This window comes from Panthera pardus, unplaced genomic scaffold (assembly GCF_024362965.1).
Source record: "Panthera pardus isolate Hobbes unplaced genomic scaffold, ASM2436296v1 HiC_scaffold_4, whole genome shotgun sequence".
NCBI classification, from domain to species: Eukaryota; Metazoa; Chordata; class Mammalia; order Carnivora; family Felidae; genus Panthera; species Panthera pardus.
Window position 1 is genome coordinate 14,064,069 of NW_026526969.1, and position 1,107,214 is coordinate 15,171,282.

General features: G+C 59.5%; 21 protein-coding genes, 7 long non-coding RNA genes and 1 other non-coding gene across 82 annotated transcripts in view; 16 read left to right on the forward strand and 13 right to left on the reverse strand.

Annotated features, from left to right (window-relative positions):
• The first annotated feature begins 267 nt into the window (after window positions 1-267).
• On the forward strand, window positions 268-111,180 carry GNA12 (G protein subunit alpha 12). 2 transcript variants are annotated; one of them, XM_019422507.2, is made up of 4 exons: window positions 268-701; window positions 44,363-44,578; window positions 107,767-107,817; window positions 109,105-111,180. In XM_019422507.2, the coding sequence occupies exons 1-4, from the start codon at window positions 390-392 to the stop codon at window positions 109,672-109,674; spliced, it is 1,149 nt and encodes a 382-aa protein (XP_019278052.1). In that variant the 5' UTR covers window positions 268-389; the 3' UTR covers window positions 109,675-111,180. The 2 variants fall into 2 exon arrangements, with proteins under 2 accessions (XP_019278052.1, XP_053750157.1); XM_053894182.1 differs by lacking the exon at window positions 44,363-44,578.
• LOC109251143 (uncharacterized) lies at window positions 87,602-89,474 on the reverse strand. Its single transcript, XR_008419220.1, has 2 exons — window positions 89,003-89,474; window positions 87,602-87,854 (listed from the first exon to the last, which is right to left on the reverse strand). It is a non-coding gene; the product is annotated as an uncharacterized LOC109251143 (long non-coding RNA).
• A 3,698-nt stretch (window positions 111,181-114,878) lies between the features above and the next one.
• LOC109251144 (uncharacterized) lies at window positions 114,879-121,027 on the forward strand. 3 transcript variants are annotated; one of them, XR_008419109.1, is made up of 3 exons: window positions 114,879-118,459; window positions 119,158-120,379; window positions 120,915-121,027. It is a non-coding gene; the product is annotated as an uncharacterized LOC109251144 (long non-coding RNA). The 3 variants fall into 3 exon arrangements; XR_008419108.1 differs by having other exon boundaries at window positions 114,879-117,102; window positions 117,744-120,379; XR_002073375.2 differs by having other exon boundaries at window positions 114,879-115,413; window positions 115,644-120,379.
• Window positions 119,903-144,215, reverse strand: AMZ1 (archaelysin family metallopeptidase 1). Of its 6 annotated transcripts, XM_053893866.1 has the most exons (8): window positions 143,840-144,215; window positions 127,860-128,371; window positions 126,590-126,757; window positions 124,581-124,709; window positions 124,139-124,308; window positions 123,552-123,728; window positions 121,625-121,948; window positions 121,024-121,193 (listed from the first exon to the last, which is right to left on the reverse strand). In XM_053893866.1, exons 2-8 carry the CDS (start codon window positions 128,161-128,163, stop codon window positions 121,143-121,145), a joined length of 1,323 nt encoding a protein of 440 aa, XP_053749841.1. In that variant the 5' UTR covers window positions 128,164-128,371; window positions 143,840-144,215; the 3' UTR covers window positions 121,024-121,142. The 6 variants fall into 6 exon arrangements, with proteins under 6 accessions (XP_053749843.1, XP_053749841.1, XP_019278047.1 ...); XM_053893868.1 differs by lacking the exon at window positions 124,139-124,308 and having other exon boundaries at window positions 119,903-121,193; XM_019422502.2 differs by lacking the exon at window positions 121,024-121,193 and having other exon boundaries at window positions 121,301-121,948; window positions 143,840-144,214.
• Window positions 144,216-150,284: 6,069 nt separating this feature from the next.
• Window positions 150,285-167,673, reverse strand: BRAT1 (BRCA1 associated ATM activator 1). Of its 5 annotated transcripts, none has more exons than XM_019422491.2 (14): window positions 167,416-167,673; window positions 166,499-166,642; window positions 158,980-159,134; window positions 156,536-156,683; window positions 155,683-156,055; window positions 155,300-155,419; window positions 154,151-154,242; window positions 153,341-153,459; window positions 153,081-153,267; window positions 152,801-152,874; window positions 152,067-152,169; window positions 151,862-151,960; window positions 151,510-151,685; window positions 150,285-151,199 (listed from the first exon to the last, which is right to left on the reverse strand). In XM_019422491.2, exons 2-14 carry the CDS (start codon window positions 166,623-166,625, stop codon window positions 150,501-150,503), a joined length of 2,472 nt encoding a protein of 823 aa, XP_019278036.2. In that variant the 5' UTR covers window positions 166,626-166,642; window positions 167,416-167,673; the 3' UTR covers window positions 150,285-150,500. The 5 variants fall into 5 exon arrangements, with proteins under 5 accessions (XP_019278036.2, XP_019278041.2, XP_019278040.2 ...); XM_019422496.2 differs by lacking the exon at window positions 167,416-167,673 and adding an exon at window positions 166,921-167,409; XM_019422495.2 differs by lacking the exon at window positions 167,416-167,673 and adding an exon at window positions 166,921-167,409 and having other exon boundaries at window positions 166,499-166,829.
• A 2,684-nt stretch (window positions 167,674-170,357) lies between these two features.
• IQCE (IQ motif containing E) lies at window positions 170,358-210,825 on the forward strand. Of its 10 annotated transcripts, XM_053893739.1 has the most exons (24): window positions 170,358-170,573; window positions 170,700-170,899; window positions 176,060-176,107; window positions 177,435-177,480; window positions 180,636-180,764; window positions 181,550-181,684; window positions 182,540-182,610; window positions 186,354-186,467; window positions 186,592-186,642; window positions 189,877-189,947; window positions 190,899-190,971; window positions 191,175-191,224; window positions 192,664-192,827; window positions 194,167-194,222; window positions 195,370-195,569; window positions 197,538-197,642; window positions 199,040-199,130; window positions 200,469-200,639; window positions 204,186-204,209; window positions 206,784-206,885; window positions 207,306-207,427; window positions 208,329-208,432; window positions 209,346-209,444; window positions 210,570-210,825. In XM_053893739.1, exons 5-24 carry the CDS (start codon window positions 180,701-180,703, stop codon window positions 210,680-210,682), a joined length of 1,980 nt encoding a protein of 659 aa, XP_053749714.1. In that variant the 5' UTR covers window positions 170,358-170,573; window positions 170,700-170,899; window positions 176,060-176,107; window positions 177,435-177,480; window positions 180,636-180,700; the 3' UTR covers window positions 210,683-210,825. The 10 variants fall into 10 exon arrangements, with proteins under 10 accessions (XP_053749714.1, XP_019278031.2, XP_053749715.1 ...); XM_019422486.2 differs by lacking the exon at window positions 170,700-170,899 and having other exon boundaries at window positions 170,423-170,573; XM_019422488.2 differs by lacking the exons at window positions 170,358-170,573; window positions 170,700-170,899 and adding an exon at window positions 175,046-175,742.
• Window positions 210,826-223,777: 12,952 nt separating this feature from the next.
• Window positions 223,778-226,501, reverse strand: LOC109251135 (uncharacterized). Of its 2 annotated transcripts, none has more exons than XR_002073369.2 (2): window positions 226,072-226,501; window positions 223,778-225,739 (listed from the first exon to the last, which is right to left on the reverse strand). It is a non-coding gene; the product is annotated as an uncharacterized LOC109251135 (long non-coding RNA). The 2 variants fall into 2 exon arrangements; XR_008419152.1 differs by having other exon boundaries at window positions 223,778-225,744.
• A 3,277-nt stretch (window positions 226,502-229,778) lies between these two features.
• Window positions 229,779-261,787, forward strand: TTYH3 (tweety family member 3). Of its 2 annotated transcripts, XM_019422480.2 has the most exons (15): window positions 229,779-230,129; window positions 244,062-244,231; window positions 244,379-244,490; window positions 244,631-244,851; window positions 245,121-245,216; window positions 246,368-246,440; window positions 246,729-246,804; window positions 248,894-248,949; window positions 249,599-249,691; window positions 251,753-251,845; window positions 253,773-253,909; window positions 255,657-255,830; window positions 256,347-256,422; window positions 257,093-257,169; window positions 258,602-261,787. In XM_019422480.2, the coding sequence occupies exons 1-14, from the start codon at window positions 230,007-230,009 to the stop codon at window positions 257,135-257,137; spliced, it is 1,545 nt and encodes a 514-aa protein (XP_019278025.2). In that variant the 5' UTR covers window positions 229,779-230,006; the 3' UTR covers window positions 257,138-257,169; window positions 258,602-261,787. The 2 variants fall into 2 exon arrangements, with proteins under 2 accessions (XP_019278025.2, XP_019278024.2); XM_019422479.2 differs by lacking the exon at window positions 257,093-257,169 and having other exon boundaries at window positions 229,781-230,129.
• Window positions 240,147-530,102, forward strand: MRM2 (mitochondrial rRNA methyltransferase 2). Of its 3 annotated transcripts, none has more exons than XM_053893970.1 (3): window positions 240,147-240,155; window positions 525,604-525,893; window positions 528,765-530,102. In XM_053893970.1, the coding sequence occupies exons 1-3, from the start codon at window positions 240,148-240,150 to the stop codon at window positions 529,205-529,207; spliced, it is 741 nt and encodes a 246-aa protein (XP_053749945.1). In that variant the 5' UTR covers window position 240,147; the 3' UTR covers window positions 529,208-530,102. The 3 variants fall into 3 exon arrangements, with proteins under 3 accessions (XP_053749945.1, XP_019278013.2, XP_019278012.2); XM_019422468.2 differs by lacking the exon at window positions 240,147-240,155 and adding an exon at window positions 523,787-523,893; XM_019422467.2 differs by lacking the exon at window positions 240,147-240,155 and adding an exon at window positions 523,902-524,004.
• On the reverse strand, window positions 268,205-277,021 carry LFNG (LFNG O-fucosylpeptide 3-beta-N-acetylglucosaminyltransferase). The gene is made up of 8 exons (XM_019422478.2): window positions 276,465-277,021; window positions 271,821-271,869; window positions 271,237-271,336; window positions 270,986-271,139; window positions 270,782-270,867; window positions 270,152-270,317; window positions 269,626-269,711; window positions 268,205-269,412 (listed from the first exon to the last, which is right to left on the reverse strand). The coding sequence occupies exons 1-8, from the start codon at window positions 276,903-276,905 to the stop codon at window positions 269,346-269,348; spliced, it is 1,149 nt and encodes a 382-aa protein (XP_019278023.2). The 5' UTR covers window positions 276,906-277,021; the 3' UTR covers window positions 268,205-269,345.
• Window positions 311,421-312,901, forward strand: GRIFIN (galectin-related inter-fiber protein). The gene is made up of 5 exons (XM_053894031.1): window positions 311,421-311,455; window positions 311,543-311,761; window positions 311,859-312,018; window positions 312,314-312,480; window positions 312,735-312,901. The coding sequence occupies exons 1-5, from the start codon at window positions 311,421-311,423 to the stop codon at window positions 312,748-312,750; spliced, it is 597 nt and encodes a 198-aa protein (XP_053750006.1). The 3' UTR covers window positions 312,751-312,901.
• CHST12 (carbohydrate sulfotransferase 12) lies at window positions 344,676-365,770 on the reverse strand. 3 transcript variants are annotated; one of them, XM_019422470.2, is made up of 2 exons: window positions 365,632-365,770; window positions 344,676-346,362 (listed from the first exon to the last, which is right to left on the reverse strand). In XM_019422470.2, the coding sequence occupies exon 2, from the start codon at window positions 346,277-346,279 to the stop codon at window positions 345,035-345,037; it is 1,245 nt and encodes a 414-aa protein (XP_019278015.1). In that variant the 5' UTR covers window positions 346,280-346,362; window positions 365,632-365,770; the 3' UTR covers window positions 344,676-345,034. The 3 variants fall into 3 exon arrangements, with proteins under 3 accessions (XP_019278015.1, XP_019278016.1, XP_019278017.1); XM_019422471.2 differs by having other exon boundaries at window positions 365,647-365,677; XM_019422472.2 differs by lacking the exon at window positions 365,632-365,770 and adding an exon at window positions 361,969-362,191.
• Window positions 365,987-366,646, forward strand: LOC109251128 (uncharacterized). The gene is made up of 2 exons (XR_002073367.2): window positions 365,987-366,193; window positions 366,297-366,646. It is a non-coding gene; the product is annotated as an uncharacterized LOC109251128 (long non-coding RNA).
• Window positions 374,368-418,766, reverse strand: LOC109251057 (kinesin-like protein KIF19). 2 transcript variants are annotated; one of them, XM_053893963.1, is made up of 20 exons: window positions 418,651-418,766; window positions 418,139-418,219; window positions 414,579-414,689; window positions 412,451-412,538; window positions 411,466-411,599; window positions 411,137-411,262; window positions 409,987-410,181; window positions 407,002-407,154; window positions 406,275-406,397; window positions 404,005-404,155; window positions 398,315-398,492; window positions 396,964-397,141; window positions 394,733-395,003; window positions 394,196-394,317; window positions 392,484-392,575; window positions 388,589-388,697; window positions 387,623-387,985; window positions 383,318-383,471; window positions 378,705-378,812; window positions 374,368-377,526 (listed from the first exon to the last, which is right to left on the reverse strand). In XM_053893963.1, exons 1-20 carry the CDS (start codon window positions 418,675-418,677, stop codon window positions 377,429-377,431), a joined length of 2,862 nt encoding a protein of 953 aa, XP_053749938.1. In that variant the 5' UTR covers window positions 418,678-418,766; the 3' UTR covers window positions 374,368-377,428. The 2 variants fall into 2 exon arrangements, with proteins under 2 accessions (XP_053749938.1, XP_053749937.1); XM_053893962.1 differs by having other exon boundaries at window positions 392,484-392,611.
• Window positions 419,952-442,094, reverse strand: EIF3B (eukaryotic translation initiation factor 3 subunit B). Its single transcript, XM_019422445.2, is given in 20 exon segments — window positions 419,952-421,206; window positions 421,812-421,928; window positions 422,180-422,288; window positions 422,584-422,661; window positions 423,384-423,509; window positions 425,244-425,382; window positions 426,075-426,153; window positions 427,593-427,715; window positions 428,583-428,655; window positions 429,889-430,099; window positions 431,090-431,136; window positions 431,516-431,582; window positions 431,667-431,798; window positions 434,349-434,506; window positions 434,774-434,902; window positions 435,052-435,109; window positions 435,367-435,486; window positions 437,411-437,517; window positions 437,519-437,604; window positions 441,601-442,094. Coding segments are annotated over 19 exon segments (2,361 nt in total). The 5' UTR covers window positions 442,016-442,094; the 3' UTR covers window positions 419,952-421,206; window positions 421,812-421,824.
• On the forward strand, window positions 463,676-511,961 carry SNX8 (sorting nexin 8). 4 transcript variants are annotated; one of them, XM_019422459.2, is made up of 11 exons: window positions 463,676-463,808; window positions 498,258-498,448; window positions 501,105-501,222; window positions 501,486-501,607; window positions 503,437-503,517; window positions 504,728-504,888; window positions 505,390-505,522; window positions 508,265-508,333; window positions 509,731-509,880; window positions 510,248-510,397; window positions 511,796-511,961. In XM_019422459.2, exons 1-11 carry the CDS (start codon window positions 463,691-463,693, stop codon window positions 511,904-511,906), a joined length of 1,404 nt encoding a protein of 467 aa, XP_019278004.1. In that variant the 5' UTR covers window positions 463,676-463,690; the 3' UTR covers window positions 511,907-511,961. The 4 variants fall into 4 exon arrangements, with proteins under 4 accessions (XP_019278004.1, XP_019278006.1, XP_019278007.1 ...); XM_019422461.2 differs by lacking the exon at window positions 463,676-463,808 and adding an exon at window positions 472,385-472,524; XM_019422462.2 differs by lacking the exon at window positions 463,676-463,808 and adding an exon at window positions 497,868-497,985.
• NUDT1 (nudix hydrolase 1) lies at window positions 514,528-523,843 on the reverse strand. Its single transcript, XM_019422469.2, has 4 exons — window positions 523,725-523,843; window positions 521,987-522,154; window positions 515,491-515,636; window positions 514,528-515,256 (listed from the first exon to the last, which is right to left on the reverse strand). Exons 2-4 carry the CDS (start codon window positions 522,136-522,138, stop codon window positions 515,084-515,086), a joined length of 471 nt encoding a protein of 156 aa, XP_019278014.2. The 5' UTR covers window positions 522,139-522,154; window positions 523,725-523,843; the 3' UTR covers window positions 514,528-515,083.
• Window positions 530,103-530,983: 881 nt separating the features above from the next.
• MAD1L1 (mitotic arrest deficient 1 like 1) lies at window positions 530,984-848,325 on the forward strand. Of its 8 annotated transcripts, XM_053893964.1 has the most exons (18): window positions 530,984-531,106; window positions 533,222-533,384; window positions 536,414-536,554; window positions 538,808-538,987; window positions 541,264-541,388; window positions 542,219-542,300; window positions 543,201-543,331; window positions 543,457-543,571; window positions 545,464-545,525; window positions 589,048-589,134; window positions 653,721-653,865; window positions 698,968-699,108; window positions 712,068-712,124; window positions 734,901-734,989; window positions 756,694-756,784; window positions 781,762-781,969; window positions 809,188-809,378; window positions 847,876-848,325. In XM_053893964.1, exons 2-18 carry the CDS (start codon window positions 533,235-533,237, stop codon window positions 848,032-848,034), a joined length of 2,154 nt encoding a protein of 717 aa, XP_053749939.1. In that variant the 5' UTR covers window positions 530,984-531,106; window positions 533,222-533,234; the 3' UTR covers window positions 848,035-848,325. The 8 variants fall into 8 exon arrangements, with proteins under 8 accessions (XP_053749939.1, XP_053749940.1, XP_053749942.1 ...); XM_053893965.1 differs by lacking the exon at window positions 712,068-712,124; XM_053893967.1 differs by lacking the exon at window positions 698,968-699,108.
• A 9,217-nt stretch (window positions 848,326-857,542) lies between these two features.
• On the forward strand, window positions 857,543-893,773 carry LOC109251119 (basic proline-rich protein-like). Of its 3 annotated transcripts, none has more exons than XR_008419118.1 (4): window positions 857,543-857,748; window positions 857,963-858,157; window positions 892,516-892,599; window positions 893,354-893,773. XR_008419118.1 is itself a non-coding variant. In XM_053893898.1 (4 exons), exons 1-4 carry the CDS (start codon window positions 857,566-857,568, stop codon window positions 893,351-893,353), a joined length of 444 nt encoding a protein of 147 aa, XP_053749873.1. In that variant the 5' UTR covers window positions 857,543-857,565; the 3' UTR covers window positions 893,354-893,773. The 3 variants fall into 3 exon arrangements, 2 of the variants coding, with proteins under 2 accessions (XP_053749873.1, XP_053749872.1); XM_053893898.1 differs by having other exon boundaries at window positions 858,012-858,157; window positions 893,323-893,773; XM_053893897.1 differs by having other exon boundaries at window positions 858,012-858,157.
• On the reverse strand, window positions 887,476-890,087 carry ELFN1 (extracellular leucine rich repeat and fibronectin type III domain containing 1). The gene has a single exon (XM_053893896.1). The coding sequence runs from the start codon at window positions 890,061-890,063 to the stop codon at window positions 887,592-887,594; it is 2,472 nt and encodes an 823-aa protein (XP_053749871.1). The 5' UTR covers window positions 890,064-890,087; the 3' UTR covers window positions 887,476-887,591.
• Window positions 890,121-948,491, reverse strand: LOC109251056 (uncharacterized). Its single transcript, XR_008419119.1, has 3 exons — window positions 948,199-948,491; window positions 913,854-914,007; window positions 890,121-890,308 (listed from the first exon to the last, which is right to left on the reverse strand). It is a non-coding gene; the product is annotated as an uncharacterized LOC109251056 (transcript).
• Window positions 948,492-970,033: 21,542 nt separating this feature from the next.
• LOC109251118 (uncharacterized) lies at window positions 970,034-970,812 on the forward strand. 2 transcript variants are annotated; one of them, XR_002073359.2, is made up of 2 exons: window positions 970,034-970,243; window positions 970,466-970,812. It is a non-coding gene; the product is annotated as an uncharacterized LOC109251118 (long non-coding RNA). The 2 variants fall into 2 exon arrangements; XR_002073360.2 differs by having other exon boundaries at window positions 970,771-970,812.
• A 39,059-nt stretch (window positions 970,813-1,009,871) lies between these two features.
• Window positions 1,009,872-1,012,354, forward strand: PSMG3 (proteasome assembly chaperone 3). Of its 2 annotated transcripts, none has more exons than XM_019422443.2 (3): window positions 1,009,872-1,009,945; window positions 1,011,017-1,011,256; window positions 1,011,841-1,012,354. In XM_019422443.2, exons 1-3 carry the CDS (start codon window positions 1,009,910-1,009,912, stop codon window positions 1,011,991-1,011,993), a joined length of 429 nt encoding a protein of 142 aa, XP_019277988.1. In that variant the 5' UTR covers window positions 1,009,872-1,009,909; the 3' UTR covers window positions 1,011,994-1,012,354. The 2 variants fall into 2 exon arrangements, with proteins under 2 accessions (XP_019277988.1, XP_019277989.1); XM_019422444.2 differs by lacking the exon at window positions 1,009,872-1,009,945 and adding an exon at window positions 1,010,720-1,010,783.
• A 1,335-nt stretch (window positions 1,012,355-1,013,689) lies between these two features.
• Window positions 1,013,690-1,027,010, forward strand: TMEM184A (transmembrane protein 184A). Of its 4 annotated transcripts, XM_053893900.1 has the most exons (10): window positions 1,013,690-1,014,789; window positions 1,015,732-1,015,919; window positions 1,020,491-1,020,691; window positions 1,022,842-1,023,007; window positions 1,023,391-1,023,481; window positions 1,023,591-1,023,666; window positions 1,023,748-1,023,839; window positions 1,024,646-1,024,815; window positions 1,025,368-1,025,562; window positions 1,026,205-1,027,010. In XM_053893900.1, exons 2-10 carry the CDS (start codon window positions 1,015,914-1,015,916, stop codon window positions 1,026,438-1,026,440), a joined length of 1,233 nt encoding a protein of 410 aa, XP_053749875.1. In that variant the 5' UTR covers window positions 1,013,690-1,014,789; window positions 1,015,732-1,015,913; the 3' UTR covers window positions 1,026,441-1,027,010. The 4 variants fall into 4 exon arrangements, with proteins under 4 accessions (XP_053749875.1, XP_053749876.1, XP_053749877.1 ...); XM_053893901.1 differs by lacking the exon at window positions 1,015,732-1,015,919; XM_053893902.1 differs by lacking the exons at window positions 1,013,690-1,014,789; window positions 1,015,732-1,015,919 and adding an exon at window positions 1,019,457-1,019,575.
• Window positions 1,027,011-1,031,603: 4,593 nt separating this feature from the next.
• MAFK (MAF bZIP transcription factor K) lies at window positions 1,031,604-1,041,903 on the reverse strand. 9 transcript variants are annotated; one of them, XM_019422425.2, is made up of 5 exons: window positions 1,035,874-1,036,075; window positions 1,035,320-1,035,464; window positions 1,033,576-1,033,655; window positions 1,032,334-1,032,408; window positions 1,031,604-1,032,070 (listed from the first exon to the last, which is right to left on the reverse strand). In XM_019422425.2, the coding sequence occupies exons 2-5, from the start codon at window positions 1,035,399-1,035,401 to the stop codon at window positions 1,031,636-1,031,638; spliced, it is 672 nt and encodes a 223-aa protein (XP_019277970.1). In that variant the 5' UTR covers window positions 1,035,402-1,035,464; window positions 1,035,874-1,036,075; the 3' UTR covers window positions 1,031,604-1,031,635. The 9 variants fall into 9 exon arrangements, with proteins under 9 accessions (XP_019277970.1, XP_053749889.1, XP_019277973.1 ...); XM_053893914.1 differs by lacking the exons at window positions 1,035,320-1,035,464; window positions 1,035,874-1,036,075 and adding an exon at window positions 1,041,702-1,041,903; XM_019422428.2 differs by lacking the exons at window positions 1,035,320-1,035,464; window positions 1,035,874-1,036,075 and adding an exon at window positions 1,036,105-1,037,159.
• Window positions 1,041,904-1,042,019: 116 nt separating this feature from the next.
• Window positions 1,042,020-1,045,767, forward strand: LOC109251115 (uncharacterized). The gene is made up of 2 exons (XR_002073358.2): window positions 1,042,020-1,043,408; window positions 1,045,575-1,045,767. It is a non-coding gene; the product is annotated as an uncharacterized LOC109251115 (long non-coding RNA).
• An 8,238-nt stretch (window positions 1,045,768-1,054,005) lies between these two features.
• Window positions 1,054,006-1,058,296, reverse strand: LOC128774697 (uncharacterized). The gene is made up of 3 exons (XR_008419093.1): window positions 1,058,128-1,058,296; window positions 1,057,429-1,057,741; window positions 1,054,006-1,054,952 (listed from the first exon to the last, which is right to left on the reverse strand). It is a non-coding gene; the product is annotated as an uncharacterized LOC128774697 (long non-coding RNA).
• A 4,353-nt stretch (window positions 1,058,297-1,062,649) lies between these two features.
• Window positions 1,062,650-1,092,365, forward strand: INTS1 (integrator complex subunit 1). Its single transcript, XM_053893794.1, is given in 62 exon segments — window positions 1,062,650-1,063,012; window positions 1,063,542-1,063,780; window positions 1,063,782-1,063,833; window positions 1,066,153-1,066,349; window positions 1,066,436-1,066,573; window positions 1,066,836-1,066,995; window positions 1,067,152-1,067,257; window positions 1,067,370-1,067,556; window positions 1,067,650-1,067,795; window positions 1,067,891-1,068,032; window positions 1,068,924-1,069,100; window positions 1,069,628-1,069,736; window positions 1,070,344-1,070,464; window positions 1,070,808-1,070,885; window positions 1,071,443-1,071,600; window positions 1,072,140-1,072,236; window positions 1,075,000-1,075,091; window positions 1,075,266-1,075,326; window positions 1,076,257-1,076,417; window positions 1,076,420-1,076,453; window positions 1,076,705-1,076,721; window positions 1,076,724-1,076,756; window positions 1,076,759-1,076,832; window positions 1,077,095-1,077,205; window positions 1,077,207-1,077,275; window positions 1,077,364-1,077,513; window positions 1,077,946-1,078,125; window positions 1,078,219-1,078,323; window positions 1,079,328-1,079,393; window positions 1,079,395-1,079,457; window positions 1,079,460-1,079,498; window positions 1,079,594-1,079,711; window positions 1,080,608-1,080,770; window positions 1,081,430-1,081,499; window positions 1,081,502-1,081,607; window positions 1,081,938-1,082,036; window positions 1,082,286-1,082,410; window positions 1,083,070-1,083,129; window positions 1,083,131-1,083,229; window positions 1,083,231-1,083,326; window positions 1,083,831-1,083,912; window positions 1,083,915-1,083,977; window positions 1,084,241-1,084,381; window positions 1,084,613-1,084,778; window positions 1,084,897-1,085,020; window positions 1,085,686-1,085,816; window positions 1,086,330-1,086,417; window positions 1,086,495-1,086,721; window positions 1,086,813-1,086,936; window positions 1,087,674-1,087,807; window positions 1,088,201-1,088,393; window positions 1,089,023-1,089,059; window positions 1,089,062-1,089,158; window positions 1,089,516-1,089,612; window positions 1,089,614-1,089,629; window positions 1,090,232-1,090,326; window positions 1,090,328-1,090,346; window positions 1,091,257-1,091,327; window positions 1,091,621-1,091,635; window positions 1,091,637-1,091,713; window positions 1,091,866-1,091,975; window positions 1,092,070-1,092,365. Coding segments are annotated over 62 exon segments (6,579 nt in total). The 5' UTR covers window positions 1,062,650-1,062,954; the 3' UTR covers window positions 1,092,186-1,092,365.
• Window positions 1,092,366-1,101,752: 9,387 nt separating this feature from the next.
• The window catches only part of MICALL2 (MICAL like 2), a 20,134-nt gene continuing 14,672 nt past the window's right edge, over window positions 1,101,753-1,107,214 (forward strand). The window contains exon 1 of the mRNA XM_019422419.2: window positions 1,101,753-1,102,096. Within this exon, the coding sequence (XP_019277964.2) occupies window positions 1,101,954-1,102,096 (143 nt within the window). The 5' untranslated portion in view covers window positions 1,101,753-1,101,953. The remainder of the gene's footprint in view (window positions 1,102,097-1,107,214) is intronic.

Below are 1,107,214 nucleotides of genomic sequence, written 5' to 3' on the forward strand. Positions count from 1 at the left end.
GGCGGACGGCCGCTCCGCCTCCCCGGCAGCCCCGCCTCCCTTTCATTCTGAAAGAAAGAACCTCATCCCAGATGCCCAATGAGAAGCGCCCCCACCCCAAAGATCCCGCCTCTTTCGGCGCCGACCCCGCCCCGAGGGCCAGAGGGACGGCCGCCTCCCGGCGCCACACGGCCCAATCGGAGGGCGCGTTCGTCCGGATGGACGGCGGCCGGCCCAATCGCCGGGCCCCGGCCGCGCCGCCCCGCCCCTCCGCCGGGGCCGAGCGGCGGGCGAGAGCGGGCCTCGGGGCGGCGGCGGCGGCGGCGGACGGACGGACGCGGCCTGAGGGAGCGGCCGGCTGCCGCGCGGGGCTCGCCTCGCCCGCGGCGGGGTCCATGGCCTGAGCGGCCATGTCCGGCGTGGTGCGGACCCTCAGCCGCTGCCTGCTGCCGGCCGAGGCCGGCGGGGCCCGCGAGCGCAGGGCGGGCGGCAGCGGGGCCCGCGACGCGGAGCGCGAGGCGCGGCGGCGCAGCCGGGACATCGACGCGGGGCTGGCCCGCGAGCGGCGCGCCGTGCGGCGCCTCGTCAAGATCCTGCTGCTGGGCGCGGGCGAGAGCGGCAAGTCCACCTTCCTCAAGCAGATGCGCATCATCCACGGCCGCGAGTTCGACCAGAAGGCGCTGCTCGAGTTCCGCGACACCATCTTCGACAACATCCTCAAGGTGCGCGCGCCTCGGCGTCCCCGCCCGCGCACCTGCGCCCAGGTGCGCGCAGGTGCGGCCAGGTGCGGGCCGCTTGACCCCGGCTTTGGGCGGGGAGGGTGTCCGGCCGGGGATGCTCACCCCTTCGGCGCCGGGGCGCGATCATGGCCTGCGCCCCTGCCCGTCTTGCGGGGGGTGGGGGCTGGGGGCCGAGACGCGGAAAAGCTGGCCAACTTCGGGGGATGGGGACGGTGGGCGGGCCCCTCCTGGACGCCGCGCCGGGGACGCGCCCTTACAGGACGGCTTCTGCGCGCTTCCCACAGCCGGCCTCCCGGGGTCAGGGAGCCGTCCTCGCCCTGCCCTCCCCGTAAGTGCCGGAGAGCGGTGTAGACCGGAGAGGAGGCCGGCCGCACGGCTCCGCTTGGGAACTGAGAACTTGCCGCCCGCACAACGTGCAGGGAGTAGAGCGAAGTGCGCGTACCCACGCCCCCTCCCCCAGCCTCAGCGCTCGGGTCACCCACACGCCTGCCCTGGGGCTGGAAGCCAACCCCAGACCGCGGAGAACTTCGTTAGGAAGGGTCTTAGCGTTTGTCGCTGAAAGAGAAGGCCTCGCTTTAGAAACCACCGCGGTCCGCCTACCGAAGCCGCGAATCAGTAACTGCTTGCTTGACACCCTCGGATAACCCAGCCTGTGCTCACAGCCCCCCGCGTTGCCCCGTCGCCGTTGTGTGTGTGCGCGCGTGACGGTGCAAGGGAATTCCTTGCTCTGCACCCTTTAGTGGATGTCCTGCGTGCTGTGCACAATCGACTGGCTCTCCTATTCCCTGCTCGTCTTATCCTTGGCGGTTTTGGGGAAAACAAAACAAAACAAAAAAGCTGTGGGGTTGACCAAGTCTGGATTCTGGTCTCTCTCTGCTGGGAGTCTGTGCTGAAGGGCTCCCCGGAAAGGAAATCTGGAGAAAACGGACCGCGAGCAGCCCAGCGTAGATTCTCTCCTGCCCTTAGAGTCATTTGGGAGCTTTGTTTATGATTTTTTATGTGCTCGTTTTTACTGGATCGCTACCCCCTCTCACTGCCCTCTCACCTACTCCTTCCCAGGCTCATTGTGGGGAAAGCAGGTATGTCTCAAGCAGAGGAGAGTTTGTCCTACCAGACGGCTGTCTGGACACGAGAGTTTACGGTGCCCCCAGGGACTTTAAACGTAGCAGAGGGCTGTAGAAACCCATCCGGTGCCTCTCACTTCACCCACGAGGAAGAAGTTCCAGGCCCGGGGGGGTAAGTGAGTCCACCCCCTGGAAGCCGAAACCCCGCGTCTAAGCCTCCAGGCCCGGCCTGGTATCCCCGCTTTCTGTATTTGTTATGAAAATCTCTCATTTTAGTAGAAAAAGCTCTTTTAGGATCTTGAGGGGAATGACGGGAAGAGAATCATTTGAATGACAAAACACTCCTTCCTTTTCACCTCTTTCAAAAGCCTCTGTGGGTCTGCTCTGGGCAGTCTTCACCAACGTTAAAGGCCAGGAGCCCAGTGTGATTCCCGGGGATACACTGTGTGTTTAAAATTCCCCTCATCTTCTGGGGTAAAGTGCATTTCATTGTCTTCCTCTATCTCGGAGCCAGATTGCGTTTCGGCTGCTTTTCCGAACCTCCACGCCCGGCAGGTGTAGAAAGGATCACAAGGATTTGACTGACTTTCTCCCACTTTTAACTCGGGAGGTAGACAAAATGTTGAGCAACGTAGAGTCTTAAATGACTGTGCTGAGTGCGTTTTAGGAAACTCATTCCTAACCTTCTCCCAGTGCACGCAAACGTTAACCTCTACTGACTTCCTGATCAACAGAAATATTAGGTTTGTTAGCCGGTCTCCTCTTTTCCTTCCCAGCTTTTAACTCACCGTAACTCCATTTTAAACTCACTTTGTCTGTGACTAGTTCAGTGGCTAGTTAGGAATTCTTTTTTAAGGTTTTTTTTTTTTTTTTTTTTTTTGAAAAAAAAAATTTTTTTAACGTTTATTTATTTTTGGGACAGAGAGAAACAGAGCATGAACGGGGGAGGGGCAGAGAGAGAGGGAGACACAGAACCGGAAACAGGCTCCAGGCTCTGAGCCATCAGCCCAGAGCCCGACGCGGGGCTCGAACTCACGGACCGTGAGATCGTGACCTGAGCTGAAGTCGGCCGCTTAACCGACTGAGCCACCCAGGCGCCCCCTCTTTTTTCAGTTTAAAACCACAAATTCTTCCCCACCCCCCCCTCCCCCCCACGCCATGTTTAGACTGATCACTTTGGGAGGAGACCTTTCAAATTAATTGCTCTGCAGCGGCTGCAGTAGTGGGCATTTGAATGGTACGATTTAGAATACTTCTTGTGTCTACGCGGAGATTCAGCGTTCACAGGCTCTTGTTGAAGTACTGTGTGCCGTGCGCGTTGCCACATCCTTCATAAGTGGCATTTAGTTTTTCTCATGTTTCAGGAGGTATTGTCCCATTTAGCCGTGAGAACACTGAGGACAGGGAGTTCAGAGTCTGTTCAAGGTCAGCTACCTACGTAGCAGGTGGCAGAGCTGGGAACAAATTTTTGTTTTTTTAACTTTAACTTTGGGGATAATTGTGGAGTCCCATCCTGTTGTGAGAAATAATATGGAGGGCCCACGTACCCTCTATCCTGTTACCTTCTGTGATGACATCTTGCAAAACTGTGATGCAGCGTCACGACCAGGATACCGACGCCACGCAAGTCAAGATACAGAATATTCCCGTCACCGTCAAGGGTCCCTTAGGTCGCCTTTCCTGGCCGCTCCCTCCCGCCCCTCCCTGACCCTGGCAAGAACTGATCATTTCTCCAATTCTACAAGTTTTACTCTTTCGAGAATATTGTACCAACGGAGCCATGCGGAACATGACCTCTTTTTATCATTCCACCTCATTCCCTGGAGAATCACCCAAGTTGTGCGTGTTGGAAATAGTTTGCGCCTTCCGTTTGCCGGGTAGGATCCGCGGTGTGGATTTACCACAGGCCACCACGTAACCGTTCACCTGTCGAAGGCCTCTGGGTTCCAGTTCTCTGCCTGTTGTGAGGAAATGTGCTCTGCACGTTCACGTACACGTTTGTACGCACATCTTCACGTGTCTGGGATAAGTGCCCAGGAGCCCAGTTGCTCGGTCGTGTGGCAATGGTGTGGTTAACGTGATAAGAAACGGCAAACTTGTCGGAGCGCCTGTCCCCTTTCGCATTCCCACCGGCGGTGTCTGCGTGACCCGGGTTCTCCGTATCCTCGCCAGCATCTGATGTCCTTTTGCTGTGTCAGCCATCCTGATAGGTGGGCAAGAGCTGTCTCCTCGCTGTCTTAATTTTCCTTTCCCTAATAGCTCATGGTGTAGAACATCTTTTCACGTGTTTATTTGCCGCCCCTATATCCTCTTTGGTGTGGTGCCTCTTGGTGTTTTTTTTTTACCTATTTTCTATTTCTAGAGGTTGCTTGTTTTTATGGTTTGTTATTTATTGTGGTTTATTGCTAGTGAATGCTTGGAGAGTTTTTTTATGCATTCTAGATACTGGTCGTTTGCCACGTTTTATGGTTTGCAACTGTTTCCTCCCCGTCTGTAGCTTTGCTTTTCATCCTCTTAACAAGGGCTTTCATAGAGCAGAACTTTTTCTGATGAAGCAAGCTTATCAGTTTTTCCCTTTATAGGTAACACTTTGGGTACCAAAGCTATGAACTCTTTGCCTAGCTCCAGATCCCAATCCATTTTTTTCCCGTAAATTTTGGTAGTTTTACATTCTACATTTGAGTCCCTGATCCATTTTGAGTTAATTATCCCATGAAAATGTGTGAGTTTTGGATGGAAGTTTTTTGTTTTTTGTTGTTTTTTTTGCTTTGAATGCTTAATCGTTCCAACACCATCTGGTGACAAGACTGTCCTTCCTTTGAATTGCTTTTGCAATTTCGTCAGAAACCAGTTGGGCATATTTGTGTGGACCTAGTTCTGAGTTCTCTATTCTGTTCCACTGATCTGTATGTCTCTCCTTCTGCCGTTATCACGCTCTGTTGATTACTATACCTATGCGGAAGACCTTAACATCAGATAGAGTGGTTTCTCCCACTTCATTTCCCTTTTTGAAGATTGTTTTAGGTATTGAAGGGCCTGCGGCTTTCTAGATGTGTCTTAGAATACGCTCGTCTGTGTCTATAAAAAAAAATCTTGCTGGGATTTTGATAGCAATTGCATCAAACCTATAGATCATTTGGGGGAGAATTGACCTCTCAACTATGTTGAGTCTTCCAGTCCATGAACATGGTATGTCTTTTTTTCAGCCTTTGATTTCTTATTTTTTTTATTTAAAAAAAAATTTTTTTTAATGTTTATTTATTCTTGAGACAGAGACAGAGCATGAGCAGGGGAGGGGCAGATAGAGAGGGAGACACAGAATCCGAAGCAGGCTCCAGGCTCTGAGCTGTCAGCACAGAGCCCAACGCGGGGCTCAAACTCACAGACCGTGAGATCATGACCTGAGCCGAAGTCGGACGATCAACCAGCCAAGCCACCCAGGTGCCCCCAGCCTTTGATTTTCTTTATTAGCATTTTGCGATTATTAGCATGCAGATCTGGTATGTGTTTTAAGTGTGTATTAAGTATCTTGTTTTCCTTAGAGCAACTGGAAATGATACAGTGCTTTTATTGTCAGTTTCCACATGCTCTTTGTTCTTATACAGCAATGCAATTGATATTTGTGTCTTGATTTTGTGTCCTATGAGCTTAGCGAATATACTCAATCGTTCTAAGGGCTTTTCTATAGATTCCTTGGGATTTTCTCTGTGGATCATCCTGTTATCTGCAAATGAACAGCTTTATTTCTTCTTTCCCAATAGCTATGCTTTCTTTCTTTTTCTTGGCCTTACTGCAGTGGCTAGAACTCCCAGTATTTTGTTGAATGAGAATGGTGAGAGGCCTGTCTTGTGTTTCTTTTCTGGTGTTGGTGATTTCTGTCTTTTATTTTTGTCAGTCTTCTTAGAGGCTTATCACTTTTAATGATTTTTTTTTTTTCCCCTGAAGAACCAGCTTTTTATTTCATTAACTTTTCTTTATGGCTTTCCTGTTTTCAATATCCTGTATTTCTCTCCTTATTTCCTTCTACTTCCTTCGGGTTTATTTGCTCTTTTTTTTTTTTCTTTGTTTTTTGAGGTAGAGATTTGGATATTTATTTGGGACCTTTCCTCGTTTCTCATATGTGCCATAGATTTCCCACTCAGCACTGCTTTAGCTGTGTTCACATGTTTTGATATGTTGTGTTAGAACTTTTGTTCATGTTCATGTGTGTATTTCTTTTTCAGATTCTTTGACCCACAGATTATTTAGAAGCGTTATTGTAGAATCTAGGAGTTTAGAGTTTTTCCTGTTATCCTTATTGATTTCTATGAGTTTATTACGGTCAGAGAACATACTTGGTATGATTTCAATTCTTTGAAATATTTAAGGTTTGTTTTATGACCCAGTATATGGTCTATCATGGTATATATTCTGTGGGCGGCCTTTGTTGGTGAATGTTCATGGACACTTGAAAAAAAATGCATATGTCTTGTTGGGTGGAGTTTTCTACTTATGTCCGTTAGGTAGTGCCGTTGATGGGGGTGTCACGTTCTGTATCCTTGCTGATTGTTCACTCTTTCTGTCGGTTCCTGAAAGGGAGGTGTGAAAGTCTCCCAAATACAATTGTGGATATTTCTCCTTTAGCTCTCAGTTTTTGCTTCATGCGTTTTGAGACTGTTGTGTGGTGTATAAACATTTAGGATTATTAGGACTTCCTGGTGGATTGATCCTTTTGTCATTATGTAATCTCCCTCTTTGTCTCTAGTAATTTCCTCTGCCCTACCTTATCAGATATTTTAATATAGCGACTCTTTTTTTTTTTTTAATGAATGCTTTCCTGCTGTATTTTTTTCCATCCCTTTGACCTACCCACATTGTTGTTTCGAAGTGAGTATCTTATAGACAGAATATTGTTACGTCCTATTATCTTCACTCTGTCCATCTTTGTTAATTTGTGTATTTTGGCCATTTACATTTAAGGTAAAGTGATTAATCTGTTAAAGCATAAGCCTCCCATTTTGTTAATTTTTTGTTTGTTTCTGTTTTTTATTTTCCTGTGGGTTAAACATGTTTTAGGATTCCATCTTGATCATTTGGTAATTATATATCAATTAAAGCTTTGTTTGCTTTCTTGTTGGTTGCTTGGGCTTACCGTGTACGTGCATAGCTTAGGGTGCCAGCATCCGTGTTTTACAACCGTCGGTGAAGTGTGGGACCTTTACTCTAGATCCCTTTACCCTCCTCACTTTTTAAATATCAACGTTTTAAGTCTTGTTATACTTGGAGCACCACATCACAGGGCTTTCTGTCAGTCATCAAATAAGATTTAAGAAACTTGTGAAAAGTGGGATGGTTTGTTAGATTCACCCCTATTTTTACCTACTCTGATGGTCTTTTCTTCCTGCAGTTCTGAGCTTTGTGTTTGGAAAACTTCCTTTAGCCATTCTTAAGGGTGGGCTAGTGGACAACAAATTCAGGTCTCCTGCATCCGAGAATGTCTCTATTCCCCCTTCGTCCTTGAGATCTCGGTGCCAGCTATGGAATTCACAGTTGACACATTCTTTTAGTACTTGAAAAAGGTGCCTTACTCTTCTGGCCTCCCCTGTTGCAGATGAGAAATCTGCTGCCCCTCGAATTGCTCTTTCTAAGTAAAGGTGTCCTATGTCTCCGGTTGCTTTTAAGATTGCTCATCTGTCTCAGTTTCCAGAGTTGAACTATGATTTGTCTTGACATAGGTTCTTTTGACTTATTATATTTAGGGTTTGCTCGGCTTCCTGAATCTGTGCGTTTGTGTCTTTCGCCAAACTTGGGAGGTTTCCAGCCATTATTTCTAAAAATACTTTTTCGGCCCCACTCTTTGTCCCTTCCTTCTGAGACTCTGGTGATAGGAGTGTCACTTGGCTCTTAACTGCTGACCTCCGGGTCCCTGAGCCTCTGTTGCCTTGTTGAGTGGGATGTGACATCAGCTACTCCTGGCCTGGCTGATACCGGGAGTATTAGGAGCAGCGGAGTGGTGACCCGCCCAGCCTCCCCCCTCCTTTTCCTGCCCGCCTGTGCCTGGGTCGGGGTAGAGGCTCAGCGCCCCACTGACGCCGCCCTGGTCGGGGAGTTGAGCACGTCCTGCATCTCTAGGCAGGGGACAGGAGAGGAGATCTTGCTTGGCCACTTGGAAGCTGCTCCCTGGTTGTGCAGGGCCCCACAGGGAAGCGGGAGATGAGCCTGCTGAAACCCAGGGGGTGACAGATGCGGATTTTCTGTTGTGGGACCACCCTTTTCCCAGGCCTTCTGCCGGGAGGAACAGCTTTTCTGGGAGCTGTTTCCATCTGTGCCATTTGGCTGCTCGAGCTTGGAGGCTGTGCAGCACCCTGTCCCAGACAGGTAGGCGGCAAGGACACCTGGCGAGCTCCCTGCCAAGTGGCTCCTCGGGCCCGAAGTCCCGGGCCGCCTGCCGCCTTGTCTCCGCCGGCTTTCCAGCGCGTGCTCGCTGTGTTCCGTCCTGAGTGTCCTTCGTTGTAAGGAGGGGACCCGGGAGGAATGGGGCTACTGCATCTGTGGAACCAGAAGTTTCTGTCATCCTGGTCTTCTGACTCCAGGTCCAGGCCTCCTCCTTCATGATCACAGTTGTGGCTGCATGTGAGCCTCTCATTTCCTTAACTTCATCCCCTCACACTACCCTCTGCAGTGTATTATTTGAATCTGTTAGTTGCTTGGGCTTCCTGTAAATATTCCCGGTAAGACTTCGTATTCATTCTTTTTATCTTTATAATCTTAAAGATGTTAGTGTCTCACTTCCTGGGCGGGCTGTCCCTAAAGTTTGTGTATGTGCTGCCTCAGAACTTCGTTAGTAACCCCTCCGGTGACGGCAGGTGCCTGGGCCTTTGTGGAGAAGGCTTCAGACCAGCTTGGCCTTCTCTCCCAGTGGCTCTAGCCCCCCTCATCTGTGCTTTCAGGAGCGACTTGTGACGACTGAATCCCACATCGAGTTAGAAGTTAATACAACGCGAGGCACCCAGGTGGCGCAGTTAAATATCTGACTCTTGATTTCTGCTCAGGTCATGGTCTCCTGGTTTGCTAGTTCGAGCCCTGTGTCGTCGGGCCCTGTGCTGTCAGTGCAGAGCCTGCTTGGGGTTCTCTCTACCCCTCCCTGCCCCCCTCAAAATAAGTTAATAAACTTAAAAAAAAAAAAAAGTGAATACAACGTAAGCCACTTGACGTGCATTAGCCTTTGTTTTGTGAACTAGAAATCCCAATACTCACACAATTGCGTGAGTAGCATTTAACCACCCAGAGGTGGGGCTTCCTAGAGTGTCGTCGTGTGGCTGATTTAGAAACCTTGTGAAGAATGAGATTGTTAGAACTGGTGGTCACTGAAACAAACACTCCACACACACTTTTTGACCATACACCCACGTTGGTGTGCTCGGTGCCAGTGGGGAAAGGGCCAGTTATGACGAATCCGGCCTCGTCTCTACCCTTCGGGTGCTCCGACCAGCTGGGGAGACAGGTGCACCCTTTAACATCGAGTCTGAACGCACGCCGTGCTGAATGCCAGCGTAAAAGGCGGCAGGTGGCTCAGTGAGAGTAGGAAAGGTGGATTCTGGCTGAGGCGTCTGGAAAAGCCTCTGGAGGAAGAGTGATTTGAGCTGGTCTCTGAGGGCGCCCTGGAGTTCGAGCAGGTGGAGAGGGACATACAGATGAGCCCATCTCCATGCGGCACATGTCTGCCAGTTAGGACAGAGAATTCTCGTGGTTTGGAGTGTTAAGAAGGAGAGTAGGAGCTGGACGGAACTTTCTAGCGCAGGGAGCTGGTCATACGTAACGCAGTGGCTTGCCAGAGACCTTGGTCACGATGTTCTTTATGTGAAAACCCCAGACCTTCTCTCTAGAAAATTCATATGCGCACATGTAGTCCCTTCAAGGAGTCCCTCACCGTCCTGAGCCTCGAAGGGGGCCTCTGGATGCTCTGTGGGCTGCAGGGTAAGATATTTTGTGGTAGAATATCGAAAATTACGTTAAATTTTTGTAAATTAAAATCTTTTTTAGGATCGTTGGCTGTGGCATTATCTTCTGCAAAGGCCAGTAGGACGTTGAGGGAGCCTCTACTGCTCTTCTGTATTTTTAGGCACTTGGAAACTCCTGGGCTGCGGGGTCTTTGTTTCTTGGGTTCAGAATCCGTTTGTGCTTGACCCCACTGTGGGTTTCCGTGAGAACAGGAGCGAAAACGCACTTCCAGGTCTGGGAGAACAGTCCGGGTTCTACTGGCTCGTTGGCTGATTGCATTTATACAAATTTACTTTTACACTGGACACGCATGGTTACTGCTTTGATAAGGGCAAAAAAACCAAAGACATCTTTTTCCATCCAGAGACCCCTCTGGCCCTTATTGGGGATTCATAGCATGTGGACGATTGGTCTTACCCTCCCCTTTCAGGTTGACAGCTTGGTCATTTTAACCAAACCGATTTTAGGGGAGCAGTTTTGACCCGAAGTCATCTGTCACGTGAGATTTGTAATACAGCCGTGCTCGATGCTAGATCGTGTTTTGTTGACCGTAGGTAATTCTTCTCTGCTATTATGTAGTTGAGAGCGGGGACCTGGACCCCATCGGTAGTAACTGGAACTGAAGGTTTACACTTGAGGCTTATCTAGAGATGTGATCATAGGGCGAGCTGCGAGCACAGGACGCTGACGTGTGGCGGAGCTGGCGCTAGACCCGCGTCAGCCCTCGAAGGGCCGCGCCCGCCCTCTCTTCAAGACGGGCTGCGGGATTTTGGGTTCTAACTATTCTCGTTTGTTTGCATTTCACCAAAAGCAGCAGTCTCCGTGCCTTCCGTCCGGTGGGCTGGAGCGGCCGCCCGGTGGCCCTTAGGGTGAGCGGAACGCAGACCACGTGATGAGTTGTCTTGAGTGATTCTTTTGTACGTTCGGACGTTCGTCTGACATCAGGGTACGTGTTCACGTGGGTCCCGGACACTGGTTCACGGCAGGAGAACAGCCTCTGTGTTGTGTGAGTGTGTCGGCCGGCCAGAACTCTGTCCCGACGCGGTGGCCCGCGTCCTTTGGGAACTTGTGCTCTGGAAGGTGCTTCGTCCGTAGGACAGAAAAGGAACAGTTGTTGACTCTTGGGCGTCTCTGCGAGTGGATGGAAAGGAGCTGGAGAGTGTGGCAAGAAAGCGTCCCCACCCCTGCTGTCATAAGCAGAGGCCAAGCAGACAGCAGCGCTCTCTGAACTCGGGCCTGTCTTCCCGTCTGGCCTGAAGCCCACGGCACCAACTTTGCCCGACGGCCGTGTTACGTGAAGAGTCAGCAGTGAAGACTGATGCTCACGAACACTGACTGGTGTAAGCCAGTGAACCCAGGCCTCAGGGACTCCAGTAACTACTTCAGCTGAGTGGAGCAGAAACTAAGCCACGGGAACAGAACACTCAGACTCGGCATCTGTGCCCTGTGCAGTATTAATATTGTCCTTGCCTTGCTGGAATGTTCTGCTGATGGTACATGGCGTGGGTGCCCCACGGCCCTCGCGTGCACGTCTGGGGCAGAAGGAGGCTCCCCGCTGTACCCGGGGAAGGCCAGGATAGGTGTCAGGGCCGCAGCAAGACGTGCTCCCGAGGTTCACAGCCGTCCCTTTGCTGTGCTGTGTGCACGGTGGTGAGTCCTTTTATGGTGCTTGCCTGCCTGCTTGACTCGTGTGGGGACCGGAAGGACCGGGGAGGACCGGGCAGGAGAGGAGGGCGGGGGCCCCGGCCTCGCTGCAGGGGCCATCAGGACCGTCTTCGGGATGTGCGGTGAGATTCACCTGGACTCGTGTTACACGTGAATCCCCTGGGGCACGGGTGCTCCCGCCGCTGAGACGCCAGCAGTTCAGGGTCCGGAGGAGCACGCCCCACGGTCGCTGGCGGAGCACCGTGGCACGCGGAGTGCATTCGTTCTCCTCTCTGCGGACACGTCACACGGCGTCCCGGCGAAGGACTGGACACTTACGGGGAAGGGAAGGGAGCGATTACTCAGTCTCCCCTTACTGCTCGGCTCCCTTAACTGCTCGGTGAACGGGAGGGGCCGCTTCTGAGTTTGCTTTGGGAATTTCTGTCACACGCGACGGTTCTTCTGTGTTTCCCACTGGTGCCAGCTCTGCCCTGCGGTCGTTGGCACCCCCGGGACGGCCCAAGGCTGCATCTTTGGGGCCACCCGAGTGTTTTCCCGAGGATTCTGACGCCTGGATCAGAGGCCTGTGGGTGCGAAAGTCTAAGTGGGGAGTGATGTGGGAGAGGAGGAGACGCCCCCCGCGAGGCTGGCCGTCACAATTGGGACGTGGGAGACGGGCGGTTGACCGTCTTGTCGGTACATGGTGGATTCGGTTCCGAAGCAGTCGGGTTGTGTCCTTAAACAAACCGGCACCCCTGGAACCTCCTAGTTAAAGCAGGTGTCTCATTAAAAGCGATCCTCTCGGGAAGCCGAGTCAGCCAACACTTATCAAGTGTGTGTTGATGCGCGAGATGCCGCGAGGACGCGGCTGCAGAGAAGGAAGAAAACCTTTGCATGGGGCGCTTTGGTGTTTGTGCGGAAGGCAGGTGCTCCGGGCCCAGTGACCCTGTGAGGCTATAGGTTCGGGGCTTTACTCTGTTGGGGAGGGACTTCAGCTCCAGTACTTTCTTAACTTCCCTTCCCTCCCCACCCCACCCCCGTGCGGGGGGGGGGGGGGGGGGGGGGAGGAGGAGCGAGCCGCTGGCCAGGTGACTTTCGAGAAGGAAGCAGGCGCCGGGCTCTGGCCCTCCGGCCTCCCTCCTCCGGAGCCCCTGCCCGCAGGGCGTGGCCATTCCGGTTTCATCCTGCCTGTGTCTGTCTGTCCAGCCACGCCTGCGAGCACACCCACACCTCGCTGGCTGCAAGTCTAAAACCAGCTCTCCCATCTGGCGTCTATTAGGACGAAAGCCGGTGTCTTCACCTCCGTCTATCGAGCTGGTTCCCGTTGTGATTTCCACATTGATTGCAGACTCTGAAGCAGAGGGAGAAAAGTGGAGGCTCGCTGAGGGTGAATTTGCCTGGGGCCACCTGCGAAGCTAGAAGCCCCTTGGTGACGTCTCAGCCCCGTCTGGGACTTTTTCTGTGACGAGCGGAAATAGCAAGCTGATCGCTCTTTTAGGAATAAATGTAGTTGTCCCTGAAGGAAGCCATCAAGAATGCTAGCTGCTCACCAGTTTGTGGGAACATCAGGGGTCCAACAGAACGCCGGAGTCCCTAAGTTCCTCCTTTCCCCCCAGTGTCCCAGCCCCTCACGTCCCCACGGTGTCCCTCGTCGGGGCTGCTCCTCACGTCCCCACTGTATCCCTGCCCCTCACGTCCCCGCGGTGTCCCTCACCGGGGCCGCCCCTCACGTCCTCCAGTGTCCCTGCCCCTCAGGTCCCCGCGGTGTCCCTCACTGGGGCTGCCCCACACATCTCTGGACATGCTTCTTCGACACTGAGTTGTTACAGGTAACCCAGAAACACCTGGGCCCATTTGACGTCCTGTTGCGTGAAGCTCCCCGTGATAGCTTTCGACTTCTTTATTAATTCCGCAGATTACGTACGTACTGCAGAAATAACCCCAGACACGAGGCTCCCCTCCCTCTGGGCAGAGCTGCCATTGGCCCCACACGCTAGTCCCTGTAGCCCCCGATCCCTGAACTTGGAGGTGGGTGTTGTGTGGCCCGAGGCTGAGAGCACACCGAACCCGAAGCCGGGAACCCCCTTTCTGCGGTGAGCCAGGCCGAGGGGTTAAGAGCACGGGAGCAGTGAGGCTGAAAGAAGCTGGCTTTTAAGGAACGGAAAGAGAGCTGTGTTGGAATGCCGGGTGGCAGGTGGAGGAGGGAACCTGAGCAGGTCCGGCAGGGCCTCCTTGAGCAAGACAACTCTGGTGGTGCTGGGAGGCGAGTGCGGAGTTCGGGGCAGAGGACTGACCCGTCTGGGGCAGTGCATTGGGATGCGAGGTTCACACAACCTGCTCATTACCTGATGGGATGCTCGTGTGTGTGTGTGTGTGTGTGTGTGTGTGTGTGTGTGTGTGTTTACATATTTGTGCGTATGTGTTGAAAAATCATCCGACACACGAGTATGAAAACGTTCAGAAGTAATCAAGGAACAAAAAGAGGCATTCTTACACATGGAGTTGAACTGCATGAAATTCTGATTTTTGACCCACAAAAACGGCAGTTTTGTATTATGGTTCTAATATTTCAAACACACTGTGGCCAAAGGCAGAGAGATGATTCTAGGGCCGTGTAGTGTGTCTCTTGGCCTCCGCCCCACCTCCGAACAGTAACATTGAGGAGCAGGTGAGTCGGCACGGGCCTGAACGTCCCCACTAGTCCCCCCGACTTCGGCCCTGGGACAAGTTAGGGAAAGCACTCAGAAGCAGAGGGACCTTGGCCAAGGCAGAATCCGTGCTGAGCCAGTGCTCACCAGACGGAGTAGTGAGCTCGAAGGGGGGACGTTTGGTAGGATTTCAGAAGCAAGCCCGCTGTGACCCAGACAGGGTTTCGGCTTCATCCCCTTAGACCTGGATCAGCCACGTCAGCCTTCGGCTCTGGTCTGGGAGGACCAGAGGGATAGAAATGCCGTCAGGGAAGCTGACCCAGAGTGCTTCTGCGAAGATCGGGTTGGTAGAGAGCCGCCCGTGGGAGACGTGGAGACCCGGCTTGGCCGCTCTCCCCGCCGTATCCAAAGGGGCCGGGGGAGCCCACACAGGGCGGAAGAAAAGCCGAGCCTGGAAGAGAAGGTGCACCGTGAAAGCGTATATTCTGTAAAACCAGACCCAAGGGTCTGCTGAAACCGTAGCGTGAGAAAAACAGGATGACCTCAGAGTCGGCGAGACACTGAAATGTCACTCACTGTTCGAGGTCCCCTGAGTAAGTCCAGCCCAGGAAGGGCCCGGGCGGAGACGCCATCGGGACGCGGGGACGGGCCCAGTCCCCCTCGCCCCTGAGTGCCCCCATTGGGGAAGAGAGTCGGGGAGACAGCGGAGCGCCGTGTGGGGACACACACCTGACGGCCGCGGCCGAGGAGGCCCGACTGACGCCTCCCCTGTGCCCGCAGCGGGGACGGAGCCCGTGTTGTCTCCCGCTCGGACCGTGAGCCGTTCCTGGCCGGACCGCGAGCAGGCTGTGTGGCCTGGCCCAGCTCCGTGTCCCCCGTGAGCCCTTCAGGCTCCGTGGCAGGGAACGGGCCGTCCAGGCGTGGGTCTGTCCACCGCAAACGGATCTGTCCGAGCAGAGGGAAGCCCGTTTCTCTGGGCGCCTGCTAAGCTGAGGTCCTCAGGACAGGAGCAGCTGCTCTGTTCTCCTTCCTGGTGTCTCACCCGGTGCCCGCACGTGGCAGGAGCGGGGGGACCCGGGGCCAGGTTCTCCCAGCTGCCCGCTCGGGACCACGAACCAGCGACGACCACGTCTGCCTGCGCGTGGCTCGGCAGTCTCCAGGCCTCCTTTCGCGTACTGCGCTCGTGTGTCCTTGTGGCAGCGCCCCAGTAAGTGGCGAAAGGCAGGGTGGGGGCTCCGCTTGGGTGGAGGAGACTGACGTCCGGCCCTTGGGACGCACGACGTTGCCCGGTGTGAGCGGGTGACGGTGGGCTGTGTTGATGTCCTCGGGCTCCACTTTTTAAAAACTGGGAGTGGCGCCTAATTGGCGACAGCCTTCCCAGTGGTGGCTCACACTCCCCGTTTGGCGACCTCAGGGGTGGCATCGGCGGGGTTAACCGTTGTCCCCGGTGAGCACAAGCATGACCGGAGCTCCCGGAGGACACGGCACACGCCCCGGGCACACACGGCCTCCTCGGGAGTGATGCACTGTGAGCCCTTGTGAAAGGAAAGGAAAGTTTTCTTAGGAAAACTGGCGGACTAGCAAAATGCCGAGTGTTGACTCCTGAGAAGCAGGAATTTGTGAATTTATTTTTTAAAATAGGTTTTCTACCAGGGCGCCTGGTGGCTCAGTCGGTTAAGCTACTGACTCTTGGTTTCAGCTCAGGTCACGATCTCATGGTCTGTGAGATCGAGCCCCACGTCAGGCTGCACGCTGACGGTGTAGAGCCTGCTTGGGACTCTCTCTCTCCCTCTCTCTCTGCCCCTCCCCTGCTCGCTCACTCTCATTCTCTCTCTCTCTCAAAAATAAATTTAAAAAAAATTTAAAAAAATAGGTTTTCTACAGAAAACATTACTTTAGAGAGTGCCTTGGCAATAGTAATTTTATAGTATGAGTCCTGAGGAATATATTCAATATTATTGACATAGTGTAATTAAAGAACATAATTTATATGACTAAGCAATCCAGTTTTGATTAAACCCTTGCCTCTCTCTGTCCGCTCTCGACAGTTACAAGGACGTTTTCATTTTTAATTGCAGGTGTTTTGACTTAATGTGTGGTTTGAATTTCCCTTTAGAATTTTTGTAATCTTGAATATTTTCAGAATGTGTAAATATTTACCAAGGAGACCACAGCATCTTCAGCATTTTTTTTTTAATTGGAAACTTGTCTTGTTCCTTATTTCTTGGTAACTTTAAGAAAAGAGCCACCATGCGGCCTGAGCTTTCCTTCCTATATCTGGTACAAAGTAAAATTCTTCTGACGGTGTAAATGCCTTTTTCTAGTCTTCCATTAGTTCTTAAAGTTAATAATATTCTTTTTTTTAATGTGTATTTATTTTTAAATGTTTATTTTTGAGAGAGAGCGAGCGCAGGGGAGGGGCAGAGAGAGAGAGGGAGACACAGAACCTGAAGCAGGCTGTCATCATGGAGCCTGAGGCGGGGCTCGAACCCACAAACCACGGTCATGACCTGAGCCGAAGTTGGACACTTTACTGACTGGGCCACCCAGGTGCCCCAGACTCAGTAATACTCTTAAAAAGTATTGGGTATAAGTTTTAAATGTAAGTGTTTTTGAAGTAGATTAAAAGACAGGTCTTGAGCCTTCTAAAAGAGACTGCGTCCACTTTTTTTTTTTTGAGTAATTGGCGATATACACGGGTACTTGTTTTCTTTTGTATTGTTTCCATAATTAGTACTCAGGTGATTGTTTCCTCGGTTATGGCTTTTTTCCCCAAATAGTTTTGGCGCTGATCCATCATCTGACTTATTTTATATAAACAACGTGATCCGAGAGCAAACCATTGAGTACTCGATAACAGAATGACAGATAGGGTTAGGGTCAGAGAGGCTGCAGGTGTGTTGTCTTGAGGAGGGACTGTCCCTTGCACAGAGACCTTCTTCGAGACTGGAAAAGTCAAGGATGCCAGGTGCCAATCTAATTCAGTGATGTTGTGGAGATTCTAGTCAGGTAAAAGAAAAAAGAAATTAGGTGTATCTGCTAGAAAGGAAGGGACAAAATTAACATCATAAGTGGTAGGTATCATCCAAAGTGTCGTTGGAATGAAACACAGCTCCAGAAATGGCTGGCTACAAAGTAAATGGGTGTGTTTGAACACGTGTGTGTATGCACTTTCGTGTAATAGAAAAACATCCCATTCGTAACCGCACCGTGGGACAACATACCAGGAATAAGCAAGAACTGAGTGAAGCCTATAGGATGAGATCTGTAAAACTTGAGTGCAGAACATAAAAAGACTGCGAAAAATTGATCATTTTTTGTGAGTAGGAATCGCTGATGGTGTAATAATGCCAGTTTATGAATGGAACATAATACCAGTCAAACAGACCCCAGTTTATTATTCTTGGAGCTTGACGGAACGATACTGAGATCTGCATGATGAATAAATGCGTGGTCTTACCTAATACAGTCTGGGGGAAAGGCAGCGTGTTTGGGGCCATTTTCCTGCGCAATATTCTACCAAAGTGTGGTGAAGTCGCCATCATTAGAGCAGGGTCGCGCTGGCTCAGGAACGGGCAGTGGCTTGGTGAGGCAGACAGGGATCCCAGGCCGACCCACGTGTACCTGGGCCGTCGGGATACCATGAAGGGAGGCTTTCAGAACAGCGGGGAGCGAGGGATGGTTGAACACAGGGTGCTGTGAAGGTGGCTAATCGTTGAGGAGAACGATAGAGTTAGTCCTTTCTGATACAGGAATGATTTCCATATGAGTGTAGACAAAAATACTAAAAGTGGATCAGAATTCTAGAATAAGATGTAGATGAGTACTTCTGTGATCCCAGGCTGAGGAAAGTCTTTCAGGTTATGACATCAAGGACAAATGGTCGAGAGGGCAGGGATGGACCTTTTAAACTCTCTAACAGCGTTTCAATTCTGCTTGGCCAAAAAGAGCACGAAGTTGAACGAACCGGTAAGTAGTATTTCCGGGATACGATAGAAGGTGATGTCCTTAGTCCTCTGACACTCTCCCATCTTCCAGTAGTCTCCGTGTTTACACGTTCGGTCCTGACTGTACCCTTGTGGCTCCTGGACTCTTTTACACCACGGCCCCCTCGCCGTCTCCACCTGTGCCTCCTAGGAGCATCTGGAACATGACGCACGGGACCGAACCCCTGACCCCTCGTCCGCTGTCCTCCCCGCCTCGTAAAGTGGTCCCATCATCTGCCAGCGCGTGCAGTCTGGAAACCTAATCATCTTTGAGTCCTGTTTTTCCCACGTCCGATCCACCCAGCGTGTCGCGAGTCCTGTTGACTGTCCGTATCCTGAGCCCTCGTCTCCCCGTGCCATTGACCGCCTGGCTCTGCAGTAGCTCCACGGGTGGCCTCTGACGGAGTGTTTGCTGGCTTTTCTCTGTTCGGGTGCTTTAAATCAGGACGACAGCGTTTGAACTTCTGTGGGACGTCAAAAGTTGACCGAAGTTGCTTCAATGTGACCTTTTTATTTTTCCTCTGCTTTTTTCATAATTGAGGTCAAATTCACTTAACATAAAATCAGCCATTTTGAGGTGAACAGTTCAGTGGCATTTCGTACACTCACGGTGTTGTGAAACCGTCCTCTCTGTCTAGTTCCAGAACGCTTCCACCCCCCAAAGGGAAACCCAGACTCCTTAAGCAGTCTCTCCGCTAATCTGTCCTCTGTCTCTGTGAATCTACCTGGGTATTTCCTATAAATGTGTAACTTTTACGTCTAGCTTTTTTCACTCAACACTTTTTTTTTTTAAGTTAATAAGCTTTGTTTTTTAAGAACAGTTTTAGGTTTCCAGAATGGAGTGGAAGGTACAGACTTCCCGTACGCCCCCTCCCTCCCCCCCTCAGAGTCTCCCTGCCGCCAGCATCTTGCATCTAATGGTATTTTGTTATTACCGGTGAGCCTGTATCGATACATTATTATTAACTGAAGTCCATACTTTACACTGGGGCTCACTCTTTTAAATTTTTTTTTTTTTTAACATTTATTTATTTTTGAGAGAGACAGAGACAGAATGAGAGTGGGTTCGGGACAGAGAGAGAGGGAGACACAGAATCCGAAGCAGGCTCCAGGCTCCAGGCTCCGAGCTGTCGGCACAGAGCCCGACGCAGGGCCCCAACTCACAAGCTGTGAGATCATGACCTGAGCCGAAGTCGGACGCTCAACCGACTGAGCCCCCCAGGCGGCCCAGACTCGGGCTCACTCCTGATGGTGTAGTTTTATGGGTTTTGAGAAATGTATCCACCATTACAGAATCCCACAGAATAGTCTGACTACCCTAAAAACCCCCTGAGTCCTAACTATCTGTCCCTCACTCCTTTTCTTCCAACCCTTGATTACCACTGGTCCTTCTTCCTCTTCCTCCTCCAGAAAGAGAGGCAGATAAAGAACGCAGGAGCAGGGGAGGGGCAGAGGGAGAGGGAAAGAGTGTCCCTAGCCGGCTCCACATTGTCAGTACAGAGCCCGACATGGGGCTTGATCCCACGAACCGTGAGATCATGACCTGAGCCAAAATCAAGAGTTGGACACTTCACTGACTGAGCCACCCAGGCGCCCCCACTGATATTTCACTGTCTCCATAGTTTGCCTTTTCCGGAAAATCAGGTACTGGGAATCCTATATCACGAAGCCTTTTTAGGTTGGCTTCTGTCACTTAGCAACATACATTTAATGTTCCCCCACGTCTTGTCATGGCTTGAGAGCTCCTTTCTCTTTAGTGCCGAATAATATTCCAGTGTCTGGGTGGACCACGGTATGTTTATCCTTTTACCTGTTGGAGGATGTCCTTGTTGCTTCCAGGTTCTGGCGCTTATGAATGGAGCTGCTGTAAACACTTGACTGCAGGTTTTTGTGTAGATAAAAGCTTTCGACTCATTTGCACGAATGCCAAGGGGTGCAGTTGCCGGTAGGAGTTTAATTTTATAAAAAACCTAAGAGCTCTTTGTGTGTTTTGAATACCAGACCGTCACCGGAGGTGTGTTGTGGTGATTTTCCTCCCGGTCTCTGACTCCTTGTCGTCCCGTTGAGCGTGACGTTGTGGGTCCATCCACACCGTTGCGCGGCCCGGCCCGGCACTCGTGTGAGCGGACGCGTTCGGCTCGTGCGTTGACCGGCCGGTGGCCGTTTGGGTCCTTCCCCGCTTTTGGCTCCCGTGATGCCGCTGCCGTGGACGTTCACGTGCGGACACGGGTTTCGTGTGAGTGACTTTTGGCCTGAGGTAGACCGCGAGGCGCGGAGTCGCGGGAGCTCAGGTGCCGAGCCCTCGCGGGGACCGCCGGACCGTCTTCCCCAGCGGCTGCACCGTTCTCCGTTCCCACCGGCGGGCACGAAGGCTGCAGGGTGTCCACGTCCTGCCGACGCTCGCCGTTGTCCGCCTTCTGCGTTACGGCCGTCCTGGTCGTCACTGGCGTCTCTCGGCGGCCTTGAGGGTCTTCTCGCGTGTTGACTTGTTTCGCTCTGCTTTCGAGACTCTTCTTGTAGCTTCTCGACTTTCACCCGTGTTTATTCAACCCCACGTGCGCGCTCTCCGGACTTTCACAGCCGTCGCCATATACGTCATTGAGAACCGACGGCCATTTTTGCCATTCGGGTGCCAAAGAGTCGGAAACGGGAGGAGACGCTACAGGGTCGCTGTTATTTGTAAAGAGAACGTTGCGAATGTAAACACCGGATGAGAATCCTTCGCGGGCCTGCTCCTCCCCGCCGCCTCGATGGCGGTGCGCCCGCATCGCCACCGCAGCCGTTGTGCCCGCCCTCGTTGACCTGTTCTTTGCGCGTCCTTCACGTGAGCGTCGCGAGCTTCCCCAAACATCGGTATCGGCTGTGATTCCGCTTGAGAAGTCGCCCTTTAGACCCAGGAACTCCCACCGGGACCGACGGCCAGGGTGGGCTCCCGGCCCTCCGGTGCCTTCTTTACGCCACGCTTTCCTTCCCCCGTGGCGGCTCGGCTTTCCCGTGTCAAATGAGAACGCACCCGTTGCGGGCAAGGGAAAAGCCCCCTCCGGACCGCGGTGGGAGTTCAGGTGAGCCGGCCTCTCTCGGCCCCTCTGCCCTGGCGGCTGGCGGGCCAGGAGCCGTCCTCGCGCGGACCGCCCGGTGGTCCGTGACATCTCGAGCCGAGACGGTGGTTTACGGTGACGTGGCTGCAGAGGACGGGTGGGGAGGGAAGGACACGAGATCAGGGCGTCGGTTCCCCCCACGTGCATTTCCAGCGCCCCTCTCACCTTCGTCGTTAACCCCTCGTCTGAGCGTGCTGTTGGCTTCCTGTCGGTAAGCGGGTTGTTTTAGGGTGCACGCCCGCGTAACCTCTCTTCTGAGTGCGGTTCCACGAGTAAACGCTCACGAGGGCTTGTCCGCCACCCAGGGCCAGGGCGTCCCGTGTTGTGACCTGAGACAGGAGGCTCCCCCAGGGCTGTGCCCTGGCCGCTTCCGCCTCCCCGGGTCCGGGGCCCCACGTGGGCCTGGAACCACCGTCGTCTTGTGAGCACACAGACTCTGACTCCGTAGGCCGGGAGGGAGAGCGCCTGGGACTCAGCGTTTCTAGGTCCCGGCTGCTGCTGGTCCTCGGCACGCTTGGATGGCGCGGACGTGCTCCGCAGTGTGACTCACGATGCGAACAGCCCTGGACCTCCTATCCGCCAGCCGTGGGGGTACTCCGTTAAATGATGGCGTGTGGCGGGCACCGCGAGGCCGCTGAGAAGTCACTTACCTCATGTTTACTGAACGCCTCTTATGTGTTGGGTGCTTGGGATGCATCAGTGTGTGTGTGACGGGGGGGGCGGGGAGCCCCGTTCTCTAAAGCCTATACGCTAGTGTGGGAAATAGGCGACCAATGTAATAAATGTTCACTCGTCTAGAATGTTAGAAGGTGTGAGGTGCCATGGGAAAAAGTGAGCGGGGGGGGGGGGGGGGGAGGAGAGGGCCCAGAGAGCCTGCTGTCAGAGGTGACACTGGTGGGGCAGGGGACACGGGGAGGGCGCTTCCCGCAGAGAAAGTACCGGGGGACTGGAGCCTGGAAACTGGTGGGGGGGGGGAGGGGGCTTGGAACCAGGAAGAGCCCCGCCCCTCCAGAAAGGGGAAGGCGGGCCGAGGAGGGGTGCCGATGCACTGGGGCCTTACAGGCCATCGGAGGGAACCTGGCTTTATGTCTGAGTGACACGGGCTGCGTGTGCGGGTTTCCCCAGACGAGGGACACGATCGGCGTTGGACGTTCAAGGGTTACCGGCTGTCGCCTCTGTCGGAGGTCAGGGCATCAGGAGCAGAGACGGTGAGGAGTGACCAGGTCTGGCAGTGTTTCCAAGGTACTGCTGATACTGAAAATGATGTGTTCGAGATGTGGGAACGTGGTTGTGATGTGTTGAACCGAAGAAGGGGGTGAGCTGTTCTTCTTCAAGGTCCAGATCGTGAGCGTCAAAAATAAATTGTGGGGGCGGGGGGACGTGATTACATTTACAAAAATGTAGCAAATCGTTCTCTTTAAAGGGGACTTATTTTTATTTTTTGCCTACTTACGTAAGCACATACAATACTTTCGTTGAAACTTCAGGGGCGCCTGGATGGCTCAGTCGGTTGAGTGTCGGACTCTTGATTTTGGCTCAGGTTCAGCTCAGATCATGATCCAGGGGTGTGGGATCGAGCCCGTGTGAGGATCCACTCTGGGCTTGGAGCCTGCTTGGAATTCTGTCTCCTCCTACCCCTGTCCCCTGCTTGTGTGCTCTCTCTCTCTCAAGGACAAAAAGAAAAACTTGAAGTGTCTTTGTTTACGTACTTTTATTGCAAGCCCAAGTCCTTAAGATCGTTCATTTGCCGTGCACTTTATAGATATTAACCTACATTTTGTACTCTCTTGCCTCTACGGCCTGCTTTTTAAATTCTTTATTGTTTTAGTTCATTCTGTGTCCAACTAGGATCAAGACCATTGGAAGTTCACGTTGTCGTTCTGATCTTGTCTCTACTCCCCCTTGTCACGGGTGCTTCCTAAGTGCTTACTGGATGAATTGTTCTAGGTCTTCGGAGGAAGCCCTGGGCCCCTTCCAGAAGGGTTTGGTTTCTCTACATCTGCAAAGGTTTGTGGTCCGTGTGATGGAATGACAGAGAATGTCCCATTCTCCGTCCTGCCACCCGCCCCAGGCCCCCATCCTGTGCCGTCTGCATCGGAGCTCCTGGAAATCGTAGGCCCGGGACGCAGTTGGCCCCTAACCGCTATCGATACTGGGGTTAGCTAAGTAGCCTGTTCTATAAATAGTCTTGTCTCTGCACAGTCACAGAAACGCAGGCCCCCACCGTTTTACGGTGGGTGTGGTGTATGTAGTGGGGAGCAGGGCCTGTCCGTGCTCTGGGATGGTTCTGGACTGTATAGACCAGGCGGTATGGAAAGCCCACCACGGATGCCTCAGACCTGACTTTTTATTGTTGCAGACAATGTGTGAATAGTCAGTAAGAACTCAAGCGGCTTTTCCAGGCCATGGTAGTGGTTGGTAACCGTAGTGCTCCTGAAAACCTTGGTGTTGCTAATCTCTTCAACCACATCGAATTCCAGTAAGCGTGAGGTCAGGGGTAGGTGGGCGCGAGGGCCTCTGGTGATAAGTGCTTTTAGGAGTGGTTTCGGCAGACCGTCTTGGGGTGGGAGGGTCAGGGACGTTAATTTTGTCCAGCTCCTTTGCAAGGCACTGTGTTTATGTTGAGTAGGGCTCGAGAGAGGGACGTTTGGGAGGTAGGGGGTGCCAGGTCTAAGATCCCCGTTATTCGGAATTCCCGCTTCTGCTTATGGGACACTACCGATGCTGGTTCACACGAGCAGATGGCCTTGGAATTCTGACGATAGCGTCCCAGTGACATCTGGGAGGGGAGACAAAAACCCTACAGAATAGAACCTCTCTTTTCAAAGGAAAAGCAGCATCCAGCAGCAGCTTCAGAATTTGCACATTTAAGCGAAAAGTTCTAAAAACACAAAATAGGAGAGCTGAGTAGATAACATTATAACATTTTTAAGCTACATTTACGAAGAAATGTCGGTGTCAGCCTGAATCTTAGCAGCTCACATGCATACCTTACATTTGCACACAGCTCTGGCGTGTGCGTCCAGGAGTGCCGGTCATGGGTGCGTGCGTGGGCACCTGGTCTCGTGCGCCTCGGACCCCTGAGGCCCGGCCTGGTTCGTGCCTGTGGTGGGCATTCGGAGTGTTTGTTGGATATACGAATAAGTACTTCTAGAGGAAAGAAGTCTGAAAGAACTGGAAAGGCAAATTTTAATTTTGATGATCTCGTAAGATACTTCTCACGATGTGAGTAACATGACGGTGAGGGTGCTGTGGAACTGGAGGTGGCAGCTAGCCCTCTGCTGGTCGACGGGCCGAGGGAAGAAAGATCGCTTCCCTGGTCTTGCGTGGAGCGCTCCTTCCAAGGCAGAGTGGGCGTGTTAACAGAGGGCTGGGGGGACCAGAGGGGCCACTGTCACCCCCCGGGGAGCGTTCAGGGGTGAGCTGCTTTGCCTTGGGCCACCCAGTGAGTCGGCGGGGAGTTGCAAGCCTGGTTTCCTTCCGTAGAGTCATCCACACCGTTGGGGAGTGTCAGGAGTAGCCATTAAAGGCAGCTCTCTGCCCGCCGCCCCGTGTAACTGAAAACACGTGGCACTGGTTTCTCTCTGCCGTCAGGGCACGTCTGACATCCGTTTTGTCACAGTTGTGTTTGCTTAGGAAGAGCCGCTGGTGGCTTGGCTCGTTCGCGTGATCTGTCTGGAGTGGGGCAGCCTCTGGGCACCTGACCGCAGCCAACAGCTGGTTTCCCACTGTCGAAAGGTGGCGTCTCCACCCCGAGATAGAGCCGGAGCGTTTCCCCCGCTCTCACTTCTCCGGCCGTGTGTGTGCAGAACGTCCGTGACCCGGGAGTCCTCGTCAGCGTGAGCGGAACCCCGACGGGAAGATCAGTGATGCGCATCTGCCACTCTTGTCGAGCGTGCGTGGCTCTCGGGGAGCTTCGTCTGGTTCATTGCAGCGTGGCTGCGGCTTCCTCTTCGCGAGGTTCCGGGCAGAAGCCACGGTGGGTGGTCAACCAGGGAGCATCGCTGATTGGTGGGAGCAGGCCCGGAGGTCCCACAGCTGGCAGAGACTGCCAGAGGAAGCCAGCCCCGCGGGTGTCTGGGGGCGGGGAGTGTGCTCTGGGCGAGGGCACGGTGACCGCGACGCCCACGGGCTGGGTGTGGCCAGGGACTGGAGGGCCCGGGGAAGGTCAGCGTGCGTGGAGCACAGGTAGCAAGGGAGAGTGAGCCGGGGAGGACGGTGCCTCGTCTTGTGGGCCACAGTAAGGGTGTCCCCTTTATTTTATTTTATTTTATTTTATTTTATTTTATTTTATTTTATTTTATTTTTTATTTATTTATTTTTTTTTAATGTTTATTTATTTTTGAGACAGAGAGAGACAGAGCATGAGTGGGGGCAGGTCAGAGAGAGAGGGAGACACAGAATCTGAAACAAGCTCCAGGCTCCGAGCTGTCAGCACAGAGCCCGATGTGGGGCTCGAACCCACGAACCGTGAGATCAAGACCTGAGCCGAAGTCGGAAGCTCAACCCACTGAGCCACCCAGGCGCCCCAGGGTGTCCCCTTTAAAACACAGCGTAGTGGCGGGCTGCCGGGGGGGTGGCGAGGGGCTCGGTCAGTTACAGCAGCCGGCTCTTGATTTTGGCTCAGGTCGTGATCTCAGGGCTCAGGACATGGAGCCCCGTGTGGGGCTCTGTGCCGACAGCGCGGAGCCTGCTTGGGGTCCTCTCTCTCGGCCCCTCCCCTGCACTCGCTGGCTCTCAAATAAATAAACTTTAAAAAATATAAATAGAACAGTAAACCCAGGTGTCGTGGGAAGCCCCTGGAAAGTTTTCAGTAGAGAAGTGAAATGGTGCGGCTTCATTTTACAAGGACCCTCCCGGTGCACCGGGTGGGGAATGGAGACGGGGCTGGGGAGGCGGGTGAGCGTGGGCCAGAGCAGGAGCAGGGGGTCACTTGGAGCACCTCAGGAGGCCTGCACCCTCCGTTGTGAGTTCACTTAGGTCTGGAGCAAGGGACGTGGGTATCTTGTCCCCTTGCCAGCCTCAGTTTTTCCGCCTGTGAAATAGGAATGGTGATTGGAGCTGTCTCCTGGTTGCCCTAAGAGTCGAGTGTGTGAATGCCTGCTGGACTGGTCCCTGGACGTAGTAAGGGTTCAGTTCACGCTGGCTTCGTTCTTAGTGTCGCCGCTGCTGCTTCCTTTCTCCCAGACGCAGCCACTAGCATGCATTTGATTGTATTCGGTCTGTGTTTTGATACTTCTAGTAACTATGTGTATATCCATACTGTGTGTGTATATAAATATATATTTCGTGTGTTTTTAAGAATTTGTACACGTGGCATTTTGAATATATGGTTTTAAAAATTGGTTTGCTCAGCAGTATGTTTGCATCTGTCCATGTTGGCGCGTACGGGTCTAGTTTGTTACTGTAACCGTCACCCTAATTAGCGAGATTTGTAGTCCCTTCCCTCCTAACTTGTCGTGAGCCGGTTTTCCGTCCCCCTGCGGCCGACGGTGCTGCACTCTGCGTCCTCATCCACGTCCGCCATACACCGTGAGCACGGTGTCTCCAGAGCATGAACTTAGACATGGACTCGTACGTGCAGTTTGCAGCCTGACCGAGTGTTGGTCAAATACCGCTTCTCGTGGAAAGTCTTACTAGCAAAGCTATCAGATGAGCGGGAAAACTGTGTTCTTTGTTTCAGGCGAGTGAAACGCTCGCCGGGTATGGTTTGAGTAGACGTGGTGTTGGGGCTTGGTTGAGTACAGCCGTAGGGGCCACAGGAGACGCACCCAGGATTTGTTCTAATCAGGAATGGCAGGACACGCAGGCGCAGAGATGGCCATGCTCATGAGGGAAGAGGCTCGCGTGGACAGGTCTTCAGAGAAGGGGCACGGGCCCGCCGTGTGGGGCCACCCAGGGAGGCGCCAGAGTCAGTCGGGAGACAGGCGGGACAGAAGGAAAGGCGTGTGGCTAGGAGCCTTGGTGGTGGGAAGGAGTGGGCAGGGCAAAGGGGGGCGGCAAGGAGTCAGGTGGGCTCCTGGCTGTGGGGGTGGTCCCTGCTTGTCTAGGGCCGGCCCTGGTGATTAGGGCAGAGGGGTCCTGCCTCCCGGGATCTGTGTTGGTTGTTTCGCCTAGAAAGGGAGTTGGCTGTCCCTGGGAGGAGCCGTCTCCAGGATTACAGGGCCCCTGGGATGTCAGAGCATCATAAATAGAAGAGGAAACATTAATAGAAGGAGAAATCATTCAAAGATAGTTACGACCTAGACTAGGAGTGCCCAGAACATGAAATCGTTCTTTCTTTCCCTGCAAGCCTGTTTCCTCTCCTAGTTGGGGTCCGCAGCGGTCAGGCTGGTGGTCCCTTGAGGTGGCTCCGGAAGTGCCCGGCTGAGGCTCCACCCCCAGAGATTCCGGTGCTTGGGTCTAGAGTGCAGCCCGGGCGTCAGGAGGGTTCAAAGTCCCCCAGCTGTGGGGCGCCGGGGTGGCTCTGGGCTGAGTGTCTGACTCTTGATTTTGGGTCCTGTCATGATCCCAGGGCTGTGGGATCGAGCCCCACAGCATGCTCAGCATGGAGCCTGCTGAAGGTTTTCTCTCTCCGCCTCTGCCTGTCCCCCACCCCGCTCATGCATCTTTCCAAAACAAAACAAAACAAAAACTCCCCCAGGTCACTTTCACAGCAGCCAGGACTGAGAAGTACTGGTCTGCAGAGAGAGGACCCCTGGTCAGCTGTTCCTGAGGGTTCTCAGCATCAGAGAAGCTCGCCTTGGGGCCAAGAAGCAAAAGTCGTAGGAGTCGGCAAAGCTCTGTGAAGGCCAGACGGTAAGTATTTTAGGTTTTGTGGGCCAGGAGTCCATATAGAAGGTACTATGTAGATACCCGTGTAATAAAAAAGAAACTGAATTTCTGCAATGTTTTTTAATACTTATTTTTGAGAGAGGCAGAATGTGAGCGGGGGAGGACAGAGAGAGAGGGCGACACGGAATCCGAAGCAGGCTCCAGGCTCCGAGCTGTCAGCACAGAGCCCCACGCGGGGCTCGAACCCACAAACCGCGAGATCGTGACCTGAGCCGAAGTCGGAGTCGCTCAACCAGTTGAGCCACCCAGGCGCCCCTCTACTAATTTTTCATAGATAAAATTCAAAATATAACAATGAGAATTATCATATTGAGTACAGTTTGTAATACATGCGTCCTCTCGAGGAGACTAGAATTCTTTGGGAGGAATACCATTGCGTTTAATTGGGGTGTAAAGTTAGTGTTCCTGTCATCAAATTCAATGCAAACACCGGGTCTCTAAGAACTATTCTTAGCTCACAGGCCAGACAAGGTCAGAACACAGGATGGGTTTGGCCTGCAAGCCTCAGGCTTCCAGCCTGTGCCTCACCTGACAGGAGTGGGTTGATGTGGTTCTACAGTAGGACTGGGGGTCCCTGCCGCTCCCCATTTCTGCTCTGCAGGCAGGACAGCGGTCCCTCTGTTCCGGGCGGTGCTCAGACTAGGGTGGCGTGGGGAATAACGTTCCTCCTATTCTTGGATCCTGTGATAGTGCTGTTCACACCCACCCTTGGTGCCTCGAGGTTTGTGTTTTCCTCAGACGCAGGCTGAGCTCCAGGCTGCTTACGGAAGGTCGGCTCTGAAGAATGCAGAGTCTCAGGGCCCCTCGGGGTACAGGGGGTGCCTGAGCTCTCAGCTTGCTGGCAAAGGCGAGGACCCCGTCCCCTGAGCCTCTGCGCCCCCCCCACATCTGTTGCCGTGGGACGAGGGCCTCCCCGTTCTGTTGTCATCTCGACCGTACGTGGAAAAGTCTCAACGCACCTCCGTGCATGTGGATAAACTGGTAACGCCAAGCTCCCAGCTGGGCCAGCTCTAAATCCACGTTGGCCAGCTTCTAAGATCGTGTGGTGACATGACACTAACACTCTGCTTCTTCGCGTCCTGCGTCACGGCTTGTAGTGTGTTCAAGGTTTGCACTGTTTTCAAACCATAGTCCAGGAAAACTCCACATGCCCCGCGCCGAGCTCTCCCACTCCCCACCCCCCCTCCCCCCAACCTGCCATGCTCCAGCCCTTCCACGAAGCTCAGGGCCTTGCTTCCCTCCCACTAGGCAAGCTTTTACCGCGTGGCCAGCTCCTTCCTGTCCTCGAGGTCAGCTTGGCACCTTAGCGGCCTTCCCCGATGCCCCTGTCGACCGCGGCCCCCCTCCACCCTCCACCCCATAGGCCCGTCATTGCCTGTAGGGCACAGTCCCGGGTCTGGGCTGCGGTGACATCTGTGTCTGTCCACCTGCGATTTGTGTCCCCCTTCCCTCACACAGAAGCTTCCAGAGGCCAGGGGCCCGTGTGTCTCGTCTCTGCGGTAGTCTGGGTACCTGCCATGGGCTGGCACCTGGCGACCGATGGATGACCTTCATTGGCCCGAAGGACAGAGATGATTCCTTGTCACCCATGTGACTGTGAGTTCAGCACTAGGAACACAGTGTAGATGCATCCGGGTACCGTGATGAGGAGCATGTGCCCTAGTGGGCTCGCGCATGGAGGGGTGAGGGGGAGCAGGGGCAGGTGGGCTGGGGAGAGCACAGGAAGGTGCCTTTGGGGTTCGCGGGATAACTTGGAGAGCCCTTTTTCTAAAGCATCCAACATAGACTGATAAGCATGTAAGGCTAGAAAGCGGGTGTTTGTAAGGAATTGCTGTCTGGGGGGTGATTCGGCAGAGCACCCTCTAGACGCCTTCCAGCGCTGGAACTCTGTGCCGTGTAGAAAGCAGGAAAAGGAACTCAAAAGTTAGCAGTGGGGCCGTGGCTTTAAATACAGTGGTCGGGTCAGGCCTCACTGAGAAGGTGACTCTCGAGGAGAGACTTTGTTTGCCCAGGAAATCCCCCGAGAGCCTTGTGCTGTGACCCTGACTTGATCTGGGAGCCGGACGAAGTTGAGAGGGTGGGTCTTCAGTCGTCTTGAGTTCAGGTTAGTGGATTCAGAGAGACAGAGGCCCACGTACAGACGGACACACCGTGTGCAGCCCACAGCCCAGGGCAGCGTTCCATGTCCTTCCTGGTCCTTCCTGGTCCTTCCTGGTCCCTTCTGGTCCCTGCTCCCGGCTTGTCTGGCGGCCCTGCGGACGGGGCCGTCCGATTCCAGCCTCGTGACTGCATTCCATGTCCTTCCTGGTCCCTTCTGGTCCCTGCTCCCGGCTTGTCTGGCGGCCCTGTGGACAGGGCCGTCCAGTTCCAGCCTCGTGACTAATGCCGGTGCCTCCTGATTTTCCACTTTTGCTCCTACGCTTCACAGGGCCTGCCGCCTGCATTTTCTCGGGTTTTCCCTCACATCCTGCTCCACCCCGCCTTCCAGGCCTGGCTGCCTTTCCCTCTTCGAGCTCTTCTTGCATGCTGTCCTGTCTTCCCCGGCGTCTTTGTCACAGCCGGCAGCAGGTACAGTAGGTCTCTTGGCACGAGTCATGCTTCATGCTTCACTCGCAGGGACGGTGGGGCCACTCCAGCATGCGGCCCCCGCCGGGCCCCTGATGACGTGTGTACTCTGAGCATTTGTCCTTGTCTACTTGTTAAATAATTTAAAAAGTAAAAGAACCATCCTGCTGAGAAAGAACATTCTATTTTATCAAAGCTGATAAAATAATTTTTATCAGTAAAAAATTAGTAAAAAAAATTTACACTTTTGAAACTGTTTTAGTTTTTTGAATGTTTATTTTTGAGATAGAGAGGGGGTGGGGCAAAGAGAGAGGGACAGAGGATCCAAAGCCGGCTCTGCCCTGTCAGGGGCTCAAACTCACAAACCTTAAGATCATGACCTGAGCCAAAGTCAGAGTCACACGCTTAACCAATTGAGCCACCCAGGCCCCCCCTGAAGTAATTACATTTTAAAAGTCACTGCGTTCTTTCGATTTTGTGTGCGTGCAGTTGACCCTTGAATGACACGGGTTTAGGCAGCACGGGTCCATTTATACGTGGATCTGGGGTTTTTTGTTGTTGTTTTTATAAATAGAGCACTGTAAATGTGTCTTCCTTTCTTTATGATTTTCTCAATATTTCCTTTTCTACAGCTCACTGCATTGTAAGAATACAGTATAAAATAAATAGAACTTGCAAAATATATGTTAATTGGCTGCTCATGTTCTCCCTAAGGCTTCCGGTCAACAGTAGGCTGTTAGCAGTCAAGTTTTGGGGGAGTCAAAATTTTCAGCTGCGAGGGGGATGGAGTCCGTAAGAGCCACGTGCATGTGTCCTTAAGTCTGTAAATGCTGAGTAAATATCCTCTGTTGACCAATTTTGTCCTTAAAAGTACAGGTTTTGTGGTGGGTTGTTGGTCTTGTTCTGTGCTTCCCCCCCCCCCCCCCCCGCCAGTTATCTAGATGGACTTTGAAGTTCACCATAAACGTTGGGGGGTTCAAGTGGTCGTGTCCGAACCAGAGCATGAAGTCGCCACGTTTTAGCTGAGGTCTAAAGACTGTGAAGTCGCCACGTTTTAGCTGAGGTCTAAAGACTGTGTTAGTGTCTCAGTAGCTTTAAAAGAAAAAGAAAGCGAAGGAAAACACTGCCCGAGGGAGTTATCGTAATTTTGAGGAAAAGCAGATGTGTGTCCTTAAGGAATTATTCTTACTTACTTGAAAACTAAAAATAGTTTTTTCATAGAATTAGTAACCCAGGGATTAACTCAGTCTGCAGGTTTCTAACACTTGAAGACCTTTTTGACTCCCTCCCCCATGGCTGCAGGGTTGCAGTGGGAGGAAGCTGCGGGAGGTTCCCTCCAGCTTCTAAATAACGAATGCTTTCTGCGCTAAATGTCGCTAAATGTCCTCTTTTCTTTGTTTTTGTGGTTTTATATGGAAACAAGTTGTGACTTTCACCTGGTCCCTTACGGAAGGTGCTTTTGCAGAAGTGGACCTTGGTGTTGGTGCCGCCTGCCGGACTGTGTGTAAAGGGTCAGCGCCCCCCGGGAGGGAGCCCTTGCCCCCAGCTCACCGCGCCCAGTGCTGCCTGCAAACCCCGCCAGGGCTTGCTTGCGGGGGAGCTCGGATGCACTGGAAATCCTTCTCATTTCAGTTTTACTAGTTTGCAAACTGCTGAGCGTGGGCAGCGTACTTACAGCTACACTGATTTTACTGCGAGGCTTCTTCAAAGATTTTTAAAAATTGTTTTTAATGTTTATTTACTTTTGAGACGGAGCCAGACAGAGCGTGAGCAGGGGAGGGCCAGAGAGAGAGTGGGAGACACAGAATCGGAAGCAGGCTCCAGGCTCTGAGCTGTCAGCACGGGGCCCGACGCGGGGCTTGAACGCACGAATCCTGAGAACGTGACCTGAGCCGAAGTCAGACCCTCAACCGACTGAGCCACCCGAGTGCCCCTCTTCTCCAGTGATTTTTTAAGAAGTCTGTACGGTAGACAAACATTTGGTAGAAGGTACTTTAACAGCCCATCTGAGTAATAAGCCGCAAGTGTATTCTCCCCGTCCCTCTTACACACCCTAATGCCTTTGGCTGCCTCGGGGCTCCCTGGGCCGTGGAGAAAGCGGCTGCACCCCGAGGCCCGGGCTGCGGGCCTGGTGCGGAAGGCTCACTGCAAGGCGCCCACCCGGGGCACCGGTCCCTGCCTGGAGCTGAGGCTTCCTGTCTGGATCCGGCCTTGCCGCCCAGGGATTTGGGGCCGGGGCGTCTGCGTTTTCTCCCGCATTCTAATCTCCTTTTGCTGTTCGATGAAGTCTCCTCACGTCACCATCAGAAGACTTCATTTCTTCAGATCGTCTGCACGTACCGTCTGGAAAGGCCGAGCTGCTGGCCTCGGTACCCCTGCTGAGGGGGATACACCTTCCCGTTTGTTGCTGCCGTCTTGCCAGGGACTGCGGGTGGGTCTGCTGTCGGGAGTGGGTACAACACTGGGAGACTGTTCGTTATGCTTTCAAATAAAGATTTATTTGTATCTTACTGATCACAAAAGCATTTGTATACTGGAAAGAAGCAAGACACAGATGTGGGGCATCTCTTTGATTTAAACTCGATCGCACTGCAGTTTTAATCTACTCGCTATGGTAAATTAAGCTGTCTCTTCGGTTGAACTTTTCCTGTAATCGGGCTTCTTATCTCTGACATACGGAAGGGAGATAGTTTTTAGAGGAATTTCCAGACCCGTTATACAACTAAATTACTCTCAAGTAATACATGAGCCAGTATTAACTTATTAGTCTGCGTGATGATTCCTCGTGTGGTAAGGTTTCCAGTGAGAAGTAAATTGAAATGATTGGTGATACTTGGTTGGTGTACTATCTGATCACTTTGGGTACGAGACAGATCTACTTGTTAGTGTACAGATATCTGCCCCCTGCAGTATCCGTGCTGCAGCCTTGGGTCTAGAAAGGAACGTTATCCTTGTCTAGCAGATGAGGAACCTGAAATCCAGGCATTTATTCTTTCAGCAAGTAGACCACCCGCTGTGTGCCAGGCCCCGGGAATATGGGACTGAACAGACCAAGGGTCCCACCCTCAGGGGCCTTGCTGTCCACTGGGGAGGAGAGAGAGAATCCACAAGATGAATGATTAACCGTAGGGTCCATTAGCCAGCTAGTGGGAAGTGCTAAAGAGAGCCAGAAAGCGGGGAAGGGACAGGAGAGGTGGGCTTGTGGGGGGTGGAGGGGCGGGGGGGGGGGGGGAGAAGGTCTCAGCCGTGGATAAGATGGCCCAGGGAAGGCCTTGCTGATCTTTGAATGTAGAATCAAAGGAGCTGAGGGAGTGCGTTATCTAAGGCAGTCTAGAGCTATCTAGGCCAAAAGGGTTTCAGCCATCAGGATCCAGGAGTGCAAAGGCCCAGAGGCAGAAGCAGCAAAGCCATGTGATGGTACTGAAGCCAGCAGGGAGGGGAGAGGAGGAGGAGGAGGAGGAGGAGGAGGAGGAAGTGAGGTCGGACAGACAACAGGGTCAGGTCACGTGGCACCTTCTGGGCCCCTTCCAGGACCTGGGCTCTTGTGCTGGGGAGGGAGGCTCTTGTACGGCTTGAGCAGGAACTGCCATGAACCTGCTTCCTTGGTGGTTTTTTTGTCTGTCTTTTTTCGAGTATTTATTTATTTTGAGAGAGAGAAAGTGAGAACAGGGGAGGGGCAGAGAGAGAGGGAGAGAGAGAATCCCAAGGGTCAGCGCCGGGCCCTCTCGCAAGCTACGGTTTTCCGCCATCGGCACTATTCTTGGTCCAGTCCACGAGGCCGGACGCCCAAACAGCGGTGCCTCCTAGAGCAGCTGGAGTCCCACAAGGAAGGGGACGGCGCAAGTAATGACAGGGCTTGTGGCTCCTCCGTGGGGCCGGGACGCCGGGTGTGTGACGTTCCACAGCTCCTTCTAGGGAGCCCAGCACCGCCTCTCCTGTCCTGTCACGCCCGCCTGTATTTATGCCTGAGACTTGACTTGAAAGGCTGCGGTGTCTTAACAGTTCGGTGTGAGCCTCACGCCGAAGGTGGACTTACTGACATGTGCAGATGCCTCTGGGGTGCTGTTTATTTTCTGCAAGAGTTAAGTTTGCCGGCTTTTAACTTTTCTCCGGTTAGTCTTGTCGCCAGCCTCCACCTTCCCATCGCATGGTTTCAGAGGGAGTGAGAGCAGTCGCACGCCTGTGTGTCGTCCGAGCGAGTTTTCTCCTCTTACGCTTCATCTCAATGCCGCCCTGTTTCGAGGGACTTCTGTCCCTGCAGATAAGAAGTGATGTTAATTCTCCCGTCAAATTCAAGGTCTCCTGATGGGGAACCTTCTAGGAATTCAGGCTAACACGTTTACATCTTCTGTCTGCTTTGATTCGAGCTGCTTTACTGGAAGGACCGACACATCTTTGTTCTGATTGGAAGCAAAGGACTTGAGAAAACCAAGCATTTTTACTAACAATTACTCTATTACTTTATCTATTTTTAATTCATTTTCATTGGTTATTTGATTTATTTGGTTTATTCATGTTTTATCATTAGGACTTAGAGGAAAGAGAATGCTTATATAAAAATATATTAGAAGTAGAAGAGCGAAATGTCTGTTAATTTTCTGTTTCTTTCTGACTTTGGGGTGTCAGTGTGTATATGTGTGTGTCCTAAATTTGCTTCATTTTCACAGTTGCTAATTACTGTGATTACCTTGCCGCCATGATTTAAAGATGGGACTGGTTACATATCATTGGAGGATAATTTTAGAAAAACCAAAGAGACCAATTTAAAAAAAGAGTCAATTTTAGGAAAATGAAAAATTACCAGATATAAATGATTACATTGGCACAGCCGTTCTGGAGAGAAGTTCAGTAATATTTATCAAAAGCCTCAGAAATAACTGTGCATACTTTTTGACCCAGGAGTCCCATAATGCGGCTTAGAGGAATCTGTCACGGGAGAATAGTGAGATGTGTGTGGACGTTGCCCGACCGGCCAGCTCCACGCTTGCCATGCTCTGGAAGCCGCTCAGATGTTCAGCAACAGGGGATCAGTCTAATTATAGCCCATCCCATAGGTTGGATTACCACGCAGCAGTTACAAATCCTGAAGTTTTGAAATGGTTAATGACACAGGGAAATGTTCGAGATGCTGCTAGAAATGTTGAAGATTTCTAAAATGTTTATACACACAAAGGGAATGTCTGTAAAGAATGAGACTGGTAACACTCTGCATTAACAACAGTCATTTCTAAATAGTAGTATTCTTGAGGATTTCATTTTCTTTTTTTAAACTTTTTTTAATGTTCGTTTATTTTTGAGAGAGACAGGGACAGAATGCGAGTGGGTTAGGGGCAGAGAGATGAGGGAGACACAGAATCCGAAGCAGGCTCCAGGCTCCGAGCTGTCAGCACAGAGCCCGACGTGGGGCTCGAACTCACGAAATGTGAGATCGTGACCTGAGCTGAAGTCCGTCGCTCAACCGACTGAGCCACCCAGCGTACCCCAAGGATTTCATTTTCTTCTTAATACATTTCTATGTTTCCTCCCTCTCCTTTCTGCACTAAAAATATTTTTATGATCAGAAAGAAACAAATTCCATTTTAAGAAACGTATAGCGATTCAGTCCAACAGAAATGTACATGAGCCGCAAATTCATACTTTGACTTAGCCACATTAAGAGAGGTAAATGGAAGAAAATTAATACATTTTGATAACCCAAGATATCAAAATGTTACTTCAACATGTAAACAGAATTAAAAAGTAAAAGATATTTATGTATATTTTTCATGCTAAGTCTTTGAAATCTGGTATGTATTTATAACACCTCAATTCAGACTGGCCACTCTTGTACCGTTCAGTGGCCATGGTGGCTCAGGGTGTCTCTCTTGGACAGAAAGCGGTCGAATGTTCGAATTCTGTGCTGCTAAGGTAGTTCGCATGAATGAAAGGTTTTTACTCTTTGAAGATTAAGGTACCATCTGAACTCACTAACTTCTGTGTAACTGAGCCAGGCATAAGCATATCCCATACTTGTAGATTTTAATTACTGGGTTTTTTTTTTTAATCTTCTAGAGAATACCAGCCAATGTCAGGTCCCCAAAGGTCAGTTCAGGCGTAGTCTTGGGGCCTGCTGCCAGCTGTGTGAACATCTGCCTCCTGCCTGTCTTCCTTCCCTCATTCCCCTGATAGACGCGTAGGCATAAAGAATATAGATAGAAGACACCAGCTTTAGAATCACAGAATCACACTTCACTGGCTGTGATGGAGCTTTAGTTTTTCTCATCTGTAAAATGGGCATAGTAACTCTTCCCCTCACAGGGTTAAAAAGCGGAAGGAGCTGAATGGGTGTTGAGCACTTAACACAGTGTTGGTCACACGGCAAATACTCAGCCAACTAGCCACCCAGGCGCCCTGCATATATACAGATCTTCCTTTAACTAAAACAGAATTTCCATGAAACACTTGCTGTTATCATTTATAAGTTATTTACCGTTATGTTCTATTGAGTTGTTTAAAAGCCTGCTACGTTCTTTCATGCTGAATTTTGTACTGCACTGAAATTTGAATTGTGAAAGCACCGAATTAGTGCATTAAGCCGTGTTACCTGTTTGTGGTGTTTGTGGGACGTTTTCCCCCTTGGAATCATATTTAGTATTATTCTCAGATTGCTTTCTTATTTTCTGTACTTGACCAGGAAGGCTCTGCTCCCCCTGGTGCTAGAGCTTGTCCGTGTAACGTTTAGTGAATGTTTAGTCCAAGTGGGTTCCAGGCTTGGGGCCTCCACCTTGAACAGGAAGAGGAGAGACTGCTCTCTGTGTGGCTCTGGGAGGTGACCTCACAAGTCCCCGGCCTGCTGGCTCTTGAGCTGTGAGATGCGGCGTGGCTTTTCACATTCCACCGGAGGAGATGTGAGGAATTCTGAGCTGATGCTGAATTCCTTGTTTGTTTCTGGATGTGTTTTTTAGCTTCCAGGAGCACCAGCCTTCCCCGGGTGCCGGAGACCCCTCCAGACGACAGTTTGCATTTGCCTCAACCCAGGGTTTCTCTGACCGTTCCGTTTCCTGGAAGCGTTGCCTCGGGTTTCCCGTCCCGTTAAATCTAGTTTGCCTTCCGCTTACCCAGGCCCCCCCCCCCCACCCCACCCCCCGGGCCGAGCCAGACCCTCCTCTGGACTCCACGTGGAGAGCTGCTTGGTGGTGTGGTTGCGGCCCTCCGCGTTTGGGGGCTGCTCCCCTCTTCCTTGGGGGTGGCCTTCCGACCGCCCCCCTGCACCTGAACCTGCACCCGCCCCGCCCACCGCACCTGCCGCAGCCGCTCCTTCCGGACCTTTCCTGGTTTCCTGCTTCTGCGAGTAAATCCTCCACACGCACGAGCCTTCTCCTGCCTCTGTGCCGCTTCTCCCTCTAGAAGGCCCTCGGGCAGGTGCCACACTTACCACCTCTTTGGCTCTTGACCCCTTCCCTGGTGCCTGTCTCTGCCTGAAGGGCGAGCTCTGCGGGTGGGAGGAACGTCTGTTAGTGCGTTTGTTCCCAAAGCGCACGCGCACGGTGGGGGGGGGGGGGGCACCGTGGGGGCGGGGGCTGGACGAGGGGGGTGCTGTCGTGTCTGCCCCGGAAGTACCGGTGCTCCCCGTCCCTCCCTCGCGGCTGCTCTGACCTCTGACTTCGGAGCTCTCCTCCCCTTCATTCCAGAGAGAGTCTGCGAGGAGCCCTCGGCCCCTCCTTGCTGGACTCGTGCAGTTGAAGTGTATCCTGTTTACATTTCTGGCAGCGTTTCTTTTATTTGGACGGTGGCCAAAGGCGCACAACCCGGCCCTGGTGGGTTTCAAAAAAAGCAGCAGCCGCTTTCCGAGGAGATGGGCTGTTGCTGGTGGGGAGCACCTTCGGGCCTCGCCGGGTTCCTCGCGCACCTGCGGCCTTCCTTCTGCAGGAACAGCTCGTTTGATCTGCCAGCGTTTTAGGCGTGTCTGGGCTCTGGAATTTGCTGTGGGAAGAGCTTAGTGAGGAGTGAGAAGTAGCCGAAAAGATTCGCTTTGATTGGGGGCTAAACTCAGCACACGTAGTTTGAAATGAGATGACAGGATTTGCCGTCTTGGGTCTCCATCCAATAAAGCTGAACCCCCCCCCCCCCACCCAGTTGTACATCCCCAGCAGACCGGGACTCTGTTCTTTGACCAGAAGTTTCAGTGGCTGGATTTCGAAGTCGTCTTAAAACTGTGCTTTGAGCAGTTTGAAGTGTTACATAGTATTGAGATGAAGTCACCGAACAGCTTCAGACTTTTAACTGTTCGCCTTAGGTAACTGAATAAAATGTATGGTTATCAAAAAGTGAATACTTGGGTAACATTGTCACTGAGAGAACGATGAATGACACAAGCAGACTGCCTGCTCCCTTCACTTCTCCTCTTTTTCTTACTGAGTACATATGGATTTTAGGATTTTCTCGGCTTTGCGTTTCAGGAAGTAGGTCTTTGGTGGGAAAAAATGAGGCAAGGTGCTAATTGCAGCCTGCCTCCTATATTCTGGTGTCTTGGAAGCACTGCAGCTCCAAACAATGGTGGTGACACCTGTAACGATCCGATCCGTTCTGCAAAAGCACAGCAGGCAGAACATTCCCAAGACTTGATACTCTGTCTAAAAAGGAAGAAAACGTGGGCCCCGATTTTAGGCAGATGCCCCAAAGGGGAAACCTCTCCGTGATCTCCATTTTGGGTGTTCAGAATAAAGGTGGCAGAGAATGGTTCTTCACTGGGACAAACTTAAAAAGGCAAAAGAGACCTCTCTTTTCTCGGTACTTTTCTCCTCCATATGTAGAGACGTCGATACAGAAAACGACTCTAGCTAACCAGAGTAATTCAAAGTTCGTCAGCAGTTTTCTCACTTTCCCTGGGTTTTTAAAGAGAGAGAAATAAGGAGCCTTTTCTTCGTGTCTGGGTGAAGCTCATTTGGCCCGTGTCCAAGCTTGCCTGGGTGGTAGTGTGTGGTGGGAACACAGGCTGCTTTTGGATAGACCAGGGTGTTTTAAGCCAAACTTGTGTTCACCCCAGTAATTAGGCAAGGCCTGGTTGGTGCGGTGTTGAAAGCAGTCTTGGAAACGATCGCTCGGGCCTCCAAGTCCGTTTTGATTCCTTGCCTTCATCTCCGACACATGAAAATGAAACCCCCCGGGAGCAGAGGTTCAGTTTACCGTGTGAGTGAGGATGCGCTCCTTGTCAAGCCGGACTTTTTGATGTGTCAGAAGGGCACTGTGTGTCAGACCGCGTTTCCTGAGTTGAACTTGAGCGGGCTGGATTTTCAGGAGAGGTAGTTGGGTTGGTCACCTGACCTGGGGCTGGGGCTGGGCCTGGGGGAGGGCTCAAATCCCGACCCAGCCCCTCTGCCGGAAGAGGGGCCTTGTGTGCGAGGACGGTGGGAGCCTTTGTCTGGTTTCCACAAGGGTGCTGTGACCCTGTGCCAAGAACCTCACCAGAGAGGTCTCCTCTGCCTTCTCTGTACTCAGATATTCCTTGTCCCGCGTAATGTGGAAAATGTGAAACATCTTTGTTCTCTTGGGTTCTTGAAGCTTTTCGAGACTGTCCTTTTGGGCAGGCGGGAGCTTGGTGTGACGTTGTCAGAAAATGGGGAGACGGGAAGGACCCAGAGGGAGGAATGGGGTGGTTGGAACCCAGAGGAAGGAGAGCTGAGGATTTATTCAAGTCCGGTTTTCCTCTGGGTGGGTGCTAGTCCATTGGTGCCAGGTTGAAGTTAACCTGCGCTTCAGGCTCTGCTGAGACCCATCCATCTCATTTTCCTGCTGATCTCCACCCTCCTCCCCCTCCCCTGGTGAACCTTACCTTTCCACACCACGAAATCGGAACATTTACTGTCATGGCTGCTAGTTAGCTTTTGAAACAACGTTTTGGGGGCGCTTGGGTGGCTCAGTTGGTTAAGTGTCTGACTCTGGATTTCAGCTCAGGTCATGACCTCACAGTTCGTGAGATCGAGCCCCCCCCCGCCCCCCCACCCCGGTCGGGCTCCATGCTGACAGCGCAAAGCCTGCTTGGGATTCTCTCTCCCTCTCGCCCTGCCCCTCCCTCGCTCGTGCTCGCTCTCTCAAAAATAAATAATAAACTTAAAAAATAATAAGATAAAAATATATTTTGAGGTAATTCTAGGTTCCCAGGCACTTGCAAAGATAGCAGGGGAGACGTATCACAGTTTTCCCCAGTGGTTACATTTTCTAGAACTCCAGTGCACTATCACGATCAGGAAATTGACATTGTTACTGTGTGTGGGTGTGGGTGTGTGTGTAGATCTCCAGCTACCCTGGGACCGTCCCCCCCGCCCCCGTCCTGCTTCCTCTGCCGTTCCCAGTCCCTGGCAGCCACTAATTTGTGTTCTGTCTTTATAATTTTGTCACTTCAAGAATAGTCTCTACACAGAATCACATAGCATGTGATCTTCTGAGACTGGCTTTTTTTTTACTCAGCATAATTTTTTTTTGAGCCCCGTCCAGGTTGTCCCATGAATCAAGTGCTCATTCCCTTTTACTGCCATGTCCTTTTTCCTGGTACGGGGGCCCCACAGCGTGTGACCATTTGTCTATTGAAGGACTTTGGGGCTGTTTCCAGCTCTAGGCTGTTATGAATAAAGCTGCTATGAACATTCTTGCACATGTTTCTGTGCGGACGTAAATTCTCATTTCTCTGAGGTCAGTGCCCAGGAGTGAGATGGCTGGATTGTTTGATAAATACAGGTTTAATTTTTTAAGAAACCGGAAAACGGTTTCCAGAGTGGCTGTGCCGCCTCAGATCCCATCAACAATGTATGAGAGATTAAATATCTCTGCGCCCTCACCACCCTCTGGTGTTGTCACTGGTTTTGTTTGTTCGTTTCAGCTGTTTGAATACTGTGTAACGGTACCTTCTCTGGTCTTAACCTGCTTTGCCCTGATGGCTGGTGGCCTTGAACATCTGGTCTCTCACCTGCTTGCGTGCTCTCTGTGTGTGCTCCCTGGCGAAACGTCTCATCATGTCTTCTGCCCATTTCCTAACTGGATTGTGTTTCTAACTGTTGAGTTTTGAGTGTTCTGTATAAATTCTAGACTCACGTCCTTTGTCGGGTGTGTGGTGGGTATTGCCTCCTAGTCCATAGAGCATCTTTTCAGCCTCTGCAGAGAGTCTTCTGCAGAGCGCAGTTTTAATTTTGATGAAGTCCAGTTTCTTGGTGTTTTCTTTTATAAATTATGCATTGCGTCACCTAGGAACTATTCACCGAGCTGTAGATCCGGAAGATTTTCTCCTATGTTCTAGTTTTGCCTTTTGAGTGGATTCTGTATAAAATGTGAGGTTGGAGGTCAGGGTTCTTTTTTCCTTTGCCTGTGGATGCCCAGTTACTCCCGCACCATTTGTTGAAAAGGCTGTTCTCCCTCTCTGTAATTGGATCTTTATAAAACTCAGTGGGCCACACTTATGTGGGGCCATCTCTGGGTTCTCAGTTATGTTCAGTTGATCTTTGTGTCTGTTCCTGTCCTGTCACCAGTACCGCACAATCTTGATTACCATAGCTGTATAGTAAGTGTTGAAATTGAGTGATTCCTTTCCCTGAGTTTCTTTTTCTAAATTGTTGCAGCTAATCTAGTACCTTCCCAAAAATTTTAGGATAGCTATACACACACACACACACACACACGACACACACAAACACACACACACGTCTATATACAACACTCATATATCCATATTCGTGCCCCTAAAAGATCTTGCTGGGATTTATAGAAATTGTGTTAGACTTGTATATCAATTTAGAGAGAATATTTACTATTTTCAAACTCCCAATCCATGAACATGGTATGTCTCTCCATTTGTTAGGTTCACTTTGGTTTCTTTCGTCAACATTTTGTAGTTTTCAACATACAGGTCCTGGACATGTTTTATACGATTTCTACTTTCTTAGTGATTGTTGATACGGCATTTTAAATTACAGTTTCCACACGTTCATTGCTAGTAAGTAGAAAGACAGTTGATTTCTATAGGTTAATTTTACATCCGGCGGCCTTGCTGAATGAATTCACGAGGAAGTTTTTTTGGTAGATTCCTTGGAATTTTCCACATAGACCATCATTTCATTTTATCTGCAAATAGACTCAGTTTTATTTTTCCCTCTTGCTGATCCCTGTACCTTGTATGTCTTCACCTTGCCATCACTGGCTAGAACTACCAGTACTGTATTCATTGGCACCTCCACAAGTGGGCGCCTTCTCTTGTTCCTGATTTTAGAGAAAAGGATTCAGTCCTTCACTGTTAATTATGACATTAGCTGTCAGTTTTTGTGAGTCTTCTCAAAGTTAAGGAAGTTCTCCTCTATTCCTAGTTTTCTGAGTATTTTTATGGTGAATGGTTATCAATTGTTTTAATTCGTAGGTCTGTTTCCCTAGCTAGATTCCGAGTTTCTACAGATCAGACTCTGCTTCATAAACCTGTTTACCCATGGTGCCTGTGAGCCTTGGACATGTGTTTGTGGATCAGTAGAAATGGGCCTGGTTACGGATGGCAGACGAGTGTGGGCCCCGAGGAGGGAACTCGCAGGAACATCGGTCACCAGACAGTCCTGGTCTAGACCTGGAGGACAAATTGCACTACTCTTTTTGGTCCCCGTTACCATTCGGCTCAGTGTTTCAATGCAGAAACGAAAGTTGTAGGCACCACACATGCTACAGCAGGGATACAAGGAAGCCACAATCGATGATGAATGAATCCGCTCTGACCCAAGTTGTTGGACGTGAAACTTCCACTGAGTTGTACAGTTTAAATGGGGGGATTGTATGTGACATATATCCTATAAAGCCGTTACTATTATTATTTTTTAATGTTTATTTATTTTTGAGACAGAGCACGAGCAGGGGAGGGGTGGAGGAGAGACAGTGGGAGACACAGAATCCGAGGCAGGCTCCAGGCTCCGAGCTGTCAGCACAGAGCCTGATGCGGGGCTCGAACTCGTCAATGGCGAGATCGTGACCTGAGCTCAACCGACTAAGCCTCCCAGGTGCCCTGATTGTTTTTTTAAAACAAGTGCCCAGTAGCAGTGAGGTCCTGGTGTTCTCTGTGCCAGGAGACGAGTTACTGCCCCCTGTCGTTCCAGGCCCCACCAGACCACCCTGAGCCTGTGAAGGCTTTTCCAGACAGGCCCCCCGCTGGTCTTTGCCCCCCGCAGGATTCACGGTGCCAGAGAGCGTTCATTGGGTCCCCTCAGAAGAACTCAGAAACTTGCTTCCATACGGTGTTGCTAATTTGGAAGCACTGGGGTGAGAATGATGAACTGGACCTCGTTACTGCCCAGTGGGGCCGTTATCCCCAGGACAGTGTCCCCCGCAGACTGGACACCTACCTGGGTTGGGGCTGTTTCTCCATCCCCTTTCTTAACCTGTCTGTGAGGTAAGAAAGGGGTCAAGAATACTCTATTTCTAACAGTGAGGAAGTAAGCCAAATAATGAAAAACAGCCTCTCCTCATCACTAACAGTGGCGGCATTCAATCCAGGATGTGCCCACGGGCCCCTGTTTCGGGGGGGGCAGGCCGCTCGGCTTGTGCATCTCGGTTTTGTCCCGTCTGGTGGTTACTGGCCACCTGTTGGTGGCTCGCCCATTCGCTCCAGGCTTTCAGACCGTCGTGTCCTCCTGGTGTCGAGGAGCTGCCAGGTTTCAGCGAGTTGAGACACGGGTGACTTGACCAAACGAAGCAGGACACAGACCCTGGTTGATAGCCTGTGAGTTTGCTGCCGCGTGACGGTCAAGGCCTGTGCCGCGGCTCTCTGTCGTGGTGCGGTCTTGGGAGTGTAATTAAACCCTCTCTGTCTCCTTTATCTCCTAGGGCTCAAGGGTCCTCGTGGATGCGCGAGACAAGCTGGGCATCCCGTGGCAGCATTCGGAAAATGAGAAGCACGGCATGTTTCTCCTGGCCTTTGAGAACAAGGCGGGGCTGCCCGTGGAGCCTGCCACCTTCCAGCTGTACGTCCCCGCCCTGAGCGCTCTCTGGAGGGACTCCGGCATCAGGGAGGCTTTTAGCCGGAGGAGCGAGTTCCAGCTGGTGAGTGAGCCCTCCCCCAGGCTACACGATCGTGATTTTCATGACCGGTCTTGGCCTTCAGAAGTTCCTTAAAAACTGTCAAAGTACAGGCAAGCTGCAAATTGCTGTACATCCTAATATTCAACACCACCAACAGCAAACACGCTGGAGGCAAATGAAGCTATCTAAATGGTTCAGCAGGGGCAATTTTCATTCATTCTGGCTAAGTAAGTACAAGGAGTACAACGTACTGTTAAAGCTCCGTGTAACTCTCGGGGCTTAGAATGTTCAGGCCTTGTTCATGGTGGGAAGTTACCGTCTCCTTGAAACCGCTTTCCGGCTCGTACGGTGCAGCTCCCGGCTGGCAGGTGGTGACCGTCTCCTTCCAGATCAGCTCCTTGGTTGCTAATCCGAACCGTCTGCTTGCTTTCTGTGGGTTCTTTCCTTCCGTTTTAATGTCCAAAAGTTTTGAAACATGCCTGGTCGTCTTTGTCATTTAGATTCATTGAAGACACGCCTGTTTGCGTTTGGCTTTTCCCTAACGACCCTTCATTCGCTCTAGACAGGGCTTCAGACTTCCCGGTAACAGGAGCAGCTGTGCCCGCCGTCCGTCCGTCTGTCCACACCCCGGGGGGCCAGAAGCACCTGTGACTCTCACTCCCTTTGCCCCTGTGAGCTGGGACCCCACGTTTTGAACCATCAGTCCCTTTCTTGACAGTTTTGCTACAAGATGTATTTTTAAAGCGTCTTGTCTACTTTCAAAGTTGATGTAAATGGTTTCATAGTGAATATGCTCTCCTGTGACTTGCGATTTCGGAATTCATTCGCGTTGCTGGTGTGGCTGTGGTTCCTTCATTTTCTCTGCGGCCGTCTGTCCACGGCGGGAATAAACAGGATCCGTCCGTTCTCTCAAAGCTGTGCTTGGGAACTGTTTTCCGTGTTTTGCCACTCCACACACAACTGCTGTGGTCTCTCTTGTGTGTCTCCAGACGCATGTGTTCGGGGTTTCCTCGCGACACGGACCGGGTGAGGAGGGCTGCCCAGTCCGCGGACGCCTATGCCTCCAAATGGACCAGATGCAGCAGGTCATGTTCCAGGGTGGTCGTCCCTGTAACACGTCTGCCAGCAGCAGAAAAGGGTCCCCGTTAGCTCTCGTCCTCGCTGATACTAGCGTTACCTGGCTTTAAAATTGTGATAGTAGCTTCTCGTGGTGTCATTGAAATTCCCCTGATGATGCTTATCGGCTGTGTGCCTTCTGGGATATGCCTTTGGTGCTCTTGCCGCTTTTTTCTAATGAGTTATTTGTATTTTTGTCATGTATTTATGCGGCCTGCCTGGTCGTTTTTTCCGTTCAGTTTCCATATGCTGTTCACCCCGTCTCCCCTAAGGCCGACCTGTCCCACAGCCGTAGCACGGCCGCCGTGACCGGAAGACTCGTGTTGGTTCCGTATCGTGAATGAAACAACAGACCTTTTTCCGGTTGCAGTGTTTTCCACTGGGGACTTCCCTGTGTGCCAGGATCCGGCTCAGGACCCCACATTGCCGTAGTCTGCAGTCAGTGACAGTCCCCCGTCAGTGGCGGTCCTCCGTCTTTCCTTAGTTTCTGTGACCTTGACACCATTAAAGAGCACCGATCAGTTATTTTGTGGAATGTCCCTACTTGGGTTTGTCTGGTATTTCCTCCTTGTTAGGACGAGATTGTCCGTTTTTGGCCAAAAGACTGCGGAAGTGATGGTGTGCCCCCTCGTAGCGACGCGAGCCTTCGTGGCTCAGTGAAGGCCGTGGCTGCTGGGTTTCTCAGCTCCCGGGTACTGTCGGGAGCTTTCTCAAGCTCCCGGGTACTGTCATATACGCGGGCGGGGGGCGGGGGGGGGGTGCTTTGAGGCGATGCAGGTGTCCTGTTGCCCCTGAAGCTTTTGCCCACTCGCCTTAATACCCATCGCTGGATCCAACCGGGGACATTTCTCACCTTGACATGCTTTTTCAAGTTAACTTCAAGAATTACGGTGGAAGGGCACCTGGGTGGCTCCGTTGGTAAGCGGCCGACTTCGGCTCAGGTCATGATCTCGCGGTCCGTGAGTTCAAGTCCCGCGTCGGGCTCTGGGCTGACGGCTCAGAGCCTGGAGCTGGTTTCGGATTCTGTGTCTCCCTCTCTCTCGCTGACCCTCCCCCATTCATGCTCTGTCTCTCTCTGTCTCAAAAATAAATAAAGGTTAAAAAAAAAAATTAAAAAATAAAAACAAAAATTACGGTGGAACAGTCGACAGAACTGGAAGATGCAGTCGTCACAGAAAGAAATCTTAATCTTCTAAGGGGCAGGAACATCCGGAACGGCTGGGGAACACAGCATCTCCGTGTAACACTGGGGTTTGAGTCTTTGTCCCTGTAAAGGACGTGGAATCACTACTACCCGTCGAGAACTGACCGGAGAGGCACATGTAGGCATCCACGGCCGATTACTCAGAGCTCTCGCTTGGTCAGCCTTCCGTCAGGGAGGGTGGTGTGGGGGTGGTTTTGCCAGACTCCTGTCTGCCTTGTTCCACAGTCATGTGGGGGGCAGTCATGTCGAGCTAGGGGCCTCCCAGCTGAGGTCGGGGCCTCGTGCAGGGAAGGACGTGGAAATACGCCGCAGAGGTTATGGCTTCCACAGCCCGTCTTCGTAGTAATCCCTGCGAGCGACTTGGGCCTCAGAAGCCAGTCTGCGTCTTTCTAACTCCATTCATTCATCCAACGCTTAAGGAGCACCTTCTGTGCTGGCCACGGGTGTGATAGGCTGGGGTATGGCAGTCATAAGGCCAACAATAGTCTGTCCCTGAGAGCCTTTAGTCTAGACCTCACCTCGGCGTGGGGTCAGGTGAAACTGGTGCAAGGTGGGTCCTGGCCTCTGTTTCCGACTTGTGCGCCCAGCAGCCGGGCTCCCCGAAGACGCAGTGCCCGAGGGGCGTACTGTTCCCGGCAGTCCTGTAGGCTTCACGGCCGCCGTAACCGGGAGCAGCTGCCCCTGGGTTTGGTTCACTGGGTGGTAGGGACGTATTTGTTATTTGTTCGTTCGTTTGTCTGTTTCTGAGCGGGAGAGAGAGCACGAGCGGGTGAGGGACAGAGAGAGAGGATCGAACCGAAGCGGGCTCTGTGCTGACGGCACGGACCCCACCGCGGGGCTCAGACTCACGAACCGTGGGATCATGACCTGAGCCCAAGCCGGTTGCCCCACCAACTGAGCCACCCAGGCGCCCCAGGTGTTTGTTTGGGTTTTTTTCTTCAGTTTTTTGAACATTTATTTATTTGACAGAGACGGCACGGAGGCGGGGCAGAGAGAGGGAGACAGAGGATCCAAAGCAGGCTCCAGACAGTGAACATAGAGCCCGACACGGGGCTCAAACCCACACACTGTGAGATTGTGACCTGAGCTGAAATCAGGAGTCGGCTGCTTAACCGACTGAGCCGCCCAGTATTTGTTATTCTTCTACTTTGTACTTTTCTGTGTGTTTTTTTTATAAAAATTAGGGCAACTGGGTAGCTTCGTCGGGTGAGCATCTGAGTCTTGATTTCAGCTCCCGTCATGATGCCACGGTCACGGGATTGAGCCCTGCGTCGGGCCCCACACTGAGCTTGGAGCCTGCCTGGCATTTTCTCCCTTCCCCCTGCCCCCCTAAAGTTAAAAAATAAGTTAAAAATCAGAGCATCTGATTGAAATGGGGGACAGTAGGCCTTCGTGGTCATTATTGCCGAGGCGTGCAGGCAGGGCCCGCCGTGGGGAACAGAAGCATCTCCGTGCAGCATGACCAGGCCCTTCCCTTCCCCATCTGCAGTCCGACCTTGCTCTCTCTCCTCTGGGGACCTTTCTTAAGCGTCACATCCTTTCCAGGGTGATGCTTCATCAACTTGGTTTTCTTTTTTTTTTTTTTTTTTCTTTTTTCCTCCCCAGGTGACAGGCCCTTGACAGTCTCTCACTGGAGAGATCCAGCTGCTTTGAGAATTGCTGTCCACCAGGTGTTAGACTGTTCCTGTCCCCTCTGCCCTCTGGGTTTACTTGCCAGTCCAGGGAGAGGGAGGAGAAAGGCCTAGTCTGGTGACGGCCGTGTGAGGGCCCTTCCTCCTCGGCGGAGAGCAGGGTGGGTGTGCAGGCCGGGGCTCTTCCCGCTCCAAAGAGGAGGCCGCCTGGCCCTTCTGTGTGGTCCCTGAGGCTGACTGCCAGTCACACGCGGAATTTGATAAGCTCTGCAGCTCAGAAACAAAGCGCACGACCACACTACGTTAGATCTTACCTTTCACAGCGCTTCTGAGACGTAGCAAGGCACACCAGAGGTTTCCTCGTAGGTAGACGAACGTAAGTATCGTCTCTGCCTGTGACCTTGTGCTAGCTAAAGACAGTTTTGGGTCTTTAAATGAATTTTGCGATTTACGCGCTAATTCACATGCCTGTAATATAGAATATGGATAATGTATTCACCACTTACCTGCTTTCTGTGATACCTTTGAAATTAGGGTCTCGTTCGTTACTACAGTACAGCGGAGGTGGGCACGTTGTCCTTTGTGTACAAGTTCCGCCCCGATAGTGACCGTGAGTTTGCACATCGTGGTCCTTGCTGGGCCATGTGGCAGGCGGGTGCTCACTTAGCCCTCTCTGCGTGCCGGGCGCTGTGCTGAGGTCGAGTCCCATTTGTTCTGAAAGCTGGTGAGACAGACACACTTACAAACAAATAATTGCAGTGAAATGTGCCAAGAAATATAATTGAGGAAGATACAGGCTACGTTAGGCCTAAACGGAGAAAACAGGCACTTCCAGCCGGGCAGGGAGGGATGAGGGGAGGTGTTCATGGGGGAGCTGTGTGAAGATGGGAGTGAGGGGCAGCCGGGTGGGGGGGGAGGGCATTCGGCAGACGTGCAGGACCGTGAGGCCACCGGGGAGCCCCTCTGGGCCTTCCTTGGCACCGTCCCCCTTCTCCTGCTCAGGCCGGTTCGCCTCCCCTGTGGTCACGAGGCGGCGGCGACACAACAGGGTCTCACCAGCGTAGCCACTGCGGGAGCAGGGAGGAGCCCGGGCTCGGTGGCGGGGGGAGGCCGCCGGTCTGGCCTGGGTGCCCTGTCCACCCCGTTCCGGCCTGAGGACGAGGGGCGGTGCGGAGCAGCGCAGGACCCCCATGAGCCGCAGAACCGCTGTGTGCTTGCAGCCGCTCTCGGGTTTCCAGAAGTGGCTCGGTGGTGGGCAGGCGGAGGCCGGCTGCTGGGCTCCCTCGGAAGGCCCGGTGACAGACTGAGAACCGCGGCCTGAGCACCAGTGGTTCTGACACTCGGTCCCACCTCTTCGGATTTACCGCTGCTGGGGCGTTTGCTTCTGCACGACTGCTCGTTATGTAGTCTACCTCGTGTTCGTCACCAGCTCCCCCGACCCTGACCCGTGTGAGCAGCCAGGGGCTCACCGGGTGCCGACCTGCCTGCCTGAAGGCAGCCAGTGTGCTCTCGAGACTGTGGCCCAACGGCTCCGGAAACGGCTTGGTGTGACCCTAGGTCAGGCGCACCGTCTCGCGCTCAGAGGACCGGACAGTCCCCTGAGTCTCCACATGACCTCCCGTCGTCCGATTGTGAGCCCAGCATCCGTGCACATGGCAGGGAGGCCGCGCGGGCGGACGTGTGGCACGCACACAGGACGATTCACGTCGACCGTGGACACTCGGTGCATCCTTTCCGTTCCTCTTTCAAAGGGGTGGGACGGTGTGTTGGCTTGACGATGTCGTCTGTCTGTCTCCTGCTTTGAAGACGGCATCGAAGGCTCCGCTCAGAGGAGCACGTTTACGCTGACGGCCCCGGGTTTCTTGATTCCTGGAAATGAAAGGCTTCTGCTTAGTACAGAGACTTATTTTCCCCCCGTCACGTTTAAAGGAATCGAGTCTTCCCGACCTCAGCAGAGGAGCTCGGAGAGGCTGAGTGCACCGGCTGAACTGCAGATGGACAGGACAGCTGTTGGTCACGGGCGTGTGCGGGTGCTGCCCCCTGACAGTCCTCCGAGTGTGACAGTTTAACAGGGAAATGACCTGTGGCCTCGGGTAACTTTATACTACCTACTGGCTCATGATTTATGATTTTATACTTTACGCCATCAAGAGAATCTCTGGACGCGGCAGCCTGGCGCCTGACGGAAAACCCACCCGTGTCGTGCTCACCTTCTGTGGCCCCCAGGGCTTGACTTCCTGCACGGCCACGATCCGTGTCGGCCCTGCCTCGTCGCCTGCTCTGCCAGGCCCTCACCCCATGGACGCTAGAGCCGTGGAAGGGCTGTAGAGACGCGGCTCGCGAGCCCTCGGGCTGGGAACACCCCTCCGTCGGGCCCTGGGAGAGTAGGGCCCCACGTCCTCCTCTGCCTCCTGCGGCAAACATCGGTTAGGCCGCGTGCCCCTTCCTCCATCTCAGAAAAGATCGGACCGGCCCCCTTTCAAAAAGGCCGGACGCCCTGGTTCACGTTCGCGAGCTTTCTCAGGAAGGCTCTGAGACGGCAGAGAGCCAGGCCAAACGGAGGACGAGGCGCCTTGTGGCCACAGTAACTTCCGTGGCTTCGAGCGCGCCGGAGACCAGGGGCCCGGCCGTGATGGGCGCGGGCCCCTGCAGCCGGCCCTTCCTGCTAGGGAGGACCTGTGCCCTCACGGCTTGGCGGCTCCCTGGTGGCTGGCCAGTGAGCGAGGCCTGGGGTGGCGGCGTGCCTGGGAAACGACAGGTCGCGTCCGCGGGCTGTCTGGGGGGAACACGGTGCTCGCCGCCGGTCTCTGAAGGCTCCGTGGCTGGTCTGCCTGCGCTCCGCCCGGCCCGCCCGACGTCCCCGGAATCCTTTGGCCTTTTCCTCTTCGCTCTGCTCTCAAGATGCCCTGTGGTCGTGCTTCTTTAAAGAGCTGTCCCGGGAGGTGTCAGGCCAGAGGGGGACGGGGGGCCCCCAGCAGGTGGGCGAGCACAGAGCCTTCAGCGCCTGATGCTCCTTGCGGTGCAACTTGGGGCATTCCGGACAACCTTTCTGCTTTGGGGATGCGGGTCTCCTGCTGTTGGCAGAGGCTCAGTGCTCCTGGGTGTCCGCTCCTCCGTGACCTCTGGCTGCACGTGGCAGGAAGCCCCGGACGGGGGCGCCATCTTCTCCCCTCGTGTCACAAGTGGCAGGACGGCCAGTCCAGGGAGGGCGGCGAGGGCCTGTGTCCGGGCCCTCGCGGTGACCTTCCGCGGGGCTCCTTGCCCGGACGTGCGCCCCAGACGGCGACGGGGGGAGGGCCAGGGGAGCAGGGCGACGTGCTCGTGAGTGTGGCGGGAGCGGAGTCCCCTGCTGCGTGCGGGCCCTCAGCGGCCCGGAGTTCCTGACGGAGACGCGCGGCTGCCGGTGCCAGAGGCCCGTTGGGACCTTTCCGCCTCCCACACGATGGGGGTGGGGGTCGGTGCTCCGTGCGGGGCCCCCGCGAGGGAGAGTTGGGTCCGTAAGTTCCTTTGGCCCCCGTGTTGAGCGAGGAGACCGTCGGGAGAGCACGTGATGTGGTGGCTCCTCCGAGTATACGGGCTGCTGGAGATACCTCACGGCCGGGCTTTGAGGCTCGTGTGTCCTTTCTAATTGTGTGGAGCGCGTTCGCTCAGCAAGTGTTTGTGGAGCAGCCACCGTGTGTCCCCGGGAAATAGCAGCAAACAGGCACCGCGTGGAGCTGACTTCCTGATAAGAAGAGACGGTCGTGCGTGCCCCCGCCTGCCCGGGCACGTGTGCTGTGTGTGTTAGAGGAGAACGAGCAGGGAGCTGGGATAGAGAATGCGGGGGCGGGGGGAGAGCCTCGGTGGATAAGCAGAGTGGGGGGGCCTGGGATAGAGAATGGGGGGGCTACCTGGGTAAACAGGGCGGCGGTTAGCATATTCCTGGTTCTTCCCCAGTTGCGTTCCCTTCTGTCACGGGAGTCGAGTTGAGAACGTGTCCGCAGAGCCAGGCTACGTTTTCCGCTCTCTCTCTGGTTGAATGTAGCCCTGGGACTCACTTCTCAGTCTTGCTCTTAAAATGACTGGCCACGTCTGCCCCAGCCTGTCCTCCTTCGCTCAGGCTGCTGACCGGTGCCCAGAACCTGGGTGGTCAGCGCACACCCACAGTGGAAGCGGCACGGGGCACAGTGGGGACACCCTGGGCCATACTGTTAAAGCCTCCGTAGCTGGGCTTGGAGCCCTAACTGAGGTAGCTTCCCTGAGTGGCATTTGAGAAAGCCCTGAGGGAGGTGGGAAAGCAGGTCTTGTGGTTGTCCGGGGGAGGGGGATGTGTTCTAGCCAGGAGACTAACCGGTGCAAAGGCCCTGGGGCAGGGTCACGCTTTGTGTTCCAGAGCCACGTGAGCGGGTGGGGTGAGAGGGGACGGGGGCGTGATGAGGGGCCACTTGGAAGGACTTGGGCTTCGGGGGGAAGTGTGGTGTGATTTGATGTACATCTCAACAGGATCGCTCTGGCGGCCCTTTCCGTCATAGAAACAAGGAGGCCTGCTTAGAGGCTTTTGCAGTAATCTAGGTGACAGGGCTGTGGCTCAAATCAGGATGATCTTGGTGGAGGGGATAAGTGGTCAGGGCTGTATGTCTTAGAACTGAAGAGGAATTTGGAGGTCCTCTGGTCTCACTGCCCATCCAAGCTTAAGGATTCCCTAGGCGTCAGCCCTGTGGCTGATATGGAGCCTGATACTTTAATATTCTTTTAATTTATTTGGAGAGAGAGAGAGCAGGGGAGAGGCAGAGAGAGAGAGAGACAGACAGAGAGAGAATCTCTAGCAGACTCCACACGGTCAGTGCAGAGCCTGACACAGAGCCCAGACTCATAAACTGAGATCATGATCTGAGCTGAAATCAGGAGTCAGACACTTAAGCGACTGAGCCACTTGGGCGCCCCTTACTTTGTATTTTAAAACGATGCTGTCGGAGAGTCCGTTTCTCTTCTTTGCGAGTGGCTCCTGGGCCGCCTGTGTGTCTGGAACCGGCCCCTGGAGCCACGGAAGTAAACCCTGTGCTCACGGTGTCTGTGACCAGAGGTGGCTCTGCCGGGAGACACGGGTCAGACCGCACGTCCCAGTCTTTCTGGGAAGCTCGGTCACCCTTCATTTCCTTCAGGTTTCGAGAGCAGGAGGGCGGGAGCAAAGATCTGGAGCAGAGGCGGGCAGGCCACAGCAGTTCACAGGCCCGCACGTCCCCCCCCCACCCGCCACCCCCACCCCGGGAAAGCGCCAGGCCAGCCCTCCTGTGCTGCAGGGGGACCAGCAGAGCTCTGCTCGGTCACTGTTGACCCGGGCTTTGCTGAGTGAGAACTGCGGTCGGTGCACCGCCCCCCTGCACGCTCCCACTGGCTGTGCCTCCCCCTGCAGTGCAGCGCGGGCTCCCAGCCCCAGCCGCTCTCTTCCTGCTCTCCACGCGCTCGCTTCGTTCTTCTTACATGTTACCAGTGGATCAGTGAAAAGAGCTCCGTGACCGTCAGTTCGTTCCGTATGTTTATCAGCCATTGACCGTTACCTTGTGTGAGTTGCTAGTGATGCCCTTTACTTCCTGTGGGAACGAGTTTCTGTTGGTTTCTATTAGTCTCTTATCAGGTGCTTGTTTTCCCTAATGCTTTTTTTTTTAACTTTTTCTTCTGAAAAAATCATAAATTCACAGGAAGTTGCAGCGATAGTACATCCTTCACCCATTTTCCCCCAACAGATGCGACTCTAGCGTAAGAAGAAAACAACACAGTTGCCGTTGGTGCAGTGTGTGTGCCTACGTGTGTCACACTGTTACGCGTGTGGATTCGTGTAATCGGCCCTGGGGTCAGGACACTGACCTGGAGCTCCTCCGTCACCCAGAGACGTCCCTGGTGCAGTCACACGCCAGCCGTGCCTCCGGCGGCCCTCACCCCTGCCGTGCACCAGATTGCACAAATGCAGTCGTACAACGTGTGCACTTTTGAGGCTGATGATGCCCTTGAGAGCCAGCCAGCCAGCTGCGTTTATCGTTTATCAGTAGTATGCCTGATTATTCCTTCTCTTTTTTTTTTTGTAGAGAAAGTGTGCATGTGGGGGAGGGAGAGAGAGAGAGAATCCCAAGCAGGCTCCGGGCCGTCCGCACAGAGCCTGACGTGGGCCTCGATCCCATGAACCCTGCGATCATGACCCGAGCCGAAATTAAGAGTCGGGAGGAGTCAGGACGCTCAACCTACTGAGCCCCCAGGCGACCTGCCTGTTTATTTCTGAGCAGTACTCCCCAGTCTGGAGGCCCCACGCTTTTGTCTAATTGCAAATAGAGCTAAATACACATGTACAGATACAGAGGTATGTGCGTCGTTTTTTATCTTAAAAGAATAGCTCAGAAGTGTTAGAAACTAGTGAATAATTTCTACAGACAGTGGAGTTCTCTTTGACGTGCTGGACGACCAGAGGTTACTTTCCTCATCCTGGTTTGGTACCGTGTATGTGTGTGTGTGTGAGTCAGTCACCTTTCTAACTAAGTTAACTTTCATAGTGTGATTCGTAGGAGAAAACTCAGCCTTCTTAAAACTGTTGAAGTCAGAGGACTTGAGAATTTCTCTAACCAAATCCTCCTATTCGATACTGAGAGGGTGTGAGGCTTGGGAGTTGAAGAAATGTATCTGCAGTAACACGGCTGATGAGCGGCCTGGCCGGGATTAGAACGCAGAGAACTCCGTGGAGCCCAAGCCTTTGAGGGCCTGTCTGGGTCCCGATCCGAGCACCGTGGGGGCGGGCGCACCGAGTTTTCCTCTGGGTGGCTCTTGCCTGAGGACACAGAAGCAGGAAGCCAAGTTATGCTATTCTTGGATCGCGGGCCGGTGAGAACTTACGTGTTCCTGCTCATGATGTCGGCCTTTCTTCCCCCCGTTTCATTAATCATGAATAGTGTTATGTACTCACAGACCTCTAAAATCTACTCCTTCGGGGGACGAAAAAATGAAGTGTTAAGCATTTTAACGTAGATCCCCGTGAATAATGTGCTGTAAAGTTCTGCCTCTGGAGGGTTTGTGAGCTGGAGCCACGGTGGTCCGGGTGGAAACGGACCTCCTACAGGCACACGTCGTTTTACTGCGCTTCGCACATACCGCTTCCTTGACACGTTGAAGGTCCGTGGAAACCGCAGAACCAGAGGTGGAGCCTGCGGGGGGGGCCGGACGGCTTCCGTCTCACGCTTCGCCAGACGAGGCCGCGCTCCTTCCGGGTGAGCAAGCGAGGAGGTTTCTGGAGCTGGAACCCACTCCTGGTGAAGGCGCCGCGCGGACGGGCGAAATGACCCCAGAGGGTTGAGAACGGCGCGTAAACCGAGTCGCTAAAGCCACAGGAGGGTGAGCGGCTGGACCCCAGGCGTCAAGGAAGTTCTCCCGTGGGTACGATGCTCTCGAACAGCCTCGCACGCTACGGAGAGGCCTTTCGGGAAAGAGTCAGCACAGCAGACTTGGTCGTCTCACCTCAGAACTTGCCAGAACCACCCCAGCCTCCAGCAACCTCCACCCTGACGGTCAGCAGCCGGCGGCCTCCAGGAAAACCTTCCACCGGCAGAAAGGTTACAGCCCGCTGCAGGCTCGTATCTTGTTTTCCTAGACCTGATGGCGTCGCACACTTAATACACTCCCGCGTAAACACAGTTTTTAGGCACAGTGGGAAACCAAAAAATTCATTTGACTGGCTTTACTCTGACCCTCGCCTTACTGCGGTGATCTGGCCGCGAACCTGCAATGTCTCTGGGGCGTGACGGGGGTAGAATTAATGACGGACTGTCGTTCGTTGTGTGCGATGACAAGGCCAGGAACCCCAAGGGAGAGGATAATGTATTTGAATGTATGTATTTAACTTCTGTACGGCAGACGTCAGCCTAAAGAAAGTTAAAAGGGAGACGACAAATTGGGGAAAAAATTGCAGTGTGTAACAAAGGTGTTTGTCCCCCCTGTGAAGAGGGTATAGACAACTGCAGCTTGAGACGTTCTCGTGAATCGTACGTGACGAATCCACGAAGGATGGAAAGTCACCATCCTTGCTGCTAACCGTGGGACTGCCGATTAAAGCAACAGCGACGTCCGCACTCGTCCGCCGGACTGGTCGTGACTGTGGCGGCCAATACCCTGGTCTGATTGGGGTCCCGGGAGGGAGGTACTGATACACAGAGGTGGCAGGGGTGTGACGTCAGTCACTCTCCAGCAGTAACTATAAGATTTCCGGCTTCTAATTACAGTGGAACCAGTTACCCAGAGACTCCTGCCAAAGGGAACTTAGAACTCTAGTGTTGGAAAACCACCGTGGGAAAGCCTCTAAGTGCGGACGGGGGAGGCGGCGAGGACGCACCAGGCCACACCTGAGGGTGAGACCCGGGGAGGTAGGCGCAGCCCCGGCAGCCGTGTCCCTGAGACGTTCGGTGATGTGAACCCGAACCACGATGTTTCCTAAGTTTTCAGGGTCTCAAAAGGAGGTCGACCTTTAAGATTGCCAAAGTTGACGACTCTGATCCAAAGTGCCTCTGTAGTGAGCTGAGGCCCCTGAGGGTGAGGTTGAGCCGCAAGTGGACCCCCAGACGGGGGGGGGGGGGGGGGGGGGGGGAGGGGGGGGGAGTGGAGAGCACTGCCTGGCTGCCGAGCCAGGGCCCGGCTTGGAGGAGGCACAAGGAAACCCACCGTAGACAGGCTCCCTGGGGGCTTGGTTCTCCGTGTCGTAAGAGCCGTCCGAGAAACCCCCTTGCTGTGAATTTACCTCACAGTGAGACACCAGATGGTGTGCCTGAGTGCCTGATAGAAGCAAGCGGAAACCTCTCTGGAAAAGACTCTTTAGGCCTGAAGCCTGGAGACTCCCCAGAAATGATGTTTTTAAGGATGGGGTTGGGATAGCCAGAGCCACAAGGAAACAAAGCATAATATCTAGAATCAGAAGAAAGGACAGCAGAATCTGACCCGTAGTGTTTAGGTAGTGGACTTACCAGACACAGATTTTAGAACAGCTGATCTTAGTGTGTTTAAAAAAATAGATGTTAGAAAATCTCTTTAAGAAAAAAACTGGAAACTATTAAAAGCAACTTAACATTTTTTAAAAACGTTTATTTATCTTTGAGAGACAGAGCATGAGCAGAGGAGGGGCAGAGAGAGGGAGACACAGAATCCAAAGCAGACTCTGGACTCTGAGCTGTCAGCACAGGGCCCGACAAGGGGCTCGAACCTGTGAGCCACGAGATCATGACCTGAGCCGAAGTCGGACATTAACCAGCTGAGTTACCCAGGCACGCCAAAAGTGACTTAACATATTTCAAAAGAATAAACTAGAACTTACTGAATTGAAAAATACAAAACCAAAATTGAAACTCTGTGGATGTGTTAGGCAGTAGCGTGAACCCAATAAAAGAGAATGTTAATAAAGAAGAAGAAATAAGGGAAGCAGATTTCAAGCATGTAGGACAAAAGACGGAAACGGGGAGAACACGTAAGCGGGTTGAGGGGGCATGGGGTGTGGTGGGAGAAGGTCTGACGAGCGTGCAGGCACGAGTTCCAGAAAGAAGGCTGGAGCAGACACAGTCACTGAAGAGAAAAACACCCGATCACAGTCGGGAGGCCCGTGAGTCCGCAGCAGGTGTAATTTAAAAGGAGGGACGGTTGGGCAGCTTTCTTCCCAGATGCTACAGCAGAAGCCACAAAGAGCGAATGACGCTCTGCGGTGGGAGTCTGGGAGGGTAGAACCACTACTCTAGGACTGTGTACGGTTAAGGGCAGAATGGAGACCTCTTGAGGCAGAGAAAGTTTATCATCCACAAATACTGAAGGAACCCTGAAGACTCCACTTGAAGCAAAACAGAAGTGATTCCAGAGGGAGGGTTTGAGACGTAAGTAGGAATGAGGAGGAGGGGCGCCGGGGGGCTCAGTCGGTTCAGCACCCGACTTCGCCTCAGGTCGTGATCTCACAGTTCGTGAGGTTGAGCCCCCGTCGGGCTCTGTGCTGACAGCCCAGGTCCCGCTTCGGATCCTCTGCCCCTCCCCCCACTCACGTTCGCTCTCTCAAAAGTAAACGTTAAAAAAAATGAAGACCAGTTATCTATTTTTTTCTTTTGTTGGTCATGCTTTTGGTGTCGAATCTAAGAATTCATTGCCAGATGCAAGCCTGAAAGATCTGCCCCTTTGTTTCCTTCTTATGTTTAGCTTGTCCTGTTACGTTTCGGTGGTCGATCCGTTTTTGAGTTAACTTTTGTCAGTGGAGTGAGGCAGGTGGGCGTTCGGTCATTCTAGCCCCATTTGTTGGACCCGTGTTCTCTCCCCACTGAGCGGTCTTGGCACCCTGGGTGAACATCCGTTGGTCATACACGTTGGGTTTATTTCCAGGTTCTCCATTCGGTCCTCTTGGCCTGTGTGTGTACCCTCTTGTCAGTCACACGCTATTTTGATTACCGTAGCTTTGTAGTAAGTTTGGAAGTTAGGAAGTGTAAGCCTTCCAACTTTCTTCTGTTTCTCTCATTGTGGTTTTGATTTACATTCCTCTGAAGACGAATGATGTCAAGCGACTTTTGAAGGAAAATGAAGTAGGAGGGCTTGCTCTTCTGAGAGGTCAGCAAAGTGTGGCCTGCGGCCTCTCATGTGGCTTGGTTTTGTTTGGACCCCCAGCTAAGAATGTGTTTTACATTTTTGAAGGCTTAGGAAAAACACAACAGGCAGTAGAGGTGACACTGTGACACTGTGGGTTCGCGAAGCCTTAAATAGTTACCATCTGGACCCCTACAGAGAAAAGGAAAACCTTTAATAACCGATACAGTGGGGGATTGAGTGACGCAGCAGAACAAGGTAAGTAAATTGGTGGCACCCCACGGCGAACCATGAAATCGGACCCTGAACACACCCAGTTTCAAGTGGATTGGGGACCTAAGTATGAAACGCTCCAGTATTCTTTAGGATGTAGTCCAGAACTATCAGTATGGTCTTGGTATAGGGGAGGATTTGAGTGATAGGAGCACCAGTGCAAAAGGAAAGGTCCAGAATCTGCCTGCCATCAAATGAAGAACTTGTGCTCATCCAGAGACCCCACCAGCTGTGAGAGTGGAGAACACACTCATCATCTACAACCGACAAAGGAAAAGTGTCCAGAATGTTTAAAGAACTTCCACAAATCCACAAGAAATAGGCAGGTCAATAGAAAAAATGGGTTAGAGGCTTAACGGACGTTTCTGGGACAATGAAATGATCTTCCACACTCAGCAGATTTGCCAAATTAAAACATTTGACAGTTGCGGGAATTGGTAGACTAGAGGAACGGGAACTTCCATAAACGCTGCTGCTGGTGGTCATTTAAATCGTACACCCAGTTCAGAAAAGCAGATGGGTGTTACTTACTCAGGTTTAAGATGTGTATTCTCTGTGGCTCCGTCGTCCCAACCCTGGCCGTATAGAAAGGTGTGTGTGTCAGTGTGCATGGCGTCACTCACAACTGGAAACAATCCAAATGCTCGTCAGCAGTAAAATGAGTGAGTAAACGGTGTGTGATTCCGAGCACTGCAGTGAAAACGGGCAGAGGACAGCTCCCATCAACAAGTATGGCGGCGTCTTGCCAGAGGAGGCGGACGTGGAGCAGGAGTACCGCGTGAGTGTGTAAAAATTCAGCCACGTTGTTGAGTACATACGCAGGGGATAAAACTACCAGGAGAAGTTAAGAAATACCATCACGGCGTCAGGACGGTGGTGAATTTGACACGTCACAGTGGACGTTTGACGAGGGCGCTGCTGTTCACGGTTCCCTGTTGACCTCAGTGGTGGCTGCTTTATCAGAGCGGTTATACGTTTCTCTCTGACACACTTGTTTCATATTATCCAATAGCTTACAGTAATAACGATATGAATTTGAAAGGGAAAATCCAATTAGACGAGTGTGCGGAGACTGTTTGTAAAGAACGTTGAATGTATTGCTCATAAAAGCTAAAACCTCAGTACTCTCCAGTGAGGATTGGCTGACCAGATTCGAAGCTGGCGCGGGTCAGATGCCGGACAGCTCCTAGAGAAGCTGAGAGACAGCCACGTTCGTTGACCCGTGAGGACGTCTGTGACACACAGTGAACAGATCAAGAAGCAGGACATAGTACATATAGGGGCACCTGGGTGGCCCAGTTGGCTGAGCATCTACCTCTTGATTTTGGCTCAGGTCACGGTCATGATCTTGCATTTCGTTGCGTTCAAGCCCCGCGTCAGGTTCTGCGGGGCCGCGTGATGGCCGAGTGGAGCCCCGCTTGGGATTCATCCCCCTCTCTGCCCTCCCCCCCTGCCCCACTGGCACTCTCTTTGTCTCTCTTCAAATAAATAAATAAACTTAAAAAAAAAAGGCAGTGTGTGTGTGGATATATATATATATATTGACATACATATATATAAGAAAAAGTATATACGCCACACACTTAATACTGTATATGTATACATATTAATGCGTAGAAAACAAAAACCTCATCCATCCACTGACCTACTCCACCTGTTACCTTTTTAATTTTGTATGTGTCTATAATTGCAAAAAATGTGGGTTTCAAAGATTATTTTTAGTCATGGCAGAATTATTTTTATAAAAAATCAGGAAAAAACATGAAAACATTTTTAAATGAATTGTAAAAATTAACGTCCACAGAAAACAATTTGCTAAATCTTTAAGGTTTGAATAATTGTGGTTAGCTAAAATGTGCTATTAATCTGAACCTTTCAAAGGATGGTAGTGTCACCTCCCCTCCTCACCGCCACCTGCTTTGCCCAGACTTTGTGACACGTGGTCCCCTCGAGCGACTGCTCAGTGAGCCTGAGGACGGGGAGGAGCCCTGGACTCAGGCCCATCTGGCTGCGTTTTGTGGGAGCTTCAGTCCCTCGGCTGTCCAACGGGCAGTCCGCCTCCTTTTACGGGAGACGCGGAAACACCCGGCACCAGGCTGGTGGGCGGCGTCTGTCCGCTGAACTAGTTTGCCGATGTAGAATTTCTTCTGTACCAGCGTTGGGCCATGGGCTTCCCCGAGCGCCGGGGTTCAGATGCCCGAAGTAGGCACCTGCGTCCCCCTGTGCGTGAAGGTCCAATTGAGCGTGACTGTCGGTCAGTGTCCTAGAGAACGTTAGACCTTAACCAAGCGGGTCTCTAAGGAAAGGCAGGGTAAAAGGGCACGGGAGGAAGGAGGGTGCTATTGGGCTGATACGACGGGTAAGTGGTCATCAGACCGAAAAAGAGACTGCGTCTAGTGAAGGAGGCATCTAGAGAAAGGGAAGATCGCTCTGTTCTGGCCGTCCCTAGGGAAATGCTGAGACTTTTGCATTAAAGCCAAATGAAATGGCGGATTTATTCACCTTGTTATGCCTTTTTTCTTTCTTCCTTTTTTCTCTTAGATGGTGGTAAAACATGCCTTTTCTTTGGTGAGTCATTAAGCCTTCTCTAGCATCAGTATTAACGACTGAGCAGGTGTATCCCAGCGAGTCTTGGGAACGGCTAGTTGGTGTATGAGCCTCTCCTCACTGATTCCTTGTGGGTGTGGGGCGGCTGACCATTTAGTAACTAGGTCAGGAGACTGGGAGGGCCCTCCTCCCTGCCTCCTCCCCGCACCCCCAGAGAGCACGCTCCGGACTCTCCCCTTCCTCTCTGGAGGGAGGCCACTAATCCCATATGGGCCCCCCCCCCCCAGGGCGTCCTGTAAAGCCGGTCACTCCCCAAAGGCCCCGCCTCCTGGCCCAGCACGCTGGGGGTTAGGGCTGGGGGCACGCATGCTCAGTCCAGGGCAGCGTCCCCGTCCTCGATCCCTCTTCCTGCTTCCTTTCCCAGAGGCGGTTAACCAGCCTCTTCCTCTGCTCCCTTCAGCCCTCCGTGCGTCTTCATTGGTACAAGAAGACAAGTTTTATGTGTTTGGCTGCGTGGCCAGATGTGTGACACTTTTACGTGTTAGAGGACGCCTTTCTAATGAAGATAGGATTGTCCTCCTCCCCGTTCCAGGAATTCTGAACCCAGAGTATTAGGAGGCTTAAAATTGTTGTTTAATTTTTTTTAACGTTTATTTTTGTGACAGAGAGAGAGTGTGAGCGGGGAGGGGCACACAGAGAGGGAGACACAGAATCCGAAGCAGGCTGCAGGCTCTGAGCTGTCAGCACACAGCCTGACGCGGGGCTCGAACTCACCAACCCTGAGATCATGACCTGAGCTGAAGTTGGACTCTCGACCGAGTCACCCAGGCACCCCCAAAATTGCTATTTTAAAGGAGATCCCAGCCCCATGAATGTTGAGAAAAGCAGAATTCAGTGAGAGAATGGAGGGACCAAGGTTCGCGTGTGCCCGGGGAATCAGGCGTAGGCAAGGCGGAGCGCCGCCATATCACCGGTAGGAGGCTCCGGGAGGCTCTCAGCCCCGAGGAGCCACAGGACCAGGAATCTCTGCGTTTTGGCCCCTCCTCTGCCATCATGTTACAGAAACCCATGCTAAGGGGAACGGTGCTTTGGTCCTTGAAACCCTAGGGGATTTTCCTTCCCAGGTTGGCATATGCTGTCTGTGACCCAGCGTCACTGAACTTTCTGAAGACCAGGCTAGTGATGGGAACAGGGTGCTGTGGACACAGTACCCCGGGGTGGCCAGTTCTGGTTGGAGCTTGTTTAATGAGGCTCTGATCCCATCCCGTCAGCGATATTCGATACAGAAGGAGCTCGGTGTGGCCGAGGTCCCCTGCGTGGGTGTTTTGCATCATTCTGGGGCATTTCAGCGAATTCTCCAGAGCCTGTCTGTGCGCTCGTATTTCCCAAGCGGTCTAATGGGACAGGTCACGTCTCCTGCCAAAGGTGACTGTCCTTGGAGCGCTGGCGTCAGTCCTGGTTGGCCTGAGCACAGGAGGTCGGTGACTCCACAGCAGCCCGTGATCCTGAAGTACTGAGTGCCCCACGGCCCCCTCTTCTCCCACCTAGTTTTGCTCCCGGTGGGAGTCGTGGGTACTGGTGTCTGACCCAGGCCTGTTGTCAGCTTGCTGAGCTTGCTCGTCATCGGCCGCCTTCCTCTCCTCTGTCTTTCACGCTGTCCCTGAGTCGCCCCTGTCAGGCGTCTCCTCTTTAGCTTCTTTACGGGATGAACAGCCTTGTGCGCCCAGCTTGAGTTCACGGATGACGCGTTCCTTCCCTTTGCTGGTGTCATGGCCGCTGCAGAACTGCAGACGATGCTGTAGCCGGGGGAGGGCCGGCGGTGAGCCGGTGCCGCCCCAGGGGAGTTGTCCGGGATAGGGACGCAGAGGGCGGCCGAAGGAAGGTGCTTTGCGGGGGGTGGGCACAGAGGGGAAGCCAGAGGCCTGGTCTCTTCCTGGCCTCTTCCTGGCCACTGACTTCCACCTGCCTCAGGGCCCTCGTTCTTTATCAGCGAGGGGAAGTTCGTCCGACCCGTCTCACAGGTGTGCTCTTCGGGGAGCCCGTGCCTGTGGACACACTCTCAAAGCCTAAGCCCCAGGTAAAGGAGGGCACGTATCCAAACTATGTGGTTTGGGAAGTATGTGAATGGCACAAGATCCTTACCACAATCCCGATCGTATAAGCGTGGAGTGGTAGGGTGTGTGTGTGTTATAACCTTGTGTGTGTGTGCGTCTGCGTGTGTTCGTTTAGTGCTGTTTTAGATTTTTGAAGTTCCCACAGAAGTGGGGGTGTTAGAGTGTTACTGCTGTCTTTCTTGAAAAGAACCGTCCCCAACAGGAATCCCAGGGAGGGCATGTGAATGAGTCCCGTGAAAGCCACGGTTGCCCCACCTGCAAATGCGGTGTTGCACTAGAAAACTGAGCTGCGATCTCCATGCGCAAAGCCCCTTCTGGTGTTTCTGATGCCCAGCCCGGGCTGACTGGCCTGAGGCCCCTTCCCCTCCTGACATGAAAGCCTGGTACCTTCCTCTTGATTCACAGACAGGATTTGGTGGTTGGTGCCCTTCGCTAAGGTCCCTACCCCTCGAGAAGAAGCTGTTTGGGTGGATACAGGGCGCTGGGTCTTGCTTTTCTGCCGCACTTGTCAGTGGTGCTGGTGGAGAGCTTCGCCTCCCAGCTCCCTCGCCTCCCAGCTCCTTCTTAGGCACGGGCCCCACGGGGCACCGCAGTCCTCCTGAGTTCTGCCACGACGGGAGCGGGAACCAGGCTCGATTCCCAGGTGATCTTTCCTTCTCTGTTATTGCCGACCTGCTCTTTTTTGTCCAGAACTTCTTACTTAGATCCTAGTCTCCCGGGACTGTTCTGGCTGGCTGATAGCTCGTTCCAGCCAACCTCTGTCATGGTATTTAACCCAAAACCAGGCGGTGAGATCAAGAAAAGGCAGAAAGGGGATAACTCGTGCAAGCCTATTAGAATAAGACCTGAAGGCCCAGGAAGCAAGTTACGGTGGTTGCCCGTGGAGAGACCGCAGTAGCTGGGGCACCTGTTTCCCGTACGCACCTCCTTTTTGTGAATTTTGTACCATATGCGTGTATCATCTGTTGAGAAGCTTTAATCTAAAAATGTGCGCAACTTGTAATACGGTGAAGAGCTGAAATTCTCTAAGGCAAGTATGTTACCCCACCAGCTTGAGAGAGGGACGTCAGTAAACGGAGCTGCACGATTCACACTGTTTTTAGAATACGATTAGTGGTCACTGTGATGCTAACAGCAGTTCCCGCATATCGGGTGCCTGACTGCCATGAACCATGAACTAAACCCCAAGGAAGAAGTTGGCTCTTGAAACACAGATTTCACTTCCGAAGTAGGTGCAACCTTGTCTTTTTTTTTTTTTTAAGGGAACAATTAATAGATACGACTTGTTTGGTCCTATTCATCTTTTGAAAGGGGCTTATGTAGAAAGGAAGACCAGTGTAAGTAAAGGCGTATTCAGTAACAGGTGCTGACTTCGCTCTTAAAGTTGCTAAACTTTGTGCGTTAGCTGCACTCGATACAGTTAAGACATTTGGTGATTTAACGAGCCGACTCCCACCTCCTGCCCCTGCATCTCCACTCTCCTCACTCGGGCCTTCTTGCAACGCCATCAACGTTCAGAGCACAATCTGGCCTCAGGGCCTTTGCACTTGGTGTTCTCTTTGCCTGGCATAGGCTTCCTCCTACATCTTACAGAGGTTGACTCAAATGTTACCTTCTCAGGGAAGTTTTCCCTGACCTGTTTTTCAAGTTTATTTATTTTGAGAGAGCGAGCGCACACAAGTGGAGAAGGGGCTGGGCGGGGGAGACAGAGGGAGAGGGAGAGGGAGAGAGAGAGAATGAGAATGAATGAGAATGAATACCAAGCAGGCTCCACGCCGTCAGCACAGAGCCTGATGCAGGGCTTGGACTCATGAATCATGCGATCACGACCTGAGCTGAAATCAAGACAGACGGTTAGCTGACTGAGCCACGCGGGTGTTCCTTCCCTGACTTTCTTGACTAACATCACAGTCTCACCTACCACTGCCTGTTACTTTTCCCTGTTTCATTTTTTAAATATTTTTATTGGAGATTTTGTTACACACGTGTATATGTGCATGCGTGTTTGCATACACACATCTGTGCAGTTGTGTTACATATAAAAAAGAAGTATGTATGTGTTAACTCATTTAGTTGCCACAAACTGAACACATCCGTGTGATTAACACAAATCAGGATACAAAATTACCGGTACCCCAGGACCCCTTTTCTTGGGTCGCTACCTCCCACTCTCCAGATGTAACCAGTGCCGACCTCTGACGGCACAGAGGAGTACTCACCATATGTGGCATCACAGAGTATTTCCTCTTTTGTAACTGTCTTGTCTCCTTTAGCATCGTGTTTCGTGAGGTGGCTTCATGTCGTGGCAGGTGGTTGTGCATCCCCCATTCTCAGTAGTGTATGGTGTTCCAGTATGTGAAGGTAGCACACTTAATATACACTCTCCTGTTGATGCGCATCGGGATTTGTACTGAACGTGTCGCTGTGAATATCCAAGCACGTGTCTTGATGAAGAGACGTAAGCATCTCTGCCAGGAGTATCCGGAATCGGACAGAGGATGGGCACGTATCCCGTCTTACGAGCCCTTTCACAGCGTTTGTATCCATTTCTGCTCCATCAGCAGAGTTCAAGCTCAGCCACTCCACCTCCTTGCGTGGTATTTGTCCTTTTCGTGTAGTTACTCTGTGGACCGTGTAGAGAGGTATCTCATTTTCTTACTAACTGAAAAATAAATTAAATACATAAAATGAAATCTTAAGTGTATACACCTCAGTGAATTTTACCTGGGTATATATATTCCTATAACCACCACCTAGACTAAGATAAAAAACATTTTCAGCAGGGGCGCCTGGGTGGCTAAGTCGGTTAAGCGTCCGACTTCGGCTCAGGTCATGATCTCACGGTCCGTGATTTCAAGCCCTGCGTCGGGCTCTATGCTGACCACTCAGAGCCTAGAGCCTGTTTCAGATTCTGTGTCTTCCTCTCTCTCTGACCCTCCCCCGTTCATGCTCTGTCTCAAAAATAAATAAACGTTAAAAAAAATTTTAAAAAAAACAAAACATTTTCAGCAGCTCAGAAAGTTCCTCCTGCTTCTTCCCAGGTGATACCACTGTGTAGATTTTTAGCACTATAGATGAGTCTTTGATCTGTTTTTGAAGTTCATTTAACTGGAATAATTTATTTTGTGCCCTTAAATCTGGCTTACTTGCTCGACATAAGGACTATGAGATTGATCTATGTTGTTACATTATCGGTAGTTCATTCTCTTTTATACACAGAGAGAAATGAGAAAGCAAGAAACGTTTGACTACTTTCAACTAAACACAACTAAACACTAAAGATAGTAATGCAGGAAATGAACAAAAACTCCAAGGTGTATAGAAAACAAATCGCAAAGTGACAGTAGGGATGTTCTTACCAGTAATTATTTTAAGTCTACGTTGATTAAACTCCCATCAAACGACAGAGACTGGCAGAATGGGTGAAATGGTCCAACTATCTCCTGTCTGCAAGAGACTCACCTTAAACCCAAAGGCACGGGTAGATTAGAAGCGAAAGGTTGGAAAAGGATAACATTCCGTGTAGATAGTTAGCAGAAGAGAGTAAGATGGCTATACTGATAACCCACAAAAAAGACTTAGAAACATTTTTTTTACATTTATTTGTTTTTGAGAGACCGAGCACAAGTGGGGGAGGGGCTGAAAGAGAGGGAGACACAGAATCCGAAGCAGGCTTCAGGCTCTGAGCCGTCAGCACAGAGCCCGACGCGGGGCTCGAACCCTCAGACCGCGAGATCGTGACCTGAACCGAAGTCGGACGCTCAACCAATTGAGCCGCCCCTAAGTCTCAGTAGTTTTAAAAAGATATATCATACAGGGACATCTGGGTGGCCCAGTCAGTTAAGTAGCCAACTTCGGCTTTGAGCCCCACATCAGGCTGTCTTCTGTTAGCACAGAGCCCGCTTTGCATCCTCTGGCCCCCTCTCTCTCTGCCCCTCTTCTGCTCACGCGCGCTCTCTCTCTAAAATAAATAGCATTTAAAAAAAACATCAGGTCACCTGGGGGACTCAGTTGATTAAGAAGCATCTGACTTTAGCTCAGGTCATGATCTCACAGTTCATGAGTTTGAGCCCCACGTTTGGCTCTGTGGTGACAACTCAGAGCCTGGAGCCTGCTTCGCCTCTGTGTCCCCCCTCTCTCTCTTCACCTCCCCTGCTCATTCTCTGTCTCCCTCTCTCTCAAAAATAAATAGACATTAAAAAAACTTTTTTTAACATTAAAAAAATATATCCTACAAATTACCTTCTCCAGTCACCACAGGATGAAGTTAGAAATCAGTAATAGAAGTGAAACTGGAAAATTCGTAAATCTGTAGCTATTAAACAACACACTCTGAACCAATGGATCAAAGAAGTCACATGGGAAATCCTAAAATACTTAGAAATGAATGAAAACAAAAACAACATACCAAGACTTCCAGAGCTCAGTAAAAACAGTGTGCTAAAGGGGAAATTTTTGGCTATAAATGCTGACATTAAAAGACAAAGACCTCAAATCAACCTAATTTTACAACCGAAGGAAATAGAAGAATGAACTAAATCCAAAGCTAGTTAGCAGAAGGGGAGAAGTAAAAGATTAGAGAAGAGGTAAATGAAATAGAGAATAGAAAGACAATAAAGAAAATCAGTAAAAGCAAAGTTGGTTCTTCAGAAGATCAACACATCAACAAACTTTTAGCTAGATGGACGAAGACAAAAAGAAGATTCAGGTTCTGAAATCAGAAATGAAAATGGGGACTTATTACTGATTCTACAGAAATAGAAAGGATTGTAAGAGAGACAGTTGTACACCAACAACTTCGATACCTGGATGAAATGAGACTCCTAGAAACACACAACCTACCAAGACTAAATTATGTAGAAATGGGAAATCTAAATGGACCTGGTAAGGATGTTGAAGCAGTAACGAGAAATGTGGCAGAGAATAGCCCTGGTCCTGATGCCTTATGGCCTCCCATGGTGAATTCTACCGAACATTTTACAAAGAACTAATGCCAGAGCGCCCAGGGGGCTCAGTCAGTGGAGCGTCTGCCTCCTGATTGCCGCTCAAGTCATGATCTTGTGGTTCATGGGATTGAGCCCCACATTGGACTCTGTTTGGGACTCTCTCTCTGCCCCTCCCCCCACTCACTTTGTGTGTGTGCTCTTGCTCTCTCTCCCCCCCCCCCCCCCGCTAAATGATACCAGTGCTTCTAAAACTTTTCCAAAAATTTCAGGGAAGGGGAGGGGAGTACTTCCTAACTCACTCCATGAGGCCATCATGACCCTGATACTGAAGCCAAAGACTATAAGAAAACTACAGACCAGGGGCACCTGGGTGGCTCAGTCGGTTGAGCGTCCGACTTTAGCTCAGCTCATGATCTCATGGTTCGTGGGTTTGAGCCCCGCATCGGACTCTGTGCTGACACCCGGGAGCCCGGAGCCTGCTTCAGATTCTGTGTCTCCCTCTGTCTCTCTCTGCCCCTCCCCTGCTCGTGCTTCCTTGCTCACTCTCTCTCTCAAAAATAAATAAACGTTGAAAAACAACTTAAAAAAAAAAAAAAAAAACTACAGACCAGTATCCCTTATAAACACAAATGCAGAAATTTTCAACAAAATACTAATAAACCAAATTCAGCAGCCTATTAGAAGGACTGTACACCACGACCAAGTGCAATTTATTTTGACGATGCAAGCATGGTCCCAACACATGCAGGTCGGTGATTGTAACATACCACATTAACAGAGCGAAGGAGAAAAGAACACATGATATTCTTGATGCAGAAAAAACATTTGACAGAATTCAATACCCTCTGATAAACACAGTCAACACACTACGAATAAATGGAAATTACTTCCACATAATTAAATCTAACAGCATCCTAAGTGGTGAGAGACTTGAAAGGTTTTCCTCTAAGACCAACAAGACAAGGCCACCTTCGAGCACCGTCCTAGTCAGTGAAATACCAGAAGTTCTAGCCAGAGCGGTAGCCAAGGAAAAGAAACAGAAGCCTCCAAATGGGAAAGGAAGAAGTAAAGTCATCTCTGCTCGTAGATAATACGATTTTATAGGAGGAAAACCCTAACGATTCCACAAAAATTTTGTTTGAACTAATTAATGTTAACTCAGCAAAGTAGCGAGATACAAAGTAAGCGTGTAGAAATCATTTGCATTTTTATACACTAATAGTGAATGATCTGAAAAGGAAATTATGAAAATAATTCCATTTACAGTAGCATCAAAAAAAAATTTACTTGGAATTAACCAAGGAAGTAAAAGACATGTGACTGCAAAACAGTGCTGAAAGAAATTAAAGAAGATATAAATAAATGGAAACACATCTCATGTCCATGTATTAGAAAATTTAATATTTTAAAATGTCAGTACTACCCAAAGCGAACTACAGTTTCAGTGCAATCCCTGTCAAAATCTTAATGATCTTTTTTCTATTAATAATAAAAAAAGAGGGGGTGCCTGGCTGGCTGCGTTAGTATAGCATACATCTCAGTCTCAGGTCATGAGTTCAAGCCCTATGTTGGGCACGGAGCTTACTTAAAATAAGAAATAATAAATAAATAAGTAAATAATAAAAGAGAAATTCTCCTTGTGAAACTCCTATGAAATCTCAAGGGACCCCAAATAGCTAAAACAATCTTGGAAAAGAAGAATAAAGTGGAGTACTCCCTTCCTGATTTCACAACTTACTATAAAACCACAGTAACCAAAATAGTGTGGTACTTGCATAAAGACAGACACATCGATCAATGGAATACAATAGAAAACCCAGAATTAAATCCTTGTGCTGCATTCAAATGAGTTTTGACAAGGGTGCCAGGAACACTCATCAGGGACAGAATGGTCTTTTCAACCAATGGTACTGGGAAAACTGGAAACCCACATGTAAAAGAGTAAAGTTGGACCATTATCTAGCACTGTATACAAAAGTTAACTCAAAGTGTATCTTAGGCCTGAATGTAAGACCTAACACTATAAAACTTTGAAGAAAACATAGGGCAAAACTTCATGACATGGGATTTGGAAGTCATTTCTTGGATAGGACACCAAAGATAGAGGCAGCAAAAGAAAAACACAGACAAATTCGATTCTACGTGAAAAATTTTAAATTCTGCACATCAGAAGACACTAATCGGCCGAGTAAGAGAGCTGCCCAGAGAATGGGAGAAAATATTTGCAAGTTAGGTATGTGATGAGAGGTTAATATCCAGACTGTACTGAGAATTCTCAAAACTGAACAACAAAAAAGCTATCCAGTTCAAAAGTGGACATTAGACTTGAATAGACTTTTCTCCAGAGAAGATAGTCAATAAGCATAAGAAGATGCTCAACACCACTGATTATTACAGAAGGGCGAATCAAAACCACAATGGAATAATGTTTCCTGCCCACTAGGATCACCACAATAAAAATAACAGAAAAGAACAACTTCTGGCAAGGATGTGGAGAAATCAGGATCCTGTGCAATGCTGGTGTTGGGATATTAAATGGTGTGGCTGCTGTGGGAAACAGTATGATAATTCATCAAAATATTAAAAATAGGATTACTGGGGGTGCCTGGGTGGCTCACTTGGTTAAGCATCTGGCTCAGGTCATGATCTCACAACTCATGAGTTGGAGCCCCGCGTCAGACTCTGTGCTGACAGCTCAGAGCCTGGAGCCTGCTTTGGATTCTGTGTCTCCCTCTGTCTCTCTGCCCCTCTCCCGCTTGCATTCTGTCTCTCTCCAAAAAAAGTGCATAAACAGTAGTAAAAACAAAACAAAACAAAAAGTTAAAAATAATAGGGTTACTGGATGATCCAGCAAATCCACTTCTGGGTGTACAAAGAAGAATTAAGAGCAGGGTCTTGAAGAGATACTGGCACACCTGTGTTTGTAGCAGCATCATTCACAATAGCTGCAACATGAAAACAGCCTGGGTGTCTGTCAAGGACAAGTGAGTACGCAAAATGCAGCATAAACATACAGTGGAATATTACTGAGCCTGGGAAAGGAAGGAAGCCCTGTCACATGCTATAGCATGGACGTACCTTGAAGATACTGTGCCAAGTGAAATTAGCGAATTGACAAGAAGAGAAGCACCGTATGATTCTATTTATACGGGATACTTACGGTCACAGAGTCACAGAGTCTATTTATACGGGATACTCACAGTCACAGAGTCACAAAGGAAATGCTGGTTTCCAGGACTGGGAGCAGGAAGAATGGGGAGTTATTGTTTAATGGACCTAGAGTTTCTGCTTTATAAGATTAAAAGTTATTGAGAATAGTGGTGATGGTTGCATGACATGATGAATTTATTTAATACTCCTGAACCATATCCTTAAAAATGGTAAAGATGGTTAATTTTTTTTTTTTTTAATTTTTTTTTTTCAACGTTTATTTTATTTTTGGGACAGAGAGAGACAGAGCATGAACGGGGGAGGGACAGAGAGAGAGGGAGACACAGAATCGGAAACAGGCTCCAGGCTCCGAGCCATCAGCCCAGAGCCCGACGCGGGGCTCGAACTCACGGACCGCGAGATCGTGACCTGGCTGAAGTCGGACGCTTAACTGACTGCGCCACCCAGGCGCCCCAAAGATGGTTAATTTTATGTATATTTCACTACAACAAAAATTGAAGGAAAAAACCCCAATTATATACAAAAGGCAGAAAAAGAGTGGTAGGCAAACATAGGAATGATGAACGGAGGTAAATTGTAAAAAACAGTAACAAGTACAGTAGATATTAATCCATCTGTATCGATGATAACTGTTAGTGCCCTTAGTGCCAGTTAAACCAATTAAAAGAGATTGTCAGAGTGAATCAAAAACACAACCCAACTGTAGTCTACCCACCCCTAAAAAACTACTTTTTAAAAAAAATTTTTTTTAACATTTATTTATTTTTGAGAGAGAGATAGAGTGTGAGCAGGGGAAGGGCAGAGAGGGAGGGCAACACAGAATCCAAAGCACACTCCAGGCTCTGAGCTGTCAGTACAGAGCCTTATATGGGGCTCGAACCCACAAACCATGGGATCGTGACCTGAGCTCAAGTCGGATGCTTAACCGACTGAGCTACCCAGGCACCTCAAAACCCACTTTAAATATACAGACACGTGGTGATTAAAAGTAAATAGATGAATGGGGCACCTAGGTGGCTCAGTTAGTTAAGCATCCGGCTCTTGATTTCAGCTCAGCTCATGATCTCAAGGTCATGGGATTCACGCCCAGCACGGAGCCTGCTTCAAGCTTCTCTCCCTCCCTCCGCTGCTCATGCTCTCTTTAAAAAAAGTAAATAGATGGAGAAAAATTCACCATACCAACATTAGTCAAAAGAAAGCAGGAATAGCTGTATTAATTTCAACAGAGCAGACCTCAAAGTAAAGAAAGTTTCCAGGAAAGAAAAGCATTACATTTTGATAAAAGTGTCGGTTTTCCATAATTCTTACCATGATGCACCTAACAGCATAGCATCAAACCACGAGAGACAAAAACTGGCAGAACTGCAAGGAGAGATAGATGATGAATCTGTTATCATAGTAGAAGACTTCAACACGCCTTCTCAGAAATGGACCGATCCAGCCAGCAGAAAATCGGTAAGGACACCGTTGAACTTAACCCTGTCAATCAACTAGCTACCACGGACATCTGTAGACTACCTCATCCAAAACAGCAGAATTCACATACTTCTCAAGAATTCACTTTGTTCTCACATGGAATATTAACCAAGATAGACTGCGTTCTGAACCATAAAACACACTTTTGCAAGTTTAAAAGAACAAAAATCATATAATGTCTGCCGTCAGAGCCCAGTGGAATTAAACTAGAAGTCAATAACAGAAAAATAGCTGGGAAATCTCAAAATATTTGGAGATTAAATAACATGCTTCTACATAACACATGAGTCAAAGAAGAAATTTCAAGGTAAATTTTTTAAAATTTTGAACGAAATGAAAACAAAATGTGTGAGATGCAGCAAAAGCAGTGCTTATAGGGAAATTTATAGCATCAGATGCATATATTAGAAAAGAAGAAAGATGTAAAATCAGTACTCTAAATTTCAACCTTAAACTGGAAAAAGAAAAGCAAAATAAGGCCAAAGTGATCAGAAGAAAATAATTACAGCAAAAATCAATGAAATCAGGAAGTCAATAGACAAAATCACAAAACGAAAAGCTGGTTTTTTGAAAAGGTCAGTAAAATTGATAATGTTCTAACCAGGCCATGTAAGAAAAAAGAAGACACAAGTTACTAATATCAGAAATGGGGGCACCTGGGTGGCTCAGTCTGTTGGGTGTCTGACTTTGGCTCAGATCATGGCCTCACAGTCTTTGAGTTTGAGCCCTGCATTAGGCTCTGTGCTGACATCTCAGAGCCTGGAGCCTGCTTTGGATTCTGTGTCTCCCTCTTTCTCTATTCCTCCCCCACTTGTGCTCTGTGTCTCTCTGTCTCTCAAAAACGAATAAATGTTTAGGAAAATAAATAAATAAAATAAATGAAAGAGGGGACATCACTACAGATCCCATGGAAATTGAATAGATAATAAAAGAATACTGCAAACGACTCTTATTTCCACAAATTTGATAACCTAGATAAAATGAACCAATTTCTTGAAAAATAAAATCTGCCAAAACTAGCACAAGAAGAGATAGATGATATGAATAGGCTTATATCTATTAAAGAAATTGAGTCAATAACCTTTCCAAACCAAAAGCACCAGGCCCAGATGGGTTGACTGGTGAATTCTGCCAAACCTTTAAGGAGGAAAGTTAGCAGTTCTCCACAATTTCTTTGAGAGGATAGAAGCAGAGGGAATACTTCATAATTCATTTCATTAGGCCAGCATTACTCTAATACCAAAACCAAAAACATTCCAAGAAAAGAAAACTAGAGAACAATATCTCTCATGAATATAAATGCAAACATCTTCAACAAAATAGCAAAGCAAATCCAGAAAAAGTATAAAAAGCTGACCAAGTGGGATTTATACCAAGTGTGCAAGGCCAGTTCACCATTCACAAGTCAATTAATGTAATCTACCATGTCAACAGACTAAAAAAATAAAAATTACATGATCCTGTAAATAGCTACAGAAAAGAGATCTGGCAAAATCAATACTCATTCATAATAATAATAATAAACCCCTCATTAAACTAGGAATAGAAGGGAACTTTTTCAACTTGATAAGGACTATCTTTCAAAAGAACCTACAGCTAGTAGCACACTTCATGGTGACAAACGAAGCTTTCCCATAAAGATCAAGGATGAGGCATGGGGACCCCTTCACCACTCCTTACCAACATCATACTGTAAGTCCATGCTGTTGCAGTAGGCAAGGAAGGGAGGTAAAAAGTATACATACTAGAGAAGAAGACCTAAAACTGTCTTTGTTTGCAGATGACGTGATCACCTATGTAGAAAATCCAAAAGAATTAACAAAAAAAAAAAAAAAAAAAAAAAATCCTGGAACTACTAAGCTACGATAGCATGGTTGCTAGATGCAAGGTTAATATGCAAAAGTCAGTTGCTTTCACATGTGCCAATAATGGAACAAGTGGCTTACATTTAAAACAATTTAATTTACGTTAACACCCTTAGAGTAAAATACTAAGGTATAATTCTAATTACAAAATATGTACAAGATCTATATGAGGAAAACTGCAAAGTTTAGGTGAACAGAATTTAAGAGCTAAATCATATTCCGTGTCTGTGGATAGGAAGCCTTAATATTTTCAAGATGTTACTTTCTCCCAGTTTGATCTATAGATTCAATTCGATCCCAGTCAAAATCCCAGCACATTATTTTATGGATATTGACAAACTGATTCTAATGTCTCTATGGAGAGGCAAGAGACCCAGAACAGCCAGCACACTATCGAAGGGGAAAGACACATTTGGAGGAGTGATGCTACCCAACTTTAAGACTCACTGTAAAGCCACGTTAATCAAGACAGTGTGACCTTGACAGAAGAACAGAGAAACAGATGGGGCGCCCGGAGGGTCAGTTGGTTAAGTGTCTGACTTCAGATCAGGTTGTAATCTCACGGTTCCTGAGTTCAAGCCCCGCATCAGGCTGTCCGCACAGAGCCTGGTTTAGATCCTCTGTCCCCTTCTCCCTCTTCCCTTCCCCGACTCATGCACGTGCGCTCGCTCTCTCAAAAATAAACATTAAAAAAATTTTTTGAAAACATTTGCAGGATCTGTTAAAGGTATGGTATCCTTAATACAAAGAACTCTTGAAACTCAGTAATAAAAAAAACAACCTGATTAAAAGGTGGGCTGAAGACCTTAACAGACACCACACCAGGGAAGATACACAGATGGCAAATAGACACATGGAAGGATGCTCAAGGGTGTATAACAACGGGAATTGTCAAACATGGCTGGTGGGAATGCGAGATGACACGGCCACTCTGGAGGCCACCGTGGTGCTTCTTACAAAGTTAAACATGCTCTGAGCATATGATTCGGTAGTCCTGCTCTGAGGCATTTACCCAAAGGAATCGAAACACATATTCGCACAAAAACAAAATAAAATAAATAAAAATAACGTGGATATTTATAGCAGCTTTATTTGTGACTGCCAAAACTTACAACTAAGTGTAACAACTAAGATGTCTTTCAGTAGGTGAATGAATTACTAACCTCTAGTCCATCCAGACAGTGCAGTATTCTTCAGCTCGAACAAGAAAGGAGCTTTGGAGCCTTTGAGGAGAGAAGAAGGGAGGAAAAGTGCCTGGTGTCCAAGGCGAGCTGGGCACACCCTGTCCCCACAGTGGGCACAAAAAGAACGTTTTTTAATAAAAGAAATGAGCTGTGGAGCCATGAGCAGACATGAGGCACCTTAGATACATATTGCTAAGTGAAAGAAACCGTGTGGAAAGGCTCCGTACTGTAGGGTTGCGTCCACGTGACATTCTGGAAGAGGCGGAAATAGGAGACGATAAACGTCGCAGCTGGCACGCGGTAAGGGCGATGAGTAGATAGGCACAAGGATTTCCTAAAACGGTAGAAATGTTCCGTGTGCAGTTATATTATAGAAAGATGTTATTAGACTTCTGTCCCAACACATACAAGGTGCACCACCGAAAGTGAGCCCGAAGGTAAACCATGGACTTTGGGTGATCATGTGTCGGTGTAGGTTCATCCTTGGTTTAAAAATAAAAGGTCCATTCTCGTGAATGATGTTGATCAGGGAGATTGTGGGTGTTTGGGGGCACCAGGTGTAAGGGCAAACCGTACCTTCTTCTCAATTTAAGTCTTTTAAAAAAAATTGTATTTTAACGTATTAGCAGTGAATAATCACAAATTGGCATAAACATAGCCTTTACAATAGCATCAAAAATCTGACTACTTGGGGTTAAATGTAATAAAAGATGTGCAAAATCTTGAAATTTACTGAAAACAAAAACATAGTTGAGATCTAAAGAAATAGATGTGTGAATGCTAGGTAAATAGAAGACCTAAATAAACAGAAGGATATACCATGTACAGGAGTCAGAAGACTCGATATGTCAATATGTCTGTTCTCCCCTAATTGATCTAAAGGTTAAATAGAATCCCTGTCAGAATCCTAGCAGGCTTTTTGTAGAAATTGACTATTTGATTCTGAAACGTATATGGAAATGCAAAGAATCAAGAGTAGCCACAATAACTTTGTAAAAGAATAACAAAGAATACACCACTACCTGATTTCAGGACTTACTATATATCTGTAGTAATTAAGACAGCATATGGGGCGCCTGGGTGGCTCGGTCAGTTAAGCACCCGACTTCGGCTCAGGTCATGATCTCACGGTCTGTGAGTTCGAGCTTCACATCGGGCTCTGTGCTGACAGCTTGGAGCCTGGAGCCTGCTTCGGATTCTGTGTCTCTTTCTCTCTCTGCTGCTCCCCTGCTCATATTCGTGCTCTGTCTCTCGCTCAAGAATAAACAAACAATTAAAAAAAAGCAAGACAGCATAGGATTGGCATAATGACAGACAAATGGCTCCGTGAGATGTAAGAGAGAATCCAGAATTTAAATTTTATTTTTTTTACTTTAACTTACTTAAATCAAGGTCCAAACATTAAAATTTTGAAAGACACCTCTACAAGAATGAAAATTAAATATTTGCGATTACGTAAAAGGATTTGTATCTAGAATATACAAAGAACTCTTTTTTTGTTTAATGTTTATTCATTTTGGGGGGGGGGGCGTGAGTAGGGGAGGGGCAGAGAGAGGGAGACACAGAATCCGAAGCAGGCTCCAGGCTCCCAGCTATCAGCGCAGACCCGATGCCGGGGTTTGAACCCAAACCATAAGATAATGACCTGAGCCGAAGTCGGACGCTTAACTGACTGGGCCACCCAGGCACCCCAAGAACTCATAAAACTCAGTAGTAAGAGAACACGTTACTTACCCCAAATTTTTTAATGAGCAAAAGACGTGAAGGGGCGAAAATGGTGGATCAAGTGCATGAAAGATTCGGTCCGTACGTCGTCTGTACCTGAATGGAAATGGAAACCGCAGCAAGGGGTCCCTGCACCCTCCTACAGGCTACACTTGGGAGGGCTGAGCCGACAGAGTGGTGACGTGGGGTGGGGGGGGGGATGTGGTATTTGTCGAACAGAGGTGCAAATACGTGTCCCGGCAAAGACTTGCACACGGGTGTTCGGAGAAGCTTTATTTGTCGTGGCTGCCGACTGCTAACTTGTCCCTCGACGGATGACTGGTGACCAATTCGGGCATATCCATCCAGGGGACTGCCCCTCTGCGGCGAGGGGAGCAGAGTACTGACGCGGACAACCGCGTGGACAAACGTAAGCGGGGTTGTGCCGCGCGAGGGAGACACACAGTCCACGCTGCATGGTTTATTTATGTAAAACTCCGGAAACGTAGAGGGAGAGTGACAGAAGCGGATCGGTGTTGGCCGGGACAGGAGGAGAGCGTAGGAGAAAGGGGACACGCGGAGACCTTGGGGGGGTGGACGTACCTTCCTTGATTTGCCGCTCTGGTCCCCCAGGGACGTGCCCGTCACAGGTTATCAGATTGTCCCCTTGAGTACGTGTCCTTTCGCACATGCCAGTTAGGCCTCAAGCTCTTTCTTTCACAAAAAGATAATGCTCTTAATTCCTGATGCCCTGTGAAAGTAACTCATTGAACAGAGGCTGTTTTGAATGTCACTGTCTTTGTTTAATGTTCACTTTCACGAGGCCTGGGATCTGCCTGCCTTGACGGTTGAGAGGGGAAGGAAAAGACCAGCTTTCCTAAAGAGCTCCCAGGGAAAAGCAATCTTCTTAGTCTCCGCTGCCATTCCGGAAGTTTCTTCCCTTTACCGCAGGGCCAGGGTCTTCGGAGGCCTCCGAGTGCCCCACTCCGCCACCGTCTCCTCCCTACACTGGATTGATCCTGATAACGTCCCCGAAGGCAGCTGCGTTGTGCTCTGTGACTTAAATAGGACGTTTAAGTGTAATTGTTTGAAGACTGAGATTTATTTAGCACTTTCCGAGTTTCCGTCTGCTGTGTAAAACGTGCCAGCAGGATTAGCCTGTAGAGTGTTTACCGAGCTAGCTGCTTGGTTCTCCTCCTGGACTGATGTCATGACGACTGCCATAGGACTGTGTCCTTGGAGTGGACAGTGCGGCACAGAAGTCCTATTGGCACCGTTAGAAAAACTTAATTATCTGGGCTTTTTTTTTTTTTTTTTTTTTGGCCTTTTATGGAAAGGAGAGGCAGACCATGTCTCCCAAACGTAGAAGGCAGAAAAATTTTATTAGAGGAGATGACAGGATAAGGGAGGGATAGAGAAATAGGTCATCCAGCAGTGTGCCTACCTCGTGCAGTGTAGTTTACCCCCAGCCTACCATGGACTTGGTTGTCCCTTTGCAACTTCAGACGCATGGGATGTCGGTGTTCGCTTGTCTGGAAGGCTGAATGAAATGCAGGGTACGTGCTGAGGGTTCTGAGCTCTGTACCTCAGGCTCTTTCCTTTGATTTTAATCACTTGATTCCCTAATCGTATTCCTCGTGCATTTGCCGTGGCAGGAAATACCGGAGCCAAGTGCTTACAAGGTCCACGTTCATACGGTCTTTTTTTTTTTATTATTATTTTTTTCTCACGTTTGTTTATTTTTGAGAGAGACAGAGACAGAATGCATGTGGGTTAGGGTCAGAGAGAGAGGGAGACCCGGAATCCGAAGCAGGCTCCAGGCTCTGAGCTGTCAGCACAGAGCCCGACACGGGGCTCGAACTCATGAGCTGTGAGATCATGACCTGAGCCAAAGTCGGACGCTTAACCGACTGAGCCACCTGGGCGCCCCAGCGTTCACACAGTCTTAAAACACTGCCAAAATGCTGCTGATAGCTTGGCGTGGAAGCACTCAACAGCCAGGGAACAAATTATGGCTGCCATAACTCTGACTTGTAATAATCCTGCTGGAAAAACGGAGTTGCGGACACACGATCCCGTTAGCTGTCAGTACTTGGTGAGGTCTCGCAGTGACACGTGATGCCAGTTCCAGGGGACCTGCTGGGCCCCGTGCCTGTTGAGCCACAGTGTGTGTAAGTGTGCAGTTTGTGTAACTTGATGACACCAATCAGGGCATTTGGGGGGGCGGGGGGCTGCTAATAATTTTACCAGGGCACTAAGCTTGAAAGGGGGCTCTCTGGAGCAGACTGGGGCAAATGGCTTTCCTGTGTAGGATATGGCAGTGAACTTGAGTAAAGTCCTGCATTTTAGGTGTGGCTGTCTGTGCAGCGTACTCATGTCCACCACATAGTTCATTCTCCTCAAAACGCTGAGCCGATCTGTGGTTGATGTTGAATCTCATCTCATCTCTGCATGTTATCATGATCTGTTTTTGTCATGACTTCTTCTTATAAAGTTTTTGGCTTTTCTACAAGGATGAAAAAGTGCCTAATGCTCACGCCCCCAGTGATCAGGACAAAACTCGGACGTAAAAAGTAACAAATACCACTTTTCACCCATCACACGGGGGGGGGGGGGGGGCGGGCGGGGAGAAGAAGAAAAGGAAATTGCATTGCTGCTAATATCCAGTGTGGTGAGGCCATGGGAAAATAGATACCTTCCGCCTTTGTTCGTTGGGGTATATATTGGTAGAACCCTTCGGCGAGGCCATTTGCCAGAGCTCTTAGAATTGCACACGTGTATACTCTGGCCCGGCAGTTCTGTCTGTAGGAACACCGCTAACAGACACAGTGTTCCAGGAGCCGCGTGTGTGCGGACGGTTCCCGTGGCGGCGGTGGTGGTAGCAGAAATTGTAAGTATGTAAACATCCACGGGTAGCCCTCTGTAACACGTCTTACTCGAGAATCCGGGGTGGTTGTGAGGAGGGACGAAGCTCCGTGTAACTCTGAGACCTGGTAGAATCCGACTTGAAAAACGATACGCAGCGTTCGATTCCGTTCATGTAAAGGCAAACCAGTCCTGAAACTTTAAGTTTCTACCCCGACATCTGTGCCCTGAATAGAGACAAAGGTCTGGAAGGATATGGGCCTGAGTGATAGACGTGGATAACTGTTGTGGGACGAATGTGACCCTCCTTCGGCTGCGTCGTAATGTTTTTGTACCCTGACAATGTATTCATTGGCTAGCTAGTTTTATAAATGAAGGAAATTTTTTTTTTATTTTTTTATAATTGCATTGTAACAGTTGTGGAAGAGGAAAGGAATGATCACTATTCACATTTGGTGTGATTCTTATCTTTTTTTCCCTGTGTCTTCTATCCATGATTTTTAAGGACAGATCTCAGGAGACTCGCAGATATTTCCATTTTGAGCCGCCCTCAGGAGCCTACCTCCCCACTGGTCTTAAATATTCGTGTGTGTGCGCGCGTGTGTGTGTGTGTGTGTGTTACTTATATCTGTGTGTTACTACACACGTATTAGCATATTTGATTATAAGTTCCCTATAATATACCCTATATTGTGGATATATTATGTATATTAGGGTATACGTATATACCCATTGTTCCCAACTGGGGATATCCTGTAACGGTACCATATTACTTCCCCAAATGTGAAAATTTCTGAGTTCCAAAATACATTTGTCTGGTCCTGAGGATTCCAAAGTAAGGGTTGTCATACACAACGTGAAGGGGTAAAATGCAAAATTTGAAGCGAGCCAGTCAAAAGTTAATTTTGGCTCCTCGGAAACTGCCAAGTATCGCCTCTCATGTCTGTGAGGGGCTTCTGTAAAGGATATTTGTGTCATCATGGGGAACAACAGCAAAACGCTGGAAATATCCCAAACGGCTATTGACAGGGTCACGCAGAAAAGTTTTATACCTGTGTTCAGTGGAATGCTATTATTAGAGCTGTTTTTTTAATGCAGGCCCTTATACCGCCTACGAAACTTAGCTCCAGATGGGCTCCAGGCCTACCCTAACCCTAAGACTCAGGACTGTACAACCCTTAGAAGAAAGCTGGGGGAAAAGCTTCATGACCCCGGACTTGGCGATGATTTTGTGACTAGGACCCTGAAAGCATACAGGAAGAGAACTACATCCTTGTCATCAGAGGACCCACGGCCAAGAGAATGAAAAGGCAGCCTGTGGAATGGGAGAAAATGTTTGCAAGTCCTGTATCCGATGAGGAGTTATATCCCGAATGTGGTTTTTAAACACTCCTACAGGGGCGCCTGGGTGGCTCAGTCGGTTGAGCGTCCGAGTTCAGCCCAGGTCACGATCTCGCGGTCCGTGGGTTCGAGCCCCACGTCGGGCTCTGGGCTGATGGCTCGGAGCCTGGAGCCTGCTTCCGATTCTGTGTCTCCCTCTCTCTCTGCCCCTCCCCCATTCGTGCTCTGTCTCTCTGTCTCAAAAATAAATAAACGTAAAAAAAAAATTTTTTTTTAAATAAAAAAAAATAAACACTCCTACAACTCAGCAACAAGAAAATCACCCTGTTGAAAAAAGGACAAAGGATCCAAATAAATCTGGCTCCCAAGATGATACACGAAAGCGGTCAACACTGTGGGAAAAGGTGCTCAGCATCGGTAATGCTCACAGACCTAGAAATCAGAACCACGTGGAGATACCCCCTCGCACCTCGCAGGATGGCCGCTGTCACAAAGCCAGCCGACAACACGTGTGGGCGAGGACGCGAAGAAATGGAGACCTGGTGCCCTGTTGGAGGTTGTAAAACAGCGCAGCTGCTACCGGAAAAGAGGCGCCTCAGAAAACGTAAACAACTAGCACGGGATCCAGCGATCTCCACTTAAGTGGAAGAGAGCCGAGCCCTGGGGCACAGACAGGTGCTCGCACACCCGTGTTCACGGCTGCGTGGTCCCCAGTAGCCAAGAGGTGGAGACCGCCCAGTGCCCACAGACGGATGGATAAATAAACGTGCTGTCTGCACACAGCGGAGTAGGACTCCGCCTTCAAAAGGAAGGAATCGCCGTCCCCACGCTACAGCATGGGTGAACCCTGAAGACATTATGTCAGGTCAGGTAAGCCGGGCACAGAGACCAGTGTGGTGTAACTACGCTTACGTGCGGTGTCTCAGGTGGCTTCATCAAGCCAGAAAGTGGGATCGTGCTCCCTGGGGGGCCGGGCAGCGGCTGTGTAATAGTTCAACTTGCACATTTTCAAGATGAAAAAATTCTGGAGATCGTTTCATGACTGTGTGACTACACTTAACCCTGCTGAACTGTACCCTTAAAAATCTTTGCGATGGTAAATTTTTCACAATTATAAAAAAAAAAAGTAGGTGCGTGTGGTAGTCAGAGCGAACAATACTTTGCAGGGGAGACACACAGGATACGGGCCTGCCTGCTGGTTGTCGCTGATTTTCCCCACCTTTAATTGAATCTTTGGGTCCCAACATTCACAAGTGAGTTCTCAGATTTAGAGGGTCCCCGCTACCCCCTGCCCATTCATTCGACAGAACCTCCTCTTGTTGACCAAATTGTGACTCTCCCCTTACCTTCAACAAAAGTGATTATAAACGTCAAGGGTGAAAATCTGGGGGAAAGTTAGTTGGGGTCCCGGGGGTTGTGCGCCCTTTCCCTTCAGGAAGGGTCCTCATTTTCCTCAGGATACAGATGGTTATTTTGTATACAGAATGCAGTAGGCCCACCTCAACACTTTGTGCACCCAGCCTCAGCAGAGGCATTTGTTTTTTTAAGTTGATTTACTCTTGAGAGATGGAGACAGAGCATGAGCAGGGGAGGGGCAGAGAGAGAGAGGGAGGCACAGAATCCGAAGGAGGCTTCAGGCTCTGAGCTGTCAGCACAGAGCCCGACGCGGGGCTGGAACCCACGAACCGCGAGATCACGACCTGAGCCAAAGCCGGATGCTCAACCGACTGAGCCACCCAGGCGCCCCAACAGAAGCATTTTAAATAACGAATGCTTCCTTAAGTCTCCAAGGCCTTCTTGCGCTAAGAGGATTGAGAAGAGCAAGTCCAGCTGAAATTAATCTCTGCATTCCCTTCAGGATCCCCTGGCACATGCTGGGGGGACCGGAGGCCCTCCAGACGCTGCGTAGCACCCAGCTGGGGCGAAAACTGCTGGGGGGGGGGGGGGTGCCAGTATTCAGCTCCCCTCCGCTTGCAGAGAAGCCTGGAAATGCAAACGTGTTCTGGTGCAGCCCCGGCTCGGAGGAGGACCGTGGCCTTGATTAAACCAGCCGCTTGGCGCTGGGTTAGAAATGGTTTTGGTTTCTTTCCCTCTGCTAAGAATATTAGAATTGAAGTCTTATGAATGTTTTTAAGTTAAGATTTTAGCAAAATATTTGAATGAGAGGAAACACTGTAGCATTAAGTCAAGTGAAAGTATGATTGTGGATCCTTAAGCTGTGGTAGAGGAAATAATTAATTTATATGTTAGAAACAAAGTAACCCTTGCTACCCAGACGAGACCTAGAGAAGCCTGGATTCTGAGGACAAGCTGAGCTCCACCTTGGTTCGGAGGTTTCAAATAATCGAACAGATACGCTTCACACAGAATCTCGACCGAAAGCTGGTCAGCTGATCCCCAGGAACAGAAGACTCACATCTCCGTGAATACTAAACCGGAGGAGATCCTGGCGCGGCAGCCTCCGGAGACTTCTAGAAAAGGCACAGAGCCCTGCACTCCTCCCGGGGCATCTCTGTAGGACCGTTGAGTATGCGTACGTAGACGCGATGTGTTCTATGGGGAGTCCCTGAGGCAGCCCTTCTGCAGAGGGGGCAGCGTCCCCCCTTCATATCTGTGAAGGAATTTCTCGACACCTCCGAGTAGGCATCTGCTGGGCCGGCTTTTTCAAGTCTTGTCACCCACCGTCCTCGGGTAGCAATTGTGCCATCTTCTTCACAAGTGCGAAGCGTCTCCCATTATGAGCTTTTTAAACTCCTGTTTTCAGATCATTTCCAACTTGTAGAAAAGTCTCGGGAGGCGTTGCGAGAACTGCAGTCGGCCTGGCCAGGGCTCCTTTGCCGAACAGGTCCCTCCCTTCACCTCTCCCCCTCCCTGCCCTGCCTTCTTTCTCACTCTTTGTCATACGTTTGTTTTCTGAATGCTTTTTTTCTTTTTTTTAATCCTTCCCATCTCTCTGCCTCAACCTTGTAAGACACACGCGTCCTGATATAGCTCCAGCAGGTGCCGCAACGTTTTTAGTGAATTATGAAGCTAATGATTTGCCCCCTTCTTTCATAAGGACATGTGGTAAAGAGGGCGTTTTCCCCCCAATACCTAAAAGAGGATAGACTTTTAGCCTCACATGAGAACGGATTTTGGTGGTAAATAAACGAGAAGGACGTGCAAACCACACAGCTCGCCTGGCAGTGCGTGTCCATGCCCGTCCTGCACGAGGATGGCTTGTGGTTGGCTCCCCCCCCCCGCCCCCGCCGCCCCGGCGCTCCTCAGTGAGGTGGGTGCCGTTGGAGACGATGCACTTTGCAAATGAACCCCCAGATGAGAAGCTACACCGAACCAAAAAACTGGCTTCTGCCTTGCTTTTCTAGGGGCTTCTAAGAGGCCAGAACTCTCTATCAGCACGGGGAGCCCGCAGTGTCCCCGAGCTCCTGCCACCTGCTGTCCCTGTGTGCCCGGCTCAGACGAGGGCCGGGCGTGGCCCTGTGAGGGGAACTTGCCGAAGCCTGTAGGGTTATTAACTTGGGATCCTTTTAATTGGTACCCGGGGTCTGTTGAACTTCCTGCTGCTGTTTTGTTAAATGATGGTGGTTTAATAAAGATGAAAACAGCCCCATAAGCAGCTATAATTGGAGCTTTACCCGCCGTGAAAATTCTGAGCGTCTGAAACAGCTCCTGAAATAGACCTGAACTACTTAGGAGTTATTAAATGGAGATGATTAATTCTCAGTGTGAGCAACACAGGAGCATTCTTGAGTAAATAACTTGGTTTTATGGAAACTTTTTTCTCTCGGGGCAGCTTCTTCTCAGCGGTACTTTTCGGTGACTTGTAGTGAATTCGCCAAGTTGCGCGGTGGCCACCGCGAACCAGTTTTAGGGCCCTCCCGTCGTTCCAGTAAGGCCCCTCGTGCCCGTGCGTGCCCAACCCCAGTCCTCGGCCCCAGGCAGCCCCTCTTCCTCCTCCTGCTTCTGTAGGTTTTCCGGTTATTTCCTAGAAATGGAATCACGCAGTACGTGGCCTTGGTGTCTGGCTTCTTTCATTCCACAGGAAGCGTCTGAGGTTCACTCGCACTGCAGTCTGGGCCAGCACTGTCTTCACTTTCATCGCTGCCTAGTGTTCTGTGGATGAACCACGTCTTGTCTCCTCACCCATCGTGTGGTGAGCATTTGGGCAGTTTTCGCCCGTTGGGCTCTTAAGCGTGGTGCTGCTGTGGACGTTGTTTTGCAGCTTTTTAAAAGAAAACCGGTGTGAAAGGTGCCTACAAGAGAACTGAAGTTTGCTCTTTGGATGTGATTTTTTTTTTCATTTTTTTTAATGTTCATTTATTTTTGAGAGAGGCGGAGTGTGGGGAGGGGAGGGGCAGAGAGAGAGGGAGACGCAGAATCGGAAGCAGGCTCCGGGCTCCGAGCTGTCAGCACAGAGCCCGACCAGGGGCTCAAACTCCCGAACCGTGAGATCATGACCTGAGCCGAAGTCGAAAGCTCAACTGCCTGAGCCACCCAGGCGCCCCTGGATGTGATTTTTTACAATAAGCAGTATTTAATTTTTTTCCCCCTTCTTATCTGACCGTAGGTAAGAATTCAGGATCTCTTGAAGAGGGTGAATTTGATGATCCTTTGAGTGAGAGCAAGGTGTGAGTTAGCCTTTCCAAGGAAACCCAGTGGAACGCGGGATCAGCAGCAGAGAACCAGACAGACAAGTTTCCCCTTAAGGCCTCCCCGCCCCCCACCCCTGCCGGCCGCCAATGCTCACCTCAGCCTCCACTCAGGCTGATCACCAGGAACAGCTTTCTGGTTTGGAGCAGGGGGTCCTTTTTTTTTTTTTTTTTTTTTTTTTTAAATACATCTTTTTTTCTTTAATAAATCTATATTTTGTCTTCTCAGTGAATGTTCCTAAAAGGAACTTCGTGTACTAGTTCCAGTGCAGAATGTGATAAAATATGTGTGAAGCAAGATTTGGTGAAATATCCCTACAATTCCCTCTTTTATTTACTGGGTTTAAAAACATGTTTTTGGAACTGTCAAGCAAAATTCTCCGTTTGAGGTGGAAAACATGTTGCTTGGAGAAGCACTTTATTGACACCTTTCAAATGTCCCCTTTGTCCAGGAGGCGCTCAGGCTGTGGGTGGCTTACGTTTCCCCTGGCCCTGTTCCTGAGCAAACCCCCGTTGTTGTTCTAAGGAGGTCCCCCAAAAGTAGCCTGAATTGGGGTTTATGCGCATCCGTGGGCGTTCCGTGAAGAGAACGCTCTGGTAGGTGGCACTTGGCTGGTGAGGTCCCAGTTCTCGCCCTGATTCTTGAAGGCACAGCTAGTTCACAGCCTATGTTCCAACGCAGAGGAAAAAAAAGGGAATCGATCAGAACCTTTAGTTACCGACTGAGGTCTGATCTCTGTATTGCTTAGCAGATCAGTTTCACAAAAGTAATTACATAAACTTTCATCTTTTGCCTTGACCTAAATGTTTTACAGATCGTTTTGACAGGCTCTTTTTGTTTTGATTTATCTCCCTTAGTGACAAACCAGAAACAAAAGAAAGATCATTTCACTCAGCCTGGTGTGTTTTACAAGGTCATCTTTTCTTTTAAGTAGAGCTCCCTCTCCTCTCTCTCTCTCTCTCTCTCTCTCTCTCTCTCTCTCTCTCCCTCCCTCCCTCTCTCTCAAGGTTTACTAACGTGATTTTTTTTTTAAGTTAAATTTAAGAGCAGTTAGTGAGGGTTCCAGAATTTTAAGTACTGTGGCACAATCCAATAGTAAATAAGACACCAGTGGTTGCCATTTCCAGAATATTCTTTATGGTGCTTATCTGGAAAATGTAAATCTTTGTATGGCTCTCTCCAGGTATTTCAGACTTCGGAATACTTCCTGTTTGTTTTGAGCTAGCTTTATTTATTTATTTATTTATTTATTTATTTATTTATTTTAACTTTTTTTTTTTTTTTTTTTTTTTTGAGAGAGAGAGTGAGACAGAGCATGAGTCGGGGAGGGGCAGAGACAGAGGGAGACACAGAACTGGAAACAGGCTCCAGGCTCCGAGCTTGTCAGCACAGGGCCCAACACGGGGCTCAAACCCATGAACCATGAGATCACGACCTGAGTCGAAGTCGGATGCTTAACCGACTGAGCCACCCAGGCGCCCCAAGCCAGCTTTAGATCATAGGGCCATGCAGAGTCGAAAATCAAGTTCACGCACGGGTGTCAGAACTCCATCCCGGCGGACAGAACTGCACTGTGGCCAGGGTGAGGGAGTTCGGGGAGCTTTTCCAGGCGAAGCATTGAGTCAGACGGCTGGCACGGCCGAGGGAAGAAACCCTTGGTGGGCTCCCTGTGCCGGAGCCCGGCCCGGTCCCTGCCAGATGCGGTGCGTGCCGACGTGCCTGCCGCAGCCAAGGAATTCCATCCGGGTCTCCCCCAGCTCGGCTCTCGCGCTGTGGGGCGTCCGTTCCTCCGGGGAATTACCTTTGGCATTTCTGCCACGCTGTGTTGTGTTGGGCTTTTGGTGGTGGAGGTGGGGCCTCGTGAAATCCTGCAAATGTTGTCAGCGGAGACTTTTCCAGCGATTCTGGAAGGAGAGAGGCTTTCGGAGGCGGTGGTCCGTCTCCTCAGAGCTGTCTGGTCTCTCGTGGGACAGGGTCAGAGTTCGTGTGGAGCGTGGATGCCCAGTCAGTGCTCCAGCGGCCCCAGAGCCCCCGGACCCCAGGCCTACAGGGCCTGGCGGCCCGGGCCTAACGCACAAGGGCCCTTTATGAGGAGCCAGATCCCTGGCTCGCCGGCCCGAGCGTCTGGGGCGTCCCTGCCTTTGGCCTCCTGCCCTGCTTCCCTCTCCTCCGGGCCAGCCCCGGCTCTGGTTGGCTCCACGAGCAGAGCCGGCCTTTCGCTCGGAGAGCCAAGCTGGAGCACAGCCGATGAGTCAGGCTTTGGCAGGAGGAAGGCTGCTTTTGAGCACTCCTCTTTCCCTTTTGTTGAGCCCGAGGCGGGCTTTGTTGAGCCGAGGGGGTGGGGAGGCCGGCAAACATCCCGCCGAAGGGCACCCTGACCCCTTGGCCCCGGCTCCCCTCCGCCGTCCAGGGGGAGGCAGTTGGCCTCAGAGTGCTGCCCGGTCCAGATGGTCTGTCCCCTCGTCGTCTGGCTGCTCTGAGCCCTGTCTCCTTGACAGTCAGGTCATATGACAAATGAGACTACTGTCCTTGTTCCGATTTTTTAATTTCATTTTTCGCAAGCACGTTGGAACTTAACTCTTAAATACAAAGCTTGGCTCGCAGTCTCTGGTCAGGGCCCTGCGTGTGGCTTAAGAGCTCGGCCTTCTGAGCTGAGCGGCGGTTTCGACCGCTTGGGCAAGTGAACCTGTGAGCTTTGGTCTCTTCCAGCAGGAGAATGGGGACAACTGCGTTTGCATTAAGTGAGATAATGCGCGGCAAGCGAGTGGCGCAGCGCCTGGCACCGCAGGGCCGGTTCGGTGCCGTCATCCGGCCAAGGGAGCAGCCTCTGTGAGCCGGCCGCACACCCCACTTGTGATCCTCCATCCGGTGCCGGTGGGGCACCTGGCCGGGCGCCTGCTCGGCCCGTCTAACTCCTCCTGGAAATGAAACCTGTCAGCCTCCTCAGCCCCAGAGCCAGAGCTTTTGGCGTCTTGGGTCGGTATTGGGGGCACGTTCACAGATTTCTCCGCCTGCCAAGCTCCGTGCGAGGGGACTGACGGGAGAGGCGGCCCTTGGGGTGCAGGACGGGGCTCGGGCCGTGGTCAGCTCCGCCGTGGCCGGACTGCCGGGCAGCCGGACGGGCCGCCTTGGTCCGGGCTCTGGCGTTTGTCGGTATGACTGGTGGGGAAGCGCGGCTGGGAGCAGGGTCGGAAGCAGCGCTGTCCCGAGATCGGAAGGCGCGTGCGAAGGCGTGAATGCAAAACAGGTAGCGGCTGTGTGTCCGCCTTGTATCACAACAACGCTGATCGCCCGTGCTGGCAACTGTTCCTGAGATTGGTTTTTTGTTTGTTTTTTATCACATTCAAGTGTGTGTGTGTGTGCGCGTGTGTGCGTGTGTGTGTACACACATACATGACAGGACAATCACTAGGTGCCAAACTGCAAATCAAGTGAAGATACACTGAGTGTCGGGTGAGAGGCTGGTTTTGGAAGCAAGTCCGCTGTGGAGCGGGTGTTGTTTCTGTCCGTAGAGATCACCTGGGTTAGCCGGTACTGGTTCCGGAAGAGGGTGCGGGCCGCTCCAGTGGCTGCAGGGGAGCTCTTGCCACGCGGCCTGGGTCACGCCGGCTTACAAGCGCTGCCTGCGTTTTCCCTCTGTAGTCCCTCAGATCCTGTCCCAGATTCTGTCCGCCATCCTTAGGACCGTGTGTGGCCAGAGGCCTGGCTTCAGGGAGACCATAGCTCCCGTTTGAGGGCCTGCTCTGTGTGCGTCTGACCCGGCCTGGAGACGGCTCCGGGTCAGGTTCTGGTCCCGAGTGGAGGGGACATCCCGTCAGCTCAGGTGCACACAGGCTTTCTCCGAAGGACCCCGACCTGAGGTCCAGGTGGCAGAGGGAGCCGATCGGTGAGGTGCGTGGCTCCGTTTAAAGGTTCTTGTTTTGGGCCCAAAACAACAAGCTGTCCCCAGATGAGTCACGGACCGTGGGGGACTGACGGGGCCACCCTTGTCCCGACTGTGAGGCCAGACTGTGCTGGGGCGAGGAAGAGTCCGGTCAGAGGGGTGCCGTCCCCCTTCCCCAAAAACCTCTGTGTGCAGGATCCCCCCCCTCCGGGGAGTGGACCGCTGATCCAGGTCAGGCCCTCCGTGCTACGAAGCAAGCCTCTGGTGGCTTCAGAGAGCCTTGCGGGCCCCACCAGCACAGGCTGTCCCTGGAGGCAAGACTGGAAGTGGAGGGAGCTAAACTTAGCTCCCTGGATGAGCTGCTGGTGCGGTGTGAGGAGGGGCGAGGGGTGTGGGGGAGGCTTAAAGGGACAGCCACGGGCTTGTGTGACGGCCCTGCGCCAGCTCCGTCACCAGCTCCAGTGTGGCATCTGGCATCGGGGGAACTTAGCTGGTCTGGCACGTGGCGCTATGTGTGCCTGGGGGTCCTGCATGCAGTGGGGTGGGGGGAAGGTGGCCACGGGTGCATTGAGGCGGGGGGCGTGCCCAAAGGTACTGAGCACCTTGGGGGCTGTGGTGCATTGGGGGGGCAGGGCCCCAGGGATCCTGTGTGCAGAGGGGGGGCTGTGGGTGCATTGCCGGGGGGCGGGGCCCCAGGGGTCCTGCGTGCCGGGTTGGGCGGGGGGCTGTGCCCAGCAGTGAGGAGAACGTGGTCTGGGCGGTTGGAAGGGCACCGTGGGCTCTGGCATGCTCACCCGCTGGGTCCAGAGAGCAGCAGCATTGACGGCCCAGAGGGGAAGGGGGCTGAGCGCCACCTGGGTGTTCCAGGGCTGACTCGGGCACAGAAGGAACATGTGACATGGGCCCACAGGTGCATCGCTACGTAGAAGTGAGCCTGCGTAACTGGTTTGGCAAAAGCGATCTCTCTCCCACTTGGAAGTCCTCGATAATTCACCATTTTCTACCTATCTAGTCCTCTCTCAACATCTCCCACCTGTTCCCCGGACAGGGGTGGAAGGGAAGGACAGGGCGCACGGTCGTCCAGCGCTAACAGACGCCTCTCTGTTCGACTCCAGCTCCCCAGCCTTCAGGTGCTAGGTGTTCCTCTGCTTTGTTGAGTGTTTGTGTCGTTTTTTTGTGTTCGTAGCCCCGGGACCAGGCTGCCAGCGGCAGGGAGCAGCCTCGATCCCGGGCTCTGAAAGCCAGGCCGGCAGGGCCGGTGCCACGTGCGGGGTGTGCACTTCCCGAACTAGAGGCCGCCGGCCGTGAGCGTGGTCCGTACCGCCTTCGCTGTGTCTCTGTCCCAGTCCTGTACCTGCGCAGGAAACATGGACACACGGTCAACAGTAGTAGGGGACGCATCTGCACACACCCCCACCGTGCAGATCAAGAGCATCAGCGGCGGGGCGCGTCCGACTTCGGCTCGGGTCATGATCTCACGGTTCCTGGGTTGGAGCCCCGCGTCGGGCTCTGTGCTGGCAGCTCAGGGCCTGGAGCTGCTTCGGATTCTGTGTCTCCCTCTCTCTCTGCTCCTCCTGCACTCACACTCTGTCTTTCTCAGTCTCTCAAAAATGAATAAATGCTGAAAAAGAATTTTTTAAAAAGCGGGGGGCATCAGTGGTAATGTGTCACCCACTGTTGGCTCTCCTGCTCCTGGATACACCCCCCGCCCAGCCGTAGCCGCCCTTCTGATGTTGGCTAACGTTCTTTTTATTTGTAGTTTTACCACCCATGTATCCCTGAGCCGTTCTTTGCCTCAGTTTTGTCCGTAAAGTGGGGATGACCGTAATACGGGCCTCAAGCATCATTTTGAGGATTAACTGAGTTAATATGTGTAAAGCACTTAGATCGGCACGGGGCACCTAGTAAACTTTGTATGCGTGTTAGCTACTGTAACTGTTGTTGTGTTTAATTTTTCCAGTTTTTAAACATCATGTAAGTCAAGAATAGTGTAAATATTGTACTGCCGCTTGTTTTTTTCATTCACCGATTTATTTTGTGATTCATCGTATTGATGCACATGGTAATGGTTCCCTCTTGTTCATTCTCCTGTGCGGTTCCAGAATACGCTGCCATTTATTTATCCGGTGAAGTCAGGGTTGACTGGGTTTTTCCAGCCTGGGCTTTGATGATCCTGCCGCCAGGAGCATTCTGGCTCACGTTCAGTGTCCTCTCGGGCAGTGCTTCCCCAAGTGTGGTCTGGGGATCCCTGAGGTCCTGTCGAGGGCTCCTCAAGACCGACACTGTTTTCAGAATAAGACTGAGACGCCATTTGCCTTTTGCACTGTTATTTACTCGAGAGCGGACACTGGAGTTTTCCAGAGGCCACATGGTGTGTGATGATATCATCGTTCTGGTGGCTGCCTAGATACATGCCTGTTATAACTGTATTTCTAAATTACTTCAGTTCTCTAATACGGTAAATATTGATAGTTTGGGAGGTGTTGTGTCCCGGGGAGAGGCTTCCCTGGTTTTATTTGAGTAAGGCAGTGAAAGCACAGGGGCTTTCCGTAACGAACCTGAAGAAACAGACTCTGACTCATCCCCTTTGTTGTGAGTTAGCTAATGACTAACGCCATAGCAGGAGATTTTTCAGACACTCACTGGGTTTTTAGTCCTGTATTATGTGACTCGAGCAGCTCCGTTATAAGGAGGAGGAAGAATTCCTTATTATCTGCCATTCTGATGCGGGGGCAAGTTTTTCTAGACAGGTCCTCGACAGCAAACTCAAGCCAGCAATCCGCTGAGTTATCAGAGGAAATAATGCCTAGGCTAGCACTAGAAAGGTCTGCTTTGAAAAAATCGTATCTGGGGCACCTGGGAGGCTCAGTCGGTTAAGCATCCAACTTCAGCTCAGGTCACGATCTCACAGTTAGTGAGTTCAAGCCCCACGTCGGGCTCTCCACTGTCGGTGCAGAGCCCGCTTCAGATCCTCTGCCCCTCCCCTGCTCTCTCCCTCTCTCAAAAATAGACATTAAAAAAAAGAAGAAAAAAATCCGTATCTTCATTCACCAACAAGCATTTGGTACCTAAGGGTCAAGACGCTATTGGAGCTGAGGGCACACAGTGAAGGTGGCCTTTTCTTCCGCGGTGAACGGTTGTGTTGCAGGTACCTGGTACAATGGAGGAAGTTAAAGCAACCACACAAATGCGCTGTCTCACAGCAGGGGCAGGTCAGGAGTCCTGGTGTCTGGACCTCACTGGGTCATCTGCTCTCAGGATCTCATCAGGCTGAGATCAAGGTGTCGGTGGGCCTGTGGTCTCACCTAATGTCCCTTGCCAGCTGCCTGTCATTGGCAGAGTTCATTTCCTTGCAGTTGTGTGACAGAGATCTCCGTTGTTTTGTGGGTTTCTGGCCAGCTTCCAGGGGCTGCCCTAGGTTCCCTGCCATGGGGCCCCTCCTCTTACAACATGACGCTTCTTTGAAAAGGCTCACCAGATTAGGTCAGGCCCACCCCCGATCATCTCTCTTGATCGGCTCAGAGTAGCCCAGTGAAGGTGTGCTGTCTCTTGCTCTCCACGGGCCCCTCCCGTGCTCCAGAGAAGGAGATTGTACACGGACACAAGTCACTGAGGCCCATCTTCAAATCCTGCCAGCACAGACCTCTTTTCCTAACCCCAGATTACAAAGATTTTCACCTGTGTTTTTTTCAAGTCTGTGGTTTTAGTTTTAGCTTTCACATTTAGGTCTGTGGACACACTTTAATTTTCGTGTATGATATGGGTAAGGGTCTATGTCCCTTTTGTCCCCCGTACAGATCACCAGTGTCTCCGGCACCATTTTTTGAAACAATGCCCGTTTCTCCATCTTGATTTGCCTTGACAACTGTCAAAATGCACTTGGCCGTCTCTGTGAGGTCCTGCGCCCAGACTCTGGTTTCTGCTCAGTTGTCTGCCTTTTCTCGCACCAACCCCCTCTTTCAAAGAAAGTCTGGAAATCAGGCATCGAAAAAATGCTTTCCTTTTATAAAATCGATTTATTCGAGGTCACTTTTTAAAACTGTTTTTAAAATGAGCTTGTTATTTTCTACCAAAAAAAAAAAAAAAAAAAAGCTGCTGGGACTTTGGTTGGCATTTTACGGCATCCGTAGGTCAATCTGGGGAGAACTGGCATCTTAACAGTATTGAGGCTCCTAAAATTGATGAACATGGCATATCTCTCCAATTATGTAGGTTCTTTTGTCCTGGTGCTCTGCGTTTTCCAAAGAAGAGGTTTTAAACATTTTGATAAAAGTCTGTTTCATGGGGCACCTGGGTGGCTCAGTGAGTTCAGCGTCCAACTTTGGCTCAGGTCGTGATCTCGCAGTTCGTGAGTTCAAGCCCCACGTCGGGCTCACTTCTATCAGCCCGTCACTGCAGAGCCCACTTTGGATGCTCTGTCCCCCTCACTCCGCCCCTCCCCCACTTTTCTTTTCGCCAAAAAAAGTAAATATTTGAAAAATAATGAACGTCTGTTTCAGCTATTGGAATAAGGCAGGAAATATAAGAAAGAATAGGGGCATATAAGTCAGAAAAGTTCCTATTGGCAGATGACATATAAAATGTAAAGGAACCCACCCAAAAAGTCACAGAACTAAGTAAATTAAGCAAGTCGACAGGATACAAGCTCAATAAATACAAAAATCAATTTTATTTCTGTATACTAGCAATGAACACAGGCAAACAAATGTGCCATTACTTTTAACAATTGCTCACAAAAAAGGGGGAAATACTTTCATGTAAATTTAGCATAATGTAGATGGGATGGGACTTGTATGATTAAAAATGACAAGATGCTCATTAAAAAAATCAGAGGGTCTCGGGGCGCCTGGGTGGCTCAGTCGGTTGAGCGTCCGACTGCGGCTCAGGTCACGATCTCACGATCCGGGAGTTCGAGCCCCGCGTCGGGCTCTGGGCTGATGGCTCAGAGCCTGGAGCCTGCTTCCGATTCTGTGTCTCCCTCTCTCTCTGCCCCTCCCCCGTTCATGCTCTGTCTCTCTATGTCTCAAAAATAAATAAAACGTTGGGGCGCCTGGGTGGCTCAGTCGGTTGAGCGTCCGACTTCGGCTCAGGTCACGGTCTCACGATCTGGGAGTTCGAGCCCCGCGTCGGGCTCTGGGCTGATGGCTCAGAGCCTGGAGCCTGCTTCCGATTCTGTGTCTCCCTCTCTGCCCCTCCCCCATTCATGCTCTGTCTCTCTCTGTCTCAAAAATAAATTAAAAAACATTAAAAAAATTAAAAAAAAAAAAATCAGAGGGTCTGAACAGATGGAGAGTTGGTTTGAGCTCCTGGATTAGGAGGCTCAACATAGAACAGTGTGAGTTCTCCCCAAATGTATATACAGGTTTCTGTTCCTACTAAACACAGAGTTCCTGCTAAAATGTCAGCCAGACCTTTTGTAAATATAAATATGATCCTTCCAAAATTTGGAGAGGCACAAGAATAGCCCAAACCATTTAGAAAATGAAGAATAAAGTACAAGTTATCAGTGTCTCATGTCGAGACCTTAGATGCAGCCGCATTAATCAAGACAGTGATATCGACAGAGGGACAGACACAGGTCAGTGGGACAGACCCAGAGGTTAGCTCCGCACAAGTATGCAGAGATGCAAAACCGGTTCAGTAAAGGAAGGCCAGCCTTCCACGTATGCTGCTGAAGCAATTGGATAGCCGTAGACTGGAAAAGAAAGAAAAAGAACCATGACCTGAATCTCACAACCTTACGTACAACTTAGACCGGCATGTAGATTTAAATGAGAGATATAGAATTTTGAGCAGGTGACATGATAGAAACTCTGGGACCTAAGGCTGGATGAAGTATTCTTAGATAAGACCCCAAAAGCAAAACCCATAAAAGAAAAAAATCATTTTTGAAAAAACATCAATTTTGACTTCATCAAAATTAAAACTTGCTCTGCAAAAGACCCTCTTAAGAGGCCGCAGACATAAAATATTTGCCAACCACACATCTATCAAAGGACTCATCTCAAAAAAACATAAAGAATTCTTGAGACTCAATGGTAATAAAACAGTCCAACTAGAAAATGGGCAAAAGATCTGAAGAGATTTCCCCCAAGAGGATGTGCACATGGCAGGTAAGTACATGGGAGGTGGTCGACATCACTGGCCATTGGGTCTTTGCAGATTAAGGGAAACGCAAAACCATGTTGAGATACATGTTAGAAGTTAGAAAAGAAGACCAGCGGCCACCGGTGCCCGGGCGGCTCAGTCTTCAACTCTTGATCTCAGCTCAGATCTTGATCTTGGGGTCATGAGTTCAAGCCCTGTGTTGGGTTTGAAGCCTACTTTTAAAAAAAGGAAAGGAAAGAAAGGAAAACACAGCACCCATAGCAAAGGCTGGCCAGGATACAGAGAAGCCAGGTCCCCTCCGCATGGCCGGCAGGAATGTGGATGATGCTGCTGTCCTGGATTATAGTCTGGGAGTTTCTTCTGAACACTAAATTTGTACTTAACCATGTGACCCAGCAATCTCACTCCTGAGCACTTACCCAGAGAAATGGAAACTGTCCACACAGAACCTGTTCATGAATGTTGACGGCAGGTTTCCTTTGGGGGAACATTTTTTATAATAAATTCAGGTGCTTTTTGTTTTTTTTTTTTAAGTAAATAATAGGTTTGTTCAGATTTTCACTGTTAGTAAATTAAATCTTTAAAACATTTTGTCCATTTCTTCTAAGAAATCCAGTTTGGTAGCATCAAGTTGTTCAGAATGTCCTCTCCATATTTTTTTAACGTCTGTAGGATCCATAGTGTGACTCCTCTTTAATTGCCGGTACTAGCAATTTCCCTTTTTCTTGCTGGATCACTCTGGCTAGGACGTTACCCGTTTCGTTGGCCTTTCTGAAGACACTTTTGGCCCTGTTAATTTTTTTTGTTGTTTGTCCATTTTCTATTTCGGTGATATGCGGTCTTTATTTCCTTCCCTCTACTCACCTGGGGTTTTCTTTACTCTTCCTTTTTAGGCCCTTTGAGAAGGAACTTCAGTCAATGATTTTGGATCCATTTTCTTTTCTAGTATAAACATTTATTTTTAAATTTTAATTGCAGTACAGTGAAAGTGTTGTATTTCACATATACAATGTAGTGATTCAATACGTATCATACATACATTGCTGACATAGGCATTTAGAGCTACAGATTTCTTCCCTAGATAATACATTAAATACATCCCAAAATATTTAAAAAAAAATTTTTTTTAACTTCATTTATTTATTGTGAGAGAGGGGCGCCTGGATGGCGCAGTCGGTTAAGCGTCCGACTTCAGCCAGGTCACGATCTCGCGGTCCGTGGGTTCGAGCCCCGCGTCAGGCTCTGGGCTGATGGCTCGGAGCCTGGAGCCTGTTTCCGATTCTGTGTCTCCCTCTCTCTCTGCCCCTCCCCCGTTCATGCTCTGTCTCTCTCTGTCCCAAAAATAAATAAAAAAATGTTGAAAAAAAAAAAATTATTTATTGTGAGAGAAAGAGAGCAAGCCAGGAGAAGGGCAGAGAGATTGGGGAGACAGAATCCCAGCAGGCTGTACACTGTCAGCATGGAACCTGATGTGGGGCTTGAACTCACAAACCATGAGATCGTGACCTGAGCTGAAACCAAGACTCGGATGCTTAACCGACTGAGCCACCCGGGCACCACCGAAAATATTTTCTAATGTGCTTTGTGATTTCCTTTTGGTACTTCCATTTGATCCATGGAGTTTCCATCTCCCTGCTTAAATTTCCCATTTGTTCTTTCACGTCGTCTACTTTTTCCATCAGAGTGCTTAGCTTATTAATCATAATTGTTTTAAATTCCTGATGTGTTAATCGCAGACCCTCTGCCACATCTGAGTCTGGCTCCAGGGCTTGCTCAGTCTCTTCAGACTGTGATTTTTGCCTTTTATAGAGCGGACGTTGTCATTTTCCGTTGAAAGCTGGATGCATTGCTGGCTCCAGCCACGTTCCTGTCCCTCATATTCACCTGCCTCTCCAGATTGGGGGGCAGCAACCCTTGAACATCCAGTCTCGTGTGGCTCTAAAAAGAGTCGTTGGTTTTCAGCTTGTTCAGCTTGTGTGGGGACTGGAGTGACAACTTGCAGGTTCCTTAAGTGCCAGAGCAGGAGGGTGTGACTCTGCATCTGGAACCTCTAAGAACTGGCCAAGCCCCCCCCCCCGCCCCTCCCCTCTCTGCCCCCCCACCTGCCCCTCCCTCACCCCATGGTGTGCGTGCTTTCTCGTATGGAGAAAAAGAAGATCTAAAATCATGCCCTGGTTTCTTTCTAGTTCATTTTTCTGTGGTGGTCCCTGTGACACAAATGAAGGATTAGATCTGTCGTTTCCAAGGCTGGGTCTGTAACCCGTGCTACTCAACTTCCAGAACCGTTTGAGGAATGAGCCTGACAGCTGTTCATTGTGCACAGACCGCCTTGGATCCCACACAAGATCACAGTGAGGTGCGGCAGCTGCAATTAAACACCCGGAAAACAAGTGTCCTGACGATGGGGAACCTTCTTACCTTTGCTGATACAGGTGCAAACCGTGCGGCCGCTGAGGAACACACTTGGGTGATTGCTCAAAAAATTAAACACATGGGGCGCCTGGGTGGCTTAGTCGGTTAAGCGTCCAACTTCGGCTCAGGTCATGATCTCACGGTCCGTGGGTTCGGAGCCTGGAGCCTGCTTCGGATTCTGTGTCTCCCTCTCTCTCTGCCCCTCCCCTGCTCGCATTCTGTCTCTCTCTCTCTCTCTCTCTCTCTCTCTTAAAAATAAATAAGCATTTAAAAAATTTTTTAAAAATTAAACATAGTTGCCATGTGACCCAGAAACTCCACCGCTAGGTGGAATGTCTGCCCCAAAGGACCAGAGACCGGCATTCGAATGGAAACTTGTACGAGAACGGTCACAGCAGCAGCCAGACGCTGGAAGCAGCCCAAGTGCCCATCAGCTGACCAGCGGATAAACACTGTGAGGGTCCACGCAGGGGGGCGCTATCCAGCCGTAGAAAGGAACAGAGTGCTCACCCCGCCATGACGGTGAAACACGATGCCCAGTGGAGTAGGTCAGACCGTTGCTACGAAATACCCCAGATTGGCAAACCCAGAGAGACAGAGAGCTGATGGGTGGTTGTCCGGGAGTGGGGGGTAACTGCTGGTGGGCGCGATTGTCTTTGGGGGTGATGACAGTGTTTTCCAACAAGGTAGTAGAGGTGGTGGTTGTATGTCACCTTGAACGTGCTACATGCCACCGTGTTACGTATGCTTTATTTCTTAAAGATTTTATTACATTTATTTAAGTAATCTCTACAGCCAGTGTGGGGCTTGAACTCACGACCCTGACGTCAAGAGTCACGTGCTCTACCGACTGAACCACCCAGGCGCCCCTATATACACTTTAAAGTGGTTAGTTTTCTGTCACGTTACTTTTACCTGAGCTGAAGAAAAAGACAAATCTCAGAGGGGCCTGGCATATTACAGCGCCACCCTGGGCCTTTCCCTGGGGCCTTAGTCACAGCTGGGAAGGAGCAGCTGTCCCCAGGAACCGGGGTGGGGGACTCAGAGCCTGGATATGGGACGCCAGCCTTGGCACGGCCGGGTGGCCGAGCAGGACCGCCAGCGTGGGCGCGCCTTGGGCCGGCTTCCCGTGCACCTGCTCGTGCTGGGGCAGAAGGGCGAGGCCGCCGGAGTCCAGGGGCCCTGCCCCCACCTGACATACTGTTAGGCTCATGTGTCTTAGTTTGGTTTCCATTCTGAGGGGTGGATTTTTTAAATAAATTTCGTTTTTAATTATGTAAGATCTCCACATGGTTCCAAAGCCAGAATGCATTGAGACGTCCCGCTCCTGCCCTGTTCCCCCCTCCCCGTACCTCATCGTTTCTATCTGTTGCTGGTTTCTCTTGCTACGTTTCCTTTTTTAAATATGAGCAAATAGTCAGTGTTTCAATTTCCGCACCATTCCTCACACGCAAGGAGACACACATCGTACTTGGTGTCTTGCACCTCTTCTCACCAGCCATGGACCACCGTCCACCCCCCACAGCCGTGTCCGACCCCTGTGTAGGTCGCCTGCGTTACCCGATCAGCCTCCTGTCCGTGGACGTTTGCGGTCTTCCCAGGCTTTCGATGCTGTGCCAGCGCCACGGTGAATCTTTTCCCTGATACAGTAGGATCATAAATTAGCAACAGACAGGTCCTAGGCACCCAGATTAAAATGGGAGAACCTCTGTTTTGACGACGCGTAGGAATATGGGGTTTTATCTTTGTCCAGAATGCTTTCACGGCTGTGAGATCATTTACTCTCACAAGACCCCGGTGAAGCGTCACAGGCATTCAACTTAGTTAGCAAAGCCGGAATTCAAGATGACATTTCCTTTGGGGAATTCATGTTTTTTTTAAGTATTTGTAAAAACCCTCTATTCACACATGTTGTTTGGTCAGCATCTCTATTAAGCCAAAGTTAAGACTTAAATTGGATATTTGTTAAGTAATGGAAATGAAAATCTGACCCTTGAAATAACTTGTTGTTTTTAACATACAGCAGTTTTAAAATTTGTCCTTGTAATCTGGAGGCACCTGGGTGGCTCAGTAGGTTAAGTGTCCGACTCTTGATCTCGACTAAGGTCACGATCTTGTGGTTCACGAGGTCGAGCCCCACATCAGGCTCTGTGCTGACCGTGTTGAACCTGCCTGGGAATTTCTCTCCCCCTCTCTGCCCCTCCCCTGCTCACTCACTTTCTCTGAAAAATAGACATTAAAAAAAATTGTGTCTTTGTAATTTGTTATGTTTAAATGAGTAAACTAATCTCCGGGTCGTCTGGCTCACCGTTGTCAAGTCCTGGATCTCCCAGCACAGTCGATCCCCTGTTAGAACCTAAAAACCAGCTTCCCTGGTTCCGGAACTATAGGAGGGGCTTACGAGTGCCCAGACAGGATTTCAGACTAAAAAGCCACTGGCCCCAAGTGAAGATCTGTGTTTTCCTTCCTCCACCCACCTCACACCTCCTTTGTCCTTTCTCACACCCCAGCCCCAGGGAACCCCCTCCATGCACTCACCTCCACCTCAGGAAGTACCTCCAGTGGAAGGGTGTGGGTCACGTTGCTGGCAGAGAAACAGGTGTGACCAGTCAACCTGGAATACCGATCTTGTGTTGAAAGAGCTGAGTCCGTTCTCTGGAGATCTTGACTTAGCCGATGGAGGCGGGTGGGGCCAGCCGACGTCCGCCGACGGGACCGCCAGAGCGCGGGCAGGCAGGGGTGCAGGAGGCTGGGTCTGGGTCTGATGATGCCAACAGAAGCACATGGGATTCTCGTGCGGCCGGTGTGGGTGATGGGTGCTCCCAGGGAAGACGGTGCAGGAGACCGTCCATCTGCCGAAAATGATCCTTCTCTCTGCGAGGGTGACGCGCCCAGGCCTGCGCACTTTTCCGGCCACATCCGCCTGTCTGCGGCGCGGATGCGAGTGTCCCAGCGCGGTTCCTTGACACTGATCGCCCCCTCTGCCCGCTCGATCACCAGCACCGCCCCCCAGACTCGTCCAGCGGCTGCTAATAAAAGTGCACATTTCGGGGCGCCCGGGTGGTTCGGTTGGTTGAGCGTCCACCTCTCGACTTTGGCTCAGGTGGTGATCCCAGGGTTGTGGGATGCAGCCCCGAGTTGGGCTCTGTGCTGACTGTGGAGCCGCCTGGGGATTGTCTCTCCCTCCCTTGCCCCTCTCCCCTGCTCATATTCTGTCCCTCCCTCTGCCCCTCTCCCCTGCTCATACTCTCTCCCTCCCTCTGCCCCTCTCCCCTGCTCATACTCTGTCCCTCCCTCTGCCCCTCTCCCCTGCTCATACTCTCTCCCTCCCTCTGCCCCTTTCCCCTGCTCATACTCTTTACCTCCCTTGCCCCTCTCCCCTGCTCATACTCTCTCCCTCCCTTGCCCCTCTCCCCAGCTCATACTCTCTCCCTCCCTCTGCCCCTCTCCCCAGCTCATACTCTCTCCCTCCCTCTGCCCCTCTCCCCTGCTCATACTCTGTCCCTCCCTCTGCCCCTCTCCCCTGCTCATACTCTCTCTCTTTCCCCTGCTCATACTCTCTCCCTCTCCCCTGCTCATACTCTCTCCCTCCCTCTCCCCTGCTCATACTCTCTCCCTCCCTCTGCCCCTCTCCCCTGCTCATACTCTGTCCCTCCCTCTGCCCCTCTCCCCTGCTCATACTCTGTCCCTCCCTCTGCCCCTCTCCCCTGCTCATACTCTCTCCCTCCCTCTGCCCCTTTCCCCTGCTCATACTCTTTACCTCCCTTGCCCCTCTCCCCTGCTCATACTCTCTCCCTCCCTTGCCCCTCTCCCCAGCTCATACTCTCTCCCTCCCTCTGCCCCTCTCCCCTGCTCATACTCTCTCCCTCCCTCTGCCCCTCTCCCCTGCTCATACTCTCTCCCTCCCTCTGCCCCTCTCCCCTGCTCATACTCTCTCTCTTTCCCCTGCTCATACTCTCTCCCTCTCCCCTGCTCATACTCTCTCCCTCTCCCCTGCTCATACTCTCTCCCTCCCTCTCCCCTGCTCATACTCTCTCCCTCCCTCTCCCCTGCTCATACTCTCTCCCTCCCTCTCCCCTGCTCATACTCTCTCTCTCCCTCTGCCCCTCTCCCCTGCTCATACTCTCTCTCCCTCTGCCCCTCTCCCCTGCTCATACTCTGTCCCTCCCTCTTTCCCTCTCCCCTGCTCATACTCCCTCCCTCTGCCCCTCTCCCCTGCTCATACTCTGTCCCTCCCTCTGCCCCTCTCCCCTGCTCATACTCTCTCTCCCTCTGCCCCTCTCCCCTGCTCATACTCTGTCCCTCCCTCTGCCCCTCTCCCCTGCTCATACTCTCTCCCTCCCTCTGCCCCTCTCCCCTGCTCATACTCTCTCTCCCTCTGCCCCTCTCCCCTGCTCATACTCTGTCCCTCCCTCTGCCCCCTCCCCTGCTCATACTCTCTCTCCCTCTGCCCCTCTCCCCTGCTCATACTCTGTCCCTCCCTCTGCCCCTCTCCCCTGCTCATACTCTCTCCCTCCCTCTGCCCCTCTCCCCTGCTCATACTCCCTCCCTCCCTCCCTCTGCCCCTCTCCCCTGCTCCTACTCTCTCCCTCCCTCTGCCCCTCTCCCCTGCTCCTACTCTCTCCCTCCCTCTGCCCCTCTCCCCTGCTCCTACTCCCTCCCTCCCTCCCTCTGCCCCTCTCCCCTGCTCCTACTCCCTCCCTCCCTCTGCCCCTCTCCCCTGCTCCTACTCCCTCCCTCTGCCCCCTCCCCTGCTCATACTCTCCCTCCCTCTGCCCCTCTCCCCTGCTCATACTCCCTCCCTCTGCCCCTCTCCCCTGCTCATACTCCCTCCCTCTGCCCCTCTCCCCTGCTCATACTCCCTCCCTCTGCCCCTCTCCCCTGCTCATACTCTCTCCCTCCCTCTGCCCCTCTCCCCTGCTCATACTCTCTCTCCCTCTGCCCCTCTCCCCTGCTCATACTCCCTCCCTCCCTCTGCCCCCTCCCCTGCTCATACTCTCTCTCCCTCTGCCCCTCTCCCCTGCTCATACTCTGTCCCTCCCTCTGCCCCTCTCCCCTGCTCATACTCTCTCCCTCCCTCTGCCCCTCTCCCCTGCTCATACTCTCTCTCTCTCTTCCCTGCTCATTCTCTCTCGCTCTCTCTGTGAGATTTAAAAAAAACTTTTTTAATGCACATTTTGCTGGGAGTTGGGTCAGGAAGGCAGGCTGATGTCAGGTGTATACCTGGTTGCCTCTGAGCACGACTAATTTATGTTGTTGTATCGAATCCGTGAATCTGTGCCGTCACTAACGAAGGGACTCAGATTTGCAGACCATGAAGAGTTACGGAAAGCCCGTAAGTTGTCGTGTTCTTTTCTTGCCTGACCGTGTTACTGCAGCGGCCGTCGAGAGGACCCCAGCACCGTTTTGCCTTGCGTGATGCTCTCTTTTTGTAAAGGCATCGTCTGTGCCCGTCTAGGCTTTGGTAGCAAGTATACGTAGCCTTGGGTCTGTGAGAAATAATCCAGAGGCTGGAAAGCCCAAGATCAAGGCACCAGCAGATTCGGTATGTGGGGAGATCCCCCCCTCCCCGCCCCCGGTTCGTGGACGGCATCTTCTCATGTGTCCCCACAAGGCAGGAGCATGTGCTCCAGGGGCTCCACCCTGACCACGCACCGGGACCAACGCACCCACGAAACCCCACCGCCCGACACCTTGACACTGGGGTGTAGATTTCTGCATACGAATGGTGGGGTGGGGGGCACAGTCTGAGGTTCTGGGCGGCTAAGTCCACGGTAGCACCTCCGCTCCCACCGCGTGCCGCTTCTCCGAAGGCCTGACTGCTTCCCCACAGTGTTGGAAATCTGTCAGAATTTAAACCTGGGCGTCTTCCTGAGCTGGTGCTCTGGGAGCCGCGAGGCCCGTGCAGACGACTGTTCTGTGGCCTGCGTGTTGAGTCCCGTGGCGCACACGTCAGTCTCTGTCGGTAAAACCCCAGGGTCCACACCTGGGCTCCCGCTCAGCCTGGCGGAGTGGCTCCTTGCCGGTTCGGACGAGCCGATTCTCCCGTTCCCTGCTGGCCTCTCGGCCCCCGACAGAGCTCTGTGGACCCTCCAGCCCCCACTGAGACGAGGCGGGTCCACCTGACCCCGACTCCCCCTCTCGCATGCGGCCCTCCCCCGAAAGCGTGCGGGTGCCCGACCCTGCGGAGCGGCAGAGCCCCAGATACACCTTGCGTCTTGGAAGGAGTAGGAGGAGGGAGGCACGCGGCAGAGGGAGAAGCGGTGATGGTCTGCGTCCCTTAACGTTGGAGTGCAGGTGGCGTGGCCCTGAGTTCAAGCTCACGGACGATTTCTCCACCCAGACGTGGGAGACACACCTTCTCAGGTTTTAAATATACTGACCCATTCTTGTGTCCCCTGGGGCCTCTTCCTTTCCCTCCTGTGCCGTCGGGCTGATCACCTATGTCCCAGGGTCTCCCCAGGACACTTGTGCCGCGACGACAGAATGTTGGCCGGGACATCTGCATTGCCGTGACCCTCTGCCCAACCACCCCAGGACCCCCGCTCCCGGTGCAAAGTCACGGTGGCAGGCGGGTGCAGACACGGTCCTGAGTCTTCATAGGCTCTCCTTGCACCTTTGGCAACCCTGAGTCGGGGGGCAGCGGGGGTAAGACACACGGGTTTGGGGTGAACGAAGGAGCGGTCATGAATCAGGTGCGTTTACGGTCTGTGGCCGCGGCCCCTTCACTGACCAGGTGCTTCCCGTCCCGCAGGGGAGGCGGCGGGATGTGCGGACCGGCCACCCCACACTGCGGTGACAGCTGTCCCCACACCCAGGCTGGAGTCGACGGGGGACAGAGGCCTGAGGCCGGGGTGTCGGGGAGTGAGTCTCCTTCCTGGAGCTCCAGGTGTATATGTCCCTAGAGCAGAGAGCAGACTGCGGTCCAGCCGCACCCTAACCTGAGGAGGAAAACTGCGAATGCTGACCCTAACCTGTGTGCTATGTGTAACGCGTGCTCCCGTCCCCTTACAGCACGCACTCTTCTGCATTCTCTGAGAGGCCGCTGCTGTGCAACGGGAAGGCTGGTTCCCCCTAAAAGAAACTGAGTCCTCGGTGCCCTCCCTGGGGAGACAGTGGGGAGAGGCTCAGATCAGGAGCTGGCTGCTCCTGTCATTTTCGTCTTCTTTCTTTTCTTTCTTCCATAAAGTCACAGGCTCAAGCCGTGGTGCCAGCCTTTCTGGTGGTCTTTCCTGGATCGGCCACCTGCTGCGTGGGTGTGGCCATCCACTTTCACACGTCTGTGCAGAACGTAGGCTGAGCTGGGCTTCCCCAGGTGACCCTCCCCGGGCCCGTGTGAGGCAGCGTGTGTGACCCAGCACTGTCCTGGTGGCCTGTCCACCGTGGGGAGGCTGTAGCCGAAGCCCGTGGAAAGCCATGCCCCTCGAGTGTATGGGACATGATGCGTTTCCTACATCCCGCTTCCTGGGGGAAAACTGCCCTTCCTCTGCTCGGCACGGCCTCTAAACACTTCTGAAACAGAGCACGGGAGGCCCCAGGGTATGCCGGGAGCTGGAGAACGGTGTCCGTCTGTCTGCACTGGCCTCCGGTCCGCAGCACGTCCAGGGGAGTGAAGGGGTCCCCGCTCCTCCACGGACATCCAGACTGAAGGTCCTCCTCATCCTAGGCTGTGTGTCAGGTCGTACGAGCATGGCGAGTAGCAGTGGAGTTTTAGGCCTCTTTCCGGAAGCTGGAAAGCAGTTTGTGCCGCACCTGTTCTCTTCAAGAGTCACCCTGTCTGAAGACGTCTGGGGCGCCTCAGGCCACCTCTGTCAGCACAGACTGCTCCCGGGAACTTAGGCTCTGGCTCTGGAGCATCCAGTGTTCGTCTGTGGCAAGGAAGGGATTGGCTGGTCAGAGGGGCCAGCACGCCGCCCGTCCCCAGAGTCCCGCGGGAGTGATTTGAAAACAGTCTGAATTTGAATGTTGGGGTCTCGGCGAGAGAAACCGCACTTAAGTTCAGTTGTGTTTTGAATGTGTAAAGACGCCCGTGCACTCGGGGTCTCTCCGCCTTCCTATTCGTACAGGGGAAGTAACGCTCATGTGACTCTGTCTTGACCGTCTAGTTGCCAAATCAGGGTTCGCAACCGTGCTGACTCGTGTGTGTTCTTCCTCCGCGACAGGGTGAATCCGTGAAGTACTTTCTGGATAACTTGGACCGGATCGGCCAGCTGGTGAGTACAGTCCCCACCCGAGAACCTGCGACCCAGAGTTGGGGAGCACGTGGTGAGCCCCGTGACGAGCGGGACTGCCGGGCTCTTAGATCCGCGCTCGGTGTCAGGGCCGACGGCCAGCGAGCGCGTGGCAGTGAGCACTCCCCCTGCCGGTGGAGGACACGCTCACGTTCCCGCCTGCGGACCGTGCTCCCTGCTAGATTTCTGTAAGAAATCCTTCGCTCTGCTCGCCACAAGGGGCGTGGCAGTTCTTCGGTAAAACGGAGGGTTTCCTTTAACTTTTTATCAGGGGAGCCTCAGACGTACATAAACACAAATCGTGCGATGCGCCCCCAGGCCCCCGCACCTCCCAGGAAGCCATCTCATCGGAATAGGGCTCCGGAAGTCCTAACCACAGTGCCGCCACTGCTCCCAAGGCATTGGCAGCGTTCCGTAATCTCAGCCGATGGCCGGTGAGCGCTGAGACCTGCCCGGGTGTCGTCGTGTGTTCCCGTGGGCGCCGCTTGCTTTAGCGGTTTGAGTCCGCGTCCTCATAAGGCCCGTCCTTCACAGGAGGGCCACGTCACTCCAGTGTCTGTGAAGGTTTCTCCCTCGTCTTTCCTTGTCGCCGTTTATTCGTGAGGTCGTTGGATCGTTCCTCCTGCGGCTGCCCCACGTGCGGCTTTGCTGTCCCCTCCCGGCGATGCTACCGAAGACGCCCCTCTGTCCCCCGCACCCCGTGAGCCGGTCTCCGGACTGAGAGGCCTCGGCGGCCCTGTTTGGTCTCTGGCCGGGCCGCCGCCTCAGTGCTTGTGCGGCCGCTGGAGGGTTCAGCGGTGCCGCATTGCGGTGACCGGAGAGTCACCGTACTTGCTAAAGACTTCCGAGAATAACATATTAAGTATATCGCGGGCGAGATCTGAACAGCATCGCGAAACCTAGATTAAATCGGTTGGCGGTAAGGTCTGGGAACGCGTACGCTCTGGAAGTCCGCAGTCGGAAGGTGGTTGTGGGGCAGAAACCGAAGCCGCGGTCGGTTTCCCGTGGGCACGAGCACGGGGGCGATTGTCGGCTGCAGCTGACGGGGAGGATTCCGGTCACCTGCCTCGGGCCGGGAGCCTCCGCTCACGGGAGACAAGCCGCTCGATGCCTTCGCTTCCCTTGCCGTGGCCAACGTTGATCCTACCGCCGAAAGTCACTCTGGTGCCTGGTTCGAGTTCTCACGGAAGTCCCTGGGGCTCTTCTGGCCCTCGGGTCCTCGCGTTCTGTCTCTCCTGCTAAACCTCTCCCTTCTCCCGTGTTTTACAGAATTACTTTCCCAGCAAGCAGGACATCCTGCTGGCGCGGAAAGCCACCAAGGGCATTGTGGAACACGACTTTGTCATTAAAAAAATCCCTTTTAAGATGGTGGACGTGGGCGGCCAGAGGTCCCAGCGCCAGAAGTGGTTCCAGTGCTTCGACGGCATCACGTCCATCCTGTTCATGGTGTCGTCCAGCGAGTACGACCAGGTGCTCATGGAGGACAGGCGCACCAACCGGCTGCTGGAGGCCATGAGCATCTTCGAGACCATAGTCAACAACAAACTCTTCTTCAACGTCTCCATAATCCTTTTCCTCAACAAGACGGACCTCCTGGTGGAGAAGGTCAAGACCGTCAGCATCAAGAAGCACTTCCCGGACTTCAAGGGCGACCCCCACAGGCTGGAGGACGTCCAGCGCTACCTGGTCCAGTGCTTCGACCGCAAGAGACGCAACCGCACCAAGCCCCTGTTTCACCACTTCACCACCGCCATAGACACGGAGAACATCCGCTTTGTGTTTCACGCCGTGAAGGACACCATCCTGCAGGAGAACCTGAAGGACATCATGCTGCAGTGAGCGAGGGCGCCCCCCGCCCCCCGCCGCCTTCCGCCGCCGCCTCCGCGGCCACCGGCCAGCCCTCCCTGGGCCCGGGGTGGGCCTCCCGGACCTGTGCCGCCGCGCCCGCCACGCCGCCACGCCCCAGGCCCGGGGCCACGGACACCCGGACGTTAGCTACTGAAGCCGGGGCGTAGTCAAACTACTGAGAATCCAAGGGGTCACTCTGCCCTCGGTTCCCGACACCTGGTAACACCGCTCCCTCTCCCTTCACAGAAGCCGTATTCCCCTCCTGACGCAGTTTCATGAGGACCCTGCGCGTGTGCGCGGGGAGGGGGTGGGGCGTGCACACGCCGCGCACGCTCGGGAATGACCAGGACACAAACCGGCCAGCCTCGCAGGTGGCTCTTCTCTCTCCCCCGCCAGTCTTCCGCGAGAGACGCTAACCCGAGAGCTTTGCCTGACGGCGGTTTGCGGGACATCGGGGGTCTCCGCGCCCCCTCCTAGAGCGAGCACGTTGCCTTTTAAAACCCCGGTGCCGGCTCGAGGGGCCCTGGTCCAGGCACCCTAGCTGAGGCCGGGGGCCCCGCGTTGGAGGGTGGGAGCGGGCTCGCCTTAACGCCACACGGCCGGTGCTGGTGATCCGCCCCGCCCTGCTCTGCCCGGGACCTCTGTCCTCCGGTCACCTTCCGAGACCTGCACGCAGCCGCACCCGGGCTCCCTTCCCTCGGAAGGTGGGAGAGCGCTTCCTGCTCCCCTCGGGACTCCTGAACACCGGTAGGATTCCTGGAGGAGCCTGTGTGAACGCCACGGCTGCCTGGTGAGTCCACCTGCTGACCTTCCACGAAGCCCAGACTCTGGAGCCGGAGTCCGAGTTTCTGCCAACTGCTGCCACCTCGATGCCTTTGGGCCGGGACCTGCTCCCGGCTCCGCTCGGACCTTCACGCTCACCGGGGTCTCCTCGTCGATGTGCACATGCCACAAGTGATCGCTACCGGACGTGGCTCTCTTCCGGGAGAAGCCAGGGAGGTCTGTCCAGGCCCGCGAGCTTGGACATGGCAGATCTCCTCCCCACCCCACCCCCCCGCCGTGCCCCTACCCACTCACCTTTGCACCGGTGTCTCCCGCTGGCTGTCAGATACACTGCGTCCCAAGCTGGTCCCGCTGTGCGTTCCTCTGATAGAAACGTCTGGTGTGTCAGGACTTTTCCTAGTATTTGGAAGGAAACAGGAAGCTTCCTCTGACTGGCACCAGACGGTCACTGTGGCTGAGTAGCACCCGTGAGGCCCCCGTCCCGAGGCTGCCCTGCTCCCGATGCTGTGTCCCTTTTGCGTCAATCCTGGCTCGTTTCCGGCGATCTTGTGGCCTGTGCTGACCCAGGAGGAAGGACAGCAGGACCTGCTCCTGACTCGTCCTTGTCATCAGTGTTCTCAGTGAGGAGACCACGGGAAACTCCCTCTGTCTCTCTCCCTCCCTCTCCCTCCCTCTCCCTCCCTCCCTCTCCCTCCCCCCCTCTCCCTCCCTCCCTCTCCCTCCCTCTCCCTCCCTCTCCCTCTCCCTCCCTCTCCCTCCCTCTCCCTCTCCCTCCCTCTCCCTCCCTCTCCCTCCCTCTCCCTCCCTCTCCCTCTCTCTCTCCCTCTCTCCCTCCCTCTCTCCCTCCCTCCCTCCCTCCCTCCCTCTCTCTCTCCCTCTCTCTCTCCCTCTCTCTCTCCCTCTCTCCCTCCCTCTCTCCCTCCCTCTCTCCCTCTCTCTCTCCCTCTCTCCCTCCCTCTCTCCCTCCCTCTCTCCCTCCCTCTCTCCCTCCCTCTCTCCCTCCCTCTCTCCCTCTCTCCCTCCCTCTCTCCCTCTCTCTCTCTCTCTCTCTCTCTCTCTCTCTCTCTCTCGGTGCTCAAGGCTTTGTGTCCATGTTTGTTAGGGTTTGTGACTTTTTTGGCTGGAAAAAAAAATTGCTGTTTTTGCACTGCTTCCTGGGGCTCCTCATGAACTGAAGGATGTGACCCAGGGTCAGTGCCGATGACCGTGGCTTAAAGGAAAAGGAGCAGTCTTGGCAGGCTCCCCGGGGAGGTCTGGGGTCCTTTCACGTGGCTGCAGGGACCCACCGCCCGGTTCCCAGTGTGGTGGGCTCTCCTCGCCCGTCACTGGGGGACCTCCCCAGCGGCTGCTCGCCAGTGTGGGAGCCACCCCGGCCCCTGGCACCAGCTGGGCGTGCACAGGGTGCTCCCGCCCCTTTACCCGGCTGACCGGAAGCGCAGGGGGTGGGGCTGTGCAGAGCTGCCTGGAAGTCAGGGAGGGCGCCAGGCCTGGGTCCCCGACCCGCAGGGCCCCAGCCTCCCATGTCTTCCCGGGCCCGGGCTTCCGCTCTTGCTGACCTCGGGGCACGTGGGGAGGTCTCTAAAGGCCCCGGTTCCAAGTTCAGGGCTTCGAGGGGGATCGGAGAAGAAACTATTTGCAAGGCTCAACTAAAACCATTCACGGCTTTCCTACACATAGACTAGTCGTTTTTGTCTCCAAAACCTTCGGCTTTTGTATTTTTTTAATTACACTGTTATCCTTGATTATTGTCTTTTTTATTGAGTTGTTGGAGAAGCAGGAGATAGTCGTGCCTCATTCTGTTATTGCAAAAATGTAACAATAAACTTCCTCAAAATAAGGTCTTTTCTTCGTGGTTACGCTGTTTACCTAGAAGGACACGTGTAGGTTTTTCCCTGAAACACTCCTCTGTCTGTAGAGAAAGGGTCTTAAAAGATAATGTGTTCTAACCTATGTAATTTATAGAGATGTCTAGTGTTCCTGTTCTTGTAACTTTAGTTACTTCTGGGAAAAAGACAAATAAATCCAAGATCCAAAATCATCTCAAAACACAATGATTAGTTACGGTCATGACCGCCTCACTTGGGCGTCCCGAGGCCAGGCCGACCCGGGCTGGGCGGGACTCCCCTGATGCACGTGCCTACGGGACAGGGACAGCCGGGCAACGGCTCGCATTCACGCGTGGCCCCGTTAGCCTGGGCCGGAGGGTCTGGTGTGAGGACGACCACCTTCGCCCTCCGGGCGTTCGTTAAGGCTGTCCTCCGCATGCAGAGCCCAGAGCGCAGCAACGCCAAGGCTAATTGTACTTGAAGTTTCATTATTTGATAAGCGGCTTTTATTTCCAAGACACAACTTCAAAGCCAACCAAAGTGGCTTGTGCACAGAGACGTGTGCGTGTGTGCGCGCAGGGACCTCACATGGTGTGAGTGAGGCCCTGAGTGCCTGTCTGAGAACCCCAGGACCACCTAGAGGTGGACGCTTGGCGCGGCCTGAGCCCTGTAACCAGAGGGCGCCAGGGGGACGGGCAGGAGGGTGTTGGTTCCGCGGCCACGACCCCCACGGTTCTGGTCCCAGCCACAGAATGAAGAAACCTCCCGCCGGCGTGATGAGTGATGCCCAGTCGTGGGCACGCTTTGTCACAGGACTGTCCTCCGGAAGGAGGAACCGGGTGCTGTCCAGCGGCCGTGGCCTGGGTAGGCACCACAGCACCCGGTTACGCCGGAAGGTGGGAGCCCCTCTGCCGAAATGCTGGCTGGGAGCCTGCCACGTGGTTAGTCACCCGCGGCGGTGGGTCAAGCTCTTTGCGTCCCAGTGTCAACCCTTGTAACCGGGGAGGAAGCAGTGATTCTCCGCGCTGGCGCCACGGTCAGAAGCCCCGGCCCAGCCCTCCCCGCGGGGCCTGCCCGGCAGGGACCCCGTCTGTGCAGAGTCCCGAGCTCCTGGCCATCTCCCGTGCATCCGGGGCTCCGGGCCACCGGATAGATCAGCCGCACTGGAGGCCTTCTCCTGGGCTGTGTCCTGTGTCCCCGTGCGGCTAACCTCGCTGTGACCAGCAGCCCACCTCTAGAGGAAGCCACAGCAGTGGGCGGGCTTCTCTGGAGAGCGACGGTGGCTGCGCCTTTCCCTCGGTGGACAACCTCCCCCGCCCTGCGGCCCGTCTTCTCCACGAGGTACGTCACGTGCGCTCGGCAGCCTCCTTCTGGAACAATCCGTGGGGCTCGTGTGTGTGGTGCCATGTTTCTCTGGGCATCAGGGCTGCCGGTCCCGCCGGTCCCAGTCGGGAGGCGGTGCCGGGTCCACAGCTTGGGGGTGCCGACAGCCCCCGTGTGGGGCCGTTCCTGAGGCGGTGCCGGGCCCTGACGAGAAAGCCGTCGGGTCCCCCGAGGAAGGAGCTGTCTCTCGCCGTCTTCTGCTGGGGAAGGACTTCAGGGCTCTCGAAGCTCGGAGACTGGTAAGCTCAGTAGGGTGTGTTAGAACAGGTGGGTGTGATCTCTGCCCCTTGCTGTCCTCTCCAGGTGGAAACGTGCTAGAGACAGTAACAGGTTACCCAGGGGCCCTTCTGTCGCCCGCTTCCCTCTGCTTCACACCCACGCAGCTCCTTGGAGGCGCCTGCCCAGCCCTGACCATGGTGACCTCGCCTGGGAGCCGCACCCGAAGCCCCCGGGGCTGTTAGAGCTGCGTTTTGCAAGCTCGGGGCTTTGCCTAATGCAAGATTGCTGAACTGGTTCCGGGAGGGCTGAGCTTTCCCAAGGCTGTAATCCCAGATCAGGAACAGACAGCTTCTCAGATATCCCGGCAGGTGGACCTTCCCAGAGATTGGTGTCCGTTGGGTTGGGGGGTGGGAATGGGGTGGCACTCAGGCCCTGGGGTTCCCGCCCAGAAAGAGACCACAGAGGGCAGTGGGCTGTCCTAGCCGATGGGAGTAGGGGACAGCTAGGACGGGGAGGGGTGTTCTCGGGTCTGACCCTGACCTGCGGCGGCTCCTCCCCCTTGGATCTTCCCAGTTTTCAGCAGAACGTCCTAAAATGTCATCGTGGGAGTCTTAGCAGGGACCTGTAGACTTCACACCTGGCTCTCAATGAACGCAGCTCAACCAGAAAATGAGGTTATTTTCAAGTCGGTTATAGACGTAGTTGTTTCTTTTCAGAGGGTTTTCTTTTTTATGTGCGTGTAACGTAAACCCAAGTGAAACACTAGAGCAGCTGCCCTGGGGTGTCTGAAGGAGCCCGAGTTTCCTCTCAGGCCCGTGGATAAGTGAGTACCACCCCGCAGGTGAGGCGGGACCAGCCGTGCCACGGGGCGACCCTGAGCCACAGCGATCGGAGGGCCTCCGTTCTCTAGCCGGGTCACCTTGTCATTAACCGTGAATTCACTTGACGTTTTGTTTGTGAAAGCTGATGTGTTTCCTCCGAGGGCCTGGGTCCACACGGCCCCCGTGTCGTCTTGTAAGGTGGCGCTCAAGTCAACTGCAGGGCGATGAAGACCTTGACCCCCTCAGATGGGAACGCGCCCTCCGAGCCCAGTTCTGGCACTTTCTGGCACCAGTGCAGGCGGTTTGCCTCTCCCGGCTGACGTCAGAGTGACCGGCAGGAAGAAAGAGGGACAGCGGGGGTGCGGGCAGACCCTGCTTTGTGACCTATAGTCTCTGTCCTGAAGCCCCGGCGAGAGACCGTCTGTCCTGCCACCGATGGTCCGGGAGCACTTGGGGGTGGCACATACACCCGGCTGTGCCCCCCGCTCCATCCAGGAAGTGACCCCTGCGGAAGCCCCCACAGCACCACCCGTCACGGTGCCCTGGGAAACAGGTCGGTGCCAGCTGTCGACAGGAAGCTCTCGGTCACTGGGAGCCTTCAGACCAGCCCGAGGGTCTCTGGGGCTCCCCGACTGGGCCACGCCGTCAGGGGGACGCCTGGGGGAGCCGCACACCTTTCCCGGACCCACCTGCAGCAGGTGGGTGGAGGTCTCGCTGGCCGGTCTGTGGGTGGCAGGTGGAGGCATGGGGGGGGGACCTCCCGCGGGCAGTCAGTGGCAGCTTTGGCCGTGTTCTCCATCATCTGTCCTGTTCGGGGTTGAGATCTTATTGGACTCTCAACCGAGCCCGCTTACAAAGAAATTTAAAACGGCTCTCTGGAGGCTGTCCGTCTCTAGAACCTTCGCGAATACCTTTGGACCTTGTTCAGATTGGCAGGTTGTCCCGTGACACAGTACAGCGTTACGTGGCCAGCCGCCCCATGGTTGACCCTGTGCCCGCAAGTGCCCTACCAGTGTCTTCCCCGTGGCCCCCTTGCTGCGGCTGCTCCCGCCGCTGAGCCAGCGCAGAGGACGCTACAGGAGGCCGGGGCTGCCGTGACATTCTCGCTGCAGCGTTCGCTTGAAGACACCAGCTCTGAGCCCTTCCGGGGTCGTTACACACTGAAGGAAGCCCCAGGATGACAGCCACGGGCTCCGTCACGGGCACCGCCGTGAGAGGGCCACGCCAAGCCTGCCCACGGAGGTCCTGGGACAGGCCTCCGTCTGTGAAGACGTGCACCGGGTTAAAATCCTTACCGTGAGGTGTGAAAACGCCCTGTGCGGCTCCGGTGGTGGGCGTAGCACGTTCAGCGTATGTGGCTTTTCTGAGTGTGTTCACGTTTGCCTCGAATGACGTTTGTTTTCCTGGCATGTTGCATCCTACCCCCCCCCCACCACCGCCAGCTCCTGCGGCCACCGCGTGTGACCTGTTTAGGATGGAGGGGGCCGTGTGGCCGGGGAACCCGCAGTGCGTGTTTAGCGGGGCATCCACAGGCCACCTGGGCCAAACTGTACTTTCCAGAACCCCGGGCCCCCTTGTGGTTTTGCTGTGGATGAAGCGTGCCTGTCTCGTGCCCGTCCTTCGCCTCCGTAACCCCGGCCTGTCCCCGCTGCCCTTTGGTCCTGCGGGGTGCTGGCTCCCCTGGCAGGAAGGCCTCGTACGGCCGGGGCTCCCCCCACGGCACACCGCCATCTTCACCCCTGCCCTTCCACGGGCAGACTTGCTGCCTGGATGGGAGGTGAGCGGGCAGCTGGGTGACCGCATTGAACCTCTGGTGTCCAGGCAGAAAAGGCGATGTGGGTCACATTAGTGCGAAAGAAATAATGACCCCACCCCCCACCCCAAAAAACGAAACTAGCCTTTTGTTTTCATTCTGTGATTTCATAAAGCATCAACCTTGACCCCAGAAAGCTTGGAAACAGGTACTGTGCATTTAGGAACTGAGTCGGTTTGGTAAGTCGGATTTTTAAACCCCGCCGGCAGGGATATTACGAACGTAGAGGTTCCTTGAGGGCGTGTGTGTGGCCAAGGGGACCAGACCCTCCAGGCCTGCCCACGTGGGCGAGGGCCAGAGCCCCTCGGACACCCAGGGCCGTGCGCGCCTGCCGCCCTCACGGCCGGGCGGGCCTCCCGCCTCCTAGCAGGAGGGCACGGCTCCCGGATTCCAAGGGTGGGTGTCAGGTGGACTTCACCCTCTGCCCGCAAGGCCTTTTCTTCGTTCAGGTTGACAGCATTTATTTGAGAACAATAACGTAACATAGAAGTGCTTCAGAAAATTTGAACTACGTGGAATTTTCCCCGCATGGCACAGTTGTCCGGAGCCTCGGCACAGAGATGCCCACGTTCAGGTTGTATGTTTCCCCTTGGCTTCGGGGCTTTTAAAAATAGGAATGATGGCACCCGGCTGGCTTAGTCGAGAACACGACTCTTGACTTGGGGGTTGGGAGTTCCAGGCCCACGCTGGGCAAGGAGACTGCTTAAACAGAAAATCTTTTAAAAACAAATACAAACAGTGCCCATCAAGCAGTTTAATCTGGTTGTGACTGGAGCGGATGTAACCTGGACGAATTTGGTGCCATTGAGAGAGGGCTCCTGGGGACGAGGCCATGGGCTGCAGGGCTCGGGACCCATGACAAGCTGGTGCCGGACCGACAGAGCTCCACCTCCCGAGCCCTGCAGGGAGAAGCCGGAGCAGGGGAGGGCAGGCCCGAGGGCAGAGTGAACGAGAGGTAGCGCTGTGGGGCCTCCGCCTCCGGTCCCACTAGGGCTGCCGCATGCCAGCCAGGATGCCACTGTCCCACCTTTGGTGCAGTGTCTCCAGTGGGGTGTTCGGGGGGAGCACCCAGGTCACTCCCAAGGGATGCAGGTAGAACGTGGCTGAGGCCCGTGTGTCCCTCCCTGTATTTTTCCTGCTTGCACACTTAGGCCAAGTGGACGGAAGATGGTGTGTGTGTTCCTGCCTTTGACATTAGGCGGCTCCTTTCTGCAGGCTCAGGACCCCACACGGTGCTTTCGCTCTCTTCCTGCGACCCTGTGCGTCCCAGCTCTGGCCCCCCGGCTTCCGTGACTCGCCTGCCACATGCAGCTCCCAGGAGCGTCCCCACGGGCAGGCCGAGGGACGAAGGCAGCACTCCCACCGACGGGCCCCTGGTGGGAGGCCGCATCCACGAGGAAAGGTCACGAACAGTCCAGCTGACACCTCTTACCCTGACCCGGTGTGGCGAGAACCAGGAGGTCAGCTTCTGTGGCTGCAAGGCTGAAGGTGGGAAATCAAAGCGATGTCGGCCTCAGACGGAATCAAGCGCCCCGGGAGCCCTCTGCTTTGTCGGCCAGCTGTGGTGGCCGGTGAGCGTGTGCCCCCTTGTGCTGCGGCGGCTTCGAGCTGGCGGGCAACGCGCAGCTCCGTGGCCGGCCCCGCTGACCTCAGGCCAGTGAGACACCCCTTACTCGGACTCACAGACATGGGGGAGCAGTGCCGTGAAGCATGTCCCGGGCACCCGGGAGGAAGCCGTGTCGGCCGTGGCCAGCCAAGGAGGTGGCCGGAGGGAGGGGACAGCGCCCGAGAAGCAGGAGCAGTCAGCGTGGCAGGAGCCCCCGGGGACAGGTGACGCACGGCCACAAAAGGGTCCCGATGGAGATGCGTGGGCAGCAGCCCCGTGGAGTCCCTCACGTGGAACCCGGCCGACGGCGTTTCCAGGGAATTTGGTGGGCGCCCGGGGTCCCAGCAGAGGCAGCGTCACCGATCCCCCCGGGACCATGCCCGTGGCAGGCGTGTGGCCCCGGCCGTGAGTCGAGGGTCTCCCTGGTCATCACCAGGCGGGATAGCTGGGGCTGGACGGAACGCTAGCGACCCCAGGACCTTTCTTGGAAATTGTTTTAAACAGAGCCCTGACAGGTTTGTTTCCCTTTGCGTCTGTAGCCACTAGCGAGTTCAAACCTAAACCTGGGTTATCCCGGCTCCTGCATCACGGTGCTGCGTGCTGTGCTGGGATCGGGTGGCTGCGTGAGCTGTGCTCCAGCTGACCCTGAGGGTCCGCCTTCTCTGCCGGGCTCTCTGAGGGCTGGAAGTTTGCTCTTTCCCTGGGCGTCCTTGAACCCGGTTGCCTGTACGTGGGTAGCCGCCCCACCGTGATCAGGAGTCTCCGGGCTTGGTTGGGCCTCTCCCGGCAGAGGTGACCTCTGAGGCCCGGCCCGGAAGGGTTTCCAGCTCCAGTTTGGGAGCTGCCTGGTGAGGCCCGGACCCTCCTGGCTTTCCCGGGGACGCTCCCGTTCAGCTGGGGACGACTCACCCCAGAGTGTTGGTCACCTACCCAGGCCGCTGCCCAGACCTCCAGGGAGTCAGCCCAATGAGTTGCGGCTGCTGACCCCCGCCCCGCCCTTCGGACTCACCTGTGTGCTCCTAGGAAAGAGCCAGAATACAGAAGGTCTGCTGCCTTGCAGTCTCCGGCCGACCCCCAAGCCCAGGTCTCCGGAGGAGGGCAGCATTCTTGCCAGGGTTGTCAAGAATCGAGGGGGATGGAGGTAAGAAAGTCCCGGGGGGCTTGGGAGGACTCGTTCGATTGCACAGTTTATTTGTAGGGAGGTTGGCGGGTCCTTTCCCAGGTGGATTTGACTCCAGCCGACCCCACCCCCCCACTGTCTGTTGGGGCTCTATGCTCGGACCTTGGATGTGGGTGCACGCACCCCTGGAAGGGTGTGGCCTCTCTTGAACTTGATGGGATCTAAATTTGGACTCAGCTTTAACATTAGCTGCTTGGCTAAGCCATGGCATGTTTGGGGGTTATTTTTAAGCCCTTCTGGAAATTTTGTTCTTCCCAGAAAGGTCTGAACCAGCCGTCCCAGGAGAACCTACGAACAGGCCCCCAAGTCCTCTCTTGGACCCTGGCAGCGTGTGGGTGGCAGGCACTCGGGTGGAGAGGCCCAGAAACGGCCAGGCCTTTCCTCCAGCTTCATTAGAACAGTTTTGATGTGTTAATGCTGCTTCGGAAGGTGCGGGAAGCGTTCCTGGCCCCGTCTCACACAGATACCACAATGCAGATGATGTCGTGACCCCAGAGTATTTTTAGCTCCCTTCTCGCTCTTGGCCTGGGCCTGCGGGGATGTTGGGGACTCACGGGGACCTGGGACTGATACGGACCTTCCAGGCAGTACAGTCCACTTTATGTGTTTATTTAAAAGAAACAACAACAAAAAACAGCCCAGGCCCTGCCTTCTCAGAAGCCTGATGTGTAGCTCCTGCGGGTCAGCTCGGGTGAGGTGCTCAGCCGTGCCAGGGCTCGTGACCCGCGACTCTGCCCGAGCAGATGGCGTTCATTATGACCTCCGCCGGAGCCGCCTCCCCTGGGGACCGTCCCCAACTGCTCTCCACCCCCCTCTGCAGTGGTACTTGATGTAGGAAGGAACCTCTGGTCTCGGTGCCTCCAAGTTTTATTCTTCCCACGTTCCCGCCCGCAGCCATCACCCCCATGGCACATGCTGAGCCCCTGAGGCCCCCAGCTCCCCGAGTCCATCGGTCTGGAGACAGACCTTTGGCAGAAGACGGAAGGGAACGGGAAGCTAGGTCAGACGCAGAGAAGGTGATGCCATCCCCCATGGTCTTCCGGACCTTGCCACCACCCTTCAAAGGTAGGACCCAGGGCCCCTCCCCAGGAGCTGGGGTACAGTGAGGGTGATGCTCTGGGGGCCTCCCGGCAGACCCCGCAGCCAGGCCCAGGGACCTGCCTTCCCCCAGGCTCTGTCCCCACTGCAAAGTCCTGAGCTCTAAGCAGAGGGCTGGGGCTTTAAGGCACTAAAGTTGGGGGGGGGGCGTGCTCACAGCAACAGCCCCGGACTGGTCTCCCTCAGGTCCTGGGCCCCCCTCTGCCCCCCTGGCTGTTCGTCTTCTCCTCGCTTTCCGTCAGTTCCCTCCAGGTCCCAGCGATGCCTCCCAGAAGCCACAACCAAGGCCTGGGGCCATATCTATGCTGGGCCTTTTGGGGTCTGGGATCCCACAGCCCAGCCTGGTGTCCAATTACAAGGAACCTTCCACCCTGTTTGCTTGGGGCGGGGCGGGGCGGGGCGGGGGGGTGAATACTCTGCAACCTGCACTGTGTTTCGTTTTTTACACAGTTTTTGTAGCCCCCCCCGTTTCAGAGCCACCCCCTTGCTTGCCTGCTTCCAGGTGACCATGCTCCTCGGCTGTTGCAACCAGAGGTTTCTCTCCCCGCAGGCCCAGGGGCCCCCTGCTAGTGAAGCCGGCACCGGCCAACATGGGAGCACGCGGAAGGATGTCAGAGGCGGGAAGCAAAGTCTGACAGAAGTAAGCGGGGACAGTTGACCCCCGGGCAGCCGGCCCCCCACGGCCTCAACACTTGTTGGAACGAGTTGTCAACACCCCAGGCCCCTTGTGTCAGAACACCAAGGGTGACAGCAGGCAGAGGTGGGGACACAGCGTGAAGGCCTGAGGACAGGAAAGCTGTGAGTGTGAGAAGGCCCCACTCTGGGGGTGAGTGGGGGGTGGCGGTGGGGAGATGGGCACAGGGGTGGGGCCCCAGGAAGCCGCCAGCCGCCGTCCAGGCTGGGCCCGAGGACCCCCCGCAGGGGCCGGGGTGAGGGGGCAGGACGCAGGGCCCCACGCGATATTCCGCGCCGGGCCGACAGCGCCGGGCTGTGGGCCCCCGTCTAATTCCCCTCCTCCCGCCAGCGGCCTGGGGACGAGCCCGCCTTGGACGGCTTGCGCGCGCTCAGCTTCCTCCTCAGCGAGGAGAACGTGTCGCCCAGGACCCGGCGCAGCCCCGAGCCGTCTCGGCCGCAGCGCGGGTCCTGCCTGGGGGCCGGGAGCCGCCCCGTGAACATCTCCCACCCCGCCAGGGCCTCCACGGCGCCGTCCACCTGCGCCAGCTCCTCCTCCGTCACCTCCCGCTCCAGGGCCCGGATGCAGCGCTCCAGCCACCGTCCGTGCTCCCTGATGGCGTCCACGGCGGGGCCGCACCCAGGCGGGCTGTCCGGGACGGCCGGGGAGCCCAGCCCCTCCTCGGGCTCCGGCTCGGGGCCCGCGGAGAAGGTGTGGCTCCACGTGTCGGGGGTCAGGGGCTCCGACCCGCTGTCGCAGCTCAGGCCCGAGTCGGCGCTGCAGGGCGGAGTCTCGTCCGAGGCGGACGGGGCCCCTGCATCCACATCGGGCCGCGTCCCGGCTCGAGTCCAGGCGTAAAGTCTCTGTGAGGGAGAGACACGGGCTGGAGGGAGAGACACGGGCTGGGTGTCCTGGGCCCCGTCCCTTACCTCGTCCACGCGCTGCCGGCCCCCGTGCCCTCCAGGCGCCGTGTGGGGCCAGCTCCGGGGCAGTTAAATTCTACCGAGTGTGCACTTGACCTCAGGCTGCCTTCACACCAATAAATACCCAAAACTCCTCACCTTGTCCGTTTCTACTTCGTTGTACCCTGGCTTCCGCGCTGGCGGACGCGCCCCCCCCCCCCCCCCCCCCCCCGGCCGTGTACTAGGACGGGAGACACCACCACTACGGACCACGCCTCTGTCCCCAGCAGGCATGCACCGGCACAGAGCGCTCCCGCTCCCGGCCGGCCCCTCTCCCACCCCCAGGTCACCTCCCAGAGAGTCCCCAGGAGCTGTCCCCGTGGCCCCGTCCTCCTCCACCAACTCGCAGGGGAGGCGCCACCCAGAGCCACAGCAGCTCCGGGGCGGAAGGTTGTGCCCAAAGACCAAGCCCCGGAAGGACGCGTGTGCCGAGCGCCCAGCTACCGCCAGAGCCGAGTCTCCCTTCGCCTGGCCGTCGCCGCCCCGGCAGCACGCTCGCCCCGCCCCACCCCACCCCACCGCCGTGAGGACCCTCAGCGGGGCTGCCTGTGGGCTCCCCGCTCCAGGCGGGCAGGCCACTTCCTGGGGGCAGCTTGGGGGGGTCCTCCAAAACGTGGTCCCCGAGCCGCAGCACCCCTGGGAGCCTGTGACACAAGCAGGCCCTCCCCGTCCAGGGGCTGCCTGGCCAAGAAGCACACACCCCCTCCCCCCCACCCACGTCCCCGGAGCGTTTGCACCCCCCTCCCCCGCCAGCCACCCCGTCGCGGCCCGGGCTGCCTGCCTCCGGGGTTTTTCCCAGAACCGCAAACAGCTTCTGGCTTAAAACTTTGGTTTTCAAATTAGGCCAAAGCTCTTCGGTGGAGAGGCCTTGATAAACACCACGGGCCTCTGGAGGCTGAACTCAGAATCAAGTTGGAGTCCGCCGAGCGGGCTTCCCGCCGCGGAGGCTCCGCCCACAGGGCCCGCGCCGCGCCCCCGGCAGCTCCTCCAGCCGACAGCAGAGGGCAGCAGCGCCCGCGGCTCGCCCCAAACCCGGCAGGGCAGGACAGGACCGAGTCCAGAGCGTGGCTGCCCCCTGCCAGGCCCGCTCGGGTCTCCTCCCGCGTGGACCCCAACCACCGGAGCCGGACCCCAACCACCGGAGCCGGCGACCCCGGCCGACGCAGGGGTGGCGTGGGTGGGCGCGCCCAGCACCCACCCACCGTTCAGAGCCGGTATTTACCATCCTTGCCTGAGAGGAGCCGTCCACCCCTTGTCCCCCCTGCGCCCCGACGGCCACGGCCACCGTTGCTGGGTGCGCGCCACGGGCCAGGCTCGGGCGCCACACGCTGCCCAGCAGAGCAGGAAGGTGCCTACCGGCAGGCACGCGGGTCTGTCTGCTCCCCTGGGGCTCTCACACCCGGGACCCAACTATCCTCTGCTCTCGGACTCCCGCGCGGGCCCCCAGACCAGGCGCTGGCCTGCTGCGGCCCCTGTCCCGGGGCCCCCCCTCAGAGCCGCTCACCTTGTACCTGTCGATGAGCTTGAAGCCCAGGACGTGCTGCAGCTTCCGCAGACAGATGGGACAGAGGTCCAGGGGCCGCCGCAGGGCCTCCTCCAGGCTGAGCGCCCCCTGCATGATGCAGCCCAGCCAGCGGCAGCTCCCCAGGCCCAGCAGGTGACAGAGCTCGTGGCAGGTGACCTGCGGGGGAAGGCCCGCCACTGACCTCGCAGCCGATCCCCGGGACGCCCCAGGCAGCCCCAGAGGGGCCTAAGGCCACCGGGAAGCGGTCCATCAGCCCTCCGCGTCCCGGTCCTGACTGCACAGGGCACAGGGGCATCAGACACCGGTTCAAATCTCTGCCGCTGCCCAGCCGAGTGACCTTAGGCAAAGGTCTTGGCAGCTCGGCCTTGGTTCCTACGCTCTCTACAGGGAAGCAGGGTCGTCCCGGTGAGGGCGGGACAGGGGACTCAGCGGCTGCCTGCTCACACCCCCGTGTCTGATCGCACATCCTTGGCACATTCCCCGAAGTGGCCAGAGCCCCCAGTGCTTCTGCCCCCTTCCTCCCTCCACCTGTGCGGTGACCCCCGCACCCTGGTCTCCACGCCCACCTTGCAGCACTGGGCCAGCCCCAGGGCGCTGAAGCACAGTGTCTGGCCTGGGTCCTGCACTGGTGTCTCAGGGCCGTCAGCTGCCGCCTGGACCGGGGCTGCCTCCGAGGCGCCAGGCCCCGGCTGCAGGAGCTCCCCCGAGAAACGGGCAAAGCTGCAAACGCCCACTTCTGGGGAGAGGTGGAGACACACGGGCTCGCGGGTCACCTCACCCGGGGGGCGCAGGAGCAGAGCCCCCCCCCACCCCCCCCACCCCTCAGGACGCACGGCTCCTGCAGGCCGGCCCCCCGGCAGCAGCCCAGGGCTGAGCAGGAAGGGCACGGCCGCACATTCGGGGGCAGCGGTTTCTCTCCGCGTGCGTGCATCGTCTTCCCCGGGACGGGCCCCGCAAGCTCGGCCGAGGCAAGGACCCCGGGCGGGGGCTGCCGGGGCGGGGGCTCACCGTGCCCTGGCAGGAACTTGCCGAACGTGAAGCTCCAGGCCTCGCAGGGGTACAGGTCAGACAGCGTGAGGCCCAGCACACACAGCGCGTCGCCCGGCTTGCTGCTCTTCAGGAAAGACAGGATCCCGTCTGTGGGGACAGAGGAGCCACAGGGCTCAGTGCAATCCTGAGGGTCCCCAGAAAGAAGAGGCAGAGGGTCAGAGAGGTCTGAAGGTGCTGTGGTGGGTGGACAGAGACACGGGGCTCAGGGACCACGCCTGCAGCAGGACAGTGTCCTGAAGGCAGGGGACAAAGGCAGGGCCAGGAAGGTCCATGGCCAGGAGAGGGTCTCAGAGTGACAAACCTGCAGCCTGGGACACAGAAAGGGACATGCTACCGTTAGAAGGACACCTTGTCCCAGCCAAGAGCTCCCTGTCAACCCTGAAACCTCAGTGCCAGCAGCTCCTGTCACACGCGTTGGGGATGGAGACCAGCCCTCCCGCCGAAGATAAACCAGATAAGCTGAGTGAAATACAAAACACGGCTTCTTAAAGCATCCAAGGTGGGAGTGGAGTTGGCCACAGGGGACCAAGCGCGTCTTGGGAGGCAAAGCAAGCTCTTCTACGTCTGATGACAATGGCAACTGGGTCACGGGGGTGCTCGTCCAGGCTCACGGGACCATTACACGCAAAACAGAGAATGTCAGTGCATGTGAATTATGCCTCGGTAAACAGGATTTAACAACAACAAAAAAAAATCCGAAACCTGATGGCAACTTAGATCCAGGGAGAGAACTGAAGCAGACTAGCTGAGACTGAGCCCCTTCAGAGACGAGGGAGGGTGGCAGACCCCGCTCCCAGGACCACGGACGGCCCAGAAAAGCTGTGTACCCACAGGGGCCTGGCAGAGGAAAAGCAGAGCCCCGCCCCCGGCACGAACCCAGCACGAATCACATCACCCCAGGCCACTAGATCTCCAAAGAGGTAAACTAAGCTTCCAAGTAGTGTGTCCAGCTAACGAGAAAAAACACCAAGACAGAAAGAACGGAAAGACCACGAGTTGGCCACCAGCACGCGCCAGACGGCGGAACCAAAAAGCACCTGCGTTTGTGGCTATCGACACTGAACTTAAATCTTAGCGGGAAACTGGTATTTTTAAGAAGTGACACTGCTGGGGGCACCTGGGTGGCTCCCTCGGTTGAGCGCCTGACGTCGGCTCAGGTCATGATCTCACGGTTCGTGAGTTCGAGCCCCGCGTGGGGCTCGGCGTGGGCAGCCTGTCAGTGTAGAGCCCACTTCACATCCTCTGTCCCCCTCTCTCTGCCCCTCCCCCACTGGTGCGCACGTGTTCTCTCAAAAAATAAAAATAAGAAACGTTAAAAAAAAATAGATTGCCGATTTGAGAAAGAACCCACCAGAAACGACAGAAATAGAAAGGGGAGAACTAAAATTAGGAACTCGATGTACCGGCTTCACAGCCCAAGGAGAGAAAAAGCACAGAGGTGGAGCAGGGGGGCCCTGCGTGGGGCTGGAGGAGGGGCCGGAGGGGTTTCCGCCAGCCACGGCTGGGCCACGGGGGCCCTCCAGCCCCAGCGCCATCCAAAGTGCCCAGTCCACTCCTGGGGCCTCCCTCGACCGGAGTCCGGGTGCCCCGCACATCGGAGCGCCTAAGGCCCATCTGTGCCCCGCGACCCGGCCGCTCTCCAGCTGCCAGTGACCTGGGGGCTGGTGGGGGCTGGACACGTGCAGGACAAAAGTCTAGAGGGGTGCCTTACAAGGCGGCAGGCGCCCGAGAAGGGCTTGCCTCCCCCACCCGTCATGCCCTGGGGTCCCCAGCGCACGCTGGGAGGGTCGTCTGGCCTCCAGACGGGGAAGGAGGCTGGTTTTAGCCTTGCTCTTCAAAAGCCTGGGGAATAGAGGTCCTCCCCCCGCAAAGAAACGGGGCAAGGATTCCTTCCTCCCGCCTTCTGCCTCGTGGAAAGGGCCCGCGCCCTCCCCCCCCCCCCCCCCCCCCCCGCGCCCATCACCCACCCGTGTGGAGCTGGAGCCTGTCGGAGTCCTGGCTGGGACGTGAGGAGCAGTGTATGGACGCGGCCGCCACCGAGGGCAGGCACCGGACCTGCAAGCCCAGGAAGAAGGCCTCCGTGCAGTCGCGCAGGTACTCCAGCAGAGCGCCACCCGCCGGGCCCTCGCTCAGATCTGGGGGCGGGACGGCCCGTCAGCCGCCCCGCCCCCACCTGCGCCCCGCCCCCCCGCCGGCCGCGGCGGCCACCGGGCGCAGGAGGCCACCGTGGACCCGCCTTCACGGAAAGGAGAAAGCCGCAAGAAAGGGCAACGCCCCGATGAGAGAGGTCTGGAAGGTGGGGAGCCCCTCAGGGAGGGGCAGGGGGGGCCCGGCCGGCGCCCAGAGTCCCCGAGGCTGAGGCTGGCCGGATGGCAGGAGCAGAGCGGGACACCGGAGGCGTGCGGGCGAGACGCCCCCGGGGCAGCCACACCAGACTGCTGCAGGAGGACAGCCCGGGGCGGGCAGCTGGCTGGCAAGGCAGAGCCCCAGGCCGCCTCAGGCCCCAAAACGCACATTAACAAGCGCCCACGCGTCTGCTCGTGAGGGCCTCGCAAGCGCCCGCGTGAGCTGCCGGCAGGGGACAGAACGAAGCAGAGGGCTTGGGCGCTGTTTGCCGGACACAGCTCGAGCCAGGGGCGGCGGACGGGCCGCAAGGGGTTGGAGAACGAGGGTGGCCGCAGGCCTCTGGCCCCCTCAGCTCTGCTCGGGCCTGGTGGTCCTCCGCAAAGCCAGGCGCCACCCTCCCTGCCCTCACCGCGCGGACAGCCGGCCAGGCCCCTCGTCCGCCCCAGCCCTGGCCCAGCAGGCCTCGCGGAGAACCCTTACCCTCGCCAGGCCCGACCGGCCTCCCCAGCACGGCCTCGGGCTCAACTAGGCCTGAGTTCAAACCCCACCTGTGCCCATGGCCAGCTCGGCGTCCGGGGCAGGTCAGGGCTGGGAGGAACGCAGTCTCTGGAGGGCCCCCGGCACAGCGCCTGGGGCGGCACACCCCACGCGCAACAGGGGAGGGGTGACGCGGCCGCAAAGGCCCCACGGCCCCTGGCTTCCGGAGCGGTGTCTGAGCTGGGCGGGCGGAGAGCCGGGTCCCAGCGGGGGCCTCCCCGCCCGGCCCGGAGCCCAGACACCCTGCCTTGTGCGAGACTCAGACTCCGGCTCCCCAGCGGGGCGCGGCTGGCCCCACGATGCCCACCCGCTGCGGGCCCGGCGCCCCAGGGTACGCGGCCCCCCACCTCGTACCGATGGGCTGCAGGTAGATGTGCTTCCGGGCAGGGCTCTGCCTCCGGGGCGGCAGGGAGGCGTGGAAGGTCTGGAAGTCCTCGGGGGCCTCGGGACGGCTGAGGAGCCAGTCGAAGGCCGTGTGGATGAGCAGCGTGCAGAAGAGGGTCCTCTGGGGGTTGTAGGCCTCGGCCAGGAACAGCCTCTCCGCAGGGGTGAAGGCAGACGCGTAGAGACGCCGCAGGGCCGGGTCGCTGGACACCAGCGCCTCCTTCAGGGCCCGCGGGCCGAAGCTGAACTCCTGGGCCGGCCTGCACTGCAGCATGGCGGGCCCGGCCGCTCCGGGGAGCCCCCGCTGTTGCCCATGAACCCCACAGGGGACAGCCACGATCTCTTCCGGAGCCTTCCTGCGGGCCGATCAGAACCGCCGAAGGCTCCCCACAGCCGGACGCTGAGCCAAGGGCCCCTCCCGGTGTCGGGCCTCCTCGGTGACCGCAGGGGGTGGCTCGGACGCCTCCAGGCCTGGCAGCGCCCTGGGGAGGGGGACACGCACACTGAGAACAGGGGCCGGGTCTCTGAGGCAGGAGGAGCAGAAGGACATTTTCTCTGGCCGCTGCACAGGCACCAGCGCCCAGCTCGGGGAAGGGTCCTACTCCCCCACCCCCAGTGGGGAGCTTGTTTCCATGGAGCCCCGGTGCCCACTCCCACGGACTCGCCCTCAGATGGGAGGGGGCACCCGGGAAGGACAGCTATGCCACTGTTGTGGGAGCCCCTGCAGAGCCCGAGGGGGCACCCCCAAGAAGGCAACCAGCTGTTCCTGTCCTTTTGTGATGGCCAAGTGCAGCCCATCGCCAGGGGCCCCACAGCGCCTCCTTGTCCCACCTATAAGCCCTCCTCGCGGGGCCCCGCCTGCCTGAGGACGAGCACCAGACCCCTGACTCGCCAGGCCAGCTGGAAGCAGGCGAGAGCACGTGGGAGACAGGCAGCCCCCAGATCCAGAAGGTTCCCAGCACACGTGCCAACCACAGAAGGCTATAAATAGGGAGATGTGACCATGCAACAAAGAGCGCTTTGAGGGCTGGGACAGACCGGCAGGAGAGGACACGCCTGGGGGGTGGGGGGGGGGGGGACAGACGGGTCCAGAGAACCGGACAAAGTCAGTTCACAAAGTGGAGTTTTCCTTCCGCATTACAGGGAAGACTAAGAGGTCCGTGCCCCTCAGAGACGACGCCCCCTCGGCCACCATACGCACCCCAAAAAGCTAGGCCGCCACCGGCAGATGAGTAGAGCAGGGAGGTCACGAGGAAAGAAGCCAGAAGCCGGAGAAAAGGCACACAAGTAAGAGAACAAGGCGAACCAGAAGCACAGAGAATGGTAGCATCTTCATTTAGAGCCAAGCCTGCTCTTCGGGGTGGGGGTGGGGTGGGGTGGGGGTGGGGCGGGGCGAGGAGAGACCGGCCCTGCCGCGGGGTGGGGGTCCTAGCTGCAAACACAGCACCGCGGGCAGAGTGAGGACCTGAGCCCCACTCCCTGCAGCTGACCCCGAGTTGAAACGTGAAAGTTCGGAGCGCTCACACGGACACATACGTGTGTGTGTGTGTGCATCTGTGTAAATACACATGCGCAGGGGCGCCTGAGTGGCTCAGTCGGTTAAGCGGCCGACTTCGGCTCCGGTCGTGATCTCGCGGTCCGTGAGTTCGAGCCCCGCGTCGGGCTCTGTGCTGACAGCTCAGAGCCTGGAGCCTGCTTCCGATTCTGTGTCTCCCTCTCTCTCTGACCCTCCCCTGTTCATGCTCTGTCTCTCTCTGTCTCAAAAATAAATAAACGTTAAAAAAAAAAAATTTAAATATACATGCGCACGTACATATACATGCATCCAAATTCCGTCATCCATACGTTTTCCTCTGGAAAATTATATCGAGTTTTTCCAGAGGAAATTACGTACACACAGGCGGATGTATACACAGATATATTCCCCAGAGTTACGAGGGAGGGTGGGGGCTGGGCCTGAATGCCCGCAGAGAGCTCTGGGTTTTCCTTTCTGCAGATCCTTCTCACAAATCTAAGCTGCCGGTGCGGTGCAATCCTACCTCCTCCAGACTTAGTATATTACCAGCATCTTCCCAAATCCTTACACATTCTATTGTAAAAATGCCGTTTTTAACGGCTTCCCAAAAACACCATGATGAACATCTTCCTACCAAAGTCTGAGTTTCTCTTTCCCCAGGACAGATGCCCAGAAGAAAAGATACCACGTGGGGGTGGTTAAGGGGGTCCCGATCTGCACCGCCCACCTGCTTTCCAGAAAGGTCATGACAACTTACAACCCCAACAGCCGCTGACGTTCTAACTAGTCAGCAGCAAATAAAAACCACCAAAGGTGGGGGCGCCTGGGTCGCTCATTCGGTTGAGCGTCTGACTCTCGATTTGGGCTCAGGTCGTGGTCCCGGGGTCGCGAGATCGAGCCTCACGTCGGGCTCTGGGCCCGGTCCCCATCACGCGGAGCCCCGCCTCTCAGGAGCCCCTGTCCAGGCCCCAGTCCGTACCACCAGACTCCAGGGCAACACCGGGAGTTTGCACCAGGATGAAGAATGGGGCCTGGTCTGTAGGGGGAAAAAACATCCGATGCAAACCCATGGGCCAACTCTTGGCGGGGGGACGGGGCCACGGCGGGAGGGGGGCAGGTTCTCCAAGAGGCCAGAAAACGTGTGGAGGACCTAGCGAGGACAGACCCTGTGCACCACAGGGACCCAGGAGAGAACATCTGCACTTCCGAATGGGGCCCGGGAGGGGCACATACACCGGCAAGTTCCTTCTGTCCTTGGCTCCCTCGTTCCCTCGGCAGTCCCCGAGCACCTGCTCATCCGTGGTGCTTGGCCGACCCCCCTGGACTAAACAGGCACAGGTCTCTGACCTTAGGGAGCTTCGATTCTAGAAATGTGTAACAGACAATAAGAGGCGATAAAAATAAAAGTACATACTGTCTACACAGTGTGAGAAGGGGATCAAGGGCCTGGAAGAAAAGGCTAATCCTAACCCTAACCCTAACCCTGACATGGTGAGGTCCGAGCAGCCTGGAAGGTCTGGGGCGAGTGTCCCAAGCAGAGAAGCAGGTGCAAAGGACCCGTGGGTGGCTTCAGGGGCAGTGAGGAGACAGCATGGCAGGAGTGGGGGCGGGAAGACCGGCCACATCACGCAGCACAGGGAAGGCTGTGTCTACAACTCTGGCCTCATCCCGAGGGGGGGCCGGGGGGCCCGTGTGCGTACCACCCGTCTCGTCCCAGAGGCCAGGCGTCCAGCCTTCAGAGCGGGCTGTGAGCTCCTGGCGGTCCAGGCCCCCGGGGGCAGAGAGCCATTCAGGGAACCTTGACTCGGGAGTGCCCTCAATGCCAGCCCGGGCTGCGCGATAAACTTGGCCCTCTGCCCTCCCACCCCGTCGTGCCGCAGTGTCCTCCCCGGCACGGCGGGCCTGGCGGCAGCTGCCCGCCTCACCCAGAGCACGGCTGCACGTAGCGGGAGGAGGAGAACCGCCGGGTCCCGCCCGGCTGCCGCCCTGAGCACCTGACCCCGTGGGCACCTCGCGGCCTATTTCTGGGCGGGGCTCCCGTGGCTCTGCGTCTGCGCCCTCGGCTCTCTCAGACCCGCGCGCGGCGCCCCCAGCTTGAGCAAGAGGCTTTCCCGCCAGCAGCCACCCCCAGACGGTCCCCTGAGCGGCCCAGCCGCATCGGGCTCACCAGGCCGAGAGCTGCCTAGAAACGGGTTCGGGACGCGCGGGAAGGTCTGTGTCACGGCCTTCACGGGTAGCCCCCACCGGCCCCGGTCAACACCCGCCCCCCACGCCCGCTCCCCTGCCCCCCAGCGCCTCAGTCCCGCAAACCCAAGATCGCTTTTGACCCAACACCTCGTCTGAACCCACGGCTGCCGGCCTTCACCCATCCCAGAAGCCAAGGACACGGGCTCAGAGAGGGGAAGCCACCTGCCCAGGGACACACAGCTACACGGACTCAGAGGAGGCGCTCCTGACCTCGGGTACACCGCCCCTCGCTCTGGGCCTCATCCACAGGGCCTCCTCCGCCCTCAAAGGGGCCTCCGGCAGTGTCGCTCCCGTGTCACCGTGTCACCCGTCGACTCCTCAGGGCCTCGAGCCGACACGCCCCCAGCCCGCCTCTCTGTGCCAGAAATTCCAGGGCCCTGCCGCTCCTTCCCACGTGGAACCGGGAACCTCGGGCTCCCCTCACCATCCCAAGAGAACCCAGTCACGCGGCACACGAGGGCCCCGGGGGCCAGAGGACTGGGACACACGGCCACTGTCTCCCAAGGAGACTGGGGGGGCCCGGGGCGCAGCCCGTGCAGGCTCACCCCTGTGGCCCCTGCACCGGAAGGGTGGCAGGGACCCCGGGAGCTTTCGCTCACGTCGGCACAGCTCTCAAGGCGCCCCAGTCCTGAAGTTAAAACTCAGACGCGTGCGACACGAGGACAGAATCCTGCCCCCAAACAACCCTCCACACCCACACCTCTATGCCCCCACCCACAACACAACCCCGTTACAAACCCCACACCCACACCCCTATGCCCCTACTCACAACACAACCCCATAACAAACCCCCACACCCACCCCCCACACCCCTACACCTCCCCGCACCCACACCCTCCCATAAAACCCCCACACACCCACCCCCCACTCAACCCCCACACACCCTCCCATACAACCACCCCACACCCACCCCCAACACCCCTACACCCCCCCGCACCCACACCCTCCCGTAAAAACCCCCCATACCACCCTCCACACCCCTACATCCCCCCACACACACATCACACCACTATCTAGGGACAAACCCCCCACAAACACACGCCAACACACCCCCACACACCCTCCCATACAACCCCCCCATACCACCCCCCACACCCTCCAATACAAACCCCCATACCCTTACACCCCCCCCACAAACCCACATCCTCCCAAAAAACTCCTCCATACACCCCCCACACCCCTACATCCCCCCCCCCACACCACACCACTACCCAGGGACAAACCCCCCCACACCCACACTCCCGTAAAACCCCCGCACACCCCCCACACACACACCCTCCCATACAACACCCCTACACCCACCCCCCCCACCCCTACACCCCCCCACACCCACACCCTCCCATACAACCCCCCACACACCCAACACACACACACCCCAGTACAAACCCCCCCACCCCTACACCCCCCCACCCCCACCCCCACACCCCTACACCCCCCCCACACACCCATACCCTCCCATAAAACCCCCCATTCCACCCCCCACACCCCTACATCCCCCACACACACCATACCCACACCCCTACACCCCCCCCCACACACACCTTCCCATACAACCCCCCCACACCCACCCCCCACCCCTACACCCCCCCCACACCCACACCCTCCCATACAACCCCCCACACCCCTACACCCCCCCACACACACCACACCCCCAGTACAAACCCCCCACACCTACACCCCTACTCCCCCCACACCCTCCCATACAACCCCCCACACACCCAACACACACACACCCCAGTACAAACCCTCACACCCCATACCCCCAACCCCCCCTCCCACACACACCCACAGCCCACCCCACCCTACCCCCACACGCCCCTCCACACACCCACACCGTCATGTGGTCTCTGGAAAAGCCACCTACTCGAGGAAACAGCAAATCACAGGTCAACAGTGTTGTGAGAACAATCTTAACCTCATGGGTTCCCCATAGGGCCCCAGGATACACTTTGAGAACCAGTTTTCTCTGATTCCTCCTGCCTGAGACACGTCACACCCACCGTGGTGCTCAGAGCACCCACGGGGGATACGGGTCCAGTGACAGTCAGCAGAGCCCCATGTGCCCTGCCCTGAGCAGGGCCCCTGGCCCAGCAGCCACCCGGGGCCCAAAGAGCCTGGGAGACAGGGCCACACCGGCCCGGCCCGACCCGGCTCCAGCTGGGGTGCGAGGGTGTTTAAGTCTCTGCGGGGCCCGGACGCGGACACATGTCTGCCCAGACAGCATTTCCTCTCGAGACCCCCGTGTGGCCGCATCCACCTTCCTGGGTCCCTGGGGGAAGCCCCTCCCTCCCTCCCCCACAGGGTCCCATCCGAGCCGCACTGGCCTGTGAGGTGTCCGATGGGGCCACACGGCTGGACGGCGGCCAGCTCTGGGTTCAAAGCCAGCCCTCGAGATGCAGCCCGAACTCTTAGGCACCGACAGTTCCCGAAGCAGAGGGGGGTGGGACCGTAGACACAGGGTGGGACCCGTCCCCTCCCAAAGGCTGTTAGCACTGAGGCCTTGCCCGACCTTTCAGGCCGCTTCCCCCACCACCGGGGCGCCCAATGACCCCCTCGCCTGGCGTCAGTGTCGCCCAGAGGCTGGGAAAGGGCCTGGTACAAGCCAATTCCTCCCGCGGGTGGGGGGGTAGGTCTGCCAGCCGGAAGGGCAGGCTCACGGCCGGGGAGGGAGGGCAGGCTGCCCAACCCCAGGGTCCCGGCACCTGCTCCCGCGTCTGCCTGGACAGACGCCCCGTCTCCGGGCAAGAAAGCACGCTCTGATTCTTGTCATTCTGAGGGCGCTTTGCAAAACCTCCGGCAGCTGCACGAGCTGCGGGCCCCAACCTTCAGTGCAGGCGGAGCGGCCCGCAGAGACACGTGTCAGGGGTCGGCTCCCGCTTCTCAGAAGGCTTGGGTTTGGGGGGGGGAGCAGGGCTTAGACGGGGTGGGGGGGGAGGGGGGGGGGGCTGTGTCTGCGCCTGGCTTCCTGTTACATGGGCCCTCCCCGGAGGGCCCTAACTTGGACTCCAGACCCCCTTCCCTTCGCGTGACCCAGGCAGGCGGGGATCCCCGCCCCCCGCCCGGATCCGGGCCGCACGCTTAACTTTGGCGTCTCTAAGTAACCCTCCCCTCCCCCTTCTCTCCTCTGAACGCGCTGCCTCGTCTCCCGGGTGTGCGCAGCCGGCCAGCCTCCTTCTCCACCAGCCCTGCCCCGCCCGAGGAGCAGGAGCGCGGTCCTCCCGGAGGAGGGGAGGTTCTCCGGGCCGGCGCGCTCCCTTTCCACCCTCGACCCCCGCCTTCCCGTTGCATGTTTGCTTGCACCGGTGAAGGCCGGCGGCCCAGAGTCCGGGCCACCCTGCCGCGGGGCGCGGAAGGCCGGGAAGGGTCTCCCGGACCCTTCCCTCCCCAGACCCGCCGCGCGGCAGGGCGTCCCCTCTGCGGGGCTGGCGCGGAGCACGGAGTACGACCTGCACCAGGCCCTCCGGGAGCGCTGCGCCCACACCCCCGCTCCTGGCCCGGGGGACCTTTGGTTCCCCCCCCTCCGCACCCCCTCCACCCCCTGCCGAGCGGGAGCGCGCCCGCCACCGCGGCGTCCTCCGGGCTTGCGCGACCCGACCGGCGCCGCAGCGCGGCCGGGGCATTCCCACCCGACACTGCACCCTGGGCTCCCGGCCACCCGGCACGGCGGTCCCCTCCCGGTCCCCGCGTCCCGGCCTCCCCACCGCGCCTCCGTGCCCCCTAAGCGCCGCCCCCCTACCTCGCAGCCCCGCGCCCTCGGGAGCCGGCGCACGCAGCCGGCCGAGGGCAGCGTGGGCACTTGTCGTGGGCCACGGAAATCAAGGAGGTCCCAGCATGACGTCAGCACGGGGGCCGGGACCGAGGTGGGACCGGGGGCCGGGCCGGGCCGGGAGGAAGCCGCTCCCGCCGCGGGCACCACACACGCACCCGCCACCCCCCCCCCCCCCCCGCGCCTCGCCGCCGTCTTACCCTCCGCGGGGGCCACCAGGGGGCGGGAGGCTGGCAGCGGCGAACGACTCCCGGGCACGGCCACCGACCTGCCGCCGAGTTCTGCCGAGCACGCGTGGGACGCCCGCGCTCCCAGAAATACCCGGGGGCGGCGGGGGAGGAGCGGCACAGGTGAGGGAGGTGAGGCGGCGGGCCAGGTGGGGCCCAGGTGGGGCCCAGGTGGGGCGGCCGGCGCTCTCGGGCAGGCCAGTTCCGTCGCCGCGGCCCCAGGAGCTTCCCCTTCACGCGGCAGGTCCGCCTGGAGGGACCTAACGAGTCTTCAGGACTTTCCTGGGCGGGGGAGCGGTTCCCTGGATGCTCGGCCTTTATTCTCTCTTGCCGACCTCTTCACGAGCCTGACAGGTAACGCTTCTTTTTGCGCCCATTTTATGGACGGAAAACCGAGGCGTGGGCAGGGGAGGCGACTGGCCCAGGCGGCAGAGCCGGGCCGAGTCAACCCCGAGCGGCCGGGGCCCCGGCGCCCGGCGCCCGGCTCCCGGCTCAGGGCGCTCGGTCGGGAGTGGGGGCGCCGGGATCCCTCGAGTCCCGGGAGAATGCGGGTGGCCGGCGCCCCGGGAGACGAAAGGGAGACGAAAGGGAGGGCGGCCGGGGCCCCGCTGCTCCCCGGGAGAACGGCATCCTCGGCGCTGTGGTCCCGCCAGTCCGGCCACCACGGCCCGAGCAGTTGCCACGCGTCCTCCCCGGGGAACTGGCTTGCGGCGCGCAGCTCCCGGGAGGCCACGGCCACGGGCCGTCCCCACCCGGCAGGCGGCCCCCGCGAAGCTGGAGGAGAGGTCCCTCAGCCGTCGCCGGATCGTCCTTGCCCCAGCCTCGCCGGGCCTCCCCCGAGCCCGTCACCCTGCTGGGCTGCAGAGAAGCCTTCAGGAGACGCGGCAGGCGGGGCTCACCGGCCTCTGCACTTTTTCGGCACGCTTCTCGGGCCACTGCTAACGGTTTGCTCTGCCTTCTCTTCTGTAGCTCAGCATGGGGACCCAAAGTGGCACAGGACCCTGTCCTGAGTGGCCCCCACTCCTTTTTTTTTTTTTTTAATTTTCTTAATGTTTATTTTTGAAACAGAGAGAGTGCAGCGGGGGGACGGACGGACGGCGGGGGCGGGGGGGGCGGGGGACACAGGATCCGAAGCAGGCTCGAGGCTCTGAGCTGTCAGCACAGAGCCCGACGCGGGGCTCGAACTCACAAACCGCGAGATCATGACCTGAGCCGAATTCGGACGGTTAACCGACCGAGCCACCCAGGCGCCCCAAGTTGTCCCCACTCCTGATAGAGAATACAGCTCAGGTCACAGGCTCCGTAGCCTTTCCTGCACCCCCGACACAGCTCCTCTTCCAAGCCCAGCCCCGGGACTCGGGTGCAGAAGGGGGCATGGTCTGGACACGCGGCAGGGCCGGCCCTGAGTGGGCCTTAGGGGACTTCCACCATCCGCCCCCCAAGAGCTTTGACGGAGGATGGGTCCTGTCTGGAGGATTCTGTAATAAAACTCCCAAAAAGGCCAGCGAGGTGTAAGGACCGTGTGCGGGACTGGCGGCCACCCGAGCACAGAGCCAGTGGTCAAACGTCTGGACTCCCTGCTGGGGCTGCCGGACCGAACTTTCTCCTCACCTGCGGGACGGAGAGGCCAGGGACCCGGTCTGCATAGGGCAGGGCGTGGGGGTTATGTCACCTGCAGAGTGCTGGTCGGATGGGGCCACTGGGACGGTCATTTGAACCTCCGCATGTGCAGCCCCTGCGGGGGACGAAACACGCTGAATGTCCACCTGGGGGCGTGGGCCCTCAGGTGCCAGACCAGGGGCTGGATTGTGCGGTCACCTCATGTAATGCTTATGCCAACCCAGGGGGGGAAGGAAGTACTGTCGTCCCATCCTACAGATGGGAAAACGGAGGCTCGGGAGCCCGGAAGTGGTCCCCAAGACAGAAACGGAGGTCCGTGTGGCTCCAAAGACGCACCATATCATGTTCACGTGGCAACAGATGCCGCCTGGCGTGGCCACTGTGGTGCTGCTTCCTCCTGAGCCTCTGTTTTCTCATCTGGAACGTTCTCCCCCACATGGCCCCCCACCCACTCTGCTGCTCGGATGGCCCTAGAGAGCTGACCCCACCCCCATGCAGGGACCCCTCACGCTCTCCCCTCCTCGCCTGACTTGCGTCACACGACTGTGGGAGGCTGAACCCCGGTTCCCTTGCCCTTCCCTCATCGTGTGTCATAAACCCGTGTGCAGGGACCTGATGGCTCTGTCCCTGGCGCCTGAAAACAGTGCCTGGAAAACAGCAGGTGTCCGTATTTGCTGGATGGAAACACACGTCGTGCGGTCAAATGAGAGGGTGTCACCTTCTCGGGCTCTCTCGTTAGTGTCCAGCTGAGGTCACTCGTTCCCTCAGACGTGTCCCCACCACCTCTGAGCCGGGGCTGGAAGTTGCCTCCGGATGCCGTTGGCACCGACACGACCCGTGTTTTGGGGGCCATGTTACTGGGTCGACCCTCAGCTGCTCTCAGGCCGCCCGGCCAGGAAGTGTCGGGCTGGGCGCCCTAAGATAGCCCCAGAACGGGGGCTATACCACGGAAGCTTCCCAGGCTGCCCACCCCCAAGGGAACTGGGCCTTGTTCTGGCCAGAGTCACCTGGTCCCCTCCCAGTCACCTGGAGTGGCCTCCCGGCAGAGAGCACCTGGACCCCAGCACCCCAACCCTCAGTGCCGCTGTGAGCTGGGCGCCCCCGCCACGTGTCCGGGAAGGGCCAGGGAGGCACTGTGGAGGGGCAGGGTAGTGCTGTGGTGGCCCGGAGAGGAAGGGCATGCGGAAGGGGCAGGATGGGGAGGAGGCCTTCGGACTCGGCTTTCAGGAGGTTTCTGGGGTCTCCTGGGGACGAAGCTGTCCTATAGAGTAGCCGGCAAAGTCACATGGTGAGTGTCGAGGGGTAACTGGCAGGCGGGCAGATGGGAGGGAGGCTACTGTTCTCTCGGGATATGTGGTGTGACGGGAGAAACAGGCGACGGCGGTAGCTGAGGAGTGCAGAAGAATGTTCTAGAATGGGGTCTGGGAGAGGCCCACAGGAGGTTCCCTTCTGGCGTCGGGGCCTCCTGAGCCCCCACACGGCTGGTGCGCCAGGACCCCACCACTGGCTGCCCAGCCCCAGCCCCCCAGCCCCCTAGCCCCCCAGCCCCGGGTTATCAGGCCTCCCTCCTGCCGTGCACTGACTTCCCAGACCTGAGTGTGGTCGTGTGCCCTTTTGTGGGCTGGCCCCCCCAGGGATCCACGGGCAGCACCACGGAGAGAGCCACAGGGAGCACCACAGGGAGCTCCACGGGGAGCACCCCAGGGGGAACTATGGGGGGAACCATGGGGAGCATCATGGGGAGCTCTCCACGCAGGGTAAACTGGGCAAGCAGCACAATCCGTCCTCCCATCTGTGGGAGCCAGCCAGCCTCTATTCTGAGTCCTGACCCTGCACCGGGCTCTGGGTTAGGACCCAGAAGGCACAGTGAACAGGTGGGGAACAGGCACCCCAGGCTCCCAGAGGTCACTCTCCCGCCTCCTGGCCCCTCCGGTTGGGGGAGAAGCTTCTGCACCACACTTTTGGGAGGAGAGGTGCTCGTCCGTGGAGGCCTGCCCAGCTGACCGCTGCCGTGAGGTCTCTGTCCCCTCCCCAAGGGTCCCGTCTGGGTCTGGTGGGCAAGGGGAGCCGGCCAGAGGGAGGGAAGGGCTCCCTGAGTAAGGGCCACCTTTTCTCCCGAGTCTAGGTCGTGACGGCTCCTGCTGGGTCCCCACAGCCACCTGCCCAGAGCCAGCTGTGGCCCCGGCCCCGGCCACGCCCACGAGGCGAGAGAGGTTCCTAGGGCAGAGAGGAGCCCCTGTCTGAAGGCCAGCATTATTGTTCCGGCCCCAATTTGTCCCCAAGCTGCCCTTTTCCCCTCTGGAAACCTTTATGATAAGGGGCCCCTTTGAGCCAAGTGTCGCCTCTGCTCTGGGCCGCCAGCCTCCCAGGCCGCCCGCCCACCCCCGTCTGCCCGGCCTCGTTCCGGAGAAGCAAGTGCCCCCACGGATGGCTGAGGGATGTGTCATCGTGGTCCCCAACAAAGCAAGGGAATTTTCCCTCTAAACCTTAAGAGATGACGTGGCAACAACTGTCCATTGTAGGAGATCGAGAAAAACAGAAAACCCTGTCATCCAGCCGCCGAGAGGTCAGACGTCCTCCAGGTACGTTTGGGGGCTCACACCCCACGTTCTGTCCTGCGGGCGGCTGTGTCACGTGGCACCTCCCCGCCAACAGCCAGAAAGTGCGTCCCCACCTTCTCTGTGTTGTGTTTTGATTCGTGGGTGATTCACCTGCTTTGGGACGTTCTGTCTTCTCCCCCGGTTTCCTTGCTAGTTTACATATAATCTGTGCTAATCTCATTTCCGTACATCTTTGCCGCACAGACATGCCATTTTCTCCCCCTCAGCACAAACCTCTACCAATACATCCTGGCTCACGGCGCCGCACTCTGACACACAGAGCCGCGGGCATTTGCGATTCTCACTGGGGCGGGGGGGGGGGGGGTCAGAGAACCGGGGACCCGAGGAACGCCCCCTGGATACCCGCCGCCCCAGCCGCCCCTCGGCCGGGCAGCCGGACTAGGATACTGCCTCCTTCCAGCTGCCCAGTGAGTGCGGCCAACTGGAAATCCAGGTGAGGGAGGACCAGCTCATTCGGAAGGATCCTCACTCCGCGTGGGGCGGGGGGTACCGAGTGCCGGGCCCCCCAGAACACAGAGGCAGCCTGCTGACATCCAGCCCCGGGCTGGCTGACGCTTCGGGCCACCGCCCCACCCCTGCACGCTGGGACACATTCGTCTCGGAGTCCAGACCTCTCCTGTGAAGTCACCTCGTTAGAGCCAATTCTAGAAACGGACACCGACGTGGGGTCCCCTGTCTTTTCAGCCAGACGGTCAAAGGGTACCGTCCCCACCTCCGTGCTCACTGCCGTCCTCCGGCCTGGGCAGATCTGGGGTAACAGCTGTGTGGTCTGGGGACGCTCCCTCACCTCACCGCGTTTCCTGGGAGTGGCTTGAATAGCGGCCCACCTGCGGCCTCAGGATGGGACCTTATTGGGAATAAAGATCTTTGAAGATGTAATTAAGGTAAAAAGCCTCAAGATGAGATCATCCTGGATCCGAGTGGCCCTAAATCCATTGGCACGTGTCCTTAAAAGTGGGAGAAGAGTAGAAGACACAGGAGGAGGCCAGGTGACCTCGGAAGTTGAGACGGCAGGTGTGGCCACCAGGAGCTGGAAGAGGCCAGAAGGACCCTCCCCTAGAGCCTCTGGAGAGAGCATGGCCCTGTGGCACTTTGATCCAGATTTCTGGCCTCCAGAGTTGGGAGACTCAATCGCTGCTGTTCTCGAACCCCCGCGCCTCCCGCGTTTCCTGGGGTTGCTTGTCAGCATTCGAAAGCTACACGGTACTTCTCGGCACTCGGGAGGCCCTTACAACATTCATTCAGCAGATGCTCAGACACCTGCTGTGTGCCCCATGCTGGGCCACGGGGACAGGATGCTAGGCCTCTCTGTGCTCTCCTTCTGTCCACTGGCAGCAGACCAGGGGAGACAGGATGGAGGGAGGGGCCACACGTGGCATGGACAAGGGGGCCCGGGGCAGAGAAGCGGGTCCTGCCAGCCAGAGGGACGGTGTGAACACAGACCTGGAAGGCAGAACGGGCGGGGGTCAAGGGCTCAAGAGGGGAAGCAGGGTTACGTTGGGGGGGGTGGGGGGTGGTCAAGGCCCTTGTAACGAAGGCGAGGGGGCCAATGGCCCAGGCAGGGGCTCTCGCGTCTCTTACTAGGTCACCTGGGAGCAGTAGGGGGAGGCAGGTGACATCCAGGTGGGAGGCCTGAGCCCAGGCCCAGGCAGTGGGGGCTGCTCGATTTGGGCAGGGACATAGATTCAAGGCCTCCCCTGGGGCTCAGGGCTCCCTGCCCGTGCCTCAGTTTCCCCAGGCCTCCTGTCTCAATGATGCTCCTGGAGCTGCTCTGTGTCTCGCCAGAGGGATGGGGGGAAAGCGAGGACCTGGAACCGCCTGACCGGATGCCCACCCTGTACCGGCTGGCGCTGCGCGCCCAGGGACCCCCATCCCCTCATCTCCTGTCCGGGGCTGAGGGCCCTCTCGGGCATGGGGGGCACAGAAGACCCTGGCATGAGAGGCAGGACGGGGGGCAGGGCAGAGCAAGGCTGGGTTGCCAGAAGGGTCCGCCCTCTGCGCTCCTGATCAGTATTCACCCCAGAGAACAGCTGGTCTGGCTGGGGCCCAGGGGAGGGGCTCAGCTCAGTCACCGCCCCCCCCCCCCCCCCCCCACACCGAGGGCCCTGCCTCTGCTGCTGGGGGCAGGGGCCCCTCCCCACGAATGGGGGTCCCAGGAGCCCGTGAGGACCGCCCTGTGTCTTGTCTCTCTCTGGCACACCCCCCTCCTCTCCTGGTCTTGTGAGGTCAGGGGACCAGACGGCACGCACGCCCTCTCCTGGGGAAGCAGCCCATGTGCCCTGGCAACATGCAGACTCTGGAGGTGGCCCACCTGGGCTCCAGGTAGCCACAGCCCCGCACCCGGACCCCAGCAGTGGCAGGCACAGCCCACTCTCGGGGGCCCAGAGCAGGGCAGCGGGGCGGGGGTGGTTCTGGGACCGAGCCTGCCCCGTGCTTAGCCATGACAGTGGGTGGCTCCGGACAGAGGGGCTGCTTCCCTCCGGATGTCCAAGTTCGGGTGGTCACGAGGGCTGATGGCGCTCCAGAGACCCCAAGGCAGCCCACGCTCATGGACCACTCATCTTTGGCGGACACGGTATCCCAAAGGTTTAGGGTTTGGTGATTCGCCAGGGGGCCCACCAAGGCCACACCATCAGGATCTGGGACGTCCTCACTCCCAGAGAGGACCTGCCGGCCCTTCCTGCACCCTACTGTCGGGTGTGTGCCTGGCCCCGCTTGCCCTATGGGGGGGGACCCGGGGAGGCCCAGAGTCCAGTGGGGGCAGACCCCAGGTGTGTGGGCGGCTCTGGGCAGGCCTGTGGGAGGCCTACCTGAGGGGTCCCGGCTTTGTGGCCGGTTCGAGTCCTCGGAACCCATGGTCCAGAAGCTTCTCCAAGGAGGCACAAGAGGATGGGGTCAGTCTGGGAAGGTGGCTGGGGGAGAGTCCCAGGCGGGGCCAGAATTAGCCTGGCACGACTAAGCCTCGGGGGACGCAGTGAGCCGGTGTCACAGGGCCTTCCTGACCCATCAGGTCTGCCTCTCCCGCCCCCGAGCAGGGAGGGCTGTGGGGCGAGGCGGTTACACTGCAGGGCCCTCCTTGCTTCCTAGGCTGGGGCACCCCTGCTGCATCCACACCTGCAACCCAGCCCCAGAGCCCACAGGCGGCCGAGGGTGGGGTGCGGGCTGCTGGAGGTGTCCGGGAAGCCCCACCGCAGCTGGGGTCTTCTAGGCGGGTCTGCCGGGTGGGCTGCACACCCAGCCCACCCTGGAGGGTGCGGGAGCCCGCAGGAGCTGGAGGCCCAAGGAGCCGTGGGGTTCGGCCCGTCCCAGTGCAGAGAACAGAGCGTATACTGGGCGGGGGGGGGGGAGGGGGGGATTCCTGGTGCAGCAGCCCCGGGGCCGCGGTCACCTCACCTTTAGGCGAGCACCCAGCCGCCCTGTGGCCTCTTCCCAGCCACACACCCAGAGCCGGACGAAGCCATGCGCCCCACAGAAGCTTTTCAAGGACCCCCCTTGTTCTTAAAGCCCAGCCTTCCCCCTGCAGCCCGTGAGGCCGTGGGCCACTTCGCCCACCCTGTGCCACACTCAGCAGCTGCCAGCCCACCCCTGGCCTGTCTGTCCCAGACACACACCCTCCTTCTACCTCTGGCGTCCCTTTGCCTAGCAGGCACGCTGCACCCCTCAACAGGGTTCCCCCAGTGGGGCTGGAGCCCCCACCCCATGCAGGGCACGAGCTCTGGCCGCCATCCCGGCTGTCCTCTGCACCTGCTCCTGCCTGCCTCCTTTCCTCCCGCTCCCGGCTCCAGTGCCTTCCACTGCACGCCCCCGCCCGCCCCCGCCCGCCCCTGTCCGCACCCCCATGCGCCCCCGTCTGCCCCCCATCCGCCCCCGTCTGCTGGGAGACACCTGCTCCGCACTTAGCTCTCACACCCAACAACTACTTCTCCCCACAAGCCCTCCTCACGCGCACTCACCTGGGCAGCGGCTGTCTTCCGCCCGGAAAGACGCTACGGGCTGGGGAGCTGCGGCCACCTCTGTCTCGCTCCCGTCAGTGTCCAGCGCGATGTTCAGCTCCTAGCGAGCGCCCGGCCGGGGTGGCTGTGATGCCACGCACCACATGGCAGTGTGGAAACCCTGTCCCTGCACACACCCCGCCCGTGCCTAGTACCCCGAGCACCCCCACGTGGACACGCCCGCCTGCATTCGCACACACGCACGGTGCCCGCCGGGGCCCAGGGCCCTCCCCGCCCGCTGCCCGGAGCCCTCGCTCCCCCCCGCCACTCACGGGTCACACACACAGAGCCAGGCGTGCGCGCTCTCTCCTGCCATCCCCGCCACCCTCGCTGCAACAGGCGCCCGGGCTGCTCTTGGCCGCCTCTGCCCGCCGGCGTGTTTGCCAAGCAGTTTCCATGGCGACACATCTCGGCTCTGCCGGAAACAGACAAGTGCAGCGAAGACAGTCTCCATGGAGGGGACGAGGCTCGAGGTCTCCGCCCTCGGGCTCCAGGCAGGCACGGAGGGTGTGCTCCCGTGAGCCTCCGTCCCGAGTGGGGCTTGCGCCCTGAGGAGGAGGTTCGGGACTTCCTCTTGGAACGTGCTACCAGAGCTGACTTAGGGCGTTCGGTCATTCAACAAACCTTCCATGCTGGCTGCCTCAGGCAGGGGCCTGGCTCACCAAGGGCTCGCGGGCCGTGTCCTGAGACCGGACCGTCGTCCCCACTGGCCTGCTGAAGGCCCATCCTAGGCAGCTCAGTAGCTCCCTGGGCACCAAGGCCCAGCCTCCCACCCTCCTGGAGCCTGGCCCCACAGGGCAAGTGTTCTGGGGCCCCCTCTGTGGAAGAGCAACTGCAAACCCCAATTCCCCACCCCCCTCCGAACCACCCGTGCGCTTTGTAGAATCTCCTGTCAAGAGGCGAAGCCTGGAGCCCATCCTCGGATCTGAGCCTGTCTCATGACTTGCGTTGGCCAATAGGAGGTGGCACAAGTGAGGCGCCTGGGGGGCTCAGTTGGCTAAGCGTCCGACCCTTAATTTCAGCCCAGGTCATGATGTCATGGTTGTGGGATCGAGCCCCGTGTGGGGGCTCTGCGCTGGGCGAGGAGTCTGCTTGGGGATCTCCCTCTGCCCCTCCCCTGCTCGTGCTCACTCTGTGTCTCAAAAGAAAAAGAGAAAAGGTGACAGATGTGACACCATGCCAGTTCTGGTCTCAGGCCCGAGGGAGGTGTGGGCTTCTGCCTGTTCTCTTGGCCTGTGGCGGCAGCAGGAAGGTGAGCCAGGGCCGGCCTTCTAGAGGGTGAGAGAACAAAGGGGGCCTGTGCCATCCCAGTGGAGACCACCCTAGAACAACAAGCCCCCAGCCAACTCACTTGCTGACCCCAGATGCAGGACAGCAAGCCCAGAGAAGCAGCACTGCCTGGCTGCCGGCACCCCCAGACTTTAGACGCTGTGAAACGCTGTTGTGTGAAGTCACTGGCCTGAGACGATCTGTTACAGAGCAGAAGCTGATACGCCCTCTTCCCAGGGCCCTGGCCAATAGTCATCCAATCTCACGCGGTCAGCAGGTGCTGAGCGCCCAGAAGCTCACCCGGGGTGTGCAGGCTCCACACAGACCTACTGTGTGCCAGCACCCCACTGGAACCTAGGGATGGAGACACAGTATGGGGCCCATCTCTGTTCCAGGAGCCCACAGCACACAGAGGGCAGCGTTATCGGTCCCAGCTTACAGGCCAGAGGGTGGGTGACCCGTGGCTGCGGCAGCAGGGGACATGGCCACAGAACCTGGCGGGATCAGAGCTTCCACGCTCTGCTTTTCTCCCCGTGGACCCCCGTTTGGAGACATTTCACTTCCTGGGTAAGTGCATGTTAGTGGGTCACAGTTGGTGAGAGATCTCAGTCTGTCCAGTGAGGACTGTGGTTCAGAGCTCCTGCCCTGTGGGGTATCTGCCCTCCCTCCCTGAGCAAGGCCCCTCTGGGATGGCTGGTCAGCACTTCCGTGCTCCTACAGAGAGTGATAAGTACACTGTCCCGCACCTCTCCTTGTCTGAAGTGAGATGGGCGGCCCAGATAAGCTAGCCTGCTCCCACCGGGAAGAGAAATCTGCCCAGCAACAGTGCTGACGGTCAGCTGTTGCACTTTGATTGGACGTACCAGCCAATGTCCATTCCGATTGGCTGGCATCCTTTTGTTCAGCCGGCATTTGTCAATACCCGCCAATACCTGTTTGGTGGCCGCATGGGGATCAGAGGGCAGGAGTCAGGGCCAGTTCTGACCACAGTCGGGTGTATCACAGAGGACCCACCTCAGCTTCAGCTGAAAATCTGAAGAGCTGCACTCCTTAGGAATGAATCTGAACTAGGCCGGCCCCTCTATCCTGCTGCAAACCCCAGGGAAGCAGAGACAAGAGTGGCCTGGTGCTAAGCGACGCAGTCTCAAAACGAGAAATTTCCTGAGAAGTCAGAGCACCGATTCAAGGCCAGGGACGCATCACCTGGGTGAGGCTCCCTGGTTCAACCAGGGAACTTGGGTTGAGGGGGGTCCCCACCGAACTCCTCCCTAGGAGAGCTCCCTTTCATCCTCGGCCTCCAAGAATCCCCACATACAAGTGTTCGAGAGCCAGTGATCAGCACAGTGAATGACCAAGAACAGGCAGAAGCGATATGCCACAGGCACCCGGATAGGCTTGGGTGCCGGAACTGTTAACATCGTGGAAGATGGCGGCTGGCTGGTCCCTTCACCCTCAGCCTTCCTACAATCCCAAGTCCTGCATTGTTGGGCTCGGCCACATGACTCCAGATGACTGAAGCCCCGACCACGGAACATGCATAATAACATGTGCCTTCCGGGCCCCACCTGTACAATCCTCCTGTTTGACCCTTCATGCTCTCATGTGCATGCCTGGCATGGACCCAAAGCCACAGGAGCCTTAGGAGCCATGGGCTGATGGGCAGAAGGCACCAGAACAAGGGGCCCAGGTCCCATTTCACCTCTTGGAGGGAGCTGCCAGGAGAGAAATGCGTGCAGGGCACCACTCCGTGGGCAATGAACGAGCTTGTAGGAGTTTCGGCCAGGACGTCTGGAGGTGCGTGATCAGTGGCTAGTGTTACCGCAGACACAGACTATAAAACAACTAAGCTTGCTGTGTTTGAAGAAGCAAAAGCTTGAAAATATCAGCACACAGCAGGAAGCTATATAAAACGATGACGAATTTTCAAAAAGCAGACAGAATGGAACATAGAGAAACCAATACAACACAGGATATGTGAAGGAAACCGTGAGATCTGGTATTTGCTGGAGCTCTAGGGTAAGTGACAGAGTGAGACGGAGTCAAGATCAAGGACCGTATCTGAAAGTCTGAAAGGACAGGGGCTGAGAACCTGCCAGAACTGATGGGAAAAAAAATCAGATTCAACAATCCCAGTGAGTCCCAAGAAAAAAAAACAAAAAAACCTCACCTACACACGATAGTAAAATTGCAGAAAACTGGAGGAGAGAAATTTTAAGAGCAGCCAGAGAGGAAAGATGGGTTACCTCCAGCAACAGCAACGAGGCTGACAGTGACCGCTTGGCCACAGAAGGCAGGGAACAGTGGGACGTGCTCCGTGGACAACAGCTGCAAGAAAGTAACTGCCAGATCAGAGTCTACGCTTGGCATCCGTGTATTCCGAGATACGGCATCTTAAGACTAACCAAAACTGGGGCGCCTGGGGGGCTCAGTCGGTTGAGCGTCAGACTTCGGCTCAGGTCATGATCTCACACCTCGTGAGTTCGAGCCCCCTGTCGGGCTCTGTGCCGACAGCTCAGAGCCCGGGGCCTGCTTCGGATTCTGTGTCTCCCTTTCTCCCTCTGACCCTCCCCCGCTCATGTTCTCTCTTTCAAAAATAAACATTAAAAACAAAGAAAAAGACTAATCAAAACTGCTATTCGTATCACCAGACTCTCCTGCGGTGTCAAGATGCAGGCTCGTGGGCCCTGCTGCAGACCGCCTGCCGAAGCGGAAACGGACGGAGGGCCCTGAGACCTAGCCACGGCCAGGTGACCCTTAGAGCCTCCTGTTGGTGACGTTAGAGGGTGTGGAATAAGGTAGGGCTTTGCAAGACGTTGTGCTGGACAGGCTGATGGGCGCCAAAGGCTCTGGTGTGCAGCCTGCTGGCAATGGGGAGCCACGGCAGCTTCTAGGCAGGGAAGGGACAATGACCAGGTTTAGACAGATCACTCTGGCAGGCAAAGAGAACAGACTGGAGGCAGGGAAGGTGGGTGGAAGGAAACCCATTAAAAACTGGCTGCAGGAGCCCACAAGACAGGCAGTGGACGCAACGAAGCGTCATGATGTCACAAGTGCAGTGTCCTTGCCCCATCACGACACAGCCGACCCGCTGGCAGTGGACGTGCAGGTTCAGGAATCAGAGAGAAGTCTGGGCAGAAGTCCTGAGCTTGTCAGCGGGAGGGTGCTGTGTGAAGCCAGGGGAAGGACGTGGGCAGAGCAGGGGGAGAGCAGGCCGATCCACAGAACCGCGGGGACACAGCAGGTCAAGAACATGGAGTAAAGCAAGAAGCTAACACGTCAACCACCTTCTTGGTGAACGACACACCATGTCTCTGTCAGCTCTCAACAGCCTGGTGGAGCCCATCTATAACCCAGTGGGGTCCCAGGACCCACCCGGGGTGCAGCGGCCTGTAGTGGTGGGGCCAGGACCTGGCCAGTGCCCCTCGGTGAAGGAGGGGAAAGGTGGAATCCATCAGGGCCGAACCATGAATGTAAAGTCTGCCCAAGACAGCACCGGCTGCTCTCCGCGGAACTGCCCAGAACAGGTCGCCCTGCCGTCCACACACGTTTCTCTCCCTCCACCAGTGTCTCTGAAAGGCACAGGCTTTCCAGAGGCCGTGGGGCCTTCACCTCTGGGGTGAACACTGGGTGTGACAAGTTTTACCAAATGCTTTTCCTGCACCTGTCGACACGAGGATGAGATTTTTCTCCATTCGCCTGTGGGTGTGACGGCTTGCACGAACGGACGTCCAAATGCTGAGCCGGCCTTGCGCGCCTGGGACGAATCCCACTGCTTGTGGTGCACAACTCTTCTACGTTGTTGGGTTCGATTTGCTCACATTTTGACGACGCCTACCATCTATGTTCATGAGACATTGGTCTCCAGCGTTTTCTTGGAATATGTCTGGTCTGGGTGTCAGGGTGATGCTGGCCTCGTAGAACTAGCAGGAAGCGTTCCCTCTGCTCCGCCCTCTGGAAGAGATGGCAGGGAAGGACTTCTTCAAGTGTCTGGTAGAGCTCACCAGCGCACGCATCTGGGCCTGGTGCTGTCTGGGAAAGTTACGAATTACTGACTTCATTTCCTTAACTAAAGGCTTACTTATTTCTTCTTGTGTGACTTTTGGCAACTTGTTTCTTTCAAGGAATTGGTCTCATCTAGGTCACCCAACCTGTGGGCCCAAAGCTGTTCACGGTATTCCTTCACTATTCCTTTATTTTTTCAATTTCCATGGGACCTGCAGTGAGGGGCCTTTTCATTGCTGCTATTAGTGATTTGTATCCCCTCTCTTTAAGTCAGACTGGCTGGAGGCTTATCAATTTTATTGATCTCTTCAAATAATCAGTTTTTGGTTTGGATGATTTTTTCTTTTGACTTCATTCTCAATTTTAACTGATTTTCGTTCTAATTTTTATTTTCCTGCTTTAGACTTAATTGGATCTTCTTCTTCTAATCACCTAAGTAGAAACCTCTTGATTTTAGATGTTCCCTCTTTCCTAATCTCTGCATTCGATGCTGTAAACTCAGAGGGCTGAGCACTGCTTCATCCCACAAACCTTGATAAGCTGTATTTTCACTTTCATTTCGTCGGAAATATTTCTCAATTCCACCTGCAATGTCTTCTTTGACCACGCCGGCTGCTTTAGAACACCAGGACACTTACCACTGGGAGGCCAACGGGAGAATCTCTATCTTACAGATGACAAAACAGGTTCTAAGAGGAAGTGACGAGCCCAGGGTCACCCAGCCCAGAGACGGCAGAGCTAGGACTGGTGCAGCCGTGTGGCCCCCTGGGTACTGGCCTGGTGTCGCCACCGGCAGCTCTCCCTGCCTGCTCAGTAGAGACAGCAGACTCTGAATCACTACAACCCGACAGTGATCCCGGGGGTTCAGAGGCTGGGAACCTGGCCTCGATCCGACCCGGGGTCACTATCACGAGGGGCCGGAACCCAGGGCTGAATGCTCTCCCGCCCAAGCCATTGTCTCTCTGACGCCCGGGCACCCCTGGGGCACAGTGGGGTCCAAGTGGAGACCCCCAACACGTACTCCCATGAAGCACACGCCTGTCCGGCCAAGAAATCCCTCCTCAGTCGCTTCTCCAAAGCCCCCTGGGTCTGGCACTCGCACCTACCCCGGGGCAGCCTCCAAACACAGGCCGGCTCAGCGGCGGGACCAAACGCCGTTTATTTTGAGTAAAAAATAAGCCTCTTCCTTAATAGTACATCAAAAGGGACTCTTCAGCTTTGATGGTCTCACCTGGTCCTGGCCTCCCCAAGAGGTCCCTCGTGCAGCCAGGCCAGGCTAGAGCTCTCTGGGTGACAGGGTCGCGAAGAAGGGCCGTAAGGGGAGGCCCGGGGAGGCTGCTGCTGGGCTGCCTCAGTAGCAGTCCGCCTCGTCCTCCCCCAGAGCGCCCACCGTGGCCAGCATGTCCTGCAGGAGCGACTGAGGGCTCTTTTCTACGCGGTCGCTGCTCTCGGCCAATGCGCCCCGAAGGCCCTCCAGGTCCATAGACCTCAGCACAGCCACCACGACCTCGGGCTCCAGGTACCCCAGTGGCTGGCCCTGATCACCTGCCTGCCACCTCTGCAGGGCGGCCTCCACAGAGGCCACCTCAGGGACACTCCCGGACCCCTGCGGGCCGCTGTAGGAAGCAGTCTGGGCCCTCAGGAAGAGGAGAAGGTCACAGGACTTCTGAGCCACGGGTCGGTCACAGTCAAACAAGGCACGAAAGGCAAACTCGAAGAGCTGCACTCGGCAGAGTGGCCGCAGGGCCTGGGCCAGTGGGCTCGGCGGGGCCGCCACGGGTGGGGTCACGGCATAGGGACAATGGGAGCTGGGTCGGCCCAGCGTCTGCTCCAGGAACACCAGTGCCAGCTCAAGGCCCTGAGCCCGGACCTCCCAGTCCAGATCCTGGCTCGCCACCTGGAGCACCCTGGCCACAAACCGTTCCGTGTCCGCCGCCACGTCGGCGTGCCCGTCCCTCAGCCACTGGGTGAAGACGTGCATGACAGCCCTCCGGGGGAATCCCTCCGAGTCTGTGGACAGGATGTGTAGGAGCTCCGCGAGCAGGCTCTTCTGAAGGACAGAGCGAGAGACGGTGGGAGGGGAGCGCAGAAGCCAGAGCTCCTGCTGACGAGCACCTCCGGCGCATCTGGGGGCTAGTGCTGCTTTTCCCGCGGCCCTCCATTCGCTCACGTATTGAAGAGGGAGGTGACCACGCCCGAGTGACAGGGGTACTTAGAAGCAGAGCCAGAGATTCAGGCGATGCGGCTGACTGGCCCCTGGCCCCAGACCACCCGTGACTGGGTGGCGACCCACTGGACCCTGGGGGTGAAGACAACGGCCGGACGTGAACTAGCCGGCCTCGGGACCCACCACCTCCTACCTGCTGGCCCCCTGGGTGTTCGGGGCTGGCGGGGGTGACGCGCAGCCCCTGGCTGGAGAGCTGTCCCATGGCGGCCACTGCACTCGCACGGACGTAACTCTCAGGGTCTCGCAGGAGCTGCTCGGTGAGCTCGGGCACCTCGGAAGCGAGGAGCGCGCGTCTGAAGCCGGCCTGCCCTAGGGGTCCAAGCGACCACGACCAGCTGTGACCAAGGGCTGAACTTGTACCTTCCTTCCTTCCTTCCTTCCCCAAGGGCAGCTTAGGCGGTTGGGTTCCCAAAGCCAACAGGAAACAACCAGTGTGCTCAGGCCGAGCCCGCCCTCCCGCAGCCACCCGAGCGCCCTGCACTCACCTCCCCAGCGTCCGATCATCTGGGTCAGGAACTCGAGGCCAGAGTCCCTCACCTCCCAGCAGGGGCTGCACAGGCGCTTAGGCAGCACGGGGAGAAGTTCTGCAGCGGGAGGGGCAGCTCAGGGCGGCCCAGGCCAGACCCGCCTTGCCCCGGGCTGCCCCACACCCACGACCCGGTCTGGCGTCCCCGGGCAGGGCCAGGCTACCTCTTAGGAACAGCTGGGCGTGGGGATCCAAATCACTGCAGCCAGGGGTCTCAGGTGAACTCTGGAGCCACCGGAACGTGGCCTGGAAGGCCTTCTTCAGAACCTGGAGCAGGGAAAGCAGGGCTGCAGGGCCAGGACCGGTGAGGGGCGAGCTGGCCTGCCTGCCTGCCCCCATCTGCCCCCGCTGTGCTCCTTCCCCTGCTCAGGGGTACAAGGAGGGACCCCAGGCTCAGGAAGAAGGAAGCACTGCGTTTCATTTTTCCAAGGCAGAAGCACCGGGCAGCGGCTGAACGGGCATCCTGGGTCACGAGACAGGACGTGGCAGCTCTCAGCAGGATGCCCCACTACCGGGGACACAGGGTTTCCGCACCAAGACCCAGAAACTCTCCAAGGCCCCCTCTCCTCAGAGGCCCAGGAACCCACCGGGCCTCTTGTCCCAGTCTCTAACTGGCCCAGCCTCTAACTGATGGAGTTTAGATCCCAAGTGCAGGGCTGCCCGGCTCTAGAGTCCTTCCGTCACAGAGAATTCTCTGCTTTCCATGGCCCATGGTCCTCACCAGCCCCGGACAGTCCCCGTGCCGCTGCCCGCCCCTCCAACCTCACTTTAAGGAGCGACTCTGGCCCCACAGAAGGCCCTGTCCCGAGCGGCCTGCAGAGGTTCTCCCCACGCGCTTCCCCCTCCTCCCCACGCTCCTCCCCCTCCCAGCCCTCCCCGCCACACCCTGTGCCTGTACCGTGGGGCTGGAGTCTGGGCTTGTGAGATATTCCAGAAGGACAGCGAACACCTGTGTCACCAGCTCTCGGGGACCTGAGACAGACAGATGAAGCACCCGACCTTCCCTTCCAGGGGCCTCCCCAGCAGAGTGTGTCAACCCAAGGAGAGCAGGGGAAAGAACCCACCGGCCAGCTGAACCCGCTGTGCCCTAGAGAAGACACAGAGGACGGCAGCCCCAGGTGCAGCTAGCGGCAGGCAAGCGGGGCCCGGTGGGGGGCGGGGGGGACCCTCTTGCTCACCTGTCCCCCGAGACAGCGTCCCCAGGAAATCGAGGGCCGCTCGCTGGACCCGCACACAGCCCACCAGGAACGCACAGAGGTGGCCCCCCGCGTCAGAGGCGGGGGTCGCCGAACCACTGCAGAGCCGCAGTATCGTCACCGTGGCGCCAAGCAGGGGCGCCTGAGGCCAGGGTGAGGGGCGCTGGGGCCGGGAGAGAGGGCAGGTCAGTGCAGGCCCGGGTCCCGCTGCTGCCGCGGACGCAGGCCGGGGCCACACTTACCAGTGGCTGCAGCAGCTCCAGGTGGGCCAGCGTCCGGCACAGGAGACCCACACAGGCCGCCTTGGAGGCGAGGAGCGTGTCCACCGTCACCGAAGCGCCCCCGGTACCGTCCCACGAGTCTGGAAGCCAAGCCAGAAGCGGCTCTCCATCAGCGGCGCCTCCCGTGTGGCCACTGCAGGCCTGGCTGCCGGCCACGGGCCCTGTGGCCGTCACCCCACGCTGAAGACCAGGACCACAGCTTCTAGGCAGGTGACGTGCCCAGGGTGACACGGGCTGGCCAGACCTGGGCTCTGAGCCTGTCTGCCGGGCGCCTGAGCCGTAGAGCCCAGCTCTGCCCACAGCCCGTGCTCGGGCCGATCCCGCTGCTCAGGACATTCGTCTCTGCGCTCGGCACGGGGCCACCAGGCACCCCTGGGTCCCCTTCGCTAGTCCTCAACACACTGTGCGGCTGAAGCAAGACAAGTACAGCAGGAGCGGTCGCCCTGCCCCGGTCACAGAGTCTAGATGCACCCAGTCGAGATGCCAGCGTGTGCCTGTCCTGGGTCGGGAACCAGCATGTGGTGCAGGCCCGCGTAACCACCCAGCTGTTCTGGGGCCACGTGAGATGACGCCCGCGGGGGGCGAGGCTGCCCCGCTAATTCCAGGGTAGGGACACGAGAGGAGCAGCAGCCATGCGTGTGACAACAGGCTCCCCTCCACCACTTGCACAGTCAGTGGGGGCAGCGAGCCGCCTGCCCCCACACCAAGGACGTGCCCAGGACCCTCGGGGGCTGCCCTCCTGCACCCGCCCGCCCTCAGGAAGCAGCATACCTAGGAGTCCGGGGGCCTGAGCGGTGGCTTCAAGGACACAGGTCAGGGGCTGGAGGAGGACAGCAAAGGCCTGGGCCCTCAACGCCTGTGGACTGAGCACAGAGGACACGGTGAGTGCCGCTTCCCGACCCTGGGGTGAGGTGGCTACTACCCCTCTAACATCCCCAGCAAGTCTGGGGCAAAGACGCCAGTGCCGGGACTCTGGACGCTCCCTTGAGAAACAGCTTCTTTTCAAGCACTGTGACCGGCACTCAGGCCACCGGTATGCAGGCCACCAACGTGGGACCCCACAGGAGCACCTCCCCAGGCCCCAGGAACAGCCCTAGGAAGGAAGGCCTCATCACACGTGCTCCAGGGGACAGTGCCCGCTCAGGACCAAGGGACAGGAGGCCCCACCTCCCGGGAGAGTCCCTGCTGCTCTGTCTCCCAAGTCCTCGGGCTCAGGGTGGGGTGGGGGACTCAGCCAGCACACAACTCTGCCCCGGGGGCTGCCCGGTCCTCCCCTTTCAGCCACTACCTCCTCATGAACACCCGGAGAGCCTGGAGTTCAGAGCCAGGCCCACGTCAGACACACAGCCCCTCTGGCGAGTGGGTCCTGTGGTGACTTTCACCCCCAACCTGGGCCAACACGACCACCTTTCATCTGCCCACAACCCTGCAATGACCTCCTCGTTCTTCCCATCTCTGGACCCAGGCATCCTTCCCTTACCTGCAGGAAGCTGGCCAGCCGCTCCTGCCTACTGGGTCCCCCCTACTGTCCCAGGGCCCCAGTGACATGCACACCATGGCGGCCCAGGATCTACAAGCTAAGACTGCTGGGGAGGGGAGGGAAGCAGGGGCGGCGGAGAGAGCGGACCCTGGGTACGAACCTATCCCTGCTCTGAGCAGAGCAGCTCAGAAAGTCTGCTCTATCTCCGGGGAGCCTCTAAAGCTCGTGTCTGAAGTAGTTATTCTGTCGCTACAGCGTGCAGGAAGCCACAGCATACGGCAATGCCTCTGTAGTAACTGAAATCCCACCAGGCCACACTGCCGACGGCCACCTCTGACTCTTCTCTAGTTTCAGGAGCTCCCTGAAAGCCCCCCGGCCCCCAGGCAGGGGCCGAGACCTCTCTCTGCCGGTCCTTGCGCAAAATAAACCCCAATCCTTACCACTCCTGCAGTTTCAGGATCCCCAAAGCCAACGGCCCTGCTTGGGTGGGGCTCAGATGGCTCAGAGTCTGTGCTAAAGTCTCCCACAGGCCACAGCTGGACGAACTCAGCACCGGAGAACTGCAGAGAACCCCAGAAAGGAAGTTACTTCTCTGTCCTGTCCCCCAAAGCCCGCGCAGTGTCCAGTGGGACTGCCACAGCCCCGGGGCCACGCACGCCCAGCTGAGACGGAGCCTTTCTAGGTGTGCGGGCTTTCAGACCCCCTCTGGCATTCCCTCTGCCGCCGGCGGTGACCCCAGGTGTAACAGCCACTCTAAGGCTTCCCAAGGGAAACGAGCGCCCCTAACTCCTGCCCACTCCCAGCTGCACCCCAGGGGACTGACCGGGCCACGCTGAGGAGGAGATCCACGAGCGAGTGTGCAGCGGGGACGGGGTCTTTCTCGAGCAGACGGGCCACAAGGGGACTCAGCCGCACCCACAGGACTTGCGTCCAAGGGTTGTGGCAGTGCCCGAAAGTGGTGGTCAGCACGTTTAGAGCCTGTGTGATCTGCGGGGTGGCTGCGGAGCGCAGGGACTCCTCAATGTGACTCACTATCTTCTGGGCACACACTGGCCAATCACCAGTCTGCAGGCCAGGGTGTCCCTCAGCTGGACCTTGCAGAGACAAGCCCAGGACGTGCACCAGGAGCTGCCCAGCTGCCGAGGCCACAAACAGGCTGGAATCTCCCTGCAGGGAGAAGATGGTGTCAACGGCACCTGGGGTTGGGGACAGGGGCAGGGAGAGAAGAAAACGGGGTTCAGCTGGAACAGAATCCAAAGCGGCTTTAACTTCAGAGCCTCAGGGAAACAGCACAAACGCCGCAAGCCCCAGGAGGCACCGCGAGGGCCCCGCCTCCCCTCTGCTCAGAGGCAGAGGAACAGGAATGGAGATTTCCAGACCCTTGGAAGGAAGCTTTTGATTCTAATGAGTCTCAAAACCACCCGACCTGCTGGGTCTGACCTCCGAGCTGAAGCACGCTGCAGCGACCTCGAAGGGCCCCTAACCGCCCCTTCTCTGCCCACCCCCCACCCCCCCCCGCCACCCGGCTACCTCACACGCTCCTCACAACAGCTCCGCGATAGCACAGCCGCTTTCACAGAAGAGGAGACGAGGCCCAGCACGTTGCAATGATCTCCCTGGGGCCGCAGAGGCGCGGCCAGGCCACAGGCAGGAAGCGGACCGGGCAGGGCACTCACCGCAGTCGGCCAGGAAGCACAGGGCACTGGGGTGACGCGCCAGGGAGCGCAGGCCCTGTATCCAGCCGCTGCGCACGCTGGGGGCGGTCCAGGCGGCGCCTCCGAGGGGTCCTGCCTCCCCAAAGAGCCTGGGCAGCAACTCCCCCTGCTGGGAAGCGGAGAAGGAAGCGGTGACCTGGGCGGGTTCCCGGGAGACGGGCACTTCAGAGGTGGCTTTTCTACCATTCAGGGCTGGTCGAGGCACTTCCTCGGGGAAGCTCTCTCAATCACTGCCACACGAAAAGCCCCCAGGCAGCCGTGCCTCCGGGAAGTGGCAGTGGCCACCGGCACAGCCACACCAGCCCCGGCAATGCCAGGTCTGCCTTGCAGGACACAGCTTTTGGGGCAGAACGGGGTCGTAAACAAAGGTCCATCACTCCTGTCGGTTTACTTCAGAAATCCTCGCCCTGAAAACAGAACCGCGAGCTCCATCTCCAAACGTCCACCTGTGACCGTGACATTGTGCTCACGGAGTCTCAACGGTCTCCACAGACCACCGAACTCCTGAGCTTGGCATGCGGGTCCACCAAGGCGGCCACCCTCCTCCAGGTGTCCCCCCACCCCGATGCCCCGCACACCTGCGTCAGGCCCCGCTCCCTGCACCTGTTCAAACCTTTACAACCCAGCTGCGAGCCCACTGCCCCCACAAAGCTGACACCCACCCCCGCAAGCCGGCAGTGGCTAACTCCCCACTCAAGCTCCACTGGCTTAGGGACACGTACGGTACAATCACACACCGTCCTACACTTCCTACCACGGGCATCACATCCTCGTTCACTCCTGGGTTTCCACACGACACGACGGAAGCCTGATGCTGCCTCTTACGAACAGAGCTGCTCGCTGGAGCAGTTATTCACTCTGAGCCTCTCCTACCCCCGCAGAAGAAATGTGGTCAAGGCCTGCGCCCTGCCTGGGCCACAGGGCGTCCTGCTCAACGATGGCCGACCCTCAAGGTACAGGAACCGTCCAATCACCTCAGACTCCAGGATAAGGGACAAGACTCAGAGACAGATTCCAATCCCCTAAGGCTAAGAGTCTAATTCTATGATGGCCGCGGGCCCCAGAGGGGCGCCACTGACGGCGGACCTGCGGTCACCCAAGGGGGACCCTCCTACAGGTACAGCCCCTCCCCAGGGCGGATCGTAGCCAACGGGCGGCACAAAGACTCTGCCACCCCCTTCCATGCATCGTCGGTCTGTAGGTTCCCCGCCTAGACGCTGGCCCCCGCTGAGCAGGTGGCTGACCAGGAGCCCGTGGGGCTGTGAAGGGGCAGCTGACAAAGGGACAGGAGGCCAGCCCAGTGCTGCGGGCCCGGCAGACAGGAGGGCAGCCTTTCGCTGCCGACTGAGAGCCCGCACCCGGCCTGGGCCCCTCGTCCCTGCTTACAGCCAGCAGCAGACTCTCTAGGGTCTAGTGTGAGTTCTGCCCCTTCTGTGGGGTTCTCGCACTAAGCCCCCCGGCATTCCCTTGTCTAGGAAATAGAGATAAAGGGTGCTGATCTGCTGACTGGCCAGGGCTCCTCGGATGAAATGAAAGTGACCTCGCAAACCCTGAAGGGCTGTCTAAGCTTCAAGCCCTGCGGGCACGTGAGGGTTACCGTACGATCCCACGAGAACAGCAGAGGCGCGCCCCGGAACACTGTGGTGGGTCCCACGGCGGGCCGGTCGGTGCCGGGCTGTGCCTCTCGGGAGACCGCATCGCCCAAGTGAGCAGCGTCCGAGAACGGCACCCAGAGTTACTGACAGGACACATCCCTCCCCGCTACTGTCCCCTCTTCGAGCGACTCCATCCCGGCATGGCCTCCCCGGGGCCCTTCACACACTGCGCCACAGGAAGCTGGTGAGCCTTCAGGTGAGCCGTGAGGCTCCGAGGAGCCAGGGGTGCCGGCACAGGGCCAGACAGGCGAATGGCAGGCATCGCCTCACAAACCCCACTGTGCCCACCCGGGACTGTGAAGAGCTGTTGGACGCACAGCTGGGGCGGCGGCTCTCCAAGCCCCCTGCCTTATTACTCAGTAGAAATCCTCACTAGGCCCTCATTCATCCGTCCCACAGGACTAAGTGCTGGACAGATGCTCTCGGTTAAGCCTCGTGACGGTCTACGTGACACGCACAGCTCTCCTTCCGTCACAGGAAGACACTGAGGCTCGGAGGGCAGGTGTCAGAGCTGAGTAAACCCCAGCTCTGTGTTACTTCAAAAACTCTACCCCTTCACCCCGTCATTCCCGGTCAGTTTTTCAAAGAAGGATTACGCTCAGGAAAAAAATCCCGTGGTACACGTCAAAACACGGGGCAAGCCACGTCTCAGAGACCCAAGGGTCACGACAGCCGCCGCTGCTCTGTGCGCCTGCAGAAGAAAGCCGTGTACTTCCCGGCGGGCCTCTCGGTGGGAGGGCCCAGGCTCACCTGAAGGTACTGGAAGCAATCTTCCTGGGCTGCAAGCATGCCCGCGAGGCGGAGCGAGAAGGCGAGGACTCTGGGACTCAGGTCCTGGGGCTTCAGCACGTGGCAGAGCAGCCCCAGCAGGCAGGGGTGTTCCTGTAACAACAGCAGGCTGGACCCTGCGGGCGGGCCCGGCCGGGCAGAGTGTCACTGAGGCCTAGTGATCAACTCTCCCTCGAGGCCGGTTCTTCGGGCGACCCCCAGACCTCCTCTCCCGCGGCCGGATTTAATAATCGCACTGGGCGAAAGTATTCGCAATGACCGCAACAAAGGAGTCGGCGCTTCAACGCGGCGAGAGGGCACAGACCAGGCGGCCGTCACCTCTGACACAGGGGAGGGGCGAGGACCAGCAAACCCGAAGGCGATCTATCTTGCTGATTACAAAAAGGAATGCAAGTTAAAGCAGAAGACCGTCTCTACCTCTCGAATGGATACTTTTTTCTTAAACCAAAAGCACTCAATGTGAGGAAGGACAACGAAGACATCTGAGACGTCTACTCGGCCACGCTGCTGTCCAGAAGCGCCGAGACGGGGAAAGGGAACTGTGGGGCAAAGGCGGGCAGTTTCCGGTTGGGAGGCCCTGGCTGAAATAACTACCAGAGAATGTGATTCAGTAAGAACGAAAGAGAACAGCGTGAAGATTAGAGAAGCACGAATCAAAGAAACCAGTAAACACGTGGGCAAATCTAAAAAGCGCCGATTTAAAGGGGATGGAGAACCATCTATCATGCTAATGGTCAAAAGAAAGCTGGAGTAGCCATACTCATATCAGACAACCAAGATTTCACAATAAACACGCAACAAGAAATGAAGGGCATCATATTGTAATGAAGGAGTCTATCCACCAAGAAGATCTAACAACTGTGAATATTTACAACATGAAGCACCCAAATATGTAAATCAATTAATCACAAACATAAAGAAACTTGTTGATAATAGTACCATAACAGTAGGGGACTTCAACACCCCACTTCCAGCAATGGACAGATCATCTAAACAGAAAATCAACAAGGGAACAATGGCTTTGAATGACATACTGGACCAGATGGACTTAACAGATATATTCAGAACATTTCATCCTAAAGCAGCAGAATATACATTCTTCTCCAGTGCACATGGAACGTTCTCCAGAATAGATCACATACTGGGACACAAATCAGCCCTTAAGTAAAAAAAGATCGAGATCATACCTTGCCTATTTTCAGACCACAGCGCTATGAAACTCGAAATCAACCACAAGAAAAAATTTGGAAAGACCATGAATACTTGGAGAGTAACGAACATCCTACTAATGAATGAATGGGTTAAACAAGAAATTAAAGAGGAAATTAAAAATTACATGGAAGCCAATGAAAATGAAAACACGACAGCCCAAAACCTTTGGGATGCGGCAAACGCGGTCATGAGGGTAGTATATAGCAATCCAGGCCTTCCTAAAGAAGGAAGAAAGGTCTCAAAGACACAACATGACCTTACATATAAAAGAGGTGCAAACAAAGCCCCAAACCAGCAGAAGAAGGGAAATAATTAGAGCAGAAATCAATGATACAGAAATAAAAAACGAAACAAAACAAAACAAAAACAGAACGGACTGATGAAACCAGGAGCTGGCTCTTTGAAAGAATTGACAAAATTGATAAAACCCCCTAGCCAGATTGATCAAAAAGAAAAAGGAAAGGACCCAAATAAATAAAATCATGAATGAAAGAGGAGAGATCACAACCAATACAGCAGAAATAAAAACAGTAATAAGAGAATACTATGAACAATTATACGCCAACAAACTGGGCAATCTGGACAAATTGGACAAATTCCTAGAAACATATACACTACCTAGAAACAGGAAGAAATAGAAAATTTGAACAGACCCATAACCAGTAAAGAAATTGAATCAATAATCAAAAATCCCCCAACAGACAAGAGTCCAGGGCCGGATGGCTTCCCAGGGGAATTCTACCAAACGCTTAAAGAAGAGTTAACACCTATTCTCTTGAAGCTGTTCCAAAAATAGAAATGCAAGGGAAACTTCCAAACTCATTCTATGAAGCCAGCATTACCTTGATTCCAAAACCAAAGACCCTACTAAAAAGGAGAACTACAGACCAATTTCCCTGATGAATATAGATGCAAAAATTCTCAACAAGATACTAGCAAACCGGATTCAACAATACATTAAAAGAATTATTCATCACGATCAAGTAGGATTTATTCCTGGAATGCAGGGCTGGTTCAATATCTGCAAACCAATCAATGTGACACATCACATTAGTAAAAGAAAGGATAAGAACCACATGATCCTCTCAACAGATGCGGAAAAAGCTTTTGACAAATTACAGCATCCTTTTTTATAAAAACCCTCAAGAAAATAGGGATAGAAGAATCATACCTCCAGATCATAAAGGTCATATACGAAACACCCACCACTAACATCATCCTCAATGAGGAAAAATGGAGAGCCTTCCCACTAAGGTCAGGAACACGACACGGATGTCCACTCTCACCACAGTTATTCAACACAGTGTTGGAAGTCCTAGCCTCAGCAATCAGACAACACAAAGAAATAAAAGGCATCCAAATCGGCCAGGAGGAAGTCAGACTTTCACTCTTTGCAGACATCATGATACCCTCTATGGAAAGCCCAAAAGTTTCCACCTAAAAACGGCTAGAACTGATCCATGAATTCAGCAAAGTCGCAGAATATAAAACGAATGCACAGAAATCGGTGGTATTTCTATACACCAATAATGAAGGAGCAGAAAGAAATCAAGAATCGATCCCATTTACAATTGCACCAAAACCCATAAAATACCTAGGAATAACCTAACCAAAGAGATGAAAAATCTATACACCGAAAACTACAGAAAGCCTATGAAAGAAACTGAGGAAGACACAAAACAATGGAAAAACACCCCATACTCATGGATTAGAACAATATTGTTAAAATGTAAATACTACCCAAAGCAATCTACATATTCAATGCAATCCCTATCAAAATAATACTAGCATTCTTCTCAAAGCTAGAACAAACAATTCTAAAATTTGTATGGAACCAGAAAAGACCCCAAATAGCCAAAGCAATCCCGAAAAAGAAAACCAAAGCTGGAGGCATCACAATTCTGGACTTCACTCTGTGTTACAAAGCTGTAAGCATCAAGACAGTATGGTACTGGCACAAAAACAGACACACAGATAAATGGAACAGAATAGAGAACCCAGAAATGGACCCACAAACATATGGCTAACTTATCTTTGACAAAGCAGGAAAGAGTATCCAGTGGAAAAAAGTCTCTTCAGCAAATGGTGCTGGGAAAACTGGACAGCGACATACAGAAGAAAGAACGTGGACCACATGAGACACAAACTCAAAATGGGTAGAAGACCTGAACAGAAGACAGGAAGCCATGAGAATCCTCGAGGAGAACACAGGCAACAACCTCTCCGACCTCAGCCATAGCAACTTCTTACTCAACACGTCTCCGGAGGCAAGGGAAACAAAAACAAAATGAACTACTGGGACCTCATCAAGATAAAGAGCTTCTGCACAGCAAAGGAAACAATCAGCAAAACTAAAAGGCAGGAACCGACAGAATGGGAGAAGATATTTGCAAATGACGTATCAGACAAAGGGTTACTATCCAAAATCGAAAAAGAACTTATCAAACTCAACACCCAAAAAACAAATAATCCGGTGAAGAAATGGGCAAAAGGCATGAATAGACACTTCTCCAAAGAAGACGTCCAGATGGCCAACCAACACATGAAAAAATGCTCAACATCACTCAGCATCAGGGAAATACAAATCAAAACCACAATGAGATACCACCTCACACCTGTCAGAATGGCTAAAATTAACAACTCAGGAAACAACAGATGCTGACGATGATGTGGAAAATGGGAACCCTCTTGCACTGTTGGTGGGAATGCAAACTGGTGCAGCCACTCTGGAAAACAGTGTGGAGGTTCCTCAAAAAATTAAAAACAGAACTACCCTATGACCCAGAAATGGCATTACTAGGTATTTATCCAAAGGATACAGGAGTGCTGATTCAAAGGGGCAAAGGTACCCATGTTTATAGCAGTGCTATTGACAAGAACCGTATGGAAAAAGCCCAAATGTGCGTCGACTGATGAATGGATAGAGAAGATGTGGTTTATACATACAGTGGAATATTACTCGGCAGCGATCAAAAAGAATGAAATCTTGCCATTTGCAACAACGTGGATAGAACTAGAGTGTATTATGCTAAGCAAATTAAGTCAGAGAAAGATAAATACCATATGGTCCTACACATGTGGAATTTAAGATACAAACCAGATGAACGTTAGGAAAGGGAAGTAAAAATAATATAAAAACAAAGAGGGAAACAAACTACAAGAAGTTCTTAAATATAGAGAACAAACTGAGGGTTGCTGGAGGGGAGGTGGGTGGGTGATGGGCTAAATGGGAGAAGGACATTACGGAGGACCCTTGCTGGGATAAGCACTGGGTGTTGTATGTAACTGATGAATCACTAAATTCTATTCCTGAAATTATTATTACGCTATATGTTAACTTGGATTTAAATTTTAAAAAATAAAATGTATATGCTTTAGAATATCAGAAAAAAAGCACCAACTGTAAAAATTTTAAATAAATAACTTTTGACAGGGGTTACAACAAGGTGGAATCAGAATACCAGACAACAATAAAAAAGAGGCTTGTGCTTGGCTGGCATTCAAGTGCCCTGAAATCCTTGTGTTGTTGGAACAGAAGATGGAGATTCTAGTTAACTTTTGACTTTTTACATCCAGTTTGTGGGGGAGGTAACTGCAAACGAACAAAAGTGGAATGCATAACTTCCAAACCAAAAAAAGAAAAACTTAAAAACGAAAGCTTTATTAATCCAATGGAGAGGAAAAAAGGAGGAAAAAAGAAACAAAGACAAGGCCTCGTAATTAATGAAAAATACGAGAGAAGATAGTCCCAACGTAACAATAAGCTAAACAAACGAAGCAGACTGTCTGTTAAAAGAGCTGCTCATCTTCAGTTAAGAACCAGGCCGGCAGCATGGTGCTTACGAGAAGCAAGGAAGCGGCACACAAAGGATGGGCTTACGGCGTCGCAGGTGCTGCCAGTTCCCGCTTTCGAAGAGTTGCCGCGGCAAGAGAACATCTGACAAACCTGACTTTGAAACGAAAAGCATTATCGGTGCTTCAGGGAAAACGTCATTGGTCAAAGGGGGAACAGGCTAAGGCTGCGCGTACCTAGGCTAACTTCACAGTGTGCAAAGGGAAAAACAGGACGTCGAAGACAAATGGTTGAACCCACCATCTCAGGGTAGGGTCTTCACCTCTGTCCGGAAACAAGCAAACATACCGATTGGCAGGAAGACAGCAGGCTTGAACAACGTAGATGTGACTAAGGAGCCAGCGTGGGGCCAGTTCTCTGATCGTGTGGAGCAACAAGGACCACAGAGCACAGGCCGGGGGGCCAGGGCAGGGGGGGCGGGTGAACTGAGAGGGGTGGCGGGGGCAAGTGAACTGCTACTGGGCACCAAGTTTCTCTTAAGGAGACGACAATGCTGCAGAATTACACCATGGCAATGAGTGCACCGCCCTGTGCGTGATTTCACTAAAAACCAATCAATTACACAGGTTGAGTCAATTCCATGGTACGTAAATTGTATCTCAAAGAAACCTGTCCAGGGGCTCAGTCAGTTGAGCGTCCCACTCAGGTCACGATCCCGGGGTTGTGGGGTTGAGCCCCACATTGGGCTCCCTCGCCGAGTGTGGATCCTGCTTAAGATTCTCTCTCTCTAAAAAAAAAATTTTTTTAATAACAAATAAAGAAACCTGTCTAAAAGTAACTTGCAGGGGCGCCTGGGTGGCGCAGTCGGTTAAGCGTCCGACTTCAGCCAGGTCACGATCTTGCGGTCCGTGAGTTCGAGCCCCGCGTCAGGCTCTGGGCTGATGGCTCGGAGCCTGGAGCCTGTTTCCGATTCTGTGTCTCCCTCTCTCTCTGACCCTCCCCCGCTCATGCTGTGTCTCTCTCTGTCCCAAAAATAAATAAAAAATGTTGAAAAAAAATAAAAAATAAAAGTAACTTGCAAACTCTGACTACAAACAAGGTCACAACTGAGGACTCTACAAATACCAGAAACAGCAGCATATAGGGAAATCTACAGAACGTCTGGGAAAACTGTGTACTCTGCCGTGCTAAGAGCCTCCATACAAAGGAATCAAAACATAAATATTTTCTAAGTCCAATGAAATAAATTAGAAATCAATAATAAAAACACTGAAAAAAGTCCATATTGTAAATCTAAAAAATGACCCTTTTAAATGATTTGTGCATGAAGAATAAATATCTCAGTACAAAGTATTACATATTTGGAAATAAATTACAGCAAAAGTAATTTTGAAGGACGCAGCTAAAATGATGCCTTCAGAAAAGTGTGTAGCCTCAGGTGCATATATTAAAAAACAAGAAAGGCTTAGATATTCAACTCAAAAGAGAGTAAAAGTGCAGGATAAACCAAAGGAACAAATAGAAATTAATGGTGTGGGATCTACTCTAAGGCAACGACCAGCCAAGAGATCAAACATCTGCGTGAAAAGACGTGCATGCGAAGAAGCCATTACGGCATTATTTATGATAAGGAGCCTGAGAAACACAACCACCTAATAGCAGTGGTGTGATTATACCCATTATGGTCCATGCACACAGGGAATGCCACATGGTCAATAAAATCAACGTGTTCCACAGAGAAAATGCCCTCTGCAATGGTTAACAGAGAAAAAGCACGACACTGAATTGTATTTACAGCGTGACTTCATTTTTGTAAGAAAAATGCAGCTGGGGGCACCTGCGTGTCTCAGTCAGTTAGCATCCGCCTTCAGCTCAGGTCATGACCTCGAGGTTCATGGGTTCAAGCCCCACGTCAGGCTCTGTGCTGACAGCTCAGAGCCTGGCACCTGCTTCTGACCCTGTGCCTCCCTCTCTCTGCCCCTCTCCCGCTTGCTCTCTCTCAAAAATAAACATTAAAAAATTAAAAAAAGAAAAAAGAAAAATACAGCTGTATGACGTCAGGAAAAAAGGCTGGAAGGAAATTAACCAAGTTGCCGGTGGTTTAATTTTCCCATTGACGGCTTTGTGTTGCTCAAGGTTTAAAGCATATGTATTCATTTCATAATAAGAAAAGATTTCTTCAAACAAGTAAGTGCAATGACAACAAAGTAAGTTTGTCTATGCCCTCTGCAGCCCTCTAGTGTGAAATGGACAAGAGGAGGCCTGAATCAGGGCTGGAAGCAGCCTAACAACGTCAAGATCAAGTTCTCCTGCTCATTCACTCAAGCTTCAACTGGACTATTCCCAACCAGCCAGGTGGAATCCCCAGGATGGGAAGGAAGGGAGCCAGATGGACACCCCTTCCCCTGGACAGGGGAGTCCCATGCACCATCTGGCCTCTAGGCAAAAAGACAACAGCACCACCCTCCACCTTACCGGCTTCAGTGATGGTTTTAAACCAGTCCAGCAGCTTCTCCAAACAGGTGTCATCTGTCACGGGCTGCCTGGGGTCTGCCAGAACGGAACAGAGAGCCGGGAGGAGTTGGGAGCACTCTGGGTCCATGATAAGGCTGGAGAGTCCTGCAAAGAAAAGGTCAGGGCCAGGTCCCGCCCACCCTAATCACAGGCAGCCCCGGTGTCCGCTCAGGCCCCAGAACTTTCACAGCAGGCCAGGCGCTGCAGGACCACAATCCTCCGAGGGAGCTGCCAGGGTGGTACTGGGAGGTGTTCCAGAGCAGGCAGGGGCCCTGAGTTCCGGCCGCCCTGGCTGGAAAGGAGTCTGGTGTAAACCACGAGGTCTCAGGTGCTGAGTCTGCCAACCCTGGACTCTGGTGGGAGGGGAACGGCTGGATGCTCACCCAAACTGCCCGTGGGCCAGTCTGGGGTGCGTGCCTCCTGGCGCTAGCCGCGCGGACAGGGGAAGAGCGTCTCTCCCGGGGTCAGCGAGTCTGTAACCGACACCCCCGCAGCCAGCAGTGTGCAGAGAGGAAGGCGCTCCGTCCCGGGTCCGTCTCTCCCGGGCCGGGGTGTGCACCTGCGTGTCCCGTCTGGGAGGGGACGGGGAGCCCGGCGGTCATGCGGTCAGGGAGGGTTCTCTCGGGAGCTGGGGGCGGTCAGGGGCTCGGTCGCAGCCGGAAGTGGGTCTGTCTGTCCGTCCCCGGTGAGGCTAGGTCCCTGAGAAGGGAGCCCTCCCTGCGGACCCAGCTGCCGCGCCGGGCACCGGCCTCCCGAAGGGCCCGGAGGGAACACGAGGCGGCGGCCGCGGCCCGGCTGGCCCCAGGATGCTCCAGGGCCCCCAGCCCCTCTTCCCGACTCTGCCGGGTCCGCCACCCCTCCCCGGTAGCGCCCCTCACCAGCTCCGCGTCCCTCCGCCGCCTCAGGCCCCGCCCCGGGCCGCGCCACTTGCCGGATCTGGAGGGGGCGACCGCAGAGTCGGCGGCCGGGGAGAGGGTGAAAGTCCCCGAAAGGCCACCCGGGAGCCCCGGGAGAAAAGAGCTCAAGCTGAGAAGCCCTCAGACAGGCCGGCGCCAATCCGGTGACCCCCGACCCATCACCTTCGCAGGAACGCTCGGTGGTACGCGCCCTAGCGCCCGGCGGGCATCGCGCCAGAAGGCGGGACTTCCGGCGGAAGGAGCGAGGCTATGGCCGGAAGAGGCGTGGCCTCGCCCGCCTGGATACTCTGGGCGTGCAGGAGGCGTGCAGGTGCCGGAAGGGGCATCCTCATCCTTAAGGCGAAGACAGTGTCCTTTGGCCTCACAACTGAGCCCTCAGGGCCCATTAGCTGTGTGCCAGAGGTTCTCAAAGCCAATGGATAAAACCCATTTTCATCTTCCCTTAGCGTCAGTGTTTCAGCACGATTTGGGGGGAAACACCAGGTATGTGTTAGAATATAGAGAGCAAAATTCCTACGGGTACTGAAATAAAAAGGAATTTTAAAAACATCGACTTCTATGGGTAATCACTTCGGACACCCCGCCCCTTAGAAGCACTTGGGTGAAAAGGTTTGAACTACACAGTTTTCCCCGAATTGTGATTCCTCATTGTAAAAAAGGGGATACTCCTATTTGCACGATCGAGCAGTTGTTGGGGAAAAGCATCTTAACAGTAGCACTGTGCTCAGTGGTTCACTTAATATAAGCTCGGATGGAAAGAGCCCAAATGATCATCCACGGATGAATGGTAAAGAAGATGTGCCATATATATATATATATATATATATATATATATATATATATATATACACACATACATACATACACACAATGGGGTATTACTTGGCAATCAGAATGAAATATTGCCATTTGCAACTACGTGGATGGAACTAGAGGGTATTATACTAAGCGAAAGTAGTCAGCCAGAGAAAGACAAATACATGACTTCATTCATATGAGGACTTTAAGACACAGGACAGATGAACATAAGAGAGGAAGCAAAAATAATATAAAAACAGGGAGGGGGACAAAACAAGAGACTCTTAAATATGGAGAACAAACAGAGGGTTACCGGAGGGGTTGTGGGAGGGAGAATGGGCTAAGTGGGTAAGGGGCACTGAGGAATCTACTCCTGAAATCATTGTTGCACTATATGCTAATTTGAAAGTAAATTTAAAAAAATAAAATTAAATGCACCCACTAAAAAAAAAAAATAAGCTCGCATGATTCTGCCCTAACCTCAGGAGGGTGGGTACTGTCACCATCCGCCCAGATGAGGAAACTGAGGTGCATAGAGGCAAACTCCTAAGGTCTTATAGCCAGTGGGCTGGCACGGCTGACATCTGAACCTAGGCATTCTGACTCCAGAGCTGAATACCAGATTATACAGGCCCACAATTTCTTACCTGAAACTTCTGGGGACACATGGGTCAGAATTCATAATTGTTCACACTTAAAGAGAACCTATGTGGTGCATGTACAGTGTGTGAGATTACAATCCCAGCAGGGTTTGATGCAGTACACCGTATAATGTGTTAAAAGTTCCGCGGTCACATTAATATACACTCCAGGTGGAATAAACAACCATAAATAGTCTCAGCTCAGACTTTTGTCGACAAATGAGTTCAGGTCAGAACAGTTTTGCCAACCAATGAATTCTGAAAGGCTTTCAAAAGTTTTCCGAATTCAGAACAGCAGATAAAAAGCCGTGGACATGTACTGTCTCTGTAACTAAATGAGAGGAGGTAAGTGAAAAACAGAATCAGGAAGGGCAGGGGGACTGTGGAGCTCCAGGAGTGGAGCGGGGGGTACAGGGGTATAGGTAGTTAAGGTAGCAAAAGCTTTTGTCCTCCATGTGGGCAATACCTGGAAATAAATGGAAGTTGTTAAGCAGTTCAGGTTCTCTGTGCCGGTGGGGGGCCACACCCCCTTTGTGTACAAGTGAGGACACTGACGAGAAGAGAGCCATGAACCTGTACTACATGTTGGTGCCAGAACTAGACCAGTAATAATCTGCCAGCATTTCGGCTACAACACGCTACAGTGGGTGAGGACTCATTCATCTGTTCACCCCACCAAGAGAAGTGTCACACTGCACTCATTCTGGAAGGGGCAACCGTTCTCTGAGCACTTTACAGATATCGACTCAGTTGATTCTCACAACAACCCATTTATCAACATTTGTGGAAACAGCAGCACAGAAAAGTTATAAGGACTCCCCGGACACCACATACATAGTGAGCACCTGCTCTGTGCCAGCCCCTGTTCCAAGGGATGGAAAAAAGGCCGTGAACAAAACCAAGCCCCTGCCCCAGAGAGCTTACATTCTGGACATGGAACGCTCTTGTAGATGATAGATGTCAGGTGGCTGGAAAAAGAAAGCAGGGTGAGGGGACAGAGTAGGTGCCCTTGGACACCTGTATAAAGGAGCAAGAAAAAGCATACTTGCTAATAATAATTTCAATAAACTCTGGAGCCCAGTGTTCCTAAAGATCTTCATGATGCCCACTGAGTTGCAGCGCAAACGCAGTATTTTTATTGTCGTGGGGCTACTACATCAGAACCCTGGAGCTTAAGATAGAGATCAGGGAGGATAATTTTCTGAACGCCGGGTGTCCAGAACTAGCAGCCTGCACAAGCTCCTTGTCCCTTTTAGCGTTAACCTAATAAACAGCAGCATCCTGCTCTGTGACTGGCGCACAGGCTTGTCGCGGAGCCTCCACGAGAGAAGGCGGGGGACGCACTCCGGGAACCGTTAAGCGCGTTCCCGGGGCTTCAGCCCCGCGGGGCTCTGAGCCTCGCCCCTCTGGGCGCGCTGCGGGTCGGCCCTCGGGCTTCCCGGCGCACGCGCAAGGTCGGCCGGGCTCTCGGGCGCCGGCCACATCCGGGGCTGTGCGGGCCGCGCGGTTACCGTGGCAGCGGGGTCGCGGCAGGCGCGCGGGCAGGGAGGTCCGGAGGCTGCGGGCGGCTGGGCCGCCGGCGGAGCCGCACAGCCGGACAATCGCGCCCGCAGCGCCGAGGGGCGGCCGGGCGGCGCCGCAGCCATGTCACTGGGCACCGCGGATCCGGCCTCGGAGACGGTAAGCGCGGGCGGGCCTCCTCGCTCCCTCCAGCTCGCCGGCTCTCGGGGCCAGGCGCGGTCCGGAGGAAGGGGCACACGGCCGGAGGCCGCCGGGTGACAGCTGCCATTATTGTTACCGCATAAGACCGACCCTTGGGCCCCCGCCCGCGTGCAGCCGGCCGGGCGTCGCCGCCCCTCACCCAGCCTCCAGCCGCCCCTAGACCCCGCCAGCCCGTGCACAGGCCGCCGCTTCCAGGAAGCCCTCCCGGACGCCGCGCCCTCCTTCGAGGCCCCGGCCCGTGCCGAGCCTGCTACCGCGGTCCGCGGGGCGACGGAGCTTACTGTGTAAGTGCTGGCCCACCCGTGCCTCCGGGGCAGGGGGCAGCGGCCGGCCTGGGTGTGCAGGGGGAAACCCCCCCCCCCCGGCCCGGACAACAGTGCCCTGCCCGGCGCTGATGGGAGAAGGCTTCCCCGGGGGAGGCGTCCCCAGGTTTACTCCTTTGGGTGAGGGCAAACGTGCTGTCCGCTCGTGCCTTTTCCAAGTGTTTTGGGTGCGCCCACTACCCGCTGGAGGGGAGGCATCCACGTGGGTAAGTGGCATTCCCGTTGGGGGAGAAGAAGGCAGGAAACAGAGCGTCAAGATCACTTCAGAGAGTGAGCTGTGCAGAAAATAAAACAGGCCCCATGTGATGGAGGTGTTGCAGAGGGCTGCTTTAGACGGGGTGCCCGGAGCAGCCGCTCTGAGGACGCCGTGGATGAGGACGAGAAGGAGACAGGCTGGTAAAGACCTGAGAGCAGTGGGGCAGCAGCATGTACTAAGCATGTACCAGCATGGACTAAGGTCCTGAGAGGGGAGAGTGGGGTGTGGCGCAGCGCCTGCACGAAAGCTTGCTGGGACCTCCTGGGGGAAAGGGGTGTGCATGGAAGGTGGGCACCCGCCTGGCCACGGGAGCCGTGCAGGCCATGCAGGGAGCGTGGATTTTACTGCAGGCGGGGTGAGAAGCCTTGGGAGGGCTCCAGACAGAGGGAAATTTGCTCACTTTGCTTCCTTCTCACTGAGAGGGCAGCACTCAGCCGGGCTGGACAGCCAGGGCCCAGGCTCAGTGCTGCTGGCCCCTGGGAGCGACTGAACTTGTCCCTCAAGGCAGCGAGTCTTGCCTCATCTGGGAGGCCCGCCCACCTACAGGCGACTCAGTTACCGCTAAGGCTCCTTCATCTTTAGAAAGTGACGTTTTATGTCGTGATTGTAAAACTCATGACCGTTAGAGAAAACTTAGAAAGTCCGTTTACCTGCACAAGACCTGGTCAGTATCTGGCGGACTTCCTTCCGCTCTTTTTGCAATGCATCTTTTTCCACGCACCTTTGAAAAAAGTTGAGAGCGTATTTGACTCGTTTTGTAACCTTTACTGTTTAATTTGTTGTTAGCGTTTTCCCACAGCCGCACGTTTTCACGAGCATGATATGAAAAAGTCTAACCTGTGGATGCCCTTATTGTATTCACCCATTTCCCTGCTCTTTACTCTTTTGTTTTCGCTGTTCAGCTATTAGAAACAGTGCTACTATAAACATCCTTACGCACATAAACATTTGCTAAGCCCCTTACGTGTGAGGCTCTGAGGACACAGAACAAGTTAAGCCATGTTGCCTTGGTCTCAAGGAGAAACTGTTGCAAAGCTCTCTCCACGTCTAGGAGACGCCCTTGGTCCAGGCTAACGTGCGGCTTTTCTGCTAGCTTGCATCTGTGCTCAGTTAGACAAGAACCTCTTGAGAGCAGGCACTGTCCAGGCTGTCCATTCTCTCAAGTCCCTTGGAATAGAGCTGCCTCTAGGCTTGCTCGTGAACTTTCGCAGAGCGCTTACTGTGTGCCAGGGGCCTCACTGTGCGGCGGCCGTAAGCGGCTCTGCTGACCGCAGTACAGAGCCACGGGGGTGACGTAGAGGCTGAGTGGGGCCACTGGTGATTTAAGGGCCAACATTCGTAAAAAGGCTCACAGTTTCTAGAACGAGACAAGAAGAGCATTTATTAGACATTTACTATGTGTCAGGTTCTATGTCGCGTGCTTTATTAGCCCCCTGGCCCAGACCTCAGGTCTCCTCTCCCCCCAGCCCTGCCCCCGACCTTTTGCTCACAATCTCCTGTGCTCTCCTGCCTCCCAGATCATCCTGCAGCCTCACAGCACCACGGCTTGAACATATTTATAATGGCTGCTCTGAAGTCTTTGCTAAGTCCCTCATCCGGGCTCCTTCAGAAGTTTCTATTTCTGCTCTTTCCCCCTTCTAACGCTCACACTTTCCTGTTTCTCTGGGTATCTCATGGTTTCCTGTCGGAAGCTAGACATTTAGATGGAATGTGACAGCGACCCTGGGTCGCCACCCCTCCTCCCCATGGGCTTGGTGTTTGCTTGGTGGTCCGTGTTTGGTGAGTGACTTAGCTGGACTAACTCTGAGGTCCTTCTGCCCGCGCTGTGCAGCCTCTGGTTCCCTGCAGGTTTTGTCTTGTTTGCATCTCTCTTAACTTCACTACCTAGGGGTCACCCTTGGGTCAACAGAAGCCATTTTTTGATCAACGGCTGTGGCTAAGCCCCTTGGCCTGTCACACTGCGTGTGCCTGTGTGCGTGTGCGTGCGTGCATGTGTGCACCTGTGTGCGTGTGGCTTGGAGGCTGCTGTCACAGTGTGCGACTTTACGGTTTTGCCCACCCGCAGCCAGGGACTAGAACTTGGGTTGCCCCTCTCCGTCTCCCCTGCACGGGCAGCCTTAGACGCGCACGTGCCCTCCGGACCTCCAGATATTGTACCTGTAGGCCTGGCTCCTGGGAGCGGCTCTTGTGGCGGGGTGGTTTCTTGTGCAGCCAGTGTTTGCTTCGAGGTTGTGCTAAGGCCCCTCAGCCAGGGTTGGTCTAGGTGTGTGGGGAGTGTTTCCAAGCCCTCCTCAAGCCCACGGCCACGTGCGCGCGGTCTAGCACTTGGAGGCAGCCTCCCTGACCCTCGAGGTCGACTGTGACCCCAGGGAGGCTCTTCTGGGCTCTGTTAAGCTTCTGGTTGTTCTTCAGATGGGCTTCCTGCTGCTGCCGTCACAGAGCTAGGAGGCCCCTGTCATGGCTCCCCACCACGTCCCCATTGTCTTCAACTTGGCATTGGAATCGGGGAGCCATTGGGATCCTCCACCATGCACTACAAATACAGCCAGGCCCCCGTGCTACCGCCCGGGGCCAACAGCAGGGACGGCCTCCTCGAGTGACAGTCCTGTTGTGGTGTGGGGAGGTGGGGGCCTGACCCTCCCTGAGCGGAACCTCTGCCCCGCGAGCAAGCTGGGGACCTAGAATTCCTAGTCGGCTGCTCCTGGGGTAGGGCTTACACCCTCCTTCTGGGCGCAGGGAATCTCCCCCACCGCTCACCACCGTCTTGCCTGCACCCACCTAGAGCCTATCTCCCTGGAGGAGTTCCCGTGGGACAGGGCTGGGGGTGGGGGGGCAAGGGATGCCCCGGACTGTTCTCTCCCAGATTTAGTAGATTTTCTTGAGTGAATCTCCTCCGTTGCTCTCTGCCCTTAGGCCAGTTTCCAGAAACCCAAATGATTGTTTGTTTGATGGCTTTCTGTATTAAACGGCTGTCTGTTGAGGAGACAGTCGTCCGAGCTCCTCACCCCATCATTCTGGAAGACCACTCCTAGGGAACGTGTTGTATTCCTTTTTCGCCGACACCGTGTACTGAATCCCCGCAGGCTCCCCCGTCTCCTTCGAGACCCGCTCTTTTTTCCCAGTGTCTGCTTAGTACACATATACTTCTAGTGCTTTTTGAACGCTAGAGGAACGTGTTCTCCTTTGTTGAGGAAGCTGGGATGCACAGGGTCAGTGGTGTGGCCAACGTCACACAGCCGGCGGGGAGGCACGATGCTGCTCTGGGCCCCGTCGGGCTCTCCGCCCGCCTGCCCCGAGGCCGCCCCGGCTCCCGACGCCCAGGGAACGGGTGCGGCAGCTCAGACTCTGCTCAGAGACATCAACGCGTTCATTGTCTTTAACGCAGCCCCTGGTCTGTCTGCTGCAGCCTGACTGGCGGGCAGAGGGAGGGAAGGCGGGGAGGATCCGCCGGGGGGGAAGGCGTGGTGGGTGAGCGCACCTGTGGGAGACAGATCCCTTGGTTTTGTCCGCCACACGGTAGCCTCGTTTCCCTGTTGAGCCTTCAGGCCATTAAACAAGTAATGATGACCGGCGTCCACAGAGAAAGTCGGCGCTCCTCCTCTGTGCGGTTTCCAGCGGGTCCACGCCCGCCGTCGGCAGGCATGTCCTTTGCGATGCCAGGGCACGGTCGCCACCGTGTCTCCCCAGATCTGGCACGGGATCTGCACGTTGAACCTGCTGCCTTCCCTTCCTAAACGTTGGGCGTCATTTTCACATGCTGTGCTCAAGGAAGACGCTCTGTGATCGTCATGTGCTAGTTGTGCCTTAAAACATCACTTGTGAAATGCCGCAGAAAATCCGTCAGTGATTCTGTTTATTTGGGGCACACGACCTTCCCCCCGTCCCACATCAGGTCACGCCACACCTTTAGTCCGGACCCTGTGTTTAAGATCGCTGGGCTGGAGGGCTGCCCCGTCCCGACAGCGACACCTTACCCACCCCGCACCCTTCTGGCACGGCCATATGTTTCCAGTGGAACATCTGCTGGAAGAATTGTTCCTTAAGGTACTGATACTATGGCCATATGGCTTAGTCCGTACTTGTGCTTTTCAGAAGGCAGCAAAGTCCCACGACGACACCGTGTGGGTTCAGCCGCACCCACACGGCTTGCTGAGACACGCTCACCAGCAGACACAGGCTTCTCGGCTCCCAGGACGGGTGTCAGTTCCTAACTCCTGGCAACCGCACCGCGAATCAACAGCACGGCGATCAGAGGGGATTTACGGGTTTATGTGTGTTCCTCCTTTCCCTTTTTTTAGGATTTAAAACTGAGTAAGTGAGTTAGCACAGAAACAGTCTTCTCTTGGGAAATGACATCCTCGTACTGAAATTAGGTGGTACAGGTTTTCTTCTACCCTCCACGGCCGGGCAGGAAGGTTTCTACGGCCAAATAAGGCATGTATTAATGCGCGTTGTGTTTTTAAATGACTTTGACTTGTTCTTGTCAGGATCCAGTCCCAGGTCCCTTGTGCCTTGATGTGAAGATGAATAAGAGAGCATTTAAACGATGTGAGACACGTTCCTTTTCCCCAAAACCGTTTCTTTATCGACAGTACATAGCGGATCCTTGGATGTGGTGCCGCTAGATGGACAGACGTGGAGCAGCCCGAGTGGGTGGAGCTTTGTGTCACGTCCGCCACCGTTCTTTGGGCTGCAACCGAGCGGGCTGGCCGCTGCCCACTTTGCATGTTCTGAGCTAACTCGGAGTGGGTTTCTTGAGTCACTGTCTCAGCAGCCGTGGATGGGCTGTTTTCACTTTGTACTTGTGACCGTGGGGGGGCCAGGCAGGTTCCCTAAAATTTCACTGTTTCCATCTCTTCTTCCAGGGAGATGACAGTCTGTCCGCAATTACCTTTGACTCTGACTTTGAGACGGTGAGTGTGATCGGGGCACAGCCGCTTGTCCCACTGCTGGTTATCTGGCCCCTACACGTTACCCAAACACGCCCCCGGCTCTTTCCCCGCAAACGTGACGTTTAGAGCCGGAAAACACACTCCAGGGGCTACTCTGCACTTGAGGAGTTTTGAGCCCTTGGTTGGTATAGGTAACCGTGATTATAATTTTAAAACTTGTATCCGGGTGTTAGTTGTGAGTAAAGTATATTTGAGGCACATTCTAAGCTCCTATCCTGCTTCTGGTTTTGGTGTAACATGAAGGGGGGAGAGGGCTCTAGGCTGGAGAAGGGATTCGCTTTGGCAGCCGCGGCTCTGGCGGTGTGTGATGTCCTGGCACGATGGCCCCAGGGTCCCCTGGATGCCAGGAGTGGCCTGAAGGGAGAGTGGCCAGCAGGGGTCCCAAGGCAGAGCAGCCCCCAGCCTGGCCGGTCAGGGTTTGTCTGGGGAGCCGTGCTGGGTAGAACATGCAGCCTGCCGGCTTCGCGGTCACAAAAAAAGAGCACAAGGCACGTGTCCAGCAGGCAGAGTCACAGACGAGCCTCAGCGCATGGCTCTGAGGGCACGTGGCACCAGTAGGTCTCCGTTCCACCTCGGCTCTGTGCACTCGAAGGGGAACATCACGCGCCCGTTGTCTGCAGTGAGGGACCTCTGCAGATTAGGGGGTGTTCCCTCAACACCACTGAGGCCGTGGACCCAAGATGCTCCCCGGAGGAGGAGGGATCCAGCTCATGTCCAGGGAAAATTCAGATGGCAGGGCTCGTGGTTTCTGCTGGAAGGGAGGGAGGAGGGATTCTCTGTCCAAGAGGAAGCCGATGAGGTTTGTCCTTTTCCTGGGCACGCGGCAGGGCCCAGTTCTGCACTTGGCATCAGGGTTGCCCTGGGAGACGGTGTTCCGACAGGGCCCCTCCCGTGCGGGACCGTCCCTCCCCAGTGGGGTTTGTACTTGCCGTATTCCTGCCGAGTCCATCCTGGTGGACGGTCACACCTTGGTGCTGCAGGCGCTGGCCTGAGGACAGTCAGGGGGGCCGAAGATAGTTGTTCGCGTGGCATCTTCAGTGTGCTTCTAGGTAGTGTCCCGAGAGCTCCCGGGAACCCAGTGCAGCCAGAACACCGCACGGATCACGTTTTCCTGGGTCACCTCGCTGTGCTGTGTGTTTCTTCCTGGGCTCAGCCTTCACTCATGTCTCTGCTGTTAACCTCTTCTCTCGCTGCCCTTGCACCTGCTCTGACCCGTCCTGAACATGCCTGTGCTTCACTTTTGGGGCCATCGGGCTCAACGTGCTTTACATCGTTTCTTTTCTTTCAGAAAGCAGAGAGGAAAAGTTTCCACAAACCTCCACCCACATCACTGAGTAAGTATGACCAGGCCCTTCATCCCTCCAATTTCTGCACTTTAACCCAGAGAAAGGGTTTTAGAAGCTGTCCTTCCCTGATGTCTTGGGAGAAAGATCAAGAATGTCTTCTTCAAACACCTGGGGTTATCAAGAAGTGACACTCCCACCACTTGGCTCCATTTTGTGTTGGGGTCTCGGGAGTCGGCACTCTCGGGGTCCCCGCCTTCCCTGTGGCCCTTGTGGTGGGGTCTCGGGAGCCAGCACTCTGGGGCCTCCACCTTCCCTGTGGCCCTTGTGGTGGGGTCTCGGGAGCTGGCACTCTGGGGTCCCCGCCTTCCCCCGTGGCCCTTGTGTTGGGGTCTCGGGAGCCGGCACTCTCGGGGTCCCCGCCTTCCCTGTGGCCCTTGTGGTGGGGTCTCGGGAGCCAGCACTCTGGGGCCTCCACCTTCCCTGTGGCCCTTGTGGTGGGGTCTCGGGAGCTGGCACTCTGGGGTCCCCGCCTTCCCCCGTGGCCCTTGTGTTGGGGTCTCGGGAGCCGGCACTCTCGGGGTCCCCGCCTTCCCTGTGGCCCTTGTGGTGGGATCTCGGGAGCCGGCACTCTCGGGGTCCCCGCCTTCCCCTGTGGCCCTTGTGGTGGGGTCTTGGGAGCCGGCACTCTTGGGGTCCCTGCCTTCCCCCATGGCCCCCGTGGGAGGAGGCCCAGCAGGGGGCTGAAGCTCCCAGGGGCCGCTGTCCCAGGAGCCTCCTGCAGACGCAGTGCTCTGGCCTCTTGGGTTCTTTCCCCGCCCTCTGAACCCGCTTGTGTCTTCCGAACGCTGCCTCGGCCAGAAGGCCTCATCCCCTCGGGATTGAGTCAGAGCTGCTGTGGACGCCGTGCTGAGCGGGTGTAGTGGTTTCCCGGTGGGCTTGCCCTGCGGCATCTGTGGGCAGGTTCTGTGTTCCCCATCCTCTGCGGGGAGACACCATCCTTGGCCGTGGTCACGTGGGTGGCTGCCTGCTAGGGACGATGTTGCGGGGATGGGTGTTGCTCTGCCCCGACAGCCGGCGGAAGGCCGGGCAACTTCTGAATAACAGCCATTTACTTCTGACAGTCCTGGAGGCCCAAGTCCAAGACTCGGGTGGGCGTCCGCACGGTGGCTGTGATGAGGCGTCTTCCAGGTTGTGGGCGGCCGCGGCCTGGTTGTACCTCACGTGGGGGAAGGGGTGAGGGAGCTCTGGGACCTAATCGTGACCTAATCATCTCCCCCAGGCCTCACCCCGACACCAGCACGTTAGGGTTCACGTTAGCGTTCAGCGTACGACTGGGGGGGCACAAGCGTTCAGTCGTGGCAGATGGGGTTTTAGTCCAGACGGCCAGCCAGGCCTCTCTTCGTCCGGGCCGTTCCGACACTGCTCTAGTGCACAGAGAACCACGTGTGAATTTGATGCTTAGGAACACCTTTCCGAGAGAGCTTAAATCCCGGCGGACCTCCCTGCCCTCCGTGCTCGCGCACTCCCTCCAAAAAATAAAAAAGGAAGAAAGAATCTATCAGTTTGGGGTTTTGATGTCCTTCCTCTCCTTCCATGGAGGAATTGAGAATTGATGTGAAGGGCGGGTGTGTGTGTTTTAAACCTTCTTGTTTTAGAACCATTTTGTTTTAAGTTCTCTTTGGTTACAAGGTAAATGTTAGAACATCTTTAATTGTTTTTACTGAATATCAGCGTTTCAAGTGTTTCAAATAGTAATCGTCCAATTGTTTGTATCTTGATTTCTGTAAACGTCAGAGTCGTGCTTCACATAACTTAGAACGGTGAAAGCCCCAGAAGTATCCAGAAGTCGAGGGGTGCTGAACTTCAGCACCCTGCTTTCCCCCGTGCTTTCTCCCCGCAGCCCACGCTGGGAGTCCCGTATGGCCCAGCCCTGGTCCTCAGAGCCTTTTTCCACCCCCCGACCTTCAGGGTCCTCTCCCCAGCACCCCGGCGCCCCCTTCCCTGGGCTGGCTCAGCCCTCTCACACGGGGTGAGCCATCTCCACTCAGATGCCCACTCCTGTAGCGGCCTTTGGGACACCAGCCCAGCAGGTGTGCTTCTGTCTGGTTTCCTGGGCCGGGACAGCGGCAACCACGTGTCCTGTTCACTTAGCCAGTGTTGTTCTTTAAGGCCCGACTGGATTCCGGGGCCCAGGGCTCTGCTGCTCACAGCCCCGCTCGCCCAAGTATCTCGTATCTCCCGACTCCTGTTTCCTTCTGCCTTCCCACTTTTGTCCACGTGCGTGCGTGTTTCCTGAGGGATCCTTACCGGTCGCTGATAGCTCACGTGGGCCAGGGAGGGAAATGTTACTGGTGGAGCTTGCCCCTGACGGCCAGCTTACTTTATAAGTGAGCACTTAAATGGACGGGGTTGGGGAGGCCTTCAAGCATGCCCCCAAGCCGGGGCGCCGTGGTCCCGCTGAGGGAAAATGCGTCCATGTCTAACGAGTCTGTTCTCTCGTCCCAAATTATAATGAGAAATCTCCCCTAAATTTTGAAGCCATGGAGAAAACTTAGAGATTTTTTTTAGGTTTTTCAGGACTTACCATAGACAGGAATTTCTTTGCTACTTATAAACATGGTTTATGAACAACTGAGTTATTGCATAAATGTGTCCGATTTTACATAATGAAAGAGATGAAATCCCAGATTAAAAAGTAACTTTAACATGTTTCCCTTGTATGAATAACATCATCAAAAATGCCCAGAAAGGTAATTTTTTTCTCATTTCTTCTACATTTTTTGTTTTACATAGTAAGTTCTAGATAGTATTACTTGTGTCCCTAGGTAGCAAAGTGAAAAATATTTATACTGTTAAGCGCAAAGGACAAAATTGTGTGTTCACTGTTCTGTGACTGTAATACACCTGTATCTGAGAACATCAAATACTGGTAGAATTATGACTGGATTTTTAGATAAATTTCCTTTTATGTTATGTCTTTATAATAAAATTCCAAAAACAAACATAAGTATGTATATACTACATATATATATATAACTATGTGATATAGCTATATAATATGTAGTATATAACCATACGCTGTGTTTTTTACTTTTGTCGGAATGTTCTTATGAATGTTCTGGTACCATTTTTGTGTCACTAAAGCACAAATGTTGAGAGGCATCGATACCTTGCCCCTCTGAAACCATGTATTGGCTTTTTAGAGTCACCTTATCACTCTAAACCGAGGAAAGTGGCATCCTGGAGATCTCTGAGGACAGCAGCAAGCATGCCTCTTGGTAACAGAATGTCCTTAACCCCACAGAAGCTGTGGCTGGGAAGCTCGAAGCCAGGTATGCGGGACGTGGTTGGTCCGACAGAGAGGCCCTTCCCGCTCCAGAGGAGGGTTTGACGAGTGGCGGGTGGTGATTTAAGATCGAGTTCGTGGGGCGCCTGGGTGGCTCAGTCGGTTAAGTGTCCGACTTCAGCCCAGGTCACGATCTCACGGTCCGTGAGTTCGAGCCCCGCGTCGGGCTCTGGGCTGACGGCTCAGAGCCTGGAGCCTGCTTCCGATTCTGTGTCTCCCTCTCTCTCTGCTCCTCCCCCATTCATGCTCTGTCTCTCTCTCTATCTCAAAAATAAATAAACGTTAAAAAAAAAATTTTTTTAAAGATCGAGTTCGTAATAGGACTTATTTGCATGACGTTGCTTTTCAACTTCTCAAAGACGTTGAGCCTCATAATCCTTACGTAATCTTTACGTAAGTGTGGTTTCTGACGGTTTGCGGGTGTGACACCCTATCCTTGGAGTCTTGTGACGTCCCAGCACTGCTGGCCCAGCTCCCACCCACTCGCAAGAGCCAGTTGTTAAATTTTTAAGAATTTGGTGAGCTGGTCGATGTCACGCTGGCCGCCTGAAATTGGACATCATAGGACTATTTATACCGTGGAAATAGACAAACGCTCCGGATCTGGGCTTTATTTTCTGAGAGCCAAAAAATTTTATCAGCATCCCACTGATGGCCACCATCTGCTGGTTGTCTTAAGCTTTCTTCAGCCCATGAGCATTGATTAGTAGAGGCAAAACCTTCCGTTGTTTGTCTTACCTGTCATATTAAATCCATGCACGTTCAAAGCAGGAAGTCTGACCCAGCCCCTGAAGTCAGACCTGACCTTGGAGCAGGCATGGGCCAGCCCCCCCAGCACTACTCCCGACTATCTGAGAGCAGCCTTAAGAGTGAAGAGGTCCAATCTCAGGCGTTCTGCCAGCAATGGTGAGCATGTTGACGGTGACGAGGCCACAAGTAAGGGAAAGCTCGGGATCTGTCCTTTGACAAAGTGAGATTTTGGGCTTCCTGTATTGGCTGTGTCCCTACGAGACCGTGGAGAGAGGACGGGAACCCCGCAAGTCCGCTCTGCCCTCCTAACGTGACAGTGACGTGTCCCCAGGCTCCAGTCGGGCCTGCCCCTGTAACTCGGAGGCTTGCTGAAATTTATCGGATGGACAGTACTAGAAATAACAGTTGCACATAGTGAAAACCCTAAATCTCACCAGAAAGCCTGGGTCTGTTGTCCTGTCTCCGTCCTTCTGTCTGGTCTCTCCCCATGTCTCCTCCCCGGCTCTCACGGCTGTCCTCGTGGGCCTCCACAGGGATCGTGGTGAGCCCCTGTCACCCTGACTCCCTGCCGACCCCTTCCTGCTGGCTCTGAGTTCTACTTTGGGCTTAAATGTTGTAGAGTCTCAGTCTATCAGGTGCATTACGGAGACCCGAGTCTGCTTCTCTGCCTCACTCTGTCAGCGCTGGAAGGGCTGCCGTTTGTCTGTCTTTGTCTTTTTGTTTTGTTTGCGATTTAGAATCTAAATGTATCCCTTCTCCTTCTGTCCCCCTTCTTTCCTTTTCCTGCAGGCAAGCCCTGTGTTCACACCTTTCCGTTCTCTCCTGCTTCACCCTTCTACTCACTGTCGGTGTTGGTTTCCTTATGTTCCGGGAATGATCACGGTCCAGCTAAACCGGTGAAATGCTTTGGTCTTCTTTTTTATCAAACGTCCGGGATTTTCTTAAGGCACAGCCAAGAATTCCGTCTACTCTTCAGATGATCTTTTCAGACGTTTGCGTGTCCCCCTCCAGGTCACGTTCCCGGGACCCCTGTCTACAGAGAGAAGGAAGACATGTACGACGAGATCATTGAGCTGAAGAAGGTAGTATTTCTGTCCGTCCTTTGTTGGTTTTAGACCACAAGAGCCTTCCGTAACCACGGGTGGGAAAGTCAGGATCAGTGCCGAGATGTGTGCATATGGAAAGAACATGAGCTTTGCAGGGACGCCCGAGTTTTGTTTTGTTTTAAGTTTATTTACTTTTAGAGAGAGAACATGCGCACGTGCGATGGGGGAGGGACAGAGAGAGGGAGAGAGAGAATCCCAAGCAGGCTCCGCACCGTCAGCACGGAGCCCGACTTGGGGCTCAAACTCACAAACCTCAAGATTGTGACGTGAGCTAAAATCAAGAGTTGCACGCTTAACCTACTGAGCCCCCGGGCGCCTCGAGGAGCACCTGAGTTTAAACCCTGCCCCCGTGCCTTGGAAGCTGGGAGACCCACCTAGAGCCTGCTGCAGGAGAGGCCTCCACTGTTGAGATTCATGTGTGCTCTGCTTCAGCAGCACGGCACGGAAAATGGGAAAGACGGGATTGATACCACAGGCCCTCTGCACGGAGATCTGGCGTCAGATGAGGCCACTGGCATCATCGTTATCAGTAGCCTTCCACGTGTGGACTCTTCGGTGGTAACCAGACGGTCCCCACTCCCTAGCTCAATGGGTCTCTACGGGAGTCTGAGGGAGCTCACGGCTCTTAGCCGGTGATGACCTCGAGATTCAGACCAGGTAGTAGCCTGTCCCAGGTCAACCAGTAGCAGAATGAGGACTTCCCCCAAGGCCACCTGCCTCCCAAGGCCGAGGCTCTTTTTGCTGCCCCGTGCTACCTCCCACTCCTTATGGTGTAAATTGCACTGGAATAAATTATCGCCACCCTCATCGCCTTCGACGGAACCCCTGCTGCCACCCCGCTCTTAGCATCCACGTGCATACTCGTGCCCCTGGACAAGCGGCCAGGGTTCACTTCCTCCGCATCCGGAGGGCCATGGCCCGTCTGGGCACCAGAGGTTAGGTGGGGCGTGGGCGGCCAGCACGCCCAGGGGCACGGCCACGGCGAGGAGTCTTCGAGCCATCTTACCCGAGGAGCCCCCGCTCTGGGCCCCCCGTGCGTGAGACGCAGCCCTTCTGTGGCGGCCCAGACAAGATGCTCCGATGTCAGGGGCCGTCCAGAGACTGCTCCCCCATGGGAGCTGCCCAGCAGTGAAGGTGCTGCTGAAGCATCGCACTCCCTGTCCTGAGGACAGCTGTGTGTCAGAGTTGTTGTGGGGAGAGCCCTCATTTGGAACTCCGAATAATCACTGCAGTAGCAGTCTTGAAAGGAATCTTCTGGAGCTGGAAGTGGTCTCCGGGTAAAATGATACTGACTTTATTCAAACTTCCCGTCACGGACTTATGGGAAAAATCAGTCTAGGCTTCTAAACGCAGGGGGAGGAGAATTTCACTTCCAGGACTCTGAGCTTCAGAGTTGTTTTTCTGTGGCGAGTGGTGCCTCAGTTTCCTGTTGAAAAATGGGGATAATCCAGGAACGGTTTCACAGTCGCGACGCGGGTGCGCCCATCGGCGCAGGGCCCCAGGGAGTACTCTGTGCCACGGCCGGCACCCCGCAAGAGGCCACGAGTGCAGACCATCCCAGGGAGTGGCGGGGATGGCACAGAGGCCCCCCCGCACCCGTCTCCCCCGGCAGTCCACGCAGTGTCAAAGCCAGGCCGCAGACGTGGACTTGGTGCACGTGTCCGGTTCCGTGCCGTGTTGCCGCGTGTGTGCACCCGTGTCCCTGCATGCACGCTGCCCCACGCCACCGGGCATGCTGTCCCTCCAGCTGCCCCTTGGTGGTCGCACCTGCCTCCCACCCCATTCCCCATCCCTGACTCCTGGCGGCCACTGGCTTTTCTCCCCATCTCTATAATTCTGGCATCCTGGTAATGTTCTCTATGTGGACTGATGCAGTATGTGATACTGTGGGGGGAGCTCTGCCTCCTCTTTAGTCACACGTCTTACCTCTTTCGTTGACGAGGGCGCATTTATGGTCGCTTGTCTTGTCTGTGGATTGGCCTGTAGAGTCGCCGTGTCGTTTCTGTTCTCCGAATTCTGCTTTGTCTGATGCTAACATGGCTGCTCCTGCCTTTGTTGGTTAATGCTTCGCTGGCATCTCTCTTTCCATCCTTTTACTTTCGATCTCCTTTCACATTATGTTAAAATGAGGTTCTTGTAGAAAACATGTAGTTGGGCGTGTTTTTTAATCTACGTTGCCACTTCCTGTCTCCTAGTTGGTTTGTTTGGGTCATTTATATTTAATGTAATTATTGGTAGGTTAGGATTTAAGTCTTCCACTTTATTTTGTGTATGTGGCCTCATTACCCCTGGACAGTGAGAGTCCTGATGCTCTAGCAGGCCTCCCCCCCACCCCCCTCCCCCCCGCAAGGAGGCAGGGTGCCTCACTACAGCCTGGCAGGGGTGGGGGGCTTGGCTCCCGGCTCAGCCTTCGCTGGCAGGGGTGAGGCCTGCAGGTTCTGCTGTGTTTGCCTGAGGGTGGGGCGGTTATCACCCGTGCCTTCTCTGCCTGGCCAGGCTGCCCCTTTCCTGTCTGTGCCCGTGGGCTTGTCCAGGCTGTTGGCTTCCCCAGCACTCCCGTCTAGAACACGTCAGGCAGCAGGAAAACTGGGGGGCCCTGCAGTCCCTGCTTGGGTCCTGAGCCCCAGCCTAGTCTGTCTTCTGTCCACCCTTCTGAGCCTTCTTACGTCTGTCTTACATACAGTGTCCACGGCTGCAGGAGTAGGGAACACCGAGTGTACCCCGTTTCCGGAAGCAGAATTCCCATTATTAGATTTCTTCTCCTTCCCGATGGCTGTGCACGAACTGACCTATTCATTAAACACTCACTGAGTGCCAGGGTCCCCTCGTCTCCTGGAGCGCTATGGCGGTCCGGCCAGTGGCAGGCCTGCAGCTGACCTGTCCGGCCTCTCTCTCTGCAGTGCACACTGGGAGTCCGCTTGCCAGTGGTGGGGGCTGGGTTCGTTCGGGCACTGTCTCTCTTCTACGCCTCATGAGTCCTGGAGGGAGAAGGGTGTTTCCAGGTTAACTGGCTAGTTCGGATGCAGGCTGATGCCGGAAGCTGGTTGAGTGCCCTGGCTGTCCCCGTGCGGGCTGTGGGCACGTCTGAACCTCATGTTCTCCAGGCCTCGCGGTTTCATGCCCTGGGAGAAGGCCTTTGCAAGTGAGGACGTGGAAAACAAAAATTAAAAATCCCCTACCATCACCATTTCCTAAAAGGACGACAGAAGCCCAAAGTAGGAGGGAGGAGAGTTTTCTAAAGAGGGCGGTTGTGGAATTGAATCACTTTAGTCCCGTGAAAAATCAGCTGCTCAGGCTTTTTCCCTCCGTTCACCGCAGACTGGTAACAACTGGCAGGGGCCCCCATCTGACCCCCCAAGCCCGAGCTGAGGCCAAGAGTTTTAAGTGGACGTTAGCCTCGGATGAGTTTTGGTGACACGTGCTGTGACACGTGTGGGCTCCCTCAGGTGGGCGTGGGAGAGAGCGGCGTGCCTGCGTGGGGCTGCCTTTAGGGAGGGGGCGTTCCTACTCACGTCGGGTGGTCCTGCACCTGACGGCATCCCCCCTGGTTCCCAGGCACCAGGTGCCTCCTTCCCCCCCAGCGCCACGCACGCGCCCTGACCGGGAACCGGGCCGCCTCGCGAGTTCTGCTCCGACTTGTGTTTCACCTGGGTGTTGGGGTGCGCGTGTGCACGAGTGTGTGTGTGTGTGTGTGTGTGTGTGGTTCTGTCTCCTCTCAGTCCCTGCACGTGCAGAAAAGTGACGTGGACCTCATGAGAACAAGGCTGCGGCGCCTGGAGGAGGAAAACAGCAGGAAGGACCGGCAGATACAGCAGCTCTTGGACCCGTCCCGAGTAAGTCGCGGCCCCGCAGCGGTGGCGCCCGGCCGCGGCAGGGGAGGCGCAGGCTCCGCTCTTCGGGCTGCAGGGGGGAGAGGCCGCCCGCCAGTGTCTTCATCTCTCCGTCTGCTTGCCGCAGGACCCGGATTTTGTTCGGACTCTGGCAGAGAAAAGGCCCGATGCTGGCTGGGTGAGTACCGACTCCAGCAGGACCGATAACCTTCCCGCCGAAGTCTGAATCTCAAAACAGCCCAGAGTTGAGGGACGCCTTTCCTCTAACGCAGTCATGCAAGAGGGGTGACAGGGAGCCAGGGCCCAGGAGCCCCTAAAGCACCGCCCAGGAGCCGGAGAGCTCACGACAAGACGCTGCGGGCGCTGCTGGGGGCGTGAGGGGAGACCGAGAGGCCGCGCAGGGCAGAAGGTGCACAGCAGAGGACAGCGGTCGCGGTGGTGACGTCCCCCGTCACCACACTGAACTAGAGATGCTGAGGAAACAAAGCGGGATAGGATAAAGCCTTTAACACTTTAACACACACACCAGCTCTGCCACGGGGCCGCGTAACGCACAGCACAGCGAGTGAAGCAAGGTGACGGCACCGGCGCCATTCCGTGATGAGGGCTGCGGCGGCGGAGAAGAAGGACCACAAGAAACCTGCTGAGTCAAGGAAGCACACTTCTCGAGAAGAGTGAGATGCAGACAGACCTGGAAGGGATCCAATTCTGAGAGCACTGAGCCCAAGGAATCAAATAACATTAACGATGTGACTTTCGGGTGTGATGATGCAACATTTGCAACAAAGCCCCGTGGGACTACAGGGGAAACTGAGTCAACATGATGGGGGAGCAGGGAGGACGCTGACCAGTGCGACACACAGAATCCATGCGGACCTGTACGGAAAGCGTGCAGTCGGCTCTGTACAGGTGGTTAACACCGGCCCCGTTCCCAGGACGCACGAAGGAAGTACTTTCAGGGCGTGAGCACAGATCGGAGTGTTTCCACAAGAAAATCGTTTTCAGCTTAACAGCAACTCCTAGACAGCGAACAGTTGAGCATAATCTCATTGGATTTTGTGATAGGGACTCAATCCCTATTTTTAAAAAATTGCTTTTAACGTTTACTTATTTTTGAGAGAAGGCGAGACAGAGTGTGAGCGGGAGAGGGACAGAGAGACAGGGAGACAGAGGATCCAAAGCAGGCGCTGTGCTGACAGCAGAGACCCCAATACAGGGCTGGAACCCAGGAACCACGAGACCGTGATCTGAACCAAAGTCAGACGCTTAACCGACTGAGCCGCCCAGGTGCCCCTCGATCCCCACTTTGAAACTCGGGAAACTGAGGTTAAGAGATTTGGCCATGGTGCGCCTGGATGGCTCAGTCGGTTAAGCATCCGACTTCGGCTCAGGTCGTGATCTCGCAGTTTGTGGGTTTGAGCCCCGTGTCAGGCTCTGTGCTGACAGCTCGGAGCCTGGATCCTGCTTCAGATTCTGTGTCTCCCTCTCTCTCTGCCCCTCCCCACTCACTCTCTGTCTCTCTCTCAAAAATAAATAAACATTAATTTTTTTTTTTTTTTTTTTTTTTTTTTTTTTTTAAAGAGAGAGAGATTTGCCCAGGTTGGGTTTATAGTGAATCCACAAGCACCATGCCTTGGTCCCCACTGTTCCTCCGGTAGTTCATATTGGAGAAAAGACGTCTTAAGCTACTCTGAGTAAAACCTCACGCCTTAAACCAGCAGAATAAACACAAATGATCAAAACCAGCGTCAGCAGGACTGAGAACACCGGGCATGCTCAGAGCTGAGACACTGTGTTTTAGGTTGGCGTGACCGAGCAGAGGAATGGCCGTGAAGTTGTGCTTTCCGTTTGCCGGGTACTGCTCTCTTTCAGGCGTGTCTCAGGGAAAAACTCCAGTGTAAAAACCCTTTTACACAAGGAAATTTATAGCTGCCCGATTTGGGGGGGAACATTGAGGAGAAGCCATTACAATTTGAATGATGCCACATGGAAACATTTTCAGAACAAAAAAAATTTTAAGAATATAAATGAGTACAGCTATGTTCAGAAATGGCTGCGTGATTGAGGATTTAGAATTTTGTAAATAATGCATACTTTTAGAGAAAGGGCTCTGCATTTCTGTTCTGATGCTGTGGGTTTTCTGGGTCTTTTTGAGAGAGAGCGTGAGTGGGGGAGGAGCAGAGGGAGAGAGGGAGAGAGAGAGAGAGAGAGAGAGAATCAGAGAGAGAGAGAATCCCAAGCAGGCTCTGTGCTGAGCACAGAGCCCAACCCCGGGCTCAATCCCACGACCTCGGAATCACGACCAGAGCTGATGTCGAGAGTCGGATGCTCCACTGACTGAGCCAACCCCGGCGCCCCGGCTTTTTTAAAATTAAAGTTGATTGAAAGTAGAAATTCTAGATCCTTGGGTGTGTGCAGTTTCCACCTTAACACCCGCTGCCAAATCGCCCTTCGGAGTTGCCGTGTCTTGTGACTGAACGCTATGCTGGTGAGCAAGGTGCCGGTGAGCACTGGGCTGGTGAGCATCGCCCTTCAAGAAACGTCTGCACGTATGCATAAGAAGGGTGATTTCTACTGAAGTCTTGGTCGTAAATAGCAATTTAAGCCTCATCGATCGAGGAATGGGTGTCCACACTGTATGACTGTATCGGGCAGAAGTCACGTAGGGGTGCGGCCCCACAGGGATGGTCCACCAGGACCATTCGTGCCATGAGAAAACCACGTGGCCGCCTGTGCGGTAGGATGCTGTAATGTCAGTGGGTACACATGCACGACACAAGGTCTAGAGGACACAAATTCGCTTGATGACAGTATTCGGTGAGGGGGGTTAAGGTCAAGGGCCATAGTCTGATACATGTTCTCATTTTTCCCCAAGAAGATGTATTCATGTATTACCAAACATAATTGAAAATTAGTTTAAAATCCAACCGGAAAGGCGTTTGGGTAGCCAGAAAGAAAGAAGGGGATATTCTTTCAGGAGCGCAAGCGTGCTGTCTCCCACAGTGACGGGTTGGCAGAGAGAAGGAACAACGAGACGCACGCGGTCTTCCGTGCCCCAGAGTGAAGCTCAGGGTCGTGGGGGGGTCGGCTCTGCTCACTCCCAAGGGGATACCGTGGACACAGTTGTCCTTTGAATCTGGTGATGGCGGTGCATCCGTGCGTTCCTAGTGTGGAACGTGGGGGTTGGGGGGAGGCTCTGCACCTGTCCCACCCTGCCCCCCCCCCGCCCAGCGCCGAGAGCCGGACAGTCGGGCCCTTTCTTTGCTGCGCTAGGGACTACGGGAGAAGCCGGCGACCAAGTGGGGCGGGATCAGCGGGCAGGGGACGCCTAGCCCAGCCTGGGGACAGGAGGGAGGGGGAGCTCGTGGACTGCGGAAGCAGTCGACTTGACGTGCGCGTGTTCAACTGGCAGGTTGTTAACGGGCTAAAGCAGAGGATTCTGAGGCTGGAGCAGCAGTGCAAGGAGAAGGACAACACGATCAAGTACGGGCACGCGCGGGCAGGCAGGGGGTGGGCCGGGGGGGGGAGCGGGCTCCGCAGGGTCTCCTCGGCCGGGCCCTGGCGAGGCTGGCTACAGCCAGCCCACGTGCCCGCTCGCCTCCCCTCGCACCCGGCGGCGGTGTCTGCTCCGTCTGCTGGGACTGCACCCCCAGTCCCCACCCGCCACCCTCCGTCCCACATCCCTTGTCCCAGCATCCTCTTTGTGCCAAAACTACGAAAGGAAGTGTTAGCTGCCTCTTCAAACATCACCCGAACAGCGTCTCCCTCTCATCTTTTCCTGTTCCCGTTGCATCTGAGCCCTGCTCTCTGTCCTCGGTCTGGTGTGGGCCGCGTGCCATCTCCCTGTGGGCCCGTGGGCGCCGGCACCCCAGCGGCCTGCCCTGGTCCCGTGTGGTCCCGGTGGTGCCGTGCGGAGCAGAGTCCTGCCCGGTGGCGCCCGAGTCCCCTTCCGCTTTCTCTCCCTGCGTCCCTTCTCTGTTCCTCTGCTGAAATCGTCCCCTGTAAAAATCTGTGTTATTTGCTGATTTCTTCTGTATTTCGGCACCCTGAACTCCGCACCTTGATTTGCTAGAGCTTTTTATCTGAAGTCTGTTGGATGCTGAGTGGGGGGTGCTGGCAATACGGGTCGGGGGTGACGCTCCTTCCTCACAGAAGGAGCCTCCCACCGCCCCCAGAGGCGGCTGTCCTCGCCCCAGGCTTCACGGGTACCCCGCTTCTTCCACGACAGCCCCCCGCTTAGTGAGGAATAGCTTTAGGGAGTCTGCTTCTGCACAGAAGGGGGCCCGTGGCCGTGAGGACTCTCCGTGGGTCTGCGCCCAGCCCGCTTCTCTTCTGCCAAGCCCTTCCTCCGCTCACGTCCTGGGAGGCGCTCTTGCCCTTGCTCTGCCCCGGGGGGGCCGGCGCTGCCCTACTAACTGTGAACTGGGTTTCTAGCAAACTGCAGACTGATATGAAGACCACTAACTTGGAGGAGATGAGAATCGCCATGGAGACGTACTACGAGGAGGTGCGTGCCCTTCAGGGAGGGGAAGTCAGTGACCTGGGCAGTCGCCCGCCACGCCTGGCACCCTGCGCTTCCGTTCCGTCTCAGCTTGAACGTGAATCCCAGCAACGTAGGCAGAAATCAGGAGCCCGATCACAACTTTTTCAGAGCACGTTCTCCTTCGTGCTCGTTTTGTACCGTAACGTATTTTAATTTGGCGTTTGCAGATTCATCGTCTCCAGACTCTCTTGGCGAGCTCCGAGACCGCGGGAAAGAAGTATGATCATCTCCTCGGGAAGCGTGTTTCATGTTTGGTCCCGAAAGCGCAGGGAACTGCGTGCACTGCCCTTCTCTTTGGAGCAGTGCACGCACCTGCATCAGTCTGTTAACGGTTTCCATCTGGGACGGTGACGCACAGCCACGTGCTGGCTCCTAACCGCATGTTCACCTCCCCATGCTCTGAGTCCTTAATTCCTGCTATGTAACATCCTCCAGCTTAGAATTAGAAAGCGCTGTTGTTCCAAGCAGGGCTTCCTTATTAAGAAGGCGTTTAATGCCAAGTACAAGTCCATCTCCCCCCAAGAAGTTTATTAGAGACATCAGGGCTTCCCCGTCTCGAAGATTCCCTTTTCACAGATTTGGCCACATCACTGCCTCGGCACTGAGCTGTGAACTCAAATCAGGCATTCGCCCTGAGCCAGGCACGGCCTTCCCTTCCTTCTTTTCGGGGTTGGCAGACTTTCTCCGTACAGGACAGCCGCTGCTTTGCTCTTTGAAGCAGGCGAGCCCCGCAAAGCGTCCGCAGACACGGAATGGGCGCATCTGCTAAGCCATCGCCCCCGGGGCGCGTGCCGCGTAGGCTCCTGCAGCGGGTGCCTTGGGCCGTAGGACCGTCACCCACTGGTCAGCACACAACCTGTTTCCGCTAGCGTGTCTGTGCATTCACTTGTCAGCCAGCACCTCACACACGGGCTTCCTCACGAGGCCCATCAGCCTTCTCCCGAGCCCCGGCAGGAACATGGGGCAGCCCCTGAGCGCTGTGAAGGGGACTGCTTTAAACCCTGAACTCACCAACGAAAGCACCCAGGTGTGAAAAGCATGTACTCAACAGGCTGTGAAGGTGCCGCCTGTGGACAGCCCGAGGGTGGCAGTGAAAGCCAAGCCGGGTGCCTGCCCCCCCCAACCCCCCCCCCCGCCCCTGCCTCCCACTCCTGCCCCCCACCCCCCGCCACCGGGAACTTGTCCCTCAGGCTGTCCACCACCCAGCCCGTGGCCCTGTACTGTGAAGGGGTCACACGGTAAGCGTTAGCAAGAATGCAAATTTGCAAATACGGAATCTGAACAATGAGGACCGACTGTATTTTAGACTTTGTAGGATAAGAGGCAAATCAAGCTATTGTACGGCTATTTACGTAACGAGAGAGAACGTAAGTTCCCACAAACGTTTTCGTGATACGATTTAAAATATATTACTACTATCGAATACAGTGTTTTGTTCTGCAAGTTGACGGATGAGCACAGATTTCTGTTTGGGGGACAGCACTTTGCTTCCTTGTAGTTAAGTGTCAGGGTTCCCTGTTCCACTGCAGATATCTGCAGAGAGCACTCTGAGCCACAGACAGGCACCCACAGGTGCCGTGTGGCTGCCCCCCCTTGAAGGCATTTATCCAGCCGGTTTAGAAACCCAAACCTAGCCCTTGGCTTTGCTGTTCCCAGGTCTCCGGGGGAGAAGAGACTGGGCGTCAAGAGGCCGAAGAAAGTGAGCAGCGCCCTCCTGAGCTTGTCCCGGAGCGTCCAGGAGCTCACGGAGGAGAACCAAAGCCTGAAGGAAGACCTGGACCGTGTGCTGAGCAACTCCCCCACCGTCTCCACCACGAAGGGTACTGGCCCGGGAGCCACCCGCGGAGGGGCACTCGAGGAGAGGCCGTGTCTCGGGTTCTTTGAGGAAGGACGCAGGTGGCAAAACACGGGAGAGTCTGACCCTCCCGCTCAACCCCACGCCCCTATTTCAGTTGCCAGAAATGCAGATGCGTACTGCTGGGCAACACCAAAATTGACTCTGAGATCTAAGGAGCACCTGCTGTGAGCCAAGCACCCTTGCAGGTAGTTGGGGAGGGCACTAGACAAAAGCAGACATCCCTCGTGGAGGCCACATCGTACTGGGAGGGAGAAGCCAGCAGGTCAGTCATGGGTCTGGCGGCAGGAAGTGCCACGGAGCGAAATAGGAAGGACAGCAGGTGTCGGGGGCAGTGGCGTGCACCTGTGAGTAGGGTCTTCGGGGACAGCCATGCCCACGGCCAGTGTGCCCAGCATACGTAGGCAGTGGGAGGGTCGTGGCGATGATGGCGGAAGGAAGTCGTGGGGCCAGGCTGTGAAGGCCACACCCGGGCCCTGGGGGCTGGGGCAGAGGTGAGAAGTGCTGAATGGACCGTGTGCAGAAGAGAGGGCGGGAAGACCAGGGCTTCTGTGGCGTCCCCATGGGGGCTGCTGGCGGCCCCGGGCACGGTGGCACCACAGGGATGACAGGTGGCCAGGTTCCGGATGCCTCAGAGAAGGGAGGAGCCGGCTTCCCGAGCTCTTATCTGAGCTGCTGGAAGGACAGGGTGTCCTTGTGAGGTGGAGGTGACGGAGACAGGAGCAGGTCTGGGGATGGGGACGTGTCAAGTCTGCGGTGTGCAAAAGGTGTCCAAGTGGAGGTGGGTGCATCCGGGAGTTCAGGGCAGAGGCCTCAGCAGGAGATGCCCACGTGGGGGGCAACAGCAGAGGGCCGGGCTGGGACTGAGCGCCCCAGTGAGTGAGGAGAGCAGAGTAGGGCCTGGGGTCCAGCCCCTGGTGCGACGCAGCAGGGTGCAGAGGGTGAGCGGTGGCGGTGACGGTGACGGAGCTCAGAGCGCTGGGGAAGGAAGCGCCGGGAGGAGGGAGGAAGGCGGAGCATCCAGCGCGGACTCGTGTGTGGCCTTGAGAAGTTCTGTCTCGGACCGGCACGCACGATCAGGTGTGGATGTCACACTGAGGCCTTAGGAGGCCATCGGCATGGCCAGCTCCACAGTGTGGGCACGGACTCCCTCATTGGGAGGCACCCTTCCTGCACGAATCTGCCAGGCGCCGCGCGGCGGAAGGGGACACGCACAGGCTGTGCTAGAGGTGGGCGGTCGGGGCTGACGGGGCCACCGGGATGGCTGTGCCAAGTTCACCTCTCAAAGCCATTGCTTCCATCAGGTTACACGGAGTGGAGTAAGCCCCGGCTGCTGAGACGGATCGCCGAGCTGGAAAAAGTGAGTGGTGCGCCTCTCAGCTGCCCGTCCTTGAGGACCCGCCTGAGCGCCAGGAGCCGGCGCCCTGTAAAGTGGGGACGCAGATGAGCCCTTTGCTCACAGAATGCTCTCAGCACATGCATGGTGGCTGTCCCCCGCATGGCACGCGATGCAGACGGGAATGAGCAGACTCCGTGCAGGTCTGGACGAGACCCACGGGTCGTGTCGTTCCTGTCCCTGGTGTCACAGGTGGCAAAGCCACGGTCACACGGCCCACGGTTTTGGACTCCTTGTGTCACCAGGGATGGAGGCAGGTGGTCCTAGGGCCTTCCAGAAACCCAGGCGGCCTGAATATCTGAGTCGTCCTAGGGCCTTCCAGAAACCAGGCGGCCTGAATACTTGAGTCGGAAAACTCTGTTTATCATCAGAAAGTTGGGGAGATTAATACTTCCTCATACCTGTCGTGGGTTTGCAGATTTGATTTCACTCCTGTGGTCAGTACTCAGTCCGCTTGTTTGGAGTGGGTCAGAAGGGCCCGCGTCTGCTGCCTGGTCTGGTAAAACGGTGAGAGCTGTCCCCTGGTTTGGCTGAGCGGAGTAAACCTAGAAGGAAGCATCAAGTAACTACAGATCTACACAGCAGAAAACCTGAGTTTTATGCACTGTGGGTATTTTGAGAAGAAAGCTCGTTAGGAAAGAAGGTCACCCAGAGGTGGTGCGGAAGCCCAGGGGGTGGTGCTTTCTCGGCTGAGACACCCACCATCACCGGGGAGCTGGGGCCGCTCAGTCAGTCCCTCTCAGCTGGCAAAACCGGGCTATCATGTGAGATTAAAAGCACAGAGGCTGAAAATTTCAGAAATCCTAAAGAAATGGTAGGGTCAGTGAGCCCAAAGAAAAGCGTATGAGCTCGCCTCCCATGTGCCCTCCGTTCCGTCTTGTTAACGGTGCCTTGCCCCCACCGTGCCAGGCCGGGCCCTGCGGGTAGGGTGCTCTTCACCTCCCCACCGGGCTCCGGTGACGTGGTGCCATCCCGGCTTGTGAGGTCACACGCAGAGCTTGGCCCACACCCGCGCCTGGGACCAGTTTCCATTGGTCACGCTCTTCCTTGGGTTTCACAACCGTAAAGGGAAATGAGAAAGAAAATCTAACAAATGCCTTTTTGCCCCCAGAAAATAAGTTCGATGGAAAGCCCCACATCACAGGCTTCAGAAGAGGTCAAGTCAAGTGCCCCGGTGCAGTCTGCGTCCAGCTCCACCGTGCCCCGGCAGCCGAGATGTGACCGGCACCAGGAGAGCGAGCGTCTCCGGGGGACGGTGCGGAGCCTGAGAGACGAGCGGGACGCGCTGCAGACGCAGCTTCAGGAGAAAGAGTAGGTCGCAAGGCTCGGCCAGCACCTTCCGCCCTGGAAGGGGGTCGCGGCGGGAGTCCAGCCGTGCTGGCGCACTCGGGAGACATGCTCAGCTCCTCGTAGTAACTGCTGGCCTGGTTTCGTGTGCTTGAAAAGTCCTGTATCTTGTTTGTGAGAGAAGAGCCACTTCAGTGGTAAAAACAAGATAGCAATTGACCACATTACGTTACTGAAAGAAGGGGAGGTGTCATTCAAATCTCTTGACTCCATTCCAGAGCCATTCCCAAATTCTTCACTAGAGAATAATCTACTTTCATTGATTTGTGAGGTAGATAGGCCATCAGTTAGATTTTCTTTAAGGTTTAGAATCAGCGGTATGTTTAAGGGATCTTGTCTAAGTACCAAATAAGACAGACATGCTGTGAAGCGTTCAGTGTGACCCTGAGAGTTTGAAAGGAAAAGCCTGCAGAGTTTGCTTATTCGCTGTTGGTTCTCTAGTGTCTTGAGTTGTAGCCTCCTAAAAATGTTCCTGTCTCCTCCGCTGTCCGCTAGTGGCTTCTCTGGTCAAAGTTGTGTTATGAGTAAGCCAAACCCGTGCATCTTCTGAGATGAGGGTTTTCTCTCAGAGTGTGGCCTGGGCAACCAGCAGCCTCAGCATCACCTGGGAGCTGGTTAGCCATGCAGAACCTTGGCCCCGCCCACCTGGGAAGCTGGTTAGAGATGCAGCACTTGGCCCCGCCTACCTGGGAGCTGGTTAGAGATGTAGAACCTCGGCCCCGCCCACCTGGGAGCTGGTTAGAGATGCAGCACTCGGCCCCACCCACCTGGGAGCTGGTTAGAGATGCAGAACCTCGGCCCCGCCCACCTGGGGGCTGGTTAGAGATGTAGAACCTCGACCCCGCCCACCTGGGAGCTAGTTAGAGATGCAGCACTCAGCCCCGCCCACCTGGGGGCTGGTTAGGGATGCAGAACCTCAGCCCCGCCCACCTGGGAGCTGGTTAGGGATGCGGCACTCGCCCCACCCACCTGGGGGCTGGTTGGAGACGCAGAACCTTGTCAGACCCAGATCTCCTGAATCTGACTCTGTGTCTAGCGACGCCCCCTGGTGATCGTGAGCATGTTTAGGTCTGAGAAGGCCTCCCTAAGCTGACTAAGTTCTCTGGTGCCTATTTATGGCAGAGGAAAACCCCTTCACACTCCCCTTGTTCTCCTCCAATCCAAGCGCATCTATGCCAATTGGCAGGTCCTTTGTAAAAATTAGTGTTTCATGAGAGGTTTCAAAAATGGGGCTAGTCATCTTGAAAGATAAATAACATCTGCGATTTTCTCTTCAGCCGTCACACGGCATGATAATAGCTTCCGCTTGCTGAGCCCTTACTATGTGACAGAGGCTCTGCTAAACAGTCAGGGTGTCTCGGATTCCCGTGGAGATTAAACGAACCTTGGAACCAGTGGAGCTGAGGTCAGGCAAAGGTCTTGTCTTGGAGCCACGTGCCACCTGTGGGGCCCAGGAAAGCCCATCGGGCAGCAGTTTTGTTGGAGGTGACGGGGTAACCCCCCTCGTCCTCAGGGCCCCAGTTCAGGCGGCAGCCCCGTGTGGCGCGGGCAGGACCCTCAGCAGTCCTCTCAGATAGGGGTGACATACCCGATTGGGTGACTGTTGGGATAACGCCCGTCTCCATGAGACAGCGAGGCCCGCGCGAGCAGGGCCCGCGGCTCGTGTGATGGTGCTCACCTCGGTATCCCGGGCACGTAACAGCCGCTGGCACACAGCAGGCGCCCAGTAAATACCTGGATGAACCACCACCGGGCCAGCGGGCCTCTCGGGTCTGTTCCTGGCTCTGTGTAGCTATGATCGAGTGCCCCTGCCGTCCATCCACCGTCACGGGGACGGAGGTCAGGCTGCGCGATGTTTTCTGAAAGCCCTTCCCGCTGGGTGAGAATCGGTGTTCCTGTGACGCTGAAACGTCTCTGCTTCTGTGTGTTCAGTTTGGAAGTGAGACAGCTGCTACAGACAAACGCCACCTTGCAGAAGGAGCTGGAGGGCGCGAGGGAAGGGGAGGAGGAGAGAAGAGGAAGAGAGGAGGCTCTGAGGTGAGCACACCAGAGGCGGAGGCTGTGGAGGTCACACGACTCCCAGCCTTTCCTGCCTTTCCTCCTGCCTTTCCTCAGCGCGGCTCTCTGAGTGGCTCTTCTACAACCCCAGCCCGATCCCCACACCCCGCGCCCTGACATCTTGCAGTGGCTCTTCCTTTCCTTCGGAGGAAAAATCCTGACTCCGGGGAAGGGCTCTTCGCGATCAGGCCGGCGTTTGCCTCCCTGGCGTGACGCCCGGTCCTCGGCACGCACCTTTCACTGCGGTGCGGCCACCGTGGGGGGCCGCCCCATCAGGACTCCCAGGACAGAGCCTCCTGCTCCTTCAGGGTCACTACTCACAGTCTCCAGAAAGCGGAAACAGCCCCAAAGCCCGTCTCTGAGGAATAGATAGCAAACAAGTACGTCTGTAGGAAAGAATACAAAGGAGTGGGTTCTGACACGTGCGACAGCAGGGACGGACCTCGTGGCACGCGGGGGAAGCAGACAGGAAGGCCCCCTGGTGCAGGATTCCAAAATACAGGGAGACGGGCTGGGGGACGGGGGTGCGGGAAGGGGCTGCCGACGGGCGCGGGTGGTGGGAGCATTCTTAGCCGCGGCGGCACCATGCTGCGGATGTGCTCAAACCCGCTTCATCGCAGACTTGGCCACGGTGAATTTTAGGTTGTACGAAATTCACCTCAAAAAAAAATGCCCCCCCAAACGTAGGTGAGAACCCTGAGCAGAAATACCTAGCACTCAGAATAATAAGTAAGACACAGACTACTGGAATGAACGAAAATATTTTGTAGGAGAACTGACTAGGCGGGATCAAAGGAGACCGGAAAGGGCAGGTACACGGGGAAGAGTTGTTCTTGCTTGGCCTCAGACACCTGTAGTGAAGGCACACATCGTATTTTCCTCCAGTCACATTGTTTGTCAAAAGCCCCCAATAGGAGGCGCCTGGGTGGCTCAGTCACGTCTGACCAGCTCAGGTCACGATCTCGCGGTTTGTGAGTTTGAGCCCCGCGTCGGGCTCCGTGCTGACAGCTCAGAGCCTGCCTGGGATTCCCCGCCCTAAACCCATTTAAAATAAAGAAATTAAAACAACACATAATTCCTGCCCATTTGTCCCTCGTGGCCTCAGAACTCTTACCATGTTCCAGAAGTGCTGTTGGCCCCAGACGTCCTCTGTCCCCGCCCTCTCTGGGCCCCAGATCTAGGTGACCCACAGACCGCAGAGCGCAGTCCTGTGCACCGGACCGGCCTGAGGTGTAGGAGGGGTGGTAGCCAGAGACCCCATGTCGCCCTGGGACAGGTGGCCTTGCCAGCTCCACAGGCGGCCATCGCTGCTGTCACACAGACACGTGTCACAGCACGATGACCAGTAAGATGGCGTCTTTTCCCTCCCACGTTAGAGAGGAAATTCAAACACTTACCAAGAAGTTTCAAGAACTGGGAGAAATTAAGAGAGAAGAAAAAGACGACCCCGTGGAAATGACCCCGGAGGTATGGCTCAGCTGGGCCCAGCTTCCTGTCCGGGCATGGTGGGGCTCTGGGCGGACGCGTGACGGCTCTGCTGTCTCTGTCCCCAGGATTTTCCTGGCTCCGACGTTGGCCATCCACTTCCCTTTTATCGTCACCACTGACTTCCATAAATTGTGTGTGTTGAGTCCAGAGTTCTGAACTAATTAACCGTCAGTTAAGTGACTTTTTGAACTAGCATCCGAGTCTTAGCTAAGCTGACGAGTGAAGTCCTTCCCAGATTTCACATACACCGAAGGGTTGTCTGTTAGCAGGTGAGGAGTATGAGGAGGCCCTACAGGGGAAGGAGGGATATCTGGTGAGGACATCCTGTCCCCAGCCCTGCGTGTTTAGTGTGAGCTTCAGGCTAAGACAGAGAGCAGGCCTGACCCAGGGCTGGTGGGGGGGGGGGGGGGTGCCAGGTGCCTGCCACCAAATGTCACACATGTCCAGGTGTCGAAGGTGTGTGAGGCAAACGGCAGGTTGGAGGTCAGAGGTACGTGTAAGCAGCACAGGCAGGGACAGATCACACGATGACAGATGTTATCTGGCCCCAGGAGAGCAGAGATGTGGGGTGCGTTAGCACTGGGCAAGGAGACAAGCCCCCCTGAGGTGAGGTAGCAGGAGGACCCGGGCTAGCCGGGAGGCGCTGGTGACAGTGGCCGACGGGCTCGGGGGCACTGGTGCTTGCACGGCGGGCCGGGCGCCTTGGACCCAGGGCAGTTTCAGTTTTTAAGTTCCAGCCTCTGCGAGAGCATTCTCCAGCAATGGGTGTCTCCATCGGTGAGAACAGGCCAGTATGTTGATTTTTATTGCAGACCATGAATCCGGACCCTGCAGTGTGGCAGGTACCAGGTTTATTTCAATGATCAAAGCAGCAATTCTTTTCGTCTCCAAAACCAAGTGAGAAATCGAGAAATCGAGAAATCGGTTTCCTTGAATCAGAGTCCCGTTGCTGTCAGTGTCTTAGGCCAGAAAACCAAGGAAAGGAAAAGCCGGTGAACCTGGCGGTAACGCACACGTGTTACTGAGCTCAGGAAGTGCGGCCTAGGTTGAAGGGGCCGCCTCCCAGGGGAGCTCCCCAGGGGAGCACTGCCCCCGCCCCAGGTTTAGGGGGGTGGATGAAGACCTACCTGAAATCTGTTTATTAGCAACACGTTTCTGCAGACATGAAAGATGTCACAAGGCTGGACGTGTGGCTACGGATTTTTCCTCTAAACTGAAAGCCCGTTCTGACGAGCTTTGCCTGTATCGTGCCGCCTTACCTGATCCCCGTCCTCCCTGCCCGGCTTAATCATCCTTTGCACCTTGAATTTCCTGCAGACCCCGGAAGAACCCCGACCTTCCCTTCCCACCAGCAGGCCCTCTCAGCAGGACTCTGAGCCAGATACAAGCGAGGAGGGCTTCTCCCGGCCCCCCTCCACCTGCTCCGAGGGGCGAAGAGACACGGCAGCCAGGATCCTGCAGAGCCGGTGGAGGGTATACAGACACCAGGTGAGAGCCCACGAAGGCCCTGCCGTGGTCTGTGCCCCTGGGGCCCCTTCGACGCGCGGGCTCTGTGCTGTGTGCAGCTGGCATGTGGCAACGTGCGGGAGGGACAGCGTGGATACGGCTGAGGACAATGTCTCGGGGGTGAGGGAGGCACCAGCACCTGGCCCCACGGTGGAGGGAGCGGGTCCTGCGGGGAAGGAAGTGACCCGGTGCACACGGCGGCCGCATTCTGGAATCACCGCCCCGTCCCTCTGAGCATGGGCCGGAGCATGGGATCCACAGTGAAGCGGATCCATCTCGGAAGCAACTGGAATTGAAACCCCCGGAGGAGCCCCTTTTCTGCGGCCGCCTGGGAGGAAGCAGCTTGGGCTGTGGGCCATTTTACTGTGACTGAAAAACCTGCCTCCGAGCGCGTGCGTCTCAGCCGGAGGGAGGAGGGAGGCAGGGGCTGTGTATCTGCCGAGCGCCTTTGTGCTTGGGGAGAGTGGGGCGAGGGGCCCAGGGAGCCCCCGTCTCATGGCGCCGTCTCATGGCCGTGGTGGGGGGGGGGAGACTGGGGCCCTCTCCTAAGCTCCTGGGACGAGGGGGCCGTCTCCTTGCGCCAGCCACATGGCACGCCCCGAGAGAGCTCCCGGTTTTTGGTTTTGTAGAACACGGCAGGGTGCTTTCTCCCGAGGGAACCAACAAACCCCGGTGAGGCCCCTCCTTGCCTGAATATCAGAAGGCTGCCAGGAGGGCTTTTTAAGTTGCTGTTTCTTCCAAACTTGCATCACGAAAACTCACAGGACATTTAGAAGGGCCGGAAGACTTTCGGGCATTCCAGGAATTCTTGCCACCAACCCGACCCGCCCGTAGTCGACACGCAGGCACGTTTGCTTTCTATTCCGACCATTCCTCCCCAGCGCCACGTGGACGTGAGGCTCAGACGTTACGAGGGTCCGGCTTGCATCGTGTAAGCACGAGGACATGTCCTAGCGGACCGCAGCACGTGCCGTCAGATGCCCCAGGGACGCAGCAGTGACTCTGACGTCACCTGGCGTGGCCTCCATATTCAGACCTCTCCAGGTGTCCCAGGATGCCCCTTCACTTGTTGTTGGTCCCCTCTATTTCCTGGAAGGGGCAGGTTAGGTCCACAGGCTTGACTCGCTTCAGGTTGAACATTTTTGGCCAGAGCACCCCCCAGGTGGTTCCGGGCGCACGGTCTCCCTTCCCACAGGTGACACCGGGCGGTCCCGCCACATCTAGCCGCAGGCACTGGGTGGTGCGGCTGCCGGCGTTTGCCGCTGTAAAGAAACGCCTTTCCCCGCTGATGAACCCGTGACGTGCCTTTCACCGGTGGCCCCAGCAGCCTCACGCGCCTTAGCTCAGCCCTTCGTTTCGCACGGTTGCGGGATGACTTCAGATCCCCCCCTGCTTAGTGGCCGGCACTCTTCCGTAAAGCAGTTTTCCTGATCAGCTGGTCCGCAGAGCACAGCCCCGGGGCCTTCTGTTAAGGCAGGGTCAAGGCTTTGCTGTCCTCCGAGTACTAGGTAAGCACTGATGGCAGGACAGGGAACTGTGTGGTGGCGGCTGCGGCGGCCAGAATTCCTCCCCCCACGCTCTGCGGGGCGGCGGCATCACTGCGTCTAAGAGGAATTACTGTTACTCTTGGTAGCGTTCAGCCCGTCCCACGTTCGGTCAGTGGGAGTGCTCCGTCTGGCTCCGTCCGTCGTGCCTCTGGTCTTGCTGGCACACCCTCGCTTTCTGGCACAAGGAGGCGTCGCGGGCTCCCGGTCCTCCTCACCCCAGACCGGATGGAGCTCGCCGTTTCCGAGGCACCTGCCGTGTCCACCTCGCTCCCTGCTCCCACCCACCAGGCACTGGCTTCCTCCCCCTGCTCGCCCCCCCAGGAGCTGGGGCACGGCCGGCTTCGAGACTCATGAGTTAAATCCTTCCTTCCTTGAGGATTCTGCTTTAAAAGAACTCAGAATAAACGGAAATGCGCGTACCGACATGTAGGAACAAAGCATTTGAAAGGCCACTCGGTCGGAAACCAGAGTCCTGGGACCTCCCTCTGGGGTCCGCTTGGTCTGCACGTCTCCGGCTCACGCTGGGGTTCGAGGGTGTCTGAGGCCGTGAGCAGGAAGGCCCTGGACTCGCCTGGAGCCCTCCCAGCCAGTGTGGTTGTGCCCCACACCCAGCTAAGCTTTTTTCTCAAGTTTATCATTTTGAGAGAGAGAGCGGGGAAGGGGCAGAGACAGAGGGAGAGAGAATCCCCAGCAGGCTGCACACTGTCAGCGCAGAGCCCGACGTGGGGCTCGATCCCACGAACAGTGAGATCACGACCCGAGATCAAGAGTCGGACGCTTAACCCATCGAGCCACCCAGGTGCCCCGCGAGCTTTGGGGTGAGCCGCAGGCTGCCCTGGCCAGGGCCTGCGGCCGGCCGCGGACCGGCACGTCTCCTGAGTCAGAGGCCATTTCCGCGGGCAACACGATTCCATCGTCTCCGTGTGTCACGGCACAGTCCCACGCCTCCACTTTGCTCTCTCCAGGTTTCACGTGAGACGTCCTCACTCCCCACCCCGTGTCCCTGCCAGTACTTTCCCGTCCTCGTCTGCTGCTTGAGATTTTCTTTGCCGGTCTCGACCACTACTGTTATCAAACGTGTTTTTTTCCTTCCTTCCTTCCTTCCTTCCTTCCTTCCTCCCTCCCTCCCTCCCCCCTTTCTTTCTTTCTCTCTCTCTCCCCACTCTGCTGGTCCTCATACTCCATTTCCCTCCATCTGTCAAGGGATAAATCCTTTTCTGTAACGGCTGTGGGCTGTGCACTCTGATTAATACTGAAAACGAGCTGGTTAATGCATGTTTTATCGACGGTGGCCACGGTCCACCACAGGCACATGTATCATCCTGGGGTTCCCACCCCGGAAGGACCTGGGCTATAAAAATACGTATTCGTGGGTCTCATCTGTGCTGACTCTGGATCAGCCTGTCTTGGGTGTAGCTGATTTTTCTCAAGTCCCTGGATGCTTCTCACGACGGATCAGATTTGGGGGCCAGTGACCCAGACCCGTGGACGGGGTCCCCTTTGTAATTTCTCCGGCAGGCAGTGCCCAGCCCCTGTGTGAGCACCCGGAGAGGGCACCCGTGTCAAGACAGCTCCAGCCGTGGGGAGGGGCTTCCCCACCTGGAGCCGAGGACACGCACACGTGTTGATGCTCGTGAGACGCTGTCTCACAGAGCTCGCTGCCACGGGCTGGCCAAGAGTCGCAGGCGACACCAAGGTGTCTCGTCTTTAACCGTGACCCGCCCTGAGAAAGCCGGCCGTCTAGTTATGGCTGCTGGCCCCTCAGCACTGTCGGCCAGGCCGAGGAGGAACAGAGATGCATGGAGCCTCCTGGGGTGTGGGTGGCAAGGAGGGGGCTCTCTGTGAGGGGCGTGCCCTGGTACCCCGACTCTGCTCTTCCACCCATGGCGACTGGGGCTGGGGCAGGGGCAGGATCAGGAAATGAATACTCCTGTAAAAAATTCATCCTTGTGTTAATTCATGATCTATCTCTTTATTTCAGAAAAAAAAGGCCGTCCTGGACGAGGTAAGCAAATTTATTTCACCCGTTTCAAAATATGTATTTCTGCACCGGAGCAAAGTCCCAGTGGGATGTCCCAGGAAGCGTCACGGGCACTTGGTTTCGTGAAATCAGACCAGCCCCAAGTGATATCAACATCACATGAATATTTGGGTAGCTTCACACCTTCAAATTCATTCATTCGTTCGTTCATTCAATCATTCCTTCTTTCAACACACTTTTCTCGGTCATCAGTTCGGAGTCAGGCAACCTGGCGGGCCCTCGGGACTCAAAAAAGATGTTGACTCAAACAGCAGATGGGTCGTCGCAGGTCAAGGTGGCAGGTGTGGTTTAGGGCTCGTGTCCAGGTGTGCCGTGGGGTCTGGGGAATGTGAGGGCTCCCGGGCCGAGAGGAAGGGCTCCAGGCAGAAGACGGGTGTGCAAAGGAGCACAGCCTGCCCGGGAGGAGAGCAGGTGTGTGTGAGCGGCTGGACGCGGGCCGGGAGGTGCCGGGACTGACGGAGTCTGGGACCCGCACGGCCCCTTGCTGCTGCTGTTGCCTTCCCCACGAGCCTGTTCCCCACGCAGCCTCCGGGGTGACATGTCTTACTTGTTAAATAACACCCACCACCGCACAAGACCTGCTCTAAACTTGGAGCAAATTCCAAAGCTGTTGCCCGAACACCCTCCGTGCCACATGCCCTGGCGACCCCTCCAGCCCTGCTGATTCTTCTTTAGCCAGTCTGGAGGCTTCTTTAACACTCCTCGAAAACACCAGCATATTCCTGCCACGGGGCCTTTGCACTTGCTGCCCCTCTGCCTAGAAGGCTCTTCCTCCAGATACTTGCACATTTTGCCCCCTCGCTTTACACAGGTCCGTATCGAAACATTACCTCCTCAATGACACCCTCTCCGAATACCCCGTGCCAGCCATCACTCCGGCCTCGTGTCCTGCTTTATTTCTCCTTGTGGCTTTTATCCCTGTTTGATATTTTGGTAGCTTACTTCTTCGTAAACTGCTTGTCTCACACTGCAGTGGAGGTTCCGCGGAGGCAAAGGCTGACTCTGCCTTTGGGCCACTGTGTCCATAGTTCCCAGGACGCAGCCTGCCACATGGTAGGCATTCGGCAAATCTGTGCAACGAGTGGGTGAATGGGTGAGCTTGGGACTCCTCCAGGGACCCTGGAGCGCGTCTACCAGCCGGCCGGCCCGTGCTGTCGTGCTCCACTGAGGTCTTCGGTGCCGCCCCAGGCCCGAGCATCCTCGCCTCTCCAGGCAGGTGCGGTGCGGCCGAGCTGTGGTTGGTGTAAGTCAGCAGCCAGCACCCTCAGCCCGTGTCGCCCGTAAGGAGCCCTAGGTCCCTGTTGTCCGCGTGTAGCGAGCCCCCTGGGTCGGTCTACATGTGCGTTTGCCTGTTTGATTTTGCCTTAATGAAGGTCCCCTTACCGCACTTTGTTGGACCTGCTTATTTTTTTTAATGCTTGTTTACTTTTGAGAGAGTGTCATTGCAAGTGGGGGAGGGGCAGAGAGAGAGGGAAACACAATCCGAAGCAGGCTCCAGGCTCCCAGCTGGCAGCACAGAGCCCGTTGCGGGGCTCAAACTCACGAACCTCGAGATCATGACCTGAGTCGAAGTCGGACGCTTAACCCACTGAGCCCCCCCAGGTGCCCTTTGTGGGGCCTGTTTCTTAACCCTAGTTCAGGACGTCTGCTTTACCTTGCCCTCCATAGGGACAGAGCAAAGGTGTTAGGGTGTTTTTTTTTTGTGACTGATTCTGGAAGCCTCTAGGTATCTAAACACACGATGTGTCAGGACTCAACAAACTAAGCGTGTTGTTCCCCTAAAATGCCGTGATAGCCGAAATCCTCTGTCACGCTGTGACGTTTTCACCCAGGGCTGGTGGCTGCTGCCCCCGAGACCCACGACCCTGACTGCAGAACTCAGCAGAGCGTCCACATGTGCGTCTGAAGAAATTATTTAAGTTCAAAGGATAAATAATTCCTTTGCAGCAGTATGAGATCGTGCTCTACCCTGCTTGATTTTGTGTTTTCTTCATGCTTGCTTGTTTTTGAGAGAGAACGAAAACACGGGTGGGGGAGGGGTAGAGAGAAGGAGACAGAGGATCCCAAGCAGGCTCTGTGCTGACAGCAGTGAGCCCGACGTGGGGCTCAAACTCACACACCGTGTCATGAGCTGAGCTGAAGTCGGACGCTCAACCGACAGAGCCACCCAGGCGCCCCTGCCCTGCCCGCTTTTGGAAGATGTGTACGGAAAGCATGTGGTGTGGCACAGACTACCCAACGTGGAAACCTAACTACTGTAAAATATGGACACACACTGGCAGCTAAGTTTATTAGCATCTAACAGATGATGTGATTTCCCGCGAGATCGGGCGACTGTGCCTCTCTCTGCCCAGACGATGGGTCTGTTTCTCCCTGGGGGAGACGCTAGGTGAGTGACGGAGAGGCCGTGGTTACACAATAGCGAGAGAAGTCACTTCTCTGCTGCTGGGGCTTCTCCCTCTGGATCCCCCTTCCTCCGCAGCTGCCACCTTGCAGGGGAATTAACGTCTACTTCCCTCTCTCCCCGTTCCCTGCCAGGCGGCTGTGGTGCTTCAGGCAGCGTTCAGGGGACATCTAGCGCGGGTGAAGCTGTTGTCAAGCCAGGCGTGTGCTTCAGAACCCCCCAGCCCGCCCAGACAGGTAAGCCCCGGGGCCGGACACAGCGGCCCGCTAGCCGCCCTCTCCCCGTCTCCGCGTCTGGTGCCTCACCCACCGAGGCAGCACGGCATCTTCTGGTCGCGGTCTCCTACCTTGCACCTTACTGTCCGTCGCGGGGCGCATCGGGCCAGGCAGGCTCCAGGTGGATGTGACGTCTGGTGCCTACGTACTAGGTACACGTCCATCTCACGATTAAGGTATAATCTTAACGCAGTAAAGATATGCGTCGTCCTACTCTGTGAAAACAAAGACATCCGTTTTAAGAATCTCCAGAGTCTGAGAGTCAGGAAGTGCTAAGCACACAGTACCCAGACGAGCCACCCCGAACGGGGCCATGCTCGCACCTGGCTCTCTGAGGGCCAGGCGGGGGCCCCTGCCACGCTCACTGTCATTTTGCCGCAGGACCCTCCGTCACCACGTGTTCCAAGCCCCACCGCCCAGGCCCAGGGCAGCCCGGGACAGGAGGAGGCCATCACCGCCATCCAGTCCGTCCTCCGGGCGCACCTGGCACGGGTCAGGCGCAGGTAAGTCCAACCGGCGGGCCCCACTCTGTTCTGTATCCCCGGGAAACGCCGGCCACAGACACGGTGCGGGGAGCTGCCCGTCCAGGTGGTGCCCGGGCACGGGGTGTAGGAGCTGGGACCTTGGTTTGTCACCCGAACAGAAACACCCCGTGAGGAGTTCCTCCTGCCTGTGCAGTTGGGGTAACCCGTGAGTTCTGGCCTTCCCGGAACGGCCCCCCCGGGTGGGGGAAACCGGAAGAAGGGGCCAGACACCGTGGGGTTCTGGTACCCGCCACTTTGTAGGCTGGTCGGCTCGTCCTAACGCATCGTCCTTGTTAGAAGAAAATGTGACGTAACCCCAGCATTCAGGAAGGCGCGGGCGTCGTCAGAACCCCCCCAGGGCAGCGCTCCTTCTCTCCTTCTCAGTGGCACTGTGGCGCCAGACCCGCGGGGGCACCGGCTGCAGAAAGTCACAGCCCCTCCTAGCTGTTGTGGGGCGAGGGGGGGGGTTCTGCACCGAGGCGGGGGAGTGTCCCTCAGGAGGGGGCTGGGGCTGTTCTGCTGCAGGGCTCAGGCTCCCTGCCCCTCCTCACTCTGCCCTTCCTCTCCGGTGTCGGTTTTGGTTCCTCTCTGCCACAGGAGAGCCAGGTGGAGCCCGAATCTCATGGTTCTGGTTCCCCGTGAACGGAGACGGCCGGGGGCTCCACGCGGGTCAGGGTCCATCCCGGCACGGCCACCACGGCCGGTGACCGTGTCCGCTGGGACGGAAAGGCACGGGAGACGGTGGGAAAGGAAGGCGTCTGGCCCTGACCCTGGCCGTGCACCAGCCCTGCCGGCCTCCCGCACGTCCGTGAGCCCCGCCGTGGGCCTCAGCCCACGGGGGCGTTCCGTGAAGTCCAAGCGGCTGGCCTCTCTCTTGCAGCGCCGCCAGTCAGAGAGCCGTCACCGCAGCCCCCAGAAGGAGGCAGCCCGCTCCGGCCACACACAGCCAGCTCTCCTCGCCACCCTGCCCGGCCCCTTCTCCTGGTAACGTCACTTCAGTTTCAATTTCCCCGGCCCTCTGAGCTTCCAGCAAAGAGCTGCCACTGCCCGGAAGCGTGGGGTGTGTGGGCCCGTGTGGGGGCTTGTCCACTGTGACCGCCTACCAGCAGGGAGGCTGCATCGGGGAGATCCTGGATCTGGAGGCGGCCCCGGGGTCAGGGACGGTGGCTTCCGGGCACCTGCGGGCTACAGACTTGGAGCTTCGTGGCTCGTGTGTCTTTGGTCTTTATCCTTGGCTCTAACCGGAGCTGGTGGTTTCCCTCCTTTGGACCCATGCTTTTCCTGTTTGTTGGTTTTAAGTTGAGCTTTGCGTGTATCTGCTTTTCGGCCTCATCAAGGCCCCCAGACAGTGCAGAGATCCCTGGGACTGACAGGGGCGCCGCACCCCAGCAGTGAGGCCCGGTCAGCTCTGCCCGGCGGCGGACGTGGGGTCCCGGGCAGGGCCCGTCTCCTCGCATGTGAGGCGGACGCCCGGCGAGAGCCTGGACGTTGCTTTCAGGCCCCGCGATTCCGGCCTCCCCTCCCCCTTCCTCTGCTGTGACCTGCTCGCACTCGTACTATGACGCTGCTGATGAGCAAGAAGGCGGTGCTGGGAGGTTTGGGACGGTCACCGGAGCAAGAAACGCAGTCTTGAGGTCCTGTTAGTGAGGGCCGTACGCGGTCACCACGTGGCGCTCACGTGGGAACGTTTCCAGCGACTTTTCTGTCCTGAGCTCGTAGGTCACAAAGATGGAGTCTGAGGACAGGCAGGGAGCGGGGCTTCGTGTCAGGAAACCTCAGCAAAGGAGGCCAAAACCCGGGTGTTGGGGTGGAAAGACGGGGGGAGGGGACGAGTCCTGCCCGTGTCCCACGCCGGCCGCGTGCAGGGCCGGCACTTCTGGTCTGCGTGTCGTTTCAGGTCAAGAGGACAGTGAGGCGAGCGGCGGGGAGACCGCGGAGGGGCCGGCGGCCGAGGACGAGGCTCCGGGGCATCCAGCAGCCCTGCAGCCCCGCTGCGGTGAGTGGGGGCGACGCGGCCTTTGGGGGGCTGGGTCTCGGAGAATGTCCTGAGGAGCCAAAGGCTTGCCACCGTGTCCGCCCGGGAAGTCACCACACGGGAGAGCGGGCTGCGTCCCTTGCAGTCGCTCAGCCCGGGCTGTCGGGGCTCGCGGACGTCGAACTCTGGTGCCCCACAGGCCCCGCGTGTCAAGAGCCAAGGGCAGCAGCACCGGGATGCCCTAGGAAGACGCGGAGCCGGGCGGGCCGTTGAGAACCCCCGGCCCCCTGAAGCCCCTCCTCCTGCGGACGGTGTCGTCTCCCGCCGAGGGGCGTTACCCCACACGCGGCCCTCAGTTCCCGGCAGGGCCGTGCGGCCCTGTTTGGTCCGATCGTGACCGTGTTTTTGAAGATAACCTTGGAAACGGATGTTTGAGCGTCCTGAGGCTCTCCTCTCAGATGTTCTCTGGAAAGCGCCAGAGGCCAGCTGTGCAGCCACACGCCTCGGTGCGGCCGAGCCTGGCTTCCTTCCCGCTTTCCCCCCGACCGGCCACCGGCGACCAGCGACCGGCCGTCCCCTTGCCCCTCACCGGGCAGAGTGCGGGCCTCCCTCCCATCCCTCGCCCGCGTCAGGCCCCTCCTCAGGCCCCTCGGGCGCAGGCTGTCTGCAGCTGGCGCCCCCTTCCAGCAGAGACGGGATTCTGGAAGGCTGCTGTGAGTGAAGAGTGTGGGGGAGGGGCCACCGGGCGCCACGTGCCCGTCTCCCCAGGTGGACGTGCCACCAGGAAGCGGGCTCTTACACACGCAGCTGGCGGCCAGCCTCGCCAGCGCTGGGTCGCAGCTCCCGCCCAGGCCGCGGGCTCGGGGCGCCACGGTGGGGGCGGCCCTCAGAGGCCCCCCAGTCGTGCTCCAGCTTGCTCGCTGTCGGCCAGCCTCACCTTTTGCGGGTGTCTGCCTTTTGGCAACGGCCCGGGTGTCCAGAGCTGAGCACGGAGGCTGAGGTGGTTTGTGGCCGTGTGACGCTGACGCCGAAGGTCGTTCCCGCCCGGCAGGGAGCAGGCGCTGTGCCAAGTGTCCCAGACTGGCGGCCGGGGCGCGCCCCGGCCCCGAGCAGCTGCGGTGACAACCCCGCTCCGGTTCCTTGCAGGGCCGTCCTCTCCCTCGGGACCGGGACCCGCGGACGACGGCAGCTCTGACGACTCCGACGAGATCGTGGTGGCCCCGGCTGTGGCCCCGAGGAAGGCCGCCTCCCCGCCCTAGGCTCCGGGCCTGCCCCTCACGCGGCGACGGCCCTGCAGGGAAGCTCGGGGTTTGGAGGACGAAGCGTGTCCTAGAGGACGTGGGGACTACAGTTACGACTGCAGAGTATTTTACCTTGTTGGCAAAGAGCTCCGTGCTCCGCACGCACCTCAGCAGCCTGGTCGGTGCTCCTCTTCCGTTGGTCTGGTCGCCTGTTGGGTTGCTTGTTCAGGGAATCCTGAATGACCTCGTCTCCGGGAAGGGCCGGCGGCGCAGTTTTCGGTGTCAGACGGACAGATGCTTCTGCCCGGGACGGGCCAGCCGGGGGCCCTGCAAAGACGCGGTCTCAGCAGCCGCTTCCTGGCCTCCGGCCGTGAGCTGGGAACGCCCGCCTCGTCTGGAGCCGCGCTGACGGCACCCTGTTCCTCTCCCGCCACCGCCTTCTCTGGCACCACGTGCTCTGATCTCCACCCGGCAAGTAGGCGAAGTACTTTCTGGAAGAGGCAGATGTGACAGACCCCTGTGGCAGGATACGGCGTCTCCAAGTCTCGTGAGACACGAGGACATCGGGGCCCCAAGAGGGGCTCGTGTTCCTCAGGCTCCTCCTCCTGCCCCTCTCCACGCAGACCTTCCCCCACCATCGACCCCACCGCCGGGGCCCTGTGCCCAAGAGGTGCTGTGCCCAGGAAGGAGTCTGGCGAGACCCTGTCACTGGGTAGGCCAAGCCTTAAAAGGCACCAAACCCTAACCAGGAAGTACCATCAGGTTTGCCTTTGAGAAGTGCAGCGGCACAGCTGTCCCCAGGCCCCGGGCAGGGCAGGGGTGCTGGGCTCACCCGCGGGCCGCAGGTGACGAGGGTGCCCCAGGCCCTTGCTGCGTGCGGGCCCCGGCTCCCACCCAGCCTGTGCCACACAAACACAGAGCCCCCCCTTTGTCTGCAAGGTCAGCCTTTGTTGATGAGAACGAGAAGAGCCTCAGGCTCGCGGTGGGGGGGGGGACATCAAGGGCGTCTTAAGAGCCCCATGTCCCCAGGCCAGGCGTCCAACTCTCCACAGGTCCACAGGCCACACAGCTGCGTGAGGAAGCTCACTCTTGCCTGGACTGAGTGTGCCGGCTGGAGCCCTTCTGAGGTCAAACCTTGGGGAGTAGGATGTGTTCTTCTTTGGGGAAACCCTTGGCCCTCCTCACCGTGGCCAGGAAGCTTCTGGCGCCACAACCAGCTAGAGCCCGTCCATGGTCGTCCACCCCGAGCCGCCAGGACCACCCGGTCAGGCTCCGTCCACACAACAGCTTGAGAAAAAAAAGCCCAGCCAGAAAGCTAGGCCGATTTAGTCTTTTGTTGGTTTGGTCTGTGGGCTGCGAAGACCATTTTCTTGTTTCTCGTCTTTCCCACTGGACCGACTGGTAACTGGACCGAATCTGTTGCCGCCCCTGGCTTGTTTCACGCGTGGGGTCTGTTCCCCAGTGACCCGACCACCCTCCCCTGGGTCCCGGGCTCGGAGACAAGGGTCTGTAGGGGCTGGGCGAGCGCTGGGGGCCTGCCCGCTCCTGGGGCGAGGCTCCTCCCACCCGTCACTCAAACAACGGGCATTTCCCACCCACTCGTCATTCGGGCCCTGGAGAACAAGGCCCCGCGTGGCGTCCGGGCTGGCCGGTGTGCCGTGACCGGAGGGGCCTGGCCAGCGGGCAGGGCCACGAAGGCAAGATCGGTCTGTGTGCTTGTGTTTTCCAAGGAGACGACCCCAAGAACCGTAAATATGTACACGCGTCCGCCTGTGTGCCTTCGGGGCAGCATTGTTGATTAAACGCAAACATTCTCGAAGCCGCCTCGGTCACTGATGCACCTCTAGGCCACCGTGAGTTCAGCCAGAGTCCAGTGTGCACGCCCTCTGGCGGATGGCCTGCCCTGTGGCCCTGTGGCCCTGCAGGCGCCGAGGAGAACCCCAGGCAGCAGCCTGCTTGTGGGGCCCGGCCGTGGGGCTGGCTTTCCCCGCCTGCAGAGCCAGGAGGGCCTGGAGCGCCGACTCCCGGTGCCTGCTCAGCTGGGGGCCGCTGCCCACATGGGGCCTCGGGGCCCACTCCAGGGAGGCAGGGGAGGGGAAAGGGATCCAGCAGAAAGCAGACAGGCACTGCGACCTCAGGCATCAAGCGCCCCAAAGGCACAGGTCCGTGCCCTCCCGTGGGGAGTCCGGGGCATGTGCGGCTCGCCGCGCCCTGGTTGTCACCACAGCACCCGCACACCGGCTGGGGGCTGACAGAGAAATGTGCCCTGCCCCCACCCCGGCCACCCTCACAGTGCAGAAGCGGAAGCCGCATCTCCCGGTCCTGACCCAGCTGACCCGGTGCTGCCACAGCCGGGCCTCCTGACCGCGGGGAGGCGAGGCTTCCAGGCTGCCGCCACCCCCCCCGGCCCCTCCCTCCCGAAGCGGCGCCGTCCCCCACCGGGACGCACGGGGGCTGACCCGGCCTGGCCACGGAGATGCTGCTCCTGCCGCCCGGGATGCCGGAGAGACCCCAGCCCGGGAGCCGGGGACAGGCTGTCCTGTGGCATTCCTGAAGGTGCCGGGTGATGACGACAGAGGAGTCTGGGCAGTGTCACGGCCCCCGGCGGCCCTCGGTTCGCACCCACCCAGCGGGCACGCTCCGGGGAGAAAGAGGGCAGGGAGGGCAGTGCTAGTGGGAACAGCATGGGGCGGGACCGGGCGGCTGCCCAGACAGACGCGTGAGGGCTGTGCCGAGGGGCGAGCCGAGTGGCAGGCAGCTTCCAGGGAGCTCAGCTGCGGGTCTCCGTGCCCAGGGGCCCAGGAGGAGTGCGGGCTGGGAGGTCCCCGCCAGGGTGGACAGGCAAGGGTCCGGAGAGGGAGACCGCCAAGACCAGGAGCCCCGCAGGCCTCCCAGTGGGGAGGTCGCTGACTGGGCAGCTCAATGGCTTTTTTTAAGTTTATTTTGAGAGAGGCAGAGAGGGCACAGGTGGGGGAGGAGCAGAGAGGAGGGGGGAGAGAGAATCCCAAGCAGCTTCCACACCATCAGCACAGAGCCTGATGCGGGGCTCGATCCCACGAACTGGGAGATCACGACCGGAGCCAAAACCAAGAGTCGGGAGCTTCACTGTCTGAGACACCCGGGCGCCCCTCGATGGGGTTTTTAGGGGGTTTTGTTTGCTCGCTCCTCTCTGTGTGAGGGAGGGACTCTGAGAGACAGACCCATGGCCCCGACGGCACGTGCTGGCTGTGCCCTGTCCCATGAACGTCCACTGTCGTCCTGACAAGTGCTCTTGGCCCTTCAGACAGACCAGAAACCTCCGTCCTGGCAAAAATACCCACAGCATTAGGAAAAGGGAGACCGGCCTAGCTCGTCTGCCAGGGTGAGCACAGCACGCCTTTGTCTCTGATTTCGAGAAATAAATACCCTCTGCAGAAAGCCCGCTACCCTTCGAGATCCGAACACAATTTAAAGTGAGCTTAAATGACAGCCCTGCTGTGGCTCCGGCAAGAGCACCTGCTGTCACGTGGCTCAGAGATTCTCTGAGGACCGGAGGTCCGGCGGGCTGCCCCTCCAGGGTCCCACCTTGCCACGTTCCCAAGGGCCCGCTAGCCCCACTTCCCCGCCGGCTAAGCGTCCTTAAAAACGAGAAGTCCCACCTGGGAGTTAAAACGTGAAACCAGCAGGTGGCTCAGGGGAGGAAGCGGTGGACCCACTGGCCTTCGGCACGTGTATTTAGATGGTTGTAACTTTATGCGTCGTTTATACAGGAGTCTTCGGAAGGGATGAGGTTTTCACCCTGCGCTGCAAAGAACAGCTGTCTCGCAGGGTATTTGTCTTGTTTGCCGAGTAAATCCTGTCACTTTGAATTGCCCCCAGGGGTGCGACGCTGTAGCCCAGGCTGTGTGCTTCAGAAACCTCACTCTCCGGGGCCGCTGGGCCTCTGCTTCGCACCGGCTGGGGTGCAGAGGGCCGGCCGGAGGGAAGAGGCCCTGCCGCCCGCCCGCGGCTCCCTCCTCTCCCGCCTCCCCTCCTCCCTTCTCCTTGCTGGCCCAAGAGGACTCGAGCGTCAAGAAACGAAGACGTGAGGGGCGCCTGGGTGGCTCAGTCGCTTGAGCGTCCGACTCTGGATTTTGGTGGTCACGGTCCCACTGGGATCGAGGAGCCTGCTTGAGATTCTCTAGCTGCTCTTCCCCTGCTCCTGTGCTTGCACTCGCTCTCAAAAATAAAAACATTAAAAATTAAAAAGGAACTGAAAATGTGTTTTCATCTGGGGGTGTTTCCCCAAATTCTACTCGGCTTTTGCTTTAGGAGCAGGGAAGGAATCTTTGACAGGAATCCACGAATCCGGAGGCAGAAGACAGCTGATGTCTGGGGAATAAATCTTCCCCAAGATTTTGCTTGCGTGCGGCTGCTTGCCAGGCCCTTAGATCCTGCTGGAATCTGCCCGGAGCCCCTCCAGGGGCTCGTTGGCCGGCTCTGGCCTTGCCCGAGCCCACCTCGCGCCCCATCACCACGTGTCTGGGCAAACGGCTTGTCTGGAAGGCTTCACGCTTTGTGCAGGAGCTGCTTGGGCCTTAAGGAGTCTGTGACGGCAGAGAGCAGAGCGCATCAGACACCTTCCCCGGCCACACGCCTGCCCCTGTGTGTCCTCGGAGAGGCTGGGGTCCACCCGCAGAGAGCAGCCTCCGGGGGAGACCCTCCCGGGGAGTTCCTTAGCTGGAGCTGGCAAGGGAACGGAGTACGGCCCGGCCTCGGGCCCCGGCCAGCAGGGGTAGACAGACATGTGAATCCGTGAGCAGGCGCAGAGATACACACGTGCACACGCCCCGCTCCCTGTTCTGCCACTGGTTGGTTTGTGACCCTCGGGAATTTGAAAGTAGTGCCCAGCCTGGCCCGCAAGGAGCACGTGGGCCTCCTTATAGACTCTTAACTGAGAGTTACCCGCAGGCCCTTGCCAAGATGATTTTCTTGACGAGATTCTTCAAAAGTCACCAGGGAATATGGAAAAAAATGTCAGAATCCGAATCCCCGGTTCCTTTTAGCACCTGCTACTGGGCTGAGGGCACGAGCGACGAGGAGGAACCGCTCCACGTTCCGGGCTCGGGTACCAGCCAATGGCCTTTGGCCAGCGCCTTCCACTCACATCCTGGGAACCCAGCCGGGCTGCGGACAGCGCAGAGGGGTGGCCCCATTAGCCAGAGCCTGCCTGAAGAGCCTCTGGAGTTTCCATGGAGTCCTTTCTGAATAGGGAGCGGGGTGCCCCGGAGCTCACCGTTAATTAAGCCCCAGAACAGCCTGGGATTCAAAGGAGAGGGTGCGATCTGTGCCAAGGCCCCCGGGGCTGCCATTCAGGCTCCCAGCCTGGCCGCTTGCTTCCTCAGCCCTCCCCTTCCCGGCCGGCGGCTCAGAAGGAATAAAAGCCCGGAAGGGGGGTGGCTGGGGTCGGGGCCCCGGCGCGGCCGCCCCTGCTGATGGTGGCCTCGTCCCCGCCCTCCGTCTAGGCCCAGTTCAGCGCCAAGGGCTCTCCCCCTTGGCAGCACTGGTGTGATGGCCCTACCCCCGCATCTGGTCCCTCCCTCACACGGTATTTCTCCTGCCCGCCCCCCCCCCCCCCCAGCCTGTAACCAGGCTGGGCACCACCCCTGTTTGTCTGTCTGTTAGACGCGGGCATCCCCAGGGCTCCGTCCCCAATGCCCACACTCCCCAAATACCGACACGGACGTCTGTACCTACGTGTCTCAGAGGACTCAAGCTCAGCTTGGCCCGGCTTTCAGTGACCTTTGCCCCCTAACCTGCCCCCCGTCCAGCGATCTAGCGATGCCGTCTCCATGGGCATCGTCACAAGCCACTCGGTTTTCCAAGCCAGAAGCCTGGGCCTGGGCCCGTCTCTCTTCATCGTCCTCACCCCACAGTCAGCCACCAGGCCCGGGGCTACTGTGCAGAACCCCCAGCCAGCCGTCCCCACCCCGGACGTGCTGTGCACCCATGGGCAGACACACGCGGACAGACATGCACGTGCGTGCACACACACGCACACACAAACATGCTCTCATACGAACGCAGGCAAACGCACAAACGCACGCTCATGTGAAATACGTACTTGCACATACGAACACACACCCAAAGACACAAAAGCTCACGCACACTGTACACGCACACTGTAAACTCAAGCCATGCTAAGTTATGTGGTTTCCATGGAGAAGACCCCAAAATGGAAAACGTGTGACCAATGTGAAAACAGGGACTTCTGACAGGGGTGGATGGGATCGTCCAATCTCAGCTCCTCGGTAAGTGGTTCGTTAGTGGACCATACACACGTAATTAGGGTCACGTATGCCACTCGCGGGTTCCACGAGCTCCCACCGGCATCTACACCACTCCGTGTGAGCCGCTTGACGCGCTTCTCCAACGCACATCCTCCTCACTTGTGCCCCAGCTGTTTGAGAGTCCTTGGCCGTGTCAAGATCCGAATGGGATATGCGGTCTTTGTTCCCGAGCGCCGAGGACTCACATGAACACGCCGGTCTCCAGGGGTGCTGGCCTCTGCCCGGCCGCGGGGGTCCCTCTCCGCACGGCGTGGCCACGGCTATGTGTGCGAAGTGATTTTCTGAAGGCCGGTTCACAGGGACCCCCGGTGTTCGCGGTGGGAGGCTCTCCTCCTGCAGCGGTGCCCAAGCAGGAGTGACATCAGATAAATGGAGGGATCCTTTCACCTGGCCGGGTCCGGCGGCCTCAGCTGCTGGCGTTCAAGCTGCTTTCGCACCAGGCTGTCGTCACCGAGAGCGCAGTGGGATGGGACACCCTGTGAGTGCTGAGGTGGAGGGCAGAGTCCTCTCTCCCCTAGGGTGTGTCTGGGGGAAATCCTCCTCTTACACGGGAGCCGTCCGTCCGGCCCCCGCCGCCCCACCTGGGTCCTGCCCACCTCTGCCTCCCGCCCGGCTCTCTGGCCACTCCCTTCACATCAAACACGACACATCGTCCACAGACCTTCTCCCTAGAAACAGCCGCTGTCGGTACTCGGTAAATATCATGGGTGGGCGTCCTCGAGCTGCAGTGGAGGGTTGAGGCCGCTCTCGGGCTCATCCCGCATCTGACGCCGTTCCTCTGCCCAGAGCCACTTGGAGGTTTTCTGACTGTCCCCCAGCAGGGCACTCAGGGCTCCAGGAAAGTGCATCCTGTAGCTGTGGCGGGGGCGGGGGGGGGGACAGGTCTCAGGGCCCCCCGGAACATTCTGGAATATTTCTCTCACTGCCCCCTCTCCATTTACCCCCATAGTGAGTTCTTTACAAATCGGGAGAGGCCCTGACAAAGTCTCGCAGAATTCTGTGGACTTCCTTCTTTGCTTCCGGAGGCCTGGGGTAGGGGTAAGCTCTGCGTGTATGCTTCCAGAATCTTCCGCGCTTTAGTTTGTGGCCAACGACTGCACCCCTGTCCTTATTTGGTTACTGCTGGTGGAATTTTGACTTCTCTGTCATGGGTCTGACCTTCCCTCCCCCTGTTGGGTACTGAGAGGAGGCTCTCTGCTCCAGCCTCAGTCCCTGTCTTCACCCCACGGGTGTTTCTACAGCAGGTGACACTGCTGACCCCCTCCCCTTCCTCGGCTGCCCCGAAACCCCACATCCCTGCTCTGCAGACCTCTGGGAAACCCTGTCCTCTGCTCCCACAAGCCCACACACACCACAGCCTTCATCTTTCCTGCTGCGTGGATGACGGCACCCGTACCTCCCCGGCCACCCAGTCACCCCCTCCTTGGCGCCTTGGGGACATCCCCAAGACATCCACCTCAGCTTGCCCAAAATGATGCTCACCAACCCTGCCCCCACTGGGATGGCCACTACAAAAAGAAATCAAAGCCACAGGTGCCAGGTGAGGACGTGGAGGGACAGGAGCCCGTATGCACGGTCGGTGGGAACGTAAGGCGGTTTCGCTGCTCTGGAGAACGGTCTGGCGGCGCCTCAAGTAGGTAAACAGAACCACCACGGGATCCAGCAAAGAATTCAACCCAGGGACGCAGGGCACGAGGTGTCTGCACACTCACATCCACAGCAGCAGCGCCCGCAACGCAGAAGGCGGAAGGAGCCAGGTGTCTGTTGTCAGGTAAAGGAGTCGCGGTCTACGCACACAGCGGGCTCCTCTCCAGCCTGACGGAGGAGGGGAGCCCTGACACACGCTAGCACACGGGCGCCTCTGGAGGACATCGTGCTCACCGAAACGAGGCAGGGACGGGAACACAAACACGGCTGGGGGGCGGTGCCCCGGCTGGGAGGGGATGAGGGTTAGCGTGCGATGGGGAGAGAGTCTCCTGCGGGGAGATGGAATGTTCTGGAACCGGACGGCGGTGGTGGTGACCGCACAACAGGGTGAATGTGCTTGATGTCCCCGAACCGGGCGTTTGAAAATGGTTAAGATGATAAATTCTTTGTTATATATAGTCTACCCCAATTCAAAAATCTTTGTAAAAGCGGGGCACCTGGGTGGCTCGGTCAGTTCAGCGTCTGACTTCAGCTCAGGTCACGAACTTGTGGCTCATGAGTTCCAGCCCCACGTGGGGCTCTGGGAGGAGCCTGAAGCCTGCTTCGGATTCTATGTCTCCCTCTCTCTCTGTTCCTCCCCCACTCGTGCTCTCTTTCAAAAATAAATCAAGGCTAAAAAAGTTTAAAAAAATCTTTGTAAAGAACACAGATCTCTCCTCCCATGCAGGCACACCCTTGGGGACCCCTCCTGCACCCCACCGTCCACACACAGGCCAGAAGCCTGGAGGGGGTGCCCTCTGAGCCTCTCCCTCTCCCCTATCACCATCTCCAAAGTGTCAACAAAACCCCCTGAGGCTTTCTCCTCCTAAAGATGGCCCACGTCTGTCCTCTCCTCCCCACGTCCGTCCCTGCCCGTGACAGCTCAAGCCACCATCTCAGTCGGACCTGCGTGGCCTTGCCCCCTTGTCCTGTGGGCCCAGACTCGATTCGGCCAGGGGTACCCGCCGTCAGCCACGGCCAAGGTCAGGGGCAGCCAGGAACAAGCGGGAGATTCGCTGGGGAAGTGGCTTTGCTCCGAGAGAGCCCTTGAGACGTCTACCCCGTGGGGAGGGGTGTCACAAGGTCCTGCAGAGCCTCCTTTGGCCCCTGGCATGATACCCTCACGGCACAGGATTCACCCTGTGTGGCACTGTGGCACTTGGCCACTTCCACTGCCCTGTCACTCAACGCTGAGATCATTTGATGGCCGTGTGACTCCCCTGTCAGACTCCCTTGGTTCCAGACCGTGTTCGCAAGGCTCACTGCCGCTCCCAAGACCTAACACGGCATCTGGTGCACAGGAGGTGCTCAGTAACTGTGCGGAACGAACACAAGAAGCGCTTAGCAACTCCTGGGCGAGGGGCTCCCCTTCCTCCAGCAGAGCCCTTCCGGCGCGCGTCTGTCCCGCCGGACCGTGAGCCGCCCGCACAGAGCAGGCCATTCACCTGTACACCCTCGCAGCAGACACGGAAGGGGCCCAACGCATGCAGAGTGAAGTATCCCGCCGCTTCCCACAGGACCTCGGAGGCGGCCTTGGCTCTCTCTTCTCACTGCCCTGTCCCCGCTAAGACTCAGGAGAGTCCTCAGAACCTGAGACCTCCCCTCCATCCTTCCATTCATTGGCTTTAGATCCGGCTGGAGACTGAGAACACCCAAAATATCAGTAACCCAAACACTTTCGAAGTTTCCAAAGCCCCCAGGGAAACAGGGCAGGTGAGAGATGGCGGCTGTGTGATTTTCAAAGACCCACACTCTTCTCACTGCTTCACTCTCCCAAACACAAGGCTTCACGGCCCAAAAAGGCTGCTCGGGCTCCGGCCGTAACACAAACTCGAGCCACGGGAAGGAAGGAGGAAGGGGGTGTCCCCTCACTTGAGGACACTCCCACTGGTATTCCATTGGTCAGAAGGTGTTCACTAGCCTACCCAGCTGCCAAGGAGCTTGGGAAACGTTAGTCTATTCTCGGTGGTCTTAGACGCGATAAAAACGGGAAGTTCCGTTGCTAAGGGGGGAAGAGAAGGACAGATCCAGGGGAGGCCAGCACTCATCCGTCCTGTTCCTCGTCTCCATCCCGGCTCTATGAATCCAACGTCAGGCACCGTGGCCCGTCCTCCCCATGCTGCCCTGTGATCCTCGGTTAAAAGCCAGTGTAAACACACACCTTCTCTCCCCAAGAGACTCACGTGGATTCCCTCCATGCCCCAGCTTGGCACACCCCCCCCCCCCACCTCTGGCCCTGACCCCTGCCCTCCCCTCTAGACGCACGCACACAGCCTGCCCAGAGCATGCCCTTCCCCCCATCCAGCTGACCGCCTTACACAAGCTGTTTCCCGCCAGCAGTGTCCCGTCCCCCAGGCCTGCCCGCCTGGCCCTGCTGAGACGCTCCCTGGGGTCAGCCCCTCCTTTCTCTGCGCTCTCACGAACTGAGTTCATCCCGCCTGCTTTAGTATTTGCTGCACGTCTGCTGTGTGCCAGGCACTGAGAGAGGAAGGCACCGTGGACCTTCAAGGATCAAGGTTTATTTGATCTGTTTGCAAGTCTGTCGGCTAGGCCGGGCGCCACGCAGCCTGGAGTAAACTCCTTCACCCACCAAACACCCACCCGCCAGGGTGCCAGGACCCAGGCGGGCAGACCTCCCTACCAGGCTGGCGAGGGTCCAGGCGAGAGGCCCAGCAGCACAAAGTGCAGACCGGGCAGTGGGCGGGGTCGGGGGGGGGGGCAGGAACACGCGGCCCTCGCCTCCGGAGGAGGGAATGGGGGTCTTCCTGCCTAGGGAACCCTTGGCCCTCCCCCTGGAGCCAGAAGTGGTCCAGCGTGGCTGGGGCCGGCAGGTTGGGGCGGAAGCAGGGGCTGGGGCTGGGGCAGGGGGCAGGGAGGGGGGAACTGCACGTTCTGCGGAGGAGTTTGGCCCTCACCCCGGGAACCCTGGGAACCGTGGGAGCAGGGAAGGGCTGCTGGCAGCAGGATGCCAGGTCCAATTTGCCTTTCAGAAGGTGAAGGATCCCTGGCAGCTGGGAGGGCTGCCGATGATTCAGGGGCTGGTGAGGAACTGTGTGAAGGCTCTCCCCCTCAGTGCCCACCAGATAAAGCCAGTCCCTCTTAGCCACCCCCAAAGACAGGAGAGGGCTGGGCATCCCACGTGTGCCAGGCGGGGAGCGGCCTCAGACTGGGACACATTTCCAGCACATTCCCTCCTCACTGATCTCGGTGAGTGGGGGAAGGGCAGAGGGAGGGAGACACAGAATCCGGGAGCAGAAAGTGAGGCCAGGCAGGGAGGCGAGCCCAGTGGGGCTGCCCACTCACCCACCGCCCCCTGTCCGTGCTGCTGAGCAGCTGGGATATCTGGGGAGGAAAGGGTTCCTGGGCCCGCAGGCAACAAAATCCAGGCCGAGGGATCTAGCCAGACCATCCTGGCCGGTGACCCGGGGCGAACTGACCCTCGGTTTGGGAGTGACCGGAGCCATGTCTCTGGGTGACTGTGAGCACGTGGCCGGAGCAGGCCTGTGCCAGCCTGGGCAGCTCCTGGAGAGCATGATGACGTCTGTTCCAGAAACATGCATGGAGCACCCGTCAAGGGCCCAGCCCTGATAATGCCATCATCTTGGCCACAGTTCCAGAAGCCTCCACCTTGCTCCTGCCCCGACCCCTGCCTCCCTGAGCCTCCGGGAGAGATGAGGAGGACAGGGACAGTGGGGGGTTGGCACGGTCAGCGTCCTTCACACAGACGGGGGCGGGGAGGAGAAGCTCAGGCCATGAGCACAGCCCTCCCTGTCTGCCCCACGTTCCTGGCAGCCTGCTGGAGACATTTCCTTCCACCAGCCCTGTGGGGCTAACATTTCCTTCCAGGGCTTCCCAGAAGAGGCGGCCCACCCTGGGGAGGGAGACCCTGACTCCCTGGGCCCCACCCCGGCCAGGGAAACAGTGTGTGAGGGAATGAGAACTGTCTGACCCCAGTTTGAACCTGGGCCCCTAGGACCCCCACGTGGGGATGCAGTGGCTGGCCTCTACTCAGGCAAAGCACAGTCGGAGTGGCTGGGGGGTGAGTGACAGGCCCCCAAAGGCACTTGGGCACATCGCATGGGGAAACAGCTTACAGTGAGGGAAGGAAGCTGGGTTTCAGCTGTGAACATCCCCTTTCTAGCGTAACCCTGGCACCCGCCCAGGGAGGGAAGCAAGATCGTCCTCTGTTTGCAGACGGGGAGACTGAGGCTTGGAAGGCTGCCCGGCTGAAGGGTCTCAGCTCTTGGAAGGGGAACGGTGTCACCAGACAGCCCAAGCCTGGGAGCAGCTGGCAGGGCTCAGGAGGGGGCAGGGAGAGCCTGCCTCTCCCACGGCCCCCGGCGAGAGGCCGTGATCCCTCCCCACACTTGCTGGCCTGCTTCCGAAGGTCCAAGGTCCGAGAAAGGAGCCTTCTCTCCCCAAGCACAGGGACAGTGTGATTGACAGTCCATCCTTCCAACAGCTGCCCGGCCAGCCTTCGTCACCAGCTTGAAGCCAGAGACCAAGCCAGAGTCCCCTTCCCGCTGCTCCTGGAGACAGAGGCGAGGTTCCCGAGCTGTGGGGAGGAACCCTCTCAGACCCTCTCATCCCAGCTGCTCACATCCATTTCCTCCTCTGCGCCTGCCAGGGAGGAAGGGACTGCACAGGACTTTAAGAATCTCTTCCCCTTTTGGAAGTCCGCTCAATCTTGACTGACGTAGCCCCAGCCCGTGTCCACACTCCCCTGTGTCCGTGCCTTGTTCAGTCCTGCCCATTGTCTCTGTGCTTGGCCATGACTGGCTTTGGCCAATGGGACCCATTATTAAATGGGACACGAGCAGGCAAGTGTTCACGCTTCAGGGCTTAAAAGCTCTCTTTCCCACCGGGGAAGAAGCCGACCCAACTCAGCTGAGTGTGGCCCCGGCTCAGCACCAAGCACCAGCCATCTGAGACTGTCCAGATGGCCCAGTGGGTCTGCCGTGTGACCGCAGGTACATGTACAACCCTGCCAGCCACCAAAGGACCACCCAGCTGAGCCCACGCTGCTCAGCCCCAGAGCCACGAACAGATACGGCATAGGTGGTCTTAAGCCACTGAGTTTTGGGGGAGGTTAACTATTCAGCAACAAATGCGTCACCCGTTGGTCTTTTAAAAATACGTTATTTGGGGGGGTTGCACGGCAGAGAGAATCAAACCAGAAATTTTGAGAGACAGGGGTTTACACCTTGCGTCTATACCTAACCCTCTGAGCCTTTTTCCCTCCTGACGCGGGGATGGTGGTCATCTGTCTCGTGTGGGGATTAGCAAGACCCAAGTGTGAAAGGGGAGTCGGCATCGGCCCCGAGACGGTCTCACGCCTCACTTCACCAGTTGCAAGGTGGGAGAGTTCCGCAAACCACGCGGAGATTCCAAAACCGGCTAGGAGAACTCACGGAAGTCACGAAAGCAGATACGTCACAGGAGACGGCGGCCCGGGGTGGGGATGGGGGTGGTCCACGGGGAAAGTTTCTGTTGCGCTCAGGACGCGTGGCCCTCCGGCACTGACGTGTGACAAAATGCACAGAGTGTTGCCAAGCAGGGGCACCCACCCCAGCCCCGGTGCCCAGTTTTTTTGGGTTCCACGATGTAGGCTTAATTGGTCGGTCCATTGCCGACATGGTTACCAGGTGGACTGATGCGGCGTGGTCCAAAGCCCCAACCTAAATCACGTGGCTGGACTTTCTGATGTGACTGGTCCCCGCACTAAACAAAGACACGTCTATCGGACATGATGCAGATCTCCCCGAAGCCGAAGGCAAAGGCTGGACCTCAATTTTGGCCAGGATGACTTGTTCACCACACAGTGGCCCCGTGGTGCCTGCCACGAGGGCGACACTGTCTCCAGCTCCCTGGCTCGGGACTCAGGGCGAGCGGTTTCGTCTTCTGGGTTTTAGATTCCTTGTCTGTGAAATGAAGGAGCCACAGTTCTCTCGTGAGCTGCGAAGATCGGCCGTCTGGCTCAGGTCGGGTGTGTTAGTGCTAACACTTGTGCTTGTGCACAGTCTCTTCCCTGCCACGAGGAGAGCTACCGGACACAGCTTCCCACTTTCTGATGTGCCGGGGTTGTGGCACGGAGCCTCAGTTTTCCCAGCTGTAAAATGGGGAAGCAGGGCTTGGCGGGCATAAAGCCCCCGTAGGTGACACGACTTTCCCAAGGGCTCGTAGTTGGCGGGAGAAGCCTGGCATGAGCCCTGGGTCCCGCGACACTCTCTCTGCACAACGCTCGCCAGGTGACACATCGCTGGGCAGACGGGCAGGGCTGAGGGGCCCCGCCCGGGGAGGAGAGTGTCCGTGATTGCTTTCCAGGCTCCTCTCATATGAGCCCTGGGGCCCGGACACCAGCCCTGTCAGTGCCGCGTGTCAGGCAAGGAGTAAGGAGGCTCTGAGCGAGACGAGGCTTGCAGGCTGGGACTTGGGGCGGGATCCCCGGCTGCCACGGCCCATCCCTGCTGACTTATTGGTTCCAGGGGCTCTCTGGACAGGCAAGGCTGCCAGCGAGGTGGTTCCAGACAAGCGAGGGGTGCTCACGTGGTCAGTCTGGCTGGGTCAGTGTTTGGCTCGCCCTGTGGACCTCTCGGGGAGCACGCTGGATGGCATCTCTCCCAGCCTCCGAGCCACACGGCCAACGCCACCGGGCCAACCTGAAAGCAGGGCTCCTGAGGCTTTCCCGCGGCCAGGACCCACGAGCCAGGTGCCTGTGGGGAGCGGGCGGTGGGCTGGCGGCACAGCACACATCACAGCTGGGAAACCCGGCCTCTGGCTTTCTCTTCTCCCTTCCAGTTGTGGTGAGTGCTCTCTCCGTGGAAAACGTGAACCTCTTTGGAAGGGGTCCAAACGCAGGGGATGCCATTGTTCTGGCTTCCGCCCCAGCATCTGGGAGGCTGGCCCTGCCTGGCCTTTCTCCTGGCGCCCACAGGTCTTGGGACGGCCTTTCAGGAGGCTCAACCCAGCCACCTTCCTGGCCTGGGACACAGATCCTGGGGAGTTCCTGGCCTGGCTTGCCCTCCCACTCCCTTCCAGATGCTTCCAAGCAGGTTTCTTGTCCTTGTCCTCCACTCACAAACTGTACTTCACCGGAAGGAAGGAAAGAAGGAAGGAAGGAAGGGAGGGTGGAGGAAGGATTGTAATCCTATTTTGTGTGTGTGCGTGTGTTGGTGTGTGTGGTAAGATACACGTAACTATTCTGACCGTTTTTAAGCGAACGATTCAGAGGCATTTGGTACACTCACGATGTTGTGCGACCATCACCTCTATCATTTCCGAAATATTTCCACCACCCTGATCAGAAACCCCAGACCCATTCACCAGTCACTCCCCATTCTTCCTCCTACCCCGCCCCCAACCCCAGCCCCTGGCAACCACTAATCCACTTTCTGTTCCGATGGGTTTACTTACTGTGGGTCTAATAAACGGTAGCACACGAGATGTGGCCCTTTGTGTCTGGCTTCCGTCACTCGGTGTCACGTTTTCGACGTCCATCCACGTGGCAGCGTGAGCCGGGGCTGCGTTCCTTTCCGCGGCTGGCTAACGCCCCTGGCGTGGCCGTACCACCTGTCGTTCAGCCACTGAAGGACCCTCGGGCGGTTCCCGCCTCCTGGCTGTCGGTGCGACTGCGTCCCGTCATTTCATAGACTTCTCACCGTGAGAGGCTGAGGCTCACAGAGCATCGGAGACCGCGTGCAAAACCTGACTCAGAAACACAGGATAGAAAAAAATCCGGCCTTCGAGGCGGAGCAGTCGTGGGTAAGCCCGACAATGGCTTCCACGCACACAACGTGAACGGAGCGCGCCCGGCGCGGGGGGCGGAGCGTGGAGCGGGGGCGGAGCGTGGAGCGGGGGCGGAGCGTGAACGGAGCGCGCCCGGCGTAGGGGCGGAGCGTGAATGGAGCGCGCCCGGAAGATGGACTCACGCTGCGCTTTCCACGCGTGGCCTCCACCACGCAACCTCCCCAGGTCGTGGGGCTGGTTTTAGCCCCATTTCACATACAGGAAACCGAGGCCCATATGTCTGCCGTCTGACTGTGTGGATTAGGAACAAGTGTCCTCATTTCTGAGCCTCGAAGCACCCCCTCCCACCCCCTCTGTGATGTGGGCACCTGGTGGGGCGGGTTGCTCCGGGGGCTCGTGGCTCAGGGCTGCCCAGCTGGGGACCGCCAGGCTGTCCTTCCTGCCTTCACAGAACGGCTGTGCGGAGGCCTTCTGGGTTCCCGGCTCTGGGTCCTCCCGGATAGAGGGGCTCGGATGCCCCAGCTGCTTATCACCACCCGGGGCTGCTTCCCTAGCTGGCAGAGGACTAGCGGTTTCCGCATCTGCTGCCTCCTCCTGAGTCACCGCTGAGTCACTGGAGTGTGTTCCTGGGCGCCCTGGTCAGGGGCCAGCACGGCCGACTGAGTCCTCTTTGACTTCTTGGACCACTAGTGCCCTATTTCAGGCCATTCGGTCGGTGGCCAACAGTACAAGACTGAATCTTGGTTCCCTGGTTCTGTGGTGATTCCCATGCCTCCAGAGCAATGGTGAGAGCTCGGCCTCAGTTTCTGCATCTGTAGAGTGGGGCCAGAGTCTGGCCACAGTCATTCAGGACAGGAAAAACCACCATAGGTCCAGCCAGTGCCACCAGTCACCCGGAGGGTGGGGTGGGGACAGGGCTTCCTTGTGCCCCTCCCCCTCTACCCAGTGTTCTCCCTTTACCCCTTGCCTTTCTAGGGACTGGGCAGCAGGAACCCCAGTTTACGTATCAGGGACAGGAGCAAGTGTCAGACTCCAGAGCCCCTGGATCCTTCCTGTGCACCCTCCCCCTCCAGGCCACAAGAAAGTGTTGTTTCCTGGATGCCCTTCAGTACCAGGGGGATTTTCTCTCCAATACCCAGGCCCCCAGGAGCAGTAAGCGTGGGGCTCTGGCAGTGCTTTTCCAGGACCATATGTTATGGGTCCCTCCTTTTCTCCACCCTGGACCCCTTTAGTATTCTTTCTCCAGGGACCGCCCCCACCACCTTAGGAAAAGGTTTCACAGATCACACTGTGTTGCAAGCATTAATCAGTGATGACCTCCCTTGCCGTTGCGTGCCAATCAGAGGCAGAGAACGCCTGCCCACCAGAAGCTCTGAACGGCCTGATGTATGGGTTTCTTGCGGCTGCTGTAACACAGCACCACAAACCAGGCAGCCTGAACAACAGGCAGTTACCATCTCTCAGTTCTGGAAATCCAAGACTCGGCTCAAGCGGTCCGCAGGGTCGATCCCTTCTGAGGGTCTGAGGGAGACTCTAATCCACCTCTCTCTCCCGGCTGCTGGTGGCTCTGGTGACCCTCAGGTTCCTTGGCTGTAGACACATCACCTCCATCTATGCATCCGTCTTCATATGTTGTTTTCCCCTGTGTCTGTCTCCTAGTTGACGTATCCAAATTCTCTCTTCTCATGAAGATACACTGTCATCGGATTGGGGCCCCTCCATAATCTAGGATGACTTCCTCTTCACCTGATCACATTTGCAATGACCCTGTTTCCAGATAAAATCATACAAGCACCAGGAGTTAGAACACGGACATATCTTTTGAGGGGGACACAAGTCAACTCAGTACAGCCGAGTTGTCATTTTATGTTTGAGTCAGGCTTTCTGGCCTTATTGGAGGAAAATGCACAATATTTCGAGGCTTCTGGAAACCTGGAAAAGAGCTGATAGTCCCCATGCATCTACATGGGACCCTGGTGGGCCTGCCACCCCGGTGCCGGGGCATGGGAGTCGGGGGGAAGCAGGGCATCTGTGACTGTGTGTCCCACTGCCAGTGACAGGAACCAGAAAACTATGCCCTTTAGGGATGGAGAATGTGACCTCTCTCTTCCTGCCCCACCATTATTCTCCAACTGGGTGGTATGTAAATTATCCCAAGGGTGGAAACCAGTTTCCAAAAGGCCTCTCCTGTGCCCACAGGCCTTTGCAGGAGGCTGAGTGAGCCACCCAGCCTTATTACAAGAAAACAGACGAGTCAGGGCAATCAGGTGAACAGATGGACAGGCCTCTTGGGAAGCCGCTGCCCAGAGCTGTCCCTGTCCACAAAAGCCCAGCCCGGCCTGCCAGAAGGGGCCTGTCTGCCCACAGAGCATAGCAGACGGCAGAATCCCAGGCGTAGGAACCTCTCTCTCAGAACGCAAGGAGTCCAGAAATAATGCCCCCGGGTGCTGACAAGCCGGAGCCAAGAGGATGCACCTTGTGCCCTAGGGTGCAGAGAGGGGCGAGTCTGCCATGCACTTACAGCATTTCCAGCCTCCTCTGTTCTTGGGGTTCCCACCTCCACTTTAATACAGCATGATAATGCCTATTAGGAAATGTGGCTAGGAGACTCCAAAGTCCACGCTGGGCCCTCCGTGGCAGTTGCCTTAATTTCCAGACTCAAGGAGGCCAGGACGGAGCACTGTCTTTGTCATAAAAGACACAAGCTTCCCCAAAGGAGTGGCCAGGCAGGGACGGGATCTACCTGCCCATCCCCTCACAAGCACGTACTGGGTTGCACTTTGCTGTCCTTAGCACTTTCAATTCACTCTACTTCCCTTTCACGGACGAGGACACTGATGAACAGAGAGGGTGAGTAACTTGTCCAAGATCACACAGCTGTGGGTGACCACGCCAGGCTCTGAGTCCACATCATCTTCATTTGACAGACAGACTCGGGCTGCGTGCAGGGGAGGCCAGCCCAGCTCCTCCAGGCCGACAGCCACAGAAGCTCAAGGAACGTGCAACGGTCGAGCCCACGAGCGAGCGCCCGGGGGAAGGGCGGCCAGACGTGTGGACGTGAGGACAGGGTTTTGGCCCCCGCCACGACCCGCTGGTGGAGACACCACCGCCCGGCGCCCTTCGGCGCGGGAAGGGGGCCCTGCTGGGCGGAGCCTCGTCCCGCGTGCCAATGGCGGCGCGGGGGCGGGGCCGGCGGGCGGGAGCGCGCGGATGGGCGGGGCCAGAGGGCCAAGGGCGGCGGACGGGCGGGTGGGGGCGGGGCCGGCGAGCTACGGACCAATGGCGGCAGGGGGCGGGGCCGGCTACCGGGGCGGGGGCGGCGGGCTGTGGGCCAATGGCGGCGCGGGGGCGGGGCGTCGGGCCGCGGGCGGGGGGCGCGCGGAGGCGGCGGCGGCGGCGGCGGCGGCGAACAAAGAGGCGGCGGGCGCGGGCGGCCGAGCAGAGCCGAGCGCAGCCGAGCCGGGCCGAGCCGGGCCGGGCCGGGCCCAGGAGCGAGCGGGCGATGAGGGCGGCCGGGCGGGGGTTAGCCGGCCCCTGAACCCCGCGCCCCACGGGCCAACGAGGGAGCCCCGCGGCGGCGCGCCCGAGGCAGCCGGCCCGCCATGGCCGGGGTCAGCTACGCGGCGCCCTGGTGGGTGAACCTCCTGCACCGGCTGCCCCACTTCGACCTGAGCTGGGAGACCACCAGCAGCCAGTTCCGGCCCGAGGATACCGACTACCAGCAGGTGAGGCGGCCCCCCTGGGTCGAGGGTCAGGGCCCTGGGTCACGGCCCCTCCATGCCGAGGGTCAGGGTCCCGTCCTTTCGAAGATCTGAAGATTCCCGAACCGCCCATCGAGGGTCTGGCTGGGGGGGGGGGGGGGATGTCTCCCTCCCCGAGGGTCGCTGCCCCCGTCCTCCTCGAGGGTCACGGCCTCCACCTTTTCGTGAGTCACAGCCCCTTTCTTCTCTAGGGTCTCCCCTCTGCGTCCTGGGGGCTCCCCTCCTTGAGCGTCTAAAGACCCCCATCCTGCATGGAGGGTCCGCGGCCCTCCTGCAGATTCTAGCTTTTTTCCCTGGTGTCGCTTAGGCCCACCTTTTTAGGGTCATGTGGAGCCTTCACGCGTTTCTCCCTGGAGCCCCCTCTGCCAGCTGTCAGCTCCAACCCAGGCCCTTGTCCATCTCCTGGGGCAGCCCTGAACTGTGGCCCTGCAGAGCCCCCTACCCAGAGGATCCCAAGCCCATACCTGAGAGCACTGGGTCCAGCCAGGAGGGGGGGATTCCTCGCCCCCCTCACCCCCAGCTGGGGAATCCCACTCACTGCCAAGATTTTGGTAGGTGAGTGAGCTGGGCGGATGCCAGCCCTCTCTGGCCGGCAGTGACTCCCTGTCGGGTGGCCAGGCTGTGGGATGCACACAGTGCGGTGTGTGCTGTGGTGACGCCTGGACTGCCCGGAGACCCGGCTGCCCCTGAGGGAGGGAGGCCTGGCCACAGACACTCAAGGTGGGCCTCAGTCTGGGAGGCTGGAAAGGGGCTGAGCCTGGGCAGAATGGGGGGCAGTGGAGGTCTGCAGCCTTCTCCCCAAGGGATCAGCCTCTCCCGGTAGAACCCTAGTCCTCGGGTCATGCCGAGCCCAAGCACCACCCCCAGCACTGATCCACTGTCATTTGAGTGCAGGGCAGGGGACTGGGCCGTGGGCATTTCCTTCCTGCTTGGGGATCCGGATTCCAGAAGCCCCATGACCCGGATGCCTGGTCACCCGGAACTCCTCTGGGGTTCTCTCCAGTGGTCATTGCAGAGCCCCGGGTGGAGTGGAACAGCGTTCCTTGTCAAGATGGCCTGGGAGTCCGGTATTCCGTGGACATTATCGCACCTGGCCTGTGTAGAACTGTCTCCTGTGGGCACCCTCAGCTAGAGGATGAGACCGGAAGCAGAGAGCGAGGGCACCGCGGGCCTCTCAGCTCTGCGGGGCAGCCCACCACTCCTGGCCTCAGTGGTCACCTTGGGCCTGCTGATCTGCTTCTAAGCAGATTAGAAAGGGGGCCGGGGATTGGTCCAGGCATGCCCAGAGACAGCAAGGTTTTTATAAAACTCAACGCCCACGTTTCAGAAGCCCAGCCGTGGGGTGCCGACCGGTGTGGGAGCAGCACCCTTCTCTGCTCCCCAGGGGCTTCCACGTGTCACGGCTCCGTCACATCAGGCCCCTGGCTGTCCCCGGCCAGGAACCGTGCTTTACTTTAGGAAGTTCTCTGCCAGTTATCGGTTCGGAAGCTCCTGGACTGCCCCTGGGGCTCCTGGGGCAGCTGGACCCGCGCAGAGCTTGCCTGCGGGCTGCACCTGCCATCCCACCACCCTCGGTTGGACTGGCTGTGTCCCCTCGCCCCCTGGGGCTCTCGGGACACATCGTGGGGTGTGAGTGAGGGCCCGACGTCTGCAGCCTGTGGAGGTCTCCAGAGCGGGGGCCGGCGCCCCTGGCTCAGCCCGACCTCCTGCGGGGCCCTGTGCCCCTGCGGGTGTGTGCCCCCAGCTTCTGTGAGCACTGCCCCCTCCTCCGCTGTGGGAGGGCTCTGACTCACTCTCCTGCCTCCTCTCTGCGGAGCAGAATTAGCCACTGAATAATTCACGGCGTGGAAACCAGCCTGTCTCCATCCCCTGCCACCTCCGCTCCTGGCTGGGGGCTAGTAGAATGAGCCAGACCCGGACATGCGTCCTGCCCCTGCCCTCCCGGGGTTGGTGCTTTTGGGTGAACACTGGACCTCTCTGATCCTTCAGTGCCACATCCTGAAATCCGGGCTGGCGCACTTCTGCGGGGCCACAGTGGGGGATGCAGAGGCCCCGTGCTTTTGCTTCGTGCTCGGTGGCAGCAGACAGAGCTCCCTTCCTGGGTGGCTGGGCAGTGGGTCAGCGTGGACCCCGTGGCCTAGGGCCCCTTCCTGCCTCCCCTGGTTTAGTACTCCTGGCTGTGGAGGGGGCAGCTAGCGGGCGGGGGTCCCCTCGTCCTCTTGCCCCAGGCGCCCCCTCTTGGCCGGCTTCTGCCTGAGCTGCAGGGTCTGGAGATGCCCCCACCCCCATGTGGCCTGGGCCCAGCGTGGGAGGAGGGCTTCTGCCTCCTGGACTGTCCAGGGGACGAGTGGGGCCTGGGTCGGGGGAGTAGGGGACGTGTATGGTGTGAGGAGACCAGGCTTCGTCCTTTGCCGTTTCCGGCCCCCGCCTTCCACTGCCGGGTGCCCTGGTGAAACCCGCTGGAAACCCCCATGGCCCGGCCCTGTTTTGGGGCACGGTACAGGGCTGTCCGTCACTGGCCCTTTCTCTCACAGACCGGGAAATGAGGATGATTGCCTCCCTTGTACAGATTAGCAAACCGAGGCTCAGAGAGGGAAGTGGCTCAGAGTCACATGATGACGAGGTGGTGGGAGCCAGAGTCAGCCTCCCGGGCCCCCCTCTGCTGGCCCCCTGCAGGGGTCAGGAGCAGATGCGGGGCACTTCCGAGGGCTCCCAGAGCCCTGGCCGGCCCTACTTGGGGCTTTGGAGCCCCTGCAGGAGCAGGGCTGGCATTTCTCTTGGGGCGGAAGGTCTCGGGTTTCCGTGTTCCCGAGGCCTCCATTCTGAGGGGAGGGGCTCCCTGGCCATTGATGCGTCTCTTGGGGGCCCGGGCTGTTTGCCGGATGGACAGATCATAGGGAGGGTGCCAGTGGGGTCTGTGGGGACGGATGGGGTCTGTGGGTGGACGGGGACTGGAAGGAGGCAGAGAAGCTTCTGGAGTTTGCTCTGTGCTACTCCACCCCACACCTGCCTGCCAGGAGGGGCTGCTGGTCTGACTCCCCTGGGGCTGGGCCCAGAGTTCCCCACACAAGGGGCAGCTGGATGGGTGGGGACCGTCATTTTAGGGGAGCTGCCCGGAGGATCGCAGGCCCAGAGAAAGGAGGAGACTCTGGGGGTCGCACTGCTGAGCTGGCGGGCTGGGCCCAATGTCTGGGGGCCTGACGTGCTCTGGGGTGATGGTAGGGCCTGCCCTGGCTTCGGGCAGGGGTCCCACAGCCTTTTCAGGCTGGAGAATAGGGGCCTGGGCCCCAGCTCTGTTGTTTCCTATCTGTGTGACCTTGGGGGGGGATCATCTCCCTCTCTGGGCTGCCCCTTGGGGAGTGTGCCCCATCCATCCCTACCCACCCTAATGACTCCCCTGCCAAGCCTTTTCACACCGCCGTGCCCGGAGGCCGAGGCCAAATTCACTCTCTTTGTTCATTATCTCTGCTAGTTCAGGGCGGCGGGAAGCTGTGAGGTGTCAGGACAGGGCCTGCAGGAGCGCAGTGGTCAGGGAAGTCTTCCTGGAAGAGGTGCTTCCTGGCCTGCCACGAAGGGCGCCAGCCAGGCTGCGAACTCCCGGAGGGCTGGGACTTGCCTGGAACCTGGCATTAAGCGGGCACACTGGCTTCTCTTCCGGTCAGATGGTAGCATTTGGCTCAGGCTTGCGCAACCTGTGAGGCCTGTTTCTTGTTCGAACCCTGAGTGCTGGGATGGTTCATTCGAGACCCTAAAGATAGGACAGAGGTAGCCATGCACAGACCTTGGCGGAGATGGTTCCTGGCCGCTGGAATGGCACATGCAAAGGCCCTGAGACAGAGAGAAGCCCGAGCCTCAGCCCAAAATAAGGGAGTCCTTCTGGTCTGAATGTGCTGCCTCTGTGCTCGGAGATGTGTGAACCCTGACTGGGTGGCCCCTTAGAGGGCGTTTGAGGTCTAGGTTGTATGACTGTCAGGGCCCAGGGGTCTCCTAGCTAAGACCGCAGCGCCTTGGCTAAAAGCTATGACTCAAGAAAGGTGTGCCGAGTACCTGACTGCAGGCTGGTGTTGGCCGAGCCCCCGGGTCTTGTGGGCCCCCGGCCGAGCCCCCGGGCCCCGTTGTCATCTTCCTTCCATCACTGATCGGCAGATTAAAACCTGGGGTGATCGCCTGGCTTCTCATCTACAAAAATAACAGATGTTGGCGGAACATTTGGAAAATAGGAAAAAGCATGAAGAAAAAACCAAAAAGCGCCTCTGGCTGGATTTCATCCCCGCACGCAGACCCGTGGGGTGTGCGTCACTCGGAACCAGAATCACGCCGCACGCCCTTATTGTCACCGACTTCTGTTGGTGGCCCTGGGTTCTTGATGTGTGGCCATCGTCCCATGGTAACAGTCAGGATGCTGGGGTGCAAGTGACAGAAACGTACCGAACGTGACAAAGCTCACTGAGGAGTGGGCGGGAGCTTCTAGAGTACCCCCTGCACGGACAGAGCCGATGAGCTGGATTTGGGGGACGTAGTGGTGGGTGAACAGGGAAGTGCCTGCTGGGACAGATCGACCGGCTCTTTCCTTTCCGACGGGGGGGCAGGGTGAAGCCTCTGGTTGCCTCGGCCACAAGGTCTACACTGCGGCGGTCATGGGGGTGGTTAATGGGAAACCTGGCACATCCCCTGCTTGGCATTGGTGTGGGGTCTCTGTCACCAGGCCCCATTGTTCTGCCTTTCGGCGGCCCCTGGTTTTCAAGGGTCTGTGGATGTGGTGACGAGCCGTGTCCCCGACACTCTACTCCTCTGCCCAGAGGATATGCAGGAAGGGACATCGGCTTTTCCGGCCCTGGCCAGGGGGTCTTGGTCAGGCTCTGGGCAGGGTGTGCTGTGGCTCTCACCCCAGGCCACAGCCGCTGTACCAGAGAGGCTCATAAACATTTCCCCAGGCAGCCACACAGTGGCCCTCGGGGGTGGGCATTGTCACTGCTCTAGAAGCAGAATTGAGGCCACTGGCCGGCCAGCATCGGTGGGCTGGAAATGTGGGCAGGCTCCTGCTCCAGCGCGGTACTCCCCTTCGGTGGACACAGTCCCCGTGCAGAGGCTCCCTGGTCCCCTAGCGGGGCCTGGTTCAGGGAAGCTCAGCGGGTGTGGGGACCGGGTCCTCTCCCCCCCACGGGCAGTTCTGCTTTGGCTGCACGGGAGGAACGGAATCTGCAGCCCAGGGACCGGGTCACAGATATGGGAAGTGGCCCCCTGTGGCCCCACAGGAATTGGGGCATGTGACAGGGCTGGTGGTGGGTGTGGCAGGACCTGGCTGTGCCCGTGCCTGCCTCCTGGGGTCTGCCCTCAGCTTGGCGCTGGGCCAGGACACACACATGGCTCTCCCATGGCTCTGAGGGGCTCCTCGTGCTCTTGGGGAGGGTCTGATGGGCACACACTGGGCACCGTTGCCCAGAACAGGGGGCTGCTTTCCAGAGGGTACCCCTGAGCTGGGGTCCCTGCCCGAGGTGGGACGGCACGTGCCCAGAATGGGGTCTGCTGCCTGTCCAGCAGGACCCCTGGGGGCCACACAGCAGACGTGCTGAGGCAGCGAGGATGCTTCGGGCCGTGGAGGGGGCCGTGGAGGGGGCTGTGAGGGCTCTGGCGGGCCTCGGTCAAGGCCAGGCCTCCAGGCCAATAGCAGGCGCAGGATGGGGGCTGCAGAGGAGGGGCCTGGGTGTGGGGTGTGCCCGCAGAACCGGGCTGAGGACCCAGGCTGTGGCCGGGTGGGCTGTGGGAGGGGGGATGTGCGGGGCCCCTCCGGAGCCTCCCTGTCCCCTGCCCCCTGCCCGAGGCCTGGGTTGGGCTCACGCACACCCACCGGCCTGCGCGTGTGGCCCTCCCGCGGGCCTCAGTCGGCGTGCTGCTTCTGCTCCCCAGAGGAGCCTGGCTGAGGCCTGGGTCCCCACAGGAGGGGCGGGTGGGCTACGAGACGTAGGGGTCTCAGAGAGGGCTCTGTTTTGTACCACAGGCACCCACTGTGGTCGGGCCTCTCCTGTATTGGCTGAGGGCGTGGGGCGAGGCCGGCCTGCCCAAAACCTGAGCGACCGCTTCCTTCTCGCTCCGAGGAGGGTCCCGGCCTGGGGTGCCGCCCGCTCCGGCCGCGTGCACTCCAGCTGGGCTCCCGACTGTCGTGAGGGTCACCGCAGAAGTTGTGGTGTCTCGTCCAGCCCGGTCCTGGAGGCTGGTTAGGCTGCCCTCCCCGGGCCACATCCCCCCTTGAGTCCTGGGACAGGGCTCCGGCTGGCCTGATGATGTGACCGGGCCCGTCGGCTGGCTCCTGGCTGCATCCGAGGCCTGTGGCCTGGGTCCCTAGGGGTGGCCAGTGGAGAGGTGTGTGCGGTCAAGCCTGGGGAAGAGCGGAGGGCTGTTCTGGGCGCCGTGCTGGGAAATGCGTTAGGGCACTGGGGCCGGATAGACACCCTCGCCGCGGGGAGGGCAGCTCCTGTGCCGTGTCCTCCGGGGTCCGTTCCCTCCGCGAGCGGGTGTGACGTGGGCAGCAGGACAGCGGGCTGGCCCCCAGACCCGGAGGGCGGCGGGGTGGGGGCTGCCTTGGGGGGTGAGCCACCAGAGCTCATCCCGGGGCCCTGAGCCCAAGTCCAGCCTCGCCAGGCCTCCATCCCGCTGGTTCCTGGAGGGCAAGGGCGAGTAGGGTGCACACGCCGTGAGGGCATCAGCCTGCAGCCGGTGTGTGTCCACGTGCGGCCTGGTGCTCTGGGTCTCAGACCTCCGGTGGGAGGACGTGGACTGACAGCCGGGCCCCTCCTGGGCTCCTGCTCGGCCGGCCGCTGGCTGTGCTTTCTCCAGGATGGCCACGAGCTCACCGTCATGGAATTCGTGAAACCCAAGCCCAGCTCAGTGGAAAATCTGTTTTTAATTTCTGGTCGGCATGTGGGAGCCGCAGCCAAGTGTGTTAGGGGGGTGGGGGGCTGTGGGCCGAACAGCCAGCTAGGCGCCCAACTCTGCTCCACGGCCAGGGCCCTCGGCACCCGCTCAGCCTGGCCCGGGGGGTGAGGGGGCCTTTTCCGGAGCTTTCCTCAGGAGGCCCGTGTGGGCTCAGACCCCCGCTTCCTCTGTACTTCAGTGTGTGGGGCTCCAGCGTCCCTTCTGGCCTCAGGCCCCCGGCCTGGAAGGTGGGTGCCACCCCTTTCCCAGGTGGTCTGGGGACCCGCGAAGCCCAGTGTGAGGCTGGGTGGGTGCCGAGGCCAAGAGCCAGCCCCAGGGGAGCGGGCAGCGCCGTGCGGCGTGAGCCCTTCCCAGTGAGGGGCCCCGGGCACAGGAGCTTCGACAGCGGCCCAGCCCTCAGTCCAGGCCCAGGGCTCCGGCCGAGACGCGTGTGGGTTCCCAGATGGTGCTTTGGGGGTTGGGATCCCGCCAGCCTCCTGGAAGACCCGACCTGGTCTCTTCCTGTGGAGAAAGACCCTCGGCAGTTCTGGGGCTGGGGTGGGACTTCCCCATTGGGAAGCGGCGGAGGGTCCTGCCTGCCCCCACCCCACCCTCCAGAGCCCCTCGGGACACGGGTGTGCAGCCTGGACCTCGTGCCGGGCCTTCGCCCGGGCCATCCCTCTCTGGGAACGTGCCCTCCTCTCACGGTGCCCTGCTGGCACCCTCTGACACCTGTCGTCACGCCCCCCAGTCTTCCGAGGCTCCGGGTGTGCGCTGCTGGGGTCCCGGAGACGCGTGCCCCGTGGCCCCCGTGTCAGGCCTGGTGCTGATGTGCCTCCGTCTCGGGCTGGCCCTGGGCCGAGGGGCCCTTTGTGTAGTGACTCGGGCCTCCCCGCTCCAGTGAGGCAGGTGTGACCACCTCAAGGATGGTGGGGTGCAGGGCAGGGAGGGCCCAGGCCCCTGGAGGAATTTGGACTCGCCTTCTGTTTGGAGCCTCGCCCTTGAAAGCTGGTGGAGCTGCCTCGAAGGGACGGCTGGTGCAGGGAGGGGTGAGGACGAGCTGAAGGGACAGGCCTGCCAGGGATGGGATGGCCTTCTCCAGGGACGCCCACCTCCGCAGGCCGTGGGCCTCACGCCACGGGCAGTGGCGGGACCTCAGTTACGGCAGCTGGGCCTGGGGGCCTGGCCCCGCACCTCCTGCCGTGTGACCGGGCGGAAGTCCCCGATGCCCCGAGAATAGCGGCGTCGGCCCTGGACGTCTGGCCCCCACGTCCTCCTCGCCCGTGAGCGCCGGGGCCTGGGTGTCCATGACTTCTGCCAGGAGGCTGGCCCAGGGGGTGTGCCGCTGTGGCCTTTGGGGCTGGGGTTGGGGTGGGCAGCTTCGGAGCCCCCGTGAGGGACTCCGGCGGGGCAGGGGCTCCCCAGCCTGGCTGAAGGCTGTGGTGGCCCACAGAGGGGTTGAGCGTGTGGGCGGCGCTCAGGGGCAGTTGCTGAGGGCACGGAGGCCCCCCTGTGGGGCCGCGTGTCCGAGGAGACGGTCCGTCGGGGGTTCTGACCTGTGCTGCACGTGCGGTGTGCTCCTGGGTGCAGCGGTGTGCACGGATGGGCCGTCCCAGGGTCCCGTGTGGCCACCCTGGCCGGGTGGCCTCGGGCGCATCAGCGTGGCCTGTGCTGAAACTGAGCCCGGCGTCACGCAGGGGTGGGGTGCACGTGCCCGTGCGCTGACTGGCCGTGGTGGGACGCTGGAGCCTCGAGCCCTCACACCGTGGTCTCTGTCTCTGGACGGGGCCAAGCCTCCTGCTGCAAAGCTCTTCCGTAAGGCTTCGTGGCACGCTGTGGGCCCTCCCCTTACGGGGCTGGCTTGGGGCCCCCTGTACTCTGACTGCCGGCAAGCCTGGGGCTGAGCCAGGGACCCCCGCCCCCGCCCCGCCCTGTGCAGGGAGCTTGGGCTCACATGGAGGACGGCTGGGGTCCTGGGTCCCTCAGCAGGCCTCCTGCCTGGGCCGGGGCCTGAACGGGGACAGGGAAAAGCTTTAGACTCCAAGCTCTGGCTCATCGGGTATTTCCAGAGCGGATAGGGGCTTTGGGGGACCATGAGGCGTGGAAGAGAGTGTGTGGGCACAGGCCAGGGCTGCAGGGGCCTCGAGAAGGAGGGGGTGGTCCGGGGCCGAGAGATGAGGTGAGCCGTGGGGCCAGGAGCGGGGGGTGGGCCCCGCCGAGGCCTCACTGCGGGCGCCCGCACGGAGCCCGGTGCGTTCTTAGCGCCTCAGGTGGCTGGCAGCCAGCACTGTGGCCAACGGTCAGGACACGGGCCCAAGCATCTCGCCTCGCCTGACCGACTGCTGACATCACTTCCATCACAGACGGAAAATTCCATTTGGTCGGAGCCCAGATGCTGATCAGGCATTTCCCATTCTCTTTCTGAATGGAGAATGGGCCCCGGGGCGGTGAAGGGGACGGCAGCCCACTCAGCGGCCGCGGGGGGGGGGGGGGGGGGGGGGGGGGGCGGGGCTGTCCCCTGGAATCTGGCATCGGGAGGCGGGGGCAGAGGGCACGCCAGGCACCCCCATGCCTGGCTCGTGCACCCAGATGGCGACGGGCTCTGCATGTTCACCGTGATGGGCTGCGCCCTGCCCAGCTCCGGTGCCCTCCTGTGTGAACCGGGAGGGTGCTGGCACCTTCCACGGGGGCTGTGGGAAGCTGCTGTGGTACAGGCCCCGTAGCCTGATGTCCTGCCAGAGAGAGAGCTCCCCAGCTTCTCAGACCTTGGGGTGGGGAGCCGGGGGGCCATGTTTCTGCACACCCACTGTGTGCCAGGCCTCAGTGCCAGAGGGGGCACTGCCCCAGCTAAATCGATGAGCTCAGCAAGGCCTTGCCTTCCTGGGGGAGGTGTGGGCAGACAGACCCAGCACAGAGATGGTAGAAATAGGGTCCCTTCCTCATAGGAAGGAGGCTTCCTGGAGCCGGGCAGACAGACCAGACAGACCAGGAGGGGATGAGGTGGAACCTTGGATGCCTGGCTCTCAGCATGTAGGGTTACAGGGGTGAGGTGGGAGTGAGGTGGGCACCCATGCTTCTGTCTGCCATTGCCTCCAGAGAAGCTTCTGGAAAGTAACTCACCCCTTTGGTACCCAGGACACACGATCACCATCAAGCCTGGCCCTGGGGTTCCTGGGGCAGTGAGTGGTCCTCCCCTAGCCCCTGCCCTGCGAGAGGCAGGGATGGGACGGGAGCATCCTCCGCCCCCAGGCAGGCGGCCCTACCTGTGTTCGAGGCTGCCCCTGGCTGGCTGGCTGCCCTCCCCGCTTCCCAGTCTGCTCCAGCAGCCAGGTGCTTGGGACGCCCTCCCCTGCCCACGGCCCCTGGGAGCTTCCAGCCACGGGCTGCTGTGATCACAGGGTGACACCTTCATGTACACGTAGGCGAGCATGTGTGTGAATATACGGGTGTAGGCGTGTGTGTGCACGAGGACGTGCTTGTGCGTGTGCGCGTAGGGGCACAGACGTGTACGTGCTCACCTTGTGCGTGAGCAGCCCTGGAACTCTGCCGCCCCCCCCCCCCCCCAGCAGCCAAGGTGCCCACTCTCTGCCCCCAGCCCACCAGGCTGTGTGGTGACAGAGAGAGCCCTGGGGGTAGCAACCCCTGGGGACCCTCACCTTTCCTGGGGGACCCCCACGGGGATGCTCTTCTGAGCGTTTACAGGGATTCGCTTGTGTAGTCCTCAGTCACCCAGTCAGGACAGCGACGCACCCATCTCCACTTTATAGGTGGGGAAACTGAGGCATGGGGGTGCGGTCCCTGACTCAAGGTCACATCTCTGAGCCAGGCTGGGCAGCATTTGAACCTTGCTGCTTTGGCTCCCTGGGCTGTCCCGCTTGGGCAGCGGTTTCAGGGTGGCTGTGGGGGAAGGGCAGAACACGCCTCCCTCGCACCTCGGTCCAGGTTCTCGGCCTCCCGGGGCCCATGTGACCCAGTCATCAACTGAGAGGGGTCTGGCACGGCTGCCGGGGACCCCGCTCCCACAGGGGGGTTGGGGAAGGCTCACACCCTGCACAAAGGCAGAAATGGGGTGCGGAGAGCAGCAGGGCCTGACCGGAGACCGCACGGGGCCTCTTACGTGGTGGCAGAGCCGGGCTCAGACCAGGGGCCTCCCACGCTCAGCTGAAAGGAGCGACTAACAGGATTCTGGTTCTGTTTTAATTACAACGTTGGTACAACTTGGTGGTTTTAAAAAAAAAAAGAAAAAACCCGAAAAAGACACACAACAACAAACAAAACAAACCAAATCAAAGCCGTGGGAGGACACCCAAGAAAGGTACAGCGTGACTCCCGCCCACAGGGGCACAGCACCTTCCAGACTCAGCCTGTGGTGGCCTCTGCCCATGCTGCTCTTCCCTGACCTTCTGGACAAGGACGGCCCCCCGCCAGGGAGGCGGCCCGGGTGCTCCCACCTGTCCGGCTCTTTCTGGCCTCCGTGGCCCAGCTGGGGTCCAGCAGCTCCAGGCACCCTGGGGCCCTGGCATGCCTCCCCCTGCCCCCAGGCTCCCCCCAGGCGCTAGGGCCCCCCCCCCCCCCGATTGGCCGGCAGTGCGGATTTTACCTTGGGTTTCTCATCTGGCAAACGGGAGTGGGTGGTCCCGGCACCACTGAGGCAGCGATCTGGGCCTGTGAGCACTTTGATGAGTCGTGATGTCCCCTTGGCCAGGCTGGGTGGGCTCAGGGCCCCCAGCTGGGGGCCTGTTTGGGTTCCGCCTGCCCTGGTCCCAACTGCCCTGCCTCGGGGCAGGGGTTCCTCAAGAGAATGTGTGTTGGTGCATGTATTTAAACACCAGCACCGAGCCATCCACGTCCTGGGCTTTCCTGGATTGTGTCCAATTGGGGGAGGGGGGAATCAGGCAGGAGAGGAGGTGGCACCGTGGGAGGGGTGGGGCTACTCCAGCCAAGGCCAAGGGAGGTCAGTCAGAGCAGAGGGTGGCCTCCAGGGGGACCATCTGCACAGGATGGGGATGGGCAGGGGCTCATTCTGGGTGAAGGCTTCCAGGTGGGGGTGTGGTGGGCCTCTGGGGGTTTGGGGGAGGGGAGGAACCTGCAGGCAGGACCGGTGACAGGGGCTGGAGGGTGGCCTTTGTTATGGAAGCACAGAGGTCCCAGGGGTGGTGCTGTGTTCTGCCCTTTGCCTGTGAGGAGGGGATGGGCAGGGCCTGTGGCACCCGGGCCAATGTCCGGCCTGTGCCTGTGAGGGCAGACCCGGGGAGCCCGGAAGAGTGCTGTTGCAAGCACTGGGATGTGTATTGACACGCAGGGCGGGGTGGGGCGGGTCGAGGGCGGTGCCGGGTTCCAGGACCCTTAAGGTGAGCCCCCTCCGTGGCGGCCCCCGGCCTGCGACATGCCCTGATTCCTGCCCGGACGCCCCTGGCCGCGGCCCGGGTCTTGGGAACACCCTCTGTGACTTGAGCGCGGCTGACGAGGTGGCCCTGGTACCGGCCCCCCGGGGGCCTGCTTCCCTCCCACCCGCAGCTTGTGAGCAGGAGCGGTTGGGACCCAACGGGCCGTCCTGCCAGGGCAGAGATGGTAGGCACCCTCAGCCTGGAGGAGCACCGGAGGGTGCCAGCCCCCAACGCCCGTGGCGCCCCGGCAGGGCAAGGCCGCGGCCTGTGACTCCAGCTTCATGGCGTCACCCCGGTCTGCCCCTGGATGGTGCCTCCCTCCTGTGCCTCGTGGGGGAGGCCCGAGGCCCAGCCTCCAAACAGCTCCTGGCTCCCTGGGCCCCGGTGTTGCTCTGAAGTGTGGCTGCTCGGTGCCTCCCTGGTCAGGCGGGAGGGGCCCCCCCCAGGTGTGGGGGTGGCCAGGGATGGTGAGCCTGGTGGGAGACCTTCGGGGCCAGCGGGCTCCTGCGAGGGCAGGGAGACAGCCGCTGGGCGCCAGGGCGTCTGCGGCTCAGCCTCTCTTCCCAAGGGGGCCCTGACGGGGGCAGGTGGGCATTCTCCCCCAGCAGCACCCCAGTGTTCAGGACTGGGGAGCGAGGGTGTTTCCAGGCCCCCCGGGGCCCAGCGTCTCTATGGCACTTCCAGTGTGGACTGAGAGCCAGTGTGCAGTGGTGAACCTTCTGTGTGGGACTTACTTGTCCCCCCCCCCATGAGGTGCACGTGGTCAGGCCCGGCCTACAGCGCTAACAGGCCACGACTCCCACCCCAACAAGGGGCGTGTGCTGAGGCCCCAGAGGTGCCATGACGCCGGTCCTTCCTCCGTATCTTCTCTGAAGCCGGTTTCTTTACCAGTAAAATGGGGGGGGGGGGGGGCGCTGCGCCAGGTAGAATGACGAGTGTGGCACCCAGGGGAGGCAGCTCTGGGCCTACGGCATGTGTCCCTGCTTCCCGTGGGGGATGCTGACCTCGGTGCCGGGAGAGGGCCCGAGGGGGCACTTCCTCCTCCCCTGGTGACTCCCGGACATGGCTGGATAATTCTGGGCCCCTCGGGCTGCCCCGGCCCCAGGGGCTTGCGAAGGTGGCCAGGTCCAACTCAGTCTCTTGCGGGCCTTCACCGAGACCCTCCGCCAGCCTCTTCTGGGGAGAGCACTGCCCCCTTTTACGAAAGAGAAGACCGAGGCTCTGGGAGATGAGGGGCCTTCCTCGGCGACATGGCCATCAGCAGCTGTGCTGGCCCTTCCCAGGGGCCCCTGCCCACCCAGCACCTCCTTACTGGACTTGGTCAGGGACCCCTGTTTGGACCTGTCCTATGTCCTGCCTTGGGCCCTGGGGCCCAGGAGGTGAGGGGCCCCCGCAGGGAGGGGCACAGGGCCTGGGAGGACCCCACGGCCGTGCCCGTCTGGCTTCTCCGAATGTGGCTTGGGTCCCGGACAGGGCTAAGGACGGGGGTCACTCGAGTGTTGGGAGCCTCCGTCCCCCGAGCTGGAGGACGGGCGGGTGGGAGCGAGCCCGGGTGCCGGCGTCCGCACCTCCAGCGCCGCCTCCCGGCCTCCCACAGGCGCTGCTGCTGCTGGGGGCCGCCGCGCTGGCCTGCCTCGCCCTGGACCTCCTCTTCCTGCTCTTCTACTCTTTCTGGCTGTGCTGCCGGCGGCGCAAGAGCGAGGAGCACCTGGACGCCGACTGCTGCTGCACCGCCTGGTGCGTCATCATCGCCACGCTGGTCTGCAGGTGAGCGCGGGGCGGGGCCGGGCTGGGGGGGGGGGGGGCAGCAGGGAGGGGCGGCCCGATGGAGGCGGGGCCTGACCGGGAGGGGCGGGGCCGGGGCGGGCCAGCGAGGGGCCCGGCCGCGCCCTCAAGAGCCCCGCCCCGTCCCAGCGCCGGCATCGCCGTGGGGTTCTACGGCAACGGGGAGACCAGCGACGGCATCCATCGGGCCACCTACTCGCTCCGCCACGCCAACCGCACGGTGGCAGGGGTCCAGGACCGCGTGAGTGGCCGTCCGACGGGGAGGGGGGCTCTGTGCCTGCGCCCCGTGTCTGCGTGCGTGCCCGAGGGTGTGGGCGTGTGCGCGGAGCGTGCCGGGAGCGGGTCTGCGCCCGGGCTCACCGGCCCCCCGGCCCGGCGCAGGTGTGGGACACCGCGGCCGCGTTGAACCGCACGGCAGAGCCCAGCCTGCAGAGCCTGGAGCGGCAGCTGGCCGCGCGCCCAGAGCCCCTGCGCGCAGTCCAGCGGCTGCAGGGCCTTCTCGAGACGCTGCTGGGCCACACCGCGGCCATCCCCTTCTGGAGGAACCCGGCTGTGTCCCTGGAGGTGCTGGCCGAGCAGGTGGATCTCTACGACTGGTACAGGTGCGGCTGGCCCTCTTTTCTGTCCGCCCCGCCTGGCCCCTAGTGCCTGGGTGCTAGTCACCCTCCACGGCCCGGTGTCTGAGTTGTTACGGGTGGGGCCGCCGTGTTCCCCGGGACTTTTTACCAGAACTGATGCCAGCCCCATATCCCGGAGCTGCCTGCGGATGCCCCTCTGGGCCCCAGGCCGTTCCCTCAGCTCTGCCAGGCCCCCCGAGCAACGCCCCCGTCCCTGCGCCCCACGCACACCCACACCCACCGTGTGCCCACAGGTGGCTGGGCTACTTGGGCTTACTGCTGCTCGACGTGGCCATCTGCCTGCTGGCGCTGGTCGGCCTCATCCGCAGCTCCAAGGGCATTCTCGTCGGGTGAGTCTGTGGGGTGGAGGGGCGGAGGGCAGGGGTGAGGCGCCCGCAGCACCTTCTTCCCTGAGGCGGCCCTTCCCTCCCCACCCCCATCTGTGGGTCTGGCCACGGGTTTCCCACCTCGGAAGCCCGCTCCGGCAGTTCTCCTGGGGCCCTTGACCCGTGCCCCTGTGGTGGGCACATCTGCCCTGTCCGTCCTTGGTTCCTGCTGGGCTCCCTCCCCACTGAGCCTGCGTATCGTAACCCAGACACCTGAAGACCTGTCAGGTCACCAAGTCATGGGGACACCGGAAAGTCAAGCTGGCCACGTCCCCGGCCTGGAGGCAGTCTGGGCTCGTCGCCCTGCTGTGCCGCCCACTCACCTGGCCACCTTGGGCCGGTGGCTTTTTGGCACTGATAACTCTGTCTCGTCCTCCGAAAGATGCGACAGTGCTAGCTGTCTGCGGGTAGCAGCTGTCGCTTCCTCACTGAACAGTTGAACAGCCGTGTCCTGCGCCCTCCCCGGGCCGGGCACGGGGAGAGACCAGTGAACAGGCGGGCCCCTGTAGCGCCTTGTGTCCGGGGCGGCGGGGGCGGGGGGGGGGGGGGGGGCGCTGCTGTGGAGGAGAGGAGAGCAGGTGGGGGTGGGGGGACGTGCAGGCGGGCAGGCCAGTCTGTGGCACGCGTGCTCCGCGAGGAGCCCTGGCAGGGAGGGGACTGGACGTCTGACCACCAGCACGTGGGCCTGCAGCGAGGGGTGTGAGCAGCAGCAGGGAGGCCTGAGTGCATGGACCGCAGGGACCGGGGAGGCAGGTGAGGCTGGGCCTTGGGCGAGGCAGGTGTGAGCCCCGTGGGTCTGGCCCAGGCTAACGGGCCCCTCCGGCCACGCTGTGGAGAGCAGGGTGAGGGCTGAGACGCGTCACCTGCTGGCGGGAGGGGAAGCAGGGAGACCTTCCTTCCTGGCCCTCCCCTGAGCCCCACCCCAGCCCGCCCCAGGTGGGAGGGAGACGCATCTGTGCCCAGTCTTCAGGTGGCTCTGGCTAAGGCCAGACCACGGAGGAGCCACAGCCCCCGTGAGGGCAGACCCCCCCCAGATGTTCCCTGGGGACCCGGCCCTCTGGCCTGCAGCCACCCCAGCAGCCTGGGGGTCGCTGATTGGCGTCCTTTGCCCCAAGGGTCTGCCTGCTGGGGGTCCTGGCCCTGGTCATCAGCTGGGGCGCACTGGGTTTGGAGCTGGCCGTGTCCGTGGTGAGTGGCGGAGGGGAAGCGTGATCCCTCTGTGCTGGGCCTCAGCATGAGGGGGGGGGCTGGGGAAAGTCATACTCTTCTCCCTTCCCGCCCTACCCTGGGGTATCGAGGTTCCGCGAGGAGTGGGGACCTTCCCATGGGCACACAGCAAGTCAGTGCCTCCCCACATCCCTATTTTACCTTCTGGAGCTAAAAGTGAACCTGGGAGTCAGGCTGTATCCCTGAGAGCTGAAGGCTGGGGGGGGCTTAGCCTGGTCACCCCATCTGCCTTGCCTGCACCCGTCCCAGGGCTCCAGCGACTTCTGTGTGGACCCCGACACCTATGTGACCAGGATGGTGGAGGAACACTCCGTGCTGAGTGGGGGTGAGTCTGAAGCTGGCACCCCAGCGGCCAGGCTGGGGAGACCCAACTGAGCGAGGACAAGGCATCCTCTCCCTCATGGGTCCTTGGTCTAGGGGAGGCAGGACCCACACACATCGGGAAGCTAGTGAGTGAACAGGAACACTTGTGAGTGGCGGGGGGTGGGGGGCTCTGAGAATGAGGACAGGTGCTGTGTGAGGCCAGATGACGGGAGGGGTGATGGTGGAGGTGGGTGACAAGGGTGCAGCAAGTGACGACAGGCTACTTCAGAGCAGACAGTGTGGCCTACCAAAGAGGTAGCATTTAAATTGAGCCAGGGAAGGCTGTGTGTCTCGTGCAAAGGCACCGGGGCAGAGACAAACCCAATGTGTTTGTAAGGCAGAAAATAGATCCACTGTGAGAGGAGAGGGTGGGGAGGCCAGCAGGGACAGGTCGAGGAAAGGAACTTGGGCTTAATTCTCGGGAGTCCGTTGGAGGTGGGAAGCCTGGAAAGACATGGCCCATGATTCAGTTTCTTTTTCAAAGTTTCTTTGGGCTGTGGGAGCAACACGGAAGGCAGGGAGGTTGTTGAAGTTCTCCAGGCAGGGGGCAGGTGCCTTGAGCCAGCGGGGCGAGAGGTGAATGGGGACGTGCCGTGAGGGAGCGTGATGGGGCTTCTGAAGAAGCAGGATGTAGGGAGGGAGGAACTGATGCCCTGTTCTCTGCCTGAGCAGCTGTCCTCACAGGAGCCACGGACTGAGCTGGGGGCAGAGAGCGTGTCTGGGGCTGGGTGCGTGTTGACCATCTCAGGAGGCAGGTGCATGTGGGACTGGGCTCGGGCACGGCCAGAGCTGGACGGTGCTAAGCTCCTTGTTTGCCCTTGCTGTGAATGCCGTGTGCTCCTTGGGAGAAGAGTCAAGGGACCGTCCCCCCAGGGATAGGAGTTCTGCGTGGCCTTGAAACACTGGCCCTCACGGGACCGTCTTCTTCTCTTTGCCCGAGAAAGCCACAGAGAGGAGCCTGTGGTCAGGTTTTTAGCTTATTTGGTTGAAGGAACCGTTTCCATCTAAGCCAGAGGAGCCCCCACAGTGGGGGAGGGTGGATGTGCCCAGCTGAGAGCTGGCAGGACTGGTGACAGCTGTTACCACCGCTGTCCCTGGCCCCGGTGCCATCAGCCTTTCGGGTCCTCGCTGCTCAGGGCTCTGGGGCCATTGGCAAGTGCGAGCAGCCCCCAGCCTCACATGAGTACAGGCTCCTGCCTGCGAGCCACAGGCCGCCCCTCGCGGGCCAGGCAGAGCCAGGTGGCCCACGTGAAGTGGGTTTTCACTTAGGGTTGGTGGGAGCCCAGGCCCGAGGAGTCAAGCGTAGGAGCCCCGTGGGAAGCTGCCCCAGACTGCGGCCAGCCCTGCGCCTAAGCCCGTGCTCCTGGTCCCTCCCCATCTTGCACTGGGCCCCGGAGGGACCCCAGAAGGGAGGCACCTGGAACTCCAAAGCCAGTGTCCACTGCTTCAGGGAAGGGTCCTGAGGGGCCAGAGAGCGTTGTGGGGGGCGCGGGGGCAGGCAGAGTCCAGGGCTCCTCCCTCAGCCGCAGCCAGGCTCAGGTCTCCTAGGGTTTTTTGCATCCGAACCGTAAGTGAATCCCCACCTTCGGACATCGGACGCTGAATCGACACCTGTTTGAAGGGCGATGAGACAGGCAGGCCCCCCGAGTCCTGGGTGCTCCAGGCTGCAACGTATGGGCTGTGTCACCTCCTCTTTCGGGCGATGCTCTGGCCTAAGAACTATTATTCTGCCCAAGTGACCCCCGAGCAGATGCATCCCCGGGCGTCTTCTGACCCCTTGCCTACCTCCGGTGCCCTGTCTGCTGCTCCAGAGGGAGGGGAGGGACAAGGGCTGCACCCAAGAGACCGCTGTGCGTGCTGCAGGGACACTGCCCGGGGCGGAGGGTCTGGGCGCCGGCCCCGGGCTCTCGGAGGCCACATCCCCTCTCACGTGTGCTCGAACGCACCCAGGCACCCCGTGCAGACACACGCACGCACGGGCGCGCGCACGTAGGCACACAAGGCACACGCAGGCGGCCGGCCTCACTCGGCCACCCGACCTCTCTCCGCAGACATCTTGCAATACTACTTGGCCTGCTCGCCCCGTGCCTCCAACCCCTTCCAGCAGGTGAGTGCCGGGGGTGCTCCTGCCCCGGTGCGGGCGGGAGGGGGCCACACGGGCCCTGAGCCCCACAGCCCCCAACCCCTCCCAGACGTGAGTGGACCCTGGGACCCGAGGAGCAGCCGGATGAAGGCCACGCTGACATCACTAACTGCCCCTGGGGTCAGCGCCCTGATGCCCTCGGCGCAAGCCTTTTGGGGTGGACGGCCTACCGCCCCGAAATACCTGGGATTCCTTTCGTTTCTTGGGTTCCCCTGGGTGGCCCTGCAGAGCGAAGGCAAGCGTCGCCCTGCGGGAGGGGTCCCGTGCCCACCTCTGGAATGACGGGACAGGTGTCGTCAGGGTGGAGTTTGGAGGGAAACCCTTCGGCCCCCTGCCTGGCACTCCACGTGACTACCTGGCCCTCTGGGGTCCCGAAAACCACCTGTTTCAGAGACACCATGTTTTTGGTGATCTGTCTTATCTCTGCGTACGTGGGCAGGCTCGCGGGGAGCCAGGGAGGGGTGTCCCGCGGGCCCACGGAGCAGAGTGCCCACAGGCTGGCGCAGGCCCGGGGCAGGGGGCCTGGCAGACCCGTGTCGGTGGGGGGCGGCCCTGGGGTGGGAGAGACGGGCTGCCCCTGCCCCTGCCCATCAGCTGCCTGTCTGTGGAGCAGAAGCTGTCTGGCAGCCACAAGGCGCTGGTGGAGATGCAGGGCGTCGTGGCCGAGCTGCTGAAGACCGTCCCCCGGGAGTACCCGGCCACCAAGGTGAGTGGGTGGGCGGCGGGCCAGCTGGCCAGCTAGAGGGCTAGATGCTGCGAGGGGCAGTGCCCCCTGCCGGGCTCCTGCGGAGGTCCCTGCCTCTTCCACACCCTTCCCGGCGGTGCCCTCCCTTCTCCCCTGCGTCCACCCTTCATCTCCCTGGACAGTTGTGGGAGACTTTTAAAAATAGGTCTGTTTCTTACTTCTTTGTAACGTATGTACGTGTATACGTATTTCTCGACGTTTATTTTTGAGAGAGAGAGAGAGAAAGAGCGCGCGCGTGCAGGGGAGGGGCAGAGAGAGAGAGAGGGAGTCACAGAATCCGAGGCGGGCTCCAGGCTCCGAGCCGTCAGCACAGAGCCCGACGCGGGGCTCCAACCCACGAGCTGTGAGATCATGACCTGAGCCGAAGTCGGACGCTCGACCAACTGAGCCCCCCAGGCGCCCCTCTGTTTTTTATTTTTAAAGTAATGCGTGCTGTTTGAGTTAAAAGAAATAAGGAATAATAAGGAAAATAGGGACAGATGTGGGAACAAAGGAAGGTCCACCCCCCAGCCCGTAGGGGTGTTCCGGGACTTGGAGGGCTGATGTTCTGGGGCCTGAGCACTTCACCCCACACCTTTGCTACCAAGCTCCTGGCAAATCCCAGGCTCCCCGAAGGTGCCGGTCAGCCCGTGGGAACCCTGCCCGGCCCGTGCGCACCACTGCAGAGTGGACACGGCTCGGCCCTCAGCCTTTTTTGTGTGACCGGCTGGGTCTTCTGTAGCAAACTCGCGAAGTTTAAGTTAAAAGAGCGCACGCACGTTACAGTTACTTCCTATTTCTGGTATAGCCGGGGCGTCCCCTGGGTGTTTCGCAATTGAGCCGATAGGTAGGTACGTCCTTGTGCCGGGGCCGCCAGAGCAGACCGCACGCCGGGGGCTTAGGCAGCAGAGACGGATTTCCCGACACTTCTGGAGGCTGGAGGTCAGGGGCACGGGCCAGGGCACGGGCAGGGCTGCGACCTCCCGAGGCCTCTCTCCATGGTGTATCGACACCACGTTCTCGCGTCCTCACGCCCGCGTCCCTCTGCGCGTGTCTGTGCCCCGACCTCTTACAAAGACGTCAGTCTTAGTGGATTGGGGCCCACCCTCGTGACCTCTGCTTACCCTAACTACCTCCTTAAAGGCTCCGTCTCCAAATACGCGTTTTGAGGTATTGAGGGTTAGTAACGCATATGCAACGTGAATTTGGGGAGCGGGGACACAATTCAGCCCCTAATAAATAGTGAGTTTTGTCATCCTGAAATCCGTTTCCGACTCACAGAGCGTTCCTCGCATGTGTTATAAAAGGCAGTGCTGGGGGGCGCCGGGGTGGCTCAGTCGGTTGAGCGTCTGACTTTGGCTCAGGTCATGATCTCGCAGATTGTGAGTTCAAGCCCCGCGTCGGGCTCTGTGCTGACAGCTGGGAGCCCGGAGCCTGTTTCAGATTCTATGTCCCTCTCTCTGCCCCTCCCCTGCTCGCGCTCTGTCTCTGGCTCAAAAATAAATAAACATTAAAAAAGAAAAAGGCAGTGCCAGGTCCAGTGGTCGATGTAGAGGAGTTGCTGTCGACCCTGAAATGTGTCTGTGAGGTCATCTCTCCACGGAGATGTGGCTGGAGGTGCCCGCGTAACACACAGACACACGCGTGCACGCACAGACATGCACACACATGCTACAGGATCCGGCTCGTTCTGTACAGAGGGTTCGGGTGACGTTTTGTCATTTAAAATGCCATGAACACTTTCCCTTTCGCCGTTCTGTAAACTGAGATTTGTAAAAGAACCAGACCCCCGTCAGAAGACACGTGGGTGTTTGCCGCCTCTCCTGTTTTGACAGGCATCGGTGGGTCCTACTTTCCCCACTCCACTCGAATCCTCAACAGTCCCCCTGAGGCCAGGGCACAGACTCGGGTCATCGTTTCTAGAAGCCCGGGGTCCTCAGCGCCTGTTCCAAGACCACGGGTGTGGGTGGACAGATACATGGGGGCTCCCAAGGGCCTGTCCTCCTGACTGGTGCTGACCTTGTGTGGCACGTTTCCCCCCAGGACCCCCTGCTCCGTGTCCAGGAGGTGCTGAACGGCACAGAGGTGAATCTGCAGCACCTCACCGCCCTGGTGGACTGTCGCAGCCTGCACCTGGTGAGGGCCGGCCTGGGGGGGAGGCCCCCCGGGGGCCACAACAGGGGTGGGGGGGTTGGGGGGATAGGAGGGAGCAGCTGGGGATATGGAGCAGGAAGGAGCAGCTGGGGGCAGGAGGGAGCAGCTGGGGGGCAGAAGGGAGCAGCTGGGGTTATGGAGCAGGAGGGAGCAGGTTGGTGCAGGAGGGAGCAGCTGGGGGGCAGGAGGGAGCAGCTGGGGTTAGGGAGCAGCTGGGGGCAGGAGGGAGCAGCTGGGGGCAGGAGGGAGCAGCTGGGGTTATGAAGCAGCAAGAAGCAGCTGGGGGCAGGAGGGAGCAGCTGGGGGGCAGGAGGGAGCAGCTGGGGTTATGGAGCAGGAAGGAGCAGCTGGGGGCAGGAGGGAGCAGCTGGGGTTAGGGAGCAGGAGGGAGCAGGTTGGTGCAGGAGGGAGCAGCTGGGGGCAGGAGGGAGCAGCTGGGGTTAGGGAGCAGCTGGGGGCAGGAGGGAGCAGCTGGGGTTATGAAGCAGGAAGAAGCAGCTGGGGGCAGGAAGGAGCAGCTGGGGGGCAGGAGGGAGCAGCTGGGGTTATGAAGCAGGAAGAAGCAGCTGGGGGCAGGAGGGAGCAGCTGGGGGGCAGGAGGGAGCAGCTGGGGGCAGGAGGGAGCAGCTGGGGGGCAGGAGGGAGCAGCTGGGGGCAGGAGGGAGCAGCTGGGGGGCAGGAGGGAGCAGCTGGGGGGCAGAAGGGAGCAGCTGGGTTTATGGAGCAGGAGGGAGCAGCTGGGGGGCAGGAGGGAGCAGCTGGGCTTATGGAGCAGCAGGGAGCAGCTGGGGGGCAGGAGGGAGCAGCTGGGGTTATGAAGCAGGAAGAAGCAGCTGGGGGCAGGAGGGAGCAGCTGGGGGCAGGAGGGAGCAGCTGGGGGGCAGGAGGGAGCAGCTGGGGGCAGGAGGGAGCAGCTGGGGGGCAGGAGGGAGCAGCTGGGTTTATGGAGCAGGAGGGAGCAGCTGGGGGGCAGGAGGGAGCAGCTGGGGGGCAGAAGGGAGCAGCTGGGTTTATGGAGCAGGAGGGAGCAGCTGGGGGGCAGGAGGGAGCAGCTGGGCTTATGGAGCAGCAGGGAGCAGCTGGGGGGCAGAAGGGAGCAGCTGGGGGGCAGGAGGGAGCAGCTGGGGTTATGAAGCAGGAAGAAGCAGCTGGGGGCAGGAGGGAGCAGCTGGGGGCAGGAGGGAGCAGCTGGGGGGCAGGAGGGAGCAGCTGGGGGGCAGGAGGGAGCAGCTGGGGGCAGGAGGGAGCAGCTGGGGGGCAGGAGGGAGCAGCTGGGGTTATGGAGCAGCAGGGAGCAGCTGGGGGGCAGGAGGGAGCAGCTGGGGGCAGGAGGGAGCAGCTGGGGTTATGAAGCAGGAAGAAGCAGCTGGGGGCAGGAGGGAGCAGCTGGGGAGCAGGAGGGAGCAGCTGGGGTTATGGAGCAGGAAGGAGCAGCTGGGGGCAGGAGGGAGCAGCTGGGGTTAGGGAGCAGGAGGGAGCAGGTTGGTGCAGGAGGGAGCAGCTGGGGGCAGGAGGGAGCAGCTGGGGTTAGGGAGCAGCTGGGGGGCAGGAGGGAGCAGCTGGGGGTATGAAGCAGGAAGGAGCAGCTAGGGGGCAGGAGGGAGCAGCTGGGGGGCAGGAGGGAGCAGCTGGGGGTATGAAGCAGGAGGGAGCATCCGGGGGCAGGAGGGAGCACCTGGAAGGGCAGCGGGAACAGTGGGTAGTAGCTTGCGGGTCAGGGGAACAGACGGGAGCAGCCGGGGGTGTGGGGCCTCAGGAGAACGGGAGCTCACCGGAGGGTGGTGAAGTCCAGGGCGGTCCGGGCTGCCGCGTGCCGGGCCGAGGCTCTGGCGCGTCCCGGCTCAGCCCGCCCTCCCTGTCTCCCTCCCGGTCCGTGTGGCCTTGCTGTTGCCGGGCCGTCTGGCCTCAGGACTACGTGCAGGCCCTGACGGGCTTCTGCTATGACGGCGTCGAGGGCCTCATCTACCTGGCCCTCTTCTCCTTCGTCACAGCCCTCATGTTCAGCTCCGTTGTCTGCAGTGTGCCACACACCTGGCAGCAGAAAAGGTGAGGGGCTCAGAGCTGGCCTCAGGCCATCCCGCGTGCAGGGTGTTTTAGGGACGCGCCTCTGGACACCCGTGTTCTGGCGCCCGGAGACAGGAGCAAACGCCCCCTCTGCTGCGGACACTCTGCAAGCCTCCGCGGTGCTCTGAGAGTAGAGAGGAGCTCCCGGCCCAGGTGACGTGCGAGTCCAGAGCAGGCGGGGAGAGCCGGGGCGTCCTTGCTGCCGCTGCTGGCTCCGTGCCCCGCACCCTTCCCCGCCTCTGACCGGCTGGCCTCGGGGCATCTTGTCCGTCTCCCCCGCCCCGGGGCGTAGATGTGCGGGGCTCGCGTGTGGAAAGAGCAGCTGGTTGGCCGTGGGGACTCGGAGCTTCTACGAGGGAAGGCCCCAGGTGGCCACGGCCTCCGTGGCCCGTTTAGCCGGGCGACCGGGATGGCCGCTGCTCCCCACAGGGCCGTGACGCTCTTGTCTTTGAAGTGGGGTTCCCGGGAGCCCCTGCCTTAGTCTCCCTGATCAGTACTAGCTTGAGTGGTCTCCGGAGGAACCGGGCCCATCGCCTTGCCTGGGCCCCACACGTCATCGCCCAGACTCCCCGCCTCCCTTCCCACTTACTTGGGCCGTGGCTGCTTCTTGGTGGCCTGGCTCAGAGGACAGGCAGCTTAGCTCAGATCTCTTCCCTCTGTCTGGATTTCTACTCTGTTGTTTTCTGTGGTGATCCTGCCAGTAGTGGTGTTGGTGACGATGGTGGTGGTGGGGACAACGGGGGTGGTGATGATGGTGGTGGTGGTGGTGGTGGCAGTGGTGACAGAGGTGGCAGCTGTAGGGAAGTGGCTGAGAGACAGACCTGGAATCACATTCCGTGGATCCAGATCCCGGTTCTGCCTTTGCTTATAGGATGACCCCGGGCAAGTCACTTGAGCACTCTGGGCCCCCAGCGCCCTGACTGTAAACGCGGGTTGTAAAGAGCCCGCCTCTCGGGGTCGGGTAGGCACTAGAGGAACCGCTACGTGTAAGGGCTTAGCCCCGGGCACGGCTGGGAATGGACACATTCGCCAGCTGCTACCACTGTCCTACTCCTCTGGCTGCAAGGGGTCAGAGAGGACGCCGTACGCTCGCGGTCACCCGGCTGGTGGGCAGGAGGCGGGACAGGAGCGCAGGCCTGGCTGCGCCAGGCCTGGCCTAGGCCAACACCACCAGGCAGCCCCGCCTCGAGTCCAGTCTGGGAGCGTACAGGACGCGCTGGGCCTGCGGGTGCGTCAGAGGCCTGGCCCCGGCTGCCCGCCTTGCCTCACCTCGCCCCGCCCCGCCCCGCCCCGCCTCGCCTCGCCCTACAGCTCCCTGGGCACAGTGGGTAGGAAACATGCAGCAGAGCAAGAGGGCTGGGCTCAGGCCTCCCGGGGACGCACAGTCCCCGTGGGCTCAGGCCACCCAGAGATGCGGGCAGAGACCTGCAGGGCCAAGAGAGGCCACCCCCACTTCCGGGCACCCCACTCTCTGCCCTGCGGGAGGGACCGTGGCCCCTCGTGCTCATAGGCAGACCGCATCCGGGTGTACGGGCTGAGGCACGGGGCCCTCGGCGCCCCCGTCTCAGAGGATGAAGCCAGGGTGACCTGCCCACAGTCCCGTAGTCCATACCTGACCAAGCCGGGGTCGGAACGAGGTGTGTCTGCATCCGAGCCGACCCCACACGGGCCTGGCGGCTGGCCACCTCGGGTCCGGGTCTGAACCCGCGCCGGGTGTCCTTCCCTGCAGAGGCCCCGACGAAGATGGGGAGGAGGAGGCGGCCCCGGGGCCCAGGCAGGCACACGACAGCCTCTACCGCGTGCACATGCCCAGCCTGTACAGCTGCGGGAGCAGCTACGGCAGCGAGACCAGCATCCCAGCTGCGGCCCACACCGTCAGCAACGCCCCGGTCACCGAGTACATGTGAGTTGCGCCGGGAGCCGGAGGGCGGTGGGTAGGCGGGGACGGGGGCGCAGGCCGTGCGGAGCTCCGTGTGCCCCGCTGCGGGAGAAGCTGGGAGGGCCGGAGCAGGGGCCGGCCGGGCAGTCAGAAGGGGCCTCCCTGGGCGCTGCCCGGGCTCTGGGCGGGGTCGCCCAGGCACACCAGGCTCGCGGCCACGATGAGGCTACTCGGTTAGGTGGAGGCTGTGTGCGAAGGGTGCGGGGATGCCGTGGCCGACAGCCCGGGGCCGGCCGCGTGGTGGGCGGGCATCCGGGTGGGCTCTGGCCGGGCCGAGGCAGCCTTGGGTCGAGCCCTGGGTTACTGTGCCAGGGTCACGGGCGCCTCAGGCCCTTGCCGGGGGCCGCGTGCAGGGTGGCGAGAACGCACAGGGCTGGAGAGGGCCGGGCACAGGTAGGTGGGCACAGAGTCTGCCTGGCTCTAGAAGGGTCTCTGCTCGGCCGGCGGCCGCTCACAGCCCCTCTCCCCTCACCACCGCAGGAGCCAGAATGCCAACTTCCAGAACCCCCGCTGTGAGAACACGCCCCTCATCGGACGCGAGTCCCCGCCGCCCTCAGTAAGTCTCAGGCCGGGGCGGGGGTGCTGCGCGGCTGCCTTGGCGGTCACGTCGCTCTCGCGGGCAGTGCGGGCCCGGCGGGGTGGCGAGGAGCCTCCAGTGCCGGGGCTGGAGGAGGCGGGCCGGGTGGGCCCACAAGCTGGCCTTGAAGGTACCCTGAGCCCCAGCCGCCTGGCGGGCCAGCTCGACCCTGAGGGGCCCTGGCTTCTCCTTTCTCACGCGGGCCCGCTTCCTTTCATTTCCTCCGTTGACTCCCTGAGCTCGGCCCGAGACTCAGCCTCTGGCGCTTCCAGCCGCTGTCCCCTCTGGCCTCGCTGAGACAGAAAAGAGGGGACAGGGTGGTTTGGCACCTAAGAGAAGGAAGTTGCAGACTGACGGGCCCCGGTGGCCTTGCTGGACGAGGTGGGCTGCGGAGGACAGGGCCAGAGAGGCCGAAGGCCACCCGCCTTCAGAGGTGGGCACGTGTGCGGTGGCCCCGTCCTGCCCTGCAGCCGCCGGGGCGCCCTCGACCCGGACCGGGGCCGTGTGGGCTCGCGGGCCAGGTAGCCCTCGTCATCGGCACCGTGCTCTGGCCCCCCACAGCCTGCTGCGGGCGGGGCCTACACCCCGGCGTTGAGGCCGCCCTCTCTCTCTCTCTCTCCTGCACCCCTCCTGCCCCGGGCCCTCCTAGCGCTATCTGGCAGGCTGGCAGTTTAAGCCCATGGATAGTGCCTGAACGCTGTGGTGGCCGTGCCCTCAGAGTGACAGGTACTGACCCGCCCCAGGTGCCCTGCCCTGCACCGCCTGCCCACCGCGCCTCTCTCCGCCTCATGCTGTCGGCTCACTGCTACCCCCTCACCAGCGCGGACCCTGGGCCCACGTGACGTGCCCCAGGGCCGTCGCAGCTCAGCAGCTGCCGGGCCAGCTCCGGGTCCTTACAAGCCTGTGAGCTCGTGAGCCCCCAGCCCAACCAGAGACCTCGTGCCGGCCTCCGGCCCGTGACCCTCACCTCAGGGGCAGTGAGCCCCCTCCCTGCCCCCGGCCCAGCTGCAGATGGCCCCGGCCCCTCTTGTCACCTCCCAGCAAGGAGACCATCTACCAGGCACCTGGGTGTACCTGCGCCTGGCGCCTGGGCTCAGGGAGGCAGAACACGGGTGAGGTGGCACCCCGGGGTGCCTTGGGGTGCCACTGTGCATGTTCAGAAGTGCACACAGGCGCATGCAGGCAAGCGCGCAAGCTGTCCCTGGCCGTGCCCACACGTCTGCGCGGGCCTGCTTGGGCACCTTCAGGGCTCTGGGGTGCCGTCCCCCTCCCCTGCCGCTTCCCGGGGGATGACACGGCTCCCTGGTGCCCACTGCTCCTCCCCCTGATGCTGTGTCCTGGCCAGCCACCCGGCACTCTCGCCTTCTTCCCCACCTGGAGTGCCAGGAGGGCTCTAGGGACCAGGGAGCATCGTCCCTCCCCATCTGGGGACTCGGGAGGGGTCAGCGCAGGGCCGTGGGGTCAGCCTGCGCAGGCTCCCTGACCCCGGCAACCCTTGGCACTTGGCCTGGCCTTCGTCCGCGTCCCCTTGGGCTTGTGGCCCTTTGCACCTTGCCTGGCCGCAGTACACGCCTCCTGTGTGTGTGCTCATCGTGAGCGACCCCCGCGCACGCGCACGCACACACACATACACACACACACACACACACACACGCTTCAGGTTGGACGAGCGGCGGCCAAGACACGCCGTCCGTGCCCTCCCTCCAGGCGCCTCTGTCCCTGCGTCTAGGAGCTGGGAGGAGCCCGCAGCCCCACAGCCCATGTGACATTCGGGGCCTCCTTTCCTGGGGCGATGGGGCAGAGTGGCCGTGGGGCCTCCTCCTTCCCAGGGCCTGACCCGCTCTCAAAGCCTGACTCCACCCTTGCATGATGGTCTCCCGCTGGGGCAGGAGTCTCCACGTGTCCCCTCAGCCCAGCCCTGGAAGGCAACCTCGACTGAGTGCGCTCCCGTGCCCGGGAGGGGAGCCTGGGGCGTGGGGGCTGGCCTCCGCTCGTGGAGCCCGCCGGCCACTCCCGAGCCCCTCCACCGGGGCTCCGTCAGCCGGGCCACCGCCCTCACCGTCCCGCCCTCGGGTTGCTACTGGCTCACCTCGCCAAGGCCCTCGCGTGGCTGCGTCCGCTGCCCTGCTGACCCCCTCTTCCCCTTGTCTCCCTCCAGTACACCTCCAGCATGAGAGCCAAATACCTCGCCACCAGCCAGCCTCGCCCCGACTCCAGCGGCAGCGGCCTCTAGACCGCCCGGCCGGCCGCCCGCCCGCCCACCCCGCGTGCCAATCGCCCCGCCCTCCCCGTGCCAGCACTGCCGCTTCCACCCGCGACCACTCGCCGGACCCTCCGCACGCACGCCAGGCCCGCTGCCGGCCCCTTTGCGGCCCCCCTTCCCTCCCCTCCCCTCCCCTCCCCCCCCTCTCCCCTCCCCTCCCCTCCCCTCCTCGCAGGGGCATGGAGATGAGGAACTCCGGGCCCGCGCCCTCTCCTCGGGCCACGCGCCTGGATGCCTGTGAGCGATGCCACCAACGCGGGGCCCTCGCCCCCCACGCCTGTCCGCCTCTGAGGACCTGCGTTTGCAGAGCCCTTCCCTGGGCCGGCCCCGGTGCTGTGTCCCTGCCGCCTGCCCTGCAGCACGCCGACCCTGTGGACGCCGCGTTCTCCGGCTCACACCCCAGCCTGCCCCTCCCCTCCCGCAGCTCTGTGCTCCCGAGGCTTCTGTCCACAGGCTGCGCGGCGCCCCCACCGTGCCTGGCACCTGGAGGGGCCTAGGCTCGCACCTGCCCGCCGGGCTCCTGTGCGGAGAGCCCCCGGGGCGCCCCCGGGGCTCTTCCTTTTCTCTCCACCTGAACACAGGCCCCTCTTGTCGCTGCCAGAAGCCTCCTCTGCCTCCGGCCCAGCACTGCTCTCTCCCGCAGCGCCCACCCTGCCCGCGGGGCCCAGCCCCCCACAGCGGCGGGAGGACGGCAGGTGCCGCGCTGAGCCCTGGCCGCGCACTCAGTGCCGGCCACCTTCTTGGTGCCAAACCCCCTCCCCCACCCCAAGACTTGGCAGCTTGTCTGGTTCGTTTTTGCACTAACCACCTTTGTCACCCTAGGGCAGGCGGACCGCGGGCCGGGCAGCCCTCCCCTCTCGGTTCCCTCTCTGTCTAGGACAGGCGCGGTGTCCCGTGCCGGGCCGTGGGGCTGGACCCGAGCTGGCTGTGAACGTGCCCTCGGCCCCTGCTGCCCCTCTCGGGACTAACCACTAACCTCACCCAGCCTCCGCGGGCACCCCTGGCCGATCCAGAGCCAGCAAGTGTCACCCTGCGTCCGGGCCAGAGATGAGGCCTAAGCCGGCCGGCTGGGAGCCAAGCTGGAGTAGCCGTTTCTTCTCGGGGTGCTGCTGGGGAAAGGGCTGTAGACTGACGGGCAGCCCGGGAGCCTCGAGAGCCGTCCCTGGGCAGGTGCTGCCCCAGGATGACTGTGTCCTAGGGAACGACTGTCCCTTAGGCTGTAGGACCGAGGTCCCTGCGGCCTCGGTCTCCCTACCTGTGAAGTGGGAACAAGGCTTCCCTAAGGTGCTTTGGCTTTAGTGTACAATGTTTGCTGTGTTTCCTGCCATGGAGGGTAGGCCACCCCCAAATCAGGATGGGAAGTCCCCCGCCAGTCCCAGTCTTGGCCTAGCCAGCCTGAAACGGAGAGGCTCTGGCCTGCGTGTCAAGCCAGGGGCAGCAGAGTACCACCGACAGGCACGTGTGAGGGCCCGGGCCAGGGGCCTGCGGTGGGAGGTGGGCAGCTGGCCAAGCAGCTTACAGACATGTGGGCTCTTCCTTCCAGAGCGGGGACGATGCCCTGCCCCGGGACAGGCCCGGGGACGGGCTGCCTGCCCTTCCTCCACCATCCTCTCTCTGTGCTGGTGTCCGGGACCAAAAGGGCAGGTGGGCTGGAGGCCAGGCCACATCTGCCCCGCCCCTGGGGCAAACCCCTGACCCGGGGAGGGAGGGAAGTGAGCAGGCAAACACTGGGGTGCCCCAGGTGGTCCTGGCGTCTGAGCCCGTGGGCATGGGCAAACCTCACCGCAGGGCATGGTGTGCCCCGGGCCCGGCCCAGCCGTTGTTCTGGGCGCCCGCCGCACACTCCGCCCAGCTTTTCCTCCGGGCTCCACCGGTGCCGAGAGCGTTCCGGGCCCGGGGTCGGGAGGAGTCCCCGGCGGCCCCACCCGGGTGCCGCCGCTCTCCACCGCTGCTCAGAAGCACAGTCGGCTGACCGCGGCCCTGGGAGGCCGCCCGCAATGTGAATGTACATAGCATGAGAGGCGGGCGCTGCCCGGACAGGCTGTGGACCGCGGCTGTCCTGGGAGTACCCTCCGTGCGTCGTGTGCGTGAGTGCCTGCCCCGTCTGTGACGTCCTCACGTTCTTCTACTCGCCGAGGTTGGAGAAAGGAAAAGGAGTGATCCCGAGGGGCTCACACCCAAGCCTCAGTCTCTGGAGGGGAGCAAGTCCTACCATCGGGTTCCTTTCGTTCCAAGTGTTCAGGGTCCCCTTCCTCACCCCCATCCCAGTGACTTCTCCACATCCCTTCCCAACCCTGCACCACTGGGCCTCGCTTCCCACAGGCCCTTGACAAAGTGGGTAGCAGGTGGGAGGGAGGGTTCCCCCGGGGCCTTGAAGCGCCCCTTCCCCGCCCCCCCCCCCCCCCCCCGGCAGGGTCCAGCTGGCTCCCAGGCCCCGGACAGGCTGGGCAAGTGGGAGGCAGGGTCTGACCGGGACACCTGGCTGATGGGACTCCCCGTGCCAGCATCCACTGCCCCCTGGGTCCCCTGCCACGTCACCCACCCCATCTCACTATGCAATTCCAGCCCAGGTACCATCCCCTCCCTACCCGGGACCCCTGCCCAGCCCCAGACGGGTGGGGGGCCTCCCTGGGGCGCAGCTGGGGGGCAGGCAGGGGGTGGGCAGGGACGTTCTATTTAGCTGTGATGGTTGCGTCTGTGCCACTTTGTTACATATAACCTGTCATTCGATATGATTTTGTTAAGACTCCGACCCTTCCGGCCCCTCTCCTGGCCCTGCACCCTCTCCCCAGTGTGATTAGTGCCCTGAGCGGGAAGGGGGAACTGAGGCCTGAACCATTTGGCATCTTCCTCCAGAATCTTCCTCCGACCTCCATAGGGCCAAGGCTGTATGTGCTGTCGCTGTGTTTTTTATTTTTATTTTTGGTTTTGGTTTTTTTAACTGGGTTTGGGGTTTGATTTTTATTTCTTTGGGGGCTTTATTTTTCTTGGCAAATAACTAAAAATCTCGTCAATGTAATTTCTGTGGTTTCTATTCAGCTTGGGTTTCATGTTTTAAAATAAACACATTTTAAAAAACAAGCCTCTCTTCCTGAGTTGATTGGGCTCCTGCCGGAGTTTGTGGGCAGTGTGGTCACATGCTGGGAGCCAAAAGACCCCCAGGGGGTGGGGGAGGCCCAGTCGTGGCCGGGGAGCCCACCCAGGTGGGGCTTCATGAGATGGGCACAAACGGTGGTCTTGACACCTTAAAAGCCTCACCCTGCAGTCTGGACGTGCACTGGAGCAGCCCAGGGGGACGGGACGCCTGTGTGGAGGCCCCTCCGGCCACCTGGAGAGGTGACAGGCCTGGCCCAGGGCAGGGGTGTTGGAGGGGGGCCAGGTGGGAGCAACGGTGGGTCCCCTTGGAGGAGCATTTCCTGAGCCCCACGGAGATGGGGCTCAGGGCACTTCCCCTGGGGGCATCTCCAGCCACGGGCCTCGCCCGAGTCCTTCCTCTCGGGTGGGTGGGATGGTGGTGGGAAAAGGAGGAAAGGAGCCCTGGTGTGTGCCCCTGACCCTGCCCCTGCCCCTGCCCCCCTGGCCACTACTGCCGACCAACCCAACCAAACGAACGACACGCAGAGGTGGTTTCTCCTCGCCCAGCAACAGCCCAGCCAATGAGAAGCCATACTTCTCAGCCAATGAGAGGCCGCCATTCCGCTCTCCTCCAATTGGCTCCTGTCCCGAACAGCCTCCCCCCACAACGCGCACGGTCCCCCCTTCCCTATATATAAGGCAGCGACGCAGCTTGTTCTCAGCCGGGTCTGTGGTTCAGGTGTGTGGTGTTGAGCTTGGTTCCTCCGCCTCCCAAACAAGCTCGTTTTGCTGGGAAGAGGACTGGCTGCTTTGTATTTAAAGTTACCATCATTCTTGTTCTCGGCTGAGAAATGGACACTGGAAGGTGCCACATAATCCGGCAGGGAACGTGGGAGGGCTGCTGGTGAGCTCACTTTCCTCCCCTAAAGGTAATACCACCCACCTCACAGGGGGCCTCAGTGTCCCGTGGAACTGGGGGACGCACCTTTTGGCCAGGAAAGCATGTCTCCCGTGCTTGGGGCACAGGTGGGCGAGGGACCTGCAAAGGCCCAGTGGAACACACCAGGCTCTCCTGGCATTGCTGGGAGCTCCTGGGGGGCGGGGCTGGGAGGGGCTGGTCCAGCAGCCTCCAATTTGACTGGCTCCTAGGGAAGGGCACCCGGAACTGGTCAGCTCTGAAGAGGGGACGCAGAGCACCCAGGGCAGTGGAGGAGACAGCCGAGGCCTCCAGGGTGCCGTGTGGTAAGGAGGGAGAACTGGGGACGTGGGGGCAAGGAACCCAAAAGGCAAGAGAGTCCCATGAGGGAAAGCGTCCAGGCACTTCCTGCCCTACTTGGACCTCACTTTCCCTGTCTGCATGTCAGGGAGGGCACAGTGGTAGCCTAGTTCTAGAAGCGGCCACCTTCCTTGGGTCATGGCCCCTCCATCTTCAAAGCCAGCAGTGTAGGATGCTTCTGATCCCGGTCTGACCCTGACCCTCCTTGCCTCCCTCTTAAAAAGAAGGACCTGTGATTGCACTGGAGCCACCTGGATAATCCAGGATAATCATCTCTCTGTCTCGAGGTTCTTAATTTACTCACATCTACGAAGTCCCCTTTGCCGTGAAGGTAGCATATTCATAGGTTACGGAGATTGAGATGTGACATCTTTGGGGTCTACCATTCCGCCGACCAGGGGAAGCCAGTGTTGAGGATATCTGGGGAAAGAGGGCTCTGGGCGGGTGAATAGCCAGTGCAAAGGTCCTGAGGCAGATACATGCCTGGTGTGTTCACGCAAGGAGGTGAGGGTGACTGCAGTGGAGCGGCAAAGAAGAGTGGTCTGATACGAAGCAAAGCTGGGAAGATGGCAGAGGGCCTGTGGGTCTCATAAGGACTTGGAGGTGGACTCTGAGGGGGGGGGGGGGGGAAGCCACGGAGAACCTGAGCAGACTGACGCCACGGAACATTTGTCTTAACAGGATGGCCCTGGCTGCTGAGTCAGGATGGGGGCTAGGGCAGAAGCAGGAGAGCAGCTCGGAGGCTGTGGCAACATTGCAGGCCAGAGCCGAGGGCAGGCCGGGGTGGGGGTGGGGGTGGGAGGATGTCCAGCTGAGGAGGGGTGAGACAGGACTCGGTTCTGGAAGGAGCACAAGCAGCACTTCCTGGCACCCTGTGTGTGGGTGTGGGGCTTGGGTTGAGCTGCGGTGGGTCCCCGGGGATGTGTTATCATACACTGAGGTGGGGGGGCCGGGGAGGGAGCAGGCACCCGGGGAGGTGGGGGGAGGTGGTGGAACAGTGAGTCTGGGAATCGGGAGAGAGCGCTGGGCGGCGATGACCAGTTGGAGTCTTTGGCTTGGATACTGTGTTTAAAGCCAGGAGTCTGGATGACATCCCCCAGGGAGTGGGTGCGGAAGAGGAGACAGCAGGACCCCTGTTTGGGGTCTGGGAGCGGGGAGGAACAACCAGCCGGGCAGGAGGAGCCCGGGACAGAGAGTGTCGTGGGAGCCACACGAAGACAGTGTCAAGGAGAGATGAGGGACCACGTCACACGCTGCCGATGACGGGGTCCGTGGGCACTGGAAGGTGACTGAGTCCGGTGGACTCAGGAAGCTGGACACCACTGGAGTCTTGGACAAGAACCAGTGCGATGAAGCCTGACAGCTGGCTCGGGAGAGCATGGGAGAGGACTCGGGACAGCAAGAAGCGACTCCTGGAGTTTAGCTGCAAAGCAGGAAACGGTGCCCCGGCTGGAGGGGGCGTGGCCCAGAGGCGCACGCGTGGGGGGCGTGGCCCGGAGGAGTGTGCGTGTTTGAAGATTAGGATGTTTTAAGGTAAGGGCGCGTTGGAAGCCTGGCACGGGGCTTGGCTGCAGCGGGGGAAGAGGGGCCGGTGTGCATCGGTGGAGTGGTGTTCCTGAGTCCCCAAGAAGGGTGGGGCCTAGGTCACAGTGGAGCCCCCTGCTGGCCCCGAGGTCAGAGTGGCGGTGTGGGCAGTGTTGGGGGCCGGGTGGGGTGGGTCTCATGAAGGAGGGAGGCTGAAGGAAGTGGTTGGGGGCCGGGGAGGGGGAGAAGTAGGAGAGCCGGAGAGCAGGCAGGGGCGAAGTCGGGGCAGGGGGCTTCCCAGGGAGCCAAGGCTCCATCTGGAACTCAGGGTGAGACTCCCCAGAGTTCGGGGAGCTGCCCAGGTGCGGGGGGACAGGCTGCAGGAGGGTGGCCGCTGGAGGCCTGGCTGGGAGAGGGTGTGAAAACAAGAAGCCAAGGGAGGTGAAGGTGAGTTCAAAGGGTCCAGCCAGGAGAGGACAAGCCTGTGAGGTGTGAGGGGGCTGGGGGGTTCAGGAGGGCCGGAGGGACTGAGCAGAGGGACAGGCAGCAGGTGGAGGCAGAGTGCGGTCGTGGGGCAGGCACGGTCTGGGGAGTGAGTGACCATGCAGTGGGGACGCAGGGGGAGGGGAGGGGAGGGGAGGCCAAGGGCGTGGGAAGGATCACGGACACGGAAGTAACCAGGAGTGGACACAGGAGCCAGGACAGGAGAGCTAGCCTGTGAGCCAGGAGCCCACATTTCCAGGAACGAGGGGACACCCACAGAGGGCGGGGACAGCAGGAGTCCTGATCCCGTGATGCAGAAGGGTCTAAGTGGGGAGAGCATCTCCAGGAGTGAGGCAGACGCCCAGCAGGGGGCGCCGGGCCCTCGGGGGACCCGGGCCGTAGGGCGGGAGCCCGGGACATTCTGCGTTCCCAGCAATTTCCCCTCACGGCCCGCTGCTTGTCTGGGGCTCCCTGGGGCCCTGCTGAGTGGAGGGCCCACAGGTCCCACCGGGACGAGCCACGAGGACATGCGGTGGCCAGCCCCGTGTCGGACCCAGGGGACAGGACGGCCGCAGGAGTGGCCTGCAGCAGCTGCTTAAGCTTGCTTCTTGACCTTACACAATTACGTGAACCAGATCTCAGTAACAACGGTCAGGTTCGTGCTGTGAGCCTCTAAGGGCCAGAACGGGGCTGTGCACCGGGATGCTGGTGGGTCCTGGGAAAGGTCAATTTGGGCAGGGAGAGAAACCCCCAGCGCTCACCACCAGCTGGCACCCAGGGACTGAGGTGGGTTGCACACAGATTAGGGGGGGGGGGGTGTCCCAGAAGCCTGGGCAGGGCTGCTAAGGGGCATGTGCCCGGGGGTGGGGGGCAGCCACAGCTCTGCACTCCCCACTCAGTACCCTCACGTAAACTGGACCACCTCCAGGGGTGAGACAGGAGCTGCCCCAGGTCCCTGGGTCCCTCCTAGTGATGTACCAAGTGTCTGTGTCCTGCCCTGGGCTCAGAAAGGGCTTGGCAAGGCCGGGGCTGGGGGTGGGCGGATGGGCCTGAGGCAGCGGCAAGACTGGCAGGTCTGACAAAGAACGGGGCTGGCTCTGCTCATTCCCCTCTGCCCCCCACCTGCCCCCCACCCACCCCAGGCCCAGAGAGGGCGGGACTGGCCGAAGCTGCCAGCAAGGAAGGGAGCCTCAGGGCGAGCCCCGGTGGCCTGCAGGGGCGTGGGGAAGGGCCGTGGAGACCCAGCCCCCTGCCATCCTCCCTCCCAGGTTCCAGGCATCCTGATCAGTCCTGCCTCCGCACCTCTGCCCAGGCCGTGCGAGACCCAGACCGCCTGCCTGCCTGCTCTCCCCACCGCACCTCTGCAAGGCCTTCCGTCTCCAGCACCTGACCACAGCTCTCACGCATCTCTTTGGGAAGTTGGCCTTTGGGAAGTTGGCCGTGATGGCCCCAGGTGAAGGGAAGTTTGTTTAAACTGAGCAGGGAGGGGCCCCACCCGCACCCCTCTCGGCTCCTCCCAGACCCGGCTCAGGGCTTGCCGCCTGGCAGCGCAGAAGCGCGGAAGCCGGAGGGGGTGGGGGTGGGGAGCACGGGGGTGGCAGTTTTACCTCGGATTCTGAAAGCCCACAAATGACGGGCACTTCAGGAGGTGCGGGGGAGGGGGGGTAACTAGCCCGGCCAGGCAGGCCACCCTGCTCAGGTTATCCTCCGCTCCCTGACTCCTTCCTTGGGGGAAGGCCCCTTCCCCACACCCAGGAGGGCAGCACGTGGAAGAAATCAGGCTGCCGGTTCCTGTAAGGCCCCCTCCCAGACCCGCTTCCCCTTCTGGGGAGCAAGAACTTCCTCCTCCCTCAGCTTCTCCCCGAGAAGAGGGAAGGCCCGGGCCGTGCCCTCTGCGCCACCTCCCAGACCCAGAGCACGGGGGCTCCCCGGTCTCAGATGAAGGCCAAGGCTCAGGGAGGGCCTGGACCAGCTCTGTGGCAGGCTCCGCCTGCCCCCGCAGTGGCTGCACGGACACACCCATGCCCGAGGGCCCCACCAGCTCAGGGGAGGCTGATCCCCAATGCCAGGGCAAGGTGGGGTCAGGCCCCGGCCAGTCGCCTCCAGGCCAGAGTAGCCACCAGCAAGGGGGTTGTGAGAAACGGGGACATCCCTGGCCACCCCCTCCATTTGGGGGTGCTGTGTATGTGGGCATGTGTCCAGTGGGGACAGGACCGGCATCCGCCCCCGGGAGGTCAGGGGTGGGGAAAGGAAGCACTTTGCAAACGCTTTTTATTCTGATATGTTGAGAAGGTGAAGCTTGGAGCAGAGTGGGGAGCGTGGAAGTCTGGGAACTGGAGTCGAGGGGCGGAGGCAGCTGGGGCTCAGCAAGAGGAAGAGGGCGCAAGGGCGTCCCCAGGCTGCTGGGGACTGGGGAGGGAAGCTGCAGCTGAGGCTGGACCAGCCCCTGCCCACTCCTGCCCCCCTCCACTGGATTTGAGGAAGAAAGGGCAGTGGTCATCGGGGAGCTGGTCGTTGTAGGAAACAAGGCCCGGGGACATCCTGGCCCAGCCTCCTGCGGCCTGTCCGGGGGGCACGGGGGCCCAGCTCCCAGATTATCGAGTGTGGGGTGCCCGGCACAAGGGGAGGCCGGGATCCAAGGCCCACCAGGCCTCTGAGTTTGAGGTCTCTACCACCCTGCCGGCCCAGTTCAGTTACCTAACCTTGGCTGTCACTGGCTCTGAGCCTTAGTTCGCCCATCTGCAAAATGGGACAAGGACGTGGTCTCTGGGTTTGTGATGGGGATGAAGCCAGATAGGGAGGTCCGAGCTGGGCCACAACAAGCCCCCAGCCCTCGTGCAGGGAGGGCTGGGCTCCCTGCAGCCGCTAGAGCCCGGCCAACACAGGCTGCAGCTGCAAAGCCTTAGGGCTGCTCCTCTGGATGAGACCTGTGGACCCAGCCACCACCCCCCCACCGCCCCCACCACCACATCCACGGGGCCCAGGGCTGGCCACGCCTCTCAGGCACCTGCAAGGAGCTGTTCAGATTCCCTTCTTTCCACCTCCCCCACATGAGTACCTGAGCCCCCAGTCCCCTGGAGCCACCTCAGACAGACCTGCACCTCAGGCCCAACTTCCAGGAAAACCAGGAGCCCCTGGGGTTGCCCCAAAGAGCACTTTTATTCACAGCAAAGGACGTCACCATAGCAACCACCCTTCAATTCCCTGAGAACTTTCCCATTATCTGTCGCTTTCCTACCTATGTCTTTGCAGAAGGAAAAACAGAAGACAAAACCCATCCCACGGGCCAGGTGCACCAAGCTGGGCCTGCGGGAGACAGGTACTATGCACGAGGTGGGGGAGGAGAGTCCAGAGCCCGGGACATATAAATACGTGCAGTGTTAGACATTTCCATCAGCTTTAACGACAAAGATATCTCACGTTTGGCTTCTGGTTTTTCTGATCCACAGAAAAGATAAAATAACACCTGCCCCCCCCCCAAAAAAAAACGACAAAACACCCTACTTTTTACCCACCCCCTTATGAGGAACAAGCACAGTAAAAAAATACTGTCACAATATTTACAGACACACCCACTATGGGCGACTTTCTCTCTGCTTCAAAGAGGAGATAAAATGCTCAGCTCTGTCTCCCCATCGTGGGAAGAGACAAAGAGAAGACACCAGAGAGGGCTGGAGAAACTCCCCACCCAGGACGGCCGGGAGGGGAGCCACTGTTCCCCTAGCCACACGGCCACTAGGGGCTTAATGGGAGTGGCTGGAGGCAGGTGCCGTTTCTCCGCTTCCCGGTGCCTGGGCCAGAGCTCAGTGGGAGAAGGGGGCTCGGGACGCCCCCTACAGCACCCGGCTTCCCTGCACTGAGCAACACTCAGTTGTCCCGGGGGCTCCGAGGAGGGGCCAGGATCTCAGGGCGCAGGTGCCCCAGCACAGAGCCTGCACGTCCACGCAGAGCAGCCCCCAATCCCCGTGTTGCCCTAAGACTCCGAGATGGTAAGAAAACTGCCCTCGGAGCCACCTCCGATGCAGGCACGTGCTTCCGGGATGGGGCTCTGGAGCCCGCTGACCCGAGGCGCGTGGGAACGCAGACAAGTGGCCCTTTTGCCCGCTCCCTGGCAGAACAGGACCGCCCAGCAGTCTGCTCCACGGACCGGCGCACGGCACACACACAGACGTAGGCACAGCCCCGGGGAGCCTCGAACGCCAAGGCCAGGGCGGCACAACACGGGTCCCCGGGCCCTTTGGATACCAGGGGCGCCCGAGGACGGGGTCTCAGCCGTGGTGGCTAGAAGATGCTGGTGCGAGGACACCAGGGCGTGTCTGGGTACAGGTGGCAGTGGATGGAGCGGAACCTGTGGGGACAGAGCAGGGGGCCGGTCCGTGCGGGGAGGGCGTGCCGAGCGCCCATCTTCCGAGCCGCGGCACCAGGAGGGGCCCCGCGGCATGAGCAGGGCGTCGGGGCGCCCTCTTGGGAGTCAAGCCGCTCAACCACACCCGCGCTGGCAGACCCCCTAGGGGACCCTACGTCGGTCACCAGCTCTCTCTCTGGGCCTCAGTTTCCTCACCTGGACGGGTCGGCCTCCACGGAGAAGGGCCCCTTCACGTGGATGGCGTTCCGCTTATTTTCAAACATGCCGTAGCTGAGGGTCACCTGTGGGGGGAAGGGGCAGAGTGAAGCCGGGAGCGGCCCCCGCGCCCCCGGCTTTGTCCACAGCCGAGGCCATTTCGGTTCGGAGCGCCAGGACAGCCTCGCCTTCCGGCCTCCCCCGGACCAAGAAGGAAGGTCTGTGAGTCAAGCTGCAACCACCCCACCTGCTCTGCACAAGCCGGGAGCGAGGTCCAGGGCGGGGGCTTCGGCGAGAGCCAGCAGAGTCGTCTGCTGGTGCAGGAAAAGCCCCAGACGGCACAGAGTGGGGGTGTCGCACAGGATGTGAGCGGGGTCCCGCCGGTGGGGGGTCTGGGTATCCCAGCGGCGGCCCTTCCCGGCTTCCCTATGTACCACGGCTCCTCCACCCGGCGCTCCCTCCTCCCCCCGCTTCCGTCCCCTGCCCGCTTGCCCCTTCGCTCGTGGCCGGGCGGCGGGCGGCGCACCTGCTCGTGGAGCTCCGAGGCCGGCACCTGCTGCAGGTTCTCCAGGTGGGAGTGGAAGAGCCCGCTGCGGATGAGGGGCACCCCCAGGAGGGCCTCCACGATGTAGCCAATGGTGCAGTCGTCCGGCAAGCGGATGCGCTCGGCCGTGTTCATGAAGTGGCCCCTGCTGCAGAAAGGGAGAAGAGGACGAGAGGGGACGAGCTGAGGCGAGGCGGGAGCCAGCCGCCCACCGGGAGCCCGGCAGGATCCTGCCGGGCAGCACCCGGCACAGAAGGAAGGAGCCAGCTCCAAGGGGAGGGGGACACGCCCCTGTGGAGCAGGGTACAGACCCCGTCTGCATTGCTCACAGGCTCGCGTGCCAGCCCGGCACCCTCCTCTGCGCCAGCCTGACAATTCTGAGTCCGGGGGGCGACTGGGTGCGGAAAGGAGTCCCGCCCGACGGTGCCTGGGGCCGGTGCTCACACCGGCCCTCGTGCCTGGCAGGCGGGAGGGGACCGGTGGTGGGGCACGTGACGCGGCCTGCCTGCGCCCGTCAGGTTGGGGCACCCGCAGCTGGGAAGGTGAACCAAACCAAGCCAGGGGGGGTCTTTGGGACCGAGGGCGGCCTCACCTGTGTCCCAGGGCACCCACCTGGCCCACGGGCTCATCTTCAGGGCCAGCCCCCGGCTGATGCAGAAGCCAGCCCCACCGGTGGCAAACCAGAAGTGGACGGGACGCTGCAGGAGGGAACGCAGGGGACCGTGAGACCCTCACCCCAGGCCACAGGGACACCTCTGGCCTCCTCCCCACTCCGCTCAGGCGTGCGTGGGGGGCAGGGGGGTGGGGAACGCTCACCATCGTGTTCTCGCTGACCCTCTCGGTGGCCTGGATGGGCCTGTCCAGACTGGGCTTGCCAATGTAAACGTCCTGGGTGTGCGGGTAGCTGGCCAGCAGCCGCAGCAAAGCCCTGACGTTGACGTAGTTGTCATCATCCACGTGACAAAACCACCTGGAGAGAAGCAGGGCCGGTAGAGAGAGGAAGAGAGAGCATCGCTGGGGGGAGGACCTCCGGAGCAGGCACCTGAGGGACCGGGGCCAACACTCACTTCCTCCCGGATTCCATGAAGTGGTCAAACTCCACGGCCATCTTGCAGGACAGGGCCTGGCGGCTGTGGGCAGCCGAGCAGTTGGTGTTCACCACGTTGCCTGTGAACAAGGCAGGGGGCTGTAAGCGGGTCCGAGCTGGCTCGGGGAGGATGGTGGCCACAGCAGAGAGGGACAGAGTGGGTGACTGTCCCAGGGCGCCCCGGGTTCAAGCTGTACCTTGCAGCGGCCCCCTCCCTCCGCCCCGCACAAGGCTCAAGGCCTGGAGATCACGCCCGCCCCCCCCCAGCCCCACCCCCTCCAGGACAACCCGATCCCGCCCCTGCCCATTCAGGCGGCTTTTTCCCAGCACCGGCCACCTGTTGCCGCCACATCAGCTCAAAGGGCCCCGGGAGCTGAAAGGGCCTCATTTGCATGAGAATTGGGTGGGGGGGGGCCCCCCGAGTGGCAGGGCGGAGCCTTGAGCAAACCAGTTGAGTAAACTGCCCTCCCTGGCCCGTGGCCTCGGTGACCTCTCCGGAGGGGAGGGAAGCGTTCCTCCCAGGCGTGGAGCCCCCCACGCCTCCCCCCCAAGCCCGGGGCTCACCGGTGCGCCTGGCCAGGGCTTCATCCTCCCCGTCGGTGAAAATAAACGTCTGGAAGGAGAAACGTGGTCTTGAATAGGCAGTTCTGTGTCTCCTCCGCCCCCGGGGCCACTGTGGGGGGCGTCCAGGGCTGGGCACCGTGGGGCTTCAGCAGCTAGAGCTCAGCCACACCCACTCTCCGCCCTTCTGTGGGCCTCAGTTTCCCCAGGTGCACGGAGTGGGTCTCAAGTGCCCATCCTAAGTAGAAGGAGGGCTGGGACTCGTGCAGACACCCCCCCCATCCCCGTCGACAGCTGGGCCCAAGGTCACCCAGCGGCTGTGCCGGCACGAGCCAGGTGGGGCGCCCCGCCCACCCACCAGGTAACCGGCTCCCCGCCCACCCCACACACCTGGCGGGGCACACACCCTTATTGACACAGTGCCTAGCCTGTGGGAGGGGGTAGAGGGCCGTGGTGGGGGGACAGGCGGAGGAGGTCGGCTTCGGGAAGCCAAGTCTCAATCAGTCAGGGACAAAGGCCTCTGCTGGACGGCCGCCAAGCCCTGGCGGACAAAGGGCCCGGAGGGAGGATGAATCACCAGGCATTGTCCGCCAGCTTTGTCCTGGGCCGCGCGGCGAGGGGCGCCGGGCTGGCCTTAACTCGGCCGCGTTAAGCGGGAGTGGCCGTGCTGCCCATTACCATACAGCTGGCCTGTTTAACTGGGCCGGGCTGGGCGAGAGGTCCGACGGGCAGGGGTGCGGCCACAGCACTGCGGTCCTCTGGGCCGGGCCTTGAAGCCTGGCCCCTCTCGCCCCGAGCGGTGTGACTGGCCGGGCAGGTCACCTTCTCTGAGCCAAAGAAGCCACCGCTGTTCTCTGGAGACTCCGACGGTCAGCAGGGTTGAGGCAGGAAACCGCCTGTGCCCCAGCCCACAGAGCAGTACCCCCAGCAGCTCCCCTCCTCCCCACTATGTGCCCCCCCACCCACCCGCAGCCCCGGCAAGGAAATCCAGGCTGGCAGACGGGCCTTGCCCAAGGCCACATCAAGGCTCCACCTGTGCCAGCACTGGGCCACCCCTGCCAGGAGCGCTCCGAGGAAGGGGGCGGGCAGCGGGGCGGGGCCAGGAGCTGCCGGCACCCGCCTGGGCCCGTCAGCACACGGGGAGGAATGTTCCTTCCTCTGTCTGGCCCGCCCAGCGCGTGCCGCCCAGCGCACCCGGGCATGGCTGAGTGCAAAGCCTGGGGCCCGTGGCCGAAGTGGGGGGGGGGGGGGTGGGCTCTGAGCACAGGCGGCGGGAGACCCCCCACCTCCGTGCCCACCAGACCTCAGTTTCCTTTTATGGGTCCTAGGGAGGCTCTGGCATGCGGAGGCTCGGAGCACAGCAGACACCCAGGAACCGGGGGTCCCACCTGGGGTCCCCACCCTCTTTTGGATGGCTCCAGCCCCTTGCCCAGCCTGACCCCAGACCCGGGCACACACTCAGGTGAGGCCATGAGCTGCTGAGCACCGGCTTAGAGCTGGAGAAGGGGCAGGCCCCAGGTATGTCCTCTCCATGCACGCACCCCCTCCTTCCAGGGCCCTGCAGGCACCCCAAGGCGGCCCGCACGCACAGACTCGCACCCAGCCCCCCACCCACTCCCCAGCATCTCAGCCCAGGAATGCTGTGGGAGGCCCAGGCCGGCCAGTGCAGACGCGCACTGCCGGTCGCTGGATTAAAAGGAAAATGCTTTCTTAATGAGATCAAGCGAGGCCTGTTCTCCCGCGCTTTGGTGGTGCCCTAAAAACCCAGCCCAAGGCTACGGAGATTAAAGTCACCTTTGTTCAGCTTCGGGGAGAGCAAGGCTGGCGGCCTGAAGAGGAGTTCGGGGAAGGGTGGGGCTGTGGGGGGTGTGAGGGTGCCAGGCCTCCGGTCTCCCAGCATCAGAGCAACCAGCAGAGAAAGCCACGGACAGGCTGTCTGGTGGCTCAGAGCCTCAGTTTCCCCCTCTGTCAAATGGGCACAACGAGAGCTCACACGTATGTACCCAGAGCAAAGCACGGAGACTGACTCCTTTCTTTGGTCTCCATAACGGCCCTGAGAGGTAGACACTGTACTACCTGGGTGGACAGTGGGGAAACTGAGGACCAGAGAGGGGCAGCCTCCAGTCTGTGGTCACACCCAGGGGGCAGAGGTGGTGCTAATCTAGCCCAAAGTGCCTCCCAGGGACTGAGACCACCCCCCTCCGGGCCACCTCCCCACTTCCCTACGATGGGGCTGAAGGAGGAAGAGGGGGGCAGCAGGGGCGGCAGGGCTGGCCCAGCGCGGGCGGGGGGGACACCCACAGGAAGCGGCATTGTTCCTGGAGCTGCGATTCAAAGAAACACAGGATGCCAAGCTCTCCCCCAGCAATTGTGGCCGCTGTGGTGGCAGCCGCGGCAGCCTGGCCCACTCCTCGGAGGGGTGGGGGAGGAACGTGGGGGCCAAAGGTCCAGCCCCTCGTCCTGGACTTCAGGGACTGTGGTAGTGTGGTCCCTGCTGACCGCCATCCCCTCCCAACCCCCCACTATCACTCCAATTGCGGGAAGTGTTTTACACATACCCCATGCTTGTGCTCTCAGTCTAGCTCAAATGGCACCTCCTCCAGGAAGTCTCCCAACCCTCCATGTGAGTCAGATGCCCACTCTCAGCTTGCACAGCCTTTCGGGGTTTCCGCCACCAAAGCCCTGACTTCTTCGGGTGTTCCACATCAAAGTGGGTCTGAATCACCATGCACAGGACTGGGAGAGGAGGACCCTCAGCTGTGACGGTTTCGAGGACCCCCCTCCCCCACAGGGGGAGGTGAGGAACTCTCGCTCGCTGTGCCACAAGAACTGATGCCGGGGCGGGGGTGGGGGGGCAGATTCAGCCTCTCCTGGTTGGGGTCAGCCGTCAAAGAGGAAACTGAGCGGCCCTTAAACAGGGACGTCAGGGCCCAGGGCAGTGACGCCGCCCCCCGCCCCGATTCCTGAGGACCTGCTGGGCTCATTCCCTCCGCCTCCAGGTTTGGCCGCCCTCTTTCACAACACCATACTGGAAGGACGATGGTTGCCCCATTTCAGAGATGAGGAGACTGAGGGTCACAAAGGCCCTGGGCCTTGCCCAAGATCACCCCCGCTGGGACTGGTACCTGAGACCCCCTGACCACATCCCCTCTGCTGGAGAAAGCCCCCAAAGTCCAAGACGAGCAGAGCTCAGAACCCGGGGGCGGGCCAGAGGGGGCCGAATGCTGCCAAAGGTCACACGGCAGGAAGGCCGAGTCCTGGGGGTAGGGTGCCTGGCTCAGGGATGGTGCCCCACAAGGGCTGTCAGTCAGGGATGGGGGGGCCCGCAGGCCCCCTCATCGCCAGGCAACCTGAGTGGCCAGCGCGCCAGTGGCGGTTCCCATGGAGCGCATAGCTGCACACAAGAGGCCGGGTGCCTTTCTCCGCTGGAGAAAGGGGCTTTGTTACCTTGCCCAAGCGGCCGGCGTGAGAGCCGCCGGGCGCTGGGAATCCTAACGGCCCGGCGGCCAAACAAAACCCGCGGCCCCCGCCGCCCCCTCCCGCCGGCCCGCTGAGCCCCTGGGAAAGGGGATGCTGCTTTCCCAGGAGGCTGCCACGGGACTCCCAGGGCCCCCCTCGCCACGCTGGGACCAGAGAGGACCCTTCCCCCCACCCCGGCCCCCATCACGACCTCACCAGAACCCTGTCCCCGAACAGGGCTCAGCCACCCCAGAAGATCCCAGGCCTTGAGGTTCCAACAGGGAGGAACAGGTGTGGGGTCTTCTCTGAGCCCTCGTCCCAGGCAAGGGTCCCTCAACTTTACCCCAAATGCCCACTTAGTCCCTTGAATCTCCCAGCCCAGGGGCGTTCCCCCGCTGCCCCTCCCGCCCTCCGGCAGGGCCCGCACTGCCCCGTCCCGCCCCAACCCAACCGTCCTGCTGCAGCCCCGAGGGAGATTTTCAAAGTGGGGTGTGTCTTTATTATGTGTGGAGGAAGCTGGTGCTCAACTAGGGTGCAGTAAAGCACAAGGTTCCGGGCTCCAAAGATTCCTACGCTGTGGGGAGAGGGTCTCCTCCGCACAGGCCCCCAAAACCCGGTGCTCTCTTTCCAGATACATTCTCCAGGACTCACTCACACCCACCCCAAACGCAGATCATCTTTAGCAAAGACTTGTCTTCATTCCACAGCAAAGACTCTCCCAGCCCTATGCGGGGCGCCAGGGGTGGTTCTAACCCTGACCCCATCACTAACGAAAGCGTCGTCCTCTCCAGGGAAGGGTCTGAGCCCAGGGCGGATGCCCCACTCAGAATCTGCCTTGGGGTGGTGTGGAGACAGCAGCACCTTACTAATGCGCTCCAAAGTTTGGGGAGGAGAAGGGCGTAAGAAGCATCGCAGGGCACCAAACCCCAAGCACTGGCAGCTGGTGTAGGGTCAACGCATACCATCCAAGACTCTGGAAGTTGGATGGAGTAGCGTCCCCATCTGACGCTTCCACAACTCTATGGGGAGAGTGACCCCATCAAGGAGACTGGTCTGGAAAGGGACGGGTTGGTGTCACCACCCCAGATACCCCAGGTGGCTGGACAGAGTGCAGCCTGGCGCCCTTCGGATACTGCCACCAGCTGCGCAAGACGGCACCCCTACCCCTCCCAGGCGTGGGGGGCTCACCATCTGCTTGTGGCGCGAGATCCAGGTCTCCAGCAGCAGGTCGAGGCGCGCGCGGTGAAACTTTCTGGTGGTCTTGACCGCGATGAAGACGTCGTGGGGCGCCAGCGGCTCCGCTGGGGGCGGCGGGTGGCCGTCGGCGGGGCGGGGGGCGCCCCCGGGCGGCGGGCCCGCGTCTCTGCGCGCGCGGGTCAGCAGGCTGAAGTACTCGGACAGACTGTGCACCTCGCGGGCGAGCGCAGCGGGAGCCGCCGCCGCCGCCGCCGCCGCCTCCAGCCCGCGAGCCGGGGCCGCCCCCGCGGGGCCCGCCAGGCTGCGCAGCGCTCGCCGGCCGCGCTCGGCGGGCACCGGGGGCGGGGGCGGGTCCGCCGTGAGCACCAGCAGGCAGGCGAGCAGCGCGCCCGCCAGCGCCAGCAGCAGGCGTCGGCCGCAGCGCTTGAGCATGGTGGGGTGGCGGCCCCCGGCGCGCCCTGCCCGGTGCGCCCTGCCCTGCCCTGCCCCGCCCCGCGGACCGACGCGCAGGATCCCGGGTCCCGCGGCGCGTTGGGCTGTCCACTGCCCGCGCCCCACGCTCTTAAACCTCCCCGCCGGACTCCGCCCTCCGGGGGCGTGGCCCCTCGAGGCCCCGCCCCCCGCCGCGCGCTCACTGGCTCCCGGGCCCCGGGGCGGGACCTCGCGCCGGTCGCCCCCCGAGACGCTCAGCGCCCACGTGGGGCCGCGGCGGGGGTCTGGGAAAGGCCCGCCGGGCGCCGCCGCCCCCGCCCCTTGTGAGCACGTGCACGCCCCGCCCCGCCCGGGTCGTCCCCCGCGGGCAGCCGAGGGGCGTGGGGCTTGGGGCCGGGCCCGCCCCGGTGGCCCCGAAGGGGAAGGCAGGCTGGCCAGCGCCGGCGGGGGCTGCACGGGGCGTCTGGCACGCGGAAGGGCGCGCCCTCAGCGCGGTGACCGGGGTTCTGGCACGGGGGCTTCGGGCTCGGTAGTCCCGCCGGAGCCGTCCGGACTTCCTCGCTGGGCGCTGCCCCTCCCCGAGCCCGGCGTCCTGCGCTTGGGGTGCTGCGTGCCGAGAACGTGGGGCGGCGTGCGGGCGGACTAAGGTCTCAGTCCTCTCTGCCCCGGGCAGCGGTTATTAGTACCGAGGAGGCGCTTAGCCGCCCGAGCCGCAGGTAGGGCCACGAGGTTGCAGCGAGAAAGCACCTGTATCAAATTCCACCTTCAGCTCCACCCCGCCCCCCCCCCCAACCCGAGGTAATTTCCTCAAGTCCCAGCCCGACGGCGGGGGTGGTGGGGTTGTTCCCCAAATCCTCCAGGCGCCCTGTGGCGAGAAGGAACTGAGGTCGCCCCTCCCCTCGCGGGATGAAAGGCTGTTTTTTGTCCCATTTGGTCCCTCTCCGATCCGGCCAGATGTGGCCCAGCTGTGCCCCCGCCCCGCCTCCCCCGGCACACGGCGGCCCCCGCCCCCAGGCCTTCCCACGGGTCGGGCCGGCCCACCGCACGAGCAGGGGCGGCAGGAATGCGCGCCAGCAGCCCGGGCTGACGGCGAGGGGCGAGGGGCCCGGAAGTGGCCGAGGGGCCCCCTGGCGCGGGAGCTGGGTCCGAGTTCTCTGCCCTCAGCATCTTCCGGAAGCTCAGCTGGGGGCGGCTCTCCGCTTGGCTGCGCCTCCTTCCCGTCCCGTCCCTCCTCGGCTCTGGCACCCCCTCCTCAGGAGGCCCTCTGCGACCACCGGGGCCACAGCCCCTGCCCGCTCGGGTCACAGCTCACTCTGCCCGCTGGCCAGTTACTTCCGCGGAGCTTAGCCCCCTGCCTGCGGTGGCGCTGTGGGTGCCCGTGCCTCTTCCTCCGCCTGAGTGTCGCCAACAGGCCTGGAGCGCAGTGGGTGCTCGCTAAGGATTTGCTGGGTAAATGCCCCCGGGGGGCTGTGGCCCATTTGCTCCCAGAGCTCTGGGGCCCTAGCCCCAGCCCCCGTGTCATGGCGTGTGATGGGAGATAGTGAGATAGTGGTTCCCAGGCCTCTTCCTGCCCCCGCCCCCCCAGGTAATTAGCAGGCGCCACCTCAGGCAGACAGTTGCCTGAGCAGATGGTGCTGGCTGTGCCCAAGTGACAAGTCTCCCGTGGTGTCACCTCCTGCCATAAACCCCGCCCCCATCAGCCGGAGCCCAGCCTTGGAGCCTCTAGGCAGCCGAGAGGCCGGGTGGGCAGGGGAGGAAAGGGCCCTATGGCTGCATGGGCTGCCCCCAAACAGTCAGCTGAGCCGCAGCCCAGCCCAGCCCAGCCTCAGGTCTGAAGTGCCTGTGCCCTTGCCTCACCACCAACTCCCACGGACCCCATATCTGGGCTATTTTTCAGAAGGAGCCCCCTCCACTCCCCTCATCTCTCCTCAGGAAGTCTTGGGCAGTCTCCACCCTGGTCTCCCTTCCCTACCTGCTCTATGTATTCTCTACTCAGTGACCAGACAGATCTAGCCCTCCCCCCACCCCCCGAAATGGATCAGAATCTTCCACGGCTCCCCATTGCCTCTGAGTTCAAATCCTGGTCTGCTGTCTACTCCCCTGGGAACTCATTCCCAGCCCCGTTTCTTGCCGCACCCTGCAATCCTCCCCATTCCCCAACAGCCCAAGCACCACTGAGCCCTCACATCTTTGCGTGAGCCGTGCCCGGGATTCAGGTCAGTGGCTTCTATACTTAGCGATACCCACTAGATGCTGAGTGTTCTGCAAGAGAAGAGAGAGAACAGCACACGGCCACGTCAGCCCATACTCCCACCAGACAAGGTCCTGTGGCCCCCCGCCGAGGAGATAGCACTGCCTGCCCGCACCCCAGAGCACCCCTGCTTTCTCCGACTGGTGCCCTGGGACACACCAGACAGCAGGAGCAGTGTACCCATTGTACAGAAGGCAAGGACGCGGGGGGGTGGGCAGGAGACGCGGTTACTGAGAGGAGCTGGTCCAGCCTGGCAGGGGCTAGAGGGAGTTTCCTGCGCCTCTCCGCAGCCAGGCTGGGGCGTGGGGGGCCCCCGGGTGCGGCTGCCGTCTGGGAACAGCAGGACAAAGCCTTATAGCATTCTTGTGGGGGCCGTGGGCTTTGGCAAGAGTGATTCAGTTTCTTTGCTGTCAGGAGAATGGAATTTCGTGGTGACTCCTTGAGGTCTAAAAACTGTAGGGGGGTGGCCTGCTCAGCTGCCCCCGCCCCTTCCCCAGCCTGAGGTGCGCCCCTCCCTGCCCCTGACCTAGGCCCACGGGCTCCTACCAGGGACCCACTGAGCCAAACAGCCGCAGGGGAAGTGGGGGTGCTGGGCTGAGGACAGGAAATGGGGAGCTCGAGAAGGGATGGGGGTGCTGACCAGGTTGCCGGGAAGCCCCTTGGGGTGTTAAGGTCCCGGGGGGAGGGGGCTGGGAGTGGAGGCTGGACCAGGGCTCTGCTCTGGGCACAGGCACAAACTCACCCCGGGGGTGGGGGTTGCCCTCTGGAGCCAGACTGCTGGCCTTGCAAACCCACAGGGGCCCCTTCTCACCTTTAGACCTGGACCCGGGATGTTCCTTCTCTGAACCTCAGTTTCCCCACCCATAACATGAGGATAACGCTACCCTCCGTTTTATAAGGTGCTTCCGGGCGGAAGGTCAGACAAGCAAGCAGCCTGGCTCTCTTGCCTGGGGACGTTGGGTCTGTGTGCCTCCTGGGCAGCAGACCGCCACTCAGCGTGGTGTCTCCGCCAGCCTGGGGCCCCGGGCAGCCACGTGGCTGAATGACCTCAGAGCCGCCCCTGAAATTTAGAGCGGTGGCCTCGGAAAGCGGGCCCACCTGACCACAGAGCCCCGCGGGGCTCTACTCTGCCCCCACATCAGGCTCAGAGGCAGTATTGTGTCCCCACCTGAACTCAGCCTCCTTTCTCTGCTGGGGCTCAGCCCGGGGCCTCCCGTGGATGGGGGTCTGTCCCACCAGCTACTGGAAACCCCTTCTCCACAGGCTCCCGGGGTCCTTGGGGCCGGCTTCCCCTGGATTGTTTCTTTCCTGGGAAGATCCAGGAGACATAGCGGGTGGCCCCGTTAGCTCGCAGGAAGTCATCCGAGGCAGGCAGGCTGCGTGTCACTGCAACAGGGAAGGCCCTGTCCCAACCCCACCGTGAGCTGGTGGCAGGAAGATGGAGTTGGGGCTCCTGGACGGGCAGACGTGAGGACGCTGCCCCCGCGCTGCCGTGAGGGCATCAGAGGATAACTGGCAAGAAGGGAAACTTCTGGATGCCAAGGTGCCCCTAGCAGGCAATGAGTGGCACGGTCACAGAAGCCCCAGCCCAGAAGCTTCTGGACAGGGAGTCCCGCTGGCAGGAGGGGAGGGTTGGCTCCGGAGCCCGGTGCAGCCGGCTCCACGGCAGGAGGGAGGGGGCACAGCGGGCAGCAGCAGCTGATTCCCATTACTGCAGCTGGGGTGGGCGCTGCCCCCACGGGAAGAATGAACAGTCTACAGCTGTGAATAGAGCCCCCAGACCAGCCTGGCCCGGCCCGCCCGCACGCCCGCCCTGCCCGGAACCCCTCACCCCCAGGCCTCGCTTTGTGTGGTCTTGGGCCAGTTCCCTCCCTCTGCAGATCTCGGGATTTCACTTGACTTTGTAATAGGGATATGGCCGGTGCCTTCCCTTCCCCGCCCACCCTTGGCTGGTACTCTGCAGGCGTAGAGAAACAATGAGCCCTGGCGACATGGCCCATTGGCCTGAACTCTGGGGCCTGGAGTGGTCACAGTGGCCCGGTGACTTGGCCTAGGTGGCTGAGTAAGGCTTCAGGGGACACCCTTCAAGGCCAGCCGGGTGCCACCTCTCCCAGGTAGTCCTCCCTCAGCCCCTGTGGCACCTGCCCCCGTCCTGGTCCTGACTCCACGAGATAATAACTGCCCGTGTCCCTGCCTGCCTCCCCAGCTAGCCTGGGAGGTCAGGGGCCATGCTGAGTTCCTCAGCAGTGCCTGCCACAAAGCAGGTGCTCAGTAAACAAACACTGGCTGGACAGATGAGGAAGGGAAAGGAGAGACAGATGGACGGAAAGGCAAAAAGGCAGAGAGAGGTCGTGGGGATGACTGGAAAGGTGCCGGATGTGGGCTACCAGAGGGCAGAAACACTGTGTCATTCGTAGCTGTCGTCCTCAGTGCTTAGAAGGGTACGTGGTGCGTCTTAGGTACCTTAGAAACATCCGTTGGATGATACGTGGATGGATGGGCAGACGGATAGACGGACGCACGCATGGGTGGACGGACTGGGTGGAGGGATGGATACATGTAGATATACGGACATGCAGAGGCTCAAGGGAGGGCCCCTGCTTCTGTCCCCCAAGCACCCAGCCCCGGGGAATGTGGGTTTCAGGGGAAGGAGGGAGGCCCGGCGTGGCTGCCCACTGAACTGTGAGCTGGCACCGGGGCCTGAGGGCAGAGCTGTGGAGGGTGGCAGGGGGCCGGCAGGGGCTGATGCCCGTAGTTCTCGGTGACCATACACCGTGTGCCCACCTACGCTGGGAGGGTCTCACTCAAGCGGTTGGTCTTGCAGATTGGACATGGGCGGTGCAGAGAGGAGAAGAGGCACGCCTCCGACCCCACAGCCAGTCGGGGACGAGTCTCTCCGCCGTGGGGCAGGGCTTCGAACACCAGAAGGGAGACGGGCCCAGGCCTGGCAGCTGCACCTCTCCCTGGTGGCTCTGCGCTGGGGCCAGACTGGGCTAATCTGATTTGCAGCCCCCAGGAGCAGAGCCCCGGCCGTGAGGACACATTACTGACGTCCTACAGCGGCCAGACACCCACCAGGGAGACACCAGAACCACTTTGCCCCAGCCAGCCTTTGTCTTGCCAAGAATGGCTAGCTTGTGCTGTGGCCACGGGGTGGGGAATGGTTGTCCCCGTGCCTGCCAGGCCCCAGGCATGACCCCTCGCCCCAGTCATGACCTGGTGCCCACGTCAATGGGACCAGACCCTGGGGGCAGTGGAAGGAGGGGCTCCTGGCCGGATGGAGGCGGTAGGGATCGGAGTCTTGCCTCAAAGGGCGCCCCCGCCCCCACTTCATGACCCCGACCTTATCTCTGTAACTCCCTGACCTCAGGTTCCTCCTCTGCGACAGGAGTCGAGTTGAGTGAGCCCCTCACTCCCAGGGGTGGAGAAGGATATGGCATTGATCTCTATTTTAGGCGGCCCTGGAAGTGACGGGAGGGGGAGGTTATGTGCCCAGGAGCGGCAACCACACCCACAAAAAGACAAGCCACCACCACGGTACCCATTCGTCCACCCGTCTGACCGTCCATCTGTCCACTCACCCAACCATTCGACGGGATCCCCGGCACTCTCTCCACCCCTGGCTCTGAGTGGCTCCGGGTGGTTTAGGAGGTGAGTCAGACGCAGCTCCTGGCCTCAGGGAGCTCACACTCTCGTGGGCGGATCTGCCAGGCTCTCAGACGTCCTCCCAGCAGAGAGATGGCGGTCAGGGCCGGGAGACGGGTCAAGCCCAAGTGTGCCCGGAGCCCAGGCGAGGGATAATCCACTGTGTGCCAGGGCCGGGGGTAGTGAGCATCAGGCAAGGCTTCTAGGAGAAGGTGGTGACTGGCGAAGGTTTGGGTGGGGGGGAGGGTGGGAAGGCAGGAAGGGGTGCTGCCCAGAGGTGGGGGGGGAGGCGGGAAGGGGTGCTGCCCAGAGGTGGGGGGGGGGGTCACGCAGCTCGGCGGGGGGTCTGAGTCGATGAGCAGAGGGACATGAAGCTGGAGAGCTGAGCAGGAGCCGGCCGGTCCTGGGTCAGGGGTCAGGGTCAGGGTCAGGCCTGGGAGGCAATGGGGAACCACAGAAGGTCTGCCAGCAAAAGGGATGTGGTTCGAGTTGCATTGCAGGAGGAGGGGGAGCCCAGGCAAGAGGAGTCAGCCCCAGGCCGTCTGTCCCTCCAGGCCTCATGCCCTTGCGGCCAGGCCTTTGCCCTCCCTGCTCCCTGTCCTGAGAGGCTCTGACAACAGGAGGATTTTTTCAGGAGAGCAGGGCCAGCTCCTCAGAGGTAGGTGGGCCCTGGTGGAAGGGGGTGGGAGAGGCAAGGAGGATGGGACAGGGCTGAGGCCCGCATCAGAGGGAAGGCCAGGCCTCTCTCTGCAGCCCTGGCTGCTTTGTATACACACGGTCCGCAGGGACCAGCCCAGGGGACATTCGGGGCGTTTGGCAATGCCCGGAGACATTTTTGGATGCCATGCCCCGGGGGTAATGCACAGCCGGTGCATCCAGTCGGTAAAAGCCGGAGGTGCTGCTGAATGCCCTACGATGTGCAAGCCGGGCCCCCGGCAAAGAATGGTCCACCTGGAGGAATCGCCATCCGCATGACCGGCCTCTCCCCAGGCAGGAGCCTCCGTGGGGCACTCAGCGTGGCTCCCGGCCACCCCTGGGGTCCCTGACAGGTATGCGTGAGCCTGGCGGGGAGGCCCCGGCAAGCAGTTTGCTCCCCACTTCCTGCCAAGGTCATGTGAGGGCAGAGGATGCGGCGGGCAGGGCTGCCGGGACAGTGCGCCAGCCCGGCAGCGGAAGGATGACACAGGGGGCTCCTGCGGGTGGCCTCCACGGAGGTCAGTGGGGGGCTGGGGCCGGGCCGGGCCGCCTGGGCCGCGGGCCAAGGCTCGGCGAGGGCAGGGGCGGCAGAGCGGGGCCCCGGACCCCGTGGCCCCCAACGGCCTCCAGGTGCTTGCAGCCTCCGGCCGGGCTGGGTTTGGGAAGGTGGCGGGGAGGGGCCCCCCTGAAGGCTGTTTGCTCAGCCGAGGTTTAATCTCCAAAACAGGAAGGCTCGTATTGACAGAAGCAGCAGACGGAATTGCCGGAGGGCCTGCCAGGTTAGGCTCCCCGGCCCCCCTCCTCCCGGCCCCGGGCTGGCCCCCCCACCCCTCCACAGATCCTGCCCTGCGGGACAAACGCTGCCAGCCCCCTCCCACAGCCCCGAAGCTGTGCCCCTCGGTGCCATCCGGGCCCCGGCGAGAGGGTACCTCGGCCTGCTCTGCCCACTGTGGGGAGGGCTGGGGGGGGGCAGGAAAGTGGAGGGAAGGGGGGCCCCGGGGCGACAGGCTTAGCAGGGCGTGTCTCAGCTCTCATTTTGCAATTGAGGAAGCCGAGGCTCAGGGAGGGAAGTGAGCTGGCCTGGGTCACACAGGGGTGGGGTGGTGGTTGTCTGCCCCGGTGCCCGCACCCCGGTTCCGAAACACACGCGGGCGGGTGCTGATGAGCCAAGAGGCGGGGCCCAGCGGACCCCCAAGTGCCCTTCCGGGAAGACCTGGCTCCGGGCTCGCCACGGCGGCAAATGCGGCCGAGGCCACAGATGCCCCCACTGCCAGCGGAAGCCGCGGGAGCGGGCAGGGCAGGTGTACCCCCGGCAAGCCGGGTCCTTCGGGACGGCCGCTTCCTGACGGCAGGCCTGGTCCGGGCCCGGCGGCCCCTTTCTCTTTCCAGGCAGCTGACTCTGCGTGGCACCAAGGTTCACAGGCTGACGCCAGCCTGCCCTCTGGACCCTCTTGAAGCCCACGCCCCTCTCCTGGCCACAGACTCCCTGGCCGCCCGAGGTGGGAGGTGGACATTATTCCCGGGCAGTTCCTTGCCCAGAGCTGCCGGCTCCGAGTGAGAAGCGGGCACTGTGGTCTTGCGTGGACCTGAGGGCTGGCCCCCAAATCCTAGAAACGGGATCCCTGTCTCCCTGCTCCCCACTCTGGAGGGCCGGCCCTGCCCCTGCAGGCCTCCGACTTCCTCTGCTGCTCCCGGCTTACCCGCTGGGCTCAGTCCCTCCATGCCCGCCTCCCCAGTCAGCGGCCACCTCCTTGGAGAAGTTTTCCTGGGTCCCTCCCCTCTTTTCCATTCCTGGGTCCCTTCCAGCCCCCGGCACACATTCTGGCACCCAGAGAGTGCTCTGGGACGGTGGCAACCACAAAGAGCTAAGAATTTGCTAGACGTACAAAGGGGCAAGAAGGAGCTAGGGCCATTGGACAGATGGGAAGACAGGGTCCTGCCCAAGGCCACGCAGCGGTGAGCCCGTGTCTCCAGCTTCCCCTGAGAGCAAGAATCTGTGGGCTCCAGCCTCCTGTGGGGCTCCCGCAGTCCTGCGGGGCTGAGCTCACGGCCCCCATGGCCCCCACTCGGAGTCTAGGGCGGGTGCGGTGCTCCGCTCAGAGGCCGGCTGCAGACGGTGAGCGCACCTCACACACAGAAGACCTGGGTCTCTGCTCCCAGAAGTAGCTCCTGGCCAGGCCTGACTCTTCCTGGCTGCTCCAGAAAGCTCTTCGAGGGCCAGGAAACCAAGCGGCAGCCGGGCGTTCTCGGGTGGAGGAGCGGGTGGCCGGCTGGCCTGCTCCGGGGGTGGAGGGGGGTGCAGGGTGGCCTATGGGCCCCTCTCTGGGTGGGGGAAGGGAGGGTCCCCAGTCTCAGCTCTGTCCCTACACAACGAGCAGGTCTTAGGCAGGCAGTTTGTCGCCTCAGCTCTCGGCCCAAACTCCAGGCCCTCGCGGGTGCGGCTCTCAGGCCGGTCCCGCCCCCCCCCCCCCCCCCCACCCAGGGCTGGGTGCCCTGGGGCAGGTCTGCGGGCCAGGAGCATCCTCCAGTCCCATCCCGGCCGGCCACTGCTGTCACTCTATCCCGGTGACCCAGTTTCCCTCCTGTCCATGCCGGGGGGGGGGCGGGGGGCCCTGGGGAGACAGTGTCCCCCTTTGAGGAGAGGGTGGCGGTGGATCAGATGTCCCGGGCGCGGCGTCTGCGGGCTGGGGACAGGGGCCATGGCTTGCAGGTCTTCAATAGCCCGAGATTAAGTTCCGTCCCTGGGGGCCCCGTTGTGTGGCCATTGTGACGGCGTGGGAACCGAGGCGTTCTGGGCCAGACAGGGACGCACCTCGGGCCTGGGGGCCGACCGGGCATCCCGCGGGAAGGAGCACGCGCAGCTAGCTGTCCACCTGGGGTCTCGGGGAAGCCTGGACTCCGGCCGGGCAGCCTGCGACGTGTCCACGCTGGGTCCTCTGAACCCTGCCGGACCCCCGTGCGCCGCCTGAGGGAAGGTGCTCCTTTTTCGGAGTCCGGTGAGCAGAGCGTGGGCCGAATTTCAGGCGTCTATCCTTGGTCAGTGCACCATCTGCACACGTGCACATGCCCCGGGCCCCTCCCCACTCTGCCCCGGGCCCCTCCCCACCCCTCTTGAGGCTCTCTTCAGCCTCTTCTGCTCCCTTCGGCAAAGTCCTCCCCCGGCGCCCCCCCGGCTCGGATTGCAAGGCTGTCTTCCGCTGACAAAGCCGCAGGCCGGTCCCTGCTGATGTGATTGGAAGTGGGGGGCCACCAAGTCCAGGTGCTGGCTGTAAGCTCTCGCGTTCCCTCCCTGGAGACGCCAGTGCAGGAGTGAGGAGGACTGTGGGAGGCTGGGAGGCCCGCACCCCGGGGCCTGAGCGCACCCCCTCTCCATCACCCTCACCTTCCCCGGCTGCGGCCCCGAGCAGCTGCTTGGCGGGGCCGTCGTGCCCGGCTCTGCGCTCTCTCTCGGTGCCCCAGACACAAGTCCTCGCGCGTGCGGACGTGTGCACATCTCCACACGTGCAGGTGAGCCCGCGTGTGGGGGTGAGGTGCTGCACGTGCGAGCAGAGGACGCGTGTGACCGCGTGCACACACGCCCAGAGCAGGCGCCCGCGGCCCGAGCAGGCTCCTTCCGTCCGGCACAGCTGCAGACTCGGGGGGGAGGGGGGGGGGCAGCGGGGCTGGCCTCAGCCTCGTTCCCCAGGGAGGCAGCCGGGCCAAGGTGGGAGGCCGAGGCCAGGCCGGAGCGCCGGGCGGGGGCCAGGGGGCCAGGGTGCGGCCCCGCCACGAGCTTCCTGTCCGGCTGGCCGGCGGCGGCAACTTCGGACGGAAGGTTGGCCCCACCAGGAAGGCGCTGCCGGAGAAGCGGGGTCTGTGGAGGCTGAGTCAGCTTCCCCCAGCGTCCCTCCCGACCCTCCCCCGGCTGTTCCCCCAGGGCCTTCCCTGACCTCTGCCGCTGCCCTAGCTGGGCCTGCGCGAGGCGCCCAGGGGTGCTGAGACGAGGCTCCCTTGGTGGTGTGATCCGACACCCCCGGGCTGACCCGCCGATTCCCCGAGAGACGTACTCCCCGCGTTCTCCCCACTGCCCTACGGAGTGGCCGGGGCCCCCGAGAGGGCCGGGTGTGCTTCGGGGCACACAGCTGGCCCTGGAGACGTGTGGCGGGACGCTGGGGAAGCCCCCTCCTCATTCAGGGCCCTTGTGACCGCGGCAGCCACAAACCCTTCCCGGACCACTGACTCCGGAACATCCTTCTGTCTGGGCAGCGACTCTGGGCGTGGAGGGGAATTGAGGCCGGTGCATCCCCCAGGTTGGGCCAGGCCTGGCGACCCCTTCAGATACAAAGAGAGAGGTTAGCGGCCCGGGAGCAGCCCACACTAAGGTTGTAAGAGGCGGGTATTGGGTAGACAGCTGGAGGGCTCACGCTGGGGAGTCCCCAGGTCACCCTGGCTTCAGAGTCGCTCTGGGCGGCCACCAAACCCTCCCGTTCACGTAGTTGGCAGCGTATGGACACTCCCGGCCCTACGTTAGAGACAGAACGGGAGCAAGACAGGCCCAGGCTTACCCTCTGAGCTCCTGGTATTCTGGGGACCAGCAGAGAGGGAAAGCAAACACACGTAGCTCCCGTCAGGATCAGCACGGTAAAATAAAGGAAGGGGGTGGAAATTGAGCTGACAACAGAACATGCCTGGGCCCGACAGTCAAGGAGGGGATGGAGGAGGCAACGTGTGGGCTGACAGCCAAAGGAAACAGCAGGTGCAAAGGCACTGGGGTCGACGGAGGCTCCCTGCCCACTAGCTCGTCCCTCATGGGACATTCGTCTGCGGCTCGTCCCATGGGCCAGAGCTGCATGGGGTTGGATCAGATCTCAGAGGGAAGTCACATTAGGCAGGGCCTGCCTGGGGTGGATGGCTGAGGGCTGGGCCGGCCACTGTGGGCTATCCTTCCTGGAGGAGCTGAAACTTGCAGAGAGAGGAGAAGGAAGAAGGTTCCCTATCAAGGGGACCGGTCTGCAGGAAAGTGGCGTGGGAGGGATCGGGGGCTGGGAAGGTGGCCACGGGAGGCGTCTGTGACTGGGCTGCAGGAGGTGCTCCCGGCCAGTCCTGTGGGGCCAGGAAGCTGGTCTCCGCCTGGACCCATGGGCTGTGGACCCGAGTCCGGCAGGGGTCTGTGGGACTCACATCCGTGCAGGTTGCTGGGGGGGGGGGGGGGGGACTTGCACACGCGGTCCCCCGACTGGGCCCCTATCCCAGGCCCCCTGCTCCTCTCCCACCCACCCAGGTTTGGGAGACGAGCCTTTTCAGACCCCCCTCCCCGCGCTCACATTGGTGTCCTGGGGTGCCGTCACAAATTGCGGCACACTTGCCTGAAAACAGACGCTTACCGTCTTCCACTTCTGGGGGCCCAAAGTCCGAATGCAGGTGCGGGCAGGGTGTCCCCGCCGGAGCCCCCGAGCCTGCCCCAGGCCCCTCTCCCAGCTTCTGGCGGTTGCCGGCTGCCACAGGCCGTCCCCGGCTCGCGGCTGCACCGCGCTGACCTCCACCTTCACCTTCCCGAGGCTGCCTTCCCTCGGTGCCTCTGTGTCCTCCTCTCTCCTGAGAAGGGCACCCGCCATTGGATTTAGGGCCCACCCTAAACCCAGGACGACCCACGTCAGGACCCTTCACTTAATTACACCTGCAAAGACCCTTTCTCCAATTAAGGCCCCTTAGCACCTTCTGGGGGGTAGGACTTGAACCTTTTTGGGGGGGCACCATTCACCCCAGTGATGCCAGGGGTCCGGGAGGCTGCACCTTCCCTCACTGCCAGGCCGGCACCTCTGCCTCCATGGGAGCAGCCTCGGGCCGTGGGGGGCACGCCTGACACGTGTGAGTGAGCAGGGGCAGAGAGCCTGTTGATGGTGGGGGCGGGGGGGGCCGCTTTGAGAGTGGGCGCCACGGGGCCTGCCCACCAGAGTGCAGCCTGCGGTCCCCACCTCCACACGGGACGCACAGACAGCCAGGCGGCCTGTCTCCGTGCCCCTGGCCACGTGCCCGGCACAAGGATGGGGGTCGAGGAACCCCTCAACACCCAGGGCTCTGCTGGGCCTTCTCACGAGTAGCGCATTTCTGTCTCAGCCCTCAGGTCTGGGCATGAGCATCGGGCAGGTGGCCACCAGGCCCTGGGCCAGCAAGGCCCAGTACTTGCCCCCCCTGCGATTGCCCCAAGGACCGGAAGGCGCTTTCCACCTGGCAATCACCTGTGCCAAGACACAGGCTCAACTCACCTTCCAACGCATCTTTTTTTTTAAAACGTTTATTTATTATTAAGAGACAGACACAGAGTGTGAGCAGGGAAGGGGCAGATAGAGGGGGAGACACAGAATCCCAAGCGGGCTCCAGGCTGCAAGCTGTCAGCACAGAGCCCGACGCGGGGCTCGAACCCACAAACCGCGAGATCATGACCTGAGCCGAAGTCGGACGCTCGATCGACTGAGCCGCCCAGGCGCCCCCCCAACGCATCTTTTATGCTATATGGAAGCGTGGCTGTGACCTCAGCCGGGGAGGGGGGCTGGCAGACCCAGAGCACCGGCCCCACAGCAGCGGAGCTGGGAGCACGGCTGCCTCCGGTGAGCCCTGCCCCGGGTCTCAGCTGCCTGTGTGTGAAGTGGAGTGACGGTCCCGCACATCCGCCCTACTCCCAGGGGCCCCCGGGGGGAGGGGCAGCATCCCTGGTCACAGATTCAGAAACTGAGGCCAGAAGGCGCCTGGCCTGGTCTCCCCTGCCCAGCAAAAGCAGGCTGGGGCAGACCCAGGCCCCAGCTGGCCAACCACCTGCTGACCTGCTTCCTCCCGGGCCCTCAGGGGGGTAGGCGGTGGGAACGGGCCACGTCTCTGCCTCCCAGCCCCCCGGGCGGCCGCCCCCTGGGAGGCCTGGTCATCGGGCTCAGGTGTCCCGCACAGCCGGTTCCTCTGCCTCCTCCCGTCCTCGCCGCTGTGGAGCCGGAGGGGAGGGTCGCTCCCCAGGGGCCACTGGCGAGGACGGCGGGCAGGTGGGGTTGGCTGTCTGGCTGTGGCCGGGCCCGGCCGACTCTGACGCCATCGCGTGCATCGCTCAGGGGGCTGGGCTGCCTGGGTGTGTCCGCGGTGACCTCCCCTCAGCCCCTTCCCAGGACCCCCGGGCCCGCCCCCCAGGCCAGCTCCGCAGCTCATATCCTGCTCTGGTTAAAGGGTGCGGGGCCCGCCTGGAGTCCGCTGGCTCAGGCGAGCGGGTAGACTGCAGCTGACCAGATGAGTGCTGGAAACACTCCCCCAGTGAAGGGCCTGCCCCCCTCAGCTGCCGGGTTTTTCGCGGGGGGTCGGGATCGAGACCCCGCTTTGCAGGAACGAAAAGCGAGGCTGGACGCAGTGGCGGCCCCACAGTGCACGCTCGGATGCTCTGCCCGCCGCATCCCACTGCCAGCTGTGTCAGACCTGCCCTCGGTTTGCCTCAGGCCAGGTAGTTGGGGAAACTGAGGCTGGGAGGGGCTACGTGCTCTGCTCAAGGTGACTTAGCTTCTTTATCTGTCTATTGGAGCCAGCCACAAGGGGTTTAACGCTCGGCTCTGCTGATTATTAGCTGGCTGACCTCACGTGAGTCACATGACCTGTCTGTGCCTCAGTTTGTTCAACTGTGAAACGGAATAATTAGAAGGCCCGCTCTGGGGTTCCCGGGTGGCTCAGTCGGTTCAGCAGCCGATTCTCGATTTCGGCTCGGGTCACGATCTCACAGCGTGTGGGTTTCAGTCCACAGTGGACTCCCTCCATGACAGTGTGGCACCTGCTTGGGATCCTCTGTCTCCCTCTCCCGCTCGTGGCCATGCTGTCTCTCAAAAATAAATACACTTCAAAAAAGAAGAAGAAGAAGAAGGGCCGCTCAGCAGGTGTTGTGAGCACCACAGGAGCTGCCGCACACGGCCTGGAGCAGAGCGGGACTGCGGGAACAGGTGGCTGCTGTTGCCACGGTCACCGTCACCGCCGCCCCTTCCTGCTGCACCGTGCACCTCGGCGCCCCGACCTTGTCTGGTTCAGCACCGGACCGCTGGGCCCAGGCAGGGACTTACGTTCAGGAAATGTTTCGGACCATGAGCCGAAGCTTGAGCCCGGATCCGCCTCATTCCGGAGACGTGGCTCCCCGACCCTGATTCTCTCGCGAGACCACCACGCCCGCACTCCTGATGGGGTGTCTCTCCGGGCCCGCGAGCCACGCCCTGAGGGGGTTGCCCGGACCCGCAGGATGCCGCTTGGGAAACTGAGGCCAGAGAGGGCAAGACCTCAGAACGAAGGCTCCCCAGATCCATTGGGTGCCAAGGAGCTGCCGGGGTGGGGGCCGAGGCTGGGGGTCAGGAGACACAGGAAGGCAGGGTGGCGGGCGGGGGGCCTCCGGCTCCTGCAGGCGCGGAGCTGAGCCTGCTCCCGGGTGGGCAGGCCTGCCCTGACTCGCGCCGACCGGCACCGCTCGGGGCCTGGGCGCCCACACAGCTGCAGACCCGCGTGCCCCCCGAGGGGCCCGTGCCAGCCTGCACCGAGCCCGGACTTGAGCGTGGGGGGCGCTGCAGCCGGCCTCTGTCCCCCAGCGCGGCGGCCGGGTCAGCGGCAAGGCCTGTCCCCCGCCCGGGCCTTGCCCTCCGTCGGTGCCGTCCTGCTCAGAGGAGGCGGCCCAAGCCACAGGCCGCTCACACGGCGCCCCCCCCCGCCCCCCCCCCCCCCCGGGCCCTCATTCATTCCCGCGGTCGCGGGTTCTCGCCACATGGCGGTGAGCAAGTCTCTTGTCCCCTCTGGGCCGTGATGCCTCCTGTATGGCAAGAGGTGCCCGACCCTCACGACGTGTCCGCGGAGGGCCCCCGGGAGGAGTGGGGGCAGCATGTGCAGGGTGGGGGCGGCCACAGTCCCTGACCAATGGCAGCTGCAAGGTTGGAGCTTCCCGGGCCTCCCCAGGGAGCTCTGGAATCCTGCTCTCGCCCACGCGCATGGCGGAGAGGTCCTCCCCCCGCCCCCCGCCTCTTCCCCTCCTTGTCCAGGGCCCCCAACATCCCTCCCTGCGCTGTGGGGCCCCCGCAGCCCTGTGAGGCAGGGCTCCCCTCCTCAGTCCCTGTGACAGATGAGGACACTGAGGCTGACGGGTTCTCCCCCCCCCCGCCCCCCGCTCCCCCCCGCCTGGAGGCTGTCATCACCCCCTTCCCCGGCTGGCCTCTCCCCCTGCAGCCCTCGTGATCTGCATACCCTCGGAGCTTTGGCCTGCCTTTACGGGGGCCTTGCCTGGCCGGCACCCTCACCTCCGGCATGGCTCAGGCCTGCTCGGGGCGGCTCCCACCTTCGGGGCTGCCGGGGGCCCGCATGGGGCCGGAAGCTGGGTGGCCAGCCCCCAGGCAGCCCCCACGGCCCTCGGGGGCCGAGAGCCCGGTGGTGGGAGCAGGCAGGCCAGGGCTGGGTCACCGGCCCACAGACACCCTCCGTGTCCACCCCAGTGGGTGCACTGAGGCTCAGGAAGCTGTCGGTCCCTCGGTGAGAGGCCGCTTTGCCGGACGACCTGGGGGAGGTCTCAGGGTCAGAAGTGAGGCCCTGCCTCCCCCTAGGGGGCTCCAGCCCGTGCTCCTAAGAGTTTTCTCAGCTGTAAAATGGAGCCGGTGTCCGGCCTTCCTGCCTCACGGGATTGCTACACGACCCCAAAGAGCAAGGAAACACCAGCATCTGTGCACGAACGGGGAGGAGAGACAGGCCAGGCCCCCCCATGTGCCCGTTTCAAGGCATGCTCACCCCAAGGCCAGGAGCCCCAGACAAGGTCCGTTCGAGCCAAGCTTCCCTGCCGTCTGAGCCGGAGCCCAGGACTGGGCTCTTCCTCCCACTCGGCACCCCCCAGGTGGTGAGCTCCCCATAGCTGGATGTATGCAAGTGGGCAGGAGCCACACCTGGGACTGGAGGCCAGGCTAACTGAATCCTGGGATTCCTGAACACTGACATCCTGGCTTCCGAGGACAGAGGAAAGGCGGTCTCTGTGGTGGGATTCCGGGCTCCGTGAAAACCTCGAGCGTGAAGTCAGACCAGCCCAGACTTGGGGCCTCCTCCACCTCTCGATGCCGTGTGTCCTTGGGGCTCAGCTGCCCCTGCTCTGAGCTGAGAGCTGCCCTCCTCTCAAGCAGAGTGCCCACCGCCTGCCCCAGGCCGGAGGCACCCCCGGAAGAGCCGGCCGCCTGCACGGAAGGAGGGCCGCACACGGGGTCCTCGAGGTGGGCTAGAAGGCACTAGGCTACGGGGAAAACAGAGCCGGGACAGGAGTGGGACATGTGGGGCCTGTGGCCTCATGGGGAAGGTGACGTTCTAGTGGAGATTTGAAGGGGGTCAGCTGGGGTGATGTCTGGGGAAGAACGTTCCAGACAAGAGCGCAAACAGCTAGAGCAAAGGCACTGAGGCAGGAACAGGCACATCCCTGGAATGGCTCAGAGGCCAAGGCCGGAGGTCAAGGAGCAGGGAAAGAAGGGGGCCGAGGACCTCGGGTTCGAGGGTGGACAGACAAGCCGAGGACAGGACCCCCTCCTCCAGAGGACAGGAGCTGACCACTTGGCAGAGGCTCCCTTCCCGCCACCGGAGTCCCCGGAGCGGGGGGGGGGGGGGCTGGGGACTTGGGGACAATGCCAGGGACAAAGGGCCGGGGCAGGGGGTTGGATTTACGGCCTCCCCTGACCCCGGTGGAGAAACCAGCCTTGTTGGGCAAGGCTGAGTACCGGCGACCAGCCTGGGGGTGGGACAGCCAGGATGACAGCTCCAGAGAAAGGATTAGCCGTGGCCCGAAAGGCCACGCAGGGCGCCATGGCAACCGCGAGGCCGCGGAGCCTTGGGAGAAAGGGGCCTGTGTTAACACCGGCACAGCCTCCCCAGTGGGGCTGGGGGCTTGTTAACCAGCTTACCAGGCAGCGCCCGGCCCATTGACATGGAAATCCAGACCTGCCATCCGTCAGCCCTGAAAAGGCCTGTCGGACCCTGAAAAGACGCAGCGGAGGAGGAGGGGCCCAATGGGCGGGCGGGACCGGCGGGCAGGCGGGCGGGCAGGTGCCACTGCCACCGGGACAGGAATGAGCCCCCACCTTCCTCCCTGCATTCCCCCACTGCCTGAGAGGGGCTGAGAGTTGCCCAGCCAGACACCCACTGGACGGGGAGATATTGGGGCCCCGGGGTCGAGGGGAGAGCTGTAGGCGCTCGAGGCCACAGGGTCCACGTGGCCGTGCTGGTCCAAGCCAGGCTCGAGGGCCACAGCGTGGGGCGGTGGGCCAGAGTGGCCGCCTCTGTCCCGCGTGGTGGGGGACGGGAGCCTGGGCCTAGCGCCGGGGGCCACCCCCACTGCCGTGCTGACCCCTCCTGCCGGCTCTGCCTGGGCCTTCCACTCCGAGCCCCAGAAGTGACCTGTCCCCTGGCTGCGTGACCACCTGAGGCGGGGCCCGGGGCCACGCCGAGGCCTCGCCTCCGATCTCCCTGGCCCTCCCCCTGGGGTGCCGTGCCTGCCCGGCTCCTTCCACAGTGCTCCGGCCTAGAAGATGTGCCCAGAAGATATGGCACGGTCATCCGTCAGGTTAGCCCTCGGCTGGACGCAGGGCCAGCAAGGGGCCTGGCCTTTGGGGCCTGTGTGTGCTTGGGGGTGGGGAACGCCTGCCAGGGACGGGGTGAGGACACGGCGCCCCTCCCCACCCCAGAGCAGGACGCTCAGACTCTGGCCAGGGAAGCAAGGCCCCTGGAAAGCTGAGATGTGCAGAAGCGCCTGGGCAGGCAGAGGGGAGGGCGGGAAGAGGCTGGGCAGGTGTCTAAGCCCTGTTGACGCGGGATTCCAGCCATCTGGAAGCCCCCTCCCCGCATGGCTCTACCCTCTGGTCTCCGGGCAGAACCCAGGGGGTGGAGGCAGCCGGCGGCCTGGGCACTGGAGGGCGTGGAGGGCCTCGGGTGGGCGGGGGACGCTGGGGGGAAGGCGGGCCCCGAGGTGGGCATCCGGCCTGCTCGGCATCGGCCACGTGGCTGCATCTCCAAAGCTCAGCCCCTCGTCCTGAGCACAGGTCCCTGGGCTCGGCCCTGTCCCTTCTGGGAGGAGCGGGAGGCTCCCACGGGAGAAGGGAGCTGCCAGAGCCTGGCCAGTGGAGGGCGACCCAGGGAAAACCGGCCCCTCACGGGCACCCACCCCTCGACACCGCGTCCTCCAGCCTTCTCCGGGATGATGTCACCCGCCAGGCCCCAGGCGCGGTGCTCACACTCCAGCCTCCTTACTGATGAGCCGCCCGGCAGGCCACAAGTGGCGGCGGGGGGAGCCCACGCACAGTGGTCGGGAGCAGGCTGGCGCCCTGGCCCCCACCCCCACCCCCTCTGCCAGTGTTGGGTTTCCTCAGGGTGAGGCCCCAGCTGCACACAGCTGGTGCGGGCTGGGGGGCCAGGAACTTGAGAAGGATGTGCCCCCACGGCTACCGAGGAGGGGCCACAGGCGCCCTTCGGAGCCTCAGGCTGGGCCGGCTGGGCCTCCCCCTTGTCCTCAACCCCCCAGCTGCCATCTGCCTCCGTCCCTCCTGGGGAAGGAGGAGGGGCTGGCCCACATTCCTCTGCACAGGGGCCCCTCCCCGCATCTGGCCTTCTCAAACCTCCTTCCTTCCCTAGCGGGCCCTGGGAGCCCCCTCCCCACCCTCTACCTGCTGGGAGGGGCCCCTCAGGAAAGCAGGGGCCGTCCCTGCTGGCGTCTGGGGACTTGGATAAAGAAACACGCTCAGGCAGCGGCCTCCTTTCCCCCCAACCCGGCCGCCCTGTGGGTCTGTATCCCGGGTGCCCACTGTGTGTGGGCTCAGGGGGGTGCCCCTCAACTCCTCATGACCTCAGAGAGCCCCTGGAATTGGGGAGTGAAGTGAGAGGGAGACCCCGGGGGGGGGGGGAAAGGCCAGCTGGGCAGTGTGGAGCCGGGGTGCCAGGACAAAGGACTGGGTCAGATGGGCACCCCTGCCCCCAGCCTGCACCCTGGTGGCATGGGCCATGGGAGCCCTCCACGAAGAGGCAGATGATCGGATCTTCTCCCACGGGCCCTGAGCGGGTCCTGAGTGATGACAGCAGGAAGGAGAGGTCTTGCACTCACCGGGTCAGGCTAACTGGGGGGGGGATGATGGCAGACCACGGGCCGGAGACAGGGCACATTGGGTCCCAGAAGAAAGCACAGATACCCCAGGCTCAGGGCCTTTGTTCCCAACGATCCTCAGAGCACTCTGGACGTCCTGGAGGAGGGGGTGCCGGAAGCCGGGCCACGGCAGGGTGCATAGGAGTCTGCTAGGAAAAGAAGTGTGTGTCTACCGCAGGACCCGTTTTCTAAACTTCTGTGTGGGCCTGACACTTCATTCACTCGACCAATATCTACTTATTGAGCACCACTCCGGGCACAGGGACAGAGACTGGTCCAGACAGGGCTACCCCATTTCCTCACAGCGGGAGACTTTTGGCTGCATGCCTCGAAGCCCAGGGATGAAAGGAGAATGAAAAACAAGGGCAGACGCACGCTGGGATGAGGTTCTTTGAGGGGAAGCTTGCAGGCCTGGGGGGATGGTATGGGCAAAGGCCCTGTGGCCAGAAGGCTAGAGTGTATGGGGACCAGACAAGCAGCCAGTGTGGAACCAAGGGGGTGGCACCCAGTCCGGGAAGCTAAGCGCCACAGCACACCCTGTGTGTGCAATTTGCAAGGAGGTTGCCACCCCCCCCCACCCCACCCCGTGTGCACCCACATCCCACAACCGGGCATCTACTCGCCAGAGCCCAGGGCCTGGCTGGCAGTTACGGCGAATGCCAGTGCGCACGTGGGGGTGCTGAGGGCTATGAGGGCCGTCTGTGTGCAGGCACGCAAGGACCCTGGGACCCAAAATCACACACTAAGTCACACAGGCACAGGGACTCGGCAGAAACCCGCAGTGACAAGCGGGCTGTTGGCCTCCCCTCCCCCCAGCGCGCACCCAGCCGCTAGGCGGACCCCCGTCCCGTCCCCTCATCACCCCTCTCTCTGGCTCTTCAGCAAAGCAGTTGCTCGAAACTAATTGAATTTTCCGCCTGGGAAGGGCCTGGGGAGGTAAGGAGGGGTGGAGGCTGGGAAGACGCTTGTGAACAGGTCCGGCGCTCCCCTCCCCACCCCTGCTCCTCCCTCCCCCCTCCCTCAGCCCCTCCCCTCCGCTGTGGCTAGGAACAATGGACAGAAGGACGGACGGACGGGACGCAGCCCCCACCCTGGACAGAGCCTGAGTGGACGGGAGGGAAGCTTGGCCTGTGCCCTGGTCCTGCCTGCCAGCCACAACCCCCCCACCCCCTCCCCCCGGAGCTAGCGTGGCTCTTTGGGCCTTGGCGCCCCCTACCACAAAACAGAATTGGGACTGGGGTGGGTCTATCTGAGCATAAACCAGACAGCGGAAGTGGGGGCGGCCTTGGAAATCCAGGATCCAACCCACCGCCTGGACTGAAAGGCCCAGGTCCCGGTGGGCCCACGCTGCAGGCCACCCGCAGGGCAACCGGGTGCTGGTGGCTGAGCGGGCGGGTGTTGGGGGGGAAGAAGCCGGTGAGGGCCCATCACTGTCCCGGGGTGGCTTACTCCCAGCCCAGCCCCACTATTTACAGTGGGAGGTGTGTGCCCGGCGTGTGCACACGCGTGCGTGTGTGCGTATGGTGGGCAGGGGGCTGAGAGGGAACGGCTTGGGGACAGAGCGGGCCTGCCACGCTCCCTGCCCCCACCCATCAGCCTCCCTGCTTTTCTGGACCCCAACCCCCGTCCACAGCCCCCACCTGGAAAGCGCCCCAAATGGGCAGAGGAGACCCGCCGCCACCCCGTCCACTAGCCCCGGGGCCCCACCGGCCTCACAGGTGCGGGGGCGAGTGGGGAGGGGCCACGCTGCTCTCCTGGGAGCCCCAGGGGGCCAGCCTGGACACGGGGCTGTGTGCCACTCCCCTTCCTCACCAAACAACTGCTCCCGGGGCCCCTGCTGACTGCACGGTGCGTGCGTCCCACGGGTGAGCAGCAGCCGGCAGGTGAGGGACCCCGGGCCCTGCACCAGGGGCGGGGAGGGGGGTCCAGGCGCACGCTGCGACTCTCTAGCTCGTCAGCACGTGGAAAGAAGCCTGGCATCTGGGCCCAGGGCTGCGGGAGGCCCGGCAGGGGAGGAAATGGGAGAGCCCGTCCCTGGCGAAGGGCTTCGGGCTGAGGCCCAGGCTCGCGCACACAGGGCCCCGGAGTCGGGGGTCCGATCATGCCGGCGGGGGTTCTGCTGGAGCAGGGGAGCAGGACACCTCAGCGACGTGACCAGCGTAGGCCCGGCGGGGTCTCAGACGCAGGGGCGGACGGGTCTGGAGGAGGCCACAGGGAAGGCCGGGGGAGCAGGCGTCACCTCGGCCCCGAGAGTCGCCAGAGGCGGGTCGGGGGCGGGTGGCAGGGGGCAGGGCTCTCGAGCGGCCGTCCACCCTGCCCGCCCGGCTCCCGGTGACCTCCGGGACGCCCGCGGCACAGCCCGCCTCCCTTCCTGCCCCCCCAGCAGCCCTGGCCCACGAGGCAGCCGCACCCCTTCCTGCCCACCTCCCAGAGGCCACGCGCCAGGGGCCCGCGGCGGCCTCTCTGGCCTGTGCCGCGGGAGGCCACGTGGGCAGCCTGTGGGGCACTGGGCCCGCCAGTGGGTGGGGGCGGGTTTTGGGCACAGGTGAGCGCCACTGCTCTGCTGGGGCCAGGGGACACGAAGCATCTGTCTCAGCCCAGCCGAGCGTACACCCATCCCCCCGTGCACATGTCCACACACCCACTCGCCCACACCCGCCCCCATCCACGCACATCCGGCCTGTCCACAGACACACACACCCCCACCTGTCCACACGCGCACACACACACACACACACACACACACACACACACACTGAGTGCTGGCCGTGAACTCTGAGCAATGCTGAGTCACAGGCCCTGACCACATGGCATCCTGTTCTAGGACCCCAGGCTGGCCACACCTCAACACCCAGGCAGGCGGAGGGGGAAATGCAGGTCCTGGGGGGCACCCGCAGGGGTCACTGCCTGCACTGAGGTCACTCCCAGCGGCCACTAGGATGCCATCCTGGAGAAGAGGTCCCTGAGGACAGGCGGTGGGGTGGGGGGGCACGAGGGTAGAATCCTGGGTTGTCGGACTACGGGGCGGGGCCTCTGTGCCCGTGAGGCCCCGAGAGGTGAGATGTGGTCAGAGAGTGAGTGTAGGGAGCAGAGATAAAGATACAGACATAGAGACAGTGAGTGATGAAGACAGTGAGGGACAGACAGTGAGACACAGAGAGGGACAGAGACAGTGAGGGTCAGAGACAGTGAGGGATGGAGATAATGAGGGACAGAGAGGGACAGAGACAGTGAGGGACAGAGACAGAGAGGGACAGAGACAGACACAGAGACAGTGAGGGACACAGAGAGGGACAGAGACAGTGAGAGACAGAGACAGAAAGGCACAGAGACAGTGAGAGACAGACATAGTGAGACACAGAGACAGTGAGGGACAGAGACAGTGAGAGACAGAGACAGTGAGGGATGGAGATAATGAGGGACAGAGAGGGACAGAGACATAGACAGTGAGGGACAGAGATAGTGAGGGACAGAGATAGTGAGGGACAGAGACAGTGAGAGACAGAGACAGTGAGGGACAGAGATAGTGAGAGACAGAGAAAGAGAAGGACAGAGACAGTGAGAGACAGAGACAGTGAGGGATGGAGATAATGAGGGACAGAGAGGGACAGAGACAGAGACAGAGACAGTGAGGGACAGAGATAGTGAGGGACAGAGACAGTGAGGGACAGAGACAGAGAGGCACAGAGACAGTGAGACACAGAGACAGACACAGAGACAGTGAGGGACACAGAGAGGGACAGAGATAGTGAGAGACAGAGACAGAGAGGCACAGAGGCAGTGAGAGACAGACATAGTGAGACACAGAGACAGACACAGAGACAGTGAGACACAGAGACAGTGAGACACAGTGAGACACAGAGATAGGGAGACACAGAGACAGAGAGGGACAGAGACAGCGAGGGAAGGAGACAGTGAGAGACAGTGAGACTCACAGAGAGGGGGTGTGAGTGCCCCAAGGGTCCCGGCCTCTAGTCTGGGGCCCCCGCGAGGGCGGGAGAGCCTGGAGTCCCCGTGCTCGCCCCGCTGGGGGGGCACGGGGGGTGAGGCTGGGATAAGCAGGCTTGTCTCAGCAGCTGCGGCGAGATAGTCCTCGTGGGGGCATTTTTTCCTCATCGAATCATCCTGGGCTCGGTCCAGGGCCCTCTCCCCAAGCTCTGAGCGACCAACGCTCCCCCACAAGATGCCCTGAAGCCGGCGAGGGGTCCGCGAGGGGCCTTTCCCACAGCCTCTCCTGGAATCCAGGGCTCGCCCCGGGCGCTGAGCTCAGGAGGGGCAAGGAGGGAACGCGGGTGGGGGTGGCCCACCCGGGGGGGGCACCCACCCCCCACCCCCCACCCCCCACCCCCCACCCCTGCATCCCTGCATCCGTCTGTCCGTTGGGCAGCGTGGCTCCGTCCGCGGCCCCTGGGGCCGACGCCGGGTCTGATCCCACTGAACAAACACCTCCAGGCTCCACGGGGTCAGGGCCAGAGACCCGGAGGGTGGGCTGCGCCCCCCTGAACTCGGAGAGCCCCGCTCGGGACCCGGGAAGCCACCGGTCTCGGGGGCGGGGACAGCTAGAGGTCTCAGGAAGGAGTCGTGAGGGAGACGAAGACCGAGCCGGGCCCCGGCCTGTGCCCCCCACACCTGCCACGACTCTCCGATCTTCCCCACTTAGCGTCCTGCCCCTTACGGACAGACAGACGGAAGACGGGCGTGTGAGTGGACGGACGGACGACTTGGAAGGATGGCTGCGGATGGAAAGGAAAGAGGGAAGCCAGGCCGGCGGATGGGAAGATGGACAGAGAGAGGGCTGCTCCCTGGCCGGCCGCTGACCGGACGGATGGGGAAATAACGCGCAGGTGCGCCGACGGCCAGAGAAATGCACGAGGACACGGACAGACGCACGGAAGGGGGATGCGGCAGGCAGGACGGAGCCCCCCAGAGATGCCCAGGGGCTCATCCCTGGAACCTGTGACTGCCACCTTCCGTGGTCAAAGGGACACTGAAGAAGTGGATAAGTGAAGCCAGAGAGGGAGAGATTACCGGGGTCCTGTGGCTGCCCCCCCTGCGCCCCCCCCCCCGTGATGCCGTCACAGGCGTGAGGGGGGAAGTGAAGCCGGCAGGCCACCAGATCGGGGGAGCGCTCTTGCGACCCTGCGCCGGGCAGCTGACCTCCAGCTGAGGATGCCGGAGGCTTCTAGAAGCTGGAAAAAGCAAGGAAACCGTTTCTCCCCCAGAACCTCCACGAGGAACCCTGGTCACACCTTGAGTTTAGCCCGTGAGACCCATCTCTGACCCACAGGGCCGTAAGACGGTACGTTGTGCTGTTTGAAGCCACTAAGTCCAAGGTGATTTAGTACGACGGCGATAGGACACAGCACAGATGGACGGAGGGACGTGGGACGGACAGACGGTGAGGAGGGGCCTAGGGCGCGTTCCGCAGATTTACACTCGGACGAACCCTGGGGCTGTAGGCCGGGCGGGAAGACCAGACGCCCCAGGCTGGACGGGAATTTAGACACCCCGGCTTCCAAGATAACCACTTAGTACCCGTAAGACGCACAGCTCAGAACCCGAGCGTCACAACTAACTGGGAGGGACAGAGACATCCAGAGACACCCAGAGACAGTCTAGGCCCACGGGGACCCAGGTGAGCCTTGTTTGGAGGGTGCCCCGGGGGCGGGGTTCAGGGCAGGTGCGCCGAAGGGAACCCCATCTTCTGCCTCCCGTGGTCCTAGTCCAACCAGGGCCTCTGCACCTGGGAAGGCGTCCTGGCAGGTGGGGAAGTCAGAGACCCCCGGCAGCCGAGCCAACACCACAGGCCCTGTGAGCCTCCTTCCGCCCACCTCGACGGCAGCACACGGCTCGCGCACGCCTGCATGCACGCGCTTACCCACACCACGCGGACGAGGGGCTCCACCCGGCTCGGCCGGCCTCGAACTGCCGACCTCAGCCAGGTCCCTACCGCCCCCCCCCCCCGGGGCTTTGTTTCCCCCTCTGTGGGCTGAGGAGCTCGGGCCTTTGGAGGTGGGGTGGGGGCGGGGACAACGGGTCATCACGGGGAAGGGGAGCCGGGCTGGGTGTGAGGGGGCGTCCGCCCTGGCCCTCGCTCATGTTTCTGACCACGAGGCTTCCTCCCCCGCGCCCCTCTGGGGAGGGACTGTAATTAACTTCTTCCTGTTCAGATCAGGAGTCTGTTTCCAAAAACATATTTCGAAGGATTATTTTGCAAAGGAAATGTTTTTGAAAGAATCTCGTGTCCGTCCCAGCCCCGGGGAAGTGGCCGCAGCAGTGAGGGCTCAGGGGTGAGAGTGGCCACGGTGGCCCTGGTGGCCCTGGTGGCTGCAGTGAGCTGGCGAGCTGGCCCTAGCCCGTCCGGGGTGGGGAGGGGCGGGGATGGGGGGGTCCAGGGCTTGGTGGGAAGAGGGTCTCTACTTCCTCCCGCCCACTCTTTGCCCCCTGCTTGCCCTGGGGCCCCCCCAAGGCTGAGCCTGGGCCTTCTCGGGGGTCTCCTGCAGCCTTTCACCGGGGAGACCAGTTCCCCTGAAAGCTCCTGCCCGCTCCCTGCCAGCACCCCCACCTTCCGCTCCACTGGGCCACCTCCTGCCCCCCGAGGTCCCGTGGGCTCTCTTCTGCCACCCAGCCTCTGCCGGGACAGCTCCCCCAACCCCCCGGGGCACAGCGGGGTGCCTGATGTGAGCCCAGCCTGCCCTCCCATGTGCCACGGCTGCCTTGGGCACCTTGGGCCGCCCCCTTCTTGACCTTGACCCTCACTTCCTTGAGGAAGGCCCTTTTTTTCTTTGCTTTTATTTTCTATCCTGAGAAACATGATAGAAAATTTCCACCATCACAAGACAAACAGCCCTCGTGGGGGGGTGGGGTGGGGGACAGCTGCCGTGGGTCACTGAACGCCCGCCGAGGTTCCCAGTAGGGGGGACCTCTCTTCTCTGGGAAGGGGTCGTGGGCTGGCGGCTCCCCAGCCCCCGTGGGGACAGTCCTGGCCCTGACCACGCCGACTCTGGCCAGTCCGTGGCTGCCCACCTCCCCTCTGCTCAGATGGCCTTGGTCTTCCCTCTAGATTGTTCCCTTGCCCACTGTGGCCGCCTGGCCACCAGCACACAGCCAGCGTCCAGATGTGTGTCGGATGGAAGGGTGGTCACGTGGACCCGGGGCGTGGGGTCTTGTAGGAGAGGCCGTTTAATCTCCAAGGACCACCCCTCAGTGCCTCTTCCCAGAATCCCAGGCTGGGCCCCGGGTCGGGGAGGGCCGGGCTCCCCAGGCAGCCCCTCTCTGCCTCAGTCTCCCCACCCCACCCCCGCATGGCTCTCCCCGGCCCCCACCGCTCCTCAGGCTGGGGAAATTCCACAGGCTCGGCCACCACTAGCCACATGGATCAGAGGACAGTCCCGGCCCTCTGGGGACCCAGGGCAGGGGGAGAACATTCTGTCAGCCTGCTGGCCAGCTGGGAGGGAGGTGACCGAGTGTGCGAAGGACACAGAGGGAAAGGCGCCTGGCCTGCCACTCGTGTGCCGGGGCCCTCAGACAAGTGCTCGGCCTCTGTGCACCCGTTTCCCGTCTGGGAAGGTGGGGGGCGAGGAGACAGGCCATGAAGACCTCGGAGGGTCCCACAGGGGGCCCGTGTTGGCCCCAATCCTCCACCCGGGCCCCACCTTCCAGACCTCCACTCAGGGGTGCATCCCCCCCCCCCCCCGGGAGACCCGCCTGGCCTGGGGGTGTCCCTGGGCGTCCCTGTCCCCCTCTCCCTGTCCCTGCTCCCAGCCCTCACCCCGCGAGGGCTCTCCCAGCCCTGGGTTCCAGCACTCCGCCCCTCCGCAGATGTCCTGGAACTGGTGTGAGGTTATTTCGGGAGCTGGCGGCTCCCCTGGGCCTTTCCCGAGTCTTGGCGGGAGCGCTGGAAGCCAGCAGGGGTCAGCCTGAGCGGGAGGGGGCGTGTAGCGGTTGTGGGGACACAGCCTGGTGTCTGGGGGAGAGGGTGGCAGGGGCCCACCTGAGAGGGTCCCAGGGTGGGGGCAGGCAGACCCGGAGCAACTCATTCCCTACCAGCTGGTCCTGCCCTGGGGGGACACCGAAGGATCTTCACACGTCTGTCCCTCCCACAGATGTGGCCTCAGTCACCTCCACAATCTCGCCTCACAACGCCCCTGCCCTGCCCTCCCACGCTCCGGCCTCCTAGCTGCTTGCTACCTCAGGACATTTGCACAGACGCTTCCTTCTGCCTGGCTCATTCCTCCTCGGTCTCCTGGGCCAGGTCTTTTTCAACATGAGGTCTCAGGGCAGCGGTCACCTCCCCTGAGAGCCCCCTCCCAGCCATGGCCCCAGTGTCCCCACGACTCCCCTCCTACCACCTCCGTTCTTTACTGTTCTGTAGAAACAGAACGCCAGCCACAAATGTAACTTGATGTTTTCTAGTGGCCAGTTGAAAACACAGTTTTTAAGACAGGTGGAAATTTAATATTTTTTAAAAGTTTATTTATTTTGAGAGAGACAGCACAAGCAGGGGAGGGGCAGGGAGAGAGGGAGAGAGAGACTCCCAAGCAGGCTCCGCACTGTCAGCGCAGAGCCCAAGGTGGGGCTTGAACCCACGAACCGTGAGATCATGACCTGAGCCGAAGTCAGATGCTCAACTGACTGAGCCGGCCAGAAACCTCTAATTTTAATATATTTTATTTAACCCACTGTATCCAAAAATATTTTTCTTTAACAAGTGATCAGTATAGGGGCACCTGGGGGGCTCAGTCGGTTGAGCGTCCGACTTCGGCTCAGGTCATGATCCCGTGGTCCGTGAGTTCGAGCCCCACGTCGGGCTCTGTGCTGACAGCTCGGGGCCTGGAGCTGCTTCGGATTCTGTCTCCCTCTCTCTCTGCCCCTCCCCCGCTCGCACTGTCTCTCAAAAATAAATAAACATTAAAAAAAAAAAAGCGACCGGTATAAAAATTATTGAGATTTTCTTTTATGCCCTGAATCTTGCAAACCCGTTTCAGCTGGTGGTCAGTGCTACCAAACAGGCCCGGCCAGCTCTGTGCCACTGTCCTATTGTTTGCGTCCTAGCACATACCATCACCTAGAAGGTTCCATGTACTTGCTGAGCTATTTATTACCCGTCTCTCCCGCTGCAATACGTGACTGTCTTGCCCCCCACAAGGCCACGAAGCGGATGCTCTGTCAACGTCTGGGGATGAGGGAAGGGGAGCTGTGGGGTCTGGGCCCTCCCCCAGCATCATCCCCACCCACGGGGGACCACGACTCCAGGCCACACGGCAGCATGACGAGGCCCCCTCTGTGCAAAGCGGGGGCTTGAACCCACACCCGGTGTCCCGTGCTCCCCTGGTTGTCCCCGACTCTGCTGGGCGAGGGCCGCGGGGCCCTGGCGGCTCCTGCACCCCCCACCTTGAGGCGACCTGCGGCCCAGCCCCGTCACCCCACGCGGCCACTTTCTCATCTAATCGGATTCCTGGCTCTCCCTCCCTCGATTCCGGGCTGCGGGGCGGCGGGGCCCAGCGCCCATCTGGAGAAATCATCACAGCACCCCCTCCGGGCCAGATGCCCCCCACCCCCGCGCCGCCCCGCACGGCCGGCCCCCAGCCCCTGCCCGGCACAGGGCCTCCTACGCCTGGCCGAGGGCCCCGGCACCCGGACAGGCTTTCTGGCGCCCCGTCCAGGCCAGCTGAGCTCCCTCTAGAGGGCTGCCAGCGGGCACACTGCTGGCAGAGGCCCAAGAGTCTCCCGCGGCGCCAGCGAGGCCCCCATCCGCCCGGGCCGGGGCCACGGGGAAGCCTCTGCCTGAGCCCCCCGCTCCCCAGCGGCCCACCGAGGGCTTTCACGGTCCCTGCGGCACATCCTTTTGACGGGGCTCCCACGTGACCCCTTGAGGGTTTTCGGCAACAGTAACCCACCAGGGACACGGGCACGGTGGCCTCAGTCTCCCCGTCAGTAAAACGGAGACCCTGGCCCAGCAGAGCTGTGAACAGACGTGAACGCGCTTGGAGGAATGGGTAAGAGCCAAGGAGCCTCACTGTGGGAGCTGGAAAATGAGTGGGGGACGCAGGGGAGGCTCTGTCCTCCCCCCAAATCCTGGCCCCCCCCCTGCAGCGGCACCTGGCTGCGAGGACCTGGGTGGTCACACCTCCCCTTTGAGCCTCAGCTGTCACATCTGTGAAATGGGAAGTGAGAGAGGAAGGGGTGCTCCCCTCGCAGGGGGTGGTGGGAACGCGGGGGCTAAGGCCTGGCCGGGGCTGGGTTCCCGGTAGACGGGGGTCCTGCCCTCCCCGCGGGGCACCTCCACTCGCCGCCCGAGGCTCAGGCCCGCTGGGGAGAGGGCGACACCAGCCTCACCTGCAGAGCTGGTATCTCAGCGGCCCGGACTGCCCACAGAGCCATCCTCTCCCCCCTCCCCACCGGGCCAAAGGAAGCCTCGCTTCTGTCCCCTGGCCGAGCAAACGGGCCACGCACACGACCCACTTGGCAACCTCGGAGGAACTGAGGCCCAGAAAGGGGTCTGTCACAAGCAGGTGGGTCTGCCCTGACTTGCAGGCTGTGGAGGGAAAGGTGTGGAACAGGAGGGGCAGCCCCCCGGGCCCCTGCAGGAGGGAGGCCACGTTTGCTGAGTGCCCTTCAGACACCACCGGCCAGGAGGGGTGGCGTCAGAAAGGACAGCCCGAGCGGCACTGGCTCCAGTAAAACCTTATCGGCCCCCAAATGCCCCCAAACGAGCAGATTCTCTGGGTGATAAGAGACTCAAGGGCGGGAAGCAGGAGACAGGGACAATGGCCAGGCACCCGTGGGCGGCTTGGCCAGAAACAGTGCCCCGCCAAATTAGGGGAAGGGAAAGTGGTGCCCAGCAGGGGAGGCTGGGAAGGGCTGGGCCCCAGCCAGGCAGCAAAGGTGGGGCCGGGAGGGACATGCCTCCCCAGCCCCATCCTGGCCCTTCCACACTCCCACAGCTCTGGCCTCCCCAGGGCCTTTGCACATGCTGTTTCCTTTGTTGGCCACGCTCTCCCCCCACCCCCCATCCCTTCTTCTGGTGAGCCCCTCCTCTTCTGGGCTCGGCTCAGATATCAGCTCCTGCGGGAAGTCTCTCCAGTCCTTCCGTATCAGGCCAACCCCTGCTCCCCGTACACAACGGTCACTCCTCAGAACTTCCCTTAGGATCCTGCATGAAGACAATTCGATAAAGAGACGGGGGGTGTGTCATTTGCTGCCTGACCACCTCCCACAGACACCAGGAGCCCTGTGAGGGCACGGCCTGTGTCTGCCTGTCTGTGTCGTGAACCTCAAGTATGCGTCGCGAGCAACTAAATGAGCAGCTAGTTGCCTCCCTCCGTCAGCGGCGAGGGGGTGGCAAGGCAGCAAGGCAGAGCGGCCGGCGCCTAGCACAGCACTGAGCGCACAGAAGTGACAGCCACCGCGACCATGACGGGCTAAGTTCCCTGGGCCCGGAGCCTCCGTCCCCGGGGTCATTGCATTTCCGGAGAATCTCGTGTGTGCCCGGGTGTGCCCGGGGGCAGTGGGAGGACCTGCCTCCTCCCTCCTGGCATTCAGCGGGGCCTCCCTGAGTGCCCTGGGGAGAAAATGACCACGGTCCTGAGTGAGAGTGATTTCAGAGGAGGGAGAGCGCCAGGAGGGTTTAGGGGGGACGCAGCTAAGCCGTGAGAGTGTGGAACTCGGGGCTGGTAGTGGTTGGCGTGGCTGGTAGGGGACTCCAGAGGGCCAGGCAAGGGAGCCCCAGGGAGTGGGCACCCTGCCGTCCCCTCCCGAGAGCCCTGGGGTCCTTGTCAGCCCCGGGTCAGCCCTTCCCAGCCTCCAGCAGGGCCTACGAGGGGTCTCCACGGGGCAGTGGAGGCCGGCACTCGGTGCCCCAGGCTGCTGCCTGCGCAGGTTCCTGGGCCTTGGTTTCCCCACCTGTGCAACGGTGGCACGGTGCCTCCTGACTGCCCTCACTCTCCGTGCTGGGCTCGGTCTCCCTGCTGACCCAGAGGTGCTGACCCAGAGGGAAAGAGCGAGCCGCTATGTGCTAAAGGCCAGCAGGCACCCAACCAGGGGGAGGGCAGCCCAAAGCCCTGTGGCCCGGTTCCAGCGCCGTCCCTGCGCCCTTGCCAGGCGGGGGCTGAGAATTTCCGTGCTGACCTCACCACCAGCGAGCGGTTCCAGATGCGGGCTGGGGATGGGGTGGGGGTCACGGGAGGGCGGCCTGGCCTGGTTGGAGACCCCCAGCAGCCAGGGCCCCATGCCTGGAATCACCCACCGGTGGGCTTGGCCAGGTGCTGGCGCTGGGGTGGGGGCAGGGACACAAGCGGATGGGGCTCTGGAAGGAGCACTGGACTGGTAAGTCCGGAGGCTGCACCCACGTTCTGGCGTCACCACCCCTCTCCGTGGGCTCTGGGAGCCTCTTTCAGTGGTCTGTCCACTGCGCCAGTGGACGCAATGATGCCCGGCTCCAGGAGGCCCAAGGAGGGTGTGCTGCCCTCTCAAATTGTCCCGTGGAACCTGTGTCGATGGCCCTGGGACCACCGAGGTGGGTCAGATCCTTCCTGAGTCGATGTCCCTGTGCTGCCTTCTCGGTGCTACTCATTCCTCAAGACCAGCTCGAGGTGCCCCCTCCTCCAGGAAGCCAACCCTGACATCCCCCATCCCACTGGATGAGGGGCTGTGAGTCCTGGTGAAATTCCTAACTGGGTGGAGATCCTGCCGCCTCCTGCAGCCCGAGGAAAGTCAACAACACCCTGGGGCAAAACCGCGCATCCGGGAAAGGGAGGGGTGGCGCCTGGCGGAGCAGGTCTGTTTGCTCCCAGGGCCCAGGCTACAGCACCCAGGCCCGCTAGCCAGCAAGTCAGGGCGGGGGCAATTCCCATGGCTGCCCCTGAGCCCCGAAGCCTGGCTGTCGTCTGACCGGGACGCCACAACATTGGGGTGTCCCTGCAGGGCTGGGCCAGCCACACCAGAGCTCGCTGTCTCTTTCCGTCCCCTGCCCCGGCGAGGCCCTCTCCCCCGCCCACTACCTGCAAAGCCCCACTGCCCAAATGGGGAGGCTGAGACTCAGGGAGGGACGGGGCTGCAGGGACCCCTGGGGCGGGGGGTCCCTCCCCAGGCCTCTGTGCAGGGATTCTGGGGGACGAGCCCTGCTCACAGGCCCCCTGATGCCTGGCAAGGGCTCCAGGCAGCTGACGCCCAAGGTCCCGCCATCAGTGCCCCTGCTGACCCCAAAGTGAGGCGACAATGGCCCAGGTTCCTGTGTCCGGCCAGAGCTGCTCTGGACCCCCTGCCCCCACCAGGGCACAGGTGCAGAGAGCTGAGGTCGGCAGGCGGAGCAGGACTGCTGAGACCAGTGCACAGCTGGGGAGACTGAGGCCCAGGGGCTACTAGCTCAAGCGTCCTGGACCCCTGAGCGCCCAGTCCCAGCATCCCATGGACAGGGGACAGGACATGGAGGAGGGGAGGCAGGACTGGGCTTCACCCTCCGGCCGGGCCACTGTGGAGGGGTCTCCCTTCTCTGTGGTCCTTGTGTGGAGGCAGGTGCGCGGGGTCTGCGGCTTGCGGATCCCCGGCCGGCCAGGCCGGGGTGGGACGAGGCTCTGGGCAGCAGGCAGGGTGTCAGAGCCAGGACACCAAGGCAGGAAAACGCTCTGGCAGAATCTTCCCTGCTCAGGACTGCCCCCTGCAGGCCCCGTGCCCCGCGCCGCCTCCGGGTCCCTTCCCTGCCTTAGCATCGCCTCGCTCACCAGGCCTGGCCCGCTCCCGGGGGAGGCCAGGCGGGGCCCCCAGGGGTCAGGGGGAGGGTGGGAACCGGGGGGTTACAGGCGCTGGGTTACCCCGGGGGACTGGGCGTCCAGATGAGGGCCCGGCCCCCCGAGACGCGCTGGGCAGGGAAACGGCAGAGCCACACACGCGTGCCCTCGCACACACCTCGCACACGCATGGGCACACACATCCCCGGACACTTGTTTGCGCAGCCACAGGATCCCACGCTCACCTGCATGCTCACCTGTACCACACTCGCACGCTCACCTGCACACCTACCCACGCCACATGCTTGCACACTCACAGCACGCTCACCCGCAACCACACACTTGCACACCCACCTGCACGCGCACCATACGCAGAGCCCCGTGCTCCATGGACCCAGCCTGCTCCCTCTTTGGGCCAGCTCCCTGGACAGTCCAGCCGGGCAGCCCCACGGCGGCCCGGAAAGCCTGGGGAGACCCCGCCCGTCTCCCCGACATGCTCGGTGGGGATCCCAGTCCGGCCCCCTCCCCAGCTCGGCTGATAGGGGCTGGGGCACCAGGCCAGGAGGGGCGCCGGGGTGTGGGAAAGGCCCTCTCCCCACGCCATCGGCCAGAGCCCTGGAATGCGCTGACCACAGCCCCAGCCTAATCCCAGCACAGGGCCCCATGGGGCCAGCTGGAGGCCGCAGCGGGCAGCCAGGGGAGGCTGGGCCGGGCTGGGGGGCACAGGCTCAGCCCCCAGAAGACCCAGGCAGGCTTGGCAGGCTGCCTCCCCTCCCCCCACCTCACTTGAGCAGAGATGAGAGTCTGGGTCCCTGGGAGCCCGGAGGAAGAGGCTGGGGGTGGGGGCAGAAGCCGCTTTCCTGGGACCCCTCCGAAGGACCCTAAAAAGGGACGTGGGGTGGGGAGGGGGCCAGGGCCAGCTACCCTGTCTCTCTTACTGGAAAGACGGACCTGCTGATAATGGGGACCGAAGCAGGGGGTGGGGCAGGGAGGGGCGGAGCCTCCTGTCGCCCGTCCCAGGGGTGGGGCTCCTACACCTCGCCCAGCCCGCCCGCCCCCCTGCCTATATGCCCTCGCTCATGCTCCCCACGCGCAGAAGGCGGTGAGATGGCATTGCAGGTGGGTGAGAAGGGAGCGGGCCCAGGCGGGGGTGGGGGAGACTCCCCGAGTCCCCGGCGTCCTTCCCCAGGCCTGCAGGCTGGGAGGGGAGGGCCCCCACCCTCCCGCCGGGAAGGAACGTTGCTCAGAGAGCCAGGGTCCTGGGGAACAGCACATGCTGGGGCCCCCTGGACAAGTGGGGTACACCCTGCCCCCCCTTTTGCACGCAGTTTGAAGCCTTCTGTGCAGGGGGCCTGGCCCCGGGCTGGAGCCTGCTGGTCCAGGGACACTCTGACTCTGGAGAGGACAAGTAAGGTCCCCCGCCCTCCCCGGGGGCCCCCCCTTGGCCTTGGGTGGGTGACCTCCCAGCCGTCTGCTGTCTCACAACCCCCATGACACCCCCATAGGTTTGAGATCAACTTCCTGTCTGAGGCGGGGGACATTGCCTTCCATGTCAAGCCCCGCTTCTCCAGCGCCACCATGGTGGGCAACACCTTCCAGGGTGGCCGCTGGGGCCAGGAGGAGGTGTCTGGCGTCTTCCCGCTGGTGCTGGGGGAGCCCTTTGAGGTGCCGGGGGCAGGGGAGGGGAGGCCCGTGGGTTTAAGGGAGCCCTGGGGGGGGGGGCCGGGCTCAGGGGTACCTGTGGAGGCATCTGGGCTGTCCGGCTGCTTTGCGCCAGATGTCCTGTGCCCCCGGCTCATCATGGATGTTGACGGGGAGACGGCCAGCTGGAAGTCTCACTGCTGGGTGTGGGTGGGAGCACTTCTCAGAGAGAGGAGGGGGGCCAGAGCTCCCATCCGGGGCCGGCCTGCGTGATGGGGCTGGTGAGGGGACCCGTGGGTCACCGGCCTCCCGTCCCCAGATGGAGGTGAGCTCAGATGCGGAGCACTTCCACGTCCACGCCCAGGACCACAAGGTGCTACAGTTCGCACACCGCCACCGGCCGCTGGCGGGCATCACCCGGGTACAGGTGCTGAGTGACCACCGCCTGGCCCAGGTGGAGCTGGCCAGGAGGGACCTGAGTTGGTGGTAATGCACCCGCACGCCCCAGCCACCCAGCTCCGCCCCCTGCCCAGCTCAGCAGGGACTGTGTTGGGCATCCTTGTCCCCAGGACCCATCAGGCCCCATCAGCCTGGGAGGGAGGCTGTGGGCTTAGTCCCCCGGCCCCGGTGCCCCTCGCCTCTGCAAGCCCGAGGGGGCAGGGCCCCCTGTCCACATCCCACCCCCGAGGCCGTGCTGGGGTCTGGGCGGGGGCTGAGGCGGGTGTCTTGGATATTTGCAGGGATGGGGGCCACTGAGCTGCGCCTGAAGTCCCCGGAAGGAGCCTAAGCCATCAGCTGTCTCCTGTCCCTGGAGCCCACCCTGGGGGAGGAGGGGAGGCTGGTGGTCTGTGCTTCTGGGCCCCTCCCCACTCCACCTCCACCTTCAATAAAGTTTGAGCAGGCTGCAGGGGCTTGGCTGCTATAAGGGGGATGGGACGGGGTGAGGTGGGTGATGGGTGCAGCCCTAGACACCCCCCCGAGATGGGGGCAGGGGTGTTCCCCGAGACCTCCGCCCTGGGGATGGTCTGACCCCTCGCCTCTTCCCCTCTTCCCTTGGGAGTGGTGTCAGATGACATCAGAGGACAGGGGGCTCCTGGCCAGCTGCCCTTGCAAGGCCACTGGGCACGCAGCCCTGTGGCTCAGCCTGGGGGCGCATCCTGCCCAGTGAGGACAGTCTGCTGGGAGGTCTGTAGCCTCCTCGCCCTGCTTCCTGTTGCGGGGAAGGAAGGAGTCTTTCCTGTTTCTCCTCGTCCCACCTGGAAATGAGACGTGCTCCCAGCCCTGCTCTGTGTGTGTGTGTGTGTGTGTGTGTGTGTGTGTGTGTGTGAAAACAGGGGGGGGGGGCAGAGGCGGAGAGGAAGGGAGGGAGCCCTGGAGGGCCGCGTCTGGGGACACTGAGTGCAGCTGGCCGTCCTCCAGGGCTGGCTTCAGACCCAGCTCATCTATCTACCATCTACGTATCTATGCATATATGCGTCTCCTTATCTATGGATTTATCATCTATCTACTGTCTGTTTACCCATCTCTCTGAATTAAATAGGTGATGTCACAGCCCAGGATGAGGCTTAACAAGTAATTATTTAAAGAAAAGCAGGTCAGGGCAGCAGACAGGAAGGCTGAGCAGTTCAGGCCCTGGACTTCGGAACCTGCTGCCTGGATCTGAGCCCCAGCCCCGCTGCCCTGATGTGGGACCTTGGGCAAGTTCCTGAACTTCGGGGGACAACAGGGGCCCTCCGCTCATAGGGAGTCGTCAGGGAGGCTCAGATGAGCTGTTTCAGGAGGAGCGCGGGCTGGCTGGCCGGCACTTGTCAGACTGGCCTTCTGAGGTTTTCTAGACAGGGACACTGAGACTAGTGTGGAGAAGGTGGCAGCGGGGTGGGGCCCAGAGAGGGGACAGCCCAGCGGCCTGACTCGCTGCCGTCCTGAGCTGAGGGGCCGTCTCGGCCCCCCCACCCCCAGGTGAGACAATGGTGGCCCCAGACTCCAGGGGTGCCGCTTCCTTCCTGTCTCCGTGCACTTCCCTGCCTGTGGCCACAGCCCGGCTGGCCCAGGAGCCCCTTCCCGCCCCGCCCCCCCGCCTGGGGGAGGCCTGGTGTTTTGTGTCAACTGGGAAGCTAGGGGCCGGCAGGCCAACATGCACCCTGGGGAGGACTGGGGTGGCGGGAAGGGGGTCACCCACGTGTCTGCGTCTGTGATCGGGCCAGGCCGCTTCTGCTCCTGGGGACTCTGTGCCCAGCGACGGCGGCTTCCCTGCTCAAGGTGCCAGGCCCCTGCTTTGTGACCTGAGCTGGCTGCACACCCTCTCTGGGCCTCAGTTTCCCTGCAGACAAAAGGCTCCCCTCATGGGGAAGAGTTGTCTCCCCAGTAGCAATGCACGGTGGGAGGGGGAAAAAGTAAAAGACGATGCCAGGCTGTCTTTTCCTGTGGGGGGTGGGGGGGGGAGCACTGGGCCCGGGGATGGCCTGAGGCTCAGAGTCAGATGCCGCGTGCGAGTTTTGCTGGGCTCTACCAAGGGCCAGGCCCACGCTGTCTCCCAAGATCTGGGCCAAACGGGCTCAGAGAGGTCCAGTTACTTGACGAAGCTTGCTCAGCAAATGAGGGGTGAAGCCAAAAAATCCAGGTCTGACAGATCTCACGCATGCACACGCACACACACACTCTGCCCCTCAACCGCTGGTCTGAGCTGAGTCAGCTTTGAATCAGCCCTTCGTCCACTCCAGGCTACAAGCTGCCAGGGGGCAATTCGGACCACAGGGCGCCAGACCCACTGCGTTCCTGAGCCTCAGTCTCCCCTCTGGGAAAGGGGGTGCGGGGAGCTGTGATCTCAGAGGGTCCTGCTGTAGAGGTGGCACGCCCTCCTCTGTCCTGACTCCCCCCTGCCCTCTGCACACTGTGTGTGGGTGCCTGTCTGGCCTGTCTGTAACTGTGTCCCATTGTAGTGTGGCAGTCCCGTGGCCGGTCCCTCAGCTCAGATGATAACTCCTCTGGGAAGGCCTCCCTGATCTCCACTTGCCTCTACTCCCCACCCCCGTCACACTGCCTCTTCTCGGGGTCGGGGACCAGGTCTCAGCCCAGCACCCAGCCCTGGCCGCCCCAGAGCACAGCGAGCTCTGGGCATATTTGCTGAATGAATGAATAAGTGGAGAATTGAACAACGGACTTGAGGAACATCACTCAGAGACTTGGACAAGCCAGAGACATCACCCCCCAGCAGGGGCCACAGAGTCATACGGGCTTCCACCGTAGCTGGTCCCTGAACTCAAGAGCTGAGAACAAACGCTATCCCCTCCCCCACCTTTGGCTTCATCCGTCCCCTTGCTCATCTGTCTCTTCCAATCCTGGGACTCACGGTGCTGTCTCTGCCTCAGGGCCTTTGCACCAGCTCCTCCCTGTCGCTCTGCCCCAGGACTCAGCCTGGCTTTCTCCTTTTCACTCTCCAGGCCTCCATCCCAAGTGGCACGTTGTGGTCCCGGGATTTCCCACGTCACAGGGCCCCCAGCAACCTCCCCCCGCCGACATTCAGTGCCAGGACACAGCCAGCTGGGCGGGATGCTCACCACGGGATTCCTCGCACCTGAAGCAATGCGTGGCACATCGCACACACCAGTAAATATCTGCTAAGTTAGTGAATACATGGGACCAGGCCCCACCTAAACCTTTCCAGGGACAGGCAGGTCATGACCCACCACGTCAGCCCGTTTCCCTGGTGACTGGAAGCGAATTCTAGAGTCGACTTAAACCTGCTCTTCTCCCCCCCGCATCTCTGTCCCTCCTCTGTGCCACAACAGAGGCTCCTTGGAAGGAGGACACACATTCCTTGATGCCTTTCAGAGACCCTAAGACAGCAGGGTGGTGCACTCAAGCCAAAGGAGTCGAAAGAGGTCAATCGGAGCAGCCCCCTGCTCTGGGAAAACAGAGCCTAATCTCTCAGAGGACCCGTTTCCTTCTCCATTGTGTGTGTGTGTGTGTGTGTGTGTGTGTGTGTGTGTGTAGGGGGACTCACTGGGCCTGGCCTGTCTAGGGAAGCACAGAAGCCTTGGCGAGGAGGAAGTGGCCCCTGGAGGTTTGGGTCTATGGGTCCACAGGCTTCGGATGCCACTGGATGGCCTAAGGTACCAGCCCTCCGGATGGTGGAGGAGAGAGTGCAAATGGCCACGGGCCCACGTGACTACATGCAGGCAATAGGGGCTGGTGAGGTCTGTGGCTACCAGGAAGGTGCAGACTCCGCCACACTCAGCCCCCTCCACCCGTGCGCAGGGAAGTGTGCAAGTGAGCAGATCTTCTGGGTTTAAAAGATCTGAAGTTAACTTATCTGAAATCTGTTTTTAAATACTGGCCTCTATGGTGAGGCCTACACCGAGCATTGACTTCTAAGCAAGGTCCCAGGGGCAGTCAGTTCGAGCCTTTGGTCTAAAGCCAACGTTTGTCCTGCTTTGCCTCACCTGGACACCCCAGGGTGGGGAGTGCCTTCCAGCCCCCCCCAGTCCAGCCCCTTCCTTGAACCTCTTGGGTCCCATGAGAAACAGACCACCCAGCAGAGGGCGCTCCAGACACGGGTCTTCCCCATCCCCAAATCCAAGCGGCAAAGACCCACTCTTCGTTTCCCCAGAATGAGAGCCTGGGCCTCGAGGGCATTGAGAACGGCGAGGCCCCACCTGCGTAATTCACTGTGGAACCGGGACCTGGCACGGGCTGGAGGACGGAATGCATAGATGGGGCGGCTGTGAGCACAGGACATGTGGTCTGCCTGAGCCCCTCCGCTACCTGCGTGCCGAGCTGCTCCCTGCCAGGCCGTGGATGTCTCCTCTTCTTTCAGGTTCAGTTACAACCACTCTGGCCCCGTATGGCTCCCATGATGCTGAGCTCTGACCACGTGTCATCACGACCCAGGAGGGCTGGGGCTACCAGGGCAATGTGCTCAGGGCAGAGGTGGCCTCGAGTGGCAAACCCATCACTACCTCTGGCCCCAGGGCAGTCCCTGTGAGAGGGAAGGGCTCTTAGGCTCCAGGACCCCCATCACTGGGGCCCTGCAGGTGTCCACAGCCAGAAGTCCCGTGTAGTCGGAGACTTGAGTCTCCCTCGAGCATCTCGGGGGCAGGGGGGGGGGGGGTGGGTGCGGAAACCGGGCTGTGGAGCTGGCTCCAGGGACCTGGGGAGGGGACGGCAGGCTGAAGTGCCCGTCTGCATCAATGTGCATTTTCAATCCCGCCCTGACATTTTGTCATGAAAAATTTCAAACATGTGGAAGCTGGAAGTGGCTTTCAGCGAACACCCGTAAACACGCTGTCTGGATACAGAAATAACGCCGTCTCCACGGCCTCCCCCTGGCCAGCAGTCCTGGGTGTCTGCGCACTTCAACCCTGCCCTGCACCCGGACCTCCCAGCACACACATCCTTAACTAGCGTCCAGTATTCTTTCACGCCTCTTTTTTGAAAACTGGTTTCTTCTTCTGCAAAATGGGGTAACGGCTGCCTCCATAAGCCTGGGGGCTGTGGGGCCCTGGGGCGGCCGGGCGGGGGACACTTGGTGCACTGAGAGGGGCAAGCGGGGCAAGGTGTGAACAACAGCGGGGGGCGGCGGTAGGACCTGGACGCGGGTCTCAGCTCCCTCCCCACCCGGCCTGGGCCCCACTGGTCATCAGGCAGCACAGGCACAGGCCACGAGTGGGGCAGGCGGGCCTCCCAAGCTCCCTCCTTCGGGACTCCAGACTCCACAGGCCCGGCCGCTGGAGCTGTCTTTTCAGCACCAAGCAGCCCTTTGCTCCGCAGGCACAGTACGACCCTGAGGTACCCTCCCATTCTCCCCCCTGCCCCCAAGGTGGCCGCAGAGACTCCCGGGCAGGAGGACGTGAGCTGCAGGACCCAGGGGGAGGGGACGCTGGGGCACTTTGGGCACATGTGCGGGTGGGGCTGGGGGAGGGACCCTGGGCAGGAGGGACCCCCGGAAGGAGGGGTTGGGGCAGGGGTTATGGCTTCTACCCAGTGCCTGAGGCAGGCGATGCCTGGGGCAGAGGTGAAAGTGGGCCAAGCAGGGTGGCCGAGATGGGGGAGGGCACATGGGGGGGGTTCTCATCTTGGGGATACTTGCCAGAGGATCATGTCCTCTCTGCACCTGGGCACTGAGGTCCTTTTCCCTTGGGAGAACTCCTCCTGGATGAGACCCAAAGGCTTCCCCTCTCTGCCCTGTCCCCAGGACTGCCGGGCAGGTGGGGGTGGGTAGACAAAAAGGGAGCACAGCACCCCCTGTTCACACCCCTTCTCTTCAGGGCACCCCAGGTGCAGTGCCAGTGCACCACGGATGTCACCGAGGGAGCCCGGTGCGCTGACCCCCAGCTGACTGGGTGGAGCCCACAGCCCTGGCTCTTGGGGGCTTGACGGCTCTCCTCTAGGAGGTGGTGCTGGTATGGATGCCTGACCCTAGGGTCATCCCCTCTGGCCGGTGGCCTGGTGGGACCCGGGGGACAAGGCTTGTCAGGCCAGGGAGGTCCGTGGAGGGTGGGGTCCTACAGACAGCGGGGCCAGGCCCCCAGGGCTCAGGAGAGCAAGCGTCCTTTCGAAACACTCAGCGATGACCTCACTTATCCTCACAAGAGCCCTATGTGGTGGTCTTCGTAGATAAGGGGTTTCACACACAGAGAGGGGAGGCATCTGCCCAAGGTCACACAGCATGTCTGTGGCAAAGCTGGGATTTGAACCCAGGCAATTTCACGCCAGAGTCTTCTAGATATTAGGGTGGTTGTAGTTGGAAATATTCAGTGCTGATTTTATTGTTTTCCTTCTTACTTAAAAAAAAAAAAATAAGGTCTTAAGTTTGCAAACATGGCTTTGTAAAGAGTTTTTGGGGAGACTCTGACCCCCATGGCTGAAGAGGAGTTGGTTACTCTGCACCCTGGCAGAGGCCCCACACTTCGTGGGAAGGGGGCAGAGCCAGTGGCCAAGGCGCATCCAGGCTGTGAGAGAGCCCGGGGAAGCCCAGAGGGGACCCTGCGTTCTCTGGCCAGCTGCCTGGAACATCCCGGAACTTGGAGAGGCAGCCTCCTTCCGGGGGCACCAAGGCCCTGCACCTCGTGGGGCTCCGCACAGAGGGAGAGGGCGTGGGGGGGTGTGGAGAGGCTCCTCGTGCGGGGAAGGCACCGCCAGCAGGCACAGTGACCCAGGCCGTGCTCCCACCCAAACCTGAAACCAGGTTTCAGGACCCTGGAGACAGCGCCCCTACCCTCGCGTCAACCTCAAACCCCTCTCCAGCCAAGTGTCTGCATCTTTTCAGTATGCGCTGCCCTCCCTGACAGCCAGCCATTCTGAGCCCGCACGGGACCAGTTCCAGCCCGAGGGACAAAGCCGTAACCGGGGCCGCAGGCCGGGCTGGCCCTGGACAGGCAGTCGGTGCTGCTGCCTTGCAGGGCCCTTCACCATGGTTACGGCCCACCCGCAGCTCCACTCAGAGGCGGGCATTGTTTGGGCGCCAGAGTGTGGCAAGTGCCCAGGAGACCAGGCTGGCACAATGGCCTTGGCGTGTCTTCGGCCGTGGACGTGTAGCTGAGCACTTTCCCACGCTCCAGCGTCTCGGCAGCTCTGGGAAGGTGAGTGCACCCTGGCTTCGTGGATGGGGAAACGGAGGCCTGGAGAAGTGCATCCGAGAGTCTGGGGCAGCCTTGGGACAAGGCTCCAAGTCAGGGCTTGCAGCAACCAGGCACTGGGGCGGGCGGGGGGCACGCCCACCCTCTGCCGGGCAGCATTGGCGCAATGTCAGGGTTACCCTGACCTGGATCACGAGCACGTGTGAGCCAACACCAGGGGCTTCAGCAGTCCCTCCCGCACTCTGTGCTCCTGTCCCCAGGCAGGGAGAGCACCCGGTGTTTGCACAGTGTTGCCTCCAAACCTTTGCCCCACTGACCACTCTGCCCATACGCCCTTCTCTCCGCCGTCTCCCTGAAAACTGTCACCTTCCTTAATTCCTCCCCATCCAGAGGGAGGGGACACGGTTTCATCTGCCCCTTTCGCAGCACACGCCAGCTTTCCTTTGGAGCCCTGCCCTGCCCTGCGCGGTGTGGTGCTGGAGTGTGGACGATCCCGGGTCTGCCCTCCCCTCTCAGAGACTGAAGGCACCTGCAGGGTCTTCTGGCTGCACCCTTCTTCTCACCGCCCAGATCAGCAAGGGCAGGCTGCTTGATGCCTCTGTTTCCCAGACTCGGGTCTCGAACAAAGTTTGCAAGGACGGGGCTATTGCATGCACCTGCTGGCCTGTGGCCGCCACCAGTTCACGAGCAAACCGGGGAGAAAAGTACGTGACAGCAAGAGGAAAAGAATCCTCACGTGTTCAGGAGCGAAAGGATCAGCGGCTCACTTCTCATCAGAAACCAGAGAAGCCGGTGAAGACAGTGAGAATGAGTTGGTCAAAGTGCTCAAGGGGAAAAAAAAAAAAAAAAAGCCAACCCAGAATCTCATATCCAGCAAAACTATCGTTCAAAAATGATGATGCAGTAAAACCATTCCCAGGTATGAAAAGTCTAAGGGAATTCGTTGCTAGCAGACCTTCTCACAATAAGTGCTAGAAGTCCTCCAGGCTGCACAGAAGTGACACAAGGTGGTAGCCCGAATCCACAGACAGAATGAAAAGTGCTGGGGGTGGTAACTGAGTGCATCAACGTACGAGACCACGTGCATACATCTCCCTGATGTAGTGTATCGCCAACAGCATGGGGCAGTGGGGAGAGACACAGTTACCAGCAGCAAGGTTTCTAGGTTTTACTGGAAAGAAGTCAGTATTTTTAAAAAAACTTTAAATATGTTTTTACTTATTTTTGAGAGAGAAAGAGCATGAGCGGGGGAGGAGCAGAGAGAGAGGGAGACAGAGAATCCGAAGCAGGCTCCAGGCTCCGAGCTGTCAGCACAGAGCCCGACGTGGGGCTCGAACTCACAGGCTGTGAGACCATGACCTGAGCCGAAGTTGGACGCTTAACCGACTGAGCCACCCAGGCACCCCTGGAATGAAGTCAGTGTTAATCAGAAAGAGACTGTGATAGGAGGCACGTGCAATCCCCAGGGTGATCACTATGAGAAAAAAACTAAAAAATACAGTTACAAAAATCAACAGAGAAATTTAAATGGCACACTAAAAAATATTTATAAGACACGAAAGAAGGTAGCGAAGGAGGAACAGAGGAAGAAAATATAGAGAAGAGACATATAGAAAGTAAACAGCAAAATGAAAGATGTGAGCCTAAGTGTGGAATAATCAAGTGTGTGCCTTTGGTCTTTGTTCCTGGCACGGAGCTCCTAAAACCTGTAGGATTTCCTGAGTGTTACCTTCTGTTACTCCTAATAAGCCCCTGCAGCCCACGCCTGGGTTTATGCTGATGGGGTGGGGAGAAGGGCTCTGGATGGCAGGGTGGCACCAACCTCGGGGCAGAGGGTTGGAACTTTCACTCCCCCCGTCCCCCAGGAAAGGGAGAGGGGCTCAAGACCGAGTCCAGTCATTAATGGCCAATGATCTAATCAGCCATGCCTCAGTAGTGAGACCCCATCTAGACTCCCTAAACAGAGGGGGTCTGGGGAGATTCCAGGTGGAAACGTGTATGGTGGGAGGGTGGTGCGTCCGGAGAGCGTGTGGAACCTTGACGCCCCACGTCCCCGCACCTTGGCCCATGCTGTCTCCTCCACTTGGCTGTTCTGGAGTTGCATTTCTCGTCATGTGACTGCAATCCTGAGTGTGGTGCTTTCTGGTGTTCTGTGGGTCATTCTAGTGAATTACTGACCTGAGGGAGGTCGTGGGAAACACGAACGTGCAGCCAAGTCAGACCCGTGTGTGAGCGCAGCCTGGGGACCCCAGGCCCACAGCTGATGTCAGCTTACGGGACCCAGCCCCCCACCTGTGGGGTCTGCGATGACCCCACAGGGTCAGAACCAAAATGAATTGTAGGACCCTCGGTCAGTACTGGAGGGCCACAGAATTAGGTTGACAGACGCTGATTATGTCAATAATTACGCGACGTGTAAACTGGGGCCTAAACATCCCAATCCAAAGGCAGAGGTTTTCCGACTCTATTGTTTAATGCTTTAAAAAGTTAAGATCCAGTTGTATGCTATCTAAGTCTTGGATTCAAAGACACAAACGGATGAAGGTACACAGATAAGCCATAAGAGAGCTGGGGTGGCTTCGCCCATACCTTCCCGCTAGCGCCAGTCCAGCCCCGACGGCATTACTGGTAAACTGTAGCAAACGCTTCAAGAAGAAATAATGTCCGATTCACCACAAGATAAAGGACAAGGGCAACATTGTAAAGCCAGCCGAAGAAAACTGCGGACGTCTTCAGGAACGAACACAGATGTAAGAATCCTCAACAAAATGTTCAAACCGAATGCAGCAACATGTAAAAAGGACCCCACAGCGTGACCAAGCAGGACTTATTCCGGGAATGCAAAGTTGGCTTAATGCTGAAAACCCAATTAACCTGCATTAACAGAATAAAGGACAAAACCCACATGATCGTGTCAACAAATGCAGGAAAAGCATCTGACAAACACTGACACCCAGCCGTAACAAAAACTCGTGACAGACCAGAGATAGACAGGAATTTCCTCAAACAGATACAGGCATCGATGAAAAGTTACAGCTAATAACTGTACTTAAGGATGACAGGCTGAATTCTTCCCCCTCTAACAAACCAAGGATATCTGTTATCCTTGCTATTCAACATTATGCTGAAGACTCTGGCCAGTGGAATAAGGAAAAAATAAAACGAACTAAAACGAAAGAAACTAAAGAAATCCAGATTGCAAAGGAAGAAGAAAAACTACCTTCATTCACAGCTGACATGGTCCTTTGTGTAGAAAATCCTCAGGAATCCCCCAAAGAGCTACCAGAATTGAACAAACCAGGTTAGCAAGGTGGCAGGGTATGAGATCAAAAACAAAAGAAATCAATTATAGTTCTATCTCTCTTTAATGTTTACTTGTTTATCTTAGAGAGAGAGAGAGAGAGTGCATGCACGAGAGCACATGTGTGCATGCCAGGGAGGGGCAGAGAGAGAAGGAGAGAGAGGATCCCCAGTAGGCTCCACAGAGCCCAATGCGGGGCTCGATCCCACGAACTGTGAGATCATGACTTGAGCTAAAATCAAGAGTCAGGCGCTTAACCAACTGAGTCACCCAGGCATCTCAATTAGAGTTCTATGTACAAGCAATGATCATTGTGAAAACGTAATTGATAATTCCATCCACAATAGCACAAAGAATAACACAATGCTTAAGAATAAATGTGACAGGTAGCAAGCCTTGCCTGCGAGGTGAAGCCTTCATAAAAATCCAAAGGATGGTGTTCAGAGAGCTTCTAGGGGTGGTGAACACCCGGGGATTTGGGGAGAGTGGTGCACTCCAGGACGGCTCTGCACCTGTTCCCCATAGCTTGCCCGGCACATCTCTTCCCTCTGGCCATTTTTGAGGTACATCTTTTATATTAATAATTAAAAAAAAAGAATAAATGTGACAAAAGAAGGGCAAGTCTTGTATCCTGAAAAGAATAAACATCACTAACGTGAATTTAAAAATAGTATTTAAGTAGATGGAGAGACGTTCCGTGTTCGAGTCTCCCCGAAAGTCATCTATAGATCCAACGCAATCTTTCTCAAAGAGATTTGTTTTTTGGGTGGGGAGGTGGTAGGAATTGACAAGCTGGTCCCAAAATTTATATGGAAATTCAAAGGACCTAGAACAGTCAAAACAACTTTGAAAGAGAGGAGCAAAGCTGGAGGATCAACACTACCCAACCTCCAAACTTACGATAAAACCACAGGAATCAAGACAGGACAGGCGTATAGATTCGGGGAGCAGATCTGAGAATCCAGAAATTAGCCCTTGTATTTACGGTCAGTTGATTTTCTTTTACTTATTTATTTATTTTTAATTTTTTAAAATTTATTAAAAAAATGTTTTTTCACATTCATTTTTTGAGAGACAGAGCAAGGCAGAGAGTGAGCAGGGGAGGAGCAGGTGGCAGGTGGTGGGGGGGGGGGGGGGACACAGAATCTGAAGCAGGATCCAGGCTCTTGAGCTGTCAGCACGGAGCCCAGTGTGGGGCTCGAACCCACAGACTGTGAGGTCATGACCTGAGCCGAGGTTGGATGCTCAGCCAACTGAGTCACCCAGGCACCCTTATGGTCAGTTGATTTTCAACAAAAGTACCAAGACAATTCGACGGAGGAAGGACAGTCTTTTTAACAAATGGCGCTAGAGCAAACAGGTACTGAAAAAAAACAAATGATAAACTTTATACCGCGCACAACCAATCAAAATGCTGCCCGTAACAGCTAAAACTTCTGTAAGAAAACAGAAGAAACCTCCATGATCTTGGGTTAGACATTGCACCAAGAAAGCACAATCCATAAAAGAAAAATCGATAAGCTGCACTTCGCCACAAATAAACAATTTCTCTTTGGAGCACCCGGGTGCCCCAACTGGTTAAGCGTCTGACTTCGGCTCAGGTCATGATCTTGCGGTTGGTGGGTTCGAGCCCCACGTCGGGCGCTCTGCTGTCAGTGCGGAGCCTGCCTCGGATCCTCTGTCCCCTCTCCGCCCCTCCCCTGCTTGCCCTCTCTCTCTCTCAAAAATAAATAAATATTAATTTTTTTTTAAATTTCTCTTGTGACACCATTAAGAAAATGAAAAGATAAGTATAAACTGAGGAACAATACGTTCAGAGTGCATATCTGATAAAAGACTCGCATCCATATACACATATGGATAAAACAAACAGGAGTCAGTAAGAAGATAACCCGATGTAAAAATGGGCAGAAGACCTGAACAGACAGGTCATCAGAGAAGACATATGAACTGATAAGCCTACTTACCGGCATCATCACGATGCTCAGCATCATCAGTCATTAGGGAAATGCAGATGAGAACCTTGATGAGCTGCCAGGACACACCTACTGGAAGGGCTAATCGAGAAAGACAGTAATGAGGTGCAGGTACGGATGTGGGGCGGTTGGAAGCCTCCCGCGTTGTACACTCGCTCTGTGAAAGCAGCCCGGCGGCGGCTTCTTTAGAAAGTTAAACGTGAACTTACCATACGACCCAGCATTTCCACCCTCAGGAATCTGCCCGAGGGAAATGAAAACATAGGTCCACACACCGAGTATATGAATGTTCATTGCAGTATCTACATAAGAGCCCCCAAATGGACACAATCCAGGTGCCGGTCACCTGGGGAATGGAATCGCCAGATGTGGTCCATCCACACCATGGAATACTATTCTACAAGAAAAGAATGAGGTCCTGACACCTGCGACCAGGATGAGCCCCAAGGACATGATGCTAGGTGAAGCCGGACACGGAGGACTGGGTACTGTGGGATTCCATGTACGTGAGTGTTCAGAAAAGGCAGACTTATGGACGCGGACACCAGGGACTCAGGTGGAAGCAGGGGCTGCCTGTCGAAGGCTGGGGCAAGCGTTTGGTGTGATAGAAATGTTCTGAAACCCGATCGTGGTAGTGGTTGCACAATCCTGTAAATTCACTAGAAATCACGCACGACAGATTTTATGTTGTGCTGACTGCATCTCAACAAAGTCATTTTTTTTTTATTTTTAAAAATTTTTTTTTAACGTTTATTTATTTTTGAGACAGAGAGAGACAGAGCATGAACGGGGGAGGGGCAGAGAGAGAGGGAGACACAGAATCGGAAGTAGGCTCCAGGCTCTGAGCCATTAGCCCAGAGCCTGATGCGGGGCTCGAACTCATGGACCACGGGATCGTGACCTGAGCTGAAGTCGGACGCTTAACTGACTGAGCCACCCAGGCGTCCCTCAACAAAGTCATTTTTAAAGAAGTAAACGTTGATTATTTTTGCGGTACTACTGTATCTGTGCTTGTTGTAGCATTTTGTTGTGTTAAAAATACAATACCATGTACAATCACTTAAAAAAAAAAACCTGAAATGCATAGATGTGAATCTAACAAAATGTGTACGGACTTCTATGCTGAAAACCACAAACTCTGACGAAAGAAGTCAGATAAATGGAAAGACATACCATGCTCATGGATTAGAAGGCTCAACACAGGGAAGGTATCACTCCTCTCCAATCTGATATACAGACTTAATGCAATGCCTATAAAAATCCCAGTACCAGAGGGTATTGGGAGGAGGCACATGCAGAGACTGATGGGTCGGGACAGAGAACCCACGACAAGCCCCACGTAGGTACGGCCAGCTGACTTTTGACAAAAGTGCAGGAACAGTTCAATGGAGGACAGACTGCCTTTTCAATAAACAATCCCGGAGCCAATGAATATCCACAGGCAAAAAAGTAACTTCCACCTACACACCACCCCTGGTTTAGAAAACCAACTCAAAATGGGTCATACATTAAATATAAAATATACGACATTTAGAAGATAATAGTGGAGAAAATCTTCGAAATCTAGGGCTTAGAACTGACACCCAAATGACCATCTATACAAGAAAAAAAAAATCAAGGCACTGAACTTCATCAAAATCAAATACTGCTGCCATGCACAGGACCCTCCTGAAGGATGGAAACACAAGCTAAGACTGGAAGCAAACATTTGCAAACCACATATCTGATGAAGGGCTATCTAGAACATGTAAGAACTCACAAAACTCCCCAAAATGAATAAAAATCCAATTCGAAAATGGACAAAACCTATGCAAAGGTGTTTCACTGAAGAGGACGTGTGGACAGCAAGCAAACAGCACTGGCCACTGCGCCCACTATGAAGCTAGCGGACTATCAGCGGCACATCGTGGCGGGGCATCCCGCGGATGATGGCTCGGGGATAAAAACGATGAACCTTTTCCTGGCATCATGGCACATGCTGCCTGAGGATCGCTGGCTTCAAAAGGTGACGTCCCATATGACCCCACTTAGGTGACATTCTTGAAAAGACAACATTACAGAGAGAGAAGCCAGACTCGTGGTCTGCAGAGTGAGGGGCACTGGGCCTGGGGGCGGCTGTATGACAAAGGGGCAGCACGGGGATGGGGCGTCCTGGGTCTTGGTCGCAGTGGTGGCTCTACATTTACACACGTGATCACAGGACACGAACGAGACACGCGTATTGTGCTAATGTCAACGAACTCCTGGTTTTGACCCGATACTAGGATTACACGAGATGTAGCCAATGGGGAAAACATAGGACCTCTCTGTTCTATCTTTGCAGCTTCCTGTGAAATCTGTAATGATTTCAAAATAAAAGGTCAAAACACTTAGTTTCCGTGGGTTGGGGATTCTAGAGTGTTGCCGCATGGTGGCTCTGGCTTGGGGTTTCTCATGAGGTTGTCCTCACAAGCGGCAAGTGTTAGTCAGCAATGCTGTCATCTGAAGGCCCAACTGGGGTGGAAGGATCTGCTTCCCACCGGCCACTGGTAAGGATCTCAGGTCCTCGACCTGTGACCCTCCTTAGGGCCACCTGAGTGTCCTGACATGCACTGGCTTCCCCTGGAGTGAGTGACCAGAAGGGCACGGAGGAAGCCACTGAGAGGCTAGCAGGCTGCAGGACGCTCTGGGCTCTGGACAGGGCTGGCCGGTTGGAGGGACCAGGTGGCCAGGGAGCTCTGCTGTCAGGGTCTTTGCTGGGTGTCTCTTCTCCTGCTGCCCGTTCCCGGAGAAGATGCTCGTTTTGTGAGCGGTGTGGAAGCCCGTTCCCGTCTGCCATCCGTACGGGACACCTGCTGTCAGTGGGGCGTGGGGAGCCCAGGAGCACACAGCACTGTTCCTTCCCTCTCAGGGCTGGGCTGGGGAGGGGCATCTAGGGACTGTGTCACCCCGCCCCTGCACGCCTCGGTGACACCCCCTGTCAGGCCCTCTGAGGATCCGGGGGACAAGACGGGCTGGTCTCGGCTTTCCCACGGACATTCAGGGTTTGCTTTCCTCGGGACGGCGTGTCATTTACCATTTGTCTCCTCTGCTCCGGTTTCAAACGTTTGCTTTGCCGTCACGCCCTCTCCTGCCCTCTTACATCTGCAGATTTATGCCCGTAAAACTATCTTACTACCCTCACTTACGTGAGGGTGCAGCACGAGTGAAGCAGGTTTGTGTGTGTGTTCAAAGGCCATCTGTATCCCAGACCTCAAAATTCTTTCTTTAATTAAATTTTGCCGAAGTCAGTTTGGATTGTACGTAACCGTGATGGATCCAGGCAAAACCCCGTATCTGTTCTTCCAACCGGTGTTCGTGGAGCACTCACTCCAGGCCAGGCCCGAGGACACAAACGGGAATGTCTCAGGAGGTGGGCTGGGGCTGGCCACACGAGGGAAGGGGCGGCCCGGGTTCTGGGGGCTGAACTGGAGTAAGGGGGTGGAGGCGGGAGGCGAGGTGCCTGGTGAGGACAGTGTGTAGAGGGGTAACTGTGGTGTGGGCATCATCTGGGCAGCCCTTCGGAACCAGGCTGAGGATCTCAGGGGCTCTGTAGGCGAGGTTGTGGAAAGTGTGCTCCGAGCCCAGCTACAGGAAGAGGCAGGCGGAGGCACGTGCACACAGGGAGGGAAGGGAGGCAGGAGACCCCGGGGAGACCCCCCCACATCTCCCAGAGGCCGTGTGGTGGTCTCACAGCGGACTCGTGCTGTGTAAATTTCTGCACTTAACTCTATGTAGGTGATTCCTCAGTTAGAAAGTAATGACAACAACACGGCGAATGGCCCAAGGAAGAGGTGATCAGAATATAAATCCAGGTGGGGTGGGGACAGCCACTGCTCCAACTTCCAATGTAGCAAGAGTTTATCCGTGGTCAGGGAAGGCTGCCTGGAGGAGGGGCCTTATGTGTAGGAGGCGAGGCCTGGAGAGAACAAAGCCTGTAGGCTGGGAGCCAGTAGGTGGAAGTCTCAGGAGAGGGACAGAACATTCCAGAGACAAGACACTGCTTGAGTGGAACGGATGGATGCACACTAACACGTGGCTCCGAAATGCAGCAGGACCTTCTGCCTTATCAAAGGGCTCCCCCAAAAGGGTCAGGGCAAGAGAATGGGATCTGACGGTCAGCAACCCGTGGGAAGGTGTGCCAGCGTCTGCCCCTGGGCCCCCCCCACCACGTGTTCAAGTGTGTGCCAGAGGGTGGACACGAGCCCTCCACCCAGGCTGGGCGGGGGCTGGGTTCTGCCGCACTCGGGCGGCCCACGGCTGTATCCGCATGCGTCCAAGGGTGTCCTGGGGCCACCTCTGGAATAGAGAAGGCCCAAAGACAGGCTCGGGCCTGGTGGTCCCAGGGGCATGTCTGCGGGACTTCAGGGCCTAGGGAGGCCGAGCCACACATCTCCTGGAACCCCCACGAGGAGCCCAGGGCAGAGAGTGCCCTTCCTCAGGGATGACAAATGACAGTGGAGCTCCAGGACCCCGCCTTGCCCCGCCAGGGGGACACTCCTCACTGGCTGGGTTGGCCCGGGGAAGGCCAACTCCTGCCAGCTTTATGTTCTGGGTAAGGGGCTTGGGGGTATCCACCGTCAAGATGGGGGATATGGGGAAGTTCCAGGCCGGGGCGACCAGCTCCCCGCCCTCCGTGTGGGTGGTCCACCTTCCGGGCACTTGCTCCTAACAGAGGCTCTTTGCCCAGAGGGCTTTGGCGACTGCCCCTCCCCAGCAGTCCTAAGGCCCTGGGCCTGTCACTCAGGCAAGATTCACCAGGCCGTGTGACTGCCCACGCACTTGACCACGGAGCCGGCACAGATGTGCCCGTGGGAGAGCCCCTGGAGACCCCATCAGAGCCCCAGACAGGCCGCATTTCTGACCCGAGACTGCCCCCTGGTGGGAGCCGCCGGGACCGGCCGAGCCCCACTCCATGTAGCCCCTCCAGGGACCCTGGCAGCCCGGGTGAGGGGGCTGGCCCCCTTCGCAGAGGGTCCCTGCTCCGCATGTTCCCTCGTGCACAAGGCTGCAGGATCCCCCATGGCCGGCGTGAGCGGGGGTGCGTCAGCCCCGTGGAAGCGCTGGGGGTCACTGCCAGGGAAATCACAGGGGCCAAGACAATGTCCCTGGGAAGGTCCCGGCCTGGCAAGGGACAAGATCCTGGAGCAGGTGCTGGACGGGGGCCTCAATATGTGACCCAGGGCTTCAGCTTCCTCATGCATAAAACTGGAATCGTTCTGGAAAGCACTCCCCGGAGCCATGCAGTCCATTACGGCCACCACTGAAACGTGCCGGTCCTGACTGGGATGTACCACAAAATGTAAAATACACACCGGGCTCCGAGGACTCGGTACAAAAACACCCATACCACCTAGAATATAAAATATCTTACAGTTTTTAGATGACTCACAAGTTGAAATGATAATACTGTTCAAATATATCAAAATTAATTTCACCTCCTGCGTTTTGCTTTTTAAGGCAGTTCCCCCCCAATTTTAAGTTACCACGTGGCTCAAAGTGTCGTGGGAAGATTCAGCTGGTAAACCCTGACAAACGGTGGACAATCCTGTCCTTATTAGCAGGGAGGGCTGCACACACCTCAAGGCCACACGGCCTCCGGGAGCTGGAGGTCCGTACCCGCTGGCTTGGCTCAAGCCCTGTGAGTGACGCCTGGCCATCGTCACACACAGCAACGTCCCCGCCAGACATGAGCACGTCCAGCCTGGTGACAACATCCCCGTCCGGGACAACGTGACAGGCGGGCGGCCCTGGGACCCCCTCTCGCCGAGACACTTCAAACTACCGGAGACAGGCCTGCATGGACAAGGCCCTCCTCCAGGTACCCCCGCGGGGTTCCCACCAGCCGGGCCCCTCCCAGACACTTCAGAAGGGGGCACGGGGGAAGCCAGAGGTGAACATCCTCCCCAAGCAAGGCTGAGGAGCTAAGCCTCATAGGACGCCCACCTCCCCGAGCCCAGGAGGCCGGGCCGCTGGGCTCAGCACCTTCAGACCCCCCCGGGGTCGACCTTACATTCCCGTCCACGGCGCACAAGGGTGCAAGGGTCCTCATGGGCCACCACCTGCCACTTTGGCACCAGCCGTCCTCCCGGCGTGAGGCGATCTCTCACTGTGGTCTTGGTTTGCGTTTCCTGGACGAGTCAGTGACACCGAGCAGCCTTTCTGGTGCTTATCGGCCGTCGCTGTCTTCTTCGGAGACAAGTCCGTTCAGGTCCTTTGCCCACTTGTGAATGGGTTTTGTTGGCTTTCAGTTCTCTGTATGTTCTGCACGCTCATCCCTTATCAGATACACAAGCTGCAAACATTCTCTCCCGCTCCGTGGGTGCCTTTCCGCTCTGTTGACGGCGTCTCTGACGCTGAACGCTCACGTCAGCACACAGACTGCTCCGAGCCTATCCGCGTGCCTGAGGACGGGATCGGCTTGCTCTCCCTCTGCCTCCCCGATCACAAGCCGATCACGAGCCGCGTAAGCACCAGCTGCCACCGGGGATGGCACTTTCCTGCACTTTTAGCTGGTCCGCGGCTGCTCCTCCGTCCGTCTAGCCGGAGGCCACACACAGATGTACGTGGGCACATTCACACACACATCCACGCATTATGAACGCACATGTCCACACAGCCATGCACACACCTCCACACACCAACACATTCACGCACACTCATGTCCACATATGCACGCCGCGCGCACACAGGCTGACGCGTGCACTGTGCACACACACAGGCATGCTCATGCGCATACCCATGTGCACACGTGCGCACACTCACGTTCACACGTGCGCACCCGTGCACGCATGCACACCCACGCACACGTGCAAAGATACCCACCATGCACACGAGCATGTACACACACAGTCATGTGCACGGACGCACACATGCACACTGCTGAGTTTCGTGGCCAGGCTGCGAGCCCGGCTGCCGTCCTCACCCCCTCCTGGTGCACGGGGCTCAGGAAAGGCTAGGAAAACTGCTTCCAGTGGCAAATTCTTACATAAGACACCAGGTGTCTGCACAAGACCGAACACATCTCCATTCAAAACAGGACCAGTCTGTGAGCCGAGCGGCATCCTCACAGTGGAGAGACTCAGGTGGGCTCAGACCCCCCCACGGAAAGGCCAGCTCTTGTTTGCCCGTCTGGAACATTCTTCAGGAGGTGGGGGCAGAGGCTAGGGGGTGGGGCTGCCGAACTCCCCAGAGCAGCGACAGGCTGGCGGCCAGGCTGAGGCAGGAGGCCAGGCTCTGGCTTCCCCTCTTGCCAGCTTCATACGAGTTTTTCTTAGGGAAAACTGGGGGAGACAAGACACAGCGGCGGTCTTCTGAGATCTAAACATCCAATGTGGAAGAGACCGCAGGTCTGTTCTGTGCAGCTTCCAAGTTCAAGGGAGACGGATCTGGCTCAGTATTAGAGACTGTAAACGGCCGATTACCCAGCCAAGCAGGGGCAGTGGGGCAGTGCCCTGCCGTGGCCGGTGTGCAAAGTGAGGCTGCCGCGGGTTCCGTGGTGACGCCGCGATCTCCTCCAACTCAAACGTTTCCTCCACCTGCGCAGATGTTAGATGTGCTCATTCTCTGCAAAGATGACTGCTGGGGGGTACTTCTCAGGGATGTCCTGCAAATCTGTGCTCCCTGCGGACCCTCTGTGGTTCTGTGTGGGAGCAGAGAGGGTCCACCTGGGGACAGAGAATGCAGGTGGGGAGACGCAAGACAGAGGGGGCTTCAGAGAAAGCCGGTGTCACAGCCTGCAGGTGTCATCAGGGGAAGGAAGGGTTAGAAGAGGCGAGGGGAGACCGTGAGGAGGCCGCTAGCCTCGCCCCGGGGAGGTGGTGCAGCGTGAGCCTGGCCACCGCCAGATCCGACGCCGGGCCACGGACGGCCTTGCACACAGGAGGGAGTGGGTGCAAGGGGGTCTGGTATGGTGGGAGCCGTGCAGTGGGGTGAAGGGCTGGGACCTCTGGTCAGGAGGCCTCCTGCTGTCCTCCTTCCTCTGCCTCTGGTCCCCTGGAGCCCTCATGTGCTGTCACCAGAGGACACTGCACACTGAGGAGGAGCCACGGGGGCCACCACAGGGCAGTGCGGTCACTGTGCCTCGAGGGCAGGAGCGAGTAGAGGGAGCCCGGGCAGGCGGCTGGCTCGAGGGTTCTGCACCGGCTCTCCCTGTGACCTTGGCAAGTCCATCCCCGTCTGCATCTTGGTTTCCATCCCTCCAAAGTGGGGGTCCCAGGCCTTCGAGGCAGCCAACCCAAATGCCTCCAGGAGCCGGGCAGGCAACAGAAGAGAGGGAAGCTGGCCGGGTGAGGTCAACACCGGCCTGAAGGAGGTGACCCACAGAGGCAGCCCTGCCCACAAGAGCCCACATCCGGTCCCATGAGAAGACGTGGCACCAACCTCTATGCCCACCCACCTCCCCGCTGCCCAGCTGCTACCCCAGATGGCGTTTGGGTCCTTCCAGCTCATCCAGTGTGCCAAGGGGCCAACAGATGGCAAAGGTAGAGAGCCCCTTGGCCAGGCCCTAGGAGCGGCCTGGCCCCCGGGGAGGCGGGCCCCAGCACCGAGCCCCAAAACCTCAGCACGTCAGGCCAGTGCCAGGAGGCTCCGTGGGGACAATCTTGACCCCTCAGCGTAGAAACCAAGGCCGGAACCCTGGAGGAACTCAGCAGGCCCGCGGTTCTGGGCCCTCTCACCAGACTCACTCAAAGCTGCTGTCGTAGCTCCGTCTGGCACCTGGGCCCGTCTCCAGGCCAGGTAACAAGCATGCATGTGAGTCAGCAGCCAGGCAGGAAGCAGTTCCAGCTTGGGGAGGATGGGAAGCCAGGGCTGTCTAGTTCCTCTTCGGCTATGGGCCCGGGGCTCCCACTTCCCAGGAAGACACAGGACGCGGGGGGACGCAGCTGGGCATTCACCGCCCACTGGCTGAGGCTCCACAGTTATCTCTGTACTACGATGGATTCCTTCTTTTTTGTTTTTTTTTAAGTTTATTTGAGAGGGAGAGCAAAAGCGCGCACGTGTGACAGGGAGGGGCAGAGAGCGAGGGGGAGAGAGAATCCCAAGCAGGCTCGGCATCTTCAGAGCGGAGCCTGGTGCAGGGCTCGAACTCACAAACTGACATCACGACCTAAACTGAAAGCAGGAGTCGGAGGCTTAACAGACTGAGCCACCCAGGTGCTCCCAGGATGGATTCCTTTGGATTATGTCCATGAGATCCGTCCCTGGAGGGGGCATCAGCACTGGCTTCTGGAAGGAGCTCATGGCCACAGTTAGAGCAGGAGGCCTCAGCCATCCTTAGCAGATAAGGACCCAGCAGCCCTGAACACAGGCGTGCCCAGCTCTCTCTGGCTGCCACCCAAGTGGTGTGAGATCTGCTGGACGGGATGTGGCCCCAAAATTGACACATTTGAGGCAAGACTTTCTTGGCTTTCTGGACAGGCACTGTGCCCAGGGTGGGGCCGCTCCCTGGGTGTGACGGTGCTAATGTCTCAGCCGCGCCCTCGGCTAGCGATGTTTTTCCAAAGTGCTGGATTTTTCCTCTCTCCTCCTCTCTGTTCTGGGCACCTCTGCCAAGACTCGGGGTCGCCCGCACCGCTCCACCCCAGGACACGGGGCTGTCTGTCAGCTATGGGCTTTTCCTACCAACTCCCCACTTTCCACCGTCAACAGTGTGACGGCAAAGGCACCGAGGCCACGCCAGTCCCTTCCTTCCAGCCACGGTCTGGGCCTAGGTTGGCTCAGAAGGCTGGGCCTGTCACCCCAGACGCCGGGGCTGACACAGGCAGACGTAGACAGGCAGTAGGAGGGCCCTGGGTCAAATGCCTTGATGGCAGGCAGGGTTCCTAAGGGAGTCTTTGAAAGCTTTGGGAAAAGCAGGAGTTTGGGGTCAGAACACGTAGATCCTTGAGTAATGGTGGGATCTGAGCAGGTTATCACAGCCTCTCTGGGTCTCAACTTCCCCATCCGGAAGACGGGATGATAATCCGGCTCAGCCCGTGACTTTACAAGAACCTTCCTCCACGTTCTGAGTTTCCACTGATAAGCCTTTTCTCAGACGGATCCTCCTTTCTTGAAAGGAATATTCAGTCTCAAGTCAGAGGTCTCTTTGGAGTCGGGACGCCCGTGGACAGGAACCCGGGAGCCAGGCGTGCAGACTGCGGTGGGGGCCCTCACAAAGAGCCGAGGACCCACCAGCACAACGTCCCGCGGGGCCGGCTGGAGGAGAAATGGCAGCAACGGGTTTTGGAGGCCACAGACATGAGCCGGGCTTGCCGGGCCACCACTTCCTGTCAGAGGGCAGAGCACACAGACCCCCCAAGGCGGGACAGCCCTGCCTGCTGGGCCCCTCTTCACCCAGCGCTCTGGCCCGGCCCCTTCCCAAAACGCTGCGGGCGCTCTGTGCTCTGGGACGCATTTTTGGAACATTTTAGAACCAGAACATTTTTCAACCAAACCTTTTACAAGCCGGGACCACTTTCCAAGCCAAGCTACTTTGAAACCCGATGCTCTCAAACCCATTTTGCAAATCTGTGCCCCAAAGTTCTGAAACCCAACCTCCTGTGGAAACCTCTGGAAACAAGACACTCGGTAAGGAAAGTAACCGAAATGGTAAAACCGTCTCATCTGGATGGTTTTCCAGCCCCCAAGCTTTGTCAACGGCTTCGAAATGGAAGCCGTTTCGTCAAAGGCCCAGTTTCCGCTGGAACTGTCCCAGGAAGGAGCCAGGGTGTTTGAACGGGGCGCACAGAAGCGCTTGCTCCAAGGGACACGTGCCACAGGGCACCGGTGGCATCCGCGTCTTGGGAGGAGTCCTGGATCCCACTGCTCTCTCGCAAGCCCTGGGCCCAGCTCCCTCTCCAGACTCTTGCCTCCGCTGGACACTGCTGTCCTGTGGAGGCGGGGGCGGGTGTAGGGGCGGGAAAACCCACCCGAGAGCCCGCGTCAGGATCCTGCGTCTGAGTGGGCACGGCACACAGTGACAGGACTCGTGACCCTAGGACATGGGTGGACAAGTGGGGTACAGAGACAGTTCTCTGAAACCCTGCCCCCCACATCCACGTCTGGGGGGTCTGGGTCTTGACTTCTCATCTTTCCTGCCCTCAGGACTCCGACAGGCCCCATTAAGCACCACTGTATACACACTTGGGAATAGCTCCCTGCGGGAACCACCCTGGCTCCTGGTGCAGAGGCAGCCAGACAGCAGCGTGAGGAGCAGCGAGGGACGCATGGAAGCCCTGGGCTTGGGGGGGGGAGGGGGCCGGGTCAAGGGTCCTGAGTTACACTGCTCTGCTTATGGTTTTCATCTGGTGAAGCTTTCTCAGAGGACAGCGACCACCCCGTTTTGCCGGGAGACGGCCGAGGTGCCGGGTGCTCCCGGCCTGGTGGCGGCGTCACCCAGGACAGGTTCCCCCAAACCGCGGGTCAGAAGTGGCTTCTCCCCAGCCGGGAGCGGGGGTGGCGCTCCTCCACGGGCCACACGCTGCTTGGGTGTGACGGGTGAGCGAGGACGTCTGTGCGTGGCCCCTGGTCCGGGACGGGAGGCCCGTGTCTCACTCACCACTCCCCGCCCACCCAGGGCCGTGGGCGTGGGGGCCGCCACATCACAGCCAACACCAGCTCTGCCTCCGTGACCGAAACCGCGTGGAGGTTTAAGGACGCAAACACGCCGGGGAAAACCTGCCATGTGCTACTCCCACCCGTCATCCTCTGAAAGCGTTTCTGGCAGGAAAAAGAATTGAAACTCAGTCGTGCAAAAAATTAAATACAGAATTACCACGTGATCCAGAAATCCTACTCCCGGGTCTGCGCTCGCACGTCTGCACCCCGTGCTCACACGGCGCTATTCACACAGCCAACAGGCGAGAGCAACCGGTGTCCACCGAAGGAGGGGCCGATCAACGACAGTGACGCATCCGTACGCCGCAACATCACGCGGCCTCACAAAGGAGGGGAATTCTGGCACCTGCCCCAGCATGGATGAACCTTGAGGATGTGATGCTCAGGGCAAGAAGCCGGACACACAGGACAGGCACAGGTGACCCTGAACAGCACGGGGGCCGAGGCATCTGGGGACAGAGGGTGGAGATGGCTGCACAGCCACCCCACCGACTCAGGGACCTGGAAACGGTTAGGATGTGAATTTCACGTCATGTATGTTTTGCCACCATTTTAAAAAAGAATAAAATTATCACCACCATCTCCACCCCCAATTCATCCAAGAAAACGTATTTACGAGGTCGGGGCGGTTTTTTTTTGTTTGTTTTGTTTTTTTTAATTGTGAGAAACCCATTCTCCTAAAGAGGATGGCCAGTCATCTAAGGACAAACAGCTTTACTAGCTGAAAAGAGCACTTTAAAGGTTCCTACTCCAAGTTCGCATAAGAAATGGACTCCAGTCCAGGGTGGAAAGCCTGAGGCCGAAAGCCCCCTGGCCCGTGGCCCTGACGGAGTGCCCCGGGCCCCACCCCCCACCCCATCCTCGGGGAGGTCTGGGCACCAGTCCGATGACCTTCACCCACCGGGGCTGTGCGCAGTTCTCTCCAGGGCCCTCCAGGGCGGGATGAGCACAGCCGGGCCCTCTCTGCTGACGGGTCAGCGCACTCACACCCCGAAGCTCTTTGAAACATGATAAGCAGGATGTTCCCCGAGCCTGGAAAGGCCGTCTGTGTTTCTGCAAACCAACCCGCTGTTTTGGAAGGCGCCTGGACAACCCAGAACCATCGCTCATGTGAGGATTTCAAAGTGTGTTTAGACAGACTTATTACCGCTCATCAGGTGGTGATTTTGCACAGCTGCAGAACCGAAACCACAAGGAATACTGCTGGCTCCGCGGCCCTAGACAAATCCAGAACCAGATGCAGGCTTTCCAGACCATTATCAAATGGCTTATTCCATCACACAAACGGCTCACTCCATCACATCTACTTGCATGGCCGCGTTCTTCTCTCACATTTCACGTGCACAGAAACCTTTCTGCTCACGTGACGATGTATGACCACACGGAAAAAGAAGGCAACTTTGGGTTGACTCACGGACCAGTCTACAGACTTGCTGTGGGCGCCTCTGCTAACCGTCCGGGCTGGCCTCACCTCCCCGCTGCCCAAGGAAGCTTCCTTCTCTTCAAAGCTCGGCACTGCTGCCCCTTCAAATCTGCACCCGGCCTAAGTGTGCCTCGTGCCCCAAAGTGCCAGGAAAATTTCGGACGCCCAGGCTCTAACTCTGAGTTCAAAACACCCCCTCCGCGGAAAAGCTATCCCTTTTGGATCCACCTCTGCAAGCATACCGCACACACTCACAGTCCCACCGGCCCGGCAGCCTCCACCAAGCTCCAGCAGGAAAATCCACAAAGCGCAGAAGGCAGTCAGACCGGCTGTGTTCATTCATCACCCACAAAGGCACCCAACAGACCCGTGACACACAAGCGTGACAGTGCCATCACCACGAGCAAATGCCGTCCAGACGGTGCCCGGGACGGCCAGCCTGAATCATCTCCGGCAGGCCTGAGGAACGACATTCGGCACGCACCAGAGCAGCGGAGGGCGAGCGCAGGGATGCGTTCCAACGGGGTGTCATTTCTCACCTGCTTCCCCCTGCATGACGCGTGAAGAAGTAATTCCCGAGAGGAGAAAGATCCCACGGTCCCTAATTAACCTCTCTGGTGGTCTGAACTGGTATCTCACTAAGGGACCTTTGGTCACTGGGTCTGGGCACAGCAGGAAAACATAAAGTTCCGTCATCTGAACTGAACTGCTCACGCCAAAGCGAACCATAACCCACGTGCGCAGAGGTCGCACGGCTTCTCTTCATTGACGGAACGCCTTTAACCCTGCGTTCTGATGCCCGTTGGTGATGAAGTGGCATAGCAGTCACATCCTGGACATTCAATACACAGATCCGGCTCAAAGGAGCGTAAGCCAGTGGACGCACGTCGGCCCCGCGCCTACCAACGGCAGGTGGACCGTGCCGTGCACGTCTAGCCCTCACGGCGTGGCCTCTGTCTCTGTGGGGCTCTGCTGGCAGAGCCGCTCCCGCCCCACAAGCCTGGCCGAGCCCCTTCCCGAAGGTTTCCAGCCGCAGGCCCTGGGTCTGATGCGTCCAGTTAGGGTGGGAGGCCTGCCTCTATCGAGCGCGTGGCTGCCGGGCCAGAGCTCAGGTGTGGGGTGGGGACGGCCCCGCTCGACTCTCTCAGGCTAAGGAAGCCGGGAGGCGGGCTCTTTAGCCGGGAGGAATGCGCGTCGGCAAAAAACAACACGCGTCTACCCCGCTGTCACGTATCTGAACCTGTTTACATCGTCTATGCTGTCCAAGTTTTACGGGTGGGCAGGAAAGGACGTATGGCGTATAAAGAAATGGGCAGGAATTATCACTGGAGAATGTGCTTGGGTGAGCACACCCCTCCCCCCACCCCGGGTCTGCATGGTATCTGCGAACCTGCTCTCTCAGGGCAGAGCCCCCAAGGAGAACAGACCAAGGCGCCCACCGGGACCATCACACCTCGCCCCCCCACCCCCCTCACTCCTAGCAGCAATCCCAACCGAGCGGGGAGAGCACACGCTGAGGAGCAAGTCCAACCAGGAACCGAGCTTCCCTCCCGAGAAGCTGAAGGAAAAGGTTCTGGGGACGTCAGTGTGGCCCCCGGAGTCCTGCACCGGGAAGCCATCGGGTGCTCCGTGTAACACATAGGGCCTCCCGCACAGCTGCTCCAGAGCTAAGACCCTCGAGAGCAGCCGAGGTGGCGACCGGGGCCGCTCTGAAGGGCCTGCTGGGAGGGGGCCCAGTAGGCTTACTGAACGTACAGGCCACCCATGGGGCTCGGACCCACATGACGGGGGTCCATGAGCTCCTGGCCATCCGCCAGGACCAGCCCAGCCCGCCTGCATCCCCCACCCGGGTCTCCCGCCCTCTTGGGAGGAGGGCCTGGGGAGGGAGAGGGCGGCCTGGCCATTCCGTGACTGCAGGCCTCCTCTGCAGGTGGCTGTGGGAGATGAGCACGTATACGGTAGTCCCGCCCCCTCTGGCAGCGGCCCCGCCCCCTCTGGGAGGAGGTAAGGGGGAGCCATAGCATCTTTCAGGGGGAGGAGAGAACACGGGAAGGGAATAAAGACACACCGATCCTCTCAAAACAGGGTGTCAGCTAACTTCCCCAGGAACAGTGCAAGCCGCACAGACAACACAAGGCTTAGAAAGTGCCAGAAGTCAGAAACAGTGAGGTGTGCGCCCACTCAGGGCCAGTCACGGAACTCCCACAAGCCGTGATCACCTTACGAACAGCTGGAGAGTGTGATGGCAGCCACCCTAGCTGGTTCAGAATGAGGCTCCGTGGCACCACCCCTTCATTCGCTCACTCACTCCACAGACAGCTACCGTGTGCCCACGGTGTGCGGGCCCTGCCCCAGGCACAGATGCTTGGGCAGAACGCACCGTAACAGGAGCCGTCACCGTCCACACCTGAGTGCAGGGACTTGGCTGCACTAAACCACGGACGCCAGTCCTGAAACCCCGGGGGACTCCGTGCGGGCTTTGAAACTGAGCTTCGCCGGGCAGGCGGGTAGGACGGCTGTGCTTCTCAACGCTTCTGCCTTGTTGGGTCCCCAACACACCCCGCCTCCCCCGCTCAGGCTCCTGGCACAGCCCAGGGGTGGGAATACCTCCTTGCCCCTCCCAGCCACACGCCGCCTGCTGACGGGCTCGGGGACAACCCTGCACGGGGAGGTGGGTCTGCCCTGACCCAGGGACTGCTCTGCTAACTGCTCCCCACGAGTGGTCGAGCCAGGTTAAAGCCCCACCTTCACCCAACTACGGGTGCAGGTGCACAGGAACACCAGCCTCACCAGGAAGAGGAAACGAGATCCCGACCCTTGCCAAAAAACAGACTTAAAATTCTTCTTTTTTAAGAAGGCTTCATGCCCAATGTTGGGCCCAATGTGGAGCCTGGACTCAACTCTGAGATCAAGGCGTGAGCTGAGACCAAGGGTTGGACACTCAACTGAGTCACCCAGGTGCCCCTAAAATCCTTCTAATAGAAAACCCTTCAAATAGATGGCTGATAGCAAAATAAGCAATATAAGACCCCCTATGGTACATTAAAAGCCATAGGTGGGTCCTCTGCGTCAAAGCATGGCAACACGTACCATTTTTAGAGGAACGAGGGCTGACAGTGTCTCTCTCTCTCATAAATACACACACACGTGCCTCAGCGTTGGGTCTGTCCCACATCCCTCTCCCCGACGGTCAACAGGCACAGTGGCCTGGTGGCCGTGCTGGGCGCTCAGTGCCAACACACAAGAAGATTCTGTACCGTAGACTGTGGTGTCATTAGGACGGCAGGCAAATGTTTTGGCAACGGTTAGAGGTCAAAGGTAAGTAGAGTTGAATCGGGTTTATGGAACTGTTTGGCTAAATGATCTATCTGAACAGTATCAATAAAAATTTTTTATTTTTATTTTTCTTCTTTTAGAGAGAGAGGGCAGGAGCGTGTGAGCAGGGGAGAGAGGCAGAGAAAGAGAATCCCAAGCAGGCTCCACACCCAGAGCAGAGTCCAACACGGGGCTCCACCCCACGAGCCGTGAGGTCACGATCTGAGCCGAAATCAAGAGTTGGATGCTCAACCGACTGAGCCACCCGGGCGCCCCAATGTAAAAATTCTGGGGGCACAAAAAAATATGGAGCCAAATTTCTTCACAGATGCTATTCTGTGGACCAGGGAAGCAGAAAGAGTCACCCCAGAAAGGACGAGGGGGGCCCCCTCTTGCTGCAGCCTCTGGAAGGCAGAGGTGGACGGCCGAGGGGGACCTTCTCTGCCATCGTCCCTCGGGCCCCGGGAGCCGCACAGGAATCTGGACGGGGGTACGGATGTCGCTGCAATCTGCTCCAATGGTCCCCGGGCCTCGATGTCCCTGCAAACATGCCCCCGCTACCCACAGAAACAGACCTACAGGGTGATTATTCTTGGCAGAACCAAAAACAAGGAAATGGAGATGTGACCCTGCCCGTAATGAGCCCACCAGTCAGTGAGTTGTGACATGTGTCTGAATATCCTCGAAATAAACACATCTCAGTGAGAAACTACCGAGAGAGGCAGATGCCAAGCGCCATGATGATGGCGGCTAAAGAGGTATTTCAGAACTGTCACGTTACTTACTTAAAAAAATGTTTTAAGTTTATTTATCTTGAGAGAGACAGACAGACAGACCCGAGAGGGGGAAGGCAGAGGGAGAGAGAGAAAGAATCCCAAGCAGGCTCCACATTGTCAGCACAGAGCCGGACGTGGGGCTTGAACCCGCGGACCGCGAGATCATGACCTGAGCCAAAGTCAAGAGTTGGACACTTGATCGACTGAGCCCCCAGATGCCCCAAACTGTTGTTATTTAAACGCTGTGGCTGGTTTTGACGAATATCCATTATTCAAAATTACAGCACGTGACTGAAATCCACAGCGTAGTCAATACACGTAAAGGAGATCTGAAACCATCCAAACACTGGCTTGTTTTCCCAGGACATCCTTCAGCTTGCCTCCAACACCAGGAAACATGATCTGCAAAACAACGGTCCTGATGGAGCCTGCAGGTGTCTGCACACTGGCTCAGTTTATAAAAAGCCACCAGGTCAGATATGACTCAGTAATCCCTCTTCTGGGTATTTACCCAGAAGAACTGAAAACAGTGACTCAAACAGATATTTGCACACCCATGTTCATGGCAACGTTATTCGCAGCAGCCCGGAGGCGGGAGCGACTCACGTGTCCACGGATGGGTGACGGATAAATACGACGTGGCACATCCACACCGTGGGACGGCGTGGGCCGTAACGAAGAGGGACGCGTTGGCACCTGCTACCACACGCGTGGACCTCGAGGACGTGATGCTGAGTGACGCGAGCCGGGTACGAAAGCACAAGTACGTGTGACCCCACCTCTGTGAGGTCGCTGGAGTTGTCCCGCACACAGACGCAGGGGGCCGACGGTGGGGCTGGGGCTCTCACTCTGGGAAGATGAAAACGTCTCGCAGATGGATGGCAGCGATGGCTGCACAACAATGGGAACGCGCTTACCGCCCCTGAAATGGACACAAAACTGCTAAGATGATAAATTGTATGTGTCTTTGGCCACGATCAAAAAACCGGTGTGTGGCGGGGGGAAGCTGCCAGGTCAGAAGAAAGGTACTCGTTAAGCTCTCCTGATTCCTTCCCGCTCGTCCCTCGTCACACGTGGGAATATCAGCAGCAGGCTGGCTTGGCGGGGGCGCCCGTCCCGTGGGGCGTCAGAAGGAGCCTCTTCCCAATACCCTCCCTTGAGTCACCTGGGCGCCTCCTGTCTCCCCGTCACCCCATCATCCCTGGGCAAGGCCCCCGCTGCCTGCTGACCGGCCTCCCAGCGCCCTCCCCTCTCGGCCCGACACCACCTGACCCCAAAGCATCCAAATCCCTCTACCCAGAAACCTCCACGGCTCGTTGCTGCCTAAGTGAAATCTCAACAGGGCCTGACAGTCAAGGCCGCCAAACTCTATGCCCACGAGCCGTCCACATCCCTGGGGGGGGGGGGGGGGGGGGTCAGGCACATGGGCTCCAGATCCCGGCCCTGCGTCGTCTCTGCTACACAGCATCCTCACTAGAGAAAAGGACAGGAAGAGTGCGGTGGCTTCAGAGAGGACACGAAATGACACAAGAAATGTGTCACAGTAGTTAGTACCTGCCGTCTGTGGACACGCCCTGCACTTCTGATGTCACTGCTCAGCCGCCTAGCCTGCCCCGCCCTTCAGGCCGTGCTCAACCACCACCTCCCTCAGGAAGCCCGCCTTCACATCACCAGACGCCTTGTCCTGAAGGCACTCAGCCCACTGGCCTGGGATGGGGGTCCCCACTCTCGTCTCTACCGTAGGATCACAAGGCTCCCCGAAGGCAGAGCCACCCTGAAGCCCAGCGCTCTGGGTGTCACGGGTGACTACTGAGCAAACGGGTGTCCCAGGAGATCCCCACTGTGGTGCCTGACGGCTCTTCAGTTACTCTACAGCTGGACTCCCAAGTTCGAGCGTCTCTGCTGCTGACCGTTTCATAAAAAGAGGAGCAGGTGGCTTGTCGCACGGCGGAGCCCCGAGTCTGGGAGGTGAGCGCGCGGAGGCCACGTGCTCAGACGAGCCCCCGGGGCCATCTGGAAACCAGGAACAGCAAGGACACTGCGCACCAAGGAGGGCTGGGGGCAGGCCTCCTGAGTGCACTGCCGGCTCCTGGGGACCAAACGCTACACATCAAGGACGCAAGGTCAAACGTGAGCCCCACACACCACGGAGTGACCGCAAATTTCTCACCAACTACAGGGTCGTGGCCAAAACTGCAGATAAATCTGAACCAGGAGCCTTCCCGGACTAGCCAACAGGACACCACCTTTCCCAAGTCGGGGCCGCCGAGCGAGAGGATCCCAGGGTCAGTGACGCCCTCGAGGGGGAAGGTCACCGCATCTGTCGCCCAAGCCTCACCTTGCCGACGTCAGGAATCGATTCTCGGGACAGACTCCTCACAGCACCCCTGTCACAGCAAATCCTTACGGCCAGGATTTATACACTCACAGGAACAGCTGGAGTGACCACCCTGCTCCGTGACTGCGGCCGGGAAGTGTGGTCGCAAACAAAACACCCTTCCTGCCTTCCCTTTCCAGAAATATCACACGGCAAGGGCGCTCTCGCTTGAGGAGATCTGTCTGCTACCCTTTTATAAACACGAGGGAGGCCTGATTTCAAGTGCAGGGTCCTGCTTTTTGTGGAAGGTGACCACGAAAACCCCCTTCCTCTACCCGAGTTTCACGCTCTGCCAGAATAACCACGAAAGCAGGCGGAAGAAGCAGGTGTAACATTTACTCCATCCTCTCTTTCTGCGCTTTTCATATTAAATATCTCAAATATATTAATCTTAGAAAACAATATTAACACAGTACTGAACGAATATAGGCAGTGGAGTAAACGGTACGTCTAGATTGCAAAATCGTAGGTTATTTAAAAAACTGGAGTGTAGGGACGGTCTCCAGCCTCCTCGTTGACGGGAGCGCTGGGGAACCCTGCCGTGTCGGGCCGGCAGGGAAACGGGGCCGTGAAAAAATCCACGCGGGAGCCCATCGCTCCTCCCTCAGGAAGACGGCCGTGGGACGGCAGATGACGTGAGCCCGGTTGGTTCCGGCGTTCGGGACTGTCCCCGCCGCCCTCAGTCTCTGAGCAGGTTTTCGGGCTTCGGGTAGCCGAACAGGACGAAATCGGCCTCGTAGAGTTTGTACAGCTGCTGCCTCCAGGCCAGGGGGATGGGGGCGAACCAGCCCTCCTCCCAGCTGCTGGCGGTCCTGTTCCGGTAACTCGGGGGGAAGTGCAGGAGCTTGTCCACCTTGAGAAGCCGCAGCAGCTGGGCGGCGTCCTGGTCCAGCGTCTCCAGCTTGCCCACAAAGTCGTAGTCGATCTGGCAGGGGTGGCAGAGCCGGTGCACCTGCCTCCAGTGCTCGTTGAAGGGCGCCAGCTTCTCGGTGCGCGGGTCCAGCAGGTACTGGATGAAGTTGGCGAAGGACACCTTGAGGCCCGCGCTGAAGGCCTCGCTGACGGAGGAGGGCAGGCCGGTGCGGTTGGCGTACATGGTGAGCATGGGCACGGCGAACTTGCGGTAGAACTCCTCGTTCTCCAGCTGGAACTTGCTGCGGAAGGCGGAGATGAGGCGCACGAAGGGGTCACGCACGAACAGGAACTTGGTGTACTTCTTGAGCTTGATCTTCATGAGGTGGCGGGAGAACTTGCCGTAGCGGCGCCAGAACTTGTTGAAGGTCAGGTGGGTGCTGGAGTTGTGGACGTACTCCCGCGGGATGTCCAGCGGGTCGCGGTAGGGGGCGCCCCGGTCCAGGAGGCTCTCGCTCAGCACGATCATGACGCGTTTCCAGTTGGTGCAGGCCACCTTGGGCACGTAGCAGTAGATGACGCCGTGGCGGTCGTCCACGATCAGGTGGTTCAGCTCGTAGTTGGGGATGTCGTCGAACGAGCGCTCCTTGGTGGGGAACACGAAGCTGGCGTTGGCGCAGAGCCCCCGGAGCACGCTCCTCCGCTCGGCCTGCCGCCCGCCGGGGTCCGGGCCCTGCTGGGCGTCGCGGGCGGACCAGTCGTAGCCCCGCACGCTCTCCTCCGCGTTGCTCAGCACGGGCCTGCCCGAGGCCGGCACCGAGGGCTGCTCCGTCCTTCGACCGGAGGGGGCGCTCTGCTTCAGGCCGCCGCTAAGCAGCTTCTGCAAAAACGCGTCCACGTCGGCCGTGAACTCCTTCTCTGCCCCCTGCGCGGGGGTGGGGCGCGGCCTGGGGAAGGAAGTGTGCAGGTAGAAGTGGGCCGTGCCCACGTTGTCCCAGTACACAATGATCAGGAGGACCATGAACACGGACCCCAAGACCAGCCACAGGCGGAAGAGCCGGGTTTTGGTCATTCTGTTCGCGGACGGGCCGCGGGCCCTCTCACCCGGGAGCTTTCACGGCAGCTTCATGGAGGAGGGGCGCTGCTCTCGGGACCCTGGAAAGGCAACACAGAGCCACGTTAGAGACCGCGTCCAGGTAACGTGCCCTCCTGGAGCCTCAGGTTCCGGCGCACGGTGCTTGCCTCGCGGTCAGGGTCCCCGTCCCCCGGCTCCCACCCCATTCTCCACGGCTCGGGCTCTGCGGGGCTGCCTGCCGGACTTCAGCTCCTCCGTGTAATGCGACCAGCGCTGCTTTGAGGGGCCCGGGACGGGTGCGGCTGATGCGGTCACCGGACATCCTTTATCACGGAACTGAAAGCAGGGGGCTAAGAGACCAGGCTCAGGCGGGAACACAGACCCTCCTGAGCGGGAGGTGCCGGGGAGGAAGGAGAGGCGGGCAGTGAAACACACACACAAGAAGGTTAAGGTTTAATGCGTCCTACAATTTGTAATGATGTTAAAGGCGCCCCCGTGTACACTTCATCCTAAGAAACACGTCAGAGGCAGGCTCGTGTGTGTGGCCGACGCGTGCTGGGCCCTGGGCACCGTGTCTGCCCCTCTGTGTGGAAAGGGCAGGGCACACTCGAGGTCTCTGGGGACAGAGGGAGGGTGCAGCAGGCAGATGAACGCGGGCCCGTGTGAGAGCTCTCCAGGCCCTGAGAGCCTGTCCGCGTCCCCGCGGGAACCAGACAGCAGCGGAGCCACGGCCGCGGCAGGAGGGTGGAGGGAGGGCAGGTGCAGGGGGGAAGCGGTGTCAGCAGGCGCTGGGGCCTCACCCCCGGGGTCGAGCAGCATGCCACCGGCCTGGGGGCAGGCCGCCACCTCTGCGTCAGGGAGGGCTCTGCAGGCTGGATGAGGGATTCGTGCTTCCCTTACAACTTCCACTAAGGCTGTCATCGACCGCGGTCAAGGTCAATCCCAAAAATGCCAGAGGACCCCTTCCTGGGGCCAGTCCTGTTTGACAGCTGTTCTGAGCAGCAACCCTGTCCCAGGCAGCACAGGGAAGAAGAGGCAGTGTCTGAAAAGTGCCAGGATAAAGGGGGCTGGGGAAGTTGCAGGGGCCACATTCACCTCTCTCTTTCCTGTATTTTGAACCAGGACCATCTTACATAAAAAACAAATTATCCTACCAGGTTCAGTAAGCATGACCTGAGAGTCTGAGGTTTCTGGAAAAGTTCAAGATCTGTACCCCTCTCTCCTGGCATTCACCTCCTGTCTGCAGCACCCCTAGACAGGCACACGTCTTCATCCACTTAAGACTAAGTGGGGTCCTTGCCTCTCCTGTGGCTTCTGCCGGCCATCAGGCCTCTTCCCCAATAGCACCTGCGAGAGGGGAGTGGGGGCTGCTGAGGCCGGAGGAGAGATTTGCAGCGGGGGCTCAAGTATCTGGAGGGCAGTCGCCTGGGAGAGGGGACAGACTTATCCCGTGTGGCTTCAGAGGACAGAACTCAGACTCTGGGTCTGGCCTAACGAGAGAATGAGTACACTCCTCTAAAGTGGCCCAAACCCAGAAGGAGCCATTTTTAAGACACACCGGGAGCTCTGCCAGTGGGGGCACCAGAGCAGACACAGACACAGCGCGTCCTGGGGGCGTTCCGGGAGGGTCTCCCACCGCGCATGCTCTGGGACTTCTCAGTTTCTGAACCTCTCCGAGTCTGAACCTCTTGCACGTGTTCGACTGTGTGCCTGGTACCTGGTACCTGATGCAGTTTCATTAAATGAACCTAAAACTTCACGAGGCCAAGGTCTAGAAGCAATCTCCACCCACCTATGCAGCCTTGTTTATACTCAGTTCATTTTGGGCTTTTTTGGTTGTTTTAAATGTTTATTTATTTTGAGAGAGAGGCAGAAAGAGTGCCTGAGCAGGAGAGGGACAGAGAGAGAGAGAGAGAGAGAGAGAGAGAGAGAGAGAGAGAGAATCCCAAGCAGGCTGCGCACTGTCAGCACCAAGCCCAACGTGGGGCTTGATCCTACGAACCATAAGATCATGATCTGAGCTGAAATCAAGAGTTGGACGTTTAACTGGCTGATCCCCCCGTCCCCCCCACCCCGCCGCCCCTATGTTGTGTGTTTGATGGAGAAAGTGTTACCTGTTCACAGTACAAAGGGTTGTGTGGGCTGACACAGGAAAGGTGCCGACACAAGCAGGTGACAGAAAAGAATGTGCTGGTCACAGTCACCCGCACCAGTCCTTCCTGGGCCCTGGTGATCTCAGCGCACCCCCACAGAAAAGGAAACCCAGCCGGGGGCGCAGAGAACCCGGCTGACCGCTACTCTGCCAGGGGCCGGGCAGGGCCAGGGCAGTGCGCGCCTTCGGGATTTATCACACCTTGTGGAAGTGATAAGTGTGTCACAAAATGAAGAAAACCATCAGGATTAGAGGCGTGTGTCTCTCACCCAGCTTCCCCTGAGGGCATCACAGGTGTGCAGGGAGTAACAACAGCTATGTGACAACAGTTTAAAGCTGTTTTCGTGGTGACAATCACACGACGTCACAGCCTGTTTTCAAAATTAGATGATAAGTACCACGCCATTAAAGTTTTCGAGACCGCGCCTTCTCGGGGATGTACAAGGGTGAAGTTTCTAGAGACGGAAAGTGAAACCATATCAAAAAAGAGGAAAAGAAAAGTTTTCCCGAAGGCTGAGAGCAAAGGGAAAGAGTAAGTGGGGCGCCTGGGTGGCGCAGTCGGTTAAGCGTCCGACTTCAGCCAGGTCACGATCTCGCGGTCCGTGAGTTCGAGCCCCGCGTCAGGCTCTGGGCTGATGGCTCGGAGCCTGGAGCCTGTTTCCGATTCTGTGTCTCCCTCTCTCTCTGCCCCTCCCCCGTTCATGCTCTGTCTCTCTCTGTCCCAAAAATAAATAAAAAATGTTGAAAAAAAAAATTTAAAAAAAAAAAAAAAAAAAAAGGGAAAGAGTAAGTGCAAATGTCAACTGACGCGAGAGCTCGGCTTCCAGTTTTAAGAATGAGACTCACACGCACGGTGGGGATGATGCCGAGTCAGAGTCCCGTCCGCGGGCACAGGCACCAGCCACAGATCAAGGACCGGGCCGTCATTCGTGGGCTTAGAATGCTAAGAACCAGCTAAGTCTGCTTATGATAAACAATATATAACTAAACACCTTTGCTTATTTTTCAGGCAAGACGTAGCATATGCATGTTAACAAATGCCAGGGCCTACGGCGTTCTGTAAAAATGGACGCTCATGACTAACAATTTAGTAACACTTCGCTTTAATTTCGAGGAAAAGAGAAGGTTGAATACCCAGGGGAGAAAAATGACACACAGAGATAACGCATCTTCGATCGCAGTTGCCCTTTCCAGAGCCGTCACCACGGGCCAGGCACCGGGAGGAGCGTGTCACGCGCGCGCGCTCCTTCAAGCCTCTGCACGCGGCCTCAGGGAGGCACAGCCCTCTCACGGCTGAGGAACCCGAGGCCCGGAATGCAAGCCTCGCTCCACAGGTCAAGCCCACACACACTCCGGCTCCCTCAGCTTTGTTACCGTTAGACGTACTCGGTCTTCCAAACGGCTTGTGTAGCTCACGCACGAGGACGTGCACGTCCTTAAAACGTACCACTTGGTGAGTTTGGACGCGTGCACCCGTGACACGCTCACCACGGTCAGAGAGGGAACATCTCCATCGACCCCCCAAAGCGTATTCATGCCCGTTCTAATCCCTCTCCCCGACTCATCCCTCCCCTCCTGCAGCTGATCTGGCTTCCGTCACTATAAATTAGCTCGCGTTTTCTGGAGCGTCGTATCAATGGAACCACACGGCGTGTACTTTGAGACTCGTCCATGTGGTCGCGTACGTCGACACCTCCTTCTTTTCCGTGACCTCGGGGCATTCCACGGTAGAAAGCGTTTACACGGGAGTCATGGTAGGACACACGCACCTGACACCCGCCCTGTATTTTCCCACCTCTCCCAGGGACTGAAGTCACACGGGCAAGTTTCCTCCTACTCAAAGTTCGATCTGGTGAACAGAAGGGGCTTAGAAGGATCACGCTTCCTTGGAAGTTCAGATGCTGACCTGCGCGTCTCTGTCGCAAACGGGCGAGGGTTCCCTGGCTTTTCCGACCCAAGAGACGCAGAGGCACCGGGCCTGGAGGCGAAGGGCACCGAACGGAGCACTGGTTACGGCTGCAAGGGGCCGTGGTCAGGCTGGAACTAGCCCCAAATGCTCCCAGTGGGAACTGAGGCACCTGACGTTTCTTTCTTACCTGTGCGCGATATGGTTCTCTAAGCTTTTAGCACCAGGCGCTACCATCTACGACTCTTGTAGTACGTTTAACATCTACGGCTTTGTTCTTAGTCCACAGATAACCTACCCGAGGACGACCAGGCACCACCAAGCACTGCAGCCGAGCACCAGGACCCCGTCCAGGTACGGTACCTGCCCCCGCCGGGCCCGGGGCCAGCAGCAGGCCACGCGGCGACCTCCACGGCGCTTTCCTCGTGGGCGCAGAGAATCTACAGCTTATGTTGTAAACAGCGAGTCGACTAACTTACTCGTAATGAGACCCATAACTTACACCACGCACCCTCCACCACTCGGCATGAACGGCACGGCCCCTTCCCGTGGCAGGCGGCAGGGAGAGCTCCCAGGCGGGCAGCCGGCCACCGGGTAAGCACACAGGACTCCACACGGGAAGGGCCACCGCGACCGCCACCCGACACAAGACAGAGTCCGCACATATCCCGGGACAGCGCGCGGGTGTCTGGGTGACTCTGACTCCCCTCTTCACGGCTTTCGCGTTTATGGTGTTTTTGTTTACACTGAGCATTGATTGGTTTTTACTGTGAGAAAAAAACATTTTCCCTTTTATTTTATTTATTTATTATTTTTTTTATTTTTTAATTTTTTTTTAACGTTTATTTATTTTTGAGACAGAGAGAGACAGAGCATGAACAGGGGAGGGGCAGAGAGAGAGGGAGACACAGAATGTGAAACAGGCTCCAGGCTCTGAGCCGTCAGCACAGAGCCCGACACGGGGCTCAAACTCACAGACCGTAAGATCATGACCTGAGTCGAAGTCGGACGCTTAATTGACCGAGCCACCCAGGTGCCCCAACATTTTCCCTTTTAGAAAAGATACACAGCGGGGTGCCCGGCTGCCTCAGTCTGTGAAGCATCTGACTTCAGTTCGGGTCATGATCTCACGGTTTGTGAGTTCGAGCCCCACGTCGGGCTGTCTGGTGCCAGTGCAGAGTCTGCTTCAGATCTGCCGTCTCCCCCTCTCTCTCTGCCCTTCTCCCTCTCGCTCTCTCAAAAATAAACATTTAAAAGAAAAAAGGAAAGAAAAGACACACGGCAATAAAAAATTAAGGCATTAACAACAAAAGAAAAAATAGACAAAGTGGACTTCATGCAACTTAGCAACTTTTGGGCCTCAAAAGGCACTGCCCACAGGGAAGATTCCTGCAGAATGGGACAAAATGTTTTCAAATCGTGTATCTGATAAGGGGTTAATATCCAGAATAAATGGAGAACTCGTTAAACTCCAAGGAAAAAACAAATCAAACAACCAATTCAAGAATGGGCAAAAAATATGAATGGACATTTCTCTGAAACCATACAAATGGGCCAGGAGTACATGAAAAGATACTCAACATCACTCATCGCCAGGGAAATGCAAATCAAGACCACGACGACACGGTACCTCACACCCATCAAAAACCCCAATCAAAAAATAGGGGATCCTGGAGGGCTCAGTCGATGCAGCATGCGACTCTCGACCTTGGGGTTGTGAGTTCTAGCCTCACGTAGGGGACAGATATCACTTTAAAAAAATAGTAAAATCGGTTGACCTGGGTCGCTCAGTGGGTTAAGCGTCCAACTCTTGATTTCATCTCAGGTCATGATGCCAGGGTCATGGGATGGAACCCCGCAACAGGCCCAGTGCTGGGTGTGGAGCCTGCTTGAGATTCTCTCTCCTCTCTCTCTCTCTGTGTCTCTGCCTCTCTCATAAATAATAAAGAAATATCTTAAAATGAAAACAAAACCAAAAGATGAGTGTTGGCGAGGATGGGGAGAAATTGGAACCCTCGTGCACTACTAACGGGAATGTAAAATGTTGCGGCCCCTGTGGAAAACAGGACGGAGGCTCCTCAAAACATTAACGATAAGGGCGCCTGGGTGGTTCAGTCGGTTGAGCGTCCGACTTCGGCTCAGGTCATGATCTCACGGTTTGTGGGTTCGAGCCCCACGTGGGGCTCTGTGCCGACAGCTCGGGGCCTGGAGCCTGCTTCGGACTCTGCGTCTGCCTCTCTGCCCCTCCCCTGCTTGTGCTCTCTGTCTCTCAAAGATAAACAAACAAGAAAAAACATTAACAACAGAATTACCATGTGATCCAACAATTCCACTTCTGGGTCTGTATTCAAAGGAACTGAGAGCAGGGTCTCCAAGAGATATTTGTACAGCCAGCCCCACTCACAGCAGCATTATTCACAACAGCCGGATAATGGGTGTGGAAGCCACCCAGGTGTGTGGTGAAGAGTAAGGACATGACAAAACATGGCACGCACACGACGAGCGTCACTCAGCCCTTCCGAGGGAAGACATGCCGGCACCTGCTACAACGTGGACGAGCCTACAGGAAGGACACGATGCTCGGTGACATCAGGCAGCCACAAAGGACAAACGCTGTACGACTACACTTCTGTGAGGTCCCCAGAGGAGCTGGATCCATAGAGAGAGAGAGCAGACTGGAGGTTACCAGGTGCTGGGCAGGGAGCGCAAGGGGGTGTTACTATTTACCAGAGGCAGATGTAGTCCGTTTGGAAAGATGGAATGAATTCTAGAGACGGAGGGTGGTGATGGTTGTGTGACAACGTGAATGTGAAGATGATAAATGTTACGTGCATTTTACCACAATTTAAAAAACTGGCAAAGAAAAGAATGAACCAGAGCTCGAACAGCAGACTTGGAAGAATTTATAGGACGTGCCATTGAATAAATAAAGCAAAATGCAGGGCAATGTGTAAAAAACAAATATGTGAGTAAAAATAAATAAAATTAAAGAAAAAAGCAAGGCCTTAAATGTGGGCGAGAACTGCAACAAAGCCCAGAAACTTAGAGCTGGCCGCTGGAGCCACACCTTCATCTCACACAAGCCTGCACGAAAGTTCAACGGGCCGACCTTACCGCAATTAGTTCACTAGACAAATGTTCAAGTTTGAAACACGTACAGTGAGAGGGTGGACGAATGACAACAAGACACGTCCTCCCTTTGGGTCGCCAAACCCCGTGTGCCTGCGTCCTGGGAGCGTCGCCTCGCCCTGGAGTCCTGCCACGGAACCAGACCTGCCTGGGCCACAGCCCCATCCAGGCTTTTCCAAGTTGAGGTGATAAGCACGTCAACACCAGGCCGAGGCAGCGTTTACCGATGAGGCTGAGGCCACGGTCCATTTTTAACATCAAGGAGCAAGGGCAGTCCTTAGTGTGGTCATTTCGAACCTCAAACAAGCCACATAAAGGGCGGTTGTGGAGAGCGGGCGGGCGGAGCCTATCAAAGGGCCTGTGGGAGCAGTCCCAAGAAAGGAACGGGCTGTGGCTCCTGCCAGGCACGCACGATCGCCAGTTCACAGCTTCTCAGAGGCGCGACGAGAACGAGAAGGCCCAAGATAAGACGACTACCAGACAGCATCGCCCACAAGTCTTACTGTTAAAAGGGATGGGAGCATCCGAATTTCTGGGTGACGCTTCGCTGCCTTCACGACGCAACAGCGAGTCCTGCAACAACACTGACCTCAAACGTGATATTCGTTCAAAAAACAAGGGCATTATTTCCAAACGTGAATCTCCAATTATTTCAAAAAAGCAGTCAACAAAAAGGATTACAGCTTTGGAAGAAGCTGTAAGAAGCCAAGAGGCGTCGCTGAGGAAACGACTGACAATCATCCTGGCTTCTGCCTCCAGCGAGAGAACGGCCAGCAAAGTCTTGTCCCAAAACTTTGCCTTCGGGGCCCAGGTCTCTGCAAGGGCTTTGTCAAGTGTCCTGTGGACGTCACTGATAAGACAATTCAGTTTTAGGTTAGGTTTAAACCAAAAACACGGAGGGTGGCTGTGCAGAGTGGTTTCTCAGCTCGGGGTGGGGTTGCTGAACGTCCCTTTTCACACGCAGGGTGCGGCAGCGTAAGCCCGGAGAGCCCGCGCCCCACACCAGCCGCCCACCAGAGGCTGCTGGTCCCCAGGAGCCTTCACACCCACGGCGGGCAAAACTCGAGGAAGGCCGGGCTCCCTCCCGCCTTCCCTACAAGTGCGGGCCACACGGCCACACCCACGTGAGGACCCTTGTAGGGGCACTGCCCACACTTCCAGAGCAGAACCGATGCCCACGGTATGAAAAGGTCGCCAGGTGTGTGCTGGTTAATTTTGTGTCACCCTGGTTGAGCTGCGGGTGGCCCAGACGGTTGGTCACGCAGCACTCGAGTGTGTCTGTGAGGGTGTCTGCAGAGGAGACTGACACTTGTTTGACCCGACAGACAGAGTAAGGAAAGTGGGGGGTGGGCCTCGTCCAAGGTGCCGAAGGCCTGCACAGAGCAAGGTGGTGAAGGAAGAGAGAATTTCCCCTCTGCCCTTCCCTGAGCCGGGACAGCTGTCTCTTGGGGGTCAGGCCTTCAGACTCAGACGGGAACACACCATCAGGACGGCTGGACCTGAGCTTCTCAGCCTCCAGAATCACGTGAGCCAATTCCTAAAAATACATCTCTTTCACACACACACACCAGTGCAAGTGACAAGCCAAGGAAACGTGCTGGGGCTCTCCAGAGAGCCGAGTCCGGAGGGATGTATGTGTGTGTGTGTGTGTGTGTGTGTGTGTGTGTGTACACCACACATTACAAAAAGAAGCAATCACATCACCGAGAAGTGAAAGAAACAGATACTAAGTATTTGCCGCAGTGGAAAGGGATGTTCAGCCACCAGTCAATAGAGTATTCCAGGGGGAGGGCAGACGGACTTCCCCCGTCTGGATACCCAGTTGCTCTGGCACCGTTTAAGAGACCGTCTTTCCTGATTCAATCAGTTTGGCGCCTCTCCTTTTTCTTCTCTTTCTACTCAGGTTTACTGAGGTCTGACTTACATCAGCAATTATCTGCAGAGTGTGAGGAGTTTCAGCAAAGATACACCACAACTAAGACGCAGAGAATCTCCTCCACTCTCAAAAGTTCCCTCCTTCCCCGGTGCCCACCTCCGGACAGCCGCTAATCTGTGTTCTGTCCTATGGTTCACCTTTCCCAGACCGTCACCTACATGAGACCACAGAGGACACAGGCTCTGCACCCAGCAAGACGCTTCGAGATGTGTCCAGGTTGTGGCCTGTGTCAGCACGAAGTTCTCTTTGCCTGGCTGAGTAGTGTTCCACTGTGTGGATACACCACTGTTCACCTGTGACCATTTATCTAACGGACTTGTGGGTTAGTTCCTTGTTTTTGACTGCTATGAGTAAAGGCGGTTATCAACTTTTTTTGGTATACAGACTAGATTCCTTTTTTACGCTAAGACTTTTTAAAAGTTAGAAAAGTTGGTATTAAAAAAAAAAATCAAACAGATTTTTCAGTTCCTAGAAGGTTCTACAACATCAATAAAAGTAGATATGCTATAATAATGCTTAGGGACTCTATTTAAAGACCAATCAAACTGATCATCAAAAATATGATATATAAATCTTAGCTTATCAACGATTTTTCCAATAAAATTTTAAGGGCTCAAGTGATTACAGCAAGGTTGCATACAAAGTTAATATACAGAAGTCAACTACTTTCCCACATATCAGCAATGAACAAGTGGAATTTGAAACTAAAAACACAATTCTAGGGGTGCCTGGGTGGCTCAGTCAGTTAAGCATCCAGCTCTTGACTTGGGGTCAGGTCACAATCTCACAGTACAAGAGTTCGAGGCCCGCATCGGGCTCTGTACGGGCAGTGCAGATTCTCTCTCTTGTGGTTCTCTGTCTCAATATCAATAAATAAACTTAAAAAAAAAAACCCAAAACTACAATTCTATCTACATTAGAACTCCCCAAAATATCTAGGTATAAATCTTAACAAAATAGGTATAAGATCTGTATGAGGAAAACTACAAAACCCTGATGAATGAAATCAAAGAAGAACTCAACATATGGAGAGATATTCCATGTGTGTGGACAGAAAGAGTAAATGTTTGTCAAGATATCAGTTCTTTCCAACTTAACCTACAGATTCAATGCAATCCCAATCAGAATCCCAGGAAGTTACTTTGTTATTATCAACAAGCTGTTTCCAAAATTTCTACAGAGGCAAAAGACCCAGAAAAGGCAACACGACACTGAAGAAGAACAAAGTTGGAGGACTGAATACGGGACCTCAAGACTTACCATAAAGCCACACTAATCAAGAGGATGTGGTATTGGCAATAGAGCCGAGTAGAGATCAATGGAAAAGCACAGACAGCCCAGAAATTGACTCCGAAAAATACAGTCAGCCTATCTGTAGCAAAGGCAACACAATGGAACAAAGACAGTCGCCTCTTCAACAGATGGCACTGGGACGAGTGGACACCCACATGGAAAGAGGAGTACGTGAAAGAATCCTGACACAGACCTTACTGCCTCACAAAAATTAACTCCACGTGGATCACAGACCTAGATGTACAACGCGAAACTATAAAACTCCGAGAAGGTCATAGGAGAGGACCTACATGACCTTGGGTGTGGTGATGCCTTTCAGATACAGCACCAAAGACCCGATCCCTGAATGAAATAATTGTCCACACAAAGATGTGTCCAAGAATATTCACTGCTGCTTTATTCAAAACAGCTACAAACTGAAAACAACCCAGAGGTCCACCAACGAGTGAAAGAATAAACAAATCATGGTGTACTCATTCAGTGGAAAACCACCCAGCCACAGAAGAGAACGTACCACCGGCTCATGAACCGGTACCCGCAACAACATGGGTCAATCTCACAGATAATAAGCTGAACAGCAGAGCCCAGACACAAGTACATACCACATGATTCCACTTACAGGAAGTTCCCGAAAGGTGAAAACAGTGACAGAAATCACAGTACAAAGGAACAGGAGGAAACGTCAGGGGATGGAAATGTTCTATTGTGTTGACCGTAGCGGCAGCTCCACAGGTGGACATATCTGTCCGCATCTGTTGAACTGTGCACTTAAGAGGTGTGCATTTTGGGGCACCTGGGTGGCTCAGTCGGTTGAGCATCCGACTTCGGCTCAGGTCATGATCTCACGGTTCGTGGGCTCGAGCCCCACATCGGGCTCTGTGCTGACAGCTCGGAGCCTGGAGCCTGCTTCGGATTCTGTGTCTCTCTCTCTGCCCCTCCCCTGCTCACGCTCTGTCACTCAAAAATAGATAAATGTAAAAAAAAGAGTTGTGCATTTTACTGCATGGAAATTATACGTCAATATACCTGATTTCAAGAAAAAGGACGTTAGCAGTCTTGTTAAGTCAACCTCCAGAAGCTCAAACTTTCTAACGTGAATACCATGAACTAGCTCTCAGTTCACAGGACAGGAACACAGGACGAAAACACCGGCCTCAAGGTCCTACAGACATTTATAGATCAGGAGGAAATGGGGAGGAATCTGGAGGCCAAGGCCAGTCTCTGCTGAGTGGCCCTGGGACATCACCTCAAGTCGGAGCTTCAATTTCTCGCCTATAAAACAAGACTCCCCCCCCCCACCAAGGCCATTTTGCTCACCAGAGTGACCCAGACTATGGAAATGAAAACATGAGCTAAATATATTATAAACTATTAAACCACCCCCTTCAGCCCATACCACCGTACTTATTTATTTTTCCATCTTTATCGGGCCCTCAAATATTTGTATTCCATAAATATACCATGTTATTTATTTTTTATTACTCATATTTTCTACCCATAATTGGTTATCAGCAAAGAAAGTATCTATGCTTTCAACTGACTTTATAATTACAAGAGCTAATAAGTTTTCGAAAGTGCTATTGTAAACTCTTAGATACATTAACTTATTTAATCCTCACACTGATTATGGTTAAACTAGGACAGAACATTGAGGCAATCTGCCCAAATCTACAAAGCTGGCACCTGTTCAGAGCTGACATTTGAACCCAGGCAACTGAGTTAAGAGCCTACCTTCCTGGGGCGCCAGGGTGGCTCAGTTGGTTAAGTATCTGACTCTTGATTTTGGCTCAGGTCACGATCTCACAGTTCATGGGTTTGCGCCCCATCCTGGGCTCTGTGCTGACAGTGCTTGGGATTCTTTCTCCTTCTCTCTCTCTGCCCCTCCTTCACTTGTGTGCACACTCTCTCTCTCACAAAAATAAACTTCAAAATAAAACAAAACAGGGGCGCCTGCGTGGCTCAGTCGGTTGAGCGACTGACTTTGGTTCAGGTCATGGTCCCACGGTTTGTGAGTTCAAGCCCCGCGTCAGGCTCTGTGCTGACAGCTCAGAGCCTGGAGCCTGCTTCGGGTTCTGTGTCTCCCTCTCTCTGCCCCTCCCCAACTCCTGCTCTGTCTCTGTCTCAGAAATAAACATTAAAAAAAAATTTTTTTTAAACAAAACAAAACAGAGCCTACCTTCCCAACCACCACACCCTGCCAGTTTCTATAGTGCACATTTAATGCAGAAGTGGTTGGTTTTTAGCGGACACTCAGATTTCTATTACCTTTATTTCTTCTTGTACCAATAACCAACTTCTGAGCATCAAATCAAACGACATGACCTTCATTAAGAAGTCCAAGAATGGGGGCACCCGGCCGGCTCAGGCAGTTAAGCGTCTGACTCCAGTTCAGGTCATGATCTCACAGTTCATGAGTTCAAGCCCCACACTGGGCTCTCTCCTGTCAGCGGAGAGCCTGCCTTAGATCCTCTATCCTCCTCCCTCTCTGCCCCTCCCTCCCTCCCTCCCTCTCAAAAATAAATAAACATCAAAAAAAAAAAAGAAGGTCCAAGAATGTGTTCAGTTTTACTTATTATGCTACTGGCAAAAATACCAGAAACTACCCACTCCTTTTCCAGCTTTACAAATACTACGTAAAAAGCAAAGAAATCATTAAGGTACCCATCACTGTAGCCTATAGAAATATGGAAAGCTTCCGTCAGCGGTCTCCAAATTTATTCTCTGAGCTGCATCATCTAGCATTGGAAGTGATGCTTGTGCTGGATTAAAGCCCCCGGTGCAAAACAGATGTGCATCCGATGCCACCAGCATCAGGGATTATTATTATTAGTTTATTTATTTATTTTGAGAGAGCGAGCCAGAGCCAGGGAGGGGCAAAGAGAGAGAATCCCAAGCAGGCTGCACAATGTCAGTGCGGTGCTGACACAGGCCTCGATCCCACAAACCGTGAGGTCATGACCTGAGCCGAAATCAAGTCACCCAACTGACCACGCCACCCAGGCACCCCTAGGGGTTATTCGTTTATAGAATCACTTTGCTGGTGTTCAGTTCACCCTGAGAACTACTTCTGACAGCGGCTCAGATAAAATTAGGAAGAAACGGTCACAGTGATGGACTGGAAGGCTGGTGTGCGTCCCAGAAGACCTGGATGAAAATCGAGCCTGAGCTGCCCCCCCACCCCTACCCCAGAGCTGAGCCCAGGACGCAGAGGGCCATGGGCGCACACTGGTCTCCCGACCCCTGGTCTCTGAGCCCCACCGGTAACTATCTCCAAGAAGACGGGGTATCAGGGCACGCGTACTACACTCCCACGCTAGATTTCAAGTTCTGAGAGGATAGGAATCATCTCTTATACCTGCTGTATTCCTCACAAGACCCAAAATTTTGCTGCATGGCACTTGACTCTGGAATCCAAATGATCGCTCTCATTTCTCAGAGTTCATTCAAATAAATTATTTCAAGGGAAAATACTGATGGTAAGTTCCACCACAATTAGTTTAAGAACCTGCCTGGAGCTTTACGTCCGAAACCCATCCAGACTCTAACCTCTTCCAGGCTTGCCACCGCCCGTCCCCGCCCCCCCCGCCCCCCCAACCCCGGTGCAGCCAACATCAGCTCTCACCCGCAACACTCCAACTGTCTCCATCCAACCCGCTCTCTGCTCTTGAGCCACACACCCACTTTCAAGGTGGCAGTCAGGCTCATCCTATCCCAAGTCAGACCACACCACATCTCTGCTCAAACCCCTCCGGTCACTGGAGTCCGATGGCTTCCCACTGCAGTCCTTACGGGCCCTACCTGATGGGATCCCACACCCTCAGCCCTTCCGTCGCCCCCCTCACGGCCCTGCCTAGATGCACCCAGGGGCTCCACCCCGCACGCGCTTCGGGTTCCTGCTCAAAGCTCACCTCACCAGGGAGGCCTCCCGGGTCGCTCCCACCCTGCAGACCTGCCTCCTCTCTGTGGCTTGTGTCATTCCCTCCAATATGGCACGTTCTCCGCTTTATGTGTGCATTGCATCATCTGTCTACACTACAACGTAAACTCGAGGCACGTATACAGTAGGTACTCAATAGAGTCATCACGCTAATGAAGAAAACAGATGAACACAATGACCCTGATTTTATCATTCCTGACACTGGCTGACAGGTAACGAAATAACGGGGCTCCTTCTGCTTTTGAATGTGCTTTCAAACCCCTTATGAAAAGTTAAAAAGAAAAACAAAATAGCTAAAAAAAAAAAAAAAGCGCCAACACTGCTATGTGACCACAGCCAGGAGACAGGATGCAGAGAACAATGACAATGATGACAAGGAAATCAGAACAAGTAAACTCTTCCCAGATAAGGAAAAGGGCACAAAACACAGGCAGGACCAGGGCCCCTTCTTCCACTGGAGCCGGAAGCTTAGTGCAACTGTCTCTATGTTTATCAATGTTACTTGCACTCGTTTATGTTAAATGATGAAACCGTTCTGGGGAGCTGATTCCAGAAGAGGGCAGCCCCCTGGCCCTTCCGCGTGACCCGCCCCCACCGGGCTCCCTCATTCTTTTCAGCTGAATCTTTGGTGTTAGCTCTGCCTCCGGATAACAGCCTCCTGGGCCGTAAGGGGATCAGCTTTACCTACTGGCTTCCTACTCGGGCAGGTGGGAGGGTAGTTTCCCCGGCCTCCCCCCCACCCCCTCTGGCCCTCCGGGCCAGGCCCTGCTCATCCCCACACGTTCCCCAGACGGGCACATCGGCATTTCAATGAGAGCAATATTCCGTGTTTACGCAAATTATCATCCTTGAGCGAAGGCTGTTCACAGCTGAGCCTGGCAGTTCACCGTAATTATTCTTCTTTCCCTGCACAGTGGTTTCTTTTCCCTGGAACTAGTAACAGTCTTGTGCTCCCATTTGCTTGTACTCATCCAGCCCCAGCCCTGCCAGCTGTCTTCATCCCCTCTCCAGGTGTTGTAGAGGATCAGGCACCCTGTGGACTTCACCTGCTCCCCGCCCCCCCAAACCCTCTCCCGGGAGCCGTCTGACGGGGTCAGGCCTGCTCTGCGCACCTGCCGCCTCTCCACCTCCTCCGGGAAAGCCCCCTCTCCTCAGGCTCTGTCTAGACTCACCACCTCATGGTGGGAGAGCAGGCCTGTCCGTCACTCCCTTAGAGTAGGGACGCAAACTTCGGGGGCGTGTCTGAAAACATCTTTATTCCACCCTCCTTTGCCTGAGTACAGAGTTCCAGGTGGAAAATGTTTTCCTTTGCAATTCTGAAAGCCATGCTCACCTGCTTTCCACCTTCTGAGGTTGCTGCGGACGGGTCCCCCAAGCACCCTGCTCCGTGTGTGATGCCCTCTTGGTGGCCTGTGTTTACTCTTCTTCCTAGAAGCCAGCAAGGTCCTCTGCCCCAGAGCCCTGAAATTTCACAACAGCGGGCCTCGGGGTGGGTGTGCACATCTCTCTCTCCACCCACGCTCTCACTACCCAAATTCTGAAACCCACAGCCTCGGAGGCGTTTCCAAATAAATCCCTTCCTTGTTTCCCAAACTCTCACTCGTTACTGTGGAAACGCGGCAACCCTCACTGTGCAAACCCGATCCCTGTGATGCAAGGACCCACCCCGGGAAGGGAAGGGAAGAGACAAGAGAGTGAAGGATACCTGCCTCCCCCCCCACACCGCCCACCCCCAGGGCTGGCCACCTGGATGCCCCTTCCACACAAAGTTTTGGTTCTAGGACGTTCTCCTGCGTCGTGCTGTGGACGGCCCCGTCCTATTTTCTGTTCTTTCTGACGGGGATCATTCAGCCGTCAGCCTCCTGATCGGATCCCTTACCTTCTTCCTTGCTCCCGCTTCCCACCTCTGCTTTTCTGTTCACCTGCCTCAGTTCCTCAACTTTATCTTGCACGCACTGAGCTTTCATTTCTCGCATTGTTTTCTATATCCAAGACTTCGCGTCTTGGTTCTTAGAGCGCTTCCCCCGCCTGTTTTTATGGGGCAGCCTGTTCCTGTCTCTTATCTGCATGTGCACGTCGCTGACAGGCGGCTTTCCCGGTCTCCTTCCCGCACACTCTCCGTGGCCTGCAAGCGTGTTCCTATGCCAGAGGTAGGGCACCAAGAGAACTTGGAAGCTTTGAACCACGGTGGGGGACGTGATCAATTATGAACTTCATTAGGGGGGGAACCTGTGACGTCACTACTGTTAGGTCCTTTCTCTGGAGCTACTCACACTCCCCAGAGACCCTTCCACTGTCCTGCCCGAAGGGAACGGCGCCAGCCGGCAGTATTCTGGGAGCCACCGACCCCCTCCGCTGCATCCTCTTGTGCTGTGTATAGCAGGGCACACCCCCGCCCCCCGCCCCCCAACTCTGCTGGGCATTTCCCGTTCCTCTCTGAAATATCCACAAAGTTCTCTAAACAGTTACAGAAACCGCCACCCCGGTTAGCGGCGGGAAGCAGCGAGTTGCTGTGTCAGCCGGCCCTGGGCACATGTACTGGCAAGGGACTGGAGAAGCGGCCGCCCCGGCTGCAGCCACAGACACTCCGAGCAGGTGTGAAACCAACTGCTGGTTTCTGATGAGAAAGAGACAATTAAAGAAAGGAAGATAAGAGGTAAGCCGTGGTTTCTTAAAATGATAAACCAGCAGCATCTGCTTCAGCAGTTTCATTCGGCAGATTCTCCTCCACAAGTGGCACTTGAGCCTCCAGATCTTTCTAGAACAGAATCACCCATCAGCCGTGGTGACGCGCCTTTTTTCCACCACCTTTCCCTTCCTGGCGAGTGCTCCCCACCCTCTCTCCAAGAGCATGTCTCATCAGGAGGGCCCACAAACACCACGAATCCTGCGAGCCTAAAGGTCACACGCGCCGTGACGCCCCCTCCACACCCGCTCCAGCTCTGTCCTTCAAGCACCCACGTGAGAACTCTTGGCTGCTGGGGCATTTTTCCTTTCCCCTTCCCCACACCCCGCGCAGGCCGTCACACACACGCTGGGCTCTCCCGTGTCAGTCTCGTGACTACCCCCCACTCTGGCGACCTCTGTCCTCAAGTCATTCCCTCTACACCTGTACCCAGCCAGTCTCCACCTCCCCCTGCCTGCCTCCCACGGTATCGCTGGTGCTGCCTTTCTGAAACACGGATCTATCACCCAAAACCCCGACTGCCCCGCCCCCCTCACCGAAGGTCAGGGTAACAGCCCAAACTCTAGATCGGCATTCAAGGCTCCTCGGTAAGAAACCTCTTTTCAGCCCTAGCTTCCACCCCATTCCTCAATCCCCCTCTCACAATGAATGCAGGGACTTCCTGCCCCCCCCCCCCCACCAAGTACCCCATTCACTTCCCTGTCTCCACACACCCTCCTGCCTCCACCTGGAATGTTCTCTCCAACCTTCACTCGTCCTTCAAGGCCCCCGAAGCCGTTATGTCATCTCCACCATGGAAAACTCCAAGGCCAGAAAATACACCTCACCGACCCCCTTTCTTCACGCTCTGCGAAGAACTGCCTAGATTATCTACTGTGAGGTCACGCCGTACGATAATCAGTGTCACCATAACTGCCAGCAGCCAGCCCAACGTGGCATCTTGCAAATGACCGGGGGCTGCACGACTGCTGAAATGATGAGGCGGGCCCAGGGCGGGTACCGGGATCGGGACCGCGATCAGTGCCGCGGGCCTGGAAATACCAACCCAAAGTCGGACCAACTACTTTGCCAGAAACGACACACCTTTGCAATTCCATGCAGACGCTCTCCGGGGTCGGGTCCTAGGCCTGGCTATCACTACCGCGGGGGGCAGGTGCACCTAAGTGTATCAAACCAACTCTCCGTCACCCCGATCTTCCACAACGTGCAACTGTACCTCAATTTTTACAAAATGCCCGAACATCCCCGTGTCCCCCCTCCTTTTTCACCGGACACCAGCCCTGACTCACACTCCCCACGCCACATGTTCACGGAGAAGGGCTGCAGGGCGGCCGCGGGTGGGGGCAGGCGAGGACCCGCGGAGCCGCTTCCCAGGCGGCCCTCAGCCCGGACCCCACACTTCGGGGGGCACTACCCTTAAAGATGCGTGTGCAGCGCACACCCCCATTCATGCCGGGCCTCCTGAGTCTCTCCCGAGTCCAAGTATAAAGTAAATAATTTAATAAATCGCGGACACACTGTGGCTTGTTGTGCTCCGCGCCAGACGGAACCTCGGCTGGAGCCAACCGCCTGCCAGCGATGTCCCGGCGGCCAGGAGCCCGAGCTTTAGATACAAGTCCCTCTGTTAGCGGCCAGTGCGTGGCTTCCTTTCGCTGGAGAGGCACAACTGCTGTTTCCGAGCAGGGGATCACTGGAGTGGTCCGCCTCCAAGCCCCCCCCCCCCCACCTCCCAGCGGTCGGCCTGGGGTCCCCGGGGTGGGGAGGGGGGCGCCCGGCGCAGGCCGAGCTGGGGTCCCTGGGAGAGGAGGGCGCCCGGCGCAGGCCGAGCTGGGGTCCCCGGGGTGGGGAGGGGGGCGCACGGCGCAGGCCGAGCTGGGGTCCCCGGGGTGGGGGAGGGCGCCCAGCGCAGCCCGGTCCGGGGTCCCTGGCGGGGCTGCCCAGCGCAGACCGGCGGGAGGAGCCCCCGGTCCCCGGTAGGCGCGGCGGTGGGGGGGCTCCGGCTGGCCCGGGGTCCGCGCGCAGGGAGCCTGCGAGGGCCCTCGGAGCACTGCGGCGTGAGGCCCGGCTGCGAGCACCGCCGAGGGCGCGGACCGGGAGCGCGCCTGCGGAGCACCCCACCCGCCGCCGCCCTGCAGCGCGGGGCAACCTGGGGCTCAGAGAGGCTGCGAGCCGGGCCAAGGTCACACAGTGGCCGGCGCGGGGGCTCGGCCCGGGGCCGCGGACCCACCGGGTGGGCTGAAGGAGGGAGCCAGAACCCGCCCGCCGCCCGCGCCCCGCACGCCGCCTCGCGCCTCGAGCGCCTCAGCTCACCTCACTTCACCTCACCTCGCGTCGCCGCCGCCGCCGCCGCCTCACCACCAGCCGACCCTCCCGAGGCTGTCCCTCCGCCGGCCCCGCCCCCCGGAGCCCGGAGCCCCGCCTTCAGCTCCACGTCTCGCGAGAAGTCGCGGCCCACGGAGGGGCCACGGAGGCCGAGGGGCTCACGCCTTCAATGCGCCTGCGCTCTCCGCACCCCGCCCCCGCCCTCCGCAACCAGTGCCGTGTGGCGCCGTATTTACAACCCGAGCTCGGCCCCGCCCCCCGGCGCCGGGAGCCCGCCCCCCCTCCCCAGCAGCCAATCCCGTTCTGCGGGCAGCAGCAGCGTTGGCCCCGCCTCCAGCGGGTGGGCGCGCGGCGTGCGCAGGGGGCGGTGGGAGGGCCCCGCGCGGCGCCACTAACCTGTGCTTACGGGGCGCCCGCTGTCTATCGGCTCCTTCGCGACCTCCTCTGCCTGCAGAGCATCTCCGGCCCGGGGCCTTGGGCGAGTGACCGAGCCTCTCCTGGGTTGTCCCCAGGTTTGTCGGAGAGGGTGGTGACTTCACCTTGCAGGCAGGTGCGAAGCGCCCCGTGAGATGCCCACTGCATAGCGAGCGCTCGCGATCCTTGCTCTTTGTATCCGTGGCTTTTCCTTAACGGAGGTAATATGTACGTAACAGGGTTGACCATCTTAGCCGTTTTTAAGTGTACAGATCAGCGGCGGGAAGTACGTTCACGCTATTCCGCAGCCTCCGCCACCATCCACAGGACGTTTCCACCAGTGATGGTTTCACAGCGGACTGCCTTCCGAGGGGAGGCTCTGTCTTCACTCTCCTCTTGCCCAGCAGTCGGTCACTACGGAGTCTCCACCTGCTGGGTCCTGAGACACAGAAGGGCCCTGCCCTCCCCGAGCTTTTAGCGGGGGAGACAGCAAGCAAACAAGGACCCCAACCGCTCCTTTGCATCAGATTAACCGCGGTCAGGCCTCTCCCATTATAGACACAAAAATAAAATCAGTATCCTTTGCCCATTCCAGCTATCACTTCCTCAGCTAACACCTCAAAGCAGTGGGTGGTCTCTCTCCACAGTCTCCTTTTCCCTAAGTCCCCTTCACTCCACTCCCTGGGAAAGAGGTCCCCTTCAGCAGGCAGGCCGTGCCGGCACAGGGAAGGACGGCAGAGGGCAAGTGCACACAGGGTGGGATGGCACGGGGCAGGTGCACACAAGGAGAGATGGCCAGGACAGGTGCACACGGGGAGGGATGGCCAGGGCAAGTGCACACGTGGAGGGATGACTCGGGGCAGGTGCACACAGGGAGGGATGGCCGGGGCAGGTCCACACAGGGTGGGATGGCTGGGGCAGGTGCACATGGGGCAGGGGCACACAGGGAGCTGGGAAGACAGTGGTGACATTCCAGTTCTTAAGCTGGTGACAGGTGACGGATAGGTCATTTTACTAACAGGATTCAAGGCTTAAGATACGTGTTTCGCCTGTGTTTTGTGTGCGCATCATTTTGCTCAGCCTGTCATAACAGAGTACCACAGGCCACGAGGCATAAACGACAGAAATGCAATCTCTCTCAGCTCTGGAGGCTGGAAGGCCAAGGGGCTGCTTCCTTCAAGGCTGGGAGGCGACTCTGTCTGGGGCCTCGCTTGTGGGCTTGCTGGCCGTCTTCTGTGTGTGTGTTCACATTACTTCCTTCCATCTCTGTGTCCACATTTCCTCTTTTGTAAGGGCGGAGCCACACTGCATGAGGGCCACCCTCATGACCTCCTTTTAACTTGATTTCCTTTGCAAAGATCCTGTCTTCAAATAAGGTCACATCTGAGGTCCTGGGGTTTAGTACTCCCACACGTCCTTTTAAAGCCCATAACGGTATTTATGAAAAATTATAGAATGAACTGTTTTACAATGTTATTTCCCTTGAAATATTTATAAGAATGGTTAAAGTAAATTTTTAAAAACTGGCAAAACCTAGTGCCGATGAAGAGAGTGCGCGGCTGGAGCCCTCCTACATTGGTGGTAGGAATGCAAAGTGGCACAGCCCCTTGGAAAACAGTTTGGCGGGTTTGTAAAAAGTTAACTGTAACTCTACCAAGCAAACCAACAAACACACTCCCGGGTATTCGCCTAAGAGAGATGGAGACTGACATTTGCACAGAAGCCCGAATGCAAGTATTTTTAGTGGCTTATTCGTAATTGCCAAAAACTGGAAAGCACCCAAAACTCCTTCAACTGGCAAACGAACAGATAGACTGTAGGACGTCTGTACATCGGGACACTAACTCAGCAGTGAACACCAACTGGTGTAGCAACACAGGTGAACCTGAGGTGCGCTCCGCGTTGAGCCAGCCTCAAGACTGTATCCTGCGTGATTCCATTTAGAGGACGTTCTGGACGAGGCAAAGCTAGAGTGACAGGTGCTTCCCGGGGGGAGCGGTTGGGGGAAGGGCTGAGTACGGAGGGGCAGAGGGAGGTTTCAGGGCTGATGAAACCGCTCTTTATCTTGATGGTGGTGCTGGTGGTTCCTGGACTGTGTTGGTCAAAATTCATAAAACTCTGCATTCAACAGGATAAATGTTGTCCTATATACGTTGAAGCTTCATTTTGAAAATCTTTTCAAAATGAAAAGATCTTTTAAATCTTTTCTCCCCAGCCAAGATTTTCCTCCTTAGGAAGAAGGGGTACATAATGAAGATTTAAATGAAAGCATTCAGAGGTGCTCAATGAATGTTTCCTCCGGGCCAGCAATTCCCAAACGACGCCCTGAAATGGTGGCCTGCAGAGAGGGCTGTAGGGTACCCCCCCTGGATGAGATAAAAGTGTTCCCCGGCCAGATAGGAGCAGGAGACAGGAAATAAAATTTCAAAGGTTTAATTACAGCCAGACTTCTCAGACCTTTCACCAGAATAAGGTGTGGTGCAATTCTAAAGAGTTTTCCTGTGAGTTGCCTGCATCTGGGGGGCTTGGAAAAGGTTCGTCTGAATTACCTAGACATTCAGGTGCCCAGGAACCACAATCTCACGCTACCAAAGCCTTCCTGGGAACTTGAACAACTCCAAGACCACGTGGGGAGTGCCAGGACTCAGGCTGAGATGAGACCACCCCTTCCCTTGATGGGGAGGAGAGAGGGGGAGCAAGACCATAATGTCGCCAGGTCCCCTTCTGAGGTGAAATGTGCGAGGTCAAGCGAGAGGTCATGGTCGCAAAACACCGTGAATGTGCTAAATACCACTGAGGTGTTCCCTTTAAATTTGTTGATTTTTATCTCATGTCAGTTTCACCTCAATTAAAGAAAAAAAAAAACATAGGGGCGCCTGGGTGGCTCAGTCGATTGAGCGATTGAGCGTCTGACTTCAGCTCAGGTCACGATCTCGCGGTCCGTGAGTTTGAGCCCCGCGTTGGGCTCTGGGCTGATGGCTCAGAGCCTGGAGCCTGCTTCCGATTCTGTGTCTCCTTCTCTCTCTACCCCTCCCCCATTCATGCTCTATCTCTCTCTGTCTCAAAAATAAATAAATGTTTAAAAAAAATTAAAAAAAAAACATAAAAAAAAACATAAAAAAAAAAAAACAAAAAACCAACCCTCCGCCCAGTTCTCCCCTTAGCTGTGCACCTGCCCTCGCTGAGATAGCCACACATTCTCTCCTTGTTCCCAGACAAGGTGGCAGAGGCCCAGAGGAGTGAACCAACTATCCAAAGACACACAGTGGTGTAAGAGGCAGAGTCAGGACCAGAAGCAAAGGCGGCTCCAGAACCATCAACGGCCTCCGCTCCAGCCCCCACCAGCCCAGAGGGATCTGTGAGCAGGCCGGCTCCGCCCTGGAGAGGACCTTCATCTCCCCCTCTTCTAGGCCCTGGCTGCCTTCAGGCTGCTGGACCCCAGCTGTCTGTCTGTCTCCACAGCAACTTGATCGGCCATGGCCCACCTTCGGGGACCCCGGACCCCCGTGCACAGGCAGCAGCCTCCCCAGGCTGACAGCCAGGCTCGGTGTCCATGTTTTCGTCTTAGCTCTCCCAGCGTCCATGCTGCCTGCAACTCTTTCTGGTTTCATAACCAGCGTGGCCACAGAGAAAAGAGAAAAGTAACTGTGGCTTGGCCAGGAAATGTCAACTGCCTGTGATAGAGGCATCAGGGAGATTGAGTGCTCCTGGGTGCTGGATGGGTGTGAGCACCAGTGAGGGGAAATAAAACAAAGCAGGGGCATGAGTCACAGATTCCACCTGTATCTTTGCAGGCCACAAGATCTGAGAGCAGCCCCAGGAGTCCTGGTTCATCCTGCGTGCATGCGCCCTCAGCCCCCACCCCAGTCTCGTCGAACTGTTTAGTTCCGTGTCTTACTGGGTGGTGTGGGCCAATCTTACTGGGATGCTGGGGCCGTTTCCTAGCACCTGTGTGACCACGGTGGGTCTTCCAACCTCCCTGACTCCGTGGCCTTACCGGTATGACGCTGGAAGCAAGAACCCTCACCCTCCTGCAGTGGCTATGCATATGAGAGAGAGGGTGTGTGCAGGGAGACCAGCTGGGAGGCTCTGCGGGGTCCTGACTGCAGGGTGGTGTGGGAGAGAGGCTGGGGGAAGAGGGTAGGCTTGGGACTGGCTGATGGAGGGAGGGGCAGAGGAGTCAAGGGTGCGCTGCACCAGAGGTAGGAGATGCTGAAGAACATCTGGGGGCACAAATGCTGTGAACTTGGCTTTGAGCGTGCACAGCCCAGAAACACCTGCCGCACAGCACAGCTGTTGGGGAGACAGGAGGATGCCTGCGTCTTGAACTTGGAGAAAGAGGTGCTGGCTGGAGACAGGACCATGGGAAGTGATGTCAGAGCCTGCCAGCACCCTAGGGGTCTGCCAAGCCCGATGCACCTCACCCCAGACCGGGTCCTGGCAAACCCTCTCTGCCGCCTTCAGCTTCACCCTCATGGTCGCTGCGATCACCAATACGGGACAGATGCCACAGAGGCTACATTTCATTCAAGAGGCCGGCAGAGAAGGAAAGGGACCCCGGAGGGCCGAGGCAAGGGGCTCCTGGTTCTAGCTCACGGAGTCTGAGGAGCACTGGAAGGGTGAAACCCAGCCCCCCAACTCCACCTGCTAAGGGCTACCCTGGGGTGTGGACAGGAAGGCTGGGGACCCCTGGAGGGAGGGAAGTCCCCGTCTGAGTTGTACCCGAGCCCTCATGGTCCCCACACAGGCTAATGTGTGCAAAATCAGAAAGGGCAAGCCAGCTCAGGGAGTGAGTGCCCACCGGCTCTCAGGAGGAAGCCAGAGAGATGTCAAACGCCCTGCCACCCCATGGCTTCCGCCACCCGTATGAGGGGCCGGTCCCTGCTTGCACACCTCCCAGCTCGCTCCTCTGGGCCACCCAGACTGTGTGCCCCTCTTCTGCAGGACGCTCCCCAACGGGCTCTCCTTCCCTGCCCATCTGTCTCCGGGTCGGAGACGTGCTCCCCCACATCCCTCTCCTCTCGCAACAAAGCCTCGGAACAACACAGTAGTGAGCACGGGCTGTTTCCAGCCAGGCCCCCTCGTTGGCAGATCCAGCCTCTGCCCCATACAAGACGCCAGGACCCCGGGCGAGTCACTGGGCAGCGTCCACGCTGCAGGCAGGCGGGGCCGTTCAGAAGTCTTCATGTGCCCTCTGTCAGGCTCCAGGCCTCGACAGGATCTGCTGTTTCTCTTAGAGTTGCCGGAACGCTCACATCTCTGCCCGGGGCCCTCCTTTGCTGCTTTCCTAGCTTAGTCCATTCTGGCTCCTATAACACGATCCCGCAGACCAGGGCGCTTATAAATAACAGACGTGTGTTACGCACAGTCCTGCAGGCTGGACGTCCAAAATCAAGGTGCCCGCGTGGCCACATTCTGGGGAAGGCCCTCTTCCCAGTTCGCGGGCAGCGCCCTCATCGTCTTGTCCCCACATGGTGGAGAGGACTGGGGAGCTCCCTGGAGCCTCTTCTGTAAAGGCACTGGTCCTAACCACTGAGGGCTCCTCCCTCGTGACCTAAGCACCTCCCAGAGGCCCCACCTCCCAATACCATCATCGCTGGGGGTCAGGATTTCAAAATATGAATTTTAGGGGGACACAAGCATTGAGGCCATAGCACCTCCCAAGTCCAGCTCGGGGTTCTGATGTTTACAGAATTACCTTATCAGAGCCAACAGCACCAGTCTGCCCCAGGGCCTTTGCCCGGTGCTCCGCTCTCCACCTAGGCTGCACCTCCTCCAGGAGGCCTTCCTTGACCAGCCTCTCCCCCAGCACTCGGCCCCTGCGGCTCGTTTTCATCAGAGCGCTTACCATTCATTCTCTGCCCCACCTTCTTTAGAACGTGGGCTCCATGAGGGTCGGCTCGGCACGTGTCTGCCCAGTGGCAGCTGCGTCCTGTGCATCTAGTGCCTGCCACGTGGTCGGTGCTGGATAAATCCACAAGTGTCCAAAGAGTAAGCAGGGGCACAGGCAGGGCTGGAGAGAGAGGAGCCTCATGGAGGCCAGGACGACGTCCTGAGGCTTGGTCTTGAGAGTGAGCGGGAGTCACTAAGGGTTTAGGCAGGGGGTAAAACTACTTCCTGAATGACTTAATTCCTTCATCTATTTGATCCATTGGGGGCGGGGCGGGGGGGGGGGGTCTGTCTGCACCGGACCTTGGGGCATCCGTGCCTGCCCGGGGCTCCGTCCCGCCCCTCTCTATGCCCCCCCCTCCCTGGATTCCAGTTTTCCTCCCTTCCCCACCTGGTACCCCGGCACGATCTGGACCTCCAGCTGCAGGCAGAGGAGAAAGCTGACCCTCTGGGCCTCAGAGCAAACCTTCCAGGGAGGGCGGCTTAGTCGCGAGCAGCCCCAAGCTCCCTCCCTTCCCGGGAGGGGGCCCCGTGGAACAGACCCCGGCCGGCCTGCTCCTCACGCAGCGCACGCTCACGCAGGTGCACGCGCGGCCCTGACAGGGGCTCTGAGGACTTACCAGCCCCAGAAACTTGGGGCGGATCTGTCTGTGGAACAAAGAGTCCTTTGCGAGGGGTAAGTCCCGGCACTTCCTCCCAGCCCCCGTGACGCCCTCTGACCAGTGGCTCTGGCTTTGCAAACACAGCTCCGGGTTTTGTCTTTGTGGCTTGGGAATTCTGCAAGGAATCATTCCCATCTACCACATTTGCATACGTTATATAATTGTCGCCAAATAGACATAAATGCATATTATACTTACTGTTCTGAACCTTTTTCTCTCAGTTGGTATATTACAGAGAGCTGCCCACACCAGGGTATAATGGAACTACCACTGGGTTTAAAATAATTCCTTTTTTTTTTTTTTTTTCACATTAAGTCATGCAGGAACGGGGTAAAAATCCAAATAGGTAGAAAACGTATACAATGGACAGGGGTGTCCTGCCTACTTGCCCCCTCAAGTCCCTCCCTGTGACCTGTTTCCAGGGTTTCCTTCCGAGGCTGTTCCACGAAACACATACGGGCGAGTGTAGACACGTAAGTGTGCAGATACACACATATACATCGACCAGAGTCTCACAAGGTTTTGTAACATTGAAGGACTCTTTCTCCAACATTCTCATCGCTCACCCATCAGCTTTCAGCCCACCTTCGCCGAGCAGCTGCGAGGCACCAGGCACGAGGCAACAGTGAGACACAGTCGGGTTTGTCCCCTGCTCACGAACATGCTGTGACTCCCTGTTGCCCGGCATATCCCGCCTGGCTTCCGGGGGCGACAAGGGAGGAGGCCGCACACCCTGGGCTCAAATCCCAGCTCGGCCACCGAGGGTGAGTAATCAAGCCGGTGCTACACCTCCCTGGGCCGCAGGCTGGTGACAGAGGCTTGCCGTGAGGCTAGGTGCTGGGTGAAGCTTCCCGCACCCTCGTTTGACATCCTGTTAGTTTCAGCGCCCGCGTCCCCTCGGCTGGCCACAGTGTGCGTGTGCACGTCGGCACGGCTCACGGTGCACCCCGCGGGCTCCCACCGCATACGGATGCCGCAGGCCAGGGCCCCGGCTCCGCGCCTCCGGCCGCCAGTGCAGGGCCCGCACCCGCCCATCACTCGTCCGCTCATTCCGCGGCCATCCCCAGGCACCTGCTCTGGGCCAGGCAGGACACAGACCCGTCAGGCAGGGCCTGGTCCCAGGTGCCGAAGGGGCAGCAGTGCGGACATGTGCAGAAAGGCAGTCGTCACCTGGTGGGTTGGTGCGGGGACAGAGGACGCTCTGAGTATCTGGCCCTTCAGGGAAGGAAAGGAGGCTCTTGGGTGAGGACCAGAAGCAGAAAGGTTCCAATACTGAGGACAGCGTGGGCGACAGCAGGGAGGTGAGCGAGCGGTGTGCAGGTGTGTGTGGGTGTGTGCACAACTGGGTATGTGTGCACACACATGTGCATACCTGAGTGTGTGTGAAGGATGGCTTTGTCCCAGATGCCTGTGGCCCCCAGGCCCGGCTCAGCCACAGCCTGTGGACAGATCCAAGGGGGCTGAAATGCACTTTGGTCTGAGTTCCGCAACAGAATTTCCATTCCCTTCCCTGGGGCTCCTCCTCTGCTGGGGACAGGCCAGGAGGCTTGGCCTGCTTGCAAACACAGCCTAACGCAGGGCCGGTGTCCCCAGGACCCCCCCACGGGCCCTGGGGGGTTGATTCCGGGGTCCCAGCAGACTCTCCTTCCCGCTGCCTGCAGCTGCGCCACGGTGGTGCTCTCCCATGGTGGCCCGCCTTCCCCACCCCGTGGTGTCACCTCCCAAGAAAGCCGCCCGTGCCCTCGTCTTGTAAGTCAAGTAAGCCAAGACGCTTTTTAATTTGGGTTATTTTGTGGGGAAACCGGGAAGAGCACGCACCCAATCATTAAAGAGGACTTACCTCCGAGGTGGCACGAGGTTGGGGAGGATGTTTCTATCGCGCATTTTATACAGGTTTCTCTTTTTTAAGCGGTGAGATCCCAGTGTGGTCTTCAGGTCACAGGTGCAAATTCCACAGTCGCGTGACCTCCGACGCGCCCAAAGAGGACCCTTGTGTACTACTCAGATGCCTGTGTAATTTTCCTCAGTCATTCTGGGTTCAAACTGGGTCAAATTCAAGGTCCTCCCCCAGTTCCAGCCACCTGGGTCGATCCCGAGCTCCGTGTCATGGTGGCTGGCACAGAGGGGGCGTGAACCTCTCCACCTTGGGTCTTCCTGGTCCTGTGTTGGGCTCTCCAGCCCTTGGGTATGCCCCCTGGGATCACTGATGCTATGTGTCTACCTGGCTGGGCCACGGCGCCCAGATATGCAGTCACACATTATTCTGGATGTTTCTGTGGCGGTGTTTTGGGGTGAGATTAACATTTAAATCAGTAGATACTGAGTCAAGAGATGACCCTTCATAATGTGGGGCGGCTTCATCCAATCCTCTGAAGGCCCGAATAAAACAAAAGGCTGACCTTCCCTGAGCAAGAGGGACTTCTGCACCCAGGCCCCTCCCTGGCTCTCCTGCCTGCTGGCCCAGCCCACAGATTCTGGACTTGCCAGCCTTCCTGATCGGATGAGCCAGTTCCCTAAATATTCACACACATACACACACACACACACACACACACACACACACACACACACACACACACATCCCAGTGGTTCTGTTTTGCTGGAGACCCCTAATATACCCCCCATGAGGCTGGGACCCGCCCCCCTCCCAGATGTAAGTGTGTCCTCAGCCCTCTCTCAGGTGCATGGGTCAGTCCAGAGCCTCCTTGCAAAGCACCCCACCCCCGAGATCCACCAGAGATCCTTGTGGACAACTTTTTCACCCAGCTCAAGACAGGGTATAAAAAGATTGGGAGTTTCTCCTGTACTCTCCCACCAGCCAAGGATCAGTTTGCGGGCCATATCTGACCCCCACAGCTTGTCCCACCATACTGCCATTTCTAATTTCCTGCTGTCACTCCACAAAAGTACCAGAGACTTCTCCAGCCACTACTTGCCAACTGCCTGGGCTCCCCCCCCCATCTATCAGTTAAGATGAGGGGTACCAAACCGCAGAGGCTTCAGATAGACATTCATTTCTCTCTCAAATTAAAATCTGGGGATAGGATGTAACAAGGCTGAGAAGCATCCCTGCACCTTGTACACCAAGGCTCCTTCCAGCTTCCCACTCCATCCTCCTCAAGGCATGGCCTTTGTCCTCATGGCCTCAAAATGGTGGCCGGGGTTCCAGCCATCACATTCAGATTTCAGGTAGTAGGATTCCAGGAAATGAAGAAAAGAGGCACGAGGAGCATGCTAATTATCCTTTGTGCTAGAGACTCCTGGAAGCAGCTGCTTCTGGCTTATATGCCATCGGTCAGAACTTAGTCACATGGCCACAGGCAGCTGCAAAGGAGGCTGGGAGATACGGTCCTTTGGGAGCCGTGTGACTAGCTAAAAATTGGGGGTTCTATTATCATGGCGGAAAGCGAGCAGATACAGGGGACAACCAGTAATTCCTGCCCTACCCAGGATCTGGGACCAAGGCAGGAGAACAGAAGTCTCCTTGCCCCCCAGGCTCAGCCTCTCCCCCGGTGAGGGACATGGGCATCAGACAGTGCCCGCGGCAGGTCTGCACAGAGCAGGCAGCACGGCTCCCCAAGACAGACGGGACCGACCTCCCCACCGTCCTCCAGAAGGCCCAGAAAGGACAGCACGGCTTCAACAAAGCCCCTAGCACGTCCTCCCCGACAGCGATCTTACGCCAAGAGGGGGCCCGGCCGTGGCGTCCAGCCGTGCAGCCGGCACATTGACGGGGTGTTCGGCACGTGCCGGACACACGTGAGTCCGAGGCACCCGGCTGCCCACCCGGGCCACGAGGCCACAACACCACCCACACCTCCCGCCCCTGATGTGCGACAGGCCGACTCCCGGGCTCCGCCTGCTGCTTCACCCGGGGGTGGCTCCCACCATGGGGGAGGGGGCTTTGGTCCCCACATCCTGCAGGGGTGCCCCTGAGAGCCTGAGATGCGGGCACGGGCCCGGAAACCACAGCAGGTGCCAAAAGCACAGCCAGGGAAGGTGGCGACGCAGCTCACGGACGGCGCTCAGTCTCCCTGTGACCTTGTCTTTCTGTCTTGATAAAAAATTAGGACCTTGGTTTCTGCGTCCCCAGTTTACGCGGCTGCTTCCACGTACCCTGCAAAGCTGCCTCGTCCCAGCCGTCCACCACAGTGTCCTCCACACAATGGGGTGTGGACAGGGACATCGGAACACAGTGAGGGGACGGGTGGGTCACGGGAATGCAGGATGTTCTCGTGCTTCCCCGACGCTGGCTCATTCCGGAGCCTACATATACATGGGGACGGGATAGTGTCACCCTGCCTGCCGGCCAACCGTGAGGTGTGAGGGTTAATTCTGTGCGTCAAGTTGCCCAAGCCACAGTACCTAGGTGATGGGTCAAACACCAGCACGCACGGTGCTGTGAAGGTGTTTTTCAGGTGAGATTAGCATTTACATCAGTAAGGAGTTCGGCAGAGGGCCCGCCACAGCGTGGGTGGGCCTCACCCAATCAGGTGAAGAGCGAAAGCATTCTCCCAGGGCAGAAACTGTGGGGTGGAGCGATCCTGGGAAAAGCACCCGCAACTGGGAATGACCCAAAAGATGCCTGAGGCTCCCCACGCGGTGTCCTCGAGAAGGGTTCTGAAGTTCCACCAGTGGCCCTTCCTCCGAAGGTGGCTGGTGAGGCACCCGCCGATTGCAAAGGGCTGAGGGACGCTGGGGCTGGCTGGTCCCTGCCGGGGCCTCGTCTCTCGAATCCACCTCTGAGGCAGAGAGAGCCCTGGGTCTGGGGCCAGCCTCTCTGGCCTTCCCCCGTGTGCCGGGCCTGCCCGCTGACCTCCTCACTGTGGCCTCCTTGGCCTCTTGGTGCTGCCCCGGTGCTTGCAAGGGGTGCTGGGGGGCACCGGGCTGTGGCGTCGGCTTCCACTCTCTGTAGACCCTGGAGGGGTGGGGAGACTTTAGCCCATGGTCAAGGCCGACTCCAGCGAAGCCAGAGTCCCGATGGCTGGGTCCCTGGCCGGTACGGATGCCCCGCCCACTGGCCACCCTCGGTCAGGGACCCACGCGGGCACTCCCCCTCCTTCAGCTCCGCCCATGCCCGGCCCCTTCTGGGCCCCGTGGGACTGTGCCTCCCTAACCTGGGGCTCCACCTCCCCACACGCTCTGGTAACGCAGGCCTGTCGCCAGGACCTCTGTGAGATACCTGCTCGCCGCAAGGGACACGTGCAGTTAGGATGGGACAGCCCTCGGGGAACGCCTCCCACCCCTCCCGTTTAAAGACTCGTCGTTTAAACTGGCCTGTACCACTGGCCATTACTCAGCCTGCTCTGGTCTGGGAGCTTCTGACCCCAAGGACACAGCCAGCAAACACATGCCCCGAGAGCCCTTGAAAAGAAGGGCATAATGATGGGAAGGTCTTAACCTGCTCGGACACAGTGGCAGCAGGGAGCAGGTTAAAGGTCCAGGTAGGGGGACTAAAGTTGGGCCCGAGGAAGCACTTCTCCCCCTGGTGGCCTTCCCTAGGACTTGACTGTGCGTTGGCTTGGGGCGGGGGGTCGGGGGGGGGGGGGGGGCGGTGAGAAAATGGTGTCAGCGTGGCCAGAGAGACTTTCCTGTTCCCAGAAAGGGTTCAGGCAACACAAGCCATTCGCGGGTTGGGCTGAGGATTACGTGAACGCGGAGGCTGACGCGGCTCAACTCGTCTCCGAGATTCAGCATCCGTGGCTTCAAGACCCAGGAACAGAGGAAGTGGGGGTGGGGGGACGGGCAGGCTGGCAAAACCGTGTCTCGTGTTTTGCGGTTAATGTCCAGGCCCGGCCACGTTACGGTAAAACGCACTCACGATACCGGGGGCGAGTGTACAAAATGAGCCCAACTTTCCTGGAAGGTTGTCTCGCTTCACTATCAGTTAAACGAAACAGCACTGCAGTTTTGGGATGAAAGCCCCAGGGTGGTGTGGTTTCGCTCACGGTCTAGGCCTGTGCCGGCTGTCCCACTAAGTAGCCACCGGGCAAGCGTGGCTGCTGAGCGTGTGGCAGGGGCCTGTGGCGAGTGGCCACAGGGTGCGCGTGCGCAGGGACAGGGCGATCCGCAGGCGGGGGCGGGGCAGGCACTGACCTCGGATGTCCCGGGGCGCGAGCGGGGTCCTGCGGGGGCCCGGGCTGCTCTGCCACGTGGCGCTGGGGAGGGTGAAGGTGACCTCAGGCATCCGCAGCACCTTCTCATCTAAACGGTGAATGAAAGAGGAAAGGACGTGATTTTAGGGACCGCCCCATGAATCCCGGTCCATGAAAATAAAGGCCGAGTGATGGGCTCAGCGGACTGAGTACTGAGGGTACCTCGTTCGTTTCTCATCGATACCCAAGCTCCGTCCTTTCCAGAATGTTCTTTCTTCCGGCTCTGATTCCTTTCCTTCCCCAGCAACCATGCTCTCCTCTCCTTTTCCTCCCCGTTTGCTCTGAGCCAGCCGTGACCCCGGAATGCGGAGGGTCTCCCGGGTTGGCCGAGCAGAGCCTCCTCAGACAGGCGAGGAAGCAGGCAGGCAAGGGGTGTCCCCCCCGGATGTGGTGGGGCGCCCACGTGCAGAGCCCCCACCACGGCCTGAGCTCACATCACCGCGCTGTGCTTGCCCTGTTCACCAGCTTTACTCTCTTCCCGTCTCTGCCTCCACCCGACCCGTCTTACACTGACGTGTCTACCATGTATTCTCCGGCTGTCGTCCCCCCCCCCACGGCCCCCAGTGCTCCTGACATGGTGCTCAGCCCGCTGGGGAAGGGACAGGGCGTCAAGAAGTCTTTCACAGCAGAGGTCACTGGACTGAGCCCACGGGAGCGGACGGAGACTGACGGTGGCCACCTGCAACGGTGCGGCCGTGAGGGAAGATGGGACGATGATTTCCCAGGAAGTTAAACACAGGATTGCCTTGTTTTCCGCAGATCCGCTCCTAGGTTTTACGACCCCAGAGAACCGCAAACAGAGGCTTAAACGAACACCTGCACACAGATGTTCACAGCAGCACCACTCGTGGTGGCCACACACGTGCCCGTTCACCAGCGAGTGAGCCACAGAAGGTGGCCTGAGAGTGGCGGACTGTACCCGGCATAATAGAGCATGCTGTCCTGTCCCAAGCCACGGCGGGGACCCACAGGCACACGCCCTGAGTCCGTCTGTAAGAAAGGGCAGAGACCCGCTGGGGGACAAGGCCCGGGGCTCAGCACCTCCTTTAGGGGAAATGACATGTTCTGGAACCATACAGCAGTGTGGATGCACAACACTCAGTGTACCCAATGGCACAGTGTTGCACACTTGAAAATGCTGAGTTTTGTCGTGTGAATTTGACTGCAATTTTAAAAGAACGTGGGTTGGACGTGAAGAACGCTCCAGGATCGGCACGGTGGGGTGGGCACGGCTCGTCAGGGAACCCGGTGAGAGCAGGAGGCCGGAGACCCAGCAAGCCCGGCAGTCGACGGCGACCGAACCCTTGGCCTCAGGGAGGCCGTCTGTCCGTCTGTTCCCTACTGCGCACCTGCTATGTTTACTGGGCACACAGAGACTAGCATCCCTGCACTGAGGGAACCTAGGGACTGCGGGGCGAGGAAGACGATAGACAAGATCATTCAAGATTGTTCAATACACAGCCCCTCGGGCGGGGACGCGGACTGGGGTCGCGGTCTGAAACGGCACAGGCAGGGAGGGCCTCGCTGAGAAAAGTCGACAGCCACCGAGTCAGGCTCTGCAGGCGGGGCGGGGGGAGCCATCTGTCTCCAGCCCTTCCTCTCCTGGAGAAGCTGCGCTTGTGCGATGGTGTGGCCCACCAGGCAACTCCAGGCGCAGGGCTCCGCGTGGCCTGGGACCTGCCAGGCGTCCCCGCCCGCAGGTGGGGATGCCCAGAGCTGCTCCAGATCTGAGTCCAGTGGATCCTATTCAGGGGGAAGAGCTCCTCATTTACAGGAGTCCAGCCACTATTTAGGAAGGTTGTGGGGCAGGTCTCACACTCCCTGGACAGGCTGGCACACAGCTCCAGGGAAGAGCTCCCTTGCTGCCGGCCCAGGATGGGGATGGGAACAGGCTCGGGCCCGGGCCGCCAGCCGCAGGCATGACACGGCCGGGGTGAGCTCTGCCCCTGCGTTATCACTCTGTGGCGAGGAACCTATTTGACAGGGTTGCCGGGAGTGATAAATGAGGCAACACGTCCACTCCTTCCTGGCTTCCATCCGCTGTCCGCTCAGTGTTCTCCTTTCTTCCCTCCCTCAGACGCCCACGGGGTGTGGCTCATGACTGCACATCCAGACGCGATACAGCCAGACATCAGCCACGGGTACGGGGCCAGCAAACCCAGTGCCCTAAACCGTGAGCCAGCAATAACATGAAGTGTGGGGGTCTGGGGCGCCTGGGCGGCTCCATCGGTTGGGCGTCCGACTTCAGCTCGGGTCATGATCTCGTGGTCTGTGGGTTCGAGCCCCGCGTCGGGCTCTGTGCCGACAGCTCGGGGCCTGGAGCTGCTTCAGATTCTGTGTCTCCCTCTCTCTCTCTGCCCCTCCCTCACTCATGCTCTCAGTTTGTTTAAAAACAAACAAACAAATAGTGTGGGGGTCTCTGGGCCCAAGGGAGGTGCCCAGGGGAGCCTGGGCCTGTGCAAACACCACAGGTGGTGATCCTCAGGCTCTGTCCCCAGACCCGCACAGCCCCCACCGGAGAAATTGGGCACCTAGTCTACCCCAGCTACCTGCGGGGCCTCCGTGTACCCCTGCCAAGGACAAGTGTGTTCCTTCTCCGGGCAGAGGCAGCTGGGCACAGCGGGAGGGGCATGGGGGTGCCGGCCCCGGCCGCATGGCCCTGGAGATGTCACTTCCACTCAATTTACCCATCTGAAGGTCTGGAAGGACCATTGATGCTAACGGGCTCTAACTTGCCCGCAACAGAGACCCACGATGGAGACAGGAGACCGTCTGTGCCCCACGGGGCTCCTATAAACACAGCTGAGAGGAGAGGTTCCAGCCTTTGGCTGGGGGCCCACAAAACAGGGCTCAGCACCTCCCCGTGACGTGGAGGCTTGGGCTGTGCCCCCTTCTCACCAACCAAGAGGGCCAGGTACAGTGCACTCACTCCTGTTTGAAAAAGGCTGCTTTCTTTTGTACACAGCCTGGGCATCAGACGGTTCTAGGGAACCACACTGAACTTCTCTGGCTGTGATGTGCATAAACACTCTGTCATCACAGAGAGAAAGCTCTTGAAAGAGTCATGGGTGAAAGGACATGATTGGAGACTTTATCGAACCCTCTCCAGGAAAGCAGATAACAAACGGAAGGATGGAAACGTGTAGACAGAGCGCAGAGACAGAATCAGCAGAGGGCGGAGCGCTGCGCGGGCCATGCCGTTAACATGCTCCTGTCCCTACCTCTGCATGCGTTAGCAAGGTCATGACAAAGCGGTGTGGAAGCAAACTCCTTTTTAAGTCATCTGGACAGACACATTCCGAGGGGCTTATCTCCAGGGGACGGGCGGCCGTCACAGGAGCTGTGACACTCCTGGCTAAGCCGTGACGGCGAGGCCTCCCCCCGAGCCACCCGGCGCCCCCACGCCTGTTACTCCCCAGACAGGTGCCATCACGGCGCCTCCCCCAAGTGAGGACCTGGGGACCGGCGTCCAGGGCGCCTGCCGCCCGCTGGGAGGACAGCGGAGGGCGCGTGCCCAGCCCTGCATTTCAAGGTTCCCGTGCCTGATGCTGCTGTATTCTCTGGGATTGTGTTCTTCTTTGACGAGCGTGTAGACAGGAAGATAACTGAGTAAAAGCTTGTGAAAGCGGCAAATCCCATATGGGTAAAGAACACTTTTTTAAGTGTTTTTTTTAAGTGTTATCGCAGGCCCACGCGGTCGCCAGCACATGCAGGAGCCCAAGCGAGGAATCACAGGGGAATGTGAACTGTGTCCTCCAGATCGGAGATTTCTGAAAAGCTGGAGAGCGTTGCTACGAATCGGGTGGGGCCAACGTGCACACCCACCAGCCAGCCAGAGCGTAGCTGTGCACACTGCTTCTACTGCAAAGGCCCTGGAACACACTCGGGCTTCGCCCCACAAAGAATACTCAGCTAGAAGGCCTAGGGTGTGGTTAGGAGCTGGGGTCCGGCCCACCACTCCCAGCCGTGTGACCTCGGGCGAGTTCCTGCACCTCTGTGCCTCAGTTTCCTCATCTGTAAGGTGGGGACGGTCGTCGTTTCTTATGCGCTCACAGCTGTAGCTGCGCACACACCGGTAGCATAGGGGCACGGGGCCACACCACTGGGAGACCGCCTCTGGACGGGGCCCGCGCCACCCGGCTCCTCTCTCACTGGCAATCCTATCTGTATCCCAAACTTCTCACCGTGAGCGTGTCTCACTCGTGTTGCGACCACAGCCACGGGAGCTGCAATTCAAACCCGTACAGAGACAGACTGAGTGGCGGCAGCAGGCTGTAGTTTTAATCATCGTTTTAAACTCTGCTGGAGCATCAGACGGGCAGAAGCAAAGCTGAATGCCTACTGAATGCCTCTGCGAGTGTTTCTTTCCACGAAGCCAGCGGCCCTGGCCCACCCACTCACCGCCCTGAAAACCTGAAACTTGCACCCAGGAGCACACAACTGACGACAGCCCAGACCGTCATGCTTTCTCAAGACGCACCCTTGACGGGAGGGGCAGAGTCTTGAGATGCACACAAAACCCCAGGGTGTTAGTTTCCGTTTCGGATTCTGTACCTGCATGGAGACTGGGGCTGGGCTTTATCTTGGAGGCCGTGGAGACGGCAGGGAGGAAGCTCTTTCCGGACGACTTCGTTAGCGGCAGGGGTGCAGGCGGTGGCTGGCTCTTGGCCACGTGCTCCACGGAGGGGGGTTGAGGGTTCTCCGTCACCTGCAGGGACAGTCGCACAGCAGGGCAGGGTGTGGGGTGCGGGTGGGGAGGCAGTGACACCTCAAGGTCACTTGGAGCTGAAGCCATGGACAGATGAAACCCCTGCTGGGTGGCTCGCTGTAGGCACACGTCCACCTCAGTGAACGTGAGCAGAATCACTGCTAACGCTCTCCTCCAGCCCCAAGAGGAATGAAGGAATGAAGGAGTGAAGGAATGAATGATGCTTTCCTGGCTGCTGTTTGCCCCCCCACACACCACTTTCTCCTCTCAGTGCCCCCCCCCACAAATGGAAGGGGTTTAAATGGTCAGCATTTAAATAGACTGAGTGGGGTGCCTGGGTGGCTCACTCGGTTAAGCGTCCGACTTCGGCTCAGGTCATGATCTTGCAGTTTGTGGGTCCAAGCCCCACATCAGGCTCTGTGCTGACAGCTCAGAGCCTGGAGCCTGCTTCGGATTCTGTGTCTCCCTCTCTCTCTGCCTCTCCCCTGCTCACGCTCTGTCTCTCTCTCACTCAAAAATAAATAAACATTGAAAAAACTAAAAAAAAAGTTTTTTAAAAAAACAGACCGAGTAAGCAGATTGTCCTCTGCGGTATGGGTAGGTCTCATCCAATCAGTCAAAGTCCTGGTTAGAAGAGAAAGTCTGCCTTTCCTGTGAGTAAGAGAGACTCCTTATGCCTGATACCCTTGAACTGGGACTTTGGGTTTTTTCCTGCCTTTGGATGTGAGCTGGTCTCCAAATTGCCAACCATGGCTCTGGGATTTGTCAGCCTCCATAAATTATGTGAGCCAACTGTAATAAACCCGTGTGTGTGTGTGTGCGTGTGCGCGCATACGAGTGTGCGTGTGCGTGTCCGCCTGTGTTGCACGCACACACATTCTATTGGTTCTGTTTGTCTGGAGAACCCTGACTGATACACTCACCTTCCGCCCCCTGCTGCTGTCCTGCCCTTAATCCTACTGAGCTATCGCCAGAGTGGCTTCAGTGCAGTCAGCAAACGCCCACTGTGGCTGGCAGAGGCGGAAGGAGATCTGCCAGGCCCCCGGCTGCTCACTAGCCTGCCCGGAGAGAGGCCTGCTCACTTCCTCCAGTTTATGTGACCAAGTGTGGTGAGAAAGAAACCCCGTGAAGGGAACACCATTTCCATACAGGCTGGAACCTGTGCCAAATACACCCTCTCCCCCCTGCAAAAGAACTTCACGGCACTGTGGCCAGTGAGTGATCAGTGTGGTCAGTGAGTGATCGGCGTGGTCAGTGAGCGGTCAGTGTTGTCAGTGAGCGGCCGGTGTGGTCAGTGAGCGGTTGGTGTGGTCAGTGAGTGATCAGCGTGGTCAGTGAGCGGTCGGTGTGGTCCGTGAGCGGTCAGTGTGGTCAGTGAGCGACCAGTGTGGTCAGTGTGGTCGGTGTGGTCAGTGTGGTCGGTGTGGTCAGTGTGGTCAGCGAGCGGTCAGTGTGGTGACTGATCAGTGGGCGGTCAGTGTGGCTGGTGTGGTCAGCGAGTGGTCAGTGTGGTCAGTGAGTGATCAGCGTGGTCAGTGAGCGGCCGGTGTGGTCAGTGGCAGTCGGTGTGGTCAGTGTGGTCAGTGAGTGGTCAGTGTGGTCAGTGAGCGAGGAGTGTGGTCAGTGACTGATCAGTGTGGTCAGTGGGTGGTCAGTGTGGCTGGTGTGGTCAGTGAGTGGTCAGTGTGGTCAGCGAGTGGTCAGTGTGGTCAGTGAGTGATCAGCGTGGTCGGTGAGCGGCTGATGTGGTCAGTGGGCAGTTGGTGTGGTCAGTATGGTTAGTGAGCAGCCAGTGTGGTCAGTGGGCAGTCGGTGTGGCCAGTGTGGTCAACAAGCGGTCAGTGTGGTCAGTGAGCAGTCGGTGTGGTCAGTGTGGTCAGCAAGTGATCAGTGTGGTCAGTGAGCGGTTAGTGTGGTCAGTGAGTGATCAGCGTGGTCAGTGAGCGGTCGGTGTGGTCCTTGAGCGGTCAGTGTGGTCAGTGAGCGGCTGGTGTGGTCAGTGAGTGATCAGTGTGGTCAGTGGGCAGTCGGTGTGGTCAGTGTGGTCAGTGGGTGGTCAGTGTGGTCGGTGTGGTGTGGTCAGTGTGGTCAGTGAGTGGTCGGTGTGGTCAGTGAGCGGCCGGTGTGGTCAGTGAGTGATCAGTGTGGTCAGTGGGCAGTCGGTGTGGTCAGTGAGCGGCTGGTGTGGTCAGCGAGTGGTCAGTGTGGTCAGTGAGTGATCGGCGTGGTCAGTGAGCGGCCGGTGTGGTCAGTGAGTGATCAGTGTGGTCAGTGGGCAGTCGGTGTGGTCAGTGTGGTCAGCGAGCAGTCAGTGTGGTCAGTGAGCGGCTGGTGTGGTCAGCGAGTGGTCAGTGTGGTCAGTGAGTGATCGGCGTGGTCAGTGAGCGGTCAGTGTTGTCAGTGAGCGGCCGGTGTGGTCAGTGTGGTCAGGGGGTGGTCAGTGTGGTCAGTGAGTGGTCGGTGTGGTCAGTGAGCGGCCGGTGTGGTCAGTGGGCAGTCGGTGTGGTCAGTGTGGTCAGCGAGCAGTCAGTGTGGTCAGTGAGCGGCTGGTGTGGTCAGCGAGTGGTCAGTGTGGTCAGTGAGTGATCGGCGTGGTCAGTGAACGGCCAGTGTGGTCAGTGAGCGGCCGGTGTGGTCAGTGTGGTCAGGGGGTGGTCAGTGTGGTCGGTGTGGTGTGGTCAGTGTGGTCAGTGAGTGGTCGGTGTGGTCAGTGAGCGGCCGGTGTGCTCAGTGAGTGATCAGTGTGGTCAGTGGGCAGTCGGTGTGGTCAGTGTGGTCAGCGAGCAGTCAGTGTGGTCAGTGAGCGGCTGGTGTGGTCAGCGAGTGGTCAGTGTGGTCAGTGAGTGATCGGCGTGGTCAGTGAGCGGTCAGTGTTGTCAGTGAGCGGCCGGTGTGGTCAGTGTGGTCAGGGGGTGGTCAGTGTGGTCGGTGTGGTGTGGTCAGTGTGGTCAGTGAGTGGTCGGTGTGCTCAGTGAGTGATCAGTGTGGTCAGTGGGCAGTCGGTGTGGTCAGTGTGGTCAGCGAGCAGTCAGTGTGGTCAGTGAGCGGCTGGTGTGGTCAGCGAGTGGTCAGTGTGGTCAGTGAGTGATCGGCGTGGTCAGTGAGCGGTCAGTGTTGTCAGTGAGCGGCCGGTGTGGTCAGTGTGGTCAGGGGGTGGTCAGTGTGGTCGGTGTGGTGTGGTCAGTGTGGTCAGTGAGTGGTCGGTGTGCTCAGTGAGTGATCAGTGTGGTCAGTGGGCAGTCGGTGTGGTCAGTGTGGTCAGCGAGCAGTCAGTGTGGTCAGTGAGCGGCTGGTGTGGTCAGCGAGTGGTCAGTGTGGTCAGTGAGTGATCAGCGTGGTCAGTGAATGGCCAGTGTGGTCAGTGAGCGGCCGGTGTGGTCAGTGTGGTCAGTGGGTGGTCAGTGTGGTCGGTGTGGTGTGGTCAGTGTGGTCAGTGAGCGGCCGGTGTGGTCAGTGTGGTTGGTGTGACCAGCGAGTGACCAGTGTGGTCAGTGGGCGGTCAGTGTGGTCAGCGAGCGGTCGGCGCATGGTCGGTGTGGCACTCTACTGAGTGCTGGATTTTGCCTACGTGGGGCTGAGGCTTTCCACGGGTCAACACTGCCCAGTACCCCAAGAAGGTAACGGAATGAACAGCACTACCCACAGAGGGACAGCAAAGCATCATGGGTAGTGACCAGAAACGAAAGACAACCACGTGGCCACGCAACAGGGAGCAGACAACCTAAGTGTCCACGAAACGGGGCCGCGTAAGGAGTTCATCCCCCCGCAGGTGTCGGAGGAGGGCCATGCTCCCAGGCCTGGTGCCGGGCTCCGGCAGGAGAGGGACGCCTCACGGTGGACAGTGCTTCGCGACCCTGTTACCGTTTAGTGGACGTGTTAGAACCAAGCAAGGTACCCTCTTAAGGTGAAAATGCAAATACCGTGAAGGCACTTGAGAGTTCATGAAGTGACGTTAAGGAAGGACCCGAGATCAGAAGGCGGTACCCAGGGAAGACACGCACGCGGCTTCTGATGAGGAAGGGTGGTGGGGGCGTGGGGGGTCTCCCTCTGCCTCCTCTGCACCGGGGGCCCTCCTCCGTCCACCATGACGCTCCCGCTCTGCTGTCCCAGCTGGACCCCGGGACCCCGGGAGCCAGCCAGCGTGCACCCACCGTCTGCATGCTCCAGGTGAGGGAGGGTGACAGCTTCCCCCTGGCCTTCTCCGCAGAACGGTCCCGGCCCGGGCTGGCGTGGGGCCACCTCCTGTCTGCTGGGCTCGGGTCCCTGGAGTCCGGGGCCATGTCCTCTGGAAGGTGGAGGGAGGAGCGGCCGCTGCCACCCTCGCGGTCCTGCGCCTTGGAGCGCCGGGTGGCCGCGATGAGAGCGATGCTCTTGGTGCTCATGGCCATCTCCTTGAGGGTCTGAGCGCTCAGGGCCGGGCCGCCGGCCTCCGCTGCCATCCGCGAGGCACCCAGGTCCAGGCCAGCGGGGGCGCCCAGCTTGGAGACCAAATTCTTCACGCTCAGGGGGCCTGCCTGCCGCAGGAAACCAGCATCAGCGACGGTCAGACGTCACTGGGCCACCCTGTTGGCCTGCCCCACATTGGACCCCCAGAAGCAGACTCAGAGTCTGTGATTGGAGGCAAGTGGTATGGGGGGAAAGGTTTCTGGCCATGGGAGGAGGGCCCAGGAAGGTGGATGAAGCCAGTCCCTGGGCCCGGACACCCTGGGGGAGTGGGTCACCACACCCAGGGGCCAAGGGGCCCCAGGTACTTACGTACCACCCACAGTCACGGGTGGGGCTGTTCCTGGGGACCTGAACTTCCCAGCACTCCAGCCGGGCGGAGGGCTCCCCCTGGGGCAGGGGCATCCTGTCCTCCCCCGGGGACAGTGACCCAGAGTATGACCACTCACACTATTACCAGTAATCATGATGAGACTAGTGGCCTCTTAAAGACGGTTCACAGGGAAGGCCCCAAACTACTAAGGTGTGAATATTCACAGCCTTTCCCTTCCCCCAAGCCCCCCCCATCTGCCAAAGAGATTCCTGATAGCTGTGCCCCCCTGCACCCCCCAGCTCTGCGGGGGCAGGAGAGGCCTCCCAGGAGCTCGGGGCCCTGGTTAGGGCCGCACACCAACCTCATGAGCCGGAGGCGTTAGCAGGATGCGGAGGGATGGCAGAGGGAGAAGGGAATCCTGCTTTCCCAGTGTTTTCGATGGCGTGGCTTGCGACGACGTGTAGCCACCGCTGTGGGGGACACACAGAAGCGGAAGCTGAGCCAGCTGCCGGGGCCCCTCGGCCCTGCCTCCAGCCGAGGAGAGCGGAGACTGAACCCCAGGACGCCGCGGCCCACGTCAGGCCAGGGCAAGCGGCATCTGCACACTGCTGCATTCAGGGGCCACGCCGGGAGTCTGGGCTCTGGGTCCTTGCAGAACCTGAGGGGGGGCCACAGGACCCCCTGAAGTTGTGGTCAGCTGGACAGAAACGCACGTGGCCCGGGGACTCCGCTGCAGCTGGCTTCTGACACGGGGACAATCTTGTGGGGGACGGAGGCCCTAACTGGTGGGGTCTGACGCCAACTTGGCGTGATCGTGCCAGAACTGAACTGCGGCACACCCAGCTGGCGTTAGATCCGCTGCGGTAGAAATGGAACAGGAGGAAACATCTAAGCTCAGGCCCAAAGAATGGCAATGAAAGAGCTGTGCCGAACTCTGGCAGAAGACCTTGCCAGGTAGGAGGAATAGGGGGAACAGCATGGGCCAAGGCCCTGGGGCAGGGGCCAGCTCGGCACATCCGAGGCCCAGCAAGGAGAGGAGGGTGGGACAGAGACACAGGAGTTTGCCCAAGACCTTGTGTGGAAGACTTTGGCTGTTGGAAGGAGAAGGGACCTCTGACAACTTCCAGCCAGAACTTTCCCCGGTCCTACCGTGTCTACTGTGAAAGAACAGGGTTTCCTCACCTTCCGTCAGGTCAGGTCACCCGTGACTGTAAGAACAGAGCATCACGCATCAAGCCCAGGCTCCCTGGCGAGTGGCCTTGGGCTCCTGACCTCTGCTGTCTCATCGGTGAAACCGGGACACCGATAACTCGAGCCACTGGGTAGACCGCTAGCTGGATGACAAGGTGTTTAAGCACCACGTGAGCCAGCGAGGCCTCTGGGTGCTGTCGGTAGGGCACAGGGCTGCCTAGCACCGCGGCCAGAGTCCAAACCAGAGACAAACGTTTGGCCTGCCCTCCTGCGCCCCCACTTCCTCACGGTGAACCTCGGGGAAGGCGCTGGGCCCTGCAAACCTGCTTCCACCTGTGGAATGAGACCCGGAGCAGCGGGGACCCTGTTGCCGAGGCCACACCTGACTTGGGCAGTAATGCTTCCTACGCCAGCTCCAGACTTGGCACGTGGCCATGAGAGGTCCCTTGGGGCAGGGAGCAGCCTGTACCCCCTCCCCACCTGCCCCTCGTAGGATAGAGACTACGTCTGTGTCGTTCTCTTCTTAGTGCCCTGCACAAGCGCTCAGTCAGTATGTGGTGAGGTTTGGCCGATACTCTGCTCCCCTCCCCAACAGCCACCCCTCTGCTTGTGCAACAAGCCCCCGTGTTACTCCACGTGACAATGTGTCCAGCCTGGAGACATGGGTCGTGACCGCTCCATGCCGGTTAGGGTCCTCCTTTCCCTTTTCTGTAGGGAAGTGGCCCAGGAGAGAGCAGGTGATTGACGGACTTAGTGACATCTACTGGGGAAGGTTCTCGAAGGGACTTTTCTCCCAGATAAAAAATAAGGCCAGCCCTCTCTCCCTTCCGTGTTTAGGTGTGGTTATATGAAGGTGTGATCTATGGAGCTGTGGCAGCCTCTTTGACCACAAGGGGAGACATCATTCACGTGCCAGGGACGTGGGCATCATCGAGTCATTTAAACAATGGCCCTGAGTCCGCTCATCCTCCAGACTCTCAGACAACAGACACCTGTTTACATTGGACCAATCTCACTGAGAATTCCGTTACTCACAGCTGAAAGCATTGAGTCCGGACCAGCGGCAACTGGAAAGTGTAAGAGCCCGGGGAGAAGCCCGGCTCCCGTACAGGAGCCCCACTGAGGTGAGAGGCCTCCTTCCCCCACCCCCTGGCATTCGGTCCTCCTTGTAATGGCAGCTCTATCTGCCGTGTCCCCACCACGCCCGACACGTGCAGCCTTGCGGGGAGGTCACTGTTGGCCCCGTGTAGAGACGGGGCACCTGAGGCCCAGGGTGGCCAGTCACGTGCCCAGTACCATGGTGTGGGTGACCGGCACAGCCAGGAACCAAGCTCTGGTCGGTCTGGCTTGGGGGCCCGGCTGCCAGCTGCCCACGGGCAGGGCCCCAGGGCCTCAACCCGAGGAGGGCACAGGTGCTGGGCCTCAGCCACTGCCATGGGAACCGGCTGGGGCGCCGTAGGAGAGGCCTCGGGTGGCACCAGCCCCACCCGTGTGCAGGGACACAGAGCTCCTTCGTGCCGTCTGCATGACGCCAGCGTTCCAGCTCACGGCCTGCAGATGGCTCGGCCTGCTGTCTCGCCACGGTCCGGGCTGTGGCTGCAGGTACGGCCTGCACGAGGCGAGGCACGGCCCCCTCCTCTCTAGGCTGAGGATGGGAGGTGGGGGGTCCCAGGCTTCCTTTGCAACCGATCTACAGTGAACCCCGTCTCAAGGTGGGGTCGACACCTGCCTTCCCTAATCAGGGGGCCGAGCAGCAGGTTCGGGCGGGTGTGGGCCCAGGGGCAGGTGGCAGACGTGTCTAGTCTTGACCGAGGGATGGGGCACTTTGTTTTTATATGCACACACACATACGCAAACATCCATGCACACACGTGCACCCACATAAAACTCACACATACACACACACACCCACACTTGCACGCATAAAAATACACAAACGAGCACATCCATGTGTATGTGCACACGTGCATACACACGTGCGTATAAATGCACCGTGTGCACACACACACAGATAGGCCCGCACGCACCAAGGTTGGAGCCCTGGTGACTTCGCTACCCCAAAGGGCACAGCCTGAGCCTGGGCATTGCACCCAAACACGGCGTCTGGGCCTTCACTGCTCCTGATTTAGACAAACCAGCTGCAAAGGTATTTGGGGCAAAACTGGAGAGATGTAACTCTAGGTAGGAAGCAGCAGTAATTCCGGGGATGGTGGTTATGGAGGGAGGTGCCCCAGATTTAAAGCATATGACCTACGTCACAACGTCTGTGCCACAGTGCATGTGCCCTCCCCAGGTTCCCACGTGGAAGCCTTGACCCCTGGTGCAACCGCCTGGAGTGCAGTCGTCGGGAGGTGATAGCGGCTAAACGGGCTCACCGAGTGGGACCCAGATGGCAGGGGACCGTGCCCTTGCGAGAGGGGGGCGAGGCCTCCACCATGTGAGCACGCAGCACGGGGGCGGCCACCTGCAGCCAGGAAGACGGTCCTCACCAGAAGTCTACCCGCCAGCCCTGGCATTTCGGACACCCAGCCTCCGGGACTGTGGAAGCAAATGCCCTGTGGCCTGCGCCCCCCCGTCCGTGACGTTGCATGAAGCAGTCCGAGCTGGCTAAGGCCCTGTGGCCTGTGCCCCCCCATCCATGACGTTGTGTGAAGCAGCCCGAGCTGGCTAAGGCCCGTGACACACACTGGCAAGACGCTAACCATTAACATGAGGGAAGTCTGGGAGTGCTCGGTCTACGAGTCTGTCTCGGGTGCTAGAAGATAGCAAAGCAACGAGTCGACAGAGGAGAGGATAGAAACATTGGCGGTAGCACCAGGAGGCTGATGTTGAGCAAAAAGCGCGTGTCAAAACGGCCTTTCTAGCACCAAACTCCCCAACCTAGGTGAGCACCTCCTAGGACACGCTCGCTCGTCCTAACCCTACAAGGAAGGGATAGCGACACACTCCATGAGAGGCGATGCCGGGGCCACGATCCTGGGCCGGCCCCCAGCCCTCCCGCCACACTCCACAGCCGGGCCCGAGGGCGCAGTGATGCGGGGTCGCGAGAGGGAAGAACTGGGTACCTGTCCTCCTCCAGCAGCATCAGCGGCAGTTCAAACTGGGCACCCCACGGGAGGTCCTTCCTGTCGTCTGGCCAGTCCCAGCTAGCCTCCTCCTGCGGCGCGGGGGACTTATTCAGAACCAAGCCGTCCTGGGGACAGACGGGGAGCTGGGGGAGGCCGCATGGACCACAGACACAGGCAAGCCATGTCAGCAAGCAGAGATCCCCGAGGGGCCGCAGAGAGGTCCCTTTCCCGCTGGCCACCATCACTGGAAGGAAACCAGCCAGCAGGGAGGCCCGCGAGCCAGCCTGCCAGCTCACTTCCGGCTGGCCCTCCCCAGCACAGACACAGAAAGGAGGCTCTGTGCAAGGGCGAGTGCCAGGGACCGCCAGGGCGCAGCCTTGACCCTGGAGCAAAAGTGGTGCACAAGCCAGACGCCTGTCGGAGAGCCCTCCAAAGCCTGCAGGCCCTTGAGAAGACACACAGAGGACTCAGGTGACCCAGAAATCCCACTTCTGGGCGTGCACCCCAAGGACGGAGAGCAGATTCATCTACACCCGTGTTCACGGTAGCACGTTCCCAAGAGCCAAGGGGTGCAAGCACCCAAGTCCATGAGCAGGTGACTGGATACACACAGTATGGTCCGGCCACACACAGCCCGACGGCACTCAGCCTCAGAGAGGAAGGACATTCGGACACCTGCTCCCCCATGGATGGACGAGGGCGTCGTGCTCAGTGAAGTAAGCCCGGCACGAAAGGACAAGTGCTATATGGTCCCCGGAGTGGTCGAATCCACAGAGACAGAGAGTAGACGGTGGAGCCTGGGCTAGGGCATGAGGGTTTAATGGGGTCAGAGTTCCGGTTTGGTACAACGCTTTCTCTGAGCTCGGGGAGTCCATCTAGGGAAGGGAACCCGACGGTGGTCTTGGGGACCCTGACATATACTATAGGACAGGCGGAAGGGTGGGGAGGAGGTCCCACAGCAGTAGTGTGAGCGGGGAACCAGATGGCTGCGTGGGGACTGAGCCAGCAGAGCCGGGGAAGCGGGGAGCTCTCGGCACAATGCGGGTACCTGGGACCTCTGAGCGGGGGCGGGAAGCACCTTTACGTGCAGTCGGATCCCGGGAGCCCTGCCGACACCACACGCGTGGGCTCCTGCCCCTCGCCCACCCTGCCCCAAGCCCGGGGAGCCCTTGGCCTCTCTCCTAGGAAGGCGCAGCTGAGGGGCCCTACCTAGCTCAGGGCAGGAGGAGAGCCGGGAAACAGGATTCGTGTGGCAAATGAATGCAGAGCCCCCTCCCCGGCCCTCTTCTCTAGGGAGTCCCCAGATGGGCCCCGGACGCCATCCACCATGCAGGGGACTGCCGGCTCGCCCTGGAGGAAAGACCTAAAACCACATCTCTCCCAGGGTCCCCGTGGCACCGAGGTCCAGCCCACACTCAGGCTCCTTCCCATCAGCCCTCTGTCTCCCACATGGGGTGTGCAGCAGTCCAGGGTCCCAGACCTGCCGATGAACAGCACAGAGGGCCCCGGGCCCAGCCTCCCCGAAACCCTGCACCCTTGCCACTGGCTCAGCCTGCCCAGCGCCGCTGGCCCCAGCACCTGGTGCGGGGCGGGGGGGGGGGGGGGGGTTCCCGGGCGTCCTCTTCCCACCTCAGGGTCAGTCCCCTCACGGGGCTGGGGCACACAGGAGGGGACAGCGAGCACTGGCCTGAGCCGCCAGGCGCACTCACCCGCAGGGAGCTCGACATGACCGAGTGCAGCAGCAGCAGCCGGTTCAGCGAGCCCGCACCCAGCTCCCGCAGGATCAGACCGTACCGCTCGTCCAGGGACTTGGGCACCGCGATGCCGCCACCTGCAGGGGCCGGGGAGAGCGGGGGCGGGCACGCGTCCCTACTTGCCGGAAGGACAGCATCCTCTTTCCTCGGAACCTGGAGGCAGATACTCCAACCCGATAAAGGCGGATTTTCCGGACGGTGGGTTTGCCGGGCGATGCCCCCCGACCCCCGCACTCCCCAGCGGGTGGTCTGTGCACCTTGCGTGCGCGAACGGATTTCTTGCGCGAACGGATTTCTTGCGCGAACGGAGCATAGCACCCGCGCCGTGCCTGGCTCTTCCTCACTTACCTGTACCTCCCGGAGAGTGTCCTGTGAGCCGGGCCGGGCCGGGCCGGAAGGGGCACTGGTCTTCCCCGAGCACGCGCGGCGCCCCGCCCCGCCCCGCCCCCCCCCCCCCCCCATGCTTCCCGGGGCCAGGCCGGGCGGGCTCACCCTCGATCAGCTGCCGCTGGTCCCGGAGGAGCTGCTCACAGAGCCGCCGGTGCTGGTGGTAGCGCCGGATCACGAAGTCCTTCTGCCACAGCAGACTCCTCCTGCGCAGGCCGTCGGCCCGCAGCTCCGTGTTCTCGGCCTCCAGCTCGTGGGCCCAGCACAGCAGCCGCAACACCTCCCGCTGGTCCTCGCTGCTGGCCTGCGCGGGCAGCAGCTGCTCCAGCTGCGAGGCCTTCTCCTTGGCACTGGCCAGACGCCGCTCCAGCCCCGCCTGGCGGAGACACCAGGCGTTCAGGGCAGGGGCCCCGGGCGCGGCTCCCAGGTCCGCTCGCTCTTGCGGACTCCGCTTCGCGGATCGAACTCAGGGAGACACCGGGTGACCGATCGGGCCCGCGGACGCGCGGCCATCGCCTGCGTTTACTGTGTCCTTTATTTTCTGTGTCCTGAGGCTTTCGCACCTGGGCCCTGGCCGTCCCTGGAGGGACTGCCCCTCCCAGGGCCAGCCAGTTCCTGAGGGTCCTAAACCCCTCACCCAGGAGCACACTTCTCGGATGCAGACCAGCCAACCCAGAGCCCACACCCCGACCCCCTCCTCCGTGGGGCCCTCACACTCTGGGCCACTGTCCCCCAGTCCTAACCCTCAGGGACCAGACGGCCGGGACAGCCCCCATGCCCTGGAGCCCACTGGAATCACCCAGACTGGCCGGGCCTCAGCCTACTTGCCCTGCCTCACCTGCTCCTTCCCACGGAAACCACAGTAAGGCTCTCGCCCAAGCACCGCCTCCTCTGCCTCCTGACTGGCCCTGGGGCGTCCCCTGTGGCCCGCATGGCATCCCGTGCCCCCTCCTCTGGGAACTGCCAGCAAAGACTATCTTTCCAATGGCGGTCGTCTCCTGGTGTCCTGGCCCTGCTGTGCCTCACAGTTTCCCCGAACACACTACGCTCAGAACACACCCTAGGACTCACCCCTCGCCGTGTGTCCACCGTGGGAAACCCCACTCGCACGCCCACCCCCAGAACCGCAGCCCCGGGCACAGGTCAGCTGACAGCCCCCAGTGCGGCCCAAGCAGGCTCCTCCAGCCGTCACATCTTCCTCTCCGGGCGGCGGAGGGGGGCGACTTCGGGGGAGTTGGCTCGGCTGCCTGGCGTGGTCCTCCTCTTCTGCCTGAGGTCCTCCCCGGCCCCCGAGGCACCAGCAGCCCCTCCCCCAGCCCCAGCAGCCCGTCCGCGGGTCCGTTACGACGCTGCCCCGCGCCACATCGCCGGCGTCGGTGGGGAGAATCCGGCAGACGGTCAGCTTCAGTGGCGGAGGGTCCCCAGGCCTGGCGCCACACCGGACGCTTAAAACCTAAGTTTGTCTCGAACGGGCGGGTTAACTCACGAACGGACTCGCAATTCCATGCTACGCTGCATCTCCGAATCCAAATTTGACCCCTGAACTCGTGCTCTCTGCTGATGCACATTATGGTTTCAGCAAGAGGCATTTTTCTTATTGCTAAATGCCGGGGGGCTTCTGAAGTGAGACCACGCAGCCTCCAGACTGCTCAGGGACACGCAGCCCCGTGAAGACACATGCTGGTTTGGCCGCACAGCCTTGAGGCGAAGCAAGTGCCGCCTGCTTTCGGCACGTGGCGCTTCCCCCGCTTGCCAGAGAAGACACCCGCGGACGTGTGACTAGAGGGCGCTTCCCGGCTCCCCAGCCGTGCCTGCTCTGCCGGGACCGTGACAACGCGAGAAGCAAGCTACTGCATGAGCGGCTCAGGGAAGCAGCCGGCCCTTGCTTCTCCAGGAGGAACCGGGTCCCCTCTGGCCGCGTCCCTTGTTCCGCCCCCCTCCGCACCGCGTGCCCCAGGCCTGACTCGGGGACAAATGAGCCGGAGGCCACGCATGGGAAGCACTTGCCCACAGGACCCCTCGGACCTGGAGGCCCGCTGTGTGTGCAGACAGGCAGGTGGGGTTGCCCCGCGGCTCCTCGGTCCCCCAGGGTCCGCCCATCCTGCACACCGACCCCCGCAGCAGGGAGGTCACGGGCCCCGCAGTCAGCCCAGGTCATGTGCAGCACCTCTCCCCCCGCCCCCTGGGGCCTTGGGACAGTTTATCTCAGCCCCCTGAGCCTGGATGCCATGCACAGGACGGCGGTGGGTGGCCCTGCTCGGTGGACTGTTGTCACGGGGTCACCATCCGTGCATTAGCAGCGGGCATGCCCGCGCACGGACAGCCCCTGCACCCACCTTGAGGGCCGCAGCTTTCCTCTGCTCAGCCAGAAGCGTGTTGACCTCCTCTCTGGCCACGGCCACCTCAGGCGGCTCCACGGACTCGCCCTCGTCCCCGTCCGCCTCTGCCGGCTCCTCGTCCCCCTCCGGCGTCCTGTCCCTGTGCACGAGGTGCTGGGCCTTCTCCCGCTCCCAGCTACGGCCACAACAGAGGGGGCAGCGGTCAGGGTGCCGCCCCCCACCCCAGCCGGTCTGCCTGCAGGCCTAGACCTGACAGAGGGACAGACGTGGGCCTGTGGCCTGACCTCCTGTATGTGTACAAACAGAGGCGTGAACAACAACTGGAAGGAAATCAAGAAGCAGTGAGCGCTTCGCAGGATTGTAGCAATTAAGCGCAGGACCCTGCAGCCGGCCCGCCACCCCCACCCTGGCTCTGCCCCAAGGCTGCCCGGGTGACCTCGGCCTTAGAACGTGGCTGGCAGGCGACAGCACACCTGGGGCTCTGAGGGCTAGCTGCGATGGCCCCCTCGCAGGGCAAAACCTCAAAGGTGCACCACAGGGCACCAGGCTGGGTCTGAACTGCCACGGGCACCGTGGGGAGCCGAAGGAAGGGAGGAGCGGGGCTGGGACCAACAGAGGGACGGAGAGCGTTTCCTGCCACCGGAATCCCTCCAGTGCGGGCATCACACCGTTTGTGTAAGTTAGAAAACAAACAAGGAGGAAGCAGCAGGGGGAGGAGGAGGACAAGTGCTGGGAGGAAGGGACAAGAATTGGACCGGGACCCCAGGGCTGAGTTGAAGCTCCTGCAGGCAGGGAGCCGGGTGTCCCGGTTTGTCCAGGGCAGTGCCAACACACTATTGTAAGCAGTGGCTTCTCCTCTCAAACGTGTCCCGCTCTGGATGACAACTTACATGATCAGCCCCTCCACACGTGGTCAGGCTACTCACAGCAGGTACGAGTAGCAGGTGTGTGCAATGGTAGAAGCATCCTGGCCTCGTGACTGTGCGGCCTTGGGCAAACCCACATCCCCTCTGAGCCTCAAAATCCTCTGCTGTAAAATGGGCTTGACCCTAACCTGCCAGGCTGGCTCGGGATTCCAGCCTAAGACGAAGAAACCGAAGGGACCTGAAAGCCTGCTCCCACCCGGCCCAGCTTCGCCCCGGGGGGGCAGGAGAGCGGGGATGGACTGGGCCAGGAGTCCTGCCTGGGAAGAGAGGGCCGCCTTCACCAAAGTCCCTGCTGGGGGCCTGCAGGCAGTAGAGAGAGGCTGGACGATGGCAAAACAGGAGCTCCCACCAGTGGCCCCTCTGGCCTCCCGGCCCCATAGGGATGGATGGTGCCCAGGACCTGGCTAAGTGGGCACACTCACTCTGCAATGGTCAGCAGGTGGCGGGACATGTCAACGTGCAGCTCTATGTTGGTGTTCTCCAGTTCCACCAGGCTGCGCCGCATCTCCAACTGCTCCTTGAAGGCCCCAACGAGCTGCGCCCGGATCTTGTTCATCTGCCGGCAGCTATCTTCCTCTCCATCGTGTGAGGGGATCCTGACTGGGGGCAGGAAGAGAGCCAGCTGCGCCAGGAGCAGTGACACATGAGCCAGGGTTGAACTCCATGCGTGCACACCAACCCAGGGTCTGGCCTGTGGAGGAGCTCTATCTACACGTTTGGATGGATGGATGGATGGATGGATGGATGGGTGGCTGAGGGATGGATGGATGGATAGAAGGATGGATAAGTGATAGATGGGTGGATGAGTGGATGGGTGGGCAAAGGATGGATGATGGATGGGTGAATAATGGATGCATGCATGCATGGAGAGATGGATGAATGGGTAAGTGAATGACGAATGGATAAATGGATGGGTACATAAAGGATGGGTGGATGGATGAATAGATGATGGATGGATGGATGGATGGAGAGATGGATGGATGGGTGAATAATGGATGGAGAGATGGATGGATGGGTGAATACTGGATGGATGGATGGATGGAGTGGATGGATGGAGAGATGGGTGGATGGGTGAATAATGGTTGGATGGATGGAGAGATGGATGGGTAGGTGAATAATGGATTCATAGATGGATGGATGGAGTAGATGGATGAATGGATGGATGGAGAGATGGATGGGTGAATAATGGATGGATGGATGGAGAGATAGATGGATGGATGGATGGATGGATGGAGTGGATAGATAGAGAGATGGATGGATAGGTGAATAAAGGATTCATGGATGGATGGAGTGGATAGATAGAGAGATGGATGGATAGGTGAATAAAGGATTCATGGATGGATGGAGTGGATGGATGGATGGATGGATGGAGTAGATGGACAGGTGGAGAGGTGGATAGATAGGTGAATAATTGATTCATGGATGGATGGATGGAGTGGATGGATGGATGGATGTATGGATGGATGGAGAGATGGATGGATGAATAATGGATGGATGGAAAGACGGATGGACAGGTGAAGGATGGATGGATGGATGGATGGATGGAGTGGATGGATGGATGGGTGAATAATGGATGGATGGAGTAGATGGATAGGTGGAGAGGTGGATAGATAGGTGAATAATGGATTCATGGATGGATGGATGGAGTGGATGGATGGATGTATGGATGGATGTATGGAGAAATGGATGGATGAATAATGGGTGGATGGAAAGATGGATGGACAGGTGAATAATGGATGGATGGATGGATGGATGGAGAGATGGATGGGTGAATAATGGATGGATGGAAAGATGGATGGACAGGTGAATAATGGATGGATGGATAGATGAATGAGTAGATCATGGATGGATGAATGGGTGAGTAAATGATTGATTGATGGACGGATGAAGGGATGCATAGATAGATAACTGGGTAGATGATTTAGATGGTCTCCCTGCCTGGTTTGGGGTCAGGTTACCTGGATTTGAGTCTCAGGTATCCAAGGAGGGGTGTGACTGGGCTAGCCATCTGAGCTCATACCTCACTTCCTCAGGCAAATCCTCCCAGATTCTCAATCTGGGTCCACCTGCCACTTGTTCTGATAACATCATGCCTTCTCCTTCACAGTCCTCTGCATATCGATAATTGATGAACATTTTGTGATAGATGTTTGACACCTCCCTTTCCTGCTAGAACATAAGTTCCACAGAACAAACCAGTTTTGTCTTTTTTGTTTCCATGTAATTTCCTACCTAATGGCTGTTTATGACTAATAGACGGTAGTCCCTGACTGCCCCACTGGGAGCTCCACTCTGGACGCATGCAGTCTGTTCCTCTGACCCGAGGGCAGTGGTCAAGGGGCACCTTTTCCCTCAATGTCAAGCGATGGGAGATGAGTGAAATGCACAATGCAGCCAGATGACCGAACCAAGGTTTCTGGGGAGTACTTGGTATCCTGGAAATGCCCATAATGATCCTGGCAAAGCTGTGCATACCAGGGTCCCACTGCTGCCCAGGCATGGCAGAGCAGGACCCAAGGGAAGCCTGTGGTGCCCTCAGGGCTCATCGTGAGATCACCACCCCTCAGGACACTGCCTGTCTCCCCACTACAGACCACCTAGGACCAGCCCCAATAATTAAGAGGCCATCAGGATGAAGGCTCTCTCACCATGCATCCTGTTGACCCCTGACCCCAACGAACCCCAAGCATCCTGGCCACCACCTGGCTTTGCAAATTCTCCACAACAACCCCGTCCTCCACCCTCACTGGCCCCCCAGCCCTCCGCTGGCCCCCTGGGATTCAGCTGCCATCAACACCCTCTGCTGGCCCTTGGGACTCAGCTGCCATCAACAACAGCCCCTCTTGTTTGCACACTTCCCTCATCCTCTTGCTCCAACAGAAACCCAAACCTCCGAATCACCGGAGAGAAACAGGCGCCGTGTGCTCAGCGAGGCTATGTAACCGGAAAGCCCCCAAGTGGCCATCGAAAGGGACGAGGTACTGCGAACTCTCGTGTGTCCTTCCTGTGCACCGCTCTGTTAGAAGGGGCAGACCCATTTGCACTTACGGGCGGCCCTGGGACACATCCTGGAGGAGAGACACCAGGCACAGCTATAGGCTGGTGCTGTTTGTGTAAAGGCGCTAAGCCACGCCCCTGCCCCACGCTACGCACGCAGGCAAATCCCGTGTCCCTCTCTGGGAAACACCACCCACACAGGTACACAGCAAAACGATGGCAGTGACCTCAGGGAACCAGGAAAGTAAGGAGAAACCCACAGCTGGTGTGAGGAAGGAGAGGACAGAAGACAGGAGCAGAAATCAACAGACCCTCTCACCAGGGCCTCCCAGATGCCACTGACCCTTCTCCAGGGATGACGTCCACATTCAGTCTGGCAGTTTCTCCTCAGCACTGCTCTCTCCTTATTCTTGGTGATTCCCGAATCCTCTCAGGCGCTCCTGACTCCTGTCCTCTGGGGATCCACCTCCACAGACGGGGGTCCCCGGGCTGGGTCACAGGCGCAGCTGCAGCCTGGGGGCTCTGCCCCTCCCTGCCGGCCCTTCTCCCCCACGAGTGCTGGAAATCCCATCACGGACTGTGAGCATTTTCAACCTGCCTCCTTTCCTTGGCGCTCACGGGAGACCGTGGTGGTCGCCCCGGGCCTCCCCTCAAGTCCTGCCGTGTTCGCAGGGCTAACCCGCAACCGTGGGGAACCCTCCTCCCCGGCAGCGCACTGAGGCAAACCGCTCTGTCGCCTGGTCTCCCTTCCACTTACGACTGTGCATCTCAAGGAGGCCCCTAACTCTGCTCTGCTGCCCACACCCTGCCGGGCCTCGCCGGATGCCAACGCTCAGGATAAGCCCAGGCCCGTTCAGCACCAGCCTGCCCATCTCTCCAGCCTCATCCCCACCACACCTCCGCCCCCGCGCCACCACACCGGCCTGCTCTCTGCCCCAGGCCCTTTACACATGCTGTCCCCTCGGCCAGAAGGCTCAGCCCCCGGTCTGTGTGTGGCTCGTTCCTTCGCACGGCGAGACGCTGCCTCCTCAGAAAGGCCCTGATACGTGGCCGAGCTCACGTGGCCTCCTCCCCTCCAACTCCGACCCCACCCGGCTTCTCGGTCTCACACCTCCACCCGATCATTGCTGTCTCCCTCCCGTGAGAGTGCACGCTGCTTGAGGACAGGGCCATCTGGACCTCACTGAGAAGGGCACCCTTTCCATCGCAGGCCCTCAGCCGGTACGTGAAGAGCATGACCCCCCCTGGTTTTGGGGCGCACGTGGGGCGGTGGGTGCGTGTGGGGCACTGGGGGCACGTGGGGCAGTGGGCGCACGTGCTCATCTCCTGAAGAGACCGGACAGAACCAGCTGCGAGCTGCGGGCCTGTGGCTGAGTTCTGTTTTCCTCCCGTGCTTTGCCGTATTCAGCAAGTTGTGCGTCATGAACACTTAGTACTATGATTTTATAATTCGCGGTATTTACACAAGCAACACGGGAACATGGTTTTGTCAGAAAAATTCAAATAATAGGTCAAGACTGAAGACCCTCTTTGTCATGTGGTCTCCACCCCCCAAATCCCCGATCCCCACCCACAGTAAACCACGGCTGCCGTTTTGATGCGTGCCCTTCCGGATCGTTCCCTGCGGGGTTTTGTACCGGAACGTGTATCTAGAGACACGTGTGGGATTTCCGGTGGGTGAATGGGATCGGAGGGCGGCTACTCTTTCATGGCCATCCAGTGACGCACCCTCGAGGGGCCCGGCTGCACAGACCGGCCTAGCCACCCTCCCTAACCACAGTGGGGGATGCCCCTTCCGTTGGGCACCTTAGGGTCCCACAGCCTCCTGGGCACGGGAGAGGCATGCCTCGCGGCATGCAGGTGCACCTGCATGGTGCAGAGGGCTGGGGCACAGAACACACGCACTGTAAGTTCGAAAAGACCCAAGCCGGCCTCCCTGAGACACGTTGACTCGCGTTCCCAGTAAGAGTGTTTAAGCTGCCATTTACACAATGTATCGCATACCATCCGCTCGCTGTTACCTGGCATTGTAACTTTAGCCAATCCCACAAGTGAAAATTATCTCAATGTGTATCTGTTTCCTAATGCAGTTAAGAATCTTTTCCCGTGTTTGTCGGCCCCTGGGAATTCTCTGAATCGCCTGTTCTCTTCCTCAGTTTTGGACCATTTATTCTTTCTTGCGGATTTTCAAAATGTCTTCGTTCATTATGGCAAAGCCTATCTCCATTAGCCACAAGAACGTGCCTGTGGGTAGGTAAGCACGTGTTTATACGCATAAGCACACTTGACTTCCTTACTGCCATTTTTATGGTTACTTTAACTTACTGATTAATTTTATAATTTTATGGAAAAGCTATGATATGCTCACCCCTAAGGGAGGCCTAAATAAAGCTAGGTTGGGGGAGAAGAGGGACAGAGAGAAACTGCATGCCAGGCACGGGGTTTGCTTTGGGGCCGGCCAGGTGGAGGGGCGAACCCAGAACTCTTGGGGTCTGCCAAACGCCAGTGAACGGTGCACTTTCAGACGGTGAGTTTTAGGGGCACCTGGGTGGCTTGGTGGGTTGAGCGTCTGACTCTTGACTTCGGCTCAGGTCATGATGTCACGGTTCGTGAGACTGAGTCCTGAGTTGGGCTCCGCACTGAGCGTGGAGACTGCCTGGGATTCTCTCTCTCTCTGCCCCCTCCCCCATTCTCTCTCTCTCTCTCTCTCTGTGTCAAAATAAATAAATTAACTTAAAAAAAAGATGGCGAATTTTGTTATGTGTAGTTTTGTCTCAACAAATAAATAACAATTTAGACGCCAACATGAGGGGAAGCGAAGAACTCTCGGTACTATCTCTGCAACTTCTGTGTAAATCTACAGTTATCCCGGGATGAAAGATTTGTGTTTTTAAAGAAAAACTGATCTAAGAGGAAAGAAAAAACAAAACGCTGGGAGGGTGAAAAGGAAAGAAGGAAGAGATCAGGAGACAGACAAGGCAGCCATTCCCCGCGCTCTGCGGGCCAGGGAGCGACAGGCAGCGCGTGGCAGGCTGGGACGGAAATCCACGGCCACGGCCACGTGCCCTGGGCTCGGGCGGCAAAGCCACAGGAGGCCCCAGGAGCTCGGCCCTACCTTGTGCGTCCTGGACCCCGGGTTCTCCTCTCTTCTCCTCCTCCTGCTTCTCAATTTTGGACTTGAGGTGCTCGATCTCCCTGCGCAGGTTGGAGATGACGTCGGTGTACTGTGCGATGTGGTAGGACACGTTCAGTAGGTTGCGCTTCACCTGGTGGGTGGGACATGCGGCCAAGGTCAGACCTAGCCAGAACGGACCCACTATGTGATATTTATGCTACAGCTACGCCAGCACGTTTATGTCAAGAAAATTCAGATCAATGCAACTCAGCCTTAAAAAGAGAGGAAACCCAGACACCTGCTCCCCTGTGGATGAACGCCAAGGAAATGATACTGAGTGACACAGCAAGACACAGAAGGACACACACTGGGACCCACTCACACAAAGTCACGGAGTCGTCAGTCTCACGGACACGGAAGGACACACACTGGGACCCACTCACACAAAGTCACGGAGTCGTCAGTCTCACGGACACGGAAGGACACGCACTGGGACCCACTCACATGAGGTCCCGGGGTCTTCACACTCATGGACATGGAAGGACACGCACTGGGACGCACTCCCACAAGGCCCCGGGTCGTCAGACTCAGGGACACGGGAGGACACGCACTAGGACCCTCTCCCACGAGGTCCCGGGGTCGTCAGACTCACAGACATGGGAGGACACGCACTGGGACCCACTCACTCGAGGTCCTGGGGTCGTCAGACTCACAACACAGAGTAGACAGTGGGGCCAGGGCTGGGGGAGCACATGGGGAGTCTGTGTGTAACGGGACAGGGTCTCAGTGTGGAAAGATGGAATGTTCTGGAGCCGGACGGTGGGGACAGCTGCAAAGCATGTGAATGTGCTCGGTGTCCCTGAGCTGCTCACTTAGAAGTGGTTAAAATGGTAAATTTTATGTCATGTGTATTTGGCACAATACAGAAAATTCGAACATCCATCAAAGGCCCTCCCCAGAGGTAACCACTGCGGTCACTTGGGCGTGTGCCCTCCGGAGGTGGTTCTGTTCATATAAATGTATCTACAGAGACACCTATAGGGAGTTTCTTGGTACAGGTTTGGCTTTTTTTTTTTTCTTTTTATGTAAACATATCAAACTGGGGCTACCATTCTTTTTAAAACAATTTCTAAGTAGGCTCCGTGCCCCACGTGGGGCTCAAACTCATGACCCAGAGATGAAGAGTCCCATGCTCCCCTGACCGATCCAGCCGGGTGCCGCCTGGCTTTGTTTTCTCACTTTTACTTGCTTCCCTCATCCAGCGTTGTCGCTGGGGCGCGGTCCGTCTGCCTGGATGCGTGTACCCCACCTTCTGTAACAGCTGCCCAGCAGTCGCCGCGTCCCCTTGGACGGGCACTTTGGGGCTTGCCAGTGACACAGCGTTTGGACGCACACGGGTCCCGGTTTGTCTTTGGTGATTTGGAGGGTGAACCAGCAGGCCACGAGGCACACGCACGTATGTGTGCACACCCACGGGCTCTTCCTCACTCGGGGCCCAGCGTCCTGGACTGACCCCCTAAACTCTGTCTCCTCTGTCACTCTCCCTTCTCAAACCCCACGGCTGTCATCGAGAGCACTGGCCACAGCTGGAAGTGACAGATCTGTGTGTGGGAGACACGGTTCCCAGTGGCCTTGCCCGCTGCTGTGCTCGAAGCTTGGCTGAGAGTAGGCGCTATCCCGGCACCTAGCTCGTGGCCACGCTTTGGGACGGGGCTCATCCCCGCAAGCGTCCCCTTCACTCGCTGGCCACTAGACACACACAGTGCCACTGAACACCCTAAGTGCTGAGCAGCCGCACAGACGGATCCTCTACACCGAGTGCAGCTGCAGCCAGAGCGGGGAGGGGCCCAAAGTGTGGCCCCTGGAGCCAGAACGTGGGAGCCTCTCTCGGTGCTCCGCTCGGGCTGCCCAGTCTGCACAACGGGATAACGGGCCTCCCTCCCGGGGAGAGGGCGTGAAGAGGTAAATAAATCCAGACATCAAGAGCTCAGAGGGTGCCTGGCGAACAGCTAAGTCAACTCATGTCCTGAACCCACAGAACCCTACGAATGGGGCCTCATTTGGGAAAAGGGTCTTTGCAGGTTAAGTAAAGGCTCTTGAGATGAGATCCTCCTGGGGAAGCCCCGTAAAGGTGGCGGCAGAGGCTGGAGTCAGGCGGCCACAAGCCCAGGGCCGCCAGGAGCCCTGGGGTGGAAGGGAGGCTCCAGAGGGAGCCCGGAGTGAGAATTTGGCCAGTGGGGGAGCAGATAAAGAACAGATGGGGGGCTCACCCTCGTCTTGATGTTCTTTGCCCTGTAGGCATACAGCAGGGTAGTCCGAGACTCCTCGAAGTGCGTGCTGGCCGGGCTGATGTGCGCGATCATCACGGTCCGGCTGTTCCCTCCCAGGGCGTCCTGCTCAGCAGAGGGTCTGAGTTGGGGGTGATGGGAAGAGGCCCTCCAGTGCCCGTCCCAGGCCCGCCTGGACCCTCCCTCTGAGGTTCCTGCTCCAAACCCTGAGGGAAGCAGGTGATGGCAGGACCAAGGGCTTGGTGCTCGGGGAGGGGACATGCGGAAGGGACACAATGAGACCTGCCCCAAGGCCACCCCATCGGACCTCTGTTCTGATGAGACCAGAGCAGAGAGGCCAAACCTGCAGGGATGTGTATTTATTGCCTTGCCGATTTGTTTACTCACCCTCTTGCTGTGGAATAGAGGACACAGAGGAATAGAGAGGACAGCACCCAGCTCAGCACAGAGGGCAGTGTCTCAATGTCAGACTGCCCAGGATGGGACAGGCGGCCTCAGTAAGGTAGTGAGCTCTCTGTCTCTGGGAGTATGCAAGCCCCCGGCTGGCCCATACTCAGAGGGATGGCGTTCGAGTCAGGCACTGACTAGCAACGGGGTCTACAGCGTTCTCCTGCCTTCGGGGGTTCCTGGAGGGGTCCTCGGAGCCAGGTCTGGGCCTCCCTCCCGGCAGAGAAGCCCGGGATGATGCGGGTGGCTGCCGCAGCCGTACCTTCAGCAGGCGCGTGAGCTTGCTGTCCCGGAAGTTCACGTACTGCGCCCGGCTGCCGCCTTTCTCGCTGAGCGCGTTGATGCAGTTGCCCAGCGCCAGCAGGGAGCGGTTGATGTGGGCGCCTTCCTTCCTCCTCTTGCCGCGGTTTTGGGTCTGGGTGGGAGAGGACGAGGTCCGCACGGTGCACTGACCCCGTCCCACCCGGGCACCCCTGCTCCCCTGACAGCCTGGGGCCCGGAGGTGGGTGCCGGGACTCTGCGTGGAGCCCTAAGCGTCCAGGGAGGGGTGTGGCCAAGCCAACATGCCCTCCAGTGAGCAAACGAGATGAGAAATGGGTGACTGGGAGCTCTGTGCACGACAACCCCACTCTGACGAGAAACAGACGAGCATGCGGGTTTACGTGGGCGCCCCCCCATGCCGGAACCTCCCTGTCCTTCCCCTCCTGCAGGGGCACCCCCGACCTCACTCTCTGAAGCGGGGGGCCGTGGTGGCCGGCCTTGCACCCGATTTCCTTCATCACGTAACTTCCCTGGCAGCCGCCGTGCTCCTTTACGCGCTTAACATCTTCCTAGCCGCTCTCCACTGGACCCCCCCAGGCTCCACGGTGGCCCAGGACCCCGGCAGCACCTGGCCCACGGCAGGGGCTGCCCGTGTGAAGGTGCAGCATGAGCACCTCCCAGAGCCGGCACCACGGGGACTCTCCCTTTCTTCCCCTTATCTCTATTTTCCACATTTTCTGCACTGTGTTTCTAGTACATGTGAAACCAGGGGGAAAGAACATCTCCTCCTTAAAGGCACGGGAAGCCAACTGACAGCACGGTCTGAGAATCTCTGACACTTCTCCCAGTCTGTCCCAGCTTCCTTATTTGCCAGAAGGGGCAATCTTCCAACTTCACAGGGATTAAAGTGAGGATTCAGTGCGGAACGTGTACAACAGGCCAGCTCGGACCTGTGCCCACAGAGGCAAGCAGTAAACACTGGCTACTAATCTCATTAAGCGGGAGCTGGTGCAGGGTAGGACCAGAGCTGCTGGAGTGGCCGGAGCCAGGACAGCTGCCCAGGTCACGTGTCTGTGTCATAGAGTGAGGGGGCTTTCTCAGAGACCTTGTGCCCTGGAATAGACTACTTTACGCGTGGTTTTCGGTGAAGAAATGACAGCTCGCGAGAACTGAGCAGATTCTCAAAGCAGCCCGTGCGGGTCACTTGAATATACAACTGAAACAAAACCAGGCCCAGAGGGGGAAGCAGCTTGCCCAAAGGCACACAGCAAGTCAGAGGAGAGTGAGATCAAGGACTCAGACCCTGGACCCCCTCTGTGGAAACCCCTCCATCTTGTCCCCTGAGGACACAGCCAAGCCCAGCTGGAACAGGCCAGAGTCCCAGACCTTCATCACATGGGGCTCCACCTGCATGAACCTGTCTGCACCCACATCTGCCTGTGTGTCAGCCGTGTCCTTTGTTGTCTGTACTCTGATGCTTTCACACCTGGAGCCCTTGCTGACCCTAGAGGGACTGCCCCCGCCCCCCCAGGGCCAGCCAGTTCCTGAGTGTCCTAAACCCCTCACCCAGGAGCACACTTCTCGGATACAGACCAGCCAACCCAGAGCCCACACCCCGACCCCCTCCTCCGTGGGGCCCTCACACTCTGGGCCACTGTCCCCCAGTCCTAACCCCCAGGGATCAGACAGCCGGGACAGCCCCCATGCCCTGGAGCCCACTGGAATTACCCAGACTGGCCGGGCCTCAGCCTACTTGCCCTGCCTCACCTGCTCCTTCCCACGGAAACCACAGTAAGGCTCTCGCCCAAGCACCGCCTCCTCTGCCTCCTGACTGGCCCTGGGGCGTCCCCTGTGGCCCGCATGGCATCCCGTGCCCCCTCCTCTGGGAACTGCCAGCAAAGACTATCTTTCCAATGGCGGTCGTCTCCTGGTGTCCTGGCCCTGCTGTGCCTCACAGTTTCTACGAACACACTACATTTTACACCAGCCTGACCCTGGCAGCTGGCGAGGCCCTGCTCAGTTCAGAAGGGCAGGTGCAGGGCAGGTCAGTGAACGGATGAGTGAAACGACTCCGTGATGGAAAACCCCAAAGACACAGAGCACGTGATGCCAACCAGAAGCACGAATATCACAGCAGTGAAAGGCACAGATGCGGGCCCAACGCCCCCAGGCCCAAAGCCTAGATCCACACCACGCCAGGGTCCCGGCTCCACACATGCTCCCCACCCTATCCTGCGCTGGGGGGATTATGTGGACTGTGCACGCTAAGGGCCTGGTCTTTGGGGACGTGTAAACTGTCATTTGTCAGTAACACCGCTGTTCTGACTCGGCCTCTGTCAAACACCTTCTCTGTGCCCGGCCCGGGGCTGGGTCCTGCCCTCAAGGAAGGCCCAGCCCACCGGACAGCACGAGGTAAGCACAGCCCCATTCCCAGAGACAGGTGCCGCAAAGGACAGGCAAGCCAAGAGCCCAGGGGCAGGCAGGCGGGGCCCTCGGAAGGAGTGTCAGGGCCTGTGGCCATGTTGGGCAGGAGTGAACTGGGCACCGTCCTCCCAACAGCCACGTTCCATCTGACATGCCCTTCCTTGCACCCTCCCCCAAACTCCTGATGACCCCACACCACCACCCAGCCCTCCTCTGCAGCCTCTGTGCAGAGTGAATCTCAAAGCACAGGCCTACCCACGCCGTAATCCTCTGGTCACACATCTGCCTTCCCCCAGAGGCTCAGAGCTCCCTGAGGGTGGGTGGGTCAGGAGAGCCTGCCACCCGGGAACTGTGCAATTGTAAGTTCTGGCTCCGTGAGCGTGGCTGCTCAGCACGTGCTGAGAAGCGGCTCACTCTGTAGCCGTATAGCCAGTGAGCTAGGGGCCCTCTGCGGGGTCAGGAGCTGTTCTAGGTGCTGAAGATGCTGTTGGACAAGGAGGGGCCCCGCTCGCAGACCAGAGTGACTGGGGACGGTGTGACGGGGCGGGAGGGGGGACAGAACCTGCGACGCCCGCTCGGAGCCCGCCAGGTCCACCATGAAGAGCTTCCCGACGCGCACTCCCTCCGCCAAGTCTGAGCCGCGGCTCCGCTGGCGCACGGTGACCTGCAGCACCGCGTGGGAGCGAGACGACGTCTTGTTGGCGGCCGTGGGCTCCTGCGTGCGCTGCCGGTTGCCTTTGGTGAGAAGGTGCATGATCTGAGGACAAAGGGAGAGTTGGGGGTGTCGGGGGCCTCTGAGAGGCCACGCGCTCCCTGCAGAACCACGAGGCAGGAAGGAGGCCTGTCCCCCGAGCCCTATTGGGCAGCTCTTTGCCGACAGAACCTCGTCCAGAGGAAACAATTTCTGGATTGCGGCAGGAACGGCAGGGTGCAGACACTTGTACCGCTCTCCCCTCCTCTACCCGTGGCAGGCCTCACCAACGGATCGCCTGCCTGTGACCCAGAACCTCTCACCGCAGAACCCCGCAGTCGTGTGGGCTCCCTGGAGCTGGCAGGTTGGGCTGAAACCCACTGTGTGCAAGCCGCTGTGGGGATCAGGCCAGCGAGCCTCGCGGGGCACCTGTTACGTGCCGGGCGGTGCTGAGACCACAGAGCATGCGGTGGGGGAGGACACTGACACAGTGTCACCATGGGAGAACGGGCAGGACGTCTCCTCTCCCCGACCTGAACCCACGAGGGGCACTGCTAAGGGCACACGGCTGGGCCTCGAGGCGTCCGTGAAGGACCTGGGGGCAACAGGGAGGCATGAGGCTCTCCAGCAAGCAGGAGGCCCACCCTGAGGGCGGCGCGGAGTGTGGGCCAGCAGGGGGAGTGGGGGGCGGACAGATAAGACAGAGGGCTGCAGACATGTGGACAACACGCCCACTCAGGATGGCAAGTGGGTTTCAAGCATGCAGTTGACCCTGACAGGCTGGGCTGCCGTGTAGGGAAGGGCTCCCAGCCTGCGTCTGGGTGCAGCAGGAAGAATGGGCGGTCCATCGGTGACATCTGCCCTGGGTGCGGGCCGGGGGAGGGGTGTGGGCGCAAGGACAACGTCCCCTCAGCTGAGAAATGACACGGAGCTGTGCGTCCAGCTCCGCCCCCTGAGCTGTGGCGAGCGCGGCCGCCCGGGCTGAGGCACGCCTCTCTCCGGGGGCCCCTGGGACCCTCACCTCCTGCGCGTTAGAGGTAGAGACTTCCGTGAGGCCTGCGATCTGGATGCTGCCCCGAGAATCTTCCCTCAGGTCCAGAAACCCTGAGGACGGGTTCAGGAGGTCCCGAATCACTTCGTTGTAAATCTGGGAGGGGAGACAAAAGTTGGAAACTGAGAAGCTTTGGTGCAAAGAAAGCGGGAGGTTTAGTATCAGGTATCACGGGCCTCGCGGCTGCGGGGAGATCTCAGACGCCCCGAGGGCTGACAGTCCCTGTGAGGGGTATCTGGGGGGGGGGGGGGAGACAGAGGCTTGCTGTGCACGGGGCACCGAGGTGGTGGGCAGCTCACCTCCAGGTAAGACATCGACACACCCCAGTCCGTGCTGCCGCGCGTCTCGATGGCCCGGAACAGGTCACTGAGGGTCCGCAGGTAGACGCCGGGCTCCGCGTCCATGCCCAGCATGGTGTACGTCTTCCCTGCGCCTGCAGACGGCGGGGCGCCCGCCCAGGCGGGGAGTCCTGAGTGGGCTCCAACCCACCCGGGTGCTCGCTCCCAGGAGACCGTTCACATGTCCACCCACCCTGGACAGACTGTCCTGACCACGCTGACACATTCATCTTCCACCTCGGGAACCAGGGGAAAGACCCGGAGTCTGATGGCTCACGTGCGGGAGAAAGCGCGGACGCAGGGATAGCGGGATCAGAGCAAGGACACAGACGGTGTGGGGGGTGGGCCCCAGAGGCGTCCTCTTCCCCCAGGCCCGAGCCGGTGCTGTTTCTACAGTGACGGGACCCGCGTGCAACTTGCTGCAGAGTCCCTCTCTACGGGGGCGCCACTCGCCTGCCCCCAACCTGCTCCCCAAACGCCAGAGCCTGGCACGGGGTGCGTGCTCCCTAAGGCCTGCTGAATGAAGAAGCGAAGCGAACAGGCCGCAACTCTGGGCAAGGCGCGTCTCAGGCCTCAGTCTCCCCACCTGCCCCGGCCCTCTGTGATTCTGGTTTCAGGATTCAGCAGGTAGCTCAGCTCTGCGGACCTCTGTCGAGCCCACCCAGTGGGTGCGGAGAAGACGTCTGTGGGTTCTGACAGGCAGCAAGGTGCGGGCTTTGGCTGAACCCCAGACTCACTCCTCCCAGCTGTGTGACCTTGGGGAGGTCATTCTAGCTGAGGCCCAGCTGTGTTGTGTGCAGAAAGGGGATGGCCTGACCTGCCTCTCGGGGCTGCTCCCAGGACAGAAGAGTCGGTGAGACCAGTGCGTGGCAGGTGTCTTGTACCATCAGGGAGAGTCCACTCCCCCCACCCCATGCCCTCCTCGGGGCGCTGCCCAGGGCCCTACCTGAGGGGCCATAGGCAAACACCGTTGCATTGTATCCAGAAACGACGCCTTCCACTAGGTGCTGGGTGGTGGCACGGTACACATCTTCCTGTGAACGGACAGACGGATGGACGGTGGAACGCACGGCCCAGTGAGTCAGGGCACGTGGCTGCTGGAGAGGACACACGTGTGATGTCTGCAACGTCCCGTTCCCTCTGCCCATGGCCAGGGACCCCCGGGAGGACGGTAGCGGCCCCTGTCCTGCTGTGCCACCCCCAGGGTGAGGTGGGGCCAGGCTCCCAGCTTCCAGGGAGGATTACGCGGGAGTGACAGCTCCTGCCAGGAGCCTGACATCCGCTCGGTCCTAGACACCCATGAGTCCTCTCCAGGACTTCTCAAGATCCGAGAGAAACCACACAGAATGCAGCGAATGGAAGGTGACAGCAGGATTTGTGTGTCTGTGAAGAGCGTCGGGACTCCCCTCTCTGGGGCAAAACCAGGACCGAGGGGCGAAAGTTTCAGGACGGTAGCATTTCACGTAAGGCAACAGTGCCTAGCAATAGGTGTGCTAGTGAGCTCCCTGTCCACAGGGGTATTCAAGAAAGGATACCTCCAGGGGTGTAGGTTTGGCTGCATTAGGCAGAAATGACAGTCCCACCTCCTCTGCCCTGCAGGGCACCCACTCTGGACGCTGCTGTTCATGTCACTGAATTGTCCCCATAGCCCTGGCTGGTCACACAGCTCAGAGGCTAGAGGCACCATCCTGTACTGCTTTCCTCAGCTCTGGACTTACACCGTCAGGGACTGTGACCTGGCCCTGTGTGATCTCAGGCAGCCTCGTTTCCCCATCTGTAAAATGGGGATCAGGTTTCCATGTTTTAGAGGATCGTTGAGAAGCTGGCGAGACAACGCACGTCGAGCCCTCGAGGACAGCGCTCGACAGGCAGCAGCCACTCAGCAGGACCCTCCTGTCGTCGACCCAGCTACCATCTCGGGAGTGAAGGAAGCATGCCTGCTCAGACAGCGGCCGAGTCCCGAGGGAGGGGACATTCCCAGTGCCAACGGGCAGTGGTGGGCCTCGACGGGCCCTGTGGCGCACGCCCGTCCTGCCTGAGATGCTGTCCCCAGCCTCCCCACTGCTCCTCCCGCTGACGTCCCGAGTCTGGATCCCTCCCTGGAGCTGCAGCGGCCTGATCCGTGCCGAGCCCAGCTGATGCCCGTCCACCCAGAGCCAGGAAGGACGGGAGTGAGTGGTCGTGTCCGCCCCGGCTTCGGGGATGCTGGCGTGCCTCAATCAAGAGCCGGGAGACGCGGAGGAGCCCGTGGTTCCCGGGCAGTTGGAGGTGAGGTGCGCAGTGCAAGGAGGGGCCCCAGGGCTCCGCTTCAGCTGGGAGGGGACGAGCAGCTGGGTGCAGGGCTGGCAGCACGGAGCCCACGTCCCTCGCTGGCTTTGTCTTGGGGCCAAACAGCCCCAGACATCATCACCCTGGGGGTGACATTCCCACCTCCGGACGCCTGGGTTCAAATCCTGCTCTGCCGGGCTCCCCTCTCTAGCATGGGGTGACAAGACCCCTCTCACGGACGAGGGTCGGGTGACGTGCTGGACAGCCTTCCGTCCTTGGCTACAGGTGCTGGTGAGTCTGGCCTGATGCTGGGCCCGAACCCCCTGCCCTGGCCTCACTGGGATCTCGTGGAGGCTCAGCTCCTCCTCTGTGTGTGTGTGGGAGGGGCGCCCAAGCCCCGGCCTGAACCCCTTGCCCCTCTGTCAGGTTCTAGCTCTCTGCAGCATGCCCTCACGGAGGACCAGTTCTCCCTGCTTACTCAGCCCACCTTCCCCCTGGGATTGGGGCCCGGGGCAGGGAGTGTGCCCTAGCCACATGGGCGGCGGAGGGGACACCCTTTCCTTGCTTGGATGGGTGAATGAGAAGATGTGTGAACCCCGGGCACCCGTGGGAGGGGGCCTCCTGCTACCTGCCCCTGGGGTGGCCCCTGTGCCAGCCTCCTACTCGTCAGGGAGACTCCCGTGAGAAGTCACGGATGGGACCACCTGCCCGCCAAGTCCTCCAGGGGGTCTCCAGGGTCTGGAGAGGGCCCCCGCGGCCAGCCTGGCCCGAGGAGAGGACGCGGGTGGCTATGGGCTGGGGGGTACCTGTGAGGCATGCTGGTCGAAAACGGTGTCGAAAATGAAAGTCTTCTCCCGTGACCGGTGTGCCCGCAGTGTGTCCTCGGGGTCCTCGTCGGGGTCCATGAGCACCGCCATCTAGGAGCAGCGAGGGGGCTGCTCAGGGTCCAGGCAGGCTCCACGCACCCTCAAGGACCCAGGCCCGCCCACCCTCGATGACACGAGGGGGCTCCATACGGGGCACAGACGGGCTGCTCAGCCAGGAGGGGGTTCTGGGGGCTCCACCCCCCGGCGTCCTCCCCACTTCCTAAGCAAAGGGGTAGCCTCTCCAGGCTACTGCACCCCCAAAGTCACAACTGGAAGCCCTCAGGCCTGCTGGGCTCTGCCCCCCGGCACCCCCAACACCAGCACCCAATCAACGCCGAGTCCCCCACACAACGGCGGGTACCAGGGCTCAGTGAAGAACCCCCTGGGCTCTGCAGGGACACCCTTTGAAGAAAGCCCTTTGATGAACTGAGGGATGGACCGCAGGGGCTGCCGTGCGCCTCCAGGCCACCCTGAGTGCACGAGTGCGTCCACTCCCCACCCCCAGCTCTGCAGCCTGCTTCTGCCTCTCCTTGTGGGGTTAACCATCCCCCCCCCCAACCCAGTCTCCCGGAGGTGGGGGGAAAGCAAGGAGTCTGAGGGCCTCTGGGGACGGGGAGGTTCAAAGGAGCCTCTCCAGGGCCATTAGAGGCCATCAGCTCTGTTTACTCTGAGAGGAGCTCTGGGACTGGGGGAGAGAGAGGGCGCCAGGAGAGAGCCACAGAGTCCTGGGGGCAAGGCTGGGCAGACCGAGAGCCTGGCTGCCAGGCCTCCTGGCCACCAGGTCGAGCCCCCTCTGGGTCCACAGCTTTGGGAACAGGTCTTGGGAGTCCGAGGGCTGCTCAGAGGTTCCTGGGGAGTCCGCGGGGCAGGAGCGGCCCCAGAGGCCTGCCCCAGCTTCAGGCCAGCACACTTTCCATGATGTAAGCTAACCGGGAGAGACTCTCCAGAAAAGGACTCTGGCGGCCCCGGTCCACACAGTTCCCACCACAGGTGCTCACTGTGAGCCAGGCCAGAATGTTGGAGGAACTGGGCAGGTCCCTGCAGGGGCCCACAGCCCAGCGCCGGGTAGGCCTGGCGGTTAAACAGGCTCGCACCAGCGAGGGGCAGTGCTCCCCCACCAACCTGGGCAGGGGGGCAGCTGAGTGGGCGCGGGGCCTCCTGCTGGGGAGATGGCAATGTTTGGACACTGCCAGTGCCCTAAAGGCCGCTGACTTGCTCACATTAAAACGGTGAATTTTGGGGGCGCCTGGGTGGCTCAGTCGGTTGAGCGTCCGACCCAGTTTTGTCTCAGGTCATGATCTCACGGTTTGTGAGTTCGAGCCCCGTGTTGGGCTCTGCACTGACTGCAGAGCCTGCTTGGGATTCTCTTCCTCTCTGCCCCTCCCCTGTTCTACCTCTCTCTCTCAAAATAAATAAATAAACTAAAAAAAAAAAAATTAATTAAATAGCAAATTTTATGTTTTATGAACTCCGCTTTGATTTTTTAAAAAGCAAGTTACGTCTTGTACAGAGCAGAGCGAGGCAGCCTTGGGAGAGGCCCCAGGTGGGCTCTAGCAGACCCTGGAGTGGAAGGATAGACCAGACAGGATGTGGGGGGAAGGCAGGGCAGGGGCCCGGGGGGGGCGGTTGTCAAAGCACCCTGTCACCCGCGCGCGCACAGCCCCACTTCTGCTGCACAGACCGATGTGTTCACAATGTCCAGAAGGGCCTAGGCCCTGCGAAAAGTGAAGTTCGAACTCATTAAAGCCACTTCCCTTCTCCTGACACACTCTCCCCACACCGAACCCTTCCCCATGATCCAGAAGTCTCCCTAAAGTCGCCCAGTCCCCAAAGCCCAGGAAGTGGGAGAAGTTCTCCCCACGAGGAGTACAGCATCCTCAACTAGGAATCGATGGGCAACCCCCCCCCCCCCCGCAGCTGCCCTGGGCCAGGGTGGGCAGGGGCCACTGTGCAGGTGTGGGTCGGTCACCTCCCAGCTGTGTGGCCAGCAAACAAGAGGCTGCATTCTGACCTCCGTTATCAGGTAGGGCGGGAGTCACCCTGGACAGCGGGGGCACTCCCTGGGAGGAGGTCCGTCAGTCCCCAGATGGGCTGCCACCAAGGTTTGGGCATTAGCGACACTCTCCTGAGAGCTGTTACAGATTCCAGAATACTCCCTCCCTCCCCTGTCCGCGTTAATCAGTACCGTGCACGGGGCAGTCTCCAATCCACCCCCCCCCTCCCCCCCCCGCCAAAGGTGCCTGGCTGGTCACCTGCCCCTGGGTGACTGAGGCCCAGCCCGCATCCCGACCCCCCAGTGCGGTTGTGGTGTGAATTCAGCTGAGTCAACGCTGTTTCCCTATCAACACCACATACACTCTTCAACCCTGGGCCAAAGCCTTTCCTGCAAATCTCTGCTTCCCCCAATTTAACGACCCTCACCTTGATTTACTGCTTAGCGATCTACGGATCAGCACTAATTCACCGCAGCCTCTGCCCAGAGCACCCAAAGTGTGCAGCCCACACGCTCTGTCCATTTCTTCTTCCCGTGGCGTCCTCCGGGGCTCCCCTCCGCCCTGCCGCGTCAGCACCAGGCACCCCCATCTGGCAGGCTCCCCGCCCTGGGTCCTTCGCCTCTGAAGTGCTAACACACTCCCGGGCACTCCATTCAACCCCTCGTTACAGCTGCCTTTCTAACAACAGATGGAAAAATCCAATTCATCTGACAGAATTTGTCTTGCCCGCCCCCCCCCCCCCACTTGGCATTTATTCTGGCATTTCTTTTTTTAAAATTTTTTTTTTCAACGTTTTTTAATTTATTTTTGGGACAGAGAGAGACAGAGCATGAACGGGGGAGGGGCAGAGAGAGAGGGAGACACAGAATCGGAAACAGGCTCCAGGCTCCGAGCCATCAGCCCAGAGCCCGACGCGGGGCTCGAACTCACAGACCGCGAGATCGTGACCTGGCTGAAGTCGGACGCTTAACCGACTGCGCCACCCAGGCGCCCCCATTCTGGCATTTCTAAACCACGCTGAGAGCTCATCTTGTGAGCGGTTTCTGAGGAGTAGGGGTCCTGGCTCCACCGTACCACGGTCACCGGGGCCCTTTTCCAGCAAAGGGCCTAGACCCTGACCTGGTCCTGCCAGACCGGCTCTGGCCCCCCCAGCCCTTGGGGATCACGCCTCCGCCAGGCCCCCTGGTCTGGGCAGCCACACCCACCCCTGCCACAGGGCCTGAGCCACCCTCCCCTCTGCCTGGATCGCCCCCTCCCGGAGACCACCGACCTCTCCCACCTCCTCTAGCTGCTGCTCAAGGCCTTAGCCCTTCCGTGACCACCTTTGCTGTTTGATCCTCTGTGACACCGAACGCCCCTGAGGCTACACCTTCATCTCTTCATCGTTCGCCCCCACCCTGGACCGGAAGAGTCCTCGGGTCTCTCACGGGTCCGCCCCGGTGTCTGCAGCAGTGTCCGGTGTTGATGTTCACTAGGTGTCGCGACCCTGTGCCCCCACAGCCTCACCTGGTCTCCCACTTTGTGGGCGATGACGGTGGCCCCTTCCTCCAGTTCTGTGTCACTGAGCGGGCGGATCCGAAGCGCCACCTGAGGGCAGGACACCATGGCGGCTGCCTTCCGGGGGCCCCACCGAGGCTGCTCCCGATTCTCCAGGGACCCCCAGCCCAAACTCTTGCCTTGCCCCCCCCCCCTTCACGAGGGGGTCTCCCTATAACCAGCCGATGGGTGTGTCCCGGGCCTCGGCTCATCCACCGTCGGGTGGGCTCAAGTTCCAAGTCACCCAGCAGACGGGTCTGGCCAGCCCTCGCAGGACCTGGAGCTCCTCAGAGAGGAGATCACAGGGCAGGGGGTGAAGAGGGAGAGACAGGGGAGCAGAGGCAGGGCCCTGGACGGGGACCCGCAGCCCCGACACCTGACCTGTGCCAAGTGGGCACCTGTACCAAGGGGCAGAGGGCCAGGAGGCAGCCTCGGGGACATGCGGCCGTAGGCCTGTCAGGAACACGAGGGGGGATGCTCACCACGAGTGGCTGGTCCCTGGGCTCCATCTGTCTCAAGGCCGGGCTGCCCCGGGCTGGGGAAGGGCCGGTGGCCGTGGGGCCGGACGGCGTGACGTGCTCAGTGCTCTCCTGGTGACCTGTCTGTGCAGCAGGCCCCCCCCCCTCCAGCCTGCCCCACCTTGGTGACATCAGCAGGCCCCAGGAGCCCAGCCAGTCCTTAACTGTCGGCACACGTGGGACCGCACACGTGGCTCGGGAGGCCCCAAGGAGCTGCGTGGCCCAGGCCCTGGTGGATGCAGGCCAGCTGCATGCTGGGCACGCGGGGTCTACGCCCTCACCTGATGCCATGGCAACCCCAGGGTTCCTAGTTGCCTGCCTGAGCCACACAAAGCTTGGCCTTGGAGCATCTCCACCGAAAGGGGACAAACACCACTAGCTAACGCTCAACACAATCTTAACTACGAACGCTTTTCCCCAGATGCCATTTCCAGATTCTGACTGGGATGTGGTTTTTAGCAGCCAGTCCCACTCTGCACCACACCCAGGGCCAGACTGACTTTCACCTTTGGGTGGCTGCACACAACCTTACCCTGCAGCCTCCAGGTTAGTCGGTGCATGGTGACCCAATGCAGGGCGCCCTTGCCAAGTCGAGAACCAGAAGCGGGGAGAACGAGCTGTTCCCCCACCTGAGGACAGTCACAAAGAGGCCAGATCCACGAAGTTCAAATCTGAGAAACACAACTTTGAGACAGCTACAGCACTCAGAGGCCCACAGAGGGCATCCCACAGCAGCAGCAGGGGTTGGGCCTGAAGTCGAATGAGTCCCTCGAGGTCACCAGGGCTGTCCTGGCCTGCCCAGCCCAGGGGCCATGACCAACTGCCAAATGTGCCCGTGCGGCGGGCGAGGGCAGGGTCGTGTGGGGCCTGCTGTGTTCTCCTCGGCGTCTGGGTCAGTACTGAGCTCTAGGTCAACCTCACCCCATGAACAAGGCAAGGGGACAGCGGAGAGAGCCGCCCATCTAACGCCCACGTCCCCCTCTTCCATGAAGGCTCCAGCCTGTGACCACAGGATCCGCCGAAAAGCCCGTCTCTGATTTCAACACGAGGGTACACGCCCTCCCATCCTGCCTGCCTCTGGAAACAGGACGAGGACAGCGGGCCGGTGCGGGCGGCTGGGGCCAGTGCCCACCCTGATGCCCCAGCCAAAGAAGCCAGAGCGAGGGGGACGCCCCGCCCCCACAGGAAGGATCAGGAACACTCTCTCCCTGGGGCTGGCCCTGGGAAACCCACTTCCAGAGCACGAGAGAGAGAAACAAACCAGGTGTTTCAGAAATTCTTTTATTAACAAATCACATAAAACAATTACAACTACCGAGTCGGAAACAGTCGAAAAGTAAATTTTTTGAAAGCTGTTAAAAATCTGTGAACGTGATCCAAACATGAGCCTTTTCCTTCTTACCGTCATCAAATTAAAAAGCCAGGTCTCGGCACGCTGAGGCTTAAAGGGTGTGAGAGCCAGTAAGAAACACGGGACACCGCGTGCGGACGGGCGGGACCGGGAACCGGGGAGAGCGCCCAGTGTCGCCTCGCAGCCGGGGGCGTGGGGCTGGCGGCCCCAGCCCCCGAGCTGCTTCTGCCCCACGGATGACAGCTTCTCCTCCAATCCCAATGTGTCAAGTTCATGGGCACCACGGCCGTGAAAGCGCAGCGAGCCCGTTCTGTGCGTTTTGACCCAGGCTCTCGGCTCCCGGAGACACAAAGAAAGAGGAGGCGCGGTGGAGTCTGACAAGGCACCAATGGGTAGCGGACGTTGCGAATCAACAGGGGCTGAGATTACGTGGATTTGCTCACTCCCTTCTCAGGAGAGAAATCAAGCTAAACAGTCAAAGACGACCACGTGACGGCGGCTAAGGTGGCAACTCTCACGAACAACTTAACTTGTAGGACTCCAAGGAAGTCTAGAAGGGTCTTTCTCACCAGGTCAGACAAGTGTGGAGAACAAAAAAAATGCTGCAAGAACGGTTTTTCTGCACCGGTCAGACCGATGCTTTAGTTTGCAGCTCAGCTGAGAAAACACAACCAAATCGGGAGGTGGGAGGGCACCACCACAGGGGGAGGGGGCACAGGAACCAAGTTCGAGGCCGGTGTCTACGTTAAGGAGGAGAAAGACAGCTTTTTCATACAGGTTTGTTTTTATTTCCACGCTCAGCCTGTTGAGAACCTAGCACAACCTGAACGGCGTGGCTCCCGTTTCCACGACACAGCCACGCTGGCCCCCCGCCACGGGACAGGACGAGTTCTCGGAGGGGGACGGCTGGGCGCGCCCCTGCCGCGCACGAGTCTCAGTAACAAACAGTGGTGGCATGACTTGGAAAAAAAAAACCCCAAACGAGAGAAAAGGAAAGCGGTGCCTTGAAACCTCCCCCGCGGTGGGGACCGGGGGCTGAAGGCACAGCGACGTGCGGGCAGGGGAGAATCCGGGCGCACAGTGAGGAGCGAGACAAAGCACAGGTAAAACGCAGGCATCGTGCGCACTTTCTGCAGGACGACCTCATTCCAGCACGAGCCCCGGGGACGCTGCAAGAAGGATCAGGTGTTTACTCTCTGCCCTACGCCGCGACGACGAGACGGACATTAGCAAGGGCTTCTGCGGAAGGCGCGCCCCGACCGCAGGCACAGGGCGTACGATCTCAGAAGGCGGAAGGGACCCGAGGCTCTCCCGCCTGACGCCAGAGATGAGCAGGCGCAGGAGTCCCGGAGCGGGGGAGAGAGCCCCGCCCGCTGGCCGCCCCGCACACAACGCTGCCCCCGCTCGCCTGCCGAGGAAGCCCGCGTGTGCTCCGGAGGCTCCCATCTCAGACCCACAGGCCTGTCTCTGCTGGGCACACCGAGGCCTTTTCCCGGCACGCTGCGGCTGGCCTCCCTCCTCTTCCCCAGCTCCGCCTCTCACCCACGACCAGAGCCCACGTGAGGGGCGCGCTCCCCAAATCCGGGGCTCGAGGCCCCGCCGTGTTCAAAGAGGCCCCCCTCGGACAGCCAGGGTGTGCACCTGACCCTTGCAGGTTCCATGAAAAGGGCCCGCCGACCCTGAGCACGTGAACCTGGCTCTTTTCTCAGCGAAGGGACAGCACAAGACGGGCCCGCGTCTGGGTGTGGCTCGTCCCCGTCTGAAGAGGTCTTACCACGCTGCTCAGGTCACTCCGGATTGCCCAGGGGGATGATCTCCTCGGTGACGAAGAACTCGATGGTCTCCTCCTCCCAGTCTTCCACGTTGCTGTCCAGCTCGTCCGTGTCCACGCCTGCGGGGGTGGGGGGAGGGAGTGATGTGGCGTGCAGACAGCCCACTCGGGGAGGATGGGGACACGTGGGTACATGCCCACGTGTGCCCACTCCAGCCTCCTCCACAGGACTGTGCACGTGAACCTGTGGCCATAGCAAACTGGGTTCTTTGACAAAAACACCTGACGCTTAACTGGAAAGCCCACACAAGAGAGAGAAAAATGTTTCAACAGTCCTGTCCTAACAAAACACGTCTCCAGCTAATGGTTACCTCCTCGCAACTCCAAACGTTCATTTTTCTGCTCCATGTAGAGCTCCTGGGCCATTTTCCGGTATTTTCGGAAATCTTCCATCATGGTGCGTCTTCTCTCCACTAGTTCCTGTGCGCGGAAGTGGGAGAGTCACGGGGCTGACGGTCCCCTCACCACCACGAGGACGGAGGTCAGGTCGGCAGTCACCACCACCAACCAACCCCCGCCCCTGCCCCAGGACAAGAACGGAGGGCGCGCCCTCCTCCTTCCCCTCACACACACCTGGAAGGCCAGTCTGTGCACATGGGCAGTGGACAAGCACCCCCCTGTCCCCCTCCTCCCGGGACCTGACACTGTCCCTTCCATGTCAGAGAGGGACAGTGGCCGCCTGTGGCACTTCCCACAGTCCTAGGACCAAGCTAACCTTTGAGGCTTTGGATTGGCTCAGACGATCCTTCTGTTCAAAGATCTTGGAGTATTTCTTCAGATCCTTTTTAATTTGCTGAGACAAAAACAAACACAAGCCAGTCAGGATTTAAACATTCGAGGGGCACCTGGGTGGCTCAGTCGGTTAAGCGTCTGACTTCGGCTCAGGTCACGATCTCACGGTTTGTGAGCTTGAGCCCCACGTCGGGCTCTGTGCTGGCAGCTCAGAGCCTGGAACCTGCTTCGGATTCTGTGTCTCCCTCTCTCTCTGCCCTCCCCCTCTCACGCTCTGCCTTTCTCTCTTCCAAAAATAAACGTCACAACAATTTTTTAAAAAATCTCTAAGAATCACACACACCATCTTCAAAGTGAATAACGGGCAACGGCATCCTCACGGATCACTAGCACACGGCCGCCCGCGAGCATGCAAACCCCCGTCTGCAGGGTTCACAGTGGCGAGGCCCTACCTCTCGTGTGGTCCACTCTCCCCCAGCGTTGCCCCGTTTCTCTGTGACTGCTCAGGGCCCCCCTCGATCCTGCCAGCACGCTTCACCAGCCCCCAGCACCTGCTCATCCCCTGCAGCTCACGCCAACGTCCCCGGAGGGCACGGATGCGGCAGGAACGGCCCAAAAACCCACATTCACAACACCGAAACCATTCCCACTGGCTTCCCGGTGTTCCCGCAGCTCTTCCAAAGGCACCCGAAAACGTCACGTTCCCATTCCCCACTCGTTACCGCCCCAGCAGCAGTGATGGGAAAGAGGCTTCCACGTTTCCTTGACCCCGGGGCCCCAGACCTTGATCTGGTCCTGGCTCAGGAGCGTGGGGGGCCGAGGTCTCCACAGCAGCTGGCAGAAACGGTCCTTGTTGTTCTTCTGCAGGAGACGCCCTTGGAAAGTCCACAGCCAGTAAGCGTTGTCCACCTGCACGGGGACAGAGGGCAAAGCGCTGCTCGCCACCCCGTCACAGCGAGACGCAGGGGGCCCCCTCACAGGGCCACCCCAGTCAAGCGCTCCTCCGACGGCTGTTTAAGAGCCGACGACCGACGGTGTGGTATCTGGGCGACAGCAGTGAATCAAAGATCTCTGCTTCTTGGGAGCTCACGCAGCAGGGGAACGCCGTCACCAAACACGACAGAAAGCTACCCGCGTCACAGAGCACGGCGCGGAGTACCTACGAAGGGCGTCACGGGGCATCGGCTCCGTTACCGATCCGCAGTGGAGAACTCATACCGGAACGTACACTGACAGAGTCACTAAACACAGTGTTCGGCTCGGCTGACATCTTTTCCGCGGCACCGCCTTCCGGATGAAGGAAGCGGGACCTGAAGCTACATGCTGGCGTGAGCTGGTCCCAGACCAGCACTTTGGGAGCACGTCGGGATCTGACGGAGGGGCCCGCGGCCTCAAAGATTTTAACGAGGCCCAAGGTGGGCCTCACGGAGACGGCGCTCAAATTTAGACACACGGCACGATCACCATGAAGCGAGTACAGAGCTTGTCCTTAAGACAGCACGGTGACGTTTGCCGAGTCGGACTCCCAGAACGTTGTTCTTTTGTTAAACGGAATCGCCCGGATACGACCTCCTAGGCTGTGGACTCGCAGGAGCTGGTTCAACTCTCAGAACCTCCGTTGATAAAGAACAGTAACTAAACAGAGCAGACGCTCGGCAGAGGCCCCCACCCCCTGCAGCTCAGGAGCACTGAGCCTGGAGCACTGCCACGGACACTCCGGCACGGAGACACCACGCGGAACGTGCACCACACACAGGCCCTCACACCCACGGAGCACGGCATTTCTCCAGTTCTTCAGGCTACCGACGTTCGAGACTAAGAAACGGGCTCCCTCACACGTGCTTTCGTGTCCTCTCGGGGAGTCCCAGACCCCAGACCCTAGCCTCAGCAGCCTTCTCCCCGGGAGCTCCTGCTCAGACGGCAAACCGGGACGGAACAGGGACCACAGGCCAGGAACAGGCCCCTGCCCACACAACGCTCGACTCTCGGGAGAGGAAATGAACTCGCGACCAGCCCCCGAGATGGGTTCGAGCCCGTGAGCGCACTGTGAGGACAGTGCAGGGCGGGACGGGTGCTGCCCCCGGAGGAGGCCCGCTCCAGGCAGGGAGGAGCAAATGAGCCGCCTGGGAGGAGCCGGCCCAGTGCGCGCACGCTCCCAGGGGAGCGGGGGAGCAGGCAGAGGCCGCCACACCGAGGGCCCGGTGGGCTGGGCAGACAGGGCTCCTCTGAACCACAAGCTTCTTGAGCGTGGAAAAATCGTGCTGGGAAACTGTGTGCGCGGTACGGCACGTCCTCCCTCCACCTCCAAGCCACAGGACAGCGTGGCTCTGAACTGCGGGGCAAACCACCCAACCCGATTCCCACTGGGAGAAGCTCCCCGGCTACTGCGCCAGAGGAAGGCGGCCGGGGCTCAGGCCGCAGCGAGTGTAAGACGTCCGACTTGGGGAAGAAATCCGGGAACGCCGGCCGCCTCACGCACGGCAAGGCCGGCCGCTCGGGTGCTCTGCTGGCGAGGGTTTCGGGGCAGCGGCAGCCGGACAGGGCCCCAAAGAGCAACTGAAGAACCACCGTAGGGCGACCCCGGGGAGACCCGGGAGGGGAGGAGGGTCTCACGCTGCGCGCGGGCTACCCGGGGCCCCGTACCTTATGGCTCCACCAGGACACGGAGGTGACCACGTAGCGCCCGGTAGGGTCCCACTCCACATCGGACGCCATGTAGTGCTCCGCGATGTTCATGACCGTACAATCCGAAGTGTCGACGAAGGCCAAGGCGCCGTTCATACTGGGGGGGCAGAGCGTGCGGTCAGGCCACACGGGCCGGCACGGCGCCTCGCTCCTTGTGGACTCGAGGGCAGGACACGGGAGAGCCCCGGGCATCCCCTACCACCGCCTGGCTGCTGAGGAGAACTAATCCAGGAGCCATCGCCCAAGGGTGTCGTGAACAAAGACAGGGGAAGCGCACACGGCACCTTGCACGCCTGCCAGGACTGCCTTCCAAGAAGACATAGGCCAAAGCCCCAAAGACACCTCCAATGAAGTCAGAACACTGAACAACCAGAGCGTATTCTGCTCATGCGCTCCCACGGCTGCCGGACGGCCAAGGACGGGGGGACGCCACCCGCCCCACGGTCACCCGGGACGGAGGCAGGCTCCGAGCTCACACAGCCCTCCCGCCAGAGGACGGCGTTTACGCCAGGCTCGCTGCCCTGCCACCAAGACGGCTCACCTAACCGCGAGGAAATGACAACACTCGCACGTCCTCCAGGCGCACCCGGAACACACTTGCAGGGGGACGGTTCTGCCCGACCCGGGGTCGACCCGAGTCTGAGCAAGACGGGATGGCCCTTTCGTGCAGGACACGCGCCCCATCACGCTAAAGGGACCGCTGTGATGGTTCCGAACCCGGAGCTTGACCCGTGAGGCCCACAAGCGTGGCTCAGGACACGCAGAAGGCAGCAGACAGTAGGAACCCACCTCCTTAGGCCAGCCAACACGACAAACTGTCCCTGGGGGCTCCAGAAGATGGTATTTGCCTGCTGCTTATCAAACATTTCTGAAAGCAAAGACAGCGGCTGTTAGAAGTCTGTGAAGGGGTGGGCGATGGGTTCACGCGGCCTCAGTGGGCAGACATCCACATGTGCTCCCCACGCCTGGTTCCTCCCGGAGAAAACATTTTGGAAAACCCACTGTCTGGGTACGTTTTTAAGTTATGACCTACAGTTCAAACACAAAAGGAAAAAGGAGATACCCTGAAGCTACGATACGATTTGTAGTAACATCTCATGTTCGGAGACACCTACTTCCCAGTGAAACTGCACAGAGGACTCACCGTAAAAACTGTCATGGGGTCACGGGGTCTCCACACGAGGGCAAGAAACCCACACCCCCCACCAGACGTGGAGAGACACATATCACCCAAGAAAGCTCAAGACCCACCCTTCAGGGACTCGAACACCTTCTGAACTCTGTAGTCACAAGTCATTTGAAAGCTGCTACTTTGCCCAACACCCTGAGGCTCACATCCCACGAGGGGCCAGCAGAGCCCCTGGAGAGCAGACCGTTAAGGCTCAGGCTGCACGCTAGGGTCTCTTCCCTGGAGGACACAAAGTGAACCCCCTGGGGCCTGGTCCCGGCCTGCAGGGGATCCAAGGACGGGGGGCCCAGCGGGGACAGGGAGACGTGAGGAGGGCGACACCATCCAAAGGACAGGATTCTCAGACCAAACAAAGGAGGAACAGAAACTGTAAGCTGTCCTTTAACAACCACGCGTGTTAACAGAACACACACAATTGTCCCAGCATGGACATGCGACCTTCCAAGGTGGGTAACAGGGCGTTCAGGGATGGAAGGCACTTGGGACGCTGGCCATTTGCAAACCTACTTCCTAACGAGACAGCGCAGATCTGGGAGCCCATAACGACTCCTACTTCCTCGTCTGTGGCAGGGAATTAATGATGCGGTCAGTTTTGCGGCTGCCACCCACCTACCCCAGACGGTTCTACCACAAACACCACTGAGCTCAGGAGGTAAAAGCTGAGTTCACCGGAGTTCTCTCCAGACAAGCTCCGCACCTGAACCATTAGACACCGAACCAACCCACTGTCTTTCCTGCGAGGAAGCTGTGCACGAGGGGCCCTGCTGAGAGAGGCCAGGACCCTGCTTGCCTCGCACACAGGCAGAGCAGAGCACGGTGGGGACGCGGGGCCCCCAGCCCAGAGACACCAGCTGTGGCTACAAGAGGGAGACCACGTCCACTCAGAAGCCCTCTTGTGAAGGGCCAGGGCTGGGAGAGAGGGCAGGGGCTCCCTCCCAGAGGCCAGGTCTTTGTGGGCCGGAAGCATGGGAGGCCTGAGCCGCAGGGACCCTCTCGGCTGTGGGGCGGCCTAAGCAGCAGTTCCCAGCCAGCCGAACACGCACGTGGAGCGAGGACGGGGCTCTGTCCCCGGTGCATATCCGTCTGTCTGTCCGTCTGCCAAGGGGGAGGCTACTTACTGATAAGTTCGATCTTCCCGTTGTTCTTCACGTGGTAGAAGGAAACGGATATCCGAGGAGCCTCCCCGTGCAGCACTGCGAACTTGCTCCCGTTGGGTTCCCAGGCAAAAGCTATGATGGTTTCTACAGTCAGGAGAAAGAATAAGCCCCTCAGGTCATGTAATAAAGCAACGTTCCTGATCAGGCAACATTCCTGCACAGTCTTCGCTGTTCAACGAGAGAAACACCCCAAATCCTTAAACTCGCTAAAAGCACCACCCGGCAGGCCTAAAGACGAGCGTGCGAGCGACTCGTGGGAGACTCTGGGCACGTGGGACCGCCACCTTCCTAGATGCCCACGACGGCGGGGCCTGGGCCCGACGCCCAGCACAACCCGTGGACTCCTGCTTGCTGGAGCACTCACGGGGGGAGGGGGGACTCCACGACCCCCCAAGGGCTAACAAGGCAGGGTGGTGAGCCTGTACCCACGTTCTCATTCTGTGCTCCCCGCCCCCTTCTCCTCCTCTCCGTAGCAAAACAGAGAACAAAAGTAGAACACGACACACAACCAACGACACAGGCTACATTTCCCATCTAGAGGCAGAGACGGGGGATCTGAACGGCTTTCACAGGCCCAGAAAAGAGCCCTAGTCAGCCAACAACTTGCGGCTGCCAGCGGATGACCCTCCTGCTGCTGGGCGCTCAGAGTGTCATGAAAACCCATTCCCGGCACAGCCTCTCAGCGGGAAACCGGCCGGGGTGGATGTGCAGAGCGACCGGGACATACTCTCATGGCAGCCAGAAGTGGCACCGAGGCCAGAAAGGGCCAAAGGAACCCTAAACGGGCAGGCTCGCAGGCGGACAGCACATACCAATCAGGGTTGCGAGTACCCTGCTCAGGTAGGGAGCCTGGGGAGCGCCAAGGCCGAGCGGGGGCTGCACGCGAGGGCCAAGGCCGAGCGGGGGCTGCACGCGAGGGCCACTCGCTCACGAAGGAACAATGGAACTTGCCTTTCATTTCCACCACGTCGACAGGCACCTGTTTTTCCCTCATTCGGAAAATTTCAAAATTCGTGACAACGCCCTGTTCGGGAGAAAAAAAGGGGATGAACTCACAGAAACTGAAAACTTGAGAAACGCTTAAGTCAAGAACAAGTCAACCTGGCGACCAACGAAATGTACACAGCCGGGACACACACAGACACGGCAAGTGACTGAAAGTGCAGCCGTCACGACAGCACCGATGGAAGTGCACGGGCACGGTCCCTGTGGGGGACAGCGGACTTCCTCTCTGGCCCACGTTCTGCTTTGGAGAGCTGCCCCAGGGTCACGCCCCTGCATGGAAAGGGCTCTGCACGGCCAGTAGCCTGTCTGCAGAACTCCCACAGTGCTGATACCCACCAACGGGGCGGGAATGAACTATCTGGAAACAGCGCAATGCCCTGCAGCATCCCCCCGAGGCACTCCCGCGCAGAGACCCGGGTGCTGATTCCCAACAGCCAAGACGGAAACAGCAAGTGCCCACCACAGATGAATGCACATGAGGAAGGGCAGCCGCGTCCCTTGGCCCTGAGCAGGGGGGAGGCACCGACACCTGCCACGGCCCAGATAAGCCTGGACGTGCTCAGTGAGGGCCGCCAGCCACGAAGGCCACATGCTGTAGGACTTCTTTCCCAGCAAGCGTCCCGGGCTGGCGGATCCAGACGGAGAGAAGGCAGAGCGGCGGGTACAGGAGCGCGCCAGAGAGGGCAGTGGTGCCGATGGGTGCGGAGTTCCTTGCCTTTGTGGGTAATAGAAATGCTCTCGAGTTCAGACCGTGGCGACGGCCACGAGTCAGTGAATGTACCAAAAAGCCACTAACTGTGCGTTTCGAGGGCGAGCACTACAGTGCAGGGACTCAGTCTCCAGGCTGTTTCGTAAAGAGGAGCAGAAACGCTCCCGTCGGGACGAAGAACTCATAAATGACGCAAGTAAAACCAATCAGGGAGCAGAACTGCGCCCAGCACGCTCCTCTTTGTGCTTGAGAAAGAAACGGAGAGGACACACTGGCTTCCCGTCTCCTGAGAAGGCAGGACGGTGCCCGGAGACAACACTGCATCCCCGTGACCTGTAAACTGTGCCCACAGGTCTCCTGCACCTCAGTGGCAAGGCAACAAGAGCTCTAGCGAGCACACGCCCGCTAACCACTGCCTATACCTGGCGGGTCTGAGAGTGACCCAGGAGCTCGGACAGAGACCGCGTCAGCAGCTTCAGCGGGGCGGGGGGAGGGCCGGCTTGGAGCTGCAAGGCACGGCCTCTGCTCCGGGCGTCCACTCACCTGGGTACCTTTCGGGGTCCTGTCCACTTTAACGCACAAGTAATCTCCGTTTTTTTGCCAATGTAGCTTGCAATCCACCACATTGAAGAGATTCCTGACCCTGATCTCCTGTCTGGTAGGAAGCTGCATCAAGGTCACCCTGGCCGGGATGTCTTTGTCTTCAGGCACCCAAAAAGCTATGATGTTCCCACCGGGAGACCAAGAGAAGTCTCTGCAGAACGAAGAAAGCCGGTGTTGCCCAAGGACCGGCAGGCCGCCGACAGGAAGGAAGTGCGGCGGACACGGGCTCACCCTCCAGGGCGGCAGCCCGCCCTCCCGGAGAGCTGGTCCCCTGCCACCCGGAGCGTCACTGCACTCGCTGTGCCAGCGGGGAGAGACGCTGGTGAGGCTCCCGGCCGCCACGCGGCGGACGCCCCTGAGCCCCGACCCGGCCCTCGGCTACCACAGCCCGCGGCTGCAGGGCGAGGGGGAGCTGCGGCCTCCGGACCCCGAGTGACGCCCGAGACTCACTACGGGGCTGACGGGAAACCCCCGCAGAGGCCGCGGGATGACCCCAAAGCGAGAGCACGATGCCCCCCACCGCGCAGGCACCTCCAGGCCAGGCGCCCACACGACCCGCCAGCTCAGACCCACAGACCCATTACTGTTCGTTTGCGCAGAATCGATTCCCGGTTTAGTTTTTATCATGAGCCACAGCTGTGCCCAAGAGCGTTCACGTCCCCACACCATAGGTGCTCCTCCGCACACGGGCCGCCCCCAGAGCACACACACGTGTGCACGCACACATGCACACGCGCGCGCGCACGCACGCACACACACACACACACGTGTGCCTCCTAGGCAGCTCGCCGAAGGCCATCGAACCGCTGCACGGACCACAGAGCGCACGGAAGCCCTTTCCAGCCCCCTCCAGCCCGTCTCCCTCGAAGACTGCAGCCCGAGGCTCCAGCTCCAAGGCAGGGACAGGACGCTTGGCTAGAGTCAAGCCTGCGGCCCCCCCCCCACCCAAGGGTCGCCGGGCATAAGGAGGGGGAGTGGCCGCGAGGCCCGCACCAACAAGCAGGCCCGTGGGTGATAGCCAAGAGCCTGCCGTGCCCCCTCGTCTCCAGACCAAGTCCACGCCGCCTCCTCCCGCTGCGTGAGCGCGCGGGGCCAAAGCGGGGAGCTGGCTAAGCCCCACCTGGTGAGCACGGTCACTTACTTTATACCAGAGATCTTCAAACTCTTCTTGTCCAAAAGACCCATAGACTGTGGAAAAATGAGGGTCACAACGGAGTCAAATCACACTGTGGTCTCTGTGACACAAGCAAATTTTCAGAGAAAGCAAACGAGGTTCTGGAATGAGCCTGGCATAAACCCGGTGGGGGGCACGTAACAAACCGATCCACCGACAGCAGCGAGGCACCCATCTCCGAGGCCCCTTCTGTTTACTCCCGTCCCAGACTCCTGGCAGCAGCACCAGCAGGGAGACCCCCAGGGGCAGGACGGGAAGGCGCCCCCAGCTCCCCCCCGATTCTGCATAAGGACAGCTGCTCTCTCCGTCCCCCCAACCCGTGACACAGGGAAGCAGGCGCCCCCAGCAGCTCCCGACGGAGCAGGCCACCGCTGAGGAAACTATGCTACTTACGGGAGTTTCATAGATGCTAAGCGTGTCGAGTGTCATTCTGGCAAAGAATTTACCATCGTGGCTCCACCTAAAAAGGAGGACAGAAGTACCGGGCTCTGTCAGGAGAAATGGCCACGACGAGGTGGCCGCTCACTACCCCTCATTTACTCACTTAAAAATAGGCCAATGGGCTGAGCTTTCACAGTGGAAGCCCCTCTTCTTCTGCCCGGTCAGGATGTCCCAGATGATGATGGCTTGAGGATCGTCCTGAGTGTCCATCAGGGGGCTGAAAGTCACCAGGTACCTATAACAGAGCAGACCTGGTTTAGAACCCCCGCCACCGTCCCACCATTCGCCCTGGAGCGCCAGGCTGTGGGCGGATGAGGTGAGCATCTGCACCCAACGGGCCTCCGCTCCAGGTAGCTCGAGGCATGGTGAGACTTCCAGACGATGCAGTCGGGGCTCCTGCCACCAGCACTCGCTCCAAACCCCGGAGCTGACCCCCTCCGGGGCACAAGGCACACAGTCCCTCCTGGACCAGGGCACGTGTTTCCCCACAGAATCAGGACAAGAAAAGACGCAGCAGATCCCAGACCGAAATCCGCGTGTGTGCTCCGGGAGGGGCAGGGTGCCGTTCCCCGTGCTCCTTGTCGAGGTCTGCCTGGGACAAGGAGGGGACCTCAACAGCCAGCCACGTGTTTCAAAAGCAAGCACACTTCTAACACCACTTCTGCGCCTGGGGCTTCTCACTCACCCAACAGCGGGCTCGTCTACACCCAGGGCACCGCCTCACCCTGCTTACACACAGTGCAAGTATCTAAACAGACTGCTCCCTCACAGGACCCAGGAAAGGCAGAAACACTCGACGAGCAACGACAGAAACAGGCCCCGCCCAGGAGAGCCTCCTGGCGCTCAAGACGCTGACGCCAGGCTGCAGTCACCCCCTACGAGCCATGAGATTCCCTCTACAGACCCACTCCACACACCTACAAGGCGGCGTGACCGTCACGCTGAACTACGGAAGCTGAGCACTGAACTGGAAAACACCCCGGAGGGCTGAAGCGTGCACTCGCCGACTCCCGCGAGCGTCTCACGTGTCACGCACTTCGCGGAGCACCAGAGATACAGCGATGAGTAAGGGACGGTCCAGGTCCGGTCCCTGAGCAGACAGACAGGTGTGGCTACACACATAAACCACAAGCGGATACGGGAAGTCTAGAAGGCAGGTGGAACCCACCGCCGGGCGGACCTGGGCGGCTCCTCCGCATACACGCCATGCGGCACGCGACCAGGGGTCCCCGCGTGCGCCACCGCCACAACAAGACGTCAAGTGTTATGTACCAAACAGATGCAAAGCGGTTGTGAATCTTGAGTCCTCCAAGAACACGCTCCGTAAACCTATCTTACCAGATGTAAGAAACATCGCGTAGAAACTTCCGTTTACAGGAAACACCAAGGTGGAGGGGACTGGTGACGGGACAGCTCAAGCCAGTCATGAGACACATCCACCCGGCCCCATCTTCCTCAGGGGCCACCATCAAGGGACAGCACAGGGAGGGCGTGCGGGCAGGGTAACGGGCTGGGGCGACGGGAGGGCTGAACACACAGGCCCCGCCCCTGGTTTGAACAACAAGCTGCCAACGACAGCGATGGGGGAGACCAAGGGGGAAACCGCAGCACACAGGGCAGCAGCAGCAGTTAGGGAAACGTCGGCGCTGCAGGTGGGAGAGAAGAGCCACGATCACCAGGGAAGGACACCTTTATCTGGACTGACGCACTTCCGTGAAAACACCAGCATTTCTTCAAAACGCTCAAGATCTCTTTCTCGTTTTTCAAACATTTTATTTTGAGAAAGAGGAAGAGAGAAAGAGAGAGCGCACGCGCACGAGTCAGTGGGAAAGAGGCAGAGAGAGGTGGAGAGAGAGAATCTCAAGCAGGCTCCGCGCTGTCAGCGCAGGGCCCGACGCAGGGCTCAAACTCAGGAACTGTGAGATCGGGACATGAGCTGAAATCCAGGGTCGGACGCTCAAACGACTGAGCCACCCAGGTGCCCCAATAGCGAAAATAAATTTGAAACAGATACAGCAAAGTCATAAATCGTTAAAGCGAGAGAATTAGCACAGGGATGCTACCGAAGTATTCACGTTAGTTTTCCAGGCGTGAGAAAAATCTTCTACCAAAAAAACTCAAAAAGCAAACCAGGTAACACAGAGCCACGTCTCAGGAGCCCTGGGACACCAGGAGCCGTTGTGAATCCACAATGCATTCAGACCATGCGGTAAGAAGAGGGGACACCACAGGTAAGGCCCGGGGACAGCCCCGAGCAGGGGCACAAGGCAGGAGAGCGGGGGGCATTCTGGGCAGCAAAGCCCTGGGCGGACAGGAAGGCCAGGCTGCGGGAGCGGAGCCCGTGAAGCTGCCGGCGCCCCACCTGGTCCCGCAGCCCTCTGCCATCTCCCACATGAGGAAACGCCATTCATAGGAAAATTCCAGGCACGGTACCCAGCCTTGGACTCGATCCTAAACTGAAGGGACTCAAGTTTTACAAAGAACATTACTGGAAGAAATCGGAACACAGCAGGACTTCACTGAAAGTAGCAGATCAACACTACATTTCCAGAAGGTTGCAGCGCCACTGGGGACACTCAGCTAAGAGAATTCCCTACCCCTAGAAAGGGACACATCAACTCACTCCCAGTGGCTCTGGAGAAAGTCAGGTGTGACATAGCAGACACCAGCAAACGCCTCCCAGGAAGTTCCCTGCTGCAACACTTCCGCCAAGTCTGGAATTGCCACAAAGCACGTTTTACAGTAACCTGCAGCGGCCGGCACAAGGCGAGGGCACATCGCTTACCTCTCACAAGGCGAGAAGTCAATGAGCTGAACCCCCTGGTGGCTGAATCTCTGGATCTGTTTGAACTTCTCTCCCCCCCAGAGAGCTATGCCTCGCTGGTGGAACGTGGCCAGGTAGGTGCCCTTGGGGGACCAGCGCACGTAGGTCTCTGTCCATCTCTGTGGGAAAAGTCAGGGCCCGTGTTAACACCAGCGCGGAGAGCCGGCACAGAGCCTCCCGCTCCCACGAGGATTTACTCCTCAGACTCTTCACTGAAAAACACGAGACGCCCGCTCACGTCTCGGGGCTTATTCCAAAACCAGAAGAGCGGAGGATGTCGTGGCGAGGGGTGATCTGGGAGAAGAGGACGTCCACCCGCTCTGGCCCCCAGCTCCCCGCTAAGGAAACACAGAGGGAGGCCCCGCGGGGTGGTAACGCTTATTTACCGCTCTCTCCTCGATGGAGACGGGGTCCTTCACGTCGTTCCAGAAGATAGAAGTACGGTCCCCACTCTCAAAGATGACACTGTACTGGTCTCTGCACTCTGCCTCCTCGAGCCAATAACGCAAGTTTCCCTAGAGAAGGAACCCAAGGCAAGGGAGAGAACACGTCTCATCGACCGTGAACGGAGCCGGCCCCCAACTAGTGCTCCCAGAGGTGGGACCGACTCGGCCGGGAAGCCACCCCTGCTCTTCCCAATCGCGGGTGGAGGGAACCCAAGTACCAAGTCTTTGAAGGGCTGTTTCTCTGGAATATCCCATTCGTCGCTGATCGTCATATACCTACAACAGAGAAGCTGCTCTTTAGGAACACGCGGCACAACTACGAGGGGGGAGGGGACAGGGTGGCAGCTCCGTGCGTGGCTCTCAGCAGCAGGCGGTGTGTGCCCCTGCCCCCCACCGCGTGATAGTGGGCAAGGGGTGCTACCGGCCAGGAACATCAGGGGTCGGGACGTGCCCGGAGAACGGAGCTCCCCGAATGGCTGACGGCACCACCCCAGACCCGCTGAGCCACTCACGCCTGTGGAGCCAGGACTTACTTGTCAAAGTCAGTGAAGAGATTGACCCTGAACGTGTGCTGCTTGTCCAGCTTGTAGCCGTCCGCATTTTTCACGGCGTCCAAGGCATGGGCAGGGGAGGCGTATTCCAGGAACGTATACCTGAATCAGGACAGAACATCTTGCAGGAGTTCAGCCTGTAAGACCGGGCGGGCCGTGTGCCACTTACCAACACCCGTCCACCCGACCAGTAAATGCCGTCGAGGCCAATGCCCCGTCTACCACCACATCCCTGAGGGTCAAGCTGCCGGCGGTGGTTCCTTACATGCAAACGAAACCCTAATGGGAGATCCAAAGTCTTTAATGCCACAATCACAAATCAGAAAACGATTAATCAAAACGTTCACTAGCTTGACCGTGGAAAGGGTTTCACAAATGTACATGTGTCAGAACTTATGATGTGACCCACTTTGAGACTATACAAGTCTATTGTATGTCAACTTTCTCAGTAAAGCTAGGGAAAAATCCAAGAACGGGATTAGTCTGATACAGTGTATTAAAAGCAAAATGATAAAGACTTTCAGAGAAAGCTTCATTTTAACACCTACAATACAAGCAAGCGGGGGTCACAAAGGTCGTTATTCCACCTAGTTTCTGAAGGAAACAGCGTAAGGAGCATTACCCACTTTCTTAAAAAAAAAACAATTTCTTTAAAACTATCCAAGCTAGGGGTGCCTGGCTGGCTCTGTCGGCTGAGCATCTGACTTCAGCTCGGGTCATGATCTCCGGTTCGCGTGTTCGAGTCCCTTGTCGGGCTCTGTGCTGACAGCTCGGAGCCTGGAGCTGCTTCGGATTCTGTGTCTCCCTCTCTCTTTTCCCCTCCCCTGCTCGTGGTCTGTCACTCTCTCACTCTCTCTCAAAAATAAACAAACGTTAAGAAAAAATTTTTAAAAAACTACCCAAGATTTAAAAAAATTAAAAAATAAAGTAAAAATAAAGCTATCCAAGATAGCTTCAAAACTACCGGAATTAAAAAACACAGTATCTTCACTCTTCACGTTCCTGTCTGTAAAAGACAATTTGCCTACACTCTCCAAGACCAGTATCACGTGAAATTTTAACAGAGAAGGTCTGACACGAAAGGTCAGAAAACCTCGTATTGAGTTTGAAAAGCAAACTCCAGGACACACACCATATGCTACCGTTTTTAAAAGATGCACTATTTTAAGCAACAGCTGGGGAAAAAAAGTTGCTAATTAAGCAATGCCACAAGGCTTTCACCTAGACTGTTAGAAATAACCCCATTTCAGAGACGTTACCATGTGAAAGAAAGAAAAAAAAAGCTCATCTTAGAATCAACAGAATACCGCATGTAAAATTTTCCTGAAATCCTGCCAGCCTCCTATCTGTTGGGCCCTTCATCCAGGATGGATCACATCAATTATCGTTCTGATGGCAGAAGACTTAAATCCCTGATTCTTAAAAAATTTTTTTTATAAATTTTTCAAAATGTTTTAACTTTGCAGAAAGAGACAGAGCATGAGCAGGGGAGCGGCAGAGAGACACACAGAATCGGAAGCAGGATCCAGGCTCTGAGCTGTCAGCACTGAGCCTGATGTGGGGCTCGAACTCAGGAATGGTGAGATCATGACCTGAAATGAAGTTGGCCGTTTAATGCACTGAGAGACCCAGGCACCCCTAATGTTTATTTATTTTGAGAGGGAGGGGGAGGGAGGGGGAGACAAAGAGGAGAGAAAATCCCAAGCAGGCTCTGCACTGTGGGGCTCAAACTCATGAAACCGTAAGATCATGACCCGAGTGGAGATTAAGAGTCAAATGCTTAACCGACTGAGCCACCCAGGTGCCCCGCGAAGCTCTGATTTCTTAAGAATTTAGCAAGCAACCCACAATATCCAAACTCAAGAACCACGTGGATCTCCTTCTCCCTGTGTAGAGACCCCAGCCGAGGGTGGCTGGGGCAGAACCACCAGGTGAGGCGTGCACCTGTGTGTCCACAGCGACTCCCATACCGCCCGACGACAGCCACAGGGCACCAGGGACCAAGACCACGGGGAACATCACTCACCCTTTTGTCTTTCCATCCTCCTCTGGATAAAAATCGTTTGTGATTTTCCCAAACTTGGAAAAGATTTTATGAATGACGTTTTTGAGCTTCTCCAGCCGGTCGGAGCCCCACCTGAGGAACATTGTCAACCACGATGACCGAGTCAATCCCATCCGCCTCCTGCGGCCGGTCCTTGAGAATGTCCCCCAGCAGTTCTGTATGGGTGGAAGATTGGACCAATGACTTTTTTCTGATGAAGGCAGAACATTAATATGCTAGTTTACCACACTGAACGACTTCCCTATAAAAAAATGAATCCTCTAAATGGTTCCACTGTGAATGGAAGAAATCCTGGCCCTGGGTTAACTCAAAATTTAAACTTGAAAACATTAGGAAGATTTTAACTCTTCATGTACCCCCTGTCTGATATGTCCATTCATTTCTGGAAATAAAGGAAGATTTTACTTAAATCAACATTTTAAAGACTTGAAGAATGCAGAATGCTAACCAAAGACGGCCTCTCTCTAGGAAAGTGGGGTAGGAAACACCCGCAGTAGCCTTCCCTAACCCACCTCCAATGCGAACCCACTAGCAGGCACTTTCCCCATGTCCAGTGTAACACAAAACAAACAACGGGCACCCGGTACTCTCTATGTAAAACAGCCGTGTACGCTAGGAGGCTAGAAAACCCACAGGCTCGTGAGAACAAACAGCAATGCCCCTTACGACTGAGTGTCCCCGACCGCAGGAAATACCTCACAGGGCGCTTGGGAGACACCAGCCGTTCAGATCCGTAAATGCTTAGGACTGTGCGTAGCACGCCATAAGCTGTGTGTGTTAACCGTTATTTTCTTAACTACACTCGGAAACTGAAAATGTTTCAAGTTCATGTCACCTGCCTTTAAAATTAAGATCATAAAACCCAAACCGTAAGCACTCAAACATGTTAGATTTGCTTCATTTCCCTAAGACGGTAAGCTAGATCACGAGAAAGAGGACAGGTGTAGGAGGGCCAGGAAAAAGACGCATTTGAGGAACAGACAGACAGGTGTGGGAGCCATGGGCGAGCAAGCCGGGCAGGAGACAATGCTAGCTGGGTGCTGACCGCGGCTGTCCTACCCGAGGCCTGCATCTGGCCTCAACGCCTCTTGACCATGAAGCTCCTGTGGCAATAAAAGGCCTGACCAGCTGCTGGAGGGGAGCATGCAGAGGTCAAACGCACCATCAGATGACATCTTCGCAACACAAATTCTGCACGAATCCTAAACCCGATTAGTTAGCTGGTCTACAAAGTTACAGTTACAGGCACTGGCTGCACTGGGAGCTAAACCAGATCAAAGCTGCCATCAGGGCCCACGAGATGAAGCTAGAGCGGCAAACCCAGCCGGAAGGAGAGCAGGAGACAATTTTACACACCCGAGGAGGAGCCGTGGCGTTCCCATGTGTCTCCCTGGGTCCTGGAACCTGATTATCACTGTTTTGAGTTCTACTCTTAACAATTTCAACATGCTGAAAAAGATACGTGTCCAAAAATATCCTTTGCTGCATTTCATTCTTAAAATTTAAGACAAATTTTTCTGCACTCTTGTACTGGAAATTTTCGATAATAAAAAAAAAAATTTAACTTTTTCAAAAAGGAAAAAAGTCCTTTAGTTTCAAAGCAAGCCCCTGTTATAAACAATCTCTAATTTCAACACTTACACGGATGATATAAAAAGCATTGACTCTAAAAAAAGAATTGCCTCTTATTTCCAAAGAGGCAAAAGTTGAGACCAAGAGAAAACAGACGGAGAGAGGCAAGTCAGTCACAGCAGCGGGAGACACCTTCCCTGGAGAGGCCAGAGTCAGCTCCTTGGGTCGCTGTTAAAGCTCTTACCATACAATTAAATATGGCCTGTTTAGCCTGATCTGAATTTACAAGGTTTACAATAAAAAGCTCAGCTTTTATACAAACTGTGGACTCCTTCCCACAATCTTGACGCGTCTAGCTTACAGGAATGTGCCCATACACGGTAAGGAGTAAACACGGCAACTACACGCTGAAGGGACACCTCTCCTTCACCATCACCAGTGCCCACGCCCACGTCTGGTGACTCTTGCTATGTGGAGTCCCGATCCGGCTCCAGGAGAAACAGAGACAGGCAAATCTCAAAACTGAATACCAAACATAAAGATAAATGCTATTTAGCGGGCCCAAAAGAAAACATGTGGAGTCAAAACTGTCACATACTCGTCTGGCCAAGCAGCAACAGCAGCAGCAGCCAGCAGCCGCGTGTCTCTGAAAGGATGCCGTGCTGGCAAAGCCGCTCCTCAGTCAGGAGTCAGGATGGCCCAGCTGGAGCTTCCGGCACCTCCCAGAGGGCTCTTCCAGGAGACCCTGTCCATTTTCACCTTCTGCACCTCAATGACCCCACGGGGCAGCTCTTCTCACTAAGCACAAAGCGTCCTTGGACTACTGACCACAACCAGATGGCTCAAAAAATAAGCTGCTGGTGTGCTCAGTTTTAGTTCCCCAGGACCAGGGGCCTCACAGGCCACTCTGGAGACAGTCTCAGGATCACAAGGGCCCCCAAAGGCCCTCCGGGCAGTCACCTGGCCTGGCTGGCTCGTGCTCACATTAGTCCTGCCACACAACCCAGCTCTGGAAATGGTCCACGCGGCAGAAATCCTGCGTGAAATCGACGCGCTCAACGCTTTTTAAAAAATCAACTGCAGAGTAAATACTCAGAGGCTCGAAATGAGCTTTCGAACCAAAACTTAAACTACAAAATACAACTTGGTGCCATGGAAACAAATGCTAGTCAGGGCAGGAGAGCCTGGCAGGGTCCCGGCAACACTGCCTCCTCGTAAATTGTCAGCAACCTCTCCCACGCCAAGGAGCACGTTTCCTCACAGGTAAGGGACTTTCGCTGGGTCAGCAGCCCAAGTGTTCACTGCTGTGGCCTTTCCTCCTGTTCAGGCTAAAAGATCCCTTAAGAGGGGGGGCCTGTGTGGCTCAGTCGGTTAAGGGTCTGACGCTGTGCTCAAGTCATGATCTCGCATTTCATGGCTTTAAGCCCTGCGCTGGGCTCTGTGCTGACAGCTCACAGCTCGGAGCCTGGAGCCTGCTTCAAATTCTGTGTCTCCTTCTCTCTCTGCCCCTCCCCCACTCACACTCTGTCTCTCTCCCAAAAGTAAATAAACATTAAAATGTCCGTTAAGAAATAAAGTATGAGAATAACGACAACAGCAGGTAACTCCTTAACGTTAGGTTGAAGTTTAAAGTAAACGGTGCTGTTGGTTCCCTAAGTCGTCGTCTTCGTTTTACTGGAGATTCTTTCATTCTGACTCAATCTCCGTGTGATGGGACGCGAGATCTCAGAAACAAAACAAAACAAATTAACATGACATCTTATTTTCTTGGCGTGTCCTTAGCTACCTCCTCGCTGTTCTTTCCCATTCTACCATAACGGACAGGAATCCAGTGATGTGCTCTGAGCTCGGACAGTTCAAAGGGCTAAAAACAAAACATAAGCAAATAAGATTAGGCGCTACAGACGTCACTTTAGAAGACAAGCTCTCAGGCAGGAAGCAGAAATACCTGCAAATTGAATCAAGATAAGAAGAAAAGTAAAGCTACAATGAATGACACTACACCCTAAAAATACTATGCGCCAACAGGACAAGCGTCTGCCTACAGACTCAGAAAAGAGAGAACCAGACAGGAATCTGGCAGAGTCAGCCTTCCAGTCCTATTAAGACTCTCTGAAGGCAGAAGCGTCTGTGGAGCAGGGGCAGAGGAACCCAGCTCTGTCACAACTTGTTCTAAGGGACAGCATCGCATCAACCCCAAAAAGCGTCCCCATGAGGTCTGGCTCAGGCCTTTGACAGGTGTGGCTCATCACTCAGGGCACCCAGACCTGCAGAGAGGGAAGTGTCACCCAAGATAGTGCGGCACATGCACTGCCCTGCTTTGCTGGGCCCCAGATGCCATACACGGCCACGGCTCCAGCTTGCCCACTGTCCATCATCACCACCCTCCAAAATCCAGGTTTTAATGCAACCGAGCGGCTCCCAAGCGGTCTCCGGTCTCTTGGCCCCCAGCCCCGCCCCGCCCCATTCTGGAGAGAGAACACACGAAAGGAGATCCAAACGCTCCTAGAAACCCTTCCCTAGGCGAGGGACTACAAGTGGAACGCGGGGACGACCCACTGCCTCCCGCGCCGCCTCACCTTCCTCGCTCACATCGTCCACGAAGTCCTCGGGGTCGCTGAAGGAAGGCTCGTCCGCGCCGCCGTCCTCCCCGCCCGCCCCCTCGGACCGGGCCTCGGCCGACGCGTTCCCGGCCTGCTCCGCTGGGGCCTCGCCCGAGGCCGGGGCCGGCGCAAGGGGCTCCTCAGGAGGCGGCGGGGACGAGCCTGGAGCCGAAGCCTCCCTCTCCTCCCCGTCGGCCGCGGGCTCAGCCGGCACTGCGGGCTGCGGCCCGGTCTCCGCGTCCTCGCCGCCTGCTGCCTCCTGCGCGCCGGGCCCCGCGGGCCGCGACGACTCCTCTCCCGGTGGCGGCGGCTCGGCGCCCGGCTGCTGCTGCCCGGGCTCTGCCCGCTGCTCGGCCGCCTCGGGCGCCGCCACGTTTTCCGCGTCCTGCATGGGCCCGCCGCTGCCGCCTCGCCCGGCCTCGCCGCGCTTCCGACTCTCCCAGGCCGCACTGCGCGGCGCCTGCCGCCGGGCCATGTGCATGCCGCGGGCCGACCCACGGAGCTCGGGGAGGGGGGTGTCCCCGCCCTGATAATCGCAGGATGCCCGGAGGAGGTCGGGAGCCGCAAGTGTTTCTGCTGTGGACCACGACAGGGCTCCCATGACAAGCATGTGCTTGAGGCGCGGCACCACAGCTGCTGGGCTCAAACCACAAACTCACCGGGAACCCCAGCCCCCCCGCCTGTGGGACAGGATGGTCCCGTCCAACATGGCAGCCACTCCCTTCCTCCTCCCGTCGGGCTCTGCGCTGAAAGACTACACTATCTGTGACGCCGCGGGGAGGCACAAGGAACCGGCTTAGTCACTGAAACGGAACACATAACTCAGAAGTATATACTGGAAAACACTATGAGTTCAACAAGCTATCTCGGTTGTGATATCTTAGCCTTCCACCAGACAAAGCTTCGCTTACATGAGTTAAGTCTCCCTTTCTCCGTGATGGCTCTTAGAGTCGTCCACTGACTGGGCAAAAGAATGGACGTTTCCAAAATATAAAATGAACTTCTGGCGACCAAGAGGTGGCCAGTACTCCTGGAAAGACGGCTGTCTGGCACGATACCAAAATGAAGGCGAGTTGCTTTAATTACTTATGCCCAAGCCAATGGCGGCGGCGGCGGTAATTCCGCCTTCCCCCCCATTCCGAGGGGCACCGTGGTTCGGCCCGCGGAGGCCTCCGCCCTCCGACGCGCGACGACCCGGGGGGCGGGGGGGGGGCGGCTCGGCAGTGAATGGGCGGGGTCTGCCGCCGCGGGGCGGGGTCTGCCGCTGTTGGGGCGGGGCCGGCTCTGGCTGGTGCTGCGGGTCCGCTGTGAGCTGAGAGGGTGCTCTGCCCTCGTGTTTTGTGAGGTGCTGGAAGGAATCCGGTGGTGGAGGGGCGGGGGCGGGTGGGCGTCAGTGTGTGCTGGGGACCGAGGCTCAGGGTGGGGACACGGAACATCCCCACGGACGTGCTGGGCACGGTCGCGCAGCAGCGCCCTGGAAAACGGTCATAGCGCTCTATTGAAAGTCAGGTGTCTTTTCCCTCAGTCGAAAGAACACCAGGGCTACAGAAGGTTCTTGGGTTGCCTGACACCGGGTTTGAATCTTCTCCGTCCTATTTTCAGCTGAGTGGCCTCTCTGCCTCAGTTTCCCCTTATGTGCCGGCCGACAGGTTTCCCCTGGAGGCTAGAGTTCGCCTAATTTCTCGTTGCATCCGCGGTTTTCATCGGTCACTGGGTTCTACCAGCCCTTTTCCTGTAGAAAGTGCTGAAGGTGACAGATCCATGAACAAGGAAGCAGAAATTCACAGAAAAGCTTGAAAACAGCTGGCCTCGGTGTGGAAGTTGCACGTTTCTTAGGGAAGGTTTCTGGGGCATTGGTGTGTGGCCTGGAGCGGCTGGCTAGTCTCACTTCTTCCTCTTGAAGAGCCTTGTCATGTTTTAAGTTCTTTCTTTCATTTTTCTTAATATATATATACATTTTTTTTTAATTTTTTTTAACGTTTGTTTATTTTTGAGACAGGGAGAGACAGAGCATGAACGGGGGAGGGTCAGAGAGAGGGAGACACAGAATCTGAAACAGGCTCCAGGCTCTGAGCTGTCAGCACGGAGCCCGACGCGGGGCTTGAACTCACGGACCGCGAGATCATGACCTGAGCCGAAGTCAGACGCTTGACCGACTGAGCCACCCAGGCGCCCCCTTTTTTTTTTTTTTTTTTTTTTAATTTTTTTTAACATTTATTTATTTTTGAGACAGGGAGAGACAGAGCATATATATTTTTAAGTTTACTTATGTATGTAATCTCTACGCCCAATGTGGGCAAACTCAGATCCCTGTTGTCAAGAGTCATGTGCTCTCCGGGCTGAGCCAGCCGGGCATCCTGAGCCTTGTCATGTCCTTTAGTGCAGGCAATGTGGATGTACGCCCCGTGCAAAACAAGCGATGTGTGTTTCCAAAGACATCTCTCCGAGTTGTGGAGAGCACCCCCACACCGTCCTCCGTTCCACTGCCCACAAAGGTCTGAAGTTAGGGGCCTGAGTGGGCCCTGCTCTGTTGGGGGTACAGTGGCGAGGCAAAAATGCAGGATTCCTTTACTGTTTCCTTTTTTTGAAGACGGGGTGGGGGGAGAAGCCAAGGGAGGGCGACAGAGGATCTGAAGTGGGCTTCATGCTGTCAGCACAGAGCCCAACGCGGGGCTCGAACTCACGAACCGTGAGATCATGACCTGAGCCCAAGTTGGAGGCTTAACTGACTGACTAAGCCGCCCAGGCGCCCCGAGAATGCATGATCCTTGTCATCTTAGAATTACAGTGTAAGGGAGACAACTTTCAGGAATCAAAGTGTGCCATAAAAGTTCATTTATGATGGGTTCATAAATTCCAAGCCAAACCCTGCTCCCTTTCAGCGTGTGTGCATTTAGTCACTCTAAGGAATAGGATGTGGCAGAGGTGATGCTATGTCCCCTCCAAACCTAGGTCCTGAGAATGGGAAGCCTCCCCCTGGCCTGCTGTCTCTTCTCTTGGGTCACCGGCTCTGAAAGAAGCTAGCCACCGTGTCCTCGGGACACTCAAGCAGTCTGTGGCAGGGTCCCGGTCGGGAGGAACTGAACTCCCCAGCCAACATCAGCACCGGGTTGTCAGACATGCTAAACGGACATAGAACCACAGCCCACGTCCCGTGTCCCAAGAGGCCTCCGGAGAAAGCAAACATGCCCCACCTTGACCCTGGATGTCCAGGCTCCAGAACTGTCAGAACTTTGTTGTCGAAGCCCCCCTGGTCTGCGGTATTCTGTTATGACAGCCTTCGCAGACTAACACGATAGGGAAATACGTATAGTACACAGAGAAAGGCCTAGAAGGAGACACATGAAGTGCCATGAAAATAGGTTCTGAGGAGGGTAAGCAGTGCTGGTGTTGTTGATCAGAGAAAACTGTTTGCCGTAGAATTCGGTGGTAGGTTTGTGACTGTTCCCTGCAAAGTTCTTTCAACACTTCTATGTGTTTGACAATTGTATAGTAAATCATTGGGGATAGGGAGGACTCAGGAGCCAGCTTCAAGGGTCCCCCCGTGGAACTTTTGAGCCTCAAAAGCAGAAAAAAACTGTATAGTCACAGGTGGATGCTGCTGAGCATCGTGCCATTACTCTGAAAATAAATCAAAGGCTCAAGCAAAAAATAATTACTTCTGCCTTTTATTTTACCTTATATTTCAAGGTAAATGGTTGATTCTATAGACAAAAATTTTAGCTAATAAATGCAAAAGGATCAGTAAAAGTAAAGAAGCAACCTTTTGAGGGGCGCCTGGGTGGCTCAGTCGGTTGAACGCCCCACTTCAGCTCAGGTTATGATCTCACGGTTCGTGATTTCGAGCCCTGCGACAGGCTCTTTGCTGACAGCTCAGAGCCTGGAGCCTGCTTTGGATTCTGTGTCTTCCTTCCCTCCCTCGTGATCTGTCTGTGTGCGTCTCTCTCTCAAAAATAAGTAAACATTTTAAAAAAATTTAAAGAAGCGACCTTTTGTGGCCCGTACGAAATCACAATGTAAGCAGTGATCCATTCTTATAACCTGTGCTGTTCGCTGAGAGGGTGTAGGAACGATGTCCTGGGAGGAGCCAGGGTCTGAATTTCAACATCTGGTTTGAAGGCCATAGTTCTCCCTCTAGACACTACCTTTAGTCACATCCTGCAAGATTATGTTGTGTTTTCTACGAAAAAAAATTTTTTTTAAGTTTATTTATATATTTTGAGAGAGGGGTGCCTGGGTGGCGCAGTCGGTTAAACGTCCGACTTCAGCCAGGTCACGTTATCGCGGTCCGTGAGTTTGAGCCCCGCGTCAGGCTCTGGGCTGATGGCTCGGAGCCTGGAGCCTGTTTCCGATTCTGTGTCTCCCTCTCTCTCTGCCCCTCCCCCGTTCATGCTCTGTCTCTCTCTGTCCCAAAAATAAATAAAAAACGTTGAAAAAAAATTAAAAAAAAAATTATATATTTTGAGAGAGAATGACATGGGAGGGGCAGAGACAGAACCCCAGGGAGGCTCCACACTGTGAGCGCAGCGCCCCACTCGGGGCTTGAACTCACAAACCTTGAGATCATGACCTGAGCCGAAACCAAGAGTCAGATGCTTAAACAACTGAGCTGCCCAGGCGCCCCTGAAAATGTTCTCTAATTTCCATTATGATTTCTTCTCAGACCCATGGTTTATTTGGAAATGAGTCGTCAATTTCCAAATACTTGAGGATTTTGCAGACACGTTTCCAAAATTAGTTTCTTGCGTATTTACCTGGTGGCCAGAGACCATACTTTGTATGATGTCAATCCTTTTTAAAATTTGAGATTTTGTTTTATGGCCATAGTGCGGTCCACCTTGGTGAATGTTCCTCGTGCGTTGGGAGCATACAGGTGGAGTGTTTCGTATACGGCAGGCCAGGCGGATGGTTAGCGTTGTTCAACTCTTCTAAAAGATTTCTGATCTGTGCTGGCTGTACCGTTGCTCAGAGAGATGTTGAAACCTCCGATTCTACTGAAGGATTTGTCTTGTCCCTTCCTTCATGGGATGTCGAGTTCTGGAGCAGGTGCAGACACAATGAGGGTTGCTTTGCCTTTGTTGATGAACTGGCCCCCTCTACCATTTTTATTCCTGGTGATACGTCCTGGTCTGGAGTCTGTTGTGTCTGATACTATTAGAGTAACTACCAGCCTGCTTTTGATTAACGTTTGCATAGCGTCACGGATCCGATTGTGTCCCCTGAAAAGTCAAGTCCTAGTCTCAGCCCCCGGTACCTGTGAATGTGACCTTAACTGGAAAAAGGGTCTTTGCAGACGTCATCAAGTTGAGTGAGATCACACGGGATTAGAGAGGGCCCCAGTGCAATGTCTGGGGTCCTTATGGGAAGTAGGATATCTGGACAGAAACAGAAGAGAATGCCATGTGAGGATGGCGACCGAAGAAATGGTGAGTCCAGAGGCTGAGAAAAGAAACATCAAGGCTTGTGGGCAATCACCAGAAGCTAGGAGAGGCACGGGCAGGGGTTTTCCCTCGGAGCATCCAGAAGAAACAAGCCTGCTGATGCCTTGATTTCCAATGTCTGGCCTTCAGAACTGAGAGAATAAATTTCTGTTATTTTTAGCCACCCAGTTGGTGTTCCTTGTAATCTCTATATAGCATGTTATTTAAAGAGGGTTTTACAGACAGTGTGTAGTGCGACCTTACTTTTTTAATCCAATCTGTTCATCTTTGCTTTGAATGGAAGTGTTTTTCTCATTTCCACCTGATGTAATTATAGCTCCGGTCGGGATCCAGTCCACCATTTTACTATTCGTTTTCTATTTGTTTTTTGTTCTTCTTCTCCTGGCCTTTCAAAAAAAAACTAATTGATAGTTCGTGTATAAGTGGCAGCATGCTACATGCACCGTAATGCACTTTATTTCACTTAATTTATCAGAAGATCTATCTGCGTCGGTACATAGATTCGTGTCCTTTTTCACCTCAATGTGGATTATCAAAGAATGATTCAGATGTGTGGGTGTTACCCTCGTGCAAACCACATGTACGGGTTTGAGGGACAGAGTTAATAGACCCTTGTGGCCAACAAACCAAGGCAAAAATAAGATTTACTTGAGAGAGAGGAAAACCTGAGGTCTGGGCAGGGAACCCTTGTTCCTGCACGGGCGTGCTCCGTGATGTTGTGCCCCGCTTTACCGTGTTTCACAGATATTTTGGTTTTCACAAATTGGGGGTTTGTGGCTGCCTTGAGCGAGTTTGTTGGCGCATTTGCTCGTTTGGTGTCTCTGTGTCACATTTTGATAATTCCCCCAATGCTTTTTTGTTATAATGTGTCACGGTGATCTGTGACCGTGATCGTTGACGTTACCATCGTGATTGTTTTGGGGACCAGGAACCATGTTCACATAAGGGCATACACAATCGATAACCGTGTGTGTGCTGACCGCTTTCCCGACCGGCCGTTCCCTGTCTCCCTCCTCGTCCTCGGGCCTCCCTGTTTCCCGAGACACAACAACACTGAAACTGGGCCGCGTAATGACCCTACAGAGGCCCCTGGGGTCCAAGCGAAAGGAAGAGTCTCACGTCTCTGACGTCAGATCACGAGCTACGGACGAGTAAGCTCGGTGAGGAAGGCGGAAACCGGGCCCCTCGCCCCGGACGGTCGCTTAGCCGGGTGGTCGGCGCAAAGGACACGCTCCGGAAGGAAATTAGCATGGGAAGGAATCAGCCTCCCCGTTTTATCGGTCGGGACAGAAGAGCAAACCGGCCACGGCATCCCCGTAAGCTACAGCCCAACCCAGAGCAACGCGCCGACTGCCTCAGTTCCACGAAGGCCGAGGCGGGGAGGAAGCTGCGGGAGGAGAGTCTGAAGCCAGCAGAGGCCGCGTCCAAGACGGAAGAGTGCGCGGCAGTGTAGACGCGGCCACAGAGGGTCCGGAAGATCCAGCTGCGACCATTAACGAAGGGGCCCGCATGCCACACGGGTCTTCAGGAGACGCCATCGAGGATGTGCGTCAGGACCTGCGTCGTTGGAGAGACGTCGTCACCTGGCTTCCCAGCCTCAAGGGACCGGCCGACCCTCCCGTCCGGGGCTGACGCAGCAGCCGGTGACCGCAAGCCGGGGCCAGTGCCCAGCGACCCGTCCCGAGTCCCAGGGCCCCGAGCAAGCACGCGGAGCCGGCGCTGCCTGTCCTCTGCCGACGGGGTGCGACGCACCTGGTCACCTGAGAGCTCGGACGGACACGGGCAGTGAGACGAGCGGGGTGTTCGTGCCTGACTCGGCATCCGTCCTGCCGCCAGTGGACCGAGGAGTCGTTTCGGTCCTCAAGACTCATTTGACAGGCGCATTTCGTAAGGCTGTAGCTGCCCGGATGGTGCCTCCTCTGGTGGGAAAAGTCCACCGAAAACCTGCCGGAAAGCAGTCACCGTCTAGATGCCAGAAAACCTGCCGGAAAGCAGTCACCGTTCTCGATGCCACTAAGAACGTACGCGATTCACAGGAAGAGGCCAAAATGTCAGTTGTGACAGGAGTTTGGCAGAAGGCGATGCCAGCCCTCAGGGACGACCTCGAGGGGTTGAGGACACGGGCGAGGAAGTCCGTGCAGATGTGGGGGAACAGGAAGAGAACAGAACCAGAGGTGGAGCCTGCGGGGGGGGGCCGGACGGCTTCCGTCTCACGCTTCACCAGACGAGGCCGCGCTCCTTCCGGGTGAGCAAGTGAGGAGGTTTCTGGAGCTGGAACCCACTCCTGGTGAAGGCGCCGCGCGGACGGGCGAAATGACCCCAGAGGGTTGAGAACGGCGCGTAAACCGAGTCGCTAAAGCCACAGGAGGGTGAGCGGCTGGACCCCAGGCGTCAAGGAAGTTCTCCCGTGGGTACGATGCTCTCGAACAGCCTCGCACGCTACGGAGAGGCCTTTCGGGAAAGAGTCAGCACAGCAGACTTGGTCGTCTCACCTCAGAACTTGCCAGAACCACCCCAGCCTCCGGCAACCTCCACCCTGACGGTCAGCAGCCGGCGGCCTCCAGCAAAACCTTCCACCGGCAGAAAGGTTACAGCCCGCTGCAGACTTGGGTGATGGTTAGCATTTTTAGCAATAAGATATGTTTATTTTTAAATTTTTCAACATGTATTTATTTTTGAGAGACAGAGCATGAGCAGGGGAGGGGCAGAGAGAGAGGGAGTCACAGAAGCTGATGCAGGCTCCAGTCTCTGACCTGTCAGCACAGAGCCCGATGTGGGGCATGAACCCACAAACTGTGAGATCATGACCCGGGCCGAAGTCAGACACTTAACTGACTGAGCCACCCAGGTGCCCCTTATTTTTAAATTTTTAATTTTTTGGGGGGGGGGGTTACTGGATTGTAGGTGATTTTAATTGTCTTTATTTTCTGTTGTATTTTCAACAGTAAATGTGTGTTTTCTAACAAGAATAAATGATGTTATTTTTTTAATATAATTTCTTGTCAAATTGGCTACCATACAATTTTTAATTTTTTTTAACGTTTATTCAGTTTTGAGAGAGAGAGAGAGACAGAGCACGAGTGTGGGAGGGGCAGAGACAGAGGGAGACACAGAATCCGAAGCAGGCTCCAGGCTCTGAGCTGTCAGCACAGAGCCCGACGCGGGGCTCGAACTCATGAGTGGTGAGATCATGACCTGAACCGAAATCGGATGCCCAACCGACCGAGCCCCCCAGGTGGCCCAGCGATAGAATATTTTTAAATTAAAGTAGGGACCTGTTTCTTTAGACATCATGCCCTTGCACACTTACTAGACTACATCGTAGTGTAAACACAGATTTTTATACGCCCCGGGAAACCAAAAAATTCATTTGACTGACTTCATTCTGATTGAGCTTTACTGCAGAGGTCTGGAAGCAAACTTGCGGCATCCCTGATACGCCTGTACTTTGAATAACCCGATTAGCTGCCCGGGTGTCTGTCCTTGAGCGACTGACCGGGAACACCTGGCAAAACCGTCCCTCTTGGTGGCGGCCACCCAGGAGCCTCGCAAGTGGAGCTGTGGACACCCAAGACCTCCTCTGCCAGTAGCCGTCCTTCAGCACGTCCCGCTGGCCTGGCCGGCGTGCGCCCTTTCTCTCCATCAGAACGTCTCCAGATGCACCACAGCGGCCCAGTCCTACTGCCGACGTCTGGATGATGGCTTGTCTTTTACCAAAATGAGCATGCTCCCGCAGATGTCTGTCCTCACGGTGTGAATGCGCTTTATTTGGGGTTTGCCTCCATTCGGAGTCGCCCAGTGTAGCCCACCGAGCCACGCGTGCTACAGCCACGTCACGGAGGCGTTGCGCCACCAACATCGGGGTGAGGCTGCCTGCCCCGGAAGAGGCGGAGCCTCCAGCCTGCCGTCCCGGTGGTGGTGGGCTGCCTCCACACCTCCTGCCCTCCGGGAGGGTCGGAAATACACTTGACACGTGGGCAGAGTTGCTGTTAGGACCTTTAATTACACCCAGCTCCTCAGGTCGGCAGCTGGCTGCGCTGCGGTCCATCCCTCGGGAAGCACCCCGCGCCCCACCCCCGGGCCAGACTCACGGCCCCGGGGCCACTCGGCTCCTCTGCTGCCAGGCAGTGTGGCCAGTTGCTCCGTTAGCCGTTGGATGATTAAAGAGGACGACATAGGTGAGGCAAACCCAACGTAACACTTCCTGAAGCAGACCGCCTCCGTTTGGAGAACCGCGAGATGGGGACAAAGAAGAACAAGGAAGAGAAAAAAAGGACATATCAGATCGGCTGGGGCCGCGTAGTCACCCTCGTTTGGGGCGAGAAGGAACAGGGAAATAAGGACGGAGCCCGGGTGGGCAGCGTGTGGGGACTGGGGGACAGTTTCTGGTCCCTTGGAGCACTTGCAGGGATCAGCAGTGATGGCACACGGGCAGAGGCGGCACCATCCATCCTGGGCCCGGAAAGTTAACACCTCGAAACCTGATTTTAAAATGTAAATTCATTTTTTGTTGTAAGATTATTTTTTGAGAGACGGAGAGAGAGCGTGCGAGCAGGGGAGAGGCAGAGAGAGGGAGAGAGAATCCCAAGCAGCCTCCGAAGGAAAGCGGAGAGCCCATCGTGGGGCTCAAACCCACAAACCACAAGATCATGACCTGAGCCAAAGTCATATGCTTTATTGACTGAGCCACCCAGGCCCCCCAAAATGTAAATTCATTGGAAGGAGACATTTAGGGCTCCCACGAAACCGTGAGTTTGATGGGCTAAATGTTCTGCCCCGCCCCCACCCCGGCGGGAAGCCCAGGGCTTGGGGCCTGGGAGGGCAGGGCAGTTCACTTACTCTCACTGAACCTGCTTTCTTGCCTGAAGCTGGATGATAACAGTAGGCAGCTCCTAGGCTAGGGAGGACTCACCAGAAGATAATGTGGATAACTTCTGCCTTTCTTTTCCTATAGGCTTATCTGAAAAGAAAGAGAGTATTTTCAAGAGGGCCCACCGGGTTCCGAAGGGTGGAGGTCACTCCTGGGTTTTAGAAAGAGGCTCAGAGCTGGGAAGTGTCTAGTCCCTCAGCCCAGGAGGCAAGGACAGGGGTGAGGGAGAGCCCAAGGTGGCAGGGTCTCCAGCGGGGTGGCCAGGGGGGTGTCTGGCGTCCTTGCTGCCCCCTCGGCAAAGTCTCGGGAGCCCTGTCGCGCCAGAGGGGGCTGACGTCCCCCCTCACCTCCCAGCCATGGGCCTGCCTGTGCTGTGTTGTCAGCATCGAGGCCCAAACACAACAGCCTGTAGGACTTCCCCTAAAAAAAAAAATGTGAAATTGGATTCCTGGTTAGCCAGTGAGTGAAGGCTTATCATCAGATTTCTTGTGACAAATCTGATTTCAATCAAAGGAACGAGACGTTTGCCCGTCTCTTACGCTAGTTAAAGAACAGTGCCTGGTACATAGTGAGTGATCGGTGAGCCCTTACAGTATGCTTGGTGAGTGGTAGCTCTTACGGGGCCGATGGCCTGACGTGGATCTGCTGTCCCGTGGCCGTGGGCCTGGGGTGAGAGACTCCCCTGCATGGAGGGGAGGCATCAGGGAAATGCATGCTGGCATCATCACGGCTCATTCTAGTGGCTGCGAGCGTGTGGGTCGCGATTGTGAGTGGGAAGGAGGCGTCTGTGCCAGAGCGGGGGAAGAAAGGAAGGCAGACCAGGCAGGGGCTCTGGGCTCACCCTCTTTTGATGGTGCTCTGTGGACGGGCAGCATGTGGTTTCGTTTGAAGTGCGGGGAGGGCTGGCGCCCCCGGGGTCGCCCGCCAGATGGCCGGACCGCATGCAGCGCTGAACTTCCTGGCTGTGAGCCGCCCTCCGGGGTGGGCAGCTGGGGGAGTTTTGACAGATCTGCGTGCCCACGAGGCCAGGCCTCCCACGGGTCCAGCGATGCACCCCTTCGCGGTCCGTCCTCCCCCTACCCCGCACCCCGCATTTGGGGAGGAGGTAGCTGAGCAGTGGGAAAGGAAAGTGAACACAGAGACAAAACCAGCGGTTTCTGTGGGAAAATTGAACACCAGCAGGGTGCTCTCCAAGCTTCGGCCTGCAGAATTGCTTTGTGTGTGCGTGCGTGCGAAGAGAGGCCGGGTTCCAGAACGCAGCGGCACTTGCCTTGTGGTTTTTCCATCCGCTTGAAAGAATCACGGAGGGAAGGATCCAAGGTAGCTGCCAGGCCCGCGGTTCTCAAACGGTGGTCCTCAGAGCACAGAAGTCCCCCGGGGGCCCCACGCCAGACCCGTCCCTACGCCCGTGACTCCTGTTTGTAAAACACTTAAAACTGTCCGGAAAGGGCAATAAAGTTTCTTTACCACGCCCTTGTCTGTCTTTATGGATTTATAATATAGATGTATATGTAACAGGTACCTGGCTAAAATGTATATAGTGTTACATGTAGAATTTTAATTGTATATAGTATTTTATATGATGTTTATTACATAAGTAGTAAAATTATTATATAAACAGCATATTTATATATTGTTATAGTATTTACGGTACTTATGTCTGTACAAATATGTATAAAATACTCTATGTAGTAAATACAGAGTAAATATGTATAGTGATAAATATATAAGAAAGCTTATAGTAAACACATTTATATTAATATACATAAACTAATATATATATCATACAAATTATATATATATATACACTCCACAAATGGTCTAAAATGCCATATATAGAAGTATAAATCTATAAAGACAGGCAAGGGCATTATAAATGTAAGAATACATATTTAGGAGCACCTGGGGGGCTCAGTCGGTTAAGCGCCTGTCTCTTGATGTCGGCTCAAGGGACTGAGGTCCTGATCTCACAGTTTGTGAGTTCGAGCCCCACATCAGGCTCCATGCACACAGTGCAGAGCCTGCTTGGGATTCTCTCTCCTTCTCTCTCTGTCCCTCTCCCTGCTCACATGTTCTCTCCTTCTCTCTCTCCCTCTCCCTCTCTCTCTCTCTCTCTCTCTCTCTCTCTCAAAATAAATAAGCTAAAAAATACATATTTCATACACAGCGATGTATAGTAATGTGCATCACCAGAGAACAGAATGCACGTTTATGATCCCTGTTTGTACATCTTTTCCTGGAATTTTCGTTTTTTTCCCATTATGTGTTTGAGATTAATTCATTTTCATGTACCATAGCTCATTCATTTCTGCTGAGTGACATTCCATTATAGACCACATCTTTCTTTCTTCCTTTTTTTTTTAATTTTAAAGAGAGAGAGAGAGTGAGAGAGTGCACATGGGAGCCATGTGAGAGGCAAGAGGAGAGAGTATCTCAAGCAGGCTCCACACTCAATGCAGAGCTCAGTCCCATGACCCCGGGATCGTGAGCTGAGCCGAAATCAAGAGTTAAACACAACAGGGGCGCCTAGGTGGCTCAGTCGGTTAAGTGTCCGACTTTGGCTCAGGTCGTGATCTCGCGGTCCGTGAGTTCGAGCCCCGCGTCGGGCTCTGTGCTGACAGCACGGAGCCTGGAGCCTGTTTCAGATTCTGTGTCTCCCTCTCTCTCTCTGACCCTCCCCCATTCATGCTCTGTCTCTCTGTCTCAAAAATAAAAATAAAAAAACGTTAAAAAAAAAAAAGAGTTAGACACAACGGACTGAACCACTCTGGTGCCCAAAGACCATATCCTAGTTCCTGGGTCCCTCCTCTGGCTCTTGGAAATTTGGGCTCTTTCCCTTGTTCGGTGCTGCAAACAATGCTGTGAAAAATGTTCTCACACGCGCGCATGAGCTCATCTGAAGACTGTCCGCATCGGGGGCTGGGCTGGGCGGGTCTCGTGTGTGGTGTCCTCAACTGTGTAGGACGATGGCATGTTTTCCCAAAGTAACTGTGTAGCAGGGTTTTATTGCCATGGCGACCCCAGAAGGCTTCCACCATCCGTGTGCATAAATGTGAAATTCTGGTCGTGACATCACCGTTACGAGGCTGCAGCTCCGTCCTGGGAGCCGCGAGAGTTTCGAGCCCCGTGGCCAACTGGGACGAGCAGCAGCGGCTCTGCCACTAACCCAGTGAGTGGCTGTGGATGGACCCTTATGCTCCTGTGGACCACGATTTGCTTGCCTGCTTGTAAGGGCCAAAAGAGGGGACCAAAGAGACATGACGACTGATTCCAATGCCTCATCTTCGCTGGATCCTGTACTGGAGGGAAAAAACATGCTCTGATGCATGTCACGGACCGAACTGACAAAGCTGAGGACATCGGAATACAAACAGAAGATCAGATAAAAATACATTAACAGGGTTAAATTTGCTGAAGCTGATGGCTGTTCCGAGGTGATGGGATAGAATATCACTGTTCTAAGGAAACGTGTCTTGAAGTATTTAGCGGTAGAGGGACATGATACACACAGCTTACTCTGAACATATAAGTTAAGTTTGCAAGATGAAGGATGTGGGGTTCCATGCTAAGGCCGGGGAACGTAAGGGGCGGGAAAACCTCACTCACCCAGGAAGATCGGGACCAAGAGCTACAGTTTCTTCTCTCGGGAGCTCTGGATCTTTTTTTTTTTTTTTTTTTTTAACGTTTATTTATTTTTGAGACAGAGAGAGACAGAGCATGAACGGGGGAGGGTCAGAGAGAGAGAGGGAGACACAGAATCTGAAACAGGCTCCAGGTTCTGAGCTGTCAGCACAGAGCCCGACACGGGACTTGAACTCACGAACCGCAAGATCATGACCTGAGCCGAAGTCGGCCGCTTAACCGACTGAGCCACCCAGGCGCCCCTTGGGAGCTCTGGATTTTGACAAAGACCCCGTAGGGAACAGGTGTTTGGAGATGTCTGTTCATATGAGTGCATGGTTGAACAAGTAAATGAAAGAATAAATTGATAATTAAATAAAGGATGTGATATCTTGGCTGGACACAGTTGTAGAGAGCCCCATGTGTTAATATTGACCTTTTAATGAAGTTTGATAGCCGGTGATGGCCTACCTTACTCCTACCACAGAGTACTTCAGCGCTGTCCAATAAAAATGTCACATGTGTGGGGAACCTGGGTGGCTCAGTTGGTTAAGTGTCCGACTTCCGGTCAGGTCATGATCTCACATCCGTGGGTTCAAGCCCCATATCAGTCTCTGCGCTGACAGCTCAGAGCCTGGACCCTGCTTCGGATTCTGTGTCGCCCTCTCTCTCTGCCCCTACCCCGCTTGTGCTCTGTCTCTCTTAAAAATAAATTTAAAAGGAAGGAAGGAACGAACGAAGGAAACAAGGAAGGAACGAAGGATGGATGAATGGAAGGAAGGATGGATGGATGGATGGATGGATGAATAATATGTGGTATATCCCTACAGTGGAATATTACTCGGGCTTCAAAAGGAAGGAAATTCTGGCACCTGTTACAACGTGGATGAACCTTGAGGACATGATGCTGAATGAAGTAAGCCAGACACAGAAGGATCTCACTCTTTAGGGGTCTCTGGACTCCTCAAAACCACAGAGACAGAAAGGAGATGGTGGTGCCGGGGGCTGGGGAAGGGGGTGGGGGTCAGCGTGTGCTGGGAACAGGGTCTCAGTGTGGGAGGATGGAAAGTTCTGGAAGGGGACAGTTGTGATGTCTACACAACAGTATAAATTTTAATGCCACTGAACCGTGCACTGACAAAAGGTTAAGATAGCACATTCCAGGGGCACCTGGGTGGCTCAGTCGGTTAAGCGGCTGACTTCAGCTCAGGTCACGATCTCGCGGTCCGTGAGTTCGAGCCCTGCGTCGGGCTCTGGGCTGATGGCTCAGAGCCTGGAGCCTGTTTCTGATTCTGTGTCTCCCTCTCTCTCTGCCCCTCCCCCGTTCATGCTCTGTCTCTCTCTGTCTCAAAAATAAAAATAAAACGTTAAAAAAAAAAAAAAGATAGCACATTCCATGTTATATATACTTTAGCACAATAAAATGGTTTTATTAAAAACGTTACTGTTGAAACCATCATTTCGGGGCCGTCTGCCTGTCTGCTGGCTGGGTACCCTCGAACAGGACGCTGAGCTGACAGCCTTGGTCTTCCGTGCTGGGTTCCCCGCTGTGGGTAAGGCACCGCGGAAGGACAAACATGTCACCGAAGAAGCCTGCAGAGGGAGCTCCCGGCCTTCCCTTTGCGCTGAGGACTGGAGGCTGCTGGTCACGCGTTTCCTCTTTGAATTCCTGACGTCCTAAGAAGCCCGAGACGCTTTGCTCCCTGAGGCATTGAGCTCCTCACTCGTTTCTCCAGGATGTCTCGTCTAAATGCGGCTGTCCCTAAGCTCACAGAGCAGGGATGGGGGTGGGGGGGAGGATAGGAGGACTCAAGGGGTCCGATGTGGCCCCAATTCCTCCAAACTGCTTCCCTTCTCACTTGACCAAGTCCCCCTTCTGCCCTCGGCCTCAGAGGTGCACCTGTTCCAGCTCGGGGCATGGTCAGCAATCAGTCCCTGTTCAACTCCAGGGACCTCGGGCAAGCTGTTTATCTCCTCTTCGCCCGATCCTGACTGTAACGTAGGTTGAGAAGCTGACTTTGAAACAAGATCACGGTGGTCCTTGGGGGAGCATCTCTGCCTTGGTCCCGGCCGCACCCGGCCTGACCAGAACCCAGCTGTATGGCCCTGCCGTGCGCTTAACATGCGTTAGCTCACGCAGCCCTTGGGACGACCGCGGAGGCAGGGACAGCTGTGTCCCCACGTGTGGACTGCTCCCCTCCGTCATGCTGGCCTGCCTCTCTTAGACACCATGCCTTTGCTGTGTTCCTTCCTGAGGAGGGCTGGCAAGAAGGGAAAGTGGAGGTGGTGATGAGGCATCCCCGGGGCCAAGCAAGCTTCTGCAGCCCTTACCCTCACCGGCTAATAGAGCAGCAGTTCCCAGGAGGCCTAGGGATTTACAGAGCGCCAACTGCTAGCCATGCGTTGCCGTAAGTCCTTTCTAAGCAGCTCACCTAATCTTCGTGGCATTTAAAAAAATTTTTTTAATGTTTGTTTGTGAGACAGAGAGAGACAGAACATGAAGGGGGGAGGGTCAGAGAGAGGGAGACACAGAATCTGAAACAGGCTCCGGGCTCTGAGTTATGAGCACAGAGCCCAACGTGGGGCTCGAACTCACAGACCGTGAGATCATGACCTGAGCCGAAGTCGGACGCTTAACCGACTGAGCCACCCAGGCGCCCCAATCTTTGCAGCATTTTTTAACACAAAGAGAAGTACAGAGCAAGATACAAACACTCATCCATTCACCCACAGGCAGATTTTTTAAGTGTTAATATTTTGTCGCATTTGCCTCAAAAAGGTTCTTTCCAAGGGGGGAGAAATTTGATTGGTCCCCTGCCTGTCGCTCCCAAATTTCATTTGCTCTCCTCTTCTGGAAAGAAGCTATCGTGTCTATGTAAATAATACATACATCGTTTGGTATTTTTTAATTAAATTTTTATTAATTTGGTGCAGATTCACATGCAGCTGTGGGAGAGAAAACAGTTGGCCCGGTGTCCCCCAACGAGGCACAGCTATAGTGTCCTGTCACAACAGGATGCTGACATTGACACATTCCGCCTCCGCTACCTGTCCTCATTTGTGTCTGCCTGTTCCCTCTCCACATAAACATTAATAGTTAAATAGTATACCATGCATGTCCTTTTGCAACACTGTGTCCTTTTCAAAATCTCTCCAACTTGGTACGTTCTGTTCTAGTTCATACAGTGTATAAATACGTGGAATTTGTTATTCATTCTACACAGATATCAAAGTACTTTGGGTTTTTTTCTTTTTGGTTTATAAATAGCACTAGGGTGAAGAGTGTTGCACTTGTCACCACAAGCTGTAGTTTAGAAAATGTGACCAGCGGTGGAATTTCCAGGTCATAAGATACCTGCGTCCCGCTTTATCAGACATCCACAAATTGCCCTGCAAAGCATCTCTACCAATTTACACGCCCTCTGCCGGCATCCGGAAATTTCCGTGTCTCTTCATCTCGCGTGCAGAAAGGGGTCTCTGTCTCCTCGTTGCTCGAACTTGCCTTTCCCTGACGTAAGTAGATTTCTGATTAAAGCGGAAAGGGAAAAATTATCCAAAGCACCTGGAATTTCCAGCAGGTCTGGGGAACCAGGCTCAAAGCGAGGTAGACGGAAACGTGCAGGTCTGCGGAGAGCCAGACGGCGAGGATAGCACTGTCCCGTGGCCGGGTCACAGGTGTCAGTCACACCCCAGCACCACTGGATGCCGGCGGAAGCCGGGCCCCTTCTCCCCTTAGACGTGGGGAGCAGGTGCCGTGGCCCCCATGAGTCATCACCTGGACCCCACAGCCCCCGAGGGAAGCCTGGCCAGGCACAGCTGGGACATGCGTGCCCGACGCTGTACTTACTACTGTGGGAAAAGGCTCTCAGAGGAGAGAAACACAGACAGAAAGGTTCAGACGCCAAGTGGCCAAAAAATAATAACAGATGTCCAGTATACCTAATTAGTAGTAAAGCTGGCCGTCTTTTTATGTTCGTGGGCCTCTCAGATTTCTCTGTCAGTGAGCTGCCCCTACCTATCTTGTGCCTCGTATTGAGCGTACATGCTCTTTGTACTCTGTTTAATCTTTAAACCTTTAATATATGTTGCGGTACCTTCTAATCTTTAACCCTGTTATGTGCGTTAAAGGATCGTCTTCCAGCCCGAGGCTTCTCTCTTCCCTCTGTTTGTGGTGTCTTTTGTCCCCTTTGTCATGCTGGTACTTAGAATTATTAATAAAGAATTTTCTTTATTGTGTCCTGTGGGCCTCCCTGGCTGGAGGATGTGGCTACATGGGGCACTTGGATTCATTCTGCTGCAAACAAGTGAATTCTGGATGACACGTAAAAACCCGTGTCATTAAAGGTCTTGAAGAGCTAAAGAGATAAGGCAGAGTCACTGTGCCGGAAGCAGCAGGAGAACGAAAGGCATTTGCCGGCCTGGGCGACCGTGAGCTTCAGCCGACGGCCTCGCGGTGCGTGGCCTCTCCCGATACATTATTGGGAAGATAATAGAAAGCCACTGCCCCCTAAAACTAGGACCCCCCAAATGCTATATATATCCAGGGCAAGAGGGAAGCCAGAACAAATTTGCCCTTTGCCGGTACAGCAAGGAATTTTGACACAGCAGAGACAGGGCCGGCCCGGGAGGAGCTGAGAAGCTTCGCTGCCCACGTGCCCTCGTGTGGACCTGGGGTCCAAACCCGGGATCTTAACACCTTCAGCTTCAAAAGCGAAGGGGTCTCGGCCTGGTCGTCTGTCTCGGTGCCTCGTAGAAGCAAACGTAAATTGTTTTATTTTTTTCCAAGTAACACAGGGGTTTCCTCTCTTCTACTAGTGTTTAGAGGTCACCCTCGAGCTAATTAACGTTCAGTCTTTCATGTTTTCTCATGTGCATTTAAGATTATACGTTTCCCTTTAAACATGGCTTTGTCTGCTTCTCTCGAGCTCCGATAAGGAGTGCTTTCATCATCGATTCCAAATAATCCGTCTTTCGTGATGCAGTGTTTTACCCTTCTGCACAAAGAGGAGATTCTTGGCTAGTGGTTTATTACCAGTTTTTATCGAGGTGGAATTTACACACAGGAAATGTACAGATCTTACGTATTAGAGATCAAAGAGTTTTGACAAGCCCATATGCCAGTGCAACTAATACCCTCATCGAGAGCTAGAATGTTCTATCGCCCCGCATAATTCCCCTGTGCCCCCCTTCACAGTACTGAGGCGCCATCGTGACTTCCTTCACTCTGAATCAGATTTCCTTTTCCTGGGTCGTCATATAGTTTTCCTTATTCTAGAATTTTCGACCGATGGAAAAATGTGTTTTTGTCTGGCTTTGTTCACTCGGCAGAGTATTTCCAAGATCTGTCCCTATTGGTGCGCGTGTCCGTAGGCTGTTCCTTTTTATCTCCCAGTAGTGTTTGGTCATTTGGCTGTGCAGAAATGTGCTTGTCTGTGCTGCTCTGAGTGAACATCTATAGACCAGCTGGGGAAGAATTGACATCCTAACACTATGTGGACACGAATATTTAGGTCTTCTTTAATTACTCTCAGCAACGTTTTACAATTTTCTTTGCAGTCTTGCTCGTATCTTTAGAAATGTATTCATAGGGGAGCCTGGGTGGCTCAATCGGTTAAGCGTCCGACTTCGGCTCAGGTCATGATCTTGCGGTTTGTGGGTTCGAATCCTGCATCCAGCTCTGTGCTGACAGCTCAGAGCCTGGAGCCTGCTTCAGATTCTGTGTCTCCCCCTCTCTCTGCCCCTCCCCTGTTCACGCTCTGTCTCTTAATAATAAATAAACGTTAAAACATTTTAAAAGAAAAATGTACTCATAAATATCTCCTTTTTTAATGCTCTTGGTATTAAAAAATTTTTTTATTAATGATTTTATTTATTTTTGAAGGTGAGAGAGAGAGACAGAGCACGAGCGGGGGAGTAACAGAGAGAGAGGGAGACACAGAATTCAAAGCAGGCTCCAGGCTCCGAGCTGTCAGCACAGAGCCCGATGCGGAGCTTGAACTCATGAGCTGTGAGATCATGACCTGACCCAAAGTCAGACGCTTAACCGACTGAGCCACCCAGGCGCCCCACTATTGGTATTTTTTAAAGTTTCTTTTCTCGTTTTTTTTTTTTTTTTTTTTTTTAATTTATTTATTTAGAGAGAGAGCTGGGAAGAGGCAGAGAGAGAGGGAGAGAGAGAGAGAATCCCAAATAGGCTCCGTGCTGCCAGCACAGAGCCCAATACAGTGCTCAAACTCACGAACTGTGAGATCGTGACCAGAGCCGACGTCAGGCGCTTAACCGACCGAGCCACCCAGGCGCCCCTAAAGTTTATTTTCTAATTGTGCATTGCTGATGTATAGAAATATAATAGGGACACCTGGGTGGCTCAGTCAGTCAAGCATCCAACTTCAGCTCAGGTCATGATCTCACCGTTTGTGGGGTCAAGCCCCGCATCAGGCTCCGCACTGACGGTATGGAGCCTGCTCAGGATTCTCTCTCTCTCCTTCTCTCTTTGCCCTTCCCTCACTTGTGCTTTCTCTCTCTCTCTCTCAGAATAAATAAACTTAAAAAAAAAAGAGTTATAAAAACTATTTATATTTGACGTTGTATCTTGCATTCCCGCTAAAATGTTATTACAAATTCTAGTGACTTGTGGATTCTATAGAACTCACTATGGACATGTTATATTTTTATATAGATTTTTTCTCTCCTAGCCATATGCAGTTGTTTTCGTCTCTTGCTAGACCTCCGATGCAATGTCAGCTATGAGCAATGAAGTGTGTGTTGTTGGCCTTGGTCCCAGACATCCAATATTTCAACTCAAATGTTGAAACAATTCAATATTTTATCATGCTGGCCCGAGTGGCTAGCTCTTGGTTTTTGAAGATACCCTTATGAGGTTGAGAACGGTCCCTTCTATTGGTCATTTGCTGAGAGTTTCATGATGAATGGATGCTGGACATTTTTCAAATGCCTTTTGAGCATCTATTGAAATGATCTCACGAATTTTCTCCTTTGTTCTACTGATATGGTGTCATGGGTTGAACTGTGCCACCCAAAAAAGATGCATTGAAGTCTTAACCCTCAGTGCCTAGAAATGTGGCCTTCTCTGGAAATAGGGTCTCTGCAGATATAATCAATTTAAGATGGGGTCGTTAGGGTAGGCCCTCGTCTAATGTGACTAGTGTCCCTGTAAGAAAAAGAAAATGCCTTGTGAAGGCGGAGACACACGTGGAGAAGACACAGCCATGTGACGACAGAGGAGGGCTTGGAGTGATGTGTCTACAAGCCAAGGAGTGCCAAGGATTTGTAGCAAACCACCGGAAGACAGAGAAAGCAAGGGAATCTTGTCCCCTAACAAGTTGCAGACAGACCATGGCCCACGGACAACTTGATTTCAGACTTCAAGCCTCCAGGGCTGTGAGATAGTAAATTTCTATTCTTTTAAGCCCCTTGGATTGTGGTGCGTTGTTACCAGTCCCGGAAAACTAATACGTGTACTGAGTTACCTTGATTTGGAAATGTTAAACCAAACTTGCATTTTACTTGGTCACAATGTTTTATCCATTTTACATGTGTTACTGGGTTAGATCTGTTTATATTTTGTTAAGGATTTTTGTGTCTGTGTTCCTGAGCAACATTACCTATAGTTTCTTCCAGTGTATTTGATTTTGGTATCAAGATAATTTTCTTCTAATGTCTTTGATTATCAGAATTTACAGCAAAAATTTGAGGAAACAGGTTTTTTTTTAAGTTTATTTATTTTTGAGAGAGAGAGAGACAGAGACTCATTTATTTATGAACGAGTGAGGGGCAGAGAGAGGAAGACACAGAATCCGAAGCAGGCTCCAGGTTCCGAGCTGTCAGCACAGAGCCCGACAGGGGGCTCGAACCCATGAGCCTCGATATCATGACCCAAGCCAAAGTTGGATGCTAACTGACTGGGCCACCCAGGCGCCCCCATATTTTCTTAAAGCTATTTTTTAGTGCAGTTTAAGCATCAAACAAAACTGAGAGGGAGGTGCAGTGATTTCCCATATCTCCTTGCCCCCACCCATGCATCGCCTCCCCCACTTTACCAGCCAGCACCCCCACCGGAACGGTGTGTCTGTTACCAACCTGCACTGACACATTATAATCCATCATTCACCTTATGGTTCACTCTTGGTATTGTTCGTTCCATAGGTTTGAACAACGTCGGAGAAATGGCTCGTCTCTAATTTCATTTTCCGTGTGTTTGTTACGAGTATACAGAAATACAACTGATTCAGGTATATTAGTGTTGTATCCTGCCACCTCGGTAAATTTTCCTATTCCAGTTCTAGGTGGTGGTGGTGGTGGTGGTTTTAGATTCCTCAGCATTCTCTGCTTCCACAGCCACTTTCCTCTCCAGTCTTCATGCCATTTTCTTCTTGCCCCGTTGTGGGCGAGGACTTCCAGTCAGTGTTGACTTTTAACGTCTTGTCTTGCCTTTCTGCTAATCACAGGGGGCAAATGTTTGGTCTCTCACTGTTAAGTATGAACCAGCTTTAGCTTCTCACGGATCCTCCTTTTCAATTTGAAGAAGTTTCCTGATCATCCTAGTTTGCAGAGAGATGTAATCATAAATGGGTGTTAAATTTTTCCATAATTTCCCATGCATTTTGGGGGGCATTTTTTTTGCATAATGTATTTTTTCTTCAATGTCAATTTTATGCATATGCGATGATCATATGGTTCTGTTAACACAGTGAGTTAAATTGATTTTTCAACTAATTAAACCACCTCCATTCCTGGCAGAAACTCTGCTCATATAATAACACTGCTATCACTTTTTCCTTGGAAGTTCAGTAGAACTTACTAGTAAAGCCATCTGGACCATGAGTTTTCTTTGTGAGAAAGTTTTTTTTTTTAATTGAAAATAATTTAAAGACTTTTTATTTATTTTTATTTATTTATTTATTTATTAAAAAAAATTTTTTTTAACGTTTATTTATTTTTGATACAGAGAGAGACAGAGCATGAACGGGGGAGGGTCAGAGAGAGGGAGACACAGAATCCGAAACAGGCTCCAGGCTCCGAGCTGTCAGCACAGAGCCCGACGCGGGGCTCGAACCCACGGACCGCGAGATCATGACCTGAGCCGAAGTCGGCCGCTTAACCGACTGAGCCACCCAGGCGCCCCAAGACTTTTTAAATGTTTATTTAAAAACATTTTTAATGTTTATTCACTTTTGAGAGACAGAGAGAGACAAAGTGGGAACGGGGGAGGGGCAGAGAGAGAGAGAGGGAGACACAGGATCTGAAGCAGGCTCCAGGCTCTGAGCAAAACAGAGCCGAACGCGGACTCGAACCCACGAACCGTGAGATCATGACCTGAGCTGAAGTCCGATGCTTAAGTGACTGAGTCGCCCACGTGCCCCAAATTGAAAATAACTTTTTAACTGTGGTGAAATACACATAAAATTTACCACCTTAACCATTTTTTAAGTACAGAATTCAACGGCATTAAGTAGCACAAATTTAGTGGCTTAAAACAATAAAAATGTGTTGTCTTATTGTTCTAGAAGTCACAAGTGTGAAATGAGTCCTAAAGGATTGAAATCTAGGTGTTGGTAGGTAGGAATGGTTCTTTCTAGAACCTCCAATGGAAAAGTCATTCTTTGCTTCTACCAGATTCTTCTTCTTTTTTTTTTTTTTTATGTTTATTTATTTTTGAGAGACAGAGTGTGTGAGTGGGGAGAGGCAGAGAGGGAGACGCAGAATCCAAAGCAGGCTCCAGGGTCTGAGCTGTCAGCACAGAGCCCAATGTAGGGCTCAAACCCATAAACTGTGAGATTATGACCCGAGTTGAAGTTGGTCGCTTAACTGACTGAGCCACCCGGGCGCCCCTTCTCTACCAGCTTCTAGAGGCTGCTGGCATTCCTTGGCTCGTGACTGCACCACCCCAGTCTCGGCCTCCAGCACCACATGGATGTCTCCATAATGTTGGCACTGTTCCCTTCCTCCTATGTGTACCCTCATAATTGCACCTTGGCCCACCCAGATAATTCAGGAGACTGTCTCCATCTGATGAGCCTTAACTTTGCACATCTTCAGAGTCCCTTTTTCCACATAAGGTAATATATTCACGGGTTCTGGGGACTAGATGGTCTTTGAGGGGCTAGTCTCGCGTCTACCGCAGCTAACCTTCTGGCTCCCAAAGATTCACATCTATCCAATCTGCAAAATACATCTCTCACGTCCCAGTATCCCCCAAAGTCTCAACCCTTTCCAGCACAACTCAAACTCCCAAATCTCATCGTCTAAATAAGTTAGAACAGGTATGGGTGAGACACTGTCTGTGATTCATCCCGGGGCAGAATTCCTCTCCATCTGGGCACCTAGAGAACAAATGATCTAATCCCCGAGTACGATGGCGCGATAGGCATAGGGTAACAGTTATAAACATTCCCATTTAAACGGAAAGAAACGGAAGGAGAAAGGAATTGCGGTCCTAAGCAATTCTGAAATGCAAGGGAGCAAACTCAGGTTTCAAGGAACTGTTCTCCGTGGTTCAAGGTCCACGGCTGCACCCTGAGTCTTCCTTCCTTTTTCATGAAGCGTAGCATGTGTTTGCAGCCGAGTAGTATTTTCAGCCTGTTTCCTGCCTGTAGAGTTTTCGAGTCTGCCTTCTTTCATTTCGTCTTCCTCTGTCCCTTGAAGTCCAAGCTGGTGGTGTTTCTGCTGAGACAAGATGTTCAAAAACCGTGTGGGTCTGACACGTGCGCCGTTACAAAAGAGGCTCGGGGAGCGGGGGGGGGCCCGGGCGGCTGAACGTCTGACTCTCGATTTTGGCTCAGGTCATGATCTCACGGTTTGTGGGTTCAAACCCCGCACTGGGCTTGGTGCTGACGGTGCGGAGCCTGCTTGGGATTCCCTCCCTCCACCCCCCCACCCAGCCCTGTCCCTCCCCTGCTCACGCTCTCTCTCTCAAAATTAATAAACATTAAAAAAAGAAAAGAAAGAGGCTCATCCACAGGTCTTTCCTGAATAATCCTGTCTCTTTTTTGCTTCTGCTGAAATGCCACACATCTAATCTAATCTCTCCAAAGAGCTCTCTGTGATGAGTACTGTGGCCTTTTGTTCCTTTCCAGGCGCTAGAAAAAGGTTGTCCAGACACACCCCTGGCTTTCTCTCCAGAGCACGCTTTCCTGACCGTGAGTCTCCTAATTTTACAATTGTCTGCAGTCCGGATAGGTTCTTTCTCATGGACCTGGGACACAATCTAGCTGAGCTTTCTGCCATTGCGGGACAGAAGCTATTTTCCACTAGCTTCCGGTAATGTGGTCCTCATTTCCTTCTGAGGCCTCACCAAAATTGCCTTATTTTTTTTTTTTAATGTTTATTTATTTTTGAGAGAGACAGAGACAAAGCTTGAGCAGGGGAGGGGCAGAGAGAGAGGGAGACACAGAATCCGAAGCTGGTTCCAGGCTCCGAGCTGTCAGCACAGAGCCCGACGCGGGGCTCGAACTCACAGACCACGAGATCATGACCTGAGCTGAAGCCGGAGGCTTCACTGACTGAGCCACCCAGGCACCCCATAATGTTTATTTATTTTTGAGAGACAGAGAGAAAGAGAGAGAGACAGACAGAGCATGAGCAGGGGAGGGGCAGAGAGAGAGGGAGACACAGAATCCGAAGCTGGTTCCAGGCTCCAAGCTGTCAGCACAGAGCCCGACGCGGGGCTGGAACCCACGGACCGTGAGATCATGACCTGCGCCAAAGTCAGACGCCCAACTGACCGAGCCACCCAGGCGCCCCACAAAGTGCCTTTAATGTCTGAATTTCCGTCTGCGCTCGCTTTATGGCAGTTTGGGTATTACCATCTAAGATGACGTGGACTTTCTATACCACAGTCCTCACTAACCGAGTTGTTAACGTGCACGTGTCTGCTGACAATCTGTTCACGGCAATCTAGGCTTTTTCTATGATGCTTGTCGAAATTCTTCCGGCCTCTACCCATCCCCTCATTCCAAAGCCAGTTCCACGTCTGTAGGTATTTGTCATGACAGTCCCCCACTTGGCGCGTGCCAGCACGAGTATTTTGTGCTCCCCCGTGGCAGTGCGGCATGCCATTGTATGGCTCTATGGCAATAAATATGTTCATCCAGTCTGTTGTTAACAGACATTTGGGTTAGTTCCAGTTTGTAGCTATTCAAATGAGGCTTCTAGGAATGAGCCTCTTTTTGGTGGGCATATGCTTTGATTTCCCTGGGGTAAATATCCAGGACTGGGATTTGCCTCACGGGTTATTCTTTCTCCACTCTTGGTCTGGTGTGGACAGCCAGCACCCACGCTCCTCCTAAAGGCTGGTGGGGTAGCTCTCCGTCCGTCCTGAGCCTATCTAGGGACTATAGGCCGTATCCTGTCCTTGCTGCAGGCCCAAGCTGTGCTCTCCTGTTACCTGACCCAGGCTCCTAAGATTGTTATCTTTTCTTTAATGTTTATTTATTTTTGAGAGACAGAGCCCAAGTGGGAAAGGGGCAGAGGGAGAGGGAGACACAGAATCCGAAGGAGCTCCAGGCTCTGAGCTGTCAGCACAGAGCCCGACGCGGGGCTCGAACCCACGAACCGTGAGATCACGACCCGAGCCGAAGTCGGACACTTAACTGACTGAGCCACACAGGTGCCCTAGATCTTTATCATTTCTGAAAGCTCTGTGGGTTGTCTGGCCTCGGCTTTATTCATTCCTGTAACTTGAAGTCCTCCCTATGTCTGGTACGCTTTCTTGCTTTCGATGCCAGCAATGTGTTAATAACATCTCGGGGAAGGGCTAAAATTGTAGCCAGCATTTCTGTAGTTTTGGAGAAGGAGGATGAATACACTTCTGCGTCCATTCAGACTGACATAAGAAGTCTCTCTTTTTTTTAACGTTTATTTTTGAGACAAAGAGAGACAGAGCATGAATGGGGGAGGGGCAGAGAGAGAGACACAGAATCGGAAGCAGGCTCCAGGCTCTGAGCCATCAGCCCAGAGCCCAACACGGGGCTCGAACTCACGGACCGCGAGATCGTGACCTGAGCTGAAGTCGGACGCTCAACCGACTGAGCCACCCAGGCGCCCCAAGAAGTCTCTTATTTAAACCTTAACCTTTCAGGAACGCAACTTTGAAATGAGTGACACCGATGTTGCCATATTACATGCGAGCAAACTGAGGCTGACGAGAATAAAGTAGCTTTTCCGACGTCTCGTGAGGAGAGCCAACATTTCTGAGATGTTGAAATCTTCCTGATTTCCAGAGCCACAGGCCGCATCCCCCTCAAGCCTTCTAAAAGAAGAGATTACGGATGGACTGGAATTTCCTGATTAAGATTGTTGAGGGGGTAGGGGCGACTGGGTGGCTCAGTCGGTTGAGCATCTGACTCTTGGTTTCGGCTCAGGTCATGATCCCAGGGTTTGGGATCGAGCCCAGGTTTGGGCTCTGTGCTGAGTACGGAGCCTGCCTAAGATTCTCTCTCTCCCTCTCTCTGTCTCTCTCTCTCTTCCTCCCTCCTCCTCTCCCTTGCTCTCACGTGCACATGCACTTGCTCTCTCAAAAAAAGAAACAAGAATGTTAAGGAGAAACTGGGGGTTTTATGGCATTGGGTGACGCCACAGGGGCTATTATGAGGGTGATCTCTGGTACCAGATGGTCTGGGTTCAAATCCCGGCTCTTCTGTGGACTAGCTCTGCGATCTTGGCGTGTCAGACTCTTCTGCCTTAGTTGCTGGGGCATGGAGACCATCATACTACTATTTCGTAGATTTCGTGTGACGGGTAGGTGAGTTTCCAATAAAAGGCACTTAGAAAGGTGCTCAGCACATAGTAGGTAGCCGTTCAATAAACGCTAGTTTGGTTAGTGTGCTTGGTATTTAGCGCTATTGGCCAAATATTTCTGGCTTTCGGTCCTCCGGGCACTTGGGGGTGTCCGCCCTCTGGCTCTTCCTGGTTGGGGGAAGCGCGTCACACTTTTGGCCAGGGAGTTGCGAATGGAGGGCTGCGGGACGTTTCAGTGCTTGTGCTGGATCCTGCCGAGCTCTTTCTCTTTGTCGCGATGGCAGAACTTCCAGATGGTGGCCGCTCCATTGTCTGGGTTTCCAAGGGACTGTGGCGAGCGTGGCCGCCTTGTTATTTCAGGTGTCTGAGGGTTCAGATTGTTTCTGCAGCAGGATACAGCCTATCCTGACAAACAGGTCAATTATTACTAACGGTCAAGTCCGTAGTCCTCAAAGCGTTTCACTAACTTCTTCAAAAGGCCCCGAGCAGGATGAGGAAGTCCTTGCATTTTGGTGGGACAGCTGATAACAGCCCCTTTCTGCACGTCCACCTGCAACGTGACGTCCCGACTCCACTGTTCCAGTTGTCAGTGTGTGCCTACAGCCCTCGTTTTCCTACATGGAAAGCGACTGATGTGACTCGAACAACAGATGAACAATGTTAATTGGATCCTTGCCATTAACCACAAGGTTTTAAAAGTCAGAAATTCTGGTCTGCTGTTTGCTGCTTCCCGAATGAAACAGAAATCGTATAAGGATTAGTCTTCTTTGGTGACGATCTAAAGAAGTTACAGGCAGACAAGTTTCAGTGCACGTTTCCAGGAACTTTCTAACCGTTCGAGATATCTGGCAATAGAGCCCACAACCTGTAAGGACCGAGTTCCTTTTTCTGGAGGCATTCGGAACGGGGCACGTCAGAACCCACCGCTCACTCCCCTTTCCTCTCACAACACCTATGTTTCCAGCCCTATCACCTGCTTCACTCTGTGATGTGAGAATCCTGTTGTATCCTTGGTTCCCCCCTCCCCTCCCAAATGCAGTACCTAGAAAATGCTCAGGCAATGTTTGCAGGAATCAAATAATCTTTCAACCTAGAACCGTGGCCTTCCACCTGGGCTGCGTGTTAGAATCACTTGGGGAGCTTAAAAAAAAATCCCAAGTCTAGGCCACACCCCAGATGAATTAAATCAGAACTTCTGGGGGCGGGCTCCAGACACAGTGTATCTGAATTCTCCCCAGATGATTAGAAAGTGCAGCAAAGATCCAGAACTGCTGAACTAGAGGCTGTGTGGCCCTGTGTCAAGGGTGTTAAAATAATACGTTTAACGTTATCACTCTTGAATAGTGTCTGTTTATACACTTCTATTAGGGTTTTACAGTTTGGAGAGTCCGGTGAACTTTCAAACCTTTAATAAAGATTTTATAATCTACTGAGGGACAGAGATACCTGCCGAGTAATACCAGGACATCAGCAGTGTGTGTGGGTGTAGGCGCACGCCCGAGTGAGTGTGTGTTTGGGGACTGGATAGACGCAGAGTCAGGGAAAAGTGCTGAGCCCATCATTTGATGCAACAAGCCCTGAAAGGAAGCCCCGGTGGCGGTGGCGGAAGGAAATAGCATCAGATGGGGGTCTGTGCATCACAGGATCCTGCAGTGTCCCCCCCCCCCTGCGCCCCGTGACTTGGAAAAGCCCATCTGGAGAAAGGGATAGCACTTGCTAGGTTACAGTGGGGGCGGGGGGTGCGGGGAGAGCCTCTCTGACTGTGTCAGCTCTCTGGGATGTCCTTGGGTGCGGTGATCTGTAACTGAGGCAGGGTCCAGCTGTAGCAAGGAAAACCAGCTACCTGGGGAAGACTGGGACCTTTCTTAGGACCCCGACGGGGAGGGGGAGGGGGGTCGGTCTGGGCTCTAGATCGCTATAATCAGCCCCCAGGGGGCGTTGGTGGGCATCAGAATCCGGAGGTCCAAGATGCTGACTTTGGAAACGAGGCCCTCCCTCATGGAGCCCTTCCTGGCGCCCCAGCTTCCTCTTCTGCCATTTCTGCAGCCACACTTTTAGCTCCAGGAGGACCACAGCGTCTGCAGCTGCCTGATGCCTCAGAACCTTCGCGCCTGCTGGAGGCCGCTCCTTCTGCTGAACTCCTCATCCCCAGCATCAGCTCAGGCAGGCTCTGCCCCACCCAGGGGTCCCTTCATCTGCTCCGGTGCCCCCACAGCCTCACTTTGGAACAGCCAGGACACTTGCTCTGGTGTCCTGTGGTCCTCCAGATCGGGGGAGACACCGAATGCATCCTCCTATCTCCGGGTCCCGGCACTGGACGGCCAGGGGGAGTGGGTGAGTGAGCTGGTAGGGCGAGTGAGAGTGGGTGGGCAAGGGGGTGGACGAGTGGGTGAACAAGCGAGGGGGCGGGGGGAGGAGTGGGTGAGTGGAGGAATGAACGAATGAATGAGTGGGGGATGGGTGCGTGTGAAAAGCTGAGTGACTGAGCGAGGGGGTGAATGAGTGAGTGGGGAGTGGTGCGTAAGTGAGGAGCAGAGTGAATGAGCAAGCCGGCGGGCGGGAGGGTGAGTGAGTCCTTGCGGACGGGCGGAAGGGAACGAGTGAGAGGGCGGGCGGGTGAACGAGTGAATGAGCGAGCGGAGGGGAGTGGGAGCTAAGGGAAGGGCTAGAGGCGGCGGGGAGAGCGAGGGACGAGCCGGGAGGGGTGCGGGGGCGCGGGGCGGGGAGAGGCCCACGCGGAAGTGCCGAGTGAGCGGCCGAGGGGTGAGCGTGACGGCAAGCGGCCGAGCAAGCGGCTAAGCCAGTGGGCGAGCTGGGCTGGCACCGAGCCTGCGGGGGGGGAGCGGGAGCGCGGGCGGGAGCGCGGGCCAATCCTCCGGGTGGCCGCGTGGCCGGGGCGTGGCGGGGCGTGGCGAGTCCGGGCAAGGGGCGTGGCAGGTCCGGGTGGGCGTGGCGAGGCCGGACAAGGGGCGTGGCAGGCCCGGAGCGGGCGCCGCGAGGCCAGGCAAGGGGCGGGGCGGGGCCGGGCGTGGGCGGGGCGTGCCGGGGTGGGCGCGGCCAGGCGGGCGGGCGGGCGCGGAGGAAGTCACGTGGCGCGCGCTCACATGACTGGCGGCGTGATGGACCGGCTGCCGGGGGAGGCAGGCGCGGCGCCAGGCGCGGCGGCAGCTGAGGCGGAGGCTGAGGAGGAGGCGGACCCGCCGGCGGCAGGTACGGCTCGCGGTCCCCCGGGCTCCGGCGCGCGGTCCCGGGCCCGCGTCCCCCGTGACCCCGCGACCCTCGGCTCCCTGGGTGTCCGCGGCGCCCGGCGTGCCCCTGCCACGCCGAGGAGCGCGCTGTGGCGCCGCGGGCCGGGGGACCCGAGCACCTGCTCAGGTTTGTCCCGGCCGCGCTCTTCTGCTCGCGCCTCCCGGTGCAGGGCCCCCTCGGGGACGGACGTCCCCCGCCCCCCGCGGTGCCGCCCCGCCCGGCCGCGTGGGGCGCAGCCCAGGACTTTGCGGGGCTCCGACGAGAAATTGGGAGTTCTCCCCAGCAATCCGGACAGACTTCGCCGGGAGTGCCTCCGAGCTAGTGGATGAGCGTGAACACGGAAAGGCGTGCGCCAGGCTTGGCTTTTCTAGCATGCTCCCTGTTGAAAAGTTCCTTCCTCTAGTCCTAGTCCTCTAACTGCAGAACCCACGTAGGGGGATGTTGGTAGGAGTTACTACCTCTTCTTGGTGCGGGCCGGGCGGGGGGGGGGGGGGCACGAGGTTGAGGGACTCCTCCTGGCGGTCTGGCGAGGTGTCTCCAGGGGGCTGTGCTCACCCTAAGTTCTGGGGGGCTACGAGAGGGCTCATTCATTAGGGAGAAACAGGAAGGGGGCGTCAGGGAAGCTGCTGGGGCGTGGGCGTTGGACTCGACTGACTAATTGATAGGAAAGATCCTGGGTGAGTCTACGTCTGCACTGAAGTCCCCCACCCCCAAAGTTGGTCTTTAGATTTTTCATTTCATTTGGAGCTGGGTAAGAGGACGCATGTGATGGCTCTTGCTGTTGGTTAGAACATTGTGTCCTCGAGGTCTCGCGTTGGCGCCCAGCGTGGGCAGTCCGTCTCACCTATACCGGGGCCGTCGCCTCGCCCCTTTGGCTGGGTCACATTTGGAAATGGGAGGCTGTTTCCCCTCGGATTATAAAGCAGTTCATAGTTGCTGGATGTGGTGGTGGTGGTGGCTCAGGGGTCTCTGCAGGTACAGGTAACTGCAGGAGGTGTTTGAGGAGGACTCCACTTATGGCTGGCTGCCAGTTACGGATGGCACCAGCTCTCCAAGACTGCCTTTCCTGCAACTTGGTCTGGAATTTCCATGGTAGCTGGCCTCCTTTGGGGTCGTGGCGATTTTATTAGGCCCGCTCATGGTATCCACAGTGTAGCCAGTATCTCTGTGTTTACAGAGGGCTTTCTATAGCCGGCTGAGTCTCAAATTCAGGGTTCACGGATTGCTGGGATGTAACCTGTCATTTCATCCCATTTAAAATCTTTTGACCATCCCGTGAGGCAGGTGACGTGGTAGAACAAACCTTTTTTTTACACTGGGATAAAGAAAACCCAGAGGCAAGTGACTTGCTTGAAGTGGGCAGTGTTAAGGAGGCACGGTCAAGGTGGGAATGGTGGTTGGGTGGGCTGGAGTCAGAAAACCTAAGCCTTTGAGACTGAATCTTGTCCGTCGACCATAAATGTGAATCTCACATTGATTTTGATTTGTTGAAGGGTTTGTGTGTATGGATACAGAATGAATTTTCTCTGGTGTCCCGTCTACACAGGCAGAGCCCACGCGTAATCGTGGGGACTGTGAGGTCTAGGACTTTGTGGTGCTTTTGAGATTGTGAGCAGAAATTGTGTTCACTTTTTCAGCATTAAGAGTCTTATATTGTGGTTCTTTGACGTTTAAGCTGTGAACGGTAACTCTCTAAACATTTAACTTTCAATTAAGCAGTGTATGGATAAACACATTTTCTTTAAAAAAAAAAATGTAGAACATTATTAACTAGGTGGAACTCTCACCTCGATTGCCATCACCCTCTCTTTACCAGAGGTGACAGTTGTTATCAGTTCGGGATGGATTCTCTCCGTTCTATTTTTATATTTTATACATTCGCATTCCCAGGAAACATCCCGCCTTGTGCCTATGCGCCCGTGTTTCCCCAGGAGTGTGTATTAGTTTTCTGCCGCTGCTCTAACAATTTACCGCAAACATGGTGGCTTCACCAGCACAGATGTATCATCTCCCAGATCTGGAGGTCAGCAGTCCAAAATCGGTTTCCCTGGGCTAAAACCAGGTGTGGGCAGGGCTGCGTGCCTTCTGGAGGCCCTGGGGAAAATCCATTCTCTGGCCTTTCTAGCTTGCAGACGCCTCCCACATTCCTTGGCCGATGGTCCCCTTTCTCCAGCAGCCATGAGCACGTCTTTCACACGCTGTCATTTCTCTGGTTCTCCTTTTTTTGTTTCCTTTTTCCCTTTGAAGGACCCCTGGACTACATTGGGCCCACCTGGGTAGTCCACAGCCCGTGCCCTATTTTAAGGTCAGCGGCTTGGCGACCTGAATTCCATCTGCTACCTTAGTTTCCCTTCTCTGTGGAAACAACAGATTCAGCTTCCAGGGGTTAGGTCGTGGACGCCTTCGGGTGGGAGGGGCGTTATCCTGCCTTCCGTGAGTAGATGCTGTAGGAGTGGAATTGCCAGGTCACAGGGTTTGCACCTCTTTTGTTTTAACGGGTAGTGACGCATTGTCCTCTGTGGTGCCTATCACCCGTTTAGTCAGCATCGTGCTTTATTAAGAACATCGTTTCCTCAGGGGCGCCTGGGTGGCTCAGTTAAGCGTCCAACTTCGGCTCAGGTCACGATCTCAGGGTTTGTGGGATCGAGCCCTGTGTCGGGCTCTGTGCTGACAGCTTGGGGCCTGGAGCCTGCTTGGGATTCTGTGTCTCCCCCTCTCTCTGCCTCTCCCCCACTCTGTGTGCGTGTCTCTTTCCCTCTCTCTCTCTCTCTCTCTCTCTCTCAAAAATAAACATTAAAAAAAATAAAAACCACACCCTTTCCTCATAACCTCATCAACACTAAATACCATTTTTTAAACTCTTCAGATTTACAAAAATTAAGAATGTGTCTCATATCTGTTTGGACTTCCATTTTCTCCAGTGTTAGTGGAGTTTAGTTTCTTGTCATGTTTTCATCTTGTGTGGCCTCTCTGAACTCACTGTTCATATCTTTTGCCCATTTTGTTAGGAGTGTATCTTTTTTCATGTTGAATTGTAGAATTTCTTTTTTCATTTTAAACATAGGCCGTTTGTGGCTTGTACAGTAAAATTATAACTAGCAAAATGTCTGATTGGAACATTCTACTCTCTGTGCGGGATGAGCGTTTATTTCAGGGCCTCTTCTGAGGCTATAAAGCTCAGCAACTGTGACGTAGAATAAGAATGGCAACGGATGAATGTGATAGATGCTTGATTGTGCAATTTGATTTTTTGAGGTTGCATCATACCCTGATAAAAATATACACGCATGACCACTGTGTATCGTAGACCCACTTTCCTGCAGTCCGATGGACCTAAACTTGGTCTTTAGCCCAAGGGAGAATCGGCTTCAGTTCTGTTAGAGTGGCTCAGTGGATGGCATTCCAGACATTCCATTTGGTTAGGAAGCTCCCAGCCACTTGTCTCCTGGTTTTCTCTGGGGTCATGCCTGAGCTCTGCTCATCATTGGAGCTCCTGTGCACCGGCCCCCACCTTCTCTGCGTGCCTGGGCCCTTTCCTTGCTCTCTCTGCCCCAGCCACCACCCCTCGCCTGCTGCTTTCTGGGTGTACATTGGTCAGAATTCAGTGAGCTGTCACTTAAGATGTATGCATGTGGGTTAAATTATATCTCAAAGTGCTGACTACATTCAGAAAAAAAAAAAAAACAAAAAAACAACCCTTCCCGTCCACCCTGCTCCCCTTCATTACACGCATTTTGATTGTAAACTCCCGCCAGGCAGAAACTATTATTTTTCTTTACATACCAGTATGTAGAATAAGATCTGCTATGTAGAAAAGGCTTAGATGTTTAAATAGAATTACGTTTTCATCGTACGTTTTTTAAGGATAGTGTCACATTTTAACTTGGTAACAGTGGTAGCTGTGGAAATATGATTTAAGTTTGCTTCCTTGGTCTTTCAACTCTCTGTCATACAGACGTACCCAATTTGCAAGGTAAAATGTGTCAATTTGAAGAAAGAGGAACTAACTGAATCACTATTATGTAGAACGGATTTTGCCAGAATTTGTGGTTAGCAAGAAAGTGATGTGTTCCGGGTGGGGGAATTCTGTTTTGGTATTATTTTTTCCTTCCTAAGAAAAAGACATCACAAACAGAGATGTTTTGCCCACGCTGCTTGCTGGGGGGAGCCTGGAGCGGTGAGTGTCGGGACAGGGGCTCCGCGAGGCCTGTCTGGGAACAGGTACGGACTGGCCAGACTTGTGACTAGGTACTGTCTCTGCGAAGTCCATTTTCATGACCTCCCGAGGATCTTTCAGAAACGATCCGTGCTGGTAAAGTTTGTTTGCCAGAAGTCTTACGAACGAGTTGTAATCAACCCAGTGAAATGGCATTGTTGTGTGAGAATTTGCGCTTCGAGGAGGAGGGTGTTGTACAGGAATGTAACTGCGAGTGCAAACGTTTTATAAACGGAGAAATCAGCCACAGTTCCACCATTTCAGTGCAACCACTGCATTTTAGCACACGCTTGACTTTGGAACGACACAAGTGTGAACTACGTGCATCCACTTGTACGCGGGTTTTTTTTTGATCAGTATGGTGCGGTACGGTAAGCGTATTTTGTGTTATGATTTTCCTAACATTTTTTTTTTCTCTCGCTGATTTTATTGGAAGGTTATGGTATAGAACACACACACAAAATATGTATTAATTGATCTTTTATTACTGGTAGGGCTTCCAGTCAACATCTGGCTGTTAGCGGTTAAGTTCTTGGGGAGTCAAAAGTTCTACATTGATTTTCCACTTTGCAGGGGGTAGGGTTGGCGCCCCTAACCCCCATGTTGCTTGAGGGTCAGCTGTTACTTCCTTTTTCCCGCGCATATGCGTTTTACGTCTTCCTAGTACATTTACGCTTTACGGCCTAGCCTCTCCACTCAACATTTTTCTACACTGTTGAAAATAGTCCTCATAATTCTCTACTTAATGCCGGCATGGTACCGCGTCAAGCTCTCGATTTGTGCTTCTGCAGTGCTAACGTCATATGATTTGTGTTAAAGATCCTCTTGCCACGCGTTTTTCAGAAAATGATTCTTGGGGCGCCTGGGTGGCTCAGTCAGTTAGGCGTCCGACTTCAGCTCAGGTCGTGATCTCACGGTCCGTGATTTCAGGCCCCGCGTCGGGCTCTGTGCTGACAGCTCAGAGCCTGGAGCCTGCTTCGGATTCTGTGTCTCCCTCTCTCTCTCTGATCCTCCCCCGTTCATGCTCTGTCTCTCTCTGTCTCAAAAATAAATAAACATTAAAAAAAAAATTAAAAAAAGAAAATGATTCTTTAAATCGAACCAATGTTAACCTTGCCCTCCTGCTTGCACTTGGTCTCTCCCGCTCTGCCCGTTCCCACCTCAGAGGTGATCTCTGTTATCAGACTTTCCTGTTGGATTAGGGTTTCAGTAACCTCGGTTATTGGGCTTTGAGAACGGGGGGGATGCCCTTGGGTGACCTGTTCAGGGATCTTTGCAGATGTGAGACCTGAGTCCCTCCACCCTCCCCTGAGGATGTCCAGAGAGGCCCGAGAAAACGTACACTGGTGACTCCAGTTTCAGTCAAGTTAAAAAACAGGCAGAATTAGACTCTTGTGTGGGGATGCTGCCGCAGGTTACAAAACTATCAATGAGAGGCAAGGAAGATATCGTGAAAAGTAGGTGGTGGTCGCCTCTGTTAGGAGAAAAGGGGTTTGACCTAAAATGCTTACGGGACAAGGTGGGCTTCTGAATTTTCGACCTGGATGTGTGTTTGAGATATAATTTTGTTAAACTGTCCATAGACGTTACAGCCCTTTCTCTGTGCATGTTATCTGTTTCACTGTAGAAAATGTGGAGGGAAAACCCAAGATGCCAAGATGTCAAGGGCACCTGCTAACGATCTGCAGTTTGCCAGGCAGAGGTGGGCGCAAGGGGTCTTGTTTTAAAACAGTTTTGTAGGCATTCTGACCTCCCTTGTTTTCTACTCTCTTGTTAACATTGGAAGTAGATTTATGGTGAAATACGTGTTTCATCGTATCCTTGCCCACTCCTAATGGACAACCTTGCAGTGAATCAGCAGGACGGTCTCCTGGCTGCCGCTGTTTCTGGTGTCTGTGTCTGAATACAGTTGGCGCTGGTGAGCCCAGCTGTTTCGGTGGCCCCGGGGGCCAGCAGGACCCAGACCTGACGGCCACTGGCAGGTGTTGTGGCAGGAGGGATGTCTGGGGACCTCACCTGCTGTTAACAGTATCTCCATGATGGAGACGGCAAAGGCCATCTTCTGTAAAGAGGGTCAGGTGATAGTCGTGACTTTGCACTGTTAATTGCCTTTGGGACCGTAATTGCACCTCCCAGCTCCTGAGAAATGCCACTCACTGCTGGGTTTTTGCATTTTCAGCTCTTCAGAGTGTGGGGAAAGTGTGTGTGTGCAGTTCTGTATCTCAGGGTGTCTCGTGTACCACCGTTCTTCTTAGGGTGGACAGTGAAGTCGGGAGGCTCCTCGGAGTACCTGTAGAAGGTCAGTTGTTTTCTTTTTTTATTTTAATGTTTATTTTTGAGAGAGAGTGTGTGTATGTGTGAGAGAGCGAGCTTGCGCACAAGTGGGGGAGGGGCAGAGAGAGGGGAGACACAGCGTCTGAAGCGGGCTCCAGGCTCCCGAGCCGTCAGCACAGAGCCCGACGTGGGGCTCGAACTCACGAACCGTAAGATCATGACCTGAGCTGAAGTCGGACGCTCAACTGGCTGAGCCACCCAGGCGCCCCGCCTGCAGAAGTTGAGAGGTGAGCTGGCTTGTGTGGCAGTGGGCGTGTTTCCTGAGATGGACTGTGTTATGAGTGGAAAGTGTCCCATCTTTTGCCTCCTCCTGGCAGACCTCCACAAAGGGCATTCTTGGTGACCAGAGGACGCGTTGCATTGATGACAAAGCCTGGCAGAGCGCTTCCTGTAGGAGGTGCCTTCCTCCTCACGGACATCCTGCAAAGTCAGTAGTCTATGAACCCCACTTTACAGATGGGGAAACTGAGGCGGCAGCAGTCCCATCGCTCACCCATGACCGGAGAGTGGGATTCACAGCCCGGCAAGCGTGGGGCTCCCGTTCGGAAGCGGCAGACGTAACCTCTTGGCTACCGTCTACGCAGGCCGCCTTCCATGCGCTTCCCTTAAGTTCGCTTTGCCAGCCGTTCCCAGACCTCGAACTTTCCCTCTTCTGAAGGTTTCACATACGGCGAGATGTTTCCGGGTGGCTGTCCTGAAAATCGCCACCGCAGACCACTGTGAGATGTTAGCCTCTCTCTTTTCAGAAAGGGGGTGCACTTGACACGGCGCGATGGGCCGAACAGAGAGCCTGGCAGTCCGGAAAGTGTGTGCGCTACAGTCGTTGGAGGCAGAACGGTCTCACTTGCGTGGTTTGCGCGCGGGTCTCGGCTCTGCCCCGTGTCTGCCAGAGCCATCCGGTTCAGTCTGGGGAGCCGCGGGTCGACTGGAGCATAGGTTTCCTGGAGAGAGAATGTGACAGCACCCGGAAACACATTTTGCCAAGCACAGGCCGAGTTCCCTCGTCTAATGAAGGCGTTGGGATTATCCTGGCTGACCCATTCGCAGTCTTTGGGTTGCAGACACCAGGGGACGGTCCAGCCTTCTCTGCATGGGAGATGAGACCTCCAGATTCGGCGCAACTTGGCTGTGGAGGCAGGACTGACTACGTGTTTCTCTTACTGTGACATTTTTCACGGTCCCTAATTTGTCCATGCCAGTTTCCGGGGCGTTCCTGTCCCTGGCTGATTAATGGCATTCCGGGTCCTCTACCCTGCAGGCCGCTGGGTGGCCTTGTCTTATTTTTTGTGATTCCTTCCGTAGACCGATGGGGGTTTGTTCAAATGGATTTAATTGTATCTCACTTGGTTTCCGATGCCAGTGACTGCTTGGAATTTTATTAGTGGGGCCTAATTTGGCTGTGAATGCAGGCTCTCTATGTAGCCTTGACTGAGATCGAGCACACTCGGTCCTGCTATAGATATTTTGGAATATTTTCACTTTCACGGCAACAGATTCTAGAAAACCTGAGTCACTTTCACACTGAACCAGTCAGACCCAGGGTGAGGGTTTAAACAAAGAACGATCTCCCAACAGGTTGAATTTGGTTGCAGAGAGAGATCATGATTCTTTTTGGAATTGGACTCCTTTTTTGTAAGTTATTCCAAGATTCCCCAAATTACTATTAGCTAAAATAGTACCGCTTTTGAACTCTGGAAAAAAATCACCGGGCCTCCCCACAGATAAACATTCTGAAAGTGAGAGACGGAAGAGGTTTTTTGAGGAATACACCCAACTTGACCGGGGCCCTTTCAGGAGCATGTTTGGAAAGATTCGTGGAGAAGCAGAGATCTGGTGGCCCCCGTGCTGGTTCCTCTCGCTCCAGTTTGACACAGGAAATCATCTGATAGGTGACTGTTTTTGGCCCTCAGCTTCAGTTTTGTAATGTCTTCAGGAGACAGACCCATGATTTTTTCCCCCCCTCTGTGGTTTGCCCTCTTGCATTGCCCTCGGAAAGGAGTAGCCACTCATAGGTTGCAAACATCTCGTTTGTGTGCAAGTGGTTCACTCGTGTCTTTGAGCTCCCAGGGACAACCCGCGATCTGTTCGGGTCTTGACCAGAGCAAGATGCCGTCGTTGTGGCGTGCGACCCGTGCTTGAGGCAGTGAGAACGCCGGGCTTCCGGTTCATTTGATCTGTGATCTGGAAGTTCGTGTCTGGCGTCTGGCCTGCCGGTCCTTTGGAGAAGAAAAGCTTGGGCACCAGGCACTGTGGTGGATGCTTTGACATATTTCCTTTAACACAAACTTCTTGCAGCTGAACAGTGTTGAAGATGGTACCGTTCCCATCTTAGAGATGAGAAAACTGAGTGCAGCGAGGTGAGCTGTCTGTTCGCGGTCACAGAGGAGTCAGGGATTTGCGTGGACACCATCTGACCTCTGGCCCCAGGCATGGGGTGTGCCTGTCCTGGCTCCTCTCCCCATGAGTCAGGGAGGGAATACAGGATTGGGTGTCATCACATAACCTGTACAGGTTCAGGCCCCACCGCTTAGCTGCTCGTCAGCGCCGTGACCTTGGGCAGGCTGTGCTGCTAGAGCCTTGCTTTCACGTTTGGTAAGTGGGACCACGGTGCCTACTTGAAGGGTTATCTAGGACTAAAGAGAGATGATGTAGAGGTTCCACGAGTCCCCCACGCAAAGAGGTTTCGTTGGGAAGGGGCCTTGCCGGAATGGTGGTCGGCAACGCACACAGCTGTCCAGATGGCCAGGTCCATCCCTGCCTTTGAATTCATGGGTAGAGTGAGGGGTGGGAGACACCCTTCCTAAGGGCAGCTTCGGTTGTTCTCAGCATTCAGTGGCTGCTTCCAGTTCTGACGTGCAGCTTCGTAGCCACAGGGATGACCCGGACCCCAGGGGCCGCTGGAAGTTTCCGTGGCAACGACACCAGCTAGGCTTTTTTGCTTGTGCCAGGAACAGCCAGAGGGTTTCTCACGTAGATGATCTTCCCCCTTCTCGGTAGACGTCTTTGCTCAAGATCGCAGGCCGGCTGTGCCCCGGGCCCATTGCTGGCACGGGAAAGTCGTTTGCACAAGAACTGGGGAGAAGACAGGGAATTCGTAAAACATTTTTAACAGCCTTATTGAGCTCTAATCCACACACCACATAATTCTCCCATTTGAAGGACACAATTAACAGAATTGTGCAGCCATCGACGTAATTTTAGAGCATTCTCCTCTCCCCTGGAAGAAAGCCTACACCCACTGGTGGTCAGGTTCACGCTTCAGTCCCCTTTCCTCCTGGCCTGGGCAACTATTACTCTCTGTAGATGTGCCTCTTCTGGAATTTCATACAGATCGAACTGCGTATTCTGTGTCCTTCTGCGTCTGGCTGCTTTCGTTTTGCATCGCGTCGAGGATTATCCGTGCTGTAGCACGTACACTGTTGCTTTTAACGGCCGAGTAGTATTCCGTTGTATTAAGACTCTGTATTTTACTTACCCCTTCATCACTTGGTGGACATTGGGCTGTTTCCACGTTTTGGCCATTATGAACAATGCCGCTGTGAGTTCACGCACAAGATTTTGTGTGGACGTGCTTGTCATTTCTCTTGGGTGATATACCTGGCAGTGGAATTTAACCTTCTGAGGAGTTGCTGGACTGTTTTCCTGTAAGTACAAGGGCTCCAGTTTCTCTGTGTCCTCACCAACACTTGTTATTGCCTGTATTTTTTTTAATTTTTAAAAAAGTTTTATTTATTTTGAGAGAGAGCGCATGAGTGGCAATGGGGCAGAGAGAGAGGGAGAGAGAGAATCCCAAGCAGTCTCTGCACTGCCCGCATAGAGCCTGACGCAGGGCTCGAACTCATGAACCGTGAGATCACCACCTGAGCCGAAACCAAGAGTCAGACGCTTAACCGACTGAGCCGCCCAGGCCCTGTGCTTGTCTTTTCGACTGTAGCCTTCCGTGTGGGTATGAAATGGAATCTCATTGTGGCTGGGCATCTTTTCATGTGCTCATTGGCTTTTCGTATATCTTTTGGTGAGAAATGTTTATTCACATCTTTTGCCCACTTTTATTAAAAAAAATTTTTTTTAATGTTTATTTTTGAGAGAGAGAGAGAGAGCATGAGCAGGGCAGGGGTAGACAGAGAGGGAGACACAGAATCCGAAGCAGGCTCCAGGCTCTGAGCTGTCAGCACAGAGTCGGATGCGGGGCTCAAACTCACAACCACGAGATCATGACCCGAGCTGAAGTTGGATGCTTAACCAGCTGAGCCACCCAGGTGCCCCTCTTTGCCAATTTCTTAAAAAAATGCTTATTTTTGAGAGGGGGGGCAGGGGAGACGCAGAGAGAGAGGGAAAGGGAGGATCCCAAGCAGGCTTCTCTCACTGTCAGTGCGGAGCCTGATGTGGGGTTCGATCTCACAATCTGAGATCATGATCTGAGCTGAAATCAAGAGTCAGACACTTAACGGAGCCAGCAGGCGCCTATCCTTTGCTCATTTTTAATTTTAATTTTATTATTTTATTTTATTTTATTTTATTTTTTTTAAATTTTTTTTAACGTTTATTTATTTTTGAGACAGAGAGAGACAGAGCATGAACGGGGGAGGGTCAGAGAGAGGGAGACACAGAATCTGAAACAGGCTCCAGGCTCTGAGCTGTCAGCACAGAGCCCGACGTGGGGCTCGAACTCACAGACCGCGAGATCATGACCTGAGCCGAAGTCGGACGCTCAACCGACTGAGCCACCCAGGCGCCCCTTAATTTTATTATTTTAAAAAATTTTAACGTTTATTTATATTTGGGAGAGCGAGCATGCAGGCTTGAGAGGGGGAGGGGCAGAGAGAGGGAGACACAGAATCGGAAGCAGGCTCCAGGCTCCGAGCTGTCAGCACAGAGCCTGATGCGGGGCTCGAACTCACAAACTGTGAGATCATGACCTGAGCTGAAGTCGGATGCTTACCGACTGAGCCACCCAGGTGCCCCACTTTGCCTGTTTTTAAAATTAGGTAATTTGTCTTTTTTTTTTTTTAATTTGTATTTTCAGAATTTCTTTGTATATTTTGGACACAAGCCCCTAATCAGATCCATGATTCATCCGTTATTTTCTGCCATTCTGTGGGCTATCTTTTCGATGTCTCGATGATGTCTTGCAGCACGACGGTCTTTAATTTTGATGGAGTCCCGTTGACCTATTCTGTTTTTCTGTTGTCTGTATTTTTGGTGTCATGACTCATGACTTTGTCTAACCCAGGGCCACAAAGATATGTTTTTGTATTTTCTGCCAAGTGTTTTGGAGTTTTAGCGCTTTTAACGTGGACCTTTAGTTACCGCGTGTGGTGTGAGGGAGGGCATCTGGCGCATTCTTTGGCCCTTGGAAACCAGTTGTGCATGTGCTGTGTGCCATCCCCGTGCCGGGCAGCGTCGGGGAGCCAGAGCTCCCTGAACCGGGCTGGGGTGAATGTTCTGGTGTGTGAGAAGCCCACGGACGAGACAGTGAGGCAGGTCAGCGAGGAGGCGGAAGTTGGAGAGTAGCGAGGCTCGCTAGACTCGCGCTCGCACAGGGCTTAGCAAACACTTCACTGTTGCAGTAGTGTTTGAACTGAGATTTGGAGAGGATTCAGCTCAGAAATTCTCAGTGAAGAAGTTCCAGAGGACTTGGAGGGACCTGGAGAGGTGGTTTATTTTTACTTTGTTTCAAGGTAAAAACACTCAAACTGTTGCAGGAAGAGGAAAGCCTTTCTTTGTTGTGCTGGTTGACGAGCCAGATGGCGCGTTACGGCTTTAGTCGGGGTTTTGCCTTACGTTCTTTTGGGGAAAAGTAGATATAGCTGTGAATTGGCCGAGGGGCTGTGGTGGAGGTGGGGAGCTGCCCCTGTTCAGGGCTCGCCCGGGGCGGCGGCATCGTTGAGAGCCTCCTCTGTGTTACCGGCTTTTGCCTCTCGCTGTGGCTCACCGGGGCACGGTTCCTGTCACCGGCAAGACCTTACTGCGATCTGTTGGTGTGGAATGGGCAAGAGGTTGTCACCCCGCCTGGGAAAGCATACCAGGCCTTGGTGACTCTCTGTGGCTTTCCTGTCTGTGTGACTTTGGCGCCTTTCATGCAGTCAGCAAATGGTTTTACTGAGCACCTACTATGTGCTGGGGGCTCTTCTCGACTGTTGGGATCCTAAGCGTGGACAGAATAAGGAAGCCTCTTGTCCCGGAATTGATGGTCTTATAGTGGGTGGTGGACACTCTTCGGACATAATGAGCCAGTGACCCATGTTAACATGTGGGGGGCGGAGGGGATGGAGTTGGCACCGAGTACCTGCCGTGAGAAAGTGGTGTTTGAGCCACAGTTCAAAGGAGGTGAAGGAGTTGGTCTGCGGATAGTTGCGGAAAGGGCGTCCCCAGTACGAGGGCCCTGGAGCAGTGCCCAGGCTCTCACTGGCGGGTGCCTGCTGTGGCTGAAGAGAGGCGAGTGAAGGGGGCAGCAGGACATGCGTGTCCTGGCTGAGAAAGGAGAAAAGAACATTTTGGGGGGCAGCGGTGGATTTGAGGAAACCGCATTACGATACCTTCCCCTCGGCGATTGCCGTTCTAATCGCAGGCGGGAAGGTCAAATTTTAGTTTTCTCTTTTTTAATGCCACTATGGTACATCTTTATTTATTTTTTGGTACATCTTTTAGATTACCAAGATCACTGCAGTAACGCTCCAAAGAGGGTTTCTGAAGAAAGTCTTACTCAACATGTGTCTGTGTACAAAAGCCATCCAGGGAAGTGTCCATTAGCAGGAAATAATGTGGCAATTCTCTAGGAATTGATGCTAAGGATAGAGTAAAAAAACCCACAGCAGCATGTTTTGTGAATAGGGCTGTTCTTCACGCTGTTGACAATAGCAGGAAACATCTCATGGGAGAAGGGCTACGTGACATTTAGTTGCATACCTGAGATGTGATACAATCGTTACAGGTAATAGTACGTTTTTAGGAATATAGAACGGTTGTAAAGTAAATGGAAAAAATTCAAGATGAAGTTTTGACTTCGCGGCCACTGTGTTAGACACAGACCCTATCAAGTGGTGAGGGGGACACAGGGAAAACACTGGGTGGGGGGCACTGCGTGAGGCAGCTGGGCCTCCTGCTGATGGCAGTGTGACGTGCGTCAGTCATTTTGGAAAACGGGAAATATTTGCTAAGCCGGACGTAAGAAATCCCAGGATCCAGGAACTTTAAGGAGCATACCCCAACAGAAGGTGGGGTATGTGTCCACCAAAGGACGTGTGCTAAGTGTTCATAGCAGCACCGTGTGTAATAGGAAAACCCTGGGAACTACCCAGGTGTCCAGCAGCACGATCAATAGGTCGATCGTGGCCCGATCACGCAGCGGGGTCTGTAGCAATGCCAGCTGCGTGCGGTGACATGTATGGGCCTTGCACGTCGTGCTGAGTGGAAGGAGTCAGAAACGGGGGAACTTACGGATTGATTCCGTGTATATGGCGTAACCACAGACAGAAATAATGTGTGGGTTAGAAGCTGGCTGGCACCCTTGGCGGGGGAGTGGCCGAAAGGGAGCGGGCGTGTGTCCCGTTTCTTTATGTGGGTGCTGCCCCGATATAGCGATGCCGGTTCATTGACTTGAACAGATTTGATAGGTACACTCTTCTGTACTCGTGCTCTGTTCCAGTAAAAACAGAAAAAAATAATTGTGTCTGTTGTATACGACAAAATACAATACTTGCATGCACTTTACAGACACTTACGGACACGTGGAAAGCACAGAGACCTGCCTGGAGTGGATATCCTTCAACTCTAGGACAGTGGTCACCTTCAGATAGGAAAGGGGGCCAGGGTGGGTGTGCATCTGTGACGTGTGTTTTGTATTTAAATTTTTTTTCAGAAAAAATATGACACAATGTTATGAAATCTCCATGGTAGATACACGGAATATGATATTTTCTGTACTTTTATGTCTGTTTGAAATGTTTCACGACGAAAACAAACGTAAGTGCATTTAAATGTATGTGGGAACACAGATTGAAGGGAAAACCATGTTCATGGTGATTATGTTACGTGAATGTCTAAGGTTTTTGCGTTTACAGAAAATTTGAAAGAAACGTCACGTACACACATGGAAACACACTTTGTATTTCAGAAACTGCCTGTGTGTCTGTTGATCCCTGTGCACGCGGAGAGCACGTGCAAAGTGAACACGGATGTGTACAGATGGTAGGGGTGGGGGGCTTTCTGTATTTAAAAGCCTGGGCGGCTCAGTTGGTTGAGTGTCTGACTCTTGGTTTCGGCTCAGGTCGTGATCTCACGGTTTGTGAGTTCAAGCCCCGTCTCGGGCTCTGTGCTGACGGCTCAGAGCCTGCTTCGGATTCTCTCTCTCTGTCTCTCTCTCTGCCCCTCTCTCCTGTGCTGGCTCTCTCCCTCCCTCGAGATAAATAAACGTTTCAAATAAGATAGCGTAATGGCACGTGAAATGTTCTTGAAAGAAAACTGCGTCCGAAGGGTAGCGAAACCGAGGCTGTGACAGCCTCTGTGTGTTCGGGCTCGAGTTAGGGCTCGTTCTTGAAGGACTGTGTGCTGCACACGCGGGTGTCCCTGGTGTTCCCTGGCCACCGGCCGCCGAGCTCTCTGTCGTGAGGCCATGGCCACCATGAGGACCCGGACACTGTCGCTTCTGTTTCCTGAGAGCAGCCGAATTTCAGAAGAACACAGTAGCTTAGGGCAGTTTTTGAGGGTGAGCCTGAGGAGGAGTGTCGCTGCTGAAAATCGAGGACTCCTGCTGGGTCCGTTCCCTGTAACTTTGGAGGAAGAGCTGTCACTTGGAACGCTGCTGTCTCTGATGAGTGAGCAGAACAAGGTGGCAGCACATACGAACGCCTGGTCTGTGTCCGGTCTGGGCCGTGGGTCTAGGCGAGGCCCTGAGGTCCTTCTTCCGCTCGTCCTACGACAGCGGTTCTCAAACTGGGGCCTCTGGACGCTTGTTGGAAACTTAGGTTCTCAGGCCCTACCCTAGACTCTGGGGGTTCAACCCAGTGATCCTAGTGTGTTTCTTTCTTTCTTTTTTGAATTTTTTTTGTAAATGTTTATTTTTGCAGACAGCGAGAGAGAGAGCATGAGTGGGGGAGGGGCAGAGAGAGAGGGAGACACAGAATGGGAAGCAGGCTCCAGGCTCCGAGCTGTCAGCGCAGAACCTGATGTGGGGCTCGAACTCACGAACCGTGAGCCGAAGTCACATGCTTAACCGACTGAGCCACCCAGCCACCCCCGAGTGTGTTTCTTTAATTGTACAACATACGTGGCATAAAATGTTAACCATTTTCAGGTGTGCAGTTCTGTGGCATTAAGAACATTCACATTATTGCGCAGCCATCCCCACTGTCCCTCTCCAGAACTTTCTCATCTTCCCAAATTGAACCCCAATCAGTACTGACCTCCCTCCCCCTCCCCCAGCTCCTGATACCATCACGTACTTTCTGTCCCCTTCAGTCTGACGACCCAGGGACCTCGTGGGAGTGGGTCCCAGTGCACATCCTCCCGTGTCTGTGAGTCTGACGACCCGGGACCTCGTGGGAGTGGGTCCCAGTGCGTGTCCTCCCGTGTCCGTGAGTCTGACGACGACCCCGGGACCTCATGGGAGTGGGTCCCAGTGCGTGTCCTCCCGTGTCCGTGAGTCTGATGACCCCAGGACCTCGTGGGAGTGGGTCTCAGTGCGTGTCCTCCCATGTCCGTGAGTCTGACGACGACCCCGGGACCTCGTGGGAGTGGGTCCCAGTGCGTGTCCTCCTGTGTCCGTGAGTCTGACGACCCCGGGGCCTCGTGGGAGTGGGTCCCAGTGCGTGTCCTCCCATGTCCGTGAGTCTGACGACGACCCCGGGACCTCATGGGAGTGGGTCCCAGTGCGTGTCCTCCCGTGTCCGTGAGTCTGACGACCCCGGGGCCTCGTGGGAGTGGGTCCCAGTGCGCGTCCTCCCGTGTGTGGTTTGTGTCACTCAGCCTCCCGCCCTCCTTGTTCATGCACGTGGCGGCCGGTGCCAGGATTTCCTTGCTTGTTAAGGCTGAGTGATAGTCCATCGTGTGGCCGGACCACGCTGTGGTCGTCGGTCGGTGGACGCGTGGGTCGCTTCCACCTCTCCGCCGCCGGGAATCCTGCCGCCGCGAACGTGGGCGAGCGGGTGTCTCTTCGGGCCCTGCTTCCGGTTCTTCTGGGGATAGACCGGAAGCGGGATCGCTGGTCACGTGTGCTTCTGTTTCGTGAGGACCTGCCCCGCCTTTTTCCTCAGCAGGGCACTGTCCGTCTCCGCCTGCCGTGTCCAGGGCGTCCGGTCCCTCCGCGTCCTTGCCCACACTTACTTCCTGACTTTGGATACTAGCCATTGTACCCCTCAGTGTCTGGTCAAGCCCAGCAGCGGACCCTGATGCATGTGCCGTCTCTCGCCGGTCCCCGTCCCACGTGCTGGTGAGCCAGCAGCCGAGGACGGCAGTAGGGACAGATCCGCGTGGTGGTAGAACGGTGAACTTGGAGGCCATCAGAACACACCTTCCCGCCCACCGTGCTGCTAAATTCGGACGGCAGGAAGCTTCCTCCCTGGCTGCCTTTGGAGGACACGTGACCTGCCCCGGTCGAGAAAGCCCTTTACCCCCCGGGGCTCTCTGCAAGCAGTGAGACCCCGGGGAGGGCCGAGCTGGGGCATAGTTGGGTATCTGCGGGTGCTTGGTGCTGTCCCTCCACGGCGGGGCGGCTGGCCGGGCTGGGTGCCGCCTCCTGTGTGTGTGCGGGGTCCCCTGGTCTGTGACTTCTGCGTTGGTCAGCATTTGCCGGGGCTTGCTTTCATGAAGTGAGGGTGTGCGTGACCGCATGCTCATCGGGCAACTCTTGTTGGTTTCCCGAAGCTTCGGCCTGTGGCGAGTGAGGAAGGGCCCCTGCTGCTGGGGGCTGTCCGGACACAGAGGGGCTGGACCTCTCTGGGGGCGTGCCCGTGGCAGGACTGCTGCCCAGAGGCTCTGATGGAAATACGGGGGGAAGGACAGTGGGCTTTGTGTGACGTTTCATTGCTTTTCGTTTGTGGATAGCTGGCTTGGAGAATCCCAGAATTTCGGAGCCGGACACGTTGAATGCTGCTCACTGACCGTTTCCCTGTGTGCGCTGCAGAGCGGCAGAGGCCCACGCCGGGGGTCCCGCGGCGCGCCGGTGGCTGGCTTGGGAGTGACGCCACTCCCCATCAGTGCCTGTTCCTTCAACACCTGCCAGGCTGTCTTACAGTCACCTGGAGCCAGCACATCTCTGTCGGGTAGCGAGGTGTCCCCCGGGGTGGAGACTGGGCCTCATCCCTGCCACCCGTGGGGCCTCGCTCCGCGGGCCAGCCTGGATCACGGCCCCGAACACCTATTGCTACGGGCAGTTGGTTCTACCTTTTAGTCCACGGATGCACGAAAGTGGTTCGGAGTGGAGCACGGTAATCCCGAAGGGAGGCAGGGGCTTACTCACTGATTTCTAGCAGGTAGTTACTTTGAGCTCTGGTGTCTCATTTCCCACAAGGGCCGCTGGGGCAGTGTGGAATCAGCCCGAGGCGCTGAGCCTCCGGGTGTGAGAGCCGCTTCCTTCCAGCTTCTCTCGGACCGTGAGTGGCATTTCAAGGCAAGGCTTTGAACTGGGTTCTGGGTTGAGTCCAAACCCTGTGGTTGAGCAGTTGTGTCAGAAGGGTTGGAGCAGGGAGGGAGCACCGCTAGAGAGGCCTCTGAGGGTTTGTTGCCGACGAGGGCCTGGCCCTGGGCAGGCAGTCTTACCCCTGCGTTTTACTGGTGGTAAGCTCGGAGGGGGTCGCTTGCCGGGCACACACTGCTAGGAAATGAGACACTGGGTGTCAGCACACACCCGTCTGAGGTCAAAACCCATCCTTTGTCCGGAGCCTTTCAGTATGGGGCCTCGCTGCCTCTCTCGGAAACTGTTACCTGTTGGGGCGGGGTGGGTGGGTGTGCACTTCGTTTTCCATCTGATAAGGGTATTAAGTCCTGTCAGTGAACTTGACATTTACTCCCACAGAAAACCAGACCCTTTCTCCCTGAATTTCTGCCCTTTCCACAGTGTGTGGTCTGTTGCATGACAGGTTAGCTGATCTGGAATGATCTGTTTTCCTTCTTAAACATTTCAAAAGACATGTCCCAGTTTAGGAAACTGATACTTGGAATCATAGCTTTCTTGAGATTGAAACTTCTCCAGGACCACCTGAGTGGCTCGGTCGGTTAAGCGTCTGACTTCGGCTCAGGTCATGATCTCACGGCTCGTGGGTTCGAGCCCCACGTCGTGCTCTGTGCTGACAGCTCAGAGCCTGGATCCTGCTTCGGATTCTGTGTCTCCCTCCCTCTTTGCCCCTCCCCTGCTTGTGCTTGCTCGCTCTCTCAAAAATAAATAAACATTAAAATTTTTTTTTTTTTTTTTGAAATTTCGACGAGAGGGGGCACCTGGGTGGCTTAGTTGGTTAAGTGTCCAGCTCTTGGTTTCGGGCTCCGGTCGTGATCTCACAGTTCGTGAGTTTGAGTCCTGCCATCGGGCTCTGTGCTGACAGCATGGAGCCTGTTTGGGATTCTGTCTCCCCCTCCACCCTCTCTCTCCCTCTCTCTCTGCCCTTCCTCTGGTCACTCTTTTTCATTCAGAATAAATAAAATATATATAAAAAAGAAAATAGCAGCTTGGACAACATGGTGACCCCGTTAACAAAAGTAACAATAAAATGTACCTTTTGGGTTCTGACTTTTAAATATATATATATATATATATATATATATATACACACACACACACACACACACACATATACGTATACATTTCTTTCAAAGAGTGCGAGCATGAGTGGGGGAGAAAGAGAGACAGAATGTCAAGCAACCTCCAAATTCAGCTTGGAGCCTGATGCAGGGCTTGATCCCACAACCCTGGGATCATGACCTGAGCTGAAATCAAGAGTTGGACACTCAACTGACTGAGCCCCCAGGCGCCCCTGGGTTCTGACTTTTAGATTTTCTTGTGGTCAGAGTTCAGGTTCTTCAGCAGCCTGTGATCCTTTGGTAATCATTACTGAGCTAATATGTCTTAGATTAGGTTACTTGACCCATCAGGAAGAGAACAAAATCAGTACATGCTTGGTGCTTCCCAAAATCAGTACAAGCTTGGTGCTTCCCAAATTTTCTTTCCCGCATTACTTTTATCTTTCCTCTGTTCTTCCGTTATTACCTTGTTTTACATCAAATAGGTATTTTCTAGTGTACGGTTTAAATTCCATTGTTTCGGTTACTATATTATTCCTGTTATTTTCTTAGTGATCGCCCTGGGAGTACACGTCAACATGTTAATGTGTAACAATCCTGCTTGGATTAGTACAAGTTTAATTTCAGTGGCGTGTAGAAATCTTGCTCCCTTACAGCTCCCTTCCTCTCCCCATTCTGTTATCAGCTGTGCAGATAGTTTGCATATAAACTGTATGCTCCTCAGAACAGATTTACGATGACTGCCTCATACGTTGTCTTTTAAGTCACCCAGAAAAACTTACGGATAAGTTTCTACTGCCTTTCATATTTACCAGTGCAGTTACCTTTACTGGCATTCTTTCTTTCCACACGTGGATTTGTCTCTCAGAAGAAACAACACGACTGGTAGTGCAGAAGTGAATTGGCTGCTTTTACTCATCTGGGGTGTCTTATTTTCTCCTTCAGTTTGCAAGGATAGTTTTGCTGGTTGTAGAATTCTCAGTTGACTCTTCTGTTTTCCGGCACCTTGCGTGTGCCATCGCACTGCCTTGCGGCCTCCGTGGCTTCTGAGAAGTGAGCTGTTCATCTTGCCCGGTTGCTGATCTCCTGGTGCTTTCAAGAGTTTCTCTTGGTCTCTGGACACAGAATGGTGCAGTTTGAACCATGCTGTTGTGACCTGTCTAGTTGTGAATCTCCCTGACTTTATCTTGGGTGGGTTTTTTTGGGTTCCTGGATTTTAAAAATCAAATTTGGGAAAAATTTGGCAGTTCATTCACCTATTCTTCCTGATCCTCTCTCCTGGGCCGCTCATGTTGATGATGATGGTACAGTCGGTGGTGTTGGTACAGTCGGTTTTGTTGTTGGTGCAGTCGGTGATGTTGGTACAGGTTGCTGAGGGGCTGTTCGTTCTTCTTCATTCTGTTTTCTTTCTGTCCTCCACACCGGACAGTCTCAGTTGACCTGCCTTCAGGTTTGCTGATTCTTCCCTCTGCCCACTCAGATCTGCTGTTAAACCTTGCTTGTGAGTTTTCCATTTTGTTTATTGAGCTTCTTGACTCCAGAATCTTTTCCCGCTCCTCTTGTACAACTTTGGTCTGTTTATCCACATTTTCTATTGCTGGGACTGCTCTCCTCCTTTGCATTAGTTCTTTATTTTATTATTATTTTTAATGTTTTTATTTATTTTTGAGAGACAGAGCATGAGCAGGGGAGGGGCAGAGAGAGAGGGAGACACAGAATCTGAAGCAGGATCCAGGCTCTCCTGAAGTCGGACGCTCAACCGACTGAGCCACCCAGGCGCCCCTCCTTCAGTTCTGTCGAATGAGTTCAATGCCTGGCCTTTCTCGGACAGTTTCTGGTGGTGGTTTTTCCCTGTGTTTGGCTGTACTGTCTTACTTCTTTGCGTGTCTTTTACTGTAAACTTCAGTTGTGAACCTGACAGTTTAAATAATATAACGTGACAGCTCTGGGGAAATCACATTTTCCTCCTTCCCCAAGGTGTTGCTGCCGACCATTGTAGATTTATTTAATGACCTCTCAGAACGAATTCTGTGAAGTTTCTCGTGTGAGTTGTGTGTGGCTGCTCTAACAAAGCAGCACACATGGGGTGGCTTGAAACAACAGGAACGTGTTGTCTCCCAGCCCTGGAGGCCCCACGTCTGAGATCCAGGCATGGGCAGGGCTGCACTCCCTCTGAACCCTGTAGGGGAGGGTCCTTCCTGCCTCTCCCAGCATGTGGTTGAGGCTGCCAAGGTGTTCTTGGTCTGTGGCCGTGTCCCTTCGGTCTCTGCCTCCGTTGCCATGTGCCCACCCCCGCGTGTCGGGTGCCTCTGGGTCTTTGTGTGGTCTTCCCTTTTCTTTTTTTTTTTTTAACATTTATTTATTTTTGAGACAGAGAGAGACAGAGCATGAACGGGGGAGGGTCAGAGAGAGAGGGAGACACAGAATCCGAAACAGGCTCCAGGCTCTGAGCAGTCAGCACAGAGCCGGATGCGGGGCTCGAACTCACATACCGCGAGATCGTGACCTGAGCCGAAGTCGGACGCTTAACCGACTGAGCCACCCAGGCGCCCCAAGTCTTCCCTTTTCTTATGACAACTGCAGCCATACTGGAGGAGGGGCCTCCCTCCTCCAGTATAACCTCAATTTCGCTAATTATTGCATCAATAAATGTGCCCGGGATTGCCACAGACCTTCAATTCCCAGTGTCCTCAAAGAGCTGGTTCTGACCATTTTTGCTTCTGTAGAAGAGAGGACTCTTCCATTTACTGATGTTGCCTTTTATATTTAAGGCGTGTAGAATTGTCATTACCTGCCATTCAATTCACTCATTTAAAGTGTACAATACAGTGTCGTTGGTGTGTTCACGGGGTCGTGCACCCATCGCCACGATCACCTCTGGAGCGTTTTATCGTCTCCCCGAGAAACCCCCTATTTTCCATCGGTCACTGCTCATTTCTCCAGGCGTTGCCCCCCCTGCCCCCGGCTCCAGGCAGGCATCCGTTTGCTTTGTTTCTGTAGGTTTGCCTCTTCTGGAGATTTCCTGTGGATGGACTCACCCCCTGCATGGATTAGTTCACTTCCCCTGAGGTTTTCAAGGTTTACCCATCTTGTAGTGTGAACCTGTCCTTCATTCCTTTCCACGGCGGAAGGAGTCTGTTGTATGGATGAAGCACTTTTGTTTATCCCCTCACTGTTGATGGGCGCTTGGGGTTCTCCACTCCGTGGCTCTCACACCTGGTGCTGCTGTGGGCATTTGTCTCCAGGTCTCTGTGTGGGCACACGTTTTCATGTGGCTTGGGTGTATTTCCAGGAGGGGAGCTGCTGGGTCATATAGCGGCTTCGCCTGTGACACCGAGGAAGCGGCCGACTGTTTTTGCCTCGCGTAAGCCTCTGCCAGCATGAGCGAGACTTTTCTGCACCCTTGCCAGTGCTCACTGGTCTTTTTTTTTTTTTTTTTAATTAGAGCCGTCACAGTGGGTGGTATCTCACTGTGGCTGTGATTTGCATTTCCGTGCCGGTTAATGGTGTTGAGAATCTTTTTATGTGCTTACTGGCCACTGGTATATCTTTGGAGGGATGTGTATGCAAATGCTTTGCCCATTTTAAAATTGGGTTATTTCTCTGTCTCTCTCTTTTTTTTTCTAGTGCGTTGTAAGAGTTCTTTGTATATTTCAGATACCAGTACCTTCTCAGATACGTGATTTGCAAATCTTTTCTCTGATAAAAATGTTCTTTCTCCATTACCTTTTAACTTGATTATTTCCTGTTTTTCCACATATTCTGTGCTCTAGTTACCTAAGACTTTGTTTTCCCCCCAGACATGCTACCTTTCACTCGTGAAAGTGTAGTAAATATCAGTAAATAGTCATTCAGCCGGCTTTCCTTCAGTGCCCTTCTAAGTGCCAGGCTCCCCCACCGCCAGCATGCATCCAGAGCAAAGCTGAGGGCGTCTGTGCCCCCCGAGTTCGTGTCCTGGTGCTGTGTCTGGGCCCCCTGGCTCATTACCTGGGTGCTATTAAAGTTAAGTCACGGTGTATTCCAGTTCGCCCTGGAGTTTGGATCCTCATAGATTGTGCCCGGCAGTGGGAACACTTGGTAGCCACGAGCTGAATGGGTACTGCTGAGCCCAGTGTCTCTGTGTTGTTCGTCACTCACTTGAGTGAGTACTTGAGACACACGTGCTGTCTCGTTGACCCAGGGTGTGTGTGGTCCCTGGAGACTGGGTCAGCGCAGTTCTAAGGCCACCAAAATAGTTTCACATGGAAAGGGGCTGGGTTTTAGGAGGGGAGAACAGGTACCGTCTGAAGCTGTGGTCTCCACATTTTGGCCATTAAGATATTGGGGACTCTTGATGTACACATACCTCATACACATATATACATATGTACACACATTCGTGCAGTATACACACACCATGTATGTATATGGTCGTGCACGCGCTCACTACTCACACTTTTATACACACTTGCAAATACACACCTGTACACATGTACACCCCTGTATATACACATACACACTCATGTACATGTGCATTGATACACATACAGACTCATGTACGTATATACTCATACACACTAATGTACACATACGTACACACCCATGTACACACACACACTCGCATGCTTATATACAGACACTTGCACATACACTCGAACACATGTACATTCCCCCATCTACACATACACACTCAGGCCCATGTGCATTGATACACATACATACCCATGTACACATATACACAGTACTGTATACACACATACACACATGTGTATGTACCCCCCCATATACACATAAACTCACACACACTCAAGTTCACACACATATACATACCCACGTACATATATACTCTTACACGCACACACTCAGGTATATACACAGACAGACTTGCACACACATTTATACACATGTACACACACACTTGTATACACATATACTCGTGTACATACATTCACCCACTTGTACACACACATACACATTTGCACATGTAATACGCATGCAAATATATGCACACATCTATACACACATATTTTAGTAAGTTACATGCACGCACTACTCTAATATTATGTTACATGTGTTATGATATCACAAGAATATAAGTTTGAAAAGAAGGGAACAAAATGCAAATAGAATTATTAATATTTTCTTCTTGCGCCCTGGTGGATTGTTTTGACCCTAGGATATGTGCTCTCACTTGGGAGCTTACCGCTTGTAGAGCACATAATATTTAGTTTTCGTGTGGACTTTTTATGAGGCCCTTGGGGTTCCCAAGTAAGCATTAAGGCCTTAGTTTATTTTTTTTCTTAAGCTTTAAGGTCAATTAAAAGCAGCTACGTTTTCAATTCTAAAATGCTGAGTAATTTCAGAGATGAAAGTAATCTGGCCATTAATTCTGTTTAGAATGTAAACCAGAATCTTAAAGTGTTATTTTAAGAAGTAAATCATAAAAAAGCGATATAACCACGTTGTAGAAAATTTTGAAAAAGAAAAAGTGTACACTTTGTTGTGGTTACTTATAGCAATAGCAATGTTGATCAGACTCCGACCCCCTCTCGCACTATGGGATACCTTTATTATGTATGTAGCGTATGTACGTATATATACATTTTAACGTTTGTCTTGAGAGAGCACGAGAGCATGTTTGCTTGGGCAGGGGAGGGCAGAGAGAGGGAGAGAGAATCTCAAGCAGACTCCACACTCAGCACAGAGCCCGCGGTAGGGCTTGATCCCATGACCCTGGGATCATAACCTGAGCCGAAACTGAGTCGGACGCTCCACCAACCGAGCCTCCCAGGAGCCCCTATTATAGTTTTTAACCGAAAAGAACTCTTTTTCTTTCAAACTCTATACTGAAAGCCAAACTGACTTTTTCCTGTGACGTCCGTGTTTTTTAGCCTGGAATCTCTCGGACCTGTGTTTTGCTGCCTTGTGAGTGATGTGTAAGGAAGCTGAGGCTTGAGGGCCTAATTCTGTGACTTGTGTGATCAGGAACCGTGGCTCTAAGCAAGATGTGGGTTTTTACCTACATGGAATTGGAATCATTGCTTTGCCACGTGAAGTCATGTGTGTTCACTGTGGAAACAGTGGGAGAGAGAAATTCTACGGCTCTTTCCTTAGTTTGAACCTCCTTTTCGACTCTAGAGAAAAGGAGGGCTCTTTTGCACGTAACTTGTGAATAGTTCACTTCCTTCTATTCCCAGGTTGAAAACTAGATCTGACTGGTCCTGGAAAGCGGGGTGTGTTTGCTGATTCACGAGCGGGTGGACGCCTCACGGCGTGGGGACTTTTCGGAGCACAAGCTCCGCGGCCTGAATGAACGGGGGTGATGTGGCCACGGTCCACGTGCGAAGCTAGCACGCGGCGGGGGCAGGCCCGCCGTGGCAGCCTCTGCTTCCGAGCAGCCGTTTTTACTGGCCGGTCGCCTTGTCCCCTGCAGACTTGCCAGCGCCCCAGGTCAGCGAGCGGAGGGACCCACACCCCAGTCGAATGCAGATGCCGCAGGGGAACCCGCTGCTGCTTTCGTACACCCTGCAGGAGTTGCTGGCCAGGGACACCGTGCAGGTGGAGCTCATTCCCGAGAAGAAGGGCCTCTTCCTAAAGCATGTGGAATACGAGGTTTCCAGCCAGGTAAGGGGCAGAGCGCGTGTGTGCGTGTGTGTGTGCGCGTGCACGCGTGTGTGTGTGTTGGGAGGAGGTGGGGAGGGGCGGGGACACGTTAGGGCACGGGTACGAGGTGGAGAAGGACCGCAGAGAGTCTGCGCTGGGCTTAAAGGTGAGACCCAAAACGCGACGCTCAGAGCCAGGGTGCCAACAGACGTCTTCAGAGCCTGCGTGTGCGTGTCCCTGGGTCCTGTTCTGGCTCAGCCACACCCCTAGCCCAGCCCGCTCCCTTCTTCCCTGCGTCTGGGATGCTGCTTCGTAGGAGCCCACTCGTCTTCTGAGCACAAGGTGCGGGCACACGCCGGCCTGGGAGTGGTTTTGTAGTAACTGGGAAATCCTGAGGATAGAGTGGGGGCTTCCGGCGGCGAATCCAGTTTGGAGGGCAGGACTGGTGTGTCCGCCTCATCCCCACTGAGGACGCCGTCTGCCCTGTTATCCTGCCCGCCGATATCGGACTTCACGAGGCGTCTGGCACCAGGGCTGTGAGTCTGCATGGACTGATATCCCTGTCCTTCTGTCCTTTTTCTAAATCCCGGTGCCATTAGAATAAATACTGGGGGCGGGTGTGTGTGTGTCTGTTCTCTTTCTATATCCCAGTGCTGTTAGGATAAACATGGGGGGGGGGGGGAGGGATTTATTCTTCACAAACTGAGGAGTAAGTCATTGACAAGCCGACAGCATCCCTGGGTCTTGTGCAGCCCCTCTGTGTCAGTGGGGGATGTGCAGGGACAGGTAGAGCAGGGCCCCACCGGCGAGAGGGCCGCCCTGGTGGTGGGGCCCCGCCACTGTCAGGCTTCAGTCGTCATCCAGGGAGGAAGTGAGTTTTCTGAATCGAACGGCCATGTGTATGTGCCATGGGAATCCAGAATCACAGGGTGGTTTTTTTTTTTTTTAAATGTTTTTATTTATTTTTGAGAGAGAAGGAGTGAGCAGGGGAGGGGCAGAGAGAGAGGAGAGAGAGAGAATCCCAGGGAGGCTCTGCAGTCAGTGCAGAGTGCTCGAACTCATGAAATGTGAGATCTTAACCAGAGTCGAAATCAAGATGGACACTTAACTGACTGAGCCACCCAGGTGCCGCTGTATTTTTTTTTTTTTTTTAATGTTTTCATTTATTTTTGAGAGAGAGCAGGGGAGGGGCAGAGGGAGAGGGGGACAGAGGATCTAAAGCAGTCTCCAGGCTCTGTGCTATCAGCACAGAGCCCAATGTGGGGCTCCAGCCCGTGAACCGAGAGATCATGACCTGAGCCAAAGTCGAACGCTGAACCAACTGAGCCACCCGGGCGCCCCAGGAATCACAGGGTTTTTGTTTCATGGTGTTTCCAAGCTGCGGTCACCGAGGCCTGTGAGTAAACTTAGTTCTCCCATGCCCGTGGGTGCCGTTCCCACCAGGTGACGACGCATCAGAGGGGCGTGAGGTTGGGCTTCTGGCCCTTTTCCGGCTCAGTAACGTAATTCCTTGAGCACGTGTGTCGTCTCGTAAGGAGGCAGCCCTGCCGGGCGGAGGGATCAGCCTGCAGGTGTTCAGGCCGAGGGGCCACGCGTTTTGTCCTGCATCCCGCTCGCCAGAGGCTGGGGCAGATCCAGAGGGGGCACGACACATGCAGTCCCCAGCACGTGGCACAACTGACTTTGTGTTTTTCTTCATGTAGCATGTTTAATTTTTTTGTAGACTTTATTTTTAGGGGGTAGTTTTAGATTCACCGCAACGTTGAGCTGAATGGACAGAGATTTCCCGTAATTCCCCGCTCCCCCCCCGGACTCCCCCGTTCTCGGCGTCCCCCAGATGGTGGGTTTGTCGCGGTCGGTGACCCCACACTGACACGCTGTTCTCACCCGGAGTCCACGGTTCGCGGGAGGGTCCCTCTGGGGGGGGTGCACGTTCTGTGGGTGTCCACCGTCCCGTGTCCCTCGCGCTGTTCGCCGCCCTAAGAGTCCCCTGTGCTCCCCCTGCTCCTCCCTCCGCCCTGAGCCCCGGCAGCCCCCGTCTTCTGTCTCGCAGCCCCGCCTCTTCCAGGACGTCCTGTCGGTGGAATCACCCGGCCTCTCTCACTCCGCAGTATCATTTATCACCAGGGCAGCTTGTATACTTCCCAGGCTAGCGGCTCGTGCGTCCGTCGCGTGGGCCCTTCCAGTAGGTCCAGGTCGCGCCTCTGTCGCGTGGATCCCTCGTGGCGCCCGCGGTTTTATCAGCCACGGGGCAGACGGACTTGCAGTCGGACGTCCGCTCCGTCCGCCCCCCTCGTCGGGGTCTGGTCTGCGTCGGCCGCTGGGCCCGGGACGCCGTCGCGCTGGTCGCGCCGGTGTTGGGGCGTGTGTGGGAGGACGGCCCCGGCCCCCGGTGGGGAAGGCCTCCGGCCCGAGCGCTGCCTTTGAGGGTGGGGTGGGTGCCGGCTTCGCGGCTGAGCGCTCCGTGAAGACCGCGGTGGGGGCTGGACGTGAGGCCCGAGCCGCGCGGCGCCGGGAGGGAGGAGGGCGCCCGTCCTCGCCGTGGAGGCCCCGTGAGCGGGGATGCGGCCCCGCGTCACGCGGGCTCCGTCTCGGGGCGGGGGATGGGAGGGAGGGGAGCGGTGACCCGGGGAGGTTTCCGGCGTCCGGCGTGAGCGCGGGCCCTCTTGTCTTCTAGCGCTTCAGGTCCTCCGTGTACAGACGGTACAACGACTTCGTGGTTTTCCACGAGATGCTGCTGCAGAAGTTCCCCTACCGCATGGTGCCGGCCCTTCCGCCCAAGAGAGTGCTGGGAGGTAGAGCGGGCTCGGGCGGGGGCCGGGGCGCCCGGTGCGAGACGTGCGCGGGAAGGCCGGGCCAGCTAGGGCGGGTGCCGCGGACACCCTCGTTCCCCGCCGGTGGCGCCCAGCGCTCACGCTGGGGACCGGCGAGGGGCGGCTACCGTGGGCTACGACAGAAGGGACCTGGGCTTTGCCCGGCACGTTTCCGGACGGCCGGGGAGGGGTGGGTAGGGGGCGCGGCGCAGGCTGCCGGCCGACCCCTCGCTCTCGGTCTGCAGCCGACCGCGAGTTCATTGAGGCCCGGCGCAGGGCCCTGAGGCGCTTCATTAACCTGGTGGCCCGGCACCCCCCGTTCTCCGAGGACGTGGCCCTCCGGCTCTTCCTGTCCTTCAGTGGCCCGGTGAGTATCACTCTGCTTGCGCCCCGAGGCTCCCCGTGTGAGTGGCGTTCCTAAGCGTGCTTGTTCTCCTGCCCTCCTCGTTTGGGGGCCCTCGGGGAGTCTGCTGCCCTCGTGGTGCCAGGAGTGACATCCGCTCTCCTCCCAGATCACAGGGGTGTAACGTTACGAGGTGCCCCTGGCTTTGGCTTGGCAGGATTTTGTGTATCCAGGTAGAGGGTTCTCTGCACGGTCGCCGTGGGCACTGAGGCTCGGTCGCAGAGGCTCTGTTTGGGAGGGGTTACGGAAATGCTCGAGACCCCAGATCAGGATGAGCGATTTCTGGGAAGTGAAAAGAGCCACCTTAAGTACCACTGGAAGGCTGAGTTGAGTTATATATTTTTTTAATGTTTATTTTTGAGTGAGAGAGAGAGAGAGAGAGAGCACGCACACAAGGGAGGGGCAGAGAGAGAGGGGAACAGAGGATCCCAAGCAGGCTCCAGGCTCTGAACCTTCAGCACAGAGCCCAACACGGGGCTCCAACTCACGAACCGTGAGATCATGGCCTGAGCCGAAGTTGGGCGCTTACCTGACTGAGCCCCCCAGGAGTCCCCTGAGCTGAGTCTTTCTAGTGGAGCTGCAGCATAGACCTGCTGCCGGGACTGTCTCCACGTGGACGTTAGTTTCAGTTAGAAACCAGGCGGCTGTGGGCGTCCCTCTGCTGTCTTGCAGCGTCCTTGTTCACAGTTGTGGAGGAAGTCACTGCCTGGTCCCCAGGGCGGCCGGCTCCGCCTAGGAAGAGGGTGGGGTGGGGGTGGGGCTCCAACGAGGTAGCTTTCCCTTCCCCAGGGACCTAGGAGGGGCTCGATCCCACACTCACTTCCCCCGCAGGAAGATGAGACACACCGAGACCCTCCTTGAGAAGGCCGCTGGCTTTCCCTCTATGCCAGCCAGGGGGTACCTGTCACCTTTGCCTCTTTTATGGGACCTAAAGCAGTCATTCAGGGGACGTTTCTGTGACTACCTGCCCTTGAGCTGGGAGTGTGGGTCTTCTGAACGCTGGGTGGACAGGTTCCTTTAGAGCAGGGATCTTCATTGCCACAAGAGGAACGTGGTGGGACGTGGGAGCTATACACGGCTCACGACAGGGGAGGGTGCTGCTAGTCGTGGAGCCGGACGGCGCCCCCATTCTAGAGGCATGAGGCTCCTCTGACCCCTTGTTCTCACACAGGTAGAGTGTCCCTATGGCCTCCTTGACTCTTTCCTCTGGTAAAACGAGAGAATTGAGCCAGGTGGTCTTCAGGGCCTCTCTGAAATTCTAGAATTCCTTGACCCACAAACAGCTGCATGTTAGGATCTTTGCCTGTGTTTCCCGTGGCTCTTTGTGGGTCCTTGACGTGGACTGCCACGGAGGCCTGGCCCCTGTGTGCTGCCCACCAGCTCTCCCGGGGCTCCGTGGGCCTGGGGCCCGTGGGTCTGTGTGCAGGGAGAAAGAGACCTCGTCCTTGGTCCCCGTGCCCCACGTGGGTGGGACCTAGCGGATGCGACGAGCCCGACGGCAGCAGCACGGATCCCGTCCCTGCCGTGTGCGTGCAGTCTCTGTTTCCTGGAGACGGGTCTCCCCTCCGGAGCTGCTGTTAGGTCAGGCCTTCCTGTCTGTGGACGGCCGTCCTGAAGGTGGAGGTCAGTGGAGAAAAGTCCGGGAAGAGATTCTGGATACTTACGTGAGAGCAGATCCGTGGAAACCTGGCTCTCTCGAGGAAGGACTACATCCTGCCTTTCGCTGACTTAACGGGTCTCAGGCAGATGCTGCTGCGGCTGGAGGATGTGGCGTTTCTGTCTTCCTTTCGCAGGACGTGCAGAACAAGTTGAAGGAGTCGGCTCAGTGTGTTGGAGACGAGTTCATGAGCTGCAAGCTGGCTCCTCGGGCCAAGGTACCGCTCCCGCCGCCACCCTCGCCCCCCCAACCAGGGCGGCGACCGCGTACCAGCTACCGCCCTGGGCCTCCCCCGCGTGCTGGAGACGACACGAAGGCCCGCGGCGCGGTTTTCTCATCGGCTCTCCTTTCAGACAGCGGGTGTGCCGCCCATTTCCCAGATGGGGAGACAGGCTCAGAGAGGCTGTCGTCTGGCAAGGTCCCAGACTTCTGAGCGGCCTGCCCGGACGTGACTGAGGCTTTTTGTGATTCGGGCAGACACTGGCTTCGTCACTAGCTTCTCGGATTTCAGGGGAGTGATTGTCACATTGGTTTATTTTAAAATTTAGCTAGTCTGTTCTTTTTTTCAAAAAGAATTAAGGTAGCTGTTGGCGAGCTTTTTTCCTTTCCTTTTTTAAATTTTTTGATGTTTATTTTGAGAGAGAGAGAGCCAGAGCGATTGGGTGAGGGGCAGAGAGAGGGAGAGAGAGGATCTCAAGCAGGCTCTGCACTGTCAGCACAGAGCCTGGCGCGGGGCTCGATCCCACAGACCGCGAGATCGTGACCTGAGCTGAAACTAAGAGTCGGACGCTTAGCTGACTGAACCCCTGGGCGGCCCTCCTTTCTTGTTAAACTGCTTCTCCGTACAGAAATACATGTATCTTACCTTCATTTCGTTCCCTAAGCAGCCTGTTTTCTAAGCATTATCTAGTTAATGTTATGGTAAACGATGGTTAATATTAACAGGTAGTTAACAGTAAAGCTGGTGAGAAGTTGATTCTTGGGGGAAAGTGAGGGCCCGTGGGAAGCCCTGCCTCGAGGGAAGGGTTAGGACCTTGTGATTGTCACTCTGAGCTTGAGGACTAGTACTTGAAGGTTAGTACTTGAGGATTAGTACTTGAGGATTAGTACTTGAAGGTTAGTACTTGAGGATTAGTACTTGAGGATTAGTACTTGAAGGTTAGTACAGGGGTGTGTTTCGGCAGGACGTCAGTTTGATCCGGCTTCAGCGGACACTAGGGGCCACTCTGCTTCGTGTCCGTGGTGTGTGGGTGATGATGGGCTGTTTCTTTCCTGGACCGGAAGGGAGGCCCAGCGAAGTGCCCCCGTGGCCTGGCATCTGGGCTCACTGGCTGCTCAGTGGGTACCATTCTTCCCCTGCCGGCGGTCGTCTTTTCCCCAAGGCACTTCACGGCCAGTAACCCACGGCCTTCTCTCCTCCCTGTCAGGACTTCCTCCCAGCCGACATCCAGACTCAGTTCGCCGTCAGCCGGGAGCTCATCCGAAACATCTACAACAGCTTCCACAAGCTTCGCGACCGGGCCGAGCGGATTGCGTCGAGGGCCATCGACAATGCTGCTGACCTCCTCATCTTCGGGAAGGAGCTGAGGCAGGTGCCCCCAGCTCTGCAGGGCTCGGTCAGGTGGGGAGGGGCCTGCCGACGTCCAGGCAGAGGTGCTTGCCCAGAATCCCTTCCGTTCTGACCTGGTTCACTTTGGAAAGGGGAAGCAGAGAGTTGGGGAAATGGGCAGTGATGTTAGGAAGAAGAAAACTGGGGCATTTAGGCAGGGAAACGTGGATCCCTCAATACGTGAGTGTGTGCCACTGTGTCACACGTGTGTCACATGTATGTCACACGTTCTCCCGAGGTCGGGACTAGATCTGAGAAGGGGTTGATTTCACTTGGAAAAGGACACTGAGGGCTGTTGTCAGCATGACTCCGCCCTCCCCCGCAGGCGCTGGGGGTTGCTGGCCGGGACTGGTCCCGAGGTCTGGGGGAGGGGCTGAGGCCCGGGCTTTCGGACGCACGTCCTGGATCACGGGTTGTCGTGGCGGACGGCCAGGTCAGCTCCCAGGCCTTGAGTGTCTTGTCCGTCTCTTTTTCCCCTAGTGCTTTAGGGTCTGATACGACCCCGCTCCCCTCCTGGGCCACTCTGCACAGTAGCACGTGGGGGTCCCTGAAACAGGCACTGAAAGGCCTGTCCGTTGAATTTGCACTGCTCGCCGACAAGGCCGCCCAGCAGGTGAGTGAATTTGTTCTCCACGGTGTCCGTTCCGAAGAACATTCTGTACCTTGGGAGCACACGCGGGACATCTTCTCACGTGCACTTCAGAGGTCAGAGTCTGCGGCGAGTGGATTGCCGGGCCCCGCGGGAACTGCGCATCCCCGTCAGTTCCGAGCGGCTTCCCGTGAGCCGTTGACTCTGAAGACGGTTGCTGATGACGAAGACAGATGGGGTCTGATCTTCGGAGGGTTGACTCCGCTGAAATCAGACGCTGTAACTGCCCTGGCAAACGTAATCTCGGGCTTCCTCAGATACCTGTGGGTGGACCAAATAGTTCCCGCTGTGCTGTCCCAGCCAGCAAGTATTTGGCCCCTCGGTCACCTAAGAGAACAACGAGTAAGCTGCAGCGCCCCGCGAGAGCCCCCTCGTACCCCCCAGATACCCAGTTAGACTCCGGAAACGTTTCCGCCATCCACACAGGTGCGGTGTGGTCGTTGGGGATCGATTGGAAGGTGCGGTGTTCAGTGACAGCCGGAAAGGCTCATCTGGGTGCTTTTATGCTGTAAAACTGCTACATGACTGTGAGGGTGAGCATTTGCTGCCCAGTTCTTGGGGAAACGGTCTTTCCCTAACCATCTAAAACCATCTAAAAACGGTAGATGGTTTTAAATAAATTAAAATGATGTACTTGGGAAAGCCTTGCTGCCTCAGACGCAAAGCTCCTTAGTAGCAAGCCGGAGAACACAGTGACGGTGGCCGATCCCCAAGCGTGGAATTGGGGGATTTTCAGGCTTCGCGTGGGGCCCTCAGGGGCCCAGGATATCTCTGAGTGTTGAAGAAGGGATCTGATCTTGTTGCGGGTAGGGAAAGTCCCGGGTTTTCTTCCTCTGTGGTTCTGGTGCCTGTGTGTTCTCATTAGAAACTGGTGTTGGCATTTCTCGGAATTGGTGCCGGGCCCGGTCTGTGTCCAGGTCTGCGTGGCGCCCACGTTTCCACCGCGGGGAGGACCGGGCACGTGGTGTTGGAGGTGTGGCCGCGTGGAGAGGGAGCCTGCTCCGTGCGCGGCCGGTGTCTTGTGCTGGGACGTGGCTCAGGTCCCTTTGGTCTCGGGCCTGTTTCTGGTCCGTGAAAAGGAGGGGGCTGGATGAAGTCATTAAAACACTTCTCATTTAACCTGTTGAACTTTCTCGCAGCTGATTGTAAAACGGAAAAGTGAAGTCATCCTGGTTGCGGGGATCCTGGGCCCCAGACAGCTCCTTCAACAAGTAGCCTCGTGGCAGGGGTGGGGGTGTGTGTGGGGTGCACCGTGAGCCCCCCAAGGTCACGCAGAACGCGGGGCGGAAATTCCAAACTGCCGTCTCCGGTGGTTTCCGACTGAGATTTGGATGCTGGGTTTCTGCGTTTGAAGAGGGAGACAGGGTTCGGGCTTCTGATGTGCAAGTTCGTAGTTTGAAGTTCCCCCCGGCTCCGAGATTCTCTGATATCTCACGGAGGCTGCTTTGAAATGCGACGTCTGAGGAAGTGCCACTTCCTGAACGTCGCTCTCTGTCCGCGGTGGTTTTCACGGTGAAGTGGAATTAGTGTCGTCTTAATGTGACAGTGGATCAGAGGCCCGTCAGGACTTTGATCCAGCACAGCCGGGGTTCTAGTCACTCTGGCCGTGTGAGCAAAGGCATGCGAGGGAGGGTTTTCCTCACTCTGTCTCCACGCGTGCTGGTTTTGTTCTCTGCCGACTGTGAGGAGATCTGCGTCACCGCAGCCCGGCGAGACCGCTGAGACCCAGAGCGGGCCGTTTCCCCGCGGACAGGATGGCGGTGTGGGGTGTCACGCGTTGGGGCATCAGACTAGAACGAGGACCTGGGCGCCAGGGACGCGAGCAGGAATGACCCCTCAGGTCCTCCTACTACTGGACGGGTTGGGGGAGGCTCCATTCTCCTGGGCCCCCCTGCCCGCTCGGGAAGGAACGGGGCACCTGTGGATCTCTGGTGTTTTCCTTTCCAGGTTTTAAAAGACTGAAACACTGCTATTTTCCTGTAACCTTACTGGCTGGAATCTTGGCTATGGGCGTGGGTTGGGGTGGCCCGGGGCCTCTGAGGTCATCGGGCTGGAGTCCTGGGGTTCCCTGAGTCGGCCGCAGAGCGTGGGCCGGAACCGCTGGCTCGCAGTGCCGTGCTCGTAACCGCCTCAGTCACGTCCTTCTATTCGCTTCTTCACACCTTCTGCCGCCTTCCGGCGGCACCCTCTACACGCTGGGCGTGATGTGCAGTTTACGAGAGGCGCTCTTCATGCTCTGCCACAGCTGGAGCTCTAGAGGTCGTAAAAGGGCTCATTTTCGCGAGGAGCGGTGCTGCGCCTGGGCGAGGTGCTCGGCGAGTGTTGGGAGCTGAAGGACGTAAGCCGTGCCGTAGCCCTTCAGGACACGTGGCCGTGAGCACAGTGTTAGCATTGGGTGTTCCCAGGAGGCCAGCCTGGCCCCAACCGTGACCGTGGCTTTGGCGGGCCGCGAGGCCCAGTGGTGTTGAGCGGCGAGCGCAAGTGGACGGGTGACCTTGGAGGCCCAGGACGTAGCTCTCGCCTAGCCGCTGGCTTCTCTGGCTCCCCTGCCTTGTGTGGGGGGCTGTCGTGTGGGAAGGGGGCTCTTCTGCAGAGCTCGCTGGTGGCCGTCGGGGGAGGGCCGGCTCAGGCCTGCAGACGGGAGGCCGTGCCCGGGCCTCTGGGTCCCGTGGTGCTCGGTGTTGGTCACCCACCCTTGTTTTCTAGGGCAAACAGGAAGAGAATGACGTGGTGGAGAAGTTGAACCTCTTCCTGGATTTGCTGCAGTCCTATAAAGTGAGTCTGGCTGTTCCTTGGCCGGGGACGGAGCCGTTGAGAAGTCTCCCGTGAACTTTCAGGGCTTGACTCCGGGGGAGCGGGAAAAGAGCCGTGAAGCCGGGGCCGAGGAGGGAAGACCGTGGGTGGTCTCGGCGGGCACTGCAGGGGTTCCGGCTGTGGCCCGGCAGGCGTGCGGACAGGCCTCTGGCTTGCCTTGGTCTGCCCACGGAGGGTGTGTGGGTGTGTGCACATGCACACATACACGTGAGTGTAGGCTCACGTGAGTGCGTGTGTATAGGTATGTGTGTATGTGTGTGTGTGTGAATGTGCATGCATGTGTGCATGCATATGTGTATGTGCGTTCACGTATGTACGTGAACCTGTGCGTGTGTGTGAATGTACCTGAGTGAGTGTACGTGTGTATGTGTTAGGGTATCTGTGTATATATGTATCTGTGTGTACATGTGAATGTGTGTGCACACGTATTAATATGTGTACCGGTGTACGTGTATGCATGCGCACGTGTGTATCTGTATGTGTGCACGTACGTATGCACACGTGTGCACGTAGTGTGCATTTTTGCGTGTGTATGCATGCACGCCTGTACGTGTGTGCACGTGTGTGTGTGTGAGAGCACGCGTGAATATGCTAGGTCCTTACAGATACCGTGAGGGGCTGGCCTGGTGCTGAGGGAGCTTGCCCCTTCCACGGGCAGAGATTCCAGGAAGTCTGACTCCAGACTTCGTAACTGTCGCAGCACTGGTGACAGGTTGGATTGCCTGTGAAGCCAGAATCCTTCTTGCTGAGCTCAAGGAGAGGGGGCCTAGTACTTTGAGGAATGTTCCGAAGGGATTTGTCTGTTAAGTTGGATGGTGGCCAGGCAGCCTCGAAATCCCAGCACTGGCTCAGTGGCCGATATTTCCCACAAGACTCCCGATTGAGGTTATTTTAGGGCTGCAGGGAAATGCCCGTGCAGCTTCCTCTTGGAGACTGGTCTCTGTGCTGCTGGAGGCGCACGGCGTTCTGACACTGGGCTGCGTGACAGGCCGAGGTCCGGCGCTGTCCCGGCGCTCTGGCATCTTCTCTGTGGACAGGCCCCGTCTTCCGTGTGGTTTTGGTTTGTGGTGCCGACTGGCACCGCGACCCGTCTTGGTTGGACCCTGGGCCTGGCCCCAAGCCGCTCCGTGCCGTGAACACTTCCCGGGCAGGGAGGGAGAGAGTGTGTGCCTGAGCCTTTTCTGAGGCGGGAGGGGCTGGAGTGTGAACGGCGTGGAGGGAGAGGCTCCGGACTCGGAAGCCTGTGTCTGTTGCGTAGTCTCCTTCCCGTGCTCCCTTTCACCTGCTGGCTCCCACGGGGGGGACGGCTCCGGGTCTCTTCCCGCTGGGGGCCGAGCACGGCGCACCTCCCTCCACAGGACCTGTGCGAGCGGCACGAGAAGGGCGTGCTGCACAAGCACCAGCGGGCCCTGCACAAGTACAGCCTGATGAAGCGGCAGATGATGAGCGCCACCGTGCAGAGCCGGGAGCCCGACTCCGTGGAGCAGCTGGAGTCCCGCATCGTGGAGGTGCTCCTGGCGCGGGGGGTGGGGGGAGGGGGCGTGGGCGGCCTGGGTCTGCCCCGCTGGGCTGGGCTGCGCGCCCGGCCTGGTGGCCCCCCCGGAGCTGGACTTCCGGCCGGTCCCGGGCTGGCTCCCGCGCTGCCGGGACGACGTCGCTGCCCGGCTGCTGGGGTAGCCGGTGGCGGGAGGGCCGCCCCGCCACGCCCAGAGCGGTGCTTTGTGCTTAACCCAACTGAGCCCCCCAGGCGCCCCCGGAGCGGTGCCGTCTGGATGCCCGGTTGGCATGAGTGGCTGGCGTCTCCCTTGGCGGTGGTGCGGGGCGGGGCGCGGGCTGTGCGCCAGCCCGGTGCCAGGGCGCCTCCTTCCTGTGCAGCAGGAGAACGCGATCCAGACGATGGAGCTCCGGGGCTACTTCTCCCTGTACTGCCTCCACCAGGAGATGCAGCTGGTCCACGTGTACCTGCCCCTCACCTCCCACATCCTCGGTGCCTTTGTCAACTCTCAGATCCAGGGGCACAAGGAGGTGGGTCTGCCTGCCAGCACCTTTCTGCCTGCAAGTCTGGCACCCGCAGCTGGCCCTGCAGGGTCACCGGGAAGGGCAGGGAGCTGGGGGGTGAGGGGGTGGGCACGGGACCTTTCAGCCCGCCTTGCTCACATCTGCTAGTCTCACACGGAGCCCGAACTGCAGGGGTGAAGTTGTCCACGCCATTCTCGGGGGAGGGGGCGGGACTGTGGGAGACAGCGAAGGAAGCATTTCTCTTCTCCCGGAGGAGTTTCAGAGTCGGGGTAAAGCAGAGCGTCCCCCAGGACTGAGACAAGAGACGGTGGGGAATCAGTCAGAGGAGGCAGGGGTCGCTTCCTGAAGACCCCCGGTCAGCGTCCTCCAGGAGGCGGCTCATAAGCGGGGATGAAGCGCTGTGCTTGTCCTGAGGCTTGGCAAGCCGCGCTGACACCTGCCTGGCCCCCGTGACCCAGAGCCGTGTTGCGCTAGCCAGGCTTGGCCTCTTTGCTTCTCAGACGGGGCCGGGTGTGTCCTCTCTGGACAGCCTGGAAGGCTGGGTGTCTGCAGGGTTGAGGAAACTTGTAAACAGTTCTCGGGTCGTTCTGCTTTTGCTGGTGCTGCCTTCAGACATCGTGTGTCCCGGGTTCCTTCGACGCCTTTAGTTAGCCCTGGGGGCGCAGTCACCTGCTCAGGGGTCCTTGATAACAGTGGGGGAGCTTGGGCCACAGCTTGTAGAGCCCCGGCTCTGTGCCTGTTGGAGCTCTGGGGCCTTGGTCGTGTCCTTGAACCTCCACGATCACCTGGGGACCTGGAGGGCGATGGGCTGCAAGCCGCTGGGGTCCGGGTCTGTGCTGGGCCCACGGAAGACTACAGCGTCCCTGTCCCCAGGGACCACACTGACCAGTGGGGGGGTGGGGGGGACCATCCTGACTCAGCCAGCTGGGGAGGAATGGGCTTCTCCCGGACCGGGAAGATGTGTGTGGAGCCCCCATGTGGGGTGGGTATGGTTCTGTCTGGACGGACAGCGCATAGCAGGAGCTCCGGTGTGCAGTCCATAGCACTCGTGGACGACATCTTGGAGGCAGGGTGAGGGGCTAGAAGGTGGAGGTTGTCAGTCCGGCCGGGGGCATTCGTGAATGAGCGTCTCAGCGGGCAGCTCAGTCTCTGGTCTAGAACCAGTCATGCCGAAAACACCTGGACGGCTTGTCGTGGTGGACTTCGGGATTCCCCTTACACCAAGCCATCCGAGGCGGAAGGGGATGAGAGCAGGCAGCGGAGGGGCCCCTGGCGCCGGGGGCAGTGACCCGGGTCTCCGGGTGGGCTGTGTCCGGCTTCTAGGGGTTTTGCGGGGAACGGACACACTGGGGCCGGTCGCCGGCTCGTGGCCTGTCTCAACCTGGGACACTCCCTCTTCTCCAGATGAGCAAGGTGTGGAACGACCTGAAGCCCAAACTGAACTGCCTCTTCGCTGGACCCAGCGGTTCCCCGACTCCACCGAGGCTCCCGCAGGACGGCGTGTCTCCTCGCTAGTGCCAGACGCCTGGGGCGGGAGCTCCGGGCGGCCTCACTAAAACCTCTTTCCAAATGGCGTGTTCCTGTTTAATTCCCTCCAGATAGTGGCTGCCCCCCACCCCCCCGCGGGGTCCCCGGTGTCTGACTGACCCCCAAGCCCAGTGGGGCCGGGGTTTGGGTGCTCCCCTCGTGGGGAGTGGGGCTGAGGATGTGACTCCAGGCCTGTGAGCATCCATGAGGGCCGGAGGCCATGGGGGTCTGCTCAGCTGTCCTGGGCCCCGCCCGATTCTGCACTGTGCCTGAGCCTGGCGGTCAAGAGTTAAGGTTCCCTGGCAAGGTCTTCTCTGATTCCAGGAGGTCAGGGTGGCGAGAATTGCTTCCACATAGCAGGTGCCTGGGGGCATGTGCAGGGGGCACCCGTGAGTTTTGGGGAGTCGGGAGGCTCTGGGTCAGATGACCAGGGACGGGGAGGTTGGAACCCCCGTGTCGGACACGAGGTGGCCGTATCTGATGAACCGGTCAGTGAGGGTGGACTGTGACCTAAGGCCGGCGGGCACTCCGGACGGGTGTGGGTACGGCGGGGCCTTGGGGGGTCGCTGGGTGCACAGACGGTGTCCACCTCCAGGAGACAGGCGTGGGTCGGTACCATGGGGCCCTGGTCTGGACTGGGTCTGGGTAAAGTGTCCTGTGTCCCTCCCTGTCATGTGCCCGTGGGCTGCGGTGTCGGGGACAAAGGTGAAGCGGTGCTTCTGTGGTCTGTCGCCGTGCAGCACCGGCTGTGTCCTCGCGGTTGCTTGCAGGCCCCTGTCTTTGGAGGCGGCGGCTTGCGACGGCTTGAGTGCGGAGGCTGGAAGGGGAGGGCGGGTGGGGCCGTGTTCCAGCTGGGGTCTGGAAGGGGGGGGTCTCTGTGGCTGTGGCTGACCACCCCCGCCCCATTTTGGGAGGCACTCAGAGCCTCCCTCCTCATTCCAGGCAGGCCCGGAGGGGATCTGTTCTGGGAACTCTGGGGTCAGTGTGCGCCTGGGGCCTCCGAGCGCTTCCTGCTCTGAATCCCTCTTGTGTAAACACCGGCAGGGCGCCTTCCTCCCAGGCCGGGAACGCTTTGAGCTCACTGCCCCCCCTGGCCCGAGCGGTGTCGGTGGATCCGTGTTGTGGGAGGGTCCGACTGCACGCCAGGAGTCCTGAGGGTCTCGCCTTCCCGGGGTGCAGATGCCTGTGCTCCAGGGGGCTTTCTCTGGATCTGAAGGCAGGTGGGACTTCCCACCTGTGTGTCCCCACACAGCACGCAGGACTCCCGCACCCGTCCTGGGGTGCTCTTGCACATCACTGCCCGGGGCGGGGGTCGGGGAAGTATCTTTTAGGCCCAGCCAGACACCTGCGTCACCCCACGTGTGGGTTCTCCTGTGCGGGGAGAAGGCCAGCTGCACCCCACGCAGCCCGAGGCCCCAGGACTGTGGCACATGCTTTCCTTGGCTGATAAGGGGCAGCGTACCCCCAGAGCCCAGCAAGCGGGGGCCCGTTCGATCACCGGGCCGTGCGTGCGTTCTGCTCCCCTTTGGAGAAGCTGGTTTTTGGGCACTGAGTGGATCTGCGCTGCCCCACAGGGCTGCCCCATGGGCGCTGTGTACACTTGAGCCGTAGGGCTGACCTCCGAGCCTCCCGTTCCCTGTCGGCTGCTGCCCACGCGCCACGGCCTGCCTGTGGGTGGTGTGGGTGGTGAGGGACAGGCGACCACAGGACACTGGCGAGCTGGGAAGACACCCAGAGCAGACCCCACCACGCACGCAGTGGGGGCTGGGGGCTCATGGTGGGCGGCAGCACGGAAGGTAGGAGGGCCGGCGCGGAGAGGGTCTCCCAGGGCACGTGGAGGCCCGCCTCTCCCGGGTCACTGAGGAGAATTCCAGCACCAAAGACTTCACTTGTGCTTTTTCAAGAGGACTTTTCCTGAGACTCCGTGTTCCTGGCGGCCTCTCCGTGCGGTGGGAGGAGCCAGGAGCCCTTCTTGGCTGGAGTTCCGGCCAGGGTTTTCGAGGCTTACCCAGAGGGCGCTTTCTTGTGCATCCCCTCCCTCCCCAGCCCCTGCAAGGAGGCTGGCAGATGGGAGACACTTGCTGGGCTGTGTGCGTGGGGGTCACGTCCTTCCTGTGCTTGTCAGCTGGGGACAGCAGGGGCCACCTTTTGCCCCCCACAAAGCCTTCCTCTGGGCCCAGGGCCAGGGCCGCTCTGGGGAGGGCCAGGCTGCCAGCAGCTCTGGGTCAGGGAGCGCAGGGGCGTCCCAGCTTGCCTCCGTGGCCCTAGTCTCCAGGCTGGGACTGCGGGAGGGAGACCACAGCCTTGCCTTGTCTCCCACGGTCTGCGATGTCCCAGTGCCACAGGGACAGAGCCTGATCCCGACTCTGCAAGGCCGGAATGGAGCCCGGCCCTGGTGTGTGCCTTCGCCAGGTCCCTCCAGCCCGGGCCCAGCTTGCTCGTGGCGTCAGATCCGGGCACGTGCGGGACTCTGCACAGGTTGAGGTCGGCTGGTTTTGTCGGCATTCGAGACCCTTCTTCTCTTCGTGATGCAGTTCTGTGTATGGAGCACTTTACAAGGCTGTAGGCATCAATTACTACGCCAATAAACTGGAATCGTTCACACACGGTTTGCATTCTGAGAGCTTTATCAATAAACACACGAACAACTGTGATCAAACCCATTTATAAAACTTGGGTGAGGTGGGTTCTCCATATAAGCAAGTGCTGCCTCCCTCCTTCCTGGTGGTCGGAAGTCTGGACAGGAACAGCCTGTCCCTTGGGGTGAGGGAGGTGACGGCTTCTGATGCATCAGACCAGGGTTTTAGGCCTGGGCCTCGCCCGTTCGGTTTGCCCTTGAAGGAGGGGCGGGGGGCAAGGACGCCACACCCTCTAACCCACTCTATGGTCCTGAGAAGACCGCGGCGCCCAGCCCGCCCTCCAGGCCCAGTGTGCTGGTCATAGGCAGCCGGCCGGCAGGCAGCTTCCTGAGGACGGGCCTGGGCTGGTGTGCGCGGGCCCCGCGAAGAATGTGAAAAGGTAAGAGAGTTTTCTTCTCTCCGCCTCACCCCACCCCACCCAGAACCCCCCGCCCCGCCTCGGGGCTCCAAGAGCAGGTGAACAGATGGACGGCACTGCGGGTTCGCAGCGGATTCGGCGGCCTGTGGGGCCAGCGTGGTTCTGCGCCTACACCTCGTCCACCTCGCGGAGCGTGTAGTCCAGGATGGTGTTGGGGCCCTGGAACTTGAAATACCCGTGGAATTTCTTGTTCTGAAGCAGGAGGGGAAACCAGTAGCTGTCATCGGGCCACATGTCACCGAAGGGGATCCGGTCCAGCTGGAACCACCGGGGCCGCATTTCTGTGGTGGTGCAAAGGGGGACATGGTGTTCAGCCGGGGGCTAAACTGACTTTTGGTGAGAAACTGCCAGGCGGTGTCGTGTGAGGAGCTCGACAGGCTCCTAGTTCAACCCTCGGGCCGTGTCCCGGTGTCACTCCGCGCAAGAGGGAGGAGGAACGAGGCTGACGCGAGAGGCTGGTGCAGCGCCTGCCCCGGGAGACGAGGGAAGGGAGAAGGGGAGGCCCGGAGACTCACCGTCGCTCTCTGCGGGCATCCCCCGGACACTGTCTGTGCGGAAGATGTGCACGTCCATCAGTTCCGGCTCGCCCACGAACTCGAACACGATCCGGCCCACCTTGTGGAGTGTGTCCGCGGTCAGACCGCACTCCTCCCGCAGCTCCCTGTGGGCAAGGCGGGCGACGGTCACAGCAAGGCGCCGGGCAGGGGCACGCCCGCCTGTGGGCCAAGGGAGCCACAGTCGCAGGCGCCCGGGCCCGCGTGAGCAGGAACTTGGTTATCTGGGGGCCTGTTCAGCGAAGCTGATTCTGTTCAGAGTCTGGTTCAGGGCGCACAGGCCGACCGGTGCGACACCTTGCGAGCCACGGCGCAGCCCAGGCCCGGCCGAGCTCAGCTGTTCGGGGGTCGCGGGCGAGCTGGGAACCTCCCACCCGGTCCTTCAGCTCCAGCTCTCTCCGGGGGGGGGGGGGGGGGGCGGTGCGGGGGCAGCAGCCACGTGAGTACCGCTTTGTGGGCGGTAGGAACCCGGGCCCTGAACCGGGAGCCACCCTTCCTCACAACGCGTGCTCGGAGGGCACGGGAGCAGACCGCTGTACACGGCCTCCTTCGCGAGGGCCTGCCTCGAACGTCTGTTCCACCGAGGAGACGCCCCCAACCCTCCGGCCAGCTTCCCTGCAGCCGCCCGGGGGTGGGGGGTAGGTGGGGGGAACAGGAGCCTGGGGCCCGTCTGGCTGCGTCGTCTCCTCCTGCCCCCCCCCCCCCCCCCACCCGAGCACTGTGCCCGGCCACCAGCAGAACCCGACGCCGCTTCTGTTTCAAAGTATTCACTGCTCAAGTGTCACGTTCGCTGCAGACGACCTGGCAGACCCTGGGCGGACGCGTCAGCAGAGAGAACCCTCACTGCCGCCTCGGTGCGTTTCTCCCGGGCCTTCTCCTTCACACACCGGTTTACACCACTGCAGACGCGTCACGCGCTCGGACCCGCGCTTCCCACGCAAGGCCGGCGTGGCGCCCCGCCCCTCGAGGAGTTCCAGCAGTTTCCTACCCGGTGTGGGTGGCGGAGTAGGAACTGCTGTCCGTGCGTCCCGCGCGAGACCCCGTGGTGGGCGTCTCCGCGTGTGCGCCCCATACCTCTCCGGTCTGGCCCTGGCCAACGGCTCGGCCCCCCCCCCCCCCCCGCTTCTGGTTCCCTCTGGAAGCACTGTGCTCCAGACCCCGGGGAACCCCTGGCTGCTCGCTGCAGCGGCCAGGGAACTCGGTCTTTTGCTCCCTTAGAGCCTGGCTTCCCTACTGCTCTGGATGTATTCGTTTCTGTAAGCGGTCCGTTACAGAACGCCTGACCGTTTACAGTTGTAAGTAGGCACAGGTTTTTTTGGCTTTGCGCTCCAAGTCGTGTTACGAACATAATACGTAAGTACCTCCCGTGCCTGTACGAAGCCAGGGAAACCACTTTGCTCGTTAAACGCACACACGCTGGGTCCAAAAGGTCTGATGTGAGCAGACGCCTTCCTCAGCGGGAAGTCCACCCTGAGCTCCCGGTAAGGTCTGCAGGGGAATCGCCCATTTGCTGCCGCTGTAGACGAGGCCGACTGAGGCTCTGAAAGCTGGAATTTGTTCAGGGACGTGCTTAAAATTAGACTTGACCTAAAAAAATGAATGTCTTCACTTGGGGGGTGCAGGTGGCTCCCCAGCTAAAGGCTCTGGCATCCACCGGGCCTCCCCCACTGCCCTGGCAGCAGGCCGGTGGGTCTGGGTTTTAAAAACTTCACCTGGTGGTTGATGTTTTGACTAGTTTTGGTTCGTCTTCCCTGAATACACAGCAGTGCACGAAGTATCGATAACCTCACTTCACGGGCTGGGGTAATTAGCGGGGACGACAGCCTCGGTTTTGCTAAAGTGTCGGATCGTGCGTGTGACACTCAGCTCCCCAGATGGCAGAGAGCAGGATGAGGAACGCGTTACACAAGACAGCAGCGGCCGAGCGTCTGGGTGGGCGCGGGGGCCCCGCGGTCCTGGGGCTCTGCTTCGGCCGCTGCTGCTCTGGGTCGCTCTGAACACCGTGCCCTGGGGCCTTGCTGCGGTCCAGAGATGGGATGCTGCACCCGCCTACGGCCCAAACCTGACTCTGAGGGCCCCCAGGCCCCCAGGTGCCCTTCGTGTGGCACTGGGGACAGCGCGACAGGAAACGGAGGTCAGACCATCTCATATCTGCCCTGCGATTATGACAGGGGCCTGCAGCACATTGGAAAACGTGGTCTCTTCAGTAATGCTGTGTCAGCTGGATGTCTTGACGGATGAGTCTCGACCCTCTGCCCTACATCTTACCCTAAACTCCATTCCAGATGAAGATCTAACACTCCTGAACGTTCCAGAAGAAAAACTTAGGAGAAGGTCTCCAGCCTGGGATAGGCAAAGATCGCACTAAAATGAAACTTCTACTCATAGAAACGTCATCATGAATGAAAAGACAAGCCCCAGGGAGGACACAGTAGCAGACTGGGCGTGGCCGAGGGGGACCCGCGAACTTCAGGACACTGCAGCCCACTGGGTCTGAGGACCAAACAGCAAAGAGAACAAAGATGGGACAACACAGAACAGAATGTCGGGTTTGGGACAGCCAGGAAAGGTGTGGCCCACGTGCGACGGGAACACCGGCAGGGGAACAGCAGTGACTCTGGTAGTCACTGGGAATTTCCCCAAACTGATGTCAGACGCTGAACCACAGATCCCGGGAGCTCTGAGGACTCTAAGCGAGACAGACACCAGAAAACTACCTCCAGGCACGTTTCCTTCAGAGTGTAATAAATCAAAGAAAAGGAAAAGATCTTAAAGCCAGAGGACAAAAGCACTTGGCCACAGAGGAACCAGCATGAGAGTCAAATCTGACTCCCCAGAAACCGAGCGAGCAGAGAGAGAGGGAGCGAAATACTTAGTGTTGACAGAAAACACACCAACCTAGGATTCTGTGCTTTACTTCCCATCAAGAGGAAGGGGAAATAAAGACTTTCTCAAACAATAATTGAGGGGCCCCATTACCAGCCTCCTAACAAACACGAAAGCGAGGTCTTTGGAGAAAAGGGCAATGGCGGAACCTTGGATCTGCACGAAGAAAGCGAGAGGACTGAAGGAGTGAGCCAAGGCAAGATAAAACCATTCTGGTTTTTATTCTCGATCGATTGAGTGGGTAAGGGTTTGTTTGAGGTTATTGGCGACGACGTGTCCGCGTTGGTGTGCCCCATGTGTGCGGTGAACAGTGAGCACCCAGGGTTGGGTGTTGGAATCAGGATTGTTGTCAAGAGGCCCGCAGACCACCCATGGGGTGGGGGGCAGTGTTATTTGAAAGTGCACTTGGATCGTGTGCAAACGCGTATTGCAAACTTTGAGGTGTGAACTAAACATTAAAGAAGTATAGCTGACCTTCTAAAAAGGGGAGAAAATGGAATCCTTTAAGTGCCCAATTAAAACCGCAGAATGGAGAAAAGGGGTGGAAGACAAAGCCAGGAACAGAGGACAAGGGTGACAAACAGAAAACTACCGAATCTGGGGGATATTAACCCATATCTGTGTACCAGCCACCGCTTGGAACGTCAGCGGTCCACGGGCTCCGGCGAAAGAAAGATCGTCAGAGTGGATCTGGAGACAAGACCAGCCGGTGCCGTCCGCACGGAGCCCACGTTGCACAGAAAGATTAAAAGCACAAAGTATACAATGATAAAGATGAAAAAACGCAGATTGAAAGTAAACGCAGAGAAACACACCAGGCTAACACTAGTCAAAGGAAGAAAGGAGTATCTGTACGGGTTTTAGAGCTGACTTCAAAGCAGCAAGTGTCGGCAGGAATAAAGAGGATTCCGTCCTGCGGGAGGGACCACTTCTCCTCGATAGGATGCTTAATACGTATGCACCTGATGAGAGTCAAGCTACAGGAGGCAAAAATGAATGGAACCGCACGGAGAAGTGGATGAATCCACCGTCCCGGCTGGACACTTCAAGCAGAAAATCAATAAAGACGTCAAATGTATAAGGAACTGCAAATCTCGAAGACAGGCAGCCCCGTTTAAAAAACAAGGGCAAAAAGACCTGAGTGGGGGGCAGACACCAGAGGGCGCACCCGTGTGGCCGCGCTTACGTGATGCTTTAGAACAGGCGGAGCCCTCAGCCGTGAGGAGGCCCAGCGTGCAGGCGGCCCTTTCCATGTCTTGGGCCACGTGCTGGCCACACGATGGGCCCATCCCTTAAACATCCCCTGGTGAAGACGGGTGCACGTGGACTTCGGGACAAGTGTGTGCGATGTCTCCGGTCCTGGGCTCACGGAGACTTTGCGGGGGGGTCAGCCAGGTGAGGAGCCAGAAGAGTGGGGTGGGGCGACAGCTGGGAGGGTGAGGGGCAGCGGCTGGAGCGGCGTGAAGCTGGGCCACGAGGGGGCTCCACGGGTGAAACCGGAGGTTCGGTTTAACAGCACTGGGTGCTATTGCAGGGACTTCATGGGGCGCCTGGGAGGCTCAGTTGGTGGCTTTTGGCTCAGGTCACGATCTCACTGTTGTGGGTTCGAGCCCCGAGTCTGGCTCCGTGTGGAGTGTGGAGCCTGCTTGGGATTCTCTCTCTCCCTGTGCCCTTCCCCCCGCTTGCGCTCTCTCTAAAGTTAAGTAAAAGGAAACAAATAAAGGGACTTCACACATGAACGAGAGAGACCCTGACCCGGTTTCGGGAAGGTTGCCCGGGGGCTGAGTGGAGAATGGACCCAGGGGGGCGAGGGCAGAGCAGGGAGGCCAGGTAGGAGGCAGAGCACCTGTCCAGGTGGGGAGGGGTGGTCTGGACGCGGCGGCAGAGGGAGGCAGACCCAGATGGGTGCTAGTTGTATCTGGGGGGTAGAGGCCACATGCTTCCCATTCCTGAGGAAGCTCGTTTCCTGCCGACCTCAAGCCTGCTCTGTGGGAAGGCAGCCGTCACACTCAGTACTGAGGCTCTGGGGTGACTGCTGGTTTCTCACGGGTGTGTCTCATTCAGGAAATGCTAACAGCGAGAGGACAAGAAGGAAAGGTCCTAAGAAATCGGGGAGCCTGGAGGCTCCTGACCACCAGGACGGCAGGGGGCTGAAGGGAAGCCCCCTGCGGTCCCCGCCACACGCCTCTGCACAGCCCCGCCCTCTGGCCCTCGGTGCTTCTTCGGATGCCTCGTTCCTGCCTTCCACCTGCTCGGACCAGACCGGACACCAAGTCCTTTGGGAGTTCTCCTTTGTGCCCAGTCATCTGCCCTCACTCTTTATTCTGGATGCCCTGCACTGCTGGGTGCCCGCTAGACCCGCTCTCTGCACACGTCCCTGTGAGCCCGGCAGCCGGACTAGATCGGAGCCCCGCAGGGGGGCGGTCGGGACCTGTTCCCTGTGTCCTGACACTGAGCTTGACTTAGGTGGGGCGGGGGGGGGGGGGGCGCTGGCTTCCACCTGTTTCTGTCCACGTTCCACGGGTAGCGAGGCTCAGGGGACCCGAGTCTCAGCAGACCGGCCTGTGCCCCCGCCGTGTGCTCTCAGGGCAGCCTGGCCACGCTGCCTCGCGCTTGCCCAAACAAATGACCACAGGCGGCAGCACGCCGGGTCCCATGCCTAGGAGGGGGAGGTGCACGCCAAGGACATCACACCCGCGGCCGTTCAAACCCAGGACTTGGCCCAGTCGTGCACCATGAAGTCAACTTGGTGGACTGTGGCCAGCAATTAAAAAAGCCCGAAGGGTAGGAACTATGTTAGCGGAACCACGTGAGCGCGTTCTTTCGTGTGTTAAGAGCATTGTTGTATCAGAACGTAAACATCTCTTATGTGGGTTGTGATGGTTAAAAAACTCCAAACTTGAGAACCATCGGGCTGCGGAGCCTGCAGCTGACTTCCTTTCCAGAAGCCTCATTAGTATGCATGTGGGGATCTGGTCTCTTCCCCGGGGAAAGCGGCCTTAATTAAGGTTGCTGACTTCCTTCAGAATGCCGTCAGTAGTAGCGCAGGTTTGTGGAGCGCTTTGTGATGTTTGCACACACACAGGCTCATTTGTTCCACACGTGAGGACAAGGGAGGGCAAGGGGACTGATGTCGGAGAGCTGTGTGATCTCAGACAAGCCGTCAACCGCTCTGGGCTCTGGTTCCTGCCCGCGTGAGGCAGGCTGTGCCGAGGACTAACGGAGACTGTGTGTGAAAAGGCTCAGACAGAAGAGCTGGTCATCAGCTCCCTGAACGCACGAGGAAAGCAAACGACTGACCAGCCAGAAGTCGCCGCGCCACGGCGGCTTCCCAAATGTGTCCTGAAAGCCACTCCCGCGCCCCCGGCAACAGCTCACGTGCCCTGGGCACTCCCCACTGGTCCAAATCCTGTATGGTTACATCCTCAATCTCCACACTCCCGAGAGGCAGGAAGTGTCATCGTTATTCCCATTTTTGGGATGAAGAAACTGAGACCCAAGAGCTCCATAAGGAGCTGTAGGCTGTCACCCTTGGGAGCTGGTTCTGTGGTCAGGCCCACCCCTCCCTCACCTCTTGGCCCCGTCCTCGACGCTCTCTCCTCCTTGAACTTTGCCTCCGAAGCCATTCCACCGGCCGGCCCCGAAGCCTCGTTTCTTCATGCCCAGGAGAACTCGCGGAGGCTGCAGCACCAGCACCAATGTGTAGAGCCTGGAGGCGCCCATGGTCCCCCGGGGACCCCTTGAGGAAGGCAAGAAGGCTGGGTCAGCTTGACCCGGGTGCACGCGGAGTGTGGATGAGGCCAGGGGCCCGGTGAGATGGGAATGTGCTGTGGAAGGCAGGGGGGGGGATCTGCCTGGTGGTAACCTCCCAGCCCTGCCACGGGAGGCTCGCCTCATGCCAGATGGAAACCGAACAAGCGAGCTTCCAGAGTAGAAAGAGGCCTGGCCCTCCGAATCCAGTGGCACCCGTGTCCAGGCCTTGGGATTGCCAGGGCTGATGGAGCAGGTTAGGAAAGGGCCATGTCAACCCTTCCCCCTCCTCAGCACAGGGCTGTTTTTGCCCCCGTGTCCAGCCCTTGGGCAGTCCACCCTCTGTGGCCCCAACACAACCAGGCGGGTTAGCCGATGGTTCTCGGGTCAGGCTTTTGGCCTTGGCCTTTTCATCAGTGGGGCCTTCTTCTGGCCTGCCGGGATATGCCTTCCACACTTCACCGCAGAGCTATAGAGTCCCGAGGAGCTCCTGGCTCCTGGCAGAGAGCCCGCCCAGCGAGGGCTGGCTGGTCCTCCCTCCTGCGACAGTTCATAATCCGCTCACAACTGTTGCTGCTCTGGGCTCTGGCACTGGAGCCACAAGGGCCCCTCCCGCTCGAACGGGTGTGCGTGGTCCAGAGGAAAACTCCAAGGGTGATGCCTGGGTTGCTGCTGGACACATGGAGGAGGACCAGGACCCTCTGTGCGTCCATCCCTGTCCCAGCCCGGGGCCACCGTTCACAAGTCTCTTACCCTGGGGACCACACCGGATGAGAAGCAGGATCCAGGAGCAGGGATCCTCGTGGGAAGCCACAATGTCTGAGAAAAGGGAGCTACAGCTGGGTCCTGGTTTTGGGGGAAGGGCTGGCCAAAGTGGGTCTCTGTGGCCGAGCCTACCTGTCTGCCTGTGTCCTCTGTCGTGATGCTGACTGGTTCATGCCCAGAGCCCTGGCTTCCTGAGTGACTTGTGGTGGTGAGGAAGATACCAGGAGTGTCAGCTATCACTTATTAAGCACTGGCTGTATACCTCTTTTAAAAAGTCATTCTATTTAGTAGACCCAAGAACTTTGTGAGCTAAGACTTGCTTTCTCCATTTTCAGATCAAGAAACTGCAGCTCGAAGAGGCTCAGTCTGACCCAACGTCAAACTTGGGGAAGACCCCAACCTGGGTCTAACGGGCTTTTGAAGTTCAGTTCTCCCCTGGGTTCTGGAGCAAGCGGCTTGAGACCACAATTAGAGGGTCCTCAGAGGGCCCCTCTGAACGTCAGCGGCTGGGAGGCTGCAACAGGCCCGGGCATGTGGTCTCCGAGTCAAGTGGTCGGTACACCGAGGTCCCTCACCAGGGTTTTGAAAGATCGGATCCACAGAACACCAGGCTCAGGCCCTGGTCCCGGATCCCTCTCCTCCGACCTCTGCTCACCTGGCCCCCCACCCCCTGGTCCCGCACCCCTCTCCCCTCTCCCTGGCTCCCCGCCAACCCCGTCCCTGGTCCCCCCCCCCCTCCCCCGCTCGCAGGACCCGGGCTCCGCTCCCGGCCCCCTCCCCTCTCCCCTGCTCACCTGACCCGGGTTCCGCTCCCAGGCTCCCCGGTCCCTGTCCTCAGACCCCGGATCGCGCGCGCTTTCTGAATAAGGGAGCCGCGGAAGCCGGGGGGGCGTGGCCTCGGGCCGGAAGCGAGGCCGGCACTTCCGGCGCGGGGGACAGGAGCGGATCGGCGCCCATGGCTCGGTGAGTGGGGCTGTGAGCTAGGTGCCTGGCGACGTCGTGCGCTCAGTCGGCGTTTATGGGGGCGCCTGCTGCATGCGTGCGGGCGGAGGAGGGGCCGGGGGCGCGTCCCAGGTTCGTCCGCGGGGAAGGGGCGCAGAGACGCGGTCATTCCCGGCGAAACGGCTAGGGGAGGACTTCCGGCCCGAAGTCAGTAGCCCGGACGGCTTCCGAGGAGCGGCGGGCGGGCAGAGAGCGTGGAGGGCTACGGAGAGCGTAGGGCGCAGGTGAAGGGGTGCTGCAGCTGGAGGGCGCAGGGGAGGGGCGCTGCGGGGGCAGGCCTGATGGCTGTGGCACTGGAGACGCACCAATGGCCCGTGTGGCCGAACTCTAGGTGTGGGCCGGCGCTGGAGGACAGGGCCTGGGTGACCCCGTTTCCGGCCTTCCCCCAACCGGCCCCGTTGGTTCTGGTGCCCAGGATGGCTCTGTGCTCCTTCCGAGAGACCCCGGGGGGCTTTGCGCAGGCAGCCATCACCGAGTTACTGTGTCCGGATCTTGACCGCACGCTTGGGTTGTTGAAGGGCCTTTGGCCGTGCGCCCTGGTGGTGAAGATGTCCGGGTCTTCTCTTGAGGAACACGGATGCAGAACTTACTTTGTAGGGTTGTTCTGAGAGTTGAGTGAGGGGGGTGCGGAGAGCTCCCGGCCCGCGGCAAACCGTTCAGACCCTGACTTTGCCAAAGAGACTTGGAACTCGTTCTTCAGGCCGAGTGCAGTTGTTAGGAGATGGGCCTGGCGGCCCTGTGTTGGCCGCTGTGCCGAGGCGCCGAGGAAGGTGGGGTCTGCCCCCGGGGGCCTCATCCCAGTCCCGCAGAGCCCGGGGACAAGTTGTCCCGGGTAAGAAAGAAGATTGCTTTCTCAACATCTTCAGGCCTGTTAAGCAGAACCGGAAAAGCTTTGGTTGACCTTTGCGTTTTCCTTCTGAAGAAAATTTTCCCGAGGGCCCCCGCTTCTTCGCCAGCAGTTCGCCTGCCGTGTTCGTGCACTTGGGCCGCTGCAGGCCAGGCGTAGACCAACACAAACGCAGGCTGAGGCCGCAGACCCGGATCACGGTGCTGCAGGGCCCGCCCTTTCTCGTGGGGCCTCTCTCCTCGACCTGCACACGGCTGCCTTCTGCCCGTGGCCTCACGTGGTCTTTCCTGCGCACCTGTGTCCCAACTGTCTCTGATGAAGACGCCGGTCGGGTCGGGGTCCGCCTGTATAGCCTCATTTGTACTTACCTCTTTAAAGACCACTTCTGGGGGCGCCTGGGTGGCGCAGTCGGTTAAGCGTCCGACTTCAGCCAGGTCACGATCTCACGGTCCGTGAGTTCGAGCCCCGCGTCAGGCTCTGGGCTGATGGCTCAGAGCCTGGAGCCTGTTTCCGATTCTGTGTCTCCCTCTCTCTCTGTCCCTCCCCCATTCATGCTCTGTCTCTCTCTGTCCCAAAAATAAATAAACGTTGAAAAAAAAAAAATTTTAAAGACCACTTCTGTTTTGAGGTTTCTGGGGTTAGCACTTCAACACACCCATCTGGGGAGGGACTCAGTGCAGGCCATCACACCCGCTCTCTGGCCGCGTCGCCTTGTCAAGTTTCCTCCCCGTTTGGGCCTCCGGGCCCTTCTCTAAAAACACGTGGGTTGAACCAGGGACCCCGCCTGTGTGATGTCTACTTGTTTGCTCCCTTTTCTTTCTCAGGTCCTTGAAGCTGGTATGTGCGTCCCTTCGGCGGCAAAGGTTTCACACCTCTGGGAGCCACTCCAAGGGTCAGACCGCTGCTGAGCACCTGTGGCTGACACGTCATTTGAGGGACCCGTTTGTGAAGGCAGCGAAGGTGGAGAGTTACCGGTGCCGAAGTGCCTTCAAGCTTTTGGAGGTGAACGACAGGCACCAGATCCTGCGGCCCGGCCTCCGGGTCTTAGACTGTGGGGCGGCTCCCGGGGCGTGGAGCCAGGTGGCCGTGCGGAGGGTCAACGCCGCGGGCGCAGGTAGGGCCCCTGGCCACCCCCGAGCGTGCGGGCGCGGGCCAGCTGCCCTCCACCAGGGGAGGTGGCCAAGCCGCTTTGTGACGACACGTTCTTCGGAGTGGCTGGTGTAGGGGCTGATGAGGAAAACGGGACGCTGACGTGTTGACAGCGGGAGACCGGGTGGAAAGCTACGACGGAGACTAAAAGCGCCTCACGTCACCACGTCCGTGTGTGCGTGAATGTGTCGGAGAGCCCCCTTCCCGAAGTTGTTTTTGCACACGTGACTACACGTGTATGTTTCCTTTTTCTTTTTTTTTTTAATATTTTTTTAATTTTTTTTTTTTTTTTTTTTTTTACATTTATTTATTTTTGAGAGACAGCATGAGCAGAGGAGGAGCTGAGAGAGAGGGAGACACAGAATCCGAAGCAGGCTCCAGGCTGTCAGCACAGAGCCTGATGTGGGGCTCAAACTCACGAGCCGCGAGATCATGACCCGAGCCGAAGTCGGACGCCTAACCGACTGAGCCACCCAGGCGCCCCATGTTTCCTTTTTCAAAAACGATAGTAAATCACATTCTTCTTAGTGATTTGGAGCCTTAATGGAGGGCTTCTTCCCACCCCCCACTTACTGATCTATTGACATTTTCCCATGCCTGCACAGCTCAGTCAACCCCAGAGTTTTCCAGGTCCTGGTCTTTGAAGCCCTGGGTCTCCTGGAGGCCCGGCTGGGGGCTGCTCAAGGTTCTCCCCTCTGGCTCAACCTGAGGGACTCAGCTTTTACCTATTTTATGTTTTAGGATTTTGTAAAAAAAAAAAAAAAAAAAAAGAAAATGTTTCTATGTTAATAAGGTTCCCCTGATCAGTCGGGAGAAACCAATACCCTCAGTGTGGAAAGCCCTGGCGTCCTTGTAAACGCGTGTAGACCCGTGCTGTTGAGCCAGCCTCCTTCTGGGCTCCGGTGTTGCCCTCGGGGCCCTTGTTAGCTGCGCGAGCCGTGGTGAGCATCCCTACCCTTTGTGTTTCCTGTCGTAAAGCCGGAACGGACCAGAATCGCTGGCATTACATGACATATGTGCCGGCTCACAGAAATCTCAGACACCTGGGGTGTGGACCTTGTGCCCATTTTCCTAGTGAAGAATGAGGTTCGGAGGGGTTTGGCGGGCTTCTGAATGCACGGGCTGGGAGTGCTGTTCCCTGGGTTCAGGACAAAGAACCAGCCCCGTTACTGGGTGTGGGATGCCGCCAGGGGCCCTAGAACAGGTTACAGTTTTTTTTTTTTTTAACTCAAATATCACCTAAGTGAAGGGATTTCTGTCCGAGACCTCTGTTCGTTTTCCTACCACTGAGCCTGCCCACAGACCTAACAACAGATTTTATTTTATTTTTATTTTTTATCTTACATTTATTTAGTTAGAGATAACTAAGATGTTGTGGTTCCTTGTAATGTATTTAAAAGTGCATCTTTTTTTTTTTTTTATGTCAAATTTGTTGTCAAATTGGTTTCCATACAAGACCCAGTGCTCATCCCAAAAGGTGCCCTCCTCAATACCCATCACCCACCCTCCCCGCCTTCCCACCCCCCATCTACCCTCAGTTTGTTCTCAGTTTTTAAGAGTCTCTTATGCTTTGGGTCTCTCCCTCTCTCACCTTTTTTTTTTTTTTTCCCCTTCCCCTCCCTCATGGACTTCTGTTAAGTTTCCCAGGGTCCACATAAGAGTGAAAACATATGGTATCTGACTTTCTCTGTATGGCTTATTTCACTTAGCATCACACTCTCCAATTTCATCCACGTTGCTACGAAAGGCCATATTTCATTCTTTCTCATTGCCACATAGTGTTCCATTGTGTGTATAAAGCACAATTTCTGTATCCATTCGTCACTAACAACGGATTTTAATGGCTCCTGTCCCTGTATAACTGCTCCTCAGGGGAAGGAGGAGCACGGCCAGCTTTGACTCCTAGGAAGCAGCGGCCGAAGCAAAGGCTGTGGGTAGAATGTCTGGTTTCTTTTCCTGCCAGAACGTGTACAGATGCACCCAAAGTATTTGCCTCTAGTGGCCCCTTCCCGAGGTTATGACGCCTGGGATGTTAATGGGAGTCAGGTACATGCCGTGAGGAGTGAGATGGCCTACTTTCCAGGGCTGAACATGAGAGTTTTCTCCTTTGAAAAATGCACTCTTCAAAATGGTTGGACTTCCAGTCCTTAGCTAGAAGTAAGACCCATGTTCCACCGCCGTGGGACAGCCTCTTTGCTAGGCGGTCTGCACTAGCAGATTGTGACGGCACCCTCCCCTCATGCCCGGGGGACTGGGGAGAAGGGCTCTCCTCAGCGTGGGGCGGGGACAGCAGTCGTGCTGGCCCGAGGCCCTGTTCCAGGTGAGACGATGGCCTCTACTGCCCAGCTGGTACCACTCACACCTGGTCGAGGGATCGGTTCCTGTACCTTGTCTTCCCCACTTCTCGGCTTGCTTCTAGTAGTTTCTGCATCACAAGAAATTGGATTAAGCTAACGGAAGTGCTGAGTTAACCCGGAGGTGCTGTATGCACTCATGTGTCATTGGTTCAGTTTGTCAGAAAGCCCACTCGGAGATCCCCCTTTCACAGAGAGCTGGCCTCTGGAAGGGAGGTGAAGTCAGAGTTGGGGTCAGGTGCCTGCCCCGGGACAGGCACTTCTCTTCTCTGGGCCTCAGTTAGTTTCCTTGTGTGCAGAGTGGGGACTGTCACCCCTGCCATGTGTGTGTTTGGGATGGATACAAGTGGGGAAAGGCCCGTGTCCACCTCTTGGCGTGTTCGCTCTTTACGTTGGTCCTGACTTTTTACTTTTATTTTTCTGTTTGTATTTCTGAGGGAAGATTCAGGCCGTAAATAAATAACATACTCTGTCTTCCTTAGATCCCAGTGCTCCTGTGGGCTTTGTGCTTGGGGTAGACCTTCTCCACATATTCCCCCTGGAGGGGGCAACTTTTCTGTCCCCCGCTGACGTGACTGACCCCAGAACCATCCAGAGAGTCCGAGAGCTGCTTCCTGGCGGGAGAGCAGATGTCATTCTGAGTGACATGGCACCCAATGCCACAGGGATCCGGAGCCTGGATCACGACAGGCTCATTAGCCTGTGCTCGTCCCTTCTGGATGTGGCTCCAGATGTTCTGCACCCCGGCGGAACGTTCCTCTGCAAAACGTGGGCTGGAAGTCAAAGCCTTGGGTTACAGAAGAGACTGGCCGAGCAGTTCCAGAACACCAGGACTGTGAAGCCTAGAGCCAGCAGGAAGGAATCTTCAGAGGTGTACCTCTTGGCCACACAGTACCAAAGAGTGAAGGGGCCTGTGGAGGACTGAGGGCTGCCTCTGCCATATGTGGCCCTCGTTCACTGCAAGTGTGGTCTGAGCTCTTGCCTGGAGTGTGGCTGGAGGGGTCAGAGCTTGATCCGGGACGTGGCTGGCAGGACGAGGGTGGGACCTTTCTTTGAACCACAGTGTATTCACTGGTCACGATATATGATGAAAAATAGTCCCTAAGTGATCTTAGGTGCAGAGGAAGGATGAAAAGACAGTGGGAGGGAGAAACCTTGATGTAACACTGGACTCAACAGGCTGTTCGCTTGTAACAGAGTTTCCACCATTGCTCCCAGAAGGCACCACCCAGGCTGTGGTTATACAGTGTAGCGAATGCGAATGAAAATCTGAAATTTCGACCTGGGGGTTAATTTCCATCTCTCTGGTGAATGGTGTGGAAATTAATACTTTCAAGCAACCAGAACCGGGGGCAGTTAGGGAAGACATTTCATGTGAGTTTTGCAGGGGGTGGTGTGCTTGTTTTGTTGCTGGAAATCCACCTTGCTATAATACTCCCGGCCCCTAAGACTGGAATTGCCAAAGCAAGCAGCCACGTGGAGTGCTGTATTTCCTTTTATTCTCTTCCAGGAACTTGATGCAGCTTTGTAAAACAACGTAGATTGTATTTATTTAGGGGATTTCCATGCTTTGAAGTTTGTTTCTATAAAAATTGTTTTTTTCAAAGCTGTTTGTCATTAAAAAAAAGGGGGGGGGGCGCCTGGGTGGCTCAGTCGGTTAAAGCATCCAACTTCAGCTCAGGTCCGATCTCCCGGTTCTTAAGTTCCAGCCCCGGGTTGGGCTCTGTGCTGACAGCTCAGAGCCTGGATCCTGCTTGGGATTCTGTGTCTCCCTCTCTTTCTGCCCCTCCCCTCGCTCATGCTCTGTCTCTCTCTCTCTCTCTCAAAAATAAACATTTAAGAAAAAAAGCCATTTCCTGCAGGGGTGCTCATCCCTTAATAAGAGTGTATGGACTATAACCCTGATTAAATCCCGAGGGTGGAGCTGAGGGAGAGCCTGGGTAGATAGGGAACCCCACAATCTCCATCAGTCCCCCAGGGTGCAGTCCAGCGCTCTGAAGTGGGCTGCAGGCTTGGTTTAACCTTTTTTCATTTTACTTTTGGTTGTAGTCAATTAGGACGGGAAAATCCCTCCACTTCCTCAGGGTTCCTCCCCACCGCATTTCTTGCGCGGGGTGCTGATCCGGGGATGGGGCGGGACCGGGGAAGAGGTGCCGACCCTTGGAGCACTGGGCAGATCAGAGGTGGCGGAGGTGCAGACCCTAGGGGGCGTGGTGTAGACGCTGGGTACGACGCAGACCCTCCCGAGCGCGGTGCAGACCCTAGGGCGCTCGGTCCCGGGTGGGGTGGGAGACTGGAGGACGAGGTTCAGGAGGGAGCGAGACCTGTGTTACTGGACGATGATCGCTGGCTATGGGAGCTCACAGGGCGCTGGGAGGGTAGCCTAGAAGCAGAGTATTTTGCCTTTCCAGTGGACCCTGTGGAAACTAAAAACATATTCAAGCTAATACCGTAACGAAATTTTGGGAGTTGTCAGAGCCAGCAACTTTGTCCCGAAGAGGCCACCGTTGGGCCGTGCTACTCCACACAATACGGTGCGAGGCCACCGCCACAGCGGAGGCCCGTCCCGCGCGGGAAGACTGGCACCCCGACAGTCCCGCGGGCCGGCCTTTGGTGCGAGTCCTGCCAGGGCGGTGTCAAGGGAGCGGACCGCTCTGGGGAGCAGGCGGAGGTCCCCGGCCCCGCTGGTGCTCGGATTCCGGGATTTACGGCCGGCCCTGCCCAGGTCTCGCGAGAGCGCGGCGGCACTTCTCGCGATACGCGGGCGCGGGCGCAGAGGAGGGAGATCTGAGCGGCGGCCGAGGCGAGCGGCGGGCTAGCTGAGGTGAGCGGCGGGGCGTCAGGGTCCCGGGTGGGCTTCGGGCGGGGTCGAGGAGCCAGGTTGGGCGCGGGTGGCGCCCCCTCTCCCTGCCCACTGGTCTCCTCCCTCCTGCCCCCCTCCCGCACTCGGTCTTCGGAGCCCGGCCGGGGTGCTACCCGAAGCCGGGCTCTAGGGAGCGGGGGGCCGGGGTGCGAGCCGGGAGCGGGGGCCTCGGAGAGGGGTCGGCGTCGTCGGAGCGGGGGTCCTGGGAACGGGGATCGGGGTGAGAGCGGGGCCGAGGTCCTGGGAGCTGGCGTCCCCGGTGCCGGGATGCGAGCCGGGACCGGGGTCCTCGGAGCCGGGGTCCTCGGAGCTGGGGCTCGGGTGCGAGTCGGGACCGGGGTCCTCGGAGCCGAGGTGCTGGGAGCGGGAGCCGGGGTCTTAGGAGCTGGGGCTGAGGTGCGAACACGGGCCGGGGTCCGGACGGGGTCCCTGGCGGTGGCGTCTAGGGGCGGGGCTTACCCCCACCCAGCGTCTGGCTGGGAAGCTGCACCGGCCCGCGTGCTGTCACCCGCGCCTCTTCTAGCGGAGCGCGCTGCAGCCCCTGAACGCCCCGGAGGCCAGGGCGGGCGGGGGGCGACGCACGTGTGCCTGGAGTTTGCGCCGAAGGTCCCCCTGGGCGATGTCCTGGCCGAGAAGGGCAGGTGACAGGCGGCGCGCGCAGCCTGGGGGTGTGGAGTCTGTGGGATAAAGGGGATGGAGTGGAGGCTGCTGCCTGATCGCCTGCCTCGTGTAGTGGCCCAGTTACAGGCAGTTGACAACGCGTGTGTTCCCTTGGTCCCAGTGCATCCCAGGCATCCGTTCTTGCACGGGACCTACCGGCTCAGTTTCTCCTGGGGGGAAGGAGAGGATGGCCCGGGGCTGACCTTGGCAGACCTAAGGGTTTGCTTCCAGAGAAGAGCTCAGCTGTCTGCCGCCGCTGTCAGCACTGAGCGCTTGCCCTGCTCTTGCAGTCCCCTTTTCCCTCCCAGTGCGATTGAGAGTTGGCGAGGACAGCCGTGTTGTCCAGGGGCGGACACATGGCCTGCACAGGAGAAGGGCTCTGTGTGCAGAGGGCCAAGGTTCTCGTACAGGAAACTCACAACCAAACTAAGATTTCTCAGTCTCTTCTGCTGGGGTGTTGGCGGGGAGACATTTTCAGCCTGGTACCTGGGGGAAGTCGCTGCGAGCCAGCCTGTTTCCCGAAGGGGACACGGTGGGCACCTGTAGCAGTCCACACCTGTGCCCGCTGGTGGATGGGGGGGGCGGGCCGGCCGCGTGAAGCCACAGTCCCTTGCTCTCGGGGATGCGGCTCCTTGGTCTTGTTCACGCGTTGGCTCGTGGAGCACAAACTGGACCTGAGAGCCAGGTGGGCCTGGGATCCAGTCCATTCTGTAGCTTCTGAAGCCTCGCTTTCTCACGTCTCACACGTGTGCAAACACCTAGTTCGCCTGTTGTGAAGTCTGAGGTGTCCTGTGAGAAGTTCCAGGCCGAGTGAGGATCTGGCATGACTCACCCCTGCCTTCTGGAAACTTAGGACAGGCACTGTCATCCTCACGGCAGCTTTGCAAAGAGGCTTTCCTGGTCCTCAGTTTACAGATGAGGAAACCGAGGCTCGAGAAGGCTCAGTGCTCAGCGTCACGTACGTTTCTTTTTGGTCGAAACTAGCAATGCCTATTAAGGTCATCGTTAGCGGTGATTACGGTTAGCGTCGCTGGGGTCGCCAGCCATCGCCACTGCGGCCTGCTTTGTTTCTCGTTCCCAGAGGCTGGGTCTTTTGTGTTGACGGGGCCATGTGCCGTGGGACTGCTGGGCATCTTTTTCTGGGAGCCGTCTGTCCGTCGCTGGTGTGCAGGTCAGCACCGTGACAGCGGCTCAGCGGCGTGGTCTTCTGACGCCTCTGTTTCTTCTCTGGTCAAGTGGCAGTGTGGGCTCCCGCTTGGCCCCGGAAATGTGGTTATGGGCTCGGGAGTGCTGTGAGCACTGTGAGCGTCGGGAGGGCGGGGCTGCCCAGAGGCGCCCCCCCCCCCTCCCCCTGGCGCTGGTGCAGCTAATGGTGCCTGTAGACGCTCACCGTGGGCCCTCCCTGTCTTCCTGCAGGAGCCAGGTGGCCATGGACGACCTGGGGGAGAACACCACGGTGCTGTCCACCCTGAGGTCTTTGAACAACTTCATTTCTCAGCGGGTGGAGGCAGGATCTGGACTGGATGCTCCCACCTCCGCCCAGGGCTCTCTGCAGATGCAGTACCAGGAGAGCATGCAGGTGAGTGCCCCCGGCGGGAGGGGCTCCGCGGGAGGGGCTCCGGGGCTCCAGGTGGGAAGACACATGCCTTAGGTGGGGCCTGTGCCGGGGAGCACCCGGGTCCCCGGTCCCCGGGTCGGGAAGGGTCTCCAAGAAAGAGAAAGATTGGGTGTGCCCTGGTCTCAGACCACTGTGGGGGTGGGGGTGGGGGGTGTTTGCAGATCTTGTTTTCACTCTGCCGTGATGTGGCTTTTACAGTTTTGTGATAAAAAAGTCCTATTTCCTTTATTTCACTTCCTTGCAACACTGACCATACACCGTGATAAAGGGGTCAGATCTTCTGGAGGACTTGAGGTTCCACAGAGTTGTGGGGTCAGTCTCACGGGGGCAGGGATCACTGGGCCCTCACCAGCAGGGGGTGGCGCCTGCGCCTGGCCCCCGCCCCTCTGCACTGCCGGCGTCCAGCAGCTCCCCTGTGCTGTGCGGCCTGAGCCATCCCAGGGAAACGGCCCCTGATGGAGCCCGGGAGCCCCAGGGAGGCCCAGGCAGCATCTGGTCAAACACATGCTGGTGTGTTTGTGTGCATTCGTTTGCTGAATAATTGAATGATTTCTGTTTGTTTGTGGGCTGAGTTGCTGCTCACTGTCATTTTTTGGCAAGGACCGGTTTTCATTCTGAAATTGAATCTTTTACATTTATTTTTGGCGTTAAAGCATTTTTTGGAAACGCTGGTGGCAATTGTGCTTTTTGTTTGTTTGAGTCTTGCTCACTGGCAAAATAAGAAGTTAGCAGCTTTGGTCTACACAAGTGTTACAGTTTTGTTGATGCAAATGTCTGGCAACTTTTGGCCAACCTGTCGGAACTATAGAATCTAGAAATTCAGAGGCCAGCCTTTCAGTAAGCTAGTGCTGTGGAGGGCTTCCTCAGTCTGCGGGACCCCGTAGGCGGGTGCCGTGGCCAGAGCGAGCTGGTTAGAGTGTTGCGGCCGTAGGCTGCCCGGGCCCTGACCTGGTCCTGAGCTGGCCCGGGACATCCGTCAGTGGTTTTCTGCCCTACCAAGCTGCCCCCTGATGGCAGATGAGGGAACTGAGAACCTACAGGTCTGGGGGGAGCCTGGAAATCAGTGCTTTGACTACCATTCCGGGCCCCCTGCCCTTTTTTTAAGCCTCTTGTTTCCGTGGGAAAGTGTTTACAGTCGCTCTGCTACATGTCAGTGTTGGTTTCGACATAAACACGTTTCAGTTACTTTCCTTCACGTGCAGTCGATGTTTCAGGAAGATGTGTCCATGGGTCTGTTTCTCTGGGACTCCTGGTCCCTGTGCAGTGGTGCCCACGGGAGCTGGGAGCCCTAGCTGCAGGCACAGAGTGAGGCTGGGAAGGCCAGTGAGTCTGACAGGAGGTACAGTTCGGAACTCCCCCACGTGAACGGGTGGGGGTGGAAGTGAGAGAAAGTGTCAGAGGAGTGAAGTGTGGACTTGAGCCCCGAGAGACGGTGGGTGGGGGGGTGGGTAGAGAAGATACCTTTCCCCTAGCCTGGGATTTCTCATCCGTGGTACGGCTGACGTTTTGGGGTGGGTGGTTCTTTGTTCTGCAGGACAGGCTTGCGCCTTGCGGGGTGTTGAGCGACATCCCTGGCCTCTGCCCGCGGGGTGCCGGTAGCGAACACGTACCGCTTGCCCGTCTTTTGACGGTCGGCAGCGTCTCCAGACGTTGCCAAGCATCCCTGGTGGAACTGGGAACCACTCGCCGTAACGCTTCAGTGTGCACATGAATACCTGATATGTTTAAGGGGAAGGTTCTGATTTGGCATCTGTGGGGCGCAGCCTGAGATTCTGCGTTTCTTTCTCGTGCTCTGGAGCTGCTGTGCTACCAGGCATTCTTGGAGTGGTCAGGCTCTAGTCCACGTGAGCCAGAGACCCTGACAGTCAGTGGGTCTGCGAAACTGACGTGTCCTCCGAGGCCCTTCAAGGCTTGACCTCACCTTTATGTGCCTACCCAATGTGGTGGGTGTACTTGTAAGACGGCTCCCGAATTCCCGGCCCCAGGTGGGCCACACTTTCTCCCACTTAAACGCTAGGTATTGTGGCGGCGGGATTTTGCCAACAGAATTAAGAACTTCAGTCAGTTGACCTTATGATGCTGGGCCTGACTTACTCAGATGAGCCTTTTAAACCTAGGTCACTAGATCAGATCGAGAAGTCAGAGACAGAGCAGGAGAGGGATTCCACATATGGGGGATTCTCCTTTGTTGGCTTTGGAGGTGGCCAGGGGCCACGTGGCAGGGAATGTGGGTGGTCTCCAGGGGCTGACAGCAGCCCGGGGCTGATAGCAAGGAAACGGGACCTCGGTCCTCCAGCCATGTGAGTGTGGGAGAGGATCTCATGGTCCAGATGAGGTTGGAGCGTGGCCACTGGGTGTTGATTTTAGCCTGTGACAGCCTGATCGCACGACCTGGCCTTCTGCCCACAGAGCCTGACGGCGGCTAACGTGGGGTTTTAGCTGCTAAGTTTGTTGTAAGTTGCTGCACAGCAGTAGGAAACTAATATGCTCTTTTCTCTAAAACAAGCATACACACCGCCTTATTAAAACATGTCATTTTTGGGCACCTGGGGGGCTCAGTCGGTTGAACATCCGACTTCGGTTCAGGTCACGATCTCACGGTCCGTGGGTTCCAGCCCCGCGACGGGCTCTGTGCTGACAGCTCGGAGCATGGAGCCTGCTTCGGATTCTGTCTCCCTCTCTCTGTGCCCCTCCCCTGCTCACGCTCTGTCTCTCTCTCTCTCTCTTTCTCTCTGTCCCTCAAAAAGAAACAAATGCTAAAAGAAATGGAAAAAAAAAATAGGTCCTTCTCTTCCTGTTATTGTGTCCTCTCTGTTTACTGGCTCCGTGTACCCGTTTTCCAACAAAAGACCGGGCATCCGTCCTTCTCCCCCGAGGCCGAGTACGGGCCCTGCTGGGAGCAGGTGTCAGCGTGCGAGTGTCAGGCGAACCCCCCAGCGGTTCGGCGCGGCTGCTAAGGGTTCTCTCTCCCTCGGGTGTGACCTGCTCAGCTGGAGGAGCGAGCCGAGCGGATCCGCTCCAAGTCCCAGGTCGTCCAGGTGGAGCGGGAGAAGACGCAGATGGAGCTGAGCCACAAGAGAGCGCGAGTGGAGCTGGAGCGGGCGGCCAGCACCAGCGCCAGGCGCTACGAGGTGGGTGCGAGCGGGCGGCCGGGCCCGGCGTAGGGCGCTGTGCACGGTGCCTGCTGGGCCGCCGGGCAGGTGGCCCTCCCGGCTGGGAGCCAAGCTGTTCTCCCTCCTGAGGCCACAGAGTGACTGTGCTCGACGTCCTTGAGGGGGCAGCGCACGGGGGAGGACTGCCTGCCGTCTGCCTGGCGAGGTGCCGGTGGGCGTTCCTCTCTGCGGGGCTGCCCGTTCTCCCCACCCCTGCCAAGAATTGGGGTGTAAATCCAGCAGAAATACCAGGTGCCACGGGGCGACAGGCTTGGAAAGTCACTGGGTTGCATGGAGGTCTCAGGTCCGGGCTGGACCGGTCTTGCTCACGTGGTTACAGGGCCCAGAGCAGAGACCTCCAGGGGCGCCTGGGTGGCTGATTCGGTTAAGCGCCGACTTCGGCTCGGGTCATGATCTCACGGTTCATGGGTTCGGGCCCCGCGTCGGGCTCTGTGCTGACAGTTCGGAGCCTGGAGCCTGCTTCAGATTCTCTGTCTCCCTCTCTCTCTGCCCCCCGCTCGCACTCTGTGTGTGTGTCTCTCTGTCTCTAAAAAATAAATTAAAAATTAAAAGAAAAAAAAAAAAGACCTCCAGCCTGGGGGTACTTCCTGTTGTCCCTGGCTTACCCAGGGCAGGCTGGGAAAGCGTGTTACCTAGAGAAGGTGCTAGGTTTTTACTTAGGGCATGAATCCCTTGCTTCCTTTGCTTTGATCAACAGCACTTCACCAGGGTTTTTTAATAAGTGCTGACGATTTGTGGAAATGCTGCCAGACTCCAGCAAAGCATTGGACCGGAAAGTCTCTGACCTGCCCACGCTTTCCCAGGGGTGGATGTCTGGCCCCGTTCTTGCCTTACGTAGCATATCTGCATGCTTTCCTAGTCCTGTAAAAATAGCTGATGTCTTCGAGGGCGTGATGCTAATCTGATGTGTTCGACCTGGTACGCAGGCTTTTGGCCACGGTGTGCCGCGTGGGCCCAGTAGCCCGGAAACACGGGCTGCGAGTGGGTGCCATGGCCTTGGCATTGTCCTGGTGCCGCTCTGAGAGGGTCTCTCTCTTAATGTGTGGTGTTAGCTGCTGCTCAGGGTCGTCCTGGGAGGGACAGGGGAAGGCCGTGGTAACGAAGTGCCTTATTAGGGGTGTGGAGGTGGCACCAGGGGCCCCGAGATGGTAGGAATTGTGGTGTTGGTGTTACCCGCCTGGCTCTCAGGCAGAAGGCACGGGGTGTGCAGCTCCTGGAATTTTCCTGGGCCGTAAGTCTGTCAAGGACAGGGCCTCCTGGCTGCTCTGGGTCTCCAGGGTCCAGCACGGGCTGTGGCACCTTACAGGTGCTTAGGATATGTTGGAATGGGTGGGGCATCGTGGCAGGGTCGGTGGAAGTTTTGTCTTGGGTAAGTCCAAGGATGCGGGCTGCGCTTAATCCCGGGCCCTCACTGAGCGTGGCCTCTCTCTCTGAGAGGCCTCTCCCTTCCCACCCGCAGATGCGGCTGCGTGGGACCTGGACCGCCTGAGCGAGCAGCTCTCACGTGGTTTCTTTGTCTGGGACACGTGTCGTGGGTTTTCAGGGATGCCAGTTTGGCAGTGGGTGGGACTCTGGAGCCTCTAGATGGTGAGACTCCGGTTGGTGTCTGAGGTCTGGGGACCTGCACGGACCGCCCTGTGTGCACTTGGGACTGGCAGCCCGAACAGAGATGCCGCACCCTGCTCTGTGGCGTGCTTCCGTGGCAGAAGGGTCCCCTGGCTGTTCGGAGGCCACGCTTGTAGCTCCTTATTCCCGTGTGTCCCTTGAGCAGGCTGTGTCCCCACTTTCGTGTTGCTCCCCCGTGGTGCTGGGCTGCAGAGCCCTGGGGTGAGCACTTGCCTTGGGGGTGCTGGCGGACCTTGCGGGGGGCTTGCGCGTCTCCCCTTCCTGGGGAGCGCTCAGAGGCCAGCAGCATTAGGTGCCCGCTTTGTGGTCCCTTCCTTTCTGGGGCTGAAGGTAAGCTCCCCGTGGCCGACCGTTGGCTCTCGGGACCCCCCCCCCCCCCCCCCCCGGGGCCATCAGAGCGAGGGAGTCTTGGTCCTGCGGCTGCCTTCCCGGCATAAGACGCGTGGCGGGGGTGAAGGGCTGCGGGAGGTGATGTGCGCCGCGGGAGCGGGGTGTGCGGCATGGCCGCGCCTGTCCCCGGGGAGGGTGGGCTGGGCCGCCCCGCCCCCGCTCACTGTCCCCCGCTTTCTGTCCCCGCTCTGGCAGCGCGAGGTGGACCGCAACCAGGAGCTCCTGACGCGCATCCGGCAGCTGCAGGAGCGCGAGGCCGAGGCGGAGGAGAGGATGAAGGAGCAGCTGGAGCGCCACAGGCGGTGCCGGCAGAGCCTGGACGCCGCCGGCCAGAAGCTTCGGGAGAAGGAGGACGGCCTGGCCGCGGCCGGCGAGGTGAGGGTCCGCCCCCGGGGCGGCCGTGTCCTGCGGGGCCGGTCTCCTCAGAGTCCCCTTCCCGCTCCTGCGCCGATGGTTTCTGCGTCGTCCGTCGTAATCCGGGTACAGATCCTCATTTCCACTCGTGGTTTTCAGTTAATGAGTCAAACGTTGTCTTAGTCTCTGTCATTAGGACTTTTAATGGTCGACTGGCCCGTGTTTTGTCACTTAAAAAACTGTTTTACGTGCGTGCGTCCTGGTATGAGTACGTACGGGATACGAACGCGGCAGGTGGCGTGTACTTTCTGTTTCTACTGAGTTGCTCACTCAGGCGCGTTCCTAGGAGTGGGGTTTGAGGTTGCTGGCTTCTGCTGACAGTTGCCGTGTTGTCCTGACAGCATTGTTGAGGGTTCTGGTTTCCCTGTAGCCTTTCCTGTCGTGGATCTTCTGGAAGTCTTCTGGAAATACCTAGATACCTTTTTTTGTCTCTTCCGGAGACGTAAGTGGTGCTTCTGGATTTGCATGTCTTTGATTAGTAGGTCTGTTAGCATCTGAGAGCGCCTTTGAAGCCAGAGCACATCCGAGCCCTGCTCCTTATTCCCTCGACTCGTTGAAGGTTGTATAAATTTCAGAAGCAGAGCCCAGACGCTGATGCTGGTGGAGACGGGGCTCTCCTGACCTTCCCTGTCCCTTTGCGGTGTTGCTGCGGCTCGCGGGCGCCGGGAGGAAGGAGATGAAGCGCTGCCGGGGGAGGAGCGGGGGCGCGGGATCGTTGGTATTCTGTCTCTGCGTGCGTCTCCACTTGATAGATCTCGGGAAGCGGCAGGTTATTTTTGCCTTGGCAACGCTGGGGAGTATGTTAACGTTGTTCCTACATCTGTCTTCTGATGTGGATGCTGGCAGGAGCGGAGCCGTGATCGGCTCAAGACAAGTCCCCGTGTCGCCCTTGGCGTGCTTGCCCGAGCTGTCTCCTGGGGCCTGCGTGCTCCCCGGGGCCTGCGTGCGGGAGGCTGGTGTGCGGCCCACGGGGGCGGGGGACAGAGCCGGATGCGGGGGGAGGCTACCGCCACGGAAGTGGGAAAGGTCTCGGCCAGTCAGGAAGGAGGACGCTGAATTTTGTTTGTTACTTTTTACTTCCTTGGAGAAAGCCCTCCCTGGTGACCGAGGCTGTCGCTGTTCCCGCACCGCGCTCTCTTACGGGGTGCCTGGTTCGAGAAGTCCGTCAGCAGGGAGTCCTCTTGCTGCCGGCCCGGCCTCCATGCAGCGGCGTCCTGCGTGCGGCCAGCCATCTGTCCCGTATCCAGCGCAGCACCGGGTGTGTGGTGTGCGTGTTTGGAGTTCGGGAAGACTTCTCGAAGGCTGTCTTCTTAGATCAGTGTATTTTAGTACCTTCGTTTTTCTTGGGTTCCCAGGCTGGCAGGCGCCATCGTAACAGAGCAGACCATGCAGATGGCCGGAGTGTGGGACGTGGATGGCCTGTGTCAGTGCCCCTGGGCCCCCACAAACATGGGTCCTGGGCAGGGGTGGGCCTCCTCGCTGGTGCGGGTCCTCGGTTCTCATCCTCCGCTCCAGGAGGCTAATTTACAGGGACGCCTCTGAGCTGGCTTCCCTGGGACAGCCACAGAAGGAGAGCGGTCAGCAGATGGTCACTAGAGGTCACCGGGTGAGGGTGTGGTCTGACGGCCGGGCAGAAGTTCTGCCCCTGAAAGTCCCAAGGCCCTGCTTTCGCCAGCCTCCCCAGCCTCCCCAGCCTCCGCTCTCCTTTCTCCCTGCTTCTGGATGAGGGCACGGGGTCTGCACGGTCTTCCCGCAGCTCCTCCGTTCTGTGGGGCTCCTGTAGCCTTCTGAGGATGGCCTCAGTCCCCGTTTCCGACCTGTTGGCAGGGACTTGGCTGTGGTTCACAGGGAGTGTTTCAGCTGGGATGATGGCATGGTGGGGGTTCATCTCGGATGGAGACACCGGGGCAGGCGTGGAGGGAGAGCCATGCAAGCACGCTAGGAACGAGCGAGGGTCCTGAGTGGCAGATGTCACCCGGCCCGGGCGGTCTCGGGAGCAGCCCGTCACCACGACCCGGTCTCTTCCCATTTGCTTGAGGGAAATGCGAGGCAGGCCGCGTAGCCAGGGATGGGGTGAGGGGGTGGCATGCCCTCCCAGGTTGTGTCCCTGCCCTCAGGAGGGGGATGGGAGGGGCAGGCTCTCGTGGGGGCATTTGTCCCGCCGCCGCGGGGTGGGCGGCTCGCCTCTGTGCGCCGGCAGCCGCTCAGCTGCTCTGGGCCGCCCGCTCTGCTCTCAGACCATCAGCACGCTGAAGGGGAAGGTCTCGGAGCTGCAGTGGAGCGTGATGAACCAGGAGATGCAGGTGAAGAGCCTGGAGTCTGAGAAGCAGGAGCTCCAGGAGCAGCTGGCCTTGCAGCGCAAGTGAGCGGGGGCGTGCTGGGGCGGGGGCGGGGCGTGCAGGGGGGCGGGGCGTGCAGGGGGCGGGGCTCTGCGCCTTCGCTGGGCGTGGTGCGGGCAGGCCTGCTGGGGCCTGGGCTGAGTTTCGGGTCTGGTTGTTAACTGTGTGGAAGAACAGGAGGGCCCGGGCTCCTTTTGTGGCCTCTGTGGTCTGAGCACCCAGCAACCAGGCGTGCTGCCTGTGCCAAGCCCCAAGAACCTCCGGGGGCCCTTCTGGTCTGTCCTCCCCGTCCATAGGCTGTTGGGGGCAGACACAGGGGCCACTGAAGCTGGCCACTAAGTGTTTTATGTATTCTGAGAACAATAGCGGAGAGTGGTAGTTTCTCCCCTCGCAGAGAGCTTCCCTTTAAAGGCCATGTAGGGCGCCCCGGGGTGGTGGGTGGGGTGGACGGGAGAGGACTTCCAAGTGGAGGCAGCTCTCTGAGCAGGACAGAAGTCTGCGAGGTCAGAAGGCTGAGTTCTCTCCCTGGGAGCTAGGCCTTTGCCTTCGCAGATGCTGTCCTAGGAGGGCTCTGGACGCTCCTGGGCGGCGTTGGGGGGGTGTGGGGGGGCCAGTCCCTGGTGGGTCCTCGGCTGTGGCTGTACCAGGGCCGGTGGCAGGCTGGGCAGGGCCCTGCACGTGGTGTGGACTTCGCCACCCACCCTGACCCGAGGGTACGGGCCACAGTGCCCTGGGAGGGGGGAGGGGGTGGAGTATGTTTGTGAGGGTCCACCCTGGAGAGCCTCCGGGGTGAGGACAGCCGCTGGTTTCACACACCCCTGTTTCTGCACGTCATGTGCCTTTCTCCGGACAGGAAATGTCAGGAGGCTAACGAGAAGGTCCAGGAGCTCCAGGCCCGCCAGGAAGCGAGGGCTGACCAAGAGCAGAGGATCAGGGTGAGTGACTCCGTCTCAGACACGGGCCATGTCTGGGGGCTCTTCCCCTCCTGCCTCCTCGGTGGGGGTGTGCTTAGGGCGCCTGGGGACGGTGAGCTGCCCGCGCCCTGGTACCGCTGACACCGCTGCCTGTCTGTGCGTGGCGCGCCCGCGCTTGGTGCTGGGGATGCCGCACGAGCGAGAGGAGCGAGCGGCTGGGCGTCCGGAGGTGGGGGCCCTGCCTGCGGAGGAACTTGGGGCTCCGGACCCCAGCCCGAGTGACCTGGGCTCCTCCCGGCCCCTCCCCAGCCGGCTCCCCCGTTGGGCCTCCCGGCTCCCTCTGCTGTTCCACGTGCTGTTTTCGGGTACGTCACCTCCGCCCTGGTTCCCTCCCCCCCCCCCCCCCCGGTCAACCTCCCCGGATTCGCTCGCCTTCACGGCCTGTGTCTGCCCTTCCACCAGAGCGCAAGTGCAGAGGCCTCCTGTGTGTCCTGTGTCACCCTGTCCCCGCTGCATGACCCCGTACCTGCCACAGAGCTGGGCCCAGTAAACATTTGTTGACTGACCGACCGAGCCTGTTGGGTCCTGCCGCTGCTGGGTGCCGGTCGTCCTCAGGGTGTCTTGGAACTGGAGATCTTAGAGGAGAGGCTTTGTCCCGTGGAAGAGACTCGCCTGTCACTTGGGTGCTCGTGTGGCAGGAATGGGTCTAGCGTGGGGGGACGGTGTGTGTGTTTCTCCGAGGCGTCTCTTCGGGGCACCGTTGCCGCATGCCCTGGGGCAGACCTGCGCTAGGGTCCTGCCCCCGAGCGGGCACGACTCCCCTGGAAGTGAGTGCCGAGGACGTGGCACAGAGGCACACCTCGAGGGCGAGCCGGGGCCGTGGAGGTCGACTCTGTCCTTTCTGTCCCCGGCCTCACTCAGGATTTGGAGCAGAAGCTGTCCCTGCAGGAGCAGGATGCTGCGGTCGTGAAGAACATGAAGTCGGAGTTGGTGCGGCTGCCCAAGATGGAGCGGGAGCTGAAGCAGCTGCGGGAGGAGAGCGCCTGCCTGCGGTGAGGCGGGGTGGGCGGCGGGGCAGAGGGGCGGGGGCGGGGGGGGGGGGCGCTGCACTCCTTGTCCCGGCTCCTCCTGCCTGTGCGTGGCGGCCCTTTGAGGGATGCGGTGTCCGGCCCCCCAGGGAGATGCGAGAGACCAACGGGCTGCTCAGGGAGGAGCTGGAGGGCCTGCGGCGGCGGCTGGGGCGCCAGGAGAAGATGCAGGAAAGCCTGGCGGTCCTGGAGCTGGAGAAGGAGGTGAGGCCGGGGGCGTGCTGCAGGTGGGGGACCCCGGGTGTTTCGGGCCCGCCTTGCGCTTGCCCGCCTGAGACGTGGAAGCTGCCGGGCCGGTGCCGTGGGCGGAGCAGCGGCCCCGGAGCCGCCTGGCCGCACGTGTGGGTGCCGGCGAGCTGGCCCGCGGTGGGGAGACTCCACCGGGAGCCAGCGGGCCCCCGGTCGCGGATCGTTGTGCAGGCGGCGGGCCGAGGCGGGTGTCCTGTGGGGAGGACCCGGCCCCCTGCCGTGGGGGCGTCGAGGTGGAGGAGGGTGAGCGCTTCCAGAAGCCAGAGAGAGGGCCAGGAGTGGGTTCTTCCTGAGAGCCTCCAGGAGGAGCTGTGAGAGCGCGTGCTCTGTTCTCAGCCCCCCGGAAGAAATTGGAAAACTGGTACAGATAGGGGACGTGGTGCGGGGCGCCTGACACAGACCGGCTCCCACCCGCAGATGGCACGGACGCCCGGCTCCGTTTCCTCTCCTGTGTCTGCTGTTGGGACGCATGCTGGCGTTTGTGGGACGTGCTCGTAGAGCTGGTGCGAGGGCGTGGTGCCGAAAGCATCCCGTGGGCGCTTCTCCCGTGGGCGCTTCTCCCGTGGGCGCTCCGGGGGGCGCGGGAGCCTGTCTCGCCCGGTGCGCACACGTTACACTAGCGCTCAGCCTCCTGGTCTCTGTCCCCCGGTCTCGCTGTCCTTCTGCACGGCCCCCCCCCCCCAGGTCGTTCCCTGCCGCCTCACCTATGAGCCGTGCAGCCCTGCGTCGTTTCCTGGGTGGTGGCAGCGTGCTGGCAGCTGTCCCGCAGTTGGTCACAGCGGAGGCCTGTGGCCTCACGGGGTGGGAGCCGAGCTCCTCGCAGGTGCTGGCTGACGTGTGAGCTTGGCCCGCAGACGCAGCCCCAGACGGAGTGTTTCCTCTGGACAGTTGTGACACCGGTTAAGGCTTTGTCTCTCGAGTCACACTGCCTCGTGGGACATCCTGCCATGGATGCTCGCTGGCTCTGTGGCCCCGGGCAAGTTGCTTAACCTCTCCGTGCACCTGTGTATCGAGGAGCATCAGAGTGTGCCTTGCAGGGTTGTGGGGGCTCCGTGAATTCACGGCGAGTACTTCCCCAGGGCCTGGCGTCGGTAGGTGGTCGCTAAGCATCGGCTCTGTGCCCAGCTCTGTTACCCGGCCCATGCCCTCACGTGGTAGGGGCACTCGAGGGACCGAGGGAGTGCGGTGATGCCAGGACCGTGCTTGGCCCGGGCGACGGGCACGGGAGGCCGGACGAAGGCACGCGCTTCTTGCCCTCAGGTGGTTCCGTTCCAGAAGGGGAGGGAGACTGACCTGGAATGCAGGTCCGCGTGAAGCAGCGTGAGGAACGCAGGGTCAGGTAGCCCTGCGCGTGGCGCCAGGTGGGGGACGTCCCCACCTTCTCCCGTTCTCCCTGTGGGGCCACGTCCACTGTGGACACTTGGGCGCTAGGGCTGAGTGCATCTGCCCTGGGGCCCGGCGTCCCGTGGAACCCCTGGACCGGGGGAGGGGCGTGGGGTCTTGTGGCTTCAGCGCCCGGTCTGCCTCGGGTGCCGCTCGGCCTGCTTCTTCCTGAGTCTGCGGGGCCGGCCGCAAAGAGGCGCACTCGTAGTTGGGCGGGAGCCGTCTGCTCCGGAGCGGACTCCATGCCCCGAGGCGTTCGGCTGAGATGAGGGCAGGCTCTTCTGAGGGGTCAGGGAGACTTAACCTCCTCCTCGTCGCCGACAGCTCCGCATGAGGCTGGGTGGTCTGGGGACCGACGTGGGGTTGTGTGAAGAAGGGCGGCGGGTCGCTCGCCGCGGAGGCCTTGGGTGGGGGAAGATGCTGGGGTCGTGGCACCCTCAGCGTTCGCCTCCTTGTCTTTGCAGAAGCTGCTGGCAAAGCTGCAGAGCTGGGAGCGTCTGGAACAGACCACGGGCTTGAACATCAGGTAGGCGGAGGGCGCCCCCGGCGGTGAGGTCCTGCCTCCCCTGGGCCCCCGGTGGCTGGAGCCCCTGGCAGAAGCCCTGCTGGAGGCCGCCTGGCGGCTTGTGCAACCGCCTGTTGGGTTTGACGCGGCACTTTGCTGACAGGAGGGAAATGCAACTAGGGGACTGTCCCTGCCCAAGTCTTAACGTTCTCCTTTAAGGTCGGTGGTGGCGTGGTGGCAGGCGTTTGACCGCACTGCAGCGGTGGCTTCTGTTAAAGGACCTTTGCCTATACTGAGGGAGCGATTGCTTTTGGGGCGAGCCATTCCCCTTAGGCAGATGGAAGACGGGGAGATGGACTGAGTTGTCAGGGGTGAGAAGGGAGCATCGTTGTCCCGTCAGGACCCCGCGGCGTGCCAGCAGGGGAGCGGCAGGATGCAGAGGGGCAGCGGTGGGGGCAGCTGGGCGGTGAGCTGGCGCCTTGTCCTCTGATGGCCCGGACGGCCTGGGGGGGCACCTTTCCACTGCTCCCTGCCGCCCGTCCTGGGGGCTACTGCCCCTTGTTCTCCAGCATCGCTGCCTGTCCCTCGGTCCCCGGGACTTTGGGCCCCCCTGTGGATAGACTCCTCCCAACAGCTCTGTCCTCGTCTGGTTGTTCTGTTCTGGGCGAGGGCTGGTGGGAGACCAATTGTCCCTGTTCGTCTGGAGCTGTGGTGTTTCAGGAGCCTCTTGTTTCGTCAGCTTGTGCGACTTTAAGACTGTAGCTCCCTGTTGTCTTTCCTGCCACTCTTGGAAACTGGGCCAAGATTGAGAGCCTTCTTTAAAGAGCTGTCCCGTAATTACACTGTCCGAGGGCTGGTTCTGGAACCTGCCATGGTTTCCATCAGCGTTACTGACTTCGGTGTCTGTCCCTTGTAAATGGCCTCCTCGTCGTCTCTTTGCCCCGCTCAGTCCCAGAGGACAGACGAGGCTGCTGTTCCTTCCTGAGCTGCATCCGCCGCCAGACTCGTGGAGGGCTGACCCGGTGGTGCCTCACCTACTCTCTGGGCTTAGTAACTCACCAGAACGCTTCCCTCCTGCACCTAGGGAGGCTCGTCAGAAGAGAAACCTCTGTGACTTCTTTCTCTTGTGGGAGATCAGAGGCCCACTCGTGCCCGATCAGACCAGCTGGCGGAGTGTCTGAACGCCCAGCATGTGCCACAAAGCCCTCGACATCAGTCAATCCTGGAGCTGGTGCACAGCTGGCAGTCGCCTCTGGCCGGGGCGGAAAGTGTGGTTCCTCCTCTGGCCCTTTGGTCTCGCTTCCAAATCGGAGGGCCTCCCTGAGTGTGGCTGGCACGCGGGGGGGCATGCGGGGGGGCCTGCAGAGGTCTGCGGGCTGACCGCCAGCTGGGGTGCTGCTTCTGCCTGGTCACGCGCCTGTGTGTGTGTGTCATGTGTTCACTCGGCGGCCGGGCCCTGGAGAGGCAGAGGAGGGGGGTGGTCGAGGGCTCTCAGAGGTGGGGGCTGCTTGGGGCGGGCGGGAGGGAGAGGAGGGTGTGAGTCTGTCCCTGGCGTCTCTGCCCTCCCCTGGCTCGTGGGCCCCTCGCCAATCTGTGCCTGGCCCTGGGCCAGTGTTCCCATCGCCGGGAATGCGGCGCGCGCCTGGCCGTGTGTGTGGAGGCTTACAAATCACGTACTGCGGAGCGGTGCTGGCCTCCCTTCTGAGCAGCCGGAGGCTTCTGGGGAGGCGGTGAGGCATCCTTGTGGCCCTTGCCTCCCGGCACCCCTGGTGAGGGTCCCCCGGAGGGGCAGGTTTTCTGTCGTGTGCCCGGTCACTCTGTGCCTGGCCACCGCGGGGGCCCCTGGGGAACCTCAGTGTCTCCTGTTCACCCTTCCTGTCCTCAGCAGGGCGCCTGGGTGGGCTTCACCTCCAGTCACTTGTGTCCCTCTGAGGTGGGTCTGTGTGTCCTGTAATAGTCGGTGGGTTGCAGGCTTGTGTGTTGGTCCAAATGCAGGGAGTCGGCCTGTCCAAGACCGCACTTGACCTTGAATGCCGTGAGGAGGAGTTGGGCCATCCTCTTTTGTCAGGTCTTGGGCAGTTGGAGGTTTGTGAGCAGGGAGGGAGACCTGGGGGAGCCTACGTCCGGCAGAGTTGAATATGGGGAGGGAGACGGGCGGAGGGAAATAGGGCACAGGGAGAAGTTGGGATCCCTGCAAGGAGGGAGGGGTGGACCCGGTCGGGAGCGCTGAGACCACTGTGGGTGGCCGGGGTGGGTCGGCCCCGGTGGGTGTAGGGTGGGTGGCCTCCGACAGCGTAGCCGTCGTGTCTGCGGCTCACTGTCAGACCTCGGTGAGCGGTGCCTGAATCTCTGTTTGGCCCCCGCCTGGCCCTCAGGGTTGTGGGGCTGTCTTGTGCCTCATTTTACACATCTGCGAGTGGAAAGATTTTTCTAGAATAGTGGTTTCTCACCATGGAAGTCAGACCTTCTCCCTATGAAAACCTGTTTTCATGCTAGGCCGGGGGCTTGCGCCCCCAGAGCAAGACCAGCCGGCTCCGAGAGACGGCAGTGAGTTCCAGTCCAGCAGGTGCCCCGGAAGCAGGAGCTGGAGGGGCCGGGAGGGCCTTAGGACCTTAGGACCTGGCAGGCTTGATTCTCCTGGCCTTTAGGCCAGGGCTTTGCCGCCACTTTGGGACTGAAGGGACTCGCTTGGCGTGTGTCGCTTGGTGTGTGTGGTGACCCCCAGGCCCCGGATCCTGTCCAGGGTCTCCTGGGCTTTGAGAGCTGCCGCCACTAGGTGGCGCCCCCGGCCCCGTGATCCTGCTCCCTGCGCCTTGAGCGCCTCGGGCCCTTTGGCTTTCTGGCTCCAGACCTCTGCCTGTAGTTCTTCCAGGCCCTCTGCTGCTCCCCGTGGACCTCACGTGCTACGGCCACGGCCTGGAGGAGTAGCCTGTAGGTGGCCGGCTGGCTGCCGTTGACTGTCCCACCCCTGCCCTGTTCTTGCCCAGCCTCTGATCCTCAAATGCTTGATGCCTATGAGATTCTGGTGTCTTAGCACAGATATTCCTTGCATGGGCTTTCCTCTGGGCGCAAGGCTGTGGCTCTTCGCACGTTCTTGGAGGGCCCTGCGGCCTTGCCAAGGTTGGGAATAGGTTGGGTCTAATGCCTGGAACAGACCAACCCCCTGGAGTTGACACGGCCTGACCGTTGCCACCTTTCTCCCAGTTCGGGATTTCTCACATCCTGAGGAGTCCAGAGGTGTCAGGGAGCTGGTTACGTGAGCTGGCTGGGGCGGTCCGGCAGTGTGACCCTGTAGGGAAGCCCCGTGCCAGTTTCCTTGTCTGCCAGACAGCCTCGTCCACCCGGATGTTGCTGGACGCCTGTCTCCAGCACGTGGGTCCTGCGGGTTGGAGGCAGGTGGGCCGCCGGACTCGGAGAGTCCTGGTGGGAAGGAATACTGCACCGTGTTGGGTGGGGCCTGCGTACTCGGGGGGCGGGGGGAGGGTGGTGCCTGCAGGTCCCCATCCCGGGGCAGCGAAAGCCGACTGAGGGGTTCGGCAGCAGTACACAGATCGCGCCGGCGTGCGGAGAGCTGTGACGTGCTGAGCCTTGTCCGGGGAGCGCGGCCCGGCGGAAAGGTTTGAAGGTGCTGAAGGCGGACACCAGGAGACACTCTGTGTCTGTGTCAGCCTGGATGTGACCTTCCGGGGGCACTGGGGAAAGACTGACGGAGAGGCCGGTGGGAAAATGGAGCAAAGGGGGGTACCTGCAGCAGTAGACGGGCCTTTCCCTTCAGACAACCGGGGTCGTTTGCTATTTAAATAGGTTAGAGAGGAAACGTGATCGTCTCTGTAGGTGCGGAGGTGTTGGTGGGAACTCAGCACCCACGCACGATCGCAACCTTTGAGCAGTGTAGGAGTGGAAGGGTCCCCCCCTCCCCAAGATGCGGCACCTGCTGTCCCTGTGTCTAGCCCGCCCTCTCCCCGCTCCTCTGCGGCGGCGGCGGCGGTGCGGCCAGCGCACAGTGGGAGAGAGGAGGAAAGGCCCGCGGCCGGGCGGGAGGACGTAAAGCTGCCTCTGGTGGGGGGCAGCACGATCGTCCGTGTAGGACGTCTCTGGGCATCTGTAAAGAGCCGGAAGTAGTAGGTCTGGCAGGTTCACAGTTACGAGGACAACGCGCACAAGCGGACTGAGTTTCTGTGTGCCAGCAGCGAACAGTTGGAGGCACGCAGCCCCGAAGAGTCGCGTTGGAAATGTGAGGCTGAATGCAACGGAAATCTGCACGCTGTAAAGTAGAAGTTCTTTCTAGAATAACAGGAAGTCATCTAGCAGTGATATCAGCAATTGGAGAGCGATCCCGTGCTCGCAGGTTGGAGGAGTCCGTGGTGGGGACACGTCAGTGTGCTAAAATTCATACTCACCTCCAGTGCATTCCCAACCAAAGTCCCAGCAGGCCTTTTGGTAGAAACCAGCAAACTGATTCTGGAGTTTCTATGGAGACAAAAAGGATCTAGAATAGCCAGCCTTGTTTTTGAAAAGAAACCGTGGGCTTATGATGGTTAATTTCCAGATGCACCATAAACTGTATTGATCAAGGCAGTGGGTTAATGGTATAAGGATAGACTTACACGTTGACGGAAAAGACTAGAAAGTTCCGGAATAACCCAAGAGTATGGAATCTGTTGGTCTCCATCGAAGGTGACAAGATAAATCAGTGGGAAAGAGTCAGTCTTCCGCAGACGGTGCTGATGCAGGGGGATGTCTGTATGGACAGATGTAGATTCTGGTCCCTTACTGTTCCAGCATTGAACCAGTGGGGCGTGGACCTAACCTGGGGAAACACCAAGGCTCTGGAAGCTTAGGACACAAAAGCGTGAACCAAAGATGAAAAAAATCGGTCACTTAGAGTTCCCCAAGACGAGAAACACCTTTGCTCTCAGAAAGACGCAGTGAAGGCAAGAGGCAAACCCTGGGCCAGGTGGCACTTGGGAAACCATTTGGTGGCTTCCTGCAGGTTTACGACGTGACCTGGCTCTTCCGTCCTGGTTCTCACCCAAGAGAGGTGGAAACGCGGCCTCACAAAGACGAGTCCCGGAGTCTTCACAGCGGCCTATTCCCACCAGCCTGCGCGTGTGGACGGCGGGTTTGCCCGGCCGCGGGGAGTGGGTCGACGCATCCTCAGGGGGTGCTCCGCAGCCACGAGCGATGAGCCCGACTACGGTGCTCGGACGTGGGGGAGACCTGCTGACGCCGGGTGCTAGGAGGCCACGCACGTCTCGGGTTGGGATGCGATGGGGCGTGAGGGGCCCTGGCAACGTGCCGGAAGTCGCCTGTCCTCGGCTACTGTGGCGGCCGCTTGCGTGTGCGTGCTCGTACGTGCGTCCCGCCTCTGTGGAGCTGATCTGTGGGCGATAGGAGGCTGTGGTGGGGGTGCTGAAGCTTCCATTTTGAGTGGAGCCCATCCCCTGAGCCGGTCGGGCCCGTGGGCAGCGGGACTGACCCGGGCTCTGTCTGCCGGCCTGCGTCTTGGGGCCTCGGGGCAGGTGCCGTGGGCATGACTGCTTAAATTCACCACCGGCGGTGGGGGGGGGGGGGTCGGGTTGGCGGGGGGGGGGGGTTGGGGGGAGGACAGAAAGTGAAAGTCGCCTTCCTTCCTCCCGCCTTCCCCTGACTGCTACCCTCCCACCTCGCATCGCCCTCAGCCAGGCTGGCTCTCTGTCACCGCCGCCCGGTCCCCCATCGTGCAGTGCTCTCGTGCCTGGGGTGCTCTTCTCAGAGGAGGGGGCCGGGGTCCCCGTGCTCACCCCCGGTGTGTCCAGGCCCCGTCCGCTGCCTCTGTTCTCGTGTGGCTTTCTGGAAGTCGTACGAGCACGCGAGCCCTGTGGTGCCCTCCGTCACACGGCGCTCGGTCCGCGTCCTGCACGTTCCCGGTGGATTTCCAGCGGTACTTCCGCACCGGCACGCGGCACTGCTGAACCGAAGAGCCGCACGGCGCTCCGCGAAGTGGACGAGCTCTGTGTTGCCTCAGGCCCGTTGGCGGACACTTCGGTTCGCGGTGTGAGCGGCGCCTGAGTGGCCGGACAGATTCTCAAGCAGGCGTTTTGCCTCAAAGACGGATGTGTTGAGATCGGCAGATGGTGCCGGACTGCCCTCCAGAAACGCCGTCCGGCGTACGAGTGGCACCGCTTAGTTTGGGCGGCACGCTCTCCGAGGTCTCGGCGGAGACGCGGTGTGGGGCCGCGGTGCCGCGAGGAGGCAGGACTCTCCAGCGGGCGGCTTTTGAAAAGCTCGTTTGGCGGTTCCCACTGTAGGAAGCCTTATCAGCGGGCCTGGAATGCACGTTGAGTCCCTCTGTAGTCAAGCCCCTAATTTTGTAGAGGAAATGACTTGCTGGTGGCGTGTGAGCCTCTGCGATTTGGCTCCTTCCCCCGTCCTTTTGTCCCCGGGTCTGGCCTGGTTTCAGTCCGGCTGGGAGGGCGTAGCGCCTGTCAGGAAGCCCGCAGGTTCGACGGAGTGACGGGTCTCGGAGGATGTTGGCGCTAGGGAGGCCGAGAGGCTGGCGGGTCCCGCTGGCTCTCAGGCCTGGCGGCCGTGCCCCTGAAACTGCTGGCCTGTCACCCGCAATGGACACGGGAACCCGGCACCGACCTGCATGCTTCCCTCTCCGCGGCCTTTGTTGGCTGGCCAGGTGACCGGTCGCCCCCGATGTGTGATGTGTGAGGCCAGTCAGGATGACAGTGAGGCGGAGCACGATTCCTTCTCATTGGCCGCCCCTGACACCTTTGTGGCCGCCCGTCCTCTGGTCGCCATTTCTAATGCCCCGGGTCTGGGGTCGCTCGGGACGCGAGGCGCTGCCGGCGTTGGGGGGGGGGGGGGCGTGCCGTCAAGCTTCTTTCACCGTTTCTCTTGGTCTCGGTTTGGTTTCTTTTGCGGCTCCAGACGAGGAGGAGGAGGAGGTTGGGCAAGAGTCTCACCTTCTGGGCGCTTGCAAGGGTGGCTCTTTCTTGTGGCCTCAGCCGTGGACGTGGCATTGTTCCTTCACCTCCTTCACCGGCTCCTTTGTCTACCGGAAGCTGTTCTCTGGGAGCCCCGGCCCCGGAGGGGCGCCTTCACCCACCCTGGGCTCTCTGTCGGCCTGCGCTCCTGGGGCGGGCTGGGCCCCGGCGGCCCCAGAGCTGTGCCGGCAGGGCCCGGAGACTTGTGAGCCCATCCCGGCTCTGCAGGTCCCCGTGGAGGCCAGCGACAGAAGCAGGCGTTGTCGTGATTGACTCTCGGCCACGTGTTTGTCCCTCTGCTGGGCATCCTCAGTCTTCGGTCTCGTGAAGGAAGAGCGGGGCTTGTGTTCAGAGGCTCCGAGCCTGGCAGCCAGCGCATGTGGTAGACGTTTGCCGAGTGAGTCGTGATAGGACTGCTCTGCTTTTGTGCATCCGTGTGTGTGCTTAGCTGTGACTTGGGACGGGGCCCCTGTCGGCTGGCTTGGCTGCGGCGACAAGGCTCCCGTGTTGTTCACACTGTTGTGATCCGGTGGGAATCAGACGACAGGTGCGGCAGAGAGCTTCCTGACAACCGACTTTCTTCAGTTGCTACAGCCCATCCTGGGTCCGGGGGAGCAGCCCCGGCCCGTCCCTTGCTCCCCATTGAGGTTTCAGATGTGAGTCTGGCCTCCGCTCGCCAGAAGCGGGCAGAAGCGGGCGTGCGTGGCGAGGCTGGACGGAGCAGCATCCCCGACGGGCCGGCTCCCCACACCGGGCCCCGCTGCGGCAGTCCCGGACGGGGCTGGGCTGCCCAGGGGGCTGTGACGGGGACCGCAGCCTGGGGCACAGTCCTGTCCCCTCTGCCCCCGTGCGCACAGCAGGCCGTGCCTACCGCACCGTGGGCAATACAAGCTGGGCAGCGCTTTCCTGGAGGGGCTCCGCCCTGTGTGTGGTCACCCTGGCCGCGCAGACGGTGGGGCAGGTGCCCTGTCCCAGGTGGACGTGCCTGGTGGTTCAGCACTTGCGGTGTGGCCCTCGAAGCGCTTTGGAGGGCTTCACTCCAGCTTTATGGACACGGCCCTTCTACCTCTGTACATCGTGTTAAATCGATTGTAAAAAGTCTAAAGCCAGGTAGCGAGAGGATTTAGGCAAAACAGGCTATGCTGGGTTACCCGGGGATTAGGTTGGAGAGGGAGGAGGCACCTCCCTGTTCGGTTGCTGCAAACTTGGAGAGGCCTTACTGAAGTCCTCCTGGGGGGTCCTCCCTCGTCCCTGCCCAGGTCCCCCACCCCCAGGCAGAGGGGGAGGGGGCTGGGAGCTGCCTGGAAACATGGGCTCTGGTTGTGTGGACACGAGCTGGGGGTCGCGGCTTGGAGGGTGGCTGGCCTTTGTGAGCACCGAGTGGGAGCCCACGTGTCCGTGAAGCAGGGTCACGGCACGAGCGCAGATTTGTGTTCTTAGAAGCCAAGCGGGGTTATCCGTTAGATGGTGGCTGCCAATCGGCTCGGGACTGCAGGGCGGCCGCGATGGGCCGTGTGACGTGGCTTTGCTGCACTGTTGCTTCTGTGTCGTTCCCACTGTTCCCGGGTACGAAGCCCGGACCTCCCTGTCATTGTCGGCGTCTCAGGGACAGAACGCTGGGGCACGCGTTGACGCCTCTGCACCGCACCGCGCCCCCCCCGCGGCTCTGGTGCGCCGCGCGGGCTTCAGGCCCCGGTGGCAGTGGGGATGGCGTCTGGGCCAGCTGGGAGGACGCTCCTCAGACCTGCTGTGTACCGCAGGCTCTGGCCGTGGCCACAGGTGGGCTCTTGTCTCCTGGGAAACGTGCCCTACAGCGGTGGCCGTCCTGAGGACGAGGAGGAGGCAGGGCACGTAGGAAGAAGGCGTGCAGGTGCAGGGAGAGGCGAGGACCAGCTGGGTAGGCGCCAGGGGGTGGCGGCGGCCACCCCCCAGGGGCTGGTACTGCCGTGCCCGGTCTTCGTGTGGCACAGCTGGGACCAGGAGGCCTGGGTCTTTCTCACTCGGGCTGCCGGCCGTGAGTGCACCCTGGACGGGCGGTAGTGGAGACCCTTGGCCTGGAGCGGGGGCCCTGCTCGGCGGTTCCTCCCGCCCTCACGTCTCCTCGAAGTCTTAGTTCCGTGGAGGCCACGGCAGGTTTGTCCTTGGCGAGGAGGCGCGGCGTTAATTGTTCCCGTGTCTGCTGTCGCTCTTTCGTTTCGCTTCCGCAGGTGCTCATCTTGAGTGAGGTTCCTGTGCGGCCGCAAGTGGGGTCTTTACTTGAGGGCACGCGTTCGTGGTGACAGGCGGTGACGTGGTGGGGACCCCGGGCATCTCCGGGCACAGGCGCTGAGGCCTCAGGGCTTCGGGAAGTTCACTGGGTGTTTTCTGTGGCCTGTGGGAAGCCGTTGTGGAGCGACCGGGGTCATTTGAGATCACAGGGGGCTGGAGACCCTCGTCTGAACACGCGCTGCGTTCACGTGGCTCGGCGTTGAGAAGACGTGTCGGGGCGATGGGGACAGTTCTCCTCTTGCTCTGCCGGCCACAGGCCTCCCTTCCTGCCGGCCGCTGGCGCTGCTGGCTTTGGTACGTCTTTGCGCAAGCGCTCGATGCACGTGCAACTGACGTGTCTGCCGGCACGCGCCTCGTTGAGCCCCCGCTCACCGTGTTGGAGGCGCTGGTCCAAGCTCTCTCGCTCTGTGTCGCGCCCAGAGAGCCCAGTTTCTGAAAGGCACGCGATGCTTCCTCCTGCATGTGGTATAGTTAGGGGACGGGGCGGGAGACTGTCCCCTCTGCAGAGTTTGGGGGTCCCCGAGGCCGGCCTTGGTTTCAGTGATGGCCGGAAGGGCTGCGGGCTCCAGGAAGCTGTGTCTCACAGCTGTGGGGCTGTAGGGCTGGGAGCGGCACACCGCGGGGTCACCGACCAGTGGCCTGTCTCCACCCTTAATCTGAGTCCCTTCACCCCTGAGGAAAGGAACCTGTTCCAGCCGGCTTGCTTTAATGACTTTCATTAACCGACTTAACGAGGCCTGTACTCAGGAAGTCTGTTTTTATTGGCCAGTGATTCCACGTCCCTTACCGATGTCTTGCCTGGGGAAGGACCATCGAAGCTTTGGTTGCAAGTTATCTTCCTGGATCGGTCAGTCGGTGGGGCACGGAGGCCACAGGCTGTCCCTGCCAAGGATCCCCAGTGTCCTTCCTGTCCCACTTGTCGTGGAGAGCCCGTGGGTAGAATGTATGGTGGGCGAGTTTGTGCGCTGGGCACGGCCGCCCAAGTGCATGCTCCCCGCCTCGTGGGAGGTACACGTTCTTGAAAGCACCACCCAGACGGCGGAAGGGATAGCCGGGCCTAGGACAGCACTTTCTGTACTCGGGGAGCCTTTGGGGGGCCCTGGCCCAGGGGAGGGGTGGGGTAGGCGGTGGCAGGGCAGGTCGGGGATGAAGTGTGAAGGGGAGGGTGAGTGTGCAGCCCAGGACAGAGGCCACAGGCTGCTGAGTAGGCCGAGGGATGGGGCGGGCAGCCGGCTGTGACAGTGACTGGCTCCAGTTTGGAGCAGGGGTGCCACAGGGACAGAGCAGTGGCTGAGAGACGTCCTCAGCATGCGAGACAGGAGGTGACCTGGCCCAGTTGGGGGCCTGGGAGGGTGCAGGCAGATGGGGCAGACACGGGGATAGGTTTTGGCTCTTAGGAAGGGAGAGCTGTGGACTCTATGTAGCACATGTGCGTTTGAAGGGTCACAGAAATAGCCAGAGGGAGTTGTCACGGGTGCGTAGGTCTGGATTTGAGGGCTCCCTCTGGATCATCTTCGCATGACCACTAGCAGAGGTGGCCAGGCCGGCCTAGGGAGCAACGCGGACAGGGAACAGCAGAGGCCTGGGGTCCAGGGCCTCTCCCTGGCGGGAAGGCTGCGCAGAGGGGGCCACTTGCGGGCTTGCCCGAGTCTGAGCTTCCTCGTCTACACGTCAGGGATGGCGTCTAGCCATCGGCTGGCAGAGCGATTGGCATGTGGTAGCTGGCAGCGCTTGTCAGTCAGTCCCTGTCCCCTGGTGGGGGGAGCACGCCCTTGGCCCGAGGACACCTTGGGACCGCGCTGGGCCCCGGATGTCCTGGGAGATGGGACGCCAGTCTTCCCTGGTCTGCATGGGAACCTCACCTGTTAGGCCGCCTACCTGTGTCTTAGAAGGTTGGTGGCACCGGGGAGGTCAGGATGGGTCACAGAGAGCGAGTGGGTCCCCGCACCGCTGTGGGGCTGTGGCAGTGACGTTGGTGAAGCCTGTGGCTCGCACACGCGGGAGAGGAGGTGATGGGACCCTGGTGCAGTTCTTGGTTCTGGCAGACACCTGGCACCTGCCAGTGTCCTCCGGTAATGTTGAGAGCGCCGACCTCGGCTCTTGGCACGCAGCTCCCATGGCTCTCAAGCGAGGGGGTGTCCCAGGGACAGGCGTGTGTGCGTTTGTGTGCGTGTCTGGGAGCCCCGGGGCAGCCTGGCCAGCTCCGCCGCAGGAGGGGAGGCAGGGCCCTTCTGGGGCACACGTGTCTCCTAGGGAGTTGCAGGATTGTCTGGTGAGGGTCCTCTCTTTGCCTCTCCCCTCCCGCCACGAGTGAGTGGAGGGCCTCTGACCAAGGGGACCGTGTCCTGAGCGGGAAGCTCGCTGCTGACCTGTAGGGCCCTGAGGAGGGCGGCTTTGAAGACTTGCCTTTTCTGTGAGGCTCTGGGGCCCTGACCCAACCGAGCGACATACAGAAAACACGTTCACGGCTCTTCAGGTTTTGTCCTCCGTGATCTGGGAGCTGTGCTAAGCAGGGTGTCTGAGTGGCTCGGGTAGTGGCCTGGTTTAATCAGGGGTGGGTGACAGTAGGGATAAGTGTTCGCTGCCGGCTCCGAAGGGCTCAGGGAGCCAGTCCTTCCTAAACGTTTACCGTTTCACGTGGCAGCTGGCGAGACGGGGATTGATGTACGGGCTTTAACCGGAGACCCGAGCCATCCCGTGAGAGACGGGAGGAGGGACGGGCAGAGCCCTGCCGGCTCTGTGTGTCAGAGGCTGGGTCTCTCCTCTGACACCAAGGCCTGTCTCTGCCCCTTGCTTCGTGCTGCCTCTGCCAGAGTCACCGTTGCCCTTGTTGCACCCGTGTGGGCGTGGCGCGAGCGTTTACAGTATCTCAGGACGGTGCCGGGTCCGTCAGGCACGGCTCCTGGGAGAGGTGGCCCTTGATCTTGAGCTGAGAGGCTGGGACCTTGTTCCTGGTGGGGAAGGGGCTCGCACGAACCCACCCACCCAGAGCGACCTGGCGTACCACAGTTCCAAGTGGTTCGGCCAGCGTGTGGGCGTGTGGTGGAGGCCGACAGGATGGCGGGGATCGGTTCTTGGAGGTGTTTGGGTCTTGCTGTGGAGAGCGGACCTTGGCCTGCAGGGGGTGGGAGGGTGGGGTGGCGAATATCCACTGTGTGGCAGGAAGCACTTCCTTTCCATGGCCTTTCTGCGGCCTCTTCCCTGAGATCTGAGACACGGCCTTGTCTTCAACTAGACCCTGCCTGGTAGGCATCCGTGTGGCTGGGTGGCTCAGACCAGGGGCGGAAGCCTCGTGCCGGGGGCAGGGTGCCCCCTCGGGGGTGGTGGGACGGGCTGCCTGTGAGCGGGGGTCGGCAGCGGGGGTGGGTAGTGGGCACATCTTGAGAGTCAAGGTGGCGGCAGGTACCCCGAAGGTGTCTCGTGTCCCAGGCCAGGTCCCCTCCATCGTGGCCTCTGTTTCCTCTACAGGCGAGTGACGCCTGCCTGTTTCCTGCCGGCCTTGTCACCTGGTGATAGAACTGAGATTTTGGCGAACGTCGATCCCGTAGTCATCCTTTGCAGGTTTGAGGCCTGCCGCTTGGCGGACAGCAGGCCGGCTCTGGGGATAGAGCCACGACCCGGCCTCTGCCCTCGCGGTGGGAGGACCGAGCGTTCTGAGCAGTGAGGATAGCCGGGGAGTCTCTTGACGCTCAGAAAGGTGAGCGTGTGCGGCCGGATTTTGCTGGAGTGTCTCGCGGAGCTGGAGTCGACCATCGGTTCCGTCTTTGCCGGATTTGAATAGCGTCAGTGGGCAGAGGGCCACGTGTTATTTGTGGTCTGGAGATTGGTGGCCGACGAGGTTCCAGAGCGTGTTTGTTTCAAGACGGGCCCTGCTCTGAAGAGGACCTTACTTGGCCCCGAGGACGGCTCTGTCGGAGCTGGGGCCGCCCTGGAGGGGCCACCCCGAGAGCCTGCCAGGCCAGCGCGTGCGTGGAGTGTCGTTGCCGTCCCTCCCGGCTGTGGGCGAGGCGGCCCGGCTGTCGCCCGCTCGGCAGAGGAGGCCCCGGACCTTCTGGGGGCTCACAGGCCAAGGTCGTGCGGCGCGTCCGTGACGCCTGCATTGGATTGCTTGGCTGGTCGCGGTGCATGGTGGGCGCTGCCCTCCGTCACCTCCATCCATCTGGCTGGCCGCGTGGTGCCGTGCAGCTGGGTCCTGCGCCTTTGTGAGCCGAGCAGCCCGCTGCTGGCATCTGAGGCTTCTGTTGGGGCCCTGCCCACCGGCTCGCCCGCGGAGCGTCAGCACATAGGCGGGCGTGCAGCCTGTCGGCTGATAGCAGCTCTTTGAGGCCTGATGGCTCCCAGCCGAACTTTGGCAAGGAAGGCCTGCCAGCCTGCTGGAGGGCTGGCCTCCCTGCCTTTGCTCAGGGCCGAGCACCTTCTGGCACTGCTGGGATTTGCTTTTCAGATGGGGGAGGCTCTGCGAGGTAGGGGAAGACAGTAATTACTTGGGAGAGGAAGATTGAACTTTAGGGGCAGCGACACGACACTCTCCTGTTCTCGGAGGCGGCTGAGTGAGGAGATTAGCAATTAATTTTTATTACGCGCAAACTGCTCTCCGTTCCGTGGAGCCAAACAGTCCTCCCACAGCTAGGGGCGGGGCAGGCTCCCTCCTCCCTCCTGGCGTGAGGCTTCAGGGGGCTGCCGCGTGTCAGCTCGTGCACTGGTGGGAGTGGCGTGTGAGTCTGCGTGGAGGACACTTAGACACACGCGCTTCTGTTCCCCGTTTGTTCTCTGGCTTCCGCTCTTCCTGCGTCGCTGCGGTTTGCTGCGCTCAGGCGTCGGGAGCGCGCTGCCTTTCGTGAGGGTTGCAGTTACACGCGTGGCCACAGGCTCACCCCTGAGAGCAGGTGCGTTGCAGCACGCTGGGCTTCGAGAAGGCGCCGTTGAACCTGGGCGGTTCTTCACGGGCTCTCTGGGAAGGTCAGGGTTGAGAAGAGCCGCCAGGAGCTCTTCCCGGCCTAGTGGTTGGTTGGGGCATTCTCACTGTTTCCTAGAGCTCAGCTGTCCCAGAAGGGGTCACACCGCTCGGCCTGGACCTTTGGAGCCACACCCCTTTAACTGGAGCTCCGTTGACAGGACGTGGCACTTGGTGTGCGGCTTAGTGACTCGACAGGCCTGTGCTGACCCTGCTCAGCACGGGCGGGCTGCTGTCTGTCCCCGCCATCCCTGGGACTCGGTGCCCCCGCTCTGCGCCCTTCGTGCCCGTCCCCCACCGAGACAGCCTTCTCCTGGTGGAAAATGTGCTTTCTCTTGTTTTGTCCCTTTGCTCGGCTAGTTTTCTTTTTGAGTTTTCGTGACTGAACAACGGGTGCCTGGGAGTGCTGCGTTTGGGGCAGAGGCTACAAGTGTTTCCTGTAAGGGCCGGGGAGTAAATATTTGGGGCTCTGGGGCCCATAGGGCCCGAGCGGCATGCCGGTCCTCACCTCTGCAGCACGGATCGCGATGACCAGCGTGGGGGCAACGTGGCCTGGGACCTGGGACTTGTGATGACACTCGAGGACCCCGGCCCCAAGCAGGACTGTGGGTCGTCCTGTGGGACAGCTGCCCGGGACAAGATGTAAGTGAGCGGGCGCAGCCCTCTCCCTGAAGGCCGTGGTGTGCTGACCCGTTTCGGGGTGTGGGGCTGGCCCGCCGGCCCGGAACTTGGTTCTCTCCTTTGCCCAGAACTTCTACTCGCAGAGGATGGCACTGGTTTCCTTCCTTCCTCTTCTCCGCTCTGGGAGAATCTGGTCGTGGGATGTGAGCTGGCTTACAGGTCATTAGCGGGGGTGAGCCTGGTGCCCGATCGGGGCGCCTCAGTCGCGGTTCGGCACCACTCGGGTGGTGTGGGCGTCACGCCGGGAGGCCTTGTCGGGGCGCCTGGAGCCGTCGGGAGGGAAGGTCATTCCCCACGGACGGGCAGCGCTTGTGCCTTCTCCCCGGGGCTAAGCGTTCCCGGGACGGGGACCGTGGTCAGATCTGCTCCATGCCACAGATGCTTGCCGGGTGACTCTGGTGGGCAGAGAATACGGTAGGGTACGTGTGGGCCCTGCATCGCCACTGAGCAAAGCGGGGTCATGTTACAGGGCCTCCCCCCGCCCCACCCCAAGTGGGCCGGGGTGGGAGGGCCAGAGCAGGAGGCCCCGCCCGTTCCTGAGGGGAAGGTGGCTTCTCAGGGCGGCCAGAGTTGGCTGGGCCCCGCGGCTCCCCCACTGATGGCCGGACTGCGGGGCCGGTGGAAGAGCCCAGACGGACACCCCGAGGCCACCCCTTGCTCCCGCCAGCCTGGTTTCCGGGAATCTCCCTCCCTGCAGCTGTCCCCCCCAGGCTGCCCTGGCCTTCTGCCTCCGAGGGCTGCTTCGGTCCCCTTCCTCGTGCTCCAGGACGGCCGCCGCCCCTTCCTCCGTCTCTGTGGCAGGAAGCTGCTTGTTTCTGTCAGAAGTGTGAGCCTCCGTTTGCTGTGCCTTCATTTACTGACAGCCCTTGCCAAATTAATTTTATTTAATTATCTCCCGGGGCTAAGCTTGAATACATTTTGTGTTAAATTCACATTTTTTCCCCCTTTTCTAAACGAAATGGACTTAATATCCTTGTTAAAATCTGATTAAAACTAAAATTGAGTTTTTTGAAGTCTGATTATCCCATGAAATGGAATTTTTAAACGTAATTACGGTGGATTTGCATATACTTTTCAGCACCATTGAAAAGAAAGTTGCAATAATTTCTTAATGACATCCTTTCTGTCATCTCCTTGGGGCACGGCGCTCGCGTAGGAGCGAGGCAGGTGAGGGAGAAGAGGTCCTCTGTCCTCTGCTTGTTGTCAGAATTTGTTGTAAATTCTCTTCCGTGGAAGACCTGTTCCCAGGGAGTTGGCCTCACCTCCTCACGCTGTCCTGTGCTGTCGCCGGTGTGTGTGTGTGTGTGTGTGTGTGTGTGTGTGTGTGTGTGTGGGCGGGGGGGCGGGGGGGGGGGCGGCCTTCTGGACACACCCGCAGCTCTTACCATTGAGGCGGGCGGGGAGGGGACCATGGCCTCCGGTGGCCTCCCCTCTCGGCCCGAGTACGGATTTATGATTGACGAGTTACTCCGTCCTCATTCTACATTACGTGTGTGCTGTTAAAAAGGACGTAAACAGAGTGAACACATTTCATAACCGCGGGGGAAAAAACACAAGAGGCTGTCAGAGGGCCACCTCCTTCCTCTCTGAGAAACACCACTGTTTCAGAAAGGGTCGTTTGCTGTGTGTCCCCGGATTCGTACGCCTGCCGCGACCTCCTCCTGGCGGTCGAGGGCCTGAGTTCCCGGCCCTCCTGATCCAGGGCCTCCATGTGCCGGGGACGTTGTTGCTGACTGTCCCCGCAGGCTGGGCCTTCCTTTGGAGTTCCCTTTCCTGAGCTGCACAGAGGGCCACGCTGGGGGCAGGCACGGGGGGTGGGGGGTGGGAACGGGGGGATTGGACCCCCCTGGAGCTTGCCCTGTAACGGTGTGTGGCTGGTGCTGGAAGACACTCGTATCTTCACGAGAAGCTAGGAATAGTCTTCGTGTGACATTTCCCGATTTGGGAAGCGGTGCCTGGGCTCGGTTAGCTGGATTTGGGACATTACCAGTGTGCAGCTCGGGTGGGTGGCCTGGATACAGCCTGCGTCCAGCCACCCCACCTGCCCCCCTCCTATAAAGCCACCTTGTAGCCACGGTCATCGCTGGGCCTTGTGTGTGTCCTGTCCCCAGACCCTGACCTGTGCCCTTTCCTCCTGGGTGTGCCTGTCACTTTTACCTGTGTCTGAGGTAACAGGGCACCACCAAGGTGTCCTGATGCTTCCTTGAGATTTCAGAGTTGAGGGGGGCTCTCAGCTGGACCTAACTGCTGGGCTCCAGGCTTCCCCCACCCCCTACCCCCCGGGTTTTTCTATTTTTGCTTTGTTTTCTGTGGGGAGGACTCTTTTGTTGGTTTGTTTAAAGTTTATCTTGAGAGAGAGAGAGAGAGAGAGAGCAGGGGAGGGGCAGAGAGAGAGGAAGAGAGGGAATCCCGAGCAGGCTCCACACTGTCAGCCGTGAGGCTCACGCGAGGCTGGGTCTCCTGAACCATGAGATCATGACCTGAGGCCCCCCAGGTGCCCCTGGGAGAACTCGCCTCGTGTGCATTTTATGAATGGCTCCAGGAGGAGCAGAGCCCTGGGGCTTTGTGCTGCGTCTTGCTGAGGGATGGGGTGGAGGGGTGTCTGTAGGGGCTGTGGCGCAGCCTAGTAAGCACCAGTGAGGGTCCCATTTGCTGGGCCGTTTGGAGCTTGACCAACTCTTGGAAACCACTCTGGGCCGTCCTGGAGAGAGAGGCGGTGGGAGCCTGACATGTGGGCCTGATGGGGGAGTGCTCCTGCCCGTGATGAAGGCTTGGCTGAGCTGAGGTCCCCGCCTGTGGGACGGGTTCTGGAGATGAGAGAGGACATACGTGCACTGGTCCCCGATTGCCCTGGTCCAGATTACTTTGGGACTTAGCAGCTTCAACAACAGCATTTCTCCCCTTAAGTCCCCGCGGGTCATGAATCCGGGCAGACTGACCTGCGGTGGTGTTCCTCTCAAGGCTGCACCGAGAAGGCTCGGCTTCCCTGCTCACGCGCGTGCGGGCAGCGCTCGGTGTCTTGTCACGTGCGCCTCTCTGCAAGCATCATTTGGTGGTGCACCTGGCCCTGCCGGGTTTGTGAGCCAGAGGGGGGAGAGTAGCAGTGCCAGCAAGATGGGAGCCTCTGTCTGTGACCATCACGGAGAGCCGTCCAGCCTGGAGGGGATCTGTGACCGTCAAGGAGGGGCCGTCCAGCCTGGAGGGGATCTGTGACCGTCAAGGAGGGGCCGTCCAGCCTGGAGGGGACCTGTGACTGTCAAGGAGGGGCCGTCCAGCCTGGAGGGGACCTGTGACTGTCAAGGAGGGGCCGTCCAGCCTGGAGGGGACCTGTGACTGTCAAGGAGGGGCCGTCCAGCGTGGAGGGGATCTGTGACTGTCAAGGAGGGGCCGTCCAGCCTGGAGGGGATCTGTGACTGTCAAGGAGGGGCCGTCCAGCCTGGAGGGGACCTGTGACTCAGGGGAGGGGCGAGCACAGTGCCAACTCTGGGAGGCAGGGACATGGGAGCCACGGTGGGATATGCTCGCCCACCCGCTCTGTTTATGTGGACAAAATTAGAAACAAAAAGTAACTACTCCTGTGGTTAAAGAGAACAATTCTGGTTGTGACAGTGCAGAAAATTAACCTGTTTGTCGTAGAAACATATTTTGTAAATCTTTTAACCCCAAATTCTGACTTACAGCATTTAAGTCCAGAAAATAAGTTTTATTGTGGTTTGTGATTGATTTTTTGTGCTGTGTTCCCCCAAAAAGTTGTACAGACTCTACAGAATCCGGAGAGAACGTTGAGGCTGCAGAACTCCTTCCCCGCGCCTGTCCCCTTGTCCTTCCTTCCTGAAATCGTCACCGCCTGCCACATAACACACAGCCACGCACACGAGCCTGCAGACAGACGTGCTTATGCAGACGTTTTTACACAACTGCTGGTTTTCATAAGCCAAATTTGTTGACGTATGATTTATGTAAAGTGAAGCCAGCCTTTAAAATGGGTTCGATTCTACGACGTGACAAGCACGTTAACGGTCAAGTCGGCGCCCTGAAGTCAGAGTGCGGAGTGCCTCCACGCCCCCGAAGTTCCCTGGCGGACTCCTGCCTCCCCTCTGCTTCCTGTCCCTGCAGTGCTGCCTCGTCTCGGGTGACAGGTCCTGGGCGTCTGGTGTTGTCACTGTACGTTTCCTCCTCGCTGGCCCGTGTTTACTCCACATGCAGGTTCCTTGGTAGATGCTGGGCTGTTCCCAGGAATCCTCTCGAGTAAGTTTCCCTCCTCCCCTCCTCCCCTGCCCCTCCCTTCCCCCTCCTTCCCTGCCCTCCCTCCCCCCCTCCTCTGCTTCCTCCTCTCCCCCTCCTTCTCTTCCCCCCTTCCCCTCTCCCCTCCTCCCCCTTCCTCTCTCCATCCCTTTGCCTCCCCCTCCCCTTCCACCCTCCTCTCTTCCCCTCTACACCCTTCTTCTTCTCTCCTTTCTTCCCTTCCCTCCTTTTTACTCTTGAGCCTTTATGATACTCATTTGAATTAATTGGGATACTTTCTCTGCTTGCTCTTCCCCTGGAGTTATTTTTCTCATTCGACTGTTTTCAACGTATGGAGCCTTAGTACGTCTTAGACTGTCACACCTGTACATGGAGGCAAATCCAAAGAAGTGTCTTCCATCCCGGGCCCCTTCCGTTCGAGTCTTCCCTTCCCTTGGAGATAACCTATTTTATTATTTTTCCTGGTGTATCCCTCCTGTGTTACTGTTTGTAATTAAGAGGAATATGCATATTTTCTTCCCTCTTCTGCCCCAGAAAAGGCAGCATTCTCTATATACTCTTAGGCACTTTGTCTTACGTAATGATATCTCTTGAAAATCAATGCACGATTGGTTTTTATCAATACTCTTTTTCTTTTTTTTTTTGGAGAGAGCGAGCGAGGCAGCACGTGCACACGTGAGCAGGGGGGCAGAGAGAGAGGAGCGGGGCTCACCCGACACGGGGCTCAAATTCACAAACCCCTGATCGTGACCTGAGCCGAGGTCAGATGCTTCACGACTGAGCCACCCAGGCGCCCCTCCTCTTTCTTCTTATAGCGACCTCGTACCCCGTCGTGTGCGCTATATCCTAATTCTTCAGCCAGTGTCCCGGGCTTAGTACGCAGGTGGTTTCTGGTGTTTTGCAATTACAAGTAATGCCGTGCGTATATGATAACGTGTGTGCGTCTACGTGTCGGCGGTGGTGTTTCCTCGAGGTGAACCGCGAGCTGCGTGGAAGGGTGTGTGATCGCGTGTCCCGTGGCGGGTGAGGATGCTTTCTGTATTTTTCGTTCTAACTTTACAGACTTATTTTGTACCTAAAATGTTTCATAATTGACACGATTACGTGTAGCACTAGCACGCCTCTAGCTCCGGGACGGTCTCCGGCTGGGGCTGTGCCCTTTTCCGTTCCTCCCACCGCTGTGCTCAGGCGCCCACTCCCCGCACTCAGGGCAGACGCACTCTAATCGGCTTTTCAGACGGTTGTGGCTCGTTGGGCACGGTTGCCAAACAGGTTACGGGTTTTCTCTCTATTGTGGTAAAGTATGCGTGGGTGCAAGGTGGCATTTCGGGCATCTTCAGGCCTGCACTTCTCTGGCACGCACGTGGTCGTGCAGCCGTCCGCACCGCCCGCCTCCAGGACTTCCTCCTCTTCCCAGCCCCTCTGTCCCTCCCCTCCCCCAGCGCCCGGCAGCCGCATCTCCTCTCTGTCCCCGTGAATTTGAGGACTCCAGGGACCTGGCAGAAGTGAACGCGTTCAGAGTCCGCTCTTGAGTTTGACTTAGCGGAACGTCCTCGGCTCACCCGCGCGCTGACGGGTGTCAGCATCTCCCTCCTGTCTGAGGCTGATGCGTAATCCGCCGCGTACAGACCCCGGCTGCTTTATTCCTCCGGCCGCAGACCCTCGGACTGCTGCCTCCTCCCCTTGGAGCGTCGTGAACTCTGCTGCTTTGAACGCGGGTGCGGGCGTCTCTTCCAGACTCCGCTTTCCGTTCAGGGGGTCTGTACCCAGACTCGGAGCTGCTGGCTCCCGTGGTGGTTCCGTGTTGGCTGTTTCGACAGATCACCGTGCCGTGTTCTCTGTCGCTGCCCCACTTTACGTTCCCGCCAGCAGGGCACAGGGCTCCCCCTGCCTTCTTGCCAACACCTGTTCTCTGCTTGCTCTTTGCTGCTGCTGTTGTTTGGTTTGTTTTCACGGGAAGCGCCCTCACCAGTGCGAGGTGGTAGCTCACTGGTTTCCGTCTGCACGTTCCTAGTGCCGAGGGACGGGGAGCGTGTTTCCATGTGCTCGTTGGCCTCTGCGTGTCTTTGCAGACGCGTGTGTTCGTCCTTTGCCAGCCCGCACTCACGTTGTTTGTTCTCTGGATGCTCACTTTCGGGAATCCTTTGTGTTCTGGGTGCTGGGACGTGTCAGAGCATGTGATCTGCCGTCCGCTCTGCTGCTGGTGTCCTTCTTCAAAAGTGGTCAATTTTGACTGAGTCCGGCTTCTCTCTTTCCCTTGTTACCTGTGCTTTGGAGTCATCGCCAAGTCCAGGGTCCGCAAGCTTTCCCCTCGTGTTTCCTTCTGAGTCTTACTTGCAGTTTTAGCTCCTACTTGTAGGCCTTTGATCCATTTTGAGTTTATTTTGTATATGATCTTGAGTAGGGGTCCAGAATCCTTCCTTTTACATGGATGTCCGGGGCCCCCAGCACCGTTTATTGACCTTCCCCACTGAACGGTCTTGGCACCCTTGTTGAAAATCATTTGACCCGTGTGTGCGAGGATTTATTTCTGGGCTCTCTGTTCTTTTTTTTTTAATGTTCATTTTTGAGAGAGAGAGAGAGAGGCAGACACAGAAACCGAAGCAGGCTCCAGGCTCTGAGCTGTCAGCGCAGAGCACAGTGCAGGGCTTGAACTCATGAATGGTGAGATCGTGATCTGAGCCAAAGTCGGACGCCCAACCGACTGAGCCCCACGGGCGTCCCTGGGCTCCCGGCTGTATTCCACGAGCGTGCGTGTCTGTTTTTTATGCCAGTGCCACTTTGTTTTGATTACTGTGGCTTTGTAATAAGTTGTCAAATCAGAAAGCATGTGCCCTCCCACTATGATGACCGCCCCCCCCCCCCCCCCCATATTGTTTTGGCTATTTTGGGTCCCTTGAGATTTCATATGAATTTTAGGATTGAGTTTTCTGTTTCTGCAAAAGTCATTGGAATGTTGACAGGGGTGGCATGAATTTGTTGATTGCTTTGATTCGTATTTGCATCTTAGCGTGAAGGCTTGTGCAAGTGATGATGTGTCAGAGGCCCACTGCCGTGTGGAAACTGAAGCCCTGTCCACGGTGTCTCCAACCCCTCGTTCTGTGCAAGCTCTTGCATTGAAATTCATTGGTCTGTCTTGTTCTTTGAGTGGATATTTTATCCACACATTGGCCGTTTGACAAATACCAGTTCACTGAGTTGTGCAGATGTTATAAATGTTACTGTGTTTTATTACACATCTTAAAACATCACATTGCCAACAGATTCTGAAAAGTCTTTTAGAAATATGACCTTGTGAAGTTTATGGTGGCAGACAGAAATTTTTAAAAATCCTAATTGGTATTTGAAAAGTTCACATTGTCATTGGCAGCAGATACTCTTGGTTGTTTTGTCGGAGGTGAGAAACTCACTCAACTCCCTTGTGAGAATTGTGTACCAGATACTCAGGTTTGAGTAACTGTTGTTTGTCAGTCATGTTTTCAAGGAAAATGGTTTTCCACAAAAATCGGCTCGTCAAACAGAGAAGTGCTTTTGCTCGAGACAACCACCACGGCCTGGTACACGGCAGGGGTGTTTTATGCAGACTGTTGGGCCTTGAGAGACGCGGGGGCTAAGTGTGCCGACCTCCCCCCCATGGTCAAAAATCTGCACATAATTTTGACTCCCCCAAAACTTAACTACTAACCGTCTGCTGTTGACCAGCTTGCTGATAACATACTCAATCGCGTGTTTTATATGTTACACGTATTCTGTACCGTATTCTCAGAATAAACTGGGGAAAAGAGAATGTTCCTAAAAGAATCACGCAGAAGAGGGAGTGCGTTTACAGCACCGTACCGTTAGTGTGCATGGGGGGGCCCAGCAGCTGGCGCCTGTGTGCTTCAAGGGCAACTGTCTGTGTGCCCTGCCAGTATTCCCACCGAGTCAATGGCCCGGCTTCTCGTTTCTTAGTGTGTTTCATTTAACTGCCGCAACGTAATTTGTGTTCCATCAAGTTGACTGTTTCAAAGCGTATATTGTCAGGATATACGATTGTCCCAAGACGGTGCAGCCGTAGCCCCGATTCCAGAACATTTTCACCGCCCTCACATGAAATCCCGCACCTCTTAGCAGCCACGCCGCCTTCTTTCCTCCGGCCTCTGCGACCGCGGGTCTGTTTTCTCTCTGTGTGGACCTGCCTCCTCCGGGTGCTTCTCGTAAAATCCCACACGAGGCCCTTGCGTCTGGTTTCTTTGACTTTAACGTAACCTCTGCAGGGTTCCTCCATGTGGTCGCCCGTCTCTGTACCTCGTGACTTTCGTGCGTGAATCCTACCCTTTTGGATGGATGTACCACATTTTGTTCATCCGCTCAAAGCCGATAGCCGTTTGGGCTGTGACTGGTGGTGCTGGGAGCCCTCACGAACAGGCTTCTGTGTGGTTGTGTCCTCACTTATCTTGGGTAAGCACCTAGGATGGAGTTGCCGGGCCGGAGGGTAATTCTTGATTTCACTTTCCGAGGAATTGCCCAAGTTTTCCACGGCGGCTGTGCCATGCCACCCTCCAGCCCGCCCCCCCCCCCCCCCCAGCCACGTTGTTGCCGGTGTCTGTCGCCGCTGTCTGCCTGGGCGTGCCGCGCTGGCTCATGGCCGCGATCTGTGTTTCCTGCGGCCCGGCCGGGCAGCCTTCGGTGCCGCGCACAGCCGGGGAGAAGCTGGGGACACGGGATCCACACGGCACGCGGCCTCCCAGGTGGGGCGGGGGTCCTGGTGTCCCGAGCTGCCACGTGACTATTCGAAATGCCCCCTTCCCGACAACAAGTACGAGGCGCGCAGAGAAACAGGAAAGGGCAACTTAAACGCAGGCAAAACGCTCAACAGAAGTAGAGAATATTAATGCACGGAAATCATAGAAAGGGACACAATAGAAATTGTGCAGTTGAAACGTGCAATGACTGACGTGAAGATAAGATGCCCTGGATAAGGCCGGCAGCGGGTTTGAGCAGTGGGCAGGGGGTCCACGCAGGAGGCCGGGTCACTGGTGCCTGCCCACTGTGAGGAGGAGGGGAGGGGGGAGGAGGGGGAGTGCAGACAGGAGCCCGGCTCACCTCGCCCGGGACAGTCACGTGAGGATGGAGGGCAAAGGCACGAGGATGGGACGGGAAGAGGTGGACGTAACAGCGCAGGTGACACGGTTTATGTGCAGAAAACGCTAACTCACACACACAAGTGTGTGTGTGTGTGTGTGTGTGTGTGTGTGTGCACGCAGCCGCTAGGGCTGAGGGCCGCGTGCGGCACTTGCAGACCCGACCCGAGAGCGGGATCTCAGACGTCACTGTATGTCTTCCCGCTGGCTCTGAACCGTGTCCGCCGTGGTTGCCCCTGGAGACCTCTGTCTGGTCTTTTCTTCGCCTTTCCGCTGTGGGATGTCACACAGACGGCCGGCTGCCTGGTCAGTGGCGGTCTTCTCATTACAGAGCCCCGCCAGGCCCCTCTCGTTTGCGGATAGTCGTGGTCGACCACCGCCATGAAGTGTCTGATGTCTTCGCATTTGCTCGATGGCGTGGCTTGATTTTGATGAAATTCAGTTTATCGGTATTTTTCTTTTATGGTGGGTGGTTTTTAGGCTTTAAGGAGTTTTCTGCCATCTCGTGCTTGCAAATTAATTTTCCTGTGTTTTCTTCTAGAAGCTTTGTGTTCTCATCTCTTACGCGCAGCTGTGTGATCCATCTTGCGTGCAGCCCGCGGCTGGAGCCAGGGTTCCGTTTTAACTCCTTCTCTGATCAAGTTTAACACTGGTTTTGGAAAAGCCGCTCTTTTTCCTTTACCGTTGTGACTGTGACCAGATGAAGGTTGCGTGTACGCGGCGGTCTGTTTCTGGAATCCATATGCTCGTGCCCGTGCTGCTTTCTTGATGCCGTGGCTCTACCGTAAGTCTTGAAATCACTAGCACGGGCCTTCTACATTTTTGTCCTTTCCTCCGATGGTTTGCGGTAGAGTTTCCCTTGCTTCTCGTGTATGTTCTAGAAATGGCCGTCAGCATCTGCGAAAATCCTGATGTCATTTTTATCGAGTGTGCCTGGTTTTATGGATCAGTTTGGAGAGAACTGCCGTCTGACGGCGTTGAGCCTTCTGATTCGCGGCGTGTCTCTTCATTTTTTGCAGTGATGTTCTGGTAGCTTTAATAGAAGGAGGGCTCTTGTAGGTTGTATCAGATACTAACGACGGTACCAGTAAGGTCGTCGTCCTTGCCGAAGGAGCAGATTTGGACAACAGATGCCCCTCTGGTGCCGCTGCTTGTTCAAGAGCAGCAGAAAGTTGGCAGTGCCGGGTGGGAGGGCAGTGCGGGTGACCGGCACCGCGGACGCGGTGGCTCTGTCTTCCATCCGTATCGGCGCGCACCTGTTTGTGCTTTGTGGCCGTAGTTCTAGTGAACGGGGGTGAGTCTGTGCGAGGAAGCTAGATGGGGGATGGTCCGTGTCCAGGGGGCAGGGAGCCGCCGTGTTTCGCGGGTGGAAGGCGTAGTTCTGTGGATAGTTTTCGCCTCACTGTCCGTTTTCTTCTACTTAGCAGGCTGTGGCGTAGGTCAAGGATGGCGGGAGCGAGAAAGAGCCTTGAGGGTTATCAAGACTGGATACCAGCTTACCGTTTTCCTCCGCCCCTCGAAGCTTTTCACTTTGCCTCCCTCTACGACAGTCATAGTCTCAGAGAAAGCTGTTTCTTTGCGGCTGGGGTCAGTAGGTTCGACCTGATCGTTGCTGTGGGTGCACTGATTGTATTCGTGGGACACGTGGGCCTTCTCTGGCTGTGCAGAACCCCGGAGCTGGACGGCGGTAACCAGGCACGGCATTAGCTGCCGTGGAGACTCAGATAAGAAATCTCAGACTGGACGTTTACAGGCTGTTTGCTGTGTGTAGGCTGAGAAACAGGACTTGTACATCCTCTCCACCGGGTCTCACCTGCCACACCTATAAATTCCGGTGAACTCCTCTCTTCTTGAGGCCCCCCTGAGTATCCTAAATTTCCTGGTTTCTTGGAAGTGGCCTGACGACCCCTGGGGCGGAGTGCCTGTGAGCCAGGGACCAGGCTGTTTCCCTGGGGGTTTGTTGGCCTTGCCGGAGGGCAGTCGTCGCCTGACCCTTAAAAGCGGTTTGGTGTGCTCTATCCACTGAGCGTCGTTCTCAAACACACACCGTCCAGGTGAGGCTTTGGTTGTCTAGTTGTCCAGTTCTGGGCTCTTGAAAAAGAGAGGTTCTTGTAGAACGTACACAAACAACCATATTGCCGTGAAAAGGAGAATTTCCAGATTCCGGAGTGTCAATGAGGGTCAGGTATCATTTGCAAATTTTCCTTTCATCAGAGCCGAGGTCACTAAATTGTTGGTTAGAAAGCTCACAAGAGGGGTGCCTGGGGGGCTCCATCGGTTGAGTCTCTGGATGTGGTGTCAGCTCAGGGCACGATCTCACGGTTTGTAGGATCGAGGCCTGCATTGGGTTTTGTGCCGCGCCTGCTTGGGATTCTTCTCTCCCTCTCTCTCTCTGCCCCTCCCCTGTTTCTCAGAATAAATAAAGAAAACAGAAAGCTTCCAAAGGAAGTACCTTAAGTATCGAGAAAGTGGAACTTTCAAACGACATCCACAGAGAACCCCAGTAAAGGGTCCCTCTGTAGTTCATTAGTTCTGTGTAATTCTTACCCTGTGACATTTTGGGTTCACCGAAGTCTGAAATCATGTTCTTCCTGACTAAAAATCAGGAAGTCCTGACCGTTTACTGATGCGTCAGAACACTGTCTGAATGCTGTCACGTCTGGGCCTGCACCCTGAGTCTGTGCACCGAGGGGCCGAAAGTTGGGGATGCCTGGCTCACTTCTTCTCCGGGAGCCTCTGAGACCGTCCTCCGGGGAAGACGCCAGCCGGGGTCTGGGTGCTCGTACAGCTCCAGGCCGGCCCCGCAGATGACAGAGGCTTAATGGCTTTGGTTAACTTATTCCTGATAATTTTCAAGTGTGAACCGTCTACTGAGGTTGTTATAAAGAAGAATAACGCAGCAGATGAAATTGGATGGTTTCTGGGGCAGAGATGAAAACACGACGTTAAAAAGTTAGGCGAGATGTGTGTAAGGATGATGAAAAATCCTGTTTTCAAAGAAGTAAGTGGGTATTAACATCTGACTCATCGAAATGGATGAGCGTGGTTTTTATGGGGAGAAAACCACCCTGAGGTGTAATGTGGCGTGATTCTGACACCAGACACCGGGGAGCGTAGGAAAGACCACCGCGCGTAGAGATCGCGGAAGGCGCGGGAGGGCCTCGCCATCTTTATTTTGGTCGGACTCCTCGGGCAAGTCTGGGAGCCACCGGCCCGCAGGGTGCTGGACTCAGGGCGGAGAGGCCCGTCGTGGTCAGCAGCGGTTGACGTCGTCACCGGCGCCGGCACCGTGGTCCGTCACAGCTGTGACCGCCTGCCGCCGGGCACAGCGCCTGCGGGATCTGCCGTGGGAGACGGACTTCGGATGGGGGTCTTGAGGACTGTTTCTCCTCAGGTGAAAACGTTCGGAGCGTCGGGGCCCTGACGGGTTTCCAGGGACTTCCGCCGAAGCACGCGGTCGGTTCCCCAAGTCCACACCAGTAACAGCGACTCACGCAGGCTCACACGGAAGAATTCTGGGGAGCTCTTCTGGGTTGACAGCTCTTGGCCGCGAAACTGACCACGCAGTTATTTCTAGTGTTGCTTTCTGTGAAGAGGACACCTTTGGACAAATTGAATCCTAAATACTTTTATAGTTTTGATGCTGTTTTTGAGTAGAATTTTGAAAAATTTCACTTTCTAGATTTTGCTGCTAGTCAGAACACGAGAAATATACATTTTGTATATTGACCTTGTGCCGTGTACTCTGCTCAGTCTACTTTTAGCATCGGTGAGCTTTTTTTAGATTCTTTAAGGTTTTCTATGTGAATGATGGTGCTGTGTGCAAATAAAGGCAGTCACTTCTCTCTTTTGATCTTGCCTTTCTTCTCTTGGATTTTTGTTTTTAAAGTTCACTTCTTTTGAGAGAGAGGAAGAGAGCATGCATGCGAGAGTGGGGGGCGGGCAGAGAGAGGGGGAGGGAGAAGATCCCAAGCAGCTCCGCGCGGTCAGCGTGACACGGGGCTTGGTCCTGTGACCCCGGGATCACGACCTGAGCTTAAATCGAGAACCGACTGAGCCACCCAGCTGCTCACTTCTCCTGGCCTGTTAATGGGCGAGGCCGGCGTGGAATAGCGGCTGTGGTCGTCGGCAGCTCGTTTGTTCAGTCTTCGGGGAAGGCCGTTAACAGTTCACTGTTCGGTGTGATTTTAGTCGTACGTTCTTTTTAAGGGATGCTCATTTTTTTAAACGTAGAAAGTTTCAACGAGGGACTAGGTTTCTTAGGATACGGGAGAAGGTAAAGGCGGTGTGCGCTTCCAGCGTGCAGAGCCCTCCTTCGCATCGAGAATGCCCCGTGTGCAGGCGGGAAGCGTGACCCAGGAAGGAGGATAGCTGTTTTTAAGACAGCTTCCTGTCCTTCTAGCCACAGCCGGTCTCACCAGTGTCATTTACATGCTCAGCCTTCCAGCATCTCACACGTGTATACGTGTAGTTATTTTCTCCGCAGAGTTGACCTACCGTGTCCTGGGTGTCAGGTGCACGGTGTAGTGATTCAACGCTGCCGTGCGTCCCTCAGGGCTTGCCGCCAGGAGCGCGCTCTGAATCCCCGTCGTCTGTTGCACCCATCCCCCACCCATCTCCCCTCTTGATTTAAGATTAAGAGTCTGTCGTCGCCTACTGGGTGTTTACCCGAAGGAAACAAAACCGCTAACTCAAAGGGGCACATGCAGCCCGATGTCTGTAGCAGCACTATGGACAGTAGGCAGACTGTGGAAGCGGCCCAGACGTCCGTCGACTGATGAGCCGGCAGAGAACACGTGGGGCATATGTACCCAGCGGAACGTTCCTCAGCCATCGAAAGGGATGAGAGCTTGCCGTTTGCAATGACATGGATGGATCTAGAAGGTATAATTCTGGTTTCTTTTTTTCCTTTCTAATGTTTATTTTATTTTTGAGAGAGCACGAGCAGGTTTGGGGCAGAGAGAGAGGGAGACACAGAACCCGAAGCAGGCTCCAGGCTCTGAGCTGTCAGCACAGAGCCCGACGCGGGGCTCCAACCCACGAGCTGTGAGATCATGACCTCAGCTGAAGTCGGACGCTTAACTGACTGAGCCATCCAGGCGCCCTATTTATCCGCTTTTAGAAATTACTAATCTTGGCTTTGTTGATTCCTTGGTCACCTTGCCGGTGACCTGGGAGGGTCGGTCAGCTCGGCGCTCTGTGCCGCTGCCCCTCGGCTGAATGTTGGGATTGTCAGGGCTCTGTCCCGTTTCCTTCCTGCCCCCTCTCTCAAGCGCAGCCTCCGCGTGCAATGGCCCGGAAACCCGGCCCTTTGGAGGCGTTAAGTTCTGCCTCTTACGACAAGTTCCCTGTTCCTGCTGAGGCCTGGGGATTGTTGTGAGGAACCCGCCCTGGGACGGCCAGCCCGGCGCCTGGCCCCGTTCCCCGTCTCAGGGAAGGGCACCGTGTCTGCTCTGCGCCCGGCCCAGCCCCCGGTTCTCGTCTTCGCCCCCCTCCCCGCCAGCGCATCGCCGCCGCCTCCCAATCTGTCTCCAGAGCATTTTCCAGGTCGCGCCAGCCTTGGCTGTGCTCACTGCTGTCATGCGGTTAAAACGTCACCAGCGGCCAGCTGTCTCCACCGTGACCTCTTAAGATCCTTCTTCACTGCGGCTTCCCAAGGGCTGTCTGTCAGTGAAGCTCTGGGCAGTCACTCTGCCTGTTGCTCTTGCGACCAAGCCGCATTTCTTTGCGTGGCTGACAGGTGCCCCTTGGGCCTGGACTCTGCCTCCGTGGCCCTGCCCGGACTGTCCCTGGCGCCAGCGATCGTGCCTTGCACAATTCCTTAGGTGGCCGGGGCAATTGGTGGCCACGGTCCATCAGATTCTGTTCAGAATGGGACGTCCAGGCTGGCTTTGTTCACCCTGTGACGCCTCGGTGACACCTAGGAGGTTGGCATTGGCGTCCCTCCACGGGCCCTCCGCGTGGCTGGAGAGAGCTGCCTCATGGATCCCGTGAGGTCGGGGAGTCGTGGCCAGAGTCCGTGACCTAGGCCCAGGGTCCCTGGGGCCTGAGTGCGGGGCCCACGATGTCCTCTTCTCTGGGAGGATGCTTGCTCAGTATTTAGGCTTTGTCTGAAACCTGTCTTCCCACGGAGCCTTCCAGGAGCCCCTCAGCTCCCCCACCCCCCAGCTGCTTATTTCTCTGTGTTCTTGTGGTGCGATGACTGGCCTCTCGTGGGTCGCAGTGCCCGGCCTGTGGGGACGTCCAAGTGCACATCCCCTGCAGCCGCGTGCTCCTGGTGTTACCAGTTGGGAGACCACTCGTGTTCGTAAATATTTGTTTTCCTTGACAACAAAGTAGAACAAGGTGGCTGTGGGACTTCGTTCTTCATCGTGTCTCGCACGGAACGTGCGTTACAAGATAGCGAGATACGTGCAGGTGGAAAACACCCTCCCCGCCCGAGTCCTGGGCGGCAGCCACTCTCTGGGGGTCCCGTTCATCTTCCTGGACCCTCAGCGTCGGTGCACAGACGGAGGCAGGTGGTCCCGTGGGTGGGAGCTGCAGCCTTCGCGGTCGTCCCTGGTCCTCACGCGCCGTCCTCAAAGCATCCGCCCGCGGCCCCGTGTGCTGGCTGCCTAGTGCCGTCCCGTGTCGTGCTGGTGTCAGTTCCCTGCCGTGGGGGGAGCTGGGCCGTTGCCGGTTCTCCTTGCTACAGACAGCAAGACACGCTTTTTCTACACGCCGACGACCGGGACCGTGTCGCTGTCCTGCTCAGAATAAAACCCGGCGTCTCGGGGAACTCGTGTAACTCGCCACGGGGCCACACGTCCGGACCCCGAGCCCCGAGCATGTGCGGTGTGCCCTGACCCTCCCGGAGCCCCCTCCTGGGTTTGTGCCTCAGGGACCCAGCGCTCGTGTGCACCCTCGGTCTGGCGACCTCGCTTTGCCGGGCTTGTCCCCCACGTGGCTCCTGTCATCACAGCGACCCGGTCCGCTGGGCACCGTTGTTTTTGCAAACAGAATCCTAGATCAGGAGGAGAGGTCCTGTTCCCCCGGGCCCTTCCTCACCGGAGGAAGTGTAGACCCGGTTCACAAAGGGGCCGTAACCTGCCTGGGGCTGCACAGCCTGCTGGAGCTCCCCCCGAGCCCGCTGCCCGGGCCTCCACCATGCCTGCGGCTTCTGCCTGGTTCTGACACCCCCTCTCCTGTGCTGCTCAGCACGTTCTCAGCGTCTTCCTCGTTCCGGCTGTTGCCTCAGCATCCTCGTTCCGACATCCTCTGTTCCTGCGCTGCCTTTGGTTGTTCCCAAGTAGCCACCTGACTTGCCCTCTGTCCTTTGCCCTGCCGTCCACCCACTGCCTCTGCTGAAAGGAATCCTCGCAGGCAGGCTGGGTGGGCCGAGGGTCGGGGGGTGCTGATTTTATCGTCCAGGGTTTTCTAATGCTTGAACAGGGAGGGCCACGGCCCTGGAGTAGATCGTCGGAAGTGGCGGCCGAGCGCGTCTGAGTGACGGCGTGCGTGCGGATGCGAACGTGACATCCCCGATGGCTCACGCTGTTCCCACCTGCCGTGTCCTCCCGCTTGTGGGGCCGGGGTGCCCCTGTCCGTGGAAGCAGACCTCGCCTGTGAGCCGCGGTCCCCTCCAGACGCCAGCCCGGCCTCCCAGGTGGGCCTTCCCGATGCTGGGAGGAGCGTTTGGGTGTGGCGTGCAAGATGAGGCCCATCCTCCCCGCCCGCGGATCTGCTGGCGGTGCTCACTTACGGGGTGGACGTGCCCGCTTGTGTCCAGCCGGGCCGAGCCCCCCACTGGCTGCCCTTGTTCCGAGCCCCTGGCTGAAGTGGTCTTTGGGGCCCTGTGAAGCTGCCTTTTTGAATGTTTAAAGCGTTCAAAAGATCAACTTTTCCCAAGAGCCAGGGAACAGGGAGAGAAAATTGTGGCATTTGTTTGAAAGCTTCTGAGAGCTTTTTTTTTTTAGCTCAGACAGTTCAAAGAGTACCTCTTGTTAGTGTGAAGAATATTCTAGCATCCCTGGGGTGGTCACACCGGCTTAATTGGGACCCGGGCTGCTTTGAAGTCCTTTTAATCCTGCCTGAGCTGGGGGAAGGATTTTGAAGGCAGCAAGTGTAAGTTTGAAAGTTCTTCGTTTTATTTACACGTGTCAGGGGACCCGTGTAACTCGTTTCCCTGAAGCAGGTACGCCGGCTTGGCCGGTGGACCGCAGTGTCTGGTACCCGCTGCTGACCACGGCCAGGAGTTTGCTCGCCTTGCGGCTGTCCACGTGGGGAGTCCACACGCGGGGAGCCCGTAGTTGTGCCAGAGTCACTTAAGGAGGGGCCTCGCTCCCCGACGGGCCTGACCGAGGCGGGGAAACTCGGAGGTCTCACGCTGCAGGCGTCGCCGATTGGAGGGGGGCTGCAGTGGCTGGAATTCCAGCCCCAGGCTTGTTCTTAAACATGGACCCGTGGACTCACGTTCCGTCAGCGAGCCACGGCCTGTTACCCACCGGTCCTGACCTGACCCGCATCGTGTCCTTGCCCTCCTCGAGGGCGGGGTCGCTACCCAGCAGGGCACCTGGTTCCCCACACCCCTTATTCCTTCCCTTCCTCCCTCCGCCCTCCGTGTGGCTCGGTGGACTCGGATTCTGTCGTCTAACGGGTTTGCCTTGCTCCCGTCTGTGCCTGAAACAGCCGGAAACCCTCCTGCAGCACGGCGGGTGCTTGGGCCGCCGGCTGGTGTTTAAACACACGAAACGTATTATACACAGAAAAGAGCACGTCTTTAAGGGGCGTGTGCGGCCCTGTCTCGACCCTTAAGTCACGAAGAACAATGGTTCCTCTGAGGACTCGTCGCCGCCCCCGCCGCGGAGCCAGCCCTGGCGCCTTGCGTCTTTGCGGAACTTGCCGGCCGTCCCGAGCCTTGCCCACGCGAGGTGCTGAGGCCCCGCCCGAGAAGCGCCCGTCTCCGTCCCGTGCACGTGTTGCCACAGCCACATAACTTCTTCGGCGTCACGGAGACTGATGAAAACTGAGTGGTAAGGGAACGGTGTCTCCGTGAACGCAAAGCTGAGGGCTTTGGAGAGTCTCCGAGGAAAACTGCCCAAAGTTTGCCGTTGAACATGGTGAGCTGACTGCACGATTGAGAGGAAGGGTGGTAAAATTTAGGCAGATCGCACGTGTCCGTTTGCAAGACGCAAAGCCAGAAGCGTGGATTCCGATCCGGGGTTTGCGTAAACAATATGAGGTGAGACTCCAGTCGGCGCAGCCGCGGGGCAAGAAGTTTGCCGCGTAGGGACGGCCCCGCGTACGCGTCACGGTTTCCGTGAGGACGTTTGGGATGTGGGAGAGGAAAGCGCTGGGCTCCTCACGTCAGCCAGCGATCGGGATCAGTCCGCCGTCCTGGCCTCCCAGCTAGGAAGCCTTCCGCCGGCACTCGGAGAGCCTCCCTTGGAGAGCAGATCATGCCGTCATACGTGGCGAACGCTCCTGACGCAGGATGCGCGGTCGTTCGGTTATAAACGGCTGCAGTTAGATTTTTATGCGCTAACTTACGGGTAACGCTTTCCCTTTGAGAAGACGTTTGTGTTCCGTCGAATTCCGCAGCCTACGTTCACAGAGCTAAGTTTCCCAAGTTGTTTTCTGAGTAGGTGTTGTATTTCCTGGGCGTGATTACTAAAGCTTGCGAAAGAGGTAGGTAGCGCTAGGTCTCCTGCCCGGTTTTCATCCTGTCCTACAGGAAGCCGCTGCTTTTGTCCTGTTTGTCCTTCTGGACATTCTTCTGCGAACACAGACCAGCACAGCTCCGTGTGCACGTGTCGTATTTCTTTCCCACAAAAGGTGCATAGTACTCACGTCCTGCCGCTCATGTTTTCATCTAGTTCTGCCGTTTTCCAGGCCTCCCTGTGTGAACACAGACACGGGGTCCGCTCTTCTCTTTATTTTGAACAGACTCCAGCGTACGGGTGGGCCGTGACGTGTTTGACCGGTAAGCCGGTGGTCTGAGTTCCGGCTCTGGTTGGACGCATTTTGGTTGGACGGTTACCGTTCTGCAAAGGTGGCGTGGTCTCGTGTCCGTTTAACCGCTCCTGATTGCGAACCTGCTTCCGTGCCGGGGGCTGTTCTAGTTCATGGCCAGTGGGAGAAAGCAAACAGCCTCTGGCTCGCCTGGGCTTGCATTCCGGTCGAAGCAGAAGGACCAGTAAGGAAGTGGGTGAGACCTGGCACATCTCACTGAGGTGCTCTGTGAAGGAGTGGGTGTGGGGCCACGGGACAGAGGCTGGGGCGGGCCGGCGCTACAGTTCAGAACAGGGTGGTGGGGGTGGACCTGGAGGAGGCCTTGGGGACATTTGAGCAGAGACCCGAGAGAGCTGATGAGGGGTGTACCGCACAGACACCTTGGAAGAGAGTCTTCCAGAAGCGGGACGTGCAAAGGCCCTGAGGTGGGCGTCTGGGAGGCCAGGCTGCGCCAGGCCTCGTAAGCTCCGGTGGCGACTTTGGCGTCTCCTTGGCGTCGTGGAGGCACTGTCGAGTTGGACAAGAGGCGTGGGACCTGACTCACACTCTAAAGGACTGGCTGTGGTTGCTGAGTTGCAAGCTGATGCTCAGAGGCCAGTACGGGCTCCAGGGGCTGGACCAGGAGGCCACCCGACGGTCGCGGCAGAGCCCGTGTGAGCAGCCGTGTCCGGGTCTGTGCTGACGCTGTAGCAGTGGGGGCAGGTGGCCTGGACGCGGCCCCAGGGACTACAGGCTTGTCCTGGCGGCTGGCCCGGCCCGTTCGGTTTCCAGAAACAGAGAAGACAAGAGGAGTGTGGTTGGAGGAGCAGGCAGGTGCCCTCCGGCATGGAGCTGTCCAGGAGGCAGGTGGGCAACCCCAGAATGCAGGACCCAGAGTCTCATGTTGGGGGGGTCCAGCCTGGGGCAAGGCGGGGAGGGAACGTAAGAGGTGGGTTTCTGGCCGGGGCAGGAGGCGCCCAGCGGGGAACGGCTGGCAGGGAGCCTGAGGAGGACTGGGCTGTCCCGGGAGGGTGCGGGGGAGCCCTGAGGGGGTGTCGGTGCAGAGATTCGCAGCCAGCTCGGCGCGGAACTCAGGGACCGTGCGCTGGACACCGAGCAGAGAATGGTGAGGAAGGGGGGTCGCGGCTCCAGCAGAGGGGGGACGGGACGGGCACCTGAGCAGCCGCCTGCAGACCCGCACGGGCGGTGGAGGCCCACGCGGAGGGCCGCTGAGGGGCAGTAGTTGGTCGGGCGGCGTGGCGGTGGGGAGGTCGGTCTGTGACAGCGTGCGGACTTCGTTGACTTTGGGGGTACCTGCAGTGGTTCGGGGATCTGCTGGCTTCCGGGCTGTCCTGTGGGCCTTTGGGTGCCTGCGTGGGGCCGGAGAGTGGCAGGCAGCTGGAGCCACAGACTGTCTCTGTCACTGGCCGGCCCACTGTCCGTGGGGGAAAGAGCGACTTTTCTCTGTTTATCTCGGAAATGGGCAGCTTTAGAAGTTGTACCGACGGCCGTGGCCCGCCACATGGCCAACGTGTCATGTAGGGGCAAGAGAGGTGACCTTTGTGGGTGCCTGTGGTCTCGGGACCATCAGTGGTCACTGGCTCTGGAGCGTCTGACCTCCAGCTCAGTGGCCACAGGGCTGGGTACAGCAGGGACAGGCACTGATGGTGACCCTAGCAGAACCTGGTCCACGTCCAGGATACAGAATTCATCCTTTTCTTCGGGAAAACAGTAGCTGCTTCTCCCCATCCTGGGACGAATACCAGCTTTTGTCCCAACTCAGAGCTTGGTGACATGATGCCCCCGACCCCAGCACCACCTCCCCACATTCCTGTGCCACGTTATCAAGAAAAACCTGACTTAACGGGACATCCCACTGCCCCTGTGACTTTGCAGTCGTCAGCGTCGGTCCTCCTTTTGGGTTTAAGCCGAGTTTTCCTGTGCAGTATTTTCCATTCCCGGTTTTGTGTACTTTGTACGGGGGGCTCGTCCCCTTGCTGTAGCGTGCCCCCGCCGAAGCCCACCCCCAGCCTGGGGGCTTTGTTCTTGGGGAGAGTACCTTCCTAGGAGAGAGCTGGAGGCTTCATTCACTTTGGGAGTCAGACTTCTCTGCGTCTCACGTCTCTTAGGCCCGTTGAAACTGGCACTTCGGGCTTCAACAGGGGCCCTGGCACCTGCTGGCGCGAGCCTCGGAGCGGCTGCTGCCGGGCCGGACCGCCTTTCCTCGAGCGCGACCTGTGCGGTGACCCCCCACGCCCCCGGCCCCCGCCATGCCACACGCACGGCTGAGTGTGAGCCGACGTTCAGCGGCACTGTGAGCAAAGAGACGCCTTCCTCCCTGGAAGCCCACCAGTCAGGGCTGTCAGCAGCGGCTGTCACGGCTCAGGCTGCAGACTGTCACTTTCCTGTCCTCTCTGAGTGGAGGGTCCTCCGACCCTCTGAAGGCCGTCCACCTTTTGGTGTGTGCACAGGAAGTCTTGGGCTGGGCTGACCCCTAGGCCTAGTCCCGCTCACCGTGAGCGTTCAGCTAAGCCCCAGAACACCCTTGGCAAACATCTCCGAGCAGCTCTGGCCACACAGCAGGCCAGGAGGTTTCCAGAAGGTAAATGCTCGTTCTGCCGGGTGGAGGTGCTCTGGCCGATTCCACGGCTCCTCAGCAGCCGGGCCGCTCATGACAGGTGGCTGGTGGTGCAGGTGTGGCTCTTGGATCCCCGGATCCCGGGGCTTCTCCTGTCTTGTCCCCCTGCGCCTCCTCCAGATGCCCTTCTCCCTGTGTCCCGGCGCCCTGGCTCATGCTGTGTCGAGCGTATGTGGGTGAGCCCCATCTGTCACCCCCCTGCTTCTCCAGCTGGGCGTTTCCAGCGGCTCTTTGCATGTAGTGCATTGTGTGGCAGGGTGGTGTTCGTTCTTTTTGTACTTGTACGTGTCACACCCGAATTCTTGTCGTAAGAAATTCACACGAGGTGCAGGAAGCCAAAGATCCCTTCGATTGCCACCGCTGATCCCGGCCCTGGTCCTCCGGTGCCTGCCGACATCCGCTATCCGCCGGGGGTGAGTCTTTGCAGGGCGTGGTCTGGAGGTACACGCACGTGTCGTTGGCGTATTTTCTGAGCCTGGACTTGGGAAGTTGTTGGTGTGGTTTTAGGGACCCTGTCCTGGAGTGTCCCGAGCACCTGCCGGACTTACCTGCCCTTTGGGTGGAAGAGGGGGTGCTTCTGGAGGACGGGGCTTGGGCCCTGCCCTCGGGCCAGGGGGTCCCTAAGGTCTGAATAAACAAGCGCCCTGCTCGAGTGCCAGGGATCCGCATCACCGTCCTCCGGGCCTCGTCCTCGCCCGGCGTGTACCGCCTGCGGCCGCCTCTCCCTGACGGCACACAGGCTGCCTTCTTTCCTCTGTGCTCCTTCCCCAGGCCCGTGTGACTTGGAGAGCCTGGCCGGACAAGCGCCCACAGACCCGACCTGTGACACACTGTATGCTGAGGCGCACGCGTCTGCCTCCTCCGCTGCCATCGGTCAGGCCGCTGGAGAGAGGGGCCTGGGCCTCTGGAATGGCAGGTTGGGCCCCCACGCGCTGTGCAGGGCCAGCCCTCGGGGCTGCTGACCTGCACTATGAAGCCGGGGAGGCCCGAGGAGCTTCCCGCGCCCTGCCTCTCTGAGCGGTCAGGACGCCACGGTGAGCGTGGGTCCCCGTGTCCCCGCAGCGGTCTCCTTGCTTGGGCCGCCGGGCTGGGAGGGCTGAGGACCCTCGTTCGGCACCTGTGCGGTCTCACCTGGTCAGCGCTGGCCACTGTGGCCCCCGTGTCCACAGCTTGGACGTACAGCTCTAAAAAAACTTGTTGAAACATATTCTCACGGCATAGAAACTTTTCCAAGAGTGAAGAGAGCAGAGTTCTGCTGCCGTGTTTGGGGTCTTGCTTGTTCTTGAACATTTTCTATTTTTTCCCTGTTCTTTTTTTCATACAGGTGTGTCAAAAAATTTTTGTAAAATATTTATTTTTGAGAGAGAGAGAGAGACAGAGACAGAGTATGAGTTGGGGAGGGACAGAGAGACGGGGAGACACAGGATCCGAAGCAGGCTCCAGGCTCCGAGCTGTCAGCAGAGCCCGCTGCGGGGCTAGAACTCACGGACCGTGAGATCATGACCTGGGCCGAAGTCGGACGCTCGACTGACTGAGCCACCTGGGCACCCCACACACAGATGCCTTTTTCATCTCGTTGATCTTACTTTGTGGTTTTGCTTTTCTCAGTGTGTGTATTTTTTGGTGTCAAAAGATCCACACGTGTTAGCATTTCGGAATCTTGTTCCTGTCGCCTCTCCTTACTGTTTTCATGGCGTTGAGTGTGCCCTGTTGTACGAAACCAACCTGGGTGTGCCCCCAGCCCTGGCGGTTGCGGGTTGTGTGACGTGGGCATGCAGCCTCACTGCTTTGTGCCTCTGTGCCCCGTCATGAAACGAGGGCCGTGGTAGTTCATGGCCTTGTCTTCTGGGATTCTTCTTTTTGATTTGGACCTAATTACCGAGTCTAGCAGTTGTCTATCAAGTGGACAGAGTCTCAGAGAGTGTTTTGTCACATGTCCGGTGGGTGGTTTTCTTGAGGGCATAACCTTTTTGGTGATTTGCCCTGCAGCGTCCCTGGGATAGTTTTGCTGCTTGGATTGCCCCCATTTTTCTGCAAATGACCAGGGTTCTGAGTTGTGCGTAGGAAACACGGGAACTCGTCTGTAGGTCCTGGGCCCATCTCCAGGGGTTTTGATTCCATGGATTGAGAGGTGGATGTGTGTGGACTGGAGTGACTCTGGATGATGTAGACCGTCGTTCCCGTTCCAGATGACCCACCCCGTTATGGTGCCCCCACCTGCGGAACCCCGCGTGTGCCGTTGTCCTGTCCAGTGAGTGCGCCCCCCGTGTTCTCCCCGTGCCCTGTGCTGCGTGGCAACCGCCTGCCCCCTCCTTGCCCAGCAGCAAGTCTCACGAGTAGACGGCACCCATGTGAGAACCTACTTACTGTCCATTATTGAGCCTTTATTTTTTTAAATGTGAAAGACAGTGACGTGGGGAAAGCGCGCCGGGCAGCCGCTGTGGAAAGCAGTATGGCGGTTCCTCAGAACACCAAGGATGGAATGATCCAGCTACCCCACTTGTGTGTATGTAGCCAGGAGTCAGAAGCACAGACTCGAACACATAGCTGTGCGCCCGTGTTCACAGCTGCGTCCGCGACAGCTGATGGGGAGATGGTGATGGAGAGACAAGGCAGGGCCTGTCCACACGCTGGAGTATCGTGCAGCCTCAGGGGGGAAGGACACTCTGACCCAGAAGATGGGTGAGCCTTTCCGACGCGGTGCTCAGTGACGTCAGCCACAGAAGGACCGCGTGGCCCCCCTCACGTCCAGTCCACAGACACAGTAGGCGGGGGCGCCCGGGGTCGGGGACGGGTGTGGAGGGGCGTTCGGCGAGGACCCGGTTTCAGTTTGGGAAGATGAGAAAGTTCTGCAGGTGAAGGCCCTTGATGCCCCGAGCTGGATGCTTAAAGGTGGTTAAGAGGGTAAATGTCGCGTTAGGAGTATTTTACCACGGGAGGACAGACTGCCACCCCACCTACGTAGGCACGCACCGTTGCTTCCTTGACACGCATTCCCTGAAGAGCGCTTCCGGGTTGGCGGGCGGGGACTCCCCTCTTGGTTACGTTTCTTACCTTGTCCAACGGCCCGACCCTCCTTGGGGTCGTGGGGGCTGCACGGCCAGGTCACGGGAGCCACACACCAGACAGGGAAGCTGTCCCGGTTGACGGAGACCTGGGGATGAGCGAGTTCACCCTTGCTGTTGTCTCTGCTGCCCCCAGATGCCTCCCGAACGCCTTCAGCTGTGCCCCAGGGGACCTGGTCAGTTCAAGTCCCTCGGAGCCTGACCTACCCACGTCCTTTCCTAGGGCGTGTTTCCACAGCAAGCCGAGTGCTGGGGCAGCTTCCTGAGAGGTCACCTGTAGCCAGGACCCCTGCCCCTGGCTCAGCCTTCTGGCTTTAGAGCGTCCACTTGTTGCAAAACCCACCTCTCTGTCTCTCCTTTTTCTTGTGCGGAACATTCCGGAACCATCGCCCTCCATGTACCATTTCTAACTAAAGCTCCTACACGGTGGTCCTCCAGCAGAACGTGTTTTCTTTTTGATCAGCTGCAGACCTGAGGGTCTGCAGGACTCCACGCGGTTTAACGTACCGATTACTTATTTCACGTTGGACTTTACGTTCCTCAGTTATGTAACGAGGTGTGACAACTTCACCGTCGTCGTCACCCGTGCCTTGTCCTTGTTCCCACACGGTGTTAAGTGGGTTGGCCGGTGCACCTCAGGAGACGGTTGTCCAGGTTCCCGTCTCTCCCTGCTCCCGTGCGGTTGACGGCTGCGCGAGGGTTGTCGGGCGCTCGCACTGCACCATGCCTGGGTCTCGGGGCTTTGGAGATAGGCCCGAGGAGCCCTGTCGCGCTGGCGCGTCGGCCTGCGGTTGTCTGGACCGTGACTGAACCCGCTCTCTTTCCTCGAAGACGTCCTGCCTTCTCGCTGTCGCTGAGGTCGGTGGGAGATTCTGGAGCGTGGCCAAGAGTTTTCTGTGCTTTGGGTTTTTAGTGCTGTTGGGAGTGACCAGAAGGGCCCTGGGTCTCGTTGCAGCCAGAGTCGCGGGCCACCGAGGGAAAGGCTGTCCGGTGGTGGCGTGAGGCCGGGGCGGGTGTGGGCGTCGTGCACGCGTTCTAGTCTTGTGCAGTGGGGCACGTGGGGGAGGCAGGCCCTGCAGCCCACGTCCTTGCTCTGCGAGGAGGGGGTGGCTCAATGGTGGCACCTGGGATTCGGGGGCTGGGACTGTGGCCAAGGACCAGCCCGGCGGAGAGTCCGCCACGGGCGTGTGAGCCAGATCCTCGTGCCTGTGGTTTGTGCGGGGACGACCCACCTGCTCTGGGAGGGGCGACGAGGGCTCGGGCGACCTCGGCCGCCCACGTCCCCCGCCTCGGGCGAAGGGGGCCACGTCGGCAGGCCCGGTGTTCTCTGGGGGAGGGGAGGGAAAGCAGATTTGCTGCTTGCTTCGTTGGTGGGGCCAGGACCCGGATGGCCGCCCAGAAGTCCGGCGGTACTTGGCCGCCTGATGGCCTCCGTGTGAGTGTTGAGCGGAGGGGGCAGAGACCCCGGCCTCCTGGGCGCGGCCGGGTGCGTGTACATGCGCGCGCGTGTGTGGGCGGCCCGTGCACACTGGCCTGGGTCCCAGGGGACGCGGGTGCCCGCCGTCAGTGGGATGGAGCATCTCAGAGGGACGGCTCGTTAAGGTCACTTTCCTCCTCTTCTGAGCCGTTGCGGTGTTCCCCTCATCATTAAACTGGCTCGTTTCCATTACCTTCGCTCGGAAGGAGGCCGGAGAGCCCGGTGAGAGTGGGTCTGGGCTCTCTGCCGGCTCTACCGCCAGCTCTGCGGGGGCGGGTTCCGGCCCCAGGGCCCAAAGCTGGTTTCCAAATTGTTGTCAGGTGCTCCCGACCCTGCCGCCTGGGCTCCAGATTCCGGGAAGGCTCTGGCGGGAGGGAGCCGCAGGCCACCCGCCCTCCTGGAGAGAGGACTGCCGCCTCCGCCGCCAGATCCCCGAGAGACTGGGTGGCCCTCTGCTGACGGTCCTCTGCACGGGCCTGAGCGGAAGACGAGGCCGGCAGCGGGCCGGGGGCCGGGGTCTTTTGTGGATTTGTTTTCAGTAAACTTGGCCTGTGGCTCTGGTAACGGTCTGCACACCCCTTTGATGGAGTAACACAGAGGAACGACCGCTTGAGCGTCTCTGTAGGATGTTTCAGAAAGAAATCCCTCCTGGCTTGAAAAGATTTCCTTCTTTCTGTGCCAGTGTCTTTAAGTCCCAAGGTCATAGAGCTTGAAGAAGCTCCCAGAAGAGTGGGAGCTGACATCCAAGGCCGGCACAGGCTCCCCCTCCTGGGTGACGGTCTTGTGTGAGGTCCCTTAAATCCTCTCGTGGGGAGGAGCACAGGGGTTCCCCCAGGCCCAGTGAGGGGCTTCATCTCGGGGTGGGGGGGGGCGTCTGTGAGGGTGACTGAGGGTGGGAGAGCCGGGGGGCACCTGCGGGAGGCGTGTGGCCTACAGAGGCCCAGGGGTGTGAGGACTGGGCTGCGCAGGGCTTCCGCATGGACGGCTGCCGGGCGCCGGTGCTGGGAGCTCACGTTCTCATCCCGGCGGACCCCGAGAGGCCCCGAGAGGCCCCGCGCACGCACGCCGAGCGCGGCAGGCGGGATGGGGAGCGTCCCTCTTCCGGGAGGTGCCGGTTGTCCTGATACGGCTTGAGGAAGAGCACTGCGAGCCAGGGTGACCTGCCGCGGAGTCCGGGGGCAGTGGGTTGGCGGGTTCGTGTCCAGAGGCAAGGCTGTGGGTGGCGGAGCCCCCGGGCCTGGCCTGGTAGTGGGGTGTTTCTGGGAGCCTGGTACCGTGGTGCCGTGAGAGGCCAGGAAGAGGGCCTTCGGGCGCCACGGTGACCAATAGCCACTCCCACAGCTTTGTGACGGACTCTGATTCTGCGGAGGGCGAGTCCTGTGGGTGTAGCTTTGGTCACGGTGCCCGTGGCTCCTTTGGTGACAGAAGAGGCCGTGCTGTCTCGCACGTGCTGCCTGGCCTTTTGCTCGGTCCGTCGGCCTTTGGCTCACCCGCCACCTGCAGGCCAGGGAGCCCCCAGCTTGCGTGCTTTGTGCTGTGTCTGGAACGTTCCCACTGAGCTGGGTGTTTTCATTCTCTCGGAGACGTTGGCGTGTGTTCCGAGTTAGGGTGTTGAGTTGCCAGGAGCCAGATTGAGGTCCAGCGCTGCTCAAAGACCGTTGCACCCTGGGGCACTTTTAATGCCCTGGACCCGCTTCCTCGTCTCTGTGGGGGACGGGGCAGCAGCAGGGCCGTCCTGAAGGGGAACCCACACGGCCAGGCTGAGCAGCTTGAACGTGACGAAGCACAGACTGTGGGTGTCTCTTACTGTTGCTGGTTGGAGGGAGGAGGGAGGAGAGGAGGGCACGCTGACCCATGCCGAGCACCCCTGCACCTCATCTCCCCTCCTCTGCACGGTGACGCTGTCGGCTGGCTATTGATCGCTTTTTACGGGTGAACTAAAATCCTGTCAAATAAAAGTAATTCACCTGATGTTACGTGGCCAGTGGCGGGCTGTGGTTTGAACCCAGGTTGGGGTGCGTGTGCAGTGCCCCCACCACACTGGCCCGGGGACGGTGCGCGGGGCTTGAGCTGCCCCAGGTCTGGGACTCACAGAATGAGGTCCCCTCCGGGAAATGGCTGATACTAACGTGTGTTGTTGGTCCCGCAGGACCCCGGAAGACCTTTCCAGGTTCATCGTTGACCTGCAGCAGCGAGAACTTGCCTTGCAGGACCGGAACAATGTCATCACCAGCAGGTAGGCCTGCTGGCCCCGGTGGTCGTGGGGGGCATTGGCTTCGGACAGCGGGGGCGCCAGGGAGCGTGCGTCCCCTGGGCTTGGCTCGGGAACAGCTGTGCGTCACTGTTCCCTCGGCCTGAGTGAGCGGGGGCTGGGCCGGTCTTGCGGGTGAAGGGTGCCCACCGTTTCTGTCCCACGGTGGGGACCCTGTCGAGGCAGCATGTGGCTGCCGGGCCGCCCGCCGCCTTCCTGGTGCTCTGGGGGGCCACGAGAAGGATGTGCGCCTGGACCGGGAACCTCTTTGTCTTTGCCGGCCTGTCTTTGTGGCCTGGGCTCCGACTGACCCCTTGATGGTGTGGACCCCAGGCTGCGGTGGATGGGTGGCGGGGGGAAGCGTCTGCGTGTTTGTGCCCTGTGTGCGCAGAGAGGAATGGAAGCCGGGACGCCCCTGGTGGTGAGTAACAGGAAAACCCGCCCCCGCGGCGGCACAGTGAGGAAGGAGTCCTGTTCCCGGAGGGAGGCCCGCCGGCCAGCCGCTGCGTGACTTCTCCGGTGCTAGGTTTTTCCTCCTGACACCGAATGCCACTTGAGGCCAGCTGGCGCTCTGTCAGTCCGCCCCATTCTGACACGACCCCACAGGTGGAGGGCTCGGTCCCACACGCTGCCCCCACTCCAGACCCTGGTCTCCAGTCCTGGGTCCCCCGGCTGCCTGCAAACGCAGGGTTTCCCTCGACACCCCAGCCTCGTTCGAGGATTTGCTAGAACAGCTCAGAATTCGGGAAATCGCTTCACGTGCAGTCACTGGTTTGTGACAAAGAATGTGTTCCGAGCAGCCAGCTGGGGGGGGCCGGGAGTGAGGGGTGGGGGTGCATAGCTTCCGTGTCCTCTCTGGGCCTGCCCCTCTCAGCACCTGGGCCTGCTCTCCAGCTCAGAAGCTGTCTGAGCCCCACTCTGGGGTGTTTATGGAGTTTCCGTGCTGAAGTCGCTGGCTCTTGGTGAAGAGCTCAGCCCCCACCCTGCGGTCCCCAACCTGGAAGTCCTAGCCCCCCCAGTATGTGATTGGTCGCTCCAGCCACTCCTGTGGTCCCCTCGTTAGCTCGGATGGGGCTGGGGTCGCGAGGGGCTTGTTACGAGTGACGAAATGCCCCTCTCACCTCGGAAGCCCAGGCTCTTAGGAGCTCAGTGCCGGGAGAGGGGACGGAGACCAAATGCTTGTCCTTAGGCCACTCCCAGGCTCTCCCAGGGTTGTCTTCCTCCCTTTTCTGGCGACCCGTCCGCAGGCACGAAGGAGAGACCTGCGCCCCACTGCCGGCGCGTCCCCCTCCGGCCTCCTCGGCCTGCCCCAGAGCTCTTCCGGAGGGACGGGGCTGCCCCGACGCTGCGGCTCGTCCACGTCCCGCGGGGACCCCTCAAGGGGCGGGACAGCTGCGGGGGTCTGTGACGAGGCAGCCTCAGCCCTCTGTGGACGTGGCGTCTTAAGGATTCATTAGGAGCCAGAGGGAAGGTTTTCTTATTTTGGGGGTTGATGTCACTTTGAAAATGGGCTTTTAGAAGCATCTGGTTATGTTGGACATAATCATGTCAATTTAGCTTAAGAACCTCAAACGATAAAGATTGCCTTTTGCTTTCAAAGCTACCGTCAGATGAAACGGGCGTTAAAAGTGACTTGAAATTGAAGCTTTTACATTTTTCTAGACGATCTTCTTCATTTTACTTTGAATTTGGGACAGAACGAACTGTCAGAGGGAAGAAAACTTGTCTTCATTTTTCTCAGGCCCGGCTGTGAGGTGGCAGGAAGGCCGGCTTCCGTGTGCGGGGACGTGGGGGCGCAGGGGCCCGCTGCGCACTGGCTTGCAGGTGTGAGTGCGGAGTGACCTTTGCATTGATCCCTTTCGGGATTGGCTTGGGCATGGCCTCTGCCTCAGGCAGCAGTGCCCCCCCCCACCCCCCCCCCCCCGGGGACCCCCAGGCACCTTGTCCTTCTCCTGGTCCCCTCTGAGAGTGAGGCAGCCACCCCGGAGTCTGTCTCGAGCAGCAGTTCCCCCCCCCCCCCCCCGGGGACCCTCAGGCACCTTGTCCTTCTCCTGGTCCCCTCTGAGAGTGAGGCAGCCACCCCGGAGTCTGTCTCGAGCAGCAGTTCCCCCCCACCCCCCTGGGGACCCCCAGGCACCTTGTCCTTCTCCTGGTCCCCTCTGAGAGTGAGGCAGTCACCCCGGAGTCTGTCTCAGGCAGCAGTCCCCCATGGGGACCCCCAGGCACCTTGTCCTCCCGGTCCCCTCTGAGAGTGAGTGGCCACCTCAGAGCAAGGGCACATCTCAGGCGTCCCTGGGAGCAGGCCCTTGGTGTCGCACGCAGTCCGCACACGGCCACCAGGGCGGACCGGCTGTCACGGCGTGGCCGTGTCCAGGGCCGCGGCCCCGTAGGAGGAGCTGAGCGCTCGGGTGATAGGGGAGGCCAGGTGGCTCCCGCTGTGCTTGTTCATGATAGATCCGTGTGTGGGCCCCGGGAAGAGATGGTGGGGGGCCCTTGACATGTGGCCCTTCCTGACCGGGACAGAGAGGTCTTGTGGCCTGGCATCCTTCATGCTGGTGGGCTGCCGGGCAGCTGCTGGTCCCGTGGGCGAGAAGGCGACGTGGGCTGGTCATGGCCTTCTGCGTGGAGGGCAGGGAGGCCTGGTCAGGACGGCGGACCTCACTTCTCACGTTCGCGGCCAGTGAAGCAGAAATCGAGGGCACGTGGGAAGAGGCACCATGGCCAGCGGCCGAGAATGCGGGGTCTCTGCAGGTGCAGGCACGCAGGGGGCAGGGCCTGAGGGTTCAGAGGGCCTTCCCGCTCACACAAGCAGGGGAGCAAGCGACTTGAGGCCGTGGTGCCCGGGCCGGAGGGTGGGCCCTGTGAGTTTGGGCCCCAGGCATTTCTTCTGGTCTGTCCCTCACCGGGTCCTTCCGTGGCGGCTTCGAGTCAGGCTGCACCAGCCTCGCCGTGGGTCATTCAGGGAAGGATCTGGTGCTCTAGTGTCCTGCGCTCGCCTCACTTGGGGGAGGTGAGGGAAGGCACATCCCTGGGCCACGGCTGGCCAACCCCGGAGTGGAGCGGAGTGTGCCCGTACCTCACTGCTGGCGGGCCTGGTCCCGCACTGCCGCCAGCCTCGCTGGGATTTGTGCCTCCCTCGATGTTCGTGCCCGTGGCCTGGAGGCTGCAAGGCCAGCGGTGGGCTGGGGCATTCAGAGGCAGAAACCTTCCAGAGCCCTCCCAAGTTGCACGGGGGTGGAGGTGTTCTTCTTCCTGTGGTAGAGATGAACTTCGCTGCTGGTTTCATGCACGTTTCCCTGAGTTCTGAGCTCTGATTTCCTTACGTCAAAGTGGGGCGCGTGTCTACCGTGAGGGCTGTTTTGTGGTGTGATAATGGCCCCAGTGTTCATTAGCGCCCTGGGAACGCCCGGAGACGTGGGGCCCTCTGTGGCGTGGGGCCGGGAGTCAAGAGGGTTTCCGGTTGGCGCTAGGGCACCCCTGCCCTTTGAGGGGTGTTGTGAACCCTTAGGCCAGGCTCTCTGCGGTTTCCCCTTCCGTGGCCGTTCTCGGACTGCTGCAGGGCACCAGCGGGCACTGACGCGAAGGGGTTTGGTGGTGCCTTCAGACGGGAGGTTAATTACAGCTCAGGGAATCCTGCCTTTTCGCCGCTGCTGCCGTAGATTTAGTTTTGGTTCTTGGAGGCTGAAGGCTCACGCTCTTCCCCCCCAGGCTGTGTGCCGCGGACACAGGGTGATTGTGGAGGATCTGGGTGTGTCCTGTGACCCCGTGCTCCGCCCAGAGCTCACGGGATGCTGTTGTGAGCCGCCTCGCCCTCGCCGGGCCTCAGTACACAACCTGTGCAGCGCTCACAGCTGGCTTCTAGAGCCGGGCCACGGCTGGGAGGTTGTTTTCCTTTGGGGCCCAGACCACGGCGCCTGTGACTGGTGTGGGTGCGGGGGTGGGGGGAGCATCTGCACCTGTGGCAGATGTGGAGGCAGGGGGAGCTGCCACGGGCCCTCGAGAACCAGCCCCGCAGCCCTTGCCCTGCGCGCTCGTGCTGAGGGTCCTGGCACTTGGGGCGGATGAGTCCCGGGACCCTGGGCCGCATCCGTAAGCACATCCGAGCCCCGGGCCGTACCGTCGCTGTAGGTGGTTTGAAGCATGGCATTTTCCTCTGGGTTAGAGCTGCCTCCCGAGAGCCCCCGGTCGCAAGCTGTCAGGGGTCATGAGCCCTGGCGCACCTGGGGTCACAGTCCTGCCGCACACGGCCAGCAGGTCATTCCCGCCGCTGCCACGAGCGCTGGGCCTTGACTGGGGACGCCTGGGCCTTGTGTGGTGAGGGGACTCGGGTGGGTGGGCGGTCCTCGCACATGCTGCCCGTCTCTGGCTGCGAGCGGCACTGCCCTTGGCTGTGTGCTTTCCCGGCAGCCGGCAGGCCGATGGGTTTTGTGTCACCCCCGAGGGGGGGCAGTTAAGATCAGCATCAGGGTCATAATTCTTTGTGTGGCTCTTTCCCTGCTGTTCGTGCGAAGCATTTGGGCTGTCGTCTCGAACCGCCTGGAGTATGATTAGGCCTTGTCACCTCTGTCACCCTGTGTCTATGTGAGTTATGGTGCTCTCAAGCTGTCCCGAGGCCAGCAGGGCTGGTGACGGCCGCAGAAGATTCACAGTGACCGAGGACCTGTTCTCTCTGTGCACGGGGAGCCCTGTGCCTGGAGAGCGGCCAGGTCACTGGCTCGAGGCTCAGGCTGCCCGTGCTGGAGTCCTGGCCCGCCACCGAGTTGCTGTGTGTCTTAGACAGTAGAATCGCCTCTCTGCCTCACCTGTCGGGACAACGGTGGCGGTAACTGTCATGGGGCTGTCGAGAGCCAAGTACGGAGGTTCTTTCTGTCAGTGTTGGGTGGCCCGGCGCCCGGTGAGGGAACGGGGCAGTGGTGGCCTCTGGGGTGGCCGAGGGCAGGGCGCTGAGAGTTGTCTCCTGTGTGTGGCCGGGGGAGGACGTGGAGGGGCTGGCCCCGTGGTCCGTGGGAAGGACAGTGGTGGCAGGCGAGAGAACCAGACTGGTGGGGTTTTGGTGGGAGCTCGTGGAACAGCAGCCTGCTTTGTGTGTCCACGGGGGGTGACCAGGAAGTCGCTTCAGACGTGCTTATGTTGAGGAGCCCGTGAGGTCAGGTAGAGGTCGTCCCGCCTGGGACCCTGCTGGCCCCGGGGCTTTGCTCGGGTCTCGGCTGCGTTTGAATTGCCCGCCTCAGCTAGGCTTCCCGTCGGATTGGGTGTCACGTATGAAGTGTGTTTTGATCGCGTGCTTGTTTACCTTGACCCTGGCGCGGGGACGTGTCTGGGTCGAGGGAGTCACAGCTGCGGTTCCGGTCAGAGTGACGTCAGGCACGTGGCGAGCGCGTGCGCTGCCGGAGGCGGGTGCCACCAGCGCTGCGGGTGCGCGGCCCTCTGGTCGTTCTCAGTCGCTGAAGCCACAGGCGGTTGTCGCGGCTCCGCCTGCGAAGCGCACCCGGCATCGCAGCGCCGACCCCGCCGGCACCAGCCGTGTCACCGCCGCACCGTGAGGACGGCCCCGGCCGCTCTCCCTGCCCCGTGGGGTCGGTGTAGGAGGCTCCCCTGGAGACGCGTGTCAGACAGATCACGTCCCTCGGGCAGCCTCTGCCGTGAGAAACCTTCTGGGACATTCCGTTTCCCCCGCCAGGAGGACCGTGGCCCATTGCCGCCCTCGGGGTCCTGCTTCTCTCACCCCTTCCGTCACCATCGTGTGCCCGTGTCCTCGCGTCCTCGCCCCCGCCCGGTGGCCAGATGCAGCGGCAGTCGGGGGTGGGGTGGGAGGGTGCGTGGGCACCTGTGTGGCCCGCAGCGGGCCCGGCGCTGCCCCCTGACTCCCGACGCCTCGTCCCGGCCGTGGTGCGGCCAGCTCTCACCGTGGTCTGCTGTCCCTCACGCTGTGCCGCCTGAGTGGCTTGAAGCCATTCCCACACGTCCCACTAGAGGGTAAACTTGGCTGCTTTGCTTTATTCTAAGTGGTGAGTTTTGTAATTCCCCTTAACGGCTCCCGGAAAGGCTCTTCCTGCTCCGTTTGCGGCTGACGCCCAAGTGGAGACAGCCTGGTGTCCTCGGGGTGGCTGTGACACATGTGTCCCTCCGAGCAGACAGGTGTCGTCACTGAGATCGTGGCCCTGAAGGGCATCGAGTGCTTTACCACGGGCCACGTAAGGCCCGATGGAGTGCTGGCTTGTGCTGGGGCCGGTGTGGGTAACCCCCGTGGGGAGGGGCTGGGGGTGTGCACACGTGTGTAGGCACGTGTCCTTGGACACGTGTGCTCACACTGGTGCAGAGGCTCTAAGAGGTAGAAGGGTGTTTGGTCAGAGAGACGTAGCTGTTTCTGACCACGAGGTCGATCAGGGAACGTTCCGCGGGCCCAGTAGCTTTTGAGTTAGATCTGGCCGGGACTGTGAAAAACAACAAAAACAAACCAGAGAACAGCATACGTGAGGAGCGTGAGGGATGAGAGCTGGGATGTCCCGCCTGCCTCGCGGGCCCCACGCATCTGTCTTGAAGGACACGCTTCGCGCGTTCCTCCCCACCCCCCCCCCCGTCTCGGCCGGGGTCTCTTCTGTCCGCTGGCGCAGACTGCATGGCCCTGGGTCAGGGCTGCTGGCGAGGCCCCAAGGGCCGTCCTCCGGGAGCACCTGGTTGGGGGGAACCTGCCCGGGATTTCTGTGTCCTGCTCCTGTCCCCGACCCCTGCAGTCCCACGCGGGCCGACCCCCGGCAGGCTGGACCCCGCAGACGCGTGTCTGCCAGGGTGCGGGGCGCCCCGCTGCCTGAGCCAGCTTGGTGGCCGGGGAGGTGGGATACGTGTGTCAGCCCACGTGAGTCGAGGCTGCCCACACGGACTTCATTTTCTTCCTCTTCGGAATGGAGGTCGTGACAGTGCCTACGTTCCAGGGGTGGGTGACACGCCTCTACCGAGCACAGCACCAGCCAGCTGTCCGGGCCCAGTGAGAGGCAGCCTTTCTCTGTGTACGAGCCCAGGCAGGTTCCCAGTCTGTGTTTACAGCCCCTTCCGGAAGCTCTCGTGTCTGGAACACGCGTGTCCACACAGGCCTCTCTCCTCCCCTCAGCCGTGGCGGCGCCCCAACCCTCGGCCGCCTGAGGGGACGTGAGCTGGGCCTTTGAGGCGGTTGGGGCAGGGCAGGTGTGGTCGCTGCGGGACCGCTGCCTTCCTGCACGGGGTCGGCCTGCAGCCGCCCGTCACGTTGGTTCTCAAACCCGCTCCCTTCTTGGGCCTGTCAGCAGGAGAAAGAGAACCCAGGAACCTCTGTGCCCGTCGAGGCTGAACGGAGGGACGCTGGGCCTCCCCTTCCACGCCGTCCGGCCGAGGGGGTACCGGCACCTGCCTGCAGTGCCCGTGTTTGGACGTGAGGTGGTGCCCGCCGCTCTGGAAGCCTCTTGCGCCCGCCGGTCCTCGAGCCTCCTCCGCGGCCTCCCCCCCCCCCCCCCCCCCCCCCCCCCCGCAGGACTGCCGCTCCCAAGCCTATAAATCCTGTGGCCAATTAGAGAGGGGGAGGGAGGAGGGGGGAGCGTGAGGGGAGCGCTGCAGGTGGCAGGCGGCGGGCGTCTTCCCTGATGCCTCTCCTGGAGCCGCGGGCTGCGGTGCTTCCGGCCGTCTCCTGTCCGGTGTTGGCGAGACCCGCAGGGCGGGCGCCTCGAGGCCTCCTGGGGGCGCAGACCTTCGACTGACACCCTCTCCGGTTCGGCCAAGGGAGCATAGGACTTGCCCCCATCATCCGGACCGTGACTGTCCAGCTCCTGTCCGGAGGCCGAGGCCCCTCACCCCTGGGAGAGAGCCCAGTCTGAGGTCCCGAGGGTTTCCTGGTGGTGCCAGCCTGGCACAGGGGCGGGTGTAGGGGGGCAGCCTCAGGGAGCCGAGTCTAGGGCCTGGGTCTGGGTCTGGGGACGTGTCATTTAAGTCTTCCGACAAGCTGGACGACGGAGCCGCGCGTTGTCGTGGGGATCGGTGCTTCTCACGGGCCGCGCAGAGCACAAATCAGGGCGTGCGTGTGGAGCTGTGCTGGCCGTGGCAGCTTTTGGGGCTGGAGACCTCGCCGGCTCCTCTGCCGTGTGGCGCCCGTGGCGTGGCCTCCGAATGGCCCCCAGGTCAGCAAGCGTTTCAAGGCAAGTTCCGGACAGCAGGCCCCACGTCTCCACCCAGCTCCCAGGACCACAGCTTGAGAGGCAAGAAGTGCTCTCAGTCCGTGCCTCGGTTTCCCGCCTGTCCACAGAGAGCTTCTCACGAGAAGGTCCCCGAAGTCCCCTGAGCTCTCTGGACGGAGGGTGGCAGGATTTTCCGTAGGGGGATTGGCGGTGTTGTCGGGAGTCATCAGCCTCCCGCTGGCGGGGCCCTCACCTGGGGTGGCTGCACTCAAGGTGTGCTGCTCCGTGGGGGGTGGCGCGTGGGCGCGTGTACACGTGTGTCTCCTTGGGCCAGCCTCCAGGCCCTTCGCTCCACACGCAGACCCGAGGGTTCTAGGCTGCCCGATGGGACTGTGCTGGGTGAGTTGCCGCCTGGTTGGCCTCTGTTGGAGTCCTGCTTGTGACCCAGGAGGTTACCCTGTGCTTGGTGCTCCGGAGTCACCGGAGAGTCACCGCTGTACCCTTGGGGGACAGAGCCTGTCCTCATCGGACTGTCCAGACTCAGGCCCGGTGCCCCTTCTGTGCGCCCTGGGGCTTGTGCACCTGGGGCTGTGCTGGCAGGGACACGAGGTTTGGCCCTGTGGTTCTGCAGGGAGGGGCTGCATAGACGTGATGGCGGGCAGGGTGTAGGACAGCAGTGGGTCAGAAGATCTGGGCTCTGTAGCAGAGGCCAGCCCGGCCCACTCCGTGGGCAGAAGAGGGCAGGTATGGCTGGGGATGTGGGTGTGTGGGTAGGGGAGGGCAGGGGAGGGCAGGGTGTGGCTGTGGGTAGGGGAGGGCCGGGGAGGGCCGGGGAGGGCCGGGGAGGGCAGGGCTCTGGCTGCTCTGGGCTGAGCCGTCCAGCTGCCGCGAGCTCCGGCCACGGGTTGTCAGCCTGCCGCAGCAGCCGGCTCGCATCGTCTCTTGTCAGCCAGAGGAGATGCCGTTAATACTTCACGCCCAGACTGTTTTCTTACGTGTTTTGCATTTCCATATTTAAAACGGAATTTGCATATTCATGGCCTTTTAAATAAGTTTTTATTGTTAAGGGACATGCAAGTGGATGAAATGTGAAACTCTCCCTTTTATTCAAGGCCTGGAAAGAATTTTCATCCCCAAGATGAAGTCTCTTTCTGGGCGGTTAGTCCTGCAGCGGTTCTGTAGGAAAATCACCCGGGAAGCCAGCGTGTCAGGGGTTCGGGTGGCCGTGCCCTCGGCCACACTGGGCGGGGCCCGCGTCCCGCGTCCCTGTCTCTTGCCAGGCCCGGGCCGTGCCTCGCCTCTGACTCTCCCTGGCCAGGCCCGGCCTTCCTCTGGGAGCGGGGGCAGAACGTCAGGTAGACGGGACTGAGCCCTTCCCTGCAGACCGGAGAGCCTTCCGGGCGGACCCAGGCTGCTTCCCAGAGAGCCCTCCTCCCCGGGCCTGCGCCCTCCCTGGCGGCGTGGGCAGCGTCCGCCTTGCTTCATGCCGCACCGGCTGCGGCCGGGCACCCGAGGGAGCCTCTGCGGGAGGAGACCCAGCCCCGGGTGAGGCGGCAGCGGTGTTCCCGCTCTGCCGACGGCGCGGGACTTGGACAGAGCCGGTCGCCCTCCTCCCGTCTGTGGGGAGGGGCCAGGCGCCTGTCCGCTCCTTCGGGGTCATGATTTTAGGGGTGTGTGAGGTGCTGGCCTGGGGCTGGTCGTAGACCCGCTGGTACTCCTGTTTCCCTGAGTTCGGGCGCCGGTCAGCTTGGCCGAGCTTCTGGGACGTTCGGGTGGCGAGGAGCTGAGTGGAGTCACCGAGGACCGGCGAGGAGCAGGGTGCCCTGGACGTCCATCGGCCTTGGGGTCTTGCATAGACGCCGAGATTGGCTCACGGAGACAGCTCATGGGCTGTCCGGGCTTCTGAACCCCCAGAGTGGTGGCCACGGCGGCCTGCCCCGTGGTCAGTGTGGTGTGGAGTAGCCAAATGAGGGCTCCTTAGAGCCCGAACGAGAGAACTCCGCTCTGGAAGGTCCTTGGAGCAGCCAGGGCGACTGAGGCTGAGGAGGGAAGCCTGGCTCGACTCCGCCCTGGGTCGCTGACGGGGCCAGCCGGGAGCGCAGTGCTTCCTGGCCGCTGGGCTCCTTCTTGTTTTCACGGTATTTTTTTCTCGTCTCAGGCAGGGCCTTCGTACGTAGCACACAGAGGCCTAGAAGACAAAATGACAAGTTTTCAACGTTTTTATACAGTCGGACGCGTGGGGCAGAGCACACTCTCGGCAAAGCCGGAAACGAGGTCTCACAGTCTGTATGGACTAGTCCTGCAGTGTTTCCGACCGTGAACCTGGGCGCCCTGGGCTGCAGACCCCCGGGCGTCACCCTCACTGCCCTGCCCGAGTGGAGGGTGGGCTGCCGCGGACCGTGACGGCAGCCCTCAGCGTGAGCGCCTGCTCCTGGCCCCACGTCAGTGCGTCCCCGCGCACCCGGATTCACAGACGCGGTGTCAGAAGTGCGTGCCCCCGAGCTGCAGGTGCCTGGTCTCCACACGGACACCCTCGTGCTGGGTGCATGCTGGTCACCCTTGGGGGGTGGTCTTGGACGCCCCTTTACGTCGCAGCCTTGAAGGCCTCCCCCGGTTTCTTCCTGTAGCTGGAGGGCCGTCTCAGGGCGTGTCCTTTGTCCCACCGGCCTCCAGAAGTGTTTGAAAGACAGTTTTTTCTGGCACTTTTGTTGTGTTTTCCACCTGCTCAGGGCTCTGTCCCGGTGACCGGTCCCTCTGGAGACCAGGGGCAGGCGCACAGATGGGGCTGGGTTAGACGCCCAGGGCCACACACGCTGTGGGCCCAAGTGGAAGGCGGAGGGGACACCTGGGCACACTTTCATTGGCCAACCGTGTCTGCAGACCTTGACCTGGGGAGGGGAAGGGCCGAGCTGGAGACTGGCTGCTCGTGGCCGACAGACTCCCTTTTTCGGAGGTCACACCAGGGAGCCGTTTTCAGTCTGGCTGCACGGCGGAACGAGCCCATCGTGGTGCACTCCCCACGACTGGGGCTCGGCTCACGGCCGGCCACTGGGTGGGGCGCTGCCTGGGTTCATACAGCGACCCTCACCCACGGCCCCCGCCCTGTCTCCGGGGGTCCGACCGCGCACGTGGGGAGAGGAGACCGAGGCACGCTGTCTGTGCTCACGCCGCCGGGATGGGATGGTGGCTGGGTGACAGGAGAGGCTGGCCGTCTCCCCGGGGCCTCTTACTGAACGTTGGAGCCGAGATTCTAGGTGCTTCCGTTTCCTCGGGTCCTCGGAGCCTCTGCCCCTCCTCTGTCTGGACAGAGGCTCCGCAGGTTCCTTGGAGAACGGAACACGGCGGAATTCACCGACACCGCGCAGGCGCTTGGTGGCGGCCGTCGCTGTCCTGAGCGGAGTCCGTGGTTGCTGGCCTCGTGCCAGCTCGGCCCCTGCGGCAGAGCCTCGGTTCCTGCCTTCCCGGCATGAGGGCCGGCGCTGAGGACGTCTTGCCCGTTGCGGTCCCTGCAGCCCTGACTCAGTCCCTGGTTCCGGCAGGCCGGCCCCCACCGGCCTCCTCGCCTTGAACTGGACTTTATCTTCAGAAGCAGGAAACTCGAGTTTGCCGTTCCTGCCCTGGACCCTCACCTCTCAGTGTGACCCTCACCTCAAAGTGACCCTCACCTTTATCAGCAAGTCTACTCGAGCTTCTGTCTGCGGTCCTGGGATAACCGTGGGCTCGCGGGGAGACCGTCTCTGCTCTGCGTGCTCTGGGAGCGCAGCAAGCGGGGGGCCGGCGGGCCAACTCGTAAATAGTGTGCGTGGGGAGCTCCCCCGGCGACGAGATCTGTCCCGCGCCCGTCCTCTCCGAGCCCGGCTTCGGCCTCCCCGCGCGCTCTGTGGCCGCGGCTGCTTAACGGGTCGTAGCATGTCTCTCTCCCGCCCCCAGAGACTCTTAGGTGACGTTGGTCCCACGGAGCTGCTTTGGGAGGCGGCGTGGCATGGTGGTTGGAGCAGAGGGGGTCTGAGGGGGCTTGAGGGGGCTTAAGGGGGCTCGCGGTTCCCGAGCCCAGGGCCTCTGTTTGGGAGGAAGACTCGGGATTCTTGTTGACGAGTCCCTCGAGTTTCCTGATGACTTTGTGTGGACTCGGTAAGCTCTGTGGCTCGGCCGTGGAGCCCAGGTGCCGCTGGCCCATTCTCAGGAGACAGCCCGGGAACACACCTGCTGATTCTCATGTACGAGTGCCGGGTAGTGAGTCTCTGATGTCGTAAGTCAGCCTCAGTAGGCTTTTCAGCTTGTTTGCAAAGCATTAAAACCCACTCACCCTGACAGGCCGGCCCAGAGAAAGCGTAGGGAGACTGGGACGGAGAGGAGCTCGCGGACGGAGGGCCCGGGCTGGGGGCCTCAGCGTCCGTTGAGCACGTTTAGCTCAGGTCAACTTGTTTGAGAACAGTGGCCGCCGGAAGGCATCGTTCGGCACGCGCGTTGGTTGGTGCCTCTGAGCCTGGTAAAGAGCGGATAAGACAGAGTGGGAGCAAAGAAGGGTACGCTTGTGAAGCACCGGCGGAAACCAGAAGCTTCCCACGCATCATCATATCTGCTCCCTGCACTGACCTGCGCCCTAGATGCCGCGTTCCTCGCTGGCACCGGTTTCACCGTCAGGCGGTCACTTCACGTTGGAGTCTGGGTGTGAGCTCGGCCGGGTCCGTCTCCAGAACCTGCGTGCTCTCTCATCATCTTGTCTCTTGTCAGGCGATGATTTTTCACGCTGGGTTAACTGTGGATCGCTCCTTCGGGTCACGAGACCCTTTTTACTGACCCGGGGCTGATACTCATGTGAAGAAACTCCATTTAGCAGACTCAGTAGGGAGAACAGCCTTGCTTTAACTACGGGCGGGCGGTAGTGGTCAGTGTGTCGTCAAGCACCCAACACCCCTTGGTGCCCAGTCGTCGTGGCTGGTGCTGCAGACCTTCGGGAGCAAGTAAATCCCTGCGTGGGAGGAGCTTTGCTCCTGCCTGGGAAGGGAGGACAGCAGCGAATTGACCGGAGAACTGGAAGGTGGTGCTGAACTCCGCCATGCTTCCCAGATGCCAGAACTGCACAGATTCCCAGTTGGCTGCTTAACAATTTTGTGCGGGAAAATTCCTGAAGGTGCAGATTCTTGGGACGTTCCCCGAGAGGTTGAGATTTAGGACTCTTTGCTAACTACGCGTTACGCCTCAATTAGCACACCGCTCCCTCGTGTTCACGACGGGCACGCACACGTTGTGGCTGTGAGTTGGTGGGTGAGAATCCAGGATGTTCTCTGGCAGAGGCTGGACTCCTGCCCACCCACCCAGATGAGACCCTCGCCCCCACACCACACTGCCCTCCCTTTGCTGTCTGAGGACTCCTTTATGCTAAAAAATTATTAGAAACAAAGAGCCATTGTTGGTAGGGTTTGTCTTTTGATAGTCACTATTCCTGGAAATTAAATTTCAGAGATTATTTACAATATATTTATAATTTCATTAACAGAAACTCACAGCCTCTTAAAAAGATTTTTTTTTTTGAAATAGTGAGATTTAGTGAGAAGAATGACAATTCACACTCGTGCACATCTTTTCAATGTCGCTTAGATGGGAGGTTGCTGGGTTCTCCTATCTGCTTCCGTATTCCGTCTGTTGTGGTTTCCTAGCTGAAGTATATGAAAAAGTCCGGCCTCAAACAGATGTGTAGTCAGAAGAGGAGGACCTCGCAGGTCCGCACAGACTTTCCTGACTGGGTGCCAGGCGGCCCCCCCCCCCCCCGGCCCCGCTGGTGCTCAGAGCTCCTCGTGGTGGGTCGTGCTGCTGTTGGACACCCCCCGGGGCTGGTCTTTTCTCTGCGGTGTTTCTTTGAGTTCCTCATTGGAGCGTCGAGGGCATTTTGTAACGTTTCTCCCTTTGAAATCAGGAGCACCGTCATTAAACGTTTGGGAAGACCTGCCCAGTTCGCTTTTTCTCGGGAAGATGTTCCTCGTCCGCATCTCAGAGAAAAGGCCTGCTTTGCCGCCCGTTGTGGTGTCTGAAGGAGGTGATGTCTGCTTTGCTGCAGCAGAGTGGGGCTTCCTTCCAGGTGTTCCTGTGTGGGGGATGAGTGTGGCAGGCCGGCCGGGCTCGCGGCGGCTCCCACTGGGTTTCCGCTGGGGTTGAGACCTTGGCGGCCGCCGAGTGCCTGGGGAGCATAGGCCTCTGGGGGCCAAGAACGGCCCTCAGTGAGAGGATGCGGCCTCGGAGACATTTGCAACTGCGGAACTCACTTGAGCTCTTTGGGGACTGATGCCGTTTGAATGGGCAGGTTTTTCTGTTGATCGTGGCAGAGAGCTGACTTCTCGTGCTCACGTGTTCCTATCTTTCATCCCAATGAAAAACTAGTGGCTTTGTCACCAAGATTGGGAACAAGTCGAGGATGTCCAGTTTCATGCTGGAAGTCCTACTGATGCAGTCAGACAGGAAAAGGGAGTGTGTACGGTGGGAAGGAAGAAATAAAACTGCAGATGACACAATTGTCTCCATAGAAAATTCCGGAGACTCAACCGGAGAAGTCTCGGAACTACTGAGCCATCACGGCAGGCTTGTAGGACACGAGGTTGACGTGTACGAGTCAAGCACCGTCCTGTAACCAGCAGCGCGTGATTAGAATTTGAAATCGAAGACGCACCGTTTACGTGAGCAGGTGTACGTCTGGCAGATACGTGCAAGTTGCACGTGAGAAACACGACAAAACTGTGACAGGAGAAATCAGAGATGATCTAAATAAAGGCAGAGAGACTGTGTGTTCTTGGACGGAAAGACTCCGCGTCGTCACCACTCCCTTCCTTTTAACTTGACTAACCCAGTTAAAGTCCCAGCACGTTCCTCTGCGGATGTGGGCCAGCCGAGTCTATCGTTCACGAGAAGCTGGAGACCTAGAGCGGCCGACATGGTGCCGAAGGAGAGGCACCAAGTCCGAGGGACGGCCACTCGATGCCAACATGCCCCACCAAGCACTAGTGCCCGGGACAGCGCAGTGTTGGGGAAAGAACAAGCAGGTCAGGGGAGGGGAGCAGAGAGCCCAGAAATCGACCCCGGGACACAGTCAGACGACCTGTGACAGAGGAGCGAAGATGGTCTCTTTAATGCGTGGCACAGGGGCAACTGGGCGTCCACATGGGGAAGATAAATCTAGACACAGACCTTGTGACAAGTGAGCCCAAGTGGATCACGGACCTAAAAGTAAAGTGCACACCTTTTACAGAAGTCCTAGAATCTGCCAGGAGCAAATCTGGCTGACCTTTGCTTTGGCGATGACTTTTTAGATACGAAATTGAAAGCGTGATCCGTGAGAGGAGAGCTGGATAAGGTGAATTCAATTGAAATTATCAACTTTTGTTCTGTGGAAGGAACTGTTAAGGGAGTAAAAAGATAAACCACAGACTAGGAGGGAATACCTCTGATAAGCGACTGTTATCCAAAACATGCAGAGAACTCTTAAAGCTCAACAGTAAGGAAACAACCCAGTTAACAGGCAGGAGATCGGAGCAGAAGCCGGGGGAGAACGCGTGTGGGAGGGCAGGCGCGCACGGGAACGTGCTCCACGTCATGTGCCGTCAGGGAAACGGGGAGCAAGACAGCAAGGAGAGGCCACCACCGCCTGTCAGAAGGGCCACGGCCCACAGCACGTCACCGCCGGGTGCTGGCGGGACGGGGAGCAGAGGGGACGCAGGATGCCGCGGCCGCTCCGAGAGGGACCCTGGTGTCTTACAAAACCGAGCACGGTCTCGCCGTGCGGTCCTGCAGTCACGTTCCAAGATGTGAGAACGTGCGTGCTCACAGACCTGCACGCGGATGTTTGCAGCGGCCTTATCCGTGATTACCGAACCCGGGCAGCAACCGGACGCCCTTCGGTGGCTGATGGACGACCGGGCTCCATCCGGGCGGTGGGGTTTTACTCAGCCCCGGAAAGAAGGGAGCCGCGAAGCCAAGAACGACGCGGAGGCACCTTCGATCCAGGTTACTGCGTGAAGGAAGCCAGTCTGGAGAGGCCGCCCCCTGGGTCATCCCAGCCGAGTGGCCTTCTGGGAAAGGCAGGGCCAGGGAGCCGGTAGAGGACGGGTGGGTGCCGTGGGGGGGTTGGCAGGGGATGCACAGGTGGGGTACGGTGGATTTGCAGGGCAGTGAAATGGTTCTTTATGACCCGGGTGGACAGGTCACATTGCACATCTGCCCCGATCTGTAGAAAAGTGAGCTCTCGTGTTGACTGTGGACTTTAGTTAACGCTGTGTCAGTGTTGGGAATCAGGTGGGAGGTCTGCGGGAACTTGGTAAACTCTGCTCAGTTTTCTGTAAATCTACAACTGCCTGGGGCACCTGGGTGGCTCAGTCGAGTGTCCTTCTCTTGATCTCCCGGTGGTGAGATCGAGCCCCACGTCCGGCTCTGTCTGTGCTGAACGTGGAAGCTGCTTGGGTTTCTCTCTCTCTCTCTCTCTCTCTCTCTTTCTCTCTCTCTCTTTCTCCTCTCTCTCCTCTCTCTCCCCACCCCCTTGCTTCTCTCCCTTGAATGTTTACACGCCCACTCTCTCTCTCTCTAAAATAAAACAAAAATAAAACTGCCCTAAAATATAATGTCTATTAATCTAAAACAAAAGGAGACCAACTAAGATGGGCCCAAAGAAAGAGCTGTCCCAGCGGTCAGACTCATGGGACAAATGCACACGGATGTCCTGTCTGCCTTGTCTCGTGCTCTCGGCAGCGTGGAGCCCGGAGGGCCGTGCGGAATCAGGAGGCGTGAGTCTCTGCTCTGCGGGCGTGGAGGCGCGTCCTTTCAGCAGCCTCTTAAAAACACCCGACTCGCCTCTGGTGTTGTGAGTGCTTGTCTCAAGTGGCGTTTCGGGTGGGGATCCTGGGCTCTCGTGACTGCCAGTTACCGTTTCTTGAGCGATGAGCACGGCTGTCACGGTGTAACCTCAGGTCTGAGAGCCGGGCCAGGTGAAGGGAGCCCCTGGGGGAGTGATGTTTGAGGGAGGGATGCATCCGGGCTGCTCTGTGGTCACCCCAGCCGGAGCAGCCAGAATGTTCCAGGCCACTGTTTGGGAGGGTGAGCAGGAGACCCGGGTGCTGTGCTCGGGGTCCCCGGGGACAGGGCTCAGCGGAGAAGACCTGAAACTTTGAATTTTAAATGGGTCTAAATTCCTTTCAGTTGGGCAGTCTCTGCCGTACCTTGTCTGCTTCTGTTGGAGAGCCGAGAATGTTTTTAGTATTACCTCATTTCTATGCTCTGCTAATTTTATTATCTTCGCATATTTTCTTGCTGTAAATGTAACAGGTTTTATCATGTTTGAGCCGTATCTAATATAGCCTCTCATAAAAGCCAGAGGAACGAGGGGGTGTGCGCCTGTGAGCCCTCGGAACGGCAGTCCCTTCCATCGGTAAGCATTTGTGGCCGGGCCTCCGTGGAGCCCTCTGGGAATGCCGTCGCCTGCGGCCCCACCACGGGCCGTGCCGTGCGCGCCTGGCCGGCCGTGGGGCCCCAGCACGAGCGGATGGCCCGTCTTCCCTTTCAGAAGGTCGCGGCGCCACGGGAGAGGACAGACGCACCTCTAGCAGCCTGGGTTTGGGGAAAGGGGGAGTTCGGGGGAGGGCTGGTGCGCTCCGTGTCAGGCCTCGTGGCTCAAGGTGATGGGCTTCCCCGGCTGCTGACGGCCCCTCCACGTGCAGAGAATTGCCGCTTAGCCCCAGATGCCCCTCGGGAGGCAGCAAGGCGCTGCGGCGGGGAGGTGGCCCGGATCGCGGCTTGTCTCCGTTGGTCCCGAGTGTCCTCGGCCCAGAGCGCAGCGGCTGCGGTGTGGGGAGCACCTGCGTGCCGCCCGCGTGGTCAGTTGGGGGCCGCCCGGGCCCCCGAACGGGGACATCCCGGCTCCCCCAGCTGGTGTCCACCCCGGAGAGCTGCTCTGTATCCATCTGTGACTGTGTGTAGTTCGCTCTGTCATATGTCCTAGTGTTCATTACAAAACACCTTCAAAAACTAGTTACTAGTTTCTCGTGAATAGGTACGGTCCTCCAGGAGAGTGCCGTGGTCAACGGGGGTCCTGGGGGCACCCTGAAGCCGCAGCGTGTAGGCCACCCCGCAGGTCACGCCCCCAGGCGTGTTAGGTTTTCTCCCCGCGCGGTCTGCGTCCTCTGTGATTGTCGCGGGCTCTGCCGGTGGCGGGAGTTGTCTTCTGGCCCCCAGAGGGAGAGCAGGAGGCAGCCACGGCCAGCGGTCCCGATGCTCCTTGATCTGTCCGCCACGCCCCCTCTCGTGCTGGCCTCTGCTGGCCGTGTGGACGCCAGCAGGCCTTCGACGCGGGCAGCCCCGTGGAGCTCGTGGCCGGAGCTGACGTGTCCTTGTTCTGCTCGTGGAAGAGGCTCCCAGCGACAGCGGGCGTCGAGAGGGGCCGGCGTGTCTGGTTGGGTGGGCTGGGGGCACGCTGTGGGGTCTCAGGGATGGGAGTCGGGCTGGGCCTCGGGCAGAGGGTGTGGTGCCTGTGGAGGCCCACCTGCTGACATGGGGGGCTGCTTTGACAGAGGCGTCACGGAGGTGGCAGTGTCCTTTGCCCTCGGGGCACCTGCCTCTCGGTCTCCGGGCCCGGGCTCGCCCACTCCTCTGCCGGGCCCCGATCGTCTGACGGGACGACGCGGTGAGGCCCCTGGGCCTGCCGCCCCCCCGCCTGTCTGTCTGTCCTCTGACGGTGGTGCTGCAGGCCGGACCCCGGGGGTACTGTCAGCCGAGCAGTGGGCTGCGGTGTGAGAGCCCCCCGCCCCCGTCGCCCCCTGCAGCCCTTCCGAGGACCACCTCGTTCGAGTGTGCAGAGACAACTCCGTTGGTTTCTCCGGCCGTGGGCAGAGCGAGCCCTGGGCCCCAGGGTGTGTCCACTCTGGTTGTCTTTCTCTGTCAGGGAGACGCACGTGTGGGCCTGGCCGTCCCTGTGGACCGGGGGCCTCTCCACCCCGTGTGAGAGGAAGTCCTTGGGGCCTCACGTTCTGGAGTCCTGTGTACAGGCGGGCCTTGGGAGACCGTTTTCCGCAGCATCCTTGTCATCGGCCGGTGGCCCGTCAAACGGCCACGGATGGGGTGTTGCGGACCCTGTGGCAGCGGGGCACGCACATGTCCCGCAGAGAGAAATCTCTTGTGTTCTGTAGCTGTCCACACACACCCAGTGTGCACAGGCCCCGACCTGGAACACGGTGCTTCCCTCTCTGCTGCCTCTGCGAGGGGTCCTGCCAGGCCCGTCACAGAGACGATGCCACTCAGTCCAGGCTCTTGGCAGCTTTCGGGCCGAGTTCCCGCTGGCTGTGGGCCCAGAAAGGAGATCAGAGAGCTGGCTGCCCACAGATCGACTTTCACCCTCTGCAGGGGCCTCTCGCGTCAGTCTCCCCTGAAGGCTGCCGGGCGTGGGTGAGGAGTCGTTTCTGCTCTGGCCGGGCCTTGTGGCCCCACTTGGCTCTCTCCGTATGGCCCGAGACACCTCTGAAGCACACACCTCTTGGGGCTGAGGCCGTGAGAGAGAGGTTGTCCCTCTCTCGCTGGCACCTTCTGGTGTCTGCCCTCGCTCCCCACAAATTTACCCCCCGCGTGGCCAGTTGGGGGGTGCAGGTGGGGAAGGGAGAATGGATCCCCACACGTGTGAGGGCGGAGTGATTGCTGCCTCTGGGGACGGCGGCGGGTGGGCCTGGCCTGGCCCGGGGGGTGGGCTGTGGCCAGACTGGGCTGCAGGGCATGGGGAGTTCCAGGGGGAGCTGGACCCTCCCGCAGGGGGTTGATCCCAGCAGCTGCCCGGGCTCCTCCCCGAGTTCGGGGGACAGAGGGGTTTAGTGCCGGCCAGACAGCCCAGCTGATGGCACGGGGAGCTGACGGGGTGCCCACTCGGGGGCTCCTGCTGGTCCCTGAGCCCGTGCCGGCCCAGGCCACAGGCCCGACCCCCGGTGTTGTCTCTGATAGAGGTTAATGCTCTTCTGCGTGCAGGCGTGACCGGGGTGCCTCTGGCAGTGCTCTCTGTTAAGGACTCGTGATCTGGTGGCCTCCATCAGAGAGGTCTCTGTGGCCGTCCGAGCAGATCACCCCCAGCTGCTCTCAACTGTCATTTTCTCGAAGCAGCCTTCCTACTTTGTGCTCTTGCGAATCCTTTCTTGACGAGCAGGTTGTTTTGTGGGAGCCGAACCGTTCTCGGTCTTTGACTGGCTTGTGCTTTTCCGCCTCCCGGCCGCCGGCCCCCCTAGTGACCGGTGTCGCATTCCAGACAGCAGCCTGGCCCCAGGACTCCGCAGCTGACCACTCTGCCAGTTTTAAGCAGAGCCGTTTGGTGTGACGAGAGGGCCCTCGGCTGCAGGACGTGGCTGAGCTCGCCGCTGACAAATGCGGTTCGCTTACAGAAATGCGAAATAATTAGTCTGGGACCAGAGATGTATAAGGAATAGTCATCTGGCTTCGCGGAAACCAAATTGATCTGGAACCGATCTGGGGAATGCCTCGGACCAGATTCCGAATCCCAAGAATTGAAGCGGCCTCAGTGCGTTCTCGTATCCGCCCACCGTGGTTGAAATGCATTCTGTGTACCAGGCGCTCACCGTGTGTCAGGAGCGCAGCGGCCTTCTCCGGGGTCACCCTCGTGGCGCCGTAGGTGGCCGCCAGCCTTGGTCTCTGGGCATGAGCCGCAGAGCCGAGGGCTCAAGGTCACGTAGCCAGTGCTCGGAGCCCGTCCAGAGCAGGTCCCACGCTGACCACTCTTGCCTTGTCCTGCTCTCTGGACCGCCATTCCCAGGGCCAACAGTGCCCATGAGGACAATGGGGTTTGTGACCACCCAGCACCCCCAGACTTTGCTGTCCCCCAGAACACCTTTCTCTGGCCCAGCTCCGTGGGAATTTGGCGCTGAGACTCACAGCAAGCAGCCTGCTGGGTGGGCGTCTCCCCAGGGTGGAGTGGCTCGGCGAATGCGCCGCGGCGGATGGCGGTGTCCCCCGGGCCCTGACAGAGGGCTGCGGAGCGCCTTCTCCTGCTCCAGCTCCTCTCTGGGTGGCGGTGCTGCCTCCCCGTGGTCTGGTCCCTGAACACTGTCCTGTCCCAGAACCGCCTTGGCCGGCCCCCTTCTCTCTCCTTGCATCCCCCCCCCCCCCGCCCCCCATGCACGGAGACCGGGCCACTGCCTGCTGGCCTGTCCTGTGTACTTTCCTGCCCCTGGCTTTGTCTTCTCGCTGCTCTCCACGTGGCTTTCTGCGTCTTCTTGCAGAGGCACTGGGGCCTCCCCTCCACGCTCCCGGGGCCCCATCTGCGTGTCCTGTGACGCCATGCCATGGGCACATCTCCAGGGTGTTCCCACCTGGGACCAGGGGCCCACTCAGGTCAGCACCACGCACGTCAGATACCTGCGGGACTGAGAGACCCACGTGTGGCTGACTGTGCGGGCCGTCCCCATGGGAGCGTTGGCGAGAGACCCTGGGGCAGGGCCTCAGATGTCCTGGTCCCACTTGTGTCTGTCCTTCCCCCGGCTTGCCTCCGGAACGTGTGCGTCATTACTCGGATCGACTGCTGTGTTACAGGTCCCGAGCTTTAACTCGCCATTTGTTTGAAGTGCCCTGTTAGATGCACAGGAACACGATTTATCAGCTGCGTCTCTGGCAGTGTGAGGCTGCTGTTACTTATCGCGAGGTGTGTGGTTTCTGGTGAGGCCGGAGCCAGGGGCGGGCGGCACGGTGGCCAGACGCCTGCCTCGCCAAAGCCAAGTGTTCGATGTGGGGCTGACGTGCGGGTGTTTCACGACTTCGGTGCAGAAGCGACTTACTGCAGCCTGCTGTTTACAAACCCGGGGGTGACAACATCAGCCGGTCCTTATCGCGCTTGGGCCTTCGGGGCAGAGCTGTGCTGCTCTGTGCCTCGCCTGGCGACGCCGCGAAGGGTCCACGCGTGGGGGAGTGGCCCGTGGTGGCTGTCCATCCTGCTGTGGGAGAGGCGGTCCCCGTGTGTGTGTGTGTCTGGGAGGGCCTGGGTCTTCCTTTATCTGCAAAGGAAATTTGAATATGCCCTGCTTTTAGGTCTGGTCTCTCTTATTTTTGGTTCAGTGAACAGGGACCCTCTGTGAGTCGCTCTCTGGGGGAGTTTTTGGTCCCTGGGCCACACTTCTGTCCACTCCGGGCCAGGGCAAGGGGGGCCGTGCCCCTCCACGGCCGAGGAGCCCGCTTACAGTGATCCACCAAGAGTCCTCGTGGGAGACCCCGGTCCCTGCTCCTCCCGCCCAGGCGGGAGCACCGTCCACTTGAAGGGGTTGGCCAGCCGCCACTGGCCCTTCTCATCTGCAGAACCACACATGTCAGCAGGTGGAGGGACAGCGGGCTGGGTACTAATTGGCTGCCTCCCACGAGCTGAGTGCTGGTTCACTTTTCAACAGACGCTTTGAGCTGACTTGTCAGGCAGGGAGTCTGTTTTCCTGAGATTTCCAGGCTGGACAAATGTCAGGACTCTTTCTTGATAGTATCTCCTTAGTTTAAGAGGTGCCAGCGAAGGGCCCCAGGAAGCCAGTGGATGGAAACTGAGGCAGGACCCGTACCCAGCCTGGAGATGATGTGTCGAGGACTTGCTCGGCCTCCTCCCGCCTGGGTGAGAGGATTGGCGAGTTATCTGCTCCCGTGTGGATGCTCTCAGGACCTGCACACTGGTTCCTCGCCGGGTAGGAGCCGAGTGAGCCGGACGGGTGCTTCCGCTCACGGGGACGGAGAGCGCAAGGTGGTTCATGCTACGTGTAGGCAATCTCGGCCAACTCAGGGCATCTGATTGAACGGCTGAGGGAAGGCACCGTCACCGCTTTGCTCTCCCCAGCCGGCCTCTGCCCCATTCTCTGTGAGCGTGCGAGGACTTGTGAAGGATGCCGAGGCCAGTTTCTCTGCATCGGGTGTGTGCTCGCATCTGCCCGCCACTGTCCCCCGGCCTTCCCCCTACGCCTGCCTCCTTGGGGCCCCCTGGCCTGGGCGTGGCCGCCTTCCTCTTGCCGCCCGCCTCTCCCTTCCTCTCACACACCCCCTGCTTCAGGCCTCGCCCAGGGGGCCTGGCCTCCCCTGCTCTCCGAACCGCTGCTGGGTGATTCTGAAGGGGAGGTGGCTGCTGCTCTCGGGATGACCCTCCAGGAGTTAGAGAAGCTTCTTTGGTCCGAGACCTGGGTCCGGAGCCTGGTCCTGTGCCCGCGAGTCCCTGGTGCTGGGCTTGACCTGTGAGTCCCTCACCTGTGAGAGGTGGGCACCCGCAGCACCTCTCGGGGCCATGGGAGGGTTCGGGCGCTAATACACGTAAGGTGCTCAGCGGGGTGCCCCGCTCGCTTCATCTCATGTCAGCGTCATAGGCACGGGGCTCTGCTGGGGCCTCCACAGCCGTGGTCCACGTCACCATCAGTCTAGCCCTCTAGTGTGCAGGCCGTGGTCTGGGGCAGGTGGCACTGCCCCCAGCTTCCCTCTCCCCTCCCCCAGGCAGTCCGCGGCCGCTCCGCATGGGGGGGCACCTCTGCTCTGGGGTGCTGCTGGCTCGACCCAAGGGGGGCTGCTTTCCCTCCGGACTGGGCCTCCTGGACTCAGAGGTGGGGCCCTGCCAGCACCGTGTGCAGGGGCAGGGCCGCTGACGGTGCGCTCTCGCCCGGCAGCTACCCCCGACACTCTTCTGTCTTCCCAGGCCCGGAAGTTGTGGTAGACTGAGCTGTGCAGTGTCCAGGCCGGGACTGGGGCCCTTCTCCCCCCGCGTCGTGCGTGTGCCTCTCTATGTCTGTCTGTGCTTTAATGGAGGACCACGCAGGGGCACTGACTTTCTTTAAGTAACTAAAAAGCTTTTGCCAGAGAAACAGAGGGTGCTGACTAGTTGGTGGCTTTATTTATTCATTTCTGGGCATGAATGGTAAACAGCTTTGCTTCTTGGCTCAGCGGGAACAGATTGGAAGCGTTTGCCTGATTGATTCCTTACCTGCAGGGACACGCGGCTGGAGGGGATCTATCGATTTGGCACCTCCTGCCAAACCCACTCTGAAATAGGCTTAATTACTTCAAGTCCAGCTCCTAGCGCCAGGTGTCTCCATAAATCTTCGCTCAGATTTGTCGCCCCGCTCGGGCTGCTGCCTCCCCTGGGACGGCCGTCTCTCCCCAGCGTGTGTCCCCGCAGGAGCCAGGCCCTGCTGGCTGCACCCCCGTCTGACGCCCAGAGAGTCCTGAGGCTGCTGGGTGGGTGAGTCCGTCGTAAGAGAAGGAAGCCTGGCTGTGACCAGCCTGGGTGACCAGAGCGTGTCCTCTCTGCGAGTGGCCGGGGAGTCGGGGTCGGTCACAGGACCGGGGGCAAGACCAGCGCCCCCCTGCTTCCCCACCCTGCCCGCTGGCCATTCGGCTGCCGGGGGCCTGGAGCTTGTGGCCCGGGGTTTGTTACTGAGCTTCATTTCGTCCCTTGCTGCCCTGGGCCGGCTCGGCGGACGGGATGGCACGTCAGTGCCCCCTTGTTTGCTAGCTTACCCCTGTGGCCGGGGTCTGGTGGACACGGTCCCATGGGGGTGGGGGGAGCGGGGCTGCTGGGGACGGAACAGGGACTGTCCCCTGCAGCAGCCTCTTGGTTGACGGATGTGGGGCTCTGGAGCGTGCGTCTGAGTGTACGTTCTGTCTGTCCTTTACCGGCAGTGACTGCCGGTGTGTGCGGGCAGGACTCTTGAGGCCCGCCCTGACCGGCCGGGGTGCTGCTGTCAGTGCCCCAGCGATGTGCTGCCTCCTCGAGATGCTCTGCTGCCTCGCTCCCAGCCGGCCGGAGCAGGCGCGAGCCTGCCGGGTGTGTTTGGGGCTCCAGGACTCAGTGCCTGGAGTTTAGAGTTTTAAGTGGCGGTGATCCAACAGTTAGAACGTGCTGCTTGGGCCGTTTGGAGGTGCGAAGCAGGAGTGGACAGGTCGTGCACGGGCAGCGTGGAGTCTGTGCGCATCCGTGTGCTCTGTGCCCTGCTCCCCGTCACGGTTGGGTCCCGGCCCCAGCTGCCCTCGTGCCCCTGCGCCTGCCTCGTGCCGAGAAGACCCCGCTCCACCTTCTCTTGGTGATCGCGTCCGCGTGGCTGAAGGAGGACGGAGGAGGCCCGCGTCCACACCGGCACTCTGACCTCATGCTGGTGGTCCGGGGCCACGGGAGAGATTAGTGTCCTGGTGCCCAGGAGGCCAAGCGACCTGTCCACAGTCACACGCGACCAGGGCCCCCGAGACTCGCTAGTGGCCGTCTGCCGGCCTCAACCAGGGCCGTTTAGTTGCACTGAGATGTTTGTGTATTTCTCAGTTAGTTATTTAATGAGAAACAAACAGTAGAAATTACTCCTTATCGTCCCCCGTAAGCCTGTGGCGATCTACCCGCCAGGCTCGCCCACGAGGGCAATCGCTGTTAACAGCTTGGGGTTTTTTTCCAGAACTTTTCTCAGCTTTTCTCTGTGCGTGTATCCGTGGCCCTCCCTCCTGTCCCTGCCCCATCTGCCTCGTCTGTCCGTGCGCACATCCGTGTGTCCCCGCAGCACGCCAGCGCCAGGCGGTCGGCCGCTGCCGGGGGTGGAGGTTCACGGCGCTCACGGGCAGTCAGGGAGGCGGGTGGAGGCACGTGCCGGGCGCGGTGGCCCTTGCCGCCCGGGACTGCTCTGCCCGGTCCTTCCGCGCCGTGCCAAGATGCTCACGCTGAGAAGCAGGAAGGTCTGTGAACCCGCTGGGCTTCCCGCGCGGGCCGTGAGGCTGTGCTGCTGGGAGCGCCAGGCGGGGGCGAGTGCTCCCAGGCTCCGCTGGCCCGAGTGGGGGCGTGTGGTTGTTCACAGCCCTCCTGTCTCCCTCGCAGCCGCCCGTGGACCCTCCGCCCTGGCAGGCCCATCCACCTAGGGACGGGTATCTGTGTCCACGTCCCCGCGGGGCCTACGCTCCACGCCGGAGGCCGCTCTGCTGCCCTTGCTGGGCTCCACCTCCGGTCTCTGCACGGTCGTGTGGGCAGGGCCGGACGAGTGAAGGACCTTGTCTGTGCACTGTCCCCGGAGGCCGCACAAACCGGGGCCATCTCGCCCGGGAGGCGTCGGGAGGCAGCTTCCGCTCAGGTTGAACGCCCGACGCGGCTTTGAGGTGGCATCCTCCTCCACCTCTGTCCCTCCCCTTGCCTCCCCTCCCCGTCTCCAGCACACGCTCCTGTTTACAAATTTGGAATGATGTGCCGAGATAATTATAATGTCTTATGTGTTAGAAAAGTCTCGGCTTTGCGTTGTTGGGGAAACAGAGGGAGGGAGGACCCCGTGTCATCAGGGGCGGGGGGAGGCCGAGCCGGGGTGCATGCAAGGGAGGCGGCAGGGGAGGCATCCGGCTCCTGCCACGCAGCGGGGGGAGAGGGAGGGGGCGTCTGCCCATCCTGTAGGCGTCTCCCCCAGTCTCGGGCACGAGGGCCCCGTGGGCTGTCTGTCCACGTCTCAGGGGTGGTTCTGGCAGCTGGCGGTGCTCCCTCGGGTCCTCCTGGTGTTTTGTGAGTTGTGTCGGTGCGCGGCCTCGGTGGACCACGGTCCTCTTTCAGAGGATGTGGTTTGTGGAGCTGATGTGTAGGTGGCACGCACCCCCGGGTGTGCGGACTGTACTTCCAGCCTGGGAGGAAGTCGTGGGGGGTTTTTCGCGGGGGCTGCGTGGCGGGGTGATGCGATCCGAAGTCTGCTTTATTGCAAAGTATTATGTAGTGTGACGTGCGGGATGGGTGGTTGGAGTGGGAACAGGCCAGTGGAGATCGGGAGAGCGATGGCTGTTCCTGGGAGTGGATGTGCTGTCCGGATGTAGTCCCGGAGTTTGGTGTCGATGGGGCCCAGCCGGGAGCACGGTGCTGCGGGGGGAGGCTCTTGGACATCTGGCTTTGAGCTCCCGTGGTTCGGGGCACTGATCTGGAGAACTTGGGAGTAGGAACAGGAGTGCCTCAGGCCCTGGGGCTGTGCAGACTTGAGGTGCTTCCGTGGCCTTCCAGGAGAGACGCCTGGCGGGGATGGGAGGGCCCAGCTGGTGTCGGACCTGGACTAGAGAGTGGGGTGGGGACGCCTTAGGATCGTCCCTAGACGAGGTGGATGGGCCTCTTAGAGGGGAACAGGGTGCCCAGCAGGCGAGTGGAGCGTGGCTGTGGATGCTGCCAGGGAGAGGCCGTTGTCTCCGGCGGCGGGCGCGGGGCTCGCCTCCCTCCGTGGCACCCTGGGTTCCGGGCCACGTTGTGTCTCGGCTGGGACCACCTCCCAGATCTCCAGCCCTTGTCCCTCTTTTGAGCACCAGCCGCTGACTCCTGTGTGTGGGCCGGAGCTTGGCACTGTCCCCTTCCCACCGGGTCAGAGGCCCCAGGGAGTGTTGGCTGGGGCCAACTGTGACAGAGCCCGGGGTCCTGAACCAGAGAACCTCTTTGGGCGGCATCTCGCAGCTCTGTCCCAAGCACGGCGGGTGTGTGCTCTGTGACAGCCCTGCCTCGCGCTGTGCTGGGGGCCGAGGAAAGCCCTTGTCCCGTGCCTGGGTGCCGCACGGACTTACGTCGGGAGTGATGGGAGATGGGCCCCAGGGGCGTGGGGGGCACGGCCTCGGGGCTGGAGCTTCTCAGCTTGCAGAACCGGGAAGGGGGACCATTCGTTCTGACCTTCAAGTAGGGGGAGGATGGTGACGGAAAGGAGGGAGGGTTGGACGGGAGAAGAGAGAAGCCGGGGGCGCTGCCGTGGGAACCCCCTTCCTCGTAGACACGCCCCCCGGCCGGGGTCCTGGGCGCCGGGTGCACCTTGCAGCCCTGCGAACCCCCGGGTGTCCACGCAGAGGTTTGTGAAGCAGTTGGTTGGCCAGCAGCGTCTCCTCGAGGCTGGTTGCTGGAGAGCGGGCACGGGGAGTCTGGGGTCTTGACCAACGGCCTCTCAGCCTTGGTCTGCAAAGAGCGCAGAGGAAAGACGCAGAACTGCGTGAAGAGGAAGCTTTCTCTTCTGAAAACAAGCTGCGATGCACACAGCAGTGGAGTGCCAGACGGCCTGTCTGCGGCCTTTGTTTAACCTGTTTGGTCTGACGTGGGTTTGGGAAGGGGAGGGCCGCCGGGCTGCCGGGTTTGGGACAGAGCCTGCTTCCTAGAGGCCCCTGAGCACATGAGCAATAGACGCTGGAGAGGAGCAGGGGTGACGGGACGCACCTTCCAGAACCACCCAGCACGCACCTTTCCAGGGAAGGCGGAATCTGAGTAGGGCCGTGTGTTTGCACCGCGTCACGTGGTCCAGGAAGCCTGGGCTCTGAGGGTCTGTTAGGAGGGACAGGTTCTGTAGCGCTGGCTTGGGAGAGAGTAAGAAGGTGGGAGATATATGTCCCTGGTCCTCGGCCCCTGTGGACCCAGCAGCACTCGTGCCTTTTGGGGTCGTTTGATGTGTGTGCACTCCCGGGGTTCCTGTGGCTGTCCCACCGGTGACAGTCTTCTCGCACGCAGTGAGAAGCCCTGCTTGTGAGGAGGGAGGGGGGGCCCGGCCTCCACAGTGTGCGGGTCAGACTGGGGGCCACGGCCACACCCTGTGTGTTGGGTGCAGGTCAAGTTCCGGGACCGGGCCCCAGCAAGGCTCGAGGTGTCTCTGTTCTCTGGCCCGTGGTTCAGTTCACTCCAGGCCAGGGACGGACAGGCCAGAGGCAGGCCGTTCAGTCCTGGCAGGCGCTCTGGTGTGGGTCTGTGCTGGGGGCCTAAGCGGGACTGTGGGGGGGGGGGGGGGCAGGGGCTCTCGGAGTTGGGTGGAGTGGTCTTGCCCTGGTGTTTGGAAGCTGCTGCCCACGGCCTGCTGGGAAGTGTGGGGGTGGGGGAGGAGGTGCCCCCAGGGACTGCCGTGCACAGGGCTGGGGTGCTGAGCACCCTGGAATTCTTGGCGGGCTGGCACATAAAAATGAAATATTTTGCCCCAGAGGCCGTGGTGCCCCACTGATAACCGGACGCTTCATGCTTAGGACCTGTCACTTGCTAATCCCCCTGCCCGTACTCGTCACGGGGCTGTCGCGGTGCGTCGTGACTGCTGGAGCGCAGGCCGCACTGGTGTGTTAGCTGCACTGTGCTGAGCTGGCTCCTGCTAGTGTGGACAGGGGTTTGCTGGACCGTGGAAGGCACGTGGGGTGGGGGTAGGGTCCCCCGGGAGCCGTCAGACGTCAGCAGATAATGTTAAGTCCTTCCTGTGCGCGCAGAGAAGCAGGGTGTCGGGTCAAGAAGCAGGTGGTGTGCCAAGACTACGGGCCACTCTTCTGTCCCCCGGGGGTGGGGACGGCTGAAAGGGGTGTGCTTAGGGAGGGGATCTCCTGGTTCCCAGATGCGCCTCCTCCTCCAAGGCTCTTGTGCACGGCCCCATCCCCCATGGTGCTTTCCTGGGTCAGCCCCACGGTTCCTCTTCCCGGACCATCCAAAGTGTCGCCTGATTGGCCACTCACTGCCTCCTGTCCCCCAAGGTGGGGTCCCGCCTCCTCCCGGCTGAGGCTGGGCACGTGGCTGCAGGGTTGGAGGCCAGGCCTGTGGCCTGACGGGCCGGGCTCCCCACCTGAGTGTGTCGCGAGGTGGTTGAGAGTATTGCAGGCCGGCGTCCAGCCACGCGGCCCCCACCTTGTGTCTCTGGGCGTGAGCTGGGGCGAGCAGGTGGCCGCGGACAAGAAGACAAGTGCTGTAACCCGGTTGGTCCACGGTGTCTTCTCTTTGCCACGGCCCCGGTTCTCAGCTCTTGGCTCAGCGCAGCCCCGGGACCGCGGCGCATCCTGTCCCGGGGGCGGGGACTTCCGGAAAGGCGCTCTGAATAAGGCAGGGGTGCACCCCGGAAACCTCTGTGTGGACCCTTGTGATTGTAAGCTCAGTGCCACCTGTTGGCCTCAGCGTACAGGGCAGCAGACCTTTTCTGTAAAGGGCTGCAGATGGACCCACGCAGGGCTCGTGGGGCACGGGGGCTCTGTCACCAGTGCTCAGCTCTGTCCTTGGGGCACGGAAGCAACCGGAGACGGTGCGTGTTCTAACCCGCCTGGCCGTGTTCTGGGAGAACTTTGTTGACGGAGACAGGCTTTGGGCCAGGCTTGTCCCGTTGGGCCCTGTTGAAAAACCACCGTCCAAATCATAGAAGTGCCCAGCCTGGTGACAAGTCTGTCATCTCTGTGATGCGGCTGGGGGGCAGCCCCGGAGACGGATGCCAGAAGCGGGTTGAGACGTGCCTCCCCACACGCCGTCTCTGCACGTCGCCCCTGCTGAGGACACTGTGCACCACTCACAGACCTGCGTTGTGCCGCGGGCGGGGGCTGGGCCTCCTGTGACGAGACCCCTGGGGCTCTCCCAGCCTGAGGGCACACTGGCCTGGCATTTGGGCGGTGGTGCCATTGGGTCGTTCACCGTTTTATTTTTTGTACGTGTGTTTTGTGCGTTCTTCGAAAAAACTTCAGTTTGAAATCTCTTAGACTAACAGAAACGTTGCAGAACTCGTGCAGCGTTTGGTACGTCCCTTGCCCCCCTTCCGGCATCCTGCATCACCGCTGTATCGTGATTCACCACCACCTAGTGAAGCGCTGGGACAGCGCCCATCTCCCGCCGTGCGCTTCTCCCACCCGGGGCCCCGGGCCCACGCCACGTGCGCTCCTGCTGCTCGGTGTCTTCCACCTGGGGCGGCCTCTCCGTCTTTCCTGGTCTTTACGAGGAACACGCCCGGGTATTTTGTAGAACGTCCTGAGGTTGGGGCCTGAGTTTTCATCATGATTCGATCGAGGGTATGCGTTTTGGGGCAGAAAACCACAAAAGCCAGGCTGTGCCTCCGCAGAGCGCGGTGGCGGGGCGCACGGTGGTGCCCACCTGTCCCGTCGGCCTTGATTGCGTGTCTCCCCGCTGCGAGGCTGGGGCGTTTCCTTCGTGAGTAGTAACTGCTTCGGGAGAGGCCTTTGGGTGTCAATAGCCCGTTTGCTCTCCACGTCTTTCTAACTCTGAGCGTCCGTCGGAGGATCCTGTGTGCAGCACTTACTGCTGTGGTGCGGCGGGTGACTTGCTCTCTGTCCCGTTTCTTCCACGTTGATTAATGGGATTCTTGGGTAAGGAGTCGTGCCCTTCTCGGTTTAGCTCTACGGACTTGGGGACGTTTATGTCACTTTGGACGATAGATAGCATTGCACCGATTTGTTTTGCCCAGAAGGTTTTAGCTCAGGTCACTGGGAGGTCTTTCTGTTGGCTCTTGTGCTTTTTTTTTTTTTTTTTCAAGCTTGTTTACTTACTTACTTATTTATTTAGAGAGTGAGTGGAGGAGGTGCAGAGAGAGAGGGAGAGAGAGAATCCCAAGCAGACTCTGCACTGTCGGCACAGAGCCAGACACGGGGCTCAATCTCATGAACCGTGAGATCGTGACCTGAGCCGAAATCAAGAGTCGGACACTTGACCGAGTGAGCCACCCAGGCGCCCTGGCTCTTGTGCCTTTCTGATCTGCCCTCGTCTTTGGGTGAGCATTTCTCTTCTTTCTGGGCCAGTAAGATGCTCTGACTCTCCCTGCCCCTTTTGGGAACCCACCACTCTTCCAAGGATCTCTGGTTCCTTTGGATGAAGCACGAGGGCCCGGGTGTGAGGTGTGCGCGTGCTCCTCCCGCCATGAGTGCCCCAAGCTGGTGAGCCCTGGCGCTGTGCACACACACACGTTGCGTTTAACTCTGTGTGTGCTGAAGAACCTGGGGTCCTCCCGCTACCCCTGTTGGGAGCCCAGCACCCCCAGGGTCACGCTCACCTCCGTGATTTCAGTGTGCTCCTCCAATATATCGACAGGCTGGCGTCATCGTGTGCCGTCTGGTTCCTTCCTGGCTCAGCCTTGGAGCACATGACGTCCCCGGTCGCTGCCTGGGAATCCGCAGCATGGGTTTGTATGGAGGCCTTCCCGTCTGTGGCCGCGGAGCGCCCCTCGGAACACCGCCTCCCGCGGCTTGGGCCCTGCGTTCCTTGCTTCTCCGTACCCATCCCTGGTGCAGCCGGTCACAGCCCAGTCCATCTCCGCCCCCAGCCTGGTGAGGCACGGCCCACGCAGCCCCCAGACCTGCCTGGTGGCCGACCCTCCCCACGCCCCTCACCCTAGGTGCCCACTCCCTCCCCCCCCCCCCACCGAGCACGTCCTGCCCCTGTAGCCCTGCCGTCTCCGGAGTGCTGTGGGAATAATAATCCTACAGCCTGTGGGCTCCTGGGTCTGGCTTCTTGCACGTATCGAAACACGCGCAAGAATCGGTGCTTTTGCAGGAACCCCGGTTCGCCGCCCCGTCCGCCTGAGGTGTGCTCCATTGTGCGCAGGGCCCATGGCTCACTCCTCCATTTCTCCGGTGGAGGACGTCTTTGTTGCCTTGGCGTTTGGTGCAATTGAATGAATTCCACGCTGGCTGCGTGTGAAGGAGTTTTCTTTTCTCGGGACTGGATTTCTTTTCTCTGGGGGCGGGAGGCTGGCTCCCACCGTACGTGTCACTCGAGAAAGCGCCGACCGTTCTGCGCGTACCCGCCGCGTGTGAGCTTGCCGGCCACTTGTGCCCGGCCTGCCCTCAGCCCTGGCGGTCCCGTGCTCTCAGCCGTTCTCGTGGGGCTGTGGGTGGTGCGCGGGGCGGTTTCCAGGGCTCGACCTCCCAGCCCCGCTGGCACGTGCTTCCCCTCCAAATCTGTTCCTGCTGACGGTGGATTTGTGTAGCCTCCCTGAGGGCGCCGAGTGGAGCCTGTTTCTTCCCTCGGACTTCCCACATCCGCTTGCATTTGGTTCCTCCTCTTTTAATCCCTCGGAAGGTGAAGGCCCGTGGTCTCCCTTCCCTCTCCCCGTCCCTCCCTCTGCCCGCAGCCTCACTGATTTCTTTTCTCTTGGGACTGGAGGGAGACCCTGCCCCTGTCACGTGGGGCACAGCGCCTTGACCCGGGCCAGCACCAGGTGCCCGGCACCACGGGCTTGCGAGGCCATCCTGTCGTCCGGTGAGGGCGCTGCGGGCGCTGTGGAGGAGGGCTGCAGTGAGCACCGTCTGACTGGTGGGCTTGCCCGTGGCCGACGACGCCCCACCCTTGCCGCTGGGGCGGGGGTGGGGGGATGGGGGGTGGGGTGCGGTGCACGTGGTGGACTCTCGAGGTGAGGTCTCTCCCTGTTGGTGTTTCCTCTCTGCCCCTCTTCTGTGTTCAAGTCACTTTCCCTCCAAGGACTTGGTCTCATTGTGCTGTAGGGACTTCACATGAAAATTTTCTCTTCATTTCTTCTAAAAATGTTTTTTATTTTTGAGACAGAGACAGAGTGTGAGCGGGGGAGGGGCAGAGAGAGAGGGAGACCCAGAATCCGAAGCGGGCTCCAGGCTCTGAGCTGCCAGCACAGAGCCCGACGCGGGGCTCGATCTCACGGACCGCGAGATCGTGACCTGAGCCGAAGTCGGACGCTTAACCGACTGGGCCACCCAGGCGCCCCTTTTCTCTGCCTTTTTATATTTTACTGTTTCCTGATTGGGGTTCTGTCTCCCAGTTGTGTGCAGGGCGCCAGGGAGTGGGAGAGAGAAGGATCTCGGGGACTTGCTGAGCCTCCTGGGGACGGTGTGAAGTGCACCGAGCGTCTCTCCCGCGGCATGTCCTGAGGGCTTTGCCCAGGCTGGCGGCATGGAGGTCTTGATACAGACAGTTTACTGCTTGGTGAAACGTAGGGGAGAGCCCTGAAGCCTCGTGATGGGCCGAAACGATGCATCCTTTGGCACAGTGAATTTTATTGGGGACACAGGAGAGACCTTTGCGACCAAACCGCTGCCTAGGGTGAGAACGGAGGAGGGGCCCCGTCTGCCGCGCCGCGGTCCGAGTGGTGAGGACCGCCTCCCTGTTGTGCTGTGATGCTGAAAGTAAACTTTCCCGGACCGTGTTGACAGAAGTAGAGCATCGCGTGAAAGGAGGGACCGTTGCGCTGCTCCCGGTCTCACGACGCCCCCGCGGGGTCTGCCTGACGTTTGGGCATGGCTCCCGGCGGGTCGTCTGGACGCTGCACCGCGCGAATGGGGACAGTCCCCGTCACGCGTTGGGGGCGCCTGCTGTGTGCGGGGCCCGGGGTACAGCACGGTCACTAACTCACAGTGTGGCAGCCAGACGAGGGTTTAGGATTATTTGGGGATTATTATTATTGGAGATTATTTTCTGGGGATGGGGTAAGGTGTTGGACTTGTGAATGCTGTGTGCATTCAGGAAGCCTCACGAGAAAGGCTTTGGTTTATTAACACGGGGAATCTCCTGTTGCTTTTCCGTCCGGAACAGACCATTTCTGGGACTGGAAAGGTGCCGCCTCGTGACCCTCACTGCCTATCTGTCCCCGGGCTTTGATGGCTCGTGGCTGTGCTGAGCCCCTGCTGGTGCCCCTGTCGTGGCCCTGACCCCGCACCGTGGAACACGGCATGTTACTGTCGCTCACCCAGGACTTCTCATGTGTGTTCGGAAGTCCCCGGATGCGTTCAAAGGAATAATTAGCGTATCCTGTAAGATATGAATCTTAATTCCTAAATTACATATTTAGCAGATGGTCCAAAATAGCACTTGTAATGGCAACATTCAATTAGTGAGTTTAAAAAATGTATATTATTGCAACACTCTCCGTGGGTTTTATTTAGAGGTTTCTAAATTTAGCGCTGTAAAAACACAGAAGTGTTGCAAACTATTTACACCCACGCTGCGGCAGTGAGCCTGTGCTAAACTTCCCACGCTCACCAGGACGAGGGGTGTCAGCGTCCAGAGGACGCGGTTCACTCGTGCTGTGCGTGGACAGCCCGGAGCAGGCTGCAGATGCTGTGGGGCTGGCCCTGTGTCCCTCGCCCCCGTGCCGCGCAGGCTTGTGAGTTCCTGCACAGCCGCCGGGACCCCCCATTTCTGAGTGTCTTGGTGGGGCTTGACTTCACGTTTCACTCGTGTCGCATGCTCATAGAATCATTTTTCTGCACCCGATCCTGGGCGTGCCTCCGGTGGCCTCGTGCCAGGCATAGACATTCAAGGGCCTGCTCCGGTTCAGGAGCAAAGCTGGGCTCCCACCTTCAAGGGCTCCATCTGGGTGGGTGTGAGGTGACGGGGTCTCCAAAGGCAGGCCTGCCTGCGGGGGCTGTGGGTGCAGGGAGCCCGGGGAGGCCCTGCCGAAGCCCCCTCCCGGGGATGCCTGTGGCCTATGGACACAGGCCTGTGAAGGGGGAGTGGGGTCTGATTGGGCCACCTTTGCCGAGACCACTTCTCCCTGGAGACCGGAGCGTCCGGTCTGGCAGCCCCCTCCTCCTGCTCTGTCCACACCGTGGGCGGAGTGCTGAGCCCGGGTGGTCACCAGCCGGAGCGCCTTTGTTGTTCCTGCTCTGAAAAGAGGAAAGTTTCCTACCCACTGGAAGGAACGCGAGCCCACGAGCCTCCCCCGGACCTGCCAACCCCTGGATCTCTCTGAAAAGCAGGCCTTCCTGGTAATCAAGTGTTTACAGAGGAGGGCTTTGTTCAGACCCTTCCTAGGGCTCTGTATGTTTAAACAAAGAGCTTTTTAGACCTAAACACAGATGTTCATTTGAAAATGAAAAATCAAATTACGCGGAACCAGCTTTTGAAAGTTACTGCCCTATAGCAAGTAAGACAAAGGCAAAGAAACACTGTGTTGTAAATTTCACTTAAATAACGCTTTATTTTAAATAAAGTTTTAAGCTAAAAAGGAGTCATTTGAAAGCCGCTCATCCTCTGTCGTCCAATGGAACATCTGTGCTTCGTCGGAGGCTATGAAAGACATGAATGAGAAGCTAACCGGCGGAGAGCTCTTTTTACCATAATTACACCTTGCTCATTTTGGAGGCACAAAGCAGGCATGAAACGCCAATTAAGCCTGCTATGTTAATGAGACGGAGCCTGAATGCCGGATTACAGCGGACACGAATCCCACCGGAACGGGTTTGATAGAGCCCCCGAGCTTGTTCTGTTTTAATAGAAACGTTATCGTATGTAATGAAACTCTCCAGCATTTGCTTCTACTTAAAAGTGATCCATTTTGGGGTTTGTGGTCAGCAGGTTTTAAAATAGGTGTAATCTGAACACCTGGGAGGGAGCCTTGTCCCCTGTGCTGCAGGTGGCCGGACAGGGCCTCTTGAAGGGCGCTGTGTCCCCCGCTCGCCGCGGGGCCGGCTCCTCCGTGGTGCTGGGCCCTGGGTGTTGCCCGTGGACGCAGCCCAAAGGCAGCAGGGACCCTCGACCGCGTCCCGGTCTGGGGTGGGTGGAGAGCCCCGGACGGCAGAGCTCCGGGTCGTCCAGCAGGTCCCCGGTGCCCGTGGAGGAGCTGCCGTGGCTCTGCGCCGTGGCTCCCCAGCTGCGACAGCCCAGCCCTCTGGCAGTTTCAAGTGGGAGCGCTTCCCGGCGCTGGCACCTGTGCCTCCCCGAGTCTCGTCCTGAGACGGAACCGAGCCGGTGCTGAGGATGAGAATGGTGTGGCGCGTCAGCCGTCTGACCTGCGCTTGTCCTGGGCAGGGCCCATCCCTCTCGAGGGGGTGTCGCCAGCGAGCAGGGCAGGTCTGGGGCACTGGCCCCTCTGTGGGGAGACAAGGAAGCAGTGAGCCAGCAGCACTCACAGCGGAGCGTCCCCCGCAGGGCGGGCAGAGCCCGGAGGGTGGGGAGGGGCGAGCGGCCCCGGTCCCAGCGCCTTGGCCACAGCGAAGGGCAGCCGTTGAAAGATGAGAAAAGCGGAGGGCCGGTTACTCTCTGCATGAAGGCAGACCTGGGGAGTCGCCAAGGCCCCCGCGGTGAGCAGGGAGCCCCCTGGCCTCCTGTCTGCCTCCACCCACCCCGCAGCGGGGTCTGACTGACCCCGACTGCCCAGGGCCTGCCGGAGCCTCGTCGGGGACCAGCCCGCGGCCGTGGCGCAGCGCCGGGCTCCTGGTGCCCTGCTTCACCATAGTTTCCTCCGGCCGCCAAGGTTTGGGGCGCCCGGGCTGCTGGGCGCTGAGCAGCGATGGCCTGTGCGTGGAGGGCCTGTCCTCCGCAGGGTCCCTGCGCCGACCCCTTTGAGGATTCACTGTGGCGGTCCTTGGCTGGCTCGCTTCAGTTCCGGTCCCCACGCGTCTCCACGCGTCCTATACACGGCTGGTGTGGGCCGGCCTGGGGGTCTCCACAGCAGCACCCTCTCGGGGGCGGGGGCTAGTGGCTTACTCCCTGGTGGGATCAGAGCCGGGCCTTGGCTTAGGGGGCTCGTGGGCCACGTCCATCTGGCGGTGTGGGGTCACCCACGGCGCTTTGTCAACCCCCGGATGGGAGTAACTTGAGGCTTTTCTCTTACAGGCTGCAAACAGATGCTTCCACATCGCAATTGAGGTGGCAGGCCTCCTACCGTCTGGGGGGGGGGGGGGGCTGAGGAGGAGGGGTTTTCTCGGGAAGGCTTGTCCTGCGCCCTGTGTCTGCCTGTCCCTCGCCTTCCCTGACAGAGGAGCGGAGCGCTCTATCCACAGGGCTTACGCTAGGCCCGAGCGCTGGCCTCCAGGGCCCAGGCACAGCTGGGCAGGGGCCAGGCGCAGTGTGTGGCGCCCTGAGGCATGGGAGGGAGACTAAGCACTGCCCGTGGGGAGAGCCTAGGTGAGCCGACACCTCTGGGGATGGAAAGAGAACGGATGGACAGGCGGACGCGGGGCTGCCGGGGCCAAGTGACATGTTTTTCCAGGGAACCTCTCGTAGAGCCCACAGAGGGGGAGGCCTGGGCTTGTCCTGCGTCCCACCCGAGGGCACCGCTCCAGCACCCACACCGGCTGCCGGCTGCTTCAGAGCTAAGGCAGGCAGAGGGGAGGCGGTTGGCGTGTCGGCAGAGCTACGGGCGGTGGCCGCCTTGCCGGCTCGCTCCGGAGCTCCCGTGGGCCTCCCGTGCGGGACAGGGGTCCGCTCCGGGCTCCTGCAGCGTCTGTGCTAGTTGGGGGCGGGGGGGGGGGAGGGCCTTTCCCGGACTGTGTGTCCTCTCCCGTGTTCGGGGTGCGGGACGGGAGGAGAGAGGGCCTCTGACCCCACGGGGCCGAGCTGGGGCCCGTGGGGCTGGGTGGGAGTGCGGGTCTTGGGTGTTGACGCGGGCCGGACGCCTTCGCTGCTGAGGCGGGCTGCTCTTGAGGCCCTGTCTGGAGGGTTGTGTCTCTCTGGAGTGCGACTGGGAGGTCCGGGTCCTGCCTTGTCGAGAGGGACAGGCCGCTGCCTGGGGGAGCCAGGGGGTTGTGGGGAGAAAGGGCTTCACCGTGTCTGGACTCCGCCTGGTCAGGGTGACAGGCCTGCAGACGTAGCGGCCTCAGGGCTACCCTGCTTGGCCTGAACCCTGTCCCGTCAGCGGAACTAACCCCCCCACTGCTGCTCTTGTCCCCACACCCCTTCTCCGGAGGGGCCCTTACTCTCTGTAGCATCTGAGCCCCGCTCTGACCTGGGGGGCCCACCTGCTGGCCCCCCGGTGCTCCCTAAGCTCGCCGAGGCCCTCTACGCTCACCACGCCCTGTTTTGTCCCCATGCCTGGCTGGCCCCCTGGCACTGCCTTCTGTCCCCACTTGGTTAGGTTGGCCCCTGTGCTCTCGTCACCTTCACGGTACTTACCGCCTGGCACCGGGGAGCACCCTCCTTGTTCGCACGGGACAAGCCCCAAGATGGGCCCGTGTCGTACTCTCAGGGAGGAGCCACCCGGGGCTGTGGTGGCAGTAAGTCTCGGCACCGACGGCTTTGGGAAAGTGGCGGGTCCCTCCCTTGTTCCAGCGTCCGGCCTGGACAGGCAGGACCCTTCTGGTGGCTGCAGACAGACTGTGAGTCTCCTCGTGTTTCTGAGCCGGAGGCGGGATGTCCCCTACCTGTGCTCCAGGGGGAGTCCTCTGGGTGGCATTTTAGGACTACGCGGACACCGGGCTCGGGGGCCCCTGAGCTTGCCGTTTGCACCCCGCGTGGGCGGTGGAGGCGGGCCGCCCGAGGCCCCACGGCGGGGCTGGGTGATTTGTGTGCCGCGCCAACGCAGGCTCACCTGTGTTGGGATAATTACGGTGGGATTTGGTGGCTCTGTCTTCCCCACAGAAGGCCCTCGGTGTCAGAATGAAGCATGTAAGTATCAAACGGCTGTGTTTTCAGGTGAAGGATTTAATGAGGAGTAAATTCATTTAAACCAAAGAGCTGGCTTAAGGGGAACCGGCTCCACGAAAGCGTGTCGCGTGGCCCTCCTCGCCGCCGACATCTCATCCTTCCTCCTGCGAGCCCCGGCCCCTCCCCGGGGAGGGCCGCCTCCCGCAGGCAGCCGCACCGCGCGCGTCCTGGTCTGTCCTCCAGTCGGTGACGGCTCCCCTGGGAGAGGGCCGGGAGGGGCCTGCTGTCACCTGCTCCTCCCCCGGCCTGGCCCGCGTCAGTGACTTCAGTGACATACTGCCTGTTGAGCGGTTGGGCCGGAGGGCTCCGGTCTTTACCCATCTGACTGGAGGTGCTTCTGCTCGCGCAGCTGAAGGACTCACGTCGTCTCCTGCCCGGCGGCTTTCAGACACCGGCTACATGTGTCCTTCTCTGCTTGTTCTTGGGGGCCTTTCCTCCCATGCCTGGGGGGCCGTCTTGCAGCTTGTGATGAGGACTCAGTGCACGGTGGCTCCCCTGTCCCGTGCCCTCCCCACCACGTCCCCAGAGTCCGGGACACCGTGTGTGACTGTCAGCCTGTCCCGGGACGCTGGGGGACTCCTCGTCGTGTGGTTTGGTCTGCTGTGTGGCGTTGAGGGCTGTGCCCTCCCTGCACCTCCCTGTCTTTTCCTGACCCACAGTCCGCTGGGGGCGTAGGTGGTTTGCGGCTCCTGAGAACGTACCGGAGCCACTGTGCTCACTCTGAGCCTCCGCGTGCACTGGGTGATGGGCTCTCCCTGGGGGCTCCTGGCGGCGTCTGTTGTCTGATCACCGGGAACCCCACCTGCGTCCGATGGACGCGGGAGGGAGGTGTCCGGTGAGCTTTGTTTCTTCTTCCCCGTCCCTCGCATCGTCCTCCATTTATCGTCATTCAGGAGCGTGGTCACTGAGCGCTTCCGAGCACCATATGCTCGAGCGGCGTGTCTGTGCCCTTCTGGAGTTGGTGATCGGCGGGGAGCCACTCGCTGTACCAGTGCTGAGGGGGACTAGCCTGGAACACAATGCAGGCCAGCAGGGGGCCCGCCTAGGACGGGTGGGGGTTGTCAGGGGTGTTCCTCCCCCCCCCCCCCCCCCCGAGGAAGCGGGTGACCTTGACGTTGAGTAACACTTAATCCACGTGTGGAGGAGTCTCTGGCCGAGGGCCTGGGGGGAGAACCAGGGGAGGGGAGGGCAGGGGAGAACCCGGTGTGGCCAAGGGCCAAGCCTGCAACGCTGGGTTCCCGGTGGCTGTGCACGTGGGGCCTGGAGTGTGACCCCGCGGTGTTGTCCTCACTCCCCTTGGCGATTCTGTCTTGTGTCCTGTGTTCCAGAAGAGGAGTCCGAGGCCCTGAGAGGACCACATCGGAGGTGCAAGGCTCCGGGTGAACGGGGCCTTCCGGGCTCCCTCTGCTGCCTGCCCCATGCTGGGGAGGTGCCCCCCTTTCCTGCTGCCGTCGAGCCGTCAGGCGCCGTGCTGGCTTGGGGCCGCGTGGCCCGGCAGACCAGCGTCGGAACAGTTGCTCCCCTGGGCGGGCTGATGGGGAAGGCCGTCTGTGTTCTTCCTTGTCTCCCTGCGCACGGCCGGGCGCTGTCTTGCCTTCGAGTGGCCCCCAGCGTGGACGGTCCTTCAGGGGCAGAGCTGTCTGCGTCTGCCGGACGCGGTGGATGCGGGTCTCCCCTTGGTGGCGGGCTTCCGTGCTTCGAAGGACACCGTTCAAGTTGGCTACTTAAGACACCCGTAATTGGAAGGGGAGCCTTCTCAGTCCCTGACGGCAGAGGACTGTAAATCTTCTCTGATTAAAGGGAGCGAATTCCGAGGGTGGGAGAGAGGAGTTGGAAACAAATTGGCAGCACGACTCCCTTCCTTTTGCTGATGGGGAAAATGGTTAATTAGGTGATTTTTCTCTTCCTCTGACACGTGCAAATGAGGCTCTGTTAATAACTGAGCTGTTACGTAAACGGTAAAATTTTAACAGCGGTGTCAACCTGTCAGGCGTGTCTGCAGACCGAAGGTGAGCTTGTGGGAGAGACGCTTGCGGGCTCCTGCTCTGACGGCGGGAGCCCCTCCCGCGTGGGCCCCTCGTAAACCCCGGGGGCTCACTGCGGGCGGGGAGCCGCCCCCCCCCCCCCCCCATCCGTCCTCTAGCCCCTCCGGGCCGCCCCGGCTACTGAAGATGCTGGCATGGCAGCAGCGGTCGCCAGGATGCAGGGAGGGCTCAGGCCTGCCTCCTGCCTGCCGCTCGGGCCGGGTCCTGGTGCAGGGCCCCGGGTGCCAGCCAGGCCCGGCGGCAGCTGTCACCGTCCGGAAGCAGGCGCTTCCTTCTCGGGAGTGTTTGGCTGAGCCCTTGTCTTCAGTGTCTCATCCCCGCCAAAGAAGCCGGAGGCCAAGACTCTGCTGCTCTCTCGCACGGGGTTGGGGGAGTCAGCGAGGACCCTGGCCTTGCTCAGGGGGGGTTTGTTGGCTTGCTCCCGCTTTCCCAGCCAGTCCTGGTCGAGGCACCCTGGGCCACGTGCCGCAGCCTTGGCGAGGCCTCACGTCCGTCTCCAGAAACTCAGCCGGTGCCTGGCGTTTGCTTTCTCTTCGTCCCAGACTCTTGCTAGGTCGTCAGTGACCCATGTCCCCCAAAGGGTCCTAGGCTGCGTATGGGTGGAAGGAAGCGTGTGGTCCCGCCCTGCAGGGAGCCCCCAGCCGGCGGAAGTAACCGTGTGAACTCCGAGGTCACGGGGACCACCTGTCACCGGGCCCTCGTTGTCAGACGGCTCCACAGGGGGTGGCCCGTGGGGTCTGTGCCCCGTGGGACCTGTGGCCTCAGGACTGCCGACAGGACAGGACGTGCTGGCCGAGCCGCTTCCCATCTCGAGGCAAGGCAGGGGGGCCTTGAACGTGACCGGTGGGTTGTGAAGGTCTTCTTCTGGCTCGGGTTCCCGGGGCTTTGATACTTTCCCCCGGACGCGCTCTCCACTCTGCGCTCCTGCCTGGCCTCTGGGTGGTGCGTTATTAGTGCAGTGAGGACGGGTAGCTGTCTGGCTTGCAAATCTAAAATGAGATTTTACTTTTTAAGTAAAAAGAAAGGAAGTCTTGAATATTTGCAGCTGGGAGGTAGCAGAGATGAGAAATGCTGCTTATCTCTGCAGCACAAAAGGAGGCGAGAGAGGGGAGCCGAGTGCTGCTGAATACTGATGAGGCCGAGGCAGCCCCAGCCTCCGTGGGGAGGCCGCCCTTGCTGGCGAGCTCCGTGGGGACGTGGCCCGTGTTCCCAGCCGTGCTGTGGGCGGGAGGCACCTCAGGCCAGGGTGGGAAAGTCACCCTGACCCCGGCTTGAACTTGCTGAGCTCCGGGTGCCTTGTTTCCGTGGTCTTGCCCGGCCCCAACCGTGTGGTCCCCCCAGTGCACCATCTCCAGTGCGGCCCCCGGGCCTGCCGTCCGTGTAGCCGCTCGGGAAGGTAGTGCGGCTCTCTTGGCCCGCGTGTCCTCATTCCCAGGGCCTGGAGCTCTGCGGGACACGCACGTGTCTGCACCGCTGCACGTGGTGCGTTCTTCCGTGTCCCCGTCCGCTCTTTGCACGAGCCGGGCAGGACCGCGCACACACGGTGGCCTGCTGCCGTGTGACCGGCCCCCTCCTGTGCCGGGGTCACGGCCGCTGTACGCAGCCGGCTTCGGTCGGGCCCGGGCCGAGCGCCACGCCTTGGTCTCAGCCTCCCTCCCTGCGGCCCTGGCCCCGAGTGTTCTCCCTGGACGGGCTCGCGTGTCAGGGTTAGGTTAGAGTAGCCCGGCGTTCACCGAGCACCTTCAGTGGGTAGAGCCCGACTGACGAGGCCACGCCGTGGGGCTTCTTGTGAAGGCCGGCCGCGCTCGTCATCCCAAACCCACGAGGCCGTGCCGGGGTCTTCCGAGTTGACGCTGTTGGAGCGCGCTTTCAGACCAAGGGTGACCCCGAGGAGGCAGAGCTGTGCGGCCCGGGGCCTGTTGTGCCAGGGGCTCCCCTGGGTCCTCGTCAGAGACCACGCTTGGACTCAGTCCCGTGTGACTTCGTCCCTAGAGGCGCTGCGTGCCCGGTGCGGCCTCGTGTTGCCGCCCCACCTGGCACGGCCCCTGGGACCGTGCGGCTGGTCCACAGTGGGGTTGGGGAGTAGGAGTTCCCGTACCAGTGATCGCTGCTGTGGCTGGTCGGGCCTGGTCCGCACAGCTGGTCTTGCTTCCAGCAGTCAACAGGGGGACCCCCATAAGGGGGCCGAGGAGACAGAGGCTCGGATGGAAAGCCCCGTGCCCAGAGTCATGCAGCCAGTCAGGGTTGGGGATGGGTAGGAGTTGGGAAGGGGCTGGAGCCCGTGTTCGACCCACGTGCGTTACCACGACTCTGTGCGCACGGCCCAGTCCTGGGCACGGAGGGGCTGGGCGGGTGCAGCCTGGGCCAGCCTGGGCCCCGGCCTCCGCCCTTGTGTTCCTTGGAGGGCTCGAGTCAACTGGTCTGCCTTAAACAGACACCGGGAGGTTCTCCCGGTGGCCACGGCCCTCTGCAGCGGAGGCCGCATCGCCTGACCCTGGCCTTAGCCCTTCTGTAGTCTGTGACGTCGCTGTCACTCCCCCCTGCCTCCTCCATGTAGCAAAGCAAGAAGCGGCAGTGGTGATTAGTGCCGTTGGGACCCCCAGGAGAGGCAACGGGGCAGCAGAAGATTGCACAACGCAAAATGTTGTGCAGAGCACGCAGTAGAAGACACGGCTCAGGGGAGGGAAAACCGGGGCCCGAGTTCACATTTAGCCATGGGGTTGCAGGTGCCTGGGGATCAGATCTCACGCATTTGTCCACAGGTGGGGACGCTGGGGGGCTGGACGGCCACAGCTCGCATGCTCGAGAGGGACTGGGTTTGCCCCCCGCCTGCCGCACAGGAAGACGCTTCCTTTACTTTCTGGGAGTCCTCGTTTTGGCCATCGAGGACCCCGGCGTCCTGGAGGCCGTCCTGGGGCCGCACACTTGTCGTGAGCGGCAGCTGCCTCCTCGTTTCTGCGTCCTCCAAGGTGATGTCACGGTCGGGCGCGCACCCTCTTGGGGTAGTTAGATGTAGGTGGCCCTGAGGTTTGCCACCCCCACCAGGCCCTTGCCACTGACACCCTCTCCCCTCTCCTCAGGAAACCACAGCCCTCCTGAGAGAGGACCCCGCCCCGCCCGACCTTACCGGGCTCTGGCCCTGTGTGTGCCGCGCGTATGGCCTGTCCACGGACGCCACGGCGTTCGCACAGGTCCTCCTCCTCGCTCCCCTCCCGGGGGCGCTTCGTGGCGTCCTGGCCACGCGGGCCCGGCCTGGGTGCGTGTGCGCATCCTCGCGTACCGTTCAGGCAGGCTTGACCTCCCTGCCCTTCGTCCGTTCCGTCTGGTTTTCGTGGCGACGACCAGTGCTGTCCACATCTCCCCCGTCAGTCATCATCATGTTGTCTTTGCTCCTGCAAGCGAAGGCGGCCTCGGGCTGCAGCTGATCCCCGTCTGTCTCCGGCGGCGCGTGGACCCGCGCACCCTGCAGTCGAAGGAGGGGTGCACATAGGAGAGGTACAGAACAGTTCCCTTTTAAGAAAAAGAATAATTTTTTAAATGATTTTCCACTTTGAGGCATTAACTTTGTTTTCCTAACTTAAAAAAAAACCGTAGCGTGTTTAAGAAACGTACACGTTATCGGTGAGCAGTGTAACGAGCTCCCAGCAGGACGTCATTGTGCCCGGCGGCTCATTCGGCTGGGCGTCAGACTTCGGCTCAGGTCACGATCTCCTTGTTTGTGGGTTCAAGGCCCACATCGGGCTCTGTGCTGACAGATCAGAGCCTGGAGCCTGCTTCGGATTCTGTGTCTCCCTTCCTCCCCTCCACCCCCCCCCCATCAAAAATAAACATTAAAAAAAAAAGGCAGGAGGTCTCTGGTCCCCAAAGCCACCTCCTGCCCTTTCCAGTCCTCTGTCCTGTTTCTGGAAACCGCCAGCCTGGCTTCCAGCACTGGAGACGGGTCTTGCCTGTTTTCAGCGTTATCCAGGCGGGGTTGCGTGGATAGGCATGTGTGTGGTCCTGCACTGATGTGCAGCGTGAGAGTCACGCACGGAACGTGTACGTGTCCGACACGCCTGTTGTCACTGCTCCGCGATGGTCCCTGGGTTTTAAACCGCTCTGCTGTTGGCGGGCGTTTGGGGGTTCTCAGCTTGGGTGTGCTGGTGGGGTGCCGTGCTCGGGGCTGGGGGGTGACCGAGCCGTGGCATCAGTCTGTGGTCCCTGTGCTGTTGTTTGGGGGCCCCACTTGCTTCCTGTCTCCCCACCGTCCCGGCGGCAGGCACCACTGTGTCCTTGTGCCCGCTTCTCTTTCGTGTCGTTCGCTGTATGCTTACGGACCCACAGGAGCTCAGGTCCCCTGCGTGTGTTTACACGTGGGACACACATGTCCTCATCAAGCCCCGTTCATCAGGTTTTTCCTGTGCCGTGACGTCTTCTTGTGTCTTCCGTAAAGAAACCTTTGGCTGCTTAGAAAAACGTTCTGTGTGTATTTGAAAAAGCTGTATAATGTTGCCTTTCACATTTGGGTCTGCTGTCCCCCTGAGGCATGTGGCCCGGTTTCCAGGCGGGCAGTCGGTTGACCTGGTCATTGTTCCCTGCTGGACTGTTGTCATCATCTATACACGTCGGCTGTACACGTATGGGGCTGCTCCCTGAGTTGCTCAGTTTTTCCGTCCACCCGTTTCCTTCTGATGAGCATAGACAGAGGAGGAAGAGGCCGGGAGGAGGATAGACACGTGAAAGAGGCTGGACCGTGGGGGATTCTGGGAACCGTGGACGAGGGCGTGTCACAGAGCTGGGGTGACCAGTGAGTGGCTGCCACAGGTCGACCAGGTAAGACGACCATTTGGAAGTTTGCAGTGTGTAGTTCGTGGTGGCCGGGACAATAGCGGGTTCTGTGGGGCCGCGGGGGAAGCCTGTGAGAGCGTGGGCAGAGCGGAGCCAGGCGGGCTGCGTGGTCTCTGCATCGGGAGGGGGCCAGTCGGCGCGGTGCCCGCGGGGTGCACGTGTAGACGACACCGGCTTGTTTGTGGATGAATGTGGAGAGGGATGGCCTGGCGAGGGGCCGTGCTGGAACTGAGCGTGTCCCTGCCGACAGGCGGTGGCATCGGGGTCTGTCCTGGTGGGGATGTGGCTGGCAGGAAGTGATGCAGAGAGCGGGCGCAGGGGAGGGAAGACGTGGCTGCCCCCGTTTCCTCAGCAGAATACGAAGCAGGACGCAGTGGCCAAGCCCGAGGTCGGTGGGCACGTGGTACAACTGCACCGGGGCGGGGGGGGGCACCAGGCAGCGAGGCCCCGTGCCCCGCCCAGCGGTACTCATCCATGCTGCTGCAGGGGTGCGGCAGACGTGGGGGTGCCAGCCGTGGGCAGCGTCAGCCCCACGGTGAAGGCGGGAAGAGTGGTCCTCGCCCCTGGTGCCGGACGTTTCCACTGGATGAGGAGGGCCGAGGGGCGTCGACTCCGTGGTCTGCGGGCTGCAGGGACCGACCAGGGTCCCGGTTCCCGGGAGGTCAGTCGGGCAGGTGCCAGACGGCACCTAGTGGGACCTGCCCGGCTGCAGGGTGGGTGTGCCGCTCGCCTCTCCGCTCGTTTTCTCGTCCCTGGGACGGCCTGACATTTCCGTCCCTTCCCAGCTGACTGCGCTCTTCTTGGGGGGCCCACCCCTAGGCCCCTGGACCCGCAGACCCGCTCAGCATTCCCGAGCTTTCCTTGGCCACCTCATTCCGGTTTCCTTTGGCCAGCGCCCAGTGTCCCCGGCTTCTGGTGCCGCCCGTGCCCTTGGTCGTGGACGTGCAGGGGGCGGAGGGGCTGGCCCTGGGCCGATTCTTCCGCTGGTTGCCAGATCTGCCTTCGCCACATGCTGGGAGTTAGGTTTGCACACCTGGAAGGAAGGAGGCGGGCCAGAGCGATGTCAGCACTTTGCTTGAATAACTTTTTTTGATTCTGATCACAGAAGGAATACATTGTCATTTACAACGTTTGACAAAAACAAAGCACGACAAAATGAGAACAGCTGAGAATGAAGGTTTCCCACAATCCTCCCGTCAGTAAAACCAGTGTGGCCGTGCCGCCGGCTTAGATTCTCCTGGCGTGCGTGTACGGTGGGTGTTTCCCTGATGTCGTGTTTAGGAAGACGTCCTTTCGTGTGCCGTCTGGTTTGGGTCCTTTTCTTTCGTTTAACCTCACGTGAGCACTTTCCATGTCACGTAGTCTTTTAAAACCTGACTCTTGGCTGTAAATCACTTTCTTTGTGAACACTCTTTCTCAGCCAAACTTGCCGGTAGATCCTTTTTTCTCTTTTTTCGTTTTTCTGAATGACACCCGGCCTGATACACACGTCCCCAAATCTTTGTTTACATTGCTGGTCATTTCCTTGGGAGAAGGTCTCAGAAGCGGATTGCTGTTGACGAAGCACGCACGTTTTCCCGTCCCATATCCGTTTGCGCTGTTTTGGCGCACGGGAATTGCGGTTTGTTGTGGCTGCGGCGGGAGGCTGGCGGGAGCCCGCAGTCCTTCTCCATCCCCCACGCGCCGCGGAACCTCGGCCGGTGTCCGTACCGTCAGAGGCTCACGTGCACACGGGGACAGGGACGACGCTGTCAGCGTGGCCGTGCTCCCCACCCTTGCTGGGCGTCCGCAGCGTCCCTGCCCTGGCGGCCGGCTTCCTGTTCCGGATCGGCTCGTTTGTGCCTCGCGGTCACACCGTTTCCACAGACCCTTCTCGACGGGCGGAATCGTCTGGCCCTGCACTTCGACCTGTTCCAGGCTGTGGGACGGCGCCCTGTGGTCTGCGCAGGAGGGACTCGAGTGGGTGGTTTTTGGTGGCTGGCGCTCCGGCGCCCGTGCCCGGCTGGTCGCCTGTGCCCGGTGCTGTGGGCTGAGACACGCGGCCCCGGCACGCACTGTGCCAGCTCCCGAAGGCGCCTTGCGCCGCCCCGGCCCTGTGCGTAGACATGGAGAGGGAGGGCCGGGGTGAACCTGGAAGTCCGGTTTCTGGGTGCATGGCCACCGTCGTGGTCCCACTCGTCTCAGACTCCGGTGGTCCGGTTTCGTCTCGGGCCCTGTGCTCTAGCTCGCCCGTGACCTCAGCGTCCCGGCCGCTCCCTGCCCTTGACTCTGGGCTGTCCGTTCCTGGCCCGCTTCGCTTTTGTCCTGAGGGCAGCTGAGGGTTGTGGGGGGCCCCTCGAGGGGAGGGGTTGATGGTGCCGGCCGCCGTGTGCGTTTGTCTCTGGCCATCTCCTGGCCTGTCTTCGTCCTGCCCTCGGTCACCGACCGGGCGGCTCGTCTGGCGGCCCTTGTCTCTACTCACACCGTGACCGGGACTGTGTTCGTTCTGAGGCTGCGACCCAGGTGCCGCGGTGTCAGTACCGCTTCTGACCCTTTCCCTTTCCTGACCTCCCTCCCTCTTGCCTTTGGGTTTGGTGCGTGTCGGGGGCCTCCCTTCCTCCCCGTCAGGGGTCCCGGCCGGATGCAGCCCCACGGGGCAGGGCCCGCCCTCCTGGGTGGGAGTGTGGCCCCCACAGGGCTCCGGTGGGGGGGGGGGGGGCGGTCCTGTGTTAGGGGCCAGAGCAGTCAGACGTGCTGCTGACATTAGGCGAACATGCTTGTCGGCGTGGATTTTCAGTGGCACTTTCTCGAGGTGTCATTGACACGCGGTAAGATGCCGTGCCCGTCCTGCAGCCTGGCCTGTTCCTCCGAGCACACGCGTGACGCGAAGGTGGGGTTCCCCGCCCACCTGCCTCGTCAGTGCCCGCCCCACCGCAGGGGTCCCCCCCTTACTGCCCAGTGAAGTTCTGGTGGGACTCCACCACGGCGTGCTCGTCCCTCTTCCCTTGGTCCGCGGGTGGCGTTTCCATGCAGGTATGGGCGAGCGTGCCCTCGGAACAGGATGGGGGAGTGATCGGGCGTGAACCGTGCTTGAGAAGCTGCCGGCTTGCCCCTCGCGTGCCCCCTCCTCGCCAGCCCCCCCCCCCCCCGCCCCCCGGTGCTCGCGTGCGCCTTCCTGACAACGGGCACCGTCTCACGTGCTTGCTGGCCGATCCGCCTTCCTGCGTGAAGCGCCCTCCGCGTAGATGTGACTTACGTACTTTTCTCCCTATTTGCTTACAACCTTTATCCGTGTTTCTGTCTTTTTAAAAATTAATTTTTAGAGGAGCTTTTAATAGCTTGAGGAAATCAGCCCTTTGTCTGGAAATATGGTTTCCCAGTTTGACATTTTCCCTCTATTTGCTTATGAAAATTTTCTGCAGACATTAATTTTTAATTGTTACCTAGTTGAGTTCATCAGCCTTTTCTTTCAGTGCTTCTGTTTTTGTGTTTGAACGAATGTGGAAAGGACATTCTTTTTTCCTCCACAGTCTCCTTCCATGGTTCTGTCCTACGTCTGCAACCTCTGACCCTCGAGGCCGCCCTGTGGTCAGAGCACCGCGCTCCAGAGCCCTTCCCAGTTGTCCGAACAACTGCGGGCAACCAGCCTCTCCTCAATCCTGCTCTCTCCGTTCGGACTTTTCAGTCCCGTGTCCTTGTTTTGACGAGGGTGGCGCGGCCTGGCTGTAGTTTCTGTGGCCGCGTGAGGCGTCTGCATGCCGGGTGGGCGGTCCCTTATTCATTTCTTCCCGTGAACTTCAAGTTTGGTTTGTCTCGTTTCACATAAATGGAGTTTTAATTGGTATTGCCTTAAATATGGGCTGATTCAGGGAAGTCGGTCTCTTAACGATGGTGACTCTTCGATGTTGTGTCCTAGATCATGCCTGTTGGTTTGTTTTCTTTAGAATTCCTTAATGTTTAAGGTTATCTTTGTTTTTTTTTTTTTAATTTTTTTAAATGTTTATTTTTGAGAGAGAGAGACAGAGACAGAGCACAAGGAGGGGAGAGGGAGCAGCACACGGAGGGAGACACAGAATCTGAAGCAGGCTCCAGGCTCTGAGCTGTCACACAGAGCCCGACACGGGGCTCTGAGCCTTGAGATCATGACGTGAGCCTAAGGCAAATGCTTAACTGGCTGAGCCACCCAGGCGCTCCTAAAGTTATCTCTGAACGGGGGCGCCTGGGTGGCTCAGTCAGTTGAGTATCTGGCCATTGATTTCCGCTCAGGTCATGATCTCAGGGGTCGTGAGTTCAAGCTGCACATCAGGCTCCACACTGACAGTGCGGAGCCTGCTTGGGATTCTCTCTGTCTCTCCCTCTCTCTGCTCCTTGCCTGCTCGTGTCCTCTCTCTTAAAATAAGTAAAATAAAATATAAAAACAAGATTATCTTCAAATGGATTTTGTACTGTTCCTTTCATCTTTTTTTGTTGCTTTAATTGGGGTCTTTTCTTTCGTTACGTCATCTAACCTCTCCCATCCGGTACAACACCGTGACAGTCCTAGCCAACCCGTGACCCGGGAACCCCACTCCCTGCTCAGAACCGTGCCTGGAAGACGGGGGGGGGGGGGGGGGGGGGGGGGCATCGGTGCAGACACGCCTAATTGCCCGTCTTGGTTCCGCTCCATTCGGAGTCGTTGTCTTTATTTTCCCGTGGGGCAGCTGCTGGCGCCTCCCTGCCGGGACCGCCGGGAGCCCGCGGGAGCCCTCGGGTACGCATCAGCCGGTGCGGCACTGGCACCGACAGTCGCCGCTGTCCTCACCGTCGCAGTCACCTTGCTCTTCACCGTAGTGGCTTGAAAATACAGGCTCACTTCTGAACAGAATAACCCCTTCCTGGCAGTTGTGTGTTTGTACCAAGGACACAGCTTAGCTATCTGGCTCCGTCCTGACAGGCACGGCGTTCTCGGGCCCGTGCTGCACTCCTCCCCCGTCTTCCCCACCTCTGCCCGCCCAGCCCGTCCTTGAAGGCTCTGCCGAACTACGGTGGAGCCCTCCTCCCCTCCCTCTGTGTCTCTCGGCCACTTGGTGCCCGGCACCCCCTGGTCCCCATGCGAGCGACCCAGGGCGGCCCTGGCCCGAGAGCTGCCGGCCTCTGCCCGGGGACCACGGCGGCCCCGTGTCTCCCCGTGGTGGTGGGCAGGCTTGAGAGGTGCAGGCTCCTTTACTTCTTTTCCTTGGAGGCCGTCACGAAGGCGCCGTCACGTGGGGCCCGTCACGTGGGGCCGTTACGTAGGGACGCGCCTTTGCCTCTGGTCTGCCCACCCTGCCAGGCCGTCCGTCTGCCGCTGAGGGCAACAGGGGCAGGTGCTGTTGTGGCACCTGCCGGCGTGGCAGGACCGGGAAGCCGAGTGGAGGGCGCCCCCCGGGGCCACTCCCTTCTCCTGGGGCCGTTCCCGATGGATCCGGGGTGGTGCACCTGCGGCGAACTGGACACGACGGAGGCGCTGGCTCACCCGGGCACGCGCACGAGGCGGAGGAGCGCTCACCCGGGCCCCAGAGAGCCGACGCCACCCTTTGCCTCCAGCGTGGTGCTCCAGGTGCTGTTCCTCCTTTCCGGGCTGTTCCACACCGCGGTGCTGAGGGCTCTGGGCCTGGCAGCTCCTCTGCAGCTGGGTTGGCCCTGGCGCTTCCTGGGCCTGTGCGGGCGGACGCGGGGCGGGCGCGTGCCCCCCACCCCCCCGCCCCACCTCCATCTCCCAGCCCCAGAGCGCCCTGGCCTCCACGTCTGCCCTTCATTCCTTCACAATGACTCGCAGGCCGCCTCCGAGGCGTTGGGGGCCTCGCACGGCCTCGCCCTCCCCGCAGCTCCCCGGCTGGCGAGGGTAGAGGGGGGGACCGCCGCACAGCCTGCCGAGGTGCCGTGGAGACGTGGGCGCCGGGTCTCGCTCCGCCGGGCCGGGGCTGGGCCGGGGCCGGGCTGGGGCCGGGCTGGTTGGAGTCCTTCCTGGAACACGGCTCTGAGGGGAGAGCTGCAGGGCCCACGGGGAAGGGAGAGGCCCTGGATGCGAGGCTGCGGCAGGTCACTTCCCCGTCCCCCCCAGGCAGGTGGTCACCGGGCGAGGGTGCCCCCACCTTCTGTCCTCAGGGACTGGCCTGGGCGGGCACCGGAGGAGGGCCCGAGAGGGGCGGGTGCGGTCGGGCACCCACAGTCCTTGCCCTGTGGCCTGGCCCCTGCCGTGCGCTGCGGTGGAGGGCGGGCGCTTCTTCCCCAAACTGCTTCTTGAGCACTTCCCGCTATTATCATGTGAATGGGACCTTTCTACCTCAAGAAGTTCGGCTCAGCCGCTCCTCCTTGTGTGCTGGTGTAGCTTTGGGATGCTAATCTAGTAGGCAGATGGCCACTTTGAGATCCATTTCCTGTGAAGGAATTGTGTAAAGGAAAGCACTTCTCTTTGTTGCCGGCCTGCTTCCTCCGCTCGCTGGGCGCCCGAGCCCTTGGGCTTGCTGAGCCCCTCTCATCTGAAAGGCACCGGTGGTGTGTATGCAGGAGGGGGGCTCCTCGGGAGGGAGCCTTCCCCACGGGGCCCCCGGTCAGGGTCTGTGGGACACGGGGCGAGCGAGGATGGCACCCGCACTGTGGTCCCAGAAGCGCGGGAGCCCTGCCCTCTGTCCGTGGGCACATGAGCACACGAGCGCGGGCTCCTGCCTGGGCTCCTGCGTCTTTCGCGCCCCCCGCCAGTGAGGTTCTGTCCGACTTCTCTGGCAGATCACGGTGTCACCCTGGCATCAGTCTGGGGAGTATCTCTCAGTGACGAGCCGCATGCGTGTGAGGACAGACTCCTTACTGGTGCCTTGTGGGCTTATCTGAGTGCCCACCGCTGCCACCGAGACTCCCCTCGAATGCTTCCTCTCCTCAGATTTGTGTAAGAGGCTCGAGGTGGGGGTCGCTGCCCTGTTGGTAGGTCGGGAAATTGAGGCACGGAGGCGTCTCTGACGCTCCTCACCGGTGTCTGTGGGGCGGATCACAAGTTACGTCACCAAGTGCGTCTCATTTAAGAGGGTCAGAGTCTCACAGAGTATGTTCTACCACAGTGGAATGGATATTAGAAGTCATTGACGGGGGAATTTGGAAAAATCACAAACGGGTGGACAGCAAATGACACATTGATACCCGTGAGTGGAAGAAGAGACACGGGAAATAAGAGCAGCCATGTGGTTAACTGGGCACACGCGTGGTGTAGGGCGCGGCCAGGAGGCAGCACGAACAGTGCTCCGAGGGAGAAAATCCATAGCCCGCAGAAGGAAGGAGGTGATAAAGTTACGGATAAAATAAATAGAGAACCGAAGAAAACAACAAAAAGTTATTTATTTGAAAAGAAGAATAAAATGGACAAACTTTGAGCTGGACCAACGGAGCACACGTGCGTGAAGTCTCAGGAAAACCAGGAGAGAGAGGGTTGGGGACATCGTTACAGGCTTCACGGAGCCGGAAGGGACCACGAGAGAATGCGGTGAGGTATCTGTCGTCCGCCAGCACGTTATTCAAACTCGATGAAACGGACAAGGTCCTAGAGGATCAGAAAGTGCCAGAACTGACGGAAAAGGAGTGGAGACTACAAATAGACGTAGTCAGCAGCCAGAGTGCTTCCAGCAGAGAAAGTCCTGGAACCACACGGCCTCACGGGTGAATTCTGCCTTACGTTTCAAGAGGGAACTCACACCGATCTTTCCCAAAGCGTTCCCAAACATACAAGGGGAAGGATCCCTCCGTGACTCATCTCACGGGGCTCAGGCTTCACGCGCACACAGATGGCAGTTCTGGCGGATCACGGCTGTGAATGCAGGAGCCGAAACCATAAACCCTTGGAAGAAGCATTACTGTCCTAAGTCTTTGTGACCTTGAACTCCGGAGGGGCTTCTTAAAGAAGATGCCAGAAGCACACAGTGCTTTGTTGAAACTAACAATGTAAATGCATCAAAGGATGCTGTTAAGGAAGTGAAAAGTCAGCACACAGAATGGGAGCAGATATTTGCAAATCATGTATTTGGTGAGGATCTGGCACCCGGGAGGCATCAGGAATTCTCACAGCTCAACACCCAAAAGACGAGCAACTGAGCTTGAAAACCAACAGGGGCCTGAATAGACATTCCTGCAGAGACGACACAAAGGGACGTGGGAAGGTGCATCGCTAATCTCTAGGGGAATGGAGGCGAGGACAGTGGCGGTCAGTTACCCAGAGAACAGCAGGGGTTGGCGAAGGAGGTACGGGGGCCGGAACTGTTGGTAAAATGTGATGCGGGCGACGTGGAAGATGGTGTGCCTGGAACAGAGCAGCAGCGTTCAGGGCAGGTGGAGGCAGGAAGCGGCCCACGCGTCCTTCAGCAGGTAGATGGACTAAAATAAAGGGCTGCGTCTGGACTTGGGAATATCATTCACCCTTGAAAAGGAAGGGAGTTCTGGTACAGGCTACGGGGTGGATGCTCTGTGAGATGAGCCAGACCAGAAGGAGCAGACACCGTGTGATTCTATTAGCATGAGGTGCCGGGGGTCACGTCATCAAACCCTTGGGCATGGTGGGGCCAGGGGTCTGTGTGTAATGGGGACAGAGTCTAGTGTGGAGAGACAGAACCTTCTGGAAACACATGGTGAGAACGGCTGCACAGTAGCGTGAATGTGCTTGGTGCCCTGAGCTGTTCACTTAGAAACGGTTAAAATTTTATGTCGTGTATATTTTGCCGCAAAAACAAATGGCGAAGGACTTACGTAGACATTCGTACAAACGTCTAGCAGTCTCGTGAAGAGCACTGAAACGGCAGTGAGGCCCCCCTTCCCCCCGCCGGGATGGCGAGGAAGACGACGGTATAGCATTCGTAACAGTAAACCGGTCATGTACCGTTGCACACAGGGTCCTTGTGGTATTAACGTAAAAAAGTAATAATAATAACGAACGCTAACAAGCGTTGGTGGAGGCTGTGGGGAAACCGAGCCCGCACAGATGGCATAGCGAGACGCCGCGGTGTGGCGGGACTCGGTCGCACGAGTCCTCGGAGGGGTGAAAGTGGCGTCCTGTCCGTCCAGCGTGGCCGCCCTAGGTGTGTGCCCAGGGGATTGGAGACGCTAAGCATTACTGCTCACGGAAGCCGGGGAGTGGGCCAAAGACAGACAGCACAGGTAAGCCGGCGGTGCGGCATCTCTCGGGGGCGAGGCGCGGTCGCACCTGGTACGGACGGGGACAGACTTCGGACACGTGGTGCTCACGTGGAGACAGGAGAGGCAGAGACGGCCCCGCCGTGTCGGGGTCCCCGAACGCGGACCGTCCACACCCGGTGAATCCTCACACAATAGGAGATTAGTGGGTGCTGTGGGGGGTGGGACTCTGTTTGGGGTGAAGAGTCTTTTCGAATTCGTGTTCTGTTTGGGCCCTGTCGTGAATATACTGAAACCCACTGAATTGTTCAGTTTAACGTGGTTAAAACGGTGAATTTTATCCCAATGAGAAGCGAGTCAGTTATTCAACAGATGGTTTTGTAATGTTAATGCCTGAGAAAGCGAGTGAGGCTCGCTGGGAAGACGGTCCCCTTCTGTGCAAGTGAGGTGGGTGGGGACCCCCTGCGTGTGGCCGGTCATTGGCCAGGGCGTTTGGGCTTCTGGTGTGGGCTCTGTGCGGGGGGGGGGGGGGGGGGACAAGACCACGTGCCGGGACCTCGGGGCCACGTCAGGCAGGTCCCCTCCTCGAGGTCACGCCCTCGGTCCCTGTTTGCCGGCTCCTTCCTTCCTGCCCTGATGGCGCTCTCGGTGGCCTGGTGTGGGGGTGTGAGGTGAGCTGCCCGCTGCGCGGCAGGAGTGAGCAGCAGCATCCCCACCCCTGGGCGCCCCTCGCTGTGGCCCTGGAGACTGGCCTCTCTACTGGGCTCCCTGGGTGTCGCCCCTGCCCTCTGGGTGTTGTGGGCGAACCGCCCCCCCCCCCCCCCCCGCCCCAGGTGTGGCAGTGTGGCCATGTGTCACACCCAGAACTGCGGTGACTGTCCTCATGGTCAGCCTGGCTCCTGTTCTGCTGGAATTTGAGAAAACAAAAAGTGTTTGTAATCGCAGCGGGCCTTTATTTTTCTACGCTCTGTCCAGACACTTCCAGACTTGCGCTCTCAAGTCGTCTCGTCCGGTGTCGGGATTACTGCTGAGTGCCCAGCACACTGCCCCGTTACCCCGCCGCCCTCGCCGGCACCGTTCCTTCAGACCCGCCTGGGGCGGGCCGGCTGCAGGGTGACCCACAGCGACCACCCGGAAGTTTGGAAAGGCCTGTGTGTCGGCGAGTGGGTTCCTGTCTGAAGACCCCAACGAGGACGGGCTTCCGTGGCCCCCAGTCCTGCGCTGGCACGCTCCAGAGCCACGATGCGGGTGGTCGTCCGGGCGCGCCTGGGGACCCCACGCCGGCCTGCCCTGGGGGCCCTTCCGCCCCGCCCAGCACCCCTCCCGCGGTGGGGCGGGGGCCGTGCTCCCACGGGTCCGACAGGCACTGGCCCTTCCTTCTAAAGGTCATCTCTGTCTTAGTTGTTAAAGTTCAGGAGGAAATAAACTGCTTAGAGCTGGCATTTCTCAAGTGTCAGCTCCCCGGGCCCTGGAGCCTGGGGTGGGGAGGAGGTAGATTAACAAGTGAGCTCCTGTGTTGACACGGAGACAGCCGGGCAGATGCTTCCCTGTCTTGGCTCCGCGAAGAAATCGTAGAAGAGAAAGTAATGATGTTGTAAAAGCTCGTTTTCTCCTCTCGTTTCTGTTGTTTGGCACGGGAAATGCGGAGATGTTTATTAGTGGGGCGCCGGCCCTCAGAGAGCTTGTCGGTCTCGGGCACCTGGGTGTCACCGGAGTGCCCGCGTGCGGCCCCCGGGCCCTTCATCCTTGACGGGGGAGCTCCTGCCCAGTGGGGAGACAGCGGCCCCCCCCCCCCCCCGAGGGTGCCACACCTAACTGGGTATTGACTTGTGCTTTGGGTCGAGGACAGCAAAATCGATGGGAAAGCAAACGGGCAGGATGGGCTTTATTAATCAGGCACTGCCAGGCAGCTGGAAGGCGGCCGCTCCGCTCCTGGGCGCGTGGCTATCGATCGCCGGCTCGTCGGGCGCCTCAGTTTCGGAGCTGCCGGGGGGCCGCTGGCCGACACCGGGGAGGGAGGTGGGCGAGAGTCTGCCGGCTCGTCCGCCGCCTCCCGTCCCGCCTCGGCTGGGCTTCTATTGGCCTCCGGCCCCCACAGACCCAGAGGAGGCCGGCGGGAGCCCCTCCCAGGGTGGCCGCACTCTCCCCCGCCAGGCTTCCTGCCTTCCCCAGCGTCAGTCCCCGGGGAGGCGGGGGGCACACAGAGCCCCTGGGAAGGTGGGACCTCGTTGCCCACGTAGCCCGACGTCAGAGCTGCCCTGGACACATCCGGAGCGGTCGCCGTCACACGGCGGGGCACGGTGGCCGTGGCTTTGGACTGGAGCCGCCCGGGTCCTTTTCGGAGGAGAGAGTTTGGGGGTCTTACAGGAAGGTGTGGAAGCGAGTGAGCGGGTGCCCAGTGATGAGTGAGGGGATGCCCCGGGGGTCGCCTCTGCAGGAAGGAGCGCAGCACGCACGGAGCTTGGGGCCAGCTGGGCCAGCAGCTGCGCTGGTGGGGAGCGCCTCGGGGGCGGCCTTCATCGCTGCTCACCTACAGCCTCGTGCTTTCCAAACCATAAATCCAGGGCAGTGAGTGGCCACCGGTGTCTGCAGGGGGCCAGACGGTCCGTGAACGGCTCCCTCTGCCCGTTTGGGCCACAGACACCACGTGGGTGAGCAGGTGTGGCTGTGTTGTGACAAAGCCTGATCTTCCAGAGGCAGGTGTGGATGGTAGTTGAGCACGGGGGGTAGGAGCAGGGACGAGGCCCGGCCCCCCGGTCTGCTCGCTGTGGGACTCCTGCGTCTCCGGCACTGTGCACGGGCCCTCGTCCTCGGGGGACGCTGGGGCCGGGGTGACCTCACACATGTGGAAGCCTTCCCCAGGCCGGAGAGGCCAGAGCCAGGCGTCTCTGTGGCACTTGGGATGCAGCCCCGTGCTGCCCGACCGTGGGCTCGCTCTAATTATCTGTCCCCCATCGTTCTCCTCGGGCCTGTGGCCTTGCCAGCTGGAGCTCCAGGGTGTGGGGCACCGGGGTGGGTGGTGAGCTCGTTCCGCCGTGTGCCTGGCACCCTGGCCCTGAGGGACGCGGAGCTCGCCTCGCTTGGCCTCCCCGCCCCCGTGAACTGGGGGCAGCCCTTCCTGTGCGTTTACACGTCGGCAGCTGATGGGCTACATCACCTCGCTCACTGTGGTTGGGATCGAACTGAAACCGCAAGGGCAATTTTCCTTCTCGCGTCTCCAGGTCAGTCGAGTGTCCCCGGCGTGGCCTCCACGTGGGACGCACGGAAGCTCGCTCGGTTGGGGACTCCGACTGGACGAGACGCCAGGAGCGGCAGGCTCGTGCGAGCGGCGCCCTGGGAAGGGCTGGAGGCTGGCCTGCAGCCCCTGGCCTGCTGGTCCGTGGCTCCTCTGAGCGGGTCCATTATGGCCTTTGCTTTGTTTGTTCTCTGGTTTTACTTTCTGCTGTTTGGTTTCTTTTTATTTTTCAGAGAAATGTGTATGACGCTTGCAGACACTTAGGATAGGAATTTGATGGCACACACAGCCGGCCGCGTGCGTGCCCGGCCCGGGCATTGAGGCGCGCCAGGCGGAGGCTCGCTGCCGCCTCGCCGAGGCATCCCCCTCGGTGAGTCTCAGCAGGACCTGCAGACTCTGTCGTCTGCTCCCTGCCTTCTCCCCTGCACGTGGCACAAGTCCTGCCCTTGCTGTGCCGGTCAGGGCTGGCCACGGCCCGCGTGGTGGGCCGGCGCCCACGTGCAGACGGGGCTCCGGGTCTGAGTAGGAGCCCGGCTGGCTCGCCACGCCCCAGCTGTGCGACCCCTGCCCACTCACCAGGGGCGCAGGGGCCCGACTGTGGCAGCACCCTTCCGTCTCTGATTCTCGAGGTCCGGCAAAGACCAGGCGTGCGTGCTGGGCCCGTGGCATGCCGGGTAGCCTGTCCGCTCAGGAGACGGGTCCCGGAGTTCCCACTTCTGGGGAGACCCTGGCTGCCACCCTCCTCTGCTCTTGCCTCTCGTCCCACGTGGGGTAACATGGTGTGCGTCTCAGCCAGGGGTCTGCGGAGGAGGTCTCCCAGGCACCTGCAAGGCCGCACCCTTGCTTCTCCGCCCCAGCTGGACGCGGGGGGCAGGTGTGCCCGAGTGCCCCCGCCCCCGTGAAGGCAGGGACACGGCAGGGGAGCTCACACTTGCTTTGCACTTCGCACATGTGTCTCATTAGATTCCCTGTGGCCCGTGAGGCAGGGCAGAGATCAGTGGCTTCCTTCTTATCTGTGGGGAAACGGGAGGTCAGGCTTGGAGCTCCCGGCCAGTCAGACACCGAATGGGGTCACACCGGGCTTACTGCATCTCTCCAGCCGGGAGACTCCGGGGCCACGTCTCTGCGTCTCTCTCGGAAGCCCCTGTTAGCGTCCCGCCCGGCGAGTGCGCTGGGGCCGGCAGTGGGCGGTGCTCTGTGCTGGCTTCCAGGCCCGTGGCCCCACGGTTGCCTCTGGGAGAGTTTCTGCAGCCGGTACCCGTGCACCTCTGTGAGTTCATCGTCGCCCTCCCGAGCTGCTGCGCGGCCCCCTGCCAGGTCCCCACAGGCACGGCTGCACCAAGGGTGCGCAGGGCTTGGGGCGCTCTCCCGCGGGGCGGTTCTGCGGGGGCATTCGTGAACGTGCGCGGTGCTCCTTTCCACAGCCCGTCCCTGTCTTCCGCTGGATGAGCCAGCTTCTAGAATGTTCGGCCTCTCAGCATTCCCTGCTGAGCTTCGGTGGAACCAAGACCTTGGCCGCCTCCCCCTGGTGTGTCTGCAGCCCCCGCCAGGCCCTGTGCACTCTGGGGCCAGGCCTGCGTGTGCCCGTCCATCCTGGCTCGGCATGGGTGCCCGAATGCCCCAGACAGAAAACGGGCTCACTTGCTGGATGGCGGTTTGGCCCGAGCTGCGGCCCCGTGGGGTGCACGGGGCCCGAATTTACGATCTGTAAACCGGAGAAGCTTAGAGAGCATATGTGTTAGTGGTTTGATCTGCACTCCTTGGAGCTCGAAGGAAGAGGATGCTTTCGAGATTTTGCAAAATCGTGAATAAAATCTTGTTAACGTTTTCTTAGCTTTGCACAAGAGCGTACTTGCTAGAGACCGGCGTGCGCCTGCCGTCCTAGTTCACCCCCAACAGGCTAGCTCGCGCTGCGCTGCGTGTTCTCGGGCACGTAATCGCGCGCCTGCCTGCGAACGCCGGTCCAAGTGTGCTGGTTAAAGGTTTGTTTTGCGCTCGGGTCTGGCGACGGCCGTCGGCGTGTTTGCGCCCTCCCGTGTTCCTGGGCCCACGACGGGCGCGACGCTGCATGGGGAATGGTCGTCCCTCCTGGATGGACAGCACCACCCTGTCCGGGTCCTTCCCAGAGGCGCGTGGCCGGGAGAGCACCGGCCGCGGAGGCGCGGCTGCAGGGGTCGTGTGGGGCCGGAGCCGGCATCCGAGGTCGTCTCCGAGAAGGTCATTAAAACGTCTCCTGCCGCTTCAGAGTGAGCCAGGTCCTCTGTTCCTTGAAAGTAGGCGTCCTCAGGTGAGGGTGACGGGAGGGGCCGCAACACAGAGACGGTTCTCAGAAGCTGAGACCGCGTCTCCCTCGGCAGACGCCCGCTCGGGAAGGCATTGATCGATAGGCATGCCGACTTCTCCTTCAAGCACTAAGCACTTCATTTTGAAACCCCCAGAGGCTCGCGGAAATGCCACTGACCCCAGAGTTCAACTTCAGCTTGGAAGGTAGTGGTTTAATGTTTTATGAGTATTCTCCTTTGCTTCCCAAGAAAGGCTGAGGTGGACCGGAGAGGACAGCCCGACGAGAAGGGTCAGCCGTCGGGCACTAGTGTCTCGCGTCGGGGCCGCGGGCTCGTTGCGCACGTGGGGTCCCTCTCTGCCTTTCTGCTTGTGGGGGCGGGGCGGGGCAGTCTGCTGGCCGCTGACTTGAACAACTCACTTGGGGAACTTTGGCCAGGATTTGTGGAAACGTCAGGAAAGCGCGCTCCTCTGGGAGGCCGGCCCTTCTTGGTGCCTGAGGGCCTCGCTATCCCTCGCCCTCTGTCCTGCGAGGCCAGGATCCCCGCCCCGGGGCTGGCCCCTTGAGTGTGCGGCTCACCGTTGCTCTGTCTCTGTGGAGTTTATATGCAGAAGTGTGTCCGTCCTGACTCCTTGTCCCCAACCCGTCCTGTCCTCCCTTCTCCTCTCCTCTCCTCTCCTCTCCTCTCCTCTCCTCTCCTCTCCTCTCCTCTCCTCTCCTCTCCTCTCCTCTCCTCTCCCCTCCTCCCCTCCCCTCCCCTCCCCTCCCCTCCCCTCCCCTCCCCTCCCTTCCCCTCCACTCCCCTCTCCTTCTTTCCTGCTAAATGGACGCCTACATGGGGAGGGGGGTCTGCACTTCCCATCTCCCAGAGCCGTGCCCTCGGCCCCCGAACCCTGCCCTGCGTGCGAGGCAGTAGCACACCTGGGTGTTGGCTCCCTGACCGTCACGTGCCTGTTGCGGTGACTGAGTTGTGTGCGTGGACTCCCGCCCCTTTGCCCCACGCTCTCCTTTGCGGGGCTGGGGCGCTCCAGCAGTACCCCGCACACGTCTGACCTGGTAGGTCGGATAGCACCCGCCTTTTCCCTCGCTGCTTCCCGCGGCGGCTGCTCCGTGACGTCAGGGCTCTCTCTCCTCATCTCAGCTCCAGCGTGACAGGCAGCGACAACGACCTTTCACGCCACACTCTCTCGGTTGACATGAGCCACGTGGTTTCTGTGCCCCATCGGCGCACGGCCCCGCGAGGTCGGGCTCGCGCTGGTCCCTGCGTTTGAGAACGGCCGGGTGCCTCCGGGCTACCGATGGTCCCCGGACGAGCCTCTGTGGAGCGCGCCCCCTGCGATGCCCTGAAGAGGAGTGTGACCTGTGGTTCCGTCTCCGAAACGCTTGAGCGCGGACGAAGCCCGCAGGGCCAGCAGCCCCGAGTATGCAGGGAGTCCCTTGGCCAAGGGCAAGGGCTGGGGATACGCTCAGCTGCTCGCCCAGTGCTGACTCTGCAGGGCCATGTGTCCTCTGCCCTGTTCCTTCCGGAACATCCCGGTTCCCTGGAAGGCATTTCACCATTGGGACAGGCAGGTTCTCTTTGTTTTTTCTTCCTTTCTTCCTTTCTTTCTCTTTCTTCCTTTCTTTCTTTCTTTCTTTCTTTCTTTCTTTCTTTCTTTCTTTCTTTCTTTCTCTCTTTCTCCTCTCTTTCTCTCTTTCTCTCTTTTTTTCTATGTGTATTTATTTATTTATTTTTGAGATAGCACGAGCTGGGAGGGACAGAGAGAGGCGGGGGGACAGAGGATCCGAAGCAGACTCCACACTGTCAGCACAGAGCCCGACTCAGGGCTCAAATCCATGAACCGTGAGATCATGACCTGAGCCAAAGCCGGACGCCTAACCGACTGAGCCCCCCAGGTGCCCCTGAGGCAGGTTCCCTTTCTGACTGCCAGCCTGGGCCCCGTTGCCTTCCCATTGCCTCTCGGCCGATGCGCTGTGTCTGTGACATCCAGGACTGGGTGGTGGGCCCCACCAGGTACTGGGGGCTGAAGCCCTCTCGTGATTTAAGCACGCGGGGGATTTAAGCACGCGGAGCTGGCAGCCAGCAGACTAAGACGTGGACGTCCTGTGCCTCGGCTTGCCTCCTGGCCGCCACCCGCTCTTGGTGGGGAACTTTCCGGTTTGACCCCCTCACGGATGTGTGGGCATCATGCTCCTACATGGGGGGACCCGGGGCTTCTCAGACTCCCCCAAGGCCGTCCCCACCAAGCCTGTGCTCGGGGCGGCTTGTCCGTGGCTCCTTATCCCTGAGCTTGGCTGGACGGTGGCTTGGCCTTGCGTGTATGAGCGAGGGGACACTGCCGGTCGGAACGCTGATTCAAGGCACTTGTGAGCTCCCACCTGGGTCCCGCGGATCTGGAGTTGATCTCAGTCCTCGATCGATTATTAACTTGGCCTATGCACAGCGTCAAGTTGAATCAGAACTGAAAATAGCCTCTTAACGGGCCGGTTTCAAATGACTGTTTTTACCTGTCTTCTGTCTTATTTCACGTCTTTGCGGAGCACCAAGGGGAGTCGGGTGTAGCCGGTCACTGTTCCCTTGAACCCTTGAGCTACTGACGGGGGTTCCCGCGCTGGGCCGGCCCAGCCTCCTACCCGCTCCCTCTGTGACTCATGCGCACGCTCAGACTGAACTACCAGATGAGAGCAGAAACCGCACGCTCGTGCGGGAGGGAAGTGGGCTTGGCGCACGCCGCCTCCGAAGACAGTGTCCCCCGCCGTCCCCGGGAAGCGAGGTTTCCTTCAGGTCGTGGGGTCAAAGCGGAAAGGACGCGGTGGGAGGCCAGGTGTGACGTGAGCCCCCGGGCGCCCTCCCCGGCGTGGCCCGGCCCACCATGCCGCCTGTGTGAGCGCCACGTGCGTCAGCTCTCAGCACATCCTGAAGACACCGTGTTTCTGCGTTTCCTTCGGAAGAGGCGCCTCCCGGCCCTGCGGGGTCCGGGGACGCCTCCCCTCGCGGCCCCTCCCCTGGTCATCGTCCCCTCCGTCAGGCCGCGGGGACGGCCACCCCGCGTGCAGAATCGCGAGGCTGCGTGGTCTCGGGAGTCAGGGGTTGTCCACGAGCGCTGGGTGCCGGCTGCCGTTTGCTGTTTAGGAACAGGTCAGGAGCAGAGGGCGGCCCCGGGCAGGACTGAGGGGGCCGAGCGCGTTTTGGGGCAAAGGCCGGGCTCTGAAGGCGCTTCGGGGCTGGGCCGGGGAGTGGGGTGTTAGCCTGTGGGTGATCAGGAGCCCGGAGCCCTGACCTGGGCCCCCCTGCTGTCATCTGCCCCCTGAAGGGACGACTTGCATGGGGCTCCGGTGGGACCCACGGGCAAGGTCCGCGTGCCGGGGGTCTGGCCTGTGGGGGGGGGGGGAGGGAGAGCCGCTGCGGGGCACCCCGGCCGTTGTCGGAGCTCCGCTGGCGTCCGGCGGGGCAGCGCTGGAGGAGCGGGCCCCACCTCCGGGTGGCGGGGGCTCCCCCACACCCGCGGCACATCTGGCTGCTGTGATCCGGATGGAAGTGCTTGCCGGTAATTTAGCTCATTCAGAAGTGCCGTCTCCCCGGAGCGCCGCGCTGCTGACAATTTTTCCCATTGTGTGTGGGGTTGAGTCCCCCCCTCCCCCCGCTGCCTGCCGTGTTCTGGGATCACCCTGGGTGTCTCTTTGAAATCCAGAAACTCCTGAAAAGCTCTAAGTAGCTATTCACAAGTAAGGAAATGGCAGTGTGCCGGTTGCACGTGCGGCTCTATTTTGGGACCTACGTGACGGGCTCGTCCTGGTCCCGGGGGGCCGTGGCGGGGGCGCCATCCTGCGGGCCAGGCCTCATGCTCTGCCCTGTCTCCTTTCCCCGCAGCGCCCGTGGGCTGGAGAAGGTCCGGCAGCAGCTCCAGGAGGAGGTCCGCCAGGCCAGCGGCCAGCTGCTGGAGGAGAGGAAGAGGCGGGAGACACAGGAGGCCCTGGCCCGGAGACTCCAGAAGCGGGTCCTGCTGTTGACGAAGGTACGGGGCCGGGCGGGGGCCCGCCGTCCCGGCCTCTGCTCCCCTGGCCGGCGGCCGCCAGCCTTTCCCCACCACGTCCAGGCTTCCCGAGATCGCCGCCAGCCCGAGGGCGGTTTTAGCCGCGGTGAGGAGTGTCCGGCTCCTCGGTCCGTCGGGCTCGTGTGCGGCCGCCTGGGGTCCCCTCAGAAGATGTCCGCCTCCCTGCGGAGCCGGGACTTCCTCAGGCTGTGCCTCCGTCCCGCGATGCTCGCGGGGTTCTTGAATCATGACAAAGACTCCTCCAGACCCCGGAGGTCCCTCTGGGACTTGGAGGGCCCAGGTGTGGGTCCCCTTCTGGACGGCCGTCCGGTGACCTAGCGCTCCCGGTGAGGGGCGGGGCGGCCGGGGCCGCACGCTGACCCGGGGTCACCCCTTCCCCGGGCCACGGGCGAGCGCAGCCTTCCCCTCCTTCGGTGACCAGATCCCGGTGGGTCTGTGGCCCGTGGTTTGGGGTGAGAACTCTCACCGGGGCCGAGATGCACCGGGCCTCGTGTGTGGGGCGGGCTCTCTGACCGTCCTGTGCCTGCAGAGCTTCCCATGCTGGCTGGACGGAGTCTGCTGGAGCGCGGATCAGGGTTTTCTGTGGGACGGCGTCATTTAAATGCTGCTGTGAGTGCTGAAGTTTCAGAAGACGGGGAGGAGAGAACCTGCATCTGTCCCCACACGCCCTCCAGGCACGGACGGGGTGTCCGGCTTGCTGGCCAAAAACCCCTCCCACCTGAGCCCGACCCGGCCTCGTGTGGGCTGCGTGGGCCAGTGTCAGGCCACGATGGCCCATATTGTTTCTAACGAAAACCGAGGCTCTTTGGCTCTGGGGCCACCTGGTTATGAAGGTTCTAGGGGACAAGTCGTATTTCAGCTGCTAAGCGCCCGCCAGTTTGTGGCTTCTCCAGCACGTTCCTTGCCGTGCCGTGGTGTCCCTCGAGAGCCTTGGCATCCCTCAGGGCCCTGGGTCCAGGGCTTCCCAGGTCAGGCTCAGCCGAGCTCTGCACACAGGCCCCGGGTGCCACCCCTGTCATCCTGGCTCTGCAGGCGGCCACCCCCGCAGCCTGGGCTGCCTCTGCCAGAGACGAGGACGCGGTCCTGTGGCCTCGGTGCTCGTGGACGGTTACGGGCAGGGGTTTGGAGCCGCCTTCTCGTGCCCCCACCCCCTCCCTCCCTTCCCCAGCACGTACTGCGTGCCACCAGGTCACCTGCACAGGTTCTGGGTCACGGCCCTTCTAGTGCCTGTAGTCTAGCCGGACGGGCAGAGGGACATGCGCGCACATGCCAACCGTGATGGGATTTTCGTGGGAGCAGAAGCCGCCGCTGAGCCGCGGCCCGAGGGCTCGGTTTGAGAGGGGCACTCGCAGAATTTGGCTCCGTCGAAGACGGGGGGATGGGCAGGAGCGCGGGCCGAGGGAGCTGGGGCAGGAGGCACAGCCGCCGGGAGGGCACGTCCACGGCACAGCTGCCTCGGCACGTCAGGGCTGCGTGGGCTGTCTGCGCCCGACTTGCTGTGAGCAAGAGGCCAGGATGGGCTGCGGTCCGTGACGTGGGAAGCACGGGCTTTCCCGGGGTGACGGGCAGGGGACCTTAACCTGTGACCTTGGAGAAGGTGCTCGGTCCCTCTGCGTCCCCATTTTCCCATCCCCGGGACGAGCAGCGGTGCCGTGCACCGAAGCGGCCCCGGGTGCCCGCCAGACGGGCTCCGCGGGGACAGCTCTCACGGGAGTCACAGGGAGGAGACGGAGTGGAAGTTCCCAAGGCACGTCCACCCGGGCCCGCCGCACCCTCCAGCACGCCCCCGCCCGGCACCCACCCAGAGGAAGGGAATCCGGTGCGTGGCGCGGACGTCTGCACCCCCCTGACGCAGCATCGCTCATGGCCACGCGGCCCCGGTGCCCGTCAGTGCTGGGCAGGGGAAGGAGGCGCCGGGTAGGTGCCCGACAGGTTATCGTTGAGCCACGGGAGAGAAGGAAACCCCGCCCGTGTGTGACACCACGGGCGGGCCTGGAGGACACCGCCGAGCGACACGACACAGCGAATCTTCGGACGCAGGGAGCAGGTTGGTGGCTGCCAGAGACAGGCTGGATGTGGACGAAATGGGGGTGGGGGGGCACGAGGGACGGACCTCCAGACGGGATACGAGTTCTAAAGGGAAAACATGAGCCACGGGTGCAGAGCATCCCCTCTTTGTGGGGGGCCCCGGGTCACCCCGTGCCGTGGGAAAGCAGCCCCCCATCCTGGACCAGGGGTGCCCTGCGTGTGAGGCCGCGTGAGAGCGCTGTCGCACGTGGGCAGTGGAGTGTGCGGCCCTCTTAGGAAAGGAGGCTTCGCGAGGGTTCGTGGAGGGCGTCCGGGGTGAGGCTGGTTGGGCAGGTCGGCGGTCACCCTGGTGGAGCTTTGCCGGTGGTGGGTGCGTGTGGCTCATTCCGTCCTCCTCCAGGGCCTCGTGAACGGCGGGCCGCCGGTGGCCTGAGCCGTGGGACATGGCCTGGAGCGCCTTGTCTGCCGCCTGCCCGTCCCGCACGTGCACCGCTCAGAACCACAGCTGGGGCACGGTGTCCCGCCTGGATGTGCGCACGGGCTGCGTCTCTGTTCCCCGTCGGTCCGGAAGGCACCTTCTCCAACCCTCCCCTGGGGACACCCCCTTCTTACCCCAGGCTCCCGTGGCGCCTTGGCCACAGGGTGTTGTGGCTCGTCCAGCGGTCTTAGCGGGGAGCCTATGGCTGCCGCTGTGTGTGCAGGGGGCACGTGGAGCTCCGTCTTCGGGGCTGTCTGGCCAGTGTCGTGGCGAGCTCTCACAGCTTCCGTCCCGTTTCGTGTCCAGCTGGGTGGGTGACTGCTGTTCCCGTGGGGCTTGCTGATGGCGTCTTACTTGATTTCAAACCATTCGTGTTTTTATTTTTAATAAAACTTATTTTCTGGAATAGTCTGTGATTTAGACCAAAATGGTCTCGGAACGGTCGTCACTGCTCAGGGACCAGGCCTGACCAGGGCCGTTGACTGAAGTCTGTGCCGTCCTCCTGTTTGCTTCATTGCCCCTCAGCCCTTTCTCTGCCTTGGACCCCCCCACGGTGAGTCGTCACCTCTCCTCGGGCCATGACAGTTCTCGGACTCCTTGCGTGGATGAGTCCACTGCCAGGAGTGCGGCGCGGGCTTCCCGTGGCAGGTGCTGGACGGGGGTGTGTCCGAGGCTTTCCTCCCAGGCCCCCGGGGGACGGGGCAGCCCTGCAGGGAAGGGCCCCGGCCGTAGCCTGACTTCCCCGTGTGGACGCTGGCCTCGCTTACCCGGCTGTGCCGGGTCAGCCGGGTCTCTCCCTCCACGGTGCACGCCACACCTGGGGGCTGGGGGTCACGCCCCTCCTAGAGGGCGCAGTAGCTCCATTCTGGACTCTTCTGCGTGAGGTTCGACTCTGCTTTCTGTTTATCCATTAATTCAGACACGCGTATCAGGCGGGCTCCCGGGGATGTGTTGTAGGTTTGGGTTTTACCGCCGCGCTGCTTGAATTTGTCCCGTTGGCCGCCGGGAGCTCTTTCAGTCGTCAGTGTGGGGGTGTACCCCCCCCCAACTTCCCTGCTGTCGGGGGCCGCCAGGTGCCCTGGGCTCATCCAGGCGTGTCCCACCCACCCCGGTGCCAGCCAGGGTGGCAGGACCCCATCCCCTTCCCTGGAGAACGGCGTCAGGATCCGCGAGCCGCGTGAGTGCGCTGCTTCTCCGTGGCCCTCCAAGCTCGCAGGGCCGGGAAGCGTGTGTCCCAACTCACGTGTGCACACGCGTCTGTGAACGTTTCCCCGTGTTTCTTCCCCGAGCTCTCATGAGCCAGACGCGTGTTCCCATGGACGTGCCCGCCTCCAGCCCACAGCACGCGGGTCATCCCAGCCCCTCTCCTGCCGCCCTGACCCCCGACTCCCACCCCCCACCCCCCACCCCCCACCCCCCACGACCCCTCACCCAGCGTGTTAGCCCCGGGTGATGACTTTGTATCTTCAGCTTTTTGTCGTTGATCACTGGGAGTTGCGAGGATAGCACAGGAGGGTCCCTTAACCCGTCACGGTTTCCCCGGTGATGACGTGACATGTAATTTTCGTGCCACGCTCTGATCCTGGTGCACGCGTGTGTAGATCCCCGTGGGCACCCCCGCCCTCAGGGTGCCAGACGGCCTCCCCTGCAGGCGCGGTCACACCCTCCCCTCCCGCACCCTGGCATGGCAGCTGCTCATCTGTTTTCAAGAACGTGGTCAGCGTGGAATCATACGGCGCGTGGCCCTTTGAGACTGGCTTTTCCCCTCGGCGTGTGGCCCTCGTCCACCTGGGTCGCGCTTGGGTCAGCAGGTGGTCCTTCTTTGTTGTCGAGCGGGACTCTGCACCGCTCAGGGCGTTTCGTAGTTTCCAGGTTTTGCTGTCACAGATACAGCTGCTTGAAGTGATGGCCCACAGGTTTCGTGCGGACCTGAGTGTTCATCTCTCGGGGCGGGTGCCCAGCAGGGCGCTCGTGGACCCTGCAGCGTGGCCCCCTGGGAGTCCCCGACCCCCGGGCCTGTGTCTCCAGGGATGGGCCGCTCCTCGCTGGGCCGGAGGTGGTGGCTGGGGCTCCCACTCGGTCTGCAGGCGGGGGACCGTGGCGTCGCCAGGCGAGCCAAGTTCTTCCTTATGAGGAGCCCCTGTTCACCAGGTTTCCATGGCTGCTGTGGTGGTACCACAGCCGTGGCAGTGGGACTGGCACGAGTGTGTCATCTGGCAGTTGTGGGCAGGCCCGGCCGCGCCCTGGGCCCCAGACCCCACCAGCCCGCGGCAGGTACCGGCCTCACCCTTGCCAGCCACCGGGAGAGTTTATGCCCGGCTCGCTGGGCTTGTCGTGGAACTCGGTTGCGTGGTTGTAGGACCACGGGTCCTGTTCCGTGCCAGCTGTCCTCACCGCTGGCGCCGGCTCGCATTCTTGCTCACGCTCTCCCTGCGGTCCCTCCAGCAACAGGCCGCTGATGTCCCATCACGGTTCACGTCTCGGCGGCTTCCTTTCCCGGCTGCGCTGGCGAAGTTCCCTGCTTCTCCGAGCTCACGCGGCTTGGCCGGCATGGGCGGCGTGGTCCCGTAGTTTTAGGGTCCCGGACGTAATTCCATCTGCAGAAACCTCCTGGCCTGGCCTGCCACGCGTGCGGTCAAGGGCGGGAGGTGCTGTAGACGCCAAGACTCGGAGGTTCAGGCGCCTGCCAGGCCGGCAGACTGCCCGATGCGGGGAGTGGGCCTGCGCGGCGGGCCGGGGTGGGCCGGAGGGCTGTGCCACCCAGAAGGGGCACCCCAGCCGCCGGAGCCCGAGAGAAGCCGGCGTCACTCACACGAACGTCCTGTGGGTTTGCAAAGTACTCTTACTTCTGTGTGTCGGAGGGGGCGGTGGGGCGGCTCAGGGAAGCAGTCCCTTGCGGGGGCCGGTGCGTCCTGCGTTCACAGCGAGTGAGTCCCCGGGGACGGTCAGCCCGCTGCCTGTCGACAGGAGAAAACGTGGAGCGCTTCGGAGACTCCCTGTTGCCGGGCACAGCGGCCATGCCCTGTACCCCTGTTTCCGTAGGCGTCCTGCTGAGCGAGCACCACACCCTCTCTGTTTGCCGAGATCACTGGGGTTCTCACTGACACGCGTGGTTCCCCCGCCCCCCGTTAGAATCCCCGGGGGAGTCCCCGTCCACACAGGCGCCTCATGACGGTGCCGGGAGGTGTGACCCCCTCCGTGCTCAGACCGCGCCCCGCCTTTGTGAGTAGGAAGCACCCAGCTCCCTTCTCGGGCATTTTCTGTCGTGCAAGGTCACCGCTCGGGTCCCGAGGCAGGAAATTTCCATTCTTCCTGTCTCAGCAGGTTGGAAGCCAGTGGCACTTCCTGGCCTAATTCGGTCTTCGCCCTGACCCGCTGCGCTCACCGGCCTTGCTGAGTTAGGGCGAGAGTGGGTATTGATTGCCTCGCGCTGACTGATGGCTTATACTGACTGTCGCTCGAAGGCACGCTCCCGACGGGTCGATACCAATCTCCTGCACAGCCCCGGGCCCGGCTCACGGGGACCCGGCTCGCCAGCCAGCGGGGTGATGAGGCTGTTCATCAGGCCCGACTGTGCAGGGGCGCGGCCAGCCTGCCGCTCCCTGCTCGGTGCCCGGTGCACGTCCACCTTCACCTTCGAGTGACCTGGGCTCCGCAGCGTGTCAGACGCTAGCCCGGCGGCTCCTGTTCAGATGCTTCCTCGTCAGGGCACCTCCGGGGTGTTTTGGTTGCTGGCCTTTCCCTGTCCTCGACCGTCCCCCCGGACAGAGCGGTGTGTGTGGTGCGCCTGCCACGCGGCGGGGCCGCAGCGTGGGCTCTGGGCTCCCGTGTCCACCGAGGGCCCTGCTTGTGTGTTTGACATTTCGGTACGCAGTGCTTGGAGTGCGCGGTTTTATTTTGAGACCTTATTAAGCGGCTCTCGTCTAAGGGTTTAATTGTTACTGATAGCTAAGAGTGTAATCACCTTGGTAAAATACCACGACTATTTTAAGCGATTGAAAATTGCCTTCCAGAAGTGGGTGAACACAAACCATTTTCCTATTTGAGATGAGCTATTTCCAGTGGGCCCCTAATATTCCATAATATGGTTATAGAATCTTGTTATTTATAGAAGCCGAGCAGTTAAAGGTAGGTTTTTAGCGAGAAATTAAAAAACCAAATGAAAACAGAAGCTTAACTCTTTTCTACATCCTAACCGTTCCCTGACCCCAGATTCCAGAGTGCAGTGGTCTTCGAGAGGAGGGCACAGGTCACTGGGCCTTACTTACAGGGGGAGTCAGAGTCCGTGGTAGGTAGTGATGATGTCCCGCCTTTGAAAGGTCCCTGAGTGGGGTGGTGGTCCTCCTGGGTGGTGGTCTCGGTGGGGTAGACATCCTGGGGGCGGAGAGTGGTGGCCCCATCTGTGTCGGGCATGCAGGGGTGTGGAGTGCTGGCTGGCTGAGGATGCCCACGTACAGTGTCAGCAGGACTGCAGGCCGTTCTGTGGACACCCGACCCCGTGCGTGGCCCAGAACCTGGGTCTGCCCCATACCCTTGAGACTCTTGAGACTCTGGCCTCAGTCGTGCTCGGGGGGGGGGGGGGGGGGGGGGGGCGGGCAGAACGCGTGGGAGCTGGCCCTCCCCATGCAGGGTTTAGGGGCTGATTGCCCTTTGCTCCTGAAGTTGTACGAGTTCTCTCCTTATTCTGAACACGAACCGCTTGTCGGAGACGCGGCCGCAGCATCTCCCGGTCTGCGGCTTTGCTGCTTCTCTGAATTGTGTCTGTTGACGAGTAGCAGCTTTTAATGTTAGCGCAGTCCAGCGGACTGATTTCGTTACCGTTCTGCTGACGCTTTCAGAGCCTTGGTGAGCTTAATGACCGTGATCTTTGCTACCAGAGTCATGGGGATAGTTAACTGTGCTCTTCTAACTGCTTTATGGCCTCACCTTTTACGGGTGACCTAACTTGGCCTGCACGTGTCAGGATCATTTTTCCCCAGATGTTAACTGGACTTACGCTCGTGGTCGTCTGGTGGCATATACAAACGCTGAGTCGTTACGTTGCCCGCCTGAAACTAATGCTACGTGTCGGTTATGCCTCACTTAAAATTTTTTAAAAGATTATTTTCTCGGACTGCCCGGGTGGCTCAGTCGGTTAAGCATCCGACTTCGGCTCAGGTCACGATCTCTCAGTCCGTGAGTTCGAGCCCCGCGTCGGGCTCTGTGCTGACGGCTCAGAGCCTGGAGCCTGCTTCGGATTCTGTGTCTCCCTCTCTCTCTGACCCTCCCCCGTTCATGCTCTGTCTCTCTCTGTCTCAAAAATAAATAAGAACATTAAATTTTTTTTTAAAGATTATTTTTTCTCTGTTGAATATGCAGTTGGCCCAGGAGCATTTACTGAGAGATGTCCCTTACCCTGTGTGGTGTCATGTGGCCATAACCAGCCACCAGGCACTGGGCATGGGGAGTCCAGCCTCTGGGTTCTCTGTTCCGTGGGCCCTTTCTGTCTTTTCGCCAACACCACCCTGTGTCCATTTGTGATGTGTTAATACCTGGTAGCGAACCTTCGAAATTGTTGTTGTTCTTTAAGATTTTGGCTAATTTTGGTCCTTTGCTTGTCCTTACGCATTTCGGAATCAGAGTGCTAATTTATGTGGAAAACTCTGCTGGCACATGATAAGGATTCAGGGAATTTGTAAATCGGTTTGGGAAGAAATGACACCTGAACTTTGTCTTCTGAATGAGAACATCGTAGATGCATACTATTAGGCATTTCCCTGCATATTTTCTATTTTGGGTGCAGTGTTGACGGTGTCTCTGAGAATCTCGTGTGTGTTACTGGTGTCTGCACACACACTGACCGTGTGCACAGCAGTCCTGCCGACCTCGCTACGTGGGCAGAGACGAGCCTCGTGTCGGTGCGTAACCCCGGCACGCCTCTTCCTCTCGGGTCCTCGTGCCTTTCCTTGTTTGTCCTTTCCCTGTCTTCTTGACGTGGCCGCCAGTCGGCTGTCACGCGGAAGTGACAGTGGTGATGTCCCTGACTCATGCAGATCTCCGGAAGCTTTAGTAATTCACCGCCGAGGATGACACATACTGTTTGTTTCTCGTAGATACTCTTCATTGCGTTAATGGAATCCCCTGCTATGTGTTGTTTCGTTTCTTTTCTTCAAGATTTTTTTTTTTTTAAACAATCTCTACGCTCAACGTCGGGCTCGAACTCACAGCCCTGAGATCAAGAGTTGCACGCTCCGCTGACAGAAGCCAGCCAGGCCCCCCCTTTGCCGTTCTTTTCTAAGAGTTTTTATCAAAAATGCCTACTACATCAGTTTCGACGTGGGTTATTTTTATTGCGTTCCGTTCAAGCATCTTCTCACATTCTCTCTGGATGTGCACAAGCTGACCTTCAGGCAAGGTTTCCTGCGCTCAGAGCACAGCGCAGGCAGATGGGAAGCTGGAAAGGGATCGGAAGATCCCAGACTCGCTCACCTCTCCTCGGCCCTCTCGTCCCACAGGTTGCAGTGGAGCGAGTCCCGAGCACCAGGCTCTGCGCCGGGCGCTTGTGGGCCGGGGCCGCTGCACAGCCTCTTGCTCGCAACCCGAGGGCGCCTCCCTCTAGGGCACAGAGCAGACCAGTGGGAGCCTGGAACGCTGCGGGGGGTTTGCTGAGCGCTGCAGGCAGCTAGGGAAGGAGCGCCCGGGTGAACCTCCCGTGCCAGGGCTTGGTCGGTGGCTTTGAGTTTTGTTTAACAACTACGGATCCGCAGGAAGTCGTGAAGGTGGTGGACAGGCCCCACATATCTTTCCCCCAGCTTCTGCCGTGAAAACCTATCCCGTGATTACAGCACAGTATTAAAACCAGGCGCTTGGTGTTTGTGGTGTGTGTGTGTGTGTGTGTGTGTGTGTGTGTGTGTGTGTGCGCGCGCGCGCGCGCGAATGCGTGTGTGTAGGGGGCTCTGTGTCATGTGAGCCCATGTGCAGTTTCGCCAAAGTGCCCCCGCCGCAAGGACCTTCTGCCTGCTGCCCTCAGAACCACACCCACCCATCACCCCCTACTCTGTTTTCTGTCTCTGCTGTTTTTGGCATTTCAACGATATTAAGTAAATGGAATCATATAACGTGTGATGTATTCGAATTGTTTTTCAATTAACAGACTCTATTTTTTCGAGCCATTTATGTTTATAAGAGCAAGAACCAGAGAGTACAGACCTCCCCTGATTCTCTTCCTCTGTCTCAGTGATGGCTGTCCTGATACTAACACCTTGCATCAGTCGGGTCCGTGTGTCACAACCGATGAACCGTGACGGCGACGTTATGATTAATTGGGTCCACAGCCTACGTTAGTGCCGGCTCTCAGCCTCGTGTGTCCTGTCGTTTGACAGATGCGTGCTGTCGTGCGTGCAGCATGGCGGTGTCACCTCACAGAACGCTGTCACCGCCCTCACATCCCTGTGCCCCGCGTGCTCACCCTCCTTCCCCCCCCCCCCCCCCCAGAGCCCGGGCGGCCGCCGATGTGCCCCCGTGTCTGTAGCTGTGCGTTTTCCAGAACATCACACGGTCGGAGTCGTGCAGCGTGGAGCCTTTCCAGATGGGCTGCTCTGGCGGTATGTTTTCAGGGTTCCGCCGTGTCTGCTCACGGCCGGATGGCTCGTTTCTTCCTAGCGCAGGCTCCCGCTCCGTTGTCTGGGCGCGACGTAGCCTACCTGTGCGCTCACTTGGCGAGGACGAGCTGGTGCGCCCAGGCCTTGGCGGTTTTGAAGGACGCTGCAGTAAACGCTTGTGTGGGAGTTTTGTGTGGATGCGCAACGTCGACTTGCGTGTCTGGATCGCGCGGTAAGCGTTTCGCTTTGAACGCTTTCGCCACCAGCCGTGCTGGAGGAAGCCGTGCCTTCTTGTGAAGCTTTTCACACACGGTGTTTTTTGTTTTTCTCCTCTTTTGTAGAAGCTCTACGAGGTGGGGGTGTTGCCGTGTTCCCGATGGGGTCACGGGCCACTGGAGGCTGGAGCCACGCGCGTCGGGCCTGGCTCCTCCCTGGACTCTGCTGATGACCTCTGCCCTCAGGCCTCCCTCATCGGTCAGGTCACCTCAGGCTTCTGTTTTCATTTCACCCCTGAGCGTAATTGGGTAATAAACCTCCCGGGAGCCTGAAAGTGGCACTCAGGGCACCTGTCTGCCTTTCCCGGGTGACCGTGCGTGTGACCTGAGGTGGCACCATCCGGAACTAGGGCCATGAGAGGAGGAGGAGGAGCCCTGAGCGGGGAGGACTGCTTCTGGGGGAGGCGCCCCGGGTGAGGATGAGCCCTGGGCTGGGAGGAGTGCAGTGTGGGGAAGAGCCCTGGGGGGAGGGGAGCCCCGGGCAGGGAGCAGATGCTGATGGGGGCACCTCCCCACGTCCCTGGGTGTAACGGCGGGGTCCCTTTGCCGCAGCAGCTGCCCTGTCCGTGGCCACAGGCTCCTCCCTCTGGGGGGCCTGGGCTCGGGTGGGTGGCTGGCAGCTCGACATCATGGCCTTCAGTCTCCGTGAAAGCGCATCGCGTCCATTTCTCTTGGGAAAGACCTTAAACCTTGGCTGCTTTCGCGCCCTGTCCTCATTTTCTTCCTGCGTCCTCCTTCCGAGCCCTCGAGTCTCCTAATCTTATTAAGGGATTTCTCTTGTATGCCTTCCTTTTAATGCTGCACGTTCCGGGTCTCAGCGTGGAAGGAAATACTTAACACGCCCAGTGCCTGTCCTGTCTTCCGAGAAACAGTCCTTCTAAGCGCCCAGAGTGCCTTCTCGTGCTCCCCTCGCCCCGTGCGGGGCGCTGGCACCGGTGGTGCGGGTCGTGAGGGTGCAGTGCCCCCGAGGCCCAGTTTGGGCTCTGGTTGCCCATCCTGCCGTGCGCCTGCCCCCACCCAGAGCCGGCCCCCCGCACGCTCTGTTCCGCACGGTGGTGAGCGCTCCACGCGGAGGTGCCGAGGGGCCTTCCTCTTGACAGTGGGTTTGACACCATCAGGTGGCCGTGGAGGTGGGCGGGGACGCGCCTGCTTGGGGTAGGCGGTCCGTGCCTCTGGGTGCGGTCTGTTCTCACGGTTCTGGCGTTTCTGAGGAGGAAGGGCCTCTACGCCACAGCACCGTCCGCACCGCCCTACCCCGGGACCTGCGCCGTCAGGGTGGCTCATACACACACGTGCCCTCGATGGTGTCCTGGGGCCCGTTGACCGGGCACGTGGTGTGGGAGGCCTCGCCGAGGTGTGCCAGGCTGAACCGGACCGGTGCCCTCGGTCCCTCTGACTGCAGATGAGGAGGCTTGACCAGACCCGCCCTTTCCGGGGCACCCTGGCCTTCTGTGCCGTCCCCCCTCGTCTCTGTCCCGGTGCGCAGCCTGCCCCTCCAGGCAGGACTCGCGTAGCTGTGGAGGGCACGCCACGTGGCCCGGCAGCGTGCGGAGTGTACGCCTCATCACCCCCGCCTCCTCCGCGGTAGAGGTGAGCGCCCCCCAGACCAGAGAGGTTAAGCAATCCTGGTGGCTCTGCACTGCCTCCGCGGGGGCGCACGTACAGATCAGGTGGGATCTCGTCAAAAGGCAGGGTTTGAGTAAGCAGTTCCGTGCCGGGCCTCAGATCCTGCCCGTCACCGGCCCCCAGGTGGTACGCGAGCTGCGGATCAGCGGGTGGTGCCGGACGTCAGAGTCCCGTCCGCTTCAGAGACAGTGCAGTGGGGACCTGTGATCGACCAGGGCCGGGATTGTGGCGCAGCCGAGTCATCGGGCCCGTGTTGAAATGTGCTTTTATCCGCACGGTGCCAGGCTCAGATGCGGACAGTGGTCTGGAGCGTAGCCGGCTAGGTGTCTGCAGATATCTGCGGGCCCCCCCGCTGTCCACACCCAGTCCTGGTCTTTGTCGCCCCCTGCTCGCCTCCAGCAACCACGGTCCTGTCCCCCTCTATCCCCTCCGCCCCCAGAGGAGCTCGCTCACTGTTGATCCGTTTACTGGTCTTGTAGAAACGCTGACCGAGTGCCCTCCCGGTGCCCGTCCGGCTGTCCCCACACCTGCACCCTGCTGTCCTGCCCAGGCTGGTAGCTCCCGAGGGGTGGGGCCTGCAAAGCGGAGCTGCTAGATCTTCCATGAATTGGGGTCTGGGAGCCCCCCGCCCCTCCCCCACCGCTGCATGGGCAGGGCCCGGGCATGATTGAAATTCAGGCTCAGATTCAGGCCTTGCTTCTGTCTTACTTGAAATGCCTCCCTTCTCTTTTGTCTGATCCTCGAAGAAAGTCTGCAGGAGGGAGCGGATGTCACCCGGCCCGTGGTTTCTGATTTAACATCTGTTCCTCTTAGTGCGACAGCGGTCCTCGTCCTCCCACAGGTGAGCAGGAGCCTCTCGGCTTTAAAGTTTAATTTTCAGGTGTTAATATATTGTCCTTTCAGTTTACCTCTCCAGGCTGACATTTTTGTTATCTCCATTTTGTTACATCCAAGAAGGTCGGCCTGTTTTGTTATGGGAGCGTGCCGTTTGCGCAATTCATTAGAAAGCCAGACTTGTCACAGGTATTCTTGCTTTATCCACTGAGGGGGCAGTGGACCCAGGTTGCGGCAGTAGAGACCCAGAGAGAAAAGCAATTTTAGGGAATATAATAAAATCAAAGCAAAGTGCCTTTTATCCCTCTGCAGTTTGAAGACACTGATGAAGATGGGGGTTGCGGGGGCGCAGAGGGGGGGCGTGGGGGGGGCCGCGTGGGGCTTCCTCCCGGCAGTGCCTGGGCTGGGGAGGACGGGACCCCGAGGGGCCGTGAGGGGAGGGCAGGCGTGCCTTCTTGCTTCTCACTCGTCGGGGCAGGGCTGGCCCCGCGCCCGTGGCCTCTCGGCCCTGCTCGTTGGGCCGTGTTCGCGCCGTTTGGAGGCTGTGTTCTGCTGCATCCAGATACCCTCGTCTCCTTTCCTCCCCACCCTCCGTACGCTCTAGGAGAGACCACAGCCCTGGCCCCCGCCCCGCCCGTGCTGGGGCTGCAGCAGCCTCAGGGGTGCGCTGGCAGTGTAGACCTAACAACGGTGCCTTCGCCGAGGGCCACGAGTTTGGGGAGACGGGGCGGCGCCCTGCCTCCAGGCACGCGTGGCTCTTCCACAGTGGCCTGCGTGGTGTATGTGTGATCAGAGGCCCTGTGCTTTCCTGTTTCCCCGGGCTGACTGCCCGTGTCCCCATTCCGCGAATGGCAGATGAGATCCCAATAGCTTAAAAAAGTTAAAACTGGTGCCGCCTGGCTTTGGTCGCAGGAGGCGACTAACTCACGCCCTTTGTACAAGACCACTGGCCCCGGATCTGCGGCTCCCTGGCGTACGTGTGCCGTCGGAGCTAGGAAACCATGACCTCATCCAGCGGGCGCCGCCTGGGCCCAGCACCTTCTCCTCGTGCTCTGCCTGGAACGTGCTATGTTGGGCGCGGTGGACCAGACATCCCCCCCGCCCATGCCCCTGCCTCCTGGGCCCCCCGCCATCCCTCCGCAGGCCTCTGGGCCTTTGCTGGTGCTTCCTCCCTGCTTCTTTGGCTCTCGGCCTCCCCAGCTGCTACCTGTCCTGTCATCTTTGTTTCTCTCTCCTGAGAAGGAAGGGCCTTTTCTGTTTTGTTCAACAGCAGTTAGCTTGTAGGAAGCTTTTTGTGTACAGTAGGCACCCGGCAAACGTCTGCTGCCTGGAGCCCCTGGTAGGTGACGGGCAGCGTCCCACCTCTGTTTCTGGTCTCTGGCCCCGCTCACTGCCTTTGCCTCTGAGCGGCCCCCTCCTGCCTGCCTTCGGCACTTGTGCTGTGCCCTGTGTGTGTGAGGGCTCGCTGCCCCTGCCAGAGGGCTCCCGAGAGCATCCCTGTTGCCACCCCTCCCGCCTGCCCCCTGGGGGGTGTTCAGGGCCCACGGAAGTGCTCGTGGGGAGGTGGTAGACACAGGCACGTCTGGGTTGGTTGTAAGGACTTAAAACCAGCAACTTGGAAAATGGCCACAATGACAGTTAAAGGAACAGCAGCGCCCAGTGCAGAGGGCAGGAAGATGAGCTGCTCTGGGGGTGCCAGTGCCCAGGGCAGGGGGGTGGGGAATGGGGCTCTGCCCAGGACTGGAGGCTTGGAGATGCCCCCCATCCCTTCTTCAGGTCCTGGGGGTGGCCCGTGGGTGGTGCAGGGGGGCCTGGTGCCTGGCTCTCAGCCTGGTCCCTGCTGCCCCGCGCCTTCCAGAAGGCCCCCGTCCCGTCCCCCCGAGCATACCTGCAGGCCGCTCCTTGTCCTCTCCCGCCTGAGGCCCCAGGCCAGCTGGAGCTCTTACCCACCATTTTCTCCACTTACTCTGTGCCCTTTGTGAAAAGTTTGCCACGTGTGCGCCGACGTGTGCATATGTACCTGACACACGTTGGTGATGAAATACTAACTGAATCTGAGTACATTTGCCTGGGAAGTCTTTAAAAACCAAATGATTTCTAAAAACTAGGGTGAGTAGGATCTCCTGTTTTCCTCGCACCCCTGGGTAGTCCTGGGCACGCCCTGGGTCGCAGGTGCCCGGGAGGAGGTGACCACTGGGTCCCTCTGAGGCGGAGGAGCTGGGTCTCTGCCATCAGACAGGCCTGGGGGCCACCGGGTCGCTGCCATTGCTTGTGCTGCTCGCGGACGGGGAAGCAGACGGTGGCCTCTCGGACGTCCCCTGCTCTGTCTGTCTCCGTTTATCGTCACTTTGGCTCTTGCTCCTCTGAGGCCGGCCCTCGAGTCCCAGCCGGCTGGCGGCCTGCCTGGCACGAGCCCTCACAGGAGGCACTCCGTGCTGGCGGGGCAGGAATGGTGCCTCACACGGGCCGCGGCTGTGTTTCTTAGGTGCATCTGTGCCAGCAGGTGAAACCCGGTCCCCGAGTCCCGACACGTGTCCAGTGAGCCCTGGCGGCTTCTAGCCGGCCACGTCCCCATGCCCGTCAGCTTGTCCAGGGCTCTGAGAAATCCATGTGATGGGGACTGGGAGGCCACTGCCGTCTTCATTTGCGTATTTCATATTTTGCCGGTGAGGTAGTTTTGCACGATGCTGAGTTTCTAAAGCACAGCATTACAGTACTTTTCTTCCTTCCTGAGGTGTTTGCCCTCCGCTCCGTGTGGCCTCCGGGCGACGGCCTCCCTCTCCCCTCCGGCACCCAGGCCGAGGCGCCCCGCAGCCCAGTGCAGTGCTGGCGGAGAGCCCTGAGCGTCCTCGCTGGAAGGAGGCCGCGGTCCCCCAGCTCAGGCCTAAGTGGTGCCGGGAGGCTGGGCGGGCGGTGAGAGGGGCCCCGAGCGCCCCTGGCAGACCTGCGAGGACGCCGTGTCCTCGTTCACGCTTTAAAATCCCCTCTCGTCTTGTGGAGACCTGCTCTCCTTTTAACTCAGTTCCGAAGAAATCCACATCTTTGAATAACCTTCATCCTGAGCGGAAAGGAAGTTGGCTGCAGGTGGAAATTGGTGGTCACGCTCCGAGACGTGGTTCCCCGCCAGGCGGCCTCTCCAGCGCCACCGCTAAAAATAGCCACGCGTCCTGCTGCTGTCACAGCTGCCTCCAGCGCACTCCTGGTGACCGTTCCAGGGGTACCGAGGCGCCCTCGTCCTCTGCGGGCTGTGCCTGGCTCCCTGGCTGCCCTTGGCCTGCGAGGCCATGTCTGTGTTCCAGGTGGTCCCTGGGTGGCCCCCCGTGGCTGGCCTCTGCCCCTGGCTTGTCCTCCTGTTCGGTGCCCAGAGAGTGGGTCCCGGAAAGCGTCTGTGCCCTTGGTGTTGGGGAGGAACCCCGCGCCCTCTGTCTGGGGGTCCCCACGCCTTCAGTGTCGGGAAGAGACCCCACACCCTCTTTGCAGGGGAGGGAACCCCGTGCCCTCTGTCTGGGGGTCCCCACGCCTTCAGTGTCGGGAAGAGACCCCATACCCTCTTTGCAGGGGAGGGAACCCCATGCCCTCTGTCTGGGGGTCCCCACACCTTCAGTGGGGAGGGACCCCACACCCTCTGTCTGGGCGTCCCCATGCCATTAGTGTGAGGGAGGAACCCTGTGCCCTCTACTGGGGGGGGCCAACACCCTTAGTGTGGGGGAGGGACACCACATCTTCTGTGTGTGTGTGTGTGTGTGTGTGTGTGTGTGTGTCCCTGCACTCGATGTGGGGGAGGGACCCTGTGCCTTCTATTTGTGGGGGAGGGTTCCCATGCCCTCACTTGGTTGAGGGGGACCCTGTGCTCTCTGTCTGGGGGCTGGGCCTCCCCTGCCCTCAGCCCCACTGTTCCCTTTGCCAGCCCAGGCTGCCTCCAGGGGCCCCGGGAAGCCAGGCACTCAGCATTCTGTGGGATTCTCCTCCAGCACGGGGTAGTTCCTGGCTCCCTGGACTTAACCACGAGCCGTAGCAAAATGTTTCAGTGAGGGGGCACAGCTTGCAGTGGTGGTTTGTCCTGAGGGAGAGTCTGTGGCGCCTGGGACTCCGGCGGGGCGCTGGGACTTTCCTCTCTCTGGGCGTGTGCAGCCACCGTTCTCCTTCTGAGGGAGGAAGCCGACCCTGGCCGGCCGCGCTGTGCCGTTCTCCAGGGACCGGAGGCCCTCTGGGTCTGTGCGCGACCCCGACCTCAGCTGCCCCTGGTGGGTGGGGCGCCCAAAGGACGTGTTCCTGGCTGTGTCTGAAGGGAGTCGGTGCCTGGGCTGGGGGCTGGCAGGTGCGCTCTGACTTTCTGTTCTGGGGGCAGAACCAGGGACTGAGGCTGGGAAGACCCGAGCTGGTGCTAAACCCGGTCCATTCAGTGCCTCTGCCCTCAAGCCTCCTTGTCTCTCCGCCGTCTCTTCCTCCCCTGGACGGGGACGAGGGTGTGGAGTGCTGGGGAAGTGTTTGTGACCACAGGTGGCGCACACGTGAGCTCGCGGCTCCCCACCTGCCTGTGGTGCGTGGGACCGTAGACGGTGCGCGTGATCGCAGCGGTGTTGTTCACACGTTTGCAGCCAGTGCTGCTCTGATGTGGTGTGTGTTCTTAGAAGTCACCCTGTTCTGCAGGATCACTCGGAAACTTCCCAGGTGACAGACACCCTAGACGTGGGAAAGGAGTCGAACAAGCCGTGGTACAGTGTTGCTCGCTCACACAAAAGCCTTGCCACACGACCCCTCCCCGGGGGTGTGGCCGAGAGGGCCACGCCAGGCCTGGCTGGGCCGGGGTCCTGCAGGTTCCTGTGCTCTCAGCGGGGGGCGACTTTGCCATCAGAGTCCCCCCGGGCGGCTGCTCGTCCGCGCTCTCTGTGAGAGGCTCGTGTGCCGTGGGTGAGGTCTGTGGTTGTAAGTAAAGTCTGGTTTTAGTAAACGTCTTGTCACACCCCCGGTGTGGGACCTGAACGAGTAAGCGTTCCGTGAATACGAGTGACGGCTGTCGCCCGTCACACTTAACTCATCTTCGTGAACATGGTCATTTTCAAAATTCTTTGAGCTAGGATTTGCAGAATCCCAGTTCCGGGTGCGAGCAGTCTGTGGCTGGGGAAAGTGGGAGATGGCTTTTCCCGCTTGTAGTTCAGATGCACCTGACTCTGACCTAGGCTCCTTCCCGTCTGTTGGTCACGCCTCCTTGTGTCAGAAGGGGTGTCAGAGTGCGTGTGTGCAAATGTGTAAGGGTGTGTCTGTGCGTATGAGCGTGTGTGTTATTGTGTACGTGTGTGATTGTGTGATTTGTGAGTGTGCGTTCATTGTGTGCACAGGTGTGCACCCGCCCGTGGGTGCGTATGTATGTGTGTGCCGTGCGTGAGCGCATGTGTGTGTGAGTGTGCATGTGTGTTTCCATTATGGAAAGCCGCAGTTGGCTACCTTTCCCACGAGATCCTCACGGAACATTAGGCCCAGTAGGACCGGCCCCAACCATCGTAATAGTTATTAAGTAGCAATAAAGTGGGATCTGTATTTACAGAGCCAGAGTGCACTCAGACTGGAAGTTATTAAATATCATCCATCATCAGATGGAAAACAGTCAAATGCAGGGAGAGTGGTTCAGAGTCCATAATCTTTTGGTTAACTTCGCCCATGAAGACCCAAACTGCCCCTAATAAAGTCCGAGGACCGGGGAGGAAGTTCTTCTGGAGCAGAGCACTCCCAGCGCTGCCGTGGAGTCAGGCCCGTGCCGTGCCGCCGCTCCAGGTTTGCAGCAATCTGCAGGGTGACTGGGTGTCCACTCCGGCTCGGTGCTGCGGCTGTGGGCGGGACACGGGCGTCTCTCGGTCCCTCTCCAGAACGCTGGTTGTCTACCTGTGCCGTAGGCCGTTTCCGTCGTGCGCTGTGTCTGGAGAAGGGGGGACACGTGGCACTGACGTTTGCCTGCGGTGCCTCGGCGGGGAGGGTCCTGGCTGCCGGCTGTCTGCCCGCGACGGCGGTGCTCAGTGAGGAAAAGGGTCTGCGGTGGATCGTGGACCCTCTCCTTGGAGGCCCGCTCCTCAACTGAGTCTCTGCGTCTGTCCACGAGCAGGATGGGTGCACGTGACGGTCATGTCCACGTGAGCGGCCGTGTGGTGTGCCCGGCACGCGGCTTTGTTCCCAGGGGTTCAGGTGGAACTGGTCCAGGATGGAGTTCGTGAAGGTGCACAGGAGTCTCGCGGGGTCCCCGAGGGTCCCGCTCGTCTGTGGCCCGGGGTCCGGTGTTGGCTCCGCGCCTGCCTGGCCACGTGCTGTGAATACGCTGAATCCACTGTGACACTGGCGTGTGGACAGCAGTTTGTGTCTTGTCTGACGTCCAGGGACGTCAGCCCCGGAATCCGTTCCCACAGTTCATGCAGATGCGCTTTCCAGGTACAGGGTCTGATTTCCAGAAGAATGTGAGAGAAGTTGGACGGTTGCTGCATTTGCCCCGGGTGAAGTTTTATTTTCTCTAGGCCATCAGTTTCCAGTAAGTTTTACCGTGCTTAGAGGCCTCTTTCCTCGCGGCCTCAAGTGTCCAGCCAAGAAGCGGGGCGGTGCCCTAGCAGAGGGCGGCAGGTGTGACAGGTGCCCCAGGGAGAGAGCATGGACCCCCCCCCCCCCAGGGCGTCCTGGGCTCACAGAGTCTAGTCCGGGAGTGGGAGAGGGGGTCTGCACTCTCCCGGGCAGCAGAAGGGCAGCCTCCTGGCCCAGCAGCAGATGAATACACACGAGACGCCCGGTCACTCACAGGGCCCCCCACGCTGAAGGCGTCGGCAGGTGGGCAGGGGCGTTTCAGCGCCCCAGGGCCTGCCTGTGAACCGCCCGCATCCGAGCACCCTGGGGGGTGTCCGGAGATGCGGACTCTCTGGCTGGGAGTGGGCACATAGCCAGGTGGGGGTGTCCGCCGGACGGAAGTGGGTCCAGCAGCGAGCCCGCCCCCTACCCGCCGGCACCGCAGCTCCTTCCCGTGGTGCAGGACCCTCCACCCAGCGTGGTCTTGGGGGGAGCGTGGGGGCCGGTGGGCTGCATGCCGCGGGCAGTGCCCTCCTGGGTGGGGGTAGTTTGGTCTCCTTTGGGTTCCCCGGGAGGGCAGCGTGGACTTGATTTGCATCCCGTGCCCTCCCAGCTGAGCGCGGGGCCGTGTGGACCGGCCTGAGGAGCCGTGTGCGGTCCCTGGAACAGCCTCCTGTTGCGTCTGGGCGAGGACTGAGCCCTTGGGGCGACACGTCGGCTCCCACTTTGTTATTCCCTCCCCTTCTTTTGAGGCACTTGGTTGGCCTTTTCCCTGCCCTGGGGCCCGCGAATCCCAGTCGGGGACGTCCTCTCTTTGGGGGCTTCGTTGGGGCTCTCCAATAAGCTTTTACAAAGGGCTTTATCCCCAGCTTTACGAAAGTCTCTAAATAAAATTAGATCCGTCGGTTAGCCTTTGCCAGTGATTTTTATTATCCTCCGGTTAAAGAAATATTGCTAGTTACGGAAGCGGGATTTATTCTGTGTAAGGCGGTCTCGTTTAGCCACCTGTGAGCCCCTGGAGAAGCAGCTCTGTGTGAACGAGAAGTGCTGGGCGGTCATGAGAACACACGGAGGAGAGGGCCGGTGGCTGCAGGGCTGCGAATCTGTCTCCGGAAGGGGCTTTTCCGTCCGCACGCGGTAACTGGCCTGGAGAGCCTCCTCGCCGGGCCCCGGGTGGAGCCCTGCGCTCTCCCGAGGCCTCCCGTGCCGAGGCCAGACCCACGCCAGGGGCCCGAGCTCCGGGCGAGGAGGGCAGCACAGACGACACGGCGCTTGGGTCGGGGGTCAGTGACCTTCCCCGTCATCACCGGCTCCTGGCGACTCTGCCCTAGGGCCACAGTGCCGCGGAAACGGCCTCAGAGGCCTGGGCTCAGGTTCTGTGTGGCTCGGAGCGAGGGGCCTCCCGCCCATGCTGGCGCCACCTCCGCGGGATGCAGGCTCGCGGGACACGGGCCCAGCACGGTGCCGCTCCCGCCTGGAACTCCCTTGTCCACATCGAGGACACGGCAGGAACCTATGATGCTTGTCAGCCTCCTTTCCCGCCGTGCCTGTTGCTCGAGCAGGTGACCTCCGCACGCACGCCACTCTTCTTCCTGGCGGAGCCCGGGGAAGTGAGCAGGAGCGGGCACCGAGCCGGCTGCGGGGCACCAGGATGGGGGCCAGAGCACACGGACAGACCGCCGTGTCGGCCGGGCTGCCCCCCGAATTGTACGTCTTTGTGAGTAAAATCTGGTTCGTTCACCAGTGTCTTTGGGGACCTGGTGCTCATGTTACGGAACCATTTCCGGGCATTTTGCTTCCTCCTACATGTGCCGCGTGGCTTTTTTCTGCCCCTCCCCCATCCCCCCACCCGCCAGAGCTGAAACCTGGACAGAGTGGCGTGGCCCCCCAGAGCCGAGTGTGTGTGTTCGCATGTGGCTCACCCGTCCCATGCGTGTGGCCAGGCCGTGCCCTTAGTGGTCTCCAGCTTGCTGCCGCTGTGGGAGAAACGGCTGGTAGTGGCATCCCCGTGTCCGGTGTCGGAGGGTGGGATGAGTCCGTGAGTCTGCGGAGCCTCGTTGGAGCCACGCGACCGCCCGGAGCGTGTGCTCCCCCCGGATGATCTCCGGCCTGTCCCGCTGTGCTTTCCACTCAGCCCGTAGCATCTTTGGGCCCCGTGTCCCCCCTGTGTACTCCCACACGTCCCTGTACCCGTGCCGCCTGCTGCCGGACCATGGCTAGGGCGCTTGGGTTGGGGGTCACCCCGACTAGGCTAGGGCGCTGGGGTCCCGTGTGCTCACAGAGCCGTGTACCACGAGCTTGGCCGGAACCAGTCGCTTTACAGCCCCAAAGCCACGGCCATCTCCCTGTGGCCTGCAGAGTGAGGTGTGTGGCGCGTCCATGGCGGGTCCTCCGGGGCTCGGCGCCTCTCTGCTTCCATAGCCGGGGGACTCTGCAGGGTCTCTGTGTGGGCAGGGTGGGCGTCGGCCACCTGGAGCTCGGGGGGGGGGGGGGGGGGCCTGGCAAGAGGCCTGGGGCAGAGCTGACCCCTCCCGTTGGGACGTCCGTGCGGACCCTTTGTGCCCATGAGCTGTGTTGGGAGCAGTGCTCAGTGCCCACACCTCTGGCATCTGCCCTGGCGTGGCTCGGTGCAGCAGCCTTCCAGGGCACAGCTGTGTCGTGGCCTTCTGCGGGCCACACCCCCAAATGTCACTGCCGCAGGCCAGTCCTTCCACGCACCCCCCCCAGTGCTGGCCTGGCGAGGGCCTCCTGTCAGAGCAGATTGCCGCCTGGCTTTTCGGAGGATTAAAGTTAATTAAAGGCCTCTTCCTTGTTTTCAGTTCAGTATCTGCCAGCTATTTACATGCTAATACAGGCCCTGCCGAGGAGAGGAGGGAGGCGTGGGCTCCAGGCACCCTCATCCTGCAAGAAAGCAGTGGGAGACGAGCTGAGCTCTCGTTTATGTATTTATATTGTGTCCCTGTGGGTAGTGAGAGGTGTGCGGATTCAAACACATTTGAAAGTCAGCGGCGTGGTTGTTGTGGTTTTTTTTTTAATATTTCCCGAAGTGTCCACGAGGCTGACTTGAATTTTCTCCATCAAGGCCGCATCTTACGCCGCATAATTGAATGCATTATGCATGGTAATCTCTTTGCATAAGCAATTTTCGAAAGAAAGAGGATGCAGAAAGTGGGACCAAACTTCCCAAGTGCTGGGCTGTCCTTCCCGGCAGCCTGGCTTCCTTGGTGAGGGGGTTTTTCCGCCCAACCGGGCAGCGGCAGCGGGTGGCTGCGTCCTCTGGCTCTGCTGCTGCTCTCCGGAAGAGACGGCGTGGAGCCAGTGGGGCCTGCGGAAGGGACCGCGGGATGTGCTTTGGCTGCAGTGGTCCCGCGGCCCGGCCGGGGAGTCTTAGGTGGGTGGGCGAGGGGGGTGTTCTTCTTTCTCTGTAACGGCGTCCTCCCCAGCAGGCCAACGGGCCGTTTTCTCCCGGCCTTCGTGGGAGTGGGGGGGCGGGCTCACCTTTCTCTGGCTGGAGCCTAGCCGGCTGGACGTGGGGAGCTTTGGTGGCTCGTTGGTCGGGGTGGGGGGTGCCCAGCGTGAGTTTCTCCTTCCGCTTTCCCTCCACCTCGGCCGCCCTGGTGAGAGCCGGCATCTTTGCAGCTGGGAAGCGGCGCCCTTTGGTCGGAGTCCTTCCTTCCTCAGGCGGAGAGGGCTTAGTGGCCCGTCACTGAAGCTAGACATCTGCCTGGTTTCTAAAGCGAGCTTCTGAGGGCAGTGTCTGCTGTAGCGCTCAGCACCTAGGGCTGCTGACCACGTTTAAAGTGCAGCTAACGCTCCTGTTTCTAGGAAGATGGAACAGACGTAGTTTTTTTTCCTTTTGCTAAGTACAGCTAACAACCCTGGGCGTTATGTATGAAACAAACATAAAAAGCTCAGAAAGGTGGTGGCTGGGGGCTTGGGGACGCTGGGAGCAGCATGGGGTGAGTTCCCTGGGCCTGTCACACAGGTGGAGCCGGAGAAGCCGACAGTCCAGAAACGGCAGGGGGCCCCGAGGAAAGTCTGGGGCTCTGAGGGACCTGTCAGGCCACAGCTGGAGATGCAGTTACGTATGCAGAGGCAGTGGCTGAGCTCAGTCGTGGAATGGAGGGGACAGTAGAGACAGAGCAGCGGGAACCCCCCAGTGTGGGCGACAGAGAGAAATACGTGCGGAGAAAAATGGCAGTGCCTCGGGGACCAGTGGGATCTTAACAGAAGCTCTCACTCAGGCTGATGTCTTCCGGGTCCCAGGAGAGGAGAGGCGGGGCTGACAGGGAGGCTCTGGTGGCCGGTGCGTCTCTTGACTCAGGACAGGTCTGTCCAGGCTTTTTATTTCTTCTTAAGTCAGCTTCGATAGTCTTTGGGAATCTGTCCGTTTCAGGGCATTTGATTTTTGGCATCTTGTTGATAGTATTCCTTTATAATTCTGTTTATTTCCATGAGGTCGGTGGTGGTGCCTCTGTCATTTCTCATTTCGGTAATCTCAATCTTTTCAGTTTTTTCCTGGATTTGTCTAGCTAAAGGTTTATCAGTTTTATTCATCTTTTCAAAGACCCAGGCTCTGGCTCAGCCGATTTTCTCCATTGGTTTCTATACTCTTTCTTGTTTATTTCTGCCCTCGTCTTTGTTATTTCCATTCTTTGGCCTGCTTTGGGTCTACCGATTTTTGAGAAGGACACAGAAGCAGTTCGGTGGAAGAAAGATGACCTTTTCAGCAGATCCATCTGGAGCATTCGGACACCCATAAACAAAAAAAGTGAACCTCACGCTTCATACAAAAATTAACCACAAAACTAAACGTAGAACACAAATGTGCAAAAGTCTTATTACAAAGTAAGAGAAGATCTTCAGGGTTTAGGCAAAGCGTTCTCAGACTTGACACCGAAAATAGGATCTGCAAAAGGAAAAATTGATGAATGGGATTTGGTAAAAACTGAATGCCCGTGCTCTGTGAGAGATTCTGGTTAGAATGGAAAAGACGGGGTACAGCCTGAGAGCATGTTTGCAAACCGTGTATGTGACAAAAGACTATTATCTGCGATGTGTAAAGAACTTTCAACGCCCAACAGCAGCAAAGACCTAATTAGAAAATGGGCGTGCACAGATGGCAGACGGGCACCGGGAGAGACGCTCGGCATCGTTAGCCGGTAGGGAAATGCACGTAAAACCACCGTAAGGTATCACCGCACACCTCAGAACGGTTCGAATAAAAAACGGCGACAATACCAAGTGCTACCGAGGACGCGGAGAAACGATCTCTTATCCATCGCTGGCGGGAACGTGAACTGGCGCAGCCCTCTGCGCTATAATGTCACCGTTTGTTAACAGCTGAACTGCGGTGACCAGATGGCCCGGCACTTGCACTCTGGGCATTTATCCTGAAGAAATAAAGCTTATGTCCACACAAAAAGCCATATAAAATTGCTTCTAGCAGCTTTATGTGTAATTGCCCAAATTGGAGAGAACGGCGATGTCCTCCAGGGGTGGATGCTTAAACGTGGCTGCACAGTCACCGGTGTCGAGTTGGTTCGGCCCACCTGACCTTCTCCCTCCAGCTCCTCCGAGCTACCACGTTTCCTTCTCTCCTCCGCCGTCCCTGGGCGTTTCCACGCTCAGATGCTGGCATGGGTCGTTGGCTTCCCTGTGGCCTTGCCCCTTCCGGGGCTCCAAGTCCTCATGGAACGGCCCCAGTCCGTGTTGAGAGTGGGTCCGGGGGAGTCCCGTTAGCTCACTGGGCTTCAGGCTGATGTGTCTGGAGGTGCCTTGTAACCCCCAGCCCCTTTAAAACGTACGGCAACTTTTTCTTTCCTGGATTATAATGCTGTACGTTGTGGAGCACTTGGAAACTGCTGGAAAGTATAAAGAAGACATTTTAAAAGTTCTTGATTTCTTTACCTGGAGATAGCACTGAAATCATGTTTGCAGGTTTCTTTCATTTCTCTCGCCTTCTCCCCTCATCCATCCATCCATCCACTCGTCCATCTGTCCGTCCGTCCGTCATCCATCCATCCGTGCATTCATTCATCCGTCTACTCATCCACTTGTCCATCCATCCACCCACCCACCCACCCACCCATCTAGCCACCCACCTATCCATCCTTCCATCCACCCATCCGTCCATCATCCATCCACCCATCTGTCCATCATCCACCCATCTGTCCATCATCCATCCACCCATCTGTCCATCATCCATCCACCCATCTGTCCATCATCCACCCATCCGTCCATCATCCATCCACCCATCTGTCCATCATCCACCCAGCCGTCCATCATCCATCCACCCATCTGTCCATCATCCACCCATCCGTCCATCATCCATCCACCCATCTGTCCATCATCCACCCAGCCGTCCATCATCCATCCATCCATCCGTCCATCCATCCATCCATCACTGGCTGACGACCATAGTGCCAGGTGCTGTGGGATCAGCCATGTTCACATAACTGTTCCAGGTATTAAGAGAACGGGCATGAAGAGGACAGACAAGACCTGTGCGTGTCCTGTGTTTGTCACTTAACGTTTATTGGGACAGATCTTCAGGTTATTAAGCAGTTTTTGAGAATAAGGCCCTCAGTGGCTATATAATGTTCTTTTGTACGGTTGTCTCGGAATTAAGCTTCTTGTTGGAAATTTAGATTATTCTTAATTTTGCCTTAGTTTTGCTAGCGTGAGCAGCATCCTCGGATGTGGCTCTTGGCCGTATCTCTGACTCGTTTCGTGAGACGTGTGTGGGAGCCTCGCGTTCCTGGGCGCGGGGTAGGGACACTTGCTGGCTCAGCAGACATCCCCTCTGGCAGGTGTGCCCCATCCGCATTGAGTAGCAGCGTTTCATTTCCTACCACTTTGGGTGCGAAACGGATCTTGCCGGGTTTACATGGCATACACGCCCGACACCGCGTTCAGCCCACTCCCGTCTCTGACGACACTGTTTTCCAGAGGAGGGAGGAGGTTGCCGGGGTTCAGTAACTTGCCAGGAAGCGTTGCCAGGAAGTGGGAGAGCCAGATTCGCAGCCCGAGTCCAGTCCCTCTGCAAAGGGAAGGCAGCAGAGAAGCAGGAAGTTAAGCGCGTTAAGAGTTTGAAGTCAGGTTTGCGCAGTCGTTATCCTGCGGCTGCTCCTCCGTGCCACCAAGAGACTCCGTGGACATGTTAAGTGTCTGTGCCACGTCGAACGTTTGTCGCTGTTTGAACCGCATAGCCTTTTGTCTCTGGAGGAACCAGTGCCGAGGGGCCGCAGGCCACGGGGAGCCATCGGTCGGGTCCCTTTGGGGCCCCCGGGCCTGGGGCCTGGAGGGTGCTCCGGCCCGGTCTGCGGGGCTGCCCAGCGGTCCTGGGGCTGGGAGGCTGCTGCTGTGAGCACAGGGCGGGCGGCCTCTGTTTTTCTCTTCTCCCTCTGACCCCCGCTTGGGGATCCCCGGCGCTTGTGTCCGCCGTCCCGCGGGGTGCCCCTGTTTTCCCCACAAAGGGAAGTGTGAGTCTGTCGGTTTTCTCCTTGCAGGCCTTCTCCGTTCTGTGGCAGATTTGTCCTTCAAGCCTCAGTTGAGTTGGGGTGAGAGCAGCTTTTGTCCCCGAGTCCTCCAGCCCTGCCGTCCTGTTCAGTGTCAGGTGGGTCTGGAGGGGACGAGATGGCAGCTGGGTCCCCCTCCCCTCCCCCTTCCCCGGGCTCGGAGGGCATTCACACGCAGAGGCCTTGGCGGAGCTGTCCCCTCCAGGACCAGTGCTGCTTTGAGCCTCCTCGGCCAGTGGAGGGACGGGGCTGAAGCCGGGAGTGGGCGTCGGGTTCGTGGGTACCTCGAGTGGGGGAAGCTCAGTGTGCACACGGAGCCACGCATTCGGGTCCTCTCCAGGCCCAGGTCAGGAAGCTGTCACGTGTGAGTTAGAGTCAGGGGCCCGAGTGCCCTTGGCTGCGGGCCCCCGTGGGGCCTGACTGCTCCCTCGGTCCCGAGTGCCAGCACGGGCCACAGGGGCACGGTCACGGCTGACCCCTTCCCCCGGAGCCTGGGAAGGGCCTGGAGGAGCCAGGGCAGAAGGGATGCCTTCCCAGCCCTCACAAGTCTATGGGCCACACTCAGGGCTGCCGAAGGGGCATTCAGGCAGGTGGCCCGGCCCGAGGGGCCCGTGGTCCCTAGACCCCAAGGATCGTGCACTGGGAGGGCCGGGCACAGAGCCCTTTTGCCGAGTACTGTGATTGGCTTAGCAAATATATTTTTAACATCTTTCCTTGCCAAGTATTGTCTTGGGTGTTGAGAATTCAGCAGTGAAAGGGAAAGAATGTCTCACCTGCTCTGTGGGAGCTTTGCGGTGTGGTCAGGGAGGCAGAATCATGACCTAAATAGGAAGGTGTGATGATGGCTGGAGGGTGGACCACAGAGTGTGGCCAGAGACTCCCGAGCAGGCCCCTATCCTGGGACAACGCCCCCATGCCCTGAGAGGGTCCCCCAGCAGGCCTCCCATCCTGGGACACACCCCCCCCCCCAAAAACAGCAGGCCTCCCCTCCTGGGACAACCCCCCTCCCCACCAGCAGGCCTCCCCTCTTGGGACACCCCCCCCCTCCACCAGCAGGCCCCTGTCCTGGGACAACCCCCCCATGCCCTGAGAGGGTCCCCCAGCAGGCCTCCCGTCCTAGGACACCCCCCTGCCCCCCCAGCAGACCTCCTCTCCTGGGACAGCCCCCCTCCCACCAGCAGGCCTCCCCTCCTGGGACACGTCCCCCCCCACCCCGACCAGCAGGCCTCCCGTCCTAGGACACCCCCTCCCCACCAGCAGGCCTCCCCTCTTGGGACACCCCCTGCCCCACCAGCAGGCCTCCCCTCCTGGGACAACCCCCCATGCTCCGAGTGGGTCCCCCAGCAGGTCCCAGTTCTGGGACAACACCCGCCTTCCCCAGCAGGTCCCAGTTCTGGGACACCCCCCTGCCCCCTGGCAGGCCCCTGTCCAGTGGGTAGCTTGGGAAGGGCGTCCTTGAGGGGCTGTGTTTGTTCTGAGTGGGGAGGTTGAGTGGGTATAACCAGCTGTGTGTTCTGGTTTTTAGTGGGCAGGACATTCCGAGAATGGGGGGGGGGGGGGCGGGGACAGTGATAATAAGCTGAAATTTAAAAGTTGATGGTATGAGTTTTAAATAAACGATCTTATTTGGTCCTAAAAATAAGCCCGTGGTAGGAAATTTCTGGTCTTTTCGCGGTTGACCCAGCTGAGGCCCAGACCGGCTCTGCCTCTTGCTTGTGCCTCCACTGCTGCTGATCGGGGCCTGGGGTCCAGGCGTCTGGCGCTAACATGGCGGCGTGAAGTGCGGAAAGCGCGCCTTCTCGTCCGTTGCCGTCCCCTGGCCCCGTGGTTGGCAGTCGGTGACGTCTGTTGGGTGAGTGAAAGTGGCCGAGCTGGGGTTGTGAACCGTCCGCTGTCCTGGACCCCGCGGAGGTGTCCGCAGGCGTGTGCTGAGACCCCGACGCGTGTGAGAGCAGTGGCCCTGTGACCCCCCGAGGACCCAGGTGTGGGGGTGTGCCCGTGCACGCAAGTGCCGGTGCGGGTGGAAGGTGGGACTTGGACAGTCGGTGTCCTTCTGTGCTGCTCTCGCGCCCCGTGTGCCGCCGTGGGGTCCCTCCAGGGGTGCCCCTGCCCCCCCCCCAACCTCCCCCACGCTGTCTTCATCCCTTCTGGGTTCTTGTGGCATTCACCTCCTGTCCCCTCTGGGGCTGAGTCTGGGAGAGCGGGGCTCCCTCCGGGGCTGGCCTGACCCCGGATGGGCGCGTGCGACACCGGACAGAACTTTCTGTGTGGGACACGAAGCAGCAGCCTCCCTTGACCTCACTGGGGATGCTTCCCAGTCGGTCAGTCATCGTGCTCAGAGCCCATCTTGTCTGGGTTTCTGCCTGGTCAGCAGAGCAACGGTCAGCTCCATGAGGACAAAGCCTGTCTGGTGCCTGACCTTCCAGCTTGAGAAGAGCCTTCTTAAATTAGAGCTATTTGGGTCACGTCCTGCGTCCCGGAAACTCCGGCTTTGCGTGCTTTGGTGAGTGGTGAAGGCCTTGGGGTCACCGTTGCCGGTGACGTTTTGCACTCTGCGATCCCAGGGACGCGGGCCAGGAGCCGTCCCGGACCCGGGTTTATAAAGCACGTCTCCATCCCGGTGTCCGTGTTGCCTTCGGTACGACAACCGAGCGTCGGGCTCCTGCTTCTCGCCGAGCTGGGTTCAGACCTCGGCTCAGTCTGCAAGTCACTGAACTCAGGAAGCCTGTTTCCTCCTCTGAGAGAGTGAGCGCCTGCCTCCCGTCTGCTCTGAAAGTGGGTTGATCGGCTGGTTCATTCGTGCTTCGGTTGAGCAGATACTCACTGAACGCCTGTTGGGTTCCGGGCGCTGGGTTCTCCGCGGTGAAGAGCAGGCACAGTGAGCCATGGCGTGGAGATGGCCTTGCTGGGCGCCTCGCACGCAGGGAGCACGCTGGAGCTCGGCTGCCTGTGCCCTGCCCTTCCAGGGAAGAAAGGCAGGCCCGTCTAATTCGGCCTCGCGGTGCGGGGGCCCCTCTGATCCAGGCCTCGCGGTGCGGTGCGGGGGGAGCAGGCTGGGAGGGGGAGGGGGCTCCTCTGGCCGTGGGGAGCCGGCCTGGACCCCGGAAGGGGATTTGGGATAGAGAAGCGTGAGATCCCGGTGAAATCGCTTTGGGGAGTCTCCCTTGATCCCTGCTTCTTCCCACAGGGGCGCCGCAGAGCTTTCCATCAGCGGGTTGAAATGCCGGTGAGGGTCCTGTGCAGCAGGCGCCAGCCCAGGGCCGTCGGGAGGAGCACGATGACCCCCCGGGCACCTCCAGGCCCGGTGGCTGTCCCCGTGTCGGGCCCGCTCTGGAGCGCTCTGTCAGCGCGGCCCTGCCATCCTGGGCGGCCGGGGGACCCTGTATGGGAGCCGTGAGGAGTGAAGGCGGCCGGGAAGGCAGTTGGGCCCAGAGGCGGGGAAGGCGTGTTGTCAGGGGCTGACGCTGCGCCCCGGGACAGCACTGCGGCGGCCCTGGACCCAGGAGGACCCGAGGCCCCCAGCAAGCTGCTGGGGGCCGGGCCCGGGGCCTTCCCGCTCCCCTCTGGTCAGAGGTGACAGTGGCGCGGGGCACTGTGGGCCAGCTTTTCCGTGGAGGCGGCTGTCTCCTCGCTGGTCCGTGGCGCCCCACCTCCCAGACGGAGAGCCGTGTGTCACCAGCTCCAGAAAGCTCTCCTCTCCCGCCGTGCTCCCTCCGAGCCACGCCGTCCTGTTTCTAACACCACAGCCCTGCCTTCCCTGTTTGTAAGTTGTGTGTAAATGGAATTGCACGACGTGTCGTCTTTTGTATTTGCTTTCTTTTGCTCAAAACCACGTTTCTGTGGGCAGTTACTTCTTCTGTGTTTTACGAGTGGAGTAGAGCATAGTGTGCTTTTTTATGCATTCACACGTAACGTTGAGTTTCTTCGTTTCTTGGTGCGTGTGAACGTCGGGGTGAACGTTCTCGTCTTTTGTTGCACGGAGATCTGCGTTTGTGTCCGGGCACCCGGGAGCACAGCCGCCCCACCACGGGCACGTCCGTGGGGTCCCAGCCGCCCAGCTGCTGGCGTCAGTGCGCACAGCACCCTGGGGCTCCAGAGCCGCTCGCGCTGGAGGCTGTTCCAGGGTGGGTGGTGGGACCTCCTCGTGTCTCGAGTTTGCATTTCCCAGGGTGTGGATGGGGACGACACCCCTTCGCGTGATTACCGGGCGTGTGGGGCTCGCTCTGGTGAGGCCCCTGGCACGTCCGTGGTCTCGTTTTCTCCCTTCTGCCGTTTTCTTTATGACCCGTACGAATTCTGCACGGATTCTGCACACCAGCCTTTTCTCAGCTGTTTGCGTTACAGATGCCTTCTCTCTGAGTCAGGTTTTCACTCTCTGCAACTTAAAAGAAGGTCTTAACTTTAATGCCATCTAATTTATCCACGCGAACCTTCCTTGATGGTTATCATCTCCTGTGCCCTCTTTAGGAAACCGTCGTCTGCCCCACAGTTACCGACGTATGCTTCAGTGTTATCCTCTCTATCGTTTGGCCTTTCCACACTTAACCTCCCCACGTGAAGCTTAATGTGCCACGGCGGGCTCTGCCCCCCACCCCCACCCCACAATGGCGTTTATCGAGACCCTTCCTTTCTCACTGCCTGCTGGGCTGCTTATGTGGTGAAATCAGAGTGCACATCTGCACTGGTCTGTTTCTCTCTCTTTTTACCCAGACCACACTGCCTTAGTCACTGGGACTCTCCTCAGCCCTGCTACCTGATAGAGCCAGCACCCCCTCCCCAGCCGCCTCGCCTGGAGGTGACCCTTTACGTTTGCATGTTGAGTTTGGACTCCAGTCTGTCCATTTCTACGGTAAACCCGCCGAGCTGTCTGTTGGGACTGCACTGATTAAGTGCCATCTTGGTAAGAGTGCATCCGATCCGTGAACGTGGCGCGTGCTTCTGTGTTTTTAGGGCATCTTTGTTTTTTCTCTGTTTTATAAGGTTTTCTAGGTGGACGTCTCATAGGTTTGTATTGTTGTGTTTTTTTGTTTGTTTGTTTGACAGTGTAGATGGCATCTTTTCTAAAGTGTAATTTTACAACTATTTGTTGCTGGCACATAGAGATGGAATTAAAGTTTGATTATTGACTTTGATCCAGCAACATTCTAAACTTACTTTAATAAGTTCTCTGTGGATTCCATTGGATTTTCTGTGTCACCGGCTCATAATAGTTTTTAATTCTTTCCAGTCACCTTTGTGGCTCTTCTGGCCTTATTCTGCTGCTCATCACCTCCAACGCTGTTCTGGACAGAAGCGTTTTGGTAGCTGGTGAAGGAAAATTGTCACACTTCGCTGTTGCAGGCCATGGTGAAGCTCCCTTCCAAGTCCTCATTTGCTAAGAGGGTTTTTGTTTATTGTTTTCATCATGAATAGATGTTGAATTTTAATCAAAGGCTTTTTCTGGATATACTGAGCTGATCATACGATTTTTCTTTACTCCATTAATGTGGAAAATTAAATTAATTGATTTTCAAATGTTAAACCAAACGTGCTTTTCAGGGATAAGCAAACCTGACTATGGCTTTTCCTTCCTAAGTAATGTTTAGTTTGGTTTGCTAATGAGTAGGTTGGAGATTTTGCCTCTGTGTTTATGAGAGATTTCGATGATTAATTTCCATTTCTTTTTAAGTTTATTTTTTTGAGTTTATTTTTGAGAGAGAGACGGAGACAGAGAGTGAATACGCAGGGGAGGGACAGAGAGAGGTGGGGAAAGAGAGAATCCCAAGCTGGCTTTGCGGTGCCAGTGCAGAGCCCGACGTGGGGCTTGAACTCGTGAACCATAAATGAGATCGTGACCTGAGCCGAAATCAAGACCTGCCTGAGCCACCCAGGAAGGTGCCTCTTAATTTTCATTTCTTATGATGTCCTCATCAAGTTTTGCTGTCATGGTTTTTCTGACTTTATAGAACGAGTCAGGGAGTTCTCTTTCTCTTCTCTGTAACGGTATGTATGAGATCGGGGGTGTTTCCTCAAGTGTTGGGTAAATTTCAGCAGTGAAGGCATCTGGGCCTGTGGGGTTTCTGGGTTGGAAAGATTTTAAATTGGGGCTTTGATTTCTTTCAACAGCTTTGAAGTCATTTGAATTTTGTTTCTGGGTGACCAGTCGTCTCCATGACCTACAGCTGCGTCCTCTTGTTCAGTCTGGTTGTTTGGTTACGTATTTGCTGGCTCTCAAGCTGTCTCATCACGTTTATCCGTTTTAGTAGTCACTGGAATGAACCAACTTGTAGCATTCTTGATTCTGTACCATGTGTATTCTGTTTCATTAATTTCTATTTTCATATTTTTTCCTTTTCCTTTTTAATTTGTTCTAACTTTTGAACTATGTAGATGATCGGTTTTTAACTTTCTTCTCTGTGTTCTGGGCTATAAACATAGATGCCTGCTGTAGTTCTGATATCATTGTATTTTTCTCATCATTCATTTCAAAATATTCAGTTTCAATTGTGATTTAAAAAAAAAATTTTAATGTTTATTTATTTTTGAGAGAGAGAGAGAGAGAGCGAGCATGAGTGGGGAAGGAGCAGAGAGAGAAGGAGACACAGGATCAGAAGCAGGCTCTAGGCTCCGAGCTCTCAGCACAGAGCCTGATGTGGGGCTCAAACCCACAAACCATGAGATTGTGACCTGAGCCGAAGTCGGATGCTTAACCGACTGAGCCACCCAGGTGCCCCTCGATTGTGATTTTTATTTTGACCACGAGGTTATTTAGAAATAAATTTCTCAATTTCCAACATTTTGTGAACACCTCGTTATTTATTTATAGCCCAATATCATTGTTTTCTGAGCCCATACCTCATACCAGTCCTTTGAAATTTGCTGAGACTTGCTGGAGGGACCGCGTAGAAGTCAGCGTTTGTGACCGGCCCGTGCACACTTCAGAGTGACACGTGTTCCGCACTGGCTGCATGCGGTGCCTTATCAATGCCGTGGATCGGTTGCTAATCGTGCCGTTCAAATTTTCCGTGTTCCCAGTGAGGTTTCCCTCTTTTTCTCTCTGATCCTGAGGGAGTTGTGTTGGACTATCCCAGCTTGACTCTCAGTTTGTCTGTTTCTCCTTTTAATCTGGTCAGTTACGGCGTGTCTTCTGGCACTGCCTTATTAGGCCCATATAGGCTGCAAACAATTATCTTCCTGGTCCATTTAGCCTTTTGTTGTTATGAAATAGTCTTCTTAGATACTTTTGATCCTTGAATCTCCTTTGTGTGATATCAAGACAGATCCCTCCACTTGCGTTTGTATAGCATTTGTGCCTTTCACGTTCTCAGGTTTTACTTGGAGTCTTTGTTCCTTATTTTATTATGATATCGCTCCTGCACAGGTTAGGCTTTGTATTTTATTCAGTCTGAAAATCTTTATTTTTTTTAGTTGAAATATTTTAGTTGTAATTAACGATAAGTTTGTTTTGAAATTAACCGTCTTTTTATTTGCCTTCTGTTTTGTTTTTTTTTTTTAATTAATACCTGTCGCAGACTAAACCATTTCCCCCTGGTTATCTTGTAGTAGCATATGCTTTAGTGTAATTTTTAGGGGCTATTTTGGTAATTATAACATAGATTCTTTATCAAAGTCTAATAAAACTGAATACTTCTCTCTCTCCTGGACAATTCAAGGAACCTTAAAACATGACATCTGTTGACCTTTTTGCTTTACATATAGACTATTGTTATGTTCTTTACACACACACACACACACACACACACACACACACACACAGCTGAGAAGCTATTGTTGTTACTTTTTTTTAATGTTTTGCTTATTTGTTTTGAGAGAGCGTGTGGAGGCACGTGGGGTGGGGACAGAGAGAGAGTCTTAAGCAGGCTTTGCGCCTGACGCAGGGCACCGTCTCCCAAACCGCGAGACCTTGACCTGAGCTAAGTCTTCTTTCTCTGTTCACCTATCAGTGGATGCTTGGGCTCCTTCCATATCTGGGCTGTTGTAGACAATGCAGTAAACGTAGGGGTGCATGTATCCTTTGTAATTAGTGTTTTCGTATTCATTGGGTAAATACCCAGTCGTGAAATTCCTGTCTTTGGTCATACTAGTTTTAATTTTTTGAGGAACCTCCATTCTGTTTCCACAGTGGCCGCACCAGTTTGCATTCCCACCGGCAGCGGAAGGGGATTTCCCTTTCTCTGCATCCTCACTAATACTTGCTGTCTCCTGTGTTGTTGATTTTAGCCACCGTGACAGGTGTGAGAGCGTATCTCGTTGTAGTTTTGATTTGCATTTCCCTGATGATGAGTGACGTTGAGCATCTTTTCATGTGTTTGTTGGCCATCTGGATGTCTCCTTTGGAGAAATGTCTGTCCGTGTTTTCTGCCCATTTTTAATTGGATTATTTGTTTCTTGAGTGCCGAGTTGCGTAAGTTCATTATATATTTTGGATATTAACCCGTTATCAGATACATCATTTGCAAATATCTTCTCCCATTCTGTAGGTTATCTTTTAGTTTTGTTGACTGTCTCCTTCCTCTGGGCAGAAGCTTTTTATTATGATGTAGTCCAAATAGGTAATTTTGCCTTTCCTTCCCTTGTCTCAGGAGACACGTCTAGAAAAAAGTTACTACAGCCGATGCCAGGGAGGTTGCTACCTGTGTTCTCCTCTAGGAGTTCATGGGTTCAAGTCTCACATTTAAGATCCTTAATCTATTTTGAGGTTATTTTTGTGTGTGGTGTAAGAAAGTGGTCCGATTTCATTCTTTTGCATGTGATCGTCCAGTTTGTTACTGGGGTCTTTGTGTGTTCATTCACATTTACGCGTGTTTGTTGGTTACCCGCCAGCCTCTCTAGGCATCCATCTGGATCACTTACCTTCTGCTTGCGGCACACCCTTCAGTAAGTATTTCCTTCGGTATGGATCTGATGCTGAGGGATTACCTCAGTTTTTCCTAGCGTGACACTGTATTCATTACACGTTCACTTCTAAAGAATACTTTGCTGGGGAACACCTGAGTGACTCAGTCGGTTGAGGGTCTGACTCTTGATTTTGGCTCAGGTCACGATCTCGTGGTTTGTGGGATCAAGCCCCACGTCGGGCTCTGTGCTGACAGTGTGGAGCCTTCTTGGGACTCTGCCCGTCTCTCTCAAAATAAGTAGATAAACTTAAAAAAATTCTTTTGCCGGGTATGGAATTCTCGGTTGGCCACCCACGCCCTTTGAGCCTGTACTTGTGCTGCCTTTTGACTTGCACCGGGTGAGCTCATGAGTAAGTCACCCCCTTCCTGGGGCCAGTCCCTTGTCCGCTTTCTCCTCTCCAGCTCTTTGTACTTTTTTTTTCCTTTGGAACAGTTTTGGGTCTGCAAAAAAGTGGAGAACACGGTACAGAGATGGCTTCTGTATTATTTCCCCCACCCCACAGTTTCGCCTAACACTAACATCCTGAATTTTCCCGGGGCATGTCTGACACGATGAATACACCAGTATGGGTACGTTATCTCTAATTAACGGCCATGGTTTATGGTAAGGTTGACTCTTGTGCGGGTCTGTGAGCTTTGGCAAATACATGTTATTTATGCTGACACGTAAATATCATTTGCGAACATGTATGTATGATTGCTTCTGTCTTCTGCAAGAGATTTTAAGGAGTTGGTATCATTTCTTGATTAAATAGTTGGTGGAATTCACCAAGGAAACCATTGGAGTCTGGTGCCTTCTTTTTAGGAAGGTTATTATCAATTCAACTGAATTCAATAGACAGAAGCCAACTCAGATTTTCTGTTTCTCTTCTTGCAAATTGCGATCATTTGTGCCTTTGAAGGATTTGGTCCATTACACATAAGTTACGAAGTTTTGGGGCACGGATTTGTTCCTAATAATCTTACTCTTTTTCACGTTACTGGGATTGATAGTGATGACCTTTCTCTCACATCCAATGTTAGCAATTTGTGTCTTTTCTGTTTTGTCTCGTCTTCTCTGGTTGTGACGCGGTCAGCACGTTAGAGGCTTTTCAACGTCGTTGATCTTCTCAAAGAACCAACTTTTGGTTTTGTTGATTTTTCTCAATTGTTTTCCTGTTTTCAATTTCACTGATTTCTGTTCTAATTTTCATCATTTCTTTTCTTTTGCTCGGTTTAGGCTTACATTACTCTTCTTTCTTTCGTTTTCTAAGACAGAAGCTTTGATGATTGATTTTAGATTTCTTTCCTAAAATAGCATTCAGTGCTATCCATTCCCACGAAGCCCTGCTTTTGCTACACGTTGTGATAAGTTGGTTTTCATTTCATCTTGTTAAAAATACTGTCCTATTTCTCTTAGGATTTCTGTGACCCGTGTGTTATTTAGATAAGCGTTGTTTAATCTCTAAATATTTTGGGATTTTTCAGCCATCTTTCTATTACTGATTTCCAGTTTAATTCTAGAGTGCTCTGAAAGCTTACTTGGTGTGATTTCTGCCCTTTTCAGTGTGTTTAGTTGTGTTTTACGGCCCAGAGTGTGGTCTGTCTTGGTGAATGTTCCACGCGAGCTGGAGAGGAATGTGTGTCCTACCGTTGGCGTGTGAAGTATTTTATCAATGTCAATTAGATCCAGTTGATTGATGGTGCTATTTGGTTCAACTACATCCTTACTGATTTTCTGCCTCCTGGATCTGTCAATTACTGATGGAGGGCACGGAAGTCTCCAGCTACACCAGGAGACATGTCTGTTTCTCCTTGAAGTTTTATCAGTTTTGCCTCACGTATTTTGACCCTCTATTGAAAGGTGCATACGTGTTTAGGATTGGTAAATCTTTGGGGGAATGTTGACCCCTTTATCATTATGTAGTCCCCCTCTTATCTCCATAGGCGTTTCTGTGTCCTGAGGTCTGCTTGGCCCAAGATTGGTAAAGCTTCCCCTTCAGCTTTGCTGTCTTTTGACTGAGGTTAGCATGACATATCTTTCTCCACCCTTTAACTTTTCTGTCTGTGTTTGTATATGTGCAGTAGGTTTTTTATAGACATATAATTGGACCCGTTCTAATCCACGTTGACGGTATCTTCCGGTTGGCGTGTTTAGATCGCTCGCAGTGATACCGAGGCACTTTGGCCGCCGTGATGTGGTTCGCATTTTCCACGTGGACACTTGTTCTTTGGTCCTTTTGGACTCTTCTGTGTCGAGGTGCCTTGTTTGGTTTTAGCCGAGCATTTCATGGGACTCTGTTTTTCTCTCGTTTTCTCTGGTAACTCATGAGTTACGGGTCTTAAGTCCTGTGTTGTCATGCTCACCCCAGAACTGGCAGCTTGGCGGAAGTCTGAGTCCATCCTTAGACGGTACTGTCCCCCCGCACAGGTAGCGCGGTGCCTTGCACCAGGTGTCCCAAGTCCCCACCCCCCGTCCCTTATGACAGCGCTGGTCTCCTGAGGCCTTGCTAACCCTGCTCCTGTGAGCATAGTCTGTTAGAGCAGGTAAGACCCGGAAGGTGAAAGACTGCTTGCCCCTCACCTGCTCCTTCTCCGAAGCTCTGCCTTTCTTTACACCGATCCGACTTCGGACTGCTACGCACCTTTTAATATTTCTTGTGGGGCAGGTGTACCCCGACGGATCCCGCGCGCAGTTTTTGTCTGAGGATGCCTTTATTTCCCCTCTGCTTCTGAAGGGTGATTTCACTGGATGCAGAGTTCTGGGCGAGGCAGGTTTTTCTCTGCTCAAGTAGACGTCCCTCCCCGCCCCGGCCTCGGCCCCGGCCCCGGCCCCGGCCCCGGTCCCGGTCTCTCACGTGCTGCCTGCCTCTGGTGGGATTTCTCTGTCTTCGGTTTCAGGGTTTGAGTATGATTTGCCGGGTGTAGGTTTTTTGGTGTTTATCTTGCTTGTGGTCCTCTGAGCTCCCTGGGCCTGGGGTTGGGTGGCGTTCTGGAAAGTCTCCCGTTCAGAGGGGTGTTTCCTCTGCTCCCGGTGTCATGGTGCAGAGCCCACCCCTGTCGTAACTGGCCCTCGTTCTGGGGCGCAGCTTTCCTCATCATTTCTTTCTCTGCGTCTCAGTTGGGGAAGTTTCTGTTGACACGTGTCTGTCTCCGTTTTGTCGTACCCATTTTTGCCCCATCTTTGCCTGTGTTGTTTTATTCTTTTTCTTATTTTTGACTTGGTTGCTGGCTCATTAATTTTCAGCTTTCAGCTTTTCTAATATAGACACTGAATTTATAAGTTTCCTGCTGTGTTCTTTTTTCTTGCATCTTTTTCCCTCCCTTTTATATTTTTCTCGGTTTCTTCTCTTTTAGAGGTTCCTGGGCATATTTAATAGACTGGGTAAACTATCTTTATCCCTTTGGGAGCAATTTAAGGCTCCAGGCCTCCCTTAAATGCTTTTATTATATGTTCTATTCTTTTCCCCCTGAATTTCTATTTTTAATTGGTATTTTTTCAGTAGAGAAGTTGAGAAGTCATGAAATCCTGAACGAGTAGGCAGTAAGAAGTTCACCTGTCCCTGCCCCGTCTGCCCAACCCCCCCCCCCCGCCCCCGAACACCTGCCTGGAGGCAGCCAGGGGTCTGGTTCGGCTTGCACAGGCCGCGTGGGTGTGGGTGTGGGTGTGTGCACACGCGAATGGTTTACTCTCGTATCTCCTTAAGAAAAGTGTCGTGCCCCGCACCTCCTCTGCAGCCTTAGCGTCTCGTAGGTATTTAAGTATCTAGTGTTGGTCGCCGCTCATTTCTTGTTAGTGGGTGACGAGCAGGTTCATTCTGCCTTTTCCTCCCCCACCCATGAGTCAGGCGCCCTGCGATCTCACAGTTTTGGCTGTGGTAGCACGTGGCGCTAGTGCGTCGCTCGTGTTCCTTTCTTCTTTCTCGCTCTGGCTTCCGTGACCACTTGCCTTCGGCAATACGTCTTGTGTGCTCTCCTCCAGTGAAGTCGTTGCTGGTGAGCAGCTCCCTACCGCCCCAGACTGTGTGTCGCCGCGGACGGGCACGTCTGGCGGCCTTCCCGTGGCCAGCCTGCTGCGGGAGCCACATCCACGCACGTGGGTGTCTGCCCTCCCAGGGCGCATCCCATCCGCCCCCGCCCCTCGCGCACTCTGCAAGGTCTGCGATCTTCTGCAGCTGAGGGTGGGCGCTTCTAATCCATTCTGGAAGTTTCTCAGCCGTCGTGACCTTGACTGTTGCCCTCCGTCCGAGGTGCTGTTTCTCCCTGATTCTGATAGAAACCCTCAGCCTCCCAGTGCTCCCGTCACCCAGCCGCTGCCTCCTCTTTCCGGTTTGTCCTTTGTCTGCTTTCTGCTTTGTTCCTCAGATTTCAGCCACATCTGAATCGCTGTTCTACTTGTTCACGTTTTTGAATTGTTATTTTACCTTGTTGAGCTTTATTTAATTTGCATTTTGGTTTTGTTTTTAAATTTGCTTGTTTCTTTGATGTACTGTTTCTCGCTAATAATTTAAGTCGCTTTCTTTATTATTTTGAATGTACCGTGCATATTTTCTATTTCTGCTTCCGATTATTTTATTACCTGAGTACTGTGGGTTTAATTCTCCTAATTCCAGTGCTTGCTGGTCTATTTTCATTTTTCTTGTGTGATTTATTTGTATTTTTTACTGTTACCTTACGGTCCTTAGAACTTTCTCTTTGCAACTTGTTTGATGGGCAGAGCGTGGTCCTGCTTTCCCAGCCTGGATCTCTGCGTGTGCTCCTGCCACGAGCCTGCTCGCACTGTGGTCTTGCGGTGCTGTGCACAGTTAATCCGCCGGCAGTCAGCGCTGTGTGTGCCTGTGTGGGTAGGTACCACCATCTGTTTCTTTGTAAGGTTTGCCCCCTGTGCATACCGACTTTTTTGGTCCTGGTTCTCTGCTCTCGTCTCCCACCCGGTTCGGGCACCTGCAGGAAGGGACTGGTTCCAGTCCCTCCCCGGGAGACTCCTGCTCCGGGCTCCAGGGCCGGCCGCGCCCCCTGGACTCAGGAGGAGCCCAGGAGACTCAGGGGTCAGTTTACGTGAGGGGGGCACGTGCGAGGGGCAGTGTTTGTTAGGACCACGTGCCGGGGTGTCTGTGCCTGGGAGCCCGTGGAGTAGGGCGGCTCTGGTCTTTGGGAACCCAGGAGGACACAGCTCATCCGACACCAGTCAGGGCGATCGTGCGCAGGAGCAGCACCTCCCCTCTGGCCTCCGTCCCCGTCGTGGCCTGGCATTGCCTGAGGAGACGGGCTCTGAGCCCTGAACCAGACTCCGCGGTGCCTGCGGCTGCCGCTGCCTGGGGATTGCTGGGGTTTGCTGTCTGGGCATACGCGGGAGGAGCTCCAAGAGGGGCACCCCAGGGGATCTGTCACCCAGGGTTTGCACCGGTCGGGGTTTCATGTCGGGGGCTCGGTCTGTGATGTGGGGGCTTAGGGTCAGACGCGCCTCCCTGGCCTCAGAACAGGAAGGCTTTGGGCTGGAGGGGAGGAGACGGCCGGAAGAGAGACCCCTGACCCCAGAAGAGAGGCCCCAGGGGCTGTGCCTGCTGGATGTCCCTCACTGGTTTTTTGGACTTTGCACCTTTCCCCGTGTCCTCCCTCCTTCCTGCACCCTCTCGGGGAAATTACAAAAGCCTGCATCCTGGCCCAGCGTTGGGGGCTGGAGCGCTAGTGTCCCTGGGCATCGCGTTGGTGACCATGGCCCGTGGGACTGCAGAGGCGGGGGTCTGGGTCCCCGGGACCAGCCAGGGGTGAGAGGCGGCAGTGGGGCCTGCTGCTGGCAGGCCTGTCCCGTGAACAGAGCTGTCCTTGGGACAGAGGCAGGATTGGCTAGCACGGCCCGGCCAGCGTGGGCCCCAAGGGCAGGGAGGACAGTGGACGTCGTCTTCCCAGGCAGACCTGTCTGCCCAGCCCCATGGAGAAGAAGTTACCGCTCCTGGTGGAGGGTACTTTGGGCGGTGGGGAGCGGCCGCGGCTGAGATGCATACCGCCGGGGTCGGGGGGAAGGCCCGCGTCCGGGGCCCGCCAGCGTTGGTTTCGCTGTTCTGAGCTGCCCGCAGAGGGGCTCTGGCTTCCGCATCAGTAGATACAAGCCCGACAAAGTAGGGCATGTTTTTCAAACGCTCTTGGCTTTCCAGAGCATGTCAGCGGCCCCTGGGGTCGGCATCCTTCCTGCGGGAGACCCCAGACCCCTGGTGCGTGCGCAGCCCCTGTGCCTCAGCTTCCTGTCCAGAAGGCTGAGGCCTGCCTCGATGGCCACTCATTGCCAGCGTTGGGGCTGGCTGTGCACCGTCGCACAGCACCGCCTACCGGCCCTGTCCCCTCATTTCTGCTGAGGAAGGAAGCATTTAGTTTGTCCAGAGCCCCTGGTCTCTGCCCTCCTCAGGTTCCGGCCCCTTACTGGGAGCATTCCAGAGGTTCCAGAAGATTCCTCCTGTCCCTGGTACCAACCTGCCTGCGGGGCTCAGCGCCGGTTGGGGAGGTGGGCCGGAAGACAGGACGGCTGGGCAGGGTCTTGAGCCGTCAGTCCTGCGTCTGTCCTGGAGTCGGGCACTGGCCCGTCAGCCCTTGGCGGGGAGGGAGGCTCCGTGTCCTGGAGGCCCGGGGGCAGGAGGGCCGGTGACTGTTACCCACACGCGAGGCTGCCGGGCCAGCGCGCTCCTTCCCAGACGGCTGGGGCGGCGAGGGCGGGGCGGGGCCTGGGGTTCATCTGCGCGTGGGCGACCGACCCTGCCCTCATCCACGCGTGGAGCTGCCAATGACTCTGTGACCAGCAGGCATGCTCGAAGTCAACGGGACTGCTCTGCGCCCGGCGGCAAGTGTCCCCTTCTACTTCTTCGGGCGAGTCTCTGAGGCCTCCTCGTGGACCGGATGCCTGTTTGTTCAGAGATTAATCATCGGCGTTTGCTCAAGTGGAAACAAAGCAAACTTTACCACAAGCGGAATTGGTCATTAAAAAGTCATTATCAAATAAAACCAGCACACTTGGTCTTTCGCTTTTCCTCGTAATGACAAAGTGATGTCTTTACCGGGAACGAACGACGAACTTGCTCCCAAACGTTTTCCTCCTCGCCGGCCGAGGCGCCCGCAGACCCGATGAAGAGTGCCGTGCTGGAAGGCGGGTTGCGGGGATTTATTGGTCGATCAGGGAGACGATCACAGCTTGCTCAGGAAGGCAAGTCCCCCCGCCCGGGCCCCCCGGGGCGCCCGCACTCTGCTAGGGACGACTCCGGTAACCAGCTCGAGCCATAAAAGTCAATACGAAGATAAAGGATTTCAATAAAATTGTGACACTCGATAAACCTTCCTGTGGAAACAAATTTCCCACGGACGTGCGACCAGTTCCAGTTGGATTTGTAACTTTAATTTCTCGGTGAATTTCTTGTCATCAGCTAATTGTGCAGTCCGCGGCAGGGTGAAGACCGAGTCTGAGGCTCGTGAGCCCTGTGCCTTCCCCCGGTCCCGCCCGAGAAGAAGGGGCCTCTCCAACCCGAGGACGTTGAGTGGGGGGGGCCGTTTCGGGGCCGTGAAGGTGCCTGTGCGGACTGTCCCTGTGGTGCGCCTGGTCGCCCTGCCCTGATGGGACAGCGGCCGAGAGCCGGGCCGGCGCCGAGCCGGGCGGTGCCGGGGCCGGAGCGGGTGCGCCGTGAACCCGTGGAGGTGTGTTTGGCGACACGGGTGAGGCCACCGGGCCTCGTTCACGGGGCCGCGCGTGGACGCTGCATCCGTGATGGCGTCAGCCCTCGGGTCCGCTGTGTGTGAGCGGGGATTAACCCACTGATCTGGGAACTGATGCCGGGGATGACTGCTCCGGCCTCGGGGCCCCGGCTGGAGCAGAGTCGGGCCAGACCCGGCCCGTGCACACCCCACCCTTCCTCCCTGGGCTGTGCTGCCCCAGGCAGAGCCCCGGAGCTCCGTGTCCCGCAGCAGCGGCATCTCTGGGCGCCTGCGTGCGATAGAGACCCTCAGGCCCCAGCCCGGTCTGCGGAGCTGACCCCCGGGACACTGGCCCACGTGAAGCTCTGAGACGCGTGCGCCGGTGCACCTGGGTGTCTGCGGGGTGATGGGATTTTCTCCCTGCGGGCTTCCCAGGTGACAGCAGCCCGCAGAATGTGGGGCAGGAGAGCAGGTGCCAGCCCCAGCTCAGGCCTGTGTTAGGGCCGAGGAAGAGTCCAGGTTCCTAGGGCACGAGAATGGACGGTGGGCAGCCCACAGGGGAGACAGAGGCTCCTTTCTGGGTACGGGTGCCCTCTGTGCAGACCCTCCAGAGCCGCTCGGCTGCTGGACCGAGGGACACCTCGGGTCTCTGCGACTTTCCCTGGCTGGCCTCCAGGAGGTTGTCTCCCCGCACGAACATCTGAGGAAGGAATCTTCCAGTCCTGGGCAGGAGAAGCCGCCCATGCCTCCCAGGGCCCCTGACTCTGGTTCACACTCAGCCTTAATAAGCGTTTCTGGCAGGACACCCCTGAGCAGTGGCTTCTCTGTGGCGCTTGGTCCTGATGCAGTGGCATCGGTACATCCTTCCCCGAAACCTGGTGCGTCTTTGCAGGGGGCTCTCCCTTTGTGCAAGAAATGGAGAAAGGGTGCTGGGCCTGGCTGGTGCCCAGTGACACATCTGTGGCCTGAGATTGGGGCCCCAGGCATCCTGTGAGCTGTGTGGGGAGACAGGGAGCTTGCTAAGGCCAGAGCTAATGAGTGGGGAGCCAGGGGCGGTTCGCGTCTGGGTGGAAGGAACGTGCATCCCGCTTCTTGCTCCCACCCGGTCGCCTGCTGCTTGGATGGATCTGTCCTCTCTCCCGAGTGCTGCGTGCAGCCTGGCCCAGAGGCCAGGTCAGGAGTCATGGGCGGTGGGGCATTCAAACCCACGGCCTGGCCTGGTCCCGCCGCCGCTGCGTTCCTGGGACCGTGTCTGGAGTTTGGCGGGCCCGGGGCTGGCGGGATGGGATAGAGGGCCTCTGCGCAGCTGGGGCAGTCGGCAGGCCCGGGGAGGGGGCTCTGGCCACCACAGGCCTCCATAGACCCTGCAGCTCGAGGCCGGGCGGTCGTGGGGAGCACCCGGGCCCAGCCCGGCCTTGGGCTGTGCTCGGGCTGCTGGTTCAGAGCCGCTCAGGCCCCGTCTTGGCCTCACGGGGCTCTCTGAGGATCCAAACGCCCCTCGGCCCGTTGAGAGGCCGCGTGAGCCCCCCACCCTCCTGCTGCCTCCGCGTGGCGTCTGCTGTCACGTCGTGCGTGTTCCTCCGGGGTCCCGTCACTGTCCCCGGCCTGACCGCCTGCTGTGTGTGCCCACAGGAGCGAGACGGCATGCGTGCCATCCTGGGGTCCTACGACAGCGAGCTGACCCCGGCCGAGTACTCGCCCCAGCTGACCCGTCGGATGCGTGAGGCCGAGGACATGGTCCAGAAGGTGCACGCGCACAGCTCGGAGATGGAGGTGAGTGTGCGGGCGGGCCCGGCGCGTGCGGGCTCCGCGCCCCGACCGGCGGCCGGGGGAGGGGGGCCGCCAAGGGGCCGTGGCAGTGCTGTCACGTGCAGACCTTCAGCGGTGGTTCGAATGGCTGTTCCTGCCGCACCCAGCGAGTCGCCGTAAGCATCAGCGTGTTAATAGCCATCTGGTTACGGCACACCAGGTGCCGTGTGGAACGTTACCGAGGAGAGATTTGCGCGGAAGGCTCTCTGACCCCTTCGGTCCTCCCTGGCGTGTTTTACGTGAGAGCTCCCTCTTGTCCGTGTGCTGTGTGCACCCTCCTCACTTAAGTACGAGGCCCGCGGTTCTGGCACCTCCAGGGCCGCGTTTGGGGTGATGGGGTGATGGGGGTGACTTGAGAACCTACGGGCTGGCACGGTTAACCCGTCTCACCTTTCCGGGCCTGCACGCGGTCTGTCTCACCGGCTCTGGTAACCTCCACGAGGGCTCACCAGGGCCCGAGCGGCTGCCTGCAGGGAGGAGCAGGCTCGGGGAGGCTGGCCGCCAGGCATTCCCCGGCCAGGCTCCCCGCTCCCTGTCCCTGGCCGTTCTGGAACATCAACAAGCAGGTGGAGAGAAGCTCGCTGCCTTCAGGTGCCCGCGATTGGCAGCCGGCCCCCTTTGGGGGAGCGCAGGCAGTGGTTGGGTCAGTGCACCCTGGGGGTCGGGCCTGGACCCTGTCCAGCCCTTCTCAGAGGCCCGGGTCCCCTGTGGAGTGCTGTGTGCCTCCTGGCCCCCAGCAGGTGGCAGCAGACGAAGCACCAGGTCCTGCTCCGTTCAGGCCTGCGGTGGGGCGGGGTGGGGGGTGTGGGGGCTCCCCAGCCCTGTCTCCTTCTCTCATCGCCAAGACTCCCCTGGCCTCCCTCTGGCCTCTCTCAGAACCTGTGCCAGGAGAAGAGGAGGGTGTCCTCCCCCTCCTCCCCGGGAGGCCGAGGTGGCTGCCTGGCACATGTCACAGGAGGGCGCGGGGTAGGGGTGAGGATGGGGGTCTGGGGCAGGGGTGGGGTGGCGATGCCCACCACGTGCCAAGTCTCAGAGCTCCTTCTGCCGGGGGACCCGGTGCCCGACGAGTTCAGTCCCGTGCCAGCTGCTGCTGGCACTCAGGGACCCCTGCTCTCGAGTTGGCCGTGGGACCAGGACCCATCACGCGGTGTGAGGGAGCCGGTGGGGGAGCCCCGTCTCGCCCACTTGCGGTGACGTGTGTCACCCCCGCAGCAAGGCCCACGCCGTCTGATCAGGGTGTGGGGTGGGACGCGGTGCTCTGGCGGCCGGAGCAGGGGCAGCCTGGCCGCTTGCCGGGACCGCAGGGCTCCCTGCCGCGCACGTGCGCAGAGAGGCGCACACGCAGCCAGTGGCGCTTTGTGCGCTTGGAGGAGGGCGGTGGCTCTTTAGCGGGGGTCTCGCGTGGAAGGGAAGAGGCGGAGATGCGCCAGATACCGCGTTCCCCTGCTCCTTCCGTGCAGCCCGTCGGTGGCACGGAGACCGGGCTCGCTCAGTGGCCGCCTTGCAACTAGCGACCATTCTCACGCAGGCTCTCCCGTGGCACCAGGACCGCCCCGGTTCCCCCATGAGAGGCACCCCTGACCCGCTTGTCACCCAGGAGGAGGTCTGGGTTAGGGAGAAGGGGGCCCAGCTTTAGGATCTAAGCCCATAGCAACACAAGGAGGGGCTTTGGTGGGGGGGGGGGGTCTTGGGTTCAGGAAAGTCTTGGGGCGAGCTCCCAGATGATGTGGACGTCATGCCTGCCATCGGCGACACCAGCAGGAACGGGGTGGGCACCGTGTGGCAGCTGGAGCCAGACCGGGGACCCAGGGCCAGCTCTGCCTCTCCTGCTGTCACCTTCTGTGACCGGCGTCCATCTCCTGACGGGTGTTGTCCTGTCCTGTCCCCTGGCCCCGTGGGTGGTGGCTGTCTCTGCAGAACAGGGGAGGAGGGAGAGCACCCGGGGGCATTTCCCCGTGCTCGGGTCAGGCAGGGCGAGGGTCCCGGCTCAGGCTGCGGATGCGGTCCCCCTGAAAGCTAGCAAACAGGTCCCTCGGGAGCTGGTGGGGTCGGGAGAGAAGGGCACGGTGCTGCTGTGCTGGGCCCTGTGGGTGGTGGCTGTGGACTGTGAGTCGGGGTCTGCTCTGTTTAGTTTTCTGCCCACTCCCGGGTCTGGGAGCCTCATGGACGTGCCAGAAGGCAGGGACAGAGCCTTACCTTGAGGCGAGGCACCGAAACCCAGATGCTGGCCTGACCTGCGTTTGGCCCCGACACGCTCCCGTGGAGCCGAGTCCTGCAGACCCAGGCGTCCCGTTGATGGAGGGCGGGCACGTGAGGGTGCCGGTGGGTTCACGGTCTTCATAGGGAGCATCTGCTCTCTGGCGGCCTGAGGGGCCTGGCCAGACCCTCCTTCCATCTCCAGCCTGACCGGTTTGGGGGACAGACCTCCGGGTCCGGACTGTCCCCCGCAGGGCAGCTCGTCACGGGCACGCAGGGTCCCCGAAGCCCTTTCTCCCGTCTCTCGGCCGTGGGGCTGCGCTCCAGACAGGAGTCCCGACCCCTCCCTGCCTGCAGGCCTGGGCTGCGACCTCAGCTCTGCCTACCTGCTTCCTGACCCCCAGCGGGTAGGCAGCCTCGGGAGAGGCCTGGGGCCCAGTGTCGGGCTTGGGCCGGGACGGCCTGCTGGTCCAGTCCAGCGGCCGCAAGGTAGGGAACAGTCACGGGTGCCCCAGCCTTGCCTCCGCGCCCCCCCCCCCCCCCCCGCCACCCCCCAGGGTCACAGAGGCCACATGCTGACCCCGGATCCTGTAGGCCACAGAGTGCCGCCCTCCAGGGTTCAGGGGCTGTTTTCCCGTTCTTATTTATTAAACAGGAACATTTTATGTATCAGGATCTCGGAGAGCATCAAAAGCTGCTCCAGGGGGCCTGACAGAAGTTTATTCGTTGAGCATCGTGTGTTGGCACACAGCGAAAAGTTACGTAACTTCATAGAACCTGGTTGTTAAGGTTCCTTAGTGCCTCCCAGTCAAGCCATCCGTCACGGCGCCGATGCAGGCAAAGCGCCGGGGGCACACGGAGGCCCAGGACGAGCAGCCTTGCGCCGAGCGCTCGCTGGCGAGCCCCCGGAGTCGCTCCCATTTTGTTCAACCGCCTTAAGGAGCCGCGGGGAGCCGCGAGGTGCGTGCAGGGAGAACACCCCCACGGCCCGCGGGGTCCGATTACGGCGGCGGATTAACTCTCCGCGGCTCCCCGCCCGCCTGACGGATTGCCGGTCTGGAAGGCAAGGTCCAGGGGGACGGAGGGAGAGAACATCGTTGCCATGCCGCCGCTCGGCGCGCCTGGCGGGGGTGGGGTGTGCACCTCTCTCTCTGCCTCTGCCCACCGCCACCTGCTGCTTTTCCCTTTCGTTTCCGGGCGGGCTCTCTTTCCTTCCTTGTTGTCTTTGTGTTCGGTCCTCACGCTGTCCTTTACGTCTTCTCTCTCTCACACCCCGCTCTCTGCCACGGCTGCCACCTGCGCTCCAGCCCTCACCCCGGGCCCCCGTGGCTCCTCACTCGGGTCAGCGGGTCAGCCTTGTCCGTAGAGGGCCAGGTGGTAAGTTCCGTGGGCTGTGTGGCCACACGGTCGGCTCTGTGGCTGTGGCAGCTGGAAGGCAGCTTCGGGCCGTCTGTGGATGGTGGGGGCTGCTGTGTCCCACTGAAACTTTACCGGCAAAACAGGTGGGGGGGCCTGGGATTGGGAGGCCGGCTGTGGTTGTCGGATGCCTGGTCTAGCCCCGGCTCTTCCTGGGACCCCCGGGATGCTGCTGCTTGATGTGAAGCCACCCCAGCAGCGTGGGGCTCCCGGGCCCGGTTGGGTGGCACTGGGCCCCACGCGGCCTGTCCGGCACAGCACGCGGTATGCCCTCACACGGGCCGCGCCAGTGGGCCCCCCTGTTCACTGATGGGAAGGATGGGGGCGGGGCGAGTTTGACGAGGTCCCTGCTTCTTTCCAGGCGCTGCAGTTCCCTCGCTGAGCTTAATCGGGTGGTTCTAACGTGGAGCACGTCTGAGTCCGGCAGACACGGCCCAGTGAGGCGGACCGGGGAATGCTGAGATTGGGAGAATCCCAGCGGCCCGTCTCTAGTGAAGTTGGTGCCACTTTGCGTGGAGTTTATTTATTCCGTTTAATAAAGCGGCTGCAGAGGTTGATAGCGCGCGTCACGAACCTTCCTCCGTCGACCGAGCTATAAATATGCAGCTCGTGCTGCTCTGATCCAACATATCAGCCCGATTTGTTTTTCCAATTTATTTAATTAAAACAGATAATGGTGCTGTTGGCTTCAGGAAGGTGTGAGGAAAAATCCCGATTTCACATGGCGGTGGGTCCGAAAGCGCTTCCCTCTTCCAGCACGGGGAGGATGGCCGCCCCGATGCTACCAGCCGCCCGCCCCGCGCTGCCTCTGCGAGGGTCCGACCGCAGTGCTTGCGCCCTCCTGCCCTGGCTGCGGGAGGGGTGGTTTGGCCTCCGGAGGAACCCCGGGGAGCTCACAGATCCGCGCTACTTACAAACGCCGTCTGGTCGTTCTCCTTGCACAAAGACCTCAGGGTGACTGTCCTGGAAAAAAGCGCCCACAACACCGTGGAAAATCTCGAGGCAGCGTTAAACTGTATTATAGACAAGGGTAAACAAGCAGGGGTGAGTGAGAAGAGCCGGGCCCGGGGAACCCTCCGTGGGGAATGCTCCCCAGCGTGCAGGTGGGAGACCCAGGGGAGGCAGACGTCGTGGGGAGGCACTGGCTCCCGTGCTCGGGACAGAGGTGGGAGGCCCGTGCAGGACGCCTCAGGGAGCCCCGGCCTGCGCGTGTCACTACCGGCCGCCCCGTGGGTCGGGCCGCTGCCCCCTCCTGCGCTCTGAGAAGGGCGGGCGCTAGGCTTGCGGAGCCGGCTGCCGCCAGCTCCGCGGATGTGTGATCGGCCCATACGAAACGACAGACACCCGAGGGGTGCGGGGTGGTGCCGCGCTGACCCCACCGCTGTGGCTCGTCGTCGCCCCCGCGTCGCCCGGCCTCCCCCACAGGCCATTTTTGTAGCGGGAGCAGAGTGTGATGTGCTGTCTCGGCGGATCCAAGCTCGTGACGCCGAATCATCAGCGTGCTCCTGTCCCCTTGCTGCGTGTGAGGCCCCCACGTCTCATTCCCCTCACGCCCGGAAGCGAGTACGCTCTCACCCGCACCCCGTTTCTCCCACCTGGCCCCGGCCGACCGCCTTGCCGCTCTCCCTTCCTGCCAGCTGGGCGTCCTCAGGGTCTGCGTGTCCGCGAGGGTTTGCAGCGTTTTCACGTGTCTTCCTTCCTTTTCGCTTCACGCAGTGTCCTCCGGGTTCCTTCATCTTGTCGCAGATGACGGCGTCTCATCCTTTTCTGAAGCGAAGCAACGCTCCATCGTGTATGGGTAGCGCGTTTGTCCGCCGTCCACTGGCGGCGCCTCGCCTCGGCTCTTTGCGTGTCTGGGCCGCCGTGAGCCGGGCCGCGGAGAACCTGGGCGTCCGGGCCTTCTTTGAGAGGGAGCTTTCGTTTCCTTTTGACACGTTCCCAGAACGGGAACACCGGATCGTGCGGGTCATACTTGTAGTTTTAAGTTTCTGAGGAGCCTCCGCACGGTTTCCCCTGGCGGCTGCGCCCGTTTGCGGTCCCCCCAGCGGCGCGCGGCGCGTCCCTCAGCGACGCTCGCCGTCTCTCGTCTCGTTTAGCACACCCGCCCTCGCCAGCGTGAGGGGCACCCGACCGGTCCCGACGTGCGTGTGCCTGATGCTGCGTGTGCTGAGCGCCTTGTCGTGGACCTGCCGGCCGGCCGAGTTTGCGGCGCCCTGTCGCGGATTGGCTGGGCGTCCGTGTTCTCGGGGAAAACTGTGCATCCTTTGCCCACTGTTTGTTTGGGTGTTTGGTGATTTGATATCGGGTCGCACGAGTTCCTTACATACGCGGTTGTTAACCCCTTATCCACGTACGGTCCGCAAATTCTGTCTCCCACCACCTTCCGTTTTGTCAGTGGTTTCCTGTGCGGGCAGAAGATTTTTAGTTGGATTCAGAGCCACCGGTTTGTTTTTGCCTTTGTTGCCTGTGCTTTTCATATCAAATCAAAAAAAAAAAAACAAAACAAAACAAACCATCACAAAGATGAATGAGCCTTTCCCGTTTTCTTCTTGGACTTTTATGGTTCCGGGTCCGTGTTTGGAGTTGATTTTGTGCGTGTGGTGTGAGACTAGGGGTCCACTACTGTTCCTTTGCATGTGGACATCCAGTTTCCTCAAGGCTGTTCCTTGAAGAGCCTGTCCTTTCCCCGTCGTGAATCCTTGACAGCTTTACTTCTGGGCTCCCTGTTCTGCCGCGTCAGTCTGCATGTCTGTTCTTGTGCGGGCGTTACTCTGTCTTGATTACTGCGGCTTCGTGGCGGCTTGAAATCAGGAAGTGTGATGCCTCCGGCCTCGCCATCCTTGTTTAAGATTTCTTTAGCTATTCAGGGTCTTCTGAGGTTCGGTACATATTTTAGGATTACTTTTTCTGTTTTTGTGACAAATGCCATAGGGATTGCATTGAATCCGGAGTTTCCTTTGGGTAACGGACATTTTACAAAACGTATATATTAATTTATTTTGAGCGAGAGAGAGGAAGAGAGAGCATGAGCGAGGGAGGGGCAGAGAGAGAGGGAGAGAGAGCATCCCAGGCAGGCTCCGTGCTGTCAGTGCAGAGCCTGATGTGGGCCTCGAATTCACAAACCGGGAGATCACGACCTGAGCCGAAAGCAGCAGTTGACTGCTTAACCGGCTGAGCCACCCAGGCGCCCCAAGTAATATGGACGTTTTAACAGTATTAGGTCTTCCAGTCCGTGAGTGTGCAATGACTTTGTATTTGTTTGTGTTTTGTTCGGTTTCTTTGGTCAGTGTTTTACAGTTTTCAGTCTATAGGTCTTTCACCTCCTCCCTTAGATTTATTTCTGGGTATTTTATTGCTTTTTTGATGCTGATGCAGTAGAATTGTTTCCTTGTTCAGATTGTTCGCTGTCAGCCTATAGAAACGCATCTGACTTTTGCGACGTGAGTTACGAATCCCGTGACTCTACTGAATTCGTTGGTTACCTCTAACAGTTTTCTGGTGGCGTCTCATTTCCCGCATGTACGGTCATGTCACCTGCAGGGACAGTTTTACTTGTTCCTTGCTGACTGGGACGTCTGTTTCTTTTTCTTGTCTGATTGCTGTGGCCAGGACTTCGAGTACTGTGTTGAGTAAGCATGGAGACGGTGGGTGGTACCTAATTAATTGTTATCGTGAAAGCGTGTTGATTTTTGTCAGGTGTTTTCTTTGTATCTGTTGAAACGATCGTGTGATTTTTATGCTACGTTCTGTTAATATGTTGCGTGCCGTCGCTTGATTTGTGGATGTTGAGCCGTCTTTGCATCCCAGGGATAAATCCCACTTGGTCACGGTATGTCATCCTTTTAACGTGCTGTGGAGTGTGGTTTTCTAGTACTTTGTTGAGGATTTCTGCATCTGGGTTCATCAGGATACCGGCCTGTGGTTTTCTTGTAGCGTCCTTGTCTGGCTTTGCCTCGGGCTAATCTTGGCCTCGTAAGATGAGTTTGGAAGTGTTCTTTTCTCTTCCGTAGTTTTGGAGGAGTTTGAGAAGGATTGGTAATAATTCTTGAACTGGTCTCGGGCCTTTCTTTGTTGGGAGATTTTTTTTTTTATTACTGATTCAGCCTTCTTGTTATTGTTCTGTTTGTATCTTCTGTTTCTCTGTGGTTTATCCTCCAGAGCTTGTGCGTTTCTAGGAGTTCATTTGTTTCTTTCTGATCGTTTGCTTTGTTGGTAATTGTATCTGGTAGTCTCTTAACGACTCTTGGCACCTTCGAGTGGTCTCTCGTAACACGTCCTCCCTTGTTTCTGGTTTAAGTCTGTCAGACTTATTTTTAACTGAGTTTCACTAAATGTTTGTCCGTTTTGGTTATTTTTTCAAGACACCGGCTTAGTTTTGGTCATCTTTTCCGTCCTCACCAATGGAGAGTTCTCTCAGTCCACCCTCTGTGGGGCGACAGCTGGAGACCCCTGTCCGGCCACCTTGCTGGCGTCCCAGCCCAGTGCTTCTCCTGGCTCATTGTGGGGATGCAGCACCTTTGGGACTGGCCTCTGGTTGTCTCGCTCCAGATTAAACCTGTGGCAGCGGTTCTCAAACTCGGTGCACATTGGGATGGCTGTGGGCCCCTTCCTCAGAGGTGTGGGGGGTGCTGGGCTGAAACGCTGTACCTGTGGCGAGCTCCCGGGCGACGGGGCAGCTCCGGTCCCTGGCCACGCTGAGAGCCCTGCCCCAGCGTGAGCCCCCGGGGCTGCCACACGGGAGGGACCGAGCCCTGCACGGGGTCCCGGGCTTCTCCACGGAGCGCCTCACAGGGCTGGGCGTGCTCTGGGGCTGGGAGAGGCGCTGGCCGCCCGGGTCACAGGGCTGGCCTCGGTGGCGTGGACGCCTCTACCTGCCGGGCTGCGGCAGCCGCGGCCGGCTGGCTTCGGGCCGTCACCTGGCCCTGTGAGCAGGCTGCCCGCTTAAGGTGCCCGCGGGTCTGTTTTGTGGCCGCCGTCCACGCTGGGGGTGCGGGCGGCTCTGCTCGCCCCTCGCGGCCTCTGCTGGGCAGAAAGCACGAGTGGGTCTGGGTCCTGCACCCGGCGGGGCCCGCGGACCCGCAAGTGCGGCGGAGCAGAGGGGCCGGCGGCCCGAGGCCTCCGGCTCCTTCCCTGCACGTGCCCTGCGACTTTGGGCGTGCCCCCTCCGTGGGCTCTGACTTCCCCTCCTCCTGGCCAGGTGTCCTCGCGTCCTCCCGGCTTGGTCGGCCAGCTGCGGCAGCCTGTCGAGGCCTGCGGGGACTGCCCCTCGGCCGTGCCCGGGCTCCCGCGCTGGCAGGGCGCTGGCTCTTCATACATAGCAGCTTCTCACCTCTGGGTAAAAATAGCGACGCGAGGTCTTGGTGCAGCCTCTGCCTGTCACAAGTGGCGCGTGGGCCTGGGGCACGAGTCTGAGTGCAGCGGCCACCCGGGGGCCCGGCCGGAGGACGTGTCCCCGAACCGGGAAGTGCCGTGTGAGCTGCTGGGCTGACGCGGCTCTGTGGCCACCCCGGCCTCTCCGCACGCCCCGTCCCCCTCACGCGTGCTCCCGGGCGTGCTGCCTCCACGCACGGGCACTCCCGCCAGCCCCTCTGATTTGCAGACCCCCGGTCGGCTGGGCTGCAGCTCCAGGGTCCGAGGCCTCCCGCGGCTGCTGCGGGCGTCTGTTCCCCGCAGGTGGTGCCTCCAGCCTTGTCACTGCGACCGGCCCTGTGGACCAGCCTGCTGCTCCCTGGCCCCCGCCTCCCTTCTTAGCCCCCTGCCAGCTCCGTGCCTGCAGAGCCCCCCTCTTGCCATCACCTCAGGACCCCCCCGGCGTGGAGGACGAGCACCAGTGTGAGGTCACTGGTCACAGGCGGGCCAGGGGCCGGCAGGGTCACAGGAGTGACACCTGACTCCCGTGCAAGGCACGCGGTCCTGCCTGTGGAGGACACACGCGTACTCCTGCAGCACCCACCCCCCCACCCCCCCTTCCCCCCCCCACCCCCCCTTCCCCCCCCAGGTCCCCAGAGTGTGAACGCCGGCTGCAGGGAGGAAGCTGCCCCTCCTGGGAGCCTGGCCAGAAACTGCAGTGTGTGTGCCCCGCTTGGACTCCGTCCAGAACACGGGCAGTGACCACTGCTCCCCGGCCCCCAGCCCTCATGCACCTGTGCAGGGGCTTCAGGCGCACCGGGTGCACGTCCTCCTCTCCTGGGCCGTGAGCCCGGCCCTCTGTGTGGCCTCAGCTCCTCGGGTGTTGTGAGTGGAACAGCCCAGGGGGCGTGTGGGTGGCCGGGTGGCGCTCTGCTGCTCAGGGGACAGCCCGGCTCTAGCACAAGTGTCAGGGATGCGGCCGGAGTCACCGCAGGGCCAGGCCGGTGCTGCCGGACAGGCCGGCCCAGCAAGCAGCTGCCGTCTGTGAAGACGGGACCCCACGGGCAGAATCGTGTCTGCCCGCCGCCTCGGTCGGTGCTGCTCCCAGCCGTGTTCCCCAGCTGCCCCGGACGTGCCTGCACGGGTGCAGTGACGCCTGTAGGGACAGTACCACAGAACGAGTGACCGGCTGAGGCCCAGTGGATGGGCTTTGACCAGCGGCCTGTGTCGTGTCCCCTTCTCAGTCCTCCGGAAAGGCTGGCGTGTTGGAGCTGGTGGGATCTCGGCAGGTGCAGGGGATCGTGGTGTCCGGGCCGGGCCTCCCGCGGGGTGGGTGGACACGGCCGGCATGCCACACGGGCGCCTTGTCCGCATGGGCCACCGTGACTTAGGCCTGGTCGCTGACCGCACCGCTTCACCTTAGCGTGCTCTGGGGAGGGCGGGGGGGCACGTTCACGTACGTGTGCTGTTGGGGAGGGGGGGGTCTGCGGAAGAGGCGCCAAGCACTGGAGGAGGCCTGTGAGGCATCGGCTGTTTTGTTCGTGGCCGGCGCGCTAGGAAGGCCCGCGTTTCCTGCTGGGAGAGCTCGCAGAGCGGCCGCCGTCCAGCAGGCGTCTCACCGGGGGCCCACGCTGGGTCATCGGAGCCCGTCACTCAGGGGCGGTGGGCTGCCGGGGCCGCTCCTCTGCACCCCCGCCCTCTGCGCGGGACGGCCCCTGCGTCTCTGGACGCCTCCCTTCTCCCCGGCTCGGCAGCGTGGGGTGGTGCCCCCCGCCGTCCTGTCGCGTCTGTGGGACACGTGAAGCGTGGCCAGTCCCTCTGGCATTGGCTTCCCGGCCTGGCAGAGGGCGGGAGAGGCTCCCGGCCTCCCTCTGCGGCCCGAGTTTTCCTGAAACTGCTTCGAGGCTCGTCTGCCTCAGGGACGTGAGGCGAGCGCTCGTTTCCCGACGCCGCGTGGACGCTCCTGCGGACAGGTTTCTGCCAGTTACTCTGGTTTCTCGGGGTCTCTGCAGCCCTCGTGCTCTCTATCGTATAGCAGCCCCGTTTCATAGCCCGGGTCACACGAACGCCCGAGGAGCACGCCGCCTGGGTCCGCTTCACGCGGCGGCTGGGGGTTTGAGCGGAGCGCGGAGCATCGTGGATCGGCCTCTGCCTGTTCATCCTGGCGTCCGGGCCTCGGCTCACCTGTGTCCTCGCAGAGGCCGTAGTGAAGTGTCCCGCACACGTCGGCGGAGTTCTGGCCTCACCACCTGGCCGGGGGGCCCTCTCTGCGGCCTGGACGTCCCGGTGGCCACCACTGCGTTTCTGTGGCTGGCTCGCCGAGCGTGCGTGCAGGCCTGTGGCCGGCTCCCGGCGTGGCCACGGGCAGACGCGGCCCTGCGCTCTCCGCCTCTCCCGGCTGACCTCACAGGGGGGCCGCCGGCCGCACCTCCGTGTGCACGGCCGCGCCACAGCGTGCTGGGTCACCCCTGCCGGAGGTGGGGGGGGCAGCCGGTGGTTTCGGATCTCAGCTCTGCGGTGCCGGCAGGGGCGGTTTTGCGTCCATCAGCTGGGCGCACGGTTCGGTTTCCTGGGAGCGCATCGTGGGCTGGGTCGCCGAGCGAGAGGGGAAAGCCAAATCACCTTCCCGAGCGGTTCCCTGGTTTTTAACCCTCCCCGCCACGGGACGGGGCCTCAGGCCCAGCGCTTGGTCCTGATGCTGGTGTGCGTTTTCGGTTTTCAGCCGGGTTTCGTAGCTGGAGTTTTGGGGCTGCCGTGCCGTGGCAACGATTCTGTGCCGCCCGCACTCGCCCCGTTCTCGGTTCTCTTGAGAATGTCGCTCTGGGTTCGCGCGGGCTCGCAAAGTACCCACGAGCTTTTAGCGGGAGCCCTGGCCTCGGAAGGGTTGGCGCACGCGGACATCGTCACGAGAGACGCGGGTCTCCCGCGGCCTGAGGACCCAGTGCCGCCGGCCTCTCCCTTCGCGCCTCAGGAGCCGCGTCCTGGGACCCTCCAGAGTGTCCTGAGAGTCACGGCAGGAGTGACAGCTGTGTGTCTGTCCCCTGCCGCTCCAGGAAGGACAGGGTCTGCGGTGTGGCAGAGACCCTGTGGCCGCCGCCGGGTCCCCAGCAAGCCCGGTGCTTCTTCAGGGAGGTGGGTTCAGCCTCTCGCTGGCGGTGTCCAAGTAGCGGCCCCTCGACTCCCTTAGTACACCTGCGCTCACTGTTTCCGGGCAGGACGGAGGCCTTTTTCTCTCCCCGCGTGAGCGTTTCCTGGCCTCTTGCTGCTCAGGAGGCGTCGGTGCAGGACCACGGACAAGCCACGCAGACCACGCTCGTGGGCGTCGGGACTAGGCGCACATGTGAGCCAGCAGCGCCCGGGTGTGCCTGGCCCGGCTCTGGGCGCCGGGGGGGCCGCTCTGGAGTTTGGTCTGCTCCCTGTTCCACGGTGGTGTCCGTGGAGACGTAGCGTGCCGGCTGGACTGGCCAGGCCCGCGCGGCCACCCCTGAGCTCCCGCCTGGGTCCCTGGGACCTGGCCGGGCACCGCCATCGGCTCCCACGGTCGGGAACCTCCTTTGCCTCTCTGCCCTGGGGCAGTACGGGCCGGGCCCCCGGGACGGTCCTGCTGGTTGGGGGGCGTCCCGGATTTTCCTGGATGTTGGTCCCGTCGGGAAAGTCCCCCTGATTGCTTCTTCCAGGACGTGAGCTTTCCAGGAGGAGGTGGATTGCAGCCCCACTCTTGCAGGGGCGTGGAAACCGCACCCCGGTCGTCTCCACGCGTGTAACTGCATCGCTGTTTTGGGCAGCAGGTGTGGGCGTGTGCTTGCGGGTGTCTGCTGGCCGCCCCCCGGTCACCTCCTCCAAACGGCGGGAACGTAGGGCCACCTCCTCGCCCCCGGGGCCCCTGTGCGCAGCAGGCAGCGTGGGCGGTGGAGATGGGCAGCGGGAGGCCCACTGACCCTGCTTTCTGTCTTGTCTTGAAGGCTCAGCTGTCCCAGGCCCTGGAGGAGCTGGGAGGCCAGAAGCAGAGAGCAGACATGGTGAGTCCCTCGGTGGTGGTCTTTGTGGCCACAGGGAGCTCAGGGTGGGGGTGCCTTAGACCTTGGGTGTGAGGAGATCACGTCAGGTGCAAGCCTGGGGGTCCCTGATGGCCACGGCCCTTCCTGTCGTCAGAAACACCGGTGGGAATGGAAAGGGTGTGGTGGGGCTTGGAAGCCGGGTGCTGGGTCCCCAGCGACGGGCTGGTGTGGGGCCGTCCCCTGGTTCACTCTGACTCGGGGCCGACCACACACCTGGTGCCCTAAGTCGTGACCCATCTAACATAGAGCAGACTCGCACACCCTCCTGAGCGGTGCAGGGCCCGCGGCCTGGCGATCCATGCCTTGGCGCCCATGGCCACGTCGTCCTCAGGCTGTCCCCCAGTGGCCGGCCCACAGCGGCCCCACCTCCTGGGGTGTGCACCCTGCGGTGGCCGCCAGGCTCCACAGCCCCTGTTCCCCTGCTGAGCTTGCGGAGCCCCCCAGCCACTTGGCAGGTTTCCTCTCTGCGTGTTCTCCTGGGACCATCCCCCCGTCTGCCCTGCACCCCCACCCCCCGGGGCTGCGTGCAGAGCTGGGTGGGGGCAGGGGGCAGGCACTGCCGACCCTGGCCTGGGTGCCCAGTACCAAACGGCTTCCTTACCTTGTGGGACGGACCGCGCCCTTGTGCCACACAAGCCACAAGGCCCGTCGCGCTGCTGCGGTCACGGTCTGGCCTCTGTGGGGACCTAGCCACCAGGGTCACAGGAGGGCCACAGGCCACATTTACAGGTGTGCTGGGACTGCCCCACCCCAGGACGCAAGCCATCCAGTTGGGATCGGGGCTGCGGGGTGAGGAGTTGGGGTGGGACCTGGGGCGCACAGCGCAGCTCAGGCTTCCTAGTGTGGTGTCATATCTTGTCGGTCCCTGACTTTGAGCGGGTCACCTGGCCTTCACCTGCAAAATAAGAGTGGCCCACAAGGGGACATGCCACGTCCTTGGACTTGTTTCGTCCGTCCTGCAGTTGTCCCCCTGGCCGCTGGGTGTCCTGTCTTAGCACTGCTCTCGGCCATAGCACAGGGCAATGGAACACTCAGGAAGCAGCCGCCTGAGGCTGGCTGTGCTCAGAGCCCCTGACGGGTGGGGGTGAGGGAGAGTTGCAGGGGTGCATGGTGGGCAGTGGTTCCACTGGCCATGCAGAGGTAGATGCAGGGAGAGCATGAGTCCAGGAGTCAGAGATGGCAGGGTGGCCTGGGAGGCGGGTGAGGGAGTCATGGGTAGGATGGGAAGATTGGGGAGGGCAAAGCCGGAGAGAAACTTGGGCGTCCGAGGGGCCAGTGGATGCCTGGTGCCGGGTGCCTGGCCCTGGGGTCCGAGCTCCCGAGGCGAGGCCGGCCGGCAAAGCACCCGGGCATGTGTGTGTCCCGGGGGCCGGCGCGCAGAGCCTCAGGTTCGAGCCCTCCCAGGCCGCTCCAGCACCCAGGAGCCGGGCCCCCAGGGAGGGCGGCTACACCCATCGGGAGCACATCCTGCTGTCACACACGTGTTGTTCAAAGTGCACGTCGGCCCCGCTGGTCTTTGCGCCTTGGGGGCCCCTGTGGGTGCGTCCCGTGCCCTGAGTGTCTGAGTTCTCTGCGGCCGGCATTCATCGTTGACCCGTCTGTCACTCACGTGGGTTTACTCTCTGCCTCCGTTGTGTCATCTGAGTTGTTTCCCGCGTGTTTGTCTTCTCCTTCCCACTTGGAGGGAGAACAGACGTGGCAGTGGCCGGGCCGCTGTGGGTCCAGGTGCTCACTCAGGCCTGCGAGCCTCTCCTCTCCCTGCCTCCTCCCCAGGCCCTGGGCCCACCTCCTCTGGTTGGCGTCGGAGGAAGAGTGAGGCCCCACGTGGGGCCGGGGCTGGAGCTCGCAGTGACACGGGGATCGAGGTGACCCAGGATCTGGCTCCGCGGCCCTCGTGCGGTTTCGGTGACGGTGTTGGCGATGGCTCTGGCCGGGGGCACCCGTGGCCACTGTCCGTCTGGGTCAGGGACGCCCGGTTCCTGGGCCGCCTCTCCCAGCCTGCTGTTTTCTGGCCCTAAGTTGACTTGCTACTTAGGGAAGGAGAGAGGAAAAAAGAAAAACTTAAACATTTGTAGCTAATTGCAGATGACAAGACAAAGACAGTTTGCCTTTCTGTTATTAATTAGCAAACCTGTGCTAATTAGGAAGCATGGCATCATTCAGGCTTTTCTCTTTAAGTGCAATTAATATCACAAGGAAAGATGTCCTGGGCCACAGTTGTATCATTAACATCCCTCACCCTAATTAGATACGGCCGGCGGTGGCTGGAGAAATGAGGTTTTTGATTATAACTATAAAACTCGCTCTAATATTTGACATACTCCAGGGAGCAAGGAGGGAAGATTGATTTTCCGATTTAAGGGGGAATGACGCCTTCACGACTCTGGGAACGAAGCAGTCGTCCGCCCTGAGTACCGTTCCCCCCTATGGCTCCCGCGGGCTCCCGCTGCCAGCCTCTGGGCCTGCGCAGGGTCAGCCGGGAAGGGCTCTGGCGGGTCGGGTACTCCCCGGGGGGCTCCGAGGTGCGGCAGCGTCCCATTGGGGCAGGGCAGCATCTGCGAGCGAGCATGCGGCCCTCTCAGCCCGCACCGAGCTTCTCCCTGCCCGCGGTTTTCATCCTGAGACGCCAGGCTCGCTGGCTGTGGCTCTGAGGGGCTGGTGCGCGGATCACGGGAGATGCCAGTGAGAGCCGATTTTCAGCTCTGCGAGGGGCACGCACACCCGCGTGTGCCTGCTGATGCGTCTGTCACTGTGAAAACAGCGTCGAGGGCCAGGAAATCGGCAGAAGGGGTTGTGTGAGCTTCCATTGTTCAGTGCTGGCAGCCAGCATCCGTACGTGCCTGCCGCCCGAGAACCTGGCCTTATCGCAGCCTGCCAGCGTTGCCGGCTGCCTTCCGGAAAATTATTACAAGAACCTCCTGGTTCTCCGACTGACAGTGACTCATTCCACGTCCTGGATCCGTGCTGCCACGGGACCAAGCCAGGGTTGGGAGACCCCCCCGCTTCGATGGGAGAACTTCATCCGTGCTGGGCGAGTCACGAAGGCTCATGGGGGACATCGCTGCAGGGACCAGCAGGACCCGTGTCCCTGAGGCTGGTGGCCGTCTTGGGTTTGGGTCAGCCTGTTCATTCGCAAGGCTCCGTGCCCGCAGAGCAGTGTCTGTGTCCCGCCGCTGGGGCCCGGCATGATAGAGGGAGGCGTCAGGGCCCGAGACGGCAGGCTCCAGGAGCTGTAGGAGGGGCGGGGGGGAGGGGGGACCCGGCCCTGGAGGCTGCAGGGAGCTCGCCTTCCTGAGCCACCGTCTGAGTCAGTCTCTCGCAGGCGGCTGTGTCCCCAGCCTGACCCGGGCTTGACCTGCTGCACTTGCCTGGCCATCTGCTCTGAGCCGACCGGGATGGTCTGGACCGTTCTGTGCGTGTCCCGGGGCCTGGTCCTGCCCGCCTCCACTCACTCCCGGCATCTCCCGGTGTTTGCTGCTTCTGCAGCTTTATGCCAGCTGCTGGCCGTGTCCCCTCGGCTGTGTCCTCCTCCTGGCCGTGTCCCTCTGGCCGTGTCCCCGGCCGTGTCCCCCGCCACGTCCCCCTGGCTGTCCTGCTTCCTCGGCAGAGCCATGGAGGAGACAGGCCTTCGCTGCAGGAGGGCAGATCCGCTGGCTGGCCGGTGGTGCTTGGTGGCCGCGTTGTCTTCTCCGTGTCAAAGCGACGTCCTCATCGTCTTTGTGTGTCCAGTGCGTGGCCTGGAGCGAGCACCCCGAGTCTGCGAGCAGGTCGTGAGGTTGATTTGGGTCTGGCGTCTGCAGCCGGGTGGGTCCTGAGTGTCCCGAGCACCGGGGTGATCGTGGTGGTTTATTGACGCACGCTTACGCGGCCTGACGGCCAGCCGGGCGCCGTTCTGACAGCTGTGCAGACGTGAGCTCCCGGAGCCCTGTGGCGTGGCCCCGTTGGCGCCTGGCCTTACTCTTCAGGGGGCAGAGGCCTGGGTTCCGGCAGGTTCCAGCTCCAGTGACTTTGCGGCCACCGCACGCCTCTGCCTGGGCCTCCGGGACTCCTGTCCCTCGTGTCCCTGACCGCGCTGACCCACGTTAGCACAGACTGAAGGGCCGTCGGACGCCCTGGGAGTGGCTGTGTCGGGCCCCCCACCCACGCCGTGGCCAGCGCACCTTGCCGGCGCGTTGCCCGGCAGCTGCCCAGATTCGCTGCTGGGTGCTGGCTCCCGGGGGCGAGCGCCTGGGCCGGCTCGATGGGAGCCGGGGAGTTGGTTTTGGGAGAAGGGCTCGACGAAGCCTCTTTAGAATTTAGTGTCGAGCTGACCTGGGGGGCACAGGGCCACCCCCAAGAGCAGAGTCCCCAACAGGCGTTTCAGGGCCGGAGGGCTCTGGGTGAGTGAGGGATGCGGAGCTGGCCGCCACGCCCCGAGGGCTGCCTGGGGGCAGGGCGGCATGTGGGCGTGGGGCCCTCTGCCCGTGCCACACTGGCTCGTCTGTCCCCCGAGGCCTAGCATGTGGGCGTCCAGAGTCCAGCCCTGGGTCCCCTCCTCCCCACGGTGCTGCTCCACACTGGGCCCCGGTAGGGGCCAGCTCGAGGCTGTCCGCCCTTGGCCGCCGCAGTCCTGTCCTCGGATGAGGCTCCTGAGGGAGAGAAGGGGTCACGCACCCCGGGCTGGACAACTTTAAACACGTCTGTGTCCCGACACCGTATTTGTCAGGTCCCGCGAGTATCTGAGTCCCGCTTCTGGGCGCCCTTCTGACTCTCCGCACGCGTCTTCCACTTAGGCCCCCGCATGCGGCTTCCTTCACCTTCCCGTCGCCCTGTGCCGCTCCCGCCCCCTGGAATGTGTTTTCTGTCCCGCAGGGCCGAGTCCTCCCTCAGCTCGAGTTAAACGTCCTCTGCTTCCCCTTCATAGAGACACGTCACGTTCCCATTCCACGTTCACTTGTGGGCCTGTGGCCGTCACCATGGCTGTCATCCTTGTTGTGGGCCCGTTTTCGGTCACGCCGCAGCCACTGAACTCCGAGCGCTCCCGTGTGCCGGGCTGTGCTCGCGGCTGTACCCGGACCATCCCTCTTAGCCCTCACGGCAGACCCTGGTGCCGGGGTCGTCTCCATGACTCAGATGAGGGGACAGGTGCAGTGGCGGCCGGGCCGCAGGCCTGTGGGCACCGTGAGGCCTGCTCGCGCCAGCCGGCCCGCATGGACGCCGCGGTGCCACGGGGCCGGGCCCTGGACTTAGTTGTAAAGGATTTGCCGAGTGACGGGATGTGGACGTGGGGGGAGGCAGCTTGCGCCCCACCCGCCCCCTCTCCCCGAGCGGGGGCCCCTCTCCCCGAGCGGGGCCCGGTCTTTTTGGTTCCTCCAGCTTGCAAAGACCTAACGAGGTTGGTGATTTATCACCTCATGGGGATCCGTCTGTGTTTTGGGGACAGGGGTCGGAGAAGATGGTCTCCTAGCCTAGGAAATAAATGCTTCTGTTATTTCTGGCTCTTAATCGGATCGTTCCCAAAAGGAAAAGGAAACTCCCCAGTGCAGAGGGAACGCTTCAGCCCGTTCCTGTCTGGACCACGGAGACATGCTGTCAAAGTCCCCAGAGCCCCAGCCTGTGGAAGGGCTGACCCTTCGGTTATTTCCCTCGTCAGTGTTGTCTTAGATACCCTCGTGTCTTCTGTCCCGCGTGAGGGTGGAGGTCGCGGGTCGGGCCTCCCGGCGGAGTCCTCTGCCCGGAGCTGCTGACGCTCTGTGCCGCCGACTTCCGGTTCACAGCCTCTGGCCTCCCGGCCTTCTCTTGAGTTTGGTTTATCGTTTCCATCACTCGCACGTTGCTGTTCGCCCAGCTGGCGGCCCAGGTTCACCACGAGGCCCACCGGGCCCCTTGCGGGGTCAGGGACGCCGGAGAAGGCCGGCGCTCCCCCAGAGGAAAGGGAAGGCCCCGCAGCCCCAGCCCACAAAGCTGAGGCACGGTGAGGGTCTCTCACAGCCACACATGGAAATTGGTTATTTATCTTTAAAAGCCACGCGGCCCCTTCCAGCGGGGGCGTCCTCCGCGACAGACCTTCTCACGCTTGGCCCGGTTCTAAGTAAGACGTTTTTGTATCGTTTGAACGTCTCGAGCCTCGGCAGTGGCCTTCTGTGGCTCAGGTCCTTCTCAGCTGGCAGTTCCTGTCGTGTCCGCATTGAGCGATTTCGCTCCTGACCGTGTCAGTGAGTCTGCCGCATCCTCACTAGCTGCTGTGGTTCCTCTCCGAGCATTTGCCGCACGCCTTGCAGGTGTGTTCCTGGGGAGCCGGGCAGACGTGGTCCTGCCCTTGGCACCCACCGTCCTTTGCGGAGGCTCGGGCAGCCTGGGCTCTGCGACAGCCAGGGTCTGGCCAGTGCTTCCTTCACCGTGGAGGGGCCCCCGGGTCCACGGCCCACGGGGGAAGCTCGCACGACGGCCACGGCGGCCCTGCTCCTCTGGAGCCAGACTTGTCTTGTGCCTTCCCGACTGGGGAGTGTGGGAACTCGGGTGTCCTGGGGCCCACGGTAAGCCCCACCTGGCAGAGCGGCCTCAGTGGAAGGCGTTCTGTAGCAAAGCCTTTTCCTCTTCAACATCGCCGAGGTCGCCCGTGGCGACGTCGAGGGGTCCAGAGCCCGCAGAACCGTGGCCACGTGTCTGCTCCGTGCACGCGTTTTCTGGAGGGGGTTTGCCCTCATGGGATTTTCCTGGACTTTCTAACACCCCCACCCCCCATCTCAACGGCTGCTCTCCCGGAGGAGGCGGCCTCACAGCCTCAGCCAGCCCCTAGACCCACGGAAGCACGTGGACACCTCCCACGTGTTCCCAGGATGGGCTGCCCACCGTGTGCGGCTGGGTCTGGGGTGGCAGAGGCCATGCTGGGCTGCTGGCGCCCCTCTGCACCCAGGTGGTGCACGTTGCCCAGACTGCCTCCAGACCCGGGTGACTTTCAGCTTTCTTTCGGGTTTTTTCCTGCTAACACCCTGGATTTCTCCAGGTCTGCCTCTTGGGCCTTCCTGCCTCCGCTCACCACGAGCCTGTCACCTGCTGCCAGGCCGCCTGGCTGGTCTCTCCCACCCCAGGACGCTCCCACAGCCTGTTCCCTGGGTGGGTGGGCTGCAGGGGTCCCTAGAATCTTCTTAGCAAACGTGCTGGCGTAGGGAATGGCGCTGTAGCGTGAAGTCCTGCTTGCACACGCCTTCCGGTGGGGCTTCTTTTCTCTGGGGTGCAGGCGTGTCCCAGCTCGGGTGACCAGCTGTACTTGCCAGGAAGTTCCCCGGGAGAGCCACCGGTGGCTGCCGTGGCCTGCCTGGCCTGTCAGGTCAGGTGCGTCCCTCCAGACGGAACGGAACGTAACCAGGGCAGTCTGTTTCGGCCCCTCCCGCGCCTCCCCAAGAAGCAGCAGCCACTACAGGGACCTTCCTGGATGTGTGATGGGCCCAGAACCGAGCAGAAAGGTGGCCTTTGACCAGGATTCCCACTCTGACCTCAGTGTCGTCTCTTCTCTGGGACACCTGAGGTACCTGCCCAGACTGAGCTCTGGGGAGAGTCCCTGGGATGCACTGGGCCTTGGTCCCGTCAGTACCACCTGTGGTCCGTGGCCCAGGCGGACCCTCCCGTGCCCCGACCTGGGGGTGCACGCATCCTTCCTCTGGCGCCCCACGGTGCCAGGTTCACTGGGATCGTGTCAAGGGGGGCACACTTCTCTGCTCTTCCTGCCGGCTAGTGCTTTGTGGAACTGGGTAAGGCCCTGGGATCAAACCGTGTCTTCCCAAATGAAACTGAAATACGTGGCCTCTATTTAAAGGTTATGCTGCGCTAGTGAGCCGGCCGTGAGTGCCATTAGCATTAAAGTTTCATGACTCTTTGGAGCTGTGAGTGAGTGTGGCAAGCCAGGCCTGCTCTCCAAGAGGGAGGGACCTTGTCACCAGAGGAGACAGGCAGGTCAGAGGCTGGTCTGCTGAGCCTGGCGCTTGGGCAGGTCCGCCAGGGAGCCACGTGTCCTGTTCTCTGCTCTCGTCTGTTTCTGTTCAGGGCAGCGATCCCTTTGACAGTTCTACCTGTCGGTGTTCGTCGGTGTCCCCCCGCCCCCGCCCCATAGGTCTCATGCTCGGAGGTGAGTTCTGTGCCCGACACCACACTCTGGTTCTCAGAGATCAACAACATTGATGAGTCTCAGCCAGACTAACCAGCAGGAAGGGAGGGAAGGTGCAGGTGACCAACATCAGGAACGAGAGAGGAGACGTAACGCTTGTTGTTTTCCTGGTGGGTGTGAGGTGCGTCTCATTGTCGTTTGGGTTTGCATCTGCCTAATGGCTAGTGACGTGGAGCTGTTCCTCCCACGCTTGTTGGCCATTTGTGTATTTTCTTCGGAAAAATGCCTGTTCAGATCCTTTACCCATTTTCAAACTGGGTCGTCTGGCTTTTTGTTGAGCAATACGAGTTCTGCGCGGTTCGTCTTACGTCGTGTATACTGGGTTCTCATCGGGTCATTTGTCAATTGTCTTCTGACTCTCGAGCGTGTCCTTGGGTGCACACAGGGTTTGGATTTTATCCGTTTTGTCTATTTTTTTCTTTTGTCATTGATGCTCTCGGTCATGCCTAAGAAACTGTTGCCACATTCAGGGTCGCAAAGATTTACCCCTGTGTTTCCTACTAAGGGTTCTGTAGTTTTAGTTCTTTAACTGAGGTTTTAATCATCTTGAGTTGGATTTTTGAAGATGGTGTGAGGTTGGGGTCTGCCTTCATTGTTTTGTGCGTGGACATCCGGTGGTCCCGGGACTGTTCTCTCCCTCACCGAAAGAGAGATGCTTGGGTTTCCTTCTGGATTCCGGCTCGGTTCTCTTGACTTACAGGCCTGTCCTTTCTCAGTACCACACTGTTTTGGTTCCTGTCACTTGTGGTAAGGTTTGAAACTGGTAAATGTGCATTTTCCAGCGTTGTTCTTCTTTTTTCAGAATTAACTTGGCTGTTGGGATCTTTTGTAATCTCATATAATTTTTACTATCAGCTTCCCAATTCCTGCAAAAAAAGACAGGATTTTAACAGGGATTGCGTTGAATCTGTGGATCACTTTGAGGAGAATTGCCGTCTTAACAACATTGAATTTTCCAGCCCATGAACACAGACTGTCTTTCTATTTATTTATGTTTGCTGGGATCTCTATTAGCAGTGTTTATGGTTTTCAGCTTGCACGTCTTTCTTCCTTGGTTAAACTTATTCATAAGTTTTTATTCTCTTTGATGCTGTTGTGAATAGGATTGCTTTCTTAACGTTTTTGTTGATTGTTCACTGCTAGCGTGCAGATACACTGCTGGTGTTTGTGCGTTGGTCCTGTTTCCTGCCACTTTGCCGAATTCTTTGAACCCCAGCAGTTTTTGTCAGTTCCGTAGCGTTTGCAATTTATGAGATCTTGGTCATCTGTGAATAGAGATAGCTTTACTTTTTCCTTTTCGATTTGATGCCTTTTGTTTCTTGTTGTTGCCCGACTGCTCTGGCTGGAGCTCCAGTGCAATGTTGAATAGCAGTGGTGGAAGCGGGCATCCTTGCCTTGTTCCTGATCTTATGGGGAAGCTTCGGTCTTGCATCGTAGCATATGATGTTTGCTGTGGGTGTTAGTGAATGCCCATTGTCAGGTTGGGGAAGTTGCCTTCTACTCCTAGTTTATTATTTTTATAACGAAAGGGCGTTGGATTTTTGCCAACTGGTTTTTTGCCTCAGTTGAGATGATCGTGTGGCTTTTCCTTCATTCTGTTAATGCGGCGTGTGCTGCATTCACTGATTTTTCTATGTTGAACCATTCTTGCATTCCTGGCTTAGAGCCCACTTGGTTGTGGTGTCTGACCCTTTGAGATGCTGCCGGTTGGTTAGCTGCTGTCTTGTTGAGAGCTTCTCGGCCTGTGTTCATAAGGATTATTGGTCTTAGCCTTCTCTGGCTGTGGTATCACGGTTATGTTGGCCTCATAAAATAAGCTGAGAAGCGTTCTGTCCTCTTCCTCTTCAGCTTCTTAGAAGACTTTGGGAATTCTGTGTTAATTACTTTACGTGTTTGGTAGCATTCACCAGTAAAGCCGTCTGTTCCTGGGAATTTCTTTGTTGGGCGATCCTCAGTTACTCTTTGAGCCTCCTTACTCATCACAGGCCTGTTCAGATTTTCCATTTCTTCTTGAGTCAGTTTTGGTAGTTTGTGTGTTTCTAGGAGTTTGTCTGAGTCATCTAGTCGTCCTAGGGCTCTCTTACCGTCCTCGCTTCCCAGGGTCGGCGTCTTACCGTCCTCACTTCCCGGGGTCTGTATCTTACCGTCCTTACTTCCTAAGGTCAGTAGCGGGGACTCTGCTCCCCCTTTTGGTCTGGCTAAAGGTGGGCGGTTTCTTTTACTTCCTGTCTCACTGGCACGTTTGTTCCTCTCAGGACTTGAAGGAGGTTTTCCCCACTCGCCTCTGACTCGCCTTGTTTCCATCAGGCCCCTGTCGCCAGCCCCGGGATCCTCGTGTAACTTGGCTTTTCTGGTGGTCTCGTGATCACCGATCACTGCTTGGAGGAATTTGATGACGACGTGCCTCTGTGTCCTTCTTGTGCCTTCCTCTGTTCCTTGTGCTTGGGCTTTCTTGCGTTCTTCAGCTCTGTGGACTTCCCGTCCTCGTCCTTCGGAAAGGCCTCCTTTGGGCCGCGTCCGGTTACCCACATTTTGGGTGCTGGGACGTATCCCATGGCTCACATGTGCTCTTTTCCTCCTGAATCATTCCTGCTGCTGTGTCTCCAAGCTCCCTGGACTAGTCTTCCACTGGAGTGACCCGTGCATTTTTAGCTCAGATGTTGCCGTTTGCAACCCTGAAAAGTTTGCCTATGGTTTCCTTTTCTCTCCTTGTCTATGCCTTATATTTAAAAGTGTGGAGTTCAGTTATATTGACTGTTTACAGTCATTCTGTGCCAAGTCTAACACCGGTGTTGGGTGGATGCTGGATGCCTGTGTGTTCTTGTGAAGATCCTTCCAGCTTCCTTCGTTCAGGAACGTGGCAAAGGTCCTTAGAAATGGCCCGATCTGCCAGGTGGCACTTTGATGACATTCCAGGCTGACCCAGGGCAGCACTTGTTCTAGGGCTAATTATCTCCAGCTCTGGGTCTTGGCCTCCCTGGGTGCTCTGCCTGCTACCCTGGGAGTTAGGCGCTTTGGAGCCCAGCTGGACAGGTAATTCCCTCTTGTCCCTTGCGATGGTTCAGTCCTCGATCTGGGGTCTTTCCTCTCCTGTATACGCCGGTCAGGGTTCTGCTGCGCGCTTGTGGGGGCCCCCTGCACGCTCCCTGCAGTGTGGAGTCTGGCTGCCGCGGTCTCCCCGCCCTCCTGGGTCTGCCTCCCCTGCCCCGGCTGTGCCGTGTCCCGGACTCCCTGAAGACGGTGAGCCGGGATGGCCACCGGGCCTGCCTCGTGCTTCCCAGCCTTCCACTTTCCCAGCGGCGGCCCTGGCCGCAGGGTCCCGTGGCCCAGCTGTTCACCCCAGCCTGTTGTGCACCTGGCCTCCTGAGAGCACGGGGCATTTCTTCCAGAAGTGCTGGGGAGAGTGTTTTTGGTTTAGAGCCTCCCATGACACACAGATGTGCGGGGACACATGCAAGAAACCACAGTTTGTGGTCTGAGGGGTGGCTTCACGCCGGGGCCTTCATCTGATCGTCCGGGGCTGGGGTCAACTTACACTTTGTGCCCAGGCCTGGTCGGGGGGCCTTCCCTGCTGCCGTTGCTGTGGTGATGGGACCTCTATCTCCTGACTGTGGCCCCAGGTCTCATCCTGGCTGCCGGATGCTAAGCAACCCACGGACCTGGCCCGCAGTCTCTGCCAGGGTGGGGGCCGGGGAGCACCCGAGGCAGCCTGGGCGGATTTGCCCTTGGTAGGGCTTGGGACGTGAGTCTTGGTCTCTGGGAACTTGGGTAGGTAGTAGGTTTCTGATCCCTTTTGGGGGGCTAGCGACCTTTGTTGTATTAATCTCCGTCTTGGTAAGGGGATTTTCACGTCTCTATAAATATTCCACTAACACCTACAGGTTCCTCGTACGAGGAGCAGCGGCTTTTAGAAGTGGTGTGGCCTTCTGAGACCATGTCCTGTCCCGTGTCCTCCTCTCTCCTCCACACCACAGACCTGCCCGCTTCTCCCCTTCTTCCCACACCTGACTCTGACGGGGTTTGGTGGCCAGTTGCCGGTGTGGAGTTCGGACCGCGCGGGGTCCACGCGGACGTCCCGTCCGGGGTGGCTCCAGCTTGTGCTTGTCTTCCTGACTTCGGTGAGCGGGATCCCTGACGTTAGGATCTTTGTGGTTGATCTCCCACGTCTCCGTGTCCTCGATGCCTCTGTGACTTCATGCGAGCTGTTCCCGCCACGTGGCGCTCCCCCACCCGGAGCGCTCCCCTCCTCGAACCCGGGTGGACAGGCGGCGCGTGTCTGCGTCCAGCTGCGCCCAGGGTAGTGGTGTGGTTTCTCAGCAGGTGCAACTTCCCACCCGTGTGGACTCGGTTAACGTTCAGGCCCAGAGTCGTCCCACGACCGGCCCACCATGGGGCAGGGGCGGTTAGGGCGCCCCTTCCACCGGAGCCTTCCCTTGGGTCGTCGCTTCTCGGCCGTCTGGGGCTCGGAGGTTGCTGGGGGGTGGGGGTGGTCCTGCGGACACAGGTCCCGGGAGCCACCCCCACCCCGTGCGGGGGCAGGTGCCGCTCCTGCCACGGGGCGTGGGCTTTACGGAGACGGAACACGTAGACACACGGCTGGTTTGTTGACCTTCGGGAGGTTTTGCTCCCCGTCGCGACCTGGTCACCGGTCTGTCACTGGCCTGTCAGCGGCACCCTTGACAGCAGGTGAATTGTACGGCCCCTTCCCCACCCGCGCACTCGGAAACGCCGGCACTCACCGGCAGCCTGGGAATCCGGTAACGGGGAGACGGAGGAACGTGACCCAGAAGAACGCGTCTCACGTCCGCGTGTCCATGCGTGGAGGTGGGCGCGGGGCACGCCACGGGCTGTGCTGGAGCTCCGGGGCCTCGGCACCACGGCGACACCGGTTCTCACGTGGCGCGCTTGCGCCGTGAACAGAGCGAGGCGTGGCCTTCCCACGGAACCCGTAGGACTCGCGCATCTGTGCTTTGTCGGGAGTGAGGGTCCCGGTTCCCGGCGCAGCCGGCCGCTTTGGCTGCTGCCCAGGCTCGGCCGCGTGTTGGAAACTGGCACTTCTGCCCGTTGCCACCGGCCCCTCTCGTGGGCAGGAAGCACCCCAGCCTGCCGTGCTACCGCACCCCCAGCCGCCATACCCGGCTGGCACCAGTGAGAAGCTGCCCCCGCCGTCCCCCCCCCCCCCCCGGCCTCGCTCGGTGCTGGACGCGCTGGGCTGGGCCGCCCCCACCCGGGGACGCAGTCCGGAGAGCTAGCCGCCCTCTCACTCTGGGGGTGGCGAGCAGCACCCCCGCTCGTGCGGTGGGGAGAGCGGCCGGCCAGCTGTGGGGCTGTCGGGTAGGTGTCCCGCAGGCGGTGTGCCCTTCAGCTCTCGGGCGTCTGTCCCGGCTGGTTTGTCCCCTTGTTAACAGGGAGGGGGCAGGCCAGGTCGGGCAGGAGAGCAGCCCGCTGCGGTCTCTAAGCACACGTGCTTAACCACAAGGCGGAGGTTCCTGTCTGCGTGCCCGTGGCCCGTGGCCGCCCGTGCACCGTGGCACTGGCGGGTGCTGCCCGCTGGGCCTTTACGCCAGGAATGTTCTGACGCCTGGTTTAGGGGACACTTCAAGCAGGTGTGAGCCCCGCTTCCTGGGCTCGATCCGTGCTGGAGTGGGGGCCTGGCTCCCAGGTGTCTGTAACTGGGCCCCGAGGAGGCCCGGTCCCCTGGGCGGTGGGCGGGTGCTTCCCGGGAGCCCAGGCCCCCACAGCCCTGGGTGCGGGCAGACCAGCGGAGACCGCAGGGCAGCACTTCCTGCTGCTGCAGAGACTGCCTTTCCTTTCCTTCCAGCACTTCCCGCCGCTGTCTGCCGTCCGCACGTGTCTGCTGGCACGCAGTATTGTGCTGGTGGCGCCTTGAGCGGGCGCCCTCCCTGCGGTTTGGGCTCAGGGCCTGCAGCCGGTGAAGAGGCGGAGGGCCCAGCCCCGCCTGAACGCAAGCTGGGACCCCGGAGCGGGACGGTGGCGACACCTCAACGCGCTCAGTAGTTCGGGGGACACGGTTCAGCGCCGCCGGTCCCTGCGAGGGCCCGCAGGTGCTGTGGCGGCCTGGGGGGTGCGGTCTCTCTGGAACTCACTGTTCCCGGGGTGGGAGCCCGAGGGATTGGTAAACGTGCGCTTCGTGCCTCGAGGAGGGCGAGGACCTGTGGGTGGGGCGTGTGCGGGCACGTGGGCCACGAGCTGTGGTTTGCTATCGAAAGCAAAGCCCCGACTGGGAAGGCTGCTTCTTGGTGGATGCTGGCCTGGGCTCTGGGCCAATAAACGGATATTTTTAGTGTTTCCTTGCTGTTTGAGTAAGCAGCACACGTCCATGGTGTGAAGCGGAGAAAGGAAAGAAAAGGCAGAACGGTAGAGGTCGGCCAGCCTCCAGCCGGGCCCGCTCCGCCTCCTGGAGAATGTTGGTGTCCCCGGTGCCTTGCGTAAAGACAGGCGGGCTCTGGGGCGCCCGGGTGCCTCAGCCAGTTGAGCGTCCAGCTTCGGCTCGTGTCGTGATCTCACGGCTCGTGGGTTCGAGCCCCGTGTCGGGCTCTGTGCGGACGGCTCAGAGTCTGGACCCTGCTTCGGAGTCTGTGTCTCCCTCTCTCTCTGCCCCTCCCCAGCTCGCACTCTGTCTTTCTCTCTTAAAAATAAAGCATTTAAGACAGGCGGGCTCTGTGCAGGCCGACGTGTTCCTCACGCAGCCTGTGGCTTGAGCGTAGAGGGAACGAAGGCTCTGCCACGTGCCGTCCTTTGCTTCTGGGTGAGTCGTAGGCTATGTCTGTGGGCTGGGGACGGTGGGACCTTCGGTACCCCGGCACTCAGCGGCCCGCCTCCAGGTCCCCATGCTCTTTGGGCTCCAGGTTTGCTGTGAAAAAGCCAGGAACATTTACCTCCTGGGCCTCAGCGTGCTCGCCCGCAGAACCAGAAGCAGCAGCCTCGGGGCCGTGGACCGAGCGTGGCTGACCCGCGCCCCTCGGTGGCTGCGAGACGGGCACATCGGGCTTCCCCAGGGGCGCCCACCAGTCCCAGGGTGTGAGCACAGCCTGCCGCGGCCGGGCTCCCTGGGCGTTTGAGTCGTCTGGAGCCAGCCCTGCTGCTAATTCTGCCTCTTGATGTGGACGGCGAGCCGAAGGAAGGAACGTAAATGTGTGCATTGGCTTCAGAGGTCGGAGACGCAGAAGAGCCTCTCTGGGGGAGGCCGGTGTGGCGATGAAGCGCGGCCTGTGCGGAGGGGCTCCCTTGGGCGGTGGCAGGCCCGGGGCCTCGTCCTCATCGTGGGCGCGTGGCTCAGAGCCACGTGCTGCACCTGCAGACACCCCCTCTGGGGCGCCTCCCTTCCGAGCCCCGTGTGCAGGGCGGCTCACGGAACGGCCCTCCGGAACGGCCCTCGGGGTTTTGTCGTTTGGCAAATCTCTTAGAAGAGACGATCCAGTTAGCTCTGTGTTCCTTTGTCTTAAGCTACAAATGCAGACTCTTCTCAGTGAGGCACGAAATAGGTGTTTGCAGACTGCAGTGTTAACGCATCTCCAATTGCCCCTTCTTCCGGGCCCGGGTCAGAGCAGCGTGGCTTCGCCTGTTGGCTGAAAGACAAAGGATGAACGCTTGTGCCCCCGGGAGAGCCAGGGCCGGGCCTGAGGGTGGGGAAGGGTGGGGCCCTGGGGTGCTGCCGGGACGGGGCTTCGGCTGTGGCGGGCGCTGGGTCCCCGGATGGGCATTTTCCTCTCGGGCGGCCCACTTCCTGCTCAGACCTCCAGAACAGGAGGCATCGCCCCCACTCGACCGATGAGGAGATGGAGGTTGAACCTGTGTGTGACCCGGCTGGTGCCAGCACCTCTTACCACCCTCCCACGTGAACGGGGCAGAGGGGCCCCGGCGGAGAGGCCGTGGCCTTGGAGCCAGCAGGGCTCACAGGCAGGCGGGGGGTGGAGGGCTGTTCCCCGAGGCGCCCACGGGAGTGCCGTTGACGTTCGTCATCCGGCAACCCCTTTCAGAGCCCGACTGGTTTCCTCTTATTGATACCGATCTGTTTACTTTCTGAAATCGGGTGGTGGTGGGCAAACGCCGGACTGTGTTCTCCTTGGACGGCGTGCTTTCCCGTGTGTTCACCCTGCCTCCGCTCGCCGGCCCGGAGCTGCCGTCCCAGCGGAGGCCTGGCCCGCACGCTGTCCCCAAGGCTGTACGGCACTCGACCATGCATGCCAGGGGAGCGTCAGGCGTGGACTGGCATACTGGCCACCCACACGCTCTTGTGCCCCTGCCTGCGGGCCTGGACCATCCCCGGCGTGCCGCGTCTGAGCTGGGAATTGGGTTAAGAGGTGAGCGGAGGTATACGCACCTTCAGGAGTTCCCAGGCCAGCGGGAAAACAGTCACACACACGTGTCTTAGAATTACATGGTTGAATATGGGCGGGGGCCACCACTCCCGGTTTGGGAGGACTGCTGGAGGGGGCGGCCTCTGAGGTGGGTCTGACGGGGTCCGGGGGGCGGGTGGCAGTGGGGACTGAGCTGCAGACCCCTGTCGTGTGTCTGGGGAGCCGGCCACTGCCCTAGGCTGGGGGCTGGCAGGTGCGGGCGCTCGGAGGGCAGGCTCGGGCAGCTCCGGGGGCCTCGGCATGTGCGGGCTGTAGTGGGCGGGAGGGGGTCGAGTGGGAAGCAGTTATGAGTCAAGCTTACAAGTTAAAAGGGCCTATTTTGCTTTGAACACTATAGCATAAGTCAGCATTTCTTCCTTGCTTCCTGGAAGGTGTCCAAAAGTACCAAGAAGAATGAAAGCCAAAAAAGGCAAACCTAAATTTGGGCCGAACAGAACTGCAGCGAAAAGCCAAGCCCCTTCACGGGAGGGAGCCGGCCCTCAGCAGTGGAAATAGCAGGGGCGTGCGGGGCTGAGCCAAGTGCAGCCGCAGGGAAAGGGCTGGAGGGGCAGCCGCAGGGAGGGGCAGGGCACCTGTTGTCTGCGCCCTGGGACAGGTGCAGCAGGTGCAGCGGCCGTGGCGGGAGGGGCCGGTCAATGCCCACAAGGCTGAGCGTCTGTCTCTGGGACGGAGAGGAAGGGCTTGCGTTTGCTCTCAGGGGAGTGCCCGCGGCTTCCCCCCCCTGCAGAGCAAAGTCGGAAGGTGTGTGGAGGCCACACAGAGCCGCCTGGTCAGGATTGTCCTTTCCACAGTGAAAGTCACAGTGAAAGCAAAAGTCACCTTCCTGGTGAGTAATAAAAGCAACGTCACACAATTTTGTAAAACGCAGAAGTTTTGTAGCAACCCGGATGGTAGAAAAAGTTCTCATGGGAAGAGTGAACAAGCTGACCTTGAGCAGAGGAAAGTCATCTGTGAACGTTTTGCTGCGGGGCGTCCCCGGTCCCGGAGCCCAGGTTAAACTGGAGCTAGAGGGCCTGAGGGCCAGACCTGAACCCACGGGGCCAGAAGACCAAAACGCGCAAGGAGGTCGGGAGACAGGACCGGGCAGATGCCGTGGGTCCTGGTGGCGCACAGTTTACACATTTAATGGAAGTTCTTGGGAAGGGAGAAGACGGGAGAAGACGGGAGGGCGGTGGTGTTCACCCCATCGCGGCTGAAGACTGAAACATTTAAAGTTAACGTCACGCGGCCAAGGCACATTGAGCCGAGGAAAGGTAAACCGTAAGCCGGACGCACGCAACCCGTCGGTTAATCTTCTGCGGGAGGCGGATAGGAACCGTTGGAAACCGAAAAGTGCAGGGGTCGTGTCAAGAGTTCCGAAAGCAACCACGAGAACGAAAAGACGTCTCTAAGTATCAAGAATTTCACACGAAAAAGTAAACGAGATGAATAGGCCACAGATACGTCATCGATGTTCAAAAAGCGAAAATGGGGAGAGATTTGGGAGGAAATTGTCAAGGACGCCAGCAGCAGGAGGATTTGTTTTACTTTGTAATCCCTGGTCTGTCGAGTGGGTCAAGAATAAGCGATAGAAAGATAAAATCTGTTTCATGTAAAGCCCTTAACCCCCCCAAACTAAAGACACTCTTGCTATAAAGTGCTTATAGGAAACATTCACCAAAATTCACCACATATTGATAATACAGAAACCCTTCCTAAGTTCAAATAGATGTAACCAACACACTTACCAGATAACGAGGTGAGGAATTTGAAATGGTGACCTAAACAAACAGACAAAAAAAACAATAGAAACAAAAAAAAAAACCAGAACTAAAACCTCCGTCTCCAACAATTCTTGGGTCGAGGCAGCCGTGAGATGCGGACGTACACGGAATCTAGAAAACACATCTCAGGGCCCGTGGGAAACAGAGCAGAGTTCAGAAGAAAACTCGTGGATTAAATATTTATATTATTGAACAGGAAAGAATGAATATAGACAGATTAAAGACCCAGCTCAAGAACTCAGAAAAGGAAAACAAAATAAACCCTAGTAGAGCAAAAAGTAGGAATTTGTAAAGATCAAAGCAGAAGTTAATAAGAAAGTGAAAAATGGCGGAAATAATAAATAAATCCAAACGCTCGTGCTCGGAAATAAAACCAGTAAAACGTATGAATTATTCACAGTTCTGGTAAAAAATTAATAGACACGTCACTACCCAAATGAGGACTAAGAATTATCGTGGAGTTTCTGGCCAGAAGGGGCTTGCAGGGGCCCCCTTCCGGTCTTGCTGGGGTGGCTGGCATCCCACAGGCGTGCCCACACCACGGTCACGGAGCCGGGCATGTGGGGCTCACGCACTTGACCGCGCATGAACTTCACCTCGTTGGTAAAGGGAAATACAGGAAAGGAAAAAACCATCTAAAAAGAATAAATGTAAGTTGAATTATAGCTCAATTTAAATAAACTGAATGAATTGTTTTCTAGGAAAGTACAACCTATCAGTACTGACTCCAGAAGCGATAGAGATAGAAACGTTAAAGAAAACAATTATAAAGTTGTCACAAAATAGCCGCTCCTGCCCTCCCCCAACAAAAAGAGACCGAAATCGTACCGGGCTGAGGCAGTTTTGGGGGAAATTCCGCTAGGCCTTCCGAACACGGACCCGGAGCACGGACAGGGGAAGCTCTTTGGGGGCGAGCGACAACTGTGTCGTGTGGGCGTCACGTGTGCGTGCTGGGGCTCGGGCTGCCGATGCCGCCGTGTGTGCTGGGGCACGCCCGCGGTTTCCCCCTCACCGGCCGGCTGGCTCGGTTTTAGGACATGTGCTCCATAGTTGCCGAAAAGGCATTTGCCAGAAACCCCATGTTCCGTCTTCATAAAATAGGAACATATGGATGATTTCTCAGCGTAACAAAGCGCATCTATTTCAGCCAGAAACTGACACGCCGTAAGTAGGAAGATGCCAGCAGCCGTTCCAGCCAAGCCCCAGACGCGCCCAGGCTTCCCGGCGTGGAGGTGCGAGCCGTCCGGCTGGGAGGGAGGGAGGCCCTGGCTTGCGCAGCTGACGGGATTGCGCGGAGACCGCCTCCTGACCGCACTGAGGGTGGGGAACAAGATTACACAGAGATGTTAAGCCCTGCAAATACAGAAACGAGTCAGACGATACAGGGACACGCACGCACTTAGAACGGCAGTGGCACATCAGGGTAACCAGACGCGATCCCCCAGCACGCCTGCCCGCAGGGAGTGTGCGAGGCTGACCGCGCCCCCGGGGGCCGGGCGGACGATCGTGTCCTCAGCTGCCCTCTCTCCGGTCTGTGCGTTTGCCGTGGTCCCGGTGTTTTCCAAAAAGGTTTTTTTGTTTTGCTTTGATGGTTGAGGAGGGAGGGAGGGAGAGAGAAGGCGCCCTGGAATTCTTGTGGTCAGGACGGTGGCTGGAGATCAGAAGCAGACGCGGAAGCGGGTGAGTGACAACGCGGAATCGTACAGCAGCGGGGCTGTCGTGCCTCGGGGTACGTGCTGCGGGCACCTCTGGGCCCTCCCGGGGGCGGTAGGTCAGCCACGGGAGGAACCGTCTGGGGATCCGCCTGCACGCGGGGAACCAAGAGCTGCCTTGCCTCGGCACTGACTTCACGCCGTCAGGTGGAAGCGGCGAAACCCTCTTCCGTGGGAGACGTGTCAGCAAGAGGTGGGGCGTCCACGTGGCAGAGTTCCATGAAGCCACGAACACGAACGGAGGGGCTCTCGTGGCACTGGTTTGGAAATACCTCCAAAATATGCTAAGTGAGGAAACCGAAGTACAAAACAGCGTGCAGCCCGTCTTCCTGTTTTTGTAACGAGAAATCGATAAGCAAGTAGGGGAAGAGACGGCTCATACTTGCCAGTGGAGGCGTGACTCTCCAGAGCCCCGCCCCCTGGTGGCTCCCGTTGGCCCCCGTTGGCCGTGGGTGGCGCCTGGGTGACCGGGGTGCCTTCCTGAGGCCTCTCGGGTGCGTGCCCATCGTGTCTCCCATCTGAACCTTGGATCTGAAGGCTGCGTGTGGTTCACAGCATCCAGAACAAGGCGCAGCGGGCCTGTGACAGGTCTGGGGCCCGGACGGTGACGTCTCCAGGAAGTGTCCTGTCTTGCGGCTCCAAAGCCCGGCTTTCTCTGTGGGGCGGGCAGGTAGCCGCCGTGAGTGTGCACGCCTCCTCTGCCCAAGACATCAGCAGCCCGACACACGCGAGAAAGGAGACCGAGGGATCAGCCCAGGCTGGACTCAGGCCCCTTCTGCGCCTTTCCAGGACAGTCCTCGGGTCCAGCGAGGTCAGCGTGCCCGGTGGCCTGTTTGGCTGTGGCCTGAGGACAGACACACAGGGACCTCCGGTCACTGCGTAAGCATGTGGGTGGCATCGGGTAGGAGCGGCGCGCCTGGCCAGTCAGGGGTGTGTGTGCTCCTGGGGGAGGGGCAGGAGAGGCTTTGGGACACGCCACACGTGGGACACACGGGGGACGCCACTTGTCCACAGGTGTGAGCAGGCCTTGTTCCACGTGCTGGTGCCACCGAGTGGTCGCTTAGTGCCTGATCTGTGCAGGGGGACCTCAGCCCATCGGGCAGTGCCGGGCAGCCGTGTGCGGAGACCCCGACCGTCCTTTCCTCTGGGGACCTCGCCGAGGCCGCTCCAGCTCATGTCTGCTCTCTAATCTGCATTCGGCAGGATTGGGGTCACCCGCTTGTGTGGTGGCGTCACTCGCGACCTCGATGATGAGAATCGGGGCTTCCTACACACCGGGTGCCTCGGGCCTGAGAATTCCTAAATGAGCTGCCTCAGGAGGACCTTTCCAGGAACAACCCGGAGAAGATGTTTTCGAGAAGAGAGCACAGCAGACTGTGCCTTCGAGCTAGGAAGGCAAAAACGTGGAGACACTCTCTGCTCCCCCCGACCCGGCCCCGGGAGCTCTCGGTCGCCCCAGTTCAGGGGCAGACATTTCAGCCACGCGGCCCAGGGGGTAGCGAGGCAGGGCCGCAGTCGGTCTCACCCGGGCCACGTCATTCCCAGCCCGCACTGTGGTGGGCGCACCAGGAGGCCTCTCCCTGAAGTCACCTGTCCTCTGGGCCTTCGTGGAGAGTCACGTGGGGAGGTCGAGTGGCCTCCCTTTGGGGCATCAGCACAGGCCACCACAGGGAGAGGCCGTGTGGGGGCTGACTGCATGCAGGCCACGCCCTGCCAAGGTGGGGAGACTCCTGTCTGCCCTGCGCCCCCACCCCATCAGCCCCTGCGGCAGCGCTCCCCGACCGTCACCGTCACTGTCCCATTCAGGGGCCCCCGTGGTGGCTCGGAGCTTGAGACACCTGTCCGCTCACACCTTCTTTCTTTCTTCGGCTGAGTGCGGTTGTCTCTCAAAGTAACAACCCGTCGGCCTCCGGGGAGGCTGTCCGCCCAACGGCTGGGTCTGGTGTGGCGCCCGCCCCTTGGCGAGCTCCACCTGAGTGGCGAGAGGTGGCGAGTCCGTGTTCTTGTGGTGTGCCCGCCGCCCCCTCGGCCACACCTCCCGGGAGAGCCCCGTGAGAGGTGAAGGCTGCCCTGCACCCTCCCTGGCCCTCCCGGCCCCTCTTAGGCTGGACGGTGAGAAGTCGGGGGCACTCAGCACCCCAAGGTCTGAGGTGGCCAGAAAACCGGCTGAGCACGAATATTCCCAACGTGGAGGCTCGAGAGCCATGTCTGGACCAGAACAGACCGTCCTGGGTGCGCCTGAGGAGCCCGAGGGCAGGCTGGGGGTCGGTTCTGGGGTCCCACGGCCCCAGCCCACCGTGACCTGCCTCCCTCTCTTGTCACATGCCTGGCTACCGAGTGCCTGCTCTGGTCCAGGAACCGGGCGCACAGCGGTCGCAGAGGCCGCCGTTGGGTGGCCGGGCGCAGAGCCACGTCTGCCGTGGTAAGCCACGTGGTAAGCCAGGCGGTGCCCCGAGGGACAGCCGGGCGTCGGGAGCTGCGTCCTGGGAAGGAGCGCGTGTCTGTTGTTGTCCCGGAGGCGGGTGCCGACGGGGAGGCTGTGTCTGCGTGGCTGGAGGGCCCGAGGTCCTGCTGCCCCGGGCCACCGGGACATGGGGTGGCCCCGGAGACGGTGGCTCGGCCCCCGGCGCGCCCTCCCCCCCCAGAAGTCGAGGGCCGGATCTAGGTGCGAGGGGCCCGAGGGGGAGGAGGTGGGCCGCAGCACCCCCACTGACCCGCCCGTGCTTTCTCGCTCGCAGCTGGAGGTGGAGGTGAAAATGCTGCAGTGCCAGACCAGCGCCTCCGAGCGGGGCTTCCCGGTCTCCAGGGAGGAGGTGAGCTCGCTCAGGTATGTCAGCATCGTCCTCCCTCCCCTCCCCTCCCCTCCCGCCCCGCCCCGGCACGCTCCGCCCCACCCCACCTCTGCACAGACACTCCCCTGCGTCCAGCACGCTGCCCCACCCCACCTCTGCACAGACACTCCCCTGCGTCCAGCACGCTGAGGGGCTCGTCCAGAGCCCAAGAGACGGCCCTGTTTCGGGAGACAGCTACTCACAGGGCACCTCGGCGTGTCCGCCAGGCGGCCTTCAGCCCGTGTGTCCGGCCAGCTCACGACGCGGCCTGTCTTCCTCAGGGTTTCTCCATTCCTCTGGACCCCGTCCCGACACTGAACACCTCCTGGTGCCGAGCGGCGGGCCGGCCTTCCTCTCGCTCCCTGGACCGGGAGAGCCGTCCAAGGAGGAGGTGTTCAGGGAGACCTACTCCTAGCTCCCCACGGGTCCCCGAGCGGGCCCCACTGTTGCAGTTTGTTACTGGGACGTGGCCTCTGGGCAGGCTGACGCCGTCCCCCCGGCATCCCTTGGTGCACAGGGAGTCCAGGCGTCGGCTCCGGGTCTCTGAGAGCCTGCCGTGGGCACAGGTGCAGCTGGCGGGTCAGAGAGACATGCCTGGGCCCCCGCCAGGGCGCTCGATGGGCGCGGACCCTGCTTCGCGCAGGGTAAGGTGGCCGGGCCCTGTCCTCTCCCCAGGGCTAGTCCCTCACCTGCGTGAGGCTGCGTTCAGGCTGTGGGCGTCCCTGCGAGAAGTGTGCCCAGGGCGGCAGCGCCCTCTGGGTCCCAGCTTTCCCCGTCGTTTCCAAAGCTTCTCTTGTGTCAGGACCTTCACCTCAGACCTCGCTGTCGCTGGGACCCACCAAGTTTCCAAGTCCCCAGTTTGTTATTCCCTGACTTGTTCAGGTACGAGTGTGGGTGTCCTGGGCGAGCGTGAGGAGGAAAGGCTGGTGAGCCTGGGCACGTCCACTCTGACCTCCTGAATTCGCCGTTTAACGGGCATTTGGGGGACTTGCTCCCCAAATCAAGTCCGCGGGGTCGGGCCGTGGGAAGCAGGGCGGACGTGCCACTGGAGCGGGCCGCTGCCGATGCGGGGGGTCCAGGGGCAGGCCAGGTGCGCTGGGGGCCTGCGGGCTTCATGGGGAGGTGGTGCGTGTGAGGACGTGACGTGGGGGGAGAGACCAGCAGGGCCCGGGGGCCAGGCCGGGTGACGTCCCGGTAAGGATGTGGCCTTGTTCCCAAGAGCGGTGGAGGCAGCAAAGCCTGCCGGGCAAAGAAGTGGTCGCATCCGTAGCATAGGAGCCCCCTGGGCTGCCCAGAGCGGGGACCTGGAAGAGGGCTCGGCAAGGGGTCAGCTGAGCGCGTACCGCGGGAGCACCCCCGCGCGGAGAAGCGGAGAGCATGCCCCTGCACCCGGCCTCCAGGCGCAGCCCCAGCCCAGCGAGCAGCACAGCTGTTGGAGTCCGAGGGTGGGCTCGGGGCCCCGGAGAGCGGGTGGGGTCTGCCCGGGTCCTGACGGTGAGTGGGCGAGGTGGGCGGCAGAGGGGCTCAGCCAAGGTCTGGGATGTGGTTGGGCTTTCCCGCGAGAGTGGCCTCCAGGGAGCCCCGCCAAGAGCGGGGGGCGGGGGGGTGTGCTTGGTGCCGCTCCTGAGGGGCCTGGGCTGCCGCCCCGGGTGCCCCGTACTGAGCACCGAGTGCTGGAATCGGAGGAGACGCCGCGTCCGGGCTTTGCCGTAGCGCCCACCCTTCCGCTGCGGCCCGAGCTGCCCTCGGCGCCTCCCCCTAGAGATGCGGGTGTGGCATCTGGGCCCCTGGCTGCCGTCCACACCACGGGGCCAGCCGTGCTCGTGTTTGCGTGGGCTGGCACACTTCAGGTCGATTCCTTTTTATTTGTTTTTAAAACCTGAGTAAAAGGCTTTATCACCGATCTCTTCTCCGTCAAGATCAAAGCTGCCTGTCCCACTGCCTCATTTGGTGAGTGCAGCTGCGGGAGAAGAGCCTTCGTGGCTGATTAATAGAAATTGGGTCGGCGGTTGTGTGGACCGCTCGCCCGGACGCACTCGAGGGAGGGCTGTGGCTACGGGAGACCACACGTGACTTGATACGCTCCCCCCTGTGCCCCGTGGCGAGGGCACCTGCCGGGAGCCCCTGACCTGGGCCCTTTTCTCGGGTCCTGCCAGCCCCTCAGCTGCTGGAGCACAGGTGGACCCTGCAGTTCACATCACCATTCACCCCGTGCACCCGACGCCTGTCCTCCTCCAGGCGTCCCCTTCCCGGTAAGCATTCCAGAGTTGTGTCGTGCCTCAGTTTCCCTTGTGTCACGTGCCACCTTTACTTTCCTGGAAAGCCGCGCACACGGGGCCCCTCGAGGCCGCCCTTGGGCTGGGAAGGACTGGAGGGGAGGGCGCCAGCCCCTCTGCCCCAGCTCCTCCCGTGGGCCTCGCTGCCCGCCTCGGGGAGGGTGGGAAGCCCCGGGAGGGCCCTCCCACCTTCGTGACCCGTGCTCCTCCCGCCCCTTCCTGCAGAGCTTCCCTGAGATCCCAGGGAGACGAGTGGGCTGCTCGTGGCCTGCCCTTGGCACCGTGCCCCGGCTTGCCCGCCGGCCACGAGCAGCCCGTGGTCCTGAGGGACGGGGACACGTGCTGGCAGATAGGTCTGTTACGCGTGAATCCCACACGCGTTCGCACGTGATAAAGGATGGGAGGTGCAGGCGGTGTGATGAGTGCATACGTGTAGTGTTTGCGCACACGTGTGCCTACGGAACATCGCTCTTTAACCAGCAAACCAGGGGAACCCCGGGGGAGACTTAAGCGGCGGCTTCGGGACCCTTTCAGCGGAGCAGGGCCTGGTTCTGTCTTCCCTGTTGGCACGTAGCCGCTGCAGCAAACCCTGAGCGTTGTCTGGATTGAGTGGCCGGGTGGGCCGTGTCTCTTCCGGCAGCTGCCCCACGACAGCAAGCAGGGCCCTCAGTCCCCACCGGCCGTGTCCGCCGGGCCAGTGGGGACCCACCTTCCTCTCCAGCCCTCCGAGCAGGCCGTGCCGGGTGTGTCAGCAGGGCGAGGGGAGTCGGTCTCTGCGCCCCGCTGGGCGGGGGCACCACCCACGTCTCCCTGCCCCAGAGGGAATCGGAGCCCCACCCCTCGGCATCGGAGAGCCGGGGCGAGATGGCAGGGGGGCTGCTCACCCCCTCCCGCTGACCCAGGCTCGGCAGGAAGCCCTCATGCCGACCTGTAGCAGCAGGGTGGTCCTTGCTTCCTTGTCGCTGGTGTCCGTGGAACCCCGTGGGGAGACCAGGTTGCACCCCACTCTCCGCAGGGCCCACCTCTGCCAGCGTCGTGTGAACGGGGCCCGCGGGTCTGGGGACTTGCACCTGCCTCCCGGGCCTGGCACCGCCTCTGCACGGGGCCGCCTGCCAAAAGCAGACTCAGTAGGACGCGGGATGCGGTGGGTAAGCAGTCTGCCCTCCGCAGAGCCAGGCATCACAGCCCCAAGAGGGCGGACAGCCAGCAGGCAGCAGCGGGTGCCCAGATTATCCGACGAGGATCGCAGAGCAATCAGAAAAGTGCTTCCGCAAACAGTTACGGATCTTCTTTAAATGAGAAAACCGTAAACCTCAACAAAGAAGGAGAGATTAGTTAAAAAAATGAAAGGGAAGAGGAGCCCAATGGAAATTTCCAGCAAAACCAAAATGAAGAGCTCACGGGCAGACTCAGCAGTGGGTCGGAGACGAGAGTCGTGAGCTCAGAGGCAGGCAGACAGACAGACAGACAGGGAAACAGGTTGACGGCCAACGGACGGAGCAGAGCCACTGGGACCAGGGCTCGGAGACAAACATGCGTTTAATTGGACCCCCAGAGGGAAGACGAAGGTGGAAGCTGGAAAATTTTCTGAAGGATTTGGTGAAGGGCGTAAATGCACAGATTTAAGAAGCTGGGCGGAACCCCACACAGTGTCAAACCGCAAAGTCACACGGGACACCTGCTAATTACTCTGAAAGTTAAAGGCGGAGTCTCGAAAGCGGCACCGTCCGCAGGGACACTGTCTCATCTGCAGACGTGGACGCCAGGTCAAGTGCACCAGCATTTTTCAGGCTCCGAGAGAAACACACAGTCAGCCAGGGGAGATACGCTTCAGGAATGAGAAGAAAATCAAGATAAAAGTGAGAAAGTTTGTCCCTAACAGACCTGCCCTTAATGAACCGCGAAGGAAGCTTCTGGATAGAAAGGCACATTAATGGAGGAAGGAGGGGAATTTCCTCTGCCGCCCTCGTGTGTTGGCTGACTCGCCCCGGGTGGCTGGAAACCCACAGGGTCATGCGGTGGTGGTGCTCCCGAGTGCACAGGGACCGGCCCGCATCCACCCCTCACCGCCGGCACGGTCCTGCCTCCGGGCCCAGGGACAGATGCGTGTTCGAGTGCCTGCGGCACCCACAAAGACAGTGGTCTGGTTTGCTGAACTCAAAACCACTGTCGGCAAATCATAAAGGACTCCTAAAACCATCCGAGGAACCTGCCAGAAGGCAAGAAGTAAGAAACGGAGGAACCGTCGGGGAGCAAATAACACAGCGATAGATTTAAGCCTGAGCAAATCCGTAACTACTTCTAATAGAAACGATCTAGATGCACCTGTCGAGCTGGAGGTTGGCCGGTGGGTGAAAACACAGGAGCCGACCACGTTTTGTGGACAAGAGGCTCCCTTCCAGCCCAGCGATCTAAGTGGGTTGAAAGGGAAGGATGGAAGATGAGGCGCCACTCGAGCATTGATTTTTTTCAGGTGGACGTGGCCACGTTCATTAACATCAGAAGAACACACTTCAGTGCAAAGAAGGGACATCACATGGACAAAAAGGGACATCATGTGAGGATCAGTGTACCAGGAAGACGTGCTCTCCCCAAACGTGTTTGCACCCAACAGCGGGGCTTAAAGCGTGAAGCGAGGTAGAGGAGGTAGAAGCCGCGGGAGAAACAGACACCCTTGCTCGCGGTCGAGGCCTCCGCACCGCTCCGAAGGCGAGACTGCCGGAAGGAACGGCGCGCAGTCATGGAGGAACTCAACGTCACCGCCAACCACAGGGTCCCGGGGAGCGGGACCCTCCTTTCAAGGGCGCTGGGCATTCACCAAGACAGACCGCGCCCGGGGTCGTGAACAGACTCGGAAGAATCAGGTACGGAGTCCGCTCTCTGACCACAACAGACTCAAACTAGGAGTGAAGGGAAGACAGTAGGACAGTCTCTTCCCTCTTGCACATTAAGTAGCACACTTCCAGATGGCCCGCGTGTGAGAAAGGAAGTTTGGAAGGAGGAGTAAACACAAGCCAGCGGTCCCACTGGTCACGGAGAGGCGCGTACGGGAATCCACGAGACAGGGCTCCCTCAGTACCGTGGAAGTGGATAGCGCCCAGAGGGACGAGGTCTTTAGTATCTATTTCAACTTGAGGACCTGGGGAAAGGAAGAGCAGGATAAGCCCCAAAGGAGCAGAAACAGGGAAATAATAAGTAGCAGAAAGTAATGAAATTGAAGGGAGAAAAACAGCAGAGAAAATTATTGAAACAAAGCGTCCTTTGAAAAACAGGAATAACATTAATAAGCTCCTAGCAAAACAGACCGACGTGGAAAGAGAAGGTAGTCATCCAGATGAGGAACGAGCTGAGGCGTGGCTAGATCCCGTAGCCACCTGAGGGGTATGATGGGAGTTCTACACATGGTTTTATGCTTACTGGTTCGTTGCCTTCGCAGCGGCGGTCCACTTCCTCAAAGACCGCAGGCTTCCCAGATTCAACCACGTGAAGTAGATAATCTGCACAGTCTTAGAAGCATCAACGCATGGAATTCATAACTAAGATGCTTCCCGGGAAGATACTTCCGGGTCCACATGGTGTCTGTGGAGCATTCTAAACCCTTAAAGACTAATTAATGTCGACTTTATGCAGTCTCTTCCAGAAATCAGAGGGCGTTGTTGGGGTTTGGGGGGAGGCGTGTGCGGGTGTCTGCGAGAGGGTGGTGTGAGCGGCCTTCCGTGTTGACCCAGCTCCGCGTCTTGGCCGTGGTGGCTACACAGATGTGCACGTCCAGGATCTCACGCAGGCCAGCGAGTGCGAGCCTCCGGGGCCGCTCCAGTGTCAGTGGTCCTGGCTTTGATAGCGAACTGTATTTGGTTCCACTTGTCACCATCAAGGGAGACTAAGTGAAGAGCCTCCTTGTACGTGTTTGGCAAGTCCTGTGATTATTTCCTGAAAAGTTAACACACACACACACACACACACACGCACACACCTCCAAGCAATCTTCCAGCTGGAGCCCTATTTTCTCCGTCTCTAGAAGTGACTACTGGTCATGCCCAGTCCTGAGACTCCTGAGAAGTTTCTTGGCTTTCCCTCCACTGGCCTAGGATTGAGCTTTTGAGTTGTTTACCACTCCTCCGTCTGCTTTCCAGCTTCTAAAGGTTTTTTGATGTTGTCCCTTCCTTTATTTTCTTTGTCCCCTTGGGAGTACAAAGCTGAGGAAGAAAAGTAAGGAAAACATGGAGTCTCGTTTGAGTAAGATTTTGGGAGACTGCACGCACATGTCTGTTGGAACCCTCAGCTTTACCTCGAGTCTTGCTGTTTTATAAACACTGAAGCAAGCCCCTCGTTCAAACCGTGTTTCTCCGCTTGATGACATGACACTTTCCCATGTTTTTACAGACTATAAATGTTAATGCATGGTTTGTTCCAAAGTATACTTAATTAACCCACTTTCAGAGCTTGAGTTGTTTCAAATTTTCAGCCATTAAGAACAAGCCACACAAGGGGGGGTGCCTGGGTGGCTCAGTCGGTTGAGCATCTGACTTCGGCTCGGGTCATGATCTCACAGCTCCTGGGTTCAAGCCCCGCGTCGGGCTCTGTGCTGACAGCTCGGAGCCTGGAGCCTGCTTCCGATTCTGTGTCTCCCTCTCTCTCTGCCCCTCCCCGGCTCGGCTCGTGCTCTGCCTCTCTCTGTCTCTCAAAAATAAATGTAAAAACAAAAAACAGGCCACAGTGGACAGGCGTTAACTGTTACCCACTTTCTGACACACGTGCAAGCGTGTTTTCTGGGTCTCTGAAGCCTGACAGTATTTAGACTGTGGGAGTCTGCTCGCGTCTAGGATTCGGATGCATCATGGTTTTGAGAGTGAGGATGGCTCCTGGCTCTGGTAGTGGTGGTAATAATTGTGCTCAAAGCTGCTCATGCTGATGCGGTGCCTTCTGTGGGCCGGGCTCTGTCTGCACCTTGTGCCCTCTCTGCGTTAGCCTGCAGAATTCCAGAAACACTCCACGAGCGTTTGAGAAGCCACGGTTCTACAGAGGCATGAGGAACACACAGAAGAATGTACGGTTGTACGGCTGGTGGAGTAGCAGGGTGGGGTAGTGCACTTGCCCACCAGGGTGCAGGTCTAAGACGCTGTGTTCTCTTTGGACAAGGTTGAAACAGTAATGACACCAAATAAGAGCCAGTCTGCTTTTTTATTACCACTGTGTGCCTTCACTTCTAAAGAAAGTCCACAATAAAAGTACTCCCCACACCTTCACCCCCACCAGGTGCCGTAGGCATGTTTGACAGAAGTGCACACGTGCGTGCATTCACCATCCCAATAAAACGCAGAATGTTACCAGGAGATGTTTTGTATTTCACCTTAAAAATTGTTCTATAGTAAAATTCCCCTTTTTGTGGGGTGGGGGGTTGTACAATTCCGTGATGTTTAATCACCCCCTAGTCAGAGAACCAGATAATTTCATCACCTCAAAATCCCCTTTGTAACCGCGTGACAACCACATTCTCCATTTTTGTCGGTACTGGCCAAAGAATGGAATCCTATGATACGGAATCTTTTGACACTGGCTTTTCTGACTGCTGTTGCTTTCTAGTATGTTTTAAAATCAGAAAGCATCATCTTCCAGCTTCATTGTTCTTTTTCAGGATTGTTTGGACTCTTCCAACATCTTAACCACACTAAAGTCTTCCTATCCATGAACATGGGATGCCTTCCATTTATTTTTTTGGCTTGCCTTTTTTTTTTTTTTTTACCTATTTCATTTGGCAATGTTTAGCAGTTTTCAGTATATAAAACTTTACCTCCCTGGGTAAATTAATTCCTAAGTATTTTGTTCTTTTTGACACTGTTATAAATGGAATTGATTTCTTTTTAAGTTTATTTATTTTGAGTGAAGGAGAGAGAATCCCAAACAGGCTCCTCACTTGTCACAGAGCCCAATGCAGGGTCGAACTCATGAACCGTGAGATCATGACCCAAGCCAAAAATCAGGAGTCAGACGTTTAACCGACTGAGCCACCCAGGTGCCCCTGGAATTGTTTTCTTAATTTCTTTTTCAGGTTCTTAATTACTGGTAGATAGAAATATAACTGAATTTGCATATTGATTTTGTAACTTGCAGCTTCCTGAATGCATTTATTACCTCTAATGAGTGTTGGTTTTTCAGATTATTTGGGTTTGCTAGATCGTGGCAGCTGCAAATATAGATAGTTTTACTTCTTCCTTTCTAAAATGGATACCTTATACTTCTTTTTATTACTAAATGCTCTGGCTAGAACTTCTCGTAGTATGTTGAGTGGAAGTGGTAAAAGCTGGCATCCTTGTTTATTTTTCTTTTGTAAGTTTATTTATTTTGAGAGAGAGGGAGAGAGAAAGAATCCCAAGCAGGCTCCACACTGTCAGCATGGGCTCGAACTCACAGACCATGAGATCATGACCTGAGCTGAAATCAGGAGTCGGACGCTTAACCACCTGAGCTGCCCAGGCGCCCCAGCGGGCATCCCTGTCTTATTTCTGATCTTATGGGAAAACCTTTCAACCTTGTGCCGTTGAGATTGGCAGTAGTTCTGGGTTTTTTCAAAAATGCCCTTTTTCATGTTGAAGTTCCCCTCTGTGCTTAGTTGGTTGAGTGTTGACGGATTCGTCAAATGCTTTCTCTTTCTCTACATTTGCTGAGATGATCATGTGGGTTTTTTTCCCTTTCATTATGTTAATGGGGTGTATTGCTGTGGTTGATGTTCACATGTTGAGACAACCTTGCATTCCTGGTATAAATCCCACATGGTCATGGTGCTGAATTCAGTCTGCTAGTGTCTTGTTAAGGGTTCTTACCCCTCTGTTCACTAAGGGTCAGTGACCTGTAGTTTCCTTGTGGTATTTTGCCTGGCTTGTAGTATCACCATAATGCTGGTCTCTTAGAATGAATTTGGGAGAGTTTTCTTCTCTTTAACTTTTTGGAAGAATTTGGAAGGGAATTGTGTTAATTCCCTTGCGAATGTCTGGGAGAATTCACCCGTGAAGCCATCTGGCCCTACGCTTTATTGTTGTTGTTTTGTTACCGCTTCTGTTTCCTTACCGGTTGTTGGTCAGCTCAGATTTTTGTTTCTTCCTGAGTCAGTTTTGGTAGTTTGTGAATTGCTAGGAACTTGTCTGTTTCGTCTTGCTTATCCAATCTATGTATAGTTGTCCACAGCCTTCTTTGGCAATCCTTGTTATTTCTATAAAATTAGAAGTAGGGTCCTGTCTTTCATTTCTGATTTAATAATTTGAGTCTTCTCTTTTTTTTTTTCAGTTAGTCATTTCAGCTGAAGTTTTGTTAATTTTGTTGATCTTTTCAAATAATCAACTTTTGGCTTTATTGATTTTCTCGCTCTTCTCTACTTAATTCATCTCTGTTCTAATCTTTAATATTTTCTTCCTTCGACTAGCTTTGAGTGTAATAAGCCCTTCTTTTTCTATTTCCTGAAGGCAGTTACGGTTATTGGTTTGAAGTCTCTTCTTTTTTAACGTAGGCATTTATGGTTACAAATTCCTCTCTGAGCACTGCTTTCACCGTGCCCCCTAAGTGTGGGTATCTCGTGTCTTGTTTTTATTCATCTCCAAGTCTTTTCTAATTTCCTTTGATTTCTTCTCTGACCTGTTGGTTGTTTAAGACTGTGTTGTTTTGTTGCCACATATGTGTTTTCCATTTTTTCTTCCCATTATTGATTCTTACTTCAATTCCATTGAATTAATTCCACCAAATTAATAAATCGAACGTATTAAGACTTGTTTCGTGGCCTAACACGTGGTCTGTACCGGAGGAGATCCCGTGTGCACTTGACAAGGACACGCACCCTGTGGTTGGTCTAGTTGGTTTGTAGTGTTATCCATGTGTGCTGCTTCTGTGCTCATTTTCTGTCTGGTTGTAGCTGCTCCCTTGTGTGGCTGCGTCCCATTCTGCTCTGTGGATGCCCCACAGCTTTTCAAAAAAGACTGTATCCATGTACTTGTTGACAGGGATTTATGCTCTTTCCAATCTGGAGCCATCTTGACTAGAGCCTGCTGTAAATAGCTGTGTGTAGATTGTGTCCGGGGGGCCCCTCAGTCTTCCTTCCTCTGGGGTAGATACCCAGGTGTCGCATTTCTGGGTAATACCTTGGGTAATGTTTAGCTTTGGAGAATGGTTTGGCAGTTCCTTGAACAGAAATACCCACATCCTAGTCTGTGCTTGGTGTTGGTGGTATTTTTAATGCCAGCTGTCCCACAGGTGTGCAGTGTCTCATCGTAGGTTTCCCACGTGGCTCCCAAATGGGCGCTGATGTTGAACATCTGTTCATTGCTTACTTGCCATCTGCTTATCCTCCTTGGTGAAATGTCTGTTCAGGTATTTTAGCCATCTTTCACCCAGTTTTATTTTTGTTTTCTTAACTTACTTTTGAATTTTGCGAGTCCTTTATGCGTTTCAGACATATTTGTCAAATGTGACTTGGAACTACCTTCTCTTAGTCCGTGGTGTGAGTTTTCATCTTAATAAAACCTTTAAAAGAACAGGAATTCTACATTTTACGTTCAACTCCTTGATCCACGCTCGGTTAAATTTTGTATGAGATGTGAAGTTTAGGTCAACGTTTATTTATTTTATTTTATTCTTTACCTTAAGATGTTCAGGCGTCCCTCCACTGAATTGTTTCTGTGTCCGTGTTGATCCGCATGTTGTCTCACCGCCGTTTTCCTGGTGACCACAGTCTTATGGCAAGTTTTAAATCAGGTGGTATGACTCTTCCAATTTCATTCTTCTTTTTCAAAATCATTTTAGCTATTCTAGTCCCTCTGAATTTCCAAAGAAGTGCTAGGACAGTTTGGCTATCTCTACAAAAATAACCCTGCTGGGAGTTGAATTGGTATCGTGTTAAGTGGACACCTTCAGTTTGGGAAGAACTGATTCTGCACCATGCTGGGTCCTCCCTCCATGAACATGGTATGCATCTCTATTTATCTAGGTCTTTCGTTTCTTACGTTAGCATTTTGTACTTTCAGTATACAGGTTCTGCATATTTTAATAGATTTGGACCCAAGTATGTCTTTCTTATATCTGTTCTAAATTTTGCTTTGTTTTGTTTTTTGATCACATAGAAATGATTGACTTTTTAGTTATTCATCTTACAGCCTGCAACCTTACTAAATTATCAGTTCTGCGAGGGTTTTTGTTTGTTTGTTTGCTTAATTGTGTTTAATTCCTTGGGATTTTCTACATAGATATTCTGTTGTCTGTGAACTTGGTTAGTTGTACATCTTCACCAAGAAGTATGCCTTTGGTCTCCTCCACTTACAGTTTGTGCTGATTGAGACTTCGAGTGTGATGTTGCTGTGGGGTGAGGAGGGCGGACGCCTTCGCCTTGTTCCTGGTCTTGGATGTGGGGAGATGTTCAGTCTGAAGCCACTGGAAATAATGTAGGATTTTTGTAGGTGTCTTTTTTTTTTTTTTTTTTTTTAAGCATTTATTCATTTTTGAGGGAGACAAAGTGTGAGCAGGTGAGGGGCAGAGAGAGAGGGAGACACAGAATCTGAAGCAGCTCCAGGCTCCGAGCTGTCAGCACAGAGACTGACACCGGCTCCAACTCTCAATCTGAGATCATGACTCGAGCCTCGGTTGGACGCTTAACTGACCGAGGCACCCAGGCACCCCCTTTGTAGGTCTTTCATCAGGATGTAAAAGCTCACTTCTAGTCTTGGCTTGAAATGAATGGGTATTGAATTTTTTCAAGTTCTGTTTTTTTCTTTGAATTGATTGATACGATGTGTTTTTCCTCTTTACGCTGTCAGCATGGCAGATTATATTGATTTATTTTTCAGTACTAAACCTGCTTGACACCCTAGGTAAACCCTCCCTGGTTATAACGTATGGTCCTTTTTAATTTTTTTTTACTTTAGAGAGAGAGAGAGAGAGAGACAGAGAATATTTAGCAGGCTCCACGCTTCCCGCAGAGCCCCACATAGGGCTCGATCCCGTTCCCCTGGTATCATGACCTGAGCCTAACTCAAGAGTAGATCACCCAACCGACTGAGCCACCCAGGCGCCCCTAATGCATTGTCCTTTTTACATATTGCTGGATTCAGCTTGCTTATTTCTTGCTGATGATTTTTGTGTTTGTACTCATGAGGGATCCTGGCCTTACAGCTTTCTCGCACTGTTCTTGTCTGGTTTTTATCACCATAATACTGACCTTGTGAAATGGGTTAGTAAGTATTCCGTCCTCTTTTGTTTTCTGGAAGGGATGTGTGGATCTGGCATTGCTTCCTTTTTAAAAGTTTGCACCCAGGCAAACCATCTAAGGCTGGGTATTTCTGTTGTGTGTGGGTTTTTTTTTTTTTTAATCTGTAAAAAATATTTTTATTTATTTTGAGAGAGCACGAGCAGGGGAGGGGCAGAGAGGGGGGGAGAGAGAGAATCCCAAGAAGGCTCAGCGCTGTCAGTGCAGAGCCCGACGCGGGCTTGAACTCGTAAACCGTGGAGATCGTGACCTGAGCCGAATCGAGGGTCAGAAGCCTAACCGACTGAGCCACCCAGGCGTCCTTGTTGCGTGTGGTTTTCGCTCACGATGTCATCCCTCCGCCAGTCACAGAAATACCCGGGCTGGGTAATTTGTCTCAGAGAATTTGGGTACCTGGGAGAATTGGTGCGTCCCATGTAGGTTGTCAGGGCCTGTGTGTGATGCTGTACACAGTTCCCGTTCTGTCTGCAGGACCCACAGCGGGAGCCTCTCCTTCCTGACGTTATTACCTCACGTTCTCCGTGTTCTCTGGTCTTTGCAGCCTTGCCAGACGTTCGCTGTTAAACAGGCTTCTTCACAGAACTGGTGTCTGCTTTCTCCCCTTTCTCCCTTTGCTTTTCTGTTTTCTGTCTCGTTAATTTCTGCTCCGTGTGGATCCTTCCTTCTGCCCGCTCCTGGTATATTTTCTTTCCTTCTTCCTAGTCTCTTGAGGTGGAGGCCTAGATTATTGATTTGAGATCTTGGTTTGTAATATAAGCGTTCACGTCTACAGAGTTCGCTCCGAGCACTGCTTCAGCCGCGTCCCACCTTTTTGGATGCTGTGCTCTCGTTTCGTTCAGGTAAACGTAGTTTATAATCTCAGTCGTTTTGCTAAACGACCTATTGTTTTGATGTGTGTTGTTAGATTTGCAGATGTTTGGGGATTTTCCTGTCGTGTTACTGGCATCTGGTGTCATTCCCTTGTGGTCTGTGAATGTAGTTTGTGTAATGCCACTTTAAAAAATTTGTTAAGGTTTGTTAAATGCCCCAAATGTGGTCTGTCCCGGAGAAGGATTGTGCTGTCGTTGGCTGGTGCGCTGTACCAGTTCCTGTTAGATCCACTCGGCGGATGGTCCTGTTCAGCCCTCCTGCCCGTGGGTCGTGCTCATCGCCGTGTCCAGCCGCACTCGCGCTCCCCCGTCCTTCTGCCGCGTCGTGCTTCGTGCCTGACGCAGCTCTGCTTCTAGGAGGAAGTACGGTTAGCGTGGTTGTGTCCTGGCGAACGAGCAGCGTGTGTTTGCTCCGTGGCTGTGTCACATTTTGGTCATTCTCGCAATAGTTGGGACTTTTTCGTTGTTATGTGTAGTATGATTGGTGATCAGTGGTTATAATCACTGAAGCTGAGACGATGGTTAGCACTATGAGCAATAAAGTATTTTTAATTAAGGCCTGTGCGTTTTTGCAGACCCGATGTGACCGCCTTGTGAGTAGGCTGCAGTGTGTTGTAAACCTAGCTTTTACGTGCACCGGGAAACCAAAGAATTCATTTGATTCGCTTTATTGTGACATTTGCTTTACTGCGGTGTTCTGGGGCCGAGCCCGCGGCGGCTCGGAGGTGCGCCCCTGCGTTTGTGTCCTAGCCCTTTCCCGGCAGGCAGTCGTCTGGTCACCTGCCCCAGAGCCTCCTGCACACGACCGCTTGGACTTGTCCTCTTGCTCCTTCCATCCTTCCATTCCGTTTTATTTTTCTCTCGTGAGCCCTTACTACCTGCCCAAGCACAGCTTTAAATAGTTTACTTGCAGTGACACATTGGATTCTTAAAACAAACTGTAAGTACACAGTTTGCACTATTATCCCAATTTTATGGGTGAAGGAAGGGAGACACAGTAAGTATCTTGTCCAGGGTGACTTCGTGCCAACCGTTCACTTTGGAATAAGTTTTTTTTTTAAGTGTATTTATTTATATTGGGTGGGGAGACAGAGAGAGAGAGAGACAGAGAGAGAGAGAGAGAGAGAGAGAGAGAGAATCCCAAGCAGACTCCACACTGACAGCACAGAGCGCGATGCGGGGCCTGAACTCACGAACCATGAGACCGTGACCTGAGCAGAGTCGGACCCTCCGCCGGCTGAGCCCCCAGGTGCTGCTGGAATGAGCTCGATCTGCCGGAAGCTCTCGAGAGTGGGACAGAGAGCTCAGCCGAGCCCTGCCTGTGTTCCCTTGTCACCGGCGTGTTCCGCTCCCGTGGCTTGCTTGCCGTGAGCCTGTGACGCCCTCCGTTGTCAGCACTACTTTGCCCCCTGACGTCCGGTCCAGGCCCTGCCTTGGTTTGGTCACCCCTGCCGCCTCCGCTCCTGGGCAGCGTCCCCATCTTTCTGTGTCTCGTGACCCTGGCAGCACTGGTCAGGCGGCCGTGGACGGTCCCCAGGCCGGGCATGTCTCACGTGTGTCGTGGGGAGACCTAGGTTCTCGGCTGAAGGGAGGAAGGGCACAGGGGTGGGGCCCTCCCGTCACATGAGACCAGGGGTCCGTCACGTGAGACCAGGGGTCCGTACGGGATGCTGGCACTTCCTTCCTGACGCACGTCCTTCGTTTGCATTGAGTCGCAAGCCACCCTTTCCGCACTCCGCTCGGAGATCTCAGCTGAACAGCCGCGTGCCGGTGCTGCCTTCCGCACGACACAGGCACGTGGCTCGGCCAAGCTCCCCGCAGCCTCTGCCTGTCACCGGCTCCAAAGCCGTGTCCCCACGGTCAGGGACTTGTCACTGGGCCCCCTCCCCTAAGGGCCAAATCTGCCTCTGTGCTCGGGCCACCGCAGCGGAGGCCCCAGCCCGGGTGGCATAAGCAACAGGCATTTACGTTCTCTCTGTCGGAGGCCGCAGGTCTGAGGCCACGGTGCCGCGTGGTTGTTGCCGGAGAGGACTGTTGTGGCTGCGGGCCACGCCTTCCCACCAGGCGCTCGCCCCCGGGGGACAGTGCGCACAAGCTCTCGGGGTTCGCTCTTTCCGGGACACTTAGCCCGTCACAGGGTCCCACCCTCGTGACCTCACCTGACCCTAGTTCCCTGCACGCTCCATCACACGGGGGTTGGGGCCTCAACCTAAGGATGTGGGGAGACACAGACGTTCAGTCCGTAGCAGGACGCCCCCTCCTTGTCTGAATGAGTCCGGAGCAGGGCCATCGCCCTCTCCGTGCTCCAGCCTCCTAGTGCGGGACAGGGATGGTTGCTGTCTGCGCACTTGATCCCCTCTGCCCGTGGGGCCCAACATTGGCTCTGTGCTGGGAACACGGGGCGGGCGTGTGACAGAGGGAACGGAGAGGCCTGCGGTGACAGTGTGGTGGCCTAGTCCCCAGTGGATGGTCAGGGCCTGTCAGGGAGGAAGCAGCAGGCAGTGCGTCGGCTGTGGGATCTGGGGGCGCTCAGCCTGGATGGTGCGTCGTGGGCCGCGTGCTTTTCCGGCTGTCCTCCAGGGCCACTGGCTGTCCCTTCTTCAGGCCGTTGGGGGGCCCGACCACCGGCACCCCTCCCCCCGCCGTTACCCTTTAGTCCTGCGAGAACAATTGACAGCTACCTCATCCTCGCCTGTTGCGCACACGCACGCACGCACACCCTGCTTTGACTCGCTTAGTCTTTTCCAGAAGCCATCTGGGATGTCGTTCGGTTTACGTAGCGCCCTCCTCGTCTAGAGAACGTGGAGCCAGTCGGTCTCGAGAAACCTAGGCCACAGCCGATCGCTTCGAAGCATCCGAAGGCGAAGCCGCCCTGTGAGCTTGTGAACACACGCGGGTTCATTTTCTCCCTCAGCAAGGTGGCGGGCGGTTCGCCTCAAGGGGAGGCCGGGGGAGGGGAGGGGCCCCGCCTGAAGACACGTAAACGAGTGTTGTTTATGCGGGTTTGTTCTCTGACAGCGGGATGGATCCCAAGCCATTTTATTGATGGGCCTGCAGCTGCGTGCACGCGCTTATTTGAATTTAGCCCCCGAGAACGTTTGCTCACGAGCCTTCAGAGTCCGAAGCGTCCGGTTTTAATCGGGGCCCGGCGGGGCTCCTCATGCAGCCTGCCCCTGACGTGCAGGGGTCCTGCCCGCAGACGGCGGCTTCCCGGACGTGGCCTTGGGTGCCAGGCCCGCCCCACGCCCCTGGGGACACCTCCCTGGGGCGGGGCAGCTCACGCCTCCAGGTCTGTCCCTCCGAGACGCCCCGAGCCGGCAGAGAAGCAGTGCTCGCTCAGGTGTGAAGCGTGGGGTCAGCAGGTGTTTTCACAGCCTTCTTGGGGTGTAGCGGACGTACGGCAAACTGCACGTATTTAAAGCGCGCAGTGGGGCGCCTGGGTGGCTCAGTCAGTCGAGCGTCCGGCTTCGGCTGAGGTCATGATCTCGAGGCTTCCGATTCTGTGTCTCCCTCTCTCTCTGCCCCTCCCCCACTCATGCTGTCCCTCTCTGTGTCAAAAATAAAATGAACGTTAAAAAAGTTTTAAAAATACGAAGCGCACAGTGTGACGTTTGCACACGCACACGCCCGCACACCCTCCTGTGCCAACCAGGCTCAAGGTGGCGGACCTGTCCGTCACCCCCAACCTTTCCTCTGGCCTGGCCGGAACCCATCCCTCCTCCTCCTCCTCCCCAGGCAGCCGCTGATGTGCTCTCAGTCCTAGAGACTGGTTGGCCTTTGGTGAAGTTGAATATGAATGGAGTCACGCGGTGGCCACCCTTCCGTGTCTGCCTTACTGCGAACACACATCTGTGCCGTGGTCCTTTTTACGGCCGGGGACTGTTCGCGTACGTGTGCCCTTGTTGGACACTCGCTCTCCCCCGGCTCGCGGCTGTTGTAAACAGAGCCGCTTGACGTTACGGAGAAGGTCCTTGTGTAGACTGCGGCGGGACACCACCTGGTCGTGGGACGGCTGGCGCGTGTACGTGGCCGTTTTCTGTGGGTCTGCGTGTCTCCAGGGGGCCGCACCAGTTAGCGTCCCCGCCACCACTGACTCCTCGCCGGCCCTGGGCCCGTCCGCCTCTCTCACCGCGATCCTGACAGGTGCGCTGCGGCTCGTGGTGGTTTGAATTTTGTCTCCCTGACGACTGACGACACGAGCATCTTTGCCTGTGCTTGTCGTCGTCTGGCATCTGGTTTAGCAAAGTGTCCTAAGTACCGTCCGTTTTTTTACTTGGTTGCTTTTCGCTGAGTCTGCGGAGTCCCTTGCAGATTGTGGGCGCAAGTCCTTTGCCGGAGACTTACTTGCTTTGCGAATATTCCCTCCCATTCTGCGGCCTGTCACTGCATTGTCTTCAGGAAGGCTTTTAAAGAGAAGTCTTATCTGTTTTCTTCTTTGATTGTGATTTGGATACCGTAGCTGAGATTCACAGGGTTCCCCCTACGTTTTTTGGCAATTTTACCCTTTTTCGACTTATATGTGGGTTTATATCTCCATCTTGAGTTAGTTTTGTTTATATTGTACAAAATACAGACTTTAGGGCCTTTAGAAAAATGAACACGCAGCTGCTCCAGCACCATTTGTTAAAAAGACACCCCTTCTACACTGGATTGCCTTCGAATGTTTATCAAAATACGTCGTCTGCACGTAGGGGTCTGTTTCCGGGCCCTGCTGTGTTTCGTCGGTGCGGCTCAAGGGCAGTGCTGTTTTGGTTGCCGTGACTTTATGGCAGTTCTTGAGATTCGGTGTTAGGTCTCCAGCCTTCTCCCCGGTGCTGCTTTGGGCGTTCCGGGGCTGTGACACTTCCCCATGATTGTTACAATCAACTGTCCGGTTGTACGAAGAAACGTGTGGGGTTTGACTGGGTCGGTGTGGACTCTTTAGGGCAGTGCGGGGAATCGTGAGGTCCCAGCAAGGGAGCCTTTCAGCCACGACCACGTCTATCCCCTCGCGTTTGGGCCCACGTCAGCGGCCCTCAGCTCGGCGGACGACCTCGTGCTTGTCAGAGGGCGGGTCTCGGACGGGTTTTCCAGGTCGAGCCCCGCACGCTCCGTGTTCCTGCGTGCAGTTGTGAGTCGCGTTTCCCGGGTGTCCTTGCGTGGATCACTTAGCGCCATTCTGGTCGCAGGAGAGATTTTGAATGACTAATACCCTTCCCAGTAGGTTGAGCCTCCTTGCGTGGGCCAGCCCGTGTCTGTGTTGGTCAACCTGTGTGTGCGCCCGAGAGGGCCGTGCCCTCTGCTCTCGTGGTCACGGTGTTGCCGCGGGATGCTTGGGTCCAGCGCCCGTCTACTTCATCCTTCCGGGTTTTCTGCTCATCGTTCCGTCAGCTGTTGAGGGACTGACGTCGAAATCTCGGGCTCCGATTGCGGGCTTGGATATTTCCGTGTGTGTCTCTACCAGGGTCGCTGCACCTGTCGAAGGGCTTTCCCTAGCGCGTAGGTGTTCCGGACGATACTGTTCTCTCGGCCACTCGGCCTCCGCACCATCACAAAGTTCCCTCGTTGGCGCCGCCGTTGGCTCTGAAATTCTCTGTGGTTCTAGGGGCCTCTCCGGCTTTCTCTGTTGGTTTTCCCAGTGTTGGCGGCTCACGTCCGTTTGCCGCTTCGTGTCGGGGGTGACATAACGGGGGGTTGCTGCTTCGTCCGCGTGGGTAGCCTGCGTTTCACTGGGTGTGTGGACTGTTGACGTGTCCTGTGGCAGCCGGTACGACGGGGTCTTGTCTTGTCACCTTACTGCCGTCCACCCGTCCCGTCCCTTCCTCTTCGTTTCCCATTTTCCTGGCTTCTTTCTAACTCGTTGCGTGTGTTTTATTATTTCACTTTATTTCCTTTTCTTGCTCACCGGTTGTCACTCCTTGTTATTTTAGGGCTTGTTGCGGGGTGCATGGTGCGCACCTCCCGCTGGTCAGTCTGCCTGCGAGCGATGTTCTACCGTCAGGCACACAGCCTCCTCGCTACATCGTCTGTTTTCCCCTCCGGCCTCTGCTACGTGTGTCACGCATTCCACTTGTATTTTTATCTTAGACCCCAGTACATTTTTGTTAGTTTTGTTTCAACAACTAATCTTGTTAAAAGATAGCAATTTGCTTTCATATCTTGGCTGGAACATGTGGCGTATATACACGTGGAATATCACTCAGCCATAAAGAAGGATGAGATCTTGCCATTTGCAACGACGTGGATGGACCCAGAGGGTATGGTGCTGAGTGAACTGAGACAGGAAAACAAATGCCGTGTGATCTGACTCCCATGTAGCATCTAAAAAAACAAAAGAAATGCACAGACGCCTAGATAATGAGCAGGGAGATAGAGGGGATTCAGAGTACAGACTTCCAGTTATAAAATAGTAGGTCACGGGGATGTGACATACAGCACAGGGTTGGGACATGCAGCTGGTGATCCTGTGGTGACTTTGTGCAGCGACAGACCACGACCACGGCGAGCATTTTGTGGTGTCCGTAATAGCACAGTCACTCTTGGACGCCTGAGACACACGTGGTAGCAGATGTCAGCCGGACATCAAGCGTCCTTGACAGCCACACGCTGGCCCACGCGGTCGCGGTTCCGCTGCACCTCGCTCCTTTACGTGGACCCGTGTCTCCCTCTGGCGTCCCTGCCCCCCTGCCAGAAGGGCCTCCCCTGACCCCCTCGGGGAGCGGGTCTGCTGGTGACGAGTCCTTGCAGGTGTGGTTTGTCTGAGAACATCTTTATGTCGCTTTTGTTTGTGATTATTTTCACTGGCGGTCGAATTCTCGGTTGGTATTTTTTAATTTATTTCAGTATTTTAAAGCTTTCTCTTCCCTTTCTCACTTGCACTGTGTCTGATGAGAAATCCACTTTATTCCTCTGTACGTGACCTCTCTCCCTTCCGCTGGCGGCTTTTTGAGCCGTTAGGTTACTAGGTGCACTGGGGCCGTTTCCCGTGTGTCTTATGCTGGGGGGTTGCCGAGCGTCTCGGATCTGTGTGTGCTCGTCATCAAAGCTGACGCTTCGTCTCCCAGGGTCTGCCTCCCGCCCTTTCCTTCGGGGCTCCACCCAGGCGGCCGCTGTGCTCCGTGAAGTTGCCCCGCACACCTCGGTGACCTTCTTGTCAGCCTCAAATATCCCTTTTCCTCTCTCTTTCACTTGGGACCGTTTTGGGTGTTTTGTTCTGTGTGTTGGTTTGTATCGTTTCTTTCTGGCGTCTTCCGGTGCGTAGGCTTTCCTCCTGCACAGTCTGCTCTGGCGTTCGCCTGCCCAGCGTGTCTGTGGTCTCGGGCGCTGGGGCTCACCCCTCCAGGAACTGGGGCCGTCTTGCTCGTGACTCCGTCTCTGTGCTGAGCTGTTGAACGGCGGACGGTTGCAATAACCGTTTCACTGTCCTTGGATGCTACTTAATGCTGCAGCTCATGGTGGGTTTCAACTGATTGACTATTTTCCTCCTCACGGGTCATATTTTCCTGCTTCTTTTAATGCCTAGTAGTCTTTGATTAGTTGGCAGACATTGTAAATTTTGGCTTGTTTGATTCTGAATGTTTTTGTATTCGTATAAATCTTCCCGAGCTTTTTTCAGAGACGTAATTAGGTTTCTTGGAAAGAGTTTTGGTCCTTTCTGATCTTGTGTGATTTGCTAGGCCGTCCTGGAGCACTTCTCTGTCTAGAGATAATTATCTCTTGCTCCCGAGCCAAGACCTTCCTGAATAATCTATGAAATGTGAGTTTTCCACTCCAGCTGGTTAGTAGTGGGAAGGCCCTGTTCCTTAGCCTATGTACGTGCTGCACACTGCTTCCTGGACAAACTTACTTATTTCCAAATCATGTGAATATAGTGCTTTTCAAAAATTAAAATCTGGAAATGAAGACAGAAATAGGCACTTAGTTACCGTGAGCTGAAACCTGCCGTACGCCTCTGTCGGCCGCTGGCCTTGGTGTCCGGGCCCGCGAGGGAGAAGGGACCCTGCACGGTCCCCCTGAGCCTGCTTCCCCCCAGTTAGCTTCCCTCCCCAGCCCACGTCTCCCTCCGGGTCGACTCCGTGGTTCTGTGTCCTCTACGATACGTGGTCATGCGTCCTGGGAGTGGGCCGACGAGCACAGGACGCGTGCAGGTTCCCATCTGTCCTGCCCCCTCGAGTTGTGGTCCGTGGAGACCCCCCTTCGTCAGAACGGACGTGCGGGCCACACCCCGCCCCCGGGCCTGAGCGTGACACCCCCCACCCTCCGGGCAGGGCCCCGTCTGTAGGAGTGGACGGCGGGCCGTGATGTGTGTCCTGACGGTCTGGCTCTCCTTGCAGGCTGAAGATTGAGGAGCTGGAAGGGGAACGCAGCCGCCTGGAGGAAGAGAAGAAGACGCTGGAGGCGCAGCTCGAGCGGCTGACCCTGCAGGTGCGTGCCGGCGGCGGCCACCGGCGGGGGCTTATCCCGGGACGCGGCGTTCCCCCACAGGTTCTCCCTGCCCTCCGGGTTTTTCCCCCTCCCGCCGACGTCCCATCTTTGTTTTGCCAGACCGCACGAAGCCGCGATCTACCCCCATACGCCTGCCCTCACACCGGGGCGCGTGCTCGGAGCGCATCGGGGAGGGTGTCCCAGCCGTGGCCCCGGCCCCGTGCTCCATCGGTCCTCCTGCTCCCTCCCTGCACCGGCCGTGGCCCGTGGCTGGTCTCTGGTCGGGTGTGCGCCCAGGCCCGTGCCCGCCGCCTGCAGTCAGGAGGCCACAGCTCTGTTTACGCCGGCACACCTTTACGTTGTTTTTCATTTTTATGCTCCCGTCTGAATTGCTCCGTGGCAAGAAACCTGCAGATTGGTGATTACCCAGATTTTGGACAGGCCATTGATTCTATCTTGACACCTATTAGAGGCAAATCAGATCTCTTTTTTATTACCGATTCCTGGAGCCAGGGGAAGTGACAAGTCTGATGAAGTGAGGTGCCGGGAGCCGCGGCTGGCGGCGCTCAGCTCTGGGACCCGTACCGCTCTAATTGGGCCGCGGTCTCCGAAGGGAGATCCGGGCTGTTGGCAGGTCGGCCCGGGCGGCCCGTCAGCCAGGCCCTGTCGGAGCAGGGCGGGTGGGCGTCTTCCCGCGTGTTCATTCGGGCACAGCCTGTGATCGGGGCTGACGGCTCCCCGGGCTCCCGGGGTCGGGGCGCAGTGAGGCTGGCTGAAATCCTTCACGTCCCTTTTTCCTGCCTCCGGCCTGCCAGGCCCTTCCCAGGGAGCCTGCCGTGCCGTAGGCGGGGCTGCTGAGGCAAGGTGCTGGCGAGCGCTGTGCCCGAGGGCATCTGCCCCCAGCACCCTGGGAGACGGGGAGTCCGCCGCTCGCCCATCTCCAATGTTGCTCCCTGACGGGAGACGCGCAGGTCCTGGGGCCGCTCCCGGCCGAGGGGCTGGGCTCCTGCCCACAGGGGGCAGGCGGCCTCTGCGTCCCTGCCTGTGGGCGTGGGTGGGGCACAGCGCAGGTTTGGTGGGGGGAGGCGCCGTGTGGAGACAGGTTTGCATCACGCCGGGGGCTCGGGTGCTTATGCGGAGGCATGGCGCTGCTCCCCGAGCTGTGCCATGGCCCCGGGGCAGGGGTGGCAGAGGCTTGTAGACAGCCACAGGCAGCCACCGCCTCTGCACCAGGTGGGTGTCCCGTGGCCCCTCACGGGCGCCCCGTTCCCTCCCACTGCTTCGAGTCGGGGGACCGACTGCTCGTCCCACAGCAGCGCCCGTGTCCTGCCTCCAGACACCGCAGCACGAGGAGGTCCGTGACGGCCTCGCCCCAGTTTCCCGGTTCCGGCACGAATCCAGGAGGGCGCCTCAAATGGGGCTCCTGTCAGAAGGCCGGCGCGATGCGGGGGCCCGCCAGGATCCCCGTTTCCCGGCTGCTCGTCTCGGCTGTCACAACTGGCACCGGCCTCTGCCGCGCACGGTCGCTGTGCCGCTTGGGCCTGTGTCCACGGTCCTCAGACGCGGGTCCTCCGAGCAGGAAGCGTCCGTTGAGGAGGGGTCCGTAATTTGGCCGAGGACACCCGGCGGGAGAGGGCTCGGAGCCCAGCTCCCTCGTGGCCGCGGGGCCGCGTCCCTACAGCCAGTTGCCATTCTCAGGTGCCCAGCCTCAGCTCCGAGGACCCCCCGGTCTGCTCCCCCCACCGCCACCGGCTGCCCCGACCTGGGTCTGTTGCGCAGCGGTGTGGGCGAGCGAGGTCGGCACCTCGGGGCTGAGCTGACCGTCCCAGGGGGTCTGGACGCTGGCTTTGCTGGTGGCAGTTCCCGTCCCACCCGGACGCCGTCCACTCGTCCGGCTCACGAAGAGCCCCCGTGAGCGTGGGGCCCCGTGGAGGACGTAGGCAGACGGGCCCGTCCTGGAACCTGGCCCCCCGCGGGGCAGACCGGAACGCAGGCGGCGAGTCGGAGCAGCGTGGGCGGTCGCGTTGTCGCCCAGAGCGGACCCGGAGGACTCGCGCGCCTGGCTGGGGTCCAGGCGGCGGCCGAGTGGGCCCGAGGGTGACTCGGACACGTGGGTACGGGGGGCGTCGTGGGGTCCTCAGCTAGAACACCGTCCTGTGCCTTGGCCGGGTGGTCGTGGACGTGTCGGGCTCTGCCATCTGAGCCCCCGGCACATCGGGTACGTCCTTCAGGACTTCGGGATGGCGATGCCCAGGTGGGGCTCCGGGGAGGTGGCATGCCACGTCTGACGCCACGTGGCCCTCGGTAGATCCCCGCGTCCATCTCTTGCCATTTCCCGCCTTCTCCACCGTGAGGGCGAAGGCCTCGCCCCTTCACCTCTGTGCCCGAGCTCGGGAGGCGCCGACCCCACCCCGCCTTCCCCCGGGCCAAGCTCGGGAGTGCGGCCCGGCCGCGGCCGGCAGGGCGGGGGGACCTCGGTGGCACGGCGGTGCGGCCGGGGCGCTCCCGTGCAGACACCCTCCCCTCCGTGCCCTCGTTCCCTCCGCGGAGAGGCTTCGAGATGGGCCGCTTCACGGAAGATTGATTAAAATCAGCTGCAGTTGCCTTAATTGGGAACATATGCTCGGAGAGGGAGCCACTAGTTAGAACTTCTTGTAATTAGTTCACAGCTGGTTGATGAGGAGACGGAGCTCCGTTCCCGCTCGGAGCCGGGCGTGCCCCTCCTGCCCTGTGCCCTCTGGGAGCCCGGACGGGGCGGCGGGCTGTCCCCACCGGCTCCGGGTCCCGATGCACCGCTGATGCAGCCCAGGGCGGCAGACCTCCAGCGGGGCGGGGGGTCACCGACGCCCCTTCTGGCTACCGAGCGGGTCGGACACGCGCCGCGTCCTCCGGGCCGGAAGCGGGGCGGGTGTGCGCTCTCCGCGTGGCCGCGGGAACGGGGGGCTCCAGGACACACTCGTGGCGCGTCGGTGCCCTCAGAGCGAGGATGGCCGGCGGCCGCAGCCCTGGTCCTCCCTGCCTGGGCCCCCGCCCCACGCGCCCCTGTGCCAGCCTCGGTCTCCCAGAACCAGAACGGTGGAGGAACAGCACCCTGGTCTCGTCCGCCCTGACTCCGCTTGGCGCTCTCCGTGGAGGGTGGAGGCTGTGGGCCCGGTCTCTGGAGGGCCACTTTGGCGACCTCGGGGGGAGCGCCCAGCCGGGGCGCCTCCCGTGCCAGCTGAGCACGGCCAGCGCCGCTGCCGCTGTGGTTAATAACGCCACCGTCCCGTGTCTTCCCTCGAAGGAGACAAATGTGCTCTTCGGCGTTTGTGTGTCTGAGGGGCCAGACTTGGGGACTGACGGCAACGAGCTGCACCGGCTCCCCACGCACTGTCGAGAGGCGGCTGGACGCGCGGCAGCTCTGGGCCGCGGGGGGGGTGGGGGTGGGGAGGGGGGAGCCTGGCCTAGGCCGGACGCCCCGAGGGCACCGAGACGACCTGGCCACGCACTGCCCCGGCGTCTTAGGAGCGTTCTGGAATGGACAGCACGGACAAGCAAGTTGCACAGTACGGACCCTAACCCACCACCCACATCCCGGCACGAGCACTTGACGTGTGTTGTGCTGCCGCCCCTCTGCCATCCGTCAATCTTTTTAACTTTTTTGATGCATTTTAAAGCAAATTGCAAACATCTGCAGCGTTCCCTGTAAACGCTCCAGCGTGCGTGTAATCAAGCAGAATTCATCTCTGGGGTTTGAGCCCACGTCCCGCTGCCCCTCAATGTTGTCTGATTACGCTGCTCATTCAGGCAGGTGATGGTCAGGGGTGGGTGGAGGTCCCGCTCTCCCCCCCACCCCTCGCGCCTGCCCCCCCGCGCCAGGGCGGGGCTGCCGTAGCCAGCCGGCGGTGCTGCGCGGGAAAGGGACCAGACTGCGGCCCGGTGACATTTGAAATAAGTATCGTTTTTGGAAACAGAGTGGGTAGAAAATTGCTGGGTTGCCTGCGAGCGAAAAGCTCACGGTGCCTGTGGAGACGTCTCCGCTCCCGTCCCTGCGTCACCAGGCAGGCACTGTCGAACCAGACCCTCCCAGCCTCCGTCTCCTTCCTCCCTCTTGAGTGCGGGGTGGGGGAGAGGGGCCCTCACCCTTCATATCGCACTGCCCTCTCCCGGTCGATGCTGTGATGGCCCCCCAGGGGCCCCCGCTGGTTCCTTCTCACCTGCGGGTTCCTCCTGCCCAGCCTGGGCCCCCAGGGCTGGACCTCTCCTATCCCACCTGTTCCCACCTGTTCCCACCTGCTCTCACGTGTTTCCACCTGCTCCCACCTGCTCTCACCTGTTCCCACCTGCTCCCACCTGCTCTCACCTCTTCCCCCCCTTCCCACCTTCTCCCACCTGCTCCCACCTGCTCTCGCCTCTTCCCTCCCACCTGCCCTCACCTCCTCCCCTCTATTCCCACCTTCTCCCATGTGCTCCCACCTCCTCCTACCCGTTCCCACCTGCTCCCACCTGTTCCCACCTGTTCCCACCTGCTCTCGCCTCTTCCCTCCTGTTCCCACCTACTCCCACCTGCTCTCACCCCTTCCCCCCCTTCCCCCCCTTCCCACCTTCTCCCACCTGCTCCCACCTGCTCTCGCCTCTTCCCTCCTGTTCCCACCTGCTCCCACCTGCTCTCACCCCTTCCCACCTGTTTCTATCTGTTCCCTCCTCCTCCCCCCTGTTCCCACTTCCTCCCCCTTGTTCCCACTTCCTGCCATCTGCTCCCACCTCCTCCCACCTGTTCCCACCTGCTCCCACCAGCTCTCACTTGCCAGGGAGCCATGGGCCCAATTCAGGCCTGACCTCTGCTTCTCAGAACCCTCCCGCCTCTGGCTCTTCCCCTTTGGACCCTCTGGCTGCTGACCACACCCTTGGGCCTGTCCTGCCCCTGACTGGCCTACTGCCCCCACTTCTGAAATGCTCTCTGGGTGTTGCTTCCTGGGGGCGCCGAACCCCACAGGCCATGTGTTGGGGATGTGTGGGCATAAGGGGAGCCCCAGAGATTGCTCTGGGGGTGAGGAAGGGGCTGATGTCTCTGAGGGTTGGTTTCATCCGGGTCAGCCAGGTGACGGGGGCGCAGGGCACTAGACTGGCCCTTGGCCAGAGGCGCTGGCCTCTGCTGTTCGGCAACCGCCCCCTCCCTGCTTCTAAAGCCCCTGAAGCTCCTCCTCGGCCGCACAGTGAGGGCCTCCGTCACTGGGGGAAGGGGGTACCCGGCGTCACAAGCCGGCGACCGGCCGCAAGGTGTGGCGAGGTCACTCAGTCACCTCCCTCAACTTTCAGGACCCCCACCTGCTGCCGTGAGCCACACCCCCCATCCCCTCAGCAGAGACCCAAGCCTTCTGCTGCCCCGTCAGCCCCCGTGCCTGCCCTGAAAGCCCGGGGGGCTGTGTGGGGACCACAGGGCCCCACCACCACCCACTGGCTTCTCCCTCAGGGCCCTGGCCGTGGCCTGCACCCCCGGCTCCCACGACTTGCCGTCTGGGGCACCCCACGCCTGCCCACCAGCCCCGCCCATCCTTCGGGGCCGGCTCGGGATCGCCTTCACGCCACATCTGGGACCTGTTTGCGGGTCAGCCCTCTGGACCGTGAGCTCTGAGGGCAGCAACCTTGACCGGGTCACCTGCACACGCCAGCCTCGGGCCTGCGTGTCAGCCCGGGCTCTCGGGGCATACAGGCGCGGGGAGCGCACAGGGGTGGGTGCAGCCGCCGGCCCCCGAGTCCCGCGGAGGCTGGGTGGGTTAAGTACATGAAGCGTTCCGGGCTTTCCTCCCGTGTAGTAACTCCTTGACTGGTGGTTGAGTTTTTTCCTAATGTAGTGCCCGCCCCCCTTTAACTCAAAAGATAGGCTGTTGCGAACCATCCTGTGCCTTTTGTTTTCTGTACGCTGTATCTGGGAGCTGTCTCCTCGTTTTCTCAGCTGCAAGCTGTGTGGCGGTGGCGTGCCGTGGTTTGCTCCACTCGCTCCCTGTCAGTGGCCACGCAGGCACCGTCCTCCCTTTCTGTGGTCCTAAACGTGGCCGTGGTGCACGTCCTGCGTGTAGCGTTTCCGTGTGCGCAAGCGTGTGGGGGATAAACTTCCGGGAGGGAGATAATGAGATCGAAGGGCACCGGTCCTTATTCTGGTCGATTCTGCCAGACGGTTGGTCACGAAGGTCCGTCCGTGACCACTCCCCATACCGTGGGACGGCGGTGACCCAGGAGAGCGCCGGTTCCCCACGGCCTAGCCCAGAGTGCACCGTCACAGAGCGAGATCTTCCGGCCCAGCAGGTGGACAGGGGTCAGGTCCTTGTGCTTTCGAGCTTCGGTCCCTGTGTTGTATGTGAGAGCGAGAGTCTTTAACTACGTTCCTGTGTGTCGTCCTCTGTGGTCCAGCTTTCTGGTGGCCCTTGTTGATTTCTTGGAGTCGTTGTCTTGTAAGCAGTTGAGGTGTTTTTAAGTTGTGAACAGGTTTTCCCAATTGATCATTTGTCTTTTGGCTTTGCTTGAGGTGTTTTTTACCAAGAAGATTTTGATATTTGAATTTTTACATAGGTGCGTTCACCTTCTATTCTCTTCTGGCTTCGGGTGGTGAAGGAGTTCTTCGTGGTGGTTTTGTTTTTCACGTGTAAATCCGTGGCTGGTTTGGCGTTCGGGTTTGGTCTGGAGTTCTACAAGGGAGGAAGCCTGACATCAGCCTGTTCCCTGAAAGGCGGCCCCTCGCGGTCCTGGGACCACTGTCCACAAAGCCTGTCCTTGATGGTGTCAGGCGCCGTGCCCCGGATCCGCGATGCCCGCGTGTCACTGGGTGTGGGCTGCTCCCAGGGCTGGTGCGTCCCCTCCCGCCTGCCCCATGACTCATCCAGCAGAATCTTTCCCGGCGCCTCTTGTTCACGTTTATGTGCCCTTTGGAATTAACATACCCCCCAACTAATTGAGAATTTGTTAGGTCTCACGAAAGATGACGGTGAGCCTCCCGGGACCGGACGTCGTAGGGCAGTCAGTCTCGTGCGCGGGAGCGTTTGTGGGGTCCTGTTTGCGCCCCACCGGCACGTTTTACGGCTGTGTCTTCATTTTGCACGTTTCTTGTGTCGTTTGCCTCTGGGGCGGGGATCTTCAGTGTCCCTGCCGCGCAGACTCCGGGCCCCGCCCGGGAGGTGCGTGACCCTGTTCGTGGCGGCCGCGTGTGCCCTTCATACCCGGAGTGAGCGAGCGGGCACGTGCCCCGGGCCTGTGCTCCCCGACGTACGTGTAAAACAAGGCACTTCAGGAAAGAGCCCGAACCTCCCTCCCCAACGTGGCGCCCGGCCGCTCATGTTTATTAACGCCGAGGACTAAAAAAAGCCGGCCTGCTGATGCGCACTTGTGAGGAGACATTTCCACAGGCGCTGATTTCTTCTGATTCTTTTATGAGAAGGACGTGTCTTGAATAACAAGCCCCTTCCCGTCCCACGAGCCGGTGCCAGCCGGCGTCTCCGCGGGGCCTCAGACCCCCAGACCGGCGGCCCGGCCCCTTGCCTGCACAGGGGGCCTCACGGCGCCCCGAGGGTCCCTGGAGCCCCTGCCTCAGGATAGGCCTCAGGGCGCCGGGCCTGCCCACTGTGCCGCTGGCCATACGCGGGCCCGGCGCGGCCACCTCAGACTTCGTGCCGACCCCACTTCACCCCTGTCTGATCGTCACCAGGCCATTAGACACACACGTGGGTTACCCGGCTCCCCACAGACCTAGAGACGAACGGCGTGCTGAAAAGTCATACGTAATTATCATTTTCAAGCCAGTTGAATTTTTCTTACGAGGGACCCGCAGCGTCGCAGTGGCCACGTGAGGCGGGTGGGCGGAGGGCAGAGCGTTGGCCTGCAAGCCTCGCCCTCGCGGGGTGGCGGAGGTCCGCGCCTCGGGACCGGCCGGGGGCAGGGAGGGCAGGTGCGGCCTCGTGCCCCGTGACCCCCGCGTGTCCCTCCCGGAACTGAGCCCCTGGGGCCCGGCCGGGATAGACCCGTTCTTCTGACGCCAGGCGCGGGGCCTTACTGCCACGGCAGCTGTCCGTTTAAGGCCCGTCAAGCCAGGGCGTATCCGGGGCGGGACAGGTGGGACGGGCAGCAGTGCGACCAGCTTCAGGAGCTCTTACCCTGGGCTCTTGTTTTTGCGACTGGCTCGGGGCTAGCAGGACACCTGGCCCCTTCCTCCCTGTGAGGCCAGCACCCACTCGGACCCCACCAGCACCCTGGATCCGTGTCCCCTGACCGGGTCACAGCTCCCACCAGATGGGGGCTCTGGAGTCGGCTGCCTCGGGGGAACTCGCTCTCTTGTCCCTGCCGGCTTCGCCCAGCCCTCGTGGTGGCTGTGTCACCTCGTGTAGACGTGCCGTGTCGGCCTGGGTGCTAGGGAGGAAGCCCAGCTTGGGGGTCGGCCTGCGGCGCCTCGGGAGTCTGGCACGGTCCCGTCCTCCCTTACTGTGGCACCGTCCCCAGGGCCCACGGAGCCGGGCCGCCTCCAGAAGACCCATTCGTGGCCCCTGTGCTGCGAGGGCCACAGCTGAGGGCGTGGCACACGCCGCACAGGGGCCGTAGGCCCGTGCCCTCTGACCCGAGTGAGATGCTCCCGAGACCGGACGAGGGGCTGGCAGAGGGGCTTATCACGTGCGCCTGCGTCCCCTGCTCTGGCCCGCGCGGCGGGAGGCAGGGGTGCCGCAGAGAGGGCATTCGGGGCGTCTCGTGCTGCCAGAGGCCCTTTCTCCCTGGCGCCTGCATCCACGTATGTCCCGTGGCAGCCTGCACTGGCGCTTAGGGAAGAGTGTAGACTCCTCATCTGTGTGCGGCCCTCCCCTCCCCCTGCTGCATCCGGCCCGGACTGCCCCCTCCCCTCCAGCTTCCTTTAGGAATGTTTGTGGTGACGGGGGTGGGGGGGGGCGGGGGCTGCCCGGTAGGAGCCCCAGCGAGGGCGCTGGGGGTTGTGGTCATCGGCCCGGTGCCCAGGGGCTTAGGTAACCGGAGCTTCAGGCCAGGTCTGTTCCAGGCCCCGTGCTGGTCTCCGTCCTTTGTCTCCTCCTTGTCTTCCTGCTCATCAGCCCATCCCCCGACCGGCCTCCCTCCGACTTGGGGGCCCCGCTGGGACATGGCATGATGTTTGCCGTTCAAGCTCCGTTCCAGGGCTCAGGGTCCAAGATTCCTTCTGAACGAGTCCCTGGGGTGGCTTGGCCAGAGGGGAGGATGGACCCCAGCAGAGCAGCGGTCATTTGGCGCCCCCGGTGCTGGGTGTGGGGTGTCTGTCCCCCTTGCTGGGGTCTGCTGTGTGGGTGCTGCTCTAATGTGGGGGACGGCAGAGGCTGAGGCATCCAGGGCCCCACTTCCGTGAGCGTGTGTTTGGTGGGGAGACACAAACCGTGGGCCCGGTGTACCCGTGAGTCATCACTCGTGGGGACACCTAGGAAGGAGAGCAGGCCATTGGGACGGACTCGGGGAGGAGCCGCTCGAGGACCTGGCGGGACCACGTGCTCTTGGTTTCCTTCTGTGGCACAGAGGACAAGGAACATCACTGCCAGGATTTCCAGGGCTTTCCACGGGAAGTCACCCTCTCAGGGTGCTTAGGCTCTCCACGAAAGTTCTGGAAGAGTCCAGATTATTTGGGGAATTTGAGGTTTTTCAGTCTGTGAGTATTAACTTGACTATATTCCACAGTCATGTCTGTTTTAGATAAGATCCTAGTATTGTGGCCACCGATAACATGATACCTACGAGAAGTAGATCAGGAGTATTCTGGCATCAGGCACTGTTGAAGCTGAACTGCTCAGCAGCCCAGCAAGGAAGGAAATTATGACCGGTTTACTTGATCCTTCTTGTAGAAAGGTGGTTTTGTGGAGGCGGTTTACGGACAGAACGCGGAATTCTAGAACTGCCTCCCGTGGGGATTTCTTGATGTCCCACCACAGATGCTGAAACTGACTTTACAAAGCCGCTTTCTTTAACCATATGACCCTGCGGTCCCGCTCCTGGGACTCGAACAGACACACGTACCCCCACGTTCACGGCAGCATCACGGTGTCCATCTTGGACCGGGGTGACACGACCCGGCCCATCCACACAATGGAATATCACTCAGCCTTAAAAAGGAAGGAAGTTCTGGCACCCGCTCCAACATGGGCGGACCCTGCAGACACCACGGTGAGTGACACGATCCAGGCACGGGAGGACACGCACTGGGACCCACTCACTCGAGGTCCCGGGATCGTCAGACCCACGGACATGGGAGGACATGCACTGGGACCCACTCCCACGAGGTCCCAGGGTCGTCAGACTCACGGACACGGGAGGACACGCACTGGGACCCACTCCCACGAGGTCCCGGGATCGTCAGACCCACGGACATGGGAGGACATGCACTAGGACCCTCTCCCACGAGGTCCCAGGGTCGTCAGACTCACGGACACGGGAGGACACGCACTGGGACCCACTCCCACGAGGTCCCGGGGTCGTCAGACTCACGGACACGGGAGGACACGCACTGGGACCCACTCCCACGAGGTCCCGGGTTCGTCAGACTCACGGACACGGGAGGACACGCACTGGGACCCACTCCCTCGAGGTCCCAGCGTCGTCAGACTCATGGACACGGGAGGACACGCACTGGGACCCACTCCCTCGAGGTCCCAGCGTCGTCAGACTCATGGACACGGGAGGACACGCACTGGGACCCACTCCCACGAGGTCCCGGGGTCGTCAGACTCACAGACACAGAGTAGAAAGTGGGCCCAGGTCTGGGAGAGTAGTTGGGGGTCTGTGTGTAATGGGGCAGACTCTCAGTGTGGGGAGATGGAACGTTCTAGAGACAAGCGGTGGGGAAGGCTGCACAGAAGCGTGAATGTGCTCGGTGCCACTGAGCTGTTCACTTCGAAATGGTTGAGATGGTTAATTTTACGTTATGTGTATTTTACCACAATTTTGAAAAAATCGAGTGGCTTTGTTCAGCACTTTCTGATCTGTGTGCCTCCGGTCCCTTGGGCAGGTGGGACGAAGTGCCCGGCGTCCCGGTGAGCACCCAGGGCAGTGAGCACCGACCTCAGTGCTGTCTGTGCCGGCTCTCACCGCTTAGGCAGGCCACCGGATTTAGGCTGCACCCGTTGTTTGCCGTCTGACAGAGACGTCACGACAGCCACGGTCACCCGATTTCCACAGCTTCTGTGCATCCACGCAGCCAAGCAGGGGCCTGGCTCGCTCGCTTGGTGACATTGCCGTGGGATGGCAGGTGGAGGGGAGATCGTCAACTGTGGCATCCTGACTAGCAGGACGAGCACAAGCAGAAGACACCCTGTCCCTTCCCTTCTTCCCACAGAGCACGGCCCTGGGCGCCCACGCGGGTGACACTCTTCGGTGTCCCTGCCCTGCTGTGACGGAGGTGCAGGGAGGGGCCCAGCCTGGGGACAGGAGCCTCAGGGGGCTTGTTGGCCGGGCAGCTGAGTCAGACCGGGGAGCCAGGCCAGACCTCTGTGGTCGGGGCCACGGGGGCTCTGCGTGTGACCCGCTGGGCCCCACCCGGTGTCCTGGGATGGCGGCATCTTTCCCTCAGGCCCTGTGGCCTGGCCACGGGTTGCGTGCGGGCAGAGGAGGGACGGGCACCCCGCTGGGCCCCAGCACTCGGCCCGTCTTGCCACTCTGTCTCCGGGAGGAGGGAGGCGCTGGTGAGGCGGTCCCCACCGCCCTCGTGAGCCACCCGCTGTCTGCCCGCCTCCGGGAGGTTAGCGGCGTCGTGTTGGCAGCCTGCCCCGGTGCCCAAGGCCAGCAGGGCTCCGGACCACCACCGCGGGGTGAACTCTGGGCCGGGAATGGGCCCGGAGGTTGAGCACAGTGGCCTCCCTCTGGGTGTTGCGCCCAAGGAGGACCAGTGTCAGGCCTGGCTGGGCGAGGGCCCCCTCCGGGCCCCCTGTCACCGTTGGTCTTCCTCCGGACGGCCACGGGACGTGGCGTATCTTCCTCCCCTTTGTTGCGTGGCCGTCAGTGGACAGACCCATCCTGCTGCGGTCTCCGGCACTGGGTCGGAAGCGGACACGGTGGCCGCCCACAGGGTGGAGTGAGGAGAGCCGTACCCACGTGTGGCGGCCCAGGCGGGGCTGCTCCCCCAGGCTGCATCCTCCCTTTGCTGCGCTGGGTCCCTTGACCAGCTTTGACCAGAGGGTCCGGGCCCCTCGGAGGCTGCAGTGGGCGCTGGAGACCGTGCACACAACCCCCTCTTGTAAGTTGGGTGGCAGGCTGTACACCCTGTGTGTTTTCCAAGGGTGCCTCGGCCACAGGGAATGCCAAGTGCCCAGCTTTCGAGTAAAGCTTCTGTCCTGAGGGGGCAAGGGGAGCCAGAGGAGGTAGGGGCAGGCCCTCGTGGTCCCCAGCCTCTTCCTCAGCCTTCCTGTTGGCCCACGGACAGGCAGAAGCTTGTGGAGCACCTGTTCTCCCTCAGTAACATGTCTGCGGCTTGAGGAAGGACCCCGGAGACCTGCCTCTGGGAACCTCCAGCCCCCGGCCTCTCCCCTCTTTACCCCTCCCGGTGACCAGTCCTGAACAGCCGTGTGTGCCTCCAGTCCTCTCCGGGCCTCAGTTTCTCAGTCTCTGAGCCAGGAGACGAGCCAGCTGCCCATGGTGCCGCAGATCCGGGGGGTGGAGGAGTCCGGCTCATGCTGCTCTGTGTGATCCCCTCCGCCATTCCCTACCCTGTGCACCTGCCACGAGCAGCACCTGCCACGAGCACAGTCTGGGGGGTCTCATGCGGGGGGATCGGGTCTGCTGTGTGCCCGAGGCTTCAGGGCCCTTTGAGCACTGAGCGAGAACCCAGCTTGCCCCCATCCCCACCCGTGAGACAGTAGGGACGTGAGGCCAGCCGCTGAGGGACCTGCACAAGGCCATGGGGCTCCTGAGCAGAGGGGGCACCAGCCTTGGGCCTGTGCAGAAGATGCAGGGCCGGGCTTGGGGAGCAAGGTCACCGAGGCAGGGCCTGGGGAGGGCTGCGCTCCCCATCTAGTAAGCCCGGCCCGGCCCCCGAGCCTCCTTCTCTTCTCCCCGAGCTCTGCTCCCTTGGGCTGGGAGAGGTATTGATTTAGCTGCGAGGCCGGGTGACTTATGAATATGCATCAAGACCAGCACTTACTTAACTGAGCCGTTTAATTCTCCCTGCGTCTCTGCCTCTTCCAGCAGGGCCCTCAGTATGCGTGTCAGGCCCGGGTGGCAGGCGCCCGCCCGCCCGCCCTCCCTCCCGGGCCCTGGGCAGCACGTGCCGCCGCAGGCCAGGCCGACGGGGGCTCCTGGGGCTTGCCCTCTGTGCAGGCCTGTGAGCACCAGGCCCCGAAGGTCCTTGGGGTGGCGGCCCGCCCTTGCTCTGCTGCAGGTGGGGAAGGGCCAGCAGCCAGCGTGGGTCAGGGCGGCCAGGCCGCAGATGCTCCCCGCGGGACTCAGGACGCTGGCACAGCGGGCCTGGACGCGGAGGAAAGCGGCCATTCTTGGGAGCTGTCAGGGAGTTGGGGCAAAAGAAGGGATTCGTGCGGTGAGGCCGAGGCAGGAGCCTCCGGGCTCTGGGGGGCGAGCAGAGTTCGCCCTCCGGCCCAGACCCGCCCGGCACTCTGCGGGTCTCCGCAGAAACGCGTGGCAGACGCCCCCTCCCCCAGAACCCCGGCCGCCCCACGCCCAGCCCCGGTCTTCGGCTTCCCCGGGGTCATTCTGGGGCAGACACGGCAGCTCTCCGCGGGTGACAGGGGCCTGTACACGCGGCGATCCCGCCGTCTGGCCGGAGGAAGCCCGGAATTTTTCCTTTTGAGATTCTCGTCGCTACCCGGTTCCTCAGCTGGGAATCAGACCCGTCTCCGGAGGAGACCACAGCCGTCTTCCCTCTTCGTGTCTCAGAGCCGCCATCTAGCAGCACGTTTCCGCAGGGGTCTCCGGAGCCCCGCCTGTGTGCCTCGTGGACGCGCCAGCCCCCGGAGGCGTGGTGCGCCCCCCGGCGGCCACACAGCTCCTGCCCCGCACGCGCCCCAGGGGCCTGCCCTTACGTTCCTCCGGCCGGGAGGCTGGGGGTGAGGTGCAGGTCACAGGTGATGTGCTGCGTGAGAGCCGGGCGGGGCTCGGCCTGCTGGAAGCGTCTGGGGAACCCGTGATCTCGGCGGCTGGACGTCCCGTGGCGAGCCGGCCGTGGGCACCAGCGTCTCCCTCCACTCCCGGGCCTCCGTGGTGTCGGCCACGCCGTGCCGCCCTCGTAGCCGCAGAGGGACGGCCTCCCCCCCACCGCGCGGGGTCGGTGTCACCGCGGGCTGAGCCTGTGGACGCACAGCCCGGCCGCGGGGTCCCGACAGGTCGGCCCCCGCCTGCCGGCCACCGGCCCGGGGACAGCCCTGTGGGGCGTGCGGGGGGAGAAGAATGGGGTCCGAGTCCAGTTTGGCCGGGCCTAGGGGCGGCTGCCGTGGGAGCCAGTCACCCCGGCCCCTGGAAGGCGTTATCTGGCCACCCGGTTTGCATGCTCCCCGATCCCCGGCCGTGACAGACTGCCGGGGGGCCCCGACTGCACCAGCCAGCTCACCTCCTCTCACCGCCTCCGGGCGGGAGCCCTCGTCCTTCTGAGCCCTGTGTGGGAGTTGCAGGTGGCAGGTGCCTACGGCAAACCCAGGCCCTCAGGGTGTTGACAGCTCATCCCGGCCCCCAGCTTCCTCCCTGCCGACCGGGCCTCACTGCGACCGCTGCAGCGACTGGCCGGCAGGCCGCGCCTTGCAGCAGCTTGCTGTCTGTCCCGACACGGGCCTCTGCCCCCACCTTGCAGTCTCAGGTCTGGTCTGCACATACCCCACACCCCATGCATCCCCGTGTCAAAGACTTGGAGGAAACCGGCCGGAGCAGAGTGGCCCGTCTCCCGCCCTGCGGACGGGGTCTGGCAGCGTATGGTCCAGGGGCGGTGGGGGTCCCTCGGAGCCCTGAGGGTCCAGGGTCAGGGAGGTAGGTGTACACGGGAAGGTGGCCTGAGAACATGGGGCCAGAAAGCCTGGGCGGATGAGGTCGGGGGGTGTCACTCGAGGGGGACTATGGCGGGGAGTCCTGACCAGCTGTGGGCCCATGGAGGCGCAGGGGTGCCTGGGAGGCTCAGAGAGGTTCGGCCTGGCAGCCAGACAGGCCCCGGGGTGGCGTGGAGGTCAGGCTCGGGCCTCCACCCCACCCAGCATGCGTTCCCCCCCACCGAGCTCGGTGCTCCGCTCCCTTGTGGGTGCCGGCTCTCCGCCCTACCTCTTTCCTTCCTTTTTTCAAAAAACTTTTTTTTTTAATTTTTTTTTTTAATGTTTATTTTTGAGAGGGAGACAGAGCACAAGCAGGGCAGGGGCAGAGAGAGAGGGAGACACAGAATCGGAAGCAAGCTCCAGGCTCTGAGCTGTCAGCACAGAGCCCGACGTGGGGCTTGAACCCGTGAACCGTGAGATCAGGACCTGAGCTGAAATCAGACACTCAACCAACTGAGCCTCCCAGGTGCCCCTTTAAAAAAAAGCTTTATGGAGATTTATATGCCGCATACCTCACGTGTTTGAAACGGAGAGCAATTCGGTGGTGCTTACACTTGCAGATAGCATGTGCCTTTCATCGTATCAGACACATATCTCCACCCCTGCCTGCCACCCCTCTGCCTCCTCCCCCTCACAGCCCCCGTCTCTATTTTCCATCCCTGTGGGCACTCCTGTTCTGGGCCTTTTGTGTGGGTGGAGCCACGTGACCTGTGGTCCTTTGTGACGTGCTTCTGTCACTGAGCGTCACGTGTCCAAGGATCTCACGTGTGGTAGCAGGCGTCGGTGCCCCGCCCCTTTTTACGGCTGAGCGATATTCCACCGTGCACCCAGCGCAGTTCACCGTTCACCAGTTGATGGATGTTGGGTTTTTCCCGCCTTCTGTTATGAATCATGCTGCCGTGAACGTGGGGGCGCAGGTTTCTTGGCGCGCGTCGGTTTTATTTCTCCTGAGCCGACACCGGCGTGTAGACTTGTGGGTTTGTGCGGTCGCTCTCTGTCTCACCGCTCGAGGAGCTGTTACCCACAGCGGTTGTGCTGTTTCACATCTGTGCTGACAGTCGCGGGGGCCCCCAATTCCTCCTCGTCCTCGGCAACGCTTGTTGTCTCGGTTAACGATGCCATGGGTACTGAGCGTCTTCTCGTGTACTTACTAGTTTTTGTGTCTCTTCCGTGGAAAAGTATGTAGTGAGACCCCTGCCCATTTTTAAATCAGTTACCTGGGTCTTGTTGCTACTGAACTGTGAGGCTTTGTTATTATTCTGGGTACGAGTTGCTTACTAGATGTGCAGCTTACAAATATTTTCTCCCGTTCTGTATGTTGTCTTTTCCTTTCCTCAATGGTGTTCTTTGAAGCACAGAGTTTTTCATTTTTATGACATCCGATTTGTACTTTTTTTTGTTTTGTTCTTTGATTTTAGCATCCTATCCAAGAATCCATGGCCGAATCCAATGTCACGAAGGCTTGCCCTCACATTTTCTTCTGAGTCTTGTGGTCTGAGCTCTTTCACTTACATCTTTGGTTTTGACTTAGTTTTTATACGGTGTGAGGTAGGGGTCCAGCCTCACACCTTTTGCACGTGGATGTGCAGTGGTCCCGGCAGCGTGTGTTAAAGGATTCCTTTCCCCACAGAGTGGACTTGGTGCCCTTGTAGGAAGTCAGTTCTCTGGGGACACGAGGGTCTCCTCCGGGCTTCCTTTCTGTTCCAGTGAGCTCGCCCTGACGCTGGCACCACTCTGCCTTGGAGTTGAAGTGGGCATCCTCCTGCTCTGTCCTTCCGTTCAGGATGACTGGATTATTCAGGATTATTTGGGATTATTCGGGATTATTCTGAACCTCTTGCAGCTCCCTGTGAATTGTAGAAGCAGCTGGGATTGGGGAGACGAGGTCCACGTGTGCACCAGCTGGGTTCGGCCATCGTCACAGGCCGTGTCCTCCGGTCCACGGGCGCCTATTTGCGTCCTTAATCCCTGCCGGCGATGTTTGCTCCCTACTGCTCTTGGTGCTCTGGGGACAGGAAGGGGGCGAAGCTGCTGCCTGTCCCTGGCCCCCGGGTGCCCTGGATGCCAGCCTCTGGACTGGCCTTGGTGCTGCCTGCCTCACATCCCCCAGGGCCTCCCCATGGGCGGGCCTTTATCCTCCTCCCGGCCTCCTGCTCAGACTCTTTCCACCCAAGGTCTTCGAGCCAGAGCCCACGGGCCAGGTCCGGCCAGCTGCTTGTTTTGGCAAATAGAGCTTTCTTGAGACACAGTGGGTCCCGTCAGTTTATGCACATCTGTGGCTGCCCCCACATTACAATGATAATAGGCTGTGTGGCCACCAGACCTGAATACTCACTTACTGCCCCCTCCCAGCTGGCCAGCACGGTACACACCTCCAGAAAACAGGAGAGCGATCCACCAGGGGGCCTGAGGGAAGGAGACTCGCCTGCCCCAACCGTCGGGGCCCTAGCCTCTGTCCCCTGACCTGCTCTCTGCCTGTTCCCCTAAAACAAGGGTTTGTCAAGGATGGACCGTGACCACTGGCGCGGCAGAGCAGGGCCTGCACCGTGGCCCGGGCACCTTGTCCCTGGTGCTGCGATGTGGCCCCTCACCCCTGCATCTTGGGGAGGCCTGTGCTGCCCACCCCCAGCCGGTGTGAGTCCCCCCACTTCCCCTCCATAATCAGGATGGGGTGGAGGTCGGCGGTACACTGTCCTGTCACTGTGGTGACCCAGGTTGGAGCAAGACCTCTGGCCTTGTTCTTACTGATGCGTGCAGAACCCAAAAGCCTCGGCCCGCAGCCTCCCAGGGAGCCTGCCGTCCGCCGGGCGCAGACCGGGAGGCCCTGGGTGCCCGGCTCCTTTGTCCTCTAGCCTCCTCTCTAGAGACGGTGTCATTTCCCAGTTGCTTTGTGGCAAACACCCCAAAACTTAGCAGCCTGAAACAGCAGCCACCTTGTTCTCGCTGGTGTCTGGGTGACTGTGCTGGTCTCCCCTGGGTGCCATCGCCAGCTTCCAGCAGGTGCAGCTTCCGGCGGAGAGCACGTGCCGCCACGGGTGCGTCAGAAGAGGGCAGGCTGGACGCGCGCACGCTCAGCCCTCGGGCGCACCACACTGACCTGGGGGCCGAGGCCGACTTCACGGGGAGGGTCTGGGGGGCGGTGGGCGCACGGATGGGATCGCCGGCCTCCCCGTGGCCGCCGTTTGTCCGGGGGACGGGGGGGCGGGGGGCTCAGGCTTGGTCTCCCCGGGAGCAGCCTGCCCCCCCCACTGTCGGGAGGGGCAGGTTCTGCGCACAGAGGCACGTCCCCCACATCCTGGGGCTGGTCCCAGAAATGGGGCTCTGACTTGGGTGCTAGTCCTCGGGCGGGAGCAGGGCAGACCGAGTGGTGTGAGCGGGCCGCACCTTCGCTTGTCACTGTGACCGTGAAGAGGCAAGAAGCCCCGTGGGCTCGCACGCCCGGGGCTGATCGGCCACAGTCCGTGTGATGTCCTCACGGCCTGATTCTGCAGGGCCGGCCGGGTTGGGGCGCTCGCGCCCCGGGAACCCAGGGCTGGCAGACGCGGCACGCACAGCTGACGGCTGTCCTCGGCAGGCCCGTCGCAGTGCAGGGGCGAGCCCGGGGGCGTGGACTGCGGCCCCCCTCCCTGTCCCACCCGCCCCGCCCCACCAGGTCCTTACAGCCCCACACGGGCCACGGGGAAGGGGCAGAGGCTAATCCCGCGCCCGGGGAGTCTGGCCGTGGCCTTCACGTCCGCAGATGGGTCTCATCCCCACGGAGGGCCCCGGAGACCTTCCCTCTTCGTTACCCTGTGTCCTGAGCGCCTCGGCTGCTTCCCACGTGCTAAGAAATGGCTCAGTCAGCGTGGGGCTTTACGGTCTATGAGGGTTTGAACACGTGTCACCCGGTCCGTCCTCAGCATTCCCCATTTCTCAGGTGAGGGAGCCCAGGGCTGGGGGGCGCAGTGTGGCGGCAGCAAAACTCACCATGGCGCTGGCCACGGGTGCTGCCTCGGTGACACAGGTGCCCCCCTCCACCCCCAGGGCGGAGGCCAGGCCGCAGGGGATCTGTGTTCTCACACGACACTGGCCTCCTGCGCTGGGCTCTGCAGTCAGCCCGTCAGGACGGCCATCCTGGCAGGACCCCGTGGGCCACTGACCACCGTCTGGGGTCAGCAGCGATCCTGCCCCCTGTGGCCAGGGCCACGGGGAGTGAGAGCTTTTGCAGCTCGTCCCCACACCGGGGGGTGACTGGTGCCGTGGCCGAGAGCTTGGGCACCAAGCACACAGAACCATCCCCGCTGTGAACGCCGGGGCCGTGGCCTCCTGGTGCCTGGCCTGCTCACCTTGACCCTGTAGCCAAAGGGCCATCTGTCCCGACTCATGACACCTGTAAGAGTTTCTCCGCTTTGCCTCCGCCCCCTGTCTGCTCTCACCTGGAGAAGCCCTGCGGGTTCCGGAAGTCCCCGACCTCGTTTGTACCATCAGCCCTTCCCCATCGAGGGAGGGTCCTCCCCGCAGGCTGCTGCTTGGAACCCCTGGTCCCGGCGGGGAGCGGTGTTCTCCTTCCCGTTCCCCTGGGTTCGGCGCCTCCAGGACAGCATCCTGCCCCCGGCCCGGGATGGCCAGGCACCGGGTCACCCAATTCACCTGCACCTGCCTCCTTTCGGGTGTTAGCGGTCTCATCCTGTCTCGGGCCCAGGAGAGCCTCTGCCTGGTGGCCGAGGGAAGGAGGAGCTTGACCCTCTGGCTCAGCAGGGGTGGGCCTGGGCCCGAGGCCTGCCGACCCGTCTTTGTTCTTACATTTTTGAAGGGTTGGAGGAAAACCAAAGGAAGAGCAGCATTTGGGGACACGGGAGCTGGTCTGTGGTTTTGCAGGACGCCACTCCCGGTGCCCCGTGCAGACGCAAAGCTGGCTGGCGGATGGAGGCTAGTAACAGGCCTGCCGTGCCTGCCCCCAGCCCATCCCTCACTGCCTGCTTGCCTCCTGCATGAATGATGGGTACCCCCCACCTCAGCCCGCAAAGGCCCAGAAAGCAAGCTCCTGGCCTGTCTGCTGCCACAGGGCCTCTGCCGGGCTGCACGGGGCCGGTGGATTTCACGCTCACGGTTATCTTTCCCAGAGTGTTAAAACTGGAGGGAGTAACGCTGCCTTCCCACCCGGAGAGTCTGTGATTCAGCCGGAGCTACAGGATGTCTCTTTATTCTCTGAGGTTTTTACAAGGTTCTCAGAAACCCGTGAAGAGCCCCTAGTCCTCCCTTCTCAGCGCCTTCCCCACGGGCTCATGCAGACAGCCGTGTCTAGGCCCCACCGTGCTGTGCCATCCCCCCCCCCCCGCCCAGCCTGTCTCTGAGGTGATGCCAGACGAGAGGGGCCGAGGGGGCCACGGCTGGTGACGCTGCATCTGTGGCCGAAGCTCTCCTGTCTCTGAGGGGGCTTGTGGCTGCCCTCCCGTGTGCCAGCGACCCCAGGAAGGTGTTTTACTTTCTGGAGGTGGCACCCAGGACGGGGAGGATCCTGCCATTCCCTCCCCATCCCCTCTTGCCTCTCCTTTCAGGGCACATTCTGGGGCTTCTGGGCTGGCCCCTCCCCAGGCGCCACGGTGGCCTCACTGTCCTTCAGTGACTCGGCGGGACCGCGCCCACGGCAGCTCAAGCTCGTGTGCGGGCCCTGCTGCACTTAATGAATGTGTCCGCGGCCAGCCCGCTTCCCCGGGGAGCGAGATGCTCAGAATAAAGGATGCCGTCCCCCGCCCTCCCCCCCACCCGCTGTCCCTGGAAAAGCGAGGAGAGACGTGTGGGCAGGACTCACAAAAGCGGCGGAAGATGGGGCTGTCGGAGAGAGAGGAAACATCACCGCATATTGAGCAGAAAGGGAGACAGGCCACGGTGTGTCCGGCTGGCCCTGGTCCCTCACTGACAGAACCGGGGTGGGCTCCCGGGGTCGGCGGCCTCCTGCCCGTCTGCTCAGGAGATGCCGGCCTCCCAGAGTGCCCGTCCCAGAATGGGTACGGGCCTTCCGCCACCTGACGGCAGTTCTCTGCTCCAGCAGACGGGAGAACTTCGAGACGGCCCTCTCCCTCCCTTGCCCTACGGCGGCCCCTGTCCTTGTCAGGGAGACCAGAGAGGCGTGGCTCTTGCAATGTCCCTCCTGAGTGAGGAGACGGCAGTGTCTTCCAGGAAGGGCATCTCTTGGTGTCTGAGCCCTCAGGAGCCTTGTAGATGGGAGGGCACGGGGGGCGTCCCAGAGGGGGCGTCCCGGGGGGGCATCCCGAGGGAGGGGCCTCGGACCCAGCTCCTGCCCTGCCTTCACTGGCTCAGGACACTGGACGGGTCGTTTAGACACGTTCTCCACGCTGGCCGAAAAACCAGGGCTGCTCTCAGCAGGTCCAGGGGCACGAGGGGGAAGAGGTGAGACCCCCCCCAGGTTGGCTTCGGGTCATCAGGGTCTGAGTCAGACTCCATGGACGGTGGAGACCCAGCAGCACCAGGGCAAGGGACTCAAGCCCACCTTCCCCTTGGGGTTCTCTGACCTTTGGACACGTGTGTATAAGTCTGTGTGTCACGTGCCCATCCGTGTGTGCGTGTGGATGCGGGTGTATATTTGCGTATGTATAAAAACACATCCGTGTGAGTGTGTGTGCCCTTGTCAGTGTATACGTGTGTGTGAATGTGTGTGTGTGTGTGTGCTAGGAGTATGTGCACATGTGTGTGTGTGCTAGGAGTATGTGCTAGGAGTATGTATAAAAACACGCATCCGTGTGAGTGTGTGTGCCCTTGTCAGTGTATACGTGTGTGTGAATGTGTGTGTGTGTGTGTGCTAGGAGTATGTGCACACACGAGTGTGTGTCTGTGCATGTGTGTATGCACGCGTGTCTGTGCACACATATGCGTGTGAATGTGCATACATACGTGTGTGTGAGTGTGCGTGTGTCCGTGTGCACGTGTGTGCATATGTGAATCTGTGCATGCATATGTATCTGAACGAGCGTACCTGTGCACACGTGTGGGTATGCACATGTGTGTCTATGGGTACGTGTGTGTGAATGTGCACGTGAGCGTGTATCCGTGTGCACACTGTGTGCACGTGCGTATCTGTGGGCACAATGTGTGCACGTGTGTGCACCTGTGTGTGTGTCTGGCCTTGTTACTGAGCATGGGTGGACCCTGGTAGAGTCGAGCAGTCAGTTCCCCGTGAGTATCTGGATGGTCCTTGTGTCCAGGCGCACGTTTTCATCACAGCCGCTGGGCAGGACACCAGAAGGGAGTTTTCGTCAACTGTCCACACTGGTGACCAGCATCCAGAGCAGGAAACGGAGCAGCACAAACACCTCGGGGGCCCCCTGCTGCCCCAACCACAGCCCCAGGCGGTCCTCCTGGCCTCCAGCGGCACCGAGTGCTCAGGTCTGCTTTCGTGGGCTGTGCCTCCGCCGCTTCTGACTCTTTCTGCTCGGCGTTGTTGGTGATGCCCAACCCCGTCGTCGTTTGTGTCCGTAGGTGCTCGTTCCTGCAGATGGGTGCTCTTCCCCGTGGGGACCTGCCGGTGCCTGACTCCCCGTGGACGTTTGCACGAGGCTCCGAGGTGCAGGCCGTAGGCGTCACGCTCGGGAGGGAGGAGCTACACCGCCACGTGGCCTTCCCAGGGCGCCTCGCCAGTTCCCGTCCTCACCGGGATCAGCTCTGGCCGCTCTGTGCCCTTGATGCCTTTCCCATCTGTTCGGTGCCGTGGGCGTGGGGGAGGAGCTCGGGCATCTCTGGGCCATTTTAATTGGCTTTGCTCGGATGATTAATTTGAGCTCCATTTCACTTTTTGCCGGCCTTTCGGACACGTTCTTTTGTCAAGTGTCTGTTCACGTTTTTTGCCCATTTTGAAAATTGTATTGTCTGCCTCTCCCTTTCTTGTTTGCGGGAGCTCTTTAGGTATCCTGGGTGTGAGCCCCGTGTCAGCTTTTGTGCCAGCCGCCCTCTTACTCTTGGTGACCGGAAGGTCTCGTTTTCTCTGAGGCCCGTGTGCTTGCGTTTTCACGTGAGGTCAGCACCTTCACGACCTTGTTTTCAGAAATCTCTGTCTACTCTAAGGCCGTGGCGTTCTCTTCTGTTTTCTTCTGAACCCGCTTTGGTTTGCCTTTTGTGTGTAAATTTGTCGTCGCTTAGGCATCGTCATTTTTGTGTTCTGTGAGGTCATCATCCCGTTGACCCCACGCCACCCTTTCTCCCGGTCTCTGTGTGTCGGTGGCTTGCGGTCGCCGCCGCCGCAGACTGTACCGTGCTGTCGCGTGGCGTCTGTCAGATGGTCTCACGGCCGTGTGGGGCGGCCGCGGGCCGTGTGGCTCGTCTGGGCCCTGGGTGGGTCATTCCGTACTGGTGCCGGGCCTCGTTCGCTCTCCGTCTCTGCGTCTCTGCGTCTCTGCGTAGCTGATCTTGTCTCCCCATGGTGGGCGGGCCTCTTCCAGGCCAGCAGGGAAGAGATGGGACGTGGAAGACGGCGAGGCCTTCGATGTCCCAGCTGCGGGACCGGAAAGAGGAAGCTTCTTTCCCAGTTCCTGAAGAGAAAACTTCAGGGAAATGATTGGCCTTGCCCAGGTCACGGGGCCACCTCGCACTGGTTTCCAGGGTCAGACCGAGGGGGTTCCACTCCCCAGGGCGGGAGCTACTCTGAGGGGCAGCAGCTGGCGGGCAGGCAGGAGCAGCAGAGAGGGCCTCGAGGTGGGCCTGCCGGCCGAGCGAGGGTTCTCCTGTGGGGCGTCCGGGGGCTCCAGGACCCCAGCGGAGCCGGGTGCGGTCGTTGGAAAACCCGTGTCCACACAGAACCCGCACATGACCACCCGTAGCAGCTCTCTCTGAAACTGCCGAAACCGGAAGCTCCCGAGGCGTCCCTCGGAAGTGAGTGGACCCGCGAGCTGGCGCGTCCGTACAAGGGGACGTCGCTCAGCGCTGCACGGAAATGGGCTAGCAGGCCGCCAAAAGACGTGGTGCAACCTGCGGTGCGTGTTGCTAAGTGAAGCAGAGCGAAAGAAGCCGGTTTGAAAAGCCTCCGGCCCACGGTGTCCAGAAGAGCCAGGCGGCGAGAGCGGTGGGTGGGCGGTGCACGGGCGCCTTGGGACTCTGATGCCGCACTGCTGGACTCGTGCCTGCATTTGCCAGAGCCCCTTGAACTTACAGCGCACGGTGAACATCGGTGTGTGCGTGACTTTAGAAGCATCCAGGCCAGGGCTCGAGGCGGACTCCGGGACGCGGGAGAACAACCACCCTAGAGCGTGTGGGTGGGGGAGGGGCCGGCCTCTGCACCCGGGAATCCTCGAGGCTGCAGACCGGCAGCGCGAGGGCCCGCCGCTTCTGTCCCGCTGCACGCAGGTGCCAGACCCGAACTGGGCGAGGGCCGGGCTGGGCCGTGTCATGGCGGGTCGTGGAGGTGGGGACAGGACGTCCGTGCACACGGGGGCTCAGTTTACTATAGACGCGGGTGGTTGCATCTGGAGACGTTCGTAGACGGGTGTCTCTCCCAGCGAGCGAGGCCAGCGTCCACACTGGTGTGTCGGTGAGGGCTGGGGCCCTTGGGGTGTCGGTGACAGGGACACGGGGCCCAGCCATGTGGGGACTCCGAGCTCTCCTCACAGATTATCTCTGAGTTTTGTGTTCATTTTTAAACCTGCAGACCTTGAGCCAGCAGGGCGTGTGGGAGCAAGGGCCCCCGTCTTTGGGACATTTGTCGGCAGAGCGTTATGAAAGTGTAGCACTTTTGGGATGTCCTCCCCGCTTCCCGGTTTGCTTTTACAACTGCCGTGTGAGAAGCCGGAGGGGACTTTGAGGCCCGGGCACGTGCAGCGTTCCAGAGGGCCGTCTCGCAGGTTTCCCTGGGTTTTCCCCGGTTATAACTTACCGCCACTCCCGGTGCGCGATCAGGGCCCGGAGGCCCGGGGCGGGCCGCGGCAGTCCCTGTCCTCGCGCTCACGGGTCCCGGCCGTGCTGACCTGCCCTGTGGTCCCGCAGGGCGGCTACGACCAGAGCAAAACCAAGGTGCTGCACATGAGCATGAACCCGGCCAGCGCGGCGAAGCAGAGGCTCCGCGAGGACCAGGCCCGGCTGCAGGAGGAGTGTGAGCGGCTGCGGGAGCTCGTGCGCGCCCTGGAGCGGGGCGGCCCCGTCCCCGCCGACCTGGAGGCCGCCGCGGGTCTGCCTTCGTCCAAGGAGGTGGCAGGTAGGCACCGCCCCCCGTCCGTGCGCCATCCCGTGGGCGGCGGGCCCCGGGAGGTGACTCGGGCAGCAGTGGGGAAACGCATGGCTCAACTGTGTGCAGCCTCCCCTCACGCAGACTAATGCCGTGTTCCAGGTTATACGTGTCCCGTTAATCGTGAGTAAATCCACACTCCGGCAATGGGGACCGTCTTTCATGGGTCTGAGTACCTTTCACAGAACCCAGAGGCGTCTGCACAGAGGCCGGCGGTGGCCGGGAGCGGGGGGCGCAGGTGCGGGAGGCCGCCTGTCCTAACGCGGCCTCGCTCGTGCTCTGCAGCTCCGCACCTCAGGGTAACGGCCCCCAAGCGCACGGCTCGCCACCACCCGTGCAAGGAAGTGACCCTCCCGTTCCCGCCGTGTCCCACGCTGGAGCCGCCCCACAAGTGCACAGAAGGGCCCGCCGGCAAAGGCAGGGAGCGTTTGGGAGCCCAGTCTGCCTGGGGCTACCGCGCACAGTCGGGCCCCACGGGTACCCCGGGCCGGGCCAGGGGCCCCCGCCTGGCCCTTCCTGGCACAGCCCTGCCGAGGTCACCGGGCCATCTGCACTGTAGGGCCAGGCGGCAGTTGCCGCGACACCTCCCTCCCGTGTTTCTGAGGTGCCCTTCCTGTGTGCCGCCCCCGCCCCTCCTTTTCACTCGGGTCATCTCCCCGTGGCGGTGGCAGGGCCCTGGCCTCCACCTGGTCTTCCTCGTCTTTCTCAGCTGAGAAAGTTCGTCCTGTGTCGAGCTGTCTGTGTCCTTGACAAATTCAAGAGCCGAAGGTCCAGACTCGGAGCGCGTTCAGGTGACTGTTCACCTCGTGACGTGATAGGTCATCCGTCTGCCCGGTGAGGTGTGCTGCGCTCCTGACGAACGAGAGTGGCACTCCGCACGGGGACAGTCGCTCGCGCACGGGCCAGGGTGCTGAGACAGGTGCCCACGGCCTCAGCGGATGGGAGGCCGTTGGCCAGCCCCTCTGACGGATCGTGGGGGTGACCGGGGAGCCAGGGCCCAGGCCGGACAGGGCAGCGCGGTGGCCCGGGGAGGGCGCGTGGCAAGGAGGTGGCTGGTGCCGGCCGCAGGCACCCGGGTGGAGCCGGCCCATTGCACGTGGCGTCTACTCTGTCCCCTCCCGGACACCCTTCCTGGAGTTGCAGTAGAGAAGGTCTTGGGTTTTGCTTTTTAGTTTGCAAGGAGGACGTAAACCCCAGAGAAATGACCCCACAGCAGACTTTGGAATCTGGGAGGCTGGTGCGTGGGTGGTCGAAGGGTGAGTAGTGGTAGGGCCAGTCTGAGCGGTGCCCCCGGAGCCCCCAAGGCCAGATGTGGTGGCCAGAGGCCCTGGGGGAGGGAGGGCGACTGGCCGAGAGGAGGAGGATGAACGGTGCTCCCCGAAGGGTGTAGTCACGCAGCGTGGCCCCCCAGGCCATCCACCCGGCACCTTCCAGTAGGCACTTGCCCCTCCCCCAGCAAAAACCAGAAGGGAAGACCGAAAACCAGGGTAATTCTCTGAGAGCGCTGAGTCCCACCGAGCAGGCCCCACGCGGGCAGGGCCTCCCTGAGAGCTGGTTAGGAGCCCAGGATGTCGGGCTCTGTGCCAGGCCCGCTGGGTTGGAAACCCTGGGGGAAGTGGTTCACAGAGGGTCCCTGGACGGGAGCCCTGGAGCCAACACAGAGGGGTGCACGTGGGTGCCGGGCCCCCGCCCCAGCCCACCTCTGTCTCCCGTCACCCCCCGGAACACCCTCTGGGTGGGCTCCTGTCGTGGAGTCCCCTGACGTCGGAGGCCCGACCAGGCCTTCCCGGCGGGACCCACGGAGCCCCCTCCTCCTTGTGAAGGAGCCCCAGGGCGGTCGGGCACTGAGGGTGGGGGCAGCACAGCCAGGGGAAGAGAAAGCCTCCGGTGATTGTCCACGGACCTCTGCAGACACACAGGGGGATACGGCACTTTAAAAACATTTTGGGGTGCGTGGGTGGCTCTGTCGGTTGAACGTCCGACTTCGGCTCAGTTCATGATCTCACGGTTCCTGGGTTTGAGCCTCGTGCTGGGCTGTGCTGACAGCTCGGAGCCTGGAGCCTGCTGCGGATTCTGTGTCTCCCTCTCTCTCAAAGATAAATAAACGTTAGAAAACAATACTTAAGCATCTTCAAAGAGGAAGCACGTGAACGTTTGGAAATTAAAAACATCAAAGAGTGAGATGAGGGCCTGAACAAAGGACCTTATAGATTGGGGCGTTTAGGTGAATGGTAGGACGGAAGGACGGACCAAGCAGGGGGAGAGGCTAAGGGAACAAGGGGCCGTGGGTGTCTGCGACGCCTCCCTCAGGGAGTGTTCATGTCGGTTTCTCGTGGGTGGCGTGCCGAGAGCGCCCCCCACCGCCCCTTTCTCACGAGGCCACAGAGGATGCGCACCCATGAAACGAGGGGGGGGGAACCAGGAAGCAGCACTAGACACAGGAGGCCCGAGCCCAGCCCGCGAGAGATGGGGGGACCCAGGGCAGCCGCCTCGGGAGCAGCCGGCACAGGTGGAGACTGGTCAGAAAGTGCTGGAACCTCCTCAGACAGATGGGGTTGCAGAATGGGAGGTGTCCGGTGTCTGGAGAGGCAGCGTGGACCAGGCCTTTGCACAGCTGCGTGCCCACGTCACGGCTCTCGGTTCCCATCTTCCCCGAAGGCTGGCTTCAGGGGCTGCAGCCAGGACGGTGTGGGGTCATGATGCGAGCGAATCGGGGCATGGTGTCCGTGGGAGGACAGGAGGGCAGGAGGCCCAGGCCATCCTGGTGCCTCCATAAATGGACTTGGGACCCAAGTAACCGGCCAGCAGGTGGAGCCGTTGCCCCAAGGGAGGGGGAGATGCCCTTGTCCCGCCCCGGACTCTAAAACCTGTGCAGGGGGAGGTGGCCTAAAAACAAAGCCTGAGGTTTAAAAGGCTTGTGGAGTCAGGCTCCCAAAGGCCGTGAGCGCCAGCAGCACCGAAGCTCCGGGTGGGGGTTGGATGGCGGGGCGGGCGGAGGCAGCGGGCAGAGACCAGGGCCGCTTTGGGAGGCTCACGGGCCCAGGGGGTGGGCAGCAGCGGGGGGTTGCCCAGAGGTCCCCCGCCGCACCCGGCGGTGGCTGGCTGACCGGGGGGTGTGGGTGAGGAAGCAGTGGGTCACTGCCCTCCTCGCGGCACGGGGTGACCACGCCATTGCCAGGGTTGGCAGGGGTCCGGGGCGCGTGGGCGTTGCTGCGACCCTCTCAGGGATGCTCCACTGGGCGGGCCGCCGGCGGTGACCCGTGGCCTCCTTCCAGGCATTTGTCCACACGGTGAGCCTGGGCAGGGACCCCAGCCCCACAGGCCGCTCCCCTCCCCCGGCAGCAGCCTCGGCCCCAGAGAACGTGTTAGTAGAGCAATCGGGCGCCTCGTGGATGGTGCTTAAGCACCGGGTAGACCGATGGCCGAGACCCGCCGAGTGGGTGGTGGGCGCATAGCCGGGCATGGTGATGAGACGCCGCCTCTCTGGCGGCCCCCGCTTGTTTATTTTTGCCTGCACGGCTCAGCGTTGTCAGCAAAGTCACGAGGCGGCAAACGTGCCTCCCCCCTCCCCAGGCTCCCCCGGCCTCCAGTGCTGTCGGGCTGTGACCTGTGACCTTCCCGCCAATTGCAGAAGCCTCGACACCTGCAGGTACTCCCGACATCGCCACCCCCCACCCTGGACCTCACAGGCCAGCCTGCCCTGTCACCTCTAAGCGGGCAGCTCTCCCCCTGCCCAGACCTTTAGCTGTGCGCACGGTGTTGCCGGGGTGGCCCGGCGAGAGGGTAGAGTCGCATACGGTGGCCCCTGCCCTCGGCACCCCGGGGTTAGCACGGGCCAGTGGACCCTACAGGAACGCGGCCAGTGGCCTGACAGATGACACGGAGGGCGCTGATGGCCCGGACGGGTTCCCGTCTGCCGTGCCCAGGACGTGGCCTCCGAGCGGGCCTTGCAGAGTGGAGCGCAGCCCTCGGACGGAGCAGGTGCCCCGTGGGCAGGGGTGGGCAGGGGTGGGCAGGGGTGGCGGCTGGACCAGTGATGGGAAGGCCGCTTTGCCAAGAGGGAGGAGAAGGGCCCATTGGGCTAGCCGGGGACGGCCGCCTTCCCGTGTGGGGAAAGCTGGTGCGAGCTTCTTCTGGATCTTTGACGGAGGAACTGCTGAATGGCCCAGAGCAGGGGCACAGCCCCCTGGGTTGGCAGGAACGCGGACACCTGAGTCCTCAGCCGCCCCCCCCCCCCCCGTACCCCCTCCCGGCTCTTGACTCCTCACACGGCCCCCTGCTGAGCCCAGCCTGGGCCAGGGAGATTAATTGCAGCTTAATTAGGCAGGGCATTAATATTCAAGTAATCTAATCTTGTCAGCAGCACAGTGAAGGTGATCAAGTTTGTCGCCGCCCAGCTGTGTGGGTGCAGCTGATCCCAAGGTGTCCCTTGGTGGTGGGGTGCCGTGGCTCCTCCCTCCTGGCCGTGGGGTGCCGTGGCTCCTCCCTGGAGCCCACCCACTCTGCCCAGAGAGGCGGCCTGGAGGACTGGGGTACTCGCTCACACCACAGGGGCCCGGGGCACCAAGATCGGTGTTGTTCTTCCCTTGCCGTCCGGCCTGTCTGTGGGCTTGTGCGGCGGCCCCCTCCCCCCCCCCTCCCCCCCCCGCTTCAGCCCACACCGGCTCAGCCACAGTCATGGGCCACGGTCATGGGCCAAGAGCGGCAGAAATCTGAACACCGGCTCCATGAGACACAGGCTGAGTCATTGCTGCCCCCGCGCCCTCCGATAAGGGAGCCACTCCCGGCTTCCATCGGCTCGTGGCACGTGAGGGTGCGGTGCCGGCGTGGAAGAGGCGCAATGGGCTCCCGAGGGCCCCCGGGGCACATGCTCCATTGGCCGGCAACACTGGCCACCTGCCAGTGAGGAAAGAGCCATGGGAGCCAGGGCCTCGGAGCAGGGACACCGCGGTGGCCGGGCAGCTTCCTCCACCAGGGCGGGGGTCTTCGGTGAGCTCTGTGGGCTGAGTGGGAGGAGAGAAGGACTAGTGCTCCTGGCAGGGGTCACCTGACCTTGCCCTTCCCCGCAGCAGGTGCCCAGCCCTGTGCCAGGCCACAGCAAGTGCTGTGCTTGTGTCCCCGGGGCGAGCAATGCACCATCCAGGTGGGGAGAGAAGGCCAGCGTGCCCAGACGATCTGGGGAGCAACGTAGGGTCTCTCCGGCCGCCTCCGTCCCCCACCCCAGATGAGCACTGGGAGCTGCGGGAGGGTCCCGGTGCTGGGCTTTCCTGACCCACCCGCCCCGCAAAACAGCCTTCACCACCCCCCCACCCCAGGCATGGCGGCAGGTGGGAAGGGAAGGAAGGCTTGTGTCTTTGAAGCGGCTGCCGGTGCCCGAGTGGGGCACACTTGGGGCGAATCTGAAAAGCACCACAGAGACTTCAAAACAGCTGATGTCGACCCTGAACTTTCAGAACAGGGTCAGAGGCCCCCGGATACGCTGTTAGCAAACCACCAGGCACGGGAAAGGACCACGCAGGTGCTTGTGGCAGCGCTGGCCCGTGTCCTCAGGCACGCTCCTAGGAGGGAAAGGGCCGGGCGGCTGGTAAGCGTGTGGTTGGCTTTGTAAACTCTGGGCCCTGACCCAGTGTCTGCGCGTGGCCCGTGGCCCGTGACCGTGCGTCCCCACCGGCAGGCACTGCTGCTGGCGGGGACCGTGTGGCGGAGCCTGTCCCGTCGTGACGGGCGTTTCCCCGCTGTCTGAAGGCGAGCGCCTGTTTCTGCCCGTGCCTGTCTCTGCGCCCTCTGGAGCGCAGCGTCTGGTCCGGTTTTCCCCTTTTTTACCGGGTGGTTTTCTTTGTATTGAGTTCGGGGAGTTTCATTTTCTGGCAGTGGCTTCCTCAGAGCGGATACTTTTCATTTGGACGCGCCCAGACGATGAATTTTCCTTTCATGGGCGTCCCATCCAGGAACTTGACCTCACCCGAGGTCAAGACACTTTTTTCTTCTGTTTCCTCCCAAGAGAGATTGAGTTTTATGGGTAAATCTGTGATCCGTTTAGAGTTATGTTTTGCATACGGTGTGAGGTTGAGGTCGAGGGGATCGTGAGGGGAGTTCACGTGAACGGCGAACGACCGATCGTCCCGGTGTCGGCCTGCGGAAAAGCGCGTCACGCCTCTGTGGAATTGATGACCTTTGCTCCTTCATCACGTGCCCTGGCGAAGTTACGTGGGCCTCCTTCTGTTCCTCTGGCCCACTCGTGTGTCCCTTCGCTGCTCTCCCCCGCCCCCGACCGGCGGCCGTAGCCAGACAGTCCGCACCGGTCCCGCCCGGGCCCCCTCTTCGCACACGATTACCGGTCCTGGTGACCCTGCTTTTCCGTAGAAATTCGCGACTCAGCTTGTCCATATGGACAGACATCCCGCCAGGACTTTCACAAGAACTCCGCTAAGTCTGCAGGTCAGCTTGGGGAGGGTCCGTGCGTGAAGAGGTGAGGCTTTCCGGGCTGGAACACGGAGCGTCTGCCCTGGCCCCGGCCGGCCCGGGTTTCCGTCATCAGCGCTTCCCGAGCGTCTGCGCACACCCCCACTCAGTGTGTTGTTAGCAGCTTCCTTTCTTGCAGTGATCCTAAGTGCGTGCGCGTGCGTTCTGACCGTTCCTAGTGGATGTTGCTGTGTGTAGAAACAGGCTCAGTCTTGGCTCCTGGGGCCTCACAGAACTCGCGCACCGATTTGGGGAGTTTCGTTCTTGTGTTTTCGTTCTTTTTTTCTCTGCGGTCATGATATTTGTGGACAGCGACTGCTTTCTCTTTTCCTGTAAAACCCGGGTGCCCGCAATTTCACGTTCTTGCCTTACTCCCCGGCCGGCGCGCCGGTGTGGGGCAGAGTAGTGGTGAGCGAGGGCGCGCTGGCCTCGGTCCTCCTCTCCGGGCGTGTTCCATCTGTTCCAGAACCCCGACTGCCCCTCGTGTCCTGGGCGTTCGGTCCCTCCCCACCAGTGGTGCTGTGAGCTGCGGGCCGTGTGTAGATGCCCTTGGCCAGGTTGAGGAGGTCACCTCTACTCTTAAGTGTGCCGTGTTTCTTGTGCCGGATGTGGAGCTTCCCAACTCCGTCGATGGATAAGGTCACGTGTTCTTTCTTCCTAAGACTATCAGTGGGGAGATTTCCCTGTGAAATTGTTCAATATTGAACCAGCCTTGTATTCCTGGAATAAATTCCCCTTTGTTGTGGTATATTTTTCCTTCTTTATGTTGCCGGATTCAACTTGCTAATATTTTGTCAACGGTTTTTGTGTCTTTGTTCTTATTAGTCTGGAGTTTTCTTGTCCTTGTCTGACTTGGTTATCAGCATAATGAATGCAACGAGTTGGGAAATGTTCCTGCCTCTTCTGTTTTCTAGAGGAGACGGGGTAAAGTTGGCATTATTTCTTTAACACTTTTGTAGAGAGATATCTGCTGGACACCATCTGGACCTGTAGATCTGGGTCGTGGAAGACTAGGTACGGGGGCAGCGGACTGAATGTCTGTGCCCCCTGCCCCCAACACACAGAACGTGTCTTGCGACCCTCGTCTCCTGTGCAAGGGCGTTAGGAGATGGGGCCTTGGAGGTTCTAAGGTCTTGAGGGCGGAGCCCCCGTGGGTGGCACCAGGACACTCCCTTGCTCCTTCCACCACGTGAGAACACAGCAAGAAGACACCATCCGAGCCGATAATTGGAGCCTCGCTGGACCCCAGACCTGCTGGTACCTTCGGGCTCCTTGCCTCCGGAGCCGTGAGGAACACGAGCTTGTGTCGATACACCACCCAGTGTGTGACTTTGCTGCACGCCCCACGTGGTCTAAGAGCAGAGGAATAATATCAGGTTATCTGTTTCTGCTTGGGTGAGTCGTGGTGGTGCCTGGGGTTTGCTGGGAACTGGTCCTTTATGTCTGAGTCACGAAAGTTATAGCAGGGACTGTTTGTACTGTTGCTTTTCAGTTCTGTCATCTCTGCTGAGTCTACAGCAGTTATCCTCTTTTTCCTTCCTGATTTTGGCAACTTGTGTCTTTGCTTTTTTTGTTTGTCAGCTTTGATGGAGATTTATCCTTGGATCAGTCTTTAAAAGACCGAGCTTTTGCTTTCATTGATTTTTCAGTATTGGTATTCTGTTTTCGATTTTATTGATTTTTTTTTTTTTTTTTTTTTTTTTTGCCTTATTTCCACTTGATTTCCTTTCATCTGCTTGCTCTGGCTTTCTCTTACTCTTTGGTTTCTTCAGCTGGAAAGTTAGATTGCTCACTTGAGATCTTTTTTGTCCTCTAATGTTCGTGTATAGTGCTGTAAATTTACATCCGAGTGCTGCTTTAGCTGTATCCACAGATTTTAGCATGTTGTAGCCTCATTTTTGTTCAGTTCAAAATTTTTCAGATTTCCTTTTAGCTGTTTTCTGTGATTCATACATTATGTAGAAGTGTGTTTCTAATTTCAGAATGTCTGGGGATTTTCCAGGTGGTTTTCTGTTATTGGTCTCTTGTTTAATTCATTTACATTTAAGGAACTACTCTGTATAATATCTTGTGGTTTTTTTTTTTAATTCCGAATTTGTCCGATGGCCGGTTCCGAGCTATCTGGGTACATGTTCCGTGTGTACTTTGTGAGAATGTGTATTTGGTCTTTTAATCAATGTGTTTAGGCCATTTATATTTAATGTAAATTTTTAATACGTTTGGTTTTAGGCCTGCTATTATGATTAGTTTTTCTTGCCCTCTATGTATTTTATTCCTGTTTTCCCATTTCTACCTATTTCCATGTTATTTGAACATTTTTTAGTATTCCATTTTGATTTATCTTTGTCTTTTTGTATCTCCATGGATACTTTTTAAAGTGACTAAAATTGTGTTTTTAATGGTCATATGTATTAAAAAAATTTTTTTTTAATGTTTATTTTTGAGAGAGACTGTGAGCAGGGGAGGGACAGAGAGAAAGGGAGACACAGAATCCGAAGCAGGCTTCAGGCTCTGAGCTGTCAGCACAGAGGCCAACACGGGGCTCAAACCCATGAGCTGTGATATCATGACCCGAGCTGAAGGTGGACACTCAACCGACTGAGCCACCCGGGAGCCCCAGACTGTCATATGTGTTTCAAAGAGCTTAAGAGGAGAACAACAGTTCGTGATTTTTACCTAGACATTTAGAATTCCGTTGCTTTCTCTCCATTCCTGAAATCCCAGGTTTCCCCTGCTGTCTGTTCCCCAGGCATTTCTTTCAGGGTAAGTCTGCTGTCACGGGTTCCCGGGGCTCCATCCGTGTGGTGACACCTGTCCTGCCCTCATTCCTGAAGGACCTCCCTGCTGATTCTGAGTCAGGGGCTCTATCTGTTAGCACTTTGGAAATCGACATTGCCTCTCTACCTCTGGCCTCTGTGGTTTCTGATGAGTCATCTGCAGTCAGTCGGGTCACCTGCCCTCTGTGTAAGAAACTCAGATCACAGGTAACAGTGGAGGGATGGGACCGCAGCAGTGTCCGGGGGCAGGGGACCTGTACGCTGACGTGGTCTCTGCAGCCAATTTCAGTGGTACAGTACTGTTTCTGAGTAGACCACGACAAGCTAAGTACCTGTCTTGTGAGCATCTGTAAAGTCTTGCTTGATAATTCCAACATCTCCGTGTTTTGGGGTTTGGCACCTGTTGGCTGTGTGTTTCCTAGCAGGTTTGTATTTTCTTGGTTCTTCAAGTGCTGCTTAATTTGGGGTGTTTTCCGGAGGTTTTGAATGCCATTTAAGGAGATTGTAGGCCTTTCCGTAGCCCTGCGGAGAATGTCACTCGGTCGGCTGATTTCAGCAGGTGGTCTGCTCAGGTGGGCCAAGGTGGCGGTTCCCGTGCCCTCTGCCTGCTGTGCTAACACACCAGGTCAGTTTCGGGGGCCCGCACACCCTCTGCATGCCCTCCAGAGTCCCCTCTCCTGACGCCCACAGTTTCTGGTCCCCGAGGGCCCTGGCCAGAAACCCGGGGCGGTGCTCGCTCCGCTCCCCTGTGCCCTTCCCACGACCGCATCTGCAGTTCGGCCCACGCCGTGGGGTGCGGCAGGGAGATGGGCGAGGATTCACCCCACGGCCCTGAGGTCACAGCTCTTGAGGTGCTAGGCGCCCGCCCAGCCGCACCTGTGCGTCTGTGGGGTTGCCCACAACCCAGAGGAGGGGAGCATGAGAAGAGGAACGAAGCTGATTTCTACTACCTGCTTCTTGGGCCAGCAGGTGAGGGCTTCTGTCTCAGCTCTGTCTGCACCTGGCGCTCGCTGCATCCGGCCCCGGGCTTCAGGCCCTCTCGCCTGGGGAGGGGACGCCGGGATCCGAACCGGCAACGGCCACTGGCTTTGGCAAACCCAGGCCGCCGTAGAGCTCGCCCGGAGAGAAGCAGATAGCCTCCGCGGTCCTGCAACTGTTCCACACGTGGGATCCACAGTCAGGAAGCTTCCAGAAAAGAAGTGTCCGGGCCCAGGTGCTTTCACTGGTGAATTCTGCCAAACGAAGAACAACGAACACCAGTCCTGACCATCTCGTCAAGAAAAGTGAAGAGGGAGCCCTTTTTAATCATTTTATGAAGCACATATTACCCTAATTTGAAAACCAGACAGAAAATGAGACCTGTAGGAATTTATTTTCGTATTTATTCCAGTTGATGAAGTAACGTGACAAAATTCGGCTCTCAGGAAAACTCTCAGCAAAATAAACAGAGAGGGGGCTTCCTCAGCCGGACGGAGAGCGTCTGCGGGCGCTGCCTCCGAGCCCCGGACCTGACGGCGACGACCCCATGCTCGCCTGGACCGGAAATAAGGCATCGGTGGTCTGGCGCCCTGAAGTCCCCATCCAGGCAGCCAGAGAAGAGCAGGCGTGGGGGTGGGGATGGGAGGGAACAGATGCCTGACTGGATGTCAGACCCCAAGAAGTACAAACAGACAAGCCAGAAAAATGATGGATTCTTTGTGATCCAGGGGGCCTCGTGTCCTGCAGCCTCGCTGACCACCCTTTATAGGACACGTGAGTGCGTGCGTGTGTTGTGTGTTATGTACCAGCCAGCTGGACACGTGCGTGTGCGTGTGTCTGTGTGTGTTGTATGTTACGTGCCGGACGCGTGGACACGGAAATCAGAAGCATCCTGCCATTTCTGTTCATGCTCCAAAAGTGAAATGCCTGGGTGTGAGTCCAGCAGAACGCATCCAGGAGGAGGCAGTGAGGCAGGAAGTCAGAGGGGCTCCGAACAGAGGGGGAGACGCGCCGCGCTCGTGGCCGGGAAGGCCCCGCACGGCGAGTGTCCGCTCGCCCTGCGCCTGGAGCCGCCGGCCCCAGGCCCCGTCCTCGGCCTCTCGCAGCCTCTGCCCTTCAGGGCCAGCGGCGGCATTCCCTCCGGCGCGAGCGCCTTCCCCGAGAGACGGGCCGGAGTCCACGGCTGCGTCTTTCCCAGAACCGAGCTTGCGCGTGTGGCAGTGCCACGCGCAGTCCCCACAGACCGTCGACAGCCGCAGCGCCCTGTATCGGGTGAGTGCGGAATAACCTGTCAGTGTCCCAGCGGCATGCGGGGCGGGGGGGCGGGGGGCACCGAGCCCGTGGCGGACGGCCGTCCAGGGTGGCGCAGCCGTCCTGAGCCTTGGAGCCGGTGGCCTTGCGGACTTAGGCACCAAAAAATGTCAGTTTTACTGCACAGTGTTTTTTTAAATATGAGATAAAACCGGTTCCTTGTTTTAGCGTGTGTTCCTTTGCTTGCTGACAAGGAGGACCATCCTGTGTGCCCCGTACACGTGGTCTCGCCACGTCCACGCTCCTCGATCACCTTCTTACTCAGTTTGGGTAGGAGCTTCTGGGTTTTTTTCACAGTGATTTTACATAGGAAGTTTTAACTGTTTTCAGAATCTCTTCTGTTAACTCCGTTATTTTTATGCTTATGAAATCCTTTTGTGATATGATAGATAATTCTCTGTTCTTCTGGGATTTTTTGGCCTTATTTTTCACATTTAAAGATCTAATCTACTTGGACCTTATTGTGGTGTGTGCCTGAAGGCCAGGAAGGGTCTAAATCAACCTCTTCCCGGATCGCCCCACCGCTGTCTGTCCCGTAATCATGGCGCAAGGTCAGGAAGGGTCTAAATTGAGCTCTTCCCAGATCACCCCACCACCTTCTTTCCCGTAATCATTCCGCGCTCCATCGATTGCTAGGTTCTGATACAGAATAAGATGTGTTCGTACGTTCCGTTTTTTTAATTTCATTGTACTGTGTTCCTTTTGCAGTTGTAACTTTAAAATGTGTTTTAGTGTCCAGTGTAGAGCAAGGTGTTACTTTTTTCCACTTACGGACTTTCTCATCTTCCGTTAGTCTAAGTGAATTTCGGAATTACTCCGTGGAGTTCGCGAAAAAGCCATGGAGATTTTGGTTCTTACCGAACCTGCGTTGAGGTCGTACGTTACTTTGGTAGGCGACTTTTCAGCTGCTCCTTTCTGTCTCCAGGGAGGGAGGACTCCCGGGCGCACACTTGTGTGGCCCGGCTGCAGGAGGGAGCACTCCACTGCACACGCACGGCCGCCCCGGCCTCCTGCCGCTGCTGGGCTGGGGTCTGCACACGCGGGGCCCACGCCGCCTTCCTTTGCCAGGTGCGGTCACGAGTCCTTCTGCCTGGAGTCTCGGGTCCCGGGCCTCTCCCCTCCCCCCACCCTCCAGCTCTGCTGTGCTGCCCTGCCCTTTCCCGCACGCAGTTGTCTTTGGGAGGGAGGAGCAGGGAAGATTGCTCATCTTTCTGGGCCAGAAGTCCCCACGAGGCCGCTGTTACGAGCTCTCTGTGACCCCGCCCTTGAGCCCAGCTCAGAGCCCTAGGTTCCCTGATCCTGCACCCTGAGGGGCTCTGCGCCCACTCTTGTTCCCACCACCCGGCAGGGTGAGAAGGAGCAGTCCCCTGCTCCGTGGCCCCTTGGGCTATGTGACCGCTGTGTGGCCGGTCGGGGCTGTGTGGTTGACTGTGCGAGGCATGCGGTGCTCTTGGGTTGGCCACCCTGTGAATCGACGCAGGGGTGTGAGTGGGCACCCCCCCCGCCCCCGGCCCCTGGGACCTTTTCCCTAGATCCCTCTGTGCGAGGTTCTCATTCATTTAAGTTAACCACGGGCCCCACGCAGCAGGGCCCCTGGAGCCGGGGAGGGAAGAGCTGCCCCGACTGGAGAGCCCGAAGAGCCTGGATCCCAGATCGAATCAGGCCCCGCTCACTTCTGGGGATCCCTGCCCTGCTGCCCGGCCGTGTGACCCTGGGCCAGCCTGAGCTGCGCCCCCGCCTGGCCGCAGTCCCCCTGGCTTCCACCCAAGGCTAATCGCCCTGCCCCAGGCTGGCATGGAGACCCCTCCTGCACCCGCGCGATGCCTCTGGAGTGTGCTGTGTGCCCTCGGTGTGCGGTAATGGGGTAGCCGTGACAACGGCCACTGTCATCAGCCCTGGTGACCCGGACCCGCGCCAGAGCCTGCCTGTCCAGGCAGAGCCGTCCTGGGTGGAGAAGCAGGAATGACCCCACGCATCCTGTGGCCCATGCGTGCTGACCCACCGGCTCCGATTGAGGCGTCCCCCTTTAGTCAAAGGCAGGAGCCTGGGTCCCATGCCCTCGGGCAGGCAAGGCAGGCAGAGGGGACCCGGGGAGGCCTGGCCCTGGTGGAAGTCACTCGGTGGCCCCGGGGTCACCTAACAGCTGGGTGGTCGGGGCGTTGCCCGTCCTTTCTCTGGCCCTCGGCTCCCCGTCTGTGAAATGACGTGGTGGCCGAGAGGGCCGCTGAGGCCCGGAGCCAGAGTCGTCTGTGCACGGGGTCCGTCCGCACGCTCTCCCGAGAGGGGGCGGCGGGGGCACGTCGGCCTAGGAAGCTGTGCAGAGCCGCTGCAGTGGAGCCCGAGACCGCCCTCGACCTCGGGTCAGCGGTGCCTCTGAAGGCTGCACGGGAAGCAAGGCTTGGGGAGGGAAGGTGGCTTCGGGGTCAGGCCACCGGTGCGTGGGGGGGCCGGTGTGACCTCGACAGAGACACCGGGTCCCGTCTCCCCGGCGGTGCCGGGCGGGCCCGGGGACACTGTGGCAGGGGAGTACCCAGGGTCCCGGCCCCACCCTCCTTTGCTGCCTCCAGACAGCGGGCTTTGTTGAAAACTGGTTGGCGCTTTAATTACCGCGTGTCCCAGGCTGTCCCCTCCCCTCGCTGTCTGTCTGTTGTCAGTGTCAGGTAACAAAGGGCAACGCCATCAACTGGGTGTGTGATTGCAGTTGTAAGGAAGTCACGTAACGTAGCCACCGGGTCTGCCGGCAGACGGGGCAGGGTTCCCCCGGTGGCCCTGCGGCCGCGACTTGGCGCCCAACGAGTCCTGGGCCAGCCTGGGCCTCGGCTCTGCCGGCGTGGGGTGGGGAGTGGTCCCCCTTCCCGCTGCTGCTTAGCCCCACCCCCGCTGCTTTGGGGGCAGCCTCTGGGCCGGACGGTGGAGCCAGCGCCCTGGGCACCTGCTTGGGGACCAGAGGGTGGGGCGTCCCTGATCACCTGGCGGAAGAGGTCTGGGCGGGCATCCGTCCAGAGAAGCGTGCGCGGCCCGTCCCTCTCCTGGACAGCACGTGTCCGCGGCAGCACGTGGTCGCGGGCCAAGTCCGCGCTCTGCCTCTGGCGACGTCTTTTCCGGACTCCTCCCAACAGTGGGGTCACGCAGCACACGGGCCCTCGTGTCTGCCCTCCGCCCCTCACCGGAACGTGTGTGAGGTCTGGCCGTGGCGGCGTGTGCGTGGCGGTGCTTCGTTTCCTTCCTCGGTTACGAATGAGCCTACAGGCACGGACCACGCTTTGACGGACACCGACACGTGGTCCGCTGTTGGGCTGTTTCGAACGTTGCTGCCGAAGGCTTTTGAGCACAAGGCCCCGTGTGCCCTGGGTGGGAGTGGAATGGGGGCCTCTTCCTGGGGGGGCCGTGGGGGTGAGTTTATATTCAACTTTTTAGGAACCTGCTGCTTGGTTTTCCAAAGTGGCTCCGCCATCTCACGGCCCCTGCGTGCGCGCTCTGGTGCCCCGCGTCCTTCTGGCACCGGCGAGCCCTTGGCTTCTTGGGTCCAGCCGCGCTGACGGGTGTGACGTGGCGTCGCGCCGTGGCTGCGTCTCCCCGGTGGCGGGCAGCGTCCGGCACCTTCCCACGTGCTCGTTAGCCATTCGCGCGTCTCCTGTGCTGAGACGACTTCCGTAATCTTCAGCCCATTTTTTACGTAATTTGTTTTCTCGTGATCATTTCCCTCATGCTGCCTTTTGATAAGCGAAACTTTAAATTTTGAGAAAGTCGCATCTACCCGTTTCTTCTTCTCTGCCTAGCGCTTTGTCTGCAGAATCCTTGCTCACCCCAGTGTTGCCATCTCCTGGCTTCTGGGAGGTTTTACGTGTGGACCTATGACCCACAGCAAATCGATTTTTGTGTCCGGTGTGAAGGAGGAGTCAACGTTCGCTTGTTGGTATTTAGATACCCAGCTGTTGAAAAACTCCCCTCTCTTGGGCTCTTCTGAGACGTTGGGACGCATCTTGCTAGTGAATACACAGACTCAGGATGACGCGTGGATGCTCGCGGACCCAGCTCAGAGCTCTGGCGGCCGGACGCCGGGATGCTGAGCGCGGTTTCCGGGGACGGAGCTGGGGGCCCGGCCGCCGGTGCGCACTGCCTCCAGGGGCTCGCCGCAAAACCAGTGCCGAATGCTACTTTTGCTTTTCACCTTTGCGCGTAAAAGTGAGAAAACTTTCTTTGGATTTCTCGTGGACAGTGAGAACGGGCCCTAACGGGCGTTTTGCCAAAGCGGAGTGGCGTAGTGCGGCCTTGATGACCGCGGCCCAACTTACCGTTCTCGGTTGCGGGTTGTTTGCATCTCTGCGTCCGTTTCTGCATCGGCTTGCCCAAGTCTCCCTGCTTTTCTCGAATGGTCCACGCTGCCACCCGCACTTGGCCGTCTCCCACCCGCCGTGTCCTCGGCTCATGCCCTGGCTTCCCAGAGGGCTGCTGTGACCGGCCCCTTCCCGACCCTGCTTTCTCGTTCTCCGTGGCGCTAACCACCTCTGGAGACCACTCACCCGCTCCTGTGTGTTTATCTGAGTCCCCTCTCGGGATGTAACCCCCTGAGGTCTGGGATCCTCGCCTGCTTGTCCACACTGGCGCCCGCCCCGAGCCTGGCATAATGCCAGCCACGTGGTTCACCCTTGACGCCTATCTGTTGGGTGAGTAGGTAACTGAGCAGCTTTTCTAAAGCCCTTGTTCCTGGGCTGCTCATCTGAGAACTGTTCCTGCTGCTGCTCTTGAGGGGCAGGAAGGTTGTACTCAGCTGCCGTGGCATCACCCGCACCCCCAGATGTCTCCTCCGACGGCGCTGGGGGTCAGAAGTCTCCCGTCAAGGGGCTGCCGGCCCCCGGAGGCTCTGGGGAGAACCTGTTCCATTGGCATTTCCAGCTGCTGGCGGTGGCCGCTCTCCTTGGCGCTCGGCCCCTCCCAGACTTCCCACAGCGGAACGTCCTCTTCAGACCTGCCACCCTCCTGCCTCGTCGCTGGAGGAGCCATGTGATGACACGGGCACCCCGGACGGTCTCTGCCTCCTTAGTTCACTTACTGGCACCTGCAGGGTCCTGCCGATGAGCCAGCGGTCCTGGTCCTGGGCATCAGGCGCTGACACCCCTCCACAGCCTGTCTTGGTCACTTGTCCTTGACTGGAGAAACTTTCTTTCTCTGACCCACCGGGTCCTTACGACTCAGGGGCGTAGGGGCAGGAGCAGCCCCCGCTGCCGGTGCTGGACAAAGGCCGCAGACCCCAGGCAGACAGCGCAGTGGGCCAGCCCGCCGTGGGGTGGGGGCCCCGGGGCAGGGGAGCAGGCGGGACCCCTGGGGGTGTTTCGTCTCGCCTCCCGCCAGGGCGTCTACGGGCAGTGCCTGTGGTGGTCCCGCACAGAGGGGCTGGGCCCGGCTGGAGACAGAGCTCAGCAGGACCGGCGGGAGGGGCTGGGGCCGGGAAGGCCGACACTTCCCTCGGAGTTCCCGTGGTGGGAGCGCGCCGTGCGCGTCACCTGTCGTCAGGAGGCCCCTGCTCCTGCCGCGCCTGGCGGACCTGAGGAGGGCCGGACGCTGGTCCTGGCTGCCTGCCGCGTGTCCTTGACCGAGGGGCGCCTGCCACCTCAGAGCACTCCCTCCCTGTCCAGGCTGTGCACCTGCTACACGCTCGCCTCGAACTTAGTCCCTCCTCACCGCACGCCCCACCTTCCTGCATCCGAGCCCCAGAGGGCTAACCCGCTGCTCCCCTCGGGTCTGTGGGCGGCTGCACCTGCTGAACCCCTGCTCGGTTCTCTGGGTTCTCGGTCCTCCTCCTTCGTGCCTTCCCTTTCAGACTCGAGGCCTGGCCGCATACATTAGCGGGTCTTAATAGACTGCCACATCTTGAAAGCAGGGAGAGAGAGAAAGATTTAAAGTCTTGTCTTGCCCAAAGCAGACAGATTGACTCGAAAATGACTCTGTCAATAAAAGATGAGCTCTGAGAGGCTCTTCCCTCTTCCAAGAGGAAGCTCGCCTTCCAGGAACTCGGCTTCTCTAAGCCCGCTGTTGGAGATTAATAACGCACAGGACACGCAGAACGGATTGGAGCGGAGCCTGCCGCGGCTACCAGCATCGTGGCCTTCACCCACGGCCGTCCCACCTGGTGGCCACAGGCCGTCGCTGCCAGTGAGCCCGACAGGTCACCTGCTGGTGTGCGTGTGGAAAGAAGTTGCCGGAAACTTCAGTTAAGCACTGGTGTTCTCTGGTTTATGTCTCAGGGCGTTTGTGAGGTGATATACTTGGGTGGCTCTCTCCTCTAGATGGTTTCTGGCTCTGGCTGTGTGGTGAGTGCATGAGTGAACATGTGTGTGAGAGCACGTGTGCGTGCGTGCATGAGTGTGTGTGTGCAGATGCGTGTGTGCGCGTACGAGTGTGTGGACGCACGCCTGCATGTGTGGTGTGTGTGTGAGAGCACATACGTGCGTGCATGAGTGTGTGTGTGCATGCGCATGGGTGCGTGTACGAGTGTGTCAACGTGTGCCTGCACATGTGTGTGAGAGCACGTGTGCGTGCATGCATGAGTGTGTGTGTGCGGATGTGTGTGTGCGTGTACGAGTGTGTGGACGCATGCCTGCATGTGTGGTGTGTGTGAGAGAGCACGTGCATGCACACACATGCATGAGTGTGTGCATGTGTGAGTGTGTGCCTCAGGTGGTCTGCTTCTAACCATGTGACCCCCTGGGTCCATACCCGTGAAACGGAGGTGGATGTAATGATGTTTCTCGGGTGTTCCCAGAGCTTAAGAGGGGCCAGTGCACACGGAGGGCGTTAGGTCTCCACCCGGTGCTCTTTTCTGGGGTCTCCCGTGCAGGCCGGCTGGCCCTAGTGCAGTGAGTCCCTACCCTCCGGGGGGGCGGGGTGTGCTTTAGTTGGAAAAAATGGGCCGTGAACAACGAAACAAGTGAAGAAAGTCAGAGGATGGTGAGCTCTGTACACACCCCAGGCACACGGGTCCCCCAGGGGCACCTGGTGGGGGGATGGCCGCGAAGGCTCCCTCGGGCACCTGTGGCCAGACCTCTCCGCCCGAGGTGGTGCCGGGAGTCCGGCACTGCCTGCTGGGCTTGGGAGATCCACCCCACTCCAAAGTCCTCGCTTGGATGTCCGGCTTCTCTGCTCCCCAGTCGGGTGACCAGGAACAAGGCGCTGACCTCCTCGGGGCCTGACCCCACATCTGTCAGCTGCCTGGACGAGGGGCCAGCCGTGGCCTTCCACGTGGCCCAGCTGGTCCTCCTCCCCCTCCGCAAAGGCACCAGGGTGGGGAGGCTGGGGTGGGGGTGGGGGCGTCTCCTGGGGCTTCGACCGCTCTCTGTTCGCAGCGGTGGGGGAGGGAGCCTTCCCGGGAATGCGATATCACATGAGCGCCCGCCTGTCACCCCGGGACTCTCCCACCCCGTAATCTGGTGGGCTGTAATTGCTGGTGTCTTTTCAGATCATTTCTGTGCAAGGTGACAGGCTGCTTGTGGAGGGAGCCGTTAATCACACAGAGATGCCCCTGTTTGAAAGCTGGCACCGAGCTTACCCAGGGCGGGCGTCTGCCAGGCAGCCGGCGGTGGGCACACACGCTGCTCATCTGCATATAATTCCAGGGCGAATGTCTTCTCTCTTGTGTAAAACGTGCAATTTCCGGCCCAGCAGGGGAACATGGGCTCATAATGGAGAGACTTTGTCCCAAGGGCCCTCTGGCTCCAGGCAGTTCAAGCAAACCATTCCCTAGGATGGCAGAAGGCCGTGGCGAGCGGGTGGCACGGGCCTGTCTGCTGGTCACTGAAGGCAGCGGTCGGGTGGTGTCCGCTGTGCCCCCTCACGGACAGGCTGCCCTGAGTGCCGTGCGAGGAGCAGGGTGGGCGCCTAAAGCCCCCCGGCAGGCAGGGCACAGGCACACGCGGATCTCCAGACTGGTTCCGCCCCCCTTGTGCCTGCCAGCCTCCCAGGCCCCTCTCCTGGAGCTTGGGCTTGGGATGGGAAGGCCATCTGCAGGAGCGGGAGCCCGTCAGGATGCACGTGCTGCGTCGGGGTGGTGGACCCGCTCTTGTGCGCGGCACCCACGAAAGGCCTGCCTGGGGCCGTGGTCCGGCGGTGGGCACCACCCCCCACCCCGGGGACCAGGACCCGGACCCACAGTCGTCGCCCTGTGGTGCCGGCTCCCGCAGTTGCTAATAAAATTGCATGAATATTTGATGCCTAATTATTAAATATTTAAACACGTAAAACTGAAATAGTTAGAAGTTACGAGATGCCAATAATTCAGCCCCAGCGGCGTGGCACGGCTTTGGGCCTGAGCAGAGCCAGCGCCCCCTGCAGCCCCCTCCCCGTGCACCTGCCAGGGAGGCCCAGGGACGCTTCCACGGGGGCACCTCGGGCCCAGCCAGGCTCCTTGGCCCGGCCTGGTCTTGTGTGGCCGGGCGTCCCCGCGTGCACGGGTGAGGTTCTCTCATCTGAGGTCAGGCCCGGGCTCAGTGTGAGGGCCCCTGCGTCACCCTGACACGTGGCTGTCCCCGAGGCACACCTCAGAGAGGCGGGTCGCCTCGCTGGTCTTTGTTCGGCTGCAGGACCAGCTCCGAACACGTGTGCTTTCATCCCGAGTGCCCTTCAGATAACGTAGGGACGCGTTTTGTGCCCCCGTCTCCAGACCCAGCACGTGCACGTCAAACAGCTGTCACCGTGCGGCCTCACTGGCTCGGTTCCCACCTGTGTGACTGCTGCCCCCACGTGTATCTCTCCTCTGGACACGGAGAGGTCATTTCCCTCAGCTCCGTCACCAGCCTCTTGAACCCAAGGAGGCAAAAACCCAACTCAGGACCTGGACCTGCAGACCCGCGGCGCCCCCAGAGCCTGTTCATGGCAGATGACGGCACCGTCCCGCCTCTCACTCATCCCCACGTCCACTGTCCAGACTGGTCTCAGTCGTGCCCTTCCGGACCTTGGGAAGACCCGAGGGCCCAGGGCGGCCCACGGCACCAGCTGGCCTGGCTTTGGAAAGCCCGATCTGGCTGCCGAGAGGCTGCCGGTGTCTGGGGCGGGTGGGGGGGGAGGGACAGTGAGTTGGCCGAGCGTCATCCTCCTCGACCCTCGTGCCCGGCAGGGCCTGCTTCAGAGCCTGAGCGGGCAGAGCGGGCAGAGACAGCGGGCGGGAAGCGCTGTGCCCAGAGGCTGACCACCCTCGGTGCACGGCGGCCCCACCCCTTCTCTGAGCCCCTGCCTCCGCGCCGTGGAGCCAGGGCCCTCATCCCGCCTCTACACGGACGCCCCGAGGGGACAGGCCATGGAGCGGAGCTCGGTGAGCATCGGGAGGTGGGCGATTGGCCTCTTGCCATTGCCGTCCCTGGCCGCGGACCCCACGGGTGTGCCCGCCGTCATCCCTGCCCCCTGGGCCCCTCCAGACCGCAGGGGCGCAGTGCTGGGGACGCCCGGGGACGGAGCACAGCTGGTCATCCAGCCTCGCCCACAGCCGGGTCCGGGCAGGCCATCGTCCCCCCTCACTGCCTTGCACACGGTGCCCTTGGAGCAGCCCCGGCTCAGCCTGGGCTCCAAGAGCTGTTCTTTCAAGTGGTGAAATGTTAGTGCCTTTTCTTGGTTTCTAAACCTGAGAACGTTAGCATTGGCTAAGTGGTTTTATTCACTTTTCAGAAAGAAAAATGACTCTGTCCCGAGTCCCCAAAGGGAAATTTCAAAAGCTGCTTCCCGTTCTTGAACACAGCGCAGCTGCAGGGGCCAGGCCGCCTGCCTTTGACGGCTCGGCCGGCGGCCAGTGCACGGCTTCCCTGCCCCCTGTGTCCTCCTCCCGGCCTCCCTCACGAGGGGTCGGGAGCCATTCGTGGGGTGGGAGAGTTTGTCTGTGGGGATAGGATGGGAAGAAGGAGGTCTGTCTGCGGGGTGGGAGGTGTCCATCCATGGGGTGGGGGTGGGGTTTCTGTCCATGGGGTAGGGCGGGAGGGAGGAGGTCCGTCTGTGGGGTGGGGGGGGTGGGTGTTTTCCTGGGGGGTGTCTGACATAGCTCTGCGCCCTGCCCGCCCAGCCTGGAGACCAGTCGGTTACTTCTGGGGTTTCCCTTGTGTGGTCTCCCCTCCCAGGATCTCCGGATGTATCTTTTCTTTGGCGTTTTCTGTCTCTGTCTTCGGTGGGGCGCTGTCGGGGAGGCCCTTCCGCGTTCCGTGTCCGCGCTTCCGTGCGTGTCTGTAACGGCATCGCTTCCGCGGATCGCGCGTTGTTGCTGCTGCCTCGGACGCCTCTCCTCCACAGCGTCCGTCGTAACCTGCGTGTGCGGGAGGCAGGCCCCGCGCCCTGCGGGTCGTTCTCCGGGCCGGCGGGCCTCCGTCTGGGGCCGGTCTGCTGGGCACCGGGAAGGCTGCCGCCAGCCGCATGTGAAGGCCGGTTCAGACCCCGCAGGGGCCGCTGGCGCAGATCGACCTCCTGCCGGGCCCTGTGCTTGTGGACCCCGGGTCCACGGGGGCCGGGGGCATAGGCATCAGGGGGTGTTCTATTCATCACAGCAGCCCTGTGGCCTGTCACCCCTGCCTTGGGAGCAGGGACTGTCTCCTCTCCGGGAGGGGCAGGGCCATCACCTGGCGTGCAGGGAGGAGTCCTGCTCCCCGGTGCGGACCCCCCACCACAGCTCCAGCCGGCCTCCCTGCCGCCCAGGACGGTGAGGTCCCACTCACCCAGGCCCGCTGGGCCCGGTTCCTCTCCTGAATTCACTGTTCATCCTCTAAGATTTTGTCCGCCCTCTTGTCTGCCGCTGCCTCCCCGCCCTCCGCAGTGGTTGCGGTAGGGGGCAAGGTCGAACACGTGTGTTCAAGGGTGAGCACGTGCGTTCTACTCGCCGTGTCCGTGGGGAAGCCCCGTACGTGTGTTCCCTTTTGTTGACACTGACTAGAGCCTTTCCGGGGTTATGATTTAGGGTTTTGGAGAAATGGCATTTCGCGTACTCCCGCCTCCTCGAAGTGCACTTGAAACTCAATGGGACAAAAAGTCCTCCCTGCAGCGAGTGTGGAGTCTACGGGGAAAATAACTTACTCAGAGAAGCTTTTGAAGACACTCTGTTGTGTGAAACAGACACTGTCACGTACGCTGAGGACATGTGACATGAGACCGGATCTATTCCAAAGAAGTGATTTCAAAGCTGAGGAGTCTGGGAGTCAGCTGGGAAGCACGACGGGCTGCTCCAGGCCTGTGTAAAGGCCCTGAGGTGGGGAGGAGAGTGGTGCTTCTGGAATAGAGCCAGGGCAGTTGCGGCTGGAGAGGCGGCGGGCCCGGACGCTCGGCACAGGCCTGGTGGCCGCAGGAGGGTGTCTCCCCTTCAGAGCTTGGAATTCTGTCCAGAGGACTTGGGCCCCGGCACAGGACTGGAACCCAAGGGACAGAGGGCCTGACCCGGCCGCCAGTGCCGCTCTGAGCTCGGTGACTGTGCTGGGAGGCCTGGGATCCCGGTCCCAGCTCCGCCCTGCGTGGGTCTCCAGCCCTCCCCCCGCCAGCCTCCTCCCCGGGATGGTGCTTATTCTACACTCAGAATCCTCTGGACCACGATGTGGGTCAGGGAAGCCCGTTAACAGGGAGCCATTGCCTTGAAAGGTCCCAGGATGGAGCTGAGGCCGCCGCGTGTGGGACAGGGTAAGGCCCGAGGTCTGTCTGTCCCTCAGAATGGCCACCGTGCAGAGTCACACCCAGTCACCTCACTGGCGTGCTCAGGCCACACGAGAGGAAAGACGTGGACCGCAGGCCCCGGGCTGCCCTCCTAAGGGCCGTTGGCATCTTGGCACGTGTCTCTGCCGTGTCCCGTCTGCTTGTGCTTCTCGAAGGCCCTGGGAGCAAGAGGAGCTCAGAGCTAAGGGTTGCACGTCACTGCCTCCATCCCGAGGCTGAGTCAGAGGTCCCACGGAGCCGACCGGGACCTCCCAAGTGGAGCTGCCGCCCCCCACCCCCCCACCTCCAGCTCCCCGCACCTTCCCCAGCAAACCGGTACGCAGGGAATTGAGTCACGGAGGCGCGTGTGCTGTGAGTGAAATGAAGGCACAGCCGGGCTCTGCTGGCCGGTGCGGCCACGTGCGGGGGCCCCGCAGAGGCTTGCTGCCGGGAGAGTCCCGCCGTCCACCGGTCTGTCTCTCACCTGCTCTCCCTGCTCCTCTGGGATAAGACTTTCTCCGAATTTTAGACTGTGAACTGCTCTCCAGAGCCATGTGCCCATAACCGCTCCTTCATCGTGCCATCTCCGCTCTCTCCTGCCAGCCTTACGTAAGGGAGAGTTTATTTTTGTTCCGTGTCCTTCCCACGGGCTCTCCCAGCGGCCTTCTAGGACTCCGGAAGGAGCCAGGTGTTGGGCACGGATGGGGAGGGTGGGAGGTGGGGGGGAGTCCAAGCCATCCAGGGGCAGTCCACCCGTGGATGTGGATGTGGCTGTGGAGGGAACCAGCCGGCCTGCGTGGGGCCGCGTGCCAGTTGAAAAGCAGGTGCATGGCCCCTGGACCTTGCCATCCATCCCTGGCCTGCACCACCCCTGCCCGCCCTGCACACCTGAGCTCTGGGCGACCACGTCCTCTGTCTGGCGCCCGCTTGTTCGTTGGCCTCCCTTGTCCCTCACCAAGGACTCTTGGAGAGCCTTTCACAGGGCTGCCACGGGGAAGATGGACAGGGTGGCCCAAAGAGAGAAGAGCGTGGCAGGAGGGCACGTTCCTTTAGCCCGTGTTGCCAGAGGGCAGGACGGGGCGGAGGGTGAGTCCGGCCCGGTGCAGCCTCCAGCCGTGGGCCTGATCCCAGGCCTGAGGGGAGGGGGTCCGGGCACGAGGTCCTCATCCCAGGCATCTGGTGATGCCTGAGACGTGCACACGGCAGGAGGGGTCCGGAAGCGGGCGGTCCCGGAGCTCTCCGCAGACCCGACGAGGCCACTTGCATGCTGAGCCGGCCTTGCCCGATGGCCTCGGTGGGCGGCCGTGGCCGGGTGCCTGCGGGTGGGTGCGGAGTGGGGTCACCGTGGACCCCAGGGGTCACCGGCCCTTGGCCGGCCGCCTAACCCCACCCACAGGAAGCCTCGGCTCGCTCTGGGGAAGAGGCCACATCCGAGCAATGGCTTTTCCAAGGCAAAAGGCACATCTTTTATTTATTTAATCCAAACCATCGTGTGAATTATTCATTCACGTTTATGTAAGCGATTGAAAGGCAGAATAGGGGGGAGGTCAGAGCACTGACTTTGCTGTGCCCTAAATCACAGCGAGAGCTCACGGCGTCCCCACCCCAACGTGCTGCATTAAGATGACCGCACCTGAGGACCGGCACCAGGCAGACGGGGGGCAGAGCCCTCTGTACCTCTGACAGCCTGTGTGACCTTGAGGAAGTCACTCCCCCATCCAAGCTTCCCCTCGCTTGTCAGAGAGTGACAGGGGGCCCGCCTGGTGTGGTGGGGACCGCACTGGGTGAGACAGAGTGTGCGAGGAGCCCGACGTGGGGGGCGGAGCTCATACCCCAGGCGTCCGCAGCCCCCAGGGGGACTGGAGGGGTGCGGCTTACCCGTGCATTTGCCTGAGTCCGTGTACTTGTAGGAGTCCGTGGATGGGTAATGGGCGGCATCTGGATATCTGTGGGCAAAGGGGCTGTTACCTTCTCCAAGGTCAGGTTGCATTATTACCAAAATTAAATTTTTCCCAATGGGCATCTGAGCTCCATTAAAGGCAGTGCAGTCTGACAGGGGTGAATTATCGCCGCAGAAACGTGGTCAGTGAATCTTTCCTTCCAGGATGGGTTTTTCTCCCGCTTGGCGGGTCCGTCCTCGGTGGGCTGGCCGAGAGACTCAGGGAGGAGCACGGGGTCAGAGCCGCCAATCACCCTTCGGATTTCGTAGTCTGATTACTCGATTAATCAAGGGCTCCGCGCCCGTGTCCCGATGGAGAGGCTCTCTGCTCCGGAAGAAGGATGTCCACCGGGGCCATCAGGGCCGCGTGGTGATGGAGGGCAGGTGAGGGCAGGGCGTGTGACAGGTGGAGGGACCCGCGTGGCGGGGAGGCCGGAAGGAGCCGTGCCCTGGTCTCAGATTCCTCGTTCAGAGCAAGAACGCGGCCGGCCCCGGGCTGCCCGCAGAGCTGTACAGGGTACAGACGAGACCCAGGATACGTGTCCAGAAGCCTGGCGCCGGCCAGGGCGCGTGAGGGGCAGCGGGGCCGCGAGAGCTTGGCCTGGGGCGGATGGCGCTCCCCATGCCAGACACGCGTGGCCCGGCAGTGAATGTCACAAGCCCTTGTTTGTGAACCAGAGCCCACGCCCTCCGCGTCGCCCTGTGACGGCTGCAGGGCGTGTTGGTGCCCGGAGCTGACCGAGCTCCCAGCATCCAAGGTGTGGCCCGAACCCACACGGCACTGTGCTGCGGCCCCGTGGGACCCAGCTTGTCTTTGCGACGCCGCCTCGGGCAGCTGTGTACCCGACGCGCCTGGGAGCTGGAGGGTCACACGCTCAGGGCCACAGGTCCGCAAGGGCGCGCGGGTGGAGGCTCTCCTGTGTGTCTTTCCCTGGAAGACAGGCTCCCCCGTCCCCTTCACCTGCTCCAGGAGGTGACCTTTCCTGCTCTCTCCCTGCCCTCAGCCCCGCCAGGGAGCCTCTGGTTGCCGGGCCCGGGCCCGTCCTGGTGACTGTCACAGGATGTGCCACGGGCCTCTTGCTTCAGCTTGAGCAAGAGGGCTCCTGTCCCTGTCACAGCCGGCTTGACCGGCTCCAAGGCCTGGGGTCTCCCACCACCCTCTTAGACGACCCAGCTCCCGTTCCGCCCAGGACGTCCCCGGGCCCTGGAGGGGCTCCCCGACCTCAGCTCCAGAGGGACCAGCAGGAAGCTCCTGGCTTCAGAGGCTGGTGTTTGAGGAGAGCCAGCCTTGCTAATTAGTGAGGGGAGAACTGAGGTTTAATTACTGGGAAGGCACCTTGGGTGAAGGATTCGTGATAATTGCTGTGTAGCCTCCTGATGGCTTTGTGCTTGGCACAGCTGGTTTCTCCTGTGCGGCCCTGAACCGTGGCAGGCGTGACAGGTGGGCCTGGGGCCTCTGCCCTGAACCGTCCTGTTAGAGCCTCGAGGGGGCGGGCGGGGGGCCCAGGGGCCTGTCTGCGCGCAGTGGCCTTGTCTCCGGCGGGGGGGGGGGGGGGGGGGGGGGGGGCAGGGATGTGACCAGGAAGCCCCAGGGCATCCACTGTCAAGGCCCCCTGCCTGCTCACCACTTCTCAGTGCTGGCCTGTGTGAGTGGGCGGCCAGCCCCCCAGCAGGTACAGACCCAAGACTGCCCGTGAGGGGCCAGGCCCCACCCAAGCCTCCTCAGCAGCCCTGGGAAGGACTCTGTGTTGCCCGTTGCCCTTCAGAAAAGGCGCCAGACGGGGGATCGAATCAGGGCTCAGAGCCGGGACCAGGCCCGCTGTTTTCAGAGTCACTGCTGTCTTTAGAGTTATTTACGTTTAACTGAACGACTCCGTGCCCAAAGGTCGGGTCGTCCCTGTGCTTGTTTTCTTCGTTCCCTAGCTTCGCGCGCGTGCGCGTCAGGGCTCTGCCTGGGCGGGACCCCGTCTCCTCCACGACCCTCTGTCGGTGACTCTGGCCCTGACCCCCGCTGCCGCCCCCGCATCCCATCCGGTCCGGGTTTGCAAGCTCACCCTGTCCCCTGTCGCCCCCAGAACTGAAGAAGCAGGTGGAAAGTGCCGAGCTGAGAAACCAGCGGCTGAAGGAGGTCTTTCACACAAAGATCCAGGAGTTCCGGAAGGTCTGCTACGCGCTCACGGGCTACCAGATAGACGTCACCACGGAGAGCCAGTACCGGCTCACGTCCATGTACGCCGAGCACAAGGCCGACTGCCTCATCTTCAAGGTAGGACCGCGGTGACGGCCACCGGCGTGGAGAGCACGTCCGCCCGGTCGTCCTGGTGCACGACGGAGTGGGAGCCGCCTCCCCTCAGGAGGCGTGGCCCGCTGCTTCCGGGGGAGTCTGCTGACCCTCGGCCCACCCGACCTGGCCGCCTCTGGGCGTCTGCCGTCCGCCTGTGCTGCGTTGGCCCCATCGCTGGGCGGGGCGGGGCAGTGAGGCCCGGGGCATCCAGCCCCAGCAGTTCCCGGGGGACGGCGGAAGTAAGAGGGTGAGGGTCCGTGTTGGGCCAGGGAGGCAGCCTCAGGACTGCACCGTGGCCAAGGCCATCGTGCCGTGTGGCAGACGGGACAGGGGACGGAAGCTGCTGGATCTCTGTGGGACGGGCCCCTCGGGTCTGCCTGAGACGCCAGGGCTGGAACCCCAGACAGACGCGAGGGCGGGAACTTGGCGGCCTGTGTTGGCCCCAGACTCCTTCTGGAGAAGCCAGCAGGGTGGGGGCCCCCACAGAGGAGCCCCCCTCGGAGTCGGAGGCAGCATGTGGCCTGTGGAGCTGTACCCGTGTCCAGGCCCGGGGTGGTGTCCGGGTTTCGGGACTGGGACGGTCGCGGGGAATGACGCACCCGCACGCGAGGGGCAGGACTGGGGCGCTGCCAGGGCGACCAGGAGGGCTGTTCCCGCCACCAGCCGCGCTGGCCTCCCCTCCCTTTGCTTGAAGATGGCGACGTGGGCCCGGCATGGCTGTGGGCGGCCACGGTCGGCACGGAGGCCCCCACGCAGGGTGGCCACGGTGTGAAGCGGGCCGTCCACCTGGCTCTGCCCACGTTTGTAAAAACAAAGAACCCACTCTTCTGGGTCCGTAAAGCAGCCGTAACCCGTGCGATCTGCACACGTGGAGCAGGACGCGGTAGCAAAGGAGTCCTGCCTGTCTCGTTTCATCGTGAACTGAACCTCACGCTAAACCTGTGCCCGCCCGGCTGCTTCCTGGCACAGGTGCTGGCCAAGCCCGGAGGCGCCGGGTCGCGGGAGGCCGAGGGAAGAGGGGGTCCCGACCTCGCAGGTCGGTGTGGGCCCCCCCCCCCGACTTCGTTTCCATCCCCCTTCCTTCCTGGCGGCCTCTCCTCGTCCTGAGGTCAGCACCGCGTCTCGGCCTGGTGGCTGCCTTCCCACATCCCCGGCCGTCTTGGGTCCCGCGTGTCTGTTTTTACGTTTCTAAGCAAGCTCTCAGAAACGTCTCTCCTGTGTCATTCCGCGATCTTCCGAAGAACTCAGACCCTGACGAGCACTTCGTGTGTTCTGGGAGCCCCACACGGTTTTCTTAAATGTCAAGCGCGTAAGCAGAGATGTTCAGGTCTTACAAACCCTCACTCTGGACAGGACAGCGCCTGTGGAGCAGAGATCCGCAAAGGCACTGTCAGGCCGTTCCTCTCCCCCACCCCGCCCCAGACCGTCCACCGTCCCCAGACCCTCCGCCGTCCCCCACCCTCTGCCGTCCCCCACCCCGGACCCTCCACTCTTCCCCTACAGATCCTCGGCTGTCCCGCCCCCACCCACACTCTCTGCGGTCTCTCCCCACCCTCGGCTCTCCTGCACGTGCAAGGCCTCACTGTGCTCAGCAGTTGCCCCCCGCCAGGCCCCTTGAGTGTGTCCACGCCCAGAGCTCACCCCGGCTCAGTTCCTGGGTGTTGCTGCAGTAACCCCAACACCTTCCCCTCCTGAGGGTCCCTTGCGGGGTCCAGTACACCCACAGTTCTGACTGGTGCCCTGCCTCCCAGCTGCAGGCCTGGCTCCGGACCTAAGGGCCAGATGTGCCGGGAGCAGCATGGGTGTGAGACGGCCCCCGAGGACGACAGGAGGGCCGACGGCTCAGCCCTCCGCTCACGCCCAGCAAGCCCTGGACGCCCACAGCAGGCACCCCTGCCCCCACCGTCCCAGCTGGGCCTCCAGCCCCACCCCCAGGTAGGGGGCAGTCCCGTGCACAGCATCAGGAGACGTGGGTTTGCTCACGGCCCCACCACGTTCTAGATGCGTGACGTTCTAGACGCGTGGGTTCTCCTGCCGTGTCGTCGGGGAAAACGTGGAGGGACGTCGCCGACTGTGAGATGCGAAGCACGGTGCCCGCTGGTCCTCGGAGGCCGTGCAGAGAGCTGTCTGGAAAGGACCCGGTAGACAGGCCAGCTGCCCCTCGTCCGGGCTGCCAGACTTGGACCCACGCGCCGCCTTTCCCCACCTGGAGACCACTCTGAGCCTCGGTCTCATCGTCTGTGAGTCAGGGGTCAGAGCTAAGAGAGCTCACGACCACGAGCCCCCATAGTGCTTGACACGGGGGCACCAGCAGCATCCCTGAGGACCCACCCTGGGTTTCAGGGTTTGTCAGAATTGTGTTTTCCAGCAGTGAGCGCTTAGCAGACAGAAGCTGCCCATCAGGGCCCATGTTAGCCCCACAGGGCCCCCATCTCTGCCTTCCCCTGGGGGTCCCCTCACCCTGCACACCAGCGCTTGGGCCCTGCCCCTGGTCAGATCGTCCCACCCCCCAACAGAGCCGCAATGTGCTCACAGTCGCCTCCTCCGGGAGGGCTTCCGGTGTTCCCCGGAGGTGGGAACTGTCTTCAACTTACACCGTTCAGGACACGTGTCGCTTTCTGTTGCTTGGTCATTACGTAGATGACTTTTATTCCTTTACACAAGCTGTTCTTCAGGGACAGGAACCGTCCTACGTCGGGGTCCCCAGAGAGCCTACCCCACCCTTACCCCTGGGAGGCCTCAAGTGCGGTGTAGGTATGGACACGCCAGGAGCCCCCCACCCAGGCCCCCACCCCGGATCTCGGCATGCGGCCTCTTTGGTCGGGCTCGCACACTGGATTGTAGACTCCTTACTACCCAGGGTCCAGGACGCCCCCAGCAGGTGCACAGCCCCCGGCCAGGACTCGGTGCCCGAGGCACTTACCAATGCTGTTGGGGTGTGTGGAGCCTTTCTGGTGGCTTTGCCATGTCCTGGAAGCTCAGGCTCCTGGCCGCCCCACCCAGCCTGCAAGCTGCCGCCCCCACCCCCCGATCGCAGTGGGAGGCAGGAGCTGTTTCTGCTCTCTGTCCGTGGAAGTCTGGGGGTGCTTCCAATGAGTCCCGTGTCCTTCTCCAAAGAGCCAGGGACGCAGGACAGAGCCGGTCCCTGACGTCTAGGCAAGCCCCCCCCACTCTGTCCCCAGGAATCCCCCCCCAATCCCGTGGCACCCCTGGGACAGGCGGGTCAGCTGCAGCGGCCGCTGGACAGAGCGAGAGAGCCAGGACCGGAGGTTAGGGTTCCCTTCAGAGAGCGCTCATGCCCCGGGGCCTCAGGGCCTGGGTGTTGGAGGGGGCAGGGGGAGGAAGAGGGGAGCCTGGCCGTGCCTCCATGGGCCTGGGGGGGGCTGTCCCGGGAACCAGAGGCTAGGAGCATGCGTGCGCACGTGTGACAGGCACACGCACAGGGCTGCCCCTGCCCAGACCTCCAGCAGGACGTGTGGGGCAGCCTTGTCTCTCCTCGGGCCTCTCATGGGTCCCTGCCGGGCAGGGGCCTGCCCAGCCCCTGGTGGACCCGCCCTGGTCCCAGCTTCCCGCCTCCTTGTCCCTGCGTCCTGGCGTTCACACGCTGGCCAGCCTCCCCCAGGGCCCGGCTTTTCTGAGGACGCTGGCCTTCCTTTTGCTGTCTCCAGTCCTGTCACCCCCTTGGTGCCTGCTGCCGTACGGGCACCAACAGGCGGTTGGGATTTTGTCTTTCTTGTCCCGGCTCATCAGGAAAAACTGGAAGCCGTGTGGGGTGAACTGAAGGGGTCTGAGCCAGCTCGGGGCCCCAGGCTCACACCTCCCACCCTCCGCTTAACCTCTCTCCCTTCAGGGTAGGGCTGTAAGTCCCCAGCATCCTGGTGGGGGCCCCGGTCCTGCCTCCTCCACCCCGGGCCCATCCCTGGAGCCCTTCATAGGTCCCCCTGAGGGGCCTTTCCCACAGTTCTGCAGGTGAGGCCCACCGCACCCCGGCCAGCTGGTGCTCCCGGGCTCCCTGACGTGGCAGTGAGGGCCCCTGCCCCCACCCCCAGCGTCAGCCCCGCTCACACAGCCACAGGCATCTGCCGCTCGGGGCCCGTGCATGTCCGTGTGGGGCCTTCCCGGGAGCTCACAGGCCACCCAACGGGAGGGGCCGGGTGAGGGGTGCATCCTCTGGGCCGGCTCAGCCCTCTGCCCCCAGACACCTCCCCACCCTCCCGAGGTGCCGGCCCCCCGCACCGGCTGCCGTGCCTCGGGCAGTGCCCGGCCGGGGCTTGCACTCCACGGTGGCCCTGTCCTCCCTCTGCGTCTCCACTGGCAGAAAGTGCTGGGCTGCGGAGAGCGGAGGGCCCCAGAGTGTGGCGGTATCCGCAGACCGTCTGGACGTGTGTGTGCCTTCGCTTGCTCGGCCGCAGTCCTCCCGGACACTCGAAACGCGGAGCCTCTGAGCTTCTCCGGGGTGGGTGCTATCGGGCCCTCAGAGGCCCCAAAGAAGGTGCGTCTGGAGGTGCCGAGCCTGTGAGGACGTCTCTAAGCAGGGGCTGGGAGTGACTGCCGGTGAAGTACCTGCTGCCTCTGCCTGTTACGGCTCAGTGACAGGAGGCCCCGTCCCATCCCATCCGCTGCTCGTCTGCCTGCTCGGCCTGGCACGTGCGGGCTGTGCACTGCGGACAGACGGACAGATAGGGAGAACGCGCGAGAAGCCACGTAGAAGGGAGACGGCAGACTGACCACGTGCAGATCCTCACTGCCTTCCGGGGACCCAGCCAGAGGCAGCCCCTGCCCAGCACTGCCCCGGGACCCAAGGGGACACGAGGTGCCCTGGAGCCCTCACGCTTGGCCGGGCCACTGCACCCCGCGGGACTCGGTTTCCCCACCCACAGTGAGGAGCTTGACCTGGATGCGCCCCGGGGTCAGAAGGGCTCCGCCAGCGAGCTCAGCCTTGGCTGGGGCAGCAAGGAAGGGTTCCCGGTGAGCCGGTGGTCCTAAGAGAGAGATGCCGCGGGACGGAGACCAGCCGGAGAGAACGGCCGACCCGCCGACCCTCACGCGGCCTTGGGGGCCCTGCCCCGGGGGGCTGAGCGCAGACTCACGCGGCGGTGGCGGAATCGGGCTGGAGGGGGATCGCAGAAAGCTGCAGTCTCCTGGCCCCTTTGGCTTATTTTATTTTATTTTCCCAGAGATGATCTTTCAGGCAGGAAGGGGGCTGAAGGCAGAGTTAGAAATAGCTGAGCGCCGTTCCGGCTGAGCGGGCTCTGCAGATGTGCGCCGGCATGATTGAGGGTTCGGGCTCACCCCACGCGCTCTGCTCCAGAAGACGCGGCGCCCGGCGGCCCGGCCCTTGCTGCCGCGTGGGTGGGAGCTGCCTGCCCCCGGGGGGCCGCCACTCCGAGGACAGGCAGGCACTCGGCCCGGAACTCGGGCCCGGCGGGGGCCCGGCCGCCCTCCCCGCCCCCGCCCCTGCCCCCGCGCCAGAGGAGAAGTGGGCCTCGCCGCGCCGGCAGCAGTGGGGGCGCCCGTGGCGCCCGCAGGTGCGTGCGAGTCTCCGGGACCTCCGGAGGCCTGCTCTCTGGGCCTGTCATTCTGTCTGGCTGTGGTTCACGAGCTCTCCTGCCCTCCCTCCTGACGACCAGCCGGGGCGAGCCCCCCGTCCCAAGAGGGAGACCGGGCGGGTACGACGGTGGCTGAGTCTCGGCGCCCGGCCCCCGTGTGAGTGCCCTTGGGACACGGCTGTGGACGCGGGAGTCCTCTCTGCCGGCCCCGGGGATCACCCTCGGGCCAGCAGGCAAGGCGGGGGACACCACTTCCAGCACCAGGGAGCAGCTCGAGGGCAGGGGAGAGGTGTGCGTGTAAACCCGTAAACCGTGGTGCGGTGAGCACAGGCCGCGCCGGCTCAGTATCTGGCTGCTGCGCGTCCTCAGAAAGTTCCAGACTTCCTGCTGTCACTGCAGCGAGTACTCGGGGGACACGGTGACTCCGAGCCCCCTGTGTCCACCTGGCTCGTCCCTGGAAGGGACTCGGTGTACGACTGCCACCACACCTGCACTGCCCTCCTGGCCATTCTGTCCCCCAGCGTCTCCAACCTCTGTCCCCACCCCCCTCCACACGCCGCGGCCCTTGTGGACCTGGCAGCCGGCGGGGCCGTGTTGACCTGGACCGAGGCCCGTGCAGGCCGTGCAGCCCCGCAAAGGAGCTTGCCCGTGGCTGCCGCCTTCTCTCCTCATAAACAAGTGAGCGGGTCGGCCCCGTGGCCCTGTCACCCACAGAGCGCAGGCTTGTTCCGCCCCACTGGGCCCCGATGGCACCAGTGCCCGGGACTCTTGTCTGACGGGCACAGACAGGCCACCAGCCTCCCGTGGAGTACTGGGCCCGGGGCAGTTGTTGTGGGGCAGCAGGGGTGGGAAGGGCCAGGGGCCGGGTGGGGGAGAGGCAGGCTGCCCTGTGCAGAGGCGGGACGGTCGGGCCAAGCAAGACAGAGGATTTGGACCAGACTGCAGTGAGGAGAGAAGCTCGTGCCTCAGGGCGACGTCCCAGTGGTGTCATCTCACTGGCACGGGGCTGGGGAGCCTTGCGGTTGCCGTGGCAACAGCTCCTGGTCGGAGGAGGAAGAAGAGGGGTTCCGGGAGCCACAGTTTCCCCCCAGGTCCCAGGGACAGCTCCACCGGTCAGGTGTTGACCCAGAACCGGACCTGACAGCATGGTCCCACGTGGCCCGTGGGACACCCGTGTTGTGGCTTCCTGGGGTTTTTCCGAGCGTGCCTGGCCTGCCTGGCCCTCGGAGCCGTGCACGTGAGCTTCCAGGCCCATGAGAAGTGCCCTTCTCCCCGCAACAGAGTCGGAATAGAGGGTGTTTGGGGCAAACCGAGAGCAGGCCCAGACGGGGCAGGTGGCGGGTGGCCCCGTGTGGAGCCCTGCAGGGGACCCGTGGCCAGGTCCTCGGCAGGGGCTTTGTCCACACACTGGGACCTCGTGTCGGGAGAGCGACTGCTCGGAGGCCAGATAAGGGACATTCCTGCCCCTCCATCCTGCTGGGGGCCCCACCGTGTCACCCCGTCATCTGTTCGGATCCCTTGTGTCGGGTCCAGTGGTTGATGGCAGTTCCTGGGAGGAGCAGGGCTGTGCATCTTCTGGCGGATGCAAGCCATTCCCCACTGTGCTGTCTTCAGGGGCAGCATTCCCGGATCCTGTCAGTAGGAGAGAGCAGGGTGAGGGGCAGGCTGGCAGGCCCCAGGACCCCAGTACTGTCCCCCCCCCCCACAAGAACGTCCTGCCAGGTCTGCTCAGGCCCGTCAGACACGGGGCGGGCACAGCCTGGCCAGGATTCACCGCGGCTCTCCTCTCCCCACCAGTGTGGGCCGCCTGCCCTCCCACATCAACCCCTAACCCCCTGCCCTGCCAGCATGCCCCTGGGGCGCCCCTTGGCCTGGACCAGGCCGCTCTCTGATGTGCTTTGGATCAAAACAAGTCGCGTCGTGTCTGGGCTGAGGCGTAGGCGGCGTGAGTGAGGACCCACGGCCTGTCCGGTGAAGCCACGTGCAGGCCTCCCTGTGGGCCGGGGCACTGGTGGGGCCGTGACACTGAGGCGTGGGCTTCGGGTTTGAGACTTTGACCGAAGTCTGCCCCTGCCAAACAGATCGGCAGGCGTTCCTGCCCTGCCGGCAGCTGCCCACAGCTCTGGGCGGCCGAGGAACGCGGGGTCCCTTGGCTACTGACCGGCCCACCGAGACCGGCCAGTGCATTTAAGTCCTAGAGCTGCCTCCTGGGGGCCACGTCACTTTGCACGCCCGCCCCCGGCTAGTCTCCCCAAAGGTGGCCTTGTGGCTGGTGGAGCAGAGCATCAAGTGCAGGCTGGCTGCCGGGGGGCAGGCGGGCATCCCTCCAGCGTGACCGTGGGCCTGAGTGTCGGGGGGCACCCAGCCCGGCCCGAGGGGCAGGGCCTACACACCCTCTCTGCTACCGTGGCTTCGTCCTGACCTTCACAGGACGGTCGAGCCTCTGGGGTCCTCGGCCCTCCTTTGGTGTCACCCCTGCATTTATGTGTGTGGGACAGGCGTCCTGTGAGGGGCGCTGACCCTCCGGTCACTTCCAGTCAGATGCCAGATCCCAGGGTTGGAGTGTCGGTTTCAAGTTGAGGAACAGGGAAGGAAAGGGGCTTGTTCTGTTTTCTCCCCAAACACCGAACCCGAGGGCACTCGGAATTTGCCGGTTGAACCTGGCCTTCCGTCCCTGCTGCCTGCCTGGGGGCACTGCTGCCCCCGCCGGGTGCTGAGGGCTGGCCCCCAGGGCCGCCAGCCAGCGAGGCCGGGAACGGGCTTCTTCTGGCTTGGACAGGGCTCCCGGGGCCTCCTGGAAGGAGTGTCGGGAACCTTCCGGTCCCCACGCAGACTGCCCAGGAGAAGCCGCAGCGTCTCTCACCGCCCCCTGAATGAGGGGCCACCCCTCGGGCTTCCAGGGACCCTTCTGGCCCCGGCCTCGTCCCTGCTCTGTGAGGGCTGAGGGAGGATGGCGGGCGAGCCTGGGTCCGTGAGACCCCGCCGGGAGGTGGAGAGCCCACAGGGCTCCCGTGTTGGGAGTCAGGGGGTGAGGCTGCGAGGTTTCTCCCCCTCCCCTGACTGGCCGTCGGGGCCGCGCACAGGCTCGTGTGGGAAGAAGCCTGCTCCGGGAGCGCTCCCGTCTCCTGCTGTAACAACAGGGCCCAGACACACACCTTAATTTGAATTTTCTTTTTTTTGGGTCCTCTGAATTTCAAATGGAGCTGCTTTGAACGCACGCTGGCTTCTAAACGTCTCTCGTTTCGTCAGCTGAACAGGTGCGGGAATCGGGGTGGCCCAGAGTGTTCCCTGAGCCCCCTCTGCCCAGATACGTTTGCACCCTGAGCCTCGCATGGGAGAGGCCGGGCTTGTGCTTATCCGGAGAGCGCCCCAGGCAGAGCCGCTGCTTGCCGCTGTTGGCTGGGCCCTCCTGGGGTAGGGGGTCTGGAGGTAGGATTGGACAGCAGCGGGGATCCCAGGACACAGCCCCCAGCTCAGGATAAGGAAAGGTTCACCAGCGTCAGATGGAAACAGAGCCGTGCCCTTTAAGGGGGGAGGGGGGGTGTGCGTCCGGAGAGCCCACAAGGCTAGCGGTCTTACCTCGGTGCTGTGAACATGAAGTCTTCTTACCTTGGGCTGATTTCTAGATATTCTTTGTGCCCGTTTTGCTGTGGTTCATGGGGCGTCTTGGATCTGTGGTTTTATAGTTGACCAGAATCGGATCATCCAGGCTATCATTTCTTCCAATACTGTTTCCGTGTTCCTCCCCTCTTTTCTGGGGCTCCCGTTACACACATTTAAGGTCACTTGGCTTCATCCTGCTGGTCACTGATGCTGCGTGTGTCTGTCTTCCATGCTTCCTTTTGGATGCTCTTCGTCGCCCCCTCTTCAAGTTCACTGACCTGCCCTTTGGGGGGTTTTCATGTGCTGTTCATCTCCAATGGGTTTTTCTTCTCAGATCCCTTTTTCTGGCAGGCAAGTCCGTCAGCTGGCCCTTGCGAGGCTTGTTTTTAAGCTCTGGCAGGGCTGGTCAAGACTGCTTTTATTCTAGGACTAAACTCTGCTGCTGAGATGTAACCCTTCCGGGGTCTCTGGTAAATACCCTGGGCACCTGCTGCAAACTCCTAGGGGTCTGCTGGCCGAGAGACCCCGCTCGGCTCCGTCCTGGGGGCCTGCTGTCCCAGAGCCCCCTCTCGGCTCTATCCTGTGCAGGCGCTGCCCACCAGGGCCTCGGCCTGAGCCTTGTGGGCTCACCTCCCGTGTCTCTTTCTCGGGGATCACCGTAGCCGCCTGCCCAGTGTGTGCGAACACTTAACCGTGTGTGTTTTGTCCATCGTGTCGGTCATTAATGACACGGAGGCAGGTCTGGTCCCGGTTTATACGTTCAAAGAAGAGCACTCAGCCCACACTGGGGGGCCCCGGGGGCCCCCGTGACCCCCGAAAGCATTCAGGAGATGTGGTCTGTGTCAGCATGGATCCCCGGGCAGAGGTCACAGGCCTCTCACCTTCCCAGAAGCGCCATGGCCCTGGGTGTGCCCCAGGACGGGCAGAGGTGGGACGGCCCCTCCCCCTCACGAGTGGCTTCCTACCCCGTGCCCGTGCTGGGGGGATCCTTGTGTGTGTGCGGATGGGGCTCTGAGCTCCTGGGAGCAGCAGCCAGTCCTTCCCCCAGACCCCCGTGTGACCGGCCGGCAAGGGGAATAGCGGCCCTTGGTTTTCCAGGTTTGTTTCCACCGTTGCCGTCCTCCGGTTCGTCGCGGAAAGTTTTAAGCGTCTGTGAAAGCGGACGGTGTCGAGAATCCCCACGTGCCCACCGAAGCCCTCCCTGCTGCCCCGATTATTCTGAAGCGGCTCGCGCGCACCGGGCGAGCGTGTGAGCGTTTTGGCGTTAACCCGCATTGTCACCGCGGGGTGGGTTCGGGTTGGTGGACGCGGGAGGGCATCGCGGCCCGGTGGCGGGTCCCGGCGCCAGGTGTCAGGCAGCGTGCGGGTCCCGGAGCCCTGGGGGTGGATGGCGGCTGGCAGGGCGCTGGCGTGCAGGCGACCCTGAGGCCTCGACGCTCCCCACAGCCAGCAGCGTGTCACGGGGCTGGGTTCTTACCGGATGAGCCTGTGTTACGGACACCGCGGACGGTCAGCGAGGCCGCCACAGCCGATGCCACGGGCCAGGCGGCTCGACGCGTCCCCCTGCGGCCTGTCCTCCGTGCGTGTACCGGGCAGGGGCAGAGTGGGTCCCTGCTGCCTCTCCCTCTCACGAGGACACCCGTTCCTGGTGGACTGGGGTCCTGCCCTATGACCTCATTTTATCTTAATTTTCTCCGTCACAGCTGCACCCCTAAACACAGTGCGTGAGTCTGGGGGACACGGGCCGGCTTGTAACGCTGGCTCTGCCGGCATCTTGCTTGTTCCACTCAGAGTGTCAGATACTCGTACGCGGCCGTGCGTGTATGTGGACCGCGTGCCCACGAGCACATGTAATCAATCATACGTGACCGGGATCTGTCATGCCTGCTGGGGGCTTTCCTAGAGCGGGTTCTTCTCTCCGCGAGCCTTCTGGCACTTGGCTCCCCCCGTCCCTGTGCGGGGACGCACCTGCCCTGTGCCCACACCCCACTGAGCCCGGAAACTGAGGAGCCAGGGAGGTCACAGAGCTGTGGTTCCGACGTGCCCACAAAACCCCCAGACTGAGTTGTCAGTGGTGTTTCCGGCCCAGAGAAGGGTGGCCTGTCCGCCAGGCAAAGGGATGTTTTCTCCTTGGTCTGCCGGCCCCTGCCTCCCACGAGCCCGCAGCCTCGGCCGTGAGCACAGACCCCAGTGCGGGCACGGACAGGCTCGTCCTGCTGCTCGGAGCTGGGGTGCGGGAAGGCCGGGCGGAGGACAGGGGGGCGGGGAGCTGCTCGTTAGCAGCCTCCGACTAGGGCAGGGGCCTGGGTCACTGGACGCCTGGACTTGCCCAGCCCCCACTGCAGGGGAGGTGGGGGGGCAGGGGCCCCAGAGCCCCGCGGCAGCCCCGGCAGGATGCAGGCTGCTTGGTTCTCGGGACGGGGGCTGCGGGGTCCGGAGCGCTCGCCCCTCCCCCTGCCCCTGGCCAGGAGATGATCGCTCTTCGCAGCTCGACGCTGGGGCCCGCCAGGCGTTCGATGAGCAGCCACTGTCCCTGGGTGATGTTGATCTGTGAGAGCAGCTCCGTACCCTTCCCGGTCTTTAAGGGAACCGCACTCAGCCCGCACGCTGCACAGACACTTGGATCGTTAGGATCAGAGGGCCTCCCCTCCGCCTCCCCACCTCCCCCCGCACCGAGATGCTCTGGCCACGCGAAGGGTGCCTCGTGCAGGCACCACTCCCACAGCCGCGGTCTGCCCGGCGGCCACGTCTGCTGTCCGTGGGCAGGGGCTGCTGAGGCCTGTCCTCCACCCGCCAGCCGAGGGTGCTGAGGGTCAGCCGGAGCCCTGACCCCAGATGAGGAGGGGGAGTAGGATCCACCCAGGTGCTGAGGCGGCGGGGGTCTTGTGCAGCTGGGAGGCCGGAGGCCGCTCCGAGGCCGCCGCGGGCCGTACGCCCGCTGGGCTGGGCTGAAGGAGCCCTAGAAAACCACCCCTGCACTTGATCTCAGCAGGGCATTTCCCCCCGAGCCCCGCTGGCGACGGGCCCAGCTGCGAATTGGGAATCGATGCCGGTTCCACCTCCGGCCACCGCGAGGCTGGCTCTGTGGATTCCCGCTGCCGGAAAGCCTCCACCCCTCCCCCACCCCTGGGACGGGCCGGGGGGCGCCCCCGCGGTGGGGCAGAGCCTCGTGTTGGCCAGCTGCCGGGGCGTTGGTCCAGGCGTGTGGGACTCCTGGGCCGGAGGTCGGCATGTGCTGAAGACGGCCCGCCGTGGCTCGTGTCTCTGTTTCTCTCATGCCCGCTGGTGTTCGGAGACCTTTCTCCTGTTTTCCAGCCGACCTGCCGGGCAGCCCAGAGCGGACAAGGGCCGGGGGGTGCCAGCCGGCTTTACGGGGGACGAGAGGGGGGCTTCCCGCCCCGGGTGACCGGCCCCCCCAGGGCAGCCTGGTCTGTGTCCGCATCCCCTCTCCAGACTCCGGTGCCCGCCCCTTGTCCCGTGCTCCTGACGCTTTGGAGGCGGGACCGGGACCCCCACCTGCTTCCTGATCCCTCTTGGCGAGGTGTTTCTCCCTGACTTCCCAGCTTCGGGGGGAGGGCATAGCGGCACGAAGGGGAGGAGGGGCCGGGGAGCCTGGACCCTGGCACCGGCTCCACCCCGGGCTGGGCGGGATGGACGGCAGAGGCTCGGCTCCCTCCGGGTCTGCCCTGGGCCTCTGTCCAGCGGCCTCCACCCCACCAGCCTCAGGAGCCACTTTTCCTTACCCGCCTCCCAAGGAGCGGTGTGTGAGGAGCGTTTGAAGAGAGGAGGGGACGTGTGCCCACCGTGTGTCCGGTAACCCATCCTCTGGAGACCTCGCCCCCCGTGGCCCGTGCTGACTAGAGGCACAGCCCCGTGGCCAGGCAGCAGCCAGTCTACTCTCCTGGCCTCTGGAGTCAGAGCTTCCTTACAGGGCTTTTCTCGGATGCAGAGCGGGGGCCCCGGGTGGGGATAGAAGCCACCAGCGGGGTAGGCCTCAGCCCTTTCCCGATGAAGGTGCCCACTGTGCCCCTCCTGACCCCTGACCGGGCAGGCAGGACATCCCCACGGTGGCAGCCGCCTCACCGCCATGAGCTCCCGGACGCGGGGGCAGAGGGGCTCCGTCCCCGTCTGGGTGCTGGGTGAGTCCTCTCCCCACATCAGGCAGGCCTCAGGGACTGGGGTCTCCTCGGCAGCCATCTTGGACCCCCTTTCCTCGCCGTCTGCTTCGTCCCAGGTGTGGGGCTGACCCCGCGCTCCGGCAGCCTGTGCCCCAGACTGCGTCCCGTGGCCTCGCCTGCCTGGCTTCCCTGTCCCCCCGGGGCCCCCCGCCAGCTCACTGTCCCACGGCACGGCCTGTCCCGGGACCTCCCTCCTCAAAGCCACCGGGGCTGGTCCGAGGACGCACACGCCCAAAGCGGCCCCCGCCATCTCCACCGGTGCCTGTGAGGGTCCTGCGGACCGCCTTCCGTCCCCGCACGTCCCCGCCGGCTCGCTGCATTTCTCCGGCACCCGACACCTTCCCAGGTGAGCGTCCCCTGCACCACCTGTTCCTCCACCCGGGCAAGTCCCCGTGTGTCTGCGTGCTCCCAGCCTTCGCGACGGCCGCTGGGGACTCCGAAGCTGCCGGTCGGGGGGGAAGGTGGGGCCACATCTTCTTCCAGGCTCCAGCCTCCGGATGCTCCTGCACCAGGTGCCCTGGAGCCCTAAGGACCAGGGGACGTTGGCGTGGGCCTTCTGGGGCCACACGGAGCACGAGCTCCTCCAGACGGGGCCCCCGCGGCCCGGAGCCACCCCCGCGGCGAGGCCTGGAGCCCAGGTGGTGCCTGCTAGAAGGCTGGGAGGAGAGACGGCCCGCCAGGAGCAGGAGGCTGGCCGGGCCTCGGCGCCCTCCCCGGCAGCAGGGCGCGACCGCCCGAGCCTGACTGTGCACCCGCGCGCTCCCCCGCAGCTGCCCGTTTCAGCGGAGGGACGCCCAGGGCGACGAGGGCTGCCCACCGTGATGCCAGGACCCCCGGCCAGGCGGCCGAGTGTTCCCTGACCCGGCTGGAACTACGGGGCGGTGGGTTTCAGAGGCCTGTGCCACGAAGCTTCGGACGCGGTGCGCGTCGCCATCGGCCTTAGCGCCGACGCGCGTGGGGCGGTCTGGCACACGGTCCAGCCGCCGCCGTCCCTCTTCTGGCTGGAGGTCAGCAGAGCCACAGCAAGGTGTCTGAGGCTCGACCCGCCAAGGGTAGGTTACGTGTGTGGGCGCCACCGTGGGGGGGGAGGTGGGTCCGGCAATCGGCTGCCAGCCCTCGAGCCGGTGGCGCCCAGTTTGGGTCTGTGCGTAAGGGTCTGGCACGGCAGCAGGTGAAGGTGGGACTGACCTACTGAGTCCCCCCTCCCCCACTCCTGGGAGTTTGAGGGCACACCTCAGGTTAGGATAGGGTCACGTTCGGTCACGTCACTGTTTCCAGCGTGGGGTGCGAGCCCTGTGACGAAGGTGGGGGAGGGGACCCCAGGGCGGCCGACATGTGCCAGCCCTGTGCCAGGGCTCTGGCCCTCAGGGGCAAGGCCCCCGCTGTCCCCTTGAGCAGGAGGGCAGGGCTGCGACCGGTAGGGGGAGTCACGGGCACTGGAAGGCAGAGGACACCTTGAGGTTCCCTGCCTGCGTCCACACACTGCAGTCACGACCCCACGGCCGGGCGGAGGCACGTGGAGGCCACTGAGGCTGGCGGAGGGCCCTCCCACGGTGGGAGGGGTAAGGAGCGCCCCTGGGTTTCTTCTGTAGCGGCACCGACCCCCCTTCTTGGCCTCCAGGCACCTCCATGCTGTGAATGGGGGGGGGGGGGCATGTCAGTCCAAAGTGGACACGGTGCCACCGAGGCGGACGTCCGTGCCACTTTAGCCAGTCGCTGTTTTCGGGACCTTTTGTCCACCCCCGACTGGCCGCACCAGCACCCCTTGGGCGCCTGTCACGGGTGCAGGGTGTCGGCCGCCGTGGCCTCCCGGATCAGAACCTCCTGCACCCACGACCCCTGAGGGCTCGGTGCACAGATGAGGCCCTGTGGCCGAGTGTCCCTGCGGGACGCCCGTCTGCATGCGGGGGGGGGGCGTCCCCAGCACACTGAGGGGTGCGGGCTTCTCCCGTGAGCACAGCGCGCCCCAACTCGGGTCTCATCCGCGGTCCCGGCACAAAGTGCTGCTTCAGCGCCTGGCTCCGCCAGCGTGGCCGTCAGCACTTCTGCAGGCTCTCTGCGCAAACACAGGCGGGCTGCGCCTGGCGGCGGGCTCCTCGGGGTTCCTCCGGGAACCCCCCGGCCGGGCCCGAGAGGTGCAAAGTGGGGGTGCGGGCGGCACGGGCGGGGCCGCGCCGAGGAGGCGCCTTCAGCGCCAGTCAGCGAGGGCAAGCGGGGTCAGAGTCCAGAGAGGCCCGGATGGCCCTCGGGGTCCCAGCGATGGGGAGGGGGCTTGAGAGAGGACTCTAGAAGGTTCTGACCAACCGTGGCCGGGAAGAGGTGGGTCTGTGGTCCCAGTTCCGCCGACTCAGGCACGGCCTCGACCAGATTGAGAGAATCCGGAATGGCGTGTGGGCCCGTCTCCTGCACCTCCAGGCCTCCCAGCGTGAAGGACGCGGGCCCGGAGGGCCTCCCAGCAAGTGTCATTCCTCGTCACGTGACGGTGTCTTCACTGTGCGGTTCTTATCCGGGCAGCACCTCCTACCTGCGTCGTAATCCGTCCTCAGTAAGCGATGGGAGCTCCTTTGCACTGGATCCCACCGGCCCAGCCCCCCGTCCCTTGGCCTCCTTCCCACGGCCATCTTGCACTTCCTTCCCTGCCGCGGTGCCCGCAGTGAGCTCCCGCGGGGGCCGCAGGGTCGCAGTCAGGGCTCCCGAGGGGAGGTGGGCTGGGGGCCGGGGGTTAGAGGGGTGCTGCACAGCGAAGGCCACACGCCCGAGGTCCTGGGGGAGGTGGGCTGGGGGCCGGGGCGGGGGGCCCGCACAGTGGAGGCCACACGCCCGGAGTCCTGCTACAGTGTAGGTGACGGCTAGCAGGTGCTGAGGGAGCCGGTGGGCGGGCGCTGTGCGGAGGGTGCTCTGCCCCTGCGCTGCCACCCCCCGTGCCCCGGCCTTTGTGTCCCGCCAGCTGCAGCCTCGGCCAGCCCGGGCGCCGTGTTCGTGCCCACCCCTGCCGGCGGTCCCCGAGGGCCCCGCGTGGGCACGCTACCCGTCGTGGGTGCTGTCGTGCCACTGGGCTGCCCGTGGGTCACCAGGACCCTGGCTCAGAAGCACCTGCTCGCCGCGTGCAGGCAGGAGACCGACGTGACGCAGAGGCCCCGCTGCGTCTCCCCGCGGCCTCCGTGTCTGTCGATGCCGGGTCTCCGAGGCAGCCGGTCCTGATTAACTGTGCAAACTTAATTAGTTCGCATCAAAGTTTGCAGAGGGCGTTCCTCGGGGAGCTGGCGCGAACGGCCTCCAGTCGCAGGAGGACCGGATTCCTCGCTGAGGTGGTGATACTAACACTGAGCACTTTCTCAGGGTCTCCGTCCTCCCCGAGTCCTGATTTGATCAGTCTTTCTGTCTGGTCTTCCCTCCCCTGCGCCGCTGTACGTAATATTAAAGCAATTTTTCCTGGGGAGACCGGAGGAAGCAGGCAGGGCGTTCTGAGACCCGGGGACCCAGGGTGGCGGGAGGACAGCTGCCTGGCTGTGGGGCGTCTCCCCCTCTCACTGTCACGTCGGCTGCACCGCCGGGGTCCTGGGGTGTGGCCGGGGGGCTGCTTGTTGCTGGCTACACACGTGATGGGACTGTGCTTGGCCTCGGCCACCGGGCAGCCTGGTCACTCGTTCCACGGCCCTCACCCCGTGCTGGTCTGGAAGAGTCTGATGCCGCCCCAGGGATCCGTCTCACGTGGGTGACATCTTATGGCTTTGGCCCCTCTCTCACCTGCCCTGTCCCCCTGGGCCTGAAGCCCCCGGCTCACTTCTCCACAGGCTGGTGCGGCCTCCGGGGCACCGCCACCACTGGGCAGGTCTCCCCTGTCCACCATGCCCACAGCTCCCAGGAAGTTGGCTGTGGCGACCCGTGTCGTGTTGGCCCAAGTGGCACAGGGAGGCAGGGCTCCAGGTGCGCACCTCTCCACCCCCAGGAGAGCCTCTGTCTCCCCACCGGGAGCCTCGGCCCCGGGTCGCTGGAGGAGAAGGGGTGCGTGTCTCCTACAGGGAAGACCTGGGCTTCGGGGGGCCTCTGTCTTCCGGTGGCGTCCTGTCCGGCCTCCCTCCCTGCGCCCCTTCCGTAAGGGCTGTGTTAACGTGCCCTCCAGAGGACAGAGAGCACACCCCAAGGTGCGTGACCACCTGCCAGGGCGCTCCCCGTAGTCCCGGCAAGGCAGCTGGCGCCAGAGTGCCAGGCCGCGTCCCTCCCCCCCGCCCCGGGTCCCCCCCAGCCGCTTCTGAGCCGTCTGTCTTTCTGGCACGTTTGCTGCTTCTCTGCCCGTCCCAGCCACATGCGCGGAGTGACGGCCGGCGGTGCACCTGCGAACTGGGCCCCAGCGGTTTGGGGAGACTCTTGAGCCGAGCCCTGGTCCCCACTAGGGCAGTCACCGCTGCCCGGGCCTGAGGTTCCGCGGCGGGTACGCCCGATGCACGCCCGGCTGACCCCAGCTTCCCCACGTGGGGCTCAGGACCTTCCCCTTACCCAGCCTGGGGTCTGTTTACACTGTGAACTGTAGGAAGCGCCTCCGGGGTTAGAAGGGGCTGGTCCCTCGGAGAGCGTGCCGGGCTGGGGTTCACGAACTTCGTGCAGGACCAGCCAGCGACTGTTGTGGGCCTTAGAGGCCGTGCAGTCTCTTGTCGCGATGGTCTGCTGTGCCTGCGTCAGGCACGAGCAGCCACAGATGGGTATGTAACTGACTGGCCATGGCTGTGTGCCAAGAAAACTTTATTTACAAGACACGGATGGTGGGCTTGACCCAAGAGCCATGGTTTTGCTGACCCCTGTTCCAGAAGATGGGTCTGTTTGTAGCACTGACCCCGGCAACTTCCTCAAGTTCATGTGTGTGTCCAGCCTCCGCTCCTCCCACACGTCCCCCCAACGCTGCCGTCAAGGGTCACTGGCCACTGGGCTCCCCCTGGGTGCACCAAGTATGTGCTGCCTCAGGACCTTTGCATCTACCTCTCCCGCTTCCTGCGCCCCCTCAGAGCCATATGCCTCGTTCTCCGCCTCATTCAGGGCTCTGTTCAAGGGTTACCTTGCGGATGGGCATTGTATGACCATCTCTGTGGAAGAAAACCCACTGCCTCTCTAGAGGCCTCCCCTGCTTCCTTTTTTCGACGTTGTTTTACTTTTTACTTAGAATCTGTAAGCTCTGTAAGAGCAGCGATTTTGTCTAATTTATTTCCAGTTGTGTCTCTAGCAGCTAGAATAGCGCTTGCCACATGATAGGCATTCAGTAAGTGTTGGAGGGTGGGTGGGTGGGTGGATGAGTGGGCAGATGGATGGGTGGACGGATGGACGGACAGGCGGATCGTGGGCAGATGGATGGGTGGACGGACACACAGGTGGTGATTGGATGGTTGGGGGGGACAGATGGACAGCTGGTAGGTGGGTGGATGGATGGACAGCAAGACGGTGGACAGGTAGGCAGATGGTGGGTGTGTGGGTGAAGAATGAGTGAACGAATGAATGAATGAATGAGTGAATGAGGAAGCAGTTAATCCTCTCTGGAGGCTCTGGGAGGATGCACAGGAGAAGCAGACTTCGAGGTGGCCCTTGGAGGGCGAGGAGGGCCTCACTGGGAGCAGGTCACACAGGCAGAGGACCGAGCGCACGCAAAGGCGCGAGACAGGAGAGCGTGGAACGCGTGTGGGGATCACGTGGCTGCAGGGCGCGGGGCGTGGCATTTCTGCCGGTGGCATTGGCCTGTGTCGGGGGCAGCGGGAGCTGAGGGGACGGCGGGTGGCCTTCCGGTGGCCTCAGGGTGCGGGGAGGCGGCAGCACGGTGGAGCCTCCGTTGAGCGCACAGGCCCGGCCGGCCGAGCTCCTCGGCTCCCTGGGTGCGTTTCTCGTGTCCTCCCAGAGGGCCCCGAGGCGGACGCCGTTCCTGGTGTGTCAGGGAGGGACAGAGGCCCCAAGAGGGCTCGCTTGCCGGAGAAGATTCGGGGCCGGGCTGCCGGCCGCGGGGAGCGCGTCCTCCTCAGGGCCAGGCCAGCCGCGCCGCTTACCGTCCACTCCCGCCTGAGGTCCCCACAGCTGCCCCAGCCTCGTGCGCCACCTCACACGGGACGGGTCGGCACCCGAGCCTGGTCGGCTCGAGAGCGGGCGGGGAGGCCGTGTGGGTCTGGTCTCGGGGTGCCGCTGCCCGCCACCCCAGGACCCTGGCATCTGCAGAGACACGTCCCCGCGGCCGCCCCCTCTCACGCAGGGCGCCACCGTCCTGGTGCCAGCACGCCGACTGCGGTGCCCAGGGACCCGGCACGCGGCTCCGGGATCCCTGCCGCTGGTGACGGGCGCTCCGGCAATGACTTCCCGGCTCTGAGCCTGACCCCACGGCAAGGAAAATCAGGTTGAAATTAAATCAGATTTCAGATGTTAAACCAACCAATTAAAAAAAGCAATCACGTAGAAACACGCATTTTTCAAACCGCAGTTGTCTACTCTGTCGTAATTAACGGCTCCAGCGGCCCCAGGACACGTCCCGGCCCCCGGCAGGTGCCGAGCGGGAGGAGGTGCGGGTCTGCGGGCCGGCGGGGCGCCCGCCCCCTGAGTGCTCCCCCAGGTCAGGCGCCTGCACCCTGAAGACCCCCTCTGTGAGTACCAGGCGCCCCTCCTTTCCCGACGCCCAGCCCTACTCCTTCCCGCCCCTGTACCCGGACCCCGCCCCGTGCTGGGTGCCTGACATCACAGAGGGCAGTCGGTGACAGCGGAGCTGGGGCCGTGGACTACCGTGGGGCGGGACGCGGCCCCTCCTGGGGTGCCAGCCAGCACGGTGCGGCCGGAGCCTGGAGTCGGGAGGCCCGCGCCAGAATTCCAGCCCGCGCCCTGCCTCAGTGTCCCTGTCCGCACCCTGGGGGCGGTGGGGGCTGGCCCAGGTCCTCAGGCCGCCCGCAGCTCCACGACTCAGCACAAGCTGCACCGAGCTCTTGTCCCGTGACTTCTCCCCTTGCTGCTCCCGGGCTCTCGGGAGCCGCCCCCCAAGGCGCCAGCCAGGCCGCTATGACAGCCCCGTGGAGACCCGCCGGCCGCGGCGGGAGGGGACCTCACTTGTACCCAGCTTGGGAAGGAGGGTGAAGACCCGCCGTGCCTTCCCACCAGGCCCCGAGGGAGCCTCCCAGGTGCCCAGAACAGGAGGCCTCGGTGAGTGTTTTTTGGATGCATTCCAGCCATACTGTGTGCGTGTTGCCCACCTTCCGCGCGTTCCCGGGGCTTCCCACCACTGCCCGGCACCCCCGCGTTGGCCCCGGGCTCAGCTTCAGGAAGCCCGTCTTCCCACTGTTGCCGTGCGGTTCTGTGGGCCGACGGGATGCCCGGGGAGGCGGGTTTCGGCCCAGTGACACAAGAAGGTGGCCCTGTGAGGTGCTGAGCTCCCCGTCAGGACGTTGCCGAAGTGGGGTCACCAGCCTTAGCAGAAGGCGGCTGTCTGACCAGACAGCATCTGAGGTCCCTTGTATCTCAGGGCCCCCGTGAGCCTGGAGCCCCCACCCACATGCCCCTCTTAGGCTACACTTCCTTGGGGTCTCGGCCCGAATGCTGCCTTCCCAGGGGCTGGGTCTCCGCGTGCATTGTTGACGGGTCCCGCCCCACGCCGCCACAGCAGGTCCTCGTGTCCTTTGCCGTCCTCCGCCTCCCGCTGTGGTCTGGCGAGTACTCGGGGCGCTGGTGCAGGGGGGACACGTGCGAGCGCGTGAACGAGCGGTTGTGTGAACGAATGAATGGATGGGTGAGCGAATGAACGAGTGAGTGAACAGACCAGTGTGAACGGGCAGGTGAGCAGGCAGGGGGCCGGGCGGGCGGACGGGCCGGTGAACCAGTTTGCATGCACGGCCGCCAGGGGGGTTGGCCACCTCTGGAGGGTGCTGCTGGGGCAGGCCCGGCCGCCTGCGCCTAGAGGGGTCACCTGGGTGATGGCGGGGGTGGAGTCGGAGCCCAGTCATGCGGAGGCCACTGGAGACGCGGGTGATTTAGCGACGTGATTATTTCCTAATGCGATACCTCAGAGCTTTTTATTAGATTTCCCCCTTTTCCTTCCAAATGCTCTTTGGAAATAAACACCTGGGGCTGTTATACTTTACTCGGTTTAATTAACTTTTAAATCACACGGCGTCACCCGGACCGCTCTCAAATGTCGGCTCCCGGCTGGGCCGGGGCGGCCCGCCGTGCTGCCCCCACAGGTGCCCTGGGAGCCCCCAGAGTCCAGGCCGCGGCCCTCAGCCCCTGCCCCGCCGGAGGTTCCGGGCCGGCGGGCACCTCCCGGGCCAGCGGACGCGGGGTCTCGCCGCAGGGCAAGAGGCGCCCACCCGCAGCCCAGACACGATGAGACCGGCCGGGGAGGTTTTCCAGAGCGTGTGCCAGCCCCGCCCTCTGGGCATCGCGGGGCCCCGCTCCGTCCGTGCCTGGCCGCGTCCCTTCCCGACACCCTGCAGCACCCCCAAAAGGCCCAGCTGCACCCACTGGACGTGTCTGCCTCTGTTTCCGGGTGCAGACGCGCTGGAGCATCGGGAACGTCTGTCTGCGGAGGAGCACGGGGGCACCTCTCCTCACGCGGCGCCCGCCCGGCCTTTAGTCCAGCTCCATTTGGTGGTCTCCCTGCGTTCAGTAATTTGTGACTTTCCGGGAAATCATCTGCTTCCTTCAGGCTTTCAAACCACCCATCTTATCCCGGAGCACTTTGAAAACACGGGCCTCGCACGAGTTATTGGCGCGGTGGCGGCCAGGGAGGTGGTGATGGCACGTAGCGGGTGCTCCCCCATCCTGGGCGTCTGAGATCCCCGAGGTAGGCACCAGCCCCTGGGCTCCCCGCCCGTGGGCCGCCTTGCTCGGGCGGTGGGCGCCTGTGGAGGCCGTCCGGTGCTGGCCTGTCCTGGTCCCGGGGAGTCGGAATAGGAGGAGGAGGTCACTGTCCACAGGTGCCCCGGAGTGGGGCGCCCGGTGTTTCCAGGGCGCTCGCCCTGTAACGCTTGGGGCATCTGCCCCGCGCCGGCCCATTCCGTTGTCACTCGGGGACGGGAGGCCGTGTCCCTCTACCTTTCTGCCAGGACAAAGGCTCCGAGAACAGCCTCCTCTGGGTGGCCTGAGGTCTGGCCTCTGCCATGACGGCCGTGCCCCCAACACCGCAGCGGGGACGGCAGCGTGGAACCCGGGGGGCTGTGGTCTAAGGCTGACTCTCCCTGAGAGGGAGGCCCTCCCGGCAGATCTGGGGCCCTGCCGCCACGTGGCCAGTGTTCCGGCGAGAGAAACGGCGCGTGCCGCCTTGTTCGGGAAGTTAGATCCCCTTAATGTCACTCGCTCGGCTGGAACGTTAACCACTGTTTTCGGGAATGAGAGCCTGGCTGATGGTGCTCATCCGGGAGGCCCAGCCCGCGTGAGCCCTCTCTTCGTAAGCACACTCTCCCCCTCTGCGTCCAGGGAGAGGGGCCTCGGCGGCCCTCGCGGCGCGCCCCCAGAGCCACGTCCACCCACGTCGGGCCCGTGTCCCTTCCCCACCAGGACCTTTGGGGGCCCCCCAGGGCGGAGGCGGGACCGGCCCAGACGTCACAGACACGGTTCTCGGCCCGGGAAGTGCCTTCCTGCCCTGGGGGGTCGGAGCGCGTGGGCCCTGGCCGCCGGGGGCCTGGCCGACTGCCCTGTGCACGGGCAGCCGCCCGGACCACCGCTGCTTCAGGACAGCGACCGTGACCGCCTTCCCGCCCTTTGTTGGCAGGGGTGCTGGGCCTTCCAGACCCTCCTGAGCCACGTCCCGTCCCTGGACACCTGGCCCGCTGCCCCACGGCCCCAGCTCGTTTGGATGTGAGATTTGGTGCTTGCTAAACAGAAGAGGCCAGACTTCGGTAGGGACAGATGTGAGCTCTTCAGACACCCCCGAAGAGAGGGGTGATTTGCCTTTCTCAGAACAGGCTGGAGAATCATTTCCGAAATTAAATCACAGGAAGATACCTGCCGGATGTGAGCAGATGGCTCGTATCCGTTCTTGGGGCCGAGGAGCAAATCGCTGCAGATACGTTTTCAAGTTTCTTCTTCAAATGAACGTGGTCAGTGAAGATGCAGAGTTGTCAGCAGGACGTGGGCTCTACTGCAGGATGAAGAAAATCCTACGATACGATTCCAGCCCCGTGAAGCGGGTCTGAAAGCAAATAGCTCCGTGCGGCCGAGGCGCTGACGAGACGGAGAACACACGTCACACGGCCTGCACCCGCAGCTGGCATCCGTCCGAGCGTTATTTGCGAAGCACGAAGGACTTCCTTCCTCCGGCTTTTATTGTCCGAGGGCAGGGGTCTGGGGGAGGGAAGCAGTGTGCGCGCCGTGCCCTTGGCCGCAGAGCGAGGGGCAGGCCTGCTCAGGTGTTTAACGCGGGTGCCCACACGGCGTGGCGTCTCCTCCCTGAGGGCCGGACCGTGGCAGGGGGAGCCCGGGACCCTGTGCTTCCAGCCGGCTCTTTGTCCAAGAGGAGCGGGGCGGAGGGGAGAGCCCTCGGTCCTGGTGACCCCACCAGCCAGGCGGCCGTGTCCCGTCCCGAGTCCTCTCCATGGGCTGGATGCTTTGTTGGTCCCGAATCACCCCTCGGTTTGGGGACGCCTTGGGTGCAAATGACTCTAGTTTGATCGGCATCCTTGGGTCTTGGTGCTTGCTCCCTTGGTGGCCTTGGTGGCCTCCACCCCGGTGGTGAGACGCTGCCCCACAAGGGCAGACCGCATCTCACCCTGGCTGTGCTCTGGCAGGAGTGGGGTGGCACGTGCCCCCTGGAGCACGGATGGAGGGCCCGGAGGCCAGCCGTGTCCCCTCCTGTCTGTCCCCCGCTCCCAAGGCACGGCCGCCACTCAGCCATCCTGACAGCCCTGGGTGGTGGTGCCTTAGAATGGGTTCCCGTGGAGCTCAGCTGCAGGGAGAGGCCCCCGCCCCCCTTTGGTGGCAAGGCTGAGCGTGTCCGCGTTACTCTGTGGTCCCCCCAGGCCCTGCGGAGGGGGTCAGGGTGGCCAGCGTGGCTTTGTGTGCCTGACCTGAGGCGGTCCATCACCCCAGGCCCGCTGCCTGGCTGGTGCACACCCAGGGACTCGAGCTCAGAGAGGCAAGCGAGAGACCGCGACGGCCGTGCTGCTCAGTGCGCTCCATTCTGGAACCAGAGGGAGACAGGCCAGTCAGTGGGGTTCCGGGCCGTCGATTTTGGGTTGCTGACTTCCCGGCCGCCAGACGCTGAAGGAGCCGGAGGGGCCGCTAACCGACCAAGGTCAGAGCCGCGGCCGCCCCTGCGTCAGTATTCTGGGCACGGCTGTGCTGGACGGAGCCGCGCTTTGGAGTGTGAGTCCCCGCCTCCCACGGGCTGGGAATAAATAGTGGGCTCCCAGGCCGGCACACTGCCCGGTGGCCCGCCAGTCTGCCAGGAGGGGTCGTGGGAAGCAGGAGACCCCTGCTCCAGCGCCCCCCCCCCCCGTGCCCTGCGGTCGGCCCACCCGGGCAGTGCCCGTAATGGTACCAGGCGGCGCCCGTGCCCAGAGAGAGCGAGACGAGCCCTGGGCGTCACCGTGGTCCCCTCCCCCATCATCCTGCCGCACGGGCTCTCGATGGAGGGGACAGTGACCCTGGCCGTCAGGCCATGCGTCGTGACGGCAGCACGGGGACGGTCATGCCGCCCCGGCCCACAGTGGAGGGGTGCAGCCCAGGGAGGCGGTTCTGGCTGAGCTCCCAGCCCCTCACCTCTGGTGCACACGCCCCCCCCCCCAGGTGGAAAGGGAAGATGGGGTCAGACATTGGGACCCTCTGCACAGTGTCCAGCACATGCCGAGTCCTGTCAGGTCACCCTGGGGGCAGCCCAGGGCTCCTGTGTCATCGCAGCCCCTCTCTCCGCCTCGGGGCAAAGGCAGATGTGAGGGGAGGTGTCGGTCCCCCGCGTAAGGAGAAGGTCCCAGGTGTGGCAGCCCCAAGCTCAGCTCTCGCCTGCCCCTGCAGCCCCCACCCCGCCACAGGCCCTGTGTCCCCCACCACGCCCACCCGCCCTCTTCGGGGTCTGCCTGTGGGGCGTCCACCTGTGTCCTGCTGGGTTCCCTCCCATCGTCCCTCCCATCGTCCCTCGGGCTCAGGCCTGCCCGGTCACGGGGTCACCCTGCAGGTCACGGAGGGTCCTGCAGGAGCGCGCACCGTCACTGCGTCCCGGAGTTTGTGACGGCCCAGCCCTCATCGGCGGGATGCACGCGGCCCCGTGACAGGATGTGACCCGAGCGGGGCCAGCAGGGGCGAGGCACGGGGACGCCAGCCCAGATGCAACCAGCATCACTAGTTCTTTGCTTCGTTGTCTCTTCACCCGTCGTGAGATTGTGCCGATTCACGTGGATATCCCAGCCGTGGCTTCGGCCCGCCCCGCCAGAGCCTCCTTCCTGTCAGGCAGGCGCGTGTGTTTGCAAGGACCAGACTTCCGGGCTGTCCTGTCGCCACGGCGGCACGAAGTGTGGGGCAGAAGGGAGGTTCTCACCAGCCTGTCCCGGGGGGAGGAGCGCCGGCGGGACGGCTCTTGCGAAAGCAGGGTGTCCTCGGAGACCGGTCCTCGCCAGACCTGCCCCTTTGGAAACGAGAGGGGTGCCTGAAGCGGCACCCCTGGCTTCGACTTTGACGCCTTCGCCTGAGGCGGCAGAGGCCCGGTAGGAGCCAGGCGCTTCGGCGATGAGATGTTTTAATTGCATCCTAAGATGGGATCGCAATAAAGAACGCCGAACCGTGGCTAACCGATCGTATCTCAGGTCGGCCCAGCGCGCTCATCGGGCCGCGGCCCCCGGGGAGCCTTCCGGGTGCAGCCCGCCGCACAGCAGGCTCAGCCCGGGGCTCGGGAGCAAGAGGGAGGCTCCTGTTCTGCTCAGTCGATGTATCGCCCATCCGAGAGCCTTCGGGTTCTCCAAGGAGGAGGGAGGGACGCGCCATCACGCAGGGTTGACAGCGAGACGGAGGGTCCCGGCGGAGGGTGACCTGCTCCTGCTTTTCCGGCCACCCTGCCTGCCGGCGAGGTTCCGGGGCTCGGTGTGCGCTCCTGAGCGTGAGGACGGGAAGCCCGGGCCGCGGGCCTGCCTGGTGGGCGTGCTGGGGCCTCACCTCGGCTCAGGGTTCAGGCCAGCAGCCTCTCCCCGGCGGGCTTTCCCGTTGAGCCACAGGCGGGCGGAGGTGCACGCGGCCTCGCCATACCCCGGTGGCCTGGGCAGGGGGCAGGAGGGGGGCAGAAGCCCGGGCCAGGGAGGACAGGGGCACGTGGTCGGTGCTGGCTCAGGGCCCCGGGCGGGAAAGGAGGGCCGAGGAGGCGGGCAGTCTGTCCTCAGCCGGGCCGGGCCCTCCTAGGAGGCTCCAGGAGACCATCACCGTGGAGCAGGCACCCCCCACCGCGGGGTCCCAGGACTCCTGCCCCGGGTCCTTTCCGGCCGCCGCCGGGGACTGTGACGGGCTCCTCAGCGCGGAGCAGAGCCTGAGCCCCGAGCCCCTTGCCGGGACTGGCGGCGACTGCAGTCCCGGAGACGTGGCCTTGGGGCCCCTGGGCCGGAGCCTTGGGAACGGCCGGGTTGCCCCAGGGGTCAGGGGGGTGGCGGCCCCCCACAAGCCCGGAGCAGGGGTCGGAGGGGCCGGGTGTGACCTGTGGAGTCTGTTGGGTCTCCCTCTCTTGTGTAATCGCCGGCGTGGCAGTTGCAGAGTTGAGATGCGGCTTAAAAAGCCTTTGTGAGTAATTAGTGTCAAAAACACAAGATCTACAAAGCCATAAACTCACAGCTTGGTGATATTACCGAGTACTAATTAAAAAAGAAAAAAGAAAATTTCCTTTCATGATCAGATTTTCAGCCTTGCCAGAGATGAAAAACAAGGCAGTTTGCAGATGATACCGACGCCAGAGGGCTGAGCGGGGTAGTCAGCACAGAGATGGTGGCAGAAACGTGAGGGCTGGGGACCCTGGGACATTGTGGGGCCCGGCTCCCCGAGGCCTCAGCCAGGAGCGCCCGTGGTTCCTGGCGGGGACGGAGAACCCCGAGTCAGGGACACTCACAGGCCCGAGAGATGGGGCCTCGTCCCCCAGCGGGACCCTGCGCGGCAGCCGCGGCCCCTCGTTCCAGGGGAGGGGGGTCTAGGTTACCTGGACCGCGTGTGCCCCGGCTTCGGGCCGCCCGGCCCCTCCGAGCCTCCCAACAGCCTCCCTGCCCGGGACCCCCGCGGGAGAGAGGCACCTGGCAGGAGCGGGGGGCCCTCGCAGAGCCACCCTGTGCGCTTCTCTCGGCGCAGACAGAGGAGGGGACTCTGCTGCCAGGATGGAGGCTGCTTTAAGGCACGACCCTCGCGGCCGCAGGAGGGCGAGGGTCGGGCAGCAGGTCCCGATCCCACGGCGACCGGAGCGGTGACCACTTCCGTCCTCGTTGCTCAGGGCCCGTGGCAGCCACGCGCCAGCCGGGTGAGCGGCGAGGCCCAGCGCACAGCGCGTCCGGCTGCTCTTACGCCAGCGTGACTGTGGAGACACAACTTTCCGGGAGTCACGTCCGTCACGGGGATGTCTTTAACCCAGGGCTAGCACAGTGTGCCTGCTGCACGGCGTGTGACCACGGCCGAGGCACCCGGGCCACCAGCCGTGCTATGCCAGCCACCTGTGAAGTGCGGGCTGCCCCTCCCCCCCAGCCAAGTGGCTCCCCCATCTGGTCTCGGGGTCCTCGGGACCGGCCTCTCCGTATGGCCGGGCCCAGCACTTGTGTCTCTGTGCCCCTGGCCCAGGGTGGGGCCGGGAGGCGGTGTCCGCGGTGGTGGCCAAAGGAGGCGGCCTGGGCCCGGCGGGAGAGAATCCCTCTCTCTCAGCCAGGTCGCTCCGTCGATGGCACAGGACCAAGCGTTTGCAGACCCTCGGTATCCGTACCCACAGCCGCTGGCTTACTGTGCTGTAGGGCCCGGTGAGAAGACCGCGTAGCGCTTTCTCCCAAGGCCATGGGGGGCTACGGGGGAGCCAGGAAGTCCCTGTGGAGGCGGCTGGGAGCAGGGAGGGCGTCTGTGGAGCCGCCCCCCGCCTCCTCACTCGGAGCCGCTGGCGGTATTCCCGGGTGTTTGCATTCCCGTGTTTGAGGCCCCTGTGTGCGTGCACAGCACACGTCTGCTCGGGTTTTGGTCAGGGGTGCGCGAGCCTCCCAGGTCATCGAGGGGAGAATGGCCGTCGTAGCAACACGGGGTCGACAAGAGTGTCTGTCCGCACCATCGCTTCCTTTTGTCGGGTGCGTCCCGGAGCGTTTGGTGTTTTGACGCTGTTGTGAAGGGGATTGCTTTGCCGCTTCTAATCTCTCCTTGTTGCTACTGTAGAAAAGCAGTTCGTGTTTGAATATTGATCTTTTATTTTGCACCCTCGCTAACCTCATGTGTGGTTCCTGGTATCTTTGTAGTGACTGGATTTTCTACCTGGACCGTGACGTTGCACCTGCACGGGTCCACACAGCCTCCAGAGCGATGCTGAGCCAGCTGGCGAGCCTCCGCTTGCGGCGGGCGGGGAGGTGCTCGCTCTCGGGCCGTCGACTGTGGCGTGAATGTGGGTTATTCGCAGGTGCCGTCGGTCAGGCTGAGGAAGTTCCCTCCTGTTCTGAGAATCACATGGCCCTTCTTCTTGACGTATCAGCAGTGCTGGGCTCGCCGTGGGCTTGGGGCGTGCTCGTCCTCATCGGGTGTCTTAGACTTGATGTCGGGCTGGTATCGCTTCCTCCGGTGTTGCGTGTTGCGTGTTGCGTGGGACCCGGGGAGCGCCACCAGCCCGGGAGATTCCGTGAGAGGTTTTCCGTAGCGGACACAGGGCTTAGCGGGTTTAGCGAGTTCTGTCTTTCAGAGTTGGTCCGCTGCATCTAAGTTGTCGGACTCACCGACGTGAGGCTGGTAGTGCTCCCTCCTTGTGTTTCTGACATCTGTGGGACCCGTGCTGTCACCCCCGTCCCCCACGACCCCATCAGTCGTCTTCCGCCCTTCATTCCTAAGCAGTCTGGCCCAAGTGCGTCAGCCTTGTTAATCTTCGCGGACCACTGCGGGTTGTATTTTTTTCTCTTGCTTTTCTGCTTTCTAGTTCGTTGATTTCCGCTTTGATCTTTGTTTCCTTTCTTCTGCGTACATTGGGTCTCATTTGCCCTTTTTATTTCAGCTTTTTGAGGTGCGAGTTGAAGTCACTGACGTGAGCCCTTTCTTCTTTTCTTGCATAGACATTTAGCGCTAAAAACTTCCCCAAGGTCTGCCTCAGTCTGTCCGCAAATTCGGATGATTTTGTTTTCAGCTTCATTCAGTTGAAATGACTTAGTAATTTCCCTCTTGGTTTCTTCTTTGACCCAGGGGTTACTTAGAAGCAGGTTACCAAGTTTCCAAGTATTTTGACAATCTCCAGCTACCTTTCCGTTATTAGGTTTTGACTGAATTTCATTGTGGTCGGAGAACATACTTTGCATGACGTTAATCCTTTAAAATTCGTCGAAATTTGTTGTAAGGTCCAGAATGTTGTCTGTGTAGCAAACATACTTAAAGATACCGTGTATTCTGCTGGAGCGTGTGCTATAAACGTCAGTTACGTCAGGTTCTTTGATAATCTTGTCAAACGTCCTATCTTCTATCAAAGTCTCGCCGATTTTTTATCTTTTCTGTCAATTAAAGACAGACAAGCGTTGAAATCTCTGATTAATTCTGGATTTGTCTGTGCCTTCTTGTATTTCTGTCATTTTTTTTTTTTATTTCATGTATAAATTAGTCCTGTTATCATTCTGAAGCTACCCTCATCCCCAGGGACGGTCTTCGCTCCAAAATCCGTTGTTTCCGGCCTGTCTTGTTCCCTGAACCTCTTTGTCTGCCTTCCTCTGGGTCGGGGGAATGTTTTGTACAAGTCGGTCTGTCTCCTTCTTCGACTTACTGTCTGTACTTCTTCGTGCTGTTTTGAGGGTTGTTGAAGGACTTGGGTGCCTCTTCCCGCAGCCTTCTCGCGACGTGGGGCGTGAGAACCCCGCCGCTCCGAGCTCCCTTGGATGTCACTTTGTGCACGCGAGGAGGCTCGTGGCCTGCTGCTGTCACGTGAAGAGATTTCAAGAGTCGGGGCTTCCCTCCGCTCTCCGTGCTCCCATTTCCACTCGTGCGCGTCTGGAGCCGGCCTCACCTTCTGAACATTTCCACGGGGAGTGGGGGGCGCTGGGGGTTGTGTTTGGTTGCTGCTTCTGTACTTTGCAGGCCTCCGTGGTCGCCAGTGAGCGTCCGCTGTCACCCCCATCCTGCGCCTCTGGCCATGTGTCTGGTCGTCTCTGGCCGCCGTATCTTAAGTCGTTCCTGCTTTTGAGCACTTGGGTTACCGTGCACTCTGGTGTCATTTTCCTGACTTACCTTTCATGTTCGGTAAGGTTTGCATCACCTTTCAGGATGTTTTTCTAAAGGGATTTTTTTCTGCCCTCCCATATCGACAGTCCATGGCGGAACAAGCACTCACCACGAGCACGGTGGCGGTGGCCCGACGGTCAGTGGCCGGACTGCGCCCAGGTGGGCCCTCCTTCGCGCCACAGCCACGAGTCTCTTGGGGAGAGACTCACGTGGGTCCGCTCAGTTCCTCTCGGGCCGTTGGCCGGAGGCCACCGTCAGTTCCCCCTCACGTGGACAGCCCGTGACGTGGCGGCTGGCTTCATCCGTCTTGTCAGCACGTGAGTGAGTTAATATCCGAGGTGGGGACACAGACACCGTGTGCCCCTTTCCACTGAGGGAAGTCCAGCTCGCAGAGGGGAGGGGAGGGGAGGTGCCACGGTCACACGGCGAGTGGGAGGGGCAGCCACGATCGGAGCCCAGGTCCCCAGCTCAGTCTCTGCCGCTCCCCCAGCCGGCCGCCTGTGTCCCCGTGAGCGCTCCACTGTACCAGCTTGTCTGGACGGGGAGGGGGGCTTCCTGTGTGACCTGGTGCCATCCGCGTCATTGCGCTGAGGGTGGCTGGCTAGGGGACACGTGCTCCAGCCCATCTGGCCCGGGCCCTCCCGGGACGTCCGGCCTTCAGAGCCGTTTGGGGGCCCCTTGCACTTGGCCTCCTGCCCCTGGGAGCCAGTAGGAGGGAGGTGGCCCGGCCCCCCGGTTGTCCCCACCTTCCTCCCGGGATGGGAAGGAGGCCTGGGCCGGGAGTGGGACGCCAGACGGAGCCTGGCCCTGTGCCGATGACCTGTGGGCCCCCTGGGCACCCACCTGTGATGCACGAGGCTCGTTGGAAATGACCCTGGGCCCTCGCCGCCCATGTGCGCCCTCCTGCCCCTCCCTCGTGAGGCCGTGGGAGCAGCTGCACAAACCGGGGCGAGGCACGAGGGATGCAGAGCCGTATAAATAGAGTAATAATAATAACAACTGTGGGCTCGGAACCGATCTGCAGCTGCCGGGGCGCCTGGCCTCGCCCCCCCCACCCCCCAGAGCACGCTGGGGAGAGGTCGCCCCTCGCCGGGGACGGTAACTCCAGCAACGCCGGTATAATTAGAACATGCGGTATTTAGCCGTTTCCCGGCACAATTGAGCGGGGATAATTGGGGGAGCGATTTCCCTCCGCCCCGTGCTGGACATGCTTTTTGCCAGCTCGGCGTTTGCAGCTTCGTGCTGGGACGGGCTCCTCGGCGTTCCGTCCAGCTCGTCCCGATCCGCTGGCCACCACGTCCCTCTGCCTGTGCCCAGGCCTGTTTGGGTCCGCCTACGCCGAGCACCGGGGTCACCCCCCCCCCCGCCGCCCGCCCTCCCTGAGGGACAGCAGTGGGCGGGGATGTGCACCAGAGCCGGAGGCTGGCAGGGCATGTGGGGGGGCGCCTGGGGGGCAGCAGTGGGAAGGGCCTCCTCGCCCAGCCCGGCCTACAAGGTGAGGAGACACAGGACACAGTCACAGTCGGGGGCGGGGGGCAGCAGGAGCGGCCAGGTGGGGGCTATGTGGAGGAGGGATCCAGGGCCGAGGGTCACCTCCGTGTCCCCAGGCGGGGCCCGGGTGGGCCGGGCCACTTACACCACGACCGACCGCCGCCCTGGTGCGTGGTTCTGGGTGGGAGACCCGTGGGTGCCGTGGCGGGCATCCCAGGGGCCCCAGTCCCGGGGCCAGGCGGCCGGTGAGGCCCACGAACTCGCACGTGCCTGTGGCAAGAACAGTGCGTGTGATGAGTGCCCTGTGTCAGAAGTGCCGCTCTCGGAGACCCAGTTCGCATCGGGCTGGCCCTGGTTACGGAGACGACGTGCGGCCGCGGTAGAAAATCCGCAAAGTGCACAAAGCCGTAAGGAGCCACGTTTCATCGCAGCTCCCTGAGCTAACCACTTACGTTTTGTGGTTGACACGCTTTTTCTCTGTGCGTGTAGAGCCGTGTCGTGTGTGAGCATGACCCACTGCGGTGCGTGCTCAGGGGGCTTCCTCCGGCACGGAAGTTCAAGGCGACTTCCTAGCAGACGTGGCGAAGCCGCTGTCCGCGCATCACCGGTGGGCGTGTGCCGGCTCGGGCAGCGCGTCGGGCCCTCGCCCGCGTAGCCGGAGCTCCCTCGCAGCCTGGCTAGTGTGCGCAGCCGGGGTGCGCGGCCTGGGCCGCCCCTCTGCAGGGCGGGCTGGTCCCCGGAGGAGGAAGCGCCTGTGCTCCTGGTAGAAGGCTCCTCCCCTAGACGGGGCCGCAGCCACCCACCACCCACCACCGAGCGCGTCCCGCCGAGCGGGGGCTCTCACACCCCGACGGACGCGCGGGACCCGAGCTTTGCCAGAGCGCCCCGGGTCACCCAGGGCCGGCACCGGGAGGAGGCCGTCCAGACGGAGGGGTCAGAGCAGAGGCGTTGGGCGGTCGCGTCTGAGTGGGGGGACGGCCGCTCAACCCCGAAGACCCGGGGTACGCGTGCGTGGCGGCGGGAAGGGGGTGCCCGGCACGCGGCAGGCGTCTGCGCACGCCTGCACACACCGACCGCCCCACGTTGTCCCCCGCGGGGCCAGCATCTGGCCGCGGAGCCCGGCCGGGACCCGGCTGCAGAGAGGCCGTGCCTGCGCTGTGCCCGGGCTCCCAGCCCCTGCCTCGCACGCGAAGGCCCGGGGGCGGCTCCGAGGACGGGGCCGGGATGGGAGCGGCGGGCCTCGCGGGACGCAGGGCCGCCTGGAGCTGTGTCCACTCAGGTGCCTGCCGCCCCCAGATCCGCACGTGAGCCTTCATGCGACTGAAGACGGCCGCCAAGCAGCCGGCCTCCCCCGGGCCTTGCAGCCACCAGCTTCCCACCTGCAGCCGGGGAGCCAGTGAGGGAGTGGAGGGCCGGCCTCGGGGCATCTGAGCGCGTGGGCGAGGTGAGCCCCGGGGTGGCGTGGGGCTGCCGTCAGTACCCCCACCCGCCCCGTCCTGACTGCGGCCGCCTCTTCCCCGGGCGTCCCGGGAACGGAGGGAGACGGTTCAGCGAGTCACAGAGATGAACAGACCGTCGCAACCGCGGCCAGCGCTGTGCAGGAGGAGGGGGCCCGGCTGCACCCGTTGCTCCGGGCCCTGTTCCGGCGGGGGGGGGGGGACAGCCGTGAGCGAAACACAACCGTGCACCTGACCTTCCAGCCAGGAGGCGCCGGGACACAGAATGCCAGCCCCGGGTCACTCATGACTCGGACGTACCCCTTCCCGGGCGGGCTTGTGTCTCGGGAGCAAAGGCTGGCAGTTTCCATGAGGCCCATCGGTTTGTCCCGTCTTCATTCTGTTCTCCGGACTGAGCTTTCTGTGTGAAGTCTGACAAGTTCTCGCCTGGTCTTAGGTCCTGAAATGTCGTCTCTGTGCTTGAAGGTTTTTATGTTTTACGTGTAAGTCTGTGATAGGCGTGGAGTTAAGCTCTGCGTGAGGTGTGAGGTTTAAGTCAGAATTCTTTTCAGTTCTCTCGTCTTTCTCCGTGGGGCAGCTCTGGCACTTGCGTTAAGAAGGTTGATGGGGGGGGCGCCTGGGTGGCTCAGCCGGTTGGACATCCGACTTCGGCTCAGGTCGTGATCTCGCGGTCCGTGAGTTCGAGCCCCGCGTCGGGCTCTGTGCTGACGGCTCAGAGCCTGGAGCCTGTTTCAGATTCTGTGTCTCCTTCTCTCTGCGACCCTCCCCCGTTCATGCTCTGTCTCTCTCTGTCTCAAAAATGAATAAACGTTAAAAAAAAAAATTACAAAAAAGGTTGATGGGGCACGTTAGTGGGGACCTCCGTCGAGGCCCCCACGTGTGTGTTCTGCCCCCAGGACGGGACGGCGCCGCCTGTCCCACTCGGAGGCCGCGTGGGCCGTGCGCGCCCGTCTGCCGAGGGTTTTCTTCGGGAATGGAGGTCGCGTTTTGTCAGAGGCGTTTCCTGCGTCGGCAGTGGGACTGGGTGTCCTGGGGTTGTGGTGACGCGTCCTGACTGGTCGTCAGCGCACCGGCCACACGCAGAAGTGCCTTGCGCGTGGTCCTGGCGTAGTCGCCGCTCTATACTTCCCGACCACGTTAGCTGAGCTCTGCTGAGGGTCTCTGCACCAAGTCCACTTCTCTCTCCCGCCTGTGCGTGTGCGCCATTTCTGGCTTGCTGTCGGGCGGACACGCCTGTGCGCAGGAAAGTACTCTCTCTGCTCCGTCTTCCGGAACAGACCGTGGAAAATGGGCGTTAATTCTCGTTTAAATGTCTGATAAAATTCTCCGGTGGAACCACGTGGGACTGGAGATTTCTTCTGGAGCGTTTTAATTACAAATTCGGTTTCCTAAACGGCCGCCGGACTTGTCGGGTTCGCTGCTTCATCTTGACCGAGCCCTGGTGCTCCGTGGTGTTTAAGGGACGCTCTGTTCCCAGCTGTCAAGTTTATGGGCATAAAGGGTTTTTAAGTGTTTTCTTATTATTCTCAGAACAGCTCCAGGATCTCATTTCTGGTATCGGCAGCTTCTGTCTTTTCTCTTCCGTCTGTTTTGTTGCTGGTTTCGAAGGACCGGCCTCTGGTTGCAATACCCCCTCTCCTGTCGTCAGTTTCGTTCATTCCTCCTTGATCGCAACCCTTCCCTTCTCTGCCTCTCGAGGCAGAGCCCCGACACCTGGCGGGTGGTCCTTGGTCTCCAGCAGGGCACCCCGGGCTCTGTGTCCCCCCGGCTCTGCCCGGTGCGCCCACGAGCCACGACCCCGCGTTTCGTCTCGGCCCGCGGGGTCACGGAAGCATGCCGCGTCATCTCATGTGTCTCTCGTCACCGAGCTGGGGCCCCCAAGTCTCTGTGACTGTCCACCGTCTGTTTTCAGGCCCCAGGATGCTCCCGTCGTCCTGCGTTTCCCTCCAGCTGCCGTCAGCCGCTTCCTCGGGAGTCGATGGGGCCTTGTGACAAGCCGCCATGCCACCGTGACGCAGAGACGATACCCCGCTCCCAGAGTCTTGAGAGAGTGGTGTTCGCACTGCCTGTTTGATCATCTTGTTGTGTTGTCTAAATCTTGCTCAGGTGGGGACGTGAGGACCCACACCTCGCTATGGGTCTCATCTCTGGATTCTTCCCGTGCCTTCGTTCGCGGGATTGCCTTCGGCTCCCTCAGCAAGCGGTAGGCTTGCACTCGACGGGAATCCCCTCCCCCCTGTGCCGTCCCACGGGCAGTCGGGGGCTTGGGAGGGGGCCACCGAAGCGGGGGCAGTTCCCTACTCAGGGCATCTCACAAAGGGCCCGCCGCGTGCCGTCCCGCCAGCTGTGGGGCGCCACAGGCTGGCATTTAACGAGCCCCATTGGAGCCACTACGTGCTTCGTCTTCCGATGACGCACAGCCCCGGAGCCCCCCGGCGTCCCCGCGTGGCCCGTCTCTGCAGACTCGCGCCGTGGCAGACGGACCTGGCCGTCTGGGTCCCGGCCGAACCCTTCGAGGCAGGCCCAGCTCCGCCGTCTGGAGGGAGGGGAGGCCTGGAGGCGAGTCCAGGCTGAGGTGTGAGCGCCGGACCGCGCTGACGGCCAGCCAGGGGCCGCCGGGGGTCTTACTGTGGCGGAGCGCCTTGCTCGCCACGGGGCGCCTGCCAGCCACACGGCGGCCTGTCACTCCCAAACGCTGGGGGCAGAGGAGGCAGAGACACAGGCCATAAATATTTCCAGCCACAGCCAACGCGTCTTACTGGGCAATTTGCTTTTTAAAAAATTGCTCTCTAATTTTAAGCGAACAGCCTCTAATTAGAGTGATTTACAAGGTACCTGGGGACCGGGTGGTATTTGAGCACGGTGGAGCCTAGCAGAGATTGATTGGCATGGCGTGACCAGGGCACATGCTGGCAGCCACACGGCTCCACGCCGCCTCTGAGCAAGGACACGGCCCTTCCCACGGAATGGGCCGGCGTGGCCGGGGGGGTGCGGGGGTGCGGGTGGCTCACAAACCCTCGGCTTTGAGAAGGCCGCCCTGGTCACGCCTCCTTCCTGCACGCCCCCCGCCAGCCCCAGGGCACAGCCAGTGTCTCTGTGGCCGTGCGCTCGCCTCCTGAATGCCGGACAGGTGCACTGAGGTGCCCAGGATGGGCCTCGCGTGGGCGAGCGTTAAGTGTCGATTGTTCGAGACACGGCCGCAGTGCTGGCAGCCGCGAGGGATGTCTGATGTGTGTAAAGCATGGCTGGGGCCCCACAGCCCAACAGGGATCTGGGGAGACACCCGGACTGAAGGCCCCCTCCCGGGCGGGCAGGGGTCCCGGCCAGGTGCAGCGCGGCGTGGAGGGACCCCGCTTCGGAGGAGGGTTGCCACTCAGCCGCCGAGCCAGGCGGGCGCCACGGCCTCCCTCAGCGCCCCCCCCCCCCACCCCCACCCCCGGCCTGAGCGGTGCCCTGCGTCTGCTCCCCGCCCCTCCGCTGCCGGAGGATCAGCCCCTCTGACATTTAGGGGAAATTTTCACAATTGAGCAGAAGGCAGAAATGAAAGGATTTTCTCGGTAAAAGGTCAGAGTGGTTTCTCTTACTTTTGTTTAAAAATGGTCCGTGTTGAACTGTGACAAGCCTAAACGTGCGGACATGCAGGGGAGCAGGGTGGGAGCCCTGGGGAGGCAGCAGAGGCCGTCCGCGCGGCACACAGGCGGGGGTGCCGCTCAGACGCTGGGCGCCACGAGCTCCAACGGCCGCCGGGAGGGCTCGTGGGACAGGACGGGGGAGCAGGAAGGCCGGCTCCAGCTCCTTCCTGGGGTCTCGGAGGGAGACCACCGCCTCCCAACAGGCGCATCCAGGCGTCCTTCCCGGGCGGAGGTCGGTGTGCGGGCCGGGTGTGTGGCCCACCGCGTGCAGGGGTGAGCCGTGCACACGGGCGGAGCCAGGCAGCCCCCGCAGCTCCTGGGAGGAGGGTGGCCCCGTCAGGCTGTGGGGCAGACGGGGGTTTAGTACACGCGCCCAGCCCCGGGGTGGGGTGGAGGGGGGGGGAGTTCCCACGCTGTGCAGTTCACCCCGCGGCTTGCTTTTTGGTGTATTTGGTGTCTTCCAAGCTGTGCCGCCACCACGACCCGATTTCAGAACTCTCGTCGCCCCACCAAGGACGCTCACGCCCACTGGCAGTCCGTCCCGTGCCCAGCCCAGCCCCTGGCAGCCACTGATGTACTTTCCATCTCGCGGACTCGCCGTTCTGCACACTCCCTACGGATGATCTGACGCACGCGTGTTGTTCCGTGTCTGGGGTTCGTCCCTGGCGCAGCAGGGGTCAGGGCTGCGTTCTTTTCGTGGCTGAGTAACGGTCCGCCGACGGACTCCGTGGGCGGCGGTGCGCACCCCGGCTGTTGTGCGTATCGTGGCCGGGGGCGGCTCCTCCCGCGGAGAAGCAAGGCCCGCAAGCGGGGTTGGCCTCCCAGCAGGGCCGCCGGTGGGAACCCCCTCCGTTCTGTGGCCGGCGCCAACGGGATTGAGCACCAGGGGGCACGGCCGTCCGCCCGGGCGCAGAGCAGCTCTCTGGGGCGGCTCCGGCCCCCTCGCCCGTTCGTCTGTAGCATCGGGGGGTGGGGCGGGGTGTCGGCTGCCGTCACGGGGGCCGGGCTCTGAGGACGGGGAGGGCTGGGCAGACCGACAGAGGGCAGCTGGGCACCCGGAGCCCACGCCCCACGCCCCACGCCCCACATCCCGTCTTCTGGACCCCCGCCGGGGACGGGGTCCCCGTCCCGCCCTGTCCTGGACCGAAGGGCCCTGGGGCAGGGGCGGGGGGATCCCGCAGGCCACCGCACCGCTGACCGTGTGTCCTCTGTGTCTCCCGCCCGCCCTCCAGGCCACGGGACCCTCAGGCGCCAAGATGCAGCTTCTGGAGACGGCCTTCTCACGCACGGTGCCGGAGCTCATCGAGCTGCACCTCCTGCGCCAAGACAGCATCCCCGCCTTCCTCAGCGCCCTCACACTCGACCTCTTCAGCCGCCAGACGGTGGCCTAGCCTGCGGCTCACACGGAAGAGGGCAGCCGGCGGGTCCCAGGCCCACCCCGCCTCCCGCCACGCGGCCCCACGGACCCCGGCCGCCCGCACTCGTAGCCGGCAGGGGCTGAGCCGCTCTGCGGGGGAGAGGCCGCACCCTCCTCCTCGCCCAGGACGTTCGGTGCCGCCGCTCCGGGGGGTGGCCCGGGGGGCCCGCTTCCGGCCCCCTCCCCAGTGTGTACCCCCGTCCACACACCGCTCAAACCCGGCAGAGTCCCTGCTCCGTATGAAATAAAGTTTGCTCCTCGGCCACCCCGCCGGCTCGCTGTGTGCGTCTGAGAGGACGGGCTCGCCCTGCCCACCAGCCCTCGGTTTGGCCCTGGGGCAGCCCCTGGACACCAGGGGACGGTGGGTGGCAGCCCGGGAGCCACCGCCCCCAGCAGAAGAGAGGGAGCGCGTGTTCAGGTGGAACAGAGTGGGCGAGTACTTCCCCTGCCCTGGACTCCGCCCCCCCCCACGCCCCCACCCTCCCCCCGCCAACGGACCGACGATGACGCTCACACTGTGCGGCCCCAGGTGCTGGCCGGGAGGGCGGCTCCAGGCCCCGTGTGGAAGTGCTGGCAGCCAGCACCCCAAACCCCAGGCCCCCACGGGCGACGCTGGTGGTTCCGGCCACGTCCTCCTCCCTGTGGTGACCTCAGGACCAGCAGCCTGCACACACCTGGGCACCCGGGGCAGGGATGGGGATCACAGCACACGGGTCGGCCTTCTCCCCGGACCCCTGGGCACAGGGACGGGGGCCGCCTTTGTGGGAGGGGGTCCAGCTGCCAGCCCCGGGGGGACCTTGGCCTCTGTACTCACAGCTCCGGGCCTGGGGGGCCCGCTGACCAGGGGTTTGGAGGGCTCGGGAAGGCCTGGAGTGGTGGCCCACCCCTCCCCCCAGCACGGGATGTTGGGGGACAGAAGACGGGCCGCCTGGCGTTGGAGCGCCCAAGTGCCACCTCATTGACACGCACGGCTCAGCACTCCAGACCTGTCACCGGTCATGGGGACAATGAGTCCTGACGTCAGCCGCCCGTGTGGCTGCATCGGCGGTGCCAGCCCGTGGCCGGCAGCCTCACCGCGGGCAGATGGAGACACGGCCTGGCCAGGCGCCAGGGTCACCAGCAAGGCTCTCCTGCCTAAACCCGGAGCCCCCCGGCTCCCTTGATCACAGCACAGCCCAGATGGCTTTGAAACTGTTCACTTTGAAACTGAAAACACGGGCTCGGGGTGGTGACGTGGCTTCCCAGGGCCACAAGCCAGTGGGAATGGGGACCCCAGTCCAGCTCGGGGGCTTTCCGCCCTCCACGGGCTGAGAGCCCTGGCGTGCCCGTGCGGAGGCCCGAGGCTCCCCTGCCCCGCGTCCTGTCTCACCGACAGCACCCATTTCCAAATCCGCTCCCCCACGTGGGAGGCTTGTTGAACCCCGCGGAGCAGCCCCTTGGGAACTGGGAAGAAGCTCCTGGGGGTCCTGGCTTCTGCAGCAAAGACCACCCACCCCCGTGCTGGGTTTCAGGCAGACGTCAGAGTGGACTCCCTCCCAGGCTCTGTTCTAGGGCCTGGTCCCTGGGCTTGTGTCCAGCACCATCAGAAACCCGCAGGGTAGTGGTGGGGCGGAGGGGGCGGGGGGTGTTGCTGAGGCCCTGTGGGCTTGACCCTGCCCTCCCCGGACGTGGAGGCCCCAAGCCTACAGCGGGAACCCCCCCCGCACCTGTTGCAGGCTCCAGCCTGGAGGGTGCGGTGGGCGGGGAGGCCAGCCTTCCCTTCTTCTCCGCCCCGTGGAGCAGACGGAGGGCCGGCTGCTTGTACAACAGCAAGGAAACGCTCAGTTCAGAAGGCCACGCGAAATCACCAGCCCCTAAAAATGCTTTGCACGGCCCCTCACGCACGGGCAGGAATACACACACCAGCACGTTCCCTGCGTGCAGACGGCGCTTACCAGGGACAGGCACCCTCCAGGGCAGTGGGCGTGGGGCTGGTTCTCGCTCAGATGGCTTAGGTAGGGGTGTCCGGCCGGGCTCTGACGGCCGGTGGACCTCGAGGGACCGGGATGTCCTGGATCGTGGGCCAGGACAGAAGCTCTTGACCTCTGCCCCGTGGGCAGCCGAGGGAACATCCGTCCGCAGTGGGCCACGGAGGCTGGATGCCCCCCAAGGGGTGCCGGTTGCTAGGCCAGCCCAGGCGAAAGAGGAATATCCTGGAAGGATTTGGGTCAGAGCTGAGGAATCGGGCTGCATGGTGCCACAGCCCCGTGGCCACCAGCTACCCACTGCCCGACACAGGCCACGAAGCCCCACGGCTGCAGGGCTCCACCACCAACCTCCAAGATGGTTCCTAAACTGTCCCCGAAGCTTTCGTCCCCTCTCGGGTTAGGGTGCCTGGCGGGGTCTCGCATTGGCACAGCCCGCTGTCCCCGCTTCTGCAGGACGGGGTGGGCGCCGGGCAGCTCAAATCCAGCAAAGGCCTTCCCTCAGGTGCAGACGCCCAGGCACGTGTCCCATCCCTGCCACGGTCCCCAGCTTCCTCCCTCCACAGGGAGAGGGTCTCCCAAGGCCCCTTCCAGACACCGACGCACGGGCCAGCCTGGTCTGGACGGCGGCCGTGCTCCGTCCGATTCCAGGGTTTTCCTTTCCAGAAGGGAGCAGGAAGATTCAAACAGTGGGAGCGGGAGCACAGCTCCTGCCAACGTCCCCCGGGGCTGGCCCCGTTCCCGCTGCTGGACTCGGTCCAGTCCCCTCGGGGCCACCCGGGGAGCCGGGGGAGGCACAGACGGCCACACGAGCCTGGGCCCACCGAGGCCCCGGCCGCCAGGCCACAGAAAGTTCTGGTTCTGGCAGATTCCCCACCTCTGCCAGCTCATCAGTGGGCACCCGACACTAAATGGTTCTTAAGCCGCTAATGACTAATTTTAAGGGATTAGTGCCACAGCGATAAACTCTAATTGCCAGGATGTAACAGGATTTGTGTGCGACAGGCTGCTCCCAGCTTCCCCGAGGCTCCCAGGGAGGACAGCGCCGCCTGCCGGGGCGTCCGCCGGACCCCCAGCCGCCGCCAGCACCCGGCCCCCCTCGGCATCCACGGGCCGGCAGCACCAGAGCTGGTCGGGGACGCAGGTTCTCGGTTCTCGGGTCCCGCCTGGACCCGCTGAATCAGAATCTGCACGTGACGCGACCCCCAGGCGGCTCTCACGCCCGGTTCAAAGGCCGTGAAGCTCTCACCCCACGGGAACCAACCAGTTCACCAAGCTCCCTCCCGCCCGTGGGCTCCCCACAGGGGCCCGTCCAGAGAGGGCAGGCCCCGGTCTCCGCTCACACGCGTGCACGGGCCGGGCCCACACCCCGTCAGAGGCTGAGTTGAGTTCCCCAAATCCACGGGTTGAAGCCCGGGACCCGGAACGTGATGTACTTGGAGAGGGGGTCTGAAGAGGGGGTTAAGGTAAGAGGAGGTCACGACGGTGGGCCCCAACCCAGCAGGACTGGGGTCCTATACAAGGAGGAGATCAGGACACGGACGCGCGCAGAGGGACGACCACGTGAGGACACGGGGCACGGGGAGAACACGGCGTCTACACGCCACGGAGGGGCTCAGAAGGAAGCAGCCCTCCCCACGCCCGGATCTCGAACTTCCAGCCTCCGAGACGTGAGGAATCATTTCCGTTGTTTCAGCCGCCCAGTATGTGGCGGCATTTGTTACGGCGGCCCAAACTGACCGCTGCCGCCCCATCTCCTGAGCCCGCTCCGTTCTGGCACCTCTGGCCCCCGCCATCTTCCTCACACGTAGTTTATCAGCAACACACATGTTACATAGTTTCCATCAGGCTCGCGTGGTCTCGGGAACCCACGGGACTGGCCTACAGAACATGCAACCCACACACACACACACACACACACACACACACACACACACGTGACTTGAAATTTAGTAGCCACATTTAAGAAGTAAGAGGCGCACCCGGGTGGCTCAGGCGGTTGAGCTTCCGACTTCGGCTCAGGTCATGATCTCGCGGTTCGTGGGTTCGAGCCCCGCGTCGGGCTCCGTGCGGACAGCTCGGAGCCTGGATCCCGCTTCGGGGTCTGTGTCTCCCTCGCTTTCTGCCCCTCCCCTGCTCGCGCTCTCTGTCTCTCAAAAATAAACATTAAAAAAAATTTTAATAAAAAAATAAAAAGAAACAGGTGAAGTTAAGATATAGATCTTATTTAAACCAACGATTCCAAAAGGTTACTTCAATGTGTAATCACTGTAAATAATTAACGAGACATCACTTTACTGTGTTTTTACCGTCCGCCGCGTCTGGGAAATCCGCCGTCTTCTGTCCCACTTGCCGCCCTCCCCAGCTGGGACAGGACCTCGTCGTGTCCACCACGGGTCACTCGGGGACTCACTGTGCGTGCGAAGGGCCCTGTCGACTAAGAGAAGTGGCTGTCCCAGCAGGTGACCTGGCAGTCCATGGGGACCTGGCAGAACCAGGGGGCGGTGAGCGGCGTCCCCCACAGACAGGGGCCCGGGGCGCCCTCCCCGGAGCCCGGCCTGGGCACCCGGTGGCCCTCCCATGCTGGCTCTGCCCCCGCCGACACGGCTCTCGGTCTCCCCGCAGTGAGCCTCAGTCTCCACACCTCGAAAATGGACCGACCGCTGGGGGCCGCCCTCCCCCTGCCCGGTCGCTGCCCCCCTCCGCCCGCCAGGGCTCCCTGTGTGGTCTCGTGAGTGTAACACCGTAATTAGCCCAATTACCAACAGCCGTCATGACTCTTTTCTCCTTTTTTTTTTTAACTGAAAATGGAAATTAAATTTTGCAGCAGGTTTACAGGCTGTTAACGGAATTCACTAATCAAACCCCAACACCAAGTCCTTGAAAATGAGAATTTAAAAAGGTCTGCATTTGCATATTCATGTTTTTAATAGGGTTCAGAAGGTATATTTGCAACTGATGAAAAGGATTAATTAAACCTAATTTGCATCGGTGGCACATCTTAACCCCCTTCTGAGCTGGCCTGAGGCTGGCTTGACCAAGGGTCTGAGGGTGAAATGCGGTCCAGGGGGCCAGAGACGCCAGCCTGCGCCCTTCCTGCGGCCGCATCCTGGGATCCTGGGTCCCCGGGTCCCCACGGCTGCCACGCAGGGAACCAGGCCCCAGGCTCGTGACCCTCTCTCATCGGCGACCCTGGCAGGAGGCAGCGGTGGTGTTTTCTGCTTAAAAAACACACGTACGTGGGGGTTTTGTTTTTCTTATTCATACCAGTCATTGTCAAACATTTGGAAAATGCAGGAAAGTCTCGGGAAGAAAAGGAACACAATCGCCGTGCACTTTGGATGGCGCGTCTTCCGGAACTTTCCCCTTGAGCGTGTGTGCACGTGGGTGCACAGCGTGTCGTGATGCTTCTGCGCGCCCGGCCCCCACGTCTTCTCTTTGTCAGATCCCTTTTGTCCGGACGTCAGTTTCCCCCTCTCGTTATGATTACTTTGCAGCAATCGCCAGTAATGCCTGGGGTCAAAGGGCAGCCTGGGGGTCAAAGGGCAAGGACGCTTGGGGGGGAGGGGGCGGGCGTCCTAATGACCGGTCCTGGGTTGACGCACCCACGGTGTCATCCGCGTGACGGAGGAGAAACTGAGGCTCAGAGATGCCAACACAGCAGAGGTCAGGTGTGAGGTGCGTGCGGAGACCGGAAGAACGTAGAATCTGCCGTCGGCCTAACGATCGTCAAGTATCTGGTGTGTTTTTACGTCGGTGCCGAACAGGGTGGGCATCTCGGGAGCGGCAGACGCTCGGGCGGCCCCCCCCGCTGCAGCCACGGCCGGCGTCCTGGGAAGCAGACCCGTGGGCTGGGGGACACGCGCCAGCCGGACAGGCTCACTGCCCGGCGAGTGGCCCTTCAGCACCGGGAACACACAGGTCACAGGTGAATGAGTCACTGGGGACAACGCCAGTCTGTGCAAAGCCCCAGGCACACGGCAATAGGAGGAAGAGGGTCCCTCGCCTCCGGGGGACGCTACTTGTCAAGGAGGACGTGCTGCTGAGGGGCCCATGGCCCCAGGTCCCCCCGGACGGTGGCAGGGGGCGGCCCGACGCAGACAGACCGGCTCCCCCATGGCGCTTCACCGGGAGGCATACGGGAGAGAAGTGGGTTCAACCCAGATCCTGCAGGCGAGGCCGATGGGAGGGCGTGGGAGGGAAAGTCGTGGCCACCGACCGTGGAAAGATCTCGGGGCGACACGAGAACAGAGAAAACCGGGCGCCGCTGATAACTGGTTTCAGCGAAAGAAACCGTAAGGCTTTTCTTTCTTACCGAGGGGCACTCCGTGGACGGGACAGGCCACCCGGGGGGCACAGCTCCGCACGGTCATGAACCCAAGTCCGTCTGCTGGAGCCGCTTGACTAATGTCCTGGACCGGGGGCCCCAGCAACAGACGTTCAGGTCACTGGGTCGGGGACCAGCAAAGCCGGTCTCCGGTGGAGCCCCCGGCCGGCCGTGTCCTCGTGAGGTCGGAGAGGGCGCTCGGGCGTCCCTTCAGGTGTCACCTCCTGGAGGCCCGTCTCCGGCCGGTCAGGTGGGGTCAGGGCCTCAGCGCGTGGATTGTGGGGAGATACAGCACGTAGGCTGTACCTGGTTGTAAAGGCGCTCGAGAAAATCTGGTATCTTTAGCTTGTGACTTTAATTAAACATGTAGAAGCATTTGATTAAAGTTTATAATCAATATCTAAATATCTGGGAAATTTTATTGGTTAATTTTTCTAGTTGGGATTCATTAATTGTGCAAGTGTTTAAATATTTAGGGAAATATGCTTAATGGATGCGTCAGATTAGCAATATTAGGCACCACGCGGCGAGCGGGGAGACTCCTCTCCCCCGGAGACAGAGATCCCGCTGGGAGGCAGCCGGGTGTGCGGGTGACAGCTCATCTCCGGGGCGGCCACGACCAGCCTCCGAGGACAGAGCCCCGTGGGGTGGCCGAGGCACCGGGCTAAGCTCGCTCCTCGGCCACGGTGACCGTCCCCTGCGTCTCCATCGCCAGCCCAGGGTCCAAGAAGGTCACGACGTCACACTCAGGTCATGGTGTGTGACGGGCCGTCCCTCCGAGCACCCTGGGCCCAGTAAGTGGCTCCCGGAGCTGCATTTCTAGCCTTGACTCGAGACCCGGGACAGACTCAACAGACAGCAGGCCGGGGAGGGTGTGCTGGGCAGAGCCCCCCCCAGGGAGAAGCGGGCAGGCAGGTGGGGGGGGGGGGGGAAGCCCTGACCCCCGCCTCCCAGCTAAGGGAACCAGGGTGTGAGGAGAGACCCTGCAGAGGAAACGGGGTGCGGCTGGCTTCTGCCCTTCAAAACGGGGCGCCGAGAGGCAGGGGCGGGGGAGGGGGGACCCAGACCGGATGGGAGGGCAGATCGAGCCGCGGTCTCCGACTCGCAGCAGGTGCACGTGGTGGCAAGGGCAAGACCCCCGCCCGCGGGCGCTCAGGGGCCGCCCAGACCCCCCCCTCCGAGGTGCCGTCCAGCCTGGAGGCGCGGGAGGCCGCGAGCTCGCGGAGAGCCAGCCCCGGAGGGAAGCAGTGAAGGCGGTTTGAGTAGCACCGAGCGTAGGCATCGCCGCAGGCGAGTCCGTTAAGCGGCAGGAAGCATCCGTCATTCCTCTCGATGGACACGGATTGTTCCGAGACGCTCGGGCATCAGAAACGTGCATCTCTGTTCATTAATGTGGTCCCGTGACATGTGACGCGCTGGGTGACTCTGTGTCATCGGGCGTTGCGCGCAACGGGACCTCGCAGGCCCACCGCCCCCTCCCAAGGTCACCGCGAGGAGCCCCAGTGCCTTCCGGTTCCGTGTCCGCTGCCCCCGCCCCCGCCCCGGGCGGCGCCGCCCGTCCTCTCGCCCGAGGGTCACACAGCGCAGAGAACGGCACGCGGCTCGGTGTGCGCTCGCGCTTACGGTGCGGGACCCACGCGTGACGCCCGGAGGTCTGCCGGGGGGCCGCCGTGCCCCGCGGTGACACCGTCCGGCCTCCGGGCACAACTCCACGGCGGGGAGCTTCCCAGCACAGGTGCACCCGTTCGCGCGTCACGTGGACATCCGGCCGCTTTCCCAGGTTTCGCTACTAAAAGCCACCTGGACGACCCAGCGTGTGCCTCGTCGGGCTCAGGATCAAGTGTTTCCGTAGGGTTTACCGAGGAGCAGAAGGCTGGGTCGCGGGGTCCGCCGGCATCGGGCTTGGGGACAGGAAGCCCCGCGACTTCGGGGGCGCCGGAACTTGTGCCCCACCCCCTCCACGCGGGGGCCGCGTCTCCGCACACCCCGTGAGCTGCTCGGCCCCGCCTACTTCCCGCTCCTCTGCGGGCTGCGGGTCTCCCGCGGCCGTGGCCCCAACGCTCTGTGCATCGATCCCTTGCTGGTTTATCCGTGGAAACAGCTCCTCCCACCATATGACTCACCTTTCCCCTTTTTAGGTTATTTTTTCCATAAACGAAGCTCTCGACGCTAATGCAGTTAAAGGTCTGCCTCTCCCGCGCGCTCGGCACCCCCTCCCCACACAGGGAGGCCGTGGGGACGCCCCGCGCTGTCGTCTGCAAGCGATTCTTATTTATGGGGTGAGACAGAAATCCAATTTCGTTTTTTCCACACGAATAACTAATTGTCTCGGCCGCGTTTGGCACACGGCCCCCTCTCCCCCCGCGGTCTCCCCGCCCACGCCACCGTAAATCAGGTGTCCGAGGACGGGCGGGTCTCCCTCGGGGGCCATTCACCCCCCCCCCCCCACCAGGCCCCTAGACCCCGGCACAGAGCCACCCCTGGTACTGAGAGACCCCACAGCGAGGACGCCGCTGCAGGATGGTGGGGGACGCTCTGACTTCTTGCAGTGACTCTGTGGCCGCATTTTAAAGAGATCACCTGTCAGGGCACCTGAGTGGCTCAGTGGGCCAAGTGTCCGACTCTGGCTTAGGTCATGATCTCCGGTTCCTGGGTTCGAGCCCCCCATCAGGCTCTGTGCTGACAGCCCCGGAGCCTGGAGCCTGCTTCGGATCTGTGTCTCCCTCTCTCTCTGCCCCTCCCCTGCTGGTACTCTCTCAAAAATAAAGAAAACATAAAAAATATAGTAAAATAAAACAGAGAGCACCTGCGAAGCTTCCCGGCCACGGCTGCAGACGGGTCACAGGTAGACCCTTCTCCACCGTGAGGCCAGCCATCCTATCCCCGCTCCGGAGCGTTTTCACTGAAGCATGAAAACATGAAAAAAGATGCACAAATCCCAGCGCAGCTCGGTGACCCCTCCAGGCGCTCAGCCCCCAACATGGAACATTGTCTGAACACCAGACACTATGGCCTCTTTCCGACCCTGACAGGCCCTGCCGGTGACCTCTCGCCCCCGGAGAGGCCCGGCCCACTTGTGGACTTTACACGAACAAAATCAGACAGGAAAAAAACACACACTCCTGCCCTCGAATTAATATTTCACTACGTTTGCCCCATCCCACGTCTGTGCCACGTCTCCACGTCTCCGGAGGGGTCAGGCCACCTCCGATCCATGGACAGCGAGCGTCCTGGTGACCACGTCCCCAGGGACGCGTGGCGTCTGCCCTCCTTCCCAGCAGCCCTCATGAGCGCTATCCCAGCCGGCTTTAATTTGGGCTTCCCGGGCCAGACGCTGCCGCCCTGCGCGGTGCCCGCCGCTCCTGCCGGAAGGAAGGCCCGCCCCGCGGCCGGCCAGGTGGGCTCCCGCTAACTGGCCGCTCCTGGGCGAGCCTGCCGCGGCCTGTTTCCCACGGGCCCCGCCCTCCACCCGCAGAATCCGTGGGCCCCGCCCTCCACCTGCAGAACCCGTGGGCCCTTCCCTCCAACCGAGGGTCCCGCCCTCCACCCGCAGACCCCGCGGGCCCCGCCCTCCACCCACAGAACCCATGGGCCCTTCCCTCCACCTGCAGAACCCGTGGGCCTTTCCCTCCACCTGCGGGCCCCGCCCTCCACCCGCAGAATCCGTGGGCCCCGCCCTCCATCCGCAAAACCCCACGGGGACACGAGGCTCTCACGGGCGTGCGGCCCCCAGGGCGGGGGCCCCCCCTGGCCTCGCCACGCCGCCCACACCCCCCGCGCGCTGAGGACCTGCCCGGGGCGCCCCGGTGAGTTGTGCTCGTCCGTCTCCCGAGGGGGCCTTGGTCTCCCCCGGAAGCTCGCGTCCCTGCGGGATCTGAGGGCTGCCGGCCTCCGGTTCGCTCAGCTTTGCGGCTGCGGGGGGACCGGGTGGGCCTCGGAGCCCCTTGCGCGCGGCCAGGCGTGGGAAGCGGGGCTTGGCCTGTTGCCCCCCTCGCTGACTGGTAAGAGCCCCTGCTGCACTGCGGGCGCGAAGCTTCTGCCGCTAGCCGTCCCGGCCGTCGGCGCTCCGGCCGCAGGCCTCCCTCTGGTCGTGCTCCTTCGCGCGCCCACAAGTGCCTCGTTCCCTGCAGCGCTTAGCGCTTCGCGAGGGATCCGAGAAGCCTTGCGCGCCCAGCTCTGAGCACCTTCTAGCTTCCTCCCGGAGACCGCGCGTTAGCTTTCGCGCGGAGAGCCGGGCCCACCCCAAATCGAGGTCACGTGTGGGCGAGGGGCAGGCTCCTTGTTCCCTCCGTGGGATCCAGTGGCTCCTCGACCACTGGCCGATGGGGAAGGTGGTCCTGTGACACTGCCCGCGACGTGTCACGGGGCCGGAGGGGGAGGCCCGGTTCTGGGCCCGCGGATTCCGCCCTCTCACACCTCAGCTTTACCTTGGGGCTCGGAGGTGGCACTTAGGTTTGCCGAATTTGTTATTCCAACGGCTTGTAGATTCTTCTGGATTCACTGTGCTCGCAAGTCGTGTCCGCAAATCAAGACGGCGCTTCTCCTCCCTTCGTTCACGGCTGGGACCGGCCGCACGTGTGACCCGGGGGGAGGGGAGGGGGAGGCGGTGTCCCCCTGCTGTTTGCAAGAGGAGGGAGCTGGCCTGTCCTCACCCGCGATGGTCCCGGTTGTTCTGAACCCCGAGTCTGACTCACCTTCCCCTCAGTCCGTAATTTGCAGCTTCTGTTATGAACATTTGTGCTTTCTCTGCACCTGGGGAGCTAATCCGGGGGTTTTTCTACTTGGTGGACATGGTCAATTACGTCGCTGTTGTTGTTGTTGTTGTTGTTGTTGTTGTTGTTGTTTTTAACGTTGAACCAACCTTTTTATTCCTGGAATAAACCCCACCCCGTCCCGATAGACCGTCCTTTCTAGATGTTTCCGGATTGTGTTTGCTACTTTTTACAGAAGGTTTTGGGTCTGTGTGAACTGCAGTTTCCATCTCTCTGTAGCCTCTTTGCCTGATTTGGCATCAGTCACGCTGGCCTCACAAGCTGAGCGCCGCCTGTGCCGAGCTTCCCAGGCTGCCGGTGTCCCGTCTTCCTTAAATACCCGGTGGCATGCGCCGGGGCGGCCTTCGGGCCCGGAGGCTCGGTTCTTTACTCCGTGTCCGACCGTCCAGCCTGTCTCTGCACCTGCTGCGCGAGTGCCGGGGGCCGGGCCCCACGAGGAACGTGGAATGTGTGAGCACGAGGCTGTCTGTGACCCCTAGACGGCCCCTTGTCTCATTTATGACGTTGGTAATGTATCATTTCCCCCTCCTCCTCGGGCTGAGGATGTATTGATTTTATTGACCTTTCAAAGATCCGGGTTTTGGTTTCACGACTTCTCTGTTGTCCTTCCCTGCACCTCATACGTTCTCCGTCCTGCGACTTGCTGTGGGGCCCACTTGGTCTCATTTTTCAAGTTGTGATCTGGGTCCAGTCAGAGAGAAATCACACGGCATTTTAACGGGGGGGGGGGGGGGGCGGGCGGGGAAGTGTGCAGGGAGGGCAGAGGGGTGCTCCCCCGGGACGCGGGGCACCGGGAGGGGGCCGCGAACACGCTGGGGGACACGGTCGGGGTGGGGGCGGGAGAGGCTCAGGGGGCAGCAGCCCAGTGCACCCCCACCCCCGTGTGGCCTCCTCTCTGGACGCCCCCCAGGCCCTCTCGGCTGCCCCCGCCTGTGCGGCGATCTGGAAACTTCCGGGCACTGAGCTGGGGACACAGCAGGACTCACTCGAGGAGGCAAAGGTAAGAAAACGTAGGGGAACCTGAGCGCGGTAGTTATCAGGATTTACTCAAGAGACACATACATGCCAATTACTTTTCATTCAAGCAGAGAACTCGCCCGATGTGACGTTTAGAAAGATTGGCAATACATCGAAACACACACACAAATCGATGCTTACGATGCCAGATCCCGACACCGAAGCGTGGCTTGTAATTAATACGCATTTTATGATTAGACTTTTATTTTTTTAAACGTCTGTTTTTTTAAGTTTTATTTATTCATTTTGAGAGAGAGCAGGAGAGGGGGAGAGAGAGAGAGCATGAGCAGGGGACGGACAGAAAGAGGGAGAGAGAATCCCAAGCAGACTCCCTGCTGTCAGCACAGAGCTCGACACGGGGCTTGAGCTCACGACCTGAGCCAAAACCGAGAATCAGACGCTTCACCGACTGAGCCCCCCGGGCGCCCCCTCATTTTAGGATTAGACTTGTAAAGTAGTCTCCTACACAAGTTTTGAGCCAAAGAGGAAGTGAGAAACCACACTGAAACTCTGTACGGCCGGAGACAATGCGACACGTTTATACACTTCGGGATTCAGCTGAGACCACCAGAAGGAGCGCAGGACCGAACGTTCCCGTTGTTTAACAAGAAATAATAAAGGCGAGAATGTACACATCAGACACACCCAAAAGGATCATAGGAAGAAGGAATAAACGGAAGACAGAACTTACATAGAAACCACGTAATCAGTGAGCCGCGTGGACTCGAGAGCTGGCTCCGTGGCACCAAGAGTGATGCGGACGGCGAGCAGAGCGTCTGTCTCCACGAGCCACCCAGATGGTCCTCGCGCCCAAGTTCGCATGTCACCCCTGAGGCAGGGGCGTGGGCCTCATGCGGAACCACGGATTTGGCGGTCCCCATGTGCGTGACCGGGTGCTCACCCACCTCTGGGGTGGCCCCCGCCCCCCCAGCACCCGCCACACTGCGGGCCACCCCGGGAGATACTGACGAGAGCCAGAATGTGAGAGGCGCTGGACCGAACACCCTGGGGCCACCCCCCCGCCAGAGGACGGCCCGCAGACCCTGCCCAGGAGGGCCGAGCCTGAGTCTTGGGTACAAAGTCCAATGGGAGTCCAGGAGGTGGGGGGGGGGGGGCGGTACTGAACTTGTGTCCCCCAGGGCGACAGGCGGTCTGTTGTGCCCAGAGGGGCCCAGGTAGGGGTGGGGCAGAGACCCCCAGCCTGACAGCGGGACTCAGGACGGGCCTCACCCTCCGTGAGTCACTGAAGCAGAAAACGTTCCCATCCTTCTCTAGGAAACTGTCTCAACTTCAGTCCTGGAAAAATTGGTGTTTTCTTAAAATCCCTGGGGAATTCGTGGCACTGGTCAGCCCTGGGGAGGGTTTGCGGCCTGAATTTTAGACTCTCTGTGTGACCCCGAGAATGGCAAGGTCAGAATTCTAATTTAACATGAGCCCATCGGGCGCCACGGGTCTGCCTGAGGCAAACGGGTTTCTCTGAAGGAGCACATCTCAGCCCAGGCCTGAGAGAGCTCCAAGGTCAAGGTCAAACCTAGTTATTTAGGGATTTGTATGAAACACATACACATCGGAAATGTTTTTCAAATCTCAGAACCTCTAAGAGGGGCGCCTGGGGGCCTTGGTCGGTTGAGCATCCGACTTTGGCTCAGGTCACGATTTCGGGGTTCACGGATTCGAGCCCCGCGTCGGGCTCTGTGCGGACAGCTCAGAGCCTGGAGCCTGCTTCGGATTCTGTGTCTCCCTCTCTCTCTGCCCCTCCCCGGCTCACACTGTCTCTCGCTCTCTCAAAAATAAATGTTTTTTAGAAATTAAAATAAAAACACCTACAGGAGTCGGGCAACATGCTGACGAGGCGGACACGACACTAGAAACTAGGTCTGTCCAGACTCCGGATGTGACTTAGCGGAAGCAGGGGGTAAGACAAACGTGTTTAAAGACACAAAATAGGGGCACGAAAGCATAACGCAGGAGAATGGAAAGACTGGACAAGAAAGGCACAAACTAGGACGGATACGAGCAGGAACAAACCTTGAAATCCTTGGAAAGACGGAATGAACCGCAGGTAGATGCAGCTGAACGGGAAGTGAGAAAGCTGGGGGAGGAGACAGGCCTGAGGAAGGCGCCCAGCGGGCAGAGCAGGGGCGGGGCGGGCTGGGCAGGCGGCTGCAGGGGAAGCCGGTCCGAGGCTGGAGGAGGCTGCACGGAGGCGCAGGCAGGAAGCCCAGACGTGGCCGTGGCCGTGGCCGAGGCCGAGTAAGCAGGAAGGCCCAGGGGGCGTCGGGTCAGGGCGGTGGACAGAAGCTGTGTGAGGCTCTGTGCTGACAGCAGGGAGCTTGCTCGGGATTTTCTTTCTCTCTCCTTCTCTTCTCTCTGCCCCTCCTCCGCGCTCTCTCTCTCTCTCTCTCTCTCATAATAAATAAACTTAAAATCATTAAAAAAAACTGTAGATAAAAACAACAAGTAATTCCCAAGAAAACGGGGGAAACGGACACGTAGGTGGCTCAGTCGGTTAAAGACCCGACTCTTAATTTCGGCTCAGGTCGTGATCTGAGGTCATGACCTCACAGTTCGTGAGATCGAGCCCTGCATCAGGCTCTGTGCTGGTGATGCAGAGCTCGCTTGGGATTCTCTCTCGCCTTCTCTCTCTACCCCTCCCCTGCTCATGCTCGCTTGCTCGCTCTCAAAAAAAATAAGCTAAATCGGAGGCGCCTGGGTGGCTCAGTCGGTTGAGCATCCGACTTCGGCTCAGGTCACGATCTCGCGGTCCGTGAGTTCGAGCCCCGCGTCGGGCTCTGGGCTGACGGCTCAGAGCCTGGAGCCGGTTTCGGATTCTGTGTCTCCCTCTCTGTCTGACCCTCCCCTGTTCATGCTCTGTCTCTCTCTGTCCCAAAAATAAATAAATGTTAAAAAAATTAAAAAAAAATAAGCTAAAAAAGAAAGAGAGAAATGGAGGGGAAACGACGAAATGGGAATGTATGAAGTGGAAAATGAAGGTACAGGAGAGGAAGGACAAAAATAAGGCTGGTTTGGGGGGAAGACTAATGTAGTTTACAAGCCTCTGGCAAGACCGATGGATTAAAATCATCATTGGAATAAAAGAGCTAGGACTGGAACAGAGGACACAGCTTCAGATGGCAGGACAGAGTCGAAGTTAACGAGGCAGGATCGCGAATATCTTTTTGCCCACAAGTTCGAAAATGCAGATGAAACCGGTTCCCGGGAAAACGCAAGAGCCACAACCTGAATGGTGTGATAACAACAGCAAAACTCTCCTGTGTTTTAGAAACCTTCCCACAATGTGAAAACTAGCCTCAGCCTTTTTTACGGGAAGGCTCTAGCTAAACGTATTCAAGGCACAGGTGATGCCAATCTTATTCAAAGTCTTTCGGAAAAGAGAACAAAAAAGAACATTCCCTAGCCGTTTCTGTGAGGGTTAAAAAATCTTCATGCCCGTCGACAAGGACGGCAAGAAAAAGCACACTTAGCTGCAACCCCCGATAAATATACATGCAAAATCCTAAAAATACGTATTTAGCAAACCGTCTGAGCAGCACTAAAAATCTGTGTCGCACACTATCACCCCATTTGGTTTAACCCCGGATTGAAAGCCTGCTTTACCATGGATGTATTTATGCATTTCTCCATGGTTACAGGATAAAGGATAAAAAAAAAAAAAAAAAATCTTTGGTCATCTCGACAGGTACAGGAAAAGCATGTAAGGGAAAAAGTAGCATCCGTCCTTAACACAAATGCCCAGAAAACTGAATTGTCCTCGAGCCTCAGCAACGCTACCGGGCGGTGACTCACTAGCCGTGCCCACGGGATTTTCGTGGGACTGGACACGCTGACCCCAGAACTCGCATGAAGACCGAAGGGCCCGGAACGGCCGAAGCAGTTCTTGAAGTACTGGACGGGGGGGACTTGGCCTCCCCGCGAACAGGACACGGGGCAAGCCACTAGTCGGGTACTGGAATAGGACGGACACCGTTCTGGATGACCAGAGCAGGACCGTGAGCGGAGCAGACGTGACCTGTGTAAAGGCGGTTCTATCCGAGAGCCCGGGACCTGAGCCACCACCCAAACCCAGACCGATCCCGCCACGGCACCCGAGCCAGGTAGACCCCACCGATGCAGGGAAGGCTCTGGAAACTGAGCAGATTTTGGAACCGCCACCCACAGAAGGAGCCAGAACCTGCGGTCTGGGCCTAACCAGGTTGACCACAGCCACGTTCTCTAGAACATTAGGTGGGATTGAGAGTCTCAAAATGTCCAGGATGTGGTCCAGAACTACCAGACTCAGAAGAGACACGAGAGGGGCGCCTGGGCGGCTAGTTGGATAAGTGTTCGACTCTTGATTTCAGGTCACGTCGTGATCTCACGATTCGGGGGATCGAGCCCTGAGTTGGGCTCTACGCTGCCAGCCTAGAGCCTGCTTGGGATCCTCTCTCCCCCCCCTCCGTCTCTCTCTGCCCCTCCTCTGCTGGTTCCTGCTCACTCTCTAAATAAATAAATAAATATATACATACATACGTACACAAATATTAAAAAGAGAGAGGAAAGAAAAGAAACGAAAATCTGACCAGTACACAGGGAAGAAGATAGCCAGCAGACCCCAATCCCGAGACTGTCTAGCCGTTGCGATCGTCTGATGACAATGAAAAAAAGCGTTTTTTAAATATTTATTTTTGAGACAGAGAGCACAAGCAGGGGAGGGGCAGAGAGACAGGGAGACACAGAATCTGAAACAGGCTCCAGGCTCTGAGCTGTCAGCACAGAGCCCGACGCGGGGCTTGAACTCACGGACCGCGAGATCGTGACCTGAGCCGAAGTCGGCCGCCTAACCGACTGAGCCACCCAGGCGCCCCAAAGCTGTGATTATTTTCAATGGGTTCTTTTCCCACGTGGTTCTGGTGGTTATTGCTAATACACCGAAGCAGGATTTGTCTTGGAAGATATCTTTTCCTTTTCAAGCTTATGTTTTAGCTCACATGCAGTAAAATTCACTTTTTCTGGCATAGGATTGTACGAATTTGGCAAATGCACGGAGTCACGTCGCCACGCCCAAAGTCAACCTGCTAACCCCCGGGCGTCAGCCCTTTGTAGCGAGGCTTCCTCTGCCCTGCACCCCGGCACCCGCCTGGCTCCCCATTCCCAGAGGCAGCCACCCGGCATCATTCCATCGCGGGGCCCCGTGTGCAGCCTGGAGGTCTGGCTTTTCTCAGTGCAACGCCTTTGAGAGCGACTCTGGGAGCGGGTTTGTGGGGGGGGGGTGTCCTCCCTGTGACCGGGCAGGCTCCCTGGAGCGGGTGTACCACATTGGTTCACCTGCTCGCCAGCTGAAGGACGTTTGGGTTTTCTGGGTTTGGGGGGATGGAGAGTAAAGCCACGATAAGCTTTCAGGTACAGATTTTTGTGTCATTTTTATTTGTGTAATTAGTGTGTAATTGCATAACTTTTCGGCTTTCTCGGGTCGGTGCCCACGGTAGGATCACCGTCTTCCGGGGCCGTTGCGCGTTTCTGACATGCTGACGCTGCGGTTGGGAGTGGAGGCGCCGTTTTGCACCAACGGTCACCTTGACTGCGTCTCCCAAAGGGCTGATGCGCTCGTTTGCCCCCCGCCCAGCCTCTTTGCAAACACGCGTGTTGAGAGATTTCCCACGGCCGGGCCTTGAGCGCTCTTTGTTCGGGACCCAAGTTGGCTGTGTCTGCGAGTGGCCCGTCCCCTCCCAGACTGTGGGCTCCTGTCCTTCCCCTGACAGTTTCATCCCCAGGGTTCATCCGAGTCACCAGCCCTTTCCCGTGTGGACTGTGCTTTTGCACGTAATTCTGAGCTCCCGAAGACCCTCTGGTGTGTTTTCTTCTCAAAGTCTTTGCTCTTGGTTTGACATCCGGGTCTGCGATTTCGATTTACGATGGGAGGACAGATCCAGGCTCTGTGAACTTACGTTTTTCTCCAGATTTGAGGAGTTTGGGCTGTGGTTTCTTCAAGCATTATTTCCTGTGCTGCTTTCTCCTCACCGTTTGGGGACCCCGCCCACAGAGCGCCACACTCTGGCGTCGCCTCTCAAGTGCTGGAGACCCCGTCGTGGTTCCCGTCTGTGTTCCGTCCGCCCTTCGGAGCCTGGGATTGCTCTGGATGCTTCTTCCGGTTTCCCGGCCCTGCCCCTCTCATCCCCGCGCTGCTCCTGAGACCATCCCGTGAGTGCGTGGTCTCATTTGGGTATTTTCTGGCTTCTCTTTCTCTGCAGAGAAATAATATCCTCCTGTCCAATTCAAGACTCTTCATCTTAAGCTCAGGAAGGATGATCAGAAAAGCTGCATTAAAATCGTCATCGGGGGGCACCCGGGTGGCTCAGCCGGTTAAATGTCCGACTTTGGCTCAGCCGTGATCTCACGGTTGGTGGGTTCGAGCCCCACGTTGGGCTCTGTGCTCATGCCTCAGAGCCTGGAGCCTGCTTCGGATTCTGTGTCTCCCCCTGTCTCTGCCCCTTCCCCACTCACGCACTGTCTCTCTCTCTCTCAAAAATAGGCGTTTAAAAAAAATGACAAAATAATAACGGCACAAAATTAGATATGCGTAAGTTCTCGGGAAAAAATTACAGATCTTCAGAGTCAGTGTTCATGAGGGCGTGTGGGCCTCTCATTGGAGGTAACAGGGTCCCAGCTGAAGTGACGTGGGGAAGCCAGGGGACCGGCTTGCGCACGGCCGGGTCCCGCTGGGGGCAGATCCTCCCTGCCCGGCTCCTCTTGCCCCGGGTGACCCATTCACTCTCTCCAGGAAGCAGCAGGAGAAGGCTGGAGCCACGGCCCCAGCCACGGGGGTGGACAGACCCACCCACCGCTAGACACACCCGGGGACGTTGCTCGTCCGTGCAGCAGTCACTGTGGCTGGGACGTGGTGGCCCACCAGGGGCAGCACCAGGATGTCTGGGGGGAGGTGAGATCTGCTGAGGATTTAAAATCCATGATAAAGTTCATAAACAGTCCCCGTGGTTCTTAATCCCCCAGCCCCTCCATTTCTTCCCAGGGCCCCCGGCACACATCCTTCCCAGGAAACGTCCTCCCAGCGGTCAGTGTTACTGTTGTACTGAGACGTGTGTGTTATGGGTTGAATCGTGCCCACCCCAACAAAGGATGTTGGAGCCCTAACCCCCGGTGTCTGTGAAGGTGGCCTGGTTTAGGACGGAACCAGGTCAAGGCGAGGTTGTTGGGGAGGCCCTGACCCTGTCTGACCGGTGTCCTTACAAGAGGAGGACAGACGCACAGGGGGACGCCGTGGGAGGGTGACGGCAGAGACGGGAGTGTCTAACGGCCCAGGAGCCCCGAAGACTGCCCACAAACCACCTGCAGCCGGAGGGGAGGCGGCCTGGAGCGGGGTCTCCCCAGAACCTCCAGGAGCGAACCCACGCCCTGGGCTCTTCCTGCATCTGGAGAGCCCCCCGCCCTCGGGCCCCGGCTGGGAGCCAGCCTCCACCCTCAGAGCAGCAACAAGGGGGAGCCTCCGTCGCCATCTGACCCGCTTCCGCGGCCAGGTTCTCTGGCCGCAGCAGGAGGCCGTCCCGCTTTTAAGGATCTGCGTGGCCACACTGAGCCCACCTGGGTCATCCAGAACGCTCTCCCCAGCTCACATCTGCAGAGTCCCCTTTGCCACCGAGGGCGCCTCACCGCGGACAGTCTAGCGCTGTGTCTTGCTAAAGAGCAGATCTGAGTTCCTCGACGAAATATTTTCCTGACTCTGATTTTTGAAAATTGAAATTGCTCCTTTTTCGTTGCCCGTTTCTGTTTTAAAACTGAAGAACAGAAGACGTGGTCTGTACATACAACGGAATACTCCTCGGCAATGAGGAAGAGCGAAATCGTGCCATTTGCGGCAACGTGGACGCTGAGTGAAGCCAGTCAGTCAGAGAAGGACGGATATGATATGTGTTCACTCATGTGGATCTTGAGAAACTTCACCGAAGACCTTGGGGGAGGGGAAGGGGAGAAAACAGTTACAAATGGAGAGGGTGGCAGGCAAACCAGAAGAGACCCTTAAACACAGAGAACGCACTGAGGGCGGATGGGGGCGGGGGAGAGGGGAAAGCGGGTGACGGGCACTGAGGAGGGCACCTGTGGGGATGAGCACTGGGTGTTGTATGTGAGCGAAGAATCACGGGAATCGACCCCAAAACCAAGAGCACGCCGTATACGCTCTTAGTTAACTTGACGCTCAATTATATCAAAAAATAAAAACTGAAAAGCACATCAAGAAAATGTAGAAGTCACCTAAATTGTACGTCTTTTTTTTTTTTATTTTTTTTTAACGTTTTGTTTATTTTTTGGGAGCGAGAGACAGAGTGTGAGCGGGGAAGGGCAGAGAGAGAGGGAGACACAGAATCCGAAGCAGGCTCCACGCTCCGAGCTGTCAGCACAGAGCTGGACGTGGGGCTCGAACCCACAAACCGCGAGATCCTGACCTCAGCCAAAGTCGGACACTCAACCGACGAGCCACCCAGGCGCCCCTAAATTGCACATCTTGATGATATCTTGGTTGTCGGAAATATGGAATTCAATAAAACAATTTTCTCAGCCGTATTTCATAGAAGAGGTGACAGAAATGACCCTCGCGGGTGTCCCATGCTGGGCGCAGCACCACCGGCAGAATGGAATGTTCTGGCCGGCCAAGCCCGGTCACTGGCCCACCTGAAACACAAGGAGAGTTTCACACGGGGTGGAGGGGGGTGGTGCGGGACGGGAAGGTGAACCTCATCGGTCCCCTCCCTGGGGCCGCGGGCACCGCCTTGTCACTCAGCCTCAGGCCGCCACCCGGACCCCCGTGGGATGAATCGCTGTCTCCAGCCCGAGCAGAAGCTGGGAGGCCGGGTGGGCAGAGCATCCAGGCCAGGAGAGCCAGCTTCCCCTCCTCCAAGGCCGAGAGCTCCAGGCTCTGTGCCCAAGGGACGTGTCCCGCTGGTGACGAGGGACAGTCCCCCCAACTTCCTGCACGGAATGAGGGTGGCTGTCTTCCCGGCTGGGCGTGGGGCTCACTGCACCCCCCACCACCCCTTGGGGTGTCCTTCCTGACATCTCACTCCCAGACCACTTTCCGGATTGAGAAGGGGATCCGGGCCCTGCCCCTGGCCGGCCGTGTGACCCAGGACTGTGCTCGTTGCCTCGTATGCGGAGTGGGAGGGGTGGTGGGGCCTGCCTTCAGAGCGGAAATGCAGGCTGCACACGCCAGTGTGGGTGTGAACGTCGGGGTCCAACAGGGGCTGAGCGTCGGACGATCGTGGGGCCTGCCGGAGTGCGTTCTGGAGAATTGGGGGAACCGCGCCCGGCACGCGGAAAGTGCTCAAGAAACGGTGGTCCTTTGCCGTTTAGTTTCTCAGACTCCACAGGCCCAACCCCTCTTTCCGGTGGGGGGTGACCCCGGAGAAGAGGAAGCCCTTTCTTTCCTGGAATCCACGCGTGAAGTCTCACGAGGGACCCGCGGATCTTGCCTGAGCCGTGAGGCCATCACTGGCAGGGGACTGGATTCGTCCACGGCCTCACCCCTTTGGTGGGGATCGTACCCCTGGGAACGTCTCTCTCCCCGGAAGAGGGGCTCCAGCAGGAAGGGGTGCCGGGCCCGTCGCACACGCTCGCACACGTGCACCTTCCACCCCAGGGCAGAGAGAAGCCTTCGAATGGAAGGGGAGGGCCGTGGTGTCGCTGCGTCGGAGGGCCTGATACTGTAAAGACGCACTTGTCCCCCGAGTTAGTCTGTAGATGTAAAGCCATCCCCTACAAGTCCCAGCCGGCCTCTGGAGTAGGAGCAGCGATTCTAACGTTCATCGAAAAATACAGGTGTGAGCACCACCAAGGAAAAATTGAAAACATAAAGGAATAACGAAGGGGGCTTACCCAGCAGATCCTAAAGCGCATCACCGTCTAAGCTAACGAACACAGCACGAGTTTGGGGAGGGACAGACAGGCCGCTGAACGAAGGACTCGGGACCCAGAGGCCGCTGCGGGCGCAGATGAGGGTTTCGGGCTGGCGGGACGGCGTGTCGAGTCTGCGGACGCAGGATGGATTGCTCCGGAATGCTGTTGAACATCTGGTCCGCCACCGGGAAGGAATGTTCCAGGGTCCCTACTTTACGCGCCCGAGCAGCAGAAGTTCCGGAGTATTAAAACTGTAACATGAACGTTCGAAGCTGACGGGAAACTTGTGGCAGGGGCGAGCGGCACCCGGAGCTGGTCCGGGTCGGCGGCCCGGGCTCCCTTGCGGCTGGCAGCTGCCGTGCACTGCCGTGGGGCTCGCGCCTCCCCAGCCATGGACAGTGTCCAGTGTTCCAGAAGATTCACAGGACCGTCCAGTGGGTCCACTTTGGGTTGTCGTGAGTAATCTTGTAATAATAATAGAATCTTCAGGGGCGCCTGGGGGGCTCAGTCGGTCGAGCGTCCGACTTCGGCTCAGGGCACGATCTCATGGTTCGTGGGTTCGAGCCCCACGTCGGGCTCTGTGCCGACAGCTCAGAGCCTGGATCCTGCTTGCGATTCTGGGTCTCCCTCTCTTCCTGCCCCTCCCCCGCTCATGCTCTGTCTCTCTTAAAAACAAATAAACGTTAAAAAAAAATAGAATCTATAAAGAAAAAGGACTGCTGCATTTTGCTAAATAAGCATTCAAAGACTTCTAAGTCAAACCCATGCCCTGGGTCATGGAAGTTGGTGCAGCGGGCACACGGGCGGGCGGGGCAGGCGCTCTAGGAGCCCGTTCGGACCCCTTGGGTCCTGTCTGCTCACAGCTGCAGGTCACCATGCCAAGGGTCACACCTGCCACCCTCTTCGAACCCCCCCCCCCCCCCCCCGCCGCCCGGGGCAGTCGGGGCTGACGCTCAGCCTCCCGGCGCCCTCACCACCGGGCCGGACGGCTCCCGTGACGCTTGTGAGGCAGAGCCCTCCCTCCCCCCCCCCACGACCAGGCAGGGGCTGCCCTTTGGGGGAAACCACGCCCTCACTTAACGTCAGGCTCCTCCCGGGAGCACCCCCTACGCGGCTGGCCAGGGATTCCTGCCGCGGGCTCTGTGTGGAGAGAGCCCAGACCACATCACCTCGTGGTAGATGGTGGCGGGGGGCGGTGGGGGCGGTGGGGGGGGGGCCCTGCTGACTCTCAGGACCAGACGCTGAACTCAGGTCCGGCAGGCGGCAGGCAGGAGCCCTCCCTGGGAGCAAGTGGGGCGGCAGGGCGTCCACAAGGCTGCGCAAGTGCAGCCCAGGGGGCAGAGGGAGGAGGCGGCCGGGCCGGGCACTCGTCCGGTGTTGGAGAAGCACAGTGGTCTGTGGACGGGGCCAGAGGGCCAGCTGTGGCGGGGCGGTGTGGGGGGGGGGGGTGGGGGTCAGGCAAGGGGCGGGAGGGCACTGTGGTGCCAGACGAGAAGGTCTTCCGTCCGCAGCCCTGTCCGGCCTCCGACACAAAAGTCAGGGTCGAGGCCCGGGGCAGGGACGTCTAGTGGATGGACTGGGGAACTTTGAACCTCCGGGTTCCCTGGGAGCCTCGCTGTCGGTGGGGGGTGGGGGGGAGCAGCCCCTCGCTCGGAGACCACACAGAAGTCCCGAGAGAAGCAGGCTTCTCGTGGGACGGTGCCTGTCCCCCCGCTCTGCCCCCGCCTCACCCCGCCCAGGATCGAGGGGCAGGGGCAGGCCTGGCCTGTCCGGGACAGGGCTGGGTCTGCCCACGTGAGGGGGGGGCCTCACACCGCAGGAGCCACGGGAACGGCCTGCGGGATGGCCCTCGGGATGATTTCCGCTGCCTGTCGTGGAGGTGCTTGAAGATCGTGCCTCGTCCCCGCGGGGCAGCCCGTGGCCAAGGCCGAGTGTCACAGGGTCACGAACGCTCGCTCCCTTGTCACAAGACAGCACAAACGCTATGCGGCCTTTCTCAGCCAAAGGTGCGGGAAAGAATGAAATCCCACAGAAGATGATTGGCGTGGCTGTTTCCTCAAGTCTCTGAAGGACGGTTCACACTGCACGGGACGTGCGGGGTCCCCGGGGCACCGGAGAGGAGAGAATCCATCACCACACACGGTACAAATCTGCGGGCTGACGGTCCAAAGGGTGCACGGACTGTATTGGTTTAAGAAGGAAAGCCACCGGGTGACTTCCTTGTTCAGAAATTTCGTCCCCGGAGAGGAAGATCCACAGAGACCTTGGGCTCAGGGACACCAGGCGCTGATGAGGGCTGGACACAGAGCACCAGAGCTGGAAAAGGGCAGTCGCACTCCGGCCTCTCCTCTCCCTTGGCTCCCAGATGTGGGCGCTCGGCACGTTACGGGATAACTTTTGGAGAAACCGGCCCAAGATGAAAGATCTATGTGTCGTCGGTTGGGGTCTCCCAACAAAATGCCCTTCCAGCTCACCCTCCTTGCTGCCCGAATTAACAAACTCTGTCCAGGTGCGAAAGAGCATAAGGAGCTTGTTAAACTGTCACTCTGAACTACAAAGAGTGCTGAGACCCACCAGAAATCTGAGCCGTGTGTCTGATGGCAAAAACCAAGGTAAACAGGAAAAAGGACCCATTTATAGTTAAAATTCTAGTTCGAGGCTCCTGGGTGACTCAGTCAGGTTAGCGTCCAACTCTTGATTTCAGCTCAGGTCATGAGCTCACGGTTCGTGAGTTGAATCCCCGTGTCGGGCTCTGTGGTGACAGTGTGGAGCCTGCTTGGGATCCTCTGTCTCCCTCTCTCTCTGCCCCACGTGTGCACGCTCTCTCGCTCCCTCTCCAAAATAAATAAACTTAAGAAAATAATTTAAAAAGGGGCGCCTGGGTGGCTCTGTCGGTTAAGTGTCCAATTTCGGCTGAAGTCATGACCTCACAGTTCATGGGTTTGAGCCGTGCACCAGGCTCTGTGCTTCAGATTCTGTGTCTCCCTATCTCTCTGCCCCTCCCCTACTCTCATTCTGTCTCGGTCTCTCAAAAATAAGATAACATTAAAACATTTTTTAATAATGAAAAAATAAAATTATAGCCCATTTTTTCAGAGAGTTCAGGAAGATATTTTTCTAGTGCTGCTCATTAGGCTACATGAACTCTTGTGGACAGGCTGGTTGTGTATAGTCCTTATCCATGCTGGCTTTTTTTTTTTTTTTTTTTTAACCACTGGTGGGTTCTATGTGTATTCCGGTCACGAAGGAGTCTGAACATCACTGCTCTTTCTGTGCTTAAAAACAAAGAGAGAAGCTTTTATTTATTTTTTGTTTTTTTTTTTAAACGTTTATTTATTTTTGAGACAGAGAGAGACAGAGCATGAACGGGGGAGGGGCAGAGAGAGAGGGAGACACAGAATCGGAAGCAGGCTCCAGGCTCTGAGCCATCAACCCAGAGCCCGACGCGGGGCTCGAACTCACGGACCGTGAGATCGTGACCTGAGCTGAAGTCGGACGCTTAACCGACTGAGCCACCCAGGTGCCCCAGAGAGAAGCTTTTAAAGAGCAACAATGGTGTGCACACAATAAAACCCACTCATCATCCCCAGAACCAGAACAACCATAAAGAATGTTTCAACAAGTAATTACAAACACTCTTGAAACATATGAAAAAGAAAGATATAAAAAGATATAAAAAATAAAATGGAAATTATAGAACTGAAAAATTCAAGCATCAAAACTAAAAATTTACTGGACAAATTGAATAGTCATTTGGAGACAACAGAAAAAAAATCCATAAACTTGAAGACCTATTATAGAAATGTCCCTATCTGAACAACAGAGAGAAAACAGACTGGAAATAAATGAAAAGACTTCTGGGAATCTGTGAACAACAACAAAAGATCTAACACTTGTGCCAGAAGAGGAGAAGGAAGAATGTAGACTGAAAATATTTTTTTTTAAACTGAGATGTAACTGACATATATTAGTCTCAGATGTGGCACATGATGGTTCAGTATTTGTAGATACTGTGAGATGATCCCCTCTGTAAGTCTAGTTAACATCCATCACAACACATAGTTACAAAAATTGTTTCTGGTGATGAGGACTTTTAAGATCAGCTGTCTGAGCAACTTCCAAATATGTTACATGGTATATTAACTATAGTCATCACGCATGTTACATGGTGCATATTACATCCCAGGACTTACTTATTTTATAATTGAAAGTTTGTATGTTTTGACCCTTGCACCCATTTTGGCCACCCCCAACCCCCACCTCTGGCAACCACCAGTCTTTTCTCTGTATGAGCATATGGTTTTGTTTTCTTTTTTGATTCCACATAGAAATGAGAGCATACACTGTCTGTTTTTCTCTTATTTCACGTAGCATCATGCCCTTGAGGCCCAGCTATGTTGTCACAAATGGCAAGATTTCCTTTTTTGAGGCTGATATTTTGGAGTGTGTCTATGCCACGTTTTTTGCTTCCTATATCCACTCATCCATTTATGGAAACTTGACTACTTCTGTGTTTTGTCCCTTGTAAATAATGTCGCAGTGAACATGGGGGTGCAGATATGTCTTCAAGTTAGTGTTTTTCTTTCCTTTGGGTAAATATCCAGAAGTGAAATTGCTGAACGTAGGGTAATTCTATGTCTAATTTTGTGAGGACCCTCCATACTGTCTTCCAGAGTGGCTGTACCAGTCTGCATTCCCACCAACAGTGCACAGGGGTTCCTTTTTCTCCACATCCTCGCCAACATCTCTTATTTCTTTGTCGTTGGTTTAGCCATTCTGTCAGGTGTGAGGTGGCCTCTCACTGTGGTCCTGATTGGCATTTCCCTGATGATCGATAACTGCTGTTGAGCACCTTTTTCTGTACCTGTTTGCCACCTGGATGTCTTCTTTGAAAATACCTGCTCTGCGTCTTCTACTCGTTTTTAAATGGGATTGTTGGTTTTTGTTTTTGTTTTTGTTTTGCTGTTGAGTTGTAGGAGTTCTTTATATATTTTGGACATTAGCCCCCTCTCAGAGATCTGATTTGAAAATATTTTCTCCCATTCCAACGGGTTGTCTTTTCATTTTGTGGATGGTTTTCTGTGCCGGGCAGAAGCTTTGCAGGTGGATGCTGTCCCACTGCTTTGTTTTTGCTTGTATTGCCTTTGCTTCTGACGTTAAAAAAAAAAAAAAAAAACAAAACACAGCAGCAGGACTGATGTCAAGAAGCTTACCACCTGTGTTTTCTTCTAGGAGTTTTATGGTTTCAAGTCTTAACATTCAAGTCTTCAGTCCATTTTGCATTGATCTGTGTGTATGTGGTGGGAGAAAGTGGACCCGTTTCTTTTGCGTGTGACTTCAGTTTTCCCATCACCATTTATTGAAGAGACTGCCCCTCTCCTATCATATGTTCTTGGCTCCTTTATTGTAAATTAATTGACCCTATATGCATGGGTTTATTTCTGGGTTTTCTAATCTGTTCCACTGATCTATGTGTCTGGTTTTTTGTGCCGGTACCATACCGTTTTGATTCCTGTAACTTTATAATATAGTTTGAAATCAGGGGACGTGATGCCTCCAGCTTTGTTCTTCTTTCTGGAGATTGATTTGTTTGGTATTTGAGATCTTTTCTGGTTCCATACAAATTTTAGGATTGCTTGTTCTATTTCCGTGAAAAAATGGAATTCTGTGGAATTTCTTTAGGGATTGCATTGAATCTGTAGGTTGCTTTGTGTAGTATGGACATTTTGAGCACATTGGTTCCTCCAGTCCATGAGCACGGACCGTCTTCCCGTCTGTCTTGTTTCTTCCATCGATGTCGTAGTGTTCAGTGTACAGGTCTTTCACCACCCTGGTTAAATTTATTCCTAGGTATTTTATTCCTTTTCATGCAATTGTAAAGGGGACTGTCTTCTTAATTTCTCTTTCTAAGAGTTTATTGTTGGCGTATAGAAATGCAGCCGATTTTGTACTTTAATTTTGTATGCTGTGACTTTACTGAAGTAACTGATCGGTTCTGATGGTTTTTTGGTGGCGTCTTCATGGTTTTCTCTACATAATATCGTGTCGTCTACACACAGTGACACTTCTTTCTTTCTGATTTGGGCACATTTTCTTTTCCTTGCCTAACTGCCGTGGCTAGGACTTCCCACACTGTGTTGGATAAAAGTGGTGACAGCGGACATCCTTGTCTTGTTCCTGATCTTAGAGGAAGAGCTTTCAGCTTGTAACCATTGAGTGTGACGCTAGATGTGGGCTTCTCATCTACAGTCTTTATTATGTCAAGAAAGATCCCCTCTATTTGCACTTTGTTGAAAGTTGTTTTTTTTTTTTTGAATCATAGATGGTGACTTTTGTCAAATGCTTTTTCACTGAGATGATCAAAATATTTTTATCCTTCCTTGTTAATGTGCATCACGTTGACCGATGTGGATGTTGAACCATCCTTGCACCCCTGGAATAAATCCCCCGTGACAATGGTGTATGATCCTTCTAATGTATTGTCGAATTCGTTCTGCCAGCAGTTTTTTGAGGAGTTTTGCATGCATGTCCGTCAGGGATATTGGCCTGTAGTTCTCTTTTCTTGTGGTGTCCTTGTCTGGTTTTGGCATCAGAGTTGTATACTGGTCTCGTACAATGAGTTTGGAAGTGTTCTCCCCTCTTATGTTTTGGTTTTTTTTTTTTTGAAGAGTGTGAGAAGAATTGGTATTAATTTTTTTTTACCATTTCATAGAATTGACCAGTGAGGCCATATGGTCCTGGACTTTTGCTTGTTGGAAAGCTTTGGATTACGGATTCTACCTCCTTACTAGTAGTAATCAGTCTGTTCAGATTTTCTATTTCTCCATGATTTAGTCTTGGTAGGTTGTACATTTCTAGGAGTTTATCCATTTCTTCTAGGTTGTGTAATGTGTTGGCATATAATTTTTCTTAGTAGTGTCTTATGAGCCTTTGTATTTGTGTATAAGGTGTAACATCTTTTATTTCTGATTTTATTTATTTGAGTCCTCTCTTTTTTTCTTGGTGAGTCTAGCTAAAGGTTTGACACTTTTGTTTACCTTTTAACAAAACAGCTGTTAGTTTCACTGACCTTTTCTATTGTCTTTTTAGTCTCTATTTCATTTATTTCCCCTCTGATTATGATTATTTCCTCCCTTTTACTAACTTGGGGTTTTGTTTGTTCTTCTTTTCTAGTTCTTTGAGGTGCAGAGTTAGGTTGTTTATTTGAGTTTTTTCATTTCTTGAAGTCAGCATTTATCACCGGAATTTCTTAGATCTGCTTTTGCTGCATCCTGTAAATTCTGGGATGTTCTATTTCCATTTTCATTCATCTCAACGCATTTTTCATTTCTTGTTTGATCTCTTCTTTGACCCATTCACTGTTCAGTAAAATGTTGTCTAATCTCCATGGATTTGTGAATTTTCCAGTTTTCTTATAATTGATTTCTAGTTTCCTACCACTATGGTCAGAAGCTTCTTGATTTGATTTAAGTTTTCTTCAACTTATTAAGACTTGTTTTGTGGCCCAACAGGTGATTTATCTTGGAAAATGTTGCATGTGTGCTTGAGAAGAATGTGTATTCCATAGCTTTCGGGTAGAATGTTCTGTACGTATCTATCAAGTCCATCTGGTCTAACATGTCAGCCCAACATTTCCTGGCCAGTGTTTCTCTATTGATTTTTCTGTCTGGATGATCTAGCCATTGATGTAAGTGTATTAAAGTCCCCTACTATTATTGTATTCTATCTATTTCTCTCTTTTGATCTGTTAGTACTTCTTTTATATACTTCTGTGCTCCTCCTATGTTGGGTGCATAACATTTACAATTGTTACATCCTCTTGTTGGATTGACCTTTTTATCATTATGTAGTGCCCTTCTTTGTCTTTTATTATAGTCTTTTTTTTAATGTTTATTTTTGAGAGAGAGAGAGAGAGAGAGAGAGAGATAAAGAGTATGAGCAGGGGAGGGGCAGAGAGAGAGAAGGAGGCACAGGATCTGAAGCAGGCTCCAGTCTCCGAGCTGTCAGCACAGAGCCCAATGCAGGGCTCGAACTCACGAGCTGTGAGATCATGACATGAGCCAGTCAGCCACCCAAGTGACTGAGCTACTCAGGCACCCCTACAGTCTTTGTTTTAAAGTCTATTTGTCTGATATGAGTTGTAGCTACCCCAGCTTTCTTTTTGTTTCCATTGCATGGAATATCTTTTTCCATTCCTTCACTTTTAGTCTCTATGTGTCCTTACATCTGAAGTGAGTCTTCTGTAGGCAGTGCGTAGATGGGTCTTGTTGTTGTTGTTGTTGTTGTTGTTGTTGTTGTTGTTGTTGTTAAATCCATTCAGCTACTCTGTGACTTTTTATTGGAAAATTTAGTCCATTGACATTTAAAGTAAGTACTGATAGGTGTGTACTTATTGGTATTTTGTTAATTGTTTTCTGGCTGTTTTGTAGTTCCTCTGTTCCTATCTTCTCTTGCTCTCTCCCTTTGTGATCTGATGATTTTTTGTAGTTTCATGCTTACATCCCTTTTTCTTTTCCTTTTGTGAATCTACTATAGGTTTTTGCTCTGTGGTTACCATGAGGAATACATAAAATGACATATTTATAGCAGTCTATTCTAAGTCGATAACAACGTAAGTGTGAATGCATTCTACAGCCCTACATTTTTACTTGCCCCAATATTTTTATGTGTTTGATATCACAATTTACATCTTTTTATATTGTGTATCCCTTAATAAATTATTGTGTGTATCCTTTACTTTTGTCTTTTACCCTTCATACCAGTTTTATAAGTGATTAACCCACTACCTTTGCAAAATTAGATTAATTCTGGGGCACCTGGGTGGCTCAGTCAGTTAAGCATCTGACTTTAGCTCAGGTCATGATCTCGCAGTTCATGAGTTCGAGCCCCACGTTGGGCTCTGTGCTGACAGCTCCGAGCCTGGAGCCTGCTTCGGATGCTGTGTCTCCCTCTCTCTGCCCCTCCCCTGCTCATGCTCTTAGTCTCTCTCTCAAAAGAAAATAAACATTAAAAAAAATTTTTTTTAATTAGATTAATTCTGAATTTTGAGATTTGTACTTTCATGTTTTCCTGTTAGTAATTAACACTCTCTTGTTTCAGTTTTTAAAAGCCCCTCAACATTTCTTGTAAGACTGGTCTGCTGGTGATGAATTCTTTTAGCTTTTGCTTGCCTGGAAAACTCTTTTTCTCCTTCAATTCTGAATGACAACTTTGCTGAATAGAATATTCTTGGGTAGAGGCTTTTTTCGTTTCAGTACTTTGAATATATGATGCCACTCCCTTCTGGCCTGAAGAGTTTCTGCTGAAGACTCCTTCCTACATAGAAGTTGTCTTTCTGTTGCGGCTTTAAAGATTCTCTCCTTGTTTTTGACTTCTGACACCTTGACTATATAATGTGTCTTGATGTGGGCCTCTTTGGTCCATCTTGTTTTAAACTTTTTCAGACTCTTCAATCTGATGTCTGTTTCCTTACCTGGCTTAGGATGTTTTCAGCCATTATTTCTGCCCCCTTTTTCTCTCTCTTCTCCGTCTGGGAGCACCCTAATGGGAATGTGGGACCACTTGCTGTTGCAGAGAAATAATACTTGGGATAACAGCAGATTTCTCATCTAAAACCAGGAAGGCCAGAAGGTAGCATTTTTCCAATGTTGAAAGAAAGTGTGCCACCTCTGAATTCCATGTCCAGCAAAAATGTCTTTCAGGAATTCAGAGGAAATAAAGACATTCTCAGATGAAGGAACACCAGGATAATTTGTCACTAGCAGACTTACCTTTGAGTAGCTGCTAAGGAAGTTTTCAAAACAGAAAGGAATTTATAACAGAAGGAGGCTTGAAACTTCAGGAAGTTAGAAAAAATAATACAATGATACAGTGCTTAATGTTTGTAGAGGAAATACCTAAGACAATTATACTTTAAAAGAAGAGGGTAGGGGCGCCTGGGTGGCGCAGTCGGTTAAGCGTCCGACTTCAGCCAGGTCACGATCTCGCGGTCCGTGAGTTCGAGCCCCGCGTCAGGCTCTGGGCTGATGGCTCGGAGCCTGGAGCCTGTTTCTGATTCTGTGTCTCCCTCTCTCTCTGCCCCTCCCCCGTTCATGCTCTGTCTCTCTCTGTCCCAAAAATAAATAAAACACGTTGAAAAAAAAAATAAAAATAAAAGAAGAGGGTAGATAAAGGGCCTAGATGAAAGTAAGTTTTCTACACTTCACTGGAAGTGATAGGATATTGTTACCAGGAGACTGTGGTAAGTTACATCAGTGTATTGTAATATGGAGAGTTAGAATGTTAGCTACCACTGAAAGAACTATATAGTGAGATACACTCAAAAACACTATAGATTGAAAAAATAAAATTATAAAGGTTAAAGTAACCCACAGGTAGGCAAGACACAGGAAACAGGAAAAAAAAAAACAAAAAAATAAAGAATAATCAGAAGATAAATAATAAAATGTCAGCCTTAAGCCCTAACACATCTATAATTACTTTAAAGGTAAATGGATTTAATAAATCAATTGAAAGATAGAGATTGAAAGAGTGGATTAAAACACACACACACACACACACACACACACACACACACACTACTCAACTACCTAACTACCCAACTATATGCTACCTACAGGAAACCCACTTCAAACGTAGCTATGTGGATACGTTGAAAGTGAAAGAATGATAAAAGATATACCATGCACCCATTAACTTTCAACATGAAGGCATGGGTATATTAATACTATATAATGTAGGCTTTAGAGAAAAGAAAAATTATCAGACCCAAAAAGAGACAATACTGAAAGCTGAAGTCAGCAAAGTTGCAATGAACAAGATGAACACAAAAATCAATCACATCACTACATAGCGATGAACGTGTGGAAGCTGAAATTTAAAACACAGCACCATTCATAATTTCTAAAAAGGTATACATCCAACAATACATGTGCAGAATCTGTATGCTGAAAATTACAAAATAATGATAAAAAAAAAACAAAACTAAAGGGTATTCAAAGAATTGGAACGGCATACCATGTTCATGAATTGGGAGAGTCAACATAAGAGTGATGTCCATTCTCCCTGAATTTATAGGTTTCTCTCAATTTCTATTAAAATCCCAGTAAGATTTTTTTATAGATTTAAATAAGCTTATTCGAAAATTTATATGGAAAGGCAAAGAAATTAGAAGAGCTAAAACAATTTTGGAAAAGGGAGTGAAGTGGGAGGAGTCACTGTATTCAGTGTCAAGATTTACTATACACCTGCAGCAATTGAGACAGGGTGGTGCCGGTGGAGGGATAAACACGTTCATCAACAGGATAGAATGGAGAACCCACAAAGAGACCTACACAGTACACCTGCTTAATTTTTATTAAGGGGCCAAAGCCATCTGAAGGAAGCATGATGGTCTTTCCAACAAATAGCATGAGAGCACTTGGACGTCCATAGACAAAAAAGCAACAACAAAGTATCTTATGTAACTTAATTCAAAATAGGCTGTGGGTTTAAATGTAAAAAGTGAAACTATAAATCCTCTAAAAGAAAACGTAGAGAACATTTTCAGGACTAGGGCCAGGCAAGAATTCTTAAATATGACATAAAAAAAAAGATTAATAAATGACACTTCAACGAATTTAAAATTTTTGCATTATGGAAGACCTTGTTAAGGAAAACACACACTATAGATGGGGAGAAAATGTTTGCAAACCACGTATTTGACAAAGGTCTTGTATCTAGAAAGTGTAAAGAACTCTCCAAATTCAACAGTCAAAATAAAAAATTCATAAAACGGGTAGAAGTTGAAGTATTTCTTCAAAGAAGAGATACTGCTGGCAAACAAGTATGTGAGAAGATGTTTATAAATAAAAACTACAGTGAGATCTCACTATACACTGTTACAACAACCAAAATAAAAAATTGGCAATAACACTAACTGTTGGCGAGGATGTGGAGAAATTGTATCTTGGGCATCTAAAAGGGGAATGTAAAATGGTACAGCCACTCTGGAAACAGGTGAGCAGTTCCTTACAGGAACCATGCACGTGACCACACACAGCCTGGCAATTGCACTCCCGAGCATTTATGCCAGAGAAATGAAAACTTCACTTCACACCAAAACCCGTGTGCAGATTTTCACAGCAGCTTTATTTGTAGCAGCCTCAAATTGGAAACAACCCAAATGTCCTTCAGTAGGTGAATGGTCAAACAAATGTTGCAGATCATCTATACAGTGGAATACTACTCAGCAATAAAAAGGAACATAACAAATACATACATGAGCCAGGACGGATCTCAAAAGCCTTCGCTCAGTGAAAGAACCAATATCCAAAGGTTACATAGTGCATGATCCCACTTACATAACATTCTAAAAGTGACAGAGGTGAACAGATTAGCGTTGCCAGGGGACAGGGACAGAGTTGGAGGCACGGGAGACGGCTGCAGGAGTCGTTCTGTATCTTGACTGTGGTGGTGAGAACACAGATCCACACCCATGGGATACATTTACAGACACACCCGCGCACGAGGGCATGTGAAAGCTGGTGGGGGGCTGAACGAGGTCTGTAGCCCTGTGACCATACCTGGACCCATGGACACAACATCTTCCTGGTCTCGATGCTGTACTACAGTCAGGTCTTAGCACCGAGTGGGTGGCTTGGGGAGCTGGGCAGCTACGTACTATTTCCTGTGACCCTATAATTATTTCAAATTTTAAAAATTGGAAATCAAAAAACCTCCCGAAGAGTAGAACGAATAGGCAGTGCCGTGGGGTGAGAAGAGGTGCTGAGAAGGGTGTGGTGATCAAGGAGAACTCCCTCGAGCCCCCCACCCCCAGTCCCGTATTTTGCCTCTGTACCTGCCTCATTCCCAGACGCTGTCCTCTCTCCCTGGCAGGTGGGTGAACTGTCCGTTGTACTAGCGAAAACCGTCCGCCCCCTCAAGCAACAAACCTTAACCCTTCTTCCCCGACCATGTTCTGGCGACCCCCTCTCCCTCCCATGCATCATCAGTCTTCTCCACTGGATCCCACAAACAGTCTGTCATGGCTCCCATCTCTATGCATCACATCCTTTACCCCCGCAGGGAGAACAGAGGCTCCAGAGGGAGGTACGTTGCTACAGAAAACAAGGAGATTCTTTGCACAATTGACGATGGCCTATAAGCCCCGAGCCTGCTGCGTTTGTAGAGAAGAGGGACTAGAAAGGCAGATACCAAAATGTTAACCATGGCTTTTCCTGGGGTGGTGAGATGGAATGATGGCTCTTTTCTTCTTTACGATGAACTGTTTTCTAAAGTTTATGTAACGAAAGGATTACTTTTGAGATAAGAAAAGGATCAACACAGGTTGTTATTCTATCAAATGCCACCAACGGTCCCCCACTGCCCACAGCCTGACTCTAATCGCTTTAAGGCCGTAAGGTGGGTCACCAGAGCCTGGCTTAGCTGACCTCATTGGTCCCTCATTGGTCCCGGCAGCCCCCAGCCCCACACTGCCCCAGCTTCTGACCTCCAGCTGCACCTACGTGCCCCTCGGGGCGGGGTCCCTTTCCTCCCACCTTCTGTTTGTCCTTGCAGGTTTTGACCTTCCTGAGAAGTCTCCCCCATCGCGAGGGCAGTGATAGTCCCCTTCCCTGTGCTCCCCTGGCGTCTTATCACTGCACACTGGACTGCGTCTGGACTGGTGGGTCAGTGGCCACCTCTCCCTTGGCCCCCCTCCTTCCCCACGTCTCTGCTATACCCTCCTTTCCCTGCTCCCTCCATGGGCTGACGTGTATGGACTTTGTCCCTGGGCTCTCTGCATCGGGTTTTCTGGCCATTCAGCCGAGGAGGAGCCCCGCAGGGGAAGGGAGGAGTGTGGGGTCGGCACACGTGCCCCAGCTCCCTCCTATGGAGTCACCTCAGGCTGGAGGTCCCTCCACTGGAGGCCCCTCTCCAGACCCTGGCGGGTGTCTGTACAGCCCCTCCTCATCCCAGGGGCCACCATGTGTTGCCAGCTTTGCTGTCCCTTGTGGGTCCTTACACCCTCTCTTGGAAATGGCCCCTTTGTAGGCACGCCCCTTGGATTACTCTATTTTGGGGCGTCGCCTCTTCCCTGTTGGGACTGCGAATGACTCATTCTCCAAGGAGGGGACACGTCTCGATGTCTCTGGCGTGTCGGTACACAGTAGGTGCTCCGTAATTGCATACTGAAGGGAAGAATGAATGAAGCCTCAGGATCACCTGTCCTGGACGGGCTGCTCTCTGTGCCGCGTGGCCGTGCACTTGGCCTCTATTCTCAGATGGGCCTAATTCTTCACGCCTCCCCGTGTCCGTATCACCTGCCACCCTGTCCCCACCAGCCACCCCCAGACGCGCGGGTGGGCTGACCGGGATCGGCAGAGCCACCTTGCCGGCCACCCAGGTGTGTGAGCAATAGCGCGACGTGGCCGTTGGCGATGCAGCGTTATCGTGCCAATGGCGCGATGGCCCCACGTGCCATTTGACCTTCCCGGTGACCCAGTGTCGGCACCCCACTGAGACACAGAGAGGTCACCTACTTGCTGTGGTCACAGGGTCGTGAGGGGCAGAAGCTGGGTGTGAGCCGACGCTCTTGGCCTTCGCGCCCCATCACCCGATGGGCACTGCCCTTCGAGGCCGCCTCCGGGAGCCTGAGCACTGACCCTGGCCACGGGGCAGGGCTTACCTTGCACGTCTTCATCCCGGGCTCGGAGCTCAGTCCTGAGCCCACGAGGATGCTGACCTCTTGACTTCGGAGCCTCCACCCCCTCCTCACTGTGGTTCCCTTATCCAGACCAAAATCACCCCTTCCAGGCAGCCTTCCAGGTTCTTCCCATGCGGGGTCCCCATCCTCCCTTGGGCCTCCTGGGCTGAGCTGGGCCACCTGCCTCCGCGTCGGGTGCCCTGACGGCCGTGAGCTCCTCAAGGGTGGGGGCAGTGTTGGATCTGTCTCTGGGCTCCGATGGTGCGAGAGTGCCGCCCGCACACGTTAGGTGCCTAATCAGTGTGTCTTCTCCTGTGCTGTCTACCCTCGTCAACTCCGCTATGACCTCTTTCAAGCGAGGGCATGGTGACCCACGCACCTGCGTTTTGGGACTGGCCTGGCGTCGGGCACGGAGCCACCTCTGTCCAGCCCTGGCTGTTCCTGGGAGGGTCGGGGCTTCTGGAACATTCTTGGCTGCACGGGATGCCCCGCCCCCCCTCCACCATTGTGTGTTCCTCTCCAGGTCCCTCCCCTCCCCTTGGACCCCTGCTTTGGTGGCAGCGCCCCTGGTGGTGACGCGTCCCTCTCACACACCCGGCCTGCCTACCCAGGGCAGGCGCCTCTGTCCTGTGTCTGTTGTCCTCTGATTTCCTATAAATAGCCAATTTTATCTCCTCAGTGACAGGGAGCAGCGGGCTGAGGAGCCTGGCCCCACTTCTGTCCCCTGGCCAGGACTGCCCTGTGTTACTGTGTCCCCTCTCTGGGTGCCCCCCCTTCCTGCCCCTGCTGCCTCTCTCGCTGGTCACCAGGCTTCCCCCGTGCTGTCCTCCCAGGACCCCACGGCAGACAGCAAGGAGATGACCGACTTGGGAGGGACTCAGTCGGGGGGGGTGGGGGGCAGTCAAAGCCCACCCAGGTTGCCCCATGCGGAGCCTCCTACCCAGAACCTTCATGTAGTCGGGGGAGCACAGAGGTGAGGCCTGGTGGGGGGGAGCACAGAGGTGAGGACTAGTTGGGGGCAGACCGGCCCTGTGCGCGGCGCTGCGAGGCTGCCGGGGCCTGGGAGTCAGCTGGGCCCTGGGGGCCGGCACTGGCTTCCCCGCCGTCTCAGGGAGGTGCCTAAAGCTGGAAACAGCTCCTGAGGAAGGGGTGAGCTCCCTGTCACTGGAGGTGCTCAAGCAGAGGCTACTGGTCTTAGGGCTGTGCCCAGCCCTGAGCCCTTTCCTGCTGACCTACCGGATCCCGAAAACCTGCCTCCGTCACTCTGCTCTCTGGGATCCAGTCCCAGCACCTCCCCCGCCCCCGCCAGTGTCTTACTGGGTCTTTGTCAGAAATACAGACGGGGAACAGGTTTGCCCCGGGCGTCGGGTGTGGGCCGTAGGGAGGAGGGCCTGGGGTGGCAGGTCAGCGGTGGTGGGGACACGTGCGTGCGTGTGCAGGAGGACCGGCCCCGGGGCTGTGAGAGGGAGGGAGGGGCCAGAGCGAGACGCCCCTTCCCCGCAGGGCCCCGGGCCCCCCCGGCTCCCCTGGGAGGAGGTGGCTTTGCTGGACCCCGGCTGGTGCTGGGCGCAAGGGCCCAGATGTGGCAAGGGGGAGCCTGCGACCTTGTGGTAAGGATACTTGCACCAGCCACGGGGAGGGGCTTTCTGGGGGCGGGGCGTCAGGATCCAGTCTTCTCTGGAGAGTGCGAACCGCGCGGTTCACACACGCAAAGTGCTCCCTGGCTCCGAATGTGGGAGCACAGCAGGGTGAGCAAGGTACCCGTCCGTGCGTCCGGCTGCGGGGCTCCGAGGCTGGCTCGCCTCGACTCCGACTCACCCGCAAACCCCCACAGGCCCCCGTCCCTGGCTGCCCGCTCACACCCACGCGGCTTGTGGCCTGTGCGCACTTGGGTGCACGCACCGGACACAAGCCACCGTTCACCAGCCTCTGCACGTCCTCCAGCCCGGGGTGGACTGCTCACCTCTCCCAGGGTTCTTGTGAGCCCCCCCACCCATGCTCACGACAGCCCGCTCCTGCTGTCCTGGGAGGAGGGCTCCGTGGTGACCCTACCTGTAAATAACCCCAGCCCCAACCCAACCCGATAAAACCACCCTAAATAGCACATTAAAAAACCCCCAGATCCCTCCCTAAGTCCCATAGTAAAAACCCAGTACAAGTATTTGGGTTTTCCCTTTGTAGAATTTTTTTTTTTTTTTTTTTTTTAGTAGATATAGTCTCTTTCTCGATTTACAGCAAACATTGCAAATATAGAAATATTTTTCTGAACAACGGGATGACAGCATACAGGGGGGACGGGCCACGCCCCTTCCAGCCACCCCCGACAGCCGTCCCCCGGACAAGGCCCTCCCCACAGCCTCCCCTGCAGGGCTCCGGGCGGGGGTCCTGGAGGCCACCCGGCCGCCTGCGTTGGCTCTGCCTCTCTCTGGTGGCCTCCGGAGTCAGCAGCCAAGAGACAGGCCGAGGAGAGAATGCACAGCAAACCACAGACAGAGGCAATCATGGGGGGGAGCCGGGAGGCCACGCCGGCCACACCCCCACGTCTGGTGTTTTAGGTCTTTTTAAGAGAACTTTACTTTTATTATCTTTTCTTAAAAAAGGAAGAAAATAAAGACAGAGAGGAAGATCGAGGCGGCAGAGAAGAATCCAAGAGGAAAGATAATGAAAAAAGATTCCCCTCCCCCACCCCCACGCCCAGACACAGTTTTCGGAAGTCCCTCGTGTGCGTGCCTGTGTGTGTGCGCGCGTGTGTGGCGTTTCGTGGCAGTCTCTGGGTTACAAGTGGCTGCGGTGGGTCCTGGGTCCTTTTTGGTCCCCTGGGCGTCGCGCGTTCCGGGGCGGGGGCGGGGCGGGGCGGCCGCGGGCTCAGGACTTGTGCTGGGCCGACACGCCCTTCCAGTAGTCCAAGATGTCGTGCAGATCCTCGTCTTTGGCGAACTGAACCTTCTTGCGCAGGGCGTGGCCGGCCGCCACGAACTCCTCGTGGTCCTTGTGGCGCCGGCGGCTGAGTCTGAAGCGCTCCCAGATGCTCTGGGAGGCCCTGCAGGCGTACTCGGGACTGGAGGAGTAGCTCAGGTTGTGGTACTGCGGGGACAGCTGCGAGTAGGCCAGGTCGCGGGGCCGCGGCCGGGTCAGCGGCTCCAGGATGGACGCCTTGCGGCCGCCCAGGCTCTCGTGCGGCGGGGGCGCGGGGGGCGCGGGCGGCTCGGCGGGGTGGGAGCCGGGGTACGAGTGCCGGTGCTCGCCGTAGTGGCGGCCCTTCTCGGCCTCGGCCCGCAGCACGGCGGCCCCGGGCGTCACAGTGAGGATGGTGTCGGGCGCGGGGGCGCTCTTCTCGATGTACTTGGCCTCGGCGGCCGCGGCCTTGTGCCCGCCGGGGGCCTCGGCGCGGAAGGCCCGCGGGCTGCGCGCGGGGCCGCCGGACGAGGGCCCGGCGCGCGGGGGCCCGGGGGCCGCCTCCACGCTGTGGTGCCGCTGCAGGCCGTGGCCGAAGGCGTCCTTGTAGACGGGGGACAGGAAGCCGTGCTTGGCGGCCAGGGGCTCGGACAGCAGCATCAGCTGCGGCTCGGCGGCCGGCGCGGCCCCGGACTTGCCGCCCTGGAAGGAGGTGGCCTCGGACTTGAGCGCGTCGATGCAGTTGTTGATGATCTGGTTGACCTTGTCCACCTCCTTGGCGATGGTGGAGATCTCGGCCACGGAGCTCTGGCTGTCGGGGCCGGGCCGGCCCAGCTCGCCGTCCCTGCGCTCGGCCTGCTCGCCCGCGCGCACCTCCATGTAGTTGCCCTTGCCGGCCTTGGGCGTGCCGCCGCCCTCTGCCAGCTCGTACTGCTCCACCTCGCTGGCGGCCGCCGGCAGGTACGGGATGCGGGTCACGGCCTCGGGGCCCAGCAGCGGGCCCTGGGACAGCGGGGCCAGGCCGGGCGCCTCCATCTCGGGCCCGTACTTGAGCTCGATGATGGTCTTCTTGAGGCCGCCGGCCGCGGCCGCCTTCTTGTGCTTCTCCTCCTGCCGCCTCCGCCTGCGCAGGCAGTAGTAGACGGCGCCGAGCACCAGCACCATGCCGAACAGGCAGCCCAGGATGGTCACGATGTGGTGCGTGGCCGCGGACGGGCTGGGCACGGGGCCCGGCGGGCCGGGCGGCCTGGGCAGGCAGATGGTGAGGCAGGTGTGGTTGTGGTGCAGGCCCGAACTGGTGGACACCACGCAGTAGGTGTAGTTGGTGAGCGCGTACAGGTTGGTCAGGCGGATCTCCTCCCGGGGCTTGGTCAGCCTGGACACGGTGGACGAGCGGCTGTTGTTGAAGTGCTCCAGCGTGTACATGCGGGTGAACGGGCTGGGCAGCTGCACCGTGATGGTGGCCGAGTTCTGCGTCAGCTGCTTGACCTTCATGAGGGGCCGGCCCTCGGCCTGGGGGGCCAGCGTGGGCAGGGCCACCGGCGGCGTGGTGCCGTCGCCGGAGAAGCACTCGTCGTCGGCGCACGGGGCCTCGCTGGGCTCCGGGGGCGGCGGGGGCGGCGGGGGCGGGGAGCGGCCGGGCGGCGGCCGGCCCGGCGGCGGGTGCGGCTCGGCCACGTAGGAGCCGTCGGTGCACACGGACTGCAGCTTGCCGAGGATGCTGCGGTGGCCGTGGCGGCCCTGGCCCAGGAGGAAGTAGCCGGAGTAGAGCGGCGGCGACTCGCACTGCATGCGGTCGTAGGCGTGCGTGGCGTTGGCGAAGGCCGCCAGCCAGCGCAGGAAGCCCAGCAGCTCGCACGAGCAGTAGAAGGGGTTGCTGTACAGCTCGCACACGGACAGCTTGGCCAGGCCCGCGAAGGTGGCGCCGTGCAGCCGCTGGATGCGGTTCATGGACAGGTCGATGTTGACGATGTTGGGGCACTCCCAGAAGGCGCTGGGCGTGACCACCTCGATGAGGTTGGCCTGCAGGTACAGGTACTCGAGCTTGCCCAGGCCGCGCAGCACGCCCTCCGTCAGGTTGCGCAGGCGGTTGTAGCCCAGCTGCAGCACCTGCAGGTTGAACTGGCCCGAGAAGGCGCCGTCCTCGATGTAGGCGATCTCGTTCTTGGTCAGGTTGAGGTACGTGAGGTTGCCGAAGCGGCTCAGCGAGGCGTACTGCACGCTGCGGATGCGGTTCTCGTTCAGCCGCAGGTCCACGATGGTGTTGTTGATCTGCTGCGGGATGGCCTCGTACGGCGGCTGGTTCTGGCTGCAGATGGCCAGCCACACGAAGCCCTTGTCGCCCTCGATCAGCCAGCAGTCGCCGTGGGCCAGCCCGCCCGCGTGCAGCAGGGTGGCGGCCGCCACGCACGCCCACAGCGCGCCCCACCGGCACCCGGCCATGGGGACCGCCGCCGCGGGAGCCCCCCCGCTCTGCCTGCCGGGTTGGGGGGGGGGGGGGACCGGGTGGGAGGCTGCCTGCGTTCTCAGGGGCGTCCTGTCCCAGACGGCATGGTGGCGCAGCGGGCGTGCTCCCTCACTGCCGGACGCCCCGGGTCATCCGCCCGCGTCCCGCCGAGGCCGTGGCCGCCTCCCCCATCGGCCTGGGCGTCCCGACGGCTCCACCCTTCGCCTCCAGCTCCGTGGTCCTGCGGCAAGACAAGAGAAGAGAGGGCAGTCAGGAGACACGGCGGCCGCGGGAGGCCCGGGGGTCAGGTGTGGCCCCGTGCCAGGCTCAGCTGAGCCGCCCGACAAAACAAGGAGGCGCATTCGGGGAGCCCGAGGACGACGCAGGGTGACAGGAAGTGCTCAGTACACGCTGTCTTGAGGGCGGGGAGCAAGCCAAAGGGAGCCCCAGTTCGGAGCTTCCCACCCTCCCCGGCCCCGCTGCACCTGCTCGGTCGGGCTCAAAGTTAGGGTCGCCCCGGAGAATCAGGAACCGTGTGTGCCTGGCTCAGTGCCTCCCTCGTGACAGAGGGAAGACAGGGACGTCCTCTCCGGGGAGGGCACTCACAGCACTCACAGCCGCCTGCAGAGGGTGCTTTGAGCCCTGGCCCAAGGGTCCGCAGCTGGCAGGGCGCAAATCCTGCCAGGGCCCACAGGTCCCCTCCGGCTCCTCTCCGGGGAAGGGGCTGGGAGGCCGCAGCCGGCACCATCCAGGCACCGCGCACAGCTAGGTTCTGGGCCGGAGCTCTCCTGGGCTGGGCCCGGGCTCCTCCGTCTCGCCCAGTTAGCCAGCTGGATGGTCCCCGAGGCTTTGCACCTGGCTCCGGGGCCCTGGAGGGTGTCACCACTCTGTGTGGGTAGATCCCGGCAGAAAGGCCCGGAAGGCAGGGGTGGCTCTGCGAAGACTCCCCCACGCCCCCTCCCCAGACCCAGGCAAGGGCCGAGCCCTCCCAGCCCCGCCAACGACGCCTAAGACACGATGCGACGTGATGGTGGCCGCTGTCCCTCCAGACCCCGCGCTTCCCCAGGACGGGGCCGTCCCCCCCACCCGTGGGAGGATGTCCGGTCTGCGGGACGCCCCCTCCGCCCCCCGTATTTCTCCCTCAGGACAGACGAATGGGGATGTGTTTCCTTGTTAATGCTTGGATTTACAGCCGGCCTCTGTAACCGCTCTGTGGCCTGGCGGGTGGCCAGCTGAGTGTATTTCACGGATATTGACGTCTGCAACTAGTCTGCACTGAGGCGGTTTAAATTAGGAGAAAAAAATATAATGATGCGAAATGGATTTTCCTTCCCTTTGGAAACTTCATAAAGAACAGTTTTGATCTGGCTCCTGGGGAAGAGTCTCTTTCTGATCGGCAGAGCGGGGAGAGATCGGACAGGTGGGACCCGAGGAGGAACCCACCCCTGCCCGGCCCCGGGTGCAAACCACCGGGCCCTCTCTGGGCCCGATCGGAAGTGGCTGCAGGGTCCTGGCGGGGCACGCTTGGGTGTCCGTCCCCAAAGGAGGGAGACTGCCAGGGGTCGCCGGGGTCCCTGCACGGTCTGGCCCGTGACCTCCAAGGTGCCGTCCCCTGGGGAGCCCCTGGAGCGCATCCCCGTCGCTGTCACTCGGTGGCCACCTGCCTGTTCCCCGGGCGGGCTGCCCCTCCCCCAGGGGGCCTCGCCCCAGTGCACTGAGACGCAGGGCGGCAGTGGGCGGGGGCCTGGCTCCCGCCCCCGGAAGCAGGTACTCGAGCAGGCCTGTCTAGGAAACCTGGAGCCTCAGCAGTGCTGATTGTAATCACCTTTAATCTCTCGCTCAAAATAACCCAAAGTCAAGTTAAGGAGGATTACAGGGCCTGAAGAAGCCTTATCACGGGCAGGTGCCCGGGGAGGAGGGACAGGGGCCCCCAGGCTACCAGCCTCTCCCCGCCCCCCCCTCCCAGGGGCGCCTGGGGGCGTGGGTCTGTGTGCACGTGCGGCTTGCACAAGGCAGGTTCCCACACGTTTGTGCCGGGCTCGGTCGTGTGTCCGGGTGTGCACGTGCGAGGGTCAGTATACACACACACACACACACACACACACGTTGGGACCCACGTTCGGGCATGTGCACGTGGTGTGCCGCCACCCGGGAGCCCCCCACCCCAGTGCCACAGCCTAGAGATGGCCACCTTGTGAGCGGCAGGTGGTTCTGGGGACCAGTCTCGCCTCCCCTGTGCACCCCCACACTCTGAAGCCTCCGCCGTCGGGCTGACCCGTGTGATGAGGGAGGCAGGGCCCTGAGGATGGGGTACGTCCCCAGTCCAGGGGCTCCCTCTGGAGGCTGTGGGGGATGGGAAGTCCTGTCTCACCCCACCTGGCCTCGGGTGCTGGGATATAGGAGTGGGCATGTGACCCTGGTGGCTGGTCCCTTCTGCCCCTTTTATAGCCCCCAAGACCTGGCCTCGGAGGACCCAGGGATCTTGCCGCACGACTCACTCTACAGATGGGAAACTGAGGCCAAGGCCACGCGGTGAGTGGCCCCATCCTCCTCCTGTGGGGCTGGGGGCTGGGCGTCAGCTCCAGCAAGTGCCTGGTCCCCCCGGGAGGCCCCTCGGCTGCAGGGACTGAGCGCCCCGAGTAGGAGTTAACCCCAGGGTAAGGGGGACAGGACGCCACCCCGTGGGAAGTAGCCCGAGTCAGCTTTCTAGAAAGGTCCTGCTGGGATCACGCACCATCCCTGGGACTGCCCTTTCCTCCCGGGGCTCACCGGTTCCTCCGTTAACCATCTGTAGCTGGCTCCGTCACCGCCCCCACCCCGTTCACCCCTGTCCTCCTCGCCCGGCAAGTGACTCGTTCAATAAACGTACCCAGGACACCTGCCGAGAGCCTGCCCGGCCGGCGGGGTGTGCAGAACTGTGTCTCACCAGCCCCCTGGCCCCAGACATGCAGGTGCCCGCCCCCCTGCACCCCTGCAGCTCTGGGATCCTCTGCCGGTCCCCCTCCCTCCACATCATCCCTGCCAGCTCGCCGTGCCACCGAACTCCCTCTGTGCGTCCTGCTGGGCAGCCCTGGCCACACATGGCTGCTGAGTGTTAGAAATGTGACTAGTGGCTGTCGTACTGGGCAGCATAGTTCTAGAACCTTCCATAGACACAACTCGACCTGAGTACCCGCTAGCCACTGCCCCATCTCCTTCCCCTCCGGGGCGCCACCAGCGGTTTTCAGCCCCCTCCCGCACGTGTGCTTCCCCCAGATCGTTCCCTTCCCCCGCTTTCTCGGGCTAGTGCGTGGGAGCCGTCCCCGCCCTGTGCCGCGGCCTGCGTCACTGGGGCCACACTGCCAGAGCCTCCTAGAGCCGCTCGTTCTGACCCGTCCTGCGGGGCCACGGATACATGCGTGTTCGATGCCATCACTTTACAAAACTCCAGCCTGAGTGCCCAGCGGTTTTCCCGCATGCACACCTGACCCAGACGGACGGACGCCCTGAGCACACTGCCCCGGCCGCTTGCTGGACCCCAGGCTCGGTGCCGGCACCCCGGACTCCTCAGGACGTCCCCTCGGAGGCCCCATGACTACGACCCCACACCGCCAAGAGGCGGGCAGGGGCACTCACACGGGAGCCGGTGGGCGGAGGGCAGGGGGCCTGTCCCGGGTGGGGAAGGCACCTGGTGGGGCATGAAAAGGACCCTGGGTAGGAAACCAAGCATCCCTCCCGGACAGGCGGAGGGCCGGTCTCTCGGCAGCTCTGAGTGGGGCCCAAACCCCACACACTGCGGAAGATACTCAGGCACGAGCACAGGGCTGGCGTGCACACACACACACACACGTCTGGTCTACCCCCTGCCTTGCCGGTTGAGTCCGGGCGGCAGGAGAGCCCTGGTGGCCACGTCCTCGTCCACGTGCCCGCTCCTGTCTTCCACGGCAGGTGGACGTGCCGGGCACGGGGCATTTAGGAACAGTCAGGGCCCCGAGGCATCCACGAGCCAGTGGGGCACCAGCAGGGGACGAGACAGAGGCCTGAGTGGTGCCGGGAAGGTGCCGCGAAATTGTGGGCAATCGGGCAAGGCTTCCACAACAAGATGCTGTTTGACGGGTCCTAGCAGGTGAGTAGGAGTTTGTTAGGCAAAGAAGGGCAGTAACGGGTGTCCGAGGCAGAGAGGGTGGAGGCTCAGAGAACAGCCTCCCTCGGGGGAAGTGGGCGGTGACGGGTGGGCGGTGCCATGGCAGGAGACGGGGTGGCAGGGGTCCCCGGGACCGGCGTGGAAGGGCCGAGCGGCGGGAGACCCCCACACGCGCTCCCTCTGCGGGAGCGTGTCTGCCGCGCAGGGGGCGACGGAGACGGGGCCCGGGAGGCTGGCACCATGTCTGTTCTGTCACATCAGCCCTGCGGCCGCGTGGCCACTAATGAACTAAAGAAATACGGCAGTTCCAGGCTTTTAAACTTCTTACGACCGGATTTGCATAATCGCCACGGCCACGCTGGGACGGGAACACATCTGTCTAAAGATACCGTTCCCCTCCTCAATCACGGAGCCCCGACGTGAGGCCAGCACGGGGCCGGGGCTGGGGCTGCTGCTGAAGCAGTGGACTGTCCACATCCAGAGGGAAACGGGCCGAGGGCCAGGCACACAGGGAGGCGGGGAGATGGGGGGAAAGCTATCGATCGATACGTTTTTACCGCTCCAATGTTTGGCCGATAGATCATGTTCACTGCTAACGTTTGTCTGCCTCTGCAGCTTGGCCCTGCTGCAGAGCCCCCGGGGCCGTGATGGGCACATCGGGCCGGTGCAGCCACAGGCCGACGACACGGCCTGGGCCAGCAGAGCCCGTGCGGGGCGGGGCCTGCCCGCCGCAGGCTTCGGATTCCTAGGCCAGGGCACGAACGTTGGGTCTGCCGCGCTTTGGCTGTGTGACCTTGGGCAAGTCGCTTAACGTCTCTGGGCCCGCTTCCTCCTCCGTCAAACGGAGATCACCTGGGGAGCTCCCTTCGCGGTGTTACAGCAAGGATGACGTGACCAGATTATCTGAACCTTCCAGCATGTTCCCTGGTACAGGCACGCTCTGAAATGCGCACTCCCTTCGCTGGAGAGGCCCCTTGGCCTCAGGGGAAGGGGGTGGGGGGAAACGCACATTTCGGGCAGCGCGGGTGGACCCAGCAGGCCAGCTAGACGGGCCTCGTGGGTGCTTTCACTTCAGCAAGCCCCCCGCCCTCGTGCCCACGCCGCGGCAGTGCCGTGAAGGCCGTCTCCAGGCTCATTGCCCACGTCAAGCCCGCCCTCCCCACGCCGGCTTCCCATTTGCCCGAGGAGGCTGGCACGGGCTCCCGAGGCGGGCGGTCCAGCAGTGCTGACTCAGCAGGGCCGGATCCTCAGGACTTGGCCACAGGGTCGGTCTGGCAAGCCCCCGACCTCAGCTGGCCCTGGCCTTGTCCTCTGGGAGGCAGGCCGGGAGACGGCCGCCTGCGCCACGCGTCCTCCCCGCGAGATGGCAGAGGGCGCTGGCGAAGGTCGAGGGACGGGGCCTGGGAAGAGTGTGGAGCGCCCGACGTGGGCGGTCCACGGGAGCCCTGAGCCCAGGGGCCTCGCCCTGCCTGGCCAGAGTCTGGGACGAGTAGGAAGTGTGCAAACAGAGGCGATCTCTTATTTCCTCCAGGACCCCGCGGGAAGCGAGTGCCTCCTGTATACGGAGCCACCTCTCTGACATCCAGAGACACAGGGGTCGGTGTCACCCCGATAAGACGTAAGATGGATATGGAAACAGGCCCCAAAAGGGAAAGCCAGCAGCCGAGATCTTCCCGGAGGAAGGACAGTGGATTGCCCAGCAGCACCCATCACGCCACTTGCTAAAAATGCAGATTCTGGCCCCAACTCCTGCCGAGGTGCTGGCCCGGGACGGCGGGCTACGGGTGCCTGGTCCAGCAGACACGGCTGGAAGGGCTCCGGGCAGGGCTGGGGGCTGGATGACGCCGGGCTCGCACCGTCCCTCCTCCAGCAGGCCCCGCAGCTCCAGGCTGCTCCGGAGTTAATTAGGGACCCCAACATTTAATGGTCTGTTATGCTTCCACTGGGCATCTTTTTAAATTAAAAAACATGATGTATGGCACTGTTGGAAGGAGAAATCACTTTGCGATGGTTTCCTGCTCTGGCTCTGGCAGGGATCGGGGAGGAGGGTGGCTGGCCGGCCTCCAGGAACCATGGGCACATGACCCTCTCCAGGAACACCGGTCCACCCCCGGCCGTCAGGAAGCATGTCACTGACTCCAGGCAAGGGTCTGGGTGTCCAAAGGACACTGGCACTGTTCCCCATCACACCCTCCTAACCCTGGCAGCCAGGAAGTTCTATCTTTAGTCTGACCTGAATCTCTCCAGTTGTTTTGAGGGATGGTTGGTTTGAGACGGACCTCAGAGACTTGCCGCTTCTGCTTTCCCCGGTGCAACCGAGACCTCCAAAGGCCCTGAACTCTGGGAGCCCTCTCAGAGCCGGGGAGTCCTGTCCCTGTCCGAGCTCCGGCGGAAGGCGGGACATCCACACAGAACGCCGGCTCCCTCTCCCCACAAGCCACCGGCCGGGCCACGCCCGCAGACCCGATGACCACGGCCAAGCCCGCTCACCCGCCTGGCCTCTGCACGGACAGGTCCTGCCCGAGTCTCCGTTCCTATGATTCTTTCATCAGAGCACATTTCCTGGCCGCTGTTAATTGTACTCAAGATTTGGGGCCTGGTTTCCAAGCAGAGGTTATAAATTAGCAATTAACCCTCAAATGTTACAATGAGGGTAATCAGATACCAAGCAAAGACCAGCGTCAGAAGTATCAGTGACAGCGACACGGGCTGGGGCGGACAGGACACGTCCGCGGCACCAGGGCCGACCACGATGCCGGCTGAGCCCCGGTGGGCGCCACGCTGGGGGGAAACGGCCGCTCTGGCGAGGGGCGCTCGGGGAGACTCCCAGGCAAGGTGCAGAACAGCCAGCACGGCCCCCTCGGCGGCCGGGGTGTTCCCACACCGGAAACGGGGCTCTCTCCCCTACGTTTCTGGAAAGTTCCATCACAACACCTGGGATCCCGACAAAAGACTTCCAGGTGATCACCCTCAAGCTCGCGTCCCAGGAAAGAAGCTTCTGGAAGGGAAGCCGGCAGCACGGGCAGGCCCGGGCCCCCAGACTCTTATCTTTCCTTTGTGCATCATCAAACCTGCACACGTGCACGCACACGGCTTCCTCTGCTCTGCAGCTGAGGGAACTCTGAGCCACCCTAGGAGCAGACGTCACCTCTATCTGCTAACGTCCTTACGGTCTGAATTCTTACCGTTTCACTTTCAATCCACCTGGAAGGTATTTGACTTGGGTGAAGAAGACGTAAAATCAATCCCCCGCCCCCACCAACAGGCAACAAATTTGTCCTGCCAGCACGTATTGAATAATCTGTCCCCTCAGCTGACTCGTGAGGCCCCATCCCCCAGCCCAACGGCAGCGTGCTTCCCACAGGGCAAGTCTGGTCAAGCCTGTCCTCTCTCTTCAACCCCGCGTGGCTCCCCAGCTCCCTCAAGAGAGTCCACGTTGCGGTGACGGTCCCTGCCTGGCCTGCCTCTCACCGCCCCCACCTTGCCCTAGAAGGCGACGGTCGGCCTGCCTCTCTCACATTTTCTCTAAGGCGCTGTTTCCCCGCCTGGGACGTAACTCCTCCCAGCACATCACCAGTCCACCCCCACGTGCTCTGTGTTCAGACCCCTGACTGGGGCTGCGGTCCCCCCTTGTAATCCCAAAGCTGCCCCACTATGCCCCTGTGCTGCAAAGCTCCGACTTCCCGTCTGTCCCTCCCCATCAGTCAGACCGTGGGCTGAAGGCTCTGGGATGTCCTTTCCAGGCGCGGAGTAGGGGGCCTGTGAAGACATTCAGGCCACAATCACCTGTGCAGGAGCCCAGCCACGCGCGTGGCTTTCCAGGGATGGTCTCCCATTTATGCCTGTTGCTCTGGTGCAGTTATTAACGGACGCTCTTTCACTCGCCAAGCATTCCTGCTAGGTTGTAAGGCCACCAAGGAGGTCTCTGTCTGGAGACTATTCTGTACCATCGGTGGCCCCCGGCCCCTCTCGTGACACCTTAGCAGCCCCGTTAAATCCTTGCAACTCTGTAACAGGCTTCCGTATCTAGGGCGAAACCCATCCGTTCTCACTCCCCGCGTTCCAGATACCTTGCTCTGGGTGGGTATCCTTCCGGGTGAACTTTCAGAATGACTTCAAACCACATTGCCAAGGCGCGGACGGCAGTGCACTGAGCCTACAAATTAATTTCGGAAGAGCCTTAGGGATCGTAACATTCCAGCTCAGCCTACCCCACTACGCCTGCTTTCCCTTTGGTCTCTCGGGAAAACTTTACAGCCTCCTTCATAATGATCTCAAATTTTTCTTGTAAATTTATTCCTGGGAATCCCGTGGGGTTTTCTGTTGTTCCGTTGTGAGTGGGGACCATTTATTTCATTATGTTTTCTGACTAGCGGCTGCTGGTGCAGACGAGAATCATTGATTTGTGTATGTTTGCCTTATACCCAGCCCTGTACCTCTGCCGAGTTCTCAAATTATTGCTTCAGTTGGTTCTCGTGGCTTCCTTGGGTCTCAAATCTGACTGTCTGCAAATAACTGCCATCCTTTCCCACAGACATCCCGTTTAATTCGGTTTCGTGTCTTATTGCTATGTCTAGCGTTTCTGGACAGTGATAAAGGGCCCTGTTGGGTTTTTTTAATAAAAGTTTCTGAACAGGAATCATGAAAAAAATCTCATCTTTTAGAACGAGGGTGGCCAGGGAGTGACATCTACTCTTTACTGTGATGAAAAAGTACCCTTTCCGTTCTGGTTTTAGCAGTTAACTTAAAACCAGAAACTAGCGCTAGGTTTTTTCAGAGACCTCCCTCCCATCGTTTATGAAGATGGCATCCTGGCCAACCTGTTGATGCTCTGTATTATATTAATAGATTTCTTTAATATTAAGCCATCTTTGAGTTCTTTTGACAAATCCGACATAATCATGGCAGATTATCTCTCTGATGTTCTGGGGAATTGGGTCTGCTTGTGTCTTATTGAGGATTTCTGATCCAGTCTTTACGGGCAAGATCCGCGTGGGGTCTCATTTTCCATACCGCCTCTGCCTCCTGGGGTTCGGGGCCGTTCTCGCTTCTGCCGGGGGAGATCTCCTGCAGACGGTGGCAGCCGGCTCAGTCAAGAGATGCCTTTGATGGGGGACCTCCCGGGCCCATGAGCTCAGGGCCCCTCCGTGGCAGAGGGGCTCCCGGAAGCCGTGTAGGCAAATACCGCGAACCACGTTGTCAAGTGAATGGTCGTTTTCTCAAGTGAATGTCACCCCTGGTTCATCTTCTGTGCATTCTAGATTCTCCTGATCCGCGGTTGGCCCAGAGAAGTCTCTGCTGGCAAAGCTTGCACCAGCCTGGCAGGCAGCAGAGTTGGTGAATTCCACGCGGGCCTCAGGGAGACCCCAGCGCCCAAGGACATTAGGATCGTGAGGGCACCCTTGAGGGGAGTCTGGACCTACATTCGTCGTCGCCCACATGTGGACAGGTGGACATCGGTCAGGCATCAGGGGCACAGGGGAGGACAAAACCAGCAGAGGCCCCTCTCAGAACGTCCACTCTGATGGAGGAGCAAAGTGGAACCCACTGTGACAGGAAGGATGTTCCCGAAAGACGGTGCCTGCCGCTCGCCGTGCCGGGGCCTCGACCTTCCCCTGCCCAGGACAGGGTCTGTCTCCACGCCCCTCGAGTCTGGGTGGCCCTAATACCACGCAGGCTGACCACGCTGTCTGTCCCGGACACGGCCCTCAGCCGCCCTGGGGGCAATACTTCCGTGTCTCGGATGCAGCCGCCACCGACGAGAAGCCGCTTCCCCGACACCGCCTGCTGCAGAAGCCTGAGGTGTGTGGGAGGGTCTCGGGGTGGCTTCTAGAAAGAGCACCCGGCTGGGGCATGAAGACAAGCCACCCAGCCCAGCCCTCCGTGGATGCCTGCTCCACAAAGCCACGAGGTCAGGGTGGCTCGTTACGTGGCCACGGGTAACAACCTGATGTCAGGGGTCGGGTGAGCCCCGTGTCCCCACCCCGAGCCTCGCCTGCCCCGCCTGTCACAGGCAGCTCCTCGCCCTCAGAATCCGGGGTGTTTGCGAGCATGCTGGCCGGGCAGGACCCCTCACCAGAGGCGGGATGTGTGGGGCGTGACCCTTCCGCCACCAAATCACTTAGACTTTCTCAGCCTACGTCTTCTCTCCTCTGGGAAGTGGCAACAATCAAGTGACCTCCTGGTTCACCGAGGGATCTGCACACGAGAAACACGTCCCGTGTGCACCACTCTGTGCTCCGCGGGGGCCCTGTGGGGCTCCGGCCGTCTCCAGGGTCTGGGGACAGACGGACGGGGCAGGGTTTGTGCAAAGTCCGGGCGGTGCAGCCAGGCCCCGGGAGCCTGAGCGTTGGGGTGGCACCGTTCCCAGGGGGCGTGGGCCGCAGCCAGCCCCCAGCTGCCCCTCCACTCCCCCCGCCAGCTCTCAGAGTCCATAAAAAATCAATCTAATGACACAGCACACATTAATTATAGCTGCAAGACCAGGAACGGGATTGATCTGGAAGGGGCTGGCTCTGCTGTTACCCAGATGCTCTGCCAGAGAGCAGACCGGAGCCTGTCCCCCAACATGGGGCTGGGGGGACAGAAGGTGGAGGCCGCTGGGAGGGCAGCCTGGGGGCAGGACACCGGGGTGTGGGTCTGTCCCCGCCTCCCTCTGGTTTTCTGACCCCAAACCGAGACTGCAAAGGGGTGGGGCTCCCTCCAGACAGCTGTGGGTGGGCAGGACCCAGCCAGACCCCTCTCATCTCCCTCCCGTACAAACAGCACGGAGGGAAGGCCCGTCCTGGGCGCTCCCAAGTCCGAGGGGTTGAGAATGAGTATTCCCGGGCACGGCCGGAGCCCCAGCCAGACGGCATGACGGAAGGAAAGGAAGCCCCGTCAGGAGCTGGGGAGCCAGCCCGGGAGGGACACGGATGTGCTCTAAGAATGTCCCGTGTCCCCTGAGGATGGGGCACCGTGGCCGGCCTGAGGGCCCATCGCCACGCACAGGTGTGGCCGGGTTCGTGGTCCGTCCCAGTCTGCTCTGGCGGCCGGCCCCCGCTTCTCGGTGGGGAGCAGAGGCTCCGTTCCCCTCGATGCCATCCCCCCAACTGGTCTGTATTCTGGAGGCGCTCGGGGACCCTCCCTGGGCAGCCCTGGGGCAGGAAGTGACTGTAGGTCCCCTCGGACGGCAGCCGCACCCCAAGTCCCTGAGATCCAGGGGTGCTGGGGTCCCCCACGTGGGCCCGGGGACAGCTCCGGGCGGGCCTTCCCCTGTGTGTGCAGGGGGCGGGGGGCTGGGGCTGCGTTTGGCTGTGCCGCGCTTCCCGCTTATGTCTGAGCTGGGAGATCCAGCGTGGTCCGTATGCCGCGGTTATAAATAGAGCTCCTCAGGGGGGCTTCGAAGGGCCAAGGTGAGAAAGAACCGGAAGCATCATGGGGGGGGGGGTGGCTGGCAGGACAGCAGCTTGCGCCTGACACCTGCGGGGGAGGGGTGTCCCCGGAGTGCGCCCCTCGGCCACGGCCTCCCCCTGCCCCCGCCGCACTTCACGCGCACACAGCAGCCTCGCACATGAGCGTCTAATTACCGCCTCACGGCGGGCAGGAGTCCCGCCACCGGGGCAGCTGGAGGTCACTGGATCCTGCGCGTAAGTGACACGGCTGGAAGCCACCCAAGCGAGGTGTGAGGACGCGCTCCCCTCCGCGGGTCTACCCTCCAGCCCCGGGCGCGTCAAAGAGACAGCAGAGCTGCTGGGGCTCACGCCGCCTCCTCCCCCACACCGCCTGCCGCCTCGCCCCGGGCTCTGATCCTCCGTCTGTCTGCGGGCGGTCTGTCCGTCTGTCACCCGCGTCCTACCGCCCACCGGCCTCCGGGAGTCTGCAGGAAGGGGACACATGCTGGAGGCCAGGACCAGGAGCCGGGCATTCCCTCCAGCTGGAATAACAGGTCACATCCACCTTGACGGAGCACACGGGACAAAAACGCGCCAGGAAGGGGTCCGCAGAGAAGCAGGGCTCCACACCACCCCCAGGGGAGAGAATGAGGCAAACGCAGCTTGAGCCAATAGATGTGGCCACCTAAGAAGGTAACCGTGGCTGACTTAACAGAGATCGAGCAGGTAGAATAGCGGAGGTGACAGTCCACCTCTCGACAGCACCGCTCAGCCTGTATTCAGAGAGGGTTCAGACTTTAAGGAAGACAAGCAGAGCTCACAGTCCGAGAGCACCTACTAGGAGTCATGAACTTGGCTGAGTCTCCACAGCCGCTCGACGGGGCGGGATTCAAACCCAGGCAGTTCGGCCCCGGGGCCCCCGCGCGTCGCCGCACGTCAGGCGGCCAACAGGTCCGCGTGGGCAAGGCGAGGGAGCCGGCAGCGAGGGGACGATGCAAAGGCAGGTGTCCGAGGAAAGGCGAGAGGGAGAGGCGGCGTCTGCGAGGGGCAGGGCCTCGGTGCCCCTGTACCCGCACAGCAGGCGCCCCCAGGCCCTGCGGGTGGACGCCCACCCTCCCGACGTAAACCGCGCGGCCCTGCTGGAAGGCCGAGGCGCACGGAGCGCGGGAGCCGAATGCCCGTGCCGGGCGCGTACCTGGCGCGGCCGTGAGAGGCGTCCACGGGTGCACGGATCAGGGTGCGGCGCGGCAGCGAAGAGGGGCGAGCCGTGAACCGCGCACTCGGCACGATGCCCCCACAGGAGCGCCGCCGAGCCCCCGGGTGAGCCTTGCGAGCCCCTGGCGCGCCAGCCGCGTCGCGGAAGCGCTCAACGGCGCCAGACGGCGGGTTCGCAGGGGGGGCTCCGCCAGTGGAGGGAAGCGTAAAAGCTGGTGTGAGAATCGCCATCGCAAACTTCCGCAAAGGCCCCACTGCCTCACGAGGCGGGGGGCGCGGGGCGCAGCCGGTCCGGAGACGCTCGGGGTGGGGGGGGGGGGGGGGGGAGGGGCGGCTGCAGGAAACCGTGTACCTAACGCCACCGAGCCGCACGCTTACAAACGGGGAAGGTGGCGAGTTTCGCGTGGTGTGTGTTTTACCACGGTGAGAAGTGGAGAAAGAAAGAGGGCGGAGAGGGTCGGAGAAGGGCACGCGGGGGGCTTCGGGGCACTGGGACACAGGCCTCCTCGCTCCCTCCAGCGCTTCCCTGGGCCACCGGCAGCGCGTGGGGATTAATATGAAGCCAGAAGGGGTGGCGTTCAGGTATTCATGGTGTTATTCTTCGCACCTTTAGCTGTATTAAATATTTTAAAATTAGTGAAATATTTATCAGGATTTCTTAAATACTTGAGACATCTTAAATACTTTATAATGGATTTTTACATGTTTTGGAAGGAGCGGGCTGCCGTGTATGACTGAGCTCCCCGTCGCCAGAGGTGTGCAAGGAGAGGCAGGGTGTCGGAGAGGGCACCGCCCCTGGCAAGGGGTTCCCCAAAACCGGGAGAGCTGTCAGATTCACCCGTGAGCTTTCACAAAACAGAAACTTCCACAACCCAGCTCTACCCCTGGTTCAGGTTTAGGGTCGGGCCCAGGCGTCTGCATTCGTTTAAAGTGCCCTCTTCCCTGGCTGGGACCCCTTTCTGGTTCCGGCTTTGTTTTCTCTGGTCCTGAGGACCAGGCCCAGGCCGCTCGGGCCCCCACCAGCTGGGCCGATCCCCAGGGCTGAGGGTCACAGCCACTGTGCAGAGGGTGAGAGGCACCAGCCCCTGGAGCTGCGGGCCCGGGGCCTCTGATGAGTCCTGCAGGGGCTCTCGTTGCACAGATGGGAGCACTGAGGACCAGAGCCGGTAAGGAATGGCCTCAGGATCCCAGAGGAATCTAGGACGGAGGGGAGACCGGGCTTCTCATTTCTGACCTAGGACTTCCCTGCGTCACACGCTTCACCCCTCCTGGCCGTCCGAGCTCTAATACTGACCTGCAGTGGCCGGGGGGGAAGTGCCCCCTCCGAGTGCCCTCTTCTGCCCTGGGCCCCGCCTGGCTTTGACCACGCATGGAGGCAAGGTTTGACGGACCCAACTTGGCCGACGCGACGTGGTGCCCTGCAAGCTGACTGGTGGCCTGGTGCTCTGGCCCCTCCTCATTGGGTGGACCCCTGTGTGCCAGCCCCCTGCCAGGGCAAGGCGGGGGCACACGGTGGCTGTCCAGCAAGGGACCTGAGGAGCCACGTCAACAGAACCCCCCAACTTTGGCCTCGACCTTGTAAGGCCTTACGCTCGGGCCCAGAGAAGGAAAGGAACTTCCCCCGGGTCACACAGCAGGGTCGCGGTACAACCAGGGCGAGGACCTTGTTCTCCTGACCCGTCTCCAAAAGGCTCCCTAGTACCCACCCTGAGGCCCTGGGGCTGTGCCTTAGCCGGGGTGAGGGGCGGGAGGGGGCTGATGACTGCCCTGGGGCTGCTTCCCTCCTACCCCTCCACTGCCCAGGGGGGCGCCGGGGCACAGGGGCCGAGGGCTTGGGATACACAGACAGAGATGCCATCTGCCCAGTGCCGGCCCTGGTCAAGTCGCTAAATCCGCGTTTCTGCTTCCTCGCCCGTGGGCCTGGGGCTCAGGTACCCTCAGGCCAGCTTTCTGCTACCAAAAGTCTGGTTTTACAGGTGCCGACGCACATTTATTTAAATGCGGTCAGACACAGGAAGGAGCAGCTAATTGCATGCTGGACTTCGTTCGGTAGATGAGGAAACGGAGGGCAGGCTGGCGCCTCGACCCAGGAGAGCAGCTGTGGGCAGCCTCCGGGCCACTGGAGGAAGCGAGGTTCCGAATCTGGTCGTAGCCCCACTTGCTATGGCAATGAATCGACAGTCACAGCACATGACAAAACAGTACCCAAGCAGCCTATCCTGTGGAAGAGAGACCCACGGGGAGGGAGGCTCAGGAGAGGAAGGGATCCGGCCGGGAAGGGAGACGTGGTCTCAAGGGCCCACAAGACCCTGGAGCAGGAAGGGGCCTTTACAAGCCTCGGGACCACAGCCCCAGGCTGCAGAGCCCCCCCCCCCCCCCCCCGCCCATGATGCTGGGACAAAGGGCCATCTGGTCTACCACCTGCCCCCACCCCGGGTAGGGCTGGGCTGCTGCACTCGGCTGCCGGCTCCTTCCCGCCATAAACCCGAACGCTCCGGCCCCTAGGGAGCTCTCTGCCCAGCCCGCCCCGGGGCCGAGGCAGGCTGGGGACTGGGCCTGGTGCCCCTGCAGGAAACTGGACAGACCTCCCGCCGCCTGGACCTGACGTAAGCTGGAAGGCCTCTGGGGAAACCAAAAGCGGGGGTGGGGGAAGAAGCCCGTGGCCCAAGTGGGAGAATCTGGCCCTCCTGCCTGGTCCCGCCTTCCTCGTCCCAACAGAGGTGACGGGCAGAGTCCTGGGCTCTGTCCGGGCCGGGCCAGGGTCCGAGGATGTGGGCTTCCTCCTGATGAGGAAAGCAGGTGTGGGGTGGGTTGAGAAGGATCGGGGTCCACCCGTGACGGGCTCACGGGGAAACACGTGCTACTGGGGCATTGTCAGCTGGGCTGGACAACAGGAGCCCAGGGACACGGGGCAGGGTCCAGGGCAGGGGCGCCCAGGGCCTGCAGGGTGAGGCCGCTGGAGCCACAGGCCTCCCCAGGGGTCCGTTCCTTGCCCGACCACAGTGCTTGTCAGCCCACCAATCAGAGCCGAGTCCTTTGGGCCCTGCCACGTCCTTGGTTTTCTAGAAGACTCTGCAGATGTGTCAGCCGCTCTAGGAAGAGCAAAGTCCTCACGGGCTCCGTGACGTCAGTGGGCCTGCATTCTGCTGGCCCACGTGGCGACTTCGAGCCTGCCACTCTGTGACTCCTGCCCTCTCTCCCACATGGCGGGGACTGCAGCTCTGCCCTGCCCCCTTGAGGGCCACAAACAGCAGCTGGGGCCCTGCCACGTGCCAGATGCTGGGCTAAGGGATGCAGACAACCAAACTCAACCAGTACGGGTGTCAGCCGGGGACTCAACCTGGTCTGTGGGTTCAGGAGGGCTCCCCGAGAGGCGACATTTCTGCAGAGACTTGAACAAAGAGAGAGACTTAACCATGCAAAGGCACCTGGTGAGCAGAGTGGGGGCAGATGGGGCATACAAGGGACCAAGGAGGCCAGGGGAGCTGGAGCCTGCAGGGGGGTGGGTGACAAGACCCCAGGAGGTACAGGACTGCTGGGAGCCTTTATCTTACCCCAGAGTGTCTGCCGAAGACAAGATCTTGCCTGAAGGGCAATAAGGAGCCACCGAATGTTTAGTAGAGAGGAGCTATGATCACCCTGGCTGTTGCAGGACAACAGTGCGTATGAGGGAAATCAAGAGGAGGCGTCCACAGTCAGGGCAGGAGAGACGGCAGAGTGTTCTGGACCAGACGGTGGGGGAGGGGAGGAGGGAGGGACGTGGATGGAGCCAGGAGACGTGGACTACATCCAGTGACACGCATACGAATGTGCCCGGGAAGTCTGGAATGTTCCCAGAAGCACCAGTCACGAGAGCCCCGAACTGGACATTACCCAAACGCCCACCGACAAGAGGACGGATGATTCCCAGGGGAACACCCACGACGGAAAGCTATCGTGTGGCAATAAAGATGACTGAACCGTAACGACGCGGCAAGGGGATGAACATCGCAAACAACTGCGCACGAACTGTTTGCACCGAGTCCCAAAATGCGCAGAAACAATGTGGTTCAAAGGCTAGCGGTCACCCCTGGGGGCAGCGACTTGGAAGGGGACGTGAGGGGCCTCCGCAGAGCCGGTGATGCCCTGTGGGTTGGCCTGGGTGCTGAGGACATGGGTGTGTCCACTGGACAAAAACTCATTGAGCTGAGGATGCCTCCGGGGTGTGTCCCCTCCTGTCTGTGTGCCATACTCCAGGAAGAGATTCAAAGGAGAAAGGAGGGACTCGGGAGATCAGACCAATGTAACTGGTGATTTTCTGTGTGACGGTGACGGGAACAGCGGGGAGGCGGCTTGGCGAATGCAAAGGTGGAGGCGTGATGGGCCAGCGTGGTCACAGCCATGCCGAGTTTAGGGTGCGTGTGTTGGGGACAAGGGGAGAGGCCCCAAGGCCTGCACCGGGCAGAGGGCTGAGCACAGGACAAGCTAGCCCCAGGGCAAGGCAGTGGACACCGTGTGCGGAGAGGGGCAGGAATGTTAGAGGCACCCGAGGAGAGGAGTGTCCAGAGGTAGGAGGAGCTCGGATGCCAAGAGCAGAGAGAGAAAGTGGGGTCGGTGACCCTGAGCCCTGTGTCCGTGGGAGCCCTCTGAGATAAGGAAGCTGTAGTGATTGTGGGATCTTACAGGTGGGTGAGATCACGGTGAATTCTCGTCTGTATCAGACAGGTCTCTGTTGCACTGGCAGCAGCTGTAACACACAGAGCTTGGCTGCAGAGGGCTCAGAAAGCACTAAGGGGGATGGGTGGGGGGCAAGAGAGGCAGGTGCAGAGACCAGGTGCCGCCCCCGAGATTGCACAGAGCAGGGGCTGGCGGGGCCTGGGGAAGGGAGCCATCTCTGAGCGATGGGAATCTTCATGGACATGTGTGTCCAAGTTGGACCCTGGATGTGGAAGGGGCCACCAGAGGGGGGTCAGGGCTGCCTGACCCAGACCTGGCCTTGTTGGTGGGGAGGGCGCCCCCTAGGGTGTGGAGAGGAGGACCGGGCAGCATCCAGCGGGCTGACGCTGTGCAGGAGGTCAGGACCCTGGACAGCTCTGGGCCATCCCACCGTCAGAGCCTCTGAAACCCAGCCTCACAGGGGCTGAAATGCTCAGAACGAGAAAGAACGAGGCCCTGCTTGCTGTCCAGGGAGAGGCTGTGTCACTCATGTGTCCAGGGCCCTTGGTGTCCCCAGCCAGAAAATGGGCGAGATGGGGAATGGGGAGGGCTCCTCTCTGCCCCTCCAGGAAGCCCCTCTGCTCCTTCTCTGAGCCCTGCATGCATTCACAGTCCTGCCCGGGAGCCTAGGCTTACGAGGGCTCCCCAACTCCCCTGCAACCCGCCCCCCGCAGGGAGCACACAGTAGGACTGCAGCAGTGCTCCCCTCCCCTCCTCCCCAGGAGTCTCAGAGCATCAGCTGGTGATCCTGGAAGAGCCGCCGGCTGACGTGCACACGGCATTTCAGGGCCTTGCGCCAAGCAGCCAGGCTGGGGACACCGCGTGTGCAGGGCGAGGGCCAGCCCGGAGCAGCTCGGGCAGAGCCAGGCAGACTCCCTGCAGGCGGCCCCAAGTACCCTCCCCTCCATCAGAGAGCAGTGACACTTCTGCAAGTGTGAGTCAGACCCCGTGTCCACCTGCAGACCCTGGGCAGTCACTCGGGGTCCTTGTACCAGATGGTCCAGTAGTGCTGGTGTATGGAAAACAGTCCTCCCGGCTCCCAGGCCCCACGCCGGCCACCTTCTCCCAGCCTGCTCCTACTCTCCCGGCAGCTCCCTCCTCTCCCACCACCCCCGCCCCACGGCTGTACCTCCCCGCACACCCCCGACCCACTTCCCAGGCTGGATTCGCAGTTCACTGGGTGGGGCTGTGTGTGGAGGGGAGGGAAGGGCAGGGCAGGACAACCACACACACAGGGGCCCCCAGGGTCATGGGGACACATGCGCAGAGATGCCCACAAAGCAGGTGCGGGGGGGGCGAGGAGGGAGGGCGGGAGAGGCACAAGTGGGGAGCCGCCTTGGTGCCTCTTGCTTACTTGATCAGAGAGCCCCACAAGCAGCTGCTACTGCCCCCACGGAACAAAGACACAGACAGGTTAAGTGACTTGCCCCTGACTGCACAGCCGCTTAGCAATGGAACCCAAATTTAAACGTGGGTCTGTAGTGGGTCCCTGCATTGGTGGCAAAAAGAGGGGTCAGAGCCCAGAGGCAGGAGTAAGATCTCTGAGGGAGGAGGCGAGAAGATCAGGCCGAAAGCCCTGCCTGTGTGGCAGGGACGGGGACAGTGGGACAGGAGGCATGAGCCAGGAGCCCTGGACCGCAGGAGAAGGGGTCCCCAGGGCCCGCAAGCCACAGAGAGGCCAGAGGCAGGAGGCACCCAAGGCCTCCCCTCTCCTGCTAATTTGGATACACGTTCCACGGGGAAACGAGAAGACCAATTCAGACCCACACCAGCTGAGGAGACAGAAAAGCCAAAGAGGGGCTTTGGGAGGCCAGACGGGAGAACAGGGCTCCCGGGCCCCCCGAGAGGGCTACGAGGGAGGGAAAGGGCTGCCCCCCATTTCCAAGCAGCCTGGAGGTAGGCAGCTTGAACCTGGACCCCCACCCATCCCCCGCAGGTGGTGAGGGCAGCCTGGGTCTTCTGGGAGGGGCAGGGTCCCTCCCTGTGCTGGGCTCACTGCAGGCAGCCAGAGCCAGGTGTGGGGGCAAGGAGGAGGGGAGGCCCCAGGCAGGGTGTCCGGGCACAGGGTTGTGACTCTCCCCACAGATGTCAGCATGTGACCTCACGAACACCACAAGGGCAGGGGTCTACTGCCTGGGAAACAGTAGGCACCAAGTAAACATGTGGCAAACAGGCAAACCATCTGGTGAGAACATCCACGAGGCAGCAGGGGACATAGTGGGCAAGAACCCAGGCTCAAGTGCCCACAAGGATCTCCCTGATAACAAGGAACCGACTTAGCCGCCATATTCCTTTTCCTCCACCACAGCCCCTTTTCCTGCCTGGGATGCACATACAATGGCTGGGGGTGCTGCCGCCATCTTGAGGCCATGAGGACAAATGCTAAGAACGGCAGAGAAGGCGGCTGCATAGAGCCTAGATGACTGACGTCTTCCTTGGGCACTGCACCACCCCCACCGCCACCCTATTTACATGAGAAAAAACGAGCCCCCTGGTGGGGTTCAATCAGATGATAGGTCTCTGTCTTGTGTAGCCAGACTGAATCCCTCGCTGATACAGCAAAAAAAATAGTGCTGAATACTTTCATTAAAAAGTTACTTTCAATTTAATTCTTTTCAGTGCTTCTGATTACATCAAAAGGCAGGTCTCAGATCGGGGCTGGTAAGTCTTGAACACCTCTGCACACTTGCCTTTCTCCCTTTTTAATAAAGCAATAGCAGGCCTTGGGCTCCGAGCCTCCCCTGGGCTACAGCATCCAACTAGAATTTAATAACATTGTTTTGTTTCCACTGAATTTATTTTTATGATTATGAATTCTATTTATGGCAAAGGAGGCTTGTTTTCCATTTGTAGTAGTGCTATAAAATCTCCCTTTTAAATAAATGTATTTAAGTTTTTTAAAAGTGAATTTACTTAAAGAGAAACGGTAAGAGCACACTCACAGGGAATGTGGGGGTATGTGGGTGGCTACTGCCCAGCCCTGCGCGCTCTGCCCTTCCGCTGCTGGGGACAGTGTGCCCCCCCACCCCCGGCACGGTGGGGGAGGCCGGGAAGGTTAGGGCCAGCCCTCCGATGCCGGATGGGGGCTGAGTGTGTCATCTGTCCAGCCCGGGGCAGCGAGTGGGTGGCTGGACCGACCCCCCGGCGCCAGGAATCTCTAGGCGAAGCCTCAGAGTCGTGGGCTGGGCAATCAGGCGACGAGCAGTGGGCAGCAGTTTGAAGCTGTCCTGGTAACCAAGCCACTAACTCAAAGTCCCGGGCTCCTTCCAGCCCGCCTTGTGAGGGCCAACTTCAAAAGCAGGGGCTCCAGCAGCTGGAGTGACCTTTTGCTAATTAGCTCGGGCTGTTTGCTCTGCCGCGCCAGCTGATCTCTGGACAGCAGCTCTAACTCCAGTCACTGCCGCCTGTCACCATCAGGCAGATAAATAACTCCGCTCCGGGAGAGGTGGGGGAGGGGCGCCTGGTGAGGGAGCTGCTGGAAGGCCGGGGGAGGGGCGGGATGCGCAGGAGGGGAAGGTCGGTGGCCTTGGGCAAGTCACAGGTAGGTCCTGCCGGCCCCACTGGGAAGAGTATCACCCCCACTCCCCAGGGAAGACAGCTGAGGCCTGGGGAGGGGAGGGGCCTTACAGAGGGGGCTGGGCTCCCGCTCTGCCGACCCCCAGACCCCTGTCTCCCCGACAGGCCTCCCGCTGCGCCCACAGGCCCAGCGAGGCCGGCTGTGGCTCTGTCCCCGGTGCTGAACCCAGGACAGGCCAAGGGCTGGGCCGGGGCCAGCGGGCCACCTGGGGTCATCAGAGCACATAGAAGGTTCCTTCTGGCCTCTTAGTCATTGCTTCAGTAAAAGCAACTTCTAGGGACGAGGCCTTAGGACCAGGAAACGGAGGAGGAGGGAGGCAGGAATAGAACTGGAAAGTTCAACTCGCTGCATGACAAAATGTTCTGTCTGTAAGGGATCTCGGGAACAATGCGCCCCGCACCCACGTTCCTGGAGAACCAGTGTGGTGTCCGGGCTCCTCTGCCAGACCCTGCAGGAGCCCCAGGCCATCTGCTCTGCCACCTGCCTTCTGAGGTGGCCTGGGCTGGGAAACATCGACCCATTCGTTCATCCAGCATCTGCAACCTGCCAGGCCCGGGAGGCTGACGGAGCGGAACACGCAGCCTGGAGTGAGCGCGAGACAAGACGGAGACGTGTGGGTCTCGGGGCGGCTCGGGGCCGAGGCCTCAGGGGTCCCGCCAGGCCGCGGGGAGCCCGGACCAGTTTGGGTGAGCCTGAGCTCGGCGTGGGCTGCGAAGGGCGGGTGCCTCTGGCAGGAGGGAAAGAACTAGCATTCATAGGATGTGATGAACCAGAGACCCTCCGTCCCATATACTCAGAAGGGGGCAACACCCAGCACCGTTTCTTGAGTGCCTGCTGTATACGAATAATTCGCACATCCCAGTGAAGGCTCCCCTCACAGAAGAGGTTACCGCCTCCACTTTACAGATGATAAACAGGGGGTCGGAGATGGTAAGTGACTTTTCCAAGATGTTACATCCAAACATCAGCAGAATGAGGTCTGGCGGGCACCAAAGTCACCCCCAGGACAGACGGACTGGGGAGACGGTGTTCCACACAAGGGCTGAGGTGGGAAGGCACAAGGCCGTTGCCAGGGGTCTCGGCCAAAGGCCTGCTCTGGCTGGCCCGTGCCATCTCCGGCCCCCACGGCCACGGCCCGGGTCTGAGATCAGCGCGGCCAAGCATCTCCAGGTACTGGTGTGGTTAGAGTGGACCCTGACCCCAGACCACCCACCCCGCCCTCTCAGCAACCTTTCGCCACAGGGGACACGCGTCAGGACGGTCCTTGGGGACACGCTCATGTTTCAGACAGGGAAACTGAGGTCTACGGAGGGGCAGGTGCTGGGCACTGTCCCCTGGAGTGAATGGTGGTGACAGGGTCAGAACTCGCCCCCCACCCCAGACTTTCTTCAGGTCAGCTGGAGGGACGCGGCCGTGGCTGGGAATGGACACACATCCTCACACCCTACCCTCCTTCTAGACTTGGCGTTCCCAGAGGGACGGTGCCCAGGCCTGGCAAACAGCAGGCACTCAATGGACGGCTGGAGGAACAGTGAGCAGGCGGCCCAACCCGCCTGGTGGACCCACTCAGCCCTCTCGCCCCGCCTCCCACACGCCCCCTGCTTGTGGCCACACCCTCTGGCCCTGAACCTCACCGGGGCTTGCCCCACCTCAGGGCTCCCTCCCCCGCTGCTCGCCCTGCCCTTTTTCTCGAGGTGGACCCCCTCCACGGTCCCCTCCCAGAAGCCTCGGAGAAGGCTGGGGAGCCACGCGACCACCAGCAGGAAAGGGCATGCCTTTGGAGGTTCTAGAAGGAGTCTCTGCTCCTTCATTCAATGAAGGCCCGGATGCCTCCTCTCGTGGTCTGTTAGAACCCGCAGAGCCTAAGCACCAAAGTCACTTTAAATAAACCCAATCCACAGAATTCCTCAATGCCGGAACACAGCAGGCGAGCGATGTATTGCAGAACCCGAGACCCCGAAGCCCACTTTTCAGTGTCCGGAGTCCTCACCCGCTGCTGGTCACGTGAGACAGGACAAGCCACGTCCACGGGCCGGGCCACCTCCGAGGCACCAGCACCAGCGCTGGAAAACCCGCACATCAGTCCCAGGACTGCGCGACCTGCCCACGGCCTGGCGAACCCCGAGGTGCAGGGGGTATCTGGTGTCTGACAGCGCCGAGGAAGCCAAGCCCCCAGCGGACGCAGCACAGCCGGGTCAGCAGGACGGCCACGGTGCCACTGGGGCAGCGGCCTCAAAGCCCTAGGCATTCGATTCAGCATCTTGGACCATTTTCCCAGGTAAGAGCCCGTTTTGGGGAGCACCTGGGGTGGGGGGCTCGGTCGGCTAAGCCTCCGACTCTTGATTTCCGCTCAGGTCATGATCTCACTATTCTTGGGGTCGAGCCCCGCGTCAGGATCTGGGCTGACAGCGTGGAGCCTGCTTGGGATTCTCTCCCCCCCCCACCCCCTCTCAAAAATAAACATTAAAAAAAGAACCTGTTTTCAAATACACGGTATCCGTCGGTATTCACAAACACTGCATCCTTCACACGCTGCACAACGCAAACACACTGTAACGCGCCCGTTCCCGTAAAATGGCGGGAGAGCACCGGACGCATCCGGGGAGCACGGAGGGCAGGCCCCGAGCCCCAAGCCCCCAGCTCCTCTGCTCCAACCCGGAGGCGGCCCAGGCCTCCTCTGCCCACGCTCTCCGGCCGAGGGGCGGCACCTGCGACCAGCGACGTCTGCTTCCGGCAGATCTGACCCTGTCTGTCTCCAGGCCACCGTGCGCTGGCCCTCCCCCGTGCTGAGAGCACCCCTTACCTTCGGGTCAGGGCCCGCCCGTGACCTGGCGCGTCCCAGTGCAGGCTGGCGGGGTCCTTCCCGCGGGGCTCATGTGGGCCTCCTCCTCATTCCACAGCCGGGGGGACGATATGGGTCCAGACGAAGTGTAGGACAGTCACCAGGGCAGCTGCCACTGCATCGAGACAGAACGGGGACGGTGGTGAGCAGGTACAGGAGCCACGGGGACACCATCCCTGTGTGCTGACTGCACAGACCTCCACGGGAGGCCGGGACTCCCCCATACACGATGAGGCCACACCAGTGAGGGGAGAAGAACCCGCAGGCAGAGCACGGATGGACAGATGGACGACGGACGGACGGACAGACGGCGGGGGCGGGCGGCGGCTGGGTCACAGCTGCCCCCCACCCCGTGGCCCAGGTGTTGGGGGAGACTGGCTCTGATTCCCTTGACCGCCCCGACGGAGGCAGGCTGAGCAAAGACCCCCGGGCACGTCCAGTGCTCCCTCCCAGGCAGGCCTCTCCCTGCAGACCCCCACCTCCACCCCAGAGCATCCCTGCTGGGAGCGGAGGGCAGGGAGTCCAGACCAGGCCACCACTCAGGAGGGACCAGCCGGGAAGCACACCCGCGCTGTGACTGCCATAATGGGCCATCTGCCCACAGCCGGGCCTCCTCACCTGCCCCCGGGGCTGGATCACTCATTCATTCCTGCCTTCCGTCACCCGATCAACCCCAGTGACAGTGAGCAGGGTGCTTGCTGAGCAACTGGATGCACCACCCCATTCGCCCACACTCTCCACTCATTTGGTCCCCGTTTTGCAGACAGGGAAACCGAGGCTGAGAGGGTATCTTCTTGCCAGGACGCACACAAAGGTGCAGCGTTGGGGCAAAGCCTGGGGCCACGATGCCACCACGCTCCACGTGTGTTAAAGAAGGCTCGTAGTCCAGCTGGGGAGGGGGACATCGCTAGGGGGCACGGAGGGGGGCGCCACTAGGGGGCATGGGGGGGCGCCACTAGGGGGCACAGAGGGGGGTGTCACTAGGGGGCACGGAAGGGGGGCGCCACTAGGGGGCACAGAGAGGGGGCCGCCACTAGGGGGCACGGAGGGGGGCCCAGAGGCAACGGCACCTTCCGGACGAGGGGGTTCTAGAAGCCAGCTAGCGCACGCGGAGGCCCTACAGGCTGAGCGGTGACCCTCAGGAGGGCCTGGGCAGGAGCCAGGGTGGTTCCCCCCCACCCCCGCCCCCGGTCTGCACACACCCCCAAAACCCCCCAGGCTCCTGGGCCAGGAGCGGGATTGAAAGGCGAGAAGGGAGTGAGGGAGCGTGTGTGTAAGCGGATGAGTGAGTGGCACGTAATTACCTGAAATTGTGGCTTAGAAGCGGATGTAAATAACCAAAAAATACGTGGGGAGGTGGGGGAATGCTCATCCATTAGAGCTAATTACCTAACAGCTAATTGAAATAATAATGGGCTGCATTTGAATATGCTAACAAGGCCAAACCTGTCTTGGAAAAGGTAATTGGGATAAAAAGGAGCTCAGAAGCTCGCGCCCGCCCGCGGGCCCTGGAGGAAGCTTCCAGGCTGAACCCACAGCCCAGGGGCCGGGACGCCTCCTTCCCACCCCACCCCCGGCCTCTGTGCATGCTGGCCGCCTCCTGGAGCGTCCACTGGCCAGCGCCTGCTGTCCTCTCCAGGGTCCTCCAGCCCCAGCTACGCAGCCCAGTGCCTCACCTAGCGAAGCCCCAGAGAAGCGAGAATGCGTGCGCACTGAGTGCCCACTGTATACCCAGCCCCGCTCTGCAGAGTCCCAAGTCAGCCTCAGAACCACGGGGCGGGCTGCAGTCTCCGCCGGCCCCGGGCAGGGCCAGGGCCTGGGTTCAGCAAGGCCGTCCGGAGGGGGAATGTGAGCCCGAGCCACCGTGCACGCGAGCAGAACCCAGGCCACCCCACGGGGAGCTCCCAGGTCCCTCTCAGCCTGTGAGTGGTCTGTGTTCTCGGACCTGAGTGCCACGTGCCTGGCCTGGAGCTTTCACTGCCACCAGCATGCCCTGCGGACCCACAGCTCACACGTGCATGCTCACACACACGTACACGCGCATGCACGCCTGTGCACGCACACACACTCTCCTCACAGGCACACCGGCCTCAGGCATCCGCACGTCCGCTCTGCCTGGACCTGAGCTGCAACCCAGCACCCAGCACCCAGCACGCTGCCCCGCCGCCGCCCGCACAGGGCCCGGAGGGGCTGAGCCGCACGGGGGCCTCCAGGCTGGTATGCAGCCCCTGCACCCTGACCCGCCTGCCTCAGGATCCCACCTCCGCTTGCCCCAAGCTGCCCACCAGAGCATCTCTCTGGTGCCAGTCCTGGCACCAGCCACAAGCTCCCGTCGGCCCGCAGGGCCTGGCAAGAGGCCTCGGGCTGAGTTCTTACAGGAAGCGAGCTGGTTGCAGAGCATTAGCACTGGCACTGCTTCTGGAAATCCACGGGTGCGAACACCTCACCCACAGGGGATCCGTGGCTTCTGCGGCAGCTGGGGTTCAGGAGACACACGGGGAGACCCCGGGCCTGGGGGCTGTCAGGTGCAGGTGGGTTAGGGGAGGTTCTGGGTGGCGCAGGCTGCAGGAGGCCAGAGAGGAGGAGCCCTGGAAGGCCGCGCCTCAGTTTCCCCTCTGCAGAATCGGGAGGATGGTGAGCACCTCGCGCTGGGTCACAGCCCAGGCTTGTCTGAACCCACAGGCCTTGGGGACCCAAAACCTCAGAGACCACCTGGGCTGGAGGGGCCAAAGGCGAGGACCCACCCCGCAAAATGCACACACACACCTTGCATCTGGGGGTGCACTAGGGCCCCCCCAAAACCCTCCGGGAGCCGTAAGTCCCCAGGTTTTAGACGGGCGCATACCCACGCAGGAATCTGTGGATGGAAAACTGAGGCCCAAACCCATCAGTCGAACTGCGTCAGGGCCAGAGTGGATCCCATTACAAAGACAGGTAAACCGAGGTTCCGAGACGCCAAGCAGAACCGGCCCCAGATCACGCAGCGGGGAAGGAGTGGATACGAGGCCTCCCTCCCCGGTGCGCCGTCAGGGAGGGGTCCTGGCAGCCCCCCAACACACACCCGGGGCCCCTGAGGATGCAGAGGCAGCGGCCTCTGGAGGAGGAGGTGGGAGGGGTGCCCCACATCCTCCTCCGCCTTCCAGGGCTCGGCCTCAGCGTAGACTTGCGAACGTCAGGGTGAGGGGTGGGGAAAGCGACTGGGCCCAAACTTGACATTTGCATTTCAAACACTTATATCAGCAAAACAAATAACAGTAATTATACCATTTGCATATTTTGGGCAATGATTGTTTAGCGAGGTGAGGAGGAGGGGCTCCTGCTGATGTCAGCAGCCTGGCCTCCCCACAGCTGTGCCTGCCCTACCCGCGGGGTCCCCAGTCCCCATCCCGCCCGCCCACCGCCCACCGGAGCTGAGCAGGGGAGGACCCCGGGCAGGACGATGCTGTCCTCGGTCTGCCTTTCCCCACTACCTGGCCCGGCCTCCCCTCTAAGGAGCCAGGCCCCCACCTGGGAATTGGGGGTGCTGCTGGGTGCCCTGGGGCACTGCAGATGCCCCCCTACGCTCCTCCAGGCTTTGTTTCTCCAACACATTCCCCGCCCCCCCCCCCCCCAGCATGTGGCCACCTCAGGACCTTTGCATAGGTATCTCCTTGCATGGAAGGCTTCCTCCCAGATCTACCCACGACTAGATCCTTACCATTTGTGGCCCAAGCCCAATGTCACCTCCCAAACACCCTGATGGGACAGGCATGCCTGCCCTTGCCGGGGCCAAGAATTCCAGCAGGCCCGGGCTGACCTTGAGCCTTGGAGGGCACAGCCAGTCTTCTTCCCTCGGTGGCAGAGCCCACGGCCTGGCGCACGTGGGCCCTCAGCAATCAGGATGCACCCGCTCGAGTCCCCTGTCTACTCAGCAGCATTAGTCAGGCGCCTACCGTGAGCCCGGGGGGCCAGCACTGACCCCACGGAGGAGGAATGGGTGGCTGGGACTCGTCCAACTCAGAGCGGAGCCAGAACCGGGTGGCAAGTGGAGGTCGGCAGGCAGGCAGGCCAAGCCACCCCAAGGTGCGCAGGGGTCTTGCTTAGAATCCCAAGCAGACCCCTCCGCGGGTTCTATGGCGGATGGAGTCTTCCTGGGGCAACCTGAGGGCGTGCGGGCCCCACATCAGGTTCTGAGCTCACCTCTGCCCCCCAGTGACCTTGCTGCGGCCCTCCCACCCCCCACCTCTCCCCTCTGCCCACGGGGTGGTGGGGAGGCGTCAGGGTAAGCTCCATGCCAAAGGGTCTTGACTGTGGCTGCTGGACCCCTCCTCGGCCAGCCCTCGCAAGGCTCCAGGTGGCAGGTCCCATGCTGGTCCCAGGCCTGCGTGACACCCGTGAACATGTGCGGACCACATGGAGGGGGCTGGACGGGCTCTAGCCGCCTCTGGGGTGCATAAGTTGTGTGGCCTAGGATCTCGCTCCGCCCCAGGTCACAGCCCTGCCAGGCGGGTCCAAACAAAGAGAATGCCCAGCGGGGAGGGGGTGTGGCCTAGGGTCGCTCCGCCCCAGGTGGCGGGAGCTGGGGGGCCAGGCCCGACAGGTGCTGGGCCAGGGCAGGTGAGACCCACAGGTGTGGGAGCCGCTCAGACAGGCTGGGAGGGGCTGCGGAGGGGGGGGGGGGCGGGTGCTGAGATGTAGGGGGAGGGCAGGAGAGCCGAAGACCAGCTGTGGCTTGGCACACAGCTCTGCCAGTTGGATGCGTGCGTGCGTGCGTGGCGCGTGTGCGCGCGTGCGTGTGTGCGCGCGCGCGCTGGGTCTATTGTCTCTGCGTGTCGGTGTTGATGGTGCATTAGACCGTGTGTGTTTCTGACTCACGGGTCCGTGTGTGCCTGACCATACGTGCTGGGTCCACGTGTGCCTGTTGCTGGGTGTGTGTGTATCTGAGTGCGTGTCTAGTGTTGCGTGTGTCTGTGATCCGTGCACGTGGCTGGCCGTGTGTGACTGAGTGTGCACGGTGGGCGCTGTGTCTGTGGGCGCTGCTGGGGGGCTGGGGGGAGGGGCGCGCCCCCCACCCCCTCAGGCTGGGAGAAGGAGGTGGCCCCACATGCCATTCCGTTCCCGTCCCGCTCTCCTTCCCACATCCCAGCTGGGCCAGGACCCGACCCGGAGACCACACAGGCGCCCCCTCCTCACGGAGAAACTGAGGTTCAGAGAAGTGACGTCATCTGCCCCAGGTCACACAGAGAAGCCAGGGTCCGTGCGGGCTGTGTCTGACCTCTTGCTGTTTGCAGGGTGGGCTCCAATGCGTGACTTGACAGGTGTCGTGAGTAACCCCCTTTTGCAGATGAGGAAACTGAGTCCCAAATGCCTTCGGAGACTTGCCCTAGGATATTGCTAAACTGGGCTAACAGCGTCTGCTTTTGCCTGAAAGTCGGGCAGCGGCAGCTAACAGGACTGTCCCGGTGGTGATTACGGCTTCGCTTCGCAATCCCAGTGCCGGCTGCACACGGTTCCTCTTCCCTCCTCCCTTTAATCTCTTCCCACTCAGCCTCCAGGACGACGTGGGAGAGCCAGAGCCCTGAGACTTGGAAGTGGAAATGAGGCCCCTTCCCCCGGTAAACTGTGAGGAGCAATTAACTCCTAGCTTCACACCCCACAGCCCCACAAATTCCAGATGGAGTAAACAGTTAAATATGAAATATTAAGCCATAAAAAAAAAAGGTAGATGAAAACAGAATTCAATACTTATCGGTCCTCAGGAGGGAGACAAGCTTTCCAGGCTCCAGAGGAATAGAATAAATTGTAAAAGAAAAGAAGCAGGTTTGACCATATAAAAATAAGGAAAAGGAGCATAAGAAGACAACAAAAATTAAAAGATATACAACGTACAGGGGGAAATATTTGTAGCAAACGTGACAGGGAAATGATACCTGTCTTCGTTATGTAAAGAACGCATTCCAATTAATTAGGGAACCACCAACAATGTATAAACAAATGGAGAGAGGAACAGACACACAGGAGAAAATACAGGTGGTTAACAAATACGTGGGGCAATGCTCAGCCTCTTGCATAATCAGGGAAATGCAAATTAAAAAAATGCAGTCAGACACCATTTAGGCTCATTAAAGAAACAACTATCTAAAAACAAAAACACCCCCCCCAAAAAAACAAACAAACAAACAAAAAAACCCTCTAAAGATAATACCCAGTGCTGGCAAGGTCATGGTGAAACTGGCAGAGTTCTACGGACCAAAAGCTCTTAAAATGAGCATAGCTTGCAGCAGACAGCTCGCCAAATGGTAAACTAGAACTTTGCCTTCGAGATCGGGAACAGCACAGGGATGCCAGTTACCATCACCTCTGTTCAACACTCCCCTAGTGGTCTCAGCCATTAGTAAGGCAGGGAAAAGAAATAAAAATGATACACTTCAGAAAGGAGGAAACAAAACTGTAGTTATTCACAGGTGGCATAATTGTGCACATAAAAAAAAAAAATCCCAAAGAACGCATAAATACAGTAATGGGTAAGAGAGCTTCCTTAGAGTGCTGAATATGAAATCCATACACAAACATGGACGGGATTTGTATACATCTGCAGTAAGTAGAAAATAAACATTTATTAAAAAGTCAACACTGCAAATTGATCTATAGATTCCCTGCAATTGCAATCAAAATCCCAGCAGATTTTTTTCTTTGCACGGAACTTGAGAAGCTGACTCTGAGTTATGGCCGTAAATAACCAGCCTGAGTGGGGGGTTTACTCTCTCCGATAGTTGTAATTTATTATGCAGCTACAGTAACTGAGCCAGTGTGGTCTCGCTACGAGATCGAACAAATGAACCCAGGGACCAAAACAGAAAACTCAGAAACGGACCTAGGAATTAGCCCTTGATAGGACAAAGGAGGCAAGGGAAGGAATGGAGAATTTGCCAAGAAGTTGGATTTGCGTACGGCGGGGGGGGGGGGAGCCCCTACCCCAACCCCTACCTCACGCCACACACAAAATGGATTCCAGGTTGATTACGGACCTCACTGGGAAAAGAAGAACTTGCATATTTTAGAAGGATAGCATAAAAAAATATATTGATGCCCTGGACGCAGGGAAGGGTTGTTTCCCACTCACCTGAGAACATGTTGATAAACCGTACTATGTAAAAGAATTTCTGCTCTTAAAAATATACTATAAAAGAATAAGAATGCAAGCTACGAATGTTGAAAGGTGGACATCTTTCTACTTGCAGAGAACGCTGTCTCACCAGGAACCCCTGAGCTCCTACCAGTTCACACAGACGGGAGATGCCTCGATAATAAAACGGGGAGAGGTCCTGAAAAGGCATTTCACAAACGAGGGCATCCTAACGACCGGGAACCCAAACCACAAGGGATGCTCAGCTTCTCATGGAGGAAAGCTTCAAAAGTGGAACGGCACCTTGTGTTAGGGAAGGTGTCACTATCGTCCTCTGCTCTGGCGTGAGGTTTACCACCGCGCTGGGACACGACGCGGTGCGAAGCCGCACGCACCGCCAGGGGCGAACCTTACACTCTGGCACACGCACACCAGAAGGGATCCGGACAGGTGCATCCCAGCCCCACCCCGGAAACGACCCTGATCCAGTTCTGGGACCGAGCGAAGATGTGCCAGGAGCACCTGATGACGGTAGGCAGACCCTCCCCAAACGGCGTCGGTCGACAGCACGAGGTCAGAGGAGACGACGTCTGCAGTGGTCGGGTACATTTCTGTGAAGGTCAAACACAGGCTGACCCAGGATCAGTTGTCTGGGGATGCGAGCTGCCTCGCTCGGGAAGGAAAACAGGGCTGTGATCAGGGAGGAGAACCCGTGCAGGCTCCCTGGACCATGTCTTAACCTCGACCGTGGTCACTCATTCGTCCGCTCGATGGTTTCTTCCTTCCGTTCCTCATCCATGGTTTTTCTGTATTGCCCTGCACGTACCGTGAGTTCCGTCTCACAACCGTACAAAATCACGGGGGCGTGGGAGGAAAGCCCGTGACCTTGAGCCAGGAGTCTTCCTCCCAAGAACCAATCATAAGGAAATAACCCCAAAGAGGAGAACAGATATATGGCCAAAGATCTCCACAGCCACTTAATACAGAAGAGAACACGAAGGGAGAGAATGACTACATCAATTATAGCACACCCTCACGGAATACTGCACCGTCATTTTGGTGATGTTGATGAATACTCTGCAACTTGGAAATCGCTCAAGATCAGCGAGCGATCGGACCCAGCAAGTCCGTTCCCAGACGGAGACACAAACACAAATCCAGTAAACACACGGTCGAGGGTGCTCTTAACAACACAGTTCAGAGCAGCCCAAACTCACGCGGCCTGGAGGTCTAGCAGCGGGAGAAGGGGGGCGCGGACGGGGTGTCTCCATAGCAGGAATGGCATTCGGCCGTGAGGACAGGAAAACTGTCACGTCCAACACCAAGGGCAAGCGAATCTCACAAGCAAAATGTTCAGCACGAGAGGCCAGACATAAAGAGCGTGTGACCTATGAGTCCGCTTAACCGAGCGTGCAAAGGTGGACAGACCCACAGCGACAGAAGGGTCCACACTGACTGCTCTGGGAGGGGACTGGCCCAGGCAGGCCTGAGAAGGCCCTGGGGCGCCGTCCTGCCTCCTCTGGACCCCGGTACTGGCCAGACCACGTCAGAAACGCACCGAGCGGTAACCTGGGGTTTCCAGACTTTTCTGTGTGTAGGCTACACGTCAATTTCTTACAAGCTTTTTTTTTTTTTTGAGCATAACTGATACCAACTCTGTAGCCAACTCTCCTCTCAGAGGGAACAAAGACCAGAAGGAAATTCTCTAAGGAGCCGACGCGCTCAGCTCTGGGTGGCGATCCATGGCCTCCTCCTGCCCCCGGCAGCCTCTCCGTACCTTCTTCGGTGAAGACATCCGGAGACAGCTTTCAAAATCAAAAAATCAGCAACAGGCCATTATACACGCTTAAATGCCTGGCCAGAAGGGAAATCCACGCGTGTGCGCTGGCTGGCACACTGTGGTCCAGGACGGCGGGCGGACCCCCGCCCGGCTCTGCAGCCCGGCCTTCCTCCCGACAGGACCCCTCGTGCCAATCTGCTGAGCAGAGTCAGACAGGGCTCGGGGGTGCAGCCGGGGAGGCGGGGGGACTGCGGCAAAATGGAGGCAGGGATCTCCAGGAGGCATTCACCTCACGAGGGGGATGTAAGAGCCGTAAATCTGATACGTGCTTATTAGAAATAAGAAAATGAGGCTTGGGATCAGCTTGTGTGCTGAAATGAGGCTGAGGTTCCCTCGGACTCTAATTAGCTAAACTTCGGTGAGATGTTGCATCGCGGGCGTGACAGAAAAAGGCACGCGGACAGACGTGAGACATCCAGAAGAGCCAGGGACAGCTGTACGGGGTGCCCTGGAAAATACCGGTCAGAGGCAGGTTCCGAAGGCAGCCGTGTCCCCTCGCTGCCTCCTGCTCCTTCCTAAAGGCCATCCAGGCGGGTGCTTGCGGGAAGCCTGGCCCCCAGCCCGCGTCCAACCAGCCTGGGTGCCTGTGTCTCTTCCCACTGCCTCGAACTGACCTCCGGTGCCGACGGCGATGAGGGGAGTTGTCTGTGAGCTCATGGGGCCCTGACTACCTTCCAGGCCTTACTTCTCTAGGAGGTGAGGCCTGTTTTTAGACCCACTCTACAGGTGTGGAAACCGAGGAGCAGGGGACAGCTCGCTGCGATCCCCACTGGTCACCCTGCCCAGCAGCCCCCATTAGGCAGGCTGCCTCCCTGCGGGACGTGGCACCTGGTGGGGAGGCCCACGGGTTGCTTCCGGCACCCCCTTCCCATTCCCAGAGCCACAGGTGATCTGCTGGGCATAAACACCGCACGAACATGCTTCCAGAAGAACGGGTGGGGGTGGGAGACACCCCTGAAAAGGGCCCGAGGTCACGGGGGAAGAGAGCGAACTTGGCAGATGCCGATCATACACACGTCCTGGGGTCCACCGGCCGTCCTTTCTCGCCGTGAACCCTCTTGACAGATGAGAAAACGGTCCCCCGAGAAGCCGGAAGGCCGGGCGGAGGGCAGCGGGGACAGGAACGGTCACCCCAGGCCCACCTTGGGGCCGCATTCCAGCTCGTGGAAGGCAGCAGGGGCTCTGTCCTACACGCCCCGCCCCAGCCCAGCAGCCGGGCCACGGTCTCAGGCTCATCTGCCTTCTGCGCATGGCAATATGGGCGTGCGACCCTGCCCCTGCCCCCTCTGGAGTCTGGCTGGGCACCATCTTTCCTGCCAAGAACGGTGGGGGCTCCTCTCCTCTGTGCCCCGGGAGGAGGGCCATCCCTAGCTTCCAGCGCATTCTCCCCACCCCCGCCGGCGAGCCCAGGTCACAGAGAGCAGTGGTTCCCCAGGGTCTCCAACTGAGTGGCAGGGGGCTCAGCCTTGAACACCGGCCTGGACCAGTCAGCTCAATGCCACCTCTTCCAAAAAGCCTTCCCAGGCTGTCCTACCTAAGGAAGCCACCCAATGGTTATAAGCAGATCCCCCGCCCGGGCTCCCTCTTCTGTGCTCCCTCACATCACCCCCACTGACTGTCAACTCCCTACGGATGGGAATCACATCCGTCTCCCCCACGGCTGCGCCCCAGGGTCCGTGCCAGCACAGGCCTTAGCACACAGCAGTTCAGTAAGTGCACACTTCACCAGGGCACGGCCTTTGTCATGCAGGCCCCTGGGCCTGGCACGGGGGGGCCCAGCAAGATTTGCCGAGGGGATGTTTGTGGGTGAATGACTGGGGATCAGCAGCCACGACGAGGCCAGGTCTACAAGCCGGGGCCATGAGCAGGGGTCTGTGTCCACTCCTCTGCCTCTGGGCAGGGTCTGGCACGAGCCTGTGTCAGTGAGCTCGCTCCTGCCTGCCGCGTGGGCCCCTGACCCTTGCGGGGGCAGCCCAAAGGGGGAGGGGCGGCCTGGCATTGGGAGGGGGCTGGACAGGGCTGCTCCGGGGCTCCTACCCCGGACCAGAGTAGGAGCAAAGGCTCCCAGCACCTGAGTCAGCAGGAGGGTGCGAGTGGACCCAGTAAGCAAGAGGACAATGGTCACAGCCCTGGCCTGGCTGGGACACGGGAGGACAGTCCCTCCGTGTGCGTGCCAGGCGCACACATGGGACTCGCGGCTTTCACGGCGCTGTGCACCTACAACGCCTCGGGATGTGAAACGAGAGCTACGGGGCACGGAGGCACAACCAGCTCCTACGGCACTTTACTCTCCCCTGCAAACCAGCTTCCATGGTCCTTGGCTCTCCCCTGAGCACCGGGGGCCACGCAGTGGACAGCAGCCACACCCCGGCTTGCAGACGGCCGGGGTCGGGGAGACAGGAGTCTGACGGAAAGGGTTTGTTTGTTTGTTTTTTTCCAGGAATGAATCTGGAGCCAGTGCCAATGAGGCCGGTTCCAAAGCCCCCAGCACTACAGGGGGAGCCGCGAAGTCACAGGACCCCAACGGGGGAGAGGTGTGGCCAGTGGCCCTCGACGCTGGTGTAAGCTTGCCAAGGACCAGCCGGCCGATGGTGGTGACCGTGCTCACTCCACAAGGGTCCCTGTCTCTGGGCAGGAGGGTGCACCTGTGGGTGGGGGGTGCGGGGTGGGGGCCTGGCTTCCCGGCTCCGGGCGGCTGGAGGACACCCAGGACCCACTTTCAGGGTCACAGCCCAGGCCTGTGGGTGACTGAGAAGCCAGGAATCCCACCCCCTCCGGCCCACCCCCCCTGCATCCTCCCGGCCTCTGTGACGCACCACTGTTGCCATGGGAACCCTGCCAGCCGAGCTCATGACTTCAGGGCAGATGGGGAGGAGCTGGGCCTAGCAGCCTGGTCCTGCAGCAAAGGTCTCGGACAATTAGCCGAATGGCAGAGGAAACGGGGAAGTCTGGCAGGGGCGGCACCCTGCTCTAAGACAAGGGGAGGTCCGAGACCCCGGGGGGTGGAGGGGAGTGTGGGCGGAGCCCCACGCCTTCCAGATGGGGGTGGGCGGGGCCCGCATCGGCCTGGGCTGGCGGTTGGAGCCTCAGTTTCCCTCTCCCCAAAGCAGGATCGACCACAAACAGCCTGTGTGTGTGTCACCAGCATCTGCTGGGAACAGGGGTACAACTTCACATCTTCCTGGAGCCTCTGCCCAGGGGCCCTGATTGGCTGGGCCGCCTCTGGGGAGCCTGTCACGTGGGCCCCACCTGTCAGCACCAATTGGGGTCTCCCAGACACCTGCTCTGTGCCCGGGGTTGCCATGGGGACGGGCCGGCGGGGCGCGTGTGGGCACACCTGTCTGTCTGTGTCGGCGTGGGGCTGTGGCCGCGGCTGAGCTGTCCACACGAGCACGGAGGCCCTGACCGCTGTCCCCTCCCGCACTGGGAGAGGAAGGAGGCCTTCTTTTGCTCTCCTCCAATTCCACACCTCCGGGATAGGGATTCAGGAAGCTTCCCCCAATTTCCAATAAAAGACACAGAGGCTCGGAGAAAGGAGTTCACTTGCGTAAGGTCGCCGAGCCCTCGGAAAGTTCCAGAGCTGGTGAGGGTTGGGGTGGGGGCGGAAGGGCTTCAAGAGTCCAGAAGACGCCCTTGCCCGGTGGAGCCTGGCCCTCTACCCTCCACCCAGCCAGGGGCAGGTGCAGACTCCGCATCAGATGTATATGATGAGAAGACAGTGCAACCTGGCTGCCCCAGTTTGGAGCATTACGGCCGTCGGCGCTGCTGATCGGCTCTGGCGTCTCCTGGCTGCCTCCTCCTCAGCTCCACTCAGACACACCCCCAGCCCCCACCCCTCCCCAGCCCCCGCCCCACCGCACCCCTGCCTGCAGGCCACAGGCCCTCCCGCCCAGCAGAGGAGAGAGAAGCACGGCCACGGGGCCCCCAGGATGGATGGTGAGCCGACAGGAGGACAGAGGGAGGGGCCTCAGCCCTTCTCAACACAGCAGCCACGAGCCCAGTCCTGGCCAGAACAGTCCGGGCCCCGGGGACCGGCTCTGCCAATTAGAAGGTGGGTGTCGCGGGGGGTGGGTGCCCGCAGCCCCCGTGCCTCCAGGACAAAGGCTCCCGTCCCCTCGGGGGGCTGCGGTGCCCCCTGCCTGTCCCTCACGGGCAGCCTCCGCTTTCACCCTGTCTCCCACGTGCCACACCAGCCACGGTGCGGGTGGGGAAACTGAGGCCTAGAGTCAGAAATGGCTTGTCCAAGGTCACGGAGCCAGGAAACGGCAGACGCCAGGAGGGCCTGACCCGGGACTGGGTCACCACGTGCAGTGGAGGACGGCAGGCGGCCCTGGGCACCCGTGCACCAGCCTGTCCCGGGGCCCAGCACTGCCGGGCTCGGCAAGCAGACGCTGCCGGTCAGGAATGCAGAATTGGCCTTTAAATACTTCAGTGATTTCATGCCGTGGCGTCTCCCTCTTCCCCAGCCGCCCGAGGCGCCGGGCCGCGCCGCTGAGGCCTAATGAGCTGTGAAGGTCCATTTTTCAAAGTTAAACATTTCCCGGGCTCCCTGGCCCAGGCTTTAGCTGCAGCCTGGAAACGTCCTGGGTGCGGGGCCCACACGGCCACCGGGGAGGCTGCTGCCCACACGGGTTTCCAGAACACCCTCCGCTCTGCTCTCGCTGCCCGCCGGTGCCCGCGGACAACCAACCCAGCAGCCTGCTTATGGACACAGAGCTGGGATGGACACGGCCTGGGGGGCTGGGGGGCCCAGCCCAGTGCAACCTTCAGACGCGTGGGCCCTAAACCCGCCCCTTTACAGCTGAGAACACTGAGGAGGGCTGGAGACCCCCTCATGCCATGTCTTACCCAACTCTGGTTCCCTTGGGGTGCAACATGGGGCCAGGCACACAGCAGGTACAGAATAAATGCTTGCTGCCAGGAGTAACTCACCCGAGGCCGCAGTTAGTGGCAGCCATGGATGGAGACCCCCAACCCCGGGACCTCGGCTCCTGGATCCGCTGCGTGGGCCTGGCAGGGCTCAGACTGCCCCGTCTACCCGGTCACGAGAGGTGACCTGACCCCCGGTCGAAACCCTGCCTCTCTGGGGTGACTGGTGGAAGGAAACCTGAACCTGTACTCAGGCGGGTGGGGTCAAGCCTCAGTTCTGCTGCTGCCCGGTTCCATGCACTTGGGCAAGCCACCTCTCTGGGCCTTAGTGTCCCCATATGCCATTTGAGGACATCAATCTCTCGAGCTGGGCCTTCCTGTTCCCGTTTCTTCCAAGCCCCGTCCACACAGCCACTCTCTTCCAATCCCTGTGGCTGCACCTGTCCGTCACCCGCACCATCACTCACGCATCCAGCTTTCAGCCACTCACGTATCTACTCATCCATCACCCATCTTTCTACCATCCGTCCATCCACCCATCCACACACCCACCGCCTTACCTACCCACCCGTCCGTTTACGGCCGTACGAAGAATGCAGCAAGCCTGCAACATGCCCGTTCTGGGCCAGGGCGAGAGCCCGGGTCCCCAAATCCTGACCCATGACCTTCCAGGATGCCAGGTACTTAAAGAGCTCAGGAGTACCCGTTCTATCGCTGGCCGTGGCCTGCTCGGGCAAGAGCTCCTGTCCCCGACTCTAGATCCCGCGGAGACAACCAAAAGCTAAGGGACCAGCAAAGCTCCCCAGCCCCCCGTGATCCTGCCTCAAGACCGTGTGAACCTGGTCAAGAATGTCAGACTCTCTGCCTGTAACTGGCACATGACTGCAGAGGCTTTGGACCGGGCCACACCAGGGAAACTGGCTGGCTCAGAGAGCTGTGAACGGACAGCTGGTTAGGGGATTCAACAAAACGACGACACATAGAGGGACAAGATATTTTTCGCTTGCTACCAACCCCACGGCTTCTCAAGGGTCTGTGGGCACCAGGTTCTCGCCACCAGCAAGGGCGGGACTGGCCCTGCCCAGATGAGCCCCCCCGCAGATCACAGGGCAGCGGGTTCAACTTGCAATCCCCAAATTATACCAAACACCCAGAAATACATGCATGGTTCCTTGGCAACCCCTGGCTGTGGGGACTGAGCTGGGAGTCTGTGTTTTCCCCATGTGTCCGTCTACCCTTTGGTCCACCTGTACACTCAGTCCCCGGGCACGTTATATCACTGGAACCATGACTAGGAGCCTGTGGAGCCTTGAAATTGTACTCACTCCCTAGTACACACGTACAGTGTGCCATGTAGAGAGGCTGGGTTAAAAAATAATATTGGGTTGGGGCGCCTGGGTGGCTCAGTGGGTGGAGCGTCCGACTTCAGCTCAGGTCATGATCTCGCGGTTTGTGGGTTCGAGCCCCACGTCGGGCTCTGTGCTGACAGCTCGGAGCCCGGAGCCTGCTTCGGATTCTGTGTCTCCCTCTCTCTCTGACCCTCCCCCGTTCATGCTCTGTCTCTCTCTCCTTCAAAAATAAACCTTAAAATAATAATAATAATACTGGGACTATTGATAAAAACAATAACAACAACTTGGATCAATCTCCAGGGAGTTTTGTTGAAAACAAATCCAGTCCCCCAAGTTATGTACTGTATGATTCCATTTTTATAGCATACTTGAAAAGACAAAATTATAGAACTGGAGAACCAAGGAGGGGTTACCAGGTCCAGAGATGGGGTTGAGGGGAGGGAGCTGAGTGTGGCTCTTCCGGGGCAACAAGAGGGAACCTGGGGAGATGGAAATGTTCTGCATCCAGACGTATCACTGTCAATGTCCTAGCTGTCACTATACCGTAGTTGTGCGAGGTGGCATCACAGCGAGAAACCAGATAAAGACTACGTGGGATCTCTCCGAATTATTTCTCACAACTGCATGGGACTCTACAGCAACCTCAAAAATCAACCAAAGCCAAGTTTAAATAATGCCATCAAAAAAGGATGGCTTTTTTAATAAAACATGGCAGGTCAGCTGGCTCAACACAGGGAAAGACCTCAAACTCGATCCCTACCTCACACCATAGGTAAAAAACTCATTCCAGTTGGACAGAAAACCTAAATGTCAAATGTAAAACAGCCTTTAGAAGATCGCATGGAGAAGCGTCTTCAAGGACTTGAGATGAGAAATCATTTTGTTATAAACTAACAAAAAGCACTAACCACGAAGGACGACTTGGACTGCACCAAGATCAAGCACTTCTTCTCTTTTAAAGACCTAACTAGAAGAGTAAAAACATACGGAGCAGGAGAAGATATTTACAACCTACATAATCAAGAATGGAAGTGTTTATAGATATATCAAGAATTTCTCCAGGGGCGCCTGGGTGGCTCAGTCGGTTGAACGTCCGACTTCAGCTCAGGCCATGGTCTCGCAGTTTGTGAGTTTGGGCCCCGCATCAGGCTCTGTGCTGACAGCTCAGAGCCTGGAGCCTGCTTTGGATTCTGTCTCCTCTCTCTGCCCCTCCCGACTTGTGCTCTCTCTGTCTCTCAAAAATAAATGAAAAAAAATTTAACCTTCAAAAAAAGAACTTCTACAAATGTATAAGAAAAAGACCTTTCAGTAGAAAAAAAAAATGGGTAAAGGTTTTGAGCAGATACATTAGAAAAGAGAATATCCAAATGGCCAATCTACTTATGAAAAGATGCTCAGTAGGGCTAAAAGGTGGGGCACACTCCCGTCAAAATCAGTACAGCCACTTTGGACAACTGTTTGGCGTTCTCTACTAAAACCACACACAGGAACATCCCTGCTGGGGATCCGTCCGACAGAAATGAGTGCATGTGTCCACCAAAAGGCATGTACAAGAATGTTCACAACAGCACTACCCATAAGCCCTGAGGTCTGGAAACACCCAAATGTCCATCAGTGGTAGAAAAGACCAACAGATACTCTAATCAACGTTTAACATAAACTACTTGTATAGCACCAACACTGAGGGACCTCACACATATTTTGTTGAACAAAAGAAGCCAGCCCCAAGAGAACACCTATGGTGTGGTTCCACTCACATAAAGCACAGAAATAGGAAAAAACCATCTATGGAACTGAAAATCAGGAAAGTGTTTCCCTCTGAGGAGGAAAGAGGAACGGTGATAACAGAGGCGGCAGAAGGGCTTGTGAGAGGCAGGTAACATCTCACTTCTTGACCTGGATGGTCCTTCCGTGAGTTCCACCCTGTGACAACTCACGGAGTTTTTCGGAGTTTTCTTTTCAGAGGATAATACCACAAGGTATTCTGGCATGCCACAGTAAAGAGGTCACCAAATCCTGTCACTGAAACAACTATAAAACTAGTCAAAATGATTAAAAATAACCATTTCGACATCCTCGAAACTGGCCAAAGGCACGGACGCATGAAAAACTGGTGAACTTTGAATAATGCGGAGTAAAGGTGGTGGTGTTGCCCGAAACTGCTCCCATCGCCCCACTCCCAGCTCAGCTGGTGCATCATCGTAACAGGGCAGCACAGGGCAGGGCAGGCCACGAAAACTAGCAGCTTCACTGCCAGAGGCTGACATGATTCAGAGCAGAAGACACAAAACTCACGATCAGCAGCGGCGGTGTCCGTAAGAAGTGGCAATCTCCATGGCAAGTGAACGGGGAAAGCCAGACATTCTACCGGGCAGAGGCTGTGATCCTGGCTCGGGCAGCAACAGACCAGGGAATCAGCTGGAAATGTGACAGAGACATGAAACGTGACGGCCATCGTGATGGGCTATAAGCTCTCCACGTGTGGCCAGCTGATGGGCAGCACGCGTGCACGTGGCAGGGCAGAGAGGGTCCAAGAAATTCACACATCTCTGGCTTACTGAGAGCCTGTGGACATACACAGAGGAGACATGAGAGGTTCTGGCAGGAAGTAAATGCCAGGCAGGCTTGAAAACCGCCTGGCCTTAAAATGTGCTCCTGAGCCCGATGTGCAGATTCATCGGCAGACGGTAGAAGCCTGACAGGCTCCAGGTGTTTGCACACAACCTCTGACCAATCAATGCCTGACCACTAAGCTAAGCAGACACAGAGATGATCCTCAGGAAGCCAAAATTAAATATAAAAGCAGGGATTTCGAAAGGGGAGGGGGACAAAACAGAAACATCAACAGTGACACATCAGAGGAAAATGGATTTCAACATTTCCGTCCAGAAGAGTTACTCAAAAACCAGCAAAGATAACAACTCGAGGGCAGGGGGTGGGAGATTAGAATCCAGAGCTGTTTTAAAATATTATCTACAATATCCATTTTCAACCTCAAATTGCAAAACATACAGAGAAATACGAAAGGGTAACTTGTACTCAGAATAAAAAGCGGTCGATAAAAATTGTCAATGAATGTCACAAGATGTTGCATACAGCAGACCAAGACTCCGAGGCAGTGATCATAAATGTGTTTTTAAAAAAGACAATTGTGTTTAATGAATTAAAGTATGATGACAATGACTCAAAACTAGAGAAACTCGAGGAAGGGAGAGAGTATTTTTAAAATGGAAATTCTGGAATTCAAAAGTATAATAACTGAAGTGAAAAATTCATGAGAGGGGCTCAACAACAGATTTGAGACAGCAGAAGAAAGATTTAACGACTCAAGCAGATCAAATGGAATTGTCCAACTTAAAGACAGAAAGAAAACGTAAGGAAGGAAAACGAATCAAAAATGAGACAACATCACATCTGATGTGAGACAACATCAGAGACACCAACATCCATGTGATGGGAGAGGAAAGAGACAGGGACAGAGAGAGAGAGAATATTTGAAGAAATAATGGCTGAAAATTTCCCAAATTCGATGCAAAGCATGACTCTAACAAATGCAAGATCAGTGAAAACAAAATTCTCACATTTAGACACATCGTAATCAAACTGTTGAAAGACAAAGAGAAAATGGGAAAAAGGGATTCATCACGTGCAGGGTGAGGGCAGTGTGATTAATGGCTCACTTCTCATCTGAAATTATGAAGGTGAGAAGGCAGTGGGACAGCATTTTCAAAGGGCTGAAAGAAGAAATGTCAGCCAAGAATTCCATGTCCCATGAAACTACCCCTCAGAACCGAAGGCAAACTAAAGACATTCAAAGATAAACAAAGACTGGGAGAATGTGGTGAACCTCCTTCAGAAGACATACTAAAGGAAACCTTGTAGGCTCAAAGGAAACAATGCCTGAGGAACTTCAAATCCACAGAAAGAAAGGAAGAGCACAGAAATGGTAAGTGTGGGGGCAGACATTAAAGTCTATAAGGGGCACCTGGCTGGCTCAGTTGGAAAAGTGTGTGGCTCTTGATTTCAGGGTGGTTGAGTCAAGGCTTACATTGTGCATAGAGATTACTTAAATAAATAAAAAAAGAGAGTCTATGAAGGTGCTTTTTTCCCTTAACTTCTTTTAAAAACATAAGATTATATGAAGCAATAACTGTAACACTAGACTCTTGGGGTTTAGCATATAGTAATGTAATACATATAACAATAGCATAAGGACAGAGGAGATAATGGGACTATATTGGAGTAAAATTTCCATATTTCACTATACATTAGTGTTAATCTAAAATTATTTGCAATGAGTTAAGATGCATATTGCTACTCCCACACAACCACTAAGAAAACAAAGGAATATGGTTTAAAAAATTAACAAAGGAATCAACATCATACACTGAAAGTATTTACCCAACACAAAAGAAGGCAACAAAGGAGAAAGAAGGAAAAAGAAAAGATGAGACATGTAGAAAACAAGTAAGAAAATAGTAACCATATCAAATTTTTAAAATACATTAAATGTAAATGGACTACACAGCCCAATCAAGAGGCAGAGATTGTTAGAATGGGTTAAAAGAACAAGATCCAAATATATATTACCTAAAAGTGATGCACTTTGGCTTCAAGCATACAACTATGTTGAAAGCTAAAAGATGGGGAAATACATGCAAACAGTAACCTTACAGAGCTGGAACAGGTAAATTAACATTCGACAAAACAGACTTTAAGAAATATTGCCAGGGGTGCCTGGGTGGCTCAGTCGGTTGAGCGTCCGACTTCAGCCCGGGTCACGATCTCGCGGTCCGTGAGTTCGAGCCCCGCGTCGGACTCTGGGCTGATGGCTCAGAGCCTGGAGCCTGCTTCATATTCTGTGTCTCCCTCTCTCTGACCCTCCCCCGTTCATGCTCTGTCTCTCTCTGTCTCAAAAATAAATAAACGTTTAAAAAAAAATTTTTTTTTTAATAAAAAAAAAAGAAATATTGCCAGGGGGCACCTGGGTGGCTCAGTTGGTTGGGCGTCCAACTTCAGCTCAGGTCATGATCTCGTGGTCTGTGAGTTTGAGCCCCGCTTCGGGCTCTGTGCTGACAGCTCTCAGCCTGAAGCCTGCTTCGGATTCTGTGTCTCCCTCTCTCTCTGCCCCTCCCATGCTCATGCTCTGTCTCTGTCTCTCAATAATAAATATTAAAAAATAAAAATAAAAAATAAATAAATATTGCCAAAGCAAAGAGTGACATTTCATAATGATAGGCCCATATCTCAGGAAGACATAACAATTACACATGGATACACCCATAACAAAAGGGCCCCAAGCTACATTAAGCAAAAATCGACAGAATTAAAAGGAGAAATAGACAATTCGGCAATAGCTGGAGATTTCAATACTCCAGTCTCAATAAGTGACAGAACTAGACAGGAAACAAGCAAAGATACAGAAGATGAACAGCACTGTCACCAACTTGACCAAACTGACATTTATAAAATATTCCATCCGGCAGAATAGACATTCTTCTTAAACACACATGGTTCATTCTCCAGGGCAGACATGTGCCAGGCTATGAGGCGAACCTCAGTAAACTTAAAATGAATGAAATCGTAGAAAGCATAGTCATCAATCACAACAGAATTGAAGAGAAATCAACAAAAGAAATAAATCTTGAGAAATGCCTCAAATATTTGGAAAGGAAACAACAGAGTTTTAAATAGGCCATGAGTCAAAAAAAAAAAAAAAAAGGAAATTAGAAAACGTCTTTACTTAAAACAAAACCAGAATGTATCAAACTCTATGAGATGCAGTTAAAAGTAGGGCTTCGTTTGAAATTTATAGCTTTCAATGCATATCAGAAAAGAAGACAAATCTTAGTAACCTAAGTTCTCACCTTAAGAAGCTAGAAAAGGAGAGCAAACTCAACCCAAAGCAAGTAAAATAAAGAAAATAATAAAGATTACAGCTGTGGGGTGCCTGGGTGGTTCAGTTGGTTAAGTGTCTGACTTCAGCTCAGGTCATGATCTCATGGTTCAGTTCATGAGTTCGAGCCCTGCATTGGGTTCTGTGCTGACAGCTCAGAGCCTGGAGCCTGTTTTGGATTCTGTGTCTCTCTCTCTCTCTCTGCCCCTTCTCCACTCGTGCTCTGTCTCTCAAAAATAAACATTTAAAAAAATGCTTAAAAGATTAGAGCTGAGATTGGTGGAATAAACAACAGGAAAAAATAGAGAAAATCAATGAAACAAAAATTCAGTTATTTGAGAAAATCAACAAAAATGATAAACTTTTAGCTTGACTGACCAAGAACACAAAGGGAGAGAAGACACAAATTACTAAAATCAGTTATTGAAGAGGAAACAACACTACCAATCCTACAGAAATTAAAGGGAGTATAAGGGAATATTACGAACAACGTGATTCCAACAAATGAGACAATTTAGATGAAATACACACCTTCCTAGAAAGACACAAATGATCAAAACTGATTCAAGAAAATCTGAATAGACTTACACCATTTTTAAATGAATAATTGAACATATCCCCACAGAGAAGAGCCCAGGTCCAGATGGCTTTCGTGGTAAATTCTGTCAAATATTTAAAGAAACAATACTGACATTTTACAAACTCTTTCAGAAAAGGAAGAGGAGAAAAACTTCCTTACTCATTGTATGAGATGAGTACTTCTTCCCTGATGCCAAAACCAAAGACATCATTAGACAATAACAGACCAAGATCCCTCATGGACACAGGTGCAAAAATCCTTCACAAACTGTAAGAAACCAAATCCAGTCACATCCAAAGAGGATTATACAAGTGGCACTTATCCCAGGAATACGCATTCGTGATAAAAACGCATAACAAATCAGGAGGACAAGGGGCCTTCTCAACCCAAAAAGGCCATCTATGAAAACCACAGCTAACATCATACTTAACCGTGAGTGAAAAGACTGAATGTTTTCCCTCTACAGCCAGGAGCAAAGTGGCCTCTGCCATTCAGCATTATTCTGGAAGCTCTGGTAAGTGCAGTAAGGCAAAAACAAACAAAAACAAACAAACAAACAAAAAGTAATAAAAGGAAACTAGTTTGAAAGGAAAGATGCGAATAAAACTCTCCTATTTGCAGATGACATGATCCTGTATGTAGAAAATCTAAGGAGTCCACAAAAGTCTACTGGAACTAGCTAATAATTAAATTTAGCAAGATTGTGGGATAAAAGATCAATACACCAAACTCAATTTTATTCCTGTGTACTAGTAACAAACAATCTGAAAATGAAATTAAGAAAATTATTCCATTCCCAATAGCATCAAAAACCATCCAGGAATAGATTTAACAAAAGAAATTTAATTAGCAAGACTTGCACATAGAAAACAAAACAAAACAAAAAAAATGCTAAGAGAAATCACAGACCTAAATTTGTGGAGAGATATTCCATGTTCATGGATTGGAATACTTAAGATTCCCAAACTGATCCATAAATTAAACACAAGCCCATCAAAATCCCAGCAGGTTTTCTTTTCTTTTCTTTTTTTTTTTAAGACACTGACCAGCTGATCCTGAAATTTACATGGAAGTGCAAAGGAGTTAGAATAGCCAAAACAATTTTTCAAGAAGAAAAACAAATTTGGAGGACTTACGCCACACACTTTAAAAACTTAGCACAATTGGGGCGCCTGGGTGGCTCAGTTGGTTGGGCATCCGACTTCGGCTCAGGTCACGGGCTCTGTGCTGACAGCTCAGAGCCTGGAGCCTGCTTCAGATTCTGTGTCTCCCTCTCTCTCTCTGCCCCTCCCCCGCTCATATTCTGCCTCTCTGCGTCTCTCGGAAATGAATATATGTTAAAAAAAATTTTTTAACTTAGTGCAATGCTGCAGTAATCAAGACAGTATGGTTCAACAGACAAGTACATCGGTGGAATAGAAGTGAGAGCCCACAAGTAAACCCTTACCCTTCTGGTCCCCAGAAAACTTAACACAGAGAAGGCAATATTCAAAATATGGTACAGGGACGATTAGGTATCCATACACCAAGAACTGAACTTAGACCCTTATATGCCGTGCCCAAACATCAGCTTAAAAACAGACCCAAATGCAAGTAAGACTATAACACGTCTCAAAAAAGGCACAGAGGAAAATCTTTGTGACCTCGGCTTAAGCAAAAAATCCTTAAACACCAAAAACGTAAAAGAAACACCATAAAGGAAAAACAATGCACAAACCAGACTCTATTATAAATAAAAACTCCTGTGCTCTAAAAAACACCTTTAAAAAAATGAAACACAAGCTATAGACAGACTAGCGTAAGGTATTTGCAAATCATATTTCTGATAAATGACTTGTATCCAGAACGTATAAAGAATTCCCCCAATAATTCTGAACAGTTTTGAAACTCGGGAAGACAAATGAACCCCTGAACACGGTCAAAAGATTTGAATGGAAATTTTCATCGAAAAAGGAATATGAATGCCTAACGAACGCACGAAGAAATGTTCAACTTCATCGATCATCAGGCCAGTTGAAACCACAGTGAGATACGCCCGCCTGAATGTCCACAATGGAAAGACCACCACGACCCTCACGCATCGCTGCAGGAACGTGACACGGGGCAGGCACTTTAGAAAATTCTTAAATTGCTAGCAATTTAAATATGAACTTACCGGACGACCACTGCGAGGACCCCGCCCAAGAGAAACGAACGCACGCGTCCACACAAAGGCTCTACGCCGAAGTTCACGGCAGCCCCCCCAAACCGTACCCCATCCAAATGCCCGCGATTGGCGTCCGGGTACATACAACTCGGTTCGGCGAAGAACGGAATCGTATCCAGCCACAAAAGTAAGCAAGCTACCATCTCGGGCCACGGGATGCAGATGCTCGGAGGCGTTCTGCTGAGTGGAAGAAGCCACGCACAGGAAACCACGCGGGAAAGACCCAGAGAAGGTGCGTCTCTAGAGAGAGCCCGTGGGTCGGTGCCGGGGGCAGGCGCACAGGCGGACCGGGGTCCTCTGGGGTGACGCGCACGTTCGACACTGGCTTGTCACCGGGTCCACAACTCCATAAACGCAGGGCAACCACTCAAGAGCACCCCCCGGGGGCACGTGGACGTGTAATGGGCGTGCACACCTCCAACGCCACGGTAGGTGAATGCCCTCCGGGTCAAGCTGTCGTGGAACAGGGGAGGTGGGGAGGCGCGCTTTGCACAACCCACCGCACCTCCGCTGGTCGCACCCTCTTTGCCACCTTGTTCTGAGAACAGCCTTCAGAATAACTTACAAGCCCCCAAGGCCATGGCCTCGCCACTGTCACCCCTAGGACTCCACACCCCACATGACCTAGGGATCATTTCCTTAGGACCTTGGGTACTCCCCCACAACCGAACTCCACGGCTGCCTCCCTCCCTGACTCCTGCCGACCATGCGGGACAAAGAACCCTGGGCAGGGGCAGACAGGGAGTGGCCTGGGCCCATGATCCCCTCACCCTCCACCCAAGCCAGGCAGGCTCCTCCCTCGGCCCCTCGTCCAGGGCAGACCCTGGTGCCTCTGCATCGAGGGCCAGCCCAGGTTGGCGACAGCCAGTGACACGCTCTCCCTCCTCAGGAAGGCTCAGCTCACCCATCTGTAAAATGGGCAGAGGGCTGCCTGGGGTGGGAGGGGCACCTGTCTGTGACAGGCAGATCCGGGCTCTGGCACTTGTAAGCGGTGAGCCCACACCGTCACGTCTCCGTGTCTCGGTCTGCTCGTCTGTGAAATGGGCACATGCACCTCGCTCACGGGCTGTGCGAGGATTCCACACAGGAAGCAGGAATTATCTGAGCCCGGAGGAGTGCGAGGTCCTGTGGTTCCAGCAGGCCCCCTGGGACGGAGGTCAGGGCAGGCGGACGGGACAGGAGCCTAGGGCTGCCCTCCAAGCCCGTTGCCCCTTCTGGAAGAGCACAGCCGCAACAGCCCCGAAGCTCTGATTCTGAAGCTCGGCCCGGCTTCCTTCTTCCCAAGAAGCACCCGTGCCTCCCATCACCTGTCCCCCAAAACGGCGCTTTCTCCCTGAATGTAGAATTTCCAGACATTCCGCTCCCCCCCCCCCAGAGGAGGGTGGGAGCTGGAAGGGCTGAACTGGATCCTGTCACCTCCTGGCTGTGTGACCACTGAGGTTCAGGATCCCCCTCCCAGCCCCCCACCTTCTGCAGAGGTAAACAGGAGAGACCTCGGGCCCTCCGTGGATGGCGTGCCCCCCTCCAGAACAACCAGGCCCTCTGCCTGCACACCGTCCACCTGTGTGCCCGAGGGACCCCCGTGTGCCCGGAAGGGAAGCCCTCCTCCCCTCGGCTTCCCGAGGACCCTGTGAGGGCACAGCCGGGTGTGTGACCCCCGGGTCCGTGCAGCGGCTGGCACCGTGAAGGTGACCCCACAATGGAGCGAGCCCCCCACCCCAGCCAGAAAGGAGGCTCCCACACAGGCGGCCCACAGGAGCCCTCCGCCAGCCCCCTGCCCGTCAGCACACGGGACACGACTGGGCGCGTGCACCTGCTGAAGCACTCCCACAGGGGCACACGAGGACACATCGAAGCACAAGCACCGTGTTCGACTGCACCAGTGCGCGTGGCAGATGACGCGGCCGTGTGTGGCCGGACGTGTTCTCGAGGACATCAGAGCGCGTGCGGACGTGCAGAGATTCATCCAGGGGTCGGGCGTGACGTGTGTGTGTCACTTTAGAGTGCCGGGGCACAATGCCGGCTGGCGTGTTCGCACGTGTGCCTCAAAGAGGAGAGCGTGTGCTGTGCGTGCACAGGTATGATGGATGCCACGGGTGCACGAGTGCGTGTGGGAGGCTGCACGGGCGCGTCCTGCAGGGGGCTGTTCGTCAGTGTGTGTGTGTGTGTGTGTGTGTGTGTGTGTGTGTGTGTGTGTGTATGCACTGGGGCCTGCCAGCGTGGCCGTCTTCCTGTCCTGGGCACAGCTGCCCAGTTCAGCCCCGACTCGCGTGGATTAAGGCCGGTGGAAACACTGGGTTTCTGGTGAGCTGTTTTTTCTAAAAAGCCGTCTCTGGCGAATCACATTCCTTCAGACCTAGCATGTTCTTGCTCTGTGGGGACAGCATAATGAGGACACCAGAATAAGCCCGCGTCTGTCAGACGGCAGACGCCTCCCCGGCCCACGTCTCGCCCGCCGTCCCCCCCCCCCCGGGCCCGTGGGGCTCACGCAGTCCAAACGGGGGGCCTCCAGGAGCCCCTGGGAGCGTTCACACACCCTTCATTCTACAGCCTCGGTCTGCTCTACTGAATTTGCAAAAAATAAAAGAAAAAAGCAGACGACACGTTCATTTCATAGGAACGAAACACTCAGACAGAGGCCTCCGAGGTCAGAAGGTGCCCTTCGTCGGGGCCGCAGCCGGTGCGCACTCCCGCCTCCGAGGGGGGAGGGGCGGGGGCACACGCGTACACGTATGTGGCACACGCACACACGTGCACACATCCGCTCACTCCCAAGCTCAGACCCGAGCGGTGCGTCTCCCAGGGGAAGCCTGCCCGCCACCTGCCACGGATTCCCCGGGGCCCCACCTCCACCCAAGCACCCGAGGGCTCGGCGTGCCATGCGCACCGGGCTTCGTCACGGTCCCCTTCTGGGGGGTTCCGGACATTTCTGAGACGCTAACGGGTGTCAAGGCGGAAACAGGACTTGCTCCCCACGACCCTGTTCTCTGCACAAACGCCTGCCTCGTTTCATCACGGACACAAGCGGAGGACAGGGTTCGCTTTGCACAACAGTTTTCTCTATAGGAAGGAAGCTCCAGGCGTTTGGGCAGCGTCAGAACAGATGCAGTCTGTCGGTCCATCACCGGCGCCGTCAGCCTGATTCGGGCCGCCCCCTCCCTCCCCGACGTCAGCCGAGACTCCCAGCCGGGTGCCCCATTCCCACTCACGCCCCCCCAAACCCGGCGTTCACCCCCAAACACAGGGATCCTTTAAACACACCAGCCAACCTCGTCACTCACGGCTCAAACCCCCCCAAAAAAGCTCCCTGAAGCACAGAGAGTGAGATCTGGCTCTTCCCAAGCACGCTGCCACCCCCCCACACACACACACCTGTCCGCCACCTCTCCCGCTGACCCCTCGCCCCCGGTGGCCGGCCACACTGGCCCCTTCGCCAGCACCCCCTGTCCCTGCCTCTGAGCACACAGGGCCTCCCGAGGAAGCCAGGGCTGAGGGGCTAAGTGAGCCCCAGGCCACAGAACGGACAGCCCTGGGGACTCCACCAGACCGGCGACGGCTTTGTCATCTACAGAACCTGCGTCCGTTCGGACTCGACCGCGGCTGGCCAGCTACCCCGGCCCCCACTCCCGTTACAGAGAAACACCAGGCTCAGTGAAGGGAAGAAACCTGCCCCTCCGTCGGGGCCTCCTGACCGGGACCTGTGGCACCCAGACCCGGCTCCCAGCCCCAACACCCCAGGATAGGGCTGCGCTTTGGGCCCATCTGGCAGATGAAAGCACTGAGGTTCTGACCCTCAGCCAGGCCCTTCCCTGACCCTCAGCCAGGCCCTTCCGGAAGCTTCCACAGGGCTCTCGGACTCAGGGGACACCCCTCAGTGCAAACTGTGGAGGCCAAGCACAGGCTCCGGAGACACTTCTGGAGGCTCCCCAGCCCCTTGGGCTTCGGGGGCAGCGGCGGAGGGTGGGATGGTGGACGTGGCCTTCAGGGAGGAGCGGGGAACGCGGCGTCCGTGCTTACGGGCGCTGCCAGGGCGCTGGGCCAACACCCCCAGCCGCTGCTCGGGGCTCTGTGTTGCCGGCACAGGACAGGCACGGGGCTCCCTGACCCCCGTCCCCTGGCCACGCAGCACAGCCCCCTCTCCGAGGCGCGCACTGTGTGCCCAGGGGCCTGGAAAGCCCCCTTCCTAGACACGGTCCTCTGCCTGCCGGGGCCAGCGGGGCCCTCCTCAGGCTGGAGTGGGGGGGCAGTGCGCGGCCACCTGCATTTGTGTCTCTGCACTTATTAAATGAAAGGGAGCTGATGACAAGGAGGCGCCTGAGTTTGATCCTGCTAGAAATAAACCCAGAATCTGCCAGTATACACGAGAGGGCCTCCAGGATGCTGCTCATCCTCCAGGACCCCCACCTACGGGAGGACCCCCACCTGCGGGAGGACCGCCGCCCCATGGGAGGACCCTTACCCCATGGGAGGACCCCCGCCCGCGAGAGGACCCCCCACCCCACAGGAGGACCGCCACACCACGGGAGGACCTCCACCCCACGGGAGGACCACCACCCCACGGGAGGACCACCACCCCACGGGAGGACTGCCGCCCACGGGAGGACCCTCACCCCATGGGAGGACCCCCGCCCGCGAGAGGCCCCCCCACCCCACAGGAGGACTGCCACCCCACGGGAGGACCTCCACCCCATGGGAGGACCACCACCCCACGGGAGGACCCCCACCCCGTGGGAGGACTACCACCCCACGGGAGGACCCCCACCCCACAGGAGGACTGCCGCCCACGGGAGGACCCTCACCCCACGGGAGGACCCCCGCCCACGAGAGGACCCCCCCACCCCACAGGAGGACTGCCACACCACAGGAGGACCCCCACCCACTGGAGGACCGCCCGCCCCATGGGAGGACCCTCGCCCACGAGAGGACCCCCCCACCCCACAGGAGGACCGCCACACCACGGGAGGACCCTCCACCCCACAGGAGGACCACCACCCCACGGGAGGACTGCCACCCCACGGGAGGACTGCCACCCCACGGGAGGACTGCCGCCCACGGGAGGACCGCCGCCCACGGGAGGACCCTCACCCCACGGGAGGACTGCCACCCCACGAGAGGACCGCCGCCCACGGGAGGACCCCCGCCCACGGGAGGACCGCCGCCCCATGGGAGGACCCCCACCCCACGGAGGACCGCCACCCACAGGAGGACCCCCACCCATGGGAGGACTGCCACCCATGGTTGGACCGCCACCCCCGTGGGAGGACCGCCACCCCACGGGAGAACCCCCACCCCACGGGAGGACCCCCGCCTGAGAGAGGACCCCCCACCCCACGGGAGGATCACCGCTCACGGGAGGACCACCACCCCACGAGAGGGTCTCACCCGCGAGAGGACCTCCACACACAGGAGGACCCGCACCCACAAAAGGACTCCCATCCCACAGGAGGACCCCCACCCCGTGGGAGGACTGCCGCCCACGGGAGGACCCCCGCCTGCGAGAGAATCCCCACCCCACAGGAGGACCCCCGCCTGCGAGAGGACCCCCACCCCACGGGAGGACCACCACCCTGTGGGAGGACCCCCCCGCGAGAGGACCCCCGCACACAGGAGGACCCCCACCCGCAAGAGGACTCCCATCCCATGGGAGGACTCCCACCGGACCCAGCAGGCCCCGTGCACATCCCCTGGGCAGGCACGGACCACCTGCCACCCGTGCCCGTCTGCAATGCCGTGGACGGCTGTCAGCCACCAGGGCTTCGAGAACACCCTTCCACACGCAGCCCCTGGAGGGGCAGATGGCAGAGACGTGAGCTTCTGGGGGGGGGCCTCAAGGGGGAGCAGGCAGGGGCAGGGCATGGCTCGCAGGCCAGGCTGCTGTGCGCACACCCTCCCCCCCACACCCAGGCTGCGGGCAGGGCCTCGGGGGCCCGTCTGTGAGGCAAGGAAGCTCCGCTCCCTCCAGAGCGGAGCAGGAGGCGGGGTGCAGGCCACGAGCACAGGAGCAGGGCCGCGCCTGGATGCCCCGCCAGCTCTGACGCTGGCTTGCCACACTATCTGGGCCTCAGTCTCCCCATCTGTTAAATGGAGGGGCTGAACCAGGGACCCTGTGGACTGCAATGGATGCCTACTGATGGCCGGCAGCCAAACAGTCCTCGGGCTATGCCCCCCACCCTCTTTGTCCTTCGCATGGACGCCCAGACCGGACTCTCTCTACACCCCAACCTGGTCTGGGGATGCTGAGGCATTACAGATGCAGAGGCCAACCCCTGAGTCTGTGGGAGGCTGTCCCCAGGCCACAAGGGGGGGTCCTACCCTTAATGCCCGGCTGCCTGTCGAAGCCCCTCTCCCAGCCCTGCCCACCGCTCCCCCCAAAGGCCTCTGAGCCTAAACGCCCGCCCCTTCCTTCTGGATCATCCAAACACTGCCCACCCTTTAAGGACTGGCCCGACCCCTCCTCTGGGAGCCCCCCGACCTGGGGCAGAACAGCCCCCCAAGGAGGAGCTGGGGGCCAGCTCCTGGAAGAGGAAAACCCTGAAGGCAGGATTGGCCATAAATCCTGAGAAACTAAGACTCATTGTCAGGCAGGAAGGGAGGCGACCGGACAGGGCTGAGTCAGAGACAGCACCACGGAACAGCCCCAGGGTCGCGGGGGCCGCCAATGAAAGGCCTGAGTGTGGCCTCGGTCCCAGTGCTCAGATGCTGGGCCAGCCTCTGTGACTCAGTCTCCCCACTGCTCCTTATCCCCCAGAGCAGGGAGCCAAGGTTTGGCTTGTTTTTGACCCTAAGAAGGCTGTCAACCCTCCTGGGCCCCTGCTGCCCTGGGCCTCCGTTCTTGCTTTGCCTCCAAGCCTGAGGCCAGCCTGGAGAAGGCAAGAACCTGTATCCAGCTCCCAGGAGGCTCCAGCTGTGCTCCACCACCCCACGTGACCTTTGGCTGTGGTTCTGTTTTCTCGTCTGTGCCCCCACCCCCTGGACACAAGCTCCACCAATGCCAGAGCCTCATCGCAATCTTGCCCCAAGGCTCCGGGCAGAGCGCGCAGTAGGTCCTCGATATGCTTGCTGAATACACCTTCAGGCATTCTTCCAGCTCAAATGGCCAGAGGTCTTGGTTCCCTGCCCCCATATGGCCACTGGGTCCCCAGGATGGTCCCTCTAACCCCTCCTCTCCCCCAGGAGAGCTTGGCAAAGCCAGCCAGACTCCGGCAGGTAGTGTGGAGGGTGGTGGACAGTAAGGCCCAGGGAAAGGAGCCGAGTGCCCATAGCTTCCTGCTCCCCTCCAGGGCCACCGGCTGGTGCAAGGTGCGTGGGGGTGGGGGTGCACAGGGAACAGGTGCCCCAGCAGCAGACGTGGTGCCTGCCTGGTAGGACTTGAACCAACGCACAGGTGCAGGACCCCCTTGCCCCCTCTCTGCCCCCACTCACTGTGCACCCTCAGACAAGCCTGCCCTCAGTCTCCCCAAATGCACAGCAGGTGCTGGGAGGGAGGACAGCACAGCCCCTTCCATATCAGGGCTCCGGTCCCCCGCGTGGGCGGCAGCACTGGCCACGGACCGAGGCCAGTCGACACCGGAGCCCCTGTTGGAAGCAATCGGAATCCACGACAGACAACAAGATGGGAAGGGCGCTGTGGGGGGCGCGGCGGGGACCGCGGAGATGACGAATGTATCCAATGTCCGCGGCAACGCCACCATCGGCTCCAGGTTCACGCCCGGAAATTTATGGCCCCGTCACCTGGCCCTGGAGATCTATGTGCTGTATGTCACTCACAGGCATCCTTCTTCCCTCGCCCTCCCTCCACACGTATCACCCGCCAGCCACCCACCCACCCGCGGGGCGTCGACAGGGTCTGCCTGTTTGTTTCCTGCCGGGATATGCGAACGCCCCACGTCCAAGCACCTCCGCTCACAAATTTCCCTGCTGCTACGGCATCCTCAGAAACAGGGTCGTCTGCTCGTGGGCACTGGGCGCCTGAGGAGGAAGGGACGGCTAGGTGGGGGGTGGGGGCTCTGACCCAGGAGGATTTGAGGAAGAGGGCTTCCGGAGTGTTTAGAAAATCCCACTGAAATCTAGAACGGTACGTGTGTGTGTACATGTGTGTGTGGTGTGTGTGCTAAGGACACGCAGATGTGGGACCCACGCAGACGCTCCCTTTTTACTCCATCTGAGCCACAGAGTCTCGGCCTCACTAATTTTTCTCTCCCAAAACAGGTGATGCCGACAAGGAGGCACCCGGGGTCCAAGGATTCCAATCCCAGAGTCTAAGAGAACGGCTGCCAGTCTAAGCTCCGGCCCCGGGCTCTGCTGAGAACCCCGGCCGCCTGTGTCTCAGGGGGACGTACATGGGGGGTGAGGGAGCGGAGCTTTCCCTGGAGAGGGTCCTCCCATGCGGGGAGGGCATGGCTCCCAACCTGTCTGACCTGGAGGTCATCTGCCCACCGGGAGGCGTTCAGACCTCCCCCTGCACGTGCCCAGGAAGATGAGGGACTAAAGTGGGGGCTGGGGTCCTGGCCCGTTTCCAGACCCCTAAATGCAGAAGAAAGGTGGGCATTTCCTCCTGCCAAACCCCACCGTCTGGAGTTTGTGCTTCCAGCTCTGGGTGGTCCTCTTGCGACAAAGTGGGGCACGAACCTGGCGTGGGGCTTGTGATTCTGTCCCCCCAGGGCTGTTCAGCTAAAAGCTGAACGCTGCCCGGACCCAGGGCTGGGGAGGCCAGGGGGCTGGCCAGGTGGTGAGAATCTCTGAGGCTCCGAACAACGCGGCCCCATTTTCTCCTTTCCTCTCAGGGCTGGGCAGAGGCTAGGGGTCTTTTTGGAGATGGCCCCTGTGAAAGGCAGTGGAGAGGTTTGCCGATCATAAGTCCCTGCACTCTGCACACTTCGAAGGCTCCTGTTCCTGAGGCTCATAGGATCTAAGATCCTGGGAATACTTTCTGCACCGCCTCCAGCCCGATAAAGCAGGCATAAGGCAGACACAGCTGTATCCAAGCAAGGGCTCCATGATGCAAGCGCCCAGAGAAGACGCTCACACCTGAGGCTTTGCCGGGCGGTGCAAACCTGGCTGGGTCTTCCAGGCCCGGAGGAAAGGCCTCCAGGGGCCCCCCAGGGCTAAGCCTTCACCGTGGTGTTTCCTCCATAAAGTATTCATCATGCCCCCATTTTACAGATGTTAAAACTGAGGATCGGGAGGTTATCTGCCCGAGATCGCGCAGCTGATGCCAGAGGCGGTCGGTCCGTGTCCGAGGAGACCTGCAGGAGAACCCACCCTGGGCTGCAAGCAGGCGCCAGGCGTATGTTAAAGGATTCCAAGGGGACTCCTGTCTTTGCAGGCGATTGGGGCAAGGAGGCTCAGCACCACTCCCCCAAAAGACGCGGCTATGAAAACGGGTCCAAGGTCGGGGTCCACCAAGTTCAGAGCAAAGGCCCCCACCCGCACGCCAGGGCTTCAACTCCCCGGCCCCTCCCCCGAGTGTGGCCGGACCGTCCCGGAGCAGAACGCGGAGGCGCGCGACGCCGGCCCGGGAGGGCAGACGGGCAGGGACGGTGCCGCGGGCACGGACGGGGGGTCTCAGAGGGGCGGGCCGCTGCGAGCAGCGGCTCTGGGGCGCAGGACCCGGCGCGGACCGAGAAGGGGACCGCCCAGGGGAGGGAGGGCTGGGGAAGGGGCGAGGCCACGCAAGCGAGCAGGGGTGCGACGGGCAGAGCGAGCGGGGACGGCGGCCGGACCCCGACCCGGACCCCCGCCCCGCCGCGCGCCCGCGCCGCCGAGTTCCTCCAACTTTGCCCGCCGCGCCCCGAGGGCGCACGGGGCCGAAGGCGCAGGGGCAGCGCGCGGGGTCCGGCGGGGTCCCGCGCCCCCCAGGCTGGGCGCGCGCTCGTGCTCGGCCTCGGGCTCCGGGGCGCCGCGCTTACCTGCCGCCGGGCTGCGCCCGCCGCCGCCGCCGCCGCCGCCGCGGTCCTCCAGGCTCTAACTTCGCTCCGGGGATTGAGATTCCTCCCCAGCTTCGCCCATCGATCCGCGCGCGGCCCCGCCCCGCGCTCCCCCCGCCCCGCCCGCGCCCGACGCGAGTCCGGCTCCGAGCCCGCGCCCGCCCCGCTCCCCTCCCTCCCTCCCGGCCGCCGGGAGGGGGGCGGGGGACGGGAGAGGCGGGAGGGCTGCTTTCCTCGCCGTCCCCTCCTGCCCTTCCTCCCACATCCAGGTGCGGGTGGGGGCGGGGGGCGGCGCTCGGGTCAGGGGGGCGCGCGGAAGCCGGTGCCTGCCCGAGCCACCCGCGACCCACCCGCGACCCCCACCACACGAAGCAAAGCCCGGGTGTTCTCAGGACCCGGGTGGGCCCGTCGGTCCGGCCCTCGTCGAGGAGGCGGACCTGGAGGCACAGAACACGGCGCGGGGGGGCGGAAGGGACAGGTAGGGCCGCCCCCCCTCCTCCCCAGCCCTGGCTCCCTTCCTTCCCTTACTCACCCCCACCTCTGGGATGACTCCGGGGTTCTCGCACTCTCTTCCCGTTTAGTTTGACCCTCACAACCTGCGTGTGTTAGACCCTCTTCCTGCAGATCACAGGCAGGGAAACTGAGTCAAGAGAAGCACGGACGTTTGCCCCATGCCTCACAGCCCATCCAGAGCAGGGGCCGAGGGGCACTCTCGATCCCCAGGATGGAGCCTCCTGACCCCTGCCGGCTCCTCGCTCGAGCCGGGCAGGCCTGGGCATAACCCCTCGACCAGCCGGGTTCCCGGGTTCCCAGCTCAGGGCCTTGCTCGCGTCCCCGCACAGCCTGGTCGGTCCCCACCCCCCACACACACACCGCAGGCGCCCGCGCCCCCTCCCCGCTTCCTGTCCCCCGCCCGCCTCTGATTCCCGGCCTCAGTACCCCCGGCACGCTCTCCGCTCCCCGCCAGCAGCTGGGCAATTCACCGAGCATACAAAAGAGTTGACTCAATTCAAAGGCAGCAAATCAAGATAAATCCTATAGTGTGTGGGGACCGGAGAGAGAATGTGAATGAACGTCCACAGCACAAGCAAGTCCTATATGGACTGGCCAGCCCCCAGCCCCCAGCCCCCAGCCCCCAGCCCCGCCCGGGCACAGAAGGCTGACCGGGAAGCACAGGGAGGGTTCTGAGCTGCCCTCCCCCTGCCAGGCTGGAATTTAGGAAAATTTAGGAATTTTCGTGCTTTGTGGCCCTCTCTTGCCTGTCTGCTGGGGCTCTTTTGAGGGTGCGGTGCAGGGCGAGAGCTGGTGTGCCCCCCACGGTTATCTACAAGACACAGACAGCTCCAGGGTCAGGGGTGAGGCCCAGGGAAGAAGGCTGTTGGGCCATCTGGGGCATCTGAGCTGTACGTGGCCTTGCTCTGGGGCAGCCCCCTACCCACACCCTGTCCCAGCCAGTGCAGGCCAAGGTGTATCACCATGTAGGTACTCCAAGCCTCAGATACGCCAGGCCTGGGCACAGGGGACAGACCGGATGGTGACAAGTCTCCCCTCGCCTTCAGAAGGCCTCCAGCTGCAGCTTGGAATGGGGCAAGACCGGTCCTCTCTCAGAGGCGACTCTGGTCACTCTTGGTAGGTCCCAGAAAGCCACCTTCCAGCCTCTGGCCTCGCTCTGCACGGAAAATGCTCAGTAGTGACCGAGATCCCGTGCGGCTTTTCCTAGGCAACCCCCTGCCAGAGGTGACTGGCTCCCTCCCTTTCTGACTTCCCCCAGACCCTTGCTGGCAGACCACCTCCGCCCGGGAAGGATCCTGTGGATGCCCATCTCCAGCGCGCCAGGGACCGTGCTAGGTGCCTGCCCACAGTTAGATCCCGACCTTGTCACCACTCGCCTGTTCCAAGGGATGTGAGCCCATTTCTGCAGCATGTAAGCCGAGGCCAGAGGCCGCAGCACGCCCTGTACCTGCACTGGCCAACCCCGAGGCAGGTATCTGGCCTCCCAGGGTAGGGGCTCTGCGGAGGGGCTCAGAGGTCAACTGCGGGGGGCGGGGTAGAAGTCCTCGAGGGACGGTCCCCGCAATCGGAGGATCCGTGGGCAGGCGCAGGGATCCAAGCGCAGAGTTGGGGGGAGCAGGGGATTGGAGACGGAGCCGAAGGGCCGGCTTCGGGGTCCTTGTTATCGCGCCCTCCCCCCCCCAGCCCCCCAGCAGCCCGAGCAGAGGCTGCGCCTTCCGGCTGCGACCTGTCCTCGAGTCTCGGCTGGGTCGCCCCTCCCCCGTGGCCGCGCCGCTAGGCGGTCTGCGTGTAAGTCATTAAATCTGTTTCAGAGAGACGCCGGCGCCGCCGCGAGGACATCTGTCGGGGACCCAGTGCTGCGATCCACGCCCCCTGCCCCACCCCCAGACCCAGACCAGGGAAAAGGATGCGCCACTTCGCTCAACAGAGCTGTGAGACTGCTTGAGCGCAGCACGCGAGAGCGCTGGAAGGCGTTGGGGTCCCCGAGTTAAGGGAGGGGGCGGGGCGGCGGCCAGCCCTGGGGGACAAAGACCCCCAAGCCGCTTGGGAGCTGGGCTCCGCAGATGCGCAGACGGGAAGAAGTATTCCGTGTTCCCCGCCCCCCAGACCCTCAAATGCACTCAAGCTTGGATCCCAGTGTTGGGATAGGGTGGGAGGAGGAAACGGAATCCTCCTGGGCCTTCGGGTTGCGTGAAGGCGACTCTGGAAGGGAGGCCACCAGGACATCGCACAGGCGGTTGTAGCTACGCCCCAAAACCCTCGCCGGAGCTCCGCGAGTCCCCTCGGCTCCACATCTCCCCAGGGTTGCCGGCGGCGGCCCCTCACTCGGGGTGTGGCGACCTGCCCGCGGCGGTGGGCGAAGGTGTTGCGCGCTTGTGTGCGTGCTTTGGGAGGAAGGGACGCGGACGGGAGGAAATCCCCGCTCATCCCTGGCAGGCTGGCCCCAGGAACCCCACACCCGTTCAGCGGAGGAGGACTCGCTTGGGGAATGTGCGCCCATCGCGCCAATCTGGCCCCGGCCCCCCCCCCCCCCGGACTGACAGGGCGGCCACAGGCCACACCGTGCAGTTTGGGACGAGAAAAAAGTTGGGGGGGGGGGGCGACACCCCGAGGCCGGGATGGAAAGAGTGGGAGGAGAGCGGGGAGGGGGGCGTGGAGGGTAGAGCGACAGGATAGGGACGCCGAGAGCTGGGAAGGGAGCCAGTTCGGGGCCTGGGGTCCCGCCCCACCCCGCAGCCAAGCCCAGCTTCGCAGCTCCCCGGGCCTGGAAAGGTTCGGGTCACAGGAGCCTATTAATAGCCGCGAACCGGGTCCTTCCCGCGGGCTCGGCATCTACGGGCAGGGCCAGGCGAACGGAGTGTGTGTCGGGGGGGTGGGGGGGGGTCCTGCAACACCCCCTCCAGGGCTCCAGAGGCGCAGGGCGCAGCGCTGCTTCCCCATCCTGCCTGCGCGGAGGCTAGGCGCCCTCCGTCTACTCCTTGCCCGCCCTCTACTCTAAGATGGGGCTCCAGGTTGGGGGGGGGCAGTCCCCGGGCCAACTTGGGGCGCCCCGGCTACCACCACGCACTCGCAGGCGAGACCACTCCGTCCCCCCCTCCTCCCTGCCCAGCCCGCCCTTCGCTCTCACAGCGCTCAGGAAAGTTTCGGGGTCCCGAGGCGCCTCCTAGCCCGAGGTGTCCGGAGTCCCGGGCCTTCGGGCCGCGCGTCGGGAGGGAAGTTTGTCCGGCCGGCGCCCGGCGACCGCTAACTTCGGTGTGCGCCCGACTCGGAGCCCTGGGTGTGGGGGGTGCCCCGAAAACCGCGGACTCAACGCGCCGCAACCGAAGCCACACGGGCGGGGGGGAGTCGGCCCCGGCGCGGACGCCCCGGACAGGGCGCGGGGGGCCGGAGCGGCCAGGGCGCTGAGAGCCGCGGGGGGACCCCGCGCCCGCCCCCACCGCCGCCGGGGAGAGCCTCCTCCCCGCCTGCCCCAGGGGCGGGGACCCGCCAGCTCCGCGGGCTGCGGCAGAGGGGACCCCCGCCCCCGCAGCCCCGCGCAGCTCCCTCCCCCACCGGCCCCCCTCCTACTGGGCCCGTGTGCGGGCCGGGGGCTGGCGCCACCGTCGCGGGCGAGCGGAGCGCGCGCGCCCAGATCCCCGGAGCGCGGCGGTGGCGGCGGCGGCCGGCGGCGGCGGCTTCCCCTCCTTCCTCCTCCTCTTCCTCCGCCGGGCTCGCTGGCTCCAGACAGATCTCCTCCCCCTCGCGCCCTGCCCGCCCTCTCCCGGAGCCCGCCGGGCTGGGCTCGGCCTGCGACCGGGAGCGGAGCGGAGCCGGCGGGAGCCGGGCTGCGGCGCTCACTGCGTCAAGCGCGGGGCGAGCGCGGGGCGGCGGCGGGGGACCGCGCGCTGCGAGCCCGGGGCCGGCCGGGCAGGCGGGGCGGCTCGGGCTCGGGCTCGGGCTCGGGCTCCGGCTCCGGCTCCGGCTCGGGCGCGGTGTCGGCGGCCGCGGCAGCGCCGAGGTTGTAGCACATTCTTTCTGAGCGTGATCGAAGGTTTCCTGTAGGAGCCGGAGCGGGGAGGGCTGGAGGAGGGGCGGGGGGACGCGGGCGGGGGCGGCCGGAGGGCGGGCGGCGGCCTGGCTCCGCACGTCGGTGGACGGTGGGGGTGTCCGGAGGTGGCCTCGGGAGGGGAAGTTGGACCGCGGGGGCGGCGAGGGGAGCCGGGAGGCAGCCTCGCCCGCTCCTCGGGGTCCGCCCCGCGCGCCCCCGCCGCCGCCCCAGGCCACCGTTTGGAGCAGAAGCCCCCGAGGTCTAGGAGACGAGACTTTGGGAGGCGACGGGAGGTGGGCACCTGAGGCGGGGGTGTGCACGCGCGTGCGGGACACGGCCGTGTGCACACACACCCGCGAGCCGCGTGAAAGTTGACCTGAAGTCAGACCCTGTGTGGGCGCGCGCGTCCGCGAGTGCAAATGCACAGCCCTCAGGGGCGCGCGTATCCGGGGACGAGGAGGGCTCGGCACGTGGGGGGCGGGGGTGAGGGGGGTGGTCCGGCCCTGGGGCACTCGCCCTCCCCCAGATCGTTGACACCCCCACCCCCACCCCGCCCCTTGCTCGCCACCCCCTTCGGCTGCGGAGAGGGTGGGGGCGTGGGATCAGCCAGGCCCCTTCCGATTCCCCGAGCGTTCCGTTTGGCGGACTCCCCTCCCACCGATCCCCCTTCCCCTTCCTTCGTCTCCCGAATCCCCGGGGATCCGAAATCCCTCGGCCGGCCTCTACAACGGGTTCTAAAGCCGCGGCGCCCTAGACGCCCCGCACCCGCACCCAGCGGCCACACCGCCCGCCGGCGGCTCCCACTGCCCACCGCCCCTGCCCCCGGCATGCGGCTGGCGCGGTGGGTAAAAATCCCAAACCAGGCTCAAGAGCGCCCCCGCCCGGCACGGCCTGCGCGCCGCTTTCCGAGCCGCCGCGTTGGAACTGCGGAGTGGGTGCCAGGGCGGGGCGCGGGGCGCGACCCCCGATCCCGCCCCCGGCGCTGCGCCCCTGCCGCCGGGTCCTGCCCCCGCCAGCGAAGGGAGGCCGAGGCGGCTGGGTGGGCTGCGCACCTGGGAGCGCGCGCGCCGCAAAGGGGAGGGGGCTGCAGGAGGGCGAGGGAGTTTGCCCTGGGGTGCCCTTCCCTCCCGGAGGAGGCCCCGGCCTGGCGGAAGTGGCGCGTGAGGCTTCGAGCCGCCGAACCGAAGGCTGTCCCGCCCGAGGAAGGGCGCTGCGCTCAGGTCCCCGGTCCGGTCCGGCGGCCTCTCCGCAGCCCATAAACTCCATCCAGCCCGCTGGCGCCCAGCGCCCACCCTCCGCGCTCCTCCCAACCCTCCCTCCCCCCTCCCCGCCAAATTTGGTGTCCCTGCAGGCGAGCGGGGGAACCGATACACCAAAGGGGGACGGTGGTGGAGGAGATGACACCACCTTTCCCCTGGACTCCTGGGCCAGAGGAGGACGGTCAGGGACGGAGACGCTGTCTGGGACTGTGCCGTCCTTGAGTCCGTGCGCAGGGGCACTCAGACCTTCTGGGGACGGGAGGTGGGGCAGAGGCTGGCCTCGGGGTCTCTCTCGCCAGGGGCCTTAATGCAGGTGCACGGCCCCTTTGTAGCCTAGGCCGGCCTGGAGCCCCTTTCCCGTGACCTCTCTCCCCAGCACGCCAGGGCCTTGAAAGTCCCGGACCTGCTTCCCCCAAGGGCAGCCCTCCTGCGGGGGACTTTGAGGCCTTTGCTGCGTTTCACCCCTAACTCCCTCCCCAGCCTCGGGAGATGCTGAAGTAGGCCCCTCGTTTTTTTCTGAGAGGGCAGAGCTGGGCTGCTGCAACCCCCAACACCAGAAGTTGCCCAGCTTCCACTGCTGCTGTAGCCAGTTGTAAGGGTGTCCTGCCCCCCATGCCCCCAGATCACACGCACGCCAGGGCCACACCTCGCCCTCACACATGCGGGCACACCCGCGTGCAATTGTACAATTCACCTCCGCGTGTCAAGCATGTGCTCACTGCGTGCCTCAATGCAGTCCCCGCAGCCACCTTACAAGCGAGTCCCATTAACAGCTCCCATTTGCCGGGAGACCAGGAACTGGGTCAACAAGATTCTTTTGGTTAAAACAAAGCAGCCACCATCTCAAGATTCAGCCCAGTGCTCTTTGGGGTGGAGGCAGGCTGGGCAGAGAGGGCCCTGGGGCTCTGGGGCTACTGGGCTCTGTGCCCGGGCCCCGGGTCGCCCTGGGACGCCCCAGCCAAGTCGTGGCCGCTCCTGAATCTTCCACCGTGCTGTGAGCTAGCTCGGGGGGGGGGGGGGGGGGGCGGGGGGGGGGCAGGACAGTGTGACTCACCTATGGGTCCCGGTTGCCACACGCCGGACCAGCGCAGAGGGGAGTGACCGAGCACGTTTCCAGAATAAAGGAGGACCCGCCACAGGTCTCTGCACCCCTGTGGTTGACTCTTCTCTCCTCTAAGGATGGCCCGGCTGGAAGTAACTGACCCAGGCTGGTCAGTCAGTCACCTGAGGGTGTGCCTGGACGTGGGGGAGGGGCACAAGTATCTGGAATTCATGTAGATGAGACCCCTCCCCAAACAGACCCTGAAAAATGGTACTCAGAGAAAAAGTGACAATCTCTTCCCGTGCCCAGAATTTCACAGTAACAACAAACGCCCAGAGAATCTATAAAAGGAGCAACATCCCAGCTTCCAACCCGAGCAAACAGCCAATATCCCCATATATAAAGAGCTCTTACAAATCAAGAAAAATACCCGAGGGGAGAAACTGGACAGAGGTTATGACGGACGTGCCCAGGTGAGCCCCAGCCGTCCGATGCCATCTCCGGGTATGTTTCTAGGGGGAAGAAACAAGGGACAGATCAGCACACAGTACTTTTGGGGTTTTTTTTACATTTTTGTACAAAAGGGTTATAACAAAATATTTCCTTTGTCCGTGTGTGCCTAGACCAAACTGAACTAAAAAACAACCGTGCCTCCTGTAGGGTAACTGGGGGGCTGGGAGACACAGAGAGGAAGGAGGGAAGGGCTTTATTTGAAGTAGTTGTTAATGTATTCTTTGTTGACAGTGAAATCCCCCGTTCTTAAGGGTTTGGTTCTATGAGTTTTTGGCAAGGGTACACATCTGTGAAATCACTCCCCCTATCGAGATATTGAACGTTTCCATCACCCCAGAAAACGAGAGTGGCGTTTCACCGTGCACTCATTTGAATTTTGTACAATGCCCATGTACATTGCCTTTCGCCATAAATGTAAATATGAACGTTACAATGAAAAATGGCTTCATTTCTGTCATCTCATCTGGTCCCCACAGTGCCAAAGAAGGCAGATCGTCCCGCCCCCGTTTTACAGACAAGACTGAATGTCGTTGAGCTGGCCGAGACTTGACCAAGGAGTCCCCGGAGGACACGTCGAGACTTGGACACAAGGCTTTTTTCCTGAACACCTTTATTGGGGTATAATTTACATACTGTACAATTTACCCATTTACAACGTAGGATTCGACAGGTTGTAACATAATACATCACAGAGTTGTGCGACCATCGCTGTTCACGTTTAGAACATTTCACCCCCAAAAGGCACCCCCTGTCCCCTTGAGCAGTTACTACCCCCTCCCCACTGCCACCCTGGGCAACCGCTAGCCTACTTTCTGTCTCTATGGACCTGACTGTTCCATATCTTTCATACCAATGGAATCATATAATATGTGGCCTTTTGTGAGTGGCTTAGTTCACTCAACACTCTAATTTTTGAGATTCTCTATACACTGGAGCACATATCACGATTTCATTCCTTTATTTATTTATTTTTTTTAGTTTATTTGTTTTTTGAGAGAGAGAGGGAGAGAGAGAGCAGGAGGGGCCAGATAGAGAGGAGAGCAAGGATCCCAAGCAGGCTCCGCACTGTTGGCACAGAGCCCGACGTTGGGCTCGAACTCACCAACCGTGAGATCATGACGGGAGCCGAAATCAAGAGCCGGACTCTTAACCGACTGAGCCACCCAGGCGCCCCTCGATTTCGTTCCTTTCAATTGCCTACGAATATGCCGTTTCATGGATAAATCACCTTTCATCGTCCATTTACCAGTGCATGAACATTCGGGGTGTTCCCCCTTCTGTGACATTAAAGCGTGTTGCTCCAAACGTTCGCAAACAGGTTTCTGTGTGAACTTATGTTTGCGTTTCTCCTGGGAACGGACCTACGAGTGCCACCGTCGGACCATGTGCTGTCTGTCTGTGTAACATCTTGGAGAACTCCCCAGCTGTTCTCCAAAGTGGAGGCCACTCTGTATACTCCCATCGGCACGGCACGCAAGTTTCCATATTTCTGCATCCTCACCAACATTTGTTATTATCTGTCTGATTCTAGCCATCCTGGTGGGCGGGAAGCAGTGCCTCTCCTTGTCTTCATTTGCATTTCCTCAATGGCTAATAACGTTGAGCACTTTTCATGGGCTTTTTTGGAGAAATGCCTATTCAGGTCCTTTGCCCGTTTTAGAAATGGGACTATTCATCTTTTTATTGTTGAGTTTTAAGAGTTCTTTATATATTCTAGACACGCATCCCTAATTAGATATATAATTTGCAAAGATTGTCTCCCTTCGTATGAGTTGTTTTTTTCACTTTCCTGTTGGAATTGTTTGCAGACAAAAGGTTTTAATTTTGACGAAGACCAATTTTTTTCCTTTGTTGCTTGTGCTCTCGGTATCCCATCCAAAAAGACGTTTCCTAAGATCGAGCTTTGCTCCTATGTTTTCTTCGAAGAGTTTTATAGTTTTAGCTCTTATATGTAGGTCTCTGATCCACTGAGCTGACTGTGTTAGATGGTGTGAGGTAGGGGTCCAGTCTTCCCAGCGCCATCTGCTGGAGAGACTGTTCTTTCCCTCACTGAATTGTCTTGGCGTCTTTGTTGAAAAGAAAGTGACCATAAGAAAAGTGGGGTTTTTTTTCCTGCAGCCTCAGTTCTACCCCACTGACGTACATATAGGTCTATCCTTCCACCCCTCTGTCCACCCAGTACCACTCTGTCCTGATTACCGGAGGAAGTTTCGACCGTGGGACATGAGTCCTCCGGCTTTGTTCTTCTTTTTCTTAGATATTTTTTAATTATCAAAAAAATTTGTTTAATGTTTATTTATTTTTGAGAGAGACAGAGTGCGAGTGGGGGAGGAGCAGAGAGAGAGGGAGACACAGAATCCGAAGCAGCATCAGGCTCCGAGCTGTCCGCACAGAGCCCGACACGGGGCTCGAACTCACGAACCGTGAGATCGTGACCTGAGCCGAAGTCGGACACCTGACTGACTGAGCCCCCCCAGGCGCCCCTAGCCTTGTTTTTCAGAATTGCTTTGGCTCCTCCAGGACGCTATGCAAACCCCAGCTTGTGCCTCAACCTCCCCCATCAGCTGCAGCAGCACATGTGGCCTCCCTGATGCCTCAAGGGCTGAGGGACATTACCAGCAAAGTGCACACTTATTAAGCACCTACTGTGTGCCGGCACTTACTGCGTGTTAATTCTTTCACACCACGGCACACTACCGTCTGGCAGTCTGGAGGCCCGAAGTCGGAAATCAGGCTGTGGGCAGGGCTGTGCTCCACTGAGGGCTCCAGGGGAGGACCCCCCGCTCCTGGCGGCCGCGGGCAGTTCCCCGCATTCCGCGGCCCGTGCCGGCCTCTCCTCCCGCCGCCACTCCGTCTTCCTTCTGTGCGGGCCGGTCTCTGCGGCCAAATGCGGCCCCCCCCGCCCTTTGTTTAAGGACATCGGTCACATTGGATGAGGGCCCACCCTCGTGACCTCACCTCCACTCGACCATCTGCAAAGACCCTGCTTCCAAACAAGGTCATGCTCTGAGACGCTGGGGGTTAGGACCCCAATACATCTTTTGGGAGGGGATCCAATTCGACCATAACAATCTCTGTCCGGGTCACTCCAGCAGCCCTGAGACTCAACCTCGTTAGTCCCATTTTATAAAGGAAGCTCAGACACGTCAAGCCCTTTGCCCAAGATCACACAGCCCGGGCACTAACATTCCCTGCACAAGCTGGTGCTGCGCACGTCAGGAGGTTAACTCTGTCCCAGGTACCCGGGGTGGCCTCCAGGAGGAGGTGGCAATTGACTGGGCACAAAGGCACTGAGAGTCAAGTTATAGGGAAAAGCCCTGCCCCCGACCTCGGGGCACCCCCCTCGGCCGTTCCTCCTCTCTCTTGAGCAGGACTTCCTGGTGCCCCAGGGCGAGGCCGTGCGGTTGCCCAGGGACCCCTGCCCCCTGCAGACCCCAGGCTTCGTGTCCCCTCTCATTTCTGAGACTACAAGGGGGCCCCTCGTCTCATGTAATGCCACTGTCCCTGCCCCACAGGTTTCCTGTCCCCCGGCCCCCTGGCCGGTTCCGGGACCATGAACTGACCTCTCCGTTCCGTCCACCTCAGCCCTGAATGTCTCCCCCTGATATGTACACTCGAGCCCAGAGACGTGAACTCGCACTCCCTTCACTGTTTAGGACGGATCTGATATTTCAGTTCACGGCGCGTGGCTCCTGACCCCAGGCCGGTACCTCCGAGGAAACCGTTCCCACCCCTGACCTGCGGCCCCCTCCCCGAGAGATTGGTCACCACATGAACAGCAGCAGCTCCGAAGAGTGGGCTGTGGGTCTGTGTGCTGGTCCTGTGCGGCCTGGAGACGCAAGACACATAGATCCAGCCGCGCCTGAGGCAGGTTCTAGAGAACCACGGGGCAAAAGTGGAGGCAGGGCCGCCAGTGCGCCCAGGACATCGGCTGCCTGGGCCCATCACTAGCAGGGCAGGAGGGATGCTCTGGGCCTCCCCAGCTACCCACCGATCGAGCCTCCCTCATGCCGTGGCCGGGGTGAGCCTTCCAAAACCTCCTCACCGTTCTCAGAAGCAGCCCAAGCTCCTGGAAGGCCCACCGCGAGCATCCCCTGCCCCGCTGCAGAGACAATCCTCCCGCACCTCGGCCCTCTGCTCCCGCTGGGGCCTCTGTCTAGCTCCAGTTTGACCGGCTTGTCCCGCCCCTTTGTCCTCAGGACAAGCTTTGTGTCCTGAGCTGGTCCCGGTGCCCACGTGTGGCCCATCCCCTGGGCTGTGACTGTGGGGTCAGGGAGGGCCTTGCCGGAGCCCCCTCTGGGGTCCCCGTCCAGGGAAGGATGGACCGGGAGCCTGGGGTGGGGGTGGGCAAGCGGGTCCAGGGAGCAGGAGCCTTTCCCAGAGAAGGGGCCACCCCCACCCCACCACACCCCACCTCTTGCTCCCAGGTCGGCTGTCCTTTCCCAGAGTGCCCCTCCCCTGCCCCGAAGGAAAGGCCACTTACTTGGAGCCCCCGTCGTGATGGAAAGCCGGGCACAAGCAGGAAATCCTGGCCAGGCCAGCGCCTCCCTCCTCCCTGGCTGAGCCCCTCCTCTGGCCCCATCTGCGGGCAGAAGCACAGGAACAAGAGTCCAGGCGGTGGCCGACATCCACGGCCACCCCCATCCCCGCACGGGCTCAGCTCAGGGCGCCCAGGCCCTGAGAGCCGCCTCCTGGTCGTGGGGCAGCGTTCAGACTACGAGGCTGGGATCTCTCCGGCCGCAAGCCTCTGACCCCGCCCGGAAGCGACTCTTGGAGAGATCACTTCCTGCCGGGCAGCTCTCGGACCCGAGTCCACGGCCTGGCCAGCGGTGCCGTCCGGCCCCTGGGCCTCGGTTAAGGCACCAATTAGTGCGAGACGCAGGATGGCTGTTGGGGGTCCACCCCGGGACCCCAGAGGTCATCTTGTCCACTGTTCCCTTCCAGGGCTTGTACCGCCCATAATTGCTTCTGGTAAAAATACTCTCCTCGTGATGCTGGCCTCTCTACTCCTCCTGCTCAAGCCTCCTCGCCCAGGGGGCATCAGGGCTTGCTTGATCTCCTTCGGTGTCGGGGAGCTCACCACTGCCCCTCCCCGGCAGCTCCTGGCTGTGTGCAGGTACCACCAGCTCTGTCTTGGGAAAGCTTGAGGCCCCTCCTGCCCCACATAGGGCGGCCCCTCCCGGCCCCCAGCCCGTCTCAGACACCGAGCCTCACGCCTCCTGGGGCGTGTCCTAGCCCCGGCTGCCCCCCTTCCACGTGCCCCCTCCCCGCCCCTTAGATCTCGGCAAAGGTCACACGGCCACCAGGAGCTCCTGGAGCTGACTTCTGGGGTGTCCCGGCTCCTCGGGCTTCACGGATGACAGCCTAAGGGCCAGGACCCAGCTGTATGACAGATCGTCATGTGGGCAGCAGACAAAGCACCTAGCCTGTGTGACACAAGCGAGATATCAAACGCCTCCCGGCGCCTCTTTATTGACTAGAAATGTTGTGCTTCGTGCCCCACCGTCTCCCGCCTAACGGGCCGGACACAGAGCTGGAGGGCAGGCGGACGGCTCTCAGGCGGCCTAGCGAGCTCTAGGCCAGGGGCCCGACGTGGCCTGGGGGTCCTGCTTCTCCCCAGTGCCAGCGGCCCCCGGACCCACCTGACGGGGGGAGTGTCCCTGTCCCCTGTCCTCCTGGCCCACTTTCCCTTCCCCTCCCATTGTGGGTCCAGCAGGACACGATTACTCCTCGCAGAGGCCACAGGCAGAGAGGGACTTGCTGAAGGCCGAAATAGGGATGGGAGCGCCCGGCCGGGTCCCCCAACCTGAGGAAGGCTGTGGACCTCGACCCGGACGGACGCACGGGCGCACAGGCTCGCTGCAGCCGCAGGGGTGTGGGGGCCCCGTGGCAGGAAGACACCCCCCCTCCCAGAGGCCAGCGGAGAGCGAGCATCCTGAGGGGGGGCTTCCGGGCGGGGTCCCCGGGGGCCCCAGCGTCTGCCGCCTCCCCACGCCCTGGGCCGGGGACACCAGGGCCCCTGTGTCTGTCCCTGTACCGGGCCCTCGGCAGCTGTCCGCTGGCTTCTCCTCGGCTGGCCTGGTACCCCAGGGACCACACTGAGCCAGAAACGTCTGGTCTCAAAGGAAGCTGGGAGGAAACGCACGTTAAGCTAAATGAAGGGCCGTTTCTTCTTCCAGAATAGCTGGGGCCGCGCGCGGCCGACAAGCCTGGGGCTTGGGAGCCAGTCGAGGCACGCGCAGACGGTAATTAATAAAAATGGGTAATGATAGACCATCTGTCCCAGCCTGTGCTCCGTGGTGGGGCCACGCCGAGCCCTCATTAGGCATTCCTCTGCTGTGTCCCCACAGATGTCGGCGGTGGCCGTGTGGGTCCCGTGGGAAGACGAGGCTGGACAAATTTAGGCAAACAGCATGGAGTGGGCTGGGCCTCCGCTACGGAGCTCACGCAGGGTCAGCCTGAGCAAGACCCACAGACAAGGGACCTCCATCTGTCCTCCTCCCGGGAAGGGCAGACCGCGGCGAGGCGGGCCTGGTCCCCGCTTGCTGCCCGGGTGACCTTGGACAAGCCTGAAATGCTCCTTTGCTCCCCTTGCACCCGATGCGGTCAGGGCACAGCCCCAAGGACAGGGGTCAGGGTGTGCACTTGGCAGCACAGGAATGAGGGTTCAGGTCTCCCCGAGACTTGAATGTGCTCACGCGCAAGGCCTCACGTGCGAGGTCTCGGGCACGTCGCAGAGGCCGCGGCTCACGGAGCCCCCGGAGTTGGAGACGCAGGCGAAGCCCCCAGGACAAAGTCCGCACGCAGCTGGATGGACCTGCCGAGGGAGCCCCGGGTCCCGGAACTTTCCAGAAGGTGCTGGGCAGGGTCCGTCCTCCCTGACGATTCCGGACACCCTATCTGCTCCTGCCACAGCCCCCTCCAGATGAGGCCTGCGGCCCAGAACTGCCCGTGGCCCCAGAGGAGGGTCCATCCAGGGGGCAGACGGGGCTGCACCCCCAGAGAGGCTTGGGGACCCCACATGCCCACAGCTGACGGCCCGGTGGGAGCCAGGTAAGCAAAGAAGGAGACACGGGGAAACGGGGTTTGGCACAGGCAGGGGAAGAGCCCGTGGGGGCCTGGAGCCGGCGGTGGGCTTGATCTCGGGCACTTGGCGGGCACGGGCCAGGGGGCTGGCTGGAGACGCCCACAGCAGCGCTCAGCCTGCCCGGCTCCCCCAGCCGGGGCCGCTCCGGACGACCGGCCAAGAGCCTTCAGAGTGGCGCTCTCTTGCTCGGGCCCGGGTGGCTCAGCCTTGAACGCGGTGGGCAGGCGTGCACAGAGAGGGACACTGAGGCACAGAGCTGAGCGGCCTGCTCAAGGTCATGCGGCATGAGGAGCAGAGTCTGGGTCCCTGCAGGCGGTCCTGGCCTGGAGAGGGAAGGTCCCAACTCGCCCTACTCCCTCCCGCCCACGGCTGCATTCCCTCCCCGGCCGCACCTGCAGCCTCCCCGTGAGGGCCCCAGGCCCACCCCCACCTTGCCTGTCCCGAGGGACCCCCAGCTGAGCAGGACCTGGCTGCAGGTGTGCAGGGCAGCGGGGACACCTGACCCCAGGCCTCTCTGGTTACAGGGAACCCAAGCCTGGCCTGGTCCGCCCTCCGGGAACCTGAGCCTCCGGGTTTCTCTCCACACAAAGGAGCTCTCAGGACATGGAATCAGAGAAATTGTTTGCTCCTGGGGCGGTGATCCTGGCTGAACCCTCTCGGGGCCAGAAGGGCCCTGGAGGTCAGAAGGGAAACTGAGACCCAGGGAGGGGCTAGCCCTCACACGGGGGCGGGGGTTGAGGCCAGCGCGGAGATGGGAGCCTGGCTCTCCTGACCACACCAGGGATCCTTTCCACGCGGGGGTCTCCTTGGACCAGAGGCCCCCGTCAGGCGGCCAGACGATCCCTGTCAGTGGAGAGACGGGCCGTGGGGAGTCTGGGAAAGCGACAGAGGGCCCAAGGTCAAGGGGATAGAGAGGAGGTACCTCATTACCACCGTGAATATTCATGTGAGTATATGAATATTCTCTGCTACCACTGGTTTGGGGGAAGCTGAGGGGTGGGGCAGACCCCACCTCTCACCCCTCAGATCAACCTCGGAACCCGCGACGGTGGCCCTGGGCTTTGGAGCCCGTCCACCAGCCGACCCAGCGGGGCCCCCTCTCCAAGGATCACCAGGGAGCAGGGGCCAGTGTGGCAGGGACACGTTGCCTCTCCCTGCCGCGAACTTGGGCTCCAGAGCCCAGCTGGTCACAGACACCTGAAGACAGGTCTGACCTCTCCAGGTGACTGGCAAGCAGCCGGGAGGAACTGGGGAGAGGCCGACGCTGCTTGAAACGGGCTCCCCTGGGGGCCACGGGGAAGGGACATGTCCCACCTGCGGTGGAGGGAACCCAGAGAAGGAAATGGAGGAAGGCTCAGAGAGGGTCAATGACTCACCGAAGCCACACAGCAAAATCAGAGGGAAGCCCAGGGCTGCATCCTGGGGCGGGGAGGGGGGGGAGGGCTGGTGTGCAGGAAGGTGACCTATGAGCTGGCTCCTACCCCAGAACAGGCACGTAGCTCTTGTCAGCAGACCCGCAATCGGTGTTTGTTGAATGAAAAGCTGATCTACAATCCTATGTTTGTCTCTATTTAAAGATGGGGAACCAGGGTGCCAGGAGTTGGGGGGCTCAGCTGGCTGAGGTTCAAGCTCTTGATTTCAGCTCGGGTCACGACCTCATGGTTCGTGGGTCTGAGTCCCTCTGCACCATCAGTTCGGAGCCTCCTTGGGACCCTCTCTCTCCCTCTGTCTCTACCCCTCCCCTGCACATGCTCTCTCTCTCTCTTTCAAAATATATACATAAAACTTTAAAAAAAATAAACAAGTAAAGATGGGGAAACTGAGAGTCAGCAATGAAGGGACCCGCCCAGGTACCACTGGTAGGGTGTGGGGGACCAGCAGCCTTTGCTTTGTGGGGAAACGTGTGCAGGCCGGACAGGGGTCTGTGCAGCCTGCCTCCTCTGTGACCTCGGTCCCCCATGAAGCAGAGCTCAGCAGAAGCCCGGGGCCTGGGGAGCGGAGGGGGGTGGGGAGGGGAGGGCCCGGACCTTGGCCCCGAAGCCACCCTCCAGCCCAAGTGCGCGCACACACACGCACCCCGGTCCGAGTGGGTGACAAGGCAGGCGGGAAGCCGCGTAGATAAGAAATGAAATGAGAAGGCTGACAGTCAGTGGGAAAGAAAAATAATCATAAATGATGGTTTTTATTAAAAAAAAAACTTCACCGGGAAAATGTATGCTCCTTCCAGCAGCCCAGAAAGAGCCCAAAATGTAATAAGGGGGAAGAGAGGAGAAGGAGAACGGAAAATTAAAATCATGAAAGTAGCCCGAGAAGATCTCCTGATTTCTGCTGGGAGCGCACGCACAGAGGGAGCGGGGAGGAGCGCGGGAAGGACAGAGGGAGGAGGGGGAGGGTGCCAGTGTTGTGTGAAGGGATAAACATTATTCTGCAACCAAAATAGCAAGAGCAGCGGCAGGAGGAGGGACAGATAATCTATCATGGAGCAGTGATGGATGTCCCTGCTGCAGCCAGAGGCCGGTGGAGCCCGGGGTCCGAGAGGGTGGGTGGGCGGGCAGGGGGCTGCCTCTGACGGCCCAGGGCAGAGGCCGCAGCCCAGCTGGAGAGATAGTGTCTGTGCCAGAAGGGACCTTGAGGGCGTGTGGAGTCCGATCAGAAGGAGAGAAGGGAAACAGGCCCAGAGAGGGGAGGCCGGCCCCGAAGCCACCCAGCAAGCTAGTGTCAGGGTGAGGCAGCAGCCGGTCCTGCCCCCTCGCCGCGTCCTGTCCTGCGTGGGGAAGCGGCACCCCAGCCCTCAGGGGGGCAGGGCCGCGGATCCAGGCTGGGATTGCTTCCGAGTCTGGAATCGGCCCCCCGAGGGGGCTGCGTCACCTCACAGCCCGGAGCGGAAGGGGTGTGTGTGTGGAGGGCCTGGCCGGGGGTGGGGGTGGGGGGCATGTGTGGCGACGGGAGTTGGGAGGGGCTCCAGCTGGGCTCCCTCCGTGTCCCGCGGGAGAAGAGGACCCCCGGATCTGGACCCCGTGCATCTCCAGCACCGGCGGGCACCTGCCCCGTGTCTGGCCCAGAAACCAACGTCCAGGTCCAGCTGAGCTCGCAGGGTGGCGGGAGGGCCAGGGTTCTCGGGGACCAGGGACTCTGGGCCTCTCCTCACCCTCCCGGGACCTCGGGGGGGGCTGTGGCTGCAGCATCACCACCCTCCCCGACGGGCGCTTGGGGGCACCGGCCAGCTCCCTGCACCCTGCTCTCTGCCCTGCTCAGCGGCACACCTGAGACCCCATGCGGAACAGGTGGACAAGGAGGGGGCAGCTAGACAGGCCCCCTCTAGAGAGCTCTAAAGCGAATCAAGAGACAGAGAAACCGGACAGAGTAATGAGACCAAGAGAGAGAGATCCCCCCAGAACCCCCAGCTGTCCAGGACCCCCCCTTCCTGGGGCTCCTTCCCCTTGCCGCCTTGGGGCCCCACATCTACACGGGCCCCCCACCTCCCAAGATTTCTAACCCCCTACCCCTAAGAAGCCCAAATCTTGCCTTCCCAGGACCAACATTTTCTAGGATCCCCATCTCCAAACTCCCCAAGACTTGCCCTGTCCCAAGACCCCACCTCCTGAGGACCCCACCTCCCCAGACCCCACCTCCCCAGACCCCGCCTCCCAGACCCCACCTCCCAGACCCCACCTCCCCAGAACTTACCTCCCCCGGAACCCCATCTCCCCAGAACCCCATCTCCCTAGGACCCCTGCTCTCCCAGACCCCCTCCATGCACCTCTGTCCTCCCACCCTGGGGCTCCCTGCCTCCCTGGACCCCTCACCCAGTGCACCCTTCCCACCCCTACCGTTAAGGGCGGGACCTGTGGGGCCCTTTCCCTGCAAAGCCCCTATGCCTCCTACCTCCTTTGCTCTGAAATTAAAGGTGATCTCAACCCCCTTCAGGAAGGTTCGGTAGCAAACACCACTTGGCCTTCTTGTCGCTTCGACCAGAGCCGGGAGACTTTGCTTTCTGCACAGCAGGGGAGTGGCCGCAGCAGCTTTCGAGCTCTGGGCGCTGGACACGGCCCCGCCCCGGGTCCCCTCTGTCTGCAGCAGGAGAAAGGACATGGGGTTGGGGTCCCAGCGCCTGCTACGCCGGAGAAACGGGGAGCAGAACGGGCCTCTTGGGTGGTCATGGGGTCAGCACCCGCCTGCCTGGGGGAGCCATGACCATGTTCAGCCCTGGGGAAGGAAGATCTACCCTACACACCCCACTGTGGCCATCCTGGGTGTACGTGACCCCCTGACAGGGGGGTGCAGGGCAGCACCCCACCTCCCCAGCCGCCTGTGGGACGGGGGCTGGGGGGGTCACGAGGCACTTCATTCCTTCAGGCCCATGAGGCTGTTCCCGTGGGGTCTGCAGGCAGCTGGGCGCTAGGAACCGGGAAGGGCCTGCTTGTCCGAGGAGCTTTGCAGGGGAGGGGGGCAGGAGAAGGGGGCTGAGGGGTTCAGAGTGGAGGTTTGGGCTTCCCGAAGGTGGATTTCTATGCTGAGTTTTGCCTCTGAAATTGGCAAAGGCTTTCTTGGTCCCAGGGGACCGGAAGGGAAGGAGGGAAGGGATGGGAGCCAGGCCAGAAAGGGGGGAAAGGGGGGGCGGGGCGCCTGGCCCCGAGGGGCTGAGGGCTCTCTCGGGCCCAGCTGGCCTGACTCCAGGGGTCCCCTGCACCCAGGACACCAGGGAGAACCCGGTGATCAGGCCAGCGGCTAGGAGGGCCTCTGCTCCCAGGCTCCTGAGCTTTGAGCTCTGCTCCTCTGAGGGATTTTTCATCAGATGCAAATGATTTCCTGCAGGGGAGGCAGCAAAGCCTCCTTCCACCCGAGCACCCCTGGCCCCAGGTCTCCAACTGCCCCCAGGGCTCTACGGAGCCAGCCCCAGATTGGGGGCCACCCCGGGGCCAGCCCCCACCCGGGGCCCCATCGGGAGGAGGGGTGGTGATGATGGAGGGCAGACAGGGAAGCTGGCCTGAGGTGGGGAAGGGCTTCCTTCCTGATCAGAGGGGGGACAGCCCTCGGCCGCCCCCACCCCGGCCCCAGGGCCCCTCCCTGTGACACCAAGCCCCCCCATCCCTCACATCCCCGAGGGTCGATTAAGATGTCTGGAGTTGATTAGATTCTGACACTGATGAAATCCAGAGGTAATTAGCAGAGGAAAAAAAGTTTTGATTAGTCCTCAGCATAATTCCCTGCAATTATTCAAAGTTCATGCCTGCAGGGGGTGGAATATCTCCAGGAATATTTATTTATATCAGGATTTTTTTCATCAACTTTGTGAAGCTAGTTAATCACCAGGCCTGAACTTGTTAACTTGGAGGCTTGATGGGGCCGAGCTGGGCCGGGGGGCCCCCGTCACCCTCGGAAGAGAGAGTAGGGACCCCCCCACCAGCACATGGCTTGGGGCACGCCTGCCAGTTTGCTGGGTTTGTTGTCACCATCTCACTCACACAGGGTCTCGGCCATCAGATCCACGTGCCCAGCTCTGGAGCCACCGTTGCCCCAGCGCACACACAGACCCCACCACGGGGCCCTTGCCCAGGCCGTGTGTCCCCCAGGTGGTCAAGGAGACCCTTACCTGTGGCGGAAAGCCCAGGCCAGGCAAGGCTTCGTAGGCCCTGCTGCCGGACTAGAGGTGAAGGGTGACGTCTGAGGCCCTGCTTCCTGCCCTGGGCCCTGGAGCCACCTCGCAGGGCACCGTGGACCTGGAAGACAGATGTCTCAGGAAAGCCCCGGGGCAGGTTCGGGGACATCCTCTGGGGCTCCGGCTGGCCAGCTCACAGCCACATTCAGCGACTGTGAGCTCAGAGTGACGGCTTGGGTACTGGTCCACATCACTGTTTCCCGGATCACCTGGCTGGGACCTCCCGAAAGGACAATCGTGGAGGAGGTGAAGGAGGGAGGGAGGGAGTCTGGTAACGACCCGGAAACCCAACGTTGAAGGAAAAGGGGTTTGACTGTCAGAAAAGCGCCTCAGCCTCTGATGAAGGGGAATGAGGCCAGGGCCGCCCCCCACCCCGCTCCCAGGCAGCCATGGGGCCGCCCCCCGCCCCCCACTCCTCAAGTCCACGAGCTCAGGCCTTCTCTATGTCCGGTCGCCTCGGGAACCGCAGCACGTGGAAAGCTAACACGGGGTGTCTCAGTCCCATCTGTCTGCAGAGGCCGGAGGGCAGAGCCCCGGGCAGGGCTGGTCCCCTTGGGGAGCTGTGGGCTGGGTGAATCCGGGGTCCTTTCTGCCGCAGAGCCCAGGGTCCACGCGTGTGCCGACCGTGGTTCTAAAAAAGGCCACAACGCCACTTTCCCGTCCAGCCAGGCCTTCCAGAACCCGGCCACTGCCCCGCTGAGAAGCGGAGTCTGTCCCCGCCTGCGTTTGGGGGCATCTGCCACGTGGCATGGCCACGACAGGCTCTGTGATTTCTGAGGCTGGGTCACACAGGCCACCTGGCTGTCTCAGGGACACCTGCCGCGGGAACCCCGATGCTTATTCTTTGGAAGCCAAGGCCCCGCGGAGAGGCCCACGGGCAGCCCAGCCTGAGTGCGTCCCGGGGAACCTGCCCCATCCCGTGCCTTCCGGCTCGTGCCCAGCCCTGCTGTCGTGGCAGATTCGAGAGCGGAATGAACCATGGTTTCAAGCCACCGAGTCTGGGCCGTCAGCACGTGGACCCCGCTGGCAGCCACCCTGCCCCCCGCCCCGCCCCCCAGCCCGGCCGGAGCGGCTCTGGGGAGGACGCAAGGCCACGACCGCTCTGCCTCCTTTCGGGCAGCAGAGAGACTTCTGTCCTCACTGAGAACTGAGCGCCAGCCCTCCCTCCTCACCCCTGTCAAGGCTGCCTGGAAGACATGGGCCTCAGCGTCAGGTGACTCTCTTTTCGGATTAATTTAGCCCGAACCAGCACGAGCTCTCAGGCAGACGCTGCCAGCTAGGTTCTAATGCTGAGCTTTATTAGCTGGGTGGTTCGGGGAGGGGCATCTGTGACCAGTCTGCCCGGTTAACGCTGCCCTAATCCAGCCAAGAGGGAAGCTTGGAAACTCCCCCTCTTTCCCCGAGAAGGCGGTTCAGCAGCAAAATGTGGGCTCCTCCGAGAAGAGGGGAGCACAGCAGAAGGAGGCACCGGGCACCCGGCAGGGGCGGTGAGAGGCCTGGCTTGCTGGGTCCAGCGTGGACAGGCCGAGCGAGGCTGACCTCCCCAGGGGCCTTCTCAGGCCTGGCCCTGCCTGGCCCTCAGAGCCTCAACCTCTCCCAGGCAGGCCTCCCGCCTCCAGGACTCCCCTAGACGCCTCCCCCAGACAGGCTGGCCGCACAGCAGCACAAAAGGTCAGTGGACATGGTCTCTGTTTCCCGCTCTGCCACCAGGCCCGGCTCTGAATTACACAGACGCTCTGGGGGCTGAGTCCTGGGCCGGGTGCTGGTACGCAGAGTGGGGGGGAACACATGGGGACTTGGCACCTGCAGGCGGATGTCTTGCGGGCCAGGCTTCCCAGACCCTCCGTAACAGGCGTCGCTGCATTTTCGAGTCCTCTGCACACCTTGCTCCTGGCTGACCCAGAAGTGACCCCCTTCATTCTTGGCTCTGGCCTTACTCTTTGGGGCTGGGGTTGGACCTCTCTTCCGGGAGGCCTTCCTGGGCCCCACCAGCCCCGGAGGCCCAGCTCAGGGCATAACAATGACCAGAGTGACTCACAAAGCCCCCACCTCAGCCCCTTTGTGGGGAAAACGGGAACGTCTCAGGAGCCCATGAGCTAAATGTGTGCAAAACTCTGCCGTAGACGGAAGTTCTTTGGAAATGCCAAAGTGCGTTGAGATCCAGAAAGCACGTCACTAACCATGGCAGCCAACCTCCAAGATGGCCTCCAGAGACCCTCCCTGCTGGTATTTACGACCTCATACGGACTCCAAGTAGCCTGGGCGACGACAGGATAGTGTGGAAAAGGCAGAGGGTGACTTCCCAGCGAGGCCACAAGAGGCAGGGACTTCCTCCTTGTGCCCGTGGGCCACCCATCCTGTCATGGAGATGCTCAAGCAGCCCATGGACACGGCCAGGTGAGAGGAGCTGGGGCCCAGCCAGCAGTGGCTGGTACTGATGCATGGGCCGCCTTGGAGGAGGGGAGCCTCTGCCCCAGGTGAGCCTTCAGATGACACAGCCTCCCGAGAGACCCTGAGGGACCACCCAGCTCAGCCACTACCAACTAACTGGCCCCAGAAATTACGTGAGGTAACACATGCCGTACTAACTCACTAAATTGTGGGGTGATTTGTTACATGGCCGTAGCTAACTAGCACACAAGCCGATCGCTTTGTAAACCAAAAATAACGCTAATAGCAATGGTGACGTGTCCTTGTAGGAGCCGTGGCTGGGGGCGCCTCCCGTGGGGGCCACCGTGATGGTGTCAGGTGGGGGCTTCCCTATGAACACAGGGCGCCAGCCCGGGTCTCAAGCACCAGCAGCCCCCAAACTTACTTGGATTTCCCATCAGCCGCCTTCCCAGAGCAGGGGCAAGATGAGGGGCTCGGAAGCCCCCTCCCTGCCTCCCCCCGATCCAATCATTGCCCCTGTTTGGACAGGGAAAAGGCCCTCACTGGTTTTCCCCAGTCCGCAGCTTATACCAATAAAGTCTGTGTTCTCACTCAAAAACCCTTTCTTTCTCAGAAAGCTCTGCTCTCGCAAAAGAAATCCTCTGCGCTTTCAGAATATTGCCTCTGCTGTGAGTTTTTAAAAATTCATCCAGAAAGTCAATTGATTTCTTTGTTCTAGCTGTGTCTGCCTCCCCCGCGAGGCAGCTGGGGCCCAGATTCAATGGGCAGAGGCCACAGAGCAACAATAAAACTGTGGAAAAGATAAAAACGTCTGTTATTAACTCCAAACTCTATGGTGCTCCAGCAGTACCCAGGCTGCTCCGGAGGTCAGGGCCAACCCCAGGAATCCCAGTGCTGGTGGAGCCAGGGCGGACGGGGCTCCCGCCCCCGCTTCACCTCCAGCTCAGAGGCCACCCTCTGGGATATCAGCCCCACCCAGCGACACACTGTGTGCAGCCCAACTGGGGGCACGGGTGTGGGCTGTAAACAGCCCCCGGGGTGTACAGGTGAGGTGGGAGGTCCAGGCAGAGCTCCAACAGCAGTGGCCAGAGCAGGGCATCAGGTCTGATGAGGATGTCAGCTCAGGGGCTTCCACACCATGGGCCTCTGCCCTGCCCCACCCAGGGAAAGATAAGCCTCAGGCTTCTGGAGACGCCTTCCCTGCCCCCAGGGCATGAGTGGCCCCCACTTCTTCCTCGGGGTCCTGCAGATCCAGAGGTCAGCAGGAGACTCCCACTACATAGAAAGTGAGGGACACCCTCTGGATGCCATGTTAATGTCGCTACGGTCAATAGAGGCCGTCTCTGGAACGTCCACTGTACTTGCCCTGTGATAGGGATCTCAGTTCCTGGGATCCGGCTCAAACAGGGGCAAGTGGCAATCTGTGTCTATCCCAGAGTCAATGGGCATGAGACCCTGTCTCTGACTTGGCCCTTGTGAAACCAGTATAACCCTGTCAGCCTAAAGTTTTGGTTGTCCTTGCATAGAAGTCAAGCAAAACCAGAGTGTAAAGGGCCCTAGGAGAGCAATTTATTCAAAAGTCTCATTTAAACACAGGGAAACTTGGGTTCTATAAGGCATTCCTGTACCTCAGTGTCCAGCATGGTTTGTGATCAGAAGGGGATGGGTAGATGGATGGGAAGATGGGCAGGAGATGGAAGGATGTAGGTGGATGGATGGATAGATGATGAATGGACGGATGGATGGAAGGTGGGTGGATGGATGGATGGATGGATAAATGGATGGATGGATGGATGGATGGATGGATAAATGGATGGATGGATGAATGGATGGGTGGAAGATGGATGATGAATGGGTGGATGGATGGAAGGTGGATGGATGATGAATGGATGGATGGATGGAAGGTGGATGGATGATGAGTGGACAGATGGATGGAAGGTGGATGGATGATGAGTGGACAGATGGATGGAAGGTGGATGGATAAATGGATGGATAGATGATGAATGGATGGATGGATGGAAGGTGGGTGGATGGATGGATGGATGGATGGATGGATGGATGGATAAATGGATGGTTGGATGGATGGGTGGGTGGATGGATGGATGGATGGATGGATGGATGGATAAATGGATGGATGGATGAATGGATGGGTGGAAGATGGATGATGATGGGTAGATGGATGGAAGGTGGATGGATGATGAATGGATGGATGGATGGAAGGTGGATGGATGATGAATGGATGGATGGATGGAAGGTGGATGGATGATGAGTGGATAGATGGATGGAAGGTGGATGGATGGATGGATGGATGGATGGAAGGTGGTTGGATAAATGGATGGATGGATGGATGGATGGATGGGTGGATGGGTGGGTGGATGGATGGGTAGAAGGTGGATGGATGAATGGATGGATGGATGGGTGGAAGGTTTATAGATGGATGGATGGAAGGTGGATGGATGGATGGAAGGTGGTTAGATGGATGGATGGGTAGAAGGTGGATGGATGAATGGATGGATGGATGGGTGGAAGGTTTATAGATGGATGGATGGAAGGTTTATAGATGGATGGATGGATGGGTGGATGGAAGGTTTATGGATGGATAGATGGATAGAAGGTGGATGGAAGGTGGATGGATGGATGGGTGGATGGATGGATGGATGTGTGGATGGATGGGTGGATGGATGGATGGAAGGTGGTTGGATAAATGGATGGATGGATGGATGGATGGATGGAAGATTTATGGATGGATGGATGGAAGGTTTATGGATGGATGGATGGATAGAAGGTGGATGGATGGATGGATGGATGGATGAATGGATGGATGAATGGATGGGAACTCATAGCATTAGACATCTCCACTAACATCCTGATTTTAGTCCAAAATACAAAGGACTTCTGGGGCACCTGGTGGGCTCAGTCGGTTAAGCGTCTGACTTCAGCTCGGGTCATGATCTCACCGTTTGTGGATTCAAGCCCCATGTCGGGCTCTGTGCTGAAAGTTCGGAGCCTGGAGCCTACTTCAGATTCTGTGTCTCCCTCTCTCTCTCTCTGCCCCTTCCCCACTCATGCTCTGTCTCTCTCTCAAAACTAAATAAACATTTAAAAATTTCAATAAAAAAATATACAACGGGCTTATATGGAAATACAATCAAAGCCTGAGGGAAAGCTCTTCCATGCACCTGACCCAGCTGAGCTCTTTGTGGACTGCAGAGAAAAAGCGATGGCCCCCAGTTCCAAGACACCCGGTGGGTAATGCAACGAGCCCAGTGTCTCTGTTTGGGGGAAGACGAATGTGAGTGAACAGGTCAGACAGTGGACACGGCAGTGGAGGGATCACCTCAGGGAAATGCAGGAGAAGCTCCCGGAAAGATCAGCGTGCCAGAGAGGACAGAATCAGCTGCCAACTATTGCAGATCGGAGCAAGACTGTGCCAGATTTTGCTGTGCCAAAAATGGTTGAAAAAGAACAGAGGTGGAGCATAACAGGATGTGATTACCAGACCAATTATAAAACTGTGGGAATCAAGACCGTGTGGTATCGGCATGTATACAGACAAACAGATGAATGGGACAGAACAGAGTCCGGAAAAAGATGCACACAAAAAGGGACAACAAATTTTTGACAAGAGGCAAAGGCAATTTGGTGGAGAAAAGATGGTCTTTTCATCCGATGGTGGTGGAACACTTTGGCTACCCATATGTCAGAAAAACGAGCTTTGATCCATAACTTACATTCTATACAAAATGTAATTCAAAATCGTTCATAGACCTAGTGGCACCTGGGTGGCTCAGTTGGTTGACCATCCAACTCTTGATTTCAGCTCAGCTCATGATCCCAGGGTCATGAGATTGAGCCACGCGTTGGGCTCTATGCTGAGTGTGGAGCCTGCTTCAGAGTCTCTTTCTCCCTCCCTCTGTCCCTTTCCCCGACTCGTTCTCTCTCTCTCTCAATATATATATACATATGTATATGTATGTATATATATATATATATATATATATATACACACACAAAAATAAATAAATAAACAAAATGACTCATAGATCTAACTGTAAAAATCCAGAATTATAAAAGTTCTAGCAGAAAACATAGGAGAAAATCTTTGTCTTTGCTTAGATGAAATTGTTTAGCCACAACATCAAAAGAACAATCCATAAAATAAACATAAATAAACATTAATAAGCTGGACATCGTCAAATGAGAGCTTCCTGCTCTCTAAAAATCTCAGACAAGGAGAAAATATTTCCAAACCATATATGTGACAAAGGATTTGACAAAATATGTCAAAAACATTCAATGTTCCACAGTAAGAAGACAAACAGCTCAGTTGAAAAAAATGGACAAAAGATATGAACAGATATGTCACAAAAGAAGATACACAAATGGCAAATAAGGACCTAAAAAGGTGCCCAAGGTCGATAGTCCTGGAGAAATACAAATCAAAACCACAATGAGATACTTCTAAGCACTTATTAGAATGGCTAAAAGTTACAAGACCAACCATATCCAGTATTGCTGAAGGTTTAGACCAACCAGAACCTTTAAATGCTGCTGTTGGAAATATAAAATGCTTTAACCACTTCAGAAAATCGTTTGTTAAAAATAATTTCTTAACAGTTGGAAGTTTAAGGGATGCCTGGGTGGCTCAGTCGGTTAAGTATCCGACTTTGGCTCAGGTCATGATCTCGCAGTTTGTGGGTTCGAGCCCCATGTCAGGCTCTGTGCTAACAGCTCAGAGCCTGGAGCCTGCTTCGGATTCAGTGCCCCTCCCCAACTGCTCGGTCTCTCTCTCTCTCTGTGTCTCTCTCTCTCTGGGTAAATGGACATATAATAGTGACATATCCATTCAACGGAATAACACTCAGCAACAAAAAGGAATAAGCTATCAATATGCACGACATCATGAATGAATCTCAAGATTCAAAGATGCTAAGTAGACCTATCTGTGTTCCAAGTGACACGACCTCGTACATAGAAAATCCTAAGGAATCCATACACACAGAATGCATGTTAGAGCCAATAAAAAAGTTCAGCAAAGTTGCAGGACACAGGATCAACACACAAAAATCAGCTGTATGTCTACACACTAACCACGAGCAGTCTGAAAAGGAAATTAAGAAAACAATTCCAAATAAAGAATCAAGAATAAAATACCTAAGAATGAACTGAACCAAGGTGGTACAGACAGGTGCACTGAAATCCACAAAGCATTGCTCCAGGGAAGTAAAGGAGTCCTGAGCAGGTACAGATACAGCCACATGCATGGGTCGGAGAACTTGCTAATATTATGATAGTAATCTCCAAACAAATTCAATGCAGCTCCCATCAACACTCCAATTGCCTTTTTGCAGAAATGGACGGCAAATCCTCAGATTCGTACGGAATTGTGAAGGGACCCTAAATAGCCAAAACAGTCTTGAAAAAGAACAAAGTTAGGGGGACTCAACTCATACCTGTCAGTCTCAAAACTTACTCCAAAGCTACAGTCATCAAACAGTGTGGCACTGATCTAAAGAGAGACAATGATCGGGGCGCCTGGGTGGCTCAGTCGGTTAAGCGTCTGACTTCGGCTCAGGTCATGATCTCATGGTCTGTGAGTTTGAGCCCCGTGTCAGGCTCTGTGCTGACAGCTCAGAGCCTGGAACCTGTTTCAGATTCTGTGTCTCCCTCTCTCTCTGCCCCTCCCCTGTTCACGCTCTGTCTCTCTCTATCTCGAAAATAAATAAACGTTAAAAAAAAAATTAAAAAAAAAAAAAAGAGAGACAATGATCAGCGAGACTGGGAAAAACCCATATGTCTGAGGCCAACTGATCTTCTAGAAGCAAGCCAGGACTACTCTGTGGGGAATAAATATTCTCTTCTACAAAAGGCACCAGGACAACGAAAGTCAAGCTGGATCCCTACCTCACGCCATATAAAAAATTAACTCAAAATAAACTTATAAAAGCTAAATAGAACAGCTAAAACTTTAAAGCTCTCAGAAGAAGAGACAGAGGCAAATTTTTATGATCTCGGGTTTGACAACGGTTTCTTCCATCCGACACCAAAACGGCAAACAACAAAAGGAAAAATACATACATTGGCCCTCGTCACACTGTAAAAACTTTTGTGCATCAGAGGACCCCAACCAGGACAGTGAAAAGACAACCCAGAGGCTGGGAGAAAATAGTTGCAAAACATGTGTCTGGTAAGGGTCTAGCACCCAGAACATATAGAGAACTCTCCCAGCTCAAGAACAAAAAGACAGCTTGATTTTGACCTTGACAACATGATGCTGAATGTAAGAAGCCACACGTGGAAGGCTACGTAATGGTAAGAGCCCATTTACATGAAATATAAATTTGCCTAAAATCCTGAAAAGACTTCAAAGGCTACACCGTACAGGATCCCCCTTACATGATGTCCTAGGAAAGGCAGAACTATTAACACGCGGGACGGGTCCCTGACTACAGGGGCTGGAGGGACAGCAGGAGGGACCTTGGCTGCGTTTGTCAAACTCAGAGGAATCTACACGCTGCACGAGAGCTCAGACACCTGGGGGGTCGCAGGCAGGAGGGGCCCCGGCAGGTGGCCGCCCATCTACACTCCAGAGGCTCATGGAGCATCACGGAGGCCAAGACTAGTTTCTAAAAGTGGCCCCAGCATGACTTCTGGTCTCACGTGGTCTTCTGGATGAGTGTCCTTCCCCCCGAGAAGTGTGTCCACGCCGGTCCTGTGGAATCTGCCGGCAGAGTGCAGGGACACAGCCCACGGACCCCCACCCCCACCCCGGCTAGGGGCAGGCAAAGACGCGCCCCCGTGGGCAAGCGGTAGAAAGGGACCCGGGCAGGGAAAAGAGACACGGAAAGTGGAGGCCAGCTGTCCAGGGACAGCCTCTCGGGGAAGGTGATGGAGGGTGACGGCTTCACGGGGCGTGAGGCTGGGGACCGGCTGCAACAGGGGCTCCAGGTGCAGGCAGCAGGGGGCAGCCCTGAGCCGGGAGCAGGGCCAGGGGCAGCAGACGGGCCAGCGGGGGGCTCGGGGGACTGAGTGCAAGGCACCTGCAGTGTTTGAGCAGGACCTGAAAGGAGCCAGGGTCCCCAGGGCCTCGGGTTTCTGTTTCCTAAAAAAAACTAGAAATGGGGCGCCTGGGGGCTCAGTCAGTTCAGCGTCCGACTTCGGCTCAGGTCATGGTCTCGAGGTTTGTGGGTTCGAGTCCCATGTCGGGCTCTGTGCTGACAGCTCGGAGCCTGGAGCCTGCTTGGGATTCTGTGTCTCCCTCTCTCCCTGCCCCTCCCCCTCTCACGCTCTGTCTCTCTGTCTCTCTCTCTCAAAAATAAACAGTAAAAAAAAAAAAAAAAATTTTTTTTTAAAGCTAGAAATGAGATTTTAATGTATAATGTCTCCCATTTTTAATCTTGGCAGTTAATTCTAATTTAAAAACAAAAGTGTGCTTTTCAAACAAAGGGCACGTCTGGGCACCGTTTGGGACCTCTGGTGACCTCAGCAGCCTCCCCCCACCCGAGCCCGCATCAAATCCTCTCAAGGTCAGAAGGAGATGCCTAATGCCCAGGGGCTCAGCAGGCTGGCCTCTCACCTAATCTCCGAGGAGGCTGAGAGGGACGCGCCAGGCCCACGCTGAGCCCAGCGCAGGCCACACACGGGGCCCTTCTGTGCTCGGCGCCCTGCTGGCCCCCGGGGAGGGGCTGCTGTTCACCTCTCCCCACCCAGGCTCAACACCCCCAACACACACACACAAGCCGCCCCGGGATCCCGTTATCCGTTATCCCCCTGCCCTCCCCACCCCCAGCCCTGGGCCAAGGCTCTCGGGCTTCAGATCCAGTCACAGGCCCAGGAGAGAGCAGGTGGGGAGACAGGCTGGGCAGGGCCCCCCCCCCCCTTCCCAGGCGCCACATGCTGGACCGGCCTGAAGCCTATCTACCCTTCCTTCCCGCCTCGGAGGGGACTGGTCTTTCCTGGAGACTTAAGCCCAAGCTCTGGACAAAACGAGAAGACCCAGGAGAAGCAAAAGATGGACGCTGTGCAGAGCCACCTCTGGCCCCCGAGCTGAGGACAATTTCTGATTCCCTGTGACCCTGCTGCCGGGAGGCCCCGGGACACCCCTTCCCCCGGGGGGGGCGGGAACGTGGCCTCAGTCCGCCTGAGCCCCTCGCTTCTCCTTACAGACTTGGGTCTGAGTTCTCAAATGTGCGCTTGTGAGTGGCTGGCTCTCCGTGCCACCTGCCAGGGGACATCGTGCTGCTGGCCCTTGGGCATGGTCCCCAGTCCTCAAAGGCCCCCCAAGGTCTCCTCGTGCCTGTGGCCACATGGCCTCCAGTGGCTCTCTCTGCTCCTTCTCCTCCACTTGCCGGCTGGGGACAGCGGGCCAGCCCCCACTGTGCCGGCAGGAGGGACCCCAGGCGGTGCCCCAACCCCCACTGGCCTGCACCTCCCCCCGCGCCTCCCCCCTCCAGACCCGCATCACCCCGTGCACTGTGCACGTGCTCCCCCAGCCCCAGAGCCCCCCCCCCGGGGCTCAGAGCAGGTGACGGGGGCCCAGCCCTCTCTGCTCCAGACCCACCACCCTTACACTCCACCCCCACATTACTCCTCCCTGCACCCCGCCCCCCAGGGCTGAGCTGTGTCCTCCCCGAGTTCGCAGGTTGAGTCCCAGCCCCAGTGTCTCAGCATGGAGAGGCAAGGAGGGTGTACTATGAGAGGAGGAGATCAGGACGCAGACACGCACAGGGCGACGACCGCATGAGGACACGGGGAGAACACGGCATGCACACGGCCACGGAGAGAGGCCCCAGCAGAAGCCAGCCCTGCCCGCGCCTGGGTCTCGCGCTTCAGCCTCCAGGACGTGAGAAAATTCATTTCTGTGTTGAAGCCGCCCCATCCGTGGTGGTCCGTTACGGCAGTCCCGGGGCTGACACCCCCATCCCAAGGCTCCAGGACTCCTGCCCTAGGCACCTGCTGGGTGGCCCCCTGATTGCTGCGAGCCAGGCCAGCGCCCCAGGCCGCTGAGGTGTGAGGCCTGGAAGCTGAGTGAACGGGGGCCTCGCCAGAGGTCTCCACGTGTCCCCTCCCCACCGGTAGGGCCAGCTGTCCTGCGGGGGTGGGGGGGAGCCCACTGAAAACCCAGGGTCCCGGGGCTGGTCCTCACTCTGCTGACTAGAGCGAGCCCTGGCCCCATGCCTCAAAGCTTTTCAGGGGGCGAGGAAGCTTATATCGGAGAACAGGGACAACGGAACCCAAGTGTTGCCTGTCCCTTCCGAAAGTCAGGCTGCGCTCCCGCTTAACGCTGTTTAGTATCCCGCACGCCCGTCCCCCCCTTCCCCGGAATCACCCACCTGCCACCTCTTCCCGGCATCCCCCCCACTGACAACTGGTGTGGCCTCCTCACTGCTCTCTGCTTGTAGCTTCCCGGGCTCCTCCCCTGGGGCCGCCAGAAACTCAGATCACCCCATTTATCACGAGGAGGCACCGAGCCGACCAGACCGAGAGCGAGCAGGAGGGCCGCACGGAGAGGCGCACCCGGGGCCGGCGGGGGCGGCCACGCCATCGGGAAGGGAAAGATGGATGGTGTAATAACTGCGTCGGGGGAACCTGGCGAACCGGCTGGGGAGGACTAAACGAGATCCCTACCTCGTGCTGTTACAGAACTCGTCCCGGGGGGCAAGAGACCTCAACGTGCAGGCAAACCTGTCGACGACCTCTGAGCAGGGCAGGTTTCTGAAACACACACGGAACACACAAGTCATGCCGGGGAAGATCGATCAACGCAACTAGAGCAAAATTAGAAAAGTCTGTGTGACAAAACACGCCACAAAGGAGGCACACGGACAGCGGCGGATACGCAGAAGAGATCACAACACACACCCGCGAACACAGCGTTAACACGGGCGCGGCTGGAGGGCTCCACCACGTCAGTAAGACGAGCCCTCGGCGAGCCCAGGAGGGAGGGGACCCGTCCCGCGCTCACGATCGATGGGAAAATGCAAATTAAAGCCCCCACGAGAGGCCTCTTCACATCCACCAGGGCCCCTTGAAGACACTCGGGGCCCGGGGACGGAACCCTGCTCTATCGGGACCCTCCTGACCCCTGGAGGCTGCAGGGTGCCTGCAACCCCAGCGTGTTCCAGGTCACGAGCCTCGAGTTGGCGGGAGGAGAAGGGAGGCAGTGCGGCACCCACATGCCCGGCATCTGGGGGGTTGGAGTCTGCAGTGGGGGAGGGTCTCGGGCACTGACAGGGGATGGGGGTTGCGGGGGGGGGGGGGGGGGGGCAGGGCGGGGCAGGGAGGTCTGGGCGGGGCTATTCGCCACAGCCCGCTGGAGGAGGAGCTGTGCCCCCATCGCCCCAGCGAGGAACCACCGCCTGAGGCCACACTCAGGTGGGGAGGGACCGAGCCTGGCTCCACATCCGCCCCGACCCCACTGCCCCCCAGGCCGGCCGGGGCACCGCCCCTCCCGCAGGCCAGGGCCTCAGATCCATTGTCCACACTTCAGATCTGCTCACGCTGATTGTGCCCAAAACAGCTGGATGTTCACTCCCTCTGGGCAAGGGCGCCAGCTTCCCCGGAGGCTAGGGCCCCAGCCCTTGACCTCTCCCCGGTCTGACCTCCCCTCCAACCCAGAAGCAACCCCCAATGGGCTCTGGCTTGAAAGCAGCCCCCAATCCCCTTCCCTCCAGCCAGTGGCCGACACCCTGGCTCTCTCAGGGTCACTCTGGTGGCCTCTCGCTGATCCCCCACCCCCACCCCTCTCCCCGCCTTCCGCCCTCCAGGGAGACGTCAGCTCAATCTTTCATAACACAGATCGCGTCACTCCCCAGCTCAAACCCCCAGCGGCTTCTCACCGCGCTCCCTACCCTGGCCCACGTACAAGGCGCTAACGACTTTGGCTTCCTTTTTCCGCCTCCCTGTCCTCGGTTCGCCACGCTCCAGTGAGCACCACGCAGGCCACCTCTGGGACCCACACCACATCTGCTTCCACCCCAGGGCCTTTGCACCGGCTGTGTCTTCTGCCCGGAACGCTCTTCTTCCGGATGTGCCGTTCTTGTGAGGGCGCGGCCCTGACCATCCCGTTAAGTCACCTCCTATCGCGGGCGCCGCGTTGGGCCGTCGTCGGAGCACGTCCCGCTGCCCGGAACGATCTCTGTTGTTGGTTTCCTCGTCGCCCGCCTGTCTCTCCCGGCAGACAGGGCCGGGCGCGCAGCACAGACTCAGAGCACAGCCAGTGAATGAAGCAACCGTCTCAGCAGCTCCACCCACCGGAAGCTGCCACCGCCCTACAAACCTCACTCCTCGGGTTTCGGCAGGGCTAGAGACGAATGGCCTCCGGAACGAAGGTTTGGGTGACCCCACCAGCTGCATGGGACAAGGCCGCCCTAACAGCCTCATTTCAGCCCAAGGGCCCTGCCTCCAGACACGGTCACTTGTGAGGGACTGGGCATTAGGACTTTGACACACGGATTGGGGAGGGGACGCGATTCAGCCCCTAACAGCGGGCCCGTGTCAGCTGGCTCAGAGCAAGCACCTGGCCAAGCTGGACGAGTCCTTGTCCATCCAGCGGGAGCCGCAGACCTGGTCTGGGGGCAGACGGCGTGGTGCGTCGGGCTCTGGGCGCCGCGGGGCCGGGACCGTGTCCCCTCCTGTCCCCTCCTGTCCCCCAGGCCAACGAGAGACCACCTGCTGACGGAGCCCACCTCGAGGACCTGTGTCTCTCCCGCCGTAGAGCCCAGGGCAGACCAGATGGCCCCTGGGGACCAAGTCTGGTGCAAATGTAGCCTCTGGGACCGTCTCCCAGCCCAGACCATCGCCCCTCACCCCGCTCCCCGGCAGAAAGGACCCTCGTGCCGAGATCCACACTGACCGGCCGGTCATCCGCCAAGCCCCCCTTCCCCAGCTGGCCGTGCTCCACACCCACCCCTGCGGTGCCCGTGTAACCCAGCCCCTGCCTGGCGAAGCCCCGTTACAGCTCGTCGGCGCATGGCAGGTGCCCGGCACAGCCCAGCTCCCGCAGCTCGGACAACTGGCGGAGCCGCCTGACCGGATCTGAGACACCCCTAATTGGGTTCCTGACGCCTGGGAAGCTGACGACGCACTCGGCTCAGTGGTAATTGGCACGGCGCCCCTGACGGGGCTACGTGAGGCAACTCTGGTGTTTGGCCATCATCAGCCGCACTGTGAGGCCCCAGTGGCCGGTCCCAACCCCCCGGGACCACCGCCCCAGACCCTGCTCCACACTCCTCCCGGTCTTCCTCCGGCCGGCTGGGCCCGAGGCGGCTCTGGGGGCTGGCCCGTCCCCTCCCTCCGGGGACTGACCTGTCCCCTCTCAGACCCCCACCCTCCCTCCACAGGCTGGCCCGTCCCCTCTCAGGCCCCCACCCTCCCTCCTGGGGCTGGCCCGACCCCTCTCAGGCCCCCACCCTCCCTCCAGGGGCTGGCCCGTCCCTTCTCAGGCCCCCACCCTCCCTCCGGGGGGCTGGCCCGTCCCCTCTCAGGCCCCCACCCTCTCAGACCCCCACCCTCCCTCCGGGGGCTGGCCGGTCCCCTCTCAGGCCCCCACCCTCCCTCCTGGGGCTGGCCCGTCCCCTCTCAGGCCCCCCACCCTCCCTCCGGGGGGGCTGGCCCGTCCCCTCTCAGGCCCCCACCCTCCCTCCGGGGGCTGGCCCGTCCCCTCTCAGGCCCCCACCCTCCCTCCGGGGGCTGGCCTGTCCCCTCTCAGACCCCCACCCTCCCTCCTGGGGCTGGCCCGTCCCCTCTCAGGCCCCCACCCTCCCTCCAGGGGCTGGCCCGTCCCCTCTCAGGCTCCCACCCTCCTTCCAGGGGCTGGCCCGTCCCCTCTCAGGCCCCCACCCTCCCTCTGGGGGCTGACCCATTCCCTCTCAGGCCCCCACCCTCAGGGCTCATCAAGCTCCCTGGCGCAGAGGGGCCTCTCCCCTCCCTGGTCACCAGCGTCTGCTCCCTGGGGCGTCCGAGGGGTCTCATCAAGTGTCGGGGAAAGCCACCCAGAGCATTAGACCGCCTCCATCTGAGATGAGCGGCCGCCTCCTCTAAGCCGACCACTCTCGGCCTCACTCTCCTTGTGTGCAAAACGGGGTACACCACTGGCTCAGCCCTCCTCCCAGAGGCTCTCTGGCGGGGGACACTCCTCGTGCAGGCCAGGCCCCCAGAAAGACAGGGGAGAGTGGGCGGGGGCTAGGCCCTGCCGCCTGCCTCCTTTGGGGGGTCCAGGCTGGCCACGCAACCACAGCAGGCACTGGGGGCCACCAGGACAGCCCAACAGCAGGGGTCTGTGAGGAAGCCCGGGGCTGTCTGCGTCAAGATCAGGGGCCCCAGAAAGGGGGTACAAGCCACGCTGGGAGCCCCCAGAAGGCACCAGCACCATCCGCCAGACTCCAGCCCTGGGGGCCCTGAGCCTGCCTGGTGACCCTGCCCTGAACCCAGCTGGCTTTGTGGGCCTGATGCCCCACTCCCTCCAGACCCTTCCCTTCTCCCAGGGGCCCACGAGCCCCCCCAAGACGTCCCGAGACAGAGGTGTGAGTGGGTACGAGGTCGCCAGCCCGGGAAGACACTGCCGTGTCAATGAGACAGCTGGCTGATCACCTTCTCCGTCTGGAAACTCTTTCCTTGGCTCTGGGACATCGGCATCCACCACCCCTCCCCCCACACTTCTCCTCTTGACCCCCTGACCCTCTGCGCCCTCTCTCCACCCCCCACGGACACGACCAGCAGATGCCGGCATCTGCTGGGCCCCTCGGGACCAGGACCCACCCACGACCTTGGCTCCAATAGCCACCGCCCCCGAGCGATGATCTCCGGCCTGGACTTCCCTTTGGACACCAGGCCCCTAGGTGTCCTGCCAGCACCTCAAGTAAGACATACCTGAAATCCCCCCCCTTTCCCCCCACGTCAGTAGACAGCACGAGCACCTCATCAGGTGATCAAACCAGGACCCTAGAAATCACTGCCAGGTCCCACCCTCTCCCCACATCTGCCAATGCCACCGAACCCGCCAAGCTGACCTTCTAAGTGTCCCTGGAAGCCAGTCCTTGCCCTGCTCCCCAGGGTTGGCGCGAGGCTCTCCCTGCTGCCCCCCCTGCCCACAGTGAGCCAGGCACGGGTGTCTCCTGGGGAATCCAGCCCTCCCCGGGGCTGTGGAGTCTGGGTGGTGCTCTCAGCCATGGGCTCAACCCCCCCCAAGCAGATGACCAAGTTGACCACTCGAAGAATCCACTCTCCCCAGGCTCAAGTGACCGGCTCAGGGACAGCACATGACCCCACCTTTTCCAAGATCTCTCTTCCAGAGGTAGTGATTCCCAGGAGGATAGAAGGTGGGGACTTCTGGCGGCCACTGTCCCCAGCTACAGCAGCATAAAGGACACTCATCCTCAGAGGGACTCAGAGGGGAGAGGCGGGGGGAGGGAGGCGGGAGAGAAAGAGAGAAAATGACTGTGCGCTCAGATCCAGCCATGCCTGAAGCCCCGGATTTCCCGGTTAGCTGAGCCACTAGATTCCCCTTGTCACTCACACCTGCTGGAGGCCAGCTCCCCTGGCTTACGAGCCCTGAGGGACATCTTCTACGACAGCCTGGCCCATCTCTCCGCCTCGGGAACAAACCCCTTGATCCAGTTTTGAGATCTTTCTGAAGCACAGACCTGATCTCCTGCCCTGTTAAACACCACCCCCAAAGTGCCCCAGCGTCCAAGACACCATCCGCACTCTCTCCCTGGCGTACTGTCCCCAACCGTCCCCTTCACGCCAGAGGCCCAGTTGGGAAGCAGTCACTTGCACCTCTCCGAGGACGCCGGGCCTTTGAACTGGCTGTTTCGTCCTCTTGGAGCATCGCTGCCCTAACGCGTGCCCGTGACTTGGCCGACTCCTGGCTCAGCTTCTCATCGGCCTGCCCCGACCGCCAGGCCACGGTGGGTTACAGTGGCCTCCACGCACCGCCCCCCTCCGCACGGCCCGTGGGTTCACCTCCTCACAGGACTCCGCAGCCCCCCCTTCTCCCCCTTTCCACCGCGCCGCCCCCCACTCGTGTGCACTGTGTGCACTCGGCACAGTCGTTGAACACTCCCAAGAATTACGGGCTCCGGAACTCAGCAACTCTGTGCCCACACCTTGGTCCCGCCCCTTCCTGGCCGTGTGACCTTGGGCAAGTCGCCCAACTTCTCGGAGCCTGGCCGCTCACCCATAAATTAGGAGTGAGCGCCCCTGCAAACAGAATCATTTGCAGCTCTTGTCGAGATGCCGCTGGGAAGGCCCGGCCCCTAATTCGCGCTCCACAACGTATTCTAAAGTGCTCCAGCCGTGTGCCCGGCACGTAGTAGGCCCGCAGTTCACACAAAGATGCTGCATGCGACTATGCCCCAAGTGCCCGCTTCTCTGGCTGGGCCTCTGCTCTCTTGGGACTCGGGGCCCGCAGCCCGTGAGCCCAGGCAGGATGACCAGCGGGAGCCCGGAAGGAACGCTGCACGGCCCCCGTGGACCCAGAGCGCTCGCTACGGGGATGAACGTGTAATCGCTCATCAGAGTCTGCTGCCCCGTCCTTCCCTGTGTTTCCACCATTCCAAACGTCTGCTTTTTCTATTTCTGATTCTTCCTCTTTTGTGGGATTGCTCTGGCTTTGCCCATAATAAATCTCATTTTACTCCTGTAATTTACTCAAAGCTGGATAGTTTCAACGTCATCTAAATCATTAGCCGTTCTGCCTGTTTGACGATATCTGCAAACGTTCACCCGTGGATCCACCGGCCAGTCCTTTAGGTCCGAAATGGACACGCTTCGTGGAGGCAGCCCCCAGACGGGTGCCGGGGGGCAGGACCCAGGCTCGAGGGTGCCTGTCCACCCGGGTGTGACTGGCGGCCAGCCCCCCCTGGATTGGAAGGGCAGGGGAGCGGGGCTCAGAGACAAGTGAGGACGGGGAGGGCGCACTGAGGGGGGAGGAGGGGCCCCTCAAAGGTGACTGGTAGGGGGCGCCTGGGTGGCTCGTCGGTTGAGCGTCCGACTTCGGCTCAGGTCATGAACTCGCGGTCCGTGGGTTCGAGCCCCGCGTCGGGCTCTGTGCTGACAGCTCAGAGCCTGGAGCCTGCTTCCGATTCTGTGTCTCCCTCTCTCTCTCTCTGCCCCTCCCCCACTCTCACTCTGACTCTCTCAAAAATTAATAAAATTAAAATTAAAAAAAATTTTTTTAAAGGTGACTGCTAACACCACGGACACAGGTGTCTGTGTCTGAAACTCAGATGGGAAAGGAAATCAAAGGGGTGACTGGCCATGGACGGGAGGCAACGAGGAGGCCCTGGCTGTCCAGGCCTGGCAGGCTCCTTGGAGGAGGCAGGGAGGGCTTCCGGTGCATGAAAGGAATTTATTATTTTTAACGACTAACATTTATCAAGCATTTAGCAAGTGCCAGGCACTGTTCTAAATACTCTATGGGAAATAACGACTACCTTTAACAGCCCTCTGAAGGTGGGCGCTGTTACGTTTTAGCGGCTTTACTGAGACACAGGTCACGTGCCCTGCCTCTCACCCGCTCAGCGCACAATTCAGCGGCTCTCACTACGTCTGTGGGGCCGCACATCCAGCACCAACAGTCCGCTCCGGAGTGTTTTCATCACCCCGAACAGACACCCCGCACTCCTGAGCCGTCACCCCCCGCGCCCCCGTCCCTTCCAGGCCCGCAAACCGGCGACGCGCTGCCTGTGGACCGGCCTGTTCTGGACACGCCGCATCCATGGAGGGGGATGCCACGTGCTCTGTTGTGGCGGGCTTCCTTCACGGAGCACGTTTCCGGGATCCACCCCCGCTGAAGCGAGTGTCAGACGTCCTCCTTCCTCCTTCCCAGGTAACACTCCGTCGTGTGGGCAGACCGCGTGGCATCGTCCATTCGTCTGTGCGGGGCACTCAGGCGACCCACGTTTTGGCAGCTGTGCACGTGCTGTGGTGAGCATGGGCGTCAGCGCGTTTCCATCGCTCCTGGGTGCGTCGAGCTCTGGAACTGCCAGGTCACGTGGCAACTCTGTCTGGCCATCAGAGCCCCAGGCTGTTTGGAAAGGAATCTATTTTGAAGACCCATGCCATGTCTGTGGGTCCCGGGAGACTGGGATGCCTTTTTCGTTCACATCCTCGTCCCGTGGCACCGAAGGGTTGTCGTGCAAGTGTGAGTGAGTGAATGAGTGAATGAATCAGTGCATGAATGAAGGAATGAGAGCATAAATGAATGCATGAATGAGTGAGGGCGTGAATGAATCAGTGCATGAATGAATGAGTGAGTGAACAAGTCAGTACAAGAATGAATGAGTCAGTGCTTGAATGAGTGAGTCAGTGCATGAATGAGTGTATGAATGAATGAGTGAATGAGTCCGTGAATGAATGAGTGAATGAGTCCATGAATGAATGAGTGAACAAGTGAGCGCCTGAATGAGTCAGTGCATGAATGAATGAGTGGAGTGAGCGAATCAGTGAAGGCATAAATGAGTGAGTGAATGAGTGAATGAGTTAGTGCACGAATGAGTGAATGAGTGTGTGAATGAGTGAGCAAATGAGTGAAGTCATGAATGAGAGGTGAATGACTGAGTCAGTGCATGAATGAATGAGTGTATGAATGAATGAGTGAATGAGTCCCTGCATGAATGACTGAGAGTGAACGAGTGAGTGCATGAGTCAGTGTATGAATGAATGAGTCAGTGCACGAGTGCATGAGTGAATGAGAGAATGAGTGAAGGCATAAATGAGTGAGTGAATGAGTTAGTGCATGAATGACTGAGTGAACGAGTGAGTGAATGAGTGAGCAAATGAGTGAAGGCATGAATGAGAGGTGAATGACTGAGTCAGTGCATGAATGAATGAGCAAATGAATGAGTGAGTGAATGAGTCAGTGTATGAATGAATGAGTCAGTGCACAAGTGCATGAGTAAATGAGTGAGCGAATAAGTGAAGGCATGAATGAGTGACGGCATGAATGAGTGAGGGGTGAATGACTGAGTCAGTGCATGAATGAATGAGTGTATGAATGAATGAGTCAGTGCATGAATGAATAAGGGAGTGAATGAGTGAGTGAACGAGTGAGTGAACAAGTGTGTGAATGAGTGCGTGAACGAGTGCGTGAACGAGTGCGTGAACGAGTGCGTGAGTGAGGAACCCAAGGCACCAGGAAGAGGAAAAACGGAAGAAGGAAGGAGTCTTGCTGTTGAGGTGGTGAACCCGGCTCCCGTGCGCCGGGCCCAGGTGAGACCCGGAGGGAGATCCGGGACCCCCGGCTCCCACTGGCCCCTGGACGCTCCCCTCCTCTCCCACGTCGGGGCCTCTCTCTGCTCTGGGGACTCGAGCCCAGAACCCCCGCCTTCACCTCCAGGTCGTTCTCTGCCTATGTCTCCAGTGAGGGCTCCCGGGAAGGTGTCTGAGCTGGGCAAGCGGTGTCTGCTTCTCTGCCTTTGGGGGACCCCAACGCACTGTGACCGGGGGAGGGGGGTGTCTTCCAGCTGCAGGAGGGTGGGCGGCCTCTCGGCTCTCCCAGGACTCACATTTCGAAGTCAGAGTGCTCGGAATTGTGCTCTGAAGGGTCCCCAGCTACGGCCCCAAGGCCCACATCACAAGTGTTGACAACTGTCACGGCAGGCCGCGCTCTGTCGACACCCTGGCCCGGCCCAGTGGGCTCAGGGCTCCCGTCCAGCCCCACTCCTGTTCTCCAGGTGTCTGGGCCGCCGACCTGCCCCTGACACCACCCCGGGCCCACCCCTCCCACGCCACCTGCCTGAACCCCACGCGGGTTCCCCTCAGAGTTGTGGGGAGCTGCTATGTGACAGATGCCTTCAAACGGACGACAGTCCCCGCGCCGCATCCTCCTCCAGAGTCTCTCCCGTCAGGAGGTGGGGATCTCCGTGTCCCCTCCTTTAACCCGGACAGGCCTTTGTCGTCACCCGGAGGGACACAGTATGTCTGAAGAGACACCGTCAGCCGGCTGGTGGGCCCTAACAAAGACGACAGGCGGGCGGCTCGGCCCACAGAAATGTACGTCCCCCAGGTCTGGAGGCCAGAGCGAGGCCTCCCTCCTCGGCGTGTGGACGGCGTCCTCTCCCCGTGACCCCACACGGTCGACCGCCCGTGCAGGTCTGTGCCCTGATCGCCTCTTCTCTAGAGGACGCCAGTCACATCAGCTGAGGGCCACCCTGACGTTCTCCTCTGAACTCAGCCACCTCTTTGACGACCCTGCCTCTGAATATGGTCACGTTCTGGGCAACCGGGACTAGGTCTGCAAGGTACGGGTTTGGAGGTGACACGGCTCACCCAGTAACAGATGCTCTGAAGACGTCGGAGGCTGGGGTCATAAAGGGCGAACCGCTTGGCCCTGGGGCCCAGGCCACGCCCACCTGCAGAGGACACGAGGCCTCCGGCTTGGCCCACATCTTCACACGAGGTTGAGGCAGGTCCCAAGGACATCGGGGATCCCAGGACCAGCTCCCCAGCACCCCTGCTTCCCCCCATGGCACGTCCCGGTTCTACATGGCTGGGAGGGTGGGTGACACAGAGGACTCTCGGTGTGTGGCCACCCCCGCTTCTGTCTCCTTTTCTTCACGTGCTACCCTTCTCTCCCCACTCCCTGCCCACCGCAACTCTCTCCTTTCTTTGCAGACGACCGTCAGGTTTCGCAGACCCCGTGGGGAAGAGGGCAACCTCACGTCTACCTGCAGGCAGGGACCCGTCATCCGCAGCCCCCCATCTGAACGGTCTCGCCTGAGTCAGGGGACCGGCTGTGCCCCAAGGAACACGGGCCAGCTGGGCCAGCACGGGCTGGTGGCTTCGTCCGAAAACCAACAGCCATTAGCATCCACTCCACCGGTGGACGGTGGACCCGATTCACGCCCCCTGCAGGCTGCCTCCCCTGCCCTGACCCCTGCGACTGGCACAGGACCGGGCACATGGAAGTTTCTCCACGGACACCCCCCCCCCCCCGACCGGGCGCCCCGGCAGTACTCTCGGAAGGCTCGCCGTGAATGTGACCTTTGGCCGTCTGGCCGGAGGTATGGTGCCCGGAAGTAGGAATGTGATAGGAATCTTGGCCAATCAGCCGGAAAAAGGAACGTTGTGTCTGGTCCTAAGTGCCTCACTTTAGGGACATTGGCACACCAGGACATCCCCAGGGACAGGACGGTAAGCCCTGGACATCAGCTTCGGGACGCATGGGTGAGGAACCAGAGGGGCTCAGCAGAAAAGCTAGGCGTGTCGCTCACTCAAACACTGGAAAGGCCGGCCTGAGGAGGGCGAGGGGGTGATTTTGTGCCTCTTCAGACGACAGAACACAGCTGACAAAAGCAGATTGTACCTGACATTGAAAAGACCTTCTCGGGGCGCCTGGGTGGCTCGGTCGGTTACACCTCTGACTCCTGGTTTCGGCTCGTGTCCTGATCGCACGTTTCGTGGGATCGGGCCCCACATCGGGCTCTGTGTTGACGGCGTGCAGTCTGCTTGGTGCCCCGTCTCCCTCTCTCCCTGCCCCTCCCCTGCTTGCGTTCTAGCAAAATAAACGAAAATAAGCTTAAGAAAAGAAAAGACCTTCTAACAGCCAAACCTGACCGGCGTTAGATGCGGCTGCTCCGGAGGTAGTGAGCTCTCCATCGCTGGGGGTATTCAAACAGAACTAGGACAGCTGTGGGTCAGGGACATCGCACAAGGTGAGCCGTTGGCCCTCTTGCTCCCTCGGGTTCTTCCCGTCTGATTGCTGCCGGCCTGGGCGGGCCCCAGGGAGAGACCGTGTGCTTCTTTTCTGTCTAAAAATGAATCCTTGCTTCTCATCATTTCTGGCGTGTTGTGTCCTACAGTAACAGCTGGTAGGAAATCACATTCGTACCTTCTCAGGAGCTCTCTTGAACTGCAGTGCAAATTAACTTCTGAAATATAAAAGGTCGCTTCTCCCACAAATTAAAAGCCGGGAGACGCTTGCCAAGCTCATGAGCACATCAAGTTCTGTAGGGACGTCGGGGGGAGGGCGAGGGCCTGCCGTCCGCCCCCTGCCACGTCCACGAGGAGGGCCCCGCGTCGCCCTCTCTCAAGGCCATCTGCCCGGTCACGACGTCCTCCCGGGCCGTGGCCTCCTCACCCTCGCGGCCTGCTTCTACCGATCTGCTGGGCACTGAGCACTCAGACAGGGCACACGGACCCCGTGCGGCCCATCTTCCCGGCTTCTTCCCACAGACCCTCCGTCCCGTGTCGTGCAGGAAGGGGGCAGGGCCCCCCGAGGGGCCCTGGGTCTCCCCGCACCGCACCAGGGCAGAGGCCCCGCCCACCCTCCCACACATGAGACTCGAGAATGTGTCCCCACACCCAGACGGGTGCTTCTAAGGGTTGGACCCCAGCTCTGCAGGCGGGGGGAGCTCCCGGCTTCTCCGCTCCGCGCCCTCCGCCTCTCCTCCCCACCTGCCCGTCACCAGGACAGAGCCGAGGTCTGTGCTGCACCGCGTCGGCCTTGGCTTGGCCCCACACGTCCAACAGGGCTCCGGGACGGGGGCTCCTCCCTCCGTCCCCACCCTGGGGCCTTGAGGCTCGGGGCTCAGCCCTAGAGACGGAGATGTCGAGGGGACGTGAGAACACGACCGTCTTGTTAGTGCCAGAACGTACAGCATCACACGTGGGTGCGAACAAGGTGAGGAAGGTTTTGAAATCCTAATTACTTGCTCCTCCGGAAGAAGTTAGGGAGATGTGGTCAGGCCAGGAAGATGGGCTTGGGGACAGTCAGTGGAGTCAGCTCTGCCTGATGAGGCCCCTGTCGACGCCAGCGGGACTGGAGAGAGGTGGCCGGACCCTCCAAGATGGAAACGCACCTCCCTCAACTGACAAGTCCGCGAGGGGCCATCAGCGGAGGACTCTCTCTCACCTCTAGGCCTACGCACATACTGTGTCCCTTTCCGGAACTCTCTGCATGTCTTCACCTGAAGACCTACCCAATCATCAGGTCTATGCTGGGAGAGCGCTCTCTGGACCCTTCCCCCGGGAACCTCTGCTCCCTGCCCCGGGAGCCCGCAGCCCCCATCACGGCACTAGACCCAAGCTGCTTGTTGGGGCGTCTGTCCCCCCAACGAGGAGGTGAGCTCCTTGAAGGTGACTTCACCCTCCCTCCCCACAGCAGAGGGCCCGCGCCACGGTCCCTGTGCAAGTAAACACGGGTCAACGATGGGACACCACCTGCCCTGAGGGGCTGCACTCCTGCTCGGGCCGGTGGTGTAGCCACAGGATCCGTAACCCTCAGCGCCCCCTCAGTGCCCGGCCTTGCCGACAAGGACACTGCTGTGCAAAGGCAGCGAGGGACCCGCCCGGGGTTGTATGGCTCCTTCGAGGCCGCACCGAGACCGACGGCCGAGCTTCCCTCACCCCAGACTCAGCACGGACGCCTCCCTGCCTCCGAGTCCCGGCTCCCGGAATGCCTCCCGACTGGGGGCTGGTTCTCCATGGCTGTGCCAGCGTCACCCCAGGGCCTCCCTCCCTCGGTTGCTACTCCCCGGGAGCCTAGCACACCCACAGACTTGCACACCAGCCGCCACGGCTCACTGCCAGAGCGACGGCCCCGTCATCAGAGCCTCTCTCTGGGGTTCGGAGTCACCCTGGCCTCACCCTGAGCTCCCAGGGGACACCTTGGCCTTGGACTTCCGATCCCCGGAAGGGCACCCCAGCCTCACCACCAGCCCTGCAGCCTGGTCGAACGCTCCCTGACCCAGCCAGCCGCCCCACCCCCGGCAGCCTGCTTAGTCAGGCTTAACCAGGGGGCTTCTCTCCATCCTGGTCCATGCAAAAGGGTGCTTCGCGAACATTCTGCCAGCAGCCCCGTGTAGCAGGCACTGTTACTTCTCCTTGTACGTTAGCGAGGACCCCCCTGTGTATCCCCTGTGTTTAGGGGAGTGGTCAGGGTATGCCAGGCCCTGGAGGCCTGGACAACATCGGCTTTCTGAATCCCGGGGTCGGGGCCCATGCACACCCCGCGTGCACGGAGGCCCCCAGCTGCCCCCACACACCTCCTCCCCTCTGCCCCTGACACCCACTGAGCCCGCCTGGCCAGCCGCGGCCCGCAGCCAGCCACCCCACCTCCCAAACGCTGCGTTTCTGACATTGACGGTCCCGCAGGGGAGAGGCACTCAGACTCGGAGAGCATAACGAATCCAAAGAATCCTCATTACTCGTTCAACCTTCTGGCTGAAGCAGAGTTTACACCAGAGAGCAAGCCTGGTGAGGCAGCGGTGTGCCAGAAGCTTCTCTCGAACACGGGGAGAACCTCAGGGTCTGAGGGTGGAAAGCAGTCGTAGGGACCATGACATGGGGGAGAAAGGAGGGCTGGGGGGAGCGGGTGCTCACTGGGGTCACGAAGCGACCCCCCCCACCTCTGCTTCTCAAACACCCCCCAGAACACAGGAGAAGTAGAGTGACACAGTCCGCAGGGTCAGCGAGCGGTGCCCTTTTCTCCTTTCTTTTCCAATGTTTATTTATCTTTGAGAGAGACAGGGAGACAGGGAGGCACAGAACGCGAAGCAGGCTCCAGGCTCCGAGCTGTCAGCACACAGCCCGACGCGGGGCTTGAACTCCGGACCGAGAGATCACGACCCGAGCCGACGTCGGACGCTCGACCGACGGAGCCCCCCCGCCGGCACCCCAAAAAGAGGTGCTATTTTCTAACGAACGTATGAAGGAGGCATCGCACCCTGTCCAGACCCGGGCCTCGGGACTGCACGCGTTCCTTCGGGCCTGCCGGCCGCCACATCCGGGTCCCCCCGGCAAACCAGGGACTCGGGTCTGCCTTCCCCACGGGCCTTGCCGCTTGTCACCGCGCGGTTCTCCCCAAAGCCACGGGGAGAGGCCCTGGCCGCCGGCGGTCCCCGCGGAAGCCTTGGAGGCCGACTCCTCTGTCTCCCGGGCCACACGCTCCTTCAGCAAACCTCCAGGCCGAGTCGGGAATCCAGCCCCTTCCCCTGGCGTGAGCCGCCTTGACCCCTGCGCCAGGCGCCCGGCCTCATCCCCGGGCACCCCGCCGCTCCTGTCCCTACTGTCTGCTCTGCATGCTCCAGCCGGGTCAGTTTTTCTAGAGAGATCAGACAGGGTCAATCCCTTGCAAATCCCTGCCCGCCACCAGCTGCACGCGGAATTAAGCGAAGCCCTTCCCTGGGCCCGCGGCCATACTCCCCTGGCGCTGGCCCTGTGCTCATTCATCTTGTCAGGGTCCTACAACTCCCCGGCCACACACTGCCTGCGGGAGTCCAGGGGTAGCCCCTAAAAACACATGTCCAGCCACAGAATTCCAGAAGCTGTGAAGGGACCTTATTTGGAGAAAGGGTCTTTGCAGCTGTAATTGAGTGCAGGATCCCGAGTCGGGCTCATCCCGGCTTGAGGGCGGGCCCTAAATCCAACGACAGGTGTCCTTACGAGAGAAAGGCAGAGGGAGGCCCGAGACCCAGAGACACGGGGAGAAGGCAGCCACGTGACTCCAGAAGCGGAGGCCAGGACAACCCAGGACGGTCAGCAGCAGGGGACGCTGGGAGAGGGGCCTGGAGCAGACCTTCCCAGCGAGTCTCCAGGGGAACCACCCAGGCCCCACATCCCGATCGGACTTCTGGCCTCCCAAACCGGGAGCGAGCAAGTTCCTGTTGTGCTAAGCTGCCCGTTTGTGCTCATCTCCTACAGCAGCCCCAGGAAACTAACACGCGGCTGCACGCTTCCTGCCTCAGACCCTTTGCACGTGCTGGGCCCTCTGCCCAGAAGGCGTTTTCAGTCTGCACCCGGCTGACTTCTGCTCGGCCTTCAGGTCTCAGCTGAAATGTCACCCCCTCCTCCGACCATCCCCAACACCATCGCCCGCCTCCGCCTTGGCCCCTTCGGGGCGGGATCCCCACGTGTAACGGGCTCGCTTACCGCTCAGCCTCCCCGTCCCTCTGCCCCGTGGAAGACGAAGTCCGTGAAGGCTGTGCATTGTCTCTTTGTCCCCAGGAGGCGCGGAGCCTGCACGTGCCTGGCAGAGCATGTGCTCGGCAACAGTGGGGACCAGGCAGACCGAACAGAAGTCCCCTCGCTCGGGACAAACAGTCTTCAGACTTCAGGCATCCACGCGTGGGAGCCACCCGTTCAGCCCGTGTGCATTCCTGCCTCTCTCAGCGCCCCCTCCCCTGAGAGATGCATTCGGCCCCAGCCCTTCCGGCCAGACGCGCCCCCTCTCTTGGCCGAATGAGCCCTGGGGACAGAGCACCAGCCTGGAGCACAGGGGCCCCATCGCCCCTCCCCAAATACCTGTCGTCTGCGCGCTGCATTGTGAACGGTCCCCAAGCGCGAAGAGCAGGAGATCAGATCCCAGGCTCGTTGCCCCGCGTCTCCGGGAGCTTTCTCGCAAACAGGGCTGTTTTTCTCTCGGCTGACTCGGGAAGGGAATATTGCAGCCTGGAGGCATTCGGAGATTAAAATGCTTTAATTAACTTTGAGTGACCGACGTTTGCAAGGCCTCTGTAGATGAAAGCCCCGCGGACCCCACTGTGCGACTTCACAAGCAAAATAACAATCCGTGGAATGGGCTGAAAACACGCAAGGAGAGCCAGACCCCCCGCGGCCCTCCTGGGAAACCAGAGACGCTTCCTGCCCACGGAGGGGGTGAAGTTGTGGGGGGGACATCATCTTGGGAGGGGGTCTGTCTTTATGTTCACACCGTCCTCCCTGACTCCCTCTTCCCTTCCTGATCTACCCGCCAGGCTGGGACACGCGAGCACCAGACGTGCTCATTACGTAGCGGCTCAACGCGGGGCCTGGTCTCCACCCTGTGCAGTCATCCCCCCCCCCCCGCCCCAAGCTGCTTCGGCACCCCTCCATCCCGTATCGTGGGCTGCGTCCCTCCCACTGCAGCGCCCGGAGACTTCCCCGGGGCCCCGAATCCAACGCGGCCCCCCTGACTCCCCCTCATCAGGCTCAGCAGCCATTGCGCACGGGTGTGGACGCATGGCTTCCTTGTCTGTTCTCTCTCGAACTTGACAGCCGCTCTGCCCAGGCGGGGCCTCTGTGGTCTCTCGGCGCCCGGCACAGCCCCCCCAACTCCCCGCCCTGATGGACGAGGATGGACAGGAGGGGGCGGGCCGGCACAGGGAGGGCAGCAACCCCCCCCCCGTGGCCGTGTGGCCCGGTGCCACCGCACACCGGACGGCCAGGGCTCCAGGTGGCAAAGTGCCTTCCAAGGCAGGCATGGTGGTTTTTCCCACCATAGGTAGGATCCACATCCCCTCCCCTGTGGTCTGCGCCATCCCATGTCTCCCTGTGGCCAGTGGGATGCGGGGTGGGGGGGGCGGGGGGGTCACAACCACTCCGTACTTGGGCCTAGAGAGGCCCCCACAGCTTCTGCCTGTGTCCCCTGGAAGGCTGCCCCCAGGCGACCCTGCAAGGGAGCCGGTCTGGCCTTCCCACAGGCAGAGGCCCCGTGTGGGGGAGAGCGGGCCCAGCGGCAGGGCCAGCCCCTAGGACAGGCACCAGACTCAGCTGCTGAGCGCGTGGGCCTGGCCACGCCAGTGGGGACCCGGCCCGCAACCACGGGAGCACGTGCAGAGCCCCGGCCCCGACTCGCGCCCCAGGCGGTTCTCAGCCCGGCCAACCCCCAAGGGCTCCCCAGGGCCCTTCTCCGGCAGCACCCTCCCAAGCTCTCCCGACTTTGACCCTGGTGGGCACGACCTCGAGCTGCCTTGGGACCAGGAGCAAGGCTGGCCGGCCCCCTCACCACCTCCTCCTCGGCCGTGAGCCAAACAGGAGGTGTCTCTCGGGTTCCTCTCAGCGTCCTGGAGGGCGGCCCTGTTCTGCTGTCTTACGACAGTGGCACACCCAGCCTGTAGTGCCTTTGCTCTGAAATTCGCCCCCGGGGAGTTTCCCAGAATTCACAGCGCTGTTCCTCCAGGACGCAGGCCCCAGCCCTCTCCAGAAGGCTCTGGGCCCTCCTTTCCCTTCTCGGCAGCCCTACGGCCAGGCGCTGGCCTCGACCCACCCCCAGATCTGGCCTGGTCTCTGCCACTCCCCAGCCACTGGGGCCCGCACCCCCACCGTCCCCCACCACCCGCCGTCTCCACCGCCGCCGCCTGATGGCTCCGTGGCCAAAGCGTCCAGGAGGGCTCTCTCTCCGCACAGCGTGCTGTTGTGGATTAAAGGCAGCTGCAGATTCCTGGCGCCCTGCGGCTGACAGGCAGCCTACCCCCGCTCCTCTGTGCTCCTGTGAGCACAGGGGACTCAGGCTCATGACCTGTGGCCACAGCAACCAAAAGGTGGAGGCGACCCCAGCGTCCGTGGACAGACGAACAGACCGGGCCCAGCCCAGCCTCACACCTGCTGCGGCGTGGATGAGCCCTAGGACACTGCAGACCGCGGGACCCCACTTGCGTGGGGCCCCTGGAGTCGTCAGCTCACAGACGCAGAGAGCGGGCGGTGGGGAAGCGGCCGGGGGGTGTGTGATGGGGACAGACACTGTCGCGGGTGAAGGAGAGCTCTCAGGTGCAGACGGTGGTGACGCGTGAGTGTAATTAACGCCACGAGACTGTACGTGTAAAAATGGTTAAACCGGTAAGTATTACATTCTGTGTGTTTCACCACAATTAAAACACCGAGGGAGGGTCACCTGGGTGGCTCGGTCGGTCGGGCGTCCGACTTCGGCTGGGGTCACGATCTCGCAGTCCGTGAGTTCGAGCCCCGCGTCGGGCTCTGTGCTGACGGCTCGGAGCCTGGAGCCTGCTTCCTATTCTGTGTCTCCCTCGCTCTCTGCCCCTCCCCCGCTCACGTTCTGCCTCTCTCTCTCTAAAAAATAAATAAACATTAAAAACATTAAAAAAAAAACAGAGAAAGAGTAGGGAGCAGGATGTCCACAGGCAGCCTCTGCCCCTTGCCTCTCAGGACACGGGCTCAGGGAGCCCTGAGCTGCCACGTAGGAGGTCCAGCCACCCCCAGGGGCTGAACTCCAGTGGACAGTCCCGGCCGAGCCCAGCCCGAATCCCGACCCACAACACCGTGAGCTCCAGCAGAGCGGCTGGTGAGATGGCCTGTCATGCAGCGTGGATGTCGGGAACACAGGGTGAGACAGACGGTCAAGGCGCTGACCCAGGACAAGGCAGGACCCTCCCCCTGTACCCACAGCATGCTGGGAGCTGGGGACGTTCAGATGAGTCAGCAACACAGCCTGCCCTGCGGGGCTCACAGACAGAGGGGACACATACAGGTCACCAGGCAGCGATCACATGATGTCCTTGGGGGAGCGATGATGGAAACGCAGGACAGCACGGGAGCCCAGAGGGGGGACCGCCCCCCCCAGTTGGAGGGAAATGCATGAAGGCAAACCCTCGATGGCGCTCACCCCTCCCCTGTCTCGCTCCTCCTCGATGGGGTTCCCCGAAGTCCCCTCCCAGGACAGCACTGCTGCTCAGAGCCTGCTCTTGGGGCCTGTGTCTTGGGGGGGACCTCCCGCCACCATGTCTTCCCCAGAACGGTCCTGACACTTGCCCAGCACAGGCAGGTGCAGGGCTCCAGGTATGGGCTTCAGCCGGGCCCACAGTCAGCTCCACAGCAGGGCAGCTGTGTGACCTCAGACACGTCACCCAACCTCTCTGAGCCTCTATGTCCTCCCCGGGCACAGGGGTCCTAGTTCCCACCCCTCCCCGGGCGGCTGCAAGGTGTTTACAGGTGATGTCTGCACACAGAGCGCTTGGCTCCTGGGTCATCACCAGTGTCTTCCTGTCTGGCCCGCGCTCTGCCCCGGTGCGCTGTGCCGTGTCCCCTCCCTGGGCCTCAGTTTCCTCCACTGTTCAGCTAAGGGACCGGCCTGTCCCCGAGACCCCCTGAGCTCTTAGAACACAGCGTGCTGGTTCTTGTTCAGGAAATGAGGCCGCAAGGAACGCCTCCACTCTGGGTCAGGTTTCTCTTCTGGAAGGGATAGACCTCCCCCCACCTCGCCTGCTCTGGGCCCCGACGTCAGAGACAGTGCACGTCCTGGCTGTCAGCGCCCGGCCCGGCTGGCAGCCTCTGGGGGTGGGGGCCTCGCCTGTCCCCCCTCTACCTCAGTCACTACCTTTGTGGCCTGGGCCCTCCAGCTGCACCCAGAACTCTCCCTTCCTTCCACGGCACACTTGCCTGCCTGCTACCAGAGGACCTCGGACCACTGCCCCCCCCCCCCCCCCCACACCGCCCCAGGTACCAGCCCTGGGGCCTGCAGAGCCGAGGCGGCTGGGTCACAGCACCGGGAGGAGGAACCTGCCAGGACGTCTGATCCCAGCACAGGAAACAACAAACCGCCAGGCCCCGCTCAGCCTGGGTGGGCATCCCTCACAGCTGCCCAGAGAGAGAGAGAGATCCCGGCTCTGGGCGGTGACCCGGCCTGCCTTTCCTGTGACCACGGTGTCCCTGTGCACAAGTCACCGGTGGGGCGGGGGCACTCACGGAGCTCGCGAAGCCCACCCCCGGTCTGTGGCTCAGGGAGGTGGGTGCCTCTGGGGTTCTCCCGAGGTGACGAGTCCAGGAAAGCAGGTCACCCCAACTCACGCGGGACTGGTTACTTGACCACAGGCGGCCACCATCGGAGCTGAGACCAGAGCCAGGTCTCCAGACCCTCAGCTCAGGGCCCCTCCCCCCAGCCCCCCAGGCTGCCACCCCCTCCCCGGGCAGGAAGGAGCCTGGATGTTCGGAGAAGCGCAAGGGGGCCCCGGGCAGGAGTGGCCGACCCCTAATGAAGCCATCTCACCGCCGTAACAAAGACCTCGTGTGCCTCCAACGACACTTAGCAAATCCAGGCACAAATAAATAACCCAAGTCAAATTGAATTAACCTTCAACTGATCAGCACAGCTAAACAAATTATCCCGAGGCCGAACGAGATTAAAAGGCCTGGCGCAGACTGGGGTCGTGCGGCGGGAGGGTTCATTGGGTTTAACGAGTTTAAGCCCAACCCCTGTGTTCTTTTCTCTGGTTCCAGGGCACCGTGCTCCCAGAGTGCAGCCTTTCGGGGGGCCGTGGCCCCTGGGGGGCTGCAGAGGGAAACCAGAGTGGGAGATGTCCCCTAGTGTGCAAGAGGCTGCTGCCAGCCCTGCCTCCCTCCGCTCACTAGAGGGCAGGAGAGGTTCTTCTGACCCTCCATGGGGAGGCAGGAGCCAGGAAGGTGAGCGGCCCGCCTTCGAATGCCCCAGGCACCGCTGCACCCCCAGAGCCCCGGGAGTGGGTACACATGCGGTCCGTCCACACCTGGGCACGCGATTCAGCCTTAAAAACGAAGGAAGTTCTGGCACCTGCTCCACCATAGGCGGACCCTGCCGACACCGTGGTGAGGGACACAAGCCGACACGGGAGGACACGCACTGGGACCCACTCCCACGAGGTCCCGGGGTCGTCAGACTCACGGACACGGGAGGACGCAGCACTGGGACCCACTCCCACGAGGTCCCGGGTCATCAGACTCACGGACACGGGAGGACGCGCACTGGGACGCACTCCCACGAGGTCCCGGGGTCATCAGACTCAACGGACACGGGAGGACCCACTCCCACGAGGTCCTGGGGTCGTCGTCAGACTCACAGACACGGGAGGACGCGCGCTGGGACCCACTCCCACGAGGTCCCGGGGTCGTCAGACTCACGGACACGGGAGGACGCGCGCTGGGACCCACTCCCACGAGGTCCCGGGGTCGTCAGACTCACGGACACGGGAGGACGCGCGCTGGGACCCACTCCCACGAGGTCCCGGGGTCGTCAGACTCACGGACACGGGAGGACGCGCGCTGGGACCCACTCCCACGAGGTCCCGGGGTCGTCAGACTCACGGACACGGGAGGACGCGCGCTGGGACCCACTCCCACGAGGTCCCGGGGTCATCAGACTCACGGACACGGGAGGACACACACTGGGACCCACTCCCATGAGGTCCCAGGGTTGTCATCAGACTCACGGACACAGGAGGACACGCACTGGGACCCACTCCCACGAGGCCCCGGGTCGTCAGACTCACGGACACGGGAGGACACACACTGGGACCCGCTCCCACGAGGTCCTGGGTCGTCAGACTCATACACACGGAGGAGACGGTGGGGCCAGGGCTGGCGGAGCAGGTGTGGGTCCGTGCGTAACGGGACAGAGTCTCAGTGTGGGGAGATGGGACGTTCTGGAGCCGGACGGTGGGGCGGCTGCACGGCAGCGTGAATGTGCTCGGTGCCCCTGAGCTGCTCACTTAGAAGTGGTTGAAATGGTAAGTTTTAGATTTATTTTACCACAATTAAAAATTACCAAAAAACAGTGTGTGGCCCGTGAGTCAAGAAAGACAGGTGGGTAAGAGCAAAGGCAACAGGAGGCCAGGGGCCGCGGGGGCTTGTCCTCTGGGGACGGAGGGCATGGTGGGGCCGTGGGGAGGGGGACCGTGGGGGAGACGCCGCAGGCAGGGGCTCTGGCGAGGCGGGGGCGGCAGTGACCGATGAGCACGGAGAAGGGGAACGGGAGCAGGGCTGACCCCGTAGGGCGCTGGGTCCCCTGAACCTCCACCTACACACCTGGGTACCTGATCCCTTTTCCCTGTGGCTACCAGGAAGGTCAAGGCTAATCTTGAGGCCCAATAATCGTGACCGTGGGGAAGGCAGAGGCCAGCGTGCACCCACTTTGCTTTCATTATGGCCGTGACTGTCCAGTGCAGCTTACGATTCCTGCTCCTGATTTCGGATGCTGACGGTTCGGCCTGAATTTTAACCCTACCAACTGTGTGCACCTGACGCCCCCTGGAGGCTCACAGCGGGCCTGCGCCCTCTCGCTACCCTTACCGCCCGGTGGCACCGGGTCTGGCCCTCAGGACGGGCTCCGTGGGTGCCCGTGACATAAATTACACCTTCAAGACCTTTGTTATTAGGTGACTGTACCGCTGGGGAAGAGAGACATCCAGATGAGAGAGAGACAGAGGCAGACAGAGACAGAGAGAAGGGGAGCAAGAGGTCCAGACGGGAACAGAGACAGAGTGGCAGAGAGGGAGGTGGCTCCCGGCAGGATCAAGGGCGCGTGGGCGGGAAACGCCTGAGGAAGCAGCGGCCCCTCATCCCCCGTGGGGAGCGAGGACGAGGACGACAGGACAGGACGACCTCACATCCTTTACTCACACAGGCTCCGCGGGCCAGAGCGTTCTGTGGCCTCTGCTGCCCCCTAGTGGTGCTAACCGGTAGCACAGGCTCCCCCCCGCCACGGCCTTCCCCGGGTCTGGGGCGGCAGCCCTCCCTCCCGCCCTTTCCCTGCCAACAAGCGACCCAAACCCCCTGCCGGATTCAACTCGGGGCTGCGGGTGCGTCTACAGGATGCAGGTTTCCCTGCTACGAGGGCCGGAAGTACACATCCCTCCCCGCCTTCTTTTCCGGCTATAAGAACAAAAATGCTGGCGATAAGAGTACGAAGGGCATATCCGTATGTGAAGGTGGGAAGTCCCACCCAATCTACACCCGCTGCCGTCCCAGAATGACCTCCAGGACAGTGTCACGCTGGGCCCTGCGTGTCCGGGGCCTCTGGGGCCGCCGCACCCTGTCCTCCCCCACGGCTGCGTTCCTATGGACCCCTTCCTCCTCGCAGCCCCCTTCGAAATGGCTACCTGCCCTGTCCTTGGGGGTGGCGGCGTGCCTGCGTCACCTGACGCTCCTGCACCCGCAGCTATGGCCCCCTTTTCTGTCTCGTCTCTGCATCCAGAGAGCCCGCCGACCAGCTCCGAGCAGGAGGTGCTCATCAGGACCACAACACCTGTCTCTCCTGCACAGATAGGTGGACGGGGTGGACAGACGCATGGATGGGTGGGCAGGTGGTCAGATGGACAGACGGGTGGGCAGATGGACAGACAGGTGGGCAGATGGACAGATGGATGAACAGGTGGATGGATGGGTGGGCAGATGGACAAATGGACAGGTGGGCAGATAGACAGATGGGCGAACAAACAGACGGGTGGACAGGTGGACAGACACACGGATGGGTGGACAGGCAGACGAATGGATGGATGGACGGGCAGACCGATGGACAGATGGGTGGACAGACGCACGGACAGGTGGACAGGCAGACAGATGGATGGACAGGTGGTCAGATGGACCGATGAGTGGACAGATGGACAGGTGGACAGGTGAACAACTGGGCAGATGGATGGATGAGTGGACAGATGGACAGGTGGACAGATGGACGGGTGAGGAGATGGACAGACGGGTGGGCAGATGGGTGGACAGATGGACAGATGGGTGGGCAGATGGGCGGATTGGTGGACGGATGGACGGGTGGGCAGATGGACAGATGGTGGATGGATGGGTGGGCAGATGGATAGACAAATGGACAGGTGGGCAGATGGACAGATGGGCGAACAAACAGACGGGTGGACAGGTGGACAGACACACGGATGGGTGGACAGGCAGATGAATAGATGGATGGACGGGCAGACCGATGGACAGATGGGTGGACAGATGCATGGACAGGTGGACAGGGAGACGGATGGACAGGTGGTCAGATGGACCGATGAGTGGACAGATGGACAGGTGGACAGGTGAACAACTGGGAAGATGGATGGACGAGTGGACAGATGGACAGGTGGACAGAGGGACAGGTGAGGAGATGGACAGACAGGTGGGCACATGGGTGGACGGATGGACAGACGGGCGGGTGACGACAGTACTCTCAGAGCACAAGGAGGCGGACACCAGAGCTGTGTGGGTGGCACTACCTGGGCGGGACACAGCAGCACGGGCGTGGGCGGGAGCCCAGTGCACCAGAGCTCTAAGTTCGCCAAGCGGGAGCCCGCCCTGGGCCCGAGGTGGGATTCCCCGTCAGCGCCGCCGGCCGGGGGTGGCGTCTGTCTGCCCGATTATTTACTCACTCTTTTTTACGTGCAGCCCCTGAAGTCCCCGCTCGAGGCACGGTTTCACGCGCGCAGACAAATGCAGTCACGGAAGCGCGGCCGCGGTCAAGTCACAGAAGTCCCACCGTCCCCCCCCCCGGAGCCAGAGCTGCCCCTGACCCCCAGCTCTGCAACCACTGATCTGCTTCCTGTGCCTGGAACCCGGCCTTTCCCGGAACACCGGATGCGTGCAGTCACCTGCCGTGGAGACTTTGTGCTTGGCTTCCCTCACTCGGCGCCCGGCCTCTGAGATCCCTCGGCGCTCTGCACGTACCGCTAAGCAGTTTATTCCTTCTGAACACAGGGGAGCATCCCATCGCCACCCGGCACCACTTTGTGGGTTCGGGGAAACATTCGGGTTGCTTCCACTCTACAGAAAGCCTCTGTCAACGGTCCTGTGCCGGTTGTGTGAACCAAGCCTCATTTCTCCTGGCTGAGCTCCTAGGGACGGCCCTGTGTGGTCACGTGGCAGGTGTATGTTTGTGTGTTTATAAGCCTCCGCGAACCTGCCTCCCAGGGGCCCCGAACCGTCCTGCGTTCCCACCAGCAGGGCAGGAATGTTCCAGGGTGTTGCGGGTCCTTCTCCACCGTGCCTTCGGGGCTTGTTTGGTCTCGAACAGTCTAGTAGGACTTAGTAACATCTCACTGCGGTGATCAGTTCCTCTTGGACACACAAAACCACAGACACCTGGATGCAAACATCCTCAGAACGCCGAGTCCAGCCTCCCAAAGGAACGCAGACAGCGCTGGCACAAGTCCCGGCCCCAGTGACCGCCTGGTCTCAATTCCTCCAAAGGAAGCACACTGAGCACCGCCCACGGGAGGCCCCGGCGTTCCTGGAAAGCTCCAGTGGTCAGAAAGTCCTCGAGCCGTGACCCATGTGCCTTCTTGGAGCCTCCACGTGGTACAGCCCCCAGACACAGGACAGCTGGGCAAAGCGAGGCCGCCTCCCGCCTTCCCAGCCCGTTCTGCCCCGTCCCTGCCAGGACAGAATCTGCTCAGGCCCTCCCTGCCAGTGCTCCTCTGGGCTGCCTCTTCCTCTGCGGACCCTCCCCGCTCCCCGTGCTGCGTGAGCTAAGAGTGGGTGGGAGGCACCTGGGGGCCACCTGGCCAATTTGCCCATTTAACAGATGAGGGTTTATGGGTGGAGGCCCAGGGAGGGGAAGGGAGTTGTCTAGGGCCACAGGTTAGTGCCAGAGCCCCGGGGCAGGGCTCGAGTTCCCTGGCTCCATCCTGCCCCTCTGCCCCCTCCCGCTCCGCGCCCACCCGGGCCCCTCAATCCGAAGCTTCGCACGCCAACTTGAATTTGATCCGATTCAACAAGCACGTTTTCGGGCCCCCTGACGCGCAGCACTGGTGGGAGCAAGGACGAGCCTCCGTGCACGCTGGCAAGATTGGCCGCGGGTTCAACGCGGGGCGACGAGACCGCGTCTTCGCCAGGGGAAATAACTTCTTAAAATATTGAAAGAAAGGCTTTCAGAAATTGTACATGGATTAAGGTTTCATTTATTAAAGAACTAAACAAACATGTGCCAGGCAGTTTTCCGGATTTCTAATGAGGGCGGAAAGGCTTGCTCCTCGAACGAAAACGTTGCGATATCTGAGCTCGACTCAGTTCGGCAGAAAACAAAGCGACGTGCTGAACTCTCGGTTCCGTGCCGTGATGGAATCGGGTCCAAAAACAAGGGATTTTCTTTGTGTTTACTGTGCGGTGTTAAATGAAAACACTCCCTTCGACACGAAACTCCAAAGCTGGGGACTTCCTTAGGCCAGACAGCCCCTGCCGGCCCTGGCTGAGCCGAGGCTACACCCAACAGGGAACACCACCGGCCTCTGCAGGAAAATAACGATTTTACTTCTTACCCTGTGCTGCAGGCATTTCAGAAATGGTCTTTAAATGCTCCCTGGGAAGAAGATTTATTCCCTTTCCAAAGGAACCGCTCCCTAGATCCTTATAAACTGGACTCAGTTTTAATGGTATTCATTAATTTCCCTTGGGAAAAATTTGAATTTCACACAGACCCGGGGCTTTGTTTTTGTAATAAAATATATGCGATTTTCAATTGGCTGCCTTTAATCTTTTTTTCTCCAAAGGCCTCAGCGGCATGTTTCTTATATCCTGCCTCCACTTGGATAATCCTGGTTTGGAAAAAATTAATTGTTCATTGTTTTTCTAGATAACCGGGTGCCGCTAAAGGTAATTTCCGTCTTATAGAGAGCCCTAATTAGAATCGCTTCTATTTCTGTGCTGTTTGTTCAAGGGTGTCTGTGACCGTCGTGCTAGGGACACTGTGCCGTACCGGCAACGGCCCCGGGTCGCCGTCGGGCCTCCCAGCTGGGGCACCGAGAGGGCAGCGATAAGCTGGGGTTGAACGCCAGGGCCCATTGGGCAGAGCGTCCCCAGCCGTGGCTGCAAGGCCGCCAAACGGAGAAAGGGCCACAGACAGCCTCGAAGGTGGCCGTGCTCACGTGCCTGTACATTGGTGTCTTGACAAGCCACGGCCAGCTTCTCCGCCGCCTCGGCCTTTCTCCGGGAATGGGATCGTGGCACGAGGGCCTCACGGCCCCGGTGTCGACAAAGCCCGCGTAGATATCCCCAGACCTGTCTCAGGAGGCGTCAGGGGACCGGGGAGATGGGCTAACGCTGTCACCCTTCCGCGTCAGCGCCCCCCAAGCACCAGCAGTGCGGGGAGCTCGGAGCCACTGACCACGTGAGGTGCCGTGGATGTGGTGTCGCCAGCTGATTCCAGTGATCCGTGAAGGGAAGGAAACCTTGCACACCTGTGCGTGTCAGGCCCTGCCCCGGGCCCTCCTGCCACGGGGCCTCGTTTCGGCCTCCCAATGACTGGCACGTCTGGAAGGAACGAAACCCTGCCACGCGTGGACGAGCCTTCACAGCACGGCGCTGGGCAAAAGGAGCCGGCTGTGAAATGCCACGTGGAGTACGAGTCCCCCTTGCGGGAAATGTCCCACGCGGCCGATCTGCGGGAACACAAAGTAGGTGAGTGGTTTCCAGGGGCGGGTTCTAGGTGTTTCATGACCTCCAAGATGATTTCTTCTTTGATGCGCATCGCTGGGAAGTATTTTCTAACTCTCGAGCACACGGGGAGCTGTTTTTACATTAACTGCTTTTCAAACAGTGACTGGTGCAAGGACGGGCACGTGAGCCAGGCTGGTGATTTCACTGGCACGCAGGGACGGCAGCCTCGGAGCCGTCCACGGAGCCCATCTGTTCCCCTTGGGGGCAAGAGACGGTTTCACATGGCGTCTGCCACCTGCCTGAAGGAATCCTAACGGACACATCCGCCCTCTGCGTCCCCGGGCCCTCGTGGGAGACTGGCCGAGACCGTGAGAGGAACAGTCATCTATACTGATAACACGGCTCCACCTACGACCACGTCTCCCCAGAACCCGGAGGCTCTGCGGGACCCTTGCTCGGGCGGACCCTGGGGGCAGCAGGTTGGAGAACCTCCCGTAGGTTCAAGGGTGGCCAGAAGCACCTCACCTCAAACGAGAGGCCCTCTGAGTCCCAAAGACTGGTGCGCACTGAGGCTGTTCCTCGCCCGGCATGGAGCAGCGGGATGGTACTTACTTAAGGATGGGAGAACAGGTGGTTAATAATAAACGAGAGGGGCGCCTGGGTGGCTTGGTCAGTGGCTTGACCGTCCGACTTCGGCTCAGGTCATGATCTCACGGTCCGTGAGTTTGAGCCCCGCGTCGGGCTCTGTGCTGGCGGCTCAGAGCCTGGAGCCTGTTTCAGATTCTGTGTCTCCCTCTCTCTCTGCCCCTCCCCTGTTCATGCTCTGTCTCTCTGTGTCTCAAAAATAAATAAACGTTAAAAAAATTTTTAAAAAATAACGAGATAAATAATACGTAAATATATAAAGATAAAGTCATAGCTAACTTCATAAAGCTCCAGGGGATCTGTGCACACGATCCTCGCTCAATCCTAGGAGGCAGGCACAAGTGTCAGCTCCATTTTTAAGCTGAGAAACTGAGGCGGACAGGGAAAGTTGCTCAAAAGCACAAAGTGAGTAAGGGCCAAGGAGGCAGACTCTGCGGCCCGAGGTCTTACCCATTCCGGGGTCCTGAGCGTGGACAGTTCAGGACCTCGTGCCGGCAGGCTGCGGAGGGAGCAGAATCATCCTAACACAGAAAGTTTCACTAATGAATTGACCCTTTACAAAACTGGGCTCCACTTAAATACCCCTCCCAGTGTGGTTCCCGAACCCCTCTGTCTCCCCCAACTCTCTCTCACGCACACGCACGACGTTGAAAGCCCTGGGAACCCGGCTGTGAAGCTGTGGACGGACGGCACAAGTCAATTGCACAGTCAGTTGCAAATCTCAGGAACAACCCAAGATTCCAGAAAGCCCGTGAATGGGATACTAGGGGAGGTTCTGATGGCTCCCAGAGCTGCCAGAAAGTGCGGGAGGGCCTGGCGGTGCCCTGGAGGCTGCGACAGGACAGGACGGCACTCCAACAAGGAGTGACTTACGGAAGGATTAGGAGAGGCTCTTGGGGAAATTGAATGGGCCCCTGCACAGCACGGCAAACCAATCCTCTGCATAACAGAGCTGGGAACATCGCTACCAAGCAATTAGTTGGAAAAATCAGGGCCCCGCCAAATCAACACCGATTCTTTGCTCGTTCTACACATTAATGTACAATTGCGTTCACAACCTAAAACTCCTTGAAGAGAAGACAAATTCAAGACATTTCCCACTTTCCCCATTTTTCAAGATAAATTCTCTTTTGCCCCATTATGGACCCTATTACTACTTGCTTCTCATTTTAAGTGAACTCCCCTAAGGGACCTTTCTTTCCAGTTCAATTATGGCCTTAAACTGGAGAACAGTCAGCGGCAGGCAATGAGGTCATCCCCCATTATCCTAGGTGCAGAAGTTCTGCCCACACGTCCACTTGGGCCACCAGGAAGCCACTTGGGCCACCAGGAAGCCCCTCCGTTTACTTCATATGCAGTTCGTATCCAAGATCCAGACCAAAAAAACAGCCAACTGACGAGCACGTAAGCGTTTGCTTAACAGCGTTAACACTTTGTTCTTCGACATCTTTTATAAAGGTGACAACTTGGGAGTTGGGTTTTTCCCCCGCGGGGCAGGGGGGCGGGGGAGGATATCAGACTTGTGTCCATTTGCCTACAGAGAGAGGCTGCATGAACAGGTGAATAACAGTGAATGGGTGAATGGACCTTTTGAAGGCTTCCCATGGCAAAGCAATGCCCCTGCGATTTGCTTTTGGGGTGTGCGTGGGTGAACGTGCATTTAAATTTAGACCCAACAAAAACACTCTCCTGAGAAACTGATATCCTCCCCCCTTTTGGAATATGGGAACCTTGAAAGTCAAAACCTTTCCCTCTGTGACCTGGCTGCAAGAAAGCTCAAAAACAGATTTCCTTTTGATTTTTATTTCTATTTTGATAACGTTTTGTATACATGCTTTTTATTTTAAGCCACCAGAAGTTGTTTTCAAGGTGCATGCTTCATTTGACTTGACCTGGATTGTACAGGAGTCAACAAATCAGGAGAAAAAGGAAAGATTAGGGATGCTGACATTTCCTAGGGGACTCAGCGACGTGGGCCCACTAGACGGAGGGGACACGCTCCCTGACCCCGCCGGCAGGGCACTGGACAGTAAGTATGGGGTTCTGAAGAGAGGTTAGTCCCGAGAAAAAGTCTCGAGGCTCAAATCGAATCAGTGCAGTACCGGTCAGTGCGCGACTCCCCCACCCTGCCAAGAAAACTTCCAGCTTGGGGAAAAAGAGGAGTGGCGGGGGCTCTCAGAGATCCTGGGGAGGGGCCAGAATTCACCCGGCCACAGGGGCCACATTGGTCCCTCCTCTTCCCCTATACCCGGGCATTCGAGCCCTGAGACCAGTACTCAAGGGTGATGCAGGCCTTACCGGCTCTCCGACCGCGGCCTCGGGTAAGGTCCCCGAACCAGAACAGCCTGCTTACGCGACAGGGATGACAGCGCTCTACCACGTGGCGCTAAGACTCCGGAGTTACCGCACAGGCAGCACTTAGCACAATGCCCGGCACCCACTGCGGCCTCATGGATGCTGGCCTAGGGGAGTGGGGGGCAGATGGGCCTTTGATAGGCCGCCAGCATCCCCGGAGGGCTGGGGACCCCCTCAGAGTGGGGTGGAGGGTCCGCTCCATCCCCGGAGACCGCCCCCGCTGAACACCGCCCCCCCCCCACCGCTGAACACCCTCCCGACCCCGCCGAACCCCCCCCCGCCCCCATAGAGCGCCCCGAACCCCGCCGACCGCCTCCGCGGCGCCCCCACCCTGACCCGGGCCTCGCCGAGGGGCCTCCGCGCCGCCCCGCCCGGCCAGGGTCAGCAGGACGCCCCGGCTCGGGACTGGGACGCCCGCGGGCCACACTCGGAGCCCTTGACGGCCCGCTCTCGGCGTCGGCTCCTCTCCCACAGCCCCCCCTCCCCCGCCCCCGGCCGCCACGCGGGTCCCGCAGCCCACAGCCAGGCGAGCCCCGACCGCCGAGCCGCAGGGCTCCCCCGGGACGGCCGAGGACGCGCAGCCGGAGCCCCGCAGGCCGAGGGCCGCGGGTGGGGGCCGCAGCCCCCTGCCCCGAACACGCGGCCCCTCTCGGGAGCGCGGAACCCGGCGGCTCCGGGACCCGCAGGGAGGCCCGCGCGCGACCGGAAGCCCGCAGCCGCACTTCCGGCGGGCGCGCGGGGGCGAGCGGGCGGCCGCCCCCCCTCCCCCCGTCGCCCGCGGGCGTCACTTCCGGGCGCGGCGCGGTGAGCGCGGGCGGCACGGCGGGTGGGACGGGTCGGCGGGAGCGCGGTCCCCTGCTCGAGCCCGGGAGCGGCGCCGGTCCTCGCCCGCCGCCTGCCCGTGTGCGTCTGCGGGCGGCGCCCCGGCTCCAGGGGAAGCCGGTGGCCGCGCGGACCCTCACCTGCCAGGGCGCGTGCGCGCGGCCGTCGGCGCGCCGCGGGGACGCGGTCTGATTCACTTATCCGTTCTAACGTAGAAGTGCCCCGGAGGAGACCCCGCCATGGAAGGCAAACCTCTGCTGATGTCCCGACAGAGGACGGAAGTGGTGTGCGGGGTCCCCACCCAGGTGGTGTGCACGGCCTTCAGCAGTCACATCCTGGTGCTGGTGACCCAGTTCGGGAAGATGGGCACCCTGGTCTCCCTGGAACCCAGCGACGTGGCCGGTGACATCGGCAAGCCGGTGCTCACCACTAGAGTCCTTCTGGGGCAGGACGAGGTATAGTGGCCGGGAAGGGGTCCCCACGCTGGGCGCGGGGGGTGGGGGGAGAGGGGACCGCGTCTGTGGCTCCGTTTTGTCAGTAGGCAAGTCCCCCTTGCCCCCCTTCCCCCCAGCAGCGACAGCCTTTCCTGGTGCCCGTGCTTGGTGGCTGCCTTTCCCAGCCCGTCGGGACTTTATCCAGCAGACAAGCAGAGACACTGATTTTGTAGTGAGGGTGCCTCGCCTTCATCTTGATCTTGTCACCGCGGCCTGGAGGAGCGAGTGGCTGTTCCTCTTCGGTCTGAAAGATGGCCTGGCAGATTGGACAGACCCCCGCCCCCTAGCCCGGCAGACTCGTCTTTTGGGAGTCCTAGATTAGAGACAGCCAGCGGGGACCCGGGCATCAGAAGGCACCGAGAAAATAAGTATAATGGTGTGTGTTTAGCATTTTGTGTAGGACCGGAATGTTCTGGAGCCTCCTTGAATCCTGAACTGCTGCCGCATCACACCGGGTGGGGGTCTGAGGCTGGTGCAGAAGCCAGGTGGGTTCCTACGGGCAAAGAGACTCGCGGTTCAGATGGTTTCTGTCGTTCCTTCACCAGCCTCTCATCCACGTCTTTGCAAAGAACCTGGTGACGTTTGTGTCTCAAGAAGCGGGAAACAGAGCGGTGCTCCTGGCCATGGCCATGAAGGACAGGAGTGTGGAGGGGCTGAAGGCCCTGAAGGAGGTGATCCAGGCCTGCCAGGTGTGGTGACCACGCCTGCTCCTCGGCGCGGCCAAAGGGAGACCCCGACACGCTCTCGATTCGGAGGCCCTCCCCTGGCCGGTCCGCAGGAGGAACTGTCTGGCCTGGGTCCCCGGAGCCGGAAGAAATACGCACACCTCAGGCGGACTCTTGGTTGGTTGGGTCGCTGAGTTACCCGCGGTCCGGTGGGAGCACAGCCGTGCAATGTGTCTTGGGGGGCTTGTGAATGGTTCTCAGCAGGGTCCGGGTAGTGGCGTTTATTTGAGAGGCGAAAGAGGAGTCATCAGGTAAGAGTCCTGGTCCTCCGCACGCGGGGGCAACTGTTGGAGGACGGCTGTTTCTAATAAAAATAAACGCGTACCCTAAGCGACTTCACCATCCTTCTTAGCAGTACTGAGAAGTTTCAGTCACATGGCGCGAGTTCGGTTCTGGGTACGTCCGGCGGGAGGAAGCCTCGTTCGGCAGGAAACAGTGTAGTTCACGCTCTGCACACGCTCACCCCACTCCTCTTCCTCTGACTTCGCTGAGCACGTTCGCGTTGCTGGGCAGCCGTTAACTTCCCTTCCGCGAACACTCCCCACGGTCCTGCTGGGCGGCAGTCGCTGCGAGGGTGTGGGGCACAGACCCCAGCCTCAGGAGCCGGGGAGCTGTTCATGTCACCCCACGGGCCTGGGGCCAGCCACGGTAGGGCCGCGGGCCGCTGAGTGCCCAGGGAGGGAATCCTGAATGCTGGGGGAAGGCTGCACAAAGGCCAGGAAACAGAAGTCCAGCATGGGAGGGCACGGCTGAGCCCGGGCCCCAGGGCCCCAGGGCGTTGGGGCTGGCAGAGCCCGAGGGTGGGGAGGGGGCCGATGGCAGGGGCCTCTGGTGCTGAATGCTGAGGCCTCTGAGGCCTCGGGGCTTGAGTCAGGCGGGTTTGCCTTTTGGAAATCATCCCAGGAAACACCTCCACAGGCGGGCGGAGCTACGGGGTAGGGCCTTTGTGCGGCTGGGCCTCTGGGAGGGCATCTTGGGATCCGCGGGGCTCCCCTCGTCCCCCTCCGGCCACAAGGGCACGTCACTGGCCACACCAGAAGCTGGCAGGCTAGATGTTCTGCCATGTGAGTCTGTCCCACAAGCTAGAAGCCCGCGGGAGAGCGAGCGGGGGCTCAGGATCTGCAGGCAGAAACCAGCGGGGATCCCCGTGCGCCCAAGATGGCCTTCTGGGGTTGGGGGGGTGGGTTCTGAAACAGAGAGTCTTAACCTGAGAAACCCTCCAGGGCGGGCAGTGGAAAGATGGGACCGAAGCCTCTGGACCAGCGTGAGTTTGTTGAGGGTGGGGCAGAGGGAAACCTCGAGGGCTCTTTCCGTCGGCAGACGCTGCCCGTGCAGGGCACAGACTGGCCGAGGGAATCCGACCAGACTTCCTGGAGGCGGCACCGACTCCTAAGCGGGGAAGGCGCTTCACTCACCTGCTGCTACGGGGAGCCTGAGTGACCAAGGTCCCGCCGCCCCCTCCTGGTGCCTGCACCTGTCAGGGACATGGGGGGAACTGAGGCAGGCCCATCCCTGGGAGACACGGGACTCCTTTGTGGCCGGCTTTGCCCCCCTTCCTGGTCTCGGGCAGCCGTGTCCCCAGCCTGACCCCCAGAGCAGGAGCAGGGGCCTGGTGTCCTCAGGTCAGCACTTGGGACCAGTAGTTACCCCACGCCTGTCAGCGTCTGCCCTGTGAAGTCATGACTTGTCCCGTTTAACAAGCAGGGAACCTGAGGCTTGGGTAGGGTCCCGTCTGAGCCTGGGTTTCGGATCCGCAGCCTCTGGCTTTCTGTTTGGTCCCTAAATGCACAGCAACAGGACTCACACACGTGCTGCTTGGCACCGTGGCCAGGCTCTGGGGCCCACCCTTCTCAGCCCTCACTCAGACTGGAGGGAGGTCGCCACCCTGGTCACCCACGTGTGCCAGAGGGGGAAACCGAGGCGGAGTCCCGTGGCCGCCCTGAGACGAGGCAGGGGCGCGCTGGCGGACGAGGGCTGGGGACACGGGGCGGTGCCGGCCCTCGGCCGCCCGCCTGGACGGTGGACGTGTAATGGAAATCAGGCCCCCAGCACCTTCCTCAAGTCATCGACAGCGGCCCGAAGCTCGTAAGACACAGACCGACACTCGAGGCTCCCGGCCCGGAAGCCGCCCTGCCGTGCAAATGCAGGCACGTGACTCTGCCCTTTGCCGCGGCCGCGCCCTCCCGGCTGCGACGATTCTGGGGGAGAGGGACGCACTCGACAGAGACCGCGAAGCCTCGGTTTCCCCAGGCGGGGCTGTGTGCTCCGCGGACGTGGACGCGGGTGGCGCTTACCCAGCGGTCAGACTGCAGTTCGGCCTTGCAGTGATTTGTGGCCCAGTGTGAATCATGATCTTCGTTTCGGGCCAGTTTGCCAGCCGCTGCAGCCCAGACTGCCAGACGAGGCTCCTTCGTCAAGGCCGTGCCCTTGGTCGACAGGGCGCGATCTGGCCGGCCCAGCGCCACTGAGCTGCACGTGGAGACCCCCGGGCCCCTCCCTCGCACGCCCCCCCTGTTCCTTAGAGGACGTGGGGGCGTGGTTCCAGCTCCGAGCCAAGGGCCGGCAGGTGCCGTTGGGGGTCAAGAGAAGCCAGGGAGGGCGGCCGCTGTCTGCTGTCACCCCGAGCTGCTTATCCAGGGCTTTGACAGAGCCCCGGTCCCCCCTAAACCAGGTAGGACAACTAACCGGGGGAATCAGACGCCGCTCGTGGGACCGGCTCTTCCGTTAACGCCCTGCAGTGAAGTTGGAAACCAGGAGGGGGGCACGCGGGTAAGTGGCCAAGACGATGCCCGTGAAATCGGAGGGCCCTGAGTGCCCAGGGGACGACGGCAGGGAGGCGCTCTGCCCCGCGGTCTGCTAGTGCACGTCCCAACAGGAAGCACGCAGACGCGGTCGCGGGGGGTGAGGACTGGCTCGTGGGAAGCGAGGACGCATCAATCCCTGAGGACTGTGACAGGATGGGAGGCCCCGAAGCCCCCGGGATGGGGTGCGGGGGGGGGCTTTCGGGAGGAAGCCCACGTCTGGGGACATTTTGATGGGGACCATGTCTCCGTGAACCCCAGGAAGCCCAGGCCAGGGGCCAGAGAGCCGGCGGCCGATAGTCTTAGGGGTCCACGTCTCTGGAGGAGGCGCGCTGGGCTGCTCAGGGACAGGAGCCCATCCGTTGTGAAGGCAGGTGGGGACCCCGCGGGCCACCTCGATTCCTGGGCCTTGCGATCTGGCGGGCCAAAGTAGGGAGGCAGCTGGAAGGAGGGGAGGGGGAGAGACGCTGAGAGAAACAGGGGTCTCCGAGAAACCACAGGAAGTCCCAGGCCGCGCCGGCTCCCGGGCTGTGCAGGCCCCACGCTCAACCCGCACACGACCTGGGAGCACACGGACGCCTGAACCCCCTCTGCAGCCGGGAAGACCAAGGCTCAGGGCTGTGCAGGTGAAGCCAGTGGGCCTGGGGCCACAGCATCGCCCCGTTTAACCCTCGCTGCACCAGAGGAGGTGGGCGTCAGACTCCCGCCCACACAGACTAGCGATGCAGCCACGGGGGTCAGTGGTCCCGACGAGATCCACACCCAGATGGCAGGGACCCAGAGGCCAGCTTGTGGCCCCCGCTGGACGGTGGCAGGGCAGGGCAGAGGGTGTGGCCCCGGGCGGCACCCCAGCAGGCAGGGCCGGTCCGGCAAGGTGGGCAGGCAGCAAGGAGGAGTTTTCTGGGTCCAGGGAAAGGCCAGGACTTCCCCAGAAGCGACAGCGTCTCAGACTGACCCTGGCTGCCGTGAGGAGGAACCGCGGAGGTCCGGAGGCCTCACCGTGGGGCCGGACATCCCGGCCACCCCTCCCCGGCCTGGGGCCCCGCCACCGAGCTGCTCGAGGGGCCCGGCCGGACAGCCGAAGGAGCCGCCATGGAGGTGAGCTGTGGGCCCCAGTTCACAGGAGGGGTGAGGGGTCCAGGCCGGGGTCCCATTCACTCCAGTGGGGCAGGGGCTCTCAGAGAAAAACGCCCACACCTTGAAATTCTGGGAGTCCCAGCGTCTGTGCCCCACTCCTTCTCCCCTCAAGAGGACAGGGCCCAGACAGGCCCCAGAATGCCACCTGGTAGCCAGAAAGGGTCCTCAGGCCAGCACCCCAGCCCAGCCCCGCATAGAGACGGAGGAGGGCCTCCAGGTACACACCCAGGACAGCCAGCTACCTCTGGGGCAACGGGCAGGTACAGGCAGGCCCTGGGCACACACAGCTTCTCTCTGGGGACGGAGGCGGCACAGAGGAGGGGGCCGCCAGGGAATGCGCAGGAAGGACGGGGGAGCCCCAGAGGAAGGGAGGGAGGCCCCCAGATCCCACGCTGGGGTCCCCCGGGGCTGATTGGCCCAGATGACGAGAGAAGCCTACGGCAGGCGACCTGGCTGGCAGGACAGCAGGACTGAGACGGCCGTCCTGGGCTGTCTTGGGCTCCAGCGGCCTGTGGCCACCTCCAAGAGAAACAGGTGGCAGGGAGCCCGGGGCACGCGGGGGCTCCAAACACAGAGGGAACCGAGGTTCAGAGAGAACCAGAGTCTGCCCAAGGTCACGGACACAGAGAGCGGCGCATCAGGGTCCCACCCCGGTGCGTCTGACCCAGGGCCCTGGCCCAGGTCAGGAGCCAGCGTCCTGGAGCCTCCCTGCTCACCCAAGTGTGTAAGGGGGCCCGGAATGAGAGCTGGAAGGACCCGCCGCCCCCATCCCTCCGTGGCCCAGAGGGAGGGAAAAGCGACTCGGGGCCCCGGCTAGTAGGTCCCTTCCGCAGCCAAAGTGATAGGGCCACAGAGGCCCCGCCGCTGCCCCACTTCTCCCAGCTCCCACACGAGTGGCTTAAAGGCCCGAGCGCCCAGGACCCTTGGCTGCCAGTGGCCCCAGTCCAGTCACCCCAGGCCCCAGGCCACGGTGGGTATTAGTTAAGTCAACGGCCGCGTGGGCTGTAAGAAAAGCTCGTGGCAAACCCTGTCTGCCACTCCCCGGGCGCCAGCAGGGGAGGGCCCCCGGGAGAGTCAGAGGACTCCGATGGGGCCGGCCTGGGGGGAGCGAGGTGTCTCGATGCCCCCACCGCCGTGCCCCAGCCCTGCCTCTGCCTGCCCAGGGGTGGGGGTGGGGGGCAGGGAAGGGGCTGCGAGCCTTCAGTGATGTCCCCAGGTGGCGGCCTGTCTGAGAAGGGGGCTGGCCTGGCAGGGCAGGTGAGGAAGGAGGTCCAGGGCCAGCAGGAAGGCCAAGGAGGCACGGGCCATGGGTCATCAGCAGTGAAGGGCAGGTGTGGGGATGAGGGCTCCCAGGTCTCAGCCGCCCCACAGCCCAGCCAGGACCTGCCGGGAGTCCAGGCACCTGGTCACTGTAGACAGGGGTCAGAGGCCCCGGCTGCCCGGATCTGGGCAGGCAGGTCCGTCCTGTGACCGGCTCGGTCAGCGTCCAGCCCCAGGCAGGGAAATCAGGCCTGGCCGGCCCACCACCTCTCCTGAGTGTGCGTGGACCGTGACACCCGCGGCCAGGGGTGGGGCCACATTCAAACAGCCCCACGGGCAGCCAGGTGGCTGAGGAATCAGCCGTCCTGGCCCCCACGCCCCCAGGGCCGAACCCCAGCCCCCACCCGGCTCCTTCCCCTTCCGCCCTCCCACGCCCCACCCACCCAGGCTCCTTCTCTCCAGGGAGAGCCCTGGGGCCGGACCCTTTCCCTGAACTGAGAGCAGGCCGAGGGGGGTTGTCCCAGGCCCCCACTGACGGCAGGTGTACGACAGGCCGTACCCCAAGGAGCGGCGGGAGAACTCAGACTCGTCCGCACAGATGAGAAAGCAAAGGCCCAGGGGGGTGAAGGTCTCTGCTATGGTGACAGCCCAGGGCATGGGCAGAACAAGGCCCCGAGGGCCGGGGCTGCCCCCTGAGCGACAGGTCAGGACCCGGAGAAGGAGGGGAGGGGATGGCCCCCACCTCGCAGGGTCCCAGGCTTCTAAAGGGCACGCATGGCTGGCGCTGGTAGGAAGGCAGCCATTTCCCAGAGTGTGCAGGAGGCCCTGGAGTGGGGACCCCTGGAGGCCTTCCTGGAGGCAGTGGCTGAACAAGAAAACTTGAGGGCAGACCTGGCCTCCGCCATCAGAGCAGGGGTGGCCTTGGGCAGAAGAGGATCCCGGACGCCTTGTCCCCACCTGCTGCTGTGCCCCACAGTGTTTCTGCCTTTGAGAAGGCGGCGCTTGGAAAGTCCCTCCGTCTGGGTCCAGGGTCCAGGGTCCAGGCCTCGAGCCTCCCCAAAGCCAGGCCCTTCAGTGCCCTCCCAGAGGCCTGGGCCTGCTGACTCCAGCTAGGAAGTCCTTCTGACATCTAACCACAGTGCCCCTGCTGCATTCCCAGTCACTCCAGCAGCAGCCTGGGAAGGATGTAGGCCTGTTTCCCCGCCTGTAGCACGAGTGGGTTCCCCAGGCCCCTGCCAGCCCCGTCCATGTCCCAGAAGCTGAGTCTTCTCCCTCGAGGGTCCCCAAGCTATTGTCACCAGGGGCGATGATGGGTGCTACCTCCAGAATTGCCCCATAAAGATGACAGCCACGTCCACGGCCGGCAGCACCACCCTGCACACAGCGACGGACGCTCCTGCGGGTCCCAGGGCACCGGCTGGGAGCTGGCATCGAGGGATCAGGGCACACCAGACTGCCTACCCCCCATGTCCGGGGATGGGCACGGCAGCCCCTGTGCAGGGGGTGGGGGGCAGCACAAAGCCAACAGGTGGACAGAAGTGCAGGTGGGATTTGAAGAGGAGACAGGACCGAGTGGGTGACATGCGAGCCTGCGGGACGAGGGGACGGCTGGGAGAAAGGTTGGTGTGGAAGGTTCCAGGCAGTGCTCAGAGGAGGCCCGCTGGGGGTGATGAGGAGTGGGGGACAGACTCAGGCAAGGCCTGTCCTCGGGGGGCTCCCCCGGGGCTGGTGTGTGCAGGGGTGGGGCCGCAGACACGCGGATGAACCTCTCTGAGCCCCCCACCCCTACATCTAAAAGGGAACGGTAATTCCAACAATTCAGCCCTTGACCCCATCGCCCAGGTCTGCGGGGAGCGTTAGGTGGCACAGAGGACACGGACGGGGTGTCCCCATCACGGGCACAGAGCAGGCACTTGGTCCTGGTACCCACGGCCGCAGCATGAACGCGTCTGCGACCAGAGCATGGCCCCGACCCCGACGCCCCCTCCAGAGACACAGCAGAGACAGCTGTTCCCCAGAGGGCCTCTGGGCTCAGGGTTGAGCCCAGGGCAGCAGAAGCCAGGCCCCCCAGCGAGCCCAGTGACCTGTCTGTCCCCCTCCACCCTTCCACCCTGGAGTGTTTCCAGCATACCTGTGGGGGACAGGGTGAGATTCTCACAACGCAAATTCACCCATCCTTGAAGCAAACCGTTTCACCGCATTGAGTGCAGCGGCCTGCCTACCTCGGTCCATAACTTTGTCATCGCCCCTCACGGAAACCCGTGGCCCCATGCAGCCCACGCCCACCCCACCCACCGAGACCCCTCCTGGCCGCCTGGGGCCCAGGCAGGAGCCACCTGACCGGCGGGCACAGGCAGGTGAGGGCACCTGGCGGCCTGTAGGATCCTGGGAGCCAGCTGCCGCCGGCCAAGATAGAATGTCAACCGCGGGGGGAGGGGACAGGCCTCAGCTCCTCCCACTCCTGCTGGGCCCCTCCCTGCAGGCAGCAGCTCAGGTGGGCTACCCTGAAGAGGAGGCTGAGGCCGCCCCTCCCCAAGCCCGATCCGGCCTCCAGATAGCAGCCCTTCCCCACCCCCGTGGGCCTGCCACCAGGGCCACGTGGCCACACAAATGACCAGCCAGGCTTCCCTGGAGGCCGGGCCTCCCAGGGCCGGGCCTGAGCTTCCTGCCTGAGAGGTAGGCGCTGGGTCGCTACGGTGGGGCCGGAGGGAGGGGGAGAGGCCCGGGAAGGCCTGGATGGGAGAGGGGGAGGTGCCCGGTGCCCCAGCTGGCCGGCAAGCAGCTGGAGAACTGGCATCCGGGGCCGGCGAGCGGGCTCGGGGCGGAGAATGGCCCCGCAGCAAAGCTGGGCACCCCGACAGTCCGGCAGGTTCCGGGGAGCCGGTGGGTGCCGGGCCGAACTCCCCATCGGCTGCCGCGAGCAGTGCTGTCCGACTCCACCCCGGGCAGCCAGGGCAACGGGGGCTCCCCCACTTTCCCAGACACCTCCGGCCCCTAACGTGTGGGGTCCCCGCAAACCCGAGCAGTGGAGGCGGGCACCACCCCAGGGAAGGAGGGCGTCCCGGGCCCAGGCCTTGGAGCCGAGTTCCTGTGCACGGAGCTGCCCAGGGCTGCCCGGGGTCAGGGGAGCGGGCCAGCCGGTCAGCCTCCGGCTCCGCCTGCAGCGACGGCTGCCCCCTCCCTGCCCCCGCTCCCTCCTCCCCGGGCTGCTCCCAGCTGCCTGGGCCCACCTTTGCCCTCGCTCCTCCCCGCATCCTCTCTCACCTCTGCAGATGACTAACGCCTCGGGGCTCCTGGGAACATGGCCACGGCCCAGCCCCGGGCCGGCTGTGCCCACCGTGCCCGCCGGGCTGCAGATGGACCGCATGGGGAACAGCTCCCAGGGCGCCTCCCGGCTCTTCCTCACCACCGCGCTGGCCCGCGGCATCTCGGGGGTCTTTGTGTGGACCGCCCTGGTGCTCACCTGCCACCAGGTAAACCCTCCCCTCTGCGTCTCCGGGTCCCCGCTCTCCGTGGGACGTGGTCCTGGCTGGCCCTGCTGGCATCTGGGACCTCCAGCCATGAGCTTGGGGCAGACATCAGAGGCGGCAGCAGGCCAGGGCACAGGGGCAGGGGAGGGGGCCTTGTCCAGAACGTGGCGTGTGGGAGCCAGGGATGGGAGGTCTGTGCCAGGGACAGAGCTGGGCTGGGAGGACAGGGCGTAGGGGGGCCGCCCCCTCAGATTCAGGGAAGCAGAGGAGCCCCCGGCCCCAGGCGGTGACAACCCCCGGCAGACAGGGCAGCCCCCCCAGAGGGGGGATGGCTGCGCCCAGCAGCGAGGAAGAGCGGGCGCGGGCAGCAGGTCTTGGGCCTGAGCGCAGGGGCGGGGCAGTGGAGAACGGACATTCGGGGAGGCACCGGGGCGACAGCGAGGTGGGAGGCCAGGGAGCCGGCCGTCTGGGCAGAGGGCACTCAGGACGCAGAAGAGCGGAGTTTGGCTTTCAGCCTGGGGGGTGTGGGAGCCAGAGAAGGCGGTGGGGGGGGGGGGGGCTGGAGGGGGGCAGTGCCGAGAGCAGAGCTGGCCTGCAGGGTAGTGCAGCCGGCACTGGGGGAGGAAACAACTGGCGGGGGCTCCGGGCCAGCAGGCAGGGGGGTGGGTGGCCCAGAGGCCTCCAAGGCACGGAGGGGTGAGCAGACTCCCACCTCGATAAGAGCTGCCTGCTGTGTGGCCTCAAATCACCACAATACATGATAGACACAAGGGTGTGATGGGGGCCAGTGGAGCACAGTGCAGCTGAGAGCGGCAGGGGCCATCAGGGAGGACAGCCTGGAGGAGGCAGTGTTTGCACCGCCCCTGGACAGGTAGACCGCACAGGCGGGTGGTGCCTACTCCTCAGTGGAGGAACGGTGTTGGGTCTTGGGGAGGCTGTGATTTATAGAGCAGAGAGCAGCAGAGTCCTGGGTCCGGGTGTCCGGGTCTCGGCTTCCCCGTCTGCCTAACCCTAACCTTCTGCAGCGCTGGCGACTGTGTGTGTGTGTGTGTGTGTGTGTGTGTGTGTGTGTGCACGTGCGCGCGCGCGCTTGCTTCCTGGGCCCCCACCGCCTAGACAGGGCAGTCAGGGACCCCCCCTCCCCACCATGGAACGCAGCTCCCGTCCCCGCCCACACTGCCAGGCCCCCGGAGCTCAAGGGCAGCTAGACTCTGCCCTTCCAGAGCCCAGAAGGACAGAGCGAGACGCAGCCTCTCGCTTTAAAGACGGGAAGGCAAGGCCGGAGAACACGGGGAGTACTTGCCAAGGCCACCCAGCCGGGCAGCGCCAGCACCGGGCAGAATCCACGGCTCCTACTGGCTGGTCATGCCGGGCCCCTCCCACTGCGCCAGCTGGGAGTGAGGGACTGATAAGGAGCCTGTCCCCCGCCCCCGCCACTCCCTGCGGGGTCCGCACGGGGCTCCACACACAGCCTCCCCGTCAACCGCCCTCTCTCCGCCTGGCACTCAACGGCACCTCCTCTGGGAAGCCTTCCAGAGGTGCTGTGGGACCACAGCCAGCCCTGTATACCCAGCGCCCTGGTGCATCTTCCTCGTCAAGACCCCGTCACTGGTTTTTCACGTCCTCACAGACGACGTGGAAAATCAGGAAAGGTTTATCGATAAACAGTGATCACCTGTATCTTCCTACCGTCGTGGAAAGACAGGGATCTTTCCTTTTGGGTCTGCCCTGCGTTTCCAAGGCGTGCGGGGCCGTCCCTGGTTTGTCTTCTGGTGTTTACTCGGCACCTGCTGGAGCACGTCCCCGCGTGGGCATCTCGGGACGCCCCCTCCGCTGGCTGTGTGGGCCTCCTCTGGGGCAGCCTGGCCCCTCGGCCGCGTATCCGCTCCGAGGGACAAATCCCGGAAACGGGTCAGGGCCCCGGCCCCGGCGACGGCCCGCCACGCTGAAATGCCAAACTGCCCGCCCAGGGGCCACGGACGGCCCCTCCCCCAGGGAAATTCTCCTTGGACGAGTGAACACACGAGTGCGTGCGTGCGTGCGTGCGCGTGTCCGCTGAGAAGGGGCCGCCGCGCCCGGCGAAGTCCTCGCTGCTGCCTCCCACCGCCCCTCTGGCCTGTCGTGCCCACGCCTCCCTGGCTCTGTCCGCCCAGATCTACCTGCACCTGCGCTCCTACACGGTCCCCAACGAGCAGCGCTACATCATTCGCCTGCTCTTCATCGTGCCCATCTACGCCTTCGACTCCTGGCTCAGCCTCCTCCTCCTGGGGGGCCACCAGCACTACGTCTACTTCGCCTCTGTGCGTGACTGCTATGAAGGTGAGCGCCCCCTGGCTCCGGGGAGGGCCCGAGGGACGCACAGCCGGCTCCGGAACCCCACCCTCCGGGGCGGGGAACCCCACCCTAGGGGGCGGGGAACGGCTCCGTCCAGCCCGGTCCGGCCCTGCGGGAACCAGACGCCTGAGCCTGACGGTCAGGATTCGGGATGCGAGGGCGGGGTCCAGGCCCTGGGTGGGGCATCGCTGCCTCAGTGACCGATGAGGGCTCCGCCCGCCCCGGGGTCACCGGGGATGGCGTGGGCTCCCAAAGCTGAGTGAGGGTCCTGGGCGTGGGCACACAGGGGGTCAGAAAGCCCTCCTGCAGCCGGGCGTCCCCGGGGAGCCCAGGCTCACTGCCGCCCACCCTGCCCTGCCCCTCTGCAGCCTTTGTCATTTACAGCTTCCTGAGCCTCTGTTTCCAGTACCTGGGGGGCGAGAGCGCCATCATGGCCGAGATTCGGGGGAAGCCCATCCGGTAAGCCTCTCGCCCCGGAGCCCACGGGGGTCCCTCCACGCCCAGGGCAGCAGGGAGGGTCTGGGGACGCGTCCTCCCGGAGCTCTGCTTCAGGGACTGGTCACCCCAGGTCAAGCTGCATCTATGGCACCTGCTGTCTCCAGGGCATGTCCTACTCCATCGGCTTCCTTCGCTTCTGCAAGCAGGTGAGTGGGGGTCTTGCCTCCCTCTGCCCTCCCCTCCCAGCCACCGCCCTGAGCGCCCCCACGCTCCCCTCCCCCACCCAGGCCACACTGCAGTTCTGCATCGTGAAGCCCATCATGGCCGTGGTCACCATTGTCCTGCAGGCGTTCGGCAAATACCACGATGGGGACTTCAAGTAAGGCCAGGCCGATGTGCCTGCGGGGAGGGGGCGGGCCCGGCCTGGTGGGGGCACCGTGCTGGGCGGAGGCAGGCAGGGCCTGGGGGAGGGCTCAGCCCAGGGCCAAGTCCCCATGTGAACGGACAGGCCTCGCCCTCCTCTCGGGAACCCGCCAGGGCAAGGCCGTAGCAGGCAGACCCACGTGTGCCAAGGACCCCAGGACCTCACAGCCTGCAGCCGGCCCACCCGGAGGAGAACGAGGCGGGTGGGGTTAAGGCATTCAGGCGCGGGGCGCCGCCGGGGACCTCCCTGGTACCAGGAGCCCTGTGCCAGGTCCACGCCCACGCCAGCCCGTGCACACGCACAGGCACACACAGACCCAGCTCGCACGCACGTGTCCACACCCACGCCAGCCCATGCACACGCGCGGACCCAGCTCACATGCTTATGCGCACACAACACTGACTTGTGCACGTGAACACACACCCACAGGTCACACCAACATGCACACACATGTTCACATACACCCACCCGTGTGTCCACGAGGTAGAGGCCCGCTCCCGCAGGCCATGCCCAGGTGGACAGAGGAAGAGAGACACAGGGTTTCACAGGGAGAAAGGCTACCTCCTCACTGCTGTGGGGGGCACCCCAGCTCCCTCGCTGATGCCCTTGGGTACCGTCCGCCCGCCACGCAGGGAAGGTCCAGGTCTGGGTTACTGTCGGTGCCCAGGCTGGAGCGCATGGGCCAGTGATAACGGCCGAGACTGTGGGGAGGGCACGGGGCAGGGTCCTGCCCTGACCCCCGACCCCTGCTCTGGCCCCAGCATCCACAGCGGCTACCTCTACATCACCCTGGTCTACAACGTCTCTGTCAGCCTGGCCCTCTACGCCCTGTTCCTTTTCTACTTGGCCACGAGGGAGCTCCTGCAGCCCTTCGAGCCTGTCCTCAAGTTCTTCACCATCAAGGCCGTCATCTTCCTCTCTTTCTGGCAGGGTGGGTGGGCTGTTGGGGCAGGGGCTGGAGCCCAGAGCCTGTCCCAACCCCATCTCCGCCCCGGTTCCCCGGGTGCCCTTAGGCCTGGCCTCAGTCTCTCTGGTTGTAGCACAGGTCAGTACGACTGCTCCCTCAGCCAGAAGCCACACAGCCCCTGGCGCAGGGGAAATGTCGAGTCCCTGTCCAGTAGGTCTGGCCTGTGGTGGATGGAACGGACAGGCAGAGGCCCTGGGCCAGGCTGGGGACACTCCTAGACCCCACTCTGCAGAGGCGGGGATGGGGGTGGGGGGGTAAGTGTCAGGCAGGCCCCAGCTCTGGGACCAGGGAGGTCAGGGCAGACGCTTGGGGAGCGCCCAGATGGCCACCGTGCTGAGACCCTGGCTTTGGAGGCACCCCTCCCCGTGAACGTCAGCCACCCCCCAACCCCCACCGTGGGACAGGACCACACGGATGGGACGTCCCAGGGCCTGACCCTCGTCCCCTCTGCAGATCCCGCTGAGCTCACAAGGCCCGTGTAGGGCGGGTGCCTGAGCGGCTGTCACCACCCCCCAGGGATGCTGCTGGCCATCCTGGAGAAGTGCGGGGTCATCCCTGAGGCCCAGGTCATCGACGGGAGCAAGGTAGGGGCCGGCACGCTGGCCGCGGGCTACCAGAACTTCATCATCTGTATCGAGATGCTGTTTGCCTCCATCGCCCTGCGCTACGCCTTCACCGTCCAGGTCTATGCCGAGAAGGAGAGCTCGCCAGGTACGCGGGCCCCACGGGGGGTGGGGGTGTGCGGAGGGCCTGCGGACGGGCCCAGGCAGCCCCGCCTGCCTCTGGCCGCACCACATCTCTGTCCCGCCCTCCTGCACGGGCCCAGGGGATGTCAGCAACACGGACAGGGAGACAGCCCCATCGGAGGCTAGACGGGTGCGGCGTCTGCTTCTGGCCCAGGGGCAGCGAGGTGCACAGCTCCGAGCTCGGGGTGAAATGGCTGGACGGGACGTCTGGGCCCCAGGGCCCCGGGCATCCCTAGCGAACGACGCTCAGCGGCAGAGATGGCCTGCGGCCCCTCCAGCAGCCTAAAGTGACAAGTGTGAAGGGCTCACTGTAGGCCAGAGAGAAGACAGGAGCCAGCCTGGGCGGCTTCCCCCTGTGGCCCCTGGGGAGTCCCGGCTGGGACAGTCCCAGGGTAGAGGAGCCAGGCTGGGATTCAGAGGTCCTGAAGTGCCCCCTACTGGCCGAGCCCGGGGCCTGGGGATGCCAGACCCCAGCCCTGGGCAGCCCCGAGGCCGGTGGGGGCAGGGCCGTGTCCCCAGGGCCCAGGCCCCGGATGGGGGGCGGCTGGGGGGTGGGGGGAACAGCTCCAGAGCGCCCTGGCCCCACCCACGTGCTGTCTGCCCCCAGCCCCCGAGGCACCCATGCACAGCATCTCCAGCGGCCTCAAGGAGACCATGAGCCCACAGGACATCGTGCAGGACGCCGTCCACAACTTCTCACCCGCCTATCAGCACTACACCCAGCAGGCCACTCACGAGGCCCCGAGCCCTGGTGCCCACCCCAGTGTGGCCGGAGGCTCTGGCGGCCTCAGGAAGAGTCGCAACGTGGAGAAGAGAATGCTGATCCCCGCAGAGGACCTGTAGGAGGGCCACGGGGGTCCCCGGCCGCCTGCCTGGACCAGGCTGCCCAGGCCTCTGGGAAAGCACAGGGCCCCTCACCCTCTTGCCAAAGGTGAAGCCCCTCCTGGGAGCCCTGGTGCCAGGCCGGTGGCACCACTTCCCGGCCTTCCTCCCGCCAGCAGGCCCGTGGCCCCAGGAGAGGGCGCCTGAGTTTATCTGACGAACCAGGAACCCACCGGGCTCACCTGGCCGTCATGGGGCTGTCGTGAGGCAGGCACTGGCAGGGCAGGGGCGGTTGGACGGACCTCACTCTGGGCCCTGGGAGAGCGAGGCAGCCCTACCCTGAGGACGCCGGAGCTGTAGGCGCTACGGGCCGGTGGGGGCAGGGGACTGGGCTGGGCAGAGGTGCTTTGCACCCCCTCCAGCCCTGGGGATTCCTGAAAAGCCCCCACCCGGGGAAGGCGTGCCTGATGAGGCTCTGGGAGGCGCCCAGGGCCACCTGCACAGAACCTTCACCCTGGGCAGCCCGCGAAGCGTGTGGGGCTCCTGGGGGCATCACCTATTTATACATAAACAGCCTGCGTTTTCTAGTGACTCCCGTGGCCTCTGTTCCTGCAGGGTCGGCACCCGGTGGGTGGTCACGGGAGCCCCACTGTGCTAAGTCTGGGTGTCGGGGCAAGTGTCCCGGGCGACGCTCAGAGCAGGGCAAAGAGCTCACGCATGGACAGAGAGCCCTGCCCTGTGGCTCGGAGAGACCCAGGGTCGTGCTCACCTTCCTCCATAAGATGGGCCTCCTGCCAGCCCCGCCCTCGGTGGGTGGATGAAGGCCACGGACGCAAGCCCGGAGAGGGCACGGGGCGCAGACATGGAGCCTGCCTTCCTTCGTCCTTCTCTCTTCCTGTGCGCCAGGCCAGCACCCCGAGAGACACAGGCCCTGCCTTCCAGAAGCTGTGACATGCCCGAGCAGCCTGGGAAACATGAAAGAGGGGCCAGAAGCAGCCAGTGGGGTGGGGAGGCCTCCGGGAAGGCCTGTGTCTGGGAGGGGGTGTGGGCAGGGGCCCGCGGGTGTGGGGAGCCAGGGCCACCGGCAGGGCAAGAGCGGCCTGGTGGGCACCACCCAGTGACAACTTCCCGACCCATCACCGGGGAAAGAGGGAAAGGCGCTGAGAGACCCCTCAGGGCAGGAGTCAACTACCAGCATGGGCTCACCCCGCGGCCTCCTTGCTCCCTAGGCCTGGAGACACGGGACTCAAGGCCACAGCCTCTCCAAGGGCCCGGATGGGCTGCCCGACAAGATAGGCCAGGCTGCCTCCCCGAGCGAGGCCCCCACCCGCCTTATCATGCCCTCTGCAGTTGGCGGACCAGAGTCCACCCAGCTCGGGCCCCACAGGCTGCAGTCAGCAGGTTTGGGGACAGGCGTGGCGCCTCCTGCAGAGACCTGTGGACCACGGCTGGAGGCTGTCTGGAGGAGGCGAGACACGGTGCCAGCCCCACCATGAGCGAAGGAGGGGGCTGCCCTAGAGGCCCGTGCCCGGGAAGGGCCACCCCTTTAGGGCCCAAGGTGCCTAAGGCTATGTGCACAGGGTAAGTGGGCCAAGACCCCCTTCAAAAGACCAGACGCACTGCGGGCTCCTGGCTGCAGGGGCGCCCTCGGGCCAGGCCTGTGCACTGGGGGCAGCCTGGTCAGCTTGGCACTTTGGGGTGAGGGGAGTCCACGTTTACCGAGCACCCACTGTGGGACCCGGCCTATGCTTAGTCTTCACGACAGCCGCAGGGAAGGTGACGAAGGCCCAGAGAGGTTAAGCCACTTGCCTGAGGTCAGAGCCGGCAGGAGGCAGACCAGCTTCCCAAAGGCCAGCTCTCCCACCTGTCCAGCCCCTACAGACACCTCTGCCCAGACCAGACCCCGCTTCTCCTGGACACCCACAGGGGAGCACAGAGCCTCAAGGTCAAAGCCGCTGCAACCCCCTCACTGGCCTCGTCTGCCAGGGGGGAGCTTGGGTGCTCTGGAGGAGGAGCGGAAGGAGGCATGTCTCACCACCTAGGACAGCAGGGCCGGCTTCCGGTTCTGGGCCCCACCGCACAGGGCCAGGAGCGGCCGGCTTATCTAACTTATCCTGGCCTCCGTGCTCTTATGTGGGAAATGGCCCCGACAATCCAACACCAAGGAGGCAGGCTGGAGATGTTGGTGGCCAGGGCGGGGCAAAGGGGTACCTCTTACTTCCCAGGGGCCCGGAACAGGGCTGGGGTCCATGCCTCCCCAGCTCATACCCACAAGCTTGCTGCCAGCTGCGGTCACTTGGCCGCCCCAGGGCTCTCGCAGGAGGCACAGGCCGGGCTTCGGGGGCGTCTGGCTTAGCCGTGGGCCATGGTGACCCCATCGTGCTGGCACACTCGGCCCCCTGCCGAGTTCACAGAAGGGAGCGCTCGGCTAGAAAGGGGAGGGAACGGGCCCTCCGTCACTCAGAGGTTAAAGCCAAGGCGCTGAAGCACCCTGCCCACAAGTGACCGCAGGAGCCACCCTGTCAGCTCAGGCAGAGGTGTGGCAGGAGGGCTGGCGGGGCTTGGAGACCCTAAGGCCGCACCCACCAGCCCGCCCTCCGTCAGCAGCTAAGGCTGAGCTCGGACACGTCTACCTCTTGGAGGAACAGTGGGAAGGGAAGACCGGTGAGGAGGGGACAGCGTCCCCAGAGGATGGGCCCTCCACTCCACTTACTTTAGGCCACCAGGCAGGGCACCTCACTGCCCACCCCGGGCAGGACGTCTCTCTCCCCATCTCCAGTAAGACCTGGCCTGAGACGGGGGCACAGGCCGCCGGGGGGGGTGGGAGGGAGCAGCCCCAGCTGGAGAGGGAGGGCTGCCTAAGGGCTGGGGGGCTCCTGGTCTCGGTGGATGGGACCCTCGGGAACGGTGCCCACCATTCAGAAGGCCAGCTGGCAAGCTCTACCAGCCTGACCCCCTGCACGCACCGTGGCTGACCGGACGGACCCCGCAGCCAAGGAGACCCATCGCAGGGGAGGGCGACCGGGTCGGGGGCTGGGATGTGGGGGGTGCAGCGGCCCAGCACATTCACGGCCCCTGCCCTCGAGGACTCGGCCCAAAGCACCAATCACAAGACCAGGCGGGTCTGAAACCAGAAAACTCTTTATTGCAAAGGTACAAAAGCGTCACAGCAGAGATGTACAGCAATAAATTAGGTGGTGGCCGTGAGGGGACAGGGCGGGCGCAGGGCACATGTCATACGGACAAGGACCACGACGTGGGGTCTCTTCTCAATAATTTATACCATGATAAAAGCAGCACAAAAATAAATATTGAAATGGAATAGCTGAGTGACCAAGGCCAGGAAATGGGAGGCCTTGCCCCCTGGGAGGCCAGAGTCTGCCTCCCTCGGGAAGGACCCCGAGTCTGAAGCACAAGAATCAGGAAAACAAACCCAAGGGACAGAGATCCTTGCCTTTTAAATAAAACAAATCCATATATTAAAACGGGGACAATGAAATCTCAACGAGCTGAAAGGAAAGGCATGAGAGAATGCTCCGGTCTTCCTTCCCCGGCCCCTGGTCCCCGGGAGCGGGCAGGCATGGCGAGGTGCCCCGGGCGGTGAAAGAAGCCCCCTCCGGGCAGGGGCGGGGGGGAGGGGGGGGAGAGGGCATGCAGGGCGCCAGCACTCCCGAGGGCAGCAGGCAGCGGTGACAGCCCCCGGCCCCCACCCCCCTACTCCAACCGCAGCTCTGCTCGATTAGGGATTTACAGTAAAAACAGGAAAAAAGTTACGAAAAATCTGTACGATAAAATGTGTATATAATTTTATATATATATATACTTTTCTCTCTTTTAAATATTTCCCCGTGGTCCTTATTGATATCCAATGTGGATTACCTACCATGGCTATGGTATCGACAGCTTTTTTTTTTTAATTTTTTTTTTACACACTGGGCCTTTTGCTCCTTAAGGATCCAGCACGCCCCAGACCCCTCACCTTCCCCCAGGACAAGGCCAAGGCCGAGGCCGCACGGCAGTGCGGCCGGAGAGACCCAGACGTCTTCCGTAGGGAGCTCTCCGGTGTCTGTCCCGCCCAGTCTGCCTCTTCCTGCACAGGGGCCTTGCAGCTCGCTGGGGGTCTCCCTAGGTGGCAGGGGACAGGCCAAGAGGAAGCCGGGAGCCCCAGCAAAGGTCACCGAGGTCATCAGGGGCTCCAAGTGTCAGAAAGAAAGAGCAGGTAAAAGTTTCAGGCGAGGAATAAGCACCAAGGTGGCCGCGTCCCCTTGTCCTCTGCACCAACAGACCACCCGGGAGCCCCCAGAAGGCCGGTCCCGGCCCGGTGCCTAGCGTCACCTCCTTGGCCATCACACCCTCCTCACCCTCGGACTCCACCGGTCACTCTGGTGGCGGGACCACAGCCCACTCCCGAGGCCGCCGCCGACTTCCCACCTGCCCGGCAGGGATAGCTCCACTTCCGCCCCGGACCCTGCCGGCCCTCCCTGCGCAGGGCTCCCGGCCAGCTCCCCGCAGCGGACCTCCCCGGGGTCGGTCCAACAGAGGGGAAATTCCCGAGTCCTCGTGCAACTCTGCACGTGTACCCCGGAGGCCCCCAAGGGACCACCCGGACCAAACCGCTCCTCCGAGGCCCCGCGCCGCCGGCACGCGGGTGTCACGGCAGGCGCGCCCCCAGGCGCGCGCGGTCCTAGAGCAGCACCCCCTCCCTCCGCCTCGCGGGGCGCGGGCCTCTGGTGGGGCTGAAGCAGGCTCAGGGTGCTGTTCGTCACCGGGGACACACGGCTCCTCCCCAGGCACCCAGAGCTCAGTCAGTGCAGGGAGGGGGTGCCCGCACCGGCCGCTGGACCACGACAGGCCACTCTCGGGAGGGGTGGCAGACAGAGCCCCTGCCATCCGGGCCACAGGGCCGGCGACCTTCTGAGGACCTTCCCTCCATACGCCCCGACGCCCCCTGGCGCAAGACACGCGGCCCCGGGGACCTTCTGGAGAGCGCCGGCGGGGCCCGGGGGAGGGCCGGCCGTGTGCGTGCGCGTGCGTGCGCGTGCGTGCGGGAAGGCGTGCGGCCCGCGGGCTCGCCAGACCCCATCTGCGGCCGCACCCTCGGCCTCGCCCCGCCGGGAGTCTGCGCTTCGACTGGGGCGTTAAGGGGTCCGCGCGACGCGGACCCTCCGGCGGGCACCCCCCCCCCCCCCGCCCGCCCCCCTCCCGGCGGCGGGCCACTAGGAGGCGGCCGAGAAGGGCACGGAGGCGGAGGAGACGTCGGCGGACTTGACAATGGTGATGACGCTGGTGGTGGCCACCTTGGTGGGGGCGACGGGCCCGCGGGCCACGGTGCGGGCGAAGGTCTGCAGGGCCTCGTACTTGGAGCGCAGCGCGTCGAGCTCCAGCCTCATGCTGCTGTTCTCCCGCGCCAGCTTCTCCACCTCCTGCTGCAGCTCCACCCGCTGCCGCTCCAGCTCCTCCTTCTGCGTCACGCGCTTGATGCGGCAGCTGGCCGCGTAGCCGCGGTTCTTGAGCGTGCGCCGGCGCTGCTTCAGGCGGGCCACCTCCTCCTTGGTGAGGCCCCGCAGGTGCTGGTTCAGCTCCCGCACCGACATGGACACCAGCTCGTCATCGCTGAGCACCGGGGCGTTCTCGCCCGCCTCCTTCTTGACCTGCGGGGGCCGCGCGGCAGGGCGGTCAGCGCGGAGGAGGGGGTGGCGGGAAGGGCCCCGGAGGGTGGCCCGGCGTCTGCCCGGGAACGGAGGCCGCGTGGACGAGAGCCTGGTTCCGGGCAGCAGGAGCACCCGGAGGCACCCTCTCTGCCTCCCAAGCCGGCCCTCACGCCTCCGTCGGGGCAGGGGGCCTCCTGACGTCACGCACGCGGCAGAACGCGGGTGGCTCCCTGACGGGGAGCCCCGCTGCGCCTGCCTGTCACCTGGTTACCACCTGCCGTCCAGAACCTGCGAGGCTGTGGCCCACCCGTGCGCAGCCCTCTGTGAGTCTCCAGTGCCTGGTGCGGGGGTGACGCAGGCAGGTGGGGGGGGGGGGGAACCCAGGCAGGTGAGCGGGGCCAACGCAGGCAGGTGACTGGGGGGACCCAGGCAGGTGAGTGAGGTGGGGTGGGGGGGGACCCAGGAAGGTGAACAGGGGTGACCCAGGCAGGTGTCCAGGGCCAATGCAGGCAGGTGAGCAGCGGGGGGGGGAGACCCAGGCGCAGGTGAGCGGGGCCAACGCAGGCAGGTGAGCGGGGGGACCCAGGCAGGTGAGTGGGGGGGGGGGGGGACCCAGGAAGGTGAACGGGGGCGACCCAGGCAGGTGAGCGGGGGACCCAGGCAGGTGAGCGGGGAACCCAGGCAGGTGTCCAGGGCCAATGCAGGCAGGTCAGCAGCAGGGGGGGGACCCAGGCAGGTGTGCGGGGCTGACGCAGGCAGGTGAGCAGGGGGACCCAGGCAGGTGAGTGAGGTGGGGTGGGGGGGACCCAGGAAGGTGAACGGGGGCAACCCAGGCAGGTGTGCGGGGTCCACCCAGGCAGATGAGCGGGGGACCCAGGCAGGTGAGCGGGGTCGACCCAGGCAGGTGAGCCGCAGGGAGGCACAGCAGCCTGTCCTTCCACACCCCTCGGACAAAGTGGGGCCTCGGAAGGGGCTTCGACGTGCATGGCCCACGAATGCACGGAGTCCCCTGTCCCGCCAGACCCAGCTCTGTTCCCAAGACGAGATAGCCGACACAGGAGCCCACGCCAGCCTCAGAAGCTGGGAGGGCCCGGGGAGGCAGCACGCTGGGCCTGGTCGGACCCGGCAACGCGAGCAGGAGTGCCGAGGTTGACACGCGCCCTGCCGGTGGTACTGCGGGACAGAGGCCACGCTGCCCACCCCTGGGGGCCGGGGATGACCATGTCCTAGCAGGCAGGGATCCATACCTGCCACTCCCCCCCAAGGAGGCCATCCCCCCTGGACGCCAGGGCCCACATCTCCTGAGGCCACAACCCCCAATCCTGTCCCCAGCTCCCTGGCACGGCTCTGCTGGCCAACAGCCCCCACCCAACTGCAAGGGACAGGGCCTCCCTCTTCACACTCAGGGCAGTCCTGGGAAAGAGGGGCTGCTGGGGCCGGAACGGACCTTTCCCAAGCCTGAGCCCGAGGCAGAAACGGGGTCTGCCCACCCCCACCCCACTTACCTTTAATGCCTTGTTTGGTTTGGGATTAGTCGTCATAACCTGGGCACAGTCACCCGAACAGAAGGGCTTGGAAACTGGATCTAGAAAATCAGACAAGAAACAGAAATGAGTGAGGTGAGGTTCTGGCCAGGCTGGGGACGGGGCCGGCTGCCGTCGCACGTGACCTGAAGCGGGGACGTCCCCACCACAGAGACGCTCCAAGGAGGCTCGGCCTCTCGGTCCACGTCCCCCCGAAAACAAGACAGGAGGCAGCCGGGACTGAGGGGGCTCCCCGCAGGGTGGGCATCCCGGCCACGCTGCCCAGTCCAGCATCAGCCCACGAAGCAACCCAGACCCACCCCGGCCCCCACGCTGGCAGCCACCCGCCTGGGGGGCACCAGGCCCGGGCGGCCACTGCCTCCCGTCCGACTCCCCCTAAGCTGAGCCGCTCGCACCCTCGAGGCACGGGACGCCACGTTGAAGGGCCAGAGCGCACGGCCCCAGAGCCCCCTCCCGAGAACGGCCTCACCCGGCACACGAGGAGCACCGCTGGCCCCCAGGACGGCACCCTGCCCGGGCAAGAGCCCCCGTGACTCCTGACCTGGTCTGGCTGCAGAGAGGAAGGGCCCCTTTGGGGAGCCCCTGCGTTTGCCCAGCACACCCCCAGGGACGGGTGCAGCCCCACCCTCCCTAGCAGACCTACCTCCGCAAAGGGCACTGCAGCTGTGACATCACCACCCCCGCCTAGGCTGCCCCACAGCCCTGACCTGAGGCCCGCAGGATCCCGGAGGTAGGGGCCGCTACTGCGCGAGCTCACCGGCTGTCTGGCGGGAGCCGTCCCCGCCGCCCGCCAGCCCCCCCCTCCCCCCCCCCCCCGCCGCTGCCCGCCCTTCTGGTTTTGGCGTCTGCATTGTGTCACACATTCTAATCATTCATGAAAAAGCCAGCCAAAGCATCCCAAGCATGATTCCCCTCTGATAGTTGCCATGGCGACCTTGGGAAGTAGCCAGCCCCTGATGGTCGTCATGGAAACAGAGAAGCCCACAGCAACAATGGCTTTGGGCAGGCCGGTGCAGACATCACAGGTTGTGGGACAGTAAACAAACCAGTGGGCCCCGGGCGGCTGGGGTGGGGGGCGGGAGGGCCCGGGCTCTAGACGTGCTGGCACATTCTGTAGCTGGCTTAGGAACCAGGGTCCACGTTCCAAACGCCAGGCAAGGTGAACTGAGCAGAGGGAACATCAGAAAACGCACGGGGGAAGGGGGGGGACCCGGGCCCCAGAGACGGAGCCGCACCAAAGCCTTCACCCTGGGGTGAGTGGGGCTCGGGTGGACGGTCTCCACCCCTCCTTCGCCCACAGCCCCAGGACCCTTGCTACAGCACAGCCTAGACGCCACGCGCCCCCAACAGCCCACCTGCCTCCCACTAGCAGGCATCTCAGGTCTCAGCACCCGGGCCACCGAACCCCCTGGTTCACTGTTGCCTCTGGCAACACGGCCACTGTCCCAGGCACTGACGACGGATGATGGAGAGCAGGACAGCAGCAGGGCCGGGGCCAGGTGCACCCTCAGGAGGCTTCTGGCTCCTCCGCGCCACCCACGCACGCGCAGGAGGCAGACGCGCTACAGCGCGGGGTGACCCCAGCAGGAAGACAGGAGCTGCTTCCTGACAGCGGCCTGACCCCCAGCATCTGCAGGGGCACGGCGCGCCCGATGAGTGCCCCTCCCTCCAGGTCCCGGGGTCAAAGCCATGCTAGAGAAGCCACCTGGAGGGCCAGCAGGAGCCAGGCGGCGGGGAGAGCCATGAGAAACTTTTCCACGGGAGCAGGAGGGGTGGCCGGGTGTCATTCCAGCACACGTCAGCGCACAAGGGCCTGGGCCGCCAGGGCATAGCTGTGTGGTGAGTCACGCCTGTTTACAGAGCGAGGAGCTCACATTCCCACAGACCCAAGGCCCTCCCACCCCGCACGGACCGCCCAGCCCGCCTGGCTCCAGCGGAGGAGGGACCTCCGCTCAGACCCCCGACCAGACAGGGGTTTCTGTGCCTCACCACCCACCCCCCCCCCCCCGCCCCGCCCATGACGGGCCAGCTCAGCCAGGACCCCGGGCCACAGCGCTGCGTTCAGGGCAGGTACGCCCCGCCCCCTCTGGGGACCTGCCCTCCGTGACCGCGCGAGGCGGGGAGGCCCAGGTAAGCAGGAGCTACACAGGACTGGACTCCGCGTCCTCCCCTCCACACAGACCTACGAGGGTCGGCTGGCAGGTCTGCAAGATCGAGGTCACCTGGGGAAAGCCCTAGGTCCACCAGCTCTGAACCCACCTTGCCCAGCTGCCTGGCCTTCTGCGGGCAGGACACAGACAAGAGCCCGGGCAGAGACGGGAGAAGCGGGACCCCCGGGCCGGCCTGGGCTCCAAGCAAGGAGGGATGCCTTTCTGCGGGAGGGCGCCACGTGCGGGTCTGACCTCCGGGGACTTCCTGCAGTTCTCAGACCTTCTGTCCAACAAGAACAACGTGAGGCCTGAGAGAACGGGAGTAAACGTAGACACGAACCTGGAGAAAAACCCAGCAAAGCTCTTCTCTCTGTGGGCCTTACGCTCTTCCTCTGGAAATGAGAGCCTCAGAACCAGGGGCCCCAGGTTCTGTCCACCTCGCAAAGGCCTCGGCGGAGCCGAGCAGGTGACTCAAGGAGACGCCCTGACTGGGGGGGGGGGGGGGGGGGGGGGCTTCCCTCTCAACCCCCAGGGCTCCGGGGGCCTGGACCGGCACCCTCCAGAAGCCAGAGACCCCGGGCCAGGTGAGCAAGCCCCAGGCAGGAGCAGACACTGCCCCACAGCCCCGCGCTCGAAGACACGACCCCCACAGCCGCGGGCGGACCAGGTCTTGGCTCCTGCCCCCTGTTCAGGCAGCCGCCCCACGGGAAGTCTCCGCCGGCTGACGGAAAGCAGGAGTGTTCCCCCCGCCTCGAGAGGCGGCACGCAGACCTGGGCTGCAGGTTCAGGGGCCCGGCTCCGGGAGCGCAGGGTTGGCCCCGGCTGCCCTTCCTGCGAGACCTCGGTACGCGGACAGTAAGGGCACGAGGGCTCACCTCTACCCAAGCCACACGAGGTACATGCAGTAGTGACCCGAGGTCGCTTCCTGCACGAAAGGCAAAAACCCGGCAGCTTCTGGAAACAGGCTCAGAGAGAAGTTTGGTGCTTGTGACGGTGCGTAAGACAAAGGATTTTAAAACAACTGCCCTAAAACGTGTATTTATAAACCGCTGCACCTCAGGCCACCTCCACGGCCACCAGAGTGCACACAGGAAGAACTGTGTTCTGAGACTCGGGGGGGGGACCCAGCCGGGGTGAGAGGCCACAGCCTGAGAGGCAGGTGCACCAGCCACTCGGCCTCCCTCCCCTCCCGCCGCAGGCCGGACGCCCGTCGCCGTGTAAGAAAACACCCACCCTGCCCCCGGCAGCTTCACGAGGGGTCGCTCCGGGGATAGGGCCCCACAACCATCGGTCACGGCAACGCCAGCCGGGCCGTGCACGCAGCCCGCGCTCTCCGCCGGCTCTTCTGAACTCCGGTCAAGTCGCGGGAGCGGCTCAGCGGCCAGAGCGGGTGGGGGGGTGGGGGGGCCGGGAGCGGGTGGGCCTCCTCTGCGCCTGCCTGCCTGTCCGTCCGCCCAGTGAGAGCACGGACAGTCTCCCACAGCCCTCCAGAAGCTTCTGGTCAAAAAGTCTGCGCGGTCAGCACTTCTAACTTGGAACACCTTTCAGGCGACCACTTCCCCAACTAAAGAGGTCGGTTTTCAACCCAACGCCAGAAATTCGCTCTGACGCGCCCCTACACGAGGTTAAGGCAGAGGTCGCTCTAAAAGACACGTGCCAGCAGCCCGGACGGGGCCCGGCTCTGGGGACGGCACGGTTGAGAGTAAGTGAGGGAGCCGGTGCCGGCCCTCCCTCCCGGGGCCCACGAACAACGGGACTGCCCTTCCAGAGGCCAGGATCTCACCCCCTCTACCCCCCCAGCAAACGTGTACCTCTCGCCCGTCGTCTGACGCAGCTCATCTGGGGCGACTCACGGCCCCGGGTCATCCCCACTGTGCTCCGGCCTTCGCGGGGCTGGACCCAGGCTCGGGGCCCGGGGGGGACGCTTTCTCCACCAGTAAAGCCAGGTGGCTGACGGCAGCAATGGCCGCAGCCAAACGGCCCTGGGTCTAGATGGTGTGGCAGAAAAGGGGGTTTAGAGTCTCACGGGGCTCTTAGGTCGGTTAGACCAGCCTAGACGGGGAGCTTCACGTGCACAGGAAGCCACAGCTCTGGCACCTAGCAGGGCGGGTCTCAGAAAACACCTGTTCCCGCTCAGTGTGGAGTGAGGGCGCCCACCGCTCCCCGGCCGGCTACACCCGGCCCTCCCAGAGGACTGTTCCACGCCGGCTCTCCCAGGCCTCCCGGGGCGGCGGGTCCAGGGAGAGGGAGGGGGCGGGGGGCAAACAGGCAGAGAGGAAAGGGGCTCTGTCCTGGAGCACGTCTGCGCTCCCCCGATGGGTGCAAACCCCAAAGGCATAAGCCACGCTGACGTGACCGCCTCTGTCCCAGGGGTGCCGAGCGCCCCTCCTGCCAGCGCCACAGGACGCACCTGCCCCGCGAGCAAAGGTCAGCACGGCCAGCGCGCCCCATACGCTGACGCCTCACCCGACCGAAGACGGGCCCCAGGAGGACCGGGAGGGCTCCCACGCCCCGCCCACCCCAGACACTGGGTGTCCGTGTCCCATCCGGCTCCCTCAACGTGGGGGTGCGTCCTGCCGCTCCTCGCCGCCCCCCCCCCCAGCCCGGCCCACACCCAGCCTGCAGGCCGGCCCTGGCCGGCCGCCCTCCGGCAAGACACGACTGTCTGCCTGGCTCGGAGGACGTCTGGTCACCTTGTGTTTGCGGTTCGAGGAAGCTGTGTCATCCTGGCTCTGTCCAGAGGTGACTCAGGCAGCTGCTAGGCTGACAGCGGGCCGAGCGCCTCACCTCCCCGGCCACGCCCTGGCCCCCCACTCCTCTGGCCCCCCTCTGGGTGGTCCTTCTGTCTCTAAGCTCCCCTTTGGGGTTCTGTTCGCTCCACAGCTGCCCAGGGGTCCCACCAGCCCCCACCTCCACGTGCAGCCAGGCTGAGACAGCTTGCGTGTCTGACAGACCCCAGAGACGTGTCCTGTCCTCGCACCCGCCCTCCTCCTGTGTCTCCAGCTCAGGTGATGACCCATCACGCCGTTCACGCAGCAGTCGCCCCCAAGACCTTGTCCCTCCTTCCGTGGCCACCTGCTGAGTCGGGCCTGCTGGACTTGGCCCTCCAGGACTCCCTGGCTCAGGCCCCAGCTTCTTCCGTCTGGACCGCAGTCCCTCAAACGCAGCGCCTCAAGGTGGTAGAAAAACCCCCTGCTTGAAGTCCCTCCTGAGCCCCTCACTGCCTGGACCGCCTGTTGCATTCCAAGCCTCCCCCTCTGTCTGTGCTGGGCTCCCACCCTCCTTCCCCAGCCCTTGCTTCACCGAAGCCCCCTCCTGCTCTCCCTGTGGTAGGCAGACACCCTCTCCTGAGCCTCCATCGAGGGCCGTGCCCAAAACTTGGTCCTGATCTTTCCGTCCAAGGCTCGCTTCCCTTGCTGGATGGAGGGCGGGGGACATTCTCACCTACACCTGCTCCCCGCACCCCCCGGCGAGTGAAAGGCACGCTGCCTGGGGACGTGCGTCAGCACCGCACCCGAGGGCAGCGGGGTCTGGGCGCCCCACCTCAATACCTCTCCAGCCTCCCCTCATCCAGGACAGCCGACAGGCAGCACAGAAAAGCAGGCAGGGTGCCACCCCAGACCCCGGATGTTAGACTCCGCGGCCGCAGGCCAGGTACCGAGGCCTTGGGCTTGGTGTCCTTGGGTAAGATGGGGTGGGGGTGGGGGGTATGCGTATGACACGATCCCTACATTCATTTCTACCCGTTCTGAAGTTCTATGATTTGAAGACAACACTTTCAATTTCCTGAAACTGCAAGAAAGAGGAAACATGACGGACAAAAAGCAAAAGTAAACACGGGAGCAGCGCATCTTCCATGAGCAGGGAGCAGGGAGCAGGGAGCAGGGAGGCGGGGAGCAGAGGGGAGGGTGAGTCACTGTTTACTGCTCCGAGGAACAGCCACACAGAGAACGCTCACAGCTGCCCGGGTTCCATTTCCCGTGTGGACTGGACCCTAAGCCAGAAAGTCCACTCCAGAAACCTTTAGACTCGGGAACAGCCAGGACGCGGGCAGGACTCGTCCGCCGCCTGAGACGGTAAACAGACTCTCAGCTACCGGAGCCCCGAGAGGGACAGCGCGGTGGACAGGGGCGCGGAGAACCTCCGGAAAGCGGCCTCGCTCAGCACAGCCCGGGCGCTGGAGATGGGGCTGGAACGCAGCGAGCCCCGGAACCACCTTCCCCGAGGAGCCCCGATTCAACTCCCATTTTTAGCAGCCACCTTGAAAGTGAGTGAGGCTGAACTTGGAACGCGTCCCTTAAAGTCCAGCTCCGTTCACGCGCGGAAGGCAAGTGCGCTCCGGAGAGAAGACTTGCTTTGTGTTTTCGAGTTAGTAAACTTCAGTCTGGAACCGGGAGAGATCCCCTCGTTAAGTTCTAAAAGCAGACCCCCTCTAAGGAGCTCAAACTCAAGCATTCCCACTGGTTTGCCCTGGGGAGGGAAGTCCTCCAGAGATGTCAGCTACCCGCAAAGCGCGAAGCGAGAGAGGCTGGCCAGTGAGTCTCGCCCACCTGCACAGCCCACCGTCAGCTTCCGGACCCCTCCCACCTGCTTAGACGGACGCTCTTTAAAGAGCCCAGCCCCAGAAGGCGGCAGATTGAGACGGCCCGGCACACGGCTGCGCTTTATCAAGATACCTGTGCAGTGAGGGCTGTAAGGGCAAATCCTCACCGAGGCCAATAAGGGAGAAGGGGCAGGGAGAAGGGACACCCAAGCCACGCTTGCGGGAACCCACTGACTCTATCTGCTGTGTGGGGCGTGGGTGTTCGAGACCAGGGAGCTTCCCGGGGCCGGCACCTGGTGAGGGAAGGTGGCCCGATCTTCCACACTGACAATTCATTTGGCAGGGGAGCACTTCTGCCCCGGCCGGCCGCGAGAGCGGCACGACAGGTAAACAGCAGCATAATCATTAACACAGCTCGGAGAGCAGGAACTTCCAGCGGCCCCAAACACCAACTCCACCAATGTGGAGTCTTTGTCAAAAGACGCCACAACACGTGGCGAGGAGCAGTACGATCAGAGACAGCAGGCAGAGCGGTTTCTTTTACCTAAGGGAGACCTAGGTGGAGAGAGACACGTTTCCTGTACCCTCCCCAGGCTCCCGGAAAGGTGTGCGGAAGCCGGCACCCTGGCACACTGTGTCCCGAACGCGGCAGGATCACAGAGGAACCCGCGGTCCGACTTAGAGGAGATGGAGCCCCCCACTCACCGATGAGAAAACTGAGAACCACGGGGCTCAGGAGAAGGGACACGTTCGCCCTGTCCCCCTCCCCACCCAAAGCTTCCACATCAGGGCCTCCCTCCGGGGAACCCCTGGCAGGTCAGCTGCTCAGAACGTGACATCGGTCATGAGTCCCCTTCTCCTTGCCCTCCCGCCCCCTCCCCCGGAGCGCGGGTGGAAGCCACCGCCGGGCAGGGCAGCACCGGCCGAGCCGGCGGAAGCACCCAGGTGGACGCGGCCGGGTGGGCCCTGCGCGACCACGCGCTCCCCTGCACGTGGCCGTGTATTTTCGCCCCCGCCTTCCCGCCTCGCAGCGGACCTCCGCGGGCTAAAGGCGAAGCAGGTGGGGAGGGCAGGGCAGGGGCGCCGGGCCCGCAGGAACGTCCGGGCTCCCTAGGCCGCCCCCCCGGGGTGGAGGGGGGGGGCACCGCCTCCGGCTCGGACAAGGGGCGGGCGGGGGGCGGGGGCGCGCTCCCGGGCCCGAGAAAGAAAAGCCCCGGCCCGCGCGGCGCGCTCGCGGTTGGGCACCTGACGGCAGGTGCGCGGGCCGGGGTCTCGGGGTCCCGCCCAACTTCGCCGCGGGTCCGAGGCGCCGGTGACTCAGCGGCGCGCGGCCCCGACCCGCCCCCGCCCCGGCCCCCGGGCCCCCGGCCCGGCCCGACGCGGCCGCTCCTCACCTGGCGTCGCGCGGGGGGGCGCGGGCGCGCGGCGGCTCCTCGCGGGCACGCGCTCTCCTCGCGCTCGCGCTCACTCTCGCGCTTCCTCTCGGCCGCCGCCTCGGCCGCGCGCTGGGGCTCCGACTTCGCGAAGAACAACAAGTCCCCCCCGCCGCCCGCCGCCAGCCCGCCCGCCCGGCTCCCCAGCATCTGACACCGCTTCCGGGATCGGCGTCGGCGCGCGTCACGCCGCCCCGCCCACCGCGCGCCGCCGCCCGGCCCGCCCGCCCGCGGCCCCGCCCACCGCGCGCCGCCGCCGCCCGGCCCGACCCCCGGCCCCGCCCATGGTTAGGCCCCGCCCCTGGGCCCCGCCCCTCGTCCACCGCTGCCCCGCGCGCCACCCGAGTCGCTGTTCCGGATCCCGCAGTGTTGCGGCTGCGGGAGCCGCCGGCTCGCCGCCCCCGCGCCTGCACCTGTGCCCACAGGTGTCGTACGCCCCGCGTAGTGACAGTCCTCCGGTTGAGGAAGCTTGCCCGGGAGCACCCCTGTTGCCCACAACGGCGCTCCCTGGCCTCGTTGCTCTTCTCCCTGAGCACCTACTTCCCAGGTGGCCGGGCGCGCAGGCCCTCAGCCCCATCAGAGCCCTCGGGAGACAAAGGGAGTGGAGCTGGAGTACGCTCGCTCTCCGAGGGCAGGGCGCTCGACGCTAGGGCCAGCCTCAGGGTCGCGGTGTCTATCACAGGAGATGAGTGAATGCATCACAGTGCCCACCACCCTGTCCGAGGGCAAGCAGGCCCTGCAAATGAGGGAAGGGCACCTGGCATTGCCTCCACCCCGGGCCTTAGACATCCCCAGGAATTTCTCTTTGGATAAGGAGGATTCTTCTCCATCATAGGAAAGACAGCAAGGTAAAATGGTGATAAGTGGCTTTGACCTACGTCCTCTGTGAAAGTCTCAGAAACTCAGGAACCTGGGGAACGGTGCCCAGCTGAAGCCCCAGCTCATGGTTTCAGTGGGGAAACACAGGCCCAGCAAAGGCAGGCACGGAAGGATATTCTGGTCTCAGATCAGGGCCCAGCTCCTCCAGGAGAGAGCAGCCTGGTCCTGTCCCAGGTGGAGGACAGAGCTGGAGAGAGGACCCCACTGTCAAAATCCAAAACAAACAGAGACCAACCTTGCAAACTCCCTGAACAGACACCACCAGTTTGGTCATACCAACTAAGCTGAAGGTAGCAGATTTTGCAAGGCTAAGTTGACCCAAGTCATTTCTTGCTGTGCCTCTGAAAATCAGAAGCAAGGCTTACTCTCTTTTCCGAGGTTGATGTGAAAGGGCCACTAGCCAATTCCATCGCTTAGGAAAATTCTGATATGAAAACAAATCCCTGTGGAGAATGAACACTGTGCTTTCTCACCATAGAAGCTGCTCTTTAAGGACACCCCCCTGAGCCCTATTCCGTGTTTTGGTTTGAGTGTTCCTGGATTTTCCAACTGTCTTTTTGGTGTATACACAACAAACTCAATAATGACGGCTTTGGCCATTCGTTAGTTTTATTTACTTCTGTTACATAGGGCCTTTGACGTTTCATGGTGTCAGAAGTGGGATTTAAAGAGAAGACAGCCCCCCACCCCCACCCCACACACAGACCCCGAGGCTGCTGAGCAAACAGACCCTGGCACCCACAGAGCCCACTGAGCTCACCACTTTCTTGTCGACCCTGAAGAGTGAAGGTGAGTCTCTCGAATCTGAGCTCTCTCTCTTAGGTTCTAAGCTGCCCAAATTTATTGTGCATGCCTGCTCAGATGGCCAGTGTTTGTGTGCAAGACTCTCTATTTGCAGCCTGTAAGGACCCTTTTGGAGCTGTGTTTTGGAGTCATTTTGTCCTTTAGCAGCTTCTGTTTGCCAATCAAAGAATGTATTCCATTTTCTCTCTCTTGTTTTTGAATAAGCTATGAAGGAGATGGGTTTTTGTTGTTATTGTTTTGTTTTGGTTTTGGTTTTGATTTTTCTTTGGGGGGGGGTAAGGGAGAAAGGAAATAAGTTTGTCTTGAATTAAAATGAGTGTTCCAGAATAAGAAGGGAAAAAGGACAAGACCTAAATGGTTAAAGAATGTTGCAGGTTTGTGGAAAGAGATCTTGAAAAAGGAATTTAATGTGAAGTCAAGCTAAGATTGGAATGGATTTATTTAACTTAAAAAAAAAAAAAAAGGATTTTAGGAGAGCCTGACTGGCTCAGTCAATGGAGCATGCCACTCTTGATCTCGGGGTTGTGAGTTCAAGCCCTGTGTTGAGCGTGGAGCCTACTTAAAATTAAAAAAAAAAAAGGGGGCGCCTGGGTGGCTCGGTCGGTTAAGCGTCTGACTTCAGCTCAGGTCTCGATCTCGTGGTCCATGAGTTCGAGAGCCATATCGGGCTCTGGGCTGATGGCTCAGAGCCTGGAGCCTGCTTCCAATTCTGTGTCTCCCTCTCTCTCTGCCCCTCCCCCGTTCATGCTGTGTCTCTCTCTGTCTCAAAAATAAATAAACGTTTAAAAAAAATTTAAAAAAAAAGAATTTTAATATCAAAAGTACATGGTACAAAATTAGAATTTGGTTTCTGCTGTTAAAATCACATTTTTTTTTTAGATTGTCAGTCTGCCCCTAACAAGAAATTGTAAACAAAGGTGTTTCTGTACTTTTAATGTATTTTGCCTGCAAAGCAAAGATTCTGTATTTTATGAAAATAATTTCATGTGCTTTGTCCTTACCAAGTCTTGGATTAGGTAGGAAAATAACTGAGTCCTCTGTATTAAAAGAACTGAGTTTCATTTTTGCAACTCTAACTTTCTGTACCTGCCTGTGAAATTTTAATTGTCACTTGGTAGGAATGAATAACTAAGTACTTTTACTTTACTGTTTTCACAGTGAACTCTGATACTGTTTGATCACGTGTTTTAAACCTTTGGATATTTTTGACAAATTTCTCACATATCAAATTCTAAATGAAGTCCTTTTGACCCCAAACTAACTTTGGGATTTTAAAAAGGATCCCTAGACTATCTCAAAAGATTTGTTCCCTCTCCTTATAAAAGAGATGCTGAGCAAATTATGTTTTGTTACATTCCATGGGAAGCATTGTCAAATAAAAAATGAAGTCTTTAGCTGATATCTGTATAAATATATGTTAGTAATATAAGCATTCCAGAATTTCTATGAAATTCTTAAAGTCTGACATGTCTTGCTATAATGTTATCAGTCATAATTCAGGTTATTGTTTTAAAATGTATGTCACATAAAATAACCAAATTTCTGGGGCTTCTGGGTGGCTCAGTCGGTTGAGTATCCAACTTCAGCTCAGGTCATGATCTCAGAGTTCGTGAGTTCGAGCCCCACATCAGGCTCTGTGCTGACCTGCTTCAGATTCTGGGTCTCCCTCTCTCTCTGCCCCTCCCCTGCTTGCTCTTTCTCTCTCTCTGTCTCTCTCAAAAATGAACATAAAAATTTTTTTTTAAATAAGAACCAAATTTCCTTGTCAAAGGCATTATAATGAACTCTCACTACATCTTTAACCATGGCCATTTTTAAGCCTTTTGCCATTTACAGACACTTACTGTTTTATTCTGATGCTTTCACAAAAAAACGTTCCTGCAAAAATGCTTCCTTTACAAAGACATTCATGGGAACAACCCTAACAAGCAGTCCAGAATGCAGGTTCTCTGAAAACCTCAAGACCATAGCACTGAACTGACTGAGGATTTCTGAAACTTTAATGGAAAACTGATTGAGTCATAAAGCCGCTAACTCAAGATGAAGCAAAACAATTTTAATTACAAAACACTGAACAAACTGATAGAGATGACTGTAATTTGGACGACTTCATTTACAACGTTGCTGGTTCTTTAATGTCTTGTTTTCCAGATGTAAAGGATCCTTTTTCTCCTCTGTCTGAAGTTATCTATGACTCACAACAGTTTGGTAAAGTGTATCTTTGCAACAAAGGTTGAAACATTTTTCTTCCCCCCCCCCCATTCCTCCAGAAATTAGAAACTCTTACTATTCTCTTTTTAAATTGTTTTATTTTTTAATTAAATATTCTTATTTTTCATGACAATATGTGTGTTTGCATAAATTTAAAAATAATCTGTTCTCCCTATAACAAGACAAAACTGGCCTGGCTTCCTGGCCTGGAGATGCTTTTGAAAGTCTAATCTGAGTTCCTTTATGAAACATTCCAGCAAAGTAGATTTAAAAGCACCTATAAGGGGGCGCCTGGGTGGCTCAGTTGGTTAAGCATCCAACTTCGGCTCAGGTCATGATCTCATGGTTCACGGGTTTGAGCCCCTCTTCAGGCTCTGCCTTGACAGTTCAGAGCCTGGAGCCTGCTTCGGATTCAGAGCCTGGAGCCTGCTTCGGATTCTGTGTCTCCTCTCTCTTTGCCCCTCCCCTGTTCTCTCTCTCTCTCTCAAAAACAAATAAATAAACATTTTTGAAAAGCACCTATGTGATCAATCACTATTCCTGTGTACTTATGTAAATAATCATACCAAGTATTTGGAAACAGTCTTAATTTGCAAGCAAATTAGTCTTACTGTGGTTATCTTTGATAGAAACGGGATGATTACAGAGAGAAAAATAGGCTTCGATAATTAATCTTTGTGGATATCAGATTCTAGTGCTGTTTCTTGTCTCTGAGATTTTGTTTTCTACCTGTAATCTGGACTGGATCCTGAATTCTTCCAGTTTCCTCCAAAATTTGTCTAGAATTTTCCAAACTAACATTTCCAATTCTCCCATTCTCTGGACTTGGAATCTTTATTTTTTAAAGATTTCTTTTTTAAAAAAAATTTTTTTTTAATGTTTATTTTTGACAGAGAGAGAGAGACAGGGCATGAGTGGGGGGAGGGGCAGAGAGAGAGGGAGACACAGAATCCGAAACAGGCTCCAGGCTCTGAGCTGTCAGCACAGAGCCTGACGCGGGGCTCGAACTCACAGAACGCGAGATCATGACCTGAGCCGAAGTCGGACGCTCAACTGACTGAGCCACCCAGGTGCCCCTGGACTTGGAATCTTTATGAAACTAAAACCATCCTTTGCCCAACGCTGGACAACTCGATGTCAACTTCGGAGAGCTCAGCACAACAGCTTGTGTGTGGACGCGACCCGTGCCTGGGGCCGTGTGACTGCTTGGAAAGATCCCCAGGCACATTCATGCCGCAAGCCAGAGAAACGGGTCAGATCACCACTGCCCTGCTCTCGCCTCATCTGAAGAGTCTCCAGCCCCGACGTCTGCAAACTCAACTGGCCACTCTCCAAACACAGAAACTGAATTTGTAATTTGCTTGAAGTATTAACCTTTTTCTTTTGTTGCGTAGAAATGTCTGTCGTTAAACTACCCGCTCGCTCGCGTCGTATAGAGACCTGATTTAGATGGAGCCCAACTGAGGCACTGGCCAACACCCTCAAGTTCACCCTGTCCTGAGCAACTGTTGGGCGATGCGACTGTTAAGACATTATGCATGCTTTTGAAAAATAACTTTAAAAAAATATAACCCATTTAATGTATTTGAATTGTGACATCTTCGCTCCTGGGAACCTCAGTCCTCGGGTATTGCTGCCCTTACTGTCATCCTGCCGGCCTCTCCAGTATCTTGTACGCTCTCCAGGGTTTGAAATGCGGTAGGCAGCTCCTGGTGTGCCGAATGGTACCCATTAGGACCAATCCCCTGGATGAAATCAACAAGAACCACAGAAATGACGGAGACTGTGACCACGGCCCTTGGGCCCGAGGACTCAGCAAGTCTGAAGGTGAGGGAACCCCACTGACAGAGCCACCAGAAAGGGGACCCCTCTGTCAAAATCCAAAACAAACAGAGACCCACCTTGCAAACTCCCTGGACAGATACCACCAGTTTGGTCACACCAACGAAGCTGAAGGTAGCGGATTTTGCAAGGCTAAGTTGACCCAAGTCATTTCTTGATTGTGCCTCTGAAAATCAGAGCAAAGCTTCCTCTCTTTCCCGAGGTTGATGTGAGAGGACCGCTAACCAATTCCCTGCCGTTTAGGAAAATTCTGATACGAAAACCAAACCCTGTGGAGAATGAACACTGCTTTCTCACCATAGAAGCCGCTCCCTAAGGACCCCCCCCCCCCCCCGAGCCCCATTCCGTGTTTTGGTTTGAGTGGTCCCGGCTTTGCCAACTGTCTTTTTGGTGTATACACAACAAACTCAACGATGACGGCTTTGGCCATCCGTTGGTTTTATTTACTTCTGTTAGGTAGGGACGTCTGGCGCCTCCCAAGTCACGTGGCCCACCAGCCCACCAGCGCCACCCCCCCCTCCCCAGCACTAGGATGGGAGGCCGAGCCCCTTGACCGTTCCTGGGTCCGTCTTGCAGAAAAAGCGAGCTGCCTCAACGAGGCTGCACGTCTGAGTTCCGGACGAAGAGCGGAGGAAACTCGCCAGGGCTCTGGGGGCGACCACAGGCCTCCCGTGGGCACGGCTGCACCTGCTGAGGGGCGTTCAAGAGCCTCAGTTGCCTTGTGGGGGGGATTCCAGGAAACAGGCAGGAGAAAGTGCCAGGAAGTTTGTGGGCCTGTGGTCCACGGTTAGCGCCGCAGAGTGGCTTGGTATTCAGGAAGCCGCCCGGAGAAATGGGCCTCTTCCTGAGCGACCTCGTTCTCACTGGGCGTGCCGGGCCTCGGGGGCTAACCGGGCACACGGGTGTTTGCTGACCGCCTCAACACCGGCCCACCGCTCCAGGGTCGATCCCCCACCCCCGCCCCGACGTCCCCTCGGATGTGCAAGGGGCCTCCTCAGAGGAAAGCTGGGGCTGCCGGCCCCTCGGGTTGTGAACGATTTGGTTCCTCGCGTCCACTTTCCCCTATCTGGACCTCAGCGTCTTCTAGAACGTTTGGTTTCTGAGAGCAGCTCCGAGGTTCTCCCACATCAGCTCCCCGAAGGCAGGAAGAGCCGGACCCTGGGCGGCTGGGACGAGGTGGAGGGTGCAGGTGTGACCCGGGCACTCCTCACTGCACCGTCCTGGCCTCAGTTTCCCCAACTGTAAAACGGGCTCAGTAAAATAGAAGGAAGGTGGGTTTTTCAATGAGTCATGTAGAAACAGCGTGACGACCATTTACAAAAAGAGGTCCACACCGCACATCAGTATTGTACATTTCCAATGGACCAGAGACCTGATGGTCTTAAGAAGAAGCCGTTAAGTGATGAAAACCTTCTGGAAATGGGCTGTGGAAACGCTTGCACAACGAGAACGTACTGGGTGCCACTCAGCTGTGCGCTTAAAAGTGGTGAAAATGGAAATCTTGGGGCGCCTGGGTGGCCCAGTCAGTTAAGCGTCTGACCCTTGGCTTCAGCTCGGGTCATGATCTCACAGTTCGTGAGTTCACGCCTCACATCAGGCTTTGCAAGGACAGCCCGGAGCCTGCTTGGGATTCTCTCTCTCTCTCTCTCTCTCTCTCTCTCTCTGCCCCTCCCTGCTCTCATTCTCTCAAAATAGGTAAATAAACTTAAAAAAAATAGTAAACCTTATAAATATTTTCCTGCAATAAAAAATGAATTTAAAAAAACATTAAAATATTTGCAGAAAACACGAATGACTCCTTAGAAAACTTGGGAGCAGGAAAAATGTTTTTAAATCACAATTTAAGACCCAGGCCCTGGGAGCGCCTGAGTGGCTCAGTCGGTTGAGCCTCCCACTCTTGATTTCAGCTCAGGTCATGATCCCAGGGTCATGGGATCAAGCCCCACATCACCATGCTAAGCATGGAGTGTGCTTAAGATTTCTCTCTCTCTCTCTCTCTCTCTCTATGCCCCTCTCTCCTGGTCACCTGCTCTTTCTCTCTAAAATAAACCCCCAGACACACTAAAAAAGATTTAAGGCAAAAATCACCATAAGCAAAGTCACAACACAAAGTATACACTAGGAAAAAATATTGGCAACCGACATCACAAAGGTCTATCTCCCTAATCTACAAAAGGCTCCTAGGATTATAAAAGGAAGCGATAGAAAGGGGCAGAGGATATGAACAGATCCCTCAGGAAAAAACATAAAATGACAAACACAGAGAAAGCTGGGTGTGATCAGAGCGGTGCACGTTCACACGGTATCCAAATCCCATTTCGCAGCCATCAGAATCCAGAATCAGACGTCGCCGTCGGGCAGGGCGTGGGGAGCAGGCGGCCGCGGCCGCCGGTGGGGGTGCAGGAGGGGAATCCGGGGGCTCCTTCCCCGTGGACCCTGCCCGTCCCCAGACCCGGCCTCCCCGCTCCCAGGGCTGGCTGCCACAGGCGCACCTGCTCACGTGTGAGACCTGGGGTGCGCGCGGCTCATCGCGGGGGCGCCGGTCGTGACAGCAAAAGGTGAGGCGGCCACGTCCTCGCTAAGGGATCGGCCAGGTGAGCGGCGGGACGCGGGCACCCGGGCGCCCCACGCGAGGCACACGCCAGGTCACGTGCGCGGGCGCGTGAGTCTCGTGAGCGCCGCGTGAGTGGGTGGCCTGCGCCACCTGCGGCGCCAGGAGGGCGGGAGACCCCCGTGTGTCCGTGTGTCTGTCTGTACCTGCCAGGCGGACGCCGCAGGAAGGACAAGGTCGGAACGAGCGTCTGACCGCACCAGATAAAGCGCCCGTCGGAGCCCCCGGGGAGCCCCGGCGAGAGGCGCCACCTGCCCCTCGACCAGCTGTGCGCGCGGCCCCGCCCTCCTTCCAGAGAATCACACGTTGGCAGCGCCGCGCGGCGGACTCCGGTGGCCCTGGCGGAGGTCCGGGGAACGGGAGGGACCCCGAGGCCCCGAGTTTGACTCCTCCGGGGGAAGAGGAGAGGCAGGGGCCAGGCCAACTCCAGCCCCCCCCCCCACCCCGAGGGGGCACCCTGGCCCCGGAAAGGTGGGGGTTGGGCCTCGGACAGCCGGGCCTGGGGGACCAGGTAGGGCGGGCGAGCCGGGCCCTCTGGGAAGTCAGCGGGGCGGGGTGTTTGCGCCCCACGCCCTGTGAGGGGGAAGCCTTTGCAGGCGGATGTTTGCTGACCCGGAACGGATGAGTCATGCGTCAGCGCAGGGCAGGCGGTGCTGGTGCTCGCGACGCCCTTTCCTCGGCCCTCCCGGCCACGACTGCCCCGGAGGATGACGCTCGGCAGGGGAAGCCCCCCTCCCCGCGCCCGGGGAGCCGGCAGCTCTGCCTCGGCCGGGGTCCACCTGCTCTCAGGGCCCGTCCTCAGCCTCGCTGGGGAGTGTCCAGGGCCTCAGCCCGTCCCCCCGCGTGCGGGTCCCACCCGTTTCCCTGCACCGGACCCCCCCCCCCAACCCTGGGTCCTCTGCCAGGAAGCAGCGATGGCTACCGGGTGACTTGGGGGTGGCCGAGAGCCGCCGTCTGCTTGTCCCCGGCTCACTTCTGGGGTGGAGGACTGGGTCGGCTGGGCTTGGGGAGGGGCCGGTCTGGAAACCATCTTTCTTCTGCTAGTGGGGGGGAGAGGGGCCCCTCCCTCACCGCAGATCCGGAGGCAGCAGAATTTGTCTCCCCGGGGCTCCCCTGGCACTGGGCGCCTGTGTGGCCTCGGGCGGGACGCTCCGATCTCCGAGCCTGCCTCCACGTCCCTAAACTGGGAGGAGGACTGCCTGAGGGTCAGACGCAGCGAGCTCTTTGTAAGCTGCCGAACGCTCCCAAACGAAAAGACCCCCGTCGCCAGGATGATGGTATTGATGAAGTAATAAAGTTGACATCCATTCGACACTCTGAGAGCAACCGGGTCAAGATTCCCGAAGAACAAACTTCTCCCGACCCCTCCCACCTGCCCCAGGCGGCAGGTCCGTCCTCTGTGCAGTCCGGCGAGGTTCCTGCTGCCTTCTGGTAGAATCTCCAGCCTGTCGGCTGCCAGCAGGCCCCTCAGACAGAGAATGGTCTGGCACCGATGTGACTAGCGGGAGTGGAAGTCTCAGCGGGACAGCCATCTTCGCTCGCCCCCAAACGACCGCAACGGTATCGATGAGCAGCCGCGGATTCTCTCGCTCTCGTGCCCCAGACCCCGGGGGAGGTACTTACTGTGGATTCATCAGACCCTTCCGAGGAGCCGGGCACGGGGCTCTGCCGTCTCCACGTGACGGAGCGTCAGGGAGCCAGGACTGGGGCCTGGACACTTGTGAGCAGGGGGACTCTGGTTCCGGCGAGAGGCCCGGGCACAGGCATTTATTCTGGTCTTGCCAAACGGAGACAAGCTGCGTGTCCACGCCGGAGGGCGTGGCCCTTACCGGGGCGGCCGGGAGCCAAGCTCCGTGACCACAGCAAGCTGCACCTTCTAGGGATGCCGGGACGGTGCCTTCCCACCAGGAGCCTGGCCAGACCTTCCCCACGGCCTTGGCCGACAGAGGACGGTGGGCGTTACATCCGGCGTCGCGAAGGCCGGGTCGCGAAACAAATTGTCGCGTTTTCCCAAACGCCAACCATTTCTCCCGCTCTCCAGCCCCGGCTGGGCGTCGCACGATTCAGTTCTGTCTCCACTAGGCACCGGCACAGAGCACAGGTGAGGCGCTCCGTCCCCAAGCTGCCCCCATGTCCCCGGACGCCAGCGCAAGCCCCGGGTCCCCAGGCTGCGCCCGTTGCTGCCCGGCTGACGACAGATTCAGGGTCAGTAATTCTCTGCGATGGAAGCCATCACAGTGCTACCCACGACGTGAGAGCGTCACGCGTAGGGTGACAGCGTTACCGTAAGGGAAACAAGGCAGGAACAGTCAGAGGAGGACACGCATCAGAGGAGGACACGCATGGACCAGAAAAGAGAAGAGGGACGAGGGCCTTTGCGCCCTGCCCAGGCACATCCTCCACATCCTTGGGTTTGCCCATCGCCCCGGAGCGGCCGCCTCCGCCCCCTCCCTGGGGGCCCAGGCCTCTAATCACGCCGGCCACGGTCACGGCCTTCCCCCGCCCCCGAAGCTGACGGCCCACCAGTAGTCACCTCCTGAGCGCAAACTCAGGTAAGGTCAGGGCGGGCTCATCGGGGATGACAAAAGAGGTTCCAACCATTCAGGAAACACCAAGGCTTTTAGGAACCCGGGGGGAAGACGGACGTATCTTTCTTATTTTAATGCATCACAGCGCAAAGCAGCTCTGGGAACCCAGAGCCACGTGGTGCGGAAGCCCGAGTCACGAGCAGGTGAGCAGGGACGCTCGAGGACGAGAAGCACCCAGCCGAGCCCCGTCGACCCGGCCGTAACACATCACAGCAGAGGATCCGGTGGAAGCGTCGGTTGTAAATGATCGATACCACGAGAAACGCCAATTTGCACCTGACGTCAAGATGCCAAGATCTGGACACTCCTTTCTGTGCCTCCACTGAGCCCGAGGTCACTTTGGACCCGCCCCAACCTGGGACACCTTGTCCCTGACCAGAATGTCGGCACCGAAAGTCAGGGCGCGGGGCGCAGGACGAGTGTGTGGTGGCACTTTTCTGCGAAGGAAACACGGGCTGCGGGTGCCGTCAGGACACCGCGTGGAATTCCTCGGACGTTTATTTTACGTATTTATTTACTTTTAAGAAAAGCGAAGGAGGGTCTTTTTCTCCTTTCAAACCTACTAATATGCTCTTTGCAGAAAACTTGAACCCCAAACAAGGAAAGAAAACCACGTGTAGCCCTCCCCCCCCCCCCGCCCCCAATAGGACAGCGTTGGGGACACTTGGAGGGCTTACAGGGACAGTGAGACAATGTGTGAAGTCAGGTCTGTGCTGTGCAGGGCGGGAGGGCTGCAGTCACTGCTCTGGGTCCCTCCCACCCCACCCCACCCCACCCCACCCCACTCCCACCCCACTCCCACTCAGCCCCCGGACCAAGAGAGAAGGAAGGGGCACAGGCCGAGGGACTGTCATCCCCTGAGGAGATGCCACATCTGGGGGACGAGACTTTCCCCATCCATGCCACCTTTCGGTCCTGCCTGACGTGGGCTGCGATCTCTACCCAGCCCCATGCCCTTGGCCTCTGCCCACCCCCCCCCCCCCCACTGCTGACCGGTCACAGGGTGTCCCCAAGAGCTCCCAACAAAGAAAGCCTAGGGGTGCCTGGGGGGCTCAGCTGGTTAAACGTCCAACTCTCGACTTCGGCTCAGGTCACGATGTCACTGTTCGTGAGTTCGAGCCCCGCGTCGGGCTCTGTGCTGACAGCTCAGAGCCTGGAGCTGCTTCCGATTCTGTGTCTCACATTCTCTCTGCCTCTCTCTCTCTCAAATAAATATTTTTTTAATTAAAAAAAAGAAACAAAGAAACCCTACGTCCCCTCTTCAGCTTCAGCCTTTCCAGGGGAAACTTTGGAATGTGGGTGAGGTGCTACCTGGGAGTATGTCGCTGGGCTAAGGGATTCCCTCCTCCTCAGTCCACGGCCCTGCTTGCACTGGTTCCTAAACTGTGGCCCCCAGAAGCCCCGGGGCCCACAGAGACAAGCCATGCAGAGGGGCCCCGGGAGCACCCAGCTTTCATCTGCCCTGCCCTTTGTGGCTGACACGAGTGTGCCCCCTCAAAGGCTTGCAGGGGTGGGGACGTCACAGCCGGCTCCCCTGCGTTTCCACTCCGGAGCCCAGAGCTGGGCGGCCCCGAACTCAGCCTCAGCCTGGGTCCCGGGAGTGTGGGTTACGCGGGGTGGGGTCTCCAGAGCACGAGCTCCTGAGCCCTGGGCCATCAGCGTGTGACATCGAGGGCCTCTACCCTGACCCTAATTGAGGACAAAGGGAAACTGAGGCCCGGCCAGAGGGGCACAGTTGCCACGGGACCAGGCGCGTTCCCCGCAGCGACTCTTTGCACACTCAGGGTCCCGGAGAAACTGCTCTCTGCCACCACCAGTGTTTCCTCCCGGCAGCACGTTTGGGTGCTAGGTGCCCGGACCCCAGTCCTGCTTCCTCTACCCCCCCCCAACACTTGGGGGTGCCCGCAGGTGAGAAACCCAGGACTCGGGGCCTCCCGGGGTCAGAGGGCTCGGATTCCCGTGCCTGTTCCTGCGGCTGCTTGCTCCCTTCCCGTGACGGGGGACTCATTTCCTCGTGAGCCAGCCCGTTCTATTTTCAGACAATTGTTGGAAAGTACTTCCCGCCTCCAGCCAGAGGCTGCCTCCCCGGAGCTTCCGCTCGCTGCCCGGCCGAGTCTCAGATATCACACCGCTCGGCCCGGCTGCCAGGGCCCCGGCCTTCCTGGGCACTGGCAGAGCGCGGTCCCTACGGCCCCCTCGCACGCAGCCCTCCAGCCTCACCGCAGGGGCGTCTCACGGGCGGATTCCGGCGTCCCGTGCTCTGCAACGGACTGTTCGCTAGCAGAGGAAGTTCCAGAAACCTCCGCCTGAGCGTAGACGGGTCTCCGAACTTGCCCCAGCCCCCCCCCCCCCCCCCAAGCACACGGGCATCTAGGTCCTGATAACCGCTGACTCATGGCTTTGAGACTCAGGCACCAGACTGGTGGGGCTTCCGGCAGGGGTGAAGCAGTTTCTAAATTTAGTGGACGAGGTAGTTGGGAACCGACCAGCGCCCCGGGGAGCCCTGGGTCTCCTCTCCCCGTCCCCCCCACCCTGAGTGCCGGGAAGGGCCAGGCCTGGGCTGGGGCTGGGGACACCGACCGGCCCGGGCCCCAGCTGCTTCCTGGCCCGGAGGCAGTTAGGCCACAGGCAGCTGCGGGCCCGCCACTCTCCCCGTCTCCCCTGGGGGGCTGGCAGGTCCCTGTTTACCTCCGTCCCTCACCCTGCAGCCACCCAGCCTGGCATTTCAGCTTCTGGGACGAGCTGCCCGTCTGGTCCCTGCTGCAGGGAATGCCCCCCACCCCCCCGGCCTTGGTGTCACCGGAACCACCAGTCGCCAGGTCAGGGCCAGGTGCGGGTACGGTTCTCGCCATGACCCTGGGACGCGGTAAAGATGAACGCGTCTGCCCCCCTGACCTGTCCCTCAGGCCTGTGCCGGCTCCTGACGCTCCTGGCTTCCCTGACCGGGACCTCGCCCTGTGGGTGCTGTTCCTTGGTCCTGGCGGGTGGCCCTTGGATGCAGCAGGAGGCCGCAAGGACAGTGGTGCAGGCCGCCCACTGGGGGACGAACAGCGGTTCAGCAGTGACAGGAGGTTGTCAGGTGCCAGCTAGGTCCAGGGGCGTTGGGGCCGTGGGTGTGGGGGCGAAGGAAGAAGGCCACACCAGCAAAGACCGGTGATGGATAAAGGCAGCTATGGGAGGGGGGGCTCTGATGTGGGAGTGGGGGGCTCCTGATGTGGGAGTGGGAGTGGGGGGAGCTCCTGACATGGGAATGGGAGTGGGGGGCTCCTGACGTGGGAGTGCAGGGGTGGGGCTCCTGTCATGGGAGTGCGGCGGGGGGGGGGGCTCCTGACGTGGGGGGGGCAGCTCATGATGTGGGAGTGGGGGGGCTCCTGATGTGGGAGTGGGAGGGCTCTGATGTGGGAGTGGGGGGCTCCTGATGTGGGACTACAGGGGGGGCTCCTGACGTGGGGGGGCTCTGATGTGGGAGTGGGGGGCTCCTGACGTGGGACTGCAGGGGGGGGCTCTGACGTGGGGGGACTCCTGATGTGGGAGTGGGGGGGCTCTGATGTGGGAGTGGGGGGCTCCTGACATGGGACTGCAGGGGGGGGCTCTGATGTGGGGGGGGCTCTGATGTAGGAGTGGGAGTGGGGGGGGGTTCCTGACATGGGGGGGGCTCCTGATGTGGGAGTGGGGGGCTCCTGACGTGGGAGTGGGGGGGCTCTGATGTAGGAGTGGGAGTGGGGGGGGGCTCCTGACATGGGGGGGCTCATGATGTGGGAGTGGGGGGGCTCCTGACGTGGTGCTTCAGGGGGGGGCTCTGACGTGAGGGGGCTCCTGACGTGGGAGTGGGGGGGGCTCTGATGTAGGAGTGGGGGGGGGCTCCTGACATGGGGGGGTTCATGATGTGGGAGTGGGGGGCTCCTGACGTGGTGCTTCAGGGGGGGGCTCTGACGTGAGGGGGCTCCTGACGTGGGAGTGGGGGGGCTCTGATGTAGGAGTGGGGGGGGGCTCCTGACATGGGGGGGCTCATGATGTGGGAGTGGGGGGCTCCTGACGTGGTACTTCAGGGGGGGGCTCTGACGTGAGGGGGCTCCTGACGTGGGAGTGGCGGGGGCTCTGATGTAGGAGTGGGAGTGGGGGGGGCTCCTGACATGGGGGGGCTCCTGATGTGGGAGTGGGGGGCTCCTGACATGGGAAACAGCAAGAGCAGAGTCCAGAGAGCAGAGCCCCACGAGGCGCCGGCACGTGGCTGCCAGGGACACACGCCCACGTTCCCCGGGCGGTGGCCCCACACAGTCGGGCCACATTTGGAAGCGGTCTTTGGCGGTCTGAGTCAGGTGAGGGTCTGAGATCACCCTGGATCGGGGCGGCCCTCGGCCACTGACAGGACAGGGGGAGACACGGACGCAGAGGCCACGGAAAGAGGCGGCAAGGGCTGGGAATGCCAGCTCCTCCCTGAGCGAGCCACGAGCGCCAGCTGCCGCCGGGAGCCGGAGGGACGCGGAAGGACCCTCCCCCGGAGCCGGAGGGGGAGTGCGGCCCTGACACCTTGACCTCTGACTCGGGCCCCCCGCACCCGCGGTTTGGGCCTCGGTCTGTGGCGTTTGCCACGGCAGCCCCGGGACGCGACACAGTGCGTCTCAGGGAGGCACCTGTGCTGGCACCCACGGGAGGCCGTGGAAGGCAGACCCCTGGGCCCAGCCCAGGCCCCTGCACTCGGTTCTGGGACGGGGCCTCCTCAGTGTCCCCCGCGAGCCCCCCCCCAACGAACCGTGGCGGAGTCCGGGGTGCAGCTTCGGTGGCGGAGGCAGTAGGAGAAGAGCAGCACGGCCTGCCCGGGGAGGGAACCCGGAGGGCTTCTCGGAGGAAGGGGTGGGGCTGGGAGGTTTTGAGGGCGAAGAGGGGCGTGTGTTTCCGGGGGTCCTGCAGGCAGCACGCGGTGGCGGCTCCTGGGCGGGGAGGTCTGCAGGACCTGGGCAGAGGCGGTCCCCCTGCGCCCGGACCCTGGGACCCCCCACGGGCGAGCTTCTTCGTCAAAGAAAACCGCCTCCAGGGTGGTCAAGCCAGAGCCTGCGTCTCCAATCCTGGGTCAGAGGTCAGAGGTCGGGCACAGCCCACTTTCCGCCGGCTCTCGCCAGCCGTCCCCATCTCCCCCCGCACGCGGTTGGCACCGGGCAGAACCTCGGCAGACTCGGGAGTGTGGCTCTGCTTTGGCCCTTCTTGCCCTCCTCCCGGCCCCTGCCGCCCGCAACGGCCCAGCTCCGCCCGCCCGGGGAAGCCTGGAGGAGGCTCTTCCCCTACGCTCCCCGGGGCAGCCTGGAAGGGCAGGTGGGGAAGCTGGCAGCCGTCTGCGGTGGGAGCAGACACTCAGCCCCAGCCCCCTGCCCGGGGCTCGCCCGGCACCTGCCCCTCTCCCGTGACCTGCTCCCCTCCGTCTCTCCTCCCACCCGCCCAGCCCAGCCGTCTGTACCAAACAACCTCCACACTCGGTGGCTTCGAAAAGTAAGGACGAGCTTCGCTCACGATGGAGTCGCGTCAGCAGACGACAAGCCAGCCTCGCGGGACCCCACTGTCCAGATGCGGAGTGTCTCGTGCCTGCGATAAATAAAGATAGTGAAGGATCGAATCTGCTGGATGAGGAATCCTCGAGTCCATCCTGAGGGGAAGGTCACGGGCCAGCGCTGGGGGCGGGGGTGGGGGGGAGGGGAGGGGAGGGAGGGCAGCTCTCCCCGACATAGGACGAGGACGCGGGAGGACGAGGCAAGCACAGAAGCGCCTCCCGCCAACTGTGGTCGTCGTGACGGCGTCGGGCACGGGTCAGCAGGGAAGCTGAAACGGAGTGGCTGAACGTTTGGAGGGTGAAAGACGGGAGAAATCAAGCAGACACCCCTCGAACCAAGTAATCAAGTTATTGCCAGGAGTGAGATAAGTTACACTTAAGGTCACGTGCCTACTGATGGGGAAGAAGTTAGCGTCTCTGCACTGTCCCTGCCAGAAATGTGTAACCTGAGCCTAATTGTGAACCAGCAGACAAGCCCGAATTGGGGGGAATTCTACACAGTAACAGGCCTGGACCCTTCCAAAATGTCAGTGTCGGGGCACCTGGGTGGTTAAGTCCGTTGAGTGTCTGACTCTTGATTTCTGCTTAGGTCACGATCCCAGGGGGGTGGGATCGAGTCCTATGTTGGGCTCTGCACTGAGCATTGAGCCTGATTGGGATTTTCTCTCTCTCTCTCTCTGCCCTCCTTCCCAGCTTGCTCTCTCTCTCTCTCTCTCGCTCTAAAATTAAAAGAAAGAGAGAAAGAAAGAAAGAAAAAGAAAGAAAGAAAGAAAGAAAGAAAGAAAGAAAGAAAGAAAGAAAGAAAGAAAGAAAGAAGCCAGTGTCATGAATTACCCAGGAGGGCTCAGGGACTATTCCAGAAGAAAGGCTACAAGGGTGGGGGTGGGGGGATAGGGCCATGGAACGCAATGCAGAATCTTGGATTGTCTCTGCTCTAAAGATATTGCTGGAACAGTGGATGGGGCCTTGATAAAGCTGTAGATTAATGAAAAGCATTGCTTTGATGTTAATGTCTTGATGTTGACAATAGTCTGGTTATTGTATAAAACAGCTCCTTGTTTTCAGGAAATACACACTCAAGCGTTTACGGGTGAAGAGGAATCTTCTGCTACTCATTCTTAAATGGTTCAGGAAAAAATTGTGAATGGATGGAGAGAAAGGGATAGAGCGGAGACAATGTTCTGGGATTCAGGATGAAGGCTGTCTAGAATACTCGGTACTATTCTTGCAAATTCTGACAACACGTCCCCCGACTTGTTTTAAAGGATTCCTCTTTTGTTGTCTATTTATCTTGAGAGAGAGAGAGAGACAGAGCATGCAAGCAAAGGCAGGGCAGAGGGAGACAGAGAATCCCAGGCAGGCTCTGTGCCATCAGTGCAGAGCCCGATGTGGGGCTTGAACCCACAAATCGTGAGATCATCATGTGTGCTGAACCCAAGTCGGACACTTACTGAATGAGCCACTCGGGCGGCCCTCAAATTTCATTTAGGCTTCAGGGGCTTAAAAGAACAACGGTCACCACCTTGCTCGAGGGTCTGCACTCTGGGCAGGGCAGCAGCGGCGGTCTGTCCCTGCACCCCCCCCCCCACCCCCCCCGTCAGGTGGCACAGTGGCTGAGTCACAGCTTGGAGCCTAGCAGGAGCGGCGGGCCATCCCAGCGACGGGGAGGGAAGCGGGCACGGCAGGCTCCAGAGCGGGCACAGAGGCTGGGGTCTCAGACAGCTTTGTTTCAAAACCTCACTGCCCTCCAAAACTATGTAACTGTGTGAGAACAAGGAAACGCTAATCAGCTGGATTGTAACAATCGCTTCGCAAAGCGTACGTACATCAAACGTCGCACGTCGTACCTTAAATACCCACAAATTTTGCCAATTATACATCAGCGAGCTTGGAGACAAGTAAGTTTTTTCTGGCTCTTTTCTCGATAACTTTATTGGGCTACAAACCATAACATTGACCGTTTTGAAGTGTGTGATTTGGAGGTTTTTGGTGTTTTCACGCGTTGTGCGTCCAGAGCCACCCTCAAATTCCAGGCGTTTCTATCACCTGGAGAGAAACCCTGTGCCCGCTCAGCAGCACCCCCCCCCCCCCCGCTGCCCTCCCCACCCCCAGCGCCCACTAATCTGCCTTCCGTCTCTGGGGATTTGCCTGTCCTGGGCTTTTCATATCAATGGAACCAGACAACGTGTGGTCTTTCTTGCGTGGCACGTTTTCGAGCTTCTTCGTGCCGTGGATCCTGCTTCCTTCCTTTTTATGGCTGAAGAGCATTCCACCATGGGGACAGACCACTTTCTGTTTATCCGTTCCTCTGCTGCTGGACGTTTGTTTCTACCTTCTGCCTGCTGCGAACAGTGTCGCCGGGAACATGGGTGTGCAAGGCGTTTATCTGAGCACTTCCAGTTCTCTGGGGTACACGCTCGGGAGCACTCTGGCAGGGCCCCGTGGCAGCCCGGCCCCTTCCCACCGCCGGGCCACATCTTGGCCAGCACTCGTTGCTGTCTGTCCTCGCCGGGTGCAGCGGCCGCCCTTCCGCTCTGAGTCCTACTCCGTGCCCACGCTGAGGACCGAGGACCGGGCGGTGACCCTGTCCTCCCAGCCCACGCACAGGGCACCGGCCCGGGGTCCTGGCGTTCCCGCAGGGCAGGGACTGAACGTGGGGGGCTGCGGGCAGGTGTGGCTGGCACACCGCCAGGCCTCCGGCGGCCTCTGCACTGTGAGTCACGGCCACCTGCTGGAAGGAGGGCCCACGTCCCTCTCCCACCCCAGAAAAGCAGGTGCGCTCCTGCTGTGGGCAGAAGGAGGGCTTCGGACGGGGTCTCGGCTGCAGTGGCCACGGCGTGGTACCAGGTGGGGGCCAAAGAGCAAACATTTCCTCATCATGGTTCTGGAGGCCGGGAGTCTGAGATCCGGGTGCCGCAGCCCTGGTGTCTGGTGGGAGCCCGCTTCCCGCCTTGCAGACGGCGCCTTGTCGGGTCCTCATCTTGGGGGGCTGGGGAAGGAGTGGGGGAAAAGTCTCCCAGCTCCCGGCGCTTCTTATCACGGCACCAATCCCAGGACCAGAGCTCCACCCTCCAGCCCTGGCCCTTAGAGCCTTCCCCTGCTGAGGGCAGGGCCTGGGCTGCCAAGCTCCAGGGACCTGCCGGCCACTTCCTGGGGCCCGTGGTTCTGAGTAAGGACAACGACCATGGCAGGGAGCGTGGCGCCTCTTTGGGGGGGGGGCGCTACGGGGCACCGGGCACCTCCCATGGGCTTTCTGAGTTACACCCTCCACTGCCCTTGGCAAGGTGACCCCACTGCTGCCTCCCTCCCCTGGCAGAAGGGCCCCACTGGCCACGCCAGGGGACACGGCTCTGGGCTCCCAGTAGCCCCCCCCCCCCCCCCCCCCGGTGACAAAGGATCCTCGCTCGTGCCTGCTGTGCCCACCGGTTCTACCAGCCACCGCTGACAGATGGACCCCCGGTGGGGCCAGCAAGGCCCCTGCCCCTGCTTTAGAGCATTCGCTAAACGGCTTGCAGTGGTGAGCCCTCCTCTGTCCCTCTGAGACACATGTGGGGACCCACAGCCATTCCTCTGAACGTGACCGTCACGAGGGTGGGCCTGTCTCCCCTGTCTGGTCACTGCCCGCCTGCGGACACAGCTGGCTACGCGTCCACACTGACTGACCGCCCTTTGCAGGTCTTCACCTGGGCCCCACTGCCTCCTCCTCCCCTGAGGCTCGGCCCTTCCCTACCTGCAGCCGCCACTGAGGAAGGTCCCTTAGCTGCAGACCGCTGCTTTGCCAAAGCTCAGGTCCAGTAGGAGCGCCGCGCTCGGGGTTCCCACGGCCTGTCCCTTCACGCCAGGCCGCCCACTCTACAGAGGAAGGCACCTGGCTGGCCAGTGAGACTGTGGGCCGGGCAGTCGCTCTGGCCTCGTCCGTTCGTGGTGCAGGGTGGGGCTGCGTCGGGAGACCCCAGGACACCACGGTGACCCCTGATAGGAGGGGGGGCGTGGGGTTTCGTCGCCATGGAGCCGCACCCCGGGAGGGTGGACACGTCCTCTGCCATCAAAAGGCCTGGGAGAGGCAGCAGAGCCCCACTGTGCAGGCGGGGAAACTGAGGTTGGGATCCCCGCTGCAGACGTGCCCATTCGCAGCCCTGGGCTCCCTCTTCGACCCAACGCGGGCATCCCAGAAACCTGGCCTTTGACAGCCAAACGGGAGGGCGGGACCCTGAAGGTGCAGCACCTCCGGTTCCGAGTCCCCGCGACCCCCTCCCTGAACCGCGTCACCCTCACCTGCAGAGGGCACGTGCCACTCAGGTCGGCGGCAGCGAGGCTCGGCCGGCCTCCCGCCGCCAGAGGGCGCTGCAAGCACCGCGCAGGCGCCTCCCGCCCAACCCGCGCTGTTTTGCTTCCGGTTGTTCTGGAAGTCGTGGTGCCGAGGGTGGCAAGGGTGGCTTCCGGTTCCGGGACGGCCGCGGCCGGGGTGCCGAGGCGGTTCGCTGGGCGGGTGGTGTGCGGGCCGGGCCGCGGCTGCCGGCGGTGCCGATCCCTCCCCGGCGGATCCGAGGCGGGGCCCGCGCGGCCCCCGAGTCGCTCCGTCCTGCGGGGCCGCGGCCCCTTCGCCCGCAGGCCCCAGCCCCGGACGGCCCCGGGCGCGAATGAATGAATGAGCGAGCGAGGGGACGGCGGATCGGCGCCGGCCTTCTCCTCGGGTGACACCGCGGCGGCGAGGAGCAGCGCGGGGAGGGGGACAGAATGAACCGGGCCAAGCCCGCGACGGTCCGCAGGCCCAGCGCGGCGGCCAAGCCCTCAGGTGTGGGCTTCTGCCTGCGGCCCGGGTTCCCGGGCGTCGGGTCTGGAACGGTGTCCCTGGGCGGATGGGCCGGCTGCGACCGCCTCCGGGAGGCCGACTCCCTCTCGGGGCACACCCGAGGCTGCAGAGAAGCAGCTGAGGATCTCGCTGGCCGGGGGCGGGCGGCAGCACGGGCCGGAGCCGGGCTGCCTAGCGCCGTGGCCGGGCGCATGTGACCGTACGTCTCGGTGCCTCGTTTTCCTCCTCTGCAAAGCCAGAGGACGGGCGCCTGTGTCAGAATCTTGTTGGGATCAAGTGAGCCGACGCTCCCAAAGCAGGGGTCTGGTCTGGTCTGTAGTAAGCACCGCGTGACTGACCGCACCAGACCCTGCTCTGCCCTGGGCTTGCTGGCAACTGGTTTCTTGCCTGCCCTGCCGCTCGTCTGAGCCCCTCTGAGAAAGCGGGAGGTTGGAGTCCCTGCGCAGCATCCTCTCCCCGCCCCCCCACCACCGTGTAAAGGTGCACGTGTCCCCATCTCCCCTCTCTGCAGGGCACCCTCCGCCGGGAGACTTCATTGCTCTGGGCTCAAAGGGTCAGGCCAATGAGTCGAAAACGGCGTCCACCCTGCTGAAGCCTGCCCCTTCCGGCCTGCCTTCGGAGCGCAAGCGGGACGCCGCGGCCGCTTTGGCCGGTGCCTCAGCGCTGACCGGCCTCACCAAACGCCCCAAACTCTCCTCCACACCCCCTCTGAGTGCCCTGGGGCGCCTGGCTGAGGCTGCAGTCGCGGAAAAAACGCGCTATCTCTCCATCGATTAAAGAACCGTCTGTGGTCCCGATCGAAGGTAAAGCCGGTGTCCGGACTTGGCGGAGAGCAGGCCCCACAGCTCGTCTGCCGGGGGCTCAGGAGAGGCCACGTCCAGGCTTAGCGTGGGTGCGGCACAGGCGGAAGGGTGGAGAGGAGTCCTCTGCGGGTTTGTTCCCCAAAGCGCTTCTCACGCAGGCGCCTCCACCCACCTCGAGCCGGCGAGCTCGTGACGGGGACGGAGACCGGGAAGTGTTAATGCGGGCTAGGGCTTGGCACAGGGGGGTCTCGGGCCCCGGCGTGCTGCAGGAGCAGGTGTCCACAGCGGGCACGTTGCTGCAGTGAGCCTCAGCGGCCTTCTCTGAGGTTAGGGTGACCCACGGTTCGGGATCCTTACCCTGAAGCACGCCCAGCTTGTGCCCGTGCGCCGTCTGCTGGGAAGCGGCTGGGCTTCGCTCTCTCTGCTCTTCAGCCCCTCTGCGGGGCTGGCTTGGAGTATGACTGGCCGCACTGCCAGCCACTTCCTCCGTGAGCAGCTTCTGTCCTTGGCTCGCCTCCGCTCTGGGCACTGGGGGTCAGCAGTCACCGAGGCAGACCAGAGGGGGCCCTGTGTTCTGGGGAGTCCCCCTCTGCCCGCACTTCAGTGACCCTCGCCAACGGGGCAGGAAACGCTACGACATTAACGTCAAGAGAAAGTACGTTAGTTCTGTAATTTACAGAAAGGCTTTGAGCTGCGCGCATCTGAGATCGCTCCTGGTTTTCTGTGCCATATTCTCACTGATTAATTTTAGCTGCTCCATGAGGCCACGTAGATCAGATCCGTCAAATAACCAGCCAGCCCCAGGTTTGGAACACACAGGTACTCACGTGACAGTGTTGGCAGAGAGAAGCCTCACGAGGGAACTGTAAGGTGCAGGTGAGCCTTAAAGGCTGGCTAGGATCTTGACAGGTGCTCGAGGATGCTGGGGAGTAAACCGCCGGGCAGAGGCCCGCATTCCGGAGAGGAGAGCATGCCGGGAACGGGCTAGGTCCCGGCAGTGCACGGGGCGAGAATCGAGGCTGGCCGCCGGAGAGGTGCTTGTGCCTGATTCGGTTGGTGGTAGGGAGCCCTGGGGCATGGGGAGCAGAAGGCACAGCTGGGGCTAGCTGCGCTTTGGGAGACGAGTCAGGCCTCCGGTCCAGGCCCGAGCCTCGCGGGGCGGCAGCCCCCCGCCCCAAGGCGCCCTCCCCTGGCAGCGAGGGCAGGCGGACGCTAAAAGCACACACAGGGCTGGGGCTCCTGCCCGGGCCACGGCTCTGCCAGTTAGTAGCCGTGCGTCTCCCGTAAACGGTGGTTCTGGAGAGCAGGTGGAATGCGGTGTGGAAAGCATATCCTGAGCGATGAGGCACTTTGCAAACAGGAGGCCGCACGTAGCTGTGCGTAGCCCCGGGCGTGGGGGACGTCAAGGTCTTCAGCAAGTCTGGCCCACCTGCCCTGCCTGCTCGTCCGCTGTCCTTGGCCTGCGGAAAGCCTTCGGTGAATATCACTGACTCTGTCCTCGTTCGGTGAACTCAGCAGTCGACAGCAGCGCCTCCCTCTGTGTGTTTGCGTATTTAAAGACGACCGGAAGGATCTCTCTGGTCAAAGCAGATGGCAAGGGGGAGTGGGAGACACCTGGACCCGAGCGATAGCGGGTGGCTCCAGGAGAAGGCGTGGTGGCCCCAACATGCTTTCGGGAGGCACGCTTAGCGAGGCCGCCGCTGACTGTGCGGGGAGGTTGGTGCTCGGAAAGAGGGAAGGACTGAAGACATGGGGGACGTGAACACGGGGGACAAGGTCAAAACCCAAAAAGGGTGCTTTGCAGAGACTGTTAAGGCAGAAACCTCCCTGCAGGCCAGGTCTGGGGAGAGGGCAGAGGCGGGGTCAGCGGCGGTGGGAGGAGACCCCCAGAGAAGCAGCCGCGGTTAGGAAAGTCGCCGGTGCGAACCGCATTGGGTCAGTCAATTGGAAGACTTAGAAAAAGTGGGCTCGTTTCTAGAAAAGCGTATTCTGGGAGCGGGTAACTCCAGGGTAGCCGTGTGGGACGTGGTAGCCAGTCACCTGGAGGTGACGGGGCCGGCGCTCTGAGGCTGTGGGGCACTGTCCCTGCTGCGGGCCGTCGATGGCTGGGTCGGCCCCGTGAGCCCAGCGAGTCCTGCCCTGCTCCCGTCCTGGCAGTTACTGTTGTCCTTCTTGGAGAAGGGGCAACCACAACACAGCCCTGAGACCCCGCTTGCTGGGTTTCAGCCCTGTCGTCCCGTGTCTTGGGGGGGGGGGGACCCAAAGGTGGGTTCTGCTTGTGGCCGACCACCCTGACAGAGCCCTTCCTGTGCCTGCCAGTCCCGCCCTCGGTGCTGCTGGACGAGATCGAGGCCGCTGAGCTGGAGGGCAACGATGGCCGCATCGAGGGGGTGCTGTGTGGGGCCGTCAAGCAGCTCAAGGCCACCCGGGCCAAGCCAGACAGCGCGCTGTACCTGAGCCTCATGTACCTGGCCAAGATCAAGCCCAACATCTTTGCCACAGAGGGTGTCATCGAGGTGAGGGCTGTGGGTGGGAGGGGACGGGCCCCGGCGCCCTCCTGCACTCCTGCCCCCCTCCCCTGACGACACGCCGCCTCCTGCAGGCTCTGTGCAGCCTTCTGCGGCGCGACGCCTCCATCAACTTCAAGGCCAAGGGGAATAGCCTGGTGTCCGTGCTGGCCTGCAGCCTGCTCATGGCTGCGTACGAGGAGGACGAGAACTGGCCTGAGATCTTTGTTAAGGTGAGGCCGCCTCTTCTGGGAGCTCAGCGCGGCTCTGGGAGCAGGAAGGGGCAACACTGAGTGTGCGCTGGCCGGAGGCTGGATATCTAACGGCCTGGGGCGTCTCCCCTGTGCGGGCCGCCGCGGGGTGGGGGTGGGGGGTTCGGCCTGGGAGGCCCCCCCCGCCCCCACCCAGGGAGCTGGGACATCGGGGGAGCGGTGGAGGGCAGGCGGAAGCGAGCTGCCCGCTGGGGCACGGAACGCGGACTTGTGTCACGTGCAGGTGTACATCGAAGATTCCCTGGGGGAGCGGATCTGGGTGGACAGCCCGCACTGCAAGACATTCGTGGACAACGTCCAGACAGCGTTTAGCACCAAGATGCCCCCCAAGAGCATGCTTCTGCAGGGGGAGGTGGGGCGCAGCGGCGGGGATCTCAGTGCTGGTGAGAGACACCGGTGGCCGGGCTGGGGAGAGGACGGAGTTTCCGTGAGGGAAGGGCTGGGGTCGCCTCCCTCCGCAGAACCCGGCGTGGGCAGGCGTGGGTGCTCGCGGGACGGCTGGGGGGAGGGGGGGTGTCCACGAGTGGCTCTGTGTGCAGGCGGCAGCCCTCACCCCTCGCTCACGGAGGAGGAGGACAGCCAGACGGAGCTCCTGATCGCCGAGGAGAAGCTCAGCCCCGAGCAGGAGGGCCAGCTCATGCCCAGGTAGGCGCCCCGTGCGGCCCCCGTCGGCAGGGCCCGCGTGCGGCCGGCAGGCAGACGGGGTGGGCCCGTGAGGAGAGCCGGCCCTCCTTCCTTCCTCCCCGCTCTGGCCTAGGTACGACGACCTCACAGAGAGCGTGGAGGAGTACGTCCTCGACATGCTCCGCGACCAGCTCAACCGGCGCCAGCCCATCGACAACGTCTCGCGGAACCTCCTGCGGCTGCTCACCTCCACCTGCGGGTACAAGGAGGTGCGGCTGATGGCCGTGCAGAGGCTGGAGATGTGGCTCCAGAACCCCAAGGTGAGGGCGGGGAGCCCCGCTCCCGGGCCCTGTGGGTGCCGAGCTGTGTGCGGGGCTGACGGGGACCCCCCCCCCCCCCCCACATCCCCGCAGCTGACCAGGCCGGCCCAGGACCTGCTGATGTCCGTGTGCATGAACTGTAACACGCATGGTGTCGAGGACACGGACGTCATCTCCCACCTGATCAAAATCCGTCTCAAGCCCAAGGTTCTCCTCAACCACTACATGCTGTGCATCAGGTGCGGCCCTAGTGGGAGCGGGGAGGGCGGCGGGAGGGCAGGGCGGGGGGCGGCCGCGGTCCGCCTCAGGGCCCCTTGGCTCGGCTCGCGTCCAGGGAGCTGCTGAGCGCGCACAAGGACAACTTGGGCACCACCATCAAGTTCGTGGTCTTCAACGAGCTCTCCAACGCGCGGAACCCCAACAACATGCAGATCCTGTACACGGTGCTGCAGCACAGCTCGGAGCTGGCGCCGAAGGTAGGGCGCTGCGCGCGGGGCGGCCTGGCGCTCGCGGGCAGGAGAGCGGCCCCTGGCGCGGGGGCTGCCTCGGCCCGGGAGCCCCACGCCGGACTTGGGGGCTCCGGGCTGCACGACCGGGCGTCTGGGTGGAGGCGGCGGTGTGGTGCAGAGCCGCGTGGGAGAGAGCCCCGGAAGGGGACAGAGGGCCCAGTGAGCCACGGTCGCTCCCGATCTCGGGTCAGTTCCGGAGCGGGTGCGGCCGTGTCACGGGACTCTTCCTTCGAAGCTGAAACCGGATTTGTTCCGGAGGGGGCGGCACCGAGGCCTGACCAACACGGCCGTTCGCAAGCGAAGTTCCCGTCCGGCCACCGAGGGGTGGACTCTCCCGGTGGGGCAGGCGTATGTGGCGCTGCGCAGCTCTGCGAGTCCCTGGGATCCCAGGGTGCTTTGGGAGAGCGAGAGCAGTGCTGCTGTTAAGGGAATGGGCTACGCTTGGAAACAGCTGTGTGCAGGGTGGCCGGTAGGCGAGGCCCCTGTTGTCACGGCCGCTCCTTCGTCCTCGTGGCCTGCGGTGCGGCGTGAGGGGGGCTGGGCCGGCTGAGCCAGCGCGTTCATCCCTGAAGCTCGGCTGCCTCGGTGGGGACCGCGTCTTGGTCCATCCTCTCGTCTAACGAGGGCCGGCCCCCTCCAAACTGGCTGCCAGGACAACTAAAGATGTGTCCCCTGCCGTCCTGCTGTCCGTGTGGCGCCCGCTTGTGCCCGTGCGCTCCCGGGAATCGGGCGGGACGTTTTCTCGGAAGGGTTCTGGGAAGCTTCCCGCAGGACGGAGGGAGCCCTGAGTGCAGGCCTGGGGCAGAAGGAACCTGATGGCGGTGGGGAGTGACCCCACGTGCCCTTCTCTCTGCGCAGTTCCTGGCCATGGTGTTCCAGGACCTGCTGACCAACAAGGACGACTACCTGCGGGCCTCGCGGGCCCTGCTCCGCGAGATCGTCAAACAGACCAAGCACGAGGTCAACTTCCAGGCCTTCTGCCTGGGGCTCATGCAGGAGCGCAAGGAGGCCCCGTACCTGGAAATGGAGTTCAAGGTGCCGCCGCTGTCCCCTCGGCTCCCGCGCGCGGCCACCTCTCGGGCCGTCTGTGGTTGGCGCCCCGTGTGCCCAGCGGCCGGCCCCAGAGGGCAGCACGGGTCACGTTCTGTGCCTGGCCGCATGTGGGCGACCTCCCGGCTCGGCGTCCGGGCGGGTGGGGGGGAGCCAAGGGGCAGTGTGCCCAGGAAGCCGGGGCCGTGGTGACGTGTTTGTGAGGGGGCGGGTGGTCTGCTCCAGGGAGACTTTAGACTTTGGGGGGTGGAGGGAGATGATGGGGAAGAGGAGGATGGGGGCAGGTGGCGGAGGGCCTCGAGGGCCACGCGGCAAGTTGGCAGCTTCGTTGGCAGAACCTTCTTCCTGCGTGTGACCCGGCCCTGGTCCCCAGACCTCCTCCCGCTGGCCCTCGCAGGGCACAGGGTCCCGGGGCGTCCTCCTGTCCTGGCCGCCTGTGTGCGGGGGGCCTGAGCGAGGCCCCCCGGGCACAGGCCCTTCCAGAGCACAGACCTTGCCCTGTGTGCTTGCAGGAGCGTTTCGTGGTGCACGTCACAGACGTGCTGGCGGTGTCCATGATGCTGGGCATCACGGCCCAGGTGAAGGAGGCTGGTGTCGCCTGGGACAAAGGGGAGAAGAAGAGTAAGGACCCGAAACAGGCCCGACTCCGCTCGGGTCACGGGTGGGGACAGCAGGGTGGCAGCGGCCGCTTCCGCGGCTGCAGGCCGTCCCCCGAGGCCCAGCAGACCTGCCGCAGGAACCCTGGGGACCCGGGGCTTCCTGGGGGCGGCTCCCGGAAGCTGCGCCCGCCTGGTCTCTGGTTGGGTCGCCTGCTCGCTCCAGGTGCGGCCTCCCTCACTTCGAGCGTGCCCTGCGGCCAAGGACGGGAGGGGAGCGGGGCGGTGCTGGTGAACTGGGCCTGGTTTGGCTCGTCACGAACCCCGCCGGAAGCCTGGTGCAGACACCTTTCCGGTGATTGACTACCTTAGTGAGGTTGTGAAGAACTCGAGGGGTGACATCATTTGGAATTTGAGATCTCGTTGAAGTTTTCTTCCACGCGATGGAGGCTCGTCCGGTGCTCCCTGCGGGTTCTCCCAGCCGCATCGGGGTGTCCCGTCCACCTCTGTGTCCCCTCCGTAATCCTTGGGGGGGTGCGGCTGGGAAGCTCCGAGTGTCCCCCAGGCCCGCCTTGAACCCGGCCCCTCCAGCTGCCGTGCAGGCGGGCCGTAATCCCGCGTGTCCTTTTCAGACCTCGAGGTGCTGCGCTCCTTCCAGAACCAGATCGCCGCGATCCAGCGGGACGCCGTGTGGTGGCTGCACACCGTCGTCCCGTCCATCAGCAAGCTTGCCCCCAAGGACTACGTGCACTGGTACGGGCCCGGCTCGCTCCGCTTGGACGACGCTCCGGAAAGCCCCGCAGCCCCTTCCCTGGGCTCAGCCAACAGGAGCCAGCTGTCCCTTGAGCGGGGGACACGGGCTCGCCTGGGGGTGTCAGGGCTCAGGCGGAGCCTGCCGCCGTGAGGGCAGAGGTGGGGTCCTCTCCGGCCAGCCTCGCTGAGGCGGGGGCTGCGGGAGGCTCTGGAAGACGCCACGGGAGCATCCACCTCGAGTGGGCAGCTTCCGCACCTGCGGAGGATGTGTCTTTCTGGGGCCTGGCGGGGTGGGGGGGCTCGCCGGGTCCCCGCGGCCCGACCGCTCGTCTGTCCCCCGCAGCCTGCACAAGGTGCTCTTCACGGAGCAGCCCGAGACCTACTACAAGTGGGACAACTGGCCACCTGAGAGCGACCGCAAGTGAGCATACCTGTTGTGTGTGCAGGGGGGGGGCTGGGGGGGGGGGGGCGGTCGGCCCCAGGAGGACCACGCAGGCGGGGCCCCCTCGAGCACACCCTGTGCCTCGTCCCCTTCCGGATCCCCAGCCCCGGCGTGCTGTCCACTCCCAGGGGGCCAGCCGGCCACACTCCCCGGGTCAGTGTCACGGCCCCGTCTCCCCGGGTCCGGGGCCACCCTGCCCTGTGTGTCCCCCGTGCCCCAGCTGTCTTCACCACTGGGCCCCCGCTGCCCCGTCGGCTTGCTCGTCCCCTACCTCCCGTGCCCTGTGCTCTCCTCGGGCCGCACTTCAGCGGGTGGTGGGCGGTGCCCTGCGTGTCTGTGCCACCGGGGGCGAGGCGCCTTCTCCCATTCTTCCCTGGCGCGGCCGGGCCTCGCCCACAGGGGCCTCCGGAGCGAGGGGACAGGGGAGGGGGTGGCTGCCCGCTTCCCTGTCCAGCCGAGCCTCGGAGCTGGGGCTTTTCCTTCCCGTGGGCACGTGCAGCCCCCGCCGAGCCCACCCCTGCCTGCTCTGCCCGCAGCTTTTTCCTCCGCCTCTGCTCGGAGGTGCCCATCCTGGAGGACACACTGATGCGGATCCTGGTCATCGGGCTGTCCCGGGACCTCCCGCTCGGGCCCGCGGACGCCATGGAGCTTGCCGACCACCTGGTGAGGCGGGCCGCAGCCGTGCAGGCCGACGGTGAGGGTCCCCGCAAACTCTGTCCGGGCCCCCCCCTCGGTGGCGGCCTCCACCGCCCCGCTCGGGCGGGCCTGCCTCCACGGTTGCAGCCAGGCGTCCGCTCCTCCCCGTGGCCCCGGGCTCGCCGGACCCCACCGGTCTCTGGAGTCGGGGATCGGGCAGAAGGTTTGCGCCTTCCGTGGCGACGTGCCGCGTGCTGCTTCTGGAGCTGCCCTGGGACCTGCACACGTTGTCCATGTGATGAACCGAGGCCCCGTGCAGGCCGCCACCGCGGTCCCACGAACCCCGCTCGCGAGGCGGGCGCCCCTCTCGCTGCCGCCGGGCCGGCGTCTGACCCTCGGTGTGGCGGGCAGGCCCACGGTGCCCAGGGTGCCCGCGTCAGCCCCCGCCCGCCCTCGGCTTCTGGAGAGCTAGCCCCCGTCCGCGGGCTGTCTGTCCGTGGCCCAAACCCCGTGCCTCGGTGGCGCACCACCACATCCCCCCACCGCCCCCGGCACGCGGACGGGCTCCTGAACCTGTGCGTGGCTCTCGCATTTCAGATGTGGAGGTGCTGAAGGTGGAGAGGATCCAGCTGATCGACGCGGTCCTGAACCTGTGCACGTACCACCACCCCGAGAACATTCAGCTGCCCCCTGGGTACGGCGCCCCCCCCCCAGCCGGGCTCCCGTCCGCCGCCCCCCTGCGCCGGGGGGCGCAGACGCCCGTGAGGCTGCACTGCCCCGAGCGGCCCCTGCCTCCCTGCCTCCCTGCCCGCGCCTGCGCCCCGGGGACGCGCTCCCCTGCTCTGTCCGTGTTGCTCTGTGCTCGGCACGGACGCTCCCGCCCTGTTTGCTGACGCACCTGTTCTTCCGCGTTTTCTCACGTGTCTTCTCGAGGGATCGTCCGCGTGTGTTTCACCTGCTTCGTGTTGCTGACGCGTTGGTTTTAGTAAATTCCCGGGATGGGCCGCCATCGCCACAGGCCGGGCGTAGAACAGCTTTGGCCCCTAAAAGCCCGTACCCGGGAGCCGTCCCTGCCCCACCCCACGCTGCCTTAGGCAGCCACTGATCTGCCCTCTGTCCCCGTGGCTGTGACTCTGGGGACGCGTCACGTAAACAGACGCACACGTCGTGACCTTGTGCGTCCCGCCTCTGTTACCCGGGCAGCCCGTTTTCGAGGTTCACCCGTGTCGTGACGCTTAACCTGGGAGGCGCTGCTTCGGGTGGACGCCGCGTCGTGTTCACCACCGTCGGGCGGTGGGCTCGCGGGTTCTCCCCGACCGCTGCGAACGTGCCCGCCACGTTCCTACCCGAGTGTTCGTGCAGATGCGTGTTTCCGGTTCTCTTCCTGGGGGCTGCCTTACCTTTCCGGGGAGCTGCCAGGCCTCGCGGATCTCCGTTGCCGGCAGCCGTGCCCGCGGGCTGTGGTCCCGCCGTGTCCTCGCCGAGCTGTCGGCCGGCGCACGGTGGCACCGGGAGGTGGTGTAGATCCGCGCTTCCCCGACCACCCGGGGCGCCGAGCCTCTTGGTGCGCTCGTTGGCCGTTTGCACGTCTTCTCCGGAGAGGGGTTACTCGGGTTCCTTGTCCGTTATTGGGTGTTTGAATTTTTGTTGTTGGGTCTTGGGAGTTCTTTACATATCATGGACCTAGACCCTGAACAGGTGACCTGCAGGTGGTTTTTCCTGTTCACACCGTCAGCAGTGTCCTTGGAGACACTAGGAGACGGTGGCTTTTAATTCGGGGAAGGTCTAGCTCGTCTGGTTTTGTTCGTTTTTTTTGTACTCTTGTGTCATTTCTTTTTGTTGGTAACTTTATTTTGAGACAGAGAGTAAGAGACTGTGGGGGGGAGGGGGAAGCAGAAAGGGAGACAGAGAACCCCGAGTAGGCTCCACACGGTCAGCACAGAGCCCGGAGCGGGGCTCGAACTCCCGAACCGTGAGATCGTGACCTGAGCCCAAGTCAAGAGCCGGAGGCTTCACCGACTGAGCCACCCAGGCGCCCCTTGCGTGTCGTTTCTCATCCAGGATCGGGAAGATTTGCTCTGTTTCCCGGTTTCAGGTCTTGAACGTAGGCCTTGGATCCTCTGAGTTGGTTTTGTGCGTGGAGGGAGGCAGGGTCGAGCTCCGTTCCGCTGTGGGTGGACGTGCACGCGTGGTGGGCCTGGGGCCTCAGCTCTGTCCCGCACAGGGATGCCCCGATGACGTGGCCCCGCGTGTCGCTCTGCTGCCACGTGGGCTTGGAGCCCTTCCCAGGAAACCGTTGCCCCACCCGGGGTCACAGGCCTTTCCTGTGTGTTCTCCTAAGAACTTCCAGGTTTTAGCTCATAACGCTCAGGTCTGCGACCGTTCTGAGCTGATGGCAGTGTGGTGTCAGCGACGGGTCCGACTCCCTGCTCTTTCACCAGGACGGCCAGCGGTCCCGGCGCCGTTTCTCGAAAAGACTGTCCGTTCTCCCGTTGAAGGTTTGGTCGCCCTTGTCGACGATCGGGTGACCACAGATGTGTGGGCTCTCCCACGCGTTCAGGCGGTCTGTGTGTCTGCCCGTGTCGGTAACACCCTGTCATCGTTCCCGTGGGTTGTGCTGAGGCTTGACATTGGGAAGTAGGACTCTTGCCGCTGTTCTTCCTCAAGACTTGTGGCTGTTTTGGGCCCTCGTATTTCCGTGTGAATTTGCAGGTCAGCTTGTCCGTTGTCAGAGAAGAGCCATCCGGGATTTTGGTGGGTGTTGCTTTGAACAGGTAGATGACGTCGGGGAGCATGGCCACGCTGACAGCGTCTGGTCCACAGACGTGGGACGTCTTGAGTATCTTTCTGTTGCCGATGTTATTGGTCGCACGTGGGATTCGCTTCTTTGTGTCTTGGGGTGCTGGTGCGCCCTGCTTCCCGACCTGATCGCTGTCCATCTCCCCGAGTCGGCTTCTCGGATCTGCTTCTTTCTTAACGACGATTGTGCCGTTGCATCACCTGGAACGTTCTGTCCTGTTACTTGAAAGAACCGTGGTTTAGTCGTAAGTGTGTCGTAAGCATGACGTTTCAGTCACAACGACGACTTCACGGTCTGTTCAGTTGGAGACCAGGGTTGTTTCTGGCTCTCTGGTGGACACAAGACGAATGCTAACTAACACTGAGCTTTGCCGTCGCGACTGCCCTCGTCCCCACGCTGTAGACGGGATGCCGGGACTCGGCGATGCGCGGGACCTGTCCAGGGGCTCGGGGCTCCCGGCAGCGTTGGTGGTGGTCACAGTGCCCTTCCCGGGGATGCCGGTGTGGCGGGGAGGACCAGGCCCGGGGGTTTGCGATCTTTCGTTTCCTCGCCGGTCAGTCAGGAGGTCGTCTCCGGGCCGTTCCACCCTGGGCAGGACCCATTGCCGTCACCGCCTTGCACGGCCGAGAGCGAGCCGTGGGTGTCCTTGCGTTTCAGGTACCAGCCCCCGAACCTGGCCATCTCCACCCTCTACTGGAAGGCGTGGCCCCTCCTGCTGGTTGTCGCGGCCTTCAACCCAGAGAACATCGGTGAGCCTCCCCTCCCTGGCGGGCTCGCGGTCGTCCCAGCCGGCTGTTGCTCTTTGTTCCTGTCGGGGCGTCGTGCTGGGGGACCTGCAGCAGAGCCAGGCCGGGACCCAGGCGGGGCAGCGGGGGCAGCGAGGCTGTGGGCTGGCCGCCACCTGCCCTCCTCTTGCTCCCTAGGCCTGGCCGCCTGGGAGGAGTACCCCACGCTGAAGATGCTCATGGAAATGGTGATGACCAAGTAAGTGGGCTCGCGCACCGCTGGGGGCCAGGGCCCCGTCTGCGGGCCGCTGGGAAGCGGAGCCGATCCCGGAACCCCGACTCGCTCCGAAGCATGTCCCCTGTTGCACGGCCACTCGGGTTTCCTTCTCTTGCGGGCTTGAGTTTCCGAGTCCGGGGCCCGCGAGCGTTAGCGTCCCCTCCCTGCCGTGGGCTGAGGAGGGGAGTAGAATTGAGACGGGGCCTTGGCGGCCGAGGTTCTCCAGTGACGGCAGCGGGGGCAGGCCAGCTGACGGCTGGTGGCACACCAGGAGCCGGTGGGGGTGTGTGGAGACAAGGGACGCGGTGGGCCAGGTGGTTTAACGGTTGCAGACGTGAACACGGCCCAGGGTCAGCTTGGGGTGACCACCGTGTACGCACCATGGTACGCGGTGACCAGGTGTGTGTGGGCCCATTCTGAGGGGTTGTCCTGTGGCCGGTGCGGGGGCCCCAGGGACAGATTTGCCGCGAACGGCCATCACAGGTGGTGGGTTTGAGCTCACCACGTGTGACAGCAGGCAGCTCGTGTATCTCAGAAAAGCCGCAGCTGCCTGTGGGAGCAGCCGGTCCACCTGCGATGCCCGTGGGCTGGAGACGCCTGCCCGTGGGGAGGGGATCTGGCGCAGGGTGAAGCGGGTGTCCAGGATTCTGACACCCGCTGGGCCTGATTCTGGAGGTGGCCGGTGTGCTGTCCCGTGGAAGGAGAGCGGGTGGCCGGCGTGGGGGGCTCCCTCCCAGAGGCCAGACCTGGCGGCGTTGCCGATGGCCCGGCCAGGCTCTCTGATGCGCTTGGTGGCCAAGGTCGTGCACAGGGCGGGGGCCTCGTGAGCACCCGCGACCTTCTCTGTGCGCTGTCTGGTGGCCGCGAGCCTCAGATGGGCAGGGCTCCGGGTTCTTCCTGTCTGGTCCCCAGTAACTACTCCTACCCGCCGTGCACGCTGACGGACGAGGAGACCCGGACGGAGATGATCAATCGGGAGCTGCAGACCTCCCAGCGGGAGAAGCAGGAGATCCTGGCGTTCGAGGGCCATCTGGCAGCCGCGTCCACCAAGCAGACCATCACCGAGAACAGCAGCCTCTCCTGTCTCAGCTCACCAGCCTGGACCCTCAGTATGTCGCACCCGGGTCCCCAGGGTGGGGGCGAGGCCGGTGGAGCAGCTCCTGGGCCTCTGCGTGGCGCCGGGCCCTGGAAACGCCCTGGAAACGCTGAATGCGCTCAGCGGTTGGGGGCGGGGCGGAGGGCCTGTCTGGCCCTCGAGGGGAAGGCTGCTGTTGGGCGGGGAGGGGAGGTTGCCGCCCTTGCTCCCCGGGTGCCGGGCCAGTGGCTCCCTGACACGCTCGCGTCCTCGGGGGACCTTCAGGGGACCCCCTCGGAGGCCTCCCCCCACATCCTGGATCAAGTGAAAGGTCTCAACAGTCCCTGCGCCTCGGGCACCTGCTGTGTCGGAGCCGAAGTCCGGACTTTCTCCTCAACATCATCCAGAGGCAGGCGAGTTCCCCGCGGCCCTGGGGTGGGGGGTGGGGGGGTGGGGGTGGGGGGAGGGGGAGGGGGCCGGGACCGTGCTCCGGGCTAAGTGAGGCCAGAGCCGGCAGGGGGCGCCCCGGGACACGGGGGGCCGCCCGGGGACGGGTCCCCTCCCGCGTGAGGCCGCTGCCCGCAACAGCCGCCGGGAACCACGGCCTCGGGAGGGTGGGGGCCGGCGGACGGGCCGCCGGGGGCGCCGCTGAGTGTGTCCGTGGCCCCCGGCCAGGCCTCGTCGCAGTCCATGCCCTGGCTGGCCGACCTGGTGCAGTCGAGCGAGGGCTCCCTGGACGTGCTGCCGGTGCAGTGCCTGTGTGAGTTCCTGCTGCACGACGCTGCCCGACGACGCCACGTCCGGGGAGGAGGAGGAGGAGGGCGAGAGCAAGGAGCAGAAGGCCAGGAAGCGTCAGGTCGGTGCCCCCCGAGCGCCCCCAGGCCCACCGCGGCCCCGCGCACGGTCCGCGCGGGCCCCTGAACGGCCCCCCCTCGCCCCCGCAGAGGCAGCAGAAGCAGCGGCAGCTGCTGGGCCGCCTGCAGGACCTACTCCTGGGCCCCAAGGCCGACGAGCAGACCACGTGCGAGGTGCTGGACTACTTCCTGCGGCGCCTCGGCTCTCCCCAGGTGGCCTCCAGGGTGCTGGCCATGAAGGTGCGGCACGGGGGGGGTGGGGGGGGGGGGGGGGGGGGGCCGCTCTGCTCCGCCCCTGCTCCCTGGCGCGGCTTTGTCCCTGGCGCCCCGACTGGCCGGCGTCTCACTCGCCTAGGCTGCGGCTTAGCCGGTTTCGCGTCGAAAGGGTGGCGGTGGTGAGGTCGGGAGAGGCAGACCCTGTGTCCCGCTGGCCCGTGATCCCTCCCCGGGCGCCGACGTGAGCTCCGGGAGAGACTTAGTGACGGAAGTAGCGGTCTCGCGGCCTCTTGCGAGGTGTCGCACGACTTTCCAGAGATGCGGCTCCAGCTGCGGCCTTCTCGTTCGGTTCGGCGTCTCTGACGGGACGCGGTGTCTTTGCCAGCCAGGCCAGTCCCGCCCCCAGGGGCTTTGAGGGAGCGTGTCCGGCCCACACACGCGTCTGTCTGTTCGCAGGGCTTGTCCCTGGTGCTGTCGGAGGGCAGTCTGCGGGACGGGGAGGAGAAGGAGCCCCCGATGGAGGAGGACTCGGGGGACACAGAGACGCTGCAGGGCTACCAGTGGCTGCTCCGGGACCTGCCCCGGCTGCCCCTGTTCGACAGCGTCCGGACCTCCACCGCCCTGGCGCTTCAGCAGGTACGGGTGCCGGGCGGCTGAGGGGCGGCAGTGGCACGAGCGGGAGCGGGGGCTGCCCCCGCGAACGAGCTCACGCGACCACCCCTCCCCCAGGCCATCCACATGGAGACCGACCCGCAGACCATCAGCGCCTACCTGGTCTACCTGTCCCAACACACGCCTGTGGAGGAGCAGGGCCAGCACAGCGACCTGGCCCTGGTGAGGGGGTGGGACGGGGCCCTGCACCTGGAGGTCGGTGGGGCGGGGGGCGGCACAGCCCACCCGGGCCGGGGTGGGGGGTGGGGGCCGCTGCAGGAGCCCAGCCTGCTTCCCAGGGCTCTTCTGCCCAGAGCAGGTGTCAAGGGGTGTGAGGGTTCAGGTGTGTTTGCGGCCAGAGCGGCCGTGGTGCTCATCGAGGCCTGGCCGTGTCCCTTTGTCCCCAGGCCGATGATGCCCGGGCCGTGCAGATGGGGTTTGCCTGCCCACCCCCCCCCCCCCAACCACCCCCCAGGGAGCACTCGCTCAGGGAGGGAGGACGGGGTGCCGGGCCAGCAGCCGTCTGTGTTCTTCTGTGTTCTTCTTCCCTGCAGGGAGGGTGGTGGCCCAGGGTTACGGGCGTTTTCCTCCTCCCCTGCCCTTTCTGGAGGGCCTTCTTCTGACCTTGCTGTCCTGTCCGCCCACTCTGGCTCCGACCTCGGGCGGCTCCCCGTGGGCCCGGTGCTCTGTGGGATGAATGGGTGCAGGGAGCAAGGGTCCCTGGAGGCGGGGTTCTCCCCACGTGTGGGTTCGTCGTCGAGGGGCCAGCCTGGGGACCGCTCGTGGCCTGTGTGCTGCAGAAGTTCACGCTCCCGCCCAGGGCTGGTGTCAGCGTTTCCCCCTCTTTCCCTCCCCCCCCACCCCACCCCGCTCGGAGCAGGAGCACGGCGGGGTGGTGACGTCCGTGACGTCTGGGTCGCCGTCCGTCGGGGCCGGTGGGCGTCTGCCCTCGCTTCCGTCCCGCCCTGCCGTTCCCGGCCCTGCCTGGTGGTTTCGTCCCTGTGTGTGCACGCGGGCCCCTCCCTCTGCTGGGTCCCGACGACCCCCAGCCCCGGCCCCGGCCGGCACGAGGCTGTGCGTGGGGCTCGCGCGATGCGGCCTCGCGGTGGGCTGGCGTGGGCGGGCGGCGAGGGCCGGCGGGGGCCGGCCCGCGAGGCCCTCTGACGGCCGTGCTCCCCCGCCCCCAGGATGTGGCGCGGCTGGTCGTGGAACGCTCCACCATCATGTCCCACCTGTTCTCCAAGCGCTCCTCGCAGCGCCGAGTCGGACGCCGTGCTGGCGGCCCTGCTCTCCATCTTCTCCCGCTACGTGCGGCGCATATGCGCAAGAGCAAGGAGGGGGAGGAGGTGTACAGCTGGGTAAGGCTGGCGGCCCCCCTCCCCGGGCCCCCCCCACCCCCCCCCCCCACCCCCCACGGCCCCCTCCGCCCAGCCAGCCGCCTTCTCTCCTGCAGTCGGAGTCACAGGACCAGGTCTTCCTGCGCTGGACCGGCGGGGAGACGGCCACGATGCACATCCTGGTGGTCCACGCCATGGTCATACTCCTGACGCTGGGGCCGCCGCCCGCGGTGAGTGGCCTGCTGGGTGGGGGCGGCGGGGCGGGGGGCGGCTCCCGGCCTCCCTGCCTTGCTCCTCGTGCCCCTGAGCCCCAGCCCCGCCGGGCAGGGCCGCGCAGAGGTGGGGGGGAACACCGCTGCCCCCGCCGGGGGCTCTGGGCGGGGGTCCCCGCAGGGTGAAGACGGGACCGTCTCGCTGACCCAGAGTTTCGGGGAGAGCGCTCCGGAGCCCCCCGCGTGGCGGGAGGTCTCCTGAGCCGTCGAGCCCCTCGGATTAAGAAGCCCGGATCCCTGGCGCGTCCTCGCCACCCCGGCCCGTGGCCTTGCGTCATCAGGACGTGATGCCCGTCTGTGTGTCCAGGCCTTCGCGGCCCAGCCAGGGAAGCCCGCGGTTCCGGCCAGCTTCCGCGGACTGTTCTGGCGCGTCATCGCGTGTGGGCGTGGAGGGCGGGGACGGGGCCCCTTGCTGGGGGTCAGTGCCGTGTGGGCTCTGCTGGGAAGGCGGCCCCTGTCAGGAGGGCAGGAGTGTGTGAGCCTTGGGCAGGGAAGGGAGGCTGGCCCTGTGTCAGCCCAGGGGCGTCCCGCGGGGCCTGGGGGCGGGAGGGGGGCGGGAGCCCAGGGACAGCGCCGGCCGAGTCTCACACAGCCCCCTGCGGCAGACCGGCCGGCCTCGTGGTACAGCCCGCGCCCTCAGCTGGAACGGGGTCGCGGAGATCGTGGGGTTAGACCAAGGAGGGGCGGGCACGGCGCGCAGGCCGCCCCTCCCGTCCCTCCGCAGCCTCCGTTCCCACTTGGGGCTCTTCCGGCCCTGGCCTCCTGCCCTGGCGGGGGGCGGGGGGAGGGGTCTCACCGCGGAGCTCGGGGTGGCCCTGCCGAACCGTCACGCTGCTCGCCACGTCGTCTCTCCCGAAGCCGGGGACGGCGAGTTCCAGGCGCTGCTGGACATCTGGTTCCCGGAGAAGCAGCCTCTGCCCACGGCCTTCCTGGTGGACACGTCGGAGGAGGCGCTGCTGCTGCCCGACTGGCTCAAGCTGCGCATGATCCGCTCCGAGGTTCCTCGCCTGGTGGACGCGGGGTACGGGCGGGCCGGCCGGGCCCGGGGGTCTGTCGCCGGGGTGGCCCGGCCCCCCGCTGTGGCGCGCCGGGGAGAAGGCCTTGGCCTCCGAGGCTCGGGGCGTTCGTCACTCAGCGGGTGCCCACGGGGCTCCTGGTGTGGCTGGAGCTGTGCTGGGCTTTGGGGCAGGCGCCACGCTGCCCCTGGCCGCCAGCCCCTCACAGTCGGGCGGGGAGGCCAAGGCCTCTCTGGAAGCAGGCGGTGCCAGAGGACAGAGGGAAAGCGGCCCGGGGGTTTCGAGGGGAGCGGGAAGGGCCGGGTCCTCTGCGCTGGCTCTGGAAGGATGTGGGGGCTGGGCGGCCTGCCAGAGGCTGTTCCCAGACGAGGCCACAGACGAGGCCAGCGCGGCGTCTGGCAGGGAGCTCCGGGCAGGTGGAGGGCAGCCTGGGAGGCGGTTCAGTGCGTAGCGGGGCGAGTCTGTGACGCGCAGGGAAGGACACGCTGTAAGGAGCCGCAGGGAGCCAGGGATGGTTCCAGAGGGCTCAGGGGTGAGGGGAGGGGGCGCAGGGGCCGGCACAGTGCCCCGGGGGGCGAGCTGCGGAAAGCCGGTGGTGAGCCTCCTCGTGGGGAGAGGCTGGGGCTTCAGGAAAGACCCCGCGGGCCGGGGTGCCGAGCAGGAGGGGCACCGAGCGAGCGTCCCTCTCAGCCTTGCAGGACCTGGAGCCCCAGCAGCTGCTGCTGCTGTTCGTCGCAGTCCCTTCGGCATCCCTGTGTCCAGCATGAGCAAGCTGCTCCAGTACCTGGACCAGGCGGTGGCCCACGACCCCCAGACGCTAGAGCAGAACATCATGGACAAGAGTGAGAGCCAGGGACACCCCCCCCCCAACCGTGTGCGACACACCCCGGCCAACCGAGCATTAGGGGGCGGCTCCGGGGCGGGGCGGCACTCCCGGCAGGAGGTCCGGCCTGGAGCCTAGCCGCCCTGTCCCAGCACGGCCCGGGTGACAGCGCCTGCCCGGGTTGGAGGCGAGAGACGCTGCGGGGTGCACTCGGCCCCAGCAGGCCCTTCGTGAAACGTCCCGCGGCTCAGCTCTGGGAAGCTCGGGCCTCGGGAAGCCGGGGCGTTGGGCGGGGGGGAGGCGCTTGCTCCCGCGGGCGCGGGGACGTAACCTGGCTGCTGGCTCCCAGATTACATGGCTCACCTGGTGGAGGTTCAGCACGAGAGAGGAGCGTCCGGAGGCCAGACCTTCCATTCCCTGCTCACGGCCTCCCTGCCTCCCCGACGAGGTACTGCCCGACCCCGACCCACACCCCAGCACGCGGACCCGGGGCAGGCTCGTCCCGGCGGGTATCCGACATCCCGCCTGAAGGCCCTGCTCCTCCCGGGCCTCCGCAGGCCTGAGTGAGGCGGGGGGGGCGCAGGGGATGTGGGGGGCGAGGGCCCCTCCGCAGGGCCCGCTCTCGGGTGCCGGGCCCCGCGCTGGACGCCAGCTGGGAAGAAGTCATCCGCTGAAGCCCGTTCCCCTTTCCGCGCAGACAGCGCCGAGGCACCGAAACCCAAAAGCAGCCCGGAGCAGCCTTCGGGCCAGGGGCGGACCCGGGCTGTGACCCAGGTGCGGGTGCTCGGCCCCGAGGACGACTTGGCCAGCACAGTCCTGCAGGTACCGCCACCGCCTGGGACGGTCTCTCCAGAGGCGGGGCGCCCCGGGCTGCCCAGTCCTTCCTCCCGCCCGGAGAGAGGGCCGCTACCCCAGAGCCCACACCCAGATGGGGAGGGCTCCCCGGAGCCAGCCGCCCGGTCAGAGCCGCGCCTCCCCTCCCCGGCGCTAGACGACCCTAGCCCAGCCGCTTGGCTTCCCGGCCGGAACGGAGCTGGAAAACCTACCTCAGGCGGGTTGTCTGGCGTGTTCCACTTGAGACTGGCTCCGGGGGTCCGAGCTCTGAGGGCCGCCTTGCCGTGCTGCGCGTGGGCATCGCTCATGCTGTGCGATTTCGCCCGCCAGAGCGGACGCCTCTCCAGGGCCGCGCACCGTCGTCTGTGCTCGGAACGGTCCTGGGAGCGCTCGCTCCCTGGCCGCCGCCGCCGTCGTGCTTCCTGCCCCCAGGGCTTTCCCCCGTTGCGGACAACGTGTGTGCACGGCGAACCCCGCAAGCCCGGGGCCTCCGTGCCGTGTTCTCGCTCCCCGCATGGCGACGTTCCTGCGGAAGGCTCGCGTCTTCCTGCGCGCGCGCAGGCACACGCGCATTCGCTCTCTCGAGCCGGCTGCTTCCGCTCTCCCCCACCGGCCTGCCCTGACGCTCCCCCCCTTCCTCTGTCCAGATCTTCCCGCTGAGCCCGGGCCGCGGTGGCAGAGCTCCAGGCGCCCGCCCCATCGCCCTCAGCGCTGCAGCAGGCCCTGGGCCAGGAGCTGGCGCAACTCCGCCAGGGGAGCCCCGAGCTGTCCGGCGTCACGGTGCGCCTCCTGCAGGCCGTCGCCACCCCTGCTCGGCTCCCCGCACGGCGGGGCCCTGGTGATGTCCATGCACCGGAACCACTTCCTCGCCTGCCCTCTGCTGCGCCAGATCTCCCAGTACCAGGTGGGCGCGTGTGCGGCAGAGGCCTGGCCCGCGGGGAGTCACGCGGGAGGGTTGCTGCACGCGTTCCGGGGCCCGGGGCCTCGGCCTTGAGTCCACCCTGAGTCCCGGGCCTTCCGCAGAGCTGGCCCCGGCCTCGCCCACCGGCTGCCCTCACGCTGTCCCTGTGCGGGCCTTCGTCCTCGGCTTCCCAGGGCAGGGAGGGAGCTGGCGGCTGCAGAGCCGGGCGTAGAGCCCCACGTCTGTTCGGGGAGGCGCCCCAGTAAGCCGGGGGCGGGGGGGGGGTTACCGGTCCGCGTCTGTCACCCCGACTCGGTGACCCTGCCGAACTCGCTCATCTGCCCGCGTCCACGCGTGCTGTCACTCGTGTGTGCGCCCGTGGGGCGTTTCCTCTTCCTCCCCGAGCCGCAGCCGGGCCGGTTGCAGACGGGAGAATGGCTCGCCGGCTGTGCGGTTTGGAAGGGTCGGAGGTCCCGCCTCTGAGCTGCGGGTCCCCCCCCCCCACAGCGCTGTGTGCCACAGGACACCGGCTTCTCGTCGCTCTTCCTCAAAGTGCTCGTGCAGATGCTGCAGTGGCTGGACGGCCCCGCCGCCTGCAGGCCCAGCTCAAGCTGTTCGCCGCCCAGTACTCGGCCCGCCGCAGGATCAGCGATGGTGAGGGCCTCGGGCTTGCTGCCCCTCCCCCGGGGGGCAGTGGGGAGGGCCCAGTCCGTTTGGGGGTGTCAGCCGTTGGGCTGTGTGGGCCCTGCGTGGGCGTCAGGGTGGACGTGGCCCAGGGATTGGAAGACTGGGGCTGTGGGGAACAAAGCGGGAGCCTTAGCGGGAAGTGGAGGGGGGGAGCCGGGGAGGCGGGCAGGCTGGGGAGCGGGGACGGGGGCCTGCGCCAGACCCCGGGTCACACGCGCGCTTCCCTGCAGCACGGAGCGGGCTCCTGCGCCTCGCCGAGGCCTTGGCGTTCCGCGGGGACTCGGAGGTGGTCAATTCTACTGTCCGGGCCGTGGTCGCCACCCTCAGGTCGGGGGAGAAGTGTGGTGTGGAGCCCGAGCTTGTCGGCAAAGGTAACTCGGGGCCGGGCGCCATGAGGACCCCCAGCCTGGCTGCCGAGCCCAGAGGTCCCTCTCCTAGGTGCCCCCAAAATGGGGCCTGTGGCCAGGAACGGCGGTCTGCCGGAAGGCTCCTCCCCTGGCCGAATAGCCCTGGCCTGTCTGTCCCAGAGTCAGGTGGCCCGGGGCCCGCCCGTGCCCGTCCCCGGAGCTGGAGTGACGTGGAACACGCTCTTTTCCCCGCAGTCCTCCGGGGCCTGATTGAGGCGGGGTCGCCCCACCTGGAGGAGCTGCTGGCTGCTCTCTTTGCCACCGCGTCCCCGACCTGGAGGCCCGTGGCCGTGCTGAGCTCCCTGCTGCTGCAGGAGAAGGAGCCCCCGGCCCCGGGGGAGCCCGAGGCCGACAGCTGCAGGTGGGCTGGGGGCGCTGGGAGGGCTGTGGCCTGCCCGCGCCACCCCCCACCTCTCCCCACCTCCCCCCACCCCCGCCCCAGGCCAGCCGTCTCTGACCCGGCCCCGCATTCCCTTCAGCCCGGAGACCGTGCAGCTGGGACCCTGCTCCGGGCTCCTGGTCGACTGGCTGGAACTGCTGGACCCTGAGGTGATCAGCAGTTGTCCCGACCTACAGCAGAGGCTGCTGTTCTCCCGGAGCAAGGTGGGCTGCGCACGGACCCGGGCCGGCCCCCGCACGGACCGGCTTTCCCTCGGTCCCAGCGGAAGCCCAGGCCTGACCCTCGTCGGCCAGGGGTGGGGGGGTGCCCCGTCCCCTGTGAGCAGTGACTGCGGCGGTCAGGTCGGGTTGCTGGGGCGGGCAGGCCAGGGTGGGACCGGCAGCGCGTGGCCCAGGGCCTCGTGCAGGGACGGGAGGCACCGCTGGCGAGCCTCATGGAGAGCGGAGCCCGGCCCCCCGCCCGGGATGGGTCCCCAAGGAGGCTGTGGGGCCTTGCGGGGCGGGGGCGGGGAGTCTCAGCGGTGATCACACCCTCCTCCGTCCCCGAGCCTCCCGAGGTGCTCCTGCGGCCCGTGGCGGTCTCTGGACCAGCTTCTGAGGTTCTGGAGCAGGAGATGGGGATTTGGGCTTTGTCGTTCCCGTTCGCGCTCACCGTCCCCAGGAAGCTGGTCCGGGCCAGCACATGTTCTGGCTGTGGTGACTCCGGCTGGACCCCACGTGGCCGGGACTGCCTCCCAGGCGGGGGCTCCGGGTCTCGCTGGGAACGGCCTCCTCCCTCTGCTTCCCGGCGGCTCGAGTGGGGCGTCGTCTGCTGACCCTACTCGGCAGAGGACGCCTGGCCGGTCAGCCCAGGTGTCCTTCCTCCGCAGGGCAAAGGTCATCCGGGCCCCCAGGTGCCGTCTTTCCGACCCTACCTGCTCGCCCTCCTCACCCACCAGTCCAGCTGGTCCACGTTGCACCAGTGTATCCGTATCCTGCTGGGCAAGAACCGGGAGCAGAGGTGTGCGTGCCCCCCCCCCCCCCCACGCCCTCCCCTGAGGGCCAGGCAGCGTGGGGGCGGCATTGAGGGGCCTCTGGACATCTGATCCCGTGCTCCCTGCCCCGCCTGGCTTCTTTGGGTGCCTGGGGCTCTTACCCGGAAGGGGGCCCTGCGGTGGGTCTCACCACCCTCGGGATACAGACACCCTCCCCCCGCCGTCCAAGTTTCCCTGCCCCGGGCGTCCAGCAGGGCAGACGGCCAACAGACAGAACGTCCTCTCCTCGGAGGGTGTCCGTCCACGCCACGTGCAGGGGTTCCAGGTGCCGGGGGTGGGCAGGGCCGTTGGTTCCGCTGGTGTGAGATGCGGGGAGGTCAGCTGAGGCGGGGTGGCCCTTACCTAGAGAGCTCGTCGGGAGAGACGTCCGTGGTGCACAGCTTCCACCGCCGGTCACGTCCTGCCCTTCGTTCTCTTGTCGCGACGGTGGTTTGCGTTCTGCGCCTGGAAACCGAGCCAGAGCTGCTGCGCCCTTGCAGGTTCGACCCTTCGGCGTCGCTGGACTTCCTGTGGGCCTGCATCCACGTGCCGCGGATCTGGCAGGGAAGGGACCAGCGCACCCCTCAGGCAGGTGTCGGGTGGGGCGAGGCCCGCGCCAGCGCCTCCGCTCCGGCCTGGCGCTGACGGGCGGTCGCCGGTTGCAGAAGCGGCGGGAGGAGCTGGCGCTGCGGGTCCGGGCGCCGGAACTCGTCGGCCTGGCGGAGCTGATCCTGGCGGAGGCGGAGGCCAGAAGCCAGGACGGGGACGCCGCCGCCTGCAGTCTGCTCCAGGCCCGGCTGCCCCTGTTGCTCCGCTGCTGTCGCGGGGACGACGCGAGCATCAGGACGGTGACGGCGCACCTGACCGGCTGCATCCAGCAGTGGGGCGACAGGTGAGCGGGCCCCCCCTCCCCGGCCGCGGCCCCCGAGGCTGCCGCCCGCGGAGCCCCGTGCGCCCAGCAGCCGCGCCTCGGTCTCTTACAGCGTGCCGGGCAGGCGCTGCCGGGACCTGCTGGTGCAGCTGTACCTGCAGTGGCCAGAGCTGCGGGCGCCCGTGCCCGAGGCCCTGCTGCACAGTGGAGGCGCCACGGGCAGCAGCACCTGCAAGGTGAGCGGGGCGGGGGGCGGGGGCGAGCCCCGGCGGCGGTGAGTGCTGAAAGCCTGCCTCGAGCGGGACGCTCCTTCGGGCCCCCGGAGACCCTCCCCGGAGCCTCTGTCCGTGGAGCGGCGACGCACGCTGCTCGTGGGCCACCTCGCACTCCGCGTGGTCCCGAGAAGCGGGTGTGCTTGGCGTGCGCGGATGGCTCGCTCCTTCCTTGGCCGTGGGGTCGTCCGCCGCGTGGCCGGGCCCGCCCGCTCATGCCCCCCGCCCACCGTGGGCCCGGGGACCGTCACGCGGCACGGCCCGTGTGCGGTGCTTGCCTCCGCTGCCTTGGGCAGATACGGGGCCGGGGCCCAGGCATCCGGGAGGCCTCCCGCCCCTGCCTCCGTGGTGGGATCTGTCACCTTCCCTGTTTTCAGCACAACGTAGGGAAATTGGTTCTTTCTAACCCTGTTGCGTTCGCTTTTTCGTACGTGTCGCTTTGCAGAGTTGAGATCGTGTTTTACGCACCGTGTTGCTTTTTTATCTCAACGTACCACTTTGGCGTTTAGCCGAGGGTGTCTGTCTTACGTGGAGGGTGACTGAATTCCGTGTGCGAGGCTGTCTGGAAGCTTTGGCTCCGGCCTGTTTGACGTGGCCCCAGAAAGCACAGGGGGACAGCTTTCCCGGGTCCGCTGCGTGGCCGGGGCCGGGTGTGGGCCTTCTGCGGGTGGCCCCTGGCCCTCACCCCGCCATCCCCTCAGCTGGACGGCCTCATCCACCGCGTCATCACCCTCCTGGCAGACACCAGCGACTCAAGGTCGTCAGAGAACAGGGTGGCCGACGCTAACATGGCCTGCCGGAAGCTGGCCGTGGCCCACCCCATCCTGCTGCTCAGGTACGGGCGCCCGGCTGCGCTCTGGGTGCCCCGGCAGGGCGTCTGGTGGCTCCTCGCGTCCTGCCTGCGCTCGGGTGGTTTAAGAGCGGGCTCTGCATCTGGAAGCTGCCGGGCCTCGTGGCCCAGTGGCGGCCGTTGGCTTCTTCCTGACTGAGCCGAGTCTGAGCTGGGAGGGCCCGGGCACAGCCCCGGAGGCCGGGTCGGGACACACGGCACGTCGTAGACCTAGAACCCAGTGGGACGGTCAGGGTGGCCAGTTCGGCCCCTCAGGGCGTGCCCCGGAGCTTGTTAGGGGTGGGCCCGGGTGTGGCCCAGGCCACCGACGGACGGCCGGACGGGCGGGTTTCCTGTGGGGTCGAGCGGCCACCCACGAGCACCCTTCGTCGCCCCCAGGCACCTGCCCATGATCGCCGCGCTCCTGCACGGCCGCACCCACCTCAACTTCCAGGAGTTCCGGCAGCAGAACCACCTGACCTTCTTCCTGCACGTGCTGGGGGTCCTGGAGCTGCTGCAGCCGCAGGTGTTCCAGAGCGAGCACCAGGGGGCGCTGTGGGACTGTCTGCGCTCCTTCGTCCGCCTGCTTCTGGTGGGTCTGCCGCCAGCTTGGGCCCCCTGCCTCTCACCGCCGGGCGGTGGGGCTCCCCCCGGGGCGGTGGGGCTCCCCCGGGCCAGGCCCGTGTGCCCTTGTTCCTCCTCTGCCCACTGGCACCCCCACGGCTCCCACCACCCTCGGCCCGCTTCTGCCCCTCACAACCTGCCAGGCCTGACCTGCCTCCGTCCTCTTCCGCCTGAGGCTGTCGGGTGAGGGCTTCCTGGGGCCTGTGGGAGGGCAGGGCTGGCCCGCACACCGCAGCAAGGGCAGGGCCAGGGCCCCCTACCCGGTGGCTTCTGCCCCCCACCCTGGGCACCAGCTCCTGCTTCTCGTGCGCCTGGGGACACAGCTCGTGTTCTGCAGCCGGGGCTCAGCACAGCCCTCTCTGCGGCCTTGCTGCCTTGCTGGGGTCTGTCGTCCATCTGCTTTCACGCTCCAGCTAGCCGTCTGCCTGTCCACGCTGGCAGTTCACGAACGGCAAGGCCGTTTGGAGACTTTAGCGTGGCGGCCGGCAGGCGGGTGGCGTTGCTGGTGTCTGGGGGTCCGTCCTGAGGCCTCCAGGGCAGGTGTGGCGGGCAGGGTGGGGGCGCCGCAGCTGTGAGCACCCGGCTTCCGCTTTGCAGAGCTACAGAAAGTCGTCCCGCCACCTGGCGCCCTTCATCACAAGTTCGTGCACTTCACCCACAAGTACGTGACCTGCAACGCCCCGGCGGCCGTGTCCTTCCTGCAGAAACACGCGGACCGCGCTGCAGTGAGTGTGTGTGTGTGTGTGTGTGTGTGTGTGTGTGTGTGTGTCCGGCCTGCACAGGCTCCGGCAGGTGAGGGTCCAGCCCAGCCGGAGGGAAGGCTGTGGGAGGGCAGTCAGTGCTCGGGTCGGGGCGGGGGGGGACGGGAGGGGGCACGGGGGGGTCCCTGAGGCAGGGTGGTGGCCGGGAATGGACGCTGCCTGAGGGTTGGGAGCCCGGTGTGGGGAGGGGTGGGGGGTGGGGGGTGAGGGCTCGGGCCCGAGTCCCACTTCTGTTCTGAACCCGCTCCCGGAAGCTCCTTGCCTCCTCCCACACCCGCCCATCCCGCCCCTGTGGCGTCTTCCTCACGGAGAACCTGTGTCCTCCCCAGCGACCTGTCCTTCGACAGCAGCGATCTGGTGGCTCTCAAGTCCCTCCTCGCAGGGCTGAGCCTGCCCAGTAGGGACGGCAGGGCCGACCGGGGCCTGGGACGAGGAGGGCGAGGGTGAGTGGGCCCCTCAGGGGCGCTGCCGGGAAGGGGCTGGGGCTACGGGGCGTACAGGGGCAGCTGTGAGGGAGCGGGCGGGCCCCGTGCCCCTGGCAGAGTCCGTCGCTGGGCTCTGAGCGCTCGTGCTGCCCCCAATTTCGCCGAATCATTTGGTGGAGTTTGTAGAAACCTCTGCCGTGGGGCCCGCGCATGCCTTTATTGGGCGCCCGCTGGGTGCCAGGGGCCTGCGGCGGGGCGGGTCGCCACTCTAGTCTCGAGGTCACGCTCAGGCAGGTGCAGAGAAAACCCTCACTGGGTGTGGCAGGTGGCGGGTCGGGCCGGAAAGTGCCGTCTCCCGGACAGCTCCCAGTGGGCTCGCTGCCCCCCCAGTTGAGTGGGTGCCCGCTGTGTCCCAGGCAGCGTGCTCACCCCCGGGGCAGCGGCTGCAGCCTCCACCCTCCGTGGGATTCCGCAGGTGCTTGGTAGGGACGGCCCCGCTTACGCGCAGGGTCCGGAGCCATGGCGATGAGCGCCAGCAGGCCTCGCCTCCAGGCGGGTGGGTGCTCCCGGCCCGGGTGGCTCTGTTTCCGGCCTGAAGGCACCGACTTCCCGACTTCCAGATGAGAGCTCGGCCGGCTCCCTGCCCCTGGTCAGCGTGTCGCTCTCCACCCCTCTGACCGCAGCGGAGATGGCCCCCTACATGAAGAGGCTCTCCCCGGGGCCAGGCCGTGGAGGGTGAGTTTGGGGGCCTGGCTCCTGCAGACCGGGGCGGCCCTGTGGCGGGCAGGGGGCACCCATCGTGGCCCGTGGTGCCCTGGGTCTGATGGGACACCCGGCCATCCAGAGGCGCGGGGTCCTTGCCGGAGGGGGGGAGCCGGGCTCTTTCCTCAGGGGCTTGAGGCAGGGATGGGCCCCCTGCCGGTGGCCTCACAGGCTGCGGACGCGGTGGAGAGCGGGGACCCCGGAGCCGTGCGGCACCCGCGGGGGGCAGGCCTGACGGGCCGGCGGGGAGCAGAGGGGCTGGGCGGCCGCAGCGGCTCGGGCCTCCCGGGCACGCTGTGGGGCGGGTGTGTGTCTGGGCATCAGCCGACCGGAGCAGAGCGGGGTGTGAGGGGCTGGCCGCCACCTGGCAGCAGGAGTGTCTCGGGACGGCCGGCGACGGGCAGTGGGGACGGCGGTCCCAGTGCAGATCCATGGCCTCCTCCCTCTGCCGGACAAGGGTCGGGGGTGGCGGGGGCACGGTACTTCTGGATGCTTCCTTGTCAACCGGCGCCTACAGTGTGGGGTCGTTGGCCTGAGGGAACTGGGAGCCGGGTGCTCTTCACCCCGAGGCGCTGGGGGCCTCCCAAGCTCACCAGGCACCAAGGGTGGTGTGGAAGGTTCCAGAGGGCACTGGTGCTAGCGTTCTGATAGGCTGCACCGCGTCTGGAACACCACAGCTCTCTCTGTTGGAACCTGTGCAGAGACCAGACCGGGGACCGGCCAGGGTCCTGGTGGTGTCCTTGCTCGGCCCCTGCCCGGCAGGCGGGATGGGGGACGGTGCGGGCTGGGGCTCCTGCCTCTGGGCTGCGTGGGCACACAGAGGTCCCGGCCCGGGTCCAGCAGCCGAGGCCTGGCCCTCACGTGCTCCCTCTGCCCACCTTAGATCTGTTGGAAGTTCTGAGCGACATAGATGAGATGTCTCGGCGGAGACCGGAGATTCTGGGCTTTTTCTCGGTGAGGGAGCTGAGGGCCCGGTCAGCCTTCTGTCAGAAGCGGGCCGCCGCGGGGACGGGGGTGTGAGCCTGGCCCTGCCCCAGGTGCTCCCAGGGAGCGGGGAGCCCAGCCTCGCTCTGGGAACCTATGGCCGGCCGGCCGACGCTTCCCACCTCGTGTTATGAGGCCGTGGGGGTGGGGGCTTGGGGAGCAGGGTCCCCTGCCGACCCTCGCTGCTGTCGCTGTCCTGAGGCCGATGGCCGAGAGCCTGGGGACTGGCGGTCCGAGCTCCCGTCACGCCCCCACCCCTGCAGACCAGTCTACAGCGGGCTGATGAGCTCTGCCGAGGAGCCGTGTCGCCACCTGGCCTTCGGCCTGGCCCTGCGCTCCATCCAGAACAACCCCAGGTGAGCCCCTGGCCTGCCCTGACCCTGCTGGCCGAGGGAGCCCCGGGCCAGACTCTCGGGGGTCAGTTAACCCCTCCGGGGCCTGGCCGCGGGGCTCCAGGGTGGTCTTGGGCGCAGGGGGGAGGCGTCTGTCTGAGCGCGTGTCTTTGCAGCATCGCGGCGGACTTCTTGCCCACGTTCATGTACTGCCTGGGCAGCCGGGACTTTGAGGTGGTGCAGACGGCCCTCAGGAACCTGCCAGAATACACCCTCCTCTGCCAGGGTGAGTCCCGACCCGGCCCACGGGGAAGCGGGCGCTCTGCTTCCCACAGCCCGCTGCCCGTCGGGACCCTGACGTCCGCCTGTGCCGCCCACAGAGCACGCGGCCGTGTTGCTGCACCGGGCCTTCCTGGTGGGCATGTACGGTCAGATGGACACCAGCGTCCAGATCTCCGAGGCCCTGAGGATCCTGCACATGGAGGCGGTGATGTGAGCCCGCGCGGGGGCCCGTCTGCTGGCCGCCCGGTGGTTCCGGGTCAGGGAGGGCGCTCGAGCCAGCGCCGGGCCCGGCAGGGGCAGCGTCCAGAGCCCACGGCCCCGCACAGGAGGATGCCGCCGCCCCGTGAGCCTCGGAGAGGGGCTGGATTTAAATAAAACGTTGTGAATTACCTGAGTGTCGGCTGCCTGGTGCTCGCTTCCCTTGAGACGCCTGCGGGTTGAGCCGGGCGGGGAGGGGGAGCCCGCCCGCCCCCTGGCCCACCTGCCACAGCCCCTGCTCCCTGCTGTCCTGTTCCACCTGTCCGGCCCTGAGCACTTCTGTCGGGTAGGAGCCCCTGGGCCGAGACTGGTCCCCTCGCTCCCCAGAGGGGGCCGCAGGCCCAGGACCCTTGGCTGAGGGCACCAGTGCTGGAAGCCGGTGCCGGCCGAGCCGCCCAGAGCGTCCCCACCCGCGAGTGTCCCCCCCCGGGGAGCTGTGGGTGCTAGGCTGGGCGCCCTGCCCGAGAACGTGGCCCCAGGGGCGCTGAGGGGCAGGGGCAGCGCCCCATAAAGCCGGCCCCACCCCCTTCATGCTTCTCAGCAGCACAGATACCGCCCCGCCTTACCCCTACCGGCTCCGGCTCCCCACCCCTCACCCCCTAGCAGGCTCCCCTGCCCGCTTGTGCTCCGCTGGGGCCACCAGGGGGCGCCGTGGCTAACAAAACTGATCCCAAAGCTGCTGGCTGGGGTCAAGGAGGCGGGAGGCAGACGTCCAGGCGGAACCTCCGCCCCAGGAGGGAGACTAGCCCTGGGGAGTGGGGAGAGTCGCCTCCTTGCCCCGGAAGCCCCTGTGCCCCAGCCTGGCCTCGCTTCACCCAGCGGACAGCGGCAGTGCCCCTCCCGGTGTGGAGAAGGCTGGCGTCCCGCCCCTTCTCCCGAGCCCCTTCCCGAACCCTTGCTCCCAGCCCCCAGCCTCCCTGGTCCCAAGCTCCCGGAAGTTAGCATCCCTAGCCCCCACCCAGTGCAGCACTGAGACCCCAGAAGGGCGCCTCCGAGGCGGCACCCCTCCCCCCACCCCGACCGGAGAGGACGGGCGTTCCGGCTGCTGGGACCCTCATGACCAGAGAGCCCGGTCAACAGCATGTGACCCGGAGCCCCCGCAGGAGGGTGGGACTCTCCCCTGTCAGAACCGCGGCACCAGGGTGTGCGAGGGATCCCAGGAGGCAGAGGAGGCTCTCGGGGGCAGTCTCTGGGGCCCCCTCCCTGCCCAGTCTCGCCAACCTCAGGCCTAAGGTCAAGGCCCCCGAGGGAGATCAGGTCCGGGCGCAGCCTGGGCCCCTGTCCGCCTGGGCTGCCTCGCCTCCTGGTTCTCTCAACGGAACAGCAGCGTCGGCGGGTTCTGAAACCTCCCGGTGGAGAAGCGCGGGAGGCAGGGGCTCCAGCAGCCGCGAGATCCCACCCTTGTCCCCCAGCGTGGCAAAGACCGAGGGTCCCCGCATGGGAGTGGGCGGGCAGGCCGGGCATGCGCAGTGGCCGTGGAGGTGGGGCTGCAGGGGCCTGGGCACGCCTGCAGGGCCCGTAGGGGACGGCGGGCTTCGAATCAGGTGTGCAGTTTCCACCATCACATGGAAGGTGCTGCTGAGATGCTGGCTGTTACCTTCGGCACCGGTCTCCCCTCACCCGCCAGGAAACTGAGGCACAGGGGTGGGTGACGGGCCAGGTCTCTGGTGGGGCCCTGGCTGGCCTGAGGGAGTGCTGGGAGCTCAGGGGCGGAGTCGGTGCCCCGACCCTGGCCGCACCGCCCGTGGGGCCCCTGGAGTGTGGAGGCGGACGGAGGCCAGGCCTGCGCCCCGGTGCGGGGGGTTGGGGTGTCCTCCAGCCCACGGCTGTGCGGGGCAAGTGCTTCGAGGGAGTGGAGGTGTGGGGGCCGAGTCACCTGCCTGCTGGGCCCCACCCCCAAGCTCCGGGCCCGAGTGGGCGGGGCTTTGTCAGCACAGGCTTAGTGAGACCCCTGAGCTCAGCCCAGGTAGGACCTCCGGGTCCTGCGCCCCCTCCCCCAGGTCAGCACCGCTGGGCTCGGGGCCTGCTTGCCGCCTGTCCCTCCACGATGGCAGGGCTTGTGGCATAAAGCCCCACGGGCCGCCTGTGTGCTCCTCCCCACCCCGCAAACCCGGGCTCCCCGCGGGGGTCCCCTCACGCCCGCTGCGCTCAGTAGCCAGAGGCCCCCCAAAGGCTGGACCGGGTTTGGGGAAGGGGATCCTTGGGTGTCAGGGAGGTGGCGGGGGGGACAGTCCTGGGCCTCTCTGGGCCTCAGTTTGTCTCTAGCTGACGGGCTGCAGAAACCCAGCAAGAAAATGGAGGCTACCTGAGCGGAGGTGTCCCACGTGAAACACGTGGTGGCTGGGGACAGGCGACAGGGCATCTGCCCCCCGGTGAGGGGATCCTCCCGGCGTCCCTGTGACTGCTGGCCAGCGTCCAGGGGGCTGGTACCAGGCACCGTGACTGGGTGACTCCAGTGGGGGCGCCCGTGGGGCGGACGGTCCCGGCCCTTGCACACGCCAGGCTTTTCCACGTCCCCTGGGGACGGTACCGGCCACAGAGGCGGCGTGGGGGCGCTGGCGTCCACTGCGTGGGCCTGAGCCTGTGTTCACGGCACTGTCTCCAGTGGCCGCACTGCAGACTTGGGACACCGGAGCCGAGGTCCGCAGGTGCAGGTGTGGAATCCACGCAGGGGGGGCGGGAAGTGGGGGCGGGGCCTGTGGTCCCTGCCCTTCTGTTCTGGGATCAGTGAGGGCCAGCGCTGAGCCCGTAGTGAGCTCCCCGTTGCAGGGGCCAGTGTGGCCCGGACAGCTCTGGGAGTCCACAGGAGTCCAGCCCCAGACTCTCGGCCCCCTTCAGTCTAGGAGAGAGGATGCTGTGCAAAGGCAGGGCTGGCTGCAAGGGCTGCTGGTCACTGGGCTTCCTAAGGCAGGTGGGAAGGGGTGGGGCCGGGTGAGGCGTTGCCATGGTGATGGTTTCAGGTGCTTCCCCAACAGCTTCCAAACAAAACACCTGGTTTCATTTTCAGTCCCGGGAAGGGGCGGGCCCTGACCCACAAACACGCCCTCGTCCTGCAAGGCCAGGGGGCAGAGAGGCACGGGCAGCCCAGATCTCTCCCCCACGAGGCTCCCCAGGGCCGTGCCCCTGTGTTTCCCCGGGAGGGCTGGCTTATGCCCCCATTTCGCAGATGAGGGGCCATGAGGCCCACGCAGGGCAGATCCGCTCCTGTCGAGGGTCAGAATCATCTCTATTTCCTTCCTCAGGGCACCCCCAGAGAACTGACCCGGATAGGTCCAGCCAGGCAGAGGGAGGGTTATTTCAGGTGTCGGAGGGGGGACCTGCTGGGAACACTCTGGGGGAGGCCTGTCCAGTTCCCTCACCAACCAGACCCCGGTCCCGTGCCCGGCCCAGGCTGGGCCCCCAGAGACCAGAGGTTGGATCCCACAAGGCCTATGCCAGGGGGAGTCTGGAAGGGTTCCTCGGACAAGGTAGAATGTCACGTGGTTCTTGAAGGATGAATAGGAGTTTTTGAGGTGAGGACTCAACTTACCATCCTGCAGTGGGGCCACAGGGTTCTCCTCCTTTATCAAGTGTGAGTGATGAGCCCACAGCCCTGGTTTTCTGCCGGTGCCCTCCTGGCCTGGAGGGGACTGTGGGGCTTCTTGGTGTGGAACAAGGGCGGGGGCCTGCACATGGTGGGGCTGGGGGGACATTTGTGCAGGAAGTGGCCTGGCCCTGACTCTTCCAGACGGAGCTCAGGCCCTAGGAGGAGCAGTCAGGGGGAGCCGCACACCCCAAGGTCACAGGGCCACACACAGAGAGGGGACCTGGGTTGGCGCAGGACTTCCCGCTGCATGGCCCAGGGTCCCTCTGACCGTCTGATGGCCCACGGCCACCTGCTCTGCACACCCGGGCCGCTGCCACTGTCCTCAGCCTCCCGCTGGCCTCCCGAGGATTCGGAGCTGGAGCTGGGGTTCTGTGGAGGGGGCCGCCGGGTCCGAGACCCTCTGCTCCCCGGGCAGCATGACAGTCAGATCGCAGCCCCGAGGGCCTTTGCGATGGCAAAGCGTGTGGCCACGGGAGTCGAGGTCAGAGTCCAGCCCCGGGCGACCCCCGCCCCAGGAGCTCCTCACCCCGGATCTGAGTTCCCCCGCCTGGAGCTCGCCAGTCCTGCTCCCTGGAGGCCCCAGCCAGGGGATGGGCAACACCTGTGGCACAGAGCCTCCCGGGGTCTGACGCCAGCCCAGCCCTTGGGCTGTGGCCTTGGGCAAATCCCCCCACCCCCGCCCGGCTCCACATCTCTGAAATGGGCCTGCCGGTAACACCCAGGGCTCAGGGTGGCCCTCGAGCAGCGTCCTACCCGGAAAGTGCTCAATAAATGACCTGTTCCGTGAACAGAGACGTGCCGTGATCCGGCCAAGGACGCACAGCCATCAGAGGCGGGGCCGGGCTTCCGTCGTCGGCCGGCCGGGTGCCGCTGCCTGGCCGCCCCCACCAGCCCCTGCGTGTGCTCTGTTTACCAGGGCCGGCGGGCCGGGCCTCATTACAAGAGGCTCCTATAAATGGCGTGAGGAGGATTAATAATGTATTTATAACACATCATCGTGGTAGCCGAAAATGATCTATAAATGTGCGGTAAATGTTTTATAATGTTTTTGTAACCCGTTATAAATGATAAATGGCAGACTATAGATGCTGGATCAAATATTTATAACGCATTGTGCGCGACGCCTGGCTGCTACAGTTCAGGAAAGCCATTAATAATAAAGTGGATGGAAATGTAAAAGTTACCGACATGCCCAGCAAAGCCATTTATAATGAAATGTAAAATTTGGCTGTTGGAAGCAACCCACGAGCCCTAGCCTCAGCACTGGCCAGGTTCTCCCGGAGCCCAGGAAAGGAGCGGGCCATGAATTATTTGTGAAGTGTTCAGACGAGAATGTATACTATCCATAGCACGCCATATAAATATGCTATTAATATACCCAAGGCAGCATGAATTATTCATTGGGCCTAATTAATTAATGGGTGGCCCCTTAAAATGAGGTGTCACAGCTTCTAGCCCCCTCTCCCGCCTGGAGCCACGGGCATGGCGTTGGCCTCCACAGCGCCTGAGCGAGCCCCTGGCCGACCTGACCGTGGCCTTGGGAAGTGGGGGGGAGGGACAACCTTGGCTGTTCTGCGAAGCCAGTATGACCCCCCAGCTGTCCTCTCCGTGCAGGTCGTACGTGAGGGGGCTTCCGTCTACTCGGGGGGGGGGGGGGGCTCTGGCCACCTCTCCCCCACGAGGGTGCGTCTCCTACTGCCATGATTGCGTGGCCCCAGGCAGGGAGCCCTATTTCCACGGGGCACCCCTGGCCCCTTCCTCCCTAAACGCCCAGGGATGAGAGGCCCCGTGTGACCCTGAAGAGGTTCCATAGGGTCCCAGGGCAAACCAGTGTCTGAGCGAGAACTCCAGCCCGGCCTCGGCCCGCCCGTCTCACTCCGTGTTTCCTGAGGAAGTCGGGGCGCCCGCTTCTGTGAGACGTTCCTGCAGCAGGGGTTCTGTGGGCAGGTCGGCTTGGGAACCCCTGTGCAGCGTGGCCGCTCCCTTGGGAGTCCTGGGGTACTGCAGGACATAAAGGCTCTGAGAAGTCCTGCAGGGAAAGCTGCAGGGCCAGGGCACCTCCCTTTGTTCTCTTGCCTCCCACCCCCATTCCCTCTTGCCCGGCTTCTCCCCCTCTGCCCCAGAGGCTCAGGCCTGCTGTGTTTGGGCGAGTGACCCCGACTCTGTTCCGGCCTGGCCCATCAGTCTTGGTCAAATCGGTTTCTTGGGGGCTGAATCCAGGTGACGGGTCTAGAGCGCCCCGCCGCTGCGACCCTCCCCCGGGCCCTGTGGCCCACACGTCCCCCAGAAGCTAAGTGGACACACAAGCTAGAGTTGGCTTCTGGATTGAGATTAGTGATGCCTCTGGCCCTGTCCCTCCTCGTCCTCCCAGGGTGGGTCCCCCACCATCACTGAGAGAGGCAGAATGTGCTGGAAGCAGGAGGTGGGGGAATCAAGACCGACCGGCCCGGAAGTCCTGCCCCCGACCAGGGCGGCCACTCGGGCGGGACGCCGGCCTGTGCTGACCCAGACTCCTCGGGTCCTCACCCCATGTCGGGGCCTGGTCTTCCCGGCTGAACAGGGGGTTCCTTCTCTTGTGGAACCTCAGTTTCTTGGGCTGCAGGATAGGTATGCAGCCTACTTTATCTAGTTTTTTTTTTTTTTTTTTTGAGAGAGAGAGAGCACACGCTGGGGAGGGGCAGAGAGAGGGGAACAGAGGATCCAAAGTGGGCTCTGTGCTGACAGCAGCCATCCCGGTGTGGGGCTGGAACTCACGAACCTCGAGGTCGTGACCTGAGCCGAAGTGCGGTGCTCAACCAGCTGAGCCACCCAGGTGCCCCCGGACCACTTTTAAAGGGTGCTGTAGGGACACCTGGTGGTTCAGATAAGCGTCCGACTTCAGCTCAGGTCATGATCTCACAGTTGATGAGTTCGAGCCCCGCATCCGGCTCTGTGCTGACATCGTGGAGCCTGCTTGGGATTCTCTCCCTCTCGCCCTCTGCCCCTCCCCTGCTCTCTCAAAATAAATAAACTCAAAAAAGTTCTTTTAAATAAAGAATAAAGAGTGGTTCTATTCAAAGATAAAGTGGTTGTGAAAATTGATGGGCTGGAGGAGGGAGCCTGGCCGGCCCTGCTCCCTCCCCAGTTCCTCTGTGGGAGTTACACTCACCTTTCTGTAGTCCTTAGACCTTCATTCCCGCCTCAGGGCCTTTGCACGCACCATTCCCTGTGCCTGGGAAATTCTTTCCTGCCCTCCGACCACATCAGCTGTGCTTATCCTTCAGGTCTCAGCTGTCACGCTCCCTCCTCAGGGACGGCCCCTCCTGCCTTCTGAACCAAGACAGGGCCCTTCTTTTACCACCGAATGAGTGGCACTGCGTGTCCCCTTGGACTGCCGTCACAGGTGCAATTTTGCCTCCGCTTGCCTACATGTAACAGAAGAGGAACGCCAGCTAGCTGCTGTAACAAACACCCCCAAGTCCCAGCAACTGAGCCCAGTGCACGTTAACCTCCCCCTCGTCCAGAGGCCAACAGCCGTTCCTGGTCAGCCTAGCCCTGCAGTGTCCCGTGCGTGCGGCCAGCAGGCAGGGAAGATGGTTAGTCTGGAGGTATACATATCACCTCCATCAGCCAGAACTCAGTCACATGCCCCCCTCCCTCCGCACCTGCAAGGGAGGCTAGAAAATCGGCCCAGGCAGAGAAAAGAGTGAATGCAAAGGTCCTGAGGCAGGAACATGAGCCTGTCTGAGGGGTGGTTGTAGGAGGAGGACAGGTAGGAAAGACACCGACTGGAGGGAGGGGCGGATGGCTCGTCATAAGGACCGTGCTTTCCTCATGCGTCAGGTGGGGGTGCAGAGGAGGGCTTTGGGCAGGTGTGGCACACCCTCACCCCCGCTGTTACAGATTTTGTGTTGAGAATGGATTGTAGGTGGCAAAGCGGCCGCGGAGGCGCTGTTAGAGGGTTTCTGTAGAAATCCCGGCTCATACCAGGTGGTGGCTCTGGCCGGTTTTCTGCTGGACTGCGTGTGGGCATCGAGAGGACAGGATGACAGGGGCACCCCGGGCTTGTGGCCTGAGCAACTGGCAGGAAGGAGCCATCAACGACTGCGTGGCTGGCCACGGGTGGGGCCTGTCTGGGGTCCTGGAGGAGTGGCTGAGTTCAGGGGACCAGTAGGTCAGAGGCTCTGAGGCCAGAAGGGGAAGGGGGGGTGCGTGGGGAGGGTGAGGTCAGGGAGCGGCAGGGGTGATAAGGGCCAGGAGGCGTGACAAGGGGCCTGGACTTTACTCCAAGTGCTGCCCAGGTCAAGCAGGAAAGCACCTGGCCAATTGGCTCTCTAGAAAGATCCCTCAGCTGCTGGGGAAGGGTGGACTATGGTGGCCAGGGGGGGGCAGCAGGAAATGGGTGGGCTAAGGGGTGTGCTGGTTTGGGGGTCCCGGAGGGTAGCAGGGCTAATGGAAAGACATGAAGTGCTCATGGGGACACTACACTGTCCCCAAAGGAGGCTGCGTGGTGGCCGGCAAGGCAAGAGTGCAGCTTAAACTCCCGAAGACCAGACCTCTGCCCGCCCCCCCCCCCCCAACTTCCTTCTGAGAGAGGTGGGCCTCAGGCCTGTCTGCCCCTCCTGCACCCGCGGACCCCTGCCGCCCCCGCCCCCACCGGCCCTTCCCTTCCTCGCTGGTTTTTCCAGTTCTCCCAACTGCTGCCCTCGGAGTCAGGAAAACCCTGTTCGTTCTAGGTTCCAGGACCAGCCACCCGTCTGGCTGAACCAGCAGGACATCGTCCTTTGTCCTACTGCTGGGAAAGCCCCAGTGGGGCAGGGCCGGGCAGGGTCCTGACCGCCTTGAGCCCAGGGCCGGGAGCTCCCTGTCTAGCACCTGCTTGCACACCCCCTCCCCACAGGTCTCACTCACACTGTTAGGCAGCTGGGTGTCCACCCCTCCGGGCTGGGCCACAGGAAAGAGCTGGAACGCCACGTGCTGGCTCGGCCCCGAAGCCGTTTCTGCTCCTTCTAGTGGGCACAGAGCGGCCTCCCTGCAGCCCTGCCAGGGGCCAATCAGGAGGAAACACCTTCCTTCCCGCAGGCCATGTCTGGACAAGCCTTGGGGCCTGGTGGCTGGGTGGCTGAGGTCATCTCACATTTCTGCTGCCCACTGTTTCCCGGCTGTCCATCTGCGAGGCCACAGCCAGGGCTCCACAGAGAATGTGGCCGGGTGACTGGGGCCCCCACAGGAGGTACCCAGTGGAAAGTCAGAAACATCAGGCCAGCATGACCCCCGAGGGGCGTGGAGCCCCGGAACAGCCCGGTGGACAGGCCCCAGGGGGCAGACTTGTGGGGGACAGCCCGCCCCGCCCCCGCCAGCTGGCCTCGCGGGCACGCGCCCCTTTACCAGCCTCAGCTGCGCTCTGGAAACCGAGAGGCCGGGCTTCGCCTGGACCCCCGCCAGCAGGAGCACCCAGGAGGAAAAGTCCTCTGGAAGCCCAGAAACGCGAGGGGACCTCCCGCGCTGGGGTGGGGGCGCCCTCCCGGGAGGCCAGGGGTGCCCAGGGCCGAAGACTGGCCCGACCGCCCCACCGTTTATTAGCCTCAGTTTCCCCGTCTGTAGAGGGGCTTTGTCCTGCACTTCTCCACGAGGGCGGGCGGCGGGGGGTGCGGGTGTGTGGGGTTGAAAAGAAAGTCCGACGCCGCCCGGGAGCCCTGGAGGCCAGGACCCCGGGACAGGGGCGGGAAGGCGGGTGGGCGTGGCTCCGGGCGGGGGCGGGACCTCGCGGGGCGGGCCCTGGAGGGGGCGTGGCCGGCTCGAGGCCGTTGTCTGCGCTCGGGACTGGGTGGGGCGGGGCCTGCAGGGGGCGGGGCCGTGGCCCTTGGAGGCGGGCCTCGGGGGCGGGGTCTCGCCGGGGCAGGGGGCTGGGGGCGGGGCCGGCGGGTGGGGCGGGGCCTGCCGGGGGCTGGCTCGGGCTGCACTCCCGCCGGTCGCGCGGCCGCGGCTCCTCTTCGTCTCCAGGCTCGGGGCCCGGGGCCGGGGCCGGGCTCGGGCGGCGGGTCGGAGCCGGGGGTCGGCGGCGAGGTCGGCGGTCCGGCCGGTCGGCGCGGGCGTCGGTTCGCGGCTCCGGGAGGCGCGGTTGGAGCCCCGGGCCGCCGGGGCGCGCGCGCTGCCCGCATGGCCGCCATCAAGGCGCTGCAGCAGTGGTGCCGGCAGCAGTGCGAGGGCTACCGCGACGTGAGCATCACCAACATGACCACGTCGTTCCGCGACGGCCTGGCCTTCTGCGCCATCCTGCACCGCCACCGGCCCGACCTCCTGTGAGTGCACCTCGGGCGGGGAAGCTGAGCCCCAGGCTGCTGGCGCCGGGGAGCGCGGGTGGGGGAGGGCGCGCGGAGCGGGGTCCTGCGGGCATGACCCGCCCGGTGGCCTCAGTTCGCCCGTCCACCAAGCGGAGCTGGGCCGGAGCCAGCCCTGCCGGCCGCCCCCGCTGACTTAGTCAGTCCGTGAGTCAGGCCGGCGTCCGGACTCCGGCCACAGCCACTCCTCCCCGCGCGTCTCCCTGGGAAAGGGCCGGCGGGGCTACCCTTCTGCGCCGCCTGAGAGCCCCGCCGCCCCAGGGACCACTCACCGCATCAGAGAGTGGGTTACTCGGAGCTTCAAGGGCGCTATGCCCTTGACCCTGCCCCAGCAGGTCCAGGCACCTTTGGGAATGCAGCCCAGGGGCGCCGTGGGGGAGGGGCCGACGCAGAGCTGGAAGCCCCAGACCTCCCCGGGTCTTGCCGGCAGGCCTGCCGGGGCACCTCAGGGTGACAGGGTATGAGATGGGGGCTGAGCTCCCATCCCCCGGAACCAAGGCACGTGGGCAGGGGAGAGGACTAGGGCGACTCCCCAGGGAGGGTCTTGGAGTAGTGGCTGGCACTTGTTGCTGGACCTTGTCCCCACCTGGGACCCACCCCACCAGTTATTCACTCAGCAAACGCTCCGGCTGGGCTGCTGGGACCTGGCTTGCTGGGACAGAGCTGTCCTCAGAAAGCCACCTGCCTCCTGGAAACAAATGTTTAAAAGCATTCTGAGAAGTCGTGGCTGGTTCCAGGGGTGGCTCGGGGTGCGCGTTTGCCAGGGAGGTCTCAGGGTTGCGAGGGGCCAGAGGCAGTTCCTCAGTGAGGCCTCTCTCTGTACAGATAGGGAAACTGAGGCCCAGAGACGAGACACCCTTGTTCAGGTCTCAGAGCACATCTGCAGAGCCAAGGCTGGCACTTGGGGCTCCTCCCCCTCACCCAGCTGTAACCTGTAGTCCCAGGCACTCTACCGGGAAGCTAGTCTTGAGAAAGAGGCCTGCACGTATTTCCTCCTCCTGCCCAAGGTTGTGAAAGACATTTGTGGAGCTTCATGGGGAGTCGCCCCATGTGGTACTTGGGCAGCAGTGTGTGCCCCCTGCCCAGGGATGTGCCTGGAGGCAGAAGACGTTGGGCAGTGAACACCCTAAGCTGAGCTTTGATGGGGAGGTGGGCTGGGGATGGGACCAGGAGAGGAGGTGGACAGGCCGAGCCCCCCCCCCCCCCCCACCGGGTGCGGGCAGGTCCCTGGTGAGGCTGGTTGGGGACTGAGCCCAGGCAGCCTGGAGGTCTGCACAAGTCTGCAATTGTAGGGAAGTAAGGTACGGCCGTCTGCTGGCCGGGAGCCTTGGGACCACATCACAGGTATAACTGGAGAGTTGGGGCTTTTCGGAGCCCCTGGAGCTTCTGTCTGCTTCTAGCAGTGCTGGTTCGGAGGCCCGTGTGTGTGTGTGTATGTGTGTGTGTGTGTGTGTGCGCGCACGCGCGCGCGGGGCACTTGAGCCTGTCCCAGCATGCACTGCCTGAGCATGAGCACAGGCTCGTGCACGTGGGTGTGTACCACGCTGGCACAGGCAGGCGTCATATAACTGTTCATTTAACCGTTAATGAGTTTCTCCTCTGTACCCTGCACTGCATACTGAATACGGTGGACTTGGCCCCTGCCTCAGGGAGCGGCATTGAGGGCGTCTGGTAATCTCAGTTACTGCTGCCTTGGTCAATGTCCATCTGTCCCCACTGGGCTTTTAGTTCCAGGAGGGTGGGACGTCTTTTTTGTTCCCTGCTTATCCTCAGCGCCTGGAACTGTATCTGGCACGACAGGTGTGCGGTGGGTAGGAGCACAGAGTTCGTACAGACAGAGCTATTACAGTTGAGGGCTTGCACTTGGGACTCTGCAGATACAGTAAGAGTTTGGCAGGTGTCCTGGCAAGGTGGGGGCCCTGCAGGTCCCTGTGTGCAGGAGGGAGGGGAGGAGGCTGGGGGTGCAGGCAGGGGGGGTAGCAGTAAAGAAGAGGTGCCGGGTGCCGCCCTCCCAGGGTCGCCTCCAGGGCCGGACTGGGGGCGACCCCCCACCCCCCATGCTCCCCATCCTTCGGAGACCCTCCGGCGGCAGCTGACTTTGCCGCCAGGAAGTCCTTCCCTGCGCCTCATGTCCAGCCTTCCTGCTGCACAGAAGCTGCTTCCTCCCTGCGGCCTCCTCGGGAGCAGCTGTGAAGTAGCCGGGCGCCCAGCCAGACAGGTGGCGATTGTGCTACGCTGACGCTAAGTCCGCTTGTGCTTCTGCCTCCGCCCATGAGATCGTGCGGCCCTGCTCCGGGAGGCACGTGTGACCTGTGGTGGCCCCGCGGGGACACCAGGAGGCGAGCATGGGTTGGGAGGTGGGCCCACCCAGCGAGGCCCCACTGGGAGTTAGCCGGGCAGCACCAGCCCGGGCCCCTGGGGTCTCTCATATCAGCCTCAAGGAAGCCCGCTGCTCTGCCCTCGGGTCTGTTTCCCTGGCTATGCCGACCTCTGCCCAGCAGGCAGGTGAGCGCAGGAGCTGCCCGGGACAAACAGCCCCCTTCCCACTCGGGGCAGAAAACCTGTAAGGGCTGGGCTCCTGCCCCTTCTGGGCTGACCAGAGGGGGCTGAGGGCTTCAGGGGACAGGCAGGAGGCAGGGGTGGCAGCTCCCGCCAGGGAGGAGGGGCAGGAGCCCTTCCGGGCAGCAGGCACAGGGCTTCCGTGGGCTCTTCCTCCTGGGCCATCTGTAGGGGGAGCGGACAGACCAGGCCGGTGTGTCAACAAGGCCGGTGGGGGCGGGGGGGGGGGGGGTTCCTGCTGCACACTCGCTGGGCCTCCCAGACCCTCAGGCCCATGGGGAGGGGCACCTGGTCTTTCTCCAGGTCCCTCCAGCCTGGGAGGCCGATGTTAGGTGTCAGGGCTGGGGCACAGCAGGGGCTGGGGGCTCTCCCCCTGGCCATGGCAGGGCTCCCTGAGAACCACATGCAGCCCGGAGTCAGGAGAGGCCCCCCACGCAGATGCTCGGAGACACCACTGTTTCTCTTCCTGGCCCGGAGCGGAGGGTGGGCTGGGCCCAGGCGGCCGGGCTGGCCTCTCCTCCCACGCCGGCCTCTTGGCCAGCAGAAAGCCTCCTGGGGACAGAGGCCTTCTGTTCCCCAGCCTGAGGGCCTGCTTCCCGGGCCTCCGCCACCGCCTTCCGGCCAGACTCTCCAGAATGGACACAGCAGGGGCTGCGGGCACCCTGTGACGCCCCACTCAGGCCACCGCAGAAGCCCCAGGGCTGACTCTCTCAGATGGGCCCTGCCCTGGGCCAAGGTTGGGGGTCAGGGTTTGCTCCAGCCTGGCAGTGAGGCTGAGGTGTCTCACTTGCCCACTAGGTGCAAGGAGGGCGGGGCCTGGGCCCTGCACCCACCCCAGACTTTCTCCCTGGGGCCTTGGTACCTCGTCACGTCCCATGTCTCCCCGGGCTGTGCACTCTACCGCAAGGTCGGTGTGCCCAGCGTCTCCCTCCCCACTGCCGTGTGGCTTCTGTCTTGTCTCTGTCCCTCTCCATCTCTGTGGAGACAGACGCATCTCTGAGATGTGTCTCCCCTCTTCCTGTCCGCTCCCCTTCCCACTGGGATTAATTCCAGATGTGCTGAGGGTGCCTGGAAAAGGCACCTTCCCAGCCCAGCGCCCACCCCCCACGTGGTTGCATTTTGTTCCAGGAAATAAACAGCGTGAGGTCAGCTCTCCAGGAATTTGGAAGGGGGTACACATTCCCAAGGGCCCCAAAAGCCCGGGGGCCGGAGGCTGGCTGTCTCAGCAGTGTGAGGTCAACAGTGTTGGTCAGACGTGGCCAGGGGAGGGCCCGTGCCTCAGCTCTCTGGGCCACGCCAGGCCAGGCCAGGGCTGGACGCATGCTGGCACCTGGCACACGGCCGACAGGTCAGCGTTTACACGACGCCCACATAGACCCAATGGGTGCGTTCACTGGCTCACACTGAAAGAATAGACGCCTCAAAAGTCCCCTCGTTTGGCAAGCATTGGAAGAACTCATTCATCAGAGAGCATTTATAGTGCACCAGCTGTATGCAGGTACCTTGGAGTTTTACCAGAAAGAACCTGAATTCAAATTCAGGAGTTTGACTCAAACATGATCTAACTTGGGGAGTGCCCTGGGCCGCAGCCGCCTCGCCAAGGGCCAGCGAGGGCGAAGCTCGTGCATGCTGGTCCAACAAGGCCTTGCACACAGATTGGCCGCCTTCCGGAGGGTTGGCCAAAGCTGGGCTGTCTGTCTGTCAGGCCTGCCCTAGGAGGCTGAGTCAGGTGCCCGAGGGCAGCCTCCTCCTGAGGCTCTAGGCCTCTCCCCCTTGGCTGTGGACGGCCATTGTCTCCCCTTTGTGCGTGTCTGTGTCCTGATTTCCCTTTTTATAAGGACACCAGCCATTTTGGATAGGGCCCACCCTCCTGACCTCATTTTAACTGGATTCTGTCTATAAAGAAGACCCTGCTTCCAAAGAAGGTCACATTTTGAGGTTCTGGGGATGAAGACTCCAACAGATCATTTTGGGTGGGGGGCACGGTTCAGCCCTTCTCAACAAGAGTCCTCCCCGCACCCCCCCCCCCCCCCCCCCCCCCCCCGCCATGGCGGAAAGCTGGTCACACCGGGCTTCCTGAGAGGGATGGGCGTGGTCTCTACTTGGCTCTCTCTGAAGGGGTTTGCAAGGCAGCTCAGTCCAGAGATTTCTGCCAGCGCGCCGGCCCCAGAGCTCCAGGCCAGGCAGCCTCAGGGACAAAGGCGATGCCGGCTGAACCCCATGCTGCGGGGGATGTGAGCTCATGGGGCCGCCAGCCAGAGGCAGAGAAGTGTCCACTCAGGGACCTGCAGGGTGCCTGCAGGGAGGGACCCCGGTGGGGTGTGTCAGGCAGGGAAAGTGTGTTCCAGCCACCCAGAACAGCGTGAGCCAAGCTTGGGAGGCTGGGAGGGCAGGACCCTCCGTAGAGAGCTTGGTTCAGGAGGGGTGTGAAAGCCATGAGACTGGCCAGGGTGGTCCAGCCCCACTGTGGAGGCCTTGAGGGCCCAGGGAAGCGGCTGGGACAGGGTCCTGAGGGTGGTG

Excerpts from the sequence above, each read along its gene's own strand:
- GNA12 (XM_019422507.2), top strand. The coding sequence starts at position 390 with ATGTCCGGCGTGGTGCGGACCCTCAGCCGCTGCCTGCTGCCGGCCGAG. Across the intron at positions 702-44,362 it reads TCTTCGACAACATCCTCAAG|GGCTCAAGGGTCCTCGTGGA; the intron begins GTGCGCGCGCCT and ends TTTATCTCCTAG. Across the intron at positions 44,579-107,766 it reads GGAGGAGCGAGTTCCAGCTG|GGTGAATCCGTGAAGTACTT; the intron begins GTGAGTGAGCCC and ends CCTCCGCGACAG.
- LOC109251119 (XM_053893897.1), top strand. The coding sequence starts at position 857,566 with ATGGACAGCGAGCGTCCTGGTGACCACGTCCCCAGGGACGCGTGGCGT. Across the intron at positions 857,749-858,011 it reads CCCGCCCCGCGGCCGGCCAG|AATCCGTGGGCCCCGCCCTC; the intron begins GTGGGCTCCCGC and ends CTCCACCCGCAG. Across the intron at positions 858,158-892,515 it reads GACCTGCCCGGGGCGCCCCG|CCCCCAAGACCTGGCCTCGG; the intron begins GTGAGTTGTGCT and ends CCCCTTTTATAG.
- ELFN1 (XM_053893896.1), bottom strand. The coding sequence starts at position 890,063 with ATGGCCGGGTGCCGGTGGGGCGCGCTGTGGGCGTGCGTGGCGGCCGCC.
- TMEM184A (XM_053893900.1), top strand. Across the intron at positions 1,020,692-1,022,841 it reads TGGTGCTCACCTGCCACCAG|ATCTACCTGCACCTGCGCTC; the intron begins GTAAACCCTCCC and ends CTGTCCGCCCAG. Across the intron at positions 1,023,008-1,023,390 it reads TGTGCGTGACTGCTATGAAG|CCTTTGTCATTTACAGCTTC; the intron begins GTGAGCGCCCCC and ends GCCCCTCTGCAG.
- LOC109251057 (XM_053893962.1), bottom strand. The coding sequence starts at position 418,677 with ATGGAGCCCAGGGACCAGCCACTCGTG. Across the intron at positions 398,493-404,004 it reads CGGGGTCCAGGACGCACAAG|TCAGGATCCCCTCACACGAT; the intron begins GTAGGGCCGAGC and ends TCCTGCCCCCAG. Across the intron at positions 392,612-394,195 it reads TCATGTCGAGCTCCCTGCGG|GACGGCTTGGTTCTGAATAA; the intron begins GTGAGTGCGCCT and ends GTCTGTCCCCAG.
- PSMG3 (XM_019422443.2), top strand. The coding sequence starts at position 1,009,910 with ATGCAGGCCTTACCGGCTCTCCGACCGCGGCCTCGG. Across the intron at positions 1,009,946-1,011,016 it reads CTCTCCGACCGCGGCCTCGG|AAGTGCCCCGGAGGAGACCC; the intron begins GTAAGGTCCCCG and ends GTTCTAACGTAG. Across the intron at positions 1,011,257-1,011,840 it reads TCCTTCTGGGGCAGGACGAG|CCTCTCATCCACGTCTTTGC; the intron begins GTATAGTGGCCG and ends TTCCTTCACCAG.
- MAD1L1 (XM_053893964.1), top strand. The coding sequence starts at position 533,235 with ATGGACGACCTGGGGGAGAACACCACGGTGCTGTCCACCCTGAGGTCT. Across the intron at positions 536,555-538,807 it reads CCAGCGCCAGGCGCTACGAG|CGCGAGGTGGACCGCAACCA; the intron begins GTGGGTGCGAGC and ends CCGCTCTGGCAG. Across the intron at positions 653,866-698,967 it reads GGGTCCTGCTGTTGACGAAG|GAGCGAGACGGCATGCGTGC; the intron begins GTACGGGGCCGG and ends GTGTGCCCACAG.
- AMZ1 (XM_019422502.2), bottom strand. The coding sequence starts at position 128,163 with ATGCTGCAGTGCAGGCCGGCCCAGGAGTTCAGCTTCGGCCCGCGGGCC. Across the intron at positions 126,758-127,859 it reads CATCTACCTGCAGCCCATCG|ATCTGAGCGAGGGCCCGGCG; the intron begins GTACGAGGTGGG and ends TCCCGCCCCCAG. Across the intron at positions 121,949-123,551 it reads AGCTCATCGACAGGTACAAG|AGACTTTACGCCTGGACTCG; the intron begins GTGAGCGGCTCT and ends TCTCCCTCACAG.
- MRM2 (XM_019422467.2), top strand. The coding sequence starts at position 523,949 with ATGGGGGCGCCTGCTGCATGCGTGCGGGCGGAGGAGGGGCCGGGGGCG. Across the intron at positions 524,005-525,603 it reads GGGCCGGGGGCGCGTCCCAG|GTCCTTGAAGCTGGTATGTG; the intron begins GTTCGTCCGCGG and ends TTTCTTTCTCAG. Across the intron at positions 525,894-528,764 it reads GGTCAACGCCGCGGGCGCAG|ATCCCAGTGCTCCTGTGGGC; the intron begins GTAGGGCCCCTG and ends TGTCTTCCTTAG.
- CHST12 (XM_019422470.2), bottom strand. The coding sequence starts at position 346,279 with ATGACCAAAACCCGGCTCTTCCGCCTGTGGCTGGTCTTGGGGTCCGTG.
- NUDT1 (XM_019422469.2), bottom strand. The coding sequence starts at position 522,138 with ATGGGCGCCTCCAGGCTCTACACATTGGTGCTGGTGCTGCAGCCTCCG. Across the intron at positions 515,637-521,986 it reads GTCGAGGACGGGGCCAAGAG|GGAGCTGCGGGAGGAGTGCG; the intron begins GTGAGGGAGGGG and ends CCTTGCCCACAG. Across the intron at positions 515,257-515,490 it reads GATGCCCGCAGAGAGCGACG|AAATGCGGCCCCGGTGGTTC; the intron begins GTGAGTCTCCGG and ends GCACCACCACAG.
- SNX8 (XM_019422459.2), top strand. The coding sequence starts at position 463,691 with ATGGTTCACTCTTGGTATTGTTCGTTCCATAGGTTTGAACAACGTCGG. Across the intron at positions 498,449-501,104 it reads AATACGAGGTTTCCAGCCAG|CGCTTCAGGTCCTCCGTGTA; the intron begins GTAAGGGGCAGA and ends CTTGTCTTCTAG. Across the intron at positions 505,523-508,264 it reads CCGACAAGGCCGCCCAGCAG|GGCAAACAGGAAGAGAATGA; the intron begins GTGAGTGAATTT and ends CTTGTTTTCTAG.
- BRAT1 (XM_019422491.2), bottom strand. The coding sequence starts at position 166,625 with ATGGACCCAGAGTGCTCCCAACTCCTCCCGGCTCTCTGTTCCGTTCTG. Across the intron at positions 154,243-155,299 it reads ATCCTGAAACTGCAGGAGTG|TCCACAGGCGTTGAGGGCCC; the intron begins GTAAGGATTGGG and ends CTCTGTGCTCAG. Across the intron at positions 153,268-153,340 it reads TGGAGCTGCTGCAGCCACTG|CCCCAGCGCCCCTCACCCTG; the intron begins GTAAGTGTGGCC and ends CCTCTCTCCCGG.
- LFNG (XM_019422478.2), bottom strand. The coding sequence starts at position 276,905 with ATGCTCAAGCGCTGCGGCCGACGCCTGCTGCTGGCGCTGGCGGGCGCG. Across the intron at positions 271,140-271,236 it reads TTCATGGAATCCGGGAGGAA|GTGGTTTTGTCACGTGGATG; the intron begins GTGAGTGTTGGC and ends GCTTCTCTCCAG. Across the intron at positions 270,868-270,985 it reads GGGTCAGCGAGAACACGATG|CGTCCCGTCCACTTCTGGTT; the intron begins GTGAGCGTTCCC and ends TCCCTCCTGCAG.
- IQCE (XM_019422486.2), top strand. The coding sequence starts at position 170,538 with ATGTCACTGGGCACCGCGGATCCGGCCTCGGAGACG. Across the intron at positions 186,468-186,591 it reads AGCTCTTGGACCCGTCCCGA|GACCCGGATTTTGTTCGGAC; the intron begins GTAAGTCGCGGC and ends TGCTTGCCGCAG. Across the intron at positions 195,570-197,537 it reads ACGCAGCTTCAGGAGAAAGA|TTTGGAAGTGAGACAGCTGC; the intron begins GTAGGTCGCAAG and ends CTGTGTGTTCAG.
- MAFK (XM_019422425.2), bottom strand. The coding sequence starts at position 1,035,401 with ATGACACCCGGCCACCCCTCCTGCTCCCGTGGAAAAGTTTCTCATGGC. Across the intron at positions 1,032,409-1,033,575 it reads AACCAAACAAGGCATTAAAG|GCACTGGAGACTCACAGAGG; the intron begins GTAAGTGGGGTG and ends CCCCCGCACCAG. Across the intron at positions 1,032,071-1,032,333 it reads GGACGGCAGGTGGTAACCAG|GTCAAGAAGGAGGCGGGCGA; the intron begins GTGACAGGCAGG and ends CGGCCCCCGCAG.
- GRIFIN (XM_053894031.1), top strand. The coding sequence starts at position 311,421 with ATGCCCTCGCTCATGCTCCCCACGCGCAGAAGGCG. Across the intron at positions 311,762-311,858 it reads TCTGACTCTGGAGAGGACAA|GTTTGAGATCAACTTCCTGT; the intron begins GTAAGGTCCCCC and ends ACACCCCCATAG. Across the intron at positions 312,019-312,313 it reads TGCTGGGGGAGCCCTTTGAG|ATGGAGGTGAGCTCAGATGC; the intron begins GTGCCGGGGGCA and ends TCCCGTCCCCAG.
- TTYH3 (XM_019422479.2), top strand. The coding sequence starts at position 230,007 with ATGGCCGGGGTCAGCTACGCGGCGCCCTGGTGGGTGAACCTCCTGCAC. Across the intron at positions 245,217-246,367 it reads TCCAAGGGCATTCTCGTCGG|GGTCTGCCTGCTGGGGGTCC; the intron begins GTGAGTCTGTGG and ends CTTTGCCCCAAG. Across the intron at positions 255,831-256,346 it reads GCCCCGGTCACCGAGTACAT|GAGCCAGAATGCCAACTTCC; the intron begins GTGAGTTGCGCC and ends TCACCACCGCAG.